Genomic DNA, 1,153,433 nt, shown 5'->3' with positions numbered 1-1,153,433 from the left:
TTCATCTACATAGGTTTTGACTTCACTTATAAAAGGTCTCCTGATTGTAATCAGCAAATACAGCGACATTAAGAGAGAGGTCAGTTGTAAGGAGTGTAAAAATCTATTTGTTGACTTCACTGGAGAGATGTTATTTTAGATCAGCTGAGGATCTGGCCCTTGGTTTTTGGAAACATCATCTGAAAGACGCACCACACACAGGTCCCATGTGTGTTGTCCATTTTATCTACCCCAGAAAGAGGAAGAATTGAGCTGACCCCTCAACCCCGCATGCCAAATCATCTGCTAGGCATCTGGTTTTCGACTGGAACTTCCATTTGAAAAAGGACCCTGGCAGCGCTGGTCAGCACCGCTGACCGGGCCGCTAAAAGTCTGATCGGCTGCTCTGGCTTTGCGCAGCTCCTGGAAGCTGCTAGGATGTCCCTGCACGCACTGTCCCCACCCTGAGCACCAGTGTCAAAGCTCCCATTGGCTGGGAACCACAGCCAATGGGAGCTGTAGGGGTGGCACCTGCAGGCAGGGGCAGCACGTGGAGCCACCTGGCTGCCCCTGCACCTAGGAACCGGACATGCTAGCCACTTCCAGTAGCTGCCTGAGGTAAGCGCCACGTGACCAGAACCCTCACCCCGAATCCCTTCTTGCACCCCAACACCCTGCCCCAGGTTGGAACCCCTTCCTGCACCCTAACTCCCTCCCAGAGTCTGCACCCCAATCTCCTGCCCCAGCCCTGAGCTTCCTCCCACATTCTGAACTCCTCAGCCCAAGCCTGGAGCCCTGTCCTGCTCCGCAAAACCCTCATCCCCAGCCCCACGCCAAAGCCCACACCCCCAACCAGACCCCTCACCTCCTCCCACATCCCAACCCTCTACCCTAGCCCAGAGCCTCCTCCCACATGCTGAACCTCTCATTTATGTCCCCTAGCTGGAGCCTGCATCCCTAGCTGGAGCCCTCACCCTCTCCCGTACCCTAACCCCCTGCCCCAGCCTGGTGAAAGTGAGTGACGGAGGGAGGAGGAATGGAGTGAGTGCGGGGCGGGGCCTCGAAGAAGGGACAAGGCAACCCTATTCTGGCAACCCTATTCTGAGGAGAGAATACACCTGTGAATTTACAGAGTTCTCCCTCCCACTTTAGTGCTTAGTCACACCAGAAGTATTTACAACTTTGTTTTGCTAAGTCATTTAAAAAGTAACCAAGCAGAAGAAATTTACTGTCTCCAGTGTTTTTCCCTAATAGCCAGAGTGACAGAGTTTCCTCTTATTATGATTGGCCTCTCAGTCTCAATCTTGATCTGCAACTACGGGTCCAAGTTAACAGTGGCTTCCCTTACCACAGAGAAACATTCTAGAACGTGGACTCCTCCATCAGAGGAGTGAAGTTTTGGAATAGCCTTCCAAGGGAAGCAGTGGGAGCAAAAGACCTATCTGGCTTCAAGATTAAACTCGATAAGTTTATGGAAGAGATGGTATGATGGGATAACATGATTTTGGCAATTAATTGATCTTTAACTATTCATGGTAAATAGGCCCAAAGGCCTGTGATGGAATGTTAGATGGGGTGGGATCTGAGTTACTACAGTGAATTCTTTCCTGGGTATCTGGCTGGTGAATCTTGCCCATATGCTCAGGGTTCAGCTGATTGCCATATTTGGGGTCGGGAAGGAATTTTCCTGCAGGGCAGATTGGAAGAGGCCCTGGAGGTTTTTCGCCTTCCTCTGTAGCATGGGGCATAGGTCACTTGCTGGGGGATTCTCTGAACCTTGAAGTCTTTAAACCATGGTTTGAGGACTTCAATAGCTCAGACAATAGGTGAGAGGTTTATCGCAGGAGTGGGTGGGTGAGATTCTGTGGCCTGTTTTGTGCAGGAGGTCAGACTAGATGATCATAATGGTCCCTTCTGACCTTAATATCTATGAATCTAAGTATCAGGGGGTAGCCGTGTTAATCTGTATCCACAAAAACAAAAAAGAGTCCAGTGGCACCTTAAAGACTAACAGATTTATTTGAGCATAAGCTTTCATGGGTAAAAACCCCACTTCTTCAGATGCATGGAGTGAAAATTACCTGGATTGAGCTAAGTGTGTTGTTGGATAGATTAACAATATTGTTAGGTGAGTTGAGGGTACCACTGTTGTAGCCCCCTGTGGCATGTAGGAGTTTAGATAGTTTACTGTCCTTTTTCCTCTGTAGAGAAGTGAAGTGTGCATTGTAAATGGCTTGGCTTGTTTTTGTAAAGTCCAGCCACATGGAAGTTTGTGTGGAAGGTTGGCATTGTATGAGAGTCTCCAGTTTTGAGAGCTCATTCTTGATCTTCTCCTGTCTGCTATACAGGATGCTGATCAGGTGGTTCCTCAGTTTCTTTGAGTGTGTGTGGCACAGTCTCTCACCATAGTCAGTGCAGTATGGATTGCAGTGGATTTTTTATCTTCAGTCCATTTGGTATGATGTCCATCTGTTTGCACTTGGAGAGGAAGATGATGTCTGTCTGTATCTGTGTGAGTTTTTTGTTGAGGTTGATGGATTTCCACTCCATACGGCTAAATTTAATGCCTTGCATGGTGACAAGTATCAGGGGGTAGCCATGTTAGTCTGTAGCCACAAAAACGACAAGGAATCTGGCGCCACCTTAAAGACTAACAGATTTATTTGAGCATAAGCTTTTGTGGGTAAAAACCCCACTTCTTCAGATGCATGGAGTGAGACTGTTCAATCCTCTCCCAGTCTGTTTGGCGGTATGAGATAAAATCCAAGACAAGATTGGTTCTGAGTAAGGTCTCACTTAAAGTTACAGGATGATTTTGCAGACTGGGCATGTTGAATGACATCATGTTATTTAGAATCACTGCAAGCATACAAATAAAAATGCCACATTTGGAGCCTGTTGCTGCAGTTAGAGTGGCCTCTACTTCATGAGAAAAATGTTTTGCTGTAATGGGCACATCAGACCAGATGATCTGGTGGTCCCTTCTGGACTAAACGCTATGCCTCTGTGGTGGTGCACTGGGAAATACATACAGACAACTATTTGCCACAGAATGCTGAGCACTCAATTCTATTGCAGATACTCCTGAGTCTGGTTCTTGGAAAATGGCTACAACACACACAAAAAACAAAATTCCACATTCAAGCCACCATGTAGCTATCAATGGCCCTTCCACATTAACACTGTCCTTTTATATGTCTATCACACACACCAGAGCATCTGAGCACCTCACCTTTAGTGAATTTTCACAACATCCCTGTTAGGTAGGGAAGTGCTATTATCCCCCATTTTGCAGATGGGCAACTGAGGCATAGAAAACATTAATTACCATGTGCAGGGTCACATAGGAAGTTGTGTTAGCCAGGAATGTAACCCCAGGTTTCCAGAGTTCCAGTCCAGTACCTTAACCACAAGATCATACCAAAATTACCCCAGAAAGTGATTCAGAAAATAAGGTGAACATTCTCCAGGCAGCTCAAGATGGTATAGCAAATCTAATATGATGTTCTTTTATCTCCATTAGCTGACATGTTATCATTCCCCTTTTAAGGGAATAAGAAAGGCCATACCGGGTCAGACCCAATGGTCCATCTAGCCCAGTCATCCAACAGTGGCCAGTGTCAGATGCTTCAGAGGGAATGAACAGAACAGGGCAAGTATCAAGTAATCCATTTCCTCTAATCCAGTCCCAGCTTCTGGCAGTCACAGGCTTAGGAACACACAGGGTTAGGTCCCTGACTGTCTTGGCTAATAGCCACCGATGGACCTAACCTCCATGAACTTATCTAATTCTTTTTTCAGCCCAGTTATACTTTTGGCCTTCACAAGACACCTTGGCAAGGAGTTCAACAGACTGTGTTGTGTGAGAAGTACTTTATTATGTTTTAACCTGATGCCTGTTAAATTCATTGGGTGACCCCTGGTTCTTGTGTTATGTGAAGAGGTAAATAACACTTCCCTATTCACTTTCTCCACACCAGTCATGATTTTATACTCCTCGATCATATCCCTGCTTAGTCGTCTCTTTTCTAAGACAGCCAGTCCCGATGTTTTTAATCTCTCTTTGTATGGAAGCTGTTCCATATCCCTAATCATTTCTATTGCCCTTCTCTGTACCTTTTCCAATTTGAATATATCTTTTTTGAGTTGGGATGACCAGACCTGCATATAGCAGTCGAGGAGTGGGCATATCATAGATTTATATAGTGGCATTATATTTGCTGTCTTATCTTAATGGTTCTTAACATTCTGTTAACTTTTTTTGACTGCTGCTACGCATGGTGCAGATGTCGTCAGAGAACTATCCAAGATCTTTCTTGACAGATCACAGCTAATTTAAAACCCATCATTTCATATGTATAGTAGGGATTATTTTTTTCTCAACGTGCATTACTTCCTCACTTACCACTGAATTTCGTCTGCCATTTTGTTGCCCAGTCACCCAGTTTTGTGAGATCATTTTGTAACTCTTTGCAGTCCGTCTTGGGCTATCTTGAGTAACTTTAGTATCATCTTCAAACTTTGCCACCTCAATGTTTACCCCTTTTTCGAGATCATTTATGAATATGTTGAACAGCACTGGTTCCAGTACAGATCTTTGGGGAATCCCGCTATTTACCTCTTTTCATTATGAAAGCTGACCATTTATTCCTACTCTTTGCATCCTATCTTTTAACCAGTTGCTGATCCATGAAAGGGCCTTCCCTCTTATCCCAAGACAGCTTACTTTGCTTACAAGCCTTTGGTCTGGGACCTTGACAAAGGCTGTCTGAAAGTCCAAGTATACTAGATCAACTGGATCAACCTTTTCCACATCCTTTGACACATATTGTTGATTGAGCTATTAATTCTTTTTAATTTTTTGTGGCCTCTTTATTTGATGAGCATTGAGATAATCAAGTATACCAAGAGTGAAAATCTGGCTTCAAAGTCAATAGCAAAACTCCCGTTGACTTCAACGGGGATAGGATTTCACCCAAAGTGTCATGCATTTAATTGTTCAACATCTTTTATTGGACCAATTTCTGTTGGTGAAAGAGACAAATTTTCAAGATTACACAGAGCTCTTCTTCAGATCTGGGAAAGATATTCAGTGTCACAGCTAACACAAGATGGAACACATTGTTAAGCAATCCACCTTGTATTTAGTGGTGCCACTCTGAGTACCTTTCCCAGACTTGAAGAAGAGCTCCATGTAAGCTTGAAAGCATAGGTGCTGACTCCATGGGTGCTGGAGCACCCATCGGGAAAAATTAGTGGGTGCACTGCACCCACCAGCAGCCAAGCCGAGCGGGAACATGATACGCTCAGGGGAGAAGGCAGGGAAGAGGCAGGGCCAGGGCGGGGATTTGGGGAAGGAGTCGGAATAGGGGCAGGGAGGGGGCGGAGTCGGGGAGGGGCCGAGGGCGGTGGAGCACCCACCAGCGGGAGCAGAAGTCGCGCCTATGCTTGAAAGCATGACTCTCTGACCAACAGAAGTTGGCCCAATAAAAGTTATCACCTCACCCATCTTGTCTCTCTAATATCCTGTGACCAGCACAGCTACAAACACTGCAAAATAATATTTAAGAATAAGAGACTTTAAAGAAAACACATTTTGAATTTCAGTAACTGGGCCATTCAGGAAATGGATTCCCATGCAAAGCCAGTGAAAACTGTGTGTGCCAAAGGACTGCAGGATAAAACTGACAGTTTCCTTACACAAAGATTTGCTTTCATATGACAAATCAATGGCATGCCAATGTTAGTTTTTCCACTCAAAATTATATTTATTTAGTATGCATCATAAGAGCTTCTTATACTCTATACATATTTTAATTGTTTAAAATTGCTAAAAGACAAACTCTTAACAATTATACCTGGGGAAACATTTTTTCTGCCAGGTTTTGGAGCAATTCTTTATCCCTTTGGAATACGGAGAGGATCACAAACATTGGGACACTAGCTACAGCATGACCACCAGGCGATGCTGGGAACAGGAAGTAAGCACTTGTTTCGAAAAACAACCCTGAGAACTTAGACAAACAGCAACAACAAGTATTTTAAAAAGCATGCACAGAGCTGTATTAACAGTGCAGATCAAAGGATTCAATCCAACTGCTTCTGCTTTGCCTACCTAACCGCCTGGATCATTCATCAAAGTGGGATTGTTTCCTAAAATATACTTCCTTGAATAGCACAGGCAGCCTTTTTCTAGGGTCCTGCAATGATGTAATAGGAAAAAGTTCTAGGCATTCTGTCAAAGCCATTCAGATGGCTCAAAACGCGATTTCCCAAGGCTCCAGGCACACAGGTGCAGATTCAGCAGCCATCAAAGCTCACTGTGATTAATGGATTTTTCCACCACATTACCTTCCGTTATCACATTGGGCTATCATTTGAAGGCTGTTGGTCACCTCAACCCAAATCTTTAAAGCAGCTGTCTCAGCCTATGTAAGTTTGTTAGGCTCTCAGATAGCAGCGATGAGCTTGGGGTACAATACATACAAAATTAGCAGCTTCACGACTAGCGTTAGCCAAGCTAGGTAGCTCAAAGCTAGCTCGGGTATGGCTACTTGACAAAGCCCTGGCTGGGATGATTTAATTGGGGATCGGTTCTGCTTTGAGCAGGGGGTTGGACTAGATGACCTCCTGAGGTCCCTTCCAACCCTGATATTCTATGATTCTATGATACTCGTGCTGTAGTCACACCTCTGATAGATTTCAGAGTAACAGCCGTGTTAGCCTGTATTTGCAAAAAGAAAAGGAGGACTTGTGGCACCTTAGAGACTAACCAATTTATTTGAGCATAAGCTTTCATGAGCTACAGCTCACGTCATCTGATAGACATACCCTTCCTGTGTGACCGCAGGTGAGCCAGAAGTCTGTGGCAGGGCTAGGACAAGGTCTCCTGGATTCTACTCCAGTGCCTGAACCAAAAGACTATTGGACATTCATCTCAGTTCCCCTGCTATTTACCAGTACAGTCAGTGTATTTGTTTTAACAATCGGGGCACAATCCCACCAAAGGATTTTGCTGAGAAACTGCCAGAGGAAGGCATCTGGAGTAATAGTTCTTCACACTTCAAGACCACAGTCAAACAGCCTAGACTCGAGGTAGAACCGGTTATTTGTCTGAAACTTCTAAAGGTGAAATTGGCGTTAAACAGGTAACACCTCCTGCCAGTGTTTCTCCGTTACTGGGTTATATGCTTCAGCAGAGGAAAGGCTTTGAAGCCCAAAGGAAATACCCAGCAAACACAGCCAGCTGTTAGCTCAAACTGTATAATCGCTCAGCAGTTAGTAGTCACAACTGATTAGGGTAGGTTTGGAAAGGTGTTGTTTATGGGCAAATAGAATTTAAGTAATGAACTCTTGATCAAAAGGAACAGAATTGAGAATGGAGCCCAAACTATATAATACATCTTTGTTAACCCAGAACAAAAAGTTGGGGGTGGTGGCATAGGATAGGGGCTAAATGAAAAAATACCTGATAACTTGTCATTAAAGAGCTCATGTAAAACTGCCCCTTCTAGACTGATCGTTCCTACTATCTATACTGCGGTAGAACCTAGAAGCCCAGTCATGATGGACCCCATGGTGCTATAAAACCATAGAAAAAATATAGACAGCCTCTGGCCCAAAAAGCTTACAATAGTTGCTGTCTTGTGAAGCACAGATTTCCAGTACAGTGGGCATGGTTGAAGTGTTCCATTTGGTTTCAGCAATAGTAAAGCCTTCAGAGAATCTCCCTCTATTTAAATGGCGGGGGAGAAGAGTGCTAGAACCATGAACCTCGGAAAGCAGAATAAAGTTTAAGCGTGCTCCCTGGACTGTTGCCCTGGATTTGAGGGGTGTATATACCCCAGAATGTGATCAAGCTAATTGCAACCATATTATGTGCCCTCTGCCACTATAAATTAATAAAATAGACCACCACATAGTTAAGGGTTAATTTGAACACAGGCTTTCAGAAGCAAGGTCATAACTACTGGCAGTTTTACTAATCAGTATGGGAGGAGGGGAGGAAAAAGTAAATAACTGAGAATTAAAAAAAAAATACGTTGATGGACAGCCTTGAGTCTAGACGCCTCTGATAGTAAAAGTTATTGAAAGTTCGGAAAACTGATGATTTAGTAGGGGGTCATTATGACCTATGTGTTTTGTAGAAGTTAGTTATAAAAGTTGAAATAGAGTGTATTTAGGAGCAGTCTTCGGAAGCTATCCTGAGAGAAACGTTTTCCTGACATCTTTACTCCCTGGCAGGGAGGCATTTGGCCAGAGCTGACCTGTTGTTGATTACTCAGAATATAGATTAGTATCTGGGATGTTCTAAACCTATTGCTTATGTTTGTGTGTGCTTACATCTAATAAACTGCAGTATTAAACAAAAGCATGGGTGCCAACTCCGGGCCTGGAGCACCCACGGGAGAAAAATGGTGGGTGCTAAGCCCATCCTTCCCCCAAGCTCCTCCCACTCACCAGCAGGCCCCATGGATCAGCGCCTCCCCCCTCGCTGCCCACGCCTCCCACCAGGCACAATCAGCAGTTTTGCAGCATGCGGGAGGCTGGGGAAGGAGTGAGGAGGTGGTGCACTTGGGGGAAGGAGCGAAACGGGGCAGGAAGAGGCAGGGTGAGGCCCGGGGCAGAGCCAGGGATTGAGCAACCCCTGGCACTTTGGAAAGTTGGCGCCTGTGAACAAAAGCATGCTGACTGGCATGTAATTCTGGATCAGACAGAATTGCTGAGTTCCTGTTGATTTATTCCTTACACCACCTGGAGTGAAATAATTAAGTTGCCCGTTAGGGGTTCTGACAACCCCACTTTACAGTACTACTGCTAGAGTGGTTGGTGTATTGACTGCATGAACTAATTTCCAACATAAGCCACTTCAGCTTCTCACATACAGGCCAGGGTTTTCACTTCAGAAAGTGATGTGAGTTTGGAACAATTAATGTGGAGCCTGATCCTGCCAAATCAGAGTCACCGTGAGATGTGTCGTGGATATCCGTGGTGCAGGATTGGGCTGAAATGCCTGTCTGTAGGTGTCTAGCAGGAAGCCATGGCAGGTAATATCCCCTCAAGTTACACCAGTTATGTAGGGAGCAGGCTTTTGTTCCACATTTAGCAGACACTGAATGTATGCACATAAGGCCTGGCTATCCACTGAACCGTGGCAGGCCTACTCCAGTTTTCATTGCAAATGTAAGCACCCTGTCTGATTTCAAGGGACAATGATGAGCAGGATTTGGCCTAGCCTCAGTTCTCCCTCATAGGACAGAATACAAGATATTTACTCTCATTCTTGGACTCCAGGGCAACTGAGAGAGCTATAGAGAATGGATGACTAGCTACCCCATCCCAATGCCCTGGAAGCAGAATACTATGTGACCTTGCCAATTCCAAAGCCCTTGAATAGACCCAGACCCTAACTGTGGGCTAGATGGTCACCACCTCATTTCTTCATCAGAGCTGCTCTGGGTGTAGACAAGAGAGCAGGGGGTGGGTTCCTGATACTCCACATAGCAAGCAAGTGGGGAAAGAGGAGGTGGCACCTGGCTCTATGCCATCCCACCCACCACAGGCCAGAAAGCAGGGCTGACCAGGTGCAGACTAGGGGAAGAAGTCATTTACCCCTCTCTCCAAGCAAGCGTGGCACAAAGCAAGAGGAGGAAAGGGGACTGAGTAACAATTCTCTCCTGGAGCCGCACGGCTACATGCCACCCCTTACACAGAAACAAGGCTAAAGGCTCAGTGTAGCATCCCTTAATCCAACAAGCAATTTTCACCACAGAGACACTGCACTTGGCTAAGATGCCATATGCTGCTTTCATGCCACAGAGCAGAGAGATGGCAACTTATAAACACATTTCCGTATTTCCATGTGTTGCCGTGTCATGGCAGGCTATATTGACAGCCACTGACACTCTCAGCCAAGAGACATGAGGACTATCATTTACTGTTTGCAGAGACCTATAGCCCAAGAGAGAACTCGTCGCTTTGGCTGGTTGTTTCCCAGAATGTACATGCAAAGGATTCACAGGGAAAGCAAACTGCCATGGGCATATATGTAATGCTTTGAAAGGCCATTCAAAGATGTGTTTGTGTAACTATTGTGACTATGGTATGACAGTGCTAGAGTCATTGATGCTGCATGGCAAACTCTGAAATACTATCATTCTGAGAGTTCTTCTTCTGCATTTATTCACCCCTGTTTCTAATTACTAATGACGTTGGCACACAAGCAGGATCTGTGTCTATTAAATCTGCTCCTGCTTATTCCCATGCAAAGTTATAATCCTTTGTGTCGTCTCAACTGTGTGCTATGGAACTGATTTAGGATGTCCCAAACAGGGGAGTATGACCTCAGGTGGAGAATAAACAGAACAGATCAACTCTGAAAGAAAACAATGCTGGTTTTGTGTAACATGCCAGTAGTAATAAATAAATTCAGAGATGAGCAGAGGGGAGAAGGGGAAGAAGCTAAGCAGAAAGGAAGGAAATCTGGTGTAAAGGCAGAAGAACTTTTAATAGAATGATTCAGAGTTTTACATGGGGCATCGTGGTTCTTTACCGATCTCTAGAGACTTGCCTAAGAAGGGTTAAGCCACAATAGAGCCCAAATACATTTTTTTGTTTGCAACATGGTGTTATGATGATATTGCACCATTTGTATTGCAAGGTAGTTCAGTCAGGATGTTGTGCTACATGTCAGAAACATCACGCAATGCAGGCCTCTTGGAAAGATGGGACCCAGAGAAATCTATCAATGGAAAAGTCATTGAAAATACACATAAAAAGAAAAGGAGGACTTGTGGCACCTTAGAAACTAACAAATTTATTTGAGCATAAGCTTTCGTGAGCTACAGCTCACTTCATCGGATGCATGTAGCTACAAGGAAATGAATGGACATTACAGGGAAGGTTTACTGTATAGTGGCTAGAAATTCAGGAATGTGTGTTGACTATACACCTTTAGAGACTAACCAATTTATTTGAGCATAAGCTTTCGTGAACTACAGCTCACTTCATCAAATGCATCAGATGAAGTGAGCTGTAGCTCACGAAAGCTCATGCTCAAATAAATTGGTTAGTCTCTAAGGTGCCACAAGTACTCCTTTTCTTTTTGCGAATACAGACTAACACGGCTGCTACTCTGAAACCTGTTGACTATACAGTTACACTCTGGCTTTGGCCTGTGGAATATGCTAAAACTATGCTTGGTACCTGAGTCCTTTCAGCAATAAGTCACTTAGTTTATTGCAGAGCACCTCTGGTTGGTACCAACAGGTCATATATTTGGAATATAACAGATTCAAACACAAGCTGTCAGCCCCATTCACTTTTTGAGCCTGAATGGGGCTTCCCAGGAGCAGTGAAACACAGGAAGAATTTTTTACAAGGCTGTTGCTTCCTTTATAGATGAAAAGACACAAGTTGAATGAAGCATGGCATAAAAAGGTCTATTCCTTCCCACTGCAGAGGTAGCCAAAATGAGAAAGAAGTGAAGAAATGTTCTCTTACTGCTAGGAAAGGCAATAAGAAGTGTGCAAAGAGTCATTTTGATAAGAGTAGGCTATGCTAATCAGGGAGGCAGGAATTGCTGAGAAGCACCAGTAAATGCTGCCACAAAGGTATGTAGCAAGACTCAAGTACAGATGAAGACCAAGCACAGCTGGTGGGCAACAAATTGCATGTAAGCTTTGAGCTGTACGAGAAAACTTGCCCACCAGATCTTCCCAAAGTCTGGACTTTCTAATCACTGCAAAAGTGTCCTTCCCATTGACTGCTCCATGTGATCTGATCTCTCTGAAAGCATGCAAGATGTTCCTGAGTTGTGGATCTAAATAAAAATGGAATTGCCTTGAAAAATACAGAAAGGCGCCTAATAACTCACTACGACGGATACAGCTCTTAGGCATGAAGCCGTGTCACTACAGTGTTAAATACAGACACTGGTTTTGTGGGTTTAGACAGTCTATTGATCACATTCCTTGTTATAGTTTCATTTAGCCTTTTACTTATTCAATACCAATAGGGCCTGATCCTGAGAGGTGCTGGTCACCACCTGCACGGTACAGCATGCCCTCAGCGCCTGCTGAAGTGAATGGGAGCGGAGCATGCTCAGTGCTTTGCAGGATTGGGCCCTCCGTCCACGATTAGGCTGCCAGGCCTCTCTCCCAAAAGGTGCAGTTGAGCAGGATTTCATACTCCCTGCTGAACTAACTAGAAACAGCATTGCCCTGCCGCAAGGGCTTGTGTTTAAAGATTTTAAAATGGGGTCGTCAGGTCTGGTTCATTTTGTTAGTCATCAATAAAGGTGACTTTGACAATAAGAATCATTTCCCTGCTCAGTTTAAAACACAAAAACAAACCTGAAGTTTGTAGTGAAATAAATCCGTTTTGTGGATTTCCCGCAAACGGAAAATATATTGCATTTAAAACTATGTACGTCACCTATCCTAAAAAGAGCTGTCTGGAACCAAGAAATATTCTTGTTTGGAACCATCTCTATTCAGAAGTCAAGACAGAAACCTCTGAGAAGATTGGCTTTTATGTCCACTGTAACTTTTTATTGCATTTCTACAGTGGGGGCAGGCAGTTCATACTTTAGCTATGGCTGAATTCCAGCTTCTCTGCGCACCCTTCATGGTTTTTCCTAGCATATTCCTTTTGGGTAAAGAGTTCCATGCTTCCATCTCAGCCCAGAGGTGAAAGCAATTGAAGTTACACAATATAATTATAGTTATTATACTGTGAAATCGATGTCTTCATAATATAATACCTAGGAACTGATGTTAATGGGGCGCATCTGTCAGTAAGACCCCTGGCTATAGTTTTGCTTTTGTAGTCAGAATCTTGACATGGGACTGATTGGAAAGCTCAGATCTGAGCAAGCAAGCAGCTTCTACTTTCAGCTTTCTGTGACAGGCCAGATTTTAACACCTATTCTATACGACTGGAAACCTTGGGAAGGGCCAAGTCTGATTCAGATTTTGAACCCTTGAGTCTGGATCTACAGGTTTGGCTCATGCCATTTGAGAAATAAATGGATATCTAGGAGTTGCCACTCAGCTCTGCTGGATTCATTTCTGTTGTTGGAGACAGGGGATGTCTACACCTAAAAATGCTTCAGCGGCTCAGCTGGGCTGGTGTAGCGCTTCAGTGTAGGCAAGACCTACACCGATGGAGGGTTTCTCCCATTGGCGTAGGTAATCCACCTCCCAGAGGGGCGGTAGGTAGGTTTGCGATGGGGTCCTGCTAGCCGCCCTGGGGATTCTCTCTGCCAGTCGGTTCACCCTCTTCAGGTCGTGCCTCTCCTGTCATCCTCTCACCCTGCGGACTCGCCACATCCTCTTTATGACGCAGCCCTCCGGTTGGGTCACCAGCCATATTTCCCCCTTCTGGGGTTCCCCAAAATCCTTCTATGGAAACATTCCCAGGCAATCTTCTCCTGTGCTGCCCTGATGGTGCCGCTTCCCCAGCAGACAGTAGGGGAACCTGGGCCTGCCCTCTACTCTGGGTTCCAGTCCAGGCACCCTCAGCTCAGCAGTTCTGGGCTTTACCCTCTCAGCACACCCTCCCTGGACTGCTTCCTACTCTTCCTGGTCCCCCACCCCCCTTCTCTGGTGTCCCAGCTCCAAACCAACTCCCTCTTCCCAGGGAGTGACTGCTGCCTGCCTCCCTGCAGCCTTTCCCAGCAGTCTGGTCTGTTCTCAGCTCCTGGGCTTTATAGACCACCTCTTCTTGCCCAGCGGAGCCTCTTTTAATCAGCTCCCTGGCTACTCCTCCAGGTGCACCTGGGCAGTTAATTAGCCTGCCTGGCCACTTTAACCCCTTCTAATCCTGTGTGGAGTGAACATTCTATCACCAGGTTGACAGAAGAATTCTTCTATCTACTTAATACTTTCTACACCAGAGGTTAGGTCAGCATAGCTACGTCTCTGGGATGTGGATTTCTCTCAAACTGAGAGACGTAGCTACGCTGATGTAAGTTCCCAGTGTAGACCAGTTCTTCGTCAGTTAAGGTATTGTGTACCTGCCATATAATTTGGTCATTGTTTCCTTTCACTCATAACCCTTTTGTTTTCATCAACCCAACAGAAGACCATATATGATGAACACCCACTGATTCACAATGGACATTTCTAGAGACAAATACAATGTGAACTACCTGTTGTAGGCATTATTAGAGCACTCCTCACCATAATCTGATGGGCACACTAGGATAGCTATAGCGAACATATCTTGTACTTACATAGCCCCTTTCACCGAAGAATCAAAAAGCACTTCGCAAATATTGAGCCCCAACCTCATCTGCGTGAGCTAGAAAGCCATTAGACCCGTTTTTAAAAGGTGGATAAACTGCAGTGTTGATGGGGTAAATGATTTAACCTGATTCTGCCAGCCTTACTTGTGAGCAGTCCCACTGAAGTCAACAGAGCTCCTCAGATGAATAAGAATTATTAGCATGAGTTAAGATTTGCAGGATTGGACCCTGCATTTCTTTATTCTGACTCTTACCTGGCAGGGGAATGGCACCGCTTTTAGCCCTTTCTAATGCCCTCAGCTTGATGTCTGCAGCCATGCCACTAGAGGTGGATACCGTGGATTACAGATTTATGGGGCCCTGGGCCAGAGCAAGTGGGGGGCCCCTCCCCATCCCTTCCACCTGCAGTCGCCCCCCTCAAGCCCTCCTGCCAGAGAGCAGGGTCGGGGGGTGAGGGCTTCCCCCCTCTCCCCAGCAGCAGCTCCGGGCGGGCGGAGCAGGGACAGGGGTGCCCGTTTTTCCAGGACCCGCAGTTGGCCAGGTGCCCTGGGCACGGGCCCTGTTGGCCCAATGCCTAATCCACCACTGCATGTCACTACCCATGATTGAAATACACTCCCCCATCATGTAGAGGCAGTTCTCTCTCTCCCCCCTTGAGAGGCACTTCATCATGAAGCCTTACTCTACTGATTTCACCAGCTACTGGTACACCCACCCAACAAGCACCACAGCAGGAACTGAATGCCGCCGAATTTTTCACCTACCTGAGCAACCTGACTAGGTCAACCTAAGTGTAGGTGTTAAACAGGCAGCAACTCCACACCCTCCTGTGCCTGAAGAGTTGCATTAGGTATCACATTTGTCTAGGATAGTTCATAAACACTTCAAGGCAATGCGGCTGCCACTTGGGTACTTTGTCCTGAAAGCACTGCATCCCTTATTACTCATCCCAGCAACTCTTAGGGTAAATGATCTCGCCCATATGAATGATGGAATAAGGCAAATGGCCTCCTTGATGATAATTGCCCAGTTATGGTCCTTGCCAGGTAAATCAATACAACTGCTTTCCCATTGTACATGTGCTTCCTAATAGAGATAGCTGCCTTTATAAATGCGTTGAACAATTTAAACGCGATTGCAATTGTTAGCCGAGAAATTATTATACATACAATATTAGTACATATTTTCAGAGCCTGCAGCAGGTGGGAGAAAGATGGATTATTTTCTAAAATGAGATTGTGGTTATGGCATGGGACTGGGACCTGGTTCAATTCCGTGTGAGCCATTCATTTCTGTGACTCAGGTCACCATCTGTAGATGGGGGGATAAACTTCCATTCTCAAATCTCTCCTTACTTTGTCTTGAACTGAAGAGCAGCCCTATGTAGGTTGAAAGCTTCTGTCTTTCACCAACAGAAGTTGGTCCAATAAAATATATTACCTCACCCAGCTGGTCTCACTAACATCCTGGGATCAACACGGCTACAACACTGCAAACTCACTTTGTCTTGTCTGTTTAGATTTTAAGCTAGTCAGGGCTCACCTCTTCCTACATGTTTGTACAGTGCCTAGCATAATGGGGTCATGATCTAAATTAGGCCCCCTAAGCAGTATTGTGAAATCAATAAAGCTGGAATATACAAGGAGTTGCAATTAAATTCCTCAGTAGGGCACAACAACCCAGGAAAGGATCAGAAAACTTTTAAAGATAGAGGCACCATGAGTGAAGTGGAAATAATGACGCTTTGTCCCAAAAGATATAAAATATGTATTACAATTAAATTTTCTATTGGCAAATTGTTCTACAATTGAAAACACAGATGCCCGAGTGAGGCAATTAGAATAATTGTCATGTGCTAATTATAGTTGGATGGATTCTGCATGCTGTCAGCAATTATCTTTCAAGCACGCATTTTCTGAACGGAGTCCAAATCCATAAAAAGACACTGATATAATAAGCAATATCTTCCTCATTGGCATGGTTGGTCATTTTAAAGCTTTTTCTAAACAAATACTTTATAAGATCAAAGATGTAATTAAGTTTAATGAGGTTTTAGGAAGAAACACCCTTTGTATTTGATACACTCATTAGCAAGCTCCTTGCCCTGGAAGAGAAAAAGCTCACATGACCTTGGGCTATTGGAGGTGAGCTGTTCACTCAGTGCTGGGACCATGCCACCAGCCCAGCACTCCAGGGCTGGGGGCGCTCTGGCCATGCCGCCCACGCAGTGCCCTGGTCGCACTGCCCACCCGGTTGGGGGCACTCTGGCCACGCAGCCCGCCTGGCCCACTGGGGGCGCTCTGGGTCTGGGTGTGCTCTGGCTGTACCGCCCACCCAGGGCCGGTGCTGGGGGCTCTCTGGCTATGCTGCCTGCCGGGCACGCTGTGGTCTGGGGTGCGCAGGGGGGCCGGCGGCCACGGGGGTGCTCCAGGCTCCGGTGGGGGTGGGGGGGCAGAAGGGGAGGGGCAGGGCCTCAGGCAGAGCGGGAGGGGCAAGGGCTAGCCTCCCTCAACAGTATGTTCACCCGCCACCCATGATGCTGTAACTCCTCCAGGTGGATGCTGTGGACACATGGAAGTACCTAGTTCACGTTAACGTCATCCTCTTTCAAAAGGACAAAGGGCAAGTCTACACTACAAAATTAAGTTGACTTAAGTTACATTGATGTACAGCCACCGCAGTAATTAAATTGCTTTGCATATCTGCACTACATTCCTTGTGTTGGCAGTGTACATTCTCACCCGGAGCGCTTGCCCCTATTTAACTGTCAGGGTGGGGCATTGTGGGACAGCTTCTGAAAGGCAGCAACAGCCAATGTAAGCAACTCAGTGTCTACACTGACACTGCATCGACCTAACTACATCAGTTTAAGCCTTATGCCTCTCACGGGGGTGGAGTTATTTAGTCGGGGTAGTGGGCGAGATACATCTGTGAGAGCTGCATTTTAGTGTAGACACTTACAGAGTTAGGTCAGTGTAAGATGCCTTATGTCAGCCTAACTCTGTAGCGTAGACCAGGGCTTAGTTAACGCGAATTTAGTACCTTTTAGTTCACACCTACAGCATTCATGTGGGAGAGTTACAGCACAGCATGCTTGTGCGTGAGGCAGTAAACCCCCATAATCTGAACTGAACCCTCTAGACAAGTCCTTAGTTAGGTACCCGAAATCAGAATTTAAAACCAGGATTTTCAAAAGCAATGAGTTATTTTGGGTGCCCAGCGTGTTAAAACAGCCTGATTTTAAAAAGTCCTGAGCAACCACCCTCTGAACATTATCCTTCGTTAAAAGGAGTCTCACCTTCGGTAACAAAAACCCACAAGTCACTTCAAAATGCAGGCCTAGAAGCCTAACTTTAAGCTCCCGTTTGTGCAAAAATACATGCAAGATTTTAAAATTCTCAGTGTTCATTGTAATGAATCTACTGTACTCTCCCTTTTCTAGATTCTCTGGCAGGATCTGTGTGAAATGCACTGCTTGCTTTTAACTCAAAGTACCTGCAAATGATTAGAGAGGACTAAAACCCCACTCTCTCTCTCTCTTCGCACCCCCACCTTTTCTCCAGCACTCAAGTTTTGCATGAAACCAGACCCGTCCCTGCTTTGGTTTGCATAACAAAAGCCTAGCCAACAAGGTTTTATCTAAACAAAAGGCCCTGTCTAGAAATAATGCCTATTGATTCCTCCCAGAGAGATTTAGGGTCTAGTCCACACAATATATGCAGTGTCTGCAATGAAAGGTCAGCTTGGCATCAAAGCCCGAAAACAAAAAGCCCTCACTCTGCAGCAGTGAGTTGTGTGTGAAGCTGCCTTATGGGAGGACAAGAGGAAACTTGGTCCAAAAAAACAAGGTTAGAAGCCAAAAACTCTTGAGGTCTTCCCCTGTGTGACATAGGGCAAGTCACTTCACTGCTCTGTGACTCGGTTTCCCCATCTCTAAAACAGGGATCAAACCTCCACATAGGCAGGTTGTAAGGATGTTCGCTGTCAAAGCCTTGTGCAATTAGTGTACCAATGAGCACCCTACACAAGAACAGCCATACCAAAGGTCCATCTAGCCCAGTATCCTGTCTTCTGACAGTGGCCAATGCCAGGTGCTTCAGAGGGAATGAACAGAACAAGTAATCATCAAGTGATCCATCCCCTGTCGCCCATTCCCAGCTTCTGGCACCATCCCTGCCCACGCTGGCTAATAGCCATTAACGGACTTATCCTCCATTAATTTATCTAGTTCTTTTTTGAACCCTGTTACAGTCTTGGCCTTCACAACCTCCTCCGGCAAAGAGTTCCACAGGTTGACTGGGCGTTGTGAGACGAAATACTTCCTATTGTTCGTTTTAAACCTGCTGCCTATTGATTTCATTTGGTGACCCCTAGTTCTTGTGTTATGAGAAGGAGGAAATAACTCCTCCTTACTCCAGCATCCTAGTAGCCCCATTCTCAGGGTCACCCATCCTACCCACCCCACCTGGGTTATGGCAAGAGTTACTGCAGACTATGGTCCTGCTTACTGGGCAGGATTTGCTTGTGGCCCAGCAGCATAGGCTACAAAAAAATAGCCGAGTGCCTGGGACTTGGGGACCATCTTCCCCCTCCCAGTGGGCAACCTGGTGTGCAGGGGATTGTCAGTATTCATGCCCCTTTCACCTCAACACCATTGTTTTCTTCAAAGGGAGGGAGGAAAAGCTACCCTTTGGATCCCACGTACAGTCCGTTTCCTGCTCTCCTTGGATAGCTTTTAGAATGAAGCTAAGTGTGATACACGAACAAACAGCACTGCCATTATTTTAATTAAGGGACCAATCCCACCTCCCACATCCTAGCTGGAAGTGCCCGCCAAGGAGGAAGGGAGGGGAACCAAAGAAATCTAGCCATGAGTTCTCCCAGTTCAAGTGTTCTCACTCCCTTAACCCGGGAGAGGGGCAGCCCCTCAGTTGGCAAATGCAGCCCATCTCATCCTGCAGTCAGTCCACAAAGGCAGATCCCACACAGAGCCCCACAGGCATCTGGCTGCAGTGATCTGGTTGCAGAACAGGAGCCACATTAAGCTGCACAGGGCTGGAAATACTTATAGTTCATTCCGAGCACACATACACACACACACACACGCACACATACACACACACACACGCACACACACACGCAATGGCCAGAATTGTAAAGTCCTGAGCCCCCACTGCTGGGGCCAGTTTGTCCAAAGAGCCCAGCTCCTATGTAGGTGCCGAATAAGTGGCCAGGGACAGGGTTCAAGAGGGCTCAGGGCCCTGCACCCTCAGCTCTTTTGAAAACACTGCTCCAGTAGGGGGACACTGAGCACCTGAAAACTCTGGGACTCAGAACCTAGCATTTATATACTCAGAAGTGGGGACAAAAGCCTGGAGGGATTTAGGGGTATCTCCCCAGTAGAATCTATTTTGAAAAATCAATGTGATTCGGTGAAGCAGGGTCCATCCAAAGGTTTGCTCTTCAGAAGCTTTTCGATGCAATGGTATTTCCTCTCTGACAGGGATGGAAGAAGAGTCTAGAGAAAGGGGAACTCCACCTGAATCATGGACAACACACTTCCCTTCAGTCTGGGGTTAGAATTTTAAACTAGAGGCTCCCAATGAATCACCAAGTAGTACATCCCTGTACTAGAGCCACTCTGACATTGACTCAGAGGCAGGGACGAACTCTGCCTTCGCTGGGACATCAGCAATCTCCACGGTGCTATAGTTTGTCTAACGCTGCGTTTGACAGCTTAAGAAATCAGGGCTCTCCTCTTCAGATTTTCTGGACCCTGTTCCCTTTTGCGCCTCTGTCTCTGGATGTCCCTTTGGCAGGTCGACATTCAGTCCCCCATTGATCTCGGAGAACAAAGTAGACAAGGGATATGTGACACCAGTCCTTTCCAGCCCCAACACTTGTTTACTGTCAATGATATATTGGCCCAATAAAGATATCATGTTACCTACTTCAGCAGAGTCTGTGGATGGGCTCTTCACTCTCCAGGGGGCAAATGACCTTCATCCAAATCAGAAAACAAGAGGTTTGGTTTCTCCTTAAAGGTCACTTAATAAGACTGCCCCTCCCACTGCTGCCCTGCTTGGGCCCAAAGACTCTTCCTGAGATAAGTCCAACCTTTTCTATAAACTGGCTACTCCTTTTCCAGCAGTACCAAGCTGGTCGATTAAGGTATCCCAGGTGCAGCTGACCCCAGGCACTTAACCCCTTCTTTTCCGGTTCCAATCCCCTACAAACATGATAGTTGAAATAGGGTTGGGCTTTGGGGGAGGGGCGCTCTACATCCTCGTTGCCCTGGAGGATACTGCAGCACAAGATCACCAACTGTTTGTGGAAGGTGCTGTGTTAGCTGTGTGTAACACTAACATTAGTGCCCACAGGTATTTATTACTCAGTTTTAATGGCAAGGAATCAGTGCATTTCACTGTATCACAAGTGAAACATGTCAAGAAGGGTCAGCTGGTATTCTTGAATGCTCTACAGAGTCTCCAGTTTTTGTAAAAAAATAAAAACAAAACAAAAACAAGACCATCATCCAAATGTGTTCTATTGCACTGTAAGAGCATGCTCGCGTACAATAGCAACGAGTCTGGTATAAGAATCTGAACAGTCTATTTATCTAATCCTGATACTTTCACGTTAAAATACATGCAGGTTTCTCTCAGATGAGATCAGGGTCTGTATCTTTCTGTTTTCAGGTGTACATAAATTTAAGTCTTTGAAACTGCATAGACTCCAAAGGGGCGGTCAGAAAGATCATAGGATTACAGAATACTGGACACAAATGTGGTTACTGCATACAGCCAGCAGGAGGGAAAGAATTTCCACCTGTAGTCTACCGCCCCACCAGAATCTGAAGAGAAGCTCTTCCATAGAGCATTCTGGATTGGGATTTAGGGCCATTAATTGTACATTTTTGTGCATGTGCCCCCCCTGCCAAGAAACGGACTGGGCAGACAGCTTATTGTTGCAGTGAGCTGGAGTTTGGAGGAGAAGAAGAAGCTGCTGTCAGTCACAAGCTTAGACCATTGTAATACTTTTGAAGTGTATTCAGACCTTTGTTTGGGGAGCCACTCCAAGAACTAAGGTCACTGGTGTAGATTTGATACATACCAACAACAGAGGGGATGGTTTATTAGTGGTGTAACAGTGGTATGGTAGAATAATAGGCATCACTCCCGGAAGAGAAAGCTATCTGAAATACAGATTTCTGTCCATTTCTCTCTGTGGCCCAGTGCATGTCATCAAATAAAATGCACCTGTACAAGTGGAGAAATGCAGGAGGTGGAATTAGGCTACCTTAAGGAGAAATTTGAAAGAAATCAGGAGAAACAAAAATGCAGGAGAAGAGGAAGAATGACTTACTGGCTGGCCTCATGTTCCAAATACTAGAGAACACCCTCAAATACTTTCCCACACGCCAGCAATGTATAGCATTGACTAGCATCACTATAGTCCCATGATGGAGAAGAAGAGTGGTCTAATGGCGAAGGCATTGGGTTGGGACTCAGGAGATCTGTGTTCAGTTCCCAAGATCTGTAGGGCCCTAGGGAAGTATCTTGAGGCCTTGTGTTCAAGAGTTAATGGAAATTGCAGTGCTCAGAATCTCTGAGGGAAAAAAAAAAAATAGACAACTAGCCTTTAATGTCAGTACCTCAGTTGTTCTCCTGAGAAATATAGATTATAATGCTTCCTTTCCCCCACCCTTTGTCTCTAAGAAATTTGAGGGAGGGACCATCTTTTACAATATGTCTGTATCCAAGCATAACAGGGCTCTGATCTCACTGGAAAGGTCTTGGGGCTACTGTGATACAAATAAAAATTGACACTATTTGTGTCACTAATTCCATCCTGCTGTAGCTATTTTCACCATAAAGCCAAATAGGTGATACCCCCCCCCCTTTTTTTAAAACAGCATATTCCATATTGCTAGAATACAATAAAAAAAGATTTAAGTTTGTCATTAATTTGTATTTCTAATACAAGTGGCAAACTCTGTTATGTCCGATAGCAGGGACCATGGCATTTCTCAAATACACAATAGAAAAATTACAGCAGAAGACTACCTGTGATAATTTCTAGACCTACTTGACCAGGTAAGTGGACCTAGGCCAGATCCCAGCCCCTCAGTTCTTTTCACAAAGGGCAAGAGACACTTGCTTGGTACCTGAAAGGGAAAATAAAACCTCTTTTGGGCTAAATGCTTGGTATTTTATTTTAAAAGTCAGTGCAGAAACTTCCTTAAAGTACTCTGCTCCTAAGGCTGCTTCTGCAGCATAACACAAAATGTTAAATGACCCAGCCAAACTACATACAGTTAGCAGCGCCCCTTCAAGGAGCAGAGAACAAGTTTTCCTCCATACAGCAGCACCAATCTCATTAACCACCACTGCCCCTTATATGTACTGCAGCAAACTGGCTACAGATGCCCTGACCTCTTCCTTTGAGCTCTGAAAAGATTCCTTTGGGTCCAAGTGTCCCTCTTCCATGTAGATGAATGTGCATAAACAAGAAGAATGATCCTGCACCCACTGAAGTCAATGACAAAGTGTTTGTTGACTTTAATGGTGCAGCGTAAGATGCCAAGAAAACTGAGAGTCCCTAAGATCTATATCAGCTGTCACAGGGTCTAAACTTTGCAGGTAATATTAGGTCCATTTTCATGATGACATGTGAACACCAGTGTTAATGGAAGGGCGTGCTCATGTTTCCCCCTCTAATGTCTGAAGAGTAAACATGAAAAATGGAAAATTTATTTTGAAAATTAAGAAAAATAACCACCATTTTATTTTTATTATTATTATGCAAAGTCCTTCTTCTTGCTCCCACTCAAATCAGTGTGAACGTTTTCTGAGGGCCTGATTTTCAGAAGTGCTGAGTACTCAGAGCTGCAGCTAGAGCCAGGGAGAGTTGCAGTTGCTGAGCACTTGTGAAAATCAGACCCTTCATGTCTGAACATGCAGCAACTAGACTAACAAATGAACAAGTCTGCAAAAAAAGTGAATTTCTGTGTAGACTTGACTACAAGTAAAAAGGCAAAGAAAGCCCACGATAGCTAACCATTCCTAGGGGATGATGGTTTAAAGCTCTCTACCTGGATCTTCTAACCTATTGAGCAGAAATGTGACAACTGCACTGCCTCATTATTTCAGTTCCATGGGACACTTGGAGAAACTGTCTGTGTAGGCTGCAAAACTAGGGCAGACAAAGGTGATGGAGCCATAGCCACAAACAAAAGAATCCCCTATGGTTAGCAGCCGAAGGTTCCTAATTCTCACAGGGCAGGAATACAGTGTGGTACCTTTTCACAAGGGCAAAACCAGAGAATTTGCTGTTAGTTTTGGCCAGGAAGCATCTGGGACTGTGTGTGGGCCACAGGTAAAATAACAGAACCAAACTGGTTAGTCTCTAAGGTGCCACAAATACTCCTTTTCTTTTTTAGTACCAAAAAGAGATTGTTTGATTGGTAGCCAATGTCTTGACATAGAATGGAATTGCTTGACATTGCACCTATAAGCCATCCAAGCCTCTGTTAGCAAAGCACAGACATGTCTAAGTGAGAAAAGTGTATGTTTTCCTTTAGAGTCTATCAGCTGTTAGCATGTTGTCATTGAGCCTCACATAATCCTCCCCTGAGTGTCGACATCACTGTTCTCTCCAAGTACACTCAGACCAATCAGCAAGATGTTGTCAGTTTGGGCAAATTTCCATAAATGGGTATGGAGAGTAGACATGACTTCATGCTCCTTACTAGACTGGGGGCATTGCCAAAACACTGAATCCCCTTTCTACTGACACAGTGAAGAGAGATTTTCAGATCTTGACTCATAGGCTTTGCACTTCATGGCAAGCAAACCACAGAAGCCTGTGGTGACTTTGTGGCCGAAGCCACAGAGTTCTGATATTTTGTTGAATAAGGCTGTTAGCAGATTTGCCATCACACACAAGTTCTTTTTCCGCAGACCTGCTGTTTCCTCCAAATAAGATGAAGCTAGAACAGCAATATTTCACGTGGCAGCATTTTTATGTGTCCATAGCAAGCTTTATGAACAAATCTGACTCAAGAATTGTGCCACTATTTTATGTCAAAAAAAAAAAAAAAAAAAAGCAGGTGTCTCTTAGAAGATAAACAGAACATTTAAACTTTATGTAGGTATAGTGCCCAATCCCCTTAAGTCAATAGGGCTCTGTTCCTCCAATGCTGCAATTGACTCAGCACAAGTTCAAGGGGTTGCCCATGCAGAGTTGACTGCAGGACTGAGCCGTGGAAATTTTTTTGGAGTCAGTGGAAGCAGGATCAGGCCCGTACTAGTTGCTCCTCTCCCTAAAGATAAATCCATCCCTTCACACAGATCTAGCTGCAGGACCAGGGCCCATGTGAGTGGTTATACAGTGTACCCTCATAGCCTGGTGTGTTGAGAAGGCCGAGTACTGCCTTCCAACTAAACAGTGTATGGGCCTGATCCAAAGCCAATTAAAGTCAATTGGAGTGTTTCTGTTGACTTCAATGAGCTTTGGTCAGGCCCTAAATGCATGTGTGGAAGTGCATTGCTGCTTTTATCAAGTTTTTTGCAACATTTTTGTAAAAACTATCTAATGGGTCATGATTTGACTAATTTTGGAATGCAGGCTCTTTGGACCATATCATCCATTAGGCATGGACTCCCCTTTCTGTCTGTATCCATCTGTTGTCTCTTGTATTATACCCAGATTGTAAACTCTTAGGGCAGGGACTATGTTTCTTAGTCTATGTTTTTATAGCCCCTTGTGCAATGGGGTTCTAGTATGTGACTAGGGCTACCAAGCACTTCTTGTTAGTAATTATTATTATTACCCACATGCACATCGTAGGCATGCATATCGTAGCAAAGAAATAAAAATAAAAATGTTAAAGCTGCCCTCCTCCAATTATTGCCTTTAAAGTTCAGCTTTGGTTTAGAAAGAAAATAATTCTTTCCTCTGCTCTTCTGTGTAGAATCAGGATTATAATACTTACTAAGGCACTTTTGATACCTATGCTAAAAAAGTGCTATATATGTGCAAAATATGGAGTATAATTAATTATAATTATTTATATTGATTATATTATATTATATGGGAGATGAACTCAGGATTCCCTATGTTGGTTTTTGACAAACCGAATTGGTTGAGTTTGGGCTTTGCAAAACCATAGTTGGTTGGGGGCCTGGCTCTATTTCACTTTATAATACTAAAGTATTGAGCTAGTGAGAAAGGTGCCCTGAAAGAAAGAAAGAAAGAATCCGGCTCACCCCTTCTCTCAGCTTCCCCTTTAAGAAGCGGGGCTAGCGGAGGGAGTCTCCCGTCCAGCTTTCACACCTTGGGTGGGAAAGGGAGGCGGGACCTCTCGCCTCTGATTGACGGGCTGCCAACATCAATGGAACGTTGTGTGTCCAAACCAAGGGCCGGCTGTCCAATCCGGCGGCGCGCGGGCACGTTCTAGAACGCCGGGCGGCCAATGGGAGCGGAGCGAAAGCGGGGGAGGTGGCGGCGGCGGGGGAATGTGGCGATGGCCCCAACGTGGGTTTGAGGCGAGAGCGGCGCTCGGGGGCCGGGGAAGCGCTCGCGGCGGCGGGGGGCTTTGGGCGGCAGCGGCCCGCGGGGATCCGGGCGGCTGGCGGCGCCCGCGGTGGGTGGCGGGGCTCGTTCCCCAGCCCGGGGCCGGCAGGAAGGGGGCCCGGGGCCGCGAGCAGGGGAAGCTGCTGCTGCTGCCGCCGCGGCGGAGGAGAGCGCGGCGTCGGCCCACGCGGGCAGGGCAGGCGGCGATGCAGCCCTCGGCGGCGGAGCGGCTGCGGGACTGAGGAGCGGGACGTGGCTCGGCCGCGGGGGCTGAGCTGGGCTTTGGCGGACCCGGGGGCGCCGGTTCTGTGGCCGGCGGCTCTTTAGCCGGGAGAGCGTCGGTGCCTTGATTTCCCCGCCCGGGCCTCCGGAGCGGACCCGGACTCTGCCATGCAAACGCCCCGGGAGGCAGTAGGGCGCTGACAGGAGCCGTCCCGGGGGCGCCCGGTGTGTTGCCGGGACCCCACGCTGGGGGGTGCGAGGGGGGGAGGGGGAGGAGATGCACCGGTGCCCAGCCGCCTCCCTTCCGACGCAGCCGTAGCAGCGAGCCCCGCCGAGCTGCCCCCCGGCCCCGGCGACCCCCCGCGGGCAGGACGTGGAGAAGCGAGTCTGCCATGGTGCAACTGGTGGCGCGGGCAGCCTAGCGCAGGGGCCCGCCGCCGCCGCCGCCGCCGGTCCCGGACCGGTCGCTGGACACGCTCCGCTGAGCGCTGCCTGGGACTGGCCGCCGCCGCCTGGCTTCGTGCCGCTCTCTCCGCTTCGGACCCCGGGGGCCGGGTAACAAAATGGCGCGGCCGGGCGCGGGGGCCCCGCTGCTGCGGTCCGCTCCTTGTCTGACTTTCCTCCTGATGGCCCTGGTGGGCCCCGGGTCCGGATCCGGGTCCGAGCCGCGCTGCGCCTCCAGCTGCGCCTGCAGCGGGGAGCTGCTGGACTGCAGCCACCGGGGGCTGACTGAGCTCCCCAGGGACCTCCCCACCTGGCCCGTCTATGTGTAAGTCCACGGATCTCCCCGGGGGTGGGGGGTCGGGGGGTGGGAGCTGGCCTCGCCTCTTTCCTGGTTCCTTTATTGTTTTGGGGGGAGAGGGAAGGAGGGTCAAATCCTGTTTCTTCCCCCCCCCCCCCTCTCTGCGGTGCCTAAGGCTCCCTGCTCCTTTGCCTGTGACGGATTTGCCTGTGCGCTTTTCGTATCAGGGTACGGTCTTGCAAAATCGTAGCCCGTGGGAGGCTTGCCATGGACTTCAGCGGGAGCAGGGTCGGGCCCGATTCCGCAAAAATGCGGAGCCCCTCTGGAGAGCCCAGTAGGAGTGGAGGGTGTGGGGGCCTGGCAGTAGGTCCTCAGCCAATCGCAGGATCGAGCCCTTCAAGTGTCCCAGTTCGTTCCCAACCACCCCCCAGCCTTTTTAGGCTCTCAACCTGTACACGGTTATGCAGGTGCTTTATTTGTTGTGAGTCCATTGAGGTCCAGGCTTGAGGTTAAGCGCATGCCTCAGGGCAGGATCAGTGTCTTAGTTTCCTGCTCTGTGCTGTTTTGTGCCAGTGATGAATAATAATTATCTTAGAGTTTGCGGTCAGCCATTGAGTGGGGCCACTTTTTCCAATCTAGTCGTTGTAGCAAGGCTGTTGGTCCCAGGATTTACAGAGACAAGGTGTGTGAGGTAATATCTTTTATTGGACCAACTTCTGTGGGTGATAGAGACAGAGCTCTGTGTGGTTCAAAAGCTTGTGACTCTCACACACAGAAGTTGGTCCAATCAATTATAGTTGGTGGGTATTTTACTTTAGGAATCTGCAACATTGCAGCTGCTGATCGTACAGTCGCTTAAGGCCTGGAAAAAGCCCTTATTTAACAATATTCCTTTTAGTTGATGTGCTTATTACTTTTTCTTACTGCATTGTTACCGGAGCGACTTGTGAAAAAGACAGATGCTGTGCTCCCTTTGTGCTGATTTAAAAACTCTTCTGAGTTCCTACAAAGAGTGTTCAAGAGCTGGTCCGCTGGTATTTCCTATACATAGGAGTGTGAAGGTGCTGAAGATAAGTGACTATTGTAAAAAATGACACAGCACTATCAAGGCAGAGTAGAATACGGTTTGCACAGGATAGTTGAGTTATTAAAGACTTTGCACTATATGGAAGGTATAGCAATAATCTGACTAGGCCATATGGTCTTGAACTCATTTAATTTTTTTTTTTAACTGTTAGTTTGGTATGCTGGATTTTTTTAAAAAAATCCAACAACAAAACCCCCTTTTTCTTCCAGTTTAATGACACAGGCCTCTTCCTACCATACACTTTTAAAATGGTCTCTTGTGCTTTTTCGCTGCAGTGTGAAGTTACTATACGGATCTCATGTTTCTCCCAGATTGAAAATTGAAGAGAGGGATGGAGACAAAGGAAAAGTTGCTGTGTAGTTAGTTCTCTGTTTTACAGTGTGCTTGGATAAGAAGTAAAATTCTTCTCAATCTGAATTGCTCCCTCTTCATGTTTTTGTAGCTATAGTTTTAATACTGGACAGAAAAAGGAGGCAAGAGGGATTTTTTTAAAAGACTATGACCTGGTGCAGATGAAGGCCAACTTTTCTAACTTGGGTGCTAAACTTAGGACCCTGAATCCCTATTTGGGCACCTTAACGAATGGCCTGATTTTCAAAAATGCTGAATGCTTACAGCTCACCTCACCATTTCTGAAAATCAGTCCACTTACTGGTGTGTGCATACATGGATCTACATGCCAGAGTTTAAGTATTTAGATTAGGAAATTTTGGCTGAAGCTGTTAAAGTGTAACGCTCAACCACTAGATGTTTTTAATTGGAAACAAAGTTTCAGGATATAAACATCGCTTTTGTGTATTGGTGGGGGGCGGATACATTGCTTTACTAGAGTTCTAGAGTAGCTGTCTTATATGTTGATGTCAAGTACAACTTGAAAGTTAGGTCGTGTTAACTTGAAATCTGAATTCTACTACTCTCTCTCAAATCAATCTAGAAGATGTATTATTGGCATATCAACTAAATTTACAGTGGAAGAGAGAATAGGTGACAGATAATGTGTCTGAGTTTTTACTGAAATAGTACTTAAAAGTAAAAATAAAAAAATGATTTTTCAAATTCCAATAATTTCTTTGCAGCTTATTTTGTAACTATCTTAAATCTGAAATTATTAAAAGTACAGGAAAACTAGGGGGAAAATTGGGGTCATCTCTGGCAATTTATTAATTTCATTTGGCTATCAGAATGCAGAAGAACCTAAAGCGTGTGCGTACTTACATAAATAAATATCCTTAACTGTTACCTTACCTTTCTGAAATGAAGACTAGGGAGGAGGGGGAGAAAGAGAACCTTGATGCTTCTGTCATTAGGGCTTTTAGGTATCTGAACAGATGTATACGTTGTTGAATATATAATACTTCTGGTTATGTAGATATACTGTATATCTACCCGGAAAGAAAATGGTCATTGACTTTTTTGGGGAGACCATTCAATTTGTTCTGAAGTAGAATTATTTTGTTTTAGGTTTGTTATCATTATGCACTTTTGGCTATAGTCAAACTACCTGTTTTATATGAGTTATTCTGAATTACCCTGGTCTTACTGAGTGCAGAATTTGGCCCTTTATTTTCAAAAACAAAATAACTCCTCGTGGACACCTGTTCGTTGGTGTGCAGTTGTATTGTGAAGAGTTCTGAATTCAGCTGAATGTGATTACGATGGTTTCTAATCTCCTGAGCATAATTTCAGAATCCCCGTGTTTCTTTTTAAACAAGACAGTGACTTGTCCACATAATTGTATTAATAACTCAGTTTAATTGAATTTACTTGTCTGTTTTTACAGACATGCTAATGCCCAGGAGTGTCATTCATATGGAACGGATTTTTGTGTGTTTTGAGTTCAGTTTAAATTTTATTGGTGAAGTAATCACACACACAAATCTACTGCTACAGATCTGTGGGTTGTTGATCTTTTAACCATTTACGCAAAATCTGATTTGTCAGTTCGGCTAATTCTTTGGTTAATTTAGAATTTATAAAGTGGAGTTTAGCAATGATTTTTGTATTTAATAATACATCATTTTTCTTGTTGTCCCTGTAAAATATGAAAAAGCAGCCAAAGAAGCTGAGAAACTTAGATACAGAAAATGTTTTGCTCTAAAAGTTATGTGGTGTCTAACAAAAATTATATATATTTACTTATCTAAATTATTAACAAAACCAAGCCACCTATTTTTTTTCTTTTATGATTTCTATGATAGGTGCTACTGCCATAATACAAATAAACAATAATGAAAGCTCGGTCCTAAAGAACTAGTTAATTATCAACTGGTGTTTAATCTATATTTGATTTCTTCTTTAAAATAGCATTGAATGTTGGAAACAGTAATTGTATCATGTACAAATGTAATACCTCATTTCATTTTAACACTTCTCTTAAAAAAAAAAAAACATTAAGGGGGGGAAGATTTTTAAAAAGCATCTAAGAGATTTAGGAGCACAAATCCTATGGACTTTCAGTGGGGCTTGGGCTCTTAAATCCATGTAGGTACCTCTGGAGATATCCTTCTAAAAGCTTACTCTTTAATTAGTCCCCTTGTGGCTAAACAATCCTTGGAGTTCATTTCCACTGCATTACAGGTAGATTTATAACCGTTTAAACAAATAACCTGTCAGGGTTGGCTTGTGATAGTTTTGAAACCAACTTTAATTATTAAGTTGTATATTTGCTCAGCAGGACTGTCGGTATTGGAAAAATGCATTGGCATCATTTGAAGGTGCTATTGTTGTTTTTGTTGCCTTTAGCTACTAAGAGTTTCTGTTCAAAAGCAATAACTCATTTGAAGAAGAGTAATAAACTGTGGCCACTTATAGTTAATGTAATATGGTACAGATAAGTGTTTAAAAAATGGACAGTGACATTTGGTACAGTAGTACATGTGAAAAGACCATGTTCTTTCTCACCATAGTTTGTGTTTTGAGCTTCTAACTGGGAACAGCAATTGAGCCCAAGAGTAAGTTGAAACAGTTCAGCATAACCCATGCAGTCTGTTGAATAAACCACACCAGTGAGCCACCATGCAAACCTTGCAGTTAACCAGTTGCAGCTCTGAAAAGTTCAGCATCTCTGGAAGGAGCTGAAAAAAATCTAAATCCACTGAGTAATCGATTGGTATCTCTGCTTACCAGTGTCTCGCTTTGAAGCCTCTCGAGCTGGTTAGACATCAAAAGACGTGAAATAAATCTGAAGTCTGATTTACATGAGCATATTATATGTGGCACAAACTTCAGTGCCAAACTTAGGAACAAAATGCTTCGTGCTCAGAAGTGCCAGGTGCAGAGCTCTGAGAACATCAGAATGACTTCGGAGATCAAGCAAAGCATTATGGCCATTAAAACAAAGTGCTCTCCCTTTTTCTTATTTTAAAGAATGGTAAAGAAGTCTATTAAATTTTTTTTTCCATAGACGAGTAAAAGATACTTTTTTTCCTATTGAGGGGTGATATTTTGGTCCCGGTTCTTATTTACAGTAAGGCTCAGAGAATGTAAAGGTGCCTCTTAGTTAGTGTGTGTGTGTGTGTGTGTGTGTGTGTAATTTGCTGCCAGATTGGTTTAAAGGAGTCCTGAGTGTAAATGCAAATCTGTCTATTTAAGTTGAAATATTGGCACATTTATGACAAACATCAATGATGATAGCCATAAGAAGCCAGGAAAGGAAACTACTTTTAACAACTTTGTTTTCTTAACTCCCTGTATTGTTAGTTATTGCCCTAAAAGTAACTTTGCCTGCTGCTCAGAGACGCTCACAATTCTTTCCCCAGTTGAATATGTAGTAACTCCAATAATTCCAGTGCATTTACTCCATATTTACACTGGGTTACATGGAAGCAGAATTTGCTCCTTCGGTTTATTACTCCTGGGTGAATTCTTCACCAAAATATTGAACATTCTGTGCACAGTATTTTAAAATTCTGCATATTTTATTTGTCAAAATAACAATATAATCATTCCAGTTTCTATTATTTTGGTAATTTATTTCAAAATACCTGTCAGCCAGTGTGTCTGTAACAATACAGACGGACACTAAAAAAAAGATTCAGGAAATGTTTTTGGCAACTAGATTCCATATTTGGCATATTAATACAGAACTCTGAGTAATAAGTCATTTAAACTACAATACAGAACCATATTTCCCGCACACCTCAGAAGCAGGGCAAGGGCTTTGGGGGAGCTCTTGTTAACAGCTGCTCACTGCTAAGGTGAGCCAGCTGTTCTGGCGCCAGCTCACCTTACCCATCAGCCCCTAGTGGGCAGTGCCTCTCCGGCAGAATGTATTTTTTGCGGGGGGGGGGGGGAACTTCAGGGGACGTGAATTCTGCACATGCGCAGTGGCGCTGAATTCCCCCAAGGGTAGTTTATAGGACACAACATAATAGCCCAGCAGACTTTGTAGTTAGTGAGCCGTTACAACTATATCAATATGTACGTTATCTAGTACACAGTCTCATGCAATTTCTTGAGTGTTTTAAAAAAAACAACAACCCACCTTTTTATCTTTTCTGTCTTCAGTGCGTCAGTGTAACATTATGGTTGTGGTGCGAAGGTAAGAATGAAATTCAACTTTACAATGGTGCACTTATGCCCGAGTATCCAGGTGTAACATTCATGCACATGGATAGCAAGGAGCGGAGCACTAGGGGGTGTCAGTTCTATTGACATCTGTGGAGCTGTGACAGTTTACACTAGTAGAAGATCTCCAGCCCCCGAGAATTTCAGGAGTTTAAAAACCCAGATGACATAACTGCATAATTTTATTCAGGTCCGAATTTTCACAGGTTTTTAAAATGTTCAGATTTTGACCAGCTCAACTGACGTAACCATATTTTGATCAGCCATGTAATTATGTGTCTAGATTTCAAAGCAACTGTGTGGCTCATTTTGGAGCCTTTTATCTCATTGCTATTTACATAGTATAGCCAAGGACGATAGTAATGTGTGATATAGGTGCTTAGGAGCCTAAATCTCATTGAAAATAAATGGGACTTAGGTGCCTAAATGGCTGGGTCGCTTAGGGCCAGAGTTTTAGAGGTATTAGGTTCCTAAAGATGCAGATAAGTTTTAGTGGGATTTTCAGAAATGCCTGGCTGCCTGAAATCAAATGTGCTCAAGCATTTGCATATCTTACAGCATGGAGTAATCCTGCTCAAGTCAATAGGCACTTAAGCACATGTAGTCCTTGTTGAATTGGGCCTTGATATGCATGGATCCTCAGCTACCTTTTTGAAGACTAACTGAGTAACCGGGCTGCTACTCTGAAACCTTTTTGAAGTGCTGGCTTGTCCTTGAAGGAGATTGGTGCTGGGTGTGGAAAACCTGCTCTGCCACTGCCTGTGTGGTACTTGCTTTTTGGATCTCGGTTGCTCTCAACTAAAATTCTGTCTCCTTTGGAAATGTGAGGGGAGGTAGGGGTGAGGGGAAGAGTTTGTGCTGCTGATTTGACCAAGGGAGAAGAGAGAGGTCCTGGGCAGTTCTTGCCTCCTGTGTCTAATCCTTGCTGAAGTAATGGAGCAAAGATCTAGAAAATCTGAGCTCATTTGTACCCAGCCCTTATGCAACTGTATGGGGTCAGGGTAAGCAGTAAGGAACTCTGTTTCCTCCTTCCCCTCTCCCCCTTTGTGTAAGTCTTGTGTAAATCATCCAGAATTGCAGCTTTGGGGTGTGTGGGAATAACAATCTCCTGGGAGCAGCAGAGGGATGTGGAGTAGGGGGACCTATAGTATAAGCCAGTGGGGAATGTGCTGCATCCCTTAACAAATTGCCTGAGGCAGAATGCTCCACCCTGGGCAGTGTTCACTGACCCCAGTGCAGGTCGGTGGCTAAATTCCACAGTTATGGTCCTAACCTTTCAAAGGAACGAAGGAACTGTAATCAATATACAACATGGGTTTGTAATGAATAGATCTTACCAGAAAATCTCGATCGACTTTTGTTGACACAAGTACAAACTCCAGTTGATGAAAGGAATGTGGTAAGACTATACATACTCTGATTTGAATAAAGCATCTAGTTCCCCTGAAATAGTTTACTCAGAAATTTAAACTCTAAAAGACGGTGTTCTCCACCGACTAGCCATTCTGTGTGTGGGATGTTAAGACTATTGCAGCTGAGATCTGCGTGTTTGCAATTTTCATGACAGTCCCTGTGTTGTGGAATGCCCCTAGCCTAATCTATTCTGTCGATCAGTGTCCTACAGACTTTGTTTTACAGATGTCACTGCTGCTTCGGAGTTACAGGCCCACTAGAATAATGGAATGACTATCTTAACCAGGTCTTCAAAACAATTTCTCCTTTCCCGCCTGGTAGTTGGATACTTCTGATGCACAACAAGGAAACGCACTTTTAAAACCAGGTTATAGATCCCTCTTCCCCCCCCCCCCAAAAAAAAAGTTGGGGTTTGCAGGGGAGACCCTTTCATGAGCTTAACTGTATTGAGACTAGTGTGATTAGAATGCTCTGTAATAGTTTTTGTTTTAATGACCAGTCTCGGGGTTCATTTGAATGTGTGTGTTGTCTTCTGGATTCATTGACCGCACTCAGCGTGCTCTGGACAGATTTTGCTATTGCCGAGAGACCATGCTTAGCGTGAGCCTGCCACTGGCCCTGTGGAGCTTTCCCCAAGGTCTTAATGCTTACCCCTCACCATTAAGTGGATACAAAGCAGTTTAAACTCAGTAATACTAGGATTGGATGTGCGTGGGGAGGGATGTAATATTTTATAGATCAGACTAGGAATGAAGCCTAATGACTGGAACACAGCTATTGAAGGGCAATTCTAATCCCAGCTGTCTCCTGCAAATGCTCTTTTAAATCTATTACAAGTCAAAGGACTTTAGGACCCTGTGAGAAATACCCAGAGTACTCCTCCCTCTTTCTGAGAAACTTCATGGGCTTTAATCACTCTGGGCTTTTCCTCTCCACAGCCACTGCAATTCAAAAGGCAAGAGTCCCATACAAAGGGAGCCAGAGCTCAATGGTCTGTGTTAATGTTCAGTGCCATTTACAATGGGTGCAGTTTGAAAGGGGGAGAATGAATGGTTTGGGAGATGAGAGGAAGAGAGACAAAGGAAAAATTTCCAGAGCAGGGAAACAAGCATCCCAGTGGGCATTGGCGAAGTGAATCCACCGTTCGCAGAAAGAATATGTCATTTTCTTAGCTTGTGCAAACTGTTCTGAGGTTAAGCATCTGGATAACCGCTGCTTAATCTCAGATGAGTTATTACTAGAATGACTGAACAGGGAGCAAATCGGGAGGTATGTTGCTGTCTCTCTTAGTCTCGTGGAAACAAGAGGGGAAAAACATATGCCCCAGTGGATTGTATCGATTTGGCATCTTGGGCACCAATTCAGCAAAGCACTTCAGCACATGTTTAACTGTAAGGAAGTGAGTAAAATCCCATACCTATTCCGGAAGGCATTTAAGCATGTGCTTAAATCCCATAAGAGGCATTTATGGCAGCTGTGGATTTCTGAGTGCAGCTATGCCCTTTTCCCTGGACCATGCCTTCCCCTCCCGCCCCCCAATATGCCACGGTCCCCGGTAGCAGATTAATTTGGTTTCCAGATGCTTTGTACTCCAGGTGGGTTAGATAATCTTTATTGAAGTCTCAGTTCAGTGCTGGTTCATTTCCTAGATAGCAGTGAAGAGGACTAAGGGCTTGTCCTCACTGCAGAGTTGACTTGAGATATAACTTGAGTGGTTCCTGAAACTTGGGTCAGGTTCACCACCACCTCTTAACTCCCACGCGCTGGTGCTTTTAACGTGAATTAGGTGACCTATCGGGGGATCTAAACTACACAACTGGTCAGCTGCTAACGCAGTGCTGTTTCACAGCATGGCCACCCTCACATCTTTCCAGGTAACCATGCCTGCTCCATGCACTAGGCAATCCCCTGCTTGGAGCAGTGCCGAGCAGCTGGACCTCCTCAGCCTTTGGGGAGAGGGGGCTGTGCAGTCCCAGCTGCGCTCCAGCCATAGGAATTATGATAACTATGGACAGATTCATGATCCATGACAGGAAGGGGCCATGACTGGGACACGCTGCAGTGCAGGGTCAAAATGAAGGAGCTGTGGAACGCCCACCACAAGGTGTGGGAGGGAAACCACCATTCTGGTGCTGTGCCCACAAGCAGCTGGTTCTACGAAGAGCTGGATGCGATACTTGGTGGTGATCCCACCTCCTCTCTGAAGGCTACTGTGGATGCTTCCGTGGCTTGTATGCCAGTTGAGAGCGGACTGAGCCAGGAGGAGGAAATCTTGGACGAGGATATGGAGAGGGAGGGGGACCCAGAGGGGAGGACAACTTGGAGGTCAAGAGATGCATGCTGTCAGGAGCTCTTCTCTACCCCAGAGGAGGCTAGCCAATCACAGCAGTCAGATCTTGGCAAAGCGCAAAAAGGAGAGGAGGCCCATGGTAAGTGGCTTTGATTTTGGGAATCTCTGATGTGAGTTGTTTGTGTGATGCGCGTACCCCCACATGCCTTGTCTGAGTGGCGGAACGCAGTGTTGACTGACTCCCTCACTTCGTGGGAACGGGCTTGAGAGATCTCCGCTGAACTCTCATGGAGATATTGGGGAATCCGCTGCCGCAGGTTCTTTGGCAGAACTGCTTTGTTTCTTGCCACATTAAGGGTAATTTTCCCACGCTACTCTACTGTCACGGGGGGTGGGGGAGGAACCGTTGCGACACACGAGAGTTGCATAAGGGCCAGGGCAGAAGCCTCAGTCTTGCAGAAGACATGCAGAAGACACAGCTTCTGGAAAATGTGGGGACAGGAATGATTATAAGCTCCCCCCCCCCCCTTACAGTGGCTGGCTCTGCCCAAGAGCCATGTGCCCAGTGTACAGTACGGTCCTGGAACACTGATTTCCCCTGCCCCTGCGGTTACTCACCATTTTGGGGGTTTTGTGGCTCGTGTGCTTGCCTGGGGTCAGCCAGTTAGTGACAGGTATGTGAATAGTGGCTCTGTTTTAAATCACTGAATCAGTGGTCTGTGTGTTGCATACAATAGTGCTTGTGTAAAATTTTGCATTTTGGCTTCACAGAGGGGACCTTGGGAACCCAGCCTCCCTCTTAGTTATCGCCGGCTGAATGGCTGCGCAGAATTTAGAAAGTGACCATGAAGAACTAAAGAGGACTTTCTGCGTGAGGTCGTGATGCACTCCGTGGCCGAAAAACAAGAATGGAAGGAGTGGTGGGACAGCGAGAAGAGGGACCGAAAGGAGAACGTGGCACGCCAAAACGAAGCCCCGGGGCGGCTCTTAAATGTTATGGAGCTCCAAGTGGACACGCTCCAGGTGATACTAGCTCTTCAAACCAAGCAGCTCCGGGACCACCCTCCCCTGCAGCCTCTGTTGCAAAACTCTTTCCCATGTGCCCCCCAGACACCACCAACACACTCTTATCAACCTCCTGGCTCCAGTGTGCATCCACTGCATTCCAGTCCTCCCCCGTCACAGTCCAGCCCTGCAGACTCCCCCTACACTCAACACCCGTCCTGCTGAAGTACAGTACCTGCTGCACTGTACTCCAAAGGAGAAGGTTGGATATGATACCTGGACATACACAAATCTTTAACCGTCCCGGGACCCCACCTCCTCCTGGGACCCTCTTGCCCCATTCCCCTCAGTGCTGACGTGTGTGTGTTTTTCAGTTAATAGAATAAAGATTGCTTTCAAACCAACACAATTCTCTTATTAAAAAACAACAACTGGAGGAGAGAGACAGACAAACCAACAAACAGCCCTTCAAAGCAACAGGCAGTTTTCTTAAACCTTCATAGTGCATTGTCTGCACCAGTCAAAATCACCTCCTAGCGTTACAAGCACTGCACTCCTGAGCATAACAACAAATATTAGTGGCTTTCAGCTTCAAGTTGCTGCCTCAAGGCATCCCTGATTCTTATGGCCCTGCGGTGCGCCCCTCTTATAGCCCTGGTCTCTGGCTGTTCAAATTCAGCCTCCAGGCGCTGAGCCTCAGCGGTCCAGGCCTGAGTGAAGCTTTCGCTCTTCCCTTCACAAATGTTATGGAGTATATAGCACATGGCTATAAGCATAGGAATATTGTCATTGGCCAGGTCTTGCCTCCCATATAGGCTGCACCAGTGGGCCTTTAAACGGCCAAAAGCACACTCAACCATCATTCTGCACTTGCTCAGCCTATTGTTGAACCTCTCCTTGCTGTAGTCAAGGTGCCCTGTGTATGGCTTCATAAGCCATGGCATTAAGGGGTAGGTAAAGTCTCCCAGGATCACAATGGGCATTTCAACATCCCCGAAGGTGATCTTCTGGTCCAGGAAGAAAGTCAATGCTTGCAGCTTCCTGAACAAGTCAGCGTTGTGAAAGATGTGTACGTCATGCACCTTTCTGGACCAGCCTGCATTAATGTCTGTGAAACGCCCACAGTGATCCACAAGCACCTGGAGAACCATTGAGAAATACCCCTGGCGATTAATGCACTTGGTAGCCAGGTGGTCTGGTGCCAGAATTGGAATATGCGTGCCATATATTGCCCCTCTGCAATTAGGGAAGCCCATTTGTGCAGAGCCATCCACAGTGTCATGCACGTTGCCCAGAGTCACGGTCTTTTGGAGCAGGATGTGATTAATGGCCCTGCACCCTTCCATCAACATGAGTTCAACAGTCGACTTTCTCACTCCGAACTGGTTAGCGACCGATCGGTAGCAGTCTGGAGTAGCCAGCTTCCACAGTGCAATTGCCATGTGCTTCTCCAGGGGTGGGGCAGGGCAGCTCTCATTCTTGTGTCCTCTTGCAGCCACTGCTCGTTATCTCAGACGTGCATGACGATGTGATCACACCACTCAGTCCTTGTTTCCCGAGTCCAAAAGTGGCGTTCCACTGTGGTCAGCACCTCCATGAATGCCACAAGCAATCTTGAGTTGTAGCTACTAGGTGTGGCGAGATCAATGTCGCACTCCTCTTGCCTTTGGAGTTTAAGGAATAACTCCGCTGCCACTCGTGACGTGTTAGAGCGAGCAGCATATTGGTCAACAGTGCAGGATCCATTCCTGCAGACCAAAGAAGCAGAGCGCGCAGTACACCAACTGTTGAAAGATGAGGCCAAATGCAGACGGACGCACATGGATTGCTGAGATGCGAAGCAATGCATCGCAGGGCATTGGGACAGGATCCAGGATGCCCTGCGACCCCCTCCGCCATCCCACAACTCTTAGCAGCAGAAGAGGAAGGGATGCTCTGTGGGATCCGATGAAGTGAGCTGTAGCTCACAAAAGCTTATGCTCAAATAAATTGGTTAGTCTCTAAGTGCCACAAGTACTCCTTTTCTTTTTGCGAATACAGACTAACATGGCTGCTATTCTGAAACTCTGTGGGATAGCTGCCCAGAGTGCCTCGCTCCGAATACCGCTGCAAATGCCGCAAGTGTGAACACACTCTTGTGCAGGCAGCTGATTGTGAACACACAACAGCGGTTTCCATTCAGTGCTCTCCGAGCAGTACTCTAACTCTGCCAGTGTAGACATACCCTTAGTGTCACTTTTAAAGTGTGACTGAACTGTAAATACACCGAATGCTACTCAGTTTTCATGGATTTTGGTTTCATACCATAAACTGGATACAGCATCTGGGATACGCTGTGGCCTCAGTGATGACATCATTTTCCTTCTCCTATGCCTGCACGTACACTCCTTAAAATCCAGCTGTAACACAAGATGTGTCTGCATGAAAGGCTCCTCTCCAAATCAGTTGAGGGGCAGGGGGGGGAAGTGGGGAAATAAAATAGTTAGTGTGCGGCTTGCGATTACATATAAAACAAGGAGGAAACATTTCGTGAAAGATTCAGATCTTGGAAATCTATCCAGACCAATGAAATGCACTGAGGCCATTCCGGAGGCATGTAGCCTGGGCCAAACTGCTTCTATTGTGCCAAAGTGTTTCAGGTAACTGGGGGCTTGAGAAATATGCTTTGGAAAGGGGCAAGATTTCTCCCTGCATTTAAACATGAAGCTGCTGTGTAGCTGTTACTTCAGCCTAAGGACTGTGCAGCCTTGCTGCGTCCCCAGACTCCTGTAATGGTGGCTTCTCCTTCCCTAATCTGGAGTGTACATTTGCACAGGGATCCCCTGTACATGCACAGCTGGGGTTGCACTTCCCCTTCATATGCTGCCTTGCCCTCTCTCCTTGACCAGTAATACTGCACAGTCCAGCTGTGGGTGAAAGGGCAGAATTTGCTCCTGAATGCAGCTCTGTAGCCTGAATTGTGCATTCTTTGTGCATCCCGATCCCCTCCTGAGGTCAGTGGGAGTTTTGGGTGCAAAAGGAATGTAAGATCGAGCAATAAGTATTTTCACTAGAAGCAAATTTATATACAGTAGAAGCTTTTGAATTCACATTCCTGACTGGCAGATCCATTCTGAAATTACTGAATTTTACAGGTTGGCAAATGACCAAGCAAACAATGTCATACGTCTTCCTTTGTCATGACTCCTCTCTTAGTAGTTCCCATTATTAATTCATCCTGTTGAGGGTTAACTGAAGTCTGCATTGCAGTTTGAGCATATCAAATCCTTCGCCCAAGAATCTTCCAGCTTTGGAGCTGTATGTGATGTGTCATGTGTGATGGGTTCCCCCCGGGGTGCTGCCTGGAACTAGGGTACCACTGAGCCCCCTGACCCACCAGCCTGGGCTCCCTCTCACACTGTACTGCTGTGACAAGCTGCAAAGCCCTCCAGGTTGCACTTTCACCAGCACACATACGGGTAGGGACACACCCAGCTGCAATTACAAGCAGGCTCTCTGAACAGCTCCTGCATGAGAAGGCTACTCCCAGAACTTCAGGCACACACTCCCTCTGGAGTATAAACCCAAAATTATACAGTCTTGCGCTGCATAGGGAACTGTACGGTGTAAACTTATAAAATTCGCCCCCTCCATCAGTGTGGAGAGGAATATGCAACAGCCTTCTGCCCCTGAGTTATGATTCCCACACACTTCATTCCAACCCACTGATTTAGATAAAGCAAAAACAAGTTTATTAACTACAAAAGAGAGATTTTAAGAGATAGCAAACAGATAAAGGCAGATTACCTAGCAAATAAAAAATACAAACTAAGCTTAATATGCTAAATAGATTGGATATGAATAACAGATTCTCACCCTAAGGGATAATGCAAGCAGGCTGTATATTCTTAAAGGGCAAGCTACACTTGTTTTACAGCTTGGAATCCCCAGGTGTTTCATTCACAGGCTAAAAATCCCTTTAGCCTGGGTCCAACGCTTCCCTAAATTCAGTCTTTGTTCCTCAGGTGTTTACAGGAGTCTTCTTGTGTGGGGAGTGCAGAACACCAGATGATGCCACTCCCTCTCTTATATAGCTTTTGCATAGGGCGGGAACCCTTTGGTCCCAAACCTTGGTTCCCAGACCCGTCTGTGGAAAAATACTGACAGCCCAAGATGGAGTCTAGAGACTCGTGGTCTCATCACATGTCCTTGTAGAGTCATAGCAGCTGTTACTCAGAGGCTGTCTGTAGCCTTCTCAGGAAGGCTCCCCAGCTGGGAGATAAGTTTCTGCTAAGGCCTATTGTTTTTTCCTAATGGCACATTTCCTTGAATAGGCCCTTCCCCACCCACTATCTAGATCAGGATGTCTCAAACTTCATTGCACTGTGACCCCTTTCTGACAAAAAATTACTACACGACCCCAGAAGGGGGACAGAAACCTGAACCTGCCCAAATCTGAACTGGGGTGCCCTCTGCCCTTGGGTGGGGTGGAGGGGTGGGCAAAGTCCGAGCCCCACTGCTCTGGGCCGGGGGGGCCGAAGCTGAAGCCCAAGGGCTTCAGACCCATGCAGGGGAGCTGTGACCTGAGTCCTGCCACCCCCGGCTGAAGCCCTCGGGCTTGGACTTCGGCCCTAGGCCCCAACAAGTCTTAGCCAACTTTGGCTACCCCGTTAAAATGGGGTCCCGACCCACAGGTTGAGAACCACTGATCTAGAATGAAAGCATCTTGTCTAGTGGGTGTTACCCAGACATAACTACATTTGAAATACATAGTCAATATTCATAACTTCAGATACAACAATGATACATGCATGCAAATAGGATAATCATATTCAGCCATTCATAACCTTTCAATGACACCTCACATGACTTATCTTGCATCAAATATTGTAATTATATCAATCATATAATAATATCACTGAAGAATATGGGGCACAGTGTCACATGCACACTCTCTCTTTTTTGTTTTTTTTAATATCTTCAGTATATCATCAGCCCATCAGTCTGTAATTTTTGAGAAGTCTATGAGTGTGCTTTAATATTTTTATGGTCCCTCTCTTGTGTTCTGGTGAATGTATCCTATCTAATCCAGGTATTACGATTGCATGTGTATGGTTGTATTCTCAGTTTGCTTTTCACTTTGTATATGTTGGTGGTTAGCTGAGCCGGGTTAGTGAAAATTTCTATAGAAAAGTTTCAGAGAGATTCTTTGTGCACTGAACAGCTTGTACACCGTTACAGGTTTCATAAAGCACCTTTTAATGTCATGCATTGATGGCATTTATAAAATGCTGTGCTCCTTGCAGTAGTTGGCTAAAAATCTGAGCCAGCATTTTAGCAGTTAGATTCTTTGTATCTCCGGTTTTGGGTGGTTAGTTTACTGTTGCTATTTGTAAAGAGATTATGATTTGTTTAATCTACAAATCAAAAGTATTTTGTGCTTCATTGATGTAATAAAACTAAATTTGGAAGGCTGCAGACCAGCTGGTATAAACAATTTTTTGTTAAATATAATCAGTTTGTAGTAAAGGCTTCACTTTAAATGAAATAATATATTTTTAGATTAATTATTTCAGATTAGACAACATAAATCTTGTCTAAATTTTAGAGCATATCCCATGTTTTGAGTTCACGTGGAAATGGTGTTTCAAATGTTAAACCAAACACCACACCACCTCTGAGACCCCACTCCATCCTTGCAGTTTTGTTCAGAGAAGATTGCCAAAGGTCTTCCAGGTGGGTCGGAAAAGGGAGTGCAAACCAGAGAGAAGCTTAAAACATGTAATCCAGATCTGCGCTTCCCCCCCAGATTCAAAGGGATTTAGATCCAGTGTTCTAGTTGGGCCCAAATCAAGTACTAGGCAAATAATTTGGGTCCCCCATATGTTTGTATTTGTTTTATAGGTGCCAAATGAGATAGGAGCCCATTGTGTTCGACACTGTGTGTACACATCTGCCTTCAAGAGTTTACCTCAACGCTAGAAATAAAACTCTTCATGAATCTGTTTTGAAATGCTGCTCCTGAAAATTATGAACATATTTTGCTCAGCCAATGGAGATTAGGCTGTTTTAATAAAGACAGTTAAAATACCATGTTTTAGGTTGTCTTTGGCCAATATAAACAGGGGTTTGCTGTGTTATCTGTCATCTGGAAAATAGATCTAAAAAGTTTTATGCCTGGCCAATTAGACTGTATTTATACAATATTTAAAACCAGTTCAGCTAATGCAATTACATCTGTAGCACAGACAGATATCTAAAGTGAAACTGTATACTTCCTCCGAGAGGAGGAACGGCAGAGAGGTTGAGAACTGTTGTGATAAATTGCACTTGACCAGAAGTTAGTAAAAGTTATTCAGGTTGTGTCTGGCCACGGAGCAGGAAGGTTGTGTTACTGGGTCATGTCTGAAACATGCTAACCGTTTCTGTCTGCTTGTGATGAATTATTTTTCTCTGCTTGTGTGACGTTTAAGAGTTGTTGGGGGTAGGTGGAAGAGGGAGACAGGGGTGACAGTACTGACTGAAGGTTTTGCTCCTGTGCTCACGTACCATCTCCTCAGCAGAGGTAATGGATTAGAGGACTGCTGGTCTGTGAATTCTATCATGGGTAATAAAATGGAAAGCATAGGAAACTGCCTGGCTGGAAGGCCTGTGAAAAATGGTCCCTTAAATCTATTCCAGTTGTCCAAACACTGCCGACTCTTTCTTCTTTTCTGTGTGTGCATGGAGCTAGTTTGGTTAGTAGGAGATACAGGAGAAAACTGGTTTAAGTAGAAGTTAGTTCCCAGCCCCTTAATAGCAGAGAAGCCATGGACCTGTGGGTTGCTGTATTTTCCTTGATTTAATTTAAACTGCCTTAGCCGGGCTGCAGTCTGTTCAGACTTTGGGAACTGTGAAAGAACACAGGTAAATCTTTCCCGTGGCATAGTTGTTAGGTAACAGGCTGATGCCAGAGTGTGATACTCCCAAGCCTCAGGATGCTTACTTAAAGGCTGCACTGGCTGCAGAGTCAAAGAGCCCAAGGCAACTGGGTGTCTAACTGCAGACTTTTTCAATGGCTCCTGGGTGCCTAGCTCCTTTAGGTTCATCAGCCTAGAGAAGTAATGTGTTTTGAAGTTAGGGGATCAAATGCACTTGTCCTCTCGTTGAGTTACTGCACCCACAAGCCAGGGGGTGAATCTGCAGTGCATCAGCTTGCTACACAGTAAGGTCCTGAGTGGATGCTGCAAAAGCTGGCTTGAACATGTTATTTGTTGTTTGCAAAGGGAAGGATGTCACTAGAAGAGGAACAGAGCAGCGCTATGTGTCCTGAAAAATTCTCATTGTCCTCCTTTTCTTCCTCTCCTCCCACAAGCACTTGATCATTCCTGCACCTGTTTGGTGGGGGATAGTTTCATGGGCATGGTCCAGAGCATGAATTTTGACCTCTGTGTATGTGGACGAGTTGGATTGTGCTTGTCTATTACTTATTGTCTGGCATAACTAGTGAGGCTTGTACATCATCCAGAATGCTATGTTTATGCATGTAAGTCACAATAAACCTTTCTCTCCTTATGAACCGGGATGCAGTTTCAGATCAGCCTTGTGTTTCGTTTGTTTTGGCAAAACGGGAAGCTTTGGCCCATTTCAGAGGATTTAAACAAACCACATATTTCACTTTGAAATATGTGCCATATTTTTTTGTCCTAAGCATATTTTGGTGCTGTTCCTATCTGTATAATCTGTAAACAATGCTTGGATGTTCACTCTCTCAACACAGGCCGATATTAACTAAATGAGTTGGTTTAAATCTTTCTGTAAAATGCAGTTGGTTTTTATGATTCTTTGGGTCATATCTATTGCAAGGAGCGAACACACGAACTAAACAATAAAGAAGAAAAATAAATTGGTTGGACACCCCATGGCTTGGGAATATTATGTACCAGGAGTTGCATGGTTTTTTAAATTTTACAGTGATGTAAAGCCTCTCTTTTTCAATCCAACCTCCCCCCTTTCCAGCACTTTGTCTCAAGACATTTGGTTTGTTTCATGCTACCCTGCAAGCTGTAGAAAAGCACAACCCCAGAAAAAGAGCATCTCATCTTTTACTCAGTGCAATCGAAAGCCCATTTAAAGACCCTTCATTGAGTTCAGTGGGCTTTGGAGCAGACCCTGCGTTCCAGTGGGGAATGAATGCCTGTTGTTTTTCTCTTTGCTCTGCTAGGTTAGAAGTATTACATTAGGCTGATAAAGCCGAACCCAGGCGAACTTCAACTCCTGTGTGCGAATGCGGAGAGGGAAAAACCTTTTCTGATTTGGGAGGTGGGCTGCAAAGCTGCTCTAACCCCGAGAATCATCACTCCTAGTTTCCCAGCGCTTCTATCTCAAGTGTTAGCACTTTGTGTCTTACTTAACAAGAAACTGACAAGCTTGTCTTTTCAGCCAGCAGAGACCTGTACTGGACCAATCTTAGCTCCTGGTGTTTTGCAGATTTCATATGTTTATCTCTGGTTTCAGAGTAACAGCCGTGTTAGTCCGTATTCGCAAAAAGAAAAGGAGACTTAGAGACTAACCAATTTATTTGAGCATAAGCTTTCGTGAGCTGCAGCTCACGAAAGCTTATGCTCAAATAAATTGGTTAATGTTTATCTCTGAGAGTCAAGATTGGATCCCAGTGAAATCACTGGGAGCCGTTCCATTGGTTTCACTGGGAATTGGATCAGGCCCCATTCAAGTAGATCTGATATCATTCTTGCCTGATTGGTTACAAACCATATTTTGTACTAGTTTGTGATTTACCTGCCTGGGACAAAACATTATATGGATTTGTTAGAGTCCGTTTAGATAACAGACTTTAAACAGATCAAAGTAATTGTTTTTCTCTTAGGGCTTGTAATGGTACCTATTGGTATGCTAAGGACATTAGGTCTTTTTGTTCTGCGTGTACAGTGACTAGCAGTATAGAATTGGGCCCTTTGGTGCTACTTCAATACCAGTAATACTAGTAACGGCAGAATGGGCTTCAGTGCTTCATGTGTTGTCAGTGTCATGACATGTTGTTGCACTGTCAGCATTTACATGGAAGGGGCTGCAAGTTTTTGGAGCCCTTTAGATTATGGGGCGAGGCATCCGCATCCCAGATATTGACTCCTGGGACCCCAGATGGGTTCTGTCTGCTTCCATTGCTGCTTCTGTAAAACAGGGCTAAGGATGCTGCTTATCTTGTAGGAGCATGCTCAAATAAATTTGTTAGTCTCTAAGGTGCCACAAGTCCTCCTTTTCTTTTTCAGATGGTTAGTTTGTGTAGCACTTGGTTGTAAAATAAGTGCTTACTATTATGATTATCTTAGCTCATATTCACCCATGGGAGTGGTTCTGGGGGACCTCACAAGGATTCCTCCAGCTTTTTCTCATCTAGGAGTGGGGCCTGGAAGAAACAGTGGATCATACTCCAAAGTCCTGTGGATCTTGGGTGATCTGCTGCAGACAGAAGGTGGTCTACATGGTGGGCACCAGGTCAAGTTCTATTCTGTTTGTTGTGTTCTCTCTCCTCCAGCTCCCTGGTAGTGTAATGCCATGAATGCCACTGTGCCAGGGAATCCCAGACAGGCAAATGCTCCTGGAAATCCTGGGAAGGAGAAGAGGGTTCTGCAATAATTCAGCTGGGGGCTGTTGCACTTTTTGTCCAAGCTTTTGTTTCCATGTGGGGTAAGGAGTGGGGAATGATGCATGTCCCCCAGAAACTGTGCTCCGCTGACTGCACTTCTGGATGTGAGTGGAACCTGGGGCCAATCCAGAGAGGACGATGTTGTGGAGAGGCTTCACTACCCCATCGCATCCAAATCCTAGGTGTGAGACAGGGAGATCCATGTACATAAGGGACCTGTTGCATGTGGACCTGTGGGTAATTTCTCCCCCTCCCCTCCCATTATTAAATATCTAAGGCTGGTTAGGGCTTCCATCCCCATGTCGAGGCGCTCCTTTCTCACCACGGAGCTTGAGGAGTAAGGATTTGTCACAGTGAGGAGAGCAGGGACATCACGCCCTTAAACTTTATCTGTATAGGCAGATAAGGGATTTCCTGCTGTCCCAGTGCATGCCTTCAGTCAACCCCACAACCCTCTGTGGATTTATGTGGCTGTAGCCCTGTTTCATAGTGGCTTCCTCCCGCAAGAGATGTGGGCAGACCCACTTTAATGGAGTTCCCTGCAGACGCAGGGATCTGCTCTAGTCATTTGCTGGGTAGGGCCTTAATTTAGAAGCTGTTGGGGGCGGGTCCACGTCTCTTTTCAGGGGCAGTGTCACTATAGGCAGATGCTAAATAACCGATTTACTCTTCCTATTGCAGCATTAATATTTTAAGGTATTTGGGTTATTTTAAATCCCCCCCAAGTACGAAAACAACCCCCCCCCCTCGAAAACCCGACCGCATAAGCACACCCCAGCTCACCTCTCTTTCTCCTGAGGTATTTTTTCCCCTAACACAGTCATTGGGCTGATAATTAGCCCCTGGTTTGTAGCAGGCTCCCAGACTGGTTACCATTGTTTACTTCGTTTGGTTCACCCTCCAGCTGTGAATACTTGAGCCTGCTGGAAGGCACCCTGTGTGCATATCTGCTAACACCCGGACCAAGGCTTACCAGGGAACAGACTGTGCTTGATTAAGCCATTTAGACTTGTCGTAAATGTCAAAAAAAAAAAAAAAAATCCGACAGCAGTTGAACTTTTCAAGGCTGCATGTTAATTAAACCACAAGTCTATTGGTTTCTGAGTGAGACACACAGTTAAAATAAAAAGAGGAATTCAGCGCAGACTGCAATCCTGGACGTTTGGAAACACAATGTGGAAGTTTCCCTGTCCAACAATTTCCAATTACTTCCTCTATGGGTTTCCTGAATAATTCCGGCCAAGGGTTATAAAACTGTCTCCTTTATAGCATAAGAACAAACACAGTCCCCGTCAGATTTTTTTCCTCTTCCCCACCCCCCATCCCAAAATATTCCCATCCTTCCCTGAATATGGGCTATTTGTCCCTCTCAGATCAGGCCTCCTCTTCCAAAGCCTAATTGCAACATTTGTAAACAGCAAAAAGCGATTGTCCTCTCCAGGAAATTGGTATCATAGACAGAAGAAACAGCAGTGCTTGTTGGATTGTTTTTTTAATTGGAAAATGTGCTCTGAAATGTTTTGTAAATGTTGTTGTCAGCGGCATCCGAAATTCTTCCTAACTTTTTTTGGGGGAAGGGAGGGGAGGTTGTTTTCTAATGCAGAATTCTTTTGCTTCCACTTATTTCCTACAATGTAGAGGAGGAAAGTTATTACTTCACATGCAATTCATTTGTTTTGGAAGTATGATATAAAAGATTCCTTGTTAGGTCTTGGTCCGTTGAGAACAAAGAGTAAGAACAGGAAAGGAATAAGCACGCCATATTGGTGGGGGCACTGCCCTAAATTGCTCTACCATTTAATTCTCTGTCCCCTTTTTGTAATTCACATTCCATAATTCTTTGCACTTCCTGTTCCTGATCTGAGCTGCAGGCTGAATTTAGGACTTGTAATTCAAGGTGAGTGAACCGTGTCAACTTTTTGTGTGGAAGGGAAGAAACGTGCAGAGAGACAGTCTTTTTTGTCCAATACCTGAATACTTCAGCCATGTTTTTTAACTACAGAATCTATTGGTTTCCATCCAATACCCTTATTTAGCCCAGTTTTGTGAGATGTATGTTCTCAGAGTCCAGGAGAACAGGAAGGAAACAGTTTCTCTCATGTGTTGTTCATGTAGAATCCACCTGTGATTCACTGAAGAGTGCTTGTAATAAATAAGAAAATAACCTGACACCTAGGGCTACTAGTTGCATCTGGCAGAAGACTGGGAGTCAGACCTAGATTCTTCTTATCTTGGCCCTGCCACTGCCTGCCTGTTAGGTGCAAGTCACTTAAGCCTACACTTTTAAAAAAAAAATCTACCGATTTTGGGCCAACTTGAAACACCGACACAAAATCTGACTTTTCAGAAGTACTGAGTGCTGGTGGCTCCCATTCATTTTAACTGGAATTGAGGATGCTAAGCAGCTTTTGAGGATAAGATCCTGGATACCTCAAGGTGGGCACCCAGAAACAGAAGCCAAGTAGACACAGAGGTTAACCTTTCCCTTCCTCAGTTTCCCCACCTGTAAAGCGGGGATAATAATCCCCATCACAGAATCATAGAATATCAGGGTTGGAAGGGACCTCAGGAGGTCATCTAGTCCAACCCTATGCTCAAAGCAGGACCAGTCCTCAATTTTTGCCCCAGATCCCTAAATGGCCCCCTCAAGGATTGAACTCACAACCCTGGGTTTAACAGGCCAATGCTCAACCACTCTAGAAAAGCAGTAGGTAAGTGTTGAATATGAGTATAACTGAAAAACTTACAAAAAGTAAAGTGAAATTTCCTTCTTTTTTATCCATTCGTCAAAAGTTTAAGTAGCTTAAAAAGTTAGTCATGCAAGCCAGCTGGCGCTTGTGAAGGGTTTGAACGGTGTGGGGAACACGCATGCACCACTCAAAGACCTGTGTATTATTTGCTTTGCAGTAGAACCTAGGAGTCCCAGGCCTGAACAAGGATCCATTGTATTAGGTGCTGTACATTGTATTAGGTGCTGTACAACTACTCCAGAGAGCTTAAAGAGGAGTTTTGGGCACTGAGAGGGAGATGTACCCCAACTGAGAGACTCTTCTTAAAGATTTGTTGAGTAAGCACTTTAACAGCACCGTTGACATCCGTCTTAAAGGCCAAGAAAATTGGAGCTGCAAATATATTTTATTCGTTTATTTCTAGCTCTTCCCTGAAGGGAACATCCAAGCCCACCAGCCTTGATAGGAACACAGACTTTTCTGGTCTGGCCCAAAAACAAAAAAAACCCCAAAAAACCCATAATCAAACCTCATCTGGAAAAGTATGTTTTGGGTGATATTTGAGGTCCTAGTTACTTGTGAAGCCATCTTACTAAACAGAAAAGTCTAACTTCTTTCACATCATGTCTTTAAAACTTGTCCAGATGAAAATAGTCAAGTTTTCTGCAGTGTTCAAGGAAAATGTTTGGTTTTCTTTTGCCCACATTCTGGACATTCCTTAATAAAAGAGAGCGAGACTAGAAATGTCAAGCAAATTCTTGAAATTCTGTGAATGTCTCTAGCCATGAGTTGCTTCCAGAAACTGCCCGACACAACAGAAGTTGTTGGTACAACTTGTCCATAGCGCAAGAAGACCTTTATTTTAATATGCATCTCACAGATTTGAAATAGCTATATCTTGGACTTATGTACCAACTCCATTATAAACAGAACAGCCAGAACCTTTGCAAAAAGGGGGAGAGGAGTCTGAATTAAAACCCTGTCTTATTCACTTGACCCTGGGAGCAGTTGTGTCCTGATATACTATTACTGATAAGGCACAAATGTGTTGATGCAAACAAATTAGATACTAGACGAAGAGGAGAGGAAGGATGACCCAGTAGTTAGGGTGCTAGCCGGGGCTTGGAAGACCCAGATTCAATTTCCTCCTCTGCTCCTGACTTCCTGTATGACCTTGGACAAGTCACTTAGTCGTTCTGTGCTTCAGTTTCCCATTTGCAAAATGGAAATAATATTCCTTCCCTATGTCCAGGGGGTGTTGTGAGGATAACTATATTACATACTGTTAGGTGCCCAGATACTGTAGTAATTAGGGCCATGTAAGTACCTAAGAGAGAATGCGGGTTACAGCTGGCCGGGGGGGGAGTCAACCACTTAGGTGGAAATCTTTATTTTAAAAAATAAGATCACCCTTAATGCTTTGGGAGATCCAAGTACATAAATGCTGTAAAAATGATAACAAACATGTCTGTATGGAAAAAGAAAACAAGCAAAAGGACTGTGGTAGCCGAACTGAAATGTTTGTCACGTACTAACTTCATCTGCTGAGAAATACTGTGGGAACCTTTTCAGGTGTGAATTGCACAGGTAAACTTGAATTTTCACACTGATGGAGAACGTGCCACAAGTGGAAGTCAGCGAGACAAGATGACTGAGGCAATGTCTTTTATTGGAACAACTTCTCTTGGTGAGAGACATGGCTACAACAATGCTGACTGCAAAAATGGAGGTGGTTTTTACCAAGTGCAAGAGTCAGCTGAACTCCTCACAATCAAAAGGCTTGCCATGCAGTTTAAAATAAAGAGAACATCTGCAGATAATACCCGTATTGACTGTCCCATAGATAGCGTACTCTCAAATCTCTATGCAGATATTCTGACACCATAATGATGAATGGGACATAAAGCTTTACAACCCGGTTGCTGGTTGGGAAATAGGTACTGTTCCTGTGAAAACATTTAGTGACAAAGGCTTTGTTTTCATACAGATGTTTCTTTAGAAGTTTTTGCTGTTTAGGCTCAAAATTCACATTTTTTTGGTCTTTTCCATGAAACCTCGAAAATTTAATCAAATTTGCATGTTTCCTGTGGAAATTTCCATTTTGACAAAAAAGCAAGCAAGTGCACACACACACTTCATCTTAAAAATTTGTGACCTGCTCTACCTACTGCTTATCTGCTGTGTCTACTTAGGCCTGTTTGTACCTGTGGTTTGTGTGTTAATTGCAAGGGGATTGGGTGGTGTTAGACATGTATTTAATAATCCCAGGCAAGGAGACCCAAGAATGAGTGAGACTGGAAAATGAAGTATTGTCTTGTACTGAGGGGTGATCTTGGGAAATCACAGTTGAATTGCATTGTGGTGGTATTGTGGGACTACCTGCAGTGCTGCTGTGCATGCTGTGGGTGTTCAGGAGATAGGTTGTGGTGTCCAAGACTGTCAGTCCATTTGTTTTATAACAATTAATTTCAATCAAATATATTTTTTAAAAAAATCAACCTAAACCCAGTGCAATTCTGAATCTGGATAACCTGGGAAATTGGATATTAACTTTTCAGCCAGTCCCTATCTCTGCAATGGGCAGAACCCAATATGACAGAACTTTGCATCATGGGCCCAGCTGCAGTCTGGACAGAACTTCAAAAAGTTAATTTTTATACCTAAAATTTAAAAAAAAAAGAAGATGGAAAATCAGAAATGCAGTGCTGTTTTCTTTGCAGAGAGATGGTCTGACTTAAACTAAAATTGCTGATTGTTCCCCCCCCCCTTAAGTTATAACCACTTCAAAGGCTCAGATGTGTTGGTGCCAGACGCCACACAGTTATTGTTAGAAGAAGCTGAAATATAATTGAAAACAAACCTTTGTTCAACAGAGCATATCTGGCTAAGCTTTTCCTCAAGAGAAAGATGATTTCTCAGATCGTTTTCCTCCAGATTCAATGTCTGTACACTTGTCCTGGCAGAGGAATCATCTGTGAATTCTTTAACATCTGGTAACTGTTTGTAAATCTAGAAATTGCATATATTAAAAGTTTTAAAGACCCCCTCCTTCCCCTGTACAATAAGGCTTAAAGTTATAAGCATATTTTCAGAATTATTTGCAGTAATAAAACAGATCAAATTGAAGCTGGCAGAATAATTTGAGTAGAGATGCTCAGATCCCTAAAGTCAGAGTTTCTTTATTTGGCAAACTCTGGGTGATCCTACTTGTTTTTCTTTTAAGATTTTTCTTTTCCCTTTGACATTGGATATTGTTTGACATAATATCATAATGTCTAAAACATAAGTAAAATCAAGTATGATTTGATGTCAGCATTCATTTTAGCCTTTGTTTTGATGTGTGTTATAAAAAGTTTTGGAGGGTAGGTCGACAGACTTATTTTGTTATGTTCTTGGCTGTTCATTGGGCAAGTCACTGACTTTTCAAAGAGGTTTACCTCACTTACATTGCTTTGTCTCTTTGTGCCTCCATTTCCCCTTTTGTATGGTTGATACTACGAACCTACCTCCTGGGGCAAGTGAAATAGGGTAAGGGGTGTGACGTGACACTAAAATATAAAGTGCTTTGAGATCCTGTAGACCCTAACTAAGCACTTCTAACAGCTATTTCCCATGCATAAATTAGAAGATTTCAGTTCTGTCACTAAGGGTATGTCTACAATGCTAAAAAAGGTATATTCTTAGCTAACTTGTCAACTGTCTAAATGGGCCATCTTGATCAACACTACAAAAGTTTTTTTTCTCCCGCTGATAATAGCTCATCTTAACTAATTAGCCTCTCACAGTTTGTATTGCAACTTCCAACTTCTCTGTATATATATCTTCTTACTATATGTTCACTTCTATGCATCTGATGAAGTGGGCTGTAGCCTGCGAAAGCTTATGCTCTGATAAATTTGTTAGTCTCTAAGGTGCTACAAGTACTCCTGTTCTTTTTATATAACTCAAGTTAACTCAGATTAAAATAACCATGAAGACATGGCAAGTCAGTTTTTAATGAGCATTAGAGGCTCAAGCTAAAGCCCACAGGATAGCCTGTGTTGAACTTGAGCGGCTAAACTGAGTTAAAAGCAGAGTTGCCATGTCTTATTGTTTTAGCTCGAGTTAGCTAACTCGAACACACTTTTTGTTTGCAATGGAGATGTAACTTAGGGGATCAGAACTCTAGTCTCCTACTGGATTTTAGGGCCAACTTGAATAAACTTCAGCAGCTAGCCTCAAGTATGAGCAGTGGTGGATAGACCTATTCATTAACAAGGAAGAAGAAGGATATGCACCTGTAAAGCAGTGTTAAGAATGTAGGCCCTGGTGGGTAAGTAAGTAGGAGTAGGAAGGATGGTCTGGTGGTTAGGGTGCTAGCTAAGGACTCAGGGAGCCAGGCTGAATTCCCTGTTCTGCCATAGACTTTCTATGTGACCTTGGGCAAATCACTTAACTTTCCTGTGCCTAAGCTCTCTGTTTGTGCAGTGGGAATAATTGCACTACAGTCCCTCACAGGGACATGGTAAGGATCAATGCATTAAAGACTGAGGTGCTCAGGTACTACAGGGGTGGGCCCATGTGAGTGCCTCAAATAGACAGAGTCTTGTAAGCAGTTCAGTTCAATATGACAGCTCTCCTGTATAAAGTTACCCATGAGCATCAGCGTTTGCAGGATGGGGCTCCTAAAATCCTACTGGTCCATCTGGTCCAACTGGATGGATTATGGTAACTGAATAAACTCATCATAGCAATCAGTTTTGTTTTCTTTTTTCGTTTGCCTCCCCTACCAAACCCCTTAGCATATGGCTCACTGTCTGTTGTTTGTTATTTCTGTTACACTGTGGTTAGTACTCGCACATGTTGTTTCTTTGGTTTCGGCACAGATTGAGTGTGTTGTCCACGCTGGAGCCCAAAATGTGAGCTGTTTATAAATGTAAAATTCTTGGGTTTTTCAAGTGGTGTTTGTTCCCCACTCTCTCTATCTTCCAGCGTGTGTTCATGTTTGGCTGATGTAATGTAATCTCACTGCTGAGGACGAGATGGAAAAGCCTCGCGTGCTGAGGACAGAACAGAGCTTCCGTGAGAAACATGGATGTAAAAATTTTCCTGGGCTGTGTTGTGTTTAACGCAGAGATGGGCCTGAACTCAGATAAGAACTTCCTTCCAAGTTCAAGGGCACCTGTAATGCCAACATAGGTTGCTGTTCATTTCTTAACCCCTCAGTCCCTTCTGTACTAAGAGCTTTTTTTGAGTATTCTACTCTCTCACCCAGAAGAACCACACTAGCTGGATAGACTGCCTGTAACCTGGCTAGAAAGGTGGAACAAAGCCTTTAATGTACTGATTGAATATTAATAAACAGCCAAGCAGGAGGGCCATTGTCAAAAAGCAACAAGTGAGAAAGCCAACAATATCAGTGTGAACTTTGCACTCTGGAAAGTGTGAAGTGATGTCGGTGAAAGGAGTTTATTGCACAAGAGGAACACCGCGGCTCTCTTTGATGCCTGAATTTCTTCCCCCGTAAACCAAACCAAAGAATAATCTGCCAGTAGAACATAGGGCTTTCCAGTTAACCAGTTCTGTGCTGACTGGATTACATTCTGATGTCTTCTCTATTCCTGGTGCTCTCTGAGCACATAAACACATCTACTCTCAGTGCAATGACTAACATACAAAACCACTTTTAGAGTATATGTACTTACCTTCAACATCTGGTTTGGACCACCTTAAGCAAATTTTATTACAGAGCTGTAATTTTCTGTGAGGACCCTTTTTGCCTTTAGAGGCCGGTCCAGATATATCACATAGACCAAAATCAGCCTGGAAAATCTACAAAATGGTTTAGTGTAGAGCCATTAATTCATGTAACAGCATGGTCTGCTACCCAGAATGATACCCTTTTCCTAATCTACGACTGCACTTCAGTTTCTCAGCTCTTGGCTATTTGTTAGTGTGGTTTATATATGGGCCTTATTAAGCACCTAAAGCACAGTGATTTTAAAAAGATTCATGTCTGCTTGGACTGGGATAGGGCTGGTTCCTGTTAACTTCCCACAGTGGTCTCATTTCAGAGTCTGAAATTGTCAGCGTGTGAATAGACTGTGTTTTATTTTCTAACACTCCTCGCGTGAAGGATGGACTCACTCGAATTTTGGGTGGCAACATAGTGCCCGGCACCCTGAACTGGCATGACGTGGCCATAATTTGAAATGGGGGCACTTTCAGAAGCGCCTAAGAGGTCACTGCTGTGGCCCACGGACGATTCAATTCGGTCTTTTTGCTTTGGAGCTCCTTCCTGAAATGTGCATGATCTGGCCTGGGGGTCTGTATCGGGTCTGCAGCAATGGATTCTTCAGCTGGAAGAGCTGTTACAGATGACCTGCAAATAATTTTCAAAAACTGGGCTTTTGCTTCTTTATTAAGTATCCAGTGCTTTGAAAAGTGTGCCCCCCCCCACTTTAAAAATGTCAGGAATGTAAAGTCTGGGCCTTTGCTGAAGAATCTCTTGGGGAACTCAAGATGTGTTTTTATGTGTCTCAAACCTGCACTAAAGGTGTGCAGTTTAACAAAAGCTTCAGTTATCCACAGTGCTAACTAGTCATAGCAGTAAAATAGGCATAACCAAAAAAGAAGGGGGAGAAAAAGTGTATCTGACTAAAAGTCTCTCTTAGGTGTTCAGCTTTCACTCTCTTAGTGGAATGATATCATGATATAAGCTACTACTGCAGTCATTGCAGTGTCTTTCACAGCCAACAAGACCTGAATTTGTAATGAGAAAGTGTTTCAGTGTTTTTTTGTTTTTGTTTTTTTAAGAAGATAGAGAGCTGGAAGGTTGATTTGTTTTGGTTTATTTTGAAGGCTTTAGGCCAAATGTTTTTACGCTTCCTTCTTACATTATAAAAAGCCGCCAAAAACAAAGCCCCTCCCCCCCAATTTCCCCACTTATAAGTGAAATAATTGTGATAGGTGCAGATTTAGGTTAAAGATGAATGTATTTTATTCTAATGGCATTTTTTTTCCCTATCCTGAGTTGGAGAATGTCCTAGTGACGGAAATGCCTTGGGATTCATCAAGATGAAATACTTGTTACCCCTTTTCACCCCCCAATTCCTCCTGCCTCTGAGGAGTTTCTGTTGATCCTCCAGTTACACTGGATAAAGACAGACAGTTCTATGTCTCAGCAATAAGTTTTAGCAGCCTGTACCATGGCTGCTGTCGGGTATGCCACCGTGGAGCTCCAGAGCTAATATCAAGAGGCAGGCTTTCAAGCTAGGAGTTGTAATGCTCACATCAAGATTGCATAGGGGTCAGGGGGGACACACAACACTCACTGCTCAGTGAGATGCACCTGGTTCCTCCCAGGCCAAGCAAAGATTTGAACTTTGAAATCTAGCTTTAAAAAGAAAAAAAAAAGGCAATGATTTCTAATTCCTCACTTGGGGTAAGGGTCAAAGTGAGGAGATTGGGAAACAGTGCAGAGCGCAGAATTGTTTTGCGTGTGGGGTACAGATAAAATAAACACAACAGAGAGCATGCAGGGGAGTTTGGCTGAGGTGATTGAAGAAGGGAATGTTGTTGTTTTTTAAATGGCCTTTATAATCTCTCTCCCTCAAAGCAGTAAAGCAATTCCCGATTTATAGATTTCCAAGGAAATAGTCCCCTCAGCCCTTCTCGTTAAGTTGACTCGTGGTATTTGCTGTGACCAGCCTTTTACAACGTTTTTTTTCAGCTATGTATTTAATGTCTGTGGAGGGAATTTTGGCTCTGGCCCTTCAGCCCAGTAAGTAGCTGTACATGTGTGTCTTGTGCTTCCTATGTTGTTCCACTATATCAGCAGCTTTTCCCCCTCCCAGCCCCAAGGCCAGCCTGCTGTTGCTGTTATGGCTGTGCAGCTATAAATTAGGCAGAAATGTGTTCTCAGGCCTATCTAAACTGAGACCGGGTAATTGCTCTGGACAGGTTTACAGGAGGGAGGTGTGAAGGGCCTGCTGTCTGTCTGAACTGTGTGGAGGCAGGAAAAGGAGGTGGGGGATGGGTAGGGGGCAGGGGAAAGGGTTGTTAAACATGGGCAGGCGTGGGGGGGGGGTGCGAGATGGTCTGAGGTAACTAATTGAAAGCTTTCAGAGTAACAGCCGTGTTAGTCTGTATTCGCAAAAAGAAAAGGAGTACTTGTGGCACCTTAGAGACTAACCAAAGCTCATGCTCAAATAAATTGGTTAGTCTCTAAGGTGCCACAAGTACTCCTTTTAATTGAAAGCTGTTTGTTCCTGTGTGACATAATGACAAGGGAAGCCGAGGTTGTGGGTCAAAAGCTCTGTGAATGGATTTTCAAGCCTGTTTTGAAACTGGTCCATGCTGTGGGGAAACGTGGTTTAGGAGTGAGTGTGGAAAATCTCTTTCGAGGGAGACTTTATGGCAGAGCACAAGGCGATGGTATTATCTGTCTCCAGGAGGACAAAAGTCACGAGGGGTCTGATTCTGCAGCCCTCACTGACCCTGTCTAGCACAGGGGTCGGCAGCCTTTCAGAAGTGGTGTGCCGAGTCTTCATTTATTCACTCGAATTTAAGGTTTCACATGCCAGTAATAATAATCCACGTGCTCCATGCTGAGCTGCGCCCCCTCTTGGCCGTGTCGGCAGCCCTTACTGCCCCAGGCTGGGGCCAGCTGCAGAGCCCCGGGCCAGTGGCTGAGACCCCAGGTTGGCAGCAGAGACCCCTGGACTGTTGCCCGGGACCCAGGGCTGGCAGGCGGCTGAGTGGGGCCGGTGGATGGAACCCCAGGCCAGCAGCAAAGCCCCCCCCGGACCAGTGGCCGGGGCCTGGGCCTGGCAGCGTGCTGAGGGGGCTGGCGGACGGAACCCCGGCTGGCAGTGGGCCAGCGGCTGGTACCCCAGGCCAGCAGTGGAGCCCCTGGGACCAGTGGCTGGGACCCGGGGCCAGCAGTGGGCTGAGCGGGGCTGGTGGACAGAACCCGGTGGGCAGGGGGCCCGTAGTCGGTACCCCAGGCCGGCAGCGGAGCCCCTGGGACCGGTGGCCAGGACCCGGGACCGGCAGCGGGCTGAGCGGGGCCGGCGGATGGTACCCCAGGCTAGCAGCAAAGCCCCCCGGACCAGTGGCCAGGACCCGGGCAGCGGGAGTGCCACTGAAAATCAGCTCGCGTGCCGCCTTTGGCATGTCTGCCATAGGTTGCCTACCCCTGGTCTAGCACTTACTAAGTGCTTGAGACTCTTTGTGAAGGTACTAGTAGGGTGAGCCACAGTTGCAGCATTGGGCCTTACATTTGCACACTTCTGAACATATATTTGTGCATCTGCTATAGTCATGCACGGGGGAAAAAAAAAAATCAGAGCTTCCCCGTTTGATGGCTGAAATCCTGGTGCCTCTTTCAGAGAATTTCAGTGGTGGGTTTTTTTGTTAGTTTTGTTTTTAATTTGTAACTTTACCATGAATGTAGGGATTTCAGAGCAAAGAACAGAGACTGTCTAAGCTCATTTAACGTACCAGAAACTTTATGAAATAGTTGCATTTGATCAACTCCTAACTATTCTCAGACTCTTTGGCCCTCAGTTTAACTTCTCCCCCCACATCTCCCCACCCCTGCTGGACAACACTTCTATTTGTACATCTTTCTTTCCTCTCCACCCATGTACTGCTATTTTATGAACCAATACACAATCAACAGCTAGAAAAAATGAGCATCTAGAAGTAGTTGAGAAAAAAACTTAGCAGTCACTTTAGTGCATTACAGAAATGTCAATAAAACAGTCATGCTATGTCAGTTACCTTTGGGTACCAGATAGTAGATTGTCCCCGTCCCCCCCCCATGATGTGTGGAATATCTAATGTTCTACATAGTGAGCTGGCCTAGTTACTATTTTCAAGTGCAATTTACAGACAAGTTCAGCTTGTTTTTAAGAGTAGTAGTAATATAATTTTTGTTCCTCTTTTATCCCTCTTTCATCAGGTCTCAAAGCACTTTACAAAGGTAGGTCAGTATCACTGAGCCCCATTTTGCAGATGGGGAAACTCAGGGGCAGAGAGATGAAAGGGATTGCCCACAGGCTTGTAGCAGGCCAGTCTTCTGAGTACTGGTCCAGTACCAATATCTCATGTTCATGTCAAGCAAGCCTATTTTTTCCTCCTGTTTTGTATCTGAGAGGTAATAAAAGTGCCTTGTGATGTGAGAAGGGCTCTATTTCTGGTGAATATCAGAGGAGTGGCTTCCCGGTGGGAGTACACCGAGAATCGTACATGGAAATCCTGTTGTTAAGGGTTTTGTGCACACACAATTCCCTGTGAACCTTGCGAAAATTTCCTCCCAGCCGTCTCTATAAAGACTGATTCACCAAAACTTCCTAGCAGCATTTACTTACACCTCTCCTCTATCTGTCTGTCTGTCTCTCTCTCTCACTGGCTAAGGAAAAGTGTGTATCTGTCTTCTCCAGTATGGCATTGCACCGCTCTTGCGTTACCATATGGGCAGGTGCCCAATTATTAACAAGGGGGAGAGAGAAAATAAAGATCTGAAAATGTAAAGAGTACATGCCAAAAAGCAGCTTACTCTTTTCTACAGGAACCACGTAGAAAACCTTTGTAAACATAGGGCTTTGTAATTTATTGCATACAATAATTAATTGGGAATGGTGCATTTTTAAGCAACAGCTTTATAAAGTTGATTATAAGGGTTGCTTTGAACCCAAGTGTGTAGATAGCACCATTCTTAGAGTGTATGATAGTTAATGTGTAACCATGTAAATAGGCTGCCCTGTGTGGACACTTTTATGTGTTCTCATAGCAATTAAAACCCATAAACATGCACAGTACGCTGTCTGTTTATAGTAAAATAGAAACCTTTATCAGGGTTTGGTTATTTGCGGGAAAGCTGCAGTTCATTGAACTATGTTAGCATGATCTGCTTTAAATGAGGAAATGGCAAAATACCTGTTCGGATTAACAAGGTTGATTGTGATAGTGTTACATGTGTTGATGATGCATCTCAGGCTCCTGTTCAGTATATTTAAATCCAAATATTTTGGGGTCATCTGAAGAGTAGTTATATTTTATTTTGGCCTCCGGTTTATATAAGCAGTGGATTTGTTGCTCTGGGACAGATGATTTTTGAGGCTTGTCTCTTTGTTTTTTCATTAAAAACCTAATGTGGATGTGCCAGATATACAACCAATTTCTACCCCTCTTCCTGTCGAGATTCATGAGCCTGGGTTAATCAGATCACACATAAGGGATGTTTGATAATGCTTGTGAATGATTCTAAGTTTTAGGTTATTTACTTAGAGTTTAGCTTTAAGGGGAAACTGAGGATTAAGGAACTTTCATTTCCTATCTTTACCTGTTTGACATAGCATAGAGTGAAATGCATTGAGCCCTATTAAGATTGAGATATTGGGTTTCCTGATGCCAAAGTATGCAGATGATAATAGTAGACCGCTCCCTCTGGATATAACAGAAGGAAAGACATTCAAGCTGCAAATACATCTGTTTCAGGGCTTTGCAATGACAAGTTACCCAAACAGGAGAAAGGGATGGGGAGGGGGGGGTGAGGAGAAACCTGCCTCAGTTTATGCAATCATGATTGCACAGCCCCAGACAAATATTGACACTAGAGATCTTGGCAGGTTTTCCATTTGTAAAATGCCCCTGGGAATAAAAGATCTTTTCACTGGCGCACACTGCTTTTATGCAACCCCCCTAATAAGTTAGTACAGGTGGTGCACACAGCAACACTGTTAAAATACAACTAACCTGTTAATGGTGTTTTGAATGTGATGCTTGAAACAATACAGGGCAGTTTCACAGTCAGCCTTGTATGACACAGCACTTTCTAGTGTAGAGCCTGGATATTTTTCTTCCCTTCAGTGATACTGTCCTATTAGTAAAAGAAATCATCATTATAGCATAGTACATAGGCTGGTACCAATCTGACAAACTGCTGAGATGTGGCCTTTTAACTTGCTATATGTCTGGGAACAGAGAGACAAGCTGTTGTAAAGTATTATTATCTTACAGAGACTAGTTACATTAGTTAGGTTTGCCACTGTGGCAACTATTTCTCCAAAAGCACTTGGGAGAACCTTTACATTAGCTGATCTCTCTCCTTCAGTTCTATTGCAGAATACACCGGAGAATTGTTAACATCAGCCGAATACTTCTGTCGTATTGTTTCTTACTATAGTGTGGACAAAAGGTTAAATCAAGCAGTCTTTTTTGCAGTATTGTTTCCTATACAATATTCTGGAGAAGGTTCAGTGTCACTTAGTTAACTTTTACAGAGATATTTGTTGTAGGTTTTGTTAGAGAAATGTTGTATTATATGGTCCCTGTTGCAGTCTGTTCTCCTCCCCCCTGCAATGCAGTTTGTTTTTACACAGCTTCTTTCACACAGTGGGTCACAAAACGCTTTGTAGTGAAAGTCCATCTATTCAGAGTATCCTCGAAACTTTTCACTTGATATGCCACTCACAGTGACCGATTGAAAAAATGTTTTTAATCAGACATTGCTGCACTACGAAACAGGCTTGGAAATTAGATGTAAAATACAGTTGAACATACAGATTGCCATATTCAGCTGAGCCAGTGGCCATCTAGCCCAGTACCCTGTTTCTAACAGTGGTTGGTATCAAAAGCTTCAGAGGAAGATCAAAGAAAACCTTATAGTGGATGACTGTGTAATAACTCACCCAAAGGCAACGTTTTGTTTTTACCCCAGGAGGTTATTGGTTGGTTATGCCCTAAAGTATGTGGGTGTCTTTTTTCTTTTTTTCTTTTCTATAAAAATGTCTGATCTTTGCTTTTAAGTCCTCTTAAGTTTGTGCTCTCAATGATATCATGTGGCAATGGGTTCCATAGGTGGTTCTTTTTTTCTTTACGCTTCTGTACTGCAGCCAATCAAGGTACTTCACAAATATTAATGACTTGAGTCTCATGATGCCTCTGAGAAGGATCCTCTCCATTTACAGATGTGAAAATTTAAATATATAGAGGTTAAAGCTTCATGTTTTCAAAAGTGGCCTCTTAATTTTGGTCTCCTCAATTTTTGAATGTTCTCATTTAGACACTTTGGGACTATTTTTTTCCAGAAGTGCTGAGCGCTCATGGACTCGGCTGAAAGTAGTGAGAGCTGTAGGTGCTCAGCACCTGTGAAAATCAGGACCAGGGTGTCTAAAATTAGGGACCAGTTCTGGTTTAAATGACTTGCTTGAGGTCACACAGAAAGGGGTCCATGGAAGAGCTCTGAATAGAAGCACTAGAAATTTTCCCTTCCCTTCCTCCTGGATGTCTGACCATTCATAGGACTGTGGCCATGGGCTCCAATTCCTGTTTTCCTCGGCTTCCTTTCATATTCCTCATCCATGTCAAGTCTCTCCATAATGTTGCTCCACATACCTCTCATCTCTTATTACCCTCCCCCCTTCCCCTAGAGTGCCTTAGATTCTGCCATGATATTCACCCTGCTGTTTACAGTTAAGCACATGCTTAAGTGCTCTGCAGGATGGGGGGATCTAGAGTGTAAATACCTGTTGTGAGGATAACCTTGTGATATAAAGTGCATCCATCATGAACCTTTGACCACTTCAGCTTCTCAGGTGCTTGGCTGGCTGGTTCTTGCTCGCATAGTGTCTAACTAATCGTCCTATGTGGGGTCGGGAAGGGATTCTTCCCTGGTCAAGCAGTGAACTTGGGGCTTTTTTTGCCTTCCTCTGCAGAGTGTGGGTGTGGTCACTTCCCATCGTTATCTGACGAATCATTTCTCGGGCACTGGTGCACCTTGGTTCCTCCTGTTCTTTGCCCAGGGCACACAATAGTTCAATCTCCTGTGGGCTGTAATACTTTGGTCTCATTTTGGTTGTTGGGTTTAGTGTGGGGGTGATGGTGGCCTGTGATGTACAGGAGGTTAGACTCTGATCTGGTGGTCCCTTCTGGCCTTAAACGCTATGATTCTAACTTCATCTGCCCCACTAATCCATGTCCACCTCCTCCTAACAATCCAAACCTCTGCAGTGCTTCAGGGTTGGAGATTGTGACGCATGAGAACTGGAAGTTGCAGCTTTATACCATTGGAAACAGATGCATACAGCTCTTGCTTCTAGTCCTGGGAGCCCCTGAGATAACAGACCTTAGTAGAAGTAGAAAAGCTCATTCTAAGAACTTTCTAAAATTTTATTAGCTATATTTTTTTGTCTCTTTCTGAGTCCTTTACAGTTTGACTCATGCTACTAAAGGAGCCTGGCTTTATAAGAGGAAGGAGTTAAAAATAGTACCAATAAAAACTTTAAAACTCTCAAACATTTCTAAAATAGTTCTTCTGTAAAGTATGTGGCATTATAAGATGGTATAATGTGTTATAAAGGTTTTTATTGACACTCTTCTGGGATGAGCTACATAACCCGATCATGAGCAATACAGGTGTTCCAAACTCATGTGATAAAACCTTTCTACCATCTCATTGTGGGTGTACTTGTGTTTTTTTATATATATCCAATTATATCTATGCTTCTTTATTCACCTTGGATATATAATACACACACACAGATATACACACACGTGTGTGTAAGTTAAATGAGAGCAACAGTGTAAGAACAGCCATACTGTGTCAGATCCAGTGTCCATCAGCTTAGTATCCTGTATCCTGACTGTGGCTGGTGTCAGATGCTTCAGAAGGAATGGACAGAACAGGGCAATTTGTCAAGTGATCCATCCCCAGTTGTTCAGTCCCAGTTTCTGGCAGTGGTAGGAGGACTGGAAATCAGCAATAGACTTAAAGCTTCTGTGGCTTTTGTGTGTCACATGCTTGGACTCTGGCTGCCTCTGGATTAGAAATCTTTGTACCTGTCTCCCAGCAGCGATGCAGGTGTTTTGGTACTATGAGTGCAAAAGAGGTTCCGAAAGTTCACTCATGTCTGCTCTGCCAAGCTGCAGAAGACAGCGGAGCCCTATTGATATCCGTGCTTGCCCTGTTGCTAGCATTCACCAGGTTCACTTTTTTGGATAATAGGTGATATAATTTTCCAGTGTTTTGACAGTCTTACTGCAGACTTCACTCAAAGTGTCAAGTACGCCAGCTGGCGCAGAGGGTGAGGGGCACGTTTTGGTACAGAAATTGTCTGATGGATGAATGTCCTCTCCATTTGCAGTTCCACATCACAACCATGGTAACTAGAGCAATTGTTTACATGAAAAGAAATGTAAGGGAAGTATTTTAATATGTGTTAAGCAGTATATGACCAGCCAGGCCTGTGTGGCCATCAGCAAGTGCTCTGTGGACCACCCTTTGGAAACTTCTGCAGTGCATCCTTGAGTTTATGTGGTGTGAGCTACTGTCTCTTGATTGCCTGAAGTGTATTATAATCTTCTTCTTACCAGGTACTATAGGCTGGCATTATAGTTTATGATGTTGGAAAATGTGGGAGAAGTTGAAACTATTCTATTGGCTCACTTACTTGCAAGGAAAATACTTTTATCTAGCAGGAAAGTTCTACTTGGAACCTAAAGTATAATATAGTTTAGTTTAAATTTCAGTTGACTCTAAAAGGCTGCTTTTTCCAGGTCTTGCTAAAGATAACTTCATGATAGGTTTGTTTTGCTTGTGCTAGAAGATAAACTAACATATCTGGCTTTTATTTTTCTCTCTCGTGATCTGTATGGAAGCATTTTCTTTATAAAGCAACTGCTCCGCAGTGAAGGTCAATTAAAACCCATCGAAGGTCAGTTTTAAGTAAAGGGGCAGAGCATTTGATTCTCTCTATCTATTTCTGTAATGTTGTTGGTTTTATTTCTAGCATTTTGTTCCCGAGCTTCCTCTAAAAATGAACAGATTGAATAAGTTGGACGCATGACAGCTACCAATTTGGGGTTAGAAATCCATTAAGTTGCCTGGTGCTTTATTGGTGGTATAAAACTGCTTGGAATGAAAGTACATTACCATCGGACATTGATTACTCAAAAGAAGAGAGGGGGTGTGCCTACATAAATCACATACCTTTACTGAAGGTTGCCAGCTTACAATTTTTTTTAGCATAAAATGTGCATGTTTCGCCCGTAAAATACTGTTATTGAAAAATTTTAAAAAAGTACTATTTTAAAACCAAACATGGAGAGCTGTCTGCTGTAGATTTCATACATCTAAGGCAGTGGTTCCCAAACTTTTGAGGATCATGGCTCCGGGGCAGGGGGGAATGCGGACGGGGTAAGAGGGCTGATAGTGGGACTGCGGCCAGGGGCCAAGGCTGGGGGTGGGGCCAGGAGCAGTGATGCGCCAAGGCTGGGGCTGGGGCTGGGAGCCAGGGATGTAGCTGGGGGCGGGTCCGGAGCAGAGCAGGGGACAGGGACCCGGATGTTCCTCCATGTGCCACAGTTTGGGGACCTCTGATCTAGAGGGTTAGATCCAGACTTTGTGCCCTGCAATGCTCTTGACTTGTGATTTATGCTATGTATATTAGTCCTTCACCTTCATTGCGTAATAATATAGATACAGTCTTTCTCAAGTCAGCCAGCAAGATCTTCAGATTCGTCGAAAATCTTTCTGACAGGCTGTGCAGTGGAGCGGAAAGTCCAGCTGTCTAGCTTGATTTTAAGACGGATAGTCTTAAGATGCATGCTAATGTTGAGGGGTAACTAAAACGTATGTTGCTGGGTATAAGCCGATCCTTCCTGGAGTCAGGAATGGATTTGTCCTCCACCGAGAGAGTTGTACAATGAGCCAGGCACTTTTTGAGACCTGTATTATTTCCCCGCTCTGGGCACCTTTTTCAGGAACACCAGGATGAGCTTGAGGGTCTGATCAAGCAAATTTCTACATCAGGAGATGTTTGCAAAGATAGCTGTTTTGTCTAATCTCTTACAACCAGACGCTGTAGTGGAGCCAATGAGATGGTGGTGCAACTAAAATTAAAACTAATTCACATTGAGATGGGTGTCTGACAGTCTTAGCTGTGTGTTGGAAGTGTGCATGAGAGAAAGCATCAATTTGCTGAATCAGTTGGCATGCCCGGTCTTGGTTGGCGCTGAAAGCGAACAATGGCTGGCTCTGGGACATGGTGACCCATTATGTTTTATTCCCGTCAGTTTTAGGAGGATAGGAAGCGATGTAAAACTAGTCTGCTATGTTAAGAAAGCAAGTGGCAAGCGCCGGAGAGGCACAGCAAACTAGCTGCACTTGTATTCTGAAGTTGCAGTAGAAATATATGCCCACTGTTTTTATAAGATTGTTTTTTGCCTGACTAGTTTTAACCAGCGCATAAATATTCCTTTGTGCTCTTTCCAAGTCACATGTGTTTTTTGGGGGCAGATTAACTATTAATAGGAACAGAGAGAGAATGAAAAGATGAGTAAACACCTTCTTAACGAGTTCTTTGCCCTCTGCAAAGAATTAATGATTGATTGGACTGGCTTTCACAGAACCGGGCAGAGCCTTTCAGACTTGGTGGCTGGAAAAGGGATTGGCTAACGCACAGTCATGTCCCACAGGCGCTCACTGAGTAGTAACCTCAGCTCTGCTTGGCAGAAGTGAGTACAAGAGTAATATTGCTCAGGAGTAATCGATGCTCTAGTAGATTGTAGATTTAGTTACAACGTTAATGGCTCTTGGGGTGAGAGGTCCAGTTTAGAATGGAGAACAGTGTCTTTAAACTAGGTGTTGAATGCCTTGTCCTCACTTGAATTTAATCAGTGACTATTCATGCCCCATGGTATTAGTTTGCAGTCTAGATACTGCTTGTAGGACAGCCCTCCCAAAGTGAAAGGGGCATATTTTCGCAGCTCCTGTTGATAAATAAAGAATACCTCACATCTCAGGTTGGTGCAGTCTCCTTCCAAAGGAGCCCATGAGACGTAAAACGGTGCTTATTATGACCAACTTCCCCCCGTCTTTATTGAAGGTGGGATCAGAAAAGCAGATGGAGAATTTGTCATTTACTTGATTGGTTTAATGTTGCAAACTTGCTCTTAGTTTTTTTGTTTTTGGCCAACTTAAAAGCACCTGGAGTGGGCCGTGAATGTTATAAACCCTTTCCGCAGCTTCCTACGTGCTGGGAGACTGTAGATGCTCCAGCGGTGGCACTTGTTAACTACACCCTGGAAGTTGGACCCCGTGACCCATTTATTAGATGCATGTTTCTGACAAATAAACGGAGGTGTGGAATGCGGGGAAAACTTTAGTTAAACATTCTGAAGCTACCAGAAATGCTTGGGCTTTATTGACATTATGAAAGCATTTGAATCCCTGGGAAGTGCAGGACACATCATTTTCTAGCAGTAGGCTTATTTTAAAATATGGCTGTTGGATGTTAGTGAAGGGCTGCAGACCTGAGATGTTATCTGAAACCACAGAACAGTGAACAGGGAGTTCTGAACTCTCCCCATCTGCACTCGACCAATAATCCTGCAGCTGGATTTTGGAAAGGTTGTGATACAAGCTTTGGGTTCTCTGCAGTTGAACTTATCATTATTGATTCCTCCAACCCCCTGCACATCCAAAAAACCAAAAGGTTTAAGATCGTTTATCAATGAGCAGCCATGGAGTTGCACAATTTTACAGATGAAAATATTTGCTTTGCTGGAGTGCAGAGTTTTAACTTGTAGTTCAGTAAATCATATTTAATGTTGATTTATCAGTGCCGCTTCTGTATTAAATATTGGTTAATGGAGGTTTAGCAATTATGCTAAAAGACAGACAAGTACAGTATATTACATTGTTCTTAATCCTCAATAAATTGAGTTAGTATGTTAAATACACAGTGGGGATCCTTAACTGAAAATGTTGCTAGAAAAGTCTTCCTTCACCTTGATCCATGTAAGAAGCATGCCAGTGGAACTAGGACTAATTTATGTAATATAATTAAAAAAAACCAAGACACCAAACTGCACATTTTGCCTTCAAGAGGTAGAATATTCTTACAGAAATCTCTCTGGGGAGGAAAAAAAAATCTCTTGTCTGATCACCATGACAAGTTTGTGTATATATGGCAAGCAAGTTTTGGTTTTAGGACATGCCTTGTTTTGGTAATTAAAATGCCACTTAGTGTCACAAAACAACAAATACAGAGCATTCCATATAGGCACAGAGGGTAGATAAAAGATGGTTTCAACTTCATTTGTGGATTAAAAAAATGCTCCTCCTCCCATTTTCGTTTCCCATCTCCCAGCTAGTCATGCATGGCAAAACCAGCAGCCTCTAAGGGTACAGCTAAATATAAATGATTTTATTTAAGTGTTCTCCCCTTCTTAAATTAGTTTTGCTCTGGGTGCAGTTCTTGCCAGTGGTGGTTCAGTGTATTCTTAGAGAGCGATAGACTCTCTATTTCCTTTACGCAGTGCAGATTAAGAGAACCAGCAATTTTTCACTTTATTTGCTACAAGTAAGCAATTGTCTGGTGTCACCAGGGTAATATTTCCCCCGTGCTGTTCAAAGCTGCCTTGGACTACACTGTCATTTGTGGAATGGAGCGTGCATTCCTAATAGGATGTCTTATAGCTGCAGTAACTGCAGAGGCTGCTGTTATTTTGTTAGAAATGGAGAAAGCTTTGCTGAATACATTGTCACGCCTCCTTCGCTCTCTGCAGTGTTTCTCTTCACTTGTGCTATAGGCCCAGATCCCTGCTGGACTAAAATACAGGGAAAGGCCACTCATATCACCAGAAGGTAAATTTCCTAAGTTTCAGCAGAGCACTGTAATCTAATGGTTATAGAAGGGGAACCAGGTGGCCAGACTTCTGTTCCTGGCTCTGCCACTGACCTGCTTGTCAAATCGCTTAACGTCTCTATACCTCAGGGTTTGTCTATACTTGAAACACTACAGCGACTCTGCTGTAGCACTGTAGTGTGGACGCTGCCTGTTCCCCCCCGTTAGTGTAGGTACGCCACCTCTCCAAGTGGTGGTCGCCAGGTCAGTGGAAGAATTCAGTGCTGTCTACTCTGGGGGTTAGGTTAGTTTAACTGCACCACTCGGGGGTGGGTTTTTCACACTCCTAAGTGATGTAGCTGAGTTGACCTAACCTTTTAATGTAGACCAGGCATCAGTTTTCTCATTTGGAGCTTGATTCTACTCCCATTCGAAATGAATGACACAACTCCCATTGCTGTCAATGGAATAAGATCGAGCCTTTGTGGAATAAGAATATATTCATCTCTCTCATTGGAAAGTTGAAATTCAGGGTATGTCTACACTCACTGCAGCTGTAGCAGAGACACTTACTACCGTGATGGAAAGAGTTTTCCTGTTGCTGTAGCAAATCCATCTCTCTGAGAGGCAGTAGTTAGGTCAGTGGAAGAATTCTTCTGCCCACCTAGCAGGGTTATGCTGGGGCTTAGGTCAGCTTAATTATATCACATAGGATGTGAATTTTTTCACGGCCCTGAGCAATGTTAATTAAGCCAACCTAATTCTGTAGTGTAGATGTTTGTAAACCTCGGAGATCCTCAGAAACTTTGCACATAGATTGAAACTTATTTTTATGTTAATGCTAATTCTTTTAAAAAGAAATTTCCTTAAAATGCTTGGGGAATCACTTAATGGGACACTTCTAAAAATAATATCCGTGAAAACAATCCATACTAGTTTGCTTAAGACTGTTGAAACTGAAGGAATTTCGAGATCTTGGGTTCTATACAAATGTGTTTTTACAAACTCTAACAGGGCCTAAAATAACCGGATGCTGTCCTTTTAAAGAAACAAAGTGACATCTAAGAACTTGGTTTTCTTAGGTTTAGAAGCACCAACTGTAGTTTGATATTATTTAGCAAAAGGGTTTTTTGTCTTTGTAAGTCACTGAACATTTTATTTTCCCCTTCTCTCTGGGAGAATTGATAGCTTTTAGATTCTTTAAAATTTCCAGCCTGCCTCAAGCATTGTGCAAGTTGATCACACAGTTCTGGTGATTGCTTACTGGATTTGCATGCACCAATGTCTTTGCATGCCAAATATGTGCTGTCCTTCTCTTGTGGGTGAAAACAGTTGCACATGCAAAGTGGCAGGGGAAAAACTCAGCCCAAGACTTGTCCCCTAAAGTTGCTTAAATAAGCTGAAGATATTTCATAATTTCTTAAATTGTGAATATCAACTGTGTGTTGAGTTATATTGTAGTACAGTACATTGGATTCCAGCTGTGTTTTTTTAATTAGAATTTGAAGATTTTTATTAATAACGGAATATAACTGCAACAGGTATTGCTTCTTTGGTAATCATTCTACATTAATTTCCGTTAATCAGTATTATTGTTAGTCATTGCTTAGAAAGATTCACAGTGCACTTGTTTGGTAGCTGGATGGCTTCTTATGGTTTGTCTTCACTGAAAGGTTAACTCATGATTATAACTCAAGCATTGCCCTTAAGTTGACTCACAAAAACCTTCATTCAGGTGTGGTGCATTTAAGTCTAGTTGGTGCATTTAAGCTGCTGTTAAGTCGAGTTGGCCGGCATGAGGGGAGGTATAGGCTAACGCTCAAGTGAACACAACTTGTCAGCTGCTATATTGAATGCTCTGAGTTGTGGATGCAGGTTAATGCCACTCAGATGCTGCTGGACTTCCAATGTCTTCCCACAATTCCCCAGCTGTTGCCACTCCTCCATCTCTAGGTACAGCTGGCGTGCTCTTAGCAAAGCATATTGTGCTTGTCATGGCAACAAGCTACTGCTGACCTACTTGTCCCCGCTTCACCTGCTCTGTATCAGCCTCTTTTTTTTCCGAAATGAGGGTCACATGGATTGTGCTAATGTCAGCGTTTGGCACAGACCAATTTGAATGGAGTGTTGCCAGGCTAACCCCACTTCCAGCCACGTACCCAGAAAGGGCAGGCAAACTTTGACTGGAAACTCTCTGGGGCAGGGACTATCTTTTTCTGTGTTTCTACAGTGCCCATCACAGTGGGGTCTTGATGTATGGCCAGGGCTCCTAGGCTCTACCTTCATACAGTAATTAATAATTCCCTCATAATACACTGCAAAATAATTCATGGAGTGGCTCAATTTACTGCAGTGCTAAGAACCAGAGGAAGGATGGCAGCTCGAGTGCTGTTTTGCATGGTGACTGTTCTTACTCGAGGAAGGCTAACATGAAGGAAATAACTTGAGTGCAGACCAGTTAACTCTGCTGCATAGATAAACCCTTAGTATTTTTCCTTCCTGAATAGAGTTTAAAGACTATTATGTAACAAGCCTGATTTTTAGAACAGTGACTTTTCAGAGCTGACCTGGCTTACAAAATGCTTAGATGTGGATCAAAATACATCAAGATGACATGCTTTGTATAGTAATGCTTATTTATATGAACACAGGAGAATATAGACCCTTGGAAGTGATACGATTCATCTACACAGTGTATTTTATTTTAATGAATGGGTCTGGGACTTGACTTGACAGAGGCCATTTGGAAGATTGAAAAACTTAGTTACCATTGAAAAGTCAATAAAGAAAAACTGCTATATATATACACATGACTGTGGAAATTACAACTTTTGAAGGAGCTTGACTTATTTTATCCCTGGAAATGAGATGCATAAGGTTGTAATGTAATGATTATTTTAAAAGTTTAGAAGATAGGAATTTCCAGAATGGGTTGGACCAGTGGTCCATATGTTCCAATATCCTTGTTCTGACAGTACAAGACACTTAATCTCTGCTGCAGAAAGCAGTTAAGGAATAACCTGCCCAGTGGGAAAAAGTTCTTCCTAACCCTCATTTTGTGGAGGATGGCTTGTGTGGCTCCCCTGAGTTACCACTATCTCTAGACACAGATTGGTAAATCTGGTTCAGTTGCAAATCGTCCCATGAAGTGCTGCTGTCAGGATCTGCATGAGTTACAACAGCCTCTAGGCTGCTCTAATTTATGGCAGGGGAGCAAACTGGGTGCTTGGCTTGCCTGGGTTGGGGGGGGCACAAAAGTGGTCTAAAGCTAAATTTGAAAAACCCTCCACCCCGCAGTACACCTCCAAGATATTCTTAGGCCATATCAGCTGTTGACATTTTTTGGGGGCTGGAAAAAGTATTGTTACCTCTCATTATCCCTGCTAGATGGGTAGTAAGTTGAACTTTGAATTTCTCCAGTGAAGGAGATTCCACAGCCTTCTCTGGAATTTGTGAACTGGTTTAAATTCAAGCAGGCTCTGTTCTACAGTTGCTTGTCTTCAGAAACAGGAACATATTTCCCCTCCCCCCCCCCCCATATCCCTCCCCCAAGTAAATCTGCTTCTTTTCCAACCAAGTGTGTGCTGTGCGGTAAAGCATCTGCAAACATTTGGGAATGGGCGGGTGTCTGTTCAATATACTGTGGACTAGGCAGCTATCTTTCAACAGATTAGCAAGAGGAATTTCTATTGCAGGGCTCAATTGTTCAAGGCTCTCCGCTCCTTTTGTGCGTGAACAGTGAAAAGTTGTGTTATGACAACGGTTGACAAAATGTTTAATGAAAGCCGCAGCTGGCAGTAACAAGAGTTCCCAGACATTCTCCCTTCCTCTCCTGCCTGTCACTGCAAGGTGCAGATATAGTTTGGACACAGTGTTCTTCACTGACAGATAAATGGCTTTGACTTACGGATCTGAAACTCACCGCACTGAGCAAAATTCTGCTGCCTCTGTGGATTGCACAGGCTGGAAATCATTTGTGTGTTTATTCATTTGTCTGGCAAACAAGCCAATAATTTTTGTTTTGAAAGGAAGGGTTGTTTTTTGCTTTTTGCTTTTTGCTTTTGTTTTGGTTTGTACATGTAAGCAGCGTGAACAAAGCACACTATGAATGCGGCTGCATTAGCTCCTTGATTGCCCCTTGGGATGTGTGGAAAGAGAATTTTATATAGCATTCTCCGGCTGAGAAAAGTAATGCAGCTCCTTGGCATTTGGTCTCCCTTTAAAGGAGGCGTTCATTGGTAAAACTGACTTTGGATGTGCAGCATTATGGCACCTAAAGAGCATGGGGGGAGGTTGAGAATCAGGATGTGCACCTGATTATTTAGCCAGGATTCCTCGCCCCAACTCAAATATACACTGCCATCTTCTTAATCATGTTTACAAAGTTCAGTGGCCCGCAGTGCCATTTTACAGTCCCATATAAAGGCAAACACTACTGGATGGTTCAAAGACGACAATGGACAAATACACATAGAAGGGCCCCTCCTGCATCAATTGAACATAGTCTCAATTCTTGATCATGCCTACTTTAGTGACAGGTATGGACAAAGTTTACATACCAGCACATCGCTGGATTAGCCGATCAAAGGAAGAAATGAAGAATTTGTAATAGTTAAATCTAAAGCATAACATGGTTGCAGAGTACTGCACAACGTATAAAGCCAAACTAGCTTTAAAAAAAAAAAACAAAACAAAAAAACCCCAAAAACTCAGGTTGATAAGAATCCTCTTTCGATTCCAACAGGAGACTGTCATCCACAAGCTGAATTGTAGTAGCAACCCACTGGCTAATCACACTGGCTGAACTCATTCTCCAGACAATATTCTGGAGTTTGTGGTCACCGGGTTCTGGCTTCTTGGGGATACATGAAATGATGTAACTGAAGATGATATTCACATAAGGCTACTTTGTTGCAGCTTCAGAGCTCACAGGTAACTTGGCTAGTACTTCAGGGGCATGCTGGGTGCAGATTATTTTGTAGTAAGCAATTTTAAAACATATGGCAGAAGTATTTGCCCAACCCAAGAGCCATTTAGTTATTGCATGGTTCAGGCACGGCATTAGACAAAGGAATTCCTCATGAAAAACAAACGAACGGCTTGCTCGCTCTCAGCTGTGGTATATTAGAAACTTGATCATTTATACTAATTGGAGAACCGTTTCTCTGGCACGTCTTTCCAGTGTTTCTGATCCTGGCACCCCTATGCCACTCATCTTCTCCTGCTGCTCTGTGTGAAGTTGATTTGGAGAGGATCAAAGCCAATGGTGAATTAACAAACAGTAGCCATGGCTTTTTGTATTTTTTTTTTTACATTTAAACTAGTCTTTAGACTGCACAGAACATTCTCTTCCTTGTCCTTTATTTGCATTCCAGTAGCACCTAGAAGCTTCCTACCAAGATTGGAGCCTCATTGCGCTAGGCACTGTACGAAATGAGACAGTCCCTACCTCAATTTTATTTACAAGACAAGCAAAGGGTGGCAGAGGGAACAGAAGCAGGGAGGAGAAACGGCTTGGTTACACAGCAGGACAGAGCCAAGAACAGAACCCAGGTGTCCTGACTCCTAATGTAGTACCCCTACCTACTGAATCATACTACGTTTCTTTAGCATTTGCATGTTCTGACCGAAGTGCCATAGACTCTGTATCAAGGAGCTGAATTCTGGAATAAACCCCCCTTGGGCTATTGGAGCTGCAGACTAGAAAGTCTCTGGCATCTTAACGTAAATTAAAACAGTGATGATCTTGCTGAAATACAGCTTATGAAAATGACTAGTACAATTGGAACAGGAGCTCCTGTGCTATTCGGTTTGATATATTCCATTTATTTTACGCTGACCCCATATTTTCAATGTTTGATGGGCTGCAGATTTCTGTATTGATAATGCAGGACTGCACCGAATAGATGAGGTCAGCAGGAAGCGTGAGGTTTGGGTAGGTGCGGTAGGGTGAGTTGAGACTTAAGCACCTAGGCAGGCATGCAAAGGTGGGATAATCGGACATTATGATTAACTGAATGTTTCTGCCACTGTCCAGCAGTGAAATAGTTAACGAAGTTGACATATAAATTGTCCTGTAGATTTCAAAATTTGTCAGCCTAAAGTAATGAACAGGGATGGTTCACATGTATTGTTTCAGGATGTCTGGAGACTCAAGAAGATAGCACTGCATTGATTTACACTTGGTTCCTGTTTTTCAGATTGTATTTCATACCCCGTGAAAACCAAACAAACAAACTCCCTCCCCCCTCCCCAACAAATTTAGATATTGGTGCCAAATTCTGGAGCGAGGGGTGGAGTCGGTAAATTCCATGGTTCTGGTTGGAATAGGCAAAATACTATCATGACACACGAAGAGCCAGATACTTGTGTGATGGCTCTGAGAGTCTTCAGATCTCTGGAACCATATCAACAATATAAAAAATTACCTTTAGTCACCGTAACCAGTGAGCAAGAGAAGCTTTAACCTGCTGAGATCTTTGCTTTCATGTCATCATGCTTAAGTGTTTGAAGCACTGATCGAGACAGCAGAAGCTCCTTCCCTTCCCAGGTGTGCAGCGTATCTGAGTTTTTAAAGGCCAGTATACCCACAGGGGGGAGATATTTTGCATTCACGACTAAAGACTAAAATGTTGTGATCACATAGTTCAGAATTATCCTTCAACCATTGTTCGGAAAACAAAGTGTGTCACATAGTGAAGATGATGTTTCAGCTAAACAAGAAAGCCCCCGCCTTTCCCATGTGATATTCGTCTGTAATGTTTTCTGCTTCTTTCCTTACCTGTAACATGGAGACGATACTTTCTTGTGTCAGAGGGGTGGTTTGATGTTTGCAGAGAGCTTTGAAATCCTGGCATAGAAGGTCCATTATAAATGGAAAGTATTATAACATTAATTTTTATGATTTGGTTTCTTTGCGGAATGTGATTTTTGTAATACACAGCACACCACACCAGCATAATGGTTATAGCATGAAACTATGCTAGCTAGCTGCATTCATGAATTGAGAAGCTGCTTAGCTGCAAAAACAAGTTGATCAGAATTAAGAGGATGGCAGGCTTTGTCCCTGATTCTGTATGCTGCTTGGGTAGGGGCGCAGGGGTCTGCTCGCATGGAGCAGCTTTCAGGATTGAGCCTTAGTGCATGTGTTGACTGCAAAATTAGCCCAGCCTGTTACTCGGGTGTTGCCCCTAGCCCACCCATCCACACACATCCCTCCCACCTGAGCTTAGTGGTGCTTTCAGTCTGGGCTATCTGGCCCACAGGGGTATGACTCAGAGCCCAAGTTCTACTTTCAGATGGGCTGGTGACTCACCTGTTGGAATGAGGATGCAGGCTAAATAACGCCAGTGCTGATAATCTTCCAGTGCCTTCCCACCCGTCCCCTGCTCCTCCTTCCGTATGCCCCAAAGGCCAGACACGTTCTCTCGCAACTCACTGGGAAGGAATCATAGAGCAGCTCAGCTTACTGCAAAGCAAAGAACCATGCAGTATGTCCCCAGAAGCCCTAGCACCGCCAGTGAAGACATGGTAATTCGACTGTGGCTTGGCAGGGTGGATGCTGACCCCTGGTCTAGGCTAAGCCGGGCATGCAGACCTTGATGCTGATTATGCAGGCTATCTCTGCAGTGAAGACACACCCTTAGAAACAAATGCTTTACCACGAGTCTGTTTCAACCCTTGGATTCTGAAGAATTGATGATAAAGCTCCATAGACCTTTTTTATCTGTATCAGTCTCTAGCTCTGCAATGTCAGATCTTCATCTGCACAAGGTCCTGATGCTGGCCACAGAGGAAGGATGATCCAGTAGTTAGGGCACTAGCCCATGGCCAACCTGGGTTTAATTCCTTGCTCTGCCACAGACTTTCTGTGTGACTGTGGGCATATCACTTAGCCTCTCTGTGCCACAGTTCTCCATCTGTACATTGGGGCTAATGGCATGTCCCTACCTCCAAGGGGGTTGTAAGGATAATATATTGGATTGTGAAGTGCTCCGATAATACAGTAATGGGGGCCATATAAATATCTAAGGTAGAAAGATATATTTTCATTTATACCAAGCCCTTTATTCTGTCAGGACAGGGTAAAGAGGTCCTTAGTGTACATTGCAATCCACCTCAAGAAGGTTTTCGCTTCGACTATGTTTCTGCTAACCCAGTGGTAGCACCAATAGGAATGTTTCCCCAAAATTCCCTACTGTAGAACATGCCTCAGACAGCTTTCTTTTTCTGTTCCAGGCCTGTAGGATGTTCTCTGTTGTACACTCCTTTTTGGTTTGTACTCAGGGCGCAGACAAGCTCAAACCTGATTTTGCCTTGTGGTTTAAAAAAAAAAAAAATGTAATATAATCTCTGGACAAATTGCACTTTAATTGTAGTTGTGCTATGAATATGGACTTGGCTTTCAAATGTTACTCTTGGTTTAAACTGTAGTTTGACTTTTATTTAGATAAACGTCATTGAGTTCATTGTGAAATGGATATCTGCGCTAGGCTAGTATTGATTTAAAGGTCTCCTGAGTGTTTTAAAAGACAGTAGGCGCGTAAAGGACAGCATATTTTGTTAAAATAGATGCTTATATGATATTTCAGACCTAGATTCTAGTGTAGCTATTAAGGATCTACACTGTGCTGTCAGTAGGCATTGTCCTCTTTCACAGCACGTATTTGCAGAAGGTTACATGTTTCATGCTAGCCAAAGAAGACTTTCGAAGTAGTGCAACTTTTCCACGTGTGAGGGAAAAATTACACCGTTTCCAGCGAGCAATTGAGCATTCTGAGCAGCTGAATTTTGGGGGGTTTATCTAAACCTAAGCCATCAACCTTTTGGGTCAGATTCAGAGGTGGCATATGGACAGTACAAACTCCAGATCAGTGAGAGGATGTGACCTCCGTGCAGAGGAGGCAAAAGGCCTGGGTTGTAGCAGGAATAATAGCCTAAAGCAGGCTGTCAAAATGATGTAAAACTAAAGCAGGCCACTCATATTTATCTTACATCTGCGTACACTTGCTTTTTTCCCCGCTATAACCCCAGCTATCTGCCTCTTCCTTTTGTATGTTTTTACCAACACCACCTGCATCCCATTAATGAGCCCCCATTTGAGTCTCACACATTGCTAGTTGATTAGGTTTTAATCAGCATTTACTCTATCAGTAACTCCTCCTTACCTGAATTCAGGCAGGTTTTACCTGTAATGTGGGGTTTGCTGATCATGCAGATGTGGGATGAAAAATCTGAATGGAACTTGGGGAGTTGAGGGTTTTGCAAAGCTTAGTTCTTTAGAACTGGTGCTGTGTATTTGTTTTCTCACACAATGTTGTTCATTAATTATCCTAGTCTGCCCAAGGGTTATTCACTGCAGTGGCGGTGAGTGTTTGCGCAACCACATTCCCAATAATTTGGCACAATTGTGGATGAAATACATGCAACACCATATAGTGAGTTCCAGGCCAAAGTCTATGGTAAAAAGGAACCATTCAGACGTATTGATGGATGTAGCCTTGTTAGAAAATGTAGAGTACGTACTGAGAAGGAGATTCGCTGATATAATTCACAGGGAAATAACCTGTTTATCTGTGATCAGTAGCTTGGTTATGAATAACCAGAAAGAAAACAGTAAACTTAAATGTATCCTGTTAAGACAAATTAACTGCATATATTAATATGAATGGGGGAAAACCTAGGGAATACCTGTATATGTTCTGCTAGGAGAAACAAAGTATTCGGCTTGTTTACTCAGCAGAAAGTTTCTCTTCCCCCTCCACCCGATTTCTTAAGTGCTCTTGTAAAATAGCAGATCATCTCACAATGCAATCTGGAATAATTAAGATGACCCGGTTTTGCTGAGCACAGTGACTGTAGTTTGCTGATCCCACTGTCTCTTATTTTAATAGAAACCTGAGCTACAACAAGTTGACGGAGATCGATCCTTCTGCCTTTGCCGAGCTGCCGAACCTACGGGAAGTGTAAGTATTTTTCCCAAGGCTTTTAATTGCATTTTTGCCAGGATGGCTCACGGAGGTTTCCCAAGACACCCCTTAGTTGACTTGGATCAGCAGATCGGACATGGTGTATTTTTCATACTGTACCTGTGTGCTACCTTTTTTTGTAAATCAGTCAATTAGTAGAACACAACATCTCAATTAAACTGGCATGCAGCTATTGGAAATCATTGGTGTTTGCCTCACTGTCTGCTTCATGCATGGCTCTGTGGGAGTAGCTCAGTTAACGCACCTGAGCGCACACACGACTCTTTGCTGAAAGACTATCCCTGCAGCAAGGCAGAACAGACTGAGCTGTGACATCTGATGCCAGCCTAACCCAAATCTCCCAGGAAACAAAGGTGTAGTGTAATGGACAAGAAAGCACTTAACTCTGTCTCTTCCTGCCACTGGAGTTTGTATTGCTTTTGGAACCAGTACAAATTTTGTTTGCAGTCTGCTTTGAGAACCTAAATGATGGGTTTTGTTTCATGTTTTTTGGGGGGGCTGGAGAAGGACAGAGTACTAGTAAAAGAGATCCCCTCATCACAGATGATATTAGAAGGAATTTCAACCCTGGACTTGCAAGGCTCTCATAACTCTGATCTCTGTAAACATTCACTGGTTAATGCCCACGCTGCTGCTCTGATTGTCGGATGTTAATAGCACTTCCATGAGCCCTGACTTGAGGTAGTGAAAAATGAAAGTGACTCAGTGTCTTCAGTGGTGGGTTGAGGTAATGGTCTTTCATTAGAATGTTAAATTACTGGCATGCTTGAGGTTTGGTTTCTGTTGGAAAAGCTTCTGATGCCCCCGGGAAGCTGAGGAAACATTTCCTTTTAGAAATGCCACTGTAGGTATTGTGTGTTTCTTCTGGTCCTTCATCCCTTTTCATTAAGCATTGGCTCTTGTGCCCAATCCTGACTTCCTCAGGTGGGCAAAACAATTTACATCAGCTGGAGTCTTGTCTGACTGATGCCTGCAGGATTGGACCCTACAGATGAACCTGCTACTTCTCCTCCTGCCTAATCTTCTGTGGCCCTCCTGATTACAGAACAGTCAGTTGGTTATTAAGTAACAGGTTCATGATCTTAGATGCAGCAAGAGGAGCTGGAGTGCTCTGAGACAAGCATGATTATTTATAAGAGCAACAATGAGTAAAAGGGAGAGATATAGACCAGCAGAAATGGTTTCTGTATAATGCATCTTCCAAGTTCATTAAACTCCGGAAAGCCTTAAATTGCTCAGGGTGTAGAGAATAGAACCACAGAGCCAGTCCCACTAGTCTTGTGTCACTGAATGTTACCCTAACGCGACGGTGGTTTTATACGTGAAAGTACCTGAAGGCCTATGACCTCAGGGGCTAGCTGGGCGTGTGAAGATTGGAAGCTTGGTACCTCAAGTCTTATTGCTTATATTGTACCCAGTGAGGATGGGGCTCCATTGCACTAGGCGTTGTACCAATACAGAGTAAGGGCTTGTCTACACTACCCAATCCGGCAGGTATAGATGCGATAAATCGACTGCTGAGCACTCTCCCGTTGATTCCGGTACTCCACCAGAACGAAAAGCATAAGCGGAGTCTATGGGAGAGCATCAGCTGTCAACTTACCGCAGTGAAGACACCATGGTAAGTAGATCTAAGTATGTCAACTTCAGCTACGCTATTCACGTAGCTGAAGTTGCATATCTTAGATTGACCCCGTGCGGTAGTGTAGACAAGCTCTAAGAGATTCTCTGCTCTGAAGAGTTTACCACCCAGAAGGGGGAAAGGGATACAGCGCACAAGCAAAGTAAAGGAAGACCCTTCTCAAGCCTCAGCCCATCAATAACTGGTGTCTCAGTGAATCAAGACGAGAATTGTGATCTGGGAGCATTACCTCTGATTGAGCCACTTTACTGGGATAGACATAAAGGGGTGTTGCCAAATTAAAAATCACACTGAAGTGAGAGAACTGTTGTTACATATTGTTGTTACAAGCCAGTCAGTGCTACAACAGGAGGGCGACAATTGAAACACATTGGAGGAAAATGGGCTAGAGTCTCAATTACATTAAAGCTCCTTTACACCCCTGTGGCAATTTAAAGGGATCCTACAATGGATGTAAATGGGAATTAAGCCCAAATTATGTAAAGTATGTTCATGTGTGTGCCTGTGCACACACAATGTAAATTTTATTTCCAGTTTATTTTGTGTATTTGACTGCACTTTGCAGCTAGTCACTGTAGAATTGGTCAGTTACTTTTCCCGTTTTGTGTTTTGCCAGCTTTGCTCACCGCCACAGGGGAGAGAGACTTTTTTTTTTTTTTTTTTTAGGTAGAGAAAAACTTATTGTAAAACCACACAGTTTGAAAGGGGGAACTCAGGAGGCAGGTGAAGTACCTGAAAACGTCCTCAAAAACAACAAGGAGTCCGGTGGCACCTTAAAGACTAACAGATTTATTTGGGCATAAGCTTTCGTGGGTGTAAAAACCACTTCTTCAGATGCATGGAGTGAAAATTACAGATGCAGGCATTATATAATGACACATGAAGAGAAGGGAGTTACCTCACAAGTGGAGAACCAGTGTTGACAGGGCCAATTCAATCAGTGTGGATGTAGTCCACTCCCAATAATAGATGAGGAAAGCTTCCTGTAACTCTTTTTAAGTGACCAGATTTCTAGTTGGGTTTGTCCTTTACAATACACACAAACACACCAAACCGAACTCACCAGTGTGATTTTTATAGTGGCATGGTGACGACTGTATTGCCTTCCCACCCCCTGGTACTTTTGAAGATTTTAGGAGAATGTTAACATCTCTTTTGTTTAATGGTCAAACAAGGTGGACCCCGCTTACAGTGCATTTTGAAACAGGTAACCTCCATTGGGGGCAGGGCGGGGGGGGATGTTTATAGGCAATGACTTCACTATGCATTGGTTTGGTTATGCCACAGACTTCCTATGTGACTCTGTGTGAGTTCTTGCTCTGTGCCTCAGTTCTCCACCTGTAAAATGGGGATAATAATCTTTCCTCCTCCTCCTTCTCATATTAATATGCTATTGGCATTACCTGGAAGCCCATGTGAAATAAAATACCTTGCATAGTATGTGAGAAGCCAAAAGAAAGTTCTGTGGTAGATTCACTGTGGAATTCCCTGCCCACACACACACAAATTGTACAAAACCAGGATTAATTTAAATTGCCCTTATCTCTTTCGTCCTCCCATCTTGCACAAAGGATGGCACTGGTCCACTTCTCTTCTACACCTTCTGCTCATTACAAGTTGCTTTGCTCCTTGTGGCTGGCTTCTTATATTTGAGTTCAGGTCATGCGTAGTTTTGAAGCAGCTGCAAGAAAGATTTCTCCCTTCATTCCTTTGGAGGGGGATCTACCTTTTGCCTAGTAGTGTGTGTGGGGGAGTCAGGTATTTGTGTTGCATTATTATTAATTTTCAGGAGGCATCGTAAGGACCTCTCTGCGGGCTTTCGAATCAGAAAGGATTTTTTGCTAAGTGCAGCCGTGCATTGACCTCTTAAATTCACATTATAGCAGAGTCCTTCAGTCTATCCAGAGGAATAGTTTTATGAGGGGCAGGGTGGGATTGTATAAACAGGAGTCTAGAAAGATGGTAACGAGAGACCCTGTGAAATTCTGCATCATGGAGGGGGCTCCAGGACCCCAGGGGATGTTAGTCTTGCAATGAGTGCTGCCCCTTGCTCTGTCTTGGCAGTGGCAAGGCTGTAATTGCTTCAGCATGGTCAGGGGGAAGCAAACAAGATGGCCAAGAAATTAGGTAATTTTCAAGCAGCCAGACAAGCGGCTGTTATAGTAATTAATTGACTAATTCACTGTACAAACAAGGGCTCTTTAAACTGAGGAAGAGCTGGTCACATGACACAGATCTGCTTTCACTCGGAGAAATGCTTCAAATATTAGGCTGTGGAAGAGACATTTCTGTATCCGATTGCTCAGTAGTGCAGTAGTAGCCAAACCTCCTCCTCAATTGTTGTTGGCTCTGCAGAACAGTAGCTGATGAGTAATGTTCTTCAGAAAGATTGCAGGTACCCCGATCAGAGCAAATGTTCGCTAGACATGTGACAGATGTGTAAATAGAGTTAGTGACCCATTTTGAATTATTTAAAGTTATTGTATTTAACTTTTTTTTTTTTAACTGATGGGATTACGGCAACAAAATGGTGGCTTGTGGGCCTTTTTTGAACTACTTGCATGACACTTTTAACATACCATCATGGGTTTTTCTAGGTGTGTCTCTGCAGAGTGGCCTTGTGGACAGAGCACTGACCTAGGTTTCAGGTGACCTGACTTCTATTCCCAGCTCTGGAACTGACTTTCTGGGAGACCTTAGGCATGTGACTTCCCCCTTCCTGCACCTTCAAGACCCCATCTGTGAAATTAGGATAATGATACTGACCGCCTTTGGAAAGCGTTGTGAGATCTATGGATGAAAAATGCTAGATAAGAGTTAATTGTGCTGTTCAGTTTCTAAAACAGTTGAGCCAAGCAGCCAGTATCTTGCTTCCTGCCTGAGAGTAAGAATCAAGGTGACATGTCGGAACTCAATGTTCGTAGCAGAGATGAAGCCTACAGGTGTGGTAGGAGAGCTGGCCTGGGAGCCAGGAGATCTAGGATTAATTCCTGGCTCTGCCATGGACTACCGATGTGACCATGAACACATTACTACTCACTGCTAGGACAGCTTGTAGGACTTTGGCCTGTCTGTCTGTCTGTTCCTCCTCTTGGATGGAGCTTCTCCCATTTATCCTTGAGGCGGCTCTGGTGCTTACACCTGGTCCACACACAGTTTTTATGAATTTAACCAAACTAATTTTTTTTGTTAAAGTGGTACAGCCGCTGCTGTGGTCACAGTCCTGCTGGCAGAAAAGTGTCTTATACTATAGTTTATTCCCTAAATGTATCGGAATGAGTTATACCAGTATAATCACCAATATAACTGCACCCAAACTAGAGAGCTATATGTAGACTAGTTTTGAACCAGTATAGTTAAAATGGTATAAAAATTGTGTGTAGACGAGCTCTTTGGGGCAGGGGCTTCTCCTACTATGCGTGTGTAGCATGGCTAGCACAGTGGGGCACGGATCACAGCTGAGGCCTATGGGTGCTTGTGCCAGACGAATAAATGCTGCTGATGGTCCTGAGGTTCCGTTCCCAGCTGTGCCACAGACTCCATCTCTCCGTGCCTCTGGTTTCCCGTCGGAAAATGCGGCTCACTGTACCTAACGCACCCTTGGTGTCACGAGGTTTAATTTCACCTGTGGCGTGCTTGTGCTCCGCCTCTCATGAAAGATGCGATAGGTGTGCATATAATTATCCTCCCTCAAGCTTAGCTCCCACTAGCTTCCATGGAAGCTGAGCTCGAGTGGGGGCCGTGCCATTAAGTGTCGACAGGTTGGTATGGTGTTCCACGAATGCTTTTCAGTGTGGCGGCAGCTCTTGAGTGTGTAACGGGGGGTTTAACCGGACATGCTTTTCGTAGTGACTTTGAGATAGGAACGGCAGATTCAGCAGACACCTGAATGTGGAAACATTTGCCAAATGATCAGACTTGTAGGCGAGTTGCGCTCTCGATGACAGGTAATTAGCTGGGCGTTCATACAAAACACCTAACTCAAGCCAGATCAAGCTAGTACATACTTCATCCTGAGCTGCTTGTTTAAACAATTTAATTTCTGTTTGTTCCAGACGACTGAATAACAATGAGCTGACAGCAATTCCGTCCCTGAGATCTCCTTCTTCCCACATCGTCTCCCTCTATCTGTAAGTCATTGCTCCAGCATGCCTGATCTTTTTGCTTTCAACAGTCGGTTGTCATTTACAGGGTGGCATAAAGTGTTACTGACGGAACGCAAGTTCCGGTGCCGCCAGCTTTTGGGCTTTTATGTGAGCCTCCTGATACGTGGTGGTTTTACTAAAGCCCAAACTCCTGGAGTCAGGAGAACCTCAGCTCTTATTAAAGCAAATCTCTAGCCTGAGTGATCGCAGAGAAATGCTGGAAGATGTGACCTGAGTGCACCCTAAAGGCTAAAATCCAGAAGGCAAATAAAAAGAAACCAAAATTAATTAATTAATTAAAGAAATCTCAAGTGTTTAAGCCACTCATGATTTTGGGAGGCCTGACTTTTGACCATGGGGATAGCGGTAATACTGCAAGTCAGAGGGCTGTGCAGAGAACTTCCAATTCAGAGGCAGGGAAGCATTTCAGGAGTGGTAAACATCATGCAGGATAGTCACAGTCGGTAGTGAGACCGATTTTCAAATAAGGTGGAGCTTTCAGCCCCTGAGTCGCTGGAGAGAGAAGAGTGATGAGTAGGAGCATTCAGAGCAGCTGCCTTTTAATGAGCATTATGTAACTAAACTGGACTCTCATCTTCAGTTAGCAAACATTGGTATGAAAGTCTGAAATGTAACTTCTCAGGCATGGAGGTATTTCTCTCTCCCTCTAGTGATGGCTGGGATTACACATCTTAAAGGCTGTATAAAGGGAAACTTAGCCCACTGCTCAAAACCTGCTTCCTGCATTCTGAGTCAACTCTAAAATTTGCCCAGGGAGCGATCCAACCAGCTAAATCAGCAATGAACCAGCAGCATCCTTTATCAGTGCATTGTGGCTGGCCAGTAGGAACACCTTTGTGTCTTAGGCTTTAACCTTGTGTTTGCCTCACCTGTGTTTACTTTTAAAAAACGAAACAGAATCAGCAGGCAGCACGGAGGGGACTTGGCTTAAAAATGCTGTTAATCATATTGCTGCTTGAGTCCGTAGCTCTGAGTTGTGTGCTGGCAGTGAGCCCTGTGTTCTGAAGGCAAAGCACACCTGCTGACTGCCCCGTCTCTCTTTTTAAGTTAACTCTTTCCAAGGTCAAGAAGGAGCTGTGACGCTTGGCTGAGCACGGACTAGAGAGATGGTATTTTAGAAGGATTGTGTAGCTCTAACACACCCCTACTTTGTGTAAATGAAGCATGGGGTAGCTTGGGTTAGCATTGGTGTAACATTCAAAGGCCAAATGAAAATCTCGGAACGCTAGAATTAGTGAATTAGTTCTCAGAAATATTATTTTATGGAGTCATCCAAAATAGGCAGCTGCCCTTTATCATCTCAACAGAGCCTATGGAGATGCCTCCAATTTACCAGAGGGCTTGATGGCCCAGTTCTGCTCAGCAGCACCAGTGTAAATCTAGACTAATACATTTCATGTGAAGTGGAGCTGCTCTGGATTTCAGTGGCTGTGACTGAGCAGAATTTGACACTGAGACTCTGAGCTTTGGTTGCTATTTCAGAATGTTTCCCTTCCTCCATCCTGACACCTACAGAGGAATTGCTAGACTGGAACCCTCTTAGAGTAGTGAGCCATTCTGTCTCTGAGGGTCTGTCTACACTGCAATTAAAAACACATGGCTGGCCTGTGTCAGCTGATCCAGGCTAAGGTGCTGTTTAATTGCAATGTAAATGTTGGGCTCATGCTGGAGCCCGGGCTCTGGGACCCCATGAGCGATAGCCTGAGCCTGAACTTCTACATGGCAATTAAATCGTGGCTTAGCCTGAGCACCTAAGTCAGCTGTCACAGGCCAGCCCTGAGTGTTTAATTGGAGTGTAGACAAACCCTGATAAGAGATCACCCCTGTCTGCTGATTGGGGCAGGGAGGAGGGAGGGCGGAGTGAGGGCAGCTGACTTCAGCATTGATACTGAGCATGCTCAGTCTGTGTGAGGTTGCTTCAGTACAAGCCAAGCAACAAATCTGGGGGGGCACATGACCCCGCATTCCCCCCGCCCATGCGTCGCCTCTGCCTTCATGCTTCATTAAAAGATCCGGTAATCCCTCTAATCATAGGACTAGATCAAGGGGCCTCGAGAGGTCATCTAGTTCAGTCCCCTGCACTCATGGCAGGACAATTATGGAATACCGATAGCAGAAGTTTATTCCTAACCCTGTCCGTTGGGGGGTTGGTGTATGCCCATAGACATGAAGGTTTATCCTCACCCTCCCTTTTTTTTTTTTTTTTTTTTTTAACGTGGATGTTCTCATTATCCATATAGATAGCTAATGCTTTAATCTTTGAAAGTTTTTGGCCTCATTGATATCTTGTGGCCATAAATTCCACAGGTTAATTCTGTGTTGCTTAAAAATAATTTCTTCCCATCAGTTGCCTTTCAATCAGTTTCATTGACTGTTCTTTGCTGTTGTATTAGGAGAGTGTAAATACAAGCACCAGATTTTATCTTCTCTGTACAATTCATTATTTTCTATTCCTGTATCATGTTCACTTTTTTTTTTTTAAAAAAAGGCGGAGAGTGGGACTCTTTATATTTTAATCTCTGTTCTCATGAAATTCTTTCTAGGCCTCTAATTCTTTATATTGGTCATCTGCGGATCTCTTCTGTTTATTGGACCAGAACTGAACAGAGGGTTTCAGGTGGGGATGGGAGATAACATTATAATGCCATTATAACAAGCTATCAATGTTATTTCCTATCCTGTCTAAAATATCTGCTCTAGGAATTACTTTGGGGAAGTTCTGTGGCCTGCGTAATACAGGAGGTCAGTCTAAGTGATCACAGTGGTTCTTTCTGGCCTTGGAATCTATGAATCTGTGATTCTGTGAGTTCTGTAAACGCCCTAAGATTTGGGCTTTCTTTTTGCCTGTGCTGTATATGTAACAGATATTTTCACCGAGTTGCCCACCTTGACTCTTACAGTTAATGTAGAACCCAGCAATGAGCATGAGCAGTAGCTTTCATTGTGCATGACCTTGCATTTGTAAACACTGATGTGCGTCTCTTCCCCTTCACATTAGCTGCTCTTCTGCCTTTTCCACTAGTGTCGGTACCACTAGGTGATTTTCCCTCCAGGGCCTAAGCAACTGTGAATGCTTTGAAGCAACCTTGCTCTGCTGACAAAAATTACATTTATATTACTTAAAGCAAGTGCAGAATAAAGTGAAACAAGTTGGCTCTGTTCCTGCCCTTCCATTAGGCTGTGTAAAAATATGTAAAGCAGAAGAACTTCCTCCCAGTCTCAATTCAGTTTGAGGAACTTAGCTTGAAATTGGCAGCCACATCTCTCTTTTTTGGCATGAGGTGAGTTTAGTTTTTATTTGAGATATGGTTCCTTTGAAATGTGGATACTAAGATCTAGTATTTGGGTTTAGTGCACTTTTGCACATCCTAGGTAGGGGCAAAGCACTCTTCTGTTACCACCAGTCCTGGATCTATAGAGAGACCTTCAGCAAAATGGGTCAGCAATCACTTCTGGTTACTGGAAAAACGAGAAGGGTGCTGGCTTATACCTCAGCAGTTGTGGGTTGAAAGTTTTGCATATAAATTGCCAGCTTTCCTCAGCTGCCAAACATAAATTACTCCCAATAGTTGGAGTTACGCTGCCTCTCTGCAATAAGGATCTTATTGTTTAGTCCGCTTAGGAGAATCCTGCAGGCAAGTACATTTCATTTTAAGTTTTTATCACAGGCAATAAATGATCTAAAACTATGTTTAAAATGACCTGTGTTGATTGACATTACTAACCGATTGATTAACCATTAGAATAGATTACCAAGGGAAGAGAGACATTCTCCATCACTTGAAATCTTTAAATGAAAGATATGCTGAAGTTCAACCACAAGTTATTGGACTTCATGGAGGAATTACTGGGTTACTGGCTGGTGTTCTGTAGGAAGTCAGACTAGATGATCGTAGTGGTCTCTTCTAGCCTTAAAATTGTAAATCTATAACTGGGAATGTTGCACAGGTCAAACCCAGAGTGAAAATTCAGAATTAAGGTGACAGGTTTCAGAGGAACAGCCGTGTTAGTCTGTATTCGCAAAAAGAAAAGGAGTACTTGTGGCACCTTAGAGACTAACCAATTTATTTGAGCATGAGCTTTCGTGAGCTACAGCTCACTTCATCGGATGCATACCGTGGAATCTGCAGCGGACTTTATATACACACAGAGATCATAAAACAATACCTCCTCCCACCCCACTGTCCTGCTGGTAATAGCTTATCTAAAGTGATCATCAAGTTGGGCCATTTCCAGCACAAATCCAGGTTTTCTCACCCTCCACCCCCCCACACACAAACTCATTCTCCTGCAGGTAATAGCCCATCCAAAGTGACAACTCTCTACACAATGTGCATGATAATCAAGGTGGGCCATTTCCTGCACAAATCCAGATTCTCTCAGCCCCCTCCAAAAAACACACACACAAATTCACTATCCTGCTGGTAATAGCTCATCCAAAGTGACCACTCTCCCTACAATGTGCATGATAATCAAGGTGGGCCATTTCCAGCATAAATCCAGGTTTTCTCACCCCCTCCACCCCCATACACACACAAACTCACTCTTCTGCTGGTAATAGCTCATCCAGAGTGACCACTCTCCCTACAATGTGCATGGTAATCAAGGTGGGCCATGTCCAGCACAAACCTGGATTTGTGCTGGAAATGGCCCAACTTGATGATCACTTTAGATAAGCTATTACCAGCAGGACAGTGGGGTGGGAGGAGGTATTGTTTTATGATCTCTGTGTGTATATAAAGTCTGCTGCAGTTTCCACGGTATGCATCTGATGAAGTGAGCTGTAGCTCACGAAAGCTCATGCTCAAATAAATTGGTTAGTCTCTAAGGTGCCACAAGTACTCCTTTTCTTTTTGAGAATTAAGGTGGTCATTTTGTCCTGTAAGAGAGAAACTGGATTACGCCTCAGTGTGTTGCACAGCAGCATATTCCTTCTTTTAAAGAAAAATAAATATATTCCTGTTTTTTTAAATGTTTACAAATGTTTGAAGTGTGTTTACCTCAGAAACCTCTCAAGTAGATTGTGCATTGCATCAGTCTAAGTATTTTCCGGAAGCACATGAATGTAATATAAGAGCAATACTGTCATTCTAACAACCCTTTTGAATGGATCAAGCAGCTAATCTGTGCCTCTCTCCCTGCCTGAATTGGGGGGGAGGGAGGAGGGGCGGGGACAGGAGAATATAACTACCCTTAACACTGCAACATTGCTAAGAAACTCAGAACTAAAGCAGTGGGTAAAACTGCCCATGGCCAAGAATTTATAAAAGTGACTAATGATTTTGGGTGTCTCCCAGATTTTGGTGCCCAACCCGAGATACTTTTAAAGGGGCCTGATTTCCAGAGGGCGGGTTCAGCACTTTCTGAAAATCACATTCCTCACGTGTCTCCGGTTGAGCACCTGGAATCACTTGTCACCTCTGACAGTCTTGGCCTATGTACTTTGTGGCAGAACTTGAAATCATTAGAATGAACTTTGTATGTGTCTATCCCATCAGTATGTTTTCTCGAAGGACCTCATCCCAAATCTTTTATAGTTTACACAGGCTTGTTAAGTTTATCTGGTTGGTTTCTCACTTGATACAGGATGGACACCAAGAACAGCTTTTTCTTTCTGTTTTCTTCTGATGTGGACTGTTTCTGCTGGACTTGTTAGTCTTCTGCCTCAGGAAGGTTTATCTAGGCTGGTACTTGGCATCTTTTAGAAATGTGAGCGTGGGTGAAAACAGGATTAGGTGGGACAGGATAAAAGGACGGAACCCCTTTTATTACCCTAGCACAGTGGTTCTCAACCTGTTTATCATTGTTGGCTGCATATGCGGCCCACAGAGTGTTACCTGGTCCACAGGTTGAGAACCACAGTGCCTCCCCACCTAATCCTCTCCACCAATCCCTATGCTCAGCGCCCTCCACCCAGAGACCCCTTCACAGAATGGGGCCAGGAGTGGAGAGTCAGGCGTGGGGCAGAGACCCCGACCCCGGACCCCACAGTGCGGGGCCGGGGCACAGCCAGGACCCAGAGCCCACTATGCGGCAGCCCACCCGCTGTCTGCCGGGACCTTGAGCCTTCTGTTTGTCTGGCAGAGTCAAGCACTGGAAAGTTATCAAATGCCTGAATTAAGATTGTCCCTTGTGTGTGTGTGTGTGTGTGCACTATGAAACATTATTCAATCACATAGCTTTTTTCCCCACAGGACTTCTATATCATTAATTAAATGTGTAGTTAATTAGTCTTAGGGTAGCCTTAATACTGGCATTGCCTAACTTTTGGCTTTACAACCCTAAGTTTAATCATAGCATATCTCTCTTTTGTGACAAACCTGAACTTCACCAACCTATGGAGAGGGCTGTAGTTCACTGAAAACCACCCCTAAGGACCTGTGGTGTTCATGTTACCTCGTCCCCATGTGACCTGTGGTATTACATGAAAAGCTTTTATTGGCAGGATGATTCTGAAACCATGCTGCAAACCTTCAGGTGTTGCAGGCTGGTAGCAGTGATACAAATAAATCACATGCAACAAATCAGTGATGCCCATAATTGTGGTGGTGAAGATAAATTGTAATATGGTTTAATTATTCATAGAACAGCCAATTCATTTGCCTTGCACTTTGAAAATGTCGCCAAAGCAGTTCATCTCCCACAACAGCAGACATAAGGGCCTTGGTAAAGCTTTTAATAGAATAGGGTGGGTGTGGGGGGGAATATCTGTGTATGAGTTACCAAATAAAGACAGCACCAGACATTAAGTGCAAACATCTGTTACATTATAACTCCAGAGCCAGAAAAGTCAGCTTTTAGGGCCAGAGTCTGATGTACGTCTGAACTAATTCTGAAATGACATTGGAGTCACTGAGTGCAGAATCTGTCCCGTAATTCCCACCACAGTTCCTAGATTTGAACGTTTGGGAGGTGATGGCAGGATGCGCTCATCAGTGTGCTCTTAGCTGTGGAATGCCCTGGCCAACGTTCTGCTGTAACCAAGTATGTTAACTCTCTGGTCCCTGTGTAAGACCTTTTGCCTTAGGCTTCTACCTGATGTTTCTCTGTGTGAGATGATGGGTGCATGGCTGTGTGACAGAGCTAGTTTTAGCATTGGGGTGAGTCCTTTTGATGAAGTCACGGGGCCAGGGCAAATGATAGAGAACACAGAACTCCCTGTGGACTAGATACACTGGATGTTGAGACCGATGGTCAAGAACAAAACCATTTTTGCAGTACTGTAGTGCAAAGAAAGAATAGGCAAAATTTTCCCTCAGAAACTCAAAACAGCCTAACAGAATGACCTTAGCAAATAGAAGCCCACTCATTGCCAAGGCTGAAATATCTCATGCTTATTAGCACAGAGGATGATTTTTCTGGAAAGTTCGGATTAGCTGAGAGGAAGAGTGGTCTCATGATTACAGTGCTAATCTGGGCTGAGGGAGGCCCCAAGATCAGTTCCCTCCTCTGCCACAGACTAAGTCTTGTGTGACCTGGGCAAGTCACTTAGTTCCCCCATCTGTACAGTGGGAGTAATAGTATGTGCCTACCTCACAGGGGTGTTGTGAGGTGTTCAGGTAATAGTTATGGGAGGGCCATATGAGTACACATGGATAGCCTGAAAATAAGGGCTTACACAAGTGCGGTAAATGTAGTGTACTACTGTGGTACTGCCTATGGTGGTTGTAGTCATCCTCCGTTGGCTAAGAATCAAGGAGGCTCACAGATTAAATACATTAAAATAACTTTCATTTTTTCCATTGTAACTCATCTAAAACCCTAAATGTCTCGAAACAGAAGTGGGCCGTGACCTGGACCATTCAGCTGTCTGTTGACAAAAATAAAGCTGTTTGAGCTAATCTGGCCCCTCGACTTTGCTCAAAGTAAGCACGGAGGACGAGGAAACCAGAGCAAGGATTTTTTTTTGGAGCAAAAGAGTGGAAAACAGGATTAGCTGGTTCATAAAGGACACAGCAGTGCTCTACACTGTATTGACGAGTGAAGGAACATCACTCGGATTTCTCTGCTGCCAAACTGAGCATAAAACTCTTGAAAAATCAAATTGCTTTACAGTCTTATTAATGGAAAGATCAATTCATCTTAAATTGTAATTAAACAGAGAGGCCTAATAGAGGAGGGTAAACTATCTTCTGTACCATGGGCAAGATATATCTCGTAAAATAAAGCCCCGAATAAAGGAGGGCAAATAATTGGCAATTAGGATTGGTGGGGGACAAACTAGACCTATGAAATGCCCTGCTTGTTCAAGAGTGTCTCTGAGCACCAAGACAGTCACTAAGGTTCATTGTGAAAAGATTCATAGATTTGTAAGGCCAGAGGGGACCGTTATGACAGTTTGGTCTGACCTCCTGCATAACACAGGCTAGAGAATCTCACCCAATAATTTCTGCATTAAGCCCATAACTTCTGTTTGAGCTAGAGCATATCTTTTAGAAAGACGTCCAGTTTTGATTTAAAGTCTCAGAGGGACGGAGAATCCACCATGTCCCTCGATAAGCTGTTTAAATGGTTAATTACCCTTACTGCTAAAAATTGGTGTCTTTATTTCCAGTCTGAATTTGTCTGGCTTCAGCTTCCAGCCTTTGGAATTTGTTATGCCTCTCTCTGCTGGATTAAAGAACCTTTTACTATCAGAAATCTCCCTCATGGATTAATTGGAAGGATATTGAAGTATATCTTCCCCCCCCAGCTCCTGTTCTCTGTCTGTCTCAGCTGAATACTTAAGAAAGTGGCAAAGGTTATAGTAACACCATTTTTACTGCCTGCTGCTCTGCTGTCTTGTCATACAATTTGTAAAATCAAATACTTGTTTCTAATGTCACCTAAAGTTTAGTTGGCCTTCATCCATAGGGGGTGAATATGCACTGCTGCTTTAACAGAAGTGGTGCAAGCAAGCACTGTACTATCCTGTTTGCTGGAACCAAACCTAATCACTTAATAAAACATTTCCAAAATTCTTTCATTTTATTCAGCTGTTCCGAGTACTTGATGTCACTGAGTGCCTAGCACAACGAGGTCTATGACTAGGCTATGCTAATACAAGTACTTAATAATAATTGAGGCAAATGATTCTGACACTACTTAGCTTTGCTAGGTAAGGCAAGGAAAGATGGCCTTGTGGTCTAATTCCTGGCTGTGTCACAGCCCAGTGGTGACTGTAGGCAAGTCATTTAATCTCCGTGCCTCAGTTTCCCTCATCTGTGGACAGGGATAACACCATTTCCCTACTTTACGGGGCTCTGTGAAGATAAATGAATTAATGTTTGCGAGATGCGTAGATACTATTGTGATGGAGCTATGTAAGTACTGTGACAAAGTTCCTCCTCTACCTTGGTGGGTCCTGCACTTATTGGTGGATTTGCTTGCCTCAGAGGTTTACGGCAGCCCTCAGTTTGGCTACTTTTGTGGCTCAAATCTGCCGTTCACTCAGATAACCTCATCACTGGCCAGCATGGGGAAAAAGAGAAGAACAACCCCCCACAGTCTCTCCTGATCCACCATGTAGGTTGGGGAACAGCTCAGAGACCTCCTCTCTGGTGGAACCCACAGTCCAGGTCAACTCCTCCTGTGTCTGAGCAGGAGTTGGGAGATTTGGGGGGAACCCAGGCCCGCCCTCTACTCCGGGTTCCAGCCCAGGGCCCTGCGGAATGCAGCTGTCTAGAGTGCCTCCTGGAACGGCTGTGCGACAGCTATCTGGTGTCTGATAACGCACCTCTCCCTAACTGAAGTGAGGTCCTTTTTAAACCCAGGTGCCCTGATTAGCCAGCCTGTCCTAATTGATTCTAGCATCTTCTTAATTGGCTCCAGGTATCGTAATTAGCCTGCCTGCCTTAACTGGTTCCACCAAGTTCCTGCTTGTTCTGGAGCTGCCCCTGTCACCTTACCCAGGGGAAAGGGATCTACTTAATTTGGGACTAATAGATCTGCCTTCTGTCACTCTTCTGTAGCCATCTGGCCTGACCCTGTCACAGTACCTAGATAAATGGAAGACTGGTCTTCCTGTTTTCACTAGATACCACTTAGAGTGTGTCCACACTGCATTGTAAACTTGGGTTGGTGGGACCCGGGCTTGTGGACTCAGTGTTCACAAATCCACACTGCATTGTAAACCTAGGTTTACAGTTGCTGGACTCTGGACTCGCAGCTGTGTTATCACATCAATGCTGCACTGCACAGACCTTTTGACTTAGATCTGTGGCTTGACCTGTGTCTACACTGCAAAATGACAGGTCTTGGACCCAAGTATCAGCGGAACTCGGGCTCTGACCCCTCCCCCTAGCAGGTTCCTAGGACCTGGGTCCTGAGTGCTTGCTGACCCGAGTCAAGACTGATTTGTGTGTTGATGGAATTGGGGGTTGGGCTGAGTCAGCGCCCATGCTTAGTGTGCAGTGTAGACATACTGTTAGAGGTCTCAGGAGTTATATATTGTGATCTCTAACCTTAACTGAAGGGGGAGGGTGGTGAATCTTTAGCAAACATTTATTATTCCAGTTGTTAATTAGCTACTGAGTTAACATACAGACTTTTTAACAGTGTGATTAAACCTCCTTCCCCGCTCCATTGTTCAACTTTCTTTTGACTCTTGTGAGGACGCCATCCTCCAGTGCACATAACACGCACGTTTCTTATGGCAAAAACGAAGCAGGAAAAAATGCTTAAAAAGAAAACCCCTTTGTCTTTATACATCAAAAAGAAGGAAAGAATCCAGCACACAAGCCCAATTTTTTTGCTCTTTTTGAGTTGTTTCTATCATCGTAGATCCTAGAGCCTTACCATGGACCAGGATCCCATTGTGCTAGGTGCTGTACGAACACAGAACAAAAAGACGTTCCCTGCCTCAAAGAGCTTCCAATCTAAGTGTAAAACAAGAGGCAGCAGGTGGAGATACACGGGAGTTCAAGCGTAACAGATGACACAGACTTTGCCCCAGAGAGCATAAAGTCTAAAGTTAGTCAAATCATGACTCATTAGGCAGCTGTTTTGAAGAGTTTGCAATCTGCAAGCCATCTTTCCATGGGTAAAAAAGAATGACCAAATAATTAGAAAGCCAGAATGTGGGGAAAATCTCTGTCAGCTCAGTCTTCACACTACCTGCAACTTTGTACTCATAATTAAGAAATAAAGATAATTTAGATGACAAAGTTCTTTGTATCTGTCAAAAGCCAGAAAAATAACTACTGCTTTCAACTTACTATTACTTGTCATTTTCTCAGAATCCTGCCCCCCCCCCCCCCGCCCCGACATCAGCACTTGCTTGTATAGAATCATCTCTCAACAGTTTAAATCCCCGAATTTGCATTTGCTTTGCAACATTAAGATACTTTTACCATGAAAGAATATATTTCTTAGGTAGCTGATTGAATTATATTCAAAATGAAAAACTATTAAGTGTACAACAGAGTATTTGCCTGCATTCTCCATTATAGCCTTAACTAAAACTTTAAAGCTCTGGGGTGACAAAATGCCTCCTAACCAATTAAAGGCAGATCAGATGGAAATACAAAATTCTTCCCAACAGAGCAGGTTAAGTAGAGGCTACGTCTCTACCCTCTATCCTCTCTTTTAAACCTTAGACTCAAAGATTGACCACGCGAGACTTACTCCTTAGCAATTTCTGTTTTACAATGAATTACATTTTCTCAAGTGAGAGTACTGGAAAATCATTTTAAACCATTTGATCCTGCTTTTGTAAAAAGCTAGGTCTTTTTGCACTTCGCCTTCCATCCCCATCTAGTTCATTAGAGATTGTAAAATCAGAATTGAATTTTTCATCCATTTTTTAAATGATGTAATCAGAATAATTCCCTCATTCTACAGAGGAAAATGTCTTTTCCCACAGGATATGCTTGCCCAGTGATGATGATGGCACGCAGTACTGGACATTTTCGGCGAGTGGAGGAGCTGATTTGACTATGCCAGAGTCCAGGGTTAATCTGAGATCCTAGATGCCAAAAATCAAAACCAGGACTGATAAAAGTATTCCTGACACTCTGGCCTTTATCTTCTCAAATTTAACCCTGGATGGCAGCCTTAAACATGACACGCCATACCAATATAACAAGAAAAGGGACCCATTAGTGCAGGAACGTTTAGAGATTCTGCTTGCATGAAGTGGTAGTTACAAGATCCCGTGACTTCTTCAGATGTGAAGTTTGAGGCCATGACTTCTAGGCTCTGGCTCAAAAGGACCAAATGTTGTGTCAAGAACAATGAAGAGGAGTTGAAGATTTTGTTTCTGGCACTGCTTAAAAGTAACACTACAACAGATAAACGAAATCCTTAGAGAATTTACTATTCTCTAATATGGCTTGATTCAAAGCCCATTGAAGTCTGGGTTGGGGGACTGTTTCCATTGTGTTCAATGGGCTTTGGATCAGACCCATGATTTGCATGTGTTGGCAAAGAGTATCTGTATGCCTTCATTGTGATCCTTCTGCGGGCCAGAGATTTTGACTTCCTTTTGAGGATAGCTCTGAAGGAGAAATCTATTCACAGGAGGAATAGTTTGTATGTCTTCCAGTTTAATAAAGAGCAGCTGAAGGGAACCTCCCCCTGCTTTTGAAATGCAAAGGGATTGCACTGATATAGGAACAGAAGTGGCCTTGTTGCTTCCCAGCCAAACTCCGAGTTACACACACAAATAGCTCTTGCATTGGGGGTAGATTTAAGTCTGTACATCTGCTGTCTGAGTGATGAGAAGGCCAGATGTGCACAGGACAGCGACGCATTCCACTATCCTAAAACACGCTGCTTCTCCCTGTGACTGTATTGTTGCTGAGACAGTTCCTGTACTAGTGTCACACTAAAAGTTCCATTTCTTTCTCTGTTTCTCTGCTAAACATTCATGATTTCAGTTTACCTATGAACTTTTAGACACATTGCTTCTGAATCCATGGTTGCACTGGCCTTCTAGTGCTCTCCCCCCAAAAACAGCTGGGAGAAATATTATCCTTGTTAAGGGGCAACTTCTTTGGGCCCTGATCTTATTCATGCGGGTGGGCCCTGGCATGCACCCAGAGTCCAGTTGAAGTCACAAGACTCAACATACATGCAGGACTCTGCCCCTGCATCTCAGAATGCAATACTGGGGACCATGTTGCATAATAATTTGCCTTGGGTAAGTGCATGAGGTTCCATTGAAATGGCTGGATTTACACCCAGTTGCACCAGTTCCAAACTTGGCTCAAAGTGACTGAGGGCCAGTTCTGCAGTCTTTATTCAGATGGTTCCGGCCCCCTCCCCCATCTCATTGGCCGGGGGAGAGGTGCTTCTGTATGGACTGCCGAGTTTGATCATCTCCATATAGTCTGTCTCACTCCACTTATTTTTGCTTCATCAATATTTAAAGACTAATAAAAATGAATGTAGGAAAATCAGGCTATTTATTATGCACACTTCTTACGGGAGTAACATAATGTATTCTTAAACCCACCTCTTCTGTTTGTTTTATTCGGAGTTCATACTAGGAATCTGGTTTGTAAAGTCTGCTGGTTGTTCAGGCCAACGTTTGCAAGAGCCTTGCCCAGTAAAGGAAGTTGTCATTAATCATGTTCTCCCAGACACCACGAGAAGAGACGCTGTTTTGACTTTTCTGTTTGGTTGTTGGAACCGTTCTGATCATTTGCATGTCCTCTTCAAGATCGCAAATATAATGCGGACACATGGAAACGGCGAAGGAGCTGAGTCTATTCCAGGGAAATGAGTAATCCTTCCTTTTTAGAAAAGCAACAGCAGTGAAACAGATCTTCCTCAGGCCATGGCAAACAGAGCAGCAGAAAGAAATCTGGACAAACTTAAAGTGATGTGCAGGCTAGAAGGAGGAGGACAGAGATGGGGGTGTTTCCTGGATTTCTGTTTAACTCTTAATGTTGCTCGAATAGATTTTTATGGTGAATGCTCCTCTTCTAAGGGGGGATCACCATCGTATAGAACAATGGGAACTTCGTTTTCTGCACATAGAAAGCCATTTTGAGTAGGCTATTTGGTTTATGTTGGACTAGGTCTGATCTCAGTGCCATGCCTTACAGTGCAGGCCAGGTTAGCTTCCTTCTTGTTTTGGATGGAGGGATGATGGTCTTGTGGGGCAAAGCATAAGATTAGGAATCATAGAATCATAGAATATCAGGGTTGGAAGGGACCCCTGAAAGTCATCTAGTCCAACCCCCTGCTCGAAGCAGGACCAATTCCCAGTTAAATCATCCCAGCCAGGGCTTTGTCAAGCCTGACCTTAAAAACCTCTAAGGAAGGAGATTCTACCACCACCCTAGGTAACGCATTCCAGTGTTTCACCACCCTCTTAGTGAAAAAGTTTTTCCTAATATCCAATCTAAACCTCCCCCACTGCAACTTGAGACCATTACTCCTCGTTCTGTCATCTGCTACCATTGAGAACAGTCTAGAGCCATCCTCTTTGGAACCCCCTTTCAGGTAGTTGAAAGCAGCTATCAAATCCCCCCTCATTCTTCTCTTCTGCAGGCTAAACAATCCCAGCTCCCTCAGCCTCTCCTCATAAGTCATGTGTTCTAGACCCCTAATCATTTTTGTTGCCCTTCGCTGGACTCTCTCCAATTTATCCACATCCTTCTTGAAGTGTGGGGCCCAAAACTGGACACAGTACTCCAGATGAGGCCTCACCAATGTCGAATAGAGGGGAACGATCACGTCCCTCGATCTGCTGGCAATGCCCCTACTTATACATCCCAAAATGCCATTGGCCTTCTTGGCAACAAGGGCACACTGCTGACTCATATCCAGCTTCTCGTCCACTGTCACCCCTAGGTCCTTTTCCGCAGAACTGCTGCCTAGCCATTCGGTCCCTAGTCTGTAGGAGTCAGGACACTGGAGTTGTTTTCCTTCCTACAATACGTACTCACTGTGATCTAGGACCAGGCCACTTAACTGAGCCTCAGTGTCACCAGTCTGTGAAGTGAGGATAGTATCTACCTCTATTTCAGGGTAGAATTAATTCATGAAGCATTTCCAGATGCTCAAAAGGTAGGTGCTCTGCAGAAGTGCAAGTTATTTGTCCACGATGACATTGCACGGGATGTCTTCCCGATTCTTTCCCTTGCAAATCGGACATAGATTAATCGTAGGAGTAGTTTGTAGTCATGGTCTTCTGGTAAAAATAACCTCATACTTGGATCTTGGGATAGCCAAAACTTACTACAGTTAATATCTGCTAGTACGTTGTCTGTCTAATATAATGGCAAATATCAAGTAAAACACATCACTACAAAGATAATTGTTGTGTTAGTTGCTCAGCGCTTGGACAGATTTAAACCATAAATAGTTGTTGAGTTAAACCAAAAGCTGCTTTTTTGTTGTCTTTTAGCACATTCAAATTGCCAGTTTGGACTGAGGTAACTCCAAACTAGTTTGCTCGAGGGGGAGTGAGAGCAATGAAAGCAGGTTAAATGCTGTCTAGATACATACTTTGTGTGTGGTTCCTGCCTTTTACAAAAGATCTTTAACTTCTATTGGTGTATATATTTCTAGCAGTCTACTTTAGGATTGCAGGATGTGAGTATTTTCAAGAAAGCTAGTCAACATTTTTTTCCAGATGGTTCTAATTTTCAGCCTTCAAGTGCTAGATAATATTCACTCACTTTTTATTTTATTTTTTTTGTTGTAACAAAACTAGTTTTGGGGGAAAGAGAGACAGACTAACGAAACGTATAGTATTTATGTAGCCTATATTCAGGCAGGGACCAGAGAGGTTAAAGCAAGAGTTGGAAGATCACCATTATTTGTAGAACACAGTAACACCCTGATGCCTTTACTAGCACTCCTGGCATCTTGATTGTCAACATTTTGAAAACACCACGCTTTTGGCTGCCTGGAAGTATTGCAAAAGGCTCAAGAACTCAACCAATAGGCAATATGCTTGAGGGTCCGTGTTTACAACAGGGATGAAACCATTTCAGAAGTCCTGCTCTCATCCTTTAAGGACACACAGGTTGGAAGGTACCCCCTGATATTTAACTTTGTTTACATGAGTGTTTGTACCATTCTTACCACTGGCAGCATTAGCCATGGTGGGAAAACTGGGAAGGAAGTGTAGACACAGCCCCATATGGTTGTGCTATTTAGCAAGGCAGTCTGGGAAAGCTAGTGGATTCTGTTTTGTAGCTAAACAGGAATTGATGCTCCATACTAAGTAGACTGGCACCTTTTACCTGTGTTAAATTCCCCAAATAATTGCAGAGATAAACAAGAGATGATCGTATTAAATGTTATGATCTTGCCATTGTAAAAATAATCCTCGGGGCGGGGGAGCATCTGAGTGCTGATTATTAAGGACAAAATGATCCTTCGTGAGTACAGATGAAATGATCGTTTAAGAGACCATTCTCCCATCCAAGACTGTACATAACTCTCACTGTTAGCGGGAGTTACACAACAAGTATTGATTGGGAGAAAGAGGTTAGTAGAATACACGGTCTGCCTGTTAATGTTCAGTTGCGTATTGGGGAAGGTAATGAACACAGTCAGAAAATCCAGCAAGTAAATAGGCATGTGTGTGAAAAGAAATCTGTTGTGCTTAACTGTGAAAGAAGTGAGCATTTAGGAGTAAATCTGAAATATACACCATCTATACTTGTTCATTAGCCAATTGGTTTATAAGCCGACCCCCTAAAATGGATAGGTAAAAATGGCAAAAACTCTACGACCCTTTTATAAGCCGACCGTATTTTTCGGGGGTTGGCAAACTTTGGCTCCCAGCCCGTTGGGGTAAGCCGCTAACAGGCCAGGATGTTTTGTTTACCTGGAGCGCTTGCAGGCGCGGAGCCTCTCAGCTCTCAGTGGCTGCGGTATGCCGTTCACAGCCAATGAGAGCTGCGGGAAGTGGCAGCCAGCATGTCCCTCAGCCCGTGCCGCTTCCTGCAGTTCCCAATGGCTGGGAACGGAAAACCGTGGCCAGTGGGAGCTGTGCCTGCAAGCGCTTCAGGTAAACAAAAGGACAATGTATTAGATGTTCAATTCAGTAATTCAATAGAGCTTAAAATCATCACATTCTGGTGTAGACCCGTTGATAAGCCGACCCCCGCTCTTTAATGCTTCACTTTTTTACCAAAAAAATTCGTCTTATGAACGAATATATATGGTGTATATGTGTGTGTGTATGCATGCATATTTGAGGGACAGCAGACAAAACAGAAAATGTATGTAGGAGTGATGCTGCTCAGGCTTAAAAGGATAACTTGTCTCCACTATCCCGTTTATTGCAGTCCATAGATTGCACTGATAAGGTTGCTGAATGGAATGACTGTTAACGTCAGGGGAAGCAAAAGGTCTTTCTCCCTGAAATTGGTAGGGTACCACTAGCTAGAAACACTCGTTGGCCATGTTGAACTTAGGGATTTCTCCAAGCCATAATCTTGAAACAATTAACCTACTTTCTTTTCAAAATAAGAGGAACCGAAGAAGTAAACATTTCTTTTAAAGAAGGTGAAGAATTGTATTGGATTAGTTGCTAGTTAAGTGTGCACTGGTGACTTCCACGCTCCCCGGTGGTGTGTCTAGGAAGTGGATGGAGGCATATCTCTGTTATAAGCCTGGGTTAGTACAATACCGATTTTGCTTCAGATCTCTAGTTTTGAATTCACTGAACCTTTTGGACCCACTTTTTTGCAGAATCCTTGCCCTTACCTTTCCCATTTCAGTGTGTTGTTAGAAGGCAGGATGCATGGATTTGTCAGTTTGGGGCGATTTCATTAGCCAAGAAAACAAATGTGAACATTGCTCTTTGACGCAGGAGCTTTTCCTCTTGAAGGCTGAACGGTCTCAGCTGGGCTGTAGAAAGCCCACCAGGGAGGTCTGCCCAGAGGCTATCCGCCTGCCTCACAGCCTTGCTGACAACACAGATAAGCCCTTTCAGCAGAGCATGAGTGTGTGTTATGTCAAGACAGACTAGCCAGCCGGCATCCTATCTTCTGGGTTTCTAAAGTGTTAACAGGAGCCTTGATTTAGGGGTGTTTGTCAATAACACGTTTCATGTCTTCAAGGGTAAGATCCATGGCTGACTGGAGTCAGCAGGAGCTGCATCAGTCCCTACGAGACTAGACAAAATGTTGTGGTACCAGCGTGTCATTGCTGTCTCAACTGGTTCCTGAGCTGGGGTGACAGAATCCTCATTAAATCCACGTGTTTTTATTGTAATCCAATCAAAGATGTTAGTAAATGTGCTAGGCCAGTGAGTCAAACTGTAGCTTGCAGGCAGACACGGTGTGCGATTTCAAGCAATCTGCTTGTAATTAGCATTTGGATGAATGTCCCAGAGTCTACAGCAGAGCTGTGCAATTTGGTTTTTGCTTAAAAGTTCTGCCCTTGATTTTCCCCTCCCCAACCCTGTAGAGGAGGAAGAGCAAAAGCAAAACAATGCAAGCCCCCAAACACACACACTGACTATTCTGACAATAAATCGCAGGGGGCCTTAACTTCTCGACATTGCTCATTGCTTTGGTATGTAAAGTAAAGCTGAAAATAGTGTCATGATTTAGGGGTACTGTTTTCAAAAGCGCCTACGACCCAATGACTTTCAATTGAAAACTTTACCTTATGTGACCTGTGAGAGGATCGAGAGGATGATGCAGGCTTTCCAGCTTTGAGAGTGGGATGTGGTGGCTTCTTTTTGCTCAGAACATCACTGGGGATGATTAGATTTGTCTTTTCACTCGGACTAGTTCTTATCAACTCTCAATCTGCTCTGCTCCTTTTCACAAATCCACTTTGTCTTTGAGGAGATCAACGATGATGATTGTTTTTGGCATCATAGTGGGTGCCCAAAGGCCCCAGGGCTGATCAGGGCCCCTTTCTTGCACTGGGCAAACACATTGAAGGAGACAGTCCCTGCCCCCAAGAGCTTACTGTCTGTAAAGGCAACAGGTAGAGACAGGTATTCAATGTAGGAGCAAACAAATCAGGGCAGTCCAGGCTGTTTGCATGTATGTGTTTATATTTTTCATTTATATCACAACGTCTTCATTTTATGGGAGTTTTCAGGGGACGGGGCACTCAGGTTTGAATTGTGGGAGGAGAAGGGATTGTTGAAGTAAAAGGCGAATATATCGGGGCAGGAAGAGAGAGAAAAGGGAAAGAGAAAAGCTAGAAGGGCAATGGGCAGGGAGGGTGGGGGTGGGCAGTTGAGGGGTTGCAATGGGAAGGGAAGTGGCAGGATGATGGGGGAACAACCACTAATGACAATACAGCCAGTAAAGGGAGGAGGGCGGGGGGAAAGAAATGTGAAGTCCAGTCCTCTGTCTTGAGTGAATGACACTGTCAAGAAGCTGTGAAGGCTCCTCCAGGCTGCTGTTTTCCACATGGAAGAGGGGAGACTATTGGATCTAGTGCCACAGCAAGACCCTCTGGGTCATGAAGAGAGACAGGAATTGGGCCAGGAAGCCCTTAACTTACTCCCTGAACCCTCAGCTGCTGAAGGAGGAGCCCTGAGGAACTTGGGAATTCCATATCATGCCCCAAAGTGAGGCCGGGAGACCCCTATGTGGCCCTCAACAACATAGCACATAGGTGACTCTCTTCAACTATAAACAGCATCATCTGTATCAAAGACATACAGTTGGTTTAGCCCAGCGGCTACACCGACCTGCCTGCTTCACCTCAAGCTATGCCCTGAAGCTGGCCAAACTGTGACAAACCAAGGAAGTTCCACAGATGAGTAGCCTCTGGCCAAGATGTCCCACCACCTGTCCTGGGAACCAGCAGGAGAAGCAGCCGGCCCCTCTTAAAAGGGTCACAGGGAGAAGTCTCACAGCTTTGTAGATCATTTTGAAAACCTTTTGAACTGCACCTGGAAGCCACAGATAGGATGGTGCCCAGGGGTTGGACTTACGCAGTTTGTGGAGATGTGACCTTCACCAAGGACGAAGGGCATTTTACGTGGCCTCTATACTAGATCTATACCCTTTGTGAACGTGTAACTTTAAAAGAAACCAGAGTACTGAAATCACAATATATAAGGTATCTGAAAGTCAGCAACAAGTGTCTGGTGCTTGTCTGTAACTAGTGGGACAGTTGCATGTGTGACACAGGCTGCCTTGTCTCGAGACCTCTTAATTTGCTTTGATGCCATAACTGGTTTTGTAATCTGCTAGGCAGATAAGACAGTCTCTGTGCTGAGAGACTAATACCCTAATTCTGCCTATCCCACATGTTTTACTCTCTCAATGGGAGCAGTAGGATCAAATGCCGAAGGCATAGGAAATAGTGTGTTGTAAAAGATATCAAAAATCACATGATGGCTAGATCAAAAGTCTGCTGTGAATAAATGCAGATCAAAACCAGGAGGGAATTTTTTTTAAACTACATCAGTTGTATCAATGTACTCAGGAAAAGACCTTGTGCTCTGACGTGTCCAAGTTCCAAAAAACCTTAAATGAGTGCTGAAAACGCAAAGGATCCAGGGAGTAAGACTCTGAGTTCTTCTCATTTACTTGTGAAAGATTTTGTCTTCTAAGTTTTCATCAAGCTAGCTTAGCTTTTTTCTTCACACAGAATCTACTGGCCTGTATCCTGTAAAACATTGGCTTAAGCAGGTTAGCATAAGTATAGTAGGCCTGTGTCCCTTAGCACAGATAAAATGGCCCGACAGTTACCCTAGATTTTGAGGAACTTGGAATAGCTTGCTCAATAGACGGAGTTGGTATCTAATGGTACCAGGCAACAGAAAGAACGCTGAACTGATACTGGGCTTGGATATTTTAGGACAGAATTGTGGGCAGATGTCTAACCATGAACTTGCTTGAGCAATAAGTGACATATATGATGATGAGTTAAATGGCATTAATATGTTAACCTACAGGATAAGAGCACCCCAATACTATGAGGGTGAGAAAGTTGGATTTGGACATGGAAGCCTGGGCATCAGAATGAATATTCATGATAGTGTTCACACCTAGTAATAGTGCAAACTACCATAAGTTAGTTTCCCATAATTGACCCTTCAGCTCTTTATTGTTATCTACCACCAATCTTTGGGCTTTGGGGAATCTGGACCATTGGACTTATTCAGCATGCCAGAGACAGGGCTGGTCCTTTGTCTCTCACCACCGGGCCCTCAAGAAAAAGCATAAGTATGAGCATATGCAAGGAATGATACTACAGATATCCCCAATACTGTATTTCTTCCTATCTGGTTAGATGGTTTGGAGCTTTTCTGTCTTTACTAATAAATAGTTTTAATAAAAATCGCAAAGCCTTTTGCTTTGTCCTCAGTGTGTGTCCTTGCCATGCAACCCGAGGTTCCTACAAGATATTGAACTTGTCGGTTTTAGCTCTGATTCTGGGACAAGAACCCTGTTACCCTTAGCTCATTAATTAGCATTGATTAGCAATCAATACAATTATTATTACCCCTTAAAGGATCAGGCAACAGCATACACATACAGTGTGTTGGGGTTATGTCCAAGGGGTTGTTGTGGGGTACTTCAGAATGCCCGCATCTGAGTGTGAGGATTAAGTGATATCAAATGAGGTGTGAGTTCACTGAAGAGCTAGAGGAATCCTATGCAATGAGGTGGAGGCAGAGCCCGGGAGACTGAAAAAGACAGATACATATAAAACATGAAGGGCAGGTCTACACTGCAGATTGGCATCAGCACAGCTGTAGCGCGGCTGGTGAAGATGCTCTAAGTCGACGGCAGAGAGCTCTCCTGTCGGCTTATTAACTCCGCCTCCGCTCTCCCACTGACATAGTGCTGCTACATGTGGGGATTAAGGTCAGCATAACTATGTCGCTCGGGGTGGGGGTGGGGGCGGATTTTTCACACCTGGAGCAACGTTGTTATACTGAAGTAAGTATGTAGTGTAGACCAAGCCTAAGGTGTTTGTTGAAGGTCAACAAAAAGATGTGGAGTCTGGTTGGGGCTGTTACTGTGCCCTGATGGGAAAAGTTATCAGATTTATTAGAGATGACACCAGGAGGATTTCTCTGCGTTCTGTAGGAGTCGGTAGAGAATGGTGCTTTTTCTGCTGAATTTTTAACCCAATCTGTGGAATACTGTAGAGGCCTGGTAATTCTGTAGGGCAATGTTTTCCATCAAAGGGCTATTGTCTATTGAATTCTATACTCTCTTTTCCCGCAAGGGTATTTGTTCTGTTATTACCAAGTGTGGCCTTCCAGTGGGTCTGCCATTTTAACTTTATTTCCTGCTCATTAGTTTGAAAGTCGAGCATTGTGAACATTACAAAGGCAGTGTTAGAATAATGACCGGCCACCTTCACTGAGGTATTTAATCAATCAGTGTCTTAAGCCCTGGCAGTTGTGTACAGTTCCTGTAGCCCGATGTTAAAATGATTTAAAGCTAGTAGTGCAGAGCTGCAGCCGGGCAACTGTGTTCGTTCTCTGAGCACCTCTTAGAACCAGGCATGCTTTTCAAGTTGGTGGGAAGCTCCACGTGTTGAGATGTTGGCAACCCGGTAGGGCTGTGAGCTGAATAAATGTGCACTCCGCTGTGGTAGTTTGCCCTGTTGACTGTGGGAATACATGTGGGGCCCCCGTCATCAGTTGGACATTGGAGGCTCCCTGTGAAACTGTTTGGCTCAAGGCAGAAGCTGAGGTAATGCAACTCTTAAATGAAGTAATCTCTAAGCGAATGTGTGCGCGCACATACATGGGGCTGCTGAGCCAGAGCTAGTTAGCTGTTGGAGGTGGGGATTTAGACAAGAACCTGTCTGTGCCTGTGGAAATGAGCTGGAAAGGGATATCCTACAGATGTGGTGGTTTGGTAGCGAGTTCTGTTTCTCTGATCCCTGTAATGCGAAGAGGCTCGCTGTTGTGGGAAATAGCATTAGGGAGCAAAACCTTTTCAACCTGGGGGAGTTTTCCATCTTCAGCTCAACAAACCCCAGCCCATCATCTTTCTTTTCAAGTCATGCGGGGCCGGATGAGGAACCCTTTAGTCACATTGGTCTCACACAAGTAGACCCATTGACTCCCCTGGAACAGTTTGTGTGAGTAACTTCCTTCCAGTGTGGTGGGGGCTCATACCCTGGCCCTTCGCTGTCTTGCCGAAATAGCTAATGTGCTGTCTACTTGAAGGCAGCTGCCTGGCTATGTGCAAGGGGACAACCAGGAAAATCCCATCTCCCCAGCTGCTTCCTGGTGCTAAATATCCCCAGTCTAATTTTCTGAAGTGCTGGGTGCCCAAATCTCCCGTGGATGGCAGCCCAGAAAGGAACTTGTCTCCTGCTCTTCCTCCTGGGTATTTTTGGGTTGGTTGGCATTTATTTTTTACTTGCTCTTTACATCAGTTAGCAGCAGCCAGACCCTTGGTGTCCACGCCACTCTAGGAAATGCACGGGGAATTACCAGAGTGCAGTAAGACAGGGGTACAAAATGCCACTTACCAGTGAAATGTAAGATGATGATGCTAGGGGTCCAACTTATGAGGGGCTGTGATATTTGATGTACCATTGGGGTGTGGGCTGATGTGAGTAAATCTCTCACCCTTATTGTTGCAAAAGCAACATTCCTGATGGGACAGCGAAGCAGTGTAGTTTTCCTGCTTTGGCACATGGAGAGCATTCAATTACAGAGCTGTGTCTGCCTCAGGCCTAAACCTGGCCCCAGCATGTAGATAGCCTGTGTCCTCTGGAGCTGAGGCGGTGGGGGAGGGCTGGAGAAGGAATTCTCCAACCCTCAAGGCTACTCTGGGGCAGCTGAATTAGCTTGTGTCCATTTCCCCCACAGAACTGCTGTAAGATATGTCTGAGACTTCTGGGGGAAATTCAGCCACCCTCTTCTTGCACAAAACCCCTTGGATTATTCGTCCGAGGATGCAATAAGCTCACCAGAGTTTTGTGAGCTGTGTTCTGACTTTAATACCAAACTGGCGGTGTCCTTTGTGACTTTCCTCACACCCTCCCGCTGCCGCCTGCTTATAGCTGTGAAGAGTTTACTTAATGCATGTCCATCCTCAACTGCTGTCGCGGTGGCCGAATGTAGCCTACGAAGGAAAACCCAAAAGCTAGTGAGCGCAGTTGCTCAGGGATCACTACAACGTATCATTGTCAGTGGAGAGGATGTATAGCGCATAGAATATACTTTCTGCCATGGTTACGTGTAGTAAGTTGGATTTAGCTTGAGTGGATCTACCACTTGTGTTCCTTGCTTTGTGCTTATTACATGATGGCTGTAAGAACCCAACAGAAAATGGGGAGAATTTTTGTATTATGCACATTATAAAGTCCAAGCAGGAAGGGGCCCTCGGGAGAGAGGAGGCCGTGGAATACCTCTGGGGTGAAAGGCAATTTGACTTCTGGGGATTACAGACTGTGTGAGTATTGGAGAGCATTATCTAGTTAGGAAGCCGGTTGGCACAACTTGTGCAGGACCCTAGAGTGCAACGGCTGCTTGTTTTGCAACTGGTCTACTCTTGTTGTGCGTGCGATCTCCACCTGAACAAACAGAGCTGAGGCTATATCTGCCGCAGCACGAGAATCTGCCAAAATTCCGGAGGGAACTTATGATTCAGAGCATCTAAGAAAAGTGGGGGCTGCTTACATGGATCCTCACTTCCTGCCCGGAGAATAACCCATGCAATTTTGCTCTGAAATGACAGTGGCCCTGTTCCCTTAAATAAATACAGCATGTGTTCCTTTTGGGGAGGTTGGACTACTGACAAACATGTACAATTTGTTCTGATGGTAAAAAGTCTAAACCTTATAGGTGATGATGTGCACAGTGACATGATGTAGTGCAGTATTTCTCAACCTTTTTGATACCAGAGACCAGCTTGCTGCCTTCCTAAATGGTGCCAGGGAAATCTCAGAGACTGGCACCAGTCCACAGACTGGCTGTTGAGAAACACTGATGTAGTGCATGCAAGTTAGATGCATCTGCCGGCAAAATTGGGGTCTGCAAAGGACCATTTGTATAGCATGACCAATGGTATTTATTATTCATAAATACTTAGCCATTTAAGTTTGCGGGGAGAAGGTTGATCTCGTGGCTAAAGCACAGGATTAGGAATCTAAAGTGCGGGGCTCTCTGCCCAGTCCTGCAACAGACTTTCTGCACGTCCTTCGGCAAGTCAGTTAATCTCTCGTGTGCTTCCCTTCATATAACTAATCTGATTTCATTCCAGGGGTAATAGTTTGCCTCCAATAAAGCGGTGGAGTTCTGCTGGAATAAAATACTTTTAAAGAACAAAGCTTTGAATAGTAATATTTTTAGGATCACATGAGAAGCTTTATCCTCTTGGTTTATTGCATAGTTCAAAACATATGAACTGACTTACAAACACATTCTCCCTCTGTCCCTCATTGGCATTGAATTGATTTATAGTTTTCTCAGGGCTTTTTTCTTTCCTTTAAAGAGATATAGACATACACCAAAAATAATTGTCAATGGGGCAGGTCTTCAGCTGACTTCAGTGGAGCTATAGCCATGTGTACCAGCTGGGACTCTGCCCCGTAAGGTTTTGAGGATGGAAAATGTAACCCCACAATTCAGGTTAAATTAGGTTTAAAGATGTGGTGGAGGGGAAAGCAGATGCTTTTCATGTTCCTCATTTTGCAGCAGTTGGGTGCAATCCAACCAAACTGAAAATACACCGTATCTAATTCTACTCGATCTAGGGGTAAGGGCTTGAAAAACTTCTTGCACACATAGTAGTGAGAGGCAGATGCAGGGCAGGGTGGAGGTACCATCAAGGTCCAGAGATAGTGCCTTAGTGAAAGCCCTGCCAGCTACCCAAAGCTCATGTGCAGAAGGAGGAATCTGGGATTTCTACCAATGTGCTGCAGTCACTTCCCCCTACTTGAGGGCTCCATTGTTTTCATACCGGCCTCTGATTAAGTTATCTGATGAATCTGAAACTCTGCGGCCTCCACTCTCCCATCTCCTGTCTGTTTGCAAGAGGAAGCCTTGGGGAAGGTGTGTGTGTCTGTCGCTCCCTTCCCCCCCACCCCCACTTCCTTCAGCATCATGGCTGCTGCGGGAAGGGGAGAAATGAAAGGTCTCTGTTACTCTACCCGACCTCATGGTTTTTTGGATACCCTTCCCCTGTGAAAAAACAACGAGGTGTCCTTGTGGCACTTCAGAGACTAACAAATGTATTTGGGCATAAGCTTTCATGGGCTAAAACCCACTTCATCAGATACAGTTTTTAGCCCATAAAAGCTCCTTGTTGTTTTTGCTGATACAGACTAACACGGCTACTGCTCTGAAACCTCCTCCCCTGTGATTAGCTATAGCCTCTGCCTCTACTGATGCTCACAGCTATGCCAAGAGGCAGCAATGTGAAACCGGCATTATTCTTGATCATTATGCTCTGCAGCCGTCAGGGTGCTGAATAGCACAGTGAGACTAACCTGAGTTTCAGTTTCAGTCTGTTATTATTTGGCAAAGCTAAGAGCAGCAGCTCAGGCACCGGAGATGCCTGACTACAGACTCAAGAAGGCAATGGGAGATTTGGTTTGCATTCAGCTCACCTGTGGAAAGTTTTCTTCACGACCATGTCTATTAGCAATGTCATTTTTTGTTTTAAATTAAAGCATAAATCTACAGATATGGGTTGTTTAAGCCCCCTTCATACATGTGACGAAAGCTGCCCATCTAGCAGAGGCTAGTGAGAAAGTGTGGCTTTTATGCTCTGCTTAGAGGACAGGTAGGGAAAATGTGGGCTGAACTATGTGCAGTCCCATGCAATGTACCTTAGCCATATGGCACTTGTGTCTGGGGTGAGAGCAGTGGGGACCTGTGCCATGAATCTTCTCCTATGTTTCTAAGGGAAGCAGGTCTTAATGCTATCAGCTTCTTCTAACCTCCCTGGGAATTGGGGTGGGGATCGCTGCCAGAGAGAGAGCAGAATGATGGTGTGTAATTCCAGGCACCAGTTAGTCACGGTATATTTGATCCATCTCATGTAACACTGTGTTTGATCTAATGCTTGACTGTGCCCTCTTTGCCTGGCCTTTCCCTGACATCAGCCCTTGGTTTCCTTCAGTAGCAAACGCCTGTAATTCTCCATGGCCAGGAGGTCTGGCTCCTTCGCTACTTGACCATTTTGAAAATATTACCCAAGAGTAAAAATTGACTTTTTATCCCTCAATTTCTCTGCCCTCTAGTTGTTTCCAAACTCCCCCTTTCTGCTCATTCTGAGAATGTGTTTGAATGTTAATAGGACTGTAGCTGAAATACATATTCGCTCAAGTCTGTCTCTCTTTTGAAGCTTGGTTTTATTTTTGATGCTTATAACAGGTGTTGGTTTAATAGGTTTGCTGTATTTGGTTTTTTCTCCCCAGAGCCCTGCCAGCACTGTAAATTGACACTAGATGAAGGCTAAACGTGATTTCTCCCCGCCTCCATTCTTCTCTCACATTAAACATTTGCAGTGCACACTACTACAGCTCAGACAGCATCGACTCAGGTCCTGTCTCTTTGAGAAATTTGCACTGATCTAATTTAAATCCATTTAAACTGATGCAAACCTTCTTATTTTCCATTGAAGAGTGGCTTTCTTTTGCTTAATTTAAACTGATTCTTAATAGGGTGAATCTAAAGTGAAATAAGCCTGATTGAAACCTAAATAAGGGAGTCCACACAGCTTTCTGAACAGGTTTAACTACACCCTATGTTGAATTGGCCAGTGCACCTTTATTGTATAAAAAAGCCCTTTGTAGCAGTGAAAGGTGAATTCTCTTTCAATTAGTACCAGTGAAAAATGTCTCACCAGCCTGTTCATCAATAAATATTCATTAAAACATTTAGCACTAGGGATATCCCCGGGGATTAAGGTGTAACTTTACCTCTAAAATACAGGCCTGGATTCCTGGAAATGCTGTGATCTTTTGAACTTGTGCCATCTGTCTTCTCCCCCCCCCCCCCCCCCCGACTTAACCCCCCCCCCCCACACACACACACAGCCCTTCTCTTTGTTTCCTTTGAACATTCCATTTGCTTTTTAAATTTTAAGCCATTGAGCAGTGCCGAAGAGTGCCAAGGAAGTATTCACTACTTATTGGAAACCGGCTCTCAGCTTCTGGCTGGGTTGGGGAGTGGATGGTTTGGGAGCTTCATCTGAATAGTTTGGAATACCAGTGGGCATGTTCCACAGCTGTACAAAGATGAGGAAAGCTAACATAGCGGAGTATGTAGGATTTACTTTGCGCTTAGAATATTTTGCTCATTTAGCACCTTTTACAGTTATTACAGACCTGAATGAGTTTAGCCTCATAGCATCCTGGTCAAGACAGATGAGTAAACTGAAGGTACAGAAGAGTCAAGTGACATGCCCCAGGCATGAGTCAGTACCAGAGCTGGAAGCTAGATGGTCAGAGACTTGGCTGCCAGTCCTGGCTCTAATGACTGGATCTCATATTAAGCATAGTCATCTTGTACTCTTGCGGTCACAATGGCTGAAATGAGACAGTAAAATTGTTCCCATGGGTTGTGCTACATGGGGAAGCGTGGGGGGGAGCACCATGTATTTGTGTTTCAAGGCTGATCAGGTATTTTCGTTGAAATTTCTTCTGTAACCTGTGCAGTTTAGTAAGTTAAGATAAGGAGTACACAGTAAAATCCCCCTCTTTCCCAGCCATTTTGAAGGGGGAGGAGAGATCAGGGCATAACGTCCTCACAATTTACTCTGCTTTCAAATTGCCTTGGGACTGGTAAGGAAGGAAACTGAGTGAAAAAGTCCCAAGCCATAACAGGAAGGGTTAAACTGTGTTTCGGTGTCTACTGAAAGCACAAAAAAGAAAATGTAATCAAGCTGGTGAAGGTTTGGAATAAGTTGTATTTATATCACACGCTGTGTATAGGAAAAGTCATCGGGGCTGGTTTTGTTTGAAGTGCGATGTTCCGAGATGGCACAGTGCTCGCAGCAAACTATCTGATGTTCCCCAGCTGGAACTGGCTGGAGGTGGTGCTGGGAGTCATTACTTACCGCTGGAGTTGGCCCATCTTTGAGAGGGAAAGAGAGAGAGAGAGAGAAGCCTGGCTTTCCTATGTGAAATAATGCACTCCCCCCACCCCTTCCTTAATCTATTAGCTGCAGCACAAGAAAAAGCAACAGCTGAATGGACGGAAGTCACCTGGAAACTGCTTGAACATGGCTCAGACCAAAATAGTATCTTCCACTTCACCCACCTTTTCCTTTCCTTCTTAAACTGGGCCCTATGGTAAACTCTGGGACATTGTGCTTTTGATGCATGGTATACATACAGTAATATTAATATTCCAAAAAATGACTGTCTGTTTCTACTTCTGAACTGCTCTGCATGACTGAAACCATTTCATGCTTTCAGTCCCTTACAGAGTTACTGCTTTTTGTGTTTAGTAATCACCAGGTAATTTATAGATTCTTGACGTTCTTTTTTATGAAGCTACAATTCCTGGTAATTTACAGCTAGATTCTGATTGCAGTTACAACAGTAGGTCTGAGACCAGAGTTGAACGCATAGTTCCTGATTCAGCACAGCTTTGAAACGCACGCTTAAGTTTATTCCTATTTAGCAAAGCACTTAAGAATGTGTTTATCCGATGAAGTGAGCTGTAGCTCACGAAAGCTTATGCTCAAATAAATTGGTTAGTCTCTAAGGTGCCACAAGTACTCCTTTGCTTTTTAAGGTGCCACAAGTACTCCTTTTCTTTTTATCTTTTAAGTACATGCTTTGCGGAACAGAAATGGATTTTAAGTGTGTTGCTTAAAGTTAAGTATGTTCTTAGGTGCTTTCCTGATTTGGGCTCTTAGCCACGGTTTGTTTTGGCATTACCTATTATTGCACTCATTTTAGAGGGATCCTGTCAGCTTGAAAAATCATATTTCTGTGCTAAAAGGAACCTGCTGAAGTGACAAATTCAGATTATTAACACAGGGCAATGGGTGTAAGAGAAATTCTTTTCTCCAGGAGTTTAATTTATGGATGTGACAGCCCCTTTTGGATAGTCCATTTCACTGTTTTCCCTTAGGCATACAATCAGAATATACAGTTATAATATACAGTATCGGGGTATGTCTACATGGGGATTAAAAAACCCATGGCTGATTCAGGTCTGCTGATTGAGGCTCAGGCTCAGGGTTAAAAATTGGTGTGTAGACACTCAAGCTCCAGTTGCAGGGCTTTTATTGCCATGTAGACATACCCTCTGGGGCTCTGTCCAGGCTCAGGGATCCCTCTCATGTAGAATTCATTGCAGGAATGAGAGGGCCAAAGTTTGTTTCTTCCTTGCTAAAAAGACCTTTACATATATCAATAAGGGGAGCAAAAATAAGTTATTTCAAATATTTTTAAGGATTTTTTTTTTTTTTTTTTAATTTCAGGATGCAGGGCTTGACTCTCATTTATTCTAAGGCCTGTTTATGCCACTTGGCAACATATGAAGTGAGCTGTAGCTCACGAAAGCTCATGCTCAAATAAATTGGTTAGTCTCTAAGGTGCCACAAGTACTCCTTTTCTTTTTGCGAATACAGACTAACACGGCTGTTACTCTGAAACCTGTCATTAAATTTGACACAGTGTCTTTTTAAACCACCAGCTTAGTCTGTGGAGAAACCATCAGTTTGTATTAACGAGAGGGAAAGAGGACATTGTGCTGTGGAGAGAGATCTTTTCTCACTGTTCGTTAAAAACATTTTCAATTCACTGAGCTGGGCTTCTGTTAAAGGGTTTTGTCTGGACTTATAAAGGCCGGGGAGGGTCTGGAAACAGAGAGAGGGAGATGGCAAGGACATGTTCAAAGATAAATGCCTGCATGTGAGTACTGGATCCCAAGTGTTTGTTTAAAAGAGATTCCTCTGGATCTGGAGAGCCTGGTGTTCCCATTTTGCATTCAAGAATGCTTTGCCTGACTGCTGGCTCCCCACCCCTCTCCATTTACTTAGAGGGTAGCTGGCGTGATTAAGCTGTAGTCTTTGTCTGAAATCACTTTACTATCTCTTATTATTCAACAGGTTCTCAAGTGTCTGTGAATGTCTCTATTTAGAGCTGTCTGTTTCAGCCTTGCTGGTAATAGCAGTGACTGTTCATGCTGGTCTAAATTCATGTCAGTCATCTGCTTTACTACTTGTGTCTAATGCCCAATATATAGAGAGAGATTTTAAAGTCTGGTTACTGTTCTTCCTTCTGAGTCAGGCCAAAAAGGAGTTAGAAAGAAAAGAGAGGGCTTTTATTTTAAAACTAAACTCTCCAGGTGCAAACAGATTTGGAGCTCTTCAGTTGTTTGACAGCTGTGGAAATCCAGTGAGTGATTTGTAATGCTTTCTGTGAGCAAAACAATTCCAATGTTAAATCTCCAGACTATTGATGAAAATGCAGCTGGCTTGAATCATTACTTTGGGGCCAGATCCGACAAACGCTGCTGAGTGCGATGCTTAGTGCCGAGAGTTATTCTAAGCACACAGTTTGGTCTAGGGTAGTAAACAATATGCTAGGAAATGATTGCAGAATCAAGCCCCTGGATACTGTTTCTATGTGTTAGAAATCATTGTAATATAGTTTAGAGCTGGGACTTTTCAAAAGGGCCTAGCACCTAGGCAAACAACCCCCAGAGGCTTTCACTGGGATTTGGGTGTCTCTTTATCTCCCTTTGAAAAATCCCAGCCTGTGTGTGTTATGTTGGAATTTTGGCAATTTGCTAAATCATCAGTCGACACTGGGAGAATTCCTGTGACAATCCCAATCCTGTAGTCTCTCTTAATAATGCATTTATCTTGGGAGTTAAGGGGATGGAAGGGATCCAGAATTGGGCCCAAATCTCTGGAAGGCGAATGCATCAGTGGACTCGGTAGTTATCGAAGAAAGTCTTGTACCAAAATAGAAAAAACTCCAAATGTTTGTGATTTATTACAATCTGACTAGCCAGAGAAACAGCAGGGAGCCAGTGTATGTATCTCTGACACTGGTTTCTGATTGGACCGTTGTTTCAGAAATACATTAAATACCAGTGTGGAAAGCCAACTGGCGACTGATGGAATCAATTGCTCTCTCTGGTTATATTTTTTTTTCTTTAAGGAAACTTGATTCTCTCCAATTCTCATCCTGTCTGTTTCAGGCATCACAACAGGATCCACAGCATTGAAGCAAGTCAACTGAAGCCTTACGTTGCCCTGGAAACATTGGACCTGAGTTCCAATGACATCACGGAAATACGAAGCGGCTGCTTTCCACAGGGACTTCCCATAAAGGAGCTGTAAGTTCTTCTTGTTCAGAACAGCATTAGTCGAGTTACCGCAGAAAAAAGGAGGCCTTTAAAATTGCCTTTAAAAAAGGGTTGCTAACAAACATTTCAAATAGAGCATTATAACTGTGGGTTCTAAATGCAACAGTGAATTAAAACTCAGCCAGTTCTGTCTGTCCCCTTGCCTCCCACCCCCACCAGCCTTGTCTTTTTGTTATCGGATGTATCTGTGAATAATGCAGGGACGTCATTTTGCCAGTTGCACTGGGAGCGGTGTACGGTGACAGAGAAAGGCACGTGTGCCCTTCAGGTACGGGCATCCTGCATTGCTACGGAAACCTGAAGCCAAAACAACTATCCAGAGCAGGGACAGCTCTTCCATAATGGGAACCCTAGAAACATGAGGCTGGAAGAGAGGGTGTCTAGTCCGCCCCTAGGCTGAGGCAGGATTAAGCATACCTAGCCTAGACCATCCCAGACAGGGGTTTGTGTACCTTGAGGTCTGTGCCTTGCTTCTGAAATCAGACACGTGCAGCTGGGGAAAAGTGGCTGTTTTCCTTGTGATCACATATTCACATTAAAATGGACGTTGGGTAACCCTTGTTTTTAAAGCCATACATACCAGCGGTCAGTGGGAGCCAAACGAGCTCCCCTTGAGCCATGCAGGAAAAATACAACATAATCCTAACGTGTATGGGGTCAGTGATATATGTTATGTGTTTTCTAGAAGGCGCAGAATAACCACAGGTTCTGCTCATAAGCCAGGCTTGTGCATAAGGAGTGTGTATGCTGTGGGTTTGGTCTCACTCCTCTGTCTGGAGGCCATCAATTTTTGGAACCATCAGAATGAGGTGACAGCAATGGCCCCTGTATGCCGTGGGTCTGACAATGAGCCCCCCGACTGTCTCCTTCATTGGAGTAGCTGGTGCCAAGCATCTCTGAAGGGGCACTCAGCACCTTCCATTGCTAGGTGCTGGCAATGTGTTCTGAGAAAGCGTGTTTGTTTTTATTTGTCCCCAAACCTGCTCAGTTCCAATGTAATGTGTCTAATTTCACCAGCCCGTTTGAAGACCAAGCAAAGGCTGATAACTAACAACGAAGTCCTCTGACACAACCGTTACGTTTTCTGTGCTGATTTATTACAGCAACCTGGGGAGCAACAGAATCAGCACCCTGGAGCCTGGTGCTTTTGATAGTCTGTCACGGTCCCTGCTAACACTTCGACTGAGTAAAAACAGGATCACCCTGCTTCCTGTTAAGGCATTCAAGTTACCCAGGCTAACACAACTGTGAGTAGAAATGTGCACCTTAATTAAGGTTAACCAAACTTTATGGAGACAAAATTTCCCTGAGGACATACACACCAAATGCAACCCTTCCTCACCCTACATCTATAAAACTTGGAATAAGCTATATTTAATAGTCCTATGGCGACACCTAATAAAACAAATTAGGAGAGTGCGGGGGTGGGGTGTTTTGTGTGTGTTTGTCCGTCTTGTACCTATTACTTATTTAGGTCACTCTTTTTAGATGAAAAAAATGTAACTGATGAGCTTCTCAGCTATTTACAGTATCAAATAGATCTGTTTCCCTTACAGCAGCTGATAAAAAAAAATTTTTGGTTGGGGAAAAAATGTGTTTTGCAAGTGGGCAGAAAGAGCTGAATGACAGCGTTATGTTTTCGAGACCACACAGGTATCTTTATGCGGCAATAAAAATGCAACGAAGGAAGGTCGTTAAACTGTGCAGTGATATTTGAGTAGACAAAAGAGTACTTTTGATGAGCTAACACACACGTTGCTATTGTTTTGGCTGCAGTACAGCGTGAGCTATGTAGGCAGAGATCTACATGTGCATCTATAAGTGTGCCTTATATGTAAATAGTCAATCTAAGAGTTCAGCTTTTCCCCTTTACAGGCCGGATCAGATGGTATGATGGGATAGCCTAATTTTGGCAATTAATTGATCTTTGTCTATTAGTGGTAATTCTGCCCAGTGGCCTGTGATGGGATATTAAATGGGGTGGGATCTGAGTTACTACAGAGAATTCTTTCCTGGGTGTCTGGCTGGTGAATCTTGCCCACGTGCTCAGGGTTTCAGCTGATCGCCATATTTGGGGTCGGGAAGGATTTTCCTCCAGGGCAGATTGGCAGAGGCCCTGGGGGTTTTTCGCCTTCCTCTGCAGCATGGGGCATGGGTCACTTGCTGGAGGATTCTGTTCACCTTCAAGTCTTTAAACCATGGTTTGAGGACTTCAGTAGCTCAGACATAGGTCAGGGGTTTGTTTCAGGAGTGGGTGGGTTAGATTCTGTGGCCTGCGTTATGCAGGAGGTCAGACTAGAAGATCATAATGGTCCCTTCTGACCTTAAAGTCTATGACTCTATCTAAAGCCCGCTGCAGTCTTTTCACTGAGTTTGGTGGGCTTAGGATCAAGCTCTGTTTGCACAAAAGACCATAGAGAAGATTGAAACCAGTACCTCTAAATGGCAAACCATCACCACCCCATTAAGTAAACCCAAAGCGCCCAGAACAGTTTTGTTCAAGCTTTAGTCATGGTCAGTGGATATCGAAGGTCAGGGGAGGGTAAGCTTCCCCATACCCAGGCCATGTTCTTGCCCATGCTCTGCCCTGAGGCCCTGCTCTTACTCCCCCTGTCACCTGAAGCTGGCAGGTGGTCTGGAGCTCGGGGCTCAGGCTAGGGGCAGCCTGGGGCAACTTGGACTGGCCTGGGGGTGGGGTCGGCCGGAGAGGCTGGGGCAACTCGGGCTGGCCAGGGGGTCAGGCATCTTGAGGCAGCTGGGGCAGGCCAGCCAGAGCTCTAGCCATGGGGTGGAGGGGCTTAGAACTCCAGCAGGCGGGGGGGGGGGGTAGCTGGGGGACTAGCCTCCCTGAAGTGGGGGTTCTGCCACCGCCCGGGCTTCAGTTAAAAACTACTCCTACGACCCAGCCACATTCTGCTTGTCCCTTGGGAAGCTTGCTTATGAGATGCTTGACTGCGTACATCCATGGGTGTAAATTTTCCATTGGATGCATACAGGATTCACGTTTCCTTCAGCATTGAACATCTACCAGGAGGTTTTGAAGAAGCTATTTAGGAGCAAGTTTCATGGAGAGTCAGTGGTATTTGAGCTCCTAAGCCCCTTAGGAGGAAGGTTTTCAGATGAGTCTAATTTTCCCTCGTATGGATATAGGAGTGAACATCTACCCATGTAGAACTGCATGCAAAGGGGCATTGATGGGGCGGCCAGAGTTTTAGAATTAATCCTGTTTAACTTTTCAGGTGAAGTATGGCTGAGTAGGATCGCTAGCAATGCTGCAGAGCAGGAAGTGGCAAGCTTGAAATAGTCGTGCTCAGAAAGGGTGTGAGAATAGCATTAAAACTGAGTTTTAATCCCCCCAAATCGGAAAGCAGCTGCTTCTGCCGCTCCTCCCCTGCCAACCCGCCCCCCCCCCCCCCCCCCGTGTATTGCCCATGTTGCTACCTTGGCTCCCACTGGGAAGTGGAGAAGGCACCTCCATCGGGTTGGTTTTGCACCCCAGCAAGCTGGTGTCCAGGTAACTGCTGTACACACACAATGTAGGCATTGCATAGGCATTTTTGCAGGTAGGCTTGAGTGTACTATGAAAGTTTGACCTTCCTGTTTAAATCTATACACCATGCTGGATGAAATCCTCCCCCTATTGAAGTCAATGGGAGTTTTGCCACTGACTTTAGTGGGGCTGGCATTTCACCCTGGTGCCTAGATCTAACTCATGGCATGATTTGTAACTACCTGTTCTAATGCCCTTGGTATAGGTTAAGTCAAGTCACCCAGTATATTCACGTATTATTGGTGAATATAGTGCACAGAAATAACTGGCTTTCCTAAGTTTTATTTAAACTTTCCTTAGTTTAAAAAAATGCTTAATAAAGCAAACATTTTGGAGGTCTCATCGGATACCTCTTGTTTCTTTATTGATTACTTTCTTAATATAGGGAAAAAAAGGCTAAATTTGTCAAGGAAACTGAAGGGGTTATCCTTCCAAACTAGTAATAAAATTTACATCTGGGGTCACACTTGACATATGTTTGTCAGAGTAAATTTTTACTGGCCCGTTACAAGCCACAAGCCTTTATAAACAGAGGTTTGTAAGGATGTAATGCTGATCCCTAACTGTATGGGTTTGAATGGTGCTTCTGCATTGGAACAGATGAATTGTGAAGATTGAACTCAATTGATAAAAAGTATAAATGGCTTATCCGAAAACTATATGGGGGAGGGGATTACTAATCTACATCCATTTTACTTATTGCCCTATATTGGAGTTTCCTCAGGGCTAGGGTGACCAGACGTCCCGTTTTTAAAGAGACAGTCTGGTTTTTGGTCTTTTTCTTATATAGGTGCCTATTACCCCTCCACCCCATCCCGTTTTTTCACCGTTGCTATCTGGTCACCCTACTCCGGGCTTAAATTCAGCTGGAGCAGAACTGAAGCCTCAAGCCCCCAATGGTTGGGGGGTCCGGGAAACACTCTGAGAATTTAAGCTCTGAGTTTGCTCAAGAAGGAGTTTGTTTAAGAGAGAATGGGCCCCGCTGATTTTCCTGGCCCGTTTCCGATACTCTTCTGCTCTCTCATGGGAACAGTTCATGGAGAAGTTGTCGGCATTCCTCCGCCCCATTGTGTGTCACGCAGATGATTGCATGACAAAGGACTGGGACTTAATACATTTCCACGGTGTTGATGATTTCAGGGAGTTAAACCGCAATCGCATCCGCCTGATTGAAGGCCTGACGTTCCATGGGTTGGACAGCTTAGATGTTCTGAAGCTGCAGCGCAATGACATAAGCAAACTGACCGATGGGGCCTTCTGGGGTCTGGCCAAGATGCAAGTTCTGTAAGTTGGGGGAAAGATTTATTTTCTACTTCTCCCGTGACCTCCTCCTTTCCCCCACAGTTCTTCCAGGGACTGGTGGGCACTCTTGACATATGACCTGCCGTCACACAATGGCCGGTGGAGGATTTCTGTGCTCTGAGATCTTCGGTTCGGCCTCTCATCCACTAGATACCCAGTCTCTGCTCTGCTTTGTCACCTCCACACTGCTTTACTTGAGGCGATAGTAAAAGGAAGGGAAGGTGTAAAGGTGTAATGCCTTTCCTGGTGCCTCTCTCTGTGCCATGCATGCACTGGATTGCTGCCATATGTAATCCTTCTTCCCCTTTCTCCAGCAACCTGTTTCCCTGTGTCAGTGTATTGAGTTTGGCTGCCTATGCTTGACTGGTGGTTCTGACCAGATTACACTAGTTGAAAGGATTACTGTTTCCAGGTAAATTTCCATTGCTCTCGTCTCTTGGATGCTGCCCTCATTTAGTGTCCTGAGAAACACCACCTGCTATGCGGAGATATGACACCAATATATCCTACACTGCTTAGAATATGGTCCCAGAGATCCCTGGCTTCTGAATGCTGCCAGCCAGACGTTCAGTACACATCCTCGGGAAGGGATTATTTCAGAGACATCATATATATTTGTGTGCAGACTAAAGCCCTGATCCTGCAGTGTGCCTCTCGGGACCCCATTGACTTCAAAGGGGCTCTGCATGGGGACACACCCATGTGCCTCACATTGTAGGATCTCCTTGCATTACCACTGTGATTAGGCAACCATCCATGGAATTGACTTGGAGTGGAAGCTGGACAGAAGGATTTAACAACAGTCTCTCTCCACCTCCACAGCATGGTCAACTAGAGCTCTTCTAGTAAGATTTCAAATCGACCATCTATGTCTTATGTACAAGGTAGAATCCTCTTGAAATATGTCTGTATTCTTTAGAAATCTTTAGGAAACATTGCAAGGCCTTTCCAGCATAAGTGACATTCACAGTTCAAATACCCTTTTATTCCCAAACCCTTTTCAATTCCCCGACCCCTCCCCCCTCCACCCCAAACCCAAATCCTAACCCAACATAGTGTTGATCTCCAAAAGGGAGATGTGCCAGAAACTCCATGAGATCCAGTAAACTTTGCTGTTGGTTTTACATGGAAGGCACTCAAATGCTGTGATGGTGAGCAGCAGTATAAAACCCTAAAATAGATAAACAGCAATGCCAGAGACTTCTTAAAGCTTGTTGATACACAGTGATTAGCTTTGTCCAATTCTTTAGGGGAATATAAAAGAGTTTGGGCAATACCATTTAGCCTTTGTTGCAACAGGGCTCTGGGAACTAACTCCTGGTTTGGCATTGGGAGAAGGCGTGGAGTGTGCATGGGAGGCAGTTTTCACATCTGAACAAAGGATGATTAAATAGCTCCATATTTTTTTTCTCCTGCGTGTCCTTGTATTTGCATGCTCAGCATGCGGCCGTGCACAGATGCGTGCATGTGTGGGTGTGTGTTGAGAGGTACAGAACTGGATTTAAAAGAAAAGTGAAGATTTTATAGAAAGTTTCCCAGCTCTTTTTGGAAGTCCTCAACTTCATCAAAATGAGACTGGTGCTGCCTCATGGATAGTCTGTCATTTATCCTGCTTGTCTTCATAGGCACCTGGAGTATAACAGCCTGACACAAGTGAACAGCGGCTCCCTCTACGGCCTCTCATCTCTCCACCAACTTCACCTCAGTAACAACTTGATATCCTACATCAACCCCGAGAGCTGGAAGTTCTGTCAGAAGCTGCATGAGCTGTAAGTTGCTTCCTGATAGTCATAATGACCTTGTTAGTTATTATGATACCTGCTCGAAAGGTGTTTGTGCTGGGCATAAGGAATAGATCCTGCTAAAAACAAATACGGTCGTTTACAGGGACTAAAAGGCAGACTGAGGTCATAGTTTGTGGCTCCTTTTAGGTTATCTAGTTGCAAGACTTGTGTTCTCTTGCACTGAATAAACTGTACAGCTCAGAGGAAACTTTGCGTGATTAGTCTGTATTTTACAGTTGACATAATAAATAATCACATTTAAACCACCTAATATCTGGCTACCTCAAAAGCAATGAGTGAAGTGTTTTACTCTTGTCCCTTCTGTTTGTACATGACTCTTACTATAGGGCTCATCTGTTGGAAGGTAAACACGTTGGCCTCATTCTCCTGAGATTCCCAGCTGTGAACATTTCATTTACGATCTCTTCGATAAATAAAAATGTATGCGGCCTCAGGGGAGAGATGTCGGCATCTCTGTCACTGCTAATGTTCAGATGAAGGAGAAACATTTAGGATGCTTGCAATATTGACAGGACTAGCAGTCACCCCCTAAACATGCTTAGCTGTCTGGTTAGAAAACACAATATAGATTTGTTTTTAAAAGAAAAACGTGACAAGTTCAGTTTTATTATGGAAATGTAGCTCCTGCTTTCAGATTCATCCTGCTTGGAGATTCATAGATTCCAAGGCCAGAAGGGACCATTGTGATCATCTAGCCTGACCTCCTATATAACACAGGCCAGAGAACTGCCCCCAGAATAATTCCTAGAGCAGATCTTCTCAAGCTAAACATTTTTAGGAGTTCCCCCTTCCATTGAGAAAGATACTAGATCTCAAATTCAGAAATGTTTTGATGATGAGAGAAGAAATATTGTCTGGAGAAAATGTTCATGAACAATTCATCTAATTTATCAGACGTGTCTGAGACTGGCTGCTCTGAAAGGTACTTCCTCCTGCAGCGATACACTCAGCATGTAGCCTGATAACTGCAGGCTAGCTGCCATAAAGAGCTATGTTTGATATTTCACTAGCTCAGGATGGCGCTAAGAACTTTCCCACACTTCAGTGATGAGGCTCAGTGGCCTACTCGGTGAGTCAGCACATTGCCTCACCCACGTCCTGCTCAAACCTAAAGAATCAAAGGGAAGAAAGTCTTCATTCTCTGGACATTTCTGTGGAAGGGTAGCTCTAACTGGGCAGAATGGCCAAATATGGAGTCACAGAGGGTATTGATCCTGCACTAAGGAGAACACTATTGTCAGCCAAGTCATAGATCTGGAAAGAGATTAAGAAAATGATCAGTGGCCTACATTGTTGTTGAGGAAAAGGTGCCAGGCCATTAAGACATGCTCGGTCTGAATGGGATTGGTTCTGAAAGTGGGGGAAACCATATTTGGTTTAGTTTTGTAAGGTGGCCACTTGGATGTTAGCACACACCTTTGCAATATATTACAGGGTTTTGCAGACATAGCTTCAGGCCTTACTGGAAGAGTCCCATTCAGATTTTGTTTGTTATTGTTAAAGCTTTTGATTTTCAGGTATCAGAGAACGTTTTCTGTCTACATTTTTGTAGACTCACCCGAAACCATGAGCTTTTATGGGAGGGAAGGGTAGTATGATGCCAATAAAAGGTTGTGTGTGTTTGTCTCCATCTTCTGGTTGGGAGGAAATATAGCCCAAGCATTTGGACTGGTTTAGAAGATGTCAAAGAAAGGAAAACTTATGCCACCATGGAGGTGTCTTAAATGCTTGATTGTGCCTGCAAATCAGGTACATGGACCTCTATATAGTGGAATACACCCCCAATTTCAGGCATAATATGCTGGTATAAATACACCAAATAAAAAGGGGGAGCTAGACTGGACCTTTTTAAAAAAAAAACAAAAACAAACGAAGCCCATTATCCACGGTTTGATTTCATGGGAATGAAACGTCATGGAAAATGTAACTCACTCAAATGTAGATCAGAGATAAAACTTCTGGCTGTCTAACAGGGTACCATGTACTCCTTTTGGTTTCCTTATTATCATCTCTCTCTCTGCTCCACACGCCCAGCTTGCCACCAGCCAAGAAGAGCTCTTTAGCTAGGCTGTTCCAAAATACCATGCTGCAGAAGCAGAATGCTAGCAGTTTCTCACTGGGAGAGTGATGGAAATGTAGGGCAAGCAGTGCAGACCTGCCTACTTCTCTCCGAACCTGGTTAATGTAAAGTACTGAGGAAGAAATGGGCCGTTTTGTAAATCAGCCTTTTCTTTGAGCGGGAGGCTGAGGTATGAGCATGCTGAAGACCAGGTGCCGAGCATCTGAAACTCTCCAGCTGATTGCACCATACCCACAGATATTCTAAAGCTTGCTGCTGTCCATCTTCAAGTGACATCAGGAAAAATTGAAGGGAACATACCTTTACTGGTCGTAGCAGAAACCCTTCTGGGTAATATCCAAGGGAACTGTTTTTTTCCCTAGCCAGGTTTAGGATTACTTTCTAGCAGTGGGTTTTTGTGTGTGTGTCAAGGGGAGGGTTAAGCCAAATTCTTTAATCACAGGTGAGGACATAATTTTGATCAGTTGCCAGTTCTTCATAACTAACACTACAGCTTCTTTAGAAACTAAAGTATGTTGTCCTATGCCTTTTTGAAATTCATTAATCTCTGCTGAATTTCTTCCAACGCCTTTCTGCTCACACATTCAAAAGGCAGACTGCTCATTTGCCAAGTAAATGACACTTGCGGTGCTTAAGAATATATGTCTGTTTTGACTTAGGTTTTGGCTTGTGCAGTGACTCTCATGTGTGCCCTAGACACATTTTTAAGTGGGCTGGTTAGAGGCAGGGCTAAACGAGGAATCTGGAGGTTTGAAGAGAGTTGAGAGATTGTTTTCATCACCTATATTACAAAGGGCTTCAGTATTTGGCCAGAGCAAAATGGGTGAGATTTTCAAAGGTGCCTAAGTGACTTAGGATCACAAGTTCCAGTGACTTCCATGGAGTCTTGAACTCCTGAGTCACCCACCCTGTGGGGCAACTTTCCTTCTCAGCTTGGGTCGATGCCAAACCTTTAGGGGGAGGAAATGTACACTACTTGTGCACCCCCACCCCAATGCTGGGCCTTATTTAGTCACCAGGGCAACTTAGAGCAGCCCAGAGGCTACTCTGATGTGTACCCAACTGCCAGCAGTCCCAAAGGGCCACTCCAGCAACTGAGAGTAACCCGAGCCCAGGGGAAATCTGACTACAACCAGCCATGCACTCTGCTCCCTGGGCTAGTTAGTAAGTGATGGCTTTGCCTGTGCTATACCAGAGTATTCCCCTCACCAGGACAGTCCTTGATTGGCCCGTTGTCACAGCCCCTTTGCAGTAGCAGTGCTGTGGTCCTGGGGGCAATGCTGTAGCATTCCCCTATAAGGGTAGGGCTATTCATTGCCTGAGGAGTTGGTGATTGCTAGCAGCATTCCCTACTTTTCCTCCGGTTGGCTGGTCCAAGGAGCCTCCTCGTCTCTCTTGCACTGCCTGCGTGTTAGCTTTTCTTAGTACCAGCTACAAAATGGCACGGGAGCAGTATTATAAAAAAGCCAGACAGAGCACATGCAATGGGAAAAGGATGGATGAAAGCCCTCCAGTGTTAGTCACTGCAGTTAGTCATCTCCAGTATGCTTTGCAGTCTGAGATAAAAGGGCAGAGGGACTGGAGGAGGGCTGGTGACCTTTACTTTGCACAAAGGGGGAATATGAAAATGTGCATTGCTACATCGTGCAGTTGCTTTGGCCTGCACTTTCGACTGGCGTTGAGACACCCACACCTAGCTGTCTGGGGCTCCCCTTGCAGAAGTGCGTGAAGATGCAACAGCCAGGGCCAGGCAAAGAATCTGCATCGATTTTAGAATCCTCCTTTCTGAAGGTGCCAGCATCTTGCAGCCTCAAAGTGAGGAGGGAAGGGTGATTGTCTCCACTCTTATCCCTTTGAGTCTAGCTGCGAGGCGAGATTGGGCCCAACCGGGGTTGATGCTGATGGCTGTGTGTCATAGAATCATAACCAGAGATTGACTTATACACTTAGTGCCACCTGATCTGCCCCTTACTGTTATGCTCCGGGAGATCATCCCCTCTCCCCTTGGTGATATTTGCAAACTGCTCGCCTGATTTTCTCCTAACTAACCTGTTCTGCCTCCCTACAGTAACTGTTTTATAGGAGCTGCAGGGGAGGCATAGATGTGCTTGGAGACAACAGGGATATTGTGGAGTGGCTCAGGCAATGCCAGCCAGAGTGATTGGATTTCTGTTTGGTTTTCTCTTTAGAATATTGTCCTATAACAACCTAACCAGACTGGATGAGGGGAGCTTGGCAGACTTGGGAGGGCTGCATCTGCTGCGACTCAGCCACAATTCCATCAACCATATCGCAGAGGGAGCTTTCAAAGGACTCAAAAACCTGCGTGTTCTGTAAGTTACCTGGCACACACACACACGCGCGCACGCACGTGTGCCCGAACTGCCAACCCTGCTCCCCTGACTAACACAGGAAATAATTTTTTCTGTAAACCAAATCTCCCTCTGCACTTTTGTGTGGATTTTTATATAGCATTCTTCCTTGCTTTACAGTTGTACGTTCTCCTAAGTGTTCCTGTGCGCTGTTAAGCAGCTGTTGTGTTTCACCCCAGAAGTGGCTGTATTTCAACGTTGAGGAGGGAAGGGATCCCTTTATCGTTAGTTCCTGGACTAGTGAATGTTGTGTCAGATCCTAGCCTGAAAGGAGCTTTAAAAGTGCAGAGTAAAATTATTAGTATTCAGAATTAGTTGACAGCTCTGCACTTGGATAAGATGAATTTCTTTGCTGGTCAGGGGGGCAAAATTTTTCATGAGTGGGCTATTTTAGATTCATTGTTTTTGTGGTTCCCCTTTCAGATTTAGGCCTGGCAGAGCAGAATGTGCTGAGCTAAACGCATTGTTGAAAGCCCTGATCTCTGAACCCTTCTTCAGCTCTAACGGCAGCATTTTCCATACTGTCTTTTTGAGTTCGATGGGGCTGTGCATCTGGTTCAGCGTTAGTTGAAGCACCTCATAAAAGGACTGAATCTTAAGACACCAGTTTAGGTTCCACTGTAAATCCAATTACACGTGAAGAAGAATCTTTCCATCGCCCAAGCATTTTTACATGCTTTCCTTTCCCCCTTTTATTAACCAATACATGTAATATAAAATCTATCCTAAAATAACACTGAAAGCCTGACTGACTGGCAAAGCCAATGAGGTTCAGTCTGGGCTAGAGAGATGACGGCTTGCTGACATGGAGAAGAACCGTACACAAAGCTGCACTGAGCCTTGGGCCCAGACAATAAGACTGACAGGACAATGGATACTGCAAGTGACATGCTTACTAGTCTGCATGAGATGGAGAAGAATTTGAGGATGGCAGCCTGCATTTCTTATGAGTCCCAATCCCATTAAAGTCACTGGGAATCTTCCCTGTGACTTCCGTGGGAGCAGACTTGGGCCCGATGTTGTGGGGACAAGGGGGCCCCTTTTTGGTTATGAAACTTTGGGTCGATTTGACTCCCTATCTGTAACGCAAGCGGAAAAAAAAAATCAACTGCCATGTTATAAAGAGAGAGCTTCAAAGTGCCCTGGCAGACCATGGGAAATGATCCTTCCAGTCATTGTTCTGTCCTGTTTAGCTGATGACATATGTTTCAGGGAGTATTCCTGCAAGTTGACCAGACAAGGGAAGAACAAAGTCTCTATGGCATCGAACAATGTGGCATTGGAAAAGAGCAGTCTGGCCCTGATCCTCAGGCTGGTGTAAATGGATTCAACATCCTAGTTTCCTGGATTTTAAGGCCAGTCAGGACCATTAGATCCTCTAGTCTGACCAGCAGGAGAGTGAGTTTGTGTGTGGGGGGGCGGAGGGTGAGAAAACTTGGGTTTGTGCTGGAAATGGTCCAACTTGATGATCACTTTAGATAAGCTATTACCAGCAGGACAGTGGGGTGGGAGGAGGTATTGTTTCACGGTCTCTGTGTGTATATAATGTCTTCTGCAGTTTCATGGTATGCATCCGATGAAGTGAACTGTAGCTCACGAAAGCTCATGCTCAAATAAATTGGTTAGTCTCTAAGGTGCCACAAGTACTCCTTTTCTTTTAGTCTGACCTCCCGCATGATAAGAGCCATAGAATGTCACCGCTGTCCAGTAACTTGTCGGACTAAAGCGTATCTACCAGAAAGGCAGCTAGTCTTGAGAGGAAGAACCCACCACGTCCCTGGACAGCTTGTTCCAGTGTCCTCAGGGCAGCTCCTTCCGTTTGCACCGGCCGAGGATCTGGCCCACACGGTTCTTTCATCTGAGCTGCGATGAAATCCCTCAGACAAGTTTAACAGCTCAGCCTTCAAGGCCAGTTGTGCTCACTGGATTTTTATTCTGGTTTTGAAAAAGAAATACAGCGTGGTACTTTTTTATTCCCCTTCACTGAGCCCCATTGTGCTTCGATTAATGAAAAGGACATCAGAACAGAGAAGCTTTCCCTTCCCCGCTTACTGTACTGGACACATTTATTCCTTCATTGAGTTTCACACGGGCGGAAGTGACTGAAAAGTGATTCTTTTTTATTCTTTTTCTTTTTTAAGCCTAAGCCTTTCAACCACTGGCATTCAGAGAGGGCCTTCTCCCAGGCAGCTGTCAGTGCAGGGACTAAAGGCTTCCAAAGAAAAAGCAGGGGAGCGGGAATGGGTAGATCTGTGCCCTTTGCAGCAAATGCAGAGCCTCTTTTGTGTCCAGTGCAAGGGGGGAGAGAGTGAGCTCTAATTGAATAAAGAGGAAGGCTGTTGGGTCCTGCACCTGGTGAAAAAGACCCGAGCATGCTTTAATTATGGCCTATTGTTGACGAGCCTTTGGTGGGTGTGAAACTGCTGAAATGTGGAGCTATTCAAACAGAGGTCAGGCCTGGGGACCTCACAGCATAATGATTAACAAGGCAGCAAGCATTCAGGCTCAGCCAGCCAGAAACAATAGGAAATTGGCAACAGGGGCTGGGAGAGAAGAGGAGTTGAATACAAAGAGAGCTAGGCCAGAATACCCTGCTCTCTATTTTTCTGTCCATTTGAAAAAAAACACCACATTCACCCCCCACCCCCCTTAACACTAAGCCTTTCAGCTTCCTTTAGGAGAACAAGCCCAGTGACAAGCCAAGCTATTTTCTTTTCGCTTTTTAAGAAAACACCCGGTGACACTCACTCAATAAAAGTATGTGCCAGGGATCTCAAACATTCTCAACACCTCCCCTCCTGTCTCCTCTCATACTGTGAAGAGGCCAGAAGGCTAGTGGTCCCAAGTACAGTGGCAGGGTTGGATGGGGTGGAATTGGCCTCAGGACAAATCTCCAGGAATAGAAGGTTTATTCATGTGTCCCAGAAAAGAGAACCTAAGTTGCAAGCAGGCGGGTTAGTTGATGTACAGTGTGAAACTGGCAGGAATTAAAACATGTGGCCCCTAAGACGTGAAACGTTTATAATCCAATTTATGGAACACTGTCCTCCCAACATCCTGAAATGCATCATGGCAAGTCTTCCAGACCCTGCCTCTCTTCTCACTTGTCTCTCCCCAACTGCCACCACAGTATTGTTTGTGCCCACACCCTACTGCACTGTTATTCTGCCATCCACTTGGCATGGTTCTAGCCACACATCTTGCTGACAGCCACCATGACGCTGCCTGGGTCGGTGTCGCACTGAGATATGGGACACGTGTCTGGTAATGGCGTCAGCTGAGAAATGGGCATTGTGTCCGTGGGCCATTTCTTTTCACAACTTCAGTTCATGTTGAAAAGCCCAAGAAATCATTGCTAGCAACAGAGACTGCTGTTAATTTGGGTACCTGTGGCAAAAAATCAGTCCTGGCCTGGCTGAGGAAGTCTTGGTACGGAGCTATGTGCACTTCATGGGATTCTTCTGTTCTCATATCATGTGTTAATGTGTAACACACCAAAAAAAAAAAAAAACCACAAAAACAAAAAAAAACATTGAAACTCTTGCTGTTCTAATAGTCTTTTAAGGTTCAAAGAAAATAATGAATTTGTGGGGGACGGGGGTTGTTTTCTGTTTTTCTTTTTTTGCTTTTCCTGTGATGTTAAAAGGCCTAAAAGTATTTTTATTTTTATTTTATTTTTAAAAAGAACATTAGAAATTCTAAAGTTCTGTCTGCTGAAAGGCACTCTCCTACCTGGAGAATCAAGGGAGAGAGGGGAAAGGAATTTTAGTTAGACTCTTTAAAAATCTTTGATGGTTTTTGGTTTGCTTGTTGTCACTAAGATCCATGTAACTCCAGTAACTAATGAGCATTTTGAAAATTAAACTGGAAAAAGGCCCTCTTTATTCAGGAATAAGAATGACTGTATGGGGAGTTACAACAGTATAATTATGCCAGTATAGTTATGCTGCTAAATTTCTCTGTATAGACAAGACCTTAGACTGTGCAACTCATTGCCACAGGAAGTCGTTGAGGCCAAAAATTTAACAAGATTCAAAAAGGGACTGAACATTTACGTGGATGACAAGAATATCCGGCGTTACCACAGTAATTATAATTCTGGAAGGGATATTAAGGGATAATATAAATTCTGGAAGGACTTAAGCCAGTATATCTGACTATTAGACATCAGGATGAGATGAGACCTAATGTGGAGCACAGATTATCCCACATCTGTGTACTGTGCGATTCTTACACCTTCCTCCAAGGCATTTGGTGCTAGCCACTGTTTAAAATAATACTCAACTAAATGGACCTTGATCTGACAATTCTTATGACAATTCTTGTTTTGAAAGGCAGAACAAGCTTCTCTTTGTTTGAGGGGAACTTTCCCCCTCCAGGACTTCTTCATACAGCATAAAGAATTAGAAAAGGGCATAAACCCAGATTTTAAAAATCCACTGCAGGTCACGTTTAATGTGGCGAACGGGATCAGATTGGAAAGCATCAGTTACTTTCCTTAGTGCAAGAAAAGTCATGCAAAAGTAGTTGGCTCTGCTCAAACAAAGTCTGCTCAGCTGCAGTGCTAGGCTTACTGATAACACTGATGTATGGCAAGGACAAAATGGGAAGCTCTTGGTAAGCTGTTCCCAAACTTTTTCCTTTAGTTCTTTAATGGCGAGCCCAGGACTGAGAAATTGATTGTGAGTTTTCTTTTGTCTTCTCCCCAGGGACCTGGACCATAACGAGATTTCAGGCACAATAGAAGATACCAATGGGGCTTTTACAGGCCTTGAAAACCTAAGCAAGCTGTGAGTAGCCAAGCTTTAGAAGTTTTGTTGAGCTCCTTACATGAAGGGGGTACGGGTGAGTGGGGAGAGTTTCTTATGTGGACTTTGGGAACGGGAAAAGCTGAAGAAAGTGTGAGACATGACAGCCCCCAGACTCACTAAATGGTAGTAAACGCCATTCCTAGGAGCACATGTTTTCGTTTCATAGAGCCCCATGCCGTTAGAGCAGTTTAATATTCACTCACTCAATGGTGGTAGAAACTAGCTTGTGGATTTGTTCTCGGTCAGATTTCGCACACTTCAGTTGCACTTCGTCCACAGAACTCAAGGGAAAAAGCTTCCTTTCACAAAATCACTGAGTGATGCTCAACCTCTAATGAAAACGCGATAATAAACCAGAGAAAATCTCAGGGTTATGCTTAATATATCTTACACTTCACAGTTCAAGTGAATTGGACAAACATCTGTCTCTTAAGGGTTTTTTTTTTTTTTTCAGGATATGACCCACTATGACAGTTTCATTAGTGATGCAGTCTTTGTGCAGTTTTATGATCTTGTGATTTTATGATTACTTTTTAGAGCTCATATGAGTGGTACTGATGCGCATCTGTATTGGGCCAGAACTGTCAAAGGGATAAAAAGAAAACTGATTCTGTTTGAGAGGAATGTGCAAGAAAATATATATTGCAGATATTTGTAGATGGCTTCAGCTTTGCAGATATTCAGCCCACTGTTGATTTCTGAATTGCTCAGTGTCCGAGCTGCTCGTTAGATTGTTCGTTTTCCCTTTTGGAGGGATTGCATGGAGAAGGATATTTGAAATCAGCTATCTATAATCGATCCTGTCGGGCAAGTTTCTGACCAATTCTGACTAATTGGGAGTCTCTTTTAATTATTATTTCTTGCCTCTGTTTGAGTTTTCACCTCCTTCATCACTGTCTCTGATGCTGATATGCCAGGGGTGCACGGTATGATGGCAGGTGGCTGGTATGAATCTCAGCAGGCGGTGCATTGTCACTCTGTCATTAGAGCTATTTGGGAGAGTGGCTTCAGTGAAGTGGTCGGGACCTAAGATGGGGTTGGAGAAGAGGGACTTGCCATCGTGGGTATAGAAGGACATAGATCAATTTAAAGGAGAAGGGGAGGCGGGGTAGTTGGAGATGCAGGTGGGGGAGGATGGGGAAAGACCAGAGTGTAGAATGAACCAGATGGTGAGGGCGGGGTGGAGAACAGGAGTGAGGGAGATTAGGAGGCGGGGAATATTGGTTAGAGATGGAGAAGGGCAGACAGAAAATTCAGTCACTGGAGAAAGCATGGAGGAGGTGCCACTGGTGGGTGCGGGAACTTCTTGGCTGGTCTTGTTGATAGTTTCCTTTTATCTGAAGAAGCTGGTGAGGTCCTATGTGTGGTAGGAAGCACGTGGGGACAGTGGGAAAGTTCAAGGAGGGAGTCAAAGGGTAGATTTTAGCAGATGGGATTGTGGACAAGGGAGTAGATGAGAGTGGGAAGGCTGCACGCTTGGCAGGGAAGACGGTAGAATGGTAGGAACAGAGAATAGCCCTGTAGTGGAGGAAGTCTTTATGGTCGGTGGGCTTCCTTCAGAGGCACCGGCACAGGAGCTGGGGTAAAGCAGCAGCTGCTGGGGATGTGGGTGTCAGGGGTTAGGGGATAAGAAAGGCTAAGGCCTGAAAAGGGGCCAAAGGAGTCAGAGCGGAAGAAGGGAGGGGAGTGGAGGGAGTCACAGCCGAGGGGCTATGGCAAAGAAGTCATGTGAATGTTGCTGGACTGGGGGTTACATATGGGTGAAGGGTTGGACAGATTATTGGGTCTCTGCTTGGATTATCCATTTTGCCTTAAAATGTAAGGTTGGAAACACGCTCGTAATGTTCAGATAATCTAGCTGCCTTTCTTGAGGCATTTTGGTCACATTCGGCCTTTCAACTCAAAAGGGCCTAATTTCGTTCATCATCACTCAAGCCAGGAGTTTGAATTTTGTCTCGGGGCTTCAATTAAGTGCCATTGCTACTTCCAAACTTTTTTTTTTTTTTTTTTTTTTTAAATACCAGCCTGTGTGCTAAGTGTTGAACTGTCTGGTATAGGGCCCCCGTGTTTTAACCGTCATTAGCATACAAAAAAATAAATGGCACTTCAGAGGAAACCTTCCAATGAATTAATAATCACAGCTCTGTGGAGATTGCCTTAAAAGCTGCTCCCCTTTGATCTGGCATGGATTAGTCTCTGAAAGGATTTAGCCATGAGTGTTGTTCAGCATAATGAAGGTGTTAAACTGGGAGTGGGGGAGGCCAGTCATTGTAGCCTTTCCTGAATTATAGATGAAGCTCTCCAGAATGGAGAAGGCAGGCCTAAATTAAAACATTGCCTCAGAAAAGGGAGCTGAGAACCACTGAAGCATAGAAAGCATCAGTGGAGTCACTGGGGAGCCACCAGTTCCCTAATTATTCAAGCTGCTAGATTTAACCGTTTTTGATGGCTCACTCACTTAAAGACCTTCGTGCAGGTGCAAAGCTGGCAAAGGGGGAAAATGCTACTTTCTAATGAACTGCTTGTGCACAGTGTCATTATACTACTTTAATTGCAGTGTGGAGGTACTGTTGCCAACTCGCTTGACAGTGGGAGAGCATTTCTTCACTTGCAGCAAGCTGGCTGATTTGCATGCCACAGTGCTTCCATTCCAAAATACCAGATCCCTTTGAAGATGGTCGCTGGTTTTATAATCATTTCATAATCAGAAAAATGGTTATCTAGGGTCTGTGAGGAAATAGGAATATGTATTTAAATGAGAGTTGGCAGGAGTGTACACCAGCTTCTTATTACAACTTTTCTATGTATTTCTCATGTACGTGGCTATACAGAATAGTTGCATACATGTGTATACCCAGTTAGATGCGCATACAATAGTTGCATATAAACAGCACGCGCACATATACACTATATATGTAAAGGTGGGTAAAAATCTCCACCTGAGATTTTTGAGGATCAAGATTCACTATAAATGGTGAGCAGGATTGACCTAAGGGGTAAACCTCATTCTGAACACTAACGTCTAAATACTGATGGACTGTTCCTAATCCAAGGAGCTCAGTAAAGATTACAAAATATTTTCACCAAATAGGAACATCTGAAAAGTGGCTTGCAAATGAGTGTGCCTTTTATCAGCCACTAGGGACAGCCTATGGCAGCTGTCTTTATTCTTCTAATAAAAATTAAAAAAAAGACAATCTAGGGAATGGCCTCAAACTCTCTGAAGATGCAACTATGGTTTTATGGTAAACTAATTTTGACCATAAAGGGTGTGTATGTGTTTGTGTGTTTCCTTGTGGAAGATGGGAATTAACTTTGCCAGAAATCTAAGTTTTGGTTCTGCTTTGTAGTTGTACGTGTTGTACAGAGAAAGACTAAGAACTGTAATTGGTTTCCCATTAAACATGTGACACAGAAATTTACCATGAAAACTGGATGACAGTAGCCAACTCTTGCTGGCGTGCCTGTAGTGGAAAAGAATTATGGGATATCTCACGCAAGAGGAGACAAGATTACTCATTGTTGGGGCCCTGGAAGGGGGATGGCTTGAGCTAGTGAACTGAGGAGGTGCGTGGTTTGGAGGGTAACATAGTTTTGGCTAGTTGTGTGTAGTTTTCCCTTTTTTAATCGTTGTAAACTATAATTAGCTGCATTTGCTCTGTAAGGATGATATTCACAGACTTTAAGGCCTGAAAGAACTATTGTGATCATCCAGTCTGACCTCCTGCATATCGCAGACCACAGAACCTCACCCACCCACTCCTGTGATAGACCCCTAGCCTCTGGCTGAGCTACTGAAGGCTTCAAATCATGATTTAAAGACTTCACGTTACAAAGATATTCCACCAAATTACTCTAGTTCAAACCAGCAAGTAATCCGTGCCCCATGCCGCAGCAAAAGCAACCCCTCCCTCCCCCCCTCCAGGGTCTCTGCCAGTCTGATCCAGGGAGAAATTCCTTCCTGACCCCAAATATGCTTATCAGTTAGACCCTGAGCATGTTGGCAAGACCCAGTAGCCGGACACCAGGGAAAGAATTCACTGTAGTAACTCAGAGCCCTCCCCATCGAGTGTCCCATCACTGGTCATTGAAGATAGCAGTCATATTGGCTACATGCCATTGAAGGCAATCTTATCATACCATCCCCTCCATAAACTTCTCAAACTCAGTTTTGAAACCAGTTAGATTTTTTGTGCCTTGGAAGGCTGTTCCAGAACTTCATTCCTCTGATGGTTAGAAATTTCATCTGATTTCAAGCTCAAACTAGTTGATGGACAGTTGATACCCATTTGTTCTTGTGCCAGCGTTGGCCCTTAACTTAAATAACTCCTCTCCCTCCCTGGTATTTATCACTCTGAAGTATAGAGAGCAATCATATCTCCTATCAGCTCTCATCTGGTATGACTGATGTGGTTAGGTCCTATGATGGTGTCCCTTGAATAGATATGTGGACAGAGTTAGCAACAGGGTTTGTTGCAGGGATTGGTTCCTGGGTTAGTGTTTTTGTTGTGTTGTGTGTAGTTGCTGGTGAGTATTTGCTTCAGGTTGGGGGGCTGTCTGTAAGCGAGGACTGGCCTGTCTCCCAAGGTCTATGAGAGTGAGGGATCGTTTTCCAGGATAGGTTGTAGATCGTTGATGATGTGCTTGAGAGGTTTTAGCTGGGGGCAGTACATGATGGCCAGTGGTGGTCTGTTATTTTCCTTGTGGGGCCTGTCCTGTAGTAGGTGATTTCTGGATACCCGTCTGGCTCTGTCAATCTGTTTCCTCACTTCCCCAGGTGGGTATTGTAGTTGTCAGAACGCTTGATAGAGATCCTGTAGGTGTTTGTCTCTGTCTGAGGGATTGGAGCAAATGCGGTTGTATCGCAGAGCTTGGCTGTAGACAATGGATCGTGTGATGTGGTCTGGATGAAAGCTGGAGGCATGTAGGAAAGTATAGCGGTCAGTAGGTTTCCGGTATAGGGTGGTGTTTATGTGACCATTGCTTATTTGCACTGTAGTGTCCAGGAAGCGGATCTCTTGTGTGGACTGGACCAGGCTGAGGTTGATGGTGGGGTGGAAATTGTTGATATCCTACTGATAATTGCCAATTGTGAATATTTATAGAAAATTGGTACTTTGTAAATATCAGATTGTGCTGTGAGCATCATAATTGGCAGTGTTCTGCAAAGAACACAAATCCTGTCCTGCTTATTAGCACCGAATGTTGATCTACAGGAAGGCTGATCGTCCCTGGAAGTTTGAAAACATACTCATTGTCCCTTTGGACAGGGCTCACCAAGTGATGTTCTGTTCAGGACCCTGTTGTGTTAGGCACTTTACAAACACACATAAAGAGACCTGACCCCTTTAAAGATCTTGCAGTTCCTGTATGTGTGCTGAAGTTCAGCTTGTCCTATAGGACAAACAGCAGTGAATAAATTATTTCTCTTCTACTAAAGGTCAGAAGTGGAAGGTGTTGCAGCAATAGTCCAGTACCTTGTTAATCTGGCATTGCACTTAATTCTGTCCACAACCAGCCCATCGCAGAATACAAGGGACCTTCTGTTACTCAACAAGCCAATTTCCAAGTACCATCGCAGACCTGCCTCTTGATGTGATAGGGCGCATTCCGTTTCATACTGTCATCACTATTAAATTGTAATACAGATAAAAGTATTTAATTTCAGGAGGGGAAGAAGTGCACGCTTCAGCCCCTTAATCTCTGTGCAGTTCAGATTTCCACTGCCTTATACTGGACACTTTATCAGATACAGTCACGCTAATTGTGTTTTTTCTTTTGCCTTTTCTTTCTGTTTATCTGGCACTGGATGTTTGGAAACTGCAGAACTCTGTTTGGAAACAAGATCAAGTCAGTGGCCAAGAAAGCGTTCTCAGGCCTGGAGGCCCTGGAGCACCTGTGAGTAACCCACCATCCTTTGCCGTTTGGAACGAGGCCTGCCAAAAATGGCTGAGGAGGTCTGCTAGCAATTTAATAGCGTCTTTGTAAACTGAGAAGCCAGTCCATTTGTGGGGGCCAGCTGCTTCCTTCTCATTATAAGTCAGCTTCAACTTTGGCCTTTCTTTGTGCCAGGAACAAAGTTACAGAACATATGGCAAATTTGCATGCCCTTAATTTTTTGATTTGTATTGGGATAAATATCTCCTTGACTCATAACACGGTTACCCTGCAGGCTGTTTGCAGCGAAGCCATGTTTCAGACCTGGCCATCGCTCCCCCACTCAGCATTCCTCCAAAGTCCGTGACGAGACATGTTGAAAATGACGAGCTTCTGATACAGAAACAAAACCTCTCATTCAGTGTAACCACTTTTCAAGCTGTTTGCAGGAAACCAGTTTGGCTATAGCTAAGCAGTTCTTCTCGTCTCCTCCCAGGGCCGATGCCTCTAGCAGTGATTCATCCTTAGTTTCCGCTTACTAATTTAGCCAGGTTTAAATATTTTGTTGCTCTGTGTGATTTATTGGATGTTGATCACGTTGACTCTTAGGCCCCTGGCACCAAAACAAACGGTGAGGCGCAAGTGTGTTTTGGAGGGGTCAGTAATGACTCTCTGGTTGCAGTTGTACTGAGATTTGCACTTTAAAGCAGCACTAAACTCCTATTGTTTCACACTTTAGTGACTGAGTTTAGAGTCCAAATTTTGGCATAATCCTCCTTCAAAGGACAAGTGTTTTTTTTAGTAAAGTACTGATGAACTTCTGCAGAGGGAAGCATTTAAAAATACTCCTTTTTGGAAATTTTTACCCCCTTTTGCTCAAACTAGCTTTAGAAAACCTAAACAACCACGTTCCCCCCAAACACGTGTTCTAATATCTTCTCAGATATACGTCCCTTTGGAACATTTATAATTAAACACATAGACAGATGTAGTCCTCTTATTCAGGAGAACTGTTTTCAAGGCTATGGAGTAACAGATTTCTACCTGCTGAGGATTTGGTCCATGAGCAATAAACCTGCTTGGAAGTCAAGGCTGCCTGCTGGGTGCTCAAGAAGAGGGTGGAGATGTGTGAGCAGTGACTGGTGGAGGTAGTCTAGGCTGAGATGATAAAGTGGAGATGAGGCGTTGAATGAGTTGCTCGTTTCTTTGCTTCTTGTGGCTTGCATTGGCGAACTGTGCAGTCTAGCAGCCTTAGCTCAGAGTTAACAAGTGTTTTATCTAGCGTAGATCCACAATAATACAAATACAAACCATTGTGCACTGCCTGAATATGGAGCTTGCATACCATAAAAGGTGTGTTCCATTACTTACTTAGCTTGGAGAAAAGATGTTGGTCTCTTGATGTTACTGGAGCATTAATTTTTTTCAAAAGTGCCTCTGATTTTGTTCTGCAGGAACCTCAGGGATAATGCAATCAGGTCTGTCCAACCAGAGGCTTTTGCGAAGATGAAGAACCTGAAGCAGATGTAAGTATTTGGACCGTACATACCATTAAGTCTGCACTGATCTTTCTCCTCCTGTTTGTGAGTAGTACCATACTGGTCACATGTATAACATGCCATTGGAAACAATTCCCCCTTCTCTCTCAACCTTCCCTACAGGTTATTTTTACACTTGAGCAGATGTCCAGACACATCTCACACTTAGTAGAGAGTGAAATTAGATCAGGGTAACCGTGGGTAGCATGTGTGCAATTATCCATCTCCGCTCAGAAAATCCAGTTCTGTTAAGCAAATCTCTTGTTCTTACACAGTGCTCTGTGAGCTATTTAATTCCTGGTGGCCAGGAATGTAATTTCCGGTATACCTATGTTTAGGGTCTGCACACAGTGCTGACATTTCAGTGGATTTGAGATGTACATCATCTAGTGTCAGCTGTAAAAATGTGGCTGTGTTATCAGAACTGTTAGTTTTTCTCAGTGCCAGGGCTCTCTCTTGTTATATACACATACACACAGATGCATATCGTCATCTCACAGCGTTCTAAAGGTTAAGCTGTAATATTTGATGATCTCAGATCCTGCGATCCAGTCGCTGTATAGTTAATGTGTGGTTCACAACCTCTGCTTGACCTTTGGTGCTACTCCTTACAGTCAAACCTGTATCGCTTCTTTGCTGATAGTGAAGTTTCACAGAAATGCCTTGGCCTAAAAATCGCTGTTTTACGATATGCTGTAGAGATGGAACTTTAACGGTCACTTGTCTACGTGGTGCTTTGTAAGAGGTTCCTAAACCAACACAAAGGCCAAATTCTCTGCCGATGTACATTTTGAGAGCACCATTAGCCTTAGGGCTGTGATAAGTTAAACCAGCAGAGAATTTGGCCTGGAGTGTTTTAAAAATTATGTAGAGAACATCTCACACCTTACAGCACGTAAAACCCAGGCCTGGCATTACTAAAGAGTTGTGCAGCATTTGAAGTTATTGTGTCTTGTGAGCTTATGCCCCATCTTTGATGGCCGTCCGCTAGTTACACAGGTGAAGTATCTTCTGAATTCTAAGATTTCTTCTTAACAGCAGCCACTAAGTTCCCAGTAGGATGCTGAGAATTTTTTGTTATTTGAATTACTCACTGTTTTTGTTGGCCGTATACAAAACCAGTGATTTGTTTGCCCTCCCCTCCCCCTGTGTATCAGTAGTTAACCAACAAACAGAATTCACTGAGCTGAGCGCATGCCTTCTGACCCCCTGGTGCACAAACAAATAAGTGCACAAACAGAAGGAGGAAGAGAGACCTGTTGGCTTGGGCTGCATCGGAAATGCACTAAAGATTAGCATTGGCTAAGTAGGTTATTAACCGCTGTAAGTAGAGAGCTTCACAGAACGCTTTCGACATTCAGCGATTGAACCTTGCAGACAATCCCGATAAAGACTTTCGAGACAATGGTGGGCAGAGAAGGCGCATGTGTAGTAATTATACAAGAGGAGTTCAGGATTCCTGGGTTCCGTGCCTGACTCTGCCCCTGATACATGCCTCCTTGGTAGATTACTCAGGTCCAGATCCTCAAGGGTATTTTGGCTCCTCGCTTCCATTGAGATCTCTCTGCCTCGGTTTACCTAAATGTAAATCACCACTTGCCAGCCTCTCAGGGTTGTTGCAAGGGTTAATTAATGTTCATAAAGCGTTAGGAGATTTTTTGGGGGCGGGAGGGAGAGGAAAGGTGCTATACAAGTGTGATGTATTTAGCACAACAGCCATCCTCTCCCTTTTTGCTCGTGCTGAGGGAAAGGGAGGCCTGCCAAGTGATTTTAAAGGGCTCTGAGCTTTGCAGTGTTTCTCTCGCAAGGGTCACAAGCGGGCGCTTTCGTTTCTGTTTCCCTCCAGCCACATAAACAGTGACAGCTTCCTGTGCGATTGCCAGCTGAAATGGTTGCCGCACTGGTTAGCCGAGAAGGAGCAGCAGCCCTTTGTGGTAGCCACCTGCGCCCATCCCGAGTCGCTCAAGAGCAAGAGCATTTTTGCCGTGCCCACAGAAAGTTTTGTGTGTGGTAAGTGGGGTCTGGGTGTGAGGCTGTGTGAACAGCAGGTCTTGTTTTGGCCAAAATTTCCTTTTACTGCTAGACTGTGTGATTATGCCAGGGTTGGTGGGGGTTTTGTGTCATCAAAGCCAACCCAAGCCTACATTTTAAAAATTAGTCACTGGCTACAATTTATTTCCCACCAAAACCACACATCACATTGGTTGCATCTAGTGTATCCCTTTACAAGGCACTCTGAGTATTAAATCAAAGGGGACTAACAGTTGGTTCAGTTATAAATCCAGCTGCTCTGTTATAGGAAGACAGCTCCGGTCCTAGAGAGCTAATATGGGCAGGATTTCAGCTGTGAATTTGCACACAGAGTGATAGCACTGTGAGCTTCAGTTGTTGGGTTTGGGATTTCCCCGCTCCCCCCCCATTGCCACCCCCTCAATCGTAAGAACAAAAGGTTTTTAAAAAATTGTGGAGGGGCGGGGGGTCTTTAAATATAAGCTCTTTTTATGGCTGTTTTATCCATTAAATCTGAAACAGCCAATTGCTAAAATTTGCATTTGTGTGTTTGTGATTAATTTTTATTTGCTTGGATCAGAACTACTGCTTTCCTTTCATCCAACTGCTCGCTGCTGTTATGGCCAAGTATGGCTGAAAACCAGCCTGGCAAATGCAGAACAGCTGAACACACACACACAACCTAGCTTTTAATCGGGAACAATTAAAAGTGATCAACCGAAACCTGTGGTAGGAGACTGGGCCAAAGTCACGATTGCTCATGCTTTCCTCCTTTGAAACTAAATGGGGCCTAGGTTTTGGAACCTCTCTGTGCGGTTTGTCCTGTTAACCGTGTGGATTTTAGTCTTACTTTTTTACAGTGATAGTTTATGAAGAGCAGAGTAGCTTTTGAAAGTTCCCTTTCCTCAGTTGAAAGCATAACTTGTATGTCTCACTGATGAAAGTTCACCCCACGTTCCAGCCACACCTGAGATGAGCACAAATATACACATACGCTTAACGTACAGGGCATCAGAGCTGAGATGGCCTGCCTCCAAATGGGCTTGGTGGGGTTGTTATTTCAGTCCTAAAGAAAAGGAGACTCGTTTTCAAATGCTCTGTCCCCACGGCAAGTCATCACAAAGTTGCAAAATCAACCTTTCTAATGTAAGGACAGCTTTGCATCTCCGATGGCTGCCAAGCCATCAGCCACCGGTCTTTCCCAGTTCCAGAGGCATTGCTGTTTGTTTAAACATTACTCCAATATTCAGTTACGCTGTTTGTCGAAATCTAATAAACGAAACTGCTTGGAACTCTGCTAAAAGCAACAGTTGCCCTGAGCAGAGGGGTGCACATGCAGGCCTCCGCTTTAGAAGGGTGACAGGCAAATACAGCTGCTGTTCATAGACATCTTGTACCATCATGCTGCTGCTAGTGAGTGCTTGTCAGTTGTAACAGTGACTTTAATCCTTTTCACCCTCCGCTTCAGGTTAACGCAAGAGTTTGAGGGAGGGGTGGTTTAGAGGAGAAATTTTGGGGCTGCAACTTACTCTTGAAGTTGAACTTCAGATTTGCTCTTATTGTTTGAAGTGATGCTTTGTACATGAGTGGTGTAAGTATTCTGGTAGCACCTGGGCCCCAGTCAGTGGACCAGCGCCTCATTGCGCTAGGCACTGCATGCATACACTCTGAAAACATGGGGCCTGCCCCTACAAACTCTGTTGCATAGAGATAGTTCATCTTCCCATTAAGGGTACATAAAGGCAGATGTGCAAAAATGTCAGTTCCTCAAGCTAAATAGACTCATGGTTAATTAAATTTAGACTCGCTCTGCATCAGCTGCTAAAATAATTTTGTAGGTGAAAACGGCAAGAATTGTGACCGGGAACAGTGGTCATAGCGTCCGAGTTCGGGGCTGAACCGCTGTCATTGTTTTTCAGACGATTTCCCCAAACCCCAGATTATTATTCAGCCGGAGACGACCATGGCCGTTCTCGGCAAGGATATCCGCTTCACCTGCTCGGCCGCAAGCAGCAGCAGCTCCCCTATGACATTTGCCTGGAAGAAGGACAACGAGATCCTGCACAATGCCGAGATCGAGAACTTTGCCCATGCGCGGGCCAAGAACGGCGAGGTGATGGAGTACACCACCATCCTGCACCTGCGGCACGTCACCTTCGCCCACGAGGGGCGCTACCAGTGCATCATCACCAACCACTTTGGCTCCACCTACTCAAACAAGGCCCGGCTCACTGTTAACGGTGAGTGCCAGGCTGGGTTCAAATTCTTTTCTTGTCGGTAAAAAGGTCATCCAGCCATACGTATCCCACGGTGTGTTGGGAGGCCCCGTATTACAGGCACACACCTCTCTGGCTATGCTGACCCCGTTCTGGCCACGCACATGCCTAACTCGAAGCATGCAAGTCATCGCTAAACACAGGCGTCATCCCATTGGTTTCAGCCGTTCCCGCAGGGTCTCTGCCAGCAGGAATGAAAGTCTGAAAGGGCTAGAAAGACGGAACATATCGAATAACATTTCCCTTTAGAGGGAGGATGGTTTTTATTTGTTTCATACCCTGAAGACTGATCCCAGAAGCATTTGAAATTAGTTTAACGGGGGGGTTCTCAGGCATCAGGAAGGCTGGTTTAGTTTCCCTAAGGCTGTTTGTCACTCTACCCCCCCGCCCCTTTTCCCTTCACAGTGTTGCCTTCATTTATCAAAACCCCCCATGACATCACCAGCCGGACAGGGACGACAGCACGGCTGGAATGTGCGGCCAATGGCTTCCCCATCCCACAAATTGCTTGGCAGAAGGACGGAGGCACTGACTTCCCAGCAGCCCGAGAGCGACGCATGCACGTCATGCCAGACGATGATGTCTTCTTCATCATGGATGTGAAGATAGAGGACATGGGCGTTTATAGCTGCACGGCACAGAACTCCGCGGGCTCCGTGCTGGCCAACGCCACCCTGACGGTACTAGGTAAGAAGCTTTGCTTCCTTGGGGATCCGGGCAGTGCAGGCAAAGGAACCATTTTGAGTTTCCAAAATGGGTTTTAGAAGGGAATGCTTGAGTTGTCAGAAGCCATAGACCTACTCATGGGACAATGGGGTTGGAGCGACGCCAGTAACTTATGGGAACTACGAAAGGACCCAGATACCTGAGAAAATGAGTCCAGTTTCTGTTGGAAGTCACCCTTCTTCTATAGGAGAAACCCGTTAGGCCATGCTATTTGCCTCCCCTGCCAAGGAGAAATATGCAGGAGGAAACTAAACTCTGCCTCCTTGCTCTACAAGTTATTGGTATGTGACAGCTGTTATTCCTCCTCCAAAGTGGGAGATGATTAGCCTGGGGTATGGGTTTCTTGTGTAGGATATGGAAAGAAAACTAAACAGAACTGATAGTAAAGGCCCAGATTATGCCAGTTAGACATTGGTTTGCAGTGGGGTGTCCCTGGGGAAGCTGGCATACAAGACCCTGTATTGTTTAGCCAATTTCTAGAACTTTGCTAATTGTGTTTTCAGAAACGTCTGTTGGTTTGCTAACTCTAGATGATCTGAGTCATCTCAACCCCCCTAGAAACTTAATGTCTGTACTTAAACCCCTGTAGAGACGCCGTCCTTGATCCATCCACTGGAAGACCATGTAGTGTCTGTAGGTGAAACAGTGGCCCTTCAGTGCAAAGCAACGGGAAGCCCACCTCCACGCATCACCTGGCTGAAAGACGACCAGCCCCTGGTAGTGACTGACAGGCATCATTTCACCCCTGGCAACCAGCTGCTGATCGTTCGGAATGTTGTGCTGGAGGATGCTGGGAAATACACCTGTGAAATGTCCAATACCCTCGGAACGGAGCGTGCGCACAGCCACGTAAGCATCTTGCAATCCCTTGGCTGCAGGAAGGACAGGATGACAGTGGGGATAATCACCATTGCAGTGGTGTGCAGCATTGTGCTGACGTCTTTGGTCTGGGTGTGCATCATCTACCAGACCAGAAAGAAGAGTGAAGAATACAGCGTCACCAACACAGGTAAGCTCCAACCCTGGCTAAGGGCTCTTGGGCCAGCGGAAACCTTTGCGTGCCAGAACATTCTGCTGCGGCTGAACAGCTGAACCAGCCAGCCATAACTCCTACTTAAAAGGCTTATCTCAGTGATTTGATTCCCCGTATCATCTGCCTCTGTTCAGGAAGCTGCACCCAGCTGCACTGGCTGTCACTTGCTGTTGCAGAATGTTCAGTGCTTTGATTTATGGCTTGCCTGGCTCATCAAATTCTCTCCCATCCAGGCGCAGACAGCCTCTCCTGATTCAGAGCCTGACAGGTTTTCTCTGGCCACTGTCGGAAGCAGTGTTGCAATCTGGGTTAACCAGGCCTCATTTGTGATACAGGAAACCCTTTTTCCTCCCTGGGTACTGACCCCTCCACCTGCCCACATAGAACTCTTGCAGTGAGATACTTCCAGCAGTAAAGTGCAATGTCTTCTAGAGGAAGTTTTCTGGTGCCTAGCTGCCTTCTAAAAATGCCACCCTGGTGCCAAACTCATGGCATTGGGTTGATCGCTTGAGGATGGGCTGTACTGAGGTCAGGAGGAATAGTCAGTGTAAGCACCCGTTTGGCCTGTTGGACCAGCTTCCTGGACTCTGGGGTGCTCAGCAGCACTGGTTCAGTCTGATCCCTTCCTGGGATTTGATGCCCTCCACTATATCCCTTTAATCTTCTCAGGAAACAGGTGCAGTACGTATGGGGCTTTCAAAGCCATGGCGGAAGGGAAGGTTTGGATGGAATGTAATGTGCATGCTCTAAATGCAGTCTTTTCTGCAGGACCCTCTGACACTGAATTTTTTTTTTTTTAATCTCGAGACATTGCAGAGCTTCTCTCTTCCCCTTTGTGAATGGTGTCTGGTCAGTTCGTTACAGGGTCAGTTCTGGAAAAGGAGGGGTTCCGGGCCCCATAGAATTGAGTTTACATTTGGCATAGCTTGTGGTGGGGGAGGGTGACGGGACTGGCTAGGGATAGAAGTCTAAGAGCTGAACCTCGCCCAGTGACCCAGGATCTAGCCCTGGGGCTGCTGTCTGGGTGAAGGCTGTTCAAAAAACAAGGCCAGCTGCTGTGGTAAATAGTAAATGTCTTAAAACATGGAGATACTCCTCTTAAGTTCAGATAGCAGTAATTTTAATAGGACACTTACAATGGAGAGAAAGTAGCAGTTCCCCCCCCCCCCCCCGCCCCAAAAAAAAACCCCAAAAAAAACCACATTTGCTTTGTGCTGGGGTGATGAGCCAGCATAACGTGAAGGCAATTGCATATTTATCAGAGTGGCTGAAGTAAAATCAGGCTGAAGCTGACTCCCCAAGCAGCAGCCCCCTGGCCAGTCGTTATCATTCTTCTTCAGTTTTGAAGTTTACTTTCGGCCTGGCGTTTTCATGAGGCGGGGCCTGGTACAAAGGGAGTTTGTTGCTACCGAGCCACTGACAACCCTTACTAAAAATTCAGAAAGCAACATTTATTATTCTGCACATTCCCCTCCGACTGACCGGAGGAATCCTGGCAGACACGGAGGCTGTAACTGCTTGCTCAGTTTGACCATAGAAAGCATGCAGGCCGCAGTCTTCTCTATTCACACGGTTATGAAAGCGGTTGGATCAGTCCCCTAAATAACTTAGGAATCCACCTTCTATTATCAGAAGACCAAGATTTTCACAAGGCCCTAGGGATTGGCGATGCCTAAATTTTGAGGCACTCAACTAGTGCCACCTTAAAGGGGGCCCTGAGGGGGCGGCTGCTCAGTGTGTTCTGAGGGACCAGGCTGCTTTAAGATGTCACCCAACAATGTAGACGTCCAAAGTCACTGGTCACGTCTGAAAAGGGTGGCCCGAGTCTCCATGAAAGTCAGTGGCACTTCTGCTCCTAAGTCATTTTTGACAGCGTAACTCCTTGTGTAGAAGTACGGGAGGTTCATATTTGTCTTTACCTCTTGTTGCAGACGAGACCATTGTACCACCTGATGTGCCAAGCTACCTGTCTTCCCAGGGGACTCTTTCTGACAGACAGGAAGTGGTCATCAGAGTTGAGAACAGCCAACAGCCTAACGGGCACATAGAGAACAATGGTAGGAATTGGATTCTAACATTTAAAAAGCTGTAGCCACTCTTGGCGTGACGAGGACTAACCAAAAAAAATTAGTGTCTTCTGCTCTTATTGTGAGCTGTTTGCAAGATCCATACACCTAGCTACTACACTGTATTGGGGACACAGGCAGGGAATCATAGAATATCAGGGTTGGAAGGGACCTCAGGAGGTCATCTAGTCCAACCCCCTGCTCAAAGCAGGACCGATCCCCAACTAAATCAGCCCAGCCAGGGCTTTGTCAAGCCTGACCTTAAAAAACTTCTAAGGAAGGAGATTCCACATGCCTCTCACTTTGCAGACATAGAAGAAACACCTTTCCCAGTAATATCACTCATCAAAACAGATTCCTTTAGTGACTACTTATTCATCAGGCCTGGAAGAATGGGTTTTGCCAATATTGGTCTAGTTCTATGGCTCTGGAATTACTGACAACTAAATTCTAATACAAAATCCACTGGCATGGCAAAACCCCGCCTTCAGGCTTACAAATTAAATGCCAACATCATACAATATTTTAAAAGACAACATGTTAGGGCGGAAAGGTTAAATTTCTGGATTAAGATGATCATTAGTCTATAAAGCATTAGTTCCTTGAAAAATTGACTCAGCATAAGGGATTACAATGGAAACAGTGTATAATTCTGTTTTTACAGTACGATAAATGACTGAATGTTTCGACTGGAAGAGCAGATGGTTGTAATCTTTAGCCAGCTGGTTCTTTTGTTATAGGTATGTGTCATACTGATGCTGGAAGAAGTCCAGATGTTGAAGCTCCCACTGTAGCTTGTAGACAGCCAAAGCTATGTGTAGGATATAATAAAGACGCCTGGAAAACCGAAGACGCAGCCGATGGAATGCTTGTTCCAGATAAGACAGGTACAAAACACATTAATCTGCAAAGACATTTCATGTTAGTACAGATCAGAAATCATTTGAGAGTCAGTGTTATTAAGACTGAGAAGAAATGTTACCTAAAAAAAGGCCAAGAGTGATTCTCAGATGCGGATACGGCAAGTTCATTTTTCTCTTGCTTATTTCTTCATCACAGTAGTTTGAGCTTAAAGCACAGCTAGAAAAGGGAAAACTTTTGACTCTGATCAGCATCACTGCAGCTTGAGTGGTTGTTTTTAAGCCATTCCTAATATTTAAGAGCTGTTTCAAACTGAAGGGGTTAGACATTTTCATCAGAGGCATCATAAAGGGACTGTCCACTTGAAAATAATCAGAAGTTCAAAAATCAAGTTAAAAGTAGTTTTGGGCACTACACCTGCTCCTTGGTCTCTTTGCCAGCGTGTGTGGTTTTCCAATCACAGTTTCCTGTTTTTTTAAAAAAGATTTGCTCTCTCATCGTGCTGTATATAAGAGCCCCTCAGACCACCTGGGAAACTGACTGATTCTCTAGGGGGAAATAGTGAAACCCAGCTAACTGACCGAGTGCAGATAAAATAAACTGGTGGGAAAAACAGACTTCCTCCTCTAAGCAAAATATTTTCAGATAGAAATGTGATTTAAATTGACAATGTCCCTTTAAAAACGATGACACTCAAAAGGCAACATACTCCTTTTCAGCAACAGCTACCGCAGAATTCCACCTTCTTTTTCTGCCCTGTCTGGTCAGTCACAAAGCAGGAAATGGTGGTGGAGGATAAATACGTAACACCTGTAAGGTGTCTTTCTACTTCAATAGAAATAAATGTGTGGAGTGGGATAAAGGAGGCAGACCCAGTCGTTTCAACAACCGTTAGGGATACTGGGAAATCTAACGTTCTGCAAAAGGCAGGCGTTAACTAGATTTGTAGAATACCAAAGAAGAATATATTGTTCAGGTGACTCCCATGTGGCAGAGGGGTGGCCTGAGACGTCTTATCCATCTCCAACTTGCATGATGCTGTGATGACGGCTTCAAACTGGCTGTATTTAACTTCAGTTATTGCCTTTTCTCGCCCTCCACAAAGGGTACAGCCTGCCAGTTGTGTGCACTGACTGTAGCGGAAGTACAGATAGCATGAATGTCAACATTTACCCCAAGGATCCTGAATACTATTCTCAGCCAGCTAAGACTATGGATAACGCACCTCAAAATGCATTCAGCAGAAAAGAACCAATTAGGAGCAAGAGCAGAGGCAGCAACCCTCTTCACCCTCCACAGTGCACTGGGATTGACAACAGTCAGAGAATGGACACCGCTAGTACTCTGTATCCCAGCAACCATGACAGAATGCCACCGTCGTCCTGCACGAATCAACCACTGCACGTGGACAGACAAGGTACACATTTTGCTTGGGTCTCTTTCCCTACACCGTTCAGATTAATGTCCTGTTTCCTCTCATTGCCATGCCTTGCTTTTATAAAGCTTTAGTAATCTTTAGTATTAAACGTCTCCTATTTAGTGGTTGGGTTTGAATTATTATTATTTATTATACGCATTGCGGTAATGGTGGCATTCTGAGCATTGTACTATCCTTACTTTCTAACAGGCTCTTCACAACCTTTGGCAAATGCTTCAGAGCACAGCAAGCTTAACTTAAAAGCTTCACCTTCAGAAGACTCCGTGAAGCAGCTAAAAGGGACTCCTGAAATTTCACCAACATCACTGGATATACAGGGTGAGGCTGAAGCTAAACAAACTCTTCTTTCCAATGGATACCTACCCAAATTACAGAACTCCACTCATGAGTTTAAGCCACCCATAAGATCAATGGACTGAGAGGGGAAAAACTGCCGTGTGCAAATGAACAAACCTACTATTGACCTTAATTTTTTGCACAGAATACTTAGGCTACTTACTTCTACCTCAACTCTTGAACTGACAGCCTCTCCAAGGAAAAGGAAAACAAATGAGGTATGAGAAACAAGCTTGTGTGGGGAACAAATTCCTACTCGAGCGTCACCAGTCTGTACATAGTTTAAAACTTCAATGAGAAGTATTACTAGTTCAAAAGTTAACTTGCATATGAAGCACATAAATGCAAGGGACAGTTGTGTAGAGAAAAGAAAAGTATTTGATACAGTTGTACATAAGAGTTTTCATATTATATATAAATATATATATATATATATATCTTTTACAGAGGCTATTTTAATCTTTAGTGCATGGAAAACTGAGTGAAACTTTACAAACTTTTGGCAATATTGTTTTCAGTATCAGGTTGCTGTTAAATTTTTCAAGAGAGAGAATTCTGGTGCCTTAATGCATAAGCAGACCTTTAAAAACCCAGGCTGTTTCAAAGGAATTGTCAAGCTTTGCTATGGAAATTCCTTTAGATCAAGCATTGGTTGGGTTATTTAGCACAAATCCCCTCCCCCTGGAAATTGATTGCACTTAGCAGGTTTAAACTGAGATCTTAAATTATTTCCAAGAAACGCTAAATGGAGCGTAGAGGGAGAGCCAAGCAATTACCACAAAAGAAAAAGTAATACATAGCAACCTTTTTTTTTCTTTATGGAAGAACTTAAATTCATTCCCCTTCAGAATTGCCCTGAAGAGCTAAGGTTAAATATTAGCTGGGATAGTCCGTCTGTCAATTCAGCAGAGCAGCACAGAGGCATAAAGTTTAATTCAACTACTGTGCACACTTGCAAAAAGGAAAGCTAAAATCATTGCTAACAACAAAAATACATGCAGTAGGGGGTGGGTTTGTTTTATCTTTTTGCACCTGTCACAAACTTAATGGCCTCGTACCCTTGTAACTATAGCAGTATAGTTAAAGCGGTTCTACCCTTCCCAGTGTGAATGCCGTCATCCTGCTCTAAAGGTAATTATGTGAACACAGCTTATTCCTGTATGGAAAGGGAAGTAAGTCACACGAGTATCAGACAACTTTATAGAAGTATAACTGCATCCATAGTGGGCTTGTAGCTGTATTATTGTCCCAGTAATAAAAATCACACCCCTAAATTACCATTATACAGGCTGTGTGCAGACTATGCCTGAGACACATGACCCATTTTCCCTATGGCACTGTATTAAGTCGTCTCTTTGCCGCACATAGATCCCCTGAGCTGCAGCACGCCACGTCGGTGTGCACGCACAGACAGTAATGGCTATCGCCTTGTCTGTGAACGTTGACCTCAGGACCATGATTACCCCTTCGTGCCGCAGTTCCGAGCTAGTCGGAAATATACGGATTTAGAAGCAAGAGTATATGTTGGTAGGTGGCCTTCCTGGTTTAAAGGGACGAGTGCCACGTTAGTGCAGGGTCTTTAAGTTCATCCATGAATTTAAAAAAAACAAACAAACTGGTCAAATGGCTCTGTCATTTATAACTTCAGTCTGAAGCTTTTTATTTTTAGAACAGCTGCTTCTGTTGGTATCTGTGGATGGATGGGTTGGTTTGTTTTCAGTTCTGCTAATACAAGTTTACTAGACTTTGGTGATGACTACTCTGGGGAAAGGTTGGTTCTTTTCTGTTTGTTTTTTTCTTTTTCTTAGAAGCAACTAAAGGCCAGTTTAATCAGAGCAGGGTCTGGTGGAAATCCTGCTCACATCACTACGGTAGCTCACAGCAGGTGTCAGAAGTCAGGGCAGTGAGACCTTATCAAGGCCTTGATTCAGAAAAGCAGCTGTGTTCCGAACAATACTAAAGACCTATTACTTTTCTAAATGAGGGCCCAAGAGACCCACCCATATTATCCCAAGCTCCACTTTCATTAAAAGACTGCCACCCTTAATAATCTGATTTCTCAGTCCTTTGAGTGGTAGCCTAAAACACATTTCACTGTAAATTATCACTGACCCTGGCTTTTATGAAGCAAGGCATAATTTAGCCAGCTACCTTTCTAGACCAGTTTCTAACTGTAGACACATTTGCACTTTGTGGCAGGTGACTAATTATGTTGAGTGCCAACTTTTAACTCTTCAGCAAATCAAAAGTGAAAGAGATGGACGATAGTAAATAAATAAACCAACATGTATTTGTCCCATGAACTGAGAAAAATATGCTTTAGAACTAACTTTGAAAGTGAAAACAACAGTGGGATATGAGTGGGACATAAACAAGGAAGATGCGAATGACTTGATTGACCAATTTTGCTGGCAGAAATGTCATCACCGTTGCAAATATTAAGCACATTTGCCACATTAACATTTGAAAATAATGTATTTTTAATAACGTTAACTGTTTCATGTTACTTCCACTAAATATGTGAATCTGCTGCTTCTGAGAGGCAATGTGAAAGAGGAAGTATTACTTTTGTGTACAAAGTTATTTATTAGAAAATTTGGTACAATATTGTATGTTGAAAAAACCGTTAAATATTGAAGTGTCTAACAAATGGCATTGAAGTGTCTTTAATAAAGGTTCATTTATAATATTACAGCTTTTTTGTTGGGAGTGAGCTTTTCAGAGTTTCAGCTGAAAAAAATAAAACCCAAGCAGTTGCTTACATGCGTCTCTGTTTCTAATGAAAATGTGTTAATATCGGGACGTAACCATTTCAAAACACCCATTTGTCAAATTGCATTCAATAGACAGAGAATTCTGTAGGGTAAACCAACATTGGGTACTGGAAATATGACCCTAGCATGGTAAAGTTGGGAACTGTAGCTGAGATACACAGTGAAGAATTCATATGAAGTAAATTTCCAATATAAAAAATATCAGTTGCCTACACGTCTCCATTGGAGCCAAAGCCAGATGGACTACATTTTTGAACACCTTCAACCTTCCTTAGTTCCACTCGTAACACTATCACTACCTATTATGGAGGCTTCAGTTTCAGAGTTAAGGATGAGCTTAATTTTCCATTTCAAGCAAGTATTCAATCTTTGGTGTGTGTGATTTGGGTTTGGTTTTTTTAAGTGTAGCCTCTCCAAAAATACAGCTCTTTGAAACGAGTGTGTTCTCTGAAAATATAAAATAAAAATGTTGTCTTTAAGGAATTTAGTGTCTAGTGTCAGACAACTTTTTTTTGGCCCTCAATTATTGAATGATATGAACTTTTCAAACTTTACATACAGTTAAATCGCAATTATATCTTGTGCACAGGCTGTCATTGAAGATCTTTTTTGTCTTTTAAGGCTGAATGGTCTCTTTCCCCGTTATTCATCACTGAAAGTTTCTCCTTCGGCAGGGTGTGATGAATAGTATTCTACTAGAGAGAATTCTACCAAGGCCTCCTCTCTCCTCCCTCATAGCTGCCATATCCAACTGTGCCCAAGCCACAGATGGCCTCCGTTTGGTACCTTGGGGACTGACTTTGATTCCGGTGGCTCACTGTACAGAGCCAGCCAGTCACTGAAAGAAGCGTTGGGCCATTAGGTGGGATGCTGTCCTAGAAAGTCTGTTGCGTGGTAAACGGCGTATACCGCATGCTCCACCTTTCGTTGCGGCTTACCTGGAGAGTAAGTAGCCCCTATATCAGCCCCGATCAATTCTTCCACTCAGCGCAGGGTCGCATCAGAAACCCTGAGATCGACCCTCAGAAACCAGGGGCTGCAGCAGCATGATCACTGGTATGTCAGGGGAAAGAGCTGGACCTGTCTCGGTGCACGCAGCAGCACCAATGGATTTTCATGGGCCTTCATCGTAGACTGTGGTCCACAGCAAGAACCGTGGGGAGAAGGAAGAGAGACCGGCCGGCCAGTGGAGAGGTTCCTCCATTGTGAAAGCACTTTCAAGTTTCCATTGGATCCAGTGCGAGAGACAGGCACACAGCAGGAGGGACAATATATGAAGAAATTGTGGTCCAGATTTTTAAAGACTTTCGAACTCCTTCGTGCATGGATTGTAACTACGGTTAGTACAGGGCATCACTACAGAGCAGCGTTAAGCATCTTTGTGTAGCCAGACCTTAACCTGTTCGGATATCTTGTATAGTTAATCTTAACTTGGAATTGCCTGGGTTTTGAGTGCTTGGTTTTGGGATAGGCACCACAGCCTTGTCATGTATTTCACTCTAAATTACTGTTATACTCACTCTGTATATTTTAACATCGTCTTGGGCTGGGCCTATGAAAGAGGCACGTGTGACCATTGTCATTACAGAAGTCTAGACTTCCATTCTTCATTTTGTTTGCAGTAAAATATGTATAAGAAAAGGCTGATTCCAGAACTGATGTTTCAAAAGCGCAAAACACAGACCCAAGAGAAATCTGAGTCCTGTTCTGATAACTCCTCCAATATCCACCTTACTTGTTACTTGTTGAAAAGCAAACAAAACACAGGCCCATAAAGAGCTTTGAGCTGGTAGCTAGCTTTTCCGAATGAATTCTAAATCCTCCCCCCCATCCAAAAAAAAAGAGATCAACAGTACAATGCAGAAAAGTACATTGTGTAATGTCATTAACTAGATTGCACTCACAGGTTGGGCTACAAGAGGCTTAGAGTATTGTTACAGCATCATGGCAGCTAGCGCAATCAGCCAGCCAATTTGGGACTAAGATCTCCCTAGGGATGAGCGTGGGCAGAAATTCCAGTTTTTAAGAATTTGTCCCTTTTGCTCTGCAAGTTTTCCTACTGTTCTCTGAGCAAGTGCTAAATTTCAGTATCCTGCATAAAGGCAGCCAGTTTCTCTGAACCCGCACAGTTAACTAGCAGTCACTAAAGATCCAGCACCATGTATTTGCTTAACAGTGACAGGGTTTTCTTCGGGGGAAAACACACTATTCTGTAGTACGTGCCCTGGAAAAGAGACTAGGGATTGGTTCCAGGAGGAAGAACCTGAAAATTAACACAAAATTAAATGAGATTCTACAGAAGTAGTGTTAGCTCTGGAATATTGGCAGTTTTCTTCTTCTTACCAAAATGTCCTGTTGTTTCAATCAGACACTGTATTCTCTTCCTGGTCTAAAACCTTTATATAATGTTGCTGTGCAGTTTCACAGCTGCGGCCTTACCTCCCCAGAGCTGGTTGCATTAGACACAAGTGTACATTATACACCAAGACTGGAGAATTTGTGCTGGACTCCCACCATTCTTGCTCGTGTAGGTGTAACTGTTGGACACACCAAAATCCTCCACATCAAACCCTCACACCCTGCCTTAATTTTTCCACTTGTCTTTGCTGTTATCAGTGCAGCAAAAAATAAAAATCAGACTCCCTGGTTTGGGAGATTTCTCTGCAAGAAAGCTGAGGAGGTTCAACAAGGACAAGTACAGCGTCCTGCACTTAGAACGGAAGAACCCAATGCACCGCTACAGACTAGGAACCGAATGGCTCAGCAGCAGTTCTGCAGAAAAGGACCTAGGGGTTACAGTGGACGAGAAGCTGGATATGAGTCAACAGTGTGTCCTTGTTACCAAGAAGGCCAATGGCATTTTGGGCTGTATAAGTAGGGGCATTGCCAGCAGATCGAGGGACGTGATCGTTCCCCTCTATTCGACATTGGTGAGGCCTCATGTGGAGTACTGTGTCCAGTTTTGGGCCCCACACTACAAGAAGGATGTGAAAAAATGGGAAAACATCCAGCGGAGGGCAACAAATGATTAGGGGACTGGAACACATGAGTTATGAGGAGAGGCTAAGGGAACTGGGATTGTTTAGTCGGCAGAAGAGAAGAATGAGGGGGGATTTGATAGCTGCTTTCAACTACCTGAAAGGGGGTTCCAAAGAGGATGGATCTAGACTGTTCTCAGTGGTAGCAGATGACAGAACAAGGAGTAATGGTCTCAAGTTGCAGTGGGGGAGGTTTAGGTTGGATATTAGGAAAAACTTTTTCACTAGGAGGGTGGTGAAACACTGGAATGCGTTATTACCTAGGGAGGTGGTGGAATCTCCTTCCTTAGAAGTTTTTAAAGTCAGGCTTGACAAAGCCCTGGCTGGGATGATTTAGTTGGGGATCGGTCCTGCTTTGTGCAGGGGGTTGGACTAGATGACCTCCTGAGGTCCCTTCCAACCCTGATATTCTATGATACAGACCAAGCTGCTGGTGTTACTGCATAGCTTAATTTGGCTCTGTATTAGCTCTATTAATTAAATTTGCATATATTTTATTAGGATGCCAGGCCTCACTGCTCAGTGCTTCTACAAAACCTTATTGTGGAAGTGCCTTCATTCAACTGAACGGTAGTTTCAGGTTCCTAGTTACACCTCTAAAGAGCTATATTAAGCCAAGAGGCTGCTGTAAATTTGGCAGGGTTTTTTGTTTGGTTTTTATTTAAATTTTCAAAATCTTGGACTTTCAGCTCCATTATAATTATCAACAGAAATAGTGGCTTTTTGCCAAGCAGTTAATATTTCCTTTTTGGCCCTGCATATATTCCACTAACTGATTTTAACTAAAGCATCTTTATGCTAAAGGAAGAATTTAAGTAGAGTCTGAGAACATGCTACCATCACCCATCAGAACTATATGCTCAATCTGCCATTTCATCAAGGAGAAGAACCTGTTTGTTTCTATTTGTCACTTGCATTCTGCAGCCAGACCTCTCCTGTTCTGTGCTTCACTACTACAAATCCAGATCTACCTCAGCTTTTGAGAGGCAAAGAAAGAAAAAAAAAAAGGCAAGAGCTGCATTTCTTTTCATAGGCAACATTGTTGGACTGGCTACCTGTAAAATAATACAGCATTGTACTTTTACTGGAGAAATCTGAATCTAATTAAAAAAAAACAACAACCCAAACTGGTTACCAAGTAACAGTGCTTGCTATGCACTTGCAGGTATAAACGGTGGGATAAACTTTCAAAATATGGCTCAAATCGGAAACAAATGGGCATTATTTTTTCCCAGAAGCCTCCCAACTAAGAATACTTTCTGCAGTCTTTAGACGCCTGCTGATTGCAGCTATGTAAACTCTTCCACTGAACTAAAAACAGCCCCGATGCTGAGGATCAGGTGTCTCTAAATAGTGAAAATTCATTTTATTCCATTTTTGCTGCTCAAACCATGTTCTTTTGGTTTATAAAACATTTTCCTTGCATGAGTTCTGATAATGCTGTTTGCAGCTGCTGTAATTAGCTGTTTACCCCCACACGTTACTTTTTTGGCACAAGTCTCTCTATGACTTCACTGCTTTCCATGCTGGGAAATTTTAAGGTAGGGAAATTAGATTATTTAAGGACCTTTTTTTATTGTGAAAATACAAGTTTAGGCTGTTGACCAGCTCCTCAGCCATATGAAGAAGCCTGAGAACAAGCATTCGTACTTTTATGAGTATATTCTTTCTGGAGAACAGCAGAGCTTTGGCTCTTTGCTGTGATTCACAGGAACCTCCATTCCAAGTCAGAGCAGCAAGCTGCGAGTTTTGTCATATGTCCCAAGAAAGATGAATCCTCCCAGACTGATCGCTGTCATTCGAGGGACAACACCTGCAAACAATCTGAAAGAGAAGAGGAAAAACTGCTTCCTATGTTTTCATGGACTAGCAATGAGCAGATGTTACATTTTTAGTCACTCCACAGACAACCTTTTAGTAGGGCTACATACACAAACTTTATCTTGCTGATTATTGAGTGCCTTCATGCAGAATTACCTCCTATCTAAGGTACTTATATAGCCTCTATTACTGTTTATCTGAGCACCTCACAGTCTTTAATACAGTCATCAACAACCCTGTGAGATAGGATCCCCATTTTGCAAACGGAGAAACTGACCAAGTGAGACTACAGGCTCGTCTACACTGTGCTAAAATGCAGTGGAAGGGTTTGGGAAATGCAGAATGCCCCGCGTGGACAGTGCTGGCACAAGCTTCAAGGTACGTCATTCACGTTAACACGGTCCTGTTCGACAAAGAGGACGAGTTAATGTGAACTAGGTACCTTTTAGTTCATGCCAGCCACAGGGGGCAGTCACAGCACAACCCTTCGTGCTCCACAGTTCACATCCCCGTTAGTCTGCACTGCGGCACCCACAGCCTAGGATCTAGACCCTCAAACTATTTAGGTGCTTAACTTCCACTGAGAATCTGGGCCTAAAAGACTTGCCAAAGTTCACACAGGGCAGGCAATTGCACCCAGGTCACCTGATTTCCAGGCTAGCACCCTGACCACTGGACCATCCTCTCTCTCTGCTTCCTTCAACCACACAAATAATCAGATTTCAGGCAGTTTCCACCCTGTAATTCAGTTTTTATAGAAAGAGGAGAGAACAATCAAATGCCAGATCCAGGCTAGTCAACAGTATCTGTGCTGCTCTCAGTGAAAGCAGAAATGAAGCCAACAGCAGAACTAGCAGTGGGCTGGCATAGACAATGATTGGGAGAACTAGCAATAAACTAGCGACAGTCACTGCAAAGTAACAAAACCATGAATGGTTCAAAACTACCCACTGTCTATTAGGAGCAGCAGAGCCAAAGCACAGTAAACTCTAGGTGGGAAGGGGTGCCTTGACCACAGCTAGCAAATCACTTTGCTACACACTGAGCAGTGTCACTCCTTCAGCATTTGATTTCAAAAACTGTACCAAGGCAGAGCAGCAGCAGGAAGCCCAATCAGAACACGACCCGGTAACGTTCAACATGGCCGAAGTAGTTCTGCCGGCTCCTACAGCCCGTCGGTAACGGGAGCAGCCCTTGGAAGTTCATGGGAGTTCAGTATCAAGGACTTCATCCATTATTGGGTTTATGAACCTCGGGCCTGACCGCTGTACACATGGGCCATGGGCCCTTGCTGCACTGTATGTAAGATTTTAAATGTTGGGCAGTTTAAGGCCTATGTACCTTTAACCCACTCTTCAGCATTTAAGGACAAAGAATGGGTGATCTTGCCCATCTCACAGTGCATGATGTAAAAGTGCACAGAGGTGGATTAAAGACAGAGATTCTGCTGTCCCTGGCTTCTGTGGCCTGGCCTGCTCAGTAACGTTACTCTAACGGAGTCAGAGTTTCAACTATGTAGCTTTTACACCAGTGTAATACTGTGTTTGTTAGTCCTGGGGCATGTGAGATCATCTGAAAGCAGTGCATATTCCCAGAGCAATTCAGGGACCCGTTCTCTCTTAAGCCTCACTGCTAGTCAGACACTGTGCTTGGTAAGCCTCCAACTGCACTTGCTTTGGTTTTTGTGATAATGATCTGTGCTCTGGGGCCTGGAGTATACAGGCAGATGGAAACATTTTATGGCTGCACTAGACAGCCATTGGGGCTATTAACATAATTATAACTTTGAAACAGAGTAATTTGTACGAGGCATATACTGACAGAGCACTCAAAGGGTAAATCCTGTGGTACAGCATTGTTCTCCAGCTACACACCATCCTTCTCCTGTGGAATTACACCAGCCTATGACTGAAGCACTGCAGACATTCGTTTACATTACAGTCCATCACAGCCTCAGCTCTTAAATAAGCAAGGCTGGAAGCTGCATCTCTGGCCTCCTCTTATTGCATCCCCCTCAGTTCCACCAATGATGCTGGCCTCAGCATCCTACTGATCTCCTTCTGCTCTCACATGTCCGCCGTTAACCATGTGGCAGTCCCAGGCCTGGCTTACCAAGCTACCAGCTTTTCCTTCGTTGCATGGAGGAAGACCAGCTGGTCATCTGGCTACGACACCGCACTGACTCTGGAGATCTGGGTTCTCTTCCCAGCCCTGTCCCAGACTGGCCCATCAGTTACTCAGCTAACCTGTCTGCCCCACTTCCCCTTCTGCAAATGGGAAAATCAGGCTCACTTTCTTTCATGCTTTGTCTATTTAGACTGCTAACTCTTCCGGGCAGGGACTGGGACTGTCTCTCACTACGGGTTTGTACAGCAGGGCCCTTATCTTGGTTGGCATCTCTAGTCACTATTGTAACATAATGACAACAAAAGATTGGGCCTAGATCAGTGGGTCTAGATCAAAGCTGAGCATTTTAACTACAAAGATATCCAGGTGCAATTGATTCGGATGCACTTTCCCCATCTGCGTGTTGAACTGGTTAGGAGAAAACACAAAAGCAGAAATCAGATTCGGGATGCTCATGATTTTCCAAAACCCCATTATCCAAACCTCTGCATTAGCCGAGTCCCCAGCCTTGAAGACAAGAGAGGGTTTGGGTTATGCAGAGGTTTGGATAGTGGGGCAGAGACTGGGGGCAGCGAGAGACACACCCAACTCCTGCAGGCATAAGGTGCAGGGAAGGCTGCAGTCACGGCAGAGCAGAGTCCTAGACAGGGGTCTGTGTCTCTCTCTCTCTGCTGTACCAGGACCACAGCCGCCCACCTGCACCTTGCACCTACAATAACCAGGACAGGGGCAAAGGAGCGAGGGAGTGGAGCGGAGCCGAGCCGTGACACAGGAGCTGCAGAGGGCACCCTGCCCTGCCACTCCTTCCCTCTCAACTATCCAAACTCCCTCTTAGCCAAATACAATCTGCGTCCCTAGGATCACTGGGAGTACCCTGTCTGATTTCCAAAGCGAATCATCACCACCTGTACTTTACGCCTATATGCTCTGGGTGTGTTCTCTGATCCCATGCAGCCTGCCACCCCCAGCTTACAGTACCTAATGCTTCTATTGTTCAAATTCCAATTATTCTCATATTTTCCATTTTGAATGCAACTCTTCCCCAGTGTTTTTCCAAGCCCTGGCATATTTATTCCCAAAGGCTTGGCTCCTAAAGTCCGGCAGAACCTTGAGGCACTATTTTGGACAGGGATCCTTCTTGCAATATGAAACAAATCCCCATTTCAATAGAAAATACCAGAGGCCGCTGCTTAAAGTAACCCACTGGACAAGTCCCTTTACTCAGCACTACAGGTTAGATCTTTTAGCATTTCTGAAAGCAGAGAATCCTTAAAGGCTGATGTCTATTCTCTATTAAAACATTTGGGATCCCAGTATTGAAGAGTAGTGCGGTTAGGGCCCAACGCTGGAAGGAGACTGCAACGGGTGCAATAGCGTGTGTGCACGTGCACCTATTGGGAAACTTCACTTGGCAGTCAAAATAGGGAGCTATGACCCCTGGCTTGTGGCCCCTACTGTGCGACCATCTAGGAATGCAAGCTCAGGTGACTCCTTCCACTTCACTCTTCCTATGGGGAAAACAACACTTGCTAATCTCCTAGCTGGGTTGTAAGGCGTCATCAATGGCTGTAAAGTGCGACAAGCTCCTTGGAGAAAAGGTGGCAGAAAAGTGAAAGGCGTATGTACAAAAGTCTGCCCTAGTGTGTGCAGCTCAGAAATTGGTCACCTAAACTCCCATTTGCAAGTGCAAATAACTGTGGATACGTGCACATTGTTCCTTTAATCTCACCCTTATTCTAGCCATTGAGAAATATCCATTAATGCAGGCCTCTCTCTCTCTGTCTCTCTCTTTTGGACAGAAAAGGATGTGAATTTGTTGGCATGAAGCACATGGATTTACTAGGTGCAAACAGGAAGTAAGCCCTGCACTCTGGTTTTAATAATGTGGCAAGAGGCAATGCATCTCTCTGCCCCAGAATTCCTTCTCTTCAAATCTGAGATTTAGTAGAGAAGCCATATATTATTTCACATTGCTGCCAGCCAAAAAGTTCGACGCTTTTATTGGTTTTGATTAATACATTTATAACTGGCAGCAGGCACAGCAGTCTCTGCATTTATTTTTCCCAAGGCTTTCTTCCTTCTCCTTGCAGCTGACACAGTTTAGCCACTTTTGCATTTTTCTGTTCTCAGCATTGCTTATTATTTTGATTTCTATTGGGTGGGCAGCGAGCGTTCAGGAGGGTTGGATTACCCTTTGGTTCTGTTGCATCAATGGCACAATCTGAAGACAGAGTTTGGTTTCTGGATGTTTAAATGGGCACTTGTGAAACAGGCTTGAAAGAACACAAATTATGTGCAACAGAAAAGGGGGGGGAGGAGATTTAGACATCGAATAGGAGTTGGGTGCTTAACTGCTATTTGTCCCTTTGAAAATAGATCCCATGGTCCTCTAAGCATACAGAGTGCATGAAACCAGCCCACAGACAGGGGACCTTGAAGTGCTAGCTCAATGCATTCTGAGACAATACAAACCCAATAGTCTGGTGTGGGCATAATGGCTGGAATGCTGCCTGGAATAAGTGTCCAGGAACTTCCTGAAATTTGTTTTGAATTATTTTCCAAATGTGTCAAAAGAATATTGAACTTTTACTTGTTGTGTGACCAGAGATCAGGTGTTAAGGAAAATTATCTGTAACTAGACTGGAGAGTACACATCCAGGGTTGCGCGCAGCACTGGCTATCGAGTTGGTTTCTAAACCCTAAAGCAGCGAAGACTAGCACTGGCATACAGGCTGATTTAGAAAGGCCTGAGAAATGAAGCTAGAGATTTGCATAATGAGTCTTATTGTGGAAGGGGAAAAAACAGCAACACCTACTGCACCAACCGGACCTGCATTTGTCCCCGATGTCTAGTTAAAGCTCCATGTGGATTTTGCGCATGTCACTCCAGTAACTACAGACTTAATTAGCTCATAGCCTATATGTATGACAACAATCCCAGAGGCACAATAACACAACTACCAGCTGAACCGCATACACCCAGTGGGTGCAGGCAGAATCTAGGATTTATGGTTCCAAAACCACAGGCCTCTCGCACATGGACTACATTAGCTATAATTATTTTAGGACTTGTATTCTGTGTAGGCTACAGCTAGCCACTACTGAATGACTCACTGATTCTCCCACACAAAGAGCACAGCCCAATAGGAACTGACCAGGTATCCATGCAAATCAATACTAATTTACGAGCCTGTGGCATCTTTTGTCCAAGGATTTCAAAACGCTTTACAAACACTAACGAATGCGTCCTCACAACTCCACCATACGGCCAGGAAGCATTGTTCCCATTCTTACAGATGGGTAAAGTGAGGCCCAAGGAGGCTAGGTGACTCACCCAGCATCACACACGTGCCTTCCAAAGCTGAGTGGAAACTCAAGGCCTTCTGCCTTGGGCCTTATATACTAAACCATGATGCATTCTTATGAGCTAAACATGTCCTGCTGCCACATTGTTGCAACTGGTATTCTTGCCTATTTGGTGGCTAATTATTTCGGGAGACAGAGTTGTGCAGAAGGCTGCACGCTCCTGAGCTGATCAAACTGATGCTTTGAGCTCTGTTGCTATTCAGATTTAAAAAAAAAAAATATGGATTTTTACTCGGGAAATCCAAGTGCATGTTTTGTTATTCTTCGATGCATAACATTTAATCATGCATGTTAGAGTCAGGAAATGCTGCTACCATACACATAATTACACACACATTACATATGTAATTAATGTTATCCAATGAAAATGCTCTGCCATGGATGTCCTATGTCACCTCAGGCAAGTCCCACATCCTCTCTGATAACCTATTTCCCGATTGATACTATTTGCCTAAGTGACAGGGTCCTGTGAGGCTTAACCTATTCATGGATGGGACGCCTGAGCGATTCACCGAGAGAGGCAAGAGAGGACTGAAGGGTTAGCCCACCAGGGATGTCCTCATTCTATGAAACCTGAGCGAGGCAGGAGAAAGGAAGAACAAGCTGTAGGGTACACATTTCAAAACCGCTTCCCTCAGTTTTCCTGCCCTCTGTATTTCAGCACATTTAAGCATTTATCTGGGGCTCTGAGCCTGTTTCCTGCTGGGTGATGCTGTGTGGATGGACTGGGAGTTGCTGATTTACAGCCTTACACAGCGCCACACGGTGACTGAAATGCAGAATTGCAGCACCCCACGGAGAGGAAGGGAAACACCTGCAAATCCCTGCTTCAGTTTCTTTGCTTTTAGCTTCCTCTACCTTCTTGTCTGACCTCTAGGGACGGATGGTGTTGGTGTCCCCTCCTCCCACTATGCTTCCTGCTGGGGAAAGAGGGCAAAAAGGGGCAGAGGTGACACACAGGGAAAGTTCCTGGGTAACTGTGGAAAGCTGGAGAAGGAGGATTGGCTGGCGCTGTAGGGAGGTGCCTGCACCAGGCTGGCCTGGCTCTCAGGAAGGGGTAACGATTATTATTGGTTAATATTTGTAATGCAGTAGCTCCTAGAGGCTCCGTTGTGTTAGGTGCTGTGCACACATGTACCTGAATGACTGCTACTTGGCCTTGTGAACGGCAAGCCAATTCATATTTTTTTTTACAGCGCATTAAGCGCACACACACACACACACTTATCTATCTCATAGATAGTTTCTCACAAGAGAGTCCTTACCCAGGTAGCCCTTGTGACCTCCAGACACTGTGCAGGGCAGAGAATACGTTCCCACTGGCATTGCTGGAACCAGCCTGTATCACAAGAACAGAGAGACCGTAATTCAATCCATCACCAGTTGGATTCAGTTATTTATCAAGCTACCTATCCATGTACACTGCGAAACAGAGCAATGGTATTGTCTGGTGGCCCTCATCAAGATCATGGCCCCACTGTGCTCGGCACTGTACGGACACATACTGAGAGAGAATCCCTGCCCCAAAGACAATCTAAACAGACAGCACAGACAAAGGAGAAACTGAGGCACAGAGGTGAGACAACTGTCCCAAGGCCACATAGCATGTCAGTGGCAGGGCTGGGAATAGAACCCAGGTGTCTGGAATCCCAATCGAGTAGACTCCACTGCCTCTCCTGCACCTAATACATGAATCAGACTTTAACACAAATACTTTGGCTAACTTGCATGGTTGCCACGTCATCATTTCAAAGCTCTTAAGACGCTTGCCTGGGAGTTTAGTTTAATAATATATACCAGAGACAATCATTCAGAAAACCTGAGAAAGGCACTGCAGGGCAAACAGTACGGTTACAGGTCATTAAATGACACCTATGGCTCAGCCAACGTAAAATGCTTAATACAAAATGACACAGTTTGGCACCTTTCATCAGAGAACCTCAACTTACCTCTAAGAGGCGAGTGAGTCCCGCCATTCCTTTACAGAGGGGGAAATGCAAACGTAGGGGCAGAGTTCTGAACAAAACCCAGCTCTTATGACTTTGTCACATGCTCTAACCAACAGGCCATGCGCCCTCCCTGTGATACATCTGCTGAATGAGGCTGTACTTTGTACGAACACACATGCACACAAAGATGCGGAGCACACTCTTTACATAATGTGGTGTGTGTCTATAACGCAGCACCAGTCATCAGATGAGATGCAAATGGCCAGTGAGAAATAGCTGATTAATCTACTCAGGGACTTGGCTGGTGGAGAGAACTGACCCATATGGGATAACTCTGACTCCATCATTGCAGCTCCTAAAGGATAACAATATATCCCAACAGTGTGTACCAGCTGCTGGCATTTTAACCGTCCCACAATCTAGACCTGCTCGGGGCTAGGCGAGATGACATGCTCCTTAAAACGACAGAGGCACACCGATATTAGCACTCCTGCTTTTGCCATCACTGGCAGAGTTGCAGCAATGGTTTGAAATTCTAGGACAGAAAGTCTGGTGTCAAGCCTGCCTATGGAGAACAATGCAAACAATCCCCTGTTGTTTTAAAAACCTCACAGAGGAATTAGTTCCTGCCTGGATTTTTCATTTAGGGAGTTTGACCCTATAAAGAATTTGTCATTAAGACTTCTGCATTAACCACTGGCAGTCTAGATTTCAGCGTATCCCCAGGACAACCCAGCACAAAGCACAGTGACGTCTTAGACGGTTCCTTTGGGAGACATGAGGAGGGAGGTGAAAGAACAAGAACAGTAATTACAGGACAAAGTAAAGCAACACTGTTTTTATCCATCCATGTAACGCACATTCACATCAATTCCTGGCTTAAAGTACAAGAGCAGAAGTCATTAGTGATAGGTGCAGTGCTACATTTCATTTTGTTGCTACCATGCCAAAGTTTTGGCACTGCAGCCCATGCACCTGTCCATTTGCTCAGCGTTCTTCCGTTTCTTACCTTTGCCAGCATAATTCTTGTCTTTGCTACGTCTAGAGGTGTGGTGATTACAGCTGCAAATCCACCTGAGCATATTAAAATACCAAACACAAGTGAGACATTGTTTGCTGAACACGTATGCCACCCCATCGACAATTCCCACAGCCTGGGCCAAAACCATTTAATTATTAATGCTTACAGCATGGTCCTCGGTTCAAAATCTAGGTATGTTTGCAGTGTCTGTAGATAGAGTTTATTATTTTGCATCTACAGAAAAATCATTATTTAGTATTATTTTTATTATTATTGTTATTTTTACTCTATTATGCTAGCACCCAGGAACCCTAACTGACACTTGGGTTCCCTTGTGCAAGTCTCTTACTATATATATGTACAGCGCCAGTCCCTGACCCAAAGAGCTGATAAGATAAGAAACCAGTTTCCATTTTAAACACCTACATATTGTAAAGCAAATTAAATTGCTCACTCGTGCACACAGAAAGGAAATAAGCACAGCATATTTTTCCCTGTCTTTTGAGAGTGAAATTCTGACCAGACAGAGAAACTATACTAGATAGGTAGATATATTATTATTATTGATTTGTCTTACAGTGGCACCTAAGAGCCCCAGCCATGGGTAAGGACTTAATTGTGCTGGGTGCTGCGCAGACTTAGGTAAAATAGCATGGATGAAAAGGTGCTACGCCCCATAAATAGGCAAATATGGTCATTAATGATGTCCACAAGACACTCAATCGGAATCTCCATATTCAGGGAGATTGGATCTGGAATTATGGTTACGCTGTTAAAGGAAGCAGGTGTCTTGCAGTGGTTGGATGAGCCCTACTGATAATACAGTAGAACCTCAGAGTTACGAACACCAGAGTTACGAACCAATCAGTCAACCACACGCCTCATTTGGAACCAGAAGTACACAACCAGGCAGCAGCGGAGACCAAAATATTCAAATAAAAAGCAAATACAGGACAGGACAGTGTTAAATGTAAACTACGAAAAAAATAAAGGAAGAGCAGCATTTTTATTCTGCGTAGTGAAGTTTCAAAGCTCTATTAAGTCAGTGTTCAGCTGTAACCTTTCGAAAGAATAACCAGAACGTCTGGTTCAGAGTTATGAACATTTCAGAGGCACAAACAACCCTCATTCCCCAAGCGTTCATAACTCTGAGGTTCCCCTGTAAGCTCTCTTACAATACAGCCAAATGCTACTTCAGAAAGAAACAAAATGGAGTATCCCAAAATCTGACAGCCCAATCTGTTTGTTGCTAGGGGGATTCTGCAAAGTGATCCATCATCCAAGCTCTCCCAACTCCCCTCCCTTCCAGGTTAAATATTTTTCCACTACAGAGCGTTTTCTTCTTCTGGCTCCCCTGCCTCTCCCCTCCAGCACAATCGTGACAAGCACCCTCTTCTTTCAATGCATTTTCCCTCTTCCCTGTCCTCGCCACTCTCAGAGCACGTTACTTTCACTCAGAAGGGCTGGCCCAGCTGTGATTTCCTTGATAAAAATGCATCCGATGAAGTGAGCTGTAGCTCACGAAAGCTTATGCTCAAATAAATTAGTTAGTCTCTAAGGTGCCACAAGTCCTCCTTTTCTTTTTGGTAATAATCAGTCATCAAGGGTTGTGCAGGGACAATGCAACCGGTTTGCTCTGCCCTCCAAAGAGACAACCAGCCTCTAGCAAACTAAGATCCCAGTTCTGACCTCGCTTACACTGGTGTAAATCAGCAGTAATTCCACTGAAGTCAAGGGAGCGACATCATGCTAAAGCTACGCAATTGTAGAATTGGATCCTAAAGAACAGACAGGGCCTATCAGCCCTCCCCCACCCCTTCTCTCTCTCTCACACACACACACACACACACACACACAATTTTAATTCAGAGAGTACAGCCTCTGCCTCTTTCACTATCCCGGGTCTATTCTATTTTGTTCTCTGTAGGTTCTTATACTACCCTCATTCGCGTATGAGCCTCTTCCAATCCCGCTAAGCAACCCCTCCAACCATTCTCTTTATTGCCCCACTCTAAATTTAACTCTGATCTCTCACTCTTTCTCCCCAGCCACAATATCTGAACTCAAAAGGAGGAGCTCAAAGCTAGAGATGCATCAAAATAAATATTTACTTTTCATTAACAGTGCAACATTAAGGACGGAAAAGAAAAGAACAATCTTATTCTCTGGGGTTTGTATAAACCCAGTGCATGGAATAGAGAGAAACTGATCTCAGAGGGGTAGCCATGTTAGTCTGTATCAGCAAAAACAATGAGGAGTCCTTGTGGTACCTTACTGATCTTATTTCTCGGGGGGGGGGGGGGGGGCAGGCACCGTGGAACGGGACCTCTTTACATCTGTAAGCTATTGTAAATTTATCCTCTGGCTGGTGTTTTAACTCTGCTCTCTCTTTCTCTCTTCTTCTGAGTTTTCCAATATCAACATCATTCTTCATGTAAAAAGAAGGCCAACTGGCTCTTTGAGTAGCTTTCTATATCAATTGCATGGGAGAAACTTCATATGGCTCATAAAGCAACATTCAGTGACTATTAGGTATTTGTTGTCTGGTATGTGTACGGGCAAGCCCATGGTTCTCAAACTGATCAGGGAACTTCAAGCAATAAGTGGATCAAGGTGATCAGCTTCTCCTCGCAGTAGGTTGGTTGATCAGTTTTGCTTTGGAGGGGGCTATGCCCCTGTAAGTAGCAGAAAAAGGGATTACATTCAGGAATCCAATATGAAGACCTTAAGCAAATTAGACTTATGTGCCAGCCCATTCTTGCTCCATATTAACTTAAGGTCAGACTTCTTTTCCATTCTAAGCCAGTTCTGGACTAAATGACTAACTGGCCTTGAGAGAACAATTTGGTTAGAACCTTTCGTGTTGATGTCAATGCTGTCCTTTTAAAGTAGCTAAAATAATATTCATAAACACTTCCAAATTAACAAGGCTGGAAACTTAAGTCTTTCCTTTACCCACAGAACAGGATTAGTGTAAAACTGTGAAACACAGGGATTTTAGTCCTGCTTGAAGTGCAAATCTCAGGACAGACTATGGAGTCATTACCAACGTCTCCATAATGTTAAATTATTTTTCTCAACTGAGCCTGGCAGTCTCTTAAAGCATTCTTAGTCCTAACAGTTTCTCATTGGCAGTGGTATAAATCTAGGCTGCTACAGCACCTGGCTTGCGTACAATTTACTCTCGGATACAATGTCTCCAAACGTTCTTATCCAGTGGTTTAATCTAGGCTGAGTAGTTCTCCATTTTCCCAAATGTCTGTTTGGATCTTTTCAGCTTTTTTGCCATTAGCATGTCAATTTCTTCCTTTTCCCTCACCAGGAAGTATTTCTTACAGATCTAAGAATTGATTTAGGATGATGACAGCACCAATAATAATGTGCTTCGTGAACACGACATGCAGAAACGGAACAGCTAAATTAAATGCAAGTTTGCATATGCTTGACTAGAACTAAAATTTATAGCTGGCCGTGATGGGAGCCATGTTTTATATAAGGCAATGGGTGTGACAAAATCAATTTGCCCCGCCTTTATTCCAAAATGCCAAAGATAATTGTTAGAGTAAGCTCATAAGGTTTATTACTTTCCAAGAACAGTTTCATTGACAGGCTATAGCTAATAAGGTAATGGTCCCATTTGCATTACAACTATAACTGTGTCAGGGGACTTGGTTCCTACCTGGTTGTCCCCTAACCTGGTTTATAAATGGAAGGAAGTTGTAGTGTAGACAGGACCTGACCATTTCAAAGAAGCGCAATTGAAACTGGACTGTCCAAAGCTCCTGGGTTGCAGTAAGATCCTGGCTGCACCATCACCTTTAAACACTTTGTAACCATATCAGGCACAACCATGCTGTTACTGGGTCCACTGACTCATTTATAGTTGCGGTGTAGACAGGGGCTGGAGTCTTTGCTTAGCTCATTAGCATCTAGATTCACCTACAGAGAATGTACACCGACACTGAACACAAAGAGAAGGCTGCTTGCTCATTAATATTTCCAACACAGTGATAAGTAAATCTAACACTGTGAACATGCTTTACATGCTCACTGAGAACAAATTTCTGCTTCCTGTATCATGTAGAGTTACAGTAACTGTTGTACATTAGGATCATTTGCATACATGCTGTACACACACTAATGTTGAATGACTGGCCTAAACCAAACCCAAAGCTTGAAATCCTCTCTGCAATTCATTTCTCCATGGCAAATATTCCTAAACAGTGGGTGATATTTTCACACCCCCTGGGTTAAGTAAAAGCATTATGGTTAAAAAGGTTAAACATACCCAGGGTTTTTTTTTTAGTCTTGAGAAAAGAAGACTGTGGAGGAAATTGATAAGTCTTCCAATATGTTAAGAGCTGTTATGAAGAGGATGGTGATCAACTGTTCTCCAGGTCCACTGAAGGTAGGACAAGAAGTAACCAGCTTAATCTGCAGCCAGGGAGATGTAGGTTAAAGATTAGGAAAAACTTTCTAACTATAAGGGTGATTAAGCTCTGAAATAGGGAGGTTTCCACGGCACTTTGTGGAATCTCCATCACTGGAGGTTTTTAAGAACATCTTAGGTAAATACCTGCCAGGGGTGATCTAGGTACATTTGGCCCTGTCTCAGGGAAGGGGCTGGACGAGATGACCTCTCGAGGTCCCTTCCAGCCCGACAGATTTCTAGGATTCTGTAATTTCTACAGAGGGAGGTGATTTTCTTTTGTTTAGCAAACATGGAAGCAGGAAACCCCAAAGTCCTTGAAACTCCCGTAGGCTAGTCTCCCACTGGCGATTTACTGCCATTCCTCCTTCCCCATGCAGACCAGATCTGGGAGGAAGCCGGACGGAGCAAATTACTGCATAGTACAGTCTGTGCTGTCTCAGGCCCCAGCATCAGGGAAGCAGAGGTAGGACCCGCAATAGCTCTAGGGCCTTCTGCTGCCGAACAGTGCATGCATGTGTTGCGGGTTCTAGCAGGCACTCCACAAAAACACATCCTGTGGATAGGACAGAGGGCAACTTGTTTTATGCTTCCCCTCCTCTCACCCTCCAACATACCTGGAGGCAAGAGTGGGAGCAAACTATGCCCCAAGACACCAGCACGTAGAGTGCAGAGAAGATCCTTGGGCCTGCATTGGAGAGAGAGAGGCCAGCATAAAGGACTTCTGGAATCAAGAGAAAAAGTCCCCAAAGTTCACCAGAAAGTCTGCTGGCCCCTTCAACAAACTAGGATCCAACCAGGCACCCAGTTCTTCATTTTTCACATAGCTGCAGGTGACACCACTGTAACCACCAGGTGCTTCTAAGGACATTATTGGCGAAATTAATTCCTAAATCCCAGATCAGCCCTGTGGGTTAAGCACATGCTTCCTCTGGGCTTAGGTACAGCATGGACCTTTCATAGATTCACAGGGCTTAAGACCACAAAGGACCATTATGTCACCTACTCTGACCTCCTGTATATCACAGGCCATTAAGATTTCACTCAGTCACCCCTGTAGTGAGCCCAGTAACTTGTGCTTGACTAACGCATGTCTTCTAAAAAGGCAGGCAGTCTGGATTTGAAGACATCAAGAGATGAAGAATCTACTACTTTGCTTGAAGAGGCTAGATCTTGGGATTTTCTCCCTGTAAATACACTTGGACACGGGAATCAAGTCACTTCTAAGATCTGGTCTTCACTACCAACTTATGTCTGGAAAATCCACACCTCTGAGCAAGGCAGCTATACCGACCTAACTCCCAGTGTAGGCAGCGCTATGGCTACTGTCCTGCTGCACTGCTTTAAGTATAGACAAGCCCTTAGTCTTCTTTTGGGTAAGTTAAACAGACAGAGCTCTTTAAGTCTCTTGCTGTACAGCATTTTCTCCAGCCCTTAAATCATCTTTGGTGGCTCTATTTGGCCCCCTCTCTGATTTTTCAACCCCCTTTCTGAAATGTGAACACCAGAGCTGTACACGCTGTTTAGGACTGTTCTCACTAATGCCATGTATAAAGGTAAAAATCACCTCCCTGCTTCAACTCACTCATCCCCTGTCTATACACCCACAAGTTGCATGAGCCCCTTTTACTGCAGCATCTGACAGGGAGCTCATGCTCAGTTGTTTATTCACTATGGCTCCTAAATCCTTTTTACAGTCACCTCTTTGCAGGACACAGACTCCCTTCTGTACGTGTGGCCTGCATTCCTTGCTCCTGGATGGATAGCTTTGCATTTGGCTGTTTTAAATGCATTTTGGCTTAATAGACCCAGCTTGCCAAGTGATCCAGATCACTCTGCATGACTGCCCTGTCCGATTCACTTACAACTCTGCCAATCTTTGTGTCACCTGCTTTTGAGCAGCAGTGGTTTTATATCAACTTCCACATCATTGATGAAAATGCTGAATAGCATCGGGCCTAGCACCTATCTGTGCAGAACCCCACTGGACACATCTACATTCAATGATAATTCCCCATTGACAACTACTTTTTGAGAGCTGTCAACCAGTTCTTAATCTACTCAATGCATGCCTTATTGACACCGTATAGTGCTACCAGAGTTCTTTGCAGACCGGTGACTCTCATGTACTGGTAAGCAGAGCCATATGGCCTATTAAAGGGAGAATCAAACCAGGACAGAATACAGGAACCTAGGGACAATCTGTCTGATCTGTAATGATTTAATCCGTTTAGATTTGGAGATCTGAGTACCTGCAAAAGGAAGGTCTTGAAATCAGATTTCCTCACTGCCTTTTCTGGTTAAGGAGGCTCTCAGACCCAGCATGTAATCTTGTCAGAGTTAATTAGATCAAAAAGGAGAGGACAGCGACCTTCCACTTAACACGTAAAAAGACCTTGTCAGTGCTTCATGATTCACAAGACTCGCTCCTCCACTCTGTCGGTGGCTGTGTCACTACACTGTATCAATCATTCATGTGCAGCCCCACATATTTTTTTATGGCCTGGAGAAAGAGGGCATATTTAATCAGAGAATTCTTCCGCTGCATTGAAGTGACATTCCGGCTCTTTTGCAGACAGGAACTGCCATATTGGATTAGGTCAGTGACCCAGCTAGCCCAGCACCCACCCTCTGACAGTGGTCACTACCAGATACCACCAGTTACAACGTTTGGACATAGGTCCCAGGTTGCAAGAAACCTGCTACTGGACTACGATAGAATAATCTGCCCATAGGAGAATCTTCGTCCTAACCCCCATCAGACCTGCCCTAGAACAGGAGGTTTAGAGTTTGTAGTTTATATTTTGAAAAATTTTACCTTCTCTATTGTAACTATGCACATTCTCATTATCTATACCAGGCTACGTCTATGCTACCACTTACGGTGGCAAAACATGTGTCGCTCAAGGGTGTGAATCTTGCACCTCCCTGAGCGACATAAATTATGCCAGCATAAGCACTAGTGTGCACAGTGCTTGTCAGCAGAAGAGTTCTCCCGCCGCTCGTTGGGGGTGGTTTAATTATGTCGATGGGAGAGCTCTCTCCCGTCGGCATACAGCGGCTACACGAGAGACCTTACAGAGGCGCAGCTGCATTGGTACACTAAGCTTTCTAGCGTCGACACAGCCTAATTGTCCAAATTTTTCAGTCCTACCAAGCTCTTGGCCTCTTGCAGCAGTGAGCGCCACAGGTTAAATTCTGTGGTATTTCTTTTGATCAGTTTTAGACTGGTCGGTCGTCCATTTAACTGAGCGTTCTCTTGTTCTTGTGATATGGGAAAGGGTAAATAGGAACCCTGATTTATTTATTTTATTAAGGTACTTCTAGAGCCCCATTAACATAGTATCTAAGGCTCAGACCTTCAGAGGCAGAAGAACAAGTGGATATAAACTGGCCATGAACACATTCAGGCTGGAAATCAGAAAAAGGGTTTCTAACCATCAGAGGGCTGAGGTTCTGGAACAGCCTCCTCATAGGAGGTGCAGGGCAAACAACTTAATTAATTTTAAGAGAGAGCTGGACAAATTTATGACTGCAGTTCTATGCTTGTGATGGTAGCAGGCAGGGCTCACTCCCAATTTACATCTAATGTTCCTACAAGCTCATGGTTCAGGGTTTCAGTTGGCCACCTGCAGGGGCCAGGAAGGAGCCCCCAATGTAGTCGGGGTGGGGTGGGGGGAGGTTGGTCCGTCTCCTTCCTCAGAAGTATCAGAGATGGCCATAGCTAGAGATGGGACACTGGACGGGCAGGCCTAGGGCACTGAGGTCTAACCATTAGTACTCTATCCTCCCTCTCTGCACTGTTCATTATTTTATATCGCTCTATCGTGTCCCCCTCATTCATTTCCTCTCCAAAAAAAAGAATCTCTGTATTTTCGGGTTCTCTCAGATGGAAGCCTATAATTCTAATAATTTTCCATCACCCATCTCTACATCCCCTCCCCTTCTGTTTCTGCTATATCTTCAGCAAGACAAGCTTACCAGAATGAAACAGTAGCCCAGGTGCCATGACAATAGCTTATAGTATTATTTTCCATCCTGTTGATTTTGCATCCTGACATTCTGGGGCAGACTCTGAATCCCACTCTGCTCCCTCTGTGCTATTCAAACAGCGACTTCCCTGGCATGTGCTAGTTTCTAGAAGGCATAGACACCTATGATGGCTCTTACACCACATTCCCTGCCGTTCTTATTATAGAATATGTGTTGGGGGTGGGGGGAGTTTGAGGTTTGACCTGAGTAGGTTGCACTCTGGCTTTCTTCACCTGACAGAAGGTCTGTTGGGATCCTTGCCAGATGGCACAAATTAGAGCAGCCCCCAAGCTGCTCTAACCATCATCTCTGGCCAAGGGACCAGAGAGGAAGAAGAAATTACATAAATCAAGACATGGCACCTATGGATTAGATTATTAACAGCTGGCAGAGAAAGAACTCCATGTCTCATTTACATTTATGCTCATGGTTACTGTGTTTATATAGATAAGTGCATTGATTGCATATGTGTAAAAATGTGCAGAAACAATAAGAAAGACAGTCAGGTCTCTCACAGATCTTTGACTTTAGTCGCTGCAATATCACAGGCGTTAATGGAACAGGTGTTTTGGATGGAATTCAATATACTGATGCTGTCTGTTTTCTCTCCACCAAACAGTAAATTATGATCAAGCTAGAAAACAGCCAACAATTTGTCTAGAACTAGAAGCCAAAAAAGGACTGTGTATTCAGCTTGTTTGCTTTATCACCACGCCTGTTCTCCCGACCTCTAAAATGTTTGGTCAAATTTTGTGGTGGAGCAAAGAACACAAGGGAAGTATGAGTCCAACATGTTCTCTGTGTCTCAACACTATCACTGTGGTATTGGTAACATCACAATGATTACAGCTTCGTTGTTACTTGCATAAAAGCCTTTTTCTGCCTTTCCAGAGGTTATAATGTGGTGAATTACAATCACTCTAGTGCAATATATGCACATAGTTCTATTTATGGAGGGTTTGCATCTGTGGCTAGATTTGGGTTTTCTCCCCCCTGACCTCTTCATAAAATAGATTAAGTTTACAAATTTAAGCAGGCAGTTTATTCTGATATGTTTTAGCTGCAGAAACATTTACAGATTCAGAAACAGGGAACTACTCGTTGTAGCAAAGGAGCGGACATTGGAGGCAATGTCTGATTAGATCAACATATGATGCCCTCCTATTACATGTCATGGGGAGAGGAGGTAAAAGAGTAAGGGCCTAATCCAAAAGCTAGTGAAGTCAGTGGAAAGACTCCTCTTAATCTCAATGAGTTTTGGAGCTGGTCTTAAAACAAGGGGATGTGTGAATATTGTTGGTGGGAAGGAAAAAGGAGAAAAGGGAGGAAAAAATAGGAAGGAGGAAAGAGGGAATGGCAGAGTGTAAAAGAAGGAACGTTTGCCATCTGCTACAACATATCCAACAAACTTTAGACCCCAGCCCAGCAAAGAATAATGCACGTGCTTAACTTTATGCACTGTGCATAGCTCCACTGCGGTCAATGGCACTGAAACCCACATGCGGAATGCTGACGGGACTCGATGGAAATGAAAAGTTAGTTCAAAACAGGGTGCCTCTGCAGAGCCAGTCCAGACGGTCAGACGCAAACCTGTGAGGTCCTGATTGACCACTGCAATGCTGAGTGTCCTGGACTCACATTTATGGCTTTGTCAATGAGTCCCAGGGGAAACTGGGCACACTTCACAGGACCAGGTCCTTGGACGTTTTTTTCTTTCACGTGTTCACTAGGGGGTGAGCATAGGTCACCTAAAAGCCAGTAGGTGGTAACAATTCTAGTCACAACCACCCTGAGCAGAATCAAATGGACAAGGCAAGGAAGGGTGATTTTGTGATTAAGGCACTGGACTGGGACTCAGAGGAGACCTGAGTTCAATTCCTACCTTTCCCAGAGACTTCCTGGGAGAAGTCCCTGGACAAATCACATGATTCCTCTGTGTCTCAGGGTTTGTCTACATGCAGTTTTTGCACTGATTTAACAATAGCAGTTTAGAAACAGATCTCATTAAATCAACACAACCCCTAGCACTGATCCAGGCCAAGAATTCTTCCGTCAACCTAGCTACATCTACATCAGAGGTTAGGTCAGCTTAAGTATGGTGCTGAGAGTGGTGAATTTTTCGCACCCCTGAGCGATGTAGCTGGGTCGATCTAAATTTTCAGGCCTGAGTTATATTGATTCATTTTAAAGTTTTCATACGAGTACAGTTGGTTTTGGACATAAACACTTTTATGTCAATATAACTGCATCCATGCAAGGGTTTGCACTGATTTAGCTAAATCAGTGTAAAATCTGAGTGTGGACCAGTTCTCAGATCCCAACCTGTAAAATGGGGATAATCAGTCTTTGTCTGGTCTATTTCAGCTGTAAGCTATTCAGAGAAGGGACTGTCTCTTACTATGTATATGTACAGTGTCTAATACCAAACAGAAGGCTTGATTGGTGACTTGATCTCTATTGCAATATTACCAATAATAATACTTGGAGGTCAGAAACTTCATATCCAATTAGGTACATAAGAGATATTTAAATCCCTATTTTTTAATTATTTAAAGACAATCAAAAGGCCCTTTTCTGGTAAATCAGCAGATTACCAAAGCCAAAACTTATTTGTTATTCATCTCCAGCTTCAGAAACCCTATTATTGCTTTTAAACAGGATTTATTCCTTCCATATATTCTGTTACCAATTTGGAATCTTAAACTGTATTTTACTTCCTTTGGGAAATGCTCTGGCCGTTCATCTCTTAACGACTAATCTGGTTTTTCTATTAAGACAGTTTGTTGTTTTTCTTCTCTGTAACTTGTCATATATATTGATGAGTCATTAATTAATTGACATTTTAAAAGTTATTTTAAACATCTACAGTAGGCTGAACGAGGCCAAGAGGCCTACTGAAGAATTCAATTAACTTTTGGCTTGTTTGGTAATAAATAGTGCGATATTGTATTCTGCCATTCGTTTTCCCTGTGCTAGCATTTGGAGATTGCCCAGATGTTTTGTCCTGCCTCCAGGCTGTTGCAGTGCTATCCTCTGCTCTCCTGACTCTCCTTAATCTGCGCTGCTGTCAAAGCTGTCACATGAATGGTGAATCATGGCTTCTCCCTGCAATCACTTAAACCCCTGGAGAACAGCTTGGGGCAGACAGCTGCACAGACCCGCACCCAAGCAAAGCCTCTCCTCGTGGAGGATTTTACAAATCAACAACAAGATAATCTGGAAGCCTGACTGACAGGCCCCTGGTTTTCAAATAACAGAAATTTGTCAAAAACAAATTGGTTGTCTTTCAAGCAGACACCCTTTTCAGTGTTCTTTCCCCACGCCCGGTAAAGGACTTTCCTTCTTCCAAATAACAACTGGATCCATTTTCCTCTAAACAAACTAGAATTACAAAGGAATGTTGTTCTGCTATACTTAATAGATTTGCACATTTTTCCCTTTCTTCTTGAGCATTTCCCAGTATAACATATAATCCTTTGCACCTGCAAAAGCTCCACAGGTTGCCGACTGCCAAGAATGAACCACGTGACCCTGCTTCCACGACCAGAGATCCTGTGTTTAAAGAGAAAGGAAAATAAGAAGTTATTAAACATTTGAATCTATCTGATCCCCTGTGAGTTAAATCCAAAGATGGGAACTCAAGTGAAAAGCTATTTTTGCAGCATTTTTCAGTGATGTAATAAGTGATTTTTCCCAAGGAACTTTTGTACTCGAACAAGCAGATGGAGTGAGAAAGAACTGAAGAGGGTTTGAAGTAAATCACTTACAGGGATTCGTTAAGTATGTATTTAAGTCTGCAGCAATGCAGATTTGCAAATATTTAATGAATTTATTTTCTTTTTGGCAAATAAAACAATGCAAAGCAGAACACTAAAAAAAACCCATACAAAAACTGATAATCAGTTCTGCCTTTCCATCCCATATGTGCCTAACATCCCTGTTTGGGCGGGGGGTGGAGGGGAGGAGTCCTTAGCTTAATAAAATATTAACTATTGCCTCAAGCCACTCCAGGGCGTTTCTTTAAAAATCACTCCTGGTTTAATATATTTCAATGCAGGTGGGTCCCTGATTTTTTACCCAATGTGATTAGGGACCATGTGTTGTTCTCTTCCGCACATATCATGCGCCAATCCATTTATTTTAGATCATCATTTATACACACACACGAGATCACTGACATACATGGTAAAAAGAAAAGGAGTACTTGTGGCACCTTAGAGACTAACCAATTTATTTGAGCATGAGCTTTCGTGAGCTACAGCTCACTTCATCAGATGCATACCGTGGAAACTGTAGCAGACTTTATATATACACAGAGAATATGAAACAATACCTCCTCCCACCCCACTGTCCTGCTGGTAATAGCTTATCTAAAGTGATCATCAGGTGGGCCATTTCCAGCACAAATCCAGGTTTTCTCACCCTCCACCCCCCCACACAAATTCACTCTCCTGCTGGTGCTAGCCCATCCAAAGTGACAACTCTTTACATAATCAAGTCGGGCTATTTCCTGCACAAATCCAGGTTTTCTCACATCCCCCCCACCCCCATACACACACAAACTCACTCTCCTGCTGGTAATAGCTCATCTAAACTGACCACTCTCCAAGTTTAAATCCAAGTTAAACCAGAACATCGGGGGGGGGGGGGGGGAGTAGGAAAAAACAAGAGGAAACAGGCTACCTTGCATAATGACTTAGCCACTCCCAGTCTCTATTTAAGCCTAAATTAATAGTATCCAATTTGCAAATGAATTCCAATTCAGCAGTTTCTCGCTGGAGTCTGGATTTGAAGTTTTTTTGTTTTAAGATAGCGACCTTCATGTCTGTGATTGCGTGACCAGAGAGATTGAAGTGTTCTCCGACTGGTTTATGAATGTGATAATTCTTGACATCTGATTTGTGTCCATTTATTCTTTTACGTAGAGACTGTCCAGTTTGACCAATGTACATGGCAGAGGGGCATTGCTGGCACATGATGGCATATATCACATTGGTGGATGTGCAGGTGAACGAGCCTCTGATAGTGTGGCTGATGTTATTAGGCCCTGTGATGGTGTCCCCTGAATAGATATGTGGGCACAATTGGCAACGGGCTTTGTTGCAAGGATAAGTTCCTGGGTTAGTGGTTCTGTTGTGTGGTATGTGGTTGTTGGTGAGTATTTGCTTCAGGTTGCGGGGCTGTCTGTAGGCAAGGACTGGCCTGTCTCCCAAGACTTGTGAGAGTGTTGGGTCATCCTTTAGGATAGGTTGTAGATCCTTAATAATGCGTTGGAGGGGTTTTAGTTGGGGGCTGAAGGTGACCGCTAGTGGCGTTCTGTTATTTTCTTTGTTAGGCCTGTCCTGTAGTAGGTAACTTCTGGGAACTCTTCTGGCTCTATCAATCTGTTTCTTTACTTCTGCAGGTGGGTATTGTAGTTGTAAGAAAGCTTGACAGAGATCTTGTAGGTGTTTGTCTCTGTCTGAGGGGTTGGAGCAAATGCGGTTGTATCGCAGAGCTTGGCTGTAGACGATGGATCGTGTGGTGTGGTCAGGGTGAAAGCTGGAGGCATGCAGGTAGGAATAGCGGTCAGTAGGTTTCCGGTATAGGGTGGTGTTTATGTGGCCATTGTTTATTAGCACTGTAGTGTCCAGGAAGTGGATCTCTTGTGTGGACTGGACCAGGCTGAGGTTGGAGTGGGAGGAGGTATTGTTTCATATTCTCTGTGTATATATAAAGTCTGCTACAGTTTCCACGGTATGCATCTGATGAAGTGAGCTGTAGCTCACGAAAGCTCATGCTCAAATAAATTGGTTAGTCTCTAAGGTGGCACAAGTACTCCTTTTCTTTTTGCGAATACAGACTAACACGGCTGTTACTCTGAAACCTGACATACATGGTGTTTTCCATGCAACGGGCATTAAGAATCAAATCAAACATACAATATGATCAGTGAAATTGCTATTAGCAAGCAAGATGGTGCAATGAACAGACTGTGGGGATGTCAGGCTGGCTGCTTATTATACCAAATAGGATCATTTCACTGGTACCTTGCCCTCTCATCTTCAACCTCCCAATTTATCTCCATCTTTTCGGTTTCCATTACAACTTGTTTGGGGCAGGGACTATACTTTTATTAGGTTCAAGTACGGTGCCTAGCAGGATGGGGGCCTGATCTGAAACTCTTCTAGCTGCTGCCATCATAGAAATCAATAACATCACTTTACATTTGTAGCATTATTCCTCTTTTATACAAGAATACAGTTATGGATGTTCTTTAAAACCTTGCTACCTTTATGCCGCAAAGCCAAGATTCTCTTGTAAATAACCAGATAACCGCACTAGCCCAATCCCAGTGATACCAGTGCGGGGCTCCTGATTGGTTGTATGAGAACATCCCAGTATGGCCCTGGTCATTCTTCTATCAGTGGGTGACTCTGTATATAATGCTATCTATAGATTCTCCTTGGTAACTTGGTTGTTCTGTGTGATTGATGCTTATGTTCTATTTGTATGTGGCAAAATCAAACAACAAATAATGATGTTGATTGGTGTTTGTCACAGCTAAACAGTTTTGTCTCTGCTTTATTAAACAACTAAGGATCCATCTCTCATACTAGCCATTCTTTTTCCTACTGATTTGGAGGGTGCTTTCCAGTATGGGTTTCTAAACTGATAACATCCACAGCAGACGGCCAGTTTTCCTTCTTCAAAACAGTGGACTCATAATGCTCCAAAATCTTAGGATGCTCGTCATGATTAATGCACACAATTTGGACACATGCAGTTTTTCGTGCAATTCGTCCCTCCTAGAGAGCATATCTAAGATGAAAGGTGGAATCTTCAAAAGGGACTTAGGAGCTTAAATCACATTTTCAATAGTGATGCAGGCTCCTAAGGGACAAAGTTACTTTTGAAAATGGGACACAGGAGTCTAAATCACATTTGTACTTTTGCCATTTTCCCTCCATATCTTTATAACTTCATATGCTAAAACTTGGTATCCTGAAAAGCTCATGTTTGTTATTCAAAACACAGCAGACACCAGGATGATCGACTGCAGAATGAGCAGGGAAACGCAGGGCAGACTGCTAGGGTTCTGCCATAAGCCCGTGTCCTGAGCTTTTATGTGCAGCTAGAGAGAGTCTAGGTTACTTATGCTGTTTCTGTAAGGTCTTATTCAGTTCCTTTATGCAGTCTAAAGGAGGGTGCTGTGTGTGTTTATATAAATGTTAAATTATGAATTAATCCAGAGGTTCCCCCACATGCTGACATGCTGCGTTTCTCTCAGAAAAGCTATTCTGGATGAAAAGCTGTGCTGAAAAGAACCCATCTGGCTCTGCAGTGGAGTTATGTAAAACCAAAGACTCAGCCAAGCAAGGCAAATGGTGATTAATTCCCACAGACTATGGTTATAATTGACAACCAGTATTTGCAAAGAACCAAACAGGGTGGAAAACTGTTTAGTGGGGCATAGCTAGGAACAGTTCAGTGAAATTAGGCAAAAGCAGAATGGAGGCTGGATAACAGGAAGAAAATTCCCTAACAGCGAGGTCTATTAAACTGTGGAACAGTCTCCCTAGGAAATTGAGGAAAGTCCTCTCATCTGAGTCATTTAAAAATAGACTGGAGAAGGCACTCAAGATCCTACTATAGGGAATAATCCTAAATTGGCAGGGACCAGCCAAGATGATCTAATGAATTTCCTTCCATCTCTGATTTCTGTGATTCACACGGAGTTCCAAACCCACACACACGCAAAACAGAGAGAGGTGGGGAATAAACACATCAATTCAAAGGGTGGGGAGACCAAAATGGGCAAGCATCCTGGGCCAACCAGGCAAGTGACCATCTCTTTTTCTCTGGACTGTGTTTGTTCTAATTAAATTTATTTTTCAGACCAAGCTTACATTTTGAAGGTCCCACGTTTACTCCTTTAGCTCTAGGCTCAGCTAATTGACAGGGTTTTGCAGTCAGATGGGCTTGTAAGGCCGAAGGAGACTTCCTATTTCTCTGGACTGAACCTAATCAACCCCTGTGGTTTTGATATCACTGAAGCAGAATTAAGCACAGAAATCAACAGACTCTCATGGAAAAGGGTAACAAATGCCTTGAAGTAAAAACTACGGCCCTATTCCTGCAAACACACATATCTTTGTGGGGGGGGAGGGATAGCTCAGTGGTTTGAGCATTAGCCTGCTAAACCCAGGGTTGTGAGTTCAATCCTTGAGGGGGCCATTTAGGGATCTGGGGCAAAAATTGGGGATTGGTCCTGCTTTGAGCAGGGGGTTGGACTAGATGACCTCCTGAGGTCCCTTCCAACCTTGATATTCTATGATCTTCAGCCTTAAACACTGAATTAAGCAGCACCGCTCGCTACTGTTAGCAGTAGTATCAATGTAGTGCTTAGTGGTCCCAATCCAGATCACAGCTCCGTTTTGCTAGACACTGTGTAGACACATAATAGACAGTCCCTGTCCCCAAAAAACTTCCAATCTAAATAGACACAGATACATATGGGAGGGAAAACAGAGGCACAAAAAAGGTGAAACAACTGCCCCAACTCCCACAACAGGTTAGTGACAGAACCAGGATTAGAACTCAAGTCTCCTGATTCCCAGTTCTAGAGCCACTAGGCCAAATTAAACACATGCATAAGTGTTAGCAAGACCAAGGCCTTAGTAAGTGAAATAATCACATTGCTTTTAAAAACATTTGTTCATTTAACATACTATAAATACACTGAATTATCAGCAATATAACTACACACAACAATTTGGTCATCTTGTTTCCCCAAATCATTCCTGTCTGATTGGTCAGGGCTTGTCATATTAGAAAAAGCACAAAATAATGAGGGGTTTTTACCAGTGTTGGAAAGCAAAGAGGCCACCATGCCAAGCCAGTATTGTGTGTATTCTATTAAACTGCAGGCTGAACAGAAGACTTTGTTTTCACTTCAAAGGACCCTTATCCCAATCTCCCGCTCTTCCCTTATGAACAACAAATTGGAAATAAATCTTCTGGCTGAAGTGGAATCTCATGCAATCTGGGTGCTGTTTGGCTTCCCAGCTCCATCACATGCTAACTATTTGTAAACACTTTGATGTGATATGTACATAGAACTAAGTGTACTTCTCTGCACTGCAGAAAACAATACAATGGATGTGTACACAAGACAACCAATACAGTGGAAAGTAGGGCTGTCAATTAATTGCAGTGAACTCAAGTCATTAACTCAAAACAAATTAACTCAATTTAAAACATTAATGGTGATTTATTGCAGGTTTAATCGCACTGTTAAACAATAATAAAACACCAATTTAAATTTTTTATAAATATTTTTGACTGTTTTTCTACATTTTCAAATATACTGATTTCAATTACAACACAGAACACAAAGCGCACAGTGCTCACTTTATATGATTTTTTTATTACAATTATTTGCACAGTAAAAAGATTAACAAAATTTCAATTCACCTCATACATGAGGTGAACTGAAAAATTCTATTTCTTTTACCTTTTTTACCATGCAAGTATTTGTAATAAAAAATAATCAGGTAGTGAACACTGTACACTTTGTCTTCTGTGTTGTAATTGCAATCAATATCTTTGAAAATGTAGAAACATCCAAAAATATTTAAATAAATGGTATTCTATTATTGTTTAAGGTGTGATTAAAACTGTGATTAATAACTATTAATTTTTTTTAATCATTTGACAGCCCTAGTGGAAAGTCATAATACGGCTTTCTATCCTTCCACAGTGACACATAACTTTACAGAGATAGATCTTACTTTATATCTGGACAACCCCATGTTTCTTATTCTCCCCACCAATCCCGCCTTAGACTGAACAGCTCGTACCGATTGGCCAAGACACTCCAGAAAGCCCATCAATACAAATCAATATTCAGAACTATTATTTAGCTGAAGTGGTCTTAGCATTACAGTAGCGCTTAGAAGACACAACTGAGATCAGGACCCCATTTTGCTGGGCAACAGACAGACACACACATAAGCTGGTGACGTCGTTGTCTGCAGAGAGCAGCAGGAAATCCGGACCTTGCTGGATGTTCTTGAACCTTCCTGGGCAGTGATTATGCTGTAACCCACCTTCAGGTAATGTCTAACCACTGTTTCACCGTCTGATCACAACCACGCCACTGCTGAATTCCCATGCGACATTCTTTGCAGCAACCACGAAACCTCCCAAATCCCATTTCTTCGCCAAGAAGAAGCTTGTTCCTATTCCGAATCACATTTACTTTACATCGTGCAGTTTGCTCATTTCAACCAGTTTAAGATATGGATATCCACTGTGCATCACAATCATTTTTGTTTGTAGGAAATTAGTTTTTCTGGTGCCTACCAAACTGTTTGGCTTTTAATAAGTATCAACAGGTCCTGAGTATTGTTTCATCCTTTAAATCAGTGTGTGACAGAGGTGCTGCCCCTGCACGTCCCCTACGGGAGTGGTGCTCTCTTTCCCATCAGACCCCACTTGCTGGGCTTCTTTCCTTTTAAGTCCACCTCCAGGCCTAAAACCTAGCGCTGTACGCTTTAACCCCTTCCAGTCGGGTGTACGGTTATGCCTCCCGTCACACTGCAACATTGCTCTTTTTAAATGTGTGTGATGATATACTTTAGACTAGGAGATTTATTCACAAGGAAGAAGGCATGACTCATGAAAATCCCTCCCAGGCCTTTCGCACAGAACCTGATGAACACACTGTGTTTTTCTTAACATAAAAAAGCAGGAACAGCATCCCCATATTTAGTGGTCATGAGGGAGCTGAGTCAAACGTAGATGCCTCGTTATATTTTTAGCTTTAAAGAGGCAAACAAGGCTCAAGGTGTCTTCTCAGCCCGAGATCTGCAACTGAGCCAACTTCATTTTCAATGTTCCTGTTCATTCCAATTATAAACATTAGCACGGTGGGTTAATTTGCTTCGGTGTCCCCCTTTGTTCAAGGTGGTCTTCTTTCAGATGGCAAGAGAGGTGATCAGCAATGTTCAAATAAGCAAGTCCAGATTAGCAAGCTTGTGTGTGACTTTAGAAGTGGCTTGAGGGCAAAGCAACAAGGAGGCAAGACAACAACCTTCATATGATGCTCCTGTAATGGGTTATTTGATTAACACAATGAATGCTTTCAACAGGCGACTGGACCCATTGATTTGTTGACCTCCCTGTATGATTAGCAACATGGAATTTGAGACGCCCAAGAAAGCAGATAGAAATACTGTCCGAATCAACCACATTGATTTGTTTCAGTTTTTGTTCTGTAGGATGAAGAAAACAAACTGTTCTTCTTGGTTCATCTTTACAACTTGGTGCTTTATTGACAACACTGCTGATGGCTGCTCCCGACAGATGTGCAGAACATTTGCTATAGGAGAGGCAGAAAATGGCTACAGCTTAGAAACACATCAAGAAACTAATCACACAGGTATTCTGTTCTTTGGGTGACATTCACCCCAGTTCAAAGGGCCAGCATGAGTCCCAGTCACCACATAAGCCCTGTTTAAGGGTTAGTACTGGCCTCCACACAGGGGCATTTTTCACTGTTGTGACTAAAAGTGTACGTGTGCAGTGTTACTTTGCAGCACTGATCTGTTATCACTATTTATATTGCACTCGTCACTCCACGAAGCTCTGTTCAGACAAGCAAGAGGACAGAGCCCTTGACCTGAAGGACCTGCATTATAAATGTTGTTAGGATCTGTTTGATCTTAACAAGGATGTGATTAATTTACGCAAACTGCAATGCAATGTGCACTCCTGGTCCAAATAAAACTCATTTTCAAACTCGGTCAATATAGCGAAGTCCTAGGGCAAAGAACGTACAGGCCAGTGAAAGCAGTGCTCACCATAGGGAACCCTCCCAGCACACTGCCCTTTTGCATTTAATAATAAGACTGCTTAGCACTTTTCATCTGTTAAACACGGTGCAGATATTTATTAATCCATCCTTTAACTAAACCTTCATTGATTCTTTTGGCTCCAGCAGGAAGGTAGGGAGAGAGGTGAAGAGAATGGAGAAATAGAATGGAGAGACAGACAGAGAGAAGGCATGAGGGCCAACAGCACAATGGGCCAAAATAATTTGTTTCTACTGTCATTTTAGCTTATTTAGTTTTAGTAATCTTTAGTACCTGCTCAATGTTGACTCAAAGGAGGATTAACCTTTGATGTTCCACACACACAGAAATAAGCTGTCTACATTCCATTTGCACATACACTCTCTCTCCATGCTACAAGAATCAACTTTTTTGCCTGTGCATCATAGAGATATGCTGGACCCACAGAAAGGGTTAAGACTTGACTGTAGAATAACTTAAGACTGAGGACAAAAACTTCTATTTATGTCTTCAGCATTTCAGTCACGTAGGCCTGATCTATATGTAAACATTGGATCAACCCAGCTACATTGCTCAGGGCAGTGAAAAATTTCATGCCCTGAGCACCACCGTTAGGTTCACCAGTGTAGGCACGGCTAAGTCAATGAGTAATTCTTCTGTCAAGTTAGCTACTGTACTGCCTGTCAGAGAGGTGGATTAACTACGTCTATTAAAAAACCCTTCTACTTATGTAGGAAGTATCTACACTACGGCACTACAGTAACACAGCTGCAGCATGGTAGCCCGGCTGCTTTCGCATAGACATGGTGTTAGTTAATTCAGTTCTCCTGAAAGGCTGGAGACTGGAGAACTAAGCGCTCTCAATATGTATAGCACAGTCAAGCTGCATGGGAAGTGGCCTTATAACATTCCCATACTGCTCATATCAACATGTTACTTGGGAGGAGCCAACTCTAAGGGTGAGACAAGAGTTCAATCTCCATGCTCATTCATTCCTTCATTTCTCTAGTGGGTCTACCAACGAGGAATCCACATAGCAGGGATTATTTTTGTAGCTCAGCATTTGACCACTAAGAACTAAAAGGAGAACACCAACTCATCTTACGTAGGCCACTGAGCATCCATCAAAAAGCAATGGCTTTTGGTAACGAGATTGACTCGATAATGACATCTTGGAGCAGAGCTGAATCAGTGGCATACAGATGAAAATGTCTTCATCCCATTAGCATCTTCTTGAGTCATCCAGTCTCATGTAACAGGTTTGTTTTTTAAAATTATTTTCTGAGCCTCTCTTTCTTATACCAAAACGGTAAGTATCAGCAACATTCTGTTGGGCTAAGTATTTCCATAAAATGTCATCCTAATGAGAGGTCCTTGGTCAGCATGTCTATTGGGCTTGATACACCAATGCATTCCCAGGGAAACTCATATGCTGAACTGCCAAGGCTATGTGGGTATACAGCCTGGCCAGTGACAGTGTTGGATTATCAATTTACCAATGCTACCTCTTAGAAATCTCTTGAGTCAGCATTCTGCCTGAAAATTCTACAATGGCATGGATCTATGGCATGGATCTTGCCACAGCTTCTACTAAACTCTGCTTTAAAACCATATTGTACTAGCAAAATCTTCTTTGCTCACTTTCCATGATAGTCCAAAACCTTCACTTCAGCACACAGAATAAATTTACTTATTTCACCAGTTTCCATTAGTGAGTGTAAAATACTCGCAGGGGCCACATCTGCATCAATAACATCTGCAAGACCTTTTCCGGTTGCAAAGTTGACACTGGTCTTATTCTACTGAGATAAGAGACATAAAAACTTTTAGTATTTATTTATTTTTTATTTTATGGGCCTTTAGAAAGGCTGGCAGAGTCAGAAAGGGACAACTTTACTTTGCATTTTCCATTTGTGATTTACATTCTCCATGGCCTTTGGTCGGGTTTACGCACAGTTGCTTTATGAAAATATACTACAGCAAGTGCCCCAAACACTACAGCTTTAAATAGAGCTTTGGGTCATTATTATAGAAAACTATAGTTCTTTTCATAAGGGCAGAAGTAAGGTAGGGGAGGGAAATCCTAATTAAAAAAATATAAATAACCTATAGGCAGATTTGCAAGTTTTACATATATAGTGGAAAAGCAAAGGGCCAAAGACATATTTAAAATATTCTCTTCAATGACGTTTTATGTGTACACGTACAGTACATGTGTATATTGTCTTGCGGAAAACTTACTGACCCAAGCATGGGACAAACACCATGGGCTAAGTTCTCTATTGGGATAAGCATTTTGCACTTGCTCATGCCAGCAGTGAACTTGGCCCTATATCTTAAACCCATACAAATCCCAGATACACTGAGAGAAAAAGAACAAAAAGTTGGCCTACTTGCCACAGCACATTTCCCATGTTAAGTGTTTCATGCCTTTTTCCCATCTGTGTGCCAGCTTGATGCAAACTAAAATGGATACACAAAAACCTGGTTAAGGAAAACATCTCCCAAACAATGGGTCCATAGCAGTGTATAATGTACCAGTGACGCTCAGATACTATGGAGAGGATGGCCATATAAGTACTTGGGTAAGTGGGGAGTGGCTCAGAAAAGTGGCTTAAAAGTTAAAACAACTTTACTTCAAACTAGGGCAGCTGCACCATTGCTACCTGTTTATATAAATACCTGCTCCATCCATGCCTGAGCGAATAAGCCATTTCAAATAGCTACATAGTTCTTTAGGCTCATCTGGTACAAGCTAATACCTAGAAATCCAGTGTACAGCACTTCGGGCCAGGCTCTGATACCCTTACACTGAGTGGTACCTTCCTCCACCAGTGGTCCCACTGATTTCAATAGCAGGTTCATTGACTTCAGTGGGACTACTCATGGTCAAAGACAGACGAGTAAGTGTAGCACAATCTGGCCTTTTGTCTGTTAAACTGTGAGGGTCTGTTTTATGTCTCCCTTTTCAAATAATGCATTGACATTCTAGGGCTATCCAGCTTTTTTCAAAATGTGTCTAACTCTACAAGGAATGATTGCATGTGTTTCTCTCCCTTCAGTGCAGATGGTGTGCTGGAATGCCTCTGACAGTGTTTAAAGGCCATGTGAATGACTGCGATTATGACACTAATAATGTAAGTTTTGTTTGCAGAACAGCTGTTGGCTTCATTGTTCTTTTGTGAGAAAAATGTAGCCGTTATGCTAATGGAATGCAGGTTCCTGATTGGCTGAAGGTTACATCATGCCTTGGAACAGTGCACTGCAAATTGCTTTTCGTGATGCAGCACCTAAGCAAATGGCAGACATATTAATGCTATTTCATGATTAGTCTTAATCCCCAAATCAGCCTGATCATTACTCAAAGAGGGAGAGAGGTATGGGAGAACACTTATAATCTGAAAGGAAACGCTTTAAAGCTAGGACTAGGTTTTATTTATTATTGACTTACATGTAACTGAGTACAGTAGAAAAGAAATGCTAGGCTAGTTCTCAAACTAAAAAGTAAGGTGGGCACCTAGCCACAGCCCAGGAAAACTATGTTTAGGCCCAGTTTGGCAAGATGCTTATACTTCCCACTCTTGTTAAAACAACCGAGGGTTGGTTTTCAGTTTTAGAAAAGTAGTTTTGGTCTTTTGCTTTAATGGTGGGAGCATTTCATATATCTTAACTCTTCTTAAAATTACAATCAGAGGTATTTTCAACTTGCTCGAACAAGGATTAGAGCTTCCTCTCCTTCAGTGCAAAACCCCAGTAAATGACCTTTCCACAGTAAATCTGAGAGAGGCTAGAGGTTGGAATCTTGCCCTAAGCCAGCCATGCCACTGTCTCCATTCAACCCCATATTTATTTCTTGCCTAACACAGGGACTGGGAGTGAAATCCTGGCCCCAATGATGTCAATGGCAAAAGGCCTACTGTTTTCAATAGCGCTAGGATTTGACCGCGGGTAGCAATCAATTCAGGATTTTAAAGGGTTTGAAGTTATATCCCAGGATCATCCAAGCAGTATAGTCCATGGCAGCCTTCATATAGGGGTGAGGGGTAAATGTAAATGGGCGAGGACCTTCGGCCTGTGCTATTCAGGATGTCAGGCAAGATGATCACAACAGTCCACTCTGGACTTAAACATCTATGAAATGCCTGGTCCACCTCAGAATCAGACTGTCAGATACAGGACACACAGAGTCCTGGAATGTTTTGTTTTGTTTTTGCTTTGAAAAATAAAGTTATTTTTTTAAAAAGCCATTCACATGGTCTTCCCTCCTCTGCTCCCACCTGCTCCGCTTCCGTCTCACAAAACATCAGGGGAATTTCTCAGACTTACAGCACCACGGCGGGCCTACACAGACAGCCTTCTCCATTCACAGCCATGCTAGAGTAACTCTTGCTGGGCCCGGAGTGCAGCCAGCATGTGCGGGGATGAAAATCAAGAGGATTGAGGTGTGTTTCCCACGACAGAAGGGCTCAAGACACAGATCCTGGTGGGCTCAGGGATAGCCAGCCATGGAGCTGTTAGTTTTCATCTTGCCATGGCTTCCCTAGGAAGCAGTCATTTCTGATGAATAGGTATTGCTGTGCTCAAAGCCAGGACTCCTCAATTCTGACATTCGAGTCCTAAATATCTGTCCTCGAACTGATGTCCTATATTTCTACATCACCAATTAAATAATTGAGGAAGCTAAAATTTCTTCCAAGAAGGCTTTCTAAAAATATAAAAATATGTCGGATAAGATATTATGAAGCAGGCAAAACCAACTAGTGGAGCTCCCAGCTCAGAGGAAAATATCTGTCATTGTAAGCAGAGAAATATCTACTGCAACTACTGTGACTCAGCACGAGCTTTCACTCCAAAGATGTGTCCCTGCAATCTGAAATTCCTGTATGGAATGAGACACGTGGTATTTCTGAGCAAGTTACATACCCATACTGGAAATGCCAATGCTCTGTACATGGGACTGCATCTTACATTACCCCAAAGCCAAAACTGATGGAAAAGGCAGCACACTTGGTAAATGGGGTGCCTTTCAGAGAGCACGTATGCTCTGCTATCTGCACTGGTTGCCAGTTGGCTTCCAGATAAATTTTAAGGTGTTGGCTTTGACCTAGCAGTTCTAGATGAAATGGAACTGGCCTATTTAAGTGCCTGCCTCTCTCCTAGAGCCAAGACACCATAGTGGCATTCAGCAGAAGTGCTTACCTTAGAGTACCCAAAAATTTTTGTTGTATGGAATTTTAATATTTATCCTCATGTTTGCTGTGCTTGCTGTTAAAATTTCAATGAGCATTGTAGAGTTTCCACCTTTCTAGTTTCTTATATATATTAGAAGGATCTTTTTTTTAAATGGAAGTAAAAAACACCATAATATTATACCTCTGTACACAGCGGGAGGGTTTTAAATGTAGGCAATAGCATTGGACTTGCTTTACTTGTAAGAAAACCAAGCAATATTTGTCTCCCAATAAAAACATTAGATGTATGAAAAAAAAGTCACAGTGGTTTCTTTACTTTTTTTTCAACCTTTCAGAGATATCAGGATTTCAGAGAAGGGTACACTCATCAGCTAATTCCAACCTGTGTACTCATGCCAGATACCCACATAATTGGAAGTCAAGCCTCCATATTTCACATTTTCATCAATAAATTCATATCTTGCCAATCATTTCAATATGCTCTTTGCTAATGCCCATTTTATGAATAACCTTATCTGTGTGGTATCCTCTCTCTCTAATTGTCTATACATATTATAGTGCCATGATATGCAATATTCTACATTTCATGTAGTACAACCTGTCAGTATTTACAATTATGATAGTGTTGTGCTTATAATATGGCTAAAGACCTGCCAAAAGAACAAATATTAAGTACAGGCTTAGTGCATGGTTGCTTGGGGCAAAGCAAAGACACAGAACGGGATATAGATACATATGATTTACCATATGGGATCAGACGACTGCTTCTTCAAGTCTAGTACCCTGTCTCTGGCCTTGGCCAACACCTGATATCTCATTGGAAGGAAACATGCTAATTGTGCTCTCCAGGGAGGTGAGATGTTATCCTTGACCCCTGCAGTAATTTGCTGGTGCACAGATGCATGAGACTGAGTCACCAATGACTCCGTTTATACAACTACAGATTTTATTAATGGTCATAAAATCATCCAGCCACAATATCTGATTCCCTCAGCCACAGCAATGAACTGACCCTATACGCCTCGTACACTTATCATTACTTAAGAGTGTTTCACCTCCCTTCACAACCAACCCTTTTAATACAGCCCAGCATAGCCCCTTAGACAATAGGTGGACAACCCGCATCAGTGACTGGATCCCCAGAGACCACAAGCGACAGCTGGGGAGCCCGAAAACGCGCTGGGCTGATCCCATGACAAAACTCTTTGGCCAGAAATGGAAAGAACGTGCTCGCGACAACGGAATGGTGTGGCGGTGACTTGGGTTTGCAGAGGGACGGACGAGGACAAGCCGGACAAAGGTGACTCAATAATTTGAGTTAAGGTCTCTGTGTCAGTGCTTTGTACTGCCTCTCCTGCTCTTTGCATTCCTACCTGCTATTTACTGTCCGTCCCCCCCCCCCCCCCGAAAGAATTTGTGAGAAGAGCTGCCGCTGAATCCTATAGCTGCTACTCCTCAGGTGCTCACAGGTGACTATTGCTTTAGTATTTGTGTGTGTTGGGGGGGGGGTGTTAAATAGTTTAATTCAATCTTCTGCAATCAGTTACTTCTACAGCCAGAGCTCCTGCTTTCACTGCTGTGACTTTGATGTGACAAACCTCCAGCTCTTTATCAAGATGCTGAAAAGGAAATGACTGAAGCACGTGCAAAGAATTTTAAGATCCCTACGCTCAGTAACAGGTTGTTATTTGTAGACCAATATACTGAAACTGGGCTATGGTATGAGCTATCCAGTCTAAGTGTTGCTGGAAATATCCACCAACCTGTTTAGATTATCTATGATGTCTAATCCTAAAAGGCTTGTTTATTTAGCCAGCTAAATTCAAACTGTCTCCTTTACGGCCTAGGTTTTAAACAATACATTTTATCACCTCAACTACGTGAACGTTTTTTAAAACAGCTTTACATTCTGTGAAGAGCTACATCATGTTCCTGCTTTATGTGGTTTTGGAGAGCACAGTGCCCTTTTTTCATACTGCCATGTCTAGTTTCCAGAACAATGCTACGGCACCAGCAATTACGATGTCACGACGTCAGCTCTATGGTATACGAGTTCACTGAAAGCTGCTCCTGTACTTTGGCATAAAAACAGATTCCTAATAAGGTAGCTGAAGTTACCCTGTGCAACAGGACAATTCCCAGATACCACACTCAGATAACATCACGATGAGCACATTGTGCTGGGATTCCTACAAAACACTCAACGGCTAGGCAGCTGGTGTGCTGCTTATTACACCAATCCTCAGTCTCTCATTGTTACCTCATGCTCCCCCACCCTCACCTTTTGGCTCTCGTCTTATCGTTTGGTGGTAAGCTCTTTGGGGTAGGGACCATCTTTTCTTTGTATATGGGCGGCTCCTGATGGGGCCTTGATTGAGGCCTCTAGGCATTACCACAATACAACAGATAATAGGGATTGGTGTGAAAAGCACAGACATCTCATTTCACCAGCACAACACCTGCACTGAACAAGGGTGCCGTGGCACAACCCATGAAAAAGTACAATCGCCAGTACCACGTTCCATCCAGCACCAGAAGTTAGTCCAGAAAGAGTCAGAGCCAGGCTGGTCTGGGGATGTGCTATTTAAATGCCTCTCCTGGGAAACCTGTGACTGTGAGGAGCCAGAGAGCAAGTCCCAAGCAGAACAGCTGTGGTGGGAGTAAGGAGAGGACTGCCACTGCCCCCTAAACGCATCACCCTTACCCCAGTTCGGACTCACTTGCAGCCTGCAGGTACAGTAATAGTGTACATTGCAAATCCTGCTTCCATTGGGGTGAGGGGAAGTATCTGACCAGGTACATGGAAGTTAAAGTTGGTCGAAATTTTTTGCCAGAAACATTTCCTCAATGAAATACAGGGAAACAACAACATCAATTTTTTTGTTGTGGAAAAACAACGACAATATTGACAATATTTTCTTGTTCTTCTATGGGAAAATTTTACACAAAATGTTTTATTTCCACTGGAAATCTCAGAATTATACATTTAATCATTTCTGGATCAAAGTTTTTCAGATCTTTTCATACTGCAAAATTTTTCCGTGTTTTGACATTTTGTTCCATTTCATAGAAAAACCAGATGTTGAAACATGAGTGTGTTGGACTGATATATGTCTGTACAGGTCTACATTAACCTGCTAACTCCATTCTGTTATCTGAATGCCATTTTGATTACAATCCATTATATGTGCTTTTACTTTTGGCACTGCCGAGTCCCATCTTGAGCTGAAATGCCCAGGAGATGTCTATATCTCAGGAGTGGGAGTTAGAGGATCTTCACTGCAAGAGCATGCCTAGAAGCCCAGAGCTTGAGCAGTTATTGGCTTCTGTCCAGACTCAGCGAGCCTAAAAGCATATGGAAGTCAAGGTTTGGGTCTAATTCAGCAGCCTGGTGAGCATCCAGGGTTGTAACAATCAGAATTTCCCACAGATAGAAATTCTGTTTTCCAACCCAGCTTTCAGAGGGTTTCACAGAACCAATCCTTCAGTCCTGTAAGGACAGGATAGCTCAAATAACTGATAATGTATCTTCTTTTTCCTAGGTCACTGGTTTGAACTGAGCTCTGGCTGCTCATGAATGAAAATTACTAGCATCTGCCAGCTGTTTGGTGGGTATTTGAAATTATTTTGTGGTCTCAACCAAGTTCCAAGTGGGTAAATGCCTATGTCTCCGGAACCACTGGTACAATTAATATAATTGTCTCTCAAGGAAGAATGAAGTGTTTCAGTCATTTTTGAATCTGGACTATTCATCAGTCCTGGAACTGCTTCCTTTGGAACAAGGTCCATGCACACTGATGCTGCAGTGTAGGGGAAGCTAGCACTCCTACCGCTTATTGTGCGTCTGTTTTGTAAGAAGAGGGGACTTCACTTTACAGTGCTGTCATCCAACAATTTCCAGGAGTCCAACTCACTTAATAATAATAATATTAATAAAAAATCCCTCCACCCCCCTCCATCATATAAATATAAAATCCTACCACAACATTTGCAATGGTCTGCAACAACACTTTGCACTTCTATTCTGCCTTCTGTGCAAGGACATCAAAGCACTTTACAAGTGTTAGCCTCCCAATCTACCTTGGAGGTGTAAAACTAACAGCTTAACCATTTGATGAGAAAGCTGGGGCACACAGAAATTACATGACTTGCCAATGGTAAGTACACAGGTAGGAACAGAGCTCTGATCTCATGAACTCCAGTTCTGTGCTTTAAGCACTAGACCATGATTCCTTCTGTTGGACAGCAATTTCACCTTATATAAAGAATGCAACCAACTGGAGGGATAACATTCAAATAAAGTTGCATCATTCTAGAAGATTGCTCTATTAAAGTATCTTCCGATTTACAGATTCTTTAAACAGCCTTTCAAATAATTGGTACAAAGCCAATCAGAACACCAATGACATATTGTGGGTGGCTCTTGGCAACAATTTTATTTTTTCAGTCTCCTCTGCACAACTCAAAATTTCCTCTTTGCCTTCAGGAGTGAGATGTTGCAAATTCAGACAACACTGATGGCTCCCAGACAATTTTAAATCGATACAATTAGGTAGGACAGCAAACAAAACTTCTGGGGTATTTATCATCAGTTCAGAGCACTGGGATTTGTTTGCACGGCATATATTAAAGCTTAGATTGCTGTCATTTTTCAGACATCCAACCAAACAATTATCATACGCAAAACTAGCTTTGTACGTGCATTCTCTGAAGTGTCCATATCGGTTAGGTAAGCTAGCATATAGGTAAGCTACCATACAAGCTTCTAAAATGTACACATTTCTAATGTCACATCCTTGACACACTAATGGGTCTTACCTTTAAGGCCTCCCAAACGGGAAACTGCACCAGAGAGAAAGGAATCTGGAGGGGGTAAAGAAAAAAAAGTCACAAAAGCAAATTAGTTTGGCATGTTCTTTGGCTGGCTAAATTAGGAACAGTTATTGTTCACTCAGTGAACTGTAGCTTATTACATTTATAAATCTGTAAGGATTACTTTATGTACACTGCTGTTAGAGGACTGGTTTCACTAAAGCAGTTTTTACTTTGTTTATCACGTTCCCTGCTGAGAGGTTAATGTATTTTTACCAGGGTGGCCTGTAAGAGCAATAACTAATATGATCTAGTGCCGGGAATTTCTCAGTTTGACTTTTAGCCAAAGAACCCATAAAGATGGTTCAAGCAAGCACCACACCACTCAGGCCACAAACACAGCTTGATGAGGAACTGTCGGATAACATGCACTGTCACACACAATTATCTAAAAGTGGAGGGACGCTTAGTGTCTTAAAGGGACGTTAAAAATGGCATAATGAGGTTGCAAGTTTATCGTCTCTATTGTCCAAAATGGATAATTAATTATTATCATTATGAGAGAGACAAGGTGGCTGAAGTAATATCTTTTATTGGGCCAACATCTGTTGGTGAGAGAGACAAGCTTTCAAGCTAGGCAGAGTTCTTCTTCAGCGCTGTGTAAGCACGAAAGCGTGTCTCTCTCACCAACAGAAGTTGGGCCAATAAAAGATATTACCTCACCCACCCTGTCACTCCAATATCCTGGGACTGACACGGCTACAACAACACTTCATATTATTATATTTATATATTTGTATTTTGGTAGCATCTAGGAGCCCAAGTCACAGATCATAACCCAACTGAGGTAGGCACAGGACTCCAACACAGAACAACAGGACGGTCTTACCCTAAAGAGTTTTCATTCTATGTATAAAACAAGAGACAACAGCTGGAGGCAGACAGAGAGGAGTACAAAGAAACAACATAATTACCACCACTTCTGATAAAATGCCAAGCCTCAGCTTGTAAAAGCTTCCAGTATTTAATATAGACAATAGCTGTCTTGTTAAATCTATGGAGTGATATAGTAAGATGCAGTATAATTTAAGTAACTGTAGATTATTAGAAACATTCATTGTGGATGTACGTAAATCTTATTAAATCTAAATTACATGGAAGTTTGAAATGGTCCCTAAACATTACATTTATCCAACATCAGAAGAGTTAGAGTTTGTTTTATTGTGTTGCAACTAATGATTAATAAATGAGTCTATTCCGTTAATCTTCCAGGCAAAACTTAGCTTGACAGACACCTGCCACAGAAAATTTGTTATCTATTCAGGCAGGAAATGGCAGTGAGATGAAATCAATGCTGATGCTGTACACTGAGCTGACACACTGAAATCTCAGAGGAAGTTTGTCATCTTGAACAAAGAGGACTATCCCTTGTGGCATCTCAAAGGCCCAAAAGAAAGGTCAAACCTGGCTCTTATTTATCAGGGCCTTGAAACTCTAGCATAGCACTTAAATTTCTTTTTCGATTTTGGGTGACAAAGTCCAGTTATTTGACAGAAACGCCTCGTAATATATTTATGAGAAGATATAGAGCCACATGCTGTTGCATCGTTGTCAAATGGGAGTTAACTGCACCATTTCCTTGCACTGCAGAATTAAAAGTGACATAACCTTCTATCATCTACACCAGAAAAGAGATATAATAGCCATCATATTTGCTCCAATTTGTTAAAAAAAAAAAAAAGAAAGAAAAGGAAATGCACTAAGTTCAGTTTATACCAAACAAAACAGGCCTCCTAACACATATACAATCTTAAATTTCTTCCTATTGCACTTTGAGTACTAAAAAAAAAAATCTGTTAACATGAAGACAAGGGATGCTCTCAAAACAAGGTTTGTTTTATCTCTATTACTAATTAGATGCATTTCAAGCAAATGGAAAAAAGTTTAAAATTTCTATTTGATTTCCAAAATGGCAGGGGGTGGTTTAGGGCTCAGACTCTAAATGGTTCAAAGTCAACGGGGTTTGCACAGGCTTATAGATCCATCCGTGAGAAGGAGCTTGCTGACTGGGGCCTAAATCCTCACCTAGCCCTCACAAATCCTGTTTTAATCGAATTTTAAACTTCCCCAGAGATACACTAACATTACAAAAAGAAAAGGAGTACTTGTGGCACCTTAGAGACTAACCAATTTATTTGAGCATGAGCTTTCGTGAGCTACAGCTCACTACATCTGATGAAGTGAGCTGTAGCTCACGAAAGCTCATGCTCAAATAAATTGGTTAGTCTCTAAGGTGCCACAAGTACTCCTTTTCTTTTTGCGAATACAGACTAACACGGCTGTTCCTCTGAAAACTAACATTACATGTTCCGAAACTTTTCAAAACAAAACCTACATTCTGGCCCAATCTACTGGGCAACATCCCTTTAAAAACACAGTGAACGCACCAGAGTAGATTAACATATAAAAAGAGAACTTTCTTTAACCATGTAATTCATATAGTGATAAATTTATTACACTTGTCACAAGCTTTTTACAGTGAATTGAAGCGAGAAACCCCCTCACTTTGAAGACACTTCTTCCCTTGAAGAACTGTGATTTGATTGCGTTTGTTATTTTCCTTACAAAAACCTTCAGATACACAACAGAATCACACCCAGCCAAGCAATGATATTTGTGCCTGAAATAACCTAAAACAACAAGAAAAATGTGGTTCACACATGTAGAGAACTTTCTGCCAGCAAATATGAAACTCTGGCGAGCTCCACCAAATCTCTCATTTGATGTTCACATAAAATAGACAGACAGTATCCGTTCTCATGTCTGGCTTGATGTTCTATAACTGTACTGTTTATTCAATAGAGTTAAACCCTACACCAAAAAAAAAAAAAAAGCAGCTCCCATACATCTGTAAAATTATTATTCTAATGTTTAATAGATGGACACTATAGCCAGTTACTCGGGGCCTGTATTTTTTAATGTTCAAGTCCAATTTACTGCAGATTTTTATTGTTTTCAAAGAGCTGCTTAATTCTCCTGAATTAGGTGGATTTTAAAAAAAAGGTTTCAGAGTAACAGCCGTGTTAGTCTGTATTCGCAAAAAGAAAAGGAGTACTTGTGGCACCTTAGAGACTAACCAATTTATTTGAGCATGAGCTGTAGCTCACGAAAGCTCAGGCTCAAATAAATTGGTTAGTCTCTAAGGTGCCACAAGTACTCCTTTTCTTTCTTTCTTTTTTTTTTTTTAAAAAGGGATTTTATATTTTTAAAGACAGTGATTTTAAAAAACGAACACTGAAAATAGCTGCACCCCAGAGTAACAGCAATAGAAAAACAAACTCTCGCTTTTACAATCAAACTGCAAGTGTGTTTCACCTAAGAGTTGAGAAGCTTTCAGCAAGTGAGACGAATTTAAGGAGGAAGTTAAAAACACTGCCAGACGGATGCATCAATATTGAAAATTGAGGTAGTACTTATACCCTTCAAAGCAATAAAATAGTGTTTTGATTGAAGCAATTTAAAATTTATCAGGCTACAGTTACAAAATGTGCCCATTCGATGCTGATAAATCTGTGATGTTAAATCACAAGCTGACAGCACCCAGAGGGAAACTCAGCAGCCAGACAGCAGAGGTAGCATGTTGAAGGAGCTACAAAGAATAAATAAATAAACAAACAAATAAAGCCAGGCCCTTCAAAACTGGAATCCCCTTCAAAATGCAAGAATTCTTCTACATAAAGAGAAAACAGATGTTCGTGGCTGGAATTTGCATGTGGCTTTATTCTCTACTAGGATACAATAAAACCACTCTTCGGCTCGTCCTCTGAGTCAGAAATTAAATGGTGGCCTGGCATATCTATTCCAGCTGTGCCTTCCTTTCCCAACTTTTATTAGCAATATATTAAAAACCTAAAAAGCATAAGAAATGAAAAATCATGTGGTATGTTTTCTCAAACCAATATAAAAACTACAGATGTTCTTACTAATCTGCAGTGCATGTTTGTTTATTCAGGTTCTCTGTGTGTCTAATTCAGCGGGGCTTTCCTCTCGGAATGATCTGTTTTTACAAATGCTAGAGCAAATACTAAGAGAACAGCCAGCGGAGACAATAAAATCACCTAAAGGAGGAGATAAGGGCTTTCTTCTCTTGCACGGGTCTCTTTCACTCTTTTGGGCCCCCATTCAGCAGAGCCATGTGGTTAACGTGAAGCACCTGAATGCCTGCACAGAATTCAACAGTTTAGGGAGCAAGGGGGGCCTTTGATCCTTGGGAAGTGAGTGTGCAGAAGCAGCACAGCTACTGGTTCCATGGGGCTGTATTGATGGCTACAGAGCAGGCCTACTGCTGCTGCGAGGCCTGGTTTCTTCCTTGTCCCCATCCAGACTTGAAGATCCTAGATTCTGTGTAACCCAGAGACTGAACCAAGGACCTCCAGAGCTGAATGCATGAGTCTCTACAGCTTGAGCGCCAGGTTTTCATGCTGAGAGCATCAACAGACTCACAGTCTCAGTGAACAAGGCACAGAGCAGAACACAATCTCAGCGGTGGGTTAAATACTTCCCTTGGACAGAGGTAGCTCATCCCGAGCACCTGAGGCCCACAATAGTTCAAATCCAGGATGACTCTCCACGTCCGTGACAGCCACCATCTTGGCCAACATTGGGGATTGTACTAGGGATGTCCAGAGGTGAAAACGTGAGTCTCTATTGCTCAAGCTAAAGAGCCAGGTTGCGTAGCAGGGGGCTATAACAGACTCAAATCCTTTCTGAGTCTGGCACAAGGGGTGACACATAACCCACACGCCAGTGAGTTACATTCTGCAAAAAAAAGGGCAGTAAGACCCAAAATCAGCAGAATCCAACAATTTCTTGTTCTTGCCATGCCCCTCCTCATGACTTGTGATATCAGTCACATAAACGGCTCTCACGGATACCTTTATGGCACGTTGTTCATACAGTAATACTGGCAGCTGTTTATCATGTATTTATTAGGAATAGGATATTTTCATAACTCTATTGCCACTGAAGCCAATGGTAAGAACTCCCGCTGGCTTCAATATGAGCAGAGTTAAGCCAACACTTTTAGAAAGTATCACCAACAGTCTCACTTAAAGGCATTTGTACACATGGCATTTCCACTCATCACTGTAGTACTAAAGCATATATTTGCAAAGGGTGCCCCTCACCGTGGTATCTGGGCAGCAGTTGTCAAACCGGTCTTAGCTTCCTATTTCTCCACCGTAACCACATCTGAACAGTGTAAGGACACACTGTAGTTCAGAGTTTGAAAAAGAAGATAGAAAATATTCCATAAACGTATCTAGATTACAACTGTATACTTCCATCTTGAATAAACAACCGTTTTTTGTTTGTTTATAACTGTATTTAAAAGAAAAATGCCTCCTTTATACGAGATGGTTCTTCTTTTACGAAAGGTTCCAGTTGCAGTCATATAAACAACCCTGTTTCTCGGCTGAAGTTAACACCAAAACATTTCAATTAATAATCATAGTAAATCTGTTTCAGTGTCTTCTCCTCTTAAAATTCTTCACGCACTTATACAATCTATCTAGATTATGATCAACTGACATTCCACCTATAAATATACTTTCTCCATAATAGGATTTGAAAAGATAGTATGAAATGACGTAAGCCTTTCACTTGGCCATGTCACAGGTCACAGCAATAGATGTGATTATATACAGCGTGGTATAAAGCATCCTGATTGAAGGTGATGGTGCATAGCGGCAATGCACAGCCACTCAACATACCGTCCTTAAACCTGTTATTGTCTACATTCATTTTTACATTTAATTAATACTGCTTGCCAGGCTCCAGTTGATGCACTGCAGACTCCACAAGAAACCTAACAAAGATAATTTGTAATTTTAAGCATGACCGAAAGGCTGTCAAACTGTAGATGTCTTTACTGCAGTTTTTAGAGATGAAAGGATTTAGCGTAGTGAGAGAACACTGGTAAATAAATGAGTGAAGTCTCAGTTAATAAATATTGATGCGCTTAGAAACAAAGCTTTCCAACAAAGACAATAAAGCAAGTGGCAACAATGGCCAGAGATTGAGAACTCCCTCTGCCCCTGTTCTTCTAAAGAACATGTTTAAACACAGGTCCCACTGCAGTGATTTCCAACACAACTTGGCCAGCCAGCATAGGCAAGAGTGTGCAGAGTTAGAACACTAATTGGTAGCCATGGTCCGGCATGCGTAACACACCAAGGAGGCATGTACGCTAATGATCTTTGGAAATTCTTCCACCACTGGTGTAGCACAATGGCACTATCCCTAATACGGGTGCTGGTGGGCAACTCGAGATGACCCGGTGGTAAAAACACCAGTATAAATATTGCCAACATTAACTTTTACAGATGATTAATACTACAAGCCAGACTCCAGTTGATGCTTACACAAGAAACCTACCAAAGGTAATTTGTCACTCTGTCTTTTGAACCATTAATGTTAACCTTTGTAATTGTTTAAGCTAGGAAAAGGGGTGCAATCTTGTGCTCTATGCACAGGACAGGGACACAAGAACTCCTAAATTATATTCCTGCCTCTGACAGACTTCCTCTACAACCACAGGTAAAACACTGCATCTCTCTGCCTCAATTGCTCTATCGTCACATTAATATTACTCACCATCTGTCCTACATGGGTGTTTTGAATATTCATTAGCTGGCATCTGTAAAGTCTTTTGACAAATTAAACACTCTATGTGGCAAAGTGTGGTTTAATTTGGTTGAGAGCCTCTGTTACACCCTTATCTTTTAAGCTCATGTGCAAAACTGCATAAAATGGGTGTGGTTTTCTTTTAAAAACCACTGCTGCTAAGTTACAAAGGGATATCCTCGTCCAGTCCTCTTCTGGTAGAAGGATGGTTAATAAACATACAGTCTCTTTATGGAGGCCAGTGTTGACAAGTGAAGGGGAAATATGTGAGAGCTCCAGCACAGATATATGCCTGCCCCCAACATGTGGGGAGAAGAGAAGCACTGAGGCAGATATAAAACTTAAATACAAGAGAGACTGAGCTAACAGATTTCAGAGGGGTAGCCGTGTTAGTCTGTATCAGCAAAAACAAGGAGGTGCCACAAGGACTCCTTGTTGTTTGAGCTAACAGAGATCCTTGTAAAGAGTGCAGAATGCTTTAACCTTTCACTGACAGTGTTAGGGATCATTTTTTTATTCAAGGCACTTTCATCATAGAGATGGGATGAACAGCCTTAAAATTCCCACTCTCTCACTCCACCCTTATATTTTGATGGGAGGGCAAAGCAGCTTTACAGAAATTGACTGAGGTTACATAGATAACCTGCATAGGACGTTAATCTGCACAAACCCAAGACTTGATCCTGCTCCCAATCTGACTTCAATAGGAGGAGAATTGATTGCACCCCAAATATGCAAATACTCTAGCAGATTCTCTCCTCCCTGTCCCCAATAGCCCCACAGCGTCCACTGTCAAAATAAAAGTCTGTTTTGTTATTCGTTCTTGAAAAGCAGCATACCCAAAAAATGCACAATGAAAATGAATATTCCAACATCAACTTGTACATGCTGTTTTTAAGGCACAGATAAAAATCTTTCAGGATAACAGATGAGTTTAGCAGCTCTAAAAGAATGAAGGTATTGTTTAACAGGAAGCAGATGTATGTCAGATGGCAAACTCATTAGAATGTCCCATCGTTAAAGGAAACAGGATAACAATGAGCCGTCTGAAAAAATGTGAACTGATCAGGAAATATACAAGCCGCAGCTAATCTCCTATTTATTGGTAGGTAATGCCTGTAAGTCATGCACATGCATTGAGTTTAGGACCATGAAGGACTAATCTTTGTTCACATGAAAAAAACATAACAGTAGAATCCTTAACCATGGAACTCAACATTTCTGGAAAAGTCTTCTGAAGCACACATAGAAAGGAAAAAACAAACAAAAAAAGCCTGACATTTGAAGAAGCTAATTTCTTTAAATATACTTGGTTATGCACTATGGGTTCAAGGGAGCAGTTCTATTTGAATCCGTAACATTAAAGATATTTTAGGTACTTTCTCTGTGGTTTTGTTTGTTTAAAGTACAGACATAGAAACCTGTCATACAAGCAGCTGTTACCTCGGACCCTCCAGAGATACACAAAATGAGACCCAAGATAATTAATTTACGGAAAAATGCCTGAAAGGCAGGCATCCATACTGGAATAGTGCTATATCTTCAATTACAATGCACCTGAAAGATTCTTCAGAGCCCAGTCCTGCACTCCTTACGCAGGAAAAATTGCCACTGAAGGCCATGGGAACTTTGAGTAATGCATGTAGGACTGGACACCACAGAGCACTAATAAAAGGAAATTAGTTAAAACAAACAGTATACAGTTTCTTGCCAGAGGGGAGGTGGGTCTATGGAGTATATGGTGGGGGTGAGTGTTGCTTCACGAAGTAAATATTCAGTCAAATAAAACCAGATATCAGTGCATCGAAACTGCACTGACATCAGCATGGGAATATTTCTGGGAAAATACCTGCCCTCAGAGTAACAGCGACATTACTTAACAGAATGGAAAAGAACGTATGTTCTCCCCTTTCCAAGTGTGTCCGTCTATAATAGTTTTCTTGTTACACTTCTACATAATGCTCACAAACAGGACACAACAGAATTATTTCATGCAGCTCTTATCCACGTAAATTACACAGTTGTCTCCCTCTCTCTAGGAGGTTTCAGAATCTCATTTAAAATATTCTACAGGAAAACTCACTGCCCCCTTTTGCCCATGGGCTGGATCCAAAGTTCACTGGCGTCATTGGGAGTCTTTCCACATGACTTTGATGGGCTTTGAATCAGGCTCCAGGTGTGACAAGGTGGAGGTAGTGGGTAGAGAGAACGCAAGGATTCTAGTGTCCTACACAAGGGCCGCGTGAATAATTCTGCTCTGATTGCATGGTTCCAAGGAAGCCTGGGTAGCCAGCTTCACGGTACGCGCAGGTGGTGGAAACAGGCACTTTTTTTGACCTTCAGTAAATAGGGCTGTGGAGCAAGTTGCTTTAGGTTTACTGCACTGGCAGGACGCCTCACAACCCAGCCTCTACAGCTCTGTTTCTACCTCCATTTGACCCTCAATTCCAAAAAGCGCTTAAGCACATTCTTAAGTTCCACTGAAGTTAACGGGACTTATGCCGGTTTTTAAATGCTTTCCTGAATAGGTATGAACTGAACTGCTTTGCTGAGTTGGGGGCCTTGCGATAGCCAAGGCTTTTATTGTGTGCATCTCCCTTCTGAAAAAAAAAAAATCAATTTAACCAGCTGTTAAAGAATACATAGCTGTCAAGGGTATAATTTATTCCATCATATCGGAGGTGAAAACAGCACTGTATAATAGCCACTGCATAAGAATAGCTGCAAGAATAGTCACTACAATTTAACAATAGCACGGAACAACATCAGCAACTAGAATCCAGCTGGAATTACCTTCTTCAAAGTATTTGAGCCCATAGACAGCTGTGCTTAATATATCTTACACCATTATCTCCATCATGTGGCAGAGGGGAAAATCGCAGATTTATATCAAGCTTTAGAAATTCCAAACTCTGCTATGTTATTTCATTTTTAAAACGTGTACAAGATTTTTTGCCCAGCGTATGAAAAAAGGAACAGCTGATGTCTCCCTGTGGCTACCGATATTAAATATTTACCTAGTGCCATTACTCCATGGCTGATCTCGTTGGGCAAGCAGCAGTATGCATTGGTCTGGTAGTTAATCTAGATAAAAGTAAATCCTTGGCCATTACCATCTAGCAGCCTCCAGCTCATAACCAGCTCAGTATGAATCTGTTCAGACATTGCATTGAGCAGGTAGGAACCACCAAATACTTGGGCAACATCACAGACAAGTGCCAGAGGATGCTCAAAAGATGTGGACACTCATAGCAGCTGCTGCAGCCAAATTTCAGGCCTTTCAGTGGCCTCTGTGAGGATGTCAAGACATCTCTGAGCTACAGCTCTGTAGAACCACGGTTATACACACTCTGTTGTACAGCAGCGAAACATGGGCACTGAGGAAGGTTGAAAAACACCAGCTTGACATTGTTTAGCCTCATTGTCTTCAACAGCTGCTCCACATTAAGTGGCGAAACAAAATCACAAATGAGGATATTCGAAGCCAAAACCCGCAACCGCCACCATTGGCACAGGTTCTGTTTTGGCAGCTTTCTCGCTATGGATATATTATTATTAGAATGGAGGACCAACGAACTTCAAAGCATGTGTACCAAGGAATCTGCTACACAGCCAGCAACCACATGGGCACCATAAGCTTCAGTAGAATGCTAAGATTGCCAGTGATGGACAGAAAATGAACATTCAGACAAACCACCTTAAGGATCTAGCCAGAGACTGATTTGAGTGGCACTCGATCTGCAAAGAGGCATTGTCCTTTTGGGATTTGCCAGGATGAGGATGATCATAACTGCATGGCACACTACAGATAAAGGAAGAGACAGTCCCTGCCCCAAAGAGCTTACAGTCTCACTAGAGATGCAGTGCAACAACTCAAGGCAATGAAATAAAGAATCATAGGACTGGAAGGGACCTTGAGAGGTCATCTAGTCCAGTCCCCTGCCTCATGGCAGGACTAAGTATTATCTAAACCATCCCTGACAGGTGTTTGTCTAACCTGCTCTTAAAAATCTCCAATGATGGAGATTCCACAACCTCCCTAGGCAATTTATTCCAGGGCTTAACCACCTTGACAGTTAGGAAGATTTTCCTCATGTCCAACCAAAACCTCCCTTGCTGCAGTTTAAGCCCACTGCTTCTCGTACTAGCGTCAGAGGTTAAGAAAAAAAAATTTTCCCCTCCTCCTTGTAACAACCTTTTACGTACTTGAAAAATGTTATGTTCCCCCCTCAGACTTCTCGTTTCCAGACTAAGCAAACCCAATTTTTTCAATCTTCGCTCATAGGTCATGTTTTCTAGACCTTTAATCATTTTTGTCGCTCTTCTTTGGACTCTCTCCAATTCGTCCAAATCCTTCCTGAAATGTGGCGCCCAGAACTGGACGCAACACTCCAGTTGAGGCCTAATCAGCGCGGAGTACAGTGGAAGAATTACTTCTCGTGTCTTGCTTACAACACTCCTGCTAATACATCCCAGAAGGATAACAGCATTACACTGTTGACTCAGATTTAGCTTGTCATCCCACTGTGACCCCCAGATCCCTTTCCGCAGTACTCGTTCCTGGACAGTCATTTCCCATTTTGTACGTGTGCAACTGATTGTTCCTTCCTAAACGGAGTACTTCACATTTGTCTTTATTGAATTTCATCCCATTTACTTCAGACCATTTCTCCAGTTTGTCCAGATCATTTTAATTTTAATCCTATCCTCCAAAGCACATGCAACCCCTCCCAGCTTGGTATCCTCCACAAACTTTATAAGTGTACTCTCTATGCCATTATCTAAATCATTGATGAAGATATTGAACAGAACCAGACCCAGAACTGATCCCTGCAGGAATCCACTCGTTATGTCCTTCCAGCATGACTGTGAACCACTGATAATTACTCTCTGGGAATGGTATTCCAACAAGTTTTGCAAAGAAGGAGGGTAAAGGGGAAACATGATGAGGGACACTTACAGAAGAACAGCCATACTGGGTCAGACCAAAGGTCCATCTAGCCCAGTATCCTGTCTTCTGACAGTGGCCAATGGCAGGTGCCCCAGAGGGAATGAACAGAACAGGTAATCATCAAGTGATCCATTCCCTGTCGCCTATTACCAGCTTCTGGCAAACAGAGCTATTGTGAACGGTTAGTTATGCACAGGTCCGGATGACTAGTCAAAGTAGATATCTTGATGGTGACATTATCTTATTTAAAATGAGCTTCAGAAGCCCTTTAAATATTTCACTTTAGTATTTTATGCTAATTCAATAGGGCCTAATTCAGCCAAGCATTTAAGCACGTGACTAATCCCATCCATGCTTAGCCAAGCACTTAAGCACTGTTGACGTAGGTGGGATCCCCCATGTGCTGCAAGTTAAGACTGGATGACTCTCTAAATAAAATATATGTTCTAGCTAACCCACAGGATGTGGCCTTGCAGGAATTACTGGGTGAAACTGTTGGCCTATGTTATACATAAAGGCAGTCCTAAAGATTATCATTGTCTCTCTAGCCTTAACAAATCTATTAATTTATAAAGTTAAGAATGCACTTTGCTGAGTCAGGGCTGGACTTTGCTGAATCTGCTCCGACATTACAAAAAGGGAGAATCTAAAACTTATTAACCTGAATGGAAAACCACCCCCAAGTGATTTAAATGGGCATTGGATCAGGCCCCAAATGAACAGCTAGACAGTGCAAACACAAATCAGGTACATACATGCAAAGGCTGTTTTTACTTTTTATTTATTTTTTAAGAATTTAACCAATTCTGCAGATTCCATAGGTAAATAAACAAAGCTCTTGGAAGTTCTGCAGACCTCTCTGCAGCTGTGAAGGCTGCTCTGTTCCAAATGGGGTGTTCCCCCCACACCGACAGCTGTCTAACGCCATGTCAGATTTAAAAATTTTATTAAAGCTAATGTTAAAAAAGTTATAGAATACACAGGTTGAGAAAAGAGTGTCTATACATCTGGGTATAGTGCTTAGATTATCCACAAATACAAAAAGTTTGTTTGTAAAAGTCATATGATACATAGAGTACATAATCAGCAATAACTCAAATTTTGGTGCATAGATTTAACAATACAATTTGGATATTAGAATCCAAATACTCGGGTACATCACTCATGAAAAGTTGTACAGAGATTTGGTTGTGGAAAGCAAAATATATCAATGAGTGGAGATTGTCCCTCAGTAATTGAGAATTCGGTAGGTTGTCCATTTATAAAATACAATCCATCAGGGAAGCATTTCAGTTACTTTCCTGACTGCGCTTCTCTTCAGCACTCCAGCTCATCCCTCCTGGTATTGCTGATGTCCGGTGATGAGTTCTATCTGGAGATAAGTAACACTGAACCTGATCAGATATAGCGTATCCTCAAAATACAATTGAATTGTGTCCTGATCTCTGGACTCAAGAATGAGGTGATATACAGCATGCTAATGAAGACTGAACATCTGAGCTCAAATAGGACTAAAAAAGAAGGGGAGGCGGAATTATGGAGTTTAACACAAACAGAAGCAGAACAAAGAACATATACTCCTTTCAGAATGATACTGGCAGTTTGTTGGGCTGAGAAGGAGGGTATAATATGCAGAGTCTTCAGGAAACTTAACCAAAATTATTTCTAATGAAGTTTGCACCTTGCTAGTTACATTTTCCAAAGTGTCTCAGTCTCGCTGCATTTATATCATGCTAATTGATCTTGCTCAAAATGTCTAAATTACGCCACGTGCATTTTGTTTTTATTTTTGATATACGGAATGGGTTTATAGATCCTTATGATGGGGATGATTACTACTGGCCAACCCGTAGGTAAGGAAACTGACATCTGGCTAAGTGACACAGAAGCAGGAAACAACTTAGACATTTGAACAAAGGCTAGAGCGTTGGAACGCCCCTCATCAAATGATACTGCAAGAGCTGGTTTGGTCCTTGTGACCATGGGGAAAGCTCAAAGAGTGCTTTGGCATGATTATACACAGGTGTGACATCGCTCATATGAACTGAGAAAGGCTGAGGGCATCGAAGCTGGTAAATTACCTGATTTTGTTTGGAAGTCTTGCTTCACGTTTCTAAAAACTGTTATCCATGTATTATACTCTAGTAACAGTTCAGTGTTCTATAGGATTAGTTCAGTTTTATCCAATATACATTAGACTTAAACCATCTTCGTTCTGTATTTGTACCGCACCTAGCACAATTGGGTCCCTGGTCCATAGGGTTTCCAACTGTCTAATCACACAAACCCAAACGCCCTCGCCCTGCCCTGCCCCTTCTCCGAGGCACCCCGCTCACTCCATCCCCCCTCCCTCCATCGCTCACTCTCCCCCTCGCTCACTTCCACCAGGCTGGGGCAGGGGGTTGGGGTGCGGGAGGGAGTGCGGGCTCTGGGAGGGAGTTTGGGTGCAGGAAGGGTGCGGGCTCTGGGAGGGAGTTTGGGTGCAGAAGGGGGCTCAGGACTGGGGCAGGAGGTTGGGGTGTGCGAGGGAGTTTGGGGTGCTGGCTCCGGGAGGGGGCTCTGGGCTGAGACAGGGGATTGGTGTGGGGGAGGGGGAGAGGGGTGTGGGCTCCGGATGGGCAGCGCTTACCCCGGGCAGCTCCCGAAAGTGGCTGGCACATCATCTGGTAGCAGCTCCTAGGTGGGGGACCAGAGGGTCTTCGCGCGCTACCCTGCCCACAGGCACCAGCCCCACAGCTCCCATTAGCTGCAGTTCCCAGCCAATGGGAGCTGCAGAGTCGGAGCTCAGGCAGCGCACAGAGAGCTCCCTACCCCCCACCCAGGGGTCGCAGAGACAAGCCGGCTGCTTCCGGGAGCGGGGCAGAGCCAGGGCAGGCAGGAAGCCTGCCTTAGCCCCACTGCGCTGCTGGACTTTTAGTGGCTAAAATCTCCCAGTATGGCTTCAGTAGCCTCAGGGAGATTAGAGCCTGATCCCAAGAGAATCCTGGCGAAACTCGGCAATCTATTGGTCCATGACAGGGGCCCATAAGCATTATGCTAATACAAATAAAACAACAAACAACCACAAGAGTGAGTCATTTCTATCACAGTTATAGTATATCCCCTGCCAGAGTATGACAGCTATAACATGTCTGTGCCCCGCAGACTAGTTAAGTTATGAAGTACCTTTCTTCTTTTGGAAGCAGTCAACTGTTGAGAATATTCTTTTTATTTTTCCAGACACTGAGCAAGAGCTTTTGAAGTCTTATCGTACAGTCCCTGCATCGTTAAAAGTCTATGATGATTTAAACAACAACAACAAAAACCAGCCTTGCAACACAGTAACGTAATAAGATAAATGACAAAAGCCTTTACTGTGTCAGAACAGTTCAATAAAATCACAATAAAATTCCACCTGTCAGTTCCAAAAGCACCCCACATGTAGAATTTACACAAGCTGAACCGGAGTTGTTTCAGGGCATGTCATAACAGTTAGTCATTTCTGCACTGTGCACTGTTAAAATTGGCCTGGAGATGAAATGAGTGCCTGCAAAGGGCAACCATATTTCAAGCAAATTGAAACATGCTTAGGTAGTTGGACTGCCTCCTTCCCCTCCCCCTGCTGCATTCCAGAGTGTTTAATTTTTGCCACTCAGTTTCATGAAAAATATTTCCAATGCACTTCCAAACTTCTGCAATCCAGTAAATATATACTGTGGTGGAACTTCAGAAGGAAAAGAGTCCTTAGTTTATACTGACAGGGTTTTGCACAGCACTCTCCAAACCTGACCTCCTCAGTACAAGACATAAATATATCTTGCTCACATAAATTGTCTGCAATATGTCAGTTCCCATAAACTGAAGCGTGGCATTTCCACCCTGACAGCATCAAATGAAATCTTCCAAATGGCCATCTATTTTGTTTGGGTTGCAGCGCATTTCAGCATCAGCTGCATCTGACCTTGAGAAACAATCCGGTAAAAAATATCATTGTAAATTACTTCACCGTCGTACAGATAGCTCTGAAGGGACATGAGCTAAATGCCAGTGAAGTCTTTCCATTGCATGCAATGGGCTCTGGATCAGGCCCAACGGTGCTGAGTACCTCAATTCACACTGAAGTCTATGGGAATTTGGGGGCGGGGCGGGGGTGCAGCATTTCCCAGGAGGAGGTCTTACATTATAGAATTGGATCGACAACTCCTTGTGCATTTCTAAGAAATGAGAGTCCCTCAAATAACAGGGGAATAAAATGTAACAAAATTTTAATTTTATGACGTAACACTTAAAATGTGCTAGAAAGACCTATCCTGGTAAAAAAAGTGTCGCACAAGACTAGGTATTACACGTATTCCCTATGTCCTACTCCCCTACACGCACTTCCAGAGCAGTGTAAATTTTTCACATGTGGCATTTTATATTCTAAGCTACACAATGGAGTTGTCGGTATCCATTTCATGGTTAAGGCTGCACTGGGAATTGCAGGACTAAAGACCTCCCTTCCCCTCCCCCTCCCCCGTTTCACGCCTCCAAACTTGGCATAACCCCACATCAGAGGACAAGTGCATTTTCCAGGTCACGTTTTTACGAAAAAAATTGCTAATTTTTGCAGACAAAAGAGTTTAAAATGCTCCACGTTGTGGTTAACAGAGAAATTTCCAATCTCTATGACTTTCAAAACGCATGAACGCGCACACACCCACACAAAATTTCTCAGGCATAGGGCCCTTCTGAACTTCTATAATTAAGCACATGGAGATATTCCCCTTATTCAAGGTAACTGATGATCTCTCTGTCAAATTCAGCCAGTGGAACTGCTTGGACTTGTCAGCTGCTTGTCAATTTTGATGCCACTAGCATCTCTGGCTTGATGCCTTGCCCCACACCTCACAGAGACAGTGAACAGCCAAGATGGCAGACAGTTGTAATTTGCTTTGGGCCACCTCTGTGCCACTCCCAGCTCGGCCAGACTTGAGGATTTGCACCAGAATGCACAGCACACTGGAAAGGGGAAATTTCATTTCCAAGGCAGTACAGAAGCTGCAAGCGCACGTGCCACCTCTGGGACAGTTTACTTCCTATAAATCATTTGTACCACTGACAGAGCTCATTTCTTCCTTTCATGAGTAATTATAGTTTTAGAAGCCCTCATTTAAGGGATGCAAATGAACTCCCAAATTCCACCTACTGTCACATTGCATATTTTATTAGGTAATCAATTACCTTCAGGATACGCCTCAGAGGCAGAGGAGTATGGTCATGACAGCTCCTTTAAGATATACCTCGATGAGCACAGAGATAAAATAACTGAATACAGGTGTTATCTACAACATCCTGAGAATTATGTAGTACAGAGCAATATGTTTCCTTCCAGAATATGAAAACACACGACCTTATCCTGCAGCCTTTACTTAAGCAAAGGTCCCATTCGGGATCGGTGCCATATACACTGTATGTGCACTATGGAACAAAGCACCTGTAGACTGTGGGTTCAGCATGAGTATAATTCCCTTTCGCCTTATAAACACAGAGTGTTGACCTAATTCTGCTCCTGGTAAAAATCAAAGGGAGTTTTACCAGCTGTTCTGTGTCCAGCAATTTTGAAAATCAACCCACTTATTTAGATGCCTATATATTTTCTGAAAATATGTTGGTAGTTCTGTCTGGTGATTATGGCTTTTAAAGAATTTTAGTCCTTTTTCTGCACTTTCACTAGGATATCAATACAAACTGCACAATAATCAGTTTTTTTCACCAGGTGTTCTGTATTTTAAAGAGTGAGCAATTCATGTGTTTTTCAGCCTAAAGAAAGGAAAATGCTCTGGCAGTTTGAACTCTCTCTTTTTGATAAAGGAACAAGGTCCATGTGTGGGGAAGGAAGAACAGTAACAGGGTCAGAGGACTTGTATGCATCTAGGCAGTGAGCCAGTGTGGCTAGGTGCATTGTGAACATACAACTGTTCATATCCATTTTTGGTATAGAAAGAATTAATGACAGCAATCCCTCCATCCCACCCCCTATTAAGGCCGGTTCGATGAACAGTGCTAATAAAGGTTTCAGAGTAGCAGCCGTGTTAGTCTGTATTCGCAAAAAGAAAAGGAGTACTTGTGGCACCTTAGAGACTAACAAATTTATTTGAGCATAAGCTTTCGTGAGCTACACGAGGAGGTGGAACAGGCCTCTGTGGGGACATGCGCTGAATGAGGGCACAGAGCTGAGAGTGAAAGTCCAAGAGAACTGCCAGGGGTCCCTGGTATCTGCCTTTGGACCAGAGGAGCCCACAGTATGAGCCTGGCTCCAGGGCAGGAAGGAGGAAGGGGAAGAGTGTGCTGACAAGGAGAGGGAGCAGGTAAAGACTGAATCCCAGCATAGATGGAGGCAGAGCAGCTGAACCGGGAAAGGTGAGAGGGGCTGCTAGCCATTTACTGACGAGAGAAGATGAGGAAAAAAAAATAAGACTCCAGTAAGGAGAAAACTGAAGCCAAGAACTATTTTTTTATGTTAGTCTAGAGTCCCCTCAAACAAGGGGTTACTGAAGGTAAAGTTTCATGACTGATTTCTATAGCCAGCAAAGAAACTGAGGCATGGCCCAGAGACAGGGCTTCTGAAATTTTAGCCCACATGTACTTGACTACTGCAAAGGTAGCAGGGGCTTATAGAAAACACTAAAAAGGATACCCCCACAAAAGGGTCACTTGTGGTGGGGGAAGAGGATGGGTAAGAACCACACGGTGAACTGTTTAGTAGCTGCTGACCAGCATTCGGTACCACACACTTTATTGGCGATAGGTCATAAATGCTGAGCTGCTTTCCTCTGCTCTGCTAATAATAGTAAATTCCATTTGGTTTCTTTTCTCCAGCCTGGTTTCTCTTCTCCAGTTTTCAGTCTGCTTACCTCTTCCATTGTGACATTAGAGGCTGGGAAACTGGACAGCCAGCTTAAGACAAGCCACATAAGGCCCTAATTCAGCAAAGCTCTTATGCACATGCTTAACTTTAAGGTAAGGTAAGTAGCCCCCTTAAGCTCTTGTTCCTACACCATGAAGTCAATCGGAGCAGGAGCAGGGTCTAGGCATGCAAGTGCTTTGCTGAATCAAGGCCTAACAGAGCAACCTGGTTCTGTCATTTTGTTTCATTTGTACACCCAAGAAATCTTGCAAGGCAGTTCTTCTATCAATTAAGCAAACATGGCAATCAAGACCTCGGAGAGTCCTCTGTATAAAATTGCCTTCATCCATCCTGCTTTCTGTATTCTCTTTTACCATTATTTTGCAGAACACACCAACTTACCCAGCACTACTTAGGATGTGTATAATAAGAGACACCCTGCTGCACTGCAGTTCTCCCTCACCTTCTCTTCCCATTAGTTCCCCCTCTCCTGAGGGGTGAAAGCCATGTGCTGGTGCCAGGGAATCCTGGAGCCATCATTCTTGTCCTATGACTGTCCAGTGGCCTTCCCAATTACATTTTATATAATGACTTTTTTTTTTACTTTAAAAATAAAAGAATTATGAATACTACAGCTCATATTACCTAATACACTATGACTTATTAAACTCACCCAAGCTACAGCAACTGTCCCCTCCCTTTGTTCTGCGTTCAGTCGATGGCCCCGATTCAGCAGTCCATCGCTGTTCAACAATTTAAGCACATGCTTAACATTAGGCATGTGCTTAAGTCCCACTAACAACAGGACTTATGAATGAGCCTAAAATGCCTTGCTAATTTAGGGCCTTAGAATTTGATCCCGGACCTTGTTGATTTCAATAGACTTCCTCTTCCTCCCCCTTGCTGTATCTCTCCCCCCCCCCCCACACACACACACATTTTTTTTCTTGCTTTACCTGTCCCCAAAGCACATCCAGTCTTTATACACCTGCACACACCCCTCTCAAAGACTGGCTAAAGGCAGACTTCACTGTGCATTTTACCATCTAAACAGGCTTAAACCAGAATTTGCAAGTGAAACAATGTGAAGCCTGAACCACAATTAAGCACTTACTTTGGGGGAAACGAGGGACGAATGTGGAGTCAGAAAAACAGTCTAATGGGAACTCTCCTTGTTTGACATCCAAGAAAAATCCTGTTCAGGTTGCTGGGATGTTACCACCTAACCCCAATGATCAAGCAAAGGGAGGGGAGTCGAGGCCTAATATTTCTAAAATATCAGAACAACCACCTGCTTTTGAAAAGCTTCATAAGGGCATCTGAATGGATCATCGAGTAACAGTACAAGGCACAAATCTTTTTTTTTTTTTGCAGTTTATTTACATTTTCCTGAAAGAAACTGGTTCCACAGGTTCTCAGTCTATCTATAGCACAGGAACAGCAGCTTGTCAGCATCAAAATCTTCCCTGCATTACCACTACTCCGCAGATGAGAGTCATTCCGTTTATGTGCTGCTCATTCATATCCTGGGCCTCTCCGCTAAAGACTGCCATCAAGGAGGCAGTTTCTGAGACGTGGATGCCTGATGTGGTTTTCCATTAAATGGATTTGCTTGTTTATTTCTGAGTGGAGCACTCCGCTAAACAAGATCAGAAAGCAAGCTGCCTCTCACCAAAACAAAACTGAACACGATGATTCACCGGGGAAATTCAGGTATCAGCTTGCCACACCAAATTTGCCTTTGATTAAGGAAGGGACTTTCAACCAGTCAACAGTCACTGGAAGTTATACATAGAAAGCTCATCCTCAACATCGCATAACCCAAGAGTAATTAACCAACTCTGACAATGTATTGCAAGACAAACCCACTTAGAAGTTTAACCCATGTTGTGTGCTAGAAAAGTCAAACTGAACATTCACCATCCTTTCATTTGCCCACGTTCAGTTATTAAAACCACATGCTGGCACTGAATCATTTCATGGTTCGTTTGAGACAAACACGCAGAAAATTGTGGGAAACAAACACAGCCTTAAGAGTCTGCAAAAAGCAAGACCCTTGGAACCAATGCAACCTCAGATGTGATGTTGTACGAAGCTTGAGCCACAAAACTGTGTTAGTCTGTGGCTGGAAGATGGTGGGGAAAAGTAGCACAAGCACATAGTGGTAACAATTAGTTTTGAAAACTATCAAACGTGACAGTTTTCACTCTCAACACCATCGAAGTGAAACAAAAAGTGTGTGTACAATTATTAGACTCCTAGATAGAGACAGAAGGAAGGACTGCCTTGTGGTTAAGTTACTGGATTGGGACTCATGAGACCAGAGTTTAATTCCCAACTCTGCCACATGCCTTCTGAGGGCACGCCACTCAACCTCTGTGTGCATCATTTCCAAGTGCTTATAAGTTGTATCATCTTATCCCACCCTTTGTCATGCCTATTTAGATTCACCACAGCAACTTTTATTGTGTGTAAAGCCCTAATCTTTTCTGAGGCCTGTAGGCATTACCATAATATAAATAATGAACAACAACTCAATAATTAGAATGCACGCTGACAACAAAACAGCTTAAAACACTTCTTCCGAGGCAGCTGCCTCCTTGTTAAGTGGCCTATTCACAACCTAAGGACATACGCCAGTGGCTTTCTGAGCTGCACTCACTGCTCATTGACTTCTGGATGGAATGAACGGTGTTGGTTTGCACCCTCAAATGACTTAGGATTAGTCTACACTCTTAAAATGCCGTGCTGGCACAGCTGTGCCACTGTAGCACTTCAGTGAAGACACTACATGTGCCAACGGGAGGGATTCTCCCATCAGCATAGGTACTCCACGTCCCTGAGAGGCGGTAGCTAGATTAACGGGAGAATTCTCCCACTGATCTAACGCTGTTTGCACCAGGGGTTAGGTCGGTTTAACTACATTGCTCACAACCCTGAGCGATGTAGTTATGCCGAGCTAATTTCCTAGTGTACATCAGGCCTTGGGACCTGCAACCTGAGAGACCTACCTCCCTTTCCATGATCTACTACTACAATTGTGATCACCAGCCGCACTTCCCTCGATATAGAAGGGAAAGGGCTTATGGCAGAACATTCGCCATGTACCTTGTACTCCACCAGCAGAAGGGAAATTCAAGGAATGTTGGCAGACTTTTGAGTTTGCTTTGATTGAAGCCTAAAGTGACACGAATGTGATCAAAGTTTCCTGTTTAGCTCTTTATCAAAATCATAAAGGGCCAAATCCGGATGTCCTTAGATCCAGCATTTCCTGTGCCTCATGACAGCAAAATATGTATCTTCTTTCTCTATCTACTTGGGGTTTTCTATAGCATCTTGCATCCGATGAAGTGAGCTGTAGCTCATGAAAGCTTATGCTCAAATAAATTGGTGAGTCTCTAAGGTGCCACAAGTACTCCTTTTCTTATAACACCCAAGTGCCTCTAGGTAAATTAAGACTGCATGATGAAGGAAAGGAGTTTTCAGTGATGACTCTTTGGTCACCTCCTTTCTGATGCCCCAATTCTAAGCAAGTCATTGCCTTCTCAATAAAAAGACGAACAAGAGAGTGACTTAGTTCAGACAGAATAGTAGGGAGGAGAAGGTTTGTTGGGGAAGATAAACAGGAAATCTAAAAGCCCACTAAAACCCATCTTGCCAAACGTAACACATACATTTTTTCCGAGAACACTGGGTTTCCAGTTGCTTTACAATGATAGTAATAACACTCAAAGCACTAATGAAACAAGAACTTGGCCCCTTGGCCTTCCACTAATGTTTCACGATTGCTCATGCCATCAGAATAATACAGAAGGAATTAGCTACAAAATAGGCCTATAAACTGGTATTAATGAGCCAATGAACGCCACCCTTCAGGAAGGGGAGCTGCACAGCTGTAGTTTCAGACAGCTGCGTGAGTGAAATTTTAGCTGCTACTAAATTGGTCCCTGAAAAAAACTCCCAGGATTCTACAATGGATACTTCTGACGGTATGAAAAACAAAACCAAAAAACTCAAGATTATTTTATTTTCATTAACATTTTTCATGTTCCTTAATGAGTAAAATATTACAACATTATTTTGGAGTAAGAGAGAGTTCCAGTGCGCTACAAACTCTTAGTGTACTATTTTTTTAAGCAAGTTTCCTAGATATTGGTGAAACAAAAAGCCCCCTAGCACAACCTGTGGAAAGACGTGCTAATTTCCATTCCCAGTTGCACCACAGGCAAGTTGTACCCACTAGAGGTGGAATGAAACATCTAGTACTTCATAAAAGCTGGTGAAAGAGCTTTGTCCTCCAGGCAGAATTCCCAGGAGAGCAAAACAGTAGAGTATCCTCCTCTTTGTTTCTGTTCTGGAGCAGAGAGAAAGTCTGTATCCCATAGCAGAAAAGAAAGAAACATGGAAAAGAAAATTATAGTGTGACCTAAATATTCAGCAGGCCTTCCAGCAAAACTCTATTTACAGCAGAAGGACCACAGCATGAGGAGGTGGCGGAAGATAAACCGGATATGTTGATAAGCCTCTTAAAAGCATAGGGAAGACTTAAATTGAATGTACAAACATACCTGTCCTTAGTGTGTGGCTGGTCTTAATCTATACTGGATGTGTTCTCCAAAGGAAGGACACTAGCTGTTCTTCCTGACACCCATCATCAGAAATGATTCAGGGCTATGGCTATTATTGGCAGAAAGGTTATGCCTAGAGAAATACACATTTTGATATTCCAAATCATGACTCAAATGACTCTTTGGGAAAGCAGGTTCACCAGGCAGCGATGCCTGACACTCAGGCATTCATCGATAACTTTAGGTGCAAAGTGCTCATTCTTATTAGTTATAAAAAGTTAAATGTCTCTGTGTGCATGTAATCCAGGACATTTAATTACTGCAATTCATAATGTGTCATCATAATTGAATTGTGGATTCTGCACCCACATTCAGGACAGCCTAGCTGCTGATCCTTTTTGGTCATTTAACAGAATATGCTAATATTTCATAAACACCGTTATTTCTCCTTGCTCTCAAAGTTCAACTCTAATATTTCATTCTCTCCTAGTTTTCTCTTAAGAAAAAAGTTTGGCATTTCATGGAATACCATCATGGAAAAATACAAATGTGGAGAAAAGGTATTGCTACTTGCATGTGCACATTTAATATGCTTCTTGGAGATATTTTACATGACAGCCAGTGTAGTTGCCTCGCAAGGAGAATGCGAGGAGTTCACTTTAAAGTCAGCACGAGTTTTGGGGGCAGAATAACTCCTGTTAGTACAGGAAGAGCTTGGGTGTTTTATTTTATGTTTAACTCTGTAATCATAGAAAATATTTTGGAACATGCTTGTCCAAAAATAGTTTCCATTTTGGTCATGAGGAAAGTAAGGAAATGACTGAGCAAAAAGCTTTATGGTCAGAAAACGCTATCCAATTTTACTGTCTCCAATACCAAGTGCAGCTCTGGTATCCACTTTCAAACAGAACTAAAACCCACTGGAGGCTTTATGTTCTCTGCACTGTTATTGAGCCGCAATATAAATGTAATCACAGAAACACCTTTGATAAAATAAAATGGTAGTACTTATAGTCAGAAATAAGATCACACATGGTATAAATAATATTGACAGATTTACACAGAGCCTGACCACCATTGTTTAAGACCAAAAAAGCAAGGACCAGATGCATTCGAAGAAAAGGTTTCCACACCCATTCAAGCATTTGTGATAACAATTATGTTCTACAGATGTGATCAGTCTAAAATAAAACATTGTTCACTGCAGAGACAGAGGTTTACCAGTTCTGCCACACCATGGGATGGATCTGTTACAGTCCTCTGCACATAAAAAGAGATGAAATTCTTTTACATTTAAGCAACCTGATCCTCTTTTACAAGCTTCATTCTTGCAATTTCAGGAATTTGAATATAATAAACTATGGAATCTACTGCTAGAGAGCTGGTCTCATACCTTTTGGGGGAAGAGGGAAGCTCTATCTTAGAACTGCAAATAATTTGGTTATTAGCAATCTATCCGTAATGATTATTGAAAGAACATCCATGCAGATAAGCTTAAGAACTTTTAAAATGGAATATTCTTTTTAATCATTGAAAAATTGTAGAAATGCCAATATTTTACCTCAAACTCATTAATCCCCAAGGGTATTTGGACAACAGCCCATGTATTTTTAACGTCTCCATTAGAAAAGATAAACCTCATGACAATATTTGATTATTTCAGAAATACTCAGTTTCTTTTCCACCTATTAATTCCACATCAAGAGCCTGATCCAAAGGCCAATGACTTCCATCGGCTACAACTGCATCACTTATGTAAGATAAGGTTTTAATTGACTGAGTAAACAACATTAAATCATTATAAGATTTCCATTGATACCTTATGCTTATAATGCAGCTACACTTCATTAGTACAGGAAAGGTACATATTTCACTGCAGAAGCAATAACTAATGAAACACGGGTGATTCAATGGGTTATTTATCAATCTTATATCTGAACTGCAGAGGTGCATTTTTAAGTAGAGGAGAGGCATTTTGACCTTGAAAAGCAGAATGCATGACATGTAAGAACAGGGGAAAATGTATGGAAATGCTAGCTTGTATGGAAGTAACTCCTTGTTCAGAATTTCATATGGAAACATGCTAGCACCCCAAATGCAGCAAAAATACCACAGCATTAACGAAACAGTAAAGGAAACAAAAAACACTGCCACTGTAGCCTAGACTTGAAAATGAACGGTGAAAACCTCATAAGGGTGCTTAAAACAGTAAGATCATTGGTCCATGATGCAACATGGAAACATTCTAAGAGATTATACCCAAATACTCTAGACACAGACTAACATATTTATGTAAAACTAAAAGGACTGCGGTAGAAATACAGAGCCTGTAGTTTATCATTCAGTGTGTGTCCATTAAACAGCTATATTCTTTATGTAGGGGTCTATTAAAATCCAGTCCCACGGGGCTTGCTCTGGGAATTTTGCAGGTTCATCACCTGTGGAGCCTTCTGGTTCAGAAGAGAAAATTTAAAAAAATTTCCTTGCCACAGAATGGCGTTTCTGCTATGCTTATGGAGCCCTCAGAACTAATGGGAGTGGAATCTCTTAGGGTGACTGGCAACAAGCCATTCGATGAACAGCTGCAGAGAGCCTTAAAGCCATGGGGCTTCAAAGCTGATTAAAAATAGAAAGGGTTTGGATCAAGGTCACATTAGTCCTCTGTAGAAAAGAAAAGGATCTCCTTTAAATATGTACATTATCTGTTAAAATGCTTCCCTGGGCTGGTGATCCAAAAAAAATGTAACCATCCCAATCTTATAAAAAAACAAAAAAGCATCTGGCTTAGGCCAATAGTTGGCCACCCGACTTCCAGGTTAACATCTCACAAGCAGGCTGAGAGACTGTCAGCACAAACCAAAACATATGGTTCCATGTTCCAGACTGGCTTGGTGATAAGTAGTACAGCCAAGCATGACACTAGGATCCAGGACTTTATACCTCATTCCATCCTATGAACATGTCAGAAGACACTCTTCATTAGCACCGCCAGGTACTCTACTCACCACCAGCAGTATCTCAAGGGGAAAACGTAATTGCTTAACAAAGGTGAGCCTGGGGCTTGTCTGCACAGTGAAGCAGTGCAGTCTACAGGGGTGTTAACTGTAGACCACACCAACATGTTGCGTGCTAACTGCCCCATGTAGACATTGCTGGCGCGTACTCTATGGGTATGTCTACACTACGGAATAAGGTCGAATTTATAGAAGTCGGTTTTATATATTCGAGTGTGTGTGTCCCCACAGAAAATGCTCTAAGTGCATTAAGTGCATTAACTCGGCGGAGCGCTTCCACAGTACCAAGGCTAGAGTCGACTTCCGGAGCGTTGCACTGTGGGTAGCTATCCCACAGTTCCCGCAGTCTCCGCTGCCCATTGGAATTCTGGGTTGAGATCCCAATGCCTGACGGGGCTAAAACATTATCGCGGGTGGTTGTGGGTACATATCGTCAGGCCCCCGTTCCCTCCCTCCCTCCGTGAAAGCAAGGGCAGACAATCGTTTCGCGCCTTTTTTCCTGAGTTACCTGTGCAGACGCCATACCACAGCAAGCATGGAGCCCGCTCAGGTAACCGTCACCCTATGTCTCCTGGGTGCTGGCAGACGCGGTACGGCATTCCTAACAGTAGCAGCAACCCCTTGCCTTGTGGTAGCAGACGGTACAGTACGACTGGTAGCCGTCATCGTCATGTCCGAGGTGCTCCTGGCCGCGTCGGCTGGGAGCGGCTGGGCAGACATGGGCGCAGGGACTAAATTTGGAGTGACTTGACCAAGTCATTCTCTTTAGTCCTGCAGTCAGTCCTATTGAACCGTCTTATGGTGAGCGGGCAGGCGATACGGACTGCTAGCAGTCGTACTGTACCATCTTCTGCCAAGCAGCCAAGAGATGTGGATGGCATGCAGTCCTTCTGCACCGTCTGCTGCCAGCCAAAGATGTAAAAGATAGATGGAGTGGATCAAAACAAGAAATAGACCAGATTTGTTTTGTACTCATTTGCTCCCGCCCCCCCCCCCGTCTAGGGGACTCATTCTTCTAGGTCACACTGCAGTCACTCACAGAGAAGGTGCAGCGAGGTAAATCTAGCCATGTATCAATCAGAGGCCAGGCTAACCTTCTTGTTCCAGTAAGAACGATAACTTGGGTGCACCATTTCTTATTGGAACCCTCCGTGAAGTCCTGCCTGAAATACTCCTTGATGTAAAGACACCCCCTTTGTTGATTTTAGCCCCTGAAGCCAACCCTGTAAGCCGTGTCCTCAGTCGCCCCTCCCGGCGTCAGAGCAACGGCAAACAATCGGGCATCTGAGAGTGCTGTCCAGAGCAGTCACAATGGAGCACTCTGATGGGGCTAAAACATTGTCGCGGATGGTTCTGGGTACGTATCGTCAGGCCCCCGTTCCCTCCCTCCCTCCGTGAAAGCAAGGGCAGACAATCATTTCGCGCCTTTTTTCCTGAGTTACCTGTGCAGACGCCATACCACAGCAAGCATGGAGCCCGCTCAGGTAACCGTCACCCTATGTCTCCTGGGTGCTGGCAGACGCGGTACGGCATTGCTAAACAGTAGCAGCAACCCATTGCCTTCTGGCAGCAGACGGTGCAATACGACTGGTAGTCGTCCTCGTCGTGTCCGAGGTGCTCCTGGCCACGTCGGCCGGGAGCGCCTGGGCAGACATGGGCGCAGGGACTAAATTTGGAGTGACTTGACCAGGTCATTCTCTTTAGTCCTGCAGTCAGTCCTATTGAACCGTCTTATGGTGAGCGGGCAGGCGATACGGACTGCTAGCAGTCGTACTGTACCATCTTCTGCCAGGCAGGCAAGAGATGAGGATTGCTAGCAGTCGTATTGTACCATCTTCTGCCAGGCAGGCAAGAGATGAGGATGGCTAGCAGTCGTACTGTACCATCTTCTGCCGAGCAGCCATGAGATGTGGATGGCATGCAGTCCTTCTGCACCGTCTGCTGCCAGCCAAAGATGTAAAAGATAGATGGAGTGGGTCAAAACAAGAAATAGACCAGATTTGTTTTGTACTCATTTGCCTCCTCCCCTGTCTAGGGGACTCATTCCTCTAGGTCACACTGCAGTCACTCACAGAGAAGGTGCAGCGAGGTAAATCTAGCCATGTATCAATCAGAGGCCAGGCTAACCTCCTTGTTCCAATAAGAACAATAGCTTAGGTGCACCATTTCTTATTGGAACCCTCCGTGAAGTCCTGCCTGAAATACTCCTTGATGTAAAGACACCCCCTTTGTTGATTTTAGCTCCCTGAAGCCAACCCTGTAAGCCGTGTCGTCAGTCGCCCCTCCCTCCGTCAGAGCAACGGCAGACAATCGTTCCGCGCCTTTTTTCTGTGCGGACGCCATACCAAGGCAAGCATGGAGGCCGCTCAGCTCACTTTGGCAATTAGGAGCACATTAAACACCACACGCATTATCCAGCAGTATATGCAGCACCAGAACCTGGCAAAGCGATACTGGGCGAGGAGGCGACGTCAGCGCGGTCACGTGAGTGATCAGGACATGGACACAGACTTCTCTGAAAGCATGGGCCCTGACAATGCATGCATCATGGTGCTAATGGGGCAGGTTCATGCTGTGGAACACCGATTCTGGGCTCGGGAAACAAGCACAGACTGGTGGGACCGCATAGTGTTGCTGGTCTGGGACGATTCCCAGTGGCTGCGAAACTTTCGCATGCGTAAGGGCACTTTCATGGAACTTTGTGACTTGCTTTCCCCTACCCTGAGGCGCATGAATACCAAGATGAGAGCAGCCCTCACAGTTGAGAAGCGAGTGGCGATAGCCCTGTGGAAGCTTGCAACGCCAGACAGCTACCGGTCAGTTGGGAATCAATTTGGAGTGGGCAAATCTACTGTGGGGGCTGCTGTGATGCAAGTAGCCCACGCAATCAAAGATCTGCTGATATCAAGGGTAGTGACCCTGGGAAATGTGCAGGTCATAGTGGATGGATTTGCTGCAATGGGATTCCCTAACTGTGGTGGGGCTATAGACGGAACCCATATCCCTATCTTGGCACCGGAGCACCAAGCCGCCGAGTACATAAACCGCAAGGGGTACTTTTCGATAGTGCTGCAAGCTCTGGTGGATCACAAGGGACGTTTCACCAACATCAACGTGGGATGGCCGGGAAAGGTGCATGATGCTCGCATCTTCAGGAACTCTGGTCTGTTTCAAAAGCTGCAGGAAGGGACTTTATTCCCAGACCAGAAAATAACTGTTGGGGATGTTGAAACGCCTATATGTATCCTTGGGGACCCAGCCTACCCCTTAATGCCATGGCTCATGAAGCCGTACACAGGCAGCCTGGACAGTAGTCAGGAGCTGTTCAACTACAGGCTGAGCAAGTGCAGAATGGTGGTAGAATGTGCATTTGGACGTTTAAAGGCGCGCTGGCGCAGTTTACTGACTCGCTTAGACCTCAGCGAAACCAATATTCCCACTGTTATTACTGCTTGCTGTGTGCTCCACAATATCTGTGAGAGTAAGGGGGAGACGTTTATGGCGGGGTGGGAGGTTGAGGCAAATCGCCTGGCTGCTGGTTACGCGCAGCCAGACACCAGGGCGGTTAGAAGAGCACAGGAGGGCGCGGTACGCATCAGAGAAGCTTTGAAAAACAGTTTCATGACTGGCCAGGCTATGGTGTGAAAGTTCTGTTTGTTTCTCCTTGATGAAGCCCCCCGCCCCTTGGTTCACTCTACTTCCCTGTAAGCTAACCACCCGCCCCTCCTCCCTTCAATCACCGCTTGCAGAGGCAATAAAGTCATTGTTGCTTCACATTCATGCATTCTTTATTCATTCATCACACAAATAGGGGGATGACTACCAAGGTAGCCCAGGAGGGGTGGTGGAGGAGGGAAGGAAAATGCCACACAGCACTTTAAGCACAGCACTTTAAAAGTTTACAACTTTAAAATTTATTGAATGACAGCCTTCTTTTTTTTGGGCAATCCTCTGTGGTGGAGTGGCTGGTTGGCCGGAGGCCCCCCCACCGCGTTCTTGGGCGTCTGGGTGTGGAGGCTATGAAACTTGGGGAGGAGGGCGGTTGGTTACAGAGGGGCTGCAGTGGCAGTCTGTGCTCCAGCTGCCTTTGCTGCAGCTCAACCATACACTGGAGCATACTGGTTTGGTCCTGCAGCAGCCTCAGCATTGAATCCTGCCTCCTCTCATCACGCTGCCGCCACATTTGAGCTTCAGCCCTGTCTTCGGCCCGCCACCTCTCCTCCCGGTCATTTTGTGCTTTCCTGCACTCTGACATTATTTGCCTCCACGCATTCGTCTGTGCTCTGTCAGTGTGGGAGGACAGCATGAGCTCGGAGAACATTTCATCGCGAGTGCGTTTTTTTTTCTTTCTAAGCTTCACTAGCCTCTGGGAAGGAGAAGATCCTGTGATCATTGAAACACATGCAGCTGGTGGAGAAAAAAAAAGGGACAGCGGTATTTAAAAAGACACATTTTATAAAACAGTGGCTACACTCTTTCAGGGTAAACCTTGCTGTTAACATTACATACATAGCACATGTGCTTTTGTTACAAGGTCGCATTTTGCCTCCTCCCACCACGTGACTACCCCCTCAACCTTCCCCCCTCCCTGTGGCTAACAGCGGGGAACATTTCTGTTTAGCCACAGGCAAACAGCCCAGCAGGAATGGGCTCCTCTGAGTGTCCCCTGAAGAAAAGCACTCTATTTCAACCAGGTGACCATGAATTAGATCTCACTCTCCTGAGGATAACACAGAGAGATAAAGAACGGATGTTGTTTGAATGCCAGCAAACATACACTGCAATGCTTTGTTCTACAATGATTCCCGAGTACGTGTTACTGGCCTGGAGTGGTAAAGTGTCCTACCATGAAGGACGCAATAAGGCTGCCCTCCCCAGAAACCTTTTGCAAAGGCTTTAGGACTACATCAAGGAGAACCGCAAATGCCAGGGCAAAGTAATCCTTTCACATGCTTGCTTTTAAACCAGGTATAGTATTTTAAAAGGTACACTCACCAGAGGTCCCTTCTCCGCCTGCTGGGTCCAGGAGGCAGCCTTGGGTGGGTTCGGGGGGTACTGGCTCCAGGTCTAGGGTGAGAAACAGTTCCTGGCTGTCGGGAAAACCGGTTTCTCCGCTTGCTTGCTGTGAGCTATCTACAACCTCCTCCTCCTCATCATCATCTTCTTCGTCCCCAAAACCTGCTTCCGTATTGCCTCCATCTCCATTGAAGGAGTCAAACAACACGGCTGGGGTAGTGGTGGCTGAACCCCCTAAAATGGCATGCAGCTCATCATAGAAGCGGCATGTTTGGGGCTCTGACCCAGAGCGGCTGTTTGCCTCTCTGGTTTTCTGGTACGCTTGCCTCAGCTCCTTCAGTTTCACGCGGCACTGCTTCGGGTCCCTGTTATGGCCTCTGTCCTTCATGCCCTGGGAGATTTTCAGAAAGGTTTTGGCATTTCGAAAACTGGAACGGAATTCTGATAGCACGGATTCCTCTCCCCAAACAGCGATCAGATCCCGTACCTCCCGTTCGGTCCATGCTGGAGCTCTTTTGCGATTCTGGGACTCCATCATGGTCACCTGTGCTGATGAGCTCTGCATGGTCACCTGCAGCTTGCCACGCTGGCCAAACAGGAAATGAGATTCAAAAGTTCGCGGTTCTTTTCCTGTCTACCTGGCCAGTGCATCTGAGTTGAGAGCGCTGTCCAGAGCGGTCAGAATGGAGCACTCTGGGATAGCTCCCGGAGGCCAATACCATCGAATTGTACATGTGTCCACAGTACCCCAAATTCGAGCCGGCAACTTCGATTTAAGCGCTAATCCACTTGTCAGGGGTGGAGTAAGGAAATCGATTTTAAGAGCCCTTTAAGTCGAAATAAAGGGCTTCATTGTGTGGACCGGTGCAGGTTTACATCAATTTAACGCTGCTAAATTCGACCTAAAGTCCTAGTGTAGACCAGGGCTAAGGTACCTAAATCATGTTAACATAGCGCCGTTTGAAACGGGACTATGTCAGTGCTACCTTTTAGTCACATGCGTAGCTTTACTCTCAGCACCAAATTTGAGGCTAGAAACAGCCGTTTTCCCTTTTCCCCCACATATATGGGCAAGAATCTGGGATGATTTTCCCCTCTCTCTGAAGGTGCTTTACATGTAAAGCAAAATCACTAGGCAAGGGGAAAAGAAGTCTCTTTGTTTATATTTAATCAGTTTAATCACAAGAGATACAAAACATATACGTTTAATACTTAGAAATTTTCAGCGGCTGGCAAAGCAACTAATAAAGACCTGTCTGTGAGGTTTGGAATTTACGGTCTAAAAAAAGAAACCTGAGGTTAATGTTTTCCCATTAGGACTGTTCAATGGTTGGGAAAGCTATTGAAGCAACTGGAAAAGAGTCCTAAACATGTTCTCAAGACATTGTATGTTTTTCCTGTATTCGACACTTACCCTGTAGAACAGGTGCATTGGCTGGGCTGTATGCATCTAGCTACAGTAAACTCCAAAATAGATAATTGTGCCCCACAATTCAAGAAGGATATTCTAACCATGAACCCAAGTGCAGATTTAAAGCAAGGCTGGGGGAGGAGGGGGGTTGAATTTAAAAAACAAACAAACAAACATAAAATAGAAAAGCAAAAACAATATAAAATTCCAAATGAACAAAATTCAGCTATAGGAGAATTAGCTTTAAATATTTAAATATTTAAAGCTTTTAATAGAATTAAATATATACTCTTAAATACCAAGGTGAAAAGTTAACTCATTTACCTATAATACATACAGCAAAATCCATATTTAAATACCTAAATATGTGGCTTGATTATACCTAAAGATGCTGAACATCTAAATCTACCACTAATGTCAATAGGAAATATGCGTGCTCAGCATTTGTGAGGGAAGGGAGGAGGGAAAAATCAAAACCAGGTCTCTTATTTAGGTGCCTAACTGATGCACAAGAATCCTGAAGCCAGAGCTGGTTAACTTCTGGACACAGCTTGCTGCTGAGGTCAATTGGGATGTCAGGAGATGGCTTTACATTCTCTGCTGTTGGTGCCAATGCACAAACAAATTTAACAGGGAGCGAGGAGGGCGCAGACACAGTATAGATGTTCACATGCTCAGATGAGAACCAATTTCAAACTCCCCAAAGGATAAAACTATTGATGCAGAGGGTCATTAAGCATTATGTAGCTCACTGATTTGGGTCTCTTAAAGAGAACACCAAGGGCAAGTATGAATTCACCAAGGGCAAGTCATGCCTGACTAACCTAATTGCCTTCTATGATGAGATAAGTGGCTCTGTGGATGAGGGGAAAGCAGTGGACGTGTTATTCCTTGACTTTAACAAAGCTTTTGATACAGTCTCCCACAGTATTCCTGCTAGCAAGTTGAAGAAGTATGGGCTGGATGAATGGACTATAAGGTGGATAGAAAGCTGGCTAGATTGTCAGGCTCAACGGGTAGTGATCAATGGCTCCATGTCTAGATGGCAGCCGGTATCAAGCAGAGGGCCTCAAGGGTCGGTTCTGGGGCAGGTTTTGTTCAATATCTTCATTAATGATCTGGAGGATGACATGAACTGCACCCTCAGCAAGTTTGCAGATGACACTAAACTGGGAGGAGTGGTAGATACACTGGGGGATAGGGATAGGATACAGAGGGACCTGTAGAGGATTGGGTCAAAAGAAATCTGGTAAGGTTCAACAAGGACAAATGCAGAGTCCTGCACTTAGGAAGAAAGAATCCCATGCACTACTACAGACTAGGGACCGAGTGGCTAGGCAGCGGTTCTGCGGAAAAGGACATAGGGGTTACGGTGGACAAGAAACTGGATATGAGTCAAAAGAGTGCCCTTGCTTTGAGCAGGGGGTTGGACTGGATGACCTCCTGAGGTCCCTTCCAACCCTAGTAGTCTATGATTTTATAATTCTAACACAAAACAGAACACGGTAGAGTTTGGAACACGTCTCTGTACTAGAAAAGATGTATAGAGTAACTCAAAACATAAACAAAGGGTAGAATTTTCCTAGCATTGGCCACAATAAATACATCCAAGGGGAATTAAAAAAAAAAAGGCAGTGGAACTAGAAAGTATGCCTGTCTGATTTTGAAGAAAAGCCTGTTTGTGCCCAATGGATTGAGGAATGTGTTCGTCCTTGCCTAAAGACTACACTTGGAAAGCTGTAACGTTGCCAGGGTCGGCCAGAGCTTGGGTTACTGGCTGGATCATTCCCAATGGTGCCCCTGACCTAAAGAAAAAGATCAGGTTGGCACTGGGGGTGGGGGAAGGAATCAATCAAGAACTATACAATAGGTGTCGTCAGATACTTTCAAGTTATAAAATACTAAAACAGTAAAACTACTTATTATTTATTCTATTACCATATCATCTAAGAGCCCCCATTCATGAACCAGGAAATCATCATGGCAGGCGATGTACAAATAGAATAAGAGAGACTGTAAATTGGAAGCTCAGTGACATCTCTTCCCTCATGATGTCCATCCTCAAGCTTTTTTTTTTTTTTAGTTTAAAAATATTTGTTTACGCTGTTTCTTTTTGGCTTGGTTTTTCCTCTTGCTCTGTCATGTTTTCCCCTTCCCTGGGACTTGGAACATTACACGAATGATTAATTGGTTTCCAAATGGCTGCATCCAGAACAATAGGCTCTAACGGCCCACTACGATTCCATGAACTTCCCAACTTCCACTCCTACTCCCAGTTCTGTGAGTAACTTCCCTTAGGCCTGTAATCCTTGTGTCAGTTTCCATACTGCCAATGCTAAGTGTTCAAACATCCTGAATCAGGCCGCAAAAAATCATGAGATTGGCTTTAAATTCCTGAGATTAAAAATAAAATTTGGGATTCTTTTTAGAACATAAAAACATACAAAAACTGGTCCACCTACCCCAATATCATGTCTCCGACAGTGGCCAGTGACCAGAGCTTCAGGAGGACCGTACAGAACAGGGAAATGTTGGAGAACTTCTGGCAGTCAGAGGTTTAGGGTTGCCCGGAGCGTGGGAATGCATCTCTGATCATCTCCTCGTTGTTTTTCTGGATACAGATTAACACAGCTACCCCTCTGATGCTCTGATCACCTTGGCTGCTAGACAATGATGGACCCATCCTCCAGGATCTCATCTGGTTCCTTTTGGAACCCAGTTATACTTTTGGCCTTCACACCACGTCATGGCAATGAGTCCCACATCTGTGCATTGCATAAAAAAACACTCCCTGTTGTTTGTATTAAACCTGCTGTCTATTCACTTCATTATGTGACCCCTGGATTTTGTACTGTGCGAAAGGATAAACATCCACTCCCTTTTCCCACACCCTTCATGATTTTACTGACTCCCTCCCATCGTCTCTTGTCTAAGCTGAACATCTTTTTAGCCTCTCCTCCTATGGAACTTGTTCCATACCCTTGGTCATCTTTGTTGCCCTTCTCCTTTTCCAGTTCCACTTTACCCTTTTTGAGAAGGGGTGACCAGAAGTAGACACAGTATTCAAGATGTGGGTGTATCATGGATTTATATAATGGCATTATGATATTTTCTTTTTATTGTCAATCCCTTTGCTAATAGTTCCTACCATTCTGTTGGCCTTTTTGACCACTACGGCAGTGCAGTGGGGCGACTGCCCCACTCCCATGCCAGACTGGGCTACAGCAGGCCAGAGCAGCTGTGCAAGGCGGCAGCCAGTCAGGGAGGGCCTGTTAGAGAGCCAATCAGGGCTGAGAAAGAGGCAGCCAATCAGGGCCAGGCTAAGCTCTATATAAAGGCTGCCCAGGCAAGGGAGAAGGTCTGTCTCCTGACCGAAGGAGATGGCAGGGCAGGGCAGGGCAGGGCAGGGCAAGGCTAGGCTAGGCTAGGCTAGGCTAGGCTAGGCTAGGCTAGGCTAGGCGAAGCTGAGGAGAGCTCTGGCCCAATACCTGCCAGGCTGCAGGCCCTCACAGAAGGGCCCACAAGGTGCAAGGGGGCCAAAGCGGATGCAGCCAAGGGAGGACAGGTGGACAAGGGGAGTGAAGGAGGGAAGGGAGGCTGCCACCAAAGGGTCCCTAGGCTGGGACCCAGAGTAGAGGGCAGGCCTGGCCTCCCCTCCCCCCTTGTACTACACCTGGCCATTAGAAGTGGCCAAAGCAGACTGTACCCGACCCCTGATAGAAAGGGTTGGACTTTGGGGATGTGGTTGGTCGCTGAGGCTGGGGCGAAGTGAGAAGACTGCTGTTAAACCCCACACCCCTGGAAGGGGGTGAGCGTGGACTAGGGGCACTGCTGGAGGGCAGTGTCCTGAAGAGGAGGCTGCCAAGCGAGGAGCAATGCGGGTCCAAATGTCAGCAAGGGGAGAGACAGATGGGACACCACCAGCGGGGTATGCTCCACATGGACTGAACTAATTCCTGGAGGTACCAACAGGAGGTGCTGCAGTGGTGAGTTCCAACCCTGTCACAGGCACATAGAGTAGAAGTTTTCAGAGAACTATCCATGCCGACTCCAAGATCTCTTTCTTGAGTGGTAACAGCTAATTTGGAACCATTATATATGTGTAGTTGGGGTTATTTTTTCCAACGTACATTACTTTGTACTGGCCAACTTGCGTATGACCCATAACAACTTAACAAGAGGCACTGAAATGTAATCAAGACAATCTACTTATATGTGAATTTCAAAGAAGTTCTAGAGCAGCAAATATTAAGTCATTTATTTGTAGTAACAGAAATCAAGAGTAGATGCTAGTTGTCTTTGTCTGTATTTACCATTATCCTGTTAGAAGTTTAACAATGTAACCAAATTAGCTTGTAGATGTTAATTCCTTTTCATGTCTTAATTGCCTTAATTACATATGCGATTCTGTCCAGCTAACAGGTTTCAGAGGAACAGCCGTGTTAGTCTGTATTCGCAAAAAGAAAAGGAGTACTTGTGGCACCTTAGAGACTAACCAATTTATTTGAGCATGAGCTTTCGTGAGCTACAGCTCACTTCATCAGATGTATACCGTGGAAACTGCAGCAGACTTTATATACACACAGAGAATATGAAACAATACCTCCTCCCACCCCACTGTCCTGCTGGTAATAGCTTATCTAAAGTGATCAACAGGTGGGCCATTTCCAGCACAAATCCAGGTTTTCTCACCCTCCACCCCCCCACACAAATTCACTCTCCTGCTGGTGCTAGCCCATCCAAAGTGACAACTCTTTACATAATCAAGTCGGGCTATTTCCTGCATAGATCCAGGTTTTCTCACATCCCCCCCACCCCCATACACACACAAACTCACTCTCCTGCTGGTAATAGCTCATCTAAACTGACCACTCTCCAAGTTTAAATCCAAGTTAAACCAGAACATCGGGGGGGGGGGGGGGGGTAGGAAAAAACAAGAGGAAACAGGCTACCTTGCATAATGACTTAGCCACTCCCAGTCTCTATTTAAGCCTAAATTAATAGTATCCAATTTGCAAATGAATTCCAATTCCAATTCAGCAGTTTCTCGCTGGAGTCTGGATTTGAAGTTTTTTTGTTTTAAGATAGCGACCTTCATGTCTGTGATTGCGTGACCAGAGAGATTGAAGTGTTCTCCGACTGGTTTATGAATGTTATAATTCTTGACATCTGATTTGTGTCCATTTATTCTTTTACGTAGAGACTGTCCAGTTTGACCAATGTACATGGCAGAGGGGCATTGCTGGCACAAGTTTTTTTGCATTCATAAACCAGTCGGAGAACACTTCAATCTCTCTGGTCACGCAATCACAGATATGAAGGTCGCTATCTTAAAACAAAAAAACTTCAAATCCAGACTCCAGCGAGAAACTGCTGAATTGGAATTCATTTGCAAATTGGATACTATTAATTTAGGCTTAAATAGAGACTGGGAGTGGCTAAGTCATTATGCAAGGAAGGGATGCTTGTGGGGGGAGAGATAGATCAGTGGTTTGAGCATTGGCCTGCTAAACCCAGGATTGTGAGCTCAATCCTTGAGGGGGCCATTTAGGGATCTGGGGCAAAAATTGGGGATTGGTCCTGCTTTGAGCAGGGGGTTAGACTAGATGACCTCCTGAGGTCCCTTCCAATCCTGATATTCTATGATGCCCTCGCCTCTTCATAGCCACCAAGCTCATTCCTTGACAACACTAGATGTCTATAACTTACCTAATGACAGGTTTCAGAGTAGCAGACATGTTAGTCTGTATCTGCAAAAAGAAAAGGAATACTTGTGCCACCTTACAGCTGTAGCTCATGAAACCTTATGCTCAAATAAATTTGTTAGTCTTTAAGGTGCCACAAGTACTCCTTTTCTTGTAACTTACCTGTTAGTACCGATAGATATTAAGTATAAATATATCTCAAACATTCCAAACTGGAGTTAGACATGCTCCATTATGACTAAGCCCTGGTCTACACTAGGACTTTTGGTCGAATTTAGCAGCGTTAAATCGATTTAAACCTGCACCCGTCCACACAATGAAGCCCTTTATTTCGACTTAAAGGGCTCTTAAAATCGATTTCCTTACTCCACCCCTGACAAGTGGATTAGCGCTTAAATCGACATTGCCGGCTCGAATTTGGGGTACTGTGGACACATGTACAATTCGATGGTATTGGCCTCCGGGAGCTATCCCAGAGTGCTCCATTCTGACCGCTCTGGACAGCGCTCTCAACTCAGATGCACTGGCCAGGTAGACAGGAAAAGAACCGCGAACTTTTGAATCTCATTTCCTGTTTGGCCAGCGTGGCAAGCTGCAGGTGACCATGCAGAGCTCATCAGCACAGGTGACCATGATGGAGTCCCAGAATCGCAAAAGAGCTCCAGCATGGACCGAACGGGAGGTACGGGATCTGATCGCTGTTTGGGGAGAGGAATCCGTGCTATCAGAACTCCGTTCCAGTTTTCGAAATGCCAAAACCTTTCTGAAAATCTCCCAGGGCATGAAGGACAGAGGCCATAACAGGGACCCGAAGCAGTGCCGCGTGAAACTGAAGGAGCTGAGGCAAGCGTACCAGAAAACCAGAGAGGCAAACAGCCGCTCTGGGTCAGAGCCCCAAACATGCCGCTTCTATGATGAGCTGCATGCCATTTTAGGGGGTTCAGCCACCACTACCCCAGCCGTGTTGTTTGACTCCTTCAATGGAGATGGAGGCAATACGGAAGCAGGTTTTGGGGACGAAGAAGATGAGGAGGAGGAGGTTGTAGATAGCTCACAGCAAGCAAGCGGAGAAACCGGTTTTCCCGACAGCCAGGAACTGTTTCTCACCCTAGACCTGGAGCCAGTACCCCCCGAACCCACCCAAGGCTGCCTCCTGGACTCAGCAGGCGGAGAAGGGACCTCTGGTGAGTGTATCTTTTAAAATGCTATACATGGTTTAAAAGCAAGCATGTGAAAGGATTACTTTGCCCTGGCATTTGCGGTTCTGCCTTTGCAAAAGGTTTCTGGGGAGGGCAGCCTTATTTCATCCTTCATGGTAGGACACTTTACCACTCCAGGCCAGCAACACGTACTGGGGAATCACTGTAGAACAAAGCATTGCAGTGTATGTTTGCTGGCATTCAACCAAAATCCGTTCACGCGGTGGGAGGAGGCAAAATGCGACCTTGTAACGAAAGCACATGTGCTATGTATGTAATGTTAACAGCAAGGTTTACCCTGAAAGAGTGTAGCCACTGTTTTATAAAATCTGTCTTTTTAAATACCGCTGTCCCTTTTTTTTTCTCCACCAGCTGCATGTGTTTCAATGATCACAGGATCTTCTCCTTCCCAGACGCTAGTGAAGCTTAGAAAGAAAAAAAAACGCACTCGCGATGAAATCTTCTCTGAGCTCATGCTGTCCTCCCACACTGACAGAGCACAGACGAATGCGTGGAGGCAAATAATGTCAGAGTGCAGGAAAGCACAAAATGACCGGGAGGAGAGGTGGCGGGCTGAAGAGAGTAAGTGGCGGGCTGAAGAGAGTAAGTGGCGGGCTGAAGACAGGGCTGAAGCTCAAAGGTGGCGGCAGCGTGATGAGAGGAGGCAGGATTCAATGCTGAGGCTGCTGCAGGACCAAACCAGTATGCTCCAGTGTATGGTTGAGCTGCAGCAAAGGCAGCTGGAGCACAGACTGCCACTGCAGCCCCTCTGTAACCAACCGCCCTCCTCCCCAAGTTCCATAGCCTCCACACCCAGACGCCCAAGAACGCGGTGGGGGGGCCTCCGGCCAACCAGCCACTCCACCACAGAGGATTGCCCAAAAAAAAGAAGGCTGTCATTCAATAAATTTTAAAGTTGTAAACTTTTAAAGTGCTGTGCTTAAAGTGCTGTGTGGCATTTTCCTTCCCTCCTCCACCACCCCTCCTGGGATACCTTGGTAGTCATCCCCCTATTTGTGTGATGAATGAATAACGAATGCATGAATGTGAAGCAACAATGACTTTATTGGCTCTGCAAGCAATGATTAAAGGGAGGAGGGGAGGGTGGTTAGCTTACAGGGAAGTAGAGTGAACCAAGGGGCGGGGGGCTTCATCAAGGAGAAACAAACAGAACTTTCACACCGTAGCCTGGCCAGTCATGAAACTGTTTTTCAAAGCTTCTCTGATGCGTACCGCGCCCTCCTGTACTCTTCTAACCGCCCTGGTGTCTGGCTGCGCGTAACCAGCAGCCAGGCGATTTGCCTCAACCTCCCACCCCGCCATAAACGTCTCCCCCTTACTCTCACAGATATTGTGGAGCACACAGCAAGCAGTAATAACAGTGGGAATATTGGTTTCGCTGAGGTCTAAGCGAGTCAGTAAACTGCACCAGCGCGCCTTTAAACGTCCAAATGCACATTCTACCACCATTCTGCACTTGCTCAGCCTGTAGTTGAACAGCTCCTGACCACTGTCCAGGCTGCCTGTGTATGGCTTCATGAGCCATGGCATTAAGGGGTAGGCTGGGTCCCCAAGGATACATATAGGCATTTCAACATCCCCAACAGTTATTTTCTGGTCTGGGAATAAAGTCCCTTCCTGCAGCTTTTGAAACAGACCAGAGTTCCTGAAGATGCGAGCATCATGCACCTTTCCCGGCCATCCCACGTTGATGTTGGTGAAACGTCCCTTGTGATCCACCAGAGCTTGCAGCACTATCGAAAAGTACCCCTTGCGGTTTATGTACTCGGCGGCTTGGTGCTCCGGTGCCAAGATAGGGATATGGGTTCCGTCTATAGCCCCACCACAGTTAGGGAATCCCATTGCAGCAAAGCCATCCACTATGACCTGCACATTTCCCAGGGTCACTACCCTTGATATCAGCAGATCTTTGATTGCGTGGGCTACTTGCATCACAGCAGCCCCCACAGTAGATTTGCCCACTCCAAATTGATTCCCAACTGACCGGTAGCTGTCTGGCGTTGCAAGCTTCCACAGGGCTATCGCCACTCGCTTCTCAACTGTGAGGGCTGCTCTCATCTTGGTATTCATGCGCTTCAGGGCAGGGGAAAGCAAGTCACAAAGTTCCATGAAAGTGCCCTTACGCATGCGAAAGTTTCGTAGCTACTGGGAATCGTCCCAGACCTGCAACACTATGCGGTCCCACCAGTCTGTGCTTGTTTCCCGAGCCCAGAATCGGCGTTCCACAGCATGAACCTGCCCCATTAGCACCATGATGCATGCATTGTCAGGGCCCATGCTTTCAGAGAAATCTGTGTCCATGTCCTGATCACTCACGGGACCGCGCTGACGTCGCCTCCTCGCCCGGTATCGCGTTGCCATGTTCTGGTGCTGCATATACTGCTGAATAATGCGTGTGGTGGTTAATGTGCTCCTAATTGCCAAAGTGAGCTGAGCGGCCTCCATGCTTGCCGTGGTATGGCGTCCGCACAGAAAAAAGGCGCGGAACGATTGTCTGCCGTTGCTCTGACGGAGGGAGGGGCGACTGACGACACGGCTTACAGGGTTGGCTTCAGGGAGCTAAAATCAACAAAGGGGGTGCCTGTACATCAAGGAGTATTTCAGGCAGGACTGCACGGAGGGTTCCAATAAGAAATGGTGCACCTAAGTTATCGTTGTTATTGGAACAAGGAGGTTAGCCTGGCCTCTGATTGATACATGGCTAGATTTACCTCGCTGCACCTTCTCTGTGAGTGACTGCAGTGTGACCTAGAGGAATGAGTCCCCTAGACAGGGGAGGAGGCAAATGAGTACAAAACAAATCTGGTCTATTTCTTGTTTTGACCCACTCCATCTATCTTTTACATCTTTGGCTGGCAGCAGACGGTGCAGAAGGACTGCATGCCATCCACATCTCATGGCTGCTCGGCAGAAGATGGTACAGTACGACTGCTAGCCATCCTCATCTCTTGCCTGCCTGGCAGAAGATGGTACAATACGACTGCTAGCAATCCTCATCTCTTGCCTGCCTGGCAGAAGATGGTACAGTACGACTGCTAGCAGTCCGTATCGCCTGCCCGCTCACCATAAGACGGTTCAATAGGACTGACTGCAGGACTAAAGAGAATGACCTGGTCAAGTCACTCCAAATTTAGTCCCTGCGCCCATGTCTGCCCAGGCGCTCCCAGCCGACGCGGCCAGGAGCACCTCGGACACGATGAGGACGACTACCAGTCGTATTGCACCGTCTGCTGCCAGAAGGCAAGGGGTTGCTGCTACTGTGCAGCAAAGCCGTACCGCGTCTGCCAGCACCCAGGAGACATAGGGTGACGGTTACCTGAGCGGGCTCCATGCTTGCTGTGGTATGGCGTCTGCACAGGTAACTCAGGAAAAAAGCGCGAAATGATTGTCTGCCCTTGCTTTCACGGAGGGAGGGAGGGAACGGGGGCCTGACGACACGTACCCAGAACCACCCGCGACAATGTTTTAGCCCCATCAGGCATTGGGATCTCAACCCAGAATTCCAATGGGCAGCGGAGACTGCGGGAACTGTGGGATAGCTACCCACAGTGCAACGCTCCGGAAGTCGATGCTTGCCTCGGTACTGTGGAAGCGCTCTGCCGAGTTAATGCACTTAATGCACTTAGAGCATTTTCTGTGGGGACACACACACTCGAATTTATAAAACCGATTTCTAAAAAACCGACTTCTATAAATTCGACCTTATTCCGTAGTGCAGACATACCCTAAATAATGGATGCCAGATGAAACAAGAGGTTGGGATGGAAGGAGAACAGGATCAAGACCTACAACTGAAACAAGAAGTTATAGAGAACACTGAAAAGTAAAGAGCCATAGATACAAACGAATTCCTAAAGATTTGTCTAAGAGGAAATGTAGGTGTTATACACAATATATGTTTCAGATCATCAAACAAGTCTGAATGAAACAGTATGGCACAAGTGCTTCACTGAAAAAGCTGGATGTACTTGGGTCATGATGTGATTAAAAATCCTGAATAAAATACGATTTGAGGGGAAATACTTTATTTTAAATGAACAAATGCTAAAGGCTATAAAGAAAAGATGAGGGCTTCCAGTCATCTGCAACAGATGAAAAGTGAAAGCCCAATTCTATAGTGCCCTTTTAACATCTCGGTGAAGGGCAGCAGTATCAGACACTGAATGACCCTTCGCCATACCATTTCAATGGTGCTCATTCTCACACCAGCAAGTCCTCCTTCTCCAAGCTAGCTCAGTCATGGGTCTCAACTTAAAGCATCATCTGAACAAGTTATAAAGGAGTCCTTTGGTGATGTGAACTACTCTAGCTGGGTCTGCAGACCCAAGGTCAATATGGGAGTTGTTTCATCTGCTAAATCATTCTAGCTCCCTTAGGAAATGAATAGTTAAATTCTGGAAGCCTCATTCTACCCTGAAGTTCAAAAGAATTATCAGCATGAATGGATGAAAAGAGTCTCTACATGGATATACTGTAAACATGAAAGAAAGCTGATGCAGCAAGCATCAAAGACTTTAAAGTAAGTGACCCTTCCCAGAAACAAGGGAGAAATGGTGATAGCTGAAACCTAAATGCTGCATGCAAAGAAAATAAGGACCCGAATGACTAATGAAGAGGCTTGCATATTTTTAAACCTTAAAGACACTGAGTTTTGCAACTGGCATCGAGCCCGAGGCTGCCAAACAATCACACAGCCTGGAAGGCCTGAAGCTGCCGACGTTCATTTCTGGCTTTGGAAAATAAAAGGTGCTGTGCATTTCTTTCCAGTATAGGGCTTTCTGTGAGCAATATGAGCTCTTACTGCCAGTCAGCAAGCACTGACAAGGGCATTAAAATATCTATAAAAGAATCTGTATAGCACTTCCACAAGACGGACAAAAAAGAAGAGTTTGGGGCTCTTCCTCCACAGAGCTGAATCTGACCAAGTCTAGTTAAGCACAATACATCAACACCATATAAGAACATGTAGAACATCCTTTCTAACCTTGAGTTAACTTTATTTTTGTTGCTATGCTTAAGCTTTTTTCTTTCCCTCTTCTGTATTTAACGATAGCTTCAAGAGGATTTTGATGTTAAAAATCTTTCCCTCATACCATACTATGTCTATATACCTATGGTCTATGTTTGGGTTTTCTGGATGTGTTCAGCTATTTTTCTTTACAACATGGAAACTAAGTCTGCTGCCAAGTGTAGCAGGTGTGAGATGAATTTGTTCCAAAGCTGAAATGAATTCTCCTAATAAGACGTCATTTTGAAACGCTTTCTCTGCTTGCAGAGTTTTGCTCGCTGTTCTTCTGGTTATTAGTTTTCAGACAATGCACAGTAACGTTTAGGGGACTATATAACAAAAGCGAAAGAAAGCCACATAATTATTTATGGAATCACACAGGATTTTAGAAGAAATGTGTTCTCAAATTGTGCCTCAACTTGTTAATGAAGTATTCAAGACTGCTCAACAGTAAAACTCCCATGGACTTCGATGGAGTCATCGTCCGGTCCACAGAATTTAAGATATGCACCTAGTCAGCAAATATACTTTCTGATGTTTCATCTATAGTAGAACGTTTTCTTTCTATTATTTCCTTGTTTAAGAGGAGCATGGGGATTAAAATAATTCTGTTTAGCCTGTTTTCATATCAATCGTAGCCCAAAAAACAGTATTTTAGTTACTCCAAACTCCCAGCCACTTAATAGAAAATGTTTGGTTTTTAAATTCAAAGATTATTTTCAGAGGAACAGCCATGTTAGTCTGTATTCGCAAAAAGAAAAGGAGTACTTGTGGCACCTTAGAGACTAACCAATTTATTTGAGCATGAGCTTTCGTGAGCTACAGCTCACTTCATCAGATGTATACCGTGGAAACTGCAGCAGACTTTATATACACACAGAGAATATGAAACAATACCTCCTCCCACCCCACTGTCCTGCTGGTAATAGCTTATCTAAAGTGATCAACAGGTGGGCCATTTCCAGCACAAATCCAGGTTTTCTCACCCTCCACCCCCCCACACAAATTCACTCTCCTGCTGGTGCTAGCCCATCCAAAGTGACAACTCTTTACATAATCAAGTCGGGCTATTTCCTGCATAGATCCAGGTTTTCTCACATCCCCCCCACCCCCATACACACACAAACTCACTCTCCTGCTGGTAATAGCTCATCTAAACTGACCACTCTCCAAGTTTAAATCCAAGTTAAACCAGAACATCGGGGTGGGGGGGGGGGGGGGGGGGGGGTAGGAAAAAACAAGAGGAAACAGGCTACCTTGCATAATGACTTAGCCACTCCCAGTCTCTATTTAAGCCTAAATTAATAGTATCCAATTTGCAAATGAATTCCAATTCAGCAGTTTCTCGCTGGAGTCTGGATTTGAAGTTTTTTTGTTTTAAGATAGCGACCTTCATGTCTGTGATTGCGTGACCAGAGAGATTGAAGTGTTCTCCGATTGGTTTATGAATGTTATATTTCTTGACATCTGATTTGTGTCCATTTATTCTTTTACGTAGAGACTGTCCAGTTTGACCAATGTACATGGCAGAGGGGCATTGCTGGCACATGATGGCATATATCACATTGGTGGATGTGCAGGTGAACGAGCCTCTGATAGTGTGGCTGATGTTATTAGGCCCTGTGATGGTGTCCCCTGAATAGATATGTGGGCACAATTGGCAACGGGCTTTGTTGCAAATTAGACCTGCACATAAAAAATAGACCTGCACATCCACCAATGTGATATATGCCATCATGTGCCAGCAATGCCCCTCTGCCATGTACATTGGTCAAACTGGACAGTCTCTACGTAAAAGAATAAATGGACACAAATCAGATGTCAAGAATTATAACATTCATAAACCAGTCGGAGAACACTTCAATCTCTCTGGTCACGCAATCACAGACATGAAGGTCGCTATCTTAAAACAAAAAAACTTCAAATCCAGACTCCAGCGAGAAACTGCTGAATTGGAATTCATTTGCAAATTGGATACTATTAATTTAGGCTTAAATAGAGACTGGGAGTGGCTAAGTCATTATGCAAGGTAGCCTGTTTCCTCTTGTTTTTCCTACCCCCCCCCCCCCCCAGATGTTCTGGTTTAACTTGGATTTAAACTTGGAGAGTGGTCAGTTTAGATGAGCTATTACCAGCAGGAGAGTGAGTTTGTGTGTGTATGGGGGTGGGGGGGATGTGAGAAAACCTGGATCTATGCAGGAAATAGCCCGACTTGATTATGTAAAGAGTTGTCACTTTGGATGGGCTAGCACCAGCAGGAGAGTGAATTTGTGTGGGGGGGTGGAGGGTGAGAAAACCTGGATTTGTGCTGGAAATGGCCCACCTGTTGATCACTTTAGATAAGCTATTACCAGCAGGACAGTGGGGTGGGAGGAGGTATTGTTTCATATTCTCTGTGTGTATATAAAGTCTGCTGCAGTTTCCACGGTATACATCTGATGAAGTGAGCTGTAGCTCACGAAAGCTCATGCTCAAATAAATTGGTTAGTCTCTAAGGTGCCACAAGTACTCCTTTTCTTTTTTCAAAGATTATTGTATTTCTCACTTATTTGTAAAAGTCATTCTTTGTTGCGATGGGTGGTGGGGCTAGTACACTGAGGTTTTATACAGTTCAGTCCACTGTAGGGGGCAGGTTATCCCACATTTGCCTTCTGCAGGGCTCTTACACCATCATCTGAAACATATAGGGCTGGTCACTATGGGAGACAGGAAACTGGGCAAGATGGCCACTGGGTCTCCACCACTATGGCCATTCCAATTATGTCTTCTAACCAGCTTCTCGCACAATCATACACACACTCCATTTTGTGTGCAGTGCAGAGCAGTGTACATGCGCAGGGTGGTGTGCATTGATCCCCCCGGCTCCCCAGGAAAATATCATGTGTTTCATGTAAATGGCATCAAGAACTACAGTGGGTAACTGCTGTACAGCTGGGTTACTGAGAATAACGAAGACTTTGTGTTTACATAGCAGGTTTGATCCACATGGATCCCAAAGCACTCTAAAAATGTCACCGAACCATGTAAAACAATCTGAATCCCGTTGCTAAATACTTAAAGTGTATCTTTGGGATGAAACAGGAGGGGTTTAACACAATAACACTATCCACCAGTTTAAGACAGAAAGAAATTGAATTAGGCACCCCCAAGCTGGAAAGCTGATGGTCAAAAGTCAGAGCCTCACCCTTATCTATATTTTTCAAATCACACTAAACCCATATTCTTCTTTCCAAGTCAAAACTAAAGTCCAGAGATGGTTAAAAAACAAAATGTTGGAGGGCTAAGTGGAACTGTAGCTTAAAATGAACTAGCTTATCTCTAAAAAGAAAAGGAGTACTTGTGGCACCTTAGAGACTAACAAATTTATTTGAGCATAAGCTTTTGTGAGCTACAGCTCACTTCATCGGATGCATTCAGTGGAAAATACAGTGGGGAGATTTATAGACATAAAGAACATGAAACAATGGGTGTCACCATATACACTGTATGATCACTTAAGGTGAGCTATTACCAGCAGGAGAGCAGGAGGGCGAGGGGGGTTCCCTTTTGTAGTGATAATCAAGGTGGGCCATTTCCAGCAGTTGACAAGAACATCTGAGGAACAGCGAGGGGTGGCGGTGGAATAAACATGGGGAAATAGTTTTACTTTGTGTAATGATACATCCACTCCCAGTCTTTATTCAAGTCTAAGTTAATTGTATCCAGTTTGCAAATTAATTCCAATTCAGCAGTCTCTCCTTGGAGTCTGTTTTTGAAGTTTTTTTGTAGCCATTACCCTCTGATCCCACTGAGGGTTACCAAAAGAAACTACAGCATTTGCTCAAGAAACTCCCTGAAAAACCACAGGAACAAATCCGCACAGACACACCCCTGGAACCCCGACCTGGGGTATTCTATCTGCTACCCAAGATCCATAAACCTGGAAATCCTAGACGCCCCATCATCTCAGGCATTGGCACCCTGTCTGGCTATGTAGACTCCCTCCTCAGGCCCTACGCTACCAGCACTCCCAGCTATCTTCGAGACACCACTGACTTTCTGAGGAAACTACAATCCATTGGTGATCTTCCTGAAAACACCATCCTGGCCACTATGGATGTAGAAGCCCTCTACACCAACATTCCACACAAAGATGGACTGCAAGCCGTCAGGAACAGTATCCCCGATAATGTCATGGCAAACCTGGTGGCTGAACTTTGAGACTTTGTCCTCACCCATAACTATTTCACATTTGGGGACAATGTATACCTTCAAATCAGCGGCACTGCTATGGGTACCCGCATGGCCCCACAGTATGCCAACATTTTTGTGGCTGACTTAGAACAACGCTTCCTCAGCTCTCGTCCCCTAATGCCCCCACCCTACTTACGCTACATTGATGACATCTTCATCATCCGGACCCATGAAAAAAAAGCCCTTGAGGAATTCCACCATGATTTCAACAATTTCCATCCCACCATCAACCTCAGCCTGGACCAGTCCACACAAGAGATCCACTTCCTGGACACTACAGTGCTAATAAACAATGGTCACATAAACACCACCCTATACCGGAAACCTACTGACCGCTAATCCTACCTACATGCCTCCAGCTTTCATCCAGACCACATCACACGATCCATTGTCTACAGCCAAGCTCTACGATAAAACCACATTTGCTCCAACCCCTCAGACACAGACAAACACCTACAAGATCTCTATCAAGCTTTCTTACAACTACAATACCCACCTGCTGAAGTGAAGAAACAGATTGACAGAGCCAGAAGGATACCCAGAAGTCACCTAAGACAGGACAGGCCCAACAAAGAAAATAACAGAACGCCACTAGCCATCACCTTCAGCCCCCAACTAAAACCTCCCCAACGCATCATCAAGGATCTACAACTATCCTGAAGGACGACCCATCACTCTCACAGATCTTGGGAGACAGGCCGATCCTTGCTTACAGACAGCCCCCCAACCTGAAGCAAATACTCACCAGCAACCACACACCACACAACAGAACCACTAACCCAGGAACCTATCCTTGCAACAAAGCCCACTGCCATCTGTGTCCACATATCTATTCAGGGGACACCATCATAGGGCCTAATCACATCAGCCACACTATCAGAGGCTCGTTCACCTGCACATCTACCAATGTGATATATGCCATCATGTGCTAGCAATGCCCCTCTGGTTGGTACATTGGTCAAACCGGACAGTCTCTATGTAAAAGAATAAATGGACACAAATCAGACGTCAAGAATTATAACATTCAAAAACCAGCCGGAGAACATTTCAATCTCTTCGGTCACTCGATCACAGACCTAAAGTTTATTGAGCATAAGCTATCGTGAGCTACAGCTCACTTCATCGAATGCATACTGTATGCATCCGATGAAGTGAGCTGTAGCTCATGAAAGCTTATGCTCAAATAAGTTGGTTAGTCTCTAAGGTGCCACAAGTCCTCCTTTTATTTTTGCGAATACAGACTAACACGGCTGTTACTCTGAGACCTAAAGTTGCAATTCTTCAACAAAAAAACTTCAAAAACAGACTCCAACGAGAGACTGCTGAATTGGAATTAATCTGCAAACTGGATACAATTAACTTAGGCTTGAATAAAGAATGGGAGTGGATGGGTCATTACACAAAGTAAAACTATTTCCCCATGTTTATTCCACCGTCACCCCCCACTGTTCCTCAGACGTTCTTGTCAACTGCTGGAAATGGCCCACCTTGATTATCACTACAAAAGGGAACCCCCCCTCGCCCCCGCTCTCCTGCTGGTAATAGCTCACCTTAAGTGATCACTCTTGTTACAGTGTGTATGGGAACACCCATTGTTTCATAAAAAAGAAAAGGAGTACTTGTGGCACCTTAGAGACTAACAAATTTATTTGAGCATAAGCTTTCATGAGCTACAGCTCACTTCATCGGATGCCCATTGGATAGCTCATGAAAGCTTATGCTCAAATAAATTGGTTAGTCTCTAAGGTGCCACAAGTACTCCTTTTCTTTTTGTGAATACAGACTAACACAGCTGCTACGCTGAAACCTAGCTTATCTCTGTAGACCTGCTTTCCTATGTCATACAGGTAACAAACGGAGTCTGTTTGGTAATCTCAGTAGTAATTACTGGACAACTAAATCCACCGCACAATTCGGATCTAAGATAGATCATTGAGAAAATGGGGAAGGCTGCCATTTTGTGTGCAAATTATCCCCACTAAAAATAAAGGAGGTCCTATTACACAGAGGAGGAGGGCAAGGGAAAGAATACACCATTGAATGGCTGAATAAAAGCAATCAGGAGTTATTCTGGTTAGCAGGTCTGACAGTGCTGAAAAAGTAAGGAGATACACAGGCTACTTTCAGGTTGCAGAAAAACATGTGAATGTGGCTTCTTCTGACTTCACCAATACGTCTGTTTAAATACTCTAGGGTCAACGCTCCAGCACACATCTGCTGCATCTATTACAACATAAAGACTGAAAAGATTTTTTTTGGGGGGGGAGGGGGGGGATATCACATCCTCGATGAAATCACAAAAAATGGATAATTTTATTAATCTGATTCAAAGCTATCACTAGAAAATGAGCTCCACATCTGAAAACAAAAGTCATGTACGTGTTTGATGTACTTTAAGCAAGGCATTACAATCCATTAGTTATTTACACATCAAAGAAGCTCCAGCGGAGTATCCTGAAACAATCAGGGTAAGAAATGCCAAAATCTGATTTCATCCGTGTCCACATGTTGCTTTGAACTTGTAATTCGCAGAACTGGTCAGTATATTGAACTAATTATCATGCTTAACTCTTGCCAGTTTTGATGGCTACAATCCTTTATTGTAGAGGAAGAGAATGGGATGAAGGGAAACGGTAAATATGGGGGAAAAGGCGTACCCCTCTGTAATGATGTCTGCGAGGGGGGGTTGGGGGGAATTAAGAAAGCTGTTTATTTTTCTAAATATTTACTCAGACACAGATTGACAAAACGAACTCTTACTTTCACACACACTATAATGCAAAATACAGCAAAATACTTGATTTTCATCCCATCGGAAAATTTCCCCTTTTCCTATTGTTTATGTGGAAAATGACCCAAGGAACCCAAAGTAGTATATAATATTTTAAAATCAAATAGCAATTTCATAGCAAAGGGGGCTGCCTGCAAGTAGTTAAACTAAAACGTTAAGCAAAAGAAAATAAGTGTGAGAGAGAGTACTGCTCAGGTAGACAGAAAAATATAAGCAAAAAGTGCACATTTTAACACAATTCTGATATCTGCAAAGACTTTTAAAAGTAACTTTTTATGCTAATTAGTCACAGTGGTTGGATATGTTTCAGAGTAACAGCCATGTTAGTCTGTATTTGCAAAAAGAAAATGAGGACTTGTGGCACCTTAGAGACTAACCAATTTATTTGAGCATAAGCTTTCGTGATCTACAGCTCACTTCATTGGATGCATGCATGGATATGTACACAAGCATCAGTTTGCCAACAATAAGTGTCTTTGTTAGTCTCTAAGGTGCCACAAGTACTCCTTTTCTTTCTGCCATCATATTGCTTAGGGTGCAATTAAAATGTAATCTATGGGAAACAGGTTATTACCAGTATTTAGCAGCTAATTTGTTAGGTAATGCCTTAACAAAGCCCTCCTTTGACTGCAGCCCAAAAGCAACTTCAAGGGGATTATCTGCTATTAAGACTCCTACTCGATTATTCACAATGGTGATAGACTCTTTTTAGAGTAACAGCTGTGTTAGTCTGTATTCGCAAAAAGAAAAGGAGTACTTGTGGCACCTTAGAGACTAACCAATTTAGTTGAGCATGAGCTTTCGTGAGCTACAGCTCACTTCATCGGATGCATACTGTGGAAACTGCAGAAGACATTGTATACACAGAGACCATGAAACAATACCTCCTCCGACCCCACTCTCCTGCTGGTAATAGCTTATCTAAAGTGATCGCTCTCCTTACAATGTGTATGATAATCAAGTTGGGCCATTTCCAGCACAAATCCAGGTTTTCTCACCCCCCCCCCACACACAAACTCACTCTCCTGCTGGTAAAAGCCCATCCAAAGTGACCACTCTCTTTACACTGTGTATGATAATCAAGGTGGGCCATTTCCAGCATAAATCCAGGTTTTCTCACCCCCCCCCACCCCCAAAACACACACACACACACACAAACTCACTCTCCTGCTGGTAACAGCCCATCCAAAGCGACCACTCTCCCCACAATGTGCACGATAATCAAGGTGGGCCATTTCCAGCACAAATCCAGGTCTTCTCCCCCCCTCCCCCCCCCCCCCACACACAAACTCACTCTCCTGCTGGTAATAGCTCATCCAAACTGACCACTCTCCTTACAATGTGTATGATAATCAAGGTGGGCCATTTCCTGCATAAATCCAAGTTTAACCAGAACGTCTCGGGGTGGGGGGGGGGGCGGAACAAGGGGAAATAGGTTACCTTGCATAATGACTTAGCCACTCCCAGTCTCTATTCAAGCCTAAATTAATAGTATCCAATTTGCAAATGAATTCCAATTCAGCAGTTTCTCACTGGAGTCTGGATTTGAAGTTTTTTTGTTGTAAGATAGCGACCTTCATGTCTGTAATTGCGTGACCAGAGAGATTGAAGTGTTCTCCGACTGGTTTATGAATGTTATAATTCTTGACATCTGATTTGTGTCCATTTATTCTTTTACGTAGAGACTGTCCAGTTTGACCAATGTACATGGCAGAGGGGCATTGCTGGCACATGATAGCATATATCACATTGGTGGATGTGCAGCTGAACGAGCCTCTGATAGTGTGGCTGATGTTATTAGGCCCTGTGATGGTGTCCCCTGAATAGATATGTGAACACAGTTGGCAACGGGCTTTGTTGCAAGGATAGGTTCCTGGGTTAGTGGTTCTGTTGTGTGGTATGTGGTTGTTGGTGAGTATTTGCTTCAGGTTGGGGGGCTGTCTGTAGGCAAGGACTGGCCTGTCTCCCAAGATTTGTGAGAGTGTTGGGTCATCCTTTAGGATAGGTTGTAGATCCTTAATAATGCGTTGGAGGGGTTTTAGTTGGGGGCTGAAGGTGACGGCTAGTGGTGTTCTGTTATTTTCTTTGTTAGGCCTGTCCTGTAGTAGGTGACTTCTGGGAACTCTTCTGGCTCTATCAATCTGTTTCTTCACTTCCACAGGTGGGTACTGTAGTTGTAAGAATGCTTGATAGAGATCTTGTAGGTGTTTGTCTCTGTCTGAGGGGTTGGAGCAAATGCGGTTGTATCGCAGAGCTTGGCTGTAGACGATGGATCGTGTGGTGTGGTCAGGGTGAAAGCTGGAGGCATGTAGGTAGGAATAATGGTCAGTAGGTTTCCGGTATAGGGTGGTGTTTATGTGACCATTGTTTATTAGCACTGTAGTGTCCAGGAAGTGGATCTCTTGTGTGGACTGGACCAGGCTGAGGTTGATGGTGGGATGGAAATTGTTGAAATCATGGTGGAATTCCTCAAGGGCTTCTTTTCCATGGGTCCAGATGACGATAACACCAGATGATAACAACACCATCCAGGACACTATGGATGTAGAAGCCCTCTACACCAACATTCCACACAAAGATGAACTACAAGCCGTCAAGAACACCATCCCCGATAATGTCACGGCTAACCTGGTGGCTGAACTTTGTGACTTTGTCCTTACCCATAACGATTTTACATTTGGGGACAATGTATACCTTCAGATCAGCGGCACTGCTATGGGTACCTGCATGGCCCCACAGTATGCCAACATTTTTATGGCTGATTTAGAACAACGCTTCCTCAGCTCTCGTTCCCTAACGCCCCTACTCTGCTTGCGCTATATTGATGACATCTTCATCATCTGGACCAGCGAGAAACTGCTGAATTGGAATTCATTTGCAAATTGGATACTATTAATTTAGGCTTAAATAGAGACTGGGAGTGGCTAAGTCATTATGCAAGGTAGCCTATTTCCCCTTGTCCCCCCCCCCCCCCCCCCGACGTTCTGGTTAAACTTGGATTTATGCTGGAAATGGCCCACCTTGATCATCATACACATTGTAAGGAGAGTGGTCAGTTTGGATGAGCTATTACCAGCAGGAGAGTGAGTTTGTGTGTGTATGGGGGTGGGGTGGGTGAGAAAAACTGGATTTGTGCTGGAAATGGCCCAACTTGATTATCATACACATTGTAAGGAGAGTGATCACTTTAGATAAGCTATTACCAGCAGGAGAGTGGGGTGGGAGGAGGTATTGTTTCATGGTCTCTGTGTATACGTCTTCTGCAGTTTCCACGGTATGCATCCGATGAAGCGAGCTGTAGCTCACGAAAGCTCATGCTCAAATAAATTGGTTAGTCTCTCAGACTTTTTTTAGGAGGCCTGCATAATTGCATGGTAGAAGTACATGGAAAAGTCAAGTCGGAGGTCCTTCTGTGTTGTGCTCAATTCTTTCCACAAAAAAGGCAAAAATTAAGCTTCTGATTTTTAAACACAATCCACAAATGAAAATATTTCCTGCTTACATGGCTGTTCAGCAGCCTACAGACAGGCACTAGATCAGGGGTAGGCAACCTATGGCACGTGTGCCAAAGGTGGCAGACGAGCTGATTTTCAGTGGCACTCACACTGCCCGGGTCCTGGCCACTGGTCCGGGGGGCTCTGCATTTTTATTTAATTTTAAATGAAACGTCTTAAATATTTTTAAAACCTTATTTACTTTACATACAACAATAGTTTAGTTATATATTAAAGACTTATAGAAAGAGACCTTCTAAAAACGTTAAAATGTATTACTGGCATGCAAAACCTTAAATTAGAGTGAATAAATGAAGACTCGGCACACCACTTCTGAAAGATTGCCGACCCCTGCACTAGATGAATGTGCCGAGATGCAAATACATCAAAATACATCTTTTTACCCACAAGATCAATGCTCTCTTTATATATTTCAAGGAGGCATTCCCCCACCCCCAGATGTATTCTGGGGTTGTTGGTTTTGGGGCTGTTTTTTTTTTTACCCTTCCTCTGAAGCCTTAGAGATGCCCACAGCTGCAGGTGGGACATTGGACAGGGTGGGCTGGATGCTCTGAGGTCAAACTGAGAATTCTCTCTCATGTGTTTGGTGAGTGGTTCTTGCTCATATGCTTAGGGTCTAACTGACTGATTGCCATATGCAGGGTTGGGAAGGAATTTTCCCCAGGTCAGATTGCCAGGGCCCTGAGGGAGGAGGGAGGAGGTTCAGCTTCCTCTGCAGTACAGGGCATGGGTCGCTTGCTAGGATCATCTGGGCATACCTTACTGAACCAATTCCCTGCCACTGCAGAGACCTCAGGCATTGGGGGCACCTCATTCCCTCCTGATCTCTGCCTGTGGCTCACAATATTTTTAGTCTCCTGCAGGCTGTAATACTTGAGTCTAATTATGGCAGTCAGACTTGAAGTGCGGACGGGGCTGGGTGTTTTTTAGGGGCCTGTGATATACAGGAAGTCAGACCAGATGGTTTGCTGTCCCTTCTGGTCTTAAGCATCTATGATTCCATACACTTCATTCTTATTCATTGCCGAGGGGTCAAGCAACTGTTGGAATTGAATCATAGAATATCAGGGTTGGAAGGGACCTCAGGAGGTCATCTAGTCCAACCCCCTGCTCAAAGCAGGGCCAATCATCCCAACTAAATCATCCCAGCCAGGGCATTTTTCAAAGTGACATTATTAACTTCCCTTTTCTTCCTCTCTCTGTGCATTGCAGGAAAACAATAGCCCCAAAGGCATCTTTTATCCCACAATGCAGTCAAATGTTCCTTGACCACAAAATGAAATGGTTTGCTTTGACTTTTTATAAAATCATATAAATGCTGTGTTATAAGTCACATTACCAAACACAAAAGTGTCGGTGCCCTATTGACGTGTGTATTCCTTTGATAAAGTATTATTGTTCAACTTCATCCATGGTAAGGGATTAGCATCCATGCATACGCTCATTCTGGCCTTGATTCAGCAAGGTGCTTCACATGTAACTAACTTTAGGAATATGTGTAGTCTGGTCAACTTCAAGAAATGTAACTAATTTCCAAATATTCAAAAAACAGCAACAAACTCCACATGCTACATTATTTTTAGACCAGCATTCTTGGTGGGACTGCCATAACATAGGCTATTAGCATAGTCTGATGACACAAGATTTGCTTCGAGTGGGAACAATGAAGAAAACATACCTAATAAAGAATACACATCTGATTAAATTATGTTATGTCATGGCAAGTTTTGGACAAACTGATCCCCCCAGTTGACGCAATCTCCCATGAAGCCTTCAACTGCAGTGAAAAGCAGAGGAGGCCATTAATCATATTTATCAAGACTGTCTACGGTGGACTTCATGCAGTCAGGGGAAGCATGCTGTTCTACTGCAGTGACAGGGAGCCAGGCTAAAACAAACTGACCTAATCGTACGGGTCACTTCCAGAAATAGAAGATATATTAGCAGTACAGCTGTAGAGGCCAAAAGACAAATTACTCTTGCAGACAAAAAAAATAGAAATGTGTGAGGTAGACAACCATTGGCATAAATATACTAGGCCAAATCCTGCTTGACTGGCATTGTGTGCATTAAAGTCAATGGGGACAGGATCCAATTTAAAGTCCCAAAGTCTTACACCCAATGCAGCCCCCCAAGCTTTATTTTTGTTCCTGAATTTAAGGAAATCACAGTCCTGGCTAAAGCAAGATTGGGGGCAGTTAAATACCTTGCAATCTCCCCTGTGAACTACTGACCAAGCACTTCAGTTTTGAGCTGTGTGAAGCTATTCCTGACCTCTCCCTGGTATTTGAAGCCAATGAGATCGCATTAAATCAACGCAGAATATGGCCCCCTAGTCTTTCTCCTCTGCAAATCTGTGTTAACATCCTGGGTTAAGCTTCAAACAAAAACAAAAAAAACAAGAGCTGAGTGGCCCCAACTTAATCCTTAATGGAAATCTGTCCACATTACAAAGACAGCACACTGTCTATAGCATCCGATGAAGTGAGCTGTAGCTCACGAAAGCTTATGCTCAAATAAATTTGTTAGTCTCTAAGGTGCCACAAGTCCTCCTTTTCTTTTTGCGAATACAGACTAACACGGTTGCTACTCTGAAACCTGTCTATAGCACTGGTGGTGTCTAACTGGGAAAGGCCCAAGACTGGAATAACAAGCACAAGACAGATCTGAAATGAAGCCAAAGAACTCAAGCAAACTATATCTAGCTCTAGCCAGTACTAATAGCTCCTTACACCAAAAAACAGAAAAGCAATTTAGATGCAGCAAAGACAAAAACAGGTCAGGAGACTTCACTGTATTGCTTCAATAAAATTAGCAGAAAAATAGAAGTCTAGTGAGAAAGGGCCCCAGTGAAATAATACTAATTCTGTCTGCAGCTCAGACACCATGTCTGATTGGCCTACCGTTTCTGTATGAGCCTGTAATAAAATCATGTACAAGATATTTATAGTGCATCTTTTTTTCCTAGTGAAATTATAGGGGAGTGGCATCAAAATCTGGGAGCTGCTTCTGTCCCCCACTCCTCCACATATACACACACACACAGACTGCCTGCTTCAGCCCCTACATGCCACCCCAAAAGTGTTTGAAGATAGCTACTTTTCTCTCCTCTACCCTTAGTTGCACCCTCTGCTCTGTACCTCCCAAGAGGCATTGCCCACCATCAGACCTCCGGCTTTCATGTAACTCAGCTTTAACTATGGAGAGACTAGCATCAAACTGTTCTTCAAATCTCGTGGCTTCTCTCTCTTTTTTTTTTTTATATATATAGATAAGTTTCCCATTAAGAATTTTTATTTAAAAATCATACACCGGGGGGTGGGGTGGGGTGGGTGGGCGGGAGTTTGACAGACGTTCCCCAGTACTCAAAGATATTTGACAATGGGTCTGCAGTCCTTGTGTGGATTTAACTCCTATTCAACTAAGTGGCAGATTTACCTGAAGGATTGGGCCCTCATTCATACAATAAGGAGAGGGAATGCACCTACAGGCAGGTTCAGTATCTTAACACTGCTATATTTCCAACAGGATTCCCAAATTCTGGTGCACTTCGGGTATTGACTAGATCAACCCAGATGACCATTCAACTTATGGCATGTTTGCAAAGCTAAGTGAGTTCACCAAATGCAGAATTCAAACAAAAGTAGACTCTTAGTAAGTTAGTTTGATTAGCTAGAATGCCTTAGCCATGGTCCCTCACAACCTGGGGATTGTGACCTGGTCTAGTGGCCCATGAGCACATCATCACCATTCCTTTCTTTATGGTTAGACGGAATGCAGTGGAGAGGTGTCTTGAAACTTCCTGTTATATCATGTGGTCACAGTATAAAAGAGGTAAAGAACCACCTGATTAGTCCACACTTGGAGTGTCCTAGAACTGGGGAATGTATTCTATCAATTCATATCGCATGAAAACTCAGAGATTCAAAGACATGAATCCATGTATTAGTCCTGAGCTGAATCCCACTTCCTTTACTTACGCGAGTAAACCCCACAAAATTCAATGGGACCACACCCCTGCATAAAATAAAATGAAGAGGGTCTTGCTGCTTACGTTCCCTTTTTTGGTTCGGTTCAGGAGCATGATTAATGCCAAGTCAATTTCAAGATGCACAGATTAGATCCCCTGCAATAAAGGTTTGCTGTAGGTTGACATTGCAGAAATCATAGGCATTGTGTGCCCTCTAGTGGATGAAAGCTGTCGTGATCAAGGCTACCTCCATTCAACATGAACATAACAAGGAAATAAAGGAAAAAAAGGTCTCTCTCCCCCTTCTCACTCCTGACAGTAATCGTTTACATAGGAAGAGTAATGTCCAGATTTTTTATTGCCTTTCCCTTTAACTACCTAAAAAAAAAAAAGTCTGATCCTTAACAGAACTACAAAAAGAAAAGGAGGACTTGTGGCACCTTAGAGACTAACCAATTTATTTGAGCATGAGCTTTCGTGAGCTCAAATAAATTGGTTAGTCTCTAAGGTGCCACAAGTCCTCCTTTTCTTTTTGCGACTACAGACTAACACGGCTGTTACTCAGAAACAGAACTACAGAAACCTCAGACTACCAGGGCAGATGCTGAAATCAGATAATTGCTGATTATGGCTTATTTCAGGGCAAAACGAAGCCCGTTGGACTTCCTCTTTGGAATGATTTTCAGTCCCTCTCCAGCGAGAATTTCCCGTCTGAGTGACATTGGTTTCTATTGCCAGATTGGCCTGCCACAGCAAATAATCCTACTTTTGTACAGGATTTTTCACCCCTATGGATCTCAAAGTGCTTTTTTTTTTTTTTTTTTTTTAAAGGTATGTGTTAACGCAGATATTGTACATATGTGCTTCAAATAATATATAGTCTCACACACAGAGAGACATCTGCCCCTGTCCCGTGTGTCTCTGTGCCAGCCACTCCCCTGCCCCTGTGTAGCTCTGCTCCCCACTCCCACTGTCCCCATGTGTCTCTACACCACCCTCCCCGCCATGGCCCTGTGCCTCCACACCCTTTTAGTCCCTGCCCCAGTCTGTCCTCCCTCACTAGCCCTTATGAGCCCCTGTCTGACCCCCCCGTCCTCCCCCAGCACCCCACAGACCATGTCTGCTGACCTGGCCTGACAAGCGCCGCTAAGGCATCTCTCTCTTTCCTCCCTGGCGGGGAGCTGCACCTTTCGTCTATTGCCACAGCGCCCTCTGGTAGGCAAAAGGCAGAACTGCAGCAACATATTGGCAGAAGCTTTTTTCTGCGTGAAAAATTAAAACTCTGCGGGGCTCATTAAATATGCACACACGCAGTAGCACAGAATTTCCCCAGGAGTAGAGATTGCAGCACAATACAGAAGCTTGTATTCTTCAAGATTGCTTCTTTCTACCTATGCACAACTCTTTCAGCTTCCACCCCTTCCCCCCCCCCCCCCAAAAAAAAACCAAGGGAAATCCATCTCTTTGTTTCTGCACTTCTCTGTGTTATATGTTTTAACATCCCAGATTGTTAAGGCAAAGGACCTTGTCTTGGACTTGTCTTTTTAGCACACTCTCCTACAAGAGAGATTAACTGGAACATAGTGAGCCTTGTCACATGCAATTTTATTTGAGGGGGAGGGACTCGCATTACGTTTCCCCACCAGACATTATGATGGCTGAGAGCGTATTCTCTGAGTGGCTGCCAGACTTGTGGGATCAAGAGCAACCAGTGCCAAGAACACACCTCTTAGGTTATCAGAAGTCACAGCATGAGCAAACTAGAGCACAGCATAGCAGGTGCATCCTGCTCCTTTTCTGGATCCTAGCACATGGCTGGAACTCATTTCTGTGTTCATGATTACTGCAGAAAGTGCTGTCTGCAAAATGCCTTATTAAAAGTCTCCGTTCCCCCTATCTGAAGCATGAAATCAAATAGGCTTCCCACCCACATGAACATTCTTTTGAAAAGGATTTGCATTATTAAATCTTGTGTGCCCTAAATATGACACACAGTTTTCAACATATCTTGCCTACCCACAGAGTCCAGATGCAACACTTTAGATTTTAAATACAGTATAATTTTGCACGTACAAAGCCCCTTGCATCCAGAGATATTACAGGGTCACACATTACAGACATGAGTCAGTGCAGAAAAGTGCCCCATGTCCAACATTAAACAGCAAATTGGTGGCAGAATCATGAATCCAGGACTTCATTTTTCCTGCTCTACCAATGGACCATGTTATATATGCTTATACACATGTGTCTAGCACCTAACTATAAAAAGATAGGCAAGAGGACCTGGCACAGTTAGGGTGATGAGCCATGTATCTGTACGTGTGAGATACAGGACATTTTCACTTTCTGCCTTGGTTCATCCAAACCAAAGTCTGTTGACCTACCAGGCATGTCACATGGCCTGTTTATTCACACTGATCAATTACAAAAAAACAGGGTTATTTTGTGGATTTTGGATGTTATTTCAATTACTTTTTAGACATCTGTTTTTGTTTTTAAATGTTATTCTACTGTGCCTAAAGAAAGTGTAATAACTACACTGCATATAATGCAAAAATAAATGATCAATAGCTCCATTTACCAATATTCCAGCTTGCAATCTAGAAAGTGAGTTTCCAAAATATATTCAAGCACAAGGCCACTGAACCCTGAACTATGGAGACCGGCCTTCCTATTTCACCCCGGAGAATTGCCTCAAGTACTTAAGGACCCTTTAAAATGAAATTCTCTTGCTAACATAGGGAGATAGAAACACACAAGTGTTCTACCCAAGAGCTAATGCACTCCAGAGATGCGCTTTTCAAAATAGCATGGTGTTAAACTGAAAGGGAGGAAGTGATTAAGGAGTACAGTGGGGCAGTATAGACACCTTCCAACAAGACTTATTTTTCCACCTAGCCCAAATGGATATTTCATTAAGCACACCACAAAACTTGTGCACTTTTCCCACAAATGTTGGACTGGCTTTTTAACTTGTCTTCCAGTTCCCAATCCTCTCTCAGTTAGTGTTTTGGTGCTAGTTGAAAATAGTCTTCAGTTTAAGAAACTCTGGTTGCCTGACAAGAGTCTAAAGCATCAATCATGCAAAGTGAACCATTCTAGACAGATCCTGAGCAGTTCTCTTTATAGCCTAAAAAGGCAAATTTCTGCTTAAATCCAGCATGTTAAGAGCTTCATGAGGGGAAAACAAACAAACAAACAAACAACAAACAGGTGGTTTCCCAGAAAACAAAGCGAAGACAGCTACTGTGTGCATTTTGTTAGAGAACATTATGTTTGGTTTTTCAAACAAGTGTTGTGTTAAGAAACTGGATTATTTGCCTGATTCTGCTAAGGTGTGTGTATTAAATACACAAAAAGCTATACAAAGATGAAAGACCAAGGTCAACATTTTAATTTTAATTTTAACATTTTAATTGCACAAGTCAGAGAAGACTCCAGCAGCAACCTTGTTCTACCTTGTAGCAATGTGGCAATAAACCTAAAAAACTCAGAGCCAAGGAGACCAGGATATTTATATCAAGATATCATAACAAAAGGAACACACACACAGCTACACCCATCACATAGCACACTAGGATTCACTTGCAAACAAGGCTGTTTTCTAACTACAGCCACTAACCCTCAGAAACTCTAGCCCACTGCCTAAGAGCTCCCCCACTTTCTAAATGCCTCCCTTGAGTTTCACCCTTTTATACAAGCCTTTCCCAGAATGCTCTGGGAGCTGGGACTTTAAATTTGGGAGGGAGTAACAGGTGCAGCTGTTAGGGGGTCATTTGGCTTCTAACTGCTGCAGGTTGCACCTCACTTGCTGCCAGGTAATAAGATATTTCCAGGCTTTTTGTTGTTGCTTTTCTTAGCTTTCTCCTCTCAAAACATGGCAAGTTCTCACAGCCCCCTTGTGTATTGCCATATACTACAAAGTATTTATGATAGCCAACAGCTCCAGCAAAATTGTGTTTCTGGGGGGGGGAAGGCGGGCTCCCATCTGAGATGTCAACAAGATTTCCTCATAACTGATTCACTCCCTTAGAAGGGATACAGCTGAAATGTCCTCTCCCCTTCCAGTAACTAGCTGGCTACTGCCTTTACTCATTTGCACACTTGGGTACTTTAAGCACCATCTGAGGTAACACTCTGATCCATCTTCCTGAAGGTAAAGACCCTCCTAAAGATTTGAATCCACTCATCAGCCCATGACTGGATCCAAACCCCCAGTGTTTTTACTTTGACACGAAGGCCCTGATCCCGCAATTAGCTCTGCTCAGGCACCATGGCTTTGACTTCAATAGGTCACATACACCTGCCAGAGCCCATTGCAGGATAGGAGCCCAAGTTTCCGCAGACAAGGCTAAGTACAAAGCGCATGTTTATTCACGACCATTCAAATGCCAGGCTTGATCTTCTAAAGCAAAGCTTCCATCAGGTTATCGGTAAGCAAAAAACCCCACCAAGAGCGGAAAAACACCTTTCTATTTCTTCTTCAGTTCACTCCTGGGCTGGGACAAGCATAAAAAAATTTCAATCCAGCTGTAATATGTTTAGAAGTGACAAATTATTGGGCTTTTTTAAATTAGCACTTTGCATTTTCCAAACACGAGCAGTAATTTACAACAAAAGTGACATTTCAACCTTAACTATGGCATTGCTAGTGTGAAGCTACCATATAGGTGCACAGAGATGCATAGAGTGAGATCATTCATTATACAGTGAGCTATGGTAAACAGCGAGATTTGACAAGGTGCTTCATTTTCAATTGTGTCATAGTCTCATTGATAGCAACGTTCATTTAAGACATCGGTTAGAAGGCTGCATCATTAATGTAAATGGAAAAATTCCAAGGATAACTCAGGGTTTGCTCTCTTTTTCCCATGAACTTAGCATTATGGAATTTTAACAGATGTTCTACTTGGTCATAGTTAATAAAATGAATTATGCAGGAATTAAAACTCTGGCTCAGTTTGCTTATGTAGAGTCTCAGCAGAAGTAGTAAATTAAGAAATTTTGGAGACCTTATAATGGATATTTTCTCCTGCCTTGCTGTAAGATTGCTAGTTTTTGTGAACACTTTTTTCAGTGTTGAGGAAAGTGGATAATTCACACCCCCTCTCACTAGCGTGGTCTGCTTTCTACAAAATGGTGTACTACCACCCTAGAAAGTGTCTTTCTCACTTGGAAATGACATCATGAGAATTCCACTTCTCACAGTCTTCTGCGTCCTGCCACTTATCCAGACAGGAAAGTCTCATTGAGCGATCATGTAGCCCAGCCCTCCTTGTGCTCTAGCCCAGCAGCTCTCTTCCGGGAGCATGAGCATGCGTCTTTCAGGCTGGTGTTAGTATGGCTAGTGCATGTGTGGAGGAACAGACCCACAACTGCAATGCACCTAATCTCCTTTGGGTTCTGGGGTCAGCTTGAAGGCAGATAGAAGCAAAATGGAGGAAGATGTAGGTACCAATAGGAAATGGGGTTTGAGAGGGAAGAGACACTAAAAGGGGAATGAGAACTTTGTGGAAACCAAAGGGGAAGGGAGAGACGCATGTACTAGCCACCTGCCCCGAGTTAGGAGTGAGTTTTAAGTAGTGGCTCAGTTCTCCACTCTGCTCCTCCATTGAAGCTAATCAGTTTGTTTGGCCCTATAAAAAAAAAATCCAACACTGAAGCCCACATTACTGAAACTCCCTTTCTTCTGTAACTAAAATGGCTTTGTGCAAGCAAAGTCTGAAGCGTGCAAAGAGATTCCATAAACATCAGATTCAGCTAGAATTAAAAGTTACTGTGTGCATACAATACAGGGAACACATGGCGGTATCTAATGAATTAACACAGGCTTTTATAGAAGACCTTCTACTGAAGGAAGGAAGAAATGCATTCTAAAAGTACGTAGGGGGAAGGGAGGGGAACGCCCAGAAAAAGTTTCAGCTTTACAATATTTCCTGCTAAGAGTTCAATAATCTGAGTAAAAGCAGCATATCAAATGGACACTTCACTGCAAAGAGCGATATTTAGTGTCACAAAATGTGATAGTCTTAACATTGTGTTAAATGGATAGGGGTTTTTTTTTTTTTTTTTTTTTTAAACAGATCACCTATTATTTGTTTCATTTTGAAAAGAAACCACATTTCATTTGGCAATAATTTTTCTCATTCTATTGGACAGATACTCCAAAAAAGCAATATTTCAACTGAAATCAGTTCTGAAGGATCATTTATGAATATACATAGTAGAAAGGACCCCAATTAAATTTCCGACAAAGTCCTGCTATTTTGGGTAAACAAAGTTATCTCGGAAGGGTCACACGCTGGGCTAGGAGAAGGGCCTGGAAATTAATTACCGTCTTGACATATGTCAAAACAAATTTTAAAGAGACTTGCATCCAGTTGTAACCATGTGTTTTATCTGTTAGTATGCAAAATCTGTATTCTACGGCATCTAAATTTATTCATTTATTCAGAACCCCTCAGAGAAATCAAAACAGCTTGTTGCCCTCTTTTGCCTGCCTCCAGATGAAATCGGAGGGAATAATGTGTTTAGTGAGCCAGAAAATAAGTACAGGATGAAGCTATGGTGGGGGTTATGTTTCAGAAAAACAAGTGTCATCTTCACACAAATAACTAATTTTTGAAATATTTGGAGCGGCTAAAATAAACTCTGGCATTAACATTTGTTGCTACTTAAAGCAATGCTACATTTGGGATTTTCTTACTTTATGTGGTAAGGTTTACAGAATACATATATCTTTATCCCTGAATACAGTTTTGGGCATGAAGGAAAGTTCTTTAAAGCAACGAATGTCGCTGAAAGCAGGCTTTCAAATGCTAATTAGTTAGCATTACTATCAATGGCCATATAAATAATGAACATACCTTTTCTAATGGTAAAAATCTATTCTGAGTTTTTTAAAAGGCTAAGATCCAATCCGGATTGCTTAGCTAAGTGACATTTAAGAACAAAATACATGTGCTACACCTAATTAAACACAGTAGGTGAAGCACAATTCTGAAAAACATTTGTACTATTATCTTCAGAGGAAACCAATCCTGTATCCTTCTCCAAAGTGTTCACAATGCAATTTCTACTTTTGCAAATGACAAGCCTGAACGAGAAGTTTAAACCCATATCACCACATGTTACAGTCTAAGCAAAGGTTTTTTGTTTAAAGGTACTACTCAATAGTTTTTAGAGTGCAAGGAAGTTCTAAGATTAGAATCGCAATATAACTGTTGGGAACCCTCCCAATACTACTATGTAGACGGAATCCATATTCATCTTGCACTCTCCAAATGAGAGCTATAGGCAAGTCACAGACAGAGCATATTCAAAGACAAAAAAAATCACTACAACATAAATGCTTCGACCATACAATCAGATTCCCGGGGACAGATCTCTGCTCCCATACTGACAGGTTTCAGAGTAACAGCCGTGTTAGTCTGTATTCGCAAAAAGAAAAGGAGTACTTGTGGCACCTTAGAGACTAACCAATTTATTTGAGCATGAGCTTTTTCGCTGTAGCTCACGAAAGCTCATGCTCAAATAAATTGGTTAGTCTCTAAGGTGCCACAAGTACTCTTTTTCTTTTTGCTCCCATACTGAGTCCCACTGACTTCAGCAGGGCTTCACAAAGAATCTAATTACAGAATCAGGGCCAAAACCACAACTAATACCTAAAGAGAGTGACAACACTGAAATTGCATGATGGCTCTGATCTTGTTCTCAATTAATTCAGCGGGAACAGACTTGGCACACAAAATCCAACAGAAGAATTTTTAATTCCTTTTAAAAGAAGTCTCCCTCTTTGTCAAAGTGTAGAAATAACACGTTAAAGAAAGTGCAAATCCTGAGATTCACCAATATTTTTAACCTTTAAAAAAAAATTTCAGCTTAGCTGGCTAAAGTGTACTTTCAGTATTTATCTTCCCTATGACAGCGTTCCTTGGATTTAGGGTCAAAGAAAGTTGCATTACATTTATACGTCTCGCTGTGAAAGGCTGTATGTATTTCTTACACAGGAACAGGGACCGAGAGCCAGATAGTGCCACCCTGTGTATGAACACTTACTGGATGCACGTCACAAAACTTACACAATTTTACTAATACTTTATTTTGTACTTCTTCATAATTGATACATTTCCATTTGATTACATCCATGCAGCATCAAACCTAAGAGGATTGAGGCACAGATTAGTTGCCACCTATATATCATAGATGCTTATTCGTGTTTTATCTAAGCTCCCATTACACACCCATAACTACAGGGGGGGAGGGATAGCTCAGTGGTTTGAGCATTGGCCTGCTAAACCCAGGGTTGTGAGTTCAATCCTTGACGGGGCCATTTAGGGATCTGGGGCAAAAATTGGGGATTGGTCCTGTTTTGAGCAGGGGGTTGGACTAGATGACCTCCTGAGGTCCTTTCCAGCCCTGATATTCTATGATTCTATGAACTAGTAAACTTACCTAGAATGAAATATTTGTATTGAAAGTTTGCAGAGCCATCTGTTTGACACAGTTGTACCACGATTTCTTTTTCCCAACAAGATATGACACAGTGCAACAGAACCATTTCAAAACAGAAAACAAGTGTTTTTACCTCTCTTAATACTGTGCTTTTATAACCTCGATAAAGTCCTTGAATACCCTGTAAAGTAACAAATGAAAGCTTCAGCTGTAGAGACTTACATTAGCAGATACTACAATTTACTGATGATTAATTACATGGCAGGTATTACACCCTTACTGAGAGCAAGATCTGAACTTCTAATGAATTGATCATATTGATTATAGCACTGTACACTGTCTTCCAAGGTTTACCACACCAGTGGGTTTTATCTTCCTTTCAAAGCATATTTAACCAGTGCTAAGAATAATCAGACATCCATTCACCTCAAGTAGAAAACAGACCCTATAAGGTGAATCAGAAGAGCAGGAAGGCATAGAAATACATTATTTCATACTCTGACGACCTAATATTTGCCATGCGCAGCTGCAGAGCTAGAAGCCTCCACTCTTCCAAATGCATATGTAAGCAGAGTAGTAGGATATTTAAGTTAAATGGCCCACATGAAATTGGCATCTAGGATGACAAGCTGGCCATATGTCTGGTTTCTTAATTGCTCTGGTTCAGAGTCACTGTCAGGAAAGACTTTAAAATGTCGTATCTGTAATCAGAGGATAGAATTTATGCACTGCTTGTATATCAGGGCTCAGTTCTCCTTTCAGTGTTTCTATGACAGTATCTCCAAGACCAGTAGATCTTGTGGTTCAGGGATGGGATGGAAAAAGGAGAGAGGAGGATGAGCAGATGTTATTTTCCCATAACTGGAGTTGTCTGAAAGCAGCAGACTTGTAACCTCCGCCTAAAAAATGTACTAGCCCAGCTATAAAATTTGCTCATCCAGGCTCACCAGGAGGATGACAAAGATGGAAAAAATTAGAGCTAATTTTTTTTTTAATGACTGCTGGTTTTGGGTGCCTAACCTGACCCCTGAAAGGGGCTTGATTTTAAGAAGTGTACAGAGCTCATCCTCAGAAAATCAGTCATCCCCCACCACCCCACCCCCACTTACAGGTGTCTCAAGTTCAGCACCCAGAAGTTGGCAAATATTTTTTCAAAATATAGGTCAAAAGTATTTAACACTTATGAAAAAGAAAAAATTACCTTGGGTGCCTATTCCACAAATTAAATATTCCAAACTAATGTAAAAGGACTTTGCCTGAAAGTATCCACTCAGCCTTTCCTCAACAGCCCCTCCCCCGTTTGTTTGTTGTTGTTTTTTTTTTTTTTAAGGTGGAAGGGAGAGGAAGGGTCTGGAAATGGATTTTCCGTCATGAGGAAAGTTAACAAGTAGACTTTTGCAAGGCTGCTCTATAGTTCCTCCATCTTGGATCTCAGATGGTAAAGTTTAGGACTCCATCTGCCCTGCCTGCACAATGTCTGAAGCAGTTTTAACAACAACTGTGGATCTGAGCATATCAATGCTGCTAGCCCAGTTTCAACTATAGAAAGGAAGGAAGGTCCTGTGGTTAGGGCACTAGCCTAGGACTTGGGAGACCTGGTTCAAGTCCCTGCTCTGCTAAAGACTGTGTGGTTAGGGAAAGTCACTTAGCCTCTGTGTCTCAGTTTCCCTAACCATAAAATGGGGATAATAGTACTGCCCCACTCACTGTTGTGAGGATAAATGTATTAAAGATTGTGAGGCATTCAGATACTATGGTGATGGAGGCCAAATAAATATCCAAGATTGATAGATAGTATGGGAGGTAGAAAAAGATGCGACAGGGAAAGCATGTACCTGTAAGGGGGTGGGGGGGGAGGGAGAGAGAGAGAGAGAGAGAGGGAGAGATTAGAGCCTCCACACAACACTTTAGGGCTTGACTACGTAGCACAGCAATGCACACTACAGAGGTGCAATTTCTAAAGCGCACTAACGTGTTGGTCCATGTAGACCCTGCTGGGTCTAGTGGACCAATTAATGCAAAACACGTTAGTCACACCCTCATAGAGTGCATTACCCCACTAATGCATTGACCTACATTTACGGAGCAAAGCAGAACAGAGCCAGAATCACAGTATTGACAAGCATGTGAGGAAGATGAGTGCAACCTTTCACAGAAAGGGTTTTAATATAGTCCTTGGCCGGTCAGCCTCTCCAGGGCCCTGATTTCTGGGAAAAGGAGACTCCAGAAATATCAAGGAAAGCTTTTTATAGTTTGGAGTCTAAGCTGCCACTCAAACACTACCTTTGAAACTTAAAATCACTCTCTTCCCCAGCATTTATGCAGACACGTGCCCTATATTTCTTCTATCAACTGAGTTTGCTGGCTCAGAATTTCTTAGCCAGATACCTGGTCAGTAGCAGATATTGAAGCACAATGCTCTGATGACTGGATCCTATTGGCTTAAAAGGACACAGAGGAAACTTGGCCCGTGCTCCTGGGTAGTATCCAGGAAACGCTGGAGAGACATCCTTATGGGGATTAAAGGGCGTTAGTGGAAACTTGTTTATATTTGGAAATGCAGGATGTAGAGCTTAGGGGCTTTGCTCCAACCACCAACCTGCTTCACTCAATCCTGGAATAGAGGTACAAAGAGAATCAACTCTGCAGGAAGGGATTCGGTTCTTGTGACAGGCCTCAGGCTTGATAAAACCTTTCGGGTTAAGGGAGAGTGAGTCAACATCAGGGACACATGTGAAATGCTTTCCCTGACAATGGGTGCTCAAGTAATTTCCCCGGGGGATGTCATTTCCGCCTATCACACACAAGGGAAAGTAAAGGACCCAACACAGTCCCAGGCATGTGTCTCAGCACTGCAGAAAGGATGCAGTACCATAAACGTTATGCTAATGACATTTTCTTTCTGCAAATCCCATGAGAACTTTAAATGCTTTAATTCATTAACCTTAGCTGTAGCACAGGCAGCTCTGCTACTAATGAGGCCATGGAACCAGCAGACTGATTTGAAAGAGTTGAATTACTGCATAAGGCATAACAGAAACTAGAGGATTTTAACCCATGTTTCCAGGTGCAGATGCCCCAAATATGAAGAGAAGCAACATAACTCGCTAACATTCTATTCCAATGTAACATGCCAATAACTCTTAGCCAAAGGATAGTTTTGGAGAGTTGCTAGGAACATACAGCACTGGACTTGGAGAACAGTTGGAAGCGGCTATAATTCACAAGTCTTGATCAGACCTTACCTCTTGATATAAGGTGTTGGAAAGAACTTGAAAGGTACTGGATGAAGGAGAAACTTGAGCCCTCTGCTTTACAACTTCAGAAGGAACCCGTATTAGACAGGCAACCTGTAAAAGAAGCCTATAATTAGACTACACACACTTGAGTCCACTTCCCTTATAAAGTTAATTTGTTTTCTTTTCCTTCCAACCAGTGAAACCTGCAAAACTGAGGAACGGTTTGTATATTTCGGAGTCAACTTTCAAAACTCTTGGTGAGACACACATGTACTCACTGTCAGACAGTGCCGTGTGCTTGCTGAAATCAGAATGTACAATGCTACACTAATGAAAAATGGAAATGTCCTCCACAAATGTTTCAGTTTGAAAGTGACTCTCAAAGCAGAAGCGGATTTGGGGTAAGGGATCATTAAAGAAAAGGGGAAAGCTTGAAGTTATTTCCAAGTCATAAGAATCCTTCTCAATATTAGCACTGTAAATTGGACATGTGGGAAGACTTTTCTCCAGACCAATTTGCACCTGCTTGTTTTCCAAATAAGCAAGACAGACACATTATGTGCTCTAGTGACCAAGACTGAGGAACACTTCACCGAGCACTGGATGGAAATAAAAATGTTTATTGTAAAGAATCCCTTCAAATGCATGGTGAAGCTCAGCCACTGCAAAGAGAAGCCAGTACTGGCACCAATGTTTCCTGGCCTCTCCAGCCAACAGATCTGCCATCCAAGAAGCGGAGTCTCAAGGCTGGGTGCCATAAAGGGTTTACTGCAATAAGTGGCTCTCCCCAGCTGCCATGGTAGACTTATTTACAAAGTTGGTAACCTGTTATTGTGACACACAATAATCTGAGGTCAGTTACGGTTGCATGTGGGTGTGGTTTTTGAGGCCTGGGGCCCCAGGCACTGTGGGCAAGTTTGTATGACTGAAGCAAAGGGGCGGTCGGTGGCTGTTCCGGTGAGGAGTAGGTGTGTGAGGGCGTTTAGATGTTATTCTGAGGACGGTAAAGAGTTAAATAAGCTCAGTTTGAATGGTAGCGTTGCCTCAAGTGGCAAATTCCTTGATTTTATTTATTTTTTTTAAAATTCGAGATTGCATAAATAGGAAATTACGTAACTTTAACAAGCGTGTGTGGCATTTTCATTCTGTATTTGTGGCCTGCCTGTAGTGGAAGACCACACAAAAAGAAGGACAGGTAAAAGTGCTCCAGGAAGAATGACCCTAAGGTGCACCTCTCCCAAGGCAGGATGCAAGTAGCTCATATAAACATACCAAATCCCCACCCTGCTCAGCACCGTATGTATCCTCATACGCTCCTCTCTTCCTGCTTTTTTCCTTTGGAAACAAACAGGACTCTGCTCCTAAGCTTCCCCCTGAATTCAGCTAGGATCCTCCTTGCAAGGCTCCTGTGTTCTTGCCCCTTAAGTCAGTTTGCTGAGACACTCCAAGGTTGTTGGGGTTTTTTTTTTTTTTACATACTCCTAAGTTGTGGCTACCAGGACTCAATTGATCTGGCTGTGTGGGTAAATCGCCCAGAGTTCCACATCTCAGTGCAGGTGCTTCCCTGTCACAATGGGAGTTCCTCATACTGTGCAGTGGAAGAACCTGATCCCTGAATCTTTTGGCTTTTCTACGTTAAAATCTCTGTTTTAATAACATAATGGCAGTGGTTTATGTGCATAGAATAGTAACTTACCACAACACTGGAAACCCTGAGAATAACAGGGTATTTTTAAAGATTAAAGACTAGATTCTGCCCTATGCTGAGGCCCTTTTACATCACACTGGCAGTGTAAAGGAGGCAGAAACGGTCCCTATAGAATCTTCCAGGCAGAGAGAGGTTCACTGTCTGGTGCAGAACTGATATAATGGCTTGGTGCCAGTTCTCTTCCCAGACTCTGGCAGACGAGGAGGGAGAGAGCAGAAAGAAACATGGACAGTGTACTTGCACTCCTGCTGTGTGATGTACTGGCCTATAAAAGTCTTCTGGCCTTCAAACTAAGCTCTCCATCAGACTCAAGCTCCCCATGGACCAGAACACATCAACTCAAAGCAGCATCACACCCTGCCAGAACACCAGATGCAAAACCAGCATCTCCATTGCTACAATGATCAACACCCGCACAACACACCTTTCAGGATCCCTGGGTCTTACACATGCCTATCACAACACGTGGTGTACCTCATCCAATGCACTAAATACCCCAATAACAACTTCGTGGGTGAAACCAGACATCACTATGTTCTCAAATGAACTCACACAGAAAAACAGTAAGACAAAAACCGCCATATCCTGTGGGTGAACACTTTCCACAAAACAATCACTCTATATCTGACCTCTCAGTCCTCATCCTCAAAGGAAACCTGCACAACACCTTCCAAAGATGAGCCTGGAAGCTTAAATTCATAACTTTGCTAGACACTAAAAATCATGGAATGAACAGAGACACTGGATTTATGGCTTATTACAACAAACAAGAACCCACAATCCCCAGCCCCAGCTTTCTCCTATCCATGACTGGAGGGGTGTTAAGAGGCCACTTCACCTTGAATGGTCCCTTGAAATGTGTTAACTATTTATGCTCAACAATCTGTTTCACCTTAGCTGTGACACTCTGGCTTAGGGATGTAAATATCGGTTTACAAAATTAACCGGTTAAAATTATATAATTTAACTGGTTAACCATTAACCGAAATCACTCCGGATGGCCTGCCGTGGCGGGAGCTTGGGATGGGGTCCCTCTGGCTGGCTGGCCAGTGCAGCCGGTGCAGCCCAGCCTGGGCTGGGGTCCCTCTGGCTGGCGCGGGGCCGCTGGGCTTAATGTTTAAAGTCAGTTAACGGTAAGCCTAATGTTTACCGGTTAACCTTTCACATCCCTACTCTAGGTACGTCTACCCTGCAATGTAAACCCAGGCTCAGGGCAGGTCTACATGTAAAACGCTGCACTGATGCGGCTGCACCGCTGGAGAGCTTTAATGAAGACGCTCTAAGCCAATGGGAGAGAGCTTCCCCCGTCATCTCAGGCTACGTCTACCCTGGCGCTTTCATCGCTAAAACTTGTCACTCGGGGTGTGGAACAACCACCCTCCCCCCCAACAACAACAGAAGTTTTAGTGACGAAAAGTACTGGTGTGGACAGCGATTCACTGGCGGGAGCCATGCTCCCATCGACGAAGCTACCGCCCCTCATTGGGGGTGGTTTGATTTTGTCACTCTCTTCCAGCGATGAAGAGCAGCCACACAGCATGCCTGATGACGGCGCGGCTGCAGGGGCACATCCACGCCATTGTAAGGTGCACTGTGTAGACATAGCCTTAGTTAATCCACCTCCGCGAGAGGCCGTAGCTACGTCGGTGGGAGAAGCTCTCTCACTGAGAGCACGCTGTTTACACCAGCACTTATAACTATGTCACAGAGGGGTGTTGATTATTCACACCTCTGAGCGACATAGTTATACCAAAGTAATGCAAATATGTCAGACTCAAGCTCAGACGTAGAGTCCTAGGCCTCTGCAGAGGTGGAGGCTCCCAAGACCTGAAGAAGAGCTCTGTGTAAGCTCGAAAGATCGTCTCTCTCTCCAACAGAAGTTGGCCCAACAAAAGATATTACCCCATGCACTTTGTCTCTCCAATATCCTGGGACCAATACAGCTACAACAACACTGCATATAAATCTTATCAGTCAACATAACAAAGTAGCATGGGGCTACTGTAGCTTGTGCTGGGGGCTGGTGCTAGAATATGGAAAGTACAAAGGTGTCTTAGACCCACCTTAGCCTGGTACAGGAAAGGAACAATAGAGAATTTGGCCCCAAAATGAAGTTAAAATTAAATGTGTTTTAAAATGTTTTGCATTCAAAGGCAAGTGCACATAATAAAAAAGTAACCTGGATGAAATCTGTTCCTCCAAAAATGAACTCAGACTCAGAGTTTGCAAATAAATTAAATTAAGCAACTAACTTGTATACATTTAATATGCCTCATGAAAACATTACATTTAGTAGCTTGTTGTCAGGGTGTACAAATTGAATAAGGATAACTGGCAGCTTGTAAAACTACTTTTTTTTTTTTAAACACAGTGTAAAGTTTAACGTCTGTATTCAAAAGTGGCTATGAAATAAATTCTCTTGTAACTTGCAAGTACAACAGGATGGGCTAGCAATAGTCAAGAGTCATTCCAAAGAGGTACCACTCCATGTGTGCTTCAATTCCAGGGGTCAAAAACAACAAATGACCCCAATATGTCAAGAAAATAAGAATTGTCAACTTTTTTTTGTAGTTCAGCATAAATATTTATAGAACTTCATGCTTCATAACACTCCATGTCCTTACATTAGCTTTTTATTCCTTAAAGTATGGCGGCAGGAAGAAAACTTTGTTTTTCATCTGAAAGCCTTTTTAATCTACCCATCCAAGGGGGTACAAAGAGCCCAGCGTGGCTTCCTGACTTCTGTGGCGTTGCAATTTTGGCATGAGAGGGGTGGCTACAAAGTAATGTATCTATTTTCTCCAGATATTTGCAGTGCCTTCCATTTTGTTTCATATTAACTTTGATGTTTTTCCGATTTGAATTTGAGCTACAAGGGAATATTTCACTGCACAAGAACAAAAACAAGTGATTGCATTGTACTGGTATGAAAGAAAGTAACAGCTAATGTCATCCCAGGGTCTATTGTCAGACTGGTTCCATAGGGCACTCTTTGCTCACAAAGTTTTTGTGCAAAGACTGTTGCAACTAGACAGAACACTGACATTTTCACTGTATATCTGAACTTACGACTCGTTACCGTATTGTTTTTGCATGTGGATCTTACTATCATCTACAACTAAGCATTCTTCTGATGTGATCCGAGCCCTCACCTTCAAAGGGACAGCATGCAGAATTAATGTCACACCTGCCTATTGGGGCACAGGATGAAAATGTAACAACCTCAACTTCAGGGGGGGAGTTACACGACTTTTCAATTGATTTACCATACTCAGACTTAAAGCACTTCAGTGGCTTACAGGTAACGCAGCATGAATTAAGATAATGCAATCAATACACGTCCTATCATTTGCTTTCTTAGCACAGTGTGTACCAGTGATGCTTTTCATCCAAAGACACTGGCCTTCAGCTTTAAATGACTATTGACTCAGAAGAGCCTAGTGTAAAATTTTAAGCTACATGAGTACATCTGTCCCTCACAAATGCCCCTGAGTTTCAGATTATGCAGGGTTAAATCTACAGTTCTAGGTCACGATCTCCTAATGAGGTCCACAAGGACAGACTCCCTGCATTTGCCCAGAACTCACTGTTGTATTGGGGTCTTCGGGAAAGTTAATGAAACAGTGTTGCTAAAACAGGAGTAGGAGCAGTCACATGCATTCGTTGGCATTGTTTCTGGCATATAAGCAAGTACAGAATGTTGGCTTCCTACATGGTGACATCCCATTGACTATCCTGATCACAACATATTCCCACAAAGCAGCACTTGGCCTCGGTTTACTTTTATATTCTCAACTTCATATCTATACGCACACTAGCCATGACACAGGACCTGTTAAAAAGAGAGAAATTAAAAATGCACGCTTGTCTTCAGCAACGGCTAGCTTCACAGCACCTGTCTGGATTCTGCACATAGACACTCTGCAAACTCAGTAACAGAAGTTAATGTTACACAGACAGACACCACTGGAGAACAGTGCAGTCCAGTGTGTTCATGGAGAACAGTGCAGTCCAGAACACACTTACCGTGCACTCAGTACACCAAGAACTTAGAATCCAGTTCATCCCTGGTGCAATCCCACTGACTGCAGTGAAGCTAAAAGAGGAATGAATTGGGCCCTCTGTTTCTGTCAGAAGGTTATATCCCTTCATCGTCTCTGGATACATAGAGACGAGCTCCAGATAACCTCAACCTGATTAAGGCACCACACAATTGTTCTGACTGGTCTCTGTATATGGGGCAAAACTGATTTCTGTTAGGGAGCTCTTGGCCCATGGAAGTCAGTGAAAAGGCAGACAGTGTAGGATCCTGATTATTGCTTAGAGAGAAAATGGCTTTTGCCATATATATATTATTTCCCAAAAGATCATTATGAACTCTGGCAATATACAGTGCTGTGCAACCTCTTAGGACTTCAGTCTGAAGTTTACAGGCTCCCCCTCAGTGCGCCCATACATGCTAATCATGAAATCTGAACAAAGAGTGAAGTTCTTTAGATATAAGCTCAAATAATAAAAATTGGTCTTAATGGCATCATTATGCATCTAGCTTTATTTTACAGAGCAGGCTGGCTAATGTGACACTATTAGCACCTGTTGTCTTATTACCCTTTTAGTGTTATAATTATGGCTGGAAAGAGTCATGAATTTCAAAACATTTGGTCTTAAATCATTACCAGATGAACCTTGTGAAATGTGTAATGAGTCATAAATCTAAGTGCACTTCTAATTTTCTAGTTGTGTTTGCTTGTTGGGGGCAATTGCCACTAAAAATGTGTGTATTTTATCATTAGCACTTACCCTCATCTTGCTAAGAGGGTATATTTTTCAAATTAACAGAAGGAAACATGCAGATTTTCCATCTCTGCAAAAATGTCTTAACTACTAGACTTCACCTGTGTATCAAGATTGCCATCTTCTGGTCAGAACTGGATTCGAATATGCTTTAGCTCAATTATTATTGCTAGTGCCTGAAGTCCAAACTCCGGAAGCCCAAATATATATCTAATTTTCTAGTTAAATCAGTCCAAACTCCTGCACAGACACTTAATTTTGGTGTATGTGGCTTATTTCAATGTAATTGAACCCTGTTCCTAATCAACTGCAGCAAAGTCAAAATAAGTCTGGTTTAAGCTGAAATAGGAGCGTCTACATCACACTTTAAAAAACACACTCACTTAAACCACCGCAACCTCCTCATGTGGGCAAGCCCTTGTTGCAAGTAAACACTGGGATTTTCAGCATCACTCGGTGTTGACCTGTTGACAGGAGTATTATCACTGACTTCAACAGAAGCAAAGTTAGGCCAGTGCTGAGCTCTTTTGAAAATTCCACCTTATGTTGCATATAAAAGTTTGTAGAGAAGATTAGTTCTTGGAAAACTTTTATCTCACTTAGGAGGAGGCAAATAACTAAAAGATGCTTAGCACAAGCTGATTAATAACAAGTGAAGAAGACAGGCCTTCTCATAACTGTACATGAGTTTTTCATGAGGAACACCTGTGATCATGCCGTAGATAGGGAACAGTGAAAGCACAAAGAAGAGATTATCCAGAGGACCTTAAAGATATGTGCAGATCACCACTGATATTAGAGAAATCAGCAAAGGTCAGAGCTCAGTGTGATAATTGCTAAAGAAAGGACCAATCCAGAGAGGTAAAAGCATTTCCACCATTATTGAGTTGTATACAGTACTTCCTTTCAGTCCCACCAGCTACTTCATATTCCCACTCACTCTTTGGCCATCTTATTCAACTGAATTGACTAATAGGGGAATGGAGACACTGTAATGATTCACAGTTCCTCCATTTCCCATCCTAAAGGGATTGAGAATGTCGGCTTAGGGGTAAATGACATCTCTCTCTATCATTCTGAGAAGCAAGGTCATTATGAATTGGCACAGAAGGGTACAGCACTGTCCAATAAGAGTTATAATGCAATCACTAAATTCAGCGCTACTGAACATATTATCAAAGCTTGTAAAATCTCCTTACTTGAAGTTTTGCATTTTTACATATATCAGCAAGACAAACCAGAAATCCCTTTGCGATTGGGCTGAAAAACTGCTTCTTACTTTACATTAAATATTAGGGAGATGACCAATATATCCACTTCTTTAATTGCGTCCAATAACTGGGAAATGCCCGTTTTCTTGTGGGGATCTGACTTATTTTGACTGGGAGAATCTATGCCTATTTTCCACACCACTTCACCTCGAGCCATCCTCATTGGACTGCATCCCGTATTTCAAAGAAACCAGTGGAGCTTGACACTCCATTACTCATGCGTCATACTGTATTCAAGATTTAAGTAGTAGTCCAGGAGAGATTTCACTGCAGGTAGAAAGTACTACGCATGTTGGAGAATAATAACCACATTACCCAGAAACTGGCAAGACAGTGTTCTTCAGAGGCACAAGTCAGTCCTCACTGCAATTTTTAATATACTCTGCTCCTTACTCGGAATTGACTGTAAGGTGCCAATCCAGATCTCAAAAAGAAATCCAAACTCTTCTGAGTCTTTAGACACATCTGAAGCTAAACCTTCTATTTCCTTATTTTATTATTTTTCTAAACAAAATATAACAATCAAATCCCACCTGGATTACCAGTTTGTGCTCCGTTCTAATGCTTTATATTTCAGGCTAACCAATTCATACGAACTCTTTTGCAGTATTTGGGAAAGAGAAAACTGGTTGTCAGGATTGTGGACTTATTTGTAGTTAACCACACTACTGCTCCTGCATTAGACCCATGTACTAATGGATTGTTGAGAGGCATTTGAAACTCAACAGACCAGGTATTACGAGTTGATATTGAAGGCTTATGTAGAACATTTAAATTGGGTTGAGGCAGGACATGTTTTCCTCAGCGATGGGAACACACATGTGGTACAGTGCTATTCTCGGCTTTGTGACTTGGGAGAGCAGCTCCAGAGGGCCATTTTGGTCTGTAGCCTGCCACGGTCCTTGCACGTTAGATGATCTATCTTAGGCGTTTATCTGGCCTCCATTACTGTAGTAGCTGAGCACCTTGCCATCTTTAACGTATTTATCCTCACAACCCCCCTGTGAGAAAGGGCCGTTATCCCCATTGTATAGATGAGGAGCTGAAGCCCAGAGACCTAGGGGCTAGATCAGAGATGGGCAAACTACGGCCCATGGGACTGTCCTGCCTGGCCGCTGAGCTCCCAGCGGGCAGCGCGGGCGGCATGGCTGGCTCCAGCAGGGTTGTGAGCTCCTGCTGCTCTGAGCAGCATGGTAAGGGGGTGGGGAGCAGGGAGGTTGCAGAAGGTGCAGGGAGTCCCGGGGGCAGTCAGGGGACGGGGAGCAGGGGGGGTTGGATAGGTGTGGGAGTCCCAGGGGGGCTGTCATGGGGCGGGGGTGTGGATAGGGGTCAGGGCACTCAGAGGACAGGGAGCAGGGGGGGTTGGATGGAGGTGTGGTCTCAGAGGGCGGGGGTGTGGATAGGGTTGGGGGGGCATTCAAGAGACAGACAACAGGGGGTGTTGGATAGGGGGTGAGGTCTGGGGGGGGGCGGTTAGGGACAGAGGAGTCCCAGGAGGGGGCAGTCAGGGGACAAGGAGCGGGGAGGGGGTTGGATGGGTCGGGGGTTCTGAGGGGGGCAGTCGGGGGCAGGAAGTGGAAGGGGGCAGATGGGGGCGGGGGCCAGGCTGTTTGGGGAGGCACAGCCTTCCCTACCCAGCCCTCCATACGCTTTCGCAACCCCCATTTGGCCCTCAGACCAAAAAGTTTGCCCACCCCCGGCTAGATCCACAAAGGGATCTAGACACTCACCTGACACTTTAGCAGAATGGATAAAAATCAATGATTTAAAAATATATCGGATTTTTTTATTTAAATTGGATTTTTTTTATACTTTGAGGGGGAAAAAAACTATTTATCTAAAGATAGTTTTAATTAAGATACATTATAGCTCAAAGATATCTCATCATGGAATAGGGATTATAAATTCTAATTCTATAGTATGAGACAATATATTCATGTAATGTTGAAGAAAAATTTTGTAAATGAGTTCCAATAGTTCATGGACTTGGGACCCAATGTTATGGGGTTCCAGGGGCTTCTGTATAGATTATTTAGGTTAATCTTTCTATCTACCTAATGGGGACTCAGTGCTCAGTCTGGAAGATACCATCAGAGATGCTAAGTTTTGCAGTTCTCAAACTGTGGATTTGTGTCTCCAGAGATAACACGCTTGTTAACAGCAAAAATGTTTTTAAATAAATAAATCAATAATATATAGAGGTGAGAAATAACAGATCTCAACCCTACTGTCCCTCTGGAAATTTGTGTACACAGAGTCAATCCCTTACCTCTCTCTAGAAGTGCAAAGTTTAAAAATGTTCAATGAATAGAAGATTGTTGGGGACGGAATAGATCCGCACAAGGAGAAGAAGTCTGGAGATAAATGTGAGAAGGGAGGGACAGGCAGTAGAAACAAAAGTGAAACTGTTTGAGCAGCATATTCCAGAAGTCTTGAGGTCTTCCTGAGTGTAGCCTTCATTGATTTGAGATCTACCATACAATTCTCTCACTAGAAGGGAAAACCTATAATGGCAGCAGGCCGTAAAAGAGACCCAATTTGGGAATAAGAACCATTCAAGAAATATATGTTTGCTGATGATGTTTTAAAAAAAGTCACACCAGAGAACTGGTGGAAGTCACTTAAGTACTTGGATTCCATATGATAATCTCCTGAGTGATAATCTCACTTTTAACAGCAGTAGCTTCTTCTGCCAGTGTAGAAAGAATATTTTCTTCCTTTGGACTAATTCATTCGAAACTGAGAAATCATTTGGGGCCTGAAAAAGCAGGAAAGCTTGTTTTTCTTTTCCAGATTATGAACAAACAGGAAAATGAAGGTGAAGACAAATGAGTTAGCTGCAGAAGCCAATATTTTAAGTTTCTCATGTTGACCAGGCTGACATAGCTGATTTAATTTTTTTTTTTTTAATATTTCATTTAACTATTTTAGTTCAAAACAATTTTAACAAAAACAAACCTGATTTTAAAAAACTTGAATCTTTAACTAAATTCAAAAATGCATATGCTTTTGTTAATATATTATATGTTTGCCATTGAAGAAAAAAATCCAGAATATGTAACGTTGTTTTAGTCAAATAAAACAATTTAAAAGTCTGTCTGGTGATGTTCTACTCCTAATACAGCATGGCAAGAAAATCCTCCAAATATTAATGATTAACCTGTTGAATTGGAGATATTTATGAAGTCATTGGGAGGTGAACTATCTGTTTCAATTACCTTCGGTAAATGAAATAACCAAACAATCATTTATTTTCTGATATAGCTGTAAATCTAATCTGAAAAGTTTTCAAAATAAATCACTTTAAAAATGAATCGTGTGTACCTTCTAAAAATGAAACCTACATCTACCTCTGAGTTGTGAAGAATATGTATTAAGGTTATAACAATCAGCAAGGATGTACTTTTATGTAGAAATCCGTGATTAAATCGAGTCTTCCTGACTAGTGATTTAAATCATGACGTATTTAAATCAAATCAACCCTGAGGTTTAGGCACCTAAATCCAAAGTTTAGATCCTCAAAACCCCTACTCAGCTGCCACGTAACCCTGTAGGCACCTAAATTTCCATCGTGCCTAATTTCTGCTGGTAAAGTCCCCTACTTTTCTATCACTGTGCATGCACACAGGCACTAAAGTCCTGCAACTCTAGCGCTTCTCCTAGCTCACCCTTAGGACCCCATGGGCTATGGATTCCCCGGAAGGCAGGCATTGCAAATTTCCTCTGCAGATCTAGCCCCAAGAACACACAGGAAGTCTGTGGTGGAGCAGGGATTTGAACTGGGATCATCCAAGTCCCAGGCTAGAGTCCTGACCATTAGGCCACCCTCTCTCTCCATTAGCCAGCTGATGAAGGGGATTTTACGTTCAGACGGTGACCTTTCCTTGCTTATTCTGACCTGGAAATGCTAACGCACACCTGGGTGACAGTTGCATTATACTACTGCAACACCACTTCCCAGTTTCCACGAGCCAGGAGAGCAGGGGATGGGGAGTCTAGCTTACCCATGGCTCTCTGAGCTGGCTAGCTGTCAGCCTGTGGATCAAGGTTTAACTTTTCCATAGAACACTGGGCCCCGTACTATGCTACTGATGCTTGACCAAGGGCAGCGTATCTAGAGTAAGAATAAATGGGGGAACGGGCTGGTTTTAAGGTTGCAGAGGAGTAAAATAGCTTTGGGATAACATTTTCAGAAGTGACTTAGGAGCCACCGACTTTCAATGAGACTTAAGCTCCCAAGGGCCAGGCTTTAAAGGTATTTAGGCACTGAACAACTCCCATTGAAATCAATGGGAGTCAGGCACCAAAATACCTTTAAAAATCTGGCCTTAAGTCTGCTTTGCAAATGCAACTTATAAAAACTTATGTCACCTGGATGCTTTTGAAAATTTTACCCTTACTCTTTATTTTTGCTGCTCTGGGCCCATGAAACACTTTGTCCTATGCTTAAGGTTTTGTTTTCTAGAGTTCCTGGGAAAGACGTATTAATTTTAATGAGTTTTTTGTTTATGTTCTGAGAGCGCTGGGAAGCCTTCATTATTGAGCACCATGCAAATTTAATTGATGATTCAACCTAGTGCTAAGGGAGCATTTTTCAGTCTGGGGACATTCATTCTTAAACACCATTTGCATAAGTTCACTCTTCATCAAATGAAAATCCAATGTGCTACACTTCTATAGCACCTCGGATCCAAGGAGCAGAGAGAGTGCTTTATAGACATTAAATTAAATCTCACAATACCCAGGCAAGGTAATTTTTGCAGCCAGTTGGGGAAAACTACAGCACAAAAACTATGCTAAAGGAGATACCTTTAGGCTGTAGGAGAGCTGGTACTAGATCCCTGATTTCTCATCCCAGTCCTGAAAGATTCTGCACGGCAAGATAAATTGTTTTCCTTTTGTCTCTGAAACGGAAGTGTTAGCCTTGGCCTTTACACCGCCTCTTGATCTTGAGGCCTGATCCAACTCCCACTGAAGTCTTTGGGAATTTTCTCATTGATTTTTATGCGGGTTGCGCAGGCACCCTCAGGAGCCTTCCTGGCTCTTTAAAAGTGAACTGCAAAGCATACTCATTACATTTATAGTATTTATTTATATAGGACCAAAACTGTGCCCGGTGCTGTACAGAGAGGTCAAGAAACCGGTCTAATTCTGATCTCACTACCTAGTTTAATGCCTTGTCTAATTCCACAGAGTCACTCCTGATAGACACCACTACACAATCAGAATCAGACATGGTGGCCCTGCTATGAAATACGTGGGGGCCATTATACATACTCTCAGTGATGCAGAGTCTCTCTCAAACATTCCCAGCCCTCCCAATAAAACACACACTTTGCTACATCTGAAGTACATGGTCCTCGCTTTCCTTCCGTTGCTCAAGGTATCTGGCAAAGAGATCCAGGAGACCTGAACAGTGCAGGAACATGAGGAAGCCTCAGACCTGAGCTACAGTAGAAGAGTTCTACTGGTTTAAGGAAACTGATTTTAAAAATTAAGCCTGTGAAAACCTACTCAAATCGGTCAACCCTAACTTAAATTAGTACTTCACCAGCATGAGCTAAACCAATTTAAGTGAGGGTTAAGCCAGTTTGAGTGCCTCTACATTAGAGGTTTGCACTCTTAATTATGATGATTTCAAATAGATTTCATTATGCCAGTGCAATTTTTCTAATATAGCCAAGCCCTGAGACTCTGAAGTCCCTCCTTACTCATTTGAATGGAGAAAAAAGGCATCTCTGATTGCATCTGAATGTGGAATCACCATCAGAAAGCTTGGCAATCACTTTCAGGAAAGAGTGGGGAAAGGAGGAGCCATTACATGTAATGTAGAAAAGCCAACACAAAAGTGAGTTTAACTTCAAATCCCTTTTCAAACAAAGAAGCAACGAAAAGATTTTTTTTAATGCACTTTGCATTAGATCTGCCCACAACTTTGCAGACAAAAGCTTCTTTCTAACTCAAAAAGAAAAGGAGTACTTGTGGCACCTTAGAGACTAACAAATTTATTTGAGCATAAGCTTTCGTGAGCTTGAGCACGAAAGCTTATGCTCAAATAAATTTTAGTCTCTAAGGTGCCACAAGTACTCCTTTTCTTTTTGCGAATACAGACTAACATGGCTGCTACTCTGAAACCTTTCTAACTCAATCTCTCACAACAGGTTAATATTTCTGGTAAATGACAGATTCTGAGCACCTCGGTTACGATCTAAGATGCTCCCTTTAATAGACTGAATACGTGTTTTTTTAATTTCAAATGTGAGGCTGATTAATAATCACAATAATCTTATTAATTTATGCTAACTGATGTTATCATTCTAGCTGGAAATTCCTCTCCTGATCTCTTCAGTTTACTAATTAAAATTATATCCTCGCCACTAGAACCTTCTTCTCATTTAATTTATTACCTATGATTTTAACCAACACCATCATTTTTTTCCTAAGTCCTAAAGAATCTGTTCATGGATTTCCTCTGGCCACTGAATAGAAAAAATAAAATCAACTGAACTGAGATATACAAATCCCATCTCCAGACAGGTTCTTCTCTCTGAGCCTGCCTGAAATTTAACATTGCAGTATGTGATGGGCCGTTCTATAGCCCTCTCAGTATTGTGTTACTAAGAAACTGATAAAAATTTGGCTCTTCTGAGCTTGTTCCGATTCCTCCTCCAGTTTATTAAGATAAATTGGCTTGTTTGTTCATGTATTACATGGAAGGAAGATTATAATCTCCCAAAACATCACCTTTTCTTAAAATAAGCTCCAACCATGGCACTTGGCTAGGAAAAAAAAAAATTCAGCAAAGGGGAGAGGTGAGAACAGGATTTGCATCTGATTCCTTAGACATTTATATGCCTTATTGAGACATTCAAATAAAGTTCAATGCCACCCATCTCATCTGTGCATCAGGCAGAGGGGAGATGCGATACACACTGGCCAGCGAGTTATGTGCTTACCCTGAACAGGGAAAGCTCATCCTGCGGATTCAAGCCCCACAGCAGTTCAAATCCCAGATAAGCCCCAACTTGTGTTACGGCCGCTGTCTTGGCAGATACCAGGGATTGAAAATGAGAGTCCCTATGGCTTAAGTTAAAGAGCCACTTCCCATAGCTGGGACTTTGACAGACATCCCCTGTGGATCAGGCATAGAGGGGGAGCTGTAACACACTCGGCGGGGGGGGGGGGGGGGGGTTTAGGGCGTGTCACACTAGCAGTTTTTTATCCATAGATCCTTAAGCACTTTACAAGTGTGGGTGTGGATCATTATCTCCATTTTAATAGCGTAGATGGGATGGAGCAAGTTGCCCCAGGGGGTTACATGAGGAGCCAGTGCCAGAGCTGACAGCAGCACCCAGGACAGGTTTCTGCTTTAAAACTCAGCTTGGAAAGTCTGGAGGGTTTGCTTTGATAATGAACATGAAAAGTGCACTAAGCTTACCCCCACCACAGATACAACCTTCCACTGCTGCGAGGTGAAGCCACATTCAGACTATAGGCCTGACCCAAAGCCCCCCGCAGACAACAGGAGCCTTGATGTTGACCACAATGGACTTTGGATGAATCCTTACAGCACAGAGAGGATAAGAAAGCCAAGATCTCTTGCCTGCTTTTTCTTCCGATACTGATGCAAGAGGGACTTCATTAAATTAGCTGCAGCTCCTCTAAACACTGAAAGAAGAGAGATTCCACACAGCAAGGTACTTTGGATCTCAACTCTCTGTGGGGTTTTAGAAATGGAATGTTCCGTGGGCTATAATGTTCAGAGCAATAACGTGAGCAGAATGAAACAGCCTGCTGCCCCTCAGGGAAGGCAGCACCAATGCTTCCAAGTTCCCTCCTTACCATCTTTAAGGAGACTCTGGCTGGAATTTCCAAAATGGCTTTGCCAAGTGCCTGACTTGCCAATAAAGGATCCGTGACCCAACTACTCCCTAACCTGTCATGCCAAAGCATCCCACACTCCTGTATCCCGACACCACCAGCACCCCACCCACCTATCCTCCAGCATCCCCTTCAACCTGTCTCCCCAGCTGCCCAGCACTGAACTAGCCCACTGCACCCATCCGGCATCGCTTTTGTCACTGGACTTCCTCTCCCAGCTGCTATCCCTTTTGGAACTAAGCTGCAGTTTCCAATGGGAAGCTGATCTTGAGCCAACTGGCATTTCTCCCTCGTAAGTTGGTTGCACCCAGACCAAGCCTAACTTTCACTTGCCTAATTCTTGGGGGGGTGCCCCCCTATCCAGTCTGAAGTAACTGTTGGCCACCTAACTCTTGCCCATGCCTACGCTGGCTAACATTTAGGCATGGCCCAAAGGTCCTACACCTTTGGAAATTTTCTTCAGTGCCAAGGTGAAAGTGTTCAATTAAACCCTTCAATGGCAAATTAGATAGCTAAATAACTTTGAAAACTCCAGTCTTAGTGTATTGTACTTACTCCAAGCACTCACCCTTGTTATGCTAGACCGCTGCCTCATTGCTTTAACTATGTTTGTGTGCAGCCGCCACTAACAGTGTAAAGGGACCTCAGGGTAAATGTGAATTAGACCCCGAGTCCAACTGTTAAAGACCAATTTCTGTGTGGTGCAACCTATCTCGGTGGCTTTTGCTTCATGCGAGTCCATTAAATTGATATTTTTAGTTTTAAAAATAACTTCATGAGCCAGAAATAATATTCTTTCAGCAAAAACTCGCTTCCAAAAGTAACGACACGTCCTATCCAACATAAAACAATCTCCCAGCAGCATGGGGTAAAATGATGTTACAGGAGGACAAAAGTTACTGAGACTCTAGTCAAGTGAAAGATTATGAGAATACAAGCTGTTTTCTGAATTCTTCTTCATTTCATGTTGAATAAATTGTTAGCGTTTTAAAATCTGCTCAGAAACTTGTGGGTAGGATTGGCCCCATACTGTGGAAATTTCATCTGAGTTAAAGTTTGCTGAACCATTTCCTCTTAATATGGATTTTTGATCCCCTCCTCCTTCCTACAGTCTTCTTTCCTTTAAAAATTAAGGGCAGATTCTCAGCTGGAGTAAACTTGTCCTAGCTGCACTGAAGTCAATGGAGGTAGGATAACTTACATCAGTTGAAGATCTGCCCCCATGGCCCACAACTAAGGCTTCTAGGTTCTACAAACAATACAAATAATAATTATTAATAATAAATATTAATGAGTGAAAGAATGCAAGTTCAGATGAAGCAGGTACCAAGCTGCAAAACCAAGAAGATAGCTTTGTCATTTTAAAGGCATGCATTGAATAGATTCACTAACTGATGGAACTCAAAAATGTAGCTGAAGAAGAGAAAGAGGGCATGCGTGTGTATAAGGCAGCACACAAGAGACACTGTGTGAGTGGCTGGTTAGGTGGCTGACAGTTCCTAATTTGCTGTTTCAGCCTTTAATTGTATGATGAATTTGTTGGCAGTGTCTGTGGATTTCTGCCTCCATTCATCTTTATTTACAAGCAATTTCCGGCTGCAACTTTAATTTGAGTTTCCTTCTTATCTAGCTATACTTCTTCTCTGTCTTCTCCACTAGGTCATAATGGCAGCAATTTCATCTTCTCAGCAGCCTTTACGCCACTGCTCAATTACACTCAGTATGAGGGCTTAGCAAAATACTACAGCACTTGTAGATCAGAGCTAACCTAGATTAAATTATGAATATTTCAAAACCTACCATGATTAATTCAAAAGACAATATACATTTCAACAGTCACAAGCACTGCTTGTCTTGCCAGCCTCAGCAAGTCCCGCTGCTAACTGCTTAAATTATTTTATACTCAATCTGAACGTAGTGTGTACACAGACACGCACATGTGTGTGTGCGCGCGCACGATCAGGCCCTAACACTATCAACACCACCCTGGGAATTGTCAGTAAATTAAAGGGACACGGTCAATTTTAAATGATCTGAAAAAATTTCTTTATCTGTGTTACTAAAACCTTAGAATATTAATACAGAAAAAATCCCGACCCTTATTTGATAATGCTGTCTGTTTACTTTTCAAATTCCTCATGACAGACAATGAAGTTAGTTTCACATACATCCATAATCAATTTCATTTTCATTTTAAATTAAGCTCTTGGAACCAGGGTCTGTCACTGACTTTATGCAAAGACAGTGCCTAGCAGAGTGGGGCCCTGGTCTGGTTGGCTGTGAGGTGCTACCTTTAAGAGCTATATAAATCTCATGGTGGCAGATACTGCAGGGGAACGTTTGTTTAAAAGCAATGGTTTTAACTGAAATCTAAAGTGTTATGCAAACTTTTCTATTGGTTTTAAGATTAGCAAAAAACCATCTTGTACCCAGGTCTGGAGCTAACTTTTAGATAACAGACCATGTTGCTTTAAAAAAAGAGAACGAAACTTGGAATATAAGGGCCAGAAATGAAGGGATACAAGCCACTTTCCTTCACACCTATTTAATTACAGGGGAAAATTTCAAAAGCACTCATTATTGGCCTATGTACACTCCAACTGAGGTCCTGAATTCACCTAATCCCCCCTGAAAACTTTAAAGATCTGGTCTGCACTGTGCTGAGTGTCACCTTGTCCCCAATCCCTGCAGAGTTATATTTTTACATGTAGATGACTCACTCAACCTTGCTCAATAAGGTGCACTCAGAAAGTGCTTCGGAGACTGGAATTCTAATATATGGTACTGTCCTGCTGTGCCTAAGCACAGAGATCATTGGAGAGTAGTGTCAGATCATCACAGTACTTTAACCAAAAAAGGAAGGGAGTCAAATACCATGTAGGTTTCAGAGGAACAGCCGTGTTAGTCTGTATTCGCAAAAAGAAAAGGAGTACTTGTGGCACCTTAGAGACTAACCAATTTATTTGAGCATGAGCTTTCGTGAGCTACAGCTCACTTCATCAGATGTTTTAATAATAAATTGGTTAGTCTCTAAGGTGCCACAAGTACTCCTTTTCTTTTTGCAAATACCATGTAGTTGCCACTGGAGGATGGAGCTGAAATCTCTTTGTTGCTGTTCTTTATTTATGGGCACGAAAAGATTAGAGGTTAATTAGCCATCTTGATCCCACAAGGAAAGTAAACTTTTGGGGGCATTTCAGTCCACGAGAGTTCAACATCCTTCTAGTTCTGGATTTGGAAGGAACCCAAAACTCGGAGTGCAGCTCTGTTGAAAGTGTTGGTTTTAAATGACGCTATGTAAACTCCTGACCTCAGAAGGAGCAGTCTGACACCCTCACCCCCAAAGGAGCTTGTGGGGAACACAATTCTGACTTCCCCTCTTCCTCAGTAGCCCACATTCCACCTTCAAGTTAGAGGAAGTGTGATAGTCTTAGCTTTCAGAGGGCAGCCACAGAGCTTGCTCCCACTCTTTGTTCTTCATGGGCAAGCAACAGGTCTTGTTCCCCCTCACCCTCCTCCCTTCTTTACAGTCCCTATCTTCGAGCGAGGGCAGGCAGCCCATTCTATCCTGCAGCAGCACCACAGATACGTCACCAGACCTGCCACTGGTGATGTTTTAATGCTTTGGGGAGGAGACGTCCTATAGTGTTATTTACTCCTCCTCCTAACACAAGAACTAGAGGTCACCAAATGAAATTAATAGGCAGCAGGTTTAAAACAAACAAAAAGAAGTATTTCTTCACACAACGCAGTCAGTCAACCTGTGGAACTCTTTGCCAGAGGATGCTGTGAAGGCAAGGACTATAACAAGCTTCAAAAAAAGAACTAAATAAGTTTCTGGAGGATAGGTCCATCAATGGCTATTAGCCAGGATAGGCAGAGATGGTGTCCCTGGCCTTTGTTTGCCAGAAGCTGGGAATGAACGACAGGGGATGGATCACTTGATGATTACGTGTTCTGCCAGTTCCCTCTGGGGCACCTAGCATTGGCTACTGTTGGAAGACAGGATACTGAGCTAAATGGACCTTTAGTCTGACCCAGGATGGCCGTTCTTATAGCTCACTGGAAGTCTACATGAGGATAGGTGTGGCCCAGTGAATTCTGCAGTGATCTAGCTTCAGAGCACTGAAAGACAAAGTGCACCAGCAAGACTGAAAAAGCCTCTTGATCTTACCGCAGAAGAGGCAAGGAGAGCTCTTTCCCCGTCATTTCTCAACACACAAATCCTCTTGCGAAATGCGGGAGCAAGTTATTGGCTAGATTCTGAAAGTGGGAACAGGAAGAGAAAGAAGCAAAGCCACCACAGACTAAAACAAAGACGTAAAAGGGAAGAAGAGACAAGATCAGATCTGATGTTTGCCAATAAGGACCAGAATTTACAAGAGTGTTTCACTGACTATCCCACAAAACCCAGGTTGTAACCATAACGATATCTAAATATTACATGGAAAAGACTGTTTGTCAGCTAGCTTCCCCAGGAAAAGATCCAAATGACTTTTTTCTCACCTCTGTGGAAAAGTCAGCAGGGTGTAAAATTCACCATGTTGAATCCAGGCGCATTGGATCTTAGAAAGGAAACATTGTCAGTCAAACTGGGATAAACTGACTTTCAGACCATAAAATGAAGTTTGCAGCAAGTTTGGGGTGGGAGGGATGTTTGTACTCTTACCCAACTTTCCTCTAATTACTGCATATGTCACCATTATAAACCTGACAAAAAGACTGGGCTAATCAATCCATCAAGTTAAGTTTCATAATAAACACAGTGTGACTGTTTAAAATGGACTCCGTCCATTTTAAAATACTGTTCCCTGGTCGCATTACTGACACTACCTTAGAAGATTAAAAGTGAAATAATTTTAAAACATCTGGTTTTCCTTTCCACCACTTATGATTTCATGTTTTCCAAGCACTTTTGGCAGCCCTTTGTAAAGACATATGACGACTAAACATGTGGGACAATGTTAAGGCAGAGGATGAAGAAGAATTCTGATCCCTGGGTACAATAAAAATGTTTGCTACCTCCCTTCTTTGGATGAACCGGGTAGTGGTGACAGCAGGAAGGCTTTGTGGCTATTTACGTATGCTACTGCTGCAACTCTTTCTTTCTTTGGGATGATATTGTGGTGTGCAATATGTCTTTCCCCTTGTGGTTTGTCTGTCCATTTGTAAGTGATTTCTTGAATGTTAGGTATGCCCTGTATCACTGTATTCGTATTCAGAAGCCCCTCTCAAGTGAGATTCAATTGTGGAAAAGTTTTATTATACTTTAATGATATAAAATGTGTCTAGTGTCCGATTTTATTTGCATTTTTCGTCTCACTTTTTTGGGGGGGGCGGGGGGTCGCTGATGCGCTTAACTCCCTCAGTTCCTAGAATCAAAAAGGAAAATGAATACACTGTTCAGGGATGCTGTTTACCTTTCGGTTCTGCACATCACTCAGTATAACTGGTCTGTTTCTAGTCTAGTTTGTAGCACAGCTGCATTTGCTTAGGATGCAAATATTACAGGGGAATGTTTTAGTTTTAAAAACCAACAAGAATAAGCTGTCAAACATTAATTCTTTTTACATTTTATATCATAATTTTAGGGAACATGTTCTGCCTTTGACTCCTCCTTCCCTCCCATCACCTTATTTTCACATCTAGTAGCATGGCATATGAATAAGATATTAACATTCATTCACCCAGTGGTCTCAAAGCCTTTTACTAACACTAATCAGCTGTTATAACACACTCTTTTAGGTAGGTAAGTATCCACATTATAAAAGCAGTTTGTTACATCAAAGCAATTATTTTAAGTGTGCAAGGGGAAAGGAGGAGGAGGAGGAAAGATGACAGACAAAAAAGAGTCTACTAGCAAAATAATAACCACTCTCTGTAGTTATAACTTGATTGAAACTTAATGACTAATCAATAAAACTATAATTACAACTTTCACCCTTATGCTGGCAATTTGGAATACAGTAAAATCAATCAAATAAAATATGATATGAGACAACAGTGAGAGAAGCTCAATTTGTGCCATTTTTATTAGATGGTTTATTTCAACATGATACCCAAAAGCTTCAGTGAGAAGTAGGGCTCAAAGATGCTGTGTAAACACAGATAAGGCAAGCTCATATCATTTAACTGGATATTTGTTTAGAAGACACTTGATGGAACACAAGATCGGGAGTTAAAAGTGATTAGACGTTTTAGACTTTTTGGGGAAGTTGTTCCCTGAATATGAATGCACAGACTATGGGGGGCGGGGGCACCGCGGAAGAGAGCACATCTTTGCTACTGGCTCTTACCAAAAAAAAAGAGGTTTTTTTCTCTTCCTTCACTTGCAACGCCAAAGCAGCTGTGAGACCATCGACACAGGCTGGCACTGACAATGAGGTTAGTTTCATATACCCCCTAAATCACATCCAGTCAAAACAGTTTGGTTTCTAAGGTTTACAAAAATGCCCAGGTGCCAACAATTAAAGCCCAAGGGTCAAATACAAATGCAAAGAGGCAGACGGGGCTACGCGCTTTCTCCTGTGAAACAGTCAGTTGGCACTACCTCTGCTAGAAAGCTACTGCACTTTCCAGCATCAGAGTGAAAATAGCTTGGATCAGTCATTCCGTAAACGGTTTGGGACTGATTCATGGCTAGGACCGGACAGGCCAATTAGACAAGGAAGCACTGTACTGTGTAAGCACAAAGGCAGGTGCGATGGAGAGGGGGAAGACAGAAAGAGGGATCAAGTTTAACCAGGGGAAGGGGAAGACCTCAACAAATAGAAGCCTCACTGGGAGGCAGATTAGATGTGGGGAGGGGGAAAGCGGAATATGACACAACATCTTTGCTCCAGGAGATGACAAGTATCCCCCTGCTCCGTCTTGTAGTGCCCTGCTCCAAAGCTAAGGGTGGGAAGCGGGCAGGGCTTCGTGGGGACAGTAATGTAATGCTCTATGTTAACCAGAGCAGAACACCTAGTCAAAAGTCCCTGCCTAAGACACTGGGCTGGTAGAATGGGACAAACATTAGAAGTCGGGGAATCTTACTGGGCACCCTGCCCTGCGCAGGTGGGGAACACGACCATCTAGGTAACACAAAGCAGCCTTGCTCTCCTGACTGTATCACTAAGGGTTTGCAGATTAAGCCTGAGATTTACTTAAAGCTGCAGTCAATCTGAGATACCCAAGGAAATAATTCTTTATGCAACCTACAATCCGCCTGTGGAATGTACTTGTAAGGGGATTAACCAGTGGACCTGCTGGATGTTAGAAAGGCGTGAGTGGCCACTTACCGCATTTACAGACATGAAAGCCAAAGGCTAGATTAGACAGACATTGGACTAGCTTAATGCCTGACCACTTTAAGAACAGTTCTTTTCCAACCCCTATTACCTACAGCATGTTACAAGCTGTTTAGGCATATTGCAAAGAGTTTTTGGCCTCCTCTAAATTATCAGGAGCTGGCCACTGCCAGAGCTAAGATCAGTACTTGATGAATCTATGGCAAGAGTGGCCAAACTGTGGCTCGGGAGCCGCATGCAGCTCTTTTATAGTTAAAGTGCGGCTTGCGGAGACCCCCACGTCCCCCCGCATTCTGCACCTACCAGACTTGGGGGGGGGGGCACTTGGGACCTCTGCCTTGCAGCAGGGTGGTGAGGTGGGGGCTTCTGTATAGCACATTTCAACAGTAGACCTCAAAGTGCTTTACAAAGTGCCATCATCCCCATTTTACACATGGAGAAATTGAGGTACGGGTAGATGAATTGACTTGCCCAAGGTCACCCAGTAGGCTAATATCAGAGATAAAAGCAGAAGCGAGAAAAGTCTGAGTCCAGTCCAGTGCTCTATCCGCTAAGCACACTGCCTCTCCTAAGACACTATTCTACTATAGACCATGGAATTTAATGGACTGCTACAGGATATGTGTAGCTAACCAAGTTAGCAGCCATGTAAGCCACCAAAACACCCAGACATTTTTCTTTCAAGATGGTTTATTTCAACATGATACCCAAAAGCTTCAGTGAGAAGTAGGGCTCAAAGATGCTGTGTAAACACAGATAAGGCAAGCTCATATCATTTAACTGGATATTTGTTTAGAAGACACTTGATGGAACACAAGATCGGGAGTTAAAAGTGATTAGACATTTTAATGTCCTGGAGAGAAGCAGCAACGCTTTCAAAAGACAGGTGAGGGGAAAGTAACATGAACTGAAAAAAGGCACTGCCTATACTCCATGTCTGCTGTATTATCACAGAGTTCAAACAGACAATGAGGGAGTATTACACCAGTACTTGTGGCCAATAAAGTAAAAAGCACGATAAGGGACTACCAATTTTTGTAGCTCCGAGCAAATCAGAGTTGTCAGAGGTGCTCATTAGCTTCATCTCTGAAAATTGAGCCAAAGCACCAGAGTTTACCCAAAAGTATTTGCCATGAAACAATTAAAACTGTATGTACTGATACAGTACACAGTTTTGGACCAAGTCACTCCAGGTTTAGATAAGAGTATTTGAATTGTGACATCTGTTCAAGTACTTATGAAAAGAATACCAGAGTATCCATAAATGCAGAACAGAAGTTTCATAAAGCTCACTACAACACTTAGAACTATGAGAAGATTCAGGCAGGAAAGCATTTTCAGTCGCTGAAAATCATGCATCATTTGATATATGAAGTTAAACACCGGTCAGTTGCCCTTCCCTGTCGTGTCACTCTATTTCCTGGTACATCTGCTGGGACAGCTGATTTATAAAAGCAAGAAAGCCTTTTCTTCAATGTGACAAACTACTTTTTGGGGAAGTTGTTCCCTGAATATGAATGCACAGACTATGGGGGGCGGGGGCACCGCGGAAGAGAGCACATCTTTGCTACTGGCTCTTACCAACCCAAAATGGATTGGTTTTAAACAACTCTATCAACATGAATTTATAACCATCATCATCTTGCGATCATAAAACCTTTTGAAATGGAAATCTTTTCATGACTAACCCACACTGAACGGCAATCCTGCAAAAGAAAAGGCAAGCCCCAAAACCAACATGATGTGGAGGTGTGATCATTGGGGATCTGGAATGACGCATATTTCCTGTATCCTGCTAAGCTGCAAGCCAAAAAAAAAAAACCCACAACAAAAAAACACCCCACAGGTTAGCCAATGTGCTTCACCTACATCCACTTCACTGATGTAGATCCTGGAATGACCAGGACCTAAACCAGACTTAGCAGCATGTAATCAAAGAATGCTTTGAACATAACTAAAGAGACAAGGTGGGTGAGGTAATATCTTTTATTGGACCAACTTCTGTTGGTGAGAGAGACAAGCTTTTGAGCTTACAAAGAGCCACATTCTGCCACACCCAGAAACACCAACAAGCTTTTCCCTAGCAATGGCCTTGGACTTGAGCGTGCACGGAAGCAAAAAGAGGACTGTCCCTGTAGCGGCATTCAGGGAAAGGAGTGCAGATTTAACATTCAGACTTAGACAAGAGTCGGGATGTTGAGTCAGGGAGAGTACTCTGGTGCGCAAAAGGCTCACTGAGGTGCAGGCATGGTGTCACACACTTAGCCTGCCTACAACCCAAGCTTGTCCCATCAGCAGCACAACCACAACAAAAAAATCTAAGCTTGCCTTAATGAAAGTTGAGTGTGACATGCTTCGACGGGCCAGTAGGGGAAGAGACATGTCTTCTAATAATACCACCCAGCTCTTATATAGCCGGTCAGTATCATCAGCCCCATTTTACAAATGAGGAAACTGAAGCTCAGGGAGGTGAAGTGACTTGCCCAAGATCACCCAGCAGACCAATGGCCAAGCCAGGAACAGAATCCAGATCTCCAGCATCCTACTCCAGTGATCTACACACTAGGCCACGCTGCCTCCCACAGTAGGCTTGTGGGACTGAAGACCAGTAGGACTTTAGCTGGGATACCGCTTCTCTTCTTAACAGTTGACATGAAATCAAATGATCTAAAAAGTAGGACTAAATCCATTTTCTTGGAACAGCCTGTGCCAGACAAGGAAGACCACAATCTAATACACCTAGCCACTCGCATTCTGCAGCTTCAAATTAAGTCCCAGTACTCAATCAGCACACATAGCCATGAGCCATCTGGAAAATAAGGGCCTGATATTTGCAATTGCTCAGCATCTCTTTGGAGCCAGTCCTAAAATAGCTGGCTGGCTGCTACCATGACAGTCCCTTTTGAGCTCGGAAAATGGAATTACGTGCCATATTTCAGGGCAAGTTCTGTAGAAAAAGAAAGCATTAAAAACACAAGCTGCTGCCACCACCACACTTATGATGAGCCTGAGACTGCTCATTGCAAAAGAGAGCTGAAGTTAGCTTCAATGTATAGTTAAAAGTTTATATACAAACACTGAGGTGGACAAAAGTTCGGACAGACTTCCCCTCCTTCCACATGAGATCACTTGCTTCTAAGGTTACATCAACAATTCAAACACATAAGAACGGCCATACTGGCTCAGACCAAAGGTCCATTTAACCCAGTATCCTGTCTTCCAACAGTGGCCAATGCCAGGTGCCCCAGAGGGAACGAGCAGAATACGTAATCATCAAGTGATCCATCCCCTGTCGCCCATTCCCAGCTTCTGGCAAACAGAGGTTAGGGACACCATCCCTGCCCATCCTGGCTAATAGCCATTGATGGACCTATCCTCCATGAATTTATCTAGCTCATTCTTTAATCCTGTTAGTCTTGGCCTTCACAACATCCTCTTGCAAGGAGTTCCACAGGTTGACTGTGCATTGTGTGAAGACATACTTCCTTTTGTTTGTTTTAAACCTGCTGCCTATTAATTTCATTTGGTGACCCCTAGTTCTTGTGTTATGAGGAGTAAATAACACTTCCTTATTTACTTTCTCCACAATAGTCATGATTTTATAGACCTCCATCATATCCCCCCTTAATCGTCTCTTTTCCAAGCTGAAAAGTCCCAGTCTTATTAATCTCTCCTCCTTTGGGAGCCGTTCCATACCCCTCATCATTTTTGTTGCTCTGTTCTGAACGTTTCCCAATATATCTTTTTGGAGTTGGGGCGACCATATCTGCATGCAATACTCAAGATGAGGAGGTGCCATGGATTCATAGAGAGGCAATATGATATTTTCTGTCTTATCTATCCCTTTCTTAACGATTCCCAACATTCTGTTCGCTTTTTTGACTGCTGCTGCACACTGAGTGGATGTTTTCAGAGAACTATCCACAATGACTCCCAGATCTCTTTTTTGAGTGAAAACAGCTAACTTAGACCCCATCATTTTATATGTATAGTAGGGATGATGTTTTCACAATGTGCACCACCTGCGTCAGAGAGTCTCAGAAAATGGGTCAACTGACTCAGGCTTGCGCTACAGGGCAGTGTAGATTTTCAGGATCAAGCTCGGAGACCCTCCCATCTCACTGAGTTTCAGAACTAGGGCTCGGGGGGCGGGGGGGGTAGGGAGGGGGTGAAGCATAGATGTACCCTCAGAGAGAAGGGGAGGGTGTGTGCAAATAGCATAGCTGAATGAGTTCAGTTAATATAATTGATACAGTGACTTTTCAAGTCCATTCAGGTCTGAAAACTCTGTAATGCAAGAAATCTAATCTAACAAGGTTTAGATTGTTTATATTTTCCAACACTAAGAACATTACCCTCCATTTTATGATTTTTAAATTGTTTTTCCCTAATAAAAATGTCATATAATGAAAAATAGTGAGAAATATATTTTTACCACTCTGGTCTCATTTACAGACTTAAACTACACATCTACCAGAAAATGCCTCCAGGGTAAAAGTTACCATAGCTACTGAATACGGACAGCTTTATACAACCATCCAAAATTGGACATATTAAAAAAAAGATTTTGCACACCACAGTGACCTCAGCATTTGAAATCTCAGACTAGTTTTTTCTTTGGCCCCTTTTTTCAAGTGGCTGAATTGCAAAACTCTCGATTTCTGAGAGAGAACATTCTACTTTACAGCAATTAAAATATAAGACATGCCCCAGGGCATGTACAGCCTATCATACTGGCCAAGACTATCTCAGTTTCCCTGTACTCCCATCTGCTTGTGTATCCATGTGTTGTCTTTTGCCTTATACTTTTGGAAGCTCTTTGGGGCAGGGAATGTCATGTGTACAGTGCCTAGTACAATGGGGTACTGACCCATTACTGGGGCTCCTAGGAGCTATGATAAATAAAAAGTGAACTAATGAAAGGTATCAGACCATATCACAACATAACATTACCAGTGAGAGACAGGATAACTGGATATGTATGTAGTTGATAAATCCTTGGATCTACTCATTTTCACACACCCATTACTAATAGTGAAACTGCCTCACAGAAAACTCTGGATGTGGGTGAAAGAACTGGAAAGAGCAGCAATCAGCTTTCAGTGTGTGTCTTGAATTTCTTCTGGATAGGAATAATTCTTCAGTGACCATTCAGTTTTGCCCTTTCCTTGACACTAGAGAACAAGCATGTCTCCCCAGTGACCTACAGAAATCTTTGCCATTTACCCAATGAATTCCAAAATCTTTCATTATAAAACAGCTGAAATAAGTAATTTTATTGCCACAGACATGAACATTTTCACAAGACTTTTTTTTTTAAATGGAACAGTTTAGAAAACATCACTGAAGTGAGTAAATCAGAGCTGAAATAACGTAAGGACATTATGACTAGGGTTCTCACAGGAGCCCAAAGGAGGGGAGTTAGGAGACCGAACCCCATTGAAAGTCAATGGGAGTTAGATGCCTAGCTCTATTAGGGTCCATTGAAATCCCAACCTGAACACATTCATCTATCAGAACTGTCCCCCAGGTATTTCACAATTAGCCTACTGCAGCAGGTGGTATTTGGGTATTGGACATGCAATGCACAAGGGACCGATCTTGCACTGTGATTTTTAAACTTTTTCTCGGCTACATAGTTCTAGTGGTGTCATGTTTGGTACCACTGTGTTCCTGGGAGTAACAGTCTGTAAGCACAATGTAGCAAAATCTCATTCCATGGGTAAGTAAGTGATAGGAAAGTCTTTTGAAGGATACCCAACTCAACCCACTTCCGATGACACTGTATTATCAAAGCTTCAACTGGTGGACCTGAAACTGGGAGCTGGTGGTGCATGGGAAGAACAGCAAGTCCCCACTGCCATGCCCCAGAGGGTGAACCTCTGAAATAATGATTCTGTGGATTTTTCATGAATCAAAGGACAACCATACCTTCCTATCACTAACTTGCCCACAGAATGAGATTTTGCTACATTATGCTTCCAGACTGTTACTCAATGTCAATGCTTCATTTAAAACAAAACAAACCCCCAGAAGTTTCTAGAAAACATGTTGGTAAACTATTTTTGCAACCAATGCTCTGTAAAGACCAGGGTTGTTAAACCTGCTGCTCAACAATCAACAAGTAAAAGGTTCCCACTAAAATTCAGTTCTCATAAGACTTCCATTTTTTTTTCTTCTCTTCTTGCTAGGAATGTGCAGTAAACAGAGCTGTTACTTACTACTTCTCCAAAGGAGGCAGCCGCCATGTGTGTTACAGGACTCAGATACAGAGGGGTGACAGTAGCCAACACAGACTTCACAAATTCATAGGTGACAAAAAAGGCAGCAGCTGAAATTTTAAAAAAAGTTCAGTCATCAAACTATCTCTATAGCTGCATTAGCAGATTGCTGTTATAATCCAAACAAATCTAGTTTATGTTATAATGCAGAAAATAGCCACATGCTCTAATCCAGAGACAAGACATTCCCCAAAACAGTACTACCCTTCTTACCAACATAGTTCCATGGTCAATACTCTTTCACTCATGGTCAAAACTCCCTTTGACTTCAATGGGCCGAGGGCTTCAATCCAGGTTTACAATTACAGTATTTTAAAAGCAAAAAGGCTAAATAGTATCTCTGACTAATTGGAAGTTTTTAGAAAATCATGTCTTAACTTTTTCATTTTTGTCCTAGAATACTGTAGGTGGGGCTGTACTTTATTGTACAATGGTCAATTGATATTACAAATCAGCTCCTTTAAGGAAACAACTGCTTCAGTAACATTATTAACATTTAAATCTGATTGCGGCATCTTCCTGGCTAGAATCTGCCTCCTGTTTTACAGTTTAGCTCCAGAAGCAGCAGCGATTCATTTGAGAGAAAGAAAATGAAATCCTCCTGAGAGCTTGAAACATTCATTACACTGTAATCCAATGGGCAAGGAACAGTTTTATTTTGTAATAGACCTAATCTCATAACACAGAAAGCCAAGCCAAGTGTACCAATTAGAGAAGGGAAGAAGGGCAAACCCGGCACTGAAGTGGCAACAGTTTTTCCATACTAACAGGTGTCTTGCATTTGCTTCCTAGCACATTAAGGGTTACTCGTATTCTTCAAGATAATTTAAGTTTTTGCTTTTACACAGCAGCAAGAGATAAATCCCAGCTCAGATGTTAGAGATGCAAATCCTGAAAAAGCTGACATCTCTCACGGGGGAACAGTATTTAATTGTGCAAAGGGGCTGCGTGTATTGCCTTCTGCAGTTAATCAAAAGATGCTTATCGCCTCAAAAGGAGATAACGAAAGCGGAAAAGATAAAGGACAGAAAATTTTTATATCATCTTTTGAAGGACATGGAACATTTGAAGGTGTCAGTGGATTGGTCTGTGAACTTAACATTTACAAACGTGACAGCCTAGCTGGACTTCATTTTGCAAAGAGGAAGAGAGTAAACAGATCTCAGGAATTGCAAACATTTTTCTTCAGACACTAGAACTATTTTGCTTTGTTTCTGAAAGACACAGCCAATTTCAAAAGGCCTCCTCAAAGCTTCCCTCAGTTCCTAAATGACTTATAATTATTTATTTCTCCCCCCAGAAAAAAAAAAAGAGAACATTCCCTGCTAGAATTTGGCTCTTAAAGACCAGAGGGGAGCACATGCACAAGACACCCTTGGAACGTTCATATTCATGATCACTGCAGTCAGACATGGCCAGGATTTAAAGGCAAGAGTCTCCAGGATGGGGACTGTGCCATCTTTTATATTTGGACAATGCTTAGCATATTGTGGGTGCTGCTGGAAACAGAAAGGAAGTGGCAACAGGTGGCCATGAAAAGGGAGATGCAACAAAGGAACAGGGGTTGTCCGTCTGTCTATGACAGTGGTTCTCAACTGGGTTCGGGGTTCCTGGGGGACTGTGAGCAGGTTTCAGGGGATCTGCCAAACAGGGCCAATGTTAGACTCACTGGGGAACAGGGCAGAAAGCCGAAGCCCAGGGCCCTGAGCCCCACCACCTGGTGCTGAAGCTGAAGCTTAGGCCATATAGCTTTGTGGGGGCCCCTGTGGCACGGGCCCCAGGCAGCTGCCCTGCTTGCTACCCCCTAACGCCACCCCTGGCTTTTATAAGCAGAAAACCAGCTATTGAGGCACAGGTGGGCTGTGGAGTTTTTATAGCATGTTGGGGAGGGCTCAGAAAGAAAAAGGTTGAGAACCCCTGGTCTATGGTATTTACATGTCCCCACTGCTGCAGTATGTGAGCACTCCGCAACCTTTATCAGATTTATCCTCACAGTACCCCTGTGAAATAGAGCAGTGCTAGATCCGGATTTTACAGATGGGGGACTGAGAAGACTAAGTGACCAGCTGTAGGTCACAGAAAGAAAGCCTGTCACAGAGCAAGGAATTGAACCCAGGTCTCCAGAATCCCACCCTAACCACTGGACCATCCTTCCTCTCCAACTAATATAGCCATGATAGAGTACTAGGGAGGGAGCTCCTTGCCGTTAGGAATAATGCTGAAGAGCACCTGCTCCTGTTGAGAAAGTGCCACCAATGAAAAGTCCTGTTGTCTGAAGGTCAGCAGAGAGAGATGGAAGGGGAGAGGAAGAGCTTCCACAGTGTACAGCCAAAAATTGGATCTTTAAGTGCAGAGAAGATGAAAAGAATGGCATTGAGACTTCCAGAAGAGTATCTGGACACGGTGGCATCACCATGATGGTGCATAGGAATCTGAATTGTGAAACACAAAGCAGCACCACCAGTAGTTAGCATTTGTAGATATATCAGAGAGAGAGAGAAGGATTTATCTTTTGGGAACCCTACATTAGATAACTTTGCACCACTGTGATTACATCGATTTAGTTGCACTGGTGCAATCCATTAATATTGGCACACTGCACTAGTGCAAAATGGGGCATGCAATGGTGTGATTTTTTTCCAGGTACAGTGCAGCAAGCCTACATTAGGGGTCATCATTACAATGATGCACACACCCAGCTGGACGCTGCACCCACACAAAACCTCATAACTTCAACAGGAGTCCTATGTGGAGCTGCTAGCAGGATGGGAGCCTGGCAGAGAAAGGACAGGATCACCCTTTACACACACTTGACTATGCCGTCCCCCTAGAGGAAGACCAGGGATTAACACAAGCACAATCCACACAGTTTTTACCATTCGGAAAGGATCCTACAGCAACAGAAGGAACACCAGCGTAGATTTCACGAAAGCCACCAGCCTTCTTAAATCCTTGGGGGCTCTGCAGTCGGGTTTTTATGGTATCCAGAGGGAATAATATCAAATCAACGCACATACCAGCTATCCCACCAGCCTGCAAGATAAACAGGAGCAAAGCAAATTAACATCAATGTAGACCAAGTCTTGCCTACACACATGCTGCTCTGAGACTTGCCTAAAGGACATTATTGAATCTATCCATTTGCAGCAAGCGAGTGGCTCTGTCATTCATTGGCAGATTTCTCCAATAATTACTTTTTAACTACAAGTGACCATGTGTAGGTTGATGTCCAGCACCAGCATAGGATACAAAAAGAACAGTGCAACATTTTAACCATTCTTTCGTTTTGCCTCACTGTTTTGCATTGAATGAAGGAAGCAAAGCAGCTCCAACAACTCTGAGCCACCCAAATAAGCCCTAAGATAGTGACACATACCAGTTAGCAATGATACAGCACAGTATGTCCATCAGGGCCAGGAATTATTGTGCAAATATTAGGACTGACTGAGAAAAAGATTTTTATTCCCGAGGAAAAAATGTGGGGGTTTTCATTTAAATTTTGCTTGGTTTTGACAGCCAAAAACAGAAAAAATTCATTTTAAACCAAAAGTTTCACAGAGTCACAGAAACATAGGACTGTACGGGAAAGCGATAGGTCATCTAGTCCAGTCCCCTGAACTGCGGCAGGACTAAGTATTAGACCATCCCTGATTGGATGTTTTTAAGGAACAGGTTAGACAAACCCCTATGACAGAGATTCTACAACCTTCCTACCTAATTTCTTCCAATGCTCAACTATCCTGACAATTAGGAAGTTTTTCCTAATGTCTAACTTAAATCTCCCTTACTGCAGTTTAAGCCCATTGCTTCTTGTCCTGTCTTCAGTGGTTACGGAGAATAATTTATCACCTTCCTCTTTATAAGAACCTTTTACTTGAAGACTGTACCACGTCCCCCCTCAGTCATCTCTTCTCCAGACTAAATAAACCTAGTTTGTTTTTGTTTTTTTTCAATCATTCCTCAGAGGTTGTTTCTCCTAGACTTTTAATCATTTTTGTTGCTCTCCTCTGGACTTTCTCCAGTTTGTCTACAACTTTCCCAAAATGTGATGCAGTACTCAACCCAGTACCCCAGTTAAGGTTTTACCAGTTCGAGGAAATCCTGAATACTTTAATTCAAAGCAATACTAAAAAAAAAGTATTAAAAGATTTAAACCAGTTCTAATAAATATACAAACAGGAAAAAATTCACATAGGACAGAGAGGGCCTGTAAGAGGAATCACAATTCATAGAGTTTAAGGCCAGAAGGGATTGTCAGACCATGTAGTCTGACCTTGAGGGTGACCAGGTGTCCAGTTTTGGACCCGAACACGTGATCAAAGAGGGATCCTGGCAGCTCCGGTCAGCGGCCATTGACTGGCTGGCAGCACCGCCGCACCACACAGCGGGGCTGGCAGTTCTCCCCGCTAGGCCACTGCACTGTGCAGCTTCCGGGTCAGAAAGCAGCCAGCAAGTCCAGCTCCTAGCCTGAGGGGTGGTCAGGGGGGTCCACATGCCACCCCGCCCCCCAGCGCAGTTCCCATTAGCTGGGTCAGGGCAGGGGAGGAACTAGCGCGACTCGTGAGTGGTCAACAGGTGGTTCTTGAGGGGTTGCATGGCACGCACCTCTCCCGCTGCTGCCCAGCCTCTTCTCACGCTGCTCGTGTGACTGGGCTCAAGCTGCAATGCATGCCCTGCGGCGAATCATGGTCTGTCCGTCATCCGATCGCCGGCACCCAGGAGTTCCCCAAGTACTAGGAATGGGGCTGCATTCCCATCCCCCTCACTGCATCCCTCCCCATTCCAACCCCCCCTCCATCACTGCATCCCTCCCCGTCCCACCCCTTTTCCCCCTCACTGCGTCCTTCCCCCATCCCATCCCTGTACCCTTTACAGTGCTCTCCCACCCATCCTCTCCACCTGTCAGAGCCGCCATCCCCATGTCCCTCACCCCCCACAGCCCTACACCCCATTCACCTCCACACACTGCTGCTCTCCCATTATGTCCCTATACACCCCTGTGCCCCCCCACATCCTCATGCTCCTGTAGCCTTCTGCTTCCCCCTGCATACCCATTTGCCCCACATCTGTCCCACCCCCTCCTCTCTCCTGCACTGCCCCCTCTCACCCCCACCCTGATCTCGTCCTTGGCCTCTTTCCCTCCCCATCCTCTCTCTTCCACCCCCCCTCACCCCCATCTTTATTCTCCAGCCCACCCTCCCCTTCCCGGCTAGGTGATTTAGGCAGCCCCTGGAAAAGTGTATGAAAAACGGTCTCTGTTTAGGCAAGTGCGTGCATGCATGCATTGTACGTATGTAAGAGACTGTATGTCTTTGTGTAGGGGAGTGTGTATACCTGAGTGAATAAAATTTGCAACCTAACTCTTTGACTTTTATTCCTTTTGCTGGCTTGGGCACAAAAAACTTGATGACATAAAACATGTGCGTATTCATTTCATAACAAGTTTTTAAAAGAGAAGGGAACTCTAAAAAAAATATATTATTTCTTAAAAAGTGAATGCTGCTGACTAGTAATTGCAGAAAAGCCGATGTATCATACCTTTATCCCCCCACCTTTGTCTAGCTACATTATAAATTCTTTGTTGCAGACTCTTTCTTTTTATGTGCATGTCCAGCACCTACCACCCTGGAACCCTGATCTTAGTTGGGGTCTCTAGGCACTAAACAATTTAATTTTACATACTGTGGAAGTAGATATGTTAGTGCATGCTAGATGTGTACACATGAATACACGTGTAAGTGTGGGAGTCAGTTTCTACAGATTTATTTATATAGGTATCTGGACAGGTGTGCATTTTAGTGGCTGTGCTCTATAGTTTTGTATTTGGGCTTTAGGAGTGGGCTTTAATGGACTCACTGCAGCTCTGATAATGTGTGGTCCTAATTCCACACATAAAATTACAATCACTTCAGTGAATAAAAAACATGGAGCTGTTTACAAAAAACGTTAAGAGGGGAGGAAAAGAATCATGAAAACCTTTGTGAAATTTCATTTTTTTTAAAATTACCCTTTTTGACTATTTTGCTGACAGCTCTAGCATCCTGTAACAAATAAAACCTGAACTGAGCAGAATACATCTGTCAAAACAATAAATATGCCTGTTTGGGCCCTGCAGTGAAAATGAGCATATGAGAGAGGGTGGGGGAGAGCAAGAGAAGAGGGAGAGGGGATGGAGTGAGCGGGGGCGGTGCCTCAGGGAAAGGGCAGGACAGTGGGCGGGGCAAGGATGTTCAATTTTCTGGAATTAGGAAGTTGGCAACCCTACTGACCTCCTGTATAACACAGGCCATTAGTTTTCACCCAGATACACCTATATTAATCCAAAGATTTTGGTCTAACTAAACTGTGGGCACACATAGAGAACAGGAGAAACCAAGATGGCATCCATGACGAAGGCCCCTGCAAAACCTAAGTAAGAGCTAGATGAAATAAAGGTAGGGATGGGTATACAACTACCCCTTACCGCCCCCCCCCCAAAAAAAAAACTTGGCCATTTTAACATATCTAATAATCTGTATTAAATTTATTCTTTGAATCCACCTTCATCATTTTTTGGTTATTTGGGCTACGGAGCACATATATTGATATCTACCCTGTACACAACAGCAGGAGAAAACGTGAGCATGGATGTACGGTACTGCTAAATCTTTACTTGGATAATTCAAGTACAATTATACTGTGCTCAACTGGTTTTCTGTTCCACCCTAACAGAGGATTCAGAGAGGCATTTGCTATCTACCGTTAAAGTTTTAATCAATAAGTTAATTACTCTTTTAATCTATTTGGCTATTTTGCGTGCATTGATTTTTCTAACTCTTCTTCCATCAGAATTCTTATCTGCCCAAAATAAAATTGATCAGATTTAATCTAGCCAGCTGGTAAAACATGAATCAAAACTTACTAATTGCTTCTTTGGATTTGTATCTTAAATGTCATTTAAATTCATGAAGGAGCTAATAGAGTACCTCTAGAATGGTGAGAATACCTGGGAGCTTACTGCATCTGCAGCAAACAGTAATGATTTTTAGATAATAAGCCAACTAAGCAGCCCATTCCCTACTGCATGTCAGCAGCACTACCATTATCAGCTGAACAGCTGAAGAGAAAAAAAAAAAAAAAACTTTGCATGGAGCTCGATATACCTGTTACACTGTAAATCCAGCAACATGAGTAAACAAAACCAGGATCGAATTCAAAATGTTTTGAACCATGATATTTCATACAATAGGTAACTGTCACCTGAGCATATTTAAGTGTGAGCCAAATTCTGCTCTTGCACACAGGCATGCAGCTCCACTTAACTATACACAATTCAGGAGGGACAAAGCTGGCCCTAGGCACATTTTTTGAAAATGGATGACAAAATACAGGGTGATAATCTATTTTACACTTGTGGAAGGAGCAGCATTCACTTTCTTAGCTGTTCACTTGTAAATGATTCTTCTAGGAGTAAATAAATAGAGAAAATCTTTTAAAAAGCTGGAGAGAAGATTCAGTTAGCAAATGCCCCAACAATTATATATCCCTTAATCTGTGATTGAATTTTTTTTTGTCCATGTCCATAAAGCCATTAAGAGAGTGTATAAAAATGTAACATCAGCTACATTGCAGAAATGGTTGTGCAATATGAATTAGCGGCAAGAGACTGGCATGGACTTCCTGGATCACTGAATCCAGGCTTTTGCTGATGCAGGCAATTCCATCATATAATCTCATTTTCTAAATTTATTAAACTCCATTTTAATGCTAGTTTGGTTGTTTGCCTTCATTCTTGCTATTGGGAGCACCTGACTCCTCTGAGGGTTAGAAACCACCTTCCCATTGAACATGGAACAGGAAGAGAAGGCCTTTCCTCTTTACATTCTGCCGCCAGAACCAGCCATGTTACATATCCAGATCTCATCTCATGCACTGAAACCTACAAGCCTCTTCATAACATTTCACTCCTTCGGGTCATTCAGCTACACCTTTACATTCGTCCACACTATTCTTGCTCCACTGCACCCCCACATTTGTGAACAAAGAGCAGGAACATGCCATCCCTAGCTGTGGGAATGGAGGGGAAGGCACAAGGATGAGATGGGGATGGAAAACCAAAGATGAAGCTAAGGACATTTCAGGGCTGTGAAGTGAATAGGTTTGGAGAGATTTTCAACAGCGCTCAGCCTCCTTTTAGGCACCAAAATAAGGGGCCAGATTTTCAAGAGACCTCTACACATTGTGTGCTGAGCTCTTTTGAGCATCTGGCCCCAATTGTGGGTGTTGAACACTGGGAAATCTGGCCCCATGAGAAGCAAAGAGATGCAATTAAGGTCTTGCAAGAAGGAACTTAAGAAGTCACAATAGTCAAAACAGGCAGAGACTATAGGGAAAGAATAAGGAATTTAGGAGGGACAGGTCAAAGGTAGCCAAATTTTCCAGAGGAGAATTACAAACAAGTGAGGCAAAAGGAAGAAAGCAAGCCCTGAATCAAGGATAACTCCAGGATTTCTGGCTTTGGGAACAACATTAGTTTGTTACATTGCACTAGTGGAATTCAAAATATGAGAGAAAAGGTAGTTTAAAAATTAAAAAAAGAAAAGGAGTACTTGTGGCACCTTAGAGACTAACCAATTTATTTGAGCATGAGCTTTCGTGAGCTACAGCTCACTTCATCGGATGCATCGATGAAGTGAGCTGTAGCTCACGAAAGCTCATGCTCAAATAAATTGGTTAGTCTCTAAGGTGCCACAAGTACTCCTTTTCTTTTTGCGAATACAGACTAACACGGCTGTTACTCTGAAACCTTTAAAAATTAAGCATTCCTTTCTCTTCATATTCTCCACAAGCTAGCCAAGTGCCCTTCTCTGCCATGTTTGAACACTGTTGCTCAAATTCATCATTAACAAATGCTTCCCTGCATTTTGAGTGATGTGTTAATGAGTAGTTCAAACTTATGCCACAAACGACAGAGGCTGTGTACATAGCATGAAAGAAGAAATAGAGTAACAGATCCTTGTTAACAAGATCTATTCTAATGGTTTTGTTTTTACTATTTATTAAAATTCTCAAGATACAAGTTAGCTGCTCTTCAACATTTATTTCCCTTCCCCCACTGCCCCATATATTTTTCAGGTTGAAACTGCCATGCATTTTGATTGAATAGACACAGTGAAATCAAATAGCAATTTTTTTTTTTTTTTTTTTTTTAGATAAAATGTATTTAGGATCAGTAGCTTCTCAGAGTAATTCTCTCCACTGATTCTCAAACACCTGTCAACCTTCCATCACCACATTACAGACTAGCAACACTCATTGTTATTTCCAACATCATTCTGATCCTCCTCCTTCAAGAACAGATGGACACCACTCTAAAAGCTTTACCAAGTGAGAGTTCTGGCTCTTTCTAATATAAAATTATAAATAATAGGTCTTTCATTACAAACATACTCATTAAAAAGATGATTATTACAAACCTTGTGATACCTATTTCAGTTACTAAAACTTGCACAGATTATCTGAGTCTCTAAATGATTCTGCTTGTTTTATAGGGTTTGTTTGTTGGACAGTTACATAAGCCAGGATGACAGGATGAAATGGAAAACTGTTCAGGTACAAAAAGAGAGAAATAGAAATGGGATGAAATGGAATAGTGCAAACTGCAAGGTCATGCACATAGCGACTAACGACAAGAATTTCTGCTATATATTAACTGGGGGCTCATCAGTTACAAGTGAGAGAGGAGGGGAGAGACATGGGTATGTTGGTCGATCACAGGGCAATTATGAGCCACCAATGTGATGCAGCCATGCAAAAACCAAACAGGATCCAGATGAGGTATTTCCAGTAGACACAAGAAAGTACTAAAACCATTGTATAAGATCTCATCTGGAATCCTTGTCACCCATATTCAAGAAAGTTCAATTTAGACAGAAACAGGTGCAGAGAAGAACTACTAGAATGATCAGGGGAACAGAGGGCCTAAAAGGCTGACAGGATAGGATTGCTTTCTATAAATACATCAGGAGGGTAAACAATAGGGAGGATGAAGGGCTATTTAAGTGAAAGGACAATGCTTGCACAAGAATAAATGGCTATAAACTGTTCACGAATAAATTTAGGCTAAAAATTAGAAGGTTTCTAATCATAAGAGAAGTGATATTCTGGAACTGACTCCCAAAAGGAGCTGAGAGAGCAAACAATCTAACTAGCTGTAAGACAGAGCTTGACAAATTTATGAGTGGAATTAGATGACAGCGTTGCCCGCAGTGGTGGGGGGCTGGGCTCAGCAGCCCTGGGGGTCCCTTCTGGTTCATGTCTGATGTTCCTTAAATCGCATGCTTCAGGGCTTCATACGGTCACCCATAGGGGGCAGGAAGGGAATTCTTCCACAGTGTATTCACAATTGGGGGTGTGGGGATGTTGGCACGAGTTTGCCTCCTTCTTCTGAGGCATCAGAAATGGCCACAGCTGGAGATGGGACTCTGGACAGGGTAAGCCAGTGCTCTGAGGTGGTCCTGATAAATGTCTTTCTGGCACTTAGCTGTCTGATTCTTGCTTGGAGGCTCAGGGTCTAACTGATCACCATATGAGAGGTCTGGAAAGAATTTTTCTCCAGGGCAGATTGGCAGTGACCTTAGTGGGTTTTCACCTTCCTCTGCAGCACAGGTCACAGTCACTGGCTAGAATCATCTAGGCATCTCTCTCAGTAAATTTATACACAACAGGTCAGACTAGATGATCTCGTGGTCCTTTCTGGCCTTAAATTCTACAACTACGAGAAAGCCTAAAGAAAATGCAAGAGAAATTCTTAGGTAAAAAAAAGGCAAGTAGTGCATAAGCCTTTCGGTCAAACATAGATTTAAAATGGACAAGGAAAATGGAAGAAAGATTGTCAGCCCTTTATTCAAACATGAGACATTTTGAATAAAACACTGGAATAAATTGCCTAGGGAGGTTGCGGAATCTCCATCATTGGAGATTTTTAAGAGCAGGTGAGATAAACACCTGTCAGGTATGGTCTAGATAATACTTAATCCTGCCATGAGTGCAGGGGACTGCACTAGATGACCTCTTGAGGTCTTTTTCAGTCCTATGATTCCTAGTGCAATAGAAACTGCCACGTTGTCTCAAAGCATTACAAAATACAAGTAGTTCAGGTTATTGTGAAGTTATTCTGTAAAAAAAAATGCTCTAATAAATGTGTTAGTCTCTAAGGTGCCACAAATACTAATGAACTCATTGTAATCAAGTCTCAGTACCCTCACACACAATTTGCAGAGGTAAAAAGAAGTTACCAAACTTACAATGGCTATAAACAGCACAACACATTCAGGGTCAAGTTTTAAAATGAGAGACTGTTCATGGCTGTATCATTCTAAAGTATTAACCCTCTGATACCGCATCTATCACATGGCACTTCTAAGCAGTGCTGTGACCTTATCCCATATGCCCATGAAGCACTATACACACTATGAGCACTCAAGAGATAATTTATAGACTTCAAACCCAAAAGGGACCACTGTGGTCATCTAATCTGATCTGCTGTACAACACAGGCCAAAGAACTTCTCCAGAACAACTGAACTCTTAAACATTTGAAAAGGTAAGATATTAAGACAATTCCTCCCCATTCTGGAAAGTTGCCCCACCCAAAGGCAAAGAGCATCAGAAATAAATTCATACCATTTGAAAAGTGTACGCAGGGTTTTAATATGGTATTGTGATCACTTTAATTCCTTATAATTTTGCCCAACTGATCCTTAGGGTGAGGACTGAGTCTAGAGAGTGGAGGGGGAGTCTAAGGGACCATCAATAATATTCCGCAGCTCCAAGAGCTGCAACATACAGACATACCCTCTCCTTCCAAACTCAACTGGGAATCTCCCCCTGGCAGTGTCACCCAGTAGGGGACTTTGCTCCCCTCTCAGACCCAGAGATGAGCCACCCACCTCCCCCATACCCCCTTCCTCACCCCCAATCCCACCCCGTCACCTCCTCTGCAAACCATCCCGCCCCACTCCACCCCCCTCCTTACCCCCCAATCCCGCCCTCTCATCACCTCCTCTGCACCCCACCCCGCCCCCTCTCTTATCCCCCCACTGAGCCCCCTTCCTCACCCCCCATCCCGCCCCCCTCTTATCCCCCCACTGAGCCCCCTTCCTCACCCCCCATCCCGCCCCCTCTCTTATCCCCCCACTGAGCCCCCTTCCTCACTCCCCATCCCGCCCCCTCTCTTATCCCCCCACTGAGCCCCCTTCCTCACTCCCCATCCCGCCCCCTCTCTTATCCCCCCACTGAGCCCCCTTCCTCACTCCCCATCCCGCCCCCTCTCTTATCCCCCCACTGAGCCCCCTTCCTCACCCCCCATCCCGCCCCCTCTCTTATCCCCCCACTGAGCCCCCTTCCTCACCCCCCATCCCACCCCCACTCCTCTGCCCCATCCCATCCTGCCCCCTCTTATCCCCCACAGAGCCCCCTCCTCTCCCCCCAATCCCATCCCCCACCTCCTCTGTCCCCATCCCATCCCGCCCCCTCTCTTATCCCCCCACTGAGCCCCCTCCTCAACCCCAATCCCACCCCTCACTCCTCTGCCCCATCCCACCCCCTCTCTTACCCCCCCCACAGAGCCCCCTCCTCTCCCCCCAATCCCACTCACGTCTCCTCTGCCCCACTCCGATCCCGCCCCCTTTCTTGTCCCCCACACTGCGCCCATCCCGCCTTCCTCACCGTCAGGGAGACCCAGAACCCGGCCCAGTCCATGCGGACGCCCACGCGGAGCGCTCCCCGGCGCGCGCAGACGGCTCCAAACGGCCGCACTCGCCGCCCGTGGGCGCAGCCATACCGCTGCCCTCCGACCCGCCGTCACGTGGGCTGCTTGGGCCAGTGAGCGCTGTGCGTGAGCCTGGGCAGGGCGTGCGCATGCGTGCGCGGAGGGGGAGGGGGGTGAAGCCGTAGCGAAGCCTTTGCCCGTCCTCGCCCGTGGGGGCGCTGCGGAGGGAGCCGCTGGGCCCTGGGAACGGCAGGGTGGGACCGTTCTCGGTCTGGCGGTTCGAATCCCAGTCCCCCTAGGGCAGGCCACCTGTCTGTGCCCAGCGCTCAGGCAGTGCGTGCGGCCGGGCCAGACCGGTGTGGCAGCTCCCCGCCATCCCCTGCCTGGGAGACCCGGGGCGAGGGGAACGGGCCACGGGGTGCCAACTCCCCCGAACTCTCGCACTGGCCTGGTGCAAAACGCAGCCTCCCGGAAGGGCCAGAGCCGCGTTATTAGAGGAGAAGCTCGGCTTGCGTGGCAAAACAAAGCCAGGGGCACTCCCAGGAGGGGTAAAAGCAAATGGCAAGATTGTAACCTCACTGCTGATCGATAAGGATCCCTATGTGTGCAGATCAGCAAGTCACCTGCGCGGGTCTTTCAAAGCCCCATACGGCGGCCATGTGAAAATAGCACCTCTTCTAGCCAAAACTCAACCAAAGCATTGTAAAGCAGGGCCGCGTGTTAGTCTGGTCAATTTAAGGGCTGACTTTTAGAGGTAATAATTGTGTTTGTTTTTCGAGTGTAACCTTGGGTGTAACTATGATGCATCAAGCTGATGCCTGTCAGAGTCAGGAAGAAATGTTACATTTCCCTTTTTCTTCTGAAGGAGAAATCGTCAGCACTTATTTCATGCCTCAGTTGAAAACCCCTTGGGAAATATAGCTGTTACCAAAGTGACCTAGGGTTTACTGGTGTGAAATGATGTGAAGAGGAGCTGTTACTGCCCGGGCATGCCTCTGAGAGCGAACAACACAATGAACAATCATCTGTGGCTCACCCAGGATGCAGCCAATCCTACATTCGTGTCTACTTGAGTTTAATTTGAAATAATACCAAAAATAGGACAAAGCCTGCCTTGTGTGATCTGTGAAGTTAGAGCAGGAATGTTTGTCTCAAACAGCATTATGTTGTTATTATTCCTTTTGATTTGTAAAGTATATTCAAAGTGAGAAAGCGCCCATCTCACGCTCCAGGTATTTTTGCCTTGAGTTAGAAATACAGCCCCCCAAAGCAATGCACAAAACCAACAGCTTCTGATTCCCCCAAACCAGAGAAGCACCATAGATGTGAGCACATCAATGGGTACCCCCCTCACACCCATACCAGCCAACCTACCTATGACCCCAGGATAAAATGATAGGGTCTGAGGCATGTTCTGAGGGCAACAGTTTAACTAGTTTGGACTCAGGAAGATGAGCTGAGAGGTCATCACAGAGCCAGCAGCTCCATCTCATTTATTCTGAGGGGGTCCAGCACCTCAGCTGACTGCAACCGCAACAGTGTGTCCAGGGAGAGGGTCGAATCGCTCAGTGAGGCAGTTCCCAGGTCATTTGGGGCTTTACAGATCCAAATCAATGCTGCAAACTTGGAAGCCAACTGGCAGCCAGTATAGACCATGGAGACGTTCCTGATGTGATGCCACTTAGCAAGCGGGCTGCGACATTCTGCACCAGTGTCAGTGTCCAGGTTCATGTCAATGGTAGCACAATGCAAAGCATCTTGCAGTAATCCGATGGTGAGGTGATGGTAGTGAGAGAAGTGTGACCAAAAGAGGTGATCACGGTCCCTTGGCCAGATGGAAAAGGGAGAAGAATTGTCCCTAGGCACTGCAGCTATTAACTGATTAATTGCTGTAGGGGCCTAAATGTACAACGGAATTTGAAATCACAGCAAAGAGTACTATGTAAACATTACTATATAGGAGTGCTATATAAACATTTTACTTCATTTGCCTGGAGATGTGAGACAGAAAAATCTTTCCCTCCTCCACCCGCCTCATAGACGCTGCTGTAACAGCTAAAATATGTATATAGGCCAAGGTTTTCTAAACCCACTAAACTGATTGTGGGGGCTCCATTTCTAGGTGCTCAACTTGAGATACCTTCAAGGGGCCTGATTTTCAGAAAGGGCCGAGTCTCCACTGTCTCAAAATCAGTGTCCTGCATGGTGCTTCAACCTGGGCACCTAAAAACTGGAGCACCGGTCAACATCACGAGACACTTTTGAAAAACTTGGTTACGACTCATTGAGCAGCTTGAATTTCCAAAGCAGGTTGTAACTGTTAACAATTCACTCACGCGAGGGAGATCAGTAGATAGGATTACCCCCACTTTACGGATGGGAAACTGAAGTGGGGAGGTTAAATGACTTTCCAGAGACCGAAAAGGGAGTCAATATTAGAACTCCAGTGGTCCCAGCCTCTAGTCTCATCTTCAGACCACCCCTGTATTTAGAGACATGGTGTAGTGCATAAATATGCACAAAACGGAGCACACCTTCCCTTTTGTGGGGAGAAGGGTATCCTGGGGCACCACAGTTTTGAGACAAATAGTTGATATCAATTGTCCAGCCACACCACATGGCACTGCTGAGGCAAATAAAGATGCTGCCGATTCTATGCAGACCACTAGTGGGCACTGAAAGGGCCTTATCAGCTTCCTGCTCTGAGAAGGGATGGGTTCTTAATGCTGCCTTGCTGTAGACAGCAATGGAGAGTACACTGCTGTGCTGAGCTGCCTCTTACGTCTTGGATAACGGATCTGCACCCCTCCTAGATCATTACCGCATTCATCAATAGGCCATTGGACCCTCTGCAGCATCTTGTTGGCTCTGTTTACTTTGGTTCATTTGGCAGTAAAATACATAAAGTGTCCCATTCGCAGTCCCATACAGCACAGCAATGTTTTTTTGTGCTTCGTGTTCTTTGGTTAAATCCTCTAAGTTTGGTTTATGATGTACAAGTAGAAATGGAGAGTGTCCGGGAGTGGCTTATAGCTTATTGCTAATTCAGGAATGAGCCCCTCTTTCAAAAGTGGGGGAGAGTGTGTCAATTTTCCTGCATCTTCTGAGTTTCAGGAACCTGATCACCCGTTTATTTTAACAGGGATAGCAAAATATTCCCTGGTAAATATAAGTCATTTGAGGGGTTCAAAGCATTAATGTACCACCTCTCAGGGGGAATATATGACAAGCATGTGCCACTGAGACTAAGCACCCAACTGTAGAACAATAATGTGCCCAGCAATGCTGTATGGGACAGAGGCATGGGTGGTAAAGAGACAGCTGGTTCGACACCTATGGGTGTTTGAGATGAGATGTCTTTCCACCATAAGAGAGGTTACACAAAGAGACAGATTTTAAAATGAAAGTGGTAGGATGAAAGGCGAAATGTGTGATGTGACTGACAAAATCCAGGAAGCATGACTTCGCTGGTTTGGGCAAAGGCAAGGGATGAATGAAGTGGACCTGGTGAATGAAGTGGACATGGCTGGAGCGGGTGGTAAGAAGGAGACCCCCAGGAAAGCCGAGGAAGTGATGGATAGATTGCATCAAAGAAGATGGTAAGTGGGTGGACGGATGAAGATGGCCACCTCGGACAGATGAAAATAGCAGATGCTTCCACAACAACCTAACCCCAGCTGATGGGATAAGGGAAAGAAAAGAAGCAGCAGCTGCATTGTACAACCATTTAACATAGCATCACAGTTCCCTGGAGCTGAGATTTGTTTAAGGAATAGAAAGTAAATTAGACACAGGTGGATTTGTGTTGACGGGAGAGAAAAGACTTATAAAATCACGAAAGGGTTTGTTTCAGTTATAAATGTTGTAGATAAAGGGATTGCCATGGAAATAAAAAGTAAATAGAGCTGACACATTCACACTTGGGACTTTTCATCAACCTTTCCAGTAAATAAAAGTAATGAAAAACATGGTTGCTGCAAGGGATAATGGGCTAGCTGTTAAAGTTATTGTGCACTCATCCACTGGCTAAAGATAGAGGTTCCTTAGACCTCCATGTCTGTTGTCCAGCCTCCACACTAGGCTAATAGGAGGGGAGAGGGGACAGGAAAACAAATGAAATCTTGCCTCTAAACTTGATTAAGTGCTGTTGCCCTGGTTTCTCAGGCATGTTGAAGTGGTGCCCCGGATTCACCCCCACCATTTCTAGCAATGGTGGGAGCTCTCGTGTAGATAGGACTCCTTCCAGTCATGTAGCCCTGGACAGAGCAGGTCTGTACATTAAAATTAGGCAGGTCAACAAACTTCTGTCAAAACTGTTGTTTGATTGACAATTGGTTTATTGACTTAACATTTTCCATGAAAAGTGTTTTCCATGTAAAATTTCACTCTTTGTTGAAAAACTAATGCCCAAAACCTGAGACATTTTTGGTTTGGGGCCGAAAACCAAACTATTGGCTGAAAATCAAAGTATTTCAATTCAGCAGTGGTGCCACATTTGCACACAGGTCATTGTGGTGATTCATGTTCACATTCTCCGTCAGGGGCCAAGATCCCCAGCTGGACTTCATCTCTGTGATGCACTACAGCCAGGGGACTGCCATGGTGCACCGCTTCCCCTCACCAAGTGTGGGGACAGTGGCGTGTCATAGAAGATGTAGTCTGAGCCGGGAGCCTGGCCATTTTCCAACCAGCTCTATTTAAAATGCTGACTGCCACTGTCTCTACGCTGATTCTCTTGTCTATTGTTATCACTGACAGAGCTGAATCAGCCATAGCAGTGGCAGGACCTCATGTAGACAGGACCTAAGTAAACCTAAATTGGCATAACTTGTACCTTCTTTGGGCCCCTTTATAGTGTTGGGTGCAGCAAGTTCTGTTCCATTAGACTTAGTAAGCCAAACTGAGAAGTGCTGTGGAAGAGGTGTAAGTTCCAATACACCCTGGCACGCCCATAGATGGCATCTATGTGGGTAGCCCACGGATGTAACTTACATGCTAAGGAAGATATAAGGGGTGACAGAAGAGCAGTGCTGCCAGCTCTCATGATTTTATTGTGACTCTCTTGATAGTTGGTGTTTTTCGTAAAGCCCCAGCTCCTACGGATGAGTGATTTTGTAAGAATCTCAACTTTCATTAAAAAATGGATATTTGCAGAGAAAAAAATCCCCAAAAACATGAACCAAGGTTTAAAAATCAGAAGGCAAATAAAAATAAATCAGCATTTATTTTTTTTTAAAATCTAAGGATTCTTAAGCCAATCTCATGATTCTGGGGGGGATTCATTTGTGATTTTTAAATGCATGGATTTGGCAATCCTGCCTAGATAGACAATATGAGATTTCATGGCATTCCGCTAGAATCACCTCTTGATTTTGGCTCACAAAACACCCTATCCTTTCACACAAAGTGTAATACTCCTCTTCAACACACTATGTCTGTCTATCTCTCTCTCCTCCAGTGCTTCCTTTACACATCAATCCCCAAGAAGGTCACTCAGTCCAAACAGGCCAAACTTGATTTAATCTTTGTGGAGTTCATTCAAGATAGCTTTGGTTTTGATTCCTAGAAGACTATGGAGATATAGTAAACATGTCATCTGTAAAATAGAGCAGAGGCTGCACTGTGGACAGATATTAGAATGAGACCAAAAACCTAACGGAGTGCCCGACTTTCAGAAACATCCCTGCTATTTTAACAAGAGAAGGAAATAAAAAAGGATCCAGCATCTGTCACTGTCAGCTCATGTTACAGTGAATAATGCAACAAGTGTATCAGTCCAAAGCTCCTCACTTTCCAAGTACCTGTCTGTCATTCAATTAGATACCAGAGAAGATGCTGGAAGGAAAAACCGTGCAATTGCAGCAGATGAAGCATACTCTGAAAGTTACTGTCGTCCCTACACAATCCACTGATGGTAGCATTTAGAAGGATACTTTATTCTCCAGTTAGACCCCTGAGGCCCCATGATGTAAAGGTTCTTCAGGGTCTCAGCAGCCATTTTTCTCATTGTTCAATGTGAAGCTTTCCAAATATGCTCTGTGGCACTGTGGATCTTTTTATTCATCACCTTCTGTCAAATGAACAGCAGTACTCTATTAGAGAGACCACAACCTTTTGTTCTTCTGAGCCGTTGTCCTGCCGTAAATGAACAAGCTCTGTCTAATGCTACGGGCCTAACATTAATCTTCTTGATGCGTCCCACAGTGAACTCCCACCGAGTCTACAGAGGAAGTTGAGCAAAGAAAGAGATTGGTTTTCTCGTGTCCTTTCTCCTTTGTGAGACAATGCTGTCGATGCTGCAGCAGCAAGCTAAGCAACAGGGCAGAGTCGAAAGGCTAGTGCGTTAATACAACTGTTGCACACTTTGTTCCCCTCTTAGTCACTAGTATCAACCAGCAAGGAGGTTAGCGTGTTTATTTGTCCACCAGCTGAAGCTGCTAGACTCACACCTGTGGCAAACAGGTGCCACCAGTCCTGCCCACAGAATTTACAATACAATGGAACATCGGTCCTGGATGATTTTGTCCTCCTTGCTCTGTGAAGGGGGCAAGTGTTCCCCACTCTATGGAAGACACTGCAGGGCCCACCCACACATACTACAGCTACTCAGGAGACCAGGCACTCCTTGCAGAGGCTCGGTACGGGCTCTGAGGGTGTGTGTAGCCTGCAGTCACAGGGTATGATTGCAGTTCAAGTAGTCATACCCAAGCTAGCTTTAATCTAGCTAGTTTGGGTCCTAGAACAGTGAAGCCACAGCAGTGAGTCCTCCAGTGTACAAGCCTACCTGGAACCCTGGGTAATTACTTGTGGCTCCATTGGGAGTTAGGTGCCTTTACAAGTCTGGACCAGAGGCCCTAGATTGTAAGATGTGCCTTTCAGAGGCTAAATCAACAAAGTTTCCAAACCATACCTTGCTAAAAGTAATGATCTCCCAATGGGAGTTAGGCACCTATAGTCCCTTTACAAATTTGGCCCTGTGGGGATTAGGCACCTGAACACTTTTAAAAATCTGTTCCTATGTCCTTCCCAAATTTCAAGTTTGCACTGTTACCAGTTGAGACACTGGAGCTGTTCCAACTTAAAAAATTGGCTGGGAAAAAAACCCTTCTGTTTTCCATAAACGTCAGATGAACTAGATTTCTCTGGAAAAGAGAGTCACAGGGTGTTTCCAGCACTGAGGCTAAATGGTGATTCAGACCCGTGGTGGAAGGGACTAACTCAAGTGCTCATGAATTGCCCAGGACAGAGATAATAAACAGAATGAGGAGAGCAATTGCTTTAATAAATAAACTGGAACATGTGTGCAGCTGATACTGCCAGGGGCTGATATATGCCAAGTAGTCTGTTGTTAACATCTGCTCTTCAGCAGCCTTAATATGCTCTGACCAGATCAATATATCTTCGCTGCTGTGACAGGCTTCCTTTAGCAAAGACCCGCAGGCTTGAAAAAAAAACTGTCCCACACTGAAAGAATTCATCATTCCGGTCAATAAGTAATGGGGCTGCAACAGCCCAGATATACATCGGTAGCGCTATTCACTCTATGTGATCTATCTATATTTACCAAGGTAGAGGCCCAGGATCAATATGCTGCTGGCATGTAATATTCCATTCAGCACATCTGGAGATATGATATGTCACGTGTCATGCTGGAGTTTAATGGCCTTTCATGCTTTGCCAAAGCCTTTGTGTGCAGCTCTGTGGGTATAATGGCCAGTTTCAAAGGTGTCCTTAATGTCCTGCAGCCACATACAGTGAAAGAAAGACAGGCTAGGAGGAGGTTATTAACAAGGCAGGAGATGCGAGAAATGGGCTGAGTGGATGGACACTTCAGGGACTGAAGAAAAGAGAACCCTGTGTAGGCCAAAGGGGGAGGGATAGCTCAGTGGTTTGAGCCTTGGCCTGCTAAACCCAGGGTTGTGAGTTCAATCCTTGAGGGGGCCATTTAGGAATCTGGGGCAAAAATTGGGGATTGGTCCTGCTTTGGGGCAAAAATTGGGGATTGGTCCTGCTATGAGCAGGGGGTTGGACTAGATGACCTCCAATGGTCCCTTCCAACCCTGATATTCTGTGATTCTGTAAGTGCACAGGCTAAGTCAAGGTCCTTTACTTAGGAAGGAAAAATCAAAGGCACAACTACAAAATGGAGAATTAGTGGCTATTTGGGGGTACTGCTGAAAAGGACCTAGAAGATGTAGTGTATCTCACTCAACAATGTGATGCAGTTGTGAAAAAGGCTAACAACATTCCAGGATGCATCAACAGAAGTGTCGTACGTAAGACATGAGAGGTAATTGTCCTGTTCTATTCAGCACAGGTGAGGCCTCAGCTGGAGTCCTGAGTTCAGTTTGGGGCATCACACTTTAGGAAAGATGTGGACAAATTGGAGAGAGTCCAGAGGAGAGCAATAAAAAATGATCAAAGGTTTAGAAAACCTGACCTATGAGGAAAGGATAAAAAAACCAAGCATGTTTAGTCCCAAGAAAAGACTGACACAGGGCCTGATAACTATCTTCAGATATGTTAAGGGCTGTTTACATAATCAATTGTTCTCCATGTCCACAGCAGGTAGAATAAGAATTAAATGGGCTTAGACTGCAGCAAGGGAGATTTAGGTTAAATATTAGAAAAAAAGCTTTCTAACTCTAAGGGTAATAAAGCTCTGGAATCGGCTTCCAAGGGAGGCTGTGGAATCCCCATCATTGGAGGTTTTTAAGAACAGGTTGGACGAACACCTGCCAGGGATGGTCTAGGTTTACTTGGTTCTGCCTCAGCACATGGGTCTGGACTTGATGACTTCTTGAGGTCTGTGATGGGGTGTGTGTGTCCCCACAGGCCCTGAGGCGGTTAAGGTGGGCTTGAGAAGCCAATTATAGTACCTGGCTGCACCTTGAGGGAAAGCCAAGCTTAACTGACCATGAAGCCCAGCTGGGCAGGAGCGGGCTAGTTAGTATAAAGCCAGGAAGTTGAGTGCAGAAGAAGGCTGTAGGGAGTGAGTCTGCAGTCATGCTCTTGGAACAGAAGTGGTGAGGAGGACACCCAGGGGGGAGAATAAGCCATGGGATCCTAGCCCTGGAACAAAAGTCAACCCAGAGACATTACAGGGAGGAAGGCCTGAGAAAGGCTGGGTAGGAAGAAGCCCAGGGAAATAGCTGTAAGGAGTAGGACTGTGCAGACCTTGGCTGCTGATTATAGAGTCCCTGGGCTGGAGCCCAGTGTAAAGGGAGGGTGTAGGTTCCCCTACCAGCCACTGGGGAAGTGGCTCCGGACCTGGAGACGTAGAATGGAAGACCGTCTGAGGCAGCGTCTGGACAGCTTGTCCAATAGGGCTTAGTTACCCCAGAAAGGGGGCTATATAGCGATCTGGCTGGAGGGAGGTCACAAAGTGAGAGAGAGGAGCCAGAGCGCAAGTAACCGACAGCAGGATATGCCAGACGGGGCAACAGCGAATTCCCAGATTCAGCCAGAAGGAGGCACACCCTTCACAATCTTGCCCTTCCAGTCCTACATTTCTAGGATTCTGTTTGCCGTTTGAAGGCTATGTGATTGAAGTGACTGAAAAACACTTAAAGACCCTTTTGTTATTAGTATCACTGTTGTGCCTCAACTGAGATCTGGCCCCCACTGTGTTAAGCACTGTGCAGACACATAGTAAGAGACAGTCTGTGCCCCAGAGAGCTTACAGTTTAGGAAGAAAGGACTTCCCATTGGGAGTTTGGCTCCAAAATCCCTTTTAAAAACCTGGCCCAGAGTCCCTAGGCTGTAGATGTGCCTTTCAGGGGCCAATTCAGGTGTGATTTGGCTGAGTTATAAAGGTTCCAGAACCACACCTTGTTAAAACTAGTGATCTTCCAATGTTCAAGTGGCAACAGGTCATGTATGTGGATATAAACTGAGTGTTCATTTCCACTGAACAGTTGTTCTCTCGTGTAGAGGAGAGTTAACTGGATTTTGCAGGGGCTAGTGGGATATGCTGTGAAAGTGTGTAAGGAAGGGGACTGGGGTTTGAAGTACCTCTATCTCCTTCCAGACAACTGGGTTCAGCACTATTGCTTTCCTCCTTATACATCACATGGAAAGGAGTCTACGTACTGAGGCTAGGCTCCTGCCACATTCACTGCACATGTTGTTGGGACGCTTCTGCTATTTTTACAGAGAATTAGGCAAAGTTGCTCTGGACCAGAGCCTCATTCACAATACAACCCTGCCTCATTCACTGTCCATCGGGGGCATTGAATGAGGCAGGGGTCCTGTAGATAAAATAGCATGTAAAAGTGTATTTAAAGATAGTATCATAACATATACCCACAAGGGAACTGAATTAAGGTTGCTGAGTCCAATTGCTTCACTTTTCAGCCTTTAACTTCTTTTAAGGGCTGGGGTGAGGTTGGTATAGAATCTGAATATGTTATGTCACAGACCATAAGCTTCCCCATGCTGTTTACAATAGCTTGCCCCATTCCAAAGAAGTCTGGCATTTTTAGAGAAATTTAGCTAAAACACTAATTGCAGTAAATATCATGGAAACAGATGGGGAAACCAGACAGCCAGAGATTTAATAACTCCTTCGAGTACTTAACAGTAGAAACACCTGTCCCAGAATTCATTAAGAAAAAATGATTAATGAAGATGTAGTTTTTGCATAATTATAGAAAGACCTGAACTGCACAACTTTTATTACCCTTATTTATTTTGGAATCCAGCCCTTATTGGCAACCTGGACAACCTAAGATGAGTGGGTTGGGAATGACATGAAATGCTCATTTTTAGCCATTGAGCAGGGCTAGTGCAATGACTAATCTAATAGCAAGGCAAGCAGAGGTGAAGGAGCTGTATGAAATGGCTAGAAATTAACCTGAAACCCCTACCTTTTATTCCTGGCTGAATCTGTTATTTCATTTGGCACACAAGAGAAGGGGAGAAAAATCTTACTTCCACCCATGCTTGTGCTTACAAGGCCCGTGTGGTGGGCTGGGTCACAGAGACCCCCTTGGGACTGCCACCTGATGTGTTGAGACTACCTCTGAGCCCATTTTCCATGGCGTTTGGGACCTCAGTACCTTGCCTGGTTGTGCCAGACACGCTAACCTGCTACAAACACAGACCCAGGATCTGAACCACATCCCCAAAGCTGCAGACTTAACTGAAAACAGCTTAGCAAGTGCTCCTGTCTCCAACACCCAGAGACCCAGTTCCCAATGGCATACAAACCCCCAAATAAATCTGTTTTACTCTGTATAAAGTGTATAAGGGTAAACTCATAAGTTGTTCACCTTTTATAACACAGAGATATGCACAGGTGTTTGCTCCCCCAGGAATTAATTACTTGCTCTGGGTTAATTAATAAATAAAAAGTGATTGTATTAAATATAAAAAGTAGGATTAACATGGTTCTAAGTAATAACAGACAGAACAAAGTAAGTTACCAAGCAAAATAAAATAAAACACACAAGTCTAAGCCTAATACAGTAGGAAACTAAATGCAGGTAAATCTCACCCTCAGAGATGTTCCAATAAGCTTCTTTTACAGACTAGACTTCCTGCTAGTCTGGGTCCAGCAATCACTCACACCCCCGTAGTTACTGTCCTTTGTTCCAATTTCTTTCAGGCATCTCTTTGGTGGAGAGGCTATCTCTTGAGCCAGCTGAGGACAAAATGGAGTGGCTTCCAGTGGCTTATATAGTCTTTCTCTTGTGGATGGAAACCCCTCTCTCCACCTGTGTAAAATCCCCTCCACAAGATGAAGTTTTGCAGTCACCTGGGCCAGTCACCTGGGCAATTCACATGTGCATGAATGATTCAGCTTTTTGCAGGTCGACACCATTGTTTACATGTTAGTTTGAATGTTTCCAGGAAAGCTTAGATGTGGATTGGCGTCTTCCAAGGTCCATTGTTAGCTAAGTACTCCCAATTACTTGAATAACCCCTTCACACTATGTTGACCAAATCTGCCTTATGTGCTTCCTACAGCAAACACTTTAAATACAAGCACAGAGCCAACGCTCATAACTTCATGTATAAAAATGATATATGCATACGAATAAGATGAATACGTTCAGTAGAACATAACCTTTGCAAAGATATGTTACATGGCATATCTAGCATATAAAACATATTCCAGTTATGTCATATTTACACTCAGAAGCACATTTCTATAAAGCATTATGGGGTGCAATGTCACAGCCCGATCCTGCAAACACCTACATATGTGCTTAACTTTACTCACTTTATGAGTGGCCCCAGTAACTTCCATGGGACTCACTGAGTAGACTGGAGGAAGCGTTTGCAGCATCAGGGCACCAATTGCTCTCTCAGTTGCGTTTCTTGACATGATCAAACTATTCTGAAGGCTGACGACTGCCTGAAATGTTGCACGGGCAATATTTTCAATCATCAAACTGCTCAGGAAGGCTGTCTTTGTAGCTGTGGCTAAGAGTCAGGTGACTTGGGTTCGGTTGATAGCTCAGTCACTGCCTTCCTGAACCATGTCTGGTAAGTCAATTCCTCTATGTGTGACTCAGTTTCTTCATCTATAAAAAACCTGCCTTCCTCAAAAGGATGCTGGGAGAGTTAATTAACACACATTTGTAAAGTGTGCCGAGGGTAAAAGCTGCCAGGTATGTGCATGGACAATATACTCCCCATGGTGGACAGAAGGTGTAGGAAGTGCTAAGATACTAAAAATGGGTCTGCACAGCCCAAATCGCTGATTCCCCCAGGATCCACATGGATCAGCAAGAGGTCAAAGCTCGGTGCCACCACTCAGGCTGAGTCCCTGTAGGGCTTCTGCGAGGAGGGACCCGGAGTCCTGCATAGATCTCAAAAGTTCTTTGGATTTGGAGGATCCAACTCCATTGCTGTCCCACTGCAAATGAACTGTGGCTGTTCCTGTGCAGAGAAAGGGCATTTTTTTTAATGTTAGTTCACTGCAAATTGTCTGCTCAGCTCTGAGTAATATAGCAGCTGAATTCCTTCCCTGGACTCTGTCACGCACCATCTGATACTGCTAGCAATGACATAGAAAGCAGCCACTCCAGCTGAAAATACGGTTGCCAGGTGCATAGGCGCCAACTCCGTGGGTGCTCCAGGGCTGGAGCACCCACGGGGAATAACTGGTGGGTGCTCTGCACCCACCCCCCCTGCTCTGCCTCACTTCCCCTCCCTTCCATCTCCGCTTCCTCCCCTGAGTGTGCCGTGTCCCTGCTTCTCCCACCGTTTGCCTCCGCAAAACAGCTGTTTCGCATCGTAACAAGCTCTGGGAGGGAGAGGAGAGAAGCGGGAATGGGGCACGCTCAGGGGAGGAGGCGGGGAAGAGGCGGGGCCGGGGCGGGGATTTGGGGAAGGGGTTGGAATGGGGGCGGGGCCGGGGTCAAAGGTGGGTCAAGTACCCACCGGCACCAGCAGAAGTTGGCGCCTATGGCCAGGTGTCCGGTTTTTAACTGGAACGCCCAGTTGAAAAGGGACCCTGGCAGCTCCAGTCAGCACCGCTGACCGGGCCGTTAAAAGTCCAGTCAGCGGTGCTGTAGGGCTAAGGCAGGCTAGTCCCTACCAGTCCTGGCATCGGGCTGCACCCCGGAAGCAGCCAGCAGGTCTGGATCCTAGGTGGGGAGTGCCTGCAGGTGACAGCAGTGCGTGTAGCCTCCTGGCCCCCCCACTTAGGAGCCAGACCTGTGGGCTGCTTCTGTGCCAGGGAGCGTGCCTTAGCCCTGCTGTGCTCCTGACTGGGAGCCACCCAAAGTAAGCCTGCCCCAACTCTGAGCCTCAACCTCCTGCCCCATCCCTGAGCCCCCCCCAACCCAGAGCCCCCTCTACCACCCCAAACCCCTCATCCCCAGGCCCACCCCAGAGCCTGCACCCCCAGTCTGAGCACTCATCTCTCTTTCCCCCCAACCCCCTGCCCCAGATCAGAGCCCCCCCACACCCTGAATCCCTTATCCCCGGCCCTACCCCAGAGCCAATATCCCCAGCCCAGAGTGCTCACCCCCTCCCACCGCCCAACCCCCTGCCTCAACCCATAGCTTCCTTCTGCACTCCGAATCCCTCCATCCTACCCCTCAGCCTGGAGCCCCATCTTGCACCTCAAACCCCCTATACCCAGCCCCACCCCAGAGCCCATACCTCCAGCCTGAGCCCTCATCCCCTCCCTCACTCCAACTCCCTGCCCCAGCCCAAAGCACCCTCCCATACCCTGAACCCCTCATTTCTGGTCCCACCTCAGAGCCCGCACCCCCAGGTAGAGCCCTCACCTCTTCCCGCACCCCAACCCCCTGCCCCAGCCAAGTGAAAGTGAATGAGGGTGGGGGACAGCGAGCCAGAGAGGGAGGGGGAATGTAATGAGTGGGGATGAGGCCTTGAGGAAGGGGTGGGGCTAGGGTGTTCAGTTTTGTTCGATTAGAAAGTTGGCAACCCTAAGCTGAAACCATGCTCCTCCTGGAAGACACCACTGGATACAAGGGCCTGAGGGTTTATGTGAACAGCTGGATCTTTATGTGTGGACTATAGCTTTTTTTGTAGTTAGATTTAAATGACTGTACCATCAACAAGAGAGCAAAATGTCGTTGCTGTAATTCATTCATAGCTTCATAGATGCTACGGCTAGAAGAGACCATTGTGATCATCTGGTCTGGCCTCCTGTAGAACGCAGGCCAGAGAACTGCCCTCAAAATAATTCCTAGAGCAGAGCTTTTAGGAAAACAGCCAACCTTGATTTAAAACTTGTCAGTGATGGAGAATCCGCCACCACCCTTGGGAAATTGTTCCAGTGGTTATTTACTCTCGCTGTTAAAAATTGTATGCCTTATTTCCAGTCTGAATTTGTCTAGCTTCAACTTCCAGCTACTGGATGCAAATAATAATAATACTCCCTGATTCTGAGCCCTCCGTCTAGCCAACTACACCCCTGGGTTTCTCCAAGGAGGATTATCTTAGTTTCCCACATGAAATACACCAAGGAGAAAAGTTCCTTAACTCTTCAGTATATGCCAGGGTGACCTACATTCACCATTCTTGGAATTCATACGCTCACCATGGGGAAAACGTTATTATGTGGACAAAGATATTACCTAAGGAAAATAAGAACATAAGAACGGCCATACTGGGTCAGGCCAAAGGTCCATCTAGCCCGGTATCCTGTGTTCCGACAGTGGCCAATGCCAGGTGCCCCAGAGGGAATGAACAGAACAGGTAATCATCAAGTGATCTGTCCCTGGGTACCTGGTCCATTGTGAGATGATGTGGGACGGAGATGCCTCACAATGACTGTGAAGTTGACAGATATTACTATTCTGTGTCTTATTAAAACATACCTAGTGCTGACCACTTACATGTCATCAATAGCCGGTGCTAACATGGAAGGACTCCCAAGTTAGGAAAGACCCTTACTGACAGTGTTATATAATGGCCTGATCATGCAGCCCTCATTCCTGTAAGGAGTCCAGTGATTTAATCTGGGTTACTTGCAAGACTCGGGCTATTTAGACAAATAAGGATTGTATTCCATATTGGATCAGACTGTTGCTTTATCTGAACTGGTATCTTCTCTCTGAGTGAACCTGCTCCTTCATTAGATGGAGACCATTTCCCAGCAAAATAACACAAAGATCCAGGGTTTGCATGCCTGTAAAAAAGTGGTGACCTGGCTTTGGCCAAACCCGGCCGATGCCGCAAGGCATATTTTAATACTCTTCTAATATTGTCTTCAGCTTGTCTAGCTGAAAATATTATGGATGGTTCTAAAATTATGGACACCTCTTCAAATTCTAGCCTCTGTCTTTGCCTCCAGGTGCTTTAGCTTCAGGTGAGGCTGGATATGTTTTATTTCTCCCACTCCCATTGGCACTGAACTCAAAGGGAGTTTTGCCAAACACTCTTGCCTGGAAGGAGTTAGTGACAAAAGCCCTGATTCCAAGCCCTTTTGGAGTCAACAGAAAGACTGCCATTGATCTCAATGGGCTTTTGATCAGGCCCTAACAGAGAATTTTACAACTTCTAGTTCTACTTACAAGTTGCAAGCCTAATTCTTAGTTATACGGACTTATTCTTGCAAGGGACCAATCCAAAATTTCAGATATTGTAATTAGTATATTTTTGTTATGGAGTAAGTACAAGAGTTGTTATTTTAAAGCCAACTCAGTCTTGTACTGTCATAAATCAATTTTGAAGTTCACACTCCAAATTAGTTATAATTTTGTTAATACTCATAATTTTTGCCCATGCCCCACATAGATATAGGGTCATTTTAATGAGTTCTAACCACCCACCATAGTTAGAAGTCGATATGGGCATAATAATCAAACTGGAGTTTCTGTGCTTAAGATGATTTGTATCAATCTACACCCCCCTCTCTCAGTCTAATTAACTGCTCTAATAGAATTAATCAGCACCCTAAATATGAGACTCTCTAGCGATTAAAAAAAACCCTGAACTATCTGTTCCAAAATACAATTACACTGACAAACTCAATTACATGCCTCAGTCACTTCTTAAATTACTAGCTGATATTGAATTGTGCACAGTTTGTTTCATTGTAGACAGAAATCATAAACACTTTCTAAATCATACAGTGTTTACCAAAATACACAGAAATGCTGCTTTTATTACCCAGGCTGCAAAATTAATTTGACACGTTGAAAGCCAATGAGTGGAGCTGGAGAAATCTATTGATGCTGCATCCTTTCCACTGATACCATTTGCAGTAAAGAAACATTTAACTTATCAACCTCATTAGAATCTTAAGTTGGTAAATAGCTTTTCAAAGTAAAAGAGGTTATATAAGTCAAAATTCTATCTGCATTTGAATGTCAGCATCGATCACTGCATGCAGTGTTGTTGGAGCTGTGTTGGTCCCAGGATATTAGAGAGACAAGGTGGGTGAGGTAACATCTTTAACTGGAGCAACTTCTGTGGGTGAAAGAGACAAGCTCTTGAGCTACACAGCTCTTCTTCAGTCACCTGTATAAGCTTGAAAGGTTGGGTCTGTCACCAACAGAAGTTGGTCCAATGAAAGATATCACCTCACCCACCGTGTCTCTCTAGCATCAGTTACTGCATTCTAACCATTCATTTCTTCCAAAAAGACTTTTCACTAAGTAGATTTTTGCCCCAGAGTCAGTGAAATGTTTACAGCATGTGCAATTTATACTACTGTAACTATGAACTTGGGTTTAGTGTGAAGTCTGCAAGGAGTTTGGTGAATCTTTCGGCTGACAATAAACGCCAGTCAGATTTGATCATGGGAGTTGGTTTAAATTGTACTTCTGCTGTGATCTAGCTGAAGCAAGACAGAAATGGTTAAGTTGGTCATAAAAGATTAGTTTCAGAGTAACAGCCGTGTTAATCTGTATTCGCAAAAAGAAAAGGAGTACTTGTGGCACCTTAGAGACTAACCAATTTATTTGAGCATAAGCTTTCGTGAGCTACAGCTGAGCTGAGCTGTAGCTCACGAAAGCTCATGCTCAAATAAATTGGTTAGTCTCTAAGGTGCCACAAGTAATCCTTTTCTTTTTATAAAAGATTAGGCTTCTTGTGTGGGGGGCAGGCGGTGTATATTAACCCTTCTCTCTCAATTCCCTGTGCTAATTCCGAATACATCTTCCTCAGAGCAAGAATTGTATCAGCTGTACTGAAAAACTCCTGATGCAGTTGCTTCACCTGAAGGGCCTGAGAAGGCATCAGTATATTCAGCGCACACACTAACTTCCTGATTAACCAGTTTTCTCAGTGTATGATCATAGGCCCTAATCCTGCAGTGAGCTCCATGTGCACAGACCCCTGAGTCTGCGCAGAGCTCTGTTAAGTTCAACGGGGCTCCCCGCAGGAGTCGGGGTCTCCAAGCATGGAGTTCATGCCAGGAGTGAGGCCAAAGGCAGTACTGTGTGAACGGCTTTAAAAAGAGAGTGAGTCATGCCACCTCTCAAATCATGAATTGTTCTGGAGACGGGCAAAAGCAGTGAAATTTGGATCTCAGGATCCAGATTTCTAGCCCAGATGAAGTTCTGAATCACTTGGATCCAGGGCTTTGGTTCAGGCCCACTTCTGCTTTTATGCATACTCCAGACCTGTCTCCTTCTGTCCAAACTAAAATTTCAGCCTGTTTCTCTGACATCTCCTCCTAGATGTCTAGCCATCAGCTCAGAAGCAACATGGCTAAAACAGAGCTCTTAATCTTCCCCCCAGTCAACCCGGCTACCTGTCTCTTGATAATTGCAGAGACCACCACCATCTTGCTTTTCATTCAGGCCCAGCGCCTGGGCATCATTTTTGACTTGGACCTCTCTGTAGGGTCCTGACATCCAGGCTATGTCTAAATCTTGCCAATTTCTTTCTACTGAATGTCTCTAAAATATGGCCTTTCCTATTCCTCCTCTCAGGTAAAACTCTCATCCAGGCATCTCAATGACCTTAACATCCTTCCTTCTAGCCTTGAAAAATGCAACCTTTCATATCCCTTTAGTATAACACTGCAAAGATCATGTCCCTAGCCCATTGCTCTGACCATGTCATCCCTCGCTTTGCATCCCTCCCATCGCTCCCGCTTCTCTATCCCATCAAGCATAAGTTGCTGTGGGTCTTCACTTTCAGGGCTGCATGACCTATCCCAATCCTCCCTGTCCTCTCATATCCACAACTGGGATGTTGACTCCTGCCTCCAATCTGCCCATGATGCCAGCCTCTGTTGCCCACTTGTTAAATTTTCAAACAAGCATCTTTGTGCTTTCTGCCATGCTGCCCCACACCCATGGGAGGAGCTGCCTGCAAACATCCACAAAGCTAACATATCATTTATCTTCAAAACCCTCCTTAAAACTTTCCTTTGCCAGGATGCCTACTGGTGCATTGAGACAACTGCCCGTCGTGCCGAGCAATATTGTCTCCTTGCTTCCTTGTGCTATTCCAGCAGTCTGTATCCACCTGTTGTCTTCTTTCTTATACTTAGATTGTAAACTGTCTGGGACAGGGACTTCCTTTTTTTATGCTGTTTTTGTACACCTAGCACAATGGGATCCCGGTCAATGACTGGGAGTCCTCGATGTGACATTAATATAAATGATAATCAGTCAAATGTGCATGATAAATGCAATTAATCACATGGATATCCTCATCAGGGATGTGCTTTGTAGACAGATTATGCACACACTTTACGTGCTATTAAATAATTATTTGCCTGGCAGATAGGATAATGCCAGCATTCACATTCATTCAGTCTCACTTAATATAGGTTGCCCAATGCGATGTATGAAGTTATTGAGGTATAGCAGAGTACATTTGTGCAGGTTGTCACTTCACTCTAACGCAGAATTCGGAAGTGTATTAAAATTAGATTCCATTCTATTCAGACTTTGCATTCAATTTACCTATAAAATATTCCATGGCTGAAGCTGTATTTTAGGATAAAGGCAAATTTGAAGATGCTAATGGAGGACTAGTGCAAAAGAGTTACTCTGCTGAAACTCTAGGATAAGACTCATTTCATGAAACAACTAATACCTTTGATACTTTCCTCAGAGTTCAGCAAAATAAAATCATACATCAAACTGATAGCTTTCTTCAAAGCTGGAGTTGCTTGGGTGTTCCATGCAGAGGCACCATCCTTTATTAATTCTACACATGTTTCTCCGGTCAGCAATGATGCATTAGATGACACTTGCAAAGGGTTACAGAGCTGATACAATATTAGATAAAAATTACAAGTGAGAAGCTATTTTACTGCTATTTATTTTCATCAACTAAGTATCGCTCTCCTAAATGTCATTCTAGGTTAGTCGATATTGGCTTTTCAGTCTTCTGAAAAGTTTTGTAATTCTTTGTTTCACAGCTTATGTTTAGAAATCAATACTATTCTGCAATTGGTTGAAACTGTGAAATGGCCAAGTTAGTGCTAATGTATTCCTGATTTCTCTTCGCGTTATTCCCAGTCACTCTCAGAATGCAAATAAGATTTTTTTTTAAAGTCAACCCCTGTTATCTTAAAATTGGAAAAAAAAACCCATTCCTTCCATGTTCATTAACATTTCCATTTTGGTCTAGTTCTAGAATTTATCATTAATAAAAGAAGCGATAACATGGTGATTGGTCTTGCTCAAGTCCCACTGAAGTCAATGTGAGTCTCTCCATTGATGTCAGTAGAAGCTGTATGGAACTTTCTTCGAAGCAGTACCGACAAAATTGCATTAATGTCGGTCATTTGGGGATACAGTCAAATTAGACTTTCTTTGCCGCTTCAGAACTACGATTAAATTTGCCTGCTCCTGCAAGTTTAATTGTGTACCTGATTTTTATTTTTTTTAAATCCATCAGCAATAATTGTAACTCATGGCTTAAAAATTCTGACCCCCTTAACTTTGTTTCCCTCCTGGGACCAAGCGCCATTGTCTCGGAAGAAGAAAGATTTGCTGTAGTTGTCCTCTCCAGCTGCACGGATGGTTCAAAGGTAGAAAAGTAGGGCTGGCCAGAAAACAAGAATTCCACTGCATGAAAAATGTCAAGAAAGCTTTTGAAAGTTGTTTTCATTCCACATTGAAATAAGTGAGGGACCTTTCAAAAATTTTCACAAAAAATTCATACACGAGAGGACCCCCGCCCAGTACAGTTCAGTGTTTAGGACATTCATGTGGGAGGTGAGAAATCCAGGTTCAAATATCTGCTGTGGCAGGGTTCAGACCAGGAAGCTGAACCTGAGTCACTCCCATCCCAGGTGAGTATCCAAACCCTCAGGCTAGAGAACCTGTTTCTTGGCCTGATGAATATTTACTTATTTATACAAAGTGGAACCACTCCAATAGAGGGAAAAGGATACCCTCTATAGCAAGGGCTCTCAAACTGGGGGTTGTGACCCCTCCAGGGGTCACAAGGTTATTACCTGTGGGGGTCCCAAGCTGTCAGCCTCCACCCCAAACCCCGCTTCGTTTTCAGCATTTATAGTGTTAAATATAAAAAATGTGTTTTTAATTTATAAGAGGGCTTGCACTCATTGGCTTGCTGTTTGAAAAGGGTGACCAATACAAAAATTTGAGAACCACTGCTCTATAGCCTGGGAGTTCGGGCTGTAGGAAACCCAGGTTCCAATTCCTTGAGTCATGCAGAGCAGGGACTTGAAATTAGGTTTCCACATCCCAAAAGCCCCAGCCTGTGGGCTATTCTGGGATGACAGTCTCGTTTTCTGGTTTGGAGCAGAAATTCCAGCCTGGCCCTGAGAAATCTTCCTGCCCAGCCAGTTCTAGTTGTAAGCTTAACTCAGGAATAGCTTCCCTGATAAACAGTTCTTAAGACCTCAATCCTGATCTCATAGAAATCTACTGGAGCTTTGTCGTGGGCGTCATATTTATGGCCTGATTCTGCTCTGACTGAAGAGTTCACTTGTTTGAAATAATGTTTCTACATGAAAGCTGACTTATCTCAAATCTAGCCGGTGTGGCCAGCTCACAGGGGGGAAAAACCCATTTAAAAATAGATTTACTGTGACTGTGTGCAATGTCATATAGCCCATAGAAACTTCTCTGGACTGAGACTACCATCTAGTGTTCTAATGACAGACTGCTGCTTTGGATGGGGGCAATGCCCAGCACTATAGCTTGATTACTATTGTAACTGGTTTCAGAGCAGCAGCCGTGTTAGTCTGTATTCGCAAAAAGAAAAGGAGGACTTGTGGCACCTTAGAGACTAACCAATTTATTTATTGTAACTGGATTGTTCATGATGACTGCCTACCTGTGGAATATGTTCAGGCTTGAGGGAGGATACAAAATACCATCTCTTTTGTGTTGTAGTCCAAGTACAAAAGTCTCCTAGCCCTCTTCTGATATTAGACATGCAGCTGCCATATCAGTTTAAGAATAGCTATTGTGAGAATGGAGCCAGTGATCCAGCTGATTTTCATCTTTATCTTCTGTGAGCCAATAAAATAGACAGTGCCCTGTTTTAAGTCTGCTTTACATCACTGACTGTTTGAAAAGCTCTGAAGGCGTGGTGCTTCACAAGCTATTCCTGTATGGAGTGAGACTTGAGTGGCTTCTAAAACATTCTGTGGGCCAGCTTGTGTCCTTTGAACACCACCTTAGGAAGAGAAAAGGAGGACTTGTGGCACGTTAGAGACTAACAAATTTATTTGCGCATAAGCTTTCGTGAGCTACAGCTCACTTCATTGGATGCAGATCCGATGAAGTGAGCTGTAGCTCACGAAAGCTTATGCTCAAATAAATTTGTTAGTCTCTAAGGTGCCACAAGTACTCCTTTTTTTTTTGCGGATACAGACGAACACGGCTGCTACTCTGAAACCTGAGGAAGAGGTGATACATTGCTGCACCACCCCCACACAGCACCAGGAGCCATAATTCCCATGCAGCTAGGGCTGTCTTTAGGATTTATGGGGCCCTATGCAGTATTATTAAACTGGTGCCCCTATATCCGATGGCAGCCCAGGCCCACATGTGAATTTTAGATAAGGGTGGTCTTTTGAAGGATTTATTTAAAAAACTATATGTCTGAAGATCCAAGCATTTAAGGCTAAAGATGAATACTCAGATTGTACATCTAAAAATCTATGCAAGGATTTTTTTAGAGTTGTGATTTTATAATCTTCAGCAACACACTAATGAAATATTTTTAAAGCAAATTTTAAACTAAGGTCCTGTAGACTTACATGTTCTGAGTAAATATTACAGTAATGCACAACTGTTTTTGTCAGTAAATTCAGAAACCGACAGTATATACTTGGGGATTGGCAAATGCCTGTTAAATGGCTTCATTACCACTTGAATGGCTCTTTAACAGTTTCAATGTTGCGCTAATAGGTCTGGCAGGCTGGAGGCTTTTTCACTTTTAAGTACTAGATCCCCTCCGGAGGAAGGCTTACCAGGCTGCAGCAGCAAGCTGTGGGAGCCTGCAGGAAGGGTCAGAACAGGGATAGAATGAGGAAGAAAGGTGGACACTAAGACCCAGGGGTGCCCCAAATTTTTGGGTGCCCTACACAGCCGCGTATGCTGGGTATGCATAAGGACAGCCCTGCATGCAGCCTCGTAGGTCCCAGGGACTTGTAATTAACTGCTATCCTGTGCCATTAGTAAATTGCTACCCTTGATCCACCAGATCAATGGTGCTGGCCAGTGCATCGTGGAGGCGGAGCCAAGGAATAACCCATTCCCTGCCTGCTATTTGAGAAGAGAGGAGTAAGCAGGTGTGTCGCACACATTCTTCAGCTGGCCCAACTCCCACGGTCTTACTCCCACATCTCATTGTGGGAGGCGTGCACTGGGCCAAGCAGGCTAGCCCCAAATGAAAACAGGATCTCAGATTGGAGGAGAGACTCTTGTTTTAAAACCACTCCAAGTTATTAAAAGAACAATCACTCAGGTTAATTGCCCTCTTGGAGAAGAATTCTGATGGAGACACTGGAGCAGAAGCAGGAAGCCAGGTGTGTATCACCACTGACTTTTCAGATCAGCTGCAACATGGAACTGATTCCAAGCCCATCAAAGCCAATGGAAAGACGCCCACTGGTTTTATTTGGGTTTGGATCTGGGCTTAGCTATATCGTGTTTCTGATACTGCCCACCGCCTCTTTGAAGTCCTGCACAAAACTCAGCTTGGGTGCTGGGATGAAATGCCGCCAAGGAGAGGGTGTCAGTCAACAGAGATGCCGCTTTCCATGGTACAATTCCCTGGAGAGTCCAGGGATTGCTGCACAGAAACCCAGTGTGGAGATAATACTGTATTACCTCACTCTGGTCTCCTCCATGGCCTCCATGAAGCAGCTGGGGGAGACCCAGCTAATGACAGCCTGGCTCTTTCCAGTTCCCTAGTGCCCTGGGGTAGAGGACAAGTACCCTTTTGGCTTCCAAAACTCATGCTTACCTTCCCCCACACCATTACATTACACCTCTGCATTACAAAACATTGTGACACTGAATTCTCCTGCCCCCAAAACTGGTCATTTTGCAACCCAGGAAAGGATTCAAATGAATATTGTCTAAAGGTGACATTCACCTGCCCGTTCCCACCATCCCTGTCAAAAATGTGGTGATTCCAAAAGCACAAGTAAGGAAGCCCCTACCTCCAGGAGAGCAATTGGATTCATCCCCCCCCCTACTCTCAGCAAGGGAGATGGCCAAGAAACTGCAACCGCTGAGAGATACAGGGGCATGTACAAACACAGAACAAAAAGACAGTCCCTTCCCCAAAGAGCTTACAATCCACTCGCAGAGCTGTTACCTGTGTCTTGAGTTTTTTACATAAAAAGCACTAGTGAAATCAATACAAACTAACTTTTCATACAATGACTTGATTATACTGCTCTATATACTATACACTGAAATGGAAGTACAATATTTATATTCCAAGTGATTTATTTTATAATGATATGGTAAAAATGAGAAAGGAAGCCATTTGTCAGTAATAGTGTGGCCGTGACACTTTTGTATTTTTATGTCTGATTTTGTAAACAAGTAGTTTTTAAGTGAGGTGAAACATGGGGGTACACAAGACAAATCAGACTCCTGAAAGGGGGACTGTAGGCTGGAAAGGTTGAGAGCCACTGCTGTAGCCTGCGGTTAGGGCACGGTGACGCACATGAGAGGTAGCAGATCCTCGTTCAAATCCCTTCTCCTCAGGCAGAGAGAGACCTTGAACTGGGTGCTATCCATATCCCAGGTGAGCATCCTCACCCCAGGACTGAAAGTTACAAGGAAGCTGCTCCTCCGCCTCTGCTTTGTGTAAGCTTATCTATGGGGGCCCAATCCAGTAGGTGAAGTCTGAGCATGCTGACTCGATGGGGCCCTGCAGATGAGTCAGGCCGAGGAACACCCATCTTTCCCCATTTTGTGCACTGCCCTGGGCTTTAGGAATCTGGGTGCCTGGCGTGGAGATGCAGTGTGCACGTGTAGAGGCAGAAACAGGTGCCTATAGAACCTTTACTGCAAAAACGTAGGTGCCAAGTGCTTTTTTTTGTTAGGCACCTACCGGGTTCAGGGGCAGCTGAAAGGGGGGTTGTGTGAATCCCAGAGGAGCCTGATTCTGGGATTGAGGCACCAAAGTCCTTTTGTGAATCTAGCCTGGGGGACATTTTCAGTCACTCTGAGGCTCTCTCATGGCTTTGCCACGGTGTCTAAACCCTGCAGGTGCTATCCTCCTGGATCTTATTGCTCACAAGTGCTTTTTTGAATGAGCTGTTAGCCCACTGACTGTCACTAAGCAGATTGGTCACAGTGAACTGAATCCCAGCATACAATGCTCAAAGGAGCCTAACTGAGTTAGGATTTTTTTCAATTGATATATGGGCATCTAATGCCCTAGGCCTCTGGGGAAAAAAATCCCAGTCTCATCAGAAAAGGCATCTGTGTGAAGGTGTTAAGTCTAGCAAGGTGGTATAGTCTAGTGCAGCAGGTAGTGGATTAGGTCTAGTATAACACAGGCCAGACAATGTCCCCAAAATAATTCCTAGATCAGACCTTTTTGAAAAGCATCCAATCCTGATTTTAAAATAGTTAGTGATGGAGATTCCATCTCAACCCTTGGTAGATTGTTCCAGTGGTTAATGACCCTCACTTTTAAAAATTTACACTTTATTTCCAGTCGGAATTTGTCTAGCTTCAACTTTCAGCCATTGGATCATGTTATACCTTTCACTGCTAGATGGAAGAGCCCATTATTTAAATATTTGTTCTCCTTGCAGATACTTATAGACTGTAATCAAGTTATTCTTTAATCTTCTCTTTATTAAGCTAAATAGATTGAGCTCTTTCAGTCTATCACTATAAGGCAGGTTTTCTAATCCTTCAATCTAATCGTAGTCCTTTTCTGAACCCTCTCCAATTTATCAACATCCTTCTTGAATCGTGAGCACCATTAGTGGACACAGCAATTCACCAGCGGTCACATTAGTGCCAATAACCTCTCTACTTCTACCTGAGATTCCCCTGTTTATGCATCCCAGGATCGCATTAGCCCTTTTGACCACAGCATCACACTGGGAGCCCATGTTCAGCTGCCCCCCAAATCTTTTTCTGAGTCACTTCTTCCCAGGATAGAGTCCCCCATCCTGTAAGCATGGCCTATATTCTTTGTTTCTAGGTATAAACACTTAGTTGTATTAAAACACATATTGTTTTCTTGCACCCAGTGATGCATAGATCCTGTAATTGCTCTCTACCAGCGGAGTATTTCACTATCAGGAATTTTCTAAGACCAGAAAAGAAATCTGTGTCAAAGCAGGCATGACATCTCAAGAGCTCCCGGCTCCCAGGTCTTACATGAAGAAACATTCTTGACTTGTTTTCATTTGTGCTTTGTTAATGATTGTCAATCACCTGATTTTAAAGTGATTTTCCAGCCTGGAAATGGCCCACCTGTTGATCACTTTAGATAAGCTATTACCAGCAGGACAGTGGGGTGGGAGGAGGTATTGTTTCATATTCTCTGTGTGTATATAAAGTCTGCTGCAGTTTCCACGGTACACATCTGATGAAGTGAGCTGTGGCTCACGAAAGCTCATGCTCAAATAAATTGGTTAGTCTCTAAGGTGCCACAAGTACTCCTTTTCTTTTTGCGAATACAGACTAACACAGCTGTTCCTCTGAAACCTGTCAGTATAGCAGCAGTTGTGAGGAGACCCTTTCTGTTCCGTGGGTTAGCCTTTTATACTTACCACTTCCTGGTTTCTCCAGCTGGTGAGCTCATGGCCTCATTACCTTGTCAGGCTACCAACAGATGTAAGTGCTTCCTTATGCCTTACCACACCCACTGCCCTGCATTTTCTAAGTGACCAGCCTGCTGGCTTCCATAGAGCCTAATTTGAAGCTGTTAACACCACTCTGTCACACATATATTTGCATCTTTGGTTTCCAACTTAATCATCATCTACTTGTAAGGAAAGATGGATCCAAACTGGAACATTGCATTTGAACACACACATACACACACACAGAGTTTCAGAGTAACAGCCGTGTTAGTCTGTCTTTGCAAAAAGAAAAGGAGTACTTGTGGCATCTTAGAGACTAACCAATTTATTTGAGCATGAGCTTTCGTGAGCTACAGCTCACTTCATCGGATGCATACCATGGAAACTGCAGCAGACTTTATATATACACAGAGAATATGAAACAATACCTCCTCCCACCCCACTGTCCTGCTGGTAATAGCTTATCTAAAGTGATCATCAGGTTGGGCCATTTCCAGCACAAATCCAGGTTTTCTCACCCTCCACCCCACCCCCCTCCCCGCCAAACTCACTCTCCTGCTGGTAATAGAGAGTGGTCACTTTGGATGGGCTATTACCAGCAGGAGAGTGAGTTTGTGTGGGGGGGGGCAGAGGGTGAGAAAACCTGGATTTGTGCTGGAAATGGCCCACCTTGATGATCACTTTAGATAAGCTATTACCAGCAGGACAGTGAGGTGGGAGGGGGTATTGTTTCATGGTCTCTGTGTGTATATAATGTCTACTGCAGTTTCCACGGTATGCATCTGATGAAGTGAGCTGTAGCTCATGAAAGCTCATGCTCAAATAAATTGGTTAGTCTCTAAGGTGCCACAAGTACTCCTTTTCTTTTTACACACACTGTTGTAACTTCCTGTTGGGGAAATTATATAGAACTTATACAGAATAGAATAGAAATTCAGATCCAATTTCAAATCCATTGTTCATGGTTCAGACATCTAAATCTGTAATGGGCTGATCCAGAATTTTGAATCCAAAACATCCCCAAGCTTTGGAGAAGTTTGAATTCTTACCTAGATCCAGACTTTATGCCTCATCTTTGTAAAGGAACAACCCAGAACTCTGAGTCTGAACACCAACAACTCTGGGAAGTTCAGATTTTGATCTGATTCCAGCTTGTTTCTATTAATAGGACAGCTCTTCATTTTGGATTTTTAGCTACTTCTCTACTCACATTACCTTCATGTTGGTCCCATATCCAGAGTCGATGTTAATTCGCTAAGAGTTGTGCAATGTATGGGCTGCCCCAAGGGCTGGATTTTTGGAGCTTACTGTTACTTAGCATTTTTCTGAAAGCCTTTAGAGAAGTTATTCTGGGGTTAAAGGGCCTGGCCATGCTCCCATGGAACTCCACAGGAGTTTCCCAATGACTGCACTGGGAGCAGAATCATGCCCTAGACATGTTAACGACAATGTGTAGGTATCAAGCCCATTGAAGCCAATAGCAAAGCTCCCATTAACTTCAATGGAAGCAGGATGAGTCCCTGGATTTTTCTACTCAAAGACTTTTGTCTGGGTTAGAAGACCAGGTCCACATTCTAAGGTCAGAGTTTGGTATTTTGACACCTTGTTTCCCCTATCACCTTATTTAATAATTCATTGCCTCCTAGTTATTTGCTTTCTCCTTTATTAGCCTGTATAAATCAAACTTGCATGGTTTTATCCTCAACACACCATCTATTTTGAAGCTAGAATAATGAATTGTGCTCCTGTTTTGGAAAAATTCCTGTGTCAAGGGCTCACCTTGGTTTTAGAATTCAGATGTCAGGATTTAGAGGGGAAACACTGAGAAGCATAATAATGTGCAGCCAATGATAACTTAGCCCTGCACAGAATGCAGAGTGATGAACAGGCAGTTGCAAAATACCAAGGACAAGGAAACAGCCCTGCCTGCTCTCTCTTTTCATTGGGTAAGAGCCCGACGTTGCTTCTACTGGAGGCCCAGCAGTGGAGTGGTTGATGAAAAACATTCTTCTCTTTCATGACAGTAAACGTTTTCTTGAGGGGCAGAATGAATTTCAGGATCAACATCACCAAGTATCTTAACCTGCCAAGATGCTCTGGACAGGAAGTTGGTTTCATGCTGTGAAAGTAAGGCTTTTTTAAAAAACACAGTAAGGCTATTGTCCCCAGGAAGACCCCAGGAGGGCGTCCAAGGTCCACAAAGGCCATGAGGAGCAAAACTCACAGAGGAACTCCCATTTTCCCTCATTTTATTTGCTTTTCCATCACGGACTCACTGTGTGGCAAGTCACTTCTTCTTCTCTTGCCTCCATTTCCATCAGGTTGCTCTCATTTATACCCAGGGCACAACCTGCCCAGGAGCACAGGAGATGACTCAAAGGCACCTTTGCCCACCCCACCACAGCCCTGGATGCACTGCGTGCTCCTCATCCAAAGCCAAGGTTGTAGGCTGCAAAGCCTTCTTTAAGTGCTAGCAGTGTGGAGTCTGCTGGGTTCTGTATATAGTCTGCCCTTTCTAGGAACTGGATCGGGCTATAATTCAAATGCCCTCCTATTATAATCTCCATAGCAAAATTTGTGCCATACAGTAACACTGCTCTCCTTGAAACTCCAAACTAGTTAATCGTGCTGTCCTCAACGGCTGCCTTGAGTTCCTCTCATTCAATTCTATTCTTGACCCATTCCAATGTAGCTTCTGTCCTCTCCACTCCAATGAAACTGCTCTCCCTAAAGTCTCTAATGACTTCCTCCTGCCCAAGTGTCATTGTTGCTACTTCATCCTCTTCTTTCTCGACATCTTTTGAAACAGTCAGACATTCCCTAATTGAAACGCTCCTCTGTCTTCCATGAGTCTGCCCTGTCAATGTTGTGTGGATGTCCCCCAGGGCTACATAACTGACACCCTTATCTTCCCCCATCTGTAGGTGATCTTACCTGCTTGCATGGCTTTGACGGCCACCTTACTGCCAATGAGTCACATCTACCTCTCCATCCTGACCTACCTTCCTCCATCCCATCCAACATCTCGGCCTGGCTCTGACATCTGCTTCTAGGCATCCTGCCACTCCTTGAATGAAACATGGCTAAAAATGAGCTTCTCATTTACCCTCCCCCTTCCTTCTTCCTCTGTCGCCTGTTTTGACAACACTGCTTTCCTTCCCGTGAGGATTTGGGGGGCGAGGGGGGTGTCTGTCTACATATAATTTATGAGTTCTGGCTGATTTTACAAAATTGCTGTACTACTGGATGCCTCAGTGGAATCAGCCATCTACTGTCAGGGCTGGTGTCACATCCCTCCCAGACCAGGGACAATGGCGAATCATTCACATGAACCATTTTCATTCAAATGGGAACACCTTAGGACAATGGGATGGCCCCATCCCAAGTGAAATCAGTTTTCTCCAACTTCTCTGCAGAGGGCTGGGGTTTGAAACAGTTGAATTTCCCCAGAAACGGAAAACAAAGGAACTAGGTATTAGTGCTAGCCTTTAAAACCACAACGGCTGACAAAGAGGAATGCTTTCATAAGGGACAGGCCTTGTTTGACTGCAGGACCAGTCAAGAAAGAAGGAAGCTGACTTCAGGAGAGAGAAAGAAAGAGATGGAGATTCAATGATGTGGAAGAGAAGCCATGGCAGGAAGGGGATCCTGTCCTCCCAAGAGGACTCTGACCAAATCTCAAAGAATGTCCACGAACGGTGAGAAAACTGGGGCAGGGATGGTGTACAGCTGTTTTATTTTTGTCTAGATCTGTGTATTTCTTGTGCTAACTAAAATAAAGAGTAATTAGGTTAGAAACCTTTGCAAAATCCTGTGTGTTATGTGCTTCTACAATCACCTGCCCCTGGAGAGACGAACTGTAACCCAGGAGCTCTGGGACAGGGTGTGTTTAAGCTATTGGAGAGCCTGGGTTCGGGGTCAGCACTAGTCCTGGAGACCTCAGGCAGCTGGACTGTAAAAGGTCCCATTTCCATGAAGGGGTGACAGACAGACAAGGGAAGCTTAAGAGCCAATGTCATAGAATCAGAGATTCTATGACATTGGCTCTTTCATAGAGTCATAGAATCATAGAATATAAGGGTTGGAAGGGACCCCAGAAGGTCATCTAGTCCAACCCCCTGCTCGAAGCAGGACCAAATCCCAGTTAAATCATCCCAGCCAGGGCTTTGTCAAGCCTGACCTTAAAAACCTCTAAGGAAGGAGATTCTACCACCTCCCTAGGTAACGCATTCCAGTGTTTCACCACCCTCTTAGTGAAAAAGTTTTTCCTAATATCCAATCTAAACCTCCCCCACTGCAACTTGAGACCATTACTCCTCGTTCTGTCATCTGCTACCATTGAGAACAGTCTAGAGCCATCCTCTTTGGAACCCCCTTTCAGGTAGTTGAAAGCAGCTATCAAATCCCCCCTCATTCTTCTCTTCTGCAGGCTAAACAATCCCAGCTCCCTCAGCCTCTCCTCATAAGTCATGTGTTCCAGACCCCTAATCATTTTTGTTGCCCTTCGCTGGACTCTCTCCAATTTATCCACATCCTTCTTGAAGTGTGGGGCCCAAAACTGGACACAGTACTCCAGATGAGGCCTCACCAATGTCGAATAGAGGGGAACGATCATGTCCCTCGATCTGCTCGCTATGCCCCTACTTATACATCCCAAAATGCCATTGGCCTTCTTGGCAACAAGGGCACACTGCTGACTCATATCCAGTTTCTCGTCCACTGTCACCCCTACGTCCTTTTCCGCAGAACTGCTGCCTAGCCATTCGATCCCTAGTCTGTAGCTGTGCATTGGGTTCTTCCGTCCTAAGTGCAGGACCCTGCACTTATCCTTATTGAACCTCATCAGATTTCTTTTGGCCCAATCCTCCAATTTGTCTAGGTCCTTCTGTATCCTATCCCTCCCCTCCAGCGTATCTACCACTCCTCCCAGTTTAGTATCATCCGCAAATTTGCTGAGAGTGCAATCCACACCATCCTCCAGATCATTTATGAAGATATTGAACAAAACCGGCCCCAGGACCGACCCTTGGGGCACTCCACTTGATACCGGCTGCCAACTAGACATGGAACCATTGATAACTACCCGTTGAGCCCGACAATCTAGCCAGCTTTCTACCCACCTTATAGTGCATTCTTCCAGCCCATACTTCCTTAACTTGCTGACAAGAATACTGTGGGAGACCGTGTCAAAAGCTTTGCTAAAGTCAAGAAACAATACATCCACTGCTTTCCCTTCATCCACAGAACCAGTAATCTCATCATAAAAGGCGATTAGATTAGTCAGGCATGACCTTCCCTTGGTGAATCCATGCTGGCTGTTTCTGATCACTTTCCTCTCATGCAAGTGCTTCAGGATTGATTCTTTGAGGACCTGCTCCATGATTTTTCCAGGGACTGAGGTGAGGCTGACTGGCCTGTAGTTCCCAGGATCCTCCTTCTTCCCTTTTTTAAAGATTGGCACTACATTAGCCTTTTTCCAGTCATCCGGGACTTCCCCCGTTCGCCACGAGTTTTCAAAGATAATGGCCAATGGCTCTGCAATCACAGCCGCCAATTCCTTCAGCACTCTCGGATGCAACTCGTCCGGCCCCATGGACTTGTGCACGTCCAGCTTTTCTAAATAGTCCCTAACCACCTCTATCTCCACAGAGGGCTGGCCATCTCTTCCCCATTTTGCGATGCCCAGCGCAGCAGTCTGGGAGCTGACCTTGTTAGTGAAAACAGAGGCAAAAAAAGCATTGAGTACATTAGCTTTTTCCACATCCTCTGTCACTAGGTTGCCTCCCTCATTCAGTAAGGGGCCCACACTTTCCTTGGCTTTCTTCTTGTTGCCAACATACCTGAAGAAACCCTTCTTGTTACTCTTGACATCTCTGGCTAGCTGCAGCTCCAGGTGCGATTTGGCCCTCCTGATATCATTTCTACATGCCCGAGCAATATTTTTATACTCTTCCCTGGTCATATGTCCAATCTTCCACTTCTTGTAAGCCTCTTTTTTATGTTTAAGATCCGCTAGGATTTCACCATTAAGCCAAGCTGGTCGCCTGCCATATTTCATGCTGCTTTTCCCACCATAAACTCTCCAAGACTTTTCTTTCTGTCCAGAACATTAACCCCTCAAGCAGGCCGTCCTCATCTTGCACGTGGGTCACTGCAACCTCCCCAACAACTGGCCTTCCTAATGCCGCCCTTCCTTGCCTCACTCTCCTCTGTTCAGCTCACTGCTGCTAAAGTCATCGTCCTGGCTCATCGCTCGATACTGTTACCCCCTCATCAAGTCTTTTTGCTTGTTCCCCCACTTCCATTGTGTCCAACACAAACTCTGGTCCTAACCTCTCAGACCCTTTCCAGCTTAGCTCCTCCGTACTTCTTCAGGCTCTCCTCACACTGGGCCTGGCTGCTTTGCTCTGCCAACATGGAGGACCTCTATTATCCACTGCCGCTGTGATTCTTCTACAAGCCCCTTCTTCCAGGCTGTCCCCTGTGTACATGGAGCCTCTTTCCCCAGATCAGTTCACACAGCCATTGCCCTGTCCTCCTTCATGTCCCTTCTTAAATTCCACCACTACTGCAACCTCCAGGATAAACTGCCTGATGATCACGGCTAGGCCAGTGATTTGATAATGATCCATTAATACCTCTTAGGTACACCAGATAGAAGACTGGAAGGGCGACTTCTGGAACATTAAGTCCAGTCCCCTTGCTCTTGCAGGCAAGCCCATCATATAATCTCATGTCTTAATTACTAAAAACCCTCCAAAGTGCACACACAACGAATATATGCAACTGCATTCTTGGCTTCCTCTCTCCCCACCCACTGCCTCTTGTTCTGTTTGGATTGTAAGACCTTTAGGGCAGGGGATGTGTGGTCTGCCCACTTAAAGGCCAGGAGGCATGGGGCTGGCCAACCCTGTTCAATTTGCTTTGTCTTGCCATGCCTGCATGAGTGTAGAAGTTAAAAAAAGAGAGGAAGCCCAACTGCGGAGGAGAGCAATGGAGCTGGGTTATGGCTGGAGAGCTGAGCCACAGGACTGCTGTGGGGGCCCCTGGAACAAGGGGCCTGGCTCCAGGGAGACAGTCCTGGGGCTGTTGTTCCACAAGGAATCTGGAGCTCAAGAGGGATGATGAGCCTAAAGAGGGGTGAAAGATGCTTCACAAGTCTTTCGTTTGTAGTTCTGAGCATAGGCGCAGACTCCGTGGGTGCTCCAGGGCTGGAAAAAAAAGAGTGGGTCTTCAGCACCCACTGGTAGCCCTGCCGATCAGGTCCTCCTGCATACCCCCAGCACCTCCCACCCACTGGTGGGCCCCACGATCAGCTCCTCCGCCTCCTGCCTGCCAGTGATCAGCTGTTCAGCTGTATGCAGGAGATGCTAGGGGGGAAGGGGAGGAGTGGGGATGGGAAGATGCAGGGCAGGGGTGGGATTTGGGGGAAAGGGTGGAGTGGGGGGGGCCTGGAGTGGAGCAGAGGTTGAGCCCCCCGAGAACTCAGAAAATTGGAGCCTCTGGTTGTTAGTTCTACTGAGGGCCCCCAGGGAGAAGCCCTGGGACCATCTACTCTGGAAAGAAGAGTGAGGTTTTGTCAAGTTCTGTGGTGATTTAGAAGGGCTTTGCTGCCACCTGAAGGGACTTTGAAGAGGCCAGCTTGGGGCCTGACCAGTTACAGCTGGACTAGGATATCTCAGTAGGGGACTGAACTTTTATGTGGTCTGGCCAGAGAGCTTGATCATGGAAGACAGAGGTAACCAACAGAGGGAAGCAACCAAGGGAAGGCCCAGCAATGCTGCACCTAACCACAGGGGGCTGTGACAAAGTGACTCAGCTAGGTGTGACGTTGCCGGGTTTTTCTCAATGACAGTTCTGCTGACTGGCCTGCCAGGCCTGTTAGTGGCCCCTTTGCTTTGTGACTAGGTCCTCCTCTGGCTAGGTCACTCTTGAGTCTCTCCTCTTCCAAGGTAATTCAGAGTCCAGTCCAAAAGCCAGGAAAAACCCAAAGTCTAGCTGTCTCCATGCCAGTCCCTCGGCCTGGATCTGGGGCTTGTTGTTCTTGACCTCTTTCAAGAACAAGTCTGCCCCTTCTCCTTTTGGACTCAGGGAGAAATAGGGAAACCCAGGCCCACCCTCTCCCCTGAGTTCCAGTCCAGGGACCCAGTTTTAGGCAGCTAAGGATTGTTCCTTCAGTTCCCTGCCACTCCCCTGGGCTTCTCCTACACTTACTTGCTTGTCAGCATCTTCCCCAGGCCTGTGAATGCTGATATTCCCACAAAGCTTTGTGGCTTCTTCCCAGCTGGTTACTGAGGAGCTTCTGTCAAGCTGCTCCCAGCCTCTCCAGCTGTAGCTGGGCTGTGTTTCAAACACACCTTCTGGCACCCCCAGTACTCCTCCTGGAGCTGGGGTTGTGGTTCAGGCAGTCTCTCCATCTCTTCTCCCCAAGACAGGAGAGTCTCAGCTCCCTTCCATGCAGCTAGACTTGTAATGTGGACCAGCTGTGGGGCCTCAGTTTGCTGCTCCTTCAGCTGACTCCTTTTTCCCCAGGTTCAGGCGGTTCAGCAAGCCAGCCTCCTCCTACTGGTGTCTCCTTCCTAGTAGCTCGTGAGGAGAGGTCTGTCCACCTCTCAGGGTTGGGCCCCTAACTGGAGCGTCTCCCTTTCCAGGCTCCTCTTACAAGCCTGGCAGATGCCATGCAGATGTGATGGGGCAGGATTGCCTGCACCCACAGTTGTTCCTTCACCCCTTCTTGCCTAGGGCGGGGATTGTACACCCCGTCACAGGGGCACAGGCTGGTGAGTTGCTTCTGTGCATGTGGGGCTGACTCTGGGGCAGGGCTCTATAGCAGGATGCCTCTCACTCATCTTTTGCACAGCACAATGGGATTCTGATCCTCACTGACCCAGAGCTACTGAAAAGTCAATCAATAACATGGCCACGTATTATGTAAAAACAACATGTTCTGTGATGCACAATGTTGACCAAATGATGATTAATGAAAAGCCCAGAATGGTTCTGTTGTGATTTCCATGGTTGGAGAGAATGGTTATATAGCTTGGGGTGAGAGAACTAGCTTCAAGAGGAAGAGATCTAATATCAACTCTAAATGCTGTGGCCTTCCTGCTGCTGGAAAATACAAGTGGAAGTGCCTCCTAGGAGGGGAAAACTCCTCCAAACAGTACTCTGTTTTGCCACTAGATGAAGCTCATGCTGCATTCTAAATGACCCTGCGATGGATGCATTGTTTCTTCCAGCTAGAGTTTGCTGTTATAACACGAATTCCCCAGCCCAGGGTGTACATGTGAGGAATGAGAGAATCTTTATCTTATACCCTCCTGTCCTTCTGCCTACTACACCTCTCCTGAATTTCCACCAGGCTCTGTAAGTTGCACCCATTTGGAATACCAAATCAGTGCTCTATATGTATTCAATCCTGATTTTTAGTTTCTCAAAAAAAACAGGAGGACTTGTGGCACCTTAGAGACTAAGAAATTTATTTGAGCATAAGCTTTCATAGGCTACAGCCCACTTCATCAGATGCATGCTTATGCTCAAATAAATTTGTTAGTCTCTAAGGTGCCACAAGTACTCCTGTTTTTTTTGCGGATACAGACTAACACGGCTGCTACTCTGAAACCTTTATTTTTTCAGTGACCCTCCTCAGTGCTGATGGTGGAAGTGTTGGAAGGAAGCAAACCAGGTGGGTGAGGAACAAATCGCTTTTCAGCGTCAAGTTGAATGCAATCGTTTGCAATGAGGTTTCTCTTAATTTTGTTTTTTTCAGATAGGTTTTACACCGTTTGCAGTGCATTGCATTGTTTGGAAATACTGGCTAGTGCGTCCAACAACATCAGTTCAGGGAATAGAGCCTTCAAGGGGTTGTAGGTGCAGGAAGGAAATCTCAGTGTAGGCCCCTCTGTTACGTAGTGATTTCAACAGGGAGCGGTACCGGTGGGTTTTCTGGATCTCTACCCTTGATTTTAGCGTCCCATGTGCTTTTCAGGAGATAAATTCTGTCTAACAAAGCAGGATTAAGAGCAACAAGAAAATAAGTCTCTGGAAAGAATGAGAGGCAGAATCTACATCTGCTACATGTAAAGACAGTGCCATGTCCTGTATCTCCTCTAGTTTAATGTCTGAGAAGAAACAGACGCGCTCAAACTCAGGCTGCTGTTGCATGGATTGAAGGATGCAGCTGGAGGTAGATGGGGGGAAAGTAGTACCAAGATAGCGCTATGCCTCAGTGTGCAATTAGAATTCCCTAGACAAGAGCTGCTGTGGACTTTGGCAGACGATTGGTCAAAAAATCCTGCCCTTATGTTTTGGCGTTTTTTTTTGCTGTGAATAAATAACATGAGTCATTCAGAGTTAGCTCTCAGTAGAGAGAAGCATTTGGGGGTTGATAGCATTTCCCAGGCACGTGCAAAAGGCAGGCCGATTTACGAGGGCTCCCAAGCAGAGCTGCACATCTTGGGAAAATACGAGTGCTCAAAGTCCAGGAAACCATCTTGCCTCCGTCACAACCTGCCCCTTCCTGGACACACACCATGTTCCACACCAGTGTTTCTGGGTCACTAACACTGCCTTTTTACCCCTCTCTGATTGGTCTGTGTCCCCTGGAAACTTAAGGGACCCGACTTTTCTATAGGCTGGGTAAATTCCCTTTATTCTTATTAGCATTGATGTACAACCTTTAATCTGTGGTTATGACACATGTCGGAGACAGGTGCACCTTTACATTATTTTTATGATCTAATATTAATCTTCTGGGTAATTTTTGAAGTCTTACCACTTGGTACCTCTTTTCCCATAATCTTAGGGCATCGGGTTATTTTCCGATGACTTATGTCATCATTTCTTGTATCCAAGGCCTAAAATAGCTAAGCTAAAGTCTTGCAGGCCTCAGCCTACAGGTTCTTTCATTTCAGCTGGTCTTACTCATGTCTAATACTTGGTTCCTCTAACTACTGATCAATCTTATATTTTTATAATCCTACAAATTAACTCTAATTAACATACAACAAATATATGTAATAACATGGATTAATCATAACATCACACAATAAATGAATACTAAACTAAAATCATTGGTTACAGAAGGCATATAAACAGATGTGACACAAGACATTATCGGCAGCATCTGTATGTATTTCTGCGGAGAAACTCCCATAGCGTTAGGCCTGCCGTTTTAGTACCTTTATTTTTATTTGACGACAGTGTGATGCTCGTATTAAACAGCTACCTCTTGGGTTGAACAACAGGGTACCTACTTGATTAGCTTTTTTTAAAAAAAGAAACCTGAAACAGTTTCTTCATCGTGCAATACATGATAAAAAATTGCTCAGGCTTGCTGTGAAGGAAACATTAAGTAGTGCTTGCAATTTGTAATATTACTTTGAGCTTCTGCTTTTGTGCTGAAAAGGGGGCTTATCCCTATAAAAGCCTTTTAAATATCAGATTCACGCACTCTCATTCTCTATGGCTCCTTTCAATTACATAAACTTAAACTGGTCACCATGGCAACCCTTGGCTGTCCAGCCTGTCCACTTCTTTACGAATGGCACCAGGAATCATGTGTGAAGTATGATTATAAATAAAGAAATCAGATATAATTCAGTCTTCTTCCCCACAACAGCCATTCATTTTATCATCATGATTCTAGTTTTTCCATTAATATTGCCTTAGTTTAAACTACAATTGGATCTGACCCAAACCATGTATTCAAACACTGAACTTTGCGGGATGTTCAGATCTGCATCCCAAAGGTGTGACTTGGGCCCATGTGTCTGTAGAAATGTGTTCAGAGCTAAGGGTTAGCATGCAAAGTGCCAGTCACTTTTAAAATGACTTGTGTACCCCATAGGGCTAGCTTGCCTTTATTATGCTCACTGCTTTGCATTATATTCAGCAGTAATGCAATGAACCTAGAGGCCCGTTATTAGCCATTGAGGGAAGAGAGAGGAAGCAGACTCCCCCACACCCTCCTGCCCCCATCTGCTTTTTCTTGGGACTTCTTTATGTAATTGTTGAAACTGTTTAAGGGGTTAATTATTTGTGGAGGGACGCCTGTACATATGTATAGTGTTACGTGCTAATTGTATCGTGTTAGAAATTCGGTATTAGGTTAGCTAGTAGAATTTAATTAAGCTCATTCAGAGTAGAAGTTGAAGGTGAGTAAAGTCAAGTTAGTCAAAATTTCTGCAAACCCAGTTGTGGTCGACCAAAACTCAGCATAAGTAGACTTAGACACAAACTCTGTCTCTCACACACACATATACACACACACACACAGGAGTACTCATGGTCCTGACCATCAGACTTGGCATGCCTCATGGGTGACTACCCGTCTCCCACCATTAGGTCTCCACGGAAATTGTAACTGGGTAAGGATCCCGCATTCCACTCCAAGGGCATCCTCATTGGGTAATATTTACTAGTCATTGGGGTTTAGAATCTTTAAACAAGTATCAAAGGAGTGTGAGTGTTGCAACTGTGCACATTGGGGTTCCCAACTACATAATAATTTGAATAATACTGGGCCTGATCTTGGGACAAGAACCTGACTACCCTCAAAGTGATAATTGGGGATTCTTAAGTAATCAATATAGTTAATACATAATCCGTAGATCAGGCTACAGATGTCTAGTAATTATACAGGCCCCATCACCACCCTAGCGGAAGGCCTTTCAGTTATTTATTGATTTCTCCTTGCAAAATTACCCCTGCAAGATAGGGAAGTATTATCGTTACCCAGAGATTTCAAGATTTTTCAAAGTATTTAGTAAAGTTGGGCGACTTGTTTCTTGGGAGCCCAGCTTGGCATTCACTGGGCTTGGTTTTCAGAAGCAACAAGCCCTCCATGCCACACCCTGACGTCAGAGGGAGCTATAGGTGCTGAGCACTTCTGAAAATCCTGCCCAAGCGTCTGCAGGTCAGTGCCCAAACGCAAACCACCCAAAATCAGAGGAGGCTCTTGAAAATTTGACCTTTACTGACCTGCCCAAGGCGTGAGGGGAAGTCTATGGCAGAACTGAGCGTTCATCCCAGTTCTCCTGAATGGCAGTCCGGTGCTTGCATCACAAGATCATCCTTCCTCCCCTCTTTAATGAGAATTTGGTTGGTTTTGTTCAGAGCAGTGTAAAACATCGGATTAAAATAGAAGCAGACGTTTTTAGACAATTTCTCAGGCTCCTGCAGCTTCAAAGAGCTTTTGGTTACATTGGTTTTAAAAAACATAAAGGTTAGTGCTGCACTCCTCACTCGGGCAAAACTCCCATTGAAAATTGCCTTTGCAAGGACTGTAGGACTGAGCCAACCCAGAAAACTTGCTACTACTCATAAACCAGATTTAAAACCTTTGTAACTGGTTGGGTTTGGTTTTTTTCTTCATCTTCAACATGCTTCATGAGGAGCATATTTCTCCCTTTGATTTATGCCTGCATTAACCATTAAGGTTAATGGAAGCTGGGTATACTCATGAGAAAGGAATTGTACCCGCTAGAAGAAATGTATACACGCCAGCGCATTGCAGTCTGTTGTGGCCACAGTTCTACTCCTGCTAAGCCTTTAACTAAGTTTAGACCAGATATGTGCACAGTTGAGGAAAGTAGTGAACAAGGTGATGTGAAAGTATAGAACTGGCAGCTCTAATTGTCGTTTGTCTTGATATTTCTACCTGTTCCTGTTAATCAGTTCCAGCAGCCCACCAAGAAACTACACAGGCTGGGGGGGAGTCCAGAGTCTTTGGAATCTGGTGGTATCTCCCATCTGAGTTACTTAGACGCTATTTCTATTATTGCTCCTTTGAGCAGCTTTTCTGACTTTTCATGTTCAGGTTTCATTGGCAGAACACCAGTGCAGCAACACTCCCATTGCCTGAATAAAGGCTGCAGGATTTGGCCTCTTGTTATTAGTGCAAAGGTTAGGGTCATGCAGAACGTGGAGGCATGCAGGTCTCTAAAGAGTGTAGAGTTCTGGGTAAACTCAGAAACCATAAAGCTATCACATCCTTGAACATTTTTCTCATAAAGGAATTATTTAAACCTGCTGTTACAAAGGGCCTTTCCATAACAATTCTGAGTACTTTCCCCCCGGTACCCAAAGAGATGACTGTGGATTCCTACATGCCTGTGAAATTCCCCTGATTGAAGGGAACAGGCAAACTATAGCACATTAAAGGCTCTATCCTGACACCCCTATTGACGGACACGGCCTGAATCCAAAGTCCATTGAAGTCCATGGGAATCCTTCCATTGATTTCAATGGACTCCAGATCAGGCCCATAGTTCTGCATACAGCCCCACTGAAAAGCCACATGCATGAATAAGGGTTGGAGAATTTGCTTTGTAAATTCCTGCTTTTCTGTTCTGGTAAAAGAGGGACATTTCTCCTTTAACTCCCGTAAGCCTGGGCTTCTTCCAAAGTTCAAGAAAACGGTATCTCTGCAAAGTTACCTTCAAAGGGTGAATTTTTTATTTTCTTTGTGATTAGGCTTGGAAGGTTAGATTTGTATCAGTAAATGTCAGTAAATATCAATTTCAGTGCACACACACACACAAACTGACAACATATTTCCATCGTTAATAATCCAAACTTACAGCTAGGCAAAGTAAAATGCTGCTTGAATAGGCACCGACTCCGTGAGTGCTCCAGCCCTGGAGCACCCATGGAGAAAAATTAGTGGCCACCAGCAGCTAAGTCCTCCTCCCCATTCCCGCCCATTGGCGGTACCCGCTGATCAACTCCTCCCCCTTCTTCCCAGCGCCTCCTGCATGCTCAGGGAGTGGGTGGGAAGAGGCGGGGTGGGGGTGGGGTCTTGGGGGGAATGGATGGAGTGCAGGCGGGGACAGGGGCTGAGAGGGGGTTGAGCACCCCCTGGGAAAATTAGAAGCCAGAGCCTGTGGCTGCTTGAGAATTTATTAGAGTTCGATTTTACTGTGTATATTTTGCCATGTGATGTTGACAACAAAGCTATACTTTATAAAGCTTTAACTTTTTGAATCGCAACGTCTACAGTCATTAAATGATAATTGTCTGACCCCCCCCCATTGTCTGACTCCCCCGTAATTTTCAGCAACTGTGAAAACTAAAAATGGAAAATATACTTAAAAATTAACTGATCTGATCTGTCAAAATTACAAAAAATATAAAAATCAAATTTTGCCAAGCCTATTTGTGACACAAGTTCTATCAAAATGAAGCGTGTTTCTTTCTTTCGCTCTCCTTTTCAGAGGCCTTGGAATTCTCATCTGCTCCTTTTTGAAAAAACTCTTGTGAAGCGTTGTGAGCGCAGGAAAGATGTCTTTCATGAAAAATATTGCTAGCTTTGAGATAGCAGTAGTAAGCCTGTACTCCTGTTAAAGAACTGATTGTTTTTCTTTGTTCTGCTAGGGAAAAGTAAACCTAGATAGTACGGTTCTTATCTAAAGTCTGGGAGGAAGCAAGTTAGTCTGGCAGTTCTCTCTCTGGAGTACCATATTTCTCCACTGATAGATCCACTGGTGATATTTTAAGTGTTAAGATTGTCATGATGAGACCTGTTATTTAATGAATATAGAAAAGGAGTACTTGTGGCACCTTAGAGACTAACCAATTTATTTGAGCATGAGCTTTCGTGAGCTACAGCTCACTTCATCAGATGTTGAAGTGAGCTGTAGCTCACGAAAGCTCATGCTCAAATAAATTGGTTAGTCTCTAAGGTGCCACAAGTACTCCTTTTCTTTTTGCGAATACAGACTAACACGGCTGTTCCTCTGAAACCTGTCATTAATGAATATAGTCACACCCTATAGTCAACTCTTGCCTCTGTGCACTGGTAGTAAAATGGCAGTAAATGGATGTGTGCAGTGTTGTTGTGGCTGTGTTGATCCCAGGAGATTAGAGAGACCAGGTGGGTGAGTTAATATCTTTTATTGGACCAACTTCTGTTGGTGAGAGAGACAAGCTGTCAGGCTTACACAGATCTCTTCTTCAGGAACGGGAAACATAGGCCAGGGACCGGAAAGACACGCCAGCAGCTCCTCCGGCTCGTCTCTACCACCCCCAGCCCCTCCCGCAGCCCCGTCCTCCAGCTGTACAGATGGAGGAGACCCTGCGTAGAAGGGCTGGGATGGTAGAACTGCAGCGGGGGAGCTGTGGGCATGGAGCCGCCCAACGGCCCCACATTCTGCTCCTTTCGCCGCTGCGGTTCCGAAGGCTCCAGAGCAGCGGGAGGAGGACAGAGCCCCCCCTCCCCAGGTAAGGGGGGAGGATCATAGAATCACAGAACTGGAAGCAACTTTGAGAGGTCATCTAGTCCAGTGCCTTGCACTCGTGGCAGGACTAAGTATTATTCTAGACCATATGGAGAGAGGACGGGGAGAGCATAGGGGCCCCAGGCTGGGGGCAGGGTGGGGAGAAATCACCCGGAGGGCCGCATGAGGAGGTCATGTGCCCCCCCGTTAGCTGCTGCTGCTGCCCTCCGCCCCCATACCGGTGAGAAATGGGTTCCACTTGCACCACTGCCTGCAGTGTGTAAATCAAACCAAAACCAAATCAGATTATTTGTTTGGAGGATTAGATGTAATTTCCCTCTCTCTATTGGGAAGGCTCTGGGGACAGAGATGAGCATCGTGATGAAATGAGAAAGAATTGCTTTGTTCAATCAGCGTATTGATGCGCTAATGAATAATTCATGGGGACTCCCAGTTGAAAGTACTTTGGTCTTAATAAACAAACTTGATATTCAAAGTTGAAAAGGTCAGTTCCCGGTAGGGTGACCAGATAGCAACTGTGAAAAACGGGACGGGGGTGGGCGGTAATAGGCGCCTATACAAAAACCAGGACCGTCCCTTTAAAAACGGGACATCTGGTCACCCTAGTTCCAGGTGACTTATACATTCCTCAGCCATCTGACCAGTATGCTCCTGTAGGTGGCAGTGTTTCAAGATGTGCTTTGGGGGGATGATTCTCCATTCACTCGCATTGATTTTACAGCCGTGTAATTTAAATTCAGTGGCATTATTCCAGATTGACATTGGTGTGAGTGTCACATCAAGCCCCACTCCTGCAAACACTGAGGCTATGTCTACACTACACTTTTGTCGGTACAACTTTTGTCGGTCAGGGGTGTGTTTTACCGACAAACAGCGCCAGTGTGGACAGCTCTGTGTCAGTGCGAGATGCTCTTCCGCCGACATAGCTACTGCCCCTCACTGGGAGTGGTTTTATTTTGCTGTCAGGAGAGCTCTCTCCTGCCAGCAAAGAGTGGCTACACAGAAGACCTTACAGCAGCACAGCCTCCCCCCGACCCTCCTGCACCCCAAACCACAGCCCAGAGCACCCTCCTGCACCCAGCCCAGAGCACCCTCCTGCGCCCCAAACCACACATCCCTGGCCCCACCCCAGAGCCCGCACCCCCAGTCAGAGCCCTCACCCCCTTCTGCACCCTTCCCCCGAATTTTGTGAGCATTCATGGCCCACCATACAATTCCCATACCCCGATGTGGCCCTCAGGCCAAAAACTTTGCCCACCCCTGCACTGTAAGGTATGCAGTGTAGACATAGCCTTAGCCATGTGAGTAACTTGATGAATGGGAGTGGTCCTGTTGAGCTCAGTGGAGTTACTCAAGTGCCTAAGTGTTTTCGGGATCTGGGCCTTCATCTCTAAGGGCCGAAACCCGTTCCTAACACAGTCTATGGGCTTCTTGCCCTTCGGCGGGGCTGAGCCCCAGCTGAGAACAAAATGATGCAGTGCCACTCAGCCTATGAATAAGAGAACTGAAGGTAGGTAGTCCCCAAACGCGCCCAGGAGTTTGGCTCCTCCTCACAGTTAAGGTTTTATCTCTAGCCCTCTCAGGCAGCCTGACTGCTCTCCCACAGTTAGATTGAGGCATATAAGACCACGAGGCTACAATTTTAATATTTGTAGAGAAAATTATAGCAGAGAGCAATTTCTCACAAGTGTAGTTTAATTTGCCTGCCTGCTGAGCTTCCTTCTGTGCAGTACAGAACAGGTGCAAACAATGAGCCCCCTGGACTTCACTTCTGACTTCCCCCAGCCTTCCACGCGCACGCCCTGGCTTTTGGGGGGGAGAGGAGGGTATATGTGAGTGTGTGAATAGAACAGCCCGTTATGAACCAGCTGTGAAGCCCAACCGTCAAGCCCAAATTTGAGCAGTGCAGAACTTGGGGGAAATTTGAATCCTGGTCACACGGTGGCCAGCTGTGCAGATGGTAGCCCCTGCTAGAGTCAGACTCGTGAAGATGCTACGAATTCCATCCCCCCATGCAATTTTTTTAGCCCTGCCCAGGAGAAACCCCCTGGGATTGGCTGCCTTCCCCGGTTTTCCCACTTCCTGAGGAAGATCAGCCAGTTATAACTGAAGCAGGCCGCAGAACTTTCCTGTGCCCCTCACTCTGAGAGGAGATTTAGGGTACGGGTGAGTGGGGAGCCCGTTGTGACATTATCTGATTAAAATATGACCACGTAGATCATTTTACTACCACTGTTATATCACTGCAACAAATCTTATACAAAGTTCAGAGTAACAGCCGTGTTAGTCTGTATTTCAAAAAAAAAAAGGGGGACTTGTGGCACCTTAGAGACTAACCCATTTATTTGAGCATAAGCTTTTGTGAGCTACAGCTCACTTCATCGGATGCATACTGTGGAAAGTACAGAAGACGTTTTTATACACACAAACCATGAAAAAATGGGTGATTATCACTACAAAAGGTTTTCTTTCCCCCCACCCCACTCTCCTGCTGGTAATAGCTTATGTAAAGTGATCACTCTCCTTACAATGTGTATGATAATCAAGGTGGGCCATTTCCAGCACAAATCCAGGGTTTAACAAGAACGCCTGGGGGGGGGGGGGTAGGAAAAACAAGGGGAAATAGGTTACCTTGCATAACGACTTAGCCACTCCCAGTCTCTATTCAAGCCTAAGTTAATTGTATCCAATTTGCAAATGAATTCCAATTCAGCAGTCTCTCGCTGGAGTCTGGATTTGAAGTTTTTCTGTTGTAATATCGCAACTTTTATGTCTGTAATCGCGTGACCAGAGAGATTGAAGTGTTCTCCGACTGGTTTATGAATGTTATAATTCTTGACATCTGATTTGTGTCCATTTATTCTTTTACGTAGAGACTGTCCGGTTTGGCCAGTGTACATGGCAGGGGGCATGGCTGGCACATGATGGCATATATCACCTTGATAGATGTGTAGGTGAATGAGCCTCTGATAGTGTGGCTGATGTGATTAGGCCCTATGATGGTGTCCCCTGAATAGCTATGTGGGCACAGTTGGCAACGGGCTTTGTTGCAAGGCTAGGTTCCTCGGTTAGTGGTTCTGTTGTGTGGTATGTGGTTGCTGGTGAGTATTCACTTCAGGTTGGGGGGCTGTCTGTAGGCAAGGACTGGCCCATCCCCCAAGATCTGTGAGAGTGTTGGGTCGTCCTTCAGGATAGGTTGTAGATCCTTGATAATGCGTTGGAGGGGTTTTAGTTGGGGGCTGAAGGTGACGGCTAGTGGCGTTCTGTTATTTTCTTTGTTAGGCCTGTCCTGTAGTAGGTGACTTCTGGGAACTCTTCTGGCTCTATCAATCTGTTTCTTCACTTCTGCAGGTGGGTATTGTAGTTGTAAGAATGCTTGATAGAGATCTTGTAGGTGTTTGTCTCTGTCTGAGGGGTTGGAGCAAATGCGGTTGTATCGCAGAGCTTGGCTGTAGACAATGGATCATGTGGTGTGGTCAGGGTGAAAGCTGAAGGCATGTAGGTAGGAATAGCAGTCAGTAGGTTTCAGGTATAGGGTATTGTTTATGTGACCATCGTTTTTAGCACTGTAGTGTCCAGGAAGTGGATCTCTTGTGTGGACTGGACCAGGCTGAGGTTGATGGTGGGATGGAAATTGTTGAAATCATGGTGGAATTCCTCAAGGGCTTCTTTTCCATGGGTCCAGATGATGAAGATGTCATCAATAGAGTGCAAGTAGAGTAGGGGCATTAGGGGACGAGAGCTGAGGAAGTGTTGTTCTAAGTCAGCCACAAAAATGTTGGCATACTGTGGGGCCATGCGGGTACCCATAGCAGTGCCGCTGATTTGAAGGTATACATTGTCCCCAAATGTAAAATAGTAAAATAGTAAAATGGGTGAGGACAAAGTCACAAAGTTCAGCCACCAGGTTAGCCGTGACATTATCGGGGATAGTGTTCTTGACCGTATTTTTTTTTTGTATTTGAAGTTATGAGTATTGGATCTATACCTGCATTTCAAAAGTTTGCTCCTGTGAAAACACCAAAAAGGTGTTTAGCCAGCACATTGTGAAGGAACTATTCAAGTTAAATGGCCCATCAAAGAACACTTAACTCACAATGGACCATGGGAGATGCCTATCTGCACTTAATGGACTATCCTGTGATGGCTTCTGCTATGACTAAGCGAAATCATGCATGGACATGTGACTTGCCCATGTGATTCCAAACACCATCTTGTTACCTGTAATTTTCCACAGTGAGAACAATGGGATTCCCTTCACTTGGCAGAAGCTATAAAAGGCCCTGGAGACATCTCCATTTTGCCTCTTTCCTGCTCAAACCTTTGGACTATGAATTTGTACTAATGGGAACATTCTAACCAAGGGACTGAGGATCTTCCAGTGATTTGGAAGCAACTAGAGACTTAACAAGCCAGCAGTATATTCCATCACAGCTACAAGCCTGAACCAAGAACTTTCCAATTATTATATATATTTGGTTCCTTTAACTGATTTTAACTCTCACCTTTCTTTCTTTCTTTCTTTCTTTCTTTCTTTCTTTCTTTCTTTCTTTCTTTCTTTCTTTCTTTTATAAAAAAAACATTAGATTTTAGATACTAAAGGATTGGCAACAACATGATTATTCGCAAAAAGAAAAGGAGTACTTGTGGCACCTTAGAGACTAACCAATTTATTTGAGCATAAGCTTTCGTGAGCTACAGCTCACTTCATCGGATGCATATTAAGTCGTAGCTCACGAAAGCTTATGCTCAAATAAATTGGTTAGTCTCTAAGGTGCCACAAGTACTCCTTTTCTTTTTGCGAATACAGACTAACATGGCTGTTACTCTGAAACCTGTCAACATGATTATTGGGTCAGATCTGAATACTATATTGACCTGCGTATGTGGCTGGTCCTTTGGGATCAGAAGAACCCTTTTGTTCGATGAAATTGGTTTTAAATAACCACTCATCTTTAAGTCTAGTGCCTGGGTGTTGAATTCAGAACTGGAATGCCGAAGGAGACTGCTTTTCTGACTTCTTGTTACCCTGAGTGGTGAAACAGAAGTTTACCCTTGTTACTGGCTTGGTATATCTTATAGGGAGAATAACCACCCATTTTGGGATGTGTCTGCCCTATTTCTCAGCAGTTTGTCTTGAATTTGGTATTCTCAGTTGTGACCCCCGGGAGCATGGTGACACCCATACCATTTTCATAAGAGGGGAGGAAAGAGCCCAGCAGGAGCATCTCAGGCCAGCTCTGCTCCCTGCTCTCCCTGTGAGCAATGGGTCAGTCTCTCTCTGCTCCCTCCTGTTCTCACCATCCCTGCAGCACCCAGGCCTGGGAAGGGGGGAGAAGTGATGAAGAACCCCGGGAGCTGCCCCTCTCCCACACAGCTGATGTGAGGGAGATGAGGACCCTGTTGCAACTGACCTCCCAATCCTGGAAGAGTGGTGACGCGCCCCCCACAGCAGCAAGAGCAACCAGAGGTGCAAAGGCAGATGTGGGGGTTGTGAGGTGGGGGAAGCTGATGGGAGGGCTGGGGAGGTACAGAATGAATTGCTGGGATGGGCAAAGGTGGGGCTGAAAGGGGTGCGTCATTAATTAGACTGTTTGGGGGTTGGGGAGAAGGTGGAAGCCTTGGACCACCAGGCAGCTTTTTATACAAACCAGTGTAATTTGATCTTAGTTGGGTCCTCCCACCAGAGGTCCTGCATGGAGGACCAAAACCGCCTCACTCTGTACAAGCGAGAGAGTTGGCATAACTGTGTAATTGTCGCAGGCAGCAGGAGTTCCAAAATGAAAGAGCAGACCAAAAAACCCATTTGATCATCTTAATTTAAAAAGCTCCTGATCTGGGGGGCCCCTGTTGCATGTTTTGGGGTCTGTCTCATAATTTTTGACCTTTTGGGGGTTGTCAATAGAGGGGTTGGAACTTGCATGACTTGCCCATAACGGCCCTGCTCTGATTTTCCATACACACACAGAGTTAGTTAACCAAATGCTTTTGTCAGAGAAGAAAAGCAAAACAAGAAAGAACAAAAGAAAAGTCTCCATGACAGAGTAAAAGCCCAGTGTGCATGTGCACCCTCTGCAGAAGGCAACACAAAAGCATCTGCCACTGAGGCAGGGAGGCAGGGGCTGCTCTGCATTTAAAGGAGCAGTATGAACAAACCAAAGCACCTCTGAGCTGCGTGAGAACCCCCAGCTCTGAGTATTCCTGAGTTCTGGGGCTAGTTAGATCAGATCTGAACTCTGCTGCTGGGACTGATCTTGACTCCTCACCAGGCCTATGCACCTAGCAGTTGCTCCCTGTCAATGTAAAGCCACCACTGGCTGCAGAGGAGTTATTCTGCTGGGGCAGAGTAGGGACCTGAGGTGAAGCATTACCGGAAGAAGGCAGATGTGATCTCTGCAGTGTCAGTTTAGCCTGAATTACTTTACATTTCTGAGCAGGGCGATTAGCCCCATGGCTGTGTGAAACAGTAGCAAAAGAACCTGAAACCCATTTTGATGTGACGCCAAAACACAGCCCAAACCGGTGTCCAGCTTCTAGTATTTGTCCCACATCCACCCCTTCTCTCCAACGGGTCTTAAGAATCCCCTATTTACAGCAGTCTCCCTAGAGTTGTGGGTTGGCCAGTGACTTCCAGTGCCAAGGTTTCGCTGTGATCGCCCTGGGTAACCCGCTCCAAATTCGGGATGAGTTGGTAGATCTGGTAGTCCTACCATTCTACTTCCACTACCACCCCGCAACACAAACATCCACCCCACTGCTGAACTTATGGAGGGCAGGAGGCTGCTCACTCCCAGATGGGCATGAATGAGGCATTAGGGACACCTTAGAATGGTAAAGAATATATGGATCCACCAGCTACTAACTCCCACAGAGAAGGAATGCAGGGAGGGCAGCCGCTGCCACATCCCCAGAATAAAGGACATTCTGGTACTTCTGGGAATAGGGTGGGGTGGGCCCAGCCCACCCGTCCTTGCCCCCACTGGTGTGACCTCACATGCAAAACCATGTCTGGTTTTGTCTCAGAACCGGACCGGGGACAAACCACAGAAAAAGAGGACTAGCTGGTTTAAAACTGGATGCATGCCTGGAGTATGCACTGACTACAGCCCCATGACCTGGGTGGCAGGCATCACCCTAAGGCATCAGACCAGTGCTCCTTCTAGCCTACTATAGGGTGTATGACAGGGGTTAGTACCAGATGCTTCCAGGAACATGCAGCAGCCTTGTAGGGGTTAAGGTGCCCTAGGGAAATTTTCATCTTAATCCATATTAGTCAGAGATTGGCCAGTGTCCTGAGGTAATTCCTGAAGGGGTGGGGATTCTCTCCTACACCCTGTGGGCAGAGAATGCCTGTGCAAGGCCTTTATCCACAGGCTTTGTTCAGGGGTCCAGATTTGGCCCTAACACCATGATTTCTGTGCATCATTTCATTTGTTTCACACAGCAGCCCCATGTGTCCCATAGGCTGTCAAGCCTCCTGCACATACTCACACTGAAGGGCTGGAGTTCCCTTTTAGTCTCTTTGGCCTGCAGTCAGACACACGCCGTGCCCAGAGAAACACGCTCTTCCTCAAGGGCGCTTGGCAGAGCTCTCCAAAAGACTGGGGGAGTACAACGAGATATATTTATAGTGACTGACAGCCAGTACAGGATGTACACAAGGTGGTTAAAAAAACAAAAACAACCCTCCCTCCTTTCTATCTTTGCTTAACAAGCTGGAAAAGCCTGGCTCATTCTCATGGACTGTGCACTTTAATATCAGGCTGACGATGCTAATTTAATTATGTGCCAGCAGGCGGTGCACAAGGAGGAAAGGGAAACGATTTAACATTGTCCACTGGCCTAACGTGCAGTTACATTTTCAGATCAGAGCTGAGCCACGCTTCAGCCATTCTGCCTCAGCGATACCATTTATAATCCACAATGACTCAGACGCTGGTCTTTTTTCCTCGTTCCCTAAACCAACCCCAATGCCATTAACGCGATTCGAAAAGTGGGAAAGGCTAAAAATCATGACGCAAAGAAGCCAGATATTCTTATCTCCATGCTACGCAGCCCTCTGGCTTTCCTCACTGCCAGAGCCGGTGCAAGCCCATTGGGGGCTCTAAGCCGGGATATTTTTGCCCTGCCCAATACTAAAACAGGCACGTTCTTATAATAAAAATCGAATAGGGAGCCCCTTGAGCTGCTCGGGGCCCTAAGCAATTGTTTAGTCTGCTTATGCCTCGTGCCGGGTCTGCACACTGCCCTAGCCAACTTATCTAATGGTTTCCCTAGGAAAGTTTCCCTGGCCGAGAGAAATACCCGTAGGAAATGACAACGTGCGTGATGTGAAGGAGGGAATGAGGGGGGAGCTACAGCAGTGGGAGTAAACTGGTGAAGCAGCACTCGCTGAGTAACAAACGGAGCCAAAACACTCCAGGGCCAATTGTCATCTGGTGTCAGGTGTCACAGCTCCATGAGTGGACCTGTGACAGTTTACACCAGATGGAGATATGGCAGTTTATACCAGCTGAGCATCTGCCCCGGAAGGATTATCGTAGGAGGGATCCTGCAGCAGGGCGGTTTGTTCCCTGGTTCCAAAGTGCTGAAGTACAAAGGCCAGCTTCATGTCTGTGTAAGGGGGCTGCTGGTCCCTTATGGAAACTTTCCCTTGACACCCAGAGAAAGGGGAAGAGCCAAAGAGGAACCAGGAGCCGGGGACTGATAGTCCCCACAGCCAATGGGGAGAGGCTAGCACTCCAAGCCAGTGGATTGACAGGGTGGGCAGGCCAGTGAAAAAAATTGAGAATCCAGGGCCTGCCCTCCATGGGAGCTGGGGCTGCCAGGGCTGAGGAGCGGAGAGCTGGGAAGAGAGCAGCAGCCCAGAGCAGACCCGGAGAAGCAGCCCAGAGCTGGGTACTGGAGCAGCACAGACCAGCCACAATCATGGTGAGCCAGGACCAAGCTACAGTGGGGAGCCGCAGGACCAGAACCGGGATAGCAGACTGCTGGCCATGATGCAAGTCAACTGGAGCGAGCATGGTGAGCAGCTAGGGAGAACGAGGTGGGGAACCTGGACAGAGAGGTGCCCAGTGCAGGGAGGTGTCGCCAGACAAGAGGGCCTTGAAGCCTAGACGCACAGGAGATGCAAACCCAATGGGAGGGCTGATGATAAGGAGAAGGTCATGCCATCTGGAACCTGCGGGCGTGTAGCCACCACAGCGACATCAGCACAGTGCATCCTGCTCCTGGGAAAGAGGCCTGGGACATGTAAGGAATAGGCAGTGAATTTTATTGCATTCCAGAGATTATTGTTTATGGTGTCCCCGTGCCCAGACTGCGGGACTCCCAGATCCTTTAAACCTTTTCTGTTTTTCCCTTATTTTATTCCCATTTTAATAAATGATGTGTGGTTTAAATTCAATGTAGTGATCAGTGGGCCAGGGAAGTGGCTGGTGTGGAGAGAGAACCTCAGAGTGAGGACACCCTAACCCCCGAGCAACCCACAAGAAGACTGAAGTGTTAAGCTCCCCAGAGATCCTGGGCCCAGCCTTATCAGGGTTACAAGGATTCCACTGCATGGAGGATCTGGCTAAAGGGAGTTGGGATGGGGACTCAGATCCTTTTGCCACCTGATTCCACTCGGATAGTACAGAAGCCAGGAAAATTCCCCGCAATAACGGGACCATTCCCTGCTGACACTTGCTATAACTTTATTGAAGTTGATTAAGTTACATCAAGTGTTAATTTGGCCCTTAGGAACACAACTGAGAGAAGAGCTCTAAGAACCAGGCTAACAGTGTGTGTATCCCTCCAGCAGAATACTCCAGCATTCCCAAATGAGAGTCCTAAATTTTAGTAGGAACGTTACAGAAGTGCAGACCAGTGTGTGTATTTTATACGAATGAACAATGAATTACTGATGGGAAAACAGACATAGAGAAGTTAAAGGACTTGTTTGAAGTCACAAGTCAGTAGCAGAAGTTGGGACTGGAACCCAGGTGTCCTGACTGCGGCCCCATCTCACTTTCCACTCGATCATATTCCCTCCACATGATCTGTATAAAGTGAGGAAGAGTTCCATTTGTGGTAGAAGAGCAGACACAGGCATTTCCCCCTCTGCAGTCTATAGCAGCAGCTATTACTGTAATAGGTGGCTTAGAAATGCTGATAGAAAGGAGTCAATATCCTTCCAGCCAGCAGAACATAAAGAAGATCAAAGGGGCTATGAAACCACTGAACTGAAGTCTGTTAAGTGGACAAAATAGTGACTACTATCGGAGGAAGCAGAGAAACACTGGATTTGGTACACTGTCGGGAACCACTGGTCAGGTAAGTCTAGTGTTGTGCTTTGGGAGGTGGCCAATACCAGATTCATCAGCCTGATCATTCAGTACAGCACTGTCCTGGGAGAAAAATCTTCTCCAGACCCCTGGAGTCAGCTTGCATTTCCAAATGTGATGCTGACCTTTATCTGAGTCTGCATGTGTAGCTACCAAAGGGTGTAAGGAAAGTGATCTAAATACACAATGAACCATTTGGACTAACAGGTGACTGTCTGGGAATTAGCAGAGGCAGGGCAAGTTAGCTGAGGAAGCTCTAAAATGCAGGGACAGCATATTACAGGGTGGGAGAGAACAGGGAAGATTTGAAAGGACTGTTACCAAAATAGACTGAGCTGATTTGGGGGTTAAAATCAGTGATTTAGAACAAATAAATCAGTACTTTGCACCTTTCACCTGAGGAGCTCAAAGCATGTCACACATCTTAAATATTTGCTTCATAGTTCCCCTATGAGATGGGCATTAAAATGCCACCCTATTTTATCTGTCTGCCACCATAGAAACCAATAAATAATTTGGGTAAGTTGAGACACACAATGGCTAAGCCACTTTACCCAAGGCCAGGGACAGAGCCAGGAATAGGCAGGACATGTCCTGAACCCCAGTCCCATGCACTACTTCACAATGCTCCTGTCCTGCAAACATAACAAAACACTTAACAGATAAGAGCAGAACCCATCCATGCCCATGGTGGCGCTTCCTGTGGAATAGGCTAACCACTCCTCTTCCTTCTCACATCACAGCTGTCTCAGTGAGGTCACCAGCATTCTCACTTCCGGCAAGCTAAGTCAGTCGAATGTGAATAGAGGAAGGAGGGAGAATCAGAGGGGAAATAAGCAATGAGCTGGATACTGGTCTGGTAGTAAATGGCTTCCTACTGACCGCAGTGGTACAGGTGGGCTGAAAGCATTACTGCTCAGCAGGGTTCACTGCCCAACCAGGCTGCAATGGAGTCCATTCCTTTTAGGAGTTTTCTTTCAGAAGGTTCTGCTGCTTTATGCATCAGACTTGGGCCCAGAACTTAGACAATGTATAAATCTGTGAGGGGGTGTACTCCCCACACTGACCCAGAGAGGGTAAATGAGGCCCCGTTAACTGCCCTGGCTGCACCTGGTGTGTAGACAAGCACTCAAAGGTCATGAACATCCACTTTCCCTCTGCATCCGGGCTGGTGTTTGGGGTGGAGTATGAACCTAAGCTAGTTTTTCAAGGTGAAGCTTCACGTAGCTCTGCTCACCACTTCCAGAGACTTGGAGCAAGGCTACTCAAAATAATGAGCTTGATTCCTACTGAGTATTTTATACAGCAGGAAAGAGTCTGTGCTTAATCTCCTGCTTAAAATATAAGGAAAGCGACTGTATCTCTTTCTCTTTACACAGCCCCATAGATACTGCTGCTTTGGCTGGTGTCTGGGGGCTGCCAAAAACATAGAGCACAGGGAGGACTCACACACTATTTAAAGGGGCCCTGTCCATTACAGGAACGGATTGGTTTGATGTAAAAGAACTGACCTAAAGACAGAGGAGGCATCACTGGGTATGTCTATATTTGAGCTGGGAGGTGTGATTCTCAGCTTGCATAGACATACCAGCGCTAGCTCTGCTTGAACTATGACCTAAAAATAGCAGTGGTGGTACACGTTGTCGCTTGTACTAGCTGCCCCGAGTACAATCCCACCCACCCTCCGGTACATACTTGAGCAGCTAGCCCTAGCCACCATCCATGCTGCCTTAGACACACTACTGTCTCAAGCAGAGCTAGGGTAAGTATGTCTACACCCATCGGGAATCACATCTCCCAGCTCCAATGCAGACATACCTATAGAGGACTGGATGAGTGAAGAGTATGTGGAATAGGAACTTGCGACTAGAACTTTTTATTGTCATCCTCTCATGAATTTAAATTATGAAAATCGGCAGCTTAGCTCTATACTGTTGCAGTCTATAAACGTGATGTTACAATTAAGCTAACTAGATGGTGCCTAGAAGCAAGTTTTTCCTCTGATCTATGAGGGTAAAGGATTTGTACTGTCAGGGAAGAATCTGTGCAAGAATGAGATTTTCCTGAATGTGAGAAAGCAGAGTCTCTGTCCTCTGGTCTGGTTGAAATGCCCAACACGAACAGACAAGCCTTATTAGAATCTATATATACTGTTCCTTTAGGAGTAGAGAAGACAGGAAAGACTGTCAGGGAAGAAATTGCTTCCACTGGTAATTCAGGCAGTTACTCTCAATTTTTTCGCCCCTTGGTGAACATAAAATACTCTTGCTAGGGAAGAGATGAACCATTCCAATCAGCTTCAGAGACCACTGAACACTGATTGCTCAGATGCCTTAAAGTAGGTGGAGAACTTTGGTAGCTATGCCATTACCTGCATATTAGTGATGAGCAAATCATTTTGCTAGGGATTCCAGCCATTCCACCCCCTAGATCTGACCCTGGGCAGGAGACTTGAATAAAATATAAACCCAATTTCATTGTTTCCAAATTCTCATCCAGAGAGGAGTGGGGGAGAATACAGATGTTAGGTGACATGCCTTTCCCCCCCTCCTTAGTAAGCTGGTTTCCTGACTCTAATTGAAAACGTGCAGTGGTCTCAGGGGTCCAGAAATGGTTCACTTTAGTGTTTCCAGTAGTGACGCTCCTTCTCCATGTGTGCTCATGCTGACTGCCATCGAGCATTAAAGGACACAGGGAGAAGACCCCATCTCTAATCTTGGATGCTGTTCTATGTCCTCTTATGTATCCGGGAACCAGACTAGGAGGAACAGAGAAAGATGGCGAGAGAAGAGTTGATGGGCCATGCTTTGTGATGTTTGTAGATATGCAGAGTTAGCATCCTTGCAAATTAGTCGCTTAGCATGCTAGTTCTGTGACCACCTGTTACTTTTATTTTGTAAATTGTAAGGAAACCAATACTAGCTATAGAAACAATATACAGGTATTAACAGAAAGGAATAACCAAGGGAAATTGATTACCTCTCTCCAAACAGTTTATGCCTAATCCAGGCTCTTTTACATCAGATGTTCCAGCTGGTGGAGCTAGAGAGCCAGAACAACCAGTTCATTGTCTCTTCTGCAGTAAAAAAGCATATTCCTGCAGTTCCTGGTGTCATTCTCCCACCAAAAGCCACATAAAGGGCACCTTTCTAATTTACAGATACAATGGATCCACACTGAAGTGTCTAAGAGGATGGGGAAGAGAGCATTTTAGGGAGGGCCCATGTCTTTGGACTGGGCAGGGAAGTTTGGTTTGGTATTTTTTTATAAATTGTCTTGGCAAAACAGCAATACAACAATACTATGTACAAAACCCATCACTTGGACTCTCCAGCGACGAGTCAACTCCCACTGAAGTAAATAGGAGTCTTTCTCATAACAATGGAAATGATAACCCTTTTAGACCTCTCTTCAGAGGTGTTTGCGGGTGTTTCCACTGAAGTCAATGATGAGACTCCAGTTAACATGAGTGAAAGCAAGATTAGGCCTTAACTGATCGCCATTATTTTAGGGGCAAAGAGTCCTGTGGCACCTTATAGACTAACAGACGTATTGGAGCATAAGCTTTCATGGGTGAATACCCACTTCTTCAGATTTTATTTTTGGGGCTGATCTACCCCTCCTGCCAGTGTTTAAATAGATAGTAACAACAGAAGGAGAAGGTAAGGTTTGGGAAGCATTGCTTACCCAAGCCAGGGAAAGGAGGGGCACCTGGACTCCCCCTCAGCACCTTACTAAACAAGAGTTTAGGATCTTCTCATACAACATTTTCCCTTGTATTGCATTATTACAAGTCATCCGGTTCTCCCCATGCCAATAAAGTGCTTTAGTGAGGTTCCTTCTGGCAGAGAGGGGATATGCAACTCCCTTTGCCTCTTATCTTGCTTCTGCCTTCTATGTGGTCAAATTTCAATTTCTCTCTGAGGTACATAGGCAAGGGAACTAGGGATGTGAGAGGTGCTGCAGCACCCCCAGATTTTGCGCAGGGTCCCAGCCACCGGCCCCTCACCCAGGGCTCTGCACCCTTCCCCCCACAGCTGTGGTCCCAGCCTCAGCTCCCTTTATCCCTGTCTGCATCCACCCCCCCACTCCCGGAGCCACACCCCCATCCTAGCCTCAGCTCTGGGGAGAGCGAGCACGGACAGGGGTTAGGGGGGTGCAAGGTAAAACATTTGGGGACCACTGGCTTTCAGCATCCCCATTGTAAAAAGCATTCCAGCACCACTGCTGAAGTACCCCAAAGCTGTTATCCCCAACTCAAGTCTTCACATGCAATGCAGGCTGCTTTAAAGAAAAGCAGGTTTTAATGGGCAATTATTGCAATTTAAAAAGAATCCCAGAACAGTTAATAAACGGATTTTAATGCCTTTAACCAGATTCCACAAAAAGCACTGCTTGGCAGGCCCAAAGCTTGGATTGCAAAGTGCGACCCCGAACATCTAACGTGTCACAAGGATAAAAGCTATGTCCCTGATGCAGGGTGGGTCTGCGTTTTATAGTACAATTTTCCTTGTCTTCCCTAAAGCCCACTCCTTCATAACCCAGGCACAGAGTAAACATCATGTTGCCTTCCCGAAACTAGTTGTCTGACTTATGTGCATTCTTTTCTTCTCCAGTCTTGCATCATTTGCATGACAGTCCAACTCTTCCTTAGCTCCTCCAATCAAAATCAAATGCATGGTCATCGTTAGCTTTGGTCCACCTGATTTGATTCTCAACCCAGTAAAGCCACCTGAACTTTGCTGGCTGCTTCAGAGTTCTTTGTAGTGTAATCTGCTCTCCCATGTGTTAAATGGCAACACTTGTTTTGAATATAGTAAAGGGCTTGCTATCTGCCAGATGATCGTCTTCAAATCTTCTCTCAGATGCTATTGAGCACTGTGGTGACACTCAAATAATAGACACAAAGAAATAATTTAATCATATTAGATATTGTCCTTTCCAGTTTATATTGTTTCCCATAGAAACAGTGGCCTGTGGTTATTGCACAAGTCAAGACAACAGTACAGCGTGTTCTGCTTATCTGGAAGCTAACTTATCAACATGCCAAGAGCTGCTTGTAATGAGACACAGAACAGAGAAAACTGAGTCCGTGGATGGTACATGCCCTCTTTACAAATGCTGATGGGATTTACTTGAGGCGGGGAAATGTATGAGAAATCTGACCAACAGGTTGGACAATAACATTGAGTTAGTGTAAAGAACTAAATAATGCCAACTACACAGCTAGGGTTCTAGTCTATTCTTAACAGACCCCATACAAGTAGCCACTATGTGTTTAGCAATAGTTTGCATGCATTCTCAATCATTAGAACCTCCATCAATGAAAGAAGAAATTTTGGCGAGGACATTGGCGTTACCTTGCTTTATTTCCAACAAATGTCTGGAATCTTTAACTTTCACCTGGACAGTCAGAGACTGGATCCTAGTTTGCGGTCTCCTCTGACCCAAAGGAGAACTGTCAGCTGTCCCAAGAGGAATTCCTGCCTTGTAGGCTTTTATTATGAGCCCAGATGGTATGAGTTAACAAATGCTGACTAGACTTCTTGCTTATGAAATTATTAAAGAGGGACTAATGCTGAGCCCATTCTCATAAAGTCAAATCAATTGCTGACCCAACTGGTGCAAGAGAAATAAGAAGTTGTCTTAAAATGAGGGCAGTTTCAGAGCAGGGACCCTAACCAAACACTGACAACTTGAATTATTCCAATAAGCTTTGGCCACCAACCCTTGCTTTTCCCTCCTTCCCACAGGGGATGGGGGTTTGAAAAGGTGCAGTGACTTCCCAAGGTTGTTTTAGCCAGCAGGAAACTAGGTGACACTCCTAAGGGTTGTAGCCATTCCTGTTCCTGCCTATACAGATAAATGACTCGGTACCTGAGAGCAGAGCTAGACAAAGCGGGGAACATGCCCAGGCTCTGACATACAGCCCCTGTCTGACAAAAGGGCAGATCTGTTCCTGACAGTGCCTCCACCTTCCCGAGGAGCAGCACAAAATGGGGTGTAGCAGGGTGCAGTTTGCTCCCGCCTTGTTTCACCCCAGAAACTGGCTCCAATTCCACTGGCGAGGTACACACACCCTGCACTTTGTTTCTTCCCTCCACCACCACCTTTACAGCAATGCTATTTACAGTGTTCCCTCAGTGCTTTCGGTCCTTTCCCCAAGGCCTGAGAGAAGACTTTAAAAAAGGGAAGAAGGAGGATCCTGGGAACTACAGGCTAGTCAGCCTCACCTCAGTCCCCTGAAAAATCATGGAGCAGGTCCTCAAAGAATCAATCCTGAAGCACTTTTATGAGAGGAAAGTGATCAGGAACAGTCAGCATGGCTTCACCAAGGGAAGGTCATGCCTGACTAATCTAATCGTCTTCTATGATGAGATTACTGGTTCTGTGGATGAAGGGAAAGCAGTGGATGTATTGTTTCTTGACTTTAGCAAAGCTTTTGACACGGTCTCCCACAGTATTCTTGTCAGCAAGTTAAAGAAGTATGGGCTGGATGAATGCACTATAAGGTGGGTAGAAAGTTGGCTAGATTGTCAGGCTCAACGGGTAGTGATCAATGGCTCCATGTCTAGTTGGCAGCCGGTGTCAAGTGGAGTGCCCCAGGGGTCGGTCCTGGGGCCGGTTTTGTTCAATATCTTCATAAATGATCTGGAGGATGGTGTGGATTGCACTCTCAGCAAATTTGCGGATGATACTAAACTGGGAGGAGTGGTAGATACGCTGGAGGGGAGGGATAGGATACAGAGGGACCTAGACAAATTGGAGGATTGGGCCAAAAGAAATCTGATGAGGTTCAATAAGGATAAGTGCAGGGTCCTGCACTTAGGACGGAAGAACCCAATGCACCGCTACAGACTAGGGACCGAATGGCTAGGCAGCAGTTCTGCGGAAAAGGACCTAGGGGTGACAGTGGACGAGAAGCTGGATATGAGTCAGCAGTGTGCCCTTGTTGCCAAGAAGGCCAATGGCATTTTGGGATGTATAAGTAGGGGCATAGCGAGCAGATCAAGGGATGTGATTGTCCCCCTCTATTCGACATTGGTGAGGCCTCATCTGGAGTACTGTGTCCAGTTTTGGGCCCCACACTACAAGAAGGATGTGGATAAATTGGAGAAAGTCCAGCGAAGGGCAACAAAAATGATTAGGGGTCTGGAACACATGACTTATGAGGAGAGGCTGAGGGAACTGGGATTGTTTAGTCTGCAGAAGAGAAGAATGAGGGGGGATTTGATAGCTGCTTTCAACTACCTGAGAGGTGGTTCCAGAGAGGATGGTTCTAGACTATTCTCAGTGGTAGAAGAGGATAGGACAAGGAGTAATGGTCTCAAGTTGCAGTTGGGGAGGTTTAGGTTGGATATTTGGAAAAACTTTTTCACTAGGAGGGTGGTGAAACACTGGAATGCGTTATCTAGGGAGGTGGTAGAATCTCCTTCCTTAGAAGTTTTTAAGGTCAGGCTTGACAAAGCCCTGGCTGGGATGATTTAATTGGGGATTGGTCCTGCTTTGAGCAGGGGGTTGGACTAGATGACCTCCTGAGGTCCCTTCCAACCCTGATATTCTATGATTCTATGATTCTAAGATGGGGTCTCCCTTCCTAGAGCACTCTCTGCCCCTAGACTCAACTAGCCCTGCTCCTCCTCCTTGTACTTCCTTCTTATCAGGTTTGGGCTAACTGGCTCTTTGGCTCCCCAGCCTGCTATCCTGATTAGCTAATCACGTTTTATTCCCCAGTCATACCTCTCTAATAAGTGTCAGTGCTGGCTCGCCTGTTGCCTCCTGTGAGGGAGTGCCTGGAGTTCACAATATGCAGTCCTGGAATTAGACTCTTCTGTAATGATACACACCAGGGGGCAGAGTTAAGGTCATTCAGGGCACCCTTAACTTTCACACTTCCAGACCTCTGAGTGCATAAATGTGCAACCTTGATATCAACCTTTTACAAATAAGACTTGTGGGAATAAGGGCCCTAATAATGAGCTCCTTTTCTATTTTTCGTTAAGAAGGAAATTATTTTCATTTATTACCATTGACTAAACTTTAGACCGTGCTTCATTACAGCCTCCCGTTGCTCACAAAGAAATAAAGCTGAACATTAGTCATTATTTAACAACCTATTGCTGTAAATTGGAGTCCTGAAGGCAATTATTCCACAAAAACTAGTCAATTTCTCCACCACATCTTCCTGCAGCAATGTTAGTCATTGTGTAGATGACCAATGGCTTCAGAAACTTTGAAAGCTGAACTGCATCAGGAGTCTCTGGATTTCATGTTCCCAATATACGTGCTCTGTAGATGTTTCACTTCAACTTTAAAGCAGTGCAGCCGCCTTTGTGAAAGGAGAGTTGTATATCTTTTCAAACCACTTTTTACCTTGCCAGTGACTACAACGTTAACATTGGCTGCCTTCCAAGCCTTTTCAACTTTCCAATTGTGAAGCTGGAATGAAAGGTTGCTGCTATAATTCTTTCTGGATCACCCCATTCGATTACAGGTTAGGTGGAATGACTGCTCAACTCACTGCTCCCTCACCTCTGAAGAGTTGGGGTCACATTTTCTAAAGAGCCAAACCAAACTCCTGTAGAATGATTTGCTTCTGGGCTGAGAACTTTGTGAAGAAAAATACTTTGTCATATGACCCACAATTAGTCTGTGAGTGTCTTGCCACAAGATATTGAGGTCAAGAATTTATCAGGATTCAAAAGAAAAAAAATGGACCGTTCTATAGATCACAAGAATATCAAGAGTTAAATAATACCTATCTGTCATATAGCACTTTTTGTCAGTAGCTGGTCAGTATCATTATCCCCATTTTACAGATGGGTAAGTTGAGGCACAGACAAGGCAAGTGAAATAAGCCAGTTACAGAGCTGGGGGGAAAAAACAGATCTCTGCGCTAATGCACTTGCCACTAGATCAAACGGCCTCCCCAGTGAAACCAAGAATTCTGGAAAGGACGAACTCTTATGCTTCAGTTGCTATTACTAAAACAGTACGTTAGTTTCAGTGTTAACTCCCATTGACTTCCGCAGGGCCAGTGCTACTGTCCCACTATAAATACTAACGGGGCTTAAGAATGCTTCTGTGGGGGCAGCACTGTATGTGGCAATTATTGTATTCTTTTTTTAAAAAAGAAGACCTTTTCTGTTAGAAGTTGTGCTACTACTGTATATTTAAAGTTTTCAGGTGAACTCCTGGCCCCGCTGAAGTCAATGGGAGTTTTGCCTTTGATTTCAGAGGAGGCAGAATTTCACTCCTCTTTTGTGACAGTTGAAGCAGGATTGCTACGCACTGCCACTGTCCCCAGCATTCATTTTTCAGCAAGATGGAAGCTGCCAGCAGGAGGTTCAGAATTACCGTTCCTGGGGGAAAGTTTTTAATTCAAGTGTCGTTTAAAGTGTCTCTCACCGTGGGTGATTTCAAGAGGCTGCAGTAGGCTAGAATGGAGCCCTGACTCCTCTTACATGATTGTCAGTATTCTAGTATTAGAGAGACAAGGTGGGCGAGGTAATATCTTTTACTGGACCAGCTTCTGTGGGTGAAAGAGACACGCTTTCGAGCGACAACAGCTCTGCTTCAGCATTGCAACATCACCCTCAGGCCGCAGTGCTCTGAAATATGTCCGGGAACGCTGCCTGCAACCGACGGCACAGGGTGAAGCGGTTCGTCACGAAGCAAAACATCTGAAAAATGAAAATCCTGTTTTTAAAATGGAGCTTGAGCGGGAAAGATGAGTAGCCAAAGCCAAGCTGTAGGTTTCCAGAATGGACCACGGCTTTCTTCGTTTGCACGCGTGAATTGCAGCTAGTGACTGAAGAAGTCAGGGGGAGGATCGAGTGCTAGAAAGGAGAGTTGTTGTCCTTCAGTTAAGATCCCAGCAGGAATAAGGAGACAGGGTGGTGAAGGAACGCAGACAAAAGCGCTTTCGACCTGCGGGAACACCCACAGCTGCTGTGCTGAGAACTACAAAGCCAAAGACACCTCATAATTAAGCTTTAACATCAATTCTAGGGGGAGGAACTTTGTCATACATTTCACTCAGCCAAGCAGCTCCTAGTTGTGTAGGGAGCATGTGCTTCATTTGGTTCTGGAGTAGCCAGCACAGCTGTATGATTCCCTCGTAGATAGTACCACACTAATCTGATGTCATGTCTGAAACTCACAAGGAAAAGGGATGGATTGAGGGCACTTGTCTTTTTTCTCCATGGGGGGAAAAAAATCTGGCAATTGAGGTTTTGTTTTCTTTTGTTTACACACCCCTCCCAGCACAGAAAGTGGGGTGGGAAGCTGCGGACCTGCCTCTCCACCTTTGCGTGGCTTTATAGGGGCCACTCACAATCTGGATTGTTCGTGATGCAGCATAGATCTTTTCTTGCGCTAAAGGAGTAAGGGCCAGGCATTTAACACAAACTGATTTCAGTGGGGGTTAGGTGACTAAATACCTTTAGAGATCAGGTCCTACCTAGAAGCAGTAGTAGGTTTTTATCCTCTAGTGGTTCAACCACAAGATGAGAATGTGAAACATTTTGCCAGTGTTTTACATGTGCACCATTTAAATCCTACAAGAGACAGGCTGCATAGATCTTGTGCCCAGGAGTGGGTTTCACCCTAAGGGAACAATGTCCCCCACAATGGGCTCAATCACAAACCAGCAGTGTCTGTGCCAGGGAATAAGGGGGGGCATAAAGAGACTCCCTTATACAGGCTAGCCTCATCACTGAACCCTGTGTGGTGTGGAGAGCAACTGCCACCAGGTTTCTACTCCATGTTCCCCATGCAGGTGGGTGGGCAGCAGAGGAGTGGGTGGAGTCTTATAGAATCATAGAATCATAGAATATCAGGGTTGGAAGGGACCCCAGAAGGTCATCTAGTCCAACCCCCTGCTCGAAGCAGGACCAATTCCCAGTTAAATCATCCCAGCCAGGGCTTTGTCAATCCTGACCTTAAAAACCTCTAAGGAAGGAGATTCTACCACCTCCCTAGGTAACGCATTCCAGTGTTTCACCACCCTCTTAGTGAAAAAGTTTTTCCTAATATCCAATCTAAACCTCCCCCACTGCAACTTGTCTCTGCTCCTCCCCCCATTCACTAGTCAGTGCAGCTGACCTAGTGCAGGCTGAAATAAGTTGCAACACCATCAGGACTAGACCTGGGCAAACTTTTCTGGCCAAAACTTTTTTTTTCTTTCTCTTCTTTTTTTGGTGGTAAAAGATTCAGATTCAACATTTGTGAAATGTTTGTGTCAATTTCACAGAATTGTTTTGACCAAAAACAGACAAAATTCCCCCAAAGTCAAAATGTTGTTTTGACATTTTCTAAACAAAATGCTTTGATTTTTTTATTTGAAATGACGCTTTGCTTCAGAATTTCCATCAATCGTATAAAAAGTGAAAAAAGCGGAAAAAACCCTTGAAGTCTAAATGAAACGTTTCATTCAACCCAAAATAGCTTCCTTCAATTTTGGGGGGAATTGCCAGTGAAGCAAAAAATCAGTTATTTGCTCATCTCCAGGTCCCCTGGAGCAATGGTGACGAAGGGACCAGATTATGACTCTAGGAATGCCTGGAGCTTTAGAGTTATGATTTCCAGCTCAGGTAGATATACCCCCACTAGCTCTGATTGACACAGTGCGCTAAAAATAGCAGCGTGGCCGTGGCTGCACAACAGTGCTTAATTCGTAATGAAAGGGGCTCAAGCAATTAGGTGCCGGCACTCAAGCCAATCTTTTACATTCATAACTGATGCAGCAAGTCCAGAGGTGCCGGGGCTTTGTACTGCCAAGCCCAGAGGTGCTGGGGCTCAGCCCTGGCACAAATTAAACACTGCTGCACAGATTAGCCACCCTGAGTGCAACCCCAGCCAAGACTCTCAGTCCATACTTGAAGCAGTCCATCCTGCCATGGCTACTCTACTCTTTTTAGCATGCTAGCTCAATAAGAGCTAGCATGGGTCTGTCTACCCAAGCTGGAAATTACACCTCTAGAGCTCCAGCAGAGAACTAGGATGAGGATCTGCAGGATGAGACCATGGGTTTGCTGGTCCCCAGGTGACGGCTACATCCATGCCACAACCACAGTTCTGGCAGAGTAGTGATTGATAGGCTGTGAGCCTTGTGGCGCCCAGCACCCCAGAATGTGGCACTCCCTGATTTGTCCAGTCACACGACTTAAGCCTGGAGGAGACACCAGCAAGTTGTCTGCGCAGCTAGGCGGATCCCTGCTTGCTGCTACAAACGGACCCTGCTGTGCCACCTGATACCTTGCTTTGCTCCTGGTTCTGGCCCCCGCCCTGGTCCTGATACCTGGCCTCACTTCTGGTTCCTGGTCCCCTGCTCCATTCCTGACACCTCACACTGCCTCTGTTCCACTAATCCTACTTTGGCGGTCACAGCTGGCTCTGAGCCGCTGTGGTTCCTCAACCTCGTTTTGACCTGATTCCATTGCGTGACACTAGCACGAACGGCTGCTTCTGGCCTTGACCCCATTGAACTCAGACCAAGTCCCCTCCAGCCCTGGCCCCGGCCTCAGCCCATAGTCCTGTGGTGGCATCCTGACATGTGCCCTCTGAGTTACAGGCTGATTGCTGTTGCAGCACAGCCCTGTCCTCTCCTCAGGCTGGATTGGAAATTACAATCCAGGCCAGTGAGCGTTTTCATTTTCAGCAGTGAAAGGATTAAATCTATCTTGTAACCTTCCTAGAGGTCATTAACCCAAAATAAATGCCGGGTAAGTACGAACACATTTGATATGTATTATAATAGTGCTGATGGTAAGGAATGAAGCCTGTATTCAGGTGAATTATTTCCATAGATAATTTAGTGCAAGTTAAATTTTCCTTTACAAAATCTGTTTTAAACTTGATCTTTACTATAACACTATCTTTAATGCCTGATGTATCACTTAATGACACGTTTTGGCTGTGCATTAATGAACTCTGGTAAGCACAATATTTCTTTCAGCTAATTTTCCTGGAAAAGGAAATATAATATTTCTACTGTGTTCCATGCCAGCTCTGAGGGGCTGAGAAGTTAGAAATGTATATAATGGGGAGAATATAACTCTCCATAGGTGAAGGATTAAGAGGGCCTTGGGAGCTCTTCCTTCTCCTTAGGCAGTTCTTTCAGTTCCCTTTCCTCGATGCCCTTGCCCATCAGTCTCTGTCTAGGCTATCAGCAAGTACATTAGTGCTATTTCTGGTCCAATGTTGGGCCTGTTTCACTGTTGACATAAGTTAGCACAGCTCCAGTGAAGACTGCTGGTGCCTGGGGGCCGGGGGCCGGGGGGTGGATCTAGGCCTACTGCAAAGTCTTAGGAGCGTACCTGTGTTGCAGCAGCAAAAACCTTGACCAGCAAGCAGAAAAATGAGCTAAGGCCCAAGTTCTGAACGCCTTGGGTCAGATCCTCAACTGGTGTAAATCTGCATTGACCTGGTCCATTCATATTTTTTAACCTTATTAACATGGGTCTTGTGCCACCCCTGGGTCTTACCTTGCCCTTCTCAAGCTCCCAAAGCCATGGGTGATCTGCCCAAAGTGGATTCACTGAAGCTTACATGTCTCCTTCCCACTTCCAACCAATGCCAGCCCAATCGCAATCTTGCACTTCAGGGGGCACTGATCCAAGTATCTCCCATGGTCATGACGACACTCTGTCCCATCTACGTTTGAGTGCTAAGCTTCCACAACTGACAATCTGTTTCTTACATCCATTTCTACCTCTGTTATATTATAGGCAGCTGTCTATTCTGTGGTGCCTATTGTATCTGTTGTATCTTTTTACTCTGGTCTACAAATATACCCTTTCCTTCTTCCCAAAGTCAATCCAACTTCCATCTGCCACTACACCATATGCACTGCACCATATGTAGGAGCAGGATTTTATATTTGTACTATAAGAATTACTGCATGTCTTGATTTCATCCTGCTAGCCCTCCGCATTTGTATAGCAGAAAGGAATGACCCTCTGGGACTATGAGATTCTGTTTTCCCTATGCATTACAATTAGGACCTGTTATAAAGTTTAGTTAATAAGAAACAGGATTTTGTATTGTGTCTACGTTAATTAGATTAAAGGAATGTTGAAGGCCTGAGCACGATGTAAGCTGTTTTTGACCACAAGATTTAGTGAAGTTTAATTTCTGTCTTCTCTGTGGGAGACTGTGTGAATGACGAATGCACGCATCAGGAAAAGATAAGGTGTGAAGGCCATTGTTATAGCCAGATGGTCAAGGAAGAAGGAATGAAGAAACTTAAGGACACCAGAAAATCATCAATGCGCATCCATAATGAAGGAAGGGCAGATTGACAACCCTGAGGGGAAGGCTAAAGACAATTGATTAGGGACAATTGATTAAATCGAAACCAGGACAGGATGACCCTCTCAAAGGTGTTTCAGAATGTTAACACCAATCAAGGAGTAACTGGTCAGAAACTGACACAGCAAAATCCATAGACTTCAACAGAGAAAAAAGACTATAAGAACAGGGTGCTTGGCCATGAGACTTTGGGTTCGTCTTGCCACACTCCAGGATCATCAGATTGCGACCGACAGAGCCCTGCTTCCCTCTGTGACCAATCTGGCTGGCCACTAGATTGATCCAGACTCTGGACTGGCAACTATAAAAATCAACTTGCAGGACTGTGTGCATAGGGGGTATGTGTGTGTGTGAGACTGAAAAGCATATGCTAACTGTTGTATTTACAATAAACGTAGCATTTTGCCTTATCCCTCTTATAAGATCCTATTGGTATTATTTTATTAGCGTAACACATATGCACAATGTGAGTCTCTGCAGACAGCTTTTTCTCTGCTGGCATGTAATCAGGGACCCTCCAGATTCAAAAGCAGTAGCTGTTCTCCTTGTGCGAAAGATGAATCCCTCTCAGTGCCACTTGTAATAGGGCTTATATTCTCTTTGCTGTCTTTTATCTTCTGGAGGATGACACCCTTACCAAGGTTTTGGTCAAGAAATGTTTAGGAGAGAGCGAGAGAAGAAGCAGGTTAAAGAAATAACGTGACCTTCCCATGACAGAACTGGTTCAAGGTTAATCACCATATCCACAGCCATCTCAAGAGTAATGGGACTCAGTCAAAAGCAACACCCAGAAGTGATATGTCACTTAAAATATATGGTTAAAATAATTTGACCTCCATTGCTGAACTTGGTAAGACAGGGACAAGCACCATGTCAGCCCTAGCTACCGTACAGAAATAGAAATGAAAAGGTAAAGCTGAGTATCGTCATAGCAGTAATAAAGAAGGGTAAAGTGATTACAGTAAAAGCAGCAGCATCATAAACAAAGTACAAATCAACTGTCCCAGTATAAAGTCCTGGAAGGCCCCACACCATGGGATAACCTCTCTAACTTGTACTATAATATGGCATGATGATTTATTTTTGCAAAATAGAGCAGGAAAAAGGCATCTTTGTTGCCTTCTACAGTCCATTTTTAAAAAATGCTGATTTTGCATTACATTTTGTCCACTATTCACCAGTTTCTTCATATAAAAAGGGAATTTAGTTAAAATAAGCTGTTATATTGCAATTGTCTCTATTAAAAGTTTTAAAATCCAGTCTTTCTGGGAGAAAATCTTCAAACTTTGGAGCCCTTGAAACTCAAAGGCTACCTTTTCTAAATCAGATTGCTGGACACAGGAATAAAGCTAGCGGCATTTAGACTGGCACTTGTCATTGAAGAGAAATCAGTAAACACCATAATGGGTAACATATTTTCTTAGGACTCATGATAAGGATAATTTCTTTGAAAACCTGGGAAGTTCAAACGTGACATCATGAAACTCCCTGTCCTCTGTATGCAGGCAAATTGCTCTTTTCTGTCTCTGTCCTGAGGATCAGATACACTTTCACATTGCCCTGGGGGGCACAGCATTCTCGTAATATATTCTGGGATGTTATCGGCCCATTTAGATTCCATAGGGAACCACTGTGCATTCAGTCAGTCTCCTTTTCAACTGTATCTAATGTGTCATAAATACTATGAAAGATGCGTTTCAGAAATAGCTCATGATTCTAATACTTTGCACTTTTGTGTCGCTGGCCCATTTGTGGCTTCTAATCAGCTGTTGTCCTTGTTCAGTGCAGGAGGTAATTTCAATGTAGCATAGTAGCAGTAGGGGGTCTCTCTCTCCCACTCCTCACTGAGCTGGTAGGGGACTGCAGCTGAGTTTCATGTCTATAGGCAGCTTTTCTTCCTCCCTACCTGGGCTTCTCTACCCACTCCAGGTGTCTCTTGGTATGTCTACACCTCAATAAAGGACTCATGGCACAACCATGGCTGGTGTGAGTCAGCTGCCTTGGGTTCACGGGACTTGGGCAGAGAGGCTAAAAATGGCAGTGTAGTTGTTTGGGCTCAGGCTGAAGCCTGGGGTCTGAAACCCATGGGGGGGTGGGTCTCAGAGACCTGGATCCAGCCCAAGCTTGAACATCTACACTGCTATTTTTAGCCTCACAGCCCAAGCCCTACTGATTGATCCAAGTTCTGAGACAGGCTTTTCACTGCAATGCAGACCATACCCTCCGAGAGTCTGCAGTGGAGGAGCTAAAAATATCTCGCCAATGAAATATTTCGTAGATCATAGAAAGCTCTGCCCTGTTTGTAATATGTGGAATCACAGGCCCTCTGAGGCATTTAAAAACAAAAATAGCAACGGACACAAACAGCCGTCCACAGAGCTCCTGCTTTGTTTCCTGGTTTATTTGCTTTTTTTTTTTTAAACCAGGGATCATACCGGGTATGAAACAGCACACAGCAACATCGAGTGCCTGAGCAATATACTACAAGCAAATATGCCATTCCACACCCTCCCTTTTATTTTGAGGCCTAAACTAGCCCCCTGAAAGCAAAAGCAAACAGCAGTGCAATGGGGCACACCTGCATTACCATTGTTTATTTGACATTAATGTTTCTAAGCAGAGTATAGGTCATGTTTAAATGTATATGGATCTCAGGGCTTTCTGCCAGTCATTGCAGTCTGAAGCGTTTTGGGGCAAATCAGTGCATGAGTGAATTGTATTTCCCTAAAGGAAACAATCGAATTATTTCTGACCTAGAACATTAGTTTATTAGCAAACTAACAGATTTAAAATAATCTTGTCAGTAGTTTTCCTGCCGTGCTTTGTGGGTAAAAATGAAGAGGGCTGGCTAGGGAAACAAATGAACGTTTTTTAGGAGTGTAAAACATTTTGATTTTGCTACCAGAAAGAGCTCAGTGTGTTTAATGAAGGTGTGTGAGCTGGAAGAAGGCTAATCTTTCCTGTTCTATTAGATAAAATGACAAAAGATAGATGAAGTTTTTGTTTGTTTGTTTGTTTGTTTGCTTGCTTGTCACCAGTGGTAGGTAGGAAGCAAGTCCCTTCTTAGGAAATCAACTTTATGAAGGACCAGAACTAGATACAATTAACTGAAGACAGAGTTGCATGCACTGCTATGTATGTTTATGTTCCAATCTACATTTCCCCAGTGAGAATATTTACAGAATAACTGCTTGTGCTAAAGTTTATAATTAAAGTTGTAAATCTTGGCTTCCCACTAAATTTTCCTGCATGAGAAGAGCGGGTAGGAGGGAAAGGGAGAGGAAGGAAATTCTCTCTCCCCCCAGAGAAACCTTGTTTACTAGTTTTTTGTACGTTTTATTTTGCTGGTGGCATTTGTCAGGCTTGCAAAATATGGGGATTGATATCAACCCATAGCTTCTTTTTTATAAGATTGTTCTGGACCTCATAGCATCACAAACACTGATCAGCTTTCCTACTGAAGCTGAGGTTTGCAGTATATAGCTAATGATGTAAGCAACTATCTCTTAATGTATGTTTGCATTTAGGTTTCCATCATGGCATGATATTTTGGGGCACACAGTTAGGACCTCAATAAATAGGACCTCTTACTTTCATGAAAAACAGCTGAAAGGTTGACAAACTAAAATCTTCACTGTGAAATTAACAAATTACAATTAATGGTATTAGTCGTCTTACAATAGTGCCATGGAAACCACTAGTTAACAACCTGTCTCCTGTAAAGATTGTTAGGATATCAATGAATTAATCCATTCTTGTGAACTACTGCAGTTTAGTTCTGAACTGTAACTTGCTTCCCATAGTGAGATTCACAGGTTTATACATTTTCAGTTGAAATCAGGGATGTAAGGCCATATTCTCCTAATTTTCCATCCAGTGGTATCTTATTGCATAAGTAGTCTGTCTCCTTGATTTCTGCAGGACTATTTGCAGAGTGAGATACAATTGTGAGCCCTTAACTCCCAGTGGCTAACAATTACTCTCACAAGTAGGTAGCCCTGTTGATACCAATGGGACTGTCATATGCAAATAACTTCCCCCCCAGTAGGTATGATCCTGCCCAATATGACTAAAGGTAGCAGAACTGGGCCCTAATTTATTCTGCCCACATTGTGGAGTTAGCTGAGTCACTGCTTGTTTTATACAATGCAATAGGAAACTATATTACAGTCGTGTAAGTAGATGACAAAATCAGTGTTTTATGATTAAGGATTCCACTGATGCTTGGTGAGGAGATGAGTCTTTTCTGCAATGGTGACCATTTATTACTATAAAACTAAGATAATTAGTGAAGTTTGGAAAGTAGTCCCAGTCATTCAAAAGCCTGCCTACCCATGTGATGAGTTTCACCAAGCATACAAATTCAGTAATATCTTACGAAAACAAAGCTCCCATGGGACAACATCAAATTCAAAGGTCATGTCCTGAGGGACGCTGCTGCATATGCCCAGTGGCAAAATTGATGCATGTAATCTAATGGTGTTTAAATGTGAAATACAATAGGGTTAACCAAAAAACATTTAAATAACCAAGAAGGATGCTGTGATCAAATAGAATTATATGGCTTCAATTGGCCATCTGCTGCACTGTGGTTTATAATGACCAGGATGAAAACTTTGGCATGCTATAAAAGGGGGGAATTACAATGTCATTTCTAGCTGACCATAAGGCAATGTCATGGGCAATGTCAGCTAACATAAGTAAGAAAAAATGACATATTTCATATTCTGAACAGGTCTCCGCATTTAGCATTAGTGCTAGAGCTTTCTATCAGGTGACGTTATAATGGAAGTGTTGGTCACCGTTTCATAGTTAAGGTTCAGTTGAGTTTTGCTCTTGAAGAAAGAATTCCCCTATTTGGTGTCATATGAAGAACATACCATATCCTCTTCACCACTACAGCGCTTACGCTTGGAAATTGAACTAATTTTCTGCACATTTTTAAGTAAATGGATTAAGGAGTTTAGGAGTTATTTGAAAAAGCTTCCTTTAAGAAAACTGGCACCCTGTGGCAGACCAATTTTAGTCCCAAATTATCTTAATAAGAGAAGAATGCAGACTCATGCAACTCCCTGTGTAGTTAAAAACTCACTAAAATCTCACTCATTAGCTACCTTCAAAGACATTTTTTGTGGGATAGAGTCTTTTTGTTTGTTGCCATTTTTCTTCATAACAGAAAATTTCTTCATCAGCCAAGGCAACCTCAGTGGCTGACAAACAATGTTCTTCTAGAAAATTCCACAGTTCAAAATGGCTGCCATCTCCTATTATTCTCACTGAGACTGAGGCCACAGGCACCTGCCATTAAGATGCCCACTTTCAAAATGACCGCTGCCTCCAATGGTTCCTAAAGGGAATGAAGCCACATGGACTTCAGCAAAAATGGTGGCCCCTGACTGTGACACCATGCAGTAACTGTACACGGATGATTAATGGATAATAGGGTTTATAATCCCAGATTAGATTAACCCGATTTTTAAAGACATACTAGATTTTTTTCCCCTCACTATGGCACTAGAAATTGGAGTAAAAGCTATTTGGGTGCTTTAACCGTGCAGTTTTTTTACCATACAGTGTTCTGGATTTCCATTAGGTTTCTATACTGACCATTCCCTAGGTTTGTAATGCTTGTTTGGGGTATACTTACAACATCCCTGTAATGTTTTTGCCCTTAAATAACTGATATATGCTCTCATCCTTAACTCCAGTTTAACATAGCTGTTGTCTCTGAATAAATCATGGTGAATTTATTGCATTCCAAAGGGAAATTTTTCTTCATTTTAATGAATTATATCCATGGACACAGCAGATCATGAATTTGTGTGAAGGCTCAGGCTAATTTTGAAGAACCGTCTTGTCCTTTTTCATATTCACTTTTAAAGCACACTGACAACTAGTCTGGTAACAGGTCACACAACCTAACATGTGCAAAAGGGTTTTTGTTATTGTAAACTGGTGTAATGACTCAGGGGAGGGAATGAATTCATGGCAGTTAGCAATGGGATTTCCTTAGAGTAGCTTGTGCCCATAGGCACAGCCCTGACCAAGGGGCGGCACACCATCCAAGATGTACCATCCAAGCTGCACCTGTCATAAATATAAAGGGAAGGGTAAACACCTTTAAAAGCCTTCTTGGCCAGAGGAAAAACCCTTTCACCTGTAAAGGGTTAAGAAGCTAGAGTAACCTCGCTGGCACCTGACCAAAATGACCAATGAGGAGACAAGATACTTTCAAAAGCTGTGGGGGAGGGAAAAACAAAGCCTCTCTCTCTGTCTGTGTGATGCTTTTGCTAGGGACAGACCAGGAATGGAGTCTTAGAACTTAGTAAGTAATCTAGCTAGATATGCATTAGATTCTGATTCCTTTAAATGGCTGAGAAAACAAGCTCTGCTGAATGGAATGGATATTCCTGCTTTTTGTAACTTAAGGTTTTGCCTAGAGGGATTCTCTATGCTTTGAATCTAATTACCCTGTAAGGTGTTTACCATCCTGATTTTACAGAGGTGATCCTTTTTACTTTTTCTTCTATTAAAATTCTTCTTTTAAGAAACTGAATGTTTTTTCATTGTTCTTAAAATCCAAAGGTTTAGGTCTGTGGTCACCTATGCAAATTGGTGAGGATTTTTACCAAACCTTCCCAGAAAGGGGGGGGGGGGAAACGTTTGGGAGGATTTTGCGGGGGGAAAAGACGTTTCCAAACGGACTCTTTCCTAATAATAATACCAGTTAGACGTTTGGTGGTGGCAGCGAAAGTCCAAGGGCAAAAGGTAAAATAGTTTGTACCTTGGGGAAGTTTTAACCTAAGCTGGTGAAAGTAAGCTTAGGATGTTTTCATGCAGGTCCCCACATCTGTACCCTAGAGTTCAGAGTGGGGAAGGAACCTTGACAGCACCACCTAAGGAGCAGCACTGGGAGGCACCGGGGGCAGAGACACCCCTCTGAGGTACCATTTTAACCCAGCTCCCTTTCGGAGGGGGATGTACAATGTTCCAGTCCAGTGCAGCTTCGGTCCCGTTTCCCTCACGGCCAGTAAGTGTGTGTGGGGGGAGGCCGGGGAATATAGAACCAGGCCTCTGCTCACTCCCCACCCCGCTGAACCTTGTCTCTACATCAGACCCAAGGCCCAGGTAGGCTGAGCAAGAGGATGGGGGAAGGCCTGCTTAGCCATCAAAGAAGGGCATAATCCAGCGTTTCTTACAAGAAGTCAACGGCACTGTAAGTAAAGGAGGCTAAAGGGAGAATTACAAAGCATAGGGGCTGGCCATGTCCTTCGAGCCCGGTTGCAGAGCCCTGACTTCCTATGGGTATTTATTCATCCCCCTGCAGCTGAGCTGGAGTGAACCCTTTTGCTCCCCACAGATCAGACACTGCCCTGCACCCTTTTACAATGATCACTTGAAAGTAACTGAACTGAAAACACTTTTATTGTGAACTTTACTGCCAATCCTTCCAGCTGATGCACTTTTCCCCCCTGTGCCCGGGCCCCAGAGACATTAGAGAGAAAAAAGACTGATTAGGTTGGTTTCCCCCAGCTCTAATATATCTGTGGAGCAGAGACGGAGTAGTAGTAGTATTAATTTATTACTACTTTATTTACCAGCTGGACAGACTGAGCAGAGTAGGGAATTTCAGTAGCAAGCAGCTGCAAGAGCTGGTGAAAGGGCCATTCTGTAGCTAGCTCTGCAAGGGTGAGCAAGAATGTCCCTCCCTGAAAGTCTGAAGCCACTTGCAGCTCTCAGTAGCTAAGAGCAAGTTTTTAGGGATTTAAAAGTATGAAACTTCAGAAGGAATCAGTGACGTGCTTTCAGGGGCTAGGGAAAAAGCAGGCGGCCTATTGCCTTAGAGACACAAATATTTCCATAGGCTTCTTCGGCCAAGTGACCTTTGCCATTTTCTGACGTGCCCCCAAAATACAAAGTGAATAGGTGTCTGCACACTGAATGAATCGAGAAAATCAAGATTAATTTGATGAAGGGTTCAGTTGACTTTCAAAAGGGACAATGAAAAATCTGCAGCCCCGTGTTCAGGTTCATCTGGAGCCGAATCCAACATATGATTGGGACAAGTTTTATGAAGCAACCTTATTAAAATCCTGCCAAGCAAGAGCTGGAGTCCTAGAAGAGGACTGCTGTTTGTGCCAACCTCTCTGAGAGTGCTTTGTTATGAATGAATCCGAGCAAAACGCAGCAAACATCGAAGGCGCAACCCACCATCTTGCAGGGTTTGATTCCAATCAATGGGAGTCTTTGCCACTGATTTTGGTGGGTGTTGTGTTGAGTCCATCATGGGAGCGAGTATCTGACAGGGGAAACCAGACAGCAGGAAGTTGATTTCAGAGAAGCAGTGTCATTGATGAGTCTTGTTCTAAAGTCCTGAAAATATAAGTGAAGTGCTGGGTACAAACGCACTCTGCTTTGTCAATAAAAAAAAAAAAAAAATCGCTGCGTGCATTTCACCCTGATTAAAACCCTATGTAAATATATATATTGTGATGGGTTGGACCCCGCTTCCTGGGGTGCCACCTGATGTGCTGGGGGTCTCACTGAGCCTGCCCTTTCCACCAGCCTGGGTTTCCTCACTCTCTTCTTGCTGTTCTATGCTCTCAAGCCTTCTCCAGCACACACACAGGGAAGGCCACACCCAGCTGCAGACACAGATGGAAATCAGCGCTGTGTGGGAGGACTTAGCTAGGAGAATGGCCAGCACTCATGTGCACATCTTCTTTGGGGTATAAACCCAAAATAATATTGTCTTGCACTGTATAGAAAGATCTGCACAGCGCAAGCTAATAAAAATTGCCCGCTCCCTCAATGTGGAGAAAGAGATTTGCCCTCCCCGATATGAATTGCACAAACTGGGTTTTGAAATAAACATGAAATAAGTTTATTAACTACAAAAGGTAAATTTTAAGTGATTATAAGGGATAGCAAACAGAACAACGCAGATAACTGAGCAAATAAAACAAAACACGCAAACTAAGCTTAATACATTCAAGAAACAGGTCGCAAAATGTAATTTCTCACCCTAAATGTTGTTTTAGGCAGGTTGCAGAATTTCCATAGCTTAGGGTTTCAGTTATTTCTCTTCACAGACTGGACCCCTGGCTCATCCTGGAGTCAGCCCCTACCTTTCCCTTCAGGAGTTTTTAGCAATCTTCCTTCTTGGATAGGAAGGCAATGGAGAAGAGTCCTCATTGACTTACTTCCCAGCCTGAAATAGAATTTATATAAGGTGGGAATCTTTTGTTTCCTAGTCTGACCCCCCCACCTCCTCTTAATGGAAAAATACTGAAAGCCCAAGATGGGGGTCTAGTACCAAGTGACCCAATCACCTGACCCTGTAGTGTCAAAGCAGCAATCCTGGGAGCTTCTCAGGAAGGCAGGAGATTATTATCTTCCAATTCTTATTGTTCTTCCTAATGGCCCTTTGAGGCTGATTGCCTACTGGCTGATGGGCCTTCCCTCAAATACACACGCAGTGGTAATTGTTACATTGTCAATATTTCTAACCTCAGTCAGATACATAAAAGATACAAGCATACAAACTGGATAAACACATTCAGTAGATCATAACCTTTCCAATGATACCTCACGACTCATTTGCATAAAACAATCTTAGTTATGCCATATTCATATCATAAGACTATTTCTATGAAAATATGGGGTGCCAAGTCACATTTATATGCAAATAAAGTGAAAATCTTGGGCTACTGGTAAGATGCCAATACAGCCTACAATTCTGCAAAGATTATGCACTTTGGGGTTAAACCATTCCTGTAAGGAGGAAGTCTTATCCCTGGCTCATGAAGATACTTTAGAAAAGGAAATATTTTGCTTTTGGATTGCACCAAGGCGTGGATTTTCAAAGCACATACCACAGTCCCTCCTTAATAGGGTTTTGTCCCCTTTCTTCTGCAAATCACTCATCCTGGATGCTGTGCAATGTACACCGTTTGCAGGAAGGGAGATGCACGACCCCCTGTAACTGAGGAATAATGCAGTACTGGACAATGGGGAGACCCACTGATAATTTGAAGAAGGGTTATGATAGATAAGCTCTAGAGGCCTGATTCTGATCTCACTGGTGATTTCAGTGGTGCATCTCCTGATTTACACCAATGCTCATGAAATCAGAATGAGGCCATATACTAGGAACTCACACAGGCCAGGGTTTAACTGTCACTCCGGTGAGACATACAAATTAGCATTTTTAACCCTTCCTCAGCCATCCCTCCAATACCCCTCATCATCTTTATTGTGAGCCTCTGAGCCCCCTTCTATTTCTCAGTACTTTTCCAGTAATATGATGCTAGAAACAGAGGGCCAGTGCCTCAGAGGCATTTATTTAGGTTCCTAATTCCCACTTAAATTAATGGGAACCAGGTGCCTAAATACCATTAAAGATCTAGGCCTGGTCCAATGCCCATTCAAATCAACAAGAGCCTTTCCCTTTGCAGCAGCAGGTGCTGGAACAAGCTCTGAATGCAGTACCCGAGGAAGTTGGCTACTATGATGACAGACACTTTTTAAAAAGCCTGATGCAGAGTAAATTAAAGGCAGATGCCGCAAAGACAGAGAGAGGGTCTGTTACCTCCATTAAAGGCGTTAGGCTTCCCAGCTGAGACTAATTAGCTTACTCCCAGAGATGGGTCTGATTTCTTTTATTGGTACACCCACAACCCTTCCAGTACAAGGCACTGACAGCATGCCCCAGGGTCTGTGCAACTGGAGAGGAAAAGGAGCCCCCAACCCCGATGTTTACAGCCTAACTGCAAAACACAAAGCTCACAAAACAAAGCACCTGCAATGCAAAGATGAGTGTAGCAGAGAACACTGATTCTGCACAGCTGCAGCCAATGGGAACCTGTATCCTGATGGGTGCACCAAGCAAGGCAGGCTCAGGCTTACCTGTGTATAATTAGCTATCTCCCAGGTCTGAGTCTGGGCATCAGGTTCTTAAATAAAAAGACTGGCTAGGAGCTCTATGACCCAGGTCAGTGAATTTGTTCCTGCTATTAATTATTGTTTGAATTAGAGAGTCTTGATTTAAACCTTTCTAGGAATAGAACATCCCCAGCAGCATTTCGTAAATTGGTCCAATGACTATTAACACTCCCTGTTAAAAAATGTATGCCTTGTTTCTAATCTGAATTTGTCTAACTTCAACCTCTAGCCATGGGTGTTATGCTCTTATCTGCTAGAGCCATGGGCGAGAGTCTGCAGACCCCTTGGCGCTCAGATAAAAGGCCAGTGAGTACCTGGGGGAGATGGGGGCTGTAAGATGTGCAGGAAGTAGACAGGTTGTTGCAGGACACAGGAGCTGGTTCATCTCTTGGCTTTATTTGGAACAGTTTTGGGGTGGAGAAATAAAACTCAATGCTGAAGCAAAGGAATTGAAATCCTGGTATTGGTGGGAGTGCTATTTGATGTGAGTTGGCCTAAAAACGGCTGGCTTCATATTTCTGGGACACCATACCTTTGCATAGGAAATCCGGGTAAACTCCTTTAGGAAGTTGTCCATGCAACCCCCTCAGCTGTGTGGCTTTGCAGAACAAGCCTCTGCTTGGCCTCATGTAAAAATAATCATATGAGCAATCTCCCAACCCCAAGCTTTAATGACAGAGCTGGGTTTTTTTAATGATCCCCAGCACAGCAGTTACTCCTTAAAGTGGATTTACATTATAGCCAGTTGCTATGAGGCTATTTTATTAGTATAGTAAATACAGAGAGGAAAGGGCAGTTTTATTCTTGTGGTTGTGTGCGCTTTGCTCCACTCTAATTCACAACCTGATTGGTGTCAAAGCCAGGGGGACTTGGCTCTTTCCTGGCTAGAGTCCCTGGGTGTCAGTCCTGGTGCCCTTTATTGCTCCTCTTAAAACAGGCCTCACTGCTTCGGGGAAAACTGGTGTGTGAAGAACCAGAGTCTTTGATGTGGGAGTGTGTGGATTTGAGCAGTATGAGAGAACTCGTGCGGGCCTCGGGGTGGGATGGGAATATTCACAGCCATACCTGTGCAATGGTTACTGTGGAGGCTGAGGGGTGGTAGCATCTGTCTCATTCACACACACCTCCTACGTTGTCCCCCATGTGAGCACACTCCACAAGGGCTGGCCTAAACTCCGTTCCTTGCTGCCCTAATCTCTAAGGATCTGTCTATACCCCAATTAGACACCCATGGCTGGCCCATGCCACCTGACTCAGGCTCATGGTGTTAGCCCAAGACGGTTGGAACTAGGCTTACTTTACAGAAGATGGTCTATCTGCAGTGTTCTACCCCATCCGCATCTATCATCGGTAATTGTGTGGTTAAGACAAAGGCAGACTGAGGTTGCAAACTGGTGATATTTAAGTCCAAGCTAGGACTCCCTGCAAACTAAGAACACAATAACAGCTCGGTTGTTAACACAAATGATGTAAATGGGGGTGAACCCTAGAGCCCCAAACCTTGTATACAATGGGGTACAGAGGACTAAACAAGAAGGACTATCCATATCTTGCAGACACTGGGCAGGAGAACAGGAACACAGGTGGGAACCAGGGTCTCAGGGACAGGTGCCAAGAACAAAACAGAAACCGGACCTCAGGAACTTCAGTGACAGTAAGTAGATCTTCAGAATGGTGTCTTCTGTCTTCTATTCTTGATCTCGTCGTCCTGCGCGCTGAATGCGAAAGCTAGCTCATGTGATGATAGAACCAGTGAGTGGAGGTAAGTCAAGGGAACCTTGGTGTAGATGTTACTGGTGCACCTCAAGTCCTAATCTCTCGGGGCTCTAGCTAGCATTCTATGGGAGGGCTTCTACACCTCACTGGGATGACCTGCTGTCACAGCATCCAGAGACACAGAGTGGTGACACTCCCTTATAGGTGTTCTCTGTTGCTAGGCAGATTCCACTGCCACGAGATGCTATCTTTCCCGCCTTTTCCTTGTTTCGGCGCCAAAAGTTGAAGGAGAAGGGATGCCAAGATGGAGGACGGGTTGCCCTTTTACCAATCCAAAAGGGTGACTATGTAACTTTTCCTACCCAACAACGGGGTTCAGCCTAAGAGGCTGTTCAACTGGAAGGTAGATGCTCGCCCAAGCCTTGGGACCCTCACACAGTCCCAGAGTCCAGGCTGCAGCCTAGCCTAAATGTCTACACTGCAATTGAACAGCCCCTTAGCCCAAGCCCTGTGAGCCCACGTCAGCTGGCATGGGCGTCTAACTGCAGTATAGACTTACCCTATGGGCAGGGCCGGTGCAACCACTAGGCAGACTAGGCGGTTGCCTAGGGCGCCAATGGTTGGGGGCGCCAAAAAGCGGTGCCCTGGCGTGGCAGGGAGGAGCTGCCTACCGGAGACCAAGAACATTGGCTTGCGGGGGCAGCGAGCCCGAGCCATGGAGGAGCCAGCACGGCACAGGGAGGCAGTCAGGAAGCAGGGGAGGTTAGATGGGTTGGGAGTTCTGGGGGTCCTGTTCGAGGGCGGGGAGTGGTTGGATGGGGCGTGGGAGTCCCGAGTGTCTGTCTGGGGGCGGGGGTGTGGATAAGGATTGGGGCAGTCAGGGGATGGGTAGGGTCCTAGGGGGGCAGTTAGGGTTGGGGGGGTCTCAGGAGGGGGCAGCCAGGGGACAAGGAACAGGGAGGCTTAGGTAGGGGGTGGGGTTCTGGGTGGGAGTTGGGGGCAGGGGTCCCAGGAGGGGGCAGTCAGGGGACAAGGAGCAGGGGGAGTGGGTTGGCGGTGCTGAGGGGGGCAGTCGGGGGTGGGGAGTGGATGGGGGCAGGGCTAGGGCAGGGCTCTCCCCTGTGCTCTTTTTTGATTGTTGAAATATGGTAACCCTAGGTGAGGGGGGCACTGGGGGGCGCATGGGGGCTGGCACCCGCATGTATCCACTGCAGCCTGCAGGAGCCCCCGGAGGGGGCCAGGCCGCAGCCAGGGCAGGGGGTGCGGCTGCTCCTCCCTAGCGGCATCACCGCCTTTTCAGGGCTGCTGCCCCTCTGTGCCATGCCAGCTCCTCCATGGCTGGGGCTCGCCACCCTCACAAGCCGACGCTCTGGCTCTCCGGCGCCTCCAGAAGGCGGCTCCTCCCTGCTGAGCTGCTGCAGTGGCCCAAGCCTGGCAAAGCCAGTGAGTGGACTCAGGGCAGGGGCCGCCGGGGTGGGGTGGGGAGGGCTCACGGGGGGCCTGTGCATCCTCCGGGGAGTTCAGGGAGGGGGGAATCTGGTCTGGGGAGCAACCCCTAGGCACATCTGGGCAGGCTGGCCAGGGTCTATAAAGGCTCATTGGGATTTGCCCCTCAATGAGCCAATGTGCAGGGGGCAAGGTGGAAGTTTTGCTTAGGGTGCAAAACATCCTTGTACCGGCCCTGCCTATGGGGCTTGCAGCCGTGGTGAATGGGTGAGGCACAGTGCCCCAACCATGCCTCCTCATCTGGCCTCCATTCTACCCCTGAATATGACTATATCCTGGGGAGATACACCAGGCATAAATACAGGTCTGCACTATAAGGTCTGTTAAGTGGGTGAGTGGGAGTTTATGGCCCTGGCACAACAGGGCTGCAGGGCAACTGTAAATTTGACCCAGTGCTTCAAGGAGCAGTGGGTAGACTGGCCCGTTAAACATCCTTCTGTGTTTGTCTAGGGAGGACATGTTAAAAGAGCGGACGTGAGGGAGTGACAGTCAAGTTGTCTGGCCCCGAGGAATTCCTTCTGAGAGGCAGTGCTCCTTTTCTGCAGTACCAAGCAGCGTTTCTGAGCAGCGTGTACACAAAATGCTATAAAACCCCACTCGAGAGAAAAATAAAGTTTAATGAAATGGGGGGAAAGGAAGAGCTCCTAGTGGACTGGGATGTATTGAGAGCAAAATACATTGCACTGATATAGGTACAGCGCCAAGTACCATTAGTCCCACCAACCCAACTAGTAACTCAAATGGTAACCGTACTGACAATGAAGCAATATAGTATGGGCCTAATTCTCTACTAGCTTAACGCTATTGAAATCAGCAGTCACAAACAGATAACGTGGGCTGGCGTATTTAGGGGAGATGGTAGGGGAAGCAGAACCAGGGTAGGTAATCAAGTAGTGTCATGGAGCCTCCACCTTTTATGTGGTCAGTGCCAAGGTGCAAAATCTAGTAATTTGCACAGGCAAGTCACAAACAAGTGAGGCCGCATCTACGCTAGGAGCTAGGGAGGTGATTTCCCCTGCTCACGCAAGGTCTCATCAAGCTAGCATAAGCCAGGGACGGATTAACCTTTTGTGGGCCCAGTGGCAAACATATTTTTGGGCCCCTGTGGAGATAATGGAGCATGTCGATGGGTCAGCCCCTTGAGTGAGGGGCCAGCCAGAGGCAATGGGGCATGGCAGGGGCGGCCCCACTCTGCCTAAGGTGAGGGCACTATTTATAAACCAGCAGTTGTCAGATGCACAGTGCCCTGTGCTGCCAGCATATCCATTCTCCTTGGGGACAGCCCCATGCCATGCCACACAGCCCCCCCGCCCAACACCCCCCTAACTCCCTATGGCCAGAGCCCCCCAGACCCACCCCCAAATGCACAGTGCCCTGCACAACACCACCCCTGCCCACAGCCCCACCACAACTGCCCAGCACCCTCACCAGAACCCCCACTCCCTAGTGCCCCAACACACACACCCCTTCCCCACACCCTGCTTCCTGGCCTGCTGGGAGGTGACTGTGTCTACCAGGTTGAGCTGGCAGTGCAGCCAGGGCTAGTCCTGTGGCTGGGAATCACACCGTCCCCTTGGGAGTGATGCGATCAGCCCGGCCAGGGCCTGCCCTGGCCGGGCTCCCTCAAGACACACTTGCCTGGAGGAGCCCAGTCCAGCCCTCCACACTGTCTCCCCACCTGTCCGTGGCTGAGACTGGCCAGGCTTCTGCACCAGTCCCAGGAGGCTCAGCTCCAGAGAGACAGGCGGGGCTTCACAGGTGGTAGGAAGCAGGTGCACTGGGGTCCGGCCGGGGTCTGAGAGGAGCAGCGGGTGGGGCCGGGGGCTGAGAGGAGCAAGTGGTGGGTGGGGGATCTTGGGGTACAGTGCAAGCGGAGCAGGTCAGGGCCCCTTCTGAGCATAGGCCTCACTCCATGGAGCCGCTGGAGCCATTGTAAACCCGGCACTGGGTATCGCCACACTAGTAGGTGTCGTGACCCTGGAGGTGAAGCTTAGCCATGCCAAGTACGTATTCCCCAGTTTCAGGCTGATTTGATCTCAGCATGGCTAAGCTATGTCTCCGCGGCTGCTATTCGTGATAGTGGGGCTATGCTGCCATTTATTCTTGTGCTACCTCAATGAGAGCTGGCGGAAGTATGGCTACGCAAGCAGGGCAATTCCACGGTGTTGGTGTAGCCTTAGGGTCACGTCACCCATTGGAGAATCTGGTCCTAGATGTTTTGACAGTTTGGATGCTTATCCAAACTGATTGTTTATCTAAAGCCAAACTTTTAGAGGGTCACCTATTGCTAATTTCAGGTGAGGTTCGAGTCTGAAAAGTGACTGTATTAAAATGGCAACTTCTTGTTCCTCAGTTCTGCTATTATATGTATTCAGAGTCAGATCTGCTGACTATAGTGACAAAAATCTGAATTTTACTCTTGCTAGCTATGGAGAATCTCATTCAGCTAAAGGAGAGTGAGCTGGATTCTCTTCCTTCTGGTGGATCATCAACAAAATTGTTTACTAAATTCCAATCCATTACACTGGTGCAAACCCATTGAAAACAACTCTTGCTAACAGCATAATTTGACAATGTGTAGATGCAGAGGGATAACTGAAAACATAGACTGGCCTGCATGCCCTGCATGATTGATTGATGATGGTTTCCTCCAACCTCATGCAGATCTCAGGCTGAGTTTGCAGGGCTGCAATTACAATTTGTAAACTGAACACATTTGCTATGGAATCAGTGAGATACAACAAACATGGAACCCTATGCTACCACTCTTTCTAGAATTGTTTTTCAGGGGATAACTGCACTTTAAACCAAATTAAGCTTCGGCGAATCCTCTCAAGCAAGCTGGATTTTCCTTTGTGGTGCTTGCAAGGCTAAGGAAACCTTGTTACTTACTGACAGGTTTCAGAGGAACAGCGGTGTTAGTCTGTATTCGCAAAAAGAAAAGGAGGACTTGTGGCACCTCAGAGACTAACCAATTTATTTGAGCATGAGCTTTCGTGAGCTACAGCTCACTTCATGTCTCTTTAAATTTTCCTGTTCATAGTCCCATCCCATCCCTCTTACCCTCACTGTGCTGATTTTCTGGGACACAAAATGTCTGTACCTGCTCACAATGAAATCAACAGGAAGATACCCATGCACTCCACAGGGAGCAGGATCAAACTCATAGTCGCCAACTGACTCTGCACCATCCTTGTGTGATAGATATGGCGATTTCCTGCAATATACCTCCCTGAATTATCTTTGCAGTCCAGTGTATTAAATTCAATGTTTATGTATTATTGTGGGCTGGGATTGTATGTAGCCTCTCAAGGGAGGCCAAGTGGTATGAGGCCTGGGAGTTCAATGGACTATATTGAAAATGTACAAGACAAGAATGGCCTTTTGGAATAATTAAGTGTGAAGTGGATTTCCTGAACACACACACACACACATAAACTCACTCTCCTGCTGGCAATAGCTCTCTCCTGCTGGGGAAGCAAGGGGAAATAGGCTACCTTGCATAATGACTTAGCCACTCCCAGTCTCTATTCCCCATCCCTTGTTATGCAAAAACCCAGCCTTTTGAAGCTACTGCCTGAGGAGAGGGTTCACCTCTGCTGATTACAGAATGCTAAAATCAAAGAGCCACACTGTCTAAAGAAAGGGGCTGATGTACCTAGTCTTTGTTTTGGTTCTGAATAGAATCCGGGACTCCTGACTCCCAATCTCCTATTCGGTAAGTTACAACACCAATACATTGAAACTAGGCACCAGGATGATGTTTATTCTCTAAATTCAGCATTCTGTCCTCAGCCCCTGGGGGCATAGAAAGACCTTTGTCAATTAACCTTTTGCAAAATGTAACTATACAAAAGTATTCTACAAACAAATGATCTCCTCTCTGCACATGTGACCATGAAGAGGTTCACGGGAGGTACAAATCTGCGGTCTTATAGTTTTTGAGTTTCCCTGGCTCTCTGCAAACTGTTGCCGAGCTATGCTGCTGCTTGCCTCCAATAGTAACAAATTTCAGAGTAACAGCCGTGTTAGTCTGTCTTTGCAAAAAGAAAAGGAGTACTTGTGGCACCTTAGAGACTAACCAATTTATTTGAGCGTGAGCTTTCGTGAGCTACAGCTCACTTCATCGGATGCATACCGTGGAAACTGCAGTAGACATTATATACACACAGAGACCATGAAATAATACCCCCTCCCACCCCACTGTCCTGCTGGTAATAGCTTATCTAAAGTGATCATCAAGTTGGGCCATTTCCAGCACAAATCCAGGTTTTCTCACCCTCTCCCCCCCCCCCCACACAAACTCACTCTCCTGCTGGTAATAGCCCATCCAAAGTGACCACTCTCTTCACAATGTGTATGATAATCAAGGTGGGTCATTTCCAGCACAAATCCAGGTTCTCTCACTCCCTCACCCCCCTCCAAAAACCACACACACAAACTCACTCTCCTGCTGGTAATAGCTCATCCAAACTGACCACTCTCCAAGTTTAAATCCAAGTTTAACCAGAATGTCTGGGGGGGGGGGTAGGAAAAAGCAAGGGGAAATAGGCTACCTTGCATAATGACTTAGCCACTCCCAGTCTCTATTTAAGCCTAAATTAATAGTATCCAATTTGCAAATGAATTCCAATTCAGCAGTTTCTCGCTGGAGTCTGGATTTGAGAAATACTGAGCAATCAAACTTCCCCGCTCATTTCTCCTTGTCCTCTAGGTGTTTCAGATGAATGAATGAATGAGAGAAGTGAGACTCAGACTATCATGTAAATTATCTGAAGCAAGCAACAGTCAAGTGGGGATTAAGAAGCCCTGCTCTGCTGAAAGGTTAGGCCGTATCCCTTACGTAGGTACCTGAACTTATGCCAAATCCTTCTTCATACTGGAGAGAGAGCGAGTAATAAATATGTTGAACAGCCTGTTAGTGCCTCTGGATTTTTTTGGAGGGGTCATATCACTTTTGATAAAGCTGGAGGAGAAGGCCTATCGGGCCAGATTCCTCCCTGCTATAGCCCCACAGACTTCTGTAGAGGTATGGCGGGAATGGATTTTCCTTTTCCTGACATGAGCCTCTTAAAAATGAGTAAAATCTCTGACCAGAATCTCTACATTTGTATTATCCCCCTCCACCTCCCTCAGAACCCTATGTCGGGATTGGCATGGCCCCAACGGTCACCATCATATCAGGTCTCCTACAAACAGTAATACAGGTCCTCGTGTCACCTCGTATCATCCTCTTCATTTTACTAACAGGGAACTAATAGTTGGAGACATCAGACTTGATCCAGAGACTATCAAAGTCAATGGAAAGACTCCCATTGACTTAATGGCTTTGGATCAGGACCAAAGTGACTTGCTCAAAAAATCTCTGCACCAGTCAAGGCGTGAACCCAAATCTCCTGAAATAATGAATACGGCCTTGTTATTAGCCCTATCAAAGTTCAAAAAAGCCTTTGGTGTGACTAAAGGGGGAGGGATAGCTCAGTGGTTTGAGCATTGGCTTGCTAAACCCAGGGTTGTGAGTTCAATCCTTGAGGGGGCCATTTAGGGATCTGGGGCAAAATTGGGGATTGGTTCTGTTTTGAGCAGGGGTTTGGACTAGATGACCAACCTCCTGAGGTCCCTTCCAACCCTCATATTCTATGAAAATATGAAGCAGAACAGAGGCTGCGGAGCCTGGAAATGCAGTGAATGATGACCATAAGCATGTCTGTATTAATTTAATTTTGCTACACCATTGTAGCAACTAGTGCCTAGCGGGTACCAGTTTTAAAATTATACATATAAAATGCAGTCCGCTACAGTATTGACCACATCGAATAGCCACACCACATTAGCTGTTAGATAGCAGACCGCACTGCACCTTGTCTGGTGTTACAGGCTTGAAATTTCATCAAGGTGATCTCAAGATGCAATAAATTGTGCAAGTGAAGATCATGCATTTTAAACACACATAGCCACAGTCAGACTGCCAACTACCTATAGTGCCAATGGCAGGCAATGAAATTACAGCCCTATCACTGAAATAAGATGCTATTCTAGTATGTTGCTGTTCTCATTATAATCTTTGTTATGAGAATGGATAAATGTGCTTTGTTCCGTTCTTGGTACTAAAATAAAAAGGAGGGTTTTTTCTTTCATCTTCTGTTCTCATCCCCGGTGTTAGCTATCAGAATGAGTTATCACTCTGCTGGCAGGGCCTTGATAGATCTTCATTTTCACTGTAGGCTCTCACTCACTTTTGTGACTAAGATTACTAGAGTAGAAAATAGCATGCCATTAATCCATTCCTCAGGCGCTAGGAGTACTAAAATGGAATTAGGTTAATGGGGGGAAATGGCACAAAATGTGCCTGTCCCACGATCAAAGATAGTAACAAAAGGGAAGGAGATGGCACCAAATTACGCAAGGTTGGGGCCAAAAGGTAGAACTCAAAGGTCAGGTGCCATCTCTGCTTAGCTGTACACGAGGATGTTTCTGTACTCCAGATCCTTTGGGGGAGCCCAAAGGCCAATTACAACAAAACATATAACAAAATTGTATCTGGCACCACCATGTTTGTTTGATTGTATGTTCTGACCCATTTTGTGCCCTGTGTCTGCTTTTGTGATGCTCAGGACAGTGGGGCTCCAGTCATGATTTGGCCTTTGGGTGCTACCATAACATAAATGTTAACGATAAATATGGGACTAATATTTCTATTTAGATTTTTCTTGCTACTAAGGGGGTCTTCCAACAGGCTCTATTGCCATTGGGCAATTGCGTCCTCCCACAAGCAACCCCACTCTACTAGTGCCACCAAATCAAGTGATCCAGTGCTCCCCAGTTCTTGTCTTGTTATAAATGAGTCCGGTGATCTGTTACCATAGTATTTCTCACTGCCCTTACCACTTCCACAGCTAGACTCTTTGGGTATGTCGACACTGCAATCGAAAACCCATGGCTGGCTGGCCTGTGCCAGCTGACTGGGGCTCGCAGGGCTTGGGCTAAGGGGATGTTTAATTGTCCTGTGGACGTTTGGGCTCAGGCTGCAGCCTGGGCTCTTGGACCTTGCAAGGTGGGATGTCCCAGAACTTGGGTTGCAGCCCCAGCCTGGACATCTAAACCACAATTAAACAGCCCCTTAGCCTGAGCCCTGGGAGCCTGAGTCAGCTTGGACGGGCCAGCTGCAGGGTTTTAATTGATGGGTAGTAGACAGACCCTTAGAGGGCAGGAGGGGGGCACCCCAAACCCTGGGACCGTTGGCCCCATAGACTATGTGGCTGGCTGGTCTGTTCTTCTACCGGTGTCGGTGGGAAGCTACAGAGGACACTGAAGCCGCATAGCACATGCGGCTTCAGACAAGTCACTTCATCTCTCCGCTAGAACTGGTTGAACATTTGCTGTGGAAACACTTTATGACAAACGGCTTTTGACCAAACAGAAAATGTCTGACAATTGTTGAGAGTTTTCATTGAATTTTTATCAGCATGAAACTGAATTTTTTTTAAAACGGAAAATGTTTGATTTTAAAAAAAGGGAAACATTTCACTTTCACTGATTTTTTTTTGTTTGTTTTTTGTGGCAAGAAAATATAATTTCCCACCCAGCTGTACTCCCTAGGCCTCAGTTTATTTGTCTGTAAAATTGGGGGGAAAGACCTACCGCAGAGTTGGACCTTGCTTGTTTTGGAGAAAATGTGAGAAGAGCGTCTTCAATTTCTTTCTTCCCTCTATTTCACTGGGGGGCACCCACATCATTCTCAGCCCTTCCATCTTCCTGTTTAGAATAGGAACCTCGTTATTAGGGTCATGGATGCCCCGGCACTTCGACCTCTGTCAGGGCCCCATAAGGTACAGAGGCATCACATGGAAGTGTGATGTTTTGGACCAGCTCTGAGTGGTGTGTTGCACACGGAGCTAGTTGAAATATTTCGTATTTTGATTTAACAAAATAAAATAAGTTTGGGGTTTTTTTAGGAAAATGTTCTCTAAAAAGTCCTTCATTCCCAACCAGCTTTAATTGTGAGAATTGTTGCAAAGAACCTTGCAACTATAAAATGTCATAAGTGCTAAGTACTGAATTACGTTATCATCAGGTTTCAGAGTAACAGCCGTGTTAGTCTGTATTCGCAAAAAGAAAAGGAGTACTTTTGGCACCTTAGAGACTAACCAATTTATTTGAGCATAAGCTTTCGTGAGCTACAGCTCACTTCATCGGATGTATACTGTGGAAACTGCAGAAGACATTATATACACAGAGACCATGAAACAATACCTCCTCCCACCCCACTCTCCTGCTGGTAATAGCTTATCTAAAGTGATCACTCTCCTTACAATGTGTATGATAATCAAGTTGGGCCATTTCCAGCACAAATCCAGGTTTTCTCACCCCCCCCCCCCTTTTTTCCAAAAACCACACACACAAACTCACTCTCCTGCTGGTAATACCAATTTATCTGAGCATAAGCTTTATCATCAGGCTGGTAGCTAACACTGCCATTGTCTTCCAGATCTTCCAGCCTTCCTCTCCTAAGGCATTCCATGCTCACTCAATCTATTGAGTGTTACAACACATTTAGAAAACTGGGAACTTTGTTTATGGGGAGGAGATTTGCCTGAGCTACTAAGTTCACAGCAAACTCCAAACTTCACCAAGATCAGGGGCGTGTTTGGAGCTAGGGATGTGGTTTGGGCCCAATCTCTGTTACAGAGTGCAGAATTGCATAACTCTGCAGCTTCAGTTCAGTTTTGAAGGCATCCCTGAGCTCTGCCCATTCAAGTCAATAGTCAACAACAGATTTAAATGGCCAGGTCTCCCTCCTGCTGTCATTATAAATGGTAATGAGGAGATAACGTGGCTGTCAGCTAATAGATCATTACTCTCTTAGTCTATACATTTATAGAAAACTGACCTTTAACAATTTAACAAGTCACTTAGTTGCTTACTTAGAAAATGTAGTGTCTGGACCAGATCTCCAGACCTGAGCAGCTCTAAACTATGAGGTGGATCCAAACTTCAGAGGAGACTCCTTTCTCTGAATGGGCCTCAGCCCCAAATGACCTCAAACACTGGGAACCTGGTGTGTGAGTCCAGATCCACCTCCAAACTGTAGAAGTCTTATCCCCAGCTGCTTTTAACAGGTCTTGGGCTGGAGTCTGAGTTGGTGTCACTCCAACGAGGTCAGTGGATTCACCCTGATTTACACCATCTTGAGGATCTGCTCCCTGCTGCTTATATCTGCCATTCCTGTAAGATAACCCCATTGCAGAATGAAAGAGAGTGAGGCAGAGTCTACAGAGAAAATGTATTACTTGGACAAATCTCTTCATTGAATACATGAGCTCTAACTTCTCTTTTGCCTTTTGCTTGAGCGGGATCATCTTATAGATTCATAGATATTTAGGTCAGAAGGGACCATTATGATCATCTAGTCTGACCTCCTGCACAACGCAGGCCACATGAGGGGTGTACGACTTATGCCATGGGAGGGGAGAGGCTATAACCTCATGAAGTCACTCCATTGTGGGGGAGTGTCTTCCCAGTAACCTCATGCATCTCCTAGTGTTCAAAAGTGGGCCAGGGCCATCTGTGCCTCTAAGACCACTCTCGGCCCCAGCATCACCCCCTTGCCATCCCACTTCCTGGTAGCAAGCCCCCAACTGAGCCACAATACCAAGGACTCCCTTGAAAAGGAAGGGGCTCCATGAAAACAGTAATACAGCTGGAGGTCTCTAACCCCACATAATTTCTAAGGAAATGATCTTATTGTCAGGGAAATAGGGGAGGAGATGTGTAGTTTCCTGGCCACACCCCATGCATACCCAGTCTTCACCCCCTCCCACCATGCTCGTTCCAACCTCACAGCTAGGCCTTTGTGCCCCTCTGCCACAGATCTTTTTGGGATAACACCTCCCTCTCCATGTTTGGTTTGATGCCCATAGGGTATTCCTCCACTATGGGTCCGATGCAAAGCCTATTGACATCAATAGGAATATTTCCCTAGACTTCAAGGGGCTTTGGCTCAAACACCATGATGGTACAGTTTCTTCATAGGGAAGCAAAGTTGAGTTGAACCCTTTGTTCTAACAGCAAATCTCGAAAATTTGAATATTTCACACATTGAAATGATCAGAAATGTTTATATTGGACCAGTACTTGCAGTCCTTGCTCAGAAAAAAACTCTCATTAAAGTGAGTAAGAATTTTACCAGAATGAGAATTAGAGAATTTGACTGTACATCATTTTTTTTCTGTTTTGCAAGATTTCTTGTGGCCTTCAGCATAGACAACCTTGAAATATATGTAAACATATGTAACCCTTCTGCCCATCAGAGTCGGCAGCAACAAGGGCCAGGTTTAGTATCTAGGGGATCCATTCCAATAACACAATGCAAAACCAGCTCGAGCCCCCACCCAGTGACCTGGGACAAATATATACCACCCCACTGGGCACCTCTACGAGGCAATACTTCCCCTATCGCAAGCAGAGTCTGAGTGTAGCAAAAGCCTTTTAATAACAGAGAGAAACAATGTGGCATTATGTTGGGGAAACACCACCAACAGGATTCATAGCACAACCCATGATAAAAAACCCACCCCAAGCAAACTGGGCCTTTGGTTCTTTAGTCCAGCAACCCAAAAGTCACCCAAAGTCCCAAAAGTCCAAAAACCCCAAAATCTCTGTCCCTGGTCAGTGCAACCCCAGAGTTCAAAAGTTTATCTGCAGAGTTTTACCTCCCAATCTGGGTGGAAATAGGGGTGTTAAGGGGCACCTTACATGGTCCAAAGCCAATTGCCCCACCTCTCTGTGGGGGCTCTGCTCTGCTCCACCAGCCATCCCATGAGTCGCTCTGCTTTGGCAGCCACTCCGCTCCAGCCCCACAAACTGCTCCGCTAACCGCCCCACAAGCTACTCCAGCCATCCCACGAACTGCTCCGCAATATAGCTTCTTAACTATATAGCTTCCCCACTACTTAACACAATGCTCAGTGATTTCAGCTCTTAGTAATTTTAGCTTGTAGTAGGGGAGCCTCAGTGCTGGTGTACTATTGGCCCAAAGTCATTTCAGCTTAGCAGCCTGTAACTAGACTCCTATTCCACAATGGAAAAGCAATAGTACAACTAGCAGGTAGGACCCTCACCAGGGGCCCACACCACCAGATATTAACACCCAGCCTCTCTCCATTCACTGGGTTTTGGAACCCATGACCCTTGCCTAGCGAGTGCTGCTTAGTTGATGGTGAGTCCCTCCATCATAACAAAAGGCCAAGTGCAGTTCCACTGTCCTTGATTCGTATAATCAGGATAATAATAGTTTATTCCTGCCCCAATAACAGAGAAACTGGGGCTCCTACAGCAGCCAAAGTGACCATCTAGGTGGGGTGGGTGTGCCTATGTGCCTATGCAAATCAGCAGATCAGCCCCTGAAGTTCTTTTCCACAACCCACCACGACTCGCCACCAGATGTCAGGGTAGAGCTCATCCTGACTCTGCTTACACATATATGGCAGATTGTTAAGAATGTGCATGAGTTACTTAAATCACTGAATCCTCACAAGACAGTCAAACCAAAAATGTGGCAATTCTGACTGGGTATGCTATCCCTAACAGGCTTTATCAATGCCTGAGATAAAATGTATGTAATAGGCTGAATGCTGACAGCAGATCTGTCATAGAGAAATGGATTTAAAAGTTTGAAGGCACCTCTTCTGTATGGAAAACTCTCTCAGACCCTATCCACATTACAGAGCAATTGTTTTAATTATTTATTTTATTTGGTCACCTTGTTTATTTCTGTCACTCTGTTCATTAGAACTGTTGGTACTCAATTCCAGCTAGAGCCAGCCTGGCTCTGTTAAGTCCTGCCTCCAACCTTTGTTACAGGTCCACATATTGAACTTCATTTTAGTAATCTATTAACAAGACATTGCTCACTGTAGTCTCCCCAGTTAATGTGCCAGAAAATGAATGGTTTTCACAGACAGTATGAATAAAAAAGGGTAAGTGAATCAAAAAAGCAGGGGACAGTAGAGCCGCTTACTATGATTCAAATCCTTAAAGGAAACCAGAGTTCCTTACATTAAACTGTCCCCAAAGTAGTGCCAATGGGCTATGCATCTGTTCTTAACCAAAGGTGGGCAGTCCTGACACCTAATTGAGATGCAGAAGGGAACAGCAATGCAGACTTTTCTCAACCAAAGCTGAGAATCACCAGAGACTGCATTAAAAAAGTCTTTCCACTGCCAGGAACTCTGTTAAATAAACAGTGATCGCTTAGAGGCTTTTTCGGTGAAATCACAAGTCAGGGTTGTTTGTTCACCCCACTCCCATCCCAGCCAGTGGAGCAGCCGTCTGTCTTCCAGGTCACTGGTGAGATGTGAGGAGTAAATCACAAATCCAAGATCTCTCATGCAGCAGCCCCTTCAGTTGCAAACACGCAGACGGGGTTTGGGGTGAGCGCAGCACTAGGATAATAAAGCTGAGAGCTTCCCCTGCCAACCACAAAGCTACTCTTCTTTCATTAGCTGCATCAGACTCATTCTGGTTCCTTTCACCCTGGTGTACAAATGCATGCTGCCCTTTTCGCTATGTGTTTGTGAGCGGCGGTCCTAGCTACAAGTAGGCAGCAAGGCCGTGAGACTGTGTTTGTTTTAATGTTCCCTGCAGACAGTTGTTGTCCCCTCTCGTCCCTGCACAGCTACCATCACCTCTTGTCCTGTAAGAGGAAGAGAGAAAGTCCATGATGGAAAGTAAGATTTGGGAAATGCGGGGGGACGGAACAGGTGGTGGGTAGGGAAGGGAATGGGTGTTGGGAAGTATCAGAAGATGGAAATAGCGGTAGAGAAGGTTAGAGGGGCAGTGAGAGTGCAGGGGAATGGGGCAGAAGAAATATGTTAAGTCTGACATCTTGGTATCTTTTAGGAGCTATATGCCACTAGAAAGCTTTCTAATGAGAAACGCAGCACCTGCTTCCAGCCTTGGATTTTTCCAAAACATCAGACCTTTAAATCAGCACATTATTCTAATAATCTATTTAATATCAATTTTAGAGGTTTCTAAATGTTCTTAGTTAATTTTCTTTTCTCTCTGAGCCCTGTCCAGCTGGACCCAAAACTAAGGGAGCCTGGCTCTTCGGCAGGACTGACAGAAAAAAGTTCCAACAATCACTTTAAAAACTCTCTAAAAGGGGGAGGAGTGTTCTTCTGCCATATACATAGCCCCCCTAGGAGATGGGAGTGTGGAGGTGAGAGATAACTACTGTATTGGCTCTTATTTGGGATGACCATGCATAGCCAGCAGAACAAAGGAAAGGGCTTCAGTTCAAGTCACCTCTTTCTGAAAGAACAATGGTCTTCATCTCACCACCCAGGTGTGGGGTTGGAACAGTTACATCATCATTATTTTTTGTATTACAGTAGAACCTAGGGCCTCCAATATACAGTCACATAGTGAGAGATCGACCCCACTCTGGAGGGCTTACCATTTAATAGACAAGACCGACAAAGGATGGGAAGCGGAGCAGAAGCACAGAGAACAGAAGTGACTTACCCAAGTTCACACAGCAGGTTAACGGAATAGTTGGGAATAGGACCCGGGTTGAAATTCTTTGCTGTACCTCTAAGAGATGAAGCCCAAAATTCACAGCCCAGCTGGGAGTGGGAGCTAACGTGGGTTTCAGCCACTTTGCACACTCTCAATCCAGGGCTGCCCCAGGGATGGCGAGGGCCCCATAGCAGCTTAGAAGCCCTCAGGGCTGTTACCCAAACAACATTCTCTGTTACACAATCTCGGGGCACCCACCTTTACCCAGTTCCTACAGCTCAAGGCATAACCCTCTTAATTTAGGCACCCCCACCCTTACCCTGTTCTAGGGCTCAGGTGTAACCCTGCAGGTTTGCAGGACCTTTTACCAGTGAAAGAGCCTTACACGGTAGTACCCTTATCCTATATTTATTAACAATCACCAAAAACAGACTGCACACGCTATACATACAGTGCTCGCCACTCCCAATAAGACACATGAACTTTCTTGATGGCCAGTCAAGATCAGGTCCATCTGGGGGACTCCAGTTTCTGCACAAAGTCATTGGCAGAGTGTTGAGGTCTGGCAGCTCTGATCTTTGGGGCTGTGTCCTGGAGTTGGTTCCCAAAGAACTTCCTTTCGGATCCCAGTTTATATAGTGAAATTTGAGTCCTTTTTAGCTATACCTTAACCAATTGTTATACTAAAATTTTACTAACCAATCCTAACACAGTGTAACAAAATTCTCTAACCAATTCTACCCCACCACCTTAATTAATTTACACCTAACAAAATTAATTATGTAACAGACAGAAACAATTAAAGAGCCAGACAGAGACCATATAGATAAACAATAGGGAAATAGGGACCATAATGACAAAACAATAAAGAAATGTGGATTTCACAACCACAACTATTGATGAGTTTCAGAGTAGCAGCCGTGTTAGTTTGTATCCGCAAAAAGAAAAGGAGGACTTGTGGCACCTTAGAGACTAACCAATTTATTTGAGCATAAGCTTTCGTGAGCTACAGCTCACTTCATCGGATGCATTCAGTGGAAAATACAGTGGGGAGATTTATATACACAGAGAACATGAAACAATGGGTGTTACCATACACACTGTAACGAGAGTGATCAGGTAAGGTGAGCTAATAGCTCACTCTCCTTACAGTGTGTATGGTAACACCCATAGCTCACCTTACCTGATCACTCTTATTACGGTGTGTATGGTAACACCCATAGCTCACCTTACCTGATCACTCTTATTACGGTGTGTATGGTAACACCCATTGTTTCATGTTCTCTGTGTATATAAATCTCCCCACTGTATTTTCCAGTAGCTCGCCCATAGCTCACAAAAGCTTATGCTCAAATAAATTTGTTAGTCTCTAAGGTGCCACAAGTACTCCTTTTCTTTTAACTATTGATGTGTGATTTCTTGACAGACAGAATGCTGTCAAACTAAGTTTTCATTCACCATCTTAAGATCTGGTTCTTTATCTGGTGATAGGCAGTGCCATTCGGACGGGGTCTCCTTCTTAACAGCCGGATATGACATCGTTTTAATGTAGTTTAGATGGAATGTGAGGATGTGACTTCCTGCTTCTCAGCTAATGGCTGCTGCTTGGCTGCTCTTTTAATCTAGCTGCAGACAAAGGCCTTATGCTTACAGGGCTGTGTAACTGACAACAGTCTCCATCAAGCATGAAGATGTGAGGGGAACAATGGCTCTGCAGAAGTCGGGTCCATTGTTCCCTGCATCTGGCCCTGGGAAGAAAGAAACGGAGGTGACTGGAGTGACGGGTCACTGCTTTCGAGAAGGCATCTGATGTTCAGTGGCAGTAGAAGGGTGAGGGAAGAGAGACGATTCCTCTGGCAAATGCCAATATACAGAGGCCACCTTGAAGAAGATGGCTAGAGATCCAAGCTTTTCAAGTCAGACACTCTAGCTTTAAAAGCTACGATTATCTCATAATCTTTGTATCTGGCTCTCAGCGGAATGTTTCACTTCGTATTCTTCTGCAGCTTGGCGAGAGCTCTGGCTCAGACAACTTTCCCTGCATTGCTCTCCTCTTTGCCTTTTTGTTACTGGAGGAGATGTTTTCCTTCGAGTGGCAACAAAACTCTCAGGTGGTCCATAGATACCCAGCCTCCCTCCCTCAACTAATGGTTCAGATAACATGGCATATATTTTTAGCACTTGAGTTAAAACCCCCTGGACTATTAACAGGGTTTTCCTTGTTATTTCCTGTGACCTTGATAGATGCTTTAGGGGCTGTGATGCTACCCGAATATTTCACAGCAACATTTTGTATCTCTTTGACAGGTTCTCATTCAGCAGCAGCTTTTCTAGCGAGAGTCTCAGCTCTCTGCCTCCTTTGTTCTCATTTTTGTTTCGTTTGATAAATTGCACTTTCCCACACTGTCGGCCTGTACTCCAGACTCCTTGGAAGGTGGATTGGAATGGCTATTCATTATTCCCTTTTACTCTTTCCCAATCACTCCCCACACTCCTTCAATGATGAGATTTTAAGATTGCAACCAGTGAGCCCTATCCTGTTGCCAATGCAGTGAATGGGAATTTTGCTTATGCCTTCAGTGAGAGTAGTTCTGGACCACTGGTCACATTTCTGCTTCTTGTTGCATCAACCACAAGTTAGCCCATACATGGAAGGCCACTGTCCTTAGTGACCAGGGGCTGAATCCTGCGAGACTGTCTGCCCAGTAAACGCTACAGGATATGGCATAATATTAGAGACATTTTGCTGTTACTCCTCAGAGATCGTTGCAAATCTTGCATTTATTTCAGCATCTGAGCCAGGCTGTCAGCTGCTCTAGAGAATCTCTGGAGCTGCCAACCTTTTCCCCTGTACACTGGGTAATGCAAAAAATGTTTTAAGACTCCAACGAGATTTGGATCAGGCACTAAAGGCCTAAATTCCAAAACCATTGTAATTAATGGGAGTCTTTCCGTGAGCTTCAAGGGACGTTAGATCAGGCTACCTATCCGCACAAGCTCTCAACACACTGCCTACTTATATTTATACACACACACAAAACACTTCAGTCATCAGTTTAATATTTGAGATGTGGCCAGACTATCTGCATCCTTATTTTTGTAGCCACGAAAATATGATGACTATTCAAAAAAAGAAAAGCCAGCCAGCGAGCCACATGCCATGAGAGACTGGCTGAGGAAACTGGGCAGTATTGCTTCCGAATTTCCTGGGTAACGTATTGAATTATTATAGGATTTAACATCTGAAAGACTAAATTACCCTTGTAAGTGACCTCGAATGTAATAAAGAACCGAGACTAGTCAGTGTTATGGTTTTATTGCAGAAAATCACAAAGTGATGTGCTATAGTAGCACAAACATGTTGTAAATTACCAAGAGTAATAGACCATCCAAAATACTGGAGGAACATAGACTGTATATCTTTGTGTGGGTATATATAATAGATATGTGAGCTGTATAGGGAAACCATCTATGGACGTAATTAAGCCTGGTGAGTTAATGACTATTGTGATTTAAAATATATTGGATGAAATCCTAGACTCATGGAAGTCCATGGCAAAATGCCCATAGACTTCAGTGGGATCAAGATTTTATCCATTATGCATAGGTATATATGACCTGTCTATTTCAATGAAAAAGGAAGAGCGCTGAGAAGAATTACAACAACTTTCAGTCCAAGCTATTTGGACCATGACTTTGCATGTTTACACAGCACCTAGTATAATGGGGCCCTGATCCATATTGGGTCCTTTCTCCAGAAGACAGAACTATGCTCACAAAAACAATGTGTCCTTTAAACAGCTGTGGAAAATATATAAGGCCATATCCTCAGATGATGTAAATATGCATACTTCCAATGAGTTCAATGGAACTGTGGTGACTGACACTAGCTAGGGACCCAGCTGACATAGCTTACCATATCTTAGAAGGTAATGTCATTTGTTCCAATTCTTCACTGGTGTGCATCATGTATAAACAATGCTGCCATTCTGATATTCTATTTGCTTTTCCCGGGGGTAAATGTCAATGTAGGTGCAAGTATGCAGTGTTCTTGTAGCTGTTTTGGTCCGAGGATATAAGAGAGAGAGACAGAAAGATGAGAATCAGACCCATGAGCTACCCAGTCTCTGGCCTCTGACCCTATCATTCCGCTTCATATATACTGCACAAGCAGCAGTACAAGCTGTGTTTGAGAGCTCTCACTGCTTTCTCACAAATCTCATGATGTATGGGGATTTTCTTAAAGCCTCAGCTCCTGGAGTCAGCTGATTTCATCACACTCTCAGCTTTCATTTAAAAAAAAAAAAAATGGCTATCCTTCATGGCTCTGGAGAAAAGCTTGAAAATGTGACTGCCTAAAGGCTCAAGAACTAAAGGGCAACTAAAAATAACCCCACACTTTTTTCCAAAATCGTGATTTTTCAACCAATCTCATGAGCCCAGATCTTGGTTTTTGAATGGCAGTACTATGGAAGCTTATACCTTGACTGCGACTAGCCCTGCACCCGGTCCATTCAAACATTCTGTTCATACCAAAAGCAGAAGTAAAGGGTGAAACCCAGACCCCAGTGAAGTCAATGGGAGTTTTGCCAGTGACATTGGTGAGCCCAGGATTTCACCCAAAGTTTGTGGTAGGGCTGGGAAGTGAACTCAGATATTAAGGCTCAATAAGATCAGCGAACTGAGCAAAGCTCAGGCAAGATTCACACTTTTCACAGTGAAGGCAATTGGCCATTGGAATAGCTTATTAAGGGTTGTGGTAAATTCTCTGGCATTTGCTGTCTTTAGATACAGATTGGATGCCTTTCTAAAAGATATGATCTAGTTCATCCACAAACTATTGAATTACATGTGGGAATCACTGGGTAAAGTTTTGTGGTGTTATACAGGAGGCCAGATTAGGTAATCATAAAGGTCCCTTTTGGCTTTAAAAATCTCTGAATCTTTTAAGTCCCTATGCAGTACCTTCACCCAACTGAACTTTGCCACAGTTGAAGGGTGTTTCAATCTTGGGTTTCGATTCAGGGCTGCCCCTAACAATAATCTGAGATAAACAAATGAGTCCCATTTCCCCTGTTCCCAACAACAAAAGGAGAAAGAACCTGTTAACATTTGCAGTTTATGGATGAAGCCTCATCTCTAGAGTAACCATATGTCCTGTTTTGGTTGGGACAATTCCTTTTTTAAGCCCTGTTGTAGACACCCTGACTTTTTTGGCAAAACTGGGTATTTGTCCCATTGCCAACTGATCGGGAATGTTGGGCCGGTGTGAGCAACCACGCCAGACCCCGAGCCAGCCCCATGCTGAGAGGAGGGTCTCAGGTGAGCCCCCACGCGGGGGCAGGAGGGAACTCGCGCTGTCAGCCCTGGGCAGTGGGGCTCGTGCTGTCAGCCCCAGGCCTGGGCGGCAGAGCTCAGGAGAGCCCTGTGTGGTGTCCCATTTTCCCTTTGGGAAATACGGTCACCTGACTCATCTCTTTTGGGAAAGACGTGCAAGGAAAAAAGCCTCAGCTCCACCAATGCAGTGTTTATGTTTCATTGGCTTCCACTCATGCCAAGTGATTACCGCACACTGCCGCAAATGCAGAGTAAAGTTATGGATTTATCTTATCTTTGAACTTTACTCCATAAAGTTGAGGATGAACTATGGGGCCGGGGGAAGGGCACCAGGCACCGCAATGCTGATTGCATTCCAGAAAGCCATATAAGCATTCTTATTCATCTATCTAATCCCCACAGCACATGACAAATTGCCAGCATTCATCTATCTAGCCTTAGCAGGCTTCAGAACCCATGAGTCATATGTTCACGCTACCGCCTTTTGTAAACAAGAATTCTAAATATGCATTGATCTGGCAAACATCATTATTATTTATCAAAATGTTCTCTTGTCTCCTAACACTTAATAACAATAATGAAGAATAATGCTAAGTTCCAACGCTGCAAAAAAATTCAGATCTGTATATTTATTTTGCAAGTTTAATTGAGGCTGTTTGTTGCCATAAAAATGAGCAGATTTGTTTTCCTATGTATTATGCGGCTAACAAAATTATCAGGATTCATATTGTAGCTTTTTTAAGTGACATTGGACTAAATATTAGTCATTGCAAGATGCATTTGTGTTTACAATTTTCAGTCCCTTATGAATTATTCAGCAACAAGCAACCATAGCTTTTACAGATTTGTATGGGGACTGAAAATCTGGTCTCCTGGGTTCTAGTCCTCACTCTGCCATTGACTCTTAGAAAAATCATTTATCCTCTCCATGCCTCAATTTACCTGTTTGTAACACAGCTATAATAATAACTCAACATTGATTCAAGGATTAATTAATATTGTAAAGGGCTTTTAGATTGTGAGATGAAAGACCATTTGCATGTAAATTAATTTCCTGTCATTACACAAAAGAGAAATCTTGGCTGAGGAGTGGCTGAAAACAGCCATGTGATGATTCATTATATTTATACAATATTACCTTAACAATGCTGTGGTCAAGAGCAACGTTAACCAATCTAATTATTTATGCAAATGAGTGCAGCTTGACTAGCTACTGTTGAGACAAATGGAAAACATTCATCTGAGTCAATCCAGTACTGTATTCAAATCTTTGCTTCTTGATTGACACATCAGAGGAGACTAGCATCCCCCTACCAGACATCTAACTTAATCTCCCCTTTAAAATGTTAGTTTATAAGGCAAAATGATGCTGATATAGGGTTGCCAATTTTGGTTGGACGTATTCTGGAGTTTTCATCACATGATATAATCTTCAATGAAAGATTAAACTTTAATTCCTGGGGACTCCAGGGCAATCCTGGAGGGTTGGCAACCGTATGCTGATAAGAGCTCAGTATTGTAATGATGACCACTACAATCAGGGTATTCATGAAGTAAGATTGGCATTGTGTGTGGTTATCTACTAGGGTGTCAGAATAGTGGCTGATCTTACACAGAGCCTGTTCCTTCTCCCATTTACAGAGACGGGAGCAAGATTTAGCTGATACACTGCAGTACCCCTTGAGCTGCAATATATAGGCACAACTCTATGCTGTTGGTTAGGGCGTCCATGATTCCTTGCTATCAGTAACATCCTGGTATCTATGGTCTGGTGTTTGAGCCTTAACGTTATTTTTAGGTAACGCTCTATATCTAATTTTGCAGACTATAGATCACAATAAGTATGAAAGCCAGTATATTTTTCAGCATGTCATTGGAACTGAATTCTTGTTTGGGTTTTATTCTGCGAGAAGCATATGGGCATATCCTGTTACTGCAAATGATTTTCCAAGTAAGATAGCACTAGCATGTATTTTTGATTTACTATCACAACACACTCACTTCAAACTGATATTAGTGTATCGGGTTGTAAAGAAGCAAGGACAGTCACATTTAGAGGACACCAGACACTGCCTGCTTCAATTTTTTAAAGCAGAAAAACTTTCATCTCTCTGACCTTTAGTTTTCTATACTTTTTTACAAGATTTTATTCCAGTGCTACAACTTAATCTTTTGCTCCTTCTCAAACCTGTATTTGTTTACATTGCAGAATATTTTGGAGATGTCTTATGGAGAATCCTGTTGGTTGTTTTTTTTTATAGTATTGGTATTAAATAGGTTTAGTTTTTTACAAAGATTCCTAGGACCTGTCACTAGAGACTGACTTAATCAGAAACATTTAAGCAGGTCTGATTTCATCCAGCAGAGGGCAAAGGTACACACCAGGAGCTAGTAATGTATAGATAGCAAAGAGAGACTAGTTCATTGCATAACGTGATTGCCTTCCCTTTCCCTGCCCTGCCCCGCAAAAAACCCAAAGCTTTGAAATGTTGAGCCACTTAAGTTACCTGTTCGGTTTAACAATTCTTTATAATTGTTTATGTAATTCTTATTTTTAAAAAAATCAATGAAGAGAATGTATTAAAATGCATTAATGAAGTTTAGAATGTCTCCTGCGGTATAGTGATAGATCAGTTCCTCTGAACATATGGGATGAGACAGCATTGTTCCTAACTCTGAAGATTTTTTTTCATATATCATTTTTAATGGGGGGGGCATTTTTTGGTCTTTGTTTTTTCTTTATTACAATAACCAAACCAAGATTGAGTCCCCACTGTGCTCGGCACCCTACAAACACACTGAGAGATTGGCCCTGCCCCCAAAGAGCTTGCAATTCTGCAGTTTCCACGGTATGCATCCGATGAAGTGAGCTGTAGCTCACGAAAGCTCATGCTCAAATAAATTGATTAGTCTCTAAGGTGCCACAAGTACTCCTTTTCTTTTTGCGAATACAGACTAACACGGCTGTTACTCTGAAATAAAACACAGGGTAAGAGGAGAAAGAGAGCTTGAAGTGACTTGCCCAGTTCACACAGCAGCTCAGTGGCTGAGTCACTTTCCTGACTCCCGATCCAGTGCCCTACCTCAGGCTCCACCTCTGTATAAGAATAATTAAAGCTACAACAAACAATGATCTCTCCCTTACCCACTTTGTCTCCCACACTACAGGCATATCCTACAAGGTACTATTCACATTCATTTCCCATCAGCCCTTCCTGTCCCTTCACACTGCTCCTCATCTCAGGCCCCTTACGAGCAGGCTGTCATCACACGCTGTCCACTGTCCAGGTCATGGGTATAAATTAGTCTCCCTTCCATGCCAGAGGGCGCTGGTAGAATGCAGCTCTTTAAGGGCTAAAGTGTACCATTTAGTTACTGCCTGAGTTGGTGCACCAGAGATACTTAGAGCGATGCACTGCTTGCCATAAGGAATTGCCAGATTGGGTCAGACCCATGGCCCATCTGCTCCAGGACTCTGTCACTTACGGTGCCCGATGCCAGATTCTTTGGAGGAATGCGTGATAAACCTGCAATAGGCAGATAAATGGTGGGATAATTAGCCCCCATGAAAGTCTCATCCTTATGGTTAGAAATTGTCTTCAGGTTTTGATCCTTTCTAAAATTCTTTGTTTGCATTAACTGTTCTAACTGGATACTCTTGCCATGCAGACCCATGCCTTTGAGTTTTACTGAATCTTTGAATCCTCCTGTAGCAGTGAGTTCCACAGTATTATTATGCACTGAGTGAAGTAGTAGTTCCTTTAATCAGGTCTGAATCTGCTACTTCTTTGAATGTCTCATTCTTGTGTAGTGAGACAGGGAGAATAGAAGCTCCTAATCTATTTCTCTGTCCCATTTACTATTTTATACACTATTTATTTATCTCCTTTCTAAGGTAAATAATCAGAATCTTGCCAATCTCAATTAGTCTCATCCACCTTCTCTGAACTCCTTCTAATTCTACAGTATCCTGTCTGAAATGGGGTGACCAGAACTGCACTCGGAATCCAGACAAGGTCACACCAATGATTTATATAATGGCATTATGAGATTCCCCATAATATTCTCCATCCAATTCCTTATACATCCTAACGTTTTGTTCGCTATTAGACCACAACTGCAGGTGAGCCGAGGACTCCACTGACCTGTGTGCAGTGATGCCCAGCTTCCTTCGTTCAGTTGTATCAGTAGTGCCCGGTATTAGTAGTCTGGTGTATGAGTAATTCAGATTTTTCTCTCCAATGTAAATTTACTTTGCATGTATCAATATTGAACTTCATCTGTCATCATGTTGTCCTTTCACTTAGCTTAGTTAAGTTCCTCGGAGTCTTCTCTAGACTTGAGTAATCTACATCAGTAGTGCTCAACCTTTTTGGGCTCAGGACCCATTTGTAAATGTTTATGGCCTGTCGCAACCCAGTAAACTATCTGGGGGCAGAGGCCCTGGGTGGTTTCAGTTGGGTCTTGGGTCCTACCCTGCATCCATCCCATGGTGGTGGCTCCTGTGCTGTGGGGCTGGCTGGGATTGTCTCTCCGCTCCGGACATTGCAACCTCTGAAGTTGCAGCACTGCTCAGGTTGGGCCCCACCTCCATGACTGAACCAAATCTGTCTGAGTGGAGCTGTGACCTGGGTCGTGGGGTTGCAGGGCCACTCACTCAGATTTGGCCTACCCAGACTCCCGTCACCATGACGGCTGGGCCAAACCTGAGGGCTGCTGAGACCCCGGAGGTTGTAGTGTCTGGAGCAGGGGGCTCAGCCAGCCCCATGGGACCAGCGGTGTATTAACAAGGCCTAGGCCGAGGGCGGGAAATTTGCAGGGGCTGCAAATTTATAATAGCAGCCAGAGGCTGCTTCCCCCTGGTGCCGGTTCGCACCCTCCACCCCTGGCTCTGGCCCAACTCCACCCCTTCCCCGCCCCCATTCCCCACCCCCTCCCTGCCCGTATTGGTCCCCTTCCCCAAATCCCCGCCCCAGCCCCGCCTCCTCTCCTGAGCGCGCCGCGTTCCCCCTCTTCCCCCCTCCTTCGCGCACAAGCACTGGCGGGGAGTGGGGAGAAGCAGGACCCGGCGGCGTGCTCACGGGAGGAGGCGGAGTCGGAGCGGAGGTGAGCTGGGGGCGGGGGCAGCAATTATTTCTGGGCCTGGGGGTGGCAAAATCATTCATCCGCCACTGGGGCATGGGACAGTAGCTGCAGGAGCTGCCACACAAGCCTTTGAAACATTCTGGGGACCCAATTTTGGATCCCAACCCATGGGTTGAGAGACCCTGGCCTAAATAACTCAGAGCTCCCCTGTGAATGGGGAGCAGAGACACCTGTCTCCCCTTCAAGGGGTGCCACACGCTAATTCTGCCCCAGGCAGGCAGCCAGCTCCACTTGCCAGTATGGAGGGGATGGGGAGAAGGCGAAGCCAAGGTTCCACATGCCGGAGGAGAAAGCGGAGCCAGGCCAGGGCCTATTCTTCAACTTTCCTTGCCCTCTTTGAAGCATCAACCTGAGGAGGCAGAGGATCATAGAATCATAGAATCATAGAATATAAGGGTTGGAAGGGACCCCAGAAGGTCATCTAGTCCAACCCCCTGCTCGAAGCAGGACCAATTCCCAGTTAAATCATCCCAGCCAGGGCTTTGTCAAGCCTGACCTTAAAAACCTCTAAGGAAGGAGATTCTACCACCTCCCTAGGTAACGCATTCCAGTGTTTCACCACCCTCTTAGTGAAAAAGTTTTTCCTAATATCCAATCTAAACCTCCCCCACTGCAGCTTGAGACCATTACTCCTCGTTCTGTCATCTGATACCATTGAGAACAGTCTAGAGCCATCCTCTTTGGAACCCCCTTTCAGGTAGTTGAAAGCAGCTATCAAATCCCCCCTCATTCTTCTCTTCTGGAGGCTAAACAATCCCAGCTCCCTCAGCCTCTCCTCATAACTCATGTGTTCCAGACCCCTAATCATTTTTGTTGCCCTTCGCTGGACTCTCTCCAATTTATCCACATCCTTCTTGAAGTGTGGGGCCCAAAACTGGACACAGTACTCCAGATGAGGCCTCACCAATGTCGAATAGAGGGGAACGATCACGTCCCTCGATCTGCTCGCTATGCCCCTACTTATACATCCCAAAATGCCATTGGCCTTCTTGGCAACAAGGGCACACTGCTGACTCATATCCAGCTTCTCGTCCACTGTCACCCCTAGGTCCTTTTCCGCAGAACTGCTGCCTAGCCATTCGGTCCCTAGTCTGTAGCTGTGCATTGGGTTCTTCCGTCCTAAGTGCATGACCCCTGCACTTCAGCTCCCCTGCACTCAGGGACCAAAATGCCACCTAATCATTTTTGTTTTCTTTTTCTGAACCTTTTCCAAGTCCAATATATCTTTTTTGAGATGGGTGACCACATCTGCACACAGTATTCAAGATGTAGGCCCACCCTGGATTTATACAGAGGCAATATGATATTTTCTGTCTTATCATCTATCCCTTTCTTAATGATTCCCAACATTCTGTTCGCTTTTTTGGCTGCTGCTGCACATTGAGTGGATGTTTTCAGAGAACTATCCACAATGACTCCAAGATCTTTCTTGAGTGGTAACAGCTAATTTAGACCCCATCATTTTATACATTAGGTGGCCAGTAATTACTGCAGTGGCTGATTCCACATTATCCTCCTTCTGTCGGTGGAGCACGTCCTCACCAGGACCGCTTTCACCGACTGAAGAGGGGCAGCGCGGGGAGGGTGTGGGGTGCTCCGCATGCAGCTCCCCGCTGGGAGTCCAGCTGCCTGCAAGCTTCTCACCTCCCCATTCCCTGCTGGGAGCGGGGACCAGCTGCCCAGGCTTCTCGCCTCCCCATTCTCTGTCAGGAGCAAGAGGCAGCCACCCTGGCTTCACGGCTCCCTGAGTGGAGAGCCGGGCAGGGGCAGCCCAGCTCGGAGGGGGGGAGCCGGGTAGGCACAGCCTGGCTGGGAGTGGGGAGCTGGGGACAGACTGGCTGTAGCAGCCCGGCTTTCTTATCAATTTCACAGCTCCAGCATGTAGCCCTGAAACTGCCAAGGCAGCCAATGTAAGTAACACAGCATCTGCACAGACACTGCGTTTCCCTAACTACGCCGATGCCTGAGGTGGAGTTGTTATGTCAGTGTAGTAGGGCACTTAGGGCATGTCTACACTTACCAGTAGATCGGCATTGCTGCGCTCGATGCAGCAAGTGTCAATCTAGCAGGTCTGGTGAAGACACACTAAATCGATGGGAGAGCACTCTCCCATCGATTTGAGTACTCTGCCTCCCCAAGAATCGTAAGGGACACTCTCCCATTGACACAGCACAGTGTAGCCACTACGGTAAGTGGATCTAACTACCTTGACTTCAGTTACATTATTCACATCACTGAAGTTGCATAAGTTAGATTGGTTTATCACGGTAGTGTTGACCAGCCCTTACATCAGCGGGACAAGGTTGTAGTGTGAACACTGACCTAATTAGGTCAATGTAAGGCAGCTTACATCGACCTAACTGGTTAGTGTAGACCAGGCCTTAGAGAGTGGAGACTTCTGAAAAAGCCAAGGAAGAGAAGGCGAAAACAATTAAACCAGGGAAACATCTGCAAAAGGTTTTCTCCTAGTTCAGAATTTCAGGAATGCCTGTATAATGGAGGGGCTCTCAAACTTTTTTCATAGTGCAGACCACATCTTAGGAAAGAGATTGCCATGCCATAGATGCCTTGTGTCCCGATCATGATGAGATAACCTCCCTGTGGCAACTCTAGCAACTGCTGACATGGAAAAGTAGTAATGGGGGAATGTATTGATGTAGCAGAGCTACCTTTTAACGGGCTTGAGCAACTGGAAATGAGAAGGAAGTACAGCACAATGTGACTAGCCCATCCTCCATGTACCACCAGCAGCTGCTTTGCTGATCACTGTTTGAGAGCCCCAATACAATTAACTGCTCTCAGTTCATTTGAATTCAAGTGCACTGAATTATGTAGTGCTCAATAACCTAAAACTAAAACCCTTTAGGTACCTTTTAGGAAAACACCCATGGAACTGTGGTAACCTTATGTGTCTTGTTATAAAGTAATGCAAAAGGCTGGTCTCATTAAACTTTTAGCAGAAGTGCATTTTAGCTCCGTACATAAAGAAAGCTGAGTACTAATCTGATTCTTGAATTTGTTCAAATCTTGCTGAAAATGTAACAGGTGAAGTGCATTACATTTTAGGATAAAAGGCAGAAATTCAGTGGAATTGTTCTGGTGCCATCATAAATGAATCATAACTTTGCTATTAAAATCCATACCACATCACGCCACTTACAACACATTGAAAAGCCTTATTTATTGATTCATGTTAAAAATATCAAAGCCAAAATAAAAAATGTTGCTAGGTTTCAATGTAATATCCTTGATGGTGCACGGCCCTGGGTGCATTTTGGTGGTGGGATTGGAAAAGCCTGTCTGTTGGGCATACAGGGCATGACTGTAAAGGTGGAAGTATGACACATGGAGGAAAAGAATGCGGCGAGTGTTGGTAAGAAGCATCTTTTCTTTAAGCCCCAATTTGGAGAAGCATGTGAGCGCTTGCTTAGCCCTACCTTACACAGGCAAATACTTCATGCACATACTTAAATCCCATTGAGCTCAACGGGACTTAAGACCGTTAAGTACTGATCTTGCACCACCAAAGTCAATGAGACTTTTATCATTGATTTCAGGGGGACCACCGGAGCAGGATTAGGCTCATGGCTTGTTGAATAGGGAGGAGCATCAGCCCAGAGCTAAGGCTAAGCACATGTTTAAATGCTGTCCTGAATTGGCACCATATGTTATTTAAAAAAGCAATTCTGAACCGTCAAGAGAGGCCCTGTGTCCCAGATGAAAATGAGAAAGGTCGCTTTGGTCACAGTACTCAAAAAGTGCAAACAGCAACCACAGCTCTGCTGAGGAAAAGCCCCTGGTCCAGGAGAAGAGAGCTGAGGGATAAGACTGTGAGTATTCGTGGATTGTGGTAGTGTCCAGACTCCCCAGTCATAGTCCAGGACCCCCTTGTGCTCCAAACACAGAACAAAAAGACTGTCCCTGCCCCAGGGGGGCCAGAGGGCCATGGCCCTATCACTTTTTACCCACAGTACAGTGTGGCCAACTTTCTCATTTGTGAAAACTGGTCACTGAGCGCCGGAACCTCCCCCACCCCCTGCTCCACCTCTTCTCCTGAGGCCCCGCCCCTTGTTCCACCTTTTCCCCTTGAGGCCCCGCCCTCCTACCTCCCCCAAACCGTCACCCGCTGCTCTCTCCATCACCCTCCCCCTGCCAGCCAAGCAGGGCTCTAGGGGTGGAGGGGTGACTGGGGCAAGACAGGGGGAGGAAGAGTTGTGCTCCGGGGGTGGGGGTGGGGGGACTGGGGCAGGGAGAGCCACGCTTGGGGCAGGATGGGGGAGCCACTGGTACCTCTCTCTGCTGAAGCTCTTCCTGAGTGCTCCACAGCTCCTTCAGGCTTCAGCAGCAGCTGCTGCTCTTCCCACCCCCGCAGTGGTAGAGGCTGGTTACTGCCAGTAACTGGACTTTGTGTCCAGTCAGCAGTGCTCATCAGACATTGCCAGGTTCCCTTTTCGACAAAACTTTCAGGTCAAAAACTGGACACCTGAAAACCCTACTGCCATAAGGGTAAGTGAGGGGGGGAGGGGCAGAGAGGAGCAAGCATGAGGGCGGGATCCTGAGGGGAAGAGGTGGCGTGGGAGCTGGGCCTCAGGGGAAGGGGCAGCACGATAGTGCTTGGGGAGAAGGGGCAGTGCGGGGAGGCAGAGACATGTTTGGGGGCACTGGCAGCCTCCTCACTTTTAGGGAGCTTCTGTTGCCCCTGCCCCAGCCAGCTTTGCTAATGTGTAAAGAAAATAATGTCTGCAACACAATAATACACTAAGACCTTATAATACCCTTAATAATGTACACATAAACACCTAGCAGCTTGTAGCTAGGGTCATTTTCAACAGGAGGTAAGGTGTAGGTATGATTATTTTTGGTGCTTATGAAAGGCGGTAGACTCAGAGATCTGGAGCTTGAGGACTGCTCTGTTTGGTGGATAAACAGGAAGGACGCTGGCAATGCAAGCTTCCCCACATCATTAATGAGCCTCAGCCATCATGGGGCGAGACTGCCCCTAGCAGCAATTCAGTATGTCAGCTCAGTCGACCTCTCCGCTAATGCTGACCTTGCTGTCACTCATGGTGTAGACTCGGACGGAGAATACCAACTCATTTCAGACAGTTCACTGAACAGCATTCAGTCACTGCTGCCCCAGGCTGGATTTGAACCAGCGACCCACAGAGAACAGGGCCTGAAACCTGTTACCCATCCCCTTAGAGTCACAGAGTTTAAGGCCAGAAGCAACAAATAGAGCATTCTAGTCTGATCTCTTATATATCACAAGCCACCAGAACCACCCACACACTAACCCCAACAACTCATCTTCGACTCCTGGAGTATTACAGCCCACAGGAGACTAGGCTATTATGTCTTACAGGAAGAGAACAGGAGGGGCCAAGGTGCACCAGTGCCCTAGGCCTTCACAATGGCAGGGAAGTGATTAAGTGAGATATATCCGGAGAGACTCTGCCCACACGCTGCAGAGGAAGGCGAAAACCCCTCCAGGGCACTGCCAATCTGACCAGGGGGAAAATTCTGTTCTGACTCCACATATGGTGATCAGTCAGACCCTGCTAGACCCCCATCACCCTCAAGCCTGTAATATATGTAATAAAACCCATCTTTTAACTAAAGATTTTTTTCTGGTTCAATCAAAAACATACGGTACTAACCTTCGGGGGGAAATACATCAAGATTTACATTTTGTCTTCAAGGAACGTAAGGAATTGATTTTAGGGAAGAATATACCATACACTACAGTAAGGGTAGATATCAAGTTACTAGTAGGGCAATCATCGTTTAGGTACCATACTAGCAGGCATGGTAGGAAAACCTTAAACCGACAGTGACTATGTAAGCGAGAGCATATACATTTAGCATGGGAGTGGCTAAACTAACGAACACCTGGATTAAGCCTAGGAGCATGCCCAGTGTGAACTAAAGGTTTCCTGAAGTCTGATTTTAATAAAGAGCATTGTACCATCTCACTAGAAAGCCTGTCTCCTTGCTACGCATGACAGCTGCAGAGAAAGTCACGCGGTTCCTTCTTCTGAAAGGCTAAGGGCTGAGAGTTTACTGTACAAACAGTACTCATAAAGGGCAGCATTCTGGCCTGCTTGTCTTCCAGACAAGCGCAAAGTAACACAGTGGGTTCCTGGCCAAGGGCCCACCCTACAACTCAGCTCTGCAATTAGAGCTAAGAGACAGGCTACTGGCACTGGGCTTTCTAAGTGAGTGGGTTTTTCTATATTTTCTCTTCTCTCTGAAGGAGGCCAGTCACCGTATGTCTCCTTCCTTCTCCTCCTGGGAGGCAGGTTGCTCCTTCTATAGGATACTAGGCCAAGATATTTTAAAGTGACTAGCAATTCTAGGTGCTTCCGTTTCTCAATGCCAAGCTAGAGACACCTGACACGGGGCCACCTCTTCACATTTAGGGTTGCCAACTGTCTAATCACACAAACACAAACACCCTTGCCCTGTCCCTGCCCCTTCCCTGAGGCCCTGCCCCTGCCCCACCCCTTCTCCCAGGCCCCACCCTCCTCACTCCTGGGCTGAAGCAGGGGGTTGGGTTGTGAAGCAGGTGCAGGCTCTGGGCTGGAACCGAGGGGTTTCGGGTGTAGGAGGGGGCTCTGGGCTGAGCCTGGAGCAGGGGGTTGGGATGCAGGAGGGGTTATGGGGTGCAAGCTCTGGGAGGGAGTTTGGCAGGAGAGGGCTCAGGGCTGGGGCAGGGGATTAGGGTGCAGGAGGGGGTGCAGGATCTGGGAGGGAGTCTGGATGCGGGAAGGATCTCAGGGCTGGGGCCTGGGGTACGTGCTCTGGGAGAGAGTTTGGGTGCAAGAGGGGGCTCCGGGCTGGGGTTGGGGTGCAGGAGGGGGTGAGGGCTCTGGCCAGGCGTCGCTTGCCTCGGGTGGCTCCCAGTCAGCAGTGCAGTGGGGCTAAGGCAGGCTCCCTACCCGCCCTGGCACCACGCTGCTCCCAGAAGAAGCTGGCACATCCCTGTGGGGAAAGGAGACAGGGGTCTCCGCGCACTGCCCCTGCCTGCAAGCACTGCCCCGCAGCTCCCATTGGCCTCAGTCCCAGCCAATGAGAACTGAGGGGGCAGTGCTTTCAGGCAGGGGCAGTGCGCAGAGACCGTTTCCCGGAGCAGCACTGGGCCAGGGCAGGCAGGGAGCCTGCCTTAGCCCAGCTGTGCTGGCGGACTTTACGCAGACTAAAATCTCCTGGATTGGCTTGAGTAGTCTCTGGGAGATAGAGCCCGATTCTAGGAGACTCCCGGAAAAGCCAGGAGGGTTGGCAACCCTATTCATATGAGGAAAGTCCAGCCCTTTCAAGGTGTCTCCATTTATACACGCAAAATCTCTAGCCACTTTTGCAATTCTTCACCCTAGTTCAGACCCCATCCTGGGATCGTTGTTAAAGGGAACAAGAAAGGGTGGTCATTGCCATACGTAATCCAGCAGATGTGTATTAAGTTTGACAAAACTAAACAGGATTGAAACCCTGGGGGCTTACGTGTTTCAAAGCAGGGCCCTGATCCTGCATTCAGATCTGCATGGGCAAACATTTGTACCTCCACTGTACCCCTTTGCCTGCAGCTCCAGGACTGGGGGTGTAGTCTGCAGAAGGAAACATGCCTTGGTGGATGAGGGGAAGTGCGCTTGACTCCTTCTATTGCAAAACAGCCCCCTCATAGAATTGTGCATGAAAATTAGGAAGTGAAAACAACCAGTCTCCTTTTATTGCCCAAGGTGACCGACATAAAGGGGTAAGTTTGGGTGTTATTGTCGCTGTGTTGATCCCAGGATATTAGAGACAAGATGGGTGTGGTAATATCTTTTATTGGCTCAACTTCTGTTGGAGAGAGAGACAAGCTTTCAAGCACACAAAGCTGTTCTTCCTGAAGAATAAATGTCTTAATAAAGACCCTAGGTGTACGGCTTATTACAACAATCTGTAACCCACTAACCTTTTTGTCTATGACTGCAGGTGTGTTAATGGGCCACTTCACCTTGTATAGCCGCCTAGAATATATGCTAACTACTTATGCTAAACTATCTGTTCCATCTTGTCTTTCGCTTGGACATTCTAAGTACCTTTCCCAGCCCTGAAGAAGAGCTCTGTGTGGCTTGGAAGCTTGTCTCTCTCCCCAACAGAATCTGAAACTTGTGTGTGTGTGTCTCTCAACCCCTCTGCCACACAGCTCAGATTCCTGATCACATGGCCTGTGTTTTAGGCCATGGTTCCCATTGTTTCAGCTATCTAGTCCTGAATATAGGGCAGTTGTCACACCCTCCAACTTCAGTGAGGTGTCACCCAGCCCCCAGACTAACACTCTATTAACTATAGGTTCTTATACCACATTCATCACTATTATGTCTGAGCGCCTTCAAGTAACCCATTAAGCAATGTGACTAACATCTGTCTCTTATTGCCTTCCTGGGGGAAATGTGCTTTGGTTTTGGAATTTTTCTATAATATCTAGGTTAGAATAGCTGATTTTTCAGCTCGTTGATCAAACCAAAAGGCTCAGGGGTGGGGGAGGAGAAGGGAATTGTTTTGGGTCAGCTCAAAATGTTGTGTTTTTTTTTTAAATCTTTGGTGAATGGAATAAACCTCAAAAAACTGAGTTCAAAGGAAATATATGTGCCCCATAATGAAACATTTTGTTTAGTTTTAGAGTTTAAGCTTTTAAAAAAAATAAATTTCAACAAAATGTATCAATCCACTCAAATGTGCATTTCTCAGCAAAGAAAAGTTTTGTCGGAGAAATGCTGCCAGGTCTTATGTGCACACACACACGTAGTTGCATGTTTATGCAAGAGAAGTATGCAGTGTAATTGGCGCCGTGTCCGTCCAAGGCTATGTAAGAGAAGGTCAAAGAAATGTGAATAGAATATAGTAACAAAGTAGTTACTTAGATCTATTGGATGAAATCCTGGACCTATTGAACTTAGTGGGAGTTTTGCCATTAACTTCTAGAGTGCCAGGATTTCACCCATTTTATTAATCTTGACAATGCTCCTTTTAAAATCAAAGCATATGCTAGGCTCGAGGAACAACTAGAAAGCATAAAAGAATACAAGTCTTACCTCTATGAAACATTACCCTGTATTTACTGGTCCCACACCCTAGCAGTCTTTACAAACATGTTCTGCTTTACATCAGAAAAAAAAAATAACCCAGATTTCTGCTTTCCTCTTTAAAAAGAAGGTTTGTGTGAGAAATGGGATCAGAAAGCATGCAGAGTCCTCTGATCAGTTCACCACTGCGGTTTGCTTGTGCTGGTTCTGAGCTCAAGCATCTTATTGGCATTTTTCTGATATCAGAGAAGAAATATCTGTCGGAGCCTGCAGGGCACTTGGAGGTTTATGGCCAAATTTCTTCAGCACCTGTGTTCTTTTCAACAGAGGGAAATTTTTAAGCAAATAGCTGGGTGCTGCTCTATTTAATATCCACCAAAATGTCATCTTTAGGTCCTTGATCCTACAGCCCTGCATACATATTGGTTTCAATGAGGGAGTCATGTGCAGCATTAGTCAGAATGTAGTTTAGGCCGTTATTTAAATACACTTGGGTTATTTATTATTTTCCTTTGAGAATCTATTTGAGTTCCAGTCTAAGGGTGGGGCAGGACTGGGAAACAGGCCACAAAATGGCACTGCAGCTCCACATAAATCAGCAGAGAGTGCATTTAACTGGGCAACTAAAAAAATCTCTTGCAAAACAAATTCAAACAAGGGTAATGTAAAGCATTGGGATTGCAAGAGTAGCCTCCAAATGTGCTCCAGAGAGGCAGCCAGGAAGCCAAGCAATATGATAACAGTTGTTATCTGCATATACCATATATAGACTATGGGTTTTATCACTAACCTGTATAGTCACGTTCAGTAACAGCACAGTGAGAGACAGGGCTGTATATTTAGACTTGAGTGAGCTCTTAGACCAAACAAGAGATGTAAGAGATCAAGAATGAATTTAACTTTATACCAACTGTTTAAACTTGGACCTCCCTTAATTATTATTGATTTTCAGACTGATATTTCACTAGACCAGGATGGAAATTCAAGTTTGGTCATAAACAGGTGCATTCAAACTAACATAATAATTAATTTTATCCTTGAAACTTTACAAACACTTTTTGAATGGGAATGATCAAGACTGCATACAATATTATTGAACTAGCTAATCTAGCATATTCTGCTAAGGATAGAAATCATTAATCGTGTGAACACGAGTTTCCAAGTTCAAGTAATGGCAGGCGTTTTCCCCCCCAGATGACTATTTAGACATTTTTTGGTGTTCATCAATAATATAGCAAATAGAAAGCAATTAAAGGTAGAAAGAAATAGATGGCCTGATTTGCAAGAATGGTGAGTTACCCGAATTGCAATTAAAGATATTAGAATGATGCAGGTGCTCTGGACCTCTGAAAAATTTCACCACAATCTCTGGGAAAAAAGAATCTAACTAATTATGCATTAAGATATTCTTCTGGACATTAAAATATAAAGAGGGCTCGTTTGATGGATGCGTTAATAAATTGATCCATTAATCCACAGGTTAAAGAACCAGTAAAATACACACTCAAAAGCATCTAACAGTTATCATTGCTATAGCATTTAAAACAGAATTTAATTTGCCTTTTAAATTATTGAAATAATTTGGTTTGTTTTGGATATAAACACAAGTCAATTTTTTGAGATTTTTCTCCCATCCCAAAAACTTCCCTAGTTCCATTTTTAACTCACACTGTGCTGGCACTTTTCATAATGAGATGAGTGAAGTTCAGAGATGGGGTCTTAGTCTTAAACTTTGAATTTTCTGTCTTTTGTTGCTTTGTGTTCCTTAACATTATCTAATCCCTTCACTTCCACCTGCCATCACATCTCCCTATGCAGTGGCAATGTTCTATTTCTAGCATGTCAGATAGGATGTACCTCCTGTGTGGTTCAGCATTGAAGGATTAAAGTCTCTCTCTTTACATTGTGGACATGAAGTAGCTGCTTTTTCATTGTATATAAAATTGGAAGGTTAAATACAACAAAGGTCAGATTGTCTAGTCTGACCAAGCTGAGCTTGGCACAAGACTGCAGGTAGAGGGGCAAAGATGGCTTTAGGTCACTGTTGTGTCACCCCTAATTCTGGCTGGCTCATCACTAGGCTGGTCTCTCAACAGAGATTAGAGCACCCTGAAGACTGCTCTACACTACACTGGCTTGTAACAGGCCCAGTGAACCTTTTGACAGCTGGGGATCTCCAGGGTGTTTGGACCATGCCCCCGTTTCCCAAGATATGACTCCTCCACTGAAGCAGGGGGTACTGTTGTGACAGCCACTTTGGCAGGTCTGCACTACCCAAGGATTTTCTTATCTGGGAGGATCTTCTGCTGGCTGGATCCACACTAGAGAATCTGGCCCAGAAATTATACAACCATATAAATTGACATTTGGTAAATTAGTGTCCTACTCTTCATTAGAGCATGTGAGAAATCTCTGTAATTAGACACTGTGAGGACAGTTCTCAGTGGCCCAAACCTTGACATCAATAGTTAGATTTTACTAAGCATAATAATAATGCTTAGCTCTTATATAGCACTTTTCAACAGTACATTTCAAAGTGCTTTACAAAGGAAGGAAGTATTATTATCCTAGTTTTACAGATGGGGAAATTGAGGCACAGGGAAGTGAAGTGACTTGCCCAACGTCAGCCAGTAGGCAGGTAGCAGAACTGGGACTAGAACTCAGTCTTCTGAGTCCCACTCTAGTGTTTTTGTGCCATAAAACCACACACAAATTGCCATATAAGAGCAGACCCACAGTCTATCTGACAGTGGCCAACACCAGATGCTTCGGTGGAAGGTGCAAGAAACCTCCTAAACCCTTGTGGTGAGAGACTGGTTTACATCCTGAAGCATGAGGTTTAATATCTCTTCCAATATTTGTTACCCTTACTTAGTAATGCAGGATATACTTGTTATCCATAGTAAGTGTCCAATCCCTCTTTGAATCTTGCTGAGTTTTTGGCTGAAATAACATGCAGTGGCAATGAGTTCCACAGTCTAACTGCACATTTTGTGGAGAAGTATTTCCTTTTATCAGTTTTCAATTTGCTACATTTTAAATTGAGTTCATTGTTCTTAAGTTATGGGATAGAGAATAGAAGCTCCCCATCTATCTCCAGATTTTACATGTGACTTTGACAAAGGTACTCAAGCCTTTGTTTGAATAAGGAGTGAAAAATTAGGCCCTGTTATCAACATATAGGGACACAAAATATTGGGTAAAATTGTGTTTTTCTTCTTTTTGGTGCTATTAATGAACAAGATTGAATTTTGAGATTTAATATTTGTTACCCTTACTTAGTAATGCAGGATATACTTAAAAAGAAAAGGAGTACTTGTGGCACCTTAGAGACTAACCAATTTATTTGAGCATGAGCTTTCGTGAGCTACAGCTCACTTCATCACTTCTGATGAAGTGAGCTGTAGCTCACGAAAGCTCATGCTCAAATAAATTGGTTAGTCTCTAAGGTGCCACAAGTACTCCTTTTCTTTTTGCGAATACAGACTAACACGGCTGTTCCTCTGAAACAGGATATACTTGTTATCCATATTAAATGCCCAAGCCCATTAGTCCATAGTGAGCATTAGGTTGCCTTAATAGTTGTATTATGATCACTTAAAAATCAGCTTTTCTTTCGTGTGGAAAGCAACTTTTTCTGAAACTGGAGGGTTTTTTAACTCTTACGCAATACAGATGGGATTTTCAAAACCCTTCCAGGCTGGCTTAACTCCCCTTTGAAATCCATAGGCGTTTCCCCATTGACTTTAATGGAAACAGTTAGGCCAGTGCTGAGCATTTCTGAAACCACATGAGAAACATTCAAATAGCTGTGTGACACAAGATAATTGATGCTTATTGCTTCGTACAAGGTATGTCAAAAATATACTTCAAAACCATTTCATACAGCCATAAGCCTTTTTAAAAGTGAAGCTCAAGATGCAAAATTCTCCTCTCAATGCAGCTTTCCATTCCTTAAATTCCAGGGTTGTAGAGAGCTGGGATTTTTGGGCTAGCCCATGATATAAGCAAGGTGCAGTTTCAGAATTTGAATCTCGGTTTGGATTTGGGACATCCCCAGCATGGAAGATGCTCAGATCTGGGGATCTGGTTTGAACCAATCTTTAAATGAAATGTTAGGCTTCCCTAACAGAGCCAGTACAGCCCATCCAGAAAATTATAGCCTTCACTTTGAGCTTCTTTGGTTTGGTGGGTCTAAGCCAGACCATTGATGTTACATGAATTTTGTCTTCTGTGACTTAATATTCATCTCGGAATTAGGAAGTTGGCAACCATAAGGCTTTCCAGTTTTAAACGCTGCTCTTGGGTAATAAAATGTTTCCTGCCTGTATCAGGAGCAGCATTACTTCTAGAGTGTCTATATCATTCATCTGTAATGGACCACAGGAGACAGAAGTATTTGGTTAAATACTATTGGGAAGGGAATCATTGCCTAGGCTCCAGAGCCAGGCTCCCTTCCTCCAAAGCTAATGCCCTAAGCCCTGGTCTACACTAGGACTTTAGGTCGAATTTAGCAGCGTTAAATCGATTTAAACCTGCACCCGTCCACACAATGAAGCCCTTTATTTCGACTTAAAGGGCTCTTAAAATCGATTTCCTTACTCCACCCCTGACAAGTGGATTAGCGCTTAAATCGACGTTGCCGGCTCGAATTTGGGGTACTGTGGACACAATTCGATGGTATTGGCCTCCGGGAGCTATCCCAGAGTGCTCCATTCTGACCGCTCTGGACAGCGCTCTCAACTCAGATGCACTGGCCAGGTAGACAGGAAAAGAACCGCGAACTTTTGAATCTCATTTCCTGTTTGGCCAGCGTGGCAAGCTGCAGGTGACCATGCAGAGCTCATCAGCAGAGGTGACCATGATGGAGTCCCAGAATCGCAAAAGAGCTCCAGCATGGACTGAACGGGAGGTACGGGATCTGATCGCTGTTTGGGGAGAGGAATCCGTGCTATCAGAACTCCGTTCCAGTTTTCGAAATGCCAAAACCTTTCTGAAAATCTCCCAGGGCATGAAGGACAGAGGCCATAACAGGGACCCGAAGCAGTGCCGCGTGAAACTGAAGGAGCTGAGGCAAGCCTACCAGAAAACCAGAGAGGCGAACAGCCGCTCTGGGTCAGAGCCCCAAACATGCCGCTTCTATGATGAGCTGCATGCCATTTTAGGGGGTTCAGCCACCACTACCCCAGCCGTGTTGTTTGACTCCTTCAATGGAGATGGAGGCAATACAGAAGTAGGTTTTGGGGACGAAGAAGATGATGAGGAGGAGGTTGTAGATAGCTCACAGCAAGCAAGTGGAGAAACCGGTTTTCCCGACAGCCAGGAACTGTTTCTCACCCTAGACCTGGAGCCAGTACCCCCCGAACCCACCCAAGGCTGCCTCCTGGACTCAGCAGGCGGAGAAGGGACCTCTGGTGAGTGTACCTTTTAAAATGCTATACATGGTTTAAAAGCAAGCATGTGAAAGGATTACTTTGCCCTGGCATTTGCGGTTCTGCCTTTGCAAAAGGTTTCTGGGGAGGGCAGCCTTATTTCGTCCTTCATGGTAGGACACTTTACCACTCCAGGCCAGCAACACGTACTGGGGAATCACTGTAGAACAAAGCATTGCAGTGTATGTTTGCTGGCATTCAACCAAAATCACGCGGTGGGAGGAGGCAAAATGCGACCTTGTAACGAAAGCACATGTGCTATGTATGTAATGTTAACAGCAAGGTTTACCCTGAAAGAGTGTAGCCACTGTTTTATAAAATGTGTCTTTTTAAATACCGCTGTCCCTTTTTTTTTCTCCACCAGCTGCATGTGTTTCAATGATCACAGGATCTTCTCCTTCCCAGAGGCTAGTGAAGCTTAGAAAGAAAAAAAAACGCACTCGCGATGAAATGTTCTCCGAGCTCATGCTGTCCTCCCACACTGACAGAGCACAGACGAATGCGTGGAGGCAAATAATGTCAGAGTGCAGGAAAGCACAAAATGACCGGGAGGAGAGGTGGAGGGCTGAAGAGAGTAAGTGGCGGGCTGAAGAGAGTAAGTGGCGGGCTGAAGACAGGGCTGAAGCTCAAAGGTGGCGGCAGCGTGATGAGAGGAGGCAGGATTCAATGCTGAGGCTGCTGCAGGACCAAACCAGTATGCTCCAGTGTATGGTTGAGCTGCAGCAAAGGCAGCTGGAGCACAGACTGCCACTGCAGCCCCTCTGTAACCAACCGCCCTCCTCCCCAAGTTCCATAGCCTCCACACCCAGACGCCCAAGAACGCGGTGGGGAGGCCTCCGGCCAACCAGCCACTCCCCCACAGAGGATTGCCCAAAAAAAAGAAGGCTGTCATTCAATAAATTTTAAAGTTGTAAACTTTTAAAGTGCTGTGCTTAAAGTGCTGTGTGGCATTTTCCTTCCCTCCTCCACCACCCCTCCTGGGATACCTTGGTAGTCATCCCCCTATTTGTGTGATGAATGAATAACGAATGCATGACTGTGAAGCAGCAATGACTTTATTGGCTCTGCAAGCAATGATTAAAGGGAGGAGGGGAGGGTGGTTAGCTTACAGGGAAGTAGAGTGAACCAAGGGGTGGGGGGGTTCATCAAGGAGAAACAAACAGAACTTTCACACCGTAGCCTGGCCAGTCATAAAACTGTTTTTCAAAGCTTCTCTGATGCGTACCGCGCCCTCCTGTGCTCTTCTAACCGCCCTGGTGTCTGGCTGCGCGTAACCAGCAGCCAGGCGATTTGCCTCAACCTCCCACCCCGCCATAAACGTCTCCCCCTTACTCTCACAGATATTGTGGAGCACACAGCAAGCAGTAATAACAGTGGGAATATTGGTTTCGCTGAGGTCTAAGCGAGTCAGTAAACTGCGCCAGCGCGCCTTTAAACGTCCAAATGCACATTCTACCACCATTCTGCACTTGCTCAACCTGTAGTTGAACAGCTCCTGACCACTGTCCAGGCTGCCTGTGTACGGCTTCATGAGCCATGGCATTAAGGGGTAGGCTGGGTCCCCAAGGATACATATAGGCATTTCAACATCCCCAACAGTTATTTTCTGGTCTGGGAATAAAGTCCCTTCCTGCAGCTTTTGAAACAGACCAGAGTTCCTGAAGATGCGAGCATCATGCACCTTTCCCGGCCATCCCACGTTGATGTTGGTGAAACGTCCCTTGTGATCCACCAGAGCTTGCAGCACTATCGAAAAGTACCCCTTGCGGTTTATGTACTCGGCGGCTTGGTGCTCTGGTGCCAAGATAGGGATATGGGTTCCATCTATAGCCCCACCACAGTTAGGGAATCCCATTGCAGCAAAGCCATCCACTATGACCTGCACATTTCCCAGGGTCACTACCCTTGATATCAGCAGATCTTTGATTGCGTGGGCTACTTGCATCACAGCAGCCCCCACAGTAGATTTGCCCACTCCAAATTGATTCCCAACTGACCGGTAGCTGTCTGGCGTTGCAAGCTTCCACAGGGCTATCGCCACTCGCTTCTCAACTGTGAGGGCTGCTCTCATCTTGGTATTCATGCGCTTCAGGACAGGGGAAAGCAAGTCACAAAGTTCCATGAAAGTGCCCTTACGCATGCGAAAGTTTCGTAGCCACTGGGAATCGTCCCAGACCTGCAACACTATGCGGTCCCACCAGTCTGTGCTTGTTTCCCGAGCCCAGAATCGGCGTTCCACAGCATGAACCTGCCCCATTAGCACCATGATGCATGCATTGTCAGGGCCCATGCTTTCAGAGAAATCTGTGTCCATGTCCTGATCACTCACGGGACCGCGCTGACGTCGCCTCCTCGCCCGGTATCGCGTTGCCATGTTCTGGTGCTGCATATACTGCTGAATAATGCGTGTGGTGGTTAATGTGCTCCTAATTGCCAAAGTGAGCTGAGCGGGCTCCATGCTTGCCGTGGTATGGCGTCCGCACAGAAAAAAGGCGCGGAACGATTGTCTGCCGTTGCTCTGACGGAGGGAGGGGCGACTGACGACACGGCTTACAGGGTTGGCTTCAGGAAGCTAAAATCAACAAAGGGGGTGCCTGTACATCAAGGAGTATTTCAGGCAGGACTGCACGGAGGGTTCCAATAAGAAATGGTGCACCTAAGTTATCGTTGTTATTGGAACAAGGAGGTTAGCCTGGCCTCTGATTGATACATGGCTAGATTTACCTCGCTGCACCTTCTCTGTGAGTGACTGCAGTGTGACCTAGAGGAATGAGTCCCCTAGACAGGGGAGGAGGCAAATGAGTACAAAACAAATCTGGTCTATTTCTTGTTTTGACCCACTCCATCTATCTTTTACATCTTTGGCTGGCAGCAGACGGTGCAGAAGGACTGCATGCCATCCACATCTCATGGCTGCTCGGCAGAAGATGGTACAGTACGCCTGCTAGCCATCCCCATCTCTTGCCTGCCTGGCAGAAGATGGTGCAATACGACTGCTAGCAATCCTCATCTCTTGCCTGCCTGGCAGAAGATGGTACAGTACGACTGCTAGCAGTCCGTATCGCCTGCCTGCTCACCATAAGACGGTTCAATAGGACTGACTGCAGGACTAAAGAGAATGACCTGGTCAAGTCACTCCAAATTTAGTCCCTGCGCCCATGTCTGCCCAGGCGCTCCCAGCCGACGCGGCCAGGAGCACCTCGGACACGATGAGGACGACTACCAATCGTATTGCACCGTCTGCTGCCAGAAGGCAAGGGGTTGCTGCTACTGTGCAGCAAAGCCGTACCGCGTCTGCCAGCACCCAGGAGACATAGGGTGACGGTTACCTGAGCGGGCTCCATGCTTGCTGTGGTATGGCGTCTGCACAGGTAACTCAGGAAAAAAGGCGCGAAATGATTGTCTGCCCTTGCTTTCACGGAGGGAGGGAGGGAACGGGGGCCTGACGACACGTACCCAGAACCACCCGCGACAATGTTTTAGCCCCATCAGAGCGCTCCATTGTGACTGCTCTGGACAGCACTCTCAGATGCCCGATTGTTTGCCATTGCTCTGACGCTGGGAGGGGCGCTTACAGGGTTGGCTTCAGGGAGCTAAAATCAACAAAGGGGGTGGCTTTACATCAAGGAGTATTTCAGGCAGGACTTCACAGAGGGTTCCAATAAGAAATGGTGCACCTAAGTTATTGTCCTTATTGGAGCAAGAAGGTTAGCCTGGCCTCTGATTGATACATGGCTAGATTTACCTCGCTGCACCTTGACTGCAGTGTGATCTAGAAGAATGAGTCCCCTAGACAGGGGAGGGGGGGGAAGCAAATGAGTACAAAACAAATCTGGTCTATTTCTTGTTTTGACCCACTCCATCTATCTTTTACATCTTTGGCTGGCAGCAGACGGACTGCATGCCATCCACATCTCATGACTGCTCGGCAGAAGATGGTACAGCACGACTGCTAGCAGTCCGTATCGCCTGCCCGCTCACCATAAGACGGTTCAATAGGACTGACTGCAGGACTAAAGAGAATGACCTGGTCAAGTCACTCCAAATTTAGTCCCTGTGCCCATGTCTGCCCAGGCGCTCCTGATCGACCTCACAGAGGCGACCAGGAGCACCTCAGACATGACGATGACGGCTACCAGTCGTACTGTACCGTCTGCTGCCACAAGGCAAGGGGTTGCTGCTACTGTGTAGCAATGCCGTACCGCGTCTGCCAGCACCCAGGAGACATAGGGTGACGGTTACCTGAGCGGGCTCCATGCTTGCCATGGTATGGCGTCTGCACAGGTAACTCAGGAAAAAAGGCGCGAAATGATTGTCTGCCCTTGCTTTCACGGGGGGAGGGAGGGAACGGGAGGCTGACGATATGTACCCAGAACCACCCGCGACAATGTTTTAGCCCCATCAGGCATTGGGATCTCAACCCAGAATTCCAATGGGCAGCGGAGACTGCGGGAACTGTGGGATAGCTACCCACAGTGCAACGCTCCGGAAGTCGACGCTTGCCTCGGTACTGTGGAAGCGCTCCGCCGAGTTAATGCACTTAATGCACTTAGAGCATTTTCTGTGGGGACACACACACTCGAATTTATAAAACCGATTTCTAAAAAACCGACTTCTATAAATTCGACCTTATTCCGTAGTGTAGACATACCCTAAGAAACAGCTAAATACACTGCTGCACTAGCTCAAAACCAGAGTGCTGTAGCTCACGAAATCTCATGCTCAAATAAATTGGTTAGTCTCTAAGGTGCCACAAGTACTCCTTTTCTTTTTACAGTTAATACAGCAATTCTCATACTGATGAATGACGTCACTATTGGTCGTTGGTCTCTCTGAAAGAATGAGATGGAACAAGGCTAAAAATATTAATTCGATGGGACCAACCATGCACTCCTTATTTGGGCAAAATTGCCATTGTGTTGTGACCCCATTTCAACAAACCCGGAGGGACTGTGGGGATGAACAAAGGACCAGACCCTCAGCTGGTGTGAATTGGTGTAACTCCACTAAAGTCAATAGCAATACTCAGATTTGCATCAACTGAGGATCTGGCCCATAGTGTGCAGTAGAAAATATATTGTAAAGAAACATCTAGCCATGGCTGGCTACGTAGGGGTGAAACAGGCTAATGTTTGCTACTTTCAAGTTCCTACAGATGTGAAGTTCAGGCTGAATTTGGCAAAAAGTTCACTGACCTTGGGCTGCTTAATTAAGCTCAAAATCCAGCTTCTGGAAGTGTGACCCTCTCCTCACGCAGCGTTTGCATGATTCCCTGTGAACCCAGACAATTAACTAACACAAGACTCCATTCACAAGTGAAAATTAGTTCAGTCTAATTCAGTCTAACATCCGGATCCCCTAAAGCTAATTGCCTTGGCATTGGAGAGGAAGGATAAAAATCAAAGTGAATGTTGTAACTAGCATCATTTTAAAGGTAATTTAGATATTTTAATTTTTCATAGAATCACAGAATATCAGGGTTGGAAGGGACCTCAGGAGGTTATCTAGTCCAACTCCCTGCTCAAAGCAGGACCGATCCCCAACTAAATCATCCCAGACAGGGCTTTGTCAAGCCTGACCTTAAAAACTTCAAAGGAAGGAGATTCCACCACCTCCCTAGGTAACACATTCCAGTGCTTCACCACCCTCCTAGTGAAAAAGTTTTTCCTAATATCCAACCTAAACCTCCCCCACTGCAACTTGAGACCATTACTCCTCGTTCTGTCATCTGCTACCACTGAGAACAGTCTAGATCCATCCTTTTTGGAACCCCCTTTCAGGTAGTTGAAAGCAGCTATCAAATCCCCCCTCATTCTTCTCTTCCGCAGACTAAACAATCCCAGTTCCCTCAGCCTCTCCTCATAAGTCATGTGTTCCAGTCCCTTATCCATTTTTGTTGCCCTACGGTGGACATTTTCCCATTTTTCCACATCCTTCTTGTAGTGTGGGTCCCAAAACTGGATACAGTACTCCAGATGAGGCCTCACCAATGTCGAATAGAGGGGAATGATCACATCCCTCGATCTGCTGGCAATGCCCCTACTTATACAGCCCAAAATGCCATTGGCCTTCTTGGTAACAAGGACACACTGTTGACTCATATCCAGCTTCTCGTCCACTGTAACCCCTAGGTCTTTTTCTGCAGAACAGCTGCCGAGCCATTCGGTCCCTAGTCTGTAGCGGTGCATGGGATTCTTCCGTCCTAAGTGCAGGACTCTGCACTTGTCCTTGTTGAACCTCATCAGATTTCTAACCTCAACAGATTTTCTCCCTGTTATCACATGTCTTAAGAAAACCAGGTGGCCTCATAGCAGGGTATGATGATAATTTACATGTCTTATTTCTGAACTAAAAGTATGGCTCCCTTTTATCCAGCTGCTGCAGACTTCTGACTAATGTGATATTTTCTTCTTGATGCTTCCATAGATTAGGATCAAAAGTACTGTCCACAGAAAGGTGGTTCTCCTTTTGTCTGCAAACAGAAATAACAGTTTGAGGCTTTAGTACAAACAACTTATTCTGAGATCACGGGTGAAAGTTGGATTGTGACTGTCCGTTGACTGTCAAGCAAAAAGTCATAGTGCTCTCCATCAGGCAGAGGAACTGGCTTGGAATTAGGCTCTTCCCTACAGAAGACGTCTTTTGGCCTTGCTTGTTTACCCAGAAATGTCTTACTCTGAAGTGTAGCAGATTTATGCTTGTGTTGTATTAGGAAGAACAAAATAGTCCTTTTCAGATGTTAGTACAATGGGATAATTTACAGACAAAAATCATCCATCACTGTCAGATGATGCAGTGAAGCTAATTTGCTCTTATGAGCAGAGGAAATAAAGGCAGCTCAGTAAATAACAATTTCATAACCAGTTTTCTGAGGACTTGAGTCAATGCCCATGTTATTTCTCCTGAATACTAAACCCAGTTAGTTGCATGTGTACACTAGCATTTTGTCTTAGCAGCCTGGGTCAGTGCCCAGGGAGGCCTGTATTTGTTTATGTAAAACCATGTGTGCAAAACTGTATATTTGTGTATGCATGTATTTAGATACATGTATATCACGAATGGGCCTGGTCCTACAGCCCTTTCTTACCTGGAGGATCAGAACATAAATTGGAGGTGGGGGTGAGGATTTCTGCATGCATCTGATTATGTGTGTAAAGTATGTGTGCATTGCATATGACTTCTTCCCTGCAAGAAACCCCTTTAGGTAGCTGTGAAAAATCTCACCCAGGATCTTGAGAGTCCCTGTCTGAGCTGTCCTTTTCAGGCAAATGATAGGCTGGCATGACTGAAATGCCGTACTACTTTCCTTATTTGGCAATAACCATGGTCAGTTACTGGGCATTTCCTGGGCCTGAGTGACAATTTGAATGCAAGAGAATGTCAATAGCCCTCCTTAAAGAAGGATTATCACATATATCTCTACTGGGCTTTCCCTTCTTACTGTGAGTTACACTCAGGGAGGGCAATGTCTACAGGCAAAGCAAAGGGAATCCAAGGTGGATATTGTTCATCTCAAAACCCTGGAGAGGAGCTCAGTTCTGGGAGATATAGAGAGACATTTTCAGGGCAGGCCTTGGAGAAAGGAAGGGAGAGTGAGTGTGTGTGTGTGTGAATTTCTGTTGTTTTGACCTGCAGTACAGCACAATGTTGAAGTTGCAACATCATAGCCATGACCATTGCAAATAGCCCTGTTGCATTAAAGTGACCTGGATGGAAGAAGACACTCATTAAAATCTTGACAGGTTTCAGAGTAGCCCGATGCCAACTCTGTCCACATATCTAGTCAAGTGACACCATCATAGGACCTAATCACATCGGCCACGCCATTAGGGGCACGTTCACCTGCACATCTACCAATGTGATATATGCCATCATGTGCCAGCAATGCCCCTCTGCCATGTACATTGGCCAAACCGAACAGACTTTATGCAAAAGAATAAATGGACACAAATCTGACATCAGGAACCATAACATTCAAAAACCAATAGGAGAACACTTCAACCCCTCTGTTCACTCAGTAAGAGACTTAAAGGTGGCAATTTTGCAACAGAAAAACTTCAAAAACAGACTCAAGGAGAAACTGCTGAACTTGAATTGATATGCAAACTAGACACCATTAACTCAGGCTTGAATAGAGACTGGGAGTGGTTGGGTCATTACACTAATTGAATCTATTTCCCCATGTTAAGCATCTTCACACCTCTTGTCAACTGTCTGAAATGGCAGGTTTCAGAGTAGCAGCCGTGTTAGTCTGTATCCGCAAAAAGAAAAGGAGTACTTGTGGCACCTTAGAGACTAACAAACTCACGAAAGCTTATGCTCAAATAAGTTTGTTAGTCTCTAAGGTGCCACAAGTCCTCCTTTTCTTTTTGTCTGAAATGGGCCATCCTGACTATCACTACAAAAAAAATTTTCTCCTGCTGATAATAGCTCATCTTAATTAATTAGCCTCTTAGAGTTGGTCTGGCAACTTCCACCTTTTCATATTTTCTGTATGTATATATATCCTCTTACTATATGTTTCATTCTATGCATCTGATGAAGTGGGCTGTAGGCCACGAAAGTTATGCTCAAATAAATGTGTTAGTCTCTAAGGTGCCACAAGTCCTCCTGTTCTTTTTATTAAAATCTTGGTCCAGTCCAGGAAATGCACCATTATTATTGTTATACTTATGCTATTTGTTTCCAATTATACAGCTACCTGTGCCACATTATTATCCCCATTTAATAGATGAGGCAACTAAGGTCAAAAGATTAAGGGCTACATTTTTCAAGGAATTGGATTTCAATGGGAGTTAGGCACCTATGTACCTTTAAAAAAACTGTTCCAAAGTGACTTGACCAAGGCAAGTAGGATGTCAGTGTCAGAACCAGGATTAAAATGCAGGAATCCCACGTCATTAATCCTGTGCATTGTCCATGCTGCTGGTAGGAGCTTGCAGAAATCCTAGCAACATCAGTAGCATCCACAGGCTTTACAACCCCTAACAGCAATTCTTTGGGGGACTCTAAATAACTCATGGGATTTAGGAGGAACCACTGAGAGAAACGTCTCACCCCAGTGATTGATTTACATTTCCAACATCATCGCTGCAAAAATTGCTAAGGATTCACTGATATTTAATGAATGTAAATCTAGATTATGCATGACAGTCTCAAAATTCAGGTCATCCTGAAGGTGCAGCCTCTGTGGACTGAAAGCCATTCCCTGTATTCATGTGATGGGCTATTGATTCCCCGTCTCATTCAGGATCCACACTTTCTTCATCAGTGGGTTGTTACCCTGAGTATCACTAAACAGATCAGCTAGTTAAAACAACCAGCATGAGATTGTTGTGGCAACCCAAGTTTTTAATGCAAGAGTGCCTTTGCGTATCAGTGTTTGCCGTTCTTGCCGTTTCTAATTGCTATTAGGATATACACCTGACATAACAGTAGACACCCCAATTTGCCCCTCCTGGCCTTGAGCCATAAATTCTTAGATTTACTTGCCACACATAAGGATAATATATGTGGGTACTTTACACAAGCGAATGTTTTCAGTATCTCTTTTTGTGTCCTATTCCGCACCCAGTCATTTGCTTTGACCTCATGCTCCCATGTCTCACATAAAACATAAATCAGCTGGGCAAATTAATGATGCTGAGAGTGCACTAATGCTTCCAAGCCTTTAAATGTCTTCTTTAAATAGGTATTATATGAGTAACATCATGGCCAGCCATGTGAAATGCTTATTTAAGTCCTCTAATGAAATGGTCATGGGGCTCATTGTTTATTTATGTGATGGCAGGAGTCTGCCTTTAAATTCTAACTTTGTCTCCAGCCAGCCATTCATTGTAGGCCAGCAGCTTTAATGACTAGCAAAGAAATTTGCTCTGTTTCAGACAGAGCTATTAAAAGAAAATTATTCTAAAGTAATTCTTATCTTCTGATGGGGTGGCTGAATTACTCTATATTATGGGAAAGGAAAGTACAAACATGCCTGGCTTTTCTTTTGATTGGAACTATTGTTTTATCACAACTCTTATGTTAAACATACACCTATTTTTAAAGCTTTTATTTTAACTGCTCTGCATTACGAGCAATGGGAAGATAAAAGACAGCAAAACTAAAGAGTAAACCTCATTGACACCTCTGCAGGGGAAAGGCAAGCTCCTGATTTCCCCCTCTGTCCATGGACACAGGTCTTCGGAGAAACAAGTAACGAAAGGACACAGAGAGGGGTAAAAACCATCCCAAAATTCTGCAACTAGTAAGCTCCAGGGTGTGTCGGAGAGGATAATTTTACCCTTAAGAAATCTGATTCATACTTCAGGATACAATCCCAAACCAATAAAGACTCCTCATAGCAGTAGTCAGCTATCTTCCATGAAGATTAGTCACTAGAAGGGAAGTCACACACCCTGTACATGGTTTTACTCTGTCACAGTGGCAAAAGTTCTTCTTGTTCTAAGGAAAATCAGGATCTTTACAAAGAGAAAAACAGCTGATCTCTCCCCAAAGTAGATTCTTAGATGCAAAAATTCTCCCCTTGGACTCAACCTTAAAGCTCAGAAGGTCAGATCTCTCATTCCGGTTTGGGCTCACCTTTGGCTCTTTCTGACTCACCACCAGCCTGCTGCAGTTGAGGCTGAATTAACAACAGCTCTGTTAATGATGTGTGATACTCAGGTAACAATCAGCTGGCTCTCCCTCACCTGGGTTGGCTCTGTGGCACTAACAGGAGTGAGAACTTGCAGACATGACTGAATACACAGGGGAGCAGTAATAACAAGCCATTTTCACCTCTCTGGGCTTCTCATCAAAACACATTTACGTTTCAAAGCACCAAGAAGCTGGTGAGAATTTTTTAACTCATGTTTTAAAATCATCACAAAAATTAAAATTGGCTACTCAAGCCTTCTATGAAGCACTACATCTTCATCCTTCTTGGTTTCTTGTTATAATTTTGCACCACTCTGTTAATGAACTTCTTGAATGCAATATGTTCATCTTTGGTGGCTTCTCGTGTGTCTAGTACTTTCATTCCTTCAATTGATATGCTCATTAGATCATTCACATGATCAGGCAGAAGGCGACTTCTTTCATAACACAAAATTCTATTCAATGAGGCAAAAGAACTCTCAACTGTAGCTGTTGTGACTGGGAGTAACAAGAAATTAATTCATATTTCTTTCATCCCAGGAAACATAGCACAAAGAGTTGGTCAAGCCACTAGTGATGATAAAAAAGAAGCTGAAGTCAAATCTTCGTTCATTTGTCGTATGATATTCCACTGAGTGTACAAATTCTCTATTCTGTCCTGAGCACATGGCAGCCCCATGGCTGGTAGTGCCTCACTCCACTCAACTGTCAGTGTTTTAGAGTCTGACTGCAGTTTCCACGGTATACATCTGATGAAGTGAGCTGTAGCTCATGAAAGCTCATGCTCAAATAAATTGGTTAGTCTCTAAGGTGCTACAAGTACTCCTTTTCTTTTAGTGTTTTAGAGGACAGGGGTCTGTAAAAGCTACGTAGAATTTGAGTAGAATCTACAAGTTGCTGTTGTAGATTTTTAAGAATCAAGTCTGTGTACTTTTTCAGTTGTCTTAACAAACACTTCTTGTCCTCTTCACTTAACGATTCAATATAAATGCCTTCATTACTCACCTTATGGACTGAAGTCTTTGCTTTTTCCAGTACTTTTTCAGCGGATAACTCTCTGATTGATCCAAATGTAGCTTCTATTGCTGGACAAAGATCTACTACTGTTGTAGCAGATGCCTGGATGGCATTGTTTAATGACCCAAGTGGTTTCAACAGTAGACTTACAAGGGAGAGAATGGCAGTAGTCTTCTCTGAACGTAGTAGCAAAAGTAATCCACCAGCCTCGCTACTTAGATCTATCCCATCTTGGTAGATACTTTCCAAAGCCAGTAATAATGACTGGCGTAATTTTAAGACAACAGCCAAGGATCGCTCATGAGAAAGCCAGAGAGTTTTCCCAGGTTGGACTAATTTGAACTTCAGTCCCTGTGTATCTTCTATATTTTCCAAGATATTCAGTCTTTTTGGACTCTTGCTGAAAAAAGAATATAATGAAGACATTAAATTTATAGCTTTTTAATGTCTTTTGAAGAGTCTGCAGCTCGTACTAGCGCTAGTTGGAGTAGATGGCCTCTGCAGTGTGTATAGAAAAGATTAGGGTTACACTTTTCTCTGAGCAAAGCTTGTGCTCTACCATGTCTTCCAGAGAAGTTTGCAGCTCCATCAAACGCACAAGCAGCCATCTGTCTGGGGTCCAGCTGACAAGCATTTAACTCTTCTAAGATGTGGGTTGTCACAGATGCAGCCAATGTGTCTTCTATTACTTGAACATCTAGAAATGCATCTACTGGCCTATCACTGACATCAAGCAAACATACACAGTGACTTAATACTTGATGCCCATTTGCATTGGTGCATTCATCAGCCATGTGTGCAAAAAAATGTTGTGGTGAGAGAGTTCTTCACTTTTTCAACTGTTGAGTCTTTCCCTGTTGCACCACATGCGTCTAGCCAGTCAGTTGAGTTTCTTGCAGAAAGACAGTGAGCATCTGCTGCTCTTGTTCAGAACCAGTGTTCAACTTCAGGATGAACAAGTGACAATGCACTTAACATTGGCCTCCAGTTTGTAGTGTGCGGTATCTCTTGCTTAAATAGAAAGACTGATGCGACAGCCATGTTTGTTCACATGAACTGTGTTGTGTAACAGCCTCATTAACACGCACCGGTGTTGTCCGTGGTCAGTGGAGACTCAGAGTTCAGAGGTGCTTTCACATGAGTTCACCTCCCAGGTCGGGGGCAAGAAGGCACCTTGTTCGCTCCTCCAGCTGCTCACTGTTTGCTCTGGCCACTGTTGTTCGTTGTGCCACCGTTCACTCCATCGCTCTGTTGCTAAGGGCCCTGCGCGTCACCTTCTGCTGCCACCTGCCACTGTGACCTCTGCGAGTTGGTCTCTTGAGGTTCCACCCAGCTCTCAGTGATTTCAGCTGAGCTCTCAGTGGGGGAACCTCACTGCTAGTACAGACTGGGCTGTCTCTTCCACAGAAACACTGTCCCACAGCAAGTCTAAGCACTTAGACCTGATTATCAGTGATTTCAGCTGTAGTGGTCACTTAACAGAACCAAGACTATCTATGGAGCCTAATCAGCTCTGTCTTTAAACAGTGGAGAGGGGCAGGTCAAATAGTACTTGTGACTCAGGCAGACCATCAAGCAAAACACCTGTCCCCACCCTCTCTCTTGATGCCCTCAGTCAGCACAGGCTCAGGACAGTTCTACTGCCCTTTACTCATACAATGAGAACAACAACATTTCATTCCCACCACCACCACCACCCCGTATTCAAGTGATTTGTAACCCAACCCCAGCGAAAATCTATCACTTGGGCAACACAGCTCTGTTTGCTGGATACCTAGGTAGATTAGGTGTGAATGTAAATACAATCTGGTCCTGAAGCCTTTCCCCCCAGCCCCAGCTCATCACTAGTTGTCTGGGAGAGCTCATTTAGACTTTGCTTACAAATCATAATTTGAAATTATTAGGTTGGGCAACTTCACCAAAATGAATGCACTGACATTGTCATAAAAAACAACAGCTGTATAAGGAAGCTAGTCTGTGTTTATACGTTTCAAATCTATTATACTTTTTCAGATACACTTATTTTATCATACCCTGTATATGCTTTTAAAGTGTGTATTAATGTTTCAATTGTAATTCACATTTCCAAACAATCACTAAACAGGTAACACGGCAGGTAACTAGTTCACAAAATTGGTGAGGGGGGTGGAGGGGGTGGGGGTGTGGTGTGGTGGAGAAATTCAGGAGGGGTGTGGGGAAATCCGGTCTCTTCCTCCATCATTAAATTCTCTCTGCTAAATGCTTCCTGGTGACAGCGGTTTTGAAGCTGGGCAGGACACATGTCTGAGATCAGGAAACTGACCAATGTGCCCCAACTGACCAATTAATCAGCGGTCCCCATGGCCACTTTGGTGCCACTAACCCTTTCTCTTCCTCTTGTCTTTCTCTTCCAAAATCCTCTCGTTTGTGGGCTCAGCATTTGGGCCATTACTCTGAGTTCCACTGGCCATCACCCTGCAACCCCTGATGGTGAGTCAGAACAAGGAAGCAATTCTCCACTGATACCTGCAAATGGGTGTGCCATGGGAAATTTTGCTGCCTGGAAACAAACAGGAAAAGAAAAGCTAAGGGTCACATTGTCAGCTGGCACAACTCCCATGGCTTCAGTGGAGTTACCCCAGCTGAGAATTTAGCTTTAAGTGTCGTTCAGATAGATCCCCTGCTTATAAGCAGTCCTAAATAAAGGCAGAACGAGTTATTGGACCATACAAAATCCATAGTAGCAGAGGAAAATCCCCTTGAATTGTGGGTCAGTCTTCAATACAGTGTGAGCCTCCGGGTCTGTTGTTGTCTGAGCACATTGATGAGGGAGCAGGAAAGGAGAACTTGTGGGATTAGTACAGGAAGCGTTAGGGGAGACTGAAGTCATTCGTGGGAGGAAGAGGTGGCTGAGAGAATGGAAGCCTGCAACAATAACCTCCCTGGTGGCCACAATATCTTGAATTGGGCCTTGGCCACTCGTATGTGGCATGTACAACAAATGAAGACTGTGCTCCGGTGTCCACTGAATAAAGCGCCGGGAGCCCAATCCTGCAAGGTGCTGACTGTCCTCAGCTCCCACGGAGGTCAGTATTGTCAACCCCGTACATTCAGAAATCATGACCCACGCCCACAGAACCGTTATCTCTCTATATATAACATGGGTTCTTTCTCTTTGCCTTCTGGTTTCTCAGCTTTTGGGGGCACGCAGGTCACATTTTCAAGCTTTTTTCCACAATCACAAGGACTAGAAACTTTTTTTCCTTTTTAAAAGTGAAAGCTGAGATTGTGCAACATTTATATGACTCCAGGAGCTGGGGCTTTAAGAAAACCCTTAAAGATTGCCAGACTTGTCATAATTACCAGAGTTTCTGCAATAACCACGCCCTTAGAAAGCACATTCCCATAATTAAGGTAGAGATTCTGTCACAGGTATTTTTAGTAAAAGTCAGGGACAGATCATGAGCGATAAACAAAAATTCACGGAAGCCTGCAACCTGTCCCTGGGTGGGGGACAGACAGAGTGCTGTTGTGGCTTGCAGCTGCTCCAGCCCCACCACTGCTCCTGCGGCAGGGTCTGACTGCTGCTGCTCCAGCCTCAGGTGGGCTGACCCAACCCCAGTTGCTGCTCCGGCAGGCCAGGGAGAGGGGCTTTGGCAGAAGACCACCAGTCAGCTGTTTGGCAGCCCCAGAGCTGGTCTGCTGTTCCAGTGGCCACTGCTTTTGGGCTGGCGTATGGTCAGCTGTTCCAGAGGCCCTAAGGCTGACCACCAGTCAGCTGTTCCTATGGCTGCTGCTCTGGCAGCCCAGGGGCGGACAGCTGCTCCAGCCGTGCCCCAGAAGAAGTCACAGAGGTCACGGAATCCGTGACCTCCCTGATAGAATCTTATCCTTACCCATAATTAAGAGTACATTAGCACTCTGATTCCACAGCAGTCCGTCTTGTGACTGGGCACAATCCTGCAAAATAATCTGCATCTGTAGCCACTTCCTATTGCATGGGAATAACTGGATGCTAAGTGCCTGATTCTCAGGGACTCTTTTCCTGTCCTGGGATAAGGATGGCGCATGGGGTACCTTCAAGACAACTTCATGCTCCCTGTATTCTGGGGCCACGCAGGGACCCACCCAGCACCAGGGTTAAGACAGAGCAGCATCACGGCCACTCTGATTTACACTCTGCTTTCCTATGGGCCATGGAAAGCAGAAGATAGCTGTAGTGCAGTGCATGCTAGCCAAACAATACACCTCCTGATCTGCTTAGGGCCAGTGTGGAATCCTTTGACCAGCTTGACAGCTGCCATGGTTATGAGAACAGATAGGGAGCCATTTGCACCACTTGAAGAGCATATTGTAACACAAAATCAAGTTCTACGCAGCTCAGAACACTTTGGTAATGTCTGGTAAGTAATCACTGCACGTGTTGTTGTTAATAATATTTATTAGTGCTGACAATATAATACTTTAGAATGGCTGAAATGCATACCACAAAGCACTGAGGGACTAAACTAGTCTTTTGAATTCACTCATTTATTCTTCAATTGTATAGCCACCTCCCACTGTCATATTTTTAACCATGCTTTTGTTTCTTCGTGGTTTAAATTACATAAGACAGCTAATGATTTTAATTTAAAGTATGCTGTGGAAGAATACAAATAATATTTCTGCCCAGTCAAGGGCAAATGTGAACTTTTTATTGTAAAGTAATTAATCATTGTGTTCTGCTGGAAGAGAAATGACTTAGAGAATGGGGGCTCTTTCTGTTATTTACTGTGGTCATGTAGGAACAGCATGCCAAAGGTTATCAAGCCAGGATCTCGATGTTTAAATAGGAGCTGATGAGACTAAATTAATTTAGACATCTGGGTTTTTCCCCCTAAATTGTGGGAAGTCAGCTAAAGTCACTTTCAAAAGTGAGCTGCAACCACAGCAAAACATGTCAGTATAACGTGTCTTGCTCCCCTTACATTAGCCTGGAAGGTTAGAATATCTAACCCAAACCAGACTTTCTACTAAATTTTTCCTTGAAGTGAATTTTTCATAATTAATCAAGTCAGATGTAGATTGCTCACCTAGATTTCAAGTTCTCTGGAACTGTGACATTCTTTTGTGGCTTGTTTGTCTAGTGCCTAGCCCAGGGGATTTTTCTAGACTAGTGTGTGCTGTCCTGTCTTAGCTCCAATTGGTTGCCAATTAAACAAGGGTAGATGTGAGTCTAGAGTTAGACACTCCCCCGCAATGTTTCTTCCAGGACACAGATAAATCACAAACATGTATATCCTGGAACAAACAGGGAGTGTCTAGACTTGCATTTATAATTACATTTGTTAATGTCAGTTAACTGGCAATCAATAAATTGGAGTTAAAACAGGACCAAAAACTCTAGTCTCCACAAAACTACTTTGGTTGAGACACCGTAATATTAATACATGTACATTGAGAGATGGCTAATGAGAAGATGTTACTGCCCTTGTGGGATTTACCTGAAATTGTAAAGCAATGTAAAAGTTTGATTAAATGTGAATATGGCCTGGGATGATCAGGATATTTTGAAGTAGTTCTGTGAGGTGTGTCCCATCTCTTAGAACAAGGGCAGATGTAGCTGGTTCAAACCTAAACACATTGGTAAATCCAGGACCTGCTTTTTCTCCATTGGCTACACAAGGGGAAGGTGTTTATACCAGTGCAAAGTGAGTAGACAGTGGGTGCAAAGTGCTACTAACTACCCTAGTACAGGGCAGCTGGGAATCGGGGCCCTTAATCCACTTTCCACTCTCTTGATTAGCCTTATGTGCTATTTCACCTGTCATCTGGATGAGAGCAGCTGTTGTATCTGTTACCAGCCAATCCTTTTATCTGTATCGAGCCACACTCGAAGCTCGGCTACAATAGGGTTGCCTGCATAGTTGTGTTATTATGGCAATACAAATATAATAAAAGGCAGCAGGGGTCAAGACAAGTTTCTTAAGTCAAAAAAACCCAAAACCTCTGAAGAGATGGGATTTTATGGGGGTTTTGCACAGCACACTGGAAGAAAATAAACCAATCTTAGTTCCATGAAAAGACAATGTCAGACCCAGTTTATAACAGTGCAACATTTGAAACTAATTTCTTTGCCAAGATCTGTGGGTCAGAGCAGGCTCAGGGTCCCTTTCTGAAGTTATGTGCTACCACAATTTCTGCCAGTAACATCCAGACTGATCAAGCTCTGATTATGGGTTGGCAAGACGTTGTTTGAAATCACTGTTTCTTCCCAGCCTTCACTCTTCCTGTCCCACAGGACTCTCTCGGCCAGATATTCTGCCTCTTTGTGCTCTGTCCCCTTGAAGCTAGGGCAGTAAGCCACAGAAGGGTTACCACAGTGCAGGGGATCTTCCAGTCATATGGACCTCACTGATCTACATCCCTCTGTCCTGCCATCATAGGGGGGCATGGTCAAGGTTTCCCTACTGATCCATGGCTACCATACAATCTCCTTTGGGTCATTGGCAGCCAGCGGAACTTAAAGTGGCTTTTTGGTTACACTCGGAGTCTGTCACAAAACACAGCCCACTCAGGATGGGGACGGGGGGATGCGCAAAGGACTCGCCCATGACTGAGCCACGCTATATGCTCCACTCAGCCAAGCATCTGAGCTCTCATTTTTCTTTTTCTCTTTCTGGGTAAGATCCTCAGCTGGTGTGATGTCAATGCAGCCGCTGAGGATCTGGCTCTTTCTGCTGCGAGGTTATGTTATGCTTTTAAATGTAATTGTGACATAGTTACTGCACTGAGGAACACATCAAAACATATAATGACATCTCACTACCTACTGGTACGGTCTGCATCACTGTAGTGTCTGAGCCACTTGCAATCTGGCTTTTACTGTGAGTGAATGGCTTTCCACAGCCATGTGAGGTTGGGAAGCATTGGCCTCATTTAGAGACGGGGGACTAAGGCATAGGGTAGATTAAGTGTCTTACTCAAGCTCAAACAGGAAATTTGTGGCTTTGCTGGGAATTGAACCCAGGTTGCCAGTGTCCCAATCGCCCCACGACTATCCTTCCTCACACGCTGCTAGTAACATTCTGGTATTTTCATGCAAACATTTCAAATACACAAGAAGGCATGTGTGACATTACGCCCCATATTCTTCATAGAAATAGTGTTATGATATGAATATGGCATAATGACATGTTTTATGCAAGATGGGTCATGTGAGGTATCATTGAAATCATTATGAGTTACTGAATGTGATTATCCAATCTGTATGCATGCATCATTCCTGTATCTGAAGTTAGGAATATTGACTATGTAACAACTACAACTATGTGTGTACCCGGGGAACGCCCCCCAGAAAGTATGCAATGAACCTGGATGGGCCATTAGGAAGGACAATGGGACTTTGAAAATACTAATCTTCCTCCTTCCTGAGAAGCTTCCTAGGATGCTGCTTTGACACTCCAAGGTCATGTGATCATGTCACCTAATACAGGACATTATCTTGAGCTGGCATTTTTCCACTGGAAGCGGGTGGGGGTCAAACTAGGAAACAAAAGATTCCCATCAAATGTAAATCTTATTTAAGGCTGGGGAGTGAGTTAATCTAGGGTCTTCTCCACTGCCTCCCGCCCAAGAAGGAAGACTGCTGAAAACACCTAAAGGAACAAAGGAACTAAGCTGGGGGAGGCAGGGGCTGAGTCCAGCCGAGAAAAGTCAGCCTGTAAGAGGAATCCCTGGAGATCTAAACTGCAAGCAGTGCAGTTTACCTTCAAGAAACTCTGCAACTTGCTTGAAACAACATTTAGGGTGAGAAATCATTATTTGTAGCCAGTATTCCTTAGTGTATTAAGCTTAGTTTGCGAGTTTTGTTTTATTTGCTCATTAATCTGCTTTGATCTGTTTTCTATCCCTTATAATCACTTAAAATTCACCTTTTGTAGTTAATAAACTTGTTCCTTGTTTATTCCAAAACCCAGTTTGCATAATTTGTAACAGGAGGGAGGGGGCAAAAAGCTGTGCATATCTTCCTCCACATTGAGGGAGGAAGCGAATTTCATGATCTTATGCTGTATAAATCTCTATACAGTGCAAGACAATATAATTTTGGGTTTACACCCCAGAGGGTGTGTGCACCAAAGTGCTGGGCAATAAGCCAGGCTGAGTCTTCCCACACAGAGCTGATTGCAGACCCTGTGTGATTCTGCAGTTGGGTGTGTCCCTACCTGTGTGTGTGCTAGAAGGGGGCTTGGAAGCCTGTCACAGCAGCACAGAGTGGGGGGAACCCAGGCTGGTGGGACAGGTGGGCTCAGTGGGACCGCAGTGCAATAGGTGACACCCCAGAGAGGGGGTCCAACCTGTCACAGCATGGATAGCTTAGAAAATTGTGACAGGGTCCTGCAGACCTGATCCTTGGATGTAGTCCTATTATACTTGGTAACTGTGACATGATGGACTAGGCCTGGAGGTGCCCTACTGGAGGTCTCATGGCCCTGCCACACCCCGCCCCAGAAAAGGGCAATAGAGAGGTCCTCCATGCTGCCTAGAGCGGCTGTGTGGGACACAGCCAATCGGGGCCCAGCAGGCTAGTATAAGAAGACCTGCAGGAGCCAGCATGAGAGCAGTTCCTTGCTGGAGCTGGAAGAGAGTGGAGGGTGTGATCAGGCTGAGGGAGCTACAGGACCTCAGACAGAACAGTGCTTAGGGAACTTAAAGGCGCTCCGGGCTGGCTGCTGGGACTCCACCAGGACAAGGCCCTGAGGTAAGGGTGAAGAAGGTGCTGGAGCCATGGAGAAGTGGCCCAGGGAATTAGAGCAGCAGTCTAAAGGGACACGACACAGCCTGCCACAGGAGGTTGATCTGGATGGGGGCACCCCCTATGACAGAGAGTTTTATACCCTAACTCCTAAGTCTATTCCCTCTCCAGAGCTACATCGCTTTGTATTCTGCTCACGTGCATCCACACACCTTATTTTGTATCTGTTAGCCCTGGTCTACATTAGGACTTTAGGTCGAATTTAGCAGCATTAAATCAATGTAAACCTGCACCCGTCCACATGATGAAGCCCTTTTTTTCGACTTAAAGGGCTCTTAAAATCGATTTCCTTACTCCACCGCTGACAAGTGGATTAGTGCTTAAATCGGCCTTGCCGGGTCGAATTTGGGGTACTGTGGACACAATTCGACGGTATTGGCCTCCGGGAGCTATCCCAGAGTGCTCTATTGTGACCGCTCTGGACAGCACTCTCAACTCAGATGCACTGGCCAGGTAGACAGGAAAAGAACCGCAAACTTTTGAATCTCATTTCCGGAGACTGCGGGAACTGTGGGATAGCTACCCACAGTGCAACACTCTGGAAGTCGACGCTTGCCTCGGTACTGTGGAAGCACTCTGCCGAGTTAATGCACTTAATGCACTTAGAGCATTTTCTGTGGGGACACACACACTCGAATATATAAAACCGATTTCTAAAAAAACGACTTCTATAAATTCGACCTAATTTCGTAGTGTAGACATACCCTTATTCTGTGTCTGGCAGCATGTCTCTCTCCTTATGATTTCCTCCCATTTAGGGCACAGTCTTCCTCAGAAGTAGCGCATGCCCTCGTCTCTTGTTGCCTACAGCGGGAATTGAGGCTGCTCAGCAGCCCCCAGGATCAGCCCCTAAGTAGCTCTGAAAACTTTTAAAAACCATCCCACCAATCATTCATATAAGACATGACTTGATGCTGATTTCTCTGGCTCTCTGTTGCAGTGTTCTAAGGGACTTGGCTGAGGCATAAAAGATCAGGAGGACTTAGTAAAAACTCATCAGTTTCTCATTCTTACCCAGTCCTGTAAGGTGAGAGGGGTCACTTGATTAAACTTAAAGGAATAAAAAGTCACTACCCCCTCATATAAGGCCTGATCCTGATTTGATGTCAGGGCAAAGATGGTCATTCATTTGGGCTTTGTAGGTGACCCATTATCTCTAATGGGACAGTGCAACTTAAAGGAGATCTCTCTTTTTATGTCCACTGTAGCATCTGAGTTTTAAAAACTATGACAAACAGCTAACTCTCTTCATACTGTTATTTTATTTTGTGGTGTTATATTTTACTATAGATTACTTGATATCTTAAATTTAAAAGAGTCTGATGAAATTTCATGAACAATTTCTAGATCTGCAATTAGCTGGGATATTCAAATATTGTGCTTTAGGGTGGAAGAGGATATCAGTAGGATTCATGAAGGAATTGCCTTCTATACCATCACGTGCAGCGCAGAACAATTGGCTACATGCATTATAGGGATTTCCCCTTTCTAGAGTACAGTACCAGTTTTTGGCCACTGCTGAAGGCAGAACAGTGGATAAGACAGGATAATGATCTAATTTGGGATAGCAAATCCTGTGTTTTTACTAATGACTGTTTCTTTTGTACCATTTGCAACAAACCTCCCCCCAAAACCACATCAAGAAAACATAATAATCAACATGTGACAATCCATTCCTACCGCAGCCCCAGGTTTGTATTAACATTGCACGTTCCTGTAATATACAGCATACAAGGGAAAAGTCCTTATATTTTTGAGCTCTGTGGTTGTTACTTTTATTTGATAAATAAACAGTGGTTGTTGTAAACCAGTGAACAGAGTTAATGATAGCCCTAACACCCTGAGCTGCTCGCAAACAAATTGCTTAATGAAAATGGCTGGTAATGAGGGTTTTTTTCAGGGATTATTGCTTAATTAACTCTCTGTTAAAATATGGCAGTTGAGTTTTTAGAGTCCAAGACAGAGCAATCGAGAAGAACGTGCATTCTTGATGCAGACTGCAGTATGTTAATGGGGACGCTACATCATGTATCACTGCTAATTCCAAGCCAGGAAACAAGGTTGCTACTGATGTGCTTTGAGAGTCCCAAGGCACCATTTACAGCAGGATGCAATGTGACGGACGGAAATAAGGTAAAACAAGCCATCCGCATGGAAGGGAAGTACAGTTTTAATCATGGAGCAAAAGAGAATCGTGCCATTTAACAAACGCGATGACTCAAAGCTGGTTTCGGCTCGGACAGTCCACGGCAAGAGTTTTGGCTCTTTTGTGTTTGTCAGTATTGAGTTTGCTGGGGTGTTTATTGTTGCCCTTACTTTAAACACGCCAAGCAGTTCAGTTTCTCACGAAAGCATTCCCCGTTCACAGAGGAGCTGAAGAATGGTAAGTGCCTGAATAGCCTGTTGTGCCAGGCCATCTTATAGTATCCCACTCAATGGGATTTCTCTGGTACCTGTAATGCCCCGTGATGCATCTGGGTGTCCTAGATGTCCATGTAGCAAGGTCTGCCGGAACTAAAGGAAAGTCTGTTTGGGGTTTCGCTTCTGTGTCCCTCTTTTTCTCAGGCAGTGTCATCATTTTCAGGCACATCTGTTCCCATGTCTTCTTTCTGCTGCTGAATGATGGAAGTAGTGCACAAGAACTAAATGTACCCACAACACTGAAACACTTACCAGCTTGCTAGGTGAGTATGGGAGATAGACAACCTGCAGCATGGTTGTGGTGGTGGTTCTTCCCCATATGTGTCTGCTGCCTAGATCCTTGCACTGAACAGAGATCAATAGCATGCAGATAAAATCCACAGTGGGAAAACATGGAATAAAAGTGTTATGCTGTAAATGCTTAAGTTTCAGCTGAGGCTTTCAATCTAAGTCTTGATATATGGATTTTAATATCTCACCCATTTTGGCTTGCACTGCGTGACATTTTAAATGGCTACCAGCTTGAATGTGAATGGGAGTTTTGTTGATAAAATAGCTTTTTTAAAACATGTGACTATTATTTTTTTCCGGGTTACCATGACATTTTATATGTCCTTAGTCTTCCTTTTTTGCTGAGCTAAGGTCATTTTAGAGCAAATGTCTGAGCAGTTAGGCCATGTTATAGCAGTATCTTCAGCTACGGCGGGGAAAAAAGATTTGAAATACTGACTCTAAGTATGAACTATTGTAGGGGTTCTCAGCCTGGAGGTATTGACCCCCTTGCCCTCCCATAATGCTAAATGAGATGGAAGTCCCAGCTAGATGGGAGCAGAAGAGGTTTTGGGAGGCCCAGTATGGAAAAAGTTGAGAACCACTGCAAACTAGATACCATTAACTTGGATTTGAAGAGAGACTGGGAGTGGCTGGGTCATTTCACACATTGAATCTATTTCCCCATGTTAAGTATCCTCACACCTTCTTGTCAACTGTCTAAATGGGCCATCTTGATTATCACTACAAAAGTTAAGGAGTACTTGTGGCACCTTAGAGACTAACCAATTTATTTGAGCATGAGCTTTCGTGAGCTACAGCTCACTTCATCAGATGTATACCGTGGAAACTGCAGCAGACTTTATATACACACAGAGAATATGAAACAATACAAAACAAAACAATAGGTATTGTTTCATATTCTCTGTGTGTATATAAAGTCTGCTGCAGTTTCCACGGTATACATCTGATGAAGTGAGCTGTAGCTCACGAAAGCTCATGCTCAAATAAATTGGTTAGTCTCTAAGGTGCCACAAGTACTCCTTTTCTTTTTGCGAATACAGACTAACACGGCTGTTCCTCTGAAACTACAAAAGTTTTTTTTCTCCTGCTGATAATAGCTCATCTTAATTAATTAGCCTCTTACGGTTGGTATGGCAACTTCCACCTTCTCTTATGTGTGTGTATGTGTGTGTGTGTGTGTGTGTATATATATATATATATATATATATATATATAAAATCTTCTTACTGTATGTTCCATTCTGTGCATCCAGTGAAGGGGCTGTAGCCCACAAAAGCTTATGCACTAATAAATGTGTTAGTCTCTAAGGTGCCACAAGTACTCCTGTTCTTTTTGCATTATTTAATAACTCTTCTACTTCACTTTGCTAGTTGTTCACTCAAATGGAAGTGGGCCGAAGTCTGCTGTGTTATGCCAGTGTAAAGGAGCAGAATTTGACCCCAAGCTGCTGAAGCAATTGATTACAAATGTAATCGCAAGTCTTAGGAGACCATTCTTTGATCTTAGGATCCCAAAACACTGTACAGACCTAAATTTAGTAATGAGGTAGTAGTGTGAGGTAGGAGAGTAGTGTGAGGTAGGAGAGTGTGGCTATTCTTAGTTTACACAAGAGTAAACTGAGGCAGAGTAACCCACAGGACTACACAGATTGATACCAGCTGAAGTCAGTTTACACCAGTTGAGGATTTGGACCTTGGTATGAGGCCTGTTATGAAAGAATTGTTAAAGGGATATTAATAAGTTGAAATATTTTATTGTTAACAACCTAGATCTCAAATGTAGTTGGTCAAATTGAAAGCCCAAGTCTGGTGTTTAGCCTGGTCTGCTAGTTGAGGCTGAGCGTTGTCATGGAAGATCAAGGAGAGCTTCAGTTCATTCTGCAGTCTACTTCTAAGGCTTGGCATTGATGTTTCTCTAATGTATGTATGAGTGGGATAGTTATTAGAGATGGGTATGGCCAAAGGTGGTTAGGATCTACCTGTGTATTTATTCTGGGTTCATAGGCGCTGACTCTGTGGGTGCTCTAGGGCTGGAGCACCCACGGAAAAAAATTACTGGGTGCTCAGCACGCACTGGAAGCCAGCTCCTCCATTTCCCCCAGTGCCTCCCGCCCGCCGTGATCAGCTGTTCCGTGGCATGCAGGAGGCGCTGGGGGAGAGGGGTGGAGCACGGACAAAGCGCGCTCGGGGGAGGGGGTGGAACTTAGCGAGAAGAGACCGTGCGGGGGATGGGGTCTTTGGGGAACAGGTGAAGTGGGGACAGGGCCCGGGGCTGAGTACTCCCAGGGAAAGGAGGAAACTGGTGCCTGTGACAGGGCTTATTACTTTTTTACTGAAACCCCTAAAATTAAAAGTAAGGAGGTCTAAGGGTCGAATTAATGGATCTCTTCTCTGTTTCAAACCCCGATGGCAAAAGCTAGGTTTTTGCAGCTGTGTTGGCCCCATGATATTAAAGAGAGAGAGGCTGGGTGAGGTAATATCTTTAATTGGACCAACTTCTGCTGGTGAAAGAGACACACTTCCGAGCTACACAGAACTCTTCTTCAGGACCTAAAGCTCAAAAGCATGTCTCTCTCACCAACAGAAGTTGGGTCCAACTAAAGATATTACCTCCCCCCCACTCCACCCCCTTGTCTCTCTAATATCCTGGGCAGGAGCCAACTAAAAAACAGGGGTCACGGGCACCCGAACTATGGCCCCACCCCCTGCACTGCCCCTTCTCCCTGAGGCACCACCCTTACACCACCTCTTCCCCCCCAAGACCCTGCCCCCACTCACTCCTCTCTGCCCCCTCCCCCTGTCGTTCATCCTTATAGCTGGTAAAAAGTGGTGCTCCCCCCTCCCCCCCCCCGTTCCAGGGCCCCTCAACCTGGGACCAACGTGGCTACAATGCTACAAACAGATTTCAGACTGGTCACTTTCAGTTTATTCATCTAACCTCAACACACACGCACACACGCCTCTTCTGGGACTGGTCCTTGCAGTTTGGGACTGAAGTTGGTCCAACTAAAGATATTACCTCACCCATCTTGCCAATCTGGGTCATTGCGACTCTGTCCCTGTTTCACATTGCACAGCTCTTCCCAGATAATGGAAAATGCTTTTGAGATCTATTACATTATAAAGACATCAATAAATGAGATCCTTGTGATGTTTAAAACTTTCTGCACAATGGAATACCCAGACACAGAAAAGCCAGTAATGTAATGAAAAACGTAATTAAAGTTTGAGTCACATTGAATCCATTATAACTCAACCATGTACCCAGCATTGATTTCACTCCTGACTCAAAGAATGTGTAGTTTGATACCTCCTGAATCCCATTAACAGAGGCCTATGCATGCCATTTGTGAGGTTTAAAAACAAGAGTACCCTTTTAATCAACTTTAAATCCACAGGATTCATATTTTATTGAGTCTGAGTAAATGATAGTGAGCGAAAACTGTATCTGCCACAAGGCAGATGGCTTTTTAAATACAATCTCTAAATACAGTGGAAAAGGACATTTTAGCTATACTTCTGAACTGGCAGGAAACTTCAGTAGATTACTTTATTCAGTGGGTAATTTAATGTTCATACAGCCTGATAGCTAAAGGAAGAGAACCTCCAGTTTAATCATTTAGTAATACACTTACATTGCCCATTATAGATTTGTCAACAGTCATAAATGAACTGCAGTTTTATCCGTGAACTACATGTAGAATAACTATACTTATATTTTTTCATCTACACCTTAAGCAATTTTTAGATGGGATACAAATGAAGGCCTATTCCATTCAGAGAATTCCTGAATGACTTTATGTAGTAGGATGCAACTTCTCCTTAGTGGGCTTTAGGTAGTGAACATATTCAATACTACAATGGCAGTTTTCAGAAAGCCACTTAAAGCAGCATGGGTAAAGGCAAGGAAAAGCTACATTTTAAAATATATATATAAAGGCAAGGAAAAAAATATATATATATATATAAAGACATACACTTTGTCTTTTTATATACAAATTCTAGCACTTCTCAAACAGAATATTCTTCCTTACTGCCAAGTCACACTGCTTTCTCAGCTGTGTCTCTGAGCAATGTCACTCTAAATGATGCCCTGCACTAGAAAATGGATCACTGATTAATGTCGTTGCTGTGCCTTTTTTTTTTTTTTTTTGTCAAACTGATTTGCTGCTACTATGATCTTGAAGAAAGATTTTAATTTGTTTTCTTTTTTGAGGCTTGCACTTGAAAGAATTTGACTTAATAGGAACCTGAAGAAACACAAGTGGTGATGGTGGTTATAAGTTTCAAGTATTCTTACTGTCCCATCTTGTAACTAAACTATTAGTTTATGTGGGGAACCTCCAGGGGGCTTTTTGACCATCTCCCCATTGTTGCACCTCCAAAATAATGATCAATGATTTTGAGAAGACCGGCCATGTTTTCATCTGCAGCATTTACCTCCAGAGTGAATGCTAATTTATACAGAAAATGCAGTCTATCCTTACTGCAGGATATGCTGATTTATAGACTGTGCATCTGTTTCACATAAAGTGCCCTGAGTGCAACAAAATCCTACATTCTAGCAAAACCCAGGGCATTCTTTAGTTTTTAATAAATCACGTTCCACTCATGGGATATTTGCTAATGAACATATAATGAATCCAGAAAGATTTCTCTACCCGTCACTGCATATTCTGAGTTTCTGAGCCCTGTTCAGCATCCTTATTACTCAGGCAAAACTCCCACTCATTTCAAAGCCTTCGTAAGGACTGCAGCCTCAGAAAGCTCATTGTTAAAATATACATGGGTACCTACACACAACAGCTATTCAGGCCACAGTGACCAAGACTAACAAGCGAGCCCTGTAAGACCCTAAATGAAAATCCTCAATTTTGCTTTGTAGTTACCAGTTTTACCTTCATCTAGTAAATCTATACCATTTGGGATCTCATTTTCTAGATTGGCTATGCCAAACTGATGCCTGGCATGAATCCACTGATTTGTTTCATTTGTTGTGTGTACTAAAGGAACAATACATCTTATAGACATGTTACATTAGGGCAAGATTCCGGTACTCTACTCTGGGAGAAATCCCACTGAAATCTGAGGAGGGTGCTACTCAGGGTAAGGGTTTCAGAATCCATCCCTGTATACCTGTGGATGTGATAGGGTAGTTAACTTCTAAGTAGTCTATTTCTCAGACTGTTAGTTGAAGAGAGACTTGTGTTGAAGCAAGAATGTTCTCTTTCCCAGCAAGAGAACACTGTGCAGCTTTCTTCACAGAGAACGTGTATGTTTAAACAGGAAAGGTTTCTCAGAGGAGCCACCTGACATGACTGAGTGACTGGGGACACTGGGTAATCACTATATAGTCATCATATACTACAATAAACTACCTTGTTTTAAACATTTTGAGCATATGTCACCAGGCACACGGAGCTTCTGACAGTGAGGCCTAGTCCTGGAGCCATGTTTCGTCTTTGCTCAGCTAAACATTGGTGTGATGCTACATCCCATATTCTTCAAAGAAATATGGTTATGATGTGAATATGGCATAACTAAGATGTTTTATGCAAGATGGGCCTTGTGAGATATCATTGGAAAGGTTATGATTTACTGAACATAATTATCCAATTTGTATTGTGATGGGGTCAGGCCAAACGGCTATAGGAGAGTGATAAAAGGCAGGTGTATTCGCTCCAGGATAAGCAGGTCCCTTTTCCCCTGATAATTGAACAGGGGTTACTCCAGGTTAATTAGGACACCAAACCTAATAATGTTATGGAAAGTTCACAACTAGAATAAATTAAGCCCTTGACATTAGGTACCTGTAATGCAAAAAGCCACGTGTAGGTGCTCCTTGCTGCCATGAATTTCACCTGCTCCAGTCAGGAGAGTTACACACATAACTCCCCATCAGTAGGACGTGAGCTCTTGGTCTCTGTTGCCATCTGTAATGGCATTATCATACTTAACTGTTTGCTAAATCAACTGCTTTCCTTTTATCAGAAATGTCGTTTCTTAATGATAACCCCTTTTCCCCGGCAGCATCCTTTTTTGTGTTTAGGCCTTTAATTAGTACACTGCTAGGCTTCTCTATAAAATGGCACCTACTGTGTTAGCAATCCGGCTATCTGTCTTGGCAGGTCTGCCCTGGGATGTGACAGAAGGCTGTGCCACAGGAAGAGAGGAAGGGCTTGCCTGGCATGCTGGTACATGTTTTAAATTGTTAGCTGTACCCAGGGGCTGTCGGAGTGCAGGGATCAGGTCTCAAGATCAGCCATGCAACCTGCTCATGAGATTCCCCTCCCAAAATCAGCTTTCTTCCTCAGAAGACTTGGCTGAGATGAAAATAAATGCCACTTGTATTTCCCCCGTTACGTTTTACGTAGCCGTAGGGCCAAATCCGGCACTGAGTTATGCCTTGTGCCATCCCAGTTAAGTCACTGGAGCCAAGGACAAGTCACTCAACTGTTCTTTGACCCTGAGTCATCTCCAATTCGGCCCTAACTTGCTCCCCTGTTATAAGAGCCCCTCTGGGGCTTTGGAGTGTTACAGAATTACCAGAGTACAAGGCCACCCTGACCATGCCCCTCTTTCCTCGTGTCCACACATGGCCTACCTCAGCCTTTTGCAGAATGCCCCTTGTGGCTGGCGCTACTGCAGAGGTAGCATACCATTCCCCAGAGGAGGTTAAATCTGCCTTATGCCCCAGCCTAGCTGGCACAAAGAGGCTTCAGGGTAACAATGAATTTGGCCCTTTGTCACAGCTTACACATCTTCTCCAGTGATGGAATACTTGTCTCCATTGCAGGGTTATTCAGAGGCCTAATTAAATTAATAGCTTCTAATTAAAGTGCTTTGAGATCTTGGAATGAAAAGTGCTTTGAAAGAAGGAAATATTATCCTTTCTTTAAAATGTTATGTTTTTTCCGCCAACTACCTTTTGTGGTAGGCTAATTTTAGCAAGTTGAAAGCAATAAAGTATGATTCACCCTTTCAAAGGCTTTCGTGACATTAGTTAAAGCATTTCCTAATTTACCTTAATCAAAGAAGCAATCAAAAATTGCTAATCACCTTTCTCAAGCCTCTTATGCCAGAGAAAGCTAGATAGTAATCAGGCATACAATAAAAAAAAAGTATATATTAGAAGGAAATAAAGGTGATGGGCCCAGGCATCATGGGAGACCTAGATTTGAATCCCAGCTTCCTATGGTCAAATTTTGGGTGAGGATGGAACACTGCTAACAGCAGTGACCCTCTGGATAATTAGCAAGTGGTGCTGATGGGCTCCAAAAGGGACTTTATTCAGACCTCTTTACCTGGGATGTTTGTAGGCTCTCTGGGGGAGGAGGGTATTAAAATAGACAACATGGAGGAGGAGCAAATTATGCACAAGAATCAGGGTGAGGTAAGAATTATTCTGATTCTGACCCTTACTCATGTTGAGCTGGACCCTGCTCCATGAGAACTCTTACTGAAGTCAATGAGGTTCCTTCTCAGTATAAGGTATTCCCTTCTGACCCTAAGGATAGCTGCATTCAAAGAAATGGCCATTAAGATCTGTACGACTGTGCATCTTCGCTCAGATGAAGTCTGCACTTTTCCATTTTGAGATGCTAAAAAACAATTCGGACATAATCAACAAAATCAAAATGCTTTCCAGAGCAGAGTCAATGAGATGTCTTTAGTGTTTCTCTGCTATTCCTATACCCTTCACATGATCCAAAATGACCAGTATTTTCCCTTTGCACAGCAAAGTCAATGTCAACATTAATAAATTCCAACCATTGTTTATTTTATGATTATATGCACAAGCGGACATTTATGGCTCTTCCATTAGATATGTCCTGATTTCTGGTCAAATTAGTTCCTGATTCTCCTTCATTATGTCATATGGTCCTCACCTCCAGGGGTTAACTGTTCACTCAGTTCACATGAAGTTTTTGTGGGTTAGGGAATCTTCTCATTTTATGAATCCTGCTTGTGTTACTCACTGCCTTTTGTAATCAGAAACTGAGTCACTCAATACCAGTTTTCAGAGTTGACTGAAATCCTATCTTCTCAGTCTGCCACTGCATGAGTGCTTTTTCAATCTTTTCTATTACTGTTATTTCACTTAGGGTATGTCTACACTATGAAATTAGGTCGAATTTATAGAAGTCGTTTTTTTAGAAATCGGTTTTATATAGTTGATTGTAGGTGTCCCCACACAAAATGCTCTAAGTGCATTAACTCAGTGGAGTGCTTCCACAGTACCAAGGCTAGCGTCGACTTCCGGAGTGTTGCACTGTGGCTAGCTATCCCACAGTTCCCGCAGTCTCCGCTGCCCATTGGAATTCTGGGTTGAGATCCCAATGCCTGATGGGGCAAAAAACATTGTCACGGGTGGTCCTGGGTACATGTTGTCAGGCCCTCCCTCCCTCCCTCCCTCTGTGAAAGCAAAGGCAGGCAATCGTTTCACGCCTTTTTTTCTGAGTTACCTGTGCAGACGCCATACCACGGCAAGCATGGAGCCAGCTCAGCTCACTATTACCGTATGTTTCCTCGGTGCTGGCAGATACGGTACTGCATTGCTACACAACAGCAGCAACCCATTGCCTTGTGGCAGCAGACGGTGCAATAGGCCTGAAAACCATCCTTATCGTGTCCAAGGTGCTCCTGGCCACCTCGGTAAGGTCGGTCAGGAGCGCCTGGGCAGACATGGGTGCAGGGACTAAATTAGGAGTGACTTGACCAGGTCAGTCTCTTTAGTCCTGCAGGCAGTCCTATTGTACCATCTTCTGCTGAGCAGCCAGGAGATGTGGATGGCTTGCAGTCCTACTGCACCGTCTGTTGCCAGCCAAAGATGTAAAAGATAGATGGAGTGGATCAAAACAAGAAATAGACCAGATTTGTTTTGTATTCATTTGCTCCCCCGTCCCTCCCTCCCTCCCTCCGTGAAATCAACGGCCGACAATCATTTTGGTGAGGTCTGTCAGTGGCACCTTGAATACTTTAATGGAGATTCAGTCCTGCCTGAAATACCAGAGAGAGGGATAGCTTAGTGGGTTGAGCATTGGCCTGCTAAACCCAGGGGTTTGAGTTCAATCCATGAGGGGGCCATTCTGTGTGATAGTTGTTTTTGTTTCTCCTTGATGTAAAGCCACTCACTTTGTTGATATTAATTCCCTGTAAGCCATGTCATCAGTCGCCCCTCCCTCTGTCAGAGCAATGGCAGACAATCGTTCCGCGCCTTTTTTCTGTGCAGACGCCATACCACGGCAAGCATGGAGCCCGCTCAGATCATTTTGGCAATTAGGAGCACATTAAACACCACACGCATTATCCAGCAGTATATGCAGCACCAGAACCTGGCAAAGCGAAACCGGGTGAGTAGGCGACATCAGCGCGGTGACGAGAGTGATGAGGACATGGACACAGACTTCTCTCAAAGCATGGGCCCTGGAAATGTGGGCATCATGGTGCTAATGGGCCAGGTTCATGCAGTGGAACACCGATTCTGAGCCTGGGAAACAAGCACAGACTGGTGGGACCCCACAGTGTTGCCGGTCTGGGACGATTCCCAGTGGCTGCAAAACTTTTGCATGCATAAGGGCACTTTCATGGAACTTTGTGACTTGCTTTCCCCTGCTCTGAAGAGCATGAATACCAAGATGAGAGCAGCCCTCACAGTTGAGAAGCGAGTGGCAATAGCCCTCTGGAAGCTTGCAACGCCAGACAGCTACCGGTCAGTCGGGAATCAATTTGGAGTGGGCAAATCTACTGTGGGGGCTGCTGGGATGCAAGTAGCCAACGCAATCAAAGATCTGCTGATATCAAGGGTAGTGAGCCTGGGAAATGTGCAGGTCATAGTGGATGGCGTTGCTGCAATGGGATTCCCTAACTGTGGTGGGGCCATAGACGGAACCCATATCCCTATCTTAGTACTGGAGCACCAAGCCGGTGAGTACATAAACCGCAAGGGGTACTTTTCAATGGTGCTGCAAGCACTGGTGGATCACAAGGGACGTTTCACGAACATCAACGTGGGATGGCCGGGAAAGGTACATGACGCTCACATCTTCAGGAACTCTGGTCTGTTTCAAAAGCTGCAGGAAGGGACTTTATTTCCAGACCAGAAAATAACCATTGGGGACGTTGAAATGCCTATAGTTATCCTTGGGGACCCAGCCTACCCCTTAATGCCATGGCTCATGAAGCCGTACACAGGCAGCCTGGACAGTAGTCAGGAGCTGTTCAGCTACAGGCTGAGCAAGTGCAGAATGGTGGTAGAATGTGCATTTGGACGTTTAAAGGCGCGCTGGCGCAGTTTATTGACTCGCTTAGACCGCAGCGAAACCAATATTCCCACTGTTATTACTGCTTGCTGTGTGCTCCACAATATTTGTGAGAGTAAGGGGGAGACGTTTGTGGCGGGGTGGGAGGTTGAGGCAAATCGCCTGGCCACTGGTTACGCACAGCCAGACACCAGGGTGGTTAGAGGAGCACAGGAGGGCGCGGTACGCATCAGAGAAGCTTTGAAAACCAGTTTCATGACTGGCCAGGCTACGGTGTGAAAGTTCTGTTTGTTTCTCCTTGATGAAACCCCCCGCCCCTTGGTTCACTCTACTTCCCTGTAAGCTAACCACCCTCTCCTCCTCCCTTCCATCACCGCTTGCAGAGGCAATAAAGTCATTGTTGCTTCACATTCATGCATTCTTTATTAATTCATCACATAAGTAGGGGGATAACTGCCAAGGTAGCCCGGGAGGGGTGGTGGAGGAGAGAAGCACCAGGAGGGGTGGAGGAGGGAAGGACAAGGCCACACAGCTCTTCAAAAGTTTAAAACTTTAAAACTTATTGAATGCCAGCCTTCTATTGCTTGGGCAATCCTCGGGGGTGGAGTGGCTGGGTGGCCGGAGGCCCCCCCACTGCGTTCTTGGGCGTCTGGGTAAGGAGCCTATGGAACTTGGTGGAGGAGGGCGGTTGGTTACACAGGGGCTGTAGCGGCAGTCTGTGCTCCAGCTGCCTTTCCTGCAGCTCAACCATATGCTGGAGCATATTAGTTTGATCCTCCAGCAGCCTCAGCATTGAATCCTGCCTCCTCTCATCACACTGCTGCCACCTTTCAGCTTCAGCCCTCTCTTCAGCCCACCACTTACTCTCTTTAGCCCGCCACCTCTCCTCCCGGTCATTTTGTGCTTTCCTGCACTCTGACATTATTTGCCTCCACGCATTCGTCTGTGCTCTGTCAGTGTGGGAGGACAGCATGATCTCAGAGAACATTTCATCGTGAGTGCGTTTTTTTCGCCTTCTAATCTTCACTAGCCGCTGGGAAGGAGAAGATCCTGTGATCCTTGAAACACATGCAGCTGGTGGAGGGAAAAAAAAGGGACAGCGGTATTTAAAAAGACACATTTTATAAAACATTGGCTACACTCTTTCATAGTAAACCTTGCTGTTAACATTACATGCATAGCACATGTGCTTTCGTTACAAGGTCGCATTTTGCCTCCCCCCTCCCCCCCTCTCCATGGCTAACAGTGGGGAACATTTCTGTTCAGCCACAGGCAAACAGTCCAGCAGGAAAGGGCACCTCTGAATGTCCCCTTAAGAAAAGCACCCTATTTCAACCAGGTGACCATGAATGATATCTCACTCTCCTGAGGATAACACAGAGAGATAAAGAACTGATGTTGTTTGAACGCCAGCAAACATACACTGCAATGCTTTGTTCTACAATGATTCCCAAGTACGTGCTACTGGCCTGGAGTGGTAAAGTGTCTGTCAAGGTTCCTCCCCCACTCTGAACTCTAGGGTACAGATGTGGGGACCTGCATGAAAAAACCCCCTAAGCTTATCTTTACCAGCTTAGGTCAAAACTTCCCCAAGGTACAAAATATTACACCCGTTATCCTTGGAATGGCCGCTACCACCACCAAACTAATACTGGTTACTGGGGAAGAGCTGTTTGGACGCGTCTTTCCCCCCAAAATACTTCCCCAAAACCTTGCACCCCACTTCCTGGACAAGGTTTGGTAAAAAGCCTCACCAATTTGCCTAGGTGACTACAGACCCAGACCCTTGGATCTTAAGAACAATGAACAATCCTCCCAACACTTGCACCCCCCCTCTCCTGGGAAATGTTGGATAAAAAGCCTCACCAATTTGCATAGGTGACCACAGACCCAAACCCTTGGATCTGAGAACAATGAAAAAGCATTCAGTTTTTTAAAAGAAGACTTTTAATAAAAAATAGCAGTAAATAGAAATAAAGAAATCCCCCCTGTAAAATCAGGATGGTAGATATCTTACAGGGTAATTAGATTCAAAACATAGAGAACCCCTCTAGGCAAAACCTTAAGTTACAAAAAAAGTACACAGACAGAAATAGTTATTCTATTCAGCACAATTCTTTTCTCAGCCATTTAAAGAAATCATAATCTAACACATACCTAGCTAGATTACTTACTAAAAGTTCTAAGACTCCATTCCTGTTCTGTCTCTGGCAAGAGCAGCACACAGACAGACACAAACCCTTTGTTCCTCTCTCTCCTCCCAGCTTTTGAAAGTATCTTGTCTCCTCATTGGTCATTTTGGTCAGGTGCCAGCGAGGTTACCTTTAGCTTCTTAACCCTTTACAGGTGAGAGGAGCTTTCCCCTGGCCAGGAGGGATTTCAAAGGGGTTTACCCTTCCCTTTATATTTATGACATGCCCCCCAAATCTCAGCTAGGGTGAAACACTGGCTGGGATTTCTTCCTGAAGCTCTAGGAAAAACAGAGTTAATAAGACATATGCATCTCTAAATATACTACCAAGTACATAAAGACTAACAATATTTTCCACATCTCAAGGACGATTTTAACCAGTTGACTCTGGGAAACTTTCACGGGAGAGTGCATCAGCCACTTTGTTAGAAGCTCCTGAGATGTGTTGGATGTCGAAATCAAAATCTTGGAGAGCTAAACTCTACCGAAGAAGTTTTTTGTTAGTTTCTTTGACGGTGTGAAGCCACTTTAGTGCAGCATGGTCGGTTTGCAGGTGGAAACGCCGTCCCCAAACATATGGGCGTAGCTTTTCCAGAGCGTAGACAATGGCATAACATTCTTTTTCAGTGACTGACCAGTTGCTTTCCCTCTCAGACAGTTTTTTGCTGAGAAACACTACAGGGTGGAATTCTTGATCAGGTCCTTTCTGCATTAAAACTGCTCCCACACCACGCTCGGATGCATCTGTGGTTACTAGGAACGGTTTGTCAAAGTCTGGGGCCCTTAGTACAGGGTCAGACATGAGTGTCGCTTTAAGCTTGTTAAAGGCCTTCTGACACTTTCCGGTCCACTGAACAGCATTTGGCTGTTTCTTTTTGGTTAGGTCTGTCAGTGGGGCAGCGATTTGGCTGTAGTGCGGTACAAATCGTCTGTAATAACCGGCCAAGCCTAAGAAGGATTGAACCTGTTTCTTTGACTTTGGGACAGGCCACTTTTGGATAGCATCCACTTTGGCCTGTAGGGGGCTGATAGTTCCTTGACCCACCTGGTGTCCAAGGTAAGTCACTCTGTTTAGGCCTATTTGACACTTCTTAGCCTTAACAGTTAGTCCTGCCTCCCTTATGCGCTCAAGGACTTTTTGTAGATGTTCCAGGTGGTCTGCCCAGGAATCCGAAAATATGGCCACGTCGTCAAGGTAGGCGACTGCATATTCTCCTAATCCCGCTAGGAGACCATCTACAAGTCTTTGGAAAGTGGCGGGTGCATTTCGCAGCCCGAAAGGGAGTACATTAAATTCATACAGCCCGAGATGTGTGATGAAGGCTGCCCTTTCCTTGGCAGATTCATCTAGCGGTACCTGCCAGTACCCCTTGGTTAAGTCCAAGGTAGAGATGAACTGGGCCCATCCCAGTTTCTCTAATAATTCATCTGTGCGTGGCATTGGATAGTTGTCTGGGCGAGTTACAGCATTTAGCTTACGGTAGTCCACGCAAAAACGTATTTCCCCATCTGGTTTGGGAACTAGAACCACTGGAGATGCCCATGCACTTTCAGAGGGGCGGATTACACCCATCTGTAACATATCCTGGATCTCCCGTTCTATAGCAGTTTTAGCTTGAGGAGACACCCGGTAAGGTTGGACCCTAATTGGGTGAGCATTACCTGTGTCAATGGAGTGGTATGCCCGTTCAGTCAGTCCTGGGGTGGCTGAGAACGTTGGCACGTAGCTAGTGCACAGCTCCTGGATCTGCTGTCGCTGCATACGCCCAAGGGTCATGGAGAGGTTCACCTCTTCCACACCACCAGCACATTTCCCTTCGTAGTAAACACCTTCAGGCCACTCAGCGTCGTCTCCTCCCTGGGCTGTAAACTGACAAACCTTTAATTCTCTGGAATAAAAGGGCTTTAGAGAATTAATATGGTACACCTTAGGCTTTCGGTTGGAGGTGGGGAATGCTATGAGATAATTAACAGCTCCCAGGCGCTCCTGGACCATGAATGGCCCTTCCCACGATGCTTCCATTTTATGGGCCTGGAGCGCCTTTAAGACCATGACCTGGTCTCCTACTTTGAAGGAACGCTCTCTGGCATGTTTATCATACCAGGCTTTTTGCTCTTTTTGAGCATCCTGTAAGTTTTCTCTAGCAAGGGCTAAAGAGGTTCGGAGGGTGTTTTGTAGGTTGGTTACAAAGTCCAGAATGTTAGTTCCTGGAGAAGGTGTAAATCCCTCCCATTGCTGCTTCACCAACTGCAATGGCCCCTTAACCTCACGGCCATATACAAGTTCAAATGGGGAAAACCCTAAACTGGGATGTGGTACAGCTCTGTAGGCAAAGAGCAACTGCTGCAACACTAGGTCCCAATCATTGGAGTGCTCATTTACGAATTTACGTATCATGGCCCCCAAAGTTCCATTAAACTTCTCCACCATGCCATTTGTTTGATGATGGTAAGGAGTGGCAACCAAGTGATTTACCCCATGAGCTTCCCAAAGGTTTTTCATAGTTCCTGCCAGGAAATTAGTCCCTGCATCGGTGAGGATGTCGGAGGGCCAACCTACCCTGGCAAAAATGTCTGCTAGTGCCTGGCACACACTTTTAGCCCTGGTGTTGCTTAGAGCTACTGCTTCCGGCCATCGGGTGGAAAAATCCATGAAAGTCAGTATGTACTGCTTTCCTCTGGGTGTCTTTTTCAGAAAAGGACCCAGAATATCCACAGCTACTCGCTGAAATGGAACTTCAATGATGGGGAGTGGCTGGAGAGGGGCTTTGACCTGGTCTTGGGGTTTTCCCACTCTTTGGCACACCTCACAAGACTGGACATAGGTAGAAACATCCTTGCCCATTCCCTCCCAGTGGAATGACCCCCCCAAATGGTCTTTGGTCCTGTTCACCCCAGCATGGCCACTAGGGTGATCATGGGCTAAGCTCAAGAGCTTGGCCCGGTATTTAGTTGGAACTACCAACTGTCTCTGAGGATGCCAGTCTTCCTGGTGTCCACCAGAAAGAGTTTCCTTGTATAAAAGTCCTCTTTCTACAACAAACCTGGATCGATTAGAAGAGCTGAGAGGCGGTGGGTTGCTCTGTGCCGCCGTCCAAGCTCTCTGGAGGCTTTCATCTGCTTCCTGTTCGGTCTGGAACTGTTCCCTTGATGCTGGAGACATCAGTTCCTCATGGGATTGTGGACCTAGGCTTGGTCCCTCTGGAAGCGATATAGGGGATGGAGCTGTTTCTGTTGACTGTGAACCGCTCTCCGCTGGTGCACTATATTGGGATTCAGGCTCCGGCTGAGCCTCTTGGGTCGGGTTATCGGCTGCTGCCAGTTCAGGTTCGGTGGGGCCCTCTGGTGTTGAGGTTGCAAGTACTGGATTCAGTGCTGACACGGGGTCTGGTGTTGGTTGTTCGGCTGGTTCCGGTTCTGGGACTGGTTCCGTCTGGGTCTCTGGGACTGGATCCACTACTGCTGTTGCAGACATTGGCCTGGGGTCCAGGTCCATCACCTCTGACTGGGTCCTGATAGAAGTTTCCGGAACAGAGCTAGGCCTCACGGCTTGTTTAGCCTGGCTGCGGGTGACCATTCCCACCCTCTTGGCCTGCTTCACATGATTGGCCAAGTCTTCCCCCAACAGCATGGGGATGGGATAATCATCATAGACTGCAAAAGTCCACATTCCTGACCAGCCCTTGTACTGGACAGGCAACTTGGCTGTAGGCAAATTGAAAGAGTTGGACTTGAAGGGTTGAATCGTCACTTGGATCTCTGGGTTGATTAAATTGGGGTCCACTAAGGAAGCATGGATAGCTGACACTTGTGCTCCGGTGTCCCTCCACGCGGTGACCTTCTTCCCGCCCACACTCACAGTTTCCCTCCGCTCCAAGGGTATCTGGGAGGTATCTGGGCCTGTGGACCTCTGGTGTGATTCCGGTGCAATGAACTGTAATCTGTTGGGGTTCTTGGGGCAGTTGGCCTTTACATGCCCCAGCTCGTTACATTTAAAACATCGTCCAGCTGACGGGTCACTGGGGCGAGGAGGGCTGCTGGAGAACGGGGTGGTGGGACGATAAGGGGTCTGGAGGGCTCTTTGGGAGGTAGGTGGGGCTTTGGGCGGCCCCCGGTAATAGGGTGTGGTCTGGGTGGTCCCTTCTGGTCTCCGCTCCAACTGCGACCAGTTTTCTTCTTCTCTGCCACCTCCACCCATCTGGCTCCAATCTCTCCTGCCTCAATTACAGTTTTGGGTTTCCCATCTAGGATGTATCTTTCTATTTCCTCAGGAACACCCTCTAAGAATTGTTCCATTTGCATTAGGAAGGGCAAATTTACTGGAGATTCAACACTTGCTCCTGATATCCAGGCATCCCAATGTTTCACAATGTGGTAGGCATGTCGGGTAAATGACATGTCTGGTTTCCACCTTAGGGCTCTGAACCTCCGACGAGACTGCTCGGGTGTTATCCCCATTCTGACTCTCGCCTTGGATTTAAACAGTTCATACTTGTTCATGTGTTCTTTAGGCATTTCAGCTGCCACCTCAGCTAAGGGTCCACTGAGCTGCGGCCTCAGCTCTACCATGTATTGGTCAGCAGAGATGTTGTACCCAAGGCAGGCCCTTTCGAAGTTTTCTAAGAAGGCCTCAGTATCATCACCTGCCTTGTAGGTGGGGAACTTTCTGGGATGGGAAGTGGTACCTGGAGAAGGATTGCTAGGGTTTGTTGGTATATTCTGCTGGGCCTTTATCCTCTCCATCTCCTCCACATGCTTCCTCTCTTTTTCCCTCTCCTCCTCCACATGCTTCCTTGCCTCCATTTCTTGTTCCTTCTTCAGCTGCATGAGTTCTATCTGTCTTTCATGTTCCCTTTGTCTTTCCTCAGCCTGAAATTTGGCTAATTCGAGCTGTAGTCGAGCCGCGGATTTTGCCATTCTAACCTCTCTGTTTTTACTAACTTTACACCCGAGGTTTAGAAATAAACAAACAAAACTTGGCTGTAAAATTTTGCTGTGCTGGAATAGAATACCTATTCTCTGATAGTGATTGTCAGCCTACAGAAAAAGACAATTCCCTTGTCTCTGCTCTGGGCCCAAATTAAAGCAAAAAACCTCCAACTGCTTGGAAACCTGCTTACCCAGCCCAAAGAAAAAGCAAATGGGTAGAACACACACCCCCTATTTACTTTTAGGAAGAAAAGAAAAAAAAAAAACCCTGGGTTGGAAGACTGTGAATTTCCCTGCAGGAGTTAAGTACCCTGCCTCCAGGCAAAGAAAACCTGCAATTCACAAGATAATCCCCTTTTGTCTCTGCTTGGCCACAAAGCAGAGAGAAACCAAGCTGCTTTCAGTTTCAAAGCTGCTTTCTGGACTTTCTTTCCAAAGAAAAAAAAATTTCCTTTTTAAAATCTGTATTTCTAGTTCAAAAAATCTCAACTGGATCTCAAATGATTTCAGGTTAATCCCACCACTGTGCCACCATGTCAAGGTTCATCCCCCACTCTGAACTCTAGGGTACAGATGTGGGGACCTGCATGAAAAAACCCCCTAAGCTTATCTTTACCAGCTTAGGTCAAAACTTCCCCAAGGTACAAAATATTACACCCGTTATCCTTGGAATGGCCGCTACCACCACCAAACTAATACTGGTTACTGGGGAAGAGCTGTTTGGACGCGTCTTTCCCCCCAAAATACTTCCCCAAAACCTTGCACCCCACTTCCTGGACAAGGTTTGGTAAAAAGCCTCACCAATTTGCCTAGGTGACTACAGACCCAGACCCTTGGATCTTAAGAACAATGAACAATCCTCCCAACACTTGCACCCCCCCCTCTCCTGGGAAATGTTGGATAAAAAGCCTCACCAATTTGCATAGGTGACCACAGACCCAAACCCTTGGATCTGAGAACAATGAAAAAGCATTCAGTTTTTTAAAAGAAGACTTTTAATAAAAAATAGCAGTAAATAGAAATAAAGAAATCCCCCCTGTAAAATCAGGATGGTAGATATCTTACAGGGTAATTAGATTCAAAACATAGAGAACCCCTCTAGGCAAAACCTTAAGTTACAAAAAAAGTACACAGACAGAAATAGTTATTCTATTCAGCACAATTCTTTTCTCAGCCATTTAAAGAAATCATAATCTAACACATACCTAGCTAGATTACTTACTAAAAGTTCTAAGACTCCATTCCTGTTCTGTCTCTGGCAAGAGCAGCACACAGACAGACACAAACCCTTTGTTCCTCTCTCTCCTCCCAGCTTTTGAAAGTATCTTGTCTCCTCATTGGTCATTTTGGTCAGGTGCCAGCGAGGTTACCTTTAGCTTCTTAACCCTTTACAGGTGAGAGGAGCTTTCCCCTGGCCAGGAGGGATTTCAAAGGGGTTTACCCTTCCCTTTATATTTATGACAGTGTCCTACCATGGTGGACGGAATAAGGCTGCCCTCTCCAGAAGCTTTTTGCAAAAGCTTTGGGAGTACATCCAGGAGAGCCACGAATGCCAGGGCAAAGTAATCCTTTCACATGCTTGCTTTTAAACCATGTATACTATTTTAAAAGGTACACTCAGCAGAGGTCCCTTCTCCACCTGGCGGGTCCGAGAGGCAGCCTTGGGTGGGTTCAGGGGGACAGCCTCCAGGTCCAGGGTGAGAACCAGTTCCTGGCTGTCGGGAAAACCTGTTTCTCCGCTTGCTTGCTGCAAGCTATCTACAACCTCATCATCATCATCTTCCTTGTCCCCAAAACCTGCTTCCGTGTTGCCTCCATCTCCATTGAAGGAGTAAAACAACACGGCTGGGGTAGTGGTGGCTGAACCCCTAAAATGGCATGCAGCTCATCATAGAAGCAGCATGTTTGGGGCTCTGACCCGGAGCAGCCGTTTGCCTCTCTGGTTTTCTGGTAGGCTTGCCTCAGCTCCTTAAGTTTCATGCAGCACTGCTTCGGGTCCCTGCTATGGCCTCTGTCCTTCATGCCCTGGGAGATTTTGACAAATGTTTTGGCATTTTGAAAACTGAAACGTAGTTCTGATAGCATGGATTCCTCTCTCCATATAGTGATCAGATCCCGTACCTCCCATTTGGTCCATGCTGGAGCTCTTTTGCGATTCTGGGACTCCATCATAGTCACCTCTGCTGATGAGCTCTGCATGGTCACCTCTGCTGATGAGCTCTGCACTCACCTGGAGCTGCCATGCTGGCCAAACAGGAAATTGAAATTCAAAAGTTCGCGGGCCTTTTCCTGTCTACCTGGCCAGTGCATCTGAGTTGAGAGTGCTGTCCAGAGCGGTCACAATGGAGCACTCTGGGATAGCTCCTAGAGGCCAATACCATCTAATTGTGTCCACAGTACCCCAAATTCAACCCGGTAAGGCCGATTTCAGCACTAATCTCATTCTTGGGGGTGGAGTAAGGAAATCGATTTTAAGAGCCCTTTAAGTCGAAAAAAAGGGTTTCGTCGTGTGGACAAGTGCAGGGTTAAATCGATTTAATGCTGCTAAATTCGCCCTCAACTCCTAGTGTAGACCAGGGCTTAATGTAACTGAAAGAGCTGTGACATCTCCCAAAGGAAAACAGTCTTAGAACTGGGCAATTTGTAATGCATAAGTTATTCCAAGAGTTGGTCAGGAATTTTTGACAAAACTATTTTTTCATCAAGAAGTGCTGAATCATTGAAACCAAAACATTTCATGAGAAAGGGTCAGTTCTGACAAATTTCTTAACGAAAAAAACTGTTTTCGAAAAAAAGTTTAGAATTATGGAAATGTCCTGTTTTTGTCAAAACAAAACATTTTGGTTTTCTGGTTCAAAACAATTCTAGTTGTGAGTAAATTTGCCCTTTTCCCAAGTTACAAACAGACTGCAATGATCTCAAATGTAATAATTCTTCCCATAATTCTTGGTCCGTAGTTCATTCACAAACAGTTTGGCTTTGCTATTCAAATTTCTATGCTTGAGCTTTTTTATTTGGACATGTAAGTCACAACATCGTATGTTCCTGTCCCCTAATTGGACAAACTCTTACAATCAGGTTTCCTGCATAAATACTCATATTTGAAAGTTCAAAATTTGCCAATTCTGCCCCTGAACTACTGTGCCCGCGTATCTATGGACAGCAAACACAATAGGGGTCTGAACCAGCTGGAGTGAATTGTTTAAAAATCTGAAAGAAAATTCACCAAAGCCTGTTGGCCACATTAACCCAGTTCGAAATGCTTTACACTTATAACAGGCCCGATTCTGGTCCTGGTGTGCTGCTCTGGTTGTGTATAGAGGTCATTCAGGAATAGGGTTGCCAACTTTCTAATCACACAAAACCGACCACGCCTGCCCCCTTCCCCGCCCCTTCCCCTTGGCCTTGCCCCTGCCCCTGCCCCACTGCTTTTCCAAGGCCCCTCCCCCACTTGCTCCATCCCTCCTCCCTCCGTCACTCACTCTCCCCCACCCTCACTCACTTTCATCAGGCTGGGGCAGGGGGTTGGAGTGCAAGGGGGGTGTGCGGCGGTGAGGGCTCCGGCTGGAGTTGTGGGCTCTGTGGTAAGGCCAGGGATGAGGGCTCCAGGCTGGGTCAGGATGTTGGGGGTGGGGTGGGAGGGAGTTTGGGTATGGGAGGGGGGCTCTGGGCTGGGGCAGGGGTTTGGGGTGCATGTTCCTGGCAGCGCTTACTGCAGCTCCCAGGAAGTGGCCGTCAGGTCCCTGCGGCCCCTAGGGGCATGGGCAGCCAGTGAGGCTCCACACACCGCCCTCGCATCTGCAGGTGCCGTCTCTGCACCTCCCATTGGTTACGGTTCCCAGCCAATGAGAGCTGCAGAGCCGGCTCTTGGGGAAGGGGCAGCACGCAGAGCCTCCCTGGCCACCCATGCGCCTAGGGGTCACAGGGACCCAATGGCCACTTCCAGGAGCCACATGGAGCTAGGGCAGCCCCGGGCCCCTACTGCACTGCTGATTGGACTTTTAATGGCCCGTCGGCAGTGCCAACCGGAGCCACCAGTGTCCCTTTTCGACCGGGTGTTCGAGTCAAAATTCTAGTCCTGGCAACCCTAGGGAACTGGAAGGGGCCAAGGAGTATTCCACCAGCACAGAAACAGTGCAGGGCTGATGTAAGTGACCCTATGCAGCTACCGAGGCTGGGGTTGGGGTGGGACAGCACGGGGTATATCGGGAGCAGGAAGGCGATTAGCACGCCACTGCGTGGTATGGGGAGTCTGAGCTGCAGCATAGCCCATAGGCATGGGCGGCAGGTATAATAGGCCAGGGGAAGCTAAGCCTCCCCAAACAGGATGCACCACACCTCCCTTTGGAGGCGCACCACTGGCCTGCCACCTTTGGAACTCTGCCAAAAGGGTGCCCAGGCCGTGGCCCCTCCACACTCCTCCCTCAGGCCCCACTCCCACGTCTTGCTCTTCTCCCTTGGCCCTGCCCACGCTGCTTCTCTTCCCGTCCCCGCTCTGCCTCTCCCTCCTCAGCCCCCCACCCACCACTCCCACTTCTCCGCCACTTCCACTGCGGCCCCCCCCCCACCTCTCATACTTCTCCGCCACTTCCACTGTGGCCCTCTCCGCCTGCCTCTCGCACCTCTTCGCAGCAGAGGTGCAAGCGGTGGGGGGTCCTCCTCCAGGGAGGGGGCAGAGAGGTGCGGGTGGGGGAGCCCCTCAGGGGAAGGGGCCAAGCGGAGGGAGTGGGGGTGAAGGGTGGGTGGAGCCTCGGAGGGAGGAGCACGAGTGGGGGTGGGCCTTGGGGTGGAGCCGGGGTAGGGCCACAGTCCGGGTGACAGTGGCCCCTCACACTTCTAGGGGGCTTCCCGAGCTCAGGCCCAGGCTCTCCAAATGTGGGAGTCACGCCCCACCCTTGTCCCTAGGCAGCCCTTGTGAGGTTGCCATAAATCAGAGCAGTCCCTGGCACTTCTCTAATCTATGCTGGCAGTTGCACTGGCCCCATCCAGCAGCCAAAAAGGCATATGGCACAAAATTGGTAGAAAGCCACTTTTGCTCACCCCCTCTTCACCGTGAGCTGCCTTCTTTGCTGCATCTCCCCTGGGGGAGACAGCACAGAATTTGTCCATTCCTATTTATCACCATTTGAACATTCTGAATTTACAATTGATTGATAGCTTCCCAGGCCAGAAGGGGCCACTGTGATCAATTCTAGTCTGACCTCTTGTGTAACATAGGGAACAGAAGCTCCCTGAAAAAAATTTCTACAGCATATCTTTTGGAAGAACATCCAATCTTGATTTAAAAAACTTAAAAATGAAGGGAGACCAAAGTTAGCACCAACTCTCTGACACATAAAACCTTATGAAAAACAATTTCAAAATGTCCTTTCTTCAACTGAAAATGTTACCGTGTACATCAAACATTCTGGTATTACCTCACCCCCCGAGCACTGATGGCAAGCACACATTAGATAAACGTCTGATACATAATAAGAGAGTCTTTCACAGTTGTCCCATGCCATTCCAAAGTACAGTGTGACAGACTGACTTGTTGTAGATCCTCCTTATGTAGATCCAGGTTAAGATTTTAAAAAATTAGTCCTGATTTGGGGTGGCTCAGTTGACGAACCTGAAAGGTGCCTCATTTATAGAGGATGGGCAATCAACACTCACTGAAAATCGGGCACCAAAAAGATGGATATCCCCATCATCACAAGCACTTGTGAAATTCTTAGCCCGAGCTACTTTGTTGATTTTGGTTCTGGATCAGGGTCATTTCCTCCCCATGATAGTCAGTGATCAGTACCTAGATAGATTTAGTTGAAGTCCATTGCTTGCCATGTCTTGATTCCTTTGTTTTACCACTGGTATCTGTGGGGATTCCTGCATCAAGGTACATCTTTGTTTTGCAAGCAGAAGTACCACCTGGAGAAATGTTTCTAATCTGTATCAAGGGTTATGTTTGACAATATTCTCTGACAAGGTGAGGATGAAAGAACTTAAAGACTGCTTTTTGTGTGTCCAAAAGTGTTGGACAAAATTCCCATTGCAGCTACTTCATTTCAACTGCGAAATTGGCAAGTACACTTGTGCACATTCAAAAATCTGCTTTTGTGCAGAATGGGTGATGCTATATGCAGAGGTGGTGCAGGAAATGGATACGATCGCATGGGCAAAGAGAGGTTTTTGTGTGCAATAAATGAGACCTCCTGGAGATTTGACCCCAAAATACATCAATAAATAGATATGCAAAAGGTATTTTAAATAAATAAATAGTTGAAACACAAAGGCTTCAACTGTTTGCTGATTTACATCGCACTGAAATCAATAAGGTCACAGGGGATGTAAGCCAGCCCACAATTTGACTCATTTTCTGTCGCTAACTTTCACTACTGACCCACTGTTCCAGACAGAGAGGACCAACTCTTCAGCTGGTTAAAATCAGCATAGCTCTATTGAACTCGCTGGAACTATATGGCTGAAGGCCAAATTCAAACTCCACTTTTCTAGATTCTTTTGTGCTCAGTTCTCAGTTACTGTAAATAAAGCCAGATCAGCCAAAGTCATGACGTTCAGGGAATCTAAGCTTTATTTAAAACTACAAACCAATAAGGCGGTCTTACAAGAAACTGTGTTGATATGAATCTACACAAAGAGCAGAGTATATTACAATACAACAGCAGGATGTCCAGTCAATGACCAAACTAGAGCAGTCTGAGAAGTAAACAACCCCAACTATAATTCCGTATGTCACTGAAACAGCAATAAAACCTTATCAAGAAGGAATTGCAAGTGCCTAATGAGAATCAGATGCAATGTAATATAGGCTACAGGCCATATTTTTATCCAGATGTACAGGGAATTATGTACATCAACAGAATATAATTTGGTTTCTTATTGTATTTTTCATACTCGGTGTCTCCCAAAGAGCTTTCAAAATAAATGAGTTAATTACTGGCTGCAGCAGGTAGGAAAACACAGCCATTATGTACTCAGCACTCTTTCACACACAGCTTTGGATGGTAGAGAGTTGTCTTGAGAGTCGGTCACTTATTCCCGAATCCTGGCTCCTCGCAAAAAGTGCCCTTTTACCTGGACAGTCATTAGATGGGTGAAAGGAACTTAATCTTAATGATAATCTGTAAAGGGCGGGGGGGGGATGGGGTTGTGCCCTCTTTTGTGTCTTTCTGATTGAGGGAATTGAGCCCATGTACATCTACCCAAGCTGGGCATTACCCTTACTGCCGCTGGGAAGGGTAATGCCCAGCTTGGGTAGATGTACATGGGCTAGCTCTTCTTGAGCTAGTGCGCTAAAAATAGCCACGTGGGCAGGGGCTTAGGCTAGCAGCCCGAGTAGGTGCCTAGGATCTCAGGCAGGGTTGTACTTGGGCAACCAGCCTTAGCTACTGCCTGTGCCCTCGTTCTATTTTTAGTGTGTGCACGTCTACCAAAGCCAGTAATTACACCTCCCAGTTGCTGCATAAACAGAGCCGTATACAGAAGGCCTGGAAGAGGGAACTAGGTGGGTGGGTAGTTGTTTAAAGCGGTTCTTTTCTGAGGGGAACTTGTTTTTCTACTATGAGCTTTTCCCACACTTACTTTGAAAGGGAGATGGCAGGTCAAGCACCCATTTCCATCTATTGGCGTTAACCCGGGGTGTGGCTGATGGTCTAAGGTCTATTAATAGCTCATTATTTCATGGCAAGGGAAAACCCAGACAAAAGATTTTTAAGCAGAGGCCAATACAAACTGGGCCCAGCCAGACCAAATGATCTGTGAAGGGCTGCATTTGAGTGTGGCATTTGAAAGAGAGTCATTCTGCATCCGTAAAGAACTTTTTATCTCCTCACTAGACCATCTCCTGGGGAAGGCTCCAACCCCTATGGGGTATTTAGAACTCTTTGGGGAAAATGAGGGATTCTGCAGTGCCCTGGATTGAAGGGGGTTCTTAGACTGTGAACTCTGTGGGGCAGGGGCTGTCTTTTTGTTCTGTGTTTGCACAGCACTTGGCCCTAGGAGCTCCTGGTCCAAGACAGGGGCTCCTAGGCATCCCTCCCCCGCCAATACACAAAAATAAGTTTTGTGTGGGTGTTTCACACAGACCACATCTAAAGAGAGGCAGAGAAGGCAAAAGGAATTCTGGAGCCTAACCCTTACCCAGTCTTGGTCAAAGGAACATGGACAGAGATGTGTAGTGAAGAGCTATGGCAGGCATGCACAAGGGCAGAAGACGACTCTGAACTGCCTGGGAAGTGGGTGGGATGATGTTAACAAAATCAAAGAGTTTTAAACAGTCATAATAATAAGAGTCAGCCCCTTCTCAGCTTGGGCCGGACCCAGCTCCCATCACAAGAAGGGGCACGTTTCTGAAGAACTGCAGTGGAAGTTGGTTCAAGCCCTTAATTAGCTTTTACTTGCTTGATCTGTACTATCTCAATCCTGCTCATTCTCCAAGACAGACTTCCAGGAAAGGAAACAAGGTACACAGGGCATGAATTCATCATGTAGAAAGACATGCAAAGGGGAAGTTTCCCAGTATTATGCCAGTGTCTCTCTATACCTTGTAATATAAATAATGAGCTGTGAAGGTGAAATTCACTTATGTGCAGAGGGACCTGCCCAAAACCTATAGAATGCTCAAGTTCTGCTTAAGCTCATTTTGACTGCTCTAGTGGTGCAGAGGCCTGATGCTAGGCCTTTATAGAGGGGTGATTTGCTCTCTGAGGTTGGTGGCTCTTGCGAAGACTTACACAGGTGCTGCAAGACATCTCACTGACTTCACTGCTAAAGGGAGGTGAATGAGAATTGAGCCTAAAATGCCAAACATAAGGCATGTGTTTAAGTCTGTGCAGGATTGGAGCCTTCACCCTAACGTCAAAGCTAGGGTGGCCATCTTTATAATTGCAGGTAACCAGACCCCTGAGGCCCTGCCCTCTGTCCTACCTCTTCTCTTGAGGCCCCACCCCTTCTCCACCTATTCCTAAGGAGGCTGCCTGCAGGTGGGAGGCAGCCCTGCCTGAGCAGGGGCTGGCGCGGGTTAATGACCCAGCACCTCCCCCGCCCCACAGTAACTGGACTTTTGGTGTCCGGTCAGTACATCTGACTGGACACTGACAGGTCCCCTTTTAGACCAGACTTTTGTCTAAAACCGGGCACAAGGCAACCCTTATTGGCACCCGGACACAGAAGCCAAAAAGCGGACTGTCAGGGTAAAATCCAGATGGGTGGCATCCCTGTCAAAGCCCTTAGCCAAAATCAGTTCAATCTCACAAAGCCCTGGTGAGTTAAGAATCATTCTCCCCATTTTACAGGTGGCCAAACTTTAAGAGATGCTAAGTGACTTGCTCAAGGCCAGCGTGAGAGTGAGGGTACATCTCCACAGCAGCTGGGTGGTATAATTCTCAGTCCGGGTGGACAAACACCCTGCTGAAGCTAGTGCCTACAAATAGCAATGTAGCTGCATTGACACAGGGAGAGACTTGGGCTGGCCACCTGGGTACCAACCCACACAGCGCCACTGGGTATGTAGTTGGGTGTCTAGCCTAAGCTGCCGCCGATGCCACCCCAGTGCTAGCTGGAGCAGAGTTAGGGCATGTCTGTCTGCCCACACCGGGAATTACACCTCCCAGCTGCCATGCAGACATAGCCCATGGGTGAGAACCTTGCACCTGAAAATGAAAGTGTACTTCCTTTCTTGCACTATTTATGGATAATCCAAAGCTAGCCTGGCTCAAATGCATGCACATTTAAAGCACACCATTGTTTTATGGCTAACGTACAGAACTGGGAGTCAGGAGAGCTGGGTTCTGTCCTCTGTTCAGCCACAGACTTTCCGTGCAGCCCTGGGCACCTTGCCTCTCACCTCTATGCCTCCAATTCTTCACTCGTACATTGGGGATGGGAGGAGACTTCACGGGAGAGTTGTAAGTGTCTGTTCAGCAAATGAAAAGGGCCTTGAGATGTTCAGACACAAGTGCAAATATCCACATTTCCCACGAATGAGAACCATGCTTCTTTCTCATTTACCACAAATTGGAGTTCAACGACCTTTTTTGTTTTGTTTTTTTAAGCAAGTAATGCACGTTTCGGTCACAGTTTAGGTTAATACGTATTGCTCAGCATCTTACCTGGAACCACCAATGTCTATTTTAGAGCTGTGCTGATTTACATCAGCGGGCAGTTCAGCCCTTCGAGTTCCCTGCATTTTTCATAAGAGGAGGGGGCTGCCCTGGTGTGCTTGATCAGAATCGCCTCTTCCTTCGCAAGCCTTCACCTCCTTACTTTGCTCCCCCTTCAGCTCAGTGATGAAGCAATTCATGTGTGAGCTCCTGCACTAAGGCCCCTCCCCTCTTCGCTCACTTGAACGAGAAGTGAGGGTACATTGGCAACTTGCAGCTTCAGGCCCCCGTACAGCCAGCCCTTTAAAACAGTAGAAGCTATAAAAATGTCAGCGATTAGGATTAATTAACCACTCACCTGTGAAGATCCCGAGGCAGAGAATTGAGAAGGTTGAAACAACACCCAGGGGACCTTTTCAGGAGCAGAAAACCGGATAGTTTGTCTCCAAAGTCACTCTTTGCATTTAAAGTTCCCCGGTTTTGTCACTGGAAGTGTAAGGTTTTGTGAACTCCAGTTCAGCAACTGTAGGAAAGATGGTCATTGCTTTATTTATTTTTGTAATCAACACTTGAGCTTTTCTTCAGTGGCAAATAACATAGCACTGACGCCCACTCTGCTTCCCAAGGGAAGGCTAAATCTATGGGGAACTTTCTGATAATCTTCAGATGTTCAGCTGGTTGGAGCCCCAGAGCTAACAGGAATATTTGTTTTGCCATTCAGAAAGGGCAGAGCCGAGCATACCAGGAGAAGATTGTCTCAGCTTCACTCTGTTGCATCTGCAGTCAAAGGGGCAGATGCTCTGGCTTGTTTTGTTCCCTTTGTGCTGCACTGGGAGGGGCATGTCGTGGGCACAAAGGGGTACTGGCCAGAGTATGCAACATCACAGCAAGCCCCAGTTGGTGGATGCTCTCTTAGGGACTGTTGCCAGCTGGCACAAGTAAGAGCAGTCCCTACACTGCTTTTGCCCTTGCTGGGGCAGAGAATCAGGAGGCTATTAGCAGTGAGCACTGGGCCCAGCAGAGACTGTCTCAAACAGGAAGAACGTACCTTACGCTGGAAGCTGTTCAGGGCAGACACTGTGTCTCCATGTGTACATAGAAGTAGGATTGTCCTATGGTTAGAGCACTTAGCCTGCACTGTGGGAGACCTGGATTCAGTTCCTGCTCTGCCACAAACATCCTGTGTGACCCTGGGAAAGTCACTTAGTCTCTGTGCCCCGGTTCCCCATTTGTAACATGGGGATCAGAGTGCTTCCCTACTTCAGAGGGGTGTTGTGAGTATAAATACACTCAAGGCTGTGGGGCTCTAGGGTAATAAGGGCTCAGAAGTTCCTAAGACAGATAGATATACAGACAGCTACTACCAGAATTCACATATGAAAGAGTAGAGGGACATGATTTGGATTCAGTTACTTTCCACTTACTATTGGTGTTGCCTTCAATTCAAATATGGGTTCTAAGCTCTCAGACTGAGGCAGGTATTATTGCTACCTGTAATGCTAATGTGTTGAAAGAGAGAAAGGTGAGTTGGCTTTGTACTCTGCTACTGCTCTATGCCGTTTCCGCCTCCCAGCTCCTCATGAGCATGCTGTTACCGTTAGAGACCCTGAAGGCGATAGGATTTCAGCTAGTGCAGAACTTCATACAGGCTCTTCTTAAGGATGCCTATTAACTGTGCACAGTGAAATATCTACAGCAATAACCTGAGACACACAAATGATGCTATCTGAATGTGTGACGTGCCTCGCTTAAAGTAGATGCTTGTTTTATAGTGAGGTTTGTCACACATGAAAATAGCATCATTTGTTGCAAAATAACATCACTGATAGCTGTCTTTCTTACCCAGAGAAGAGCCATAAGGAAGCTGGATAAGAAATGAAGAGCATTCAGTGGGGTGGATGGGTACAAACAGATCAACCAATAAGCCTTCTTTGGGCAGTGAATGTATCTGTTGGTCACACTCAGCAGAGCTGAATTACTCAATCATAGATCCGCCCCTCGCTTCTGATCAGTTCAGAAAATATTGTTGTTTACTCCTGTTACCTTGGGTAAAATGTATTTTTCAGGGGAGCCGAACTCAAGGGAACAAACGTGGAGTCAGCGGGAACTTGGCAATTTGGGGGTGAGAGGAGCATTCCCAATGTGGAAAGAATGTGTGCTCATCTAGCGTGTAACCTGCATTAGCGCGCTCGTGAACAACACAGCACAAGCTCCCCGGGTTGGGGCGTGCTGTGCTCAGCACAGGAGCAGAGGGGATAGGGATGGGGGTGGGAAAGAAGTTCTGAGACTTCTTTAATCTGCCCTGATCTTGGGGTCTGCTTTGAGCTGCTCTAATTTATGCGGGAACAATAGCCCCTAGCACTGTCCTACTAGCACAGGATTGCCAGAACACAGCATGCTCTGACCACACCCCTTCCCACCTCACCACGCCCTGTATGCCAAGGGACCAGGAAGGGGCGGTGCTAAGTAGCTAGGCTGGCTTTATGCCACCCGATGCAAAAGGAATCCCCAGGTGTCACATCGGACACCTTTCTGGCTGTCCGGGAGAGTGGTCTCTAGTATCTCTGGCCCATGCAATCCACATATATCTGAAATTTGGATGCATCCAGAATGCAAGCAGGGGCAATGAGGGTCAGAGAGAAACAGCCAAAATGAAGATGTCTTTTTTAAATTTCACAAAGCTGGATCTGAACCCAAATTCTGTCCTTGTCCCCCTCCTGTGTTTTTTTATATTACCACTCAGGAGAGACTTTGCAAACTAGAGATAAATCATATCAGTAAAATGTCAGCCTAATGCATTCATTCTGTAATAACATCATGGGAAAACATATGTATGATGGGAAAGATTTTTTTCTCTCATCATCCACGTTCTGAGGATTCATTCTATGATGCATATGAATTTGCAGCATTTTAGATTTGAGGAAACTAAATAATGACTAGAAAGTTTGTCTTTATTGCATCCATCTGCTGGTTAGGATAAGGAGCAGTTCCTTATGACATATGTATAATAACACATCTGCTGCCGGGAGTCCCAGTAGAGAGTGCTGGCCCTCTCTAGTTCCTTTCTATTAGGCAATAGAACAAAAAAATAATAACTCTGGTTGCCTCAAGTTCTCAGTGCTGCAGGCTAGATGAAAAATTCACACAATCATGGCACCATACAATATGTGTTTAAAAATATTACAATATTTCTAATGGAGAGGTCACCGCTCGCTACCCAGAGGTTCCAGGGAGAAGACAGCAGCGAGCTATAGTGCGAGCACACCTGACACAAAAGAAAAAGGAAGCAGAGAAACATAATTTAAAATGCTGAGCAGCAATTAAAACCATGAAGACTTCGATGCAGGGAATTTCAATAAACTGAGTCTGAGGGCCTGCGCCGACTGCCATTGAAATCAGTGGCAAAACTCCCTCGCCTTCTGGAATACACAAATTGGGCCCATTCTGTGCTATGATACGCACCTGGTTTTCTCTCAGAAGGGGAGGAAATGACTGTTTCTGGAGAGGCATGTAGGAGATGCAGTAGCATGAATACCGCATTGTAGGAAAGGTAAAGGATGCAGGGATCTGATCCTGTTGGGGCCAAGCAGCAGGGCCACCCAGAGGTGGGGGGTCAAGTGGGGCAATTTGCCTCAGGCCCCCGGGCCCCGCAGAATACTATAGTATTGCAACTTTTTTTATGGAAGGGGCCCCCAAAATTGCTTTGCCCCAGACCCCCTAAATCCTCTGGGCAGCACTGCCAAGCAGTGCCTATAAATTGTGCTGTGAAAATTAGCTCCTTGCCAGACACCAACTGGGAAACTAAAGAGATTGGGAAGGCAGGAAATTGGACTACCCAGCCAGGTGATCATTATGGCCCCTCCTGGCCTTAAAGTCTATGCACCTAAATCTATGAAATGGTCAGTTCAAGTCACCAGACTCGCTCAGACCTGAGAGCAGAAGTGGGCATTGTGAGACTCAAATGACAAAAGATTGGGCGTGGGGAACATGCTGCCCCATGGAAAGTGCTTCCAGAAGAACCGAATCTTGACCAATAACAACACTCCCTGCAAGTTCATGCTGGTGCACTGCTTTTCTGATCATTCAAGCATTTTGCTGCTAGTCCCTCTTCATAGCCATCCTCTCTTTGAAATCCATTCAGAAAACCATTTATTATCCTGCACGAATGTTGATTTGTCTGTGCTGAACTTGCACAGAGGAAACAGCTTGATGTGGTGCCGAAACCAACATTTAGAGTAACGACTTGCAGGAGGTCAGGATGAATGAACAGATGAATGTTCCATCTTTGGGCTACCGAGAAACTAACTCATGTCGGACACGGGCGTGGAATTGATACTTTTCTTCCTTTTACACAGTTTGGCCCTCATCCAACATGTGAGTGAGGCCGTATTGACTTGGGTTGGGGTCGGGGCCTTGGCTTTTTTCACTCTCAGCCAGGGACCAGCAGGTTGAACTCACTGCCATCTCTCTCATCACCTGTCCTCTATTTTGGGCCCTTTTAAACTAACCTTCCCACCCTTTTGAAATAATGATGGGCCTGATCCAGAACCAGTGAAGAATTTCCATTCACTTCAGTGGACTTTGGATCAGGCCCTAGGTTACTAGCACTTCTCATTGCACGGGTCACCTTCGCAACAGATGTTTAAGAGTTTCTTACAATGATTTTTCTAAAAACCAAATGGTTTTCAAGTTCCCCACCTTAATACCCCCAAGCCAAGAAGAGGGGCCCAATAAGCCCACAACCACTAGTCCCCTGATTTTTGTGTCTCCCACCCACACCAATTCTTGCCGGTAGAGGCTGTATTGGTTTTCCCACTACTGGAACTAGATCTGCTGTAAACTCCACCCTGACAGCCACTGCAAGAGGAACAACAGTGTTGGGCTGCCAGTATTTTGACAAGGGGTTTCCTCAAAGATATTCCACCCCGGTCACTGACATCAGACTCCTTCGTCCCCTGCAAAAGGAACCCAGCAGCTGGATACTTCCCCACCCCCCTGTAAAAAAATAAAATAAAAGAAGACCCATTAAGGCCTCCCCAAAATGCACAAAGTCCCTATTTTCCCCTGCCTCCCAGATCCACCCTTCTATTCCTCACCCCAGACTCCCATCCTCTAACCTCTCATGCTTCCCTCTCCCCGCATATGCTCAAACTCCTCTAGGAACACCCCCAGCTCTAAGTGGGCACTGGCAGCAGCCGCAGAGTTCTCCTTATGCTCCCACACAGGCTTGCAGTCAGAGGCACAGCCTAGCCCATAAAAATGACATAATGTCCGCGGCTTCGATCTATGAAGGCTCTGGAGCGAGGATCAAAACTCCAAGCACAAGAACATGCAGCTGGGTAACATTAAAGATGATGTCCTGTGGTGACTAGATATTAAAGGCTTGATCCTTAACTCTGAATTTCCATCCTTCCTTGGGCTCAGGCCTTTCTTTTAATGTAGAATTTTACTGGAATTTCCAGGGGGATTTTTCTGTTTATGTTTTATTTTAGTGCTGATGCAGAATCATCTAGGAACTGAGGCTTGGTTTGGGTATCAATGTGCTTTTATAAATTCTCCACATACTGAGATTGGATTCAGTTCAAAGTGAACCTTATACCTATTTTTAAATTATTATTATTTTTGGTTAATGTTCCTTCAATCCTATCCCAGTCATATTCAGTGGAACTAAAAGTATCTGGCACATCACGATTCTGAGCCATTCAGAGTTCCTTATTCTCTGTACCTCCTGATCTCCCTGCCACAGAAAGGTCCTTGTGGCTGATGTTCTTCATTTTACAGAGAGTCATACATCAGTTTGCCTTAATTTACCATTGCATGCTATGGTGTCTGGAACTGATAAAAGTTGCCATGCAAGGCAAATGGCTCCTGGTGGGCAGCTCGCCTCTGGACCTTTCCCATGTCTCTCCATCCTTTCTATACATTGGTGACCAAAACTGGACACAGTACTAGCTGAGGGCTAACCAGCACCAAGTAGAGTGGTACTAGCATCTCCTACAATTTGCAAGCTATGCCTCTGCTAATGCAACACAAAATTGCATTTTTGGGGGGGTTTTGCAACATCATCACATGGCTGATGTTGAGGTCGTGATGCACCACAACTCCCCTATCCTTCTCAGTTGTGCTGCTGCCAAGCCAGTTATCCCCTATTCCATATTTATGCATTTGGTTTTTCTTCACTAAGTGTAGCACCTCACATTTGTCTTTGATGAATTTCATTTTGTTGTCTGAAGCCCAGTTCTCCAATGTATCAAGATCCTTTTGAAGTTTATCTCTATCCTCCCCTCTAGCTTTGTGTCATCTGCATATTTGACCAGTGGGCTCTCTATTCTTACATCCAGGTCCTTACTAGAGATGTTAAATAACACCGGACCCGGAATAGATCCCTGTGGAACCCCACTTGAGACCTCCCGCCAATCCGACATCATTCCATTAATAGTTACCGTTTGCTTACAATATAAACCATAAGACAAGAGACAACGGGCCGGGGGACACAAGGAAACAATGGGACAAAACTGGACAGCATGAAAAGCAGTGGTCACAGTACACCAGCTGCCTAACGACAAGGCATCAAAGTTGAGGAGAGCTTATAAATATTTCTTCACAGCAAGTAGACCAGAGGTCCCCTGTGGAGGAATGTTTGTGGGGGGCCGGGTAGGGCTTGGGCCAGCCCCAACAGGGAGTGGGAGCGGGGAGGGAGTGCCACTGAGCCCCACTCTGCCCCCAGCTCCGCTCCAGCCCCGACCCCAGCTCCTGGCCCTGCCTGAAGCTCAGCCCCCACCCCGGGGCATCAGCCCCTGGCTCCTGACCTCAGCCCGGCTTCCGGCCCAGCTGCTCCCAGCCCTAACCGCAGCCCCACTCCCCAGCTCCCAGCTGCGGCTCCCAGGAGGACACAGGCAAATTACATTATGGGCAAGGGGGGCGTAACTTAAAAAGTTTGGGGACCACTGAAATAGACTCATGCTTTGCTTGTGCTGTAATCCTTGAGTGCTCTGCTGCTACCACTTGTGTTTAATGCTCTTGTAACACCTCACTCTAGTCCATTCATTAATGTCTCTTCTTGACAGTCAAACTTAGCTTCCCGTAAATGCAGTGGTAGGGGCCAGAATACATCACGTTCATTTTGATACCTGCGTAACCTTGAACTGAAATGTGGAGTTAGATCCTCAGGTGCTGTAAATCAGTGTAATTTTAGGATCTGGCCAATAATATTGTTCATGATGCCAGGAAACTGTGAAACAAGCAATGCTGCAGCAATAAATTAGCTCACGTACAATGTACAAGCCCTATGACTGTTCCCATGATGTGTCCTTAAGTCTTCATTTAATTTAGAACACAGGATAGTCTGGCAGATTATGCAGAGAGGGACTTTATTTTGGGGTTATTTTTCATGGGAAAGAATTAAAAAACAGTTATGGAGATAACGTGATCTGCTGGCTAGGGCACTGGGCTGGGAAGCAAGAGTTCTGGAACGCATACTTTGGGTTTCAGACAGGACTGTCCTCGGCATGGGTAACTCATTCCTTTTCCTGTGCAGCTGCGACTCCACTGCTATTTTTAGCACGCTAGCTCTACCAAAGCCGGCACAGATATGTCTACCTGAGCTGGATATTACACCTCCAGCTCCAGTGTAGACATACTCTTAGACGCTGTCAGCTTTTGGGGCAAGGACTGTGTCTCAATGTGTGTTTGAACCATGCTAGCACGATAAGCCACTGATCTCAGCCGGGGCGTCTAGGCATTAACATGTACTACCAGCCTATGTCAGTGATGCAGCTTTTGTTTGATCAAGATTGTATTTCCTGAAGAATTCTGTGGGAACAAGGAAGATAATTTTCTTTTCCACTGGATTAAGTTTGAGTGTGAAGGTTCTCCTATTCTGGGCCTGCAGTGGAAACAAGGCCAAAACAGAAATGTGCTGATCAAGTAAATTTTCCATGAAGACAGTAGCATCAGACAGTGGGATGTGTTTCCTCATTTCAGTGAATTAAAAAACAAACCCACATTAGTATAATTTCCAGATCGCAGAATGGTTTCTGAAGCTTTCCAAGTGTCTAAATAGGCCCCATCCTGCAAACGCTTTTGTATGTGGTTAACTTCACGCACATGAGTAATCTCACTGAACTCAATGGCTCTACTCATGTGTGTCAAGTTAAGCAGGTGAAGGAAGGTTTTCAAGAACAGAGCCCTGATGCATAGTGCTGCTGTAGTTGGAGAGACCCCTCCCAAGAGCTTATCAGTGTTGCACAAAGAATGATAATGCTTTGGGGAATTCCTTTCTGATCTTTGTGCTTTGTCCCTTTGTTCTCTCATCATCACTTTTCTTTTAATGTTACTTCTTTGTAATCAGGCCAGTGGTGCTGGGGCAAATTTTACTTATTGGGCATGCATTCATTCTTTAAGGGAACACAAAACATCTTCCCTCCACCCACAGTTCCTGGGTGGGGGAGGGAGGGAAGGGATTCCCATTCTTCATTCTCCATGATGTTTACCATTAATGTTCAAAACATCCATGGTACTAATGTACATAGTAATACACCACTGACTGCCAAAAAATGCACAATGGAGCTAGCGGACAAAGTACAGTGCTGTGCATTGTCCCAGAGGAGACTCACTGAATCCCAGCTGTCATTCTGATTTTACCCTTGGGAAGGCTAGCGTCTCTCCGGTCCATTTTATTTTCGATCAAAAACCATGAGGCCAAAGATCCTCAGCTGGCAGAAATCAGAGTAGCTCCTCAGAAGTCAATAGAACTACACTGAGTTACACCCGCTGACGATTCGCACAATCATAGCAATGCAGGGCTGGAAGGGACCTCAAGAAGCCATCAAGTCCAGCCCCCCCGAGCTGAGGCAGGACCAAGTCAACTTAGATCATCCCTGACAGGTGTTTGTCCAACCTGTTCTTAAAAACCTTCACTGATGGTAATTCCACAACTGCCCTTGGACGCCTGCTCCAGTGCTTAACTCCCCTTGGAGTTAGATTTCCCTAGTACCTACCTACCCTCAATCTCCTTTGCTGCAGATTAAGCCCATTACTTCATGTTGTACCTTCACTGGACATGGAGAACAATTGATCTTCCTCCTCTTTATACCAGCCCTTAACAGATTTGAAGACTGCATCAGGTCCCCCCTCAGTCCCCTTTTCTCAAGACTAAATATGCCCAGTTTTTTAACCTTTTGTCACAGGTCAGGTTTTCTAAACCTTTGATCATTTTTGTCGCTCTCCTCTGGACTCTCTCCAATTTGTCCACATCTTTCCTAAAGTGTGGTACCCAGAACTGGACACAGGACTCCAGCTGAGGCCTCACCAGTGCCAAGCAGACCAGGACAGTTACCTCCCGTGTCTTACGTAGAATCGTAGGACTGGAAGGGACCTCGAGAGGTCATCTAGTCCAGTCCCCTGCACTCATGGCAGGACTAAGTATTATCTAGATCATCCCTGACAGGTGTTTGTCCCACCTGCTCTTAAAAATCTCCAGTGATGCAGACACCACAACCTCCCTGGGCTATTTATTCCAGTGCTTCACCACCCTGACAGTTAGGAAGTTTTTCCTAATGTCCAAACTAAACCACCCTTGCTGCAATTTAAGCCCATTGCTTCTTGTCCTGTCCTCAAAGGTTAAGAAGAACAAATTTCCTCCCTCCTCCTTGTAACAACCTTTTATGTAGTTGCAAAATGGTTATCATCTCCCTCCCCCGAGTCTTCTCTTCTCAGACTAAACAAACCCAGTTTTTTCAATCTTCCCTCACCGATCAGGTTTTCTAAACCTTTGATCATTTTTGTTGCTCTTTGCTGGACTTTCTCCAATTTGTCCACATCTTTCCTGAAAGGTGGCGCACAGAACTGGACACAATACTCCAACTGAGGCCTAGTCAGCATGGAGTAGAGCAGAAGAATTACTTCTCGTGTCTTGCTTACAATACTCCTGCTAATACATCCCACAATGTATTTTCTTTTCTTTCACTGATGTTATGCTGTTGGCTTTTATTTAGCTTGTGATACACTATGACCCCCAGATCCCTTTCTTCAGTACCCATTCCTAGGTAGTCATTTCCCATTTTTTATGGGTGCAACTGATTGTTCCTTCCTAAGTGGAGTATATTGCATTTTGTCCTTATTGAATTTCATCCTATTTACTTCAGAGCATTTCTCCAGTTTGCCCAGATCATTTTGAAATTTAATCCTATCCTCCAAAGCATTTGCAACCCCTCCCAGCTTGGTATCATCTGCAAACTTTATAAGTGTACTCTCTATGCCATTACCTAAATCACCTGATGAAGATGTTGAACAGAATTGGACCCAGAACTGATCCCTTCAGGACCCCACTCGTTATGTCCTTCCAACATGACTGTGAACCACTAATAGCTACTCTCTGGGAATGGTTTTCCAACCATTATGCACCCACTTCATAGTAGCTCCATCTAGGTTGTATTTCCCTAGTTTGTTTATGAGAAGGTCATGCGAGACAGTATCAAAAGCTTTACTAAAGTCAAGATATACCACATCTACTGCTTCCCCACTATCCACAAGGCTTGTTACCCTGTCAAAGAAAGCTATTAGGTTAGTCTGACCCAATTTGTTCTTGACAAATCCATACTGTTACTTATCACCTTATTATCTTCTAGGTGCTTGCAAATTGATTGATTGAATTGCAAATTGCTTAATTATTTGCTCCATTATCTTTCCGGCACTGAAGTTAAGGTGACTGGTCTATAATTCCCCGGGTTATCCTTATTTCCCTTTTTATAGATGGGCACTGTATTTGCCCTTTTCCAGTCCTCTGGAATCTCTCCCATCTTCCATGACTTTTCAAAGATAATCCCTAATGGCCTCAGTCAACAATTTGAGTATTCTAGAATGTATTTCATCAGGCCCTGGTGACTTGAAAACATCTAACTTGTCTCGGTAATTTTTACCTTGTTCTTTCCCTATTTTAGCCTCTGATCCTGCCGCATTTTCACTGGTGTTCACTGTGTTAGACATCTAATTGCTACTAACCTTTTTGGAGACATCTGAAACAAAAAAGTTGTTTAGCACGTCTGCCATTTTCATGTTTTTTGTTATTGTCGTGTGTGTCTCCCTCCCCCCCACCCCAGCCCACTGAGTAACAGGTGTACCATGGCTTTGGTCTTCCTCTTGCTTCTAATGTATTTACTGTTAATATACCCCAGAATTATATTAACCTTTCATGTAACTGCGTCACATTGCTGAGTCGTATTCTATTTGTCATCCACTATAACTCACGGATCCTTTTCAGTGGTACCACCTCCTAGCTAATTATTCCCCATTTTGTAGTTGTGCCTCTGATTTTTCCTTCCAAAGTAAAATATTTTGCATTTGCCTTTATTTAGCAGAGGTTCCCTGGAATATTTCCATTGCAAAACAGTATTTCCTCTAACCCTACCTATCGAAGAGGCCAGGGCTTCAGTGCTCTCAATCCACCAATGTCCCCAGGCAGTCAGGGTGGATCTTTAGTGATCCACTGGAAGACAGGGCCTTGCCTTTATGCTGCTGCCTGGCTTCCCTCTACTCGCTCTTGCATCCCTTGACAGCACATCTCGACTGTCCTGATGTTCTTCAGCTGCCTCTAGAGCCGCAACAAGGGGAGCCTCGCGCTGTTCAGACCCAGATCCCCAGCTGGAATAAATGGACATAGGTCCCGTGACATCAGTAGAGTTATGCTCATTTACGCCTTCAGTCTGCAGTATCTTGCACTGTGGAGATCTGTGGATGAAGGGGGCCAGGGACATACAGTGAAACACAGATTGCTTCCCACGTTATCCCAGTGTCTGCAACCTGTGCAGCTCCCAGCCCCTGTTGCCTCTGCCATCAGGGATGAGTGCAAACCCCCATGCCCCCCGCCACCCCTGGAAGTGGAAGGCAGCATTTGGCTCAATAGTTAGCCTCCCATAATTGATCAGCATTCAGGGACAGGGTTGTTTTACCCCAGCAAAATAATATAGAAGGGGTCTCTTGCTCATATCTGCTGCTTCCAATCCAGGCAGCACATTAGAAACGCACCTAGGGCAGCCAGGGCTTCCACTCCCTTCAACACATGGTGGCTCAGTGCAGTCATTTTTATTTGCATTTCCTCTTTCCACCATCCCCTCCCCCCAGAACTCCCAGAAGCTATTCCTTGCATGCTGGCTGGGGTGTCATTTTTATGCAGAGGTTAGTGAAGCTCACTCGCAGCTAGGGCTTGGGCCCAGAGATCCTCTCTGTGCATCCCCCAGACAGCTTTCTATATGTAAGACAGGAATCTGTCACATTCCAGACAATGCTTTTGAAAGGATCGAACTTTGCATCTTCTTTGTGGCATGATTCTGGCTACTTAACAGCAAAAATACCCCAGGTTGACGATCATCCGTCTCCCACAGCTGATGTGCAGTGAAAATTATCTAGTTCAGCAGGCTTGCATTGTTTGTGGGATTTTATTAGGGAGCAAGTGGTAGGTAGAAAAAGAGAGAAATGGCGGCAGGGCCAGAGGAAACAGCATTAAAGTTCTCTTACCGAGATGCAGCAGAAGACAGAGGAGGCAAGGGTGAGACATGAGCCTGACCCTCTATAACTGAGTTCAGTGGAGTTGCATTGGGATAGACCTAGTGAAACAGAGTAGAGAGTCAGGCCCAGAGACTTGGGTGGCAAAGCTGTAGGGGCTAATGCTTACTGATAATGAATCGTCCAGAGGAACCTTTATTATGGCAGCAGCACTGCTAATGTCCATCTCATAGGTTTGGAAGAAACAGCCTTCCTCCTTCTACCACTTGCAACCTGATGGCAGGTGCTGCAGCAAGCATGGGAGGCCTCAAGCCTCCTGGCTGGCCATATCCGTTCTGTTCCCTAAACCCACTGAGAGCGTTTGCTGCCAAGGTGGAACGTCTCACCCAAGTGCTAATAGCTCCCCTCTGGGGAAGGGAAGTGGCGGGTTGTAGGTGGGAAGACCCACAGGCAACCCCGTTGTGCTCCAGGCAGGATGATGTGTCATTAAAAAAACCAAACAAAACAGGGATGGTATTAATGGAGGCTGCTCGCCCAGGCCCCAGGGGGTGAGATGGAGAAGGAGTACCCAGCATGGCTCTCTGGTCACGGTGTCCTACGTGTGTGTGTGTGTGAGAGAGAGAGAGAGAGAGAGAAACAGACACACACATACACACACACTGACTGACTGACTACAAGGGGTAAGGCTTGGGGACTGGATGAGTGTGAGGCCCATGGACAGTTGGCCCAGACCTCACTTTTCCCTGTCAGGTCTTCAGGGAACCAGACAGGCAGGAGTCAAGTAGCTATGGTGGAGATGCAGCTGGGGCATCTTACCCTAGCAAGCCCAGCTTATTATGTATACAAGAAGGAAGGTCCAAAGAGCTAGCTGTGCTCAGATTGAAGGGAGGAGATGAGCATGTCAGCTAGTGTGGGCCCAGGAAAACAAGGGGAGGAGAGTTACATGATCACCTGGAAAGGGTATTTGTTTATATCACAAGAAAGGGAGGAATTTGAACTTTGGGCTTTTCTCCTCTTTTGCGTGACTCCTCCTGACCCCGCTGATGATGGAACAGAACCTTCCGGGGTAGAAATGTCAAAATTATTTTTTTTTAATTTAAAAATGTATTTAAAAAAATAAGGTGGAAATGCTCCGTAGTGCTTCAGAGCCTCACTCACATTCATAGTAGAACCCAGTAAACTTGAGTAGAAACCTACTGAGTGAAGCGCTCAGAGCCAGGCTGTCGTGAGAGAGCTGTAATGCGAGGCACGCTTGCAAACTAAATCCAATCTTTACTGCAACCAATAGGCAGTGCCCTATCTCCACAATAGCTTTAAAATGTTAGAAACAGACTGAATTTTGTGGTTGCCTCTAAGGCCACACCCATGGTAATAATACGGCCTTTAAAGTCACACAGTTGTAAGGGGGAGACTAGTCAAAGTCAATGGACTTATGCTTCTAAATTCCTTAGGGATATTTAAAAATCTGTTCCTTAATAATAATAATAATAATAATAATTTCTATTTCACACCAGCTGTAAGACTTTTCAGGCACAGCATTCCTAGCAGATTATATCTGTTGCCAGCTGGCTACAACTCTTTGTTCTGTCGCCTTATATTTGCATGAGGCACTCAAGAACGACCCCAAAATACACTGCATATTGTGTGTTATTTAAGCCATAAGACATGACAGGGTATGTTTTATGGAGCTATTAATTCATGCTGCCAACAACTTTAACCACCAAAGAAGTGTATTATTGGCCCCATAAAACACATCCTGGAGTGTCTTCATATGATTATGAGATTGATCTTCAACTTTAAATTCTGTTGTATACTTAATCACGGTCTGAAGGAGCTCTCCCCTGACATCTAACACACCAGGGGAGAAGACTTCAGGAGCAGACTGTATTTGCATAGACACACCTCCTCTGCCTAGGTATTCAGCAAACAGCTGCATTGCCCACATGATCAGTTTTTGGCTGGTTTGGGGTTACAATTCACATTGGTGTTGAATGCCGGGGTACTAGTAAAATGTTGTTATCCTTATTGTATTGACAAAGGGCAGCAGAACTGTACTTAGCCTGTCCTGATTGAGGGTGGCACCTCAACCTCACTTGCTAAGCAGTGGGGATGGATATCAAATCCCACTGATCACGCTAGGGGGTGAAGATGCTGTGTAAAGAGTTCTACACACCATGGGACCCTCCCCTTCCTAGTGTATAAAGACAGAGCTGGTTGGACTCACTTGAGCATCTGTGACAGGTTTCAGAGTAGCAGCCATGTTAGTCTGTATTCACAAAAAGAAAAGGAGGACTTGTGGCACCTTAGAGACTAACCAATTTATTTGAGCATAAGCTTTCATGAGCTACAGCTCACTTCATTGGATGCATTCAGTGGAAAATACAGTGGGGAGATTTATATACATAGAGAACATGAAACAATGGGTGTTACCGTACACACTGTAACGAGAGTGATCACTTAAGGTGAACTATTACCAGCAGGAGAGTGGGGGGGGAGGGAGAACCTTTTGTAGTGATAATCAAGGTGGGCCATTTCCAGCAGTTGACAAGAACATCTGAGGAACAGACCTGAAGCAAATACTCACCAGCAACCGCAAACCACACAACAGAACCACTAACCCGGGAACCTAGCCTTGCAACAAAGCCCGTTGCCAACTGTGTCCACATATCTATTCAGGGGACACCATCATAGGGCCTAATCACATCAGCCACACTATCAGAGGCTCGTTCACCTGCACATCTACCAATGTGATATGTGCCAGCAATGCCCCTCTGCAATGTACATTGGTCAAACTGGACAGTCTCTACGTAAAAGAATAAATGGACACAAATCAGACATCAAGAATTATAACATTCAGAAACCAGTCGGAGAACACTTCAGTCTCTTTGGTCACTCAATTACAGACCTAAAAGTTGCAATTCTTCAACAAAAAAACTTCAAAAAGAGACTCCAAGGAGAGACTGCTGAATTGGAATTAACTTGCAAACTGGATACAATTAACTTAGGCTTGAATAGAGACTGGGAATGGATGTGTCATTACACAAAGTAAAACTATTTCCTCATGTTTATCCCCCCCCCCACCCTCCACTGTTCCTCACATGTTCTTGTCAACTGCTGGAAATGGCCCACCTTGATTATCACTACAACACGTGTCTCCCTGAGATTTTACATTATAAACAAACAGCCGGGTTTGTCAGAATAAAAGTTGGGGCCAGAATCGAGCAATTTACCCACGCTGGCACTGAAGCCAATGGGGCTCTGCACAGGGGTCAGCACAATTGGAACAAGCTGAGGCCATAGTTGGTTTGTGTCTTTCTCTAGCAAATTTGTTGTTATTACTATATTGCTTCTGCACATGTTTGGATGTAGGTAACTGTATGCCTTTCTGACACCGCTAAGAATCTGCTCTCTGATACAAGTTAGACAGGTTTCTATGGGGAGTGACTTTTGATTGGGAAGCATCTATTGGCTACTAGTAGTACCAGTGGAACAGAAATCATTGTATGAATGTCTCTGATGTGATGGCTGGACCTGCTAGAGAGCTTGGAAATCTCCCTTCACCCACTTTCCCTAAGGACCAGCTTCTGAAGACCCCAAAGGTGATGATAAGAGGGGAAATTAAAAATGAATCATGCTGGTACTAAATATCCTATATTTTGTTCATATAAATGATCACCGCTAAGCTTCTCCTTGATCTCCATTAACCTCTGTCCTGGGAGCTTAGAACATGAAGCAAAGCCTTTGGGATTAATAGTTATTGGTAGAAACCATGAAAAATTCAGCAGCTGAACACAGTTTTCACCCCCAACACAAGCAAAGTGCAGTGGTTTTCTATCATTTTACTTTCAAACTTGGAGGGGAAATGATGTGGTTTTGGCTGAGTTTTGACTCTTTGGGTTCATTTAGACCCAAGATTATTCATGGGATGCTGATGTGGCTTGGACAGCATTTGCTAAAACGCCTGACCATAGCCTGTTCAAGAGAACTGCTGTTTATTTCCAGTAGTGCCCACGGTGCATTTTAGAAACAGAGAAGAAAGCACAACCCCTGCCCAGCACAGATCACAGACTAAGGCCAGGCAGACAGACAAGAAATGGGGAAAGGTACATGGGGCAATAGGTAAATATAAAGTTGGGTTAAACATATCTAAATGGGACGTGAAAATCATAACCTAGTTTGACAATGTTTAGGGGAATACCTGGCTGGGAGGTCCAAGACTAACTATGCGACCTTCTCCCTAACATCTGCCTGAAACCCCTGTGCAATACCACCACTGTAGGGAGGGAAAGGGCTGTGTACAGAGCTGATACACATATAATTGGGGAAGAGCAACTGTAGATTTTCTTACAGCTGGCAGTTCACTCAAGAAATGAGGAGCTGGCAGGAGCCTCCCTAGCTGTCTGGCTGGGGTGCTGAGAGACCCAGTTCAGATCTGTAAAGCTCTTTGAGAGCCTGTGCTGGAAGGAGCTATTGCAGTGCAACACAGTATTGCTACTCCATCCTAATTCCCCGAGATAATCAGGCTCCAATGATCACCGGAGAGCCCTGAGCCAGCGTGCAGCAGCTTGCATCCCACACCATGGGGCTCTTGAGCTTGTAAACAGTCCGCGAGCTTGTCAACTTGTCCCTGGTGGGGTGAGGCCTCAGTGGCTGCAGGTTTGGTAGCACGCTGGAACCAACCCTGAGACAAGAAACTGCTGAGCACCTCGCTGCCCCAGTGACATCATTCAACTATCCTATGGGGACTGTGAAGCTTCACTAATTAATGTTTATCAGGGGCTTAATGTCCCTTGCAAGAAATAAAGTAGTATTCGAATTGCAGTAGTTAGAGATGGCAAAGGCCCATTAGATCACCGGGTCCGGTCTCCTGCAAAGGCAGGTTATGGTCTCTGTCATCACGCAGATCTGGCTGGAGCATCCTCCTGCAGCAGGCCCTGGCATGGCAGGCCTACCTGCCTCAGTTTCCCTCCTCCTTCTCCTCCTCCTCAATCATTTCACTTCAGGCTCTCTTGACACAATAATACCTTCCTTGGGGCTGGATTATTTTAAAACATTATGCAAATGGTCCAAGACATAAGCCCCAAACATGTAGTTCATTATCTCCCCAGTGCCAACAGTCATTAAAACTCAAGACATCTTGTTCCTTTGATGCCCCACATATCACATGCTGGCACCTTCAACCACACCCAGACTCTGTCAGTTCTCCCATGTCCTTGTACCAGGACAGCCTCCCCAGCCCTTCCAAGTAGAGTGAAACCCCGCGCTGCCCAGCAGGACCCCTCACAGCCTCTCTCCGCTGGGGAGCATCCCTCCCTCCCTCTGGTCCTCTCCTGGTTCCTCTGGGTCCAGCTCTCCAGTCCTGCATATGTCAGCGGGTAAGCTTTTCTGCTGCCCCCTTGCCTTCAACCCTCTCCTTGGCTCTGGCTTTCCATCTTACAGCCAGCAGATACCTCCCTCTGCTCCTGCTGCCTCTCCTCTTCCTTCTCCGCTTTCAGCCCTCTCTGGCTGTCTGGCCCTGGCTGTCCAGCTTGGGACGCCAGTCAGAGAACCCCTCTTACTGCTCTCCTGGCCGTCCACCAGGAAACACCTTGTACTTCCTTCTGGGAGCCTCTCCAATCCTCCTGATCTCTGCTCGTCACCTGCCCGACAGCCAGTCTCTGCTCTGACTCACTGGGATTCTCTCCACTGGGTGTCTCCCTGATCCTTTACAGCCCCTGGGTGCTGCCGTGCCCTCTTAAAGGGCCAAATGGGAGCACCTGTCCTGGTTCAGGAGCATTGGACCTATTTCATTCACAGGAGCTAGCCACCCTTGGACAGTCTCCTGAAAGGGCATACTGGATATTTCAGTTCCACTTGCTCTTAGCCGCACTGCTAAGACGGGTTCTCATGCAACAGAGCGAACTGTATATTGTTTAAGTGATTTTGATGGACAACTTCAAAACTGCTCTACTGTGTGTCACGGGCTCCACGCTGTTAATAGCTGACAGAGATTTTCCTTCTGCTTAAATAGCAGGGGCTGACCATTTGGAGGGACCATCTGCAACAATGGATTTCTGAGTGTCTAGAATGAGAACAACATTAAAATCCTATTGGCTAGAATGGATGAGTTACACCTGATGTCAGCATTTAGGACTCGGCGGAGAGACCTATAACTAGTCTCCTGACTCATGCCGAGAGCCAGACCAAGTGAGCCTTATTGGTTCCAGCTAAGGAGGATAAAAGGCTTGGAAGTCACTCTGCAGCAGAGTGAATAGAGAAAGCTGAAGCTTTTGTCTACTCTATGGTCCTTTAAGTTAACAGTAAGTGCAGCCCTGAGAAAAGAGGGAATCCAGTGCACAAGTGTACTGTGTGAGGAGCAGAATGGGAACACCACCCGTTTACCTCACAGTATTATAGCACGAGTAGGAAAACAACCCCCGCCCCCAACGATCTGTCCTTGTGTCCTATACTATATAATATAGCAGCAGAATTGTTTCTTCATAGTTTTTCAAAATTTTTCCAGGAGATTTCAGTGGTTCTCTCAGATCCAGGCACCAACCGAGGGAAGAGCAGCCACAAACTCATGTGATATTCACATGGAGCCCAGATGAGTTTAGCTGGGGCAGGGCTGTCACAAAGCAAATCATGCGAACCAATGCTGGGAATAATCTACACCCTGTTCCCAGCAGAAACACAGTCTCTTCCCACTTGCAGACTCAGACTTGTTGCATGAATTCTATCAGTTGGATCTTATTTCTGATTAACAGCCATGCAGAAAATCGCACAAATAAACTATAAACCCTTCTCTCCTAGCTATGCTGCTGTGTCTCATGTTTAGCAGACAGACTGAGCGTTCGATCCCTGAGGACTTTAGTCAGCTTGGTCACTGATTCAGCTGTACTGCACAACCCACAAGACAGGTTTCAGAGGAACAGCCGTGTTAGTCTGTATTCGCAAAAAGAAAAGGAGTACTTGTGGCACCTTAGAGACTAACCAATTTATTTGAGCATGAGCTTTCGTGAGAAAGTGAGCTGTGGCTCACGAAAGCTCATGCTCAAATAAATTGGTTAGTCTCTAAGGTGCCACAAGTACTCCTTTTCTTTTTGCGAACCCACAAGACAGAGAGGCATGTCATGGCCCTCTGACTGGCAGGTTGGACAGCCAATTGGAGGGACAGATACAGCAGACTAGCAGATGCTAGGCAGTTGTTCTTGGAAGGCCAAGACACTGCCGTGCCACCAGCTTTCAGGTCAAACACAGAGCAGCGGCAGATCTTTGTAATAAAAATTCCAAGTTAGAAGAAGCAGGGAGAAAGCTTAAAGAGATGGAAATGGACAAACAAAAAAGTACTGGACTGAAAAGCCTTTGTGGGTGATCTGAGGTTGCTCACAACATTGACCCTCTGAACATTTCCACTCACCTGTTCCCATCTTCAGTCCATAGCAGGCCCATTCAGAGGTGTTTACATCCCGTATTTTGGTCTGGATCCCCAGTCCTCAGGAGAGGGTGAATATTGGCATTGAAAGGCCACTGGACCGGGACTCAGGAGACCTGGGTTTTATTCCTGGCCTTTCCACTGTCTTGCCTCAGGCAAGTTGTTTGGCCTCTTTCTTCTCCTACCCTTTGTCTGTCTGGTCTATTTAGATTATTATGCCATTCAGTACAGATTGTTTTTTATTTATGTGCCTGTACATCACCTAGCACAACGGGGGCCCCACCTCAGCAAGGGATTTAAACACTACTGTTATACAAATAACAGTAATCATGCTCCAAAGAGCATTTTTACCCCTTTTACAAAATGGCCGTACTCTAGGTCTCTATTTGGGGGAAAGGAGCAGAGCAATACCTTTTACCTGGACCAACGACAGCCTCCTGCATGTTGATACTAGAACACAAACATCATGTTGAAGCAGAGTTCATTGGGCTGTCTTTGGAGGTTAGTGAAACCAGTTTGGGTTCAGCTATCTCTAAGCAATTGCAGCCAGCCAACAGACAACTCTGCCGTAGGCACGGTCGTGATCTTCTGTCCATACCTGTCAGAACACTGGTTCCCACAGACCTTCTTATACTCCAGCTTCACAGGTCACCTTGGCATAGAAATAGCCAGAGGGAGATGAAGTGTGAGGGGGAGATAGCTAGAGGGCTGGTGGCAAATGTATGGCAGACTGTTAACGTGACATCTGACAGCTGGCTGTGCAGGAAGCAAAGAAGGGCTTATTTGTTTCAATTCCAGGATCCCAGTCAGCAGCAATGTTGGGGGTGGTGTGTGCTCACGGTCTCAATTTAGGAACCAAATTGAGCATTTCTTGCTATTCCGGCTTCACACATGGGTAAGACTGCTTGGATTGCTGAGGCAAAAACAGGTGTAGTTCGAAAGCTTGTCTCTCTCACCCAACAGAAGTTGTTCCAATAAAATATATTGTCTCACCCACTGCATCTCTCTGAATTCAAATAGGGCTTTCAGCTTCAGGGAGCGTGGAGCTCATCTGGGAAGGGATAACTGCTTTTTTTTTTCTGCTCAAGTTTCAGCCTGGGACAGTTAATGACATTCTGGAGATGCTTGCAGAACTTTGGCCCATGGAAAGCATGTTAGGCCCATGTCCTTCTCAGTGGGAAAAATCTAGTAGGGAGATGTTGGTGTGGGATTATCAACTCCTTTCTGTGGAAGGGCAGGGTGCAGGCTTCTCTTTAGGAATTGGTTCAAGAAGCCATTTTTAATAATCTCTCAAACAATAAAAGTACATTGAAAAAACTATGTCAAAAGAACATTATTAAGGTTGTAAAGTCAGAAATGCCAGAATTAAGGATTCCTGTGCAACCTTAATTCCCGCCCCTCCCCGCATGTGTGTGTGCACCTTATGAAACAGTCTTTAATTACATGACTACATTGTATTTTTTCCATAGGATCCCTGCCTCATTTAGTCAGCCTTCAACAAACCTCTACCACACAGGTGTGAACTGTGATTTTCAGAGGCCACCAACTTAGCCTAATTTTGGTGGGCTTTCTCTAGGGCAGTAAAAGGCACACTTGTGACTCCAGGGCAAGAACCCTACCAAATTTCAGCTCTATTGCGTGGACATGTTTTAGCTTCGGTTAAAACATTTTAAATTTTTCCCTAAACTCATTCTGTGAAACAGCTGAGCTGTTTCTGCTAGAACTAAAATAAATCAATAAACCAGCCAGAGGCAAACACCCAGCCTGGAAAACTTCAGCTTGAACAGTTAAAGTTTGGAAAAGTTATAAGCAACTGAAAACAGGGTCCTATAATGGAAAGAGTTAGGCAACCTTCCTACCAGCTCCACCTATTGTAACTAATGAAGGAAAGTATGAAATAGTTGCATTTGAGCAATTCAAAAAGGGAAAGACTTGGATCAGCTGTGGAAAAGATGGACATTGCCAAAAATATTGTCATGCACCCAGAAGGGATTTGCTCAGTTTCTCCCCCTGGCTGCCAGGTACTCTTGGGACAGCAGATAGCCAAGCTGCCTCTTCGTCCACTGTGGCTGATCCCCTGGCTGGATCCAAGTTAGCCTGGAGCAGTCAGGAGGGGAAGGTAGATGTGGCCAGCTGCCTCAATGCCCAAGAAAGGAAGGACAGGCAGGGGCAGAGTGGGGATGAGTTGATTGGTGAATAGCAATGGGAAAAGAATAGGAGATAGGGCCAGAAGAAGGGAGGCTAATGGAGATGAAGAATAGAGGAGGCTGCTCTAGAAGCTTTTATCTTAACCACCTATGGATCAGCTGAACAACCTCCTCTCAAGTTCTCTCCACCAGCTCCTCTCCGCACAGCAACCCCCCAGGCTCCCTCCACCTTCTCAGTTCCCACCTTAGCACCCCCAGACTCTTGTTGCACTCGGAAGTATCATCAACATGAACGCTATAATCCAGGGATTCTCAAACTGTGGGGTCGGGATCCCAAGGTGGGCATGACCCCATTTTAATGGGATCACCAGGGCTGGTGTTAGACTTGCTGGGGCCCAGGACCAAAGCCGAAGCCCGAGTCTCACTGCCCGGGGCTGAAGCCAAAGCCCGAGGGCTTCAGCCCTGGGCTGCGGGGCTCAGGCTTCGGCTTCAGCTCTGGGCAGTGGGGCTCAGGTTACAGGCCCCCTGCCTGGAGCTGAAGCCCTTGGGGTTTGGCTTTGCCCCCTCCGTCCACAGGGTGGTGGGGCTCAGGCTTTGATCTCCCCCTTCTGGGGTTGTGTAGTAATTTTTGTTGTCCGAAGGGGGTCGTGATGCAATGAAGTTTGAGAACTGCTGCAAATCAGTGTGTGTGTGTGCTTCACGCCTGCATTTCTTGGACGTCTTTCCCCTGTCCCTTTCCACCCAACACACAGGCAGCATCTCTCTCTAGCTCCCTCCCTCCCCCCCCCCCCACAACAGTAATTTGTTCCCCAGCACCCAGGACCAGCAACGTGGACAGGATGTTTTCCTTCCCTCCACCTCACCCCGGAAAAAGTATCAGGCAGCTTTTTCTCCCCATCCCCCTTTCCCTGTGTTTCTTCCTCACCCTCTGCTCCCCCATCCCAGCTCATCCCCATCCCCCACCGCCCGGAGCCGTTCCTTGACCCGCTCCCTCAGCCCCCAGTCCAGCTCCTTTCACCTCCTTGCACCCCATCTTGGCTCCTTCCCCTCTATCGCAGCTTTTCACCATCCCCATCCTCCATCCCTCAGGGCAGCTCCTTGCCCCCTGCTCCCCCTGCAACGCTGGTCCTCTTCCCCCTGCACCCCCACTCCTTGCCCTCCTTTGTTCCCCCATCCCCCCCTCCAAGCCTGGTCCTGATCCCCCTGCACTCAACCCAGCTCCTTGACCTTTGCTCCCCCATCCTTCCTACTACCCCAACCCCTACTCCCCCATTCCCCCCTGCAACCCTGGTCCTCTCCCCTCTGCACTCCTGCTCCCAACCCAGCTCCTTGTCCTTTGCTTCCCCCATCCCCCCCTACTCCCCCAATCCCCTCTGCAACTCTGGTCCTTTTCCCTCTGCACCCCCACTCCTTGCCCTTTGCTCCCCCATCCCCCCTCCAACCCTGGTTCTCTCCCCCCTGCACCCCAGATCCCAACCCAGCTCCTTGCCCGCCCCCAGCTCCCCCTTTTCCCCCCTCCACCCTACAACTCTGGTCCTCTCCCCCTGCACTCCTGCTCCCAACCCAGCTCCTTGCCCTTTGCTTCCCCCCTACTCCCCCAACCTAGCTCCCTCCACCCCGCAACTCTGCTCCCCGGCACCCTATTCCCCAACCCAGCTCCTCCTTCCCCATTCAGCTCCCCCCCGCCCTTGCACCCCGGTCCGTCCCGCCCCAGCCTGGCGGGCAGGCGCGCGCGCGCTCCGCGAGCCGGGGCAGCCGCCTGGGCGCTCCCGGCCCGGGAGAGGAGGGGGGAGGAGGAGCGTGCTTAGGGCGCCTGCGCCGGCGGCTCCTCGGGCTCCCGGCTGGAACGGGACGGGCTGAAATGTAACCAAACAAGCGGCGTCTTTGTAGCGGCTTAAAGGGGCCGCGGCCGCTTCCTGCCGAGCGGGCTCCGCGCAGCCCGGGGGGGGAGCTGCCGGGCGCTGTCCGGACGGGCGGACCGGACCGGACCGGAGCGGAGCCAAGGGGGAGCCGGAGCCGGAGCCGGAGCATGGCTTGAGCGGCTGGGGAAAGTTGTGCGCCAAGCCAGGCTCGCCCCGCCGGGCCACCTGTTTTGCATCCGCTTGGTTGGCGGGGCGAGGGGAGCCGGAGCCACCATGTCCAAAGTGATCCAGAAGAAGAACCACTGGAGCAGCCGGGTGCACCAGTGCGCGGCCAGCCGGGCGGCCGGCGGCCGGCCGGGGCTGCCCCTGCTCGGGGGCGCGGAGCACGGGCAGTTCCCCTACGTGGGGGCGGCGGAGGAGGGCGGCCCGCCGGTGCTGGCCGGGGGCGAAGACGGGGGGCTCAGCCCCGGGGAGCTGCTGCTGGAGGTGCAGGGGGTCCGCGTGTCCGGCTTGCCCCGCTACGACGTGCTGGAAGTGATCCGGAGCTGCCAGGAGCCCATCGCGGTCAAAGCCGTGAGACAAGGTAAGGGGGGGGGGGCGGCAGGGGAGAGCCGGGGGGGCACTTGGGGTGCAAGGCAACCACCCCACACCGCACCAGCCCCCGGTGTCATTGCTCTGGCTGGGCCACTAACTCCCCCTGCCTCTCCTCCTTCCCCTGGGTTTGCTGGGGTGTGTGTGTGTGTGTGTGAAGTTTTTCCAAGCGGGACCTAACTTCTGGGCTTTCCACCTGCCGGCTGAGCGGCCCCTCTCCCGGCCGGCTCCGGGCGCGCAGTGGCCGGGGGGGGCAGCGTGCGGACCGGAGGGGAGGCTGGGTCCAGCATGGGCGGGGGCACGGCCTCAACGCCGCCGGGGAAGCGTTGGGCTCTCTCCGCCTTCGCGAGCGCAGATCCGCACCCCCCGGGTTAACCTGGCATAGAGTCCGGGTGGGGCCAGTGGCAAACCCTGGGTCTCTCCCTCTGCCAGGCTTGCTGAGTGGCAAAACGCGGACTTCGGAGGGTGATGAAATGTTTGCACCGGAGTTGTGCTTCTTCCCAACCCCATCATCAGAACATGCAACCAAGGTGACCAGCCCCTCTCTCTCCCTTCTTGGGGCAGTGTTTGATCACAGAGATCAAATGGAAAACGCCAGGCAGGGGCAGCTCATTGGTGTGGTTAAATGGTTGGCATACAAATGGTTCATTTTTATCTGTCATCAAGGGTCAGAACATGACCTTTGGAACACCTTGCTCTCTTCGAGGCAAAGCCTGTAATTGGGCGTCATTTAGGTTTCCCTGTGCATTCAGAGCCCTGCTTTCATGGGGAAATAAATCTTTTAAGTTTTACTGCCTTCAAGTCTGGCCTGCCTTGAGCACAATGAGCAATTCCCTTAAGACATTCTTTAAAGTGTCCTGAAACCTCTAGCTACAGGCAGTTCTGGAGGCTTAGCCTTTTGTGGAGTGAAATGCTTGGATCTGCTAGCTAATTCTATTAGGGAACAAAACAAATATTTCATTTCACTGGACCCGGAGGAATTTCCTGACAGATTTACTCCTGCAGCAGGGATGCATCCCATAGACTTGTAGCATTTGGTTGCCCTGCTGGATAGACTTGTTAGAGTCTTGCTAGAAACATGTGATTGGCAGCTGCCTTCCTTAGCTTGTCAAAGGGTTGGCATGGAGTGCCCACGAGGAAGGGAAAAGATGTAACTATCCTCCCCCTTGGAATGGTTAGTTTGGCCTTGCCTTCACTCTTAGCAGTAGGTCATTTCTGCATCACTTTGAGCCATGCGGAAGGGAGGTGAAGGGATTGTATGAGATATAGCTCTCAAATGAGGCAATGGAAGACAAAAGCAAGAGTCTTCCCATGTGCAAAGGCCGCTTCACATTTAACAGGTCAGCACAGCAGGCCTAGATAATAGGATTGTAGTTTCCAGTGTGGGACTTGTTGCAGCAGCTGTTAAGGTTATTTGTATACCCAGGATTTTGAAATAAACAAGATTCTGTTGGAACACCTGTAGGTTTGCATGGTGGCCTAGCACACCAGAGTCATCTATAAATGGAGGCAGGAAGGGAAGTTCTGTTAGGATAATTCAGTAGACTCTTTAGGGGAAAGTTTATTACTGCACAAACATGTACACATCCCAAAGTGGAGGGATTTGCTGTGTTTGGCAAATGCAGCGATGTTTTGTGTAGTTGATGTGCAGGCAACAACCTATTTACTTGACCCAAAAGAGAATTAATCTTGTTTTTGTTGTTTGGCTGATGCCCTTCTTGTAAATCAGCAGAGCTCTCCTCTGAACTTCTGTCTGCTTAGCCCTATTAAAAGCTAGTTTTGTAGGATCTATGCACTTGTTCTATGGACATTATTCACACTTCCATTGTCAGAGGAAATTATAGGAAGGGTACTGTCTGTTCCATGTGGTACGTTTATGTAATAATGTGTAATCTTGAGTTGTCACTGTAATAAACGTCTGCTTCCTTTTAAAAATGGCATGTCAGTTCAAAATTGCCCCACATGTTACATAAAGAAATATCAGAGCAAGATAACTTATAAAACCTAAAATCAATAGAAATGTCCCCCTTCCCTCCCCACCCCCCCCATTTTTTTTCCCAACTGTAGTGGGAGCAATTGTTTTCTTTCTCCTGCTGTATTTGTAACACACAGACCTAGGCACTGAAAACATGGAAGTGAAATTGACTATGAACAATGTGAAACTGATTTTCATTTTCCTGGCTGAGTGAAATGCACAGAATAAATAAACATAAAGAAATGTAAATGTGATTTTAAGATTTTACATAAGAACTACTTGTTTTGATAATCACAATAATAAGTTGTGCAGAATTATGGGTTTTAAGCATTATTTTTTACCAAATTTTATTTATTTAAATTTTCACAGTTGCAAGAAAATATGGGGGAGTGTCAGGCAATGGGGCGGAGGGGAATTAGACAATAGTTAATGACTGTAGACACTGAGATGCAAAAAGTTTAAAACACAAATTATCAACATCACATGTCAAAATACACAAAGTAAATATCCCTACATCAAACTCCAGTAACTGAGATGCAAAAAGTTTAAAACACAAATTATCAACATCACATGTCAAAATACACAAAGTAAATATCCCTACATCAAACTCCAGTAACTTCTCAAGCAGCATTTTTCTTTCTATGCCTTTCTGTAAATGTCTGTTATTGATGGAAATAAAATGTCATTGGTTTGTGTCTGTATGGTGAAATGGATGTTTACCAACCTTTACTGATAAAAATCTACTCCTTCCAAGCCTATTTAAAATGCATGATTTCTATGTCAGTTTCCAGTAGCAGTTTCCCTTTTAATGTAATTTTAAGTGATCATATTCAGCAAGAGTTGCATGTTACTAAAACATGCTGCAAAATAAAGTGTTAAGTGAAGGAGTGTAAACACGTTTTAACTGTCTGATTCCATTTCCCCTCCCTCCTCCCGAGTCCTTAGTGCCTGCTGAACTGATGCTGAAGTTTTGTGACAAACTTAAACTGGAAACTTACATACTTTATTGGCTTGTCTGCTTTGTAGGACATTTACAAGGCTGGAAAAACAGGAAGTTTACTATAAATAAGTCAGTCATCTGCAGGCTTGAACAGAGAAAATAACTGATTTGATCTTGCAGTTAAAACAAACACACAAACAAAAAACAACTGTGAAATCAAGGTTTTATAGGTTAAACACACTCTTCATCATTAAAACCAAGCTTTATAGGATAACAATTCAAAATGCAAATGCTTGCTTTCTTTAATTATATTTCTTTTCTGTAGTGAGTATTCAGTTTGAATGGGCACTTGGATACTATGGTGATTGGTGGGGCACATGAGAATACAGCTAATTGGAGTAACTGTTTATAAGGGTTAATAGAAGTAACTGTTCATATGGGATTTATGTGTGCTTTAATTTCCCTTGTCCTTTTAATGTGGAATAAGTGAACAGCTTTACCCCATAGGTGCTTTTTTTTTTTGTATTACTTGTTAAAAGCATAATTTTATAATCTTTTGCTTTGGGAGAAAAAGGGCCCCTAAAACTTGACTTAATACCTTTCAGTGCTGTCAGAGTTAGGCCAGTAAAGGTAAAAGTGAAAAATCAAAACAATGGAAAATGAGGTGTAGTGTTTTTAAAACTGACCACTTTTCCTTCCTGTTGTTGTTTCAGTTTCAAACAAATTGATGATCAGTTCTACTTGAATTAATAAATATAGTTGTATCGATCACTTAATTTCATCTAAGTAAAGAGTGCAAACCTGATGCTACTTCTCCGGAAGAAGAGCTCTGGGTGAGCTCGAAAGATTATCTCTGTTACCAACAGAAGTTGATCCAATAAAAGATATTACCTCACCCACCTTTTCGCTCCTTCTCCCAGGGCCGGCTCTAGGCACCAGCAAAACAAGCAGGTGCTTGGGGTGGCACATTTCTAGGGGTGGCATTCCAGCGCAGGCCATGCCGCCCCTAGAAATGTTCCCCCGCCGCCCCAGCTCACCTCTGCTCCACCTCCGCCCGCTCCCCTGAGCGCGCCACCACCGCTCGGCTTCTCCTCCCTCCCTCCCAGGCTTGCCGCACGCGAAACAACTGTTTCGCGCAGCAAGCCTGGGAGGGAGGGAGGAGAAGCCGAGCGGCGGCGTGCTCTTGAGAGGTGGTAGTGGTGGAGTGGAGGTGAGCTGGGGCGGGAAGCGGTTCCTCTGCCTCCCCCCCCCCCCCGTTACTTCCTGCACTCCCCACCCTCGCTCACCTCCGCTCCGCCTGCTCCCCTGAACGCTCTGCCTCTCCCTCGCCTGAGAAGGAGGGGGGAGAAGTGGAGCGGAGGCTTGTTCAGGGGAGCAGGCAGAGCGGAGTTGAGCTGGGGGGGGGGGAGCCGCAGGAAGCAATGTTGGGGGGGAAATGCGGCACGCCCGGGGGAGGAGGCGGGGCCGGGGATTTGGGGAAGAGGTTGGGAAGGGGCAGAGTTAGGGCAGAGCCAGGGGTGGGTGGGGCATTAAAAAAAAAAAGTGGGGACAGCCAAAATTTTTTTTGCTTGGGGCGGCAAAAATCCTAGAACCGGCCCTGCTTTCTCCCATTGATTTTAATATCACACATTTGATAGTGTAAGACTTGAATTAGCATAATATCTTGATCTGTCCATGCTTAATATTGTAGCTTCCTGCAATAAACTTACAATTTTATCCATTGGATAAATAGACAATACTTGACAGAACGTTTTTTTTTTTAACATTTTTCTCTCTTGTTGTTGTATCCTGATTGAGAGAGCCTGGCACAACAAAAAACAGGGGTTTAACATGCTGTTCTTGACAATGGACAAGTTAACAACTTCTCCATAACAGATCAGTTGTGTGCCTTTCATTTAAAACAGGATGTCTTTTTCGTCTTTGTTTTCTCGTGAAATACAGAGATTGGGGGCTAGTTCAAGATTAGTCAGATTTTTTTTTAAACTCTTTGATTAGATGGCATATGTCAAGTTGTACAAGTTCTCCTGGTCACTATAAATGAAAAGGTTGTTGAAGAAAACTAAGACCTCAGTGCACTCTTTTTTAAAAAAATTGTTTTTAATTTTTTTCTTTACTACTACTGGCTGAAGTTATGGTACATGAGGATCAGTTTACATGAGTGATGTTTTTGGGTTACTCTGAAGTCAGAATGGAGGAGGAGGGGAATTTTTTTTTTTTTTTTTTTTTAAAGTCAAGTATAAGGTAAACAAGGGCAAACATTCATTTCCAAATGGTAGTGACTATGGTTTATCATCTGCTGTCATGTATGTTTGTTTCTTTTTAAAACCTTACCTTGACCCTGGGAGAAATTCTAAAACATGGTGAGTGACAGTCCGTTTCTATGGAGCACTGGCATTAATTGCATCTGACCTGCCATGAAGTGTTGGAATCTATTCATGTGAATAAAACAGCCCCTTTAAAAGTTTTCTGCATGAGCGTATATTCTAACATCATTTCCCTGAAAGGGGCCTGTGGGGGATGTGGTATCTTCTAATTATTTTTCATGTAAAACATCAACAAATATAAAAATAATTGATGTTTCTATGAATTCGTGTCCAGTAGTTTTACATAGGCTGGGAAAGCAGGGTGTCAGGTTGGTTAATAGGTAACGTTAAACATGTGATAGGTAGGTTACAGAACCCATGGCTGGCACTAAAACTGATCAAATTCGGACACTGATGCACAGTTCTGTGAAATGTAAAAATATTTGCATCCCATGTTTATTTTGGACTCCCATCTTCCTGGTTTAGGTAAATGCAAATGAGTTTATAAAACTCTTGCTGCTATTAAGAATTTACTTCCTTGGTATGTCACGTGATCTCTCCTTTTGGTTCTAATAAAGGATTGTGTTTTTGTTTTGTTTCAACACTTAACAAAAATGTCAAACAAAACCACGTTGACAATTCCCTGTGCATTTCCAGTTTGACCCACATCCTTAACGTTTAGATAATAGAATCTGAAGTACGGATAACAACATAAATTTGTACTGATCAAAAATTTCATACTGGCATTTTTGAGGTCTGCATCTATTTTGGACTTAGAGATTATGTTCACCATTTATACTGCAATAATACCCACAATGTGCTAGCTGCTAGCCAAGCATCAAATCGGTGAAGATGCAGTCCCTGTCCGTGAGTTGTTCAGAAATTCTGTGCATCTAAAATATTACTGCTCTTAGCACACATGAAACATAGACTGTTGTATATTAAAGTATCATTGTCGTGAGGATCAGGTTTTTACCACAATCAAGCTTATACACTGTAAGCATTTGTTAGGATTTAGAATGTGAAAATTGACCCTGCTTGTGGCAAAATGATTAGCTATGCATCCATGCAGATACCTTTATGTCCTCCTCTACCAAGAGTGGTTAGCATCTCAGAGTTATTCAGTCACAGTCTTAATTTAACAGCCTTGCCATTATTAACATTTTAAAGAGTTAATATGAGCCTTTAATGTAAAAAAAATTGGATTGTTTTTCACAGTAAATTGAATCTTTCAGCCCATTATGTGATGAGACTCTAGGCTCTCTTTATGGGCTGTCGTATTGCAGTACATTTAAACCACAATTATAGCATAATTACAAGCAATGTTTCAAAATTATTGCAATGATAAGATATTAACACAGTTCTAGTGGATTTTTTAAACTGAATTTTTACTTTATGGCAAAAGTGCTTCAGGTCTGAGTTGCTAATCTGCTAAATGTGAAACATGAAATTCACCTGCTGTATAACTCTTTAATAACTTTAAGGACTCCATTCAGCAAGTTTGATGGCCAAAACGTGAGTGTCTTATTGCTAAAGGGATAAAATGTAGGGATATGTGTGATTGGGTGCTAATCTTGTCATACTTGAAGTTGCATCCGTTCTCAGACCTGGTTTGATCACATCCATATGCACTTCTCCACCCAGTTCCTCAAAACAAGGTCCTTAGGGCACACGTACCAAATTTGAAGCACTTCTGCTGAAGGGTAACTTTTTGGCCAAATTTAAGGTGCGTTTGCCAAGCCATTCCCAAGATGTGGCACTGATAACGAACTTTGAAAAACACTTCCTTCTTTTTTCAGTGGTAGACTATAGATCTCGGAAATCTTGGTTTACAAAGTCCAAACTTATTTTATGACAGAGGCTATGAATAGACCCCGTGCGTAGGATTAGCTTGGGAAAGAATAGGGTGGTGGTTACTTAGAGTTTTGGTAATGATTGGGGCCTGCTTCAGTTTCCAGCAGATTTCGCAAACTATTTATTAGACTTCAGCCCAGCAAACTTGGTAGTTTGCTGGCCAAGAACATCCCCTGTCAGAGTGCTGATGGAATTTACCAGCTGTGAGCACAGGCCTGAACACCTATGCTGGGGAGGGCAGTGTCGTTTACTGGGCTGAGCAGAACACTGGAATCAGGATCTCCTTAGGTCTTCTTCCAACTCTGTAACACTGAGGATGCATCTGCACTGCAATTAGACACCTGCGGCTGGCCCGTGCCAGCTGGCTTGGGCTAAAGGACTGCTTAATCGTAGTGTATGTGCTTGGGCTGGAGCTGCCCAGGCCTTAACATCTACGCTGCCATTAAGCAGTGTGAGTCCGAGTCAGCAGGCGTGGCCCAGCTGGGGATGTCTAACTGCAAGTGTAGACATATCCAGTGTAGCCTTAATAATGCTGCAGTGCCCTTAGGATACCTTTTTTCCAAGGATCACATAGTGTTTTACATGAATTAAGCTTCACAACTTGAACTCCTTGAGAGTCAGGCTTGTATTAACTCCGTTCTACAGGTGGGAAAATTGAGGATTTAGAGTTTATCGGGTGTCCGAGGCTACACGGTGAATCGGTGGCAGAGCAAGGGTTACAGCCTCGTTTTTTCACAGCCCGATACTAGACTCCCATTCAAGTCCCTTTAAACTCTCTCTGACTGCTTTTCCAGATGTGAAACAGGGTTAATATTTACCTGTGTCACAGGGAGCCAGTGACGTCTTGTGTAAATATTATGATTAGATACTATCATCTGCCCCTGCTCTGGGCTGTGCTGCCTTTCACAGAGATAGGAGCAGCTAGAGAAAGCATTTTAAGCTCAAATAAATTGGTTAGTCTATAAGGTGCCACAAGTCCTCCTTTTCTTTTTGCGAATACAGACTAACACGGCTGTTACTCTGAAACCACTTTAACCAGGGATCAAAGAACACTACTGGTGTCCTCAGACTCCTTTCTGTAGTTCTCACTTCTTGCCCTTGTGCAGATTGGCTGTATGCTCCAGGCCCTCTCACCCCTTTCCTCCTGGTCTCCAGCTCTCTCTCTCCCTTTGTCTCTTCATCTAGCTAATCCCCTTTTAACATAACCCCATTGAAACGATTTAAATTACTAATTTGCCACCACTGCATTGATTTTTCTGCTTCTGTGTCGTCCCCCCCACCCCCTGTGCCTGCTTGTATCTTCGGAATGATTGTCAGCTCTTTGGGGCAGGGATTGTCTCATGCTGTGTTTGTACAGTGCCTAGCATGGTGGGGTTGGATTCTCATCCCCTATGTAGTACTGTAATAGACATGACTTATGATAGACTATTTGCTTGAAGTAATGTCTCTTATTGGACGAAATTCTGTGGGGAAAGAGAAGTTTTTGAGCTCTTCTTTAGGGCTGGGAAAGGTGCTCTGGTGTCACAGCTAAATGCAAGGTGGGACAGATTGTTCAGCATAAGTAGTTAGCAGATATTGTAGAAAGAAAAGGAGGACTTGTGGCTTGTGGACTTAGAGACTAACAAATTTCTTTGAGCAAAGCTTTCGTGAGCTACAGCTCACTTCATCAGATGCATACAGTAGAAAATACAGTGGAGAGATTTTATATACACAGAGAACATGAAACAATGGGTGTTACCATACACACTTTAACGAGAGTGATCAGGTAAGGTGAGCTATTACCAGCAAGAGAGAGGGGGGAAAAAAATAACAACCTTTTGCAAGTTAGGACATTTCCAGCAGTTGACAAGAACATGTGAGGAACAGTGGCGGGGGATGGTGGAAATAAACATGGGGACATAGTTTTACTTTGTGTAATGACCCATCCACTCCCAGTCTTTATTCAAGCCTAAGTTAATGGTGTCCAGTTTGCAAATTAATTCCAATTCAGCAGTCTCTCCTTGGAGTCTCTTTTTGAAGTTTGTTTTGGTTGACAAATTGCCACTTTTAGGTCTGTAATCGAGTGACCAGAGAGATTGAAGTGTTCTCCGACTGGTTTTTGAATGTTATAATTCTTGACGTCTGATTTGTGTCCATTTATTCTTTTGCGTAGAGACTGTCCGGTTTGGCCAGTGTACATGGCAGGGGGCATGGCTGGCACATGATGGCATATATCACCTTGGTAGATGTGTAGGTGAATGAGCCTCTGATAGTGTGGCTGATGTGATTAGGCCCCATGATGGTGTCCCCTGAATAGCTATGTGGGCACAGTTGGCAACGGGCTTTGTTGCAAGGCTAGGTTCCTGGGTTAGTGGTTCTGTTGTGTGGTGTGTGGTTGCTGGTGAGTATTTGCTTCAGGTTGGGGGGCTGTCTGTAAGCAAGGACTGGCCTGTCTCCAAGATCTGTGAGTGTGATGGGTCGTCCTTCAGGATAGGTTGTAGATCCTTGATGATGCGTTGGAGGGGTTTTAGTTGGGGGCTGAAGGTGACAGCTAGTGGCGTTCTGTTATTTTCTTTGTTGGGCCTGTCCTGTAGTAGGTGACTTCTGGGTACTCTTCTGGCTCTGTTAATCTGTTTCTTCGCTTCAGCAGGTGGGTATTGTAGCTGTAAGAATGCTTGATAGAGATCTTGTAGATGTTTGTCTGAGGAGTTGGAGCAAATGCGGTTGTATCGTAGAGCTTGGCTGTAGACAATGGATCGTGTGGTGTGGTCAGGGTGAAAGCTGGAGGCATGCAGGTAAACATAGCGGTCAGTAGGTTTCCAGTATAGGGTGGTGTTTATGTGACCATCGCTTATTAGCACTGTAGTGTCCAGGAAGTGGATCTCTTGTGTGGACTGGTCCAGGCTGAAGTTGATGGTGGGATGGAAATTGTTGAAATCATGGTGGAATTCCTCAAGGGCTTCTTTTCCGTGGGTCCAGATGATGAAGATGTCATCAATATAGCGCAAGTAGAGTAGGGGCATTAGGGGACGAGAGCTGAGGAAGCGTTCTAAGTCAGCCATAAAAATGTTGGCATACTGTGGGGCCATGCGGGTACCCATAGCAGTGCCGCTGATTTGAAGGTACACATTGTCCCCAAATGTAAAATAGTTATGGGTGAGGACAAAGTCACAAAGTTCAGCCACCAGGTTTGCCGTGACATTATCGGGGAGACTGTTCCTGACGGCTTGTAGTCCATCTTTGTGTGGAATGTTGGTGCAGAGGGCTTCACCATCCGTAGTGGCCAGGATGGTGTTTTCAGGAAGATCACCGATGGATTGTAGTTTCCTCAGGAAGTCAGTGGTGTCTCGAAGATAGCTGGGAGTGCTGGTAGCATAGGACCTGAGGAGGGAGTCTACATAGCCAGACAATCCTGCTGTCAGAGTGCCAATGCCTAAGATGATGGGGCATCCAGGATTTCCGGGGTGGGAGTGGATGTGTCATTACACAAAGTAAAACTATTTCCCCATGTGTCCCCCCCCCCCCCCATTCCTCACACGTTCTTGTCAACTGCTGGAAATGGACCACCTTGATTATCACTACAAAAGGTGTGTGTGTTCCCCCCCCCCCCCCCCGCTGGTAATAGCTCACCTTACCTGATCACTCTTGTTACAGTGTGTATGGTAACACCCATTGGTTCATGTTTTCTGTGTATATAAAATCTCCCCACGGTATTTTCCACTACATGTATCCGATGAAATGAGCTGCAGCTCACGAAAGCTTATGCTCAAACAAATTTGTTAGGTGCCACAAGTCCTCCTTTTCTTTTTGCGGATACAGACTAACACGGCTGCTACTCCGAAACCAGGTATTGTAGGAGACCATTCAAGGTGAAGTGGCCAGTTAACACTGCTACAGGCATAGGGCAAAAAAGGGGGAGTTAGTGGGTTACAGATCGTTGTAATAAGCCATAAATCCAGTGTCTTCATTAAGACTGTGATTTAATAATACAAGACCTCAGCTTGGACAGAATGGATGTAGTTTGACAGTTGTGATACATGCGGTGACAGGGCTGTGGGCAGAGCACACTCCATTTTTTCCTGTCTAGAAGGTGGGAATGGCCAGGTTAGACCTTCTGAGCCAGAATGTCACCTGGAGCTGCTGCAGAGCTAAGGTGTCCATAGTTAACAGGTCAACTACTAGCTGTCAGGTGGCAATTCATCTTCCCAGTCTTGACATGTCCGCCTTACAAAGAAGGGGGTGGGGATTGTTTAGGGTATGTGACCTGTGTACTGCCATGCTGCATTTCAATGGTTTTTCCTGACACGACACAATTTTAAGGGAAACTCTTAACATTGAATTTCCTGTCTTTTTGTTTGCTTATTTATTTATTTTTTTAAAAAATTACAATGTTGTAATGTATTAACTTCTGGATACATATCTGCAGCCTTAATTCAGTTTAAAATATTGAACTCTGATGTAAAGGAAATAAAATTGTCCCTCAGAAGGTCTCATTCAGGCTAAACGTGCACCTGGCCTAAATAGAGGCAACATTTGCATCAGTTGGATAGAATAGTGATAAACTGAAGACCTTTTATTCTAACTTGCATGAAATCAGCATTCAATTGTATTGTATTCTGCGGCTCAGCCATATGGCGGGTTGGGGGAGGGAGGAGAATGAACATGTCCCATAGCCTAATCTAAATCTGTAAATCAGTTAAGAAGTCAAGATTTTAAAATGATTCTTGTCAAATAAGTTAGTTCTCTTATTATTGACACGTGCTCTGCTTTCTTCCAGATGGAGGGTATGTTTGTTTTAACTCATTCATTAAGATATAGAGGTAGTTTTATGCTTCCTCTGGTTTGCTGGAAGCTCCTACATTTGAGACGCATATGTTAAAGGAAATTCTCAGCTCTCATATTCAGAGCTAAATGGTTCGGGTCTCTCAGGTGAAAATGTGGAGAAATCTGGCCTGCGTGAGCAAGCTCCATGAATTTGCAGAAGCAAAATTAAGAAATGGAGAAAGTTCACTTTACCTAGGGTGCTGTAACTTCAGTGGCCAATGCTTAGAAAGTAGATACTCCAATACATGTGTGGAGAAGGGGGTTTCTTTTAGGCGTGCACATGCTGTCTCTGGGTAGGGATATACTGCATTCGCTCTGAGTTCATGCCTGCCGTTTCTTTAATTGTGTCTTTTGTAGCTAGCCAGAAGTTGTGTTCAGTGGCCACCGGCACCACGGATACTGGAATCGATTTGCCACCAGCGCGTCATGTGAAAATGTTGCATGTGCCCTTTGGCCTGCTGCTAGTAGCCTCAGGTGTACAGCAATAGCTTTCAGGGCTTCGAACACCCAGCATCACTGCACATGTGAGACCAGCTACTGCATACGCAGAAACATCAGTGTAAGCAATCCTCATCCCTTTTCCTCTCCCCCGCAAACGTTCCCCAAACTTGATGGCTTGGCTTTCACTTTGTTTCAGGCCTGATCTACAACTAAAACTTATTGACCTACCTACGTCACTCAGGGCTGTGACAAATGTCATGTCCTGTGCCATGTGGTTAGGTTGACCTAACCTCCACTGTAGAGTTGGCTATTCTTCCATTGACTTAGCTACCTCCTCTCGGAGAGGTGTATTAATTACACCGATGGAAAACCCCACCTAGGATGTGAGGAGTTTCTGCGGCTGTTGCAGCATGGAAATACTGCTCAGCTCTTCAGCCTTGGCGACTAGTCCCTGGTATGTGAAGGAAACCCTGTGCCAGCTCTTTCAGGTGTTGCGTGCTGGGTTAGGCTATCCCTTCCCAAGAACGGAGAATCTGGATCAGCTGTTATTTTTTTTTCTTTTTGGGAAGAAGCATTAGGTGCTTCTCTAGGCTTCGGGAGTTTCTTGCTATCCAAACGTGGCATTTTAGCGACGCTTGGTGTCTGGAGTATCGTGGTTCCCCTGCAGGGCTCCACTGATCTAGTGGAGGCAAGCACTGCTGTTTCTAAATACGCCTGGTCTAAATACCAACACACCGATTTTGTCTGCACCTCATTAACTCATGGCCACAAATGAGCGAAGACAATCTGAGCTTTGCAGTAGCGCCTACGTGATTGGCAGCCTTTGACCAGGAGGGGAAGAAACAACCTGCCTTGAGAATGGTGGAAGGTTGGGGGGGATGGGCATGAGTTCTCTACTTCCAAATGACCTTGGTAGTTGTCTGCCGCTGAGCTGGTATGGTTTTATATTTATGGGCAGGCTAGGTGGGGAACATCCTTCACAGACTTCTGGGAGTTGCATGGCTCAGGGCAGCTGGGATATTTTCAGCCAGATCCGTCCTTCAGTCTCTAAAGGTCAGACACGCCATCTATCCTCTATGCATTGACACTTTAAATGGCTTCCTGAATTTTTCAGCAACATTTTTCAGAATTTTTCAGCAACATTCTCTGTGCTAGTTCCTGACTCTGCCTTTGTCAGCTTCTACTCTGAAACGACTTCTTTCTTCTGCTTTGTGTTAGTAATAATGCAAATATTCTTAACCACCAGTCTTTGAAAGTTGCATTTAGTAGTTTTTTTTTTTGTTTGTTTTAAAAGAAACCAAATCAGTTTTTCCTGCAGATCCTGGCTTTTTTGGTTACATTTTCACAGACTTGTTGTTTGACTGAAAACAGTTCCTAGTTTGAGATGGCTTGTGTCACAATTTTTAAAAAAGCTCCGTAGTTAAAATTTTTGTTAAACGTGATGGAGGCTAGTCCATTAAACCAAGTAATACAGCTCACTGTGGGATGAGAAGATCATGCTAAATGTACGGTCTTCATACACTTTGACACACACATTCATGCCAGCCCTTTTATTTGAAACCTGGCTTTTGTCAGAACAGAGGCACATACAGTTGTAATGTCTAGGAAGAAATGATCAGTTTTCCATGGTTTGCTAGCACTTGACAAAAGCGTACAGTGGTTTGGATTATTCTCCCACAATTTTGGAATCTTCAGCTTAGCATTTTACTATCACTTTTGAAGTTTCTTTATTTCCTTAATGCAAGTGACTCTTTTTTTTTAAGTCAGCTCTGGATATTTAACGTAGACGTTTATGAAAAGAAAATATTATTTAAAATAAATCCCTTTCTTCCCCTCCCAAAATCCCCTACCTCCCCAAACAAATAGTGACTTGTACTTTACATGACATTGCTTTTCAACTTCTGCTTCTACGATAGTATAGTGCTTGCCTTAAACGGTCACAGGTGCAAATTTACGAGTATGTAAAATATCCAACATCTAAACCTTTGGGTGTAGGCATACCCCCAATAAAGTGAGCGAGAGAGAGATGAGTGCCCAGATTTCAGAACGCCCTCCCCACTGAGATCCTTCTTGAGATTGTGAGGGATTGAGGGGAGAAGAGTGAGCGTATGTGTAACTTTCCTTGGGGGAAATTGTCCTTGATGGGGTTAAGGAACTTGAGATGGTTTTGTAGGATGGTGAAGGAGGTTGCAGCAGGTCATAACTGTAGAGGAGCAATTAACTGGGAGCGCAGTGGTAGGAAACGAATGGCTCGCGGAAGGACATACGACTGGGTGGCAGGTAATGGAGTAGTTTCCTAGAAGCATTGGAGTAGAGGAGAGGGATATATCTTCCAGACTCCTGAAATCCCTGACTCACTTACCTAGCCTTCCTGCTGCTAATTTTAGTCTGATACGGAGATGGAATCAGAAGAGGCAGCCACAGTGGAAGGGCAAGGAGCCCTGTGAAGGTGGACAGAAGTTGCTGGAGGGTCTCATTTTTGGCTCTACAGGAAACAAGGACACAGTTCTAATGAATGTCATTAGGACAACCCCTCTGAACCCTAACAATCCAGGCGAACTGGGCTTATTGCTCAATGCAGGCACGCTAAATGAGTGTGTCTATTTCTATAGATAAGCTGTAAATCTGATTATTTCGCTATGAATATCATGCTTTATACTGTGTGTAAAATGAAACTGTAGCCGTATAAGCTGTTACAGAATGAGCTCTCCTACTTATCCACACCCGCCGTAAGGATTTGGCAAGAAGAGTTATTGTATCGTGGAGCAGGATTGGGGTGTGCCTGCTGTAATCCAGTGGGAGTTTTGCCATTGACTTGAGAGGGAGTGGGATTGGGGCTGTGACTGCTGAGGTGCTATTTCGCACACTTTATAGCAGAATGGGCCAAACGTAACTACAAAGGATGGCTTTGCAGAAGCAGAGATGGATGTGAAGACAGCCCACATGTGACATCGAGCAGGGAATGTCCACAGCTCTCCCCTCTGCATACTGTATGTGCAGCCAAGGGGATTTTCAGCACTATGCCGCTGTAAAATAGCATGTCAGGAGCTGTGTTAGATAAATAGATGGCTTGTCCGTATTTGGAGCTGTTGTCGGCCTCAGCAGAAACTCCTCTTGGTAATGTGTTGCTGTTGAGAATTCCTATTGGCTGGGTTGGGAGAATGCTACTTGTGCTCTATTTCAAGTTTATCCGTCCGCTACATAATCCAAGACGTGTGAGTGCCTCATTTTTGTTTTCCTCCGCCCTTTTCCTTTCCCAAAGAACTTTTTGGAGATCTGGGGATATGGGTCAAATATATATGCTTCTCTTTTCTCGACCAGAGATCTTATTTTCTTGTTCAGCTTGAACACTGAAGAGACTAATATGAAATACCTTGTTAATTTGCACTGATTCTTTGCAGCAGGACAGCAGTGTAATTCTTAGGGTACAAGAGATTAAAAGCTACACATTTGGCTTGTGAATGCCTAATTGTTTTACTTTTAAAATTGAATTAGTTCTTTTATTTTTCCATGTCAAGTTGACTCTTACCCATGTAAAAAAAAAAAAAAAACTTGCAAGGACTACAAATTAGATTTTTGTGCAGAGACGTCAAACTTGTATAATAAAAGTGCGTACAAACTTATTGATTAGCAATCCCGCCCCCGCCCCTTCTCAGGGTTACAAGACGTGGCTTTAAGACTCCCGGTGCTCATGGGAGCCTTGCCTATGCTAGGGACCCCTTAGTGGTGCTGCAAAGGTGTTGGTAGTGCAGGGCGACTATAGTATGGACCATACGTAGAATCCAGGAGTAGACGTGCCTATCCCAAATACTCAGTAATCATGAGTCTGACCCTTCTCCCCTCCCCCGCAACCTTCCCCATGAGATTATAAAAATAATAAATTGAGTTCTTTTTATTCAGTGTTTGAGCCTTTAGGATTCAGGTTTTCAAACTTTTTTTCTGCAGCAATGAGTGCTAGAGACTTTTGGAAGGAAGGGTGAGATGTTGATAGGACTCCAAGAGTTGGGGGTTTTGAGGGTGACAAAATATCACAAGATCTACAATCAATGGCAGAAGTGGGCCACCCTGAAGTTGAAGCATTATTTTAAAAAATGCAAGGAAATCAAAAACCCTTATGAGCAAGCAAGAGTTTGTACCAGTGGTTCTCCACCCACAGCCCAGTCAGCACACAGCTGTGGCCTGTGAGACCTCCTTAGGGCCAGACAGGTAGTGTGTATATATATTGTGTGGATGCGGCCATGGCCCACAATGGAAAATAGGTTGAGAACCACAGGTTTACACCCATGTTACTTTATATTGAGACTTGAGTGGTCCCTGGTCCTTTAAAGACCTTTCAATACTGTACTTGCATGCGGGATTCTCTTGGCAAAACAGCTTTCATAACAATTGGCCTGTAGGTAATCGAAAGGATCACGTGACTTGTGAAAGGGCTGCACACGCGTTAGACTTCAGTCCTTTAAATGCACCTGACATTGTAAGCAGAGTTACGTGGCACGGTGCTGCTTGCTGATTAAGACGAGTTTCAGATTCTTTCTCTTTCTCACTGGTGCTATCAGGCAACTGTTAGTGAGATCTTTTTATGATTCTTGTGAGTTGTTACTGGTAAGAGAGCACACCTGTAAACGTGATCTTTTGACAGGTAACTAACTTCACTATACACACAAGTCTCTGGAATTTTAGAGGCCATAAAGTTAAGTGTAGTTATGTAATGGCAAACTTAGATGAAAGTTAAATTGTAACAGCTGGGTGTGGTGTGGTGTGTGTGTGTGTGTGTGTGTTTTTTTTTTTTTAAAGGGTTGTGGTGTGGGAATGAAAAGGGGGTGAAATCATACTGGATGTTCTACGGCGGGCAGGGGTTAAATTTGTATTACAGGAGCAGCGAGACCCCCTTGTGTGAGGTACTGTGCGTACACGTAGTAAGAATCAATCCTTGACCTGAGAGCTCACTACGGTAGAACCTCAGAGTTATGGACCCCTCGAGAATGGAGGTTGTTCGTAGCTCTGAAATGTTCGTACATCTGAACAAAACATTGAGTGTGTTCTTTCAAAAGTTTACAACTGAACATTGACTTCACACAGCTTTGAAACTTTACTATCCAGAAGAAAAATGCTGCTTTCCCTTTTATATTGTTTTTGTAGTTTGTTTAACACAGTGCTATTTACTCTGTCTGTGTGTGTCTGCTACTGCCTGATTGTAAATGAGGTGTGTGGTTGACTGATGAGTTCATAACTCTTGTGTTCATAATTCTGAGGTTCTGTGGGATCTAAATAGACAAGACAATGGCTGAAAGAAGGGAGGTGATGTTATCCCTGTCTTTTACATGGGGCGGGGGGGGGAATGAGGCACAGAGGTTAAGTGACTTGACCGAGAAGCCTGTGGCTGAGCCAGGAATCCACAGAACCCTGCATAGAGACATGTAGTGTGGCTTAAGCTAAAGTGAAACGAGCCACTCTTTTTTGTCTGCTGAACAAAAAGTGGATATAGATCACAGCAAAGTAGCTGAGAGAAATACAGATATCCAGGGTTAGTCTAAGGACTGCAGAACAGGTGCTATTACATCAGGAAATATGACACACCATAACCATTGTTTACTCCATAACAATACAATAACTATGACAATAGTGACTCTTGTACATTAGTCCCTTTTTGTTCCCGGAGGAAGCAGTCGAAACATAACAATGTTGGCTACTTGACTAGCTTGTCACGGTGAGTGATTCTTCGTTCTCCTTCTGTATCTCTGTGCCTGATGTTTTTCTCTCATTTGTTATAACCTGATCTGTATTGGTGGCGGCCATCATGGTGTCTTCCCTTGGGCTGGGAATACAGTATTTATTTTTCCAGCGTTAACTGCAGTGGTGTATCAACTGTATGGTTAGAATCTTGTTCTTGGAAGATGTTTAGTTCAATTTTATAAAGCAATCTTTCAGCTAGCTGCAGATTCTTCCCTCTGCCCCAGACACCCCGCTCTCCCTCCGTCCCCCTTTATGGAAAGTTCCTGGGGAATGTAATAGAAATTGAAAACTTTCCATAGGGTTTTTGAACAGACCTACTGAACTTAATAGAAAATTCTGTTCCTGCAGTAGAATTCTATGGGCTATTTCCAAAACCCTGCCGAGTACTGCCACCTGACAACGGCTAGGTAGGCGGAGAACTGAGACTTCTGTTTGGTGTGCAAAAATACACTCGTTTTATTGTAAATTTTATGGTGCCCTTTCCCTTTTCCTGTTTTAGCTCCCTGCTATGACTTGTCATAAGCCTGCATTGAAGGTTCTCTTGTGTAGGGACTGCACAAGACCCATGGGTCCCTGGTCCTGGGTTGGGATCTCTAGGTACTGCTATTGTGGGTCCCAGGTAATGAAATAATAAATATGGAAGTGCGATGGAACCACCACACACTAATCTGGGGGATCCCTGCTTTGGAGTTTCTAACGTGTTCAAAACATGTATCTGATAAATCCTTAGGGTGAAATTCTGGCCCCATTGTAGCTGATGTGAGTTTTGCCATTAATTTCATTAGGGCCAGGATTTTACCGTAACATCTAACCTGTGTGTGCAAAGTGGTAGTCTGTTCTTGGGGCCCTGTTGTCGGCTTTTATTTATTCAGTTTTTGAATCTCGCCTATCTAGATCTTGAGTAAACATCTCACTTGTCGGAATAGCATTTCCTTTCTTCAGCTTCTCAAGTAGATAGTCAATCCAAAGCCCCTAAACCCTGACTTGCTCACCAGTCCTGCTGCCTGTGATCGTTGTAACCCATTGTGATGGGATCACAGAACAACCTTATTTAACAGGTTTCAGGGTGACAGCCGTGTTAGTCTGTATTTGCAAAAAGAAAAGGAGTACTTGTGGCACCTTAGAGGCTAACCAATTTATTTGAGCATAAGCTTTCGTGAGCTATAGCTCACTTCATCAGATGCATACTGTGGAAAGTGTAGAAGATCTTTTTATACACACAAAGCATGAAAAAATACCTCCTCCCACCCCACTCTCCTGCTGGTAATAGCTTATCTAAAGAAACAGATTGATCGAGCCAGAAGAGTTCCCAGAAGTCACCTACTACAGGACAGGCCTAACAAAGAAAATAACAGAACGCCACTAGCCGTCACCTTCAGCCCCCAACTAAAACCCCTCCAACGCATCATTAAGGATCTACAACCTATCCTGAAGGATGACCGAACACTCTCACAAATCTTGGGAGACAGGCCAGTCCTTGCCTACAGACAGCCCCCCAACCTGAAGCAAATACTCACCAGCAACCACATACCACACCACAGAACCACTAACCCAGGAACCTATCCTTGCAACAAAGCCCGTTGCCAACTGTGCCCACATATCTATTCAGGGGACACCATCACAGGGCCTAATCACATCAGCCACACTATCAGAGGCTTGTTCACCTGCACATCCGCCAATGTGATATATGCCATCATGTGCCAGCAATGCCCCTCTGCCATGTACATTGGTCAAACTGGACAGTCTCTACATAAAAGAATAAATGGACACAAATCAGATGTCAAGAATTATAACATTCATAAACCAGTCGGAGAACACTTCAATCTCTCTGGTCACGCGATTACAGACATGAAAGTTGCTACATTACAACAAAAAAACTTCAAATCCAGACTCCAGCGAGAAACTGTTGAATTGGAATTCATTTGCAAATTGGATACAATTAACTTTAGGCTTGAATAGAGACTGGGAGTGGCTAAGTCATTATGCAAGGTAACCTATTTCCCCTTGTTTTTTCCTACACCTGCCCCTCCCCCCCCGACATTCTTGTTAAACCCTGGATTTGTGCTGGAAATGGCCCAACTTGATTATCATACACATTGTAAGGAGAGTGATCACTTTACATAAGCTATTACCAGCAGGAGAGTGGGGTGTGGGGAGGTATTTTTTCATGCTTTGTTGTATAAAAAGGTCTTCTGTACTTTCCACAGTATGCATCCGATGAAGTGAGCTGTAGCTCACGAAAGCTTATGCTCAAATAAATTGGTTAGTCTCTAAGATGCCACAAGTACTCCTTTTATTTAACAGGGAGAGATGAGACTGACCTTTCCTCTCCCGCCTCCCAGTTTCGTAACAATTCATGAAATAAAACATTATGGCTGCCCATGTAGTTGATCTTACTGCGTCAAGGGAACCAGTTGCAATACAGCAATCTTCTTAGAACGTAGTTTAGCCTGCAGTGAAGCTGGGAATGAACCACGTTTTAACAGTATCTGAAAGCATGCAGCAGACTTAATGACCCCCCTCCCCAAGGATATAGAATAGCTTATGTGAAACTCACGGCTATATTTTTCTGGAGTAGAATGCTGCTTTATGCATTTAGCTGAGATTTAGGGTCTGCTTAAGTTCATTAAGCTAAACCTCAGGGGAGGTTTGAAAATGCCAAGTCTGGGAGCATATCTGTACTATTGCTTACCTTGAGTTAAAAACATCTTTTTAAATGCTAATTTATATACTCTACAAACAGTCTGTATTACCAAGCCCAAGCATTCAGAAATCATGAGACTGATTTAAAAGCCAGGAAATTTTAAATAAATAAATATGGGTTCTTTTTAATTGCGTTTTGGTTTTGAAGCCTTTAAAGTACCCTTAAATTCTTTTCAAGCTTTTCTCCACTACCAAGAGGGTAAGAAACTTTTAAAATTTTAAATGAAGGATGAGGTTATCATATAATTTACCTCCTGGAGCTGGGGATTTAAGGAAGACGCCAGATGTCCTGAGGTTTAAAATAAAGTTGCAATAGTTGACAGTAATGGTCTTGAAAGTCTTATGCGTGCAGAGCACATGTAACCCTTATCAGCGGAGAACTTACCACAGGGTCAATAAGTGCACATGAAGGAATATCTGAAGATGGGTTACTGTGAATTTTTTCTTCAAGGATCATTCATAACCCTCAAAACCCAGACAAATTTGGTGATTAAAAAGCTACAAGTGCCTACGTATTATTGGGATTCCTGGACATTTTGTGCAGGGATCAAGTTAGGTGATTAAAAATTGAAATATTCAAGCTTCACGTACAGCGCTGAAGTAATTAGTGTCTCTGCTAAAGTGACCAGCAGTTGAGTAGTTACCACTATTGATCTGTTTAAATTGTCATCCATCATTTGGTTGAGCAGCACTCGGAGATGAATGAGTCCAGTTCAATTCACTTTCAGGCCCTGTCTATGCTAGGGAATTTGAGCAAGAACTTCCCAGTGGCATTAGCAATTGGCAGGAGGCCTAGTGTAGAGAAGACTCCTGTGGCTTAAATATGCCAGGCTCCTTCTGGCTTAAATGTGCTCTGACAATGCTGGATATTGCCAGAAACTTGTCTATACTACGGCTTCCAATGTGCAATTGAACCAGTAGTAGCAGCAATGGGGAGTATTTTTGCTCTATTTCACTAGTGTAAACAAGGCCTTAGAATTATTGTGAATGCAGCTAGCCAGCCTGAGACAAGCACTGCACCAATTTACATTCAGTTGACTTTCTTTGCAATCATAAGAACTGGAAACATTTGTTTGAAAGCTCAGATTCTGCAGAAGAGAAGTGCTCAGTCATTAACCTGTTGCTGGATGATCTTTCATCTGCCATGTCTGGCAATATCTTCTAGGCACAATGGGTTGTATTAAGTTCTAACTTTTGGGCCTTTGGAGAAAACGACAACATTTCTAAAGGATTTTTCTGTCACTAAGTAAATGACAAATATTTGCACCTTTTAATTTGAGTTTGACCAACTCTTTTGCCTGGAATTTAGATTAAAAATGGAGTAGGGTGTTGCGGGAGTGGAGGGGGATGTAATTTTCCATCTTCAAACTTGGCACTTCCTCCTAATAGGTTATGTCAAACTTTGAACAACTTTTCAAAGTCTTGCCTTATGGCTTAAATATAAATATTCTTTTATAAAGGGCCATGAGTGGTATTTGAGTATTGCATGCAGCAACTCTAGCAGGAAGTTGTTTAACTTGTCTAAATCTCTCTCTAGCTCCAAAGCTGCTATTGAAAATGACAAATTGCCCAAAGCAGTTCCATGTTTGTCTTTAAAAAATTCAGCTTCTTTCCATCCAGAACACGTGGAAGGCATTTGTGCACTTGACTTAGTGTTTCTCTGTCCTCAGGCTCACACTTAGCAGTTTCTGACTTAATTTTCACACACAGCTGCTCCTGTTTGTTTCCCTGAATTTTCTATTGGACTTTTTAAAAAATGTGTGTAGTGTAGACATTAAAAGTCAAATTTCTATATGGTTCATTCTTCAGGAACCATAGGGAAAAGACAGCATAGAATTTTAAGGTCCTCCATATTCAGCTGTGATGCTCAAAGTGATATGAAATCTAAAATTTAAACTGAAAAGTCTGTGTGTACGCCCGAAAAGTTATAATGTCCCTTTAAAACATTTAAGTGATAAATGGCGTTAATATTTCTGAAAATGGCAACGATTCTTTTGCCTAAATATTTTCAGTTATTACCTGAAAGTTATCACTTACCAGATCTATATTTATTCGGACAGATACAATATGCAAAGCAATATAGGTTGCCATGATTATTATAATGATTAAAAACTACTGTTTAAAAAAAATTCTAGACATCCACTTACCCTGCTGTCTGATCTTCAGCAACCCACTTCCCTTTCTTGTGCCTGTTTCCTCTCTCACTCTTGTCTTACCTTGTCTCTACATTTCAAGCTTTCTGGGACTCTCTGTCACTATCTGTATGTACAGTACCTAACACCATGGTTCTTGAAAGGCAGTGGTGGTGGGTGGAGAGGATTTAGTGCGCCTAGTAGATAGATCAGTGAACTGGGACTCAAGACACCAGGGTTCCATTCTTGGCTCTGCCATTGGTCTGCCGGGCAAATCATTGTCTTTCTGCCTCAGTTTCCCCTTTTGTACAACAGGGATAATGATGCTGACCTCTTTGTACAGGGCTTTGAGCTCTATGGATGAAAAGGGTTATATAAGCGTTAGGCATTAATTAAAGCAGCATATTATGTGATCTGCATCCACTTAGGGATGGATTATAAAGCCCACCTTTCTAGGTTCACTGAAAGAACCAAGCCATGGTGTTAGTGAGAATAAGGTGATAAATCGGGTATAAATTACACTTATGGTGAAAGGAGCCTGATTGTAATGGGGGAATCAGGCTTCTAGAGTCATTAATTTCAGGCAATATGAATTTTGCTTGTATATTCCCTTTGCATAAGTGCCACATGGATTATTTTTTAAGGGAATTCCTTCACTGTGGACAAGTAGAGGTTGATGTTACTTGTGTGCAGTGTCTTACATTTTCACCGTTCTGGACAAATAATATTTAATTCGCACAACACACCTGTGAGGATGCAAAGTAGCAGTATCTTCCTTTTACATTGGGGAGAACAGCCCAATTCACCATTGCCCTATATCTTTGTGCTCAGGGGGTGTAAATGATCCCTTGTGATTTGGCAGCATATTTTAGATCCACTGTGTACTCACGGTACAAGTGCTTGCACAAGGTACAGGACAGTGATGAACTGGGCACCGGGTATTTCTGCCAAAAGAATGCCCAGCAAGCTGGGAATGGAAGGCTGGGTTACAACTTGAGAGCTGCAGCTTCCAGTCCTAGTGTAGACGACTGGGAAACTATTCTAACGCTAGTAGCATAGCACTTCCGTCCATCTTCCAGTGTACCAGATGCCTATTGCTAAGTGTAAATCTTCAAATCTCTGCTCGTGCAGCCAAGTCTATGCTTCGTTTCAGGATCAAGACCTGAGTTCTACCCATGTTAATTGCAGGCACGAGGCCACATGCTGTTCCGAGCTTGCTGGCTACAAACTTGGTTAAAAGTTGTACTTTGGGCAGGGAGGGCCTACATCTGAGAAGATAAGGATTTAGATTTGTTCTTTTTTCTGACCTCCCGAATGGCATGAGAGTAAAACGAGTCGGCCGTACAGTCTTGTTCCACTTGAAAATGCTTTTGCTCAAGAAGAATGAATACTCAGTCAGCAGTCAAGAGGGAATTTGAGAATGTTCCAGATGCCTCTTCTATAACTTGAAGGCTTGTTGTGTCCTGGCACGTCTATTTTTACCCATTTCTCTCTCAATATAGTTCTGTGCCTTTAGTGTGCTATGAGTCCTTTATTTGTGGCAGGATTGTTCAAAACAGCACATCAGAATTTCCTTTTTGCAGCTACTACTGTGCTGGTTTTAAAGGTTTTTTTCAGATTTTTTTTTTATTTTTATTTTTAAATTGAATGGTGTTTAAACTCTCCTTAATGTTAATGAGTAATCCTGGAATCTAAATCATGCCAGAATAATAATATTGCTTTCCATGATGTAGGAATTGTCTTTTCGGATCAGCAGTCTATCTAGTTCGGTAACCTGTCACAGTCCCTGGCTAATAGGAAGGTGTGAAGGAATCCTGAATAAGGTTGGTATGAGAGAACCTATTCTAAGGAAAATTTTCCTCCTGATCCCTCCACTTGTTGAAGGCTGGCTTATGCCCTGAAGCATGAGGGTTTTGTTTTTTAATATGCGATTATGCCTCTGGATATTCTGGTTATCCATATAAATGCCTAATCCTCTCCTGAATGCTGTGAAGCTCAATGATACCCGACATAAAATATTTTTAATGGATATTAAACCTGTCTTGCTCTCTGTGTGTCTGGCTAATACAGTTAGTGCATGCTGAATACCCTGCAGTTACCTATTATGAAACCAACTTCCCCTTTTATATAACCAACCAATAATTGCTTTTTCTTTCTCCGTGGACCTTGTTTGTGCCTCTCGCTGCTAATACGATGTCCAGCAGCATATGATCAGGAATGGATTGTTTTTGTTGCCCTTCATTTTCACTCTTGTGATTGAAGATGGAGACTGTCTTGCTGTAATGCAGTATTTACTCTGAAAGCACTTCTCATTTTTCCCCCTCCTTAATTGCATTCCAGACGAAATTACAGTACTCTGCTCCCGAGCAAAGCACTGAAGTTAATGTTCTACTCGAGATACAAATTCCTCTTTCCTGATACGAAGGGAACCCAGCACAGTGCATTTGTTTTAATTTTTTTAGGCCAGGCGAAAGCACCGAATTGTAGGAGAAGTGCCTGTAAAATGTGCAAGCAGCAAGCCGTAGCTGACGCTGGACTAGGTTCCTAAGCAGCACAGTTGACGGTAATGGGAAGAAGCAGTTAGAGCTGTGCTTGCAGTCGACATCTGATGTGACAGCACAAAGATTTTTGTCTTGCTGAGTCCTCCACAAGGTGGTATCTACTTTTTGTATCTGCAGCCGTCGTTCCCTGCAGGGGGGGCTCTACCAATTTTGCCGCCCCAAGCAGCCGCCGCCGAATTGCCGCCACGCCCGGAAGAGCGGCGGAGCTGCTGCCGACTTGCTGACACGGGACACGGGCTGCCGCCCCGTTCTCAATGCCGCCCCAAGCACCTGCGTGGAAAGCTGGTGCCTGGAGCCAGCCCTGGTTCCCTGTGCTCTATAGAAAGACTGAGCATACTGGCCTCCGTATTAAAACCAGAATTTTCAAAGGAGCTCTGTGCCTATAGTGGATGACAGACTTTCGGAAGAGTTCAGCTCCCATTTAGGCACCAAAACAAGTGGCTGGATGTTTCTGAAGATCTCAGGATATTGGGTGCTGGTCTCCCTTGAAAAGCTGGTCACTAGTGTCACAAAGTGCACTTTGGAAACTCCAGCTCCAGTTGTGGGTGTTGAGAACCCGGCCTGGAGCTATCTTGAAAATCTGTCCCCACAGGCCTGCCCCGAAACCCAATGAAATGAATCAACATCTTCCCATTCATTTCAGTGGGCTTTGGGTCAGCCTTTAAGTTAGGGATACCTTTAGATTCCTTGCTACTGTCACTTCAAGTCCCAGTAGACAGAATATGTACTCTGCAGGCCTATCTGGAGCCTACTTCTAGGCAGATTGCAATTGGTGCCGAAGTGACTTGAATAGTCTCCACTGATGATGTGTGGGGGATGTGTGTTTGATTATAAGGCAGGGTTCAGAGTGGTGGTCCCAGGCATGTATGAGCCAAAGCCGGTAGCATTTAAGTTTAAGGAAAACTCTCATAAAATTTTAAGTAGAATGAAAATTGTAGCAAAACGGAAATCTTGGTTAACACCAAACACTAATTTCCTTTTGGGGGAAATGTTCATGGAGCCATTAGGATCCCAGCCCCCACGTTGTTCCTCCTTCAAAGATCCCATGTTTTGATTTACCTTTGCCCCATTTTCCACCCCTTATCAGAACTTTTCTGAGCCTTTTCGTAGGGGATCATTACAGTGTTGTGTGTTGCTACCTCATCTCCATTGGTCTATTACCATTGCATCTTAGCAGCTGCAAAGAGATGGGGCTAGAGTCTCAGCTGGTGTAAAAGCAAAGCTTCATCCAAGTCTGCGGTGCTACGCTAGCTGAGGATCCGGCCGCAAGCACGCAAAACCTCTAACTCTGGTTAATTGTATTGGAAGTTGTCACAGAGTGATGCTGGCCTTCTAAGAGGGAAGAGGCCGGTACACTTGTGACTCACCAGTTAAACCCCAGTTGCGCATGCGTGGGCACCTGGGCTTTAAAGGGAAGGAGGCAGGGAGGGTCAGAGCCTGAGAGGAGTCAGATGCAAGGTGCAGGAGAGCTTCCCGAGATTCAGGGAGCAGCAAGGAAGAGGCAGCAGCGTTGCATGGGAGAGCTTCAGGAGACCCAGCAGAGAGAGCTGCGTTCAGATGTTGACCAGAGTTGGGGCTCTGTGATGAGCAGGAGGCTCGGGCTTTGGCCTCTAGGAAACAGAGGAAGATCCAGCGTGGTTGGGAATATGAGCCCCGAAGCAAGAGGGTTGATGCAGGGGAGTGGATCCCCTGAGCAGTGGCAGGACTCTTAAGCCGAGAGGCCTTGAGGAGCAGAGCGCTGCTGGAAGGGGGAACCTACTGGGCAAAGAGCTGGATGAAGGGCAGTGGGTAGGCTGGGCACACAGGCTGGAGAGTGGGGACCTGAATCACGGCAAAAAGAGCTGGGAACCGAGAGCTGCTATTGACTCTGGGGTGGGTGATTTTGTAGGTGATGTCCCTGCAGAGGGAGACGGAAACCTGTTGTGTCTCTGTTTTCCTGTGGAAATTGGAGAATTGTTCTACTACAAGGTTTTTGGGGAAGTACCGCACTGGTGTATGCGAATCAATAACGCCCAGAGGCGGGTGTCGTATCAGACACTCAGAGACTACATTCCTTTCACAAGCAAACTGAAAGGGAAACTGAGGCTGAGTGTACCTGTTGTGCTGTGACCTCATGCTGGAGGGTGCTCGAGGCAGACTCACCCTACAGCAGCAGTGCTTTCAGGTAGACCGCTGGACTGGTCCCACACTTCACTGGGTTAAGCTGATTGATATGTTTGATACCTGCACCTTGTTCTTCAGCTCGAAAGCATGAGTGTCTATAACTTGGCTCTGGAGGCTTCCATTTCAGTCCCTGGTGTTGACCAAGATGGCGGCATGTGAGTTCAATATGGCGTCCAAAATTTGAAAATGCGGCCTATTGGATAACCTAGATCTTTCATCTGACTCCACAAGGGAAGTGTTTTAAGTGGATGGAAGTAGTGAGTGTCTAAGTATTACCTTCAGAATTAACTAACAATCTTTATTTAGGTCAGCCTGAGCTACTCTCCTGAATTAAAAGATGAATATAAAATTTATAATGGGTTTTTACTCTGCACTATACATTTTTTGTTTTGTTTTGTTTTTTTTTTTTAGTCCGGAACATGGTAGTTCTAAGTACAGTATGTAAGTGAACTGTAAAACTTCCATTAACTATATCAAGTAATGGCAATGCACCAGGTGTAACCTTATGAAATACAACATCTTTAAAGTTAACTTTATGAGCCTCAAAGCTTTTTGCACTTGGTGAAAGGAAGGCTTTGCTGTTACCGTCCTGTGTCTTACTAGTCTAAGGCTGTCCCCTAAATGCTTAGGACAGGTAGAAGTAAGCCATAAAATGTCTAGATCCTAAATATGAGAGAAGTTTGCTCTGTGTCTGGGTGGGTATGAGAAAGATGTGAATTCTGTATAACTCATATAAATGAAAACAACCAAGTGTCTAATAGAGACCGTTCAAGTAATTTAAGCTGGAATTTTCAAAAGACCTCAGGACCTGCAGTTTGGAGTCAGATTTTTCAAGCAGGGATGCTGAGCTTTTTTCTCTAAATCGGCCACTGGGTCGCCAGTGTCAGTCTACCTAAAATTTACAATTGCAATTTATGTATTATTTATGTGCATTACCAGAGCACCTAGAAGCCCTAGGCAAGGACCCCACTGTGCTAGGCGCTGTACAAACACGGAATACTTATTCAGGATGTAGCGTGCTCCTGAGCAATGAAGTCATTGATGCAAGAGAAGCTAGAGTGACTTGTCACACCCTGTTTAGTTATCCTTCATATTGAAAGTGACCATGACAGAATTCTGAAACAGGATAAAAGCAAACAAAAGATGACTTTAAATCAACCCAGTTGTAATATTGCCTTGCATGACCAGGCAAACCCCAGTTAATTCAGAAAGATTCAAATTTGTTAAGGAAAAGCGTGCAAGTGATGGTACTAATACAGCAGGGTTTCCCCCCACATGGAATGTTGAAGGATAAATGAAATATTTTAACCAATTACGATGAGACGAGATTTTTTTTTTCTAAATTTCAAAATGAATTTTATTGGCATCTATAGAACTAAATGGTGAATAAAATGAAGAAATAAAACTTTTACTGTTTCAGTAAACACGGTTGGAAATGGTCTTAGGAGGGCTAAGAACTTGAGGCCTGATCCTGTATTTCACGCTGTACAACTGGAAAATTGTTGCAAAGGCTTAATATCTACTACCTATGTGCAGTGCCAATAACTCGCTCTATTGGTTTACAGTGTCTAATATATATTTCTTTGGCGCTTCTGTAACTTGTGCGGGTATTGGACTGGTTTTGCGGTTTGACTGCACAACATAAAAGGTCAAAATTTCTAAGTATAGATGGAGATGAGCCAATCTTGCTGTCAATTTTATGACTTTTAACTGAATATTTTTTGGACAAGCTACTTCAAATCTATGCTTATTGCAGCCTTTGTGGTTTGGAAGTGAAGTGTTCCTGTGTTTTCAATCATATAGTTTTACAGGATGTTGGTTTAGGCTAGAGCTTTGCAAAACTGAAACCTTATATTTTCCTCTTGTGTATGTGTGTGTTCGAGGGGGTAAGTAGGTGTGCAAAGAGAAATATGCATAATAAAAAGGCAAATACATACACCTCTTTTCTCAAGGATACTGTAGCATTCTGCAGTCACCTTCTTTAAGATTGCATGAAATACAGTGGAAACTAACATGCCCAGCTGATGGCAAATGGGAATACTTCGTTCCAGCTGAAGTGTAAACTCTCACATGAAATAAATGAGTACAACCGTGTGAAGTGATCACCCTTCATTCATGGCGCGCATAGTCTTTTAATTCTTCAAACCCTTGATCTGCAAATAGATTGCACTTTGCCTCTGTTAGTCCATCTGAGGGAAGCTTCTGAGAAAAGAGAGGAGAATTCCAAAGGGAGGAAAGACACAGAAGAATGTGATCCTCTGGTCGCCTGGTGTTGACTGCTGTTTTAAAACTAACCTGAACTTTTAGCTCTTTATAAACAAATAGCTCATGCCAACTTTTCAAGCAGCTTCAAAGCCTACTGTCATGGCGGGTGCACTTCAGCTGTGGACTGCCATAGTTAGAAGTAATGTGACAGTCTAGCAATGGAGAGACAAGGTGGGAGAGGTAATATATTTTATTGGACCAGTATTGCCTCACCTATCTTGTCTCTCTGATATTCTGGGACCAACACAGCTACAGCTACACCAGGGATTCTCAAACTGGGGGTCGGGAGCCCTCAGGGGGTGGTGAGGTTATTTACCTGGGGGGTCACGAGCTGTCAGCCTCCACCCCAAACCCCGCTTTGCCTCCAGCATTTATAATGGTGTTAAATACATTAAAAAGCCTTTTTAATTGATAAGGGGGGGTCGCACTCGGAGGCTTGCTGTGTGAAAGGGGTCACCAGTACAGAAGTTTGAGAACCCCTGAACTACACAGTCTACCAGTAGATGCATCCCAGGAAACAATAACAGGATCGATCCTTTGATCAGCGCTTTCCAAATGATAACTGGTAGATCAGGACTGAAAAGTCCAATAACCATGTGATCTTGGCTACTGGTCTGTTAATGACTGCTGAAAATGACACAACCATGGTAATATGTAGTGTTGAGACAGACCGTGTAAGGCTTCTCTGATGCTGGGCTTTCTGCAGTCGCTAGTGGGATCTACTCCCCGCCATGTTCCTGCCAGTCAAATCTTCGTCTTTGGCCTGGAATCGCAGAGGTCAGATTTTTGACAAGCAAGCAGCTGAAGCACTTAACTGTATTTTTCAAGAGAGGCTTGGGGATTTAGTCAGACTAAGTCCCATTTTGGCAATTTAGTTCTGATTAGCTTTAATGGGAGTCACACAGCTTCAGACCCTACGCAGTGCTGTGAAAATGTGCAGTTTGTTTGAAAAAGCATAGCTGATAGCTCTGGAGGGAGGCTACTGGGTCATGTTTAGACCACTCTGTCAAAGTGGAGGGGCTTTGCATTGTTCCGGCCCGCAGGCTTATCTCTCATCTTGCCTTGAACATCTCTAATAGTGCTATAATTGTCTCCCAGGTGAAAACCCCAGCTTATGGAGGGTGAGGGAAGGGCATGATGAGATGAAGCCAAAGTGCCAGGGCTTTGTAATTATTCCACACTACAAGTAATGAATTTAATCCATTATTTGTATGCCTCCGTTAAAGCTCAGTGCCACAGGTCAGCAGAAATCGTTTATTATACCGTGCATCTCTTATGATCTCAGTGTCATAATAAATGTGTCTCTCCTTATGACTTAGATTGTGGTGTCTCATGTTAGAATTTTGGCTGCTCTGGCTCGCATTTAGGCCTGCTGCAGTGATTTAATCTTAGCCCTGCTCTGAGCAAAGCTAGGTTATGTGGCATTTTAAAATGGTGGCTGTCGCTAGGCTCCCTGTGTCTGCTAGAGCTCCCATCCTTGCCAGCAAGCACCCAGTGGAGCTGCACCAGAGATAGTAACGTTGGGAAAGTTTTTTGAGAACATTTCCCTGTTGGTGACTGGGCCCCACAATTCATGTAACACACAAACCTGTCAGACTGAATTGAGTGCTATTCAGCTAATCACCTTTTAAAAAGTCTGGTTTACTCTGAAGTAGCTGAATCAGTCCTGGTCCATACTGAACTGTTATGTCTCAAAGACAAATGGGATTCCAGAAAAGAAAAGATAATACGGACTCACCAGGAGATGGGAGAGCAGAGGGAGATGACATGGTTTGGGGATGTCTGATGCTCAAAGATGCTATTAGAAATGGTCCTCTTTTAACAGATAACATGGCCCCAGGTTAAACAGATGCTGTGTGTGTTTCCAAGGAAATGACTTTACTGGGAATGGGTGCATCTAAGGAAATCTTTCTCTTCTGCACTTCTGTAGCAAGATCCCAAGCCTCTAAATATTAATTAACTGAATCTCGGAAGCCCTCAAAGATTTTACTCATTATCCCCCATCTGTAAAATGGGGCAAGGGATCCGTGACTTCCAAAGACCTCTGTGACTTCAGCCAGTGCCAGCTGGGAGCTGCAGGGTCCCCTGTCGCCTCCGGAGGCAGGGAGCTGTGGGGTACCCCCTGCTACTCCAGGCAGGTGTGGCAGCAGGAGGGACCCCCGCAGCTCCCTGCGGGTGGCAGGGGGGACTTCTGTTGCTCCCGGCTGCTGTGGGTGGCAGGGGGAACCCCTGGAGCAGTAGTGGGGACCCCTGCAGCTCCCAGCTGCCGTGGGCAGAGGGGGGGACCCTAGAGCTCCCAGCCTGCCCACCGCTGCCCAGGCTCCCTGTTTTGTCATGAATGTTTTTAGTAAGTCAGGGACAGGTCACGGGCTTCTGTGAATTTTTCACTATTGCCCATGACCTGTCCGTGACTCTTACTAAAAATAGGCATGACACAAATCTTAGCCTTAATAATGCGGAATAAGTGACTCTCTCAAGGTCATGCAGGAAGCCTGTGGCAAAGTGGGGAATATGAAGAACTCCATTCTCCAAGTCCTGTGCCATAACCCCAAAGTGGTCCTTCCTCTCCGTTGCCTCCTCATGTATTCTCAAGAACTTCAGGGAAGTTGTCTGCATTCCAGGGAATGCTGTTTCTGGGAGGGACCATGTGCACAGGGTCTGAGGGGAGGTGATATCTTGAATCCCATCTCCTACAGCTAGCATGCTTTGTATTGTAATGATGATTAATACATCAGCTCCTGGACCCTTTGTGTAGGGAAATATTGTGTATTCTTAGTTCTACTCTACTTGTCGCTGTTTCTTTTCCTTGCTGCTGAACTTGCTCTTAAAAGCCCTTAATTTTCAGCATGAGATAAATAAAACACCGAAAGTGATGTCTATTGACATGAACCCATTTGCAGGTGAAAGTGCTGTGGGTGACAGCCAGATGTGGGGTTGTCGTCTGGAATCCAATGAGGTGTTGGAGGGCAAAATGACTTGGAGGGAACTGACAATGTTTTACTGACTAAGGTACCTCCCATTAAAATGTTAATGACGCTCATGCACAATTTATAAGTGGTTCGAAAGTGTGAAATAATTTAAGTTGCCCTGCTCTGTTGGCTTAATGAGTGGTGGAAGTAGATGAGCTCAGATTCTGTTTATTTTTTTTTTTTTGTACCAAGGGTCTAAAATTTGAGATAAACGAATGTGGAGACTAGGGAACATTTTTAGAGTGGGCTCTGCAAACAGCTGTAATATTGATTCCTGTAAATGTCAGCTTGCAACAGTCTTGTTGAATTCAAACTACAGGTTAAGCAGTGGATCTCTAGGTTTTAGGAGTAGGTGTGTATGTATGAAGAAGTGGACAAGATGGAAAGATGCCAAGGAAAGAGTTGCCATGCCTCTGTTATCCAGGAACTCCAGAGAGGTGAACCAAGCACTCTTTTTTGATGTTCCCAATCATCAGGTGCCACTTGGGACCCTTGATTGTGGGAGGAGCAAGGTGGAGGAGATAAAGATGGGAGGCAATTCTGTGCTCAGGTGCATTGTTGCCACAACAATTCATTATGAGACCAAACCGTGATATTATGTCTCAGATCTCCTGTCTTCCTGGGTTTAAGGAAACGGCTCTAACATTTGAAACTTGTAGAAGGTATTTGAGGACAAGACCGACTGCCTTGTTCTCTCGGTTTTTAGAGATTTCTGCCAAATATGGATGTTACAGAGCAGCTTTTTGGCAAGCCACCACGTTCCAGACTGATCGGCCTATTTATAATCAAACTTTTCGACAGGACCAGCTTTCACCAGTTGAGCTGGCTGATGGTTTTGGTTTACTTTTTTTATTTTTAAACAAAACAGTCTCTGATGGGGCTGGTGTCCCTTCCTGTCTCTGTGACTGTGTGGAAAGGTTCTCTCTTAAACTGCAACTGAAGAATAATTTAAACACAACCGTTTGAACAGAGGTGGTTGCAAAAACCACAAAGATCTGTTTCTGTATTTGGGAATCTTGGATTAAAGTGTGTTATAAGAAAATCCAGATGACAGATTTTATTTAGACTTGATGATTTATGCAGTGAATTACCTTTTAAGGCTCTGCAGAAATACGCCCCTTTTGTAGACTTACAATGAATAAACAAACAATATATGTTTATATCAAACACTTGAGGATTTACAGATGACTTTCATGTGGTTTGAAGGAATAATATATACAAAATACTGTAAATTATACCCTTTTTTGTATGTTGCCATTAAGTGTGAGGTTTAATACAAGAGTTTATGGGCTAAAATTTTCTTTGTGCATTCCAGCACTTGAATAGCCTATAATAAGGCTTTTACAGCGTATAGTATTTTTAAAGCAAATTTTTATTTCCCTAATATACTTCCAATCTAAAAGCCCATGTCCTGTGTTTTATTCGGTGTGCTGTTTGCTGCATTAACTAGCAAACAGCTGCAGGGTTCTAATGCTGGAACCATTCAGCAGCTGCTAATTAAAAATATATAATACTGCTCTGATTAGTTTATAATGATTATAATCCCCTTTAATTTGATTATTACAGCAGCGTGTTAACCTCAGCCACCCTCTGTTTCACTGTGGGGCCTGTAAGTCACAAAACTAGTCATTAAGTGCTGATAACTGGTTCCTAAAGGATTATTTCTCATACAGAATAGTGTGGATGAATAAAGATGTCAGTTTCCCATCTGCCATTGGACTCCTCAGAGCTGCACGGTTTTGTTTTTTCTTCTGAGCTGCTGCTGTTGGTTTTGGAAAAACCAATTGTGCCTTTTTTTATAGTCATGTGCTCTGTTGATGGGCTTTCCTCCCCCCCCCCCTCCCCGCCCCTTTAAACAGGACATCTTCCACTAAGGGTGGCTAAGAGAATAAGAGGGAAACATAAATCTAGGAAAAAGAAAAGGAGTACTTGTGGCACCTTAGAGACTAACAAATTTATTCAAGCATAAACTTTTGTGAGCTACGGCTCACTTCATCGGATGCATTCGAGGAGCTCCCTTGTGTATAATATTAAGATTCCTTACCTAAAATTCAGGAACTGTGTGTGTGGGATGGGGGGTTGTTTGTTTAAAGCTGTCCCTCCCCGCGCCGCCCTCCGCTGCTTGCAAACAGTCTTTTTAAAACATGTGAGGAGACTTTCAAAAGCGCCAGACTTTCAGTGGGACTTTTGCTCCTAAAAGCCTTAAGCTACATTTAAAAAAATCTCCCCTCATAGAGCCCATAGTTAAATAAATGTTGAGTCAGCTAGAGAAAATGGCTGGAGTCTATCTCCTCTCCCCCTCCCAACCCAAAGTACTGAGCACTCAGCGGCTCCTGTTGATTTAATCGGGGACAGTCCTTTCGCCTTTGCCGCCATCAGGGGAACTCTCAGCAACTACTGATGCTCAGAACAGGGCCCCGGGAAGGGAAGGCTTTTGGGTGGGTGGGGTTTGGATGGGAGAGTTCGGCTGGCAGCCCTGTGTCTGAAGCAGGCATGTGGATGGAGGTAAAACAATCCAAACAAAGAGACAAATGTTTCCTTTAAATATAACGGGGAATAATAATCAAATAAATAAAATGGTCTCTTTCCCTGCCCCCCGAACCCTTGAATAACGGGCCACGCCTATTATCACGCTGCTTGCGTGTCTTAACCTTTACCCCTCCCTTTGTCTGCTTGTCTTCGGAGGGTTAGCTTTTCAAGGCAGGGGCTGGCTCTTCTTTCACGATTGTGCAGCGCCCAGCACATTGGGTCCAAAGCTGAGAGGGGCCACTGAGTGCTATTGCCTTGTAAATCATGCTGCTTCCTGCCATGGAGCAGCTGAGAAGCCCTGAGTCCAGCATTGCAGGAGACAGGTTGCCGGAAGACTTAGAAGGGGGCTGTTTCAGACGCCGTGTCAAATAATGCCCTGCTCTGGCAGCATCATTCCAGCACGCAGAGTTCGTTTAAGACCTGAGGACCTCATGTTAATGGAAGCTCTGCAGTAGGGATTTTAATAAATGCATGAGATAACAAAACCAGTAATTTAAAAAATCTACCAGGGATTAAAATAAGCACCTGCACCTCCAGGCTGCGGTTATTATTCATTTATTAAACATCTGTTCAAAGGAAAGCTGACATTGTCCCAGAACAATAAGTTTATGCAAACCCTGGCCAGCTTGGCAAAAATTAGCAAAAAAGAGCAGGAGATGATTACAAACTGTCAGGTGGTGATTACAGATCCCTGCTGCTGTATCTCAATTAACCTCCTGCTTACCGGCCAGCTGAAGAATCCAGGAGCTCTTAAAAATTCTGATTCATGTCTTAAAACAAGCTCTACTTCCCAAACCTGGGGATGGTTCTTCATGATCTTGCCCAAAGATGCTTGGTTCAGAATGATGTAGCCCAGCCACATCTAGTACCGGGTTCTCAAATGGCATGCACTAGAGTCACATTGGTTTACACCAACTGAGGATCTGGTCCATTGTCTCATTGGTACTGGTTATAATTTTTCAAGATACACAGGCATGAATTGCCATGTATCTCTGAACTGAACAGAGCCCAGTTTCTTACAGTGTGTAACTTATGCTAAAAGAAAAGGAGGACTTGTGGCACCTTAGAGACTAACCAATTTATTTGAGCATAAGCTTTCGTGAGCTACAGCTCACTTCATCGGATGCATTCAGTCTCCACTCCATACGGCTAAATTCAATGCCTTGCATAATGACAGGTTTCAGAGTAGCAGCCGTGTTAGTCTGTATTCGCTGAAGTGAGCTGTAGCTCACGAAAGCTTATGCTCAAATAAATTGGTTAGTCTCTAAGGTGCCACAAGTTCTCCTTTTCTTTTTGTGAATATAGACTAACACGGCTGCTACCCTGAAACCTGTTATGCTAAAGGGATCCTGTCAAGGCTGGGAGGTGTAAAATTAGATCTACTAGCTCTGCTTTGGGTCACAGGTGCCAGCAAGCGTGTCTTGCCATTCTTCTGGGAGGGAGGCTTCTTGTAAATTTCAATACCCTGCTGACTGCCAGGAACTTAGTATGCAGAAAGGATGGTGTGCTGTACTTATATCACATCCACGTGCCCTCAAGTGCCTGGGTTTGTTTCTGAGAGGTTGCCTGGCTGAGAAGCTGGGTATTCACCTCTTTTTACAGCCCTTGTGTTTTTTAAAGTGCTGATAAGATACTGGAAAAATAACTTTATTTTTAGTAGAGTTTCCGTCAGTATTGGCATTGACTTTATTTCATGGATATTATTTTTAAGCGAATGTATCATTTTATTTAAAATCTAGACACGTACAGAGATTTCCTCCCTTCTGAAGTGATAGGCTTCTGTGTTTTCAGACAATTGACACTTCTGTAGGTGCTGTATCAGTTCATTAGGAAAAGCCAGCTAATAAGGTGTGTGTTCAATTAAGATACTTCTGTGAGTGTCAAGGAAAAGGGATAATTGGCTAGGCTCTGAGAAGTGTGCCATTTCTTGTCGCTTCTAACTCTGGTCTCCAGGCTGAGAGCTCCAAGCCTACAACCAAACTGTTCTTTAGGGGTGGGGAAGGAAAGCGAATTTCGGTGTATGTGACTTTCACTTAGACCCCTTCTGGTGCTGTGAGATGGCTGTGTAATAAAGACTGAGCAACTGAGATTTATGATTCTCTTCAGGGAAGAGCCGGCTTGCACTGCTATGACATCCTGTATCTGCAAAGAAGTTAATCACAGCTTCTTCTGGGTTGCTGGGTTACGCTGCTTGGAGGAAAAACAGAAACTGCAATGAACAATAAGAATAGCTAAAACCACAAGTCCCAAAGAGATTACAGCCAGCTCCTCCTAAAGGAAACTGATTTCAACCACCAGCACCGTTTTTCATTAGGTGATGTTTTGATTAAACAAAATGCTCCTTTTATAGCATAATCTTTCCCTCTGAGACAAAGGGCTGAGTTGCAACTGAATTGGCAGAAAACACAATTGTTGAGTCAAAACATTGAGGTCATGAAGCATAAGCAAAATATGGCCAAGGGCTGTTTCTTGTGTCTGTTATATTATGGCAGGATAATCGGTGGGTTTTAATTTTCAAAGTTTCCATGGGGTGGGTGGTGTATATGTGTACGCCCGTTTTTGCATTTCAGAACAAATGGAAATCAAGTGGGCAAAAGTCTGGGCTTGTTGGTCAAGCCTTGTAGTGGAGATTGAATTTCAGGACTCGTGCATTTACCACGGAAAGCAGTTGGTTGATTTGTGCTCTGACATGACGTTCTTGTACCATTTTAAATAAATCTACTTATGGTGAATGTAAAATTGTCTGTTTCTTTTTAAAAATAGCATTGGAACATTAAATCTAGCAAATGTAAAAATCCATTTGCAGGTAGCAAAAATTATAGTGAATATGATTACTACTTGATTTCACTTATTTAAAAGAACTGTTTTAAACATGTTCCAGCACTGACCATTATGCTTCTCCAACTAGGTTAAACCTGCGTATCGGTGACTCAAGGCAGGCAAACCAGTGGCCCAGCAAAGATTTTCTTGCTAATAAAACTAACTAGCAAATTGCTGAGTAAGCTGCAGTGTTGGGATATTAACGCTCATCGGTAGGAGTTACAGCACTCTGCCCCAGTGAGTATTGCCATGATGGTTCCATGATGACTTCAGTATTTTGCTATTGACAGAATGTAGCAGTAACAAAACAAATTAATGCTGCTGACTCTCCAAGACGAACTAACGAGAGGCCACAGAAGAGCTGATAGAAAAGCGTATACAGCCAAAGTGTTCAGAAGTGACGAGTGATTTCCAGGGTCTTAATTTTTGACCGTTTGATGTGAGAAACTTTTTTAAAAGGGGCCTGATTTTCAGAGAGTGCTGAACTGAAAACCAGACCTTTTTAAGGTGTCAAGTTGGGCCCCCAGAACGGCCAGTCACTCTCTTCAAAATCTTGGCCAGATGTGCTCCCCAGCACCCCCCATCCCCGGCAATAGTGAAGAGCCCTGAAGTAGAGCTCTGTCTCCATCACCGACAGAAGCTGGTCCAGTAAAAGATATCACCTCACCTACCTTGTCTCTCTAAGAGTGATATTTAGGAATTTCTAAGACATAAAAGTGGTGACTCGTCAGATATAGCCGGGCACTATTCTCATAGGATCTTTCTGTGCAGCTAAGCAGTAACTGTGAAGTGTCGTAACCGTATTTTCCTCCACTTTATCTGCCTCTCCTACTTAGCGTAAACGTGGTTCTTTGGTTAGTCCTTGTAACTTATTCTTCCCTGGACACTAAGGAAAGGGTGTTTCGACCTGCTGGTAAAGAACACTTACTGATAAATACCCCAATCCATTCTGAAAGCCATCTAGTGAAGATGTATGCCTTGCATACATTACATAGCTGTTTTCAAAGCCATCTTGGAGACGAGTCCGAACTGTGAGTTACAGTAAAATCATGATATAAGCCCAGGACTTTCAAAAATGGGTGATTAAAGTGAAGTTCCTAAGTCCATATTTAGGCATCCCAGGAAGTGTCTTGGCTTTTGAAATGTTTGAGCTCCCAGCAGCTCCCATTGACTAAGTTCAGTTGAAACACACTGATATTCAACAGCTCCTGTTTGGCTTCAGCAGATACTTAGTGCCCTCCATTCTTCAAAATCAGGCCTCTGAGAAGCCACCCATCGCTGAGAACCGTGACCCTGCATTCAAAAGGAAAGTGGGTCCAAAATGGAAATGGAATGGGCATTGCACCTGTCGCTTCAAGTATTTAAACTAGTTGCTCAAAAGGCCAGATGCAACATCCTCCTCTCTAGCCCCACACACGCACAACGCTCCTCTTGAGGCCATACGCAATGCTGATGCTAAATTCCTCTTCCATGCCCTTTGGTTAGATCATGCACCTCCCCTTTTTGAATTCCTCCATTTGGCTTCTCCTCCAGTTCCATAGCAAACTTTAATGCTCCTGTCACCACCTTCAACGATCTTACATAATTCTGCGCCTTCCTACCTATGTTATGCTGTTTTGTTTGTCTTCCCGTGCTGTCTACTCAGCCAGCCCGCCCAAACTCCTCTACCCATTCGCCAGTTTTTCATACCGTTGTCTGTGCCTCCGTCATTGCAGCCCCAGTGCATGGTATGATCACCCTGAACTCCTCTGCAAGGCCCCTAAACTGTCCACATTTAAGTCCCCTTTAAAGACCCGCTTCTGCCTTACTGATTTGTATGGAAACTGTCTATTGTCTCCCTTCCCGACCTCTGTCTTTTAGACTGTGGACTCCAGGGAGCAGGCACTGTCCTCCGAAGAGCTTGGAAAGCACCTGGCATGCAGTGGATGCTGCGGCAAAAAATGCTGCTGCATTAATGCAACCAGAGCCAAAATGTTTTAAGTCACTCGGTTTTCTCCCCAGTGTCTTCAGGAAAAGCTCAGATCAGTTTTCAGTGCATCCAGGATCCAGCAATGAAAGCAGTTTAGCCTGTGCATTTTGCATTGCTGAATGTGTGGTGGTAGGAAAGCCGCCAAATGGCTCCCGCACATGCGTTTCTTTGCCAAGGGCTTGATCAGTGGGAGTTTCGCCTGCCATCGGAGTGCCGTTACTCCCTTGAAAGGTAGTGCGGAAGGTACAACTCCCAAAGAGGTGTAAACCACCCAGATACCACATGCACTTCAAAGGGAATACAATCTAATTAACTTCATCCATCACGAGGAAATGAATATGTTTTGAGCCTTACTCAGCAGAGGGAGTATATAGCCCACGATACTGATTTTAAATAAACGTAGTCTGAATTGTCCAGGAAATTTAATACAGAAATGTAATTAAAAACGTGAGAGCGTGAGTTTTAAATACAAGGCTTAATACAATTATATATAAAACTCCTCACACACGTAAGTAAAGAAATAGCTGTGAAAAACCAAACCAAAATGTAAACCAAGTACCAAAAGAGTTTCTTTCTTCTCAAAGTCTCCTGGCCAGATTTTCAAAAGTGTGCAGTGTCCACAGATGGGGCTAAATTTGAAAAGGAGCCCGCTCCCATCGCTCTCCATGGGAGGGAGCTGCTGGATGCTGGCTGTTTCTAGCAAATCTGACCCCTGGGTTGCTTAGCGATAAATGGCCCAAGGAAGGTGATTGGAGAAAAGCCAGCATCTTCAGGCTTCTGGCTGTGATTCAGTTTGGGTTGGTAGTGTATATTCTATCTCCTTTCCTTTCACAGAACTTCCTTTAGCTTCATGGAGCTTAAATGGAGAATATGCCCCCTCCGAGTCCTCTTAGCAGTGTCCAAATGAAGGGGAGTTTGATATTTTGCCTTTTACCTCCACTGTAGTCATATTGGTATGCAGGCATCCCGAATCCAGGCTTAGTTAGATTTAAAAATTCTAGTTTTAGAGGCATCTTTTGAAGTTCAGCCTTGTCCACTCTTGCCTCAAGTAGGGAAACCATGTCACAATTTGAAGTAGCACAAGCTGGCAAGCTGTCTCTCAAGGACAGAAAGAGATAAAGGAGATAATTCCTATATACATGGTTGCAACGGAAACAATGTGTGTGTCTATATAAATAGAGCTCGCTGCAACTATGCAAAAACCGATAACACTCCCTTCAGCACTCTTCCCAGTCTGCAGACTTCTGTGCTTTGTTACGGTGAGGAGGAACACACTTAATTTATTTATGTTTTTAACTACTGTAATAATGTGGTGTGGTGGGTGTATTAACTACTGCAAAGCAACCACGTAGGTCTAATCTGCTATCTAGCCGGCTTACCAATAGAGATGTGTGTGTTTCTCTTTAAAAACAAAACAAATTTAAACTCTCCAACTTTTGATAGTGTTGTCAAGGGGTTACAGATGTGCCCAGAAGGAGTTCCCTAGCAAGATACCCACTGCTGGGTTGGAGATCGTTTCATTTCCACCTGGGTATCACTTAGTGGCAGGATGCCTTCAGAGAAGGAAAGCAGACCTGGCATGCAAATAAACACTCTGTGAGAATAAAGGAATTGGTATGACTGAGCCACCATTTTGGTTTGGCCATCAGATGATTGAACATTCAGGAATAGCATCAGTTTACAAAAACATGTCAAACTGGGCAGGCAAAGGGGTGAGTTACAGACCTAATGATGTCAGGTGACATAAGGAACGCAAAACGTGAGTGTGTGTGTCTGTATATTTTATATTTGTATTCCTGGTATCACCAAGATGTTTATCACATCATATGGCTCCAGGAAATGAGAGAGCTGACTGATTTGCATCAATAAGGAAATGTTAGAGCTCAGCGTATATATTCTGGACTATATTCATACGCTCCTTGGTGGCCAAATGCTTCTCTGCTTTCCTTTACAGGGAGGTATTTGGTAACTACTATGTAGGTCCTGAAAGCCGTAAAAGTTGGGTCAGTGTGCTGGACTGCTCAGAATGTAATAAGACATATATCAGGATTGCAGGTGTTGGGTTCATTTTGGTTTTGTTTTCAGTTCTTCCTTGGCTGCATGTGACATGGTCTAGTACGGATGGTCGTCCAGACATAATGGTTTTGTAAATGTGCACTCTAGAAACGGGATGGACGGTACCTTGTAAAATCTGTATATGGCCTTTCAAATCACGAAGGAGGTTAAAGGAGTCCATGTGGCTAGTCCCAAGTCAGAACCTGTCAGACAGCCATGTGAGGAACCCAAGCTGGATACCTCCTATTCCCCAGGAGTAGAGAGGTCTATGGGAGAATGCAGATTGCCCTGTTGTCAGATAGCTGAGTGGCAGCATTCTCTGAGAAGGTGAATGACTAGAAAAAGCTTGTAGCTACAACGTATTCTATTAAAATCACTGTGTTCCTCCTAGGATGAATTTACTTGGTGCCACTTCTAGTACTCGGCAGCCCACTCCGGATGCTCCTAGTCATTGCCCTACAGCCTCAGACCCACGGTCTATCTAGTCCAGTATTCTGTCCCTGAGTGTGGCTAGCCCTGGAAGCCTCAGGGGACCCTCAGATTCAAGAGCCCTGCAGTAGGGAAATGTGGGGTGACCTGCCCCAATGAATTGCCCATCTTGGCCTCTAGCAATTAGAGGTTAGCTTAAGCACTGAAGCAGGAACGTTCGACCCTTTCTAAAGTTATGATGCTGTGCTAAGGGAGAACTCTATTCGCTCCAGCGGACTTGGATACAGGACTTACTCACTGAATGCAGCCGATGAAGTGAGCTGTAGCTCACGAAAGCTTCTGCTCCAATAAATTGGTTCGTCTCTAAGGTGCCACAAGTCCTCCTTTCCTTTTGGCGAATACAGACTAACACGGCTGCTACTCTGAAACCTGTTCTTTGCCATGTATCCTGGCTTGCAGTACTTTTTTCCTGTTGGTGGATTGGATTTTTACAAGGTGATATTCATCTGCCTTGCCTCTGAGAGAGAAGTACGTTAATTTTGGGTACCTGCCAGTGTTTAAGATAGCTGGGTTAGTTCAAAGCCGTCCTTTGTAATTTGCATACTGATGAAGTTGTGGTACCATCTCTCATTTAACACTGGGAAGTGAAATAATTGTTTTCGCGCCCAGTGACCTGACATGACATTTTCATTAGTTTCGTAATTGGTGAAACACACACTTCCTAATAACTCGGCTAGGGCAAAGCAATGTATTTACTGGCTGAAGTCTGCCTTTGACTGGAATAGACCGTTCCACCAGTTGAACATTGGCTGACTCATGGCACCCTGGAGCCTGCATGGTGAAATAATATTTAATGGGTTTGCACAGTTTACCCTAAAGTTGTTGACTATCTTCTTAACTACCTTATACCTGAAAAACTGTTTGCAATAGCTAAAATTTAGATGATGATTAGAAGCTAATCTTTTTCTTTGTGAGTGAATTTTTATTCTTTTTTAGTTTGCAAACATTTCTTCCCCTTCCAGCTTTCTAATGAAGTTGTCTGTAGAATGGATGGAACTTTTTTTATCTTCCTGTGTCACAGGATACACTCACTGCTAGCACTCCTCCTTCTGGCTGCTCTGGGAATTAGCTTCTTCCATGTCCAAAGCCCCCTTCTGTTGCTCGTTCACATGCTCTGCAGCCTTTCTCTCCCTGAGACTCGGGGTGCTCTCTCCTCCTGGCTTGACCCTCTGGCCGGGTCACTATGTTCTCCCCCTTCTGGAGTATCAGTCTTGGCCATGGATTTGAAATCCTGCCTGTCTGTGCCACATCCCCAGTGGATGGTTGGGGAACTTAGGTCCGCCCTCTACTCCATCTTCCAGCTGAGGGACCTCTTCTAATCAGTGTCCAAGGTCTGCAAGGTCCCACCTTGCTGCTGTTTTTTGGAGCCTTTTCTTATGCCGCTTCTTTCAGGCTTCTCTCCACCACCCTTCTGAATAAACTCTTCCTGCCTTCATAGCTTAGAAAATTTTCTCTGTTACGCCCCTGAAAAATTGAAGAATCTGTTCCTCCTCTTCTGGGAGGCAGCAGAGAAGTTGTTGGTTGGAGCGTAACATAATTCAGTGATGGATGGCCTCTACAACAGATGAACAGAATGTGTTATTAAGAGTTTCCGGGTTAAGATAACAGCAGATAGAATGGGCAGAAAAGCAAAGCATTTAACAGTTTTTATTGAAAAGCACGTACTTTATTTGCTAGATAAACAATCTGGTGGAAAAAGTGGCACAGCTGATATCTCGGGTGGTTTCCAAACTTTCTGCTTCACTGACAGCTTCTGCTTGAAACTGCTCTCCTCTGCAGCATTCTTTCTCTTTCCCAAGAGGGAAAGCACGGTCTATATTTAGAAGGAGGCTAAGGTGAAAGTGCTGATTATTAAAATGCTGATTTTGAACCATTTTGCTGCAAAGCTGAGCAAGTTGCTGCAGTGCTGAAATCCAGCATTGCTTCGTACTATAAACTGCATTGGTTTACCATGCAACACTGTTTCCTTCTAATACGTCTCCTAAACGGTGTGGAAGAGCTGTCTGTCATGTGACTGGCTGTAGCGGTGTTTAGGGAAGGAGTTGTTGTTGTTAACCCAGACAATAGACTTGCTGTGTGCAGTGTCAGCAAAGATCAGAAACAGCTGTAGAACCAGTCTGCACAGCCAAAATATCAGAGTTCAAAAACTATATTCCTTTTGTGACGGGTCCAGCCCAAACCAGTGTTATCGTCCGCTTAAGAAGCTGCACTTCAGCGTGGGTCTGTACCTGGGCTAGAACATGGTTCCTTAACATGGAGGTGCAGACAATATGGCAGTAAAAGCACCTGTGCCCTGGCCAGGCTAGTTCTCCCGCTGCTGGTGCTTGAGCTGCTGAAAAAGGCTCCTGCAGACAAGTCTGTCAGCCAGGTCACTCCCATGCACGTACTCATCAGGCGTCAGTCATGAGCCACATCAGGTTGCTTTGTGAACCTGCTTGGCCCTGATCTAGGAAAGCATGTGGTAAAGGGCGTTGTTAGATTTAGGGCTCAAGGGCTTTCTTAGCTTTCAATCTTTATTCTCAAGGTCTGCTTTCAAGTGACTTAAATATGGAGCCGTTTGGCCTGTCAGGATCTGTTGTCCCTGCAGAGTTAGCCTAGCCCTGCTGTGAGCATCCACACTCACTGAGTCACTGCGTCTTCACTGGTGCCATGCTCCCCTGTGTGTCTCATTAAGACTCCTTGGTTCATCCCATGATTCTTAGTGCTGTGGTAAGCTGAGCCTCTCTGCTTCTTTCCAAGTGAACTGTGGGAGAATTTGTCTGCTTCTGGGCATGTGAGATCTGTGGGAAGGCATTGGAGAATTATCCATCACTGAAGTCTGCCCCCTCGCTGCAAAGGGGCCAGCTGGCCTAGCGGTCATGGCCAAGCTGGTGTCTACTAGTGAAGGGTGGCCATGAGTTGGTGGTCAGCGAGCAGGAATCGGAGTAATGGCTAGAGCCGGGATCAAAAAGCAAGAGTCGGGCTGGGGCCAGAGACCGGAGGTCAGAGGTCGTATCGGGCTGGAATCAGGAAGCAAGAGTCAGGGCCAGAATCAAGCTGGGGTAAGAGACTGGAGGTGAGAAAGCAAGGTGCAGACCAGAGTCACAGTAGGACAAAAGTTGGTGTAGTTGCCCAGGCAACTTGCCAGGGTACCCTCCAGGGTTAAATAGCATGCATGGGCCGATCAGAGGACCACAGGGTGCTGTTGCTTTGGTCCCTTTGGTTGTACTTCCTGTAGCGTCTAATTTCCACAGCGCTCTTTGGAAGTGGCTCTGTATGGCCTTCCCGGGGGCAATTTTGGGAACATCTGCTGTCCCAGGCTTCACAGACGCAGGTTCTAGTCCCACAGAGCCTTACAGTGGATAGGTTACCAGCCCCAGTGAAAGCAGAACCCTATACCCCGTGATGGGCCAGCTAGCCTGGGTTGAAAGCAGCACTAAACTAGCATGAGAGAGGGTTGGTGTGTGGATGGAAAGCCCGGCCTAACTCTATAGTTAATACAGACCCTAACTGAAGCATTGATCCTTCATGGAGATCTGACTTAAATTATTTAATGACCAAGTGTATGCAACCAGCACTGTGATACACCAGATTTGTGTGGGTGTGGAGAGAGAACATTCAAAGCCCCCAGCAGGAATATCTTGTATTTCTGGCCAAAGTGTGGGGAAATTCTTATGTGATCAGATGCTAATTTTTCAGTTATGACAAGATGAATGTGAACCTGATGTGAGTGAAGAATATAGCATGCAGCTCTCTCATTGCATGTATTTATTACTAACACAGTTTCAACCACATAACCTGCCGGGGGGTTATTGTTAACATCCTTCGGTGCTGAGACTTTGCAGAGGTCTTCTAACGTTGGGTCCCATGTGTGTTTCAAAATCTAGGCTCGGGGGAAGAGTAATAGGCGATCCACTGATAATGCAGAATTTTCTTGTCTTTGAAGAGGGAGGTTAGATGTTTTGTTTCTTTGACTAGTGTTTGTGGCTTTATTTATAAAACTAAAATACCCCCAGTGTTATCCTTCAAGCCTTTTGTGGTCTTCGAGGTCTTAAATAAATAAATAAATAAATAAAAAGCTGGAACTCATTACTTCAATTTCCACTTGCACTTAAAGTTTCATTTGCAGAACGGATTGAAGAAAAGTTGCATTGCTAAATTATAGGGGGGGAAGGAGGGTTAATGGTAATACTGGTTACAGGTTTGGTTAGCTCTTTCTCTCCCAAGCAGAACACCTTCTTTCAGTGTAAATAGCAAGAAACTGAAGAGTGACCTATTTATTTGAGCATGAGCTTTCGTGAGCTACAGCTCACGAAAGCTCATGCTCAAATAAATTGGTTAGTCTCTAAGGTGCCACAAGTACTCCTTTTCTTTTTGTGAATACAGACTAACACGGCTGTTACTCTGAAGAGTGACCTGACACTTTTATTGATGAATAAATGTAGAATACAAGTAGCGTTTGTGTACTGAGATTCCAGTAAGCCCAGTCATTCCAGACTTCACTTCTGAAAAGTCTGTAAGAGCCACTCAAGAAATATGTTGAGAAACATAACAAATCTGCTGTCTCCTGCTGAGGCATGGCTATGCGCTGTGGCATTCTTGGGAGCAATCCATGAAATGTGTGTGTATGTAGCATGAGTTTTTCCAGAGGAATTAACATTAAAAGAGTGGGTTGCAAGATGTCTTTAACAAGTTGATGCAGAGGACCTCTTCCCATTGCTTGGGAAACAGGGGTAGGCATGCTTGTGAAAACTCTGAGTCTAGCTTGTGTATCTTGTTCAGAATTTGCCCAAGATTATTCGTTCGGTGCACAAATTACAAAACTCTTATACCTGGCTGAAAAAGGCAGATATTCTCCGAAATATTATATGCAGTCTAATGACTGTACTGTCCAGCTTTATTATTGTGGTGTGCATTGTTGTAGCCTTGTCGGTCCCAGGATATTAGAGAGACAAAGTGGGTGAGGTATTTTTTTTTGACCAACTTCTGTGGGTGGGCAAGACACTTTTCAGCTACACAGAGCTCTTCTTCAGGTCACCCAAAGAAGCTGGAAATGTGAAAGTTAGTTTCTGCTGCTTTGTTAGCTCAGCTGTTAAACATCCTATGTGAAATTTATTGGCTGAGCATTCTCTCTCTCTCTCTTTCTGTGTAATCTATTTATTAAGATACAAATTTAGCCAGATTAAAGAACATTAGTGGAAAATGCTGTGTGCGCCCAATGCAGCTTCTTTAATGTTGTTGCTGAATCATAATTCTTGCGTTCTTAGATTTTTGGTGCAACTGTGCAGCCTTAATGTTTTTCAGTGAGAGGGAGTAAATTTGAAAATAACAAGGAATGCTTTTTCACATATTAGTCTGTGGAACTCATTGCCACATGGTGATACTGAGCAGGATTCAAGAAGGGATTTGGACGCTTCCATGGCTAACAAGGATATCCAGAATTACAATAATAAAGATTAAAAAACAAAACTACCTGCTGAAGATTGTCAAAACCAGAGGACTACTGCTGGAACTGTACTGAGCCTTCTCTAGAGTGGCTGCTGTCAGGCAAACCTTAGTGCAGGGAACACTCAAACTGTGTCACCTTTGAAGACCCTGCTGGTAACTTGCCAAGAGCCCAAGGGATGCATCTACATTGTACAGGTTTACCTCATTTAAAAAAAAAAAAAAGCCATGAAAAGGTTCTTACTATCACGTTTGCTTGTATTTAATCTAGACTAATAGCAGAACAGTAAACGAGCAATTCCTAGTAATAAAAACCTGATGTTTCTTAGCACTGGCTGAAACCTTTTGTCGTGGAACCTGCATCTTACTTGATCTGGGGGATACGTTGGTGAATTTTCAGTGTGCCCCGGGTGGCTTGGAAGGCACTGATGTTTAAACTTCTGGTTGAGTTTTGCTTGGCGTTTTGGGTTCTTTGGAATGTAAAAGGTAGAGAAGGGGGGAGGAGAGGTGACAATCCAAGTAAACGAAAAATAAGGTTTGATTCTACCACTGAATAGCACAGTTGGGGCTTTCGCATATGTTCCCTGCTACTGGCTTGTTCTGACCTTGCTGCTTTAGGGATGGTTGTGGCCTGCTGGATTCTCGGAGTACATCTACACCACGAATGAAGGTGTGATTGAAGGTAGGCATACTCCTGATCGCTTTAACCTAGCTAACAAGGGTAACAATAATAGTGAACATGTGGTGACACAGACTTCAGCGTAGGCTGGATGCCAGAATACAAATCTGCCAGGGCACGGTGAAGGCTGCGCTGCTATGTCTTCACTATTAATTGTTCTCTGTGTTAGCTAGATTAAAGCTAGTGTTTGGTATACTTAACTGTACCACAGTCAACCTTGTATTTGCTGTGTAGACATAGCCTAGTCTTCCTGGGCTCCATTTGGCCCTGGTGCCTTTCTTACTCTGTAGTAGCCCTTTTTGGTGGTTCTGATTTCCAAGAACACAATGGACTCTTTTCTCTGGCAAGAAAAGCTGAAGATGTCCATTAAATTGGTATGTTACATCTCTGAAATCTTCACCGCAGAGGTGCTTCCTAAAATGGGTTTTTAACGGACTAGGTGCTCCCTTTATAATATTTGAGGTAGAAATTTATCATCTGCCGAATCAGGAAAGTTAGGGAAGAAAACCAACTAACTTAAAAATTGATTTGTATTGGGGGAGAAAATAAATGTGAATATTAAATGTACCGATGATTTAAATGAGTTTCTTTTCAGCTTCTTTTGGAAGCTCTAGGATTTATCGCACAATAGCTACAAAATCTTGGGATAAGCCTTCTACTCGTGAAAATGACGTTCAGCTAAATCAGGATCTTTTATATGTTTGCTTTGAATGTACATTTATTTTTCCTCTTTGCACAAACTGTGGATTTGAACCCAGGCATGAGTAATTCCAGCAAGTTAGGTGATGTAAACCTTCAGTGTTGGTGCAATAATAGCTTGTCTAAAGTAGGTATTTAACTACACCTCTGTGCATAGTAACTGGTCAGCATGCAATATCTGAGCAATCGCCCCAGTCTACCATTTAGTTATGTTGGCTTCTTTTATGTGAAATCTCCCCTTTCCCACAATACCGTCTCTGAAAACAGCTCTGGGAAACCGATGACTTCAGAGGTTTAAAAAAACAAAAATGAAACTTTAACAAATTTGGTCTTTGCCAAAAGCATTTAATACCAAGAATATTGCAAATGTTTTCTATTGGGATTATTCCCTGAAGGCTGCTAATCTGGGAGAAATCCAGGCGTTTTCTCTTGACTTTATCCCTCTCCTGGCAATTTCAGTGTTTTGTGGGGGGGGGAGAGGGCTGAGGTAGCAGTTGTTTCCCAGAGGAAATGAACTGTCAGGTTTTTATAGGAATTATTATAGGACTAAAACGCTGCTTCAGAGAAGGTGATGGTGCTCAGAAAGCAATAGCTGCCGACAGAATGAGAGATCTTAAAGGAGCATGGGAAGTTTACATGCATTATTGTGGCTCAGCAATTCAGGCATTTTGTTCTTGCTGTTCTCTGGTTTTCTCTTGTTAGAAGGAGTTTTAACTGGGGCTACTTGATTAATTCTTGTGGCTCTGAAGGCCTGATCCTGCAAGTGGCTAGACTTTCCTTCCCCCAGTGAATTCACTGAGCAATGGTTGTGGGATCAGGACTACCTTTCTGTTTATCTGTACAGCGAAGAACAATGGAGCTCCTATTTTGATTAGGGCCTTTTGCGCTAGCTATTGTAATATAAATACCAAATACTGATGTGTTTTTTTTTTTTTTTTTTTTAATTTTTAGTATTAGTTGCACAGGACCCCAGCTGCGATCAGGGCTCTATTGTTTGATGCTCTGTGTAAACTCACTTGTCTCCCTTTCTCCTATCCAATATTTTTCCATCCCGGGCCCAGGCTCTGTAGTTGCTTGCTTTTGAAATTGAACAAAGCAGTAAACTGTCCATTTAAAAGCTGCTCCAAGGCCTGATCCAAAGCTCCTAACCTGAGTGGTGATGGGGGCGGGGGGTGCACAGCTGAAAGCAAGAGGCACCGGACACCTCACAAGGTCGAGCCCCCAGGATGCTATTGTTTTAGCAGGCTTATCTGATACCGGGAGTGAGAGAACCTGGATTTGTGCAGGAAATGGCCCACCTTGATTATCATACACATTGTGAAGAGAATGGTCACTTTGGATGGACTATTACCAGCAGGAGAGTGAGTTTGTGTGTGTGTGGGGGGGGGGGGGCGGAGGGTGAGAAAACCTGGATTTGTGCTGGAAATGGCCCAACTTGATGATCACTTTAGATAAGCTACTACCAGCAGGAGAGTGGGGTGGGAGGAGGTATTGTTTCATGGTCTCTGTGTATATAATGTCTTCTGCAGTTTCCACGGTATGCATCCGATGAAGTGAGCTGTAGCTCACGAAAGCTCATGCTCAAATAAATTGGTTAGTCTCTAAGGTGCCACAAGTACTCCTTTTCTTTCTGCGAATACAGACTAACACGGCTGTTACTCTGAAACCACTCATAACACTAAGGCTAGCCATGAACATCTGCTCTGGATCTCTTGCTCTTCCTCCTCCTTCTTCCCCCCCCCGGCCTGTTTGACTAGTTTTCACCTGTGGAGCCCTATTGCTTCAGAGCTGTTTAAATAGGCAGAGTATTTAAAAAGCTTCCAGCCTTGGCAACCACATGTAAACAGTGCGTAAGCCAAAGAATGGCCTCCTAGAAGGACAGCTTGGGGAGTTGTCAGCCTTTGATATGTACAGCAGGTCTGCTTCATCTGCTGAGGGAACTTATTATTTAAGACTGGAATTTGAAACTTGCATGGGAGCACTTTTGTTCTACTATAGATGGCTTAGTTAGATAAGCGGGGAGAACGCCAGCAGGGCTGTCAGCTGCCTTTTAATGCACCTAAAGCTTCGATACCCAATCTGTTTGTTAAACTAGCCAGTGGGTGGTGTCCCCATTACCCGCGCCTAGTGCAAATTTAACACGTCCACATGCAGAAATGCAGCTATGTAGCCACAATGGTCACGGGGCCACAGAATGGAAGTGATTAGAAGTGAGTGTAAATCAAGTTGTGTTCACGGCATACAAGGTCTGTTGCTGTTCTCTTTTAAAACCTTTGCTCTGAATCAATAAAGATTCAGTAATGGTTTAGCTGAACACTTGAATTCTCTACATTTTTAGAGTGGTTTGTGTCCTGTAACCTATGAAACATGGATATCCTGAAATATATCATTCTGAAATAATCATACAAAGGTTAACAGAATTGTTAGTTTCAGTTTTGTTTAATTTTTTACCTCTTCCTGTCCTTCCTGTTCTCATCCTACAGCAAAGCTATAGGGAAAAAAAAACACAAGAGTTTCCTTGCAATATTGGTTTGAATGTGGTGGAAAACAGGAATTGTGAGTCATAGGTTCCAAATTAACACTAATGTGTAAGGTTAAAATGACATGTAAAAGATGGGTCAGCTATAGAGACAGGAAGGTGTGCTATCGTGCTCATAAATCTCAAGGCTACAGATCAACTTGCTCTGGCGTCTCTTATAAACTTCTCACTTGTGGGGCTTGTAAACATGTCTGTGTGCGTTAGCCCTATGCTGTAACTGATGGCGTTAGCCTGGGAATAGCTGTCAAACACAAACAGCCCATTCTTGTTGCTCTGATGTTTAATTTTAAGAGCGTAAAAGTTTTTTTTTTTTAACTATATTTAGAGCTTTCAGAGATCAGCACTTTCTGGAAGAATTAATTTTGATGGATTCTTTTGAGAAACTGATCCAAGTCATAACTTTCAGATCAGGATCTAGGTTTCAGTTTGTGACTGTTTTTGGATCTAGGTTTCAGAGGAACAGCCGTGTTAGTCTGTATTCGCAAAAAGAAAAGGAGTACTTGTGGCACCTTAGAGACTAACCAATTTATTTGAGCATGAGCTTACGGTATACATCTGATGAAGTGAGCTGTAGCTCACGAAAGCTCATGCTCAAATAAATTGGTTAGTCTCTAAGGTGCCACAAGTACTCCTTTTCTTTTTGGATCTAGGGTGCATGATTCTGGCACATTTTTATTTTTGCATTAAGAGCTGGTGGCTTTTCGTGTTTGCAAATTCAATCAGATCTGTTCTTTTTATTAATACAGGACCTTCTTAGTCCACTTGCTCAACTCCAATAGAGAAGAGGAAGAACTCCAGGTTACATAACATGCTATTATTAACAAGGATTGTCAGTTTCAATTTTGTGTCTTAGTGATGTAGGAATGTGGCATGCTATACAGACCATTTCTGGTTTTCCTCTATTGGTATCCATGACCAGATCGTCATTTTCGATCGCCTCATCAGAGGTGAACTTCTGCATTGTGGCTTCCTTTGCTTTTATTTTTGGCAGCCCTAAATGACTGAGGAGAAAGTTTCCTTTTAGATTGTCTTGAAGTTCTACGTGTGTGTGGGTTTTTTATTTAAAAGGGATGGGTGGGGGAGGGAGGAGGGAAGATGACCACCTAGTTTTAAATAAAAAGTACCTGGAGTGAAGGTGAAATTCCTTTTTTGCCTGAAAGGGTTTGGATAAATGGTCTAGTGCAGGGGTTCTCAATCTCTCTTTCTGAGGCCCCCCCCCCCACAACATACTATTAAAAACTCCAGGGCCCAGCAGGGGAGGGGGGGCTCTGGGCAGGGAGGGGGCTGGGGCATAGGCGTAGTTTGACTTCTATTTTGGGTGGCTAGGGGCCAGCGGAGCTCCAGCCAGCTCTGCATGGTGGGATCCTGGGAGGGAGCGCCACCTCCACCCACCCTGACTCGCCTCAGCAGGCCACCCAGCCTGTCCGGGTGGTGGTTCGGGGTGGGGGAGCACAACCAAAAATTATAACTCAAAGGTAGGGGGCTCAGCTCACCCACAGGGTGCAGGGAGGGGGTAGCTAGGGGCTGTATGTGGGCAGGGGAGTAGCTCAGGGTGCAGGGAAGGGGTAGCAAGGGGCTGTATGTGGGCAGGGGGGTAGCTCAGGGTGCAGGGAAGGGGTAGCTAGGGGCTGTATGTGGGCAGGGGAGTAGCTCAGGGTGCAGGGAAGGGGTAGCGAGGGGCTGTATGTGGGCAGGGGGTAGCTCAGGGTGCAGGGAAGGGGTAGCTAGGGGCTGTATGTGGGCAGGGGGGTAGCTCAGGGTGCAGGGAAGGGGTAGCTAGGGCCTGTGCTGGGGAGGTTCCCCTGCAGTCCCTGTTCCCCCAGGGCTCTGCCAGCCACGGAGCCAGGTCCCCCTGCCCAGGTGGCTCTCACCGACTGACCTCTGTGGGAGCAAAGAGGGCTGGGAACTGAGGAGCAGCTTCAACCGCCTGGCACCAGTCAGAGAGCAGCAGCTGTCCCGCAGTCCCTGGCAGGCTTCCCGCCTCCGACCTGGCTCGGGGGTGGGGAGAGAAGGAGGTGGAGGGGTGTGTTTGTGTGTGGCTGCCCTGGGTTTGCCCTGTTCTTGCTCTGCAGCTTGGGGGGTGGGGGCGGATGACACCCCTGTGTCCCCCCTACTCTACCCTTGGGCTCAGGACTTGTGCCCCCTGGGGAGCACCGGGGCTCGTGGCTCCGGAATTCTGCCCAGCTGCTCCCGGCTGGGGTGCTGGGGCTTGGGGCCTCAATCCCCGTGGGAGGTGCTGGGGCTTGGGCTCTGGGTTTTAGCTGCAGGGCCACGCAGCCCCCATGAAAGGGTTCACAGACCCCCTGTTGAGAGAGGCTGTTCTAGGAAACACCCCCTTTCTAAATGTGCGCTCAGGTGTTAGGAAGTGGATGGAGGCTGCCAAGCAACTTCTTAATGAACTTTAAAAGTTGTAAAGCTTTTTCAAGTTCTAGTCTTTAATTCTTTTGCAACCAGTACTCTCGCTGAAATGGGAACTGAGGTTTTTCTGAAATCAGAGCTACAAGAGCAATTGGCTCTGATTTTAATATATGTTGTTTTTTAAACTTGTGCAAACCCTGTCTGGGTGTCCTTGTTTCAGTCTGAGTGGTTTATTTGAATGTGACTTAAACCTGTTCCCAATAGTGGATGAAACACTGGCCTGAAACTTGGGAGACCTGGGTTCATTTCCCAGCTCTGCCACTGGCATGCCATGGATAAGCCACTTCCCCTTTCTTTGCCTCAGTTTCCCCATCTGAAAAAGGGGATGATTATACTGACCTCCTTTTTAAAGCGCTTTCAGATCTTCTGATGAAAAGTGCTGTCTAAGAGCTAGGCATTATTATGAAATAAGAGCATCCACACTGGACTTTGCACCAGTTTAACTAAAAAAATCCGTTTAAACTCATACCTTAAGTTAACTGGTACAACTTTACCATGTAGGGAAGGGCTAAGAGTGCCTGCTCTACATGCCTCAAATGCTCAACATAAAGTAAAACGCTTCGAGTTTGCTGCTGTCTCTTCTTGGGTCAATTGCACTGTTTCTTCCTTTGCTTTTCTACCCTTCTCAGTCATTTTCATCATTTTGAAATCTGGTAGCATCGTCCTGTCTAATATTTCTGGCTATTGCTATTTGCTCTCCCTTCCTCTGCACTTTGAAACAGCACCTCCTGTCAATCATGCTGGAGTTGCCTCTTGTCCAAAGCAGTTCAACAGGCTATTGGCAATGGTAGGATGCTACCAGAAGAGGGTATTGTGAAATTCTGTGACTATGAAAGGACCAGCAAAATTTATTTGGCTGCCAGAGACTGTCTTTAAAGGTCAAACAGAATTCTAGTTGAAGCCGCATGTGCGGACATTTAAGTGGTCACTTGGGGCGTGCCTACAACAAGCTGTTTCCAGAGAAAATTTGGGTCTAAACAGCTGTGAGTGATTTCACCTTGCAAAGAAAAACAATGGCTAGACTGGCTGCAATCCAGCCACTAGTTTGATGAGCCCTGCCCTGCCTCTTTCTTGGCAGGTCCACCACTGGCCCATTGTCCTTTGCTCTTGCCAGCACAAACCCAATGTCATCTCTCTCATTGTTCCAATTGGTTTCAGCAATCTGTTTTTCCCAACCGCAATTATCTGTCATTGTTTGTTTGTTCCCTCTGGACACAGCCCTCTTTCCGAAGGCAAGGAGGCAGTTAGGGAAAGCGTACAACCAGGTGGCCTGTGCTCCTAAATAAAGATGCCATCACAAACAGGACATGGGGATATTGGAATACATTAAACACAGGAAGCAAACAGAGAAATGGAGACGAGAGAAGAAATAAACAAGTTGGAAGGAGGAAGGTGGCTGGCAGATAAACAGAGCTCCTTTTTTTTCCCCCCCAGCATGAGGCTTAAATGAAACAAACAGCTTTCATTCTCTGGGATTGTTGCACTTCAAGGAGGATAGAGATGTATAATTTCCCTCCCTCCTAGTGGGACAGCAGTGGATTTTGCTGCTGTCTGCCAAATACAGGGTTGAAAGTAAATGAAGTGCCAGCAAGGTACTTTATATGCAGAAGTGCTGCAATCCAGTCACTGAGAATGGGTGGCTGCTTGTCTGCAGCTTGTTCACTGTCCAATTCCTATCCTAATCACTAGGGGTGAAAATGAGAGTGTGATCTTTTGTTTGCTCTCCTAGCTAGAGGAACCATGCTAGCTGAAAGCAGACACAACTTGGATTTGCTGTGAAATTGTAGTTTCCTTACATTAAAACTGACCTAAAAGGGGTTTGGTGCAAAAAGATATCTTTAATATTTGTAAAGAATTGTGTTCCATGCAAATGGCTGCATTTTATTACCATAAACAAGTTAGTGTGGAAAAGTAAGAGATGGTGCAGAAATTCTGAATTTCTTGAGGGAGGAGTGGGTAGGCAGGCAGGCAATGAAATGAGGCAATAGTACCTCCTTCCTTAGGTCTGGATGAGATGGGGAGATTTCTGTGTGTGGACCTGGGAATTTCTTCCAATATAAATATCTGAGTCTGTGACTGACTGATTTAACTCCTCCTGCTCTTGGATAATGGGGGTTCAGACCTATGACGATGAAGGAGGAAGAGGAGTGTGCGCGAACTGGTGCCAAAGAGAAGGAAGATTGCCACATTCTATGAGTTTGCATTTGTATCTGCACAGGCATGGTGGAGAAGAACGCTCAAGTGCTGGTGAAACCAATGGCCTAAATTTCAAGTTCAAAGTGGTTAGTGATATTGATGTCCAGACATGAGATGCTTTTTAGAAGGGTCTGTTTTTTCAGAGGGTGGGTGATCAGCACTTTATGAAAAATAGGCCTCTTTAAAGGTGTCTTTAGTCAGGGACCCAAGTCGCTCATCATATCTGAAAACTGAGGCCGATAGGCTTTCCTGACCGAAAGTATTTGATCTGCAGCTGAATTTTAGAATTTGAGGTGCATTTTAGGTACAACTGAGCTACATTTACTGTGGAAAATGTATACTTCCCTTGAGTCCGGGGACTTATGGTATTTGCAATCTACTGTCAACGCAAACATGTTCTATGACCTATACGTTACCTTGTTGGGAAAATATTCCTCTCCTATCTGACAAATTCTCTGTCAAGGTGTAACGGAGAGAAAACCATATGAACTTTAAAAAGGCTTGTTGAGAAGGAGGAATGTTGTTTATTTCAGAAACTCACTCCTTCGCTGCCTTTTTTGAGGGGGAAAATACAAATTTATATTGACAACATTAGGCCCCTTGGATTATACTTTGTTTAAAATGCAACAAAATAAGTAATCCTATGAATTCAAAGAAGAAATATAAAGCATTATGTGCCCTAGTTTTTTTAATCTCTGATGCTGTTTCTGATCTATCCTGACTTTCCATTTTGTTTGATTTCATGTTGAGTGGGGAATGAAAATAGAGTAAAGATGTCCCCATTTACATCTATATTAACAAAACTCTATAGTGCCAAACATGATGTATGTGACAACTGCTCTCCAGTTATTTATCTTCTAAGAACTGTGACAGTCAAGAGAAAATACTCAATGCTCTAAGTTGCATAAAATGAACAAATATATTCAATTTAAAATAAAGATATCGAGGCTATAAAATTTCAAGTCAATAAGAAAGAAGAGATGGTGCTATATACTGCATATATAAAAAACAGAGAAACTATCCCAGGAAATGTGAGACCTTTTATTTTGTTTAATATGAATATATCCAGAATTCTAGCCACCGTGATACCTTCTATGCACCAGAATATAAATTACAAAGGCTACTAGCCTGCTTCCAGTATGTTTCAGGGCATAAATGGATGGCTACTTGGGGAACGGAGACTAAACACACATGCATGCACATTACTCCTGGGGGAATTCGGCGCCACTGCACAATGCATAATTTTGCAGAAATGTTTTTTGCGCAGAATTTCCTTTCCCCCACAGAAATGGGCTGCAGTGCTGCTGGCCGCCACTAGGGGCTGCTGGATTCAGCAGAGGCCAGCTTGCACATAGAAGACACTGGGGGCTGGGGGGAGAGGAGGAGCTAGAGGGTTCCCAGCAGCGGCCGTTCCCAGCACGCCTGGAGGGGAGGAGGCAGCGGTGTGCAGGACACTCTGTGCAAGCCTGGAACCCAGCATCAGTCTGTTTCTCCCTCTGGATTTCTGGGCTCTGGGGGGTGGGGGGTCTGGGCTGGGGCGGGGGGTCTGCAACTGGGCTCCTGGAGGGAAGGGGGGTGCAGGTTTCTGGCCCCCTGGCTGGACCTGGGGGAGGAGGGGCAGAGAAACAGGAACTAGGTTGGCATAGGGTTTTTCTTTAACACTATTCCTGGGGGAATTTTTGTGTGTATCTGTATTGTTACAGACATACTTGCTGGCAGGTATTTGAAAATTGGTGTGATTCTGTAGTGTTATTTTGACAAATAAAATTTGCAGAATTTTTAATTTTTTGGCGCAGAATCCCCCCCAGGAGTAGCACATGCGGTACTTTCCCCTGTTCCCATAGTTGATCAGGTGTGTTATGTGAGTGTGGAAGTAAGAGCTGAGCTACCTCCTGAAGCTTCTCCATTAGTGTTGGCCATTGCTGGAGGAAGGACATTGGCAGTGTCCCATTTGGCCATTTAAGCACGGCAGTTCCTTTATTGTACCTTAAATAAATTGTATTTAAATTATATTTTATAACGTACAGAGGTTTCTTTTCTACTTTCTAAGAAAATGTTGGAGACTGTTTTTGATGTATTAATATTCATACTCATTTTGCTTTAAAAACTATTTTTGTGCTTTGTAATAATATAAACCCTTCTATCAATAGATCCCCCAAGCACTCTGCAAATACGAATGAACTAAGGTGAACAACTACCTTGTGAAATTAGTATCGGCCCCATTTTACAGTTGAAGAAACTGGGTCATGGAGAGGTTTAGGCTGAGATTTTGGCTTTCCAGGCTTAGGTGCCTAATTCCCTTAGATCCCTAGGGACTTTTCTGGGGTCAGTGTGAGAACCAGGAATAAAATTTGATTCTCCTGTGTACTGGTCTAATGCATTAATCACTAATTTATGCACCGATTCCTTTCTTTGCAGATGGGGGGTGGGGAGGAAATTGATTTTTCTAGAATCTTACAAAGTAACCTCTCTTGATTGTTGTGTGACAAACTGCTGAATGAGGAGCAAACTAAGTTGTGGTGATTCTGATTCAGCTTTAAAGCTGCCCAGAGCTTTCGTTCATTATCATTGCCCCTAGTGCTTAGACTACAGCGGTGTTGGCCACAGGTTCCCCTGTGACTAAAACATTTTCAGTCTTTCTCCTGATGAGACCACATACAGCTGATTCCAGACAGGCAGATGTTTCAGACGCTCGGTATATTTAAAAATGTGCTTTTTGGTGGGCAGCGTGTCATTCAGACAAGCACAGTGTTTTGCTTCAATTATTCAACTTCTTTGTAAGAAGAGAGCTTGCGCAGAGTCTTTCTGGTTGGTTTGCAGGGCTTTATATACTAAGGGAGAGTGCCATGAAAGGACTAAAACACTAAGCCTTTGCTGGGCTGGTGTTACTAATCTGCTAGCTTCTCTGGCAGATTCTGCTATGCTTGTTATAAGGCGATCTGTTAAACAAAGCCTGTTCTCCTGTCTTGTCACTGCTCATGGCAGACGTGTGTACCTGCAAAGCCATGTGTAGCAAACCTGTGTACCGGGCTTGTGAGGAAGGTGGAAGAAACTGTTGAGTTTGACTAAAGTTTTTGTACCTGAACAGCCATCAGCCTTCATGATTTAGCTCAGGACAAAACTGAGTAGGAGTTGAGGCCTGTGTACTGTGTGATTTGGCCTCTGAGGCCTGGTCTACACTAGTAAGGTTATATTCATGTGACTATGATTTTTGCTACCTATTATAGCTATACCGAAGTAAGCTGTAGTGTTCATGCAGTTATACTGGTAATCTTAGCCATATACTGGTATGGACCTTATGCCAGTTCCCAAACTTACATAAACTTACACCACAACTTAGTTTGCTCCTCATTCAGCAGTTTGTCACACAACAATCAAGAGAGGTTACTTTGTAAGATTCTAGAAAAATCAATTTCCTCCCCACCCCCCATCTGCAAACACAGATACAAATATGCCCACGCTAGGAATTGGTATTACAGAAGTGCTAATGAGAACACGAGGGCTTATAATTATGGGAAAACAATTTTTTTTAAATAGGCAACTTTATTTCTATAATAAACAGGAAAAAATTAAAAACAATGCTGGTTAAAATTGGAAAAGGTTTGCATAAGTGTGTGTATGTCTGTGTGTGTGTGTGTGTGTGTTAAGAGAATGGGTACCAATTAAGAAAGTGTCCTCCAAGCACGATAAACTAACCCATTGTTTGCATTTTTTTTCTCTTCTTCCTTTTTTGTCTGTCTTGTTTCTCTGCAGTCCCAAGCTCTGCAAATAGGTTTGTGCAGGTTGGTCTCTGAGTGCACATGGGACCCCATTACAGTTACGGTAGGCATAGAGGTCTGATTTTCATGGAGTCACTTGCAAGATCAGACTTTTGCATGCCAAGATGACTATTAGACCATAGAAATTAAAATCCATCTAAAGAACCTAGCATATCTTGGATGCTATTTATATTTTCATATATATAATTGCTTGCCTCCCTCATGTTAATGTGCATTTTTAAAGTGGATTGAAGTCTTTGGAAGATAAGGTTTTATAAACATGCAAATTCAGTCATTTTATAGATGTGTATAGAAAATATGTAATTCTGCATGTCCTCTATCTTGAAAGCAAAGAGCAAAACATGACTGGCCATTACAACACAGCATGAGAGCAAGTTGCAATTAGCTACTGTTTCCTTATTAGTACTATTCCTTGGCACACTTGCTCAGATGTCTTCTGCTTATGATCAGTCTGTGGGCGACAGAGGACTCTGGCTTTGTCCTCATGTATGGCTTGCCTATTATTATATGCATCTTTAGGTCGTGAGAAAATTGTGAAGTGCTTTGGTCATTCATTTATGACCGCATGTAATGAGTTTATTAAAAGAGAACTAGAAATAAATAGTCTCTCTCACACACACAAAGAGATGCTTCCTCAGGCCTCTGATAATTAGGATGTCCCACCTAAGCTAATTACAAGCTGTCTCTCTGTTCAAAACACCCTGTGGGTAACTGTTATATTTTTTCAGAGACCCAAGCAGACTCTTACCAGGTTAATGGATTTTCTGTACTCTGTGCCAGGTTGACCTTTATGATCCTGACGCAAAATGTACTGCCTGGCACAATGCAGCGGTTCTCAGCCCCTCCAGTTTGCCGTAAGTCTGTCGTTAGGCATCCAGTCTTTCCCCTTTCTCTTCAGAGTGACTCTTTCCACTGCAGTCTCTGCTCTGCTCCTCTTCAACGTAGAGGAGAGAGCCAGTGTTTTCTGTCATGACAGGATATGAGCTACAATGGCTGGAATGGCAGGGACCCACTGCCCGCGCTGGGTTTGCTCTGTGTGCTGTTGCTTGTGGTTGAACCAAGCACGCGGCCTGCCAGTTGGAGGCAGGGTGTCTCCACTTTTACGCTTATTTTTCCCCCCCTCTCCTCTCTCTTGGGACGTGCCTGTGAGCTGTGCTGAAGCAGCTCAGCTTAGTGCTAAGTGCACTGAAGGTGGCGTTGTCCCTTACTCACTGAGGAAGGGCCTGGTGGGGAAAAAAAAAAGGAGCGGGGGGGGAAAGAGTAGTGACATCCAGTAACTGAAGGGAAGGTGGAAGCGATGGGAGCTCCTCTGGCGTGTGGGACCGCTTGGGCGATAGGGTAGGCATGTGGTGGGGCAGTAGGTGGAAGAAAATGCATGAGGTATGTGAGGGGAAGCTATAAGAAGGAGAAAATGGGGTGTGTGTGTGTGGCGGGGGGGACGGACAAGAAAACAATATTCAGGAAGCGTGCCTTTTCACACTCCTCGCCAGCATGGCCATGCCAGCGATATTTTGTAGAGTAGATCAGGCCTTAGTTTTGTGGGAATGTCTGCAGACCCTCTCTCTCCAAGGGACTTAAACAACATTAAGCCCCCACTTAAGCCTATTCTACAGACAGATTTGTACCAGTTTAATTATGTCAGTTAAGGGTGACGTTCATTACCACTCCCCTCAGTCAATATAGTGACACTGGTACAACCCCCTAGTGTGGACATAGTTACAGTCATGTGAAGGTGCCTTATAGCAGTATAACTTATACCATTGTAGCTATTCCCTAAGAGGGGAATAACAGGGCGTAAATTAGTATGCCTGCAGCCACTCTGAGGTTTTGTACTGCTTTTGTATACATGTAAGCCCTGAGGGAGCCTTTTAATGGGCCATCCAGTCCATATCCCTGTCAGGGTGGGACAGTTCCTTACCGTATATTTTGTAGTGGTGGTCTTAAATAAATGGAGACTTTTCTCAGCAGAGTCAAAGATCAGGAGACCATATTCTCCTTCCCGCTTTGCTGGTGTTCAGTTCATATTTCTGCTCTATAGCTTAATCTTAGCTTTGCTGAATACTTATGATGTAGATTTATCAATCCTCATGCTCTGGCTGTCCTGTATTACAGCGGACGTGTATTGTCTGAGATGGTAGCTACAAAAAAATCACAATGCTAGGGAGAATTACATTCCGACTTAAACCATCAAGTGCTCCCATTCAGAGATGCCAAATTCCCAGAGTTCCCTATGCTGCAGAGCTAACATAGTAAATGTTGTTTTTCTGATGAGAAGTCAGTGGCATTCCCCAGAGCTCAGCCTGCGTTCTCACTCTAAAACTCCCGTGAAGCCTTGCCAACTTTGGGGGAAAACTGCCTTCCAAATAATGCCAGCTAGTACAGAAAGGGATTTCCTTAACTCAGCACTCTGCATGTTATGTGGGATGGGCATATGGTGCAGGCTCAGGTGATATAGACAGAACTCTTCCTAAATGGAATTAGCTCAGAGGGAAGGGGTGAAACCTGTAAGAGAACTTGTGGGGTGCAAATACTTTGGAGCCTGTTGGCAACCAAAACAGGAGCTGTGTAAATTTTTTGACAACTCTTTTCAATGCGAGGTGGAAATGAGCCACTATATATATTTAAAGAAAGGAGGACTTGTGGCACCTTAGAGACTAACAAATTTATTTGAGGATAAGCTTTCGTGTAGCTCACAAAAGCTTATGCTCAAATAAATTTGTTAGTCTCTAAGGTGCCACAAGTCCTCCTTTTCTTTTTGCGGATACAGACTAACACGGCTGCTACTCTGAAACATATCTATGTTTAGGTTCTTTGCTAAATTAGATACTTCCCTGATATCTTTTTAAAGTATATCCAGTGTGCCGTCTGGCAACTATACCTACCTGGTTACCCTCCAGGAAAAAAAGTGTACTGGTTATTGCTTAATAGAAACTTTCACTCAAGCTGGTATTTTTTTTCCCCCAGAGGGTTTCTTGTTTTTTTTTTTTCTTTTGACAGATTGCGTTGTTTCACTTGGCTTTCATTTTTCACCCTGTCAGATGAATTTTACAGGTTTTTCCCTTGCTGTCTCTGTGGATCAGTGCACATGAGTAGTGATCCTTATAGTCTCTGGATTGCATATTTGTAGCCTGTCGTTGCTGCAGAAGTTTTGAAGCCTGTGGTTAACTTTCAAGATGGAAAGCTCAGGTCAAGCCTTGATGATCTTAGTGGAGAAAACTCGCTGCTGTGGAATGGCATTGTAACTGGATGGCTGAGAATGCTAAGAGTGATTGTGATGCTTTATAGGGGCAGGGTTCTCTCCACGGGGGAAACTTCATAAAGAACATGAAAATGCAGGTTTAAAATGATCTTATTCAAACTTCACCCAAACCTTGCTTTTCCAAACTCTCACAGGGAAATCTTTTGGCAGGGATGCATACTGATCTGTCACATCCAAAATGTTCACTCTCCTATGTGTGCCCCATCTGTAGAGGATGTGAGTTTGTTCCAGCCCTGCTATGTTGTAGCCTGGCTCTTTGACTCAAGCTGTAAAGGCTAATGCTTTTAGCTCTGGAGGTACCCACTTCAATCCCTGTGTTAGCCAAAGATGGCAGCTGTAACATAAACCAGATGTGGATTTACTTTACTCGTCTGAGTAGCCTTTAATACAATGGCACTTGAACATTGTCTGCACTAGTAAAGTGCAGCAGTTTACATCAATTTAAAAATTGCTCTAGTTAAGCTGGTGCAAACCCTCGTGTAGACTCACTTAAACTGGTTTAACTCTTACTTATGTTGGTTTAACTTGCGTTGATAAGTTACTATCTTGAGCTAAATTAAGTGCATCTACGTTATGGGTTTGATCCAGCTTATTTAAATCAATGTTTAAATCAATTTTATTTTATTTGTGTGTGCTAGGCATTGTAGGTTTTTTTGTTTTTTTTTTAAAAAGACCTGATTTCTGTCTCGGAGTTTATACTCTTAAAAAGATCAAAGACAGAGAGAGGATGATGATTGGTCGCATCCTATATGTGGACATCCATTATAAAGACAGGTTTCAGAGTAGCAGCCGTGTTAGTCTGTATTCGCAAAAAGAAAAGGAGGACTTGTGGCACCTTAGAGACGAACCAATTTATTTGAGCATAAGCTTTCGTGAGCTACAGCTCACTTCATCGGATGCATTCCATTATAAAGAGGCAAAGACAATAAGTTGCAACTGCTAGAACACTAAGCAGAAACTGTCAGCTTCATATGTAAGTTGATGGGTGGCTTAAAATACACATCTGTGTTTATTTATCAAGTGTCAGTTTATAAAAAGGATTTTACTAAAGCTGGTTGAAACTTGGAATTTCAGTTCCATGGGAAATTCTGATATTCTGAAATTTGGGGGTGGTTCCAAATCAGAAGCATTTTTTTGTTAATTTTGTGTGAAAAAGACATTTTCTGGGGAGGGGGGAAATAATTTCAGGTTAATTGAAACATTCCATTTTGATAAATCGAAGATGTTTCATTCCAATTTTGACTTTATTATAATTTGCAACATAACATTTCAAAATAACAAATAGAAACATTGCATTCTGAGAAGGCAAAATGGGATGTTTCAACCTTATAGAAATGCTTTGTTTCCATTTCCCCCCTCCGCTAAATTAAATGTTGTCAGAATGTATATGTTCCTGCAGGAACAGTTTTACTGGAAAATGTCTGACCAGCTGTAGATTTTTACACTCAAACCACCCTTTATGAGGAGCCTGCTGTAGGTTGCCGTGCTTAACTGCAAGGGTTATTGTTCTAGTGGGGTGCCCTCTTCAGTGGGGTGCACTCCATCTGCTTTATTAGGTTCCTATTTTGAAAATGAAAACCTGCTGGTGCTTAGTCTGTGTGCTCTTACTCCAGTGCTCACATGAGAGCTGTCTAAAGTTCCTCTGGTTCTAAGTTTTAAGTCATTGAAGTGATCACAACTCTATATTGAAACACGACGTACACTTTTCGCATGGCATGAATTTATCTCTGATGATTCCATTTGCTTTTGGGAGGAACTGCATGCATCATTCCTGAATGGTGGGGAGCGGAGGAGGAGACTGTCTGAGTATAGGACCTTTTGAAACATTAAGCAGTTTGAGCTCAATAAAGGGCTTTAAGCACGTTCTGGTTAATCTGTAATTTTTAAAAGCTGTTGCAGTCAATGAACTGTAAATATGGCAACCATTTACATAACTGGTCAACCCCAGATTAGAGTGTGACATAAAATTTAAACACAGTACACAATACCCCCCTGGGTCACTTACCTTGCTCTTTTCATTACAAGATTCCATCTTCAGCCCAGGCTCTAGTCCCGTTAGCTGGACGATCCATCATCTTATCCTCAGTTAAATTTGGGGATTTTTAGAGAATTTCCTGAGCAAGACTACGGGTTGGCTCCTGAAAAATTATGGTGTCCTATAGAACACTGCTGGCTTGTAGTTCTGACAATCAAAAATATGCCCTTCATTGAGGCTTGAATCATTGAAGCAGGAGCAGGTGTATTTTCACAGTGACCAGTCTAATTGCTAGAGTAAGCTTGCAGTGCCCCAGATGACATTGAGGAGGAATGGTAGACTGGGGGGAGAGAATCGGGAGGAGAGCACAAAACAGATGCTTGAAGTGGAGAAGAGGAAGGGGAAAAAGTGGTGGGGCTATTTCTGACACAGAAATCCCTCCTCAAATTTCAGAGTAGCAGTCGTGTTAGTCTGCATTCGCAAAAAGAAAAGGAGTACTTGTGGCACCTTATTTGAGCATAAGCTTTCGTGAGCTACAGCTCACTTCATTGGATGCATTCCTCAAATTGTGACTTTTCCATGGGTATCACTTAAAGGGGTTTTTTTTCCTTTTCATAACTAGGTAAGAGCTCAACTCTTCACAAGAGTGCATGCTGAAGTGCACATACCCTGTCCTGTTTGCCCAGGAAGCTTGCCAGTGGGGATTTGGCCACGCATATGTCGGGCAGTATTTGTGTGTATCTATGACTTGTGCATGACTTTTGAAAATGTGGGATATGGTGGTTGCTTTCCCTTCCTCTTCAATTAATAAACCAAGAAATCCACCAACATAACTCCAGGAACTCCACTGTGGTAATATCAGTGTGGGACTCACTCAGCAGTATGCAGAGTAGCTGGAAAGTACCTTTTTCTTTGTTGAATTAAAACATGACATTGTGCCCAGCCTTTAATTACTCTGCGTGTAAAACGTTTGTGGAGGCCTAAAGGGATTTGTATTGCCACTATAAAGGCAGTGACGTGCGACAGCAAGATGATAGAGAAAGAGCTAATGGGGTTTGCAACTGACATATTTATTACAGCCTTGAGAGAGAGAAATACACCAGTGGACAAAATTCCTATAATGTTTATATAAGCCTGTCAGGAATTGATTAAAGTTCAAATACGTTTTGTTGCACACGGCTGGTAAAAATAATAAATTTAACGCAACAAAGTTTTGAACATCATGTTTTTGACAGTCTGGTTTTGAAGGCCTCATTTGCCACAGTGGAAGGCTTAGATTTGTTATTCTTACCAGTGTGTTGGGATTTTCTTTAGTATTGCATATTGCTTTTCCTTCCTGAGTTCAGCTCGTTTTGGGAGCAGTTGTTTGGGGGATCCTCATCCTTTTTTCCTCCTTAGACTTTATGAAAGGAATAGAATATGCACACATTTAAAAAAAAAATTCCCAACGTATGAGGGTAAAGACTAGAGGCTCCAACTGAGATGGAGGGCCCCCATAGTGAGCGGCATTATAAATCCCCATGGTAAGAGACTGTCTGAGAGGAAGGATGACATCATCATCAGGGTACTAGCCTTGGATCCAAGAGATCCTGGTTCAGGGGTATGCAGGGATTTGGGTCTGTTTTCCCTCAACCCTACTCTGTCCCCGGGAAACCCTCGGTTGATATCAGTATTATGGGAATGTGGGGGACTTCCAGTGACAGCCTTAGCAACATCAACCCCTTAAAATGACCCATTCTTGCGGACTCAGCACAAGTGGAGGTAACGGAGCTCTTTAAGACTCATTTGAGTTTCAGAATTTCAGGCAAGACATTTTAGAGCCAAAAATTCCTCTTCTTTTCCCCCGATGGTCTCCCATGCCTCCAAGGCAATATGTAATAACTCTGTGTCTCCAAGGCCTGGTCTACACCCAAAATTTAGGCTGACCTAGCTACGTTGCTAAGGGGTGTGAAAAATTAAGCCACCCTAATCTCTGGCATAGGCGCTATGGAAGAATTATTCTGTGGTCCTAGCTACTGCATCTCATGGGAGTGGATTTGCTACAGCGATGGGAAAAACCTCTTCCATTGCTGAAGCAAGTATCTGTGTTGCAGCTAGGTTGCTGCAGCACTTGTAGTTTAGACCTGGCCTTAGTAGCCACAAACTACTGCTGGACTTTGCAGGTATAGGCCTGGTCTATGCTAGAAAATTAGATTGGCATAACTACATCGCTCGGGGACCTGAAAAATCCATACCCCCCTGAGCAGAGTAATTAAGCCACCCTAAGTCCCCGTGTAGACAGCACTAGGTTGACGGAAGAATTCTTCCATCAGCCCAGCTACAGCCTGTCAGAGAGGTGGGTTTCCGACATCGACAGGAGAATCTCTACTGCCGGCGTAGGTGCTGGTCTACGCTGAAGCTCGACAGCAGTGCTGCTGCAGCATTTTAAGTATAGACAAGCCCGTATTTATTCATTCACTTTCTGATACTTTTTTTTTGTAATTGCACAAAACTGCATTTCTCTTGCATCTCCCCTAAAGTGCCTGCATGCTGCATTATTGACAGAACCACACAGTACAAATCCAGTAACACAACAAAAGCTATAGAAATATATGTGGTGGCCTTAAAGATAACCCCTTTTAGCAGGGTGCAAAAGTGGCTACCTCTCTGTTGATTGCAAGCAAGTCTGTATCTTCAATGTAGCTAATCTGATATTTCACCCGTGTGCCAGAGAAAACATGTAATAATCCGTTTGGAACTAACAATAGCCAATTCTTTTGGAGGTTGATTTACGCCCTGTCAAGTTTCCTCCCCCACTCTGAACCCTAGGGTACAGATGTGGGGACCTGCATGAAAACCTCCTAAGCTTATCTTTACCAGCTTAGGTCAAAACTTCCCCAAGGTACAAAATATTCCACCCTTTGTCCTTGGATTGGCCGCTACCACCACCAAACAAATACTGGTTACTGGGGAAGAGCTGTTTGGAAACTTCTTTCCTCCCAAATACTTCCCAAAACCTTGCACCCCCCTTCCTGGACAAGGTTTGGTAACAAAGCCTCACCAATTTGCATAGGTGACCACAGACCCAAACCCTTGGATCTGAGAACAATGAAAAAGCATTCAGTTTTCTTACAAGAAGACTTTTAATAGAAATAGGAGTAAATAGAAGTAAAGAAATCCCCTCTGTAAAATCAGGATGGTAGATACCTTACAGGGTAATTAGATTCAAAACATAGAGAATCCCTCTAGGCAAAACCTTAAGTTACAAAAAAGATACACAGACAGAAATAGTTATTCTATTCAGCACAATTCTTTTCTCAGCCATTTAAAGAAATCATAATCTAACACATACCTAGCTAGATTACTTACTAAAAGTTCTAAGACTCCATTCCTGGTCTATCCCCAACCAAAGCAGCATATAGACAGACAGAGACCCTTTGTTTCTCTCCCTCCTCCCAGCTTTTGAAAGTATCTTGTCTCCTCATTGGTCATTTTGGTCAGGTGCCAGCAAGGTTACCTTTAGCTTCTTAACCCTTTACAGGTGAGAGGAGTTTCCTCTGGCCAGGAAGGATTTTTAAAGGGGTTTACCCTTCCCTTTATATTTATGACATGCCCCCAACCCCCAAACACCTCTGTTGTAGAGTCGAGTTCTTGCCCCAATAGGCTGAGTCTTTTACGAGAACTTTTTGGAATACTTACAAGAGAGGATAGTTTAATGGTTATTCAGGATCACTCCAGCTCCTTGAAAAGATGCTAATGAATTTACAGAATGTGCTGGAGTTGAAACTAAGCATGCTGAGATTGGGAGCTTTTGAGGGCAGGGACTCTATTTCATATGCATCCAGTGTCTAGTGCTGATCCCCAACTGGGACCTTTATGAGCTGCTGTAACACACATCAATTCTGGTAGTAAGTCTATAAATTGGTGCCAGTCAGCCAATTAGGAGCCAGAAAGTAGATGTGTGTCTTCATTCTAATAGAAACCTTAGACCAGGGGTGGGCAAACTACAGCCCGTAGGCTGGATCTGGCCCACCCGCCATTTTAAGCTAGCCTCTGAGCTCCTGCTGTGGAGCGGGGTCTGAGGTTTGCCCCGCTGCAGCCAGGAAGCAGGGCCGGGGGCCGCTCCATGCAGCTTGCAAAAGCAGCTCTGTGGCTCCGCTCCATCTCCTATGTGCTCCAGTGGCCCCCTCCCATGCTCCAATGGGAGCTGTAGGGGTGGTGCCTGTGGATGGAGCAGCATACAGAGCCACCTGGCCATACCTCCACGTAGGAGCCAGAGAAGGGATGTGCTGCTGCTTTCAGGAGCTGCTTGACGTAAGCGCTGCCCAGAGCATGCACCACAGAGCCTCTCCCCACGCCCCAGCCCCTTGCCCCAGCCATGATCCCCCTCCCGCCCTCCGAGCCCCTTGGTCCCAGCCTAAAGCCTCCTCCTATACCCCTCCTCATTCCCAGCCCCATCCCAGAGCCTGCACCCACTCCTGCACCCCAACCCCAATTTTGTGAGCTTTCATGGCCCGCCGTACAATTTCTATTCCCAGATGTGGCCCTTGGACCAAAAGGTTTGCCCACCCCTGCCTTAGACTGAGAACAGTAGAGAGCTTCACTTACTGTCATGCTGCTAGTCTTATGGCTTGGGAACTCGAGTAGAAACTTTTTCTGGTGTAGTAATGTTGGTTAGGAGGGTGATTTTTCTCTACCGGGAAAACTTCTAGCATGGACCCAGGTATGTCAGCATACAAGGGCTTTGGGTGGTCTAGCTTATCTTGTCTGGGAAACCAGTATAAGCTACTGCACCAGGAGGGTTTGCTGGCAAATCTTGCTGTGTAGACTAGGCCTTAGTAGCACAGTGCTGTAGTGAGGGCTTCCCATCACTAAGACTTCAATACATATAGTCAGGTTTCAGAGTAGCAGCCGTGTTCATCTGTATTCGCAAAAAGAAAAGGAGGACTTGTGGCACCTTAGAGACTAACAAATTTATTTGAGCATGAGCTTTCATGAGCTACAGCTCACTTCATCGGATGCATCGATACGTATAGTATTACTCCTCTGAAGGGAAGCCTGTGAAACTGACAAAGCACCAAGAAACAGCTAAACACCCTTGAACTAATGTCTGACATATTATCCAGCTTTAAGCCCTCTTCCTTGTACCTGGTAAACACAGCTGCTCTTGGAGGGAGTTCATATTTTGGAAGAGAACTCGTTCTCGGTCAGTTCCCGTTAGTGGCTTCCATCAGTATTGCTTGTTTAGCTGTACAGAGGGGGTCCGATAATTATTAACTTGCTGATTTTGGGCATGTTGCATTCCCTTGTTCTTTGTCTCAGTGCAAGTGCGCTTTAGATTTTACCATGTAGTTGTGATTGGGCAACACCACAGAGAAAGATTTGCATGTCATTCTTAGTTTCATTGACTGGGGAGAGGGATGGAAGTTCTTTGGAATTGACATTCCTTTAAATCTAATCATCAGAAGATACCAGGGAGAGAGAGAGAGAGAGAGCAAAGTGCTGGATTCCATTTGTTTTGTTCCAAATGAAGAACGAAAGAAATCAATGGAAGCAAATCTAAAATAAAGAAGGGTAGAGGAAGCTCTGTAAAGAACAGAGCATGTGGGCGAAAAGCCTCCATCCTATTTATTTTGAAGCAGGTGAAGCAGAGCTGAATGGGAGCGTGTGACCTGCCTTTCAAAGTGGAGACCACTCCAACTTTTTTTTTTTTTTTTTTTTCATGGTTTGTAGCCGTTAAGAATTAACTGACTTCTGACTTTATTTTCCACGTGACATTCTGGGACGTGGCACATGAGGACACTTCAAATGAAACTCAGGTTGCTAGAAGATGTAAGCTGTCACAGGGCCGACGGCTAGGACCAAGATTTTCACAAATGGGTGCCTAGGAGTTTGGCTCTTAAATCCATATTTAGAAACTGAATGCAGGGTTTGATTTTCAATGGTTCTCCACACCAATGAATTCCCATCAGTTTTAGTGAGAGCGTCTGGATGCTCAGCACTTCTGAAAACCAGGCTGCTTATTTGGGTGCCTAAATATGGACGTAGGAGCCTAGGTGCCTGTTCTGAACACCTTGACTTCTATAATGGAGACTCTGTAGAGAAGCTAAGGATGATAAACACACACTTGCTCATCTGCTCCCGCTACTGCTTCTGTCCCGAGCCAAGGGGGTATCATGGAAGATGATTGCGTCACCTTTCCCCTCTTACCCAACCCTGTCCGAATAGATCTTGTCCCTTTCTGGTGTTCTCATCCTTCAGATGCCTTAATCGCGGCTTAGCCAAACCACACATATTTGGCTCTAACACTTCCTCCTAACCCTGTTGATCTTGTCTGTGCTGGCTTCATTATGTCAACATGTCTCTGGTAATGGGGTCCCTGCGATGAGCCATGTGCAGTCTCAGAGCTTGTCTACATTGCGCTGCAGTTCGGACTACAGGGGTGTGAATAGCAGTGCACACCAAAGTACTGTGCAGTAACCCCCCCGGGCGGATGCTGTGGGTGTGACTTAAAGGGTCCCCAGTTCACATTAATGTAGTCCTGTGTGGATATAACCTTGGTGGTGGTCTATAGAGAGGCACCATCTTCTGCATGCCCTGTGCTGCACGCACCATTGGCAGCCTCCAGTGTAAGCTCAGCTTGTCATTTTCTGCTGTATCATGCATCGTTTCCAGAGACTTGAGCTTCTTGTATTTTAGGGTTGGAAAAACCCTCTTAACCAGCGCTGATAGAGGGGAGGGGAGAAAGGAAGCAGCAGCCCCAAAACAACAACAACCCATTTGTTAAAATGCATTCAATGCTGGAGACTAGGTACGAAACAACAGTCCTGGGTTTCTCTTGTTGCATGCTACCTTTGAACTCCATTTAATAGCCTAAAGATCTGATTCATAACAATGTAGCTGTGTTAATCTACAAAAGTAAACACTTGCTAATGGGAGGAAACACCTGCACGGAACTATTTCATTGTCTTTCTTCTCCCACTAGCAAAAACCTTGGCTCTGTTTAAGCCAGGTCTCCCAGTTAGTGTACAAATGCTGTGTAAGAGACAGCCAACTCAGTGATGGGGGCCCAAACAAAACTCCGAGAGGTTGTAGATTGGGTCTGAATTTTGCAGGTTTCAGGACAGCACTGGGTGGGTTTGTTTGTGTTTAAATTTAATGTGCACTTTGCATGTACTGGAGAGCATTGACCCAAAAAGCAGTGATTTATAAAGTTACAGAAATTGGCAAGGGAAACTTGGGCAAAACTGTAATATTTAACACTTACGGTTTTTTTTAAAGGGTTAGACTACCAGCTGATGGTGTCTCCTTAAACAGTGCATCATGCAGTTGCATGCTTTGTAAAATTATTACCTTCAATGATCAGATACAAGGCACTTGGTTAAGATGGGCTTGTGCAACTATATGTTTACTGCTATAGTCTCACCGTGAAGGTAGTAATACTTTCTAATGGCCAAAAACTGTTTCTCAGTAAGTAATTTGCTAAGGAGTCACATGACCTAGTTTTGTTCAATCTTGTATTGATATAAAAGATTCGATAAAGAACTACAAGAGTGATTTGAGGTTTGGAAAAGCTGCCTTAGAACAAGAGACTTCAGAAGCTCAATCTATTTAATTTACCAAGCCAGAAGGTCAAGAGGTAACTTGATTACAGTCTAAAAGTATCTCCTGGGGAGAAGCTTTCTGATAGTGGAGGGCTCCTTTACGCTGGCAGACAAAGGCATGAGGAGATCAGTGACTTGAAACTGAAGCTAGACCAATTCATGATGGAAATAAGGTGCACTTTTTGCACTGGGAGCGATTAGCAACTGGGACATCTAACTGAGGGATATGATGGATTCTCTGTCGCTTTGGGTGTCTTTCTAAGAGCTGTGTTTTCACCCTTTTATGGTTATGGGCTTGATGCAAGAATTACTGGGTGAAATTCTCTGGCCTGTGGTAAAATAGTAGCTCACCCTAGATGACTATAGTGGTCCCTTCCATCCTTAAAATCTATGAATCTCTGTGTGTCAAAGGCATCTGATAGCATCACGGCACCTGAGGAGTTTGAACCCATGTCTAATGTAGGTTTATTTTGCTTTTGTTCCTCTAAGTTTATTGAATGGGGTTTGGTAAAATTGTAATGTTCATCTTAGTCATCCTTACACTTGGATTTTCACTTTGGAGAAACTGTCTCTGTGCCCCCTAGTGGAGAAATAATTTATTTGAAGACTTCAGAGTTGCGGAACTAGTTGCAGGAACCCCTGTGAGTAGGATCCAGACTGTGTCGGGCTCATAAAGGGGCCCCGTTCTGAACTGGGAAGTTGTCTGTTAAGTCAGCCGTACTTCACCGGCGGCATTATTGGTTAGGTTTTATCCAGACTCCTGAGAAATACAGCGCTGTAATAGCACAGCTGTGAAGAACAGAGGGACTGATTTTTTTTTGTTTTGTTTCTGTTCTTGTTTAAATGGTGCTAAACTTTTAACAGGGCACTGGCACTGAGCACTAGCATTGACTGTCAATGAGCTGCTGAGCAGTGATTATCAACCAGGGGAAATAACAGTAAGGTTGAGAACCTGTCTGGAGGGGCTGGTGATTCCAAGGCAACCCTAAGCCGCATAGCCGTGTTTTGATGGTGGTTTAGTAGTGTCTGTCGTCTGATGTCCCCTGGGGTTCCCTGTATGGCAGTGCAAGAGCTGAAATCCTTTGATTCCGTTATTCAGATGAGGACGTAAAGGGGGCTCCCTGTGCTTCTGCTTTTGCGTCTAATCTTCGTTAGCTACTGGCTGACTTTTCTCACTCGGCTGCTTCCCTCCCCGCAATCCGCCTGACGCTCCCAGTATGTTGGTTTGGTGTGTGGTGTTCATTCAGTTCTGCAAGCTCGGCTGGTGTTGTCCGCTCCCACTAGGCTGTGGGTCTCTTGTCTCCATTACCATCAGTGCTCTTGGGGAGAGAGGTTCAAAGCCAATGACCTTATTTCAGGCTGTCTTATGGCTTTTAGACAAGAATTCCACCCCTAGGTTGGGCACCAAAACATCAGGGATGGATGCAGATTGCAAGAAATTGCTGCTGTCTCAAACTTTCTTAAACTCTTGTTTGCACTTGTTGGGATATAACGTGAGCGATGTCTGTGAATGCATCTTAGCTTGTTTTACCCCCCGGGTGTTTCCCTCCCTTCGGTTGCTCTGGACTCGTGGTGGTGGTGGTTGGTTTTTATTAATAATTATGAAAAATGTCTGATCTCAGTTTTGTTGTTGTCATGAATCACCATTTCTGTTTGTGCTTCCCTTCCCGTTCCCTCCTCCCCTTAAACTCCCAGCCAGATTCTGTGCTGCATGCACACAGTGGATACTGAGTAAACGTTTTTAACTACCCATGGTTGCATGGCACAGCGCGTGGTGCAGATACAGGGGTGGGTGGTTTTGTTCTCTCCTTATTTTTGTTGAGTTTCTTCATCCCAATGAAAATCTTCCCTGGAGAGTCCCTTCCCAAGATCTCTGCTCTTAATTAGTCTCTCTCGTAGCTCCACAAAGCAGCATAATCAATATTTTATTATCTGACTGGCAAACTTCAGGGAAGAATAAACTAGACTTCTTAGAGCTTTTTTTTTTTTTTTTTTTGGGGGGGGTCAGGAGAGCGCCACATGGTGCCGCTGTCTACATTGGCTGGGTTTAGCCCCTGCAGGTGCACCGGTTATGTTTGGAGGCGGTGAGCCAACCACCTTGCTTCAGGCCAAGGGACAGGACCGTAAATAATACTGACCTTCATATGGTGCTTGACACCTGCAGAGAGCTTCCCCGAGAATATCCGTTCCCTTGCTGCTCTTATGAGGTGCAGCCTTGTGCTCATTGCATAGATGGGGAAGCAGCGGATAGAGTGCCCAGACCAACTGCAGGGGCTCCTCCTTAGTCTCCTTTGCTGTCCCCTATCTACATCTTCTTGCTCAGGAGTGGCCATAACATGGTGGTTGTGCCCTGAGTAGGGAGGGGTGTTAATGCTGCTGGCAGCAATGAGTGTTCATCAGGGCGGAGGGGTGACTGGACTGCTGTGCACTGGGGACTTTTGTGCTGGGATGAGCATGACATTCTTCTGAAAGGTGTAGGAAGTGCGCTCCAGAGAACGTTCCCCTGAACCCAGGCAGATATTATGCCTCCAGGCATGGCTGCTTGGGCAATGTCCCTCCTGCACTCCACCAGCGTGGCTGCCTCTAGCAGCCTTCAGTTAGAGCGGCTTGGTATCAGCCTTCAGTCCTGTGCGTAGCCCCTGCCGAATTGTGCTTTGTTTGATCTGGTGGCCAGGGCCCCGGTTTGTTTTTGGACTTATCTACCAGTCCCTTTCTATCAGATCATCCCCTTCCTCTGCCCCCAATCCCACCACCTCTGCCAAAAGAGAAAGCCGAACCAGTCTGCCCTGACTGTAGCGGTCCATGTGGGATTTAACTTGTACCCTGTACCCCCGAATGTGCGGGGAGCCACAGACAGGGCCACAGTGGTACCATCCCCTGCTATGTGAAATGGAGGGAAGAAGAGCTGCTTGCAGACACAATAGAGAGGGCAGCGCCTGGGCGTGGAGACACTTGTGACCTCCCGCCACGTTTGCTTTTTTAATTGCAACCTGATGTGTCCCAAGCTTTGCATGTCAGAGTCTCTAATGCAACCAGTTTTGATGCCTTATCAGACCATTTATCTCTTGAGACAGTGCCTGAGAAACATGCAGGTAGCTACGCCTTTCAGTGTGAAAGGAAAGGCAAACCCATTCAGACGCCACATCTGTTTGTAAGATGGCCCATTCCAGCTCTTACAGAAAGGACGATGGCCTCCCTGGGAGGTACCTTGGAACAGCTGGATGGTCACTGGGCTGGGACTCAGGGCACATTGGTTCTACCCCTGGCTCTGCCACTGGGCAACTTTGAACACGTCACCGTACCTCAGTTTCCCCCTGTAAGAAGGACACAATGGTGCCTCAACCCTGGCCAATCTGCCCCCTGCTGGAAACTTACTCAGTTGCTGTGTTAGGATCTCAACTCTGGACCCATATGCTTCTGGCTTGTTGAGTTCAGGCATTGCCTCTGGCTTTGGGTCTCTAGGCGCACTCTGGGGATGCAGCATTTCCGTCTAGTACCCCCATCTGATGGCTGTGACTTTGCAGCCCAGCTGCCTAGGCCCTGAGGCTAGCGCTGGGCTCCTCCAGTAACTTAAGGGCACCCTTCCCGGAGCTGCAAACTGGTTTACTGTTTATGCCTTCCGGGATATGTGATAGGTGACGCAGACAGACACAGGCCTTACATAGGATTTCTAACACACAGATCCTTGCCTCAGTTTGTCACCGGCACTCTTGAGCACTCGTTGGGGTTTGGGTCAGTGCCCTTTTGGGATTCTGCTCCCTCATGCTAGGCAGCTCTTCCGAGCCATGGGTGCTCTCTCTGACCTCTGCAGTCAGCTTCCGCTAGCCTTGGCTGGTCGGCAGACCAAAGGCTCCCGTGCTGTGAAAGCATGCACTTTTGTTCCTCTCCTCCACCCTGTGGGAGTTGTTAAACTGCTAGCACGAAAACCTGGTTCCTTTGTTCCCCTTCTGGGGGAAATTCCACTGTTCCAACCCCCCCCCCCCCCCCGACAAGCTTGGTGTAACTAGGCTTCCGCCATCTCACTGTTGTTGGTTTTGTGTTTATCATAGTACCTTGCAGCCTCAGCCATGGACTAGGACTCTGTTGTGCTAGGTGCTGTACATACATAGGACAAAGAGGATCCCTGCCCCTGTAGAGAGTAGCTGGCCCAGCCTTCTTCTGACAGGCTTCACAAGGGGGAATGAGGCAGCTCTGGTTCCCTTGGACGTAGTTTACTTGCTGACACTGCAAGATGGAGGTTCCTAGGGTTGTCTCTGGGACCGGAGATATTGGCTAGTGTCATTCGGTTGCACAATCCAAGCAGCGGCTGGCCAAAAGTGCTCACTCACGTAGCTGTGCGTGATCAACCCAGGAGTGGGGGTTCTCACAGCAGAGCAGGGTAAGGCTGGCTCCCAGAGTCGAGGGTTGGAGTGACCTAGCAGATCACAGGTCCGGATAACGCCAGGAGAACGTCACAGTGGGCCTGGGTTCCCCTACCTACCCCAGCCAGGGCCTTTGTAGAGGAAGTTCCTAAATCTGGGAGACGTAGGGCTGAGTAGCCCTTTTTAGAGCCACAGTCAGCCACCAGGTGTGCCCGGGAGGCGATGATGCTCTTCCTGCAGCCCCCACGAGCATTTCAATCTACGGCGAGGGATACAAACTGGTGCGGGACAAAGCTCTCTGCTCCATTTGCAATAGCTAGCTCAGCCAGTGCAGTTTCTGCCCTCTACCCACACCTATAGCTTGATATCCTGGGTTGGGATAATCTGTGGCCTAAAGGCCACCGCAGCTGTTTCGCCATAGCCACAGCTTGGAAATGTTGATGATCAGCCCCATATCATGTCTGTGAAAATGGGATAAGCAAAATTTGCAGGTGGGACCAAGCACGCTGTAAGGCCAGTGGGTGGGCTACGATTGGCAGTGGCGCATTCTGTGCCTGTGACCTTGGGCATCTCTCTGTGCCTTGCTCTCCTCATCTGGAAAATGGGCATGACAAAGCTCTCCTCTCTGGTGAAGTGCTTTGACAGCTCTCCAGGAGATGTGCTCTGTCCAGCTACCCATCTTTGAAATCTGAAAGGTAGCCGCTTAGAAGTCACTGCATATTATTTATGAAGGAAAGACAGATTAGATATTCATGTGTCAGCTAATGCAGCCGTTGGATGCAGAGCCCTGTGTAGCATAATTAACTAGAAGTCTCTAGATTGCCTCAAGCCATCTAACAACTCAGCAAATGCCTGACTCAGGATCCACTGAAAAACCGGTTGACACTGGCTATGCTTCCCACTTAGTGGATAGATTGGTGGATCTAAAACAAAGCAAATGCATTTCCAGGTAAGAGACCATCCCCCCCTTGGCTCCTTGTTAAATATTTTCAGAAATAACTGGTGAACAGAAGTGTTTGGTTTTTTGTTTACTGTATTTATAACTTAAACCTTCTGATTATCTCTGATTTACACACCTTTAGTTTTGGATTTGAGTACCTTGAAGAAAATGCTCTGCTAATCGTTTAGTGGCAAGTAATCAGTGTCAAAGAGAAAATGGATAATGGATAGCATATTTTCAATAGTTTAGCTTTCAGCATGTGGAATGTGTAATTTAAGTCACTTGTATTTAATCATCCTCTAGACCTTGAATTTCAGTCTCTGCTTGACTCTCTGGAAAGTTGACGGCCTTTTAATGCTGCGCCTTTAAAGGTAATATCGAAATTTCCTTTAAACTGCCATGACCTTGTGATGTGGTTATTTATCAGTCTTATCGTTCCATTCTTCTGCTTCGGTGTTGCTCAAGCAATCAGTTGCATTAGCCTTTGAACAGGGGAGGCTATACCTGAATTTACTATTCAGGCTCCACTCGGCATATTCCCCCTGTACTTTTTGAAGTCTTGAGTGTTTTATGTAGAGTTAGGGAGCCATAGATAAGTCACCTCTCTAATTTGCACAAAAACGGGGACAGCTAGAGAGGGTGAGATGGTAGATCTCAGTTTTGTGTGTAACAAGTAGGTGTATTTTTAGCAATTTGACAAGTGAAAACCTAAAGAGTAAGTACTTCTCCTCTAATATTATGCATGTTGTGTCCTGACCATAGGATTGTGCATAGTATATACATAGCAATGAACTTAGTTTTCATATGGTTGAGAAAACTGTAAAACTTAAGGTTCCTGGTTTTAACAACAAACAAAGGCAATAGCCCAGTAACACTCCTTCTCCCGTGGCGTGTCTAAGGCACCAATCCTGAGTGGGGGATCAGGCAGCTTGGATTCTTGCACCTGTGAGGAGTCCCACTGGCTTCAAGAGAGTCACCAATGCTTATTCAGGTCTTCTGAAGTTCTTACAAGTCCCAGGGGCGTCTTGAGAGTCATTCTCCATATCTTGGGTGCAAAAAGTAAACATAGGGGCATAGAAATGTAGGGCTGGAAGGGACCTGACCAGGTCATCTAGTCCTGCCTCAGCACAGGGGGACCACGTCAACCTAGACCATCCCTGACAGGTGTTTGTTCAACCTGTTCTCACAAAACCTTCCATGATGAGGGTTCTGCAACCTTCCTTTGAAGCCTGTTCCATTCTCTAACCATCCAAGAGAAATGATCATGGGATCTTTTGTATAGAGCTCTGTTGTTTTAAACAGAGAAATTAAAGAGGGGAAAACTCCCATATGTGTTTAGGATCAGCTGTGATGTTGTTTCCCTTCCCTTCCTCCTCCCTCCTGAGGTATAGCCTAGCTGTACGAAATAATCCGTTTTGATACTTGCTCTGGGCAACTGGTTGATGGTGTCAGCACAGGGAGTGGAATTTCATCCATGTAAATGCAACTTGATGGAATTCTCATGGGGCGTGAGTCCAAGCAGAAAGGGTTAGCGATGAAGAGAACCCATGTACAACACTGGGAAACAGAGGAATCCTGTGACTTTTTTATTCCAAATTGTACATTGAGTTGGGATTGTAATGGACTATGTTCCTACAGGTTTCAGAGGAACAGCCGTGTTAGTCTGTATTCGCAAAAAGAAAAGGAGTACTTGTGGCACCTTAGAGACTAACCAATTTATTTGAGCATGAGCTTTCGTGAGCTACAGCTCACTTCATCAGATGTATACCGTGGAAACTGCAGCAGACTTTATATACACACAGAGAATATGAAACAATACCTCCTCCCACCCCACTGTCCTGCTGGTAATAGCTTATCTAAAGTGATCAACAGGTGGGCCATTTCCAGCACAAATCCAGGTTTTCTCACCCTCCCCTCCCCCATACAAATTCACTCTCCTGCTGGTGCTAGCCCAGCCAAAGTGACAACTCTTTACATAATCAAGTCGGGCTATTTCCTGCATAGATCCAGGTTTTCTCACATCCCCCCCCACCCCCATACACACACAAACTCACTCTCCTGCTGGTAATAGCTCATCTAAACTGACCACTCTCCAAGTTTAAATCCAAGTTAAACCAGAACATCTGGGGGGGGGGGGGGTAGGAAAAAACAAGAGGAAACAGGCTACCTTGCATAATGACTTAGCCACTCCCAGTCTCTATTTAAGCCTAAATTAATAGTATCCAATTTGCAAATGAATTCCAATTCAGCAGTTTCTCGCTGGAGTCTGGATTTGAAGTTTTTTTGTTTTAAGATAGCGACCTTCATGTCTGTGATTGCGTGACCAGAGAGATTGAAGTGTTCTCCGACTGGTTTATGAATGTGATAATTCTTGACATCTGATTTGTGTCCATTTATTCTTTTACGTAGAGACTGTCCAGTTTGACCAATGTACATGGCAGAGGGGCATTGCTGGCACATGATGGCATATATCACATTGGTGGATGTGCAGGTGAACGAGCCTCTGATAGTGTGGCTGATGTTATTAGGCCCTGTGATGGTGTCCCCTGAATAGATATGTGGGCACAATTGGCAACGGGCTTTGTTGCAAGGATAAGTTCCTGGGTTAGTGGTTCTGTTGTGTGGTATGTGGTTGTTGGTGAGTATTTGCTTCAGGTTGCGGGGCTGTCTGTAGGCAAGGACTGGCCTGTCTCCCAAGACTTGTGAGAGTGTTGGGTCATCCTTTAGGATAGGTTGTAGATCCTTAATAATGCGTTGGAGGGGTTTTAGTTGGGGGCTGAAGGTGACCGCTAGTGGCGTTCTGTTATTTTCTTTGTTAGGCCTGTCCTGTAGTAGGTAACTTCTGGTAACTCTTCTGGCTCTATCAATCTGTTTCTTTACTTCTGCAGGTGGGTATTGTAGTTGTAAGAAAGCTTGACAGAGATCTTGTAGGTGTTTGTCTCTGTCTGAGGGGTTGGAGCAAATGCGGTTGTATCGCAGAGCTTGGCTGTAGACGATGGATCGTGTGGCAATAGGTAATATTTATTGAGACTAGAAGTCAAATGATATACCGTTACATCAGAAGCTGCCATTGTTATTTAAAGCAAGATCTGCTTCGGTGTGTGAGCATTAATGCATGTCTGTCCCTCTGTAGATGTGTGCAGGATTTGCAAGGAGACCATTAGTGTTTGCTGTGGTTAACAACAAAAAGGGAACATCTTAATGAGGCTGGGTGAAGAGTTGACATGAGGACACTGACTGCTTGAAGCTATGTTACGTTGCAGAAGGAGTAGAATCATGTATTCACTGGAGGAGGAGTAGCAATCCCATGTAATGGGGAAGACAGCTTAGATAGAATCCACAGTGCATCCCTAGAGCTGGGATGTCCATCCTGTGGCTCGAGTCTCTAAATTTGGGGCCCTCACGGAAAAAAGTGTGTGATTTAAGAATTGGAAATGGGCTCTCCGAGCTGTGAGATTGATTATAGATGTATATCTATTTATAGATATATAAATCAAATATATTTAAACTGAAGGGGTTTTAGGATCAATCCTGTCACTATGGGGAGGAAGTAGGGGGTGCTGTTTTCCCAACTGCTTCCTGTCACTTCTCTTGCAGGCCCAGGGGCAGCTTTGATGTGGATTGGGAAGCATTCTGAAAGCTGCTAAGCAGCTCCCCCGCTGGCTGTGTGCTGTATTGCAGGGGAGGGAGGCGGGAGTAGTTCTGCTTTGGTCCCATGTCCTGCTCGCCTGCCAGGCTGTGGGAGACCCGTGGGAAGCAGGATAGGAGATTGTGTGGCTCTGCCTGTGCTAATGGAAGCTCTGATCAACGGTAGCCCAGGAAAGGGAAGGACAAAAGAGGAGAAGATGAGAGCCAACAACCAGTTACAGTTTACAAATTCTTTGCCCCAACCAGATTAGAGCAGCCTGGGAGCTGCTCTAATTTGCACCACTTGGCAATGGTCCCATTGGACAAAGTGTTCCAGCAACTCTGCTTTCCTGCTCCTGATGTGCCTTTCGTGCCTGGACCTATGAGAGGAGGGAGATATAGGGGATTGCTATGCTGGCCCTCTGCCTCCCATGGATTTTCGTCATGCCAGGAGAATCTCCAGTAGGGGACTTGTGGGAGGTTGCTAGTACGTCTGGTCCCTGAGCAGTGCAAAGGTAGCAAAATGGAGCAGAGATTATGTCTTCTTGGCCTTTTGGAAATAACATGTCTGATCATCTGGCTGAAGAATCTGCCCTGGTGCTAAGCAGGATTGCAAGGGGTTGGCTGCAGATCTGAACACTAGTAGGGAGGGAAAGTAGCCAAATCTGTTGTTTTATTTGAGATTAATTGTGTTGCTGAGTATTTTTAATAGTGGTTCAGTTCCTGAGTGGGGCCCTGAAGTGGCAGCCATGTGCAGGCATAACTCCTGAAGTCTTTGCTCAAGCAAAACTGCTACTGGATGTTGCAGAATTGGGCATTTGGGACTTGCTTTTGGGGTGTTTGTGTTGGTAAATCCTATAGGCAGGAGCCAGCAAAGATGTCTTAAGGTGAAACATCGATTCTTTCCCCTCTGAACTTGTAGCTATCTGGCTTGTGTTCTGGGTTGAACACTTCATGGTGACAGGAGAAGCCTGGGGAATAATTTGTAACAAACCATTTATTCTGTGAATTTCTCCTCATCTTATGTTAGCAAATTTGGAAGCGGAGTGATTAGTTTGCTTGAATTTATTCACTTCTTTCATTTCTGCAAAAAGTTCTTAGCCTCAGGTATTCAGAAATCATGAGTTGGATCTGCCGAAATCGTGAGATTGTCTTTAAAGTCATGAGATTTTAAAAAAACACTCCCTCCCCCCCTTTTTTTGGTTTCCGAGCCGTTAGTAACCAGGACAACTATAACTACTTCTTTCTTTTTTTTTTTTTTAAATGAAAGCACTACTCCAAGAGCTGGTGCTTTTACAAAGCAGCATGCGGTTTGTAGCTCATTGGGGAGAAACTCATTTGTTTCTCTGAATTGTAAGTGTTTGGAGTGGACACTGTCACACAGCTCTCGTACCTTGACTACATGTCGGTTAAAGGCTTCTGCACCAGTAAGCATGATTATGGATTTGAAATTTGCTGTCTGCAGCACTTGCAAAAACTTTATTCAATGTTACGGTTAAGATTTTAAAGGCAAAATTCTGGAGAGTTCAAAGTTGTTTCTTCCTGTAACTGTGTAAACTCTGTTCCTTTGCATGTTGCTAATATTTTTTGTCTTCGTGGGTGGTTTTTCGAAGTCCACTTTCTCTGTCTGATCTAGTGAGGCACTGAGTATGTTTGCCTCGTGTGCTCTCGGTCTCCCAGGAGGCTCATCATTTCTCTCTATTGGCCTTTCCAACAAAGATGCGCAGTTATAATCACGGAACTATATTTCCTGTCATGTAAGATCTAAATATCAACACTATAAATATGTTATCATAACACAAGTAGTTCAGACCCTTCTTGTCTTGTGAGCTGGTGCTCCAGAGTTCATCAGTCCCTAGAAAGTTGCAAAAAATGTGGAACTGTAGGTTCTAGGAGACTGGCTGAGTTCTGGTGTGGGGCCATTTTTAAGGCAGGTGGAGGAACTGGAGTTAAGGACAGTGTAAGGGGGAATGGCTGGGAGCAGAGAATGGTGAATAAGTTTGTACTTATTCAGGCCTCCATTCAGCAAGGCACTTAAGCAGTACAGTAGTCTGGGACTACTCATGTACTTAAAATTTGGCACATGACTAATTGGGCCATCAATCATAGAATCATAGAATATCAGGGTTGGAAGGGACCTCAGGAGGTCATCTAGTCCAACCCCCTGCTCAAAACAGGACCGATCCCCAATTAAATCATCCCCGCCAGGGCTTTGTCAAGCCTGACCTTAAAAACTTCTAAGGAAGGAGATTCCACCACCTCCCTAGGTAATCAAGGTCTGGTGTACACTTTAAATTTTACCAGGATAACTATTTTTGAAGTGAGATATTTTTATCAGAATAGTTATCCTGGTAAAAGCCTTAATATGGACATAATTATATCTGTATAAAGGTGCATTATACCAGCACTGCTGATTTCCCTCCCTATATGGGAATAGCTGTACTGGGATAAAGCACAGATACCCTTTACCCTGATATAACTGTGTCAGTAACAGAGACGTTGTACTGCTTAACTACACCAGTGCAGTGAAAGCAGTATGGTTTTCTAGTGTAGACCCTTAGCCTACGGTTTCTCATTTAAAATCAATGGGTACCGTATGCCGAGTCAGAGCCTTAATCAGTAGGGGAATGGGTACCCTGGGCCTGCACGGTGTGGTGTTTTCATTTGTTTACAGCATAGCTTCCTTCTTTTACTGGTTTAAAAATCAAACTCTGCACACCAGGCAGTCCTCTTTGGAACGGGGTGTGTGCGAAGTCTGAAATTTTAAACTCCCCCAACATTTTTGGTTAGCGGAGTGTCAAAGGTAAGTGTCTGAATAACAACATTCTCAAACTGGAGAAGTCTGTAGTTTTCCTTTCCTTCTCCGATAGTCCAAATGGCTGAATGGATTTTCTTCAGACTTTCCACAAGAATTTCCCTTGGGGCTGATACTATCTGTTAGAAATTTTTCAAGCAAAAGGTAGTTTTTGCTGAAAAAATTGTAGGCCATTGAAAAGAGGAGCTAGGATGAAAAGGCCTTTTCAACCATGTCCTAGTGTGAGCTTGTAATAAAGAATAGTTGGCTCCTAATCCTTTTTAGTCTAGCAGTCTGAAAACTCGGCCCTGGCAAGCTGCTTGTTTTATCGAGTAAAGAGCAGTGGCAGAAACCTATCGCCCCATATGCTGTACAGTATTTAGAATTTATATCCAAACATTTTCAGGCTATTGACTCTGAAAAGATATTGGTCAATAATTGTTTTTTTTCAAAGGCTTATGTGAGTCCTGTTTCAATCTAGTGAGCAGGCCTGATGTTTCTGCTACAGTTATTACTGGTAAGAAGTTTTCAGGGTTAACCCCGTGATGCTGGGAGGCAGGCCTCCGTAATGCACTTGCTTTTCCTGGTACTGCCCGTGCAGTGCTCAGGGTTTATCAGATGTATGTTGTCCACAGTAGCACATACGTCAATGTGCAGCTAGCTGGGGTAGGATTTGGATAGTGTTAGGGTTGCCAACTTGCTAATTGCACAAAACTGAACACCCTAGCCCCACCCCTTCCCCGAGGCCCCACCCCCACTCACTACATCCCTCCTCCCCCAGTGTCTCGCTCTCCCCCACCCTCACTCACTTTCACGGGGCTGGGGCAGGTGGCTGGGGATGAGGGCTCTGGCTGGGGATGCAGGCTGGGGATGAGGGCTGGGGCAGGAGGTGGGGGCTCGTGGTTGGGGTGCAGGCTTACCTTTGGCAGCTCCCAGGCAGTGGGGCTAAGACAGGCTTCCTTTCTGTCCTGGATCCGCGCTGCACCCCGGAAGTGGCCACCAGGTCTGGCTCCTAGGTGGGGTGCGGGGGGGGGGGGGCAGGAGGCTCGGTGTGCTGCTGTCACCTGCAGGCACTACCCCAGCTCCCATTGGCCACAGTTCCTGGCCAATGGGAGTTCAGAGCTGGTGCTCGGGGTGGGAGCAGTGCACAGAGCCCCATGGCCTCCCCTCCCCCGCCTAGGAGCCAGACCTGGTGGCCACTTCCGGGGCGCAGCGCGGTGAAGGGTCAGGTAGGGGCTAGCCTCCCTTAGACCCACAGCACCGCCGACCGGACTTCTAACAGCCTGGTCGGTGGTGCTGACCGGAGCTGCCAGGGTCCCTTTTCGACCTGGCTTTCCGGTAGAAAACCGGACGCCTGGTAACCCTAGATAGCGTTGATAGCAGCTTACGTTAAAAACTGATGCAGTGTGATCCAGTAGGGAGGGCAGTAGTCTGGGACTCAGGTTCTAGTCCTGGCTCCACAATGTAGTCCGGCAATGTGAGCAACTTGTCTCACTCTCCCTGTTTCCCCCTCCCCGCCTTGTTTGTCTTGTCTCTAGATTGAAAGCTTTTCAGGGCAAGGACGCTCTTGCTGTGTTTGTACAGTGCTTGGCACAATGAGACCTGGAAGGCAGTATGGCCTAGTGGACAGAGCACTGGACAAGAGTTAAAGGAAACTTGTGCTTTATTCCCAGCTCTGTCACTGGCCTGCTGGATGACCCTGAACAAGTCACTTCACCCTCTGTGCCTTAGTTTCCCTATCTATAAAGTGGGGGTAATGACACTGACCTTTGTAAAGAGCTTTGATATCTACTGATGGTAAGGGCTATGTGTGAATATTATTAATCATTTTATAATCTCTGTTGCGGACTCCAGCTGCTACTGTAAATACAACAGCTAATATGGCTTTCATCAAGCAAAGTGTCGTCCTCCAGTTTAACAAACACTAAAATCCTAACAAACTGACCCAGCTCACAGAGCCTGGGGCTGCAACTCTGCTGAGCACGAGGGGAATCCTGAAGCTAACGGGTATATCATGAGTACCGGGCACATGCTGGCTAGAGTGACAATGGACCCTGGCTATAAATTTGCGGTGCCCTTCCCCCTGTAAATACAGTGCTCATTTCAATCTGGAGAGCCGCAGGGTTTTATGTGATTCCTGCTGTAGTATAACCGGGATCCAGACTGACAATGCCATTACTCTGTTTTGCATCGCTTCTTTCATGCACATCGTATCTCACCATGCCTTCTGCAATTAAATGGTGCCATTAAAGATTTAAATGATAGGAGAAGAGAGAATTATGGTTATGATATGGACAATGTGGAGAAGAGAGATTTCTTTAGCCAGGATATGAAGTTGGATTGAGTGGCAATGAGCCATAAACTTGTGTAAGATGCTAGCTCCTAGAGAGGAGGGTGTGCTTGAACCTACAAAAACCTTGGTCTAATTCCTAAATGTCTGGCCCAATTGGCACCAGGGCTGTAAATGAGTAAACAGAATGATTTTGAGAAATAAATTGATTTATTAGTTCCAGTATATGCCTTAGAAATGTCCCAGTGCCTCTGATGTCCTGGCAAAGCATGCCACTTGGTGCTCTGTTGCTTTGGGCAGGAGTACAAAGAACGGAATACTGTGTTGACTTGAGAAGGCATAGGGAACACAATCAGTTTCAGCTGCGAGCGTTCTTACACCACTGTGGGACTGGCTCTGAGAACCAATGGCTCCTGACAAAATGTATGCTGACAGCTGGGTGAAAGCACCACATGGCTATGTGTGAAATGTCATGGGAAAATGTTCATCATTCTGTCCTGCCATTTCCCTATCAGGAAATTTTACTTCCTGTATCCAACTTCTTTGGTTCTGTTCCTTGGTATCTGATAGGGATGGCAGTCTCTTGATAACCTCTTGGGCACTCATCTTTATTCTTTATGTAGTTTTTCTAGGTTCTGTTTACTATAATGTAAATAATATAATAAGGCAGTATCACCTCAGCATCCTAACTCGGGTCAGGTCCTCCTGGTACTCCATGCTGTACGTACACCTAGCAAGAGACAGAACCAGCCACAAAAAGTTTAGATTAGACTGGCGAAGGGAGGGATAAAGCAAGTATCATTCTCCCCATGAGGCACAGAGCAATTAAATGACTCCTAGGAGGTCAGGCAGGGAATTTGTGGCACACTGGAAATTGAACCCGGATCTCCCAAATCTTGCTTTGCGACACAGGACCATCATTCTTTACATCAGCTTATTTCCCACCAGTCATTTAAATTAGATGTTGCTATATGCAGTTTACACGCTTTTTGGTTTGGAGTGTAACTCAGAGGTTCCCAAACTTTTCTTATTGTGTACCCCCTTGCAGATCTACCACCTCCCTGCGTACCCTTACCCTTCTCATCCCTGATACTTTGTGTGTTCTTCTTAACACTACCTGTCTTTAGCCGTCTACCCATATTTCACTACTATGTACAGATATAGTGTGATGTATACAACACCCTGCCTAAGTTCTGAGCTCAGTTAGACTAGATAGTTACAGGGCGACTGAACCCACGCTGTACAGTGATTGGAGGTGAGGGATCCGTACATCAGCGTCTCTTTGTATCTGTGTTGTCATTGGTACATCTTGAAGTAAATTAAATACAGAGTTTTAAAGCTTCATCTGTGTAGCCTATTATGAAAATGCAATAAATAAAATAACTAATAAAATCCACCATTATGCAATTTCTCCCGTGTACCCCCCTAGAGACGTGTCGCATAGCACTGTTTGGGAAGCCCTGGTGTAAACACTTTGAAATGGATAATGTGCACAGAATATCCAGTAGAGTGCCATCTCTAATCTGTTTACAGGGAAGGGATTTCCCCCCCCCCCCCCCCTTTACTTTAAAAGCTGGCCAGTAAGTAACTTTTTGAGCATGCTCAGTGTCCCTCACACAGGTATGAAACAGATAGTTTTGTGATCACGCCCTCTTTCAGTAGTTTGTGTGCTCTCTGGCTGTGGATCTCAAAATGGAATAGGGGATGAGAAAACGAAACAGGTAAGGAGCGCTCAGGATTGCCTCTCAAGTTGTAACTAAGTAAAGGAGTGAGACCTTTGTTCCTCTGTGTAAGAAGAAAATAAAAACCTTGACTAGGAATGAATGAATCTAACGTTATTAAAGGTGTATTTTTCACTCTTTTTTTGAAGTGATTGTCATTCTCGGCTGAAAACTCTTCTGGGGCTGCTCTTTGTTCACTCTCTGTTTGGGCCCAATTGTTAGGGAGCCATCTTGGGCAGTCAGTTTATATATTTTGTAGTATTTGAAATTAAGTTCTTAATCTAGCCAGTTGTCAGGCTATAGACTTCCAATCAATCAGCCAGGCTTCCGAGCATGCCAGCCACGCTTGTGTCTAGTGTCGGCCTTAGCTTTAACTTGTTCTCTGTGAATGAAATTTACAGGGAGCAGATCTTGCCATGAGATGCTGTTTTCTTTTCCAGTCTCTTCAGTTTTTTGTGCTTTTCTGGGAGCAGTAAAATTGTAACCTCTGTTCTTGCTATGTAATCATTTGAAAGGGAGGCACACTGGGCTTTTGTTATATGGCAAATAAGGGGTGTGTGTGTGTGTGTGATTGCATCAAGTACATTGCTATTTAGATTACAGTTTTGTTTCCTCGCTATGACTTTCACGCTTGCTATAGACCATTATTGTTTGTGGCTCTTGAACTTTAAATACTGCCAAATAAAATGGAGTATGCGACTCCATAACAATAAAAAAAAACTTTTTGGAGTATAAAACTATTTTATTACTTAAGATAATGTTTGCTTCTACCATTAGAGTTGTTTACAAGGCTTTGCTTTCTATGTTTCATGCGTTTGTGTATCTTGAAGGAATTGCAATAAAATGTTGTGTATGTATCCAGTTTTCCTTTAAAATGCAAATTAACCCACTGGCCATATTTACTATAAATATTTTAGTTAGTTTCTTCTCTTTTCTTTAGGAGTGGATCATTTTGTTTTCTTGATGTAGTTTTTAAAGAGTCTGAGCAACTGCTGTTTTAAGCAGTATGTTATGATGATCTTTTAGCATTTTTGTGAAGATGACTATAACTAGATTCTAAAGTTTCTTTGTAATCATCTGTCACTTAGTGAATATTGACAGGTTTCAGAGTAGCAGCCGTGTTAGTCTGTATCCGCAAAAAGAAAAGGAGTGCTTGTGGCCCCTTAGAGACGAACCAATTTATTTGAGCATAAGCTTTCGTGAGCTACAGGAATGCATCCGATGAAGTGAGCTGTAGCTCACAAAAGCTTATATGCTCAAATAAATTTGTTAGTCTGTAAGGTACCACAAGTCCTCCTTTTCTTTTAGTGAATATTCAAATTAGTGGATACTGTGGTTTTTTGTTTTTAGACTTGATTATGCCATGATCATATTTAAAAGCACTTGTGATACCTATATAATTTTAAAACCGATTTCTTGATGCAATATGGAGTAACTGAAGATAAGGTTTTTGTATCAATAACTTCATTGCATAGAAGTTAAAGGGAAGATTTGATAGGCTACGTGTGTTAAGAATTCCTGGTTCTGATGTTCCACCTTTCCATCTTCATAGGTCATTTCAATATATTGCTGAATGAAGCCATAAATACCTGCCTAATTTTAAGCAGATGAGTAAATTCCACTGAAGTTAATAGAATTACTTGTGCTTAAATAGGTTCCTGAACTGAGAGAGGAGGCAGGTGAGGTAATACCTTTTATTGAACCAACTTCTGCTGGTGAAAGACAAGTTTTCAAGCTACATAGCTCTTCTTGCTGAACTGTGACCTTAATCTCTCTCTCCCCCACATTTGTTTGTGTTGTGTTGTGTTGTTTTTTTTTTTTTTTTCCCTGAAGAGGCAGGGATGAATGATGACCTACCGGGAGGTGTTGATTGATTATATTTTGCATAGCCTTGGAAGAGTGGTTTATAAATGCTGGGGGGGGGGAATAAAGCTATCTTCTTGTAAAGCGTTGCAAACGATTCTCAAGTGACTAATGAGGAGAAGCTGTGCGTTCATAGTTTTGAATACAGCTGAAATTGTCTTAAAAAACAAACAGAAAAAAAGACGACTGTAACACCAGTGCATTTCGGCCACTTCCTTCATGATAGCTTCCAGACCTGGGGCAATCTGAAAACAAGAGCATCTGGCTCATGTGAGCGGAGCGGGCATTTTGCTGCAGCCATGCCTGACTGGGATAGAAATGTAATAAGGTGAGAGTGAAATAATGAGAGCTGTAGATCTTCCAGGATAAATGCTGATGCTGCAAGCCTTCCCTGTGATAACAGGGTAGAATACAGCACCTTGGTGTAAGGAAGGGAATGCAACGGAAGATAATTCTTGTGCACCAGCCTCTTTCTGCTAGGTGGCCTCTTTTTGTGGATGGTTTCAGAGTAACAGCCGTGTTAGTCTGTATTCGCAAAAAGAAAAGGAGTACTTGTGGCACCTTAGAGACTAACCAATTTATTGGACCATGAGCTTTCGTGAGCTACAGCTCAGAAGTGAGCTGTAGCTCACGAAAGCTCATGCTCAAATAAATTGGTTAGTCTCTAAGGTGCCACAAGTACTCCTTTTCTTTTTGTGGACCCTCCCACCACAGGAAGGAATGCAGGCTGGAAAGTTAGTCCTTAAGTAAGATTGAAGTGGTTGATCTGCATGTGTGTTCAGACAGTGCTGCCAAACCTGTCCCTAGGCCATGGAGGCTTCACCCCACCCTGGAAAGGTAGTCTGTTGTTAACTGTTCATGCCCCAGAGTCATCTTCAAGGGCTCTTGGGTAACCGTAACTTAAGCTGAATATAGCAACTTGTTTTCTAGTATTCTCCAATTCTTCCAGCATTGCTGTGCTTGTGGTTACTTCCAGCATTGCTGGGCCTACTCGCAATGAAAGCGACCCTGGTGTGAGAGAAGTCCAGAAAATCCTGAGTGCAGCACAGCATTATGAATATAAAAAAACCTCCTTGGAGCCATGTCTTTGTACGGGTTCATGCAGCACCCAGCACGAGTTGCTGCAGAGTCGGGCACTTCTGTCCATTTATTATTATTGTATTTTGTCTTGCGGTAGTGCCTAGAGGCCACAGTCCCATTGTGCCAGGCGCTGTACAAATGCATAACACAGACAGTCCCTGCCCAGTCCCTGTAAGGAGAGCTTACAGTCAAGCAGTACAAATAACAGTGATGAATGAATCCTCCCGACACCTGAATGAGAGAATCCTTCTTACCTATCTCACAGTTTACCCCTGACTTGGCTTGTACAATGCAGATTTGTTCCCCCTTCTCCTGATTAAAAGGAAACCTCTCTTTCTCTCTCCTTCAAATTCCCTCTGCAAACACACAGTCTGGTTCTGGATATGTTTTCTGTGGGCCATACAGCCCCCCACCATCTCTTTACCTGGTCTAGGAATCTGATGCTGGTGGGTGGGGAGACGGTTACACACCGATGCCAAGGCCTCGCTGGTAGGTAGGTTAATTACATTACTTTGCAAAATTCTGTATTGTGCTGAACCCCAGATTTTCTTTTATGTGATCTTCAGACAACAAAGCAACACAACTGTAGGGATGGGCCCCTATTCCGCAATGCTCAGTGCAGCTCCCCCTGAAACCGCCCTAGTGTGTTGGCACGCAGGCAGAAGAGGAAAGGGTTTTGTTTTTGTTTTTTGTTTCTTTTCCAAGACCCATGTCATGTGCTGCCCATCTATGAATCTGGGCGTTGTTACTATCCAGAGAGAGCAGTAGAAAGTACAAAGCTTCTTTCCTTGACAGAGTAAATTGCCTCCCCTCTTGTGCTGTTAGCCATCCCCCAAACTCTGTTCTATAAATGAATTTAACCGTAAAAAAACCCTCTGTCCTCAAATTGTCTCCAAAAGTGCGTGACGGGGTTTCTACTTTTCTGCTGTTGCTGCCTATGTCTCTGTGCTGTTCTGACCTATTAGTGTCTGGAAGGTAGAGAATATATTAAGGATATGATGCATTTGTACATTCCTCATATAGTATAGTTAAGGGTCTAATTTGATGTGACACTTACTAATCTGCCCCGACGTCCAGTGATTTATTTCATATCAAGTTAAGTCTTATTTGCAATAGATCAATGGGTGAACACGCTTCAAATATATCAATGACAGAAGCCTAGACAATTCAGCTTTGCGTTCCACCCATTTTTTAAAAACTTGAGATGATTGCCCCTTTTGCCTGCTGGAAAGTTGCTAGTCTCACTCACATTGCAAAACGGGGAACAGTTTCAAGCTAGCTTTTTACTAATTACATTAGCTAATTAGCTTTTTATTTTAAAAATTGGCATTGTACTAATATTTGCTTGATACAGCATTGCTTTAGCCCACCAGTTAGAACAACAGTTTGATTCTATGAATCATCCTTGTATATCCAACCATTCATACTTCTTCACTCCTGGGACAGTTTTTAAAGCAACTTCTGTAGTGCACAGATTCTCTTAAATTTGGATGTGTGTTCATAATGCCCCTTGTACTGTGCTGAAAATATACATCGATCGTTAGAGGGAGTTTCTGTGTGTGTGTGTGTGAGTGAGTGTGTGTGTGTGTGAGAGAGATAATGATGCTATGGTCTCCTTGTTACTAAAGAAAGAAATGGGTCCAAAAGACACCCCACTTCAAGTAACACTAAATATTTGGGTTTAGAATCTAGACCCGGATCCAGAACCAAATTCTGGAGCTGCCTTTGTATTATGGACTAAACTGAAGTCCTGGATCTGAAAACCTCTGATTTTAAGCGGGCGTTTGAAATCTAAATGCCATGGATCCTTTCTAGTCAACCCATCTTTAGTATGGTGCAGTAATCACAATAGTGCAAGGTGCGGTTAGGTAGTAATCACAATAGTGCAAGCTGTGGTTAGGAAGAGTCTAAGCACATACCAGGTTTTTTTAAAATATACTAAAAATAAGGAGATTTAAATTGATGTGCACTAGATGCTGTCAAAGATGCAGAATAGGGCATGACCGCTGTCCTGAGGAGGTGGGAATACAAATAAACAATTAGACTCACATGCACAGGGATCCCAAGTGACGGTGCTACCTTGCAGCAACCCGTTTGTTTGTTTTTGTTGTAATAACAGGTTGAGGGGAAGGATGGTCTTGTGGTTGCGGCATTGAACTAGGATTTATGGGTTCCCACATCTGCCAAAGACCTTGTGCAAGTTGCTCTGTGCCTCATTTCCCCATCTGTAAAATGGGGCTGATAATTCCTGTATTTGGCTGTAAGCTAGTCAGGGCAGGGGCTGTCTCTTGCGATATATATGGACAACAGCCAGCACAGCAGGGTCGCTAGGTGTTCATGTAATAATAATGGATCTGTGATGGCATGTTTAGTTTTCATTGGCTCATGGAAGAAATAACCACAGCAAGGTAGACATGTTATCGGAGTTAAGTCTGTGAGAACGTAAAGGTGCGGAGGCAGCTTAGCTGGCTTCATGGCAGACTCCTCTGTGTCTTATGTTTTGTTTCTCTAGCTTGTACTGTATTAACCTTTTACCCCCATTTACATCCGGCAGACTAATTTCTGAATGAGCAACACTTGCAAGAGGGAGCTCTAGGTTTTTAGCACAACCAGTTCAGACTTGACCTTTGAAATGAATGCCCGTCTGCTGCCTAACAAAAGCCTTTGTAAGGTCATGCATTCCCCCACCCGCTGCTCGTGCAGCCCATGGCCGACAAACTCTGTACCTTCAGCATTTCTATCTGGGGTCAGAGAAGCGCTTTTTAAAGTGATACAGCACATTTTATGGCCCTGTAATCGGACAAGGATCAGTAAGGAATGTCTCTGGAGTTAGTGAAACATTAGTTGGCTGCTGGTGATTTGTTTTGGCCTGAAGTCAAGTACAATTACAGTATGCGTTCTCCGGTTTGACTGGCAAAAAGTATTTAGAAGAAAATGTATCTGACTCAAAGCTGAGTAGCAAATTTTTGTTTTTAACGTTAAAAGTGGAGGGTAATTTGGCAGAAGTCTTGATGAGATGTTTGCTAGCTAAATTACTCAATTTTGGTTTCAGCTATTAACTGCCTGCATTTTACAGTCCCAGTAAATTTGGATTAAGCAGTTCCTCTGATAAGAGCAAGAGGGACTCTGAGGAGAGAGAGCATTTGTATCTAGACTCTTTGTTGGGATTTAAAAAAAAAAACTGCTGTTATGGAGACAAAAAGCTTTCTTCAGGCTCGGCCTCCTTCTTGGAGGAACTTTTAATAACTAACATAGTATTAGCCTCCTAAAATTGTGCGGAAGCTCTGAGCCTCCTCTCTGATCCTTAACTCCTTCTGTGCCATTGCAACTTGTGATGAGTGCTCACCAACGCCCATAATAAGGACGCTCCTGTTAAACTGAATATGAAAAACGTGGTGTTGGTTGGTTGGTTTGGGTTTTTTTTTTTGCTTTGGATAGAATACCCAACTTTTAAGATGGTTTCTTCCCCTGGTTCACCCAGCAGATGATTGTTTACATGTACATATTCTGATGAGACGACCGTATCTTTGGCTAGATACTGCATAATTCACTGCTCTGCCTCCACTGGGTGTCATGTGGTAAGTTTAGCAGATGCTGGACAGTGAGGGGAGGCCGGCTGTCTGAGGGATGACATGCTAAGTGTACTTCCACAGCGTAGTCTCAACAAACATCGTTAGATACAGAAATTTGAAAATAGTTCGGTGATTTTCATTTATTGGGATGCTCGGACATTTTTTGGGGGGTTTTAATTTCAGTCACTTCTGTTAGGTGGACAGACAGACCAAAAATTAAAAAGGGGGCGGGGGTCAGTTAATGCTTCAGAGCTTAATCCAACCTAAGGGTTAGAAATTGTCCCACAGAGTAGGTTTCACCCCAATCTGCTCCCTGGAGTCTAGGGCTATTATACCTTCCTCTGAGGCAGACTGGACTATGGACCACGAGTCTGAACAAGTCTGGAAATTCCTGTATTTAAAAAAAAAATAAAATAAAAATGGACATGCTTGCTATCTATCTTGGCTTCTTTTAAGGAGTGTATCCCCTTATGGGGAAAGCATGTTAGAGCAGGAATTTGAAATGATGCAAGTTGCGGAAGCATGCAGTGGAGATGCCTTGTGAAACTGCAAAGGCTGCTCAACTATTAAGTCCCCCCCCTCCCCATCCCCCACATCCCTTTCAAGGGACTAGATTATGAAATCTTTAACGCAGTTGCCTCAGGCCCAGTCATCTTTATTTGCCAAGATTAAGGAGAATGAGTTTTTCATAAGTGTCAACAGAAGCTCGTATACCCTTGGCTTGCTTTATACTTTCAAAACATCGGAGATGCAAATAAAAATGAGCAAACTCTTTCTGCACTCAGATGGTTTGCCTAGAGGCCAGTACTGAGCTTTTTCAGCTTCCTTTGGGACAGTCACTGAAGACCGACTTCTGCAACTGGCAAAGTGGGAGTGGGACTGTGTTATAGGGCCCAGTTCAAACCCTTCTTTTGGTGAATGGGAGCTCTTCCATGAACTTAAATGGACTTAGGATAAGGCCTCCTGTGAAGAACTTAAAACAAACAAAAAATGAAGGTGTTTAGTGTCTGTAGTTTTCCAGACTGTTGCATTTGTGCTAACTGGTACCTCTTGGGAAATGAGTTAACTTGGCCAATAGAATGATACGACTGCCTGACCATAAGGTCACTATGTTCAATGCTGGACTTGATTGCCCTCTAACACCGTATTCTGTGCTTGTGTTTTAGCTTGGATATCTTGTGTGTCTAGCTGGCTAGAGGCCACTCGACCCCCCATTTGACAGAAAGTTTTGTGCCTTCTTGTAGATTTTTAGGTTAATTTTCCTGCGGTTAAATTTTTCAAAAGTGCTTAAGTGACTTATGTGCCCAAGACCCACTGATTTTCAGTGGGATGTAAGTGCTTTGGAAAATTTTACCCTGTCTTTTTTCCAGTTTCATAGCTGTGGGAGCTGCAGTATTAAAGAGCCACGCCATCTCTGGCTGAAATGTATCGAGAGAGTCTGCCAGGGGAATGCAATAAAAGAGGAATGCTGATAATGTCCACAAGCCTTCAAAGTTGTGTGAACCTCTCTCTGCCTTTACACCCATCCCTGGTTCATTCTTGCTGCCTCCGACCACAGCTCGTTGCTCACCTTGCTCTTCCGGCTTCCTTGTCTGACGAGCAGGATTTCCTTTCCTGTCTGTCCGCATCCCCGAAGGCTGACTCACCCCATTCTTAGTTGTCTGCTTTTTTGGCTTTTTAGTTTTACGTTGCCTCTTTCCCTTCCCCTATTCTCTCTTTCCTCCTCTTTAAAGCGCACCACTCCACCTGTTGGTGCAGCCTTCTTGTCTAGGCTTGAAAGAGGGGAGAGACTGGGGTGCTGCTTTTTATCCGATCCCCATGTGGCCTCCATTCTCTCCCTCCTAACTGTGCTGCTGATGGTGAGAGAAGGCAAATAGCTCTCTCTGCAGTGTAACAGATGAACCAGCTCCTCTTGTTTCTCTGCCCTTCTTGTGGCCAGCAGCCAAACTGGCAGCTCAGTAGTGGAGTTGCAGGAGGCAGCTTGCGGTCAGTGCTCCACAGCTGAAGATTGATTTGAGGGTGAGGGCAGAGATTCCCCACAATGCTCCAGGTTTCACTGGCCTCACTGGGGCATATGTGCCAGGACCCAGATTTGTCACTGTAACAGGCACTCGGCCATAGCGACCTGTTCACGTTTTGAAGGTGAACACGGCAATGGAAAAGGCTAAAATGGTCATTAAAGGGAGAGGGAAATAATGGGATGGGTATGGGGGTTACTGCCTCCCCCTTTATTCAATAGTGGGAGGCGGGGGGATGCAAGCGATCAGATGTCCTCCCTCTTCTCTCTGCACTTTTCCTGAAACATTCAAGTATTGTCCCAGCTTCCTGTTGATCCAGGACGGCCAGATCTGATAGTTTTCTGGTTTTGTACGTCTGTAGATTCCAGCCGGATACCAATCCCTCTATACCCTTAAACACCTGTCCATGCTCAGGTAGATTAAATGAGACTGGATATGCAACATATGGCAACCCCAGCTTTTGTTGTTTGGGTTTTTGTTGTTGTTTGGTTTGCATCCCTTTCTCAAACTCTCTGTGGGTAGAGAATACAGATATCCCAGAGGGTTTTGTCATTCAAGGGGTAATTTGGAATGAAAACACTTCAGCTTTGCCTGGCTATGGGGGCAATATGAAAAACTTCAGTTGAGATGGCTTTAATTGTTCCTGGAGTACGTAGCTGACCACTTCAAGGAGACAAGTGCTTGTCTGTCTTCAGAGCAGTCTTTGTGATAGCATAGTTCAAGTTTATATATCAATCCGTACAATATTTAAGGAAAGACTGGATTCATAACACGAAGAATCACAGTCCAACTTGAAAATTAGATACCTCTGTCAAATTATGTGATTAGAGGCAGGGAAAAAACTTCCATACAGGAGAGATTTGTTTAGAGAGGGAAACAAAGGGGCAAGGTAGAAGTTTATAATAGAATTTAATGGCAGGGAAGTTGTATGCTCGTATTTGCCCTTTCTCCTAATACAAAGGGACATTTTGACAAAAGTGAAGGGCAACAAATTTAAACCTAAAGAAAGGAAGCACTTCTTTACTCAATGCCTACTCAGCCAGGGGAACTCATTGCCACAGGCTATATAGAGGCTAAGCGCATAGTAGGATCCTATATTACCACATCCCCTTCTGCGTTGGTCACTTGTCTTAAAGATTTTTTTTTTTAAAGCTTTGCTTGAGTAAGGGAAACTGATACAATATTTTAAAATAGCCGTCTTTTATAACGGGCACGTACGGAAGAAGCTGGTGCCTGGAACGATATAGACGACCCTTCCTCAATGGGTATTAATCTTTTTTTAAACGTTTTTCCCCATCACTTCAGGAAGCTAGCATTTCATCTTTATGGTTCCCTTGATCAAATATATAAATAGAATTCTTATTACCAAGTTCTTCTATAACTAAAGATTAAAAATGACTTTAATAGAAAAGTACTGTTTATTAATTGTGTGTCTGGAAATAGAGCACAATTTCTTAGGAGTGAAGGTAATTAATTAACCATCAAAACAATTTACAAAGAAATGTGTTGCACTCTGTCACTTGAAGTCTTTAAATCAAGAAGGGATGTCTTTCTGCAAAATGATGCTCTAGCCCAACCAGACATTATGGATTTCATGCAGGAATTATTGAGTGAAATTCTATGCCCTGTGTTACATAGGGGGAGGCCAGACTAGATTACTGCATTGCCCTTACATCTATATCAATCTGAGCTATAAATATTGGGAGAAGACTTAAACTGGAACATCCAAAATGGTCTTTAATGTCTTGAAAATGTGTTGGAGTGGTCAAGGACCTAAGGTTTTACATTTCCTCCTCCTGCTACTCAGTGCGTTGCTGGAACATTGCTTGGATACTGACTCTGACTGTCACCTTACAATTTAGTGTACACCTGTGTATCTATCCCCACCACCATATATCTTTACTGACCAGCCCTGATTTGGCTTAGCTTGCCAGAACTGACAAGCAGAGCCCTGCAAATCCGTGGATATCCGCTTCATATCAGTAGGCCATTTTGCGGATAGTGGATCGGGTGCAGATACAGCCACACAGGGCTCTATTCACCAACAGCGCCTGGCCCACGGCGTTGGGCTTGGGCAGGCCAGGAGGGCGCAATGTGCTCAGGCCTGGCGGCTAGCAGCCAGTCCAACTGCTTCCCAGCCAGCAGCTCGGGCCCCTCGGACCCACCATGGCTATGCTCCCATTCCTGGCCTGGCCTGCCGGCTCCTGGGCAGCAGGGTCCACGCCCGACCACAGGGATTGGAGTGGGTGGGGCCCAGTGCCCCGCCCTGCCGTGATGCATCCCGCACTGCTGCTGCCATGTGTTATCACTTGTGAGCCCCCGGGATCAGCCCTTCTCCTCAAGGCCCCTCCCTTATGCTGTTCCTTCTCCTCGAGACCCTGCCCATGTGCTGTCCCTTACCCCTGGTCCCCACTCTTGCGCTGCCTCTTCCCTGCAAGACCCCGCCTCCCCTTTCTCCCCTCCATCCCCTTCCCCTCAGTCACGAGCCCTTGTGAGATGGTTTGCTGCTGCGGGTGCAGATACAGGTAAAAGGTGGCTTGCCGATCGGGGGTCAGATCACGGGTTGATCCTGGCGGATGCGGATCCATGCAGGGCCCTGCTGGGAAGATCACAACCCTAGAGGTTGGAATACGTTGGTATGTCTACCCAGCAGCTGGGAGAGAGTCTCTCAGCCCGGGTAGACAGACGCGGGCTTGAGCTAACACTCACAAATAGCAGCATGGGCATTGTGAGCACGTGCGTGTTGGCCCACTTGGGGTAGAAGGCTGGTTTCCAGCTGCGGTGTAAACACGCCCTCTGAGGAAAGACCAGAGTAAGAAAATCCATATCAGCAGAACGGAGAAGACTGAAGTAGTTGGGAAACATCTTATTTTCTAGCTTCTTAAGAACAACTCTCCAAGGAGGAGAGGATTATTAATAATCTATATACTAAAAAAAGAAGTGTTGGCAATATACTTTAAACATATAGTAAAAGAAACTTTAAAATTTCCTCCTTCTCAAGGGAAATGGGTAGTCTTTTTTAGTCTTTAATAACCCATTATATTTGAATTCTGCTCAATTTTGATTATAAAACTAATCCCCTGGGCACTGTATAATTGGATGACACTGGGAGGTATCTATAAACTGCAGTTCTCAGGACTTCCGCTTTTAATTTGGGGGATATTACAAAGTCTACATCGGAAAATCTTATTTTTTGTAGCACTACTGAATATCTGTTTAAGCAAATATTTCTCTGGTTGTGTTTCTCTATTAAAAATGCCATTAGATTCATTCTAGAGGGTTTTTTTCTTCTTTTTCTTTAGTAGTAGTTTATTAGCTCACAAGTTTATTTGCGCTAAAGCCCATTTTAGAAAGTGATTACCCATTGCAAGTGACCAAGTCTCCATTGTTCACGTGATAGGCACTAAACACTGAACACTCCAGATGCTTTCCTCTGCTTATAGTGCAAGGTATTTACAGCTTCATAGTTATAAGTACATAGATAGATAGTGATATGTGCTGCCCATCAAAGTAATATTGGTGTGCCTCATAAACTTGAATGCCTTTTTATTTGCAGGATCCCTGTGAGGTAGGGAAGTATTAATCCTGTTTTACAGGTGAGAAAACTTAGTCATAGGGATGTAGGTTTTCCAGAAATGAGTGCCTAGACTTAAGTGCCTAAATATGAACTTGTAAGCCTGTCATAATTTATCTGTATTATCATAGTGCCTAGGAGTTCTAGTCACAGACCAGAGCCTCACTGTGCTAGGTACGCTACAAAGACAGGACAAAAATACGGTCCCTGCCTGGAGGAGCTTAGAATTTAGTAAATCGCTTGATTTTTTTTTTTCAAAAGGTGTGAGCACACAACAGCTACCTCTGTAGCAGTGGAAATGCTGGGTGCCAACTGCTCTTGAAAATCTGGCTGCTTAGCTAGGTGCCTAAATATGGACTTAGGAGCCTAACTTGAGGTACACACATATTTAAAAAAAGAAATCTTAGCCAGAGAAATTGTGACTTTTATTCTAGCTTATACAGCATGTAAGTGACCGAGTTTGGGACTAGAACCCAGGGCTTCAGAGTCCCAGCTCATTGCCCTGTCTGCTAGGTCATGCTTCCTCTCTAAATAATGTAGCTATTGAAATGCCACTCGTGGTGGTGGTGGTTGGTTTTTTCCCCCCTGGTAATACCCGTTTATGGATTGCAGAAGGTTCGGAGCTTACATAGCCCTTGTATAGGAGATGAAGTAGATGGTATAGTGGGTCACCTTGCCAAAACCATGTGGAAGTCTGACACCAATTGTACATTTTAAATAAGGCCAAAAGCAAAGCAGGTTTATCCTGACTGTATTAGAGATGATTGAAAGTCTCCTTTTTTTGTGGCTTGATCAGCTGAGTCACCATGTACTGAATCACAGTCTCTTTTTGCGTGTTTGTCAGTCTGTTCTGCTCATTTACGATTAGGATGAGGAGGTCTGGTAAAGGAAATTGAGGAAGGGGAGAAGGAGTAGAAGAATACAGTATTATCTTAGCTTTAATATCTGTTACAGTTGCTGGATCAGGTAAATAACTAGACCCGGACACTGTCTGCTAGACTGCAAATTTCTTTACCAATGAAATTGGAAGTCTGTCTCTGCTTTACTTTGAGAATTTATTTCCCTAGTATTTGTTTGACAGTGAGATTTTTTTATCTTTTAATACCAGCTCAGCGGTCTACAGACAGGAAATTTAGAACCCGAGAGAGACTTCAAAGATTCTAGCAGAATTCTTGTTTTTCCTGGTACGGAGTTACAAAGTCACAAGCTTTTATTTGATCTTATTATGTCATGGACATTTGCAGATAGCTGAAGAGCACTGGACTCCACATTTTATGTGCAAATACATCTCTGTTATCATGAAAAAAGATTGCTCAGTACTTCTACTATCTGCAATTTGAAGAAAAATCCCAGAAAAGGAGCCCTGGGAAAAAACCTGAAGTCAGTCCTGCCAAAAGTGGTGGCTGCAAAATGCAGAATATTTGGATGCCAGTGTGAAAATGCCTGTTAAAAATATTTGACCAAATCTAGAACATTCATAATTCAATCACTGATAAGGCTTCTTCTGTTAGAGAGGATAGCAGTTCTGCATTTCCACTGACTGCACAGTTCAGTGGCATATTGCCAGAGCTGCAGCGGTAATCCAGAAAGACTTAATTTCGTTGTAATAGTTGCACAGAATTAAACAGTTATTACACTCTTACTCTCCTGATACATTTGCATGCCTTCTTGCCTTGAGATTACTTCGTAAATTGTGATTTTTTTCAGGTTGATTTTAAAGGTCATAATATACAAGAATTAAAGTCTGGTTCCTTTGCCTGTAAATGACTTGTGAATGCTCTGACTCAGAGAAGTACAGGCTTCAGCCTAGTTCCGACTGGTTTTTAAGAGGCTGTGTTTATTGCTCCCTGTGCTGTTGTGAATTCTAAGAACGACCAAATGTAGCAAAAATAACTAGATTCATTTTTCTGAAGGTTCCATTAGGGATCGGCCATCTTTTTTCCTTCATAACCAGAAAGGGAAGATAAAAATTGCCTTTAAAAATGGTACAATATATGTGCCAGCAGGGGGTCTAAAATACTCTTTCCAGACACTGGTGATATCTCTGATAGTCTAGTCACTGATGAATGTGACTGAAAATGGAAAAGAAATTCGAGGATTTGGGCCTGTAATAGTCCAAAGCTTTGTGGGTGTGTGTTGGGGTACAACTAACAGGTCTGCTGGTGAATTGCCTAGTTACACACATTCAAGAATACAATACAGTCATAACTTTACCAGATCATTTTATTTACTGTTGAAGACTTATTTAAGGATATGGTGGTATCCAAATCTAATCCATTTGGTTGCCATTAATAATGAAAGGCCTGCTACCAAGTTCAGACAACTGAATGACAGAAATCCAGTTGTATTTTTCTTGCAAAACACGAAAGGTGTTTCAAACCTGCATTCTTAGATAGCTATTAAATACTTATTGATGTGTCTCAGTTGATTGTAGCCTGTGTAAGTAGTAATGAGAGCTTGCGTGGAAGAAAGGACTCTTACAAGGAAATATAATTGTTTGAACTGAATATATCGTCTGACTAATATCACCACAATAAAGGTGTGTGTGATTCATGACTCCAGTTTTGACAACTCAGAGCTGCAGCTTATGCAGCACTGGCAATGTATCATTTGTCTGTCTGTCTGTCTCTCCACCCATCATTTTACAAGTATGAGTTTTTCTGAATCAGCATTGAAAGGAGAAATTTGTGAAAGACATTCATACAGGATTAGGCACTGTAGAGGCATGTAAACAAACAGCAAGGCTTGGAAGGATTTGATTTTTGTCTGTAAATGTCGGGAAACATCAGTTTTGCTGGGCACACACAACCATGAAAAATTTCTGATCATGAAAACTGAAATTTACTCATAGGCAAAGTGAGAAAAATACTGCTTTGTTAGAGTTTGACTTAAGGATATTTCCTTTGCATATATTGACATGTGATGTTGACAATTTGTGTTTCAACGGTTATAAATCTCTAACTTTCTGAATCTCAATGTTTGTCATTAAAAAATTGTCTGATTTCCCCCCCCCCCATAATTTCTTGCAGCTCTGAACATTTAAATCCATAAAAGTAGAAAAAACTTCTTATAAATATACTGATATTTTCAGTCAACATGATGAAAAAATCAAATTCTTCCAAGCCTGCAAACAGTCCTTAGCCCAGAAAGTTGACGTGTGTGTGTATAAATAATAGTGTGCATTCATACTTGTTAGTAGGCTTTCCCTTCACCCTGTCCCCTGATTCTTGTCACGTAGACTGAAAGCAGAAGACCAGAAGTCTGAAGTGCAAACAATGCGATGTTTATTGGGGTTGGTTTTCAAGCAAGCATAATCCAAAGCCATTCACACCAGTCGGGCTTACCTCTATACGCCGATAGTCTGTTCCCCGGTATCCCCCTTCCCAGCCCTGACACCGCAGAGCGTTTACCCGGTGTCCCCCTTCCTTGTTCCCTATTCTCCACCCTTGACAAACATGATTCCAATTTCCCTTCCATTTCCTGTTTGACCCCAGTTTATATAGCAATATTCTCAGCTATAACTTAACCAATCATTTTACTTAAATTTAACTAACCAGTCCTAACATTGTTACATAATTCTCTAACCGACTACCCTAATTAACTTACACCTAGCCAAATTAATTATACAGTAGATAGACGATTAGCGAACCAGACAGATTAACAATTGAAAAGTTGCGGCCATAAAGATAAAACAATACAGAAGCGAGGGTTTCACAACCACAACCATGGATAAGTGATCTCTTACTAGACAGGATGCTATCAAACTAAGTTTTCTTTACCCGTCTTAAGATCTGTTTCTGTATCTGGTAGTGATGGGCACTGTCAGGACAGGATCGTCTTCGTACCAGCCCAATACCGCATTATTTCAATGTGACTGGTTTGGAATATGAGGATGTGACCATAGGCTTCCCGGCTTATGGCTGCTCCTGCTGCTTAGCCAGAGACCTTAGCCTAAGAACAAGGCCTCTGCCTCTCCTACTGAGAGAAGGCCCATACACAGGCGGACTGTGATTTGGATTCTTTGTTTTTTTTATACCCGTGTATAACTAAGTGATAAAAATACACCTAAGTTCTTAAAGGGCAGGCCTGAATATCTATATTCTAACAGTACTGCTTTATGCTGTGATCCCATCGGCTCTCAAGCTAACTAGGGTGGGGATGGATGGGAAACACCCAAGGAACTCGTACAGTAGATACTGAGGGGAATTGTGTTGGCGATTCATTAAGGAGTGCTCTGAGTCTGTTCCAAACTGTTGAACCCGCACTGGAGAGGTCTGTTTTGGATACGCTTTTTTGGATGCACTGTTGCCATTGCCAAGTGGTTTGAAAATTATGGATCAGGGCCATGAAAACAATGAGATTTAAATTAAAAAATGTTGAGGGGTTTTGAGCTTTTAGGGTTCACGTATGGGAAAAGCTTAACAACCAGGAGAGCTAGGCATGTACAAAATATATATAATATAACGAAAGGAGGTAATTATCATGGAATCACCTGATTCCATGATCTGAGGGTTTTTGTTTTTTTTTAAAAAGGGGAATACTTGTGCATGAGTTTGCAGCACTGTGGATGGGACATAAAAACAATGTCCAGGCCATTAGTGGAATAGGGTTGTTAATACAAATGTCCTATTCATTTTCCAACTGGATGATTGTTACATTCCCCCTGCAGTTTCAGAAGGATATTCTTTTTCACTCCTGCCAAGAATGGTTGCCTAATATTGCTGTATGCTGTTGAACCATTTGCACATTTCAACTTGGAGGAAGAGGCTGCTCGTCAGTGATGGGTGAAGTGATTTTTACAGCCTGTATTTCAGTTTAAGAGGCTGATTCTATACAAAACGTTTCCTGGAGAAGTTTCATTGAAGTCCATGGGATTACTGAGTAGAGTTTACCATGTATGTATTAATTTGCAGGGACTGGGCTATAACTTTGTAAAGGGTTTGTGGATTCTTCAGGGTGGAAGGAGGTAGGGAAGTAGTGTTGCCTAGTAGATAGCGCATTAGCCTGGGACTTGGAAGACCTAGATTTTCTTTCTGGATTTGGCACTGACCTGCCGGTTAACCTTGGGAACGTCACCGCCCCTCTCTGCCTCAGTTTCCCCATCTGTGAAATGGCAATAATAATAACAATACTGTGATCTCCTTTGTAAAGTGCTTAGAGATCTGCTGAAAAGTGCTATGTGAGAGCTAGGTATTGTAATATTATGTAATTGCATGATGATGTTTGTTTGTTACAGCAGAGCCCTTTGTTTCTGAAAGAGAACTTTGTTTTATCTTAGCAATGTCTCCTAACATGCTCACCTTACATAAAAACTCTCCCTCCTCTCCACATAAATATATTGTACCTCCTGGTCTTCCCAAATAAACTGGGTTCTGCATCACAGAGGGCTGTGCTCAAAATCAAGGCCTAACAAAAATGCAGTTGTATTATTTGTGCTTTACTCCGAAAGTCTTCTGCTCTTATTACTCATTTTGGAATTAAAACTAGTACAAAATGACCAGAACAGAGGAGGGGAAAAAAATAATCCCCAGCCCATAGCTTGATTTTCATGTCCCGAGTGTTATCCCCTGGTTGGGGTAGAATAGCCATGGTGCATTCCTTGGCAGTTATCCTAGAGGAAAAGCCGTCTTGGAAGTCCAAGGCTAACTGTATCCCATCAAACCCCTCCTTCCCCCTCCAATAAAATCTGGACCTTAATATTTATGAAGGTTTAGTAAAAACAAAAATAAATATGGACTATTTTACTGGAATTGAGACCCTCATAGAGTCATTCGTTATCCTTTAATTTCCTTTTCAGATTGGCTAATAGTTGCTTAGTGATTACATTTATTGGTGTGAAAGCTTTTTAGTTTTGATACCCTGTTTCTCCTGTCCTGTTTCCTTGATGCTTTCTATAAAGATGTTTACATTTTGGACAGAACTACAATTGGTCTCCTGTGTAATTGTGCAGAAAGCTAAATAATTCCTATTCCTAGATGGCCATCCTTAATTCATTTTGGTACTGCTGCAGTTTGATACATTCCCTCTCACTCAGTCCACGCTATTAAACTATTGATTGGTTTAACAAACTGTGGACCCATTTGATTTATTTCTTGGGAGTTAGTTTTATAACTTGCTAGCTTCACCAGTGCAGTCATTCTCTCTGCTTGGTGCTTCTGAGCATTTTATATCGTCTTTGAGGACAGATTAGATGGGATGAGGTGATGGAGAAAACCTGAATAGGGAAAATAATTCACCATGGCCTAGTCTGCATTAGAAAAAGTTTGCCAGGACAGCTTACGCTGGCAAGAGAGAATTTTTTGCATAACTTAAATCAGTTCCCCGAGCCAAATAAGCTATACTGGTGAAAGCCTTAGGACAGATGCACTTGTCTTGGCATCCACTCTAGAGCATTTGCCATAAAAAGACACATCCCTAACTGAGATTACTACTTCTAAGGGTGCAACTTCTCAGTGTAGACCTAGCCCCGGTTGGAGAGAGTGTTCCCTGCATACGCTTACAAAGGAGGTAGTGCTGATTCGTGAGTGTAGGCCTGGTCAGTTCAGTGAGATGGTTCCCAGGAGTGTTTACAGGATAGACCTGAAGTGGTTACATAATAGCAGTAATAAAAGTTGGTGTATATTGTCTCTCTTTTGTTTTGTTTTTAGAAAAGACGCACAGAACATTTTATCTTGAAGAGTTAAAGGTTCATGAACCCCTCAGTTTTGTTTTCGTTTTGAGATTGCGAAACTGGTTTGAATACCCATGTCCTCCTTTTTGTTTTAAAGGGGATTCAAGTAGAAAAACTCTCTCTGAAAGGGTTTCCAGTCATTTGTGGCTCTAGGCTAGCAGAGCTCCGCATAAGCTAGGCTGGCCCAAGGGGGAGTTACCATAGGATTGAAAACCACCACAAACTATTCCATGCTGAGTTCAGAGTGCAAACCACGTTTCTTCCACCTCCCTTTGCAAAGCAAAGCATATGTACATAACACCTTTGTGGGTTTTTAATAAAATATTCTTATTGGCAAGAAGGAAGAGAGCTGGAAGGAAAGAACCATGTGGGAGAGGTGCCAAAGTCCTGTCCAGTGCTACTGGAAGGTGCTCAGATACCATGGTAATGGGTGTAGTGTAAGTACCTGAATAGAACAGAATAAGTGTGTGCCCTAAGTAGAGTTTACATGTTATATTGTTTTAATTGTACCTATTCTCCCCTTGCTTCTCCTTCCCCCAGCCCGTCTGCATATGGTTCCCTTCATTTTACATGGAGAAAAATGGAGTCAGGAGAGGAATATCCCTGCTCTAAAGTAGGATGGCAACCCAGTGATGCTAGATTTTGTCAACCTTCTCTTCTATGATAGCTGATGTTTGGGCCCTGGCCCTTTGAGTGGAGGCCAATGGTCTTGTCAAGGTTCCTCCCCCACTCTGAACTCTAGGGTACAGATGTGGGGACCTGCATGAAAAACCTCCTAAGCTTATCTTTACCAGCTTAGGTCAAAACTTCCCCAAGGTACAAAATATTACACCCGTTATCCTTGGAATGGCCGCTACCACCACCAAACTAATACTGGTTACTGGGGAAGAGCTGTTTGGACGCGTCTTTCCCCCCAAAATACTTCCCAAAACCTTGCACCCCACTTCCTGGACAAGGTTTGGTAAAAAGCCTCACCAATTTGCCTAGGTGACTACAGACCCAGACCCTTGGATCTTAAGAACAATGAACAATCCTCCCAACACTTGCACCCCCCCTTTCCTGGGAAATGTTGGATAAAAAGCCTCACCAATTTGCATAGGTGACCACAGACCCAAACCCTTGGATCTGAGAACAATGAAAAAGCATTCAGTTTTTACAAGAAGACTTTTAATAAAAAATAGAAGTAAATAGAAATAAAGAAATCCCCCCTGTAAAATCAGGATGGTAGATATCTTACAGGGTAATTAGATTCAAAAACATAGAGAACCCCTCTAGGCAAAACCTTAAGTTACAAAAAAGATGCACAGACAGAAATAGTTATTCTATTCAGCACAATGCTTTTCTCAGCCATTTAAAGGAATCATAATCTAACACATACCTAGCTAGATTACTTACTAAAAGTTCTAAGACTCCATTCCTGTTCTGTCTCTGGCAAGAGCAGCACACAGATAGACACAGACCCTTTGTTCCTCTCCCTCCTCCCAGCTTTTGAAAGTATCTTGTCTCCTCATTGGTCATTTTGGTCAGGTGCCAGCGAGGTTACCTTTAGCTTCTTAACCCTTTACAGGTGAGAGGAGCTTTCCCCTGGCCAGGAGGGATTTCAAAGGGGTTTACCCTTCCCTTTATATTTATGACAGGTCTGTTCTTTGATTTACAGCATGTGGGCTAGTTTAGAGCTTGCATCATTTCAATTCAAAAAGTTTACACAGCCCTAACAGAGCTACTTCTACAAAATAGCTATTTTGCACTTACTGATAGCATAGTAGGATAGTCTCGCAAAGCAATCATGAAAACTGAGTAGCGTAGGTACAAAATATACTTGCCTGCCCTTTGACCGGTTGGTGAGAATGGGAAAAGCTAATTTACTCATCTAGTGAAAATATAAAACGATTTGTTCTGAGCAAATGAACAATTATAGTACAACGGTACTGATGCGGGCATTTAAAAACGAGCAATGACTTTCTGTGCTAAGTAAGGTGTATGTAGTCACTGTAGAGTTAACGAGGGTGATCAGCATCTGGGTTAGCCTAATCCAGGTGTGATCAGTGACACTGCAAAACCACACTCCAGTTATTGTGTGCACACTGGTGCTGCACTCCCCCATGTGTGTCTCTGGGGCTTCTGGCACATATTCATGGTTGCTTTGCTGTAAGCTGAGCTGCTCTGTTTTCTTTCCCAGTGAAATATGGAATAAATTGTCTGCTCTTCTGGGCACATGGGGGAATTATGGGAAGGCATTGGAGAACTATTTCCACTGGAGTGATCTGGCCTGTATCCTCACCATGAAGTGAGCAGGTTACCAGCCTGAGTGAAAGCCTCGCTCAGGGTTTAGCCTTTGCCTCAGGCCGGGCCAGCTAGCCCAGGTTGGAAGAATCCCCAAATTGGGTCAGAGGGTTTTGTGTGCGGATGGGAGTAGGGATTAGGGGCGACTCGTGAATAAGAGTCCAGGTTAAATGTGCAGTGAAGACAGACCCTAATGTACCAGGGGCCTCTCTTATTTAAAGGCGAGATGTATTGAAAATCCATTACAGAAAGTATGAGTGAACAATACTATTTTAAAATGTTCTGAAACCACATTTACTTGAAAGCTTTTCTCTGCCTTTTCAGTTCTTGCACCAACAAGTTTGGAAACTTTAAAGAGGAATTCCAGTCTTGCTGTTCCTGGCGAATAGATCTCGCTGACTCATCGCCAATTAAACACTGTTCTGTTGGGGATAAAGCCTAGTTTCTAGAGGTGATGACTTTTTAAAAAAGGTTTTAGAAAAGGCAAAGCAGTGTGTGCTTTCATCATCACGTTTGCAATCCCAGCGATGGGAACCAAAGAAAATAAAAACTACGAAAGGTACTGATGGGAGTGAATAATGATCTGGTCTGAGGCCTCTGCAGGGTGAAAAATGTACAACTAGCGTCTATGCCGGTGTTGGGTTTGGTAGATAAATTCACTAGAAAGGAGAAGTATTGTAAATGCTGCTGCTGATAGGAACAGGCTATTAAATTGCTAAAGCCAACAACATTCCTCTGGGCTCTTGTCATAAGAGGAGCTGGCAACTCTTTGTAAACTTTCTGACAGCCAATAAGCAGAATGTAATAATGAAATTGTCAGAAAACTAATATGCACTTATTTTCGGAAAACACGTTATTTTCTGCTTCTCTTGGCTTCGAGGCTTTTTTTGTTACCGTTTGCTCACTGTTATTATTTTCTGTCTTTAAATACTATTGGTGTCGCACATGTGCTAATGAAGGACAAACGTGGCTGGTTGCAGTGGGTCAGTGTGCTCTAATTTGCCCCACACTGCTCTGCTGTTGACCCGTAATCACTAGGCCACTATACAAGTTCTTGGAATGGATTGGAAACAATTTTTTATTTCAGAAGGTGGAGAAAGCTACCAGGGGAGAGGCTGTTCTAGATTTGATTTTGACAAATAGGGAGGAGCTGGTTGAGAATTTGAAAGTGGAAGCAGCTTGGGTGAAAGTGATCATGGAAGGAGAGAGTTCATGATTTTAAGGAATGGTAGGAGGGAGATCAGCACAATAAAGACAAAAGATTTCAAGAAGGCAGACTTTACCAAACTCAGGGAGTTGGTAGGTAAGATCCCATGAAAAGCAAGTCTAAGGGGAAAAACAATTGAAGATAGCCGTTTTTCAAACAGACATTATTCCGGGCACAAGAGCAAACTATCCCACTGTGCAGGAAAGATAGGAAGTATGGCCAGAGACCACCCTGGCTGAACCAGGAGATCTTCAATCATCTAAAAATCAAGAGAATCCTATAAAAACGCAGATGATAGAAAGAAAAGGAGTACTTGTGGCACCTTAGAGACTAACAGATTTATTTGAGCATAAGCTTTTGTGAGCTACAGCTCACTTCATTGGATGCATTCAGTGGAAAATACAGTGGGAAGATTTAAAAACACAGAGAACATGAAACAATGGGTGTTACCATGGGTGTGGGGGGATGTTGAGGGGGGGAGAAACTTTTGTAGTGATAATCAAGGTGGGCTGGGCCATTTCCAGTAGTTGACAAGAATGTCTGAGGAACAGTGGGGGGGAGGGAATAAACATGGGGAAATAGTTTTACTTTGTGTAATGACCCATCCACTCCCAGTCTTTATTCAAGCCTAAGTTAATTGTATCCAGTTTGCAAATTAATTCCAATTCAGCAGTCTCTCGTTGGAGTCTCTTTTTGAAGTTTTTTTGTTGAAGAATTGCCACTTTTAGGTCTGTAATTGAGTGACCAAAGAGATTGAAGTGTTCTCCGACTGGTAATATATGCCATCATGTGCCAGCAATGCCCCTCTGCCATGTACCTTGGCCAAACTGGACAGTCTCTATGTAAAAGAATAAATGGACACAAATCAGAAGTCAAGCATTTTAACATTCAAAAACCAGTCGGAGAACACTTCAATCTCTCTGGTCACTCAATTACAGACCTAAAAGTTGCAATTCTTCAACAAAAAAACCTACAAAAAGAGACTCCAAGGAGAGACTGCTGAATTGGAATTAATTTGCAAACTGGATACAATAAACTTAGGCTTGAATAAAGACTGGGAGTGGATGGGTCATTACACAAAATAAAACTATTTCCCCATGTTTATTTCCCCCCACACTGCTCCCCCCCCCACACACTGTTCTTCAGACATTCTTGTCAACTGCTGGAAACGGCCCACCTTGATTATCACTACAAAAGTTTCTTCCCCCCCACCCTGCCCCCGCTCTCCTGCTGGTAATAGCTCACCTTATCTGATCACTCTCATTACAGTGTGTATGGTAACACCCATTGTTTCATGTTCTTTATGTATATAAATCTCCCCACTGTATTTTCCACTACATGCATCTGATGAAGTGAGCTGTACCTCACAAAAGCTTATGCTCAAATAAATTTGTTAATCTCTAAGGTGCCACAAGTCCTCCTTTTCTTTTTGCGGATACAGACGAACACGGCTGCTACTCTGAAACAGACCATAGAATTTCCCCAAAATAATTTGCAGAGTACATCTTTTTAAAACAGTACAGTCTTGATTTTAAATGGTCCGTGATGGAGAATCCACCATGATACTTGGTGAATTGTTCCAGTGGTTATTTACTCTCATAGTTTAAAAAATTATGCCTTATTTCCAGTCTGAATTTTTCTAGCTTCAACTTCCAGCCATTGGCTCATGTTATACCTTTCTTTGCTGATTGAAAAGCCCTTTAATAAATATTTGTTCCCCAGAAAACACTAATCCAATTTGGGCTGCCCAGCCACTTGGGATGTGCCTCCCTGGTCGGGGCCCTTAACCCCTAAAATGATCCACCACCGACTCCCAGGAGCGGTAGGGGACCCAACTCCTGACGGCACAGACGCCTTCCCAAGCTCCCCAGGTGCTGAGAGAGCAGAGGCTTCTGCCCGTGCCACCGGCACTGCACATGCCGCAGGAAACTGCAAAGGCTCTGACGCGGGTAAGCAGCCACTAAGACCCCTTCGGGGCAGTGGAGCACTGCCGATCCCTTGAGACGGGGCAGTGCTCTCCACCTCCGTACCGCAGATCTCCAGAGTCACAGCCCAGATCCTCTGGGGCTCGCCCTCGGTCACGGGCACCGCAATTGTGGTCCCCGCCATCCTGATGCGGATTGCCTAGCGGGAGGCTCTGGTCTCCATGCTACCGGCACCGTTTGCCCTCTCGCTGGTCATCCTCTCGGCGCAGGTCTCGGTCGCCTGCCCCGTAGCAGTGCTCCCTGTCACTACTCCGTCCCCGCTCTTCCCCCACGACCCCCTCAATACTGGCACTGATCTTCTCACTCCATGCACCGGTCTCCGACGGCGATGGTCAGCGGGCAGATGCAGGCGTCGACGGCACCACCGTCGTCACCGGAAGGGGATTCCTCCAGCACGGAAGGGCAGTTCAGCCCCTCGCCCAGACTCCACTGGCTCGATTGGGCACCCGAAGCCGCGTCGTCTTCTATGGCAGCACGGACAGTGGCCTTATTGGAGCCCCCTTCACACCGCACATCTGCCGCCACCTCGGAGCAACAGTTGGCGGCACTGCCTGCGCCAGGCGTAGTGCGTGAGGTGTGCTTGGAGGCCCGGGTAGAGGGGACTGCACCCACCCCTAAACCTCCCTCCCCCAAGGGGGACGATGCCTTGGGGCCTCCCCTGTGGTACAGTCGTCTTCATCCCTGGACGAGGCAGTTGCAGTACCCTCGAGGGCCAGCCCGCTGAACAATTCGAGAGAACACCAGGCCCTGCTTTGACAGGTGGCGGAGAACTTGGGCCTAGAGGTAGAGGAGATGTCCGACCAGGCGGATGCCTTGTTCAACATCCTCTCAGTCTCTGCCCCTGCCTGTGTTGTGCTACCAGTCTGCACAGAAGCAGTTCCAGCCACCCCCGCTGCCAAGGCCTTGGCAGCCTCATGAGGCATCTCCAAGGAGAAGAGATAAAGACACGAGTTTTCGTCATTGCCATCCTTCCTCCTCCCTGTTACCCGCCCTCACAGTCTGTCCTGGCTAAGCATCCTGTGGGCCAGAAGTGCTCATTTTGAAGGTGCGCTCTAGAGCAACACCCCAGTTAATTTCCTGGATCCACCTTGTTCGTTCCTCGACTGTCTTCGTCCTACCGTTTGGCCTGGTTGTGGGTCACCTTGGATTGCTGGGTGCTGGACATTGTATCTCGGTGCTAAACCCTGCAATTTTTGGCCTCCCCTCTCTCCCACCCTTCATCTCTGGCTTCCTGCTTCTCTCCTGTAAGGTTTCGTTCCTGGTCGCGTTAATGTCGGCCTGCAGGCTGTCCGAAATCAGGGCGCTTACTTCAGAGCCGCCCTGTATGGTCTTCTATAATGTCCAGCTGTGACCTCACCTGGCATTTCTGCCCATGGTCGTTTTCCAGTTTCATACTGGCCAGGACATATGCTTACCCATTCTCTTTCCAAAGTCTCATGCGTCAGATGGGGAACGCAGGTTACACACCTTGGACATCAGGACGGCGCTGGCCTTCTACATAGGTAGAACAAAGCTGTTCCATGAGTCAACACAGTTAGTTGCAGTGGCAGACAGGTGTAAGGTTGCCCAGTGCTCAGAGGACGTTGTCCTGGATCATGGCCTGAATCCGCTACTGCTATGAGCTGGTGAAGGTGCCTCCAGGCGATCGTGACAGCACACTCAACTAGGGCACAAGTGTCATCAGCGGCCTTCCCTGCCACAGGTACCAGTCCAAGAGATCTGTAGAGTTGCTACCTGGTCGTCTGTCCATACGTTCACGTCTTGTTATGCACTTACCCAGCAAGCTCGAGACGACGCACCTTGCAGCACTGCTCGGTCAAAGCCAGCAAGACCCTGAACTCTGAGCCAGCCTCCATTGATCTTGCTAGTGAGTCACCTAGAATGGAATCAACATGAGCAGGCACTTGAAGAAAAAATGGTTCCCTACCTTTCGTAACTGTTGTTCTTTTGAGATGTGTTGCTCGTGTCCATTCCATTACCCGCCCTCCTGCCCCTCTCTTGGAGTTGCTGTCAGGAAGGAACTGACAGGGCATAGGGCTGGTGGTGCCTGGTACTGACGCATGAGCGCGGCACTCAAGGGGGCGCCGCAGCTGGCCCTATGGATACCGTGAAGACGAAAGTCTCCAACCGTGCGCATGGGTGTGCTTGCACCTAGAATGGACTGGACGTGAGCAACACGTCTCAAAGAACAACAGTTACAAAAGGTAGGTAACTGTTTTTTTCCATCCAGAGCTACAACTTGTGTTAGCTGGAGGCCACTGAATGATGTGCATAATTGCCACTCAAGTATGGAGGAATATTTTATTTATCACGGTGCCCTGTCAGCATGTTAGAAATTAAACCCAAAGCCCGAAATACCAATAAGTGTTTTACCGATCATTATAGACATTTGTCAATATTATAGTCTGCTGTCTGTTGCCAGTAATAAATGCCTGGCATTCCTGCTAGAATAAATGGCTTTTTCCAAGAAGAGGTGTATTTAATGAAGAATGAATAGCACAAGCTGTAAAAGTGGCATGATCAGTTGCTTTTATAAAATGGTAGTAAATGATGTAGAGCGAAGTGGCATGGACCATAGAAAGATGCATCATAGCCCAACTTGACAGGATGTTCTGTTCAGAATGAAAATGAACCTGGCTGGACAGTTCTGGTTTCTGGCAGTTGTCTTAGAGGATGCATTTTTAAAAATAATTGTTCATTATATAAACCAGGCTTATAAGGTTCTACTTGGATACCTAGTGTGCAGAATAAGCTGTTAGTCAGGCTACAGAGTGGGAAAGGGAGCGTGAGTTGGAGTTCAGTCAGTGTGGTTAGAATTAATGGCACCCAGGAGAATAGGTTTGGTCATAAGTCAAAACACTTATGCTTCCACTCATACCTATGCCCCCTTTTTATGTGAATGTATGGGAGTGAGAGAGACAGAGCATCTGCGAGTGATGATCAGCTGCTATTATGTAAACTGTTAAGATGTAATTGAAAAAGCAAGCACATGAAATGATGTCCATTAGGTCAAAACGTTGCTAGAAATAAAGACCGGTCTGACTGATGTTCTGTTGTATTTCCGCCTGGAAATTACTGATTATTTGCTTTATTAAAGGACAGTTTTGGTGGTTATCAGCAGGTTGTCAGGTGTTACTGTTGCACACTGTGTCCCATGCGACATCCTGTACCCAGTGTTCACCTCGTTGTGTGATTGTGATATATTGTGTACGAACTGTGCTTTGTGAGAGATCATTTGAAAACTCATAATCTGCTGAACATTACTATCCTGGTAAAATGTGTGTGGCAACTTTGTAAAGTTATGAGGCTCTACTATATATCAATGATTTTACTGTGGCATGTTACAAGGTTAGAAAAGCAGGTCCAATTCTATAAATTGCCTGCAGCCTCTGGTGTGGTGAGAATGATTGCTTCAAATCTTATTTAGTTTGATCAAGTTTAGGAATTATTTTGCAGTTTTATCTTTTTTACTTCTTTTCTAACCAATTCCAACATTTTTGCCTTAACATTTATAATCACTTAAAACCTATCTTTTTTAGTTATTAAACTTGTTTGTTTTATCTAAACCAACGTATTTCATTAAAGTGTGTGGGAAGCCTCCACTTGAGACAACAAGGCAGGTGCATATTGGTGCCCTTTGTTGGAAGGACAAACTAATTATGAACTTGTCTGATCGTGTGGGCAACTGAACAGTACAAAATGCACATTTCTGCTGGGCAAGGCTGGGACTGAGGGATATGCAGGTGTTGTCCTGTGTCTACTCCTGGATGACTGGGCATAGCATTCATGTAATCAGCTGGGCGTGACTTTACATGCTGGTGGCTGTGAGCAACAGAACTTGGAGGGGTTGCTGTTCTGACAGTAAAGCAATGTAAAAGGCATCCCAGGCTGGAGAGCTAAGGGGACACAGCAGTTCAGATTGCACCCTGTGGAATGTCAGTTACATAAGGAAAAGTCTGAAAGTGGGGAAGAAAATAGAAGTTGGTGGACCACACCATGTAAATACTGTAGTGTAGGCCCAAACTCTGATCTGTCTTTATAAACTACTATCATCTGCTGGGGGATGTCTTCTGGATTCTAAAATTGTGGGGTTTTGGTAGTCCCTTTCTCTTTTTCTTTTCCAGCAGACTTGATCATATTGAACGTTAGCTATTCTGTGCATGACAGGTGGTATTTGATTTGAAAAATGGCACTAGTCAAAGGGCATGAGGTTGTCTAGTCCGTCTACGCCTGCTAGCCAACTTGAAAAAGTTGATGCAGTGCATCTATTTTTATTTAAATTATCCCCAAATGGTATATGTCTCCTTCCTGACATTTGGCATGCATCTTGGAAAGCTTGGCAGGTATGCAGCAGATGCACTGAGAATCAGAGGAAATTAGCAAGAGACATAAAGCTGAGATTCGACATAACCATACAACTGTGTGAAGTGCTATTTATTATTTGTATTATAGCCCTACTCATGGATCAGGAACCCATTGTATTAGGTGCTGTACAAACCTAGGACAAAAAGAGTCCCTGCCTCAAGGAATTTACAACTTGTGTATAAGTTAAGAGACTATAGGTGGACACAGACCAATGGCGGAGTACGAGGATACAATGAATAATACTGGTCAGCATGATAGGTACTGGTCTCAGCACACCAGCAGTCTGGCCATAGTCAAGTTTCATTGCAAAGGAGACAGTCAGAAAAATACTAGTTATTATGAGAGTTGGTCACACTGAGGCACCTAGCACCCATTGAGCCTTTGGGAATCTCCCTTATATTGACCAGCAAAATAAATACTGATTGAGGCACAACCAAAGTCCATATTTTCCTCGAGGGATGAACAAATCTTGATTTCTGAAACAAGGAAACAACGGAATGTACTATTATTATTATTTTATTATTTATTTATTACGTTTCTGGGCATCTCTCCATCATAACCATTAATTTCAAAAAAAGTGTGTGTGTTTGAAAATAACACAAAAGTGGACTATTAACTTGAGGTCTCTAAAACAGTATTGTTTACTTCAGTATGCACATGTTCTGTCTATGAAATCTTGACTGGTTAACGTGTTTCATTGATTTTTAAGGCCTGCTTGCACCATTAGATCATCTTGTGTGACTTCTTGCATAACACAAGCTGGATAGTTTCATCCAGTTTTTCTGGGTTTTCAGACATTTGTATTGACTTCTGAATTTAAAAAACAAACATACCGGTGTAATTGTCCACACCCCACCATGAGTCAGGGTTTTTCTCATGTGTAACAAAATAACTTGTTAGGAGTTCAGTGTTTGTAAATGCCTTGAGATCTCTGAAAATGCTCCAGAAGTGAAAATTATTACTTTATTCGGTAGTATTGAGTTGCGTCATTACTTTCGGATAAAATAGGGCTAGATTGATGGAGGTGATGCCTAGCACAAGATCATCTGTTACATTAATCTGTCTTTATGCTCCATTTTGAAGGTGACCTTGCCAAACTCTGCAGCTGGGTGGTTCTGTACTGGGATAGCTATGTCAGACAGCACAGTTTTGTTTGAAATTAGATTACACATCCAAGTTCACCAGCTCAGTGCACTGATGCATTCTACATAATAGGGCCTATGGTGGTAATCAAGATACCACCATCTGCCATAAATTAAAATTTCCAGAACTTTGCAGTGAATTTCACAAAGCGGCGGGCACAGGATATGTTCATGGTCAGCTTAAGGGCTAAAAAGAAAAGATCAAAGAACCCAAAAGATCGGTGTTGGTTTTTTTAACTATGATAATTGTGTCAGTTTTTAGAGCCCAGGATGTTGAGCTTGTTCAGTTCTGTTAGCTGAATTGAAAAAATTGAGGTAATTGTGAAATTTTACCTTACTTTGAAAACTGAACAGGCTAAGGGAAGATCTTCTGCAATTGAAAATGTGCCTTCATTTATCAGGTTTGGGTTTCAAAGGATAGTAGGGGAGTTGCAGCCTGTATTTTGCCCAACTCCCAATGCCTTTGAATAAGAGTTGAGTGTGTACCTGCCCATTACACCTTTGAAAATCTCCCCCTTTTTCACTAGCGAGAAAAATTCAGGGCTGGTCAGGAGATTAACTAACTAATTTGACTGAATGCATCCGATGAAGTGAGCTGTAGCTCACAAAAGTTTATGCTCAAATAAATCTGTTAGTCTCTAAGGTGCCACAAGTCCTCCTTTTCTTTTTGCGAATACAGACTAACACGGCTGTTACTCTGTAATTTGAGCTAGTCTGTGGTGGTGTGTTCAAATGGGGGCCGAACAAGAGTGTGCAGAGTCCCTTTGTGGTTTCTGTCATTTGGAAAGCCAGGGGTGTGCCATAAATCAGCCTCTCTTGAAAAATTTCCTAGATGAAGAAGCCACAACCAAATTTCATTCAGTCTCATCAGTGAGTTAGAATCTGGCAAAGCTGAACTCAAAAGAACTGACGCACTGTACCGTCCAATTGGATTATGATTTCTGAGCAATACCACTTTCGCCTGGCAAAGTACAAATGAAATTCCATAGTCTTTGGGTGCTAATTTAAACTCTGAGCTTTAAAAATAGACAACCTGTATCAGTTAATAGAAAAGTTGGCTAGATTTATTAAGGAAAAACACCAATTTTCTTGTGTGGCTAACTGTGCCACTTTACATATATTTTCAATTCATTTTAATTAGAGGGTGGCAATCAGACTTTTTGAAGTGTTCTATTATCATAAGCTGCACAGTGATGGGTCCCTGGGGAGAGGAGTAAATGTGTTTCCTTACTAAAGTAGATTTGCAGTGTGTAGGAGATCAACTGAAGCATCCTAAGACTGCCTAGACCATTGCAGTAGTGACAGTAAAACCCAGGTAGGCTGGGGACTTGAATCAGTTTGTTTTTCCCATTTAGTCCTTTTCTTTTCTTAAAAAAAAAAAAAAAAAAAAAAGCGTTGACATTGGATTCGGTACAGTGTTTAGTCGTCACAAACTCAGGATTTTAGTATATTCTGCCCACATGGCACTGCACTGAAAAAAGAGGAGAGGAAATCAGTTTTCGTAATGGATAACATGCGGTTGATTGCCACATATTTCACTGTGAGTGAATACTAAAAGTTTGGTTTGCTTTTTACTCTCACTTTCAGCCATATATTGAGCACTTCAAATCGAATACTCGTTACTGCAAGTGTTCTAAAAGAGGGATACGCTACATGTTTAAAAATGTGCACACAGAGGTGCGTACTTTTGTGTGTGTGCCTCACTGTGTGACAAATTCACACGGCAGCTCGCAACACTGCAGTTTTGTAGTGTAGACAGGGCTTCGGCATGCTGTTACCGATCTTCGTTGGCGTGTACAAATATCTGCCTCAGATTGTTCATGCTGTTAGCCTGACTGGGATGAGAGAGCCGCAAATCACACCTGGAGCTGCAGCTAGCAAGAGATGTTAAGAGTAACAAGAAGGGTTTCTTCAGGTATGTTAGCAACAAGAAGAAAGTCAAGGAAAGTGTGGGCTCCTTACTGAATAAGGGAGGCAACCTCGTGACAGAGGATGTGGAAAAAGCTAATGTACTCAGTGCTTTTTTTGCCTCTGTCTTCACGAACAAGGTCAGCTCCCAGACTACTGCACTGGGCAGCACAGCATGGGGAGGAGGTGACCAGCCCTCTGTGGAGAAAGAAGTGGTTCGGGACTATTTAGAAAAGCTGGACGAGCACAAGTCCATGGGGCCGGATGCGCTGCATCTGAGAGTGCTAAAGGAATTGGCAGATGTGATTGCAGAGCCATGGGCCATTACCTTTGAAAACTCATGGCGATCAGGGGAAGTCCTGGACGACTGGAAAAAGGCTAATGTAGTGCCCATCTTTTAAAAAAGGGAAGAAGGAGGATCCTGGGAACTCCAGGCCAGTCAGCCTCACTTCAGTCCCCAGAAAAATCATGGAGCAGGTCCTCAAGGAATCAATTCTGAAGCACTTAGAGGAGAGGAAAGTGATCAGGAACAGTCAGCATGGATTCACCAAGGGCAAGTCATGCCTGACTAATCTAATTGCCTCCTATGATGAGATAACTGGCTCTGTGGATGAGGGGAAAGCAGTGGACGTGTTGTTCCTTGACTTTAGCAAAGCTTTTGACACGGTCTCCCACAGTATTCTTGCCAGCAAGTTAAAGAAGTATGGGCTGGATGAATGGACTATAAGGTGGATAGAAAGTTGGCTGGATTGTCGGGCTCAATGGGTAGTGATCAATGGCTCCATGTCTAGTTGGCAGCTGGTATCAAGTGGAGTGCCCCAAGGGTCGGTCCTGGGGCCAGTCTTGTTCAATATCTTCATAAATGATCTGGAGGATGGTGTGGATTGCACCCTCAGCAAGTTTGCAGATGACACGAAACTGGGAGGAGAGGTAGATACATTGGAGGGTAGGGATAGGATACAGAGGGCCCTAGACAAATGAGAGGATTGGGCCAAAAGAAATCTGATGAGGTTCAACAAGGACAAGTGCAGAGTCCTGCACTTAGGACGGAAGAATCCCATGCACCGCTACAGACTAGGGACCGAATGGCTCGGCAGCAGTTCTGCAGAAAAGGACCTAGGGGTGACAGTGGAAGAGAAGCTGGATATGAGTCAACAGTGTGCCCTTGTTGCCAAGAAGGCCAATGGCATTTTGGAATGTATAAGTAGGGGCATTGCCAGCAGATCGAGGGACGTGATCGTTCCCCTCTATTCGACACTGGTGAGGCCTCATCTGGAGTACTGTGTCCAGTTTTGGGCCCACACTACAAGAAGGATGTGGAAAAATTGGAAAGAGTCCAGCGGAGGGCAACAAAAATGGTTAGGGGACTGGAACACATGAGTTATGAGGAGAGGCTGAGGGAACTGGGATTGTTTAGTCTGCGGAAGAGAAGAATGAGGGGGGATTTGATAGCTGCTTTCAACTACCTGAAAGGGGGTTCCAAAGAGGATGGATCTAGACTGTTGTCAGTGGTAGCTGCTGACAGAACAAGGAGTAATGGTCTCAAGTTGCAGTGGGGGAGGTTTAGGTTGGATATTAGGAAAAACTTTTTCACTAGGAGGTGGTGAAACACTGGAATGCGTTACCTAGGGAGGTGGTGGAATCTCCTTCCTTAGATATTTTTAAGGTCAGGCTTGACGAAGCTCTGTCTGGGATGATTTAGTTGGGGATTGGTCCTGCTTTGAGCAGTGGGTTGGACTAGATGACCTCCTAAGGTCCCTTCCAACCCTGATATTCTATGATTCTATGAAATCCTCCTCCTCCTCCTTCTCACTGTGATTTCAAAGTATCGTGATATAATACAGGTTTCAGAGTATCAGCCGTGTTAGTCTGTATTAGCAAAAAGAAAAGGAATACTTGTGGCACCTTAGAGACTAACAGATTTATTTGAGCATAAGCTTTCGTGAGCTACAGCTCACTTCATCGGATATAATTCGTGATATAAGTATTTGTTCCCTGGCTAGGGTGTGGTGTTTGTTACTGTTGAAACAGCTCATTATTGCATAATAATACTTATCAACAAAATCAAAGCCTATAATTCTAATATCTTGTGATTAAAAATCAGGAAGTAGTTGGTGTATTTTATCACGAAGATAATGTGATCAAGTAACTGTATGTTTTCGCTAATAAACTGTTGGGTTTTGCAAATGCACATTACCTTTAAGGTTTCAGAGTATCAGCCGTGTTAGTCTGTATCCGCAAAAAGAACAGGAGTACTTGTGGCACCTTTAAATTAAAGTTGCCACTTAGCTCTCTAGAGCAAAAGCTTTTTAATCAAGTATTTTAAATGTACTCTGAGTGATGATGGCTTGCATATGTAGCTAGGAAGCATGATGTGTATTCGGTATCTGAGATGCTGAAAGTAACTTGGGTTTTGCTGTCATGGTCTGAAATGCTGATTTCCTTTGCCCCAAATCCAGTGTTGGATGATGGGAGTTAAGAGGACAGAGTATTTTTTAATTTTAAATGACTCACCTTGTGTATTATTATTATTGTTATTATTATTTATTTTTTTAAAGGTTAATCATTTTCATGGATTTCAGTTAAAGCTCCTGAGCACAGTCATGGAAACTTTCCTTTTAATAACATTGATTTATATTGGTCATTTAATAGCTGGGTCATAGGAACCCGCACATACAAATACATTATTTTTTAAAGGTCAGGTTAGCGTGTCTGTTGGCAGGTGTCTTGCTTATTGTTCTTTCCACAGTCTGTCCCAAATCTCTGAAATCTGGGTGTGGAAAATCCACTTGCTGCTGTTTTCTTGGAAGCATCCACTGGAGAATGTGGGGGAGGGGAGACTAAGCCATTCATTTCTGGAGAATTGAAGCTTTTGTTTTAACAATTGAGAGAGGCTTCTGTCCCTTATGGTGACGAAGGTCATTCCGTTCACGCTTGGAACATTTAGGCAGACAGTGTACCTTCCTAGGCAGACGGGAAGGTCCAGTGTTGGGGCTGCTGCTCATAGCTTTATCAGAAGAGTAAACAGTGGACAACACTGAAATTGTCAAGAATCCAAGTTAGTTTCACATTGTAGCTCCTTGGGAAATCTCTGAGCAGCACCCCAAGGCCCTGGAGTTACTCCTAGAGAAGAAGGACCTACCAGATGGAGGCTGCTGGGGAGGCAGCGCAGAGGGTAGATCTCTTCTGTCCTCCTCATGACTGGAGTGGATGGTTAGCAGTCTGGATACCTCCCAACCCCGTCCAGGATATCAACTGCGGAGTCTCTGACGCTCCAGAAATGCTGCCTCAGCTAGGGGAAGTATGTAACCCATGCCTGCTTGGTGTGGTGCTCGATCCCCCTCGAGTGGCACCGCACCTAGCTAGAGATTGATGAGTCTGCTACAGCCTTGGTTCAGAGCCATGTGGCTTTTAGCTCCTGCAGTAGAGAGGCTCATGCACTAAGCTTCAGAGGTCCCAGGTTCGATCCCGCCCACTGACGACCGGGGTCTGTGGGCATTACAGTTTCACACCTGAGGATCAGAGGAGTGAAAACCGAGAATGCTTTGGCTGAAAATAAGGAGGAACAGCTGGTCGTGATGTGTCTTGGCCTGTTGGGAAGAAGAGAATTTAAAGGGAGCACTTTCCACTCTGACCTGAATATTTCTCACAGTGAGCATCCTTGCAGCTTGAAGCTAAATGTTCAGGTCTCATCTACAATGAGTGTTTGAAATGCGTTTGCATCTTTCTATGGGGCATAGAAGCTGCTCAGAATGCTTCAGAAAACTAGTGTAGGCGATGGGGCCTCATACAAGAAGGTAAGAGATAGAAGCGTGAGTGTGAATTGTCCATTTGAGGAAGCATGTACCCTGCCTCTCCTGTAGCACAGTTAAGGCTACTATAAAATGCACAAACCTACTAAATGTTCCCTCCGCAGAGGAATTTGCTATTTCCCTGAACATACTGTGTGCCCTGTATTGAGCACCTCCTCCATAAATCAGTGCGTAATGAGTTGTTTTCCTGTCAGGCTGTGTATTTTCAGTTTGGCAGAGGCTGAGATGCAACAAACAGTCTTGCCACGGTAAAACCACTGAGTGAAAGTGGCAGCCCTTCTCTGGAAATGTACCAGTACCATCCATTGACCGTTATATGCCCTCTCTGCCCTTCCTCCTGCCCTGCTAGTTTGGTTTTGAATATTCAAAAATCAAATCAACTTTGATCTTTGAAAAGAGATGAGATTTCAGCTGAAAATTTCTATTTGCTACCTCAGTGAAGACCGTATTGCTCAGTGTGTTAATAAACATCTTGGCCTGTCTTTAATTGCCCTTTATTTATGTCTTTGTTAGCGTCCTCTCCTCAGTATCGCTTGAGGTTACCGGTGATACTATGTCTTTAAACTATTCCAATTCTTCACCAGATTCAATTGCCTGTACGCTGGGAGGCATTCTGTCTCCGATTTGCCTCTCCTGGGGTTGTATAGCTTACTCAGGTCTGTGCTTAAGTTCAAAATAGAACCCTTAGACTTGATGCAGACAGTTTACTCAAATGCATGTATAGTTCCACCGAAAAGCCTAGTGGGGAAGGGTTACAATTTGAAAAATGTAGCGAAACCTGGTTCTGTGTTTGTGTCGCTGCCAACTCTCTTTTCATTGCAGCAACAATAGCTAAGATTGCTTTGTATTAGGAGGCAAATGGAGAAACTTTCTGAATTTCAGAATCATTTGAAAAAGGTATAGACGTAACTGGGGGCACATGTAAGCAACCACCACATGGTTAGTTTGGGAATAAATGTGGATTAATATTAATAAATTTACCTTTCTATGAAATTAAACAAAACAAACCAACATAAAACTTACTCCACTGACCATTCTTCTGTTTCGTTGCTCCTGCCACATAATTACTGTTGAATTACTTGTCTGCAAAAGCAGGACTACAGATTAAACGCTTTCTGCAAACATTGAAATAAACTCAAACAGTAAATCTTAATGCGTAGATCCCTGCTTCAGTGGGATTTCTTTGCACATCCTAAATATAAAATGGAAAGGACTTTTCACTGTGTTTTATGTGTGCAATTTAACATGCTGACTTTTGTGATGCAAAGGTAAAACTTCCTGCAGGAGTTCATGAATCTGAGTACCAGCTGTTCAGTGATAATGGTGGATTTCTCCCTTTAGCCATAGGATGCTGCCTTTAGTGGCAGAGGGCCTTTGCTGAGGGCTGATTTAATTCTCTTCCTGTATCATAATAAGATGGTGTGTGCTGCCCAGTGCTCCAGAAATTAAGTTTTCGGTCCTGCTGTGCCACAGATTATTGTCAACCACCACATGAAACATGAATTTAAAACCGATACAAACTGCACGCTGAAAATCAGAGCACTGCAAACCAGCGTCTTGAGTTTCATGTGTCTGGCTTATCTCTGTGTTTATGGGTGGGAAATATAGCGTGTGTTCTGTATGTATGTCACTTTATTAACAAGTGCTGCAAATATAGCTGCATCTGGGTGATATTAATATGACAAAAAGAAAAGGAGTACTCCCTTCCTTTGTGCAAATACAGACTAACACGGCTGCTACTCTGAAACCTATTAATATGACATTGTGTGATATGCAGTTTGTTTAGGGTAACAATTAGCCTGTGGATTTATCCAGTCCTTAGTAATCACTGTCAATGGATGCAGTTTTGGTATCAGATTTGTGTCCTTGAGGATTAAGCACATTTGGAGCACATCAACTTGTTAAACTGACACTTAGTGGGCTTCATTACTAATGTGCATTAGATGAAGTGGTGTGGTCTGGATGAGGAACAGATGTGATAGCTAATTATGTGTAGAAAACACAGAGGTTTGGCTATTTTAAATATGTGAAGGAAAACAACAATAATATACATTGTTCCATCAAAGTAACATCTGTACATTTTAAGGCTGCTGCGAAAAGCAATAGATTAAAGAAATATGGGTTTGGAAGGGATTTATTTTGTGCTTGCAATTGGCTTGTGCCTTGACTGTCTATGCTAGGGAGTGGTTTGTTGAGCCAGCTGGAGGAGACAAAGCACATGGGCTTTTGGAGGCTGCTTTGAAATTCTAGACCAGGGGATGGAAATGCTCTTTCAACAGGAGGGGAAGATTGGAGCCAAGTGACAGAGAATACAGAACCATAAACACTTTTTTGAAAAGGGGAAAGTTAAAGCATAGCTACAAAACCTCGTCTTCTCTTTGACCTCCTTTTAGATGAGTGATGCCTTTGGTAAGCAACCGGTTGCAGATTCTGCTCCAAGGGTGGTGAATCTTGTGAAACTTACCAACTTCCAAATAAGTGACCAGCTGTTGAAATCAACAAGGCCTGCATTCCTATTGCAGTAGCTGAGCATGTTTAAACATAAATGGCCTATATATAATTTCATTGCTAGCATATGCACCCTTTGTCTGGTTTATCAATGTTTTAATTGATAAGCTTTAAATTTTTAAAGGGATGCCATCAACTTAGAAATCACATGATATGAAACTTTTTTTATGTACCTGCTCTCTTATTGTTACAGGTAGCACCTACGATGCGTATAGGTGAAATTTTTTCTGTTTCTTGTTTTTGATTGAAGAATTGCCAACGTGTTTCATTGATTCTCTACAATATTATTATTTATTTGTTTTACTGTAGCACCTTGAGCCCTTGTCCTGGATCCGGATCCCATTGTGCTAGGTGCTGTATGAACACAGAATGAAAAGACCGTCATCTTCCCTAATTGTTTGTGTGGGTCTTTCACACAGCATCAGGAGGGAAAAACCATTCTTAAAAAACAGGGAAATGTGATTGTAAAACCACAACAACTGGCTGGGAGATGTTGTCTTGGGTGCTACACCTGCTACTACTTGTGTAAATGGTTGAATTTAGGTGTCTAATCTCCCTCTTATAAAAGGCCATAATGTTAGGGAGCTTAAACAAAATTGCGTTTTCAAATCTTATATTTAACAGGCATACAGGATTTAATATAAAGCCAACCTGCTTGCTTCTAGAAGGTACTGTCCTAGGCATGATGCAAAAATGCTAAGCGTTTAGAAAGAATGTTGGCCTAATTCTGAAAATTCTATCCTTAAACATTGTCACATGTTGTGCCTTTTCCTTGTGTCCAAGTTAAATTTTACTGTGTTTATTTACTTATCACCTGTTTCGTCCGTTTTTGCTTTGCCTACAAAGCCGAATTTATGTGAGTCTTCAGAGGTTTTGCCTGTTACCAGAACAATAACCTCAGGACAAATTGGTGGCCACACTATTTCTTGCAAATAAATGCTCATCAATCAATTGACTTCTTAAACTGAAAAGACCTTATGATGTCCTTGGGACATTGACTAACACCTGGTGGTTGAACTGTTGCAAGTGGCTGGTTTCTCGAGGATTTTTATGTAATTAATCATGTCTTAAAAGAAGGACAGAAAACAGAAATTATGAAGAGTTCTTCATTACAGTTTCCTGGATAATGCATCAAAATCCATCAAGGCCTTTTTAAGTACCTATCAACATCTTCCAAAGTTATGGTATGATGATATGGTGTGGTCTTCGCTCAGGCTAGCGTAAAGTCCACTGACTTCAAAACAATTGCCTCTGATTTACACTGCTATACAAAAAAAGTGAAATAGGCCCTTATATTAAACTCCCAGTATAAAATCTAATAATTAGGAAATGGGAAAGTGGTGCAGACCTAGTGTGTGCTATATGATTGTATAGTATACCCTCCCCACCCCTAAAATGGTCTTTATAAGGGGCCCCAAAGTATTGCTATATGTATAACGGAAACATCTTAATTAGAGCTCCTAGAAAAAATTTGCCATTGCATCCATCATACTTCTGAATGAGAGAACCTTATTGAAAAGTCCTATAAAATTTAGTATACATGAAGCGTGGTGTTTCCATAGGAAAATACTCTAAAACATATAGAACTGAACAGGAAATGATGAGCCTAGGTTTATTTTTTCAACCATTCTCTCGAGTTCTAGAGAATGGGTCGTATTCTATATTACATGCTACAGAATGGTTCAAGGGAACTTTATAGAAAAGTTTGTTTGTTTTTCTGTTTAATTCTAAAGGACTTTTCCTCGATTATTGGTTGGTGGGTTTGTGTTAGTGATCAGAATAAAAACTCTGATACAAAAACACCAAATATAGTATTTCAGTGTTGCGTGCTGGCTTCATTTTTCCTACCCCTAGATTTTTGTCAGCTTTTTGTGTTCCACTGATAAACTCGGAGGAGGCGCGATAGTGGGAGAGAATGAAAACCAGATAGCAAACTGGAACTTTAATCTGTAGTCGCTAAAGGCGTAGCTTTCCCCTAAACTGTCTGAGCACTGTTCTAGTACAACAAACCTAAGAGAAATTTATTTTGACTCATAAAAATTAGTGACAATGATCTTCCTCGGACATCCCTTCATATAGCATTAAGTGGCGCTATTTCACCTGTATTTGTTGTTTGGTGTGTGTGTGTCTTTTCCATATTACAAGAATTCCAGCAGTAACCAAGGTCAGGGCTCTGTTGTACTAGATGCTGAACAAAATAACAGAGTAAGAGAGTGTCTGCCTTGAAGGGCTTTCAATCAATAGACAAGACAGGCAAAAGGGGAGAAGTGGCAGATGTGTCCTTCTTTGGAATAGTATTTGACAACGTTCTTGAGACCGTGATCTGCCAACTCTGATATATTTAACTAGTTTACCTTGCCCATAAGTGCGGTGTGTTTGAATACACAACGTGTGCTTACTTTGGATCCCCAAGTCCTTAGAGAGGCTTCTTCATTTTGTTGGTAAAGTCGAGGGAAGGTGAAGTTGAAGACCTGGGTCTTGCATCTTGCACCGAGCTGCAGTACATGTTCATTCTGATCTTTTTCTGAAGTGGATTTGCACGGTCTTGGGCCAGCTGCTGAGAAACCACTGTCTCCTGTTCTCACAAGTCTCATGTGAATGGTCATGATTGCGGCGCAAGATGATCCTTTGGGAAATTTGGGACAGTCCCATGGAGGGCTTAGAAGAGGAGTACTGAAACCTCCAGCATGACACCTGTATTCAAGTGGGAGCCACCTCTGAGAGAGGTGCACTGGGATGATGTGCTCTTGGACACCTCTATTCGGCGGATGGGCTGCTGAACCATTTGGAACTCCACTAAGGTTGTAGGTGTCGCTCCCAGGAACGGTAAGTTATAGTGATGAAACCTGAAAGATAAGAGCAATGGGTGTAATCTCCTGACCAGCTGGAAGTAAAAAAAAGTAGGTTTTTTTTTTATAGCCGTGTCTCTTTAGGTATTGGGAATCAGTGAGGAGTTCAGAAGGACACAGGGGCTTGGAAGATGCATTTCCACATGAAATACAGAGTAGATCACTTCTTTATCACTTCCAACTTTGAGTGGCTTTCTTCCTCCCACGCCCCACCCCCCGGGATGCATCAGATGTCATGCTGTGTCACACTCATCCTGTCCCAATATCCTATCTCAGTCAGTTATCGCTATCGGGGGGGTCTGGGGATGCCCTGGCTGCCCAGGGATGTTAGTCCCAGCTGGGTGGGGTGGGAGGGGGGGAAGGAGGAGAAGAGGACTGAGATGGAGTTCCCCCTCCCCCCCTTCCCTTCCCTGCACCAAGTCCCCTGAGCTCCCACCCCACTGAGCCTCACCTCCCTGCATCAGGAGCCCCCTATGCCTGGACCCCCATCCCACTGAGCCCCAACCAGCTGCACCCTGACTCCCCGCCCCGAGCCCCATTCTCCCCACCCCCTCGCAATGAGCCATAACCACCTTCACCTGGACTCCTCTGCAGCGTCCCATTCCCCCTGAACCCCACACCGAGCCCCCGTACATCCAGATTCCCACACACACACACACAGAGACCCCCCTCCGAGCTGTCCGCACCCAGGTTGTGCCCCACAGAACCCTGGTACTCTGGAGGGAATTCTGCACCTAAAAATTTTAAAATTCTGCAAAGTTCTGCATATTTTATTTGTCAAAATAACAAAGTAACACAATAACAATATAGTCAAACCATTTTCAATTATTTTGGTAATTTATTTCAAAATACTTGTCAGCAAATAATTGAAAATGAAAATATTGTTTTATTTTGACAAAATATTCAGAATTTTTAAAATATTGTGAGCAGAATTTTTTTTATTTCTTGCTGCAGAATTCCCTCAGGAATACCTGATGCATGAGTGTGAAAACAGTCTGTACAGAATTAGTGAAATATAATCTATAACATTAGTAAGTACATGTAGTGCAACATCTGTAATTGGTGAGGATATTAATGAAACTAAATTGTGCAGTTGTTGAAAATGGAAGAAGTGTGAATAAACGGATACTCTTCATCAACAAGATGAGGATGACCAAATTGCTTGTTGTTTTTTAATGTATGGGTTACCCTGTGATATGAAAATTCCAAGCCATAGATTTATCTTTGTGATGCTCGTTAAATAACTTGGGGTTGGGTTTTGGAGTTATTTGAATGCTAATTATTATGGTACCGAGTATTCTTCTGAGTGGAGTTTTCCTTAAATCAGTTTTATCTGCTGATATCTGTGCACTAGAATGACTGAAAGATGGTATCATTTAATTAAAGCAGGAACAAACAAGAGGATTAATGTCATCTGGGGGAGGGGAAAAGGCAATCGGATGCTAGACGATAGCGTATGCATTCTGCATGAATGCATGGTGAAGATATATATGGTTCAGTGGGTGCAAAAATGGGAAATAGCAATCTTTTAAATCATCTGCCAGACGCTGGACTATAAATACTTAATATCAAATATGAATGTTCTCATTTACATTTAAATGGTTGAGGTTTACTTGATCATATGTCTCTTGCAACATAAAAATGTCCTGTTGTTGCAAATATTTCTTTTAATGAAAGTAAATACCATAGTCAAAGATATTAATGTGCTTCATCCAGTGGTCTGTTTCCAGGTACTGAGTTCCTATAAATGACCTTTATCATAGTTATAAGCTTTTATTTGTAAAGTGTTTTGGCATTGGAGAGTAGAGACTTTCACTGTTGGTCTGGGTTGTATTTGCTATTAATAACCATTCCTATAGCACGGTCAGGCCTTGACGACATGGCACATTCCTCTCCCTCAAGAATTTACATTCTGTGATGAGTCAAAGGTGTAAGATGAGATAAGGGGCAAGAGTTCAGGGGAAGGAGGATTTGGGGAGTGGGAACTTGAAGCCAGGAATGAAAAGCTGCAAGACAAGTAGATGCGGTGCACTTCTTGGAACATAGATGTGGTCTTTAGCACAGTGATCACTAACCTATCTCTTTATAAAAACACGTGAATCTCTGGTTTCAGAGTAGCAGCTGTGTTAGTCTGTACCCGCAAAAAGAAAAGGAGTACTTGTGGCACCTTAGAGACGAACCAATTTATTTGAGCATAAGCTTTCGTGAGCTACAGCTCACTTCACATCGACGAAGTGAGCTGTAGCTCACGAAAGCTCATGCTCAAATAAATTGGTTAGTCTCTAAGGTGCCACAAGTCCTCCTTTTCTTTTTGCTTGACTCTCTGCAGTCAGTTAACACACATGATCCTGCACAGCAGAACAGAATGAAATTCCTGCACTGTGCTTGTACCAGTTGGAAGGGTTTAACAGCTATCTGTTCAGTACTTGCTGCATATGTGTTTTTTTGCTGCCCAGAACAAGTTGCTTACAATTGGTAGAAATTATTTGGAATACTGTGTGGCCTTCTGCTGCTATATGCCTCATGCCTTTTGTCCTTTCAGCTTAGTATAGCAGTGTATGTCTTCATTGAGAGGTTGCAAATTGTTTCGTTCTCCCTCCATGCGGCTTTCTTTACTCTTTGCTCTAGCTATCCCTGTAACGCTTGGCTTCATGCAGAAGGCATTCGTGCAGTCCAGTGAGTCTGCCACAAGTCAGCCAGTAGGGGATGCTATAGGGACAGGGTGTCCTCCACTCTTCTTGCTGGGTAGTTGAATTTCATAAACACAAAGTATGGCAATGAGAGTATTAATTGTTCATTCATCTCAGTGAGTAGTATGACCTTGGGTATCCAGAAAGGCTCATCTGGAAGCACTGAGGTAGTAGCAGATTAATATGCTCCCAGCAAGATGTAAAGTGATATAAGCCATTTTATATTAAGTTGGTTACTTCATTATATCTGACTTAACTGCTTTAAGCTAAAATATACACCCTCTTGCAATGAAGATTTCAATAGTTTGATCACAAAACATTTGCTTAGTGGTAGTGGTTTTCACTGCCATGTGAGAGACCTGGTCTTGGTTCCTTGTCCTGGGAACTTGTCTTGAGTGTAGACTCAGCCTCAGGGGCGGAGGAGGAATGCCCCTCTCTCTGCACTAAAATTATTTTCTGATTAATTTAAAGGCAGCCTCCCCCATTCTCTGAGAAGCACAGAGGCCCTTTAGCATTGCTCTGAGTCATGTGAGCATGTTTTATCTGATATATGCCCCACTCTAACTCAGTGTATTCAAAATTGGGAAGAGAGCTTCAACCTGTCAGGATTCTGTGTTTGTAAAACAATGGAGACTTGTCTGTTTCTTCTGTGAATACCCAAAGAGCCTTTCCCAGCTAATTGACCTATCCCTTATAATACAGCAGAGGAAACTGCCACTTAGCTGTCAGGTCATGCCTTGTCCAGAGCTAGCATAGTCAAAGTCAGGAGTTATTTTCCAGTTCATTTAGTAATGGTTCTCTCTTGCCAAGACCTCGGATATCAGGTTTCAGTTATAAACAACTTTCTTCATTTTAGTTGATGTGTGTTGAAACACTGCCACAGTTCAGAACTGTCTCAGAGTCATATTAAAACATTCCACGTAAGTTCCTTGCATTCTCCTCCACCTAATCCAGGTTTTTTCTGCAACCTTGGGAACAGTCATGACTGGCAGAAAGGACTTTCTATGTGCCCATGTACCTTCTTGAGCAAATGAAATGTGTACGTTTAAATCATCATTTGAGTTTACAGGAAGATGCTCAAGGCATGAAGCTAAAACCTTAGCCCAGGTGCTTTATTTGTAAGTTGAAGTAAAAGAAACACTAAATTTGCTTAAATCAGTCAAGAACTTTTAATAGACTTCAGTTCCTGGCATTTTTTGTTCAGTAAAATGAAGGCAAATGCTATGTACTGCAGTGTTTTTAAAAAAGTGAAACCTAAGGCCCAGAACAGTTTAATTATATGCGCATGCTTGCTCTCTGTCTTATGTTGAGGTCTTTGGCATGGTTGTATCTTGGTTAAGTTCCAATTTTACAGCATTTGTGGTGTGCCAAAGTACGCAGTATTTTTATAGGTGAAGTGACTCATTTTGCTATGTGTTGGAAGAGGTCTTCAAAGACAGGTTTCAGAGTAGCAGCCGTGTTAGTCTGTATTCGTAAAAAGAAAAGGAGTACTTGTGGCATCTTGTCTTTCTTCAAAGACAATGTCTTAGATTGGTGAGATCCCTACTTCTTTCTTTTAAGTATAGAATTCAAGGCTATTTTTTCCACCTTCCAACAGAAAGTGTGAGAGTTTTTCACCTACTTCAGTAGTGAGAATCTTACACTGAGAAGTTGTTCAAACAGATCTAGCTCTCGGGGTTCTGTCCCCTAGGCAAACAAGCGAATGTATCCCTGCCAGCCCACAATAACCCACACAGTTTCACGTCTTGGAGTGATATTACCTCTTCAGCCTGTGTGGCAAAGCAGGCCCCATATTCCAATAATGGAATGAGGAATTCTAAAATTCATCGCTAGTTAGTTCTCTCCGTATTGTTAGATAATAATCAGAGTATATGAGACCTTCGTCTGTCATATTGACAGAATTCAGTAGTGCATGTTTGTGAACTTGCATCTTAAGGCTTGAAGAAAACTATCTGCATAAGTCTTCTCGATGGAATTTTATGACAGAAGAGCATATGATAGTTAGAATGTTATTCTGGAGCCAATGTGCTGGCCAGTGTTCCAGGGTTTGACTTGTATTGGCAGGGAATTATTACCAAAGAAGTGGATTGCATTCATTCTGGATTCCAGTTTTTTCAATGAAAGCTTTGATTGGGCATTGGTGATGCAATGTATTAGGCCGTGTACGCTTGTGTTTTTTTTTTTTTTAAAGCCATATAGTTATTCACACAGTGCACTTCCATTGAAATTTCTAACTGAAGTGTGGGTTAGCTCAGCACCTTTTTGAATTTCAGAAGACAAAACCCCACTAGATGGGTTCACTGTCAAGGCAGGTTCAAATGTGTGGTCTGGGCTGGCAACCTTAATGTTATCCCTTTTAAATTAATGAGTGGATGTTCATTAAAGTTTATGGTGTAATAATTAACAATCATGGTCTTGCAGAGAAACTGGCGTGGGGGACAGGGGCATTGTGTGTGGAGGACGGGGCGCCAGCCTTTGTTTAGGGTATATAGGCCTGTGTTTATGGCTTGCAGCCGGAACAGTGTGTATATGGTACTCCGGAGATTAAGGCCTGTACGTTTCAAACCTCTCTTGCTTTAAAAGAGCAGACCAGTCTGGCGCACCAAGGAGTCAAAGCAAAACCAGAGCTCAGGTTTGTTTGCTTTTTAGATCACTGAGCAGCCGAGATTTTAAAATGTTGTTGCCCCCTTTTATAAACGAGGTGCTTGATGCAACCAAAACCACATCAGGTGGTTCATAAGGAGTACAGCATCAACAATTAAAAGTTCGTCAGCTGTCTGCCAGGAAGTACTTATCAAAAATGATGAGGAACTCTACAGCTTGATTTTTCAGATGCAAACCAACCATGCAGAACAAGAATTGGCTTAAATTGACTTGAAACTCCTAGACTCTCCTGATGCCAGCGTAGCAGATGTCCTGTTGTCACTGCAGACAAAAATTATGTTAATTAATATATTACAAAACCGACTCTAGTTGAACATTTATTTTTTTTATGAGCATGTGATTATCAGCTCTTTTGGAAGATGAAATTTGGGAACATTTGGACTGATTTATTTCTGACAGTAGAGAGAGACTCTCAAATAGCTTTCTGGATATTTAATATGCTGGGTTTTTTTTGTGCTGTAGTAATTAAAAATGGTTCTAATTCATCCAGTTGGCAGGGTCACAGTTAAAGAACCTTGCATAACTTAATTTGAAGAGTTTGTAAATATATTGCCTAACTCTGTAGTGTTGTGTATATAAGAGGGTGCCAATAATAAAGGACCAGAGACCCTGTAGGATTGTTGGACCCCAAGCATTAAGCACATCAACTCACTTTTCCTAGAAGTATGAATATATTTAATGATTAGTTTAGTTACCCCATTAAATAGCTGGCGATCCTGGGTTCTACTCATTCAGCAGTATGAATTCTTGTGGACTACATTGTCTCCTTGTCAACTGGAGTTACCCATCCACATCCGGGATGCTTTTAGTTAGAGTTGTCTAAAGTCAGTAGGATGTATCTAAAAAAATGTAATCCTTCTAACTGACGTTATGTAGCAGATTTTCGACATGGGGATTTAGTCGCACAGCTCCCTAGTACAAGCTCCAGCAAATGGCTAAATTCCGGTGCTGCGTGTTCAAAAATTTAATTTCTGAAAAGCATAGAATCATAGACTTTAAGGTCAGAAGGGACCATTATAATCGTCTAGTCTGGCCTGCACAACGCAGGACACGGAATCTCACTCACCAATTCCTGTAACAAACCCCTAATTTATATCTGAGCTATTGAAGTCCTCAAATCATGGTTTAAAGACTTGAAGGTGCAGAGAATCCTCCAGCAAGTGACCCGTGCCCCATGCTGCAGAGAAAGGTGAAAACCCTGCAGGGCTTCTGCCAGTCTGCCCTGGGGGAAAATCCCTTCCCAACCCCAAATATGGCGATCAGCTAAACCCTGAGCATGTGGGAAAGACTCACCAGCCAGACACCCGGGAAAGAATTCTCTGTCGTAACTCTGATCCCACCCCATCTAACATCCCATCACAGGCCATTGGGCATATCTACCGCTAATAGTCGAAGATCAGTTAATTGCCAAAATTAGGCTATCCCATCATATCATCTCCTCCATAAACTTATCAAGCTTTGTCTTGAAGCTAGATTTGTCTTTTGTCCCCACTGCTTCCATTGGAAGGCAGTTCTAGAACTTGACTCCTCTGATGGTTAGAAACCTTCGTCTAATTTCAAGTCTAAACTTCCTGATGGCCAGTTTATCTCCATTTGTTCTTGTGTCCACATTGGTACTGAGCTTAAATAATTCTTCTCCCTCTGTGGTATTTTTCCCTCTGATATATTTATAGAGAGCAATCATATCTCCTCTCAGCCTTCTTTTAGTTAGGCTAAACAAGCCAAGCTCTTTGAGTCTCCTTTCATAAGACAGGATTTCCATTTCTCGGATCATCTTAGTAGCCCTTCTCTGTACCTGTTCCAGTTTGAATTCATCCTTCTTAAAGGAAGAGCCATGTTTCAGTTCACTCATGTTGAATAATTAAGTCCTAGATTTTTCCCTTCCTACATGCAGGGGTCCTTTTGTACCCAGTTCCAGAGACCTGTTTTCCCACTCCTGGGAACAAAGTGGATCAGACCCAAGGTCTGTCTGGTTCAGTCTGACAGCGGCCAGTATCATTTGCTTCACAGGAAGATGTAAGATCCCTATGATAGGGAGATGTGGGATAATCTGCCCCCCCCCCCGCCCATTAGCTCTCATCCTGATCTCTAATAGTTACAGATTGGTTTAAACCCTGAAGCATGAGGTTTAATATCCCTTCCAAAATTCCACTCCTCATACTGGAGGCAACATCACAATTGCACCATATTTATTTTTCTTACGTATGTGTTTGGTGTTTGGACATGAGGTTATTGCTTGCCTTCCAAAAGGCAAACTAATGTCTTTTGGAGCATCCTAAGGACTCTCTGAGAGTAACTTCTCCTTCATTACTTCATCAATGCCTCCGATGACGTGAGCTGTAGCTCACGAAAGCTCATGCTCACATAAATTGGTTCGTCTCTAAGGGGCCACACGTCCTCCTCTTCTTCTTTCATTACTTTTGTGGTTCTACCAACTTCCCTTTAAGCACTTCTGCCAGGTGCTGGTTTTGTGTAGTGGGCTTTGTTGATTTGTCAACTGTTCCTTCACTTTGCAATGCTGATAACATCCCCTTCTTGAGTTTAGACAAGTTTTGAATAGTACCCCTCACCCAGCTTACAGTCAGCAATATGTAGAACCACATTATCCACCGCTTTTTATCACTTACTAACTTCACGAGGCTTTAATTTTCTTGTAGCATGTTCACTGGGTAGAGCAATGCACAGAACTTTCCTTTCTTTTATAGCCAAACCAACTTTGGTTGGCTGAAATCACTTTTCCTTCTTGGAGAGACACGTTTCACTCTACTGTAAACCAGCCCAGCACATGTTAACAATGGACCTTGAAAGAATCTTATCTGGGCGATAAAGTTTGGCTACTTTCCCTGGGTTGATGCACGTCACACCTAAGTGAGATTTGCATACTTGGCAACTTCTCTTGGAGGGCATCTCACTACTCAGGCGATTGGAATGGATTGGAGAGATGACTTGAGTATAAGGTCTACGATGATGTGTTCTGGGGAAAGGAGCCAGCCATTGTCTGGAGCAGTGTTCCCTCTAATTGAATGAATTTTGTTATATGTACCAATATGGAGGTGATGATCTATCATCTCCATGTTGGTGCACATAAAAAAAAAAATTCATATGGCGGGGGTGGAGCCGAGGGGTTTGGAGTGTGGGCGGGGGCTCAGGTCTGGGGCAGAGGGTTGGGATGCGGGGGGCGCAAGTGGATTGGCACTGGAGGGAGGGGCACCTCTCTTGGGGCTGAAGCCAGGTGGGGGGCGCAAGTGGATTGGCGCTGGAGGGAGGGGCACCTCTCTTGGGGCTGAAGCCAGGTGAGGGGCGCCTCTCCCCCAGCTGCGGCAGGTCTGGGCTGCGCTGGGTTGGGGCTGGGTGGGTGGGGGAACGCTTCTCCCCACTGCGGCAGGTCCAGGCTGGGGCTGTGGGGGGGCGGGAGGGGAGGAACGCCTCTCCTGGCTGCGGCAGGTCCGGGGCTGGGGGAGAGGCATCTCTCCTGCCACAGCCCTGAGCGCCTGTATGACACTTAGTAGGTTGCTGTGTGGCCGCGCAGCTTAGAGGGAATTTAGGCCTGGAGTACGGATGGGATTTGGTGGTGCTCTAATTCACTGTTATATATAGTTTGGTATGACGACAAAAGTATTACAAAAAGTAATACAAAAGTATTACAATATCAGGGGTCATTTGTTCTTCTCTAAGTTGTATCATAATAGAAAGAGCGTTCTAGATAATTGTAATATCCTAGTCAATGGCTATATTGCCCAAGATATGTCCTAATATTTCTGTAGTTCAGTAAATTATCTTGATGGTAAATTTTTATGGTAGCACCCAAGTTCCCACAGGGGTTTGAGGCCTTGTCATGCTGGATGCAGTAGTTATGAAAGTTAAACCTTGCTGACATGCTGAGGTCACTGAATCGGCATCTGAATGGGGGAGTGAGACTGGTCTCCATCTGATGGGGAAGATTGTGAGCAAGTTTCATACTGTAAAAAGGGGTGTGAAGTCTCGTGATCAGCTCCCAGAGCGGGAGGTGTCATCTCAAAATGCACTGCCATATTTGGGAACTTTTGTTTGTCCAGTCTCAGCAAAGAGGCCAGCGATTGATTGGATATGGAGACTGTAGTGCCCTTTCATCTTCCAGGAGTTTTTCCCACATGCTGTCAGTGTGACTTCGGGCAAATTACTTAATCTATTCTGTGTCTTGTTTCCCCCATCTGTAAAATGGGATTGATGCTTCTCTACCTCATGGGGTATTTTTGTGGATAAAAGCCGTTACTTATTGATTGTGCCATGCTCAGGTACTACAGCAATGAGGGCCATATAGCTAGGCACCTTTACAGACAGAAGGATAATAGCCTCCAGGTGTACTGAGACGTAATTCATGAGTATTTGCAAAGTGCTTTGAGATCCTGGGTGGAACGTGCTATTCAAGCCATCTTTTTTATTTGCATTCTTATTTATCTTGTGGATTGAAAGCGAACTAGGAATTATATGAAATGTGGTGCTTATTTTAGAAAATCCTGAAGGGAGCAGTGAATTTGTGCCGAAGGTTTTGGCGTTTTCAAGGAAATGGATTTGTTTTGAGTAAACTATGAGGGACTATGAATGCCTGTGAGAGTTCTTTTTTAATTGGTCTACAGCTGTTGCTATTTTTCTTCATGCTCTTGCTATTAACTTACTCTCCACTGTTTCCCAATTTAGCTGCTACTCTTGGTGCAAATTGGATCATGCATCTGCCTTGTGCATTGGAAAATAAAATAAATCAAAGTGCTTTCTGCCTCATACACATCTATTCTTGAGAAAAACTGTTGACTTGGGCAATAGCGGGTGGTCGATACAGTGGGATTATTTTAAGGACTGAGCAGGTTTACATTGTGTCCTATTTTCTCCCCCATCCTTACAAACACACTGAATTGGAAATTAAATTGTTACTTAGGCTGGTAACAAATACTATAGTGTTAAATTCATGGTGATGCTTTGATTATAAACCTTTTGATCTCACTTGCTCATGACTTTCTGGGGGGAAAAATGCGCTCCTATCTTTGGCTGAAAATGCCCTTGCTTGGGATCAGTCCACAAATGAATTATTTTGGAGAGAAAGTCTGGACACGATCTGATCACCCTGTTTTGAATTGTGTTGAAATATGCCATCAGGCTTGCTACTCAAGCTGTAGAGGCTAGGTTTGGTGTTGACCTCTACGCATCACTGGATGGCAGGGCAGAACAGTTTGGGTTAGTAACATTTTGTAATGGTTTACGTTACTGTGTGACACGATAGTTTTAGATCAGGGATTGGCAACCTTTGGCACGCGGCCCATCAGGGAAAGCCATGGGCGGGCCGGGATGGTTTGTTTACCTGCAGGGTCCACAGGTTCAGCTGATCACAGCTCCCATTGGCCGCAGTTCACCATTCCCTCGGCCCGCGCCGCTTCCCGCAGTCCCCATTGGCTTGGAGCAGTGAACCTCTGTAATCCGCTGAACCTGCGGATGCTGCAGGTAAACAAACCGTCCCGGCCAGCCAGCAGCTTTCCCTGACAGGCCGAGTGCCAAAGGTTGCCGAACGCTGTTTTAGATGGTGATGTAGTTTACCTAACTTATTTTTGGCTTCTAGTCCTTTTCCCACTGTACAGCAGTTAGGTATAATACCAGTGTGATTGGACTAGAGAGTATTTTCTTTGCAATATGAGGGTGAAACGGCACAGACTGAGCAAGAAGACAGTTGGACAGCAGGCCCGAATCACCATCTGAGCATTGCTCTGTTTGTGTACAAGATTGCTCTGCAGCCGGAGTGCTGGAACAATTTTTATAGTGGGAGTGCTGAGAGCCATTGAATCAAACTGTAAATCTTGTATATGATGGAAACCACTTCAAGCCAGCGAGCATCTCTAGTTCCAGCACGTATGTTTGCAGCTGAGAAGAGTTGAAGGATTCTGGGACAGAGAGATCTCAGACTGAAACTAAAGGGAATTAAGGACGCATTAATGAAACGGGGAAATGAAACTGGAGCGGGTCAAAAAATTGTAGACTTTATGGAAAGCTCACTGGAATTTCTGTACTTTTGAAAGGGATGAATTTGTTTGTTTGGTTTTGGAAATTTGGGGATTGCATTTCCTCTCCTTCCCTCCCTCCCTTCTCATTCGGCCATTGGAAAGGGCGGCAAAGCATAACTGGAGGGGAAGAAAACAGGGGCCTGGAGAGTGTAAAATGTTTTGTTTTGGGATTTTGTAGAAAAAAGGAATTTTTTTAAATGGTGGGTTTTTTTATTAACGGAACAGGTTTTTTGACCAGCTGTAATGTGGTTGTTTCTTCTTCCCCAGAGTGTTTGCTCTGTCTCTCGAGGCCATATGTCTGTAGGCCATAGGTCTGTTTTCATCTCAAATGATGCTCACTCTTTTCTAGTGTGTCCGAAAACCCCCATTGTGTGTGTGCCCCTGAGTGTGTTTGCTGGTTGGGTGCAGGTAGGAGCATTTTTCTTGCTGCTTGGTTACTTTTGTGACTCGGCTCAGCCTGGTAACTGACCTGCAAGCTATGTTTTACATCCCAGTTGTTTGAGATGCACAGGTGAGATGCAAACAGCGGATGCTGTTCAAAGGCAGCACTTGCTCAGCTCACTCTCAGTGGTGTCTGATGTTACCATATCTTTTCCCCTCTGCCCTTAGAATAGCCGAGAACTGTATGGGATCAATTGGTAAATATTGACGTGTAGTAACTTCTGTTGTGTGATGTAGCACTTTCCTCTGACACCATTAGTTACATGAGCTGGTGGTGTAATGAAGCGGACAAGAATCCTGAGGATGCACTCCAGCATTTTGCGACAGTCCCGATGAAACTAATTGCTGAGTTAACATTTCCGAGACTTGCCCTCCATTTTTATTGCTATTTAAGACCGCGATTCAACAAAGTGCTTAAGCAAATGCTTAAATTCTATTGAAATCCTTGTGACTACTCCCATCCTTAAAATTAGGCACTTGTTTGTGCTTTTCTGAATCAAGGGCTGAACATGCATGCATAAGCACAATAAAAACCATTTGTGGCCTCATGATTATCGTGTGAAATGCCTACTTGTCATGTTTGGTCCTGACATGTCACAGCAACAGGGAGGAGTTTGGGAAATCAAGAGTGAGGGTTTTGATTAAGGAGCAGTTGTTTGTGTATCTTTGTTTCTGTTTTCACTAACTGGTGGTTTAAACTAAATGTCTAATTTTTAATGTAGTTTACACAGCTAATGAATCCTTGTATATCTCTGTGCCGCACTTTATAAGTGAGACACTGCCTTTTAGAGGTAGAGGCGTGAACTCGTGATCTGAGCATGGGAACACAGAATTATTGGATTGTAACTTGAGTTCTAACAGGGAGTCCCCTAACTTTCCCACCTGAAATGGGGATGGTCCTGTGTACTCTTCAGTCTCCAGGACTCTCGTATGAGCTTCTCTCCAATAACCATGTTTCATAGTGCCTGCGTCTGTGCTACTACCCGAAGTTCTTAAAAAGTGGCGAAGAGAATATGGTGCGAGAGTTGAGGCGGATGCGTAAGGATGTAAAAACAAACACGTACGTTGGCAGAGTAGTGCATTTCCTCAGAATGGCAGATAGATGTGCCCTTGCTAACAGGCATATTCATATGCAAGTCTGTTGTCAATTTCTGTGAGTGTCTGGTTTCCTTTTAGTGCGAGTCCTGAATGTGTGCTGGCTTTACTGTTGTAGGATCATAACCAACAGTAACTTTCCTGCGTTAACCTGACAGAACTGGCAGCTTGCCCTAATTAATGTGTTTATTGAATTTTTAGTGGTGTACCTTCTATAGTGCACGCCCTTTGTTTTAACAAGGAAGGCAGTAGTAAAATACTACAGTTTATTTGCTTTGGACCTTGATAAGACCACATAAGCCCCAGATGAAATCTGAACGACATCAGCCCCAAAGTAAGAGTGGTCTTGGCTCGGGCTGGAAGTTCTCAGATGCAGGGAAACAAAACCGCTTCCGTTCCGCCATGGGTTGTGCTCTATCCGAGTCCTCATGCCATCTCAAAGTGCTCCAGTTGTAAGCTGCAAAAAGATACTACTATTCATTTAAAGCCACTTCTTTTGCTTTCAGGGTATTATGTTACCAGACTCCTGGCACTCCCTGAATTCTGGACAGTGGCCCAAAATGGTGAAGGGAGTGAGTTTAGTATATTAACTGTCTTCTAGTTTTTGCCTTTTAGAAACAAAAGTCAGTTAATGTGGTATGTCCCCCACCCTGTGTACTTTTCTGACTGAAAAGTCTTGAGTTGGATTTAGTTGGGTGGGTTTTTTTTAAGGGGGAGGTAGACATATGTGAGAAGTTTCAGTGGTTTTCATTTGCATTTTGTGTCCGTATCTATGCATATCAGGTTCCAAGCTGTCAGTGCTGCAGAAGGACCAAGGGCAAAATACTATAGCAGTGACAGTGAGGGGAATGAAGAGATGTCACTGATGACAGCAGGAGGGTGAAATGTGCAGTTAGGAGGCTATTCTGTGGTCTCGGTGTTATTCTGCAATGACCTTGAGCCTGCTGCTTCCAGTCTTGGAGAAGAATAGCAATTAATGAGAAGGTTCATCTCTGCTGCTATTCTTTTCCCTCCAGTAACTTAGGTGAGGGGAGTTAGGTAGCTTTGAGCATCAAAAAGGGTCATAAATCTAAATAGATAGCGTGACTTACGGCAGTGACTCTCAACCTTTTCAAACGACTATGCCCCTCTCAGGAGCCTGATTTGTCTTGTGTACCCCCAAGTTTCACCTCACTTAAAAACGACTTGCTTACAAAATCAGACATAAAAGTGTAAGTGTCACAGCACGCTATTACTGACAGATTGCTTCCTGTCTCATTTTTACTATATAATCATAAAATAGATAACTGGAATGTCAACATTGTACTTCCATTTCAGTATATAGTATAAACAAGTCATTGTATGAAATTTTAGTTTGTACTGACTTTGCTAGTGCTTTTTTAGGTAGCCCTGTTGCAAAACTAGGCAAATATCTAGATGAGTTGATGTACCCCCAGAAGACCTCTGTGTACCCCAGGGGTACACTTGAGAACCACTGACTTACAGTACTGAGCCCTTCTACCCTTCCTCCTCCCTCCCCCAAAGAGGTTAGTTTGGACCCTGTTCATATTTGCAGTCTATAAATCTCACAGATGGACTTAATAACTTGATGCTCATGGATGAGGAGTTTAAGGATCTATCTGTATTTTGTGGTTTCTTCTGTTGTCTCCATGTTGGAAACAATGTAGGTATTTAGCAAAGTACCTGTCATTCTTGGGCAGGCTGTGACTTCTAGTTCTTCTTAAACATTATTCTTTACCCTCTTCATTTTGTTTGTAATCATGGGGCCAAGCTTGTGTGGACTCTTGATCCAGGTTTCTCCTCTATTGCCCAGGAGGCAGTGGGGAGTAACTCGTTTGCCCATTTTTATCTTCATCTTGTAGTTGACTTCCCCCATTTTTGTCAAAGAAACTTTTGAAGAGGCAGAACACATGGCTTCCTCCAAAACCACCCTCTCTTGCTGTCCATCTGTTGGCTGGTTGGAAGCGTTCAACAGTAGAATTACAAGTTCCTTCCGAGTGCTCATTTTAACATCTAATGAGCACCTTGCAGAACCAGCTTGGTGAACTGGATTCTCAAGGTCATTCATAAGTCAAGGGCAACTAAACAAAGACATTACAGAAGCAGTGGACCAATGGGGAAACAAAAGTAAATGTTCAGATCTAGAAACTCTAGAAGTGTTTTTGGTTACTGTTGTAGGTCTTATCCTACAAAGTGTAGCACTTACTTACAATGGTTGTATAGAAAAATGCATTCTTCCCTCTACCATGTCACATGAGTAATAAAAATAAAAACCATGTTTTGAGAAGTGGCACGGACAGATTATCCAAGAAGAACAGCTTGTTTTTCACATAACTTTATTAGGCAGTCTCCTGTGCAAAGAAGAAATAAAGGGGCATTGCGCGCACACACATGTGAGTATGTATTAGAGTCACACATTAAGTCTAATGGCCACTTATGCAAACAATTAAGAAGAGAGCAAATGTAATAATAACTCCCACAGACAGGTAGGTTCCCATCATAAATATTTGTTTGGTGGAAGAGTCATTAAAGGTGAATTCGGTCTAGCTAAGAAATTGCATTCTTCCATGGTGGTAAATCATACTTCTATCCTGGGTCCTGGGGGGAGGTGGGATGGTTGGAAGCATACAATGCATGGGTACAAAAATGTTCAGTACTGAAAAAGCACATCCTATAACTAATTATGGGGTAGGGTGCAAAATAAATGAGAACTGGATTGATGTCAGAGAAGAGAACTTTTGTGTGTAGATACTGTTCAAAACAAAGGTGATAGCAAGTGAAGGACTACAGAAATGAGTATTAGACATGGTTTGATTTGTATATCAGTGATATGGTTGAAGAAATGCTCAGGCCAATGAAGTGAAAGGAAGTGCCCCTGATAGCTGTTGCTGACCTGTGACAGATCTGGATCCCAGATTTCCCAGAAGTTATATTATCTGTATTTCATCACATTTATATTCATCATCTTTCCAAATGCTAAAACCAGCATTGTCACCGCCAATCCGTTAAGATTTCAGGGCAGTTAGCAATATATTGTCCAATCCAATGGCCCTTTCACTTTTGTCGTCTTATAGAGTCAAATCAAATGACTATAGCAGCAAAACATACCTATCCTCACCACTGCCGCTTCTTGCAGATCGGTTAATGCTGTGTGTTTGGCTTTCTTCTCTTTAAAGGGCACTAGAGGAACTCAGGGATTGCCTGAACTAGTTGTGTGCTGATGTACAGAAGATGCATTGCTGTTACTGTTTACTTCTACCAGACTGTCTGCGGGCATCATGGCAATAAGGGGCATGCTTACACTGTTGGTTCAGAAAGTCTAGGGGGAGAGAGCGGTGGATCTTGGTGTTGGCTTTAAAGCATTAGAAGTTCTGGGGTGAATCCAGGGCTCTGTTACAGACTTCCTGCATAACTTTGGGCAAGTCACTTAATCTCTGTCTGCCTCATCTGTAAAATGGGGAAAACTATATTTCCTTCCTCCCACCTTTGTCTGGCTTGACTGTCTTGTAAGCTCTTCGATGCAGAGGGAGTGTGTGTGTGTGTGTGTGTGTGTGTGTGATGCCTAGCGCTGTGGTGCCCCAGTGTCAGGTGGGGATACTAGGTATTACCAGACAAAGAATGACCCAGAAGTTCTAGGTATTGTTTGTCGGATGTTCCATTAAATAATTGATAGTGGGAAGTTTTTCAAAGATGACTTCAAAAGTCACTGGAAATTGAGCACCTAGCTGGCCTTTTGTATCTTTGAAAAATCTTCACTGGATGGCCCTTACTGTTCACAGCAATCAGTGGTGTTAAGATTTCCTTGCTTTAAAAAAAAAAATGGAATCTGAAAATATGAGGAGGTCTGGTTTGCATTTCGTTTTACCGATTTGAAAGCAAAAGCTTCCATATCAAAGGCATCTGCATTCCACCTTTCTGCCAACTTTACATCGACGTTTACCACAAGGAAGAAATATGCTTGTGTTCTTGTTGCGTTACTTGCCACTTTTCATAAGTGCGCTTCATTCAGATTGATTTTATTATACGGTTTTTTTTGAGGAGGGCGGAAGAGATGTTGTTGGAACAAATAAGTAGTACAATCGTAGAGTGGTGACGATGCACTGTTATGAAGTATTTCAAAGTAGACACCTTAATGAGTTCAGAATATTGGTTTTCCCTTAGAAGTGGCCAGATACATGAAGGGAGATAGATCCAAAGATCAGCTGCCCCATAAGTCTCTATTTTTCAAGTTTCTGTATGTACCGTAGCAGCATCTCCAATCAGAAATGCTGGTTTGTCGAGAGTCGGGGCTGATTCTAATCACACAACAGTTTAAACTAGCGTAGCTCCATTCAGCCCCATTCTGTTCCATTCCAACTGCAGAGGGCATTATTGCAGGTTTCTAGGCGCATTTATAGCAAACTCCTTCAGTCCCATTTTTCCCCACCATTTTGAGTGCGTCTGAACACCTTTAACATTGCATATTGATAATCCCCAGTATCTTGCAGTAGAATAAAATAAAGTACCCTTTTCTCTCCTGTAACTAGTCATCCACTGTCTTCCACAAATGTGTTTTTGATTAATGGTCCTCAAGGGAGGCTGGGGGAGCTGGGGCTACCAACACATCCTCTCTCAGAAGGAAGAGGTGTAGTGTCGCTACCCAGTGAACCTCACTGCCTGCTGGTTCAGATGGTTTCACAGTCATGAACACACACTGTGCTGTTTATCTTTCACCAAGGTGTGCCTTTATTCCCTTCTTATGTAGCAATACTGTTCAACACAGGCTTACAGGAAGGATAGGCTTCCCTGTAGCCCAAGCTCACCTTCTGAGCTGCCCCTTGCTTCCTGTTTCCTGCTCTGATATTCTCACCAGTTACCTTGTTAGTTCAGGTTTCAGAGTAGCAGCCGTGTTAGTCTGTATTCGCAAAAAGAAAAGGAGGACTTGTGGCACCTTAGAGACGAACCAATTTATTTGAGCATAAGCTTTCGTGAGCTACAGTTCACTTCATCGGATGCGTTGTTAGCTCAGTGATTGTCTCCCAGGTACTCATCATCCAGAAAGTATATAATTGCCCTCAGCTGGGCCTGCAGCTTTCTCCGGGCTGCAGCCATGTCAACAATCAAGGTGCTGCTGATCACGTCACACTTAGAAGAGGCATGCTCACACAATGTGAAACAGAAGCAAGAATATAATGTAAAGGTCTGGCGTTTTTCACTGGTAACTTCTGATACTGGAGGATTCTTTCTTCAGCTGGAGCCATGAGTTTAATTTTTATTTTTCTACGTTCCCTTAAAAAATCCAGATGGATGTTGTGGGGGCTGCAGTAGAGACGCATAGATTTCGAATTTACTGTTGTGGTCTAGTTCCTGGGCTTTTAAAAAGAATGTGATAGTATTTATTTAAAAAAAAACAACAAAAAATTGTCCGTGATACTTCACCATGAGGAAAGAATTAAGTCATTAGGCTTATGGTATTGTTGAGGCTTTTCCTCTCAGTGTATGAGTCCGGGTCAGACAGACTAAAATATGAGCCACATTTATTATACTGCTTATTTTTTTTGTGGTGTACTGGCTCACATATCACTTACTATATATCTGTTTATACCTACATACAAAATAGACCTTTTATTTTGGGTGCTCTCCAGGATTTTAGTGGAAGACTATTATGGAAAGGGTCTCCCCCCCTTCCCCCCCCCCCCCCCCAATCTTTTTACCAGTCGTTTCTCAGCCTGGGCAAAATGATGACCTCTGCAAAATGCACTAAAATACTTGAGCTTGCACTTGTCAGATATTGCACCTTTCCTACTAGACGTTTTGTTTAATTTTTATTATTCTGCAAGAGAAGAGGATGTTGGTACCCTCCATGAAGGCTGCAAACAGATACATACTGTGCACGTTCTACCGCATGACTTTTAACCCATAGCTATAGCTAACAAAAATCCCACAAAGATAAAGCTCGTTGAATCAAATGTCAAATGCCTTAGCTATTTAGGACCACTGATGGCTCTAGGTCAAAATTTTAAGCGGAGCAATGTAACTTTCCTTAGTGCTACATGCATTCATTAACTAGACACTTCTGAACCCAGCTCTTTGTTCTCCAGAGTTGACTGAGAGGCTTTGCTCCTGTTTCGGAGCCCTTGACTGGAGTGTGTAGAGCCACTGACCCATGTGGATCCTTTGCCTGAAAGTGTGTGAAATGCCACATCGCAACGGGCATGCAGGTGAATGTATTTCACTCTGCTTTCACCATGTTGTATTTCTGGGTAGGATAGTGCCCAAGAACAGAACTGTCTCTGCTATGCTTCTGGAACAGGTCCGAACCTGAGAAGGTTAGGTGTTCTTTCCATTGCAAGGAGCAAACCAGCTAAAGCGTGTAGAATATATTTAGCTTCATGCCATAAAACTCTCTGAATCCGTTAGTTTAAGGTACTTTATAGCACAGAGAGAGTGGAGCCCACTGTGCTGGTCTCTCTATACAAAACATATAATAAGAGAAACTCCCTGCCCCAAAGACCTTACAGTCTTAAAGAGACAAGAAAAGGGATGGGAGGGAACCAGAAGCACAGAGCTGGGAACTGAGTTACCCCAGGTCACGCAGAATGGCAGAGGTGGGAATAGAACCCGGGTCTCCTCCTTCCCAGTCCACGTAAACTGGGCCCTTCTCTTCCAAAGGGTGAGCTGGTCCGCTAGCTCTTCATAATGGAATTGGTGCCACTGCCTTCCATCTCACCGATACCGTACCCGCAAATTGGAAGAGGCAGTTAATAAGAAAATGAGTTCCAGTTGTTTTGAGAATAGTTGGCTTGTCTGCCCTTTGGAGAGGGTTTTACTGCAGAGAATATGGCCTGCAGTGCAGACCTGTATCTGCAGACTTTTATAAAGGGAAAACTGGAATAAAGAGATACTGTATCCAGTCAGAATGGGAGTTAGTCTAGCCCTTAGTTGGTCCTAAGGAAGTCTTACTGTTTTCTCCATATGGTGAATTTCTCCTGCTTTTATCAATCCAGAACTGAAATGGTGATGAATCTTCCTTCAGGTGCAAATAACCATGTTCTAAGTGGGTTGAATCTGTTCAGCCTTCAAAAACGCATGGCATGCATTCTGGAGTATGTTACAAATGAGAGAAATCAAACTGCCCCATGATCCTCTTCCAGACTACCCCTGCAGGCTCCTCCCCTCCCCCCACCCCATCTGCAAAAGATCGAATTTGGCACCTTTTCTCTGTAGACCTTACCGCAGAATCATTGCCCGAATGGTATGACTGAATGTTCTGGCCTTGATGAGGCTGAAGATGGAGTATACAGCATGTGAGGGATTTTAGCAGCCTGTGTGCCAATGGTCCTGGAAGTCAAAGTTGAATTGCATTGTCAGAGCACAATCAAGACTGCATTGCAGGAGATTTAAGCTTGCCTGACCTGTGTGTGACCTGGAAAGCAATGCTTGTAGGGGAAAATCGTTCTCACTTGGATGCCTAAGGTTATGGCCCCATAACCTAGTTTCACACCACTAGTCCCGAAGGCTTATCAGCATTTTAATCAAAGGCGTCAGGAAGTGTTCCTCATATTTATGCCTCCTGTATATGCCTCGAATTGCAGTTTGCAAGCAGCCTAATGTGCAGCATAAACAAAGAGGAAAGTTTCTGTTTTTCATTTGTCTGGTACAATATAATGCAAGAGCAATCCTCTATCCAAATGAACAGACAAATGTTAATATTTAAAACAACCCGTTAGTTTTTTTCTTAAGTCTCTTTCTGCCTCCCTGTGTCAACTAATTAACGATAAAGCTTTAAATAAGCAGACTACAGAGGTAGCAGTTGTCTTTACACATATTATTGTAATTTGAAAAGCTTTTCTGTAGCAGTTTTAATCCCAGATCCTTATAAAACAACATCCCGTTACCCCACTACAGGCTTTTTTCATAGCTTCATTAGTGCTAACTGTACCAGTGTTTATCTCTTTCAGCTCTCTGTTCTGAAAACTTAGCAGAGGCTGTTAACATTGGGATTGTGTTGCACGGCTGTCCGCGTTCATTAGATTTTTCTAGGCTTAGTTTATGCCTCAGAGACGTGCTGCAGAGGAACAGATAAACAAAGAAAATTATTACCACCACTAGTGACTCCGTGCAGCATTGATTGTGAGGTAGGATGGGCTCATGCCAGTAGTGCGTGTCTGAGAGTCCAGAGATCTGGGTTCTGAAGGCGGCTGTGGCCATACTCCTGGCATGACCTTGAACGAGTCCTTTCAATTCCGTGCCTCAGTTTCTTTTTTGTGTAAAGTGAAGATAACAGCCCTGTGCTATATCACAAGGAAGTTGCGAGGCTTAATCCATTCATGTTTGTAAAAATAAATGGTTTGAGATCTTCGACGCTGTAGAAGGACAAAGTTATTAGTATGGATCGTTGGCTCTCACCCTTGAAAATGCAGTTACAGTTAGAAAAGTGGATCTGTAGAAAAGACCTTGACTGAATCCGTATCTGTTCATCAGACTTACTGTGCTTGAAACTCAAAGTACAACTCTCCGGGATCCAAGTGCTGCAAATCTGGATGCCAACCCTGCTTTCCCAGCATATTCAAAACTCCTATTAAGGTCCTTGATAATTTTGAGTAAGCAAGGAATGCAGGATTGGACCCCTAACTTGAGTCTGATCAAGCTTTGTCTTTTCTGCTCCTTAAATTAATGCCCCACGACAAGAATTCCTCTGTTCGAACTCAGCTGACGGTCTGGCTGATAATGCATGAGGCAGAATGCAATCCGTCTTTCTCCTACACAGCTGCATTGAGTCTAGCGGGAGCGAAGACCTGTTTTGGGCACAAGGCCTGCTAGAGCTCCCTGCAGGCAGTGCAGTTCTGGCTCGGTGCAGGGTTCTGCATATTGGATCCAGCAGCAAAGCCCATCGTCACAGTTTGATACACGTGGCTGAGAGCTTTCCCTTTAGGACCATGCTCCTTCATTTAAGGAGGAATGGTTGTGCCTAGCCTAGATAGCTGATTTGTCTGTCTTTGCACATTAAAACATTTTACCCTAGGGTTAGTGTCAATCTTAGTGCATTTAGACACAGGCGAGTTTTTATCTGTCTGTCTGTCACTTAGCATTAATTATTTAAATGTATGAAAGAGGAGAATGAGTGCAAAGTTAAATATAATCCCAAAAGTGTGAACCGTCAATCAGAAGTCTGCTTTAATAAAAAGGCAGTTTTAAATGAAGGGTTGACTCAAACAGTACAGTGAGGAATCTCTCTTCTCTCCCCCCCCCCCGCTTCTCTCCCCCCATCACATTCACCCGCCTCCCCCCAAATGCTGTCAGTCAGCCAATAAAATAACATTGTGGAAATTCACTGGCAGCCTGAGGCTCAGGCTTAGAATCTTTCAGACCTCATTTGCTTGTCTCAGGAGTATAGATGGTAAACCTCAGATGGGAGATGTGTTCCCTGTAGCAGCCTGTCATCTTGCAGCACCAGCAGTGAGATCTGAAACTGGATCCCTGCAGTGGAGGATTTCTCTTCTCTGTTTTGGTCCGTGGGCAGTTAAGCTTGGATGTCAGACATCCATTAGCCTGGAGGACAGGTGATTCATAGTTCTTACGCAGCTTTTTGTGCTACCATCAAGTTAACACAGCTGATACAATAGTCAGATAAGATGGTATCTTATGTGTTGTTGCCATAACACACTGTAGTTTTGTCATACCTTTAAGTTCATGCCTAATAGCTCAGAGCAGGCTGCTGTCATAATAAGGCTTTCAAGAGCATTAACCCTTGGAGTGGATAACTAATCTGGCTCTTAATCAAGGAAGTAATATACACAGATCTATCAGAGGAAGGAGGAGACGCTTAATCAGATGCTGTTTTCGTAAAAATGCTGTGCTTTTGGCAGAAGTTGTGCTGTGCACATACTCTTCAGCCAGGACATGCACGGCTCTGTTGTATTCTTTTAGTTTTTTCTCTCCAAATGACAGTAAACACCATAATTAAGAAAGCAGCCAAGGTTTATTTTTAGTCTCTGGACCACTCGATTGCCCTTAATTTTGCATATTTTATCTTTTATGGAGTGCAGGTTCTGCAGCACTTGGGTGGCAGAAGGAAAACTTGCTCTTAATCTGTATTTTGTTTCTAGAAACACTTTTTGTTGTACTTAAATGAGGGGAAATTATCTTTGCAAGCAGCCTTTCTTCTGCCAATAATCTTGACATAACAGGCATGTACGAGGCATTAATAAAAGTTTTTTTTCCAAATGACCCTCCAGCCTAGCCATAAGGATTTGAGTTTTTATAATCACTCCTTCATTTACGTATTTTTTGTTGTCTGTAGCTAGATGGTTTATGCAAAAAATAGGTATTTATTGAAACATACACATGCACGTTTTCTTGGTTTTCTCTGGTATCTAATGTTAAATAAATTCAGTGAGTTTTCCTTTGGTTTATCTTCTAAGAAAATTCTGCCGAAAACATTTATCATTATGTAATAAGTTTTGGTGCCCTCCCAGCCATCACCAACCAGCTGACATTTTTATTACAGAAGTGTTTTGAAATCAAGTATAATGGAGCTGTTGACAGATTTAAAAAAAAATAGGGAACTGTGAATTGAGCTTGTTCTCTTCGATGAACTTTATGCTGGCAGAAGGGACCTAAGGATGGGGGACTGGGCACGGGCACATAACATGTGTGTGCGGGGGAATAGTTGCTCATAGCATGCTTCTTTTGCTCCTGCAAAGACCAGAGGCCTCTGTGCGTATCTCTACCTCTGAAGAAGATAGCAGGCTGTGAGCGACTCACACTAAACCAACATTCACGTGAAACACGACGTTGTGGATGGAGCCTACGGCGCAATCACTTTACATAACAGACAGGTTATAGAGAGACAAGTTGGGAGGGGAACGGAAGCCGGACCAGGGCAAGGCGTTTGAGGTGATGTGCAAGTGAGACGCCCGCAACCACTTCTTCCGGGGGGGCAGCTTCATCCGATTTGCTGACTGGAGGTTCATCCACAGGGCCTGGCTCAACTGCTGAACGGAGCCATCCACGGGAATTGGGACAAGTGATGCAGGAAGTGCGGCTATGCCAACAAGATGCTACCCCACATCCTGTGTAGCTGCAAGCCCCATTCTAGAGCCTGGCAGCTGCGAGACAACGCCATCCAGAATCGCCTAGTCAGAGTCATCCCGCCACCCATGGGGAAGGTAGCTGTCAACTCTGCCATCCCCGGAACCGACAGCCAACTGCAAACAGACATTGTCATCACCAACGAGGACTGGAAGAGGATCACCATGGTAGACATCACAGTTCCCTTTGAAAACAGGACCCTGGCCTTCTTCAATGCCCGATCTCGAAAGCTGGAGAAATGTGCCCCTCTGGCCGACACCTTGAGAGCTAGGGTCTACAGGTCCAAACTCCTGCGCTGATCGTCGGAACCCTGGGCGCATGGGATCCCAGTAATGAGCGAGTGCTGAGGGAATGCAGAATCGGTCAATGTTACGCTCGGCTGATGCGGCAACTCATGGTGTCGGATGCCATCAGGTAGTCGAGAGGCATCTACATAGAACACAATACTGGACATCAGCAATACCAGGAGGGATGTGCTGGAGTGCCGATGAGACGCTCTGTAAGGAAAGTAACTGAAATACTTCCCTGATGGATTGTATTTTCTAAAGGAACAACCTACCCTAATTCTCAATTACTGAGGGACAATCTCCATTCATTGATATATTTTGCTTTCCACAACCAACTCTCTGTACAACTTTTCATGAGTGATGTACCCGAGTATTCAGATTCTAATATCTGAACTGTATTGTTAAATTTATTCACCTAAATTTGGGTTATTGCTGATTATGACTTTTAAAAGAAACTTTTTATTTGTGGATAATCTAAGCACTATACCCAGATGTACAGACACTCTCTTCTTAAGCTGTGTACTATATAATTTTTTAACATTAGCTTGAAAAAAAATTTTAAATCTGTTACTGGACCAATGTCTGTTGGTGAGAGAGACAAGCTTCCCCTGCCAAAGAGATAATGCTGTTTCCTTCCCCCTAAGAGAAGGGAATATGATGTGGGCATGTGTTTTGGGGGGAAAGCCAGTGAGGTTGATTGGGCAAAGGGAGAACCAAATAGGGACTGGCTTCATGAAAGTGGAGCCTTGTTTTCCTTCCCAGGCCCCGGTTGCCCACCCGAGGCGGAAGAGAAAGACAGTAAGGGGGAATTTCTGGAGTTTTCAGCTGATGATTACTTCAAGGGGGTTTCCATGGGTGGAGACGGCTGGCTCCCTGGTTATCAAGTTTGCATATGTTCTCTCTGCTCCTCCACCCCACTTTTTTGTGTGTGTATTAATAAACCTCGGATAGAAACCAAAGTCCTGAATTTATTCAGGGGACCAGTGCTTAATTGGTAATGAAAGGGGTGCCAGGGTTCAAGCCATTAGGTGCTGGGACCCAAGAATTTTTTTTTACTTTCATAACTGATGTGGCAAGTCCAGAGGTGCCAGGGTTATGAACTGCCAAGTCTAGAGGTGCCAGGGCTCAGCCCTGGCACAGATTAACCAGTACAGAGGACACTTGCAGTGAAATATATATATATTTTTAAAAAGCTTTAAATAGCAAAAGCTCATTCTGTCCTCACTTATATGCGTGCAAGGGATGACTGCAAGCCTAGAGCATAGTGGATGGTCTGCCATCAAACAATCTTCAAGAGCTGATGTCGAGAACAGCATTTGCAGCTCACAAAAAGTTTTATTGGTCCTACAAAACCCAGGAACTATGCAACATATTCTTGAGAACCCCTTACTGCTACCTTGTCAGGTAACAATTTACATATATACAGACCTGGAGGCGTATTGGAACAATCTTGTTTATAAAATCCAGATACACTTGTTAGCCATTTCACATTCATAATTTGCCTGTAACCAGTCTCTGTGAGCGTCTCATCAGAATCAACTGCAACTTAATCATGTGCGTTTAATTTTTCTTTTACAGACCAGCTAGATTTACAGCAAAAACTCCCCCTAGCTTCCATCATATTGCTTTATTATCTACAAAACGCGCTCTCTTGCTGCACTGAAAGCTGTAGGCTTTGCCCCTCCTGGAAGGCCTGGCTTTGGGATTTGGATTCTACTCGCAAAGGCTGTCTGCTGCTATTCAGACAGAAAACCAAATAACTCAGATTTTATTTGGCAGTCCTTCTTGGACCACTGCAATAGAGGAAAAAATATTTGCACTGTGTCTGCTTGTAAACAGCTCAGGCTTCTGCATTTGACTCGTGAGAAGGGATGAAGAGAGACGCTCCTGTCTGCTTCAGATGTTATGGTTACAAGGAGCTACATTGTACCTTTTACGTGCACCCAGACAGAAGGACAATGAGCACTCTGCACCTCCCTACGTGGGGTTCTGGAAGCTACTGTGACTTGCTCACAACTCTGGGGCACAATTCCTCCAAAGGGAGACCAGGACGGGAAGTAATTACTTCCCTCCTTGTGCCTGGCCACCTATTCTGTCCAGCAACTAAGTGGGCAGACCCAGGTTTCTGATCACTCACTCTCCTGCCTGCTCATTCCCTGACCACTTACCGCCCCTGTGAGCATCAAGAGAACAGGAGCTGTTCGCACAGGGCCCAAGATTTGGGTAGGTCAAGCAGATGGATGATGCGGACCGTACTCCCTTACATGGCTAAATAAAATCATCCAGCCGATTACATAGAATCAACTAGGGGCTGCTCTTGTCTTTTAGCCCCAGCTGTTTGCAAGTCTCCTTTTTCCCCACTCAATTGTCTTTTGTGGGAGATGTTTCCTTTACCATTTCTCTAGCCTGCTGCATCAGGAGTACGTTTACACTGCACCATACCCTGGCTGGGTTTTTTACTGTAGGAAATTTGCAGCAAGAGTTGGCTCTGTGTATCCCTTTCTGATACATGCTCTTTCATTTAAATCCCAGCAGAACAAAAGACACACTCGCTGCTGTCAGGGAAGTAGTTGTCATTATTATTCGAAGCGAAATTAAAAACCAACCAACCCCATCATACCCCTGTGCCTTTTAACCTGCAGCTTTTTAGCGGTAGAGCTGCTACTGTTGACCACAGACGTGAGGCAGCGGCTCCCTCTGGAGCCAGTATCAACCTGGCTCCTGGGAATGAGGCTCTGTTGCTAAATCTGGCACCAACTTCAGCAGAGTACTTCACACCCTAACATTTGCTTTTGAGATGTAAGGATGCCTTTTCCCTGAATGACTGATCCGTCTCCCTCCATGCTGCTCTTTCCCCTCCTGAGAGAGAGGAGCTGGCGGTCCTTGCATTGTAACGAATAAGGTTACAAACAGGAAACTTGCTTGGAGTTCTATAAACATTTTTAATATACGTATGTTTTAAAATCATCTAGCATCCCAAAGCACTTTGCATAGAGCCTGATCTTTGAAAATATTTACTGTCTGGTGTAGTGCTTACTACCATGATCCCATTAAAAAGAATGAAATCATGTCTGCTACTAAGTATAACCACCTATCCCCACACCACCACCATTCGCACCCTAACATACCCTCCGTGGCTGGGCTAGAACACGGTAGCTGTTAAACAGAGCACGGTAGCACTACAGAACAATACACAAACTGTTAAAGAAAAAAAAAAGTGTTTGTTTATGCCATACATACACCAAATGAACCGACATGGTTATTGGCTCTGAAATGGCCAATACGTTTAGCATCCCTTTTCTACGTAAAGTAGTGATAGCAATTGCTTGCCAAGAAATTCCTTGCAAAGTCAACAGAATACTGTTAGGGAGTTAAAAAAAAAAAAAAGAAAGAAAAGGAAAAGATTTATAATGCACGTAACATTTTTTTAAAATGGCGTTTTATAGATGAAATAAGTGATTGCGAGACGGAATAAATCAGTATTGGGAGCTGTTGGGCAGCATATGGTGAAAGCATTATTTTTGCTAGTATCAAAGGTAGGCACAAGCTGTAGAGCTGGATGCAGACTTCAGTGTTGGATCATATTAAAGAAGTTCTGTATTAAAATCACAAATGAGTTTGATTCCCCATAGTTTAAATTCCAGGGTATTACTAATTAAGAAGTCTCTTGGTTTTTGGTACTGTTTCTCTCCCTCTATGTGTGAAACTTGCAAGCTGCTAATTGTGTTAGTACATTCTAAGACAGAGTCTGTTCTCAAAGCAATTCACAGAGAGAGAGACTCAAAGCAATACTCTAACAACAGAAACAACACCCAGAGACTCCCCACCCTTTTGTTGTATTAACAATTGTGATTAAAATAGAGATAGAGGATGTATGTGGATGGATGCTTGGTGTGGATAATAACTGAATGATCAGGGAGGTGCCAGCCTAAGAATCCAGTGTCCATCGGCTGAAGAAAGCGTCAAGTGGAAATAACCAGAGGACCCCCCGGAGGGCAGACTGGAATCCACCCAACAGCCTCAAGAATGGGAGAACCAAAGAACAAGATAACATCTTGGAGCCGTCAGGAATGTGCTATCTGCTGATTGATTCAGCAACAGCATGATGAAGCAATTCCCATAGACTGGCATAGGAAGAAATTCCTATAAAAATAGACTCTAAAAAGTGAGAACTTTGGGGGGTCTGATTCTGCAAACCAACTTCCAGGAGCATCAGATGAGCATCTGACAAGGCCCTGCTCCCTCCTCATGTCCAGGCCACCTGGCCAGTGGCTTGGCATGAGCAACTCTAAGGCTGGTAACTATGATAACAACCTTGCAGAACCTGTGTGTGTGTGTTTGTAGGAATGAATGTGTGACTAAATATGAGATTGAATGGAATGTTATAACTATAACTAACTGCTTACTATGATTCTGTGGGTGGAGGGATCGCTCAGTGGTTTGAGCATTGGCCTGCTAAACCCAGGGTTGTGAGTTCAATCCTTGAGGGGGCCATTTAGGGACCTGGGGCAAAAATTGGGGATTGGTCCTGCTTTGAGCAGGGGGTTGGACTAGATGACCTCCTGAGGTCTCTTCCAGCCCTGATATTCTATGATTCTTTCTGTATTCACAATAAATGTGGTATTTTGCCTTTTTCCCTTTAATAAGATCCTGCTGGTTTTTATTTTATTGGTATAACATCAGCTCTCCCAGCGGTCAGTGATGTTGGGGGCAGGGGTTTTCAAACGGTAGTGGCATTATATTCAATGACAGAATTTAGTCCACGCGCGGAAGTGTTCTTCATGCTCACACTTGTGGTCAAACTGTAACTTCGTGTGTCAGCAAGTGAATATCCATTTTGTGTAATGTTAGAGAAACAGGAAACTCTTGTCACCATTTAAAAGGGGACACGACAACTTAGAATAATTATATATAACAGTAGTGCCTAGAGGCCCTTCCTGAGATGGGGCCCCATTGCACTAGGGACTGAAACACACATACCTGCCTGGAAGAGGTTACGTTTAAATAGACAGGGCAGACAAAGGGTGTGTGAGAGAAAACCGGTTCAGAGAGATGAAATGACTTGCCCAGGGTCACAGGACAGGTCAGTGGCAGAGCAGGGATTTGATTGTCAATACACTACACTAGCCGTTAGCCCGTACTGCCTTTCAGTTCAAAGCCAAGAGACAATCATATAAGCCTCCTGTTCTGTTTGCAGAAGCTGATTTGGTCAAGGTACTGGTTAGATACCACCTCAAAGGGATGGGGTTAGTATAAATTAGTTCATGGCCTAAACACCTGCATTGGCAAGGAGTCTGGAGGACACTTCCTCTAGAGGTAGACAGGCCATGTTGCCACTGCTTCCCTGCCCACTGGTTCTGCTGCTCAATGGCAGCTTTTACCCTATACCCGGGCAAAATAGCCCAATAAGATGAGTCTGCAGTGAGGCTGTGCATCTGTGCTCTGATCCACTGAAGTCAGAAAAACTCCATGACTTTGGATTCAGTGGGCTTTGGATCAGACCACTACTTCCTACCAGGGCCATGCAGTGCCACACACTTCTAGGGCATTTACTGGCTGAGAACATGTACTTCCACCACGGCCTTCTATGGCTTCAGCCATTGTTGACTCTGATTGAGACTGGACCCGTTTGAAAACGTGGAAAACAAAAACACTACCAGTGCTAAATGCTATCCGTGCAGCAAAGTGGGGTGCGCGCCCATTTGGCTGTCAACCTGACATCTGCTGACTTTACGCCGAAATAGGATGTGGTCAGTTAAATCTGAAAGGAAAGGGAAATGCTGGGAGTGCTTGACAGAAAATTAACGATGGTGAGGAAGTGGGAGGAAGCCAGGGAGTTTTGAGAAACTTGCTAAGGTTCACCTGGACTGCAGGGAGTTTTATGTAACACTTACCTCTGCAAATACAACAGATCAAATTATTTGAACTGTGTAATTTTAAACAGCCGGGTATGTTACTTGGATGGTTTGATGGGAAGGGGTGAAACTTTATTGATCTCCCTTGACTGCGCATTATTATTATTATTTATTATTTATTTATTTATTTATTATACGTTTCTAAGTTCCCATTACTGTGGTATCCAGGCACAGTTAGATTAATTTTTTTTTAAAAAAAAAAAAGTACAGCAACAGCCTTTCAGGAAACAGAACCAATGGACTTTTCCATTTGTCAGTTGGTTATGATCTCGAGAACACCCTCCTATGATGGATCTCGAGAACATCCTCTGTGAGGATATATAGTCAGAACTCTTCCACAGCACAGCTATTCTGGGAATGACTGCTAAAAGAAGGAAGTCTTCCAGCATGTGCTGTGTCTGTTGCGAGAATTGGGTTGATCTGGATCTCTTTGGATAGCACGTTCCACAACCAAAGGTCTTCTACAAAGAACACACAACTCTGCCAGTCACGTTACAATGAATGTATAGGTTATGGGTATTATATCTGTACTTTCCTTCTGTTTGAAGGAAACTAGTTTGATTGAGCCAGTATCAGCTAGCCTTTGGTTCTCATATCTCTTGGCGGCTATATGATTTTAGCACGAGTGGGTCAGTTATACGTATTGATTAAGGGCGTGGTCCTGCACACGTGCGTTTGAGTGACTGCACTTATGTGGATAGTCTAAGTGAATTCAGTACAGTTCCTCACATGCAGAAATGTTTGCAGGATGGGCTCTATTTATGATTGGTTTCCTTAGTGTTTTACATACTGTACTAGTATTTTGATACATAGAGAATGAGAGAGAGCGTAAGATTTTATATTCAGCAGTCTTTGTGGGGGAAGGGGAGAATAAGAAGTCCTTGTTAATTGTTTCATTATCAGAGTTCTAATGCCAGGCATGTTGAAATATGAGAGCAACTGAGGGTGGCAAGTTATCTTTGATGAAACATTCTCACATGGTTTAACAGGCAAATTGATTGGAGAAAAACAATAGGAAGAGCCAGGAGTCAGAAATAGGATGTTTCAGTCAATATGACTGTTCTTTTCCTGAAGGATGTGTTTGCAAGGGCAAAATTTCATTGTTTCCCCCTAATGAAAGTGGCACAACAGAAGCATAAGGACTGGAGCTATGTTTTAGTCATGTATGTTGTTTAAATGGCTGAAATGAAATATAGTCCCCATGCGTTGGCTAAGTCTGACTCCTTGTAGTCCCAAACAGCCTTTTACAATGTGTAATTTTATGCTGCATTGTAAAGAAATATGCTATTTTATTAGTTTTTTTTTCATAAAGCTGAGAGGAAATGCCAGTATTTACACACTGATGTATTAAAATAATGTGTGTAAAGGGAAAGGAAATTTTTTTTTTTATCTTTCAGTGGTTGCAGTGCAATCCAATATTTATTGAAGCAGGTGATGGGCTTATTTTTATATAAAAATTGTTTTGAGTTAAATAGGCATAAAATCAATGGGATTAAATGGAACTGTTGCTCTCAGCCTTTCCAGACGGCTGTACCCCTTTCAGGAGTCTAATTTGTCTTGCGAACTCCAAATTTCACCTCACTTAGAAACTACTTGCGTACAAAATCAGACCTAAAAATTCAAAAGTGTCACAGCCACACTATTACTGAAAAATGGCCAGCTTGGAATATAAATATTGTACTTCCATTTCAGTGTATTGTATATACACCCAGTGATGAGCTGCCAAAATCTTAATGGATGGTTCCCTCCTCCCCCCACGAGGGGGTCGTTGCCCACCCTCACCCCCTGGGACTCCTGCCCTATCCAACTCCCTGTGTTTCTTGACGCGCCCCGCCCCCCCCCGACCTCTGCCCCATCCACCCCCCTCCTCTGTCCCCTGACTGCCCCCGTCTCGTGGGCCACCGTAGTGGGTGCCCACCCCACCCCTAAGAGCCAAAGGGACCTGCTGGGGGGCGAGGTGGGGAGATGCTTACCTGGGGCAGCAGGGAAAATTTTGTGGGTGCAGAGCACCCACTGGCAGCTCCCCGACCCGCGCCAGGCCCCAGCTCACCTCCGCTCCATTCCGCCGCCTCCTCTGAACGCACTGCCCCTCTCTGCTTCTCCGCGCCCCCCTGCTTCCCGTGAATCAGCTGTTCGGCGGGAAGCCGGGGAGGGCTGAGAAGCAGGCGGCGGCTTCCCGTTCAGGCTGAGGGTGGCGGAGGTGAGCTTGGGCGAGGAGCGGTTCCCCTGCGACCCCTCCGCCCCCCGGGGTTACCTGCTGCAGCGCGGGCGGCCCTCCTCGTGCCCCACCTCCGCTCCAGCTCACCTCCACCTCCCTGGGCCTGAGTGCGAAGCTGCCGCCTGCTTCTCAACCTGCCCCGGCTTCCTGCGCAAACAGCTGATTCGCGGGAAGCCGGGGGGCGGAGAAGGAGAGCGGGGAGGCACATTCAGGGGAGGAGGTGGAGGCGGAGCCGAGGTGAGCTGGGGCTGGGAGTGGGGTGGGGCTGCCGGTGGGTGCTCTGCACCTACCAGATTTTCCCCTTGGGTGCTCCAGGGCTGGAGCACCTGTGGAGTTGGCGTCTAAGGCGCCACTTTGGGCCGGTTAAATTTAGAAGCCCGTTTAGAACCGGTTCTCCCTCGTGGAACAACCGTTCAAAAAGGGCTTCTAAATTTAACAACCGGTTCTAGCGAACCAGTGCGAACTGGCTCCAGCTCACCACTGTATACAGCAGTATAAACAATTCATTGTATGAAATTTTAGTTTGTACTGACTTTGCTAGGGCTTTTTATGTAGCCTGTTGTAAAATTAGGCAAATATCTAGATGAGTTAATGTAGCCCCTGGAAGACCTCTGTGTACCCCCAGGGGTACGTGTACCCCTTGTTGGGAACGACGGATACAACTGTTAATCTAAAGAGTTTAATTGAAAATATCTTGTGTCCACAATTTTTAAATCCGCCTACAGAATTTTAGAACAGAGATTTAATTCTGTATTAAATGTAGTTGGATTTCTCGAAGGGTTAATCTTGACTTTTTTTTGACTCTTAACCAATTCTGTATTTGGTCATAAGCCAAGCAATCAAAGGTCTGATATAGCTTGCCATCCACTCTACTTGTCCATGCTTTTAAAAGAAAAAAAAATGCATTCTTCTCTTGGGTGGAATAGGCTAGCTTCCTTAGTTTTGAGTGCAATTTGACCACTTAGAATGCACTCCCTCAAGGAGAGAGAAAAATGTAGGTTTTTGAAACTGTAACTGACCAGTCTTTTCATCATGAGTTGCTAGAAACTAGTAGCACAGTTCTCAAAGATAACTAAATGCTTTGATGATACTGCATGAAATTTTGCATGTAGCCTGATATTGATTAAACAGAATGCTTAGATAAGGAAACCATAAACCTGTCAGATAAGTGTTCTGTGTTGTCTCTCTGACCTGAGTGCATATGTTTTTTGTGTTTTGCCAGCTAGGTCAGCATAAATTCTTCCACATACATTCTTCACTCCCCCGTCTCTCCTTTGTCCTCATGAATAGAGGCTGCTGTTATGGTACATGTTTGCAGCATTAGGCTTTTATAAAGTGCCCTCTTGTGGTGAACTGTAGCTTCTGCAAATTAATGCTGTATTCATATTACCTGTCTCTTACGTAATGTAGTTACTATGGGTTTCCTATGATTGCTTAAATGAGACCAATCTTGTGTTCATAATTTGAAAAAAAATTACATTTCCTTTTTTATGATTTTTGTCTCATAGCTCATCAAAAATACTCTTCTGTGCTCGCTGAAACGGTACACCTCCATCCTGATTTTATACTCTAAACTACGGTGTTTAAGGGGTAGGATTTTTGCGAGGGATTGAAAGAAGTACTAACAGCTTTGCAAGTAGCGGTGTTGAAGCATATTGCTTTGCTTTATGTTGCCAATTGTATTGTGTCAATGACAACAAAGAATATATAGTATGTATATTCTGAGTGGTAGCTGAATTAATTGAACTGCAGAGAAACATTCATTTTCAGACGTGAAAGGGAAAAGAAAACAATTGTGTAAACACTGAAAATGTACAGTACCCTGCAGAGATGTGTGAGAGCAGTCATGATTGAGAAGCAGCTCATATCTAAATGTAGCATGCCAGATTTTGGTGATGTGTTTTGAGACTGGATTAGACTAGCATGGCACTGTGGAATCCCTCAGAAATGTGCGAACATCATTCACAGCTTCTGCGAAAATATGATTTAACAGCAAACTGACTAAGCCGTTTAAGGTTACGACAGGTGTCAGACAAGGATGTCTCGTGTCATCCATGATCTTTTTACTGGTGGTGATTTGGATAATGAGAGATCACTCCATCACTTAGAGATTTTAAATCAAGATTGGATGTTTGAAGAAGAGCTCTGTGTAGCTCAAGAACTTTGTCTCTCTCACCAACAGAAGTTGGTTCAGTGAAAGATAGTACCTCACCCACCTCATCTTTCTAAAAGGTATTTTTCTAGTTAACCAAGTTGTTGAGCTAGATGCAGGAATCAGTGGATAAAATTCTAGGGCCTTTTTATGTACAGGATGATCTTTCTTTCATATACAGACTAGATGATCACAATATAGACTCATCTGACCTTCAAACCTATGATTCTATGACTTCCTTGCTGCAGATATAGCCAGAGTGTTTCTTGTTTAAAATTTTCAGGAAACGAGTAGAGATTTTCCTTTATGAAACTAAAGGTATTAAGCTGTGTCTCCAAAAGTCCATGCTGCTTGATCCCAGAAGGGAAAGCATTCATCCTACCAGGAACATTAATACTGAAGAAGATTCTCAAAGATAGGAAGACAATATAGAGGGACTTTGATCTATGCTTAGAGCTTCTGGATATTACTGGAATGCAGGAAAAAATAATTCCCCATAGCCGTTGTGTAATTGTTGGTCTTGAAGACCCCAATTCAGTACAGCAAATAAGCATGTGCTTGAGTGTGGCGCATAAGTATCTGCCTAATTGCACTCCCTATTGATTAGGGATGGGATTCTAAAAATTTTAAAATTAAACATGTGCTCAAGTACTTTACTAAATTGGTTCCAACAATCAAATTTAAGTGTATAGCTTCTGAAATCAGTGAGATTGCTTTCTTGTTCACCAGGCTGAGTGTGTAGCTATCCAGCAGCGGCTGAGGTATGGAACTCTCATGCAAATGTAAGATGGGGAAAAAACATGGATCATTTCATCTTAGGACAACTTAAAAAACAAACCAAAAAAAAACCCCTTCCTCTGACCTTTATGCCTGGATCTAAACCTTTCCAGAGTAGCTAATTGGGACCTTCTTAAACCCGCTTGAAATGGTGAAATGAATCAATTTGTTCATATATAATTGGAGAACAAGACTGATTGCATTAATAGTGGCAACGTCACTGGCTCATGGTAGAAGAGGTCACATCTGCAGTAATGTGTGCTGAAGCATAAATTTAATAGTTGAGATGCAAGAGAGGCTCAGAAACTTAGTACTCGTGTAGAATTTAAGAACTTTTATGCTGCTTAGTGCAATCCATTTAAAAGTCAGTGGCTAGAAACCAAATGACCACACATACAGTCTCTGGCCTTAAAAGTACCTTTGAGTAATTTTTTATTAAGTGATTAGTTGTGGGGGAGGTAAAAAGATTTTTGCTGCTTTATCTTATGAACTGCACTGGAAAGGCATAATTCAACCCCCAAATTCCCTTTTCAGTAGATGTAGTTTTAAATGTGGATAATGCAAATTATATAACTCTGGAATGTAAAAACACCTCACAAACTGAGGATAGAATAGGGGGTTGGGTTTTCTTTTAAATTGTGGTAACAAGATCTATTTTAGAGACTAACGAATTTATTTGAGCATGAGCTTTCGTGAGCTACAGCTCACTTCATCAGATGTTTACCGTGGAAACTGCAGCAGACTTTATATACACACAGAGAATATGAAACAATACCTCCTCCCACCCCACTGTCCTGCTGGTAATAGCTTATCTAAAGTGATCAACAGGTGGGCCATTTCCAGCACAAATCCAGGTTTTCTCACCCTCCACCCCCCACACAAATTCACTCTCCTGCTGGTGCTAGCCCATCCAAAGTGACAACTCTTTGCATAATCAAGTCGGGCTATTTCCTGCATAGATCAAGGTTTTCTCACATCCCCCCCACCCCCATACACACACAAACTCACTCTCCTGCTGGTAATAGCTCATCTAAACTGACCACTCTCCAAGTTTAAATCCAAGTTAAACCAGAACATCTGGGGGGGGGGGGGGGTAGGAAAAAACAAGAAGAAACAGGCTACCTTGCATAATGACTTAGCCACTCCCAGTCTCTATTTAAGCCTAAATTAATAGTATCCAATTTGCAAATGAATTCCAATTCAGCAGTTTCTCGCTGGAGTCTGGATTTGAAGTTTTTTTGTTTTAAGATAGCGACCTTCATGTCTGTGATTGCGTGACCAGAGAGATTGAAGTGTTCTCCGACTGGTTTATGAATGTTATAATTCTTGACATCTGATTTGTGTCCATTTATTCTTTTACGTAGAGACTGTCCAGTTTGACCGATGTACATGGCAGAGGGGCATTGCTGGCACATGATGGCATATATCACATTGGTGGATGTGCAGGTGAACGAGCCTCTGATAGTGTGGCTGATGTTATTAGGCCCTGTGATGGTGTCCCCTGAATAGATATGTGGGCACAATTGGCAACGGGCTTTGTTGCAAGGATAAGTTCCTGGGTTAGTGGTTCTGTTGTGTGGTATGTGGTTGTTGGTGAGTATTTGCTTCAGATTGCGGGGCTGTCTGTAGGCAAGGACTGGCCTGTCTCCCAAGACTTGTGAGAGTGTTGGGTCATCCTTTAGGATAGGTTGTAGATCCTTAATAATGCGTTGGAGGGGTTTTAGTTGGGGGCTGAAGGTGACCGCTAGTGGCGTTCTGTTATTTTCTTTGTTAGGCCTGTCCTGTAGTAGGTAACTTCTGGGAACTCTTCTGGCTCTATCAATCTGTTTCTTTACTTCTGCAGGTGGGTATTGTAGTTGTAAGAAAGCTTGACAGAGATCTTGTAGGTGTTTGTCTCTGTCTGAGGGGTTGGAGCAAATGCGGTTGTATCGCAGAGCTTGGCTGTAGACGATGGATCGTGTGGTGTGGTCAGGGTGAAAGCTGGAGGCATGCAGGTAGGAATAGCGGTCAGTAGGTTTCCGGTATAGGGTGGTGTTTATGTGGCCATTGTTTATTGATGGCCATTGTTTATGTGGCCATTGTTTATTGATCACTTTAGATAAGCTATTACCAGCAGGACAGTGGGGTGGGAGGAGGTATTGTTTCATATTCTCTGTGTGTATATAAAGTCTGCTGCAGTTTCCACGGTAAACATCTGATGAAGTGAGCTGTAGCTCACGAAAGCTCATGCTCAAATAAATTCGTTAGTCTCTAAGGTGCCACAAGTACTCCTTTTCTTTTTGCGAATACAGACTAACACGGCTGTTCCTCTAAGATCTATTTTGAGACTCTGGTTAGTTAGCATTTGAGGAGGGGTTTTGACAAGATTATAGTCATGAGTAATAGTACATCACATTCTAGATTTGGGATTAACCTCATCTACATGCTCTGAATAAAGCAAAATTTACCACAGAGTGAATTATCACAGTTTCCCTCTACTTATCATATGAAATAAGGCCCTGATGCAACAAAGCTTCTAAGTATGTGCTAAAGTCCATCCCTAGTCACCAAAGCACTTTAGCATATGCCTAACTTTAGCACATGCTTAAAAGTCCTATTTTGAAGCATTTGCCTGAATAGGAATGGATTTAAGCACATGGTAAAAGTTTTAATTTGGGATAGCATGATCTTAAATCTCAGGAATGTGCTCAGATTTAGGTGCATGTTTATGTTCTTTGAATTAGGGAGCCTAAATATGGTAGCTTTTGTGATATTTTGGCAAATGCTAATTATTTTTATGGTTATTATTGTGCATCCTGGTAATGTTTTGATTTGTATTTGCTGGGTCTTCTGGCAGAAATCAAGGGAAATGTATGTGAATATAGATGGAGCAGCCTGAGCTTTTTCTGGGAATGCAGACTTGCATGATCCGTACAGAATGATATTCACATACAAACAAGACAAACAAACATTGTGTAAGCAAAAGAACTTGAAGTGGAAAAGGGAGGCCTGTCAGATGAGATTAAATGACCACTTATTAACTAAATCGCGCAAGTGTCTTTCATTTGCTTCTGGCCGTAAGCAGCATTGAAACATGTTTTATATTAAATCTGTGGTTACACTGAGGAGCATCGGCTTTCATTGTTATCATAATTTTTGTTCCCATTCTGATGGACACAAGGTGGCTTCAGTTATTTTAGTGGGATGTGTGCCCAAAGCTCTTGCATCCCTGCCAACAAAATTAAAGATTCTTACAAAGTAATAGAATTGCCACAGATATGAGGGTTTATATATTTATTTTTGACATCAGCCCTTTATAAAAACGCCTTTAAAATAAACCATTGTATTGAAAATAAAATCATTTCTGTCCAGACCCTGGTGTGAAATATTTATTAGTGTTGAACCAAAATGATGTTAGCTGATAAATAAGATAACGTAGGTTATGTTTTAGGCTATTCTGCTAATCTCTCAGATGCATATTTTCTATTACTAGGAGGCTGGTAGGACATTTAATTTATGTATATATCATGTGGTACTGAGATTTTATTTCCTGTTCATTTTGAGCTCCAAGAACAAAATGGCACACAAGTAATATTTTGATTTCGTCTCTACCCTGTCTCTTCAGGTTTCAGAGCTCTCATTTCATCTGTAATGCCTTCCTTGGGGGTTTGCTTTTGGATTTATGGTTCTAGCAAAAACCATCTCCAGCTGTACCAGCTGAGCAGTTTAATGGAGAATTTAGTTCCGCCAAAAAGCTTAGCTTCGTCAACAATATTATTGTACCGTTAACATTTTCAGAGGGTGGGTGAATTCCAAGGACACATCACTAAAGTGAAATGATAACCTCAAACATCCCACAGGCCATGCAAATGTGTCGTGCTGAATCCCTGTAGAAAGAATAAGGAAAGATTCAGGGACAATCCAGTCCAAGCCTCGCTTCTCTCAGGAACGTTCTATATTTGTCACCTGACGTATTCTTATTTATTTGTATTACCATACTGCCTAGGAACTCTGATCATGGACCAAGACTTCATTGTTCAGTCCCACCCTAGTTTTCAAAAGACATGGTAAAGAAGCAAAGTTGTTGGTGTGTCTTTAACTGTAAATTAGAAATTGGCTAGTAGGTGTGAGGGAAAGAGGCACTTGGCTTTGAAAGTAGAAACCATTCTCTAAAACCTTTTTCTCTACAGCGAATCGTCCAAAGATTAGCTGTGCTCAATAGGTCTGATTACCTTGGGCTCTGGTTCAACACACCATCTGAGCAAAGCATTTAAACATGTGATTAAGTCCCACTGAAGTCCATGATATTTAACATGAGCTTAAAGTTAAACATATGCTGAAGTGCGTTGCTGAATGGGGAGGGATTGTTGAATGGAGGACGTGTTGCACACTTGTTGTATCTCCTACTCAGTGAATAGAGCTGTGTGGTGTAGAAGTTCACACACAATGTAAGCATCTTGGGCTTTGTCTAAACACACAAGTTGTGCTGCTTTAACTATAGTGCTTTAAGCTGGTACAGTTCCCCCTAGTGATATCACAATACCGGCAAAAAAACCCACCCCGTAACCAACATCATTATATGCTATTACTAAAATCAATGTGAAGGCTAGACCTTAAAATAAACCTAATACTGCACAGTCACAGGGGCTTGATGTCACCGGTACTGCCAGCTCCAAATGCTAAGAAAAACATGAGACAGGCCCCTCCTCCCCAAATTAGCTTGAAAAATCTTGAGTTTTAAAAATGAATATACATTTTGGGTTCTTTTTATTTGCCTTCTGGTTCTTAACCCCTTCAGCCACACTCCAGGCACATTTTCAAGCTTTTCTCCATAATCACTAAAGGCTAAAATCTTTCATTTAAAGAAAATAAAAAAGCAAGGTGAGATTCACACAACTCCAGCAAATTGGGCCTTTAAGATCAGCATTAATTATAAAAATTGTGAGAGTCGGCAATACTACTGAAGCCAAGCTGGAGTTTCAGCATTTGAATGAGTTCTCTTTTTAAAGCCTATTTGTTATCTTGAGGGTTGTGATTACAGCTGGTCAAAACATTTCCATTCCGTGGTAGGTTCCAACATTTCAAAATTTGTTTTCATTCCAAATTGAAACGAAAAAAGTCAAAATTTCACACAAAATGAAATTTTCTTAAAAAGAAAAACTTGGGGCTTAACCCAAATGGTTCATTCAGTTTTTGCCTTTTTAAATTTTATATTTAAAACGTAATAGTTTTGAAACAAAAACATTCTGATAAGGTTGAAACATTCAGTTTTGACCTTATCAAAACACTGTTGAAATCAACTAGTTTACATGTAAAGTTTCAGTTTCTATTAAATGACATTTTCCAATGGAAAAACTTTATTGTACTTTATCTTTTTTAATTAGCTCTAATTGTGGCCTGCTTTGAAGTCTGAGTATCATTGAAACAGGTTACTCACTGTATGGTTCACTCATCCAGTTTCCTTCTCAAATTTCTACCTTCTAGTTTTGCAGGAAGTGAAAGTTGAGTTTGCACCCACTTTATGGTGGGTGGGTGGGGGAATCGAAATGTACTTGATAGCTGTTGAGGTTTTTTCAGGAAGAGAGCTTACTGTCTTGGGGGACACAGTTGTAGCATTATTTTCTCAGCATAGTTTAATAAAATAAATTCACATTTCTCCTCAGCCTTCCTTTTCTAAGGGGGTCTTACATCTATAGCAGCAAGGCAGACCAAACGAAAAAGGAACAAGCAAACTCTAGCGAGTGTTCCCTGTGTAGAATTCGCTTGCAAGTCTTGACGGGTGAGGAACTCTGTTCCTTCTGCTTATAAGAAATCAGCACCAGAAAGAAGCTGCCTGGCTTCAATCCTGAGCAAAAACAACCTCTTAGAAGATCCCAGGGGTGTGCGGGTGAGACCACCACCTCCTCATCAAATGTGCATTGAGGACCCTTGTGCCGGCCAGAGTGACTGTGGTTGATAGCATCATATGAGGCTTTGTAGAATAAAGTTACCCGATCTGGCTCAATCCTGTGAATCCGTGGGTGGCGCCGGGTAGCGTTAAGGTGTGCATCCCTTCACGTGTTGGTGGAGAGTTTGATAGCGCGGTGTTTTGGGGTGTTTTTGTCCATCCTGGCGATGTGGCCAGAGACGATGCAGTGTTTCTTTTGAATGTAGTGAGTGCCTGGAGGAAGGCCAGATCTCTATGAGATTATAGCGTTTTGCACAAAGTGGAACCACTCTATAGTTTATGAGGCCTCACCCAGGCTGATCAGAGACAAAACAAGTAGCCTTAAGTGTGTGGACAATCAAGGCCAGGAAAAGGGACCATCTGGAGGTCATTTTGTGGATGAGGCTTCCTATGAGAGCACCACAGTAGCTTATGTCGCTATGGCTTCGTGGACAGGATCCGGGCACAGTTGAATCATCGCAATGGTCAGATGTTCAGTCTCCGGAATGGGGGCAGGATGACTGAAATGCAGTGGAGCTAGATCTCTAGTTCAGGGAGTTAAGGGAAACCCTAATGACAAGAAGGTGGGGTGAAGACCTGATGGGTTAGGAAGCTACCTTTTTATGAGGAAATGAGTGCATGTGAATGGGTCTACAGAGAGCAGCTGGTACAGCTCAGACCTACTGTCAGTCAGTATCTCAGCACAGCAAACCTGCCGCTGCTGGCAATTCAGGAAAAATACAGGGCTGTGACCTACCGGGCACAGCTTTCATAGCTGGGCAAACAAGGGAGCTTGAGGAGTTCATGGCTGTGACCAAAGCCTGTGCACCTCTTTTGTGGGAAGTAATGTGAAGGCAATGGGCTGCACACTTCCATAATATCTATTGGGGAGGAGGAAATCTAAGTCCATCCCCAAGTATGAAAATAGTCAAGAGGAAATGTGAAAGTACATAAAGAGGGTAAGAATCAATCCCACTCATCCCCTGATAGAATAGTCCAGATAAAAGCTGAATCTCTTGCACGCTGAACCTAGTACTCATTATGCCCATAATTTAAAATGATAAAAGTCCTCTGTGTTTCAGTAATTCTGACAAGAGAGATTTCAGAGTGGCAGGCCTTATTGATTTATCTGTCTCTCCTGAAGAGGAAGCAATGCAGAGAAACTCACCAGGGTTTGTCTAAAGGTAAACTTTCATTTCCACAGGCATGAGAGAACTGATATTTACCTTCACTCTGCCCTGATCCTTCCCACAAAAGAGAAGTAGCTTGGCGCCATCTAGGTGTCTTGCAAATTGCAAACAATTTCATGATTAGAACAAAAGCTTTTAGAAAATCCTTGACGCTGCTTGCCATTTTTCTTCCAAAGCATGGTCTTGAAAGGAGCTCAATTTGTGAATAATCACGGAGCCAAAGAGGATTAAGGCCACAAGAATCGTGGCTGCCTTGTGCGGAGGGGGAAAAAAGGTGACACACTGGATTGCTGTTATAACAGCTTATTAATTATCTTCATAACTTTCACAAGTTACTCTTAGATGGGCTTAAACATCCTCTGTCACTCTCAGTAGAAGGGTCCCTCAGTAACAGTAGAATGCTGAAATAGTGCAAACTATTTGTTTAGAGAGCACGTCCCATCTTTAAGACTCACATTTGCTTCTTTCCCACTCCAGTCTGGAGGAATACCTTTCCCTTTACCGCGTGCATTTTTGCAGTCATATCTTGGACAATGAAGCAAATTATAGGTAATGATTTCTGTCTTTCCACCCTGGATTTTATGGTGGTAATGTTGGTAGGTCAAATAAAAAGCAAGTAGGTAAGATGGTCATTAAATAAGAATATAAGAACGGCCATATTGGGTCAGACCAATGGTCCATCAAGACCAGCATCCTGTCTTCTGATAGTGGCCAATGCCAGGTGCTTCAGAGGGGATGAACACAACAGGTAATCATCAAATGATCCATCCCCTGTCCCCCTTCTCAGCTTCTGGCAAACCGAGGCTAGGGATGCACAGAGCATGGGATTGCATTCCTGACCACCTTGACTAATAGCCATTGATGGACCTATCCTCCATCAACTTCCCTAGTTCTTTTTTGAACCCTATTATAATCTTGGCCTTCACAACATCCCCAGTAATGATTGTCCTAATAGTTAATTTTGCAAATGATTTGTGATCATTAGCAGTGACCAGCTTCAAAATAAGCCATGCCAGATGGAAACTCATGGATGGCCCTTATGGTAAGTCTCTGAGAGCTTTTGTTTCCCTTTCCCTTGGAGACTGAGAGGGAGGTCTGATTCTTCAGTCAGTAAGAACTCTCTGTACTTTTTGGTTGCTTAAAGATAATTCAAAGTTTGTCTTTTAAGTTACTTTAAAGAATTAAACCATCATGCACTTGTCAGTGGAGTGAGGAAAGTTACTACAGGTGCAGAATGATACTTCATTGAATTTCAGATGACTATTGCTCAGGATTTGAAATCCTGAATGCAAAGCTCTTTAGTCTCTGATGCAGCAAGGTTTGTAAGCATGTACCAAACTGTTGCCTTGAATGGGATTACTCAGGTACTTAAAATTAGACATGTGCTTAAGTGCCTTGCTAAATTGGGACCTTCCCTCATGCATGTCCAACATTCTTTAGTGGAGACGAATAAAGCAATATTGCTCATTACGTGAAACTCCAGGAGTGAGTCATTTTTCCAGAAACTGCTTTCACTCCCTGCAGTTTGATTAGGATGGGTGGTTTTATGTACAAAAAGAGCAAATGCTACAACTTTATTAAGGCAAATAGGCTCATTACTGATGCTTTTCATGTGTCATGGCAGGCCTGCTGGAGTTAGTGACTGCCTTGCATCTTCTTTTAAAAGGGTCTCTTTATGTGAAGGTGGTCACCTCGTCCCTCATTTCCACTTCATGTGACAGAAGGTTATTGGGTAATTGTGTCTGCCCTTGAAGCAGTGACAGTTACAGTAGAAATTTGACAGTTAACGGCTTTCTAAACACCATGGTCTTTGCAAGATGAATGTTGAGCTGGCAGTAAGATAATGCTGCAGATTTTGGGAGAGCAGAGATTTTTGTTACTCTTATTCATTGCCTTTTATAATTTTTTATTTATTTGGAGGGGAGATATTGACGAGCATGGTATTGTAATGAACTGGACTGTATGGACTCAGGACTGCCAGGGGCCCTGAACAGATAGCAGAGTCTCGAGATTTCCTGTTAGGTCAGGTGACAGCTGCTTGTAATTTGGAGGAAGAGGGGCAGTACAGTGCTGTAAAAGGTGTTGTAGTCTGTTAACTTTAATGCAGATTAGATGCTACTATTGGATCGATGCAACTCCGTTAGACAACGTTGAAGGCACCCCAGCACTGGTACTGTAGTTAGAGTGAATTAAAGGCATTGTAACACTTCAGGTCTTTGTGGCATTTGTATCAGTGAAGTTTTTACCCTTCATGTAGCTCTGAAAATATTCCTTTTGCTAAAATGATGGCTTCCTCCTGTGAATTCAGCACTTTCCTCTCCTAGTATCTACAGCACTCTCATTTTCACCTGCCTTTTGTGCTGTTCTTGCACCGTAATGAGATTTGTGAGTGAAGCTAGTTAGTAGAGAATGAATGAGCCGCCACAGAGGTCACTTGCTGGTAAATGGGATGTCTTGACTTCAGTGTTCCTTAGCAGCTATTTTGAATTTCAGATTCCAAGGGTATGGGGAGGAGGGGAAGAGAGAGAAGAAATTCAGAGAGACTGCCAGTACAAACCACCCACAGAGAGATGCATGATTTCTGTCTTAAAAGTAAAGTGAAATACTTTAGCACTGAGCTGCGACTGAAGCTTGCATTGCTAGCCTAACCCAGAGCACTCTGAAGTGCTGCTTACCCAACAATGCTAGTAGACTGCATTGATAAATAATGACATTTGGTACTTAGGTGTAAACTGTATAGTTATGGTTAAAAATTCCTTCATGGCTTTCATATTGACCTGTTAGGGACAGCATTCTAAATCTTGCTGGAAATCCAGTCGCTTGAGGAATACGGTGATGGGAGGCCATCAAGAAGATGGTGACTCTGTGACCAATTTTTTGGTGGTGGTTTTGGTCATCTTGCAAATGTTAAAGGAGAAAGGGCAGTTTCCGTTCATGTTCAGCCCATTGTTTATATGTTGCTTCTCCCTTTGTGTACACCTGAGTTGTATTCAGAAGTGGTTTGAAGACTAATAATCCATGAAGGGTGATGAAATAGAGCAAACAGATTGCAAATCCTACCTACTGCTATTTTGAGAAGGCAAAAGGCAACATCATCTTCAGTTATTGTTAGTCTCTTGGTTATTTCCATGTTGTTGTGCATTCTGGACTCATGTCCATCTAGTTAGTGAGGGGACTGGCCATTTGGTGAGAGAGAAGAGGAGATTGTCTTGACACTATATTTCTTGGGCTGTTTTTTAAATATATAACCTGATGCTACGTGGTGGTGAGTGCTTTCTGTGAGGCGCTGAGAATGCTCATCAGTGCCCACCAAGCCTGCAACTTCTTTCAGTTAACTAAAACTCACTGGGCTTGATTAAAAATTAGTTCACCTAATTGGAAGTATATATATCCCCATATCAGTCCCTGGAGAGTGACCAGGTAAGAAGTGTCCTTTCTTAATAAGATAAGTTCTCCTGCCTCTAAGGAACATGTTGTGCGCTTAATGTAGTGAAACTTAAGCTAAGTTAGCACCCGAGGGACTACTGGAAATTAGATGCTTAGCAGAGATGATCTTTTGTGAACATTGGAGAGGCTCCTTTATGGTTAAGCAAGGTAAGCTTTGCCTGCCTATTTGGAAATGGGAGTCAGTAAAGCTTGCATCTTTTTTTGTTCTATTCAGGTTCTTCCTGCTCTCATCGCCATGGATTCTGAGCACCACCTGTCTACTAAATAGTTCTGAATATGCCCAAGTGTCAGTTTTGTGTATCCTCTCTCAGATGTGGCCTCCCAGCCCTAACAATTGCTCTCATCTGCAGCATACATTGAGTGACAGACATGTTTTCCCAATGAGGAAACCCGACAACTCTCTGCTGTGGATCCATACTTCGATAAGTTAAAATCTCAAAAATGATTTTCCATCAGGCAAGAGGAGACTAGTGATGCCTGTCAAACTGTAAGAGGCTGTGAGTGAGGCTTTCTGCCATCTCCAGGCACAGAACTATATAAATTCTATTGACTACGGTTTCCCTCCTTTACAAGAGGAAAGCTGGAGTTTCCCAGTGACTGAGATGAGGACCGTATACCTTCTCTTATTGTGGTTCTTAATATGTTCAGATGAAGCTGAATTTGGTCTGAACTTTTGTTGCATTTTACCAATGGGCTATTTCTTTAGTATGTAATTGTCAGGCTAAAGATTTTATGTGGGCTGGGCTTCCTTTGAGCTGTGTTTCTTATTGTGTAGATGGATTGTGTGTGTTAGATGATGCTCAGGCTTTTTATATAGGCTGAGATAATTAGGTAAAAACAAATGTTGCCTTCCCATATGCATCACACTGTCCATTGTGTCTTGGCCAGCTAGCATCTGGAGGCGGAGCCATTTATCTTTAATATACAGTACAAGGCAGTAACCCCCAGCAAGTATGTGTTCCAGTTCCCCTGTGTCGATCTACAGAGGATATAAGTTGTTACAACCACAGTTGCAGAGCCTCCTCTGTTTTTAGCTCAAGCTATAGCAACACATGCTTTTAGCTCTGGAGGTCCCCAGTTCAATCCCCCATGTGGCCCCAGAGATGGCAGGTTATCCCATAAACCGTAGATTTATCTGCACTCTCTCATCAAATTGCCGGAGGTTTTCCACCTTCTTTTGCTTTATTCTACTTACACCTCTTGGAATAAGAGTCTGAAGTGTTATGCAAGCACTTTTCATTAAAGGCATAAGATGCTGAAGTTTTTAGTTCGATGAATTTTAACAAATGTTGCGTTAATGTTGCTCTTGTACAAATTGTTCTGCTGATAACTGTTCCATAAATACCATATTGTGCAGTGGTTTGCAAACGTTTTGTATTGGTGACCTCTGTCTTACAGCATGCCTCTGAGTGTGACACCCCCCTCCATTAAAAACAGGAGGTGGTGGTTTAATTTCATTTAATGGGGGATCGGGGCTGTCAGCCCCACAGAGCTGACAACTCACGACTCCCATGTAACCACCTTTTGACCCCCTGAGGGGTCATGACTCCCAGTTTGAGAACCTCTGGTATTGTGCCATTGTCAACCTAACATTCTCTATTGCAACCACTGGGTAACAGTTAGTGCAGTGTCGTTACTTTGTCAGAATTAAAAAAAAAATAAAGGCCCCCCCCCATTTTAAATCAGACCCCAAAAATGCAGTGGCTGGGAGAACATCTAAGTTAGGAAGAGAATCAACCAGAACAGAACTTGTTGGTGTTGTTTTGCATTATTGTTGTGACTATGAGCTCCAATCGTGCACCAAGACCCCGTTGAGCTAGTTGCTGTGTAAACACAGAACAAAAAGATGGTCCCTGCCCCCCCAAACTTGCAATCTAAGTATAAAATGAGACTAGCCAAGTCTGGGACAGCAGCCTTCATTGCTGAGAGTTCAGAATTTAGTTTACGTTTTGTGCTCTACTTGAAAAATATACTCCACAAGTTTAAGGGTTAGACCAGAAGGCCTGATTAGGTGTCAAACATTCTGAGAGCTTTATGTTTGATGTAATCAATGAGTGAATAAAGCATGTATAAGTAGGATTAGTTGTTCTTTGTTCCCTTCCCAGGAGAAGCAGAGAGTAATTCCAACAGGGTTGTGTTTTACATCTGTTCTCTTTCGAGGCTCTTCTTTGGTTTTGTTCTGTGGGCACAAATTGCTGTAGAGTTTTTGTCCTGGAGAAGTTTTTCCCAGTGCTTTTTTCAAAAGAGATGCAAACAAGCCTGAAAAATTTATCCTCTCCATAAAAGATGTAATAAACTCAGTGAGTCCCCAGAATGAGTGAGCATGTGTTTTTCATTCAGAAAGTGTAAGCCATTTAATTAGGTGCCAGGGTAACAGAGACTTCAAAACTTTCTTTACTGATCTGAGGATCTGGGTGGTAAAATGTCAGAAGAATTGGTCCTTTAACTTGGTGCCTCAGTCCTCAGAGAAGATGGTTGCACAGAAGGGACAAGGTAAATTTTAGGATCAGAAGTCATCAATGGAATTAAGAATCCACACTGGTATGAGATCAAAATCTGTGACTGCATCTGCACTATAGATATTGCTTTTGAGAAACCTTTTTTGTTTTCTGAAGGGGCTTCATTGGCGTATCTGTCCCTTGCTGTAAAATATCATAAACAGGAGAATCCAAATATCTCTGGAATTTGAGTGGAACAGCAATGGAGAACAAAAATTCTGCTATGGGACTGCATGCTAGTGATTGGCCTAGCCACCTACTGGCACACCTTTTGTCTTCTGAGCCTTCCTCTTTGCAACAGACCTATATCCCCTTTCCCTTACGTAACCTTATTTCTGGTGAAGGTAGTGCCTTCGACAACCTCATGCTGCCTGACTTCTTCAGAGGCTGTCCAGATAGTTAGCTTCCATTCCTGGACAATTGGAGGTGGTAGAAGAAATGGTGAGTGAAAAGTTGCTTTTTCCAATGGGGTGGGCACCCTGTCTTACTTTCAGTAACTGAGGGTTTGAAAACTTGCTGACTCTAGTCTACTGCTAGGGCTTGTTTATACTTGAAAATTTACCAAAATAGCTATTTCTGACTAGTGATGTGAACACTTACTCTAGAGTACCTTTTTTCCAATTTAGCTTAATCCATTTTGGATGTGGATTGTCCAAAGGGGGGTTTTATACCAAAATATTTCGTCCAGTAAATTCCCAAGAGTAGACAAACCTTTATTTCTTAATCCCAGGGGATGACAGATACCCTAGAAAGAAGTAGACCCAAACTCTGTAAATATCACTTTAATAATGGAGCGACAACAAATCATGTTATAATTTTATACCTACAATTTATATCCCTTATATTTTTGGACTCTGGACAAAAAAGTGTGATAACTGATGCCCGTTTAAATGAGGCCAGGTGGTAATCACGAACTCTGAAATAATTGATTGTGTCCTTCATGTACGTTGCAGATATATTCTCTGAAAGGTTATGCTGGTGCTTTAACTAGACAAGGATATTTTAGTATCTTCGCCTCCATAATTTCTCTCGTGCTATTTTCTCTATATTAATGTAATTATTATAGGTTAACACTGCTATCATTTTCTCTTTTTCATGGCTCTGTAACATGCCATTATTTTGAGATGGCAAAAAGTGGATGTCTTTAATAGTACCACTACTGTTCTTCAGCCTTTAAATTTCCTATAAAAACTGGTTAAAGGGCATGATTGTAGTGTTACACTTACTCTGTGCAGAATGCAATACAAAGATTTGTAAGGTAAATATAAACCCTTAACGGGTACCCAGAATGGCAACCCTCAGAGATTTACTAGTGCCAGGACTTTGTTCTTGCTCACTTTGACAATATATTCTTAGATTTTTTTTTTTTTTTTTTTGTAGCGAAGGGGATTTTTATACCCCTACCAGTGGATCTGAAGGCCTCGATTTGGTCATTCATATGTTGCTTCCTTAATTATGCATGCTAACTAGTTTGTTGATAGAATGGAGATTCCCAGTTCTTTTTGCCTTTGGGTACTGGGTGGTTGGGTGAGGGTGGCAGTTCTAGAATTTTTTGTGTTGCCAGGGAGAATCCAGACCAGGTCAGACGCGACCACAAGCTTGATTTAACATTGGATGGCTGAGCTGGGCTGTCTTATTGGACAGTAGTCCACATCACTAGAGCCCTGCAGATCTGTGGCCCGGATATCCATTTTATACCCGTGGACCATTTTTACGGAGAGCAGCATGGTTGTGGACACAAATTTTGTATCTGCGCAGGGCTCTGACGGTAAGAGCTGGGTGGGCAGCTGTCAGGACCTGTGGCACGGACCCTCCACCTGCTCTGGCCGGGGGGGAGGGATTGGGAGGGGACAGGGACGTCGGCCTGGGGCTGCTTGGGCCCCCCGCCCAGGGCAGGTGGAGGGACCCAGGATCCCCACAGCTGCCAGCGTGGCTCTCCCCAACCTGGTTCTCGCTGGAGTAGGGGCGGGTGGGGTTGGCGCCTCAGCCCAGCCGCAGTAAGTAGAGCTCTGCAAATCCACAGACCGTTTTTGCGGCTCGCGGATCAGATGCAGTTACACATTTTTGTATCCGCGCAGGGCTCTACCCATCACAGAGCCCATCACCACAAGTGGCACAAATGGGCAGCTTAGCAAAGAGGCCTTGAGTAGAAAGCTTCTGGAGGCTGAACTCCCCTCTCAGCTCCAGAGATGGGTGATCCCTCCATGTTAGAGATGAAGGCCCCTGCTGACTCCTTTTGGTTGTTTTGCAGTTGGCATGAATCTTCAGGGCTGTCACTTGGGCATCTTTCACTAGCCTTGAAAGTCACATGTAGTTTTTATTGCTTTGTCAAAACTTGGCTTAGTGCTGAGCAATTCCATTCCTGGCATCTTACATTCCACGCAGGACGGGGTGGGATTCGAAGGTGCCGTGTATTGTGCCAGTAGAGATGATTCTTCTGTCTCAATCTCTCTCTTTCTTTGCAATTCATGTCCGTAGAAAGATGGAGACCGCTGGCTGAATGGTGCTTAGGAGGGGTTACATATTTATTTGTTAGACTGGTCTCATCATTGCAGCGACAGACATTGCTGTAATACTGGCTTTGCACCTCCCCTGCTGCAACCCAGTGGCCACTCTGCTTCCTGATTTCCCACCCTCCTCTCTTCTCCTGTTAAAGGAGCAGTGCTTGAGCTATTCTGTTCCTTTCATCCTCCCGGCAGCTCCCTTCCCTTCAGGAAAAGCGGCAATGGCCTCATAGGCTTGACTTGAATGCTCACCTGGTCAACATTTCTCTTCTCTCTGGGCAAGGGATTTCCCCCAAGTCCTGCCGTGGGCGGTAAATTAACCGTTGTGCACATACCCAATACACGTGAGCATTTCCCAGCAGCGAAAGAAGCATTTGCTATGCCTTATACGTTTTTCAAGCCCTAATTTCCTAAGGGACTGAGCACCTCCTGGTGTGGTGGGGACAGGAGCAAGGATTCCACCAAGGGACATGCGGTTGAAATAGGGATAACTATTTCATTTGTAGCCACCTGAAGGTGACAAGTGTCTGGGCTGTTTGCTGCTGTGGTGAGATGTCCAGTAATTAACTCTTTAAGTGCCTTCCAGCATGGCCTCCCTAGACTTTGACCAGAGCTGTAGGTGCTTAGCAGATCTGAATGGTGCCCATCTTGGACAGTACTCAATTACCTCGTTAAACATCCAAGAGTTATTTGGAGCTGCAAGGGTGCTACTTGCTCTGCACAGTCTGGGCCTGAATGCTGAGGTCAGGGTGCATGGCACAGCGTAGCAGTCTGGTGGCAATGAAACAAAGCGTGATTTCGCCAAACATTTGGAACCACTTAGTGTGGAAATTATCAATGCAAAATGTTTTCAGAGTTCATAGGAAAACCCAGGTAATTGAAATCATTTGCTGGTCAATGTTGCAGTCAAACAGCTGAACAAACACTTGCTATCCAAAATGCCTGTTTAATCATTTGAAATGCATGTATGTGAAATTTGCTGCTCTCCTTGGACCTTTCTACATTTGTTTCCAGCCTTGTGAGTACGTTATTGGTCTAAGATTTTGGCATCCTCTGCTGAGGCTTAGCATTTTATCAGCACTAGTCCGCAGCTAAAGTTGCGATCAAGATTTATTTGGTCATGATATTTTTTGGCCTTGGGAAGAACTGGATGTTAGGAAACTCATTTCCTCCCGATGAGACTTTGTTCATAGAGCTGCTAGTATCAAGCTACTGCTGCTAAAATAACATGAGATTTTTAAATAAGTCCGGATACTGGTACACACTGTAGGTGTGGGGTGGGGAAGGTAAGATTTTGGAAAGATTGAAAGGTTTTTTTTCATCTTCTATTACATTATATACCATTAATTCATAGAGATTTATAATTTTTGGCTATGGCACTAGTACTGCAACTAATTATTAGGGTGACAGTTACATAGAGAAACGATGGTGGCTGTTGTCCTGTGAACCCTTTGAATACAAACATACTGCTGCTTAATAATTCCATTTTGGATCCCATTGCTATTACTAACGCTCATTTTTATCCCCCTGTCACGAATGTATCACAGTATTTTGTGTTCTTTTTATTGCTGAGTTTGTGGTATAAACACTAAATTCATCAGCAGGCTGGTTTTTGTGCCTTGTCACTCACCAAGGAACTAAAAAAGGCCTGGGAAAACACACCTTAAGCATTCAAATATACCTTTCGAATGATTTTTTTAATTTAATTTTTTTGCAGTTTAAGCCAATGTGTGTGGTGGTAAAAAAATAAATAAAAATCTAGTATGTGAGTGTTATCTTGATTATTCAATTCAAAACTACTGGGAAGCATTTTTTTAAAAAAAGAGCCACCATTTTTAACAGTTAAAAAGAGCCATATTAATGATTTGTATTATAGTAGCGCTCCAAGGTCCAAGAGAGATTAGGACTCTGCTAGGCAATGAAAGACCGTCCCTATCTCAGAGACCTAACAATGTAATCGGACAACTCAGGCAAAGATTTGGAGGGAAAACAGAGGAATGCAGTGACTTGCCCAAGTTCACACAGCAGGTCAGTGGCAAAACTGGGAATAGAAGCCAGGTTTTGGGACACCCAATCCAATGTCTTGCCTACTAGCCCATGTTACCACCCTGCTTTGTCCTCATCACCACCACTGCGACTCCTTGGAGCCCTAGTCATGAACCAGGATCCATTGTGTTAAGCACTGTACAAACCCAGAACAAGAAAAGATCCCTGCCCCAAGGAGTTTGCAGTCTGAATAGAAATGTTTTCCTCTTTTTCAGCAAATGTGGAATTTCCCTTCACATCAAAATTAGTGGTCTGAGATGCATTATGGGTAATGTTTAGTACCAGAATACCACCCTAGTAATGGGTCATTAGTAGAAACAGATTTCTATATTTCTCTTTGCTTCTTCACTGAAAAGATCAGACTTTAAATTCCTACATGGAGTCCCCCTGGCTGCGCCTCTGCCTAGGAGTCACAGGGAGATGTCACCGCTTTTTGGGAGGCGCCTGAGGTGAGCGCCACCCAGAGCCCGCACCCTGAACCCCCTCCCATGTCCCAACCCCCTGCCCCAGCTCAGCTGCCCAGCACCCGCCCCTCCCTCCCCCTCCCCGTGCCCCAGCGTGCCTGGGGCCAACTGGACTTCTAATAGATTGATCAGTGGAGCTGACCAGAGCTGCGAGGGTCCTCTTTCAACCTGATGTTCCGGTTCAAAACTGGATGCCTGGCAACCCTGGTGTGCTTGTGTGCACGCACACAAATGTAAATATAATTTTTGTGGTTCTGCACCTTTTTACAATTTTCTCTTCTCAGATCAGTGCACTTTGGACTTATAGTCAGAGGAATATGTAAAAACAGTATTCAGAAAAATTTAAAAGCTCTCTAAAATGCTCTTTCTGCAAAATATGTGGCATACACAGAATACATGCTGGTCTGGTGAGGTATTAAGATTTTATTAGTAGTACTCCTTGGAAAGGACCCCCATAATTCTCTTGTGGCTTCACTGCTATGGGTAATGCTCCTGTCCAAACCTAACCTAGATCAATCCCACATAAAATGTTTTCCCTATCCTATAACTTTACTGAAGCAATCACACAGACTTTCAGTGAATTTGTCGTGGAGTTGACCCAATGTGGTTCATGCACTACTGCGTGTCTCCAAAGTGCATTAGATGGGCTGCCCGTGATATTCTCATGGTGCAGTATGAAGTCCCGCATTTCATCATCATGTGTTAGCAACACCTTTAATGGTGTCTGTGAAAACAGACAAATATGCTGCATTCCATATAGGTTACCAGATGTTCTTTGAGAAGGAATTTGCTTTTTTTTAAACTGGGGGAGGGCGGGGAGAGGCGAAAGGCCCCCATCTACACTAATGGCTAAAGGTATGATCTTGAGAGGTTCTGAGCATATTTAGCTCCCGTCAAGAGCTCAACATCTCATGGTCCAGCTCCATTGCTGTATGCCTGCCAGACCTCAGATTTTAAGTTCCTTCAGAAATCACCTGCAAACAGGAGGCAGAGATGGATGGTTGTTTTGCTCTTCACTTAACCCAGGGTCAAGTTAAACTTTGGGCTGACAGCGTGTCTGCCAAGATTCAGACATATTGTGGTTAAAACCCACCAATTTACACACCCCTGCATAACCCATAATAGAAACCAGCACTTAACCTTAGTGAGAGCAGCCAGGCAGCAGTGATCTGTCATAATACTTTAATGAACTGGATAAAGAATGGACTTTCTGCCGTGACAATGCTTGATAGTTTATCGGATAATCTGTTTCTCTAGTTGTTTTGCTAACTGTATGGTAGTCTGATTATCAGTAGCAAGCAGCTGGCAGGGATGTGTCGGGGCCAAACCACCCTGAACTGGAGACTTGGTTGTCTGCTTCGTACGGTTAAGAACTTCAGCAGCTCTTGAGGGAATTATGCAAGGTGGTATAAAAAAAGAATATCTTGCAATGTGGAGCAGGAGGAGTATTTCACGATGGCATCTGAGGGAATTGCTGAAGAGTGAGCAACATTTGTGTATATAAAATACAGTAATTGTAGGTTGTAAGATTAGCAGGTGGGGAGAAGCAGCAGTTGCTCAGCAAACCAGTACAGCCCAGTATAAGTATTGCCAGCATGCAGCACAGCTGTGAATGGAGATGCTCATATTCCTTGTGGCCATGGTAGCAATCTTTTGTCATCTGTCCAAGCTCATAAATGCTGCAGTCCCTGGCTTGAAGTGGTTTCCATTATATACAGGGTTTACAGTTTGGTTCAATGGCTCTCAACACCCCACACTATAAAAATAGTTCCAGCACCCCTGTCTCAGACTGAACTGTAAAAATTTAGTGTGTATCTCTTCTGCTGAACGCAGTTTTGATAGCCTTGGTCTTGGGATGCATTTTAGAAAACCATTCCCTTTCTCCTTGAATGATTCTTACAGCAGGCATTAAGAACAATTTAGAACTGTGCCAATTCTTCTGTTAAGGTCAGTGCAGAATCTTAAGCTGTGTCTTTGTTTGGAGCCTTGCACTGAAAGGCAGCGCATCCAAGCAGGGCTGTGAGATGTTTTTTCTGAAGCCAACACCTTCCTACAGTGATAGCCCTGCCCAAAGTCTGCAAATGTTCTTTCCTCTCCATCTGCTTATGCTCTCGTTGCCCAGCAGGGAGCACAACTGGTTTGTCGCAGCCACGAGCAACTGCTGTTTGACAAATACAACTGCTTTTCATCGCCTACTTCAGGCAACCACCAAAGGCAGTATGTGTGACCTAACGTAAGGCAGCGCCAAAGATTGTGGTGTCATTTTTATACAGTTTATTATATTCCAGCTTTGTATTCTGCTGCAAACCTGCTGTGAAAATGAAAAGACCAGACCTCAGGATGTGCAATTGGCTTGAGCTTGATAGAAACGTTTAAGATCCAGTCATATGCGATATAATATAAGATTTGGTTGAAATGCCTCGTTTAATAAAGGGTCTTCCCCTGCTCCCCAAGTATAACAGGGAAAATTTGTCTTAAAAATGATCCCCAAGGAGAAGACAGCTAGTTAATTTCTTGCAGAGATACATGCGTCACCACTTACAAAGCTATCAAAAAACTGTCTCCAGTTTCATTTGCAATGTGGCTGAGTATTTTTAGTTTAATTAATAAATATGGGAAAGCTGCTGCACAAAGAGAAGGAAGATTAGATCCTACAGTGATAGGAGCCTTAGACATACCTTGGATAGATTGATAAGATCCATCTTTGTTTCAGTTTAAAGCAAAGCTCCTCGCCAGGAAGCCTGGCCACCTTTGCATAATTAAAAGACAAAATCCATATTTAAAAAAATTAAAGACAGGAGTCTGCACAGAGTTGAGGAGATAGGACACATTGTATGAAATACTTTCCAAGGAGAGAGTCCTACATATACTCATGTACTACTTGTTTCACGATTTCCCAGCTTTGGCATCTCCATTTATGATGCAAACCATGAGATTGGTTACACGCCCATGTCTAAACTATAACTTGAAGCACCACCACAACAGTGTCTGAGGCGGGCACGATTCCTCCTGAGGTGCAAGGTAGTGTCTCCCATGCTGTGTCCTTTGCAGGGTGTGCATCAGCTCTCATGCCCTGAGTGTACTCTATTGGCTTGTTAATAGAGTGGTGTTCCTTGTCCCTTTCAGGTGACTAGTGCCTCCAAGGTATCTAAAGCCTCCTGATCCTTGCACTGAGAACCTGATTCACAGCTCACGGAAGTTAATAAGAGTTTTGCCTGCAGGTTTCCATAGGCTATGTTTCAGGCCCTAATTGTCAGGTGCAAGTCAGGTGGCAACGGCTCGTGTGGGCCTGTGTAGGGGCAGACACCACCTGAACTGTGTCGATTTAATATTTCACCAGTTGCTCCTATTTAGTTTGGTTTTGCATTGTGTTACTTCTTGAAGGTCTTTCAGTGAAATGCCTTCATGTTGTATTGATTCTTCCTTTCTTTATGGCATTTATGGGTTAGGGATAAGTCCTTGTTGACATTTTACAAGATGGGTAAAAAATGTATTAATTTAACCACTCTATCTGCTGCTTTAGCTGTGGACTTTGTGGCAAGTTTATAGACTTCTGCTCCCCGCCCCCTGTGTCTCAAATCATTCCAGGCTTGTCAGCTTGCCCAGATTTATACTGAAAACTTTTTCACAGGTAGATCTTCAGTGGAGTTCATCTACAGCAGTTCATTAATCAGCCAAAGTTGCATTCATTCAAGAAGTTATACTGAGGAACTGCCAGAAGTGGGGAAAAACAGATGCTATGTATTTCATGTTAACGATAGCCTGTGATTTGGACCAGCTAGATTGGCGTGGTTGGGTGAGGCTGGGGCATGGGCTGTACAAGTATATCCCGTTTTCTGATGGCTTCTAATGAAAATGCATAATTGTAGCCTCATTAATTGCAGGGAATTATGGGGAAAATGTTTTGCTACGAGTTCGTATCTTCAGTGAAAATGTTAATCACGTCTCCCCATTTGATATAAATATTTACATCTGAAACTGTTTTAATTAGAAACTACATGTTTAGAATGTTTTTTAAAATCAACAAGTGACACAGCCATCCCTGCATGCTTAGTAGAAAGAACTTACTCACGTGTGGTTTAAGCTGCTAAATAAGACATTAATATATGCAGAATAAAATGTAAATGTATGTTGCTTATTTATGTTTTTCAGGTAAGAAATTGCATTCCGTTAAGCAAGACTGCCTAAGGGACTTGATGTGATGCTGTCTCCTTGCATTCATTTGTAAGCTGCCAAATCATGCAAAGTATTCTAGCCTCCAAAATTAGGGGCTCTGATTGTAAGTAAGGTATTTTATTCCTTCTTAATGTGGTGAAGAATGTTTAGAAGACAGTAGGGCTGCGTTAGATGATTTGGTGAATGTCTCAACCTAGTTTGTGAATTTCAAATAGACTCAAACCCTTTTTCAGAAGCACTTAGGAGTTGGAATTAATTTTGCCAAATTCTTTGCCTAGTCCTTTAAGATTCTCCAAATGAGAACAGCAGTGTCACTGAGGGCTTGTCTGCACTACCGCGCAGGGTCGATCTAAGTTACGCAACTTCAGCTCCGTGAATAGTGTGGCTGAAGTCGACGTACTTAGATCTACTTACTGGGGTATCTTCGCTGTGGTAGGTCAACAGCTGACGCTTGCACGTTGACTCCGTTTGCGCTTCTCATTCTGGTGGAGTACCAGAGTCGATGGGAGAGCGCTCAGCGGTTGATTTATCGCGTCTACTAGACGTGATAAATCAACCCCTGCTGGATCAATCGCTCCTGCTGCCTCCGATCTGGTGGGTAATGTAGACAAGCCCTGAGTGTGGGTGTAACACCTCCTTGTTTCAAGAAGTAATACATTACGTTGCATCCAAGGTATATCTTTGTTAATTACCATTGATGACATCACCTCATTCTAAATGCCAGGTTATGAGCCATCTCGTGTTTGGCTCAGGCATTGCTAACAAAGTCAAGAAAAGCTCCTTTATAATTTTTTTTTTTTTAAACCCTATAGTATTAAGGTGTTACCATTGGAAGGACAGAAAACCATCTGGGTTACTGTATTTGATCCCTAATTGTGCGCTGGACACAATGCACATGGAAGTAAAACAATAGGACAATAACCTTTTTGGTAAAGTATAAAATTGAAAGAAGTCAAAATAAATCGGAGTTGAACAGAGCGGTGGTTTGCTTTGTTTTATTAGGCATACTTCATGATCAGTTATAGACCAGGAAAATCTAAATCTTTAAAAAATAAATATATCAGTAATGTGCAGTTATTAATACATTTCCTGTGTAGGTTTGTTAAATGGGAGAATACATGTTCCAGAAAACAGAGAATATTACCCCCTGAAAAATTAGTCTGAAATCCTGGGCCTTTTGAAATCAGTGACTGAATTCCCATTGACTTCAGCAAGGCCAGGAAGTAGTTACATGGGGCAGTTGTACCTTTTCATTTTCCTTTGGTTCTGATAATTTAATAGCATTGTTAAAAAATAAGAAAGGAGATCCAGGAGAAAGAGATGAATAGGAGCATTGTAGTAAAGCAAAGCATGTGTTAGCCAGGGCAGGTTGATTGTGTTTGTTCCCTTTATCCCAAGATGGCATATTACTCTGCTTCAGCATTAAGAATTTGGCTTCCTTGTCAGTATTACACTGATGGGATATGCCTAGGTTACAGAAGCAAAAGAAGCAGTGAGCCTTCAATTCTTCTTGTAGTGCAAATCGACCACTAGGTTATAAATTTACTCTTAAAAGGCAATTAGATGCATTTTAAAAAAAATGTATTTTGGCTGCAAGCAAAAAACTTAGCTGACGGCAGGAATATTTATGTTTGTGCCTTTTGATTAAACTCCTGTTCTGGCAGGTGACAGGATCCAGGAAGAAATGAGTAAACACATTTTTCCTGTAGCATTTTTCAAATGAAGAAACACACATGCTCTGAAAATATTCTCCTGCCTTCCACTGACCAATAACCACCTAGGCACCTCAAATTTCTACATGTTCTGTGTTGCATGACGATGATGATCTGAATTCATCTGAATTGTGAGCCATAAGCTGTCTCCATTCATGTGCATCTGTTTCTGTGTCTTTATACCTGCAGGATATAAAAAAAATCTACCAGAGGGAACCTACTTTGAAACTGACATTTTCTTAATCTAAAATTAACATGGCTTTGTGTGTTGGGGGGGGGGGAAGGGAGGGAGGGGTGTGTGTGCAAATTACACAAAAGCCAAGCATTTTCAGTGTTCCCAACTCTTGCATTTATTTGGTGTTTTTTCTTAAAGCCCCAGCTCTTGGAGTCATGTGATTATGTGAGACTCTTACCTTGCATTTAATAAAAGGTTGTTTCTAGGCCTCATAAGTGCAGAAAAAAATCTTGAAAACGTGAGCCTTAAAGGACTCCAAAACCATAAAGCAGATTAAAAGGTCCCTGCATATATTTTAAATCTCATAATTTTTAGGCCAATCTCATGATATTTTTTGGAGGATTGACCTGCAATTTTTGAATGCTTATGGTTGGCAATAGGATAGTTTGTTAAAAAGGAATACAAAATGTGTGTCACTTTCTTGAGTTAGCCATTGCTTTCTAAAACCAAGTTCAGAAATGCTGCTGAGTGTATGAAAAATACTTCAGCATTCTAGTCTTTCTAGAACAGTCATTGGTGCTTTGTACAAACCACCTAATGATTTCTCTCTACTTGTGATTCCTCTTGCAACTCAAAGCCAGCACATAGTGACACAGCCTGGGGTCAGAAAAATGTCTTTCAATTCTGAAAACTACATCTTGATAGCAAAGAAGAAAGGATGAACTTTTTAAGTCACCTTCAATCTATATTTAAATGGAGGACAAGCTTTTCTGTGACAGCTAGAATGGATATTTCTTTTGAACATAGCATAACCCGGACTACATACATGCGCTGGAATAGAATTGCTGGGGCAAAAGTGTTCCTGATCTGTGTAGCGTTTTGAGCCTGGAGTGCAAGGTTGAAGTAGCTTAACACAGAGAGATGAAATCGTGGCACCATAGAAATCAATGTGAGTTTTGCCATTGACTTCAGTGGGGCCAGGATCAGTAGATTGAAGATCAGTACAGGAACAAAAAGATGTGGTTTGGGAGCATGACTGTTTCCAAATAAAGAGAGGAACAGCAGGCATCCCCATCAACTGAGAAGCTTCTGGAAGTCCTGCCATGTCCCAGAAAGAGGCGGGCATGGACTGTGAGAACTGTTGGCCACACTTTAGGTGTGTGCAGGAAGTATTGAGAGAGGAGTCTGCAGTACTATTCTGACTGCTCCTGTTTGAAAAGAGACCAGAAAGGGGCTGTGGTACTGAGGGATCTGAAGTGGAAAAAGCTGGTGGCCAGGGTATATTAATAGAACCAGTTCCTCAAAACTTTCAAGGACAGGACAGACTGTCACCTCAGATGTGCCAGGCCCTGGAATTCACCCAGGGTTAGAGGGCCAGAAGGAGGTGGTATAGAGCCAGCTTTGTACCTCCAGAGGATTCTCCTGTTGTGCACACAGGACAGTGTGTGGGGCTGAGGATCTACACTTGTATGTTCTGGAGTTTTTCAGAGTTAATATGGATCTTGTCTTATAGCATTAGGCATTTGAATTTGAAATGCCATCCCACAACATAGCAGTTGGGTGTAGCTCACTCTCGTGTGTGTGTGTGGGCTTGAAGGTGGAAAAAAGAGAACATAGTTTTATGAAAAACTGATTCTATCACAGCTGTTTAAATGATACTTCTGATACCGTGATTCACATTTTATAGATTTCTGTTATTTAGCATACAAGTGGTTACGTGACTGTTTCTCCAACTTCAGTACAACATACCTCAGAGGTCTCATTGTGTAACATCTAGGAAAACCCACCAACCTTGATCTTGCTTAGCATGCTACTCTCTTTTTTCACTTTACAGCTTCTTCCTATCCATCTGTGTGGTAAGTGACTCAAAAAAGCGTAAATGCTGTTTCCGGTTTCCTATTATTAGGAAGTCTACAGGCCGCAATCGATAAGACTGAATTTCTAGGCTAAATTAAATGAAGGCAATCTACATGATTCCCATTCATTACTCAGGAGAGGAATTGAACGCTCGAAATGTGATCTGCTTCTTGTAGCTATGCGATGGAAAAGTAATAATCCTTTGTAGCAAGGCAGCTACTCGGAGTCTAAAACCAAGTCTTTTCATTGCGGCTCCTAGAGGAAGGGCTTGTGTAATGGGAGATTGACTTTTCCCCCCAAAAGTAGTTAAATTTTGGTAAAACAAGAAAATATTTTTTTTTGCCAGAAACAAATAAGCAAAAAAATCTTTCTTCAGTAAATTCTAGGTTACCTCTTTTCTCCCTCCCTCTGTCTGTTGCTATGGTTACAGTGGGGCACAGATGCAGCAGAACTGGTATCCGTATACAATAGCAATAGTAATACCTAGCGCTTTTTATCAGTAGCTCTCATAGCACTTCAAAAGGAGGTTTGTATCAATATCCCCATTTTATGGATGGGGGAAAATGAGGCACGAAAAGGTGAGGTGACCTGCCCAATGTTCCCAGTAGCAGAACAGGGATTAGAACCCAGTCCAGTGCGCCATCTACTGTGGGAGTACACGTATCCCTGGTTGAGAACCACTGCTGTAGAGGTTGCAGAGATAAACTAATGCTGGTGATTAATAAGAGAAAAACCCAGCTGCTCTCCTAAACTTAAAGCTCACGTGCAGGTTATGTTTCTCTTATCTTCTGGCCTAGGACGTGGGAGACTTGTGTTCAATTCTTTGTTCACTAAGGATTTCCTTCATTTAATCTCACTGGGCCTCAGTTCTCCATCTGTAAAATAGGGATAATAGCTCTGCCCTGATTCACAGGTTAAGGAGGATAAATATCATTAAAAAATTGTGAAGTGCTTCAGGATCTACTGATGAAAAGTACAGAAACAGGCATCATCGTTATTATGATCATTAATCATATTATTAGTGTCCCCCTCACCTCCACATCCCTGTCTCCTCACCCAGGCCCCTGCTTCCACTCCCCCCTCCACTCTCCCCAGGCACTTCATCTCTGTTCCAGTCTCCTTACCTAGAGAGTCCCAGTCTTTCCACTGGCCTCCTCAATGAATCCCAGTCTTCCCCTCATGCCAGCTGCCAGTCCTGTTGTATCCTTCTATGCTCCTTGTGCCAGTCTCCTTGTTGACTGGTCCCAAATCACCCTCTCCCTGGCACTCAGCCCATTTCAGTTTCCTCCACTGGCTCCCAATACGAGCCAGCCCCACTTCCCCTGCCCATACACCATCACCACTACTGATGAAGCCTGGCTCCTCATCCCTCTGCATTTCTGGCATGCTGTTTCCTCCTTCCCCTCCACATTGCCTGGGCACCAGCTGGAGGAGAATGGAGAGTTTCTGGGGTCTTGGTTCCAGTGCCAGGTGATGCAGCAGCCTATAGAAGCCGGGAGCAGCAATTGCAGGGAAAGACCTGCTCAACCTCTGTAGCCTTGGAGCGGAGTCTGCTCAGTTGTGTTGTGGGGATGCCTCAGTGCGGTCCAGCCGGCTTGTGGCAGTTATTGGAGGCTGGAGCATGCTCAGTGCAGACAGAAAGTTCTGAGAATTTAGCAGCAAAACAACAACTCTTAATAGGTCTCTCTAGTGAGCATGTGCAAACTGAGATTTTTCCAGTGGCTTATAAACTGGCCAGATTTGGGCTATTTTTCATGAAAACAGCAAAAGGCACCTCTCTGACACCATGGCAGTTCCCCCCTCCCCCCCCCCACCAAATTTAAAGCCCTGCCTCCAACACATGGAGGTAGTAGTGCTTCTCAGGGAGATGGTTGTAAGAATTGTATTTAACGTGGGCCAAGTGTATTTTTCCCAAATCTCATTCTCTGTTTTTTTCCCTCCCCCTAAATTGATATTTTGAGACGTTTTCTTTGTGGTGACATTCCTGGTCTGTTCTAATGCACTGCCTGTCTAATCTACCCACTTCATGTTAACTAATCTAAACAATGGGAAATATAATGTGATGGTGTCCTGTTATCAAGGACATAACTTCCCATCTAGAATTTTTCTGCCCCAACTGTAGTTCCTTAACCGTTTTTTTTTTTTGAGACCACACAAGTTATTCCTAAGTAATGATTCATGTTTAATGCATTATTTGCACTGCATCTCCACTAGGGCTGGAATGAATGCAGCTTGCTAAAAAGGTCATTTTATCCAAATAAAAGAAAAAGCTTTTCTCTTGGTGCCTTTGCTTTCTTAATTATTACCTGCTGAAGAGGTGAAGCCCAGCTGTTTGCTAACACCTACCTTTTCTGAAAGCAATTAGGAGTTTAGCTATAAACCAGCTTTCTAAAAAAAGTCCCAGACTAGCAGATATACTGAGGGTTGAAGGTAGCCAAGTTTTTCATTAATCTTTGGCAACTCTACACTAAGAACAGAACATTTTTAATAGCACCTTTCTGTAGTCAAGGTACTCTGAAGCACTTTCTAGAAAGCAGTGAGTCAGCGTTTGGTGGTGGTGTGGGCAAAAGTTAACAGCTGTCTCGTTAGAGCAATTCTTCACACGCAACCTTGGATGTTAGAACTTTGTGTGTAGTGAAGAGGAACTATTGGCTAGGACACCAGGGTGTTCTCTTCCTCTTTCAAAACATACTGTGGGACCTTAAATTTTTTCACTTGAGCAGTAAGATGGGACCACTGTATAGGTAATGTATCTGAATAAAAGGGGAGGGCTGTGTTATCCTAAAGTGTTCTGCACCTCTTCCACATAATGATTTCTGAGCACTTCACAGAAGTTTGAGCTAATCCCATCAGCACTCTTCCAAGTAGGAGAGTATTGCCTGCATTTCACAGAGGGGGAACCTGAAACTGCATATGGGGTCCTGGGTAAATCCCTTCACCTCTGATCAGGTCTCGGTATAGAATGCAAGACAGTAATAGAATCTAGATGTGACTCCCACATGGTGCTTGAGTCATAAGACCATCTTGTGATAGTTTGGAACCCGCGTGCAGGTCTTCACTTAATTTACTGCCCTCTCACTTCCCTCCCCCAATAAACAGCCTCCCTGAGACCGCAAAGCGCTAAATTTATTCTGTGATGCAAGGTTCCTTCTTCTTTCTGAGAGGCTGAATGCACCTGGATTTTTGAAGGGCTGAACCATGAGCTGATGTCTTGGATGGTGGTATATACTACGGCATCTCAACTTCATGTCTCAGCAGTTCACTGTTGTGTGATCTGTGGGACCTCTTGCTTTAGTTCATACAGGAAGTCAGTACCAAGCTTTTGGCGCTTCGTTTTCCAACTTGTGCAGGAGGGATTTGCTGTAGTGATCTCAAACCTTGCCGCCTTATAGGTCTCCTACCGCTAGTTGTATTCGGCGCTCCCTTTTAAGAGCCTGACTTTCATTGGACTCAATGCGAATTGTCCTTTACTTCCATAGCAAATAGATGGGGCCCTTAAACAGTACTTACCAGGTACATTCAGCATGACTGGAAGTGAATTTTGCCTACTGTAACTTTTAACATCATAGAATGGTAGGACTGGAGGGGTCCTCGAGAGGTCTTCTAGTCCAGTCCCTGCACTCAAGGTAGAAGTAAATATTATCTTGGCGGGGGGGAAGCCCAAGGGCTTCAACCCCAGGTGGGTGCCCTGTAACCTGAGCCCCGCCGCCCAGGTCTGAAGGGGCTTGGGTTTCGGCTCTGGGCCCCAGAAGGTCGAATGCCAGCTCTGGCGACCCCATTAAAACGGGGTCCAGACCCACAGTTAGAGAACCACTGCTGTAGACCATCCCTGTAGCCCATCAGACAGCACTGTAAAGGTTATTGCAAGCAGGAGTTGTGATATGTGGCTCATGCCCTGTGTAATGCTTGGAAAATGTGCCCCGGAAGTTCGATTCTGCATACAAGCCAAAGTGAGAACCACATTTAATGAGAGGGACTCTGGATTTAGGGAGAAATAACTACTCTGGAAGCTTCAATGCAGAGGTGGTGGTTGTTGCTAAGGAAACCACCTCTCCTGGCTATCTGTTCAGGACATGCATTGATTTGCAGTGCATTGTGTGTGTAATTAACACCTCGTCCACAGCTTTTTTGTTTTAAAATGAGTTTGCTGTTGTGAGTAAGGGGAGGCATTTGGCCTGCCTGTATATAGGCAGCTGCATAAAACAATAATTTGTGTGTGTCCATGTCAGCCAAAATCTCTCTCCTGGAGAATTCACAGCCTCAGAGAGAGAGAGAATGCTCACAAGGCTGGGAGCTAGCAAGATCGGTAGTAGGAATTCCAGAATTCTAACCCCAGCTGTACCACGGGCTTGTGTGGCCTTGGGCAAGGTGTTCAGACTGTGTGTCACATCCTCAGCTCAGGATCTGATCCTGTGGGTCCATTTTCCCCATCCGTACAGTGGGTATAAGTTTTCCTTCCACGTGGGATATTGAGGATTGATTGATTGAATGTTTGTGAAAGGCATTGAGCATGTAAAATGCTATTTAAGTGCTAAGTACTATCATAATTCTATAAAGATTGTGTGTGTGTATGTGTATGTTATGTGACGGGGCAAGGCCAGATGGCTATAGAAAAGTAGTGGGAGATAGATATATTAGCTCCAGGCTAAACAAATCCCTGGTACCAGATTAAGTGAAATGGAAGCTGCTCCAGGTCAGTTAAGACACCTGGGGCCAATTAAGAACTTTCCAGAAGGCAGGGAGAAGGCTAGGTTGGTTGGGACACCTGAAGCCCATCAGGGGCTGTCTGAAACTAGTTAAAAGCCTCCCAGTCAGTCAGGTGGGTGTGCATGTCAAGAGCTGCGGGAGGAGGTTACGCTGTTGGAGAGGCTGAGCAGTACACACCATATCCGGCACAAGGAAGGAGGTCCTGAGGTAAGGGTGAAGTGGAGCTTGAGGAAGTGAGGGCTGCTGTGGGGGAAGTAGCCCAGGGAATTGTACATGTCATGTTTCTAAAAGGTCAGCTACCATAGCTGATACTATTAGGGTCCCTGGGCTGGAGCCCGGAGTAGAGGGTGGGCCCGGGCTCCCACCCACCTTTGCCCCCTGATTAATCACTGAGACTGGGAGACAACAGAGACTGTGCAAGGAAGGATAACTTCTCCTCACTTGCCTTGCTGGCTTATGATGAAAATGGCTCAGTAGACTGTGACTCTTGTCTCTAGAGAAAGAAGGGTTACGTGGAGGGTCACAGTGAGCCTCTGAGGCTAGCGAAATCCGCCAGGAAACACGGGACCCACAGAGGCAAGGATAGAGCTTTGTCACAGTGTATAATATATATAGATTTGCATTTGTCCCCTTTCAAAACTTATAAATATATACATTTCATTCCTGGGTTTTAGATTCCCATACTGCCTTTGTTAACTTAGTCCTATTATGGAGATTGCGTTAACCACTTTCCTTTTAATTGATTTATATATTGCAGACAGCGGGAACACTTAAAATTCATTCTGCCTTTAGAGATAGTATCAGTTCCAGAAATATCCCTGGGGAATAACAGTAGAACCATTAAGATCTATAGAACTGGAAGGAACTCCATCATTTGTGGAAGTTTGTTTTGATATCTCTAAAGATGGTGGCTCATAAATATATTTTAGTAGGGATATTATTGTACTGAATTTGTTAGCAGGGAGATGATAAAGAAATTGTAACTAAAAGGTATTCAGGTTTTTATGCAACTTTTTTCAGGTGTACAAAAATACTACAGTGTTAGAGGGACCTTTTAAACACTCGGTTCACTAACTCCAGAGTGCTGCTTGCAGATTTGTGAAATACTCTAATATAATCAGAATTAATTTTTTTAATCTCTTGTTTGGAGGACTAGTCATTACGATGTGATGAAAAGGCTGCATTTTTGCTCTTAAAAAAAAGACAGGCTATTTATTTTAGAACACTTGCAGGTTTGCTTATGTTTATGGTGTTTTTTATGGGTTAAGTTGCAGTTTTTGCTTTTATTTTTAACCCTGGTTTTTTCAGTCACATAGTGCTGTGACTATCAGCTGCATTCTGTGGAGTGTGAGGGAATTTGTGATCTAATCCTGTCAGCTTCTGCCCCAGTGCTAAGTTTTCTAAGTTTTGCTGATCTTTCAAAGGCAATTTCTTTAATCTAAATCAAGGTGCCAAAAATGACTCAGCTGAGCCCACAGCAATGAGGACCTGAGATGTAATCACAGCTATCCCACTGCTTATTTATTACATCTCTTCGAAAAACAACAACAACAACAAATTCTTCATCATATCCACCTCCATGACTTGGTATTGGCCTTTGCTCTTAGACACAGCAATTGAGCAGATGCCACATATGTGGACCTTTTTATGGCCATGAGGGAAGCCAGACGTAATGGAGGAGCCCTTTGTGTACAAATTTAAAAGGACTGTCAGATAACCAGAGCAGATGGGACCAGTAAATGTCTGCACTATGGGTGGAGATACAGTGGGTTTGTTCTTCTCTCATGTGCGTGGGTGATCGTTATGATCTTCTTTTCCCAATACCATGGTTGGGTAAGGCCTGGATAGTTTTATATACTGTGTTGTACCACCGTTTCTTTGGACGTCCATGGCCTCTCTCACGATGCACTCTTTGAGAATGATTTTAGGCAGTTGGTGTGGGGTCTTTCTAACAACATGGCCAAACTGTCATCGTTGACGCCTTTTGAGGACTGTAGTCACACATTGCAGTTTCAGGCTTCTACAGATGTCGTCATTTCTTGGTCTGCCTCACCTTGCCATGCCCAGGATATGGTAAAGGAACCTCATTTCAAATGATTGCCGCTTTTGCCCCAGGTGCTGTTTCAGTACCCATGATTTGCAACTCTACAATGAACATTCCATATAATCTGGTTTTCATAGATTCTAAGGCAGGAGTCCCCAAACTTTTTCCATTGCGCACGCCACCAGCCCCCCAATGAAACCTGTCTGCTCTTCCTCCCTCTCCCCACCAAGCTGTCAGGGGATGTAAGCGGGGGTGAGGCTGAGTGCAGGGTGGGGCTGGGTGGTGCTCCATCCCCGCTGACTCCCGTGGGGGGCTGGCCTGGGCAACGCCAGCCCCCCGCCCCCCCCCCCCCGAATGTTCCTCCACACCCTCCCTATTGTGGTGCTCCCCACAGTTGGGGACCACTTTTCTGAGGCCAGAAGGGACCATTGTGATCATCTAGTCTGGCCTCCTGGATAACACATGCCACAGAACTTCCCCAAAATAATTCCTAGAGCAGATTTTATAGATGAACATCCAATTTTGATTTAAAAATGGTCAGTGATGGAGAATCCACCACAACCCTTGGTAAAATATTCCAGTGGTTAATCACTCTCACTGTTAAAAAGTACGCTTTATTTCCTGTCTGAATTTGTCTAGCTTCAAGTTCCAGGATCATGTTAGACCTTTTGCTGCTCGATTGAAGAGCCCATTATTAAATATTTGTTCCCCCCATAGATATTTACAGGCTTACTAAGCTTCTCTTTGTTAAGCTGAATAGATTGAGCTCCTTGAGTCTATCACTGTTAGGCACATTTTCGAATCCCTTTTATCATTCCTGTGGCTCTTCTATGAATCCTCTCCAGTTCCTTATCATCCTTCTTGAATGTCATGCTGCTATCATAGCCTCTGATTTAAGGATCCAAATGTTTTTATTCAGGCATGTGAATGTTCTTCTGGACACAGCTGTCTGCTTTGTTGTCATCTTCATAGCGGTTCTCATGTGTTCTGATGAAACCCAAATTGTAGAAGTTTTCTTCAGTGTCTACTCTGTTAATGACTAGTTTAGCATGTTTGATATATTTACAGATATATGGGAGAGGAGCGATTGCATTTTAACAGGGTTGGGGGTGGAGCTAAAGAACTGCTGTTGGTGAAGGATGAACTTCATCTCGGTACAGAACGCAAGGACAAGGCCCTCCAAAAGCCGCTTGGCTGTTGTATTGGGTGGTGGTGGAGGGAGTATACTTGTATATTTCATACCTCACAGAGGAAAGCAGTAAGTTATTGGCATGACCAGGGATGAAAATCCATCAGCAAATACCCTCTGATTCCTCATCCACTGCGTATCATTAGAGGACCTCCTTGAGTTGGTTGGTGTGAAAGACTCCCTGGGGAGGCGCTGCATTTACTTTTGAAAATGTTGGCCCCCAAACCCTCACAGGTGCCGGAGCACAGCTGAGGTTGTTTTTCTACTCTGCAGCCACTTTGCTCAGCTGGCCTTAGGTGGGTACAGATGTGTGTGGAGAGAATAGTTTTCCGTTCCCTAAACCCTCTGCATTCTACTCACAGGGGATAATGATTACTTGGCCTCTCTGGGCATCGTTGGCATTTCATCCCAAGGTTCTAAAGTACTGTATGTAAATGTTCATGGAGAATAGGCCCATCAGTGGCTATTAGCCAACATGGTCAACCCCATGGATGCAACCCCACCCTCTGGGTGTCCCTAAGCCTCTGACTTGCCAGAAGATGTGACTGGACACCTCTTGATAAGTGCCCTATTCTGTTCTTTCCTTTTGAAGCATCTGGCATTAGCCAGTGTTGGAAGATGGGACCGGGCTAGATGACCATTGGGCTGACCCAGTATGGCCATGCTTATGCAGAGTCCAGGCCGGTGAGAGCCTTATACTTCTCCCCTACCAGTTCTGTAGTGGTGTAACTCCTGATTTACACCAGTACAAGTGAGAGGAGAATGAGGCACTGAAAATTCTCGGTTTACAAGAGGAAAGAGCCCATACAGCGTCCTATGTAACCAGTAGCAACGTTCAATGTTATGAATGTTGATTCAATTAATGAATACACTAGTTCAATCAGAAATTAATATAGGGAAGTCCTATAGCAAGCGTTATGCAGGAGGTCATGACAGATGATCCCAGTCGTCAGTCATGACAAGGAATTCAGAACCGTTGCTCTCTATTTCCCTTTCCAAGCTACTTTCATGTAAATGAAAGAGTTATTTGTAATAGGCGGATGGAGGCTGGAGTGGGGGAAGAAGTTTCGCTCACCCTCTCTTTCTAGACCCTAATTTAATAATGCCATCTCCCACCTCACCACTCTACTAGCAGTGCCAAGCCGTGCTCTGAATCTTGCTGTAAAGAAGCTGCTATTGCTCCAGGGTTCAGTCAGGGTAGCAGAGCACGCCAAGCATGTCCTCCTCACCATAAGGAGGAAGACTCCAAAAGTTGTCACGAACTGAGGTGTGGGTTTCAACAAGAAAGGCTGCGTTCTGGTGGTTTAATTTCCTAAACGAGTAAAGCTAAACTGGAATTATATATAAAGCCAAAACTTGATTTCTTTCTTTGTTTCATAAAATGCCCAAAATCCTGGGATAAAACCCAGTCTTTTGCCATAATGAATTTCCATAAATATTTCACTGATGTAATTATCTACTACTTGAAAGTATTCTCCTGCACGGCTTGTGCCTGATAAAAATGCTAAATCGGATTCATTTCTGAAGTGTCAATTTAAAGTGTAAGAGTGTGTGTGGTGTTTGTAAAACCCAAACGGAGGAAAAGAAATAAAAATACGAGTCATGCAGGAAACAAACATCTGATCTGTTTCCAGCACTCTAAGATGAAGTAGAAAAATGCCAGACCAAAATTGCAGAAATCTCAGCTGTTTGCTTGATTTAAAATTGTATTTCAGATTGTGAGCTGCTGGAACATATAAATAATAAGGAACAAATCAAGTCTGCATACTTTTTTTTTTTAGATTGGTGCTAGAGAGCTGTCCAAATGTAATTCTGCAATGGGTCTGAAAAATCTTTCTTAAACCACTACCAAAAATTACCATGCTCTCTCAGAATTTAGGGATTTTTGTGTCTGCATGTGCTCATGTGTTAAGTACTTTAAATTTCCTCAACTGTTTGTAAGTGATCTATGCTGCTGTCGAAAAGTCAACATTATTCTAATGATCTTGCCAGTGTGTCTCAGAGAACACATCTTCAGTGTGTGTCTATTTCAAGAGGCGTGTACAAAACAACGTTGTCTTGGCCACTTGCCCTCTCTCCCTCACTTTTATAAGTCTTTCCCGCTTTTATACTCTATCCCTTTTGGTTCTCGCATCCACAGTGTAAAAGGAAAAAAAAAGATTTCCATGGAGATGTGCATAAAGTAGAATCTGGTATTTGTGATCACTGGCCAGTAACTGGGCATCATGTATCAACAAAGCAAGCTCTATGAAATCCTACAATTCCATTGAATGCATCCGATGAAGTGAGCTGTAGCTCATGAAAGCTTATGCTCCAATAAATTTGTTAGTCTCTAAGGTGCCACAAGTACTCCTTTTCTTTTTGCGAATACAGACTAACACGGCTGCTACTCTGAAACCTAAAATCCTCTTGTATGCTTACAGAGGAAAGCAGTAAGTTATTGGCATGAGCAGGGATGAAAATCCATCAGCAAATTTCCTCTATTATTATATCAGTATGTTTTTTCCCAGATAGCCATCTCTGTTCTCTGGCAATGACTAAAGTCTTTTCAGACTGTGAAACAATGTATATCACATGAGTATATTGCTTGTTACACTTGCATGTAAACGTGAGATGTCTTATGTGTTTTAAAGGTAGCAAAGACAGGCTACGTGTATTAACTTTGAATTCCACAAATGTGATCTCAGTAGTGAAGCGAGAATGCTGCCAAATGAAGACAGAATAATTTGGACATGATATATATATATGTATATTTAAAACTAAATGCAGCCAGCTCTAATGATGATTTGATTTGCTTGCATTAAGCATGGTCACTTTGTATTTTGAGACTTTCTATCCAAAATATCCAGTGGGTGGCAGTGTACTAGCTTTGGGCTGGGAATGTGGATTTTTTTTTTTATTCTCAGGCTAGTTTCCATGGTGATCACTGCAGCTTTCTTTCATGCTTGTACAAAAGTGGGGGGTGAGGGTGGGAAAAGGAAGAGGGTGATATTGAATTAAAACAGTAGAACAGCCCATGGAAGCCACTCTAGTAAAAAAAAAAAAAAAAAAAGCAGCAGGCCTTGGCAATAAGAAGGTAATAGAACCAGAAGTCATAGATGTCAGAGGAGCAGTCTCTAGGAAACCTTTTCTCTAAAGCAGTTGAAACAGATTTGTGAACCTGAAGAATCTTGGGAAGGAAAACAGCAAATTTATCTGTTTAAACTAGGCTTCATGTACTTTAACTCTCCTGAGTTTCTAGGATTGACTTTCTTGCCTTAGATTAATAAAGTTAAGAACAGCCATATTGGGTCAGACCAGTGGTCCATCTAGCCCAGTATCCTGTGTCCAGCAGCAGCCAGTACCAGAGCTCCCGGGGAAGCGTACAGATCAGGACAGTTGGCGTGATCCACCCCTGTCTTTCCCTGCTGGCTTCTGGCAGTCAGAGGTTTAGGATTCCATCCCTGACCATCTTGCCTAATAGCCATTGATGGAGCTATCCTCTATGACTTTATCCAGTTCTTTTTTGAACCCAGTTATACTTTCGACCATCACAACATCCAATGGCAATGACACAGGTTGTTTGTGTGAAAAAGTACTTCCTCTAATTTGTATTAAACCTGCTGCCTATTAATTTCATCAGGTGACCTCAGTTCTTGTACTGAGAGAAAGGGTAAATAACACTTCGCTATTCACTTTTTCCCCACCAGCCATGATTTTATAACTTCTACCTCCTTAGTCATCTCTTTTCTAAGCTGAATGGCCCTAATTGTTTTAGTCTCTCCTCATACGGAAGCCGTTCTGTAGCCTTGATCATCGTTGTTGTCCTTCTTTGAACCTTTTCTAGTTCCTCTGTCCTTTTAGATGGGAGTGAGCAAAACTGCATTCAGTATTCAAGGTGTGGGCATACTATGGATTCATATAGTGGCATTATATTTTCTGTCTTATCCATCTCATTCCTAATAGTTCCTATCATACACTGATACCATCCATCCTCTAGCCCTTTTCAGCCTGTATTTACTCTTCCAGTCTTCCCCCCGCCCCCCAGTCTAACCCAACCTCCACACTCAGACCCCTCAATCGTACAACAAACTCACTCCCTTGAACATATGGCCACCCACAAAGAGCCTCTCCAGCTGTTCCAAATCATATTCAAATACCCAATGAAAACACCATCTCAGATTTGCAAAGTAGTAATAACAGACTTTGAGTAAAAGCACACACACACCTCAAGATTGCTGTGGCTGGAGTGAAGATTGTATGTCTGAGTTTTGGAGAACCGGAAGTGTGCAGTGTGGGTGTAGTGAAAGGGAAAGTGAGGCGGTGGTAAAGTCTCTGGGGTGTTAGGAAGTTGGTGTGGCAAGGCTTGTGCATTGAGATCAGTTGGGATGTTAATGTTGCCTTTCCTAGATTTTTAGTGTTTTTTCTATGATAAAAACATGTGCAGTGTTAACTCTAAAACGGTGGTGTGTGTAGAATATATGCTAATATTTCAAACAGATGACCATTTAACAAGTCTCAAAAGACAATGGCCTACTTAGTCATTTCCTATTTTTCTTTCCCTTTTTAGCCCTTCTCTGTGTGGGCGTGGGAGTGTTTGACCCTACTGGTTCCCTTGCACACACGCTTTTTAAAGAGCAGGCAATGAGTCATTTTGCCACCTGAGAGCTGACAGGGTAACAGTCGTACAGGAGACGTTTCCTGAAGTGTCTTGTCTGTATAGAGGAGGAATGGTTACCTGTTACTGGCCACGGCTCCCTGAAGTACAAAGAAATTTGTTATACCAAACAGAGGTTCACCATCCCAGAATAAATAGCTTCCCTTTTACTATAGTTAATGTAGAGCAGATGAGGAGTCTATTTTGCTTCGTTAAATAAAGTCACATTTCAGGCATGCTGAGTAGTTCAGGTTAACTTCATCGGCATATGAAACCTTCCTGTCATAGCCAAAAGTATCTCATTCACATAACTTATTTTTTAGACCTGTTCAAGTTGTTACAAGCTGTTTGGGGACAGTAAAATATATTGCAGCCATGCGAAACTGTCAAGCGCCGGTAGTCATCAATCCTCTAATAGCAGTTGCTTGACTTTATTACCTTTCAGAAATGAAGAGGAGAAAAATATTGTTTGATTTGGCGCAACCTGCTTTTCTACGTCTCTCTCTCTCTCTCAGGTTGTGGCAACAATTCTTACCACAATAAATGAATAGAATTTGACAAAAATATAACCTGCTTTCAGCCAAGATTAATGTTATGGTAACCTTCCTTAAACCTAGAATTGGTATGCTTCTTTCCTTGTTCATATACAACTCCTGTTTCCAAATAAATTAGATAGATTGAGACTCTGTTCTTGAGGATTAGCAGAGGACTTAATTAAAAATGATGCATGCCATCCCTAGGGGAATCAGAAATCCTAACACTTCTGCTGCTGAGCTCTATTCAAGCCTTATCTTTAAATCATACTTATCTTATTCACAGTGATCATCATAATGTTTCTCCTTTTACATGCATCAATTCACATGCAGTTGCTTATCAAAATATTATTTTTCAACATTATTATTGTTGCTGTTGTTTTGGCCTTAAGTATAGATTGTGACAGTGCATTAAGAATGTTTTTATATATCAGAGTTGAAGACTAAGAGAACTAAACAGCAATAAATCATTCAAGCAAATTCTCTGGGTTTGGTAATATTTCAGTCCTTTTAGAGATTCAAATTTCCCTGAAGGCATCTGGCATCGAGATTTCAGTTTGGATAGTCTGTGAAATAAGGTATAAGAAATAATTGCCATTCTTAAATACCAAACTTCATCACGAAGTTTCCTTTTTCATTTGTTAGCATCAAGCTTTCAGTGCTGCATCTTAGGACACTAAATGTGAAAAATACTGAGGATCCAACTGATTCAGGCCACTGATATGGGATGAAGAGGGTTCAGATACCAAAGTTATGGGCACAGTTCCAGTCCAGGTCCACAGAAACTGGAAGTTCTTACCATCTTATGGCTGGATGGCCCATATGAAATGAGTTTGGTGTCAGTGTAGTTCCCAGTGAACATATGCCCATATAACAGAAACCATCAACGCATCTGGCATGAACCCTGAGATAATTCTCTATCTCTTAGGTGATCCTTTTAGGTTTGGAGGCTTGTGGTAAGGAGAGCATGTTTTGGTGCTGCCTGCACTGCAATTGCTTCACGGAGAGAAACCTAGAGTCTGCTCTACTTTGGGCATCTTTCAGTACGTAGTCAACAAGTACAGAATGCAACTTGCACTTCATTCACACACGAATCTGTGTCCGGGCACCTGCACATGGTTTTAAACTGGTGTTCAGCGCACTTCCAAAGCTGGTGGTGTTCTGTGCACAACATTGCTCAACTGTTGCGAATTGGGAGCGTGGAGATAAATATATGAATGTAGATGCAGAGGTGAAATGTCTAAAACACATGTGCTCATCTTCCGTTCTGCTTGGGCAGAAAACCCTGGCCAGGGGAAGAAAAAACCCAACTGAATGCATGTAATTTTTGTAAAATATAGCAGAAATGTCTGTCATTACTGGTGTTTAGCTGCTAAGATGCCTCTGGAATCTAGAAGTCTAGATTCGTGGAATGACCCATAAGGCTTAGTAAGCATATCACACAAGGCAAATTGATATACATGAAAACTGTAGCATTATGCATTAAATCTGCAGAGGGAAAAGGTTTAAGATAAAGTTAACATTTTGATCTCTGTAAGATGATGTGATAAGTGAAATATACAGGAATTAAAACTTCCTTTAGTAACAAAAACCCATTTAATTAATAATGTCTTATGCCACAGGGGGTTATTGAATTAAATACCAATCGATATAACCTAAAGGTAATAATCTAAAATTTAAGGAAAACTTGTTCTAGTTTTTGTTTTCTTTTCAATACACGAATGATTTTTGTCTATTTTCCATAATAGCCGATGAGGATCTTCCTTCTCTAGGAGTTAGAATCAATCAAAATATTTAACTAAGCCTCAACAAATAACTCTGTCAAGATTTCTCCTTTACCAATCACATCTTCACTTTGTAATCTCCATGCTTTGCGTGTGTGAGGAGTCGTCACAAATTTTAAACTGTACCTTCATAGGTGTGTTTTATTTATGCAGGCTGAAAATTTATCTTTAAAATGTGTCAAATGCATTTATACTATTTTTATTTATTGTTGATTGTTCAATGTTCCTTTTATAAATGTACTGAGCATACACAAAAGTAAGTGAGTATGTGTGAGTGAGAGAGAAGAGAGACTTCTGCTGTATGCTAGGAGCATGTGACTGAAAGATGAGACTTGACTCAGATTCCTTTAAATTTGTGTGGGAGATTCCTTACAAAACGGTGGGCTGGATTCTCCTTTCATTCAAACTTGTGTAAATTAGGATTAGCTCCATTAAAGTCAGTGGCTTTGCAGTAATGCAAATAATAGTATTAGACCCATTAGGTTCAGAGAATCCCAAGTTGATAGTACAGTAGAACCTCAGAGTTATGCCAGTCAACCACACGCCTCGTTTGGAACCAGAAGTACGCAATCAGGCTACAGCGCGCGCGCGCGCACACACACACACACACACACACACACACACACACACACAAAGACAAAGTAAGGAAATTCTTTGTCTTGCTTCATTTAAATTAAGATGGTTAAAGAGCAGCATTTTTCTTCTGCAGAGTAAAGTTTCAAAGCTGTATTAAGTCAATGTTCAGTTGTACACTTTTGAACTGACAACCATAACGTTTTGTTCAGAGGTATGAACATTTCAGAGTCACAAACAACCTCCATTCCTGAGCTGTTCGTAACTCTGAGCTCTACTGTACTACAGCTGGCAATGGAAATTCACATGGACTGATGCACAAATGTCATTTCAAGACTCTTCCGTACCAATGTAGCACAGTTCTTCTTGGCCACATGATTACCCTGAACATCCCAGACAAAATGACTTCCCCATGACTCTTAAGAAATTCCTAAGAATAGATATTCCGAGTGTCAGGTTTAAATGTCAGTATTGAAAATGTTGAATCACCTTGATTTTCTGTAATAAAAGTCTGTGCCAGAAATGCATGTCAGAGCAGGTTTGCAAATCTGTTGACCAGATGAAAGAGTGGAAGAAATTTCAACTCTTGGTCACTGAAATATTTCTCTCCTTGAAGTTAAATAAGAATCTTCTTTCAGGGAGCCATGCTGCCAATTTGACTGCACAATTTAATTATTTACCAAGCATTCCCCTATATTTTATTTATTAGTACCAACCCTCAAGCCACCAGAACCAGGGTAATAATGTTAAGGAACAATTTAAGCCTGGATATGCAAATCAGCAATTTAATTTGCTGATTAGCCTTCTTAATCATGCTAATTGTAAATAAAAACCATAAATTCTGCCCACATTCTGAGTCCTGGCTATGTGTGCAGGCGAAAGAGTTCCTTGTAGCATCTACATTAATGTGCTCAAAACTGCTTAGTCGGATTTCTCATCATCATCCCCCCTCTCCCCCCGAGCTGGCAGCAGAGGCCAGTTCACTTTAATCTGCACATTTAAATACACATTTTAAGGCATGTTTCTTTTGGAAAGGTGCTTTGCAATTTTTCATTTAAATCCAGACATATCGGTCCTGCTCCAAAGTTAATAGCATCTACTAAATTAACTGTTTCCACTGAACTTCAAGATGGACAAAGATTGTGGGGTTCAAAGATCTGCTATCTAAATGGGTCTAATTAAAGGCAAGGTAAAAGGAAGGGCAACTTTAAAAAAAAAAGAAAGAAAAAGGGGAAAAAAAAAAGGGAACATTAAGAGGTCAGCTTGGCTGGTTGAGCTTGGGCTAAATCCCTTCAAAATCTTTACTGTATTTCTCCCTTATTTTCGTATGCCACTAAGTTGTTCCATCTTACACTTTATTTAATGGCAGCATGCTTCTGCTTTAGTGCCCAGTTTCCTGCATAGTAAATAAAGATCATTTTATTACCATCCATTTTTCTGCTTGATAAGAATACATTTTACACTTATCCCAATTTCCACTGTCATGGGGATCTCTTGGGTCCTAATGTGTAATTATGTTTAGTACTCCGTGTTTATTACAAGAATTCGTACAGCTAGGTGTTAAGTTTTTAACGTAGGTTAGAAATGCACCACCTGTGTTAAAAACGTAACATGTAGCTGTACGAATCCTCCTTGTCTTGTGGACATCAGAGCAGGACACAGTATTCCAGTAGCAGTTATACCATGGCTAGATAATATAACCTCTCTGCTCCCACTCTCTATTCCTCTGGGCTTTAGATGAGGCCTATAGACTGTCAGCTCCATCTCCCTTTTGAAATCAGTAAAGATATTGCTGTTGATTTCAGTGAGAGTGGGAACCAGTAGACACTGTGCGATCCATCACTGTGCAGCCAAGAGGACCAGAACGAATAACTAGCAGCCACTGAAATGTCAGATAGCAAGCCCTGCAGTCAGTAGAAAACCTTTAGCTTGCTCTAAATAGGGCCAAGTTTGGGCTAAGATGTAGGTCTAGTGGAACTGGATTTCTAGATGTGGGGGCCTAACTCTGAGCATTCCCTGTCTAGAATCTATAGCCTTGAGGGAGATGCTGAAGCTCCAGATCATTGCAGAGCTCTAGCCCTGTGGTAGCAAAGGCTTGGATGCTCATGGGGCTGTCAGCGTCTGAGGAAAATGGGCCTAGCCCCCAGGCTGGAAGAAGAGGTGTCTTCTGTCCACGCCTATCTGGAAGTCACGGGAGTCTAATAGGCCCTTGAAATCACAAATGGCTTTAATAACAGGTGGGCAAATGATATTCAACTGGTAGAGGTGTGGTAGTGATTACTAATTTGTCCAAATGCTTACCTGTGCTTGTCTTATGTGAGCTGAACTTAAGGCATCTGGTTTTCATCCAGATCCCTCTCGCAGCCAGGCATGCGGGAAGTACAGACACGGTTCTGCTCAGATGTGCAGAGCTGTATATCATTAGCATATTACTATTATTGGTATTAGTGTTGTTCATAGTCGCATTTGTATTATGCTAGTGTCTAGGGACTCCATTTATGACCCAAACCCCATTGTGTTTGGTGATATAGAAATACAGAACAAAGAGACACTCCCTGACCCAAGAAGCTGACAAGCTAAGAATAATGACATTGCAACTGTCCACATCATATACTCCTGTCACTGGTGTCTTGGCCTCTGTATTTGAAGAGGAACCAATCCTTGTCACCTATAGGATGCCGCAGCTGGGAAGAGCATTTGCCCACCAGTAGACTCTGATCTATCTATGAGGAATAAGAGGAACTCACCTTTGCAAAATCCTGTAGTCAAGTTAGTAGCAACTATAAGAGCTAGGCATTATTAATGAGTAGTTGGAGGGGGTCTCTGATAGGTCTAGCGCCATTATCTGGACTACAGGCTTTCAGGGGTCCAACTAAGCAGTGGGATGGAAGTAGCATTTTTCTGTGTAATCAGCTGTCTCATGGCAGTCATGGGTTTCTGATCTCTATGTGGTGTCATGGGATATTCCAAGTTCTGTGTCAGTACCACATCTTGGCCAGAACACCAAATGATTGTGGTCTAAGTGTTCAGTGAGTGTCAGACGCTTCTAGAGTGACTGTTAAAGAGGTTGTATGTTGGTACCCGTTGTTTAAAACGCTTCCAAGCCAAATATCTGTCCTCATTAATACTGACGTATTCCATTGGTCCTTTTTTCTTGATCTAATGACTCATGTAATTGTGATGGGTAGAACTGGTTGCAGTAGTGCATTATTAATTAATTAAACGTATAAAAACGCCTCTCAGTGAGACAGTCTGTCGGCGTTTTCCCATTCTGGAAATTGACTATGGCATCTGAGGTATTCTGGTGGCCAACCAAGAGCTGTTAATGTAGACCTTGCTTATTGGTGTCAGTAGTAGCTGAAGTCTGTAGTCTTCTGAAAGTAAACATTTTGGGCATTTCATGTAGGGCTTTCTATTTGTTGTTGCTTTTAATCTCTTTGTATATGCAAGGTGAATGCTGAGACATCTTGTTCTGCAATCTACTGATAGCTTTTGGAAACATTGCAGGTACTGTTGTTTCCACTTGATTGATCAAGTGAGTTGGAGAGAAGTATAATTTCTCTGAGTTATTTTTCATGTTTAAAGCATTTTAACAAGAGCTGGAACATGCATTACCATAAACACAGTCCCCTTCTGTAAAAATTATCATACTTTGAACATCTGCACAATCTCAAAGGAATCTTATTTTTGTGTCAAGAAGGCAGAGTTTATTTTGTGTGTGGATTTTGGAAGAGTACAACTACCGGGTTTGATATAACCTCTGGCTTGCAACATTTATTTCCTCTCCAACTGGCAATTCTTAAAGGACTGCGTACATTCACTCTATCTGATGCAGGTGCAAGAAATGAGACTAATTTTTTTTAAAAAAATCTTAATTTATCTCCAGCTGTTTGAGAACACTCTGGGTCATAAAAAGTGTGTGAGAGAAGATTTTTTATATGTGCGTGATATAAAATGTAATTTATACCCCAGGGAAATATAGTTAGAATGATTTTGCTGATAACAGAGGGACATATCTGAGTTCAAACCAAATTTTCTTCTTCCAATTTCAAACATTTGAAGCTTGGTGCTACGCCAGACAGCATTGGGTTTCAGATTCAGCCGTCTTTGCACTGGTCTAAAGTTATGTCAGACTTGCTGTTTTAGGTAACTGGAAGAGCCAAAGATGAAATGAATGTATTATGTACCAGCTGTAACTGCGTCGTGGTTAGAGGATTTAACAGGGCCCATCTTTTGTACCATTTTGTCTCAAGATTGGATATGTTCTCTATCGAAATAAAATGGTCCATACTGGAATAAGCAGCAGGGGAGCTTTGAAGAGTCTTGGAAGCTTATTATATTAATTTCCAAACCACGTTTTGTTTTGTAGATGCTTTCAAAGTCCGAAATGTTAAACATAGATTTTATGTAGTCCTCTCAGAGTGTGTGTGTGTGTGTGTGTGTGTGTGTATATATGTGTGTATATATATATATATATATATATATATATATCAAGGTTTGTATGTCCGGGCCTGTGGGTGCATTTGCATCTCTTTAAACACAATTAATATCAAATGTTCACATGATCAGTTTGTTGTCTAAAGTGAGTAGTGATTTGGGTGCCCAGTATGAGACCCCTTACAGGGAAGTGATGAGCATCTACTCTCTGAAAATCAGTCCCCATCAAGATGCCTGAAGTTCATCAGAGTGAAGCATGCAAAATGACTAGTCTTCTTGGAAAATGTACTGTCTACAATTGGAAAGGAGTACTTGTGGCACCTTAGAGACTAACCAATTTATTTGAGCATGAGCTTTCGTGAGCTACAGCTCACTTCATCAGATGTATACGGTGGAAACTGCAGCAGACTTTATATACACACAGAGAATATGAAACAATACCTCCTCCCACCCCACTGTCCTGCTGGTAATAGCTTATCTAAAGTGGTCATCAGGTGGGCCATTTCCAGCACAAATCCAGGTTTTCTCACCCTGTGTGTGTGTGGGGGGGGGGGGGGGTGGAGGGTGAGAGAACCTGGATTTGTGCTGGAAATGGCCCACCTGATGATCACTTTAGATAAGCTATTACCAGCAGGACAGTGGGGTGGGAGGAGGTATTGTTTCATATTCTCTGTGTGTATATAAAGTCTGCTGCAGTTTCCACCGTATACATCTGATGAAGTGAGCTGTAGCTCACGAAAGCTCATGCTCAAATAAATTGGTTAGTCTCTAAGGTGCCACAAGTACTCCTTTTCTTTTTGCGAATACAGACTAACATGGCTGTTCCTCTGAAAGCTGTCTACAATTGGCAGCTGACACAGTTATTCCCTGACTGTAAATTACCAGCAGCCACCTAAAGAGGGAAAACTCCAGAACAGGTTTTGAGCCTTTAACTATCCAGTCATGAGTGCACGTCCCATCCAACCCCACACCATAGGCAAAAGGTATGACTGGCAGATGTACCATGCCACTGAGGTCGACAAACCTGGGTGAAAAGGGGAACTAGTTTTCACACTGAAGGTATGCCACCACTAGTCAGGAGGTGTGATTTGTAGCATGCACAGAGAATTTGAGCTAGCTGTGGCAGAGGCAGATCGAAGTAACCATGACAGTGGATCCGCAAGCAGGAGGGCGGCAGCATGGGCTAGCTTCCCATGTACAAGCCTGCCCAGCACCCTGGGCTTCATACGCAGGAGGCTACCTCACGTACAGCAACCGCTCCCTGACCCCGCTCCCTGGCAGGAGCACTGGGTGGGCTGAGTGGGGAAGCCCCTGCACCCTGACACCATTTCCCCAGCAGTGGGGGTGCACAGGGAGGGGACTGCAGGCAGAAGGGGTGGGGAGGGGCCCCCACTTGATCTGGCCCAGGGCCACATAAAAGCTTAATCCGCCTCTGGGCAAACCTGTGCTGCCATCCCTGCACTGCTGCTGTTCCTTGATCTAGCTGTGAGCTCGCTAGACGAAAGGTACCGTGGATATGTCTGCGTGTGCTGCAGTCACACCTCTTGATTGCCGTGTCCCCTGCATCAGCAAGGCCTGTCCTCTGTGCCGTCCCCTAAAGATTAAGAGCAAAGCTAAGCTCTGACTCTGGCTTGAAGGAAAGGACGATGTGACAATGGCAGTGAAGACTCTCCTCTCTCTTCCCACTACCCATTTTCCATCCCCAAATAAGACTGAAAGAAAGCCAGAAAGTGTGCAGACTTCCCGTCTCATGTGGTCGAGTAGGGCACGAGACCCCAAGCTGACTTACAAGAAGAATAGTCCGTCTATGCTGAAGTTGCGTAGGTGTTAAATAACCTTAGGTGACTCCGTTACATAATCTGCTCCGGTGGGAAACCGGAAAGGTAGAGAACTAGCGGGTGCTGTAAACCCATTCTCCATTCTCAAAACCAGGTGGACACTCCTGAGTTAAATTTTGGGGCGGACCGTCTCCTTTTGCCTGAGGTCAGGTACCAAAAGCTCTCTTCACTCTGCGAACCTGTCATACTTCTCCAGAGGAAGCTGTAAGAATATTGGGCCAGCTGAAGCAACCATATAGGTTCTGGCAGTTCAAGCAAAGTAGGGGCCTTATCCATGCATACATCATGGATGGGGGATACCCTTATTCACCACAATACAGCCATGACCCAGCCAAAACTTGGCTCTCTGCAAGAGGATGTACTTCACTCCTGGGAGAAGACTGCAAATGAGGACCAGAAAAAGTCAGCCACATGGTTGATGTCTGTTAGGGGGCTTATTCCTTCACCCACTTACTTCCCTGGTCCTTCTCGCATGAACAGAGAGCAACAATACCCGAAGTCCAAAGGTGCAAACAATTCGATGTTTATTGGGGTGAACTTCCAGCAAGCATGATTCCAGTTTCCTTCCTTAGTATCCTCCTTCCCAGCTCTGACACCACAGAGCCTTACACCTGTGTCCCTGTTCCCATTCCTACCCTTAGCCAAACATGATTCCAACTTCCTTACTCCCATTCCCTGTTCCCATTTCCCCCTTTAGCAAAACATGATTCCAATTTTCTTACCCCCATTCCCTGTTCCCATCTCACACACCCACATGCCCACCCCCACCCACACCCAGTCACTTCCTCATTGACTACAGATTATATAGTAAAACTTGAGTTCTGCTTAGCTATACCTTAACCAATCATTTTCCTGAAATTTAACTAACCAATCCTAACATACTGTAACATGATTATGTAACCAATTATATCCCACCACCTCAATTAGTTTACACCCAGCAAAATTAATTATACAGCAGACAGGAACAATCACAGAACCAGACAGAGATTATACAAACAAACAACAGCAAAGTGGGAACTATAATGACAAAACAATACAGAAGTGAGGATTTCACATCCCAGCTATTGATAAGTGAGTTCTTGCCAGACAGGATGCTATCAAACTAAGTTTCCTTTTACATTTTCTAGGCACTTCCCTTTCTCTGGAGGTGATAGGAATACAATCCTGTCCTGATAGTGCCTAACAGCCCAATAGCACCTTATTTCAATGTGACTAGTTTGGAATGTGAGGAGGTGACCGGTCGCTTCCCAGCTTATGGCTGCCTCTGCTGCTTAGCCAAAGGCCTGAGCCTAAGCACAGGGCCACAAACTGTCACAGTAAGAGAAGGCCCTTACACTGGCAGACAGTGATTTTGATTCTTTCTTTTATACCTCTATCACTAGCCAAGTGATAAGAATACACCTAAATTCTTAGAGTATAGGCCTTTACAGACAGGCCTGAATATCTATATCCTAACAATGTCTACTCATTGGTTATCTCCTGCCTAGTCTCTACATCTGGTACGGACAGTCCTGAGCTTCCCAGGTTGTTGATCTTCCCAAATCTTCAGCTCCTGGCAGCAGTGTTTCAATTCTGGGCTTCCACACAGTGGCCATCAAAAGGCTGTCACTGCCAAATTTGGCAGCCATAATTTGAGACCTTCAAAATAGGGAGCAAAGGACACTGGAGATGATGCAATCAAATTGAAATAATTACATAAATTTCCTAAGTGGGTCAAGCTTGAGCATCAGTGATCGTTCAGTATTTCTCCTGTATTAAAGCAGATCTGCTGCCAGGGATTAAGCTTCCTTTAGGGAGCCATAATATAGCCTACATTGATTTTTGTAAACCATTGCTCCTTTTTAGTGCCCTTGAAGGGACTCTGTCTTTTTAATTAAAAATACAGTAAATATCAAATGAGGGGTTTGGTGGGGAGTAAAGCAACTATATGTTACTCTTCTATCTCGAGGATGAATGAATGGAAACAGTTGTATGAGAAACTCCAGGACAGGAAAACATTGTACAATCAGTGATTAGCGGAATAATACCTATTTCTGCTTTTCATTAGTAGATCTCGAAGTGCCGACCTTTCTTTAATATATTTATCCTCACAACTTCCTCCTGAGGTAGGGAAGTGTTATGTCTATTTTACAGATGGGGAACTAAAACACAGTGAGACTTAAGGGAACTGAAACCAAGTCTCCCAGGTCATAAGCTAGTTTCCTAACCAGGGGAGCATGTTAAAAAATAGATTCTATCTGTTCTATGGTGGCATTAAAGATCCCAGAGCACTCTCCTGTAGTGATGTCCATCTGGCCTAGCTTTCTGCATCTCTGTTGTGCATTTGAATGGGTGCTTATTGGCTGCCATCTTCCATTTCAGTAGTGGAGCGTGCGCGTGCTGTATGTTTGTGTTTTTAGTATGCCGTGATGGTGAGTGGAGTATGAGCCCCTGAATGAAATACATCATTTGGAAGTATGTTTTGGGAACCTTCAGGATGACAGCTGCTGTATAGTTAAAATTACATTTTTATTATTGCATTTTTCATCACACCAAGTGGCTGTTTAAGTTGAAAGTATTTTTCTTTAAAGCCACAACATACCAATGTAATGAAGTAAGATGTAGGAAATTAAAATAGTAGCACATGAAAATGTTGCATTATTGTGTTGTTACATACATTTCAATTGCAATAAAATCCACCTTTGATTTGTTTTGCATTGAATTTTAAATAAATGAATTATGAATAGTCCCTAGCATTGTGTGACGTCTCTCACGTTTTGACCATGTTGAACTCTATGGTCTCCAGTTCTGGGGGCCACATGTTTTCCTGAAAGTGGACAAATGAAGAGAGTCCAAAGGAGAGCAACAAAAATGATAAAAGGTTTAGAAAACCTGACCTATCAGGAAAGGTTAAAACACACTGAGCATATTTAGTCTTGAGAAAAGAAGACTCAGGGAGGACCTGATAACAATCTGCAAATATTTTAAGGGCTGTTATAAAGAGGACAGGGATAAATTGTTCTCCATGTCCATTGTAGATAAGAAAAGAAATATGAGGCTTAATCTGCAGCAACAAAAGGGAGATCTAGGTTAGATATTAGAGGGGAAAAAACTTCTACCAATGAGGATAGTTAAGCACAAGAATAGGCTTCCAAGGGAGGTTGCGGAATCCCCGTCATTGGAGGTTTTTAGGAACAGATTAGACAAACACCTGTCAGGGATGGTCAAGGTATACTTGGTCCTGCCTCAGTGCAGGAGGCTGAACTAGACGGTCTCTTGAGGTCCCTTCCAGCTCAACATTTCTGTGATTTCTGAGAGAATGTTAATTTACAAAATACTGTTACCTATCATGGAGAAGATTCAGGGCCAGATGTTTAATTCTCTACTTCCACCCTCTCAGGATTCAGGCGAGAGACCTTTTGGGCTGGGATGAGACAGCAAGGAGAGAAGTTCAAAAAAAAAAAAAGAAAAATCTTTGTGGAATAGGCTTTTGTATTTTACTGGAGGCATATCAATATTGGATGAACTCCTTTGGATCTACTGTACCCACAGCCACTGCATATCAAGTGCTACCACAGCCAGTCTTCAAAGAGAATATTCTGTCATCATCTGAGTTGTAGCAAGAAGCAAGGTCAGTTTCAGATGAAAACAGATTGATGTGCCAGGCTCTTGCCAAAGATCCTTGAATGCCATGCTCCATTATTTATATGTAGTTGTTGCTGTTCTGTAATCCACATCATCACAACCTTCATTAGGTAAGAGGACCTTTAGACAATAAATACCACAGTACTCCATGGAGGCATTAAACACAACACAGAGGAGGCATATTGTCATTCAATAACAGGGCTGAGGTTGCTGATATTAGAACGGAATAGGCTTCATGCACAGAGTCTGCATTCCTCACAAGTGGTTCTACATTATAGTGTGTATGACTGGAAAATATAATTTGTAGAAAAATATATTTACTCCAACTCTATATCGGTGTCCACTGAACCATGGATTTATAGAGAAGTAGAAAACTGCATACAGTATAGAAAACAACAAGAGTACTGAATAACATTAAGATCAGGAACTGGAATTAAGAAGGCAATTCTCATTACTAGGGCCAGTATAAAATTTCCTTCTCTAAAAAAGCTTTAAGACTTGACCATATCCACCCCTCCCGCCCCGCTCCCCTCCAAGATTTCTCAGGTATATGTAATCTGAGATTTCAAGTTTCCACCCGCGCAATGATAGAGGATTAAGGATGGAGATTCCACCACCTCCCTAGGTAATCCACTCCAGTGCTTCACCACCCTCCTAGTGAAATAGTTTTTCCCTAATATCCAACCTAGACCTCCCCCAGTGCAACTTCAGACCATTCCTTCTTGTTCTGTCATCTGCCACCACTGAGAACAGCTGAGCTCCATCCTCTTTGGAACCTCCCTTCGGGTAGTTGAAGGCTTCTGTCAAATCCCTCCCTCACTCTCTTCTTCTGCAGACTAAACAAGTCCAGTTCCCTCAGAAGTCATGTGCCCCAGCCCCCTAATCATTTTTGTTGCCCTCCGCTGGACTATCTCCAATTTGTCCACATCCCTTCTGTAGTGAGGGGCGGGGGCCCAAAACTGGACGCAGTACTCCAGATGTGGCCTCACCAGTGCCGAATAGAGGGGAACGATCACGTCCCTCGATCTGCACAAGCATGTCATTTGCGGCAAGCTGGGGTGTGCATGTACCCGTGGCTAGCCTGCTGCACACTTATTGTCCATGCAGCCGCTGCTGATGGGCACAAACCGTTTGATAGTGTGCTTCAATCTACTTTCATTTCAAAGCAGGGTAGATTAAAGAGCACTATCCAACTGTTAGTGTGCATCAGCAGGATCCCACATGAACACCTTGTCTGCAGCAGACTAGATTCACACCCCAGCTTGCACAAACTAAATGTTCATATAGACAAGCCCAGAGATTTCCCTTGCCCTTTATTACTTAGGTCAAGTCTACACAAGGGACATCTGCTGGCACAGCTATGTTGGCCAGTGCTGTGAAGGTGTGATCCCAGACCAGCACAGCTGACCTCACAGAAGTCCCCGGCGTAGACCCAGTTATATCAGCAGAATTGTGCTTTTACATCTTGCTTCACTCATGGCAGGTGGTTTTACTGTATCAACAGAAAGCACAGCTTTGCTGATCTAAGTTGTATCTTCATGAGGGAGGCTTTGTCGGTATAGTACACCAGATAGTTTTCCATTCTCTCCGACCCTATTGTAGCAAATGCAATGTGGGACTCACCCCCCGGCTGAAAGATGGGAAAATCAGTCCATTGACTTTTAGCTATCACACAAACTTCATAATACAGGATGTAGTGAAACGGTATGCCTTGCCGCTAATCCCTGGAAAGCCTCTGGTTACTTCTGCAGTGAAAACCAATCATCAACAAAACTCTTCCATATGAAAATCTGAAATTCTTTTCCATGAAAATGTGTTTGTCCAACCTGTGAACTCTGTAGGAAGGCAGCTGTAGTCTGTGCAGTTGTAGCTGGAGTTCTGAATGTTTCTTCCCTCGTTAAGTCTGAAATGGTTCTTTCAAGAACTTCTCAGTCTTGAAACTAGTCGAATAAATTCTCTATAAATTAGATGGACTCATTCATAGCCCATCTTCCCCCATTTAACACAACACAGCACCACTGTCACCGCTCTAGACACATTGCAATACAATTCTAAGACACATTCTACTCAATGTCATTGAAATGTTGAAGCATTGATCGTGTAATGTCACTTCCTTGTCTGTGCCTCATTTTCCCCATCTGTAAAACAGGCATGATACTAGAGTGACCAGATGCCCTGATTTTATAGGGGAAGTCCCGTTATTTGGGGCTTTGTCTTACATAGATGCCTCTTACCCCCCCATCCCCTTTCCAATTTTTCACACTTACTGTCTGGTCACTCTAGATCAGGGGTGGGGAACCTACGGCCCGTTGCTTCATTTCATCCGGCCTGTGGCAAGCCTCCCTACCGGAGGCTGGAAGCCTCCCCTTGCCCCGTAGGGCTGGAGATGCAAGTGCCGGCTCGCCCCAGGGGAGCTGGGGTTGCCAGGCCATTAGAAGTCCAGTCGGCTTCGCGCAGCTCCTGGAAGCGACCAGCGTGTCCCTGAGGCCCCTAGGAGCAGAGCTGATCAGGGAAGCTCCGTGCGTGCTCCCGCACCCAGTGTTGGCTCCGCAGCTCCCATTGGCTGAGAACCACTCTCTCTTCTTTGGAGCTGGAGTTGTAATTTAGGCCAGCTATCAAGCCTCTGCCAGTTTCTCCTCCAACTGGCCCTTTTCTCCCCAAACCACCCTCAGGCTAAGTGGGTTCAGCAGGCAGACCTTCTCCTGCTGGTGTCTCCCTTGTTTGGAGGGAAGGGACAGAATATGTACAGTCTTCTTCCCAGAGCTTGTCCTGATTGGCTGCGGGGGGGGGGCCCACTCAAGGTAGTTCCTGGTCCCATTCCCTTAAAGGAAGAGTAGTCTGTGTTTTCCACTCACCTTAACTATATTCGCCAGGGCCACCCTCCTCTCTCCCAATGCCTAGCTCCTCATTCCCTATGTCTTAAAGGGGGACACCACAGAACAGGTGTGGACTGACCATTACCCTTAAATGGACAGTCACCTTGTTGCAGTTGGTTAGGGAGGTGATTGTTTGTTTACACTCCTAACAGGCATAGTTATGCTGGCAAAACTTTTAAGAGTAGATGAGGCCTGAACAAAATAAGCTACACTGATAAAAGCGCTTCTGTGCCAGCATAACTATGCCCACACTAGTGCTCTGTATACACTTCAGAGCCTGTGCCTGCTGGCATGGTCCCCTAGTGCAGTGGCTCTCAACCAGGGGCCACATACCCATGGGGATACGCGGGGGTCTTCCGGGGGGTACATCAACACAGCTAGATATTTGCCTAGTTTTATAACAGGCTACATAAAAATCACTAGCGAAGTCAGGGCTCTGGGGTGGGGCCAGGGATGAGGGTGCTCTGGGCTGGGACTGAGGGGTTCGGAGGGTGGGAAGGGGATCAGGGCTGGGGCGGGGGGTTGGGGTGCGGGCGAGGGCTCCGGCTGGGGGGGCGGGCTCTGGGGTGGGGCTGAGGATGAAGGGTTTGGGGTGCAGGAGGGTGCTCTGGGCTGGGATCAAGGGGTTTGGAGGGTGGGAAGGGGATTAGGGCTAGGGCTGGGGTTGGGGCCCAGGAGGGGGTCAAGGGTGCAGGCTCCAGGCAGCGTTTACCTCAAGCAAACATGTCCTGGAAGCAGCGACATGTCCCCCATCCGCCTCCTATGCAGAAGTGCACCCAGGAGACTCTGTGAACGACGCTGCCAGGTCCATAGGTGCCTCCCCTGCAGCTCCCATTGGCAGCAGTTCCCAGCCAATGGAAGCTGCAGGCGCAGTGCAGAGCCCCCTGACTGCCCCTACGTATAGGAGCCGGAGGAGGGACATGCTGGCTGCTTCCTGGGAGCTGCAGGGCGTGGAGATTAGCAGGGAGCCAGCCAGCTCTGCTGCGTGGCACTGCCAACTGGACAGTCAACAGCCTGGTCAGCGATGCTGACCGGAGCTGCCAGGATCCCTTTTTGACCGAGTGTTCTGGTTGAAAGCAGGACACCTGGTCACCCTAAAACTGACAGAAGGAGTTTTTTTGCAGTGTCGGAACACCCATCTCCCCAGACATTAGCTATGTTGACAGAAGCTATGTCTGTACTGGGGCACTTGTTGGGGTAAGGTTGCAGATGTTTGCCTTTTTATTTCATACTTAGTTAACAAAAACAGTAACTTCATTAAAACAAACAAAAAAAGTAATAATCTTTGAGGCAAACCTGCTTCCGCCCCCCCGCCTCCCGCCCTTCTCCCTGATATTTTACCTAATGACTGGAAGGCGTAGGGCCAAATTCTCTGCTAACGTAACTTCACTGAATTCAACAAAAAAACCTTAATTGTGACATCTTACATCCTTCAACAAATGTCTACACATGTAATCCATAGATGTGTGTTGCTGAATATTTTTTTAATGTTGCTGATGTGGTAATTAAGGTTATGTATTGACCTATGAGGGACATTAATGTTTTTATGTAGTGTTTCTTTATCTGTTGAAGTTAGAGGGAATTTCTTCATGAATATGTGGAGTCTCATAGGAAACTTTTTAGGTAGGGGTTGGGATTTGGTAAAGAGGTGTCTGATAACTTGGCATTTGCTTGCTCGGTTTGCACGCGGGGATGTCACACACAAACCAAACAAAATTCCTTTTTAAATTCCTCCATTTCACTCCGAGCAAGTGAAATCTGCCTGCTCCTGTAAAATCCTTCAACACTTTTCTTCATTGAAAGCCACTTCTCCCCCTTCCATCTCTCACTTCCCTTTATATCGCCCAGGCAGAGGCCTACTAGTTGAGGTAATCTTTGCATTTGCATTCCTGAGTCCAAACTCACCCATCTCCTTTTAAAAGTAGGCAAGTCCAACCAGCACTTGGAATCTGAAACCTGAAGTTGCTCCTTAAGAAGCATCCCATTTCCACTGCATTGCCAGCCACAGACATTCTGATTAAAATTAATTGTGCTTCACAGAATTTCCTAATGAGAATCTATCAGATTTGTTTAGACCACCCAGTAAAGGACATTGTCTTTTTCTGGTATGCAGTAAAAGCTGCCTTTTCATTCAGTTTTTTTTTTTTTAAATCTTGTAGCTGATGTTTCACATAACGTGTGTAAGTTTTTATGTATAGAACACAGCATGAAAATGTGAGATAACGAGGTTTATTCTGAAGAACTGCTGAAGCGCGTTGTTTGGTATTATAGTTTAATTTGTTGTTCATGGTTAATGCTGATCCAGAAAAGGTCCAGTAATTTTGCAGTGCAAACAAAGACAACATAGAAATAGGAATAGAGGTTGCTCTAAAATTCTCAAGTTTGCACCACAGAAAGTATGAGCAAATATGGTTTTTATTTTCAGTCTTCGTTATTAGATTTTCATATACAGTGTACTGTAGGAATATTCTGTATTTCAATTTATTATACAGCATAAAGCCTGCTTTCATAATTTTTCAGTGAGCTAATTCTGAATTGCAGCCTCTGATCCTGGAAGGTTATTAATTCTTAACTTTAATGGTGGTAATTTACTCTTGCATGAATGTAGTAGTCCATTTGGAGGTGATTTATTTTTGAGAGAAATATGTAGTGAAAAGTGGGTTTTTTTCCACCTCGTAGTAGCTGATTGATAAGATTGCAGGATTTATCCAGACCCGTGTATGGGTGTGTGACAAATTAAATGTATTTTTGATGGTAGTCTCTGTTTAGGCGAATGCCTGAGAAACTGAAAGTTAAAATAACTAACGTGAGAGGGTGTCCAAACTGAGGGAATTGTACAGAGTAAATACGTAATGCAAGTAGTGGGAAATAAATCAGTTTTTCCAAATGATTTCTGGTTTAGCAGGAGAGGATTGGGTTTTCAAAAGGATTGGCCCAACTGTGCCTCCATTGAAAACACCCACTAACTTCAACCGGTAAGCTTTTCGAAAACCACAGAGGCCTTTTTTGGACTAGGGCTTTGTCTACACGAGCACTTTGGTTGGCAAAACTTTAAAGTCACGCCCCTGACCGACATAAGTTTCCCCGACAAAAGTACCGGTCTGGATGGCGCTATGTTGGCGGGAGAGCGTTTCCTGCGAACTTCGCTACTGCCGCTTGTTGGGGGTGGTTTAATTATGCTGGTGGTAGAGCGCTCTCCCACCAGCATAGAGTGGCTGGACAGAAGACCTTACATCGGTGCAGCGGTACAGCTGTGCCTCTGTGGGGTCCATAGTATAGACATAACCTAGGATTTGAAGATGTGATGTTAAATGTTATTTTTCTCACTTGATCTCATCAACACCTTGGCTAAAACTCTAGCCAAGACACAGTATTGTAGTGTACCGTGCCCTAAAAGTGATCGTGTTAAACCTGAAGGCTCCTCCTTCAGGTTTAACTTGATCTGAAAGTCGGGGGATGAAGGGGCTTGTCTTCACTAGGCTTTTGTATGGTGAGTTAATTGATTGCCAGTTAACTAGAGGTAGTTTACACATTTGTAAAAGCTAATCCCTAGGGCCAAGAACCAGCTTTTGTAGCCTGCCAATCAATTAACATTAAAATCTAGTGAACCATACTGTAGGGCAGTCTTGTACCTGCTCAGGGTGTTAAGGGCATAAGCATCACAAATTAACGTTGCTAGATTTAAACGGCATATTACAGACTGTTCGGGTTCCACAGTCATGATATCCGGATTCTGCATTAAACAGGACAGCCTTGCCCTTTAGCTCAGGTTCGATGTTTTAACTTGCAAGTGGCTTAATTTGTCTTTTGCGTAAAATGATGTTTTCTTCTTGCTCACATCTCCCAGCCCTGATTGGCTGGCTGCAGCTCTTCCCAAGAAACCAGCAGATGCCCCAGTAGGAAAGGTTATGTTTTTCCAGCACCTGGCACTGGATATCCTGCACTCAAGCCACCTAACCTCAGTGTTCTCTACTCTTAGCTCTGCTTCAGAGAGTGGTGGGCGCATTTCTGCCCCCTCAGAGGAATTGTTTGAAGCTGGCCATAAGTCTCTGCCGAGAGGCATTATTGGGGAGAGGAGAGGAATACAAGGCTTTTGGGCTGGGCCCAGTGTACCTTCCGTGTTGGATGCAATGGTGTCTAAATAATGCAGAGAGCTGGGTGGTTCTTCCTTGCGGGTGAAATGCACCCAGGCCCACTGGAGCACCTAAGTCCCATGCTGGGGATATGCATGGGTTCCAGAACACAACAGGGAGGTCACATGCTAGCCCTGCATAGACTGGTGTGAGGGCTGCATTGGGGGTTGTCAGATGATTGGCCCCTTGAGCCCGGAGAAGAGTCTCAAGAATGAAGTGAACCGGGGAGCTCTCAGCTGGATGGTCTGGAGAACAGAGCTCTGGATAAGGGCAGAAAGAGTCTGGGAACAGATTGGAGGTGGACTCTCGGGTGAGCTGGAGATGACGTCCCAGGAGCGGGCATGGAAAGTTCCTGAACCGGTTGTGAATTGGGGAAAACGGTTTTATCATAAGGACTCTGGAGATTATTGAACATGTACAGGGCTAAATTATGCCCAGAGGCAGGCTTTCGACTTGGACATTGAGAGAGACTCTGTTCCTTTACTGGCTGGACCAAGGGGAAACTGAGGCAGATGCACTTGTAGTGCCACAGGAGGGCACTTCAGGAGGGATTGAGCAGAAGATCTGCCTTTATGTGATCCAACGGTCCCAGTCCTCTGTGCAACAGACACTGATGGCCTGTGACCACCGTTCCCTTAAAGGGATAAGAGAGAGGTTGCTGCATGGCAGCCCCACTCCCTAGGCTCAGAGGTGTGGATTTAGTCTTCCCAGCTGCCCCATACCCTGCTTTCATAGACTCCTATCATCCAGCCTTTCTGCGGACGCAGTGAATTTTCCCCTGAACGCCTCCATTATGAGAGAGGAAGAGCTGCCTACAAACAGTTGGGTGTCTCTAGCTGTCTTTCTCAGGTTAGTGTGCAGTACAACTTAGCTGTATGTTCTTCTTTGAGTGTTTGTGCATGTACGTTCTGTTGTAGGTGTGTGTGCTCGGCACATGCATTGGTGCCGGAAGTTTTCCCCTCAGTGGTATCCGTAGGGGACCGGCTCTGGATCCCCCTGGAGTGGTGTGTGTATTCACCGGCATAAGGGGCACCACCGGCTCCCCCCCCCCTCAGTTCCTTCTTACCGCCAGTGATTGTGCTGGAATGTCTCCTTGCCTCAGCTAGCTTTCCTGTCTCAACTGTGCCTACTCGCAAATTTGTTGTGTATAGTTGTTAAAAGTTGTATAGTTAATAGTTCCCTTAGCATTAAGTTAGAATTAGTCCTGTATGGGACTTAGCCTAGGGATGGGACATGCCCCGGTCCCTGGGCTTCAAGCCTTGTGACTGCTGCAAAAAACCTGTGCCAGTCAGTGATCCCCATAGAAGGTGCCTGAAGTGTTTAGGGGAAATCCATGTGAGTACCACGTGTCACATTTGCAAAAGCTTCAGGCCGCGGACCAAAAAGGAGCAGGACATTCGTCTCCAAGTGCCTCTTATGGAGTCGGCCCTCGGAGCTGACGAGATCGGACTCTGCTCGAAGCACCGCGGCCTTGGTGTGGAATGCGCCTCCGACACTGATCCCCGACTGGCGCTGATCCGCATCCCCGGTACCGGCTAAAAAGCAAAGAAAGGGTGGGGGAGGGCATTTTCCTACATCCCGTAAAGGGAGGGAGAGAGCTGGAGGAGAGCAAAGAGCCACATGGGGCAGCTCCTCCCCTCCGGACAGTGGCCAGGCTCCAGCTTTTGTTGAGCTGTCAAGCCCTCTTCCTCATTTTCTTCCTGATTTGATTTCTTTGATGGCCTTTGTGGAGCCTGCAGGCTGCTTCTCTGATCCCCCAGCAACTTCCCCCAACACTGAAGCATCCTGCCACCGCATGGGATGAAGACAAAGAGCCATATAGAAAATTTGGGTCCAGAAGAAAAGGCCCCCACCAAGACAAAGTTTAATTTCAGTGACACTTAGCCTGAGAGAGAGAAACTGAGTCCCAGGAAGCAGAAGAAGACAGAACGGTCTTGGCAGTTTGTTAAATGGGATCTCTGCTATTGTGTACAACTTTGTCAGACTCATAACTCCTCCAGGTTCAAAAATTGTTATTGGAGTACTTCCTTTGAGAGTAAATAGAGAGAAGCCAAAGAATGCATCGTGTCTCTGTCGAGTGGCCTTTCCCAACACTGTTTGGAAACACACAGACATTACGTGTGCTTTGCCATGGCTTTCAGCACCTGCTGAAAGAGGAAAAACTCTAGAGATGCTACCAAGTGAGGCTGGAGTTGGCAGTCATTTCTTATGCAAAAGTTTCTAGCTAGTCCTCTGTCATGGCAGAGATGCCAGAAATGTTAGCCAGCCTTTGTGGTGCTGCTTCCTAGATAAGAGCTTCAAGCTGTCAGACCAGAGGGGAATGCCGCTTTCAGGTAAGCTGCCCACTCTTCTCATTTGATTTTGTGATATATGAGTTTTCTAGTTTGATGCTCAGTAGCAGCAACACCTTGCTTGTCCTAATTATGTGTCTACACACTGCAAATGAGCTGATCTAATATGAGCAAAATATCCCCTCCCATCTGCCACCTAATTATAGTGTGATCCACAACTGTGATGTGTATCATCTGATGCGTTGATTCAGGCCTGTTGGATTGCTTTATTTTAGTGAATGCGGAAGTCCAGTGATAAGCAAGGTAATAACTGAGAGCACTGTCTAAAAACCTAACACCGGAGCTGGAGCCTAAACATGGTTGAAATTTGTTGGTTAGAAGCCCATGTTGCTGAGTTTCTCAGTCTCTGAGAAGTTATTTATAAAGATGAATAATGGCAGGCTAGTTGAGAAGAAAACCCTTAATCAGCTATTTCTCTTTAGTTACAGATGTTTTTTCTTCAAAGCCGTGTACTCAGCAAGCGCACAGCTAACGTAGCTGAAATCCCAACAGAACAGCCAGTTAAACCTATCACAAGGTTCTGAACAAAGATTCATGTGTTTCTGGAAACTGAAGGGGGTTTTCTGCTAAAACCCGATGGCAATAAATTAAAAATTGCAGTGTACCTTTAAAACATGACTGGGTCAGAGTGTTATCCCCACATCTGATCTCTGGGTGGAGAAGAGTAGAAAGTCTGTCTCTGCTGTAATTTCCCCAAAATTGGTAACAGCTAAGAAGAGTCAGCGTTGTTTTGGTAATGAAGGGAATCTAACTATGTGTCAATTTGGAGAACTCAATTAAAATTGTTCAAATGATTTTCTGCTTAAAAGACCAATTTTTTCTTTTCTCTTCACTGAAGGCCTCTATCAGGGCGACTTGCTATTTCATTTGCCTACCAGTGTTTAGTCAGATGGATTTATCGGTATGAAAGAACTGGGTGGTTTTTAAAAGGGTACAGTAGTTGTCTGATAACATACAGAGTATGTTTACAAGAATCTTAAAAAAATTTGGTGCTTTAATATTTTTCAGCATTTGCCCATAACTCTTCAGGAGCCATATCTGTGTTTGTCTTTAGTCCTGTGAGGATTTGTCTTCTCCTTTTCAAATATTTGCCTTGTGCACTGTTGAGAGAACTAAGCAAGGGTTTTTTTTATTGTTGATGGGAAGATAATGGGTGAACAATCTTTTGTGGGCTTTTTGACTGGCAGTATTATGTTACCCTGTTGATGGAGGAAGTGATCACCTGGCACTGAGGACAGATTTCCTCAGCTGGAGGTATGTGCATATGATGTTGGATTTCCTTCACTTGTGGTATCTTTTGTGCAGTTAACGTATTGATTGAATCAGGGAATACTTTTGACATGAAGGGAAGAACTGCTTGTCTGCTATTGGCCAGAGGTTAGAGGTTACAAACTTTCCAGTCAATGAAAACCGTTTGTGCTCACATTGCACAAATTGCATTGTGTAAGTGTCTTATATTTGATAAGATTGGTAACAAAACAGAATACATTTCATGTGATGCAGGAAAAAGTCTTTTATCTAAAGCAAAACACACACATGCAAGCAAGTGGTACAGACTACCAGAGAAGAGGTTTGAGGGTGGCTGATTTTAGCAGTCAAGGATTTGGATTTTGTAAAGTTTTTCGTATGTATAATTTGATGCCATTGTTCCAAAAACCCGCAACTTCATAATAGTAGCAGTAGAAAGAATAATAGAAAGAAGGGATTTAATTGGGAATGACAGGTGAGATTGCAAGAAACCCAAGGTTTGTGACTAGCTTGAAATGCTACAGGGGAACACATGCAGCGCTGTGGCTGCATCTCTTTGGCGCTTCAGTGTAGCCACTCTCTGCAGTGCCAGGAGGGATTCCCCCATTGTTGTAGATAATCTACCTCCCCGAGAGGTGGTAGCTAGGTTGATGGAAAAATTCTCTTCCATCAACCTAGCACTGTCTGCACTGTGGGTTAAGTCAACATAGCGACATCTCTCGGGGATGTGAATTTTTCACACCCCTGAGATATGTAGCTATTCCAGTGTAAGTTTTCCACATAGGCCAACCTGTAATGACAAAGAAGCACAAATCCAATTGACGGTCAATGCGAGTAGTGTGTCCAAATCACTTAAGTCCTTTTAAAAATCTGACTCTGTGAGTCCAAATCTCTTAGGCCTTGTCCTCACTAAGGGGAAAAAAAAGTTCTTAACTCGAGTTGGCCAAGTCAAGATAAAATCCTAGTGAAGACAAGGCACGTGATAGTTTTCACATGAGTTAACAGGTCAAGGTAAAGACTAGGGAGCCTAGAGTTCAATTGACTTCCTAACTGATGTGAAAACTACCATCTGCCTTGTCTTTACTAGGAGCTGAGCTTGAGTTAAGAGCACACCTTTTTTCTAGTGAAGAGAGAGACTCAGTTGGGTTTGAAAAATCTCTGCCTAAAATACTAACACACAAAGTAGAGCCTAAAATGAATGGACAGGCAATATCCCTTGTGCACAATGAGATTTCTTCCTATTCCAATGTAAAGCCACTGGTAACTAAAGGAAGGATTTTCAAAAGCACTTTTCGCATTGGCCCTGCTGAAGTCAACAGGCCAACACTGAGTGCTTTTTGAGAACTGCTCCCTTAAAGCAATAGGAGAGAAGAAATTCTAACCTGGATCTTAGAAAGGAAACAGAAATAAGGAAAAAACAGGAATATTTCATATTTCAGTGGATTAATATTTCTGTTTGAAATGGATTGGAAGAGAAACTGTAAATTATGTCAAGTATCAGAGGGGTTGCCGTGTTAGTTTGTATCCACAAACACAACGAGGAGTCCGGTGGCACCTTAAAGACTAACAGATTTATTTGGGCATAAACTTTCATGGGTAAAAATCCCACTTCTTCAGATGCAACTGATGAAGTGGGTTTTTTACCCATGAAAGCTTATGCCCAAAAAAATCTGCTAGTCTTTAAGGTGCCACCGGACTCCTCATTGTTTTTTTATGTATGTCTATTCAAGCTATTATTGCTTAAAAATACAATTTTGGTATAGTTTTTAGTTACTACTGTGCATTTCAAATGTTGGGTTTTTTACTGTTCTAGAGAAACTACATCTAATTGTGTTCTATGTAGATCTAAATAGATGCCATTGTTACATGTTTTTTAATACATTCATAAATATTTAACCATTTTAGCAGCTTATTCACACATTTGCTTACACTTAACTTTCCCTTAAGCACCTCTAAATTTTTAGCAAGGTGCCACTTTTCCCTCCAACCACGCAGTTATGACTTCTTAATGATTACAGATATACCCTTCAGTGAAAGCAAAACAAACTAGTTTTGTCGTCCCTACCTTCAAACTAGTTCAGTCACCAGGCAAAATTTCTGACTTGCTTAAAGCAGTTGGAGGGGTGAAGGAGAAAGAGTTGATGGTTTTCACTTGTGTACTTATTATTTTTTTCATCCTTCTCAAGATGGGCCGCAGATCTAGAAATGTTCTGAATGAATTACCCTAGAAATGAACTTCCTGACACGTTACGATTGATTTTACAGCCGTGCCTAAGGAGCCTGACCGAGAGCGACGCATCATCGTTCTAGATGATCAGTGGATGCATAATAAGAGTACCTGCCCCAAAGAGCTTACGGTCTAAAACAGTCCTAATCTGGAAGAGATAGTGTTGTTCCCATTTTACATATGGGCAACTGAACCACAAAGAGATTAACTGTCCTGGCCAAGGTCATGCAAGAAGTTTCACAGAGCTGGAGATTGAATCCAGATTGACTGAGTCCCAGCCCAGTCCCTTAATCATGAGGCTACCTGTGATGGTTCTCGGGATACCTGCAACCATGAGTTGCCTTGTGACCCTCTGCCTCCAATGTGAGGGCGTCTTGCTTGTGGTAGATGGGTATTAGCTCCCTAACACTACTAGCCTGTCAGCCACTCAAGCCCTCTCCTCTGGGCTATGCTAGCCCAGTCTTCACCTTGCAGGCTAACAATAGGTGCTCCCCAGTCTCCAAGTTCCTTTGAATCGTTCCCCGGGGGTATCCTGCCCCTGACTCTGGCTACTCACAGAAATCCCAGATCCTCTGCCCCCAGAAGAGCAGGATACCCCAGCTTACCAGTTTTACCTTAAACCTCCACTCCTAGTACACACACAGCATTTATAATGAAACACAAAAAGGTTTTATATAAAGAGAACACAGATTCTACTAGAAACAAGAAAGATTGGTGGAACCAAATGGTCTACGCTGATTAGTAGTTTCCTTTCGTTTCTAACAAAGTAAGATTTCCCCCCAAAGTTCAGTCTGTTGCCTGGCTGGCTGGCTTCCCAGGAACCAGTTGTTCATGACGACATCCACACACTCCAAGATGTCTCCCCAGCATAGACATAATCAGTCTTTTGTCTTTATTCATAGACATAGGAGTTGCTGAGCTCAGCATCTCAATGCATAGCTGATTTAGGAGCCTAAATCTCATTTCAGAATCATTTGAGGCAGTTGGGAGTTTAAATTCCATTAGTTGTTGTTGGAATTTAGACTTCTGGGTGCCTAAATCACACATGAAAATGAAATTTTGGATCCTAAATCAGCGAGGTGTTGTGATGCCGAGGGCAGCAGTGTCTAAATATTTTTTTTTAAAATCTGGGCTTATGAAGGCAGAATAGGGGTATAAATGGTAATGTCAATTTCCTTGAAGACATTTGGTGCAAGTTAGTTTAATATCATGTGTATTCAAAAGTTGCTATATATGCAGGTACAAAAACCACTATAGGCTTTTCTATCCCCTTCAATGTTCTAATGGTCTCTATTAACATGAAAATCATTTAACAATATATAAAGTTTAAATTACAGTAGGTAAATTACTGTTTTTCCTATGTGCAATTCTCATTACATGGTATAAGTGCAGTAGATAGGATATACAGCACATTAAAATTCATATTTCCAGTTTTAAAAACCTATTCATGGAGATGAATGTGTTCTTTGTTGATTACATCTCCTAAAATTCATGCTCAACGCACACACTCATTAGAGGGAAATTGCTATGTTAGTCCACAAGAATGTATGTAGCCAAGGAGAAATTAAACAACAAGATTAAGGTGGAAGGACTGCATGACCAGCGCATAAAGATAAAGATGAGTGGCTTCATTATGATTTGAATTGGTTATTTAGAGTGAAGTTCTGCTGATCTTCAGAAATGTGTCCGTGCAGATATAAAATGGTTTTCTTGTAATTAAAAGCTGCTAAATTGAAAAGAGCTGGGGATATGTGGGGTGTGGGTATGTTAAAGCTTCAAAAACTTTATTTAGTCACTTTTTAAAGGTAGAGATGAAATGATGCATTAACTTTTTCTTTAATAAGGAAAATGAGTATAATGAGGTAGAAGCACTGAAATCTAAAAGGAATATGCATAAAAAAGTTTTGTTTAAACAGCCAGTTGGATTCAGGAGGAGCATCAGAACATTTGACATTTTACTTTGCAAGTAAGTTTTCAGGCCAACATTTTCAAACATGTCTCCAAAATCCTTATTTAGGCCCTCTGATTTGCAAAAGCATCGAACATGCAGCAGCTGAGACCTGCTGGGTGCACAGCTCTTCTGAAAACTTAGGCCACTTACTTAGAAAATCTGAAGCAGTGGTCCTCAACCTGTTTACCATGGTGGGCCACATGTGCAGCTCTCTGAGTTATGTAGGCCGCATCCATACGATATATATACTACTTGTATGGCCCTGAGGATGTCACATGGGCCGCAGCTGTGTGCTGATTGGGCTGAGAACCACTGCTCAAAAAGATCTGAAGGGAGGAAGCGTAGGGGCTTTAGTAATGAATGAGTCTAGTAAGGTCATTCCTGGCACAGAGGGCTACTTGCAAGAAATGAAGATCTGTTTGGAAGGAGAGGGAACTGGGCATGTGTAAGCAATTGTGATTTTTGATTCCCAAAGCAGAAGAAGAAGAGGTAGCACACGTGAAAATTTCAAAATGTTATTTGGCTTGGAAAGTGCTAAGGGATTCTTTGTTGGAAGGAGGGGTTAGGGTTAGAAATACATGGACTGAAGAAGATTCAGGTATAAAAGCAGAGGCATTTTGCACTTGGTACCTTTTTTGGACCAGAATATCCTCCTTGATGGCATTAACGATGCAGGGATGTTTTTCTGTCAAATATTTTCAGACAGTTCAGTTGCCAAAAACACTGAAGTGGCAGAATGTGCCTGCAATTACTAACAATATGCTTGCCATGGAGTCTGTGAACTCCCTCATGAAAGCCCTCAGTGGCCCTCACGTTGTCTAGAAATAGCAGCAATAACCATGGTAATAAGCTCTTCTCTTTGCTGCAGAGGTTTGAACCCTTTTGCGGATAGGCTGCAGTATAGTCTGTTGATTTTTCTGTAGCTGCTGGCATTGCAAGTGACAATTCAGAGGAGATGGTGCTGCTGCAGCCTGCCCACCTTGTCTAGCCTCCTTCCCCACCAAACCCCTGCACGCCATCAAGCCGTTGCCCTCCAAGCCCCACTCACTTCCCATCATCTGAGACAAGGTCAAGCCTGATTTTGTGTGGCCTGGGGAGGGGTCCCACCCTAACAGTGCTCCCCGGGAACCGAAATGGGCATGGATGTTGCCTCAGTAGGAGACGATTTTGCCTAGTGCAGTGGCTCTCAACAGTTCCAGGCTACTGTACCCCTTTCAGGAGTCTGATTTGTCTTGTGTACTCCAAGTGTCACCTCACTTAAACACTACTTGCTTACAAAGTCAGACATAAAAATGCACAAGTGTCGCAGCACACTAGTACTGACAAATTGCTCACTTTCTCCTTTTTACCATATAATTATAAAATAAATCAATTTGGAATAGAAATATTGTACTTATTTCAGTGTATAGTACATAGCCGGGGTGGCCAAACTTACTGACCCTCCGAGCTGCATATGATAATCTTCAGAAGTTCGAGAGCCGGGCACACCTGCTTGGGGCTTCTGCTCTGCGGCAGGAACTGGGGCTCAGAACTTCAGCCCTGCGGGAGGTGCCTGCTGGTGCTCGGGGCTTCGGCAAGACCGGGGCTGAAGCCCCAAGCCCTGGCAGGCACCTCCCGCAGGGCTAAAGCCTGCAGTTCCCTACCGCACTAGGCAGAAACCCCTAGTCCCACCACCCTGCTGCAGGGCAGAAGCCCCGAGCTACCCCTTACCCCAGTCTGGTCGGTGGAGAATTAGGGGAGGGGGCTCCGCGTGCCACACTTGAACTGTAAAAGAGCCGCCCGTGGCTCGCAAGCCACAGTTTGGCCGCTGCTGGTGTATAGAGCAGTATAAAGAAGTCATTGTCTGTACGAAATTTTAGTTTGTGCTGACTTCACTAGTGCTTTTTATGTAGCCTGTTCTAAAACTAGAGAAATATCTGGATGAGTAGATGTACCCCCTAGAAGACCTCTGCGTACCCCCAGGGGTATGTCTACCCTTGGTTGAGAACCATGGGCTTAGTGGATAGAGCACTGGAGAGTGGGTCAGGAGACCTGGGTTCTATTCCTGGCTCTGTCACTGGCCTGCTGGATGACCTTGGACAATTCACTGCCGCTGTGTGCCTCAGTTTCCCCATCTTTAAAATCAGGGTAATGAGACTGACTTCCTTTGCAAAGCACTTCGAGATTTCCTGATGAAAAGACCTAGCTATTATTATTTACTCACTGACCAGTCTGGCTGAGGTCTACACCTTAAAAATTAGATCGACCTTCCTACATCGCTCAGGGCTGTGAAAAATTTCACCCCCCACGTGACGTAGTTAGGTCGACCTAACCCCCGCTGAAGACACGACTAGGTCAAAGGAAGAATTTTTCTTACCTAGCTACCGCCTCTCGGAGAGGTGGATTACCTACATTGATGGAAAAGCCACTTCCTTCGATGTCGGAAGCGTCTACACTGCAGCCGTGCAGCACCATAGCTGTCCCACTGGAGCTGCTGTTGTGTAGGCATCCGTCTAGTGAGCCCGGAGCGCAGACACCGTCAGCCATCTAGAGTGGTAGCTCTCTACTCTGCAGGTATTCTAGAGACAGGTGGGTTTTCCTGCCTTCCACACTGCATCTACAAGGTGGACTTTTAATGACCGAGATTTCAGCCATCTGTGTTAAATGGCAAAGGCTTTATTGATTATCCATGGGTAATATGCCATATCTACTGGACGGGCATAAAAACAACTCATCCCTTGAAGACTTTAATGTGGAGAGAAGGGATTCCCAGGGGTTTGCTCTTTCCTGCCCTTGCCATCTTTATCTCTTAGCAAGGAAGAGTTATGCAGTTCCTATGGTGTTGGCTTTTATTAAAGCCATCACTTCAGCGCTTTTGGTGGTAGTTCAAAATGTAGGGAAAGGCTTCAGGGCTGTGAGAGAGCAGAAGTTAAGTGCTGCAAGCTTTTAAAATACATTTTCCCCCAAGATGGCTGCCAAAAGGTAATCCACTCGCTTCCCTGAAGACTGTAAGGTCTTTGGGGAGTGGCCAAGTCTTTATGTATTTGAACCTTTTGGATGTTGCTGCAATGTAAACCAGAATAACAGTAGTGTATTGTTTTAAGTTTAGAAGACAGACAAAAGAGGAGACAACAGAGCACTTCTCCAAATAAGCATTTGTTTATTTGTATTAAAGTCACGCCTAGAGATTCCAACCAAATTACATACTAAGGCCTTGGTAAGGCCTTGGTACACTACACAGTTAAGCTGACATAAACTACCTTGTATCGACCTAGCTTTGAAAGTGTTGTCACTTAAATTTGGCTCCTGCCGACGTGAGTACCTCTGATTTAACAACACCACCTGCCCGAGCGGCACATGGTCAGTCCATGTAATTAGGTTGACACAGTGTCAGTTCAGGCACTGTGTTGCTTATGTCGACTGTCACTGGCCTTCAGGAGCCGTCCCACAATGCCCCGCACTGACAATACAATCGATAGAATCGCACCTAGTGAGGATGCGCACCCCCGACACAAGGAGCCGTGTGTGCGCACACACGATGTAATAACTGGGGTGGCTGTATGCTGACATGAGTTAGGTCGACATAATTTTGTCGTGTAGACAGGGCCTAAGAGACCACCCTTTCCCAAAAGAGTTCATAGTCTAAAGGGACAAGATGAAGGATGGAAAATGACACAGAGGCACAGAGAAATGACGTGACTAGCCCCAGGTTGTGCAGCAGGTCAGTGTTCGAAGCAGACATAGAAACCCAGCTTCAGGACTCCCAGTCCAGTGTTCTCTCCACTAGATCACTCTGCAGTAATTGGGAATACAGACATGCTTAGAGTTAAATGTGTTTAGCATAAGTGTTCCACCTTGCATTTAGCAGTGACGCTCTTGAGTTAATTTCCCAGACCTGCAGAAGATCTCAGTGTAAGTTCGAAAGCTTCTCCCTCTCGCCAACAGAAATTGGTCCAATAAAAGATGTTCTCACCCACCTTGTCTCTCTAATATCCTGGGAACAATATGGCTACAGTAACACTGTATGCAACATTGGGTCACATTCAGCGTTGATGCTTATTAGGAGCAAGAAATTTAAATATAGACTTACTCCCCCAGTTAATAAAGATTCCTTTATCTTATAAAATTTTGTTTCATGGTGTGATTCTTGAGCACTTTACAGATATTGCTTTAGAATATAAATGTCTTTGTTTCTGTAAGCCATGTGATTCAGAAGTGTTGAAGTTTTAACAGCTGTTTATATAAGATAGAATGATCCAAGTTTTTGTTTATATTACTTGCATTTCTGGGCCGCTCTAGGAGACAAATATTCAAAATGCAGATAATCTGCACAAACTCACAACTGATTTACAAATGAAAAAGTGTTATTTTTGATGAGTGGCTGGAGAAATTTTGTGGAAAGACTTTACTTTGCTGTGACTGTTGTATTTGGAGAACACAAATGCAAACAGTGGGAGAACAGTTTTATGGTTATTAAATGTCTAAAATGGTGATTCTTTGCTTCAGAATACTACTTCTAAAGATTTGTCTATTTTTATTGAAATGAAAATTTTCTTTATTGATTTGAAGAATATTGATTTTTCTCTTTGTAACCTAGAAAAATAACAATTGATTCATTTTCTTATAATAAAACTCCACCCCCCCAAATCATTACATTGACCAAGTCCTGCAGATATATTCTTGTAAGCCTTAAATTTATTTCATAAACAAATACAACAAAAATGTGTTTTATCACTTAAGCTATTGATGCACTGCCAGTTTTTTAAAATTTCTTATTTAAGTATTTACACCATCAAATACAGATACTTAAACTCCAAAGGTGTGCAAGCTGTTTTGTTAATTTCCATTAGATTTCTTGCACATCATACCAGATATTTGGCAAGAATATCCTTCTTGACCGGTTTCTTAATTGCAAATTGACAAAGCCACTTATTTTCAAACACAACCAAGCCATCTCAAAATGTTGATCTGAAGTGGAAGCAAATATTTTGTGCACTTATTATAATAATGCCACGTTGCCTATACCAAGTTCCGTGTATTGGGATAATGATTTAAGGCCTGTCAGGATTGGGCTATTAATTATGCTCCCACCCTTCCCCCCCTGTTCAAGGGGGATCAAAGGGAGACTGTCTCTGAACTTCTGGGGCTGCAGTTGTGATGGGCTCGTACATGGAGTCCATCTGTTTTAAAGGTGTATAATACTAAAGAAATACCAGCAGAAGTCCCAATATTGCTATGACGGTGAATGTCAATCACGAGAAATACTAAATTGACAGTTACTTTCAAGTTCATGCCATACCACCAATTCCCCGCTCCTCCACACTGTGTGGTTTCATAGCTGTTCTTTTGTATCCAATTTATTGCAAATGAGCTTCATTTGTTGACAGATTGTGAGATTTTCATGGTCAACCTGTGCATTGCAATACACTTTCCTGTTCTTTGGTCTTGACATAATTTATTGCATAAATGAACCATTATCCTGTTGTCTGACAAAACCTCACCGAGCGGATGGTGTCCAAATGGAATAACATATTCACAGAATGCTACAGAAATGGTCTCTGCCCTTAACAGTTCCTAATTTATTGTGAGACTGACTGTATGGCTAGTCATGCCATTCACTGAGTTCTCTTTTGGCACAAAGAGTGGAAGGATGTTCTTGTGGTTAAGATGTTGGACAAGACTTGAGAGATCTGAGTTCTGTTTCCAGTTCTGCTTGTGAGACCTTGGGCAGGTCATTTGGTATGGCTTAGGTTCCCCATCTGTAAAATGGTGAGAATATTTTCCTCCTTAAGATGTATGTCAAGTACTCAGATGCTGTGATGCGGAATATCATAAACCAGCCTATAAATAAAAGATTGCTGGGACTTTAACTCAGTGCTGTAGCAGTTTTTTGCCAGTGCATAGATGTGATTTACATCCTGTGGCACGAACCAATTGTTTCAAACTTGTATTAATAATTTTCTACAACATTTGGTATAGTGGTGTGGGTATTTTTTTTTTTTTTTTACTTTGATCTAAGACCTTGAATATGGTGTATGGGTTAGGACATAATCATATAAAGCTATTATAATTATAAAGCGTTGTTATAATGGATTGCGTTCTGTTTCTTGGGAGCAGTTTTGTTGGGGATCATAGTTTTTTTTTGGTATGAGCTCCTGGGCGTATGGTTATGCTTTTTGCCCTTATAGTTTACTTTGTTTTTTGCTTCTACTTCATCATTTTAACAGATTGCTTTAATTGTAATGGTGCAACGTGTATTGAAAACTGTATCCCTAGAAATGTGCATCTTCATAACTGCCGACAGAGAATAATTTTGTTCTACACTTTACACAAGGTAATAGCGGTATCACTTGTTCTTGATTGTTATTTTAGGTTCCAGACAGTGAAGTGAATAGGTTATCAATCTGATACAAATAGTGACATATGCACAATTAAATTGTTTCTGGCTAATCATGTGAGAACACATGCAGTAGGTTGTGTTTAGATGTCTCAGTTTACTTGTTCTGTTATGGATCATCTGGTTACCTTTTCAAGGCTTATTATGATAAAGACAAATCTGTGATTTTATTTGGGATCTAAATGCTAAAGTGGGGGTGGCAGTTTGTGTATGCGTTAAACATTTATGTATTGAATATTCTGTGCACTGCATTAGCTCCTTAAAGCCCAAACCAAGACCAGAGTCCTATATTGCTAGGCACTTTACAAATGTTGGTGAAAGACAGATCCTGCCCCAAAGTGCTTACAACTGAAATAGACAGTACAGCGTGGGAGGGGAAACAAAGGCATGTTGAGATGAACTAATATGGCCCAGGTCACAGCAGGTCAGTTGTCAAACCAGGATTAGAACCCTTGTCTTCTGAGGCCGTCTAGTGCTGAATCCATTAGGCAACACTGCCTTGAGTCTTACTTTTGTTGCGCGGTGGACTTCACCAACTGCTGGCTAGTGTGGGGAGAGCATTGAAAAAGTATTGCACTTGAAAGGTGGTGTTTTCCCTTCCTTTTAGAGTTTAACTCGAATAAATGTCCGATTGAAGCTACTCATGTAAAGTCTTGTTTCTTAAAGTACACTGTCTTTTTAAATTCTACTCAGGGTTTACAAATCTCTTAACAAATCACTTTACAAATCTCTACTCCAAGACTGCTAGACTGTATCTCAGTTCCATGTCCGGTGTATGTGTAAATTACAGTCTTTCATATTTCTAGAAGTGTTTTATGGCAGCTATCTTATAAACACATCCCTGGCCCTCTCTCTTAGGGAGATTTGTTAGCTTCATTTTAAGGTTGTTGAGAAAATTCTCACACATTGCTTTGCTTCTTAAGAGTGATATCACAGTATTTCTTATCTTTAAAGGTCATGCTTTGTCATTATCATACACCTCTGTTTCCCAGTCACTCTTACCAACTCACTTTCCTTCTGATACTCGCCTCGCTCCAAAAACGGATGATCAATGAATGCCTAAATAAACAGAATTGTTTTTCTGAGCTGCAGACCACTTTATCACATGTTAACAAGGGCACACCACAGTGATAGTGGCATGGCAGTACTTTCTGAGATCTATAGTTATGGTCATAAAGACTGTAAGAACTGTAATCATTCACTTCGTAGCTCTCTTGAACCTCGAATAACACAGCAGGCTACAGGGCAGGCTGCATTGCAAAAGCACCATGACATGAGTGAGATGCTGCTCATTTCCTTTTCCTGGTGATTTTGCCACTATCTTCTGTCATTCACAATATACGCTGAAGTCTGTTTCTAAAAACCCATTGGTTCATTCTTACATTTCACTTAAATGGAATGATTCTGTATTCATTAGGCCTGTTGATTAATCGCAGTTAACTCATGCAATTACCTCAGAAAATTAATTGTGATTAATTGCACTGTTAAACAATAGAGAATACCAATTGAAATGTATTAAATGTTTTTGATGTTTTCCTACATTTTCAAATATACTGATTTCTATTACAACACAGAATACAAAGTGTACAGTGCTCACTTTATATTATTATTTTTAATTACAAATATTTGCACTGTAAAAATGATAAAAGAAATTGTATTTTTCAATTCACCTCATACGAGTACAATAGTGCAATCTCTTTATCATAAAAGTGTAACTTACAAATGTAGATTTTGTTTGTTACATAACTGTTCTCAAAAACAAAACAATGTAAAACTTTAGAGCCTACAAGTCCGCTCGGTCCTACTTCTTGTGCTGCCAATTGCTAAGACAAACAAGTTTGTTTACATTGATGGGAGATACTGCTGCCTGCTTCGTATTTACGATGTCACCTGAAAGTAAGAACAGGTATTCGCATGGCACTTTTGTAGCTGGCATTGCAAGGTATTTGTGCCAGAGATGCTAAACATTCCAGATGCCTCTTCATGCTGTGGCCACCATTCCAGAGGACATGCTTCTGATGCTCATTAAAAAAATGTGTTAATTAAATTTATGACTGAACTCTTTCAAGGAGTATGGTATGTCTCCTCTTCTGTTTTACCTGCATTCTGCCGTATACTTCATGTTATAGCAGTCTCAGATGATGACCCAGCACATGTTCATTTTAAGAACACTTTCACAGCAGATACGACAAAACGCAAACAAGGTACCAATGTGAGATTTTGAAAAATAGCTGCAGCACTCAACCCAGGTTTAAGATTGTGAAGTGCCATCTAAAATATGAAAGGGACGAGGAGTAGAGCATGCTTTCAGAAGTCTTAAAAGAGGAACACTCTGATACGGAAACTACAGAATCTGAATCACCAAAAAAGAAAATCAGTGGCATCTGACTCAGATGATGAAAATGAACATGCGTTGGTCCGCTCTGCTTTGAATCGTTATCAAGCAGAACCTGTCATCAGCATGGCTGAAACATGAAGGAACATACGAATCTTTAGCGCATCTGGCATATAAATATCTTGCGATGCCGGCTACAACAGTGCCAGGCAAACACCTGTTCTCACTTTCAGGTGACATTGTAAACAAGAAGTGGGCAGTATTATCTCCTGCAAATTGTAACCAAACTTGTTTGTCTGAGCGATTGGCTGAACAAGAAGTAGGACTGAGTGGACTTGTAGGCTCTAAAGTTTTACATTGTTTTCTTTTTGAATGCAGTTATTTTTTTTTGTACATAATTCTACATTTGTTAGTTCAACTTTCATGATAAAGAGATTGCACTACAGTACTTGTATTAGGTGAATTAAAAATGCTATTTCTTTTGTGTTTTACAGTGGAAATGTTTGTAAATAAAGTGAGCACTGTACGCTTTGTATTCTTTATTGTAATTGAAATCAGTATATTTAAAAATGTAAAATACATCCAAAATATTTACAAGACAGAAAAGAAGGGGGTGGAGTTAGAAGACTTTTCATAGTTTTAAGTTATAAAATTCAAAGGAGGGGGGAAATCCATTCTGAAGAATTGTCAGCAGAAGTTTAGGAAAGCTTTTTTCTTACTTTATAGCTGTAGCATGTTTTAGTGCAGGCATCTTACACTATCTCCCCAGCTCTCCACTAGTTTATACAGAGACCATGACCAGGGCCAGCCCACAACATTTTGGCACCTGAGGTGGGGAGCTCAAATGATGCCCCCTGCCCCCTCACTTGGGCCAAAACTTTGAAACTCTGGGTCCTAGTGGCACACCCCCCCCCCCCCCCCCGAGTCTGACACCTGAGGCGGCTGCCTCAGTTCACCTCATGATAAGGCCAGCCCTGACCATGATGTTAAGGAGTTACACTGATATAAATGAGAAGATAATCAAACCTTACATCTTTTAGGTATCTTTTACTGTTCTCCCTTTTGAAGACTGGAATTCCCCTCACTCCCAGATCACCTCCTGAAATGTTAAAGCAAATCCTGATTGTAAATTAACAGTGGACAACTATGTGTGTGTAACGTTCCAAGGTTAAATCTTTGTGATCATTAGGCAGCAGTAGAAATCGTGACTCCATCTAAGTGACTTCTTGACACGGTGTGTACTGGATTGTTCAGAGTACCAAAAGATTTTGCTCAAAGCAGTTGAGCTGAAATAAAGGGAGAACCCACAGTGCAGATCTTTGAATATAAGTTGTCCAATGTTTGTGTCAGTGTTAAAAGATCCTTCCAGCATTTAACCTGAGTCTTTTGTAATAAATATACCACAATCTGCCATGTCATTTGTGGAAACTGAAGTATTTCAAAAGCCAAGGTAGGTAGAAAGATGCATTTGGATCTGCTGAAGTACTTTGCCCCTGCAAAACGTTGGTATGGTGGACTAAGACAAATGCACTGTTTTGTAAATCTTGCGTTAATTTGCATGCAGAATAAAGTAAGAGGAGAGTAATGGCATGTGCTCTGCACATTGTGATAGGTGCTCTACTTCATGTATTTCCATATAGTTTATTTAAGAATGGAGTTATTCACGTATGCAGGACAGTAAAGCTACTGAAATCCTTTCAAAATTAAATCTGATGGTTGAAATACTGGTGTTTTAACCAAACCAGTGACATTTTAACTTAACTTCAAGCACCATCAGCGCGGTAGTTATTTAAAAGTTTTATAGAGGAAGCTGTATGGGTCTCTTTAGAAACTATTTAACATATTTAATATATAAGTAGTAGGGTTTGGCAACATTATTTGATGTTTAAAATGAGTTGTTCCATTTTGTCAAGAAGATTTATTTCTACTGGCCACCATATGCTGAAAGATGGATACAAACAACAGTTTTTGTGTGCTGTATTTCTCAAAGACTCTTGCTATGTTGGTTAAGGTTCATATTTCTCATATCTTTTCAGGAATGTCTGGTTCATTTTTCAGCATGTTAATGAGCTCTTTAGATCTGTATTTTGATTAGAAATCATAGACATGTAGGACTAGAAGGGACCTCAGTTGGACATCCTGTCCAGTCGCCTGCATTGAGGCAGGAAACGAAGATAGCAATGTAGCCCTTGTGTTTAGTATTCTGTTCTCTTCTTCTCATTGGTGGTCTCGTGTCAAGTGGGTCACTGTATCTACATTTTGGATAATTTCTGAACTCCACTTTTGTTTAGTACAAAAGAATTGTCATGGACAAGAAGGGTTTGCATAACTAGCTCATCATTTTATTAAGCACTGATTTAGAGCTGTTGCACTGAAGGTTGTGTTTGAGCCTTATTTGACGTCTGACTAGCAGAATTACTGATCAACCAACCAGTACAGTGCTGTATGATCGGTTTATCAGAGACAGTCCCAGCAGTACCACCATAAACATCTAAGTCGTCATTTCTCCTAGCTTGGTTCCATGAGACCTATTCTTTTTTGGGAGGCTGGGGGTTTGATTGTTTTTTTGCGGGTGTTCTTTTAGGTGGAATAGATTTATCCTATGTAGCTGCTGTTATGTGGTGAGGGCAAACTTTATCAAACACACACTCTGTGTTTGGTGTGTGTGTGTCTATACTACACACCACTTATGGCGTCGTATAGAGTACATACATTGCACATCCCCCGGCATGGGTATAAATAGCAGTGTAGGTGAATAAAGACACACCAGAGCCTTAGGGTATATACCCTACATGGCTCTCTACACACCCAAGCAATGGCCCCCTGCCATTTTTAGCAGTGTTGTATCCTGCTGCCGGAGCCTTTCCCCACCATAGGGAAAGACTTTGGCAGCGGGGAAAGTCTGTGACAGCTCCGGGAGCTCCCCCCCTTTCCCTGCTTTCTTCCCCCACCAGAGCCTTTCGCTGCTGCATGTATCTACATACTGCAGTGTGAATGCAGCCTGCTTTTTACTGCAGCATGCAGCTACGCGTACCCTACATACCACCTTCAGTGTGGACAAGGCATGTGCATGCGCATGTGTGTTTGCGTGTCTGACCTACATAACGCAATCAATGTTCGGTACTTCTAGTAGGATCAACAATGGAAGTTCTTAGCACCTATCGCGAACTTGTCTGGCGTCTCACAAGGTCTGATGCCTCTAAAATGCTCCCCACCCCATTTACAATTTGCAGTCTTGAAAAATGCCCATGATATTCCCTATGGTGATTGTGCCTTCATTACCTTTGTGATCATTACTTGATATTTATGTTGTCATAGCATCTGGAGGCCAATTAGATTGGGGGCCCCATTATGCTAGGTGCCCTACAAACATATGTAGCAAATGATAATCTGTGCCCGAAAGTTTGTCACTTGTGGGTTAATGTAGGCATATTTTAAAAAAATCTTGTTAATCTTCACTGCTCATCAATAAACTCTCTGCAGATTTGCCTTGCCTGTTAGAGACCCTAGGCTTATAAGAGATACAGACATTCGTTACACATGGTGAATGTTTTAATATCTTAAGCATTTCTTATGTGTGCAGAAAATTAATCTGCCCTGATCAGATTTTGAGCTGCAAATCCAAAATTATACATTCTGTTTTATTTGGAATGCAGTTATGAAAATGATTGCTAGTCTTCTGTGGGGTGGTTGTTAGAAGCATACGAATTTGGCTGTAGAATAAATATGACAGAAAACATGGTGCTGCCTTTGGTCTTCATGGGAAACCATACGGGTAACCTAAACGGAACAAAACCCAACCTGGAACATTGGCATCATTTGTTAAAGCAGACTTAAAATGCCTCAGAGGCAATGAAGTCTCAAAACCATAGCTGTCTGTTTCAACCTTCCTATTAAAAACAAAATATTAAATCTCTTAATACACCACTCAGTGTCCCTTTTTTGATGTCTCTAGGTAACTTGAATTTGATGCCCATTTACAGAACTGCATTTATCTTCTCTATCGTATACTTACTTATCGTATACAGGACAGATTGTACTGAAATTTGAAATCAAAGTTCCAAAAGATGATGCCTTTTTCTGTGAGCTGTGATCTCCCCATTTTATTAGTTATTTTTTAAATCTTTAACCGTGGTTTCTGAGCAGACCAGAAGAAAGAGAAAAGCACCTCATTCTCTGTTTTAAAAGAAAAGTGGAAAAAATAAAGCTCAGTTCTGTTTTTGTTTGCAGAAGCCTGTACAATCAGTACTGATACTCCAGGATGGAATAGCTTGTGAATTAAAGTTCATCATTGCCACTGAACATTAGCGTTTTACAGTTCCTACCGATAGTTTTGAAATAACTTCTGAGTGATTAGATCTGTTTTTTAGATTTGTTTTCATTAAAAATAAGTAGAGTGAACACACTTTTATTTTCCCCAATGCAGGGAAGTCACAGTTCTGTTTGCCACCATCTGGGAGACTTCTTTCTTTCTTTCTTTCTTTCTTTCTTTCTTTCTTTCTTTCTTTCTTTCTTTCTTCCTAGAGACGTGCACCGTTTTCTTCCCGATAGTGGGTTCTCTTGCTGTTAGAATGCAGATGAGTTGAATCATAGTGGAGAGACTCCACTGATCGTGCTTTCACGCTGGTATGAGACTATGCTATAGTCTAGGCAATAAAAGAGGCTTATAAAGAGCTTTAACAACAGCCTTGCATGCTGTTCTAAGCAGGAGACATTTTTTACTTTTTAGCAAATGACATAAAAGGAAAAGAGAGAAAGAAGTTTCCTATTCGAACACGGGAAATGTAGGCAAACTATGAAAGATTACTTTCTGCTGTCTTTATGGTACTTAAACACAGATTGAAAATAACGAAGTGGAATATAACCCATCAGACAGATGTATCATTTTAAGTATATGAGCAAAAAGGGAGTTTAATGTACATTTTGCTCTCACTTAAATAAGACATAAATATTCATTTTGTGGTGTAGCACTGTCTCATGCTCCAACCCTCTGGCTGATAATTAAGACAATAGGAGATATAGTTTTATAGTATACATAGTTATCTTCAGGCCTTAAAGAATAAGAGATTATTGTGTCCAGTAGTTGTCCCATCCTTACGGACAGATCCTAAAATAGAAAAGCTGTACTTTATAGAACATGTGAATACTTCTTTTTCATTATCTGTCCTGTTTATATGGAAAAAATAAATTGTTAGTTTAGACAGAACCTTGGCTTATGTTGCTTACAAGAATATTTTCCCACTGATCCTTAGAAAGTCTAGTTATTTCAAACAGGATGGCAAACTAATAGTAGTCAACAGCTTTTTGAATAGGCAAATCTGACAGTCATGGGGCTGATGATGTACACACATCTGGACACATTGCTTATAGAGCAACTTCGAAAGCATCTGGCTTGGAAGAAACAATGGAGTCTGTATAGATGTTGAAAGAGAGAATGTTGCCTTGAATGGAGCTGCGGAGGAACAGTGTATTGCAAAAAGAATTGAACTGCCCAGTGTACCAAGCGTCCTTTAAAAACAGTGTAATTATCCCAGAAGTCTCATGTCACACTTAAGAACAATAAGAAGGCACAGTTGGCATTGATAGCTGTCAAATAGGCTCTTGTATGAAATAAGACCGAAGAAAAATACCAGTCCAGTAAATTAAAAACCTAAGCAACAGACTTTACAGCTTGCAGTTCTGAAATGGGTTAAAACATGTTAAATATGGCAGGCTGGCAAAGGTGTCTCTATGTGTATCAGAATGTCATGACCTATGGTTCCCGCAGGGTTCATGGGAGCAGCCACGCTCCAACCCTCCACCTGGCAGCCTGCTGACGATAGCTTACCTGGGACCCATAAAGCCCAGCCCCTGTGTGAGGCCCCTCCCCTCATATCTGATGGGCAGAGTCCCAGAGTGGCTGATTAGCCTGCTGGCTCTCAGTTAGCCAGCTGCCGGAACAGGAAGTTGTCCAAACAACATGGCTGCACCCTGCTCTGGACTGAGTGCCCTTGTGCTTCCTGGTCCCACTTCCCTGGCATCTGATTTGTGGTTCCTGCCTCTGACCTTCTGATATCCTGATCAAGTCTGGTTCTGGTTCCCAGTTCGTGGTTCTGATCTCCAGTTTGTCTCCTGCTTCTGACCTCCTGTTTTGAAGGCTGGAAAACAGTTTCTTGACTCGGCTTGATCTTCAAGTTTCCCGTGAGGGCATCCTTGGGACCTGGCTTTGATTAACTGACTGGAGGCCTGGATAGCTGACAGCGCGTTTCAGACTTCACGGATTGAGTGAATGGCCCATGTGACGAAAGTATTGTGAACGGAAAACTTGTGTGTCATGGAGTATTTCAGTGTTTGCAAGTTCTACAGTATCATCCCTCTGTGACAAGCCAAAGGCATTCTGGAAAAGAATTAGTAGTAGTATTTCCCAAATTAGGCTGAAAATCCCAAACTCAACATTAATAGTAGAACTGGAAGTCTGCAGAATTATGCTCCATGAGCTCCCGGGAGTTCTGGCTTCATAGCAGTCCACTGGATGAGCTGCCAGGGTACTTGGGACCCTGTAAGCCCCAGTCCATCAACCAGACTGCTGTGGATCTGGGGAGGTTGGCAAGCTGGCAGGAAAATATGTAGGTTTCCATAGACGCCTGCCTGGTCTCAGCAAAAGTTAAATTGCAATTAACACATTCTCACAAAACATTTGATTTCGGCAAATCAATGTTTTTAATTTCTGACCAACCCTATTCTTGTGTCATAGCCCAGTGCCTTAACCATAAGACCAAGCTTTCTCTCCATTAATCCACTGCAATGTTTTTATCAAAAGAGGCTATATCCTTATTCAGTTATGGACTTCTCAGCTTTACATCTGAAAGAACTACTTGTACTTTGGTCAGCAACCCTGTTTCTTTGTGATTGGAGTCTTTAGCCACCACAAAATATTTTACCTTTAACAATTTCTTACTCTGCACTAATAAATGCAATGTGTCCATTGTCTTTAGAAATACATTTTTGCTCTATATCGCATAGAAGCCTTTATTTCCTTTTTGGAAATGATGTGGTGGTATCATTCGTAAAGTGAACATTTGTTGTGGAGGAAAGAGGTAGGATGACAGAAGCATGATACTGGGAGATCCAAAACCATTAAGAAAACGAGACCACAACACCAAGGGAAAAAGTAATTTGTTATAAAGTTTAATAAACTGTACGTGAAATGTTTTTTCCCCACTGCCTTACATGGCTTGTTAGATTTATGTTGCATAGTAATAGCTTAATAGATTAACTTGATTTTTTACGAATGGATCAATGTTTCAGCGCTGAAAAGAGATTGTTATTACATGGCTTTTAATATGGCGAAACATAGCCCTGGGTCACAATAGAGTGGAGGAATGAGAAATGGTCATAATCCAAGAGAATCTGAATGTTTTTGCTAAAATAATCAACAGCGAACTAGTTAACAGTGATGTTTACATTGTTGTCATAAACTTTTTTTGACAACTTGTTGTTCCAGTTGAATACATTAATAATGTATTAAAGTTCCTACAAGCTCATCCCTCCTGAACACTTGGCAAGCTATTAATGTTTGGAAAAAAATTAGAATTCCATTCCTGTTGCCTGCAAACAGGGAGACCTATTGTGTCGTGTGTTGTTTTCAAACTTCCTACCAGTAATACCTTCACATGGAGGCTCCTCTTGATGTAATTACAGTTTCTAAAACTTTTGATCCATTGAACAATGGAAAAGATTTGCCAGGTTGATTTGTCTAGCTCAGGAGTGTTCAACTTAGCATTCAGATCTCTGATTGACCATTCTTCTAGATACTGCACTTGTGCTGCCCAGTAATGTAATTTTCAGTTAGGGAGGTTGAAGTGTCCCATTTACTGTATGTTTAAATTTGCACCTTTTGAAGCTAAAGGGACAGAATCAGGACTTTAAATTGTTTCCAGATTTTCATCGCGAGTCTTGTTGCTGGGTTTATTTTAATCACTAGCGCAGACCAGAACATTGTTTCCCTCTTCTCCCACTTCCACCTCTCTTTCTCCAACTTCCCACCCCCGAAAATCCCGTTTTTTGGCAAAACATCAAAAACTGAAAAATTTTCTTCTCTTGCTCTGGGGATCATCTGATCACAGTGTATCATGAGAGATGTAGTCCAGCCAGAGAGCCCAGCCCTTAGAGGAGAAGAGAGTCATGAAGCTCCTGAGCTGTAACTCTTCAGAGGCTCTGTGGGGACATTTGCAAATTGAAATTTTTCAGGGTTGGATATTTTTTGGGGGGGGGGGTGTGACAAAAAGTCAAAATTTCTGTGGAAAGCAGATACGTCTCCTGAAAAGTTTTTGCTTAGGCAGAAACCCAGTTTTTAACCAGTCATATTAATAACCATATACATTTGCTGGCCTGATTTTTCAAAAGTTCTAAATGCCTGCGCTCCACTGGACTTCAGTGGGAGCTTCAGGTATCGAGCGTTTCTGAAAACCAGGCAATTAATGTTGATGCATACCCACGATCCAATGAGGACAGAAGGAACTACTATGAAGCTGTGGTTAGGCAGGCCAATCGTCTGGTTTTAAACCTGATAGCCCTCTTTTTGTGTGGGCTGCCCTCCATCCAGTACTGAGACAAAACAGGATGTGGTTTTGTCTGGTATTGGACAGGGGATGCCTTTTGGAAGAGCACGTCATTCCGTGCTTGCCGGCACGACCATGCTGGTGGGGCTGGAGCAGCACACTCACGACAATGGTTTCCTCCATGTAGTATGACCTCATGCGCACCATGCATGTGAGGTCACGCCGGCAGGGTAGGCCCATGCCATGCCCAGGAGTACCCAGAATATCCAGGTATTCTGGGAATACGTGAGTGGCCACCCTGTCTCCAATTAGAATCCTAAAATGAGGAATCCCATATTGAGAGGGGATGGACTAGATCCCTTCCAGCCTCATGTTTCTATTTCCTGGCCAGGTTAACTCGCTCCAGCCAATCAAGGAGAAGTAGTAACTGACTTATGGGAAGGGACTGACTGATGGTGCAAGGTTTGAGATGGAGCTGAAAACAATGAAAAATGAAGCTCAGACTGTGATAATACTGGCACGTATCTCTTCCCTCCCTCCCCGCCATTTTCTGGAAGAATCGTATGCTATATTTGAGGGAAGGATAACAGATTTTGAAAATATTTTTCCATCTCTGTTTTGAAAAATGAGTTCTTTGGCATATTGTTATGTTAGGGCTTGTTCTGTTAAAGCTTAGTAATGCCTTCTGTCTCCCCAAGCTGATTTAGTTTTTGCGGCTCTCACATTATATCCTGGTTTTAGAACATACGGTAACTTCTGTCAGGAGACGCACAGGCGTGTGTAGCTAATTCTCACAAACAGGTCATTTGTGTTAACTCAAAGACTAAAGCTATTTTTTTTTCAGCCTAATTTTTTTCCCTTTTGCATCTCTTGCCTTCCAGACCCTGTCTGGAGAACAGTCTCTTTTTCCAGACAAGCAAGGAAAGTAAACTGTAACTGGATCAAAACAAAGACAGTGGAACAATGCCTCCACCAGGTTTGCTTCGTGCTGAAAACTTGCTTGAGCTCCATGAAAACCATTACAAATTAGATATCTGTGAAAAATGCTCTGCGTGCATGGCTGGCTCTGATACAACCTGTTTTTTTTTTCTGGAAAGGTGTTATCAGAAGCTACGGGCTCGTGGTGAAATGTTCATGTATTTTAGGAGGTGTCCACCGGTGGCATGGTTAATGATGGGGTCAAAGTGAAATGCTCAGCTAGAATTCTGCACAGTCTCTCGTGGAATGAGTCTACGTACTGGACTACAATATTGCAGAGATTTCATTCTGCACTCACTTTTGATGTGTAGGAGTTTTTATTAAACTCGCGTCTCAACATCAGCAACTCTTGCCACTAACGACTATTTCATACTAATTGCTTTTTCTTGTTAGACTGTACGGTAACAAATATCCCCTCTACAGCTGTGCCTTTGTGTGTCAGACAAAATGTATTCAAATGAGAAGTGGGCCTGCATTTCAAAGTTCAGATCTGGATATTAATTTCCTCAAAGTCTGGAAGGAGCATGGGTTTCTGAGCCAGGCTTTTGACGTGAGGATGTCTCCAGTAGGGCGTTCCTATGGACATGACTTGATGTTGCAGCTTGATTGGCATCAAATTGATTTCGGCCTATGGCCTGATTGCAGTAGGATCTTCTATAGTAATTGTCGGGGGTATAGCCCAATTCAAGTTGTAAACAATTCCAGAGGATCTTATAGTACTTCGGTCTCCCACAGCTGTCTCCTGAACATCGTAATGTGCGTGTAGCTCTTTCTGATTCCATAGTATGACTTGTCCTAGATATTTTCATTTCAATCCCAGCAGGCCCCTTTTCCTCACCTCTGCTCACCTCGCTCTTTTGTGTCAATTACAGCCAGAGTTTGAAAGTCTAGCACACGCTCTGTCTGTCACTCACTCACACGCATGCCCCTCCCAAGTGGTTTGATGTGGATTCTTCCAAGAGAGAAAGGAAAAAGAAACTGTGCCAAATGCAGGTAACCTGCAACATTTTTCAGGAATTGGTGTGAGGGAGGAAAAGGTAGCTGAGTGCCACTGAAAGCCATTAAAATAAACGACATCGTTAACCGCGCAACCCTTATGATGATTTTTATGTCCAGATAATTTAAGCTATCCTCAGGGAAAACCTCCTCGGATAGTACTGAAAACTTGGCTCCACTATGCATAGCAGTGTCTCAAGGTGTAACAAATGTAGGTTACTTCTGTGATACAGGTGACATGAGCCCATAGTATGGGTGTCTCTCCATTCATGCCATTCAGGTAGCAGATGGCCAGTCCAGAGGCACCATCCCCTTCCTTGGCAGGAAATCTTACTTCAGTTCTCCTGTCTCTTGCTGGGACAATTGCAGCTGCCAACTTTTCTGGAGGAGCACCATCTTTATTCACCACCACCAGACCTCCAGAGCCTATATGGAGCTACAGGAGGCCCCAAATGCCCCTTCTCTTCTACCTCACTCACTCCTGCGATGTAGGATCAATTTGCATGGAAATCTCCTGCCACCTGGTGTGATAACTTTTTGTAGCCAGGATGAGTGGAAACCGGACCAGAGGCAGCACTGTACTGGATGTTTATGCCAGTTCCAACTCAGAAGGAGAATCCCAGGGCAAGTTGTAGGAGACAGTCTATCTATTCCAGACGTCTCTACCTTTTCTTTGGGGAGGTCCTCCATCCGGGGTCATGGCTTGGATCAGCTGCTTCCTCTCAAATGAGGGGGATCCTTTCTGTCCCCATCCCCCCCGTCCAAGAAGTTACCAATAAAGGGTCCCATCCATTTCCCATTCTCTCTCCCCGTCCCCCGCCCTGGATACTTCCATTGTTTTTTTTTACTGGGACCTCTTCTCAGCCTTCTGGGTGAAAAATACTCCTTACTCTTTTCAGAGAATAACTGAGGATCCAGACTCTCATTCATCTCCTTCCCCTTGCTGCCCCTGATTGCTCTTCCAGTAACCCCAGAATTCTGGGGTGAATTAGTCTCACACACAACTTGGGGTTGTGTACAGGGGCAAAGGGGGATTTAGTCAAATGAAGTGCCTGACCACCTGGCACTCAACTAACACATTTTCTTAGGCTCTACCACCTGGATTTGGTTGATGTGGTCTTCGAGTGGCTGATGTCCTATCTTAATGCCTAGTTAAACCTTATGGTCTTGATTAGTTCCACCCTCCCACCCATTTCTCTTCTGTAGTCCCTCTGCCACTACTTCTGTTCAGATCCTCGCTCTTCTCCATTTTCTCTTTTCTTGTTGCAGTGTGGCTGCTGTTAGCAGACCCATCACACGTACTGTTGGAACCCACACTTCAGCGTGCCCTAGCAGATGAAAAGGCATGGCCAAATACTGAGGTTAGGGAGCGCAGGGGAGGCTAGCCGCAGTTTTTATCCAACTCTGAAAGCAATGTAGTGGGGATGGTCCACCCAGAGATCAGAACAGGGGTTGGCTGTGAGAAGCCCGGGTTTTCGATTGGCTGACCTGTGTCGTCATACGTACTGGAATGCCTCTGAAAACAGCTGGGATGAGAAATGTGTGTATCCAGACCCCTCAGATTGTCAAGCCAGCCATGGCAACGTTTGTGCTTTTCTACTTCTTACCTTGAAAGAGTGTGTGTTGTCTGGTGCTTTTAACTTGACTTTTTAAACTTTGGCTAGATATTGAACAAATCTTTAATGTGCATAGTATAAGGTGGGACACATTCTAAATGCAGTGCAGTGATGTAAAAGTGCATATGATGGATTTACTGTGGATTTATGAACTGTTAAGGAGTATTTCTGAAGCAGCAAATGCTGAATTACTATTCTAGTGCTGGGTCACTCACCCATACGTGCCTTACAGGTTAAGAGAGATACCAAAATATACTGTGCCAAGAAAACTATTGCCTGTTCTTGATTTTGAACAGTGTTGAAAAGTTTTGAGTGACTGGGTTTCCTTCAGATTCACAAACGACACCTAAAATAATATTTATAAAAAGTTCTGTTAGTAATAAAGTAACAAGTGTTATTCATTCTCCAGTCAAAAATTATGATCTAGGCTGAAATACTCTCTGCTGATTCAGCAGCTGTTGTGCTGTTGAAGACTTAACCATGCCTTCCAAGCTGTGTTGTATTTCTGCAGAGGTAGTTGATTCTGTTACTTGGTGTTCGTCTAAGTAGTACAGCTCTGTGGCTTATTATAGTTTTCAGTTGTAACAAATGCGCCATAGGAGATCATGAGCTACAAGGATTTTGAGGTGGATCTTTTTTAAATAAAAAGAGTAAGCATTGGGAAAAAAATTGTATGATTAGTTAACTTTCCCCAGGGAAAGGTAAGTAGGTATTTTAAATTAAACTGATTGTAGATATACATGTATTAAAATATATAGTAAGGGAGGCATGTAGGCTCTCGTCCTACAGTTCTCCTGTGCCCATACAGAGCCTGCCTGAATGTTCGAGCCTTTGGGATCGAGACCTTAGTTGGCTCATGGCATTTCCAACAGTGAACCAATATGAACTCACAGGTCAGGGCCTGTTGCCAATTTACTCTAGTCCATATGGCTACTGAAGCAAACACCTGCAATGATAGGTGATGATATGGGTGCACTGGTTTGTTTCCAGCACGGCATCCATCAATCTGGGGTTTGTGCAGGAGTTTGTTTGTGCACTGCAACCAAGATCTCACGTTAGCGCTTTAAGAAACAAACATGGATGCAATCAAATAAGATCCCTGTCAAGTTGTGTTAAATGTAAAGCCAACTCCCTCAGCAGGGTTCAGATAAATATTTCTTTAGTTATCCAAGGAATAAAAGACTGGTTTAAGTTTTCTTGCACTAATAAAATATAGCAGCAAACAGTTTACCAAAATATGGTGGATTTATATGATGCCTTTACTTTGTGGGTGGCTGACAGAAAGAACACAAATTATATTGACTTTAGGAAGCTACATTCAGTTGGCAGGTCTTTCGCTATGTGATCTTACTTAGGCTTTTGCAAATGGATGATGAAAGCAAGTGAGCCAGTGTATCAGACTCACCTCTTACTTTGACCTCAGTGGATACTCTAAATTAGGAAAGTAGAAAGGCACTGTTAGATTTATTTGATTCTTCTTTTGCTTAAAAATAACCAGTAGTGGTATATTTCATTTCTCTTGTCTCTATCTCTCTCTTTCTCTCTGTCCTACATGACAAATGGCTGTTAGAACAGTGTTAAGCTATGACCTTAAAGCCACATCAGTAACAAAACTCGGGGCTGGCAGATGTGGCATACTTGACTTACATAAATCACTCTCTTTTGTCATTGCTGGCATATGATCAGTGAGTGTTCTAATTATTGAATGGCTTTTATAGCCCCATTATTTATAATCACTTTTGGTTAGCAGCTGGAAGACCAGGATGGAGTAGAATGAAATGATATAGCACAAAATATTATCATTTGTCTAACAGCTACTGGGATTAGGAACATTTGATGATGATATGGTCAGGAGTATTCAGCCCTCATTCTGGGTCCTGAGATGGGTTGCTGCTTAGTGGAGCTTGCCATGAGAATGAGCATTCATAGGTACGGAAGCAGAATATAAATTCCTGCAGATACTAACAAAATATTTGTGCATCACAAACAACCTTAGCTCTAGAATATAGGCAAAATCCACTATTCTAGGTCCCCACCATCAATTGATGGTGATTTCCATTTATTATTTGTGTTGTGGTAATGGCCTGGGACCCTACACATGGATCAGGATCCTATCCTGGTAGGTGCTGTACAAACCCATTTAAAAAAAATGGTCCCTGCCCCTCCAGGCTCTCTTCTCTTCCCCCCACCCCCCATTATAAGCCAACTTGACTAATACCTTATCCTGCAAACCCAAAATGTAAACTTTGCCTCTTCTAAAAGTTTGCTTTCCCTCTCGATATAGCCATTAGGCTGTGAGAGAGAGATGACTTCATTGCACTGTTATCTCTGTAGTAAGGCCTTTTAAACTCTGCTTGCCTCATGGCACTGTTACTTTGAAACTGCCTTTGTGTGACCTCAGGAAATCCTCTTGCTATAGAGCTTCTTAAAAAAGAAATCTCGCTAAATAGTGGAATTGTGTTGTGATATACAGATGAAATATGGACTTATCTAGTTCAGAGCCATTAACCAGTGTGAAACAGCAGTCAGTAGTCCTTACACTCCTGCTTAAAAATAAATTGAGAATATGTACTAGCATGTCAACCTGTTTATGTGAGGTACGTAATGTAGGTCAGAGACAACCGTACCCTGGCCGTGACCTATCCTAGTACAAATGGTATTAGGCTCTGTCAGAATACAGTTGATGACCTGGATTATCTATAGCCATCTTGTTGAATAAATGGGGAGAAAACATCTTCATACTATAAAAGTGCAAAGCAATTATAATATCACTTGGACCCCACATTGCATGAACATAAAATAATATTAAAAAACTGACTTAAGTGTCTACAGAATATAGATCACATGTTCGGAGTTTGGAATGTCTAAAGGATGGTGGAAACAGGTGCTCTCTGCTCTGGAATGGTAATGGTTGAAGTTTCTTCCCAAAGACTCGAATCTTTTCTGCAGTTTAGTCTCTTTGTTTTATTGCAGCTACTCATGGGAGTAAGGTGAACAGGATTTGGCCCCAACGTAATAGCACAAATTCTCATTGAGGCTGTTTGGAGTAGATGGATATTTTTATATAAGGAAAGAGAAGCTGGGTGATCCTTTTACCTATTTGCTCCTATGTTGCAGTTTGGGACTGTGACTGGAATAGATCCAATGCTAATGTGAGGAAATTTATGGTTTTTGAAAGATCAATGTTTGTTAGTGACTCTGCTATTAAATAACTATTTGAGAAACACTGAGTGAGACAGGAAATCAGGATTGAAAAAAACGTGTTTAAAAGCAAGCACTATAGTGAATAGATAGCAGCATAGTAAGGACGCAGACAGACACACGCACACAATAATTTATTGTTGCTGGGAACAAACGAGAATGAGCAATATTATTCCACCCACTGAGTTATTTTCTGTTTCACTGTTTGGGTTTGTTTTTCTCACTGAACAACTTGGCTTCCAAAGTGTAACAGCATTGGAAAGAAAACGGTTGGAGCTCTGGATGTACAAGAACACGAGTAACCAAACAAAACCCATAATGACATGTAACCCAAGTTTCCTTTGTTTAGTCCAAAGTTTAGGAAAACCTATTTTAAATCCCAGACCCTTGAGTTGAGTAGAAACTCAAGTTTCAAAATGTATATTAGGTGACAGCTTCCTGAAAGGAAAAGCAAGAATCTGAGAGTTTCATAGCATGATGGAAAGCTAGTCAAAAAATGAAGGAAAAAATTGCAAATCCCCCCCCCCACTTTAAAATTTTTTTTTCTCATTTTTGCAATACATTTTTAAATCTTTTTTGGTCAGTTTAGTCACATGGTGAAATTTTAAAATTCAAAGAATTCATTTTTGAAAATGGCTTATTTCTGAAACCGAATACAATATGTTACGAATGAAAATTTTAAATACATTTCAGTGCAATTTTTGATAAAATAGAAATTACAAAGAAGTCAACATTTGGACAAAAGGTATTTCTGTGGGAAAAAAGCATTCCAAAACTTTGACCAACCCTAGAAGGAAGGGTATCATGCATTCATTATAAGTTATATAGTTAGGACGTCCTAGCAGAGCCTTGACTACTGCGACACAAATAACTGAATACATAATGCATGTCAGAAGACAACCTGTTTTTTTTAATGCATGCAGTTCACAGCGTTAATTTTCTCAGTGGAATACTTTCTTACATTATATGCAAAATATGTTTGGGATGTTTGTTTCTTGCTTATGCATAACCTTGTTTAACATTGGCTTGTGAGGGAAAAATAAGGACTAGCTGTTGAATTAAAAGATGAAAAATTCAGTGATTCATCCTTTCAGGGTATGCCATCCTTTGACTCCTGCAAAATCTGCCTTTAGAAGTAAGAGAAGGAAATATCCCTTACTGTCACATACACAGAATTGAGAAGGTCACTTGTGAAGGTTGAATTGCCACAGTGAAAAGTTAGCCAGCTCCAAGTGAGCCATCCCACAGGAAATCACTTTTAACATCCTATTCTAACTATTTTTGTTAGACACTTGGGTGGTGAGCCACTGCTCGGCATAGTGAGGGATGTTCCCAGAACAAGTAAGGAAAGTATAATGATGCAATGTAACCTTCATTAGTTTGGGCTTATTTCAGGTGCTTCTACAATGAGTATGTTTGATCTTTCCTGACGGTGAGATGGAAATAAACAAATGAGTATATGATAAAGCAGCGTATAAAAATGTTCTAAAACAAAAACAAAACCAAAAAATGGTACGAATTCAGAGTCCTGCTGGAAGCTCATTAGTGGGAACTCAACAGAATTAATAACAATGGCTGCTTTTCACTGTCCAGAGCAGTTATTAATACCACAATTCTCTGATAGAGTAGAGCTCCTTACAGCTGTAGAGGAGATGGTTGTTTCTAAATGAAGTGTTTCATAATCAGATTTAACTACAGTACGTTAAGTCCCTGCCGGTCTGTGAATGACTATATTACCAGAAAGTTTATACTTGTATTGATTTATAGTCATGTGTAGGCAAAAAAGCTATATCTGATTCATAGTCTTTATAAATGTGGTGTGCTGACACTACCTAATTTTCCTTGCTGTAATATCTCAGCTGCTTCCACCTTTTTAAAAACCATCAATGTTATTTGGAGAAGATCACATGAAATTTTGTTTTAGTGAAAGAATTCTATTTAGAGTTTTAAAAACTATTCTGATGCTAACAATTCTGTTATAAAACGTTCTGGAACGGCATTATGCATATAGGATATTCCTATCCCCCCTGCTCATTCAGCTGTTTGGACCAATGGGGTTCCCTCTGTTGTTTCTGCTTGCTCGATAAAATCACCAGCTCCCAAGTTTTTTTCTCCCTGACCAACTGCAACGGTACAGTGGGCCATTTTCTAAAAGAAAAGTTCTGGGTTTTGACTCGAAATGACTCTTCTTTTAGAAATTTAAACGACAGTCAAATAAAACGTAAGTCTAAATTGAAACAAAATGTTTTGCTTGACCTGGACTGAATGTTTTTGTTTTGAAGATCGGTCAGCCAACAGTTTCAAGATTTTAATGTTTTATGCGGATTTGGGATGGGACGCATTTTCCCATGACTGGAAAGCCATTTCCTGCCCACCTCTAACTGCTACTGCCTGAATGAGCACCTCTTAGCTGTGCCCAGCAAGAAATAGATTTTCTTGTCATTTTTCTGTGTAGCTGGGAATAGAGCTGGTTAGGAACTTCCCATCAACTTTTTTTTTGTTTTGAGAGAGAGGTTTTTTTTTTCTGTTCTATGTAGGTTTTTATTCCTTGTTCATCACCCTAGTATCTGACCCCTTCCAGTAACATATTAAACATCGTGACTTGACATCTGTCCCGTGGCATTGGTTCTCTCATCCTCTTCCCAGAGAGAGAAGCGTGTGTACTGGAGTGTCTTGTTTTGGTCATATATTGGGGGTGGTTGTTGTTGTTTTTTTAAATAGCTGTTTTCTCTTTGCAGGAAGTAGACTGAACAAAGATCTGAGGCATTATCTCAACCAGAGGTTTCAGAAAGGATCTCCAGATCACGAGCTGCAGCAGACAATTAGAGATAACCTTTATCGCCATGCTGTGCCTTGTAAGTAATGAAAAATTCCCCCAGTGGAGTTCATGAGATAAAATTAAATCCTTTTGGTGGTAAACTTTAAGTGGTGCTGTGCACTGCTATAGGAGAGATCTGATTTACAGCTATGGGGCTCTTGTGTTGGTGACAGCGGGGAAGATGATATGCGTGGCTCCTTGCCGGCAAAGTAGTGTCTGTGGATTGGCTGAGATCAGGTGAAATGTGGATGGGTAGTTCCAGAATGGATTGCGATGGGTAAAGGTTTGAAAATAAATTTACAGTTGACGGGAAAGGAAGTGAGATGGTGGGGAATGAGCGAGGGAAAGAGCGGGTTTGGTACTGAAACCATTTCATCCTGGAGTTCTGATTTGCTGGTTAGTGCTCTGGAACAGTCACACCTTGTCTTGCTGCATTTCAGAGTTCCATCATGTAGCCACAATTTATATAGCATTTACAGGTTGGCTGATACCTTACGTAAAGCTTGGACAAACATTTGATGTAGAAACAGTTCTGTGTTAACATCGGATAGTCTGGTTCCCCCCACCCCCGCTCTACTTCTTGTATTGCTCAGTACCTTTGAATAAGAACAGGATCTTTCTTCTTCAAATTGATTTCCTCTTGATGCTTATTTGACTTGTGCAATTTCAAACCTTTTTAAGACATCATTGCTTGCTGCTGTAGAAATGGGATGATGCCATTAATGGGGGATCATAGAATATCAGGGTTGGAAGGGACCTCAGGAGGTCATCTAGTCCAACCCCCTGCTCAAAGCAGGACCAATCCCCAACTAAATCATCCCAGACAGGGCTTTGTCAAGCCTGGCCTTAAAAATATCTAAGGAAGGAGATTCCACCACCTCCCTCGGTAATGCATTCCAGTGTTTCACCACCCTCCTAGTGAAAAAGTTTTTCCTAATATCCAACCTAAACCGCCCCCACTGCAACTTGAGACCATTACTCCTTGTTCTGTCAGCAGCTACCACTGAGAATAGTCTAGCTCCATCCTCTTTGGAACCCCCTTTCAGGCGGTTGAAAGCAGCTATCAAACCCCCCCTCATTCTTCTCTTCCGCAGACTAAACAATCCCAGTTCCCTCAGCCTCGCCTCATAAGTCAGGTGTTCCAGTCCCCTAATCATTTTTGTTGCCCTCTGCTGGACGCTTTCCAATTTTTCCACATCCTTCTTGTAGTGTGGGGCCCAAAACTGGACACAGTACTCCAGATGAGGCCTCACCAATGTCGAATAGAGGGGAACGATCACGTCCCTCGATCTGCTGGCAGTGCCCCTACGTATACATCCCAAAATGCCATTGGCCTTCTTGGCAACAAGGGCACACTGTTGACTCATATCCAGCTTCTCGTCCACTGTAACCCCTAGGTCCTTTTCTGCAGAACTGCTGCCTAGCCATTCGGTCCCTAGTCTGTAGTGGTGCATGGGGTTCTTCTGTCCTAAGTGCAGGACTCTGCACTTGTCCTTGTTGAACCTCATCAGATTTCTTTTGGCCCAATCCTCTAATTTGTCTAGGGCCCTCTGTATCCTATCCCTACCCTCCAGCGTATCTACCTCTCCTCCTAGTTAAGTGTCATCTGCAAACTTGCTGAGGGTGCAATCCACACCATCCTCCAGATCATTTATGAAGATATTGAACAAAACTGGCCCCAGGACCGACCCTTGGGGCACTCCACTTGATACCGGCTGCCAACTAGACATGGAGCCATTGATCACTACCCATTGAGCCCGACAATCCAGCCAACTTTCTATCCACCTTATAGTCCATTCATCCAGCCCATACTTCTTTAACTTGCTGGCAAGAATACTATGGGAGACGGTGTCAAAAGCTTTGCTAAAGTCAAGGAACAACACGTCCACCGCTTTCCCCTCATCCACAGAGCCAGTTATCTCGTCATAGAAGGCAATTAGATTAGTCAGGCATGACTTGCCCTTGGTGAATCCATGCTGACTGTTCCTGATCACTTTCCTCTCCTCTAAGTGCTTCAGAATTGATTCCTTGAGGACCTGCTCCATGATTTTTCCAGGGACTGAGGTGAGGCTGACTGGCCTGTAGTTCCCAGGATCCTCCTTCTTCCCTTTTTTAAAGATGGGCACTACATCATCCTGAACTGAAGCATGAAATAAGCAACAGGAACAGACAAACTCTTTAGAAACAAACCTCCCTTTTCGTGCAATTGTCAAGCTGGATAAAAAAAAAAAAGTGAAGTCTTTTTTTAAAAAACCTACCTGAATTGAAAACTATTTCCCCCTCAGTTCAGAAAGGTATTTTTTGCCCATTAAAGATTCAGGAGAACTGTGTAATAAATTACCTGAATCTTTGCTCCAAGCTCAAACTGAACCTGGCCTTTTTGGAGTTTGGGGAATGGCCCCCCCCCTCCCCCCAATGTGTCACTGCTTTGCACTTCCTGCCTTCATGCGGGGACCATATTAGAGGCGAAGATGCTCCCCATCAATCTGAGTACACTCAGGGCACACTGGAAAAGTAATGGCAGCTCTCCTAAGGGGCGTGGTTAAAATTTAAGCAAACATCTAAATCTTGAAGTATTTAAATGAGTTGCCAAACATTTTGAGGCTTACCTATCTTTTACAGGAACAGCAGCTGATTTATCTACTGCAGAGGCTTACTGAAATATTGAGTGTAGTGGCTATCAAAAAGTCAACCCTTGCCAACAGTTCCCATGTAATGGTAGCTGAGATAACATGCCCATTTCTTCCTTGAGGGCTATCTATTAAATACTTGGCTGGAGTAATGGATACCGTAGTGTGGCAAATGTTTGACACACTTTGACTCCTTTCATGACAATAGCTGTGTGTCATGGCTGCGTTAGTCTTATTTCATCAGTGGAAAGGAGGGACTAAAGTACTCTTTGAAATGCTTTGCGTAGGTATAATGAATAAACACGGATTCTATTGAACACTTCCCTTTTCCAGTTTGTCCGTCCAAAATGTGATGAGTCTTTATGCTTGTAAAGTGCCTGGCTGCAGGTTTTAAAGAACGACTGAACAAGATGCCTTCTTGGAATGTGAATGACTGCAATTTGCGGCTCAGTGGCTGCAGAGTCCTGATGCTAATATCCTTCTGCCCATGTATTTCTTTTGCCTTGTATTCCAATTTCAGACACCGCAAATAAAGAAAACGTGCAGAAGTTCTGTTGAAGCATTTTCTGTGTTGCCAAGGTTACGTTTGGAAATGCTTTCTGTTGATTTGTTTCTCAGATTTATTGAACTTGACTGTGAGTTAAACTGCTCGAATTTAAACTTGCCATGCTTTGATTTAGAATTGGGGAAGCAGGGAGGGAAGGGGCAGAGTGATTTCTGCCTTTTAAAAATAACAAGGAGAGAGATGTTTTCTTCTGGTGTTAATAAGAACATCTGTAATCATGTTCCAATTATGTAACAAGTAGAAAAATCTGCAAAGGGGAGGTTATTTATTACATACCCCTGTCCTTTCAGAGCTATACATTGGGTAACATTTTATTTTTCCTCTGTGTGCTGTGGAAAGGAGATCAGTCACAGCTTTTTGATATGACGTTTAACATGTACATGTGTGAATTTCAATGAACCCGTTCTAGGCATGGTGGTTTGGGATGCTTTTACAGGTCTAGAGATTAATCTAGTTGCATACTCATATACTTTTATTCCTTGGTACATGTGACCAGTAAATCCAGAGCTCTGGACCAATCTCTAGTGCAAATGGATTATGAAGTCTTGTATTTTGAAAATGGAATTCCCTGCTGATTATCTGGTAAACATGCCACAAGCACACAAGGTCACTCAGACTGAGCATGCTTGTACAGCTTGCTGCTTGTTGTTGCTGATATCAGAACTAAATGAAGTGATGGTTAATTAATGTACGATGGAGAAGGAGGTATAAACTGGCTTTTTCCCCCCTAAGTTCTAGGAGGTTAATACCAAACCCTTGTAGTTCAGCTGGCTTAGGCTGCAAGTTATGCTGTAAAGGAAAAATGAAGGGCTTTTATTTACCGCGTTGCTTGTCAAACAGCAGCTCGTAAAACTACTGCCGACTTTTCGGGTGACAAACCACCCAACAAAACTAAATGAAAGGCTTTGTCTTCAATAGGAGAAAAGGGGTGGTGTTATGAGCATTGCCTATCCTGCTGACCAGTATGGTCTCATTGTTTCGTTGTACTTCCCCATCTGCCTGTATCCATCTGTTGTCTCTTGTTTTGTACTTAGATTGTCAGTTCTTTGGGGACAGGAACTGTCTGTCTGTTCTGTGTGTATACAGCACCTGGTACAGTGGGGTCCTGGACCATCACTGCGGCTCCTTGGGGCTACGGTAATACAAATAATCATAGTAAGTCGAGTCAATTAATTAGAGGTAAAACTCTAGTCAAGACAAGGCAGTTTGTAGTTTCCACATAAGTTAGCAAGTTGAGCTAAATCCTATGGGGAAGACTAGTCTTTAATTCCATCTGCTACTCTTGTGAAAACTACGTTCTGTCTCATCTTCCCAAGGAATGTACCACGAGTTAGCTAACTCCGGGTAAGACCACACCTCTTTTCCTCATAAAGACACAGGGACAGAGGAGTGGAGAGGTGCAGCTCTCGTTGCATTTTTTGGAACGTGAAATAACAATCGCACGTAAAGAGCGAAGCCAGAATTCAGAGATCGGATGGCTTTGCAAATGACCCACTGAGCACAGGGGCTACTTTGTAAAGAAACCAGACCTTGCAATAGTGAAATAAACTCAAATTTACCGTGCAATGTATAAAAGCAAACAAACACACACAGAGCCCATACAGTTATTTTTATTTTTAATGCTTAATAAAATATCCAGGGTGCCAACTGGGCTTTTAAACAGAAATCTGTAAATGCACGACTGCATGTTACCGCAGGAGCTGATGGTAAGGGCCAGGTAGGCATGACCCTTCCTGAAGCTATGCCAGATTTGTGGTCAACCCTTATAACAAAGACTCTGCTCTTTACTTCCTTTCCTGCCTCAGGCATTACAAGCCTCTCTCTCACAAGACCCCTGCCTGCAATTTCTTTCTACCTACACCAGCCTCTATCTTCTGCTAAGGTCATAGTGAATAGCAGATGTGATAAGCCTTCCTATGGGCCTTGGGCCTCTGAATTCAAATCTCATGAGATCTGAGGACTTTGATATTACTGGTACACCCAAACGTGCAAGATTAGCTTTCTAAAGATCCTGGGCCCAACTTAATCATCGAAGGCTAGGGCCAGACAGGATGCAGGAGACATGACACTTCACTTACTCTACACAAACCTTATAAAAAAAAATGCAGTTTAGAGACCGAGACTGTTCTCGTGTCGGTTGAACCCAAGGTTCATTCGTAATGCCAATCGTTTATTTTTATACATCTCATTGCTGTATAGTATGACAGCTCTGAGGTGTTGTGGGGGGGGGGGGGGTTTCTTCACATCTGAGAAGGCAGCACCTTAAGATACTCGAGGTAGGATGCTCTCTTCGCTCACTCAGATAAATAACCACACTCATCATTCCCTAGGCATAGTATCCATTGCCAAAGCTAGACTAGAGACCCCTGTTATGTTGGGTGATTCACGTGTCTAGAACGCTGACAGTCTCTGGTGGTTCCCGTAGCCCTGCCTGACTCTGAGGCATTGCATCATTTCTGGTTTCTGACCTGGTACGGGTTCATTAAGGCCATCAGAAGAAATGCAATATTTCTAGGCTAGTCAATGACTTTATTGCTCCTGACACTGAATACTGTTCTGGAGGCAGTTTAGCAATTTTGGGCCAGGTCTGCGCTAGGAAGCCTTTGCTATTACACCAGAGGAGTCTTTCTAGTGTGGATGCAAGTTACCCCTGCAATATTGTGCTTTTGTCGGTCTAAGCTTATTCCAGGTTCACCCACCCCCAAGCAAAACTATCTATACCAGTATATAACTGCATCTACACTAGGGAATTCTGCCAGCACAGCTGTGTCCATCAGAGATTTACATCTCCTCACACCCCTGACCGACATAGCTACGTCAGCGAAAGTCCATAGTGTAGACTTGGCTTTGGAATATCTCTGGGTTTGGAGGAGGCTAGAGGCCCTCAGGTTGGTTGGCCTTCTGTGCTATTTTTGACAGACTATTGTTCCTGGAAATATCACTCTTCCCACTAAAAGTAGCATTGGGCTATGCTAATTGGTTAACATTATCACATCGTTTCTGAAAGGACAGCCATAAAGAGTTACTCTGTGGAAAACATGGCTGGTTGGGAGTAAACATGAGAACCTCCCCAGAACATTGCATTCCGAATTAGTGTTTCCAAGTAGGTTCGTCTGGAATATATTTGTACTATATCATTGACAATAATACCCAGTAGTGACATACTTTAATGTTACAATAGGTGTGTGCAGTCCGTCGGTTCGACAATTACATGACAATAGGACAGCATGTCTAAATACAGGAGGCTGGGCAGACAAGGTCATCTCCATCTTAAAATGATGCTAAAATGGACCGGTTTAAAATAAACCAGTTGGACTGGCCATTTGTCCTAGTTGCTCATTCACAGAGATGTGACAGTAGCTCCCTTTTCACAGTGGACCAAGAAGAATAAGAAAGATGTTATTACCTCCAGACAGGCTTTGTTTGGTATTTGTGTCCTGGCCCCATTCATTTGATTCCTTTGCTACTCCCTGGGGGTCTTCTGTATCTTGAGAGTCATTCAGGCAGTGAGATATACGTTTAGTGGGCCTGGCAGCTTGAATCTGCCTTGTTATTGTTTTTGTTATTAGGTAGTACAACATGCCAAAGCAATGTACGTGATACAAAATTGAATAACACAGGTCAGCAATCACTTACCTCCCAGTTCATGTAAATTCTGCATTCGTTCCCATTCTGTTACCCTTGGATTTAATAATGTCTGTCTTGTCCTTTTGGCCACAGACTTTAAAAAGAAGTCAGGCTGTAGAAGTTTTTGCTGTAGATACAGAGACACCCAAGGTCAGTATCATGGCTTTCTTAGGGCAGAGATTTAGACCTAGGCTCTTTCTCTGCATAGCAAATTTTTTCCCTGAAGGTTTCCTTTAAGTCCTTCTGGGTTCTTTAACTGTGTGATGTAGTTGTCAGTTTCCCAAAATAAACACATACTGGGGGGGATAAATTGGCTGGCTCACTTAAGGTTAGATAGGTCTGTTACATCTCTTCTAGTCATGTTCCCTGCAGCAGCCAAGTCTCCCAGAGTTCAGTTTTTTCCTGTGTTTTGAATCCCAGAGCACCAGCTCCATTTGCTACAGTTGACCTTGAAGGTGCCACATTGAGATGGAAAGCAACAGTTCAACAGACATTGAATAAGTGTTGGATGGAATTCTAAGGAGACTTGGAAAACCAGCACCATGTAACGTCCAGTCGTCTGGTTTGTTCAAGCTCTCTTACATTTTTGTGGAAAACTTGAGAAAGAGGGCCCCCATTCCAAGAGTTCCTCACATCTGTGAAAGGAAATTTTGAAGTTTTAAAGGAAGGCCAATAACACAAAGCAAGAAATTGTGATGTCACAGTATAGGAGAAAAATTATGAAATGGATATAAAGGACCACAATCAGTTCTGGGGTAAATGGGCTCAGTGGTAGTTGAATGTACTTATTTTAATAATTGCAACTCTGTGCATGTTCTTCCTTGTATGTCGTACATATTTCACTGGTAGAAACCCCGGGTTCAAGCCTGGATTTAAAATAATTTTAGAAGTGAAAATGGGTTTGGCACATTCTAATCCCCCATGTATATTTATTCCCATCACAAAATAAATCACTACATTAGGCACCATTGGCTTTTTCTGATCAGTGGCGGGTAGAGCTAGATGGGCCAGGCTCTTGGCAGTCTGTTGGCAAAGCTTGCAGAGCAGCTGCCTGGTGATGTCTAGGGGTAACTGATGAAGTCCTTTGTATTCATTAGCACCAGAGAAACCTACAGTATTTCGGAAAAGAAGGCAAATAAAAATGAACTGGTAGAAATACATTCAAACCCTCTTGTAGGCTCTAATTAGTCTGGATTTAATGACAATTCAACTGATTTTTCTTAAAACGAATATTCATTATGATTTATAGGATGCCAGTTGTGTGCATCAGCTAATTCTTGGAATCTAATGAAAAGACCTGTATAATATGAGTAGACATATTTGTTATATACTACGGTTCTTAGAATGGCACTTTCTGATTTAGTTGCTATTTTTTTTTAAGATAAACAGAATTGCTGACAGTCCCAAGTTATTTTCTTTCATAAGCAGTAAGTCAGAGGTTTATATAAGTAAATGTTCTTTGAATTATCAAAAGCCTTCAAGAAGTGAGGCATTGCTTATTATCTAAATGCCTTTTGGTACCTTTGCTATTGTATGTATACATGTAATTCTACAGTGTTTGTAGTAACAAAAGTTGCAGTGTCCAGGATTATGAAAGCATTCTTTTGAAAGCAGGGATGAATGCCAGTGTGAACAAGGTGCCCTAGCACAGAAAAGATAATTAATTATTTCACAGGATTTGTCCTAGCTATGAAGCAGTTTACAAAAAAGCATAAATTTTCACTGTATCCTTATCACCTATTAATAGTCTGAAAAGTTCAGTTTCATCCTATTGCATTCTCTAGAGAGTATTGTTCAGTCTGTTTTCAGAGCACTTTTTCGGTGTCCTTGAATATGTTCACTCAGCATGTATAAATTACAATGGGTTTTTTCTATACTGTTGCACAATAGATATACCGGAAAACCCCCCAGTCCATTCAGAATACTCTCGTCACTGTATTTCTGAGAAGCGCATTGCAGGCACCCAAAATACTCTGCTGTAGACTAAAGTTTTCTGGGAGAGAATTATTGCAAATATTAACTTATAGGAAGCGCTAATGTACAATTTTGAGCAGCATGAGCAACATTTATGTAGGTTAGTTTATTTGTATATGCCATTGTCTCTGTTTAATCTGAGGGCCCTCAGACATTTTTCCATCTGGGCCCTACTTTTAAATCCGTATACATTTTAAACCCATGGAACTGTTGGAGGTTCTTTAGGTTCGGAAATAAGTCTGTAGGATGGCTAATGTTTCTCCATCTATGTGCCTTTTTGTTTAGATGTAGCTTTCTTTATTTCAAAGAGACACAGGACTGAAACTGGAAGGGGCATCAAAACCAGTGCAGTCCAAAGCAGAAATGCAGACTCTACGTGGTTCAGCCTCATAGACTCTCCCATGCCACTTGCTAAGCAAGATCTGGGTAAGATGTGCAGGAAGAGATCTCCTGTCTGCTTTCCTTTGTTTTCTTTATTAATACCTGGGATGCTTTGTGTTGCATTTTTCATTTTGGGTGCTGTAGTTTCTCGGGATTGCTTTGTTCATCTGTAGGACGTCTGAAGTGGCTGTTATACAGACAGAGATTATACAGGTCCTCTAAATTCTGAAAGATTTTAAGGCTGTGAACCTGCAGAAAGGCACAGAGAGTCTGTAAATTCCGGCTCAGCTGCCATGGTTCCTTCAAACATGGGACATAGAGAGATCTGTGGTTTACCTTAGAAGGCATCTTGGTTGTCAATGAAGGTAGTCACATGTTTTAACCCACCTTCACAGTTTAAACAGTGGAAGAAAAGAACTACAACATGCCCAGCAAGGTACGAAGCCCAGCAATGGTAAATCTGAGCACCGTGTTGATTGGAGACATTGGGTCAGAGGTAATATAGCCAACCATTTCCTAAAGTGAACATACATCTAGGTTTTTCGTGTCATGTCTCCATGTCCCAAGTGTGTCTTTCATGCTGGCTGACATGTCCTGGTTTTTCATTTCGTCAAACAAAATGTTTGGTTTCTCTATTTTAACTACAAAACCTGCGTTGAAGGTTAATAGCTGTATTGAGTAGAATTTGCTCTGTGCTTTGCCACGATAAAACAATCCAATGGAATGAGTGGTCCGTATTTAGAATAAAGGGAAAAGTCAAAAGAGGGTAGATATTCTTTAACGCTGTTCTTTAGTTCATCTTGAATGTTAGTGACAATTGAGTGGATCATGATAAACTTGTTCAGACACAGAATTATTGGAAAAGTCCCTCACTCCAAGAAATATGAATATACAGCTGTTGAGTCAGAAGGTGGCAGAAAACCCCAGCATGCAAGTTCTCTTTTGTACAACTGCTTAGTGACCTGAAAGATGTCACACAAAACTGTCCTGTTTCTTTATTTGGAAAATATTGTTGTAGAATACAGGAGTCACACAAACAGCTCTCTCATTTTACTTCTGAAGTCCAGTTTTGTAAATGAAATGCAAAATATGTAAGAATGTTTTCCTTCAAGAGGAAGTGCCCGAGTTGTGTTTATCAGCCACAGATTTGGCTACACTTGTACTCTGGCAGAATAGAAAGGGTACGACAGTTGCAGAGTCATGCTGAGTTTGAGGGTGCCCCTTCAAATTGACTTAAGCAAAAGATTGAAAAACCATTGCGAGTCTTTGGAAATGAACTGTGGCAAATCTACCAACAAAATAGTACCTTTCCTTGCTTCCTTGTGACTTGCACACTGTATTATTCTTGTAAAGTAGCGGTATTTTATTTCAGTGCAAAGGAAGCTAGCTACATATTCGTATAAAACAACTTTCAGGTTCCAAGGTAGTTTCTTTTTGGAGCCATACTGCGTACTAGAAATAATCTCTCTTTGTAAAATTAATTCTTTCTTTTTTTTAATCCAAGTCAGTGAATATAGCCAGCCCCCTTCTTTCTCCCCCCCCCCCCACCTTACAGGGAATATTTCTAGTTCTATCTCCATGGAAAGGGAAATAAATCTCTTATTAATCGTAATGATCTGGATATATCATGTCCTCCTGAATAATTAGGGCCTTGAGTTATGAAGTCGAGATTCCTGGGTGGTTGCCAGAGTAGATTTGTTTAAGGGGAACAGTAGAGTTCCCTGATATCTTTTTAAAGGGTTTTGTAATGTCCCAGATCACACCTAATTAGCAATTTAAGAGTGAACTCATCTATTTCACTGATGGTTGTGAAAATTACTATTTAAGTGAGAATGTGTAATAAATGGCTCTTAGAAGGGATAATATGTCTTGAAAATGAGATGTGTATTATTAAATAATTGGCTGGATACTGATGTCTTGCAGGTATCTGTGCCTATATTTCAGCATGGACCTGCTGTGTCTGTGCAGGCAAAAGGGGGAAAAGACAGCAGGGGATCCCTCGAGCTTCACTGGCCATAGGATTTTGATCTGCTTTTCATTCTTTATGATCTGCTGCACCTCAGGAGGTTTTAAACTTTTAACTCTGAGGAGTCCGGTGACACCTTAAAGACTAACAGATTTATTTGGGCATAAACCTTCGTGGGTAAAAAATCCACTTCTTCATATGTTAGTCTCTAAGGTGTCACCGGACTCCTCATTGTTTTTGTGGATACAGACGAACACGGCTGCCCCTCTGATACTTGATTTTTAACTCTGTGTCAGAAATAAATTCACTTCAAATTTATGACTTGCAGACAAATGCTGGAGCTTTTCCCTTCACAGTCTAATAAAGAAATGTAGAATTTAGCTGTCTCACATACCATTATGTCTAAACTGGTTTGGAAAAAAACTACATAATCATGCTTTGGAGTGACACGAGCTCTGATCCTGTGAAAACTTAGATGTCTACTTAACATTACACAACTAAGTGGAATAGTCACATGCTCAAAATTATGCAGAGGTTCTTTGCAGCATTTGGAGCCTGTTCTCTGTAGTATTTAAGAATCAGGGGGGAAATACTTCAAAACAAAGCAAGCCCTGCCCTCTAGACTTCTTTTCAAATTCTGGAGATTGACAGAAGAGATGGATATAAATGCAGCAGTGTCAGCCCCTGGCATGCAAAGATCACGAGTCAGCCCCCAAAATCATGACATTGGCTTAAAAGCCAGGATTATTTTGAAAAAATATTGTGGGTTCTTTTTATTTGACTGCTAGTTTGAGCCTTTAGGGTGTGCTAGCTTTTTTTTCTGCATGGAGACTGGAAACTTAAAAAAAATAATAATAATAAAAAAAATAGAAGCTGAGATTCTCATAGAATCTCCTGCTGCCAGCTGCTGAGGCTTTCAGAAAAACAGCAAATATTGTGAGTCTTGTGGTGGAATCCTGTTAATGGGAGCACTAAAATATGAAGACAAGACCCAACAGTGTGGGATAATAGAATGGAATCTTTGAGGAATGTACCACCCCCATAATGTTCATTAGTATTTTGCTCATTTTTTCACATCTATATTTTTTTTGAAATAGTTTCACTGTAGTGGTTTCTAATATTAGCCTCCTCTTGTCCCGCTCCCAAAATGCTTAATGTTTTGTAGAAAAACTTGCGGATAAGATCTTGTATAACTAACTGCACAAGAGAATTAGTTGGATAGACATTTTGTAATTTACCAGCATTAAAGAACATTGAGAGTGCCATTAAAATGGTAAATTCAGAATTGTAACACTATTTGATTTCTCTCCCTCTTTTTAACTCTGATCTGATAAACAACTTTCAACATGTTTTGAAGGTGATAGCCATCTTTCAGGTACTACATGCCATCCAGTATGTCTTCACCTAGCATTTCAAGTTTCTATAGATCTGTTGTTCAAATCTTCATTTACCTCAGCTATGCTTATATTTTGTTTCTTTTATTTATATTTTGTTTCTTCTGTAAATGAACTTCTCCTTACAAGTATTATTTCCTTCCTGAGAGAGACCTTGGCTTTCAGGTAGCACTTTATAGTGAATGGGTAAAGCATTATGAATTCCTTTGCTATTAATTGTGACTGCATTAATCAAACATTCATCTGGTGTTCATGCAAATACAGTCTGCAATTCCATAGGTATTCCAGTGGCTAGTGCTATATGATGCTTGGTGTGGGATGCAGTTCTTAGAGATAGTGGTGTTCTTGGCTTCTGCTAGCAGATGTAAGAGGCAGAAGGCTGTGAGGTCTGTCCGCTGGAGCATGTTGGGGATTTCAGTAACATAGATGAGACCCAAAGTTGACTTTATGGAATGAAATGTATATGACAGCTGCCCATTGGATAGAGCCTGATGGAATATAACAGCAGAAGGTAGCTCTTTAACTGTGACCCTACACACGTAACATTTTGAATGTAAAGAAACTTTTTCAGCTGTATCTTCCCATATAGCAACTACTTCTGTTCCCAAATGTTAATCGTAAAGGGGCACAAACCACAAGCAGCAACTTAGCACAGTAACTGTAGATTCTTGATTAGCATGGAGACTTACTTGGAGATATTGCTTGCCTGTGTGTTTTTCTTAGTGATTCATGGTTTAATTTGAGTCCTGTCTCAAGAAGGAGGTGATTGTTCTACACCACCTATCCGAATGGAAAAGTGGAAAGTGAGGTTAAAACACTGACCCTTAATCTAAAGTGCACCCATCTGTGTTTTATTTCCGCATCTTGCTGAGTTTACATTTATGTGAATTCACAGTTTGTTCCCCATTTGCTGTTCCCACCTGGTAAGTGAATTGGTTCCAAAATGTACTGCTGAAAAGACTAAAGGGGTCTGTCAAAGAAGTTTGTTCCTACCTAAGAGAATGGTCTATCTCACACTTCCAGTGCTATGTGAGTTAAAACCCAGATGTAAAATCTCATCTCAAGATGCTCTTGTTACATGGTGAGAAGTTGGGGTTACCATAAGGACAAGATCCCTTTCCACATATTGAAATGATTTATAACTTGCCTTTGACTTTCTTCAGAAGAAAAGGTATAGAATTCTCTGGCATATGACAAAACAGTTACTATACTATCGGTGTAAATTTGGTGCTCATTAGTTATTTTGTTGGACTTTTGAGCACACGTATTAAATATTCCTGTCCCCATTAGTAGGCACAAAAAAGTTTTGTTTTGTTTTTTAAAGTTTGGTGCTGAAAATAACACTTAGAAATAACAGACGTGTGTACAAATATAAAGGGGGTGATGCGATGAATGTGGAATCTATGCCTCAGCTACTCGTTTTTGTTTTTTCTCTTTCGGCGATAAACGATACGTTTTGTGTATGAAATAATCACACAATGCAACTGCAAAAGGAAGGATGATATCATGTGTAAAGCTCATGACACGTTCTATTTAAAAGCTAACAATCAGAACACTAAGGGCCAAATAAACCTAGAAAACGTTCTCCAGCTTTTGTTGGAGACTACAGGAGCGCTGAGAAATTGATTACTTTGGATCTTGCTTTCATGGCACAGAAACAGAAGTTTTCATTCGGTGTGTGTGTGTGGTTTTCATTCGATTTTTGTGGGTGGGTGGTTTTGGTTGGGTGGGGAGGGGTTTAGGAGAAAAAAATTCTTCAAACCTCAGTTGAAAAATAAGCAATTCTATTGTTAAGGACTCTGTTTTTTCCTAATCAGATGGAAGAGTTTTCGTAGGTGATTAGGAAGTCGCCTTTATGAAAAAAAGTAAAATGTTCCATTTGTTTTTTTATGAAAAGACTTTTTCACTGTGTTTCCACTTCGGTGCTGCCTCATTGAAGCATGATCTGCTGAGAGCATTTTAATTGGGCTTATGCAATAGTTTTCATCTTGTGTGTGTTGTGAGAGAAGGAATGAAAAAAGAAATGTTGCATTTTACTCTTAAATGTAGCATAGCTAGTATTCTAAATCCAGTCTCGTTCCAGATTTTGGATTTTTCTTGCTCCCAGAAGAGCTACTGCTACTCGCGAGAGATTTAACTGGGGGCAATTGTAATTTAGTGAGGCTGTGGTTGAAAGATATGAGAAATGAATCTTGAGGGAAGATTTTTTTTTTTTTTCCCCCCAACAAGAAACCCATAAAAGGTCAGGAAACTGGCCCAGGTGGCCTCTTCAAGACTCTGATTTTTTTTTTTATTTTCCTGTAAACCTAAAAAGACTTGAAAAATATATTTATAATCAAACCTTTCTCTCTGTCTCGCTCTCTCTCCTTTTAATGTGTTTCTTAAAGTTGAGATAGGGCTCAATCTCGCAGTTGGTGACATTTTGCACTCCACCATCCTGCTTCGTGTAACAGTTCAAGTGCAGCTTGCGGTCAGGATACACATCATTCTGCAACGACCGTTAGTTAATGGTGTTGCCTTGCTGTTGTCTGTATGTCAGTAAAACAGTGAGATGAAGGGACGCTCTGTGCTGCTGACTTGCGCTTGCGTGCGCACACACATGGAATAGACGTGCAGGTCTCGGACTGAAAAGGTCCGTAGCTGGCAAGTTACGTTGTGAATAGCGGATGGCAGATGTACATGTTGTTTAAAACGTTTACTTGCTAAAGCAGCTGGTTTTCCGATCGTATGCACCAGGCTTTATGGCTACGTGTAATTTGTGTAGCATAAGCTCTGCTCTAGGCTAGGGGTGTAATTGTCAGCAAAATGGAGTTTTCTTTGGAAGGAAGCAAGTATCCTCCTGCCTTGCTTATTTTCTTCTACCACTCTACACCCACAAAGCCCTCATATTGCAGCAGTTCTCTTGGCCAAAAGTTTGCCTGTCTGTCCTTGATTAAGCACCTGTCACTGTAGTATGGAGCTGGCCCATGGATGGAATGCTGTGTTTGCCCAGTGGGATTGCTTGAGGACACCATGCTTCCTTCTTGGAGGGACTTTGCACCCTGTTTCCATAGTACTCCAAATTCATGCCTGGCCCAGATGTGAGAGAGAACCTCAGCAATCCAAATTCGATCCCAGCGCAGGCCAGGGGTTAGCCTTGCAAAGCACCCTGTGAACTGGTAGCAGGTAGACTTCTTTGTGAAGCTAAAATCCACTGGGATCTTTGTGTCACCCACGCAGTACTATGCCATGGGAAGTGCTGAGAGTCCCAGACATACCCCTACCTGCTGGCACTGAAGCAGTCAAAACAGTATCTCGTTCTCACCAAAATATCTTCTGGTCTCTATTCTTGATGTTTACTGTTTAAAATGTACAGACATATGCTTGGCTTAAAAGAGGGAAATCTTGGTGTTGCCATTGAAATTCCCTGCAGATTTCAGAGAGAGAGGAAAGTCAGTGCAGTAACAGACACTTGAGCCCACTGCAGAAAGAGAGACACGCTCTGTATTTTGTCTTAGAATGCCTGTTGAAAACAAAGTGCTATAAGGAGGTAGATAGATTAGATATAATAATTTCCCCCCATTCCGGTGCCTTGCAAAGGAGGACAGTACCATTTCTCCACTTCCCAGGGCATGGTCTAGTGAAAGTGATAGACGAATCAAAAGGGGGAGAGAGGAAATCTGTTTACTGGTATTTAAGATTTCCAACATACACAGGTGCTTTTTAATCCCCCTGGCCTACATATTCCGCAGCCCCTCTGATCGAGGAGTCATGATGTAATGCTCTTTTCTCACACTCCCAGTTTAAATACAGATGGAAATTGTTGTCATGTGTTAGAAATGTCACCAGTAATATAAAAGGCAGGCTTCTGCATTTCCCCTTTTGCACTGTCACCTGCTTCTGCCAGCTTATTCTTCCCTCTCAAACCTTTTGTCATGTGGCAGAAACCCTGATGTAAGTAAGCCCTGTCCTCCCCCTGCTTCTGATCCCTGCATTTTTTATTCCCCTCTGCTGCAGTGCTGAGGATCATTACATAGCACGACTTTAAGACAAGACCTCACAAAGGAAGGATTAATCTTGTGGTTGTGCTTGTATTTCGAAGGACTCAGGCAAGTGAGAACACTCTAGTGTGTGTGTGTGTGTGTGTGTGTTTTTTCCCCTGGATGCTAGCATAATAAATGTAAAGCGGCAAGTATGATGAGCTGTGTCAGTGTTTACTGTGCAAACCCAGAGGTTTATCAGCTTCGGGGTGATGTGTATAAGGGAGCAGGTTAGCAAGGTTGGGGAGGCTGGTAGAGGGGGGAGTAGCGGCATAGTCTGAACCCAGCCCAAGAGGACAGATGGCTAGTGCTGCTTTTTAATTCATCAAGCAGGCTTTACGTGAGGCCCATTCGTGAACGGGTGTGCTATGAAAAGAGGGGTCAGTGGGCACGAATAGGCTGAGATCAGGACCAGATGCTTGCCGAACAATGGGACTTTTGAACGAAATGCGGGAGGAAGCGTGGCGCTTGCTTTGCATTGCCACCGCATTGCAGGTTGGAATCGGGCAGCTACGTTTTAATGAAGTGCATTCCAAAATGTGAGCGTCCATCCGTGCTTTTGAAAAAGGGACATGTCGAAAAAGGGGACTTGTTGGCGGGGGAGGGGGGAGGGAAGTGAGCCACTGATGGATTGCAAAGAACAATGCAGCCTTAGTGTTCAAGGGGGGAAAACAGCAATACATTCCTGTGCATATTAATGCAGTGCAGCAGGTGTTGCTAAAATGTATGTTCCAGCATTGTTCTGCCTTGCAGCTTAGCAAAAGGAGAAGGGGAAAACCTTCTCATGTGTGTATGCATGCGGTAATTGTGTTTATAAAAGCGGTTGTTCTACAGAGATCACTGCATGTTGAAAGTAAAAAAAACCAAAACAAAACACAAGAACAAAAAATTAGCACACATTTTTATTTCAGCCCTGAATGTACGGACAGAATGAGAGCCTGTTTTAATTGGGGGGGGAAGGTGGATGCTGACTGGTGCTTGCTGCCTACGAAAAGGAGCTTGCATCTACACTGTAGACAGCTGCACGCTGCGAGGGTGAGCGCCTGTTCTGAGTGCCTGACTGAGCTTTACCAGTTTGCTTGCCAAAGAGGCTGGGCACTCCTTAAAGGGGCAGCGAGGCCACGGTGCACCCTTTCTTTTCAAAATGTCCATGAATACCACTAAAACTGGCACATGCTAGAACCAGGAGGGAAACAGCTTTGGGAGACACTGGGTCAGTAGCATATAGCGTGCCACAGACTGAGGATGCCAGGAGAAGAGGAGGCAGGGTCTGTTATTGTTGGAAATTTGGTGATTAGAGCCTTAAAAGGGGCATATTTTAGCCTCCCTCAGGAATGTATCACTTGTGAATGAACTGATATAACTCTGTGCAGTCTGGACTAAACAAGACCTGCAAGGGTCTTATTAAATGGCAGATCTTTCTGTGCCTGTTTGATTCCTGTTACTATGCATTAGCTAAATACCCTGTGTTAAGGTATTTTTCTTTACTCCACCAGAAACCAAATAGCATCTCTAAGTAATTACAGACATGTAACACCTGGGGACATCAAGAGAAAAACCAAGTATGCCAAATTTGTTGCATTATATTTTGTTTAAAGGGAAATCCATTAAAATACCCCCATTTTATTCTGTTTTCTGCCAGGTTCTGTTCCTGTTTGTGACAGGGGATACCATATTTATCAGCACAGTGAAAAGGTCTTTGTTACTTATTCATAAAATGGCACACTACTACTTTCAGGGAAAATGGAATATTTGCTTTTAGAACTAATCTAACTGGTGACAAACACAGATTGTTAGATGCTGAAGGTTTTGTATTTCTTCTCAGGATTTGAGGCCCAGTGGAATTCGCAGGTTAGGCTCCTGTTGTGTTTTTGTATTCGTGTGTAAGTATGTGGGGAGTGAAGTGCTCCATTTGCCCACAGGACTGGTAAAGGCATGGTCAGTGGCAGCTGCAGCTGCCCTTTCTTCTGTCTTTGTCCTGTGGATAAATGGATGACTCAGCCATGATCTGTATGTGTGAGAGAGAGAGAGGATTTAGGATTCATGGCTCTTCAGTCATGTGGATAAGTGTCCATTCCTAATAGGAGGCTGGCTGAGACCACAGATTCATTTCATTCAGGCTGCTGAGCAGCCAGCCATTGGTTAGTAGCTACTTTAGGTTATTTCTACCCGTCTAAGTTATTTTCAACCAACTGATGCAGAACTGGATTGGGTTACAGAGCATCATCCCACTCCCACCCATGTCATGTCATCAGTTCCTATTTACTTGTTCTGCCGAGGGTTAGCTACTTGAATATCAGTGTGTGTGACTTAACCGGGAGTCATTTGCAAGTTCAGTTATATATTTAACACCAAAAAAAGATCCCGGTCTAAAGCAGCAGCTTCTCAAGAGATTAATAAACCCTTGTTACACACACATTCTGCATAAATTCAGCAAACACATGGAGCCCAGTTTAACATTGAGCTGATTTGCTTCTGTTTTGAGGGTGCATATTCAGAGGAACAGCTTTATCTGCATATTGTCAAATACTGTATTTTATACCCCACAGTTGAAGAGTAATAACTGGCAAAATCCAGAATCTAGACTCATCTCAGGACTTGTTTCTTCTGCTGCTGTCTTCACTATTATAGTTACGTTAATAAAGGCGCAGACTGCGAACCCCTTATTCGTGATGGTGCACTCATGTGACTTCGAGTGGACTACTCATGTGAGTAAGTATTCGCTGACATGAATAAGTCAAAACCTAACTCAGAGTAGGGTACATTTTTCTCGCTTACCAGCCGCGTGCATATTCCCACTAAATAGTTGTGCAGTACTCCTTCCCATGAAAAAAAGCAGTGCTGACTGTGTAGATTCACATTCATTCCTTTTTAATGTGTTCTGCTTTTGCAGGTAATCAGATCCATAATTTGAGTCCTAGCATGTCGCTTTCACCAGTACTGACAACCTCTGGCAATAGCAAAACTGTCATAGCATTCAAAGTGTCTTGGAAGGAAAAAGCAACCATGCAAGCCATTAATTCAGCAGCACAAGCTGATTAACTGGTGTAGGGCTCTTGACTCCACATCTGACAGTAATAAAGTTTACATTGGATTTCAGTCATTTAAAACTTCAAATACTATACGTAAGGCTCTTGCTTTCACTTTAAAGCTCATGCGTTGATGTCTTTTTGACAGCCTTCCATCCACTCGAAGACATTACATCTGGAAAATAATTATGCATACACCCTCCTGAAAATAATGATCTTAAGTCTTTTTTGCTGAGGTCTATCGGATGCTGTTGTGTTCAAGAAAACATGTTCAAAATATGATGCCATTTTCAGTCAAATTTCACTAACTCTCATCCTGGAATCCTCTGAATATTTTGCTCTTGAATATTCTCGTAAGCGTGATGGCTGGTTCACTGTGTTAATCCTGCATGGTCTGTCTGCAGCTAATCCTGAGCCGCTGTTGCTCTTCTGCATATATAAGCAAGATTTTTTCCCCCCGATGTTAATATCTATTAGCATTTCATCAGACTGTCTGATTGGTGGGCCAAATAGAAAAGATTGCATGTCCTTTTTCCTCTCTCAAATACAAGTCTTTGATTTCTTCTTCCTGGAATATAGAACATGGATGAATAAATTGAAGATTAAAAAAAAACAACCCAACAACCACATTTGACCTGTTTTGCTTCATTTGAGCCTGGATCTGTCTGTGTCTGTGTGGCATATCTTCGGAACACGTTTACAGTTTTTTCCAGGTCTTCTGTGTTATTGTATACAGGTAACATTTTTTTTAAGGGAAACACTGACACCTACTCTCACCCTATTTGGAATTTTAAAAAAAGAAGAAATCGTAAGCATTCCACTAGAGTCCAAAAAATGTCACTTCCAATTCCCCATTAATTATAGGAGAAACTGGTAGTGGTGACTATAGTTACATAATAATGGCTATACTAGGCCCAACTAATGGTCCTTCAGTCCTGTCTTCCAAAAGTGGACAGTGCCAGATGCTTCAGAGGGAATGAACATAACAGGACAGATATCTAGTGATGCTGTCATCCAGTCCCAGCATGTGGTAGTCAGAGCCATAGGGACACCTAGAACATGAGTTAAAGTTGCCTTAATTAAGATATAATTCAGAGTAATTATTATACTGTGACTTTTAAATGGACCAAGGAAATGATATTCTAATAATTAGATTAGAATTTCCAGGTTTGGCTCTGTGAGACTTCCTATGGAAAAGAACAACGGGAGCTATTTTTGAAAATCTGGGCCCAGTTGTGGATGCTGACTTCTTCTGAAAAAACTGTCCATAGATGATCTAAGAGAGGCAGGTTTTCATTTTTCCTTTGTACCAGTTAATCTCACAGCCAATTCCCGATTGGATCTTATTTCAGAACTGGTGGGAAGGGTGTGGTTTTGAATCACGCTAGAAGAAGAGAGATTATGGAATCTTGGGTTGATTTCTCCCCTTCACCCCTTTTCCCAGGACAGTCCCTGAATCATAGAATGAGAGAATACCATACTTACACTAAACAAACCCATTTGCATATTACTTATAATATCTATGTATACTTCAATGAAAAGTTTTGAAGTTTATATACATGGGCCTGATAAAAGCCACAGGGTCAGCCCAGTGTGAGCTGTATTTCACTAAATTATGTATATACATTCTCACAACTTCCAGTATTGAAATGAGAAAAGAATACTAGGTTGACAATGTGGATGTCAATAATCAGAATGTTCCCTTATGTAGCCTACCTTAAATTGAGAAATTAGATTGTTCCCTTCTCTGCTCAGACAGGAAATTACACTACTGTCGGTACCCTGTATGATGTAAGCACCATCAACTACTTTCTTATTTTCCTCTCCATTCACATCCCAGTGATTTCTTAAGTATCTGAATTTTATTAGATCTTTGGGATTTTATTAGTGCAACAGCATTGTCTATAACTGTTTAAAAGTAAGACGGGATTCAGGGAAAATGTCCCAAATCAAGACTTTGAAAGCTGATGTCACAGTTTATTGCCAATTAAAATTTTACTCTCTCTCTCTGTCTCTCATATATAATGAGTCTTATCAGGAGCCTTTGGTCCCTTTACAAAGGCTCGGCATTCAGGACATTTTCTGGTGCTAATCTGTTACATTAATCTCCATGCATGGTGAGCTGTATATGGTACTAATGATCATGCAGTTTTTGTCAGCATTGCAGTACTACGTATTGATTAGAAGTCTGTCACTAAGTGGGTAGTGTGCTAAGCTTACTTAGAATGTAAACTCTTGGTAAACCTGGCCAGCAATGGCTGAAAAAGGTCGTATCCTTTTCCCTTTACATTTGGTCCAGTGGAATCGAGTGTTTGTGAAATGTGCAACATGGAGTGTCTTGGAGACTAAAGCCCTTTCTCTGTCCATGGAATAGGCAGCTGCAGTGCAAGCTTCTGCCAGTGCTGCCGTCAGTGGCCATGTCTGTACTACGGGAAAGGGTGTTTTAACACGTTAGCTAATGCAAGTTAACACATGTTGAAATCTTAGTGTAGACACGATAAGTTGTAATTTTAACATGTTAGCTGTTCTAGGTAAACCCTACAGGGTAAATCATGATCAGTTACATGTGTAAATACTATAATTTGTCTTTTCTAACACTAGGATTTTAAAACCACATGTTAAAACCACACCTTTTTTCCTAGTGAATATAAGGCCAGTGTGTTTTGACCTCTGACTAGGAGTGTCTCACCTTTACAGTTGACAAGACAATTCAGACTCTGTTCATTAAATCCTTTTCTTCTCTCCTCAGACTGCCAACAAAGGTATCCCAAAATGCCCACTGTAGAGGTGTTTTCTGTGATAGGGCCAAATGCCCCAGGGAACTAAATTGAGCTCATCAAAACAATTCACAAGCGGGACTGAGCCCACCAAACCACAACCTGGTTTGAAATCGAACAGCTGAGCAATGATAAAAGCTTTATTACCTGTCCCTTAAGCCAATTAGTTACCCAATTAGAAAGAGTTCATGATTTAAATATATCTGGGTAATTGAACATGAAACTTGAATGTACCGTTCTAATTACTTTGAAGTTTTATATTTTCTTTTTATTACTGTGGCATGGCACAAAACTTGTAATTCCATTTTATCTTCAGACTATCTGGTAATTATTTGATTGGCAGTGCTTTTATCAGATTTCTCTTCCCATGCCCCCACCCCTTTATCTCTCTAATACTGTCATTTGTATTATAGTTTGGTTAGTTCAGCAGTCTTTGATGTCTGCAAAGTCTTAGGGTATTCTGACTTTTTTTTTAAAAGGTCTTGGTGAGTAAGCTTTAGTGATGTCTCTTTATTCATCTTTCTACTAGTTTATGGTTCTTCAATACAATCCAGGCCAAAGGACACCTCCTAGCTTTCTAATCACTCTGCTTGCGCTCACACACTTTGCAGTAGCAGCTGCTTGTTATCACGTAACCAATTAACCGCGCACTTCCCTACTGATAGATGTTTCCAGTCAGTGCCTCTTGTGAGTAACTGCTTCAACATTTTGAGGGAAATGTGGCCATTGCAAATTGGTTTCTTCTCCCTCTTCTTTGAAGAGCTGTACCATCATAACTGAAATGAAGGAATGTCACAGGACTCCATTTAAAAACAAAGGCTGACTGATCTGGAGTCCTAAGAAGGACTAATGGACTCCAAGGGTTAATTTTTTGAAATTGCTCGGTCTAGGTCTGCATTTGCTCCTGTTAAAGTCAATGGGAACTTTTAACATGGACTTCACTGAGAACAGAGTTACAACATTTCCAGGGCTGTTGAAAATCCCGTCTTAAATCATTAGGGTACTCAACAATTGGTCCAGTTCCCCTTTGTTGTGGAATATTCCTTCACAAATCTCAATCAAAACGTTTCTCATTTAAAGTTAATGGATAATGTCTGTGTGCAACTGTATGTTTACTAATATGAGTACTACCTCAAAGTTGAAGTAAACTTTCTTCTGTGGCAAGTAATTTTTGGATATTCCAATTAGAGAGAGAGAGAGAGAGTGTGTGTGTATATATACATACACAGGACTGCCGAGAGACCGTTAAGGATCCAGAGTGTTGTGCACCAAAGTTAGGAAATACCATGCATAAGGTTGCCTCTTCAACTTCCCTCGAACGTATGCATTATGATAGACTTGCCCATCATCACATAGGAAGGCTCTATCAGAATCCAGCTCTCCTGAATACCCAGTCTAGTGCCTTAAACACAAGAGAACACCTTTCTCCTATGCCTCTCTTGTTTTCTATCTTGCACACTGTGTAAGATGAGGCTTGTAAAACAAATAGTATGTGGCCATGTAAGGATGGTATTGTAATACGTATATGCACAAAGGGCACAAATTAAAGTTGCATGAGCAACCTTAATTCTGTCACTTTCTAACTTATGAGTGCTTGAATCTGTGACCACGACTTCATTTAAGTTTTTTGTCTGTAATATCCCTAAGGTTTTTTTTTTTAAAAAACAAAAAAACAAAAAAACTACTCCTCCCTTGTGTGGACCCATATAAATCCTTTATATGAGTAATCCGCTAAACACGTGTATTTGGCACCTTTGTTCCAAAAGGCAGTGTGGATAAGTATACAAGGCTGAGGTCTGTCGTATCAAAGACTGGGTTCTATTTGCATTTCTGCAGGATCTCAGAGGTGACCCCACCCAGGGGAATGGTATGTGCCTGCCTTCTAAGGTAGGGATAGAACTGTGGGGCTTCGCTAAATAACCCTATACCTTTGCAAATTATCTAGTCCCTACCTCAAATAATAGAGGTGTTTAAGTTCTTCAGTGAAATGCTTTACAATTTTTTTTTAACATTGGCAATACTATCAATGTTCCCTAACTACATTCTTGGAAATCGCTAGACTGTTTTCAATTAACTCCAAATAAATAAATAAATGAATGAAGCTTGAGGCAGAGAAAAAGCATGGAGGATTTCAGCAACAGTGGTTAGTTTGGCCAGGTTTTATAAGTGACTGGAAGCAGGGGCTTGTAATGGAAAGTGTTCAGGAACCTTTGCTTTAAGCATTGCTGATAGCTGCACCTTGGGCCTTAAATGTTTAAGATACATGGGATTTAAATGTTTAAGAAAGGGAAGATTCTGATGTCATCTTGGATGCTGTTATGTGTAGAGAGATCCTTACATCTTCAACTGCAAATGTCCTGCTGTCACCGTGGGGAGATCTTTAAATCGAAGGACTTTTATTAATGAAAGGTCCTTTTCCCCTGAAAGAAGATACCCTAGCTCAGTGGCTCTCAACCTTTCCAGACTAGTGTACCCCTTTCCGGAGTCTGATTTCTCTTGCGTACCCCAAGTTTCACCTCACTTAAAAGCTACTTGCTTACAAAGTCGTATATAAAATTACAAAAGTGTCACAGCACCCTGTTACTGAAAAATTTCTTATTTTTACCATATAATTATAAAATAAAGCAATTAGAATATAAATATTGTACTTATTTTTCAGTGTATAGTATATAGAGCGTTATAAACAATTCATTCTTTGTATGAAATTTTAATTTGTACAGACTTCGCTAGTGCTTTTTATGTAGCCTCTTGTAAAACTAGGCAAATATCTAGATGAGTTGACGTAGCCCCTAGCAGACCTTTTGCATAACCCCAGTTGAGAAACACTGCTCTAGCTTCTATTATCTTGAAGGGAAAACTGGTAAATGGGATATCATTATCTCAGTGGCGTTTTCTAAGTAAAATATTTAGAACTAACTCATGGTGAATTATCTGCCGCCCTGTTTCTTTAGCAGCCGTACAATTTGCCCTTATTAAATAGCTGTCTGTTGTAACATTCTTTGTGAAGTTAACAAGTGGCCCACTGCACTAAGCCCTATTCCAGACATCACCATTATAACAAAAACTCTTTATACACGAACACTCAAAACTGATGGCTCTCATGGGTACTTTCATTATGAGGTTTTATGGTAACTGTTCCCTAATACTTTTTCCTTCTACCGCTGCATCAGATTTGCTGTATCCCTCTCCTTAAAAGAAACAAAAAGCTTCAGGAATTTGCTTTACTAACATTTACGGTATGTCAAGTGGAAAGAATTTCCACAGTAGCATGAGTTTACTGAAATAACGAGAGGGTTCTTTTAAAAAAAACAAAAACAAAAACCCTCCCACTTATCTTTTGGGGGCAGAACAACACTTTTTCACCAGATGGTGTTCATGTTGGTATCTTGAGCATTATCTGCACCATGTAATACTGCTAGGTCAACCTTTTTGGCAAGAGGAGTTATAGGAGTAAAGTCACCCATTGGAATGATAGAGGAGCTATGTATTTTGGCCTTTTAAAATTTAACCCCTGATATTCTTGAATCGAGGTGTGGAGAGATTTTAAAATCAGAGTTTGATCAATTCACATGATTTTTCCAGCCAGTGGTTGATACTTCACATGCATTTAAGATTCATAATAATTTCAGAGCGTATTGTGCTATGTTCTGTATATTATTTCCTAATCATCTCATTTTCTTGTTGATGCTTACAACACAAATATTCATCTGTTTTTCATTGTTTTGCCCATATAATTCTCCTGTTATTTAAAAAAAGATCTCTGACACGCATGGGCATAGTTTGGCGATGCGGGGGCAGGAAGGGTGTTGCCCCAACTTCAAGCCTTAGGCAGGAGTGGAATTTACCCTTCCCCCACGTGTGGCCACGTTGGCCTGACCGGAGCTACCCCCCAAAATATAGAAGTCAGACTATGCCTATGCTTACAAGTACACATGCAAATGAATCTTAGGAGCACCATCGTATCTGAGCTCCTTCCCCATAAAATTGATAACAATAGCGAAGTCCCTAGTGGATTTCATGGTGTCTGTGGTATTTCTCCCCTTTGGGTAAAGTCTCTCTTTTCTTTTTCTGGATACAGACTAACATGGCTGCTACTCTGAAACCTTTATTAAATCAACAACTTGACCAGATGCTGGTTTCCCGAAGCACCAGTGTCCTCCCTCTGTATAGGCAGTGTGGCCAAGTGGAAAACCCCTAGACTCCAGATACTTTGGTTCTGTTCCTAGCTCTTCCACTGGCATACTGGGTGATACTGGGCAAGTCAGTGCACCTTTTTGTGCCTCAGTTTCCCCATCTGTACATCTATAATGGGGGATAATGATACTGAGTTCCAGTGTGAAGTGCTTTGAGAGCTACTGATGAAAAATGCTAAATAAGTGCTAGATTCTTAGCCAAGGTAGGCTTGCAGCCCTCATCTCAGGCTCTGGTATTGTCTGTGGGGGACATATGGACTGCCCAACCCCCTTTTTAATGCAACAGCAGAACTAGAAAAGTTTCCATCTTCCAAACCTCACCAGTTTGGAGTTACATTAAGAAAGGTTTGCTCTCCCCTGCTTGTGCACTTGTAGGTACGGTGACAGGCTGACTGTGAGTTCTGAATCTAGGTAACGGAGTGCCAACATACTGTATCATAGTAGGTTTAATGGGCAATAAGCAGCCTAAATACTTCCCGATATTAAATAATGGGTATATCTTTCACAATGTGCTGCATCTGAGCCCTGCTAACAATGGCCACTGCAATTTAAGAATAGAAAATAGCTACAGGACAGACACCTCCTGGATCTTTTAATTGCTGAGTGGTACAGATCTGCAGTCTCTCCCAAAGACCCGAAGATGATAGGGTGGAGAGGGGTGGTATATGGTATGGGAAGGTGTTAACCATTACTTTTTGTCTTATCCTCTGGACCTGGCAACAGTGGCGAGAGTTGTATTCTATTCCCAGCGCTCCCACTGATGTAGACAAGTCATTTTAAGAGGAAGGAATATCTGGTTTGTTGCGCACTGGTATGAGTCTCGAGATCTGGGTTCAGTTCATGGCTCTGCCGCTGACTTCCTTTGCGACTTTAAGCAAGTCATTTAATCGCTCTATCCCGTAGCTGCCCGTGTAAAATAAAATCGAGAATTAACTTCCAGCCTTGCCTATTTAGGCCTCAACTAAGATCAGGTCTCCATTGTGCTAAGCACTGTACATACGCACAGTAAAAGACCATCCTTGCTCCATCCAAAGAGTCTATTCTAAGGCTCCCAATGGTTCAAGCAGATCCTGTCTTCATGCTTAGCCCCGGTAAAGTCAGTGGCTCAGGGGTTCCATCCTCATTGTCAGTTACAGGATGGGGCCTTAGACTCTTTGGGGCAGGCCAGTGGAGGCAATGCATTATGTAGCGCATCTAATACAATGGGGGCCTGTTCTCAGTTGGGATCTTCACGTATCACGGTAATACAAATAATACTGAGACTTCATCTTTCTTTGACGTACTGTTTCCCGCTGTAAAATGAAGATGATACTTGTCCTTTTTAAAGCTCGTTGAGATGTATGGATGAAAATCACTATGTAATTATTTGAGTGCAGCCTTTATTGGAGATTTCCTATGGGGGGAAGGCAAAAGAAATATGGGAAAATATGTCCTTTGCTGTTGACTGTATATGAGGCTTTGGAAACCTGACTTTCATTGTTGTGCATAAAATCAGAAGGCAGCTCTGTTGTGTATTCAGGTGTTGACACTAAGCCCGTGTGGGGACTGCAAAGAAGGTTTTCAACGAATGCAGTATGAAATTTAAAAAAAGCTAGTCAGAAATAAAATGAAATAAAACCAGTGATGCTTGTAAGTGCCATTTGTCTGTCGTAGGGACTTAGAGGTGCTTCGATAGCATAATATCAAGTTCTTGGCAGCGTATATGCTTCTGGCCACATCATTTTCATGGCCATTATGTTCAAATGCTTATCTCTTTCTGAGAAGAAAGAAGTGTGAGCTTTCTGTAAAAAGAAACCCAGAAATTATGAATAGGCTGCCTTTCTTGCCATTTGCCTTGGAACTTATCTCAAAAATATAGTTTGCCTGCCTTCAATAAATTGGAAGATGATCCAAATGCTTCATTGTTTCTTCCCAATATTTTCCCCCAGACAATATTTATCTGTGTGTGCATATAATTATATACATGGAAAATACCATGATAAGCAAATTAAGTGCCCTGATTTCAAAACAATGTAAAAGTCCACTCCCACGCCCACTAAATGTAATGGAAAGGCATTGAAGTCTTTCCATTTATTTAATTGAGAATTGGGTCAGGCCATGAATGAATACTGCTTCGTTATTCACTGGTTTATCAAGAACTCCTCATTCATTCATACCACTGGCTCAGCGTGATGTGGCAGCATGTGACTGGCTGTATGAGGTATAATTGAGTACTGTGTGGACATGCAAGATGATTTATTTAAGTACAAAAGGTGGACCTCATTAAAATCATGTCCAAGTGTTTTCTGCTGTTTTAGATCTGATAGTACTAACTCACTAAAGAATCCTTACTGAGTTGGCATTTTCTAATGGAGGATACCAGTATCCTTTTCCACAGTGGGGGATGTCTAGTGATTATCTGGAAGCGAAGAACCCAAACTGACAGACTAGGGGAGTCTGTATAGTCAACTTACAACATCACGTAAAGACTGCAACATAGTTGAGTAGGAAGAAATGTACCCGAAACCTACCTACCTAACATCAGCATTGCTAAGCACCTGACCTCATACAGCCAGTCACATGCTGCCACATCACGCTGAGGCAGTGACATGAATGAATGAGGAGTTTTTGATAAACCAGTGAATAATGACGCGGTCTTCATTCATGGCCTGACCCAATTCTTAGTTAAATAAATGGAAAGACTTCACTGTCTTTCCATTAAATTTAGTGGGCGTGGGAGTGGACTTTTACACTGTTTTGAAATCAAGGCACTTAATTTGCTCACCATGGTATTTTCCATTTAATGTTTCTTTTTGGGCAAACTGTGATGGAGAAGATTCTGCAAGATGTAGTGTAACTAACTATAGACTGTCTTTTGGCTACTGCTCCTGTCTGTATTCTCTATCTAAAGGGGAAGGTTGATCCAGTGATTAAGGAACCAGTCTGGGATTTGAGAGATCCAGGCTAGATTCCCTGCTCTGCTATAAACTTGTGTGACCTTGGACAAGTCACATAGTCTGTCTATGCCTCAGTTCCCTGCTTGTAAAGTAGAAGTAATAGCTCTTCCCTACCCCATAGAGGGGCTGTCAGGATAAACACATTGTCAGATGCTCATTTACTATGATGATGGGGAGGCAAATAAATACCTATGATAGATGGGTAGGTACATATAAGATATAATGTAACTATGGTTTTCCAGAAGTACAAGTTAGAACCAGGAGAAAGTAAGTGGAATGAAGATTGTTTTCCAGGTGGTTTCTTACACAACATATTTGTCATCAAAATGGTGGAATCTTGACATTTTATAAATTTACCAGTTTTGAAAAACTTTCCAGATGTACCATTTTTTTTTTCCTGCAAAGTCTCAGCAAAGTGAAATTTCACCTTTGGAAAAAAATCTAGGAATTACAAGGGAAGCTTCCCATTATATCGTTTTTTGCTAGTGGTGGCCCCAAACTGTAAAGTATAGCTCTAGATCTAAATTTCGCTAACATGTAAGTGCATTCAGATCTTGGATTTGAGCTGAGGCCCAGCCAGTGTCTTACAAGCAAGTGCTTGGTAAGGGAAGAGAAACCTGACACACAGATATGAATCTCTTCCCAGTCCATCAAGTCATCGCAATTTGATAAGGACGTAAAGGCCCCCTGCCTTCTACCGCAGCTGGTGGCAGTTTATACATAGTTAGAGAGAGTAGTCAAGACTGCCATGAAAATTATTTATCCATGCTACAAAAACAGGACTTCTGGTGTGTCACAGTTGTGGGATCCTTCAAACCCTGAAAAGGAAAGCTATGGCAGTCAATGATTTGTATAAGATTTAAAATGAATAAAAACATCCAGGAAAAGGACTTTGCCTTTTGCTCACTGCTTCTGTTTCTCCTTACTGTTTAATCTAGCAGCATTTGATACCACCATTGAGTCTGTGCATCCTGTTGAAAAACCTAATGTTCCAGGGTCCGCAGCTCAGCTGGTATTCAAATGGTCAGGCCACGTGACAGCTTTTGAAATGACGATAAATTGGTTCTCTTTATAAGCTGGAGAACATTAAAAGCAATAGTTACTGAGTGGGGTCACTTGATGCTGAACTTTTCGTAATGATTTTGCTTTGGAACAGTTTACAATTACTTCATGATGTTTGTATTATTCATTTGTATACCCAGATGCATATATTCCTCCAAATAGGTCACAGATCATTAGAGCCATTTGTAAGTTGCAGAAGTGTGGCCATAAAAAGCCATATTCCTGCCAAAAAAAGAAGACGGAGAGACACAAGGTGGGTGAGGTAATATGTTTTATTGGATCAACTTCTGTCGGTAAAAGAGACAAACTTTCAAGCTCCCCAATGCTCTTCAGGTCTGGTGCAAAAAAAAAAAAAGAAAAAAAAAAGCTGGTAATTTAAAAGAATATAATTTTACAGTCAGTTAATTTTTAATGCAAACACATGTCTTTTTGGTTTGTCACACCTGTTTTTTATTGGGCAAGAGATATTAGTGTTGGAAAGATAGCTACAGAGAACATGCAGGAAACAGTTTCACAATCATTATAACTGCAGTTTTACCACAGAATATTTTTATTAGGTAGTTAACAGCTTTGATTTTGGGGAGGGGGACAATGCTGCCAGCAGTGCTATTTTGAATTTTAGAGTACAGTCCTGGTGCAAATTTTTGACCCTAAATAATGTTAAATGGTGGAGATGTTTTTAATTTAGCCATGTTGGGGGACAGACATTCAGAATGTCAGGGAACCGCAAATGCAAACTATGTATGTGATGGAGATGTCACATACCTTTCTCTAGGTTGCTCCCATTGACTGCAAAGGGCATTGGATCAGTGCCTTATTGTCTAAGGTTGAGGTTTATAGTAGAGAGGACATTCTTAGTGGAAGATCCTCAGCTCTGAAGCCCCTTTACTCACAAGAGGGTGCATGTTTGTCAAATATATAGCTTATTGCACAACTCTCTTTTATTTACTTGGGCATTTTCCAGACTGTGGGTTTTGCTTGTTGGGATGGGTTTTGTCTGTTAGCTGGGTGGAGTTGGAGCTAATTGGTCGGTTTATTAATAGTTTATTACCTGTTCCATTGATAGATTCATGTTACAATATTAGAAGTCGCTTATTTTGTTTCTCTTAGCTTTGTTACGCGTTTGGAGGTATCTTATGTGGAGTTATTTGTATGAGCAACAATGACTTGTGGTGTTTGTAACAGCCAGCAAACGATGAATAAACCACTCCACTTAATAACAAAGCGATTGTCATCTTTAAAGCACATCACCCTCATAAATACGGAATTCTCACAACACTACTCTTTTTGGATAAAATAAAATGAGGTAAAAATTATTTACCTGTTCATGAACCAAATCTGAATTTGAAAAAAACTCGCACAACTTTCCAAGGAGTGTGGTGGGTTCTACATCACTTGAAAAATTTTAAATTAAGTTTGGATAGCTTTCTAAAAGATACACCATAGCCCAAACAGAGGTTATGATCTTAAAACAGGAATTACTGCATGAAATTAATGGGCTGGTTAGACAGGAGGTCGGACTAGATGGTCATAATGATTACTTCAGTCCTTTAAATCTATACAATACATCTTAAGGATAAAAATTTGCGTAAACTGTTCGCTTGATTTTGGCTGGAGCCAAAAAAAAACAAACAAAAAAACCACCCTTGTGTATCATAAGAGAAGCTACTCATAGTTCCAGATCCTCAGTTGGCAGAAATCAGTGTGGCTACACTGACGTCAGGTTACAAGCTTGGATAAACTTACTTATACTTACCAAGCTGCTGGACAATTTCAGGTTTGCCTGGGACTAAGTGAAAAATCTTTAAAAATAGACCAAATGTTTTTGAAATGGTTTGCTAGATAATATCCAATCCAAATAAATGTAATGTTCTCATTTACCCTATTACAACTGATTCATTTTAATGGATTTTCATCCTCTTTTCTTTCTCTGAGCAAAACAAATATAGCGCACCTTTACTATCAGGATATTAGGATTCTGGGTGAAATTCATCAAGCCCCTTGCATCATTTTAGTTCCACTTTAGCTGCATTTTGAGGACTTGCATGGGATTTAACTCATGTATAAGTCTTCTGCATCCAGTGCACCAACTTGTTTAGGAAGAGTTAAGGCCAGTTCTCCATCATTCAGTCCCTGGGAGTTTTTGTACTGATTTCAGTGGGAGCAAGATTTGAGAGCCTCAGTGGTACATGGAGGAATGGCTGTAGTCTCATAACAGAGGAGCGATGATAGTGGGGAACCAGGAGATGGAATCAGGACCAGTTTTCAGACCAAGGTATGGCAGATGTCCTGTTGAGCAATGCACTTAAGCAGGTGACCAGCTGTAAGCACGTGTGTAGTCCAAGTCACTCTGCTCAATTGGGGCTATAGTGAGGGAGATTTGACTTACGTTGGCCGCTTCAAAGCATTGCGTGTGTTTTCATGAGGAGTCTTTAACCAGGATGCTCCTCGCAGAAATCTTGGCTTTGTGCCTGTTTATTGTTGATACAAACTAGCACCGATTCAAAATCTAGATAAACCAGTGTTTCCAATCAGCATTATTGCAAAACAATCTGAATTCTGTGTGAGGTGGAGGCTGGGTAATCCTTAAAAATGGAACTTCGCTGTTCCTTTTCAATTTTCAGGAAACGCAAGGGCCCCTTTGTAGTTCAATTTAGTTTGGATCTCATTCGTGAATCTAAAATGTTTTAAGGGGCTGAGATTGTTGGCCAGAAATTACATTCGTGAGAGTCATGCCATTTGATCTGTAAACTGAATTTATGCATGTCATTTATTTCTATATAGGCTGCTTGGATTTCAGCAGTGCACATGAGCTTGAAGATGTTTTATTTTTAAAATTGTATTATATAACAAGCATGAAGCCATGTGAAGACTCGGGGCCACATTCACAGCTGGCATAAATCAGCGTAGTCCCATTGACTTCAGTGGAGTTCTGGCAATTTCCGCTAGCTGAGATTCTTGCCCTTAATCTACGATCCATCTAATTTAATCTAGCCCTCTCTCATTACCATGGTATCTGGGTGTCTAATATCTTTTAGCAACATGTTAGTCTGAAATGATAAAGCTGAGTTCTATTCTGGAGGCCACACAAGTCAGTAAACGTAGTGTAGGATCTGCATTATACCACTTGTTCGCCCATTAAAAGTGAGGCTGGCCACAGGCAGGTTTTGTGTGGAAAAAGAGTGGGGCAGGAGTGAGACGGGGGAGGTGAGAGGAGCAACTAAAAATATGGCTAACATGAATTCTTTCTTCATTCCAGTGTATCAGAATAAGACAGGTTGTTGGCCGAATGAGAAGATGTCCTTTAAAATACCATATTTAGAAATGAAAACCAGAGCAAATTCAGTACCAGTAAACTCACTTTGCAAGGAATAGAGCTATAATAAAACGTTAAATCAAAGTGAAAAAACAGTGGCTGAAATGCTACACCAGTTTGTGTGTGGGGGAAACACACCAAAGTGTCTATAAACTGAAACCATATCAATAGTTCCAGATGCTCACTAACTTTATGAAACCATTAAGTTTAATAGGGCTGACATAATGGACTTTATTTGCATGGAGAACAGGGTCTTGCTTTTCAGAGGAAGGCTTGGGCAGCACAGAGGCAGGAAAGAAAGTCTGAATAAAATGAGTCTGAGAGGTTCTCTTGTTTTTATTGTAACCATTATGTTTTTTTAATGCATTTTGCAGGAATGGGTGGAAGGGCTATTGATTTCTGGCTATGACCTACTAGGTGGGCACAGAATTGAGGACTTTATTTTGATGGAAACTGCACGTTCATTTTTGTTTCCACCAAAGTACATCAACGTAATATTGCGTTTGAAATTCGGGGTGGAATTTTCAAATGCGCCCAGTGTTTGTTTAACTCTACTCCAGTTGACATCAATGGGAGTTGTATGAGTGGTACCAATGGGAGCAGAGGTAGCCCAATTCTGCACACTTTTGAAAATCCCACCCTTACATTTGTGAGGATTCCAGTTGAAAGAGTTCATTAAAAGCTACTTAATGTCTCTGCTATCAGCAATAGTCTGATTACTAATAACGAGAAATACTTTCCATATTGTAATTTTCACCAGTTCGCATCCCTTCCTGTCTTATCTGAATGAATCCATTTCATAGTCCACTTAAACCATTAATTCAGTGTAGATAATGTAACTTATAAGTGTGACCATTTAGTATGTTTCCAGGTGCATATGTATTGTTTAATAGCATCACACCACTTCTAATAAACAAAACAAGAATCTGCCCTCCCCAGGAAAATAAAGATCTGCCCTCCCCAGACGGAGGTACCAACCCACAGCCAGGAGTTAACACATACAGGGCTTATATCTCCTTTGCAGTTGCAGCTGGAAATTAGTAGGAAACCAGTGTGCCTGTGGAGAGCTGGCATAGTATTGCTTTCTGCGAGTAATGCTGCCAAGCAATACAAGCTACGCTCTGCTTTTAAATCGCCTTGAGGTTGGCCACATGGAGTGAGTGCATTGCAGAATCTAAAAAATGGTGCCAAAGACAAGAGCGAGCCTAGCATGGTCAAGATCTGACGTAAATGGGCACAATTGCCTTCCTGGGGCAGAAGGCCACCAATACCACCTGTGGTTCTTGGGGCAGTATGAAATTACGAGAGTACTCTCTCCCCTAAATTGTGAATGTCTTGGAAGGAGAACGGAGAAACAGTCACTTTTTTTCCTGTACATACCTCCATTTTAATATAGCTCCATTTTATAGACATTGTTCTCTTGTTGCTGGAGAATATGAAGAGGACCATGATCTGAAATTAACTGCTATTGAGCATATGAGATAAGATGTGAACTAAAAAACAAACAAACAACAACAAAACGACACAAATCTAATTAAATGTTTCGGAAAATGAGACGCTTACTGCTATTTTGTTTGCCTACCCTTGTGGTCCAAATGACGATGATTTGGCTACTTTCTGACCCATTGAACTTAAATATTCTGCAAAGTATTTTGGGAGTTGTAGTTCCTTGAGCACATTTTCACTTAAAGCCAAAAGTTGAGCATAAAAGTCTGGTTCATGTGCTGGCTGACAGAGCTGTGCTGTTTCATTTGGGATTACTGGAGAGTCTTCATTGCTTTGCAATGGGCTTTCAGTTTCAAATCGTGCGTTTAAATACATTTGACTCCATATTTGTTATGCTACATAGGCCTATAATGAACAGGTTTTCTAATGACAACAGTGCAGCAAATTCTGCAATAGGGAGACATGTAGATTTTTGTGGTTATACACCCCGAGAATCCTTAGTGCAGAATTATAGAATCCATGGCTGTGAAAGCAGTGACTGGTCATGGAAGACCAGTGATGCTGGAACTAGGGGTGCTGGGGAAGCTGGTTTCAAGTAGTAATAACAAACACCAAATACATGGTTTCCATCAGCAGCATCCCCCACTACAAAAATTGTTCCAGCATCCCTGTGGAAGACTTTTATTCAACTCTTTCAGTTCTTGGATGTGCACGGTAGGTAGAATAAAATAAGGCCTAGTAGTTATTATTTGTTCTACCATAGTCTAAGCATGTTGTATTTAGCTAGATATATGTTGCCTTGTAGATTTCACAATGGATTCTTGAAAACAACTGATTTTAAGTTGTTACTCTTCAAGGTCTTTCAGTTGAAATAGTTTGGCAGCATACTTAGGGTATTTATTCTATTTCAGTACTTCTGAAACTGGTGGAACACAGCAATTGGGCAGTGGTTCCTGTGAATCTCAGAACTACCACCTCCAAAGTCAGACATCCTAAAATAATGTTATCGCATCAAAGATACTCTACCTGTAGACACATGACTTCACGGCAGTTCTTTTAAGCATATTTTTTTGTTTTCGTGGTATTCAGAATTGTATCACTGTATGGCAGGTCCAGCCAGTTGAGAGGTTCGTTATTGAGAGGGACACACAAGGATACTTTCAGGTTCCATGTAGTTCTGTGCTACTCTTTCCGTTTTCGCTGTATTCCCTTTTATTTCCATTCAAAATCTTTGACTGTTTTCCATGATTATGTCACTTGGTCATTTTAGGCAGATGAGTTCATCTTCTAAAAGGTGCTTGGATTATGTTAAAATTATAGCATAATTTAAAAGCCTGTGACAGTCTTCTGTTTTAAAGCACTAAATTTTGCAATCACAATGAAAATCAAATAAAGCTTTTTGATTTGTCTGACAATTTTTACAAAACATGAGGAATTGCCTTGGATTCATGCAGTAGTGCCCATTTAATCTCAGAATGAAGTTCAGAGAGTTAATCTCCTTGGGTAGATAGCTAGTACTCAGTTTTGAGATCCATCACTCTATTTCTCAGGGTTCTGTGGTGAGATATTTATAAGGTATTTTATGCTTTCCATTTCATTCACCATAATGTCACTTAAATTGTCTAGAATGCTCCCAGAGTCTTATTTTGAAATATCAAACTAAATGTGAAAATAAACCCAAAATAATTGCACAGAATGGCAGTGGAAATAGACGTCTATGAATCATGCTTTGTTTCATGCAGACATGCAATATCACACAGGTGCTGCATCTTCCTTGAGTTTCTCTCCTCCCTCTTTATTTCACGTTCGAACATATGGGGAAAGGGGCATAAAATCTTCAGCTGGTGTGAATTGAAGTCAGTGGAGCTATGCTGATTTATGCCAGGCAAGGATCTGCCTCTGAGTGTTTTATTCTGTGCCTACAAAGCCAAAAGCACTTTTAAACTTTCCTAAAGATGTGTGTGTTTCTGTATTCATAGCATGTTGGAATGTGTTGTCTGACCACAATGCGCCTTTGCCTTTGTATTTTAACTCTTCCTAATTGATGGGCTAGAAACAAGTTGGAAGACCTGGGAACGGTTTCTCTTCTGTGCATGGTTGCATTGCTTGCTGACATCTGCATAAAGCCTTTTAGGAGGGCAAATATGAACTAAGTGGAAACAGTGAGAAAAATGAACCCATTAATTTATAGCTTATTGGGTTGAACGCTCATCTGTGTGTTCCAAAGCTCTGTAATGAAACTGGTGCAGTAGGCTAGTTTTCACAGGTTAATAAGAGCTCTTCACCCACAAAACCCACCTGAGGTTTCAGTAGTATTTTGCTTTTGTGGTCTGAACACTCTGTGTTTGACGCTCTAGTCAAAATTTCCCTCTGCCATTCTAGGTAATTGTTCTTGTGCAGTAATTAATTCTCTAATGTGCTATGACAGAAAAATGAATGATTTTATTTTAATTTTCTGGTCATATCTGTGACAGAATTTCAATGTTACATAGGATTTTTCTGTGTGCGATGGATGCTACAAACAGGCTAACCCAATAATTTATTATAACACAGGAACAATTGCCAAATATGAGTTGCCGCCTTAATTATTGCTTCAATCATGGCTATTCAGTATTGTAATGGCCAGTCAATACAAGAATCAAGGCATAAGTAAGAATCCTAGAGTGTAGCAAAATTCATCGCCCTTATTTAGCTGTTGTAACAAAATCTACCATTTCCAATTTATTATATTCATTGTACATACAGTAAAACCTCTACAAGACACATCCTATGATGAGGGGTACAGCCTTTTGATGTCCTGTGGGTCCTCCCTAGGTGTGATGATGCCCCTTGCTGCTCTCCTTAGCCAGTCACAGTCACGGTGGTTTTTTTGGTGGGGGTGGGTGGGGGGGAGTTACATCTAAATAGGGGTACCAGGCTGGGCTTTCTGACAGCCTTAGCTCAGGTTGGCACTTCCACATGGGAAACTGGGGAAAGACTATGGCTTCCTATTACCCTCTGAAATTACCAGGTAGAGCTGAGACTAGTTAAGCTCAAAGTCTACTAATTAGGCTCAGCAAAGGGTCTAATTCCTTTCAGGGGAGAAACAGATGAAGCTGCCCTGTCTAGAACCTCGGAAGGGAAGGTACTGAGAGACTAGAGGTTTTTGTGTTGGGGTTAAGACTGTTTCTGTGCATGAAGAGAATGTGGCCAAAGACTTTTCTAATCTCTTTATTTTGGTTGCACCAGATAAACTTACAAATAAACGTGGAAACCTACTTCTGTTTCACTCTGCAACTGTACAGCCATGATCAGGAATGCTGGAACAATTTTTATAGTTGGGGTGCTGAGAGCCATTGAACCAAACTGTAAACCCTGTATATAATGGAAACCACTTCAAGCCGGGGTTCTATAGCACCCCGTCTACCTCTAGTTCCAGCATCTATGGTCCTGATCCAGCCACACGACTCTTACTAGACACCTGGCTTGAGAGACCACCCCAAAGTGCTCCTGGGTTCTCTCTGGGCCACGTCCTCAGCTGGTGAAAGCTGACACAGGTCCATTGACTTCATTGGTTAAGTGCCAGTTTAAACCATGTGAAGATCTGGCTCGCTACCCTCATAGTCCACTTCTATTCACACTGCAACCAATCTAAGCTTCTTGTCCTCCTTGCCTATCTGCACACATAATTATTGCAACCCGCAACCTGTCTTATCCACGCTAGAATGATGCCACCCTGACCTTCTGTTTATTGGCACATTTGTACATTGTTCCATGCTGCCCTGTGTGCTTTGTAAACCCTCTTGAACGAGTCAGTTAAGACATAACCCTGAACTTCAGATCCCTCCTCAAGGCCTACTTCAACCACGACACCTATGTGAAATTGCCCACAGTCAACACTTAGGAAGATGCCACAGGGACTGAGAACATCAATATTACTGTTTGCTTATATCTTAGAGTTATTATTTAAAATAAAGAAGAATGACTCGAAAGCATCTATATGTGTCCCTTGCTAGTCCACGTATGTCCATGTCATTCTTAGCCTCATCCTCCTTCCCTATGTTGGTTTGCTTCATCCACTTGTTGCATCTTCTCTTCAATTAAATTGTAAGCTCTTTGGATCTGGGGCCATCAGTAACTGGGTGTTTGCACGCAGTGTAAAGTACAGGGATGTCCTGATACCGGGACACTCCGGATACTCCTGCAATACAACAAATAAATTATGAAGAATTATTAATAGAGGCATCACTGTGTTTGACCCTGATCTTTCAGAGGACCTGATCGGATTGAACCATGGGATTCCAAATAATGTTAAAGGAGGCAAACCACTCTTTGAAAATCTAGCCAAGATTAATAATGAATCTTTCTGTCAGCGCGTTTCTCCTGTTGTGTTTCCTTTGCCTGTAGTAAGTTATGTTTCTGTCAGACAAGCTGTAACATTCCACTAGCTGTTTAATTATTATACATTACTTTACTTTTAACCCCATGATTGTTTTTGGACAATTGGAAGGTCGTTTCTTTATTTGGCTTTGGGGAAAATGCTGTGTTCTCCGGAAACTATTTCAGTTCCTTTCTCTCTTTCTTTGAAGAAAATATGAAGTGATCACTCTGCTTAAAAGTTCACTTATCCATGGTGGTGGAGCTACTATCAAACTGGTTCTCTACGTGGCAAATCAATATATATTAGCTTTCACTGTATGAACAGAAAAAATAAGTACAGAGATCCTCTTCTGTGGGAGGGATTTGTGCTATTTACCCGTGCTGTTTTTTTTATTCATATAATGAAAAGATAAAAAATACAAACACGTTTACTTCATAAATTTTAAACAGTGCTAGGAAGCCGGCAGACTTATTTTGATTTCAATTGTCTATGCTAATTATGATCAAAGTATTGCAATTTATGAAAGTTCTCACTGAGATTTCCACCATCACTCCACGTTGCAAAAAGATGCTATTAACTAAGGTTGGGATTTTCAAAGCGGCGTAAGGGAGTGAGACACCCCTTATTGAGAAGTGTGACTTAGTGGCTAGATCACTGGGCTGGGACTCAGGAGATCTGGTTTCTGTCCAGGCTACTAGCCTGCTGGCTGACCTTGGGCAAGCTACCGCATCACTCTGTGCCTCAGTTTCCCTATATGTAAAATGAGGAATAATCCTATGTGTAAAGTGCTTTGAGATGTACTGCGCCTTATGGAAGAGCTAAGTGGTGGCATTTATTTATTTATTGAATACTTCAAAGCAAACATCCCTCTGGAAGTGCCAACCTAAATGGTGAAGGGATTGCTGAAATGAGAACAGGTTACATTTCACGGCCCATTGTGATGCGCAAGAGTGACCGGGAACAAGGCAGGACTTCCTCATTAAGGGTATGTCCATACACACAGCTGTGCCGCTGCAGCACACCTGGTGAAGACACTCTGTGCCGACAGGAGACGACGTATGCCATTGGCATAAAAAAACCAAACCACCTCCGCGAGTTGTGCAAGTTCTCCTGGCGACATAGCACTGTGCACACACACGCTTATGCCGGTGTAATTTAGGTCGCTCAGGGGGTTGGAATATTCACACCCCTGAGCGACATAAGTTTTGACGACATAAGTGGTCATGTAGCTATAGCATATCTCCTTGTTGCACCAATTCTTCTGCAATGTGTTTTTTTGCTGTTTTTTCTTTGTTTGAAAAGTATATGGGCTCTGAAATAGTCCTTATACAGGTGCGAAAACAGATCTCTCTGACCGTTAATTAGCCAATAGGTTGAGAAAAACTATGAAAAGACAAGTGAAAGGTGACCTAGCTGTTATACAATATAATACCTAGCTGTTATACAACACTTTGTCAGTAGATCTCAAAGTACTTTACAAAAGAGATCCATATCGTGATCCCCATTTTACAGATGGGGAAACTGAGGCATGGGTCTTGGTGACTTGCCTAAGGTCATTGAGTAAAGCCAGGAGCAGAGCTGGGAATAGACCCCGGGTCTCTTGAGAACTCCAGTGCTCTATTCACTAGGGCACACTGTGGAAAGAAAGCATACATTTTTATCAAGGCTCGTGGTGGATTTTCTTATCACTAACCATTTTTAAATCAAGATTGGATGTTTTTCTAAAATATATGCTCTAGGAATTATTTTGGGGACATTCTATGGCGTGTGTTATACAGAAGGTCAGACTAGATCACTGTGGTTCCTTCTAGGCTTTGAATCTATGCATATGACTCTATGCTTCCCCCCATACTTCTCTTTCAATCTGGATATAGTTACTGTATTTATAGTTGGCTTAAAAATCAAATTTAACAAAGCAAAAATACATTTGCCTTATTTATGTCACCGTAGATTGCCGTTTTAACAGTCTTTTAAAAAACTCTAATTTACTTTTCACTATGTATATTATTTGCTTTGTTAGTTTCGCTCTCCAAGTGGAGAGAAACAAAACGAGTCAGTTTGACCTTTGGTTTTTACTCAGTTTTAACTTCTAGCTATCAAACTCCGACCAAATGCTTCAAGATTTGGGTTGCAAATACCACCCAGGCTTTTCATCTTGGTTAAATTCTATGATTTTAGTGCTTGGATTGCTAGCGATAGCTCCTCAAAGTTTTGGTTTTAGTAAATTAAATCATATGTCACTCTGCAGGTCTGACACAACAACGTAAGAACTGTATGTAGACATTGGTTAGTTTAATCACACTGGAGGTTTATTTTACACCTCTTTAGGAAGTGCACTTGTCAATAGGCTTTTAGCGCCCTACGGGTTCTGTTCTAGGCATTCTCATGATCATAATAGGTGAGGTAGAATTTGCTGTAACGTGTTGCCGGTGGGGTTTCTAGCACATGAATTAAGCAAGTGCCTTTCTGGTTTTAATGATGACAAAATGCAACAGTTCTAAATAGATAGAGGGTGTGGATTACTACAGGTTAGACTGTGAGCTCTTTGGAGCAGGGACCAGCTTTTTCTTTTGTGTTTCTACAGCACCTAACACAGTGGGATCCTGGTCCATGACTAAGGCTCCTAGGTGCTGGCACAGATCTAATAATAATATAAGCCTCGCTTTAGTTCCCTGCAACCACTTTTTCTATTATATGCAAGTAATCCGTTTCTGTTCCTGTACTAGAAGTGTACAGACGTGCTCTAATTTTTAAAATGACCATATGAAAGAGGCAGTCTTTGTTTTAAAAAAATAACCTTAGGGAAAACTTCTTGGGACTCAGTATTCGAACTCAAGTCACATTTGTTCTACTATATGACTGGCTTACTGAACCATACCTTGCAACGCATCCTGCGTTACTAAGGATGTCTGTTGTTTGATATAATCAGGTTGGACATGTTGCTGTCGACCAGCCTTCTTGTTTTTTGGTGTAGGTAGTGATAGTGTTAGCAGGCGTAACTGGTGGGAGGGTAGGATACCATCCTTTTAAAATATATTAATGGAGAGGTTCTTTCCTTAAAGATAATGCTGCCCTCAGGGTTTTATTTATTTATTTAATTATCTAAACAAACACAAGATGGCTCAGTTTTGCTCTCCTCTGCAGTTAATTGGATCTGTGATTGCCTAGCTGAGGGGAGAATTGGATCATACGCTTTTTGCCTTAGTCCTAATCTTTGTATTTTTGTATATAGTTAAGCCGGGATTATTTCATGGGTTTGTATCTTAAAAAGAGAATTTCTAGGTGCGGGAGCAAGTTTCGAGGGCCTGAAACAATTCCCATTATACTGCATGGAAAGATTGTTGTTGGCATTATGGAGTTGAAACAGACCTTAAGTGCATCTTTATAATCCACATTTCACTTGTGCAGAACCTTCAACTCTTCAGTTTTATGCCCTCATATTACTGAAGAGAATGGCTGAGATTTTCTGTGGAGAGGCACTGTATTTTAGTGGATAGAACATTGAACAGAAATTCTAGAGACTGGGTTCGATTCCCAGTTCTGCCACTGGCCTGCTTGGACAAATCACTTAATGTTTTTTTGGCACTTCTGTTTCCTTGTGAATAATATTACTGAGCTCCTTTGTCAAGTGCTTTGAGATCTGTGGATTTAAATACTCTCTATAAGGGCTCAGCATTAGTAGTATTTCACCAAAGCTGGCTAAACCAGTGAGTAGAGCGCTGCGCGGTTACAAAATATGTATCCTCATCCGATCGACAAACCTGGATACAGATATCCACGGATATAAAGCAGATATCTGCAGATTTGCAGGCTCCACCAGTGAGCTCTTTAGTACATGATGCTCAGGATAGTAAACTGAACTGAGGATATGAAAAATGAAAGAAAAAATTTGATGTATTGAGTGATTAAACTGATCATACCTGTTCCTAATTCTGAACTTCAGACTGCTCTGTTCTGTTTCACTTAATGAAAAAAGCTTTAACTCAAGAGTCACTTAATTTTTTTTCTAAAGAATTTCAGCCAACTGTAGAGTACGTAATAATGATTAATAAAAATTGTATGACAGTAATAGGGTTGCCAACCCTTCCGGTTTGGCCAGGAGTCTCCTGGAATCGGGCTCGATCTCCTGGAGGCTACTGAAGCCAATCTGGGAGATTTTAGGCTGCTAAAAGTCTGGCGGCGCTGCAGTTCTAAAGCCGGCTCTCTACCCCGCCCTGGCTCTGCACCGCTCCCGGAAGTGGCCAGCATGTCTGGCAGCAGCTCCTAGAAGGAGGCGCGGCCGGGAGGGAGCGGGGGGTCTCTGCATGCTGCCCCCGCCCCGAGCACTTACTCCGCAGCTCCCATTGGCTGGGAACAGGGAACCGTGGCCAATGGGAGCTGCAGGGGCAGCACGCAGAGCCGCCTGGCTGCCCATGAGCTCAGGGTCTGCTGCCGGACATGCTGCCACTTCCGGGAGCCACCCGAGGTAAGCGCCACTCGGTTGGAGCCTGTACCCTGAATCCCCTCCCACATCCCAACCCTCTCTGCCCCAGCCCCCTCCCGCACCCAAACTCCCTCCCAGAGCCTGCACCCTGAGCCCCCTCCTGCACTCCACCCCGCTACCCCAGCCTGGTGACAGTGAGTGAGGGTGGGGGAGAGCAAGCAGCAGAGGGACAGGAGCTGGATTGAGCGGGGGGTAGGGCATCGGAAAAGGAGTGGGGGGGCCATGGGGAAGGGGCAGGGCAAGGGTATTTGGATTTGTGCGATTAGACAGTTGGCAACCCTACACAGTAGCACTTAGAGGTCAGGGCCCTATTGTGTTAGGCACCCTCGTCTGTAGACTCACAATCTAAGTGTAGAATGATAGACAACAGCTGGAGACAGCAAACTGATGGGATAGAGAAACAAGGAGATGATACTGGTGAGCACAAAAAGCAGTGGTCACAGCAAACTAGTTACCCTAATATATTTTCAGTGAAGTATTGTGTTCTCGTCATAAATTAACTAAAAAATCCTCAGTAAACAGAATCCTATGCATAATTGGTGAAACCAGTCGGATTTTCCCTTCCATAAAGTCCTTGTTACCCATAAAGCTTCTGAGTTTCCTGTACTTGTAGAAAGAGCGATGATAATTACCCTTCAGGGGTGAGATATTCTGCTTGTCTCTGGGAATCCCATATTTCTGAAAGGCAATGACAGAATTTATTGCAATTTGGTGACTAGAATCAGATGTTGTTTTATTGTTATTAATTGAGCCTGCTGTGGATATATAGTTTACTGCCAGATGTCCTTCATTTTCAGCAGCACTACAGTGCAAAGTGAACAGGGTTATGGCTACAGGTTTACAACTATTCTGCATGGAAGCTCACATTCCTCCTATGAGCTTTTAAGTGGCAAATTGAATTGCAGGATGGTAGACTTAAGTCTGGTTCTTTCGTTTTAGGTACAACTTCATGGCTGTCCTTACTTTAGTAAGAGAGCTGTTTGATTGTGATGAGTTGTAAGTCTGAGAATGGATTAACAGATTGAACCTGAAGGTTAAAAATGGATGGGCTAAAATGTACCGAATACTTTAATGTCTTCTTGTCATGATGGAGTTTTTGCCCCGAAAAAAATTAAACCCCACGGTTATTTCTAAAGAAACATTGCACACCATCACTCGTTAGCTTTTAAAAATATGACCGTGTTTGCGCTTTGTACTTTAAAAAAAGGGGAAAAATTAACGAAGAGCTGAAGATGGAGGGGGAAAAGCCAGCTTTGTGTTCCTTTTGCGTTTGTCAGTTCATGTCTTTCTGCAAAGAAAATGTCAAACCACTTGGGCTTCTGTTTAACTTATTTTTAAAGTTGCACTTTACCGCAAGAAATATGCCACTCATTCTATTTTCTGGACCTGTGCCTTTCCCCCTACAGTTTGTCTAATTTTGGTTGAAAGTAATGCCTTTTGGTAGGGCAGCAAATAAAACCACTAGGACCAGATCCTCTGTTGTTGTAAATCAGTGTAGCCCCGTTGATTTACACCAGCTGAAGGTGTTGCCCTTAACACGCTTGGAGTGTAGAGGCAGCGGTCTAGGGTAAGTGCCACATCTTTAGGGACTACTCGTTGTTGATTTAAAAAAACTTAAAGTATAAGGCCTAAATTCTGCCCTAAGACGTGTGCATGGGACTCTCAGTGGAGGTCTCACATGACATCATAGTGCAGCGTTTGGCCCCAAGCTGGAAGAAAAGTGCACGTGGTATCAGAGGATCCTCAGCTGGTGGGAGTCAGCATATCTCAATGGAGCCAGGCCAGTTTTACGCCTTAGATTTGAGTAATATTGGTTTGTGCATCAGCAGGGCTGGATTAACTCTCCTGTGGGCCCAGGGCTATTAGATTTTGTGGGGCCCCTGGGGGGGTTGGAGTGCGGGAGTGGGCTCAGGGCTGGGGCAGGGGATTGGGGTGTGGGAGAGGGTGCAGCTCCAGCTGTGGGCAGGGATGGGACAGAGGATTGGGGTGCAGCAGGAGGTTCGGGGTGCGGGCTCTGGGTGGGAGTTTGGGAGCGGGAGAGGGCTCAGGGCTGGGACAGGGGGTTGGGATGCAGGTGGGGGTGCAGGGTCTGGGAGGGAGTTTGGGTGCAGGAGGGGGTTCCGGGCTGGGGTGCAGGGTGCAGGCTCCGGCCCGGAGGCGCTTACCTCAGGCAGCTCCTGGTCGGCGGTGCAGTGGGGCTAACGCAGGATGCCTGGCTCCCCGAGGTAGTCGGCATGTCCAGACCCTAGGCGGAGGGGCCGCTCTGCACAGTGCGTGCTGCCCGTGCCTGCAGGTGCTGCCCCCGCAGCTCCCATTGGCCACAGTTCCCGGCCAGTGGGAGCTGTGGAGCTGGTGCTGGGAGCGAGGGCAGCGCGTAGAGATACCCTGAACACCCCTCACTTAGGGCAGCAGGGGCATGCCCCACGGGTGGGGGTGGGGGGAGGCTCAGGGACCAGTGTCCGGGCAGCGTGGAGACTTGCCCTGGGCTGGATGAAAAGAAGCAGCGGGCTGCATCCGGCCTGCGGGGCCCCCCTTAGCGCGAGGCCCTGGGCTGCAGCCCCTAAGGCCCCTGTGTTAATCCGTCCCTGTGCATCAGTATGCCTATCATATTCTATTGTATCAGTTGGTATGCCTTAGTGTCATGTTTCCCCAATACATTAAAGTATGAACCACTATTAAGATAACCACACGCGTCACTGAAGACTAATATACCTTCAAAGACATGTGATTGCTCGTCAGTGCCCCAGTTTAGTGCGAAGAGAGCAGTGCCCTCCAGCTAGTCAAAAACAAAAACATACATTAATAATAATGTCTGTGAATCACAGATGAAATCAGGCTTACTTTTAATCACTTTTTAGGGGTTTTCATGTTCTAAGGCTGATTGTTTATAGGGAAGGCATGACTGTGCCAAAAACTACAGGAAAACTGATGAGCCCTTTCCTGCTTTTCACCCTCTCTGATCATGTGAGAACAAGGAGACGGTCTGTAATATTAGACCAGTTTTCAGAGTAGCAGCCATGTTAGTCTGTATCCGCAAAAAGAAAAGGAGGACTTGTGGCACCTTAGAGACTAACCAATTTATTTGAGCATAAGCTTTCGTGGGCTACAGCTCACTTCATCAGATGCATTAGACCAGCTCATTCAGAACAAACCAAATGATATACTTGATGCAACATAGTCACAATCTGAGAGAGGCTGGACCACAGTAGTAAATACTGAGACGAGGGGCCAGGATAATTTTAGGACTATTGATTACATTTACAGCAACACTGTGAGATCTAAAATCTATCCATTTTAATTACTTTGCCACCCCAATCACCATGATATATGAACACCTAGATACTTAGGCTTCAGGGTTTAAGATGGCCTATGGGAGTCAGGAAGGAATTTTTGCCTATGTACAGTATTTCATAGTCAGCAAGGTACACACAGACACAGTTAGCATATGGGTGGGTGAGATGTGGATTGGGCTTGCTTTCGGATGATATATTAGCCATTGGCCACCGGACCAAGGTAGGTAGGCCAAATGCTGTGATCCAGTATGGCAAATTCTGTGCAGATATTGGGGAAAAAATTTAAAATACGATTTTGCACCTAGGGTCATACAAAAGTGTTAAAATACACCCCCCCCACACACACACACACCCCACCACCACCACCCTGAATCTTCAGGTTCATTTGAGTAATTTTCACCCTGAAATATACAAAAAACGTCCAGCTTTGGGAACATTTCTGAGCAAATTCATCTCCACATGCACAAAATTTAAATTTTCTAAATTCGCCATTTCAAAAAGTGTAACTCAAAAGCACTCCTGTTTTAGGCCTGCCTTCAAGCAAAACCATCTTTATTAAATTTTTTTTAAAAGTGTGTACTTTCAGATCACTTTAGTAAAACCATGAAGTGGTGTGAAAGCTTTAAGTTTCCCAGTTTTCATATTTGGCTATAATTATTTTATAGTATCCTATTTGCATGCATATATTGAAGACAAATGTCTTGTCTAGTAGACATGTGTAGACATGTTTTTAAAGCTAATGTTTGAAATATTTGTTTGAGCTCAATACAGGAATAACTGGCTGAAATTATCTCGCCTGTGTTATACAAAAGGTCAGACTCGATGATCTAATTGTCCGTGTTGGCCTTAAAATCTATGAATATGAAAACGAAAGCAATATATAACCGTGAAGATACTTGCAATTTCTAGACCACTGTGAATATTGCTATTCAGAATTTTGCTTTAATTCAGGTAGCTCAGGTAATTGTCATCTGAGAAAAACAAACTTTGCCCTCCAAAGATACCTTTTTGTGCTAACGAGAATATAGGTGCAAAAGAATAGTTAGCCAGTGATCTCATAAGCTGCAGTTTTTTAGATCTGTGGATACACGCTAACTTTTCCCCGAAACATAAGCTGAACAAAATGTCCAATTTTAAGTCTGAGAGTAGTTTGGAGTCCTCCCTGCTGTCAGCCAGTTCAACGGATGAGGTTTTTGTTCCTGCTTCATCAACAGAGCTCCTTGGGGATGTGGGTTCCAATTGCTCCTTCCTGAACTCACATTTCCAGAGAGGTTTAATGGGAGCTTTTATGTTTTGCTCCTCCTTTGTGCCTTTTCACACAAATCTTGGCCAAGTCCAGGAATATGTGGTGAATATTAGTACCTGGGTAGAAAGATACTGTGAATGCAGAGGCACATCTGGTGTTTTGTACCAGTGCACCACCTCTAGTCATCCTTGATCTGAGAGTGCACTTCAGGGGTTCCACACTCTAGGACTGTTGAGGAATGTCTCAGCGGGGACTTCTGAAGTATTGCAATGTGTTCCCAGCAGCAAGTGACCAGATAGGAAAGAATTTAAAATCAGTTTGTCTTTCCTCAAGGTGTTTTTAATACATGTATTTTAACTGAGATGCAAAGGATGCTGTTAGTTATCTTTCAGTAGAATTGCAGTGAAAGGAGTTAAAAAATTAGCAAATTGGATGGGTGGAAATTGATTTTTTCCTCATAGTGCACATAGTCCTGCCCCAATTGTTATCTGTGGAGCCAGGATTTGGCCCTATATCAAGACTAAATCCTGATTAAGCTTGAAAAATGGGTATTTGTGTGGAAATTGGTAGACTGCATTATATATCTTGAGGCTGGGAATCTGTGAGGAAATTTGAGAGCTTTTTGAATTCACCAGGAAAGGTACTCATATTGGCAAAGTGCAAAGATTATACAGAGATGATGGAAGGTGTGCACAGATTACTTATTCCAGGTTTAATCCAATGAATTTGTAAAGATAGTCGCTCATAAAGGCTATTGTATATTTCTTGTATGACCCTTATATCTGTGCGTCATGCATACTTGACCCCTGCTCTTTTATTTCTGCTGGCTTTCGAACAGGGCTGCACAAACACTGTGCGAGTCCCAACCAGGCACTGTGGGCTGTTGGAGTCCTAGGGCCAGATCCTGAGAGGTGCTGAGCACCTGGAATTTCTCTGAAGTAAATGAAAATTGCAGGTACTTAGGAGGGACCCAGTCTTGAGAGGTCTCAAGTAAAAGTCACTGGCAGTTGAGGGCATTAGCACCTCATCGGGTGCTCAGCATCTGGTAGGTCTGGGTACCTGTGCTTGACATTTCAGGGTTTGGCTTCTGCTGAGCAGAAACCTCAACTCTGTCTCTGTTCAGCTTTTTAACAAATGTGTGGGTATGATGGTTTATGGAGGGAAGGAAGGTGTTTCAAGCCCCATCTCCTCCAGCCTCAGTGTCCAAGCTTCTGCTCAAAACGGTTGCCTGAGAAGTTAGGGGTGGAGTCCTTTCCCTGTTATGTCCTGCTAATGGAGCTTGAGGTGTGGGAAGTGGCTTCAGTCCTATCTTCCCCTTCCTTTTACGTCAGCATGAGGAGGGCCCTACCAAATTTGCGGTCCATTTTGATCAATTTCACGGTCAGAGTATTGTAAAAACCATAAATTTCGTTTCAGCTGTTTAAAACTGAAATTTCATGGAATTGTCATTCTAGGGGTCCTGACCACCAAAGGAGTTATGGGAGGGTCGCAAGGTTATTGTAGGGGGGGGTTGCGGCATTGCTAACCTTACTTCTGCGCTGCTGCTGGCGACGGCTCTGCCTTCAGAGCTGGGCAGCTGGAGAGCGGCGGCTGCTGGCCGGGAACCCAGTTCGGACGGCAGCAGCGCAGAAGTAAGGGTGGCAATACGGCAACCCCCCTACAATAACCTTGCGACCCCCCCTCCCTGCAACTCCTTTTTGGGTCAGTACCCCCAATTTGAGAAACGCTGGTCTCCCATGTGAAATCTGTATAGTATTGGGGGTAAAAGCACACAAAAGACCAGATTTCATGGGAGGAGACCAGATTTCACTGTGTGTGACACGTTTTTCCTGGTCATGAATTTGGTAGGGCCCTAAGCATGAGGAAAGGAGGAGTCCAGTTTGCTTAGTGAATTCCTCTTTGGCCAATGAGGCTGGCAGTGGGTGGTTTGGGAGCTCAATGTGAGGCAAACAGCCACTGCTGAAAGGGAACGTATCTGAGTATCTGTCCATGTGGATCCCACTCTTGGGGCACATGTGCCCCATGCATGTGAGATCAGATCCTTTTGGCTATTAGTGTCAATTGGAGCCGGCCCCCCTTATGCTCTGTGGGCATAGAGAGAGGAACAGGCCCAACTGCCTTTCAGTTCCTTCTTACTGCCTGTGGTTTAGTGGGGGAGTGAGAGCAGTTAATGCTCTCTCTCCTCTCTAAAAGAAAGAAAGGGGAAGTTGATGCTAATGAATATAAATCAGAAGCTGCAATTATAGAAAACTAATAAGGGAAACAAAGGGATGCAAGGAGAAATCTGTGGCCAGTCCATTACTAGATAGAATTGGTAAAAATTATCAACAATAACGCAGAGAAGGCAGAAGTGTTCAATAAATACTTCCGTTCTGTAACTGGTGAAAAAACAGATAATGTAGTCTCATCACTGGATAACACTCTTTCCATTCTATCAGTATCTCAGGAGGATGTTAAACAACAGCTACTAAAGTAGACATTTTTAAATCAGCAGGTCTGGATAACTTTAATCCAGGAGTTTTAAAAGAGCTGGCTAAGGGTCTTGGTAGACCGTTAATGTTGATTTTCAATAAATCTGGTACACACAGGAAGTTCCACAAGACTGGAAGAAAGCTATTGTTGTGACAACTTTTAATAAGGGAAAACAGGATGACCCTGGTAATTATCAGCCTGTCCATCTGCCATCAATCCTGAGTAAAATAATGCGGTGGGTAGCACAGGAATCAATTAATAAAGAATTAAAGGAGGGTCAGTGCTAATCAACATGGGTTTTTGGAAAATAGACCTTGTCAAACTAACTTGATATCTTTTTTGATGAGATTACATGTATAGTTAATAATAGTAATGTAGTTGTTGTAATATACTTTGCCTTCAGTAAGGCATTTGACTTGGTACTGCACAACGCTTTGAATAAAATAAAATTACAACAGTATAAAATTAACATAGCACGCATTAAATGGGTTAAAAGCTGGCTAACTGGTAGGTCTCAAAATAATTATAAACAGAGAATCATTAATGAGTGGCTGTGTTTCTAGTGGGGTCCCTCACAGATCAGTTCTTGGACTGATATTTAACATTTTCATCAATGACCTGCTAGAAAACATAAAATCATCACTGATAAAGCTTGCAGATGACACAAAAATTGAAGGAGTGGTAAATAATAACGGGGTTTACTCAGTAATACAGAGTGATGTGGATTGCTTGATAAATTGGGTGCAAGCGAATAATATTTATTTTAATATGGTTAAATTTAAATATATGCATCTAGGGACAGAGAATATATGCCACACTTACCATATGAATGAATCTATCCTGAGAAGCAGTGACTCTCAAAAAGGATTTGGGGGTTGTGGTAGATAATCATATGAACAGTGCAATGCTGTGGCCAAATGGGGAAATGCACTCCTTGGATGCGTGAACAGGGGAATCTCAAGTAGATGAAAGGAGGTTTTTACACCACTGTATTTGGCACTGGTGTGACCACTGCTGAAGTACTATGTCCAGTTCTAGTGTCTGCAGTTCAAGGAGGATGTTGATAAATTGGAGAGGGTTCAGAGAAGAGCCAAGAGAATGATTAAGGGATTAGAAAACCTGCATTATAATGATTGAGCTCTCTGAGTCTGTCTGTGTAGCTTAACAAAGAGAAGGTGAAAGCGTGACTTGATTACAGTCTATAAGTACCTACAGGGAGAACAAATTAACAATGCATTCTTCAGTCTAGCAGAGAAAGGTATAACACTGTCCGGAGGCTGGAAGTCGAAGCTAGACAAATTCAGCATTTGTCCCAGATTCCAAGTGGAACCTCTCTGCACCTACCCAAAGCTCAGGGATGGCACCACCCTCTTCCCGGTGGGAGGGGGGGTGAGGTGGCCCCTGTCGCCATGGGGCCCCGCCCCTTGCTCCTCCTTTCCCCCATGAAGCCCTGGCCAGGCCAGAAACCAGCGCTTAGCAATAGTAAGAGCCGCCCAGGGAGCTCGGGCTCCTGTGCGGAGTCCTGGAACATCCACCTGCCCTGTGCGGCATGCCCTATGGGGCAGTGACATGGGCCGGGGGCTGCTCCTGGGCACCCCAGCCCGGACAGGTGGAGGGTTCGGGTCTCCCCACAGCGGCCCGGGCTCTCTGGGTGGCTCCAGCCTGACCAGGAGGCAGGGCCTCGGAGGGAGGGGAAAGAGGAGGAGCAGGGGCAGGGCCACATAAGGGGGCGGGGCTCATGCATGTGTCCTGCTTTTTGAAAAGGTGATCACACTATTTTGTCAAGGCCAGGCCAAACCTGAGCAGCGTTGCAACCACATGCATCAGGTTGCAACACTGGAGATGGGAGCTGGCAAGGCCCAGTACCAGGGGACAAGAGCCGCAGGAACCGCTTCTATGGAGTGAGCTTTTCATTTTATTTTGTGGGTTTTTTGCGTTCACGAAAAACACAAGTTCCACTCATAAGCTTCCCTGTAGCTGGCTGTCACAGAGCAGTTAGTGTCGTTATTTTTAGTGTTAGCTTTTTTTCCTATGTATTTTGATTATTTAATCCACTGGTGAAAAAAATATTAGGGCCTTTATTTTTTACCCCAAGTAAAATAATTTCATGTTTTCTTGAGAATGATGAAGGAAAAACCCATGGTTCAGTGCGAAGCTGCAGATACACTAAGGATGTGCTGGCTGCTGGTAAATATTTCTTACTATGTCAGATTACTCTGGCCTGCATCAGATTCATTGTTCACTAGGAATTCTAATTTTCTGCTTTTTTAGGAGAAGATTCCCCACAAAGTTAAAGGTGCAGAGAGTTTGGAAGAGGTTAGCCTTCTCCACACCTTTGCATTTCTTTTGTGACCCAGAGGAATTTTCTTTAAAGCAAACTGGTTTCTTTCCTTATGCTTTTCCTTCCTACCCTCATTTCTGTCTCTCACTCTGGGTAACGCCTTCAGGGTCCTAGTACACACACACACATATATATATATTTCCCCCAGACTGTTGATTGTCAGGATCATGTGATTTTCTCGGTGGGTGATGTGAAAGCCTTGTTTATCCAAAGGCCATGTGGAGGTGGGCGGGTGCTCACCAGGGGGACATAGGGACAGGAGAAGCTTGCCTCACACAAGAGCTGGAGTGTGAATAGCTCACATTGACTGAACTGTCTCACTGGGCAGGACAACTAATTTTCTGTGCTTGTGGGCTTGATAAAAGAAGCAGCTGCTGGTAAGTGCTTGCTCTGATGCATGTAGATGAGACTGTGGACTGCAAAAGGGATCCAAGCAGATTTCTTTTTTCTTTCTGCATTTCCTCTGGATTTTCTACCTCTTGCTCCCATGAAGTTGCACTGAATCAGGTAAACTATTTTAGTTCTTTTCCTATGTTTTGTCCTTCCTGGTCAGAATGATGGACAGACATATGGACGGATGGATGGATGAATGAATGAATGAATGAATGGACTATTCTGTGAGGATGTCTTCAGGATCAGCTACCTTAAGAGCAGACAAATATTTTTGCTATTCTCTTCAAGCTGGCAGGCGTAATGGTTTTAAAACTGCAGCCATGTTACATGGGCACATTTTCTCCCCCTCCCTCCCCTTTAAAATTTTTTTTCTGTGATCTAAATAAAGCTTAGTCCGGTATTTCTCGTTTGTATCTGTCGATGCACCAGCCAGCCATGTTTTTCATGTGATTATCTACACCGCGCTAGCTCTTGCTGAGAATGGTAGGGTGCTCCTTTCGGTGTCGGCCCCTTTGCAGCTTTTTCTGAAGGAAAGGAAAAATATATCGGCCATCTGCAGCTTGTATTTTGGTGGTGGGGGGGAGGAGGAGCTATTTTAAAGGGTTTACTTGGAGGGGGGTGGGTGGGAAGATGAGGGTTGATTGCCCCCATCCTCCAAATTTGGCTGGTTCTGGTTAATGAGATGTTAGATTTCTCTTCCCCCCCCCCCCCATTTGTTTATATTTTTTTAAGTGTTGTTTGAATAAAGCCCTGCCTCAGCTGGAGAAAATGGAGAAGCAGAAAGGATGAAAAGGATGGCCTTTTGTGTCATGCTCTATTGTGCAGCTCTCCTCTCCCCCTCCCTCCCTTCTCCCCCCCAGCAGTTGTTAGTTAACTGCCCAGTGCCTGCAGAAACAGCCTCCCAGAATGGAGGGGCTAAAATGCAGCTGCTTACAATGTGAGAAAGATGTTAAATGGGATTCAGAATCTGCAGACTGGAAAATGTTGCACAATTTAACTGAATGTGTATTACCTGCAGGGATTAACCCTATTTACTGACAAGTCTCTCTTTCTCTGCCTCTCCAGTTCACTCTTGCTTGAAATAGCTCTGAGTTTCTGTAACAAATGACAAGTTTTGTAGAATGGCAGTGATCTGATCCAGTGTCTTTTTAAGAAATACTCCGCGTGCTTTACTTCTGCTTGAAGACAGTGTTAGAAGATGTTACACGAACCCTCACTGCAAGATTTGTTAATTACCAGGCTACGAATATCTTACGAATATCTGCCTGTAACTTCTGAATACAGTCACACTGAATATTTTTGCTACTTTCCAGGCCATGCTTCAAACCCAAATGCATCTTTGTTCCGCGTTTAAATTATTTGTGGAAGGATTGTTGTCACTAGGTGCCAAGGGTAGATTACAGTTCTGGCACAGTAGAGGAATGACTGTTAATTTTGGGTCTGTTGCTGCTGGCGGTGTATCTATGGAACAACTCTTTTAACCACAAATAAGGACAAAGGTCTCATTGGGAGTGAAGCTTCTTTATGAGAAGCTGTTAACTTATCAGACAGAATTTTTTGGTGTGGCTAAATTTGGGGGATTTTAAGTCAGGTCTTTGCCTATAAGAAATTGTAGGTCCTCTCTTTATGAAGTCTAAGATTTCTTGTGTTTCTAATGTCATACTGTGCTTTATAGATCTTGATTACTTTGGGGGGTTTTGCACCAGTATGAGCCCTTTCTGTCTTTCTCTGCATGGGTATAAAACAGGGCTTGCACTGATGCTCCTTGCCTTGGTTTCAAACCCCTCATCTTTAGTAGGAAGCTCACTCCTGAAAATGTAAATTAAGTTTTCAGGCATTTTACAGGTTGGTTGTCATCGTGCAGAGTGTGAGAACTTCATCTTCTTTGGGTTTGTGGCTGTCTCCAAGAGCCAGTTTTGTAATTGGTGTGTTATTAGCTGTAAAGCCCTAAATAAATGGCTGGAGACGTGGCTTCCTGAGATAGATACCACCCCTCTCTGTGTGCTACCTGCTTCAGTTGTGGTCAGGTGATGGTCCAAGTCAAAGCCCTACATTCCAAAGAGAATGGACTGGTGCCAAATATTTTCTGGGGAAGCGGGGGATCCTTGACTGTGACAACATCCTTTCTTTCCTTCTTCCATCAGTGCCCAGATTTTTTGACCTTCAGGGATGCTGCAGGACTACTATGTTTTCCTGTGCTCTGCTGAGGGAGTTGGCTGGGGATATGGTTTAATGAGAGAATGGAGGTTGTTATTTTGTTGGCTGACATTATTTTGTGGATTGGGGCTGATGGAGATGGGCAAGTGACTTTTTTTTTTTTAAATCCTTAGTTTTATACACTTTAAAATATTTGTACAAGCAACTGAAATAGACATTTTTTAAAAAAAGAAATTTAATAAATTAATGAATGGAACTGAAAACTGGGTATGGATTGTCCAACGTAGAACACTGGATTCCTAGGTATGTGTAAGCAATTTGTATTTAGCTAATGCAATCTGCAGCTGAAAACACATCATTGTCTTGGTGGTTAATATAATTTTTAATTGACTATTAAAAAAATCCTATGTCTAATAGTTCTTGTGTTCAGTAGTAACTCTTGAGTTTTATTTCCCTTTTAAATTCCTTTAATTTTTGCACTTATTTTCTGCCTCCTTGTTTACCAAGAAGGAAACCAACTGGCAAGGCATGGGAAACAATGAAATTGACTATCCACAAATGCAAGCAGAAAACGCCCAACAGAAAATAAAAAGTTGAGAAAAATAAATAAAATGAATGAAATATTCCTCTTCGCGAACTCTTTTCAGTTTTAGTAAGCATAGGTGTAATTAAAGTAGGCACCAGACTTTCAGACAGAGCAGTGATTTCTCATTTGACAACGTTGCTTTTAAAGTATTTCTCTTTTGTTTGCCTTACACATGTTTGTGTACGGATAACATGGTATACAAAACACTCTGCAAGCTGGTGTTCTGCTGATTAGGTGGACTCGGACCCCACGTGCAAGAAACTGGCCGCCAGAAGGCATCTCTTCCTGGGTCCTGTAGGGCAACATAGTCCTGGCACCATTCACCACAATTGCACTGTAACAAAAGATTGCTTTCCAAAATGCTCTATTCAAGATTACCTGTTGATGCCTGGAAAAAAAAAAAAAAAAACCCTCCATAGATTTGCAGTTGTAACTGTACAAAAAGAAAGTCTTTTGTATAGCTTGCTGCTCTGCTTAAATTCCACAACTTAACCAGATAATGCGATACCATCTGTTACATTTCACTGTCTACAAAAATGAGTTCCTTTCATAGAGTAAAACTCCATTAAGAGACTGAGGTTATCAGTATCCCCCTCCCTCCGAATGCACACAGTCCTCCTCCTCCTCCTCCATTTCCTTATGGCTGACTTCATGAAAGGATATCCCTTTTATCTGTTAGAGTGGGAGTTTTGAATCCTATGGTATCAAAGACATTAGAACAGAAACATGAGTGAGTCTAACCCTGCCTTGGGACAGAACAACAGCACTATCTGAGTTTCTTTATAACTCTGGTTTTAGAGAGCGATATTCTTTCCCACTGGATTTCTTTAAAGTAGCAGAGGTTGGTACTATCCTGGTATTTATATGGTATCTGGAGTATTCTTTGTATTGGATGGACTCTGATAGCCCCTCTACAGTATGTGGGAAAGATACACGCCTGCTGTTCTGTGGTTGCCATAACTCTTCAAGTTAGTGCCAGTCACTTCTTTTCGGTAAAGTGTTTGTTCAGAGATCTGAGTGGAAAGGCATACTGTAGAGAAAACAATTAATTGCACATTCTGGATCAAGAAAACTGTGCTTTGCTCTCATCATGGATTTCCATTGATCACACTGTGTTTTAATGTCATTGTAATGTTAATGCATTGAACCAGTGCTGATGACCTGGAGATATAGATTGAGCAGGGATCCTGCTCCCTTGCTTGTATTTTAAAGCTGCCATAATAAAAAGACTTGATAAATAAATGTCACACAAGGGAAATCAGTTTCATTCTTCTCTAAAATGTTATTTATATGTAAATATCTGGTATTGTTTTTTCTTAAAAGGCCAAGTAGAAAAGCATTTCCAGTCCCTGTCTAATGGATGCTGCATTTGCGTTAGGTGAAGCAATGAGAGCTCAAAGAAAAGGAGTACTTGTGGCACCTTAGAGACTAACCAATTTATTGGAGCATATATGCTTCAATAAATTGGTTAGTCTCTAAGGTGCCACAAGTACTCCTTTTCTTTTTGCGAATACAGACTAACACGGCTGCTACTCTGAAATGAGAACTCAGTCAGTTAGTGTTGTCTTGCTGGAACTAAACCATTTTTTTCCCCGCCATGAAGCAATTGTGAACAACATTGAGGATTCAGGGAACGTAGGGCAGTGCAAGCCGTTAGAATTGCACTGCATACCCTGCAGATCGCTATCATAAAATATTAAACCAGGCCTTGCAGATCAGAGCTGCCTTCTCACACGGAACAAGCCCATTTTCCCCCTCTAAAACCTCTCCAAGTTTCTTGAATTAAAATATTTGCAAGCTGTGATTAATGAAGACAACTGGCTGGGCCCTTGTTGAAAGGAATGTTATCTCAGAATTTTGGATCAGGTTTCATGCTGAAAATTTAGTAATTTTGTATTTGCAGGAGCATGATGGACACTGGTTTTCGGATGGTTTACAACATAATCAGTTTGCCCTTATATTTATGCTAACTGATGAGTACAGCCCTCTTCCATCTGACCAATTTAGTGGTTTAACTAGCACAGCAATTTTGTCCCATGATATTTTGACAATTTCTCTACACTGATAAATCTTCTAGCACTCAGTATTTCTCTTTATCCAGAGTGCGAACTCAAAAGAATTATCTTGGTGCATTGTAAGGTAAAGATCATTGTAAGTTAATTCAGATCTGACACCGTCTGTTTCAAATTGTCGTCTTGTAACCGCAGCTATTTTGCTCCAAGTTGGCAGGCTATGATAAATAACTCATCAGTATACAGAAACTTCTATTGTGATGCAGTCCCACAGAAAGATTTATTTAATAATTTACGCTATATCCCTTGGGCTTTGTATTGTCGTTCTGTCTTTTTGTTTATGGTGTGCCCATCCAATGTGGGTTTGCTAATTCCCGTTATGTGTCCCAATATGTCCTGCAAATGCAGTATGATAAAAGCATATAATTTATTACATAAAAATAGCTACTTGGTACTTCATGATGCTGCTGTGTGGATTGTGTGTGCTATGATGCTTGATGATCATGGCTAGACAGTTAACTGTGACTATTCCTCCCCTCTTTCTGTTCTTTTCCTGTTCCCATGTTCCCTCCCTCGACCCCTAAATAAATTTAAAAACATTACAATCCATGTAGCTAACAAAGCTGGGCCAGTTTTTTACCAGGTTCATTTCCTTGTGTTTTGTTGTCCCATCCCCTATCCTTTGTGTCTTTAAATGATGATCATTCAAGGATGGGAGTTGGCTTTTCACTCTTTGTACTGTATCTACTATGGTGCAGCCCTGATCCCAGTTGGGGCTTTATGGTGCTCCATCATGTAAGTGTTAATTTGTTTAGTTATTTACTTAAGTACAACAGTTTGAGTTAACAATGGAATTTGTGCAATCGGAATTTCATCACTTTTTCCAGTTTCTGAGTCGACTGTTATTTTAACAGTAGTATGTTTAATTTCCTCTCTCCTTTATTAAGGAGAAAGCAGAAAGGTGTAGTGAAATTGAATATAAAGTTAAACTGCTTTTTAGAGGGAGGGGTACAAATGTATCTCAAACAGTTCAAAATTTGTGGGTTCTTTTTTTTTTTAAAAGAAGTGTGGCCTAAAATCTTATCTGCCAAGTTTCATCCTGATGCAAAATGAAATGGCTAAACTTAAGTTCTCAAACTCCTTTGAGAGACCTTGACGAGAGAAGTCCCATTACAATAACGGGTGAAAGAAAGATGAAAATTCCATCACATTCACTGGCGGCACCATAAATGTCCTCTCTGCGGACCCAAGGAGAAATGGGAAACACCAGCAGTATCTTCCTGAGTTTGGGAATTGCCCCGTGTAATCCTAGCTTAGACAGAAATACAACACAAAAAGAAGGAATTGGGTACTGTAGAAGACACCGTGCTGTCTACTTTTTCATATAAAGCAAGCGTCGACTTGTTCTGTCTTGAAAATCTGTGTTGAACTCCGTGAGCAATGAACACACCTCTGCAGTACATGTGGAGAGAAACTAAATTAGATTCTACTCTAGGTCGGTTGTCCTTTTAACAGGCCTTAGCCACACGCTTACGGTTGGAAACTGTGCTGGTAGCAACCACATTTAAACACTTATTCTGTTAGCACAGTAATACCCCATTTCCCTGGTCCTAGACAGGGATTTCTTTAACAACCATGCTAGCCAAACCATGCTTGTCGGCTTCCCCGCTACACAATCTGTAGCTGTTTTAAAACTTGATTCGCAGCCAAAATAATCGCTGTCCATGACAGACAGGGACATTGCACTAAAATCCTGCAACCATGGCTATTGTTATCTTGGTTCCAAGGTGGGGCTAAGGCTGACACCTCACAGCACTGACAATTTAACCTCCTGTTTATGAATAAGCCAGTGGTAACCTGAGAAACTTAGAGCTGAAATAGAGTTGGAATCCTTGTGTCTGCCAGACCCAAACTTTTAATTTTCAAAGAGATCGGTAGGCTTTTGCGTTCCCTTACAAGGGGCCAACTCTAGGAAAAGAGGTAATTAGAGTCAAGGACTGGAGCCCCCAGTCGTACTTGAGGTAGAAGTTCAATATTTCAGTAAGCAGAGGAGAATGAGAAGGCAGCCAAGCAGTATGTCCAGAAAAGTAGGAGCATAGGAGTCAAGGTGGCTGGAGAAGAATGCCCAGAGGAAAAAAGAACCAAATAGCAAGTGCATGGAGAGCAGAGGACCAAACAGGAACATGGGAGGAGGAGATGAAGTGAAAAAGCAATGGTGCATAGTGTGATTAGTATTTGTGCAATGGGAGATGGGCATTGGGACTTTGTACCTTCTACCAGAGATCCTGGGTATGGAGAAAAGAGGAGGATGTGTACATAGTGGTGGGACAAATGTCTGGCATCTGCTGACTGCCTCCTCCAAGAATCCAGATGAGGAGGATCCAGCAGCAGGCTCTACAATGTTGGAAAGGCAGAGCAAGCTAGTTGGCTGCCTGGAAGACACTGGAGAGGGAGTTAGAGTAGAAGGCTGCTGGAGAGGCAGAGCTTGCTGAACAGAGGTTTCCAGCCTTAAGATTACAAAGGTTCATTTAACTCCAGTGAGCTTCAGATTCTAATGTTGCATAAGCATATTCCTATCTGATGGTTTCTGCCTTTAGTAATAACTGATAACCTCTTAGGTGTCGTGTGCACATTTAGGTCTCAGTTCAAAGTATTTAAGCACATGCTTAAGTATTTTGCTGAATGGGGGCCTTCGTGCTGTATACAAACATTAATAATTGTACAAGCTGATACCTAAAATTCAGTGGATGAAGATTGTAAAGAGAGTGTGTGGATAGCGAAGTGAGGTGTAACTACCCACATTCAGATAAGCTTTGCATAAAATGTGTTCAAAGTAATATTCTGCTTACGCTTGTGATTTAATTTTGTCCAGAGGTTCAGTTAAAATGCCACTTGTGTTTCCAAAAGTTTGCTTAACTTCGTTCTGAATTTTAATTTAATATTTTATTTTTCTGGCATTGCTTTGAAAAGGCAATATTTAATTAAAAGAAAAAACTCTAAAATGCAGCCAAGTAATTATGAAACTCAGAGAGTTGGACGTAATAAAGATTAGTACACAACACCATTGTGGTACAATAAATCAAAACCTAGAGAGAGAGAGCGAGCCAGAGAGTTCATTACTGAGTACAGAGTTCAAGCAGACAGTGTTGTATCAAAGGTATCTAGTATATCAGTCAATTTAAATGAGTTTCTTGAGCAGTGGTTTTCAACCTGTGGTCCGCGGACCCTCAGGGGTCCGCGGACTTTGTCTAAGGGGTCTGCGAAAGGTGACTCTGCAAATAAAGTTTCAGATCCCAGAAAAGGCATCCCTTTTTTCTGATCAATCAAAAGCATGTGAATACCCCCACCACCAGGTCACACCCCGGAAGTGGTGTCGTTACCATAGAAGCCCACAGTTTAGCGCCCTTTCTCCCGCATCAAATGCGGGGCAGAGCACATGCAACGTTTATAGCTGAATTCTGTTCAGTCAATTTGCAGTCTAAGGCTATGTCTACACTACAGTTTATGCTGCCATACCAGATGTCACTCCGTGTGAGTAAGACGCCCCTTCCCCCCAAGCGACATAGTTACACTGGCATAAGCGCGCGTGTGGCAGCATTGTGTCATGGGAGAGCTTTTCCGGCCAACATAGATTCTGCCGCTCACAGCGGTGGGTTTTTTCCATAACAGGAGCGCTCTCATAGCATGGTGTGGGTACAGCTGCACCACTGTACATATAGATGTGGCCTAAGACTTCTATGGTAGGGGTCCATGGACCACAGGTTGAATTTCCAAAGAGGTCCACACCTCTATTCGAAATTTTATAGGGATCTGCAAATGTAAAAATGTAAAAAGGGTGAAAACCACTTTTCTAGAGCAAGGTTATCCAGGTCCAGTGCTCCAAAGGTTGATGGAGAGAGAAATTTCCACATTAGCAGGATTATTTGTATTTATTTGTATTGGCGTAGTGCCTAGGAAGCCCAGTAATGGGCCAGCACCCCATTGTGCTAGATGCTCTACATTATTAATTTTGGATCCAAGGAAGCGCCACCCCTCTTTGTTTGTTAATCCTTTGAAAAATGGATCAGTCTTCCAGTATAAATAAGTGACACTCCCTAGTACGGAGGCAGAAATGAGGTGTCACCTCTTGTTAATGCAACCACACACACGCCCTTCCCAAAGTTGCTGTCCTGAACACTCCCAGAACAATGAGCTACAGCTCTAGCATTTATTCATAACTGGGTCTATTTTTGTGTAAGGTATGAATGTGCCAAAATGGGATTTGATTTTTTTTTTTTTTTTTTAGTTCTATACCCCAGTAAATTAAGAATTTGTTATTTTGAAAATGGATTTAGCTGGTTCTTCGTCCCAGTGGGGAAAAATCCATCACTGTGCACACAGGAAGATCACTTTATATATAGATATAGATACACACACTACGAATCTCTGTAGCAGAATAGGAATGAATTATCCATGCTGTGAATCAGCATGCTTTTTAAACAGCAATTTAAACAGTAAACTCTAACAGTCTCAAAGAAGTCCTTGGTGATTAAATGAGTCAGTAATGGGTTTTTATATATATATTTTTTCATATATAATGGAGTCTTGGTAGTTATTTCATAGTCAAATTTATAAATTATGAAGTAGTTTTCCATTATAAGCAGTCCCCCCCCTTTCCCATCGCAACTTTTTCAAAAACTGCTTTTTCACCTAATATTTCTCTCGTGCATTAATGTTACAGGATTTTTCTTTCAAAGTTCAGGTTTAATTGGACAAGGTGTTTTCCCCCTCTTGGAGGTGTGTTGGGGGGGGGGTGGGGGTGGGGAATCGACTTTACTTTTGAGAAAGTATTGCAACTTTATTTTAAAAAGTGTAATATGTCAAAAACAGGTTGGTAATAAAACACCATATTTGTTTGTTCACTATGAAGCTTTGAAAATTTTGAGAGAGAATACTGTCAGATCTGGGTGAAAAGTGTACATTTTGGTTAATTCTTTGGACATTAGAGCATAAATATATTTCTAGTTCTATTACTTCCAAAAATACAAACCAATCTCTAGGGATGAAAGTTTGTCCCATCATGACTCCATCCCTAGTCTAATGGACCTACTCAATCCTATCTCAAGTATACAGCAGTCCTTTCACATTGTGGTTCCTGAGAGATTTGCCAGCTTTCCTTGGTTGTCAATGGAAATGATATCATGAAGCAGAGGAATCACATCTTGGTTTTCTGCTGAGTGTTCCAAAAGTGGCTTGTGCTTAATAATTGTGAGAAGGAGCGTGCGTGAGTGTGTGTGGTTTTGAGTTTGTGGCGGCTGGTTGTTTAGCTATCAGAGTGCCAAAACCAAAATAAATGAGTCTGAGCAAAATTTCAGAAGTGACTGATTATTAGCTGTTTTCTCTGTAAACGTTAGTGACTGTTTTATTCATTCCAAAATAAAAGTAGTATAAAATTCAGTTTTCCCCTGAACAGTAATTGTGTTACATTTGGAGACTAAACTCAGTTAGTGAACTGTGAAATAGAGGGATTTAAAGCCTGCTGTAAGTGAAAAGCTCAGCGCAGCTGGGACTATGGAGTCCCTGACAAAAGTCTCCATAATGAACCTGGAATACATGAGTTCTGATTGTCTCTTGCTTTGAGCAAGTTGTGGATCCTACCTGACTTAGTTTGCCTCATCTGTAAAATGAGGATAAAAATGCTCACGGGATGTTGTGAGGGTTAATTATGTTTGTGCATATTAACTGCATTAAAGATGAAGAATGCTCCATACGTATTACCGCTGCTGTCATCTAGTTCTGCTGAACAGTAATAAAGCATTCATACAGAGTCTGATTTCCAGGGGTGTTGAATTCTTATCTAACTCTCTGAAGTCAGTGGACGCTGGGGTTGCTCAACACTTCCGAAAATCTGTCCCATAGCACATAGCATGTTCAGAGCACTTTATAGTGAAGAGCCAATTAATCCTTGTAACAGTGCTGTGAGATACATGGGTGAGTAGTAGTATCCCCCATTTTACAGACGGGGAAACCGAGGAAGAGCAATGAAGTGACTAGCCCAAGGCCACAGCAAGATGCCTAGCCCTCTGGCTGTCAGAAGTCCCGAAAAAAAACCAAACAAACAGAACAAAAGAACTTTTAAACTAGAGTGTTTCTTCATGTCCAAACAATTCAGAAACTTTCTTTTGCCTCAGAGGTTCTCCCTGTCTGAGGTTATTTAAAAATACCTCTTCTGTTTAATGCCAAAGCTTGAAATACCTTTCTACCTACCGGCTTAAGTGGGCCCCATTGACATAGTATTTGAGGCTCCCAAAATTGAAATAAACAATAACATGACCATTCTCTACTTTGCCAGACTATAAGAGAGATAGTGGTGTCTGAGACATTTAATGATGTAGTCTTGGAAGTAATGGGATGCAACTCACCCCCCTTGCAAAAGACAAAATGCTCTGAACATTCAAAGAGGTAATGAGGGAGTGAGATTCAATGTCTGTATATAGAAACTCAGTTTGTATATATGTTACACAGCCTTTGTTAAAGAAAATAAGGTACTTATTTACCTGCATGGTCTTTCTTTCATGTGCTAAACAGCTGTAGGTTGACTGCTAGAGATACACATGTAATCTGTTCCTCTGTATTAAGTAACTGTCTGGGAACACTTCCCTGTTCTTCATATACAGTATGTGGTTGTACATGTTTCCTTACAAGCTTTGTTATTAGCCACATAAGCCTTTGATAGTGTCCCAGGGCTCATAACGTTTAAACACTGGTTGCAAAAGCAAGAGGAAAGAAAACCTTTTGGTCCTGAGACCATTTGAGGTGACCCTGTGGAAACGTTAGTGATGGTTTTATGTCTGAAGGCAGACAGTAAGTAGACATGATTTGGTCCAGAAAGGAAATCATATGAACTGCACAAAGCACAGTGAAAGGCAAGTGGCTGATTTATTGTGAAAATTTATAGCTTTCTGGCATTACCTCATTTTTATGTTTATCTTGTTAGGTGAAGTGTTTGTTTCGGATACTGGAGAATGATGCAAGGTTATAGTAGCTCTTTGAGGCCGAGCATTGTCATCTTCATTATCTCAAGAATGTAAGTTACAGTTCAGATCAACAGCTTGTCTGGATTTTTTTATGGTTACCTTGTTGTCCAGAAGTCCAGTTGCTCCAAGGTGTCTAATGAATAGATGAGGCGGAGTTCAGGACAAACCTGTTTGATATGCTGGGACGCTTTTCGGCTTTTCTTGGCCCTTTAAACTCCAAGGCTAATTTTCTATGCAGAAGAAGGAAAGGGGAGAGATGAGATTTAAAAACAAAAGTTGCAGCAGAACCCGCTTTATAATAAGTCCCAATGTAGTGAACGCCTCTTATAATGAAGTTAGAATAAGACACAGCTGCTTCAGACCTTTGTGCTGCAGAAACTGCAGTGGGAGAGCCGTACACTTTAACCAAAGTTTCGTCACAAAAAACCAGTATGGGGAAGCTGTTAGAGCACAGAACTGTGTGCCACTCACCAACTTAAATGAATCTGAGCAAGTCATTTGAATGTGTCTTGAAATATACAAAAATGTCTGCAAAATGGGTACAATGAGACTTACCTCACAGGAGTGTAATAAAGATTCATTACTATACTTTGAGATCCTTGACTAAATGCCCTAGAGGAGTGCAAAGTATTGTTATTAGAAGTTTACTTGCTCTTTTTTATTATTTATCATTGTATTATGCTACTGCCTATGTGTCAACCAGGAATGGGGTCCATTGCACTATGGGCAAACACATAGTGATAGAGCGCTCTCGCTGTGAAGAGCTCACCACCTTATTAGAAAAGATAAAGGGTAGACAACTTAAATAGTTCTTTCCATTTCTAGCCTCTCCTAGAGAGGCTGGGATTGTCAAAGGAGTCTGAGACAATTAAGTGCTCAACTGCCATGGAATTTCAGTGGCAGCAGGGTATCTCCCTAATGTTGCTTTGATATGCCCTAATACGTTGGTATATTCTAAAGGTTTGCAGGTACACACATGGGGTGGGCATGTAGTCACCACTTGGAAGATGTTGCCTGAAATTTGAGAAGTACAGGTGGCACGACCCATACAATCCTTGCATTTTTATGAAATTCACAGCATCCCTTGGTTGATTTTATTTTCCTTCCCCACTTTATCTGTTTAGTGGCAAATGAACAGTGTATCATTTGTGCTAAACAGAGCCATTGGCTTCCCTCCTGGTTCACTGGCGGCTTGAAACCCTCAGAACACTGAAGTGGCTACAGTGCTTTTGAAGAGTGAACTTTTTTTTTTTTTTTAAGTGCTGTGGTGTGATGCAATCTATGTTCCATGGTTCTCAAAGATAACTCTCTTCGTTGGCAAAAATTAACACTAAACATGGATATATCATCAGTGACTCAGGTGTCAAAAGATGTGGCTTATATATACTGGCATTTGGATTCAGTGGAGGAGGAAGGAACAGTATACACTGTGGTATGTGTTGTATGCCACACAAGTGGAGGTGAAAGCCAATCTGATAAACACAGTTGAGGGCCCAGAGCCTAGCGAGGGGCGAGTTTTGGTGGCTTCAGTGACAGGAGAGGGCAAAAAGGACATGAAGTCCAGCCCCCGCAGACCTCCCTGGGTTGGCTGGATGTCTCATGGGATTTGGCAGAAGATTAGGAACAACGATAAGAGCCCTGTGGCTCCCTGTGGTGACTTCCTGTTTGCTGGTCAGCCCACCCCACCGCCCTTACCTAGGTTGCTGCAGGCTATACTAGTCACTGCTTAGGGGCTAGGAAGGACTTCTTCTCCCCACCTCCAGATTGGGTTTTTTTCACCTTTCCTCTCAGCCAAACCTAAGGGTTGGGTTTTGGGCAACTAGAGGATTGGAATTCTCCCCCTCCTGGAGGTCACAGTGTGGACCTATGTGAGAGTTGTTTAGTTATCACAACTTTTGGCAGGTTCCCAGTGCAGGAACTTGCTGATTTAGGCTCCAGATCTAAAAAGGTAACAGTGGGCATTCTAGGGACTCTCCTTTTGAGGGCAATGTGTCTTCTCCTCTGGAGACAAATGGGAGCCAGGGACTGGGACACTACCCCACAGGTCTGCGCCAGCAATGCACTTGATGGCGGTATTGGATGGTATATTCCCTCTCGCCTCAGCCCTCAAAATGGATGCTAGTGGTACCCAGAGAACCTCTTAGTGTGATTATTGGCTCCTCCTGCGGTGCCCCCAAAAATTGGCAAAGGATCAGTGGATTGCTAGTGACAGCACTGAGCTGTCCCCTGACAGGAACCTTGGAAGTAAAATTTGGCTTCTACAGCTACATCCTCATTAAAAGTCATACAATGTGTCCTTGCCTTCTTTTGTGCGGTGAGCCCACCAAATGCACTTTTGAACTGCGCACCTGCCCTCTGCCCAGTGACCCGTTTCCTCCAGTACGTGTTTTAATACTCGAGCCCTCTGAGAGCTTTTAAGCAGGCTCCCAGTGAAATTGTTCCTCTTCCTCCCTGCAGAATTACCCAGGCCTGGGTTAGGTGAAATTAACCCTGCACCAGGGACAACTTTTCTAGACCTAAATATGGCAGAGGTTCAAAGTTCAGTTTCTCACAGGGTCTGGAGAAACAGGAGCCTTTCTCCACTGAATGGGGAGATGCTCAGCTTCCCAACGGGAGGGCCAGGTCTCTCGCCTTGAAAGGAGCCAAACTGTCAGATTTTCAAGTTGGTTGCTCTCTTTAAGCCTTTAACTCAGATGAAGGGATACAAAAACAAGTTCTGGTGTATTTTTGAAACTCGCTGAGATAATTCTAAAATATCTTTTCTGTAACACATTGGAGTATACAGAATCCACGGTGGTGGTTCAGATAACAGTGTTTCTCAGCACTTGCTGGGAATGACCTGTGTAATTCTGAGGCTGCTCAAGAGAATAAGGATTACCTGTGTGTGTGATGGTTGCAGGGTCAGGCACATGTTTTGTATTGTTTCCATTAAAGGTGGTTTTAGCATGTTATAAATCTTAAGTTAGAGCAGGACATCTGCATATTGGAAAGCAGTTTTTAAAGCCCTCTCTAACCTGCATTATTATTATGTATTACTGTCCACCGAGGTCCACAGTTATGGACAAGGACCCCATTGTGTTAGGCCCTATACAAACACAGAACAGAAAGGTTTCAGAGTAACAGCCGTGTTAGTCTGTATTCGCAAAAAGAAAAGGAGTACTTGTGGCACCTTAGAGACTGAGCTGTAGCTCACGAAAGCTTATGCTCAAATAAATTGGTTAGTCTCTAAGGTGCCACAAGTACTCCTTTTCTTTTTACGGAACAGAAAGATACTCCCTTCCCCAAAGAATTTACAATCTAAGTATAAGACAGATTGGATACTGACAAGTGGGACTGACCAAGGTAACAGTGAGACATTACTGGTGAGCATGATCAGGCAGTGATCTCAGCATGCTAGTGGCCTACCTGTTGTGATTTTTTTTTTTTTTTTTTTTTGGGTAGGGGAAAAAAAAAGTCCTGAGTAAAGTTGGGGAAAGGGATAATCACAGAATCTCATAAAGGTTAGCTGGAAGGAAGCTTAAAAGGTCATCTAGCCCATCCCTGCCACCCACAAACTTCAGTAGGATTAAGTATACCTTATATTCTTAATGAGGTGGTTGTTGTCTTCGCAGCATAAATGCTTGATGACAAAATCATACTTCATCAATATGCTACAATTCTTTGAGGATGTCGTCAAGCATGTCAACAAGGGTGATCCAGTCAATATATTCTATTTGGACTATCAGAAAGTCTTTGATAAGGTCCCTCACCAAAGACTCATAAGCAAACTAAATGGTTATGGGATAAGAGGGAAGGTCCTCTTACATCAGTAGCTGGTTAAAAGATAGGAAACAAAGGGTAGGCATAAATGGTCAGTTTCCACAAGGGGAGAGGTAAATAGGGAGGTCCCTGAAGGATCTGTACTGAGACCTATTGTGCTGTTCAACATATTCATAGATGATCTGGAAAAGGGGGTGAACCAGTGAGGTGGCAAAATTTGTAGACAATGCAAAATTAGTCAAGATTGTTAAGTCCAAAGCAGACTGTGAAGAGTTACAGAGGGATCTCATTAAACTGGATATTTAGGCAACAAAATGGCTGATGAAATTCAGGGTTGATAAGTGCAAAGTAGTGAACATTAGAAAAAATAATCCCAACTATGCATTCAAAATGGTGTGATCTAAATTAGTTGTTACTACTCAAGAAAGAGATCTTGGAGTCATCTTGGATAGTTCTGCTCACTGTACAGTAGCAGTCAAAAAAGCAAACAGAATGTTGGGAACCATTAGGAAAGGGATAGATAATATGACAGAAAATATCATAATGCCACTCTATAAATCCATAGTATGCCCACACCTTGAATACTGTGTGCAGTTCTGGTTGCCCCATCTCAAAAAAGACATATTCACACAACACACAGTCAACCTGTAGAACTCATTGCCAGGAGATGTTGTGGAGGTCAAAATTATAACTGGGTTCCAAAAAGGATTAATTAGATAAGTTCATGGAGGAGAGGTCCATCAATAGTTATTAGCCAAGATGGTGAGGGACGCAACCCCATGCTCTGTGTGTCCCTAAACCTCTGACTGCCAGATGCTGGGTCTGGATGACGGGATGGATTGCTCAATAAATTACCCTGTTCTGTTAATTCCCTCTGAAGCATTTGGCACTGGCTTCTGTCAGAAGACAGGATATTGGTCTGGATCAGTGGCTCTTAATCTTTCAGGAGTCTGATTTGTCTTGCGTACCCTCCTCCCCCAAATTTCACCTCACTTAAAAACTACTTGCTTACAAAACCAGACATAAAAATACAAAAGTGTCACAGCAAACTATTACTGAAAAATTGCTTCCTGTCTCATTTTTACCATATAATTATATAATAAATCAATTGGAATATAAATATTGTACTTTCATTTCAGTGTATAGCATATAGAGCAGTATAAATAAGTCATTGTCTGTATGAAACTTTAGTTTGTGCTGACTTTGCTAGTGCTTTTTAGGTGGCCTGTTGTAAAACTAGGCAAATATCTAGATGTTGCTGTACCCCCTAGAAGACCTCTAAGTACCCCCATGGGTACATGTACCCCTGTTGAGAACCACTGGTCTGGATGGACCATTGATCTGAACCAGTATACCTGTTCTTATGATATCAGCACTCCTAGTGGAGGGGGAAAGAATAATGTACATGTTAGAAGGGTGAAGAGCCACCAGTAGTTGATGAATATATTAAAGTGTGAGCAGATATTACCTGATATGGAATAGCAATCTGTGTAATACAGGGTATTTGAGATAGTTAAGAGAGTGTATTGACTCTTTTGGGTCCCATACCAATTAGTGTTTAAAACTGCCTTACAGTTTGGTGGTAGGAATTTACAGATTCCCCTCTGGCTTCCTTGTCGTCGTGAGAGTAACGGGCACGTTCAGGCTCATGGTGAATTGAACTTATCATTGTCAGTCTGTCATCTCACAAGCAGCAAAATAAAAGGTACAAAGAAATGCTGCCCCACAGCAGGGCTTCGCTTTCTCATTTCTTGTGCTGTAGGGAGATTAGGGTTCTCCCTACCTCTTTACTCTTGGCATTTTTCCTTGTTGTTTTTTAATTGCAATACAATATGTTGCCTCCTCTCCTGTCTAGAGAACTGGCACATGGCATACTGGTGCTATAAAAGCTGCTGCATTAATCACCTCAAAAAGGGTACGGTGGAAGAGCAAAGCCTTTGCTTTTCCTCAGTGGCTAGCTTTGCACTGGGCCAACCCCTGGTAGCATGAGGAGTGGATTCCCCAAACCACTTTTCTGCTTGAGCTTGTATTGTTTGAAAAGCTGACTATATTAATCTCAGCTACAGTATAGTTGGTAATGTGGCATTGTTGGTAGGTACAGCTGTAGAGAAACCTCCTATTTTGCAAACCTGTAAGTAAATCCTCATTTACAGATCTATCTGAAAAACAGGTGAACTATTGACTGCCACTGATTGTTCTAGGACAGGGGTGGGCAACCTACGGCCCGCGGGACTGCCACCGCCCACCGCAGCTCCCATTGGCTGGGAACAGGGAACCTTGGCCAATGGGAGCTATAGGGATGCGGTGCCTGCAGGCAAAGGCACCGCGTGGAGCTCTCTGCCTCCCCCCCCCCCCCCCCCCGGGGTCACAGGGACGTGGTGCCGGCCGGTTCTGGGAGCGGCGCGAGGCCAGGGCAGGCAGGGAGGCTGCCCTGGCCCTGGTGCTTGCTGCTGCCACCCCGGAGCCGCTCCAGGTAAGCAGCGCCGGGCTGGATCCCGCACCCCGAACCCCTCCTGTATCTGCACCCCAACCCTCTGCCCTGAGTCCCCTGCTGCACTCGAACCCCCTGCCCTGAGCCCCGTCTCGCACTCCACACCCCTCCTGAACCCCAACCCCCTTCCCTGAGCCCCCTCGTACACCCCGCACTCCTCCTGCACCTCAACCCTTTTCCCTGAGCCCCTTCCTGTACACTGCACCCCTTCCCGCATCCCATCCCCCTGCCCCAGCCCTACATTCATGGCCCTGCATGTAATTTCCCCAGCCAGATGTGGCCCTCGGGCCAAAAAGTTTGCCCACCCCTGTTCTAGGATGATGTCACTTTCAATGGAATGCTGCTAATTTCTGGAAACACAGCATGGATGTAGGGTGACTAGCACCTGAAGGCTGAAAAGAAAATGAAATACGTGTCCCCTTCTGGAAAGGCTGGGATATGAAGAGTTAAAGAGCTGCCAGTCTTAGCTGAAGAAGTCAGATTTTTTACAAATTCCTGTTTGCCCTGCAGTTGAGTGGGAGCTTTAAGCATGTGATACAAATACACTACAAATATGAAACAAAATTCTCACTTTACACCAGCCCACTTATACTCCAGCCCAGTTTTAGATGCAGACTAACACCTTAATTTAACTTGTTGAGGTCAATTTGAGGAGGGACCTAGATCAGGGTAAAAGGTGTTAATCTTCATCTAGATTAGGAGAAAGGTCAAAGTTAGCTACAACATGTCAGCTAACCTCAACCTCATCCTAATAATTTATCCTGGTCTAGACATACTCCTAGGTCTCAGTCTGGGAGAGCACTTCAACACATGCTTAATTTTAAGCAGCTGTGTAATCCCACTGATTTCCGTGAAAATTCCAAGGTGTTGAAAATTGAGCTTGTGCTGACATGCCCTGCTGGATCGGGGCCTGGCTGCTACAGTGATAAAATTTGCATTTGATTTGAACAATTTCTAAGCCTTTGAAAATCACACTCATTCACGCACAACTTTTTTCTCTTGTGCAGTGTGCAGCTAGGAGAAGCCAGGCTTCTGTGTATAGCTAAATTTAGTTGCACAGACAATAACATAGAGGTCCAAATGATGCTTTGGTGCCCAGTTCCCACTGAAAGCCAATAGGAGTTGGGTGCCAAACTGCAATTTGTACCTCTGAAAAATCTTCCCCTTAGTGAAGGTGGACAATGAATGATGATGAATGGCCCCTGAAGAGCCATTCCTTTATTCACTCTGCGACTGTAGCTGGAGTATTTCATGCATCCATCGTGTAAAGTTTTCAACATTTGAAAACCATGGTATGCACTGTCTGTGTGAATTTTTTCCATGTGAAGTAGCAGGAGATTGATACAGCTTCAATTTTTTGCACTAGATACATCAACCATTTTGTGTCCTGGAGAACTTTGTGCCCAGGGTGCATAAATTTTTCCACGCGTACATCTGGATGTGTGGTAAGTTACTGCTTAGCACCTACAGTTCCCAGGAAAAGAGTTCCCTATTGCAGACTTTTGAAGATGCTCAGGAACAGGGATTACTCAGGCAAAAGACTGTGTGTTCCAACAGTGTCTAATGAACTACTTCCTTATCAAAAGCTTTCTTTCTTTAAGGGATAAGGCTAATTCTGTAAAAAATTATGTCAAGCAAATGCTATGATTAAGCACTGAAAGTTCAGGAGATGACCACGTTTGAGCCCTGATTCTGCAAAAACTTAAGCATGTGCTCAACTTTCCCACTTCATTGGGACTGTTCGTAGTGCTTAAATTTAAATGTGACCTTAGCTTGCATGCACAACTTTAACTGTGTATATATACACTCCCGTGTGTATATATTACCATGTAGTTTTAATTACATAGTCATATTGTAACACCATTACAATGCAATACTTACACAACGTTATAAATATACAAGTACACCATCATCTGGTATTGTGTGCACTATTCTGTACATAACAGAAAGCCATTAAATTCATTTTTATAAAAAGTACCCAGTAAACTATTTTTACACAGCATACCATAAGTCAAGTCTAAATAGTGAAAACTTGCTGGCTTATATAGGCTGACTATGTTTTGAATCAGGTAAATTAGGTCTGTAGTCAACTGTCTCAATCCTTGCGTTGTATCTAAGAAAGGCTACGCTGCTGATCCTAAAGAAGTTGCCTGGTACGTGGCTGTTGGCATAATTATTAAACTGTGCAGCTGTGAGAGAGAAAGGAAGTAATGTTGGGGCATTAGTACAATAAAAGTGTGAGTATACAAAGATGAAATGAACATTGCAGGATGCTGCACATGTATCTAAGGTTGTAGAAAAAAATCATGATGATGATGATACCCAATTTTCATCAGTCGATCTCAAAGCATTTTACAAAGGAGGTAAGTATCGTTACCCTCACTTTACAGATGGTAAAACTGAAGCATGGAGTGGGGAAGTGACTTGCCCCAGGTCATCCAGCAGGTCAGTAGAAGATCTAGGAATAGAGCCGAGGTCTCCTGAGTCCAGTGCGCTCTCCACTAGGCCACATGGCTTCCTATTTCTAATAAACGTTATCAGCTTTACATGTACCTTTCATCTGAGGATCTCAAAGCACTTTCAGAGTATTAAAGGAAGCCTCACAAAAGGCCATTGAGGGAGATGATGATTGTTCTACCTAAGCTAGAGGCAAGTAGGCTGATACACTAAGTAACCTTAGTCCCATTGGCCGCCGTTGGAATTACGGGTACTCCACAGTTCAGAAAATCAGATTAGCCCACAGCCAAATGAGTCGTGTGTGGAGCTGGTAGCAGAAACCAGGTGGCCAGATGTCCACACAGCACTGCTACCATGTTAGTTTGTTTCTGAAAATCTTTCAGAACCTCTTGTGATTGTTTTTCATTTCTGAAAACAGGTGGGGTTTGCATGCAGTGTAAATTTCCCTGGTCTTTTTGAACATAAGTACCTTGGATATGAAACAAGGACATAGCAGAGCAATTCTTCAGCCTAACAACCTTTGCTGTGTCCATGTGGCTGTTTCCTTTATAGGACTCTTGCAAACAGTGTACACATTAAGAATGCTTGAAAAGCAGAAAAAGGAATCATTTTATAGTAGAGGAGGCTGCTTCTTCCCCCGTGGGACAGGAAGCCCCTCAACTAATCAGCTGTTCTGCTCTTAAAAGGACACGCTCAAGGTTCTCAGGCCCTAGAAATGAGGTTACCTTGTTGATGGTTTCTTATGGAGGGTGTTGCTTTGAGGATACTTGGATATTTAATTTTCCAATCAGTCGGTGAAACTAGAGGGAGAATAAAACCATGAGTCACTTACTCTGACTCTTGTCAAGTCTCACACTACTGAAGTGGAGCCATTGCACTCTTAGTTTGGTATTGGCTTCTACATCTTACAGTGACTTTATTATGATGATCGTTTAATCGTGCTTTGCTCAGGGAGTGATAATGTTCCCAGTTGCAAAAACAAAGCTCTAACATGAGTCCCATAACCAGTGTGTCTTATAGAGTTTTTAAAACTTGGTAGGAGGGGTATTTAAGTCGTTGCATATTCCTAGATAGTTTACTGGGCAGGGAAACTGTGTTGGAACTGCACTGGAAACTGTTTAAATATGGTTGACAGCTGCATGATTTGGAGTCCAGTGTAAAGAGGGATTTAGACAGATTTGCTCTGAGAGGAGCCTGCGTAGCTCTTACCCAGCCAGTTGGGCAGCCAACATGGTGACTGGATCAAAGAATGATCCTGGTTTAAACCTTCTCGGTCTGTTTAACCATCATATTTGACCTAGTTTTTTAATTTTGAATAATTAATGTGTAGATGCATGAATAAGTGTTCAGAATGTGTCAGCTACAGGTGTTTGCTTCACCTTCTGAAATCAGAGCACAAGAAAATTATATACCTGTGTATTTTTATTTTTAAAAAATAATTGTACATGTGTACAAAATCCAGAAGAGAATTCTTAGCACACAGCTCCATTAATATTCCCATCTAAGAAGTCACACCTTGCAGGTGCTTTCCGTGTTTCGGTTTCCAATGTATTATTGTAGTGATAGGGGAATTTTTTTTAAATATAACAATCGCATAATAACATGGCTGCAGAGTTATAGCAAGAGCTGTAGAGGGAGTTTTACTGGTCTGGAAGTAGAAATGGAGTGGACCATCAGTGCAGACCATTATAAATGGGGAACCTTTTGGTTGGGTGGCTTCTCTGTATATTCTAGGGGGCCCCTGTGACTGCTTGTCTGACCTCTCTGTGTATTTCCACTGCAGACACCTCCAGGGATTATGTTTTCTGGAAGAACATGGCAACCTGAGGTCTGACCTACCTGAGTATCTGCAGTTGTGTACTGCTGCCCATCACTATGGTATCTGAGTGCCTCCCATACAAAATAGATTGGCAATAGTGGACTTTTCATGGAGTATCTGGTGCTTCTGTCTGTTCAGGTTGGAGCTATTTCTTTTAGTCAGGAGAAGAGTGGTTGTTACTGTGACTTACCATTCTGTCAGTAAGGTTGGGCAACGTTTCTTAAAGGTGATCAGATTTTGGATTCCTTTGCTCCCCTCTGGAAGTTCATTCCACAGCCAGATCCCCTCCAGTGACAATGTTTTGGCTCCAGTTCTCATGTGTTTTCCCCCTCCCTCCCCCCAAGCTTTGTGATCTGTGTATTTTTGAGTAGCATTATTGTCTTGGTGGTTCAGAGAAGGAGACACTGTCTCCAGTGATGCAGGGACCTGATACATCAGTTGTTTTAAAGATTGTTAAGGCCTTAAGTTGCCAGTGGAAGCTGACTGAGAACCTGTGCAAGGACTAGAACAGAGGAGTGATGTGTTCACTGACCCTTAAATCGTGGAGGAAGCAGAGCTCCTGCATTTTTGCATTGTTTTCACATTCCGTTTTAGATACGGGCCATTATAGAAAAACTGCCATTTTCTCACCTTACCCCAACCCGCTCTGTGTGTTATTCCTGTCCTACGGATCTCTGTTCTGTGACTCTACCAGGAACGTTACCTGGCTAAGCTAGTCATGTGAACTTCCACTTGTGCTACCACGTGTGCTATGGATGTAGCAAAGAACCCCTTTCTAGACCTAAGCGTTATACTCAGAATTGACCACGGGAAAGAGTTGATGCAACAAGGTAGGTTGCATACAGAAAAGGCAGGCTGCAATCAATGCCTATTTCCAACATTCTTTAAATATCTGCAAATAAGTTATTCAGTTTTTTTTTCAGTAAGGTTTTTATTTAAAGCCAAAGGCAAACTTCTAGACTATCCGGAGGTTCTGTTCACGTCCTCTTCTGAATGTGCCCTTTTAGAAAATGTCGATCAACTTCTGCAATTGGAGAATCAAACCTTTTTAAAAATAAAACCAAAAATCAGGGTTTCTTATAAGAGCCCAATACTTCCTGGTTTGGGCCATGTTTGCGTTACCTTCCTGTGTTGACCTAAACCATTATTGTGGGGGGGGAGAGCCATTTTTAAAATGAATGCCAAATTTATATTAACCTGGGAAATGCGTAAGGATTTGCTGTGCAAAATGACATAGTACATGATAGGAGGGAAAGGCATTCACTTGGGAGTTTGTTTTGAGCAACTAAAAAGATAGTGGTCCAACGTCTAAGCCAATATTAACTAATAGTTTTTATTTTTAATGGAAGGCTTACTATACAGTGCATTATGTGATGGATCTATTGGTTGCGATTCAAAATTTCCCATTTTTTTTCCTTACATAAATCAATAGTTTCCTTGGTAATTGTAGTCTCCCTTGTAGGGGGTAAGTATGGGAGGTACGGCAGAAAGCTTATCTATTTATCTAAGGAAAACGCAGCAAATTGTTAAACAGCTATAAGAAAATGGCTGCCCTGAGATCTCTGCTGCCTATTAAAAGGAATGGTCTCTCTGTGTGGGGTTTATATGATACTGTAAAGGTACGGACCATAGTCTTAGGTTGTCAGCTTTATGGGGTGAATATGATCAAATGGTGGAAAAAGCCCTGAGGAGTTAGGAAGGTTTTATCTGAGGGCTACTTTATAAAATATTGATTTGTAATTTATCGTGAAAATATTAACAGGGAGAATCTGACCTACAGCAAACATTCAGTTTGCCTATATCAGCAGTTCTAAACTGGGGATCCAGAGGCCTAAGCTACCCCCTCCCTGCACCCTGAGCTCCCCCTCCCTGCACACTGCCCCAGCTACCCCCTCCCTGTGCCCTGAGCTCCCCTCTGCCCGCACACTGCCCCTAGCTACCCCCTCCCTGCTCCCTGAGCTCCCCTCTGCCCTCACACTGCCCGTAGCTAACCCCTCCGTGCACCATGAGCTCCCCTCTGCCCGCACACTGCCCGTAGCTAATCCCTCCCTGCGCCCTGAGCTCCCCTCTGCCTGCACACTGCCCCTAGCTACCCCCTGCCTGCGCTCTGAGCTCCCCTCTGCCTGCACACTGCCCCCAGCTACCCCCTGCCTGCGCCCTGAGCTCCCCTCTGCCCGCACACTGCCCCCAGCTACCCCCTCCCTGCACCCTGAACAGTTTTCAAACTTTTTGAGTTGAAGGCCCCTCCACCCTTGAGTTATAATTTTTGGTCTCTTGCACCCCAACCAGACAGGCTGGGTGCTCGCTCCCCAAACCCCACCATGCGGAGCCAGCCCGAGCCCCATCAGACCCTGCCCTCCCCCGCCCCCCCCCCTTCCCAATAGAAGTCAAACTACACCTATGGAGGGTCCCCGTGACCAGTGCCCCGTGGGACAGAAGCCCTGAGCCCTGGCGTCCCACGGGGCTCAAGCCCCTTGGGCCCTGCCACCAGGCCCTGGAGTTTTTGAGTTTGAAAAAGTTTGAGAACCCCTGGCCTATGGCATTCTAAATGGGATTGGTAGGATGGATTTTAGAGGCCAGATAGCGCTGAGAGTGAATTTGGAGAGCCCTGAATAGATGAGAAACACCAGTAGTAAATTGAAGATGCCTAGCCCATGTAAAGAGAGAGAAAAAAGATGTAGCGAATGGAAGGGCAGTGGGGATGGGGCGGAGCGGCGGAACTGATGCCGAAGACCCATAGTCGCTGGCGAAAAGATGATGGCTAGGTACCTAGAATCTAATCCACCCCATTGTGAAGCCAGAGGGAATTCTTCCACTGACTTCAATGATCGGTGGTCACAAGGAAATCCATATAGAAGAAAGATCTGTAGGACCATGTTTCCATGTTGACAATAGGAGCTGCTCAGGAAGCTGATGTTTCTGAGCACTTTTGAAATGTGGCCACTTCAGTGGGATTTTTAAAAGCGCCTGCGTGAGATAGGTGCACAATTCCCATTGCTTTCAGTAGAACTTATGTGCCTAAATTGCTTGAATGCTTTTGAAAATCCCACCCAGAAACTAAACGGGAGCTGAGCTCTTGTGGAAATCCCGTCTGTATCGTATTATCTTCACCGGATGGCGTCAGGGAATGCAGAGGGTTTTGTGGGTGGCTGTGGGTATATTCTGATCTTTCTTCTTTTCCCGCAAAAGCCAAGGTTGATTCCACCTTCTTTTCCATTGTTCTGCCAAAAACCCCTTCACATCATAGGTTGTATTGGCAGAAACAAAAGAAACCGTGTAAAGGGAGGAATTTAATTCCACTGCTTGCCTGATTCGCTGACTTGTTGATTCATGTGCTATGGTGTCAGGTTTTGCTTAACAATTAGTTGGTGCATCAGTGGAAGATAGCAAAAGATGAAAATGAGAAGACACGCTCCTCAATCTTTTGATTGGTTTGTTGTTTGGGCAGCTCATGTCTGTTTCTCGCCTTCTGATTCTAATTCAGTTTAACCCCTTCTTCACCTGGCACGTGGCTATTCTCAAACCTGGTTGCTTTACTGTATGATTCTGCTGTTAAATAATATACTTGAGGCTTTACTATAAATCCTGAAATTGGGGTCATCAAAATAGGTTAAGAAAAGTTTCCAAAATTATTTTCTAAGGATGTCTGAATGGAGCTGCTATCTGAACTCTACACTTTGGGGTTTATAGCTTTGAGCTCTGAGAATAGAAAAAAATTCTAATTCTGGTTATAAGAAGGCAGATAGTGGATAGTGATAGATTAACCAGTTTAGATAAGAACAAAACTTTTTCATCCAAAAAGGAGTGGTTAGAGTAGGAGACTGTGGTACTTAGAACTCCTGGGATCTGTTGATGCCTCTGCCACTGATTTGTTTCTGTGGGAAGTCACTTTTAGCCTTTCTTGTTCTCAGTTTATCCATCTCTAGAATGGGAATAAGAATAGTTCTCACCTACCTCACAATGGCTTTGTGAGGCTATATTGTTTGTAAATGGCCTAGAGATAATGAGATGAAAGATGTTATATGCATTAAATGCAAAGTATTAATAAAACTCTAGCCAAGCCCAATCTGAAACCTTTTATTGTGGTTAGAAAAACTTTCACTTTAAAAACAAAAATTGAAAATATGTTTAACTTCCACATTTCCTGGTTCCCTCTGGCAGCAGAAACTAAATATACCAGATGTTTCACTGGAAAGTATGATCTTCCACGATTCCCAACCCAATTTTTGTAGACCAGCTTGGAGAAGGTTCAGTTTGGACAGAATGTCCTGCGTTCAAGTCATTGGACTGTCCTGGGAAAGCGGAAATACCATGCAGCTTTAAAATGTGGCGGTGTGACCTGAAGTTATTAAAACCACTTCTAAAAGTGAAGCCCTCATCTGAGAGATGGCTGTAAATATTTATTTGAATGGTGAGGTCTGCCACTAATTTTTCTTGTTTATTTGTCAAAAAAGAAGTAAAACTTCAGAGCTATTACTGAATATGTAATGAAAAAAGACTCCATAAAACAGGCACGGGGAAATTAGTCAAGTCCTATACTGATTTTATTTTTAGAGGCTAATTACTGTAAATCAGCTTTGCAGTGAGTTGCATAATTCACTAGGAAACCAAATTGGAAAGGGTCTATAACCCCAAAACAACTGTGTCCTTATACGAACATTTCAAACAGCCCTGAGAACTGAAGGCAGATCTACCATTCAGGAGGCTGATGCATTATGAAATGTTGCTGCATGCATTACCAAAATGAGAGGATGCTACTCCCTGGATATTACAGCCCTGGAACACCACAGAGAGAGAGAGAGATTTCTGATATTGCATTCACATTCTGTCCGAGCCCATTGGGAGAGCTCAGAATCGAATGATTGTGGAGGCGGGAAATGCTAGCCTTTTCAAGAAAGAAATCATAACGTTGACGTGATTTAAATGCCCATTCACTGATCCCCCCCCTTAAAAATTAAATATGTTTTTACTTTTGTTTATTTGTTTTTAATGGAAGATTGCAGATCTGGTGCATTTTCCCCTCCCGCTCCTTTTTCTGCCGTTTGTCTGTGGTGCTCACAGTAGCTAGTCAACAGCAGTTGATGATTGATGTCAAGGCTGGGAGCAAGCAGCTGCTGATTTGATTGACTGTTTCATCTCCTAACCTTTGGAGCATTATGGGAATATTTATTCACCTAGTCACGCTTAATGGCATTTGGCGCAGTACTTCCACAGGAACAATGAAGGAATGGTATTATACAGAGGTAGTTTAGAAATTCATATTCTTGTTCATGTATTTATTTAAAGATATGAGAAGAAGGGAAGCATACAGGGTTTTGGCAGTATGGAAGGATGTGAATTTTGGCTATGCCTTTTTCTGTTTGGGAGCAATTACAGGCATTGATGAGTAGACAGAGAGATATGCATTATGTTAATAAAGTAATTGTACTATGTTGCAGTAAAAAGGATAGCTTCATTATAAAATTCTTGTTTTAATACTGTCATTATAGCAGACGTATAGCATATGAACTCTTTTGCATGCAGATAAGGAAGCCCTGACAGCTTGGTAGCATAATTACTTTAACATACAGTGCATTTTACTAGTAGGGGCTGAACCTTTTACTGGAGGTGTGCTCATGGGACTAATTACATTGGCTTTGTTAAATTTAAAAATGGTATGCAAGCAGGCAATAGTCATTTCTATGATGCTCTGTTATTTTATGTTCAAGAACTTATGGAAGACCTGAGCTTCTGCAGCCATTTTAAGCCCTGCAAATACAAAGATGTCAGCACCTTCTGCTACAGCCAGAGTAGCAGGCTTTTATTTAGCCAAGTAATCTGCATTAGGAATTTATGTGAACAAGGTGTGATCTCCTTTAATGGTAAACCAAGTCATCCAATCACAGGTTAACAAAAAGAGAAGGGGGGGGGAATGGTGGAGGGGTTTGAAATAAGGTTTTAAAAATTGTGATATTGTGATTCTAGTAGTGGGTGGGAGAGGGGTTTCAGTCAGTGAACAAGACAGTAGTTACATTATCTTTTTCTTTTAGTATCTGGTAAGAGTAGATGCCAAACTTTTAAACAGTTTCATTCTTAGAATGGATTCCCCCACCTTCCCATCTGCATTGCTTTTTCTTACCATGTCTGTGTTCTCCTGATTGATTGGTGTCCACCTAGTTCCAGATATATTTCTGCTATAGGAGTTTCTTCTTGCTTTGCATGAGTTTGCACTTAAAAAAATAAACAAAGTACAGAGAATCTTTTATGTATTGGGAGGAGTTTGTTTATTTCATCAACAGACCATTATAAACTGTAAACTGCTTGCTTATTTATGTATTTATTTTCCTACAGAAATCAAATCAGTAGTGTGGCATATGGTTCCAGAGATGGAGTTAGAATTTGTGAATGATTGCGATTATCATGTAAGCTTGAAGCTGACATACATTGTAGATTTATTTTAATTTCAGTAACTTTTAATATATATTGTGAATACCCTGAGAAGTTAGACAAATAGGAAGCCAACCAACAACTGCGTGTGTTTTTCTGAATTGTCACGTGGTACAGGAAGTAGTATGCAGTTATTAACTGACAAGAGCTGGGAGGGTCATATGGTATTCCAGGGTCACAGCCCTTCAAAATTGCTGCTTGTTAAAGGTAGTCTGAAAGGAACATTGTTTGGTTTGTGCCTCTTGGGCTGACAGGTGGTTAGGGTTTCTCCAAGGGCTCTTTGTGATTGATTGCAGATGGCTGGGAAAGACAGAAAGGAACACATGCCTACATTCTACCATCCTTTCTCACACTGAGTAGCCCTATTGAGGGATATGGGATTCTACTCACTGTAAGTGACGGTGGTAGAATCCAGCCTGTAGCTAGCAGTTTGAACTTGTCGGTGAAATCCTGGCTTCCCTCAAGTCAATGGGAGTTTTGCCATTGACATCAGCGAGGCCAAGATTTCATTCCTAGCCTTCACTCTGCTGTTCTGGTTAATGTATTTTCATCTGTTTTCAATTCCATTAAAAGTTTCTTTTCTAACGCTGAAGAAGATCAGGTTTGTATTAACACATGCGACGTCTCAGGTCCTAGCACGTAACTGTGCTCCTAGAAAGCATTCTGTTTGGTATTGCTAGGGGACAGCTGTCTGGAACTAAATCTGATCCATTTATCTTGTCATCTCTCCCAGTAAGTCAGTTTCATCCCTATGTGAAAAGCTGTATAGTGTTCCCTGTCTTTGTACATCAATTGTTTGCAGGGTATATGTTACAGAGTCTTTGTATTTATTTCCATACTGCCCAGGAGTGTACAAATATTCACTTACACTTCTTTCTGTTGCATTAAATGTTGACTCATGTAGTTTGTTTTGACAAATTCCAAGCTCATCTGAGTGAGTTGCTTGCTTTTCCATAATCTAGGGAAAGGTATGCAAGAGCAATAACCTGTTGGCAGTGCTGTCAATTTAGAGTTTACTTATTTTATGGGATGGATATGATCGTGAAGTTTGAGAATGGTTTGTTAAGCTTATCAAAATCTGCTATGTATTTTTAATGGTAACTAGAGCTGGTTGGAGTTTTGCAATTGAAAATTTTTTTCTAACAAAAAAAAAGTCCTTTTTACACTCTTTCTTTTCCTTTCTTTTCCCCTTTTTTACCACTGAAGAAAGGAAATTGAAAAACAAAAAGAGGGAGAAAAAGGAGGCGGAAAGAATTCCAAAACCTGAAAAAAAACTTTATTTTTAGATTTTTGCTTTTCTCCTCAAAGGTCAGAAAGCTTCAAGGACAACTACATTTTTTCACAAAACATGCTCACTGTTTTTCAACCAGCTCTAATGGTAACTAACAGCTCAGGTTTGGTTTGGTTTGGTTTTGGACGGCTCAGTTTTGGTGCTGAATTTGAGTAGGGTGACCAGATAGCGTGGGTGAAAAATTGAGACAGTTTTTTTTCCGAGCGTGAGTGTGTGTGTGTGGGGGGGGGGGGGGAAGGAATATAGTTACGTACTATAAAACAAAGCCCCTAATATTGGGATATCTAGTCACCCGAAACTTGAGGCACCTTAAAGGGTCTTGATTTTCAGAGGGCAGAAAGGAGCACAGCTCTTTTGAAAATCAGATGCCTTTATGGCATCTCAGATTGGGTACCCAAATCAATTAGTCACTTTTAAAAGATCTTGGCCATCGTTTTTATTGTATTAGCTTTATGGACATGAATGAACTTCTAGGTGTCCGGTTGAGGACACAAATCCTAATTGGATTTTCTAGATGTACTGCAATAAAAATAGATGCAGGTTTCAGAATGTAGTAAATGTGCCAAAATATACTTTATATTTACCAATTCTAAACACAGTAATAACTCCTATAGAGCTGCTATAGCACATCAAGCATTTTAAAATATACAATTAACAAGCTAGTAACATTTTGTAAGAAGTCTTGCACGCATATTTATTCAGTTATGAACGTGGTGCCTAATTTCATGTGTAGTTGGAAGATTGGCTTTTTTTCATGGTTGTTTTCCTTTATTTTTGCCCTTTCCCATCTCTTTCACTGTGCCCCCAACCTCTGTATTTGCAACACCATGAATTGAGGGTGGGAGTTTGGCGTTAACTTAGAAATCTCTGGGATTTAGCAGTTTTGTCACCAGCCTGGTATTCTTTAAAACATTCCTTTAATGTTTGATCCTCTCCTCTCTGGATAGCACCTACCCAGTCCCCCTAAAGTCTCAGATGGTGCCAAGCTTTCTCCCTCCCACCCCCACCTCCCTCCGGGCTCTGTTGGTTATCAAACTAATGCCAATGAAGCACCAAAGTGATGAATGTAATGGACTGAATTAATTTTGACACATTGGCCTATGTTTCATTATCACCTCTGGTGCTTACAGTGGTTGCTATAATTAGAAGCAATAGATAACAGAGCCTTGAAGGGCTGATGTATTCATATTCCACCCAACTGCTCCTCGTTTGTATATTTATGGAAGCTAAACTAGTGCAACGATATCTTGTTTATTTCCACTGAACTGGAGAGAATAAACGTTCTGAGGAAAAAGTGCCAGGTATGCATGTAATTTCACAAAGGTAATTATATATTATCCAGCCTGCTTTCTCTCAGGGAGATGCTTGAGGAACGGAGCCTAGGGCAGGAGGAGATTTGTACAAGACCTTAATAAAAGCTACTGGTGCCTGGAAAATGATGACACAACTTTAGTGCTCTGCTGTCCCATGATGCACTCCCTATGCTTCTGGGCTTCAGCTGTAATTGAAATGAGAGACCCCATGTAAAAGAGTCCTCATTTATGTTACACAAAATTAGCATTGTGCCATCTGAAAGGCCCTGCAGCTCAGGGCAGGGAGAGGAGAGCTATGTATGGGAAGCAAGAGGTTACTGGCACTTACAACGAGGCTAAAATTGCTGAAGGAGAGTCTCTTTAAAGAGTTAATTTTTGTTTGTTTGTGTGGTTTTTGCAATGATGTGCCTAATGTGTGAGTATTCTACAATGCAGTCAACACCCAAGTTTGTTAACCCACCACAGCTAGATACATGATGTGTTCTGCTGTTTAATCCTTGTAGATAGCAGACGTTTTCAGCATACAAATCAAGTTAGCTTTCAGAGATGTGGAGAACTCAGATTACATATAGCAGCCTGGGCAGAGAAATCGAATCCCCTTGTGTTCTCTGTCAAACTTTGATTTGCAGATGTCTACTTTTTTCTCCCTTCATGTGTGTATATAAAGGAAAATAAACCCCTAACAAATTATATTCCTAATAATATCTAAGCATCTAGATGCCTCAGTGATTTGAGTTCTAGAAACCCCTTAAATAGATAAGTTTCCTAGCATTCCGATCTCAGGTGAGGCATCTGATGAGGCCCTGCAGACCCTAGCCCTGTGTTGAGAGTGATGTAAGGTCCTTTTCTCCCAAAAGAATGTAAAACAAGTGGCACATTCAGTCTTCAGCAAAAAGTCACATAGTTTCTACATCGCTCTGAGTATTTGGGGAAAAACTGGTTCTTTCATTTGGGCAATTTACTGATTCCAAGGAGAGAGTTAAAAACAAAAAAACCTGCACAGAAACCCAACAAAAACAAACCAAACAATGCCACTTCTCCTCCCATGGCTACCCTCCCCACCCCCCAAACTGAGGCTGTTGGCTTTCAGAATTTATGTGGATCACAGGGTTAAGAATCTAAAATGTGGATCTGAACTTCCCTTCAAATTTCTGGTCACTGTAGAGCCATTTCATAACGATATGGGCGGGGGTAGTGCTCACTGCTCCATTGTGAAGGCTGAAGCTAGCTTCCTAGAGACTGATTTTTCAAACATTTACTTCCTTAAATTCTCCAAAAAGAAGGCAGTCCCCTGGAATTTCAGGTACAACATCTGATCTAGGGATTCTCAAACTTCATTGGACCACGACCCCTTTCTGACAACAAAAATTACTACATGACCCTGGGGGGGGGAGGGGGGGGAGGGGGAGGAATGGGGACTGAAGCCTGAGCTCACTTGAGCTCTGCAGCCTGGGGGTGCCAAATCCAAGGGCCAAGGGCTTCAGGCCCAGAGAGAGGGCCTATAACCTGAGCCCCAAAGCCCTGAGGCTTGCTTCAGGCCCGGGCGGTAGGGCTTGGGCTTCAGCCCCAGACCCCAGCAAGTCTAAAGGCAGCTCTGGCAACCCCATTAAAATGGGTCACAACCCACTTTGGGGTCCCGACCCACAATTTGAGAACCACTGATCTAATCCCAAGGTAGAAAGAAAACAACAGAGCTTTACGTTATGGCAGTGTGAGTGAGGGTGGGAGGTTGTTAGTTGTAAATGTGCATATTGTTGATTTTAACCGGTTTCTAATGGTTCGTTCTTATCCTGTTTCCCACATGCCTTGGCCTATGAACTCCAAATTTGGGCCTTAATCTACCAAATACATAACTGGCAGAAGAGGCTTTGTCTCCCAATACCTTGGGCCAGTTTTTGTTCCCTGGCTGTGTTCATACACAGCTGTTTCCAAAGGTATATGGAATGCCATTTAAAATAAGTTTGTTTAAATATAAAAAGAAAAGGGGTACTTGTGGCACCTTAGAGACTAACCAATTTATTTGAGCATAAGCTTTCGTGAGCTACAGCTCACTTCATCGGATCCACAGTATGCATCCGATGAAGTGAGCTGTAGCTCACGAAAGCTTATGCTCAGATGAATTGGTTAGTCTCTAAGGTGCCACAAGTCCTCCTTTTCTTTTTGCGAATACAGACTAACATGGCTGTTACTCTGGAACATGTTTAAATATAGACTCCTTTACTGCTGACTTTAGACTGTGTTGCTCTCGCTGCTGCTGTGAGGAGGAGCCAGAGGTGAGGAGGATTAAAGTGTGGGGGGGCCAGGGGGGGGAGAGGGAGCATTAGCAGAGTGGAAGGGGCGTGTACTGGAGGTGGGGAACTAGGAGTCATACTGAAGTGTGTCAGACTTTGTGGAGTGGATATAAAGTCTTCAGGATAACATAGAGGGCCTCAAGATCTGTCAGAGCAGAGTCCAGTCCTGTGCACTCTTAATACCAGAATGGTATTAACATCTGGTGCTCACTTTTATTTTAAGAAAAGGCATGGGAGGAATCCCTGAACCAGCTCTTTGCTTAAACACAAAAGCTGCAAGTGTGTTTCGCTGGAGACCAGCTGACAGCCAGTCTCCATATTTTCATCTTTACCAAAATTCTACACCTTACAAATATTTCAAACTTTAACCTGTCGTGTGTGACTCACTGTGAAATCCTGCATGTATAAATTACCACTTGCCAGAGTTAGTACAGCTTTTTAAAAAACAGACTTGCAAGGTCTGCCTTCGCTTACATAACCCCCCCCATGACCTGTAATCAACACATTTCATAACTCTAAACAGATCAATCATTGCAGTTTGGTTTATTATTTCTTTGCTATTCTACCAGCACATCATACTGTGGTAAATAAAACGTGTAGACCTCCGACATAACACACTTTATCCTCCTTTATCAATTCCTATTACACAATTAGGATGTTGTTAACTTTCATTACTTTTTTGTGAGTTTCACAGTATTTGGTGTTTTTTTGTATTTGGTGAGTTTCTATTCCTCATGGTTAGAGAGAAAATGTTGAAAATGTGACCCAAGTCTACTCCAGCGGTTAAAACAGAAGTATCATTGAAATCATGATTAGCATAAAAACTTTTTTTTTTTTAAGAACATCTCATGATTTGGGTTGTGGGGGAGGAGAGCTGTCTCATGATTTTTAAATGCTTAGACTTGGCAACACTGCGACTGGGACCAGATTGAGGCACCGAAATAAGAAGATCCCTCAGCATTTTGGTTCTCTTAACAATTTGTCCATAGGTCGATGCTGGATGCTGGGCACCATTGGAAATCTGGCCCATACTTAGCTGTTTAAATGTAAGCCAAGTTCTTTTGGAAAATGTGGCTCTTTAATAAACCATACATAAAATCAATATTTGACAAACAGCTTATTTTCAGTTGCGCAATAACTGGGTATAGTTTAAGATTTGGTGGATGGTCTGATCTAAGAAGAGAGAGAGTGTGTGCCGAAAGGTTGAGAAAACACTTATTTAAAATCTCCCATGGTTAGCAAACAAACAAAAACAACTCACAGATTTGATCCCTTATAGCCTGTTATGAATTTATATTGGCCCAATTTAATTACTTTTTTTCTCCTTTTCTCTTTTGTAAATTCAAATAATCTCAAAATTTGTAGCTACAGCTTCAAGATGTAACAGATACATAAGGTAAAAACCATATGAAATAGTATCTTAAAACAGCCCTCAGATATTTTTCAGCACTTGAGTATTATTGGGCATCTTCTCCCATCCACACCCCAAATCCCATTGACAACAATGGAAATTACACAAATGGCAGGGGGACGACAAGGCGAGCAGACCACCAAGTCTTTTTTTTGTCCTCGAGGGACAAGGTATATTTTGCCACATGACAAGCAAGAGTCACTGCTGGCATCATTAACTGTGAACCCTCTTTTCTCAGTGACATTGATGCGGGCTGCAGAAAATATTTGCTTGTGTTTGTGATAATAAAAGATTTTCACGAACTAGAAAAGCATGTCACAAAGTTAGATGCTTAAAAATCTGGTTTTTGAAGTATAAATTCATATCTGGGCATTTTATGCTTTGTATAGTAAAATCCTGAAACTAGATTAAATCTTTGCTGATTGTTGCATTAATTATACACTATTCTTCCAGCCTTACTCCCATTGAGTACTACCACCCTCCGGGAGAGACTGAATCAATTATACAGGTTGGACAAATTCACTTAAAGTCTGAATTTACACAAGATCTCAAGGGAAGATCCAGTTTCAATTCTTTTAAATAATAAATGAGAATCCCATTAAGCAACAAAGAAGAGGTATGATCCAGGAAATCAACTCCCATTCTCTGAATAATGGTTATGTAACTTCTGATAGAGGGGCGAGGAGAACTGATGGATTTAAGGTAGTGATGGCTCTCTCTCTCTCTGAATTACCCCTCTCCCAGTCCTGAATTTTTGGGGGATGGATAAAATGAAACCCAAATCACTCCTGGTTTTTTCCTTCTCTCTGGATAATTAAAATTATAAACATGGCTCCCTTCAATTAAAAAAAGAAAAGGGAAAAAAAAAAACCTAGAAAACAATTAAGTTAATTAGTGAATAAATTTCAAAGAAAAGAATTACATATATGTATCTGGAATGTGTCAACCTAGCTCAGAGAGAATCACTATATTAGTAGTATTCGTATCTAATACCAGAGCACCTAGGGGCCCCAATCATGGAGCAGTACTCCATTGTTATAGGCGCTATGGAAACACAGAACCATAAGATGGTCTCTGCACCAAGGAGCTTACAATCTAGAGTGTTAAAAATAAATAAGAGCTACAGTGTGTGAAAAGCACTGCTTAGTATTTGAATAACAAATGTCAGTCCAAAACATTTTCTATGGCTATCAGCAAAGTCTCTCTCTCCCTCCTCCCCCCAAATCGACATCTATTTTTTCCAGAGCAAATGTTTAGAGGCATTAATAATTGTGTTTTCCTCTTCACCTCTAAAAGCTGCCTAATTTGGCTTAACAGTCAGAGTGAAAAATAATAATTAATGTGACTCATCCATCTAGAAAGTGTAACACATGACACAAAATGAACTGAAATAATGGCAAGAGAAATCCTGTAGATAATGTTTCATAGTACAATTTCCTGCAGAGGAATGAAGTGACCTGAATGAGGAGGATACCGGTTAATCAGCTGGATTTAGAATTTCTTTCAATATTATTTCATCAGTTCTTTCTTTTTGTATTTTACTAGTTTTCAATGGTAATTGCTAAAAATATAGGGAATAATGGAATATTACTGCAAAAGGCTGTAATTTATTTTACAGGCAAATTGCTGATGTCATCAATGGTGGAAGTGTGGCTTAGCTGGTTTGTGATCTGCAATATTGTCCCAAGAGCCGGTTTAGCTGATATATTTTTCTGCGTGGTGATCTGTTGTTTAGTGGTGGGTTTTTTCTCCTGTAAGTAAAGGCTGAGTTAGCAGTTCTATTATAAATTCCTTTTCTTGTGAATCCGTGACTGTGGCATGCCTACTGGGTTGAACCCACTTCTCACAGCAATAACTGCAGAGTCATGGGACTTGGGAGACTCGGGTTTAATTCCCTGCTCCTTCACAAACTTCCTGTGAGACTTTGGGTTTAGACTGTGTGTCTCTGTGCCTCAATTCCCCATCTGTAAAATGGACATAACAGCACTTCCCTACCTCATGAGGAGGCGCAGATTTTGAGGTACTCGGATACTATGATAATGGCTGACAGATAGGTATCTAGGTAGGTAAGTAGATTTTTATATTTAACTACAAACACATAAGTGATACTGTAGCCCTAGGGCCATGCACATTCTGTTGTTCTGCAACTGTGGAATCCACCCCTTGGCATGGAATTTTGTGCCAGAATGGACATTTTCACTATTATAAAACACTTGCTTATTGAAATGTGTTTCTCAAGTAACAGAAATTTCCAGTTATTTATCTCATGAAGTGACATTTGACCAGTCATGTTGGTGAATGTTTGAGCTTTATTGTGTTTTGTTGTTGAATTCACTAAACATACACCAGCCTCTTGCCCAGAATTTCAAATCCAAGCAAACAGCTTTTCTGAGATGTTAGTCTGGGTACTAATTAGAGCAGAAACAAATTTTCTAACCTAGCCAAAATGTGCTTATTGCATATAGGCACTAATCCTGAAAATATTTAAGCATCTGTTTAACTTTAAGCATGTTAGTAGGCCCTTGAAGTCAATGGAACTATTCATGTGCTTAAAGTTAAACAAATGTGTTCAGGATTGTGCACATAAAGGGTACCTTTTAACTCTTCTTATCAGCATCCACTTGGTAAAATGACTTCATCTGCATCAGTCATCTGGAGGACCAGAAATAGCTGTTGAGGGATAAATGTCTCCCACTTTGAAAATAAATGTCTGAGCTTAGCTTTAAAATGTATTTTTTGATGTGCCATAGGAGAGCCTAAAAGCTTTATATTCCACTAATAATCTCATTTAAGTCAGATACTGTTTTGGTATTTTAAAGAAATCTCATCTTAATGGTTTCAAGAAGCACAGGTATGACTTCCTATTTTCAGGGGAGCTTAGGTGAGGGCAGAGGAACGACTTTTAATTTACTGAGTTTTGATAGCCTTGGAAGTTGGTTTCTGTTCAACCATCAGGCGCATTGTGCTCAGGCAAGCTTTTCTCGGAATACCTCTACCAAATGTGTTTTGATTCTAATTTGGAGGGGCTGTGTCTCAGCTGAGAAAGTAATGGTGTTTGTGAAAATTAAATCCCTGCCTCTGTGACAGCACAGACAGCAGATAGGTCCTTCGACGCTATATTGGTTTTTGTAATGAGTGCATCTGTTCACTAAGAATTGGACTGGGACAAGCAGCAATTCATTTAAATTGGGTCCTGAAACCATCATTGCATAGTGATGATTTTTGTTACTATCTATTTGGGCTGGATTCAAACCCGTGACTACAGATGATCCTAAGCAACCTCATACCTATTCACAGAGCATACAAGTATTGGATGCACATGGCAAATGAGAGCCAACCTCTTCATGGCACCGGAGGGAGCTCGTGTGGAATATCATGTTCATTTCTGGGCACCCAAACAGAAAGAGATTGATATACTGGCAGGTATTTTGAGAATTGCATCTAATATTAAGGGATTTGAGAAGAATGTCTCAAAGGAAGATACTAAAAAGACTGTTTGTATGGCTTTGCCAAAGAATGATTTTGCTAAATGTCTGCAAACATTAGAAAAGTTTAATCAGAGAGAAGGGAGTAAAAGGATTAAATGAAGCAAAACTCTAAACATCATGTTGAATTTCCTAACACAGAGCTAAAGGGTTTTACTGGATCAGGACAATGCTACAGAAATGCAAGGTAAACTATTTCATGGCTATCATCAAGTGAAATTCACGAGTCTCGCTGATTTCTGTTAATGTGTAACAAACAAATCTATAATAACCAGAAAAACCTGTATCTGTTCCATACCATGATGGTTTACGTTGACTTGAAAAGAAACCTTGGAATTATAGGACATCTAACCAAAATGCTTCCTACATCAGAAAACTTTTCAATAAATGGAGGAAGTAGTGTAATTCAGGTTTTCTTCAGTGTCCTATTTCACACATCAGTAATAGGAAGATGAGGATTTCATCATGCTGAGGAAAAGGGATATTTAATTTAAAATTAAGGAAATGTGTCTGGTTTCAGTAACTTTTATATCAGCTGAACAGTAAATGGATGAAGGGTTTCTCTCTCTCTCTCTCTTTTTTTTTTTTTAAATGATTTAAAAGCTGCATGTGATAACCAGAGCTGGACCCTAAATCCAAACACCCCTAAACTTCAGTGTGTTCAAAATCCAGATTCACATGTGCATCATCTTGAATTTTAACATGATCAGGTTGCTAGGCAAAGTGAACAAGAAAAAAATATAAAACCAACTAACATTGGAACCCATGAAGAAGTAAAACCATGCTACGCATAAAATGTACTGATAAATTATAGAAAGGGGGTAGGTAGTGTCAAATGAGATTAAAGCAGATATTGAGAATGAAATCCCAAATGGGTGTGTTACCGGCATGTTCTAACCCTCCCCTTGAATTTTAATGTAACTAACTCCAGATGGCTACATAACTGCATATGGCTGCACCCTTGTTATACTTAAAATGCATAATATCCCCCATTTGTTGGTCAGTTCCTTTAACTATTTTAAGTATGAAGCTGCAGAGCATCTAAGCTAAGCCACGATTTGTTTGTGAACAAGAGCCACCTGAAGGAAGGGACTGGTAGTGAGCAAACTTCTGTCTTGCTGAAAATTGGAGTGTCACAGGAGACACGTGGGTTTGTAAGAGCATGATGACATTATCATAGTTGGAAGTCCATTAAGTCTATAGTTTTTCACAGCTACAGGCTATGGGATAAAGTGTACTGGGGAGAAGATACTGCCAGCATTCACTACTCAGTAAAAGGCCTGCTTTAAATAATAGCATTGAGGCCCTATAAAGACATATCAGGATGCTGTTGGGTAAAAAAATCTCCTCGTCAGAGAACATGAGGTCACCATATTAATCTTCAGGCAGTGTCTCAGTATTTAACCGAACATGTTTTACATTCATCCTTCCGGTTTCAGAGTAGCAGCCATGTTAGTCTGTATTCGCAAAAAGAAAAGGAGGACTTGTGGCACCTTAGAGACTAATCAATTTATTTGAGCATAAGCTTTCGTGAGCTACAGCTCACGTCATCGGATGCATTTATCCTTCCGTTTCTGATGGAACCTGACAGGGAAGAGACTCATGAATGGCTCCTGTTAGAGGTTCATACTTTTCGGTGAGCTGTTTTATGGAGACATTGGACAGCACATTAAGGGCCTGATACAAGCACAGTTGAAGTCGATGGGAATATTCTCTGCCACACCTGACAAAAAGTGGCCCACGTTCTGTTGAATATCTGAATTTATCTGAAAGTAGAAGAAAAAGAGCAAGAAGTAATGAGTAATGTTTGCTGAAGAGGCTGAAATCATTCAATTTCCTATTTATTACTACATCTTTTATATCCAGAATACTTTGTGCGTGTGTGAGAGAGAGAGAGCATATGTATGTGTACATACGTGACCCAGGGACCCTTTTGGTGCCAGCTGGCAGAGGACACAGGGTGTGTACAGGGTGGGGATCAGATACATGCATGATAGTTCACCAAAGGATGGCATGTGATGTCCCTTCCTTGAGCCATTAGCCCACTGCATAATCACTGCAACATGTTTGTATGGGAAATAGTTTGAGAAACGTAAAAATATTAGGTTCCAAAGCATAAAGCTTGTCACCTGAGTTGAGGGGAGCCTCAGGGCTAACTCAATCAGTATATAGAACAATGGACGTCTGTGAGGATAGGCTGTATTTCCTTGCTGGGCCAGGTGTGGGTCTGAGGACAAAGACAAAGGTACTCCAAGTTAAGTCTCTGAAGAGGGGACTCCTGGGGTAAGAGATAATAGACTGTAATATGTAAAAAGAGGAAAGGGGACATGATTTTATCTTTCAGTGAGGAGGTAAGCTGACAGACTGGTTGTCTCATGAAAAGAAGGTCACAGCCAGCCTGGCTGTAAAGCGCTGGTGAGCGATGCTTTGAGATGTGGGAGTATCATGTTGAATAAGTCTAGGCTCTGGAATGCATGTTATGTTTTTATTTTATATGTCACCATTGGTTTGCAATACTTGCTACTACTTTGAATCTCGATTTGTTAAATAAACCTCTTCGTTTCACTATGAGCATATCTAAATTCTGTGTGTTAAGTGGAGGGGTGATCGAAGGTAAGCTGGGGCATACTGTTTCTTTGGAAGTTGTGAGTCTCTGCATACTGCAAGGGTCCAGTGAAATAGGAGCTGAACACTATAGGAAGATGCTCATAGGGCTTGATGGTTGCAGTATGCCTATAGTAACCTGTAAAGAAACAGCAGGGGTGGCAAGGTCTAGAGGGGAGTGCTTGGGTTGCTTGGTGGAGCTGGGGAGCTGACCCGCAGTTGCCACAGACAAAGCTTCCTCACACTAAGGACTGGTGCTGGCGAAGTGCTTCATAGCCCTAGGTACCCTTGGGAAGTGTCACTGCATATAAACCCTAAAATTGTTTTTGAATGAAATCTTAAGATAAAATTTTCTCAGAATGCCATCAAAAGAAATACTACAGGCACGTAACCTATTTTGGGTACTCTTTCAAGAGTGTGTTAAGTGCAGCATCAATTCTCAGGACATCTCTGAAGCCTTTGATTGATGTTGAGAATGAGATACCTTGGGGTTTTTTTGGGAAACCAACATGTTTTCACACCCAAGCTTGAGGGCCCCATTTTTCTGCAGCCTATATACCTGAAGAAGGGTCTTTCTTACTCCCCAAAATGGCATTGGCATGTGTACCTGTTCCATTTTTGAGGCGCCAGTTTCTGCTAAAATTAATGGAAAGACTCCCACTGATTTAACTGGTAGATGGAGAGAGCCTTATCATGGGTATGCAGTCACGTGCTACCCAAAGGGTTTAATAATATTTAATAGTTAAAATAAACCTGAGTTGTCATTCACTTGGCTTCCACCTCCAGATTCCATCTTGCATCTTCCCACAAATTGTGAAATACCTCCAGGACTTCATGTAGGATGAAAAGTTGGCAACAAGAAGAAAGCCAAGGAAAGTGTGGGCCCCCTATTGAATGAGGGAGGCAACCTAGTGACAGAGGATGTGGAAAAAGCTAATGTACTCAATGCTTTTTTTGCCTCTGTTTTCACTAACAAGGTCAGCTCCCAGACTGCTGCGCTGGGCATCACAAAATGGGGAAGAGATGGCCAGCTCTCTGTGGAGATAGAGGTGGTTAGGGACTATTTAGAAAAGCTGGACATGCACAAGTCCATGCGGCCGGACGAGTTGCATCTGAGAGTGCTGAAGGAATTGGCGGCTGTAATTGCAGAGCCATTGGCCATTATCTTTGAAAACTCGTGGCGAACGGGGGAAGTCCCGGATGACTGGAAAAAGGCTAATGTAGTGCCAATCTTTAAAAAAGGGAAGAAGGAGGATCCTGGGAACTACAGGCCAGTCAGCCTCACCTCAGTCCCTGGAAAAATCATGGAGCAGGTCCTCAAAGAATCAATCCTGAAGCACTTGCATGAGAGGAAAGTGATCAGGAACAGCCAGCATGGATTCACCAAGGGAAGGTCATGCCTGACTAATCTAATCGCTTTTTATGATGAGATTACTGGTTCTGTGGATGAAGGGAAAGCAGTGGATGTATTGTTTCTTGACTTTAGCAAAGCTTTTGACACGGTCTCCCACAGTATTCTTGTCAGCAAGTTAAGGAAGTATGGGCTGGATGAATGCACTATAAGGTGGGTAGAAAGCTGGCTAGACTGTCGGGCTCAACGGGTAGTGATCAATGGCTCCATGTCTAGTTGGCAGCCGGTATCAAGTGGAGTGCCCCAAGGGTCGGTCCTGGGGCCGCTTTTGTTCAATATCTTCATAAATGATCTGGAGGATGGTGTGGATTGCACTCTCAGCAAATTTGCGGATGATACTAAACTGGGAGGAGTGGTAGATACGCTGGAGGGGAGGGATAGGATACAGAAGGACCTAGACAAATTGGAGGATTGGGCCAAAAGAAATCTGATGAGGTTCAATAAGGATAAGTGTAGGGTCCTGCACTTAGGACGGAAGAATCCAATGCACCGCTACAGACTAGGGACCGAATGGCTAGGCAGCAGTTCTGCGGAAAAGGACCTAGGGGTGACAGTGGACGAGAAGCTGGATATGAGTCAGCAGTGTGCCCTTGTTGCCAAGAAGGCCAATGGCATTTTGGGATGTATAAGTAGGGGCATAGCGAGCAGATCGAGGGACGTGATCGTTCCCCTCTATTCGACATTGGTGAGGCCTCATCTGGAGTACTGTGTCCAGTTTTGGGCCCCACACTACAAGAAGGATGTGGATAAATTGGAAAGCGTCCAGTGGAGGGCAACAAAAATGATTAGGGGTCTAGAACACATGAGTTATGAGGAGAGGCTGAGGGAGCTGGGATTGTTTAGCCTGCAGAAGAGAAGAATGAGGGGGGATTTGATAGCTGCTTTCAACTACCTGAAAGGGGGTTCCAAAGAGGAGGGCTCTAGACTGTTCTCAATGGTAGCAGATGACAGAACGAGGAGTAATGGTCTCAAGTTGCAGTGGGGGAGGTTTAGATTGGATATTAGGAAAAACTTTTTCACTAGGAGGGTGGTGAAACACTGGAATGCATTACCTAGGGAGGTGGTAGAATCTCCTTCCTTAGAAGTTTTTAAGGTCAGGCTTGACAAAGCCCTGGCTGGGATGATTTAATTGGGAATTGGTCCTGCTTCAAGCAGGGGGTTGGACTAGATGACCTTCTGGGGTCCCTTCCAACCCTGATATTCTATGATTCTAAGTGCTCTTAAATAACACACAGTCCTTTAAGTACTCCTAGAAAGCTAGTCACCTCGGCTTACCTGACCGATACTTGCACTACTTTGCCTTCTATCTCTGCCTTATGTCCTTGTGATTTCTTTACAAGAGTTTCCAGCACACACATCCTTCTGTTCTCTATCAAATGGAGTCTTGATACCCGTTCTGTCCCATTTCTAGACAGAGCCTCCACACCTCTGAGGTTAAGTACAGGTTTTTTTGCTACACCATTGTCATGCTGCTCTATTACCCACTCTTACCATAAACATGGTACCCAGCAGATAAAGATCTAATAGCTAGTGGGAAATTGGCTGGCTTCTGGTACTGTGCCTCCTCAAGAGACCACTTATTTTCCTTGTTCTTTTGCTTCTGCTTACACTTAAGTTTAGTCATTCAGCACAGTGGGAACGAGAGCCGATGGATGTTTTATTTCTCACTAGTGGGATGACTCTAGTATGTATAACTAGTTTGTGGATCTCTTTCCCAATGAAACTGAGCTCATGAAACTGCCAGGCTTCATTTTTACTCTCTTTCTCTTTGGAGAGCTCTATGCATTATATGGAGGGGCAAATAGACATGTCCTTCAAATTTCTTTTGTGACTTACCTTCCTGAAAAAAGCTGATAATGACAAGAGATTCACTGCAGCTCTAGGTAATTTATTTTCTTTAATAGGAGGAAATAAAACATACTGGTTGTGGTGGGGTGTGTGTAAACAGGCAGTCCCCAAAAGTGTCATAGGATTTGTCTACATGCAAAAAACACCCCCACGGTGGTGAGTCTCAGAGCCCAGGTGTACAGACTCAGGCTCACGCTATGGCACTAAAAATAGTGGTGTAGACGGTCAGGCACTGGCTGGCGCTCAGGCTGTGAAGTCCGGGGAGATGGGTGGGTTTCAGAGCCCAAGCCGAAACATCGACGCTGCCGTTTTTAGCAGGGTAGCCCAAGCCCGAGTCTGTAGACCTGGGCACTGAGACTCGCTGCTGCGGATTGTTGTTTTTTGACTCTTGCTGTGCAGACATACACATAGGATTGGAAGGGACCTCCTGGGCCATTGAGTCCAGTCCCTTGGTATCACAGGCAACCCTGTGATATAATCCCATATAGTTATAAGGTGCCTAGAGTAAGGGGCAATATGCTGCCCCAAGAGTAGCTAGGAGGGTGATTCAGTCGCAGTCTCCTGTCCAGTTCCCCCTTAGGAAGTCCCTTAGGAAGTAAATAGCTCCAGGTCTATAAATGACTCAGAGTTGGCTCTCCACTCCCTTGACACTGCTATGCTGGCCAGTGCGCTTTTGGGGTTGGGGGGGGGTGGGGGAGATGGATCATAGAATCATAGAATATCAGGGTTGGAAGGGACCTCAGGCTCCATGACTGCTTTCATTCCTTTCCCTTTCTAACTGCCCTTTTGCGATTGGTGGCAGGGATGTAGTAGCTCTGCAGACCCAGCATCCCTTACTGCAGTTCTACACAGGATACGAATAGCGGTTGCAGGGGTATAAAAGGGGAATGGCCACTTCTTGGTCTTTCGTGTTTAGGTTTGTATGGGGGGAGGTAAAAGCCCATATAATAAAATAATCAGCTTTATGTCTGTTTCTAGGAGTCAGTCCAGCCTTTTGCAGCCTATATCTGTGTGCACAGACAAGGACTGATATGACCAATGCATGGCAGTACATGTCAGAGGGGAGGACCTCAGAGTCTGACAGAACAAGGAGTAATGGTCTCAAGTTGCAGTGTGGGAGGTTTAGGTTTTATATTAGGAAAAACTTTTTCACTATGGGGGTGGTGAAGCACTGGAATGGGTAACCTAGGGATGTGGTGGAATCTCCTTCCTTAGAGGTTTTTAAGGCCAGGCTTGACAAAGCCCTGGCTGGGATGATTTAGTTGGGGATTGGTCCTGCTTTAAGCAGGGGGTTGGAATAGATGACCTCCTGAGGTCCCTTCCAACCCTGATATTCTATAATTCTATGATTCTATGACCTGAGAATTTTCAGTATTACAAATAACCAGATTCTGAAGCATATAGAGTGAATAATATTGTGGATGCTTAGCATGCTCATACATATATCTGTCTGCTGGATTTTTACAAAATATATAGTTCTCACTTAAAAGAAAAAGAAAAAAATGCTGCACAGAAAAGATTTATTTCTGAAGAAAGTATTTCTTTGTTATAACTGTTGCATTGTCAAGAATGTTTAAGTTGTATGTATGAGAGAATACATGAAATATTCCCGCAGAGGTCTAAAGAATCGCCTTATTAATTCACATTTAGCTAATCCACTTGCCCCATAATTCATGCACACAAAAACTGCAATCTCTTCTTGCTTCCTAGCAAAGCCTTAATAACAAAGCACTGTAATGAGGTCCCATTACTAAGGCTTGATTGGTTATGAAAATATTCTCTAGTACATTAACTAGTGTATTATGGAGAATAACGTAAATAATGACAGCTAAACTCCACTTACCAAGTGAATGAACAAAGTACATTTTGTGTTGCATTGTCCTTGCTTTTTCATCAACTGTGCCTGGTCATGCACCATTGAAATGAGCAGGTGCTATATTCTTGAGTTCAGTGGGCACAGGATTGGGCCCTTATTCACAAATTCATGAAATTCAGCCATTCCCATGGGCGTCCTCATCATTAGTGTTAATTAACAAGATTTCCGCAAAGTATTTGAGATGGCTAGTATTTTGCTCTCCATATTATCCAGCAGCCAACTCAGCCACAAAATGAACTCGGTAACAAAGGTTGCTAATAATGATCATTGGATGAAGGCAACATCCTACTGAAGTGTTTCTGCGTGAAGAGAGATGAGAATTACTTGTGTCATGAATCATAGTCTAATCTGTTTAGAGGAGAAAGTTTATGGAGGTTCTTGTGGCAGCATTTGTTGAGTCTACTGCAGTGTTGCCATGAACATTTGCACGTCACAAGTGAGACAACATTCAAGTGTTAAGGATGGAAGAGGGATGGTTCAGAGGTTAAAGGTCTACCTTGGAGACCTGGGTTCAGTTCCCTGCCTCTCTGTGTGACTTTGGGCAAGTTAGGATAGGTCTCGGGTAGAGTACAGATGCTGCATGCCCAGTAAGCACAGGTATAAATAGCAGCGTAGACGGTGAGGTGCAGCTGGGATGAGTAGAGTGCCCTACATGCCTGAATGCCGTGTGTCTATATCCTACACGGATCTCTACACACCCAAGACTGGGAGTGGCTGAGTCATTATACAGAGTAAAACTATTTCCCCCGTTTATCTCCCCACCTCCCGCCACTGTTCCTCAGACGTTCTTGTTAACTTCTGGAAATGGCCCACCTTGATTATACTTCAAAAGGTTTTCTCTCCCCCCACCCCACTCTCCTGCTGGTAATAGCTCATCTTAAGTGATCACTCTCCTTACAATGTGTATGATAAACACCCATTTTTTCATGGTCTGTGTGTATATAAATCTCCTCACTGTATTTTCCACTGCATGCATCCGATGACGTGAGCTGTAGCTCACGAAAGCTCATGCTCAAATAAATTGGTCAGTCTGTAAGGTGCCACAAGTACTCCTTTTCTTTTTGCGAATACAGACTAACACGGCTGCTACTCTGAAACCTACGCACCCAAGGCCTCCTGCGGCTACACTGCCAATATTAGCTGTCCTGCTACCAGCTCCTTTCTTCTACAGCTACCCCCTTGACAGAGCCTTTTACTGTTGGGCAGAGCCACATGCTACAGCCTGCCTTTCACTGGAGTGTGTAGCTACCCATACCCTGCACTCTGCCACAAGTGTAGATATGGCTTTAGTCTTCCCGTGCCTCAGTTTCCCATCTGTACAGTGGGAATAACAGCTCTTTCTTATCTCACAGAGGTGTAGGGAGGATAAATACATTAAAGATTGTGAGGCACTCGGATACTATGGTGATGGGGGACAAATAAATACCTAAAACAGATTAAAAGGGACAAAAATAATTTCTTACTTTGAGGGTTTGAACATTCTAAGCTGTTGCGTTTTTTCAGTTACGGTTGATGTCACCTTGGGGATGTGCAGCTTGGCTGGATAGTTGCTCAAAGATGGATTCAAAAGGTGGTACATTGGCCGTTGTAAAACACTTCGAGAGCCACTGATGAAAAGCACCGTACCAAAAGCTCTGTGGGTGGTGGTGGTTGTGATGGGTTTGGTCCCTTTGGGGTGTCACCGGATGTGCTGGGGTGCCACTGAGTCAACCTATTCTGCCAGCCTGGGTCCCCTTTACCCGGCCTTGCTGGGCTCGGGCTCACCAGCCTCTTCCAGCCACGCACACAGGCAGGGCCACGCCCAGCTGCACAGAGAGACAGAGATCCGCTCTAGAAAGATTCAGCCTTTGGGAGTTACCCCAACACTCGGGTGCCCACTCCTTTAAGGAGTACAAACCCAAAGGTTTTATGAAATTTGCCCCCTCCCTCAATGGGGAAGGAGATATGCACAACTTCTCTCCCCCCCCCCCCCCAGTTAGAAATTACATAAACGGGGTTATATTATAAACAAGCAATACATTTATTAACTACAGAAGATAAATGTTAAGTGAATATAAAAGATGGCAGACAGAACAAAGCAGATTACTGACCTAATAAAGCAAAATACACAAGCTAAGCTCAATATACTTAAGAAACATGTTACGAAATGTAAATTCTCACCCTAAATGTTATTTTAGGCAAGTTGCAAAGTTTCTGTGGTTCAGAGTTCCAGTTATATTGCTTTTCAGACTGGACCCCTGTCTCAGTCTGGAATCCCCCCCTTCAGGAGGTTTTAGCAATCTTTCTTTTAGGGCAGACAGGCCATGGAGAGGAGGAGTTCCTCCCCCACCCTTAAATAGGATTTACATAAGGTTTGTTTCTCAAACTTGACCCCCCTTTCCTTCCAGTGGAAAGTTACAAGAAGTCCCAGGTAATGTTTTGGTATCAGGTGATAAGATCACCTGACTTTATAGTATCACAGCGTCCATAAGTCAGTGGCAGTATGGAGTGTCCACAGGAAGGCCAAACCTTTCGCAGCTCATTGTCCTCGCTGATGGGCCATCCGCCCTGTCTGGCTTTTCCAGTGTTGTACCTGAAGTGTTAGAAGTGGGCGTCACCCAAAGTAGCATAGTTGAAATACAGATGCATAGTCAATATTCCTAACTTAAGATACAGAAATGATACATGCATACAAATTGCATAATCATATTCAGTAAATTATATCCTTTCCAATGATATCTTGCAAGACCCATCTTACATAAAGTACATCTCAGTTATGGCATATTCATATCATAAGCATATTTCCATAAAGAATATGTAGTGAAACATCACAGTGGTGGTATTATTACTTCTTTGGGAGGAAAGAAAAAGGAGTGATGTGACTGGATTCTGTCAAAAAGAAATTTACTGTAGTTTGTGAGAGGCTGATGATTGGCTTCGTTCCTTTTCTTGTATATAACTAACAGTTGCTAAAATAAGGTGGGCTTTGCAAAAGCGCTCAGCATTGATCTAACTCTACTCGCATTAAAGCCAAAGAGTTTTGCTGTTGACTCCAATGAGAACAAGGTTAGGCCAGTGCTGAATGCTTCTGAAAATGCCAAGAGTGAGCTGGATTCTATTCCTGTTGTTGCGTCACTTTCAGAACTCTGAACTCATTTCTAAAATAAGCCCATATTCTTCCCTAACTCGCACCTCTGCTACTCCATTAAACATCTGACTTGTAACTTAACTGCATGTTTCATTGGTTAGCATAATGGCTGATGATGCACAAAAAGGAAAGAGCTCAGCTTAACTTTCAAATCTCAGAATGAGTTTACTAAGCGGAGAGTTAGGAAAAAAAATCTGTTTATAAACTCTGTAAATTTGGTCTGTAACAAACATGTACCCTATAATGCCATTTTTACAGAGTAAATTGTCAGGGTACAACCATACACTGGTGAACAAAAGAAACAGGTGAATAAGGTGAATAGTGTGAATAAGATAAGACTATCTGAGACTTAACTCCATGCGGACCTTCTTGAAGAAAATGCCAGGAGTGTCTACTTGGATAATACCTAAATTGACCAAATTGAAAAGTACTGTGCCACAAAATTGCTAATGGAAGTGTTGCACTTAATTTTGTATTAATGTACTATTTATAGGTTAGGCTATTTCTAACTATATGCCATATATGAGCAATTCTTGTTCAAGCCTAGCCATGAATCGGGTGTCTTTTCTGGAGACAGAACAGGTTGTTTCTGTCTGTCTGTTTGCTTGTCTTGTTGCCATCAGCAGGCCTGCAGAGCTTGCCCTGCCCTTCGTTTATCTGGTGACTTAAATGACAGATGCAAAAGAGACAAAATAGACTTCCCAAATTATCTAATGACCTGAGAGAAGAGGGTGACCTTTAAACAACATTATTTTCCCCTGATTGTTGAAAATATTCCCAGGGGCCACCTCCTTCTCCAAATGCCAGAAAACCTTCTGGGATGCCTCCAGAACACACACTAGAATGATGACGCTGCTTCTAAGCAGACTCCGAAAGATATCTCATAAAACTCCAGCCATAAAACTTAGCTTTTTTATCTTTTCAATCTGATGCTACTGTTCATGCATCTTGCATCATAATTTTTGCTACAGACTGTTTGTTTGACAAGGTGCAAACACCCTTTGTATAACTATGGAGGAAAAATGTACAGCAACTGTGTTGTGAAACTTAATATCCAGTCTGAGTACGCAAGTCTCTAATTAGGTGTCAGCTCTGCGGTTTTAAATGAAGCCTGAGCGCAGCCTCTTCTTAGAAGGCAGTGAGTATAAAGATATTTTCCTGCAAATTATATAGTTTTAAGAAACACTGGTGTGTGTCCCTGTGCTCTGTTGGATTCTAAACAGCAACCAACAGGAGTAGGTGAGGAGATTACGAAAATTACAGCTGTCAATGGGAGGTGAGGGTGTTCAGCACCTTTGAAAATCAACCTCTAAATGAAAAGGAGTACTTGTGGCACCTTAGAGACTAACCAATTTATTTGAGCAAATAAATTGGTTAATCTCTAAGGTGCCACAAGTACTCCTTTTCTTTTTGCGAATACAGACTAACACGGCTGTTACTCTGAAACCTCTAAATGATTTGCTGTTGACTGATTAGGTGCAATAATTGCATTACAATGCTAGAGAATTGTTTTCTTCTAACAGGATGGTAATTGAGGTGACTGACTATGGGCTCCTTGAAGTCTTATGCTTAGATTACAATAAGTAAGATTCTGATTAATTTAGCAGCAGGGTGTCAAAGGCTTTTAACAACTTAACATGAGGCTATGATAGAATGATAAGGAGATAAACAGCCTCTGAATCTCTTATTAACAATTTGGCCAGGCTATCCTTTAGGTCTATGTTGGATCATTGTCAGCACGGTTGTTTGATAGGCAATATAATGGCGATATCAATTTGTCTTTAAAGTGGACACTGTTCTATCACTGAATTCAGAACCATGGTAGGCAGATTCATGTTCTAGTATCCGTTTTCAGTACCCCTTCTTATGAGAAGCTGATGGTGCAAATTGCAGTGCTGATGCAGTCTCTTTTTATGGCTGCAGGAGAAAAGGTACAAGTGGTTAGATTGTGAATGTAAGGTCACTAGCTACCTTCATACAACAGGGAGCACTTTTGCCAAACATCGTAAAAATTCATGAACCATAAAATGCACACGAGGAGTCCATAACCACCCAGCCTTTCCTTCGGTGCCTTCTTGTTGCAGCATTAGCAATTCTGAGCGAGTCTCACAGCAGGGCATAGCACAAATTAATTAGCTAAATTACTATCTAATGGCAGTAACATTTGATGCTGCTAAATATTTCAGTGCAAATATGGCAGCCAGGTTAACATATTTAAATATGATTGGCTCCTGTTTTCAAGCTGAACATCTCTCTCCGGCCAGGGTAGCCGACAAAGCTTCGTGTGTTTAGTTAGTTCTGCCATTAGCCATGTTCTAATTTGCCATTAGTGCTGCTCTGCTCTGATGAAGTGGACCATGATCCTCCGAGTCTTCTCTCAGCAAAGACCATCGTACTCTAAAGATGATGAAATGGAATTTAAAGAAAGGTCCTGTGCTGTGCACATAATTAAATCCCATTAATAACAAAGGACCTAATTATTATTTCAGATTCATCAGCAGGACATTACGGTGACAGGTTCCTGACTGGGAAGGTGTTGGGGGTGATCTCTAACATACATGCTACAAATTAGTCATGCATTTGTGTGTAGGCCATATCCGATCTCGGAATGGAAGACACTGGTTATTTTTAGCGTGCCCTTCCTGAGATAGGGAATAGAAATTGCTTGGCTTTTTTTTTTTTTTTTTTTCCTGTTGAGAAGAAACCCTTCTGGCTTTGTTGTAAGTGTGGTTTGTAATCATTGTACACATCCCAGATGGTTCATGAAAACTCTTTGAAATGCCATCTGCCAGGCGTGTGTCCAGCCGGCAAGCCTATCATTCTGCTACAAGAAAGGAGGAGGCGGGGTTTCCCTTCCCTCTTTCTTCCTGAATCACAGTTAGTAACACTTGCTCAGATTCAAGGCAGGATGGATAGCAGCACAAGCATCTGAGAACAATCTTTGTGCTAGACAATAACATGGAAAGTTGTTGGTTGGTTTTTTTTTAAACCTTCCCCCAGATAGGACACCCTAACATGTGTTGTTTTATTTCCTTACGTTCGTTATTGGAGACTGATGCGAGGTGACAAATGTTATCTAGCTGATGTAATGTTTTCCTTTTTACGCTACGGCTCAGCGTTTCTAATGCATTCAGGGTGTGTTACAGACAGTCCTGCTGATAACAAGCCCACCTGCGATATTTTTTTTTTTTGACTTGAACATTTTCAGGAAATTAAGAACACTGAAATGAAACACACAGATCCATCCAAATGGCTCAGAGGAATTATGGCAAAGATATAATTGTCATGTGAAAAAGCCAGCCAGTACAGTAAACCACTAGCTGCAGTTTTGCCATTATAAAAAAACAGAAGAGGGGAAAGAAAATGGTTAATAAATAGTCTCTGCAGGAAGGTAGGAATAAAGAAATTATGGGAAGGTTTGAAATGAATCCTGAAGTTCCCTGATCTTCATTTTATTAAATAATTTATTCCCCTTCTTTATCTGTCTGTTTGTGTTTAATATGTAAGTTACACGATAAATCATGTCCTATGTATTGTATTCATGAGTGTGCAATGGCCCCGGGTGACATTTGACGTTTACACTGGATGAGGAAAGACATAGGATCGAATTCTCAGTTACATTTTAGCCCCTTTACACTGCTCCAGCAAAGTAAAGTAAAAGGTGACGGAAACAGGTCATTAGAAATAAATACCCAGTGTGTAAGTTGGTTTCCAGTAGGTCTGTGCCATCCGTCTCCCCTACTGTCTGTCATAGCCCCTACTTCAGGTGTGCCGGGGGGGAAGTAGGGTATGGCTGGCGCATGCTATGTTCTGGCTATTCTTAGCTGGCGGATGGTCTGTAAGGAGGGGGTCGTTGCAGCTAGAGCATCAGCAAGAGTGGCCCAGACAGCCCAAGAATACAAGGAGTGCAAAGGTGATGTAAAGTCAACATTGTTTCCATCCTCTTTCCACCGTGCTTTCTCAGGAGTGACCTCTTGAACCATATTTCAAATGAATGGCGTCTAAACCAACTTTCCCCCTTCCCTGGCACTCGAGAAAACACCTGCCAAGCTGTCGGTGGGACAGGAACATTATGCCCGAACAGCTTCTATGGGCTTCAGTCTCCCCTGTAAATTCCCAAGATCCCCCACCTCTTTCCATATTCAGTCATGAAATTCAGGCTTTTCATGGAGGGCTGAGGCAGATGCCTGTGCTGGGGAGGTTCTGCCTGTGGGAAGGAAGAGTGCTCCAATAATGAGCAGTCATGCTTGGTGCTACGGCTTTCTGCTGCTTTCAGGTTCTTCCTGAACCAGCAGATTGATTGTGGCCAAAAATGTCCACACCCCTCCAAGCATCTTACACTACACTTTCTTCTGAGGTGGAATGTGTTTTAATATCTGTGAATGTGTCGTCATATTTATTGTTAGACTGACAGAATGTGCGCATCCTGTGGCCTCAGGAGTCACTTAAAGAAAATAAATACTATTGAACATAAAACCAATCAGTATCAATTAAATGAACTGTGCCCTGTGATCTAAAACACAATGGAATATGCCACCACAATGAAAAGTTGTGAAAAGACTCATCTTACACCACACTCGCTGAACTTAAGCTGATGGGGAGAACAGAACAGATGATGCATCAGTGAGGAAGCCCTGTTTCCAGTCTTCTCATATTCATACCAAAGGGCTATGTTCCAGTTGCTCTGTCTCTGGGATGGTGCATTGAGAAACAGGCAGCCTCAGAAATAGTAGCCAGACCCCAAATCATACAGATTTTTATTGTAGATTGAAGTCAATACCTTGAATTGCATCCAGAAGCAAATTGGGAGCTGGAGTAGTCTCCGGGGGATCAGTAGGTGACAATTGTGAAGTCATGGGCCACCGCGTTCTACACTAGCTGAAGCTTCTGAGATACCGGTCACAGATAAGGTCTTCAAGGAGTTACTACAGTAATCTAATCTGGAGGTCACATCAACATGAATGTGGGGAGATCCAGTTCAGCGAGGAAGGGTTATATTATTCTATATCTAATATAAGTGATAAGGGCTTATCTGGCTAGCACCATTATCTGGAACTCCAGGAGCAGCCAGGAATCCTAGAGAATCAGAAGGTTATGAGGTAGAAAAACAGGTAGAAAAACAGGAAAATTTGTCTCCATTTTCCATTGAAATATTTCCGGGTTCGGGGTGTGTGTGTGTGTGTGTGTTTGGTTTTTGCCAACTCCAACTATGAGCCTCAATGGCAAATTATGGATATGCCCCTTGACAGAGAAAGCAATACCGCTCCCTGTCAACTACCATCACTGCCATTTTGTGTGGACTGAACTTTAGCCAACTCATTCAGTCATGGACAGGCACACAAATGGTTGGGTGCTGTATTCCTGTTTCTGATTCGATATATTCGTGCTTATGTTATACATAGCCTTTGTGATGCAGAGATGGTGCAGAAGGGGCAAGGAGCTGTTTACCCAGAGAACCTTAACACACACATGTATTTTCAAACATTTTTTGAATGTTTAAACTTGTAATCTTTCCGTTACTAGAACAAATTGTGGATTCAATTTTAAAAAATCATTCTAGTTTTTAGAGATGATACAAGTTTGAGATAATTCTCTGTACTTAAAATAAGGGATACTCAGTAATATTTCTTGAACTGCAGTGAAGTTTTTAGGTGAACCTACTGTACCAGAAGTGTGTGTGTGTGTGTGAGAGAGAGAGAGAGTGAGATTTAACATATTTGTGTAACAACTGTGCCCCACAACACTTTCTAGTGCTAAGTAAAAAGTAATAGCAAAAGTAGGGAGAAATTAACAGGTACGTGCAAGGGAGAAAAGATATTTTGAGCTGAGATGTGAAAGGAGAGAGTTTTGATGCATTGGAGACATATAAATAGAAGCTGTAAAGAAGCCTCCTTATCTAGAAACATACTTTATGTAGCATAAGGAATTTTCTTGCTGGCAACTCAAAGGAGAGTCAGTAAAATAAGGTGTTAAACTAGCAGCAGGCACAGTTGTTGGTATGCTCCCAACACCAAATTCTGGCAGATGTCTTTTCTGCATACACCACAAGAGATCATTTGGCATAGCCCAGCGAATACAGGAGGGTAAAACAATTGGTTATACATGTCTGGACAGAATTACTGCACCTATTCAGTATTTATGTTGGGCTGTAAATTCTAGAATTCGCACTCACTGACTCTCAAGGTTTCTTTCCACATAGCTCACATGGGAGAATTAATTTCCTGATACTGTTATTTCCCTGGAAGATGTTTGAATGTCCCATTTAATTCCTGATAATATTGATGTTGCACTAACTTGTAGTTTTCTCCATTTAGGCACAACCCGTCCCCCGCGAGAAGGAGAAGTGCCTGGTGTGGACTATAACTTTCTGACTGTGCAGGAGTTTCTGGACCTTGAGCAGCGTGGAACTCTTCTTGAAGTAGGAACATATGAAGGTATGGCATAGTGGAGAACTGGTTCAGTAACATAAGCTGAAGGAGACACTTACATAGTTGCTATAAAGATGTTTAGGCCAGTGACTTTATCAGCTATTTAGGCTTTGTCTTCACTAAGGAAAAGATGGTCTGTTCTTAACTCTAGTTAGCTAACTCAAGATAAAATCCCAGTGAAGACAAGGCAGTACAGTTTTCACACAAATTAGCAAGTCAAGTTAGGCTATGGGGGAAGCCTAATTTTTAACTTGACCTGATAAATTGTGTGAAAACTACAAACTGTGCTAGGATTTTGTCTCCAGTTGGTTAACTTGCGTTCACACACCTTTTATCCTAGCGAAGACACAGTCCATTTTCTTTGCATTAGTGACCAACCCTCATACACTTACTTTGAAATATAGAGAATTCCTACGTCACTGTGGTATTAAGTTTTTCTTCCAGCTGGTAGTCCAGTTACCTACCATACAAAATTACATTGGTAGCCATCCTCTTGTAGCATTTGAAGTGCTTGCCGAGCCACCCAATAGCATTTTCATCACGAAGGCCACCATGAAATCTAGTCCCTTGACACTGGTCAACAACGTGCACCATTGTCTGACGAAGGCCACAGTGACAAAGTGGGTCGTTGTGCAGACCCCGTGTGTAGAGGTTGGCTGCACATATTCCTTGGCCAGTTTGGAATCTGTTCAGCAGGGCAAATCCTGGCAATCGAGCTGTCAGAACACTGACAAGGAAACCATTCCAGATGTTTTTATCTGACCACTCAGCACGCCATAGGGTTGCTGCTGACTGATTCCAATCTGGCAGTTGAGACCACAATGGATGCCTTGACGTAGGCTGTGCTCTGGGGTGACAGAAAATGTCTGTGAATAGTCGGAGACCTGAACTGGCACATAGCTTTTCCATCAGTCTGGCAGCACGCTCTTTGCAATGAATGTGGCGGGGCCGAGGGGAAACTATGTTGCTCAGAACTGGTAGCCATGGGATAGGAGTGGGGCGCAGGGTGCCTGTGATGATATTCCTAGTTGAGTTCAGTTTGATGTCAGCCAATTTAGCGTCAGGCAAATGACACCACACACGGGCACAGGATTTCTCTGAGGAATAGCACAGTGCCAGAGCCAGAGTACGAAGTGTCTGTGCCTACACCCCATGTTGAGCTGGCTCATTTGCTGATTAGATTATTTCTGGTCCTGACTTTGGCAACAGTCTTTTCTAGATAGTTGTGTAAAGTCAAAAAGAGGTCCATTGTGACCCCAAGGTAGACCGGTTTTGCCTCGTGTTTGTCATTTTCCATTGAGGAAGACACTTGCACTTTGGAGTTGGAAGATGCTTAAAACTGTCTTAGTCACACTTGGTTGGAGGTGCAGACTGCTACATTAGGCTGCCATCTTGGCCGGGTCAGTGTTCAAGATGTTCTCCAATTTGGTGAAAGAGCACAACTGGGCACTGCAGCAGACATCATCCGCATAGGTTCATGACTGAGTCAGTTACAGGTCATTTGTGTACAGATTGAACAGGGTGAGCAGAAGCATGGAGCTTTGGAGTAAGCCGCTTGATTGAACAAATGCATTGAGAAGACAATTTCCCATATATACCTGAACATGCCTATCACAAAGTAGAAGTTCACAGGTAGACATTCAACCCATGCTAAGGGAGTTCTTGACAATTTTACCAGAAGACCAGTGTGCCATATTGTATCGTAGGCTGCTGTCAGGTCCAAGAAAACAGTTCCTGTCTTCAAGTTTTGTTGCAGCCTGTTTTCTATATATGTAACAAGGGCTAGGACTTGATCTCATGTGCTTTGACTATTCTGGAAGCCAGCTTGGTCAACACTGAGAGCTGTCTCCACCTCTGGAGATATACACTGCAGGATAAGCTGCTCCAGACTTTGAAGAAGATAGATAGCAGAGAGATTGGTTGGTAGCTTGCAACATTGTGTGGGACCTTTCCAGGTTTTAGAAGGGTGATCACTTTTGACATCCTCCAGATCCTTGGCAGGTTACCCTCATTAATAACCCGTATCAGGAATTTGGATAGCCATTGACAGGCATTGGTTCCAAGGTGTTTCAGGAACTCTGGTGAAATATTGTTGTATCCTGTCACCATTCCGGGTTTGATGTTGCTAAGTGCAGTGTCTGGTTCAGTGCTTGTGAATGTTCCTATACACTGATGAAGTGGATTACATCATCTAAATTGCCGCCATTCATCATGACTCTGCCATTTTACGAGCTTATTCAGGGGAACTTTTGCAGTCTGAAGCAAGTGGCTAACCACTTGGTTTCGGGTGACAGGAGGACAGGGCAGCACTGGTGGGGGTTGTGCTGTGCCAAGTCAACACAGAAGGTTCCAGGATTTCTGGCGGGAATGGGTGAAATTCATATTCCCTGTTGTTTCCTCCCATCTTGCTTGTCTCGTAGCAGCTAAGGACTCTATTAAGTGGTCAGCAATATCTGGCTCTCCAGACTGTTCATACCACTTCAATAGTTTGGAACATTTAGTATCTAAACAAGGAATCTAGACAGGGCTATAGCCTCACAGAATGGACACACACAGCCTTGAAGATGGCTCCACAGAAAAGGTTGTAGGCTTTGTTGATTAGGATGGAATGCCAGGGGATGGTAACAATACTTCATTCTAGAGTTTCACTGAACTTCTCCCAGTTAGGTTTCCTGAAAGTTCGTCTTTTCTTTAAGCTTCTAATAATGGGCAGCCAAAGGCTGACATGGACACATGATGGTCTATGTTGACTCTCTGGAAAGTTGTGCAGGAGCACCCACAATGCTGGTTGGGGTGACTGTCTAGTGATGTCACCCAGCATAGGTCAGGTAAGTAATCACATGACCATCTAGCCGAGTGAAATGTACCCTGTTGTTCTGGGTCATGGATGAAAATAAGGTCATTGTTTAATGCCCACTCCACCAGTCATTTGCCGTCTGGTTCTGAGTAACCCCAGTATAGTGTATAGTATAGTGGCTGTTGAAATCGCCCACATTGGTAGCCAGGAGAACACGCTGAAAATGAAACCATATGAGAAAATGAAATACTAATGGAAGATGACCAGAAAAGTTTACACACCACTGCCTCATTTTCCTAATGTCCTCTAGCCTCGTTCCTCCTTTTCGTTCATTTCTCTTCCTCCTGCTGTCTCCCTTTTTCTCTTTTCCTCACACTTGTGCATCCTTCATCATCCAGCCCCTGTTTGTTTCACTCTCTGCCCCTGTCCATTTAAAGACTTGTTCCTTTTCAGGGTGATTTTCTGGAATTGATTTTATTTTCCTTCCCCAAGGAGACGTCACCCTCTCTCCAGGTCCTTTGACTAGACAAAAAAGCTGCTAAAGAGTGATTTGAGGTGCTCCCAATCCCCTGGAGTTTGAGAGTATTATTTCCAGAGTATTGGTCCACCCAGAGTTCTGTCCCACTCTTATATGTGCTGTCATAAAGCCACCGATGCACCTTACCAAACCCTTGTTTGTCAGTTTCCTTCCCCTCTCATCTCCATTTATGTGTGGCTCTCCCATCAAGTTCTCCATCAGGAACATACCTGATTATGCTCCTGAGGGTGATTTTCTACAATGGGACATAGTAGGGGAAGTTGTGTGGTTCCCCTGATCCTGTACTGACTTTCACTCCCAGAGTCCTGGGACTTAACTTTTACGAGACAATAGCAGTGAGAGGGAAAGCCTTCCAGATTCTCCTTGTGTATGTGCTGTCTACAATATAAGCATGATTCAATCCTAGAGAAATTCACAAATAAAAAGTGAGAGCCATTGTTTTGGCATGATGACTAAGAACTGTGTGTAAATAACTTCCGTTTTCCGGCCATAAGTTAGTGTTCTAAACACTGGGCCTGATCCTCATGTACGCTGCCGTGCCTTTGCACCACTCTGACCACATAACAGGGCCTTGAAGGGGGCACGAGTTATATTTATACTTTCTGTAGTGCCCCTTTACACTTACAGAGCCGTGCAAAGGGGCCTTGGGATAAATGAGATGCATGCCATTATTTATAGAGCAGTGCTTCATCACCTTACAACACTGATGAAGGTGATGCGTCATCAAAGAAACTAAAGCAAGAACAACAAGGAGATAAAACCACGCTCAAGCTACATTGCCATCTGCTGGGCGGATCAACACTGCCAAATGGATCCTGATATAAGTAGAGAAGTGGGTGAAGACATGCTTATTTTGCAGCCCTTAAGGAACTAATACAAAATATGTGCAAAAGAAATCCAAAGTACAGCTAATTATCTGCTTAAAGATGGCCCACAATGCGGGGTTTTTTGCATCTTTTTTGCTTCTTTATGATGTATAATAAAGTCCTGAATTTTTTTAAAACCCAATGTTTTTATACTCCTTTGTAGCGTCAACTTTAAACATTGCACTTGAATCCTCACCTACAGCTGCACCGGGCGGAATGATTGCAGTGTCAAATCTTTATGGGTTTAGCATTGCATGACGTTACTAATTTTATAGTTTGGCTTCGCTCTTCCGCTGCTATAAGTTGATTAGCATCACTGCTAATGTTCCAATAGCAAAACTACCCTGAAATGAGTGTTTTTTTTCTTTTCCTGTGTCTATCTATAACACTCAATTAGTTTTCCTTGTCATGATGCTCAAAATAGATCAGCTGAACTGCATCCCTATCACATCCCAGTCCTCTTTTGACCTTTCCACTTTGAAAGGGAAAATGAGTATCTGTCTCTAAGCTGGCTCTTGGGACGGCCTGGAAATTAGTTTTCAGTTAATGGTGTGTTCAGCTGGGGCAGCTTAAATAAGGCCATTTCACAGTACACATGTTTATGAAACTGATTAAACATAATTATTTATATTTCAGATTTTTTTCCAGTTCGAAAGAATATTGCTCTTGATTTAATCATTTTCTGATGATACAGGGAAATTTAATATTGGTGGGTATGGTAGAGGCAAGTGAAATTTTGGCTTCTCATTTTCAGGAGTTTGAACAGCCTCATCTCCCATTGGTGTCAACTGGATTTTCTAGTGCTTGGCACACGTGGAAATCCATTGTACTCTCCAAAGGAAAATCCATGAGAATAAAGAAATAATTATGATAATAGAGATGTATATGTGTGGATCTTGATACATACAATTTCATTGTAACATGCATTGTAGCATGTAACATGCAGTCCAGGGAATGACTTTTCCAGCGTTGGGAGATTTGTTTAAGGGGTGGTGGTTGTTGTTGTTAAACATACCTTACATTAGGTTTGACCGGTGTTGATCTTGATTATGATCCAGTCAGTGATGTAATTAAAAGTCAACATTGTGATCGTAACAGAGTCTGTTAAAAGAAATAGAGAAGACAAAGTTAAACCCTTCTGATACCTGGGTTATTCGTCCAGCTTTTCATTCTAAGCCAACTTTATTCTTCCTTTACTCCTCTTTACCTGCCCCAGTCCCGATTTGTATATATTATCAGTGTGGAGGTTAGAATTCTCCTGAAACTGCCACTAATGTTGTACTGTAAACTGGGTTCATAGAACTCAACTGCAATAATTTCTGCTACTCCCGATGTAGCCATTTGGCTCAATCAACTTCAGATGAAATTGTACTTGCTGCTCTACACAAGCCATACGAAAGAAGAAGGTAGAACTCAACAAAGTGAGAGTCTCACATATGTCTACTGGAGACCAACATAGCTATCACCTTGATGCTCTTCGTCGTCTTACAATAATAAGAATGCATTGCTCTAGATAGTTTTCAGACAGGAAAAAGAGGCTGAGCTCCTGCCCTGGGGAGTTTATAATCTAATTAGACAACCTAAACATAATGGAAGGGGGAATGGTATGCAATGAAGAACTGTGTGATTGAAGTTCAATTAGCATGTTACTTCCGTGATTTTGTTGGGTTTGATTAGAATCATAGAATATCAGGGTTGGAAGGGACCTCAGGATGTCATCTAGTCCAACCCCCTGCTAACACTCCACTCCAGGCAGGGTTTACAGGACTTTTTGAAGAAGCACACAAAGGTAGAAACATTCTAAATTAGTAAAAATGCTCTGTCTACTTGTGTTATGCATTTCCAGGTTATGTTTTGGTAGTTTCTCTGGTAGTTGAATCAAAGTACAGTCTAGGAAATATAGAGAGTGTTTTGACATTAGAAAGTGAGTTTGCCTTTTGGGAGGAGGTATTGTTTCATATTCTCTGTGTATATATAAAGTCTGCTGCAGTTTCCACGGTATGCATCCGATGAAGTGAGCTGTAGCTCACGAAAGCTCATGCTCAAATAAATTGGTTAGTCTCTAAGGTGCCACAAGTCCTCCTTTTCTTTTTGCCTTTTGAGGGTTTATCAAGGCACATAGTGATGTGTTTATTGCTGGATACCACTGCAAATCCCAATTTTACTTTTAAGTGCACATTATGCCTCCGCCCTGCTACATCTCAGGGGTCTTTATTTCAGAAATTGATGAGAAACCACTGCCACCCTCACTCCCCTTTGCTAAGTAGCACTTGGAAAGTAGACAGTGAGGGCAAGGCCAAAAGAAGCAGTGAAGCCCTGTGAAAATTGACAATTTAAAAGCTCTCTTGCACTTAGCTTATTGAGGGAAAGGGTGGCGGGAAAGGAGGATTATAAAACAGTCCATGGGAGTGATCAGAGGAAGGGGAACACACAGGATATTGACTCCATCGTGGATACTGTGGATTCTGCTTTAAAAAGAGAAAAGAATTGAAATTGGAGCCACAAAAGGCTGGGAGATTGGATTGGGAAACATTGTATCAGGTGCTCCAAAACTTTGATTGAAAACTGTTGCTGATTGAATTTCCTAGAGTGCAGGGCAATGGATGCAACCTGTTATGAGAGTGTTCTGTTGGTATATATGTAAATAGTCAATAGATAATTGTCAGTAGATAGCACTCAAGAATATGTAGCCTAGCTCCTGAGTTAGGACCAATATAGCTTGTGGTTGTGTCCTGCAAATAGTTTCCTCTTTGAAGGCAGAGTGGGTATGGCAGTTACTTCCAAATGGCTCGGGGAAGTGGGGGGATGGTAAGTAAAACATCCAATACCATCAGACGCGCTTTAAAATGGTGAGAGTTGGTGGCACTGCTTTGATACTGGGAGATTCTGTGGCGTGTGGAATGGTGGTCAAACGTAATGCCATCACCCCATGGGGATACATTTAGCATGGCCCACCCCTCAGAAAGGAAAAGTCCATTCAGAGCATGCCTCATCTGAGCCCCTGTGGCAAATAGAACACAGTGATGATTGCAGTCGCAGGTTTTTGACTGATCCTGCCCTGCCCTGCATTCAGTTTGTAGAGTTCCTACTGATGCCATGGAAGTAATGCTATGGGTTACTCATTGCTTTTGCATATGAGTTGCAGCAGGAAGAGATCATGGCTCTCCCAGGTGCCATGAGTATCATGTGGGAATCTTGTTCAGTGGTTAGAACAGGATATTGAGTCACTGCTTATTCCCCTGGCTTGTTATGTGGATTTGAGTAAGTCAGATAACTGCTCTGTGCCTCGGTTTACTGATCTGGAGAAGAGAATAGTAACACCTATCGTAATCACCATTACAAACTCAACCGATACCGCAATGTGTCTACAGTTATTTTCTGTGACAAATACAGAGGTAAATCTGTGGTATCTCAGATTATAATGATTATCATCATTCCTTTGACCAAAGGCAGACTTCGGGTCCGCACCCCATTTGAAGTAGGTGCAGTACAAACACACAGGGTGATGAAATACAGTTGCTGTGATTTTTGAGTACTGTTTGCAAATGTCGAATGGTGACTGCTGAGTGTCATTCTGGTGTTATGAGGCTTCATTAATGAGTGCTTGTAAAGCACTTAGTGATCCTCAGATGAAAAAGTGCTGTAATGTGTAATATGTGAAGGGTTGTTAAATTATAGAGCATTATTGTCAAGGCATCATCTTTCATTCTTGGGACAGGCTTTGTGTGAGTGCCAAGAAAAGTAATAAGTAATCTGCATTAGTTTCATCACTTAAAAAGTAATGGGTGACTTATTAGCATCTATAATATCAAACTGGCTACTGTAGACAGGGACCCTGATTACAAGTACTTAATGATCGTAATCAGCTACCTTAATGGTCCAGCTCGAATAGCAGCAAAAGTCCCAGGATGCGTTCAGAAACCAGCACTTGAATTCCAAGAAACTTCCTTTTTGCCGAATATTTCTGATGTGTTTGTTCTGCTCATATTTCTGTCCACTGGCCCTCCTCCTCCATCCGTTTCTATAGAACGGCTGCTTTTCATTGTTCTAGTTTCTTTGTTGATTTGCATTCTATGGGTCTTGCCAACTTTGTACAGCCCTGAGTGAGTGCTGTGGCTATGGTATGAAAACATGAAGAGAAAGATCAGAAGACTGGGGGGTGGCAGATGCTGTAGATGCACACGTAGCGGAACAAACACGTTCCGCTTAATAAGATAAGATCCGCTTATTAACGTCTCTGTACTACAGATTGACTCAATAAATCATAATGATTCCTTTAGAGCCACTACAGTGTATCATGTCAAAGATCCACTTATTAATATCTATATATTGTGGAAAGATTCCCCCCCCCCCCCGCCCCGACTTCATGGTTTTCTTTTTTTTTCTCATGTAAAAAGGGTGTGTGAGAGAGACAGTGTTAGTCAGTTGCATTCTAAAATGGACATCAATTCCTATTTTTCTCAAAATATAGGTAGACAATTGGTGTGAAATTTCATAGAAGGGTAATTTTCATGCCCTTTAAATTTTCTATGGATTTTTTGACTGATTCATACATTTTTAATAGGACGACTTTGGCTCTGGCCAAACTTTTTCCTCGGTAGCACTCCTCTTCATTGTGGACAGATATCTCTTAAAATCATTGCCTGTCGACACAAAATTTGGTAGAGAAGTTGATCCTGAGGACTTCTAGCACAAAGGATGGGGTGGGGGGGGTCTTTTTTTGAGGGATGCACTTGAATGTAAGATTTAGGGTTATTTTTGGCTGTTATGGACACAGTATGTGCTATGCACACAAGCCTGATCAATGGAGGTTGGACACATACAGGAGCAATTGATGATAGGAACTGGACACACACAAGCCTTGTTGACGGGCGCTGAGCACACATGAAATATTTTCAGTTGTGAGCTATGTTTTCTGTCACATTTTATCCTGCAGCAAGGAAGGGCTCACATGCGGCTACTAACAGATGAAATATTTTCTGCTGCAGCTGTACTTCTGTGTTTCAGAGGTCTGGCCCCTACCTCCACCTCATCCAACTCCCACCTTAAACTGAAGCATTCAAAAAAACCTGTATGAAATAATACACAAAAATCTTTGTTATAAAGCCGTTAGGGTTGTTATGCGCACAACATACCTGAACCTAGCCCCAGGGGCAAGGCAGTGAAAGGGTAAGCCACCTAACAATGCGTACCTGCTACACTTCCATCCACAAGCATGCTCCTTACCTCTTTCCACTGCAATTACCACATACTACAGCCCATGTACTCTGTAACCTGCACTTTGGCCTCCTAGGACACCAGCCTTCTATCCCCCTCGGCGCCGCCTTGCGCTCACAATCCTCCTCCAAACTACCCTCATCCAACATAACCACCTAGAGCACCAAACATGCATGACAATGTTGGGGAAATGCTCATTTCATACAGGGGTATGTGCGAAAAGGCTCAGCAGTAAGGCTGAGCTGAATAGTCTGTGGTGTATGGTCACTGTAATGCTAAGGGAAGTTTGTGGTGGGAGTAGTAGAACATATGCACGGTTAATTGTCTTTACTTTTCTGTTCCTTGCTTTTTGTGGGTTCACGTTAGATTTAGCATATGGTGTGTAAAGCAATCTTAACTACTTCACAGCCCTTTTGGGTGTGTATTTATATATTCCTATATGTATGCACCTGTGTTTGTATATACATACCAGACTGTGTGTACAACAGATACCCCAGTGTTATGTTAACATTAATGGTTCCTGCCTGACTGCAGGAAAGAGTCTTGAGTTCACAGAGTCAACCAGAGCCTGTGGTACCAAGATATCCCTGCTAGCCTGTTAAGATCAAATTCCACACACACACCCCCCCACACACACACACACAAACTGTGTTGCAATGCTAAAGCATAACTGGGGAAGTGGAGGATATCGTAGTTGCCTTAGCTCGGTGAATATCTTTGTTTAATTTATTATAAGATAGACTGTTGTGTGCATTCAATCTGTTTGCATGCAGCTGTATACAGATTGAACAATAGCTGTGTGGTTGGGGTGATAGCCAATGATTTTCTGTTAGCTGCTGGTCACCGTAATGGTGGTGATTTTGATACATCCACTTGAGAGAAAACAATTTTGAAGTTATTTGTTATGTCTAGGGTTTTCATGGGGCCTAGGGGAGTTCAGTGTCCATATCCCCGTATTCTTTAAGCCCAAATGAAAATCTCAGCCTATTTGGCCAATGAGATCATAAAGCAAGATTCTTGGTTGTTACCCAAGAATTTAAGCCGTAAATTAAAATATGCCTATTGTAACATTTTGGCTAATTCCCAACAAAAACATCCAGACTGAGTGTCAGCTAGCCCCTTTTGAACCACCTCAAGAGAATCAGAAATATAAAGGAGACTTGATTTACATATGTTGTAATTTAATTTCTCAGTGCTCTCTTTTATTGCCGACTGCAAAACTATGCTGTGCTTTGCCTCCCCTTCCAGATGCTAGATCCCTGGCCTCCTCTTGGTTGCCTGGATACTCTGAGTTTCCTCGAGGCAATTGCTAATCAATGTGGGTTGCAGTTAGGTGATTCCGGCAGACAGCAGCCAGATCTGACATCTAAATGTAGAAACTGGTAGCCAAATTCAGTCTGGGAAGTAAACAGCTAAAACACTGTAACCCTGTCTCCACTTCCAGGAATCAATTCGTCTTGTGCTAATCAGACACCAGCACTCTGATTGGATTAGATGAACAGAGGCACTTTTAGTAAAATTAAAGTTCAATCATTTTGGCTCTTCTGGAGAGCAGACAAAAGAGGCACGGCTCAAAAAACAATTACATTAATAATTACATTTTGATTCTGCATGTCAAGATCTTGCTTAATTTTCGTATTTATGTACATTTCTTCCCCAGAATGCCATTTTGCATTAATATAGTATGCAACAGAGACTACTTTTTAAGATGTAAGCCATTAGTGGAAACATTGTCAAAGCACAATATTGGAGCTTTGAAGATAGTATGCGTCCTCTGTAAGGGTTAGCTCCTCGGTGCAAAGAGAGGGCTTTTCATTTATCATTCCAAAATTATGCTTCGCTATAGGAGTCAGTGAATTCAGAACTGCAGACATAATTTTCAGAGGTGCTGTGGGCACTCCAGATCTCCTATTGACTTCTGTAGGAGCTCAGCACCTCTGAAAGTCAGGTCATAACTACTGTATATCACTTGTAAAATGCTTTAGGATCCTCTGGGATAATGGGTGTTGTGTGCTGTAAGGGTAAGATGATGTTAATAATGAGAGCTGAGTGGACTATTCAGTACAAATTATATTTGTTATGAATTTAGCCCCTTTTGTTTCATAAATTTCTCACAAACAAATGTTAAGTTGCCTTTTCATGTATATGTTCTTTATGATTATTAGCAGGATACTGGAAACAAATAATTTCCAATTTACGGGTGGTTCATAAACTCTTTGTTTTGACTGTTCTCTGTTTGTTATTCATTGTGCTGGCTGGGTTGCTAAGACACAGAGGGTGGTTTGCCTCTTCCTGATTGGTTGATTGAAATAATTGATAGAGAAGTTGAAAAAACAACAAATTGCAAATACTCAAAATTCCAGTAGAAATTTCTGAATGGATGATCATTTGTACTAAGCTTTTGGAGGCTTTCAAGACTGGCAAACATTTTCCTGACTTCCTTATGGTTGTCCAAATACTCATTAATAGGAAATAATGTGACTTTCCACCCAAAGAACAGCAAACCAAACAGAAAGAACAGGAGTAGTGGGGGGGGGGGGGGGAATTCCCACTCCTCTGGACACAATTAACTCTAGGCTTGAATAAAGACTGTGTGTGGATGTGTCATTGCACAAACTAAAACTATTTCCCCATGTTTATTCCTCCCCCTCGCCTATTGTTCCTCACATGTTCTTGTCAACTGCTGGAAATGGCTCACCTTGATTATCACTACAAAAGATTTCTTTTCTCTCCTGCTGGTAATAGCTCACCTTACCTGATCACTCTCCTTACAGTGTGTATGGTAACACCTGTTGTTTCATGTTCTCTCTGTATATAAAATCTCCCCACTGTATTTTCCACTGAATGCATCCGATGAAGTGCGCTGTAACTCACGAAAGCTTATGCTCAAATAAATTTGTTAGTCTCTAAGGTGCCACAAGTCCTCCTGTTCTTTTTGCGGATACAGACTAACATGGCTGCTACTCTGAAACCAAACAGAAGTATTTTAAATTTTGATCATGAAATGAGGGATATTTTAAAAACTATTCAAACACCTCTGTAAAAAATTAACAGAAGAATTTTGAAAAGGGGACTCTCAGAGGATCGGAGAAACTACTTGACATAGATTCAAATATTTTTTTTAAAATGTGAGACCCGTGAGTAGATAAGAGAGAGCTACATTCAGTATTAACACATTGGTTTTTTGCATTGGTCAAAATCCAGACCAAACTGCTGCTAAATACCATCCGTGACAAAAGGCAATGTTTGTTTTGGGTTGTTGCTTGTTTGTGTTGGAAGTTAAATGGTGGCAGCCCAGCTTCAATGTTTACACACTTTCAGGAGATGACAATTATACCAAATGTTGCTGGTTTTGTTCGAAAAGAGAAAACCTGGCAGATGCCACAAAATAGCTTCCCCCCCCCCCCCCCAAATCAGCTGGTGTCTCCCTCTCAGCCCTTCTGCCTCTTGGTGCAGAGAGAACCCTTTCATTGACCACATATCTCCCCTGTCTGCTTCTGTACCCACGAGTCTGGAAGCTCTAGATGCCATTTCTTGTAGAGTACATGAGTGGGAGCAAATGTAAGCATTAGTTACAGCCTTTGGCTCTTTAATAATGGATGCTGTAATAGGAGCCCTGGGGCCCATTCATGCTCCAAAGGCCCAGTGCTCTGTTGCAGCACCTTCCAAATGAACTGAGCATCGAGGAGAAATATACTCATTTGTATGCAGTGAACACAAATTTTAGACACACAAGAACATTTCCATTGGGTCTAGTAGTCTCCGGTTGATGTCCTCGGAGCCGGGCTGTGGTATGGCATTTCCGCAATTTGAGGTTTTTATTCATGGTGAGTTTTTTATCTTCAGGGTGCCCTGGCAAAACACAGAAAAAGAATCAGTTCCTACCCCAAGGACCATCCATTTTAAGTTAAACAGACAGTCTAAATGAATTGCCACATTGAAACACATACAGTAGAACCTCAGAGTTAAAAACACCTCGGGAATGGAGGTTGTTCGTAACTCTGAAATGTTTGTATCTCTGAACAAGATGTTCTGGTTGTTCTTTCAAATGGTTACAATTAAACATGGACTTAATACAGCTTTGAAACTTTACTATGAAGAAGAAAAATGCTGCTTTACCTTTAATTTTTTTAGTAGTTTACGTTTAACACAGTGCTTTTCTGTCTGTGCTTGATTGATGGGTGGGGGACTCCGTCACTGCCTGATGGTGTACTTGCGGTTCCAAATGAGGTGTGTGGTTGACTGGTCAGTTCGTAAATCTGGTGTTTGGAACTCTGAGGTTCTACTCTATGTACATTGAAACGTATAGCTTGACAAAAATATGAGTAGATGAGTAATCGGGCACAGTGTTCAGTTTGGATAATTGGAAGTAAGAGGGAAATTAAAGATGTTTTTAGGGAAGTTTGATGATATTCTCCCTTGGGGGGGCGGGGAACAAAAAGTGTTGATTCAATATGATATATTCCAAAAGCAAAAAATAATTTAAAAAAATACTGACCAAGTGACCTAGTGATTTTGGTTGTCAAACTTGAGGCATTTTTGCCTGATTTTTCAGAAAGTGATTGCCACTGTTCATGTTTTTATGAACTCACTCTCTAAATCAGTGGTTCTCAATCTATTTACCATTGTGGGCCTCATAAGCAGCTCCCTCTGTGTTATAAGAACAGGAGTACTTGTGGCACCTTAGAGACTTAACAAATTTATTTGAGCATAAGCTTTCGTGGGCTACAGCCCACTTCATCGGATGCATAGAATGGAACATATAGTAAGAAGATATATATATATACACACACACAGATACAGAAAACATGAAAAAGTGGAGTAAGAGGTTAATTAATTAAGATGAGCTATTATCAGCAGGAGAAAAAAACGTTTGTAGTGATAATCAAGATGGCCCATTTAGATAGTTGACAAGAAGGTGTGAGGATACTTAACGTGGGGAAATAGATTCAATATGTGTACTGTGTTGTGGCCACATCCAAACCATTTATATACTACCTGTATGGCCCTGAGGATGTCACGTGGGCTGCAGCTGTGTGCTGAATGGGCCGCAGGTTGAGAACCATTCGTCTAAATCATGACTGGAAGAGATGAGGGGGTGAACCCATCAGAGTCAGGGAGAAATCATCCTACCCTTTTCTTGAATTTGGTGGTGGAATTTTAACAAAGGTCCCCAGGAGACCTCTTAGCACATCTATGTTACATACTTACCACGATTATCAAAATTCTGCTCCAACTACACACCTATATACCCTTTGTTGAAAACTTTGTGTGTGTTACATATTTGTAGGTCTAACAACATATAAAATCACTGAAATAAATGCTGGACAAAGTATCTGTGTTCAGTGCCACACATTCAAGCTGAATTGCTATCCATGTATTCTATATACTCGTTGATCTTTGTAATCACCTGTTAGTATCTTTGTAAAATACACAGAGCTTAAAAAAGAAATAACCAAGTAATATTGAATCTCTGGAGAAGTACAAAATAGAGTAGGATAGATTATCTTCTCTTCCTACTTCTTTTATATTCCCCCTCCTTTCTCTCTCACATTCCTCCTCCTCCATAAAATACTCTTGCAGCATATAGAAAGTAAGAATCATTTCTCTAGCAGAGACTGCACCTGCTGTAAGATTCGACATCCCCATTAGGGGCTCTTTCCAGAGGAAGTCATTTCCTTCTCCTTATAAATTATGCATCTGTGTACATTTAAGATTCCGAAATGAAGAATAAAACAGAAAGGTATTGCTGAACATTGCTTTGCTCTACGGAGTTGACTCCTTGATCCTTTATAGACACTTGAATGGAGCTTACCGAGAATGAAGCTCTGTGTGTTGCTGTCACAGCGTTTCTACATCGCTAAATGCTCTGAGGAGGGAGTCCCTCTGATTTCCAGAAACCGTGAATTTTGAATCCCAGTCCTTGTACTCTAAGACGGCAGTGCGATGGGTAAGATCTTTGTGCAGGGTAAGCCGGGAAGGCAAACTGGGATTTGCTTAGCAACAGAAGCTGGCTTTCCTTTCGCGGGCCCGCCTCAATGAACTCGCTTGATCCTTTCTCCTGGCTGGACTCTTTCTCACTCCCTGTTACCCAGTCTATCCCCATGCCCTTCACAGGGCCCACAGGTGTTAGCCTGGTTTTTCACTCTCCTTCCTGCACACAACCCTCAGACTGCTCAGGCATGATTCCTGTCTTAATTCACCCCGAAGGCCAATGGAAATAGAGCTTCAGGGATGGACTCGAGTAAAAGCTTGAAAGGAGAAGATTGATTCAACCACTCAAATGGCAGTTCAGATGAATGTTATGTTTTATGAATTAAAATTCATAATGTATGTGATTTGCACATTAAGCTCTAGTGAGCTGTAACTGGCATTGTAAAATAACTGCCTGTTCTCCTGCAAACCTAAGGATTACTTCATTTGAGCAGTGCGTACAGCGGGTTTGTCTACATCTGTGTGTAACTCATTTATAAATTTTAAACATGTACAACACATTCTCCTATAGGCAGGGGTGTGTGTGTGTGTGTGTTTGTAATATTTATGACATATATACAGGACATGATGGTTTGGTGTGGTACATAGGTTTCATGTGTATTTATCTGGAATAATCTGCATTTTGTGTGTATATGTATATACACACACTGTATACTCTGAATGTCTGTATAGGATGGAGAGAATATACAGTACATATAGAATGGTATGGTGTCCTAAAAAGGTTTTACCAGCAAGAGTTGGATTCTGATGACATTTTTGTGCCAAATCATTCTCTCATTATTTCCTTATATGTAATCTAGTTAGCTGTAGATATAATGCATAATGTAATCAAATTTACCAGTGTGTTTTCTGAGTAGAATTTTGAAAAGAATTATGGCTGATATAAATAATGTTTATAGGGTATATATGTGCATATATAAACATGCACTTTTATATTGGGGGTGGAGAGGTAAAAATGTATTTTTGAAACTGCTTTGGGATCCCTGGGAATAAAATGCTATATTTAAATGGACAATATTTTAAGTCAATTTCTGTGGCCCAACGGCAGAAATTAAAATATGTAATAATTGTTGAAACTGGTATGAATAATTGATATTTTAAATATAGACTTGTTTGCTTATAATGTCAAATAATATAAACTGTATTCTGAATATCATAAATTTGCTTATATCATACATTCTATGGGACAGGGACTGTCTTTTTGCTCTGTGTTCGTACAGCACCTAGCACAATGGGGGTCTAAATGATGGGGGTTCATAAGTGCTACTGCAAAGTGAAGTAGATTGGAAATGCTGAAATATTTCATTGTGAAGATTGCTATCCTGGCTAGACTGAACCTGCACTTTTAGTGAATTTGCCATAAGATGGGATTTCCCTGAAAGGATCAAAATTGTCCCACAAATTGCATGTGATATTTGCCCCTAAGAGTCTTGCTTTAAAGATTTGGCTAGTTCAGTTCTACTCTAACTGACCCCAACAGCTGAAATTCCTCTTTAAAGAAAGCAGGTGGCACTGGGTGTTTTCCTTTGACAAAGTGTTCCTTTAGAGAGAGATTACTTTTTCAGAAATGCAACAGCCACCCAAAAGAGCTCTTCTATTAAAGCAGGTCATCCCAGCTTTTCATCACCTATCTGGTGATAGCAGTAATGAATTTTTTATTTTCTGCAGGGTTCACGCTAAATCTGACACAGTATTGTGTGGTGCATACATATAAAAAGCCACTAATTGAAATTCAAATGTAATGAGATGAAGTTTTGCTATTCACCACAGCTGCCTTTGTTTTAGTCCTTGTACGCTCAGTGCACCTAAACAATGCAACCCTCACTTCTACTTTTAAATTCAACATGAATAAATTAAAAGGAAAGAAATCTTTCTATTCTATTCCAGAAGTGAAATATAGTTAGAAAAACAAGAACCATTATTTTTGTCTTTTGCGGGGAGAAAGAGGTTTTGATGGAATAAGAAGAAGAATAAAAAATCTTGCGGCCTAAAATCTACTTTTTTGAACATGCAAATGTGTTTCTATTGCCTAGGTAACTATTATGGAACACCCAAGCCTCCCAGCCAACCCGTCAGTGGGAAAGTGATTACCACTGATGCTTTGCAAAACCTTCAGTCCAACTCCAAGCAGTCGACTCCAAAACGAACCAAGTCTTATAATGATATGCAAAATGCTGGAATAGTGCATACGGAGAATGAGGATGAGGATGACATCCCTGAAATGAACAGTAGCTTTACAGGTAAAGCAAAAAATATTCTTGTCCATATTATAGGACGCATTGCATTCTCCCCTCCCCCAATAGGAGCCCTGCAAAGCTGCCAGCTCTGGATTGAACCACATTGTAATCTGGGTTAGAAGTATTTCTACTGTCTTCTATTAACACATTTTCCCTAGCTCACAGAATAGTTTAAAAATGTCAGGGATTAACCTAGATGTGTATCTGTTTCCCATACAAAATTATAGAGCCCATGATTCCATTTCCCCCCCCTTAACCTATCACTATACTCAACAAAGCTAATTTGCTAAATGAAGGAGCATTATGGTTAACATAAAGCATTTCTTTCTTGAGAGTTCAGAGTAGAATTATGCCATAGACTCTTAGACTTTATCTGTGAAGGGCACATGAAATGAAGATAGATTAGAGAATTCTAAGAAAATTCACTGACTCTTTACCTTTTTGATATCTTATGTTAATGATGGTTAAAGTCTGATTAAACAGCACAGAGAGAAGTTGTATATTTTCTTCAGAACCTCCTGTAGTCACTTTGTTTTACAGTCTTACATAATCATAGATGCCTCTAAAATGGGAAGGAGCTGGGAATTCTGAGTAGACATCTCTTGCTGTGTAGAATAATTGAGAATTTCACATCTATTGTACAGGATGGGGCGCGTTTGTCATTTGAGGTACATTCATGTTCCTTTAAATAGTGTCCACTGAATTCAGTGGGCCAGATTTTGCCCTCAATTGCATTAGGATAGATCTATTGGTCCTGCTTTGAGCTGGGGGTTAGACTAGATGACCTCCTGAGGTCCCTTCCAACCCTGATATTCTATGACTCCATCAATTCCAAACGAGATGGAGCCCACTTGACAGGAGTGTATGTTCCAAATGATTGGACAGCACCTAGAGGAAAGTAAAATAAATTATTTTAAATCCTTATAAGCATCACACTAATCATTTTGCTCTTGGAGAGGCAGAAGCCGTTTTGTAAAAAGATGTGATGTAGTATTGGAGAGCATGTAAATATTCTGAACCTTTTCCTGTGGACAATTAAAAGCAGCTGCTATTGCAAAAGTTTTAATGAAAATCTGAAACTCTTTGTCATCTTGAAATATTTTGAACAATGTGTTATTTTGTTGGAAACTAAATCTGCGTTGATCCTCACTCCCACCTGTGACTTTTCGCTCTGGTGTTTTCGCTTGATTTTCAGCCAGGCCGCAAAAAATCAAGGAAGTGTTCATTACCACTGACACTTCTACCCATTGTAATCAGGGGTCTGTGGAGCAAGTTGGATGCGTTTGAAACAAATTGTTCCCTCTTCACTCTCTCTCCCCACTGTTTTTCTTTTAATTGCTGGCCACGTATTTCTTACCTACACCAAAGCCTTCTCAAGCACGTATAGTTTACTCCTTCTGTTCCCTGTGGTACATCCCCCAGTATGCTGGGGCTGGCCCACAGAGAGTCAATGAGATGTGAAAGCAAACTTGGACTGCTTAAGAAGTCCTTGTGTTTCACTTTCTAAAATGTCCTGTGCCTGTCAACGGGTCTCACACTGATCTCTCTGATGTTAATTTGATCTCATGCATCAGCCTGCAGGGGTCTTGAAGGAACTTTTTTTTTCTCTGATGCACAATCTGGGTCGGGGGTTCACCTAAAGCATCCAAGATCAGCCACAGCTGGAGATGGGATACTGGTTGGGGTGGACCAGTGCTCTGAGGTGGTACAGACAATCCGCTGTTTGAGATGCCTGACGGATGTGTCTTGCTCACATGCTCAGGGTCTAGCTGATCGCCAGATTTTGAGTCACGAAGGAATTTTGCCCCAAGTGAGATTGGCAGGGATTTTGGTTTTGTTCTGCCTTTCTCTGCAGCCGGGGAATGGATCGCCTAGGCATATTTCACCTTACCAATTCCCTCCCATCACCGGCATCGCAGGGTCTCCAGTTCTCTGCCTATGGCACCCAAGAGTTTAGTCTCCTGAGGACTAAAATCCCTTCATTTTACTGAAGTGACTGGGCTCAACATGAGGGTATTTGGGTGAAATTTGGTGACTTGAGAATTGCAGGAGGTCAGACTACATGATCTAACAGTCCCTTCTGGCCTTAAACTGCATGAAACCATGGTGCTGCCCCTCTGGCCCAGAGACTAGGAGCATTGCGGGAAAGCTGTCGCCTGCCAGAAGCTGACCACTCCGCTGCTCAGTGCTGGCAGGCTCAGAGCAAGAGACTAAATGGCTCTGTCCAAATTCCACTGAGGTCAATGGGAACTGGTTCAAGCCCTTAGTCAGGATTTAAACACTGATCCTGTATCTTGGTAGCCCAGAACTTTCAAGTAGCGTCCTTATGATTTATATAGGGCTGCACATCTTTTCAGCTGCTGTGCAAGCATTAATTAAGCCTCACAGTGCTCCCATGAGGCATGGAAGCAGTGAACGGTGTTGTTCTCATTTTCACAATCAGGAAACAGAGAGAAGTAAATTGCCTCATTTCGGAGATGGTTGAGCTCCATGTGCATTGCAAGCTGTCAGTGTCTCTGAAAATCAGGCCAGAAGTGATTGGCACAGGATTATGTAGCAGGTTGGTGAAAGAGCCAGGACTAGAACTCAGAAGCTCACACTCCTCTGCTTAATCAACACCATTACCTAGTTTCTTTCCAAACTATGGGCAGGACTCTCAGTTGGTTTCAATTGGCCTCGCTCCTGTTATTTCAGTGGAGCTGTGCTGTTGATTTTCCTCTAAGGGCCAGATTTTCAAAGTTACTTAGGTGACGAAACATGTTCCTGGTGGGATTTTCAAAGCTATGCTCCTAAATCTCATTGGTGGTAGCACTTCAGGTCCAGATTTTCAAAAGTATGTAAGTCTTTCTGCCAGCGCAGCACATTCCTTCCATGCGTAGAAGCCTGGTTGTCAGGTCTGCTGAAACATTTGTGCTTGCAGATAGATATCCGTGGAGGGACATGCCACTTTCTGTGTGAGATAGCAAGTGGTAGTCACTGGAGAGATGCCTGTGACCATTCTTTCCTTGATCTTTATTCAGCCTAATGTTGCATTTTAAAGCTGAGTCAGCAGCCACAGCATTACTGTAACAGATCAGAAACAGAGAAGCCAACTAAGACATTTACGGTTGCTCTTGTTTCAGAAACACAGAAGTTAACTAAGGTTTTATAAATGCTCCTGCACTTTCTTTTCATTGTTTTCTTTTTGTTTTTAAGAGCAACCAAAGAAAGTAGCTGTAAGTATAATCAGAAATTATAGCATTTCCACACAGAACAGGAGGTTTTTCTGCTGTTATCACTCTCTCCGTGTTATTGGGTCAGGTCCTGATCCCACTAAGACCAGTGCATATCATGAGTCACTCCGTTGAAGTCACTAGAGTTACACCCGTGTGAAATGAGTTTCAGACCCATCCTCCACTCTGGCCCGTAGGCATTTCCTGTACATACATTGTATTGAAATTGTCAACTGTTATTCCCTTGTCCTCTGTCTGCTTGTGAGCTTCTTGGAGCAGGGACCATCCTCCTTAAGTGTTTGGAAAGCACACATAGTGGGCACTAGAGCAAATGAACAGGAACAAGAGTACTGGGGCAGACTACAGCCCTGGAAACAGCAAGCCTTATGGAGGAGGATTCTTTGATCGCGGCCCTTCTTGATCAAGAACCCCAAGACGTGGGAGAAGTCTCCAGACATTCTTTTCCCTTAATTCTCTCTCCATTGAAGGGGCTTTCTCTTAGGCCTGGTTTGCGTGAAATATCCCCAAATCAACTGTCTAAGACCATTAAACACAAGATTAATTAAAAATAGGGAAGAAAGTTCAGATTAACAAAACAAGTGATATTCACAATTATTATTATTTATATTTCAGTAACATCTAGGAGCCCCAGTGATGCAGGGATGCTGGAACCATTTTTATAGAAGGGGTGCTGAGAGCCACTGAACCAAACAGTAAATGCTGTATATAATGGAAACCACTTCAAGTCAGGGGGTGCTGCAGCACCCCCCGCACCCCTAGTTCCAGCACCTAATCAGTGATGGACTGTGACCCCCTTGTGCTGGGCGCTGCACAAACACAGAACAAAAAGACCCCAAGGAGCTTACAATATGTCAGGCTTGGCATTTGACAGAGCCTCGTCTGTCTAGGTACAGAGGCTTACTCGTGATGGACAGGAGTTCTCTGGCCTGTCAGGGGAGTTCTATGGCTCGTGTTATGTAGGGGATGAAACGAGATGCTCACAGTGGTCACGAGCAGATCTACACTTAAAACACTGCATCGGCTCTGCCACGCCGCTGTAGTGCTTCAGTGAAGACCCTCTATGCCGAAGGGAGAGAGCTCTCTTATCAGCGTAGTTAATCCACCTCCCTGAGAGGCAGTAACTATGCTGACTGGAAAGTTTCTCCAGCTGACCTAGCGATGTCTACACTAAGGGTGGGGTGGGTGTAACCACATCGCACAGGGCCATGGATTTTTCACACCCTGGAGCGACATCGTTATACCAGTGTAAGTCTGTAGTGAGACCAGATCTTAAAGTCTATGTCTCTATAACAGCTTTTTTAGGAAAACCATCTCTTGTCGTCCATTTCCTTGGTCAACTTCTCAACCTGTTAGCCAGGCAGTATCTCAGAGACATATCCTCTTGTCTATTTTTTTCCTTCGAGTCCTGTAGATTCTCTGAGTCTCTTTCCCAGCCCATTAAGTCCCTTTGATATGCCTGGCTCCTCCTTATACCAGGCATCCCCTTGTCCCTACTCCCCCCCAGGTGAAGCTCCCAGATTTTTTTCAGGATTGTGTTCAGTTTGTTTGTTCCATCTTTGCTTCTGACCACCCCCAAAAGTTACTTTGAAGGTAAATCCCCCTGAGGTTTGGAACCCTTATCGCAGCTCTGCACCCCTTTTGCAAAACTCCATATTGCTGAATATAAATCCTGAAACCTCACATCTTGTGACTTTGCAACTCCCACCCCACCCATCCATCCCTCACAGGACCTACTGCTGGGAAAAGGTCATTCTGAGATCTAATTAATCTCCTTTCTAATGGGATCTGGTCCTGATGAGAACAGTTAACTGTGAAACCAACACACAGTTTTGCCTTTTACAGAGACAGGAGGTATATATTCACTATAATTCCCTCTGACTAGTGTTTTCTACTCTGTGAGTTAATGAAAGATACAAATAATCTGTCACCATGAGATCAGACTTCGGCCCCTTGTCTCCACCAACTGAGCACAAACATCTGGATAGAAGAGCATTGGCCCACGCAGGTCAAAAGACTTTTTCATGCTTATTTCATGCCAGGGATAACTCTGCTAACCATATTAAAATTCTCCGTGTTCTGCAGAGGACCTGTCTTAGACTTGTGTTTTCAAGCTTTGGCATGTTTACACTAATGATCTGAGGGGTAAGGGAGGGATGAATCATATTTTAGTTTCTTAATCTTGCCAATCTCTACTTAAAAATATTTAAAGGTGCAAATGCAGAAAGCAGACAGTGGGGGTGTTGAACTAATCTTGATAATTTTTTTATTTTTCTGGTTTAGAAAATATTATATCAGTGCCTTTCCTGTTCACAGAAACAGCAGGCAGGGCTCCCCCATGGCAAGGAGTTGGGATTTAGACTGGCCAGTAACTCTTGCTTTGGAAGACTGTTGTGGATTTCCACCCCCTTCAAGAAGCAAAGCTCCCTTGCAGAGCGGTCCCCAGGGGATGGCGAATCAGGGTGACCGCTCCGGGCCCCGCATTTTGGGGGGACCCTGCGGGTCAGCGCGATTGGCCAGTGCTGCATGGGCAGCAGGTGAACTGCTGGCTGGGGGAGGCTACCCTCAGCCCCGCCCCTTCCACCCAAGGGAGAGTGCACCCAGCCCCAGGAAGGCAGGCGACGTGGCCCCAGCCTCCTGGAGCCCAGCGGCACTGCCGAAGCGGGGCAGTGCCATCAGGGCCACGCCTGGCTGTTTGGGGAGGATGGCTGTTTGCCATCAGGACCGACCACGCCTCCACCAGCCTCCCCTACTCGCTCCCGGCGTGGTCGGTCCTGCAAGTGATGTCACTTCCGCCCCGGGCCCCGCACGCCCTAGGGACGGCCGTGTTCCCTTTACTGAGCTATGTCTACACTTAGCAGCCTATTGCGGCCCAGCTTCAGGGCTGCAGCCGCGTCCCTGTAGCACTTCGGTGTAGACCAGTGGTTCTCACCCTGCAGGCCGCTTGTGGGCCAATCAGCGCATAGCTGCGGCCCATGTGACATCCTCAGGGTCATACAGATGGAATATATATTGTGTCGATGCGGCCCACAAAACGCATAGAGAGATGCATATGCAGCCTACCATGGTAAATAGGTTGAGAACTGCTGGTGTAGACGTTCACTGCAACAGGAGGGGTTCTCCTGTCACTATAGTAACTCCAGCTTTCCGAGAGGTAGTAACTAGGTCAGCGGTTGACCTAGCGCTGTCTACATGGGGACATGGGTCAGCTTAAGTCTGTCACTCAGGGGTGTGGATTTTTCACACCCCCGAGCATGACATAGCTGGGTCGATCTAATTTTCTCTTGTACCCCAGACCCAAGACACAGCAGTGTTTAGAACATCTGTAAACTAAGGCCTGGTCTACACTGTAAAGTTATCTCCGTGATGCTATGTCAGCCGGGGTGTGAAAAAACCTACACTGAGAGTTTAGGTCAGCATAAATGCCAACAGAAGAGTTCCCTTGACATAGCTAACTTAGGCCTGGTCTGCACTTAAAATGTAGGCTGACCTAGCTGTGTCACTCAGGGCTGTGAAAATGTTTGTACCTCTGTAGACGCAGCTACTCTGTTGCTTATGTGTAGACATAGCCTTGCTCAGGGAGTTAGCGTTCGTACACTCACGGGAAACCCCCTTCTGTGGGGCAGGCCGAGCCTATGCTACTGGGCTATGCCAACGTAGCTATGTAATTAGAGTCTCCATCGTGTAATTAGGAGCAGAGATCCAGTTTGTGTGGAGCAGCTCCTAAGATTTAAGGATGTGAGGAGATGCTACAGAGACCATACACTGTTGCCATTTTGGAGGGTGGGTTAGGGTCTGCAGGGATCCAATGACCCCATTCCCTCACTGTCCCCCACGCCCACCCCCTAAATACTGCAAGCAGAGATTTTTCCTCAAGAGAGAGGAGAACCATGCACCCATCACTAGGGACTATACTATTGCTAGGATTTTACATGGAAGGCACTTAGAGGCTCTGGAGATGAGTAGCATTGTAAAACCCCATGGATGGGGGCAGAACAGATTGTTGCAAGCTGCCACTTACAGCAGGATCTCATGACTATTATAAAACATTGAAATAAATTATTTTCATTGCTTAATATGAAATTGTTTAATATGAAAAAACTCTACCACTTCATTGAATTTCTATGGCACTTGTGCTCCAAGGTACCTTAGGCAATTCTGAAACTCTCTCAATTGATCCTTCTGCTGAAAGGAATCTTATTCTCTTGGGCCCCAACCCCACAAGTTGTTCTTTGTGGGTGGGCCCTTGCACCCTTTCAGAGCCCAATTGAACTCAGTTACTTCAGCAGGCCCCAGTTTGCAGGATTGGGGCTTTAGAGGCAACAGCTACAGGAAAACTCACTATCAGTCTCCCAAGTCCTGTGCTTTGAAAGGTGAGTCGAGTCTTTGGAACCAATATCAATGCAGGTATGGACACAAACAAATGAACAAGGAAGAAAAAGTGGTACAAATATTTGAGTGTGTTTACCGATAATCTTTTTTGTGATTCTACAGCAGATTCTGGGGACCAAGACGAGCACAATATACATAGTATAAGAGAAACAACGCCACCACCTGTGAATAATAGCATCACCGCCGTTCCCACCACGGAACCATCTCAGAAGCTCCCTCAATACCTACCTCCTTCTGCAGAGGAAAACCTAGGTCCTCTACCTGAAAACTGGGAGATGGCCTATACCGAGAATGGAGAAGTCTATTTTATAGAGTAAAGCTCATATTTTGTTTGTGTGTGTGTGAGTGTGTGTGTGTGTGTGTGTGTGTGTGTGTGTAATCTCTGTCTACAAATGTACATACAAACCATGTGTATTTAATGTCTACAGTTGCTTTTGAGAACTAAAAGATCTTGACCAGTTGTAAGACGTTGCAGTGCTCCTACTTGTGCATTTCCTGAGTGGATCAAGCAGCCAAACTCTTCCAGAGTTCAGAGGTGTTGAAAATCCAATAAATTTCCGGAGCTACTGTAGTTTTTTACAAAGATAGTTACAAGAGCTACCGGCAGTTAAAAATATTGGTTAGTTTTCTGGTTTGGGATGAAAGCTTCTAATGGAAAGACGTTAAGAACTCTCTTTCAGAGCCTGCCTGTGTACATCAGAATGGTCGGGAAAATTCCTCCAACCCCATGCTCAATCAGTAGCAGAGCCCGGGAGCTAACTTGGTACACTGCTGTTCTCATTAAAGAGGAGGGTCCAAATTGGATGCTGACATGCTCCAGTGGGCTTGCACAGGGCATAACTCAGAGCAGAATTTGGCACACAGTATTTGGAAGAACCAGGAAGACATAGTGCTGTGGATACTTTTTGCTTGACAGCTCTGTAGTGTCAGCTGCTTTAAAGTGGTCTTAATATTGATTTTTTTTTGTACCATGAATAATAGTCTCTAACTGTACTTAAAAAGACTGATTAAGACTTGAGCAGCTGCTAAAACAGGACTGTCTAATATGAGAGATTCCTCAGACAGAGTTAGCTAGTCATCAGAAGAGTGCAAATAGTGTTTGTAGCCTGAAAACAAGCTAAATAAATCTCATAGCTGTCTTTATGAGTATGGGGCAAGGAATTCGAATTTGGTTCTGAAGGTTAGTATACTGTAGTAATGGAAACTGAGGCCCTCTATCTACAGACCAAATACGGTGCATCCAGATACAAAGCTGGCTTTTCCTTTATATAGTACTTAGACCAGAACCTCAGCTTTGACATGTTAAAAATCCCTACTATTTTCTATGGGTGAGATAACTGCCAAACTGACTTTGATTTAAAGGAGTTATGCTACATTATTGTCTGGTGGAGTGACTATGATCCTCTAGTGTCTAGAATTGAAGTTACCGTGTCCTTTGGGAGAGATTCTTGGGAGGTCACGCCACCGGCAAGGGCAGACCAGCAATCCTCTGTGCAGCACGGCCTCGCATACACTGTGTGTGCAAGATTATGCTAATGGGGGTGGGGATAGGCCCAGACCGTTCCCAAAAGTACCAGAATACCAAGTATTTTGAGGATGCAGCGGTAGTCACCCTGTTTGTGCTTTAATTTGAATTGAGACAGGTCCATTATACTAAACATGGTGCTCTGCCCTCAGTTGTAACTGAATGGTGATTTTGTGCTACTACCTTCATTCTTTGAAACAGTTTTTGGAGGCAGAGTGATTTATTATGCGTTTATGCAGTCTTTTAATGAGCTAAAGCCCTGAATTGCCAAATGATCTTTAAAGACTTGTTAGCTCTTTTGTGACAAAATTTAGGGAGGAGAAGGATGTTTCTGTTATCAAAATCATGTACGTGTCCACTAGAACTTACTTCTGGATCTATCCTTACTTCTATGTGCATACTTGATTCTTTAATACTGTTGCAAGTCATGCCGCAAAACAGGGAGAAGAGAGAGGATGGGTGTGATTCAGTTCATAACAAATAATAATGATCTCAGCTATTGCCCGCAGATCAACTACGTTTCAGTGTAACTTTAGAAAAAGAAAACAAATCCCACCCAATGATTTTGTACACCTCACTGGTTACAGAGTTGGGAGCAGAAATTCCATGTGAAAGGCTGCTTTTATAATATTCCCTGTCCAAACAAAACCAGGGAATATTGCAAATAGCACAAAAGTTCGTTCTCTTGAGTTTATCAGATGGAGGAGGCTTGGATAAATTTTGTATGCTTAAGCTAGCAAGACCTTATGGGGTTCTCCTGTCACTGGGAATGACCCACCGGACTGACAATTGCTAAAAATATGCAAATACTGTACCCATCCATATCACCACCATTTTCCCTAGCAAACCGCAAACCTTTTATACATTGGAGGAACCCCTTTGCTTTATTATTGATGATTTGTCTTGCTTTGCTAGAGTTCAATTTACTAGTCTGAGAAACCCAAACCACGACCAATGAATTCATCAGAAACTCTCTGAAGTGGACAAAAGAACTGAATGTGTTCCTTCTGCACTGGGAAGGCTGACTAATGAAATGGGTGAAACCAAGGACCTTTTACTACAGCACTCAGACACAAGAATAAATCAGACGTGGAGTCTTCTCCGAGTTTGCTGGTTGGCTGTTAGTCCTGAAAGTAACATAGTCCTCATTACATTATTTCTTAGTTCACAAGGGTTGTTGTGAGGTCTAGTTAAAATTTGTTAAACCTCTTTGAGAACCTTGAATGTGGAGTGAACAGTATCAATGTGACATTAGAACTAAGCACTATTAAACAGAGCCAAAGGCTAAGCTAGATAAATGATATTTCAGTTTTAGAAGAGGTTAGTCTCTTCAGGTTAGATAATATGCAGAAGAATGCATCAAGCACCAGGACTAGTTTATAGATTTAAGAGATTATATTACCCCTTGTCCTAAGACACAAACCAAAATAAGGAGAAAAGCATCCCTACAAAGTATATTTAAAGAGGATGTACACACAATCTTCATCCTTAGGACAGAAGTCAGGAGCTGGTCCATGGACTTGTGAATAGAAAGAGTTGAAAGTTGCGCTGGTCACGATTTCCATCACAGATTTTGATAGAAAAGTTTTTCCTGTTAATAGAAACATTTTCATTGGAAATATCTGTTCTGATTGATGTTTTCTCTCAAAACCCAACAAATTTCGAAGAAAAATTTAGACGAAAATAAAAAAAAAAATTAAAATTTCCCTGAGGAAATAACCCATTTCCCAGCCAGCTCTCGGTGGCAGATGAGTCCACGAATTAGCCTCCACATTAAAATGTGATCCAGAGTGTAAGTGAAAGTTTACCGGTCCCTGCTGTAGTTACCCCTGTGCCTTTCACATGAATTTCTGACTTCTAGTGCTGACTGTTTTTAAAATCTCAGATATTTTTTTCCTATCAATGCTGAAAGTCTCTTGACTTGCTAGCCGGTTTTATAAAACATAACGTTGTTATATTTCTTCTGAAATAAAAATATGCTTTCAGCTCAGTTGAATCATAGAGAGGGCACATGTTTTTCTGTCACTGGTACTTTAGCTCGGTTTATTAACAAAGGTCATATTTCCATTTCTGGTTTGCAGCCATAATACTAAAACAACATCTTGGCTAGACCCACGGTGCCTGAACAAACAGCAGAAGCCTCTAGAAGAATGTGAAGATGATGGTAAGGGACTGAAAACAGTGAACTAAAACTTAGTGTGTTTGCTCTAATTTAGGTAAATAGATCCCCCCCCCCCCCAACAATACTATGATTGCAAAATGTAAAATAAAAAACCAAGAGTGCACAGAGATAACCACTATTATGAACATGAGTTTGTTATACAATCACTACGCACATGTAAGGTGAATCATCATGATTTTCAAATGATCTTGAGTCAGACGATCACAGAAGTATTAGAACGAGGAGGCATCCATTTTTGCACAAAAGGATTTGAATGTTCATTGTTGCTGAAAGAGACCAAGGTCCTTTGAATGCATGCGCTAGCTAGCACACCTGGGCAGGCATGGAGTAAATGGTGCTCTGCAAGGCCCATTGCCTTATGCGGTGGTTAGTATGTTTTAAGTGGATCCAAAGGACATTATTATTTCCTCATTTGGGTAGAATTAAAAGGTTAATGTATTGCTTCACTTTTGAATGTTACATTCTGGTAGTCTGGTTAGCATTATGATTGCTAAAGAGAAATTATATTTGGAAATCATGGATTTTTATCACTTAATTTGCACCAATACCATTTTGCATTCCTTGAGATGTTGAAAATGCAAGCCAATGTTCAGTTTGAAGGCACATAAATAAATCAAGCATCCCAATCTGTGACTGGAAGAGGAGGTATTTCTCTTAAGTTTACCTTTAAAAAGGCACCAAAACAAAAAGTTCAGTACAAAAAAATTGCAAAAATAATAAGGGCCAGTAAAACATTTGTGAAAATATGCAAACAAATTTTGGTCCTTTGAACTTTAACACATACACATAAAAAAAACCAAAACAGGAAAACAATGGCATTTTAACTGGCACAGTGCTAGGCATGAGCATTTTAGAGTGTCTGCATTATTATTCTAAAGCTAATTTGGGGATTATGATCAATCACCTTCTCGCTCAAGCTATTTGTGAGTCAGGCTCCTATGCTTTTGGGGTATTATCTTACTTAGGAAAGGAATGGACCTGATTGTTTCAGAAGTCACATCTAAAGTTGCTGTTACAATCTTGTAATTTGTCAACCTTCATTTTTTTCACATCTGAGTTCTTTTTCACATGTAATGCCTGGATTTGACTGTACAAACCGCTTTTTCATGAGAAAACCAGATAGTTGTACATGTGGCTAATGGACTTGAATGCTCTCAAAATACAAGATGTCTTGTGATTGCACAAATTTTAGACAAGACACTATGCATTCAGTTTTGAGAGGCCTACTTGAGAGCCCTTTGAAATGTTGGCCCCTTCTGTTGGAGACTAGATCCTGCAAAGTTTGTGGGACTCCAAGCACGGAGATCCTTGATCCAGGGTTGATCCCTTTGCAGGACTCGGGTCTGAAAATAGATATATCACTGGGAGCTCGGAGAAACAATTTAAAATAGAACATAAATTACACCTAAGCTTTCCCCTGGCTGAGGCTAGAGTTTTCCCTGAAGCATACCCTCTGTCCTAACTCTCTCTTCAGAGTGGGACTCCAGCTCCTGTTTATAGTCTCAGGTTTCAGAGTAGCAGCCGTGTTAGTCCGTATCCGCAAAAAGAAAAGGAGGACTTGTGGCACCTTAGAGACTAACCCATTTATTTTTTATAATCTGGTTGAAGTTAACAAGGTGCACCTGCCACTGTGACTTAGCGGGAAACACCCTGCGCTTTCATACAGGGTCAGGATACAAGAATCAGGGTGACTTACCAGAGGGTCCCCTACATTCTGGTACCATGCACCAGAGTCTGCCATTCTGTTATACCCTCATCCTTTTCAACTAAACAATAGGCCCCTGCACAGCTTGTGTAATTGGGACAGTTAATTTATAATAGTGTGATATATTTTTTAAAAAGTAGCTCCTTCCTTTCAGCTCATTTTATCGTTCCTGCCTATGTTTGCTAATGAATTATTCTTTTTCTAACAGCAAGCAGTAAAACTCATTACGTCCCAGGTGCATTTAGTGCACTGCACACTTCTACTTCGCTGTTCTAAGTCTGTCTTTATAGTTCGATAAAAGCTCCTAGGTGTGAAGAAAAGGTAAAATAACATTACAAATCCCAGATGACAGTCTGATCCAGCCACTGTGGATATAAGGTTGCTCATGTGAGTAGCTCCACTGAAGGCTATGGGGGAACTCCCAGGAGTAAAGTTGCGTGTCTGTTTTCAGGCTTGGTCACATCATGTGTACTGTGGAAAAAGTAAATACTTTGAGTGTTAGACATCTTTTCAGACTTGTTTTGAATTTTATCTGTGTTGTATTCTTTCCATGGCGGAGTACAAATCCCTGAAAGTTTTCTGTTGTTTACTGTATATGAAGAAAATGCCTATTAGCATTTCACACACAAATATCTAACCAATTATTCTGGCATACTATAACACAAACAGCTCCTGGGTAAGTTAGAGCACATAACGTATTTCTTCAGTGTCATAGTTATCAACAGCAATCTGATGTATTGTATCTCTTATGTGTGTCATTTATTAACATAGCTAATACTTTTCTGTTACGTCCCAGCTTGTTTTACCATCTGCATTCTAGTTGTCATCACCTTTCATTTTCTGACTGCAGTATTATTCATAAGCCAAGCAATACCATAATCATCTGTCATTGTTAACTGTTGAAAATGAGGTCTCTTTGAAGTTAATGCAGCTACATCTGGGTCTCAGGCTCTTTACTGGTTCATCTGTTTTGCAGGATTGGAAATTTAGGCCCCAAATGAGCAAGGCACTTAAGCACATGCTTACCTTAAGTGCATAAGGTAGTCCCAATTAAGTCAGCAGAGCTACCTATGTATTCCAGTTTGAGGTGTTTAAACAAACATCTCTGAACTGGGTTCTAAGTGACATCCTATTTAAGGGCAAAGAGTTCCTCTCAGATCTGCACTCAGCTTTGGTCTCCTGATCAATATATAGCCTTTTGCATCTGAGTGTTTTCCCACAAAAATGATATGCAAATTTGTTTATCACTCAATCTAATCACATGTTGGCATGAAAGTAACTGGTGCACAATTGTTTTAACAGTGCAAGAACCTATTCTTTTATGACTCACATCAAGGTCCGTAAATACTGTGATCACTAAGATGTGATAAACTGAGAGTTTGATCTGTGCAAAATTGGTGTTGGTTCTTCTGTTTACTATAGCAATATCTTGCTCGCTGCTGGTATCTGAAATTTTCTTTTAATTTTTTCTGTCTCATTTACTGCTCTTCCTTTGGAGAAGAAGGGGTACACACGGAGGAACTGGACAGTGAACTAGGTAAATCATCCATCTCTCATTTTGCTCTATGACTGACTGTACCATTTTTAGCCTCTCATTGCTTGACTTCTCCTTTGTGTCATTTTGCATCTTTCAAGTCTTTAATTTCAACAAAACCGAATTCAGTAACAAAATGTATCAGGGTTTTTGACACTGCAAATAGATTTTTTTTCCCCCCATTATGTGGAATCTTAAGGCACAGTTCTTCTGGTACTGGATCCCAAAGAAGAGAAACAAAGTAAGGCCTCAATCTTGAAAGGCTTGAGAACGTTTACTCTTATGCACAGTGGGTTTTAATTTTCACCCTGATGAAGTCAATGGAGTTTTGCCATTGACTTCAGTGGGGCCAGAATTTCACCCAGTGAGTAGGTCCATTGACTTCCAAGTTATGTGAAGAGTAGGCACATATATAAGACTTTTCAGGATTAGTACCCAGCATTCCAGATTAGAGAAACTGAGTGAAATTTGGAAAACTGGCTAAAAATATCCCACAGAATGTTTTTGCTGAATTTGTCAATGAAACAGCAGACATTTTGCCCTAGTAGCTGATGTTATAAATCAAGAATAAATTTATTTTAGATGGTGTGGTCCAGTGGTATTTTCTAAGTGTTTTTGAAGAATGCAATCATAATATATAATCTCATTTAGCATTAGTTAGTTCAGTCTTTAATTATAGTGCAGAAAACTATTAGACAATTATTTCTGCTCCACATTCTAGTCCATTTTGAGAGTTGAAAGGGATGAGTATATTATATGTAACTGTATTTTCATTAGGTTGTTCATTGCTTTAAAGAAATTTATAACTTTCTATGGTAGCCGATTATATTACAGTGGAATTAATCTCTGGTTTCCTTAATTACTTGAAAGTGTAGACTGAGTCCCACTTCTGTGTGATGGATATGCCAGAAGCAGCCAATAAAAATTGACTGCTTTTTAAAATGCTATACAAGAAGCTGCTCTTGTGGTTAGTGTGGCTGGAATAATGTTAAGAACCTAACTCCTTTTAGTGCAACACTTGGAAAGAGATTACAGAAAGGAATAATTTCTCAATTCCTGTAGCAGGTGTTGGCACAACCCACAGCACTAAGGTTCCCATTGCGATGGCTGGTAATCTTTCACAGACTAAAATAACATCGAGAATAAGTGCATGGAGACAGCTGAACTGAAATGTATTTTTAATTAAAATGTCTCAAAACCAGTCAAGATGAAGTAGTAATATTATAAAATAACAAGATTATGAGTAACAACTACATTTAAATGCTTGCTCCTATCAGCTTCATATCAGATCTTTATTACCCGTCAGCACCCAGTGTAACTTCAAGGGAAGGATGGACAGAGGCAGTAGATCCAGGGAAGAGCATTGGTTGATAACCATAGCCCTGATCCTGTACCAACTTGCACATGTGCTTAACTGTACTAACATGAGTAGTTTAATATCCGGGCGACTCCTCACAATAGTAGAGACAAGTGTTTGTAAAATCGGGGTCCATATAAGTACTACAGGGGTTTACAATATTTGCATGTCAAGAAAGATGTTTAACATTTGCAGTAGTTCAGTCAGTACCAGCAAGGTCAGTGAAGTATGGTCAAAACATACCATCAACATCTGCAGTACAATAGGAACACCAGTGGTTAGTATAAATTGGTTTGTGCCAGAGATTAACATCCTTAGTTTTAACTCAAGTTTAACATTTGTTTTCTGAATGTGAGAAAATTAAATGGAAATCAACTTGAAACTTTCACAATATTTTGTATTTATCTTATATTTTCTAAAGAAACAGATATAATAGGTAGTAATATAGATGACCTCTGTTTTAACAGAACAGAGGTCATCTATATTAGGATTTTAGGATAGAAATTAAACACTTAGGGAAAGATTTAACATTGTTCCACATGGACAACTCCTACTAGTCTTGTCTACACTGAGACACGTAATTCACTTCTGTGCAGCTCAATCAGTAGTAGCAATATCAGAGACTGCAGAATAAATTGCAGGCTGGTAAAAATCGCTGTGCCCAACCTCCAAAATGGCTGTGACCAGTCAAGCTGTAGTGAATTTCAGGGCTTAGTTTTCTCGTGTAGGTGCAACCATTGGCATTTGAGCTATGACTGTACAAGGATGGAATGCTCCAGCAAAAGGTTTTAGGGATAGATTCTTACATAGGTGCAGCGGGGCAAGCTAACTCTCAATCTGGCTGGGGTTTTCCTGATTTTCAGGGATTTATCACTCTTGTAGGCTGGAACACTGACCAACAGGCTCTCAGCTAGGATCGTGTGTTGACACCAGGCTTAAAAATATAAGTTGGGCACTTAAAGCCAAATGCTCTTGCTCTGAGTTAATATTAGATTATAATCCTCCATGGGGGTCCACATGAGTGTGCCCTCATAGAACCACATGGGACTGCAGGAATAGGGATTCCTTTCCTGGGTCAAAGCTATATTCTATGATCTAATTGCTCTGGCTCATCTTGAAGATGGGTGGGAATCATTTAAAACAACCCAGATACTGGACTTTGCAAAGTGGGTGCTACTAATGAAGAGTAACTTCTTGCTTTAGAGCATTTCAAAAGACTTTTTATTAGATTCCTGGATGTGGATCTATATAATAGACTACTTATGGCTCCAAAGCACCAGTTCTTATCTTGTTCATTTTCAACACATGTAGAAATGTGTTTTGTTAAATTGAAAACTGCTTAAAGAAGTATTTATCCAATAGCCTGGAATGTCAGTGGAGCAATTCCAAGGTCCTTGTTTTGTGACCTTCCATAAATGTTCTTTTCTTTTACAGAAAAGAAAAATGAAATGTTAATACTAAAAACATTTTAAATAAAGATAAGGCAGTGACACTGGCCAAAAACAATAGTCTGAGATTTGAAAATAAAATAAACATTATTGAACGTTGTGACATAAAAAGCGTAGCCAACAAACTGAAGCATCACTCTCCAACTTTAACTCTTGTTTTGGTGGTCTACTTCCATCTCTCAATCCAACCTGGCCTCCACAGCCATCTGCTTCCACAGTGGAATAAGTTAAGAATGAAATGTCAGCCAAAACTTTTGACCCTTTTGATTCTTGTCTGTGTCAGATCTTTAATCGATTGAAACTTTTTGACTAAATCCCAGTCTTTTCATCATTCAAATCAGTGAGAGTTTCAAGTGAGGGAAGACTTCCAGGATTTGGCCTTTAGTTTTGCACTTTCATTTTAATATTGAGGTTACTTTTGTGCTTTGTAGAGGAATGTCAATTTCAAACCCGTTCATGCAAATAGGGTGACTAAGCATGCAAATAGGGTGACCAGATGTCCCAATTTTATAAGAACGGTCCTGATATTTGGGGCTTTTTCTTGCATAGGCACCTATTACCCCTCATACCCTGTCCTGATTTTTCACACATGCTATCTGGTCATCCTACATGCAAAAGAGATCTGCTCAGAAGATTGCAAAGTGGTTTCATACTCAAAGGTTAGCACTGGCTTGCATTTGATTGCTTATGTCTCAAGGAATCCAAAGATGCTTAAATTGGGTAAAAATAAAGAATGGGGGGGAAACATATCTTTTATTTTCAAACCAGGGACTTGTGGAGCAAAACCCATGAAATTAATTTCTTCTGATGTTCAGCCAATTCTGAATGCAAACATAAACTCGGAGTAGTTACCCCATATGTGTTTGTGTGGCTTCCCTTCATTTTAGGTCTGGAATTGTTTGTGCCTTTATGGCAGTGTAGCTGATGTCTATAAATACTGAACTGTACAGTTACATTATTCTGATTAATGGGCCACTGTTTGATTGTATTGGCTAAGCAACTGATACCATTCATAAAAATAAATCTTTGCATTCCATAATGAATAAACACAGATTATTTCCCATTGGTCTTGTCAACTTGGCAATAAGTGCTGTTTTTATGAGGAATTCTTTCTCATTGGGGTATTTTAATAGTCTTCATATGCATGTGTATTGTATGGCGATTGTTCTTTCTTTAAAGTAACTTGTGTAGTACCTCAGGACTGAAAGCCATTGGGAGCTTTGTTTGATTCAGTGGGAGTAGGATCAGGCCCTTGAGTAATACATACAGTTCAAATAGCCCTCACTACTATGCTGAAGTGATCATAGAATCATAGAACTGGAGGGGACCTCGAGAGATCATTTAGTCCAGTCCCCTGAAACTCGTTGCAGGGCTAAGTATTATCTAGACCATCCCTGACAGATGTTTGGAGATTTTTAAGAGCAGGTTAGGCAATGATGGAGATCTCCACAACCTCCCGAGGCAATTTATTCCGGTGCTTAACCACCCTGACAGGAAGTTTTTCCTAATGACCAACCTAAACCTCCCTTACTACAGTTTAAGCCCATTGCTGCTTGTCCTATTGTCAGAGGTCAAGATGTTCACTGCTTGTGGTTAAAGAAGTACCACATGACTCCAGTCTAAAAATCTGCAGGCACAAAGTGGGGATAGGTTTCCAAATGCTAATTTCATCTTCAGAGCTGTTTTTAGTAATTGCTCTAATTAAAAAAAAATGAAAATGACTGTTACATGTGATTATGGCGTTAAATGCTTTTGTATCAAGTGTTCTACAGTGAAGTACATTTGTGTTTGCATAGCATCTAACATAATGGGCCCCTGATCCTGAGGGGGACACTCGGGCGCTAATATATAAATCATGGTAAATGCTGAAATGTATTTAAGTACAGTTACTGCAAATACTCAGCAGAGGAAAAAAAAAAAGTGTACTTTCCCAAACCAAAACATCTACAGAGAGGCACCTCCTAGAGACTCTTAAACAAGGAATGCATGACTGTTCATTTAACCCAGGAATCTAAATAATAAACTGCAACAAAAAATTGACCTGATAAAACTATAGGCAATGGGCATGGTTTGTTAATCCCACTACTGGTAAGGTAACAGTAATATTTGTGCTCATTAGACTATGCACTGATACAGAAATGATGGCTGTGATTCTCTTTCCTGATAGTTATTCTGTAAGTGAGAGTATGAGCAGATGTGGAATTCTGTAAGCCAAGTGAAACTGGGATGCCTGTCTGAAAACTATATCTTTAAGGCATTCATATACATTTTTTTTCCCGCCCCCAGAATTGCCTGCTGGTTGGGAAAAGATTGAAGATCCTGTATATGGAGTCTACTATGTAGAGTAAGTGTTGCTTGACGTTTCTGTTTTCAATGTCAAGTAGATAAGAACTTTTTCCATCTGAATTTGCTGTATCTTTGTATCATTCATTGCAACTGAATGGCTCACAGCTAGGGGCAGTGGTGTTTGCCTCCACCACCACCAAAAAAGAGTTACGAATAAGCTAAGAATGCTAGTCACGTGTGATGCAAGGCAGTCACCCACCCTGATTGCTTTGTTTAAAGCCTGCAGTGCTATAGGAATGCACAGGCAACCTAAAGACTCATACTCCTCCAGATACTGGAAGTGAAGCATTAATATTCTTGGTCTCAGGAAGGAAGGCACATCATACTTTGCTCTTCTGCGCACCCCCTGGTGGCTGGCCGTGGCTCAGCATTACAGGATGTGACCTAAACAGGAGTGCTGTACACTTAGGGCTTGCCGACACGAGCGTTTAGTTTGTGGCAAGCTATCCACCGTGTGCTACCCTGCTGTGGATTAACAGTCTGTTTGGCCCTGCTGAAGCGTATTAACAGTTGGTTATTGCACTTTGATTGAGTCCTCTTTGAAGCAGTACCAGATCAAAGCTTATGAATGAACTGTTCTCCACATGGAGCCGGCTTGAGGGGATATACTTCTACTAGCTATCAGCAAGCTAGTCCACTCAAAATAGCAACGTGGCTGCAGTAGTCAGTGGCAGCAGGGGCTAGCCATCCTGAGTCCAAATGCATCCAGACCTCATGGGTATGTACTCAGGCACCAAGCCCAATCCGCTGCCTATGGCACGGCAGTTTACGCTACTACTGGTTTTGCGTGCGTATGTCTCTTTGAGCTGGAAATCACCCCTCCCCCCAGCTCCAAGTGTATGTATATCCTTAAAGGGCTTGTCCATCTGTATTACTGCAAGTGGTCTTATATAGGGAAGAGGCCTACTGGGATTGAAGTATTGGGAAACCTCAGAGTCTTAACACTCAGATGCCTGAATTCCTTAATGAATGCATAGCTAGAAGTAAAGGCAAGGAGGAGCACTCATCGCTAGGTGCCTGAGACACATTCTTGGCAAGGACAGAATTCTTTTTAGCTGAGATACCCATTCTAGCTTTGAATAAATGTATGTGATTAATTTAGCAATTTCCTTAGTATAGCAGTGTGATCAAAATGTGCTCTCATAAAGCAGATTACCAATTCAATTAAAAAAAAAACCCAAAGAATGAAACATGACAGTGCTTGTGTGATCAAATAGTAACCATAAAGGTTCCTGTATTGTATTGTAAAGAATTATGGGTTTAATGTAACTCTCTCCAGAATAAGAAGAGTTTCCTCTTTATCTAGATGACAGATAATTCCCTTGGGAAATCGGAGAACCAAGTTTTGTTTCATCACTGACCCCATAAAATGAATTTTTAATTATGTGTACACTCCTGTCTGTTAGGATGGCTTAGGATAGCCTTCAGAATAGACGTGGAATACAGATTCTATCTGCTTTGGCTCATTTTTGACCCCACCATCTGTGCTTTGGGAAACAAGGTTTAGCAAACTGTATAATTAAGGTCTGACATTTATTTGCCAGAGATATCAGGGGTATTTTTCATCTATTAAATGTCATGCCAAGAGGTCTCTCTCCAGCATTTCAAATGCTACTTTGCATATGCATGCCCATTAATTTCAGGCCACTCCTCAGTGTGAGATTAAATAGGACTGTAACAACAATGTGACAGAACAGATCATTTTAATTAATATCTATCATCTACTAATACAGGTATAAAATAGATTTATCTCTTACACAAACACACTTTCATTTCATGAAAAACTTAAGTGATATCATTTTTTGGAAACCATTACATTCTTCTCAGCCTTCCACGGATACATGAAATTGACAGTCTCGTACAGGATTTATGAGTTTGTTTTCATATGCTTATTAGATTCATTAAATCAACAGTCTAGCATCAGGCTTATTTAAAAAAAAATTATCCTTTTTGTGAACCCAATGAAGACAATTCTGAGTGGGACTCTGTAGTGCATGTTTTGCAGTTATTTGCAAACAGTTGTTTTGAAGATAACTATGGAACTGTGGAAAGAACTTCTAGACAGCAAAACACACTTTCTTAATGGTAAACTTTTGAACTGGACTCTAGCTGAATTTTAACCAAATACAGTTAACACTGGCTAGATGCTTAATGCAGCTGATGCTTGAAATTCACCGATAAGCATTAGAGAAATTGGATATGAGTGTTTTGTCTCCGTATAGCAGGATTTTTAAGATGTTCATCTCAGTAAGTTTTATGCAAAGAGGTGCCATTGTGTAAAGAGAAACTGAAATCATCCCTATGACTTGTGTGAAAATTGCACCTGAATCAATATGTCCATGTACTGAAGTTTCTGATGTAGATTTTTCACGATTTTGTATTCACTCTTCAAATAGGTGTATTTTGCTAGTGCTTTACCTATCCGTTTCTCAGTAGAACCAATCAAGTGAAGATCAAGAACCAGTCAAGTGATATGTCTCCACAATTGGCTAATGTTTTCATGCTGGTCAGACATGTTAAAAATCACCATACTTTTTCCTACCTTTGTAATCAGTTCTCCAAGTATTAAAACAACTGATGATCCAGCAGAGTGCAGCTCTGCAGGCAATTTCAGCTGGGCCTGTGATTCAGAATAAACCTGCAATATTGAGTCCATACCATGCCAGCCTCTTTTGAAATAGAACTTACTGAGGTTTTGATGGATGATTGATGCCTACAGTAAGTGCAACACATCGTAGCTCAGTGTTGGATTGGTCTTTTTCACAGTTCTATTCCCATTTTCATAAAATTGCCAATGACTGTTTTGCAGTCCACACATCTTGCTAGGCTCACCGTGTGCCATCAAAGCAGAGGGCAGTTGAGAATTGCCCTAGTATAGGGAAATTATAGCCTATGATAAAACTGGGGTAGCTGGCTTTTCTGCCAGCCTCTCCTGGTCCCTTTCACCCTCACCATAGATTTTAAGGCCAGAAGGGACCATTGTGATCACCTAGTCTGATCTCCTGTAAAACACAGACCAGAAAATCACGCGGATTAATTTTTGTATCAAGCCCTTCTGTTTTGAGCTAGAACAGATCTCTTGAAAAGGTATCCATCCAGTCTTGATTGAAAGACTTCAAGTGATAGAGAATCTATCACATCCCTAATTAAGTTGCTCCAATGGTTGAGTACCCTCCCTGTTAAATATCTGCCCCTTGTTTCTAGTCTGAATGTGTAGATGTTATAGCTGGGGACAGGTATGTGTGTGTTCCTGGTCTGTGGAGGAACACAATGCACTCTGACCTGTAGAATTATGTCCCCCACATATTATAGAGGAAATTACAGCAGTTCTGTGGCTCTGCTAAATTGCATAGAAGGGGTATCTCAAGATTAGGAGTGCGATAAAGATGCCTCAGTTGCAGTGTGCTTGTAGGTGAGGGAGGGAGTTCAGCCCCCCTTGAATATTGTGTTCAATGCAATGGCTAATGCTTTTTCTACTGAATTTATGACTTCATTAAGAAGCTGTCTAATTCACAAGTCATGTAAATTCCAGCAGAACTTTAACGGCGTCAACAGATTAGCAGTTCTTTTGCAATTTTGTGGTGGTGTCACTTTTTTCATGGGTTTCACAAAAGGGTTAACTCTATCCATCTGACGCAATGCATGATGCGTAGACATTAGTAGTTTCTACACACATCTACAGGTAAGTAAGCTTATTTTGTAGCAGTCTTGGATTGATTTATGTTGGTTTCAAACCAGCTTATTTAATGGTTGCTAATTCAAAATACTTCTTGTACCAAGGTCACACATTCCCCTTCATTCAATCTGTCTTGCTGCCCATATCTGCAGTGCAAAGCATTGCAAGTATTTTTCACCCACCATATTAATATTGTGCATTGATTAGATAGCTGACAGATGTTATCAGGTTTTTTTTTTAAACTTCACTGAGCCAGGGAATGACTGCACCTCTGGGAATCTGATTAAAGCAGGGATGATGTAGGTCTGTCTTTTAGCATGTAGTCAGGCAGGGCATCCTTTCTGCCTTAATCTCATTTTCACAGTTAAACTGCTTCTTATTGTAGTTGAAAGAATTAGCCATTCCTGCTCAAGATGTCACAGCAGATAAGTTGTGCTTGCTTTCCTAAATGAGCATTTGGCACAAGTTGGTGAGTGTTTCGCCATATGCCTGGCAGTTTGCTTTTTTGCCCCCTTTGTCTCAGGAATTTCAAGTCTGGCTGTCATTTTTGTTTGCCACACAAAATGTTTCCTAATTTATTGCTCTCTTTCTTCTCCAGCCACGTTAACAGGAAGACACAATATGAGAATCCAGTTCTGGAAGCGAAACGGAAAAAACAGCTTCAGCAGCAACAACAACCAGAAGGTTGGCACCCGTGGAGAGTATTATGCTTGAGAGATTTGTTAACAGAATATGCGCTCCCTTGAGTTTACTACCCCACGTGGACATATTTGTCCTTCAGTAAAATACTTACATGGTGATCCCTGTGATTTTAAAAGATGGATTATACACACAAGGAGATATAAAGGGGCATGTAGTTGGTGCTCTTACTAGAAGACTGAATAGCACGAGGCGAAGGAGAAATGATAAAATATATTAGCACTGAATGGCTTTGAATCCCTGAAATGGGGAGAACTTTTTAACTACTTTTAACTTAATTATGAAACACTGATAGGTTACAAAGCAAGCTTGCTTGTTCCCCAGAAATTATAAAGATCAACTTGTGAGCCTAAACTATGATTTTTTTCAAAAGGTCATTTTTATATTTGGCCTGGTACTAATAAAACATAAAGAAAGACTAGGGAGTAGTATCAAATATGAATTAAACTCCTTTTTACATTATTGCTAAGAGTAGATTCTTGGGTGTTGCAAACATGTTCCACATCAGTCAGTTGTTTCATTATTTTGACACATTTTTGGATTATTAAAAATCATGTAATGCCGCGATAGCACTGAAATGAAATAGTCTCAGCCATTTAGAATGCAGGTATGCTGTGGAGTTTCTGCGTGACACTTCGATTGGCTACATCCCTCGGAACTCACAATGCAAATCCACGTAACCAACATGGCCTGCTCCACTTTTCAGTCCTCCTCCTCCTCCTTCAGTCCTCCTCACTTTTCTAGAAGGTTTAGCCCTACCCAGGTGGGTGATTTTGTTCTATTATAGTTATGTTTTGTATTTTTTCTATCTCTAGAATGGACAGAAGAGCATCCACCTCTTGGTCCACCGGCTATTCCAAACCATGCGCCAAACACCCAAGAGCCAGTTCGAGAAGCACCAGTACAAGGTAACATCCAATACGGTTTTTCCATTAAAATGAAACTAATTTTGCCACCACATTTCTTCAGAAACAGGACCTTCAATAGTAATGTAGAGAGGACACAAAACACCAATTTCCTGAATTTGTCTGGACTTTGAGAACTGTGGGTCTTATACAGAAGAGGACAAAAATGAAAGTGAATAGGGTGCCTCTTAGAGAGCGGATTTCTGCAAATCTCTCTCTGTTGCATTTCAGATCTTTCAAAAGATACTGAAAATATGAATTATACTCTTAATAGATTAAAAGCAAATTGTTTAAAGTACAATATAATGGGGGTGTGCAAATGCATATAGAACTCAGCCCCTTCTTGCAATACTGTGTGGTTAAACTATGTTAGAACGTTTTAGAGTAACAGCCGTGTTAGTCTGTATTCGCAAAAAGAAAAGGAGGACTTGTAGCACCTTAGCGACTAACCAATTTATTTGAGCATGAGCTTTCGTGAGCTACAGCTCACTTCATCAGATGTATACTGTGGAAACTGCAGCAGACTTTATATACACACAGAGAATATGAAACAATACCTCCTCCCACCCCACTGTCCTGCTGGTAATAGCTTATCTAAAGTGATCATCAGGTGGGCCATTTCCAGCACAAATCCAGGTTTTCTCACCCTCCACCCCCCCACACAAATTCACTCTCCTGCTGGTGCTAGCCCATCCAAAGTGACAACTCTTTACATAATCAAGTCGGGCTATTTCCTGCATAAATCCAGGTTTTCTCACATCCCCTCCACCCCCATACACACACAAACTCACTCTCCTGCTGGTAATAGCTCATCTAAACTGACCACTCTCCAAGTTTAAATCCAAGTTAAACCAGAACATCTGGGGGGGGGGCGGGGGGTAGGAAAAAACAAGAGGAAACAGGCTACCTTGCATAATGACTTAGCCACTCCCAGTCTCTATTTAAGCCTAAATTAATAGTATCCAATTTGCAAATGAATTCCAATTCAGCAGTTTCTCGCTGGAGTCTGGATTTGAAGTTTTTTTGTTTTACGATAGCGACCTTAGAACGTGTTTGGCTGTTATTTTCTTGCCTGTATGGACAGGAAACAAATCTACCCAGGATAAAGTGTGGTTCTTACAATATGCTATAATGCAGGCTAACAATATTTTATGTTGTTATATGATCAGACCAGAAATGGGGTGGAGAGGGTGGTTGGATATTATTGGGGCCAAAGCTGGTGTATAATTATTACCCCTGTCAATCGCTAAACATGAGTGAGTAGGCTGAGAGTGTCATGCGAATTAAAATTGTTTGACACTATTGTCCTCCTACAGCAAGTCAGTACTTTCTGGTGCCAAAACAATGCATGCTGTGTTTGCCACAGTTTTACAGCACACTGTTTCTGAAGTGCTCATTAGCTCTGTGACGCTTGGCCACGTTCCTTCACAAACAGCCACCTGAGCGTCTCATGTTTAGACTTGCCAGGAGTGGGTCCTGGCAGTGTTTCCTTTTACTTCTGTGTTGTGAAGCTTTCCATGCTAGAAATGTTTGGGGGAGACCATTGTAAGGTGGCTGATGAGGGAGCTGTGCTAGTCAGAGAGCGGGGCAGGGATACTGACCTCCACGTGAAAGCCCTGACACTCTAGAAGTCTCAGTAACTGAGGGCTTGGAAAGGAATATCACATCCTACCGCTGGGACGGTTAAGTGGAAACTCCATGAGATGAAATTCAATGAGTTCCTAGAGCCTCTATAAATTTTTCCTGTGTAGGCAACTATCATAATGCCTATCACAACTGAAGCAAAGTGCTCTCCACAAAACACACAAACATCAGCTCCACTTCTGCAAATCCTCATGCATGTGCTTCCATTTAAAATGAAGAGAACTGCTGCTGTGCTTAAAGGGAAGCAAGTGCAAAAGTGTTTGCAGGGTCAGGACCTTATTTACTGATGCCATTTCAATGCTTGCACAACATTCTGTGTATGTCCCGCCACTCCTGGAAAAGTGGCTTGTCATAACCATCCCACCGGACAGGAAGATAAATGCTCGGAGCAGCATAAAGGACTTCATAGAAGGGCTGCAGCATGATCTAAAACTTGCTAGAGCACAAGGCAAGATCCCCAGGTGAGAGCCTTCTCCTTACACAGCCGGCCATGGATCCAAGTATCAACAGCCGGAGTCCCCTAGCAGCCTTCACTGTGCGTAAAGAGAGAGCTGGTCTCTCCAATCACTAGAGCTCAAGCCTTGCAGGTTTGTCGCTAGCCCCGTAAATCATTCTCTAACTCGAATAAATAGGGAGTGCAGTGTGCTGCAGGTGTGAGGTACTCGTCCCTGCAGAACAGGGTGAGCCATGTGCTGCTTAAGCCAAAGCAGATGCAACCCAAGGGCAGTTAGAATGTAATGCAGTCATCCAGACTGGCAGAGGGAAAGGCATTGGAGGGCTGAGGTGAGGTCTGCTGCAGCTTCCCGGTCAGTGGGAGATGGGAATCATCGTTCCTGCCCATCCAGGAGCAACAAGGGATCCAGCAGAACCACACGACTGCGAATCATGTTGGACAAGGGCGACCATGCCACCCGATAGAACCATCAATATCACATGCCTTATGCCTTAAGGACAAAGCAAAGGCTGTCCAAGCTGCTGCATACTGTAATGCAGGGGGACTGATCATGTGGAATGTAGTTGAGCCAACCAGGCTCCTTCATAAGAACATCCATTCTGGGTCAGACCAAGATTCATCTAGCCCAGTGTCCTGTCTTCCGACAGTGGCCAATGCCAGGTGCCCCAGAGGGAATGAACAGAGCAGGTAATCATCCAGTGATCCATCCCCTGTCGTTCATTCCCAGCTTCTGGCAAACAGAGGCTAGGTACACCATCCCTGCCCATTTCTGAAGTTGATAGAAATCTTTCCCATGTCTGTGACAGTCTGTCAATATAATTGTTTCAGTAATTAATGCTCCCTGGCAGATTTTTAATTAAAATGTTAGCTTCAAACTTATTTAAATGTGGGGAGAAAATAAACAGGCAATTTGGAGCCATTGTTTCTGTGCTCTGCGGCTTATATTATACAACACCCTTATTTCAGCAATGAGCAATAAGAGAATCTTTAATCTATAATGAGAACTGTATTTTTGTCATGATAAGGTTTTTGTTGTTTTTTTTTGACGACTAAATAGGGTGCATTTGTCAAAGCAAAAATATGAAGTCATGGAACGGGTAGAATGGATTCAAGTGAAAAGAGGAAACAACTCTACAACCGTTGGGATGGATTCTGTACTGCTTCTCATGGGTCGAGCCATGTGGCGGGAATTGCACCAGTTGAAGGCAGCCTTACTCTGGATCCCTATGCCCCGTGCTGCAGTCTGGGATAGCCCAGAATCTCACAGTCCCTTTTGTTCCGGGGGCTGTGGTGGGGAGCAACATAGGGCCATATCCAGTAGCATTGCCTCTCTCCTACTCCAGGGGAAGTTGTCCCCTGGCCCACGGCAGTGCCTTTACCCGCCCTCTACACAGCTGGAGCGGCATAAAGTGCCCAAAATTGGACCCATTGTTTTAAAAAAAAATATATATATATATATATATTTTTTTTTAATACAGACTTTACCTCTCATGCTCCATGCGGGGAGGTGAATGCTTCGCTTTGACTCTGTATGTAGTCGGTTTTTAGCTCTTATCCTCTTAAATTTACTTTAAACGTAAGGGTTTGTGGTTACTATGGGGACCTTTTCTCAGCTGATCAGCCCCTCCTGCTCTGACCGCCTTCCCTCATGGTGACATTACGTGAAAGCTCTAGTCTCCTGTCTCCCGGTAGCTTGTCCAGATGTTCACCAGCACACTTTTCTCACAGCGTGTACCCTCGCTTGCACTTGCCTCCTCTCTCTCACTCGCTCACACCCATGCCTCCTCTCTCATTTGCGGCAATTATTTCGCTCTCACACTTGCTCACTTTCTTTGGGAGAGATCAGCTGAGTTGCCCCCTCTTTCATTTCAGGCTCTGCTATCTGGGAGTGTTGCACAAAGCCCGGAAGAGCAGCAGCTGCCATTCGGCAACTTGGTGTGTAGCTTTGTCTTTCAGCATCGACTTTCATTTAGCGTACTTACTCATTTAAAATGGAACCCCCTCACCCTCCATTGCAACCAAGAAGTAGCATAATAATGCTGCTATTAGCATGATGTCTTAGTGTACACAAGAATCATGTTCTTGTGTTTCAAAGAGGCTGTGAGACGAGTCGTTACCTCACATCCTACTAACATTTTCTGGTGGGAAAACACTTTTTGCACACCTGAAACACTTGGGGGAGGAAGGGGGACAAAGCGAGCAGCTCCCTAGAGATCTGCCTGTCGGAGCAAAAACTTGGCGATGAGTTTTTAAATGCAGGCCGAGCGTTCTGATTATAATGCCCATAGGGCCCTGTCAATCCTAGAGTTGTCACCGGGGGTCTCAGTGGTCGGTTTTTTCCCTCTAGGGACCTGGGTAAAGAACAGTCACAGGTGCAAAGATGTTTGATCTCCTGGCAGCAGAGTACGCAATGTGGCTAATTTTCAGAACCCATGCGGTGTCTTTTACATGGACCCTACCTCCACAGGACTTCTTATTTTATTTATTTTTTTAACTTTTAGAGCCCTCTGCACTCCATAGCATGCTCCCAGAGAGCACGGATAACACCCCTCCAGCACAGCCAGTCTGGTCCTCTGATTCCTTTTGTGAATGCTGTTTCATGCACTTCAGGCAGAGTGTGGAGAGGAGCACGAGTCCGAGACAATGCTTTGGTTTAGCATGGCAGCATCTGTGCAGTTAATATAGAGAGGAGGCAGCAGGATGAAGGAAGCGAGATCCCCTCACAAAGCTTGCTTCATTTTTGGTGCAGTTGGGGATGAAAGACTGGGGTGGGGATGGGGGCATCAGGGGCTTTATGGATAGAGTAATATGGTCAACAACTTTCTTAGCTTTCCCTTCACTCAGAAATTCCCCCAGCAGCCTGCCCTAGCAGTCGTTTGCACAGTCTCTCAAACCCACGTGTTTCAGTAGACTGCTCAAGAAATTACCAGCGCTGACATAGCGGAGGTGTTGCAAGTCAGGTTGGAAAACCACTGGCAGAGCCATGAAAGGCCACTTAGCACAGAACCTGCTCCCTGAGGCAAGTGTTACAAGTGCCTCACTTTCACGAGCTCTCATTTCGTCCATTGTCTTTTAAAGATATGACATTTGCCATTACACGCGTTTTTGTGCTTCCTAAACTGTCTCAGGAGAAAGAGCTAGTGAATATATCCAGAATGTTTGTGTATTCCATCTCCCGCCATCGATAGCCTGTGCACATTACTGCATCTGTTTTAAAAATTAAAATCTATACTCTGCCTTGAGATGGACACCCGCAATCAATAAGCAGAGGGCCACATTCTGATACCATTACTCACATATAGCACTTTACTCCGTGAGTGGTCCAAGTGAAGTCAGTGGAGTGGAGTAAGAAGCTAGTAAACCAGAGTAAAATTGCAAATCTGTCCCATTCTCTTCCGTGGATACACACAAGTGTGTCTGTCCATTAAATAGCTAGCATGGGCTGGGGAAGGACAAAGGGATAGAATATTTTTCGAGCATATTTATGGACTTTCAAAACTTCCTAAACAGGAAAACCATTTTTCACACGAAACCCTTCAGAGTTGAAAGGGAAGTTCATCCACACCAAGCTGAGGAAAAGCAGCCGGGGGTTCGGCTTCACTGTGGTCGGAGGGGACGAACCGGATGAATTTCTCCAAATCAAGAGTTTGGTGCTTGACGGCCCTGCTGCCCTGGATGGCAAAATGGAGACAGGTAATGACGCTCTGGGGACAAAAATTAAATAACACCCCACTTTGCGCTTAACAGCGTCTGTTATCTGAGGATCTCAAGGAGTTTTAAGACTCATCATAACTCTCTGAAATAGCTAAGTAGTATTGTCCCCATTTTGTAAACGGGGAAACTGAAACACAGACCAGCTGAGGAACTTTTTCAAGGTCTTGTAGCACGTTATTGGTAATGTGGATACTGGATCTCAAGAGCTGCCGTAGCCAGGGGTCTGCTCTGAGTGTTAAGCCATTGATGCCAAACAGTGGGGAAAATGAGCAACTGCCTCAGTTTCTAGTGCAACCACAGAGAGCCACCTGACACTGCATTGCAATAGTCACTTTGGGATGCATTGACAGCTCATAAGGAGGAAAACACCTCAAGGGTATTGTGTCACTTATTTTGCACCTCTCTGTGATTCCTTTTCATTTCGCCCCTTCTTCGTAGCTACTACCAAGAAATGGGGAAGGGGCTATTCTGCCCAATCCCTCCTGCTGCTCTTCATGTCTGGAGGCATCCTGAGCCGGGTCTGTTTCTGCAGTAGTGACATTAGTGCATTGCCTATGCCAAGCGCTAGAGGAAGCAGTGGGGGTGGGGTTTTCACTCTGACTGGGACTAGGCAGAGCAGGGAGAGACCATTGTGACGTGGCCTGACGCCCATGGCTCTGGAGCCACTGGTTGAGCATCACTACTTAAGCAGCCCTGCCTTGCAGCTACAGTGTAAAACAACCCAGAACTTAATCAATGCTTAGGCTTGAGGACATCTACGGCTGAGACTCTACAGAATCATATTTATGCAGTCTGTTGCTGCAGTCCTTCTGTTTTTGTTCTTCATGTGATCTCCATTGTGTTTCTGTCATATGTCAGCTGTATTAGAGTGTGTAATAGCAAGAGCTGAGCTTTGCAAAAACTGTTAAATGGGCCATATATTGTCATTTTGCTTGATATATATATTTTAATAAGCCAAGTTCTATTTTCCTTTCCAAAGCACTTTTGTATGTAAAAAATTATTCAGTGAATCTTTTGGATACAGATTGCTCTTGCTCACCTCAGCACAGCTACTCTTGTCTTTGGCTGAGAGGCAGGAGTATTTAGATAAAGTATCTGTGCAGATGTATACGCCGCTACAAGTCTATCAGCATGGAAGCAGAGTGGTACCCATTGTTCAGTGCTGATAAGAGTCCATTGTTAATGTTCTGAAAAGAGATTGGTGCATTAAAGCAACAAATTGAAAGTGTATGTTTGTTTGTTTGTTTGTTTCATCCACAGGAGATGTTATAGTCAGTGTGAATGATACCTGTGTGCTGGGACATACACACGCTCAAGTTGTAAAAATCTTCCAGTCCATTCCCATCGGTGCCAGTGTGGACCTTGAACTGTGTCGAGGTTACCCTCTGCCCTTTGACCCCGATGACCCCAACACAAGCCTGGTGACGTCTGTGGCAATTCTAGATAAAGAACCGATCATTGTGAACGGGCAGGAAAATTATGATTCTCCAGCAAGCCACAGTAGTAAAACAGGGAAAGTAAATGGCTTGAAGGAGCAAAGGCCAAGTAGTCCAGCTGAAGTCTCTTCAAATGGATCCCATGGTTACCCCAACGATACTGTCTCTTTGGCTTCTTCTATAGCAACACAGCCGGAACTCATAACTGTACATATAGTGAAAGGCCCCATGGGCTTTGGTTTTACTATAGCAGACAGTCCTGGTGGTGGGGGCCAAAGAGTGAAACAAATTGTAGACAGCCCCAGATGCCGAGGCCTAAAAGAAGGGGACCTTATCGTTGAAGTGAATAAGAAGAATGTGCAAAACCTCACTCACAACCAAGTCGTGGATATGCTGATTGAATGTCCTAAAGGAAGCGAAGTCACATTACTTGTGCAACGAGGAGGTACGTCTTAGGTTGTTTTGTTTTTTTTTAAAGTAGTTTTATCTGGAAGGGGAAAAAAATCTACATCATTAAAGGCTTGCGATCCTAAATCTTTGTAATCCACCCAAGTTATAAGATGTAGAAATTGATCATCCCTCACAATTTTCTCATATTACATATCATATATTAAAAAAACATTATTTTAACCCATTTTTGTTGCAGAGGGAAATGTATGTATATAGATACATTATACATAACATTTATATGTAATATTAATATCCATCTCTGCCTTTTGATAGCAAGTGTTCTGATTAAATCAGGATTTTCATTATAACCCGTTTTTACATACTGGTAAAAGTTTGCATCTGGGACTGAAACTTTCTTTGGATTTCCAAAGAAATTGCGGGCAATCCTTTGGCTGTTTTTGGAAAGTGAAGACAGCAGAAATAATCCATATTCTACTTTTTTTTTTTTTTTTTTAGCTCAACAGTAGCTCAAAAATATCCAGGGAAAATCACCTGCCGAACTTTGAATGTGTATAGTCCTCGTTGAAGGACCAGCCCTCCTCCAGATGTGGGATGGGCCAAAAAAAATTAAAAAAAATTAAAACAGAAAGTTTTAAGCAATGGAAAAATTACTTCTGAGCATGCTCAGTTGGCATCTGTGAGGAGTTTAGTGATCCTAATGAAGTTTCACCTCTTTTTTGCGGCTTTGCAAAGCACAGTGTCCCAGAAAGGCGCTGGGACAACCTCCACGGAGTAGTAGTAAGTCACAAGCTCCTGCTGTGCTTATTTAAAAAAAAAAAAAGACGGGGGAGCAACATGCGAGAGGAGAGGGGACGCGTGGGGTTTATGGATATATATGTACAATGCAAAGAGGGATGAGCAGGAGAAGATGACGGTGATGAGAGTGCTGTTTGATCACCAACTCACCGCTGCCTATTGGAAAGAATAAAGCATGGTAAAAATGGTTCTGGGTGTAGTGAGTGTGTATGGGAGAGCGTAGACTTGAGCTTCTAATTGCATAAGTGCAAGGCAAAGTGTAATGAGGAGAGGTATGCTAATGAGGCATTCCCCTTGTAGGCTTCACTCCTGCTATGAGGCCAGAGTCGCTTGGTATCTGCATAGCAGCTGTTCCTGCCTTCTTAGGGGGCTTGTCTACATTGCAATCACCAGGGGGCTATTGCAGTTTGTGGAGACCTACCCAAGCTAGCTTTCATCTCGTTAGCTCAGGTCCTGGAGCAGTGAAGCTGCAGCAGACTGGGCTTCAGTGGGGACTAGCTCTGTGTGGAATTACCCAGGGGTCCAGGCAGACTTGTACAGCCCATGCTGCTGCCCTTGAGCTAGGTGCTCATAGAAAGCCAGGGTCCTCTGTGCTCCCTGCCCTGCACACCACTTTTTACCATGTCCATGTCTGTGCCACCATTGACACCTGTACCGGTCAGGGTCAAGCTGTCGGAGATGAGCTGCAGAGCTAAAATAAGCACAGAGTTAAGACTGTAAATATGTGCTGAATGCTGCCTCCCAGCCAAGCTGTGGGGAACATTTGGCACAGGAATACTTCTCTACCGGCTTTCCAAATGGTTTTTAGTGGTGTCAGCATCAAGCCACAAGGGCTAGAGAATGTCAGTGGGGAACAAATAGTTGCCCAAAAAGGTATACTGGATGGCCCTGCACACACACACCCACACACACACACACTCAGAGCGAGTGAGAGGGGGTGGCCAATGTGTGTTGCTATACTTGACTTCATTTGCATTTCAGCTTTCAGGTTGTTTCCCTTCAGTCAGCCCCCTGATAAAGAGCGGGCTTAAGATAAGGGTGTAAATTAAGGTCCCTGCTAACACACATAGTCCTTTCTTCCCCTTGCAAAGTCCCATTGGCTTGCAACATTGGGATCTTAATTTGCATGTTTTGAGGTATTTTAGGGAAGGGGGTGGAACGGTTATTAGCTGGACCTACATTTTTCCAAGGTGATTGGTGATTTTTGGGTTGCTTGTCTTACACCTTATGGGGGCCAGTGTTGAGATGGTAGTGGATGCTTATCCATTTCTGAAAATCCCAGCACCTTTCAGGTGTCTCAGACTCGTCTCTTGTGAACGTAAACCAAGGATTCGAGTGCACAGATTTAGCAATGAATGAGGGATGTAGTAAAATGAATAGTTTCCTTCCCTTCCACCTCAAAAATTTTATTGAATTTTATATTTTTATAATAAATTAAAAAGTAAGGAACGGAATACATTAAGACGAGTTCTCTAGTTTTATTACTGGTATCTGCAGAACCTGAGTAATTTAAAATCACTCTAATATTGAGAGCCTTTAAAATACACCATAAGTCTCATGTTTGATTTATGTATTTGGTAGAAAGTTTCTCCAACTACAGTTGGAAAGGAAACAGCAGATATTATTAATCTTCCTGGAAAGAACATAAATATCTCTGTTACCACTGTACATTAGTTAGTCAAACTGTGGCTGACATTCAATCATCCTTCTTTTGCCATTGCCGCTGAGGTATAATGAGAAGGTTTGGTCAGGAAATCAAGGTATTGAGTTTTAATGAGAGAGTAAATGGTCAGTCTGCTGCTAATATTAATGAATCTCTTATCTGCCTTATCTTTCCCAGTATATGGACGGATCGATGAATTAAACATATATTGTCATGGTACAGAAGCTTGAATTTGTTGTGACCCTGGTGCCCAGTAAATAATTAAAATGAGCTTCTCTCCGCATCAAAATGAAGTTGCCCTGAGAGGTTGCTAATCATGGCTCATAAATTTACCAAAATATATACGCATGAGACAAGCTACAATGTGGAAAACAGGGTGTCTGGTTTAAAAGTTAGAGAATGTAGTTAGCTAGGATGCGCTGTGCCTATGCTGTGTAGATCCAATGTACTCAGACCCTCTCTGCAGTAATTTTACCTTGCATTACCTCTGCCAATTCATTTATCGGAAGTGCCTGCCCTAGACAAAGTGCCACTATTTATTTTGATCAGATTCCAGAAGTGTACTTGGCTCCATTCTGTGATAAGATTCTTCATGCCTGTTGAAGTGGTTCTTCTTTCAGTCTCTCTGCTGGCTGTCCTTTCCTCCTCCTCCCTCTGGTGTCCAGTGAAGAGAGTGCTAGGAGAGCTTGCTGTCAGGCATCCTTTTATTAACATAACATTTGCATTCAATCAGACTTTGCCAGAATCATCCCCATCACACTGAGGCTGGTGTTCAGAACTGTCCAAAGGATTTGTCAGTAGTGATTACTAATCAGGCAGAAAAATATCAGAAAGAAATGTGTAATCTATGCGAAAAGCTCAGCCAGCTCCAAGCCACTGGTGCACTCCCGACAATTACGCTTAGTTGTTGAAATGTAAAGCGCATAGCCACTGAGAGCAGCCTGTAAAATATTTACTGTAATGTAGCTTCAGCAGAAGCTTTGACTTCCGGAAATTAGATAGGTTGTACCATCCAAGTCTGGCAGTTGTATTGAGAGAGGAAATACAGGACACTTTGTAAAAAGTACAAAATTGAAACAACTATTCCCTTAGGATTTTAGCATTGTCTTGCAGTATTTGCACACTGCAGTATTATGCATAGTGTACAAGAACCTGAAAGTGAATCTACATAGAAACAAAAGTGAAATTCACGAGTCTCTTTTCACTTTTCATGCTTCCAGGAATTCAAAAACTAGACAGGTTTCAGAGGAGCAGCCGTGTCCGTCTGTATTCGCAAAAAGAACAGGAGGACTTGTGGCACCTTAGAGACGAACCAATTTATTTGAGCGTGAGCTTTCGTGAGCTACAGCTCACTTCATCGGATGCATCCTGTGGAAAGTGTAGAAGATCTTTTTATATACACACAAAGCATGAAAAAATACCTCCTCCCACCCCACTCTCCTGCTGGTAATAGCTTATCTAAAGTGATCACTCTCCTTACAATGTGTATGATAATCAAGTTGGGCCATTTCCAGCACAAATCCGGGTTTTCTCACCCCCCCACCCCCCCCCCCACACACAAACTCACTCTCCTGCTGGTAATAGCCCATCCAAAGTGATCACTCTCCTTACAATGTGTATGATAATCAAGTTGGGCCATTTCCAGCACAAATCCAGGTTTTCTGGATTTGTGCTGGAAATGGCCCAACTTGATTATCATACACATTGTAAGGAGAGAGATCACTTTAGATAAGCTATTACCAGCAGGAGAGTGGGGTGGGAGGAGGTATTTTTTCATGCTTTGTGTGTATATAAAAAGATCTTCTACACTTTCCACAGGATGCATCCGATGAAGTGAGCTGTAGCTCACAAAAGCTTATGCTCAAATAAATTGGTTAGTCTCTAAGGTGCCACAAGTCCTCCTTTTCTTTTTAAAAACTAGACAAACACTATTACATACCAAGTACAAAGTCAAGTGTGAGTCTTTGCAGGTTCATGGCCTACAATTGCACACATTATTTCAGTTTCAATAATCTTGAAGTATTGTTAATAATCAAAGCAGTAAGTATAGGACATTTTTATTTTAAATGTTATTTATAACCTGACACTGTCCTATTAATATTGGAACTTTCAAACAAATGAAATTCTTACCTCATATTTGGTGCTTCAAAGTTGATTCAATACTAAAAATGGTCATTCCATGGAATCCCTTTCCATTAAGGCTTTGTCTACATGGGGAAATTGACTGGAATAAGCTATTCCGGAATAGCTCTCTGTGTGGACCCTCTATTCTGGAATAAAAGTGACTTTTATTCACCATGGGGACACACGGAAAAGTTTATGCCACAATAGTTGTTCTAGTTAATTTCCTGGTGTAAATAAGACCTAATATCTGACTGTGAGACAATATTTGTCTTATTTTTATTCCTAGTTTTAGAATGACCTCAGGTTAGGGGGCTCAAAGCAAGATAACAATCTTTCAATTTCAGATCATTGGTTCTAATACAGCCAGGTGTGTGTAGTTACCAAAAGTTGTTGCCATCTGCCTGGTATTCCACTGACTTACTGTTGGGTGGGTTTTTTGTAGTTCTGACAGAACAGGTGTCCACCTCACACAGCGGTCCCAATTGGCGTTCATCTGTACCCTGGTTGGTGTAAAAGCCAATGATAAAATGGGTCTGGAGTCTGATCTACATACTCCTCTCAAAGATGCATCCTTCTACCCTACTGCAAGACAAGGGTTAATGCTCAGCTTAACTTCAAGGGTAGATAAACAAAGATCTTTAGTTTCTAAATACTTTCTACTAGCACCAAATTCTAATTGGAGACGGAGAACAGCCTGAGAAATGAAGACCAGTCTTTCGAGGCGGTCTGGCTGGGGTTTCAGAGCCAGCTGAGGGTAGGCAGAAGATTTAGAAGGTTACAGCGGGGAACTGTATAAACAACCTGTATCCATCTATCTTTCTATCTTAGAGTTTTATACTGCCACCTATTACCACAATAGCTGAGTGCCTTCCATATAAAATCAATGGCAACAGCAAAGTCTTTGGCTAATGAATCCTCAAACAATAGTGCTACTCCTTTGGCCCGGGATTGTACAAGGCACTGAGTGCCCTCAGTTCCTGTTCACTTCCACAGGAGTTCAGGGTGTTTCGCACCATTTAGTTTCAGGCTTTTAAACCAAAGGGCTGGCTGGGTACATGTTGCTTAGCAAAAGTCCCCTCACAGAAGAAGAAATCTCTTCACCTTACCCAATTTATCACTAGCACTGCAGAAAGATCATTTAATGGAGCCAAACGAAAAGCAATATCTAATCTCACATCATTAGTATTATATCTGTGTTTTAGCTGCTTTCCCTAATGATGCAAAACCATTATAATTATAGCTGCCTGCAATTAGCTATTGCCGGAGACTTGAACTCTGTTGAACAAGCCGCTCACTTCTGTTTGCCCTTTAGGCTTGCAATGAAGAGTGATTTGAAAGTCATGCTGCTTAAGTGTCTAGCTGCCAGAAAATTTCAAACAGTTATAGCAGCTGCTGAATCGAGAGAGAATCCAGATCGCATTCAGGACAAGATCACAACCCGGGAACTATCTGACTGTTACCATAGCATGTCTATGCATGTGCCAGGGCTTCAGAAAGGAGAAGACAGGGTTCCTCTTTCAAACAGCAGGATAAGGGTATTTTTCTTTGTTGCAGGATAAGGGTATTTCACACAGACTTTGTCCTGCAGTTGCATCCTTTCAGGTGGACCTTTAGAGACAAATGGAGCCCGATTGAAGTCAATGTCAGCATAGCTTGTGCATGAATGGAAAGATCTGCCTGTGCTGGTCTGATTGCAGGATCAGGGCCTACATTATGGTTGTCTCTGAATCTGCATTCCCACTGATTTATTTTTATTTTCTGGGTGGGGAGCAGGGTGATGTATCTGACTTGTTGAACTCCCTGCTTTTATCAAATGTGTGGCCCTGAATACTTTTTGAAGTGGCAGTTTCTATCTTAGTGTACCTGACTATTTTGCTAATGGAAATAATTTTCTCCTGTGTTTTTTTGTTTTTTGTTTTAAATCCTGTGTGTTCATCACAATCCAGTAGTAAATATCACATTCTTCAAAACTCCCTACCTCATGTCTTCCCCCCCGGTCTCATCTTGAGTGTTGTAATGCCTTCGTTTATAATTGGTCTCCCTTACTTCCCAACTCACCAAACTTCCATTAGCCCAAACTGCGGCAGTTTCTTCCTTCATCCGAAACATACCTCATTCCTCGTCCTTGGAAATCAGCCTGCCGTTCTCGCCATACGGCGTGCCCGACTGACCCTAGCTCTTTTCAAATCCCATCTCAGGAGTCCTCTCTTCTCCTTAGCTTCTCTCTCCTCACCCTCTGTCATGGATAAAACATCCAGAGCTTCCCACTCAGTCATCTCCCTTGAAACCCGTTCATTGGATCCTTCACCAATACGTTATCATCTCTGTATAAGCTATTTGCAGATATACAAGGTAATGCTCCATGGTGCTTTACCATGAATAATGCTATCCATGAATAGATCAGATTGTGATGTCTTATCTTTGATAGTTTATAAATGCCAAAGATAAGGTGGAAAATGATGTAAGTATGTGTCAGAATTATAGCATGATTAAAAATAGAAGTAAACTAAACTGACTTTGGTAGTTAAGATTCTGTATTACAATTCATTTAATTAGGACTCTTATTAGAAATCTTTAAAATATGTAATAAATCAGTTAACTTCATGTGCTATTTCAAGTTACTATTTCCTTTAGAGAAATTTGTATGGGAGCAAATCAAATGAGTGAAAATTAGAGCTGGTCTGAAAATTGCATTGGAAAATACACATTAAATTTCATGAACATTTTCTCACACTGGAATTTTTTCTCCATTTTCCAAAGAGATAAAAAATAAATTAAGGGGCAAGTTAAAGTGCTGGCCCAAAGTTAATATAATTTTAACATACGCTTCCTGTTTTTCAAGGATGACTTGATTAGTAGAGAAGTACCAGTTCTGAAGGAACATCTAAATTTGGGAAAGGTGACTTCTCTTTCCCAAAGTATCTGGTCTTCTTTTGCCCATTCTCTTCTCTCCATTGAGTGGAATTCAGTTCTAACAAGGCTCACAAACTTGGTGAGACTTTAAAGCAAGTTTAAAAATCACATTTTCTCAGTCTCTTACAGTGGTCATTCCACTTAGTGACTAGTTTACAGAGTAACAGAAACAGTAATTGGCTAAAATCAGAGGAATAGATTAAATGAAAGGTTGATATCTGTAAGGAAAAAGTTGAGAGTGAGTTAGGCTTGGAAGGATTAGATTTTTATCAATAAATGTTGGTAAACGTCTATTTCATGGTACACACACACAAACCAATGACAAAATGTTTCCATCAATGATGATAGTAATTTACAGCTACACAAAGTAAAAAAAAATCTGTGTGAGAACTTATTAGCGTTTGACTTAAGAATAGCACAGGAGGACTTGTGGCACCTTAGAGACTAACAAATTTATTTGAGCATAAGCTTTCATGGGCTACAGCCCACTTCATCAGATGCATAGAATGGAACATATAGTAAGAAGATAGATATATATATAGATATAGATATATATGTGTATATATATATATATATATACACACACACACACATCTATTTCCCCATGTTAAGTATCCTCACACCTTCTTGACAACTGTCTAAATGGGCCATCTTAGAATCATAGAATATCAGGGTTGGAAGGGACCTCAGGAGGTCATCTAGTCCAACCCCCTGCTCAAAGCAGGACCGATCCCGAATTAAATCATCCCAGCCAGGGCTTTGTCAAGCCTGATCTTAGAAACTTCTAAGGAAGAAGATTCCACCACCTCCCTAGGTAACGCATTCCAGTGTTTCACCACCCTCGTAGTGAAAAAGTTTTTCCTAATATCCAACCTAAATCTCCCCCACTGCAACTTGAGACCATTACTCCTCGTTCTGTCATCTGCTACCACTGAGAACAGTCTAGATCCATCCTCTTTGGAACCCCCTTTCAGGTAGTTGAAAGCAGCTATCAAATCCCCCCTCATTCTTCTCTTCCGCAGACTAAACAATCCCAGTTCCCTCAGCCTCTCCTCATAACTCATGTGTTCCAGTCCCCTAACCATTTTTGTTGCCCTCCGCTGGACTCTTTCCAATTTTTCCACATCCTTCTTGTAGTGTGGGCCCAAAACTGGACACAGTACTCCAGATGAGGCCTCACCAATGTCGAATAGAGGGGAACGATCACGTCCCTCGATCTGCTGGCAATGCCCCTACTTATACATTCCAAAATGCCATTGACCTTCTTGGCAACAAGGGCACACTGTTGACTCATATCCAGCTTCTCTTCCACTGTCACCCCTAGGTCCTTTTCTGCAGAACTGCTGCCGAGCCATTCGGTCCCTAGTCTGTAGCGGTGCATGGGATTCTTCCGTCCTAAGTGCAGGACTCTGCACTTGTCCTTGTTGAACCTCATCAGATTTCTTTTGGCCCAATCCTCTCATTTGTCTAGGGCCCTCTGTATCCTATCCCTACTCTCCAGCATATCTACCTCTCCTCCCAGTTGAGTGTCATCTGCAAACTTGCTGAGGGTGCAATCCACACCATCCTCCAGATCATTTATGAAGATATTGAACAAAAGCGGCCCCAGGACCGACCCTTGGGGCACTCCACTTGATACCGGCTGCCAACTAGACATGGAGCCATTGATCACTACCCGTTGAGCCCGACAATCTAGCCAGCTTTCTATCCACCTTATAGTCCATTCATCCAGCCCATACTTCTTCAACTTGCTGGCAAGAATACTGTGGGAGACAGTGTCAAAAGCTTTGCTAAAGTCAAGGAACAACATGTCCACTGCTTTCCCTTCATCCACAGAGCCAGCTATCTCATCATAGAAGGCAATTAGATTAGTCAGGCATGACTTGCCCTTCGTGAATCCATGCTGACTGTTCCTGATCACTTTCCTCTCCTCTAAGTGCTTCAGAATTGATTCCTTGAGGACCTGCTCCATGATTTTTCCAGGGACTGAGGTGAGGCTGACTGGCCTGTAGCTCCCAGGATCCTCCTTCTTCCCTTTTTTAAAGATGGGCACTACATTAGCCTTTTTCCAGTCATCCGGGACCTCCCCCGATCGCCATGAGTTTTCAAAGATAACGGCCAATGGCTCTGCAATCACATCCGCCAACTTAGCACTTGATTATTACTATAAAAGTTTTTTTCTCCTGCTGATAATAGCTCATCTTAACTAATTAGCCTCTTACAGTTGGTATGGCTACTTCCACCTTTTCATGTTCTCTGTATGTATATATATATATCTTCTTACTATATGTTCCATTCTATGCATCCAATGAAGTGGGCTATAGCCCATGAAAGCTTATGCTCAAATAAATTTGTTAGTCTCTAAGGTGCCACAAGTACTCCTGTTCTTTTTGTGGATACAGACTAACATGGCTGCTACTCTGAAACCTGACTTAAGAATATTTACTTTGTGTATTTTGAAATGTGATGTTGACAGTTTGTGTTTTAATGGTTAGAAAGCTTTAACTCTTTGAATTTCAACACCTAGTGTCATTAAATAATTGTTGTCTGACCTCTCCCATCATTTCTCGTAACCATGAAACTTTCAAGAGATTAAAAAAAAGTTTAAAACCTATAATTTTGGCCAACTGTGACAACTGATAAAAATAAAAAACTTAAAAATAAACATCAGAGTATTATCCTTTGAAATTATTTTTAAAAAAAATTGAATTCTGCCAAGCCAGTTCATATTTCGTATGAACATTTTGGTATGGGTGTTTTTTTTATAGTCACAATGAAAGTTACCTCTTCTCTCTAAGCAGCAAGGGTGCGTCAGATGTGCCTTTTTGGGTCAGTGCTCTATATTGCTATGCAGCATGATGCACTGATTTCTGGTAATTGGTTTGTAAAGCAGCCCGATAAAAACTTGTTTTCTCTTTGGGACAAAAATAAGCCTCGCTTAACTTTTAAAATCAGTTCTTCTCATTAATAATATTTATCCATTTTGTGGCCACAGCGTGCATCCAGAGAAAACACAGAGGGTGAAATCCTGTCCCCACTGAATGGCAAAACTTCTGTTTTCTTCAGGCCAGGATTTCACCCTGTCTTTGAATGCCTGCAGTGAAGTGTGTGTTGTGTATCAGATTCTCTTGATGTATAGTTACTAATATTTGCACTAAAAGGGCATTTGCAGGTGCAAATTAGGCCCACAAACAGAGACTGGGCCTCAGTTTAGATTAAAATTGTTGCTAATTCATTAATGTGTGTGAGAGAGAGAGTTTCTAAGTCATGTAACTTGACTTAGAAACTGTGAATGGCAAAATGAAAGTAATCCACATCAAATGGGAATCTAGTACCAGAAACAAATGTCAGTATTGCCAGCCATTGGCATTCTAAAATCATGAGCCAGGTCCCTACAAATCAAGAAATATACTTAATTTCATGAGATTTTAAAAATATTAAAGATGGGGATGCTTTTTTTGCTACATTTTGGAGGTTCTTATTTCCAAGATTTTTTTTCTGTAGACATGTCAGCTAGAAACTTTTTTTTGTAAAAGCTGAGAGTCTCGAGTAATCACCTGACTCCAGGAGCTTGAGCTTTGAGGGAATCACCAAATACCACAACACTCATGACAAAATTGTGAGAACTGGCAACACTGATGTGTATGCATTTTCATTGCCTGTAGGGCTCTCCAATTTCTGTTGGTATGGTGTATAAAAGTACGCAAGATTAATCCATTAGTCATTTAAAACATAACATTGTTTTCGTCTCCACTATCTATAATCAACTCTTCTTGTGTTGCATGAAGTGGAATGAAGCAAACTAATAAATGCCCATATAATCTGTATTTAGGGCAAATATTAGTGTTATATCAGTTGCTGTTCATTCTTACGCTAGTGTGACACATCTGTGTTACACTGTTTGTTCCTCATAGATGTGTAAGTCATCTGATCTCCACAGTCGCTTTGAATATTAGGGTAGGGTAAAAGGCAGTAACTGATACAGGTCATGGTGTTTCATCACAAAACTTTTTTTTAAGGGCTAAAATGATTTCCTAAACTTGTATGTAGTAGTGTAGTGTATGTGAGACTCAGGAATGCAATTGTCACGGTGTATGGAAGAGTTCAGATCAGTTATAAATCATCAAGAAAAATCAAAGGATTTCTTAGCAGCAAATTGCCTGAAATCTTCTCACTGTGTGAACTATGTTAACTTTCAGAAGGGAATAGGCCCTTATCAGACAAAAAGATGGGGCTGGCTTCAGAAAAGAATTACTAAAGCTATGTCACTTTTAAGGGTTTTTTTAAGTTTGTGGGTTTTGAAAGCGTTTTTTCTTAATTGTTGAACTTGTTGCATAGGAGCAAGTCAAGCCGCGCACCGTTGATTTATATCAGATGTGATGCGATGTAACACAAGGTGGCACAGCAGAACCTTATACTAGGCGTGAAACGATGCTGGTTTAACTAGAGATGTGCCTCCCGGTTCCCTCAACATTTCTCGCATACCAGCCAATCAGGCAGACTTGGAATAATGAGCGAGGGGAATGCAGCTCATTTTATTCTAGCTTCTAAAACCAAACCCTTTCCTCCCGCCCTTTTCATGCTGAGTTTGTGGGGCAGCTTCAGAGTCTGCACGTTTGGGGTTAACCTAGTTCTTGGCCACGTCCGGGCCGGGTGCACAGGCTGCGGTAAGACTGATTAAGCATCATAATATCAACAATAAGAGAATTAATGAGGTGCCTGGCTAAGGAAAAGGGCTCCGTTTATTGGTATAATTGATTAAATGGAGATTAACAGTGCCTTACCGGCAGTCGTGGGTCTGTAAAAGTTGACAGGGACGGTAAGTCTCTCCTAATGGTTTGAGTTTTATTTAATGGTGTTTTTATTTTGTGACCAATTATAATACACCAGCACTTGGCAATTCTCTACCTCTCCATTCTGAGTTTAACTCCCGATACACCTTCATGTTCTTAGTGTGATGCTTTTTTTCCCCCATCCAGAGCATGGTGCACCCTCTGTGTGTGTACTGAATTCTCTGAGACTGCTCTTAGTACCGTTATTTTTATTTCTTATTCTTTATATGACAGTAACGCTTAGAGGCCCCAGTTGGGATCAGCGCCCCTTTGTGCTAGGTGCTGCATAGACACACAAGCTGAATTCCCACGGCATTACTAGAGCTTCAGAGGCATTTGAGCTCCAACCCACCCCCATGACAGGCCAGCTACCTCAAGCTCAGGATCCCACTTAACTCGAGCTAGGATTTGGGGATATGGATGGGAGTCGGGTTAGGTGCAAATTATCCCTCAAGGTAAGAATGCAGGGCAGACATACCCACAGTGAGAGCTCACCATCTCGATAAACAAGGCAGATGAAGCGTGGGAGGGGAAGCCGAGTTCCAGGGCGGAGAAGTGGCAGGCCCAAGGTCACACAAGAGGTCAGTCGCACTGGGTACAGGGATATATTTTCAGTGATAGAATCACAGAACTGTAGGACTGGAAGACAAACTCTGCTTTCTAGGACTAGTTAACTCCCCTCTGTGTCTCAAGGGTTAGGATTTTAGGGAATGCTTTGAATCAAATGATTGAAAGAGTTCAGTTTAGCCCCTCATTTATTTTGAAGTAAATGTATATTTGAATTTTAATACATTCAGCCCTCCTGAAAGTGGGTGTAACTCCATTGTGTTCAGTGACAATCTGCCTGCTTACCTTCCAATGGCTGGAATAGGCCTCTTACTTAAAATATCAGCTGATTATTGAAAACATTGTTTATTAGTACTAATATCATAGTTGTGCCCAGAGGCCCATTGTGCTGGCTGCTGTACTCACACAAAACAAGAGAGCTTGTCCCGAATTGAACATTATTGGGGTGTGAATTTATACCTTGTTAATATTGCTTTTAAAGCCCTGGAGATAAAAATTGCCTTTGATCAGAACAAATGCAACACTGACAACAGCAGAATGTTTTCTCTGCACTCCTTCACCCATGTGCCTCAATGCTTAACCCGGAGGGCATCCCTTCGAATGGTAGGGTGTAGGTCAACCTCCATGTTCACTGAGTCCTTGGCCTTTCTGTTTGACCCGCCAGCAGGCGTGCCTGTTGTTATGGTGGTGGGACTTAGAGTCGGACAACTGTGCACTGGAAATTGGGTTGAGACGCTGAATTCATTGCAGTTCGTTCAGTGAAGAGCCTTCAGACAGCAACAACCTCAGGCAGCGTTGTCTGCCCCAAGTGATCAAAACATATGAGTCATGTGCCAAAAATCACAAGAACAGCCTACAAATCATCGTTTTTATTTTTTAAAAGGGCTCATTTTAGTTTACTTCTTGTATTGGAGGCTTTAAGGTTCATGTTCTCAGGCTTTTCTTCACAACCAGGACTAGAAATACTGGGTTTTTTAATGAATGCTCATGTAAACACATGAATCCAGAAGCTCAGGCTTTAAGAAAAAAGACTTAATATAATGAGATTTGCAATAAAATCATAAGAATTGGTGAAACTACTTTGGTCATGAAATGGTGACTCTTTATGTAGTTACCAATCGTCAGAGCTATCTGATTACTGTAATGTCATCTTCATTAGTGGTTAACGACTACCTAAGTGATACATATCTTGTTACACAGTTACGTTGATATACTTGGAGTAATCAATTAGCATTTTATTAACATTTCACATCTTTCTTATTACTTCTAATTTAAGTTCGTATTTGAGACTTTGAAATTATGACCACAGAATCAAAATTCCAGTCATTGGTAATTTGTTTAGCATCCAAAACAGGAGCGAATAATTGAGGATGTGATTTAACTTCTTAAGGTTCACTGGGACTGAAACTCTTCTCGATGGCAATCATATACTTTGCATTGTGGTGTGGTTTTTTTGGGAACTCTGTTTGCTTGTGCCAGTGGGTTAATAATAACTACGTTTGGGCTCCTTAAAAACACGTTTCTCAAGCATTAGCATTTTAGAACTGAAGCATTGTTCATTTTGTTTGGTAGTCACCAACCTTTGATTTATAGCAGGCCTACATTCCTTCGGTGCAAATTATTCTTTGGCTTTAAGCTAGTATTGCATAGCTTATCTTTATGCTAGTACAGTAGCACTATTATAATGCAGATCACTGTGACAAGCAGAATTGGGTCTTTTGTTGCAGGACTGGGTCTTTTTCTTGGTGGTGCTGTTTATGGCTGTATGCAGACTTGTGCTCTCTTTTTTTTCCAGTAGCTGTGTTGGTGGTTTTTTCCAATCTGGAAAAGAGCAACTCCCATCAGGTTTTAAAAATAGTATGCATCCTTTATTAAAAATCTTTTGGCAATGGATTATACAGAATTATTATTTTTCCCAACAACGTTAATGGCCATTACTGTTAATCATTTAGAGCTCCTTGTTTTGCATTCAGAAAACATAGAGATTGATGTGTGTTGCTGGGTAAGTAGGCCTTTGCCTCTGGCTCAAGTATTTCCCCGCACCTCTTGCCAAATGTGTGTCTTGGTGGATGATAGCCTTTGGTTTTTATTCAGCACAGTGTAAAAAAAGCAGCATTCAGTGGCCTTATTATTTTTTTCATGCAGCTGTTTTCCCCCAGTAAATGTTAGCCCACTTCCACAATCCTTAATGTTTTCCTTGTGTTTTTATTAATTTCCTGCTAATTTTCTGCTGTCCTGCATTCTGTGCTTTAACCAAAATAATGGCGAAACCAACGAGTGACCTTTTCAACCCAGTTCACCTACCTTTTGCTTTGCTGCTGCTTGGAAACATCTCTTAGGCTGTTCTGATTGGAAATGAAACCCAAACATGATGAACCAAGATCCAGGAACAGGGTAATTTACTCTGTCTTCTCCATCCCTGCCCGCTGATGCAAGGATATTTGAGGAGCTTAAGGAAATACGCTGAGCAATGGCTACAGATATTGCAATATCCTTTTGTGGCGTTCGATCCAAACCTGACTGCCAGTCAATTTGCCACTTCTGGTTCGAAGACTCGATCCTGCAAAGTGCCAATGAGCACTCTCAGTATCAGTTGAAATCCTCTTAGGATTGAAGTCATTCAGTGCTTTGGACCCCCTCGGCTCTTACGCATGCGACTATGGCTTAGTATATGATCTTTCTGTAATATTACTCCTGAGGGCATTCTACGCCAAAAAGTTAAAAATTCTGTGCCAAAAAATTAAAAATTCTGCGCACAATATTTTAAGATTCTGCAAGTTTTATCTGTCAGTAAATAAATGCAGAGGCCCCAGCATGGCAGTGGGGAGCACAGGCCATGGGCTGTACGAAGGTGGGGATCACCCTGCAGCCTCCCCACACCTGAGACATGGACTCAGTAATGAGGCTGCCCCCAACCCTGACACAGCTCAAGGCCTGGGCCTGCCCCAGAAACACCCTGGGGCTCTGCGCCAGGCGCACCAGGTATTCAGCAGGCAGGCTCAACCAGGTAGGATCCAAGTGTGTGTGGGGGAGCTCAGTGTGGGGTGAGAGGATTCTCTGTGGGACAATCTAGGTGCAGGCAGCTCAGTGGGGGGTCAGAGACTCGTTGAGGGTGTTCCAGGTGCAGGGACAATAGGACATTTCAGGAGCTTCTACGAGAAAGTGGTTGGGGCTCAGCGGAGGGGTCGGGGGGGTCTCGGCAGGGATGTCTGGGTGCTGGGGGAGTGGACTTTGGTTGGGGGGGTTCTGAGTTCAGCTAGTTGGGGGTCAGTGGTATGGGGATCCAGATGTGGGGGTACAAGGGGGCTCGTCAGGGTGGGGGTTTGGGTGCAGGGAACTCAGTGGGGGGGGCTCTGGGTGCCGGGAGGCTCCGATGCAGGGGTTGAGATTCAGTGGGGTAGGGTTCGGGTATGGAGGACTAGGGGGGTTCTGGGTGTATGGGGTGAGGCTTGTTGTGGGTGTCTGGGTATGGGAGGTCCAGATGCATGTGGGTTGGGCAGATGGGGGAGCTGCTCCCTGTACAGTGACCTCTCTGCCCGCAGCTGAGGAACAATGGGGGCAGGAAGTAGGGGAGGATGCTGAGCTTCCTACAGCTGCGGGAGGTTTCTGGGAGTGGGTCGGACACAGCCCCAGCCACTCTTTGCAGGAGAAGAGGCAGTCTCGTCCTCTCCTGCCTCCAGCCCAGCCAGGATTAGCAGCTGATGCCAGTTCAGTGTAGGAGCCACAGGCTGGGGTGTCCCACCTCTCCGTCGTCTGCCCTGGGTGCCTGAAAAAATGTACCTGCGCAGCTAGAGTGTGGTGTGTGATTGCTCTTGCAGCTTCCCTTTGCTTCCCTGTCAAAAAGCCATTTCTCTGCAGGGAAACAAAGAAATCTGTGGGGAACGTGAATTCTGTGCACGCACAGTGGCACAAAATTCCCCCAGAGGTAGTAATATACAGGAATTTGGTAGTGTCCCTTTAAATAGTTTGTGAGCTCTCTAGTGCTCCTCATTGTCTATTATGTTTCAGGGGACACCAGAACCCTGCCAGACTGCAGTGTGTGTACATAGCTAATCCTAGCATTTTAAATATGTTTAGTAAACATTGATATTTGGAATTTGGATACTTTATATACTAGAAACAGCAGAATTTGGGGTTGATGTCACACAGTGTATCCAGGTTTTGTGTGGCTCGCATAACTCTTTTTATCAGTGCTTTCTAGATTTGAAATTTACCAGAAAGACATTTAAAATGATGCAGTTTTAAAACAGAATAAACATACCAGCTAATATTAAATTAAAACTCTGTGGCTAATCCATGAGTTACAACGCCTCCTTCACAGTGTATTATCGGAAGGTTGCTCTAGATAGAAAGCCATTGAAATAGTGAAATTGTGGTACAAAACTTGCTGAGCAATTTACATTTTCCCCTATGTTCCAAAATATAGTCTAGCAGATGGCTGTGGCCAGCTGTATATAGAGCTTTAGGGAGTTCTGGGGAAGAAAATGAGAGCTTGTTATTAAGATAACTGTGATAATCTCACTGATAACTGACTTAATTTAGATCCCTGCATTTGGTTAGTTTTTTACTAACCTTGTATGTACCCATTCTTGGCGACTCTGTGAATTTAGAATATAATCCCTTTTTGTATTTCAAGATTGCGCAGCGACCACTGGTATTTTGTCTTTAAGCACTTGCTTAATTACATTGGCTTTTTAGAGGGGAGTAATTTGTGTTTTCTGATTGATTTAATTGGCGTCGCCTTTGTAAGTATTCTCTATGAGGATTCTTGCCCATTGGAGGGGCTCGAGGTCAGTGTTTCTCAACAACCGAGCTGTGGACCAGCACCGGTCCCTGAGATCTGCCTGACACACTTTAGGAAAGCAGCACGCCAGTCCCTGGGATCAAAAAGGTTGAGAAACACTTACCTAGGTCATATGGAGAGTGCATCGCAGGTGTGCTGTTTTGTTTTAACCACCGCTAACTCGGAGGGCAACAGCCCCTCTTTTGCTATTGGAATGCGCTTTCCGCAAAAAGATTTTCATAGTATATTGAGTCTTTTTAAATTAAATACATTTTAGGTGAATTTAGTGTGTGTGAAAGATGTCAGCCTCGTTGCCCAAGGGACAGATTTTAAAAGGTATTTGGTTGTCTAGTGGGCTTTGAAATCAATGGCAGTTAGACACCTAGATGCTTTAGAAAATCTCCGGAGGGGCCTAAGTACCTTTTAAAAGTCTGGTCCGAAATTGCAAAATTTAACCACAGAGCTGGTACAACCTAGGCAGTGGCAGTACAGACCTGCTATGACCTCTGTAGAGAGAAACAGGTTGTTCATTCTTTGTGCCCATTAAGTCCTGGTCCTCTCTGCTGGGATTTCCAACCAAGATGCCAGTTTTAGCGATGTGTGAAAGTGATCAGGAATAGTCAGCATGGATTTATGCCTGACTAATCTAATTGCCTCCTATGACAAGATAACTGGCTCTGTGGATGAGGGGAAAGCAGTGGACATGTTTTTCCTTGACTTTAGCAAAGCTTTTGATACGGTCTCCCACAGTATTCTTGCTAGCAAGTTAAAGAAGTATGGGCTGGATGAATGGACTATAAGGTAGATAGAAAGCTGGCTAGATCGTCGGGCTCAATGGGTATTGATCAATGGCTCCATGTCTAGCTGGCAGCCGGTATCAAGCAGAGTGCCCCAAGGGTCAGTCCTGGGGCCGGTTTTGTTCAATATCTTCATTATTGATCGGGAGGAATGCGTGGATTGCACCCTCAGCAAGTTTGCAGATGACACTCAACTGGGAGGAGCGGTGGATACGCTGGGGGGTAGGGATAGCATACAGAGGAACCTAGACAAATTAGAGGATTGGGCCAAAAGAAATCTGATGAGGTTCAACAAGGACAAGTGCAGAGTCCTGCACTTAGGACGGAAGTATCCCATGCACCGCTACAGACTAGGGACCGAATGGCTTGGCAGCAGTTCTGCAGAAAAGGACCTAGGGGTGACAGTGGACGAGAAGCTGGATATGAGTCAACAGTGTGCTCTTGTTGCCAAGAAGGCCAATGGCATTTTGGAATGTATAAGTAGGGGCATTGTCAGCAGATCGAGGGATGTGATCGTTCCCCTCTATTCAACATTGGTGAGGCCTCCTCTGGGTACTGTGTCCTGTTTTGGGCCCCACACTACAAGAAGAATGTGGAAAAATTGGAAAGCGTCCAGTGGAGGGCAACAAAAATGATTGGGGTCTGGAACACATGACTTATGAGGAGAGGCTGACAGAACTGGGATTGTTTATTCTGCAGAAGAGAAGAGTGAGGGGTGATTTGATGGCTGCTTTCAATTACCTGAAAGGGGGTTCCAAAAAGGATGGATCTAGACTGTTCTCAGTGGTAGCAGATGACAGAACAAGGAGTAATGGTCTCAAGTTCTAGTGCGGGAGGTTTAGATTGGATATTAGGAGAAACTTTTTCACTAGGAGGGTGGTGAAACACTGGAATGCGTTACCTCGGGAGGTGGTGGAACCTCCTTCCTTTGAAGTTTTTAAGGTCAGGCTTCACAAAGCCCTGGCTGGGATGGTTTAGTTGGGGATTGGTCCTGCTTTGAGCAGAGGGTTGGACTAGATGACCTTCTGGGGTCCCTTCCAACCCTGATATTCTATGATTCTGTGTGTTTCAGAGGCAGATGTATATCTGCTAGGGGTTGGAGACTATCACCATTTTTACATAAACCAGCCAGTAGCACCTTTGGTCCTTACCATCCTGAATTTTGATGAGCAGTGGCAACTGGCCAAAAGTTATGCCGCCCATTACTTAGTGCCTTTAGTTTTCCCCTCAATGAGTGTGTTCTCACCAGTAACAGCCCCCGTAGGAGTTGTCTCTGCTTGCAGATGATGTGTCTTATTGCTCTATACTGTATCCTTTCCTTCAGCTGGGAATGCATATTAGAAACTGGGGTCTATTATCTCCAAGTTTGGCCCACAACAGCAGAAACTCTGATTTTAAATTAGGTTTTGATTTACAATAAATACATTTTTACAGCAAAGTATTAACACAAGTTATCCCCTCATTTTGTCCCAACAAAAGTTACTGATGTGTTTTGAACATGTACAGTTGCTTGTTTTGGTAAGAAGTCAATTATTGTTTGCTCTGTAGCAAAGTCTGGCACAGAGCAGTGACACAGTAAGATTCATGAGCCTTTGGAGGGCCTGTCAAACAATGGCCTTGTGTGTATTTTTCCATCATTTTTCAGCCATTTTCGATCTTTTTGGATTGTAGCAGCTGCAATTAATGACAAATTTTAAAGGAAAGGCTCGTTCAGAAGTTCATATTTATTACATTTTAACATGTAATGACCCTGGTGCAATAAACTAAATATCGAGTTCACTTTGAACCTACAGCTCAGTTGCATCTACAGTTTTAACTTTTCGAGAACAACTGGATTGCTAACTCTGGATCTAACAACTGGATTGCTAACAACTAGAGTGCCAACTCGGTGGGGGGGTGATGGATCCATTTAATCAGAAAGAGTGTCGCTTGCAAAGAATGCAAATATATACTGTAATATGTGATAAACTGCCTGTTACAAATGTGACTTGTCATGAAAACTGTTGGTTGGTGCTTTATTCTTTGATTGTGTTACATGAATGCAGGCAATGTCTGCTTAAAACAAAGCTGCAATCTTATTTGTTTCGTATAAACAGTTTTGATATTCCACTACCCCACAATCAATCACTGCCCTAGAGGGTCTTAGTTATTTGCTGATAATGCACCAAACAGGATAATGTCTAGAGCACTAGTACTCCCCAATCGTTGAAAACAATTAATTTAAAATGAAACAACAGCATTTTGTCTTATGCAGTCTTATTTACATACAAGTCTGACAGCAGGCCGTAAGCGGGTACTGTTTATCATTTGTAATTGTAGATATTCCATATTTATAGATGATATCTTACAAATTACCGTAAGATGAGCTTCTTGCTATAACCATTCATATTTCAGTTGCATAACTTGTTTTACTTCCTGTATAAAAGTTAGACAGGAGAATGGTTTTTAGTGCAAACAAAGTGTATAAAGTAGGAAACATAATGCTGCATAAGTGCCACATAAATCGCATCCTAAAGATGAAAGCAGATTTTGAATGTCCGAATTACTGAGCACTTAATGTGCAGTGTAATCTGTGTTTCGTTTTTATGTTTATTTTTTCTGGAATGCCACATAAGGAAAAAGGTTTGAGGCAAGAACCCTTTTTTTTTTTTTATTGAAAATAGTTTATTTTTTTTCTTTAATCTGTGTGCTCAGAATAGCTTTTCCTATATCGTAGGTCATGTCCAACAAGTTTACACCTCATTGCCATAGGCCATTACGCCACTGATAGAGGAAGTCAGCAAAAATCCATCTTGGGATCTCCCAGGTCTATGAGCTCATCATACCAATTAAGGAGCTGGCTTCAGTGGGCAAAATCACCCTTCTCTCTGCTACTGCGTGCTTTTAAATTTTTTCTTTCTTTGCATTTTGATCATGATCATTGATCATCCCCAAAAATTCCCATCATCCCGAACTACCTAAACCTTTCACCTCAGCCCACTACGTGCATATCAGAGTCAAGACATTCTTAGCATTTTATTTTCAAGTTACAGCAATCTGAAATTGATCATATTTATAGTTACGTATCTAGAGTGGACTTGAAGAAAACTTGTGTGTTTTGTCAGTAATATCCATATTTGTAAATGATCCCTTTTAGGGATAAAGATTATCCCTCTTTGTGCTTTTGTTTTGCTTTGCCAGCCTGAGCCTCTCATCTAAAGCCAATACAAATTTGCTTTTAAAAATCTATTTCTAGAGAGACACTTTTTAAAAAATCAACCTGTTACTCTTCTGTGGTTCTGATTGGTCCGATAAAATTGACAAGCCGATCGCGTCAAAAGGAAATATCCTTGGCTTAATTGTAAGCTAAGTCTCTCTTAATCCAGGGGAGCATTTGAGATTCTGTCCAAGTGTTCAATTTCCCAGGCCGCTGAGGTCTGTGAATTTCTTTCCCCAGCCTCCAGGCTGCTGCAGCACAAGTCAGCATAGCTAATGCAGATCTCTCTCTCTCTCTCCCTCCTCTTTGATTCGATATGAACAGACTGGTAACTCCAATGCCAGAACAAAATCTGACATAACTCTGCAGATGTCTACATTCAGATGATACACCTAGGGATTTTTTTTTAAGGAAAGTAACATTTATATGCTAATGTTTATTTTTTCATTGTTGCCTTTTTTCAGGATTGCCAGTCCCAAAGAAGAGCCCAAAGTCGGTAAGTACCTTCTCACCTGCTGTTTTTGTTTGTCTGTTTTGTGTGAGGGGGCTGGTGGTTTTGATCTGATTGATTGATTGATTGATTTTTTTTTCATGTGGGGTGTTGATTGTTTTAAGTTGTCTGTCTGTTCCAACACGGATTGCCTTGCACAGCTTGTGCTGCATGGTGAATTGAGAGGAGAATTCAGAACAGAAAGGGAGCTTGTTGGCAAAAAAGGCTAGAGGTTTACTGATTCTCTTCCCCGCTGAGGGAGCTCTTCCTCCCTTACCTCCCTCCCTCCCTTCTCCCCCCCCCCCCCCAAGCCATTGTTTCCTTTTTGAAAGATGGGACACTCCACCTTCTTTCCAGCGAACAATTCCTATCAGTGGTGTCCATAGATTCCAACCTTTTGCATTTACTCCCTGATCTTTCTCATGCACCAGCTGCTGAATGATTTTATGAAATATTAAAGCATGTATATTTACAGAAAGACAAATCATGCATATTTACAGTTTCCAGCGGATACTGTTAGCTGCCCCAGCACTGGAAATATCTCAGTTGTTGTGTAGGGCATCTTTTGTTGTTTAGCTTGGCTTTAGCAGCATTGTACTGCAGGTGTGGGATCCTTTATTTAAAAAAAAGGGGGGGGGGCAAGAGAAGAAAAAAATCACTATTTCCCTGTCCTTTCTAATCTTGTTTCCCTGTAGAACTGTTACCTGGTTGAAGTGTTAGCTAATTGCTTAGAAGCTACGGTCTAAAGTCTCATTAATGCTCAGCTCCTAGTATAGTGGAACAAAAATAACGTGATGTTTATGAGTCTGGGAAAGGATTGAATATTCTCCACGAAATGAGATATTTACAAGGTGAAAGTTTCCATTTATTTGAAGGGGTAGTGAAGAAGGTAGGCTTATTTCCCAATAGCGTTGGGAAAGTCCCAAGAGTGAGGTCTTTGAAATACTATAAGACCCTGTGAAAGTTCACTGACGGTCTGTTGTGGGTGCCGATAGCTGCAGCTGCTAACAGTCCACCTTTCTGTAAAGCTCGGTAAAAGGTTTGTTAAGAAGATGAGCAGAATCTCCTGCTTTTAATGCGAGTTCTCTGTTCATCCCAAAAGATAGCCCTGAAATAATTAATGTGATTCTGATGGCTTAGAGCAGTGCTGATTAAAGTCACATGACTTCAGGCCTATACCATTGTCAGTTTGCATTAATGTTGAGAGGGAGAAGTGCAGTTTGTGCTCTCACTCAAATCACAGAAATGTCAGACCGTATGCGTTTACTTCTGTCATAGTCAATGATTAATTCAGCCTTTGGCAAAATAGAAACAAGTGTGTAAAATATGTACACGCCAAGCAGATTATTTTTTGCTGCTGCATTTTTTCCCCTGTCAGAGAAGGAATAGTTGAATTGATATAAGACATTTATAACCTTTATTCATTAAACTGTCATATGATGAATGAACTTTGATTTTTAAAAACAGGTGCCCTCACAGAATCAGGAAATGTAACATCATCTCCTTATTAATCTGATGCTGTGTTAAACACCTGCCAAGTGAACAATGATTCATTAGAAGCATTTTAAATCTGTGAGACACCTAAATCCATGTAGGGATAATCTTCTCTATATGAACAAAGAGACTGTTTACAAACAGGTGTAGTTCTGGAGTCTTTAGTGAATTTACCAGCCCCCAGCTGTAGGGTTTTTTTTTCTTTTCCCCCCATGGGCTTTGCTTGCAGAGAAACCATTTCCTTCACTAAAAGCAACTAGATTCCTTGCATGTTACACTCCTGAAAGCTCTCTTACCTTTCTGCATAGCCCTTTGATATTTTTCACCACACCCCCAGGCAGTGCTGTTCCATCCGAAAAGGAAGAATCCAATAAAAACAGCCTTCCTCCTCTGCTTAGATATAAAACGGAGTGTTTGCACCAGCAATTAGTGGATAATACTATCTTATATTGATACATCGTGGCAGCTATTTTAGAGTACATGGAAGTCGAACAGTCACACTCCTTAAAGGAAAAGGAGCAGAGTGACCAGCCCATAGAATACAATCTCTTTTAGTCTAAGTGAAAAGGATGAAAAAATTATCAATATTTTACTTTTATTTTTAATATAACTTCCTTTAACGTCCTTTTTATAGTTAATTAAATACAGGTTCTGTGTTGAATTGTGTGATGTGGGGGTGGAGGAGGAATGGTTTCAGAATATAACTGCATTGACATTGAGTCCCAGCCATTCCAGTCGACACAGACCATTCCACAACTGGGGTGGGAGGGAGGGGACTTGCCTGAGATTCTGCCTTGAAACTGCCCTGCAAGATTTTCAGGGCTTGACTCTTTGGCACACCTAGCGGTTGCCGGGGCAGTGTGGTGATGCAAACATCACAGCCTCGTGGTACAGATGCCAAGGCCCAAAGTCTTTTTCCCAGGTACCACTATGTGAGCTATTGTCGCTGCACCTGTGTAACATGCGGCATAGTATTCATGTAGCCCCTGTCATCGTCTTCACCTTCACTGTTCTCCAAGAGGCCTTGGAAACAAAATTTACTTCTTGATTAATAAGTTAGCTGCTCTTAAATAACCCACATGCAGTCAGCCCTTATGTTGGTAGACGGATCTTAAACCAAGGCCACATTCTGTTTTCTGTACTGCATTACAGAGTAAACTCAAGTTCAGATCTTCAATCCCCTCCTGTTCCTCCTTCACCCAGCTCACTGCTCATCCCTTCCTTCTCTGCAGCCTAATGAAGCCCCTCTCCAATCCCAGATACATTCCCCCTCCCCCCCCCTCCCAGCTAGCTAGTGCCCAGTGCCTGCTTCCTTCTCAGACATGCCCTGGCTTTGCAGCTGGTTCTATTAACCTACTCCCATCCTGCCATATCTGCCTAACTTTGCCAGACTCAGTATTGATAGAGAAATTTGTAGGGCCCTGGGAGTTTTGCTGTGGCCAGGACCATTGGTATTGCACATGCAGTGTCTGCAGGATTTGGCTCCAAGAGAATACGCTTGCAGACAGAGAAAAGCACAAATGCATTTCTGAAGGCGCACTGGAAGGCTTTTCATATCTCATTATTAGTTTTAAGTCTCACCTGATGTGTTGTAACCTGAGTTCAAGGTGCTGTGATTCTCTGCTGTAGCAGCTAATGTAATGACTAAGGGCTTGGCTACACGTGCGAGTTAGAGCGCATTAAAGCAGCCCCGGGCGTCCTAGCTCACTCCCGTCCACACTAGCAAGGCACATAGAAGCGCTCTACATCTGCAAGTGTAGCCATGCCCTAAGACCACAACACAGGAGGGAGATGACTTCCTTACACTCCTTTAGATGAACTAATATTACTAGCTGTAGCAAGGGGGGGGGGGAGGAGGCAGAGGGAGAGGGGAGGGGAGAGGAGGGGACATAGGTCTTGGTAGGTAAAGGAAGGAGGAAGTGACTTTGAATGATTTTATTTTAGAATATATGGCTGTGTAATATCTAACCATCTATATCTGTATTCTTTTCATGTACGGCGATTCTGGAATATTTTGTGTTTATTTGCCTTTTAGAGCGAGAGCTTTTCAGCTGAGCTTGAAGGGCCAAAGTTGTAAAAATGCTGGGTGCCAGATTTAAAGTGCACTGCTCTAGGGCGAATTGAAGTTTCCAGTAAAAACTATATTTCAGCAGAATATTGGGTGTTGGAGTAAACGAAAATATTCACAGAAAATGTTTGCTTTCTTTGCCAATTTTTTGATTTTTCATCCAAGCACCCAAAAGTAAACATTTTCAGCCAAAAATATGAAACTATTTCAGTTTTTGTCAGTGTGGGGCTTACATTTTTCTGTTTGGGGGTTCTTGATTTTTTTGGCTGAAAAATAAACATTTTATTAGAAAACTTTGATGAGAGCTAACATTTTTTGGTTTGTATCAAAATGTCCCACATGGGAGAAAGGATCATTCTAGGCAGCTCTTCAACTGGGGCCAGATTTTCCAGAGAGACTTCAGTTCCAGTCTAGGCACCGAAATATATGATCTGTCCCCAGGGCAGCTAAGCATTCTGGGCACTGAGCTCTTTTGAAAGTGTTACCATTATTAGGTGCCTAAATAGTAGCTGAGCTCTTTTGAATTTCCCAGCCTTAAAATTGTTCATGTTCACAACCTCTCCCCACAAACGAGTGCTCCCTTCTGGCCCAAGCAGCTAGCCAGTATTTAGGGGCTGGCCGGCCTCTTTCTGTTAGGAGGAGAAGTGGATGATATGAGTTAGGTGTTTCTTTGGCAAAGTCTCGTTTGTTTACAAAGTATGTCCACGAAGTCCTGTTTCCCTGAACACAGTAGGAAAAAACATTATCAGGCTGTTTCCATGCTCACCGTTACCAAGCCTGCTTTTCCAGCAAGTCCTGTGCCCAAAGGGCTCTACCTTTGCTCTCTCTCTCTCTGTCAGGCATAGGCACCGGGGCTGGTGCCCCCCCTCCAATTAGCTCCTTCCCCTCCCCCCAGCACCTCCCGCCTACCGGCGACCCCTCCAATCAGCACCCCCCTCCCCCCGTGCCTCCTGCCCGCCATGATCAGCTGTTCCGCGGCGTGCAGGAGGTACGGTGGGGCGTGCTTGGGGGAAGGTGCGGAATGAGATGGAGCGGGGGTGGGAAGAGGCAGGATGGGGGTGGGAAGGGGTGGAGTGTGGGGGGTGGCCATGGGGAAGAGCTGGGGGTTGCTGCTCTCAGGGCCATGTTCGCCTCCACTTCGCTCGCAGTCTGCTGGTCCCGGCCTTGCCACGTAGCTGCTGCCTTAGGCGGTGGCTTCTTGTTGTTTCAGCAGTCACATTCCGCTTGAAGGAGTGGTGCTTAGTACATCAGGGCCTGTGTTTGGTGGCAGTTAACACCTTCCAGCTTAACGCTACTCTGTGAGATACTTACAATCCTATTTCCTCACCCTGGTTTTGCAGTATAATTGCTACAAACTCCCTTGAATGTATAGTTTTCCTCTACTTCCGTTAATCATCGCACAGCCTTTTGCAAGGGAAGGTGCAGTGTACTGTATCAACACATGAGCTTCCTCAGGTAACTAGCACTGTATTAACATTGCAGCCTCATTGAAGGCTGGCTCGACCCTGAGCTTCATGGGAAAGAGAGTGATTGTGGCTGGAAATGGTATTGCAGAAGGCTGAAAAATGAGCCCAGAATTCAGGCATGTGTATAACTACAAGAAGCCATATTCAGAATGGCTCTGCCTACTCTCTAGTCACTACTCTGGGAAATTAAGTAACTTCTTGTTATTCATTTTACCGGTGGTCTAAGTAAAAACAGTACAGTCAAAGGCATTTGCAGCACTTATACTGCAAACATCGGGAGGGGAAAATCTGATTGTAACTGTAACTGGGATCTATTTGGGTGAAGAAAGTCATGATAAAGGCCTAGGGATATTTACAGGCTGTGAGAATGTTGAGTCCACTTACTTCACTTCACCTATGTGGGTAAGGAATTCTGGTGTTACATAAATTTGGGGTTTATGTTTGACCTAGACGTTTCCCTCCAAACTCTGTGTTTTGCACATCAGTTGTCTAATGATGATCAAGTTCATACCCTTGGTGTAGCAACCTCTTGTCTACACTGCCTCTCAGCAATCTGATCCTCTTAGATTTGAACACCCATGGGCATTCGGAAACTTGTCCAGAATAATCAGTCATAGTGAGGTCACTTTTAGAATCATAGAACCACAGGGTTAGAAGGAACCGCCAGGGTCATCAAGTCTAATCCCCTGCCAAGATGCAGAATTTGTTGTGTCTAAACCATCCAAGGAAGATGACGATCCAGCCTCTTTTTGAAAACCCTCCAGTGAAGGTGCTTCCGTGACTTCCCTAGGCAGCTTGTTCCATTGTCCTGCTGTCTGTACGTCTTTGTACTTACAGTTACCAAGTTTTCCCTGAGATTTAATCTAAATCTGCGATGCTGTAATTTGAACCCATTTTCTCTTGTCCTGCCCTCTGTGGCAAGCGAGAACAACTTTTCTCCATATTCTTTATGACAGCCTTTCAAGTATTTGAAGACAACTATCATGTGTGTCCCCCCCGCCCCCATCTCCTCTTTTCCGAACTAAACATACCCAGTTCCTTTGGACTTTGCTCATATGGCTTGCATTCTATCCCTTTGATCATACTTGTTGCTCAGCTCTGTATGCTTTCTAGTTTCTCTACATCCTTTCTATATATTGATGACCAAAATTGGACACAGTGCTCCAGCCGAGGCCTAACCAGCTTGGAGTAGAGCAGTACTATTGCATCCTGTGAATTGCATTCTGTGCCTCTCCGAGTGCAACCCAAAATTGCATTTGCTTTTTTTTGGCAACAGCGTCACCTTTTTGAGTCAGGTTGAGGTTGTGATCATAATTGTGCATTTCCATACTTTTTATTTCTGTTTTATTTTAAAGAGCACCCTGAACGTAGAGATTCCTAGCTTTCTAAAGTTGTTTTGTTGTTGCAGAAGGACTTTTCCTTCTTACACAATTTGTGTACCTTTACAGCAGTAACTCCAGCTTCATGAAGGGTTGGAGGGGGAAGAAGGGGTTGTTTTTGTTTTTTTGCTTGCTTGCTTATTTTGCCTAGGATATACAGAAAGTTTCAGTTAGATCCAAAATACAGATTCGAACTCTAGAACTTAATGCTAGTTTTAAATTGTTTACATTTCTCATATAATCTAAATGAGATTTATTTTTTTTAACTTCCTTGTCTAAAGAAAAGATTATTATCCAGGGAGATGATATTAGTGCCTTGTTCTGGTGTTTACAAGTGTTACCTAAGGCTTGAATGCGATTTTCTATTGTAGTCCCTATGATCAAGGTTCTCTAAATCAACTATATTCAGTCACACTGGCTTGAAACCTGGGATACAGAGCTCACAAGGTGCTCTTGTTGTTTAATTATTTGCCACAAAATAAAACAACAGCAACCAAAAAAAAAACATGCTGCAAAAATGACATTTTTAGTTGTAAAACTGTTATTTAAGGGGTGATCATCCACAGCTCAGAGGCTGTTTGCAGAGCTCTGTCTTAAAATGGCTTACTTTAAAACCTGGGATTTTGTAGGTAAGTAAGGCTGTATGTGAATTAGCTTCTTTCGCCACGTAGGAAAAGGAAAAAATGTTTAAAATCGGTTAGGGTATTTGTGTTTGAAACCTGGTTGCTGAGCAAATCACAGCAGACCTGCTTAGTTGAAAATGACTTTAAAGAACACAGTTTATTTAACATTCAAGTGAGTGGAGGCATCAGTGAAAGCCGGGGTTCTCAAACTTCATTGCACCGCGACCTCCCCCCCCTTCTGAAAACAAAACTGACTCCATGACCCCAGGAAGGGGGACCGAAGCCTGAGCCTGCCCGAGCCGCACTGCCCCAGGCAGAGGGGCCAAAACCTGAGCCCCGTCACCCAGGGCCGAAGCCCTTGCGTTTTGGTCCCAGGCAGTGGGGCTCGAGCTTTGGCTTCAGCCGCGGGGCCCCAGCAAATCCGATCCCTGTGTATCTGTATACCACGGAAAGCCAGGAGGCCTTGATCTTGCTTAGGGACTCTGTGCGCTGCTGTGTTTCAAATAATGACACTATGATGGTCCCACACCCTGGACAGTATCGGTGTAATTTGGGTGGTTCTTTACAGACATGTGTATGCTGTGCATGTTGGGGGAGCACTGAAAGCATGTCTTTGTTTTGCTTTGTACAGTGAATTTATAGGGTCTGATCCAGTGCCTAATTTGTGCCTGAGCTGAGCCCCGGCACCTCCGGGCCTGGCAGTTCAGAGCCCTGGCAGTTCAGAGCCGCAGCACCTCTGGGCTCGCTGCGTCAGTTATGAACATAAAAAAATTATTTGAGCCCCAGCACCTCTTTCATTACACATGAAGCACTAGTCTGATCCAAAGCCAGTGTGGGTCTTTCTACTGACTTCAGTGGGCTTTAGATCAGGCCCTTGGTGCCCAGAAAAGAAACCAGACAAATAGCATTAGAAATTGAAGGAGTCTGGTTAGATATAAAAGAAGCATACAAGACAGACAATGGCATTGCATGTTTCCTACATTGGTGCACCAATGTGCTTTAAAGTTGCACTTCTAGAAGAGAAAATAGCTCAGTTCCCATGCCTTTTGGTCTTTGATCTCTCTGGTGAAACCTTTCATAGAAATTAAACATAAATAGGAATTAACCTTTCACAGAATTAAAAGTGAAAATTGGCTTCACTTTTTAATGTGAGATTTGCCAATCAATTAATAGCAACAAGGCCCTTTTGTAATGTGGAAACAAGAGACTACAGTGAGCATTGTTTTAAACATATTTACTGCCCATTCTTGGTAACTCTTCAGAAACATTTTTAGTAGCATGAATTCTTGCAGTGCAAATGTGACTCTTGTTTATTTGCATACATTATTGCAGCCAATTATGTGAATGTGAGTTAAGAACAACATACTCAGTGTAGCTAGATATTGACAAGACAGGTCTTTTTGACATGCTGTGTAGAATAAGCCTTGAATGTAAGTAGAAACATTTTTCTTTGTTTTAATATACTTGCTTAAAACAAGGAAATCAAATAGCAAGTAAATATTTTTCGGTAATGTTAAGGATCTAATGAATGCTATGAGGTTCAAGTCTTGCATCTTAATTTCCTTGAACTCTGTTCCCAACCAACTCATTATGACTTGAGGATTGCAAAGATCTGTGAATGAGATGTGATTTTGCATATCAAGGTCTGAAATGCCTACATCCAGTAGCAGTTAAGAATGGCTTTTCAGTCTGATTGCCAAGATTTTTTGTCCTTGCTTTTGTGGGTTTATGTTAAACTCTTAAAGATATCTGAATACAGATGTTTGTAGTTTAGCATAGAGGAAAAAAAAGACATTGAAACTAGTATCCTATAATGAAATTTTGATTTGTTTTGTGGTGAGACACAGAAGGATGAATGTTTTTTGTGATTAATTTTTTTCCATTTTACATACTACTTCTGCCAGTCTGTCTGTCAAAGTGTGTCTTGGGGAAATTTTCTGCACTCAGCATTAACTGGAAATGATGGCCACCAAAATGTGATGTATATATTTATTTGTATGCACACAGAAACAGTGATCAAAGAAGGGGGGGGGGGGGAGGGAGAATGATGGAAAACACCCACTCAGAGACCAATAACCTTCTGTTCTTTCTCTTCGCACTTGCTTTCTTACGTTCAGCAACCACTTGAAAGGAAAGACAGCCAAAACAGTTCCCAGCATAGCGTCTCTAGCCACCGTAGCACGCACACTGCTTCACCCATCCATACCACTCAGGTGCTTCCCGACTACCCTGCCACTGAAGCACCAGCTGGGGAGCAGCCGGACAACTCTGGACAGAAAAAGCCAGATCCATTCAAAATCTGGGCCCAGTCCAGGAGCATGTATGAAAGCCGACGTGAGTATTGAACAGGTGTGGTTGTTAAGACTACAGTTCTGGCAGCCACTCTTTATGATTTTCATCTATAGGAATTGAATCTCTTAAATTGTTATTGAAAATATTGGGCTTTCAGTTGGTTAAATTGATACATGTAAATGAAGTTCTGGGAAAAAGCTGCGAAGATCAGCAAATTATTTCTAGTTCATGTTAACAAAGAATCAATTTTGTCTTGGATGAAGAATGAGTTTTGATTGCCTCTGATAAGTGGGTTTAGACCATAACACTGTTCAAAACCCAGTAAAATATTTTAAATATTGAGGTCCTTCTTTTCATCCCTTTTTTAACTTATTTTCAAATCAGGCATTAAGGAGACTTTCAAAGACGTGAAGCAGAGTTAGTTGCCCAACTGCCTCTGAAAATATCTCAAAGTTCTCATAGCAAGTGAATGCTGCTTGGTTATGTAGCTTAGACAAATTCAAATTACTGTTTTATAAATAACAGGTTTATCATTCTAATGGCTACTTAAGAACATTTTATTCACGTTGAGTTTGAGATTGGTTGGGTATACACAGAGACCTAAAAATCTTAATCAAGAACCCAAACCATCCACAAATGAAAAATACAGAGCATTAACTAGAAGTAAAGTGCAAAGCAATCCACAGAGTTGACATATGCACAACATCATGGACATGAAAACAGAGACAGGGTAGGTCAGTCAGTGGCGGTCACCATCAGTGTCAGGGACAGTGACAGTTTTGGCTATTATGTCATTCCGATGAAGCTACCAGAAAACATACATGCATCAATTTTGATACCCCCTTTCTTTAAACATTAACATATCTGTTACCATATGTAATTAAGCCTTTGTCCTTTGCCTGTATGGGGCCTTCCAGGGAATCGTAACTGGTGGTCTGATTATTGACATAGCTATTTGTATCAATACATTTGTGAATAATTCCAATGCCTCAACCTGGTTAGCCACACGGGTACATGTTGCTCAAAGCCCCCCCCCCCCCCCCCCCCACCAAATTCCATTAAGATTTCATTGTTTCGTTTCCTCTGATTAACTTGTTTATGACAAAAACTTTTACTGCTTTTGCCATAGGTCACGTAATTATGCTTAAGACTTTATGCCTTCTGTGCTAACAAACCTATACCTACTAGGCCTCAGCCTGATGCCAACCCTGTCTTAATGTTAATTTTTTTTTGGTATGTTTTCCTGTTTGCATTTCAACTATATTAGCATCACTCAGAGCAAATTAAACACACACACAAACACACACACACGAGTAAGCTTGTCTTATAACCTTGGTAGGATCAGGTCAGGGGTCACAGGTCAACAGTTACTATAAAAGGGAGCTAAAGTCAGTGAAAAAAAAATTGGTTTGCCAAAACTCAGGTGAAATGCATTTCCATCTCACTCTTGGTGGCCGGGAACCCTGCTGAGCCATTCTGTCTTTACCAGCATATACTACCCTAAAATAGACGACACCAAATGCATGCAGTAAGTGCATTTATTTTAATTATTAATACATGCACTCGGCTAACAGTTGAGCAGAGTTTGACTCCACTCCAAGAGTATAAAATTGGTTTCAATCGGTTCCTTCTCTGCAATGAAAATAAACGTTTGCCTTGTTTTAATCACAATGCCTTAGAGAGAAGAACCTCTAAAAAGTCTCAGAACAATATTTGAAGCATATTAGGCATACTTTCAGACAATATTATTCTTTTAATTAGGGACAAGAGAGCTTGAAATAGTTTGTGCTAAAGGAGCACATTCTAGATTTTGTTTTTATTTACGTAAAGGATGATCTTCTTGCACAAAAACTTCATAGCATGCAAAATGTAAGATTATACGGACAAAATATTTATACAAAGATACATTACCCCAGAACGTACAGCAGTTCGTTGGTTTTTCCAACCAATTGAATCATTTTTAAATCTTATGGCATGAAAAAAAAACCCAAAAAACAAATCATGAGTGACAGGTTTCTTGGGTGCAGAAGTGTCTCTCTGGATTCGATGCCTCAGCAATGTGTCTCATGAGTTTGTGCTTCTCTGTCTTTCTCTCTTTCCCTTCTAAGGATTTGACATACTTTTTTTGGCTCTGCAGGCCTGGTTCTTTCCTTGAGCCAGAGAGCCCTCTTCTTGGCCCACTTGAACAATGGGGCCCTAGGTGATTGAAATTATCTCAATGAGTATTCAAGAGATCATTAGGAAGGAGGGGTAAGATGGTTTTCCAGTCCTTCGGGGCCACCCTGCCAGAACTGCAGAGGTAGAAGCCACCCTGTAGGGACACTAGCCCTCCACCTGACTGCATTGGCTCCCCTCTTCTCCCTGCAGCCTGGCTGCATTGGGAACTGTGCTGTCATTGTCTTTGACCCCCTGCAGCTATTTAGATCATTTGTAATTAACTGAGTAGCTCATACTAATTAGTCATTGTTATTAGCTCAGCAGCATTAACACCTGCCTGGATCTCTAGGTTGAAATCTGAGGCTGAGCAGGGTAAGACCCTCCCTGTCCACCTGCAAGTGGATGCAAGGAATTCTACCCTCATTCATTCACTCATTCCAACAAGGCCAGGGTATTTCCCAGTTTTGTTCTTCCATCTGTGTAACAGGAGGGGACAACACAGGCCTTTCAGAGGCCATTCCTCAACTCTCTCCATTGGCTGGTTTCTGAGGTTACCTCCTTGTTCGTTCTAGAATTCTCTCTCTTTCCCCTTTCTTCTTTCTGAGAGTGCTTTCTGTACATGCGGCCTCCTGTCCCCGCATCATGCCCTTCCAGCTTCCGTGCTTAAGCTCTTCTGTCTGTCACAAGCACCCATCTCAATGGCTTCATGAGGCACTCTGATACCATGATAAGGAGAGCCATAGAAATACTCTGTTATATACATAAAATAATCCAGTCAGTCCAAGGTGACAGCATTCACCTAAGAATCTTAATTAGTTCCTTGGACCCGCTGGAGTGGGAATTGCGACTCTATTTAATACATATATGAATTAATGTTCTTATGTGAAGCCCACTTTACTCTCACTGACACTGGATATGGGTGATGAGTGCTCTGCTCCCGATTCAACAAAGCTTAACTTCAGATACTAAAGCCAATGGGGCTGTTCATAGGCTGTTCATGTTTGAGTTTAAGGCTGAGCTTAAGTGCTTCTTTGCATCATGGCCTGAAGACAGGGCACTTTGGAGGATCAAGCCCTTAAAGAATGGAGAGTGAAGGAGTAAATCCTGAAACCAGATCGTTTAGTGGTTGTAATAATTTACCACTTAACTTCCACTAAGTTTTAGCAGCATGATCTCCTTTATGATTAAAACTCATTACTGCTAATGGGAGTTGTGTGTGTGTCCGAGGGGAGAATGTACCTTGAGTTTGAAAAATGGATCCTTTCCAAGATCCAGACATTATGTGGGTAGAGAGCACTCAATGGAAGGAGGAATAATTGAAGGGTTATCAGTGTCACAATTCTAACATCTTATGCCCTTTTATTGAAAATATATTTTTATAATATGCTTTTTATATTTCAATTTATTATTAAACTTCCTTGAAGATTAGCACAATCTGTTGTCACATTTTTCTCATGTGGCCTGATTGCTTTGCAAAATACCATATCCTACATATGGCCATCTGTCAAAACAGCAGTGACAAAATGAATTAATCTAAATTGCAGATGTGTTAATGAATCTCTTTGAAGGGCTTAAACATTTAATTAAAAATAAAGCAGAACACTATAGAATAATTTTAAAGCTTTTAAAATATTCTGCTTATCTTTAGTATTTGCATTTTGTTTTCAGGCAGATAATGTATTGTTTTTTTTCGAAATCTGATTAAAAAGAAACAACAAAGCTGACACAGTAAGAAGCATTCACTCACCAACAATTAAATAGAATAAAAAAATATTAGCACAATAACATCCAATGTTACACCTCCCCCGCTATAAAACAATACACTCAGGAAATTGCCAACTCTCTTCTGATCAGACTGGCTTTAAAGACAGTAGTCTAGTAAAAGGGCCTTCTGTAGGGCTATGTTCTCTGTCATTATATTAATATGAAACAAACAGTTACATTCATACTCTTGGACACACAGATGTGCCCATACCCTTAGAGAATGTCTTGTTTAAAAGGATCTTAATATTTACAGCATGCCGTATGAACAGAAACGGCTGCAGAGCAAACCTATTTACAAAGCTGATTCATGGGTGCACTTTGCTAATGGTCATCTGTCACAAACGTAGTCCCTTGATAAGCAAGGTACTGAAGCACTTGACTGACTTTAAACACATAAGTATGGTATGCATCCGATGAAGTGAGCTGTAGCTCACGAAAGCTCATGCTCAAATAAATTGGTTAGTCTCTAAGGTGCCACAAGTACTCCTTTTCTTTTTGCGAATACAGACTGACACGGCTGTTACTCTGAAACCTGTCATAAGTAGCAGTGTTATTGCCAACCCCAAGCGTTCTAAAGTCACAAGTGTTTTGGGTTTTGTTTTTTTAAAATAAACAGTCTCTTTGGGGTTCTTTTTGTCTGTCTTCTGGTTTGAGGAAGCACCCACGTCATGTTTTCAAGCTATTTTCCTTCACCAGGAGCTCTAGAAAATTAATGGAAAAAAACTTTGAGATTATAATATCATCACTTGTTTCAGCCTCTGGGGATTTAAGAAGAATATAAAGTATCATGAGATTTGCATCAAATCACAGTAGTTTTCAACACTGGAATAGTCCCTATTTACGTAGTGAAAGTTAGGTATATGCTTAAGTCACCTTGCTGAATCAGGGCCTTAAAACTTTTGTGGCTAGCCAAGTACATTATCATTACTAAGGGTGTTGACTCCTAGATGATCCAGCGACTTATGCACAGTAAACGGATTCTGCCAGGTGTATTTGCATGTCCATCATTTTATTTAAGTTGTTGTTGCAATGGATAATAGATTTTTACCCAAAGTGAAAGGACAGAGGTGAGAGCTTACAGAGTAACACTTAATTAAAAGGAACTCTAATAAAGCACCAGTGTATGAAAATGTTTTCAGTGTTCATTTTCATATGTTTATAGTCTTTTCTAATGCTGGAGATGAGATTTATATCCTGTAGAAATTGACTCCAGTAGCTGTCTCATGACAGTGGACGTTGTGTTACGTGAGCTGTAAAGGTGTTCTGTAAAAATCTGTTTTTAAAGTATTTCCAGACAGATGTGTACATTGTGACAAAAATTAGCATTCAGATATATCAAATTCAATAGACCAGCAGGTTCTGCTTTAATCCATAGCAGCTATGACCTTTGCAATAATATATGTGAAAGCCTAACTGAATCCATATCAGTCAAAAGTAAATTAAAATGAATTTAACAGGAAAGGGGATACATTAAGCTTTGCAAAATTGTAAAATTAATATTGCAGCTATGTCACCTTCGCCTGCAACTGGACTGAGCAAGGGTGAGAGAGAGAGAGAAATCAATTCTACGAATTTTGGAGAATGTAAGAATGAGCTGAGAACTTTATTTCTGTCTTGTCTTTCTTCTTGTTTGGTGTTCTTGCTACTCTGTGATTGGGAACAACTCATCACCAAGGGAGGCGATGGCTTAGCTCTCCATTGGCAAGCAGCAGATCTTAGATATTTGTGTTAAAACCACACACTCTCTGGTCATACTCCATACACCTACCCTGCTGTGTCTCGTTGGCAGAATGGAGTCACTCTAAACTGCTGGTTCAATTCCTTCTCATAATCCCTACACAACTCTTTTTACAACTTTTTCAGTGTTACTCAAAATGGTTGCCCTTAAAAGGAGACTTTAGCCATCTGAGCTAATGCTAAGGTCATTACTTTAGAAACACACTGGGGAATGAAGGCAGGACTGTGAGACAGAAGCCTCACAAATGCACCCCCCAGGTCCTCATTGTTAAAATTTAAGAGAGTCAAAGGCCCAATGAAGCATTTGGTTTTGTTTTAATTTGTAAGGAAAATGGTTTCTCCTAAACCGTAAGGAGAGGACTGGGGTTAGTTCTCCAAAACACAGTTGTGCTGTGTGTTAAAGTCATACATTAAGTATATTAAGCCATTGAGGTGGGCAGTTTTTTGTTAGCAGTCTGGACTATGCCAATAAGAAATCTAATTGGCAAGCTGATGCCAAAAGCTGTAAAAGGAGTTCTGTTTCTTTTGTATCCATCGTCTGTGTGTGTGTGTGGGGGGGGGGTGCTGGTGGTGGTTCATCTTCCTTTGGTCTTTTAAGATCTGTCACATTGAGTACATTACGGAAATGTGCTAGATACACTTCAGTTTTAGACTCAATATTTCACTGCTCTGATGTGGAGCTCTAGTTAAAACCTAGCCTTGCATTACCCGTGCTGGCCATTAATAGAGTAGACTGTATCTGAACGAGGAACATAAGGCAACAGTTGGTGACACTGTAGGTGAATAAATGTGAACATGTTAAGAGATGCTGAGAAAATGGGCCCATGTTGAAGATCTCTGTGGAAGCCATTTTGTTTCTGACAGGCAGGGTGTGCACTCTAATTGGCTTGGCCAGTCTCTGCCAAAAAGCTTGAGAAACATTGGAGAGAACCTTTCGTATGTGTCTGTGTTTTTCATGCCTGGATTAACAAAGACAGTGACGAACACCAATTAATTTATCGTCTAAATTCTGTTGTTATACAGAATGTCCTTCATAGAGCAAATAGCCTTCAGCCAGCTATTCTTAACTAATCAAAATTACTGACTTCCAGCATGTTTTTAGCTTTATTATCCTGTAATTATATTTACAGGAAAATTAGGTTATAGTTTAAAGTGAGATGATACATACAGGTCTAAAGCTTAATTTATAACCACAAAGCTGCTAAAATGAGACGCTATTGTGTAAAAAGAAGGTGTAGAAATCATTGGCTGTAAAATGGTGTGAATGGAAATGTCAAATCACACGTCTGACTTATGTTCACCTATTCATTTCATTTCCACTCTTCCAGTCTCTGTATTCATATTACATTTTAAATTTATTGTTGAGTCTTTGAAAGATAATATTATAGGTAATCTGAAGCCTAAGCAAAAAAGCACCATTTGATTAGAACCAACCCTTTTTGTACAACAGACACAGACAGCATAAAATGCAGTGAGGGCCCAACCCAAACCCTACTGAAGCCAAGGAAAAGATTCTCATTGACTTCAAGAGGCTTCGGCCACGGCCCTAAATGAAGACAACAAACGGTTCCCCTCCTCTTAGATATTGAATCCCACTTTAGTATGATTATAAACGTGCATCCTGCATATATGTATGTATTTATACAATTAATTTTTGTATTAGATATACTTATAGACTGTTAACAAAAAGAATCATTTTTGTAGCAGTAAAGTTGAATAGCTCAAAAGAGGAAAATTGAAAGTGATTTCTTTACAGTTGGTCTATAAAGGAATAATATTATAAATTGGCGGGAGCATATTACAAAATTCATCTATGTTATAGTTACTAACCAGTAAATATTAAATGAACCTGAAGTTGTCTTCTGATATCATTCAGTGATAGCAATTAATTTCACATTTAAATCAAAAAGTAGGAAGAAAGCATGAATAACTTAATATAAAGCATCTGTGTTCAATTGCACTTCAAGGTTACCACTTCAGTGTATATAATATTCATTGTAAAAGTGTCGGTGGTGTTCCATACTAATGAGTAGTCATAGTTGGCTTCTTCTGCATTTCCACCTGTCTTTGTCTGGTTTACAGTTTTATATCATTTTACATATAGAGGGTCAGATCTGTAAGCTGCTGTAAATCAGCTACCTTACTTTTCTGATGTACACCAACTGAGGATCTGACCCAAAGTTATTTAAAGCATTGTCAGCAGACCAAATAGGTAAGAAACTGTGCTGTAGAAAAGATAATTATGACTGCAGAAGTCATAGTACAGACCTCTTGTTTCTTTTTTCTCTTACAAAAACAAAAGCAATGGTATCGTGTTGCTAATGGAGTTATTCTCTATTGTAGACAGTCGCTTAGCAGTGACAGAAGTGTATTTACCAGTGATTTGTAAAAGAGTTTGGGATTTATCACTGGTGGTCATATTAATGAATTCTAATATCACAATGCTAAGCAAACAGTGATTCACAATTGGCTGCCTGCTATTAAAATAGAAGCCCTCAGATTCCTAGCAGTAATTTACAAATTAAACCTATGAACGTGTTTAGTTCTACCTTGAATTCTGGAAACATCTGATTGGATGTTCCCAAACAAGGAGCCTCGTTATAAAGCACGAGTGCCAGAGCAGCACAGCTAATAAATACAGCAGGCCTAATCACCACCTCCTGCAGTCAAACCAAGAGAAGGAGGCTGAGGGAGAAAGTCCCACAAGTTGGATCAGGTTCCATAGGTATGTAATTTGAGCATTGATTTGGGAACTCTTTTGGAATGAGTTTGTTTTCATCCGAAGTCTCACGGTGATGCAGGTACTGTAGATCATTGTTTAGTTCATCATTGCAAAGCGACTGCAATCTGTTTTGCCTTGCAAAGCCCACTTGTGCCATCCTTACGGTGAGCTATACCTGACCACATGAGCTGTCAGTGGGACAGCGTATGGAGTAGGGTGCTAATGGCTGAGAGTGAGGAAGGCGCAACTGGGCTGTTAGTGCATCTTGTATCTCAAAGTTTTATCACTTCTAGTAGTACAAAATTGAGAGGTCTCGGGGGGACTTGGATGTAAATCTGTGCTTTTCTTATTAGAAGTAACAATAATTTCCTTTCCTCCTTTTCCTTCAGTTCCAGATTATCAAGAACAGGATATCTTCCTATGGCGAAAGGAAACGGGCTTTGGGTTTAGGATTCTAGGTGGAAATGAGCCTGGAGAACCTGTAAGTGCTTTTTAAAAAGTGGATTTATGTTAACCAGTGTTACCTTCCAGAATCACTGCAAAAACGCATGCAGTGCTATGCAAACAGCATCTCTGTTAAAATGAGAGATGGGTCTAAGCTAACACCACGCATCCAAACACCCCTAAAATTTGAGGGGAGCTCTGAACTTCACTGTTGGTCCTTATCTGTATTTCAGGCCAAACCAAACCCCTAGATTTATCCACCCACCCCCATGCACCTAGATCGAGAGAGATCTTCCAATACAGCTTCTTTTATTGCTGTATTTGACCTTTGAGCAGTCTTCCCGCACCTGCAAACACACACATTCTCTGAGCCTCTTAAACATAAATCTAGTACCCATGAAAGGTGCCAGACTAAGAGCACCTAATGCTCCTGTCTATTCACTGAGCAGCAATATAAATTTCTACATATTGTCCTGTCACATGTCTGCCCATTTATGGAGCATGATTTTTCTCTCATGCCAGAGTAAATGCCCTGAACTCAGTAGGGCTAAACTGAAATTGATGTGCATGAGAGAGGAATCAGGCTCAAGGACTTCACGGACAGGTCAGAGGATAATTCAGTCTCAGTTCACCTCTTGGCCTTCCTGGCAGCACTGACCATACTATTAATCATCTTTCTATTGTATTATAGAGCATTTTTTTTAAATCATGTCTCTCAAAGTGCATTATCTGTAGAGGTTGAGGGATCTGATACAAAGTTATGGAATAGTAACAGCAGAAACGGAATATGCCAGTAGTTTTTTGACGATTTCATGATGTGGACAGGTGTCTACTAACACCTGGACGGTTACTACTTACTAGAGGCCTCTGTACAGAACAACTGACACATGTTACTGTCATTTGGATGCTGTTGATTTGGGTCACACTCAGACGGAGGCTCCAAATCTCATTACTGCTCTCCTGTGATTTCCAGCTGTCGAACTGATTGTTGGGAACATGCTCATTCAACATCTCTATCTCTCTCTCGCTGTTTTTAAATTAATCAGATTTACATTGGTCACATTGTACCAGTGGGCGCTGCTGATGCCGACGGTCGTCTGAGATCTGGAGATGAACTGATCTGTGTGGACGGAACACCTGTTGTCGGAAAATCTCACCAGCTTGTAGTCCAGCTTATGCAACAGGCTGCCAAGCAAGGTCATGTCAATCTAACTGTAAGGCGCAAAGTGGTATACACAGGTATGTTGTCATGTGACCATGTGGGCACAGCTCTTATTATTTTCAATCTGGGTCCAGTGATCTGCTTGCTAACAATCAAAAGCTCCTTCTCCTAATATTCTTGCAAAAATGGGAATGCCGATATGGATGCAGATATTATTTCAGCCTTTGTGTTGATTTTTATTTTATTTTCTATTTTGGCTGTTCAAATATTGTTTAAATATAGGTTTCTTTCTGGTTAAACATGAATCAAGATTCTCTGTTTGTATGCAGCCTGGGCCTTTTCGGTCCTTGTGCAGGTTTCTGTTAAAGCCGTTCACTAACACGAATCGTTGTTGTTGTCATTACTTGTGTGTATATGGTAGCTTCATGATGCTCAGACACTCAGTAAGAGACTGTCCCTGCCCTGAGGAACTTACAATCTAAATAGACAAAACAGAACAGGGCGGAGGAGAGGGACAGAGGCACAGAGAGGGAAAATCACTTGCTCAGGTTCACACACAAGACTGCCATACAGGTCTCCAGAGGTCCAGTTCCCTAGCCTTTGGACCATGTTTCCTCTCAGCACATCCCTTCAGTTCTGTCCTTGAGTGACCATTGAAGACTGAGGCAAAGTACAGTTGTTTGAAACTCTTCTCTCCTTTTTCATTGTGTGAGCACCATGTTCAAAAGTTAGGGTGTTCCCAAATTGATCCAAGATGAAAATATAACCATTCCTGCTGGTGAACATGGCTTGGTGAACATGAGGCAAAAAACAGAGACATTGTCAAAGAAAATGACAATGCAGCTAGCAAGGTCATGATGAAGAGCCTTCTGAATGATAGTTGATTTATGTATCCCTCCTGTTGACTGGTAGCACTGGGAAATTGCTTTATCTGCACCCAAATTTCAGGGAGTTTAGGTTTGGTATTTTGGTCTGGGGCCATTTCTAGACAGAGACGATGTGAAATAGATCTTCAAGGTGAGGGCTCAGCAGAAGAACAGGGAGTGAGGTATTTTAAGCTTAAAGGAGCATCAAAGTAACCTTCAGATTGAGAAATAAACACATACAAGTTTGTGCACTCTAAAACTGCCCCATGTTTTTACAGGTTGAACCACAGATGCGCTTCTTGCAGGCAGTGTGAAATAAGTGCTTATTTCTTCACTTGTGCTACATTGTTGAAAGTATTAGTTAAGCATAAATTATTTGCCTAAACAGCCTGCAACCCTAGAGTAAATACCATGGTGTTCTGACATTACTAGTATAGAGCCTGAAATAGAGGGTGGGTTTTATAGAGGTGGGGATTTTTTGTTAATTTTTTTTAATCCAGGCTAGAAACTGGCTTAAAAAGATTTAGATCATATTGTGTCTGAGCTTTTGGTCCCCTACTGCTCCCCTTAGCCTTGTGTCAAGAGGGTTTGAGAATGTTAGAGTCTAGGATTTGCACAGGGCGATGTTTGCAGTTTTGCCTTTATATCCAATATTTGTGCAGTGCCTTTGTCTTCGTCTCTTGATGGGTAACGGCGTTCAAAAGCGCATTCTAAGCATTTTATATCTGCGTGGTCCACTGATGGCTTGACATTTTTCTGTCTGGCTTTATTCGTTAAGATGTTGTTTAATGGCAATTTGCTTTTGTTGTAACACCACCTACAACTTCTGTTGTTCATTGTCTGTACTGTTGTAGTGCTTAGACTACAGCCCTGTTGTACTAGGCACTGTACAAACATGAAACAGCGAGATGATCCCTTCCTGTGCCTGACTAGCTAAGCCTTGCTATCCCTTACTATGGCAGATGTGCTCCGGAGCTATGTGAGTGTTAGCAAGACTCTAACTCTCCCCTAACTATGGGGGCAGCTTTATAATATACAAGTGGTGCAATCTAGGTAAAAAGAAAAGGAGGACTTGTGGCACCTTAGAGACTAACCAATTTATTTGAGCCTCTAAGGTGCCACAGGTACTCCTTTTCTTTTTTGCAAAAAACAGACTAACACGGCTGTTACTCTGAAAGCAATCTAGGTAGTTAGTGGTACTTAACCCTGCGTCTTCTCTTAGGCCTAGAATGTGTACAAAGGTGCTCCAATTTAACTAAATGTGTAGTGTGGTGGTATTTAACGGGGACAAGCTGAACCAATGTAAACCAGATTTAAAACGGTGCAGAGCATCCACACACACACAGTCGCACTGGTGTAACTCAGCGCAACATCGCTCCTTCAGTTAAATCAGTGCAACTTCTCTGTGAAGACAAGGCCTTAGTTGTGCTACTGCACCCACATGCAAGCATTTGCACGCCTGCCACGCGTGTGTTTTCCGTCTTGTTTCAAACTGGTGGCAGCCGCTGCTAATGACTGAGTACAAGGTGCACAGAGTAAATAGTTCCAGTCATCTGCACACAGTAAAATAGACCTGTTCTGCCATTTATCACAGGCACAAGTTTCTGTCGCCGAACGTTTGTAATACTAAAAACAGTGTGCGCTGCAGACAGTTCAGTGAGAATCCTGCATTTTTTCTGCAGTTCCAAAAGCAGAGAACGAAGTCCCTTCTCCAGCCTCCTCACACCACAGCAGCAACCAGCCAGCTTCCCTGACGGAGGAGAAGCGGACCCCGCAGGGAAGCCAGAACTCCTTGAACACTGTGAGCTCGGGCAGCGGCAGCACCAGCGGCATCGGCAGCGGCGGGGGCGGGGGAAGCGGTGTGGTCAGCACCGTGGTGCAGCCGTACGACGTTGAAATCCGCCGGGGAGAAAATGAAGGCTTTGGCTTTGTGATTGTGTCCTCAGTGAGCAGGCCCGAGGCAGGGACAACTTTTGGTAAGTCCTGGGAATTGTCCGAGCACCTCGAATGAGACAAGAGTTTGAATGGTGTTGGGCAGTCAAGAGTAGCTAGGATCTAAATCATTTAAAATTCATGAACAAGCCTTGATTTGTGTAATTAATAACTTCACTGAATGCTGAGCGTTAGTAGGTGTGTGCCTCCTGGGTTTTGCTCAACAGTGAATTAAAAAACGCAGATGGATATTGTAAACAGCCCCACCGATGACTGGAACTCCTTGAGTGCACTCCAGAGCTAGTTTGCAGTGGTGTGTTAACCACGTGCCCTGGGTTGGATTTTGCTGTCCATCAAATAGCAGGGGGAACCTGTGAAGAAGGGGCACATGATACTGCAGGAGGGAAATAACTGAATGGTTGAAATTTTGCCCCCTGTTACCAGTGGAGATCCAGTTCATTTAAAAATAGCAACTGTTACATGATTAGCTTTTCTTCGGGGTTCGTAGGGCTGCTCTTGGCTCACCATAAGGGGATGAGCAAGCTGATATCTGGAAACTGCTAAAATGTTAGTGGTTGCCATAAAATCAAAAAGAAAGCTCATCTCATTAAGTTCCTGCTGCCTCCCACCTCCCTCTCCCAAACACACACTTCATTTCAATAGCGGAAAATGAGCAGCTGACATGACGCTGTTGTCTGTATGCTGCTTTAATGAATTTGGTTACCTGTACTTTCTTAAGAGAGCCCGGTGTGGTACATGTGTCCGCGTAGGTGCACCTGCATGCATCTCTGAAGAACCCCCTCCGAGCCATTTAATTCTTGCCAGGAAGATGTAATTCTTTCTGCATAGCTAAAGCGGGGTTTTTTTGAAACAATAATTAATTAAAGGAATGACAGATAGTGGGGATGGCCTTTGTGCTGGGATATGGGTACGGTAGGAATGGAAGTAAGGTTGTGATGGGAATGAATACCCTGCATGAGGCCATATTGACTTCTGTGCTCAGGGGAGTATAGAAACTACCCGCCTCTGCGTATGCACTCCCAGGACACACATCCTCCAGAAAGACGAGGAGGGGAAAAGAGGAGGCAGAGCAGTAGCTCTCCTCCTTCCTGTGTAGCAGGTTGGGCACACCAGGCCAAGTAGACTGCACCATCCTATGCAACCTGCAATGTTCCTCAGGTGCGCTGGCAAGCTTGGGGAAGAAGTGCCTCTCGCTGGCTTTGTCTGTACTGGCCTTTTCTCCCTAAAATTTCTCACCATTGCTGTCGCTGGTGAGAGCATGAGCATAGTGATGGTGCTTTAACTGCCATGTCTTCGAGAGCAGTCATTCTTAGCACTGGTAGAGCTGCTACAGTGCAAATTTTAGGGGGAAAAGAGAGTTGTGAAGACAGTGTCTCAGGTACAGTCCATCCCCAAGCTCCTTCTGGAGGAGGGCAGTCCCACGTGTCCCTCAATACCTCAAAACTGCAAATTGGTCCTGGGCATTTTTATACGAAAGCACAGTGATCTATTAAAGTGTAAACTGAATATGAAGAGAGTTTTATGTACTTGAAAGTATTTAGTATATATGGTAAAATACACATTACAAGATGTGAGATATACTGTGCTTTTTTCTCCATAAAGGAACTTTGTCATAATGTGAAAAGTTGTTTACTTGAATCAGAAATGTTAGCTAAATGAAACTGCTGTAATATAATTTCTGTAGGATTTCCACGGTGATATGTTTTGACCTTTGACTGTTTTTCCTTGAATTTTGGAGTTTATTGAACTTTTTCCTAATATTCTGCATGAGATGCTTGTCCTGAGCTATGCAGTGCTTGCCTCGAACCTGTAGTTTTTTGTACCTCTCACATGGGTGGTCTTTAGAGATGGGCCAAACTGATTCAAAAACTTCCCTGGTCACCTCATCATGAGGTCAGTCATCCGTGATCAGTAAATAGGTTAGATTGAAAATGAATTTCTGATTTTGATGCCCACAAAACATCCTCTGAAATGAGCAGTCCAATGGTTGTCTGTACGAGAGAGGAATTTGATCGCTATTTAGAAATACCATCCCATTTCTAATCACCCTTTCTGCTGGTGATGAGCGTGTGTTTCCCACCTTGTCATATCCCGCTTTTTTTAGCCCTTTCTTCTTTATGGTCTTTCTGGTACTGTAACCCATGTAGCAGTGTGTATCTCTAAAACTACTAATAAAATAAATGATTACAGCATATACACAGAGCTGCCTTTTGGGGATGAATGTATTCCAGATGCAGAGCTGTCACTGTGTGCCTCACAATCTTATGCCCCACTTATCATGTGTTGCATGTCTGGGCTTGACTGCAGTTTCAGGAAGCTAGATGGTTTGTTTGACCCGGGTTCTGTGTCCTCTAGGCTCAGTTCTGCAAGGTGTTGAGCATCCTCCAGTCACATTGATTTCAGTGGTGCTCAGCCCCGTACAAGGTCAAGTGATTGTGTGCGGTGTGAAGACATTTCTGAGTCTGGAATGCATTCCTCACAAAATGCTCTTGCTATGTAGCTCTCTTAGATATTTGGATTGTTCTGCCTGTGGTTTTAGAGCTGTTTAAATCAGGAGTGCCTCATTTCCCCTCTCCTCCCCATCCCCCACCCCCAACCCTATGCCTTTTAAGATCATAAAATGGGAAGAGTTAACAAATGGTTATGAGGAGGTTGGTGGTACCAAGCAGGTCAGGTATGTCAGTCTTGGCCCATTTCTAGTAGTCCTGCGCCTTGCCTAGTGCTTCGTTTGTTCACTATGGAAGAAACAATGTCTTATTGCTTACCCATGCAGCATTGATAGAATAGATCTCTGTGGTTAAAAGGGGAGTCACACTCCTTATTAGGCATAGAGTGATTATCTTTCTAAATTGAGAAAGAACAAAACATTGGCAGAAGCTTGAACAGCAGTTGGCTGAGATAAAGATGAGAGATGCTGACTGAAGTAACCTGCAAGCAGCAAGGTTGAGTTTTCTACCAGCAGTTTCAAGGTTGCAGTACAAAAATAAAACCTCATTTGGGTTATTTTTGGACTGTTGAGTGCAGTTGTAGCCTCTCAAAATCTCACCATTTGTAACCAAACGAGAGGGCAGAGTTTTGGTGGATTAGCCACCTGCAGGAAACACCTACTTGTAACGGTAGTAAGTTCAGGTGAAGCACTTTGCACTCGTATAGTTGATTGCCAATGTTTTGAACAGTGGCAGCAATGCTATCCTTTAATAACTTTTGCTTGGTGCATTAATTAATTAACCCTTAACCTTCTCTTTCCCTTTTCAACCCTTTTTCTCCTTTTCCCCTTCACCGCTGTCCCATGTATATAAACAATTAAACAAAAACAAAACCAATACAAAAGCAGGAAATGCATGTGTGGCCATGCCTCACAAAATAGGTCGGATAATTGAGGGGAGCCCCGCAGACCGCTGTGGCAAGCTGAAAGTAGGAGACCGGATCTTGGCTGTTAATGGATGTTCCATCACCAACAAATCGCATTCAGATATTGTCAACTTAATTAAAGAAGCAGGAAACACTGTTACGCTGCGCATCATTCCAGGGGATGGTAAAGTATATGCTCATTTCTGTCTCATCCAAATGTTTTATTTCTCTTTGGCTTTTCATGTCACTTTGAGCTGCACAGACTTGCAGGTTTCCATTCTCAACCCACCAGGCTGGAGTTAGCATTGAGAAGTTTTGCCACTGTCACACAACCATATTTCTTCCCACCCCCTTTCTCCCTTCACCCCCCCTATAACTGGAAATCAGTTTTTAAAAAAAAAACTAGAGGCACTAAGTCTGGTCAGAAATTAAGATCCCCTCCCTCCTGTATTCCTCCATCTGTCCCTTCTGTAAATATGACCCACATCTCTATGGATTTTGAAACTTTATTTGATTTTTGCGGTGATAATACTGCATTAGAATATTTGGGAGAGGATGCATGCTCTGTAAGGCATGAAGTCCCTAAGGTTTTACATATACACAAGCAGTCTGTATAGCAAAAGGGATCACAGAAAGGGATAAACACATTGTCATGATTTAAGCTGTTTGAAAAGAAGCTTTGTTTTTATTCAGGGCAAGTTGCTTTAGGAATGATCTCAGTGCAGTTTGAAATGGTTTTGCTCGGTGACTTTGGTTCTTGAGGAGCTCACAACTGATTGGTTCAGGAGTTACACCTAGATGGGGTTTCACTGTCCCCAAATTTTATTGTCCCAGGGATTACTTTTAATATGCCTGATAGCTGGGGCCAGACATGGTCATAGAGTGCTTAAAAACAATTAATTGATCTTCACCGTGCCTAGGGGCTTAGCAACACAACCACTTAGTTTGTGGCAAGCTGTGATGTAAATCTACCCTGCTATGTGCTAAGGAACGGTTAGTGAGAGACAGCAGGGTCTACACAAGCACTTTGTGCATGGCAGGATAGAATGGGGTAGATTTACACCCCAGTTTGCTGCAAACTAAATGTTCATGCAGACAAGCCCTAGGATTGAATTGGGAAAAACTCTTTTCCCATACCTATCCCTGACTATACCATTAAGAACAAGGCATAAATGTTAGGGATATTTCTATAGTAGGATTAAATTGTTATGATTCTGAATCCCATATTTTGTATTGATTCTCTGTAAATTGTATGCTCTAGATTGGTCTGTAGTCTGAATTTGCTTTGTAGAAATTCTCTCCTGCTGTCCTGTTCATGTCAAGCTGAATCAATGTTTATAGCATTTGACGGCCCTTATTCAATCCTAATGAGCATTTTGAGAATCGTGCAATATATTATTTGCAGTCCAGAAAACTCAATTAAATGAAGAAAGAGTGCAATTAAGGAAAAATTGGCTCAAATAAGATAGCCCATTGCAATGAAAACTATTAACATGAGGTTTTTTCACCCCACAGTCTGACTGGAAACATTTTGCTGTCACTTTTGCTTTAGTGACAGGTATCAGAGGAACAGCCGTGTTAGTCTGTATTCGCAAAAAGAAAAGGAGTACTTGTGGCACCTTAGAGACTAACCAATTTATTTGAGCATGAGCTTTCGTGAGCTACAGCTGATGAAGTGATGATGAAGTGAGCTGTAGCTCACGAAAGCTCATGCTCAAATAAATTGGTTAGTCTCTAAGGTGCCACAAGTACTCCTTTTCTTTTTGCTTTAGTGTCCATCACACAAGCCATATTGTACTCTGAATCTATGAAACAGAGTTTATGGCAGTGAATGTTTTTAGAGAGCTGGAGAGAAACTATGAATTGAGCCACGGATTTTCAAAGGAGCAAAAGGAGTCGCATGTCCAATTTCCAGTGGAAAAATTCAGTGGTGCCTAATTCTCTAAGGGTATGTCTACAATGCAAAGAAAAACCCATAGCACTGAGTTTCACAGCCCAGGTCACAGTGCTTGGGCTGCAGGGCTAAAAACAGCTGAGTAGGTGTTCCCTATTGGGCTGGACCCTAGATTCCAGGACCCTTCCCGCTCATCAGATCTCAGAACCGAGGCTCCCGACTCCAGTGGGAATGTCTACACTGCTATTTTTAGCCATACAGCCCAAGTCCTGCGAGCCTGAGTCAGTTGACCCAGCCCCTCAGACTTAGCACCACAGGGTTTTCTTTGCAGTGTAGACGTACTCTCAGACTCCTTTGAAAATCACAACCTGAACCATAAATTCATGCCTTACCCAAGAAGCCTGATTGCAGTGCTGTTAGTTATAAAAATTTAAATTGATTAAGACCAGAAAATATCTGTCTTTATAAACCACTTATATTTAGGATGAGATGTTCTTTATGTTTCAGGGCTTGTTCCTTATGTTGCTAAGCAGCAGGTCAAACTCTGTGTGATCCTCTGCAGCTTCCAGTGAATTGAGTATTCATGAATAATGAAATGACTATAAATCGAATAGGCCAGAATCTGAACTGGCCTGTATGTGCCAATGTTGAATAGAGACCTAGAGAAAAGTGGTTCATTTCCTTGTTCCGGCAACTGAACAAAATTGAGAGACGTTGACATCTGAGTTATAAAAATCTTGAATGGTTTAAGCATCTTCACATAAGAGAGGATTTGCTCTCTCCCACACGTACTCTGCCAGTCAGTGTGTGTGTGTGTGTGTGTGTGTCGGAAGCATGCCAGCCTTGTGCACCCAAACACACACAACAGGATTATGGGAGACCCAACATACCACGTTAACTATATTTAAGCTGGGAGAAAGACATGCAGACAGTGGTCAGCTAAGGCTGTTTTGAAGGCATTCCACGCTGAAAGGAAAGAAAGGCAAAGGAGTGCCAAGTAAGAAGGGAATGATCTTTACACTGGTGTCACTCAGAATGCAGGCCTTTGTTTTCACTTGCACTTTGCAAAATCAAGGTGATTTTGTCAATTTTACTCAGCAAGCATTCAAAAGTCATAGTACAGCCCCCCTTCCCCCACCCCCCAAAAAATATCAAGAGAGATTTGCTTTAAAATCATGAGGTTTTAAAAAAATCCATGTTGGGTTCTTTTCATCTGCCTTCTGGATTTGGAGCCTTTAGGGGTCATATTTTCAAGCTTTTCTCCACAGCCAAATATCATGAGAAGATCACAAGTGTGGCATCGCTTACTAATGAAACTAAAAAGTTTTTAAAAAGTTATTTTAACTGTGTGATACTCCTAGGGCCTCTGAGGGAGTCCTACAGTTTAAGGCCAGAAGGGCCAACAAGCCCATCTAGTCTGCCCACCTGGAATCACAGGCCACCAGCAACATCCAACCCCTGCATACTAAGCCCAGCAACGGAAATGAGACCACAGTATCACCGCACACAGGGGAGCCTATATTACGCTGCACTGCAGGCAGAGAATAGGAGGAACCAAGGTGTACTAGTGTCCAAGCCAGGAAATGAATAAAAAGCATTTGTATGTATGTGTATATGTAGATAAGTTCTGTCCCATTGAGGTCCATGGGAGTTGCACATATCTATCCAAGGGCAGAGTTTGGCCCATAGTGCCTTCAAATATTTTAGATAGTTATTTTGCTCTTTACTAATTTAGGCCCTGATCCTGCATGCACTTAACTTTACACCTTCCTGAGTACTCCCACTGAAGCTGTCTGTGAAAGCAGTGGGACTGCTACAGTACATCCAGTCAGTCGCATGCATAAATCTTTACAGGATATAGGAAAATGTGTAGTACACTGGGAATGAGTGTTTGGCTTGGGAACAAAACTGGAAGCAATGTCTGTCTGTTTCATCCCTGAGCCTGAACTTGAAGTGTTGGTGAGTACCCACTCAGTTAGCTTGACTTAGCAAAGCTTTCTGATGGTGGCAGTGGAGAGAGCCATCTCTGTTGTTAAAGGTGGTTTGAGGCGATCTAATCTAAAGTAAAACATTGCAAACAGCCTTTCAGCAAATGATATAGCGGTTCTTACAGAAGTTAGTAAATCTAGACAACCTTTAAGTCAATTAGATAGATGGCTCTTCTCATTTCAAAGCAGGGAGGACAGTAGAAATTATTCGGGGAGGCTGCTTGCCTTGTATCTCGAGCCTTTTTATAAAAAGTTAGTAAAAATTCTGCACATCTGTTGACACTTACTAACTCTTATGCGAGTGTGGTCTAAAGATAGACCCAGAACCATGTCATGGAACTTCATCAGTACCTAAGATTGATATTCTTAGCATGACCTCCTAAGGAACAAGGTTATTGTATTCTGTTTATACCCAGTCTTCATGTCATACCAAAATGGCAATGGAAGGTTTATGTGGCTTGTGTGCTCTTTGAATTCAGTACAATTTAGAAACATTTTATTTTGGGAGCAGATTGTAGCCTCAGGGATGCCCAAGTGAATTAGACAAGACCATGTTGTCTTAAAATCCAACAGTTCTTGAATGCAGCCAGTGCCCACAAGCAGGAGTACGTATCTCTGCACAAGGCTGGCTGGCTCCAGACAGCATCACCCCCAACAAGCACAGTTCATTTCACTTTCCTTTCCTCAGCCTCTCTCCAACCACACTCACCCAGTTAGTGGGGAAAGGAACATCTGTTACAAGGTGTCCTATAGTTTAAAATAAAATAAACCGATGCAATAAAATACAATCCCAGCATTAGATACATTTGCAGAAAAGCTTCCAGCCATCATCTTCAAATCACTCTTCTTTTACTTGAGACACATACCTTCCATTAATGCAAACTGGCATGATAGGGAACTTCCCTCAGAGTCACCAGGGAGAAATACCAGATGACAGAAGCGTAATGCAAACATGGTTAGGCAGGAAAGAAGACTTTAGAGTTACTGGAGAGCCAGGTGTTTTGTTTTGTGTGTTAACTTGGGCTGGAAGCAGAAGCTAGTCAAATTCGGACTAGAATTTTTATCACTACCTACTCATTTTTTTAAAAGTGAAGATGATTAATCATCGGAACAACTTACCTAATGAGGTGGTGGATTCTGTGTCACTCAAATTCTTTATATCAAGCCTGAACGTCTATCTAAAGCTCTAGCTCAACCAGAAATGATGTAAGCTTGGGGAAGGAATTGCTGGATGAAATTCTCTGGCCTGTGTTTATGCAGGCGGTCAGACTGGATGACCATAATGGTCCTTGTGGCCTTAACACTGACGAATCTATGAATGAAAGCCCATTCGCAAACTAAGAGTCAGTGCAGACAAGGCTAAAGTAATCAGTAAGCTCAGCCATGTTAGACTGTGGTTACTTCGGACTGTAGCCCTTCAGAGGAATGAAAATAGCCCTTAGGCCTCCTGTCCAGCAGGGGAAGGTATGCCATTTTTACAAGGGCACAGAATATGTCTACACAGCAAAAGCTACTCATGGGCTACCTGACCTGAGCTAGTGTGAATCCAACTAGTGCAGGCAACAATGGAAGTGATGACAGTGCAGCGTAGGCTTCAGAGCAGGATAGCGAACTCAGTGCATTCCCAGGGTCCGTGCTAGGCCCACACTGTTCTTCACCAGTATTGTTACCCACACCAGCTGGATTCATGCTAATGATTTCGAAAGAATACCTCCATGGTATTCAATGGACTTCACCCTGCCAGCAAGGGGAAGGATGTGCCTTGGATAAAAATCACGCTATAAAGCAGTGTTCCCTCTAATTTTCCCCACCACATGTGCGGAATGAATTTTGTTCTGTGCACCAATATGGAGGTGATGTGTGACACATCACGTTCATATTGGTGCACAGAACAAAATTCATGGGGTGGGGGTGGGGCTGGGGAAGAGGGGTTCATGGTGCAGGAGGAGGGGGCTCAGGGCTGGGGCAGAGGGTTGGAGGGGGAGGGCTCCGGCTGGGGGTACTGGCTCTGGGGTGGGGCCAGGAATGAGGGGCACAGGGCTGGGTCAAGGGGTTGGGGTGCAGGAGATCCGGGCTCTGGGGGGTGGCCAGGGATGAGGGGTTTAGGGTGCAGGAGGTGCTCCAGGGCTATGGCGGGCAGAGAGGACTCCCCCGAGCTCCCTCACCCTGGCTGCAGCTGGTCCCAGCCAGGCGAGTTCCCTGAGCACCTGCGCAGTGCTAAATAGTCTGCCCTGTGGCCACGCAGCTTACAGGGAACGTAGTATATAAGTTCTGCGTATTTATTTGATTATTTATTATTGGTAAGACACTGTAACTACCTACAGTAGGGGGGGAAGTCTTTTCTAATGATCAAGATTTTCTGAAAAGGTAATCCTAGATATTACTGCTGTATTCACTGAGTCAACAGTTCTCACTGCTCTTGACTAGGGAACAGGCTTCCATTTGTACCTTGAATATCATGTGTTCCTGGTGCTTTTGGTGATTTCTGTTCTCAACATGTTTGTTTAGATTAGCTTCAGAAATCATAATTATCATAAACGGTGGATGTATTTGTTTATTCTGATTTCCCAAGCAAATGTCATTGAAATTCTCAGCACTTCCTCTCACATAAACATAAATATTGAATGTCATCTTTAAGAGTGTGCAACTGGTTCCATCTATTATAACCATTTTAAAGATGACTTTTCCTCAAAAAACACTCACTTCTGAAGACTTCCAAGTGAGCACTTTCCTAAATGGCCAAGCAAGGAGGAGTTCAAAGATTTTCAAGTCCTTTATTCACTTATTGATGACTGTAATCCTGTAGATACATGGGAATTTCTCTCTGTGTATGAATGCTTTCTTGAGCTTATCCCTTAACTTTCATCGAGAGTGTATGCACTTAGTGGATTTTGTAGTTTCTAAAGCTGTCCAGCACCACTTTCAATAAGGATCAGTATAACATACGCATACGGCGAGTGCATAGAATCATGGACACTTAACATTGCAAAGGGCCTAATTTCGATCCAGATTTCAAACACTCACAATGCTTCAAGAGTATTTGTATCTGGATATATGGTTTGGTTTCGTATGGCTCCCTCCTCCCCCTCTCTCCCCCCCCCAGTCCTTCTCGTTCATGCCTTGCCCAAAGCCTTTAAGAAAATCTGTAGCAGAGCAGGAGCCAAGTCTCTCATTTTTATGACTTAGCCACAAATCTATCTTTTCTCTCACTTGCAAAATTCATATCCCGAGCCTCTTCCCAAAATGGGCTCAGATTCCAGCCCTTGCCCCCAGAAAATTTGTGGGAATTCAAATCAGGGTATTGGGTTAGATCACAATTGGCCTAACTGCTCCTACTGAAGTAATAGTAAAACCCCCATAAAACCCAAAACACCTGTCAGGGATGGTCTAAATCAGGGATTGGCAACCTTTGACATGTGGCCCATCAGGCTGGCGGGCTGAGACAGTTTGTTTACCTGCAGCGTCTGCAGGTTTGGCTGATCGCAGATCCCACAGGTCGTGGTTCACTGTTCCAGGCCAATGGGGGCTGCAGGAAGCAGCATAAGCCGAGGGATGTGCCAAAGGTTGCCGATCCCTGGTCTAAATAATACTTAGTCCTGCCATGAGTGCAGGGGACTGGACTGTATGACCTCCTAAGGTCCCTTCCAGTTCTATGCTTCTATGATTCACTCGGAGCAGAGTTAGGCCAACACTGAGGACTTTGAAAATCTCACCCTTCAGTTTTTGTGTGTGTCTGATACAAGTTATGCCACTCCAAGGGAGTGTGTATTACATTGAGCATAGAATTTGCAATAGACTGTATTTTAATGAACAGTAAGAATTTGAACAGCACAATTGGTTAACTATTAAAGAGAGATGTGGAAACCCATGTGTTTTTGATCATGTCCAAAGTGTTAAGTCAATAGAAAACTACCATTGCCATTAATAAGTTTTAGATTAGGCCTGTATTCAATACATCCCATAACAAAAACTTTAAAGGTATCTATTCAGATGGAGTCAGTATTGACTACGTTGTGGGTTATGGACTATTTTAGTGTTCTTATAAAAATAACCCAAATGATCTTCTGACTTTTGAAGTAATTAAGATTTGGCATATGTGTTGCTGCTCAAGCAACAAAACATTCTGTGAGCCTTAATTAGCCTATACTTTTTAAAAATTAACCTTAGCTCTCAATAGTGAAGTGGATAATGGAACACATCTAACCCAAACTTCCTAAATATTTTTCTGATCTACTTGCATGCCTTTTCTCGGAATTTCCTCGAGATTAATGAAAATGCTGATGAAATGTGGTTGCTGGAGAATAAATCCAATTTACATAAAAATATAATATTTATTACTTTAGTGGGACATCTTGCTGTACACAATTTACATTTACAATTTACAACGCTCTGGCATTATTTCTGATTGAGGCATCCCAACTCCTAATTAATTTTTCATTGGTAATGGATTTAGAGATAATGTCTTGAACATTCAAGACTTTTCTTTGTTATTGAAGGAGCACAGAATACAGTAACAGCGGTGACAGGTTAGTGTTTAAAAGACTTCCTGTTAGAAGGATCACAGGGGCAGAAGCGAGGCGGTAGTGGAATTTTCTGTGTCTAACGACAACTACTAGAAAAAGTCAAGCAAGGACGACTGTCAGCATCATGTAAAATTCCAATGTGCCACTCTTGTTTAAAACGCCCTTCCAGATGCATAGCTGCAGTGCTGTTGCATGTGGCTGCATTTATAGAAGGCTGAGAGAAATTCTATCATCTTTATTTTCCTATTGTTTTTTTGTTTTTTTATCAAAGGCTTTCTATATATATATATATATATATAAGGGTTTGGGGGCAATCGTTGCACAGTGTGTGTTGAGATAAATACTTAATCGTTACCTAGTAACAAAATTCTCCTTTCAACTACTGGATTTATTAAAGATGAGCCAGTGCGCTTGCCTCTCAGGCACGTTCTTAAAAAATGTATTTGATGCTTCCCAGTGAAATCCCATTGCAAAGCATGCATTTGTCTTTGAATGAATTCTCTGATTTAAGATCTTTTCTCACAAGGAGCACCATTTTGTTTTACAGAATCCTCCAATGCTACTTTATTGACCAACGCTGAAAAAATTGCTACGATTACAACCACACATACTCCTCAGCAGATGCCCCAGGAACCCAGGTCTGCTAATTTTCTTTGAGGCGAGCATGTTGGTGTGCTATTTCTTTGGTTATTTCTGAGTCATCTTCATTTCCCATGAGTTGTTTTTTTCCCCTCTCTCCTCCTCTCTCTCATTCATTTCAACAGGAACAACACAAAACCAAAGCAGGAATCCCAGTTTGATTTCAAACCGCCCCAGGCAGCACAGGTAAGGGATGCCTTTCTGATTTGCTTGGTTTACCATGAAAATGTGGTTCTAGTCTGCTAAGGGTTGTGCTTAAAGTGTTCTCCCTCGAAAATTTATCTTGTGAGGCCAGATTCCCTCCTCCAGTTTGTCTGCGAAAGAGGGATCACTGATTAGAGTTTTAATATGCATTGATGTTGTTTCATATGACAAACACTTCAAACACAGAGCTGCATCAGGATTAAAAACAAAGACAATTAAATATCTTATGACAGTAATAATTTATGTGTTTGTTTACTGGAGTGTGTTCTTTGAGGGGGCTAGCCTGAAGGTGTTACTGTGCGCCAAATGACAGATTCAGAGGAGAAAAAAGAAAAGAAATCAAAGTTTGATAAGAGGGCTATAGCATGGGTTCTTCGGGTTTATCATAGTATAGGCCACAACTTAATAACAGAGAGATTATTTCATGGATTCTTCCCCTCCCACTGGCAACTGCAGTGATAACCACTCTCATTACTGATTGCTAAGCATCTTTGTGGTAATACAACAATTACTCTGCTGTGTAGAGAAGAATTGCATGCCTTTTTAGTAGTCTTGAATAGAATGTGCCAGCAGCTAACAAGAAGGAGTAGCTAGCACCATGGGACCAACCAGCTCTTTGCAGACCATTAACAAACACTCTTTGAATCACAGTTTGGGTCTTTAGGAGCAATGAGAAGCCTTTGTCTTTGTATGAAAACAAACCTTGTAGATATATATATATTTATTAAGATGATTTAATGTCCATTGTTAAATATTTGCCAGGCCCGGCAATAATACAGAGTTCAACTTCTTGTTCAGTTCTGTACAAATTGTCTTCCCAGGACCAAGATTTTTACACCGTTGAACTGGAAAGAGGAGCCAAAGGATTTGGCTTTAGCCTGCGAGGTGGCCGAGAGTATAATATGGATCTCTACGTGTTGCGGTTAGCTGAGGATGGTCCGGCTGAGAGGTGTGGAAAGATGAGGGTAAGTACAAAAAGAGAGTTGGGGAAAAAAATCTATTTGCAACAAAAGTGGTGGGTTTTTGTTTTGTTTTGTTTTGTTTTTTTCAAAAACTTTTTCACCATTTTTGACTTGTTCCAATAATAAGAATAGATTTGAAGTGCCATTGTTGTACCAATTCCTGCTCTGAGAGTGCTGTGTTTGCCTCCCATTGAAGTCAGTAGAGGTTTGCACACATGCATCCCAAAGAGGGTGGGAGAGTAGGGAGGCAATCTTAAAAAACTGCTGCACCATTCAGAATTAATTGCGAGAACTTTTTGCAAAAAGGAGTACTAGTGGCACCTTAGAGACTAACCAATTTATTTGAGCATAAGCTTTCGTGAGCTACAACTCACTTCATTGGATGCATTCAGTGGAAAATACAGTGAGGAGGTGTTATACACACTGTAAGGAGAGTGATCACTTAAGATGAGCTATTACTTTTGTAGTGATAATCAAGGTGGGCCATTTCCAGCAGCTAACTGGAATGTCTGAGGAACGGCAGGGGGGAATAAACATGGGGAAATAGTTTTACTTTGTGTAATGACACATCCACTCCCAGTCTCTATTCAAGCCTAAGTTAATTGTATCCAGTTTGCAAATTAATTCCAATTCAGCAGTCTCTCGTTGGAATCTGTTTTTGAAGTCTTTTTGTTGTAATATTGCGACCTTTAGGTCTGTAATCGAGTGACCAGAGAGATTGAAGTGTTCTCCCACTGGTTTATGAATAATTCTTGACATCTGATTTATGTCCATTTATTCTTTTATGTAGAGACTGTCCAGTTTGACCAGTGTACATGGCAGAGGGGCATTGCTGGCACATGATGGCATATATCACATTGGTAGATGTGCAGGTGAACGAGCCTCTGATAGTGTGGCTGATGTGATTAGGCCTTGTGATGGTGTCCCCTGAATAAATAGGTGGACACAGTTGGCAATTGGCTTTGTTGCAAGGCTAGGTTCCTGGGTTAGTGGTTCTGTTGTGTGGTGTGTGGTTGCTGGTGAGTATTTGCTTCAGGTTGGGGGGCTGTCTGTAGGCAACGACTGGCCTGTCTCCCAAGATTTGTGAGAGTGATGGGTTGTAGATCCTTGATGATGCGTTGGAGAGGCTTTAGTTGGGGGCTGAAAGTGATGGCTAGTGGCGTTCTGTTATTATCTTTGTTGGGCCTGTCCTGTAATAGGTGACTTCTGGGTACTCTTCTGGCTCTGTCAATTTGTTTCTTCACTTCAGCAGGTGGGTATTGTAGTTGTAAGAATGCTTGTTAGAGATCTTGTAGGTGTTTGTCTCTGTCTGAGGGGTTGGAGCAAATGCGGTTGTATCGTAGAGCTTGGCTGTAGACGATGGATCGTGTGGTGTGGTCTGGGTGAAAGGTAGGAATAGCGGTCGGTAGGTTTCCGGTATAGGGTGGTGTTTATGCTTATGCTCAAATAAATTGGTTAGTGTCTAAGATGCCACTAGTACTCCTTTTCTTTTTGTGAATACAGACTAACACGGCTGCTACTCTGAAAAAAGAACTTTTTTGAAAATTGTAGGGACTCCTTCCTCACTGCCAATCCTATTGCCCTGCCAACTACCGTGAAATGAAATGACAAGAGAAAAAGGCATTTTCATAATCTCTGTTATCTTGCTTACCAACCTATCAATAGCTGGCTTCTGTCAGAAGCTGCACTTGCTCCATATGTTGGCTTCTATTTGACCCCCATCTTTTGAAGTTCAATCAGTTGCTGTCCCCACCCCAGCCCTTATTCCAGACATTATCCCCAAATGTTAATGTTTCAATTTTCTTTAAATAACTTAGCAAGGTTCATGCATGAAAGAAGGTCTGATAAGCTGCCATCTTGGCCAACACACTGGGGATTGAACCAGGAACCTCTAGAGCTGAAAGCATGAGCTGCTAGAGGTGGAGCTAAAATTTCCTAGCTGGGCCTGTAACAGACTTATATGCTTTACAGTCAAGGTACAGAGAGGAGCTTATGTAACATACTCACTAGTGAGTTACTGAAGTATTGCATAATTTTTCACTGTTATAACCCGAGACGTCACGTGCTACCTCTACCTACCCTGTATGTGCAATACCTTGCTGTGGCAGGTCTAATTTAACTTTAGGTATGTGAGTAGTCCCATTCACTCCAACAATTAAGCACATGCAAAAGTTTTTGTGGGATTGACTGAGAGGTTCTCAGAGAAGAGGTCTATCATTGTTTTATAGGTCTGTAGACAACATGCACACCTGCTATGCTGTTTATTTAATAACTTGATAACCAGTGTATTCTCTTCTTTCAAAAAGTAATGCAAGAAATGTTAATATTTGGAAAGATTTTTTTTTTTAAGGATAAACTTACAGCACCAGATAGCTGATGTAACACAACATAGTTCCACTGTAACCAGAGTGCTGATGGTCTATTCCACAACCTTTGTTTTCCTTTCCTGATCAATTCTTGAATTTCTAAACCAGGCTAACTGATTCATGCCATGCATGTACAATCAAGTGAGAAAAGTTCCTAAACATAAACCAATATGTTAAATACTATGTTCTCTTAAGTGACATACTCAAGGTGTGGCATTCTTCTGTTGAAGGCCTGATTTTAATCCTAGATTCTGCTCTTTCATCATGTTGACAGATTGGTGATGAAATTCTAGAGATCAATGGGGAAACCACCAAGAACATGAAGCATGCTCGGGCCATAGAACTGATTAAAAATGGTGGCCGCAGAGTCCGCCTGTTTCTGAAACGTGGAGATGGCTCTGTACCAGAATATGGTGGGTCAAACTATGAAAACATTCCTTTCTTTCCTGGCATCACTCCATGAATGATTTCTCAAGATCTGAAGCGGGGATGCTTTTTATTTTCCTTTCTCACCAGTGTCTTGCCAACCTTTGCAACATATGGTTAGTTGCCTCGCTTGTGCTGAATTTTCTACACATTTCATCCTTTGCTTGCTTCCACGGACTTGGGCGCAGTGTAAGGCAAGATCATCAAAGCAGTATTTTTGGTGATCAGAGAGAAAAAAACAAAAACCGCATTGTCTTGTCCAACCAAACAAGGAGTATTACTGAGCTGTGCCAAACTGTCTCTCAGCAGTTGAACTGTTATCTCAAAATAACTCTTTTCCTCGAATCAACACCAAAAAAAGGGAATCCTGAATTATTTTCAATCAGTAGTTTATTGTTAGGCTTTTTCCTTAGTTTTTCTGTATCCTTGGGCATGAATGCCAAGAAAGCTAATGGGTTTTGCCTCCAACTAATGTGTAAATATTTATAAAGTTATTTCAAAATGTTTATGCAAAAATAGATGAATTTGGCCCTTCTGAGTCCTTTTTCCCCCTTACAATATCTGTTGGTGTCAAGTCATTAATTTGTAAATTCTGAAAAAGTTAGGAGGTTATGAAAAGGTTTCTAGAGTCTGTTTTGAGGGAAAAGTGCTACTTTTCCTTTTCTGCTGAGATTTGCAGTAGAAGTCCTTTTCTACACCTGCCTGTTGGAGCTGATTAGGGAGAGTAATGAGTGGCTTAGAATAGTGTTCTATTTAATATTATTATTATGCCTTATTTATTTGAGATAATTGTTGAAAACTATGCCCTCAATGCAGGGCTACTGCCAACCAAAGGTCTTTAAAGTTTCTATAGAAACTGATTTTGAAGGGATGCCCTTTATACTTTTTTCCCTTATCTGGGATTTTGTTGTGTCAGTAAGTTCTAAGTCTTTCACTCCATTACCTAAAAACAAAACAAAAGAACATTCTGCACAATTCATGAACTAGGTTTTTTTAATTTACTGTACCATGTTCAAGAGTTTCCACTATCTGCTTATAAATCAGAATTGAATCTAAATGTCTGACCAAATCAGAATATAGATTTCAAACAATTAAAATATTCGATAATATAGAAAGGAAACTGTGGGTTTACAACAATAGCACTAAAATTATGTAATGTTTTTTCTACTTCTGTCTTTTCCTACTCCTTTTGATGTACAGTACTGCTAGACTTCATAAATGTCCTGTAAATTGTGTGCTTCACTTCTTAAAGCATATGTCTGCTGCACTGAGGATGAAAATCCAGTACCAGTTTTCTTTTGGCTAATAATACGTTGAACTGCTAAGCATATAGTTTTCAAGCAAGTGTTTAACATGCAGGGGCTGCACTTGTTATAAATAAATATATATATATAAAGTAAATATATATATTTAAACACATACACATTTGTAACATTTTGGGCTTAATTTCTTCAGTCGCAAGTGGTTTCTCGGATAATGTTAAGTTCCAGTATTTTTCAGACTTGATTGGAACGTGCTACTATCTGAGGTTGTATATTTTTGTAATGAGTTTTGTACTTATTTTTAATGTTGTGGTCTTTGGTGGACTTTATTTTTTTGTTATTGTTTGATTGTTAATCGTTTTTCTATGACATTCTGTGTCACTGTTCCAGTTGTCTTTTAAAATGGACGCATCTGTTGTCTGGGTTACTGAATCACCTTTTAGATGTCTAATTATGTCACTATAATAACAACTGCCGTCTTTCCAGTCTTACCCTTGGGTGATGCCTAGACAATCATACTGGAAAAATAAACTTTCTTTATCCTAAGATTAAAATATGTAGATATTTTTTCTTTCATCTTTGTTATGGGGAATCTAAATTTTCTACTTTTCTCTTTCTCTCTCTCTCTCTTACTTTTCTTGGTGCTGGGCTCTTCCTTCCTCAGCGATGATACCTCCTAATATCGCTGCATGTATGAGAAATGACAAGCTCGGGGAGCCTTGCTTCTACCTTACGGGCCATAATCAAACTACGGTTTGTAGCTAAAATCAATATTAGGTGTTTCTGTGCTGTGGCCTAATTCCCTCATATTGCTTTCCGCTTTGCTATATTTTTATATGTACAGCAATTCATTCTGAGCCCCCTACATTCTTTGAATTGTAAGTACACTACCCGAACGTGTTTAAAGCCTCGCTCTTACCTTGTACAATAGCCAGATTGCAAGAAAGCTGGGGAAAAATGGGGTGGTCCTCCCACACCTTGATTTTAAAAATCAAACCAAATAAACTCCCATGAGTTGCCACGGTGTTTTTCATCTGTAAATCATAAAAATAATGGCCAGCGCACAAAAAAACAATGACGAGAGAAGTTTAAATAAAAGAGCTTGCACACAAGAAAAATGAAAATTTTGAGTATTTAGCATGTGTGTTGTGGAAGAGTGAAAAAAAGATTCCGGATTGCGAAGTGGTTTGTTGGCTATTCAGTCATTGTCATCAAGACCGTCTACTTTACTTAAAGTAGGTGACTCTCCAAATTGGAATTCAGGACGTGTGCTAAGTACTTATTTAACGCCAGCAGAGTTCTCTTACGGAAGATACTTAAAAAAAAGAAAGAAAGAAAGAAAAAGAAATCTGCATCTCATGTTGTCAGTGCAACTGCTTTAATGTTTGCCATATATGTAATAAATCATTCATAAGCATCAGTTACGAATGATGTGAGTAATTTTAGCTTAGCTGCAGCACAGTGTCATTGCTTTGCAGTTTGGTTCTTGAAGGTAGTTCAGATCTGTTTTATGGCAGTGAGATAATTAACAGGAGAACAGGTGTTAAATCAAACTCATCCTACGTATTAGACTATCTTTCCATGTCTTTAATAAGGAAAGATCATAACTTCTGTTGTCATCTAAATTGTGGTGAAAGCAAAACTATCCCACTACTATTTCATAATGTAATAGGACTAAATGAGATTTAGTAACATGTTTGAAGTTCTTGAAAAATGGAAATGACATTATTTATAGTCGAATTAAAATATTATGCTATAGGTTCAAAACATAGAGATCAGTTATATTATTTCATACTTTTAGTCATTTAAAATGAAACATCACACAAACTATAACTCTTTCTAAGAAGGCATGTCTTTAAAAATAATTTTAAAAGGTGATAATCATTTCCTAAAAGGCCCTTCTTTTTGGGAGCTATATCCTTTTAAAAACCGCAAACCTTCCTTTTTTTCACTAGAAACAACTTATTTTAATCTAAGCATTATAAATTGGACCAGGGGAAAAATATAAAATATCCCATGATGCGCAGAGCATAAAGATGAGAGCCACTTGGACTAAAATGGAGCTAATAAAGGGAAGCACCAATACTAATCAATAACTCATTGTTTGCAGTTACACTTAAATTAACAAAAGCTTCAGTTAGTCTTCTACTGACTGCTTTAACAGTTGTTTGCTTTTGGCACTAATGAACTCTGAAGAATCATAAATGGTGTCAGAACTGTAAAAAACCATTTGTACCAAACAATATGCTCTTGTTGTTTTTCTTCCAGACCCCAGCAGTGACAGGAACAGTCCCGCCACAGGTTCACAAAATGTATCGGAAATGAAAAACATGCCATCTGACCGACGACAACACCCATCATTGGAGTCCAGTTATCCACCAGATCTTCACAAATCATCACAACATGGGGACAAGCGGATATATGTTAAAGATCCAAAAGGCAGCAGAGAGTTTAGCAGACAATCCAATGAACACCACACTTGGAATGGAACTTCTCAAAACAGTGGTAGTGTAACAGGCAGAAAAAAGGACAGATCACCAGGAAGGCGACGAGATAGACAACCAGAGAGAATGGTGGTAAATGGACAAAAAATGAAATCTCCTGAAAAAAGGAGGGAAGGGACAAGAAGTGCTGACAATACTTTGGAGAGGAGGGAGAGACACGAGAGGAGGAGAGACCTTTCTCCCGAAAGGCGAAGAGAAAGGTCACCGACTCACAGAAGGGATGGGTCGCCAAGCAGGCGAAGGAGGTCACTCGAAAGACTAATGGATCAAAGAAAATCACCAGAGAAGAGAAGAGAGAGCTCACCTGAACGGAGGGCAAAGTCAACTGACAGAAGAAGGGAGAGGTCACCAGACAAAAGGATCAAGGATGAGCGAGTCGGCCACAGAGAGAGGGAAGAACACAGTTTGAAATATGATACCAACAAAAGACACCCCCCTGAACAGAGAAGGAAACCCTACAAAGAGTGCAGCACTGATCTCAGCATCTGAGGTACTCGTCCGATGCACAGAGCCATATTCCAGCCTTTATAGTGCTGAAGGCTCTAAGAAGAGGGTAATAAAGCTGAAATTATCTTAGTTTCTTAAATGATGAAATATCAGACACCTGCTGATCCTATGAATAGCAGCAAACGTTTTACGCAGATGAAATCTTATAACAAAAATATATACAAAGTGTTGTGCCTGATGTATAATATTAAAGAAAGTATTTTTAAGTGTATTCTTTTTTTTTAAGTTACTTGCCAAATGGTCCTAAAGGATTATAAAATTTTGTTTCTACATATTCTGTAGATTTCTTGAGAAAAATTCCTCTATCAGGCAACTTCCCCCTCCCCCCATAATTAAATGGGAACAGCCAATAATATAAGGTAGTCAGAGGATTTTTTTTTTTATAAAGGGTGAAGGAGGAATTAAAATGTGCATATCAATAGGAATGGAGCACTCCTGCTGAAGGAATAAAAAAAGAAAAAAGTTCCTAAAATGACAAGTACTGTTTGAAGAGACTTATTGTTTCAATGAAGGATATTTATACAAAAACCTACACAGCACAAGATGACTTATGATAAGGAATTTATAGTTTGTTCCATGAACAGTTTATACTTTTAGGCCCCCTCTCAAGAATGCGTGAAGGCAAAAGACTGGTAGCGGCCATATCTGTGTAGCACACAAACGTTAACTCTCAGTCTCTCTCGCTAGTCTCAGCAACACTTACAATATTCCTTTAAGAAAGTGGCCCCGGAGCCCTACTCAACTACTAGAAGTAATGGACAGAAATCTGAGCAAGTCCGGTATTGTTTGGTCTGCTTTGAAGAAGAGTAGTGCATTGGGATACTGGGATAAAGACACAGTGAAGTTTGAGGGGAATGAGTTCTCCCTCCACAGGGCAGGTATAGTCCTTCTGCTGAGTCTAAACCAGTGGGCTTTTCTTATTTTGCCAAATTGGAAATCTTTGTGTCTATACATAGATAGATAGAGATATTCAAGTTTTATTTTACTGGTTCATTCCTACTGAGACGAAAAAAGAGAGACCTGTCAAGGGCACATAAGGACACAGGCAATCAGTAGAAGGGTCTGGTTGTGAAAGCCTAGATGCTGGTTATGCTGTAATTTTGAATCTACAAACAGCAGCAAAAGAAAAAAAAATGCAAGTTTCAAAGTTGTATTTTTAAATTTGCAAGTTGTGTGGTAAGTCTGCTGTAGCATTGGTATAGGATTTTAATGGATTACTGCCTAGCTGAGCCAAAATGTTTGCCGTTACTGTTGGACCACTAAAGTAAACTGCTGCTTTTTACAGTGCGTTGGTGTATACATGTATACTGTTTCACATTTTCCATACGAACACAAAAGCATTGCAAGTCTATCACTGTTGTTGCCATGGTACTGTAAAAAAAAACAAAAACAAAAACAAAAAAACAAAATGAAAAGATGGCCAATCATTGTGTGTACAGAGTTTAAATTGTAATTAATAGAGCCTGTTGGAAAAAAAATAAAACTGTTGCCTTTTTCTTGTATAAAAGAGAATTTATGATGAAATTTAGCTGTGAGGAATGTGATAAGTGTTTATATTTCTGAAAATGGAACAAATTGATTCATGGGAATATATTTTAATGTAAACTGAATCAGGTATGTAAAGCTGTTTTAAAATGGGAGACTATATAAGTAATTCTAAAGCTTTTGTTGGTTTGGATATCATTTCTTTCTTCATGGTGGGCCTGCTTGTGTATTATTAAGCACTTGTATGCAGTCTGTTCTTCAATCATCATTTCTTGCAATGTGCTAGAGACATAATGCTCTTTCCTGTGTTGATGAAAAAGCAGTATGTGGGCCAATCTTTTTTATAAAACACTATGCATATATAAATACTACATTGTTCATAGCTTTATTTGAATTATTGGGTTTATACATAACATTAGTATAAGTAGATGTGGACTTACCCAGTACAAGCTTCTTTCCTTGGAACAGACACAATGTATATGATGTAGCAACAAAGAAGGAGAAAGTCTGTGAATGCTATTTTTATTATCAAATAAAGTTTTCCATACAAAGTATGCATATGAGTATAGTGGTAAGATTAAGAGAGCCACACCCCTATAGTTACCCAAAATTGTCTAAATTATTTAACTGTAGATGTCTATTTCCAAGGTTAACCCATTTTGACTTGTTGGCAAAAATGAAGTTATGATCCCAGTTGTACAAGATAAAATCTATTCCCCCAAATAATCAAGAGCTAAGATTTTAGATAAATGTGGCTTTGGTGTTTTCCTTGAGTTTGACGTCATCCATCATCATAATGCAGTGTCAAATGTAATACTGTAAAATCACAAAAATACAGATGCTACTCATGCCTGTGTCTGAATAGAGTCCTCTAAAATATAGTCATAATTTTTTCAACTCTTACTTAGTTGTGGAAATATTGTATAAAGACAGTTAAGTAAGTATTGCAAAACCAGATTTTATATTAAATACTGTATCATTAAGCCATCCCCTTACTGTACACTTCACCATACTTCAGCTAGCCTGCTGGTAGTGCAAATGTCTTGATCAGAGAATGACTAATATTTTTTGTATTTTCAATCGTATCATCTTCAGGCGGGTTTTGCAGCTGCATAATTGATGTCTAAAAGAATGTTAGGGTAGAAACAAAATACCCAAATCTGTGCGTGTTTTTTTAAGTTCAGATCTTTTGTGATTTTTTATGACTTTTTACTGTATAATTATATTGTAAATGTATGCATTCCGTAATTATTGCTTCTCGATTTGTATCTTTTATTGTTTCTACTGTATGTCTACAACATTTTTATGTAATAAGAAAGCTTAAATAACCTAAACGGAGCAGGTCAATATGATTGGTTCAAAGGCTACTTAGTACAGAAGTGTTAATAAATACCAGAATAATTAATTACCCATACATTTAGTCCTTGGCATTAGCATACTCTGAAATTCAATGGACAAAAGCTGGCTCTATATGTCTTGCTGTGGGTAGCACAGAGTGTGCCACTTCCATGAACCCGGGGGGGGGTCAGATCCTCAGCTGCCATGTAGTGGTGTCACTCTATCACCGCTAATTGCCACCGGTTGAGTATCTGACCTTAAAATTCCTCCATTTTCAACAAAAACGAAGAGAAATCCTTTTTAGACTGTAAGTTATCAAAATGGGAGCAAAGACGCTTACAGTTTGTTACAACTGGCTTTTGAATCTGCTCGAAGGATTAATTGGCGTGTGTTTCTTGCATGCTGAAAATCTGGAAAGTTTATGAAGCAGTGAGCAAAAAAGCCCTGGAAACTGGGATTGTTCTTTCTTGTGCAGTTTGCCTCATTTTTTGTGGTGGCAGCGGTATTTTGTTGGTTTCCTGTGTCAATAATAGGTACCCCGCACTGGATTCAAGTCTACTACCCTTACTCGTGTTGATTCGTGTCTAATTCCATGAGTAGTACTATTGATTTCAGTGGGACCAAGTTAGGTAGTACTAAGTTATTGCTGAACTTTACTTTGCTGTTGCTAGCAACTTTTAGATTAGCTAAGCTTTTTTTTTTGTTGCTTTTGTAAGGCTTGCCTTCTGAATTCATTCTCAGCTTGAACTTCCATCCCTACAAATGTCTGTTTTATTTAATCGTGGTCTTGTATTCAGTCCATCTGCTGTGCTTTGCTTATTTTGTTACTAAAGTGGTAATTATAGGTCGTATTCCCCTCCTAACTGATATGCATTTTGTTAAAAGCAAGTTTTCAGTACTGGCTCCTGGCTGATTGGTCTGTTGAAGAGCGTTTATAAATGGCTTATAATGTATGTAATTTAATTGGCTTTCATAAATCTCACCAAGAAGAAGATGCTATTTATATCTTGCTGGTACCATCTGTAAATGTGTGGCTGTTAGGTATTCTGGGGTTCCATATTCTTAAGATTTGTAGGAAACGATCTTAGGAACTAAAAACAAACCAAAAAAAACAAAAACAAAAACCCCACACCCAAAATGTATTTGTTGGACATTTGGTCTGAAAACTGAGAAGTTGGATTTTATTCCAATGATTTTTGAACATGGTGTTAATTCCTTCGCATTATTTCCTATGTGCCCACTTAAGAGGCTGTGAAGTGCCATATTAAGCTATTTCATAAACAAAAAACAGGACCCCTGGGAACACAGTGTAAAGTGTATTTTAGTGTGATGGCCGCTCTTTAATAGCGCATGAATATTCCGTGGCTTGGGCTAGAGAAAGCAACAGTAGCAGCAGGGACACGGGTTTTAACTGTCGTATTTTTAGTAGCCCAGGAGTTGAAATTATAGGATCAAGTTGCCAGTATTTAAACGAATTCTTTTTCTGAGATTTTTGTTTGCCTGGTTTACCTGCACAGGATTTGGTATGCTTGTGTGCTTTCTGCTCCAAAGTTTATATACCGGGAATAATAACCAGAATACATATTGTACTGTGCTGCCTGAAGCTCTAAAAGTGATTTTAAAGAATGTTGTTGCTTATGGAAAGTATCCGTTTTGACAGCGTCGGAAGATGAAGTTCTCTCTGGGAAGCATGGGGTACGCTGCGAGCTGAGCAAGTTTGGCTTTGAGAGAACCCTCTCTGGAGATGGCAAAATGGTTGGCCCCTAGTTCCCACGCAGTCATAATCTCCCCACTGAGATTGCAAATGAAGTTTGTATAAAATCATGACTGATGTGGAGAAACTAAATAAGGAAGAGTTATTTGCTCCTTCTCATAACACAAGAACTAGGGGGCACCAAATTAATAGGCAGCAGGTTTAAAACAAACAGAAGGAAGTATTTCTTCACACAACACACAGTCAACCTGTGGAACTCCTTGCCAGAGGATGTTGTGAAGGCCAAGACTACAACAGGGTTCAAAAAAGAACTAGACAAATTCATGGAGGATAGGTCCATCAATGGCTAGTAGTCAGGATGGGCAGGGACAGAGTCCTTAGCCTCTGTTTGCCAGAACCTGGGAATGGGCGACATGGGATGGATCAATGGATGATTACCTGTTCTGTTCATTCCCTCTGGGGCACCTGGCATTGGCCACTGTTGGAAGACAAGATACTGAGCTAGATGGACCTTTGATCAGACCCAGTTTGGCCATTCTTATGTTTGTTTTGATGGTGGGGTTTGGGTGAGGTTCTGTGCTGCTTGTCTAAGAAGCACAGCACAGAACTGGCAGCTCAGGAGCAAGTTTATGCCCTCCCAATCCCAGACTGTTCTGCAGTCCCTAGTATATTTTAGGTTTCAGAGTGGTAGCCGTGTTAGTCTGTATCAGCAAAAAGAAAAGGAGTACTTGTGGCACCTTAGAGACTAACAAATTTATTTGGGCACAAGCTTTCATGGGCTAAACCTACAGCCCTGAATTCCAGCACACACACACCTCCTCCAATGCCAGGGCTTTTGAGGGGTCCTTGGACGATAGCCTTAGAGCTGTCTTCCTCAGGTCCTGCCCCGGAGGAACCCTACACCAGCCGGATACAGGGCTTTTGAAACCCTTTACGCTGCTCCAGCCCATTTTATCCTGAGTAAAGGGGCCGGAACTGGGCTGAGTAGTTCATCCTTTGAGTGGTGAATACCTGTTCATGAGAAATTCGAGTCTCTTCCCCGTAGCAGTGACACGAGGGGAGAAGAATTGAAGAAAAGTATGACTATCTTTACAAATAAATGGAATCTAATCGGAGTCCATGAAGCACTTAAATGTCTTAATCGTAACTGCACAATGTCACTAAAAGGCATAATCAGTGTGGTTGGAGTGCCTTAACTGTGTGATTCTTAACTTGTGTGGATTTCTTCTAAGATGACCATAACTTGGAATTTCCTGGGTTTATACTTGGGGTTTTCTGGATAATTTACAACAACCCTGCCAATTTTTTTACCATTAAATTACTAATGTATCTATTCTCCACCTTCACGATATCTTAATTTATTTTTGTCTGCGAATAGGAATACAAGAATTGCCAGGCTGGCTCATACTGTGGCCCACTCTTCCAGTACCCTGTCTCTGACAGAGGCCGGCACCAGACGATTCAGAGGAAGGTGCAACACTCTTCCCCCCAAACACACACACACACCTACACAGCTGGGAGCATCCTTTCCACTGGGTTGTCAGACACGCATTAACACAGCTCAAGCTAGCGTGCTAAAAGTAGCCATGTGGCTGCCGCAGCATGACTGTCCACTCAGGCTAGCTACCCAATTGCAAACCTGCCTACGCCCCTGGATACATGCTTGTGTGGCTAGCCCAAATCACCACCCATGCGGAGCAGCCTCCCTGCTATTTTTAACACACCAGCTTGAGCAGAGCTAGTGCGTATCTACCAGTGCAGATACAGTGGGCAGATGTGTGGTAATCTGCTTCTCGTTAAGGTTTCATTCTAATAGTGATTACCTTGAACCCTGAGACATGGCTTTTTATCTCCCTTCCAATACCCTTTTTTATGAGCATAGACGTTTATAACTAGATATTATCCACCAGCAGTTAAGGTCGTAATTCATCAAATCGCTTAAGCAAGTGCTTCGATCCCATTAAAGTCAATAAGGCTTAAGTATGTGCTTAGAATTTTGCTGATTAGGGATGATTTGCTGAATTGGAGACTAAAAGGGTTGGCAACTATGGCAAAGGATACTCCAGCCTAACATTCAGTCCATTTGTTATATGTGATGTGAAATTACTTCGATCAGAATACTTGCATGAGCCATAAGACATAGCTGAAATCTAAAGGGATAGCTGTCTCATCTCTTGCATAGCTACAAAGATTTTGATGGACTTTGATCATACAGCAGATGCTGGCTTCTTATAAGAACTTTTTAGGATGTGTGATTCAGTGGGAAGTAGGACCAGGGACAGAGAGAGCTCTGGGGAGAAAACCGCAAACTGAAGTTCGCTGATATCTTGAACAACAACAATGAAGTCAACGCTAAACCACAGGTGGGGTAAATTTGAACTACATCCTTGAGCCACATCCTTGGCTGATGTAAATCAGATTCACTCCATTGACTTCAGTTTATACCTGCTAAGCATCTGACCTGATGTGTGTAGACTCTAGTCAATGCAGGATGGGACTCCACCTACTTACTTGTTATGAAGTTATGTATCCCTGGGTCAAAGTCTTTTCCTCCTGAAGTCATCTCTGGCCTAGATGCTACATTTCCGTCGCTTGCTATTCCTTTCATTTCAGTCCATTTGTGTTTTCATATCATCCTTCTTTTTGCCCTACCCCTCCCTCTAGCCTTTCAGAATTAACCATGGTGTAACTGGTACCTTGTGCTGTTACCAGAGGATGTGTTGGTCCCTGCAAACCTGCTGGTGTTGACTTGGCTGTAGGTGTGAATAGGATTGCTTGAGTTGGCACTGGTCTTTCAGAGGGTAAGTGAGAACAGGGATAGATGTGGGAGCAAAGTTGGCTATGGCTCATTCCAGATGAGATGGAGGAAATACTGGTTGGTTGTGGAAGCAGCTAGAGAGTTGTTTGGGGGTGGTGCTTGTCCCCATTATTGTTAATTAAGTTCTTCCAGATCTCTGGGTGCTTCTGGAGTCTCCAGTTTGCTTTGGGGAGCAAAAAGCACCTTTCTTCTTCTCCACTTGATCCAGCAACAGCGATCATTTCTCTCTGTTGTGGTCCACAATTACCCACATCTCTGTGATCTCCAAACTGCACTAGTGTAACATGCTCTGTGTGAAGTTACACTCTAAGAAAACCAGGAAGCTTCTGCTGTTTTTGAAGGCCGTGGACTTAGCCATAGGACATTATCACGCTGCCCTTCTCATGTTGCTCAGTTTGCTGTGTGTGGGAGGGATCAAGGGCCGGGAGGGGGAGTCCCAGCTAGATTAGAGGGGAATCTTGACGGGTCCTGATAAGAAAAAGGTTAACTACTGCCAGAGGATACGCTGCAGATTGTACTGGCATTCCATTAGCTTCTGGGTGTGACTCATGGTGGTGATATTGATCTATCAGTCTCTGTATGGTTTGGATCCTGTCTACATAAGAGACCAACTCTTTCCTTGTGCTCCATTGTTGAGTTGGAGGTCAGCCATCATGCTCCAGCTGGCAATCACTTGATTTGAACCTGTGGGGCTTGGAGGCTGGGTGGCTTCAGCAAAATGGCCTTTATTCCCGAACGTGATTGCCTCTTTGATCAGCCCAAGTCTGATTTTAACCATCTGAAGGCTATTGTGTGTGTAATGAGGGCTTCCCCAATTACAAGAGCGGCCGAGAAGCAGCACAGCCACCCCTTCCCAGAGAGAGGAGTTGAGAGGGATTGCTCCCTCCGAGATGTAACCACAAACAGCACAGGAAGGTGTAATAATGGAAAACTAAATTGTATTGTACTCCACCACTAGGTGATGCTGTGTGTAAAATACCTCATTTAAACAAACCCCATACCAGGCAGGGCATTCAAGGATCTTATGATGAACATACCTGATGTGTATCTTGCTCAGAAGGAAGCACCGGGAACAGCCCATATCTGGTGGTAGAGAAGAACATGGCATGGTGTCAGGAGTAAACGAAGAACAGAAACAGAAGGAAAATGTCAACAAAGGTGGCAGACAGAAGGAACAAAGCAAAAAAGGTTGTAGGATCTCATCAATATGGCACTCTTCAGTGCCCCAGAGAACTCCTGCTTTGACAAACCTTCCCAATGGAGAGGCTGGAAACAGTGTTTTGCAAGATTTTGTATTGCAAACAAACTCCACAAAGGAACTCGAGATATACAGGAATCTTCTTTAATTTATGCTATGGAGAAGCAAGCAGAACATATCTTTAAAATCCTTTGACTTTATTGAAGACTGTTTCAAAGATGACCATGAAGGAGTTCTGGCTGTGGTTGATGCATACTTTACGCCCTTGAGAAATGTGGTTTAAGAAAAGGCATGTTCTCACCAGAGAGCTCAAGAACTAGGGGAAAATGTTGAATGTTTGCCAACACCTCTTAATACATTGGCTGAAAATTGTGATGTTTGAAAGTGAAAACATAAGCATACCGGCCAGTCTCGTTTTTCAGTTAGCAAATACAAACATTTCACAGCCGCTACAACTGAAGACAGGTGTAAGCCTAACCGTCACTGTACAGAGAGCAGAGCGTTCTGAGTTGGTGAGACAGCAAAACCTAGAGCAACTTGACAAACCTGAAAAATCAGAATCCAGCTTAGAAACCGTAAACAGACACTTGAGGATTAAAAGTCATTATCCTAAAACACCTGAGGCAAAGAGAGGGAACTTCCAGATTAAGAGGGACAAATTCCAGCCTACATGTGCAAGGTGTGGAAAAAAGTCATACCCCAAGAGATGATGCATGTCCAGCCAGAGGCACATGGTGTAACACATTCATGAAATATGGACATTTTGCAGCTGTTTGCTGCACCAAAGCTTTCAGGGAGTTGACTCCTTACAGACATGCAAGAGCCATTGTTTCTTGTGATGACATAGACTCTGCTCAGAGAGTGAAACTGACTATTTATGGTAAGAGAGACAAGCGTTCGAGCTGCACAGAGCTCCCGAAGAAGAGCTCTGTGTTTCTTCTTCAAGTGATTGCTCATGTGTGTTCCACAATAGGTGTGTGTGCGCTCGCATGTGTACCAGTGTCCGAAGTTTTTCCCCTAGCAGTACCCTAGCTGCGCACTCCCCCCATCCTCACTTCCTTCTTGCCGCCAGTGAAGGTGCGTCGGAATTGCTCTGCTCCAGCTTTGCTGTAGCTTGTCCCCAGAACTCTTGTTCGTTCAGTGTGTGACCTATAGTCAGTTCACACTTTCACCTCGCTTTATGAGATTGTCTCTCAGACAAGGGAGGACGCCGGGTTCGGCAGGGCCGTACTCCATCCCAGAAATTTGTGAACTCCTACCCACCTCCAACAGATATAGCTTGGAATCGCCTATTGTGGAATACACATGAGCAATCACTCGAAGAAGAAAAGACAGTTACCTTTTCCGTAACTGGTGTTCTTCGAGATGTTGCTCATGTCTATTCCACATCCCGCCCTCCTTCCCCTCTGTCGGAGTTGTCTGGCAAGAAGGAACTGAGGGTGGGGGGAGCACACAGTGCCTCTTATACTTCACCATGGAGGCGCCACTCCAGGGGTTGCGAGGGGCGCTCCCCTGCGGGTACTGCTAGGGGAAAAACTTCCGACACCAGTGCACGTGGCGAGCACGCACACCTATTGTGGAATAGACATGAGCAACACATCTCAAAGAACACCAGTTACAGAAAAGGTAACGGTCTTATGTCAAAAGCTTGTCTCTCTCACCGACAAAGTTGGTCCAATAAAAAATATTACCTCACCCATCTTGTCTCTCTACTATCCTGGGACCGACATGGCTATAAGTACACTGAATATTCATGGCAAGACAATGACTTTAAAATTGACTCAGGAGCTAACATCACAGCCCTCTCAGAAGGGACTTAGTCACTTTCAACCTCTCCCAGAGTTTGTTACCTGACAGCTCTGACTAGCCCTAGAGGTATTCTGAGCTGCCTCGGTCGGTTGACGACAAAAAGAACTTACAAGGACAAAAGCTATGCATTCAGAGTGCATGTGATCAAAGGATCAAAGACCAACAACTTTCTCAGCTGCAGCATGGTGGCCACCAGGATGGGCCTAGTGGGAAAGGTGGAAGAACTCGAAAGAGGATTTGATGATATTGGACTCTTGAGATGAGATCCAGTACAAAACAACTTGAGACAATGCTGAGTCATACAGTGTCCAAACACCTCTCTCAGAGAGACCTTGGAAGAGACTATCTGCAGATTTATGCAGATTCAGAGGACGACATTATCTGGTCACCCAGCTATATAGAAATAATGTACTTGAAAGACATAACATGTTGCAGTGTTACTGAGAAACTGAAGTGCACTTTGCTCACTTTAGTGTTCCAGGACAACTAGCGATGGAAAATGGACCACAATTCACTGAATCAGAATTTAAGTCATTCTGAATGAAATATGATTTCGATCACGTTACTGGCAGCCCACATTATCCACAAGCAAATGAAGCTGGTGCGAGAGCTATATGGACAGCCAAGAAAATCCTACAGTAGGAAGATCCATTCCTCACTCTTCTGAGTTACAGATTACTACCAGTAGCGGTTACTGGATATAGTCCAGCGCAACTCCTGATGGGAAGGCAACTCAGAACTACTGTTCCAAATTTGGAAAAGAACCTATTTCCAAAGTGGCCAGACATAAAAACAGTGGCCAAATCAGATAAAAAAGCTAAGAGAGTCTATGAACACTTTTACAACAGATATCACTCAGTTAAGGAAACTGGCAGGACCACCACGTTCATGTCAAATTGGACAAAGAAGAAGGATGGACAACTCCAGCTGTGGTGAAGAATAAGAATTCAGTGCCCAGATCATATGTGATTGAAACTGACGAGTGGAGAGTTCAGTGGAAACCGTTGACATCTACAGTTTGTTTCTCAGCAAGAACAATCAACGGAGCAAAGTCTCCAGATGGCAGGTGCAGAACAAGAAGAAGATTCAAGGATTCCAGACAGACCGCAGCCAGTCGTAATTAATGGACAGCCAGATGACCAACTTGTTATGTGTTTGGGTCACTTTAATTAGAAAACAAGTATGATTCAGAGACACTTCACAGACAGTGTGATAGTTTTAAATATTGTAAAGGGTCGGACTGTAGAACTTGGAGAGGTAATGGAATGTTAAACTGTATTATACTCTTCAGCCCCTAGGTGGCACTGTGTAAAATACCTTATTTAAATGAATCACAGCCATACCTGGCAGAGAGTTAAAATATCTTACGATGAACACATCTGGTCTGGATAAGGAAGTTCTGTGACCAGTCCGTATCTGGTGCGGAAGAGCATGACAGAAAGTGAATCTGGGATGAAAGTAGCATCCACTCAAATATTTTTGCCCTGTACCCATGCATATTGTATAGATAAATAATTGTGTGATCTGTTTTAACCTTGATTTTATGCTTTTAGCTGTCTTGCGCTACTTGTGATTTCTTGCAAAAGTTCATGGTGCTGATGTAGGACACCCATTCGCTGACCTGACTCTCCTTAGCCAAGTTATCAAGTATAACTTACCAACAGGAGATCCTTTTTCTGATGCTGCTCAGTGACATATATATGTTTATAATCAAAATTACCGGTGTGTAATTCTCATAAATTTTGCCTTAATATGTCTTCTTAAAAAAAGGGGGAGGGATTCTCTATTTTAGTAAGCCAAAAAAAGACATACACAGACATTGAACTTAGACCACATGCTTTACTTGTCTTTCCATTCATTTCATTTTCAAAAGAGATCTATCAAAATAAAAGTTTGGCGGAAGGCATGATTTTTTAAAATGAATTTCACAGCAAACTCATGTGGCCCTTATCACTGAGCGAACGTGAGGTTCACAGAAAACAACCGCATGTTTTGTTCTTATTTCTAGCCTGGAGAAGGGTTGGCTTTCTACATACGGTTTTATATATTTTTTTTTCTGCTTTGTATATTTTAGTTCGTCTGAGTACTTAATCTCCCATTGCTACTAACCTTTTGTGTTTTTTTTTTTTGGTCTTCTCTTTATATCCCTTTTGATAAAGTGTCATGCAGCCAATACCTTCATTAAAGACATTCTTTGTCTTTATCATTTTTTATTGCAAGCCATGATGATTCATTCTCTCAGAACCTCTCGTTTCTCCAAGGTCTCGTACTATGGCAGCATACTAAGAGACTTCGGGCTGCATTCATCAAAGCAGCATTATGTCAACAATTCTGCAGCACAATAAACCCCGTAAAACCTAGAAAATTGTAGAAAAGCTGAACTAGGCAGTTTCTATATTTCAAGTGATCAGAAACTAAAGCTAATTTCCAATTTTGTGAAAATTATGAAAAGGTTTTCATTAGCATGGAATTATGCCAAGTCTCATTAACACTTTTATTTTGTGTGCCTGTTTGAAGACTGACGGAAAATGCATTTGGGATAACTAGAAATCGAAGTCCTTTATGCAGAGAAGCCCTGCTTCAGAAGTGATTCCTATTTCAGAAAGCACTTAAGCATATTCCTAAATCCCATTGAAGCCAGTGGGACTTAAGCATGTGCTTAAGTGCATTCCTGAATTTGAGTCAGAAGGTGAGCAGGAGCAGAGAATACTCTGTCTTTATGTCTCAACTTTATTCTAGTAGTACCACAACCAGGGGTTTGTGGTTAATGGTTTCTGTAGTTTTCCTTTCCTTGGCCCTGATCTTGGGTTGCCATATGCACACTTGCCCACTAAAAACTGAACTGAGACACACTACGTATGAGCTGTCAGATGTCAATGACTTCTGTGCACTGCTAACCTGAGCCAGATTTGAACCCTTGTTATAACTCTTAATACCATTTCTAAATTCTTCAGGCCCAAGAGGTGCCATTCTTGTAGTCTTTCCTGGGCTTCTTTGGCTGCACTTAACAGATTACATGTTCTGTTGGATGGGAATTAGACTAACCTGAGGGAATTTATTTCCTTGTGTAGCCTAATGTGTTGTTGAACTGACCTTCTCTTCCAGGTGGCTTCTACGTTTTGATTTTTTTCTGAATTCTACATGTGAATTTGAATTTCCTGGCCATCTCCCATAACTGCTGTGTGTATATAAGATGTGTTAATAACCGCTCACTGGTCTGCCTTTATCCTTGTGGCACATTCAGAAAAGGCCTTAATCCTATTTCGCACCACTCCAGGGAAGAAAAATCACACCCACCTTGAGAAATGTTTTCAAAAAGGAAGCAGGCTGTTCCTTTCGTTGTTCGTTCTCCTGTGCTACTGGTCTGCCCTCATGGCCACTTGACCTCTCCGGGATGAATAATGAACTGAGAAAGAAGAACAGGATCCTGGCTCTCTCTCAGCACTGTGTAACGATTACACAAGCCCTTGTTTCCCTGTAGAATGTTTCTCTTCAGAAACCTCTCGGCGTCATTAAAACGACTTTGACTGTATGTTTTCTAAACCATATGATGGATCTCCACCTTAGACTTACCAGCTTGATGTAAAGAGTTGATTAATCCCTTACCCACTTGCATGACCACTGCAATGTCTTCCCTTCCCCTGCCTCTGGGGCTCGTTTAAGTCTGAATTTCATGGTGGGTGAAAGGTGCAGGGCAATATTGATCCTCAAAGCATTTGGCAGCAGTGCTGTAAATTCCCCACTGCCAGCTCCCCAATGTATCTCAACCCAGACCCGGAAACACCACTTTCATGGGGCGAGAAGGTAACTTAGTTTTCATGTCTATTCAATCTCTGGCCCTTTCAGCTGAGCCTGTCAAGTGCTATCTCTTTTTATAGGGTTGGCTTTGTGGTATGGATGGCTTTTTACTAAAAGCCAGATTGAGACTAACAAGTCCTTTCACTTAGTCCATCAAGGAACAAGCAGATGGGTAACCAGCTGTTGGGTCATTGCCATGTTAGGGACGACTCAAGTCTATAGCACTCAGCAAACGTTGGTGATTAGCCCATTTCCAGTTGCGGAAAGCAAAATTTCCCAGTAGAACATCGAAATTAAGGTCTCAGCAAGATATAACAAGCATGTTCAGTGGCCCTGGAATTCTCTTTTCACAGAGAAGCAGATAATGTGTGTTCTGGCACAAAGGAAAGAAATCCGATATCTGAAAGAATCTAAAATGGTAAAGGGAAAAACCAAATATAAAATTGTGTGTAGTTCTAATATGGAGAAAGCAGTGAAATAACTCCCAAATGCTAATGGACTTGAAGATGTTGAAATGAGGGTAAAACTAATTAAGCAAGAAACATTTTTTTTTTCAATATCAGGGTAGCATTTGGCCCCCTAAGACTAAGGTGAGAACACAGAGACAGGTACATTTTGAAAAACATTGACCACTCTCTAAGCTGGTTGGAAAACAGCAAATATGCAAATATTTTTTGTCAAAATTTTGAAATATTTTGGCATGCTCTAACTGTGACTTGGACTTTCTCTACACAGGAAAAGAGGGGCTAATAATCCCATGCCCCATTCCTCCCCCATACTTAGGACTGACGGTCCTTATGTAGGCTAGTCATTCGATTACAACCTTTGGTGGAGCAAGAGTGTGAGGAATAGGCGGAGCCATGGCTCCACCTCCCCATCACTAGCCTGGGGATGTGAGCAATGTATTGATGGCATAAGTCAACCAGCAGAAAATCACTACCCTCTCCAAGGCAAGTGGGGAGCAGTGATCCCTTGAGCACAATGCCTTCCTTGAGCCGCCCCTGTGGGTGCACAGCCACGTACCACCCTTTTCTGCAGGTTGGGCTCTTGTGATGGCACTTTAAATGCAATAGGAAAGAAATGGCGCTAAATATTAAGCAGTGACCCTGCTGATAAGAAGCACCAAGTATGATGGAGAAAAAACCCTGAACTGTTTCTGCAGTTTCTTTCTCCCACTAATTTTGTTTGTTTGCTTATTCAGCAGGGTTAAAACTAGGTCAGACTCCACCAGTTGGGTGAGAACTGTGACGTTAGCCTGGAGCTGACTCTAGGCCTGCTCTCAATCAGGGAAGATGTAAGAGATCTTTGGTGTCATTTAAGGGCTTGAGCCTCCTTTTGCTTACAGTGGTGTAAATCAGGGGTGATTCTATTGAAGTCAGTGGGGTTACATTGATGTAAGGAGGAAAATAATCCACCCCCAAGTGTCTTTAAACACTGGGAGAAAGAGCATGAGAGTAACCTTGAAGGTGCTGCTAATAAGGTCCAGAAGGGTCCTTAATGTACGCAACTGAACTGTTATCCTAAAGGTAGTAGCTGATGAAGCGTGGGCTGGAGCACTAATACAGGATTTTGGAAAGAGAACTTCCATTGTTCATTTGTTAAAAAGGTTGCACGTGGCTTTGTTAAATGTAGAGATGGGGGTGAGGTCAATCATCTGGGATGCTGTATGCCTGGCAGTCACTAATCAGTAGTATCTTTGCAAAACTACAGGCAAAAAGATAGTCGGGCCCTTAAATAAGAACATAAGAATGGCTGTACTGGGTCTGACCAAAGATCCATCTAGCCCAGTATCCTGTCTTCCGACAATGGCCAATGCCAGGTGCCCCAGAGGGAATGAACAGAACAGGTAATCATCCAGTGATCCATCCCCTGTCGCCCATTCACAGCTTCTGGCAAACAGAGGCTAGGGATACCATTCCTGCTAATAGTCATGGATGAACCGATCCACCATTAACTTATCTAATTCTTTTTTGAACCCTATTGTAGACTTGGCCTTCACAACATCCTCTGGCAAGGAGTTCCACAGGTTGACTGTGCTTTGTATGAAATATCCCCATCTCTGCTTTTTGGAGTGAATAAAGAATATGTCTGATGACTGAAATAAACCTAGCAATTCTGCTTGATGTGAAATACTGCAGGTCAGCTTGTTGTATTTCAAGGGCACTTCTACTCTAATGACCATGGTTAAAGGTTATTTACAGGCCAGAAAACCCCATTGTTTGGTTTAATATTAGATGAGACAAAACCCTATATACTATGGGGAGGAATCCTGCACTGGCGAATACTTTTAATATCTTGTTTCAGTTATTCAGAGTTTTTGTAAAAGTACAGTCAAATGGGGTAGGAGCAAAGAGAGACTTTGATACAGCGTAGTGGGAAATTGTTTCTCTCTTACCATGGCTAGCACCGCATCTTTTACCATGATCCCCTGATCAAGAGCCACTTGCTCAGATTCTGATTCTGAACCATATTATCTGCTCATCAGGTGGTACATTCCTCTCCATAAGTAGTTGTTGTTAGTTGTTTCTATTACAGTAGTGCCTAGGGGTCAGGGAGCCATTGTGCCAAGGACTGTACAAACATGGCTCAGATTAGCAAGGTGCTGTGCCTATGGTCCTAATCTTGTAAAGTAGTTAGGCAGGTGCTTAATTTCCATTGCAGTGAGAGCCAGGTTGCTCAGCACCTTTCAGGATAGAGCCCTTAATCAGTAGCTCTGGTTTGGGAAGTTCACACATTTTCATGGCCAAAATGAACGAATCATCATGTGCTGACACCAACAGATAGTTACACCGATAAATGGCCCTTAAACAAGTAGTGGGAAACACTGACCAGGAGGAGAGTTTCAAAAAGACAAAGTCAATGAGAGCTGGGGCTTAAACTCACGTTTGTGCCTTTGAAAGTCTCCAACCAAATCAAAATGTGTGCCCGCATTTCAAAATTTCCAAAGATAAACAGGAGAACGCACTGACGCTGGGTACCAGGCTAGCAAAAACGCCAGCTCGACTTGTTTTTTCAAAGCGTCACATTTTCCCACGTCCCTTTCCCTTGCGGTTAGCAGATTCTGAGTTTTTCAATACTGTCACGCTGGACAAATTACTAGTCTGAAGACAGTTATGGCAATTTACCAACTGCGTGATCTGGGGGCACAGGGGAAGGAATTAAGCATGTGAGAGGATTTGTTTTGGCTGAGTGGAGCAGTAGAAGGAAGATAGTATATCAGTGAGTTCTGTTGTGTAAAAGAAGTAAGAATGCATCTGTTATGCTTCATAGGCTGCAAAGGCTGTTATCCTTTATGAAAGGCAAAACATTTCACTTAGAGGAAATACTTGAAACATCCATGATCTGTTGTATGCTGTTGAAATGAGCTCTTTCTCACCACCCGATCAGTCTCTTTGCCCTGAACTGAATCACTTGATAGCCTGCAGATACAGTGGGGAAGTTCACACAGCAGAGTCACTCTCTGTGATATATATTTGACGTATCCGGGCTTTGTTGTGGAGTGTGTGTGTGTGTTGGGCAGGGAAATTAGGATGACGTGGGAGAGCTCTGAAAGTGGCAGTGACTTAGAGCTGAAGCTGCTGGCAAAACAGCCCAGGGTCTCCAGCCAGGGAAGGAGATGAAACAACAGCAGGGAAGATGGTTAGAAACACTGTCTAAATGGCAAGTCAGATAATGACTGCACAAAATCCAGTGAAGCTTTACCACCCATATACTCAAAGCATTAGCACTGAAATACTCTCTATGTGGTTAGTGCAAGACATGGCTAGTGTGACACTTGTGGTTATAGATTTTTGGATGATTTGTGCTTAGTATTACATTTTTAACAAACAGCAACCTTGCAAGTTTTTCACCTCAGTCAGTGATCTGTGATGTTTATTGGATAAAATATTCTGTGTTCCCATTCACCAGCTTCTCATGACAAATAACCCCATCTATTTCATACGCACTCTTTCTTACATTCTTTCTCCCCAGTCAATTCCCTATCCTGTCACACTCCCCCACCTTAATAAATTAATTCCAGCCCCCCTTCCCCCAAAAGCAAATTTGTGCAGTTCATTCAAATCAAGAGCTGAACTAATCAGCTCTTCCCTATCCCCAGTTTATACCTGACCCACCCACCCCACACATGAACCCTATTCTAGTCCCACACACTCAAAATCCTTGGCAGTCCCTGCAGGTTTCACTTCGTATCTCTGCTTCCTGGCATCTGTTCCAGACAGTAACTTCAATGGCATCTAGCAGGCATTCTGCAGGCAGTGGTGGTCCCTGGTGTTAATGAGCTGGGTGGTCCGAGTGGGAAATGCAGTGCCGTTGGGTTTTGAGGTGGCTGGCTTTCCTAGATAGCTGCTGGTGGTCTCCTTTAAGGCAGGGGGAGCATGTCGTCTCTGGCTGGGTAGGAGTGGGGCAGGTTTCTCTGACGGGGGTTAGGGGTCAGAAGAAATGGTCTCCAGGCTCCCTCGGTATAGCAGCTACTGACTCCAAGCTGAGAGTGAGGAAGGGGAAGACAGATGGGCTGCAGCAGGTGCAGGTCTTATGGCAGCATCATCTTGGCCTTTTCACCTCATGCGCCACCGAAGCAGCCGGCAGGTAGGGGGGGGTGTGTGTATGGTGCATCCCTAAGTTGGAATCCCGGGGGTGCACAGAATACATGTCAGCTACTGGGGCCTGTGTGAATGGCAGATTTGCATGCCGGAGTGTGGGGCGGCTAAGAGAAGACTGGAACCTTCAACAAGCAGAGCTGATCTTAGCGTTACGGGGCAGACCTGTGAACCAACGTAGCTGTCCACTATTGTAACACCACCAGCACACACACTGGAACAGCCTAAGGGTTTGGGGAAGCATTAGCAAGGTGAATCTTTGGGATACACCCCAAACTTAATGGACTTGGGTGTAGAGGGCTCCTTAGGTCCCCCCCCATTTCCTGCTGCAGAATTGGAATATCCAGCTGCTTGTTCCTTCCGGCCGTTGTCACCAGTTTACATTCGTTTACGTCCATTCGAGTTTTCAAGGCTCTTCGGAAGTGATAAGTCTAGACACGTATTTTTCCCAAATGAAAGTCGAGATTCTCCTTCATGGGGCTTCATGGCTCCGTCTGCCAACAAGGGACTCTCATGGGCCAGCTCCAGCTCATCAGGGCTTACCGCTCTGACCTGTAAGGGTTAAAAATTTTTCCTTGGAGCCAGGAGCAGTGCGGGCAGCTTCTATGCAAACTCCACCATGCAGCTCAGCCCATGTACCTCTGAGGTCTGTACTGACCTGCAACACCCTGGCTACTCCCAACCTGACTGGCGTTCTGCACTTTTGTGAAATGGCCAAGCAACCAGTGTGTAGCAGGACAATGTAGAAACCATATTTTGTGAAGGAAGAGACCAAAAAGCAACAGGGCGAGTGTGCTAATAGGGGCACGTCGTGCCTTTAACATGGGTAATTTACAAAGGAAAGAATTCAGTGTGAACTGTGCAATCACTGTGTAGCAAACCTAGTAGCTGCCATCCTAAGTTCTCCTGAGCCTTTGTTTGTAACACTAGAGAGTGATGGCGGGGGGATCTCTGTCGTGGGGTTTGAATCTACTGTCACCGAATCTGACGCTTCCTGGAATGTTATAACCGAAATCCTTAATCAAGCATCAGACTGTTTATCTTGGGGAGCTAGAAAGAGGTCTGACTCTGCCAAGTGTGCATTAGGATGGGGTGCAGACTACAAGTACAATTATCACAGTTAAGGCAGGTAATATATTATAGCTGTCTTGCTGGTTTGAAAAGCAAGTGAGATTTCTCCTGATGTTTACCTTCGCGAGGAAAAAGCGTGTTTTGCTTGCTCAGGTGTTTTGAGTCTTTTAACTCTGTCTTTGTCTCTCTCTGCTTGGGAATTAGTTTCTAAAGGATTTGTGTATTCTTCTAACCCAAGCCTGAGGGTATTTGTGTGTTTGTTCAGAGTAAAACTGCCATGTTTGCTCTCAGAGATATTACTTTGCTCTGTTGTTTGTTCTGGTGCTGTTGCAGTGGGAGAGAAAACCAGACACAAAGGGAACAGGAGGAGTATTTCTGTTGGAGGGGTACAGAACGAAGAAGCGTGCTGTTTATTAAAGCAGTGTTTGCCGTGTTTATTAACTGGCCTGCCGATTTGTAGAAAACTTCTCTCTTACTGTAAGGGAAGAGGATGAAAAGAAGCCATTTCCAATTCTGTTAAGTGGCCCGCAGGAGAGAGGCCTCTGAGAGGAAGATAGGATCTAGCATGTGGCAGCATTAGGAAGGTTGTATGGTGACAAAGTCTGGCGTTGCTTCTTGCAATAAAGTTCTGTGAATAGGTGGTAGAGGCCTGGCCCAACGTCACGGCTGGAGAAGGACCAATACAATGTCGGTGGTCTACCACAAAGGGTAGAGTATAATGCTTTACATTAGTGGTCTCTCAATATCTCCAAACCACAACCCCTCTTTCTATGCTGGAACGCTGTCCCATTTAGCTGGGACCCTGTCCCATTTACAGTCTAGGGCAGGGTGGCCACGACATCATGACACCTGCTCCCATTGCCCAGCTAGAGAACCCCTGCCGGGCATCTGTTAAGGCACTGACTCTGGTGAATTGTAAGAACGGTCGTTGTGGGTGGGAGCATATTTTTGACTTGGAGAGCGCAGCATGGAGCAACTAAGAAAGCACCTCTATGGAACTAGAACTGATTCGGAGTGGGATGTTAATGCCAAAAATACAGCTGGTAATAAGTCCCTGGGGTTTTGCACAGAGTCAGGAAAGGCTTTGGAGGATGTCACCGGAATCTTCTCCTGGAGAGAGAAGGAATTGTTCCATAATAATTCCCTTTAGATGTCATAAAGTATTAACGCCAGTGGGCCTGCACAGGTGCTGGTAGTTTTGTCTGTTAATTCACTGGGAATAATTTAGCAGCTGGCAACTGTATCTGTCAAGTGACTAGGTGCAGCCCTTTGAAGCTGGTCCTGATGATCCGCTCAGCACCCAATTTGATTTCATTGCATCTGGGTGTGTGCGCTATCTGCCATGGAACCGCTGGGCAGCTGCCGGTGATCTGTGGATGTTCATTTGATTCCAGCTTCAGATGTAACAACCCACTGCCATCATTCCCACATTACAAAAGGATGCTGGGAACAGGCGGACACCGAGGCTTACAATCTAAATAAATCAGGGAGACACAGGGTTGGAGGGGGGCAAAGAGGTCTAACAGGCAGAGTGGACAGTGTCATGGCAGCAAACAGCACGTTCATTCCACGGTTTTATTTTTCTTTTTTGTTGTGGGGCTGGGTTTAGTGAGGTGGAGCTCTGCTGTAGAGAAAAGGAAGGGGTTGAAGGGGACAGGGCAGAAGAGGAGCAGGGTAGGACTGGTGGGTCTGGAGTGAAGTTAAGATGAAGAGTCTGTGCAGGAGGGTCAGAGGGAGGGCTGGAGCAAACCGCCAAGCAAGGCGGAGGGAGAGAATCAAAGGACGTCCCATAATTTGGACTGGAACGGCCACAGGTCCCTGCTTTGCCTGCCCTTGTTCCTACCACAAGGAGGCTCTGGCTGGATGTTCTCTTCAGTTGTATCTGAAGTCCACATGGTTGGGGAGAAGGAAGGTGCACTGCCTGGGTCTTAGTGCCCCCAGAGTGTGTGTGTATGGGGGGAGGGGCCTTCCCCGCACAGTTCTGGGGTGGAGGGGAGGGGTAAACCCCATTTTTAAATAGTCCCTGCTTTGGCTGCTTCTGGTCCTACTGGTCGGAGCCCCCCCAAATCTATCCTGTGCACTTGGAATAGGAAATGTATCCACGGATCATTCCCCCCCAATTCCTTGTCTCTTTGCTGTTTCCTTTGTTGTTGCTGAGGATCTCCGCGTCAAAGCATAGGGAGCTGAATGGAAGACAAGGGGAGCAAAAGATTCTACACATCAAAGTCCGAATCAGGGTAGTAATAGTGACCTTCAACTCTTGGTGGGCTGTCCCTTTAAGGGCAGGCCAGGGCCACCACATCACTGCCCCAAAGGCTGGCCCTTTAGGGTAGGCATTCTGGGACTCGTAGTTCCCCAGAAGGATCATGTGACCAAACTGGAACAAACCCTACTGGGAAACAGTGCAGGACTATATAAGGCAAGCTCTGTGCTTGGTCCGGGAAAGACTTCAGAAGAGCCTGGGAACTGCTGCATGGTGACCCAGGGCAGATGCCTAAGATGGGCCATTGGAAAGAAGCCTGTGGGAGAGTTGGGGATAGAAAGCCTAGGCAGTTGGCACTGTTGCAAGTTGCCCCGAAAAACAGAGTTGCCTGGGGCTGCAGGTATAGGGTCCCAAGGACAAAGCCTGGAGTAAAGGCAGGGATTGGACTCACCTATGCTGCCACCTAGAGATGATGAGGGGGAAAACTCTGCAGCTAAGGAAGAGCACAGAGGCAAGAAGGTGTGACCCAATGAGAGGTGTGGCCCAATGTTTCGCCCTAGAGAGGAGAGAAAAAAGAGAGGCCTTCGGTGAAGGGCTGAGACCAGCAAGAAGCTAGATGGGGAAGACTGTGGTTTTTCATTTGATTTGGACTTTTATGTGCCCCAGAAAGGGATGACTCTTATTGGCTTAGTTGGAAGGCTAAACTCCAAATCACCAGTGCACCCCTGTTGAATCCCCTGCACTAAACTGAGGGATAAACGAGGCCCCATCTCCACACCAGACCCCATAAGATGATGTTGGGCTGCACGTTGTGACACATTTCAGCTTCTCCTGGCTAAGTAACTTGGATCTTCTAGAAAACAGAAAGGACCAAGTTCCTCCTAGGTGTAACTGCACTGATGAATGTTGGCCTGTAGTTACAAAATGGACAACTTTCTCAAAAGAACTACTTTCTCTCCACAAATGAGGGGAAAAAAGTGTTACCCAGATTGTCATAAATATAAAGGGAAGGGTAAACATCTTTAAATCCCTCCTCGCCAGAGGAAAAAACCCTTTCACCTGTTAAGAATCTAAGATAACCTCGCTGGCACCTGACCATTGAGGAGACAAGATACTTTCAAAGCTGCGGGGGGAGGAAAGGGTTCTCTCTGTCTGTGTGATGCTTTTGCTGGGACCAGAGCAGGAATGCAGGTCAGAACTTCTGTAAAGCCGTCACCTTCAGCCCCCAACTAAAACCTCTCCAACACATTACCAAGGATCTACAACCTATCCTGAAGGACGACTCATCACTCTCACAAATCTTGGGAAACAGGCCTGTCCTTGCCTACAGACAGCCCCCCAACCTGAAGCAAATACTCACCAGCAACCACACACCACACAACAGAACCACTAACCCAGGAACCTATCCTTGCAACAAAGCCAATTGCCAACTGTGTCCACATATTTATTCAGGGGACACCATCACAGGGCCTAATCACATCAGCCACACTATCAGAGGCTCGTTCACCTGCACATCTACCAATGTGATATATGCCATCATGTGCCAGCAATGCCCCTCTGCCATGTACATTGGTCAAACTGGACAGTCTCTACATAAAAGAATAAATGGTCACAAATCAGATGTCAAGAATTATAGCATTCATAAACCAGTTGGAGAACACTTCAATCTCCCTGGTCACGCGATTACAGACATGAAAGTTGCGATATTACAACAGAAAAACTTCAAAACCAGACTCCAGCGAGAAACTGCTGAATTGGAATTCATTTGCAAATTGGATACAATTAACTTAGGCTTGAATAGAGACTGGGAGTGGCTAAGTCATTATGCAAGGTAACCTATTTCACCTTGTTTTTTCCTACACCCTCCCCCCCCGCCGTTCCTCAGACATTCTTGTTAAACCCTGGATTTATGCTGGAAATGGCCCACCTTGATTATCATACACATTGTAAGGAGAGTGATCACTTTAGATAAGCTATTAGCAGCAGAAGAGTGGGGTGGGGGAAGAGAAAACCTTTTGAAGTGATAAACACCCATTTTTTCATGGTCTGTGTGTATAAAAATATCCTCACTGCATTTTCCACTTTTATGCATCCAATGAAGTGAGCTGTAGCTCACGAAAGCTTATGCTGAAATAAATTGGTTAGTCTCTAAGGTGCCACAAGTCCTCCTTTTCTTTTTGCGAATACAGACTAACACAGCTGCTACTCTGAAACCTGTAAAGAGTTAGTGAGCAATCTAGTTAGATATGCTTTAGATTCTGTTTTGTTTAAATGGCTGATAAAATAAACTGTGCTGAATGGAATGTATATTCCTGTTTGTGTCTTTTTGTAACTTAAGCTTTTGCTGAGAGGGATTCTCTATGTTTTGAATCTGATTACGCTGTAAGGTATTTACCATCCTGATTTTACAGAGGTGATTCTTTTACTTTAACGACAATTCTTCTTTTAAGAACCTGATTGCTTTTTCATTGTTCTTAAGATCCAAGGGTTTGGGTCTGTGTTCACCTATGCAAATTGGTGAGGATTTTTATCAAGCCTTCCCCAGGAAAGGGGGTGTAGTGCTGGGGGGGGAGACATTTCCAAGTGGGCACTTCCTCTGTTCTTTGTGTAGCACTTTGGTGGTGGCAGCGTTTAACCTAAGCTGGTAAGAATAAGCTTAGGGGGTCTTTCATGCAGGTCCCCACATATGTACCCTAGAGTTCAGAGTGGGGAAGGAACCTTGACACAGATATTTTTATCTATACTAATTAGGCTTTAAAAATGTGATGATTAACTCTGCAGCCCTTACCTAATTCGAAAGTTGGATAACTGCAGATCGAGATAATGTGTTTTTAATTTCCTACCTTTATCAGGCTGCTGGTATGCAAATATGTAGAAGACTGTTTAATAGCAGAGACTCACTCAGTGTTAAAGAAGAATTGAAGAGGAGATTAGGTAGAAAAGTACAGTGATATAGCATCTGTCTAGCTGGTGTGTAGTTTGAATGCTCAAGGCAAGTGTTTGGTGGGTAAAGAATGGTTTTATGGTGAAGGCCCTGAATTGGGACTCAGCAGGCAGGGTTCAATTCCTAGCTCTGCAACAGATTTCTTGTGTGACTGTGGGCAAATCACTTAATCTCCCCATCTCAATTCCGCAGCAGTTATATGAGAAAACTAATGCTTCCTTTGTGTGTTGTCCATTGATATGGTAAGCTTTTCCAGGGTCCAGATGGTCTCTCACTATGTATGTGTTCAGGCCTACCAGAGTGGAGCGGATGTCTCGCTTGGGACTGAAGAAGAGGTTGTGCTTCATAGGAGCAGACCAGGGGGGAAATAAGCTGTATTGGACCTTTGCTTGGTGCAGTTTACTCCCCCTCGGCATGCAGGATTCCCCCATTGCCCACCATCTTCTGCCCAGGAGGAGGAGGAGAAGGTGGAGTGGTGGTCCGGGAGCAGCTGCTTCCAAGATATAAGTAGCCTGCTTAAGGGAGTGAGGGGTCGCATTATGCCTGAATGGATTTCCTTTAAAACAAGAGAGAAATGCAGCTTTATCTTAGCAGTCTTCCAACTCCCTGGCACCCCTTGGATTTCCCATATTGTCCAAAAAGTCAATATCCCCCGTGGATAACACTCCCAGCCCCTCTCCTGTGCAAATATCACTGGATGGCTTGTTAGTCTTCAGATACTTAATTCCTTATATTTCTCTTTTATTTGATCCTGCTGCGGCGCTGTTTTCTGCCCCTCTGGAAATGTTATTCAGTATGCTGAGGTCTTTGTGGAGATGTATGCAGTTCGCTAAAACAGCCTCTTTTGTGGGTAATTTTTTTTAAGTTAATCACTTCTTAGAATGCAGCTCCTGAATCTAAGAGCAACGAGGGACTCTGCTTCAGCATGCTGCCTGATTAAATTTTAAAATAGCCTATTTCCACTTACATACATTACACTATGTGCAGTAAATGTGAAGTGTGTATATTTTGCCTTCCTGGTGTTTATACTCTGATTAAACACTCAAATAGCGCAGCATCTTTCATCATATTTCCTGGAGTCCTGACAAGTGCTAATAGGAATACTGGTTTGAGCTATTAGAACCTTGAGAAAGAAAGGTCCTTTATTTTTATCTGTGCCTTAAATACATAATAAAGTCCATGCTGTCCATTTAATTGATGCTCAGCTAGAAGCAGAGCAAGCCGACTAGCAGTGGAGAATATGACATTTGACTCCATCAAATTGAAAAGTAATGATAAAAGGTGATTAATGATATAAAAATGCAATTACTGGTTGACATTAAGACTCCCAAGGAGGGATTGGGGCTTTCCCTACCGCTGGGAAATGTGTATGGTATATAAATGCTGCTTGACATTGCTGGCATTGGTTGAACTGTAAATGTTTTATGTCTCTCACCTCAGAAAAGCTCACCGGCAAGCCAGTCACAGGAGCACACTCCGTTGCTCTTCGGCTACATTTTCATTGTCCTCAGAATACACTCTGAGACCCCTTTCCCCAAAGCCCTTGACATTAAAAGCTAATGATGGGTGAGCTTGTTTTGACTAATTTTGTTTCTGCTTGAACATTATGAGTTTGAAAGTTCAACTCCAATGTAACTGGATTCATGGGCTGAAGAAACAGAGCATACTGGGGGGGAAATCCGGTTGAAAAAATCAGAGTGCAAGCTGAAAGTGACAGGTGAGTAGGACTAAAAAGAGAGAGGGGGACTCAAGTGGGGGTTGAGAGAAAGGGAGAGAAATGAAAATTTGTGTCAGCTTGGCTTTTGGGCATCTGATCTGTTCTAATGTGGTATATAGCTAAGGCTTCCCTTCTGGCTTGAAAACCATGTTTTTGTTCTTAAAAATTGAATCCTCTTTCGCAGGAAAGAATATGGCTCTACATTGCGGAGGGGAATTAATGAACTTGGACTATACTTCAAACTTCAAGACCTCACTCAAGTCCTTTTGATTTGTGCAAGATCTCAACTCCACAAGGTTCTCTCTGCTCTGCTAACCTGCTGAGCACCCAGCAACAGGACAGAGATACCACTTACAATACTTGGTAAACGAGTAGCGTTCAACCTCCAGGGTCTTGGAAAATACAAGCGAATTACACTGGGTCAGAAGCTGTGCAAGATTCAGCTGATTGCAAATAAACAGTCCTATCCTGCAAGGTGCTCCGTGCACTCTGCTCAGCACCTTGCAGGATCAGGCAAGAAAGTTTTAATATTTTGTTGCACGGGTGGAGTTAAGATTACATAAAGCAATGCTGCCGTGCTTCCAGCGACTCTTCCAGCATATAACGCCCCTTTCATCACTGTTTAAAAGAATGAATACCTGCTTAATTCATGGGATCACATTTGGATGGCTGACAGCATATAATAGAGGTCAAGAAGAATTGTATAGCTTGGTCTTCACTTCAGTGGCCAGGAGTTGGCTAGTATAGATGAAGGATACTTATAAAAAGATTATAATGGTAATTTATAAGCTTTCACTTGAAGCATCACCGTTGAATCTGTTGTACCGGTGAAGCCAGTGGCTACTCCCCAAACCTTTGAAAAATCACTTCATTGCTAGCCTAATGAGTTCTTCATGACCAGAAGATTTCTGCAGTGGGCCATTCAACATGCTATTTTCCATTCCAGTGGCCAGGACTGAAAAGGTGGTCCCACGCAGAACAATTGGGCAGCCAGCTTGAGACTTCAGCATAATTTGAGATGGGAGTCTAGCTGTTGAACACCAGATGTTCTATCTTTTATAAAAGGCTTGCGTGGACATGGCTTAATTTATCTTCACCTCATTAGCTGCGGAGGTCACTACAGCACCACCTGATTTGAAATAAGTGATAAGATTAATTTCATTGCCTTTCTGGGTGAGACGTGTCAGATTTTCAGTCAATCACAAACTTGGTCACCTTCTGTGAAATCTTTCACCGGCTTTGCCAGAATCTCTAGAATTATCTCACTGCGCCTATTTGTTTTTTTTCAAGGGGAAAAATGACATAAAAATTGAACCATTGGGGAGTTTCATAACAATAAGGTGGATTGCTAGAAGACTGCCGTCTACATATAGGAACAAATATGTCTGACTTTCTTTAAAAATCTTCTCAGGGTGAAATTCAGCCCTGTACAGAAGTCCATCACCTTACCCCTCAAAATAGGGCTTATCTAGATCGTAAGTAGTGCATATGTAACCCACTGATCAATGTGCATCACAGGATTCCCTCTGTGCCGGATCCACAGAGGATAAAAGTCTCTTACAGCCCCACTGAGAGCGCCTTGGTTCTTCAGCTATTTATTTTTCTCAGCTATCCAGCAATGAGACTCCAGCCACAGGATTTATCACTTTTAAAAAATGGATTGTATCAAGATGGTGTTTTGTCCAAACCAAGGCCAAGACTAATAAAACAGAAGTCAAGATGGTGTTTTGTTTAGGGACAGAGTTGTGAATACAGTTGCTGTTGGCAGTTGTTGGCTGTGTGTGTGTGTGTGTTCTCGCTGTGTGTGTGTGTGTGTTCTCGCTGTGTGTGTGTGTGTGTGTTCTCGCTGTGTGTGTGTGTGTGTGTGTTCTCGCTGTGTGTTGCACTAGCTCTGCGCCCATAGCGGATGCAGCAGACTTCGATCGAACTTGCCCAAGAAGACGATAGATTCAGTTCAGTGTCAAAGGCGCCCGGACAGGTTTATTGCCAACAAAGCATGGTCCCAGCTCCCTGGATCGATGTCTACAGTTACACTAGTCCGTGACAATGGACCAGCTCAGGGAATGGCGGGACTTTCCACTCCCCACCTCGATTGGACAAAGACACCCGTATGTGACCCCTCTTTTATACACTGATACAAACAAGTTACGTATTGCCCCTCTGACAGGGGTAGTTACCACCCTTTACCTGGCACCTGTAGGTTTGATCAAAACATCTCTATCCATCATCCTGACCTCCTCTTTAGGAGGGGTGAAGTGCGCCTTTATCATCTTTGGGGCATGTGTTTATACCATAAGCTTGCACTGGGGTGTTCTGGTACCACCCTTCTGGAACGTGTCTACCTGAATACTTAGTGCCTAGGAGTGCTCGTGCTTTTGTATCATAGACTATCAGGGTTGGAAGGGACCTCAGGAGGTCATCTAGTCCAACCCCCTGCTCAAAGCAGGACCAATCCCAAATTTTTACCCCAGATCCCTAAATGGCCCCCTCAAGGATTGAACTCACAACCCTGGGTTTAGCAGGCCAATGCTCAAACCACTGAGCTATCCCTCCCCCCCCACTGAGCTATCCCTCCCCCCCCTGTAATGCCAGCCCTGTTCTTGCCAAGTTCATGTATGGGACAGTGAACCTGCAAGTAGGCAGGTTTTGAAAAAGGGCCTGATTTTTGCTCATAACTAGGGTTGCCAACTTTCTACTCGCACAAAACTAAACACCTTTGCCTCGCCCCTTGCCCGGCCCTCCTCTGAGGCCCTGCCCCTGTCCCTTCCCACTCACTCCATCCCCCGTCACTCAGTCGCTTGCTCACCATCCGTGCCTAGCTAATAGCCATTGATGGACCTATCCTTCATGAATTTATCTCATTCTTTCTTGAACCTTGTTATAGTCTTGGCCTTCACAACATCCTCTGGCAAGGAGTTCCACAGGTTGGAACTATCTGTATGGCCCTGAGGCTGTCACATGGGCCACAGCTGCGTGCTGATTGGGCCACAAGTGGCCCGTGAGCCGCGTTGAGAACCACTGATGTATATAGTGTCTAGCTCAATGGGGCCACTACGACATATGGACACTACCACAATATAAACACTGAATAAGCACCAGGATTCTGAGCCAGGTTCTCAGTGACTGTAATTCAGCATAGCACTATTGATTTGTGGCTAACAAGTCCTGTGTGTCAAAGGCAATTAATGCAGTGAAAATTATACATTCACTGGTTGTAATTTAGAGTCACTTGGGATTCAAAATATTCCCTTCTCTCCTTTCAGGAAGTATACACAGATTCTTTTTACTTCACGTCCAGTAATAGGCATCCAATCGGTTATAAATGTTTTGTAATAGCTGCCACTTTAGAAAGTTTCTTCCACAAACCAGTCACAGCGACACATTCTTTTTTGCCTTCCCTACATTTTCATTGTTATGCAAACAATGCGTTTGAAATATGTGTCTAAACAAAGGTTTATTGATGCTGCAGGCAGTGCTGGTGGGTGCTGGGATTTTTTTTTTTTCGCAGCAGAAGCAAAGCGTAAAGCTAAATTGGTAGATTTCACACCACTCTCTCTTGCATGTGCAAAATAAAGGGGGATTTAATTCATCTACTTCTGTGTGGGTCTTTTCTGGGTTTTGATGTTGTTTGGCTTGTTCTTCTGAGTTTTAATTCTCTGGTAGCTGTAGCAACGGAAGCCAACACTGTAGACTTGTGTTGGCTGACTGATAGGAGCATTGAAAGGTTTAATCTGATAGGTGAGGGAAGGTGGTTCAGATTCATGGCAGTGGCAGTTATGCATCTAACTTGGTCCCGTTTTGAAAATCCCCAACGTCCATGCATTTAGAAGAACCCACAATACATTTTGTCTCCCATAGAAACATGCTGATGGAAAGCATCACTCAGCTGTCAGCTCCTTGCAATCTTTGCCATTTATTAGCATCAAAATCTCCATAATTTTTGTGTATTTTTGTTTTGTTTAAAACAGCTTTATTAGGTACCAGGTAGAAAGGATCATCAGAATCCACTCCAAGAGTTCACAAAATTCAATACAGAATTTCCCAGGACTGAATGTCAGGTTAACACATTTTTACCTATGGAAAAATATCTATGTTGCATTCCAGTCACAAAGGACATTAGCCACCAAACTCCTGATTTCATGGTCACCTAAACTCTATGGGCTAGATCTTCATCAAATGTAAACTGGTACAACACCAGGGACTTCAACAGAGCTATGCACATTTACACCATTTGACAACCTGGCCTTATTTGTATTAAGTGTTCCCTCTTGTATGCAGTATTCAGTCCCTCTTGTATGCAGTATTCAGTCCCCCTAAATGGGAACTGCAGTTGGTTACAACCCTTCTACATTATCCTACCCACAAAACATAGGATGATAGACACCTTCTGGTTGGTAATGTGCGTGTAGTTCAATTCATACTTTCTTCCTGCTGACTCCATTTTTCTAAACAGCAGGATATTTAAATGCATTGTTTTGGGGGCTGACAGCCATTACAATGTTCCTTTAAGAGTGCAAGATGTCCAAGTCCAGACAATGGGTCAGAGCCCCCTAAATTCCATAGTTAGGTATTGTGGAAATCATATTTCTGCGCCTACCTGTAAATGAGCATGGCAATATTGCAGCCGAAACCTCTTTGCATTCTAACTTTCCAAAGGATATATTTTTCTTCTGCAATATTGTGTATTGTTGCAATATTTCTCCATCAAAAGCCATCCTTTTATTCAGCCCTGTGTAGAGCATGGAATTTCATAGGAAAATTCAAATGAAAGATGGTGTTATGGTTAAATCTCTTGAGTTGTAGTCCCAGTGAATTCCCACCTCTGCCACAGACTTCTGAGTGACCCTGGGCATGACACATAATCTCTCCTTATCATTGTTCCCCAATAGGTAAAACTGGAACAATAATACTTCCTTTCTTCCACCCTCTGTCTTGTCTGTCTAGATTGGAAGCTCTTTGAGCCAGGTTTGTCTCTTGCCAGGTTTAGCGTGAGCACAATGGGGCCTTAATCTCAGTTGAGGCCTGTGTATGGAAAGCTACTGACAAAGATGGTGTCCAAGGTCACAGGTCCGCCCCACGTGCCTTTATGTGTTTTGCTGAATTGCAGGGATGGCCATTGGTTCCTTGTTGTCTGAGGCATCCTCAGGAAGAGCTAACTGGAGAGTTGATTCTTCTTAATAGCCAATCAAGTTTGAATAGGCCGGTCACAATGGGCTGGCGAGACAGGATGTAAACTATCTTGTGGGTAGTGTCACCCCAAGAACAAACACATTTGAGATACAGATGCATAGCCAATATTCATAACTTCAGATATAGCGATGATACATGGGTTTAACCAGGATAATCATACTTGATTGTAACTTTTCCATTGACTCCTCACATGATATATTTTGTACAAGATTTAGTGTAATGAAACCGATTTAATAATGGCATCAGTAACGTTATAAATGGTCACCCCTCTTTTATATGGTGTCACAGCATTGTTTAAATCAATGAGAGTGTTGCCATCATCTTCTATGGGACTGCTTCAGAGTTTGGTGTCTTATCTGGCAAGCATCTTAGTGAGTGATGGCTTCATTTCCATCCATTTCCTGTTTGCTGCAGGAAGATGTTTCACAATGGACGGTTAGCAGGTATTAAATCTCTTTAGGGATCTTCAGCTGTTGTAAATCAACATAGCTCTATTGACTACACCGGTGCTGTGTGCCTGCTGAGGATCTCACCCATTTGATGTTTAGGTTCCTATCCTGGGTTAACTGGGTTTCCCAAGTCAAAGCTCTCCTGGTTTATTGGCTTTCTTGGAGATAGAAGTAGGGACAGAAACTAATCCTAAATCTGTGTTCCTCAACTAATCTGCTTTTTCCTATCTTTATAGGAGTGAGCTGTGCAATTTCCCTGCTAAGTTGGCTCCTCTTTGCATGCCAAATATTTTGAATCAGATATCTACATAGGGGATTTTTATATTAAAAACCTGAATGAGTCTTTCCTGTAAATTTATTGTCTGTTTCCCTTGGCTCAATAAATACTCATCTTCATATGTTTGTTTACACATAAGATGAAAAAGTGTATTTTCTAACAGGTCATCCTTTATGAAAGCTACAATAAAAATGAGGCATATAAGCTATCAGAGACATAGCTACAGGCAAAAAGCAAAGTGGGCTTAGTGACCTTGATGTGCATGCCATAGTTGTTATGGCAACAGAAGGCTTAAATCACTGTTGCTAAGGCACAGAGAAAGCAAGCAAGCTCCATCCCTTAACGATCATTGTTCTCCAATAACTTAATTTCAAGGCTGGTGCAAGCAAAAATGCAAAATGAGTCAGCAAACAAATCTAAAGCACTTAGATAAAATGCTGATGCATTTTGTGTCCCCTCTGCCCACATCCCCTCCTGTAATGTCGTTGAAGGGAAACTCCGAGGGTTTACAAAAACTGGGTAGAGCTCAGTGATCATTCCCAGCAAAATTTATTAAGAGCTGGCATGCATGTTTAGGCACAGCCCTGAGCAAGGCACAAGGAATAGCACCAGGAGTCAGCGTGACAAGGAGACACAGCTTTGAGGCAACATTCCTCTTCTGCTTCCTCCTTGCACCGGGGAGGTAATTTGCTTCTGGCCTAAACAAGCAACAGATTATGTTACCAACCCATGGTGACTCAGCTGCATTGGTCAATAAGTAGCGGGACTGAGTCATTTCCCCCTACTCCTACCCACTCATGTACTCCATAAGGGAGCGAAGAGGTGCCACGACACCGTCCTGTTCCCTATATGGTCTGGGTAATCCAGGAAGAAGTAGAAAGAGAGTTGGTTATTATTCCTGTGCTCAGGCATACAGTCCAAATCACAATCTAGCCCTAAGTGGACGTAACCTTTCTTCCAGTTCACGAATTTCTGTGATGTTCAGATTTAGATTTTTCTCATCTTTCTTCATTATTTGCAATTATTCACGTTCTGTGAATGATCTACAGCCGGTTTATAAGTATTTGAGATGTGTTGGTTGGTTCATGGACTGTATGCTGGGTAATAATATGAGAGGACTCCAGCCTTGTAAAACTAAACTGACTCTTTATTAAGAGAACTATTTACACAGATGCTGCATTTTACATGTGCACACAGACTGACTTCTTGATGCCTCCCTCAAATGCTTCCCTCCTGCAACCTGTGAGCCTCCCTCCAAGTTCCATGCAGGTTGCTACATTTGTTAGTTCCTGTGGTATATTTCTCTTCCTTGATTGAGTGAAGATAAGTCTTAGAATCCATGTTTCCAGGGTGAATACTCCCATTTTGAGTTATATTTTTTGCTTAAAATTCGATTCAGATTTGTAATGTTAGCCTAAAATTTCTAATTTCAAGAATATTCACAGAGAGCAAATGCAGCTGAAGACAAATCCATTGTTTAAGTGACTATTTGCATCTCAGTCTCCGGGTTATTCACCCAACCACAATGTTCAGGTTTCCATCTTTGGTACACTTTCATAAATCTGTGTCTTAAGTGCAACAAAACATAAAAGGAAAGCCTGGCTTCCCAAACCAAATAACCTGTTACACTGAGACATTGCAGTATCATTGTTGCAAACTTGTCCTTCTGTTCTGTCACTGTGGAGTACACACTGGAGTTTTTCAGAAGGCTAATCGGAGATCACCTTAAATTCTAATGTAATTTCCAAAAAGGCCAGTTTTCAACTTACACTGAATTCACAGCTCAAACCTTCATTATTACTCCAGAAACAGCAGCGACACTGGCAGTCAAAAGCAGCCTTCCTGAGTCTGTTCTAGTGGCAGACGGAAGGCTAATCAAACTGAACAGCGAGTTGTACAGAGGTGAGAGGTTTTCCAGTGGTAAAAACGTGCATCTCTACTTGAAAAGCAATTACTCTTGGAGGGCTGCAATAGGCGCAGATAAACATTTTATTGTCCAGCCAGACTGTTTGCTGGCTACAGATGATTAGGGCAGCTGGGTGGTGGTGGTGATAAGATTCTGGTCTAGGACTGGCGTAAATCAGGATGACCTTCAATGAAGTCAAAGGAGTGATATCAAGATACAACTGGTCTGAGATAGGATTCAAGCCTTAGGGTAAAATCCTGGTGTTACTGAAGTCAATAGGAATTTTTTCCATTGGCTTCAATGAGGCCAGGATATCGCCCCTAGTAATTCAATGTGGCACTAATGGTGGGTGTAGCTGTAGATGGGATAGGTCAGTGACTGGCTGGACTGCAAACGTGGTTCTCTTCTCTATAGTTCTTTATATTGCACTCTTCACCATAGTACTTGAGTGCCTTCTAGAAGTGCATTAAGCCATGTGACTACACAGAAAACAAACATGGTTTGTTATCTCTCCCCCCCAACCCCTCCCACCTAGAGGGAGAAACATGCATCCAATGTCTTGTTGTGGTAGGGCAGTTTTAAAAAACTGTAAATATAACTGTTGTTATGTGTTTATATTAGAAAAGGTACAATCACAGAAAGGTTCCTTGCATGCTCTGCAGAAGGTGATGAGGGCCATGAAAGTCCTTACTTGCTTGGGGAGTTCATTCTGCAGCTCCCGGAGAAAGTTCTGTTTCCTGGACAGACAAGCTTTAGTTTTATTGTTGAGCGCTCCACTGTGCCCGAGGAGCAAAGTTGTTGATCACGGTCTTTGCCCCGAAGCTTTGGACAATCTTCTAGATATCCTGGACCCAGGCCAGGCAAGGCTTTGAAGATGGTGCCTAATTTAGATGGTTTCTGGCTGCTTGTGTGAAGTCACTGGAGCTAGCTTTGCGTGGAGTCTGCTTAATAGCAACCCGCAGGTTGACAAACTTCCAGTTCATAGCAACATTTTGCCGGGAGCCAGTCCTGCCCCATTCACTTTCACATTAATGGCGTTTGGATCTTGGCAATGGCATGCTGCTCATGAACAACATCGTGTGGGAGAAAGCGAAATGTCCTGTATATGTGAGTAGCTAAGAAATAAGGTGCCGGCAGGTGCTCAAGAATATACAGTGCAGTTCCTGGGGTTTGTAGGACCAGTGAAACCTGCTGTGCCATGCGGATGCAGGTTAAAACACTCCAGTGCTGCTAGTCCTCCAATGCCTTCCCACCGACGGCCCGGAAGGACAGCCAAACGCTCCCACAGTTCCCTGGGAAAGAATCGGGGAATGGCTCCGTTTACCGCTAAGAACTATGTGATGTGCCCCCAGAAGTCCTAGTGAGACACCCAGGTGAATGCAGCACCAGTCAGGACACAGTAACGTGAGTGTGGTTTTCCAGTGTGGCTGCTCAGCGCCAGGGTAGGCCAACCCGGGTGCCAATCGCCCCAGGTAATGCTGAAGTGAAGACGTACCCTTCATCTCCTTTGAAAAGCTCGACCTAAAGGTCTGTTCCTGAGAGCTGCTGAGCACGCACAATCAATGGGAGTTGTGGGTGCTCAGTATCGCTCAGGAACAGTGCACTATATCCATAACTCTTGCGCTTTCTACAAGCTACCAACGTGGTATTTGCTTTGGGGACGTTCGAATGCCAGTCTTGGTTGCCTGATCAGCCGTGTTTCTGGTCCACTTTTTAAAAAAATAATTTTGTTATGCTATCAGTCTCTTGCCCTCAGCAGTCATTGTTCCTAACCATGGACTCTCTTGCATGGGCTGATCCTCCGTATGAGTGCATTGCTGCTACTTGCATCTAGACTGACACAATCCCTTGGTCGCTGGGATTCAAAATCCTTTTTGTGGCACCACTTCAATGAAAAATGGGGGCTTAAGGCTTCCATCGGAATGAGTAAGCACAGCCAGCGGTTAACTGATTTCATTTGCATGTCTCATGAGGAAGGAATTATCCATTGTCAGTCCAAACCTGGTGACACTTTGGCCACTGCCTTATTAGTTGTGAATGCAAAATTAACTTACCAAAGAGCTCCCTCCCTTCCCAGATATTTGGACCACTTCTGGTTGTCGGGTTTTTTGTTGTTGACATTTCAATATTGAAATGAATGTACAAGGAGCATCCTAGCTCAGCAGCTAGCAGAACTTCAGTTGTATTGGCTTAGGGACAGATTCTGCCTTCCTTACTTCGGCTGGGTAGTATCGTACTCCACAAGTAGAGCCATTGATTTCAGTGGGACTATTAAGACTGACTAAAGGAGGCAAAATCAGACCCTCCAGGCTTGTCTATCCAGCGAAGCAAAGCGATCTGTAGGGGTGTGATTTGAGAATGCGCCAATGTGTTGTACTCTAACTGCCTCATGTAGACCCAGTTGGTGGGCTCTGAAAGGTACCTAGTTCACTTTAACAGGCCCTTTAAGAGCGCTCCGGCAGGGTCTACATGGGGCAGTTAGAACCCAACCTCTTAGAACTCTCTGCATATCACGTCCCCCAGAGAGTGCTTTGCTGCACTGTGTAGACAAGCCCTTAGGGGTATAACAAAAAAGATTAGTCTCTCATATATCTTGAAACTAACCAAGGACTCCAAAGGGGTAGGAAGCCGTTTTGTTGATGTTGAAGATGCTTTATTGCTTGGTCCTCCTAGATGTAGTTGGCTACTGTATGTTAATGCTGGAGTTTGAATGTAAACCAACCTCACAGTGGCCAATAAAAATACAAGAGCATTAAGTGAGGTGAGTCGTTGGAGACAAGTACTTACAAACACAGAATATATGAAAGAACTATCAATCTGACCAGTGAAATGTTAGAAATAGAGCAATGGGCTCTAGGAGTTTGTATGGGACTGCCGGCCTTTCATTCAAGTGTTGTTTGCGCAGGTATTTACATTTGTGTCTTTGTTGTTAGAGTGTTTGACTTTCTTGGGCTCAGCTCCAGCACTGTAATTGGTCTGGATACTGCAGCTGCCCACGTGGAGCACAACGCAGGAGCAGGCCCTCAGGGGCGTTAGGGGTTTTTTAGTTTTGTTTTGCCTGTAAATGAATGGATAGTAGTGGTATCAGTAAGTGAGTTAGCATGTGTGTATGGGTGGAGGGTATGTATAAACACTTGTCAAACTCTTGTGAAAGGCTTTATCTTCACTGCAAAAAAAAAAAAAAAAGGGTGTGTTTTTACCAGGGTTAACTAATGTACGTTCCCTATCCTGCTGGAAAATCCTAGTGAAGACATGGCACTTGTAGTTTTACTACAGGGTAAACTAGACCAGCTCAAACCTGGCATGATTATGGAGCTCACCAAGCCTAGCTACCTTGGAGTTAAAAACTACAGATGCCTTGTCTCCACTGAGATTTCACAGCGAGATAACTAACACATGATAGTTATCTCACTGTAAAAATGCCGAACTGTTTGGCAGTGAAGACAAAGCCTAAGAGAGATATTGCAGGCTACAATATTTACAAGTGCCTGGCAGATCTGTAACTTGATGTCTTTAAATCATGATTTGAGGACTTCAGTATTTCAGCCAGAAGTTAGGGGTCTAATATAGGAGTCAAGGGGCTGAGGTTCTGTAGCTGCGATGTGCAGGAGGTCAGACTAGATGATCATGCTGGTCCCTTCTGGCCTGAAAGTTTATGAGATCTGTAATACACTGCCATAAAAGTATATGGATAGTTGAATTATTGGTACCTTCCTTCCTGTCCCCCGTCACTCCCTGGAGTGTTTTCCTGAAGAAAGGTGAGAGTAGCCCCAGTTCCATTAGGGAATCGCCTGTGTGTTTGGGAAAGGGAGGTTATAGGGATCTTGAAAATCATCCAGATGCTGCCTAAACCACCATCTTGTCCTTCTTCTGATATGGAGTCTTAAAAAGTAAAGGAGTAACAGCTTTCACCAGTCAGTCTCTTGCTTCAAGACTGAATGTATTGTTGCTGATGTCTGGAAGTTTAACTATTAAAGACATTTTTTAATTGCAAATTGAGTTGTCTACTTGAAAGGTTAGTCTAGTATTTTATGGCTGGCTAGTATATCTTTTAATTGACTGTCCATCAAATATCTTTGATCTGAAGAACAAGGGCTCATAAGAGGCAGAGTTGCTGCTCTGTCTGGGTAATTCAGGGTAATCCAGATTGTCTCGTTCTGCAGGCTATAGTTAATGTGAATTGAGTCTGCAGACTGCTGTTAGGCTCCTGTCTCTGCTGAACTTGTTGATTTATATTCCAGCAGGATATCAAAAGAGATAATGGGATTTGTGAGGAAAGTTGATTTTACTTTGTTATCTGGTGGGGCATAACGTCATCCTCTGAACTAGAAATAATGGAAGTTGGTAATTACTCAGCACTATGGCAGATATGGGAAAAAGGAGGATTCCAAAGCTGTTCAGTCTGACCAGGCTCTGGATCATCTCCTCTCTAGCAGTACCATCATAGTGTTTCCCTAAGTTATTCCCTTGGGGCAGAGAATGATAGCAAATCTTGTGTAGCCAACTCCAGGAGCTCAAAAAAGTCATGAATGAGGCCTTAAAAATTATAAAAAGTTTACATTAATGGAATTTTTTAAATAAAAAGTTTGGGATTCTTTTAAATCTGTCTTCTGGGCCTTTAACGGTATACTTGCAACTGTGAAAACTAGACAATTTTTATTAGTAAAAGCTGAGACTCTTATGAATCACTGGACTCTGGAAGCTGGGACTCTGAATCAGGCAGAACCGGGACTTGAATGAGGGACTCCTACATCCCAGGTGAATGCCCTTACTATTGGGTTATTGGCTATTCTGGGGGCGGGCACTCTCTTTCTCTTCTCCCCACTCCCCTACATCCTGGACCCAAGAAAGTCTCATGGAAATCTGTTTTGTCAAAAACTTCCTGACCAGCTGTAGGTGTAAAAGTCCAACTATATTGCTTATAACCATCATTGACACATCCTATACGTGTTTGCAAAATGCTTATAACCTCTATTGATCATTGATAAACCCTTTCAATATTACACCTCTACCCCAATATAACGCTGTCCTCGGGAGCCAAAAAATCTTACCACGTTATAGGTGAAACCGCGTTATATCGAACTTGATTAAAATTTTGAAGAGAGTCACCAATCCCACTTCTGTATAGGTTCTTGTAACAACCTCATCATCATCATCACATGAGTGCCTTCCAATATGCTACTTCATCCCATAAAGTATGAATATCTAAAATATGATCTTTCCATAATTAAACTTCCCACCATTGCCTGGTTTTAGTCAAAATTAGCCCCAAACAAAACCACGATGGGAGGGGGAAAAAAAACAAAAAATGATCCTTTAGGAATTTTTCAAAAAGAATTTATCTAGTTTCTAAAATAATTTAATGGAGGTTGTGCTTGGCCTTTTCAATCATTTCACTTCAGAGTAAGGGAAATAGGGGCTTTTAAAAGTTTTCATGGTGCTCAGGGATTAGTGCTCTCTGTCATGTAGCCTTTCATCATGAGCTAATATTAAATGCTATTTATGATCATTATTGGTGTCAGAAGCTATATCAACATCTGTAATCACTTCAGCTTCATCCTGTGGATAAAAAGCTTTTAAGGTCTAAGCGTACAGTTTCAAGAAGCTCTGTGTTCAAACTTTTACCAGTTGATTATCATCAGTGCTGCAGTCCCACTGAAAATGTTCACCATAAACAAAAGCAATCCTATTGAATTCAATATGATTACTCTATTTGAGTGACTGCACACAGAAGAGGGGTTTAGGGGTTCACAAGCTCACCTCTAAAAAGGAGACGTCAGTACTAAAAATTGTTTAGAGTCAAGGCAGGCTAATTCAGCCTTGCAACACCCCATATAGTATCATTTTGCTGTTTAAGTATCTGCTTATCATTTGCTCATCAAATTACTATCCCATCCTGTAAAAGAGATTAGGAGCCCAGGAGAACAGCAAATTTAATTGTAGACTTCTCTATGCAAATTCTATGATAGCAAGGCTTGATCACCTGTTTGCATGAGCAAATACCCTGCACTTGTAAATGTACCTGCAAACAGATGCACTTGCAAAATATTGGCAGGCACAGTTAAGAAAATGCTCAGCATATTCTATTTCAGAAGTGAGCTCCAGGATAAGTACCACCATCACTTGGTTTTTCTCTGTGAATATCTGGCCTCCCATTACATGTGTGTATCTTTCAGACACTTCTTTAATAAATGCATGGACCAGGAGCCACCTGTACAGATTGTTACTAGACTAGGTGAATTTGTATTGAAGCCTAATGCTTTTTCTCAGCTGTGGGCCTTAGGAATGGTTGGGCATCGTAACTTAGCTCCTCTCTTGGTTGAATTGGTTTGAGGATCTGGACTTTCAGTTCTTTCACAGGGGACTAGGGTGACCAGATAGCAACTGTGAAAAAACGGGACAGGGGGTTGGCGGTAATAGGCGCCTATATAAGAAAAAGTCTCTAAAAACAGGACTGTCCCTATAAAAATGGGACATCTGGTCACCCTACAGGGGACCAACATGGCTAACTTCTACAGATGATGCGTGAGTGGGTATACGATGACTGATTTTGTCTCGAGAGTCACCTTCCTAGGCTTGTGGCTAGTTTTGTCCCATACAGTACAACCTCACCTTTTGTTAAATGCTAAACTTGGCCACCAGCACCCTACGCTCCTCATCATAAAAAAAAAAAAAAAATCTTAAAACAGGTGTCACTCTTCCTATGGTGTAGCTGTTACACAGGTATATAGGAATTGCCAGACTGGGTCCATCTCATACAGACGCTGGTTCCCAACAATGGCCAGTAACAGGTGCTTCTGTGGAAGGTGCAGGAATCCCTGCACTAGGTGGTTATGGGATAACTTACCCTTAGGGGACATTTCTTCATAAATCCCCTTAGTTAAGGGGGCTTGTGCTTTGAAGGGGTTTCTATCTTTAGTACAAAGTTCCTTTAGCAAGGAAAAAAATGCTGGTTGTGAATGCTATACATTTCAGCTGTATAATCCTTGGAGGAGGGAAAGAGGAAAGACTGGGTTAGGAAAGAGCTTGGCAAATTCAATGCAAACTCTAAAAAATAAAGGTTTCCAACCCTCTGAACTCTGCTCCCTTGTGAAGGACTTTTGAGAAGGTGAGAGACACGTTTGTTCTCCAGGCATTGATCGCCTGCTGGATTCTATTCGAGCTATGCCAAATGGAGATCCTATCGTGCAGTTTGTGATTGAAAGATACTGCTAGCGGCAGGGACAGGAACTGTATTTGGAATGACACCCAGTAAGCTACAAGGCTCCTGTAGTCAAATGTTTGTCCACTTCTTCACAAATCCCATGTTATGTAAAGATGTTTAGCTTAGTCTAACTCAAGGCTTCCTTCCATAATTGGGTCAGCACTGTGCCGATTCCAAATGGTCACGTTGCGGATTACATCTGAGTTGGTATGTTACACTTCAAAGCCAGTGGCTCTAGCAGGCTGTGGGTAGTAGTGAGAAAGAACATAAGCTTTTTAGGTTCTGGTTTGATTAGCAGCAAGGTTTGATGGCAATTAGCTGGCGTGATGCTGAACAGGATTTGGCCTGTTCTAAATAGATTGGCCAACATCATGGTAGTGAACTCGATTCTTCACCCATGATCACATTCTAGTGCAGACAAGACTTTGGTAGCCATTCCCATCATCTTCGCTCCTTGCAAGCCTATAATGCAGTAGATACAATGATTATAAGTGGGGCATAAATTATTATAAATGGCTCTAGCTTTTCTAAGGTTCAAGATAAATACAAATGTGCTATGTTCAGTCCATCTCTTCTTTCTTCTGTTTCCCTGTAATGCTAGAACACTGCAGCTGCTGGGCCAGATTTTCAACAGTCCTCAGCCTCAAGCAGCCTCTGTTGAAAAGATAATGGGTTAGCTTGTCTTCAGATTCTGTCTGACCCATTATTCTCCAGGGGTGTTGGTGTTGAGCATTTTTTAACCTCTGGGCCTCAAGTTTTTTATATACAATCATAAACGCTGACCTAAAACTTTCAGGATTTCTGTTTGAGAACCCAGTCTTCAGGTGATACCAGTGGCAGGATGTATAACTTGCTTTTCATTGGCAGGCATGTCCATGAAAAGGCAAACCTACACGATTGGATAGTTGTGTTAGCTAGAGCATTTTTGGTGATTACTTCCAACTCACTCTATCATAATTTAAATTACTGTAATCTGACATGGCCCTCGGCTACTCAATCCATGGAAAGAGTATCACTGAACCCACTGTGCTACTAGGATAAAGTTATCGCTCTATATTGAATTTAGAAAACAATTACATTGGCTTTCTTTTGGCCAGTAAGCATGAGCTATACATTGTTACTGCATTTTGTCTTACAATTCTGTACATAATCTTTCTCCTCCCGATCTCAGTAGTAGACTCATGCGTAGGCAGATAGGACCAAATTTTTAAAGGTATTTAGGTGCCTAAAGATGCAGACAGGAGCCTATTAGGATTTTTCAATGGGAATTAGGTGGCTAAAATATCTTTAGGTATCTTAAATATCTTTAAAAATCTGGCCCTTAGTTTATACTTATGAAATGGGATTGAGCTCAGATGTAGATTTATTATCTACAGTACATGCTCTACATTTTGGCAAATCAATCACTGCCTTTCCTGCTATGAAGTTCGAAAGCAGGCTGTCAACTGATATTAATCAGTCTTTGTCATTGCCCATTTCCAAAAAGCCATTTGCATTCTTGGCCTCACATTATATTCTGCAGCAAAAAATACCCAAACCAAACCAAAAAAACACACTGTACATTGTGATGAGTTACTGTAGATCTCTGACCTTATTGATTGCACATATGTAATGTAGGGTCTGTATTTCCTGAGTATGCCCAATTTATTGTATTTTTTTCCCTTTTCCCATTTTTCTGAATAGCTTTGTTTTTCTTAACAGACAAACCAGCTGTTCCAAGTTCATTCAGATACCTGAGAAGCTGATATAAATGTTATAAGTAACCATAGACACCAAAGAACATTTGACTGTCGGAACGCTTGCTGTACATCAGGAAATGATTAATGATCCTTTGAAAACATAAAAGTCTGCAAGTGTATATGCTTATTGCTATTGTCACGTAGCAAGACTTTAAACTGCTCCAACTGGGGTAATGGGGAGTTTGGAACATATGTGGTGTGAGTACGTCTATTTCTTTCAAAAAGAAAAGGAGGACTTGTGGCACCTTAGAGCCTAAAAAATTCATCCAAGGAAGTGAGCTGTAGCTCATGGAAGCTTATGCTCAAATAGATGTGTTAGTCTGTAAGGTGCCACAAGTCCTCCTTTTCTTTTTGTGGATACAGACTAACACGGTTGCTACTCTGAAACCTATCATTATTTCTTTCAAGTAATCAAAGCTTTATAGATGGATCATTTCTCTTGCTGCAGTCAATGATACCTCCCCAGATTTGGTAGGCACAAGGATTGGATCTGAGCAGAACGATCTCTCTTATTTCAGATAAACCAACCAGTATAGGAAGACTTTTGCTGTAGGTGGAGCAACCTCTGGATGCATATGTTCCAGCCGAGCACTGGGGGGGCTGTAATTTTTTTCATTGCATAGTTTGTGATAATCTAGAGGCTTGTTTGTTTTGTTTTTAAATGCCAAATCGGGGAATCAGCCTGTCGACTGGCCTGGAATGCTGGATGCTCAGTGATCCAGAATGACATCTCGGATCCAATCCTTGTGCCTAGTGAATGGCCAAATGTCCCCCCAGGAAGTGCTGAGTAACTTCAGCCCCTGCCTTCCCAGTGAAGCTGAGGTTGCTCAGCCTCTCCCAGGAACAGCTCAGTAGTTTTCATGATCAGGCATTTACTCCTCCTAGAGCTTTCATACGTGCCGAACTTTCTAATATCATAGAAACATAGAATATCAGGGTTGGAAGGGACCTCAGGAGGTCATCTAGTCCACCCCCCTGCTCAAAGCAGGACCAATCCCCAATTTTTGCCCCAGATCCCAAATGGCCCCCTCAAGGATTGAACTCACAACCCTGGGTTTAGCAGGCCAATGCTCAAACCACTGACCTATCCCTCCCCCCAAAATATATAGCTACCAATGTCATAGAATATGTTTAAGATAGACAACATAAAAAGAAGCCAACGTTGTGAGGACAGATACGAGGACCTCCAACCATGGGGCTGGCTTAGGAATCTTTGGCGAGGCTGGAGATTAACACCCATTCCTCTGTTATCAAAATGAACACGGGGAGTTCAGCAGGGAGTTTTTATCATTGAATCATTTGCCTTGCTGTCCCATCTGCAGGCCAGGGCCCCACTGAGTCCTGTACAAGGACGTAGTTGAGACTCATTCTCTACCCTAAAAGTATACTGTAAGGCCCCATGGGTCTAGAACCCAGGCCTGTAGAGCTACTGGGCAGCTGATAGCTCCAGGCTGCCACACCGCAGCAGCTACAACCAGCTGTCACTGTGCCTCAGTGGGTCGCAGCTGAGAATACCAGCTTCAGGACAAACTGCTGAGAAATAGGGCAGACTCTCCCTCAAACTGGTGGTTATTCTCTCATAAGAGATACCAAGCCAGCAACAAAAGTAAATTTCTGTCTCACCACTCTGGCTAACAAGTAGTCAGAAATGCAGCCTCCTTAGGCATTCCAGCCCCTATTTCACCCCCCAGACACTAGACTTTATGATAAGTGGTTATTTAAAACCAATTTAATCAAACAAAGTGTTCTTCTGATCCCAAAAGATCAGCCATGTAGCCAGGTGAATATATAATTCAGATTTCACCCAATAATCATGCTGTTGCCAATCCTTTAGTATCTAATATCTAAAGGTTTCAGAGTAGCAGCCGTGTTAGTGTGTATCCGCAAAAAGAAAAGGAGGACTTGTGGCACCTTAGAGATTAACATATTTATTTGAGCAGAAGCTTTCGTGAGCTACACGAAAGCTTCTGCTCAAATAAATTTGTTAGTCTCTAAGGTGCCACAAGTCCTCCTTTTCTTTTTGCTAATATCTAAAGGTTTATTTATAAGAGAAAAGAAAGAGGCAAGAGTTATAATGGTCAAGGAAAACATACACACACTCATTGCAAAGTTCTTGTATCAGGTTTGAAGCAGTGATGGAATAAATTGCTGGCTTGTAAGGTCTCTGGTAACTTCCAGAAGATTGGAAGGTCTTCAGGCCATTAATTGCTTTTAGTGTAAGTCCATAGTCCAGAGATCAGAGCAGGAAAGAGGCAAAATGGAGATGCTTCCAGGGTCTTTTATACTTTCTCCCATGTGGAGGGAATGCCATCAGTCTTAGTTTGTGGAAAATTACAGGCACAAGAGGGAGTCCAGGGTCACATGAGCAAGTCACATGCCCTTGCATGCTTTGATGACTCTTAGGACTAGTTCATTCACAAGGTGCTGGCCTTGTGAGTGTTACCCCAGGAGAAAACACATTTGAAATATGGGTATGTAGTCAATATTCATAACTTTAGAGACAAAGATGATACATGCATATAAATAGGATAATTATACTCAGCAAATCATAACTTTTCCATTGACGCCTTACATGACTGACTTTTGTACAAGATTTGTTACAATTCTCTAACAGTGGCAATATTAATGATATAAGTTATTATATTTTGATCATACAGCATCACACCAACTTGAGCTCCACTTCCCATGGCCTGCAGTGAACACAGACTATGGGAAATTCCTCCTCAAGGGTTTGACAGACAGCAGCCCCATGGCTCCTAACTGGCTTTCTGCCCTATCATAAACACAATGGGTGTTCAGGCAACAGCTGCCATGACCGTTCCTGCTCCTTGCTCTTGAATTCCTGGCTTGACCTCGGCTTGATTTGGACTTTGCCTCCTGATTCAGCCTCTAACCCTGGCCTGGACCTGACTACGAGCTTCTTGGCTATTCCTAGCCTCAGGTTAGCCCCTGCTCTGACCCTTGGCCCTGTCTGCCCTTGTTGGGATATTGAAACCTATAGTCTATCCTTTCCTTTAAATGGAGGGGACTCCAGTTTGGGGGCATTCACTGATGGCAACTACAACAGTGTGGTATGGAAAAAGATGTGGTCTCTCAAGTTAGGCAAGGCTTTCAGGGCTTCGCTCCGTAGGTCAAAAGTAACATTTTAGATTTCCCCTTGTAAACAAATAGACACCCAGTGCAGATAACTGAGCACTAGTGTCTTGTGCTTCCACTGGGGTGCGCTACATAATCATTACCATTTACTTGCATTACTATAGTGCCTACGAGCCCATTGTGCTAGGTGCTGTACAAACAGGTGTCTGTGGCCTCTACAGTCTGCCCTAGCTTTGGTTTCTGGGTGGTCTTAAAGGTGTAGAACCATGAATTGCATTGCAATAATCTGGTTTTGCAGTGACAAAGGTATGGCCCATGGCAACATGGTCAGGATCTGAAAGAAACTCAAGCTCTGAGCTAGATGAAGAGGGGAAGGGCGAGGCAGGGGAAGCTTGCCTGGCCACTGGAGCTATATAATCCTCAACACCAGATGAGGACCTATTAAGACCCCAGACTGCAAACTGGTGGTAACATTCCCTCAATACGAGGGGTTGATATAATCCCAGTGATGACTTCCTGAAATCTACCAGTGTTAGCACAGTCTTGCTTGGATTGAGTTTCAGCTGGGTAGGTCACTTCCATGCCCCGTTCTCACCCAAACACTGGGCTATTTTTGCTTACACTGGTTTATCAGAAAAATGAATCTCTGTGTTGATCTGACAAGGGCCCCGGCAACTTTTGAAGGAACACTTACTTCCTGTTGGTGGAGAGGGTAAAATGCAGTCCACATTAGGCAACCTTTGGTTTTTAAATTGTGTCCATTAAAAGCCTTAAAATAAGGCTTGCTCTTCTTTCCTAGGGAGTCTTATTCTGTATATTTAGCAGAGATGTCAACACTAAAATATCAGTATCTTGCTCAAAACATACCTGTCCTTTCCCTTATGAATGTTTGATTTAGAAAAAATAGAGGCAGGAATGTGTGACATGCCATGTCTACCTTGAGCCATGGCCTGGGCCCAGTATATATACAAGCACCTAAAGCTCCATGGTTGACAACTTCACTCCACAGCTCGTCTGTGCAGAAGACAGAGTTTTATGGGGAGTTAGTTGATGACTGTGGAATGAACTCCCCCGGGAGCAAAGGCCCATCACAAACCTAGCCATCTTCCGCTCAGGGTGCCAGGGTCATTTCTTTGACCTTGCCTTCTCTAACATAAATATTAAATATATTAAAAAAAACCCCGAACTCTAAAGCCCAACCCAAATAACGCATTTCACTGCACACACTGAAACAAACAATATGTGAACGGATGTGCTGTCCCGTTGCTTAATACACCACTGAAAGGTGCTTCAATATTACAGTAATGTGTTGCATAAGAACCTATTTAGAATAGAACAGTGTTAGATAATTGCCAATAAATCACTCATTGTACTTGAATTCCTATTTGAAGGGGTTCCAAAATTTCCAGCTATTCCTTACCTTGGGGAAATTGTTAATGCTGGATCTAGATGAAATCAGAGGAAGACTGCTGCTCTCTTCACACCAATTGCAGCTGTCCTAGTCCCTGGCGCGCAGAACAGTGAGAAAATGGGCGCAGTCAGAGGTGCAGATATCTGTTCTGATAATCTAAGCCTCTTCAGGCTGAAGTGTCTGATTCCTCATTTTGGGCTACTTTGTACTATTTTTTTTATTCCTTTTGCATTATTTTATTACAACAAATGTATTTGGGACCAGCTCCTCGGCTGCTGTAACTTAGCATAGTTCCATTGACTTCTGGCACACCAATGCATTGTAAAATTTCTGTAAAAATGCTCACGTGGTCCTTTCCCATTCTGAATGAAAGTCTGTGTCTTGGATGCTTCTACAAAGAATCCTGTCGTTCGACCAGTTTCAGCACAGCATTTGAGCATGTCCCTAAATCTGCCCTGGTTCATCAAAGCAGTTAAGCACATGGAGTCAAAGGGATTTAAGGGACTTGCTTAGAGTTGAGCAGATGCTTAAGTGCTCTGCTGGATAGCGATGCACTGCTGGGCTGAGCCCTGCCATGTAAATCTCAGACATGTAGCTACAGCATCAATTGATCTTTTCCTGCTTATCCTCTTTTCTAATCTCCATCTTTCTTTCTCTCTTCCTCTGCTTCTGCTCTTCCTCTCTTCCCTACTACAACCCACTTAAGTAACCCTGCTTAACAGCAATAGCCAAGACAGAGTCAGCATGTGTGCTAGTAAAATAATCTTTTTATTGTATTCATATCAGTTCCCTTTCTCCTCTGCAGGTGGCATTCAATATTCTTTCGGTGTGTGCTGGGTGCATTTCGGCTTCCATGTCATTGTTCCTTCACTGATTTCTTAAAATAAGGTTTAAACCCCACCCACTGTCCCTGTTGTATAGTAAACACTGTCCAACCCAATACTGGAATGAAAGCAAAACTGATGTATGACATCTCTGGGGGAAAGATACAATCGTTGTCATTTGTACCGTGCCAGACATATGCAGGGTGCTTCTACAAATCAAATGCCCTGGCAGAGTTTACAGTCTGAGTGCTGGATTGTGCAAACGGGGCTGCATTCACCGGCCGTTACTCTTGCGCGTTCTCATTGAATTTAGTGGCACTCGGGGAGAGGAAGGGTCTGGGTCTAACGTGCTGCACCGTCTGTGCCAATCTCTAGTGGGGGAGAAGGGGCAGCATGCATGTGCCAAGAGGCAGCCATAGCTTGGCTGCATCTGCTGGTGAATGCAGCTGGACGCTTCTGGCTATTTTTTTCCAAGGCATAGCAGGTAGACCTGGAGGCATTATCTCTGTTGGAGGCGCTCCCTACCATGGCTTCTCTCTGCAGAAGTAGAATTAAACCCTAAATATACAGCTCCTCAGTAGCAAGCACATATTTATTCCCTATATTTTATTGAAAATGATTTACTGCATAGGGGGGAAACTCCAGACATCCTACTTCATGTGATTCCTGCACTCACCACAGTTATATCTAGAATCAACAGTAATCAGGATGAAATAATTTCTTCTATGTGGCTAGGACATGCGGTTCCAAAGGAACTAAATTTTTAACAGAGCATTAATTAATGTCAGTTCTTGATTCTAATTCACGTTAACCCGGGCTTCAAAAAAGCCCAGGGAGGAAAGCATGCTTTTGGTAGATGTTTCCCTTTCATTATCTCTTCCATTGTTTCCCACCTCAACTTCATTTCTATTTTTGTTACATTTTTTTCCCTCCTGATGTTACTATTTTTGATCAGATTCTTGTTTACCTTTTTAAGTTCCCCCATTAAGGCTGAACTGGCTTCCGCTCCTGTAAGCCTCTCACTGACTGCAAGCAACAAGCCCAGAGAGAGAATTGGAGACTCCTCACCCCGTTGGTATAAAGGATCAGGGAAACTGTTCTCTGAAAGATTTAGACAGTTGGTTTTGTAGCTCCTTCCCCCTCCCTAGCAGTAATAATAAAAAAATAACCTAACTGCAAAGGCCCCTTATGTGATGAGCCACAAGAGGGCAATGTTATGCTGAATTAAGCCTCATAAAGTTCTCATTAGCATGACAGCACTCTATGGCTGATTAGATTTATCGTAATATTTGCGGTCAGACAGCTATGCTAGTGCCAGGGGAAAAAGCTAGCATCTCTCATCAGAGTGAGTAATGGAAGAGGCAGGATGTTCCTTCTCATGACCTTCCTTGTCCACTGAGATTCTGTCTCTGCATTTTCATGATATTAGCCATTGGGCAACTGTGTGTGTTTGGGCCCTGATCCCGCATGCTGCCCTATGTGGGTGGGTTCCTCCACCCACACTGAGGATCAGCCTGTTACCTGTAGAAAATATGCACTTCCTAAATATCAGATTATACTGCTCTTCCTGTTGAGTTCTCTGTAACTGTCTAGCTGTGCGGTAGAGAATTTATAATACAAAGTCCATTGTATTGGCCGTTGTCTCCTACAGGGAATTAGAACATTTACCACAGGGCAACATAAAAGACAAATTCATGTTTTAAAATGGTGAAGATGTTTATTTCCCATCCTGACTGAATTACCAGCACTGTATAACGTTATGTACAGGGCGGACAGAAGACATTTCCCTGTTTCGTTGGCATGCTAGAAAAGAATATGAAATTGAAAAAAAAAGTAACTTCTTTTAGGAACATTGTATCTCAAATAAGCAGACAACTCATGCAGGTTTGAAATACATTAGCTGTGACTGTAAAAGATGCCCAATCAAACTGGTAGCAAGTGGCTGGGCATAACATGAAACCTAGAGGGATCCAATAGGGTTCTAGATCGTTGTTTCTAAAAACCTATATAATTTAACTCTATTGTATCCTCTTTAGGTGATCTTTTAACCATCCCATAGAATTCAATAGCAGGGACACACTGCTTATAGTTCGTAGACCTTCTCCAGAAGGGTAATTTCTTCTCTTATGGGTGGCTAGGTGGTCACCACATTGGGCTACCATGTGAAAAACCTGAGATTGGATTTCTGGCCCCTGTATCTCTCACCAGCACAATCAGCTCTTAGAGGTTTGTGTGGACTCCACCTTGCAATCATGAAGGGTCCCAATCAGCCATTATTTATGGATGGTCACCAAGATGCAAAGTCTAGAGAGGGCCAGTGAGCAGAAGGGGGTGAGAGTCCTCCATTAAGGGGTTAAACACTGTTCTGCTGAAAGGTGCTAATGGTTGGCCCTTTAGCGATCACAGAAGTACAAGCACCCAGACTCCCATTATGGAGACTGCAGGTTAAAGCTTTCTCCTTTGTCTGGCCATTAAAGAGCGGAGGCTCTTTTCGATTGTGAAGGGGTGGCACGAAAGGAGGGTAGCCTCAGATGAGGAACTTTGAGCTTGGGTGGTTTCTCAGGTGTGAAGCTCCAGGACTGGGGCAGGAGGAGATAATGGTTGATTTTGCTGTTAGAATTGCGCGAGGCCAGACAGCGAGACAGAGGCCCAAGATGGCGGCTCCTTGGGAGAGGACAACGGGACGGCGTTGGTTGTGTGCACTTTGGTGACACCTCTGTTCAAGGGAACTAGACTTGTGTAGATCATGCCAATGAATAAATTACATCGAGTAAACACTTGGACTCCACAGCACACCTGATTTCTGCTCTGAGTGGGCAACTGAGCTGTGATGCCCCAAATCTGTTTGTGCTTGGGGACGGAGCCCACGATTGGGCTGTAGGCATTCACAGAAAGGCTTTTTCACTCAGAAATGGGGCTGTTCTGGGGTTGCTGCGATTGCGAGAGCTGGTTGTTGCAGCTGCTGGTGCACAGTTCTATTCTGAGGGAAATCCTGGCCTAATAATGCTTTTAACAAAAGGCTGGGGGCGGGGGCGGGAAGGACTGCTGATTTTGCTGCTGAAGAAGGATCACTGCCTGGCCTTTCCCCTTCAAGTGCGGAAGTTGCTGCTGCAAGGGATGTCGCTGGGCCAAGACTTCCGTGACCTGTACTCTCCACTGGAGATAGCCAGGAAGGTAAGGGCTGCTGTGCCTAAATTTTTTTTTTTTTTTAAGAGCCTTTGGCTCATTCAGGATGCAGAATCCGAGCCTGACTTCTCGTTAAATAAATATAGTGCGTCCATATTTCATTCTTTTCTTGGTGTGTTGATACATGGCTCAAGGGTCGGCGGTCCGAGATACAGTCTACACTTACAGCTTACACCGGTAGACCTTCGTTAGCTAGAGGTGTGATATTTTACTGACATAGCTATGCCAGTATAAGCCCTAGTGTAGACACAGTTATATAAGCCAAGAAGTGCTTTTGCTGGTGTAGTTTATTTTGCTTGGGAAACTGGTGAAAGCTGTATCGGGAAAAGCTGCATCTCGCCCGGTAGAGCTCGGTTGGTATGGCTGTACTGGCAAACCCTTTCTCGTGCAGACCAGGTCTGTTCTAGTCATCACAAGAAAGCAGAGGGGAGACAAAGAAACACTCAGGTTCAAATAAATAGGAATATCCGTATCCAAACTTTTCTGGTCTCGTCACAACCAAATGGAACCTTCCCAACTGTAACTGGGCGCGGATGCACCTGGCGGCACCGCCTGCTGGTCGTCCTTGGGAATTAGCTCACCAGCTCACGCATCTCTTCTCTGCGGCCTCCCAGGCTTGGTACATCTCCCAGACCTGGGTCTCTGCCCTCTGGCGGGCCTATTCTGCGGCTTCCAGCCATGCCCATAGGTCGGGGTCCCCCTGGCCCTCTTCTTTCAGGGTCTGGGTCCCCACTGTTCTCTGCTCCACCATGGCCTGGATTCCCACGGCCCCTCTTTCTCCCACGACCTGGGTCCGGGCCTCTTGGCGGCCCCACTCAGTCTGAGCCTCCGCATTAGCGACCGGCTCCACGCTGATCTGGGTCCTGACCTCCTTTGGGGTCCCCGCCATCTCTGCCTCGGCCTCTGTTGCCTTCTTCAGTTCAGGCCTTCCTCGGCTTACAGGCACCTCCTCCTACTGGTGCTCAGTTCCCCTGAGAGAGACCCCAAATTTAACTGGTCCCTTAAGTCAGTCTTTAGTTTTGGCCCCAGATAACTTGTCTCAGGATAGTGCCTGGGACTTGAGTAGCTTATTAGATTAATTATACTTTGTATTTATATAGCAGCTTTCAGCCAACATGTTACAGATATCAGGAACTGAGGTGCAGAGGGAATGTGTTCATGACCAAGGCCACACAGGAAATGTGTGGCAGAGCAGAAAACTGATCAGATATCTCCCGAGTCCCAGTCCCTGAACCACAAGACCATCCTTCCTTTCAATATTTGACTCAATTCTCTGCCTTGTTTTGAGCATCTCAACCACAGGCTCTTGGCTGCTGCAGAAGCACAGGGCTGTCCTCCCAACTTAAATCTGTGGGGCCTGATTTTCCACCAGCCCATCTCTTGTGTAATCACTGACATCTGTGCACAGTGACTTGGAGGCATTTTAAATGCTCTTCACTCTCATTTTACACAGATATCGATGGCTCCCCAAGGTAGGGAGTCAGGCCCGTTGGTGAAGGAACAGAGCTTTTGCAACCTTGGGTTGCACTAGGGATCCTTCTTGCTCAGCATCTTGTCTCTGCCAAGGCCCAATACCAGCTGCTTCAGAGGATGATGTAAGAATCCCTGCAGTGTAAAGTACTGGGCTACAGTGTTGCCAGAACTGGAGGGGGTCAGGAGGCCATGCCCCCCACTTTTTAACATGGGTATAGTTTGGGGGTCCAGGGCCAAGGTGCCGGTGGGGGCCCCCACTTCTACAAAGGTTCCAGCACCCTTGCTGAGATAACCTGCCCCCAGGGAAAGTTTTTCTTCCTAAGCCTCATTTGTGAGAAGTTGGCTTACACCTTTGAAGCACATGCCCTGTGTGAGTGGGAGCTGTGCGATCTGGAATGACTTGGGTAAAAGCTGGCCTGAGGACATGCTGTCCTTCGTATTGTGGCAAATCTAACTTTCTTGGTGGCACAGTTACCGTTAATTTCCTTGCACCTTGGGGAAAACTAGGGGTGGCTATTTTAATGCTGTGTCCCAGTAAGATAGCAGGAGGCTGAAAATTGTAAAATGCCACCAGCCCCTTGGGGCCACGTGCTGTAAGACTGCTCAGTATAAAGTATCTCCTGAGCACCTACCTTTGCGATCCCCTGATGGGCATTTTGACTGGAACATCCTTTTCTTAACATGTCCGCTTGAGAATGGGTCTATAGATGTCTTGTTATAACCTAAAAAGAACAGGAGTACTTGTGGCACCTTAAAGACTAACAAATTTATTAGAGCATAAGCTTTTGTGGGCTACAGCCCACTTCATCGGATGCATAGAATGGAACATATAGTAAGAAGATATATACATACAGAGAAGGTGGAAGTTGCCATACAAACTGTAAAAGGCTAACTTCATAATGTCTCTGGAGACCGTTTCAGAGCTATTTTACCCCTTTGTAGTTCATACTGCCGACGCTTACAAAATGTTCCACTTAAACCAGAAGCTTTGCATTTACAAATCACCGGGAGAAGTGGTCCCCGTGGTAGCTATCATATGTACTGTGCTTCGGACATCAAATGCTACCCTCTGCCCCCCGTGGTGCAACATCCATTGGCTGTTTGCTTCCACTTTCTTAGAGGCATGTAATCACTGCAGCTTTAATAGTAGGGGAATCTGAACATGACTGCTATGCCCCTACCACTTCCAGAGAATCATGTTCCCTGGCCATGTTTTTCTGATGGTCTGTTGGCGGGAATTCAGTTCCGAGGTCGGCAGCTGGCATGCCAGGGAAAAAAATATAATCGGGGTTCACTTCCTGTATGGAATTTTCCCTCAGTGAGAAGTCCAGGACACTTTGGTGGTGGTGGTTTTTACAGGTCATGATATCATCATCCAAAGACAAAAGCTCGCGTTGTTTACAAACTGGGCTTGTGTTGCAGCTACTGGTTCTATGCGAGACGTGCCTTTTTCTTGGAAGAGAAAATTATTTCTTCCAGTGATTTAGTGCTTAAATTGTTGGTAATAAAACCGTGAACGAGCATCATTAACATTTATGTTTGAGCAAGGCCACCTACCACCTCCACACCCCACAAGTGTTGACAGCATCTAGACTCGTTCACCATTTTTCTTCGCTCCAAACACTGTTACATTGTTTGCTCATTTCGCTGGACTGTTCTCTCCCGGTAAACACAGCGCAAGTTCCACTTGGAAGAACAATGGATCAGGAGCTGACATTTGGTAATTATATAAAAACTCAAATGTTCTGCTGAATGAAATGCCCCCCCCCCCACCAGAAAACACATTTCAAATGTCAAAAGACATTCCCGAGATACCCTATGTTAAACCAGAATGTATGGTTAATGTTAACCTGCGCAATATCCCTGAAAGGTCAGCAGTGTTTATATTTCCCCTTTTACAAAACAGAAAACTGAGCCAGAAATGTTCAGTGATTTGCCCGGGGTGCACAGTAAATCAGTGGCAAACGGTGGGGATTAGACTCTGAGGGCTGCTAGCTAGTCAATAAAACAAGTCTGCAAAGGAGGTCCTAAAGTTCCTTCATTCTAGATAATCTTTTCTCCTGGCAGCAGCTGGGGATGTGGGAGGCAAGCAGCTTTGTGTGAGGCATAAGTCTGTTAACTAGCTCTTATGAGTTGGCAAAGACATGTTGTGCGTTGCAGACGTTCTACCAGTACAATGACAGTGCAACAGTGATGCCCACAGATGAATCTACAGCAGGGCAATATGTCTCACTATCCGTTACTGCACAGGGTAAATTGAGACACATTTTACTGTAGGTATAAACTACTGATGGATGAACATCTAACTTCAGAGAGAGGGGCCTGGATAACTCAAGGGACTGATGATAGGAAACAAAGCCCATGATTGCAGTTTAGTGATCTCGGTATGGTTCCTAATGGAGCAGTTTTTACTTCACAAAAGCCATCACCTCTTCTGAGTGGTCACAGCAGAAAGGTGAAGGATTGAATGGGCATGCAAACGGACTTATCCTTCCACCTCCAGAGGAGGCTGTCCAGGTCAGTGCTGAGACCCGCTGACAGAGAATCCTGGAGAAATTTACTCTGCCGTTGCCCACGCATTAACTGTTTGAATGAACAAAGGCTTCATTTTCCAGACTTTGTCTTACTATAGCATCTCTCAACAGCAATAAAAACACTGCACATTAAAGAACGGGGCAAACAAATTACTCAAATTTGCGACGGCCGCAGAAGACCGTCTTCTGCTAGCTTGCTTACTCTGTGCAAAGCCTGTGTGCCATTTGCTAGACTGGGGACTTCTAAGACCACATCTACAGCTAATTTATTCATACACACTAGTCTCTGCTAGGCCCTTTTTATCCCATTCTCTTGCCCCAATCTCTCCCACCCCCACAGTTTGTCGGTATAGTTTTACCAACGGTCTGGATTTTACTTTGTGAACTCTTTGGTGTTTCTTTGTGGGTGTTTTGGGGTGGGGATTCAGTCCCTAGTACAATGGGATTCTATCCCTGATTGGGGTCTTTAGTTGCTAACATAAGAATAGACAGACAAAAACTGGTCAAACCAACGGTCCATCCAGCCCAGCATCCTGTCTTTTGACAGTGGCCAATGCCAGGTGCTTTAGAGGGGATGAATAGAACAAGGAAATCATTGAATGATCCATCCCCTGTTGTCCACTCCCTGCTTCTAGCAGTTAGCAGCTTAGGACACTCAGAGCATGGGTTTGCATCCCTGATCATCTTGGCTAATAGCCTTTGATGGACCTGTCCCTCATGAACTTATCTTTTTTTTTTAATCCAGTTATAGTTTGGCCTTCACAACATCCCCTGGCAATGAGTTCCACAGGTTGACTGTGTGTTGTGTAAAGAATTGCTTCCTTGTGTTTGTTTTAAATCTGCTGCCTATTAATTTCATGGAGTGACCCCTGGTTCTTGTGTTATATGAAGGGGTAAATAATACTTTTTCTCCACACCACTCAAGATTTTATAGACCTCTTTCATATCCCCCCTTAGTCGTCCCTTTTCCAAGCTGAAAAGTCCCAGTCTTTTTAATGGATCTTCATATGGAAGCTGGTCCATATCCGTAGTAATTTTTGTTGCCCTTCTCTGTACCTTTTCCAATCCTAATAAATTTTTTTTGAGATGGGGTGATGCATGCAATATTCAAGGTGTGGGTGTCCCATGGATTTATAGAGTGGCATTGTGATATTTTCTGTCTTATTAGCTATCCCTTTCCTAATGGTTCTTCACATTCTGTTCACCGTTTGACTGTCATTGCACATTGAGTGGATGTTTTCAGAGAACTATCCACAGTGGCTCCAAGATCTTTTTCTTGAGTGGTAACAGTTAAGTTAGACCCCACATATTTTGTATGTATAGTTAGGATTGTTTTCCAATGTGCATTACTTTGCATTTATCAACACTGAATTTCAGCTGTTATGTTGTTGCCCCACTCACCCGGTTTTGTGAGATCCTGTTATAACTCTCCTCAATCTGATTTGGACTTAACTGTCTTGAGTAATTTTGTATCATCTGCCAATTGTGCCCTTTTTCCAGGTCATTGATGAATATCTTGAACAGCGCTGGCCCCAGTACAGATTCCTGGGGACACCACTATTTACCTCTCTCCATTCTGAAAACTGACCTACCCTTTGTTTCCTTGTCTTTTAATGAGTTACTGATCCATGAGAGGACCTTCCCTCTTATCCCATGACTACTTATTTTGCTTAAGAGCCGTTGGTGAGGGACCTTGTCAAAGGCTTTCTGAAAGTCCAGGTATGCTATATCCACTAGATCACCCTTGTCCACGTGTCTCTTGACCCTCTCAAAGAATTCTAATAGATTAGTGAGGCATGATTTCCCTTTATGTGTTGATTCTTCCCCAACAAATCATGTTCATCTATGTGTCTGATAATTCTGTTCTTTGCTATCATTTCAACCAATTTGGCTGTGTCACAGGATGCAGACTCACCCGGCAGTGCCTCCTGCTGGTCGTCTCTGGGAATTAGCGTCTAGCCTCTGGAGCGCTTCCTTCAGGCTGGTGTCTCGCCGCCTCTGGCCCCCGTGTCCCTCCTGGACCCCGGTGCCCTTGTGTTGGGTGCTGCCCCCTGGGAGTACTCGCACAGTTCTTGGTCTCCCCCTCCCGGGGAATCCCCACCCACTATCCCCACCTTGCCTCAGTCTTAGGTACTGCCAGTCACCAACTAGCCCTGCTCCCTGGGGCAGACTGCAGTATAAGTCACTCATCACAGGCGAGGGGGTTTGGACCTGCTGCCTCTGCCTACCCGGGGCTGCCCCTGCAATCCCTGTGCCTAATAGGCCTTCCCAGGCCTGCAGCCTGGGGCTTTCCACGCTGGAGCTCCCCAGCTCCCTTGCTCCAAACTAGGTCCTGCTTGGCACCTTGCAGCCAGGCCCTTCTCCCTCTAGACTTCTGGCTCACAGCCTTTATAGAGTCAGCTGGGCCCTGACAGGGGCATGGCCCCCAGCTGAGGCTGCTTCCCCAATCAGCTCCGCTGCCTTCCTTCTACAACAGCCCTCTCCTAGGGCTATCTTAAACCCCTCTGGGCCTGAGCGGGTGTCCACCCCACTACAGGCTGGTACTGAAATTAGGCTTACTGGCTTGTACTTGTCAGGACCACTTCTGGAACCTTTTTTAAAAAAATCGGTATCACATTAGCTATCCTCCAATGATCCAGTACAGAAGCTGATTTAAGCAGTAGGTTACATACCACAGTTAGTAGTTCTGCAATTTCGTATTTGAGTTGCTTCAGAACTCTTGGGTGAATACCAGCTGGTCTTGGTGACTTATTACTGTTTAATTTATCAATTTATTCCAAAACCGCTTCTATTGACATCTCAATCTGGGGCAGTTCCTCAGATTTGTCACATAAAAAGAATAGCTCAGGTATGGGAATCTCCCTCACATCCTTTGCAGTGAAGCCGGATGCAAAGAATTCATTTAGCTTCTCTGCAATGGCCTTGTCTTCCTTTAGCACCTTGATCATCCAGTGGCCCCACTGATTGTTTGGCAGGCTTCCTGCTTCTGATGTAAGTAATAATACAACTAATCAGCTGTCCCTAATGGAAACACGTCAATCCTAAGTAGAGCTGGGTGGGAACTGGAATTTCTGGTCCATAGGCAACCTTGCATTTCTAAAAAAGACTTTATTCTGATTCAGAATGAAAAATTGGAAATGCAGTATTTCCCACAAAACAGAAGTATTTTTTTTAAAACCCTGTTTCAGAAAAATATTAAGGGATTTATTTTTTGAAAAATTTCTGAGCCAGTTCCTTGGTTGTCTAGCCAGTAAGCCAGTCAGGCAGCCAGTGAACTGAGTAGCCCATTTGCCAGCTGGGCAGCAGTGCAAGGAGCCAGCCAGCTAGGGGAGCCAGGGAGTCTGCTAGCCAAGGAGCACAGCTGCCCTGGGGGACTTGGTAACTAGGCTAGAGCTGTGGGAGCCAAGCAGACCAGGGAGCCTGGAAAGCCAGGGACCCTGTCAGTGCGGGAGGGAGGCAGGCACGCTGGTAGGAGATCTGGTAGAAACCTGCCCGGTTTCTACTGAAAGTTTTGATGGAATTGCCATGTTCCCACAAAACGTTTTGATTCTGTCTAATCAGCATTTTCTGACTGGGGAAAACTTCCTAAGCATAGATGTGCAGCTCATTTCCCCTCCAATGTTTAGCTTGCCCTGTTCCATGTTCAGTCTCACTTTATCATTTGCCCTGAGTGCTGAGACAGTGAAAACTATCTTTCTACCCAAAGCAATTCTTTAGTGTCTAAGGGAGAGAACTGGAACTGAGCCCAGCCTCAGATGAGGAAGTGAAATATACATTCCACTGGAAGATTTGCTTTCTCCAATTAAGTATTTAAACACCCGGCTTCCTGCTGTTCAGATATTCTACCCCTGCTGAGAGGCATTGACACCTTTGAAAAATGTGTGTGGTGGACTAGCCGCTGAGCATGGTGGGGAAAAGGCAGCTGGAGCTAATTAAGCTTTGTAACAGTAATGAGCAATCGTGGCACAGCAGAAGCTCAGGGGAGCCCAAACCATTAGTGGTTTTGACATGGTATTTTGGGTACAAATTCGATACCCACCACTGCAACAGCTGACAAAGAGGGTTGCGGGGTGGCTCCACACACGGAATACAAAACGTACTTCGTCACACGCACACAGAACACATTAAACATAGGACGCTAACCCCTAAGGCCCTCGTTGCAGCATCTAATCTTTACTTACAGTAAAATATTTTCATGGCATGTCCCTTCATTTTGTCGGAGAAGGCTGACTTTTCTGTCCTTGTGCTAAGAACCATGCTGCTTCCCTCGAAATCCAGGCTTGTCCAAGTTTACTCTGAAACTGCTCTTCAGGACAACGAGGCCAGCACGTTCACTTTGTCTTTTGGCAGTGACCTGACGAAGAGCGGCTACAACTAGGTGGAACTGCAGATAGAGCTCTTGAAACAGGCAGAGGGAATGAAAACGTTAATTGGTCAACTTTCCATGAAAACCGACTGCGTTCTGGTACATCGGATTCTGTACGTTTTACCTTGCAACAGCCCAGCTGTATCTCCGTAGCATTAGAAGTGTAGACTTGCCCTGAGAGAGGGAGAGATCCTCAAGACGGGCGTACGCCATTGACATCTCCCCGCTAACTTGATTTGGAGCTGCATTCGGTTATACCCATGGTGAATGCAGCCCATTGTTAATCCTCATTACAAGTCCTGAATAACCAATGGACATTTATTGAACTCTTCTTGTGAGCTGCCAGTGGGGCAATCAGAATGCGGAGCTACTTGTAAGGATTAACTTAAAGTGAGCCTGTAAACTCCCCAGAGCAGTGACCTGGTGTTTGTTCCACATGTTCAGGAGGGCAGAGGGCTAACCTGAGACCCGCCCCACACTGGATCCCACTGGTTCTCCAGGTTTCAGAGTAGCAGCCGTGTTCGTCTGTATTCGCAAAAAGAAAAGGAGTACTTGTGGCACCTTAGAGATGAACCAATTTATTTGAGCATAAGCGTTCGTGAGCTACAGCTCACTTCATCAGATGCATTCAGCTCACGAACGCTTATGCTCAAATAAATTGGTTCGTCTCTAAGGTGCCACTAGTCCTCCTTTTCTTTTTGTGAATACAGACGAACACGGCTGCTACTCTGAAACCTAGATTTTAAATGGGTCCTGAAGTCCACCCTTATTGCACCCTTATCACTTAACCCTCTGCTGCAACCCATAAATGTCTCAGCTGTCCCTTTCTGCCGGCTTCTTCCCCAGTGTTAAGCCCCAAACACATTGAAATGAACTATAAACCCCCACCAACCAAAAAAATAAACCAGCCCCGTTCTGACTTTCCATTCTGCTCCTCCGGTTCTTATACTATACCCATCGCTGTGGGAATATTGCCAATCTTGGGCGCTCAAAGCTCATGAGTCAGGGCACAAAAACCCAAAAGACTGACTTCAAAATCATGAGACTTTTAAGATTCATACCCTGTCGGTCTCTTCGTTTGCCTTCTGGGTTTGGAGCCGTTGTTGTGTTTTGAGCTGTTTCTCCTTCAGCTCTTCAGTCACCCGTTAGTACAGGGGGCCTCAACCTTTTTCGTTCTGAGCCCTCCCCCAAACACGCGATAAAAACTCCACAGCCCACCTGTGCCACAACGGCTGTTTTGCTGCATCTAAAAGCCAGGGCCCGCATTAGCGGGTAGCAAGCAGGGCAATTGCCTGGGGCCCCTGTGAAGCCAAGTTGCTCAGGCTTCGACTTCAATCCTCGGTGGCAGGGCTCAGGGCCCCAGGCAGTGGGGGCTTCAGCTTTCTGCCGGGGGCTCCATTAAGTCTAGTGCCAGCTCTGCTTGGTGGACCCCCTGAAACCTGATCACGGCCCCCCCTCCCTCCCCCGGAGCCCTGGTTGAGAACCACTGCTCTGGTATTCAGCTGTGTTGTCAGTTTCAGGTCTCAGGACTTTCACTCAGGGAGCAAGGCCAGCTTCTGCAATTCCGTCTTTATCTATTTTCAAGCCGGATGATTGCCTTAGGAACAGAGCGCCCCGTCAGTCATCGCTACAATGGAAGCCTTAGTAAGTTGATTATTTTTATGTTGTTTGAATACAAATTAATCATTAGAAACATTAATAGAGGCTGCTTGACTTTATAATTAGGCATGTGTTTATATTACAGACATGAGTTGTTAATCTTCGCCAAACACATTTGAAATAATCAATCTGCATTTAAATAAATTGACATGCAGTTGTATCTTAATCTACATTAAATTCTTATTTAGGAACTTCTAATTGCCAGCCATTATAAATGTTTCTGAGGCTAATAACAACTGGGTTTGATGGAGCACAATATTTGCTTGGAGGTCGAAGCTCAACATGTACTGAGTTGTAAGTACCCAGTAGTCATCTCCTTCTGCAGCTTTAATTTCAGCTGAATGTTGTTGAGAAACTCAGTCTCAAATTGTTACTGTGTGATGGTAGGTCCTATGGCACAGGGGTAGGTGAGCCAGTTCTAGATCCTGATGAGGATCCTTAGTAAGGCTTAGCTGGTGCTAGATTAAACTTCTCAGATATGATGATTTTAAGAATGAGCTAGTTTTCATATCTTCATCCAAAGAAACTAAAAATAAACTTACTGTCTAAAACATATTTTTGCCAGCCTTAGCATTTTTCCCTAGGTTGTTTAAATATTCATTTTTTAATTTGTTTGTTAAGACAAAAGCCATCTCCTATTATTGCCACATCTGATCACCCAAATCCCAGGAGATAGAAGTGTGGATGTTAAGCTGAAAATTATGTCAGCTAACAAACTTTGTAGTGGCCAGCAAACATACGATATTATGCATATTGCTATATTTTCTTTAGTTAAGAGAAAGGGTGTTGTCGTTAGACAGCTTGAGAGTCAGGAACTCAAGGATCTGTCCTCTGAGATTATCTTCTCTTGAGAAGTCAAGGATCTGTCCTCTGAGATTATCTTCTTCTGGGCCTCTCTGGGAAGTCAAGTATCAGAAGGGTAGTTGTGTTAGTCTGGATCTGTAAAAGTGGCAAAGAGTCCTGTGGCACCTTATTGACTAACAGACATACTGGAGCATAAGCTTTTGTGGGTGAATACCCACTTTCTGGGAAGTCAGTTAATCATTCTGTGCATCAGTTTCCCCATCTGTAAAACGGAGGTAATAGTAATTGCCCACTTCCCAGGGCTGCTCTGAAAATTATTTTTGGTACCTTGAAATTTGTAGACTCTGCAATCCATCTTCTTGATTATTAATCAAATATTGTAAAATGTTTTCTTTGCATTTGTCAATCATCTGACATTCATTAAAGACCTTTGGAGTTCTAGGAATTTAGAATTTGCTGAATTTATATATTGAGTTGGATGGACCAGCACATACCTTCCATGAAATCTGCGGTTCTGGGTAACACAGTTGTTTCACTCTCTAGTGGGAGGACAAACCCAATTTCTTGAACAAAAGTAGAAACTTACAAAAGTCATTTGCTATCTGACTGGATATTGAATTCTCTTTGGATTAACATTGTTTCCTTTCTCCTCCTTGGTAACCTCAGTGTTAGCACATTGTTTCTGTCAAGTATGGCAAACAAAGGTTTTCTTCAAATCACTGACATATACTTTGTCCACTGGCCAGGTTGTGGTGTTATCACCTTCCCTGTTGATATGGGATGGCTGAATGCTTTGACTTGCTGAGAAACTGATGTCTTGTGTTCTGATTTAAATGCTCTTTTTTTAGGAGCTGTATATCCTGTGGATGAAAAGAACCTAAATGTAAATTTCGCATTTAGCTTCTGTGTATAGTGGAAAATTTAGTGTTGACATGGCCGAACCACTTTTCTATCATAAGATCCTGCGTATATAAACTTATCCACATGATGTGGTATGCTCTGTAAGTGGATCTGAACTTGGATCTGGTACTCTGATAATATTCTTTCTGTATGGTGTGAACAGAAGATTCTCCCTGGTTTGTCACAGAATCACTCTCTCCTTTCAGCTTTATTAACACTGCTGTCTCGTAGTGCAAACTCTCTTAAGAAATTGATGAGAAACTATGTTAAGGGTTTTTTGTTTAGGGATGTCTTAAGGAAAGCTAACTAGTAAGCATTTGCTAGCCTGTGAACAATTCATACATCAGAAGTAATAACTGAGCTATAATTCTATTGACCTCCTCTTCGTAAATGTTTGGTTGTAAGTGAGTTAGGAATAGACCATTTTTGGTAAAGTCACTTCCAACAGCACTTCATCAGGAAAAGACATTGCATTATTTTTCTTTGTCCCTTTAACTTTTGTTGTTCTGCATTTATTTGTGTGCTCTTGTAGTAGCAGAGCAATTTGTATTTTCCAGAGATGAAGGGCCAGATCATCAGCTGGTGTAAATTTGGTGTGACTCCTTTGGAGTCTACTTACACTAGTTGAGGATCTGGCAACTTGAGTACTTTGATTTCACAGATATTTTTTTTCACATTGGAAAAAGAAAGCTGGCCCTTTTCTTGCTGCTGACAAAGGACAACAAAAACACAGGGGAAATAGCTCTACCTTTTTCAGAGGGGAGGAGGTTGTTGTATTGTCTCCTGTGCTTTGGCGAACAACAATTTCCACAAGCAGCTTGAGTCCAAAGACTATTCCTCAAAGAAATCTAAACGGCAAATGCTGTTTTAAGCGGTTTTGCTATACATTCCCCTGCCCCCCCCAAACATAAAATGCTCTAATGGATGCAATTAGCAGCACATCTTAGTTTACGCTGATCTTAGTTCCCTGTATCTTTTTTAAAATAAAAAATGACCAAGGATGTAAATGGAGGGCACTTGGCAATATTCGTATGATTGAAGTGGCTGGAGGCCCCAGCGGAGATTTGGGGCACCACTGTGGTGAATGCTGTATGTACACATAGTAAGAGACAGCCCCTGTCCCAGTGAGCTTACAATCTAAAGACAAGACAAAGGAGGAAGGGTAAAGGGAGTCACCAAGAACAGAATTCAGGTCACAGAGGTAGGTCTAGAACTCAGGTCTTCTGAATCCCAGCACACTAACCCCTGGAACATGCTGCCTCTCTAATGCTTATAAGTTAGAGTAAGAGCTAGGCACAAACACTGTGTGTTTCACTTTTTCCTTTCCAGCTCTTACATTGGATGCCATATGGGCTATCCGAGTTTCTTGCTTTCAACCCTATGCACCAAATTCAGCCTTGACTTGCACCATGCCCAACCCTGCTGAAGCCAACCTCCTGTCTTGCCCAGGTATAATCGAACATTCATGTCATTTCTGGCCGTTCGCTGCTGATTCTTTTCTTTTCTTTTTTTTTTCTATGGGTAAAGTGTCTCTTTTTTTCCTTTCCATTTGTCTTTGCCACTCGGAGGATTTTCCTTTTCAGTGACTTATTGGTATTGCTTGAACTCTCCTGTGTGTTGTGTGCCTTTACTGCGGTGAAAGTCCCATTACATTCTCTAAATGCCCAATTCACCTCCCATTAAAGTCAGTGAAAAGACTCCCATTGGGATACAACGGGAGTTGAATTAGACCCTAAACTGTTGCTTACATTCATATTTCTCAGTGTGGTATTTTCCTCTCAGTAACCATCATTTGTAGCAGTGCTATGAAAATATTAATAATATGTTGCTTGTAGATAGCAGCTTCCATTCTAAAGGATCCTACAGCACTTGACAAACCTTGTACAGAATCAGTTCACTCACAACTAAAATATAGCCACTTCTGCGTGCACTACACACACTAACAGTACACAGCTTAGGAGAGGAAGCACAGGAGGGTACTGGGTCCAATTGAAACTAAAAGGGGGAGTTTAGTTACTGCTAAGAAACCAAGGTTCATATCACTTACTTGCAAAAAGTACCAGGAAGATATCTTAGCACCACAAGTGGTCAATGGGCAATCTTAGAATTTGTCCACGTCTGCCGCGTTTCATCTGAGACTCATAAATATCTACCTTTGCTCATTCCAGTTACATTCTTTATCATATCTCATCCTCCCACAGCTCATTTGGTACCTTTTTCCTTCTTACATTGCAGCAATCCATCAGAATATTTAACCGGTTCTACCTCGTATCTGATAACGGCCAGGATATAACTGAATGGCTGATATAAAACCTAGGTATTATGTTATTATTATGAGTTATTGATGTGATTATTTTAGACAGACAAGGTGGGTGAGGTGATATCTTTATTGGACCAGCTTCTGTTGGTGAGAGAGACAAGCTTTCGAGCTTACCCAGAATAAGACCTGAAGAAGAGCTATGTAGTTTGAAAGCTTGCCTCTCTCACCAACAGAAGTTGGCCCAATAAAAGATATCACCTCACTCACCTGGTCTCTCTAATATCCTGGGCTCAATATGGCTACAATACCACATACAGCAATGTGATTATTTTAGGCGTTTTCCGGAGGTTTTCAGACTGAGGGCAGCGGTTAGTACTCTGATTTGATTTTAGCATTTCGCTCAGTTTCTCAATTGAGAGCTGTGGTTTTTTTGGTTTTTGGCTTTCCCCCCATTTTGGGGTCTCTACTCGCTCTACGACGATAGATTTAATTCCTACAGAGACACTCTGCATTGCCTGGCATATACTTTCTCTTGGTGTGATGCTAAGTAAAGTATTTTTAAAGGCAAACTGATTTACAAAGCAGAAGTCCAAGCAGAATTGCAATCATTGCTGGTTGTCTGACCATTCTTGACTCCTGTCTCTCAACCCTACATACAGCCTCTCCTCTAGAAAATACCATTCATTGCTCTGCGCTTTTTTATTTAGCACTAATTCTTTTTTTTTTTTTACAGGTGTTGGAATAATTACCTCCAGTCCTTTCAACGCCCCCCAAGTTTGTTTTCTCTCTTTGCATGATGATAATCCTGAAAAAGATGATCCATGTTTGATACACTGCAGGGTAGATCATCCAACTGCATCCATATGTGATTGTTTTGAAAGCAACTGTAGGCTCCCTTATCTGCAGATAGCACCAGGATAAGGACTTTCTAAAGGGTTTGTACTATTCTAGCTTCTATTCTGGTATATTCTGTTTGAAGATAACTCTTTCTTGGTAGCATGGTATGAGATCATAATATCAGATCTGAAGGACTTGTTGCTGCTCATGATATTTGGTTCTTCAAGCCTCAGCTTTCATTGTTTTCAAACGAAGGCATCTAGCCCTCCTGTTGGCAGAGAAACATTTGAAAATATTGCTCCCTATGTGCTCCAAATCCAGAAGGGAGATAAAAAGAAGCCAATATGCATTACTTTTTACATCTCGTGGTTTTTTTTATTGTTTTTTAAGGCTCATGGCTTTTATAGCCAGTCTCTTGAATTTTTTGAGGCCTGACATGATTGTTTTTAACACTCAGTGTTGGCACTACAGAGGACTTACCATTCAAAGCTACAGCGGCTCTTTGAAACTTTCCCAGGCATACCGGGGAGACGAATGAGTGTGGTAGTGACCTGCATTTTGAACTTTATCTGATCATTCTTGCTGAGGAGGTCAAGATGGGCATATGAAGGTCATGGATGCATAGGTGCTGGAACGAAGGGTACTGGGCATAGTGCCACGGTCCCTGGCTTGGAGTGCTTTCCGTTATATAGGGTTTACAGTTTGGTTCCATGGCTCTCAGCACCCGCACTATAAAAATTGTTCCAGCACCCCCCATGGATGTCTTTCCAGGAGGAAGAACAAGCAGAATGTCCATGTGTACACTGAATTTTACCAAGGATATTAACTGAAGAACCTTTAGGTCACCTTTCTGCACTTTTTATGCAAGAGGCACCTATGATTTCTAATGCTTATGTGTTTCTTGTGTCTAAATGTTTTTTAAAGTATTGCTAAGAGCAACATTAAAATCTCATGCCATAATGAAAATACAATTTTAGTATATATACAGGACTTTTTAATCCGGGAAATACTCATAAATCTACCAAGCATTTTAGGGTTACCTTTAGAACATAAAACACTTATACAGCTGAGATTCTGGTTTCTATATTTAATTCAGTTTGTGCAGGTTTAATGTGAGATATTTTCATGGTAATTCACTGGAGCAGAAGGAATAGTTCCTAATGAATTATTTATTTACTGAGTCTTATCTCTTTCTGTTAATGGAATCTCCATGAACAAGTCACCCTTTTCTTGAATTTATTTGCCACTCGAATGAGCTGACAATTGCAGTAGTGCCTAGAAGTCCCAGTCATGGACCTTGGAGATTGTTCTAGGTGCTGTACAAACACAGAACAAAATGTTTTGAGAATTTCACTCAATTTGTATGGCTAAAGTAAATTTGCTCAAAGTTCACACCCACAGTGGCAGATGAATGTTTGTAGTATGTCTCCAGCTCTGACACTGGCAAGGGGCAGTTTCCATTAACAAAATGACCCTCTGATACAACAGTTATGTTGCAGATTTTATGGGAAAATGTCTTCCGTGGTGAAATTACAGACCAGCAATGTTTAGAAGGCTTGAAACTTAATCTGAGGTTAGAAATCTTGTGCATACCCTTGTCCCCCATGAAAAAGAACAGTAAAACTTCGTGAATATCAAACTGGGTGAATTGCAGTAACGTACAACAAGTTAAATGTCTTCTGGAATGTTACAATAACTTGACATGACTCTTCAGAACAGCACAATACCTTACACTTCCTTCCATCGCTTCCTGTACTGTTTTCAGAATACTTAGATGGTACAGGCTATATTGGTCCATCAAACGTAGGGCAACTTTAATCTTTTGTAGCAGTAGGTCTAGGTAATGAAGATCTTACCTAGATCTAGGTCTTAGATCTTTCAGACAAACTTCTAATGAGGAGAGAGGAACAAAGGCAGTCAGTGAGGTTGATGACTGAGGGTTGGTGGAATGGGGTTACTGAGTAGAGCAAGGGAGACAACACAATGGTGAAAGATGCACAGATACTACAGTGTTATAAAATCCTAAAATGGATAGAGTAATGTGTGTGCTGGGGGGCAGTGCCGGAAGAGGTAGCAGATGGGCTACAGAGGTCAAGACTTCACTCAATCCATATCAAGTAGTTGGGTCACAAATCCAAGACTGGTATTTGCTGAAAACCCCAGGAAATTCAAAAGGAGTTCTGATCTCTGAACTTGTGAATGAAAAGGGAATGGAATTCTGAGTACTACAGAGTGATGCTGGATTATTCTACATACAAACCATATGGATAGCCATAGATTAATCCAGGACACATGGTGCATAATCTAGAACACTTAATAAACTGCTAAGGTTCTTCAAACCAGCTGCAGTAGATTAAGGATTCACTGGCATAACAACAGCAATTGAACTAATCACAACTTGGTTGATTGAAACTCTACTTTCAGTACTCTGCTTTTTGGACATAACTCCCAATACGAAGTTGTAGAAGCTATTTAGGCTTTTTAGGGACTTGCACCGGTATTGCTTATGAATTATCAGCTGGGGGAATGGGTCAGCAACAGACATCTTTTACTAAGCTCAGTTTTTCTTCAAGGCTTTATGCCTGACTCACTGTGCAAGTTTTTTATTATTATTATTATTAATAATTAATAACTAATAAAAGTCCACCTGGTTTCCTCCATAAGCATGGAATTAAACAGAATATACCCTGGTTGGCCTACAGCCCCCGCCCTCTAGCACCTGGATGCAAAGCTCCATATCTTTAGGGGCTTGCCTCCCACTGTGCTTACCAGAGATGTAGACATTTTTGGAGTTTCCTGGGTTCCTTTGGAGCACCTGAATGTTTCACGTAGCGCCACCTTGCTCACTTGTGTGAGGTCTCCCGACATGCTTATAATTAGGCAGGGCCTCTGAAACCGTGTCACTAGGCTGCAACAGCACACAACATTAAGGAAGTCAGGAAAACAATCTTTATAGCATCTGAAACTATTTAAAGCAATATATTCTTTAGCCCCAATTTTATTTTATTTCTGCAGCCCTATAGCATATGCCTATAATAAGAGTTGTTCCAGGGATTCGGTTTCTATGGCAATACCAATTATTAGTGATTAGCCCACTTCATTGCAGTTGCCAGTTTCAGCTGTTGATCCAGCTGTGTATGTGTTGACTGACTGAATGCTGCCATATGTTATGGACTATGCAATATATTGATGTACGATGTAACTATAACGTTAAGCCAGTTCAGCTAGTGTGTACCATATTAATTATCTGGTACAAAGAAAATGATATGATGATACACTGAAGTTTTTTTTTTTTTTAATGCTATCAATGAAACCCTGTTGTGCTGACTTGGAAGTTGAAAATGGATTACCGTTGCTTGTGAGGCCATGCAATACTGTTTAGTTGAAGGGCATAGTAACTTCTTATATTTGTATGACTGAGCAATCAGCTTTGCCTTTAAGATTTAGCCTAAAATTTCCTTGAACTAAAAGTTCAAATTTTCTTCTCTTGGATGGGGAAGTGCTCCAGGAAGCCTGCAAAAATGTTGGACTTTCTACTCATCTGATGTTGGTCTTCTGCCTTGGGCTTGATCAAAGGAAAGGGTGTTTGGATGGATCTAGTTCTGAGGCGCAGAGCTAGTCTTCGTCTCAGTTGTCTCTCTGAGGTCTTTCAAAGATGAGAGGTTGATGCACTAGCAGGCAGAAACTGAACTGGGGTGGTTGACAGAAGTCCCCTAATGTAGATGCTGCTTTCCCCTTGTCTCGAAAGTTAGGTAGAGCCAGAGGGAGAGCTCAAAGAGGCTTCATTTGAAGGCAGCACCAGTCTCCTCCGAGACAACACATTGATGGGCACCATGTGAACAACTGCTGTGACCAGAATGTAAGCTCCTTTATAGGTGGAGGGAGAATTCACATCTTTGCCACCAGGGACTCTTGCCCTTCATCTGACATCTTAAAGGCACAGGTTTCGGAGGGGTAGCAGTGTTAGTCTGTACCAACAAAAACAATGAGGAGTCCTTGTGGCGCCTTAGAGACTAACACATTTATTTGGGCACAAGCTTTCGAAAGGCGCCACAAGGACTCCTCGTTGTTTTTGCTTAAAGGCACAGGTGATTACCCTGTAATAGAAAATACTATGGCATTATTCTCTCAGCTTTGTTATGAATTTCTTTGTGAAAAAACGGGAAATATCAGACACTATATTCCCATATATAACGTTTTAAACGATGACACGTTAATCTGACATTTAGTTTAGAGCAGTAACACTCCCTGCATTAGGGATTTTGGTTCTGCTGAGGAAATATGCTTGTGCAGCACCTGCATGGAATTATTTCCCATTGCCATTGACAGGGGTCTTCACACTGCAATGCTGTGACAAAAAGGGACCAATGCAATCCTCTGATGTACAAATCCGGCGGTAGGGAGGAGAAGTAGGGAAGTGATGTCACCTCTGAATAGGTCATTAGTGAGACCAATACAGGAGTATTGTGTGTAGTTCTGATGTCCGCATTTTTAAAAGGGCATTGAAAAACTGGAGGGAGTGCAGAAAAGATCCACCAAAATGATGGGAGGGCTGGACAATAGGCCTTACAGTGAGATACTTAAACTAAACAGATGAGCTTTATCAAATGGTCATTTGAATTTGATGAGTAAGTGCCTTTATGGGGAGTGATTACTGGGTATTAACGGGCTTTTTAATCTGGTGGAGAAAGGCATAACCACCACCAATGTCTGGCAGTTAAAGCCAGACACATACATATTAGAAATTAGGCCCACATTGTTACCAGTGAAAGTGATTAACCTTTGGAACAAACTACAGTGGGAAGGGGGGATTCTCTGTCTCATGAATTCTTCTGGAAGATATGGTTGAGCCAAGCACAAATTATTGGTCTCAGTACAGGAGTAACTTGGATGAAGTTCCATGGCGTGAGGTCAGTCTAGATGACGTAATGGTCCTTTCTGGCCTTAAAATCTATGACAAAACATGCACAAGTGCATGTGAACAATCACACCTTCCTATTGCACTGTCGTGGGATCCAGCAGGGGGTGCTGCAAGCCAACAGTTTTGCCCTGCAGGGCTGACATTTCTTTTAGCTTTTATCTCACTGTAAACAAAGATAAGTCCTACGAATGCCAGATTCCCAGTTAAAACTGCCTCTGACAAAAGAGAATTTGACTACACGAACGTGCACACATTTTATGATCAAGCTTACGGGCTGTTATGCCTGAAAATTAAATTGCTGCACAGAGCAGCTGCCTGTGTGTTTTTGTGTTGCAACGCTGTAATAGCTCTGTGCATACCCTTCCCACAGAGGAAGTTACAATAACATGCACTGTAGTTAACTAACTTCCAAAAGTAACCTGGTTGAAGGTTTTCCTCTTTTTCAATGTTCTTTCCATTTCACAGCATTAGAAAAGGACCATTTTCCCACTTGTTTAAACCTTGTCATGAGAATTTTTACTGAACATTTTCAATGTTTTTCATTTGTGTTGCTTCTTGCCTTCTTTCCCCCCTTTCATCCCGGGAAAAGGGTGAAGGGTGCTGAGGCAACTGGGCAAAAATCACAATTTTTCATTTTTTAATTTTGTCAAATTGGAAAATTTCCAAATTTATGAACATTTCTGCTTTCAGAATAAGACCAATCTCTGGAATGGGGGTGGGGGTTGGATCTTTCAATGAATTTCCACCAGCTCTACTGGACTTTTAAATGCCACCTGTTAAAATCCAATCTCTGGTTGGATGCCACCCTCCTTTTCTGGGAGTGGAGGGGAAAAAAGCTAGGGAGAAAATGGGAAAGGGAGCATGTGAAGAAAATCGTGTTGGATTTTTTACTAGAGCCCATGGAAGCCGCTGTGCGGGAAGGGGGGGGCGCACAGGTGGGTTTATAGTGTTGCACAGTGAGTCACCCATCCTTGTAGCTGAGCTTTCTCATGAATGCGCCCCCTGTAGAAAGATGCATGACAGAAAATGTCTGTATAAAACCATAATGGATAAAACTGCAAAATGAAAGGCTGTCTTTCTATAGCTGCAGTCCAAGGTCTCCTCTTTAGTCATTCTGGGCGGTTGCATGGGTCTCCTTCTGGATTCTGCTCTATGGTTTTGTATTGTAAAATGATCAGTGACATAAATAAATTGCGATAGCATTTCATGGTCCAATGCATTGGAAATTGTAATTCAGTATTCGTTCCCCTCCCACCCCCCCAAACCTGCAAGAGAGGACTTTGAAGTTAATGTCTGCCAGGACTCTCCTTCAAATACTGTGGTTTATGTTAAAAAAAAATAATTGTTGATGCTTTGTTTGGTTCGGAGTGACCTGTGACCAGTTCTCAGCTCTTTAGCTTCTTTATTTGGTCAGTCTCCTAATCTGAGAAATGTTACTGTTTTATGACAACACTCTCTGTTCTCAGCCTACAATACACACGGCTAATTTGTAGCTAATACTCCCTTTGTGGCTTCTTTAATAAGAGTGGAGAGTTTTGTTTTTCTTGTCTTCAGAATGAGATGCACATGTGGCTGCTAAGCCAGCACTTCTCTGTTTTGGATGACAAACTACACAAGATGCCCACAGCATGCATAATTTTTTATATAATCTTTTCTATTGATTTTGCGTGTGTGCAGCCTATTCCAAATCACTGCAAATCCAGGGCCTATCTCGCACACCCACCTAGGAGATAAAAGATGGTGGGAGGTGCTTACTTGATCTCCTGAGTTGGCTTTGGAGGGAGCAGTATGGAGGGGGGCGGGAGGAAGATAATCCCTAACCAGGCATCTATTTCCCACCCTGGGCAGATGAGTGGGTGGAGTCCTGGTTCCACCCTCCACCTTAGTCCCCAAAGGCCGGGCTGTGCGCTGCACAGTGGGACAGATGTCATGGCCAGGTATGGGACTGGTGCAGGGCATGTTCCTCTCCCAGAGCAGGGTCGGAACGAGGAGGCAGATTGTCACAATAGTGCAAAAACATGCTGCCTGCTGTCCTGGGGTTTGTGGCAAAGCCATGAATGAGCCATTTTAAAAAAAGACAAACCCAAACGCAGAAGAGAAATTGGGTGACAGCTAGCACTGGCTGGATCTAACAAGTGTTTAGTGGGTCATCTCAGATAAAGACTGACGTTTTGCCTGTTCATTGACTATATTGGGACATCTTTAGGTGAGTCTATCAGTTGATCTTAAGTCTTGCTAGGACAAGCTTGCTGGGACAAGATCATGCTAGAAGAAGTTTACTAGGCCATGCTCAAGTATCTTCTGGCTTTGGCTGGGTCACAAATACTTTTTGGTGTTTGCACATTAGTACAAAAGCAGTTATGAATCAATTCATTTAGAAGGGTCATGATCTTGTACTTAATTAAGAATAATGCAAAAGTGCTCCACTAACTGATATACAAATTATACACTAAAATCCATTTCATACATCAGTGAAATGCCATCATTGCTCAGGTGAAACAACGCAACTGTTCAATAGCACAAAGCAATACTGCACGGCAATCTAGAAAAGGAAACAAAGAATAATGGAGTCAATTGAAATTGCAGGGAGAATTTACTTAGGCAGCAGGTAATTACCAGAACTTGAGTTTGTTCAGAACACTGGAGTTAAGAGCCCGTCTATTACAAAAGGTGCCATGGAATTGTACAATGACACTTCCGTCACATCCTGGACATTACTAACTCGTCTCCTGTGAAAGCACCCAGTGATTCCACCGCTGTTTAGCTTGAGAGATCTGATGGAATCACAGAAAAAGATACTAAGCAAGGGCTGAATGGATCAAGATGAAACAAAGCAAGTCAGTACTTGTAATCCATCAGTATCTATGTCTCCATATTAAAGATGAAGGGTTCCATATGAAAGATAAAGTTGAAACACTGCTATTGTTCTGAGCTGGGTGAAACCTTGTTATGGGTTGAGTTAAAACTGCACTGAGATTGGGAGTGAAGGCATCCTTCAATTATCATAACTGTTAATGAGTTAATCAGAGGACCCCCCACTGGAGATAAAAGGGGGTTGTGAACCTGCCAAGAAGTTTGGCCTGAGTGAGCAGAAAGCTTTTGCTGAGAGGGGTGTGTGTGTGTGTATAGATATGTAGGCAGAACACACAGAAACTGAAACCAGACAGAACAGAAGGAGAGGCTGAGGCAAAAAGCAAGAAAACCAAGCAGTAGCTGGTGAGCACAGTGATCCAGGAAAAACCTAGAGAGAGAGAGCTTTTGGGTCTGGTGTTGGCTAATGAGGCATGGAGCTATAAGCTAAGAAACTGCTTCTCTCTTTTTGCTTCCTCCTGCATTCAGAGAAGCAGGAGTTTGTAACTTCCTTGTAAATAAACAAGTCTGCATGAAAGAAAATATCAGACACCATCAATTGCTACTTTGAATGGGAACAGCCCCAGGACTCCGAACTTCTTGGGACAAAAAGGCCAACACTGGGTGGGATCCAGTTTCCAAGGGGACAGACTGTGAGCTGGTATTCCTGTTGAGACAAGATGGACCAAATAGAGGAAGTGCTTGCAGAAATCCAAGATGGTCAAAAGAAATTAAAGCAAAACCTAAAACAGGAGCTGGAGATTTCAGAACAGGAGTGAAGGAAAGTGTTCACACAAGAGCTGGAGGTTTTCCCAGAAAGGGCTCAAAGATGACTTGCAGGCTGAGATGAGATCCCTTTTGGTACAACAACTATAATGTGCCCAGACAGATTGGGAAGCCCCGCTGCAACACACCCAGGCTGCAATGGTAAAAGGGATGGATGAGGTGACCGCCAATCTGACTGCCACAGACCAGAAGTTTTTCCACAAAACGGAGGAGACCCACCAAGTTTTATCTATCTTGGAATTGGTAATAGAGATGAGCTATAGCAAAGAAATTAACGGGTCACAGATCACAGTGGAAGGCAACTGCCTGGATGAGGAACTGGGCCATCCAGAGGACTTGGGTAACACCAGACATTTACAACAGTTTTCTGTTCCATTTGTAACCCACCGAGGGTGAGAGGTTGGGCTGTCCCAGTTCAAATAATGCAAAAGCAATTATCTTTGAGGAACAAACTCCCTGGGAAGCTTATGTGGCTCCATAATCTCCACTCAACATTATAGATGAATGGCTGGGAAGATGGACAGAAAGAGTGGGGAGGGGTTCCTAGCCGTCTGCTTGAGTGGCCAGGCTCTGATGGTGCTGCAGAACCTACCACCAGAAAAGAGACTGAGTTGTCCAGACCTGGTACAAGACCTTGGCATGCAGTTTGGAGCTAGCCATCAATCTGAGGTAGCCAAGGCACATCTAAGAGCTAGAAGAAGAGGGAAAGAAGAAACCCCACCTGGTTTGGAGGAGGACCCATGGAAACTTGTGTTGCTAGCATACCCCGACACCACTGAGGCCTTCCATGATACACTGGCAATGGATCCATTTACAGATTTTCATCTGGACTTGGACCTTCAGATCAAGCTCAGTGAAAGACATTCCAAGCCTGTGGAATTTGCTATGGAACTTTAATCTTTCCCTGCAGCAGTGTCCCTGAAGAAGCAGCAGCCACTAGTGGGGAGGATGGAAGCTGATCGTCATGAGTCCTATAAGTACAGCTCTGTGTCTACTATGAAAGAGAGGGTTCTAATCTGGTACATGACCTTATTGTAAAATTAGAAAACCTGATACATTTTGGTTTGTAAAACAAGGGGAATTGGCAGTATCGCAAACATTAAAGGAAACAATTCAGATAAATGCAGGTACTGTGACAAAATGGGCCACAAGAAGGATTGTTATAAATTTAAGGAAGACCAAGACAGACTATAGTTTAGGAAACTGGGGAGCACGAAGCTTAAGGGGCAATGTTTTGTGATGTTGCAAGGATCTGCCCCACAGCTTTTGTTTAGATCAAGGCAGTTGAACAACAATAAATGGGCATTTGGCTATTGAATCCATAATGGGACCTGTCAAATGTACAGTGGTGATTGACCCAGGTTCAAACATAACAGTTTTTAAACCAGACATGCTAAAAAGGCAACGGAATTGGGGATCCCAAATGGAACCACTTAATGGATTTTGAATGGAGACAAAGACTTGGGGCAAGGGCAGCGGTTCAGAAATTGGGTTTGAAGACTGGACCTCTGAAATTCAAGGAAGAAGTTTGGGTGGCTGAAACTGTGGATGAGCTAACAATTAGTCTGGATTTCATTATGATTAAGGCTAAAATTTTGTCATGGGTATTTTTAGTAAATTCATGGACAAGACGTGGGCAATAAACAATAAATCACAGAAGCTGGAGCCTCACCACCCACGGCTGAAGTCATGGAGGTCACATAAAATCACAGAATCTGTGGCCTCCATGTCTGATAGCCTTAATTATGGTCAACAACTGAGTGGTCAGTGCCTTATAAATTCAGTCTGGGGAAATTCCCTTGAAGGAGATGGCCCAGGTGAAACAAATGATTGTAGACAAGTGGTTTGCAATGAACAAGTTGTACTGCCCCTTGTACTTTGGTACCTTTCCAGCAAGGTAAATTTGCGGAATGACTGAAACCAGTTTGGAGACCTACGGTTTGGGGGGAATCTTAGCTGCTAATGCTCTTGTGGATCTGAAACAGGAGCTGATCCCTGTTCATTTGCTGAATATTTCTGATAAGCTGCAAATAGTAAAAGAAGGGAAACCATTTCAGCAAGGTGTGATTCAGAACTGAAAAAGGCTCTTGGGACTGCTCCTAGCTTGGCCTATCCGTGTTTCAAAACCCCTTCCCATAACTGTCAGGATGAGTTAATCAGCAGACCTCCACCTGAGACACAAGAGGGTTGTGAAATCCCCCAGGAGTTTGGACTGAGTGGACCAAGGTGTGTGCGTGTGTGTGTGTGCAGGCAGAACACACACAAACTGAGAACAGACCGAATGGAGAGAAAGGCAGAGGCAAAAAATCAAGAAAGCAAAGCAGTAGCCAGTGAGCAGTGTTCCCCTGCAAAAAGCTAGAGAGCCATCACCAGATCCCAAAAACTCTAATGAGGCTTTGGGCTATAAGCAAAGAAACTCCTTCTTTTCTTCTTGGTTCCTCCTGTGATCAGAAAAAACAGAACTTTCTACCTTCCTTATAAATAAGATTGCATCAAAGAAAATACCAGACACCATCAGTTTCCACTTCCAATATCACCAGAGCCCTGAACTTTGATTAGCCACATGCATCAAAATGGGGCACCAGTATCTAATGTAACTCCATCAGTTTCAGGAATGAGTTTGGGGTTGTGAGTACTTCAACTGCTGGGCTATTGTGCAAATTAGGTGCCAACCTCAGGGTCCTGAAAAACTGACCGTATGCTTCTCTTGTGGGCTACATTTGGACACTGCTACCGCAAACCATGAATGGCTACATTCCTTGAGCAAGTTTGCACATGCTAAGCTTTTGAATGACATTATAAATGAAAATACCTGTTACTTCTGGTTGCATTTTAGGTGGGCAATGGACTTAAGGCAGTTGATCTAACTTTCTTACTGAATAAGTGAAAATAGGTTAGTTGCAGGATAAAATAAGTTGCATCATAAAGGACTATATTCTCCATTGTTTGGCATCTGTTTGGCGCTGGCTTGGATTGAGTGAGCTCCAGAAATGTCTTTGACCTGCGGGCTTGGGCTTTCACCAGCCATTCCACTGGCTTTTACTGGTAAACACAATCCTTACAAAAAGAAAAGGAGTACTTGTGGCACCTTAGAGACTAACCAATTTATTTGAGCATGAGCTTTCGTGAGCCACAGCTCACTTCATCAGATGTGTCCAGAGCCATTTTCATTGGGATGTGTAAACTCTTCCAGCAACGGAGAGAAAAAGCAGAGATGCTGTTGTGTTGTGTTTTTTGAAGGAGAGAAGAAAATGGAAGTAAAGCCATCAAGGGGATCGGGGATCAAGCAATCAAAGGATCCAGGTGCACTGGGGAAGAGGCACTACTCCCCTGAGAGTACAGCAGGGGCCAAATTGACACGCTGAGACCCAGTTAATCTCCACTTCTTCTCTTGCCATAGGTGTAATAAGCAGTGCCAGCTGTGGGGTTGTTTTGGGTAAAAATTTTAATTTTTTTTTACCAATCCTGAAACTTTTAATCTCTTAAAAGGCAGGGTGGTCAAAATTTGATATTGGTGCAAAGTTTCTCAAACTTGACTTTAGAAATGTTTAAAGTGGCTCTAATGTACAAAGCCTTATTATTTTCTCAAGGCTGCTAAGAAGGGAAGACTTAGTAAACGGGGTCAGCGTTGAGGCCAACACCATGGTATGTATTTAACTATTTTCAGAACAGAATCTGCCTTCTCATTCACACTTCGAACACTGAGAGTTACGAGTGAAATCCTAGTACGCGGTGCTTCAGCCTTGTAATTGTAAATCTTCCTAATAGAACCCAGCCATTTCACACCGTACACCTTAAATCAGTGCCCCTGATGAGTGGGCTTTGAATGCCTGGACAAAAAATAATTAATCAAGATTAAATCAAAACCAGTATGCTGCATCTGAATCAGGTGTTAGTCAGGATGCATTCCTTTGAGGGGGAAAAAATCACCTAAAAGTAACTTATAAATCCATGGCATGGTTCAGGTTGTGAGGAAATGTGAGTGATGTGGATTTCCAGGCTTTCTAGTGTGGAGATGCTTCATATGGTTGGAACTTGCTGCTCCTTGGCAGATCATCTGGTTCCAGAATACAGGTGTCTTGCAGCTTGCCACAAACAACAAGGGGCTGATCCTGATATCACTCGCATCAGTTTTACAACCGATTTCAGTGGAGTTCTGCCTGGTTTGTGCCAGTAAATGCGAAAAGAATCGTGTGCAGCTGAGGAAACCTAGAGAGATGGAAGGGGTCGGATCAATCAGCATTTGTAACAGCAGTAAGACTGCTGGGAGAATGGGGGAAAAAAACAACCAGGGGATATAATTCTAATCTGTATTGACTGACTTTCTTCCTTTGTTGGTTGCAGTGGTTTTGTAGCCATGTTGGTCCTAGGATGTTCTAGAGAGAAGGTGGGCGAAGCAGTGTCTTTAATTGGACCAACTTCTATTGGTGAAAGAGACAAGTTTTTGAATTTACACAGAACTCTCCTTCAGGTTTAGGAACGCACTCGGAGTGTCACAGCTAAATACAAGGTGGAACACATCGTTAAGCATTAGGAGTTAACATATTGCAGGAGACCATTCAAGGTGAAGTGGGCAGTTAACTTCTGCAGTCCTAGGACAAAAGAGGGTTAGTAGGTTACAGATTCTTGTCATGAGCCAGAAATCAAGCGTCTTTATTGAATCCATGATTTTTAGTGTCATACAAAGTTATGAATTTAAGCTCCAAAGCTCATCTTTTGAAGGTGTTGTGCTGGTTTCCTTTAAGGATGAGGACTGAGAGCTCGGATATGGAGTGACCGTTTTGTGAAATGTGTTCACCCATGGGTGATGTCGTGTTTTTGTCTTTTATCATGTTTCTGTGTGAGTTCATTTGAGAGCTCTTGCATAGAAATGCAACATGATTTTTCATTCTTTAGCCATTTTTCCATTCCTGTAGTTTCAGCCATTAATGAATCAAATCTCATTTATAGTAGACAATTGCTTGAACCAAAGCTGTGTCTGCAATACCTGCAGGAGAACAACTCTTGAACAGATAAGAATACACCCTTGCCAGTATCAACAGACAAATTAACTATGTACCATATATGCTCTGTTTACTTAATATGAATTAATACTCTGGTGAAAATTCATTACTAATATTCTCTTAAACAATATTTTAATTTATCTTTTACATGTAACATTCCTCCCTGTCTGGAATAGTTTTGAGCATATTTTCCCCATTTCTTCTCCAGGGTATCAGCAATTTGCATAACATTAGGTCAAAAGTCCCTTGAGAATTTATTACTGACAGTTTTGTAAAACAGATTTATCCTTTTGCTGTGAATGGAAGCTAGACTTGTAGGATAACTTTACAAAGGCACAAAAATGCAAAACCCCTGGCTATTGGTTATTACCAACTACTTTGCAGAAAGTTTGAAAATGTAGATGAAGGCACCAAGCTGTCAATATGTCTGTCATTGTGGCACATAAAACAGACATTGCTGAGGCAATATAAACCACAATTCTCTCCAGAAGATTGATAAAGGTGGTTATGTGAAAAGTAATTATGATAAGAAGCTCATAGAAGTGGCAGGGCCGGCACTCAATTTCTCAGCGTGGCATAGTCACCTTTTATACAGCATCTATACGCCCAATACTCAGCAAAGAAACCTCATCTTTATCCTGGATTCTTGTCTCTCAGCATAGATAAAAATATTTTGTTGGTAAAGCTTTTGACTTTGAAGAGAAAGTAATATACATAGTCTTGGAATTCTGCCTCTGAGCTAAGGAACAATAACCTTAACTTTTTTAATAGGCTCTATCACTCAGAGATCATTCCGAGAAGATTAATAGTCATGGCTCTATTTCAGTATTTTTTTATAGCGGGTTGTAACGAAAATGAATGTTAGTTTCTATGTCAGATGAAGGTCACCCTGACCCCCACTGGCGCTAGGGAGAACTTCACTGAACTGTTTTTTGTTGTAGTTCAACTTTGGTTACCAGAATTAATAAAAGAGAAAAATAACCCCCCAAAACCTCACAATGCAGAATAACTCTGCAATCTCCAAATAAAACCGCCAGCAGAGCATGAAAGCTGGATGGGAAGCAAAATAACTGTTCTACTGGATTATTTGGAAATGAGTTACTCTGAGCCTACATTTTAGGTAAAAGGAAGATGAGATTTTTTTTGCAGCTACGGTGGTGCAAACTGATCTTTTTGGACGGATCCCATCACCCAAAACATCCTAAACTCCTGAAAAAAGCCCAACCTGCCCCATCCCAGCTGCTTCTGTTCTTCTTACGTACTTCCGTGCTTCTTCTGGCCAACCTCCCACTGCTGTTTGTAGCTGATTCCCTCACTGACCCTACCTAGATACGCACTCCTGGCTGAACCAACAATTCCTTTGCCAGTTTCCAACCCACAGCTCAAGCTGAGAACAAATAAATGGCATTAAGGCCTACTATGGGGAGGACAGGCCAGAAATCAATAGAGCAATGAACAGTTGGGTCATGATTTGTTGTAAGCAGTAATCTGTTTGTTTCAGACTCACCTTCCTATTGCAGGGAACTCTTCCTGACCTCCTGCAATATAGTGAGCCTACCTTTGTATCAAACACCTAATGTATCTAAGCTAGAAATTTAAGCAACAACAGGAGAATTCCTGTGGTTTCTATTCAGGGCCCCATTTTCAACAATGCTGAACATTCATGGCTGTGAGTGAAGTCAAAGGGAACCACTGGTGCTCATCATCTCTTCCAATCAGACAGAAATGAGGGGCCAGACTTTTGAAAGAGCTCAGGGTCCGATTTTCCCAGAGTTCAACACCCATAACTGGTGCTAGATTTTTCAAAAGAACTCAGCTCCCAGGTAGCCCCCAAAATAGGCTGGCATGTCAGAAGTGCTCTGCACTCAGTAGGTCCTGGGTGTTGACTTCCTTTGAAAATCTGGGCCCAGTTGTAGGGACTTGAACTTCCTAGATACGTGGTGTTTATTTAACGATAACTCAGACAATTTGGGGATCTTTAATATTCCTTACTAGATTCGGATGACAACAGCAAAATGTGACATGGACTAATACCATTTGGGGATCACAGAGAAATGTCTTCTCAAGATTTTTTTTTTTTTTTCCCCCACTCACAGTAGAAGTGAGCAAAAATCCCACAGCTGGAATTTGGGTCTCCCATACACATGCACAACAGCAGGTCCAATTCTTATTAAATTCTCTGGTCTATTGGCAGCTTGGTCTAGCTGCTTAATTGCTTTGGACATGCCCGAGAACTGGAGCGGGCTGTTCAACTGGCAATCAGGGTTGTGCTACAAAGAAGTTTGCTAGGATGTTTAAATTAGTCACACGTCCCCGGGGTAGGATGCTGTGCTGCAGTGCCCATTGAGACATACGCATGCTCTCTCACAAGCGTGAGTTAACCAGCTGCAAGGCTGCTCTATGCGTAAGTTTTACTGGTATAACTATGTTGGTTAGAGGTGTGGCATCGTTATCCTGATAAAAGCCAGCATGTGTAGATGCAGTTATGCCAGTATAAATATGTTGGATACCAGCATGACTTATTTTGGTTCCCAAACCAGTAGAAACACCAATACAACTGTATCCACGCTGCTGCTTGAACTATAAAGTGGCAAAACCTTTCTAGTTTAGGCAATTGCTAAGAAGGAGCATCCCACTAGTTTAGGTGACAGCAATGCAAGCAGAGTCAGAATGAGCTCTACCCTGACACCTAGTAATAAGCTGAGGGGAAAAGATTTCAGGAACAGACCGTATTTGCATAAACACACCTACTCACATGAATGCTCCTCTGAACTCTGGGTCTTCGCTGACCAAGGATAGCAACTGTGAGTGGGCGGTTAAAGGAACGTTTGTTTGTCGGACTTTCATGCTGCAAGGTGAGAAACTGAGGCAAAGGATACTGCCCAACGTACTCTGGGGTGGGTATTTGCTTGTGGTCATATGCTTGCCAATCGTGGGTGTGGTGTTTTCACAAATAAATGCTGGGTTCTTTTTCCATTGTTATTAAAAGTTTTCTTTGCTATATACAGACTCTGAGCTTGTGAGAGGGCAAGAAGGATGAATTCAAACTGGAACAGGTACAGAGAAGGGCTACGAGGATGATCCGAGGAATGGAAAACCTGACTTATGAAAGGAGACTCAAGGAGCTTGGCTTGTTTAGCCTAACCAAAAGAAGGTTGAGGGGAGATGTGATTGCTCTCTATAAATATATCAGAGGGATAAATACCGGAGAGGGAGAGGAATTATTTAAACTCAGTACCAGTGTGGACACAAGAACAAATGGCTATAAACTGGTCATCGGGAAGTTTAGACTTGAAATTAGACAAAGGTTTCTAACCATCAGAGGAGTGAAGTTTTGGAATAGCCTTCCAAGGGAAGCAGTGGGGGCAAAAGACCTATCTGGCTTTCAGATTAAAATTTGATAAGTTTATGGAGGAGATTTTATGATGGGATAACATGATTCTGGCAATTAATTGATCTTTAAATATTCTTGGTAAATAGGCCCAATGGCCTGTGATGGGATGTTAGATGTGGTGGGATCTGAGTTACTACAGAGAATTCTTTCCTGAGTATCTGGCTGGTGAATCTTGCCCATATGCTCAGGGTTTAGCTGATCGCCATATTTGGGGTCAGGAAGGAATTTTCCTCCAGGGCAGATTGGCAGAGGCCCTGGAGGTTTTTCGCCTTTCTCTGTAGCTTGGAGCATGGGTCACTTGCTGGAGGATTCTCTGCTCCTTGAAGTCTTTAAACCATGATTTGTAGACTTCAATAGCTCAGAGATAGGTGAGATTTAGGTTTATCGCAGGAGTGGGTGGGTGAGATTCTGTGGCCTGCATTGTGCAGGAGATCAGACTAGATGATCATAATGGTCCCTTCTGACCTTAATATCTATGAATCTATGAAAAAGTATTGCCTCTTAGAGATGCCCAGGGTGGTGTTTAATTTTCCTAGATTACTGGGTGGAGGGCTTGAGTCAGTTCTGTTTTGTATTGTTAAGAGGAACCCCTAGATATTGAACCCAACCCTTGTTGCAGCCAACTCCACCTGGCAGAAGGGTTACACCAGCATCAGGAGTCGCTAGCTCAGTTCTTTATTTGCATTCAAAGGTTCTAAAGCATCCAGGATTTGGGGCTGAAGGACAGTAGAAATGGACATTTCTAGACACAGACTGAAGTTGTGAGACCAGTAAAGGGACTAAGGAAACACGAATTTAGGAGCTCGGGAAGTACTGCATCCTGATTTTGGCTTCAGGAAATCAAGATCGGATTCTTTTCCTGAGCCAGAGAGAATGGAATTCTTGAGATCAGACTGTATATTTATCAACCAGAGGAGTTTATTGGACTATTATGAGACATGATGTATTCTACACTCACTGAAGTTCAAGCTTAAAGTTCTGGATTCGTAGTGTGTTAATTAAAAACATATTTGCAAAGGATATATGTGTGCTGCCAGGAGTGTGGAACCCTGGTGGTATGGGGCCCCTGGTGAGGCCCTTACATGCTAATTGCACTTCCACCTCTTTCCACTGTGGAATAGCAGAGCTAATTTTGATACCATTAGGAGTCTAGTTACACGCAGCTGAATTCACTTTGGGCCAATGGTGCACTAGCACTGAGGTTCCCCTACTACGGGCTGAAATCACAAAAGAGCTAAATTTACTAAGAGCTGAAATCACTGAGTGTTGTGTTAAGTAGTGGGAGAGCCTGAAGATATATAGGGGAGGAGTTTGTGGAACAGCTGGCAGAGCAGAGCGGCTCATGGGACAGCTGGCAGAGCAGAGCGGCTGGTGGAGCGGAGCAGTTTGAATTCGGGGGAGGGATAGCTGAGTGGTTTGAGCATTGGCCTGCTAAACTCAGGGCTGTGAGTTCAATCCTTGAGGGGGCCATTTAAGGATCTGGGGCAAAAATTGCGGGATTGGCCCTGCTTTGAGCATGGGTTGGACTAGATGACCTCCTGAGGTCCCTTCCAACCCTGATATTCTATGACATTCTATATTCTATTCTAAACCAGCAGAAATAGGTCACTGAACCATTTTCCAGAAAATGTCTTAAGTATTTAATTGCCCATAGACAGCCTATTTTTGAAACATAGAAGCCATGCGTTAGATTAATGTCCAAACTGAGTAGCCAGTTTTCTGTAGTGCTTTTATCTATGTGATTTAAAAGAAAGAAGAGCTGAACAAGTTAATTTAGCTTTCTGGCAAATAGGGAGGAAATTCTGGTCACTGTGGGAAAAGTGGCTTACCATCCCATTGGGTGCGGGCACATGTTGCAAAAGCAAGCTGTCTGTTGTTGTTTATTCTTTGTCTTACCGTAGCATGTAGGGATCAGGACCCCATTGTGCGAGGCACTGTCCAAACGTTAGAAAAAAGAGTCTCTGCCCTGAAGAACTCACACTGCAAGTGCGAGTAAAAGGCAAGAGACAACAAGTGAATACGACAGACAGACAGGAGGAGCATCAGAAAACAAGAACACAGTATGAATTAGCATGAGCCATGGTCATAGACCACCAGCTGCCTAATCAGTGTGCATGCTTATCCTAACTTAAACACAACTCCATCATTCATTCCACTTGTGCCAAAAGCAGGAATCATATAGCTGGAGAGGCCCATCCTTCGGTACAAGGAGCAACATGTATGCTGACCACGTCTCCGTTAGCCATCCTCTTTGGCTCCTCTCATTGAAGGCCGGTGACATGTTTTCCCTGTGACTTTTTTGAACCGCTTTTTTCCAGCGAAGCCTGAAGGGGCAGAGTTTTAGGCGGTGGTTTTGGAACATGCCTACTTGCAGGCCTAGTCAGAATTTGGCCCCACATTTAATGTCCTCAGCTACAAAAGCAACATTTTGAATGCAGCACTTAGCTTAGGGTGGTGACGGGACAGGCCACAGAAGACGGAGCTTTCCCAGGAAATTTGTAGCATCTTTCCTGTTTCTTCTACGCTAGAAAAACCCCATACCTTCCCTGCTTCATTTCCATCCTAAACCAGGAAGTTCAGATGCCGTGAAAAAAAAACAGGACACAAAATTTGGGCTCACCTTGACTTGATTCTATTTCATCACAATCATACTAATCAGCATTTACGTGTTCAATGTGCTAAGCAAGCTATTTAGTCATTGCAGATGGAGAAGCTCAGGTTCAGAGAGGTAACGAGCCAAATTCTTCCATCTGCGAAATTCACTTTGCAAAGCCCTTGTGGCTCAAAGAGGACTTAGGTTGGCCAGAAATGTCTAGCCGATAATTCCCCCGTGCACGGAAGCCTGCAACTGGCGGAGATCACTCTTGTATTAGCCAATTCCTTCTCTTTCCACTCTCATTCAGCATAAGGGCATGCCGGTGTTAGGACTCTCCACTGGGTGAAGAATCCAGCCCGACTGGGTTTGCCCAAAGCCCTGCCCTGGGTAAATGCCCAAAGTGGGTTTGAAACTCAGAAGTTCCTGACTGCCAGTGTCACTCTTTTTTTTTCAAAAGACCATGCTTCCTTTTGCTTTTATCAAGATCTGCTTTGCCCATCCTGCTGCTAACTATTTTTATTAGTGTTACCAACATTGGCCAACCAGAGAAAGAACAGCAAAAACATTGTAAGTGAGGTACGAGAATAGAACAGAGAAAGTGCTTAAAATACATTGGCGTGTAGCAGATCAGAGCAGAAATAGATGGTAAATATCTTATCTATAGTTCTTCCCCACCCAAAATCAACCTTGAGAATCTTACTTTTTCCCCCCCAAAATGAAGATCCTCTTTCACATCCAAACCACTCGGGAGTAATTTAATCTCCTGTTCAACTCCTGCCCAATCATTTTATCTTTCATTTCCTTCCATTGTATTCCATCTGGCACGTGGCCCATCTGTTATAAGTCCCAGATATCATAAAGTAATTTCGGAGATTTATGGAACGGGAAAATAAGAATCAGGTGGGTTGAAGCAAAAGTTGCTTATGGTGCGTGGACGTCTCGGGGGAATTGCACAGAGCCTGCAACAGCACAGAAGTGTCTCCGTGGAACAAAGCCAGAGAGATAAGGCAAAGAAACCCTAGTTTTCTGTAATAACTGTATTTGTGCCAAGTCACAGGTACTTACTCCTATTTAGGTTTCAGAGTAGCAGACGTGTCAGTCTGTATTCGCAAAAAGAACAGGAGTACTTGTGGCACCTTAGAGACTAACACATTTATTTGAGCATAAGCTTTCGTGAGCTACATCCGATGCATCCGATGAAGTGAGCTGTAGCTCACGAAAGCTTATGCTCAGATAGATTTGTTAGTCTCTAAGGTGCCACAAGTACTCCTTTTCTTTTTACTCCTATTTAGGGGAATGGTGCTCTGCAGACTCAAAGGGACGAATTCAGCTAGATGACTAGTTCTCATAGGAGTTGGGCACCTTTGAAAATCTTCCTGTAATTGCAGTGCTGATAAAACTGACCAAAAAGTAACTTCAATGTGGTAAAAATTAAAGTTTTTAAACACTGGTTAGTTTTTGCCTTATGTTTGCACTTTCCATGACAACAAAAGCAGGATCTCGTTAGCAGAAAGTCTCTCTTTCAAATTCTCTGCTAGTCTCTAATAGCTGAACTGGAATGGGTATGTTTGTAGTAAGCTTGCTGTAAGTTGCCACATCTCTCAAAAGAGAGCCTGCTTCTGTCCTGCTTCTGTTCTTGCCTAGTGTAAAAAGCCTGCATAAAATTGTTTCTGGAGCCCATGGGCATGAGGCAATCGGCAAAATCTCACTGAAAAATTGCAAAATAGGTCAGAACTTCATGAAATGAAAGCAAGTGTTGTGAAATTTTGCAATCGTGGGGGAATAATTGCTAAATTTTTCACTGCTACAAATTGTTGTGAATATTGATTAGTATTTAAAGTAGATGTGGATCTAGGCAGCCATGTAAAGTGTTGTCTCAAAACGTCAATCCTTATATTACTTAGTCCAATGACAAAACAACCCTTCCCTCCCACTGACCCGGGACTTTGGATTCCCCAGTTGACATTAGGAAGCCAAAATAATGATCTCCTTCCCACCCCTTTAAATACTTTTTGTCCTGCATCCAGATGTTCAAGAGGGATGAAATAAAAAACATGCACATCCCATACTCCACATTACTAATTGACATAATATAGGGACAGGCAGTAAACCAGCCAATGACATTGCCAAAATATACATAGAGGAATGGTAGGAAGCCTCCCAGAATAGCCAAAATACAGATCAAGCACATAGGAAATCAGCTTTGAGCATTAAATCCTAGTGTGACATTGAGATGAAAAAGCTCCAACCATTGTCGGAGTATATGAAGGAGGACCAAGCAGATTAATATACATACAGGAGCACATAACAAATATCCAGGTGCCTGGCATTGCCCCGAGCACGCACAGACACATGTGATAGCTCAGCCAAGATATATGCAGGAGCAGGTAGAAAACGAATCCCTGCCTTGGCAAATAGTCCTTTGTGCTAGTTTGCTTCTGGTTCAATGCAGAAACGTGCAGGAAATGAGGCGCAACATTGCCAAAAGACCTCCTAATTGTAATCAACAGGAAGCCTCCAAAGGCTTGGAGCTGGTTCGGGAGAAGGATCCAGTGGTTCACCTGTTTCCTCGAGCTCGCTCGGCCTGCAGAGGTCCCCAGCAGTCATCACAAGAATCATTCACCTTTTTCCAAAAAAGTGCCAGGGCAATGATAGGGTCTGGTTTACCATGTGCTCTAGTTTGCTGTGAGCTCTCCCCAGCCCTTGCCTAAAGAATGCCTTTCATCACTACTACCTCATGTTGCTTTCTGGCTGGAGGCCCAGGGATTCCTTACCCCCCGACTCCAACATCGTCAGCCATTGCAGTTTGGACATATGCAAGAGCGGCCCTGAAGGGTGTGCTTCAAAGGAACATGCAAGGAACATGGATAATTATGGAATTCCCAATTCACTGGGGAAGTTCCTTCTCAATCCCCATCAGTGAGTGGCTGTCTTATACCCTGTAACACAAGTGTTTATACCTTCCCCCTTTTTTTTGTTAATCCTATTTAATGTGACAGTGGATGTTAGCTACAAGGCCCTGTTCCAGCAACGCAATTTGGCATGTGCATAGTCCCAATGACTTTAGAATCCCAGTAAGAGCTTGGAATCAATATTTGTGGCAATAATTTAACACACAAAACAAAAAATCCCCCCACTGCATTAAAAGTTCCATTCTATTGTACTTCAGCCTAGACACTAAAATATTTACACAGCTAAAATCATGAGGAAAATAAGTTTTAGGTTTCTCATGGATGAATTGTCAGTAGTTGTAGAAGAGTTTACTTTTTAATCATTGTTGAAGCCTCTTCTAACATCCTTCCTAAGGCGTACAGATTTCCCTTGTAATACATTGCAATCAGTTGCACAACAATAGCCATTGCTGTGTTGTATTGTACCCTGTTAATGGACATGGACACATGTATTTCCAGTGAATCCTGAGGAGACATTTGGCTGTTCTTAGTCCACGTTCTTGAGGGCAAAATCACATTTCACATCCTAAAACTCCCAGTGACTTCAACAGCAGTCTTGGGTGAGCGAGAGATGCAAGACTTGCCCCTTAAGTGTTAGGTTTCCAAAATGTTAGTTTTAAGGATTGTTATACAGCCTGTAACTGTTTGAATTTTAATGAATAGCTGTGATGATAACCAGATTCTCATGTTTTATAGAAAACCGACACTTCATAAATACTAAAAAGTGCTATTTTCTACATCTGTGCTGGTTTCCTACAACTCTGGAAATGAAATTATTGGCCAACGTCTTATAACTACCTATTGAATTACTATCACTAGCCTGTTCATTGTATATCCAAAATATATAAATAACAAAGAGGAATTCCATATGCTCAGGAAAATTGGAAAACCCAACAAAAATATTACTCAAATCTGGCATAGTGTTTCTTAAAGAGCAGTCAAAGAAAAAGTGTTTTTTCTCTCCCGCACTAGTATTATTGCAATAGTAAAATAAAAAGTTTGCTGTCATCAGCTTTTTATCAGCTATTTGATATCCCAGAGCACTGTCCGCCAGAAGTGTTGGCTTTCTAGTGTGCTCATAGGCATCCATGAGATAGTAGCTACATGGGCTTATTGCTAATTATTTCCATAGCACCATATGCATAACATTTTGCAGTAGAAAATGGACACCATCCCTGCTTCTAGGCACTTAGTCTAATACTCATAACCTCAGAGTTCTATGACACTGCACTGCAATCATCTATGTTCTGTGAGAATGGGGATAACGATGAGGTTACCTTAACTTCAGTCTCTCCGCTCATAAAAGGATAAGGCAGGAGCGGGAAGCTAGACAACTGCACCTGGAATTTATAAATCTAGAAATATCTGTTGTCATTCCCATGTGTGGGTTTGCAGAGACTCAGAGGATGTAATGAGATACAGGGTACATCTGGGTACTGGTCCTTTCTAGGAGAACTTCTAGAGAATTTCTTATTAGCCAGATCTGAATGAAAGAGTAGTTGTCCTGCTCTCAGAGAGCGATTGCAACACGTAATGCACGCTTTTCTATCTCTTAGGTTTGATGGAGATGTTTTGGACCAAATCTTGCTCATGAGCACTGGTGTGAATTTGGAGTAATTTTCTTTACGCCAGTGGGCTTACATCAAATTTACAGCCGTGTAATTAACAGCTATATCCGGTGGCCCTTAACTGAGTAGAACTGTTCAAGCTACATGAGAATGAGGCCCTGACAGCAGTGCAGACCCAGCACAGTCCTGTTCTCCGCTTCAGTTCAAAACAAGGGAATTCTGGGAGGAGTAGTTCCCACGGCTGATGGGAGTGTTAGGCCTCACAGCAAAGAATGCTGGGAAGGAGTGCCGGAGGATATAAAACAGCCCTTCCCCCACAAAGAAGGAAGGCTCAAGTCTTCTCTCCTGAGGGAGACATTAAGAAACGGGCAGTAGCTTTGGTCTGGGAAGGTCTTGGAGCAGGTTTTGAAGAAACCAATGAAAGGGGCTATGAAGAGGCCTAGAGAGGCAACTAGATGTCTGGGTAAATGACACCAAGGGTGTGTGTGTGTGTGTATATGGGAGGGGGGATGATGGTTTGGTGAGACAGCTCGGACCTGGGAGAGGAATTCATGGCCCATAACAGAGCAAAGGAAGAAGCCTTAAGGGGAGAGAAGTGGGGAGAGTTGGTGGTTGGCCCCGACACCTGTTTCTTTGTCTAGGGCACTGAGCCCCTAGCAAAGGGGATAAGGAGAGAGCACACTGATCTCCAGCTATTCTCTGCTGTGGAAGAGCCCTGACGCTCCTTTAACTTGTGTCAGGAGCGGGGCAGGCCCAGGGCTAGGCTCAGAATAGTGGTGGCACCAAGGTAGCTTAGAGCCACCTTTCTCTCCCTCTGGTGCCGCCCCGATGTCAGCTCAAGGTGGTGTGCTGCTAGAATGAAGAACCCAGCCCCATGTATCTCTAGACTGTCAAAGAGTTAAACCCTCCCACCCCCAACCTCAGCAGCTGATATTTAGCATAGTGAATGAATGTTCCCACGGGCACCGGAGTGAGCGCCTGAATTCTCTAGTTCAGAACAAACACAGTGATGCAGTCCATGCTATTTTTAAGAGCAATGCTCTGCACCCAGTGTACTCATCCGTGTGTGTATAATTGCTGTGTGCATCATTTGAAGCTCTTATAAACAAGACCCTCGCTGAGGAGTCATACATTAGGCAGCGTCCTTGAGCAGTGACTAAGTTGTAAATGTTCACTGAGGTCCAAGTAGGGGCCGAATGTGCAGGGAAAACAAATTGTGTCAAGGAAGAATTACGGGACTTGGACGGCGGTCCGCATTAGTCTTGCCAGAGATGCAAAAGGAGGAGGAGGCACAAGGGAATATAACTGCTGGAACATATCCGAAGGGCTGTGCCAATCAAAACCTGAGCAGATCCCTGAGAAACTCCAGCTGATGGTAATGTATTTCTTCTGTTAATTGCGTCTGAGTAAGGAAACTAGAGGAACCTCTTCTGCAAACGTCAGGAGGGTGCCGTACAATGCAGAGAGGCGCTTGTTAAGCCTCTGTTTGCTGGTGGCACAAGGATCATTCAAATTGACAAGGAGGAAATGCAAAGAGCATCCGCTCTTCCTCTGCACCTGCAGGGTCGCTGCTTTTAATTTGTGAATTCGCATGATGGAAGGCCTGAGAATATCGTTGGAGCTGCAGAGGGAGCCTCTTGTTTTTAAAGGGCGTTCTAACATGAATTGCCCAGGCTTTTAAAGGCTACTATCTTTCTCAGCATTAGAAGCAATTCAAAACCTGAGTCCAGGGGTGCTGGAACAATTTGTATAGTGGGGGTTCTGGGAGCCATTGAACCAAACTGTAAACCCTGTATATGATGGAAACCGCTTCAAGCCAGGGGGTGAGGCAGCACCCCTACTTCCAGCACCCCTAGTTCAAGCACCCGTGCCTGATCCTCCAGAGAGCAGTATATGAGCCTGATCTATGGCATTATGGGTAAAGGAGGGCTGGGGACTGGGGGTGAAGAGGGCTTGTATTTACTTGCATTCTTATGTATTATTTAAAAACAAAAATGCAAATAAAGCATAAAAGACTTGTCCAGTTGGTGTGAGGGCTCGAGCGATAGCCACAGCAGTAAGTTCTGTGGATACCATCGCTAAAAACACCTGTCAAAAACTTAACAGTTGTAGTTCTCTAAATCCGGCTATATCGTCATCATTTCTGAGCCATCGGTTCGGACCTGCTCTGTTGCTAAGTTCAGGGCAGCAGGAATATGGGAAGGGGGCAGAGAAAGCTGGCTTTAAGTCCCCTTTGTGCTCCCAGGATTCCGAGTCTCTCCAGTGCAAGTTATAGCAACCTCAAGACCGCTCTTGGTTATGTCCTACTCACTATTGACCCTTATAGGTCATTAGAAGCAGAGATAAGCTGGGGCACAGTGGAGAATCTGCCCCTCAACTCTAATCAAACCCTGACATAATTGCCAGGCTGGGTTTCTCTGTCCCAGTGCTATCATTATGCAGCCCCCTTCCTCATTTCAACTTGCAGAAGAGTGAGGGTCTAGTGCAAATATAAAACAGCTCTGCATGTTATAAAATTCACTTTCTCTGAGCAGAGACTGAGCTGCATTGATAAGATGAAGTTCAGGCACTTCCGAACACACGGGGACTTGCAGAGAAATGTTTGCAGGGAGAACCTGAAACTCCGGTGCAGGCGAATATAGTCAGGTGTCAGGGAGGTTTCCTTCTGTATCCTCTTACTGTTATCATAATTGTTTATGTTTAGCAACACCTCTAGCCCCACTTGAGATGGGGCCCCATCCTGTTAGGGGCTCTACAGACACATGAAAGAAAGCCCCTGCCCTGAAGCACCTACAACCTAAAGAGGCAAGACAGACAGAGAGCAGGAGGGGATACCGAGCAGAAAGAGGGGAAGTGGGTTGCCAAGGTCACACAGCAGTTCCGTGGCTGAGCTGGGAATAGAAGCCAGGTTTTGTGACTCCCAGGTCGGTGCTCTATTTGCTGGAGACCACTGCCTCCCTCAACTCAGTCCATATTCTCCAGAACTGATGAACCTCTTCGACAACATTTTGTTCCCTCTGTCTCACAGGCCTGGTGGCAGTGAAGCCGTTCCCCGTGTTGCTTCAGCCAGCAGGTTCTGGAGTCCATTGAAGACTGGATTCACTCCCGACCGCTTCCACCATTACTTTCTCCTCTCACAGGTTCAGCAATAGGAGAGCAGCTACAGCCACTCAGGAGAGCCCAGCAGCGCTTCAACTCGCCTAGACCCCAAAGCCTTGGAGGACAAGAATCATCTTTCTCGGAGCAGAGTCCCACGACTCTCTCCCACTAGATCAGGGACTGAATCTGCAGTTCACTGTGATTATCTTACCAGGTCCGTGTTTAGTTCCACGCCCGCAGAGCTCCTCTCTTTCGGGGGCAATGACAGGGTTAACCAGTGACCAGCCAGCCTTCAGCAAGCAAAGTATTCGATATTCAGAACAAAAGCATTACAGAAAAAACAACAGATCTTAATAGTAACCAGCTTATAGGTAGCTCTTAGCTTACTGAGCAGTCACCCATCTCTCGCCCAGAAATCCTGATAGAAACAAAATACTTTAATCTCTTTCCATAGGTTCTGTCCCTCTCTTTCACAGTGTCATGTCACTTCCTGGATTCCCTCCCTCTGTCAGGCTGGTCACTTTATATAGTTTTCAGTTCTCTGTTAGCCTTCATAAACCAGTCTATGCCAGTTCCCCCGGGGGAGAGGTTTCCTCATACTTGATTACCTGCCTAGAGATTTGCATTAATTGCTGCCCCTTGCTTCAGTGATTTTATTCCTTCAGGAAACCCTTCTAGTTCCCCTAGGGAAATGGAATAGAATCCCCAGATCATAGCATTTAAAGGTTGATAACATAGTCTCTGAATATCCCTTGTGCCCATAAAATCTGTCTCAGACTCTGAGACATAAGTGGGGTGCCCTCATGGAGGTCAGAGGTGCACTTACCTTGGGATGTGTGACAGGAGCAAACACTTTTTCATCCATATCTTTCCTGATCCTCTGCCTGGTTATAATCCCAGTAACTGAGTTAATCTGTTTTCTCTTCCCCATGATGCGGTCCAAAACTTCCCATCAGCTGAAACACTGAATTTGACACATTAATTGTTGGTCATTTCACAAATAGCTTTGTTTCTTTGCTGAGAAGGAAAGGGCATTCCCCACTCTAATCTATCCTTCTGGGAAAGCACATGTGCTTAGGAGCAAAGACGTAATCATTTTGATTGTTTAGTACTGTATATTCTGTTGCATTTTAGGCTCCAGCGTAAGCAGCCAACTGATCAGTGCCAGCTGGCGTAATCGAGAGAAATCCACTGGGAAAGAGTCACATTTTGTAATCTTTTAAAATTCAAAGTGCATTGTGACTTTAAACCAAGTCCCTTTGTCACTTTTAAAATTAAGAGTAAAAAGGAGTCAACTGAATGAAAATAAAATATAAAAATCTTCATATCAGGCAAGTTTTGCTCTGATTGGTCGGCTGCTTTTCTGCTGAGTACGGGATTGGGCTGCTTTAATGTTTCTTAGGTTTCTCATTTACATCTGCATGAGGTATTATGTGCCTGGGAAGTAATCATCTCAGTATTGTTCTGTGCTCCCCCCCAGGTGGCCATTGCATCCACCTGTTGTCTCTTGTCACATGCTTCGACTGCAGGCTCCTTGGGGTAGGGAGAATCTATTTGTTATTTCATGTACAGAGCTTAGTACGCTGGGGCCGTGATCTCTGAATGAGCCTTTGAGGCACTATCGCAGTACAAATAATGAAAAGCAGAATATGCAGCTGATCGCCAAAGTAGCATCATCCAGCATGTCTTAAATAATGCACTGAGGAAACACTGAATATACGTACAGACTAAGGCGGGGGGTGGGGAGAGGGGAAGAGAACTGTGGGAGCTGTACTAAAAGGCCATTTAGATATGAGAGAGATTTATTAGCTCATCTAATCCACCATGCCAGTGCAGGACTGGTCTCTACGGTACATTCCCCAGTGCTTTTGTCATCATCTAGTGCATCAGTAGGGTGAGTACTTCATGGTTGTAATTCCCATGAACAGTGTGGTCGTACTGGAATTATACAGAGCCTTAAGGGACCTGGCCCTTGGTTCATCTTTTTCTCAGGATTCAGCAATGCTGTTCCCCTTTGGCAGCACGGCTTACAATGCTTGCTTGGTTCATGCGTTTGTTGAACTCTCATGTTTTGACGTACCCTGTTCCGACTCCATCAAAGCTGGCAAATCACGTTGGAAAGAATCCATGACTTGGCATTAAGCAGTATGTAGCATATGGCGGAGTCACAGTTTTGCTTTGTTTCAGAGCGGTAGCTATGTTAGTTTGTATCTGCAAAAAAAATGAGGAGTCCTTGTGGCACCTTAGAGATTAACACATTTATTTGGGTATAAGCTTTCGTGGGCTACAGCCCACTTCATCGGATGCATGCAGTGGAAAATACAGTAGGAAGATATATATACACAGAGAACATGAGACAATGAGTGTTGCCATACCAACTGTAATGAGACCAATTAATTAAGGTGGGCTATTATCAGCAGGAGAAAAAAAATCTTTTGTAGTGATAATCGGGATGGCCCATTTCAAACAGTTGAGAAGAAAGTGTGAGTAACGGTAGGGGGGAAAATTAGCATGGGGGAAATAGTTTTTACTCTGTGTAATGACCCATCCACTCCCAGTCTTTATTCAAGACTAATTTAATGGTGTCCAGTTTGCAAATTAAGTCCAGTTCTGCAGTTTCTCGTTGGAGTCTGTTTTTGAAGTTTTTTTGTTGGAGAATTGCAACTTTTAGGTCTGAAATTGAGTGACCAGGGAGGTTGAAGTGTTCTCCGACTAGTTTTTGAATGTTATAATTCTTGATGTCTGATTTGTGTCCATGTATTCTTTTGCATAGAGATTGTCCAGTTTGGCCACTGTACATGACAGAGGGGCATTGCTGGCACATGATGGCATATATCACATTGGTAGATGTGCAGGTGAACAAGCCTCTTATGGTGTGGCTGATGTGATTAGGTTGTATGATGGTGTTCCTTGAATAGACTTGTGGACAGAGTTTGCAACGGGCTTTGTTGCAAGGATAGGTTCCTGGGTTATTGTTTTTATTGGGTGGTGTGTGGTTGCTGGTGACTGACCTGTCTCCCAAGATTTGTGAGAGTGAGGGATCATCCTTCAGGATAGGTTGTAGATACTTGATGATGCGCTGGAGAGGTTTAAGTTGGGGGCTGAAGGTGATGGCTAGTGGCGTTCTGTTACTTTCTTTGTTGGGCCTGTCCTGGAGTAGGTGACTTCTGGGAACTCTTCTGGCTCTGTCAATCTGTTTCTTCCCTTCAGCAGGTGCGTGTTGTAGTTTTAAGAACGCTTGATAGAGATCTTGTAGGTGTTTGTCTCTGTCTGAGGGATTGGAGCAAATGCGGTTGTATTGTAGAGCTTGGCTGTAGACAATGGATCGTGTGGTGTGGTCTGGATGAAAGCCAGAGGCTCGCAGGTAAGCATAGCGGTCAGTAGGTTTCTGGTATAGGGTGGTGTTTATGTGACCATCGCTTATTAGCACTGTAGTGTCCAGGAAGTGGATCTCTTACGTGGACTGGTCCAGGCTGAGGTTGATGGTGGGATGGAAATTGTTGAAATCATGGTGGAATTCCTCAAGGGCTTCTTTTCCATGGGTCCAGATGATGAAGATGTCATCAATGTAGCATAAGTAGAGTAGGGGCATTAGGGGATGAGAGCTGAGGAAGCGTTGTTCTAAGTTAGCCATAAAAATGTTGGCATACTGTGGGGCCATGCGGGTACCCATAGCAGTGCCGCTGACTTGAAGGTATACATTGTCCCCAGATGTGAAATAGTTATGGGTGAGGACAAAATCACAAAGTTCAGCCACCAGGTTTGCCATGACATTATCGGGGATTCTGTTCCTGACGGCTCATAGTCCATCTTTGTGTGCAATTTTGGTGTAGAGGGCTTCTACATCCACAGTGGCCAGGATGGTGTTTTCAGGAAGATCACCAATGGATTGTAGTTTCCTCAGGAAGTCAGTGGTGTCTCAAAGATAGCTGGGAGTGCTGGTAGCGAAGGCCTGAGGAGAGAGTCTACATAGACAAACAATCCTGCTGTCAGGGTGCCAATGCCTGAGATGATGGGGTGTCCAGGATTTCCAGGTTTATGGATCTTGGGTAGCAGATACAATACCCCTGGTCGTGGTTCTAGGGGTGTGTCTGTGCAGATTTGTTCCTGTGCTGTTTCAGGGAATTTCTTGAGCAAATGGTGTAGTTTCTTTTGGTAACCCTCAGTGAGATCAGAGGTTAATGGCCTGTGGTATGTGGTGTTAGAGAGCTGCCTAGCAGTCTCTCCTTCATGTTCTGACCTGTTCATGATGACAACAGCACCTCCTTTGTCAGCCTTTTTGATTATGATGTCAGAGTTGTTCCTGAGGCTGTAGATGGCGTTGCGTTCTGCATGGCTGAGGTTATGAGGGAAGTGACTCAAACTGTGGGAGAAAATGCCACATTTAACTGAAAAAGTGATAAGCCCTTAAAAAGCTCACATTATAAAACTAACAAATGAACGAAGACGAGTGGACTTAAGTAAAACAACACAGGAAAGTCCAAGGGGAACAGAATAGAGAAATAAAGGAAGAGGCCCATATTCTTCTCTGATTTATACCCATGCAACCCTGTCAACATCTTTTGACGTTAATGGGGCTGTAGCTGAAAGTCAGGGTTGTAACTGTAACTGTTGGCCTAGAAAATTAAAGATCAAAAGCATAGACAGAGACCAAAACTAACATTGAAAAGAAGGCAATGAAGAAAAGAAGAAAATAGAAAATGGTCAATCAGTTGCAAACAGGAGGGAGAAATCAAAGCATAAAGGAAAAGGGGAAAAGAAAATGATAAAGAACTTGATCAAAGAAAGAGCAATGAAAATAAAAAACACAGAATAGCAAGCAAAGGGACCTCACAGAAGGGCAACACAAAACTGTCAAAGAAGAAAGAAAAGAAAGATGCAGAGATGAGAAAGGGTAAGCCAAAGGAGAGGGAAGGAAGGATGCCCTCAACAAAGGAAGGAAAGCTCTGAAACCCGAGGGTTCTGCAGGAGCAGAAGAAAAGTTGAAAGTTTCCTGCCTTTGTTCCCTCTACATCTCCGATTCCAGAGTTGTTGCCCGGACTATGCTGAGCTGCTCTGCATAGGTGAGTGATAGCAATAGGGAGTAGTAGAGAAATTCGCTGAAAGGTAGCCCAGCCAATATATAGCAGCCCGAAAGGCTTCAGAGATCGGGATTTGCGTAGCTAGTGGGAAATGTTTTACTGACAGAGCTTTTCAGTGGCAAATGCCATTTGTGTCAAAAATGAAACATTTTGATGAAGTTTGATTTAGGAAAAAAATGAAAAAAGAGGTTTCAATAATTCCAAATGTCCCATTTCAATATTTTTGGAATGGAATGTTTCATGCTTTGAAGCAATTTTTCAAAAGGCAATTAATTGCATTTTTATATAAACAAATACAAACAGGTCAAAACTGGAACAATATGGTTTGATTTAATCAAAATAAAATATCTTGATTGACGCCCAAATTATTTTTTTTTCAGAATTCCATTTCTTGAGAAATTTCAAAATGTGTTTTGTTGTGTTTTGGAATGGAATTTCCTGGCAAATGGAAAATCTGTTTCCTGCCCGGCTCTTGATTTGAGACAGTTTTACTGAACCTTGGCTACTGCTGGGTCATGGCAAGGACATAATAAGGAGGATCCGGAACTCCTCCAATTACATTGGCCTTCAACCAACAAAGCTCCATCAACTTCAATGCAGTTACTCTGTGCCAGTATATGAGGGAGGGAGGATCAGACCCAGGAATTAGCCCCAGTACAGGGGAAGGAGCACACACAGAGAGAGAGGGATAGCATGAAATGGAGGAGGAGTGAAAGAAAGAGACAAAATTGAACAAGTAGACGGGAAGGAGGCCCAGTATAATGCAAATGAAGTTTCTTGCCAGGATCTGCACCATGGTTTTCATTCATCTACAACACTCTCCCTTCCTTTGCCTTCTCCACAGTAGGAAATTACATTGTGTTAACCAGTAGGATGTTAAACCCTGTATGCCCTTGTCTACACTATGGATATGTCTACACAGTAAAAACAAACAAAAAGCCATGGCAGTGTTCCTCAGAGCCTGGGTCAACCTGACCCAAACACCTGGGTCCAGCCCGAGCCTAAACATCTACACCGCTATTTTTAGCCCCACAGCGTAAGCACCGTGAGCCTGAGTTGGTTGACCCAGGCTTGGAGACTTACTGCTGCAGCCTTTTCTTTGCTTGGAAGAGACGCCCTGAGTGATAAGTCACATTTTAGCATCGCGTCTGTCAACACGACTCCATAAGGTTGTGTTTTAGCATGTCCCAAATTCCACAGTGTAGATAAGGCCCCAGTGTGCTTGTTCATCCTTTTCCATTTAGCTCCATGAGATGAAAATGATGAAAGGATAGTTCCCGTTCTGCTGTGGAATGGTGACTGTAGATGTATAATGGTGGGAACCATAGTAATTCTGTAATAATGTTGTTACTGTCCTCAAGTGGTAGGGGAAGGGTTTTTTTCTGATTACAAACCTCAATGAAACATTGACACATACCAACCTGAATCATTCACCGGTTGTCAAATTAGTGATGGATGTTAGGTTTCATACAGCTAATCCTTATGCTCTCTGTCGTTTGCACATGTGCATCCCCTGCCCCCAAATATTGAGTTTAACAAACGTTTTTTGGCGGTTTGGCCATTGCTTCTAAAAGGAAATTTTATAAATACAAACACAGCTGTGAATTTTTAACCCAATGGAAAGCTATGCATGCAAACTGTAAAGATTTGTGTTTTCACCGCGTCTGGGATTATTACTGAAATAACATTTTAAATATAAGGAGTAGCCAGGAACTTGCATGCAAAACCTGTGCCAAGTGGAATCTCAAAAGTGACAAGTTCTGTTCAAAATCTAGAAAGCACAGTTTTTCAATTGGTGCTAAATTTGGCAAAAAAACAAACAAAACCCAATTCCCCCCTGCTTAGCTGAAATACCCTTCAGTAGATGTGTCTTACAGGCCACTAGAAAGTGTGCAGTTATTTTGTCCCAAGTAAAAATGTCAACATTACAAACTTTATTCGATCCTAAATATTGACAGACTAGAGCTGTTATGGTCAAAGGTTTGACGATAACATTTTACATCACTAAGTTTTACTCTCCTTTCTTTCATACCTTAAATTAGGCTACTGTTCCTAGTCCTTTGGTGGGAATCTGTACTTGATGGATATCATATCCTGAGTAGTTCCCAACCTGGATCTCCACATAAAACAATCCTAGTGGCAAACATAACTTGCACATATATCCTACATGCTATTAAAGGAACCATCTATCCCACTGGGAAATCTCTGAGTAGTTTCAGAGATGTTACTTTGTGCTCTGTAGATGCAAAATGTGAGCTTCACTAATTTTGTGCTCCCTAGAATAATAGGCAAAAGTATTTCTGCAGACCCTGCAATGAAAGAACAGCGCTGCCTGAATGTTCCTGATTCAGCTGAAATGGATCTTGCAGCGAGAGCATCAAAGCCAGGCCTGTTTTATCAGTTTACATATTTTTAAAGTGACAGTTTATTTCTTGCATAATCCCCCTTCAGGCACATTGGTAACTGAGCAGAACCATTCCCAGAGGCATCTGCTTTCTGGCCTGTGAATGTGATTCCTTGCATCCATTTTTAGAACCTGCTTCCAGGAGCCCTTCGTGTACTGAACCCTAGCTGAAGTTGGTGGAAGTTGTACAACGAGGAAGGCTTGCAAGGACAGGGGCCACAATGATGGCTTCATTAAAACAAAGTCCTGAGGACCTGCTATATAGCCCAGATCAAAATCTTTGAGTCCTGTATCATTCTGGAATTCATAAAAGCTAAATGCCTAGCCCCTAAACAGTTCATAATGCATCACACCATTTCTCCATTCTGCGCCCCCCCGGGCCACTGAGGTGTCCTTCTCTCTCTCCTAGACATCAGGAGTCTTCTGTGCCAAGTTACTGGGAAGCCTCTTGACTCAAGGCACTGAGACATAACAGTGAGGTACGTAAACAAACAGCATTGTTGATTATAGCCATGCTTGAAATTCACTCCAGTGCAAAGCCAAAGGCTCTGTGACCACTTAAAGCCTATCTGTGATCTATGCTAAGGCTGGAATAAAGTGTTTTAAGACATGCCATTTGTCTCTTTATAGAGGGGGTGAAATCCTGGCCCCACTTCAGTAGGGCTAGGATTCAACCAGTGGGGTATTTCATCCCATGGAAGTATTCACACAGCACTAGTAGGTCTCAGGAACCATTCTTAGCTGCATTGGAAAGTGCATTGGTGGGGAGAGTATCTCTTCTTTGGTTGTTATGAAGTCTTAGCTGGGAATCCAGAGGGGATACTGCATTATACGTTGTCATATCACGCTGGGTCCCAAGAAAACAGGGTTAGTATGCTGAGAAATGGCATGACGACTATGCTTGTGTCTGTGGTGAATGTTTGGAAATGGGGTCAGGAAATGTTATTTTACAGATGGGGCTGTCAGTGGTATAAAGCCTATGTTTGGACGTGATTTAGTGATGTAACATCTGAGGACACTCTAAAGGCCCTTTCGGTTGCCAGGAGCCACCCTGGAATATTCATTCAAATTTCAGCAGTTGGGTGAGGACTGTCGCGAAGGACAGGTGAGGCTGGCTTGTGGAGGGGGTGGGGGGCTGTTGGGGGACCTGGCAGAAGGCAGTGGAGAGGACTCTAAATGAGTTCATTCCTTTTAAGTATTCACGTAAGAGTTCATTAACCAAATCAGGAGAGAAGCTGTGGGGAGTGGGCTTTCCTGCAGTGGCCTTTTAAGAGCACTGATATTTCTCATTGCTCCTGGGGCAGAGCCCTTGGAATAAGGGAGCCGAGCAAAGGGTGAAAGGAGGTAACATTTCCAAGTGCAAAGCTTGGTGGTGGCAGCAGTTATCTGAGCCCAGGGCATAGGAAACCCAAGGTCGTGACAGTGCCCATAACTATAAAGAAATACTGGGCCTGATTCTCTGCTCCATCATTCCAGTTTAAGCATAAAACTGGAAAATAATAGAAATTGTAGAAATGTACAACTGGAAGGGACCTTGATAGGTTGTCTGGTTGAGTCCCCTGCACTGGGACAGGACTATGTATTACATAAAGTACTCAATGCTTTTTTTTGTCTCGATCTTTACAGACAAGGTCAGCTCCCAGACTGCTGCACTGGGCAGCACAGCATGGGGAGGAGGGAGCAGCCCTCAGTGGTGAAAGAACAGGTTAAGGACTATTTAGAAAAGCTGGACATGCACAAGTCCATGGGTCCGAATCTAATGCATCCAAGGGTGCTGAGGGAGTTGGTGGATGTGATTGAAGAGCTGTTGGTCACTATTTTTGAAAACTCATGGCGATGGGGGGAGGTCTGGACAATTGGAAAAAGGCAAATATAGTGCCCATCTTTTAAAAAGGGAAGAAGGAGAATCTGGGAAACTACAGACTGGTCAGCCTCACCTCAGTCCCTGGAAAAATCATGCAGCAGGTCTTTAAAGAATCCATTTTGAAACATTTGGAGGAGAGGAAGGTGATCAGGAACAATCAACATGGATTCACCAAGGGCAAGTCATGCCTGACCAACCTGATAGTCTTCTATGATGAGATAACTGGTTCTGTGAATATGGGGAAAGTGGTGGATGTGATACACCTTGACTTTAGCAAAGCTTTTGGTATGGTCTCCCACAGTATTCTTGCCAGCAAGTTAAAGTAGTATGGATTGGATGAATGGACTATAAGGTGGATAGAAAGCTGGCTAGATGGTCAGGCTCAATGAGTAGTGATCAACGGCTTGATGTCTAGTTGGCAGCCGGTATCAAGCGGAGTGCCACAAAGGTTGGTTCTGGGGCCAGTTTTGTTCAACATCTTCATTAATGATCTGGATGATGGGATGGATTGCACCCTCAGCAAGTTTGTGGATGACACTAAGCTGGGGAGAGAGGTAGATATGCTGGAGGGTAGGGATAGGGTCCAGAGTGACCTAGACAAATTGGAGGATTGGGCCAAAAGAAATCTGACGAGGTTCAACAAGGACAAGTGCAGAGTCCTGCACTTGGGAAGGAAGAATCCCATGCACAGGTATAGGCTGGGGACCGACTGGCTAAGCAGAAGTTCTGCAGAAAAGGACCTGGGGATTACAGTGGATGAGAAGCTGGATACGAGTCAACAGTGTGCCCTTGTTGCCAAGAAGGCTAACGGCATATTGGGCTGCATTAGTAAGAGCATTGCCAGCAGATGGAGGGAAGTGATTAGTCCCCTCTATTTGGCACTGGTGAGGTCAGATCTGGAGTATTGCATCCAGTTTTGGGCCCCCCACAACAGAAAGGATGTGGACAAATTGGAGAGTCCAGCAGAGGGCAATGAAAATGGTTAGGGGGCTGGGGCATGTGACTTCCAAGAAGAGGTTGAGGGAACTGGGGTTATTTAGTCTGCAGAAGAGAAGAGTGAGGGGGGATTTGATAGCAGCCTTCAGCTACCTGAAGGGGGGTCCAAAGAGGATGGAGCTAGGCTGTTCTCAGTGGTGGCAGATGACAGAACAAGGAGCAATGGTCTCAAGTTGCAGTGCAGGAGGTCTAGGTTGGATATTAGGAAACACTATTTCACTAGGAGGGTGGTGAAGCACTGGAATGGGTTACCTAGGGAGGTGGTGGAATCTCCATCCTTAGAGGTTTTTAAGACCCGACTTGACAAAGCCCTGGCTGGGATGATTTAGTTGGGGTTGGTCCTGCTTTGAGCAGGGGGTTAGATTAGATGACCTCCTGAGGTCTTTTCCAACCCTAATTTTCTGATTTAGTGATGGAGATTCCACAACCTCCCTAGGTAATTTTTTTCCAGTGCTTAACTATCTTACAGTTTGGATGCTTTTCCTAATGGCTAAGCTAAATTTCCTTTGTTACAATTTAAGCCCATTACTACTTGTCCTGTCCTCAGTAGTTAAGGAGGACAATTTATCACCCTCCTCCTTGTAACAACGTTTACATTCTTGAAGACTGTTATCATGTCCCCTCTCAGTTTTCTCTTCTCCAGACTAAACAAACCCATTTTTTTTCAATCTTTCCTTTTTGGTCATGTTTTCCAGACCTTTAATCATTTTTGTTGCTCTCCTCTGGACTTTCTCCAATTTGTCCACATTCTTCTCAAAGTGTGGTGCCTAGAACTGGACACAATACTCTAGTTGAGGCCTTATCCATGCTGAGTAGAGCAGAAGAATTACTACTCATGTCTTGCTTACTGCACTCCTGCTAATACATCCCAGAATGACGTGCCCTTTTTTTGGAACAGTATTACATTGTTGACTCATTACTTCGTTTGAGGTCCACTATGACCCTCAGATCCTTTTCTGCAGTAGTCCTTCACAGGCAGTTATTTCCCATTTTGTATTTATGCAATTGATTGTTCCTTTCTAAGTGTAGTACTTTGCATTTGTTGCTATTGAATTTCATTCTGTATATTTCAGACCATTTCTCCTGTTTGCCAAGATCATTTTGAATTCTAATCCTGTTTCCCAAAGTGTTTGCAACCCCTCTCAGCTTGGTATTATCCACAGACATTATAAGTGTACTCTTTATGCTCTTTATCTAAATCATTGATGAAGATATTGAACAGAATTGAACTAGGACAGATCCCGGCAGGACCTCACTTCATATGGCCTTCCAGCTTGATTGTGAACCGTTGATAACTACCCTCTGATTACGCTTTTCCAACCAGTTCTGCATCCACCTTATAGCAGGCTATATTTCTCTAGGTTTTTTTTTATGAGAGGGTCACGTGAGATAGTATCAAAAGCCTTCCTAAAGTTCATATCTATCACATCTACAGCTTCCCCCCTTTCCTTAAGGCTTGTTACCCTGTCAAAGAAGGCTGTTTGGTTGGTTTAACATGATATGGTCTTGACAAATCCATGTTGATTGTTACGTACCTTATTTTCTTCTAGATGCTTCCAAATTGATTGTTTGATTATTTGTTCCATTATCTTTCCAGGTACTGAAGTTAAGCTGACTTGCCTATAATTCCCTGAGTTGTCCTTATTCACCTTTTTATAAATAGCTACTATATTTGCCCTTTTCCAGTCCTCTGAAATCTCTCCCATCCTCCTTGAGTTCTCAAGGATAACAGCAAATGTCTCAGTTCCTTAAGTATTCTAGGATGTATTTCATCAGGCCCTGCTGACTTGTCTAAGTATTTCTTAACTTGTTCTTTTCCTATATTAGTGCCAGATCCTACCCATTTATACTGATGATCACTTTATTAGTTGTCCAATCACTGCTAACTTTTTTGGTGAAAACTAAAACAAAACAGGCAATAACACTTTGGCCATTGCTATATTTTCTGTTATCTTTCCCTTTACATTGAGTAATGGGCCTACCCTGTCCTTGATCTTCCTCTTGCTTTTCAGGTTTTTGTAAAATATTTACTTGTTACCTTTTATGTCCCTAGCTAATTTAATCTTGTTTTTTTGTCTTGACCTTTCTACTTTTGTCCCTACATACTTGTGTTTTTTCTATTCAAACTTTGTAACTTGACTCTTTGTATGACTCTCTTTTTTGTCAGGTTTCAGAGTAACAGCCGTGTTAGTCTGTATTCGCAAAAAGAAAAGGAGTACTTGTGGCACCTTAGAGACCAACCAATTTATTTGAGCATGAGCTTTCGTGAGCTACAGCTCACTTCATCGGATGCATACCGTGGAAACTGCAGCAGACTTTATATATACACAGAGAATATGAAACAATACCTCCTCCCACCCCACTGTCCTGCTGGTAATAGCTTATCTAAAGTGATCATCAGGTGGGCCATTTCCAGCACAAATCCAGGTTTTCTCACCCTCCACCCCCCCCCACACACAAATTCACTCTCCTGCTGGTGCTAGCCCATCCAAAGTGACAACTCTTTACATAATCAAGTCGGGCTATTTCCTGCACAAATCCAGGTTTTCTCACATCCCCCCCACCCCCATACACACACAAACTCACTCTCCTGCTGGTAATAGCTCATCCAAACTGACCACTCTCCAAGGTTAAATCCAAGTTAAACCAGAACATCTGGGGGGCGGGGGGTAGGAAAAAACAAGAGGAAACAGGCTACCTTGCATAATGACTTAGCCACTCCCAGTCTCTATTTAAGCCTAAATTAATAGTATCCAATTTGCAAATGAATTCCAATTCAGCAGTTTCTCGCTGGAGTCTGGATTTGAAGTTTTTTTGTTTTAAGATAGCGACCTTCATGTCTGTGATTGCGTGACCAGAGAGATTGAAGTGTTCTCCGACTGGTTTATGAATGTGATAATTCTTGACATCTGATTTGTGTCCATTTATTCTTTTACGTAGAGACTGTCCAGTTTGACCAATGTACATGGCAGAGGGGCATTGCTGGCACATGATGGCATATATCACATTGGTGGATGTGCAGGTGAACGAGCCTCTGATAGTGTGGCTGATGTTATTAGGCCCTGTGATGGTGTCCCCTGAATAGATATGTGGGCACAATTGGCAACGGGATTTGTTGCAAGGATAAGTTCCTGGGTTAGTGGTTCTGTTGTGTGGTATGTGGTTGTTGGTGAGTATTTGCTTCAGGTTGCGGGGCTGTCTGTAGGCAAGGACTGGCCTGTCTCCCAAGACTTGTGAGCGTGTTGGGTCATCCTTTAGGATAGGTTGTAGATCCTTAATAATGTGTTGGAGGGGTTTTAGTTGGGGGCTGAAGGTGACCGCTAGTGGCGTTCTGTTATTTTCTTTGTTAGGCCTGTCCTGTAGTAGGTAACTTCTGGGAACTCTTCTGGCTCTATCAATCTGTTTCTTTACTTCTGCAGGTGGGTATTGTAGTTGTAAGAAAGCTTGACAGAGATCTTGTAGGTGTTTGTCTCTGTCTGAGGGGTTGGAGCAAATGCGGTTGTATCGCAGAGCTTGGCTGTAGACGATGGATCGTGTGGTGTGGTCAGGGTGAAAGCTGGAGGCAAGCAGGTAGGAATAGCGGTCAGTAGGTTTCCGGTATAGGGTGGTGTTTATGTGGCCATTGTTTATTAGCACTGTAGTGTCCAGGAAGTGGATCTCTTGTGTGGACTGGACCAGGCTGAGGTTGGTGGTGGGATGGAAATTGTTGAAATCATGGTGGAATTCCTCAAGGGCTTCTTTTCCATGGGTCCAGATGATGAAGATGTCATCAATATAGCGCAAGTAGAGTAGGGGCTTTAGGGGATGAGAGCTGAGGAAGCGTTGTTCTAAATCAGCCATAAAAATGTTGGCATACTGTGGGGCCATACCCACATACAGAACCACTAACCCAGGAACTTATCCTTGCAACAAAGCCCGTTGCCAATTGTGCCCACATATCTATTCAGGGGACACCATCACAGGGCCTAATAACATCAGCCACACTATCAGAGGCTCGTTCACCTGCACATCCACCAATGTGATATATGCCATCATGTGCCAGCAATGCCCCTCTGCCATGTACATTGGTCAAACTGGACAGTCTCTACGTAAAAGAATAAATGGACACAAATCAGATGTCAAGAATTATCACATTCATAAACCAGTCGGAGAACACTTCAATCTCTCTGGTCACGCAATCACAGACATGAAGGTCGCTATCTTAAAACAAAAAAACTTCAAATCCAGACTCCAGTGAGAAACTGCTGAATTGGAATTCATTTGCAAATTGGATACTATTAATTTAGGCTTAAATAGAGACTGGGAGTGGCTAAGTCATTATGCAAGGTAGCCTGTTTCCTCTTGTTTTTTCCTACCCCCCGCCCCCCAGATGTTCTGGTTTAACTTGGATTTAACCTTGGAGAGTGGTCAGTTTGGATGAGCTATTACCAGCAGGAGAGTGAGTTTGTGTGTGTATGGGGGTGGGGGGGATGTGAGAAAACCTGGATTTGTGCAGGAAATAGCCCGACTTGATTATGTAAAGAGTTGTCACTTTGGATGGGCTAGCACCAGCAGGAGAGTGAATTTGTGGGGGGGGGGGGTGGAGGGTGAGAAAACCTGGATTTGTGCTGGAAATGGCCCACCTGATGATCACTTTAGATAAGCTATTACCAGCAGGACAGTGGGGTGGGAGGGGGTATTGTTTCATGGTCTCTGTGTGTATATAATGTCTGCTACAGTTTCCACGGTATGCATCCGATGAAGTGAGCTGTAGCTCACGAAAGCTCATGCTCAAATAAATTGGTTAGTCTCTAAGGTGCCACAAGTACTCCTTTTCTCTTTTTTGAGTTTCAGGATGTTAAAGATCTCCTGGTTAAGCCAGGGTGGTCTCTTACCATAGTTCCTATCTTTCCTATGCATTTTTGTAGTTTGCTTTTGTGCCTGTAACAATGTCTCTTTAAAAAAACTGCCAACTTTCTTGAACTCTTTCTTCCCTTGGGGTATGTCTACACTACGGAATAAGGTCGAATTTATAGAAGTCGGTTTTTTAGAAATCGGTTTTATAAATTCGAGTGTGTGTGTCCCCACAGTAAATGCTCTAAGTGCATTAAGTGCATTAACTCGGCGGAGCGCTTCCACAGTACCGAGGCAAGCGTCGACTTCCGGAGCGTTGCACTGTGGGTAGCTATCCCACAGTTCCCGCAGTCTCCGCTGCCCATTGGAATTCTGGGTTGAGATCCCAATGCCTGATGGGGCTAAAACATTGTCGCGGGTGGTTCTGGGTACATATCGTCAGCCTCCCGTTCCCTCCCTCCCCCCGTGAAAGCAAGGGCAGACAATCATTTCGCGCCTTTTTTCCTGAGTTACCTGTGCAGACGCCATACCACAGCAAGCATGGAGCCCGCTCAGGTAACCGTCACCCTATGTCTCCTGGGTGCTGGCAGACGCGGTACGGCTTTGCTGCACAGTAGCAGCAACCCCTTGCCTTCTGGCAGCAGACGGTGCAATACGATTGGTAGTCGTCCTCATCGTGTCCGAGGTGCTCCTGGCCGCGTCGGCTGGGAGCGCCTGGGCAGACATGGGCGCAGGGACTAAATTTGGAGTGACTTGACCAGGTCATTCTCTTTAGTCCTGCAGTCAGTCCTATTGAACCGTCTTATGGTGAGCAGGCAGGCGATACGGACTGCTAGCAGTCGTACTGTACCATCTTCTGCCAGGCAGGCAAGAGATGAGGATTGCTAGCAGTCGTATTGCACCATCTTCTGCCAGGCAGGCAAGAGATGGGGATGGCTAGCAGGCGTACTGTACCATCTTCTGCCAAGCAGCCATGAGATGTGGATGGCATGCAGTCCTTCTGCACCGTCTGCTGCCAGCCAAAGATGTAAAAGATAGATGGAGTGGGTCAAAACAAGAAATAGACCAGATTTGTTTTGTACTCATTTGCCTCCTCCCCTGTCTAGGGGACTCATTCCTCTAGGTCACACTGCAGTCAGTCACAGAGAAGGTGCAGCGAGGTAAATCTAGCCATGTATCAATCAGAGGCCAGGCTAACCTCCTTGTTCCAATAACAACGATAACTTAGGTGCACCATTTCTTATTGGAACCCTCCGTGCAGTCCTGCCTGAAATACTCCTTGATGTACAGGCACCCCCTTTGTTGATTTTAGCTCCCTGAAGCCAACCCTGTAAGCCGTGTCGTCAGTCGCCCCTCCCTCCGTCAGAGCAACGGCAGACAATCGTTCCGCGCCTTTTTTCTGTGCGGACGCCATACCACGGCAAGCATGGAGCCCGCTCAGCTCACTTTGGCAATTAGGAGCACATTAACCACCACACGCATTATTCAGCAGTATATGCAGCACCAGAACATGGCAACGCGATACCGGGCGAGGAGGCGACGTCAGCGCGGTCCCGTGAGTGATCAGGACATGGACACAGATTTCTCTGAAAGCATGGGCCCTGACAATGCATGCATCATGGTGCTAATGGGGCAGGTTCATGCTGTGGAACGCCGATTCTGGGCTCGGGAAACAAGCACAGACTGGTGGGACCGCATAGTGTTGCAGGTCTGGGACGATTCCCAGTGGCTACGAAACTTTCGCATGCGTAAGGGCACTTTCATGGAACTTTGTGACTTGCTTTCCCCTGTCCTGAAGCGCATGAATACCAAGATGAGAGCAGCCCTCACAGTTGAGAAGCGAGTGGCGATAGCCCTGTGGAAGCTTGCAACGCCAGACAGCTACCGGTCAGTTGGGAATCAATTTGGAGTGGGCAAATCTACTGTGGGGGCTGCTGTGATGCAAGTAGCCCACGCAATCAAAGATCTGCTGATATCAAGGGTAGTGACCCTGGGAAATGTGCAGGTCATAGTGGATGGCTTTGCTGCAATGGGATTCCCTAACTGTGGTGGGGCTATAGATGGAACCCATATCCCTATCTTGGCACCGGAGCACCAAGCCGCCGAGTACATAAACCGCAAGGGGTACTTTTCAATAGTGCTGCAAGCTCTGGTGGATCACAAGGGACGTTTCACCAACATCAACGTGGGATGGCCGGGAAAGGTGCATGATGCTCGCATCTTCAGGAACTCTGGTCTGTTTCAAAAGCTGCAGGAAGGGACTTTATTCCCAGACCAGAAAATAACTGTTGGGGATGTTGAAATGCCTATATGTATCCTTGGGGACCCAGCCTACCCCTTAATGCCATGGCTCATGAAGCCGTACACAGGCAGCCTGGACAGTGGTCAGGAGCTGTTCAACTACAGGCTGAGCAAGTGCAGAATGGTGGTAGAATGTGCATTTGGACGTTTAAAGGCGCGCTGGCGCAGTTTATTGACTCGCTTAGACCTCAGCGAAACCAATATTCCCACTGTTATTACTGCTTGCTGTGTGCTCCACAATATCTGTGAGAGTAAGGGGGAGACGTTTATGGCGGGGTGGGAGGTTGAGGCAAATCGCCTGGCTGCTGGTTACGCGCAGCCAGACACCAGGGCGGTTAGAAGAGCACAGGAGGGCGCGGTACGCATCAGAGAAGCTTTGAAAAACAGTTTCATGACTGGCCAGGCTACGGTGTAAAAGTTCTGTTTGTTTCTCCTTGATGAACCCCCCCGCCCCTTGGTTCACTCTACTTCCCTGTAAGCTAACCACCCTCCCCTCCTCCCTTTAATCATTGCTTGCAGAGCCAATAAAGTCATTGCTGCTTCACAGTCATGCATTCGTTATTCATTCATCACACAAATAGGGGGATGACTACCAAGGTATCCCAGGAGGGGTGGTGGAGGAGGGAAGGAAAATGCCACACAGCACTTTAAGCACAGCACTTTAAAAGTTTACAACTTTAAAATTTATTGAATGACAGCCTTCTTTTTTTTGGGCAATCCTCTGTGGGGGAGTGGCTGGTTGGCCGGAGGCCTCCCCACCGTGTTCTTGGGCGTCTGGGTGTGGAGGCTATGGAACTTGGGGAGGAGGGCGGTTGGTTACAGAGGGGCTGCAGTGGCAGTCTGTGCTCCAGCTGCCTTTGCTGCAGCTCAACCATACACTGGAGCATACTGGTTTGGTCCTGCAGCAGCCTCAGCATTGAATCCTGCCTCCTCTCATCACGCTGCCGCCACCTTTGAGCTTCAGCCCTGTCTTCAGCCCGCCACTTACTCTCTTCAGCCCGCCACTTACTCTCTTCAGCCCTCCACCTCTCCTCCCGGTCATTTTGTGCTTTCCTGCACTCTGACATTATTTGCCTCCACGCATTCGTCTGTGCTCTGTCAGTGTGGGAGGACAGCATGAGCTCGGAGAACATTTCATCGCGAGTGCGTTTTTTTTTCTTTCTAAGCTTCACTAGCCTCTGGGAAGGAGAAGATCCTGTGATCATTGAAACACATGCAGCTGGTGGAGAAAAAAAAAGGGACAGCGGTATTTAAAAAGACACATTTTATAAAACAGTGGCTACACTCTTTCAGGGTAAACCTTGAAAGTTAACATTACATACATAGCACATGTGCTTTCGTTACAAGGTCGCATTTTGCCTCCTCCCACCGCGTGAACGGATTTTGGTTGAATGCCAGCAAACATACACTGCAATGCTTTGTTCTACAGTGATTCCCCAGTACGTGTTGCTGGCCTGGAGTGGTAAAGTGTCCTACCATGAAGGACGAAATAAGGCTGCCCTCCCCAGAAACCTTTTGCAAAGGCAGAACCGCAAATGCCAGGGCAAAGTAATCCTTTCACATGCTTGCTTTTAAACCATGTATAGCATTTTAAAAGGTACACTCACCAGAGGTCCCTTCTCCGCCTGCTGAGTCCAGGAGGCAGCCTTGGGTGGGTTCAGGGGGTACTGGCTCCAGGTCTAGGGTGAGAAACAGTTCCTGGCTGTCGGGAAAACCGGTTTCTCCGCTTGCTTGCTGTGAGCTATCTACAACCTCCTCCTCATCATCTTCTTCGTCCCCAAAACCTACTTCTGTATTGCCTCCATCTCCATTGAAGGAGTCAAACAACACGGCTGGGGTAGTGGTGGCTGAACCCCCTAAAATGGCATGCAGCTCATCATAGAAGCGGCATGTTTGGGGCTCTGACCCAGAGCGGCCGTTCGCCTCTCTGGTTTTCTGGTAGGCTTGCCTCAGCTCCTTCAGTTTCACGCGGCACTGCTTCGGGTCCCTGTTATGGCCTCTGTCCTTCATGCCCTGGGAGATTTTCAGAAAGGTTTTGGCATTTCGAAAACTGGAACGGAGTTCTGATAGCACAGATTCCTCTCCCCAAACAGCGATCAGATCCCGTACCTCCCGTTCAGTCCATGCTGGAGCTCTTTTGCGATTCTGGGACTCCATCATGGTCACCTCTGCTGATGAGCTCTGCATGGTCACCTGCAGCTTGCCACGCTGGCCAAACAGGAAATGAGATTCAAAAGTTCGCGGTTCTTTTCCTGTCTACCTGGCCAGTGCATCTGAGTTGAGAGCGCTGTCCAGAGCGGTCAGAATGGAGCACTCTGGGATAGCTCCCGGAGGCCAATACCATCGAATTGTGTCCACAGTACCCCAAATTCGAGCCGGCAACGTCGATTTAAGCGCTAATCCACTTGTCAGGGGTGGAGTAAGGAAATCGATTTTAAGAGCCCTTTAAGTCGAAATAAAGGGCTTCATTGTGTGGACGGGTGCAGGTTTAAATCGATTTAACGCTGCTAAATTCGATCTAAAGTCCTAGTGTAGACCAGGGCTTAGACTTGCTTCCCATGGGATCTTACCTACCAGTTCTCTGAGTTTGCTAAAGTCTGCCTTCTTGAAGTCCATTGTCTTTATTCTGCTGTTTTCCCTCCTACGTTTCCTTAGAATCATGAACTCTTATCTTTTCATCAGCTCTTTCACCCGAGCAGTCTTCCACCATCAAACTCTCAACTAGTTCCTCCCTGTTTCTCAGAATCAAATCTAGACTAGCATTCCTCTAGTCACTTTCTCCATCTATGTAATCAAAAGTTGTCTCCAGTGCATTTCAAGAACTTGTTGGATAATCTGTGCCCTGCTGTGTTATTTCCCTGAGAGATGTCTCAATAGTTGAATTCCCACCTCATCACCAAGTGCTGTGTTTTGGATGATTTTGCTAGTTGTTTAAAAAAAGCCTCATTCACCTCTTCTTCTCGTTAGGTGGTAGACATCTACCATGCCATCACCCTTGGTTTTTTTTTTTCTTCTTTTTTTTAACCCTTGTACTTATTCCCCTTATTGTTGGCAAGGCACCCAGCAAGTAAGGTGGGATTTCATATACCCTCATTGTGGAGGACCTGGTAGATTTATTTTCCCTAGCCTTACTGTTAGGGTCAGGTTCTATTTTGGGTCCAACAGCCTTGATTGTTCTTCCTTGAAGAAGAATGGAAACACTACCTACTGCACTGCTAACGTTGTTTTTGTTGTTCTTATGCAGTAAACGTTACTGGATTGAATTATTTTCGTTTTGCTAACTAAGTACAATATGTGGCAGCACAGTTAAGAGAAATATGAACAACTAATGAAGCATTTATTTTTCAGGGCACTTTGTTCCTAAACACAGGAAGTTGTAAAATCGCTGAGAACAAATTTTATTAGTTCATAGGCAATACCAGAAATGGCTGTCTTCTGTTGAGTCAGGATCTTAATGAAAAAGGGCTGAGGGATTAAGTAGAACAGTAAACTGTCAATTAAATTATGGTGACTGTTATTGGGCTTTGATGTTAGATAACTTCTCTCTATTGTGTCATTCACAGGGGATACTTTGCTTCTCAACTGAGCTGTGCACACATTTTTTTTAATTAACATCTTTTCCCCGCAGTCATCACTTTGTTATTGTTCTCACTGATCAAATGGTAAAGGTTATTTTCTTAAGATTATGCTATATTTGACATTTTTGCTGTACTGTTGATGTTAATTAAACTGCAACTGCTGAAAATCTCTTTTCATTTTTCTACGTGTTTCCAACGTGTACTGTAAATTACATTATCTACTTTCTTTTTGAATTGCAATACAGTATTTATTTGCCCACTCGAGAAAATGTCCCAGGACATTCCTTATTCCAGGAAACAATGAATTTTTTAGGATTTAATTTAAACCAAACCAGGCTCCAAGAGAGTGAATATATTTGTATTTATATTTCAACAACATCTTATTATAGTAAATGCACAAATAAAGAGAAAAATAACGGGCAATATTTATTTTCCTAAAGGGCTTCTTATTTTCCGTATTTACGACATTTGTCAAAATAATTGAGGAGTGAGTTTTGGCATTTTAACATCATTTATATTTTATGCCTGCTGTTCCCCAAGATTATTGGAACATCAGATGTTTCACTCATGACTTCAAAGAATAATGTTCAGACTACATCTGGTGATGATAATGCAAACAATACAATATCATACAACAAAATAGAACATGGACAACTCGCAACTGGGACACATTGACCCAAAGTTGGTTAGATTTTGTAATAATTTTTTGTCTTGGAGAGGTTTTTCAGAAATGGCCCCTGCTGTAAACCTTTTCATTAGTTCATTCTCCAAGCCACTGCTTGGTTCCTCTACTGAGACTTCTAATAAAAGTGCTGATTAGAGTGGCTGAGAGGGTAAAAAAATGCGCCCATATCTTGGAAAGGTGGACGCATAAGGCAGGGGACCACTTGCAAGGTCTTGTGTCCTGCCATTGCCATTGTATTGGATAAGTGGTTATAGGGCAAGAAGAAATATTATGTGAGGCATGAACCCGAATCAAGATGTATAGTCTAAATTTCATTGGTTTGGCCTATAACTATATCTTGGATCATACTAATAAATGCAAGCTTTGTGGTCATTCAAGTTTCCAGCGTTCATGATTTGATGAAGTCTGATGCTCCTGGCTGCATGACACTGCAGGATGAATTTTGGCACAGTTAGTGCTGGCTGGGAATTTTGTTGAAGCATGAATCAAAGGGGTAATGTGATTGTGCTGTTGACTAGCTGGCTGTGGGCCCATCCAGATGAGACCCATGTGATGCTGCTTGGAGGAAGTGACAAGAAGATATAGTGAGGAAAATATCTGCCCCTCTGATAAAGCATCTGTCCCCACATATTGTTTGAGTTCACAATCCAGGGATCCAGTTAAATTCTCAGCTGCTACTATACCAATAGGTAACAACAAATGACCAGAACAGCTTTTCTTCATTGATCTGTGGCCAAGAGGTTGTAATTTCCTTTGGGGACATGCAGACCTGGCTACCGCAACCCATGCCTTTGTCATCTTGAGATTAGTTCACTGACTTGCACTCTATATGTGGCTACTCCTTAAATCTATCCAGAAAGTGAAGCTGGTGCAGAATTCGATAGCTGGCTTGTTAAGCAATATCTCTTGCCAGGAGCATATTTCACCATTACTCTCTGATCTGTGTGGGCTGTCTATTGTTTTCTGGGTAGAATTCAAGGTGCTGGTTTTGCTCTGTAAAAAGCCCTACATGGCCTCGAACCTACTGGCCTCAGAGACCACTTCTTTTCCCTGCCTATACGGACACAATAGCAGTGAGGTGGAAGATATCGTCATCCTAGTGCCATCTGTAATAGTGAGGTTTGAAATGAGACTGAAGTTTACTCATTCCACGTATGCCACGGTACAGCTGACAGAGGTTAAAAAAAGTATGCTCACGATCAGCCTCCTCTGGATATGAGCTAGCGGCTGAAAGGTAAAATGCTATGTGTCCTGTTCCCAATCCCCGCAAGCCAGCTCCCCCCTTCGAGCTTTCTGTCTTCTGTATCGTTATGTGCAATAAGTGCCATTCTCCTCCAAGACAGGCGGCAAGATACCCTGCCAACTGATTTAATGAACTACCATCAAAGTTCTTTTTAGTTAAAAAAAAAAAAAAAGACACGTAGAAATTACCCTGATTACCATATGTTCCCTTTCCTTTGTGATAGTCTTATGCATTTCTACTCAAGAGAATCATAAATAATTATCAGTAGGCTTTCACACTGAGAGAGGATGATCTGAGATAGTGGTGTAGATATAGGGGTACATTTTAAAAGGCATGAAGGGCAGTTAAATGGAGGAGGGTGCCGACTTCCCTTGAAAGTCAGTGTGAATTAGGTGCTTAACTCCCATTTGTGCCTTTGAAAATCTCCCCTTTATAGTGCAACCAAAACAACACACACTGAGTCCCCTACGTTTGGTCCTGCGCAAAATACTTTTGGAGATGGCCTTCAGCACAGATCACATAGGAAACAGCCTAGGGTGGTGATTTTCATGGGGTACCCCCAGTGCACCTCCAGCCTGTGTACCCCTGCATTAGCACAGCTTCAGCAAGAGCAACTAGAATAAGTCTACAAGAGAAACTCCAAAGATGGTTTCACCTCTCCACTTCCTTGGAATGCCATGGGTACTAAGTCTAAGTCATTCTGAAGTGGTCATATGTGTAGTACTGGCCCACTGGGATGAGAGGTTAGGATCTGATCTGGGTTCTTCATTCACAGCATGTCAGAGCACTGAAGGTAGCCCAGTCTGCCGTTAGGGAAGGGTGCAGATGCCATCACTCCAGCCAACTCACGGCACAAGACTGAAAATGGCTCCAGGTCCCCCTGCAGCTCTCTTTATCTAGGTCCCTCAAGCTGGATCACACTTATCAACAGGAACACAACTACTCGGTGTGACAGAATGGTTCTGTGCCCTAACAGTCCATCTGTACAGCTGAGGTTTGTTTGCTAGACACTGCCAGAGAACCTGTTTACGAAGGAAGACACACCAGTGAATGGGATTCAGTGATGAGGACAAGACCCAGGGATTCTCCTTCCCCATGAAAAATTCATCACAAGAGAGAGTGATGAACAACTGTCAACAATTCAGATCCCTCCAGCAACTGAATGACAGTGAGTCTGAGCCTCTACTGGTGAGTTAGTATGGTACGTGGTTTTTTGTAGTTGGCAGCGGTAGCTTTTGGGGTGGAGTTGTTGGAGATGCGGTGGGCAACTGTGAAGTGGTAAGCTGGTAGTATAAACCAGGTGCGGTGTTTTACACTGGTTGAGGAAGTGGGAGGAGGATTATTTTATTTAGCCCTTTGTAGAAGAAGCTGAAACCCTCCAGAATGTGTCTTGCATCATTACAAAAAAGCAAACAAATAGGTATTTTAGAAAGTTGATGCATGATCACAAAAAAAAAAAATGCTAATCCATGTGCTTAAAAAAAATACCCCAACTCATAATGCTTAGATCTACTATATATTTAAAGGTTTCAGGGTAGCAGCCGTGTTAGTCTGTATCCGCAAAACGAACAGGAGGACTTGGGGCACCTTAGCTCAAGTGAGCTGTAGCCCACGAAAGCTTATGCTCAAATAAATTGGTTAGTCTCTAAGGTGCCACAAGTCCTCCTTTTCTTTTTATATATTTAAAGTAATTATTGAGTGTAGGGCAGTAATAAGCTGATATAAATCTTGAATTTAGTGACAGCCATACACCCCGATTGTAAACATTGTGGTTGAATGGATGTGAATGAGAGTAGAGTTTGGCTATATATAAATATATATGCAATGAGGAGAAGTTATTACACTCATATAAGAAAAGTTATTAAGTTAGGGAAATTGTTTTTGAAAGTAAAAGGCTGACATTTTCAAAGCGATGCAGGTGACAGAGGCAGACATCTTCCATTAATGGAATGTGAAAGTGAAGTTGATGAGTAGTAGCTATCCAGAGGTACTCTATGATTTAGGAAATATTGCAAAGTAACTGATAAATTAGCAGCTGTGTGATCCATATATTAAAATATTTACTCTGCCAATTCACTAAATTTGTCAAGCCACTGGATTATTTAGAGCAGGTCTAGCGTTAGGAGTCAGATTTTTCTTTTTAAAGTGTATGGATTAGCATTGTCTTTGAGATTTTGGAGATTAACTGCAAATGCATTTTTTTTAAATGACGCAAGACACACTGTGGGAGGATTTCAGAGACTTAAATGAAGAATGAAAAAAACCCAACAACCTACCACTTCCTCGTTCCGTAAAAAATACTGCACAATGATCAGTCGTAAAGGAAGACGTGGCTAAATCTCTTGCACTGCTTTGAAAAGTGTTCAGTGCTACGTATTTGAAGGTTTGCAATGCGCACGTAGAGTGAAATTAAATACTGAGTGGCCAAATGTAGTGCTGAAGTTGCATTGTAGTTTGAAGTCTTGTATGGAGAAGATTAAGCTGTAGATATTTCAGTCCATATGGAGTGTCACGCTTTTCAAGTGAGAGGTTGAAACATCTACCTTTTATTTTTATTTATTTTATTTATTATTTTGGATCAACTGCACTGATGTCAGGTTCATCTCGGATTTGTGATTTAGAGCTAACCCAAAAAGGCTTTGTATGAGAGGTTACTGGGGACATAATTCATACCATCTATTTATAGTGAAACTCTAATGCATTTATCATATAGTGAAACACATACGCTGCGTAATGAAATGCATACCTCGTAAACATCATAGTATAGGATGTTCCTATCCCACATACTGAAATGTACCATATAAATCATATCCAGAAACACCAAGTCTCCATCAGATATTGAAGAGAGGTATGGTCCGGTCATCCTAAACACAGGAATAGAAGCCATGGGCTCTGGAGTTTTAATCCCGACACTGACACCCTCTCTGCCTTGGACAAGTCGCATAATCTTCCTGCTGAATTTTCTCACTTGTAAAATGACACTTTCTTACCTAACTGTGGTGATGTAAGGATAAATCAGTTACACTTTGTAGAGTGCTTTGAAGAACAAAGGCCCTGCAAAAGACAAGCAGTATGGACTGAAATATATAACACTGGATATTTGAAACATATGCATCATTTATGATGGTGCAGCATATTCGCTGTATTGAAGTGTCATCAATCATATGACTTCGGTTTTGCCCCCAGTACAACCTATTTAATTCTGTTTGTACTCAATCTGGCAAAATGCTAGCCTGCCTTTTGGTTGTAAACACAGTCTGCTTAAAATAAAACATATGGCTGACAGTATGGTTGTGGTTAGAAATGTGACAATGTAAAAATGTCAATTTTTGACTCATCTGATCTGCTCCCCTCTGTTTTCAAGATTCTCTCTGGTTCTCTCTCTGACAGAGCTATGTTTTTTGCTCCCATTACCAATGCAGAGGCAATCCAAATATGAGAGCGTGAGTGAGAACGTGCATCACAGTGACAGGGTGTAAACACTCTTAGGCACTGAGAAGGTTTCCTGCTTTGAGCAGGGGGTTGGACTAGATACCTCCTGAGGTCCCTTCCAACCCTGATATCCTATGATTCTAAGGTTAAAGGAGGCTGGGAGTGCTAGTAATCTCCCTCTTTGCACCTGAGGATGGTGGTGTCAAGTGGAGGGGATAGACTTAAAAGAGGACACCAAAGGCCAGTCGGGAGAGGAGACCCAGAGGAAGGGATGTGGGGAGTTCCCTCTCTCTGAGCAGGGTCCTGGTAGAAGGCCAAGAATGCTAAAGGGGCAGAGAAGTAGACAGTGAGCCTGAAGCCTAAGGAAAGATCAGGAGCTGTTGAGGGATGACAGCCCGTCTGAACTCCTGGGAAGGTAGAGAACTGTGCCAGGCCGAGACTGCAGGGTGGAGTAAGGCAGAGGAGCCTGTGGACAGATGCAAAGACATTTGCATTATAGCTGAGGCTTGTATGCAAGGGAGAGGGGTAGCCAGCTGGGCCTGATTGGGGCTGAAGATTTAGTTGTCCCTATATTTCTGTCGGACTTGTTAAAGGACTTTGCGGCTCATTGTGTGTGTGTGTGGGGGGGGGGAGGGAGGGCAGGCTCTTGAAGAGGTCTTGGCTGGAGGATCAGGCCATTCCTAGAGCTAGAATAGGTTGAAGAACACGAGGGAAACTGAGGCACAGCTGCTGCAATTCCACAATAAGCCACTAAGGGGTATGGTGGGGTGGCCACTTTTCCACAATCACCAATAGTTGTTACCTGAGATCTAGCCTAGGTAATGTGGTGATTGTTGCATTTTAAAACCCATAGAGGGCTGGACACAGAATCTTCATGCCTGGCAATGAGCCAGAAAAACCTAGCTTGAATTTTAGATCCCAGGTTGAGCTCCCAGAGTTTCCAGTGAGGGAAAACAAATCTCTTTATTTATTAATGGAGTAAACTTGACAAGGAAGTTGCTGAATGACAGGAAGCACAGAACCAGCAATGCATTTTTATGGTCACTTTTCAGGCTCTAACACTTTTTAAAAATGATTAAATTATATCCCTTGTTTAAAGGTATGTTGTTCCCTGAAATATTTGCTCCCTCTTTGCCTCGCTCTTTCCTGAATAAACAGGGGAGAAACGGTGACTGGTAGGAATATACAAGATGACTGTCTTGTTCTTGAGCATCAGTTTATCCAGGGGCTTATGCGGTCACAGTTATTGTAGTATCTCTCTGTGGTACTTATATGGACTCATTACCACAGTATCTGAGCACCTCACAATCTTCTATTATTAATGTGTGTATCCTCACAACACACCTGTAAAGTAGGGACATGCTATTATGCCCATTTTATAGATTGGGAACCGACACACACAGAATATGTGACTTTTATGTGTTCACACAGGAAGTGTGTGAAGGACCAGGGAATCCTGGGACTCCTCCCAAGTCCAAAGTTAGCACCCTAACTACTAGCCCATTCTTCCCTGTCTAGTAGCTGATTGCCCAAGCTTCATCATGGTGGTAGCATAAAATTCTTTCCCCAAAGTACCTAGAACCACGAACGTGATAAAGACACCATGGGTCTGATTCTCATTAGAGTGGACTTTAGGGGCAGTGAGAATCAGAACCAGAGAATTTATCTTAAGCATTCAGGACCTGATCCAGAGCCAACTGAACCCATAAGTGAAATTCAACTAATGTAAATCCATCTTCACTTTCCGGTTTAAAAATGAAAGCTGAACTCCCTGGGCAAATGGGTAGTGAATATATAAACAGACCTGAGTGATATTGCAGACACGTCATCTATTTTATAAAAGAAAACCAGCTGGAGAATTGGACTGACATTCTTGATAACCAAGAAGGAAGAAATATTAATAGAACTGGAGGTCCCGCTCAGGTGGGTAAGACAGGAAAGTTGATATGTCTCAAGACAGAAAGTATGGCGAGAAATAACTGGAAACAATACTGATTGTCCGTGCCCAGTGGTGAAATTCACCTGGCATATTAGGAGTTAAAAGAGCTCCCAAGACAGCAACAGCATGGCCTGAAGGGGGGAGAGCAGAAACACCCTCCTGCATGTGAAGGAGCTGATCTCAATGGAACAAGGAGAAGCACTGGGGACAGGGACTTTGCCAGTCATTCTGCATTCACAGGGATCAGTGGCCACAAATCCCTGTGTAGGGGAGTGCTCAATGGGTCATGGCCATTATTCCAGTTGTGGAGATGGAGCAAGTGTCAGAGAGAGACAGAGAGACTATGGGCTGGCCAGTGCTTTGTCTGGGGTTAGGGTGGGTTCTATCCACTCCCCTCAATCCCCACACAAGGCCCATTTGCTCAGTGCTGAGCGGGGAGAAAGAGAATTTCACTCAGAATGTTTTATTTTCTAGGCATTACTACAAGAAGACGTAGAGACTCCACTGTGCATCCACGCAACTCTGCGGATAGTGTGTGTAATGCGGAAACTGGGGGATCTCCAAACTCATCCAGCAACAAAAAAATCTCTGTCCTCCCATTAAAGAAAAAGAGAGAGAGCTCCCATCAATTACTGAAGAGCCAAGGCTGATGAAAATTCAAAATTTATATTTTATAAATTATATGAATTATAGCGGAACAAGGTGTTCATTTTACAGAGGAGCAATAATTAAAAATGAAACAACAAGACTCTGCTTGCCAACTGAACCAAGAAAAGAGAGGTGAAGAATAAGAGAAGGACATTGAAGAATATCTGCCAGAAAGCTTCATTTGAAATATATGTCCCTAGATGTAATTTATGTAATTCATTTTTCTTTTCTGCATCAGGTATATGACACAGATCTGGGCCGAAACCAAAATCCAATGTGCAGGCAGTGAGAGGCTTGTTGCCTTAGAGCAACCTCTAACCTGATACCATGGTGTTGCTAATCTACTGGGCTTTTCCCCTCAACAATGAGTCTAATGATGGGTGTTCCACTGCTATTTTCCACATTGTAGGGGTGAACCCCTGTTGTTTCTGGCCCTGCTTGGATATGCAGCGGGGAAAGGAGAAAGGCACGGTGAGAAGATTGGTTAGCGTTCCTCTCCACGTGTGCCCCAGTTCTCACACTGAACAAGTTCATGGTCTCTAACTGACTGGGACATACAATAAAGTTGACAGGGCTAGACAGGCCAGCCCCTAGCCCTGTGTGTCTCCATGCAGGTCAACAGAACCAGCCTTGTGCAAGGGAGATATAGTGTATGTAGAGTTAGGCCATCTTTTTTTTTTTTTTTTAAAGTTCCTAATGATGGGGCCTGAGAGATCAGTCTATAGGGAAAGCTACTGAAAGAAGGCTTAATTTCTCCATTCAGACTGAGCCAAAATTTAAAGAGCAGGTTGGGCTTGTTCTGATTGATGAATTGGAGCCATGATTGGAGTCAGTCAGATAATAATTTTCTCCCAACCAGTTTGTCCATCCCATGATACGAATGCCTCCCAGAGGCAACTGTGTTCGCTCATTTCTGTGATATTACAGACTAGACATTTCCATTTGATTGGAAGGAGTTAAATGGTGTGGTCACACTCATGGGTATTATATTAAAGTGCTGACAGATGTCCAAGTTCACTTTCTTTATAATTAAAGCACTCTTTGAACAGCACCTGAAGGGTTGTTGCCAGATCTTTTCTTTCAGCCTTTCTTCATTACATTTGAGATTCAGGTGTGGAATAAACCTAGGCAGAAACTTGAGAACCAAGGGTAAATCCAGGCAATATTCTGCAACGAGAGAAAGTAGTGTGACTGGTATTGTGGATGAATATATGGTTGAGTTTTGTGCCTTATTCTAAGTGACATTTTACTAATTCAATCAGATTTGCAGTTTTCTTTGGAGCGTAGCAAATTAGTCATATTCACATATTTTCCACATTAAGTTTAGCTTTTTTCTGTTGGCGAATACGCTTTTTGGAAAACTTTCATTCTTTGCAATTTTTCACCCAACTTTCATTGAAAACTTTGTCTGTTGGTTGCTTCATTTTCAGTTAGTTTTCGTTTTCCTGTTTATTGCCTCTTGTTTCTAAATGGTTGTTCTGAATTCTGCTGATCATTTTGATTGTGGACTCTCACACTAACAAAATCATAAAGAGTCCCAAGACACTCTGAAACATGACCAAATGTGGCAAGGACCCCTAGAATCAAAGATGAAACTCATTATGGTGATAGCAGAATCCATAGCATGTTTCCTAACTGTGATGCAATAGATATCAAGATCTCTCCTACCACAGTAAACAATTATCAGACATTCCTTTTATGTGGCTGATGTTATTAATGTATTCACAGCCTGCGTTTTACTGCTGTTGTCTTTTGTGCCATACTCTGTGAAGAATACTGAGCTTGCCACAGTTTCTAGTGCTACTTTGTTAACAGTCTGGAGTTTCCATCTGTAAGTGAATGCACAAGCTTGGAATGTCGTTAATGGAAAGTGTGAGTGAGGAGAAGGGATTAATTCTAGGCAGCCTTGTGATACAGCCTTGGGTAAAGTGGGCACATCCACTGGCAGAAAACAGTCAGATTCTTCTTCAGTCTTGAAAGACACAGCAGTCCTGCTATTGACCTCACCAGAGAGGACTAACGTCACCTCAGAAAGATGAAGAGAAAAAAGCTTGGGCTAGCACTCTGTGTTCAATGGCCATCAACTCTTCATGATCTTCTTCCCCAAGGAGATTATCAGAGTCTGTCTGAGCCAAAGTGGATGGGCCTGATATCAATTGGAAGCATTTCTACATTGTTCTTAAGGGCAGCAGCTGGTCTATTTGCTGTAGACTGGAGAAGCTAATTTAGGGGACTATCTTGCACCTGTGTTTCTACAAATGCCTTAAATCTGAGGAAGGCTAAATTAGGTAGGAGGGACAGAAGAGGATAGTTTTAATAATGTTAAATATAGTGGGGACTAGAGATAGCGAACACAACAAAGAACAGCAGACATCTCAGAGTAGGGCTGATTGGAAATTTTCCTTCAAAAATTGTTTGGGGTGGAAAATGGTTTCCTTGATTATTTTCCCCCCAGAAAACTGTAAACCGAAAGAAATCTTGTTCTGTGGGGGTTTTTTAAAGACAGTTTTTCCTGAAAATTTTGACAGAAACAAATGAAAAAGCAAACAAATTTCAACCAGCTCTGAAATTAAGTCACTTCCCCCTTTATCCAGTTATGGATGATCAGGACAATATTTCTGTTGCTCACTGAGGGTAGAGCAAGAACTGGGAAAATCAGGAGAAATAGTGTTTTGTGGGTAAAAGTTGGGAAACGGAGTCACAAGTCCACCCAATTTAGGTTTAATCAGTTTTTGCCTTTATTTATACTATTTCAGACAGAATTATTATCACTTATAGTGTCTGGACACACATTTATACCTGACAAATAATAATGAGAAGACAGGATTATCGGTAAATGGGCCCAAGTTACCACATTCTGGGGCACCAGAAAATTCTTCCATTTTCCATGACCCCTAGGTCTGGTCCTTCAGTCCCGTTCTTCAGTTTCTGGTCCGGTGTTTCTCCAGTTTGGGCCTATGCTCACTTAGGTCTTTTCTATATTTCTACATTGCAGTTTACTTAATTTTTATCCAAATGGCTTTCAGCACATCAACCCTTTGGATTTTAGGTAACCCAGACATTACGCATGCATGAACTTCAATTACCCAGCTTCTGCTAGGTTTGCAGTTTCTGGGTCATGTTGGTTTTGTCTCACCCTGCCCTGGGTCTTCCCAGAAAAAGGTAGGGTTTATTCATCATTACATGCTTGTGTCTCTTTTACTTACATCTTCCAACACGATAGGTTGCCTTTGTTCTATGGGCAATAACAGGTTAAGCAGATTAGCAATACTATTTAAAAGAAGAATTTGCAAAACCACACAGTAGCAAGGCGGAGTGGCTTCCCTCTGATACAGACAGGGTGGAACCACTCCTCTCCCTCTCGTGGGTGGAGCCAGGCTAGGCGTGCCCCTTGTGCCAGAAGTGGAGGGGCCAATCAGGAAATATAAAAGGTGGGACCTCCAGCTCAATTGATGGAAAGCCAGAGAAGGAGTCATATGCTTCTGCCTTGCTGCCGGTCCCTGAACCAGGAGTTGAGCTGTATCAACCCCTGCCTGTGGAGGAATACCTGGAGCTGCTGCCAGATGAGTACCCAGAGGAGCTTCTGGAACTGTCACCTGGCAAACATCCTGAGGAGCTGCTGGAACTGCTGGCTGCCGAGTACCTTGAGGATTCTGCGGGCGCAAGAGTGACAAAGCCCTACAACCAGGTGGGAGTAGGAAGTAGCCCAGGGATCTGATTGTGTTTGCTGAAGCCACGGTCAGCCTGTTTCGGCAGGACCCCCATTGACTCTGTGGTGGGATTCCCTGCCACTGTTAGGGCTGGGAGCTGGTGGAGTAGGGTGGGCCCAGGGCCCGCTACCCCATGCTGCCAACCCCACCGCTGGGGTGGCAGCCTATCAAGCTTAGGCTTCACAGCCTGTGTTTGTTTGCCTTCTGCTCCAGGGAGATATTGCTCAGATATTGCTTGATATGGCTCGGACCCGCCGAGAGGGCTGAGCCTGACTGTATTGCTGCCTGCCCCAGCCTGTTATTGGTGCTAATCCCTTGTTGATTGGCTCTCAGCCGCTAGATGGCATAGAGAGGCAGAGTGGCCTTCCTCTGCCACAGACAAGGAGGAACCCTTGGGGCGGGGCGAGGGATAGCTCAGTGGTTTGAGCATTGGCCTGCTAAACCCAGGGTTGTGAGTTCAATCCTTGAGGGGGCCATTTAGGGATCTGGGGCAAAAATTGGGGATTGGTCCTGCTTTGAGCAGGGGGTTAGACTAGATGACCTCCTGAGGTCCCTTCCAACCCTGATATTCTATGATTCTATGAACCCCTCCAAGCCACTACACATGTTTATTCCAGCAAGGACTTGTCCCAAATTTTACCTCATCTGTACTCCTTCATTAAATATAATTACAAATAATTAAAAATGTAGCTATCAAAGCTCTTAACCTTACCATTAGCAATTCTTCATTTTCTATTTCAATGTTGTAAGTCAGTGTATGTTACTCTGTGCTACCCTTAATCTGTTAGAAAAGGGAGTGGGAGTTATGGAAAACATGAGGATTCTTTAATGTCAACATTTCTAAACTTCTCTAAACATGGGTTTCTCATTCCAAGTCCAGTTTTGTTTGTGAATCATACAAAGAAACTTCATTAGAAATTTTCCTGTGAATGCATTTTGAGGGGTGGCTCAGTTTTAGGACTTTGATATTTTAGTTGCTTTTAATGATGCCCCAGCAAGGGCATTTCCAAGAGTCTATGGTACCAAAACTTGGGAACTAACTTGATTAGTGCTTCCTCTGACACTCTCATGTATAATGAGATCTACTGACCCATGCTCTTTGGAGTTATGTACCAAAGGCTGTGGAATTTATATCCTCCTAAAGTTGCTGTCTAATAGGTAATCTCTCTGCACTTTGGTTAAGGACTCCAAAATTCTTGGATGTTGTCCCTTTTAGGAGGAATCACAGGGGTTGTATAAGGCTGCGTGGGATTTTTGATGAACTGTGGATTAGCTGTAGGAGGTCTCTTCTGGAGTGAGCTATTGGAAAAATTCATTCAGTTTACTCACTTGGAAGTTAAGTGACTCTAGTTCAAGTGTGGGTACTGTACTCCCTCTAAAATATTCTGCGTGTATTGAAACTCTTCACTTTAGGAAGGTGTTTGGAATGTTTCTGTCCTGGATTTTGGTACCTAATGTATTTCTCATGGTTCCTCATGGGACCAGATGACATGACACCCCCAAAAGGAGGGGTAACTGAAATTAGGGAGCAAAGTTCTGTCTGTTGAACAGAAGGACATTAGAATAATGTTAATAATGTTAAATACACTGAAACCTAGAAGTTGTAGCCTGATCTAGAGATTATGTGTTAATTATATTGATTACTTAAGAATTCCCAGTTATCACTTTGAGGGTAGACAGGTTCTTGTCCAAAGATCAGGCCCAGTATTATTCAAATTATTGTATAGCTGGGAACCTCGATGTGCACAGCTGCAACACTCACACTATAGGAACTCTTCTGTATTTACAAATAGTTTATTAATACATTTACCACAATCACAAACACTCCAACTCAGTAAGGTATCTAGAGATACTACAGAATGTCCATCTGCACATCCATATACTCTCATCATCCCATACAGGACTACCTGAAATGTCAGCCATCGTCTTTTTCATTGCCATCACCTTCCCCATCACCATCATTCTGGTACCTCCCAAGGGCTACATCTCCTTCTCCTACCGCCCCAAGGCTGGGATGCAACATTTATAATATGTTACGCTGATGCCACTATATCTAATGCATATTCAGTTGGGGTTTTCCCTCTTTTCCTTATTTGTATATCCTCCTCTTACTAATGTTGGAGTGTCCTTCTTCGACAGGTTAATATATCAATGATCTCAACTTATTATCATAGACATCAATTAGTTGCCATGGCCCTCTTGTGGTTAGGTATCTGTGGATGTAACTGAGGTACCTGTCGTTATCATGTACATTGATTCATTGCCATGGCACTCTTGTGGTTGGACTCATGTTCCTGTGGTTGGAAATTCCCCTTAAACACTCTGTTTTCAGCTCCCCAATACCTAGGGTTTTCTGTTGGGCCATTTATCTATGCCAAAGTTCATAGGTCTCAAGCCTTCTGCTAAAACTGCTGACACAAATGTCTTATAGGGTCCAGGTCTGTAGGTTCCTTGCATTACAGCTTGTGACAAAGTTCCTCCTCTACCTTGGTGGGTCTTGCGCTTATTGGCGGATTTGCTCGCCTCGGAGATTCACAGCAGCTCTCAGCTTGGCTGTTTTTCTGAACCCCCAGTCCAGGTTAACTTTTCCTGGGTCTGACCAGGAGTTGGGAGGATTTGGGGGGAATCCGGGCCCGTCCTCTACTCCAGGTTCCAGCCCAGGGCCCTGTGGATTGCAGCTGTCTAGAGTGCCTCCTGGACCAGCTGTGTGACAGCTACAACTCCCTGGGCTACTTCCCCATGGCCTCCTGCCAACACCTTCCTTATCCTCACCATAGGACCTTCCTCCTGGTGTCTGATAATGCTTGTACTCCTCAGGCCTCCAACAGTCCGTGTTCTCACTCTCAGCTCCTAGCGCCTCTTGCTCCCAGCTCCCCAAACGCGCACCACAAACTGAAGTGAGCTCCTTCTTAAAACCCAGGTGCCCTGATTAGCCTGCCTTAATTGATTCTAGCAGCTTCTTGATTGGCTGCAGGTGTTCTAATCAGCCTGTCTTAATTGTTTCCAGAAGGTTCCTGATTGTTCTGGAGCCTTCCCTGTTACCTTACCCAGGGAAAAGGGACCTACTTAACCTGGGGATAATATATCTGCCTCCTATCACTGTCCTGTAGCCATCTGGCTTGACCCTGTCACAAGCTGAATATAATGAAGGCAAGCTAGCCCGATGGGCTACAAAGTATAGTTACCCTACCACAGTACTTGGTCTCTTGTTAAGAAAAGCACACCTGGATATGTCTGGTGTTTTCCTACTGTTCTAAAAAAATCAAGTCAATGTATTGTATTGGATATTTAAGAGCTCCTGCCAAATAGGCAGAGTTGCACTGACCCTTCTCTTGCCATATTATTGCAGTGCATGAATACGGACTTTCTGTACCTGTTTATCTAAATGTAGCCTGATGTTAAATCAGACAAGCTGTCTCCTCTTCTAGGATGAAATTCACCCCTCAGCAGAGAAACTGCACCTCTATTTTGAGGTCTTAAGTAGCTGGTGGAACTTTTACTGGTCCTCGGCACAGGGGTGCATTTTGCTGCTGGAGAGCACCCTTCTGGAGATGACATAAGGACAACCAGACCACTTTGTTTATTGCAGAGGATGCTATTTTATGTGTGTAACATATTCCTACATTTTAGTATCACGCCAATTAGCATTTAACTCACATACCACCTGAGTTGTCCAGCTCATTTTTCCCATCGAGTTGCCAGTAGGTGGGCGGTGGCACACGTGCACGCTTTTATTTTCAGGGCTATCAGAGCAAAGCGCAAGCCTCTTCAGAGGGGCTGAGGACATGAAGTGTCCCTTCTCCGGTTGTGATGGGGTGTACAAAGCCTCCATTGGTCAGGAAAGGGTTCATAAGCTGCTGTAGGCTCAGTCAGCCCCATCCTGTTTCACCTACAAATACTGCCAGGCTTGGAAGTGGGGCAGAGTGGAAGGTTTAAGGAGAGGGTCAGCACTGTTGAGAAGAGGCTGGGAGGGAGGGCAGGTCTCTCATACTAGCTCCTGGAAGGAAGTCTTAGCGGGGGCCAGGACTCAGCTGGAGACTGCTTGATACCAGAGCCGCCCTGAAGGAAGATAGGTCTGGTGGAGGACGATGGTGTTTGCTTTGTTACCCAGGGCTAGGGTGTTCTCTTTTCTCTCCCGGGTATTGTGTGTACAGTTCTACCTGGGACCTTTATGGTCTGCATGTGACTTGTACAGACGAATGTATGTATTCAGCTTTCATCAATAAAATATTGTGTCCTCCCAATGGTCCTAAAAATGAGATCACCTCTTCTAAGCCCAGGACGAAACTAATTGCAGAGTATTCCATGTCACATAATAAGATATCAGGTTACAAACTATACCATATAGAAACGTAACAGACAGGCAACATTTGCCAGTAAGACCCCTCTTGTTAGCAGGTGTTGATCCTGCAGGGAGAAGAGTAAGTGGGTTCTGCTGATGCAGTGAGAGAGGTGGCTGATGACCCAACCTGGGGAGAAGAGAAGTGGAGGGTGGCTCTCTGGAGAGAGGAACTAGGTTGTAGCTAAGCAGGTGTATGAATCCTAGGAGCAGTCAGGCCAGGGAAGGAGGTCTGAGCTGAATTTTGTTATCTTATTACTTCAGGAACAAGGTGAGTTGTATTTTGTTTTTATGCTGCAGTGTTTGACCTGTCATGGAGCAGCTTGGGAAAGGTACATGCTCAAAATACGGCATCATTTTTCAGCTGTTTTTCTCTCCTATGTGGACCTCCATAGTGTAATATCCTTGCAGTGCAGAATGGATTGATCATTTCCACTTCTGCAGTAACAAACCATAGGGACGGGAACTGACATAATAGATCAGACCAGTGACTTGCCCAGTCCGGTATCCTGTATTTGTCAGTGGGCCATACCACCTACTTCAGAAACCGTTACAAAAAACTCCACTGCGGCTGTTGTACAACTACCAAAGATTGTTCCGAACCCATGTCAGTTAAAGGTGGGCTCATGCCCTTACGGATTACAGTTTGTATCCATTGTAACATTTTATCCTGTTTTTGTTACGTAAATGTTTCGTCCTCTTTTGAATCCGGCAGAGCTCTTCTTGCATCATAATAACTTGTGGCAGTGAGTTCCACAAACTTAATTACGTGTCAAGTAAAAAAGGATTTCTCTTTATCAGGTTTAAATTTGCTGCTTTGCAATTTTATTTGGCTGTTACTTTTTATTAGTATTATGAAAGAGCATTAAGAGAAGAACTTGACTGCCCTTTTCTACAGCATTATTTTATCTCTCTCTGTTCCTTCTTTATTGTTTACTGAAGTGACTACTGCGTAATGCAGGCAATAAAGAGGGGGTATATTTAAGTACAGGAACTACAGGTTTATGACAAACCCACATTATTGTTGATATATAAAGCAGTAAAATTTAGATTTTAAAAATAGCTTTTACTCTGAGTAAGTTTCCAAAACACATCTTAGCAAGCATATATTTTTAGGGCAATGACTGTTTCTGCTGATTGCTGTGGGTCTTGTGGTTAGATTAGAGAAATGCAGTGTCTTAGCTGTGGACAATTCCTCTTAGAAATGAAAAATACACAACAGCCATGTTTAACCTCTCATGGTTTGTGACTTTAGATAAGCAGCCTTAAATTTCTCACAAACTCAAGTACTGTTTCACCAATGCAATCATATTGCTATGGCTTAAAGTTATAAAATTAAATCTTAGAATAAATGAAAGATCCTAAGGTAAAATTCCCACCATTGCTGACAATCAGTGCTAGGCTTTAAGGGCCATAGAGACCCTATTTTCACAGTTTAATTGTGAATTAAGGGCTTAGACCTTGCGCTGAGCCCCTGCACAAGGGTGAATTTCACTCTCTAGTGAGTTATCGTTGGAAATGTTCAGATATCTAAATGGCTGATTTGCTTTAAAATGACATCTTCCTTTGGACAGTTCTGTGATAAATGGGAGAACAAGTCACAACTTGAATTTTAACATCAACATTTTGAAGAAGAGTTTCTATGTTTATTTTTCTAATGCATTGTTAAATTAAAAAAAATCAAAGTTAAATTAAATGAGCTATGTGGGCTAAAAAACTGTAGATAATTCTAAAACAAGGCAAACGTCTATTGATTATGGGATATACTACTACTTTCTATCTCCAACGGGTCAAGAATGCTTGAGAGAGAGACACTTTTGCAAGTCATTTTCCTGTTCATCACCATTCACGTCCTTTTCATGCTGACAGTCGAATTTGCAGTTTCAGCTCATAAGGTCCCATGAGAATATTTTGTTTATTTTTCACTCATTTGTACCCTCATCTTGCATTTCACTCTGAGTTTTATCTGGTTGCTTCTGAGCCCTTACAAAAGCTTCTCAACATAAATATCCCATGATTTTCATGCAAAACCATAAATCGGCCCACATTTCACTTGAAGTAGGGCCTAGGTTTGTTTTGATGCTCCTGGTGTAAGTTTCAATTTTGTAACAAACCCAATTTGTGCAATTTCCAATTTTACTGAGAGCACTTCCAGTTATCTGGAGTGATATCAGAGTATTTTTGTCTTTTTGGGGGATAGAAGAGGCAATGATCACCTGCTGAAGGCCTCAGTTCAGCAAAGCATGTATACATGCTTAAAGTTAAGCACATGCTTAAGTCCAGTTGAAGTTAAGGGGGTGTGTGAATCAGGGTCTAAATGTCTTTAAGTAGCTAGTAAGATATATGGAACAGATGCATTGTGGATTGGTAACTCAGTGCAACACTCATCCATAACCTTGCCAACAAATAATCCGTATAGGACATACTTCATGTCAGGCCTATTTTGTATTTTACTATACACGGGTCCAACACTGACGCTAACTTATATTCAGTGGGATTACATACACAGTGTGCTACGAATCAACGTAAGAGTGGCAGAATTAGACCCACAGAGTCTGATCCAATGGGAGCTTTTCCATTGATTTCAATGAGTTTTGTATTCGGCCCATAGAGAGAGGGAGATGCTTACAGGCTAATTCAAGAGGAGTCTCTTGAGGCAACCTTCTGACTTGAATGTTTCTCCACACCATGGTTTAACTAAGTTGAAGGGTAGGTTTTTGATAATTGTTGATCTAGTGCAGTTCCTCCAAATTTACATTGGCATAGCTGAGAGCAGAATTTGGCCCAGACTCCTCCAGTGTATCCCTTTTTTGAGCAGAAGTACCATGTGATTAACAGAATTGTTTTCCTGCATTACTGATGATGGCCAAATGCCCCTGTCTCCTGACTTGCTTCAGCAATAGCAGTAGAGATGTATAGCCTCCTCATGCACTGTTGTTTCCATAACACGAGGATTGCAATCTGCTTTTCTGCTCCTGTCATTGTTGGCATTTCCCAGACCCCTTTCCAGGAACTGACTCACATTCTGAGTCTGAACAGTCCTATTTCTTAGGAGTGCTTTAAAGTGTCTGCTTTGGGTGGGAGATGATATACAGTAGTCTACTTTATTTACAATAACCTCTTTTCCAGAGAGGAAATATATTCTACAATTTCCCTTTAAGAATGGATCTGTCGTTATGCCAACACAGATTCCATTCCCCAGGACATCTATGGCAATGACATACGGACATCTCACTTTTCCTGGTAAAATATGTTCTAGATAAATATAAATGCTCTTAAGTCCATAGGCACGTTGGAATCTCTGTCCTTTTGGAGGATTAGAGCTCTGGTCTCCCCTTTGCCTCTGAAATGGGATTTGATTTATTATAGTTCTCTGTGTAAATAGTAATATGTGATTTATGCCAGTGTTCAGCATGCAACAATGATTTCCCAAGTGATCATCTCAAAAGGGTGCAGAGAGAGGATTGAAGTGCCTATTAGATTCAAGGCGATCCTAGCCATGCACAAAATTATAAGCTTTAAGAATTCGTGTAAAGATGTGAAAGGCAGAGATGAGCCTGATCTGCAAAGTTCAGATCTAAATCAGAACTTTTATTAAGTTTATGTGTATGCTGAGTTTCTTGTTTGGTCCTTTACATATCTAGGGTCCAGCCAGGAAATTTGTATATGGTTAAAAACTTCTACCCAGTTCACAGGTTTCTTGTTTGGGCCTAACATCAACATAAAAACCATACAATAAAGACAATATAAAGGTCCAGCAAGGGCAATCCTCCTAATTTAAGGTAATTATTAATAAAAGCAGTGGTACATTAAATCTTAATATATTTAGAAATTCAACCTATTGCATCATCCAGCCCCTACAAAAATAATTATTTATGATTTAAAAAGTGAAGCTCATGCATGGAATTTCAATGGATTTCTAATCTCCAGTTTTTTATTAGACCGCCCCCTGCTGCTCTTCCACCACCCTGGAGTAGTGGGGAGGAGGTTGTGGTCACCAGAACCCCAAAGTGCTCTTTAAAATCTGCAGAGTGGTGGAATTAGGCCACTGGTTTTCCTTTCCCTACATTTTTATGTGGGAGGACAGCATAAGGCAGATACAGATTTAAACAAGACAGTAGTTGTTAAATGTGGATAGGTATCTTGATCCCATTCCTCATGCCATACTGAAACCTAAATGTGATTTTAAAAAATCTGTAAACATGGAAGGGATATTTTTTGTTCAATCAGACTTGGTCTGTTATATGTCCTGTGTGTATGGTGGTGAGCTTTCAGGCTTCTCTCGTAAGTCTACCTGGTATCATCAATTTCATAGACTCCCAGAATTTAAAGTCAGAAGGGATCATCATGATCATCTAGTCTGACCTCCTGCACTTTGCAGGCCACAGACCCTCACAGATGATTTAACTGGGAATTGGTCCTGCTTCGAGCAGGGGGTTGGACTAGATGACCTTCTGGGGTCCCTTCCAACCCTTATATTCTATGATTCTATGATTCTCACCCACCTACTCCTGTAACACTCCTCTAACCTCTGGCTGAGTTACTGAAGTCCTCGGACCATGGTTTAAAGACTTCAAGTTACAGAGAATCTGCCATTTACACTTGTTTAAACCCGCAAGTGACCCATGTCCCATGCTGCAGAGGAAGGTGAAAAGCCCCCCCCGGTCTCTGCCAATCTGACCTGGGGGAAAATTCCTTCCTGTCCCCAAATACGGTGATCATTTAGACCCTGAGCATGTGGACAAGACCCAGCATCCAGACATCTGGGAAAGAATTCTTTGTAGTAACTCAGAGCCCTCCTCATCTAGTGTCCCATCACTGGCCATTGGAATATTTGCTACCAGCAGTCACAGATCAGACATGCCATTGTAGGCAGTCTCACACCCTCCATAAATTTACCAAACATGTGGTCTTAATGTAACGTAGGCACATATAAAAGAGTGTTTGTGCACAAGCAACACTTCAAAGGGCAGTAAAGCTATAGAAACCAGAGGTGAAATTTTGACCCCATTAAAGTCAATGTCATTTTTGCCATTGACTTCAGTAGGGCCAGGATTTCACCCCAGATTATGTAAATCAGCATATCTCCCCTGATTGCAGTGGTGCTATGCTGAATTACATCAATTGGAGAGCTGGCCCATAATACACTGAAGATGGTCACAGGGCTACATTTTGGATAAAACAAAACCATTTCTTAATTTCTCTGCTGCCAGGGATACAGCTTGAGTTCTAATTATTAGTTCAAATGGTTAGAATTACCAGCACTTTGCAAATTGGTTTGAGGCTGGTAAAATTCACTGGGCTTCACTCTCATGTCACATACTCTATTGTAAATCAGTAGTAACTCCATCGATGCCTAGTCTGTAGAGTCACACCATTATAAAACAGCTTATGAGTAAGGGTAGAATCAGGCCCCTTGCATCTTTTTAAAAAAGATTTTCCAGTCCAGTTGTTACTCTCCTACTTGTTTACTTTCCTGCTTAGATCTTCTCCTTTTCTTTCTTCTGATTCCTCTGAGTGAATTTTGTCCCTGTGAAGGGTGGTGTCAGAATGAAATTCACAGGTCTCTGTAATTTGGTCTCTTTCCTGCCCTCTCAGTTGACACTGGTGTGTCAGTAGATGAAAATGACCCTTTGGAGTCAATAAAAACTGATCTAGTAAAGTGAAAAGATACTTTACAGTTCCTGGTGCCAAAGAAGCATGTTGGCTAGAGAGACCTGCTGTCACCAACTGTTTACTCTTTCCGCCAGAGCCTCTTTGCCTGCCTTTTCCTGAAGGAGACCTCTGTGAAAGCTTGTCTCTCTCACCAGCAGAAGTTGGTCCAATAAAAGATATTACCTCACCCACCTTGTTTTCCCTAGGGGGTAATTTTAGCTTTGATGGTGTACGACTTCCAGAGAGAAAGAATTGCCAGAAATGACAGCAGGTCTCACAAGTGTGTCCCGTTGAAGGTTTAGCCCCGAGTTCTTTAATCTACTTTCTTGTCATACCAATGTTCAGATGTGTCTTAAACTCATCTTTATCTGTTGGCTTACTTGGCAATTTACCCTGTGTGCCTAATACCATGTTCCTGATCTGAAGGAATTCTGCTTGAATGCCCAGGTCTCTTGTAATGTTCTAGCTTGTAGTCTGCCTATCCTATTTTCACTGAAACCCTCTCTAGGGTGAGCAGGTCATTTGCTTCACTTCATCAAATGTTTCACACTTTACAGTGCTTTGGTTTAGTGGCAACCACATTACAATTAAACCCCGCCAGCATTACCCCATAAGCACATACAGTAGCTACAAAGTTGAAACCATCCTAGTGTTTTCTCTTGTTTTCTCCCTATCCAGAGAAGTGGTTCTCAATCTTTCACTTACTAGGGCTCCCTTTTCCATAATGGGAAACCCTCAGCAGCCCTCTCCTATGTAGGGGGTTAGCTGAGACCCCACCCCACCCCAATTAGCAATATGGGAAAGGCAGGGTGGTTACAACTCTCTGACATCTGCTTGTGATCCCCAAGTTAAGAGCCCTACTTCTAAGACAGTAGCATCCTTCCCAGGGCAATCAGAACTGAGCAACTTGTGGGTTGTAAAGCAGTTGTATTACTTTGATTTGTATAACATCCCACATTAATACACCCTGTGCCCTGGTTGCCTTTGTAGATTGGTCTGAAGGTTTCAAACATTCCATTTTTTACTGTAGAGTCTTTCCTGATGCATGGCCCACAAACACGGTTTTGCATGTGCCTACAGTACATTAAGCCTACATGTTTCCATTTATTAACCACTTTTTGGTCTCATTGCAATCCTAGGAGGTCTTTTCTTCCTTAATCCTCTGTTTTATCTTCAGTTTTGAAATGATCAGCAAACTTTGGTGTCTGGTGTTTTATTTTCTTATCCTAACAAAGTACAAAGGATCTTATAACAAAGTCTTATCTCTCCCTAGTCACAACCTTTAGCTACGGTTGCTCCTACTTGTAACCACTCACTGTATCCTGTTTTTGAGACTGTTTTCTGTCTATCAGGTAATGTGACCTCTCTGCCATGATGACTTCTTACTTTGCTGGTGATGGGTCTGATCCTTCAGACTTCATTCAAATGAGCAATTGTGCACTTGATTTAGTCCAGGGGTCTCATGAAATCAGTGGGCTACTCAGGCAAGTAAGATTTAATCACGTCAGAGAGCATTTGTGCCTGGCAGCAGTTTTGAATCAAGCAGCAACTCAGTGAATGATAAGCATGTGCCTGCTACATCCTTCCACAGTGGAGACGTGCATTTCCTGAATCCTGGTGAGTCCTGCAGTGTTAACGGATTAGCCTTCCTTCTCATAAATCCACGTTTTCTGCATCTGACCCAAGTTCTATGTCTCTCCAAGTGTTTCCAAATACATCCTGAATATTTTCCACTTGTTAATTTCAATCTTATTGAGTATTCAATATATTTATAAATGGAAAAAGCAACAGATACAGAGAGTACAGTAAGTGATGCAAACATTCCGATGATGACTGCAAGCATAAATCACAGCATCAAGCCCTACCTCATCCTCCCAAACAGGAAAGGAAGACATTAAAGAAAAATGATAGGCAGGAGAATTAAGGAGCTTACAGCTCCTGATTGCTTAATATATGAGAGATAAGGACCTCAGATAGTCTCGGATTTCGTTATTCTCCAGTCTGTCACTGACCATTTTGATATGAATCTGCATCCTGTTAATCATACACTCCATTTCTGCATTGCCAGTCTCCCAACTTTGGGTAATTTATTACTGTCTGAATGCTGATAATGTCCAAGTAAGTATGCTGTTCTTACAGAACTCATGGTTTCTGATGCATTGTATCTATACTACAGGATTGCACCATTGCTGACATCTTGGTCAGAGCAGGGAATAACCGTGCTTAGCTGAACATTTGCTAAATATGGTTTGTCCTTGTATGGACTAGCTGGACCATGTTCGACCCAAATTCAGCTGCAACCATGGTTAAAATCTGTTAACACCAATTCTGTGCTGGAGTGTAGACAAAGCTGTAGAGATCAAGGGTGAAATTCTAACCCTACTGAAGTCAATGTAATTTTTCAAAAAGAAAAGGAGTACTTGTGGCACCTTAGAGACTAACCAATTTATTTGAGCATGAGCTTTCGTGAGCTACAGCTCACTTCATCAGATGTATACCGTGGGAAAAAAAAAAACAAAAAAAACAAAAAAAATTTTTGTCATTGACCTCAGTAGGGCCAGGATTTCACCCGGGATTCTCTCCAGCAGTTACAATGCTAATCAAGCTGTAATTTCTCACAATGTACCATGGGCTCCTTTGTGTCTGTCACTTCTTTCTCATGTAGTTTTGATAATCTAAGGGTTTAGCAGCCATGTGCCTTTTTGTCACCTTCCAATCCTCAGGGGTTTTACCCCCACTTAGACTGCTTCCAGAACTAAGGCCTGGTCTACAATTTTACATTAGATCGACCTAGCTATGTTGCTCAGGGCCGTAAAAAATTTTGTGCCCTGAACCCCTTTGTTAGGTTGACCACCCCCCCCCCCCCCGCCAGCCCCTGATGCAGACACGGCTAAGCTGATGGAAGAATTCTTCTGTTGACCTTGCTCTAGCCTCTCGGAGGGGTAGAGTAACGACAGTGACAGAATAGCCCCTTTTGTCAACGAAGGAAGCGTAACTATGTGGATACAGTAAAATCCAGGTCACTTGAGAGGTCATGTGGTCTAATGGAATGAACACAAAGATGGGAGACATTCTGATTCTGATCCTGCTTCTGCCATCTGTAGCCTTGTTGAAGTCTTTTCACTATTGATTTTCCTATTGATAAAATGGGTTTAATAATACCTACTTCAGAGGAGTGTTGTGAAAATTATTTAATTACTGTTTTAAAAGTGTTTCTAGCATATAGAACCTACTTACTCTGTTACATAAACATATGTTATACCACTATATTCTCTGTTACATAAACATATGTTATACCACCATAAATAATGTGCCACCCATGAAATAAATATGTCTCATAACCTTACTTAGCTCTTATATAGTGTTTTTCATGTGTACATCTCCAAGTGCTGTGCAAATGAAAGCATCGTTAGCACCATTTTACAGATGGGGAAACTGAGGCACAGAGCTCAAGACGGTGGGCTGGAGGTAGAGCTAGGAGTAGAACCCATGTCTCCTGAGACTCAGTCCAATGCCCTCTCTCTTCCACTCTACTGCTTCCCATAATAAACTGCTAAATAACACCATTAGCTTGTCTGAATGCAGTAAGAGAAAGCTCAATTGTTTTCTGACCCATTCCCATTATTACCTACAACCTGTGCCATAATAAGAGATTTGGGCCTCAATTCAGTAAAGTATTTAAGCACCTGCTTAAAACTAAGCACCTGCTTACATGCTTTGCTGAATCAAGGCTTTGGGGCCTGATGCAAAGCCTGGGCTTTGGGTCAGGCCATTAATTCCCCTTTTAGACAGTGCTCTGTCCTTTTTCAATGGCAGAATGAAAATATCTCCATTTCTTACCTGGAGATCAAGGCATTCCCCCACTAAACACTCTTATCTGTACTTAAGAAAAATAAACAAACAAAAAAGAGCTCAGCTTTTTTTTATATATATTGGCAACAAAGCAGTTTGCTTGCATATGCAATCATAGCCTCTCTGATACTGCTGAGCAACACACCTCTCCCTATACCCCTTCCTGCCACCCACCTAAAGTACCCCATTATCTAAGAATCCCAGACTGATTGAGTCCAGTTGGCCAGGCTAATGTTTATTTCAGCTCCAGACCGTCTATGTCAGCTCTGCTCTGCTACATACAAACTGGTAACATACCATATATTACAATTCACCTTTCCTTTCTTTCAGTTTTCAGGTGAGGTACCTGGATCCTTTCTAAATACCTCTTTGGTTTTCTCTGATGTCCTTTGTTTTCATCCCGATTCTCCTAAGTAACCTCTCAGTGCTTTCTAGCCTGAATGTTTGCTCCCAATCAGCCTATTGTAATGGTACCAGCAAAATACCACGCCATGTTTCCATCTAGCAAAATCTCCCCATCTTTCTTTTTGGCTCCGTAGCGTCTTCACTATTGTGCTTTCCCTCTCTTGACTAGTTCCACCTCACTGCAAAAATACAACCACCTAAAATCAGGATCTGACAGTATTTTGGATTCTTAAAGGGAGAGTGTCAACTTGATTTTTTTTTTTTAAATCTGCTATAAACAAATCCATTTCTGTGAGTGCATGTCCTGAATTTGTTTTTAAACAAATCTTTTAAACATTTGTGTACGCTTTTTTCCCTCCTTTCTGTTTAAGGGTTTTTCAGCAGGCGCAAAACTAATGTGACTTAGCAAGGGAAACGATAAAATTGGCAATACACAGAGTGCAGTGTCCGCAAAGTGAAAAAGAAGAGTTTTTCACTAACGTTTCACTTAGAGCAACCTGAGGCATTGCTTGTATCTATAGCAGATACAAAATATACAGACAGAAATGTAATTTTCAAGTTCAGTGTCCCTTTAAATTTCATCTTCTATTAATTTTCAAAGCTGTGCAGTTCACCTTTTCCTTCAATTTTGCTCTGACTAGTGCTGTCCACAAATATTTCTTTTTATTTATAGCAAAACACCTATCCTTAGCTCTAGGTGCTTCAGTAGGAAATGAAATTTACAATGATCAGAAATGTCAAAGAAACCTTGTTTTGCCTCTTGCACAGCTCTGGCATTGGGATTTAGAATTTCTTTGTCACAATAGAGGCAGCTTGGAAAAGAACATCTGCCACTAATGCTTCTAGCTATTGCTTCATCTGTGACGGGTCATTCGTAAACTCTGCTGGCCTATGAGAACAGTCAAAGACAGCAGACCTCTCTGACCTAGATTCTGGGCTTACACAAGTGAATGACATCACATATCTGAGCAGACCAAAGAAATTCATTAGGACTTTACTTATGTGTGCACACTTTGCAGGATTGAGGCCTAAAATTGTATCTGCACTTCACATCATCCTTACAGAGAGGTAACGGTTAATCCAGGAAATAGAAGCGGGAGCTTCTCAACGACTGTATGTTCTTTCCCAAAATGGCTCCTGAAAAGAAAATCGGATGATTCCTTTGAGCTTAGAATGGCATTACTCATTCTCTGGTTAATTCACATCTTTCTTTCAAGATTTCTTTAAAAAAAGAAACAGAAGACTTTGTTTAAATAGGTCAGAGAGAGAGAGAGAGAGAGAGTTACAGTTTAAGATATCCCTACAAGCCGTTAGCAAGTAACACAAATATGAGAGTGCAAAATGAAAAACATGTTTTTTCCTGTGGATTTTCTATCTGGCGGTGACAAGACAGAATAGTGCTCCAGTATTCTGTTTCAAAGTAACTTTCAGTATTAACGAAAAATGCCTAAATTATGGCCATGGAAATTGAAGCCATGTATTTAGCATGCCTTTCTTAAAGGGCAGTAGCAATTAATATTTCCCCTCACTGCCCTGATCTGCTGAAACCCAATCCTGGTCACCTTTAGGGAGAAGAATATAGGTGAGTTTCTGTGTCCATTCATCCTTTCCTACTGGGCTGGGAAGCATTCCTTTCTGGAGCATCTGGCATTGGCCATTGTCGGAAGACAGGATGCTAGATGGACCTTTGGTCTGACCCAGTATGGCCCAGAGATAGAGCCATTATCTCCCCAGTGGCCTAAAACAAAGGCTTTATTTACTGTTCAAATTGGTGTGGAGAATCAGACCCTTTTCTCTTTGTTCGCTTTCTCTTTCTCTCCCCAGCATGTGATCATTTCCTCTGTCTTAGGGCTAGGGCCAGACTAGAATGGAAATTCTGAATATATGGTTAGAGAAGGAGGTTTTCATAAGCAACCTCACTGTGATGGGAGCAACCAATTACTCTGCCTCTCCTTTAAATATGCCTTGGTCATTTTGAGGGAAAAAGGAGAGAATATGGGTTTGGTCCTGGTATTTTCAAGTGGGTATATGTAGTGTGGGTATTTATTTCTCCACTCTGCCCCTGAGGTTGTGGGGAGCCATTCAATACTAAGTGGTGTATGGTGTTTCTTTACAAATAGCCCTTCCTCGAGCTGGAGTCATGTGGTACCCTGTCCCCACCATCTTTAAACATAGCAATGATGTGCCTAGTTCCTGACCACATCTGTCCTGCAGTATCCTTTGAAGTGCACATGACAGGCTGGGCAATTGTGATTATAGTTAAAGCTGGGACATCGTAATTTTAAGTAAAGCTACTAAGGTAGCAAAACCAGGCTGTGCAAACTGGGCTGTTGATAGCGAGGGTTGGCCTGAACCCCAACTCCCATTCCTTCTTCTCCAGGATCTTCCCTTGGCTTCATTTCCCTCCATCCCAACATCCTTCCAAGGGCCACTGGGACCTAACTCCTTCCCTTCCTACCTGCATCTTTTCCAAAAGATCCTCTCCTTGACAACTCACCCAATGGAAAAGCTAGTCTGTGCTCTGAAACAGCTGGTTATATCATGCACACCATACCAGGCATCCAGCCCTGTACCCATTGCAGCCGGAGGGTTTCACTACTGACTCAAAAGGAGACAAGGTCTAATGTGTGTGATCTGCAGGGCCAGCTCCAGCTTTTTTGCTGCCCCAAGCGGCAAAGGGAAAAAAAAAAACCAAAAAAACCCCAACCCAGCCTGGTTGAGCTGCCGCTGAAGTGCCGCCAAAGAGGAAGAGAGGGACTGCAGGGCCCGCCACCAAAGACCCGGACGTCCTGCCCCGATGACGGACGGAGTGCCGCCCCTTTCTATTGGCTGCCCTCGGCACCTGCTTCCTTCGCTGGTGCCTGGAGCTGGCCCTGGTGATCTGGGGAAAATATTTAAATGTTAACGAAACCCACACAGATCTGAAGACTTTATATTCCACAGACAGCAACACCAAAGCTCTCAGTGGTGTCCTAGCTCTGCTCCCATTGGAGTCAGTGGAAGTTTTACCATTGACTTTCACATGAGCAGAGCTAGGCCAATGTTGAGCACTTTTGAAAGTCCTACCTGTAACGCAGATGGTGTGGAAAAAGCAATAATATGCTGATACTAATGAACGGAATAATAAGCTGTAGATCTGTGTGCATCACCTCTGCTCTCTGTGGGATACAGTATTAAGTGTTTACAACCTGTAGCGTAGCGATGACTCACCAGTGCGGTGCCTCCTGCTGGTCGTCTCAGGAATTAACTCTCCAGCGTATGGAGCGCCTCATCCGGGCCGGTGTCTCGCCTGCTGCTGGCCCCCATGTCCCTCCCGGACCCGGTGCCCCTTTACCTTGGTGTGCTGCCCCCGGCAGTGCCCCCACGCTCTGGGTCTCCCCTCCCAGGGAACCCTCAACCCTCTAAACCCACTTTGCCTCAGTGGCTACTGCCAGTCATCATCTAGCCCCCGCTCACTGGGGCAGACTGCAGTGTAATGGCCACTCATCATTGGCAAGGGCGGGGGTTGGACCTACTGCCTTTGCCTATCTTTGGGCTGCCCCTCTGCAGCCCCAGTACCTTTTCATAGGTCTTCATCAAGGCCTTCTGCCTGGGGGTTGCCAGGCTGGAGCTCCCCAGCTCCCTTGCACTATTCCCCAGCACTGCTGTTCTCTAGTACCTTTTGTTCCCAGGCAGCTAGTTTCCACTCCAGGGCTAGAGTGACACTCTTCCAGCTTCTGGCCCACAGTCCTCTTCTCAGAGCCAGCTGGGCCCTAATTGAGCTGGCCACAGCTGTGGCTGCTTCCTCAATCAGCCTAGCTTAGCTGCTTTTAACCCTGTTCTCCAGGAGTGGGACAGCCACCCCACTACACAGCCCATTGCCCCTGATGACCACATTTTACAGAGGATATATTGTTCTTCTCCTTCCATCCCTCCCTTTTCTCCTACCCCCTTGCATCCCTATGTTCAATAGGCACATCTACGTGAGCGCACTGTGTGGCAAGCTGGGGTGTGAATCTATGCCTGCTAACTGGCTTGTGGACCCTCAGAGTTCCCTCCGTGGGTGCTCCTGTAGATGTCCCCAATGTCTCCCCTCTCCCATCCTTAGTTCTTTTCTTTTAGCTAAACTTCTCCAAACAGACCCTCACCCGTTTAAAACAAAACAAAATACAAATTGTGGAACTAACATGACGCTTACAAACGATCACATTGTTCAATCTGCTTCTATGCTATCTATATCCTTTCCCGCCCTCATCCTTGTGTCTGCCTTGTCTCTTTAGATTGTAATTTCTTCAGGGCAGGGACTGTCCCTTTCTTTGTAGAGAGGAGGTCATGATCTCAGTTGGGACCTCTGGGTGCTATCCTAAAACAATAATAAACGAGAGTAACATAATAAATGATAAGCACTATTCCAATGAACTGTCGGCATGTGTCCTTCTTGGTTATTCAAGCACATTTTGTGTGGAATCAAGCAGTTCACCTTCATAGAAAAGCCCAGTAGAATTTAATAGCAATGTCTAAACTTTCCATAGAAAGACCTCCCCATAGAATTTAATAGAGACATATCCCTTCTATAGCCTATAAAATCATGTTCTCGGTTAGTTTCTGTATGTTTCTAGAGTGATTTCCATAGAAGCCTGTTACATTTTATAGAATTCTGTTTGTGTCATCCCTGTAAAATTCTGCAGGTCTTCATCATGGCAAAAGATAGGGTTTCCATTGTATTAGTTCGTAACAGTGAATATTACATGAATCACTGCCAGTAGTAAAATAAAGTTCCTGCAAGCTACTGTGTTCTATAAAGTGTCCCCCCCCCCCCCAAGCAGTGGAAATATGTTAAAGCCACATTTTTAAAATTGTATTTGGCCCATTCTATAACCTGTAAGAATGACTGTTGCAGCTCTGGTTAGCATGAGCAAGGCTAGACAGGGAGGAATGGCTACTTCCACATTTAAACAAAGAATTAGGGGAAAGATGCATGGATGCACATGGATGCAAACAAAGTCTCTCTGCTCTAATAAATGATCTGGAAAGAGTTTCATTGCATCTCGGTCCAAATGATGGTCTAGGGGCAGATTAACCAGACTGACTTTACTAAAGGTACCCTGAAGCAATCATTGTGGGTGAAACAAGCAGCCCAAATGTCAGCAGACTATTATAGATTCATAGATACTAAGGTCAGAAGGGACCATTATGATCATCTAGTCTGACCTCCTGCACAACGCAGGCCACAGAATTTCACCCACCCACTCCTGCAAAAAACCTCTCACCTGTGTCTGAGCTACTGAAGTCCTCAAATCGTGATTTAAAGACTTCAAGGAGCAGAGAATCCTCCAGCAAGTGAAAGTAGGTGAAATCAGATCTGTAGTTTGGGATGAAGGGGAATCTCAAAAATGCAAACCTGCCAGACAGGAAGGATGGTGTTATAACTAAGGCACTGGACTGGAACTCTGGACATCAGTGTTCAGTTCCCACCGCTGCCCTGGTGTCACCTTGAGCTAGTTTGTCACCATTGGCCCTGATTCAGTTTCCACTGAAGTTGAGTAAAACTCCCATAAATTCAATGGTGCAGGATCAAACCATTAATCTCTCTGTGCATCAGTACATATATAATCCTCCCTCTCTATCTGTCTTGTCTATTTAGTCGCTTGGGACCTCTAGGTGTTACTGTAATATAAATAATTTTACAATTAGGCAAACAGTAGAAAGACTGTGTTCCTTGTTGAGACTCTCTCCTGGGCTTGGTCACAAGTCTCCATCTACATGTGTTCTGTTACGGCAATCTTGGTAGACCATTTTACAAGTGACCACGGTTTACTTCTGGGATTCACTTAATGAATTGTTAAATTACATTTGCAGGTTAATTGAAGAATCTACATGACTTTATGCATGAGAATGATCTGAGTGCTAACCCTGTCCACAAATTTTGAATGCTCGATTCAAAGTCAGTAAGCGTGCAATTGTATCTACTTTTCCCCCCCTTGGATAAGTCTTGCAAAGGCCCCAGCTTTTTTTAGGGTAGACAGAAACTCTTGGACTACATAGCAATGATCTCCCTCGGAGAAGGATAGGAAAGGGCTTAAATGTACTCAGTGGAAAATACTTTTACAGTGAATTGAATTAAAAACTGATCAGGTTGTAGAGAAAGCAAGCCTGTTTTTATATAATTAATTCATGTGTTTTATGGTTGACATTAGTGCAGGTATGTGCATATTTTTAACATGTGAGAGTTAGTCCTGCCTGCCAATTTATCCTTGTAAAAAAGAGACATTTATGCCTGAAATTGTTTTTCTCTTGGTTAGCATATCACCAGTAAACCAAATTACATTTGCTAGAGTGGTGTGATGTGGGACTTCACTTAATCAGCAACGTCCATGGTAATAAAAATAATGACCTGGAACTTTGCTGTGTACTCACAGGATGCTGAGTCATTAACATCATTAGCCAAATGCTAATTTCTTTGGGAACGTTTCAGTCAGGGCTTCCTTGACCTGAAGGTCAAGGTCTGTGGTTGAAGGAGAAAAAAGAAAGGAAGGGATAAATTCATACAATGCTCAGGCCTGGGGTTACTAGATAGCAAGTGTGAAAAATCAGAAGCAGGGTGTGGAGGGGACCTAACAGTGCCAATATAAGACAGAGCCCCTAATAGTGGGACGGTCATGATTATATCAGGACATCTGGTCACCCTGCTTAGGCCTGGTCTGACCCTGGGACATGAGCACAGAAAATAAATCTATGGGAAAATAGGAAGGAGAACTGCAGGGCTGGATTAATTTTTCAATTAACACACACAGTTGCGGTGCATGGAATGTAATCGTTCTGCGGTAACTGTGTATAAATAAGGAGTTTGTGATGGTCTGGGTGCAAGTAGGAAGAAATACACATTTAGACAAAACATCTAAAATTCAAACCTCTTATTTGACTAGCCCTAATTAGCTAATTAGCCCTAAAATAATGCTATGACATTAAGAATTTAGTTTCAGAAAAAGAAGCAGTTTTGCAATTAGATGGCAAGTTTTTCTATTCCAGATGTGATGGCAGCAATACTGTATGCATTACATAATTGCAATTTGCATGCCATTATAGTCTGTAGAGTTATGATTAGAAACAAACCCACTAGAAAATGTCTTGTGAAGACTGACCCTGCATAGGTAGGGAGTTGGTCTGTATGATCTAAGGGACTCCTACACCTCTAATGTTGATAATTCATACTAAGAGCTTTGCTGAAAATGATCAAGATCCAGCAATATGTATTCAAATTGATTCAGGGGGTTAGGTACTGAGTTAGGAAGAAAGATTAATTGGACCTGTTCCATGTAGCCTAGGGGAGAAAAGCAACTACAATGGCATTTGCAGGGATGCATAAGATCAAATGTTGGACTTCCGTGTTTGTCATCTGCTGTAACCAGCCAATAGTTTCAACTGATTTAGTTTATGGGGACGCACAGAAAGTGACTAATAGTTAGAGTTCTGGCCACATTAAATTGTAACTTATTTCTTTAAGCTATTTATTATATATTAGGAGCTATAGGCCCCAACTGAGGTGTGGGACAGAGACTGTTCTGTTCTGTTTGTACGGGACCTGGTACATGACAGGGGCCCCTAGGCGCCACTGCAATTACAAATCAGACATCATAATAACGATTTGGGGGATCCCTTGTGCTAGGTGCTGTACGTACAGCAGGAAGAGGCTCTCCCTGTTCTGAATGTTTGCAGCCCAGTGGCCTGCTAGAGGATTTCCATACGAAAGTACTCTGCCCATCACTTCCCCCAGGAGTGGAAAAGGCAGCATCTTTCTATGGCGGGTCACAGGGAAAGCAGAAAATAGCACTTTTCTGACACTTCACAGACAATCGTTCTCGATGCCGTTCTGTTTGCTGCGACAAATCTCACTTATGTTCCTACCATAATGGAAGACTCCTTTGTACTCCAAGCGGCTGCTTTCAGAAGTACTGTACAGTGCCTGCTCTTCAGGTTTGTGCTATCATCCAGCCTCTGAAAGTAACATGCATCAAAGGATCAGACTGTACTTGAAGCCTGCTTGCAAAGCTGGGAATAGAAAAAGCCATGGACCTGCCTCCCCCTTGGCAGATTAATGGGGCTGCAGCTGGTGAATCTTTAGATTAAAAAACTCTCCAACTCCTGTTGTTTTATAAACGGGAAAGGAATGAGATTGATGTCAACAGCCATGAAGACCAGCCTGTCTGATCTGGCTGCAGAGACTGTGTTGAACTGAGCAATGGAAAAAGGAAGTCTTTCTTATTTCTGACAGGGGCTAAAAGGTTTTGCAAACCACAGGGCACCGTTTTATGTCTAAAGTGCGAAAAGGTAGGCTGACAAAAAAATTCATTTAGCTTATTTACTCACAATGGTGCTTAATATACAGCCCATGAAAGTGAGAGGAGCAAAGCGAATAGGCAAAGGCTATACCTCAAGAAGCGTGACAAATTAAACCTAGTGATAACCACATGCCTGATAAATCAGTTGCCTGAAACATCACTACTTTGAGTGTATTAACATTGCGGGAAATCTTGTAAAAATGTAACTTCGCTCCCTGCTTATTTAACGTTGAAACCTTGTTAAAGACCATAAATGGGGCCATGGGAGGGCTGCTCAAACAAGTCAGGTCTTGCAGGTGCCACCTGCTTACAACATTCCAATTAAAATCTACAGTTCACGGTAAGCTGAAAGAAGGTGGTGGCCTTTGACATGATATTTTGAACGCTCCAAAGGTCGCCCATGTATTATGCATACATATCTCAAGCGAAAGGCCATGTCAAGATCTATCCCCGGTGACCAGCTTCAATTTTGAACCCTCAAGCAGTAAAATGTAACAATTGGTCATGTTCCTTTTGTGCAATTTTGATTGTCGACATTTTGTGTTAGAGGCTAAAATAGTGGCTGAACTGCAAGGTGCTTTATTTCGTTACTATACAGTAAAGGTAACCACTGGTAGAAGGGTAATTATAGGTAATGCAAGACTTTCAATTTATATATAATGGAATTCCACCATAAGGATCAGTTTGGGCAACCTTTCTTTTGAGCCATGTACTCTGTACTCCCTGCTGCTGTTCAGCAGTCAAGATGATCTGGGGGAGCTTTAGCTCTGCGGGTGGAGAAGGAAAGGCAGCTCTACCAGTCTGGATCTAGGTGTGGTGACCATTCAGTATGATGACCAAGGAGCCTGCTCCTTTCATTGTCAAAACATGCTGGAGCTCCCCCTGTGCCTGTGGGGAACTACAGGTACCAATGCTTGAACTCCAGCCAAAGTTCTTGCCCTTCCTCAACCAAGCTGCAAAGATATACTCTAAGAAGCACTGCTCTCCAGGAATAAGCTTTGAAATTAATTTGAAAGTGCAAGTGGAGATATTGAACCTGCTAGTGGTAGCAGTTATCTTGCGCCAATGTTACATCCTTTGTGACCGTGGTTGCACAAACGCTGAATATCCAAGGCAGGAAACTAGTTTCTAGCTGGATTTAGTATTACTGTTTACTATTTGTATTACTGTTCTGTGCCTCTATGCAGTGTTGCATAGAAATACCATTGTGCTGGGCACTGTACAAACATATAAGAAAACCCCAAAGACTTTCTAATCCAAACAATGTTCTTAAACATTCATAACTTTAAAAAGTTGATTAAACAGTAGCAAATTTTGCATATATCTTCTCCATGTATAATGAGCTGAACCAGTATTCCAGATCCAACCATCCTGACATTTGGAGCGCTCGTGGCAGATGTGGAGGTTTGAGCCAATCTCTAGTATACAGTAAACTTGATTGTTTTTGTTTCATGAATCAGCAGAAAAGAGTACAGCACTTTCTAGCATAAGTATGTTCTTATTTTAAGCCTTACTGAACAAATGAGATATTGTTTTGCTCACGGGGTCTTTTGCGTGTGATTTGTTACTCGTAAGCTCTCTGCTTTCTGTGGAGCAGGGAAAAGTTGATTGAAATCCATGACGACCAGATTACCACAATGGTGCTTAAAAAAAAATCTGATAAGCGTTTAACATTTTGACAAAATTCGGCATACGTTCCAACAATACCACCTCTATGTTTTCTTTAAAAAAGCATACAAAGTACTTATATAAATGCCACCTCCATAGAGAAAAGGGCAAGCATTCACTTTAATGCCTGTGAAATTATTCTGGAATTCAATCCATGGCAATGTATCTAAGTCAAGCAGTGTGGCATGTAGCCACATGCAGCTAATGCCCTATCAAAGGCAATCTTTAAATACATACACATATATACACAAATCCTTTATTTTTGCTGTAGTAATACAAATCGCCAACCTTGATTCAAAACCAAACATATGAAAAAGAGAGAGGGAGGAACTTTGTGGCTAGTGGAAAAGAATCTTTAAAAAACAACTTGGAATTTTTTCAAAACATACATCACCACTTCTAGAACATTCTCTACAACTAAAATCTTCACTATGTTTTCTCGTCCCTCTTTATATTTCTCCTTTACATATTCAGTATGTTACACGCTGTACTAACTTATCTGGAAAGCTTTTATTGCCGTGTTGCAGAAGCCTATCTTGTGCTCCTGGGCTTGAGGCATTGGGCTGCGATCCAGGAGAGTTGGGTTCGATTCTTGCTTCTGCCACAAGTTTCCAGTGTGGACTTGGGTTAATCACTTAATCTCACTGTCTCTTGGTTCACCATCTGTAAAATGGGGCTGATAATCTTTCCTTTGTCCTGTCTATTTAGGTTACAAGCTATTTTGGACAAAGATTGTCTCCTCTTATTTTTAACAATGCCTCGCACAAGAGGCCTTGGCCTCCAGAAAGCATTACGGTACACATAACGAGTAATAATGCTGTACAAGAATGTAGAACCAACAAGGTGACAGGCAGTAGTCAGAGTGGGCTCCTATTTACTGTATTGTCTCAGAGCGAGATCCAAAGCAGGGCATGAGTATCCTTATGCAAAAATCAGGGTCATACCGAGCCCAGTGACAGAAAGGCACCAGAAGGCTGCTCAGTGGTCTGTGTGAAGTGAGTTGATGCTCTCAGCCCAGTTCAAAAATCATCAACATACTTGGTACCCAGCAAGGACCCATCAGAGACTCCAATCACTGAACTGGCATCCCTATTTATCCCTCCCTGCGGGAATCCACAATGACAAAGCAGTGCTGGGAAAGCTGTTTTGAGGATATAAAGTGGGCTTCAGTTTCCAGTCGGGTTGACACCTTTCCAGATTTTCCCAGGATCTTCCCTGTTTTGAGGTACCTATCCTAGGAAATCTGTAAGAGTGCTCAGTACAGCGTGTTCACTGTCCAGTTTTATGGGCTCAGGATCATCCCAGATGTCTTGTGTTTTGTTTCTTTGTGTGTGCCTCTGAGGTGGCATTTCTATTTTCCAGAATTACCCATCTTGGCATTCACAAGCACTAGCTCCACATAAGATATATTTTTAAGAACCTTTATTATTTGTGTTGTGGTAGCAAGTAAAGTCCCCAACTGCGATGAAGATGCTATTGTGCTAGATGCTGTACATATACGTGTTTCGAGGCAGTCCTTGCCTGTAACAGTTTACAGTCTAAGTAGACAAGGCAGACAAAGGGTGTGAGAGATGAAGGATTATTTATCCCTATTTTACAGGTAGGTAATGGGGGCACCGAGTAGTTAATTGACTTGCCCAAGGTTGGATGATTTCTGTGGCAGAGCTGGAAATGGAACGTGGTGCCAGGCCATAAAACCAACCCTTCCTCTCTGAGTCCAGCCACAGAATAAATAATAATACTTAGCTCCTTCATAGAGCAGTTCAGCTGTAGATCTCAAGGCAGCAGATTCTCTGAGGGTTTTAGAGGAAAGAGCACTGGTGAATTGCCATGCAGCCTGATTTAGCAGTGGTTTGAACAACTGTTGTATTTGTTGGGTGCTTATTTTAAGATTTAGTATGATGTAAGATCTGCATCTGGCTTGGTTCCCTGAGGAACTGCCTTTCAAACATCAGTAAGAGTGAAGACTAAAGGCCAGATTCTGGGTATTTGCTTCACCGATCCCACAAGGAGCACACCTCAGCCCCTGCACATGATTGTAGTCCCAGAGCTTCCTAGAGTGCTGAGTCCATCGTCTCCATGCACACCCTGTGTGCTGGACCTCCTAAGTGGGTGGGGAGTAGGCAGGGCCATGCCGGAGAGGACCAGGCATATGTGAGAGGTGGGGATATTAATGCTGTACCCGCATTCCTATCAGACGTCTGGCTTGCTGCTCAAGCTCTGCACTGCCCACAGTGCAAGGTGTGTGGGAATGACCCAATGAGATTATGTGATTCGTGAGTGTGTGTGTGTGTCTAAAATCATACACATGTGCACACACTCAGGAATCATAACAGCCTTTAAGCAAAGCAATATATGCCTGCATGTTATTTAAACGTTATAGTAAACTGACATTCTTGTCAGTTTACTAGAAAAGCTGCTTAAGATAATGTTTAGAGAGTTCTAAAACATATTAGTTATGTTTTCTCTGTCTCTGAGGCCTGTGCAATATAACTCGGGGAGCTTGGGTTTATAAAAAAGGGAATATGAAAAATAGTACTAATCCATTTTTAAATAAAAACATCTTTAAAATAGTGTTTTCTATTTAGAAAAACGTTTCCCCTTGTGAAAATGTGTTGGTGTAATATAAATACAGATTTTCAAATCATTTTTCTAAGTTGTAAATTCTATTAGTGTGTTAGAAAATATTTGCATTAAAAGCTGCAGTGGCCATTCTTGTCTCTGAGAAATTCACCATGCATTAATGTGCTTCATGACACAATGTAACAATGTATTTGGAACATTTCTTTTAACTATTTCTAAACTCTGTCACTGCAATTTATGTCAAAATATATTGTCTCTAGCAGGGTTACCTCTGTTTGTCGTGCTACTTATCCTACTGGGAGATGGTGAAGCCCTGGAATGTGTTAATAAACCTGTAGCCGTAAGGATACGAGATGTTCTCTTTCTGCTCCTTTGCAGGAATACTGTGTGTATTTATAGATTTGGAAAGCGTTCAGATTTTTTCTTATGCGCTAGAGCCAAGACGTTCTCTCTGCATTGACGCCACTTCTTGTTTTGACCCGAACACCTGGGAGTTGGAGTTGCATTACACAGGAGAGTGAGTTTAATCAGTCATATAACTTTGGGCCAAATTCTGTTCATCATTATAATGGTGATAAATCAAGAGTAACTACACAGAAATCAGGTTTTTATCTCCATTGCACCCATCGAGCTGGATGCTCAGTTCTTCCATTCCTGCACTTGGGGCAGGACTGGCGTGTGCAGGGAGGGAAGTAGTGATGGCTTTAAGCCACCTTTGTGCTCTCCATATTCTGGGCCATTCAGGCGCCTTCCTGGCCTTGGGTGGAAGAGCGGCTTTGTGACTGCTCTAACTTATGCTCTGTTTCCCTTGGCTGCCTATGGTCCTGCGAAGCAGAAACAGCCGGAGTGTGGAGCACTCCAGCCACGCCCCAACCAACTTCTGATTCATTCCCTCCATGGAAGGGAGCGACTGGGAGCAGAGCCAATGGAGATCCTTTACACCAGTTCTACACAGAGCAGGGAGGACTCTTGACCAGTAGCAGCATTTGTCCTGTAGGGGCCCTGCAAAGCTCAGTTCTGGGACCCCTGCCTAAAGCGACACCATTTTGCTCTACAAAATGGTGTCCTCCATGCAGTGTGACCTCACACGCACGGTCATGCTGCACGGAGGACGCCATTTTGTAGAGCAAAATGGTGCCCTCCACACAGGTAGGGCATGTTGCAGCTCCACTACAATTGACTTTGTCACCAGGGACAACTAATGCTGTGTTGAAAATAAAGTCCTGTTGAAGCTTGTTAGTACCATGCCTTGTTGATACAACATCAGCCCCCCTGTGATTGCATGGGTTGCAGGTGCCGAACGCCACTACTTTTCCTGACCAGGGGTTATTCTCCGTGGACCGTTTCCACACACATTAAATAGCCTTGGCGTAACCGAGAGTTGGGCCCATTGATGTCCATGGCATTACTGTGGATTTGCACTGGTGTAACAGAACAGAAGGTGTCCCCCTCTCTTTAACAGAAGAGGAAGAGAGAGAATTTTATTAAAGGTAAAAGAATAATGATGAGAGAGAGGAAGCGTTTCTGTGAGGTTTTCTCCTATATTTACACAGAACTGATGGTGTTGGTAGAATCCTGTTGAAAAGTGTAGAACAAAAAAGCATATAAAAGCCTATCAGGGTCAAAAAGCAGTGTCAGGTGCAAAGAGAAACCGAGCTGGTAGAAAATTGGACCCATTCCACCTTCTCTTACAAGGAGAACAGTGTTGGATGATACAGGGAAGAATAGAGGTCAGACAAATTGGACAATCAACAGGGAGACAGGTAATGAAATTTGTAGGAAGGGGAAATTTCTGTGAAGAGAGGAAAAATCCATCATGACAAAAAGAGGACAGTGTAAGTCATGAAATACAATCAATCATAGCGGGTCAGTATTGTCCTTTTGAGTTCCAGAGCTAAGACACGACAGAACTTCTAGAACTGGGGGTGGGAGGTGGGGGAAGTAGTCTATGCCCTTTAAGGAGAGAGGCAAAGTTTTAAGATATATAGTCTCGCGCCCATTCTTCATGTTGTTCTTTCAAACACAGTTGATATTTAAATTTTAAATTAAGTTTTAATGCCCAGGTCTAACTCAGGCAAAATCCCACTGGCTTCACTGGGAATTTTGCCTGAATCAAGACTACAGGATTGAGCCCCAAAGTTTTGTTTGTGTTCAGGAAAAAACAAATCAATAAAACATACCCAAGTGGGATGACAAATCATATAAAGCCTTCCAGAGTATTAAGTTTTACCTCTGTACTTTGCCTGAGGATGTTGTGTGGGTACAAAGAACTAAATGTGGCTATATCCTACAATAAATGGTCATATAACAGTTGGAAACTTATTTATTATATAATGTCCCTAATAAATTATATATGTCCTCTAGAGGAGGACGCAAACCAATTACAAGCTGAGTATTGTTAGTTATAATGCCGGGAGAGTAGATTACAATTATTCCAATCTGCATTAAAACCAACAATTGAAAAAAGAAATGAATAAAATGTAAGAGAGAAAAATGAAAGAACATGGCTGTCATTGATCAGGTGGGGATAGCTGTGGGGCTCATCAGTGTGCATATGGGGCCAGATTTTCAAATGTATTTAGGCAGCTAAAGATATACACCTAGTGGGCCATTGAAAGCCCCCTTAGCAAGTTATGTCCCTCCTGGGAGTTTGAAAATCTGTCTCATGGAGTTTAGCAATGCTCTAAATATGACTGCTATGATTTATTTTTGCAATCTAGTTTATGTGGAAGGTCCTCTGGTACTAAGGTGCAGAAAACCCTAAGAGAGACTGGTTACAGATTTCAGAGTAGCAGCCGTGTTAGTCTGTATCTGCAAAAAGAAAAGGAGTACTTGTGGCACCTTAGAGACTAACAAATTTATTTGACCATAAGCTTTCGTGAGCTACAGCTCACTTCATCAGATGTATTCAGTGGAAAATACAGTAGGGAGATTTTATATACACAGAGAGCATGAAACAATGGGTGTTACCATACACTCTGTAACCAGAGTGATCACTTAAGGTGAGCTATTAGCAGCAGGAGAGCGGGGGGGGGGGGGGGGGAAGGACCTTTTGTAGTGATATTTCCCCCCCACTGTTCCTCAGACATTCTTGTCAACTGCTGGAAATGGCCCACCTTGATTATCACTACAAAAGGTTCTCCACCTCCCCCCCCCCCGCTCTCCTGCTGGTAATAGCTCACCTTAAGTGATCACTCTCCTTACAATAAAAAGAAAAGGAGGACTTGTGGCACCTTAGAGACTAACCAATTTATTTGAGCATAAGCTTTCGTGAGCTACAGCTCACTTCATCGGATGCATTCAGTGGAAAATACAGTAGGGAGGTTTTATATACACAGAGAACATGAAACAACGGGTGTTACCATACACACTGTAACGAGAGTAATCGGGTAAGGTGAGCTATTACCAGCAGGAGAGAGGGGGGTGGGGAGGGGACCCTTTTGTAGTGATAATCAAGGTGGGCCATTTCCAGCAGTTGACAGAACCTCTGAGGAACGGGGGGGGGGGGGGGGGGGGGGGGGGGGGGGAATATCACTACAAAAGGCCCCTCCCACCCCTGCTCTCCTGCTGGTAATAGCTCACCTTAAGTGATCACTCTCCTTACAGTGTGTATGGTAACACCCATTGTTTCATGTTTTCTATGGATATAAATCTCCCCACTGTATTTTCCACTGAATGCATCCGATGACGTGAGCTGTAGCTCACGAAAGCTTATGCTCAGATAAATTTGTTAGTCTCTAAGGTGCCACAAGTCCTCCTTTTCTTTTGGGTTACAGATTATGGTTTTCAGCCTTCGACTCTCTGGGTTTTCCAGGGACAAATAAGTACCATTATCCCCATATTAGAGAAGTCATGAAACAGTTTCACTTGTCTGGGATCGTGCAGCGAGCCAGCGCAGAGCTACCTCTCCTGAACCCCAGGCTAGGGATTGATCCTGCAAGGTGCTGAGCACTCTGATCCAGCAACACCTTTATGCACATGCTTCTCTTTATCAAGTTGTGAGTTGTGCTATTGAAACCACTGTGGCTACTCCCACCCTTAAAGCTAAGCACGTACTTAAGTGCTTTGTTGGCTTGGGGTCAGTGTACTCAACGTCCCATCTTGCTGTCCCAGACTGTAGGGGTTAGCTAAAATAAGTGCTGGGGCTAGATTGTGGCTTTTTTGCCCCAGTGTGCGTGGTTCAGAAATACATAACCCCAAAAAGAGACTCTTACACATGACCAATGTGAAACTTGATTCATGTTTACTGCTATGGTAAGGCACAGTGACTCTGTGGACAGAGGAAAAGATTGCCGAAAAATGGCAATACAGTTATTCCTTTTGAGAGAGCACAAAGCAAAATTACCCTTTGTTCTCCCACAGGTACTCTTTAGCCAGGCTGTCCCAAAATACACAGACACGCACACACACTTTTATGTAAATAATAAATAAAATAACCCTTGCATGGTAACTGTCTCATTAGGCCATTCTTCGTAGCCCTCTCTCCCTGATGTCTGGGTATGCACTGCTCCTTGCCAGAGCTTTTTGTCTCGCATAATAATCTGGTCTCATCTTCTCCTCTAATGCTCTCTAGTGCTCAGCAAAATTCCTGAGCCCTGGCTGATCTACTGCAGTCCTTGTTCCTATGGTCATCCCTGGTCCTTAGTGACATCTTTTTGTGTGTCAAGTTGGCTGGCCCTGACATTGTGCCTTAAAACGGTTTCTTCGTCCATGATAGAAGTTGTGTCTCACGTCTCACTCCAATTCCCAACTCCTCCACCCCTAAGGCCCCTTTTAATGCCCATTTCTTTTGATAGTTCAGTCTCTACCCTTGCTAATCATGGTTCAGGGCGGAGTCATAATGGGGTCAAAGCAGCTCAACCCACTGTATGATAAAATGAATGTTTCTCTCTGTGTGTTGCATACCATCACATAGTCCTTAATGCTAATGTCTAGGACTCTCTGAAGTGGTTTCCTTCATAATTCAGGCCTCGAGAACTGGTATGCACTGACCTCAGCCCTATTTACTGGTGCAGTCTCCATGGCAAAGGACAAGGGTTGCTTAAACCCAGTCCTCCCAGTACCCCTTTGTTCTCTCTTGAAGCTCTTTTTTTCCCCCCTGATTCTCAGGTTTGCTTCTGCGCCACTGGACTGTACAACTGCCCCTTTGATGTCCCAGTTCAACCTGTTTAATGGTAAGTATTTAACGTTCAGCCTGAAAGCCTTTCATAATTTAGCAACCAACTTCACTTAACTTTAAGAAAGTGTCAGTGTAAGTAACAAATTAATCCAGATTATTTAACCATCTCCAAGCATCCGTTACATTAATAATTAGCAAAAGTAGTTGCAAGATAAGAGACTGAAGTTTGCCATTCCATCCTGCAGGTTTTGGGGGATAAATATTTGATTACTAAATCATACCTTCCCCCAACAGACATGCCGTTCTATTTAGTGGCACTTAAGTACAACACATGGAAGCGTAAGGCAAATGGCTTTGCAACAGTATTGCTTAGCTGACTGATTAATAATTATTTATGGTGTAACCTTAATGGTTTCATTAAAGAAAGGAAAAGCATTAGTGTGTTTTATTTTGGCAATGCTTACTGCGGGTATTTAATTATTGACAAAAATGGGCAAGTACAAACACATTAATGCAGATTGTTGCCTGGGGGTTTGATTACAACACAGGACTAGAGTGTCCCTTGAGCCTTGCCTTGTGTGGTCACATAAAACGAGTGTCAACTGGACATAAATTAGGATAGTAGTGTTTCACAACTACTTTGCACTGGTGTCAATGATTGCCCAAGGTATAGGGCACTGGCGAATCTGTGTCTGAATGCTTGTATTCTTTTTCTTTTTTGCATAGGGTGTCCACCAGTTTCTGCTATTTATTTTGGTCTTGTGCTAGCCTTTTCAGGCTTCTCAGTGTCATGTTGATGGATTTGACTTCTTTCTCCATTATTCTGCATAATGTTTCTGGAGGTTATCCATTTTTTTTCTCTTTCCATGTGTTGTCCACATTATCACTTGCTATGGAAGTTGTATTGGTGACATCCTTAAAGCATATCCAAAATATTATCATCATCTTCTCCTTACCATATTTGATGCTTTAGTCTACTTAGACTTTCTGATGCTGTCAGAAACTCTTTCCAATGGTCTCCGAAGTTCTTCCGCTGGCATTTACTTTAAAATGAGTTATCAATTCCTGTTGTAGATGTCCATGACTCTTCTCCATAAAGGAGGACAGACATAATGCTGGTGTTGAAAAATGTGTATTTTTGTGTTGGTGCCAATCATGCTACTTTTCCAAATCTTTTCAAGTTTAAGAAAGTTGTTTGCTGCTTTTGATATTCATTGCTTGAGATCTAACATGGTGGCACCATCATTCCACATCTCACTCCCTGGATAGGTAAAATGACTAACTTCTACTAGAGCTTTTTTTGTCCACTCTACCGGTTACTTTGTGGTCAAAGTAACAAGGGGGGGGGGAGGAGCAGTAGCTCAGTGGTTTGAGCATTGGCCTGCTAAACCCAGGGTTGAGAGTTCAATCCTTGAGGGGGGCCATTTAGGGATCTGGGGTAAAAACTGGGGATTGGTCCTGCTTTGAGCGGTGGGTTGGACTAGATGACCTCCTGACATCCCTTCCAACCCTGATATTCTATGACATTGGAAGACATATATTTTGTCTTCCCCTTGTTGATAAACAAACCAGCTTATTTTGCTGCATTTGTGAAAAGCTGGATCTTTTATTCCCTTAATTGATGTGTTGAACCAAGCTGGACAGTGTCATCAGCAAAAATGAGGTAATCAGTTGTGCTTTATCATTTGTCCATAAAATTCCTCAGTTGCCTTCTGTGGTTATTTTCCTCATGACATAGTCCATGATCAGTGCAAACAATACTGGGGGCATAATACATCCTTGCTTTAGTTCAGTTGTCACGACAAATCATTGGCTGATGTGATCACCAACTCTGAAGGTGCATTTGGCATTATCATCTAGATACTTGATTATTCTAATTAGTTTTGCTGGTATTCCATAATATTCCATAGCTCTCCAAAGACTGTCATGCTGTCCAAAGACTGTATGCTGCCAATAGCCTTCAGGAAATTTAGGACATTTATCATGGGGGCGGGGTTTGCCACTCCATGCTTTGGTCTAGAATATGTCTGAGAACAACAATATGGTCTGCACATGATCTCAATGGCCTAACACCTGCTAGTTCTTCCCTAAAGAGGTCTATTTGTTTCTTGATAGGTTCCAGGATGATGTTGCACATCTCCCAGGCTCTGAGAATAATGTGATTCCTCTTCAATTATTGCAGGAGATGGGGTCACCCTTCTTTGGCAATTTTACAAGTAGGCTTCTCTTCCACTGGGTTGGGTTGTTCCTTTCTTCATTCCATAGTCTATCCAAAAACACAAGGAAAGGCTGTTTCATCATGTGCTTGAATAATCACTTCAGTAATATTATCCTTTTCAGCTGCCTTCACAATTTTCATCTTACAGATAGGTTTTTCTAACTTGTTCCTAAGTCAATATACCTCTTGTGGTAGAGCTTCATCACATATTTCTAGTAGTTCCTTTGGATTTGATTGATTTAAAACAGCCTGAAAATGTTCCACTCATGTTTTCCTTTGTTCTTCTGCACTAAGAGTCTTTTCACTTGCATCTTGAATAGGGCCTCCAGTACTTCTAAAGTTTCCTTTTAGCTGTTTGATTGTCTTATACGAGGTTGTAAAATCACCTCTTTGGCAAGCATCTTCAGCCTGTGGACGTTTTCTGTCAATATATGCCCTTTTATCTCTTTTATCACTTCTTGTTACCTTTTACCTAGAGCTCTTTATTCCTCTTGCCACTTGTTTGTCTCTTCACATCTCAGCATCATGAGTTTTGCTTTACACTTCTCTTTTTCACTGCTGCACAAGCAGCATCACTAATCATTCTTCCCTTTTAGATTTCCTTGTTCTTGGAACTGTCTTTGCACTTTCTAGGTAGCACGCTCTTACATTTTCCCATAAAGTATCAATATCTTGCTTTTCTTCAGTTAACCCCATTAGAACACGGAACCTGTTCTTCAGTTCAAGCTGAGAGGCACAATTTGTATTTGGGTCTTTAACTGTGTGCTTTTGATGCATGGTTTTCTTTTAACCTCTTTCACCCTCTTTAACTTAATCTTCGATTTAGCAATACAAAAATTATGGTCACTGCCAATATTTGTTCCCCTTTGTACATGTAGGTCTGCCAATGAGCTGTGAAATGTTCTTGACAGTTTTGTTATCTATCTTATTCTTTGTAGTACAATCTGGGGGGGAGGGTGGTCCATGTGATAAGAACATAAGAATGGCCATACTGGGTCAGATCAAAGGTCCATCCAGCCCAGTATCCTGTCTACCAACAGTGGCCAATGCCAGGTGCCCCAGAGGGAGTGAACCTAACAGGTAATGATCAAGTGCTCTCTCCTGCCATCCATCTCCACCCTCTGACAAACAGAGGCCAGGAACACCTTCCTTACCCATCCTGGCTAATGGAGCCATTAATGGACCTAACCTCCATGAATTTATCTCTTTTAAACCCTGTTATAGTCCTAGTCTTCACAACCTCCTCAGGGAAGGAGTTCCACAGGTTGACTGTGCGCTGTGTGAAGAACTTCCTTTTATTTGTTTTAAACCTGCTGCCCATTAATTTCATTTGGTGGCCCTTAGTTCTTATATTATGGGAACAAGTAAATAACTTTTCCTTATTCACTTTCTCCACACTACTCATGATTTTATATACCTCTGTCATATCCCCCCTTAGTCTCCTCTTTTCCAAGCAGAAAAGTCCTTGCCTCTTTAATCTCTACTCTTATGGGACCAGTTCCAAACCCCTAATCATATTAGTTGCCCTTTTCTGAACCTTTTCTAATGCCAATATATCTTTTTTGAGATGAGGGGACCACATCTGTACACAGTATTCAAGATGTGGGTGTACTATGGATTTATATAAGGACAATAAGATACTCTCTTTCTTATTCTCTCTCTCTTTTTAAACGATTCTTAACATCCAGTTTGCTTTCTTGACTGTCGCTGCACACTGGATGTCACTTTACGGATTTCTTCGTAAGGAACTATTGTTCCACTTAGCACTAGGTTGTTCACACTGCAAATTTCTACTCATCATTCACCATTTTGGTTCATGTCCAAACCCCTGCCACACTTGCTGATAGTTTTATCCAATCCATCATTGTTACTTCCAATTTTTGTGTTGAAATCATGCACAGTCACTTATGATATTGTGTTTTGGGAACTTGGTTAACACATCCTGAAACAAATCATGAAAATGATCCTCATCTGGCTTTTTGTTGATTAGGGACTCGCATGGTATGACTATTTGTTAGTTTGCAGACTCTAGTCTGAAAGTGAGCACCAGTAATTTGTTCATTGACTGATTCCCACTCAAACAGTGCTCAGGTTCATTTGAAATTAGGATTGCTACACCAGCTTTATGTCTACCATCCACATTCCCGGAATAGAGGATGGTCTTATTTGTTTCTCTAAAGTGTAGTTTATGTGAACCTGTCCATCTACACTCACTGATTCCAAGGACATCAGGATGGCATCTATCCATTTCTTTAAATACTTGAGCAGTTTTAGTAGCTTCATACATTGTTCTCACATTCCCCTATCCAATTTTCCTGACTAATCTGGCCTCGAGCAAAGGACTTCTCAGGACATAGTCTTGGTCAAACCTGTAAGGGAGCCTATCTCCTGTTCAACCCTGCTGCATACTGATATGGCTCCTGGTGTTTTTCTGCTGTAAGTTTATTTTTATGTGGTAGGGTTACCAGTTATATGCATAACCTTAAGTCCGCAGCTCCTTATTCATTATTCAGGGATGCCCACATGTGGACAATCTCCCATCCACCATCCAGGAGATGCACTTGGGAGCTTCAGAGGCAAGCAGCTATACATGACTGAAAATGGTTCTGGTACCAGAATTCATACTTTTGGGCCAGTGGTAGGGTTTGTGTGTGCTTTTGTGTGTGTGCTTGTGTGTGTGTTTGTGAAATAGAAAATTTCCTTTTTGTACATATTGTTTCCCCCTATTCCTTCCCTTGTGACCAGGTTTTGATCTATTCTAGCACCGCTTCCTCAGTCAAAAGGCCAGATTTGCAAGCATCAAAGGTGATCCTTGGCTGGTTTAAGAGAAAAAAAAATCATGCTGGTTTCTATTCCCAAGTAGAACCCAAATACCCTGGCCATTGTCTGTTATGATACATGCTGTTCTGTTGAAATCAGAACTCATTGTCCGCTTTAGAATGGTGATGACCTCGAAAAAGGTCCAGATGTACCCAAGCTGTAGGATTTGCCAGAGCAATACAACATTTTGAGTCTCTCCTCATATGACACACATTAATCTTGGAACCTCTTGAGTGACTTGAGCCCAAGGAAGCCATGAGAAGTACTAAGGATTGCGTTTCATCATGGAGGGGAACTATGGGTTTGTGTGGCAGATGGCAGCAGTGAAAAGATGCGAGAATCCAGACAGAAAGGTGTGGACAGGACAGTATTCTTCTTCCAGTATTTGGGGGATAGAAATAATGGACTCAGCAGGCTAGATTTTCAGCTGTCAACGCAGTCTTGGTCTGCTGTAAATTATACATAGCAGTCATGGCTCCGAGGGTCTGGTCCTGCAGCTGGGGATTGCTGAGGAGTGGGGGCAAAATAGCTATACCAGAAAATGGACTGGTGTACCAGGGATTCCTCACACCAGGGGAATCCTCATGGAGCCAGTTACTTGGAAACAAACATTTGAATCAGGCCTAAATGAGGTGGGTGTAACTATGTCGGACAGGGGAGTGAAAAATCCATATACGTGAGCAATGCAGTTACACCTACCGAACCGCTGGTGTAGACACAGCTAGTTTGAGGGGAGAATTCTCCCGTTGACCTAATTATTGCCTCTTGGGGAGGTGGAGTGCTGACGCCGATGGGAGAACCTCTCCCATTGGTGTAGGTAGTGTCTTCACTGAAGCGCTATAGTGGTGCAGCTGCAGTGTTTTATATGTAGACAAGCCCTCAGGCCTAAGAGTCAGGCCCAGATAAGCTGAGCTAAGGAGAGGAACTGAAGGTTGATTAGGAAGAAGGGGAAAGGCAATATGGAGTCAATAACAGTGCATTTCCTGAAAGCTCCAAGTGTATACAGAATGCATAATGTGGCCAAAGGTGAATGTCCCTCCACATGTACTTAGGAAATATAAGCAAGGAACTTCCTTCATTTCATTCACTTTGTAACTGGAAGATTTGGGAACTGTGTTCAACAGACTTGCCTACTGTGTCATAAATGCC

The 1,153,433-nt window shown here is 43.5% G+C and overlaps 5 protein-coding genes and 1 long non-coding RNA gene across 42 annotated transcripts; 2 read left to right on the top strand and 4 right to left on the bottom strand.

Annotated features, from left to right (window-relative positions):
* The first annotated feature begins 25,739 nt into the window (after window positions 1–25,739).
* LRIG1 (leucine rich repeats and immunoglobulin like domains 1) lies at window positions 25,740–153,857 on the top strand. Of its 4 annotated transcripts, none has more exons than XM_048859495.2 (19): window positions 25,740–25,765; window positions 78,993–79,064; window positions 84,786–84,860; window positions 116,917–117,054; window positions 118,188–118,331; window positions 121,775–121,918; window positions 123,562–123,705; window positions 128,011–128,154; window positions 132,903–132,983; window positions 138,831–138,902; window positions 140,336–140,407; window positions 142,266–142,429; window positions 144,349–144,669; window positions 145,111–145,392; window positions 146,021–146,440; window positions 148,396–148,521; window positions 149,271–149,417; window positions 150,497–150,808; window positions 151,019–153,857. In XM_048859495.2, exons 1-19 carry the CDS (start codon window positions 25,755–25,757, stop codon window positions 151,246–151,248), a joined length of 3,099 nt encoding a protein of 1,032 aa, XP_048715452.2. In that variant the 5' UTR covers window positions 25,740–25,754; the 3' UTR covers window positions 151,249–153,857. The 4 variants fall into 4 exon arrangements, with proteins under 4 accessions (XP_048715452.2, XP_048715449.2, XP_074986326.1 ...); XM_048859492.2 differs by lacking the exon at window positions 25,740–25,765 and adding an exon at window positions 25,883–26,795; XM_075130225.1 differs by lacking the exon at window positions 25,740–25,765 and adding an exon at window positions 27,329–27,450.
* Window positions 153,858–158,532: 4,675 nt separating this feature from the next.
* Window positions 158,533–310,285, bottom strand: SLC25A26 (solute carrier family 25 member 26). Of its 5 annotated transcripts, XM_048859499.2 has the most exons (10): window positions 310,142–310,285; window positions 300,311–300,467; window positions 297,375–297,484; window positions 268,217–268,321; window positions 265,105–265,152; window positions 197,570–197,614; window positions 179,205–179,274; window positions 167,250–167,314; window positions 165,557–165,630; window positions 158,533–158,801 (listed from the first exon to the last, which is right to left on the bottom strand). In XM_048859499.2, the coding sequence occupies exons 1-10, from the start codon at window positions 310,172–310,174 to the stop codon at window positions 158,705–158,707; spliced, it is 804 nt and encodes a 267-aa protein (XP_048715456.1). In that variant the 5' UTR covers window positions 310,175–310,285; the 3' UTR covers window positions 158,533–158,704. The 5 variants fall into 5 exon arrangements, with proteins under 5 accessions (XP_048715456.1, XP_048715460.1, XP_048715459.1 ...); XM_048859503.2 differs by lacking the exon at window positions 165,557–165,630; XM_048859502.2 differs by lacking the exon at window positions 167,250–167,314.
* On the bottom strand, window positions 227,525–229,325 carry LOC125640665 (uncharacterized). Its single transcript, XM_048859505.2, has 2 exons — window positions 228,644–229,325; window positions 227,525–228,055 (listed from the first exon to the last, which is right to left on the bottom strand). Exons 1-2 carry the CDS (start codon window positions 229,227–229,229, stop codon window positions 227,556–227,558), a joined length of 1,086 nt encoding a protein of 361 aa, XP_048715462.2. The 5' UTR covers window positions 229,230–229,325; the 3' UTR covers window positions 227,525–227,555.
* Window positions 310,286–504,930: 194,645 nt separating the features above from the next.
* On the top strand, window positions 504,931–991,516 carry MAGI1 (membrane associated guanylate kinase, WW and PDZ domain containing 1). Of its 30 annotated transcripts, none has more exons than XM_048856826.2 (26): window positions 504,931–505,531; window positions 763,607–763,723; window positions 873,284–873,403; window positions 890,843–891,049; window positions 898,771–898,981; window positions 902,275–902,357; window positions 905,579–905,617; window positions 910,706–910,763; window positions 915,040–915,125; window positions 915,956–916,048; window positions 920,016–920,078; window positions 921,654–921,836; window positions 923,118–923,738; window positions 945,839–945,870; window positions 955,012–955,228; window positions 960,613–960,690; window positions 963,956–964,047; window positions 965,057–965,249; window positions 967,721–968,014; window positions 971,326–971,526; window positions 980,295–980,385; window positions 980,512–980,572; window positions 981,412–981,555; window positions 984,193–984,331; window positions 986,271–986,359; window positions 987,875–988,049. In XM_048856826.2, the coding sequence occupies exons 1-26, from the start codon at window positions 505,222–505,224 to the stop codon at window positions 987,929–987,931; spliced, it is 3,879 nt and encodes a 1,292-aa protein (XP_048712783.1). In that variant the 5' UTR covers window positions 504,931–505,221; the 3' UTR covers window positions 987,932–988,049. The 30 variants fall into 30 exon arrangements, with proteins under 30 accessions (XP_048712783.1, XP_048712782.1, XP_048712795.1 ...); XM_048856825.2 differs by having other exon boundaries at window positions 971,323–971,526; XM_048856838.2 differs by lacking the exon at window positions 905,579–905,617 and having other exon boundaries at window positions 971,323–971,526.
* Window positions 886,228–889,057, bottom strand: LOC125639524 (uncharacterized). The gene is made up of 3 exons (XR_007357511.2): window positions 888,631–889,057; window positions 887,814–887,896; window positions 886,228–886,667 (listed from the first exon to the last, which is right to left on the bottom strand). It is a non-coding gene; the product is annotated as an uncharacterized LOC125639524 (long non-coding RNA).
* Window positions 991,517–1,100,749: 109,233 nt separating the features above from the next.
* LOC142072852 (uncharacterized) lies at window positions 1,100,750–1,102,273 on the bottom strand. The gene is made up of 2 exons (XM_075131160.1): window positions 1,101,680–1,102,273; window positions 1,100,750–1,101,291 (listed from the first exon to the last, which is right to left on the bottom strand). Exons 1-2 carry the CDS (start codon window positions 1,102,257–1,102,259, stop codon window positions 1,100,750–1,100,752), a joined length of 1,122 nt encoding a protein of 373 aa, XP_074987261.1. The 5' UTR covers window positions 1,102,260–1,102,273.
* Between the last annotated feature and the right edge of the window lie 51,160 nt (window positions 1,102,274–1,153,433).

This window comes from Caretta caretta, chromosome 7 (genome assembly GCF_965140235.1).
Source record: "Caretta caretta isolate rCarCar2 chromosome 7, rCarCar1.hap1, whole genome shotgun sequence".
NCBI classification, from domain to species: domain Eukaryota; kingdom Metazoa; phylum Chordata; order Testudines; family Cheloniidae; genus Caretta; species Caretta caretta.
The sequence above is the reverse complement of the archived record's forward strand: the minus strand, read 5'-3'. Positions and strand labels throughout refer to the sequence as shown.

Coding starts and splice junctions, on each gene's coding strand:
- LRIG1 (XM_048859492.2), top strand. CDS start 26,590: ATGGCGCGGCCGGGCGCGGGGGCCCCGCTGCTGCGGTCCGCTCCTTGT. Junction 142,430..144,348: donor CACAGAAAGTTTTGTGTGTG/GTAAGTGGGGTC, acceptor ATTGTTTTTCAG/ACGATTTCCCCAAACCCCAG. Junction 150,809..151,018: donor ACTGCACGTGGACAGACAAG/GTACACATTTTG, acceptor ACTTTCTAACAG/GCTCTTCACAACCTTTGGCA.
- LOC125640665 (XM_048859505.2), bottom strand. CDS start 229,229: ATGCAGAGCTCATCAGCACAGGTGACCATGATGGAGTCCCAGAATCGC. Junction 228,056..228,643: donor AGGCGGAGAAGGGACCTCTG/GTGAGTGTACCT, acceptor TTTCTCCACCAG/CTGCATGTGTTTCAATGATC.
- SLC25A26 (XM_048859499.2), bottom strand. CDS start 310,174: ATGGACTGGGCCGGGTTCTGGGTCTCCCTGACG. Junction 297,485..300,310: donor TGTAGGATCCTTTCCGAATG/GTAAAAACTGTG, acceptor TTAAAATTTCAG/CTGCTGCCTTTTTTGTCACC. Junction 165,631..167,249: donor CAAGAATTATGCTGGCAAAG/GTAAGAAACGGA, acceptor CTTGTGATACAG/GCTGGTTCCAGCAATGCCAG.
- MAGI1 (XM_048856805.2), top strand. CDS start 505,222: ATGTCCAAAGTGATCCAGAAGAAGAACCACTGGAGCAGCCGGGTGCAC. Junction 965,250..967,720: donor GCGCAAAGTGGTATACACAG/GTATGTTGTCAT, acceptor TTTTTTCTGCAG/TTCCAAAAGCAGAGAACGAA. Junction 984,332..987,874: donor TGGCTCTGTACCAGAATATG/GTGGGTCAAACT, acceptor TTTTTCTTCCAG/ACCCCAGCAGTGACAGGAAC.
- LOC142072852 (XM_075131160.1), bottom strand. CDS start 1,102,259: ATGCAGAGCTCATCAGCAGAGGTGACCATGATGGAGTCCCAGAATCGC. Junction 1,101,292..1,101,679: donor AGGCGGAGAAGGGACCTCTG/GTGAGTGTACCT, acceptor TTTCTCCACCAG/CTGCATGTGTTTCAATGATC.